Raw genomic sequence first — 1,108,402 nt, 5'->3', positions numbered from 1 at the left:
ATTTCACATGTATTTCTTTTTAATATTTTTATTTTTATTTATTTTTGGCTGCGTTGGGTCTTTGTTGCTTAGTGCAGGCTTTCTGTAGTTGCAGCAAGCGGGGGCTACTCTTCGTTGCGGTGCACAGGCTTTTCATTGTGGTGGCTTCTCTTGTTGCGGAGCACGGGCTCTAGGTATGCGGCTTCAGTAGTTGTGGCACACGGGCTTCAGTAGTTGTGGCACGCAGGCTCTAGAGGGCAGGCTCAGTAGTTGTAGTGCACGAGCTTAGTTGCTCCGAGGCATGTGGGATCTTCCCAGACCAGGGCTCGAACCCGTGTCCCCTGCATTGGCAGGAGGATTCTTAACCTCTGCACCACCAAGGAAGCCCCGCACGTGTATTTTTGCTTTAAGGAAAAGAGGCCCCTTCCATTTTCCTTGGGTGAACCCCCAAACCAAATTGGATCATTCAGGCTCAGCAATGGGGGAACAGAGGAAGCTTTCTATTCCTATACAAAGGTGGAGGGAGCTCCTGCAGAACAAGAGAAAACTTGCTACAAAAGATACATACCTTCCCGCCCATCTTTACTTAGACCACACTGCTGCAGGCCATCAACTAGAAACCCTAGTTTTGACCTGCATGGTAGCTGTAAGTGACAAAAGCTCTAATGACAAAACCCATTTTTAGTAAAATCTCAAGACTGGTTTAAAAAAAAACGGGCAAAGAAAAAAGATTGGAATGAAAAAGACTACAGTGATGTGGGTGATTTTCTCTACGGTTGTGTGAGTAGAATTCATTTCTGTTTTGCCTAAATGGTCTGTAATAAACATGACTTACTTTTATAAGGAGAAAAGAAATATTAATGGAGTAAAATTAAAAGCTACACGTAAATACGCGTCAAAAGGATGACATTGAAATTGAAATCGTGATTGCCTTAGAGGAGTAGAACCTCCTTTTCGTGAGTTAACTCCCTCCTGAACGTCAGCTTCATCTCTCCTGCTTCAAAAGTGCTTCATATCACGGTATCTGGCACCAGGATCTAGGACCCAGGAGGCAAGGGCTGCCTCTGGCAGCCTCAGTAAGTAAAATCCCTAAGAAGGATTCTGACTGCTCCAGTCTGGATCATGGAGCCATCCCAGTGGTTGGGAGAGAGAGAGTCACAAGATTGGCCTGGCCCTGGGCACCCTAGGACAGTGTTGGGAAAGGAGCAGTTTCGCCCAAGAAGGGAGTTCTGTTAACAGGAGAAAGGGGCAGAGGGAGGATGCTGTGCAAATGAAGCAGAGGACTGCAGGAGTCTTTATAATTTTGTTTTAAGCAGGTGCCTGTCCATAAGGTTATGGGGCCACCTAAGCTCCTGAAATGTTGAAGCCATACTTCGGAATCATTACTACACAAATTTGCAGAGTTTAAGTTCCACTGAGCTCACTGCCCTGCCCTGGGAATTGCTGTGGGGTCATTCCGGGCGGCATCTCGGAGTCTTCAGTGCCATGAACTCTGGTTAGGCTGAAACTGCCTGGCAAAGCCCCAGCATGGGTAGCCGGCTCTGCCTCCTGCCGAAGGGGAGAAACCAGGCCATTCATAGCTCACTTCCTGCAGCCACAGTGGGAATCAAAAGGTACAGGTTCTTAGGAGCCAGAAGCAGCCTTTCATGGACCCTTTTTCTTCGAGTTGCTGTAAAATGCACTCGGGCAACATGTTCCTCATCCCCTGGGAGCTGTGGCTACCCTGGGGTGCCTGAGGTTCCCCTATGGACAAGAGCATCCCAGGGACCCAAAGCCTCCCTGGCATGGGCTGGAGGGCCCTTCCGAGAATTCTGATTGTTTCCAGAAGCTGGATCCCACACCTTCGGAAATGAATCAGAACTCTGGGTGGTCTTTTTTTTTACAATTAAAACCACAGGATTTCCTGAAACCATAAAACTACATTTGGCCCTGTCAGTGTCCAGAGTCTACACCAGTCTTAGCAAACCCTGATGGTGTGACCCCAGAAAAGCCACTCCAAAATGAAAGGCTGGGCCTGGCTACTCCTGCCTCAACAGCAGCTAGATGCCAGCCAGGCTGTAAAACCGAAGGGTAGCTCTGAGCTGAAAAGCTTCATTAAGAGTAAAAGGATAGTTGCAGTTTCGCAACGTGAAAAAAGTTCTGGGGGTGGATAGTGGTGACGGTTGCACACCAATGTCAATGTATTTACTGCCACTGCACTATGCAGTTACAAGTGGTTAAAATGAAAAAAAAAAATTATGTTATATTTATTTTAGCACAGTTTTTTAAGAACAAGAGAAAAAAGATAAAGCTGGAACCTAAAACTATCCAGGTAACCGTAAAGCTTGCTGAGTAATATACAGTACTACCCATGTGTTCACAGCAGCCCAGCAAAGCCTGTGCCCCCCACTATGGGGGGGAATGATTGCTTTTAAGAAGGATTGCTTAATGAAGGATTGCTTTTAAGAAGATTTGATATTTTTTTATTTTAAAAGAACCTGTAAAATGGTTATCATGGGAGGAAGAAGTGAGAATTTTGTTTGGCTTCTTTTCTTTTTTTGTTTATTCAGTGTTTTGGGGTTTTTTGTTTGTTTTTCGTTCAAATTCATACCTTGGATGGCACCAATAGTCTTTTAAGGACTTTGGATTCTTTTTGCTTTTTTGGTTTTTTTGGCTATGTTGGGTCTTTGTTGCTGTGCGTGGGCTTTCTCTAGTTGCAGCGAGCAGGGACTACTCTTTGTTGCGTGTGTGGGCTTCTCATTGTGGTGGCTTCTCTTGTTGCAGAGCACGGGCTCCGGGTGCACGGGCTTCAGTAGTTGTGGCTCATGGGCTCAGTAGTTGTGGCTCACAGGCTCAGTAGTTGTGGCTCGTGGGCTCTAGAGAGCAGTCTCAGTAGTTGCGGCGCACAGGCTTAGTTGCTCCGTGGCATGTGGGATCTTCCCGGACCAGGGCTTGAACCCGTGTCCCCTGCATTGGCAGGCGGATTCTTAACCACTGTACCACCAGGGAAGCCCCAGGACTTTGGATTCTTGGCGACTTAGGCCACACCATTTATGAGGGCAACATGCTCTGATTCATCATTCCCCAGACGTTTGCTGAGCACCTATTGCCTATCATGGGTGCCAGCTCCACGCTCACAGCAGGGACTCAGAGCTTGGTGGGCTGGAACCTGCTCCCCTAACCAGCCTTGGGGCTCAACTCGACTGTCCGAGGAATTTGCTCTCAGGGGGCTATTTTCAGGGACTGTGACTGTACTTTGGATGGCCACCTGAGGTTGAGGTCACTTTTATCATTGCAACCAAGGGTCACATGCTGGTGAGAGGACTCAGCAGCTGCCAGGCAGGGGCCACGTCAGGGACAGAAACTTCTGTTCCCACTGAATGCCTGGTCAGGGAGGTGCCCCTGAAAGGGGACTGAAGGAGTCGTCAGCCCCCTTCCATCTGCATCTCTGGAAATGCGTGTGGCGGAGCAGGAAATGACCCCAGGAAACGGCGGCTAGTCCTGGCTGAAACGCCCAGCCTCAGAAGGTTGCCCGTGACTCTTGTTCACAAGGCAATTCTTTGACCAGAAGAATCAAAGAAGTGTGTGGGAGTGGGGAGGAGGGACAGGAAAGAAGCTTCACAGGTACCTACAGTAGAGGCTTCCCTGAGCTCGGACTCTGATGCCCGTCACTCTAGGGGCTGACGCTTGGTGAGGGTGGCCTGGCCAGGCGCCAAAGGCTGTGACTCCAGCCTGTGGGGTTCCTGTCAGCAGTACAGCAAAAGGACCGGGACAAGCTTCTGGTGAATAATGTGTGTTGTCCCATCGAAATCACAGAATTTTACAATGAAAAGAGACCTTATAGATGGTGTGATTAAACCACGCTCTTTGGAGGCTGGAAGGAAAGAGTTTAAGAGATTTAGATCAAACAGCACGGTTCAATTACTACAATTTAGACTAAATGTCAGGCCCTCTGACCACAACTGGGGCCCTTTATACTCCTCTGCTAAGTATTTATATTGTAATGTAGTGGGTGTGTTGTGAGTGCATGTGTATGTGTGTATACTGTGTGTGTGTGCACAAGTGTGCACCAGTGTATTGCGTAAGTATGTGTGTGGCGTGTGCATGTGCCCACGCATACATGTAACTGTGTGTGTGCATGTGTGTAAGTGTGTATATACATGTATACGTTTGTGTATGAGTGTATGCATGTGTGTATAAGTGTGTGTGTGTATGTGTGTATTGTGTGTAAGTGTGTGTATGCATATGTGATGCATGAGGTAAGGGATTCCCTGGCCATAAAGACTTGCTCTTCTGGCCAAGAGCCTGGATTGCCACTGATTCAGCCATGAGTGCCCATTTCCCACAACCGGGGTGACTAACAGAGCATCACGAGAATTTTCTTACCCCCCACCCCATGCCATCCTCCAGTGTGAGCCCTATGGGGTTCTGCACAGCCCTCAGGTTACATCACAGCCAGAGTCAGTGATGAGCTTCCTGTCTTCCAAGAAGGGAAGGCCAGTCACCCTAGAGGGAGGCCAGGGCTGTTTCCTCTAAATCACGTGATTCTGTGACCAGTACTCGCATGGGAAGGAGAAGCCAGGCATTTATTACTGACAGTCCATGCTCCCACCTCTGTGCTGAAAGGCAGCAAGCCAGGTCCTTCCTTGCCAGCCCTACCTGGGGCTCAACAGTGCCCCTTTGGCTTTCGGGGCAATTGCAATGCAATGAAGGTTTTTTTTTCCTTTCACCTTTTTCCTAGACATACAATATTTTAATGGAACTGAAATCATACAAAATGTACAATTTTATATGCTGCTTTTTAAAAAATTGAAGTATACTGACGTATAATATCCTATTAGTTTCTGGTGTACTTGCTTTTTTTTTTTAATGTAACATGATGGCTTTTTTTCAATGTTACTAGAAGCTCTTCAGAAACATTAGTTTTAATGGCTCATAATACTCAAATAGTGTCATATCCCGATTGAACTAACTGTTCCTTACCATGAAATACTCAAACATTTTCCCCCATTATAAATAAAATTGGGATAAACATCTTTTGGTACTTTTTTCCCCCTTTTTCCCCCTTTCCCCCCATTCTGGATTAGACATGAAACATTTGGGGGTGGGGGTGGGGTGTGGTCACATGACAATTAAAAATCCAAGGACAGAAGCATTTATTGCTGAGCAAAAAATTGCATTTGTGTTGCTCTCTTTTCTGGGAAAATAGAAATCTAATGTCTAGATTTCTATTTTCCCAGAAAAACGTTATTTTATCTACCAACCTCATGATGCTTTCTTACTACATTTTTTTTGCTGCTTATAACAGCTTTTATAATATCATTCTTTTAGCAAGAATGGAAAGAAAATTCAATCTTGCCACCATCATGAGAGACGAAAATGATTAGTTAATAATTATAGTTATTGATTGTTTAGAAAACTCTCAGCTTCAAAACTCATTTTTAGTTAATGCCATATAAATTTTGAGAATTGTTTTCAAATCTGGGGAACCTCTATCAAGTATATATATATACACATATGAGCTGTAGGATTTTCTGACATGTTGACTTTTCTCATTTAGTAACTTATTTTATATGTTCGTGCAATTGTAAACACTCATTAACCAGTTGTCATGGTGGACATACTTCTCCGTCTGGTTTGATGTCCTGAGTTTCTGTGCAGGCTTCTGTCAGTGGAGAGGCACTTCCTGGTGCTCTGGTCTCTTCTATTTGTGTGGCCCCCCTGCCATCCCGCTCAGGGGTCCCAGTTCTCCAGCCGACAGACATTGCTGACCCTGGGAGCCAGCCGTCCAGCTGGGTCTCTGTCCAGCATGTTGGGAAACTACTGGACGAACTTATCAGTCAAAACAGGCTGTAGACAGTGAAGATCCCCACTAAAGACCCTTTCATGCAGAGAACACCCAGCCCCAGGGCAAACATGCAAATCCGGTTATTTTGTAGAAGGTTCTAATTTGTCAATTTAGCTGACTGCTTTCGCCTCATGACATTTTACTTATCTTTCCATAAACCGGACAAAGGCAGACTTGATTTGATTCTCATTCATCATTTTGGCAAGAATGCCATCCTGCAAATGAGAAATGAAAGTGAATTTTACTTCTCTCTGTCCCCAAAAGCTATAGCCTGAAGCTGTTTTCCCATAATAAGTAGCTTTTCCTTTTACTGACTCTTGAACCCTGCATTATTGTGTCAGTGGTTCCACTTTGAGAATTTCATGCACTAGTAAAATGTCATAAAGGTCATGGGGGCCTGACACTTTGTTTTGCAAAGTAAGACCACTTAGAAACAGCAACAGCTACCAAATGATGTCATCAGTCATTGCAAAAAAAGTTTTTAAACATTGTAATATCGAAAAAAAGAAAAGAAGGTAAGTTAGAGTCTTAGAACAAAGGACATTTCTTTCCATTGAATAATCTAATCTTAGGGGAAAAAAAATCATCCAGTGGTCCTTATTTTCTCCTTATGTCACAAGACTAGTGACCAGTTGGTCATGGGCAGTGTGGCTTTTGTTGTTTTGTTTGTCCAGAAGCCTTGTCTCTTTGCTATGTATAGAAGTGCAGGGAGAGCCCCACAGGACACTTCTTGTGAAATATTTCAAGGCCATGTTGATTCCATCCCCTGAAAACTATAAAACTCACCTACTGTTCTCCAGGCAAGGCCAGGCTTTAGGAAGCATGGAAATTCTGGCTGCTCTGGAAAGAAGGTCACAGGATCTCAGCATTAGGAGAAACCTGGAAGTCAGGCGGTTTGGCCAGGGCATGACCCTGCCAGGAATGGCAAGGGTTAGTCGGTCTCTGCTCCAACAGCCCCAGGGCTGGAGAATTACAAAAGCAGGTTTTGATTCGTAAGTGCACTGACACTTGCCATCCTTGTTCTGTCTTCCAGGTTACATAGAAATCTTGATTGTCATCCAAAATAGCCACTTAGGGTTTCCCTGGTGGCGCAGTGGTTGAGAGTCCGTCTGCCGATGCAGGGGACACGGGTTTGTGCCCCAGTCCGGGAAGATCCCACATGCCGCAGAGCGGCTGGGCCCGTGAGCCATGGCCGCTGAGCCTGCGCGTCTGGAGCCTGTGCTCCGCAACGGGAGAGGCCACAACAGTGAGAGGCCCGCGTACCGCAAAAAAAAAAAAAAAAAAAAAAACATTATTAACAATACCTTACACACTGTTAGTTGTCTGTACCAAGGTAATGATGATGGTTTCCTGAATTGTAGAATATCTGAATTGAAAGCTTTGTAAACAAAAAGAACAGAGAATCTTACTCATCACTCAGTCATACAAAGTGTTACGTCTTAACCCACTGCAGTCACCCGTGCACTGACAGTGCACCCTGAGGGGAATTCAGGATAGAAAAATACAGGATGAAGCAGTCTGCATGTTGGATGTATGGCCCCTACATAGTTAAGATGCATATCTAAGGAAATTTCAATGATCCCAGATTCTTTCCATACATAGAAAAAGCACTAACATCACTAACTTGAGGTATCTGGTTTTTGTGATTAGCAGTAAACTTTTACCAAGATGGATGCTTGACCACCTGTATTTCCCAGCCAAAAAAGCTGAGAGACTGTCACCTGGGCTCTAGTCCTCAGTAAGGTCCCTGAATAAAACTGAAACTCATTGCTCTTACGTTATGTGTTTTTTTCAGTTGACCGTTTGAAGTAACTTGTTTTTGTTGTCCTTGTTGCTGATAGAGAGAAATCAATTAATTACTAGATGATATACTTGTAATTTTCTGGTCATCTGAATGCAGATAATAATAATACTAACATGTAAGTGTGTTTTCCTTCTTAAGAATTCAAAGACATTTCCTGTACTTGTTTGACTATTAATATATTCATGAAGATCTTTCTTCATATATAGTATAGAAGAAAACTTCTCCTGCCCTGGTTGAATTATCACAGATTATTAGCTGGGGGGAAGAGAAAACAGAAAAAATATAGACATAAATGTGAATATTTCCACTTCATTTTCTCATTTTTAAAATGACCAGAATGAGAGCAATTTTATGAATGGATGTACTTTTCAAATCAGAAAAACATGAAAATCTAAGGCAATTGGAAGTCATTGTTTAGTTCTGCTGCTCACATTTTCCACGCAGTATGAAACCTTACTTACTAATCAAACACCTACTGACAAAGTCATTGAGATCATGGATGGATTCAATGGTGTATTAGACATGAACATGACTTTGAGGAGCTCAGCCTAGCAAAGACGGCCAAAAAATTCTAAAACACTGTAGCAGGCACTCTCATAGCTTTTAAGGTCCACGGGCTATGGAAGCACAGAGAGGAAATCCATTTACTGGCATTTGCTAGGGGGTTTGAGGGGAGAGCAGGATTTCACCAGACATTTAAAGAGGCGAAATGGGAAGGAAGAGCATTGCAGGTGAACAGAACAGCTTGGACAAAGGCACAGAGGCACATGAGGGCTCCTCATAGGAACATCTAGGAGTCAGGGCAGTATTCCTGGAGGGTACCATTCATGGCAGAGAGTGAGAGATGAGCCTGGAAAGGCCATTTAGGGCCAGTTATGAGGGCGCAGGAAGGTGATAATGATGGAGATGGTGCACCAGAATAAGATACAAGGAACAAAAGAGCCCAGTGATGACACTGTGAAGAACCGAGTAGCTCAACAGCCACAGAAAATCAATCAGAAACCAGCTGCTATCACTTTATACCATGCAAAATAAAACACTTCCTGCCCGGATCCTATAAAGGTTGGAAGGAAGTTGCCGGCTCCAGTAACATCACAAGTGGTCATGTGAGCACTTCTTCCACTTCCTGTTAAATTGCCTGGAAAGGATTTCTTCTTCCATTAATGGATCTTTCTGGTGCTACTCAGAAGATGTGAACTCTTTGAAACTATAATGGATATTGTATAAAACAATAAAGTATGAATTTTAAAATCTCACTCTTAAGAATCCCATACCGCATCCAGTGTTCTTGGTCTATGGTCAGTGGTCCCTGGAGCTGCGTCAGACACCATCCTGACAACTTACACAGCCAAGGAGAGGCAGACAAATCCTGGTGTCATCATCTGGAGAGAACTACTTGTGCTGAATGGCCCAAAGAAAATGTCTAGGCTGGAAAATATGTCCCTTTCACAATCCACCCAAATTTAGTTAACCTCTCTGGATTTTGTTAGTGCCTGATCTTCTTTGGCCAAAGTATTTAAATGTACCTATATAACTGACTGCAACTGGAAACTAACAATGGATACGTATAATAGTTAAGTGGATGAGTCATCCGGCAAGGCTGCAGAATGTGTTACAAGACACTTACACAGCATTCTGGCTATTTTAAAGCAGGCATGTAAACACTGGCAAGCAATGTACCATAGGAAACTATCTTTGCCTCAAGTAGATATCTTGGACAAAATTGAGAAGAGATTACTTTGAGGTGAAGTCTTTTTTTTAATTTTTTAACGTTTTCACTGGAGTATAATTGCTTTACAGTGGTGTGTTACTTTCTGCTTTATAACAAAGTGAATCAGTTACACATATACATATATCCCCATATCTCTTCCCTATTGGGTCTCCCTCCCTCCCGCCCTCCCTATCCCACACTACTAGCTGGTCACAAAGCATGGAGCTGATCTCCCTGTGCTATGCGACTGCTTCCTGATAGCTATCTATTTTACATTTGGTAGTGTATATATGTCCATATATACACTACCATTCTCTCACTTTATCCCAGCTTACCCTTCCCCCTCCCCATGTCCTCAACTCCATTCTCTAGTAGGTCTGTGTCTTTATTCCTGTCTTGCCCCTAGGTTCTTCATAACCTTTTTTTTTTTTTTAGATTCCATATATACGTGTTAGCCTATGGTATTTGATTTTCTCTCTCTGACTTACTTCACTCCGTATGACAGATTCTAAGTCCATCCACCTCACTACAAATAACTCAATTTCGTTCCTTTTTATGGCTGAGTAATATTCCATTGTATGTATGTGCCACATCTTCTTTATCTATTCATCTGTCGATGGACACTTAGGTTGCTCCCAATCCTGGCTATTGTAAATAGAGCTGCGATGAACATTGTGGTACATGATCCTTTTTGAATTATGGTTTTCTCAGGGTATATGCCCAGTAGTGGGATTGCTGAGTCATATGGTAGTTCTATTTTAGTTTTTTAAGGAACCTCCATATTGTTCTCCATAGTGGCTATCAATTTACATTCTCACCGACAGTGTTGAGGGTTCCCTTTTCTCCACACCCTCTCCAGCATTTATTGTTTGTAGATTTTTTGATGATGGCCATTCTGACCAGTGTGAGATGATATCGCATTGTAGTTTTCATTTGCATTTCTCTAATGATTAATGATGTGGAGCATTCTTTCATGTGTTTGTTGGCAATCTGTATATCTTCTTTGGAGAAATGTCTATTTAGGTCTTCTGCCCATTTTTGGGTTGGGTTTTTTGTTTTTTTGATATTGAGCTGCATGAGCTGCTTGTACATTTTGGAGATTAATCCTGTGTCAGTTGCTTCATTTGCAAATATTCTCTCCCATTCTGAGGGTTGTCGTTTTGTCTTATTTATGGTTCCCATTGCTGTGCAAAACCTTTTAAGTTTCATTAGGTCCCGTTTGTTTACTTTTGTTTTTATTTCCATTTCTCTAGGAGGTGGGTCAAAAAGAATCTTGCTGTGATTTATGTCATAGAGTGTTCTGCCTATGTTTTCCTCTAAGAGTTTGATAGTGTCAGGCCTTACATTTAGGTCTTTAATCCATTTCGAGTTTATTTTTCTGTATGGTGTTAAGGAGTGTTCTAATTTCATTCTTTTACATGTAGCTGTCCAGTTGTCCCAGCACCATTTATTGAAGAGGCTGTCTTTTGTCCATTGTATATTCTTGCCACCTTTATCAAAGATAAGATGACTATATGTGCATGGGTTTATCTCTGGGCTTTCTATCCTGTTCCATTGATCTATATTTCTGTTTTTGTGCCAGTACCATACTGTCTTGATTACTGTAGCTTTGTATTATAGTCTGAAGGCAGGGAGCCTGATTCCTCCAGCTCCGTTTTTCTTTCTCAAGATTACTTTGGCTATTCGGGGTCTTTTGTGTTACCATACAAATTGTGAAATTTTTGTTCTAGTTCCATGAAAAATGCCAGTGGTAGTTTGATATGGATTGCATTGAATCTGTAGATTGCTTTGGGTAGTATAGTCATTTTCACAATGTTGAATTTTCCAATCCAAGAACATGGTATATCTCTCTATCTATTTGTATCATCTTTAATTTCTTTCATCAGTGTCTTATAATTTTCAGCATACAGGTCTTTTGTCACCTTAGATAGGTTTATTCCTAGGTATTTTATTCTTGCAGTGGTAAATGGGAGTGTTTTCTTAATTTCACTTTCGGATTTTTCATCAGTGCGTAGGAATGCAAGAGATTTCTGTGCATTAATTTTGTATCCTGCTACTTTACCAAATTCATAGATTACCTCTAGTAGTTTTCTGGTAATGTCTTTAGGATTCTGTATGTATATAGTATCATGTCATATGCAAACAGTGACAGCTTTACTTCTTCTTTTCCGATTTGGATTCCTATTATATCTTTTTATTCTCTGATTGCTGTGGCTAAAACTTCCAAAACTATGTTGAATAATAGTGGTGAGAGTGGGCAACCTTGTCTTGTTCCTGATCTTAGTGGAAATGGTTTCAGTTTTTCACCATTGAGGATGATGTTGGCTCTGGATTTGTCATCTATGGCTTTTATTATGTTGAGGTAAGTTCCCTCTATGCCTACTTTCCAGAGGGTTTTTATCATAAATGGGTGTTGAATTTTGTCGAAAGCTTTCTCTGCATCTACTGAGATGATCATATGTTTTTTCTCCTTCAATTTGTTAATATGGTGTATCATGTTGATTGATTTGCATATATTGAAGAATCCTTGCATTCCTGGGATAAACCCCACTTGATCATGGTGTATGATACTTTTAATGTGCTGTTGGATTCTGTTTGCTAGTATTTTGTTGAGGATTTTTGCATCTATGTTCATCAGTGATATTGGTCTGTAGTTTTCTTTGTTTGTGACATCTTTGTTTGGTTTTGGCATCAGGGTGATGGTGGCCTCTTAGAATTCGTTTGGGAGTGTTCCTCCCTCTGCTATATTTTGAAAGAGTTTGAGAAGGATAGGTGTTAGCTCTTCTCTAAATGTTTGATAGAATTCGCCTGTGAAGCCATCTGGTCCTGGGCTTTTGTTTGTTGGAAGGTTTTTAATCAAAGTTTCAATTTCAGCACTTGTGATTTGTCTGTTCATATTTTCTATTTCTTCCTGGTTCAGTCTCGGAAAGTTGTTCATTTCTAAGAATTTGTCCATTTCTTCCAGGTTGTCCATTTTATTGGCATGTAGCTGCTTGTAATAATCTCTCATGATCCTTTGTATTTCTGCAGTGTCAGTTTTTACTTCTCCTTTTTCATTTCCCATTCTATTGATTTGAGTCTTCTCCCTTTTTTTCTTAATGAATCTGGCTAGTGGTTTATTTATTTTGTTTATCTTCTCAAAGAACCAGCTTTTAGTTTTATTGATCTTTGCTATTGTTTCCTTCATTTCTTTTTCATTTATTTCTGATCTGATCTTTATGATTTCTTTCCTTCTTCTAACTTTGGGGGTTTTTTGTTCTTCTTTCTCTAATTGCTTTAGGTGTAAGGTTAGCTTGTTTATTTGAGATGTTTCTTGTTTCTTAAGGTAGGATTGTATTGCTATAAACTTCCTTCTTAGAACTGCTTTTGCTACATCCCATAGGTTTTGGGTCGTCATGTTTTCATTGTCTTTGTTTCTAGATATTTTTTGATTTCGTCTTTGATTTGTTCAGTGATCTCTTGGTTATTAAGTAGTGTATTATTTAGCCTCCATGTGTTTGTATTTTTCACAGATTTTTTTCTGTAATTGATATCTAGTCTCATAGTGCTGTGGTCAGAAAAGATACTTGATACGATTTCAATTTTCTTAAATTTACTGAGGCTTGATTTCTGACCCAAGATGTGATCTATCCTGGAGAATGTTCCATGAGCACTTGAGAAGAAAGTGTATTGTCTTGTTTTTGGCTGGAATGTCCTATAAATATCAATTAAGTCCATCTTGTTTAATGTATCATTTAAAGCTTGTGTTTCCTTATTTATTTTTCATTTTGGATGATCTGTCTATTGGTGAAAGTGGGGTGTTAAAGTCCCCTACTATGACTGTATTACTGTCGATTTCTCCTTTTATGGCTGTTAGTATTTGCCTTATGTTTTGAGGTGCACCTATGTTAGATGCATAAATATTTACAATTGTTATATCTTCTTCTTGGATTGATCCCTTGATTATTATGTAGTGTCCTTCTTTGTCTCTTGTAATATTCTTTGTTTTAAAGTCTATTTTGTCTGATATGGGAATTGCTACTCCAGCTTTCTTTTGATTTCCATTTGCATGGAATAGCTTTTTCCATCCCCTCACTTTCAGTCTGTATGTGTCACTAGGTCTGAAGTGGGTCTCTTGTAGACAGCATATATATGGGTCTTGTTTTTGTATCCATTCAGCCAGTCTGTCTTTTGGTAGGAGCATTTAATCCATTTACATTTAAGGTAATTATCAATATGTATGTTCCTATTACCATTTTCTTAATTGTTTTGGGTTTGTTATTGTAGGTCTTTTCCTTCTCTTGTGTTTCCTGACTAGAGAAGTTCCTTTAGCATTTGTTGTAAAGGTGGTTTGGTGTTGCTGAATTCTCTTAGCTTTTGCTTGTCTCTAAAGGTTTTAAATTTCTCCAACAAATCTGAATGAGATCCTTGCTGGGTAGAGTAATCTTGGTTGTAGGTTTTTCCTGTTCATCACTTTAAATATGTCCTGCCACTCCCTTCTGGCTTGCAGAGTTTCTGCTGAAAGATCAGCTTCTAACCTTATGGGGATTCCCTTGTATATTATTTGTTGCTTTTCCCTTGCTGCTTTTAATATTTTTTCTTTATGTTTAATTTTTGATAGTTTGATTAATATGTGTCTTGCCATGTTTCTCCTTGGATTTATCCTGTATGGGACTCTCTGTTCTTCCTGGATTTGATTAACTATTTCCTTACCCATATTAGGGAAGTTTTCAACTATAATCCATTCAAATATTTTCTCAGTCCCTTTCTTTTTCTCATCTTCTTCTGGGACCCCTATAATTCAATTGTTGGTGTGTTTAATATTGTCCCAGAGGTCTCTGAGACTGTCCTCAATTCTTTTCTTTCTTTTTTCTTTATTCTGTTCTGCAATAGTTATTTCCACTATTTTATCTTCCAGGTCACTTATCCATTCTTCTGCCTCAGTTATTCTGCTATTGTTTCCTTCTAGAGAATTTTTAATTTCATTTATTGTGTTGTTCATGATTGTTTGTTTGCTCTTTATTTCTTCTAGGTCCTTGTTAAACGTTTCTTGTATTTCCTCCATTCTATTTCCAAGATTTTGGATCACCGTTACTATCATTATTCTGAATTCTTTTTCAGGTAGACTGCCTATTTCCTCTTCATTTGTTAGGTCTGGTGGGTTTTTACCTTCTCCTTCATCTGCTGTGTGTTTCTTTGTCTTCTCATTTTGCTTAACTTACTCTGTTTCGTGTCTCATTTTCATAGGCTGCAGGTTTGTATTTCCTGATTTTTTGGTGTCTTCCCCCAGTGGCTAAGGTTGATTCAGTGGGTTGTATAGGCTTCCTGGTGGAGGGGACTGGTGCCTGTGTTCTGGTGGATGAGGCTGGATCTTGTCTCTGTGGTAGGCAGGTCCACATCTGGTGGTTTGTTTTGGGATGTCTGTGACCTTATGCTTTCAGGCAGCCTCTCTACTAATGGGTGTGGTTGTGTTCCTGTCTTGCTAGTTGTCTGTCAGAGGGTGTCCAGCACTGTAGCTTGCTGGTCGTTGAGTGGAGCTGGGTCCTGGCGTTGAGATGGAGATCTCTGGGAGATTTTTGCCTTTGATATTATGTGGAGCTGGGAGGCCTCTGGTGGACCAATGTCCTGAACTTGGCTCTCCCACCTCAGAGGCACAGCCCTGACACCTGGTTGGAGCAGCAAGAGCCTGTCATCCACACGGCTCAGAATAAAAGGGAGAAAAAAAGAAGAAAAAAAGAAAAAGATAAAATAACAAAAAATCAAAAAGTTATTGAAATAAAAAACAAAACAAATTTTTAAGTAATTTAAAAAAAGAAAGAACAATCAAACCAAAAAACACATCCACCAATGATAACAAACGCTGAAAACTATACTAAAAAAAATTTAAAAATATAAAAACAGACAGAGAGAACCCTAGGACAAATGGTAAAAGCAAAGCTATACAGACAAAATAACACACTGAAGCATACACATACACACTCACAAAAAGAGAAAAAGGAAAAAATATATATATATATCGTTGTTCCAAAGTCCACCTCCTCAATTTGGGATGATTCGTTGTCTACTCAGGTATTCCACAGATGCAGGGTACATCAAATTGATTGTGGAGATTTAATCCACTGCTCCTGAGGCTGCTGGGAGAAATTTCCCTTTCTCTTCTTTGTTCGCACAGCTCCACGGGTTCAGCTTTGGATTTGGACCCGCCTCTGCGTGTAGGTCGCCTGAGGGCGTCTGTTCTTTGCTCAGACAGGACGGGGTTAAAGGAGCAGCTGATTCGGGGGTTCTGGCTCACTCAGGCTGGGGGGAAAGAGGGGTACAGAGTGCGGGGCGAGCCTGAGGTGGCAGAGGCCAGCGTTACGTTGCACCAGCCTGAGGTGCGCCGTGCGTTCTCCCGGGGAAGTTGTCCCTGGATCCCGGGACCCTGGCAGTGGCGGGCTGCACAGGCTCCCGGGAGGGGCGGTGTGGATAGTGACCTGTGCTTGCACACAGGCTTCTTGTTGGTGGCAGCAGCAGCCTTAGTGTCTCATGCCCGTCTCTGGGGTCCGCGCTAATAGCCGCAGCTTGCGCCGCTCTCTGGAGCTCCTTTAAGCAGCGCTCTTAATCCCCTCTCCTCGCGCACCAGGAAGCAAAGAGGCAAGAAAACGTCTCTTGCCTCTTCGGCAGCTCAAGACTTTGTCCCGGACTCCCTCCCAGCTAGGTATGGCGCACTAGCCCCCTTAGGCTGTGTTCACGCCGCCAACCCCAGTCCTCTCCCTGCGCTCCGACCAAAGCCCGAGCCTCAGCTCCCAGCCCCTGCCTGCCCCGGCGAGTGAGCAGACAAGCCTCTCGGGCTGGTGAGTGCTGGTCAGCACCGATCCTCCGTGCGGGAATCTCTCCACTTTGCCCTCCGCACCCCTGTTACTGCGCTCTCCTCCGTGGCCCCGAAGCTTCCCCCTCCGCCACCTGCAGTCTCCGCCCGCGAAGGAGCTTCCTAGCGTGTGGAAACCTTTCCTCCTTCACAACTCCCTCCCACTGGTGCAGGTCCCGTCCCTATTTTTTGTCTCTGTTTTTTCTTTTGCCCTACCCAGGTACGTGGGGAGTTTCTTGCCTTTTGGGAGGTCTGAGGTCTTCTACCAGCATTCAGTAGGTGTTCTGTAGGAATTGTTCCACAGGTAGATGTATTTCTGATGTATTTTGGGGGAGGAAGGTGATCGAAGTGAAGTCTTTAAGTCATTAACAGCTTTTACCTTTCTTAGTTGGTCAAATAGAGATTTAACTTAAATTGCCAAGGCGTTTAGTTCAAGATACTTTATCTCTTCTCTGCTGCTCCTAATTCAGAAGGGATTTATTACCCCAATTTTGTATCTTTGTAACCTTCATTCCAAATGGTTTAAGACTTTCTGTAAAACCCAACAACTTTCCTATGCTTTTTCTTTTTTTTTTTTTTTTTTTTGCAGTACGCCGGCCTCTCACTGCTGTGGCCTATCCCTTGCGGAGCACAGGCTCCGGACGCGCAGGCTCAACAGCCATGGCCCACGGGCCCAGCCGCTCTGCGGCATGTGGGATCTTCCCGGACCGGGGCACGAACCCGCATCCCCTGCATCGGCAGGCAGACTCTCAACCACTGCGCCACCAGGGAAGCCTTCCTATGCTTTTTCAATGAAGGAGCCAACACAGTAACAGGAGAAAAGCTGTGTAGCTGGCATTTCTATCTCATTTGATGTTGCTTTAGAATAAAGGACAGAGAAAATGATAAAAGCCCATAAGATCCCAGCAGAGGAGCCAGATGACAGTATTTGCTAAGCCACATTTGTTCATCAAATCTATAAAGGAGGTATAGTCAGTGGAGGAATGAGAAGGTAAAAGGATTACTAACATGATTCTGTCGAGTTGTAATCACACTGCTGCCTTCAGAATGCACTGGGATAGGCGGAATTAACTCCACTCCAGAAGTGAAGAACTGAATGCGGTAAAGGAAGACACTATTTTTTGGTTTGGGCCCAGAAATGTTCAATGGAAAATGGTGATTGGAAAGGTAGCATCTAAGGTTACCATTCTGGTGCTGTAGCTGATGTTCTTATTAAGATGCCATTTCATTCTTCATAGTTTTCATTCTCAACATCACAAATTGGAAGGAGCTTTGGACTGAGGCAGAAGCCATGGTGGGTAGACCCAGATACGTTACCAACTCAAGACAAGAAATATATGGTCATGCATGGAAGCTCTTTGGATTCCTTGCTCAGAAAGTACAGAGTCATATCTGCCCTAATGACTGACCCCCTCCCTGGGTGGTTGGGAAGTTCACGTGGGCTGACCTAGGGTGTGCACCCGGTGAAACAGTGCTATAAACACAAGTGTACCCCTAGCACTTGGGCCACAATTCCTTCTCTGCCCTCACTGAGCCTCCAAATGACTGCACCTCTCAGACTTCTCTCCCTGCAGCCACCTGCCCACGGGGCCCCTGAGGATGCAGAAGAATGAGGCAAGAGAAGGAGGGACCCAGTTCTTCTCTGTTTATATTTCTCTTAGCCAAGGCACAGGGTTACCAAAGAGTTTTTTCCTGTTGGAAAGGCAATAAAAATTAATTTTAAATAATGATTTCTATTTAGGCATTTAAAGAGAGATATGGTTAATAATTTACTAGTCTAAGATGAAAAAAGAACTAAACTAGACATCTCTGAACTTTTCACTTCCTAATCTATTTTCAACTAACATCAACAAATAATGTTGAATTCAATTGGATATTAGCAGTTTAAATGAATATCAAACATCAAATATCAAATTTCTAGACACTAACCATTTTTTTAATCTAATCTGAGGGGAAAAAATTATATCTACTCAAAAAATTTGGAGTACTAGACCAGATAACTACCCTAAATAAATGGTTGACTGAAACCATACATTTTTTAAAGAAAGATTTCCCCAGAGGGATAAACATTGTAAGTCTTTGAAAGTGTTTATTTTGTATGGAATGGCTTGGGGCATATAGTTTAGTAGAGACAAGGTCCCTTCCAGCAGAGCAGAGAAACAAACTCTCCATACAGAAAAATGGTGACAATGTGATTCAGTTTTATATATATATATATATATATAATTTTTTCAGATTCTTTTCCATTATAGGTTATTACAAGATATTGAATATAGTTCCCTGTGCTATACAGTAAATCCTTGTTGTTTATCTATTTTATATATAATGCTGTGTATTTGTTAATCCCATACTCCAAATTTTTCTCTCCCCCCAATTTCCCCTTTGGTAACCATAAGTATGTTTTCTATGTCTGTGAGTCTGTTCTGTTTTGTGAATAAGATTATTTGTATTATATTTTAGATTCCACATGTAAGTGTTGTAATATTTGTCTTTGTCTGACTTATTTCGCTTAGTATGGTAATCTCTAAGCCCATCCATGTTGTGGCAAATGGCAATATTTCATTCTTTTTTATGGCTGAGAATATTCCATTGCATATACATACCACATCTTCTTTATCCATTCATCTGTTGATGGACACTTATGTTGCTTCCATGGCTTGGCTGTTGTAAATAGTGCTGCTATGAACATGGGGGTACATATATCTTTTCAAATTAGAGTTTTCATCTTTTCCAGAGATATGCCTAAGAGTGGGATTCCTGGATCATATGGTAGCTCCATTTTTAGTTTTTCAGTCTCCGTACTGTTCTCCACAGTGGCTGAACCAATTTACATTCCCATCAACAAAGTAGGAGGATTCCCTTTTCTCCACACCCTCTCCAGCATTTATTATTTGTAGATGATGGTCAAAAAATGCTATTTAAACCCCATGTCAGCTGAGTATTTTAGAATAATTTAAAGAAGAAGAAAGTAAGGCCAGATTGGTAAATAGGCTTCTCAACAGCTCATCCTGAGTTCAGACAGCCTTGCTCTGCTGGAGTGGCAGCCCCGTGGCTTTCAGTGAACCCAAGCTGCAGGCACTGGTGAAGGGGAGAAGTTGAAGGTCAACCTTTCCTTTCCCAGCTGCTTTTCAGAGGGAGGCCTACTGTCTCCCCCTTTTTTCTAAGCATCAACAAGCACAGATATTTAGTAGTCCTATTTTGGGCACAGCTCTAGGATCAAGAGAAAGATTCTTGGATACTTTATGCAGATGCGCTTTTTTCTTCCCCAGAGAAAAGGAAGAACTCTGCCCAATATCTTGATACAGGTTTCTATACTTTACAATGTAACATTTTTTGCCTTGATCTCTGACATTTTTATGCTAACAAAGTTTCTTTTGAGGTTGTACAATTTACATAGAGTAAAATTCACAGATCTTAAATGTAGAGCTCCTTAAGTTTTGACAAATGCATACACCCATGGAATTATGCCCAGATCGAGATATAGGAATTCCCATAGTCCTAGAAAGTTCCCTCAGGTCCCCTTCCAGTCAATACTTCCCCTTGAGGTAACCACTGTTCTGATATCACTACAGATTCATTTCCCCTGTTCTTGGACTTCATATAATAGAATTAGATAATATGTCCTTTTACATAGGCCTTCTTTTGCTTGACATAGTGTGTTTGAGATTCATCTATATTGTTGCATGTAAAAGGAATTTGTTCTTTTTTTAATTGTTGAGTCTGAATATACTACAGTGTGTTTATCCATTCTCCTGTGGATGGACACCTGTCCATCTGTTTCTGCTTTGGAGCGATTATCAGTAAAACTACTATGAACAGTCTCACTTGGGTAAATATTGATACCTAAAGCTGGAATTGCAGAGTCAGTGGATAGGTGTATGGCTAATGTTATGAGGAACTAGTGAATACCTTCCCAGAGGGTTTTTTTCCATTTTACACTCCCACTAGCAATGTGTGAGAGTTCCACTTCTTCCATATCCTCACCAACAATAAGTATTGCACCCCTTTTGAAGTGTATCCTTTCTGCTGGGTGTGAAGTATCATCTCACTGTAATCGCATACAGTTTTTAAGAAAACTTAAGCCATCCTAGCACCCCTCAAAGGACCTCCTAAATTCTAATAAGGCAAGTAAAGTTATCTGTAACATACAGGTCAAACATATGAGACCATGGATTTTATTTTAAGTTCTGTGGGTATAGTCTTCGGACATGTAGGCCTGATTTTATCAGTTGGGGGGCATAGTTTAATAATGTTAACTGTACCTTGGCTTTTAACATATAGGCTTACTTACCGCTATAGTTTATGGTTCATTTCACTAATTTGGTAACCTGGCTCATAGGATGTAAAGAGGTAAGTAGGGATTGTCTGTGAATCAAATCCTTGCATAAATGTTTTCTGAATTAAGCAAGACCTCTGGAAGGATTTTTTGACCTCACAATAAAACAGTATTATATTAGCCCTACTATAGAAGCTAATGCTTTACTTCATCTTCACAACAATCCTATGAAAAATATATAATTTGTATCCTCATTTCCTCAGTGAGAAAACTGAGGCTTAGGGGAGTTACATAAGCTGCCTACCGCCCCACAGCTAGAATGGCTGCTCTGTCCCAGCCCTGACTCCGAGCCCACATACTGAGTCTCTCTGTACACCACTCTCACACTGCAGAGAAGTGTTCAAGACAGACGTGAAGAAAGAACACAGGCTGCCTTCACAGAGGTATTTCAAGATAAGCAGGTGGTGCCTAACTGTTTAGAGATATGAAAAGGTGCTTCTAAGTAGAGCAAAATCAATAGAGGGAAAATTCAAGATCTACTGATATACGCTTCTTTGCTTGAAATAGCTGTTTATGTCTCAGTTTTAGGAATATTGCTTAGCTTTCCAGCTGCTAGAGGTGGCCTGGCCATCTTTATGAAAGATGACTAATCCCACCCTACAACGGCAACTCCCTTCCACACACACATTCCACACAAGGCCCAACATTTCTTGTAGGCTTTAATATCAAAGGAATCAGTATCACTATGAAATGTTTTTTTCAAAGAGTACAAAAGTGTATACCGTTGAAGGGGGAGAAAAATTAAGTGTTAAGCAGCACATAATGTGCTACCTTTTGTGGAAAAAGAAAAGGAGAGAATAAGAATCTATATTTTCATGTGTTCATATACATAAAGAAATTCCAGAAGGATGCATGAGAAATGAACAGTAGATTTACATGGGTGGGATGGGGACTGAGATGAAAGAAAACTTTTGTCTATATACCCTCATATATTTGGGGGTGGGGAAAGGTCTCAGTATGTGACTTTTGTAAAAAAGTTACTCAATTTTTTGTTTAAATAAAATAATGGTGAATAACAAAAAAGAACATGAAGTAAAAACTTGATGTCTCCAACATAGGCCATTCTTTCTCATTGCCACAGATAACTGGTCTATGTGCTACATATTCTCCTAGATTTTCTCTTTATATAAACCTATGTTCTTTTATCAAAATACATAGATACAGTTATTTTATTTTGTTTAATGGGATCTTACTATGCACATTGTTCTGGAATTTGCTTTTTACACTCAGCCATAAATGCTGGACATTTTTCCATGTTTGGACACATGTCAACATAACTAAACAATCCCCAACTGACAAATATTTAGTTTATCTTCCAAAGCTTGCTATCACAAACAGTACTACAATAAAAATATTTGAATATGTGAAGTATGTACATTTAAAAAATGATGAAGATTTCCCAGTAGCTGAACCAAAAATTGTACCAATTTACAAAAGCAAACAAGAAGACCCATTTCTCCACACTCTTACCAACCGTAAATATCATCAGTCTTTTACTCTTTCACATAGCTGAGAGGTTAAAAATAGAAAAAGATCTTAATTTGCATCTCCTGGATTATGAGAGGGTGAGCATCTTCTGGTATTTCATCTCCTTTTGCTTATACTGTGAGAACAAGACAGGTCATGAGATGGAATCTATGGTGAGAGCAGGGTCTCTCCTCTGAACTCCTTGACTCAGAATGTTCTCATCACATCAGAGGAGCAAAAGCGATGAGACATAAATTCATCCAAGACAGAGGTTGCAAATCGAAATGCCTTGGAGGGCCCCCAGGAAAATGTAAATAAATGCTGAAGGGGAACAGTAGAGAGTGGTGAGGCCTTTGTTGAGTGCAGGATGCCACCCTGATCTAAAGGATTCACATTTTTTAAAGTGTTAATGATTGTGCAGACCCAACATCTTGTCCCTGACCTAAAATGTTAAAGTCTGATCGTCCAAAGAAATACATCTAAGTACCAGATTTGCGCTTCTGTAGAAAAAGTCCTTATGTTTAAAATTCTAAACTTTTCCTAAATTCTTTTCTTGTTTTAAATTTTAAGTTAAAGTTTTTGTCTTGAGTTTTGTTTCAAAATTAACATAAAACTTAATGTTTAGAAAACACATAAAGTGGGCTTCCCTGGTGGCGCAGTGGTTAAAAATCCACCTGCCAATGCAGGGGACACCAGTTCAAGCCCTGGTCCAGGAAAAGCCCACATGCTGCGGAGCAACTAAGCCCATGTGCCACAACTTCTGAGCCCACGTGCCACAGCTACTGAAGCCCACGTGCCTAGAGCCCGTGCTCTGCAACAAGAGAGACCACCGCAATGAGAAGCCCGTGCACCGCAACGAAGAGTAGCCCCTGCTCGCCGCAACTAGAGAAAGTCCTCGTGCAGCAACAAAGACCCAACACAGCCAAAAATAAATAAATAAAATAAATATTATTTTAATTAAAAAAAAAGAAAACACGTAAAGTACTTTTTCACCTCACTTAGACCTGAAAAGGAAGATCAACTGAAAGTAATTATGAATTTGCCAGGAAGCAAGTTTTCTTTTTTTTTTTTTTAATTTATTTATTTTTGGCTGCATTGGGTCTTCATTGCTGCATGCAGCCTTTCTCTAGTCGTAGCGAGTGAGGAGGGCTACTATTCGTTGCGGTGCACGGGCTTCTCATTGTGGTGGCTTCTCTTGTTGTGGAGCATGGGCTCTAGGCGCGCAGGTTCAGTAGTTGTGGCTTGCGGGCTTTAGAGTACAGGCTCAATAGTTGTGGCACACGGGCTTAGTTTTTCCGTAGCACGCAGGATCTTCCCGGACCAGTGATAGAACCTGTGTCCCCTGCATTGGTAGGTGGATTCTTAACCACTGAGCCACCAGGGAAGTCCATGAAGCAAGTATTAAGAATTTGCTTCTTTACTTTAGTATTTATTTATGTTTATATAGATATATTCTGAGTAAAAGAATTCTTTTTTTTTTTTACAATTTGAATACTGCTTTATAATTTTGCAAATATTTTACCTACATTTAATAAAGTATTCATACAATTACAAAACTTAGTCCAGTTACTGCATAACTTCATAACATAATTGAGTAATAGACATAAAGAAAATATCAATAATATGTGTAATAAGTGCCTGCAATGGAAGTTTGCATTATGACCTACGGGAAAGCAAAAAAATAAACTGCCCTCTAAGGGTGGTGACATTTCAACTGGGTATTAAAGAATAAATACAAATGTATTCGTTAGAGAAAAGGTGGAAAGAGGGATGTCATATAGGGTGAAAAAACATTTGAAAAGGCTTAGAGGTTTAAACAAAGCAAGAATTCTTAAATCTTTTATTAATTTGAACCACTTGAAATTGCCATTCTGAAGGTCAAAAATCATCGAATATCAACAATCTCATATGGATAAATCAAAAGCCTTTCTGTAAATTTGTCTATTCCACAACCAATTTGTTTTAAAAGGTCCAGATCGTTCCGCGGGGTTGGGGGGTGGGAACAGTACCATTGAAGTGTTAATACTCACATGGATTAGATTGTTTTCATTAGCTGATTCAAACTTCTTGCTTCATCTTTTTGTTTACTCTATTGCCAACGTATGAGGGAGCCAGGTTTTTGTAGTAGCCTGAACCAAAGGAAACAGCTATATCTCATATTAAAAGTCTGCCTACAGGGTCAATGTGGTTGAAAAGTTTTACTCTACAAAGAAGGCTTTTTGGCTCCGACTGGAAATAGCGACCAGGCACTGACAGGGAAAATATTCTATGTTGCTCTGAGTTATGAAACATTACCTGTTGGGTGAAGCAACAATACATAATTGCTGTACCTGGCCTCGTCCACCAAATGATTCATCAGTTTCATGGAGTCATTTGTCAACATCATTTTCCTGACCACCAACCAATTAGTGTTTGCAGAGCACCCACACAGGGATGACACTGTACCTGGTGCTTGACAGAATACAAGGAAGACAAAGAATACAACTTATAAACTAAACTGTTGGAACTGTGCATTTGAATATGAAACAGCGCAAACATACCTGTTAAGTCCGAGCCTACCTGGGTCACACGTGGTAAAATATACTCATTGAAACTCACCATCGAGCTTCACAATGGTTATTTGTGTTGCAGCAGAGGATGGAGCAGATTGTCCTTCCACAGAAAGATGCTGAGAACGGCTCCCAGTCTCTTTAGGGAGCCAAGAGTCAGACTAAAGGTTTGGGAGGGCCTTTGTTGACTCTTGAGTCGAAAACTCCAGAATCCTTTTACGAGGTCCATCAAATCTCTAAAGACTTGGGGAATTTGAAGATTCTAAGGAAGATTCAGTTAGTTAAGAGTTGGGAATTTTGGAGAGTTCCATAAAGAAATTCTCGGACAAAAACACATTTGAAATTATCATAGGAGGACAGTTATGTACATATTTTCCAGCTAACAGTTTTTAATAAAAGAGGTTTTAAGTGGGCGTTGGAATTGAATCAAGACTGTTTTTTCACCATTGTCACCATCCTCATTTTGAATTACTCCATGCTACTGTATGTCCTCTTCAATTCCATCTTGAACTAGATAGAGTCAGAATAAAAAGGAAAATTGAACAAAATGCACCTATGCCTGACTGAGAAGCACTCTTAAGCCTTCTATGAGATTTAAACAGGGTAACCCCTGATTATAAGCAGGTCGTGTGCCCTTAGTGTTTGGCCAATGGGCTGATTGGAAAACAAGTCCTATTTTCCCCCAGGTGTCAAGTGCTTTGTGGTTAGGCACTGAGGCTGGTACAGGACAGCTCACTACCCTGGGTACACCTGAGGCGGTGTCACGTTGATGGTACCCAGTAGAACCTCACCCCTGTGGGCAGCAAGGTCTCCCTGGAAGCCGGGCACACACATGTCCCAGTGCAGTAGATCAAGGCCTTCGGGGCAGCAAGAGATGGCGGGCTCTTCCCATCATTGCAACACGACAGTGCAGCCTGGGAAAGAGGAGACATGGGAGTGGCATCCAGGCGGCCTCGGGCTGAGTGCGGCTGGAGTGACCTTGTCTATCCCAGTAGGTTTCCCACCACCCTTTGTTCCCCAGCCCCGTACACCTGCCCAGCCTTCCCTTTTCGCTAAGGATTTGGAAGTGGCCAACATGGAGAACGCCCCTCTCTGCGGAGGTTTTCTGAGTCTTTATGGGGGGAAAATGAGGCAGAACATGATGAGGGTGACAGTCCCTCCTCCTCCCCTTGGTTCATCCTATTGCACAGGACTAAAAGGAGGCTTGGCTGCAGGTAAGAGCAAATCCAGGCTTTGGCCATGCAGGGTGTCTGGTCCCAGGACCAGGTGCCCAGGCTCAGGGACAACGAACTGGGTCGGGAGATAGAAGTCTGCGGCTGGGACATCACCCCAGACGGGCGCCGAGGAGCAGTGATGGGTGGAAGCAGGGGCTCTGTCCTCTCCTTTCCCCTTCCAGGGCCCCTCAGTCCCACATGGGCAGCGCGTGCTCCTCTGTGGGTAGCTGGGAGGTGGAAGGGAGGAAGCACCTCCAGAGGTGGCAGAAGAGAGAAAGAAGGTGACGTCTATGGCCATCGCTGCTCCAAGTAGGCCATTGGGTGGAAAAAGACACTCAAGAAGCTTTAGATAAATAAAATCAACTCCCATGTTATTCACTGACTTTTTAAAAATGTGCTTCTATAAATTTACAATGAAAAGAGCAATGAGCCAATAGAAAATGGGCAAAGACGTAAACAGTCTATTTTAGATGAAATACAAAGAACCTATACAAATTATAACAAAATGCACTAATAATCAAAGATAGGAATCTCAAAAGCATAGTGCTAAGTGGAAGAAGCCAGACACAGGGAAAGTGTACTGTATGAGTCCATTTATATAAACTTCTAATAAATGCAAAGCTACAGTGACAGAAAGCAGATGACTGAGGGCCAGGGGCTGGGCTTGGGGGAGGGGATGGACTACAAAGGGGCAGGAGGGAACTTAGTGGAGTGATGGGAATGTTCTGTATCATGACTGTGGTGGTGGCTACACAACTGGATGCATTTGTCAAACTCATCAACCTGTGCACTTAAAACTGATGAAGTTTACTGTTTGCGAAAGATACCTCAAAGCTGACAATAAACAAAGATTTTCTTTTTATTGAAGTGTAATTGATTTACAATGTTGTGTTAGTTTCAGGTGTACAGCAAAGTGATTCAGTTACACACACATATATACCTGGTTTTTTCCAGATTCTCTTCCCTTATAGGTTATTACAAAATATTGAATAGAGTTTCCTGTGCTGTACAGTAGGTCCTTTTTGGTTATCTATTTTATATATAGTAGTGTGTATGTGTTCATCCTGAACTCTTAATTTATCCCTCCCCACACCTTTCCCCTTTGGTAACCGTAGTTTGTTTTCTATGTCTGTGGGTCTATTTCTGTTTTGTATATAAGTTCATTTGTATCATTTTTTTTTAGATTCCACATATAAGTGATATCATATGACGTTTGTCTTTCTCTGTCTGGCTTACTTCACTTAGTATGATAATCTCTAGGTCTATCCATGTTGCTCAAAAAAAGATTTTAAAGCCCAGTTGTGGATTTAAGCCAACTAATAGTTCTAGACATTTTAACCCTGAAAAAGTTGAACTCCATCTAGTCCAACTCCTTACTTTTATATTTTATATGTTAGAAATGAGGAAGTGCGCAACTCACTCTGCAAGGTTGCCCATGTGCTCTCCCACAAGTACTGTGCTTCTAATAAACGCTGTGCCTGCTTTAAAAAAAAAAGAAAGAAAGAAAGAAAAAGAAATGAGGAAAAGGAGGTCCAGAGAAAGATTGATTATGTGACTTACGTCGCACAGCTTGCTGGTGGTTAGGCCACATCCCAGCACTCAGACCTCATGTCTTTTCAGTCTTATTTCTGTTCTGCCATCTTTCTCAGCACTTTTAAACTGTGAACATATCAAGTCTCATGTTGTCACCCGAACAATTCACAGACACCATAAAATGTCTGGCAGATATATAGTACTTTAATACTGTAAAAATATTTCGCCCCTATGTAGTAGATAAGGAAGATATTATTTCCCTTTTTCTGTTCTTAGAATAGAAGCACAGAGAATTAAAATTACTTGCCTAAGGGCGCAAAGTAACTTATATTTTGTTTTTCAGTTGTACAATGAATAACTCTTACCTCATATCATTGTTGTGAGGAGTGAATTAAATTATATTAAATCAACTCTGCATGGAATGGGTTCTCAATACATGGTAAATACAGTTTACATCAATTATTTAGGGTAATGACCATGATAATGATAAACACAATGGTGAAAATAATAATACTTTGATTTTATAATAAGAAAGTTGAAATTAGAACACCCCCCCCAAAATATATGCAAATTAGATCACATTTTGCCTATTAAAAGAGCTGGTTTACGAGTTGTGAGGAAATTCACTACAGGTGGGATTACACATTGAAATAACATTTTTCAGCGAGTAGTTCCATTTCCAGGAATTAATTTTATAATACTATTTATACACATCTACAAAGATATATGTGCAAAGGTATCGACTGCAGTGTTATAAAAGAAAAAACGAAAGATAATCTAACTGTCCATCAGTAGGTAAAAAGGAGATTGTTACGGGAATTACGGTTGAACAATGGAAGGCTGTATGTATTGACAAGGTAAGATATCCATGGTATAGTATTGGATCTAAAATAGAAGCGTTTGTATTATTGATGCCATTTATGATCCTAGACGTATTGATAATACCTCAGTGGTGGACAGGGGATGGGTTCCCTACCCATTCTGTTAAAATAAACATTTTGCCCCCCTGAGAAATAACTCCAAAGTGGTGAGGCTGCACCATTCCACCACTACCTGTCCTCTCTGATTGGAATATTGGCCCTTGTTTTCTCTGTTAATACGGGGGCACCTGCAGAGGGTAATAGTGAGGTCACCACAGGGACACCATGCGGGCAGCCTGAGGGTCAATGGTGCAGTCAGACGACTCCCTGAAGACTGAGACCAAACATCAGGTCACAACTGGGTGAGCTGGAGCAGAGCCAGGTGGCAGATGCTGGGCCCTGTGATTACGGCAGAGACACCTGAATCCTCCAGGCATGTTTGATCTGTAACGAAGGGCACTAGGTCAGAAGGTCTTTTATTAAACGTCGTTCTGGATTCCTCCTTTTCCTGATGAAATCCGGAGAAGAGGAGGCTGCCGTACATTCTGAGCCTCCCCCCACCAGGGGGATGGGATGGCTACATGGAAACTTCATCACTTGGGGACCCACAACATGAGAAAGTGACAGATTGTTAGGTCAATAGAGGAAGAAAGGAAGCGCAAGTCTATATATTATCCAAAGGGAATATTTGATTCATGCCTACTGCATGGACGTGAGCTCCTCCAGCGTAGGGAAATATCAGTGTTTGTTCATCACTGATTCCTCAGCACAGGGCCTGACATAAAGCAGACTCAGCAAGGTTTCCTAGAATGAATAGCAAAACATCACTTCCTGAATCTAGCCATTGTGCTGTTATTATCCCAAGGCTCCTGCCCTTCCATTCCAACACCTTATACAGTATCTGCAGGAGGAACAGAGTGGAGAGGAAATGGAGCCAACACCCAGTCCTACAGATCTGGCTAAAGGGCTGGCAGTAAAGGAAATGCTTGGTCATTCGTGTCACTCTAGACACAGACCTGGCACTCCAGGCCAGTGCTGTGTGCATGAGGCCTTAACTCCTCAATAGCCTTTGTCTCATGCCTACCACTCAACTGGAAGCATACTTTACAAGTCTATCGCCCTCTTAGAGGATTTCAAATCCACTCATAGTTTCATGAGTCCCTGGAGGGAGACTAGGACAATAACGTGGAAAAAATGGAGGAGATCTGGCAGAGGACCACGCTGAATGGGAAGGGTGCCAGCTCCCATGGTTTTATGGTGATTGAGGACTGCTTCCCTGAATCGAGTTACAAACTTCTCTACTGCCTTACAGTAGGGTTCTAGATGAATGGTAAAAGCAATGACATGATCAACAGACAGTGGCAACAGAGCTCACTGCAATGATAGTGTGCCTTTGGACTGAATGTCATTTCTCAAGGATATGTCCATTTTCGAGGGAGAAATTCTGTAAAGGGCTGCTTATATCAATACTCATGTTATCTCATTTAATTTTTAATACAGTCTTATGCGGTCATTAGTATTATCCACATTTTATAGTGGATGAAACCAAAGCTTGGAGACGATAAGTTATTTGGGGTTTGGGTTTTTTTTTTTTATTTATTTATATTTTTTAATTTATTTTTGGCGGCATTGGGTCTTCATTGCCGCGTGGGCTTTCTCTAGTTGCTACGAGTGGGGGCTACTCTTTGTTGCAGTGCGCGGGCTCCTCATTGCAATGGCTTCCCTCATTGCGGAGCACGGGCTCTAGGTGCATGGGCTCAGTAGTTGTGGTGCACGGGCTTAGTTGCTCCACGGCATGTAGGATCTTCCCGGACCAAGGATCAAACCTGTGTCCCTTGCATTAGCAGGCAGATTCTTAACCACTGCCCCACAAGGGAAGTCCCAAGATAAGTTATTTGTACAAAGTTCATGACTACCAAAGATGAGATTGGAGTTATCTATGTTTCAAAGCCAGTGCAATCGGTGGTAAAACCATGAAGTCAAGGGCTATAAAAATTGTTGTTTCTGTTGGTTTGTCATTTTTCTGTGATTGTTTTAATGCAAACATGGCAATAACATAGAAAAGTTTTGAAATAGAAGCCTTGGGATGCTCTGTAATTTGTGTTTTCAAAGTTTACTATGTCCAGCAAAACATGATTATTTATTAATGCTTTCTTCCACCTCAATCAAAATGATAAACAGGAAGAAGAGAAAGCATAAATGATTTTCACTGCTTCTTCAATCCAAAAGGAAAACCAAAAAGATAAAACAGAAATAAAAGTTCAAACAAGTCCCAATTTTCTGCCCTTTCATCCACTGGGCAAATGATCAAACTATCCATTCTGAGGTGACAACTTCCCATTGTGTTTACAGGTTTTATTGACTGTGGGGTTCAGTGCCTAGATCCGGAGGGTGTTCAGCAGGGGTAAATGCCAATGATTTTATTATGCTGGTACACGTGGAAATCATTAGATGAGACATTTGGTTAAGATGAGTCTTACCTCCATGCTCATTTTTACCATTTTTCCACAAACTGTTTCCTCCTCCTCAGTATCCCGGTAGGGGGTCTCTTGGGAGAAGGGCAGACAATTCTTAGTAAAATCCACGAGACAATAGCGACATTATGAGACATCATAAAATGTCCAATGATTTCAATCAATCTCTCTCACTTTTCTTTTCTTTTTGTTTTTTAATATTTATTTATTTATTCAGTTGCGCCTGGTCTTAGTTGTGGCAGGCAGGCTCCTTAGTTGTGGCATGTGAACTCTTAGTTGTAGCATGCATGTGGTATCTCCTTCCCTGACCAGGGATTGAACCTGGGCCCCCTGCATTGGGAGCATGGAGTCTTATCCTCTGCACCACCAGGGAAGTTCCTTGCTTTTCTTTAAATTGAGATATAATTCACATATCAGAAAAGTCACCATATTACAATGGACAATTCAGTGGTTTGTAGTATATTCACAGAATTTAGAATGATGGTTGCCAGTGGCTGGGGGAAGGGAGGAATGGAGAGTTATTATGTAATGGGACAAAGGTTCAGTTTTGCAAGTTGAAAATAATTCTGGAGACAGATGGTGGTCATGGGTGCACAAAATGTGAATGTACTTATTACCACTGAACTGTATACTTAAAATGGTTAAAATGTAAATTTTATGTTATGTGTATTTTACCACAATTTTGAAAAAGAACACTATCAAAAGAGTGAAAATCCAAACAACAGAATGGGAAAAAATATTTGCAAATCACACAGCTCATAAATGCATAATACCCAAAATATATAAAGAACCCTTACAACTCAACAATAAAAGGATAAATAACCCAATTTTAAGAATGGGCAAATGATTTGAATAGATGTTTCTCCAAAGAATATATACACGTAGCCAACAAGCACATGAAAAGATATTCAACATCATCATTCATTAGGGAAGTGCAAATCAAAACCACTAGCTATCACTTCTACCTACTAGCGTGGACACCATTTCAAAATGGACAATAAGATGTCTTAAAGAGGATGTGGAGAAATTAGAACCCTCATATGATGCTGGTGAGAAAGTAAGATGATGTAGCCACTGTGGAAAACAGTCTGGTATTTCCTCAGAAAATTATACATACCAATCCTACGTATATACCCAAGAGAAATAAAAAATTACCTTCATGCAAAAACTTGTACACAAAAGTTCATGGCAACATTATTCTTAATAGCCAAAAAAGTGAGAAAAACTCAAACGTCCATCAACTGATGAATGAATTTTAAAAAGATGGTGTATTCATACATTGAAATATTACTCAGCCATAAAGAGGGATGAAGTACTGATACATGTTATAATATGAAAAATCCTTGAAGACTTTATGCTAACTGAAGGAGCCAGGCACAAAAGGTCACATTTTTCATGATTCCATTTCTATGAAATGTCCAGAATAGACAAATCCATAGAGCCCCAACGTAGATTATGGGAACTGGAGTTGGAGGGAATTGGGACTGAGACTAATAAGTACGAAGTTTCTTTTTGGAGTGATGCGAATGTTCTGGAATTAGATGGTGGTGATGGTTGCATATCATAGTGAATATACTAAAAAACTACAAAATATTCACTTTAAAATGGTGGATTATATGTTAAAATAATGTTATATATTAAAAAACAAATAGGACATAAGTAAAATTCAATTCCTATATCATTAAGGTAAGTAGTCAAACAGAGGAAATCTTTGTGTTTTGGGGAGAGCTTGCGTATATAAATGCCCTGGGGTTTGTTCCACAGGAAGGGCATCTCCACCTGTGAGTACCTAGTACTCCTGGAAATTAAAGCATGATTAGAAAAGATTCCTGCGATGATAATCATGATTCTCATATCTAAATAACACAGGTGCCAGGCAATGTTCTGAGCTTTTTATATGTGCTCCTTCATTGACTGTTCCCAACAACCCTATGACAGTGGTTCTCCAACTTGAGGGTGCATCAGAATCACCTCAGGGTCAGATTGCTGATCTCCATCTCCCAAGTGTCGGATTCAGTGGGTCTGGGAGGGGGTTCCAGAATTTGTTTTTCTAACAAGTTTCCAAGTAATGCAGATGCTACCAGTCAGGAGACCCTCTTGGAGAACCACTGCCCCAGGAGATGGGTGCTATTGTATGCCCCATTTTACAGAGGAAGATGGTCACAGCAGTGGGAAATAACAAAATCAAGGGTGGTGCCACATTCCCTTCTAAAGTGAAAAAATAAATGTGCTTCAGGCCAGCAGAGCTTAGAAAAGGAATCTGAGCCTTGGGAACTTTGCCCTCATCCCTCACCCCCCCAGCCCCCATCACTCGTTTGGCAAACTGGGCTCTGGGTGCCAGAGGGCACCAGGAGAATGAAACATGAGCACTGAGGACATGGTGAGATAAGGAACCAAAGCTCCCCAGGGCCAGGCTCTGGACTTCAGTGCCAGTGCTGACTTACCTGGTGTCACGTGAAAGGAGGAAAAGACAGGTGAGCCACACAGAAGGCATGCTGCCTGCCCTGGGCTGAGCCTCTTCCCACCCCATCGGCCTCCAGGAGGGTGTTTTGCCCTGTGCCTCCTGGGTGTTTTTGCTTGATCATTTCTTGGTGACAAAAGCTCTGCAACTTACCTCCAATGATAATCTCAGGTTTTAAAAAATGAGGTTCATTCATTCACCAATTCTAAAGGCACACTGAAACATGCTTTTAAAAATTCTAAGACCACAAAAAAGAAAAACAACTGTGTAATCAAGCATCCCCAATTCTCTGTATGATCACCTCAAAAACCAAAACCAAGGATATCATCTCAATATAAACTTTGGATTTTTGACTGAGTTACTGACTCCACTGTGTGGCTTATTTTTGTTTTTCCTTGTGTCCTGTATGTCCCCCCTCAACGCCTAATGCTTGTTGCCTCCCTATCCTGGTTTCATCAGCCTCGAAGCAGACCTGTAGCTGTGGATTCAAGCACATCTAAACTTTATCCTCAAATCTATAGAATCCACTGAGGAACCCAGCCTCTATTTCTGAGAACTAACTTATTCTCTGAATAAAGAATCTGATCGTTCTTGGGGAGCACTGCTAACATGGCCAGATGAAATAGCATGTAAGAGTTCAGTAGAGAACACAGAGTTCTGGTTGAAGGAAGCCACAACTGCTTCTTTTAAATGCATTTTATTATTAATAGCACCCTGTGCCCAGATGATATTCTCTCATCCTAGGAGGAGAAGTTAAGTGGATGGCAGAACACCCAGGTCAGATTTGCAGAAGAGATCCTCCTGTGTTCAGAGGGTTGTTTATAGACTTGGGAGTAGGGATGAGGAATGTGGGGAAAGTGACACAAGGTCACAAGTTTACCTACTGCTCCAAGACGCTTGCCATAATTTCATTGATATATATCTATCATGCTCTGTGCCCATTTGCTGTAAAATCAGGATGATGGTGGGAATCTTAGGTTTTAAAATGGAGAGGCTGAGTCTGAGAAAACTGTCAGGGAAGGAACATGTAGATTGTCTCTATAGAAATTCTCAAACTACACCAAGCAAAGGAGAATGAGCAGAAGGTCAGAGCTTAATTAATTCTTTTTGATTGATTGATTTAATGAATTGGCTGACTGTTTAACCCTACAGGAAAAGCAATGTTACAGTAGCTCAGAAAAGTAAGTTGTTTCATAAATGGCTTCATATAAATATCAACAGTCTGTTGTCATAAACAGGTTATTTTCCATAAAATTATAAGTGATAATAAACCACTTCACAAATGGACAGTTGTCTGGATACTGTTTCTTAAGCATAATTCTCGGCTCATTAAATTTAATCAAATTGGAGGGAGTTGTTATATTGGGCAGAGCTGTTAAGTGGTCTCAGGGTGTTGAATACCACCACATGAGATTTGTTCACTCCCTTATGGTTTAAAACTTCCAGAGATGGGGTAAAGAATCATATCCTGTTTAACTAGTAAGCAAAAGAAATCTAGACAGATGCACACAAGAATATACTTTCACACAGATAGCCTCATCCATCAGAGGGCAGACAGCAGAAGCAAGAACTACAATTCAGCAGCCTGTGGAAGGAAAACCACATTCACAGAAAGATAGACAAAATGAAAAGGCAGAGGACTTTGTACCAGTTGAAGGAACAAGATAAAACCCCAGAAAAACAAATAAATGAAGTGGAGATAGACAACCTTCCAGAAAAAAAATTCAGAATAATGATAGTGAAGATGATCCAGGACCTCGGAAAAAGAATGGAGGCAAAGATTGAGAAGATGCAAGAAATGTTTAACAAAGACCTACAAGAATTAAAGAACAAACAAACAGAGATGAACAATACAATCACTGAAATGAAAAATACACTAGAAGGAATCAATAGCAGAATAACTGAGGCAGAAGAACGGATAAGTGACCTGGAAGATAGAATGGTGGAATTCACTGCTGTGGAACAGAATAAAGAAAAAAGAATAAAAAGAAATGAAGACAGCCTAAGAGACCTCTGGGACAACATTAAATGCAACAACATTTGCATTATAGGGGTCCCAGAAGGAGAAGAGAGAGAGAAGGGACCTGAGAAAATATTTGAAGACATTATAGTCAAAAACTACCCTAACATGGGAAAGGAAATAGCCACCCAAGTCCAGGAAGCGCAGAGTCCCAGGCAGGATAAACCCAAGGAGAAACACACAGAGACATATAGTAATCAAATTGACAAAAATTAAAGACAAAGAAAAATTACTGAAAGCAGCAAGGGAAAAATGACAAATAACATACAAGGGAACTCCCATAAGGTTAACAGCTGATGTTTCAGCAGAAACTCTACAAGCCAGAAGGAAGTGGCATGATATATTTAAAGTGATGAAAGGGAAGAACCTACAACCAAGATTACTCTACCCGGCAAGGATCTCATTCAGATTCGAGAAAGAAATCAAAAGCTTTACAGACAATCAAAAGCTAAGAGAATTCAGCACCACCAAACCAGCTCTACAACAAATGTTAAAGGAACTTCTCTAAGTGGGAAACACAAGAGAAGAAAAGGACCTACAAAAACAAACACATAACAATTAAGAAAATAGTAATAGAAACATACATATCGATAATTACCTTAAAGGTGAATGGATAGATGCTCCAACCAAAAGACACAGGCTTGCTGAATGGATACAAAACAGGATACATATATATGCTGTCTACAAGATACCCACTTCAGACCTAGTGACACATACAGATTGAAAGTGAGGGCATGAAAAAGATATTCCATGCAAATGGAAATCAAAAGAAAACTGGAGTAGCAATACTCATATCAGATAAAATAGACTTTAAAATAAAGAATGTAACAAGAGACAAGGAAGGACACTACATAATGATCAAGGGATCAATCCAAGAATAAGATATAACAATTATAAATATACATGCACCCAACATAGGAGCACCTCAATACATAAGGCAACTGCTAACAGCTATAAAAGAGGAAATCGACAGTAACACAATAATAGTGGGGGACTTTAACATCTCACTTACACCAATGGACAGATCATCCAGATAGAAAATTAATAAGCAAACACAAGCTTTAAAAGACACAATAGATCAGATAGATTTAATTGATATTTATAGGACATTCCATGCAAAAAGGGCAGATTACACTTACTTCTCAAGTGCACACGGAACATTCTCCAGGATAGATCACATCTTGGGTCACAAATCAAGCCTTGAAAAATTTAAGAAAATTGAAATCATATGAAGCATCTTTTCCGGCCACAACCCTATGAGATTAGAAATCAATTACAGGGAAAAAAACGTAAAAAACACAAACACATGGAGGCTAAACAGTACGTTACTACATAACCAAGAGATCACTGAAGAACTCAAAGAGGAAATCAAAAAATACCTAGAGACAAATGACAATAAAAACACGATGATCCAAAACCTATGGGATGCAGCAAAAGCAGTTCTAAGAGGGAGGTTTAGAGCAATATAATCCTACCTCAAGAAACAAGAAAAATCTCAAAGAGACAACCTAACCTTACACCTCAAGGCTGTAGAGAAAGAAGAACAAACAAGTAGAAGGTTGGTAGAAGGAAAGAAATCATAAAAATCAGAGCAGAAATAAATGAAATAGAAACAAAGAAAACAATAGCAAAGATCAATAAAACGGAAAGCTGGTTCCTTGAGAAGATAAACAAAATTGATAAACCTTTAGCCAGACTCAACAAGAAAAAGAGAGAGGAATCAAATCAAAAAAATTAGAAAGTGAAAAACAAATTAAAACAGACACCACAGAAATACAAAGCATCCTAAGAGACTACTACAAGCAACTCTATGCCAATAAAATGGACAACCTGGAAGAAATGGACAAATTCTTAGAAAGGTATAACCTTCCAAGACTGAACCAGGAAGAAATAGAAAATATGAACAGACCAATCACAAGTAATGAAATTGAAACTGTGATTAAAAATCTTCCAACAGGGCTTCCCTGGTGGCGCAGTTGTTGGGAGTCCGCCTGCAGGGGACGATGCAGGGGACGTGGGTTCGTGCCCCGGTCCGGGAGGATCCCACGTGCCGCGGAGCGGCTGGGCCCGCGAGCCGTGGCCGCTGAGCCTGCGCGTCCGGAGCCTGTGCTCCACAACGGGAGAGGGCACAACAGTGAGAGGCCCGCGTACCGTAAAAGAAAAAAAAAAAATCTTCCAACAAATAAAAGTCCAGGACCAGATGGCTTCACAGGTGAATTCTATCAAACATTTAGAGAAGCGCTAAAACCCATCCTCTCAAACTCTTCCAAAAAATTGCAGAGGAAGGAACACTCCCAAACTCATTAAATGAGGCCACCATCACCCTGAAACCAAAACCAAAGATACCACAAAAAAAGAAAATTACAGACCAATATCACTGATGAATACAGATGCAAAAATCCTCAACAAAATGCTAACAAACAGAATCCAACAACACATTAAAAGGATCATACACCACGATCAAGTGGGATTTATCCCAGGGATGCAGGGATTCTTCAGTATACACAAATCAATCAATGTGATACACAATATTAACAAATTGAAGAATAAAAACCATATGATCATCTCAATAGATGCAGAGAAAGCTTTTGACAAAATTCAACACCCATTTATGATAAATACTCTCCAGAAAGTGGGCATAGAGGGAACCTACCTCAACATAATAAAGGCCACATAGGACAAACCCACAGCAAACATCATTCTCAATGGTGAAAAACTGAAAGCATTTCTTCTAAGGTCAGGAACAAGACAGGATGTCCACTCTCACCACTATTATTCAACGTAGTTTTGGAAGTCCTAGTCATGGCAATCAGAGAAGAAAAGGAAATAAAAGGAATACAAATTGGAAAAGAAGAAGTAAAACTGTCACTGCTTGCAGATGACATGATACTATACATAGAGAATCCTAAAGATGCCACGAGAAAACTACTAGAGCTAATCAGTGAGTTTGGTAAAGTTTCAGGATACAATATAAATGCACAGAAATCTCTTGCATTCCTATACACTAACAATGAAAGATCAGAAAGAGAAATTAAGGAAACTATCCCATTCACCATTGCAACAAAAAGAATAAAATACCTAGGAATAAATCTAACTAAGGAGGTAAAAGACCTGTACTCAGAAAACTATAAGACACTGATGAAAGAAATCAAAGATGACACAAACAGATGGAGAGATACACCATGTTACTGGATTGGAAGAATCAATATTGTGAAAATGTCTACACTACCCAAAGGCATCCAGAGATTCAATGCAATCCCTACAAATAACTGGTGGCATTTTTTACAGTACTAGAACAAAAAAATCTTAAAATTTGTATGGAGACACAAAAGACCCCAAAGAGCCAAGCAGTCTTGAGGGGAAAAAAAATGGAGCTGGAGGAATCAGACTCCCTGACTTCAGATTATACTACAAAGCTACAGTAATCAAGACAACATGGTACTGGCACAAAAACAGAAATATAGATCAATGGAAAAGGACAGGAAGCCCAGAGGTAAACCCATGCACCTATGGTCAACTACTGTATGATAAAGGAGGCAAGGATATGCAATGGAGAAAAGACAGTCTCTTCAATAAGTGGTGCTGGGAAAACTGTACAGCTGCATGTAAAAGAATGAAATTAGAACACTCCCTAACACCATACATGAAAATAAACTCAAAATGGATTAGAGACCTAAATGTAAGACTGGACACTATAAAACTCTTAGAGGAAAACATAGGAAGAACAGTCTTTGACATAAATCACAGTAAGATCTTTTTTGATCCACTTCCTGGAGTTATGGAAGTAAAAACAAAAATAAACAAATGAGACCTAATGAAACTTAAAGCTTTTCTAAAGCAAAGGAAATTACAAACAAGACAAAAAGACAACCCTCAGGATGGGAGAAAATATTTGCAAACAAATCAATGGACAAAAGATTAATCTCCAAAATATGTAAACAGCTCATGCAGCTCAATATTAAAAGAACAAACAACCCAATCCAAAAGTGGGCAGAAGATGTAAATAGACATTTCTCCAAAGAAGACATACAGATGGCCAAGAAGCACATGAAAAGCTGCTCAACATCACTAATCATTAGAGAAATGCAAATCAAAACTACAATGAGGTATCACCTCACAGCAGTTAGAATGGGCATCATCAGAAAATCTACAAACAACAAATGCTGGAGAGGGTGTGGAGAAAAGGGAACCCTCTTGCACTGTTGGTGGGAATGTAAATTGATACAGCCACTATGGAGAACAGTATGGAGGTTTCTTAAAAAACTAAAAATAGAATTACCATATGACCTAGCAACCCCACTACTGGGCATATACCCAGAAAAAAACGTAATTCAAAAAGACACATGCACCCCAATGTTCATTGCAGCACTATTTACAATAGTCAGGTCATGGAAGCAACCTAAATGCCCATCGACAGACGAATGGATAAAGAAGTTGTGGCACATATATACAATGGAATATTACTCAGCCATAAAAAGGAACGACATTGGGGCATTTGTAGAGACGTGTATGGATCTAGAGACTGTCATACAGAGTGAAGTAAGTCAGAAAGAGAAAAACAAATACCGTATATTAATGCATATATGTGGAACCTAGAAAAATGGTGCAGATGAACCGGTTTGCAGGGCAGAAATAGAGACACAGATGTAGAGAACAAACGTATGGACACCAAGTAGGGAAAGTGGCTGGGGGGGTGGGGTGGGGGTGGGATGAATTGGGAGATGGGGATTGACATGTATACACTAATATATATAAAATAGGTAACTAATAAGAACCTGCTGTATAAGAAAATAAAATATAATTCAAAAAAAAAGAATATACTTTCACAGGTATTGCATTTTAAATAGGAATCAGGAAGTTCTGCTAACTGCATTTTATCAAAGGCAGAGTTAAGGATTGGTCACTTGACTAAAATGTGACCATTTTAATAATGAGCACTCATCTAAGTTATTTGGCAAAGAAATGAGATAGAAGAGTAGAAATAAGAACAAAATGGCTAAGCTAATGTCTTTCTGTAATACATTACTTAACAGATTTTGTATAAATAGATGTTGCAGTTTCTTGCTTAAATGGCCTTCTCCCATATTTCTCTGGCATTTAGATATTTCTTGGTCTAATTGTAGATTTGAGGCACATTCAGTATTTTTAAAAGTCCAGTGTTCTCTGATGCATTTGCATCACGTTCCAAGAAACAAAGTAGCCGCCACTCTTCGGAACAGCCTCCAGAGAAGCTATTGCTCCAGGTACTCATGGTCATGCAGTGGCAGGTTTTTCCACCCTCTGACCCAAGGGCAACTGTAAAACCCATATATTAGATTATGTACTTAGATTTTTTGAGTGAATGATTGTGTTGAACTCCATGGTGTATTAAAAAAATTTTTAACCTCCAGTCATTTATAATACAACACGCTTTTGTAACCACCTAAGAGCTTCAGCCTCTAGTCCTGTCTGAGAAAGAAAAGTTTCTATTTCCTCAAAGATCTTAAAATATTTAACGAATTGATTTTTCTAAATTGTATGGGGTTGCCAGGACCATTCAATAGGGAAAAGATAGTCTTTTCAACAAATGATGTTGGGAAAGTCGGATATCCACATGCAAAAGAATGAAATTGGACCCTTCCCTTACACCATATGCAAAAGTTAACACAAAATGGATCAAAGATGCAAACATAAGAACTAAAACTATAAAACTTTAGGTGAAAACACAAGGGAAGAGCCTCCTGATATTGGGTTTAGTAATAATTTTTTGGATACGATACCAAAAGAACAGGCAACCAAAGAAAAAATAGGTAAACTGGACTTCATCCAAATTTAAAACTTCTGTGCACCAAAAGACAGTACTGACTTTACGAAAAGGCAGCTCAAAGAATTTAAGAAAATATTTAAGATTGGAACTCTGTGCAATGCTGGTATAATGTAAAATGGTGCAGCCACCATGGAAAACATAGAAAAAAATTAGACATAGGACTACCATATCCAGCAATTCCACTTCCGTGTAGATCCCCAAAAGAACTGAAAACAGGAATTTGAACACTTGTACAACGACGTTGACAGCAGCATCATTCAAAATAGTCAGATGTGGAAATAACCCATATATCCATCCAGGGATGACTGGAGAAACAAAACACGGTACATTCATACAAGGGAGTTTTATTCACCTTTAGAAAAAAAGAAATTCTGACACGTTACAACCTGAATAAACCTTTAAGACATTATGTGAAGTGACATAGGCATAAAAGGACAAATATTAGATGATTCCACTTATGAGAGGTACATAGTCAAGTTCAGAGAGACAGAATTAGAATAGTGGTCGCCAAAGGCTGGGAGGAGGGAGAAATGCAGAATTATTGTTTCGTGGGTACAGAGTTTCAGTTTGGGAATATGAAAAAGTTCCAAAGATGGCTGATGGTGATGGTTGCACAATAATGTGAATGTACTTAATGCCACTTATCTGCACACTTAAAAATGGTTAAAATAGACATTTTTATGTTATGTACATATTAACACAGTAAAATTGTGTCTGATTGTGCTTCCAGAATGCTTATCCATTTAATCTTAAGTAGAAATTAGTTTACAAGGCCAGTGAACCATAACTACATTTTTATTTTAAAAATTCAAAATATGCAGAGAAAAAAGGTAATGTGGAAAGGGACATGAGGTAATGATAATTTTTTTATAAAAGGTATTTTCTACAATGAATATATTTTTATGTAGTAAAGGACAAACATGCACAACTTTTCTGGCTTGTGTTCCTTAAATTATTAATTATATAAATTAATATTTAATATATAAATCTATTTTCCTCCATTTAAAACGTTTCACTAACTGTCATTTAAATCCTGACATTAAATGTAAAGTAGAACTCACTGAAGTAAAAGTTAAATTTCTTAAATCTCAAGAAAAGCACCTTAGATACTAAGGAAGACATAACAATCCTTAATGTCGAGTGTGGGAAGGTAAAACAGTTTCTACTTTCCACCTTTCCTTTTTTTAAACTAAATTTTTCTGTAAATAACTCATTTCTGTTGGTTTTGAGGAAAGCTTGAGAGGTGAGAGGAACCCCTGACCGGGAAGACAGGAAAGGGGCATTACAAAATGCCATGCCTTCTCTGGAGACCCACCCAGCCCGTCCCCTTTCCCTCCCGGGATTTGGGGAGTGACCAGCGCGTCCCGAGCTTTGAGGAACTGCCTTTCCGGTCCGATTCTTCTCAAACCCAGCTTGTACCACCCTCAGCCCGGGAGGTAAGGCGTCTGCCTGAGGGCTCCGCATTCCTCCAGCGCGCCCCACCTTTGCTGTGGAATAAGCGGGAACCCCTAAACTAGACAGCCCTCCCGCAGACTTTCACCAAAAACTCTAGGACTAAAGGCGGCACAGGGTTGCGCTGATAATCCACGTGGTGCTCCCTATAAGCTTCTTTTCGTGAACCACCGGCCGAGCGCAATCGAGGTAATTAGTTGATCCGGGTCCCCAAGGAGGCTCCGTCCACCCTTCTCAGCGCTGCCCAGCTCGCCGCCGTCGGGTCCACTGAGGCTGGCACCTGGCCAAGTTGGGACCAGCCCCGTGAGACGCCGGAGTCCCAGCACAGGGGCCCCGCCCACATGTAGCTCAGCCAATCGCGGTGCGGGCTAGCGGGGGGCGGGGCCGGCCGAGCGGAATCCCGGAGCCTTAAATGGGAGGACATGCGCCCACAGCCCAATCTCCGACGCCCCTGGATCCATAGTTGTTGGCTGCGCCTGCGCAGCTGCGCCTGCCGCAGGTGAGCACCCCGGGCTGGGGCCTGGCGCCTGGCGCGGCGGGGTCACCCCGGGAACCAGCGGGACTGCCAGGCTTGGGGTTTGGAGGGGTCCCAGGAGGCGCTGGTCACACAGGGCAGCCTGACCCCCGCAAGCCGGGCTGCAGTGCCCGCTGTTCCCTGCGCCGCGTCAACATCCTCTGAGAGCGGCGGGCGTTCGCTGGCGGCGGGGGGCGGGGCGGCACGCTCCTGGCCTGGCCCCGCCTGCAACCCGGGGGGGAGCTTCGCCCTAGCCGCGGCTCTGAGTCCCACAAGAGCCTCACCGTCTCCGGCGCGGAAACTGGGGTCTCTGAGCTGTTTTTCTCTATCCACGTACTTAGCCTTCCCCTACAGTCCTTGTGTAAATACTTGGGAAGATAAATGTTTTTACTCCACCATAGTGGGTATAACGTCTCAGAAAAAGTAGGATGGCCTTTTAGTAAGATTGGTTTAATCAGATACTCATTTCTTTTCCCTTCCTAGGCTTTTGAAACATGAATCCTTCACTCATCCTGACTGCCCTTTGCTTGGGAATAGCCTCAGCGGCTTCAAAACTTGATCTCAGTTTAAATGCACAATGGAAATTGTGGAAGGCAACACACAGGAAACTATATGGCTTGGTTGGTAACATCTGAAACTGTCCATCTGAAACCCCGCAGAGAATGGTCCATGCTGTTGGGAGTTTATAGCAGATAGTAACCTCTTGAGGCTGCCTCTTACCAGGGCAGTAACTTCATGGCACCCATTACCGAGTACAGTACGGGCATACGACGCTGTTGTGTGGATGCTGGGAAACAGTTCCCAAGAGTATAAAGCCACCTCTGGCCATGGTTTCTCTTCCTCTCTTTCTGCAAATCCACTTGGTGAAGGTGGGTTGGTTTTAAATAGAAATAAAGAGTATAGGTTACCTGTTTGCCTGTAGAATGAAGAAGGATGGAGGAGAACAGTGTGGGAGAAGAATATGAAAATGATTGACCTGCACAATCAGGAATACAGCCAAGGGAAACATGGCTTCACCATGGCAATGAATGCCTTTGGTGACATGGTGAGTGTGGCATGAACTTTTTGTGCCTCCCCTCCTTAGTACTTTAGGAAAATAACCTCTTGCTTTTCAACATTGTTTCCTTCTCCTTGAAGACCAGTGAAGAATTCAGGCAGGTGATGAATGGTCTTCGAAACCAGAAGCGCAAGAAGGGGAAAGTGTTCCCAGTACCCGTCTTTGGTTTGATTCCCTCATCCATGGACTGGAGAGAGAAAGGCTATGTAACTCCTGTGAAGAATCAGGTATGACAGTATTCAGCAGATCTCTCTCCAAGAGTAAAGCCAAATTGGAGTTGCCGTCCTTGCAATGGTAGGCTGTGGACCAACATGCAGTTCACTCGTTTTTTGTTTTTGTTTTTTCAAGAATTTAAAACATTTTATTTGGTTTCAAATTTCCTTGAGAGAAAAAGAATTGTGTTGATAAGTTTCTTGGAATGAGAGATGCATTTGCTGTGATGAAGAGTTGTTTGCCAGCTCTTGAAGACTTTTCCTTCTGAAGCACTGAAAGTGGACAGAAGAGCCCTCAAATGCCTGGAGAAGAGGTTTCCTTTTGGAAACACCCCATGGCCTGCTCTGAATGACTAGAGTTTGGATGCAATTCACTAGTTTTTAAAAGCATTTTCAGATATATGGGCTATCGTCAAAGTCTTGCTATTTGTTTTGTACACTAAGAGCTTTTAAATTTTGTTTTCAGGGTATGTGTGGTTCTTGTTGGGCTTTTAGTGCAACTGGTGCCCTTGAAGGACAGATGTTCCGGAAAACTGGCAAACTTATTTCACTGAGTGAGCAGAACCTGGTGGACTGCTCTCGGCCTCAAGGCAATGAGGGTTGCAATGGTGGCCTAATGGATAATGCCTTCCAGTATGTTAAGGACAACGGAGGCCTGGACTCAGAGGAATCCTATCCATATTTTGGAAAGGTAAAAGGAGCTCCTTATCTCGTTATCAAAGTTGAACGCTTTGGGGGAAAACAGATACCAATTTAGAATTCACATTTTAGATTGTAGACTCTATATCTGCAGACTGTCAGAACTAGTATTAAAATATGTTAGCCTTGCACAGTTCTCTGTTTAGATAGTTACCATAAAGCTGTTAATATTTCTGTGTCATGTGGAAATATACATACCATTCTATGTAAGTATAAATTTCTCCAGAGTAAACGTTTCTTATGGACAGGTAGACTGAGCGTGTCTCATTGAATAGACACCAGCTACTTTTTCCATTTCAAAACAACCAATATCATTTCGTCTCCTGGGATGCTTTATAACAAACTTGACTTGGAAATCATTAAGCTACAGACTGTCTTGAACTCATGTACCCCAGGACGGGGATGGTATTAATCAAGTCTCTTCCCCATTACCTTTGAAAGGATGAATCCTGCCACTACAGACCCCAGAGTTCTGCTGCCAACGACACTGGTTTCGTGGACATTCCTAAGCAAGAGAAGGCCCTTATGAAGGCAGTGGCAACTGTGGGCCCCATCTCTGTTGCTATAGATGCAAGCCATCCAACCTTCCAGTTCTATAAAGCAGGTAAGCATTTGTCTGTATGGAAGTTTAGGCAGAAAAATTGGAAAACCACCATGACATACAGCAAGATTGACTCTTTGGTGTGTAGAATTCAGTGTATAATTTGGGGGTGTGTAGATTTAACGTAGTTGTTCATGTAGTATTTGTGCCTGATGTGTCCGTTTGACATTACTTGAACCATATCCCCATGATTTTAAGCACTTCACAAATATATTTAAATGGCTACTTAATTTGATTCATATAGCTTAATTTACTTTTTTCCAGTTGTTAGACGTTTGAAATTTTCCAAACAATTTTACTACTGTAATTAAAACCGGAAAGAACCTCTTGCCTGAAGCAATTTTGTGTTGTGTGCTGTTTCCCTAGACTGACATTCTGAAAGTCAAATGATAAGGTTTTAGGGAGTGGTCTTTTATGTCTCCTGACACATTGTTTACAAAAGAGATTGTGCCAGTATTTCTGCTAGTGCTAGACAAGAACCTAGATCCCTAGGCTAGATAAAAAAAAAATAGACCTTGTTTTAAAATCCTATCTAGATTTATGTCCTTTAGCTGAATTTTGAGGTGTCTCTCTTATCCTAGTTGATAGGCTGGGTTACTGTCATGGGTCACTTGAAGGTCCTCACCCCAACCTTGAATTTTATGTTCCCAGGCATTTATTATGACCCACACTGCAGCAGTGAAGACCTGGATCATGGTGTTCTGGCGGTTGGCTATGGGTTTGAAGGAGCAGACTCAGATAACAATAAATACTGGCTTGTCAAGAACAGGTATAAAGTGCCCCAAATACTTATATTTGAGATTGAAATGGGAGTCCCTTTTGGAATCAGTATTTGGATACAGGTTCTCAAACCCTTAAGTACACTTCCAAAGTCTTTATGCCACTTAGGGTGAGCACAGACATATTAATGTTTGATTATAACATTAAGGTACTCTCTCAAGCTTGCCTAGAGTATTGATGGAGTTTTGACACCATTGCATTTCTTTTTTAAAAAAATTAATTAATTAATTATTATTATTATTTTTTGGCTGCTTGGGTCTTTTGTTGCTGCACGGGCTTTCTCTAGTTGCGTCGAGTGGGGACTACTCTTCGTAGCATGCGCGGGGTTCTCCTTGCGGTGGCGTCTCTTGTTGCAGAGCACAGGCTCTAGGCGCGCGGGCTCCGGTAGTTGCGGCATGCAGGCTCAGTAGGTGTGGTACATGGGCTTAGTTGCTCCACAGCATGTGGGATCTTCCCAGGCCAGGGATCAAACCCGTGTCCCCTGTATTGGCAGGCAGATTCTTAACCACTGCGCCACCAGGGAAGTCCCAGCACCATTGCATTTCTAAATCTGAAAATTTTCTTAAATCTGAAACACATCTGGCCCCAAGAGTTTCCTTTTTCTGTCTCTAATTTTGCAGTTCCGTGAGAGGTTTGGAGATTGAAGTTATTTACACATTTAGAACTCAACCAGGAACAAGAACAACTGCCTTTCTTGCTTCTTTCTGAGTCTGTCCTGACCTCTGGGGCACTGTTTAAGTATTAATAAAGATAAATGTGTTTGATTCTTTGTATAAAATGGAAAACCCTCTCTTCTTTTAGCTGGGGTGAAGATTGGGGCATGGACGGCTACATAAAGATGGCCAAAGACCGGGACAACAACTGTGGAATCGCCACCATGGCCAGTTATCCTACTGTCTAAACCTCAAAGGCAGGATTGAGAACAGAACATCCAGAGGAAGAATTTTCTTTAAAACTAACCAGACCTTACTGTGTGGGATGAAACACTTGAATCGTTGAAGATCCAAGTTGTGATTTGAATTCTGTGACATTTTATGCTGGTGAAATGTTACCACTCCTTTAATACTATTGTAAATAGGTTTGTATGATCGACTTGCCTCAAGAATTTTGAATTTTCATGTTTTAAAAGGATGTATAAAGTTTTACCTTTAAAATAAAACAATTTCAGAGTAGAGGTGGTACATCTTTCTGTTTTTAATACATTAAGTTTTTGTAGAGTAAAAAAGGTAATTGGGCCCTGAAGACGTAACTGAGTGTGCCAGTGGTCTGTTAGAATGGCTGCGTGGCCTTCTGGTTCTTATAGTTCTGAATATGTCAGCTGCCTATTGTCTGTGTCTGACCCAACCCTTGAATAGAACAAAATTTGGCAAACAATCTAAAGGACAAAGGTAAATTATTTTAATAAGGAAAAAATTCACATTTTAGAAAAGTGAACACACATACATACGAGTCCCAAACAAGAAAAGGGCCTTAGAGATCATGATCATTTGACCCACGATGGTGACAGCCCAGCAGAGTTACAGGATGAACGTCACAGAGCCAATTTCTGGTGCATCTTCCCCAACTTCTAGCGAAGACTGTGTGGCTACTTTGCAACTGAGGAAGGACCAGACACAATGGATTGCCAAGAATGTTTGTCTTTGTGTCCATATGCGATGAAGGATAAGCTCCCATATTTGAGGCTGGGCTTCAGAAATAGTCTTGCGGCCTCAGAGGTGGGCAATAGGTGAGAGCATCCAAAGAGATAGTCTGAAGCCTAATTTACACCTAGCTGCCTAATTCCTGAATTTGTTTTAAAAAAGAAAAACTCCCTACATTCCACAGGCTAAGGAAGCACATAGTTTCATTTGCTGTCTTTGGGTTTAAAATTCTCATGTTCCTTTCTACTCAAGGAAATAAAAAGTAGGTGGAAGCATTTGGTTATTAGACCCTGTAATTCCTTCTGAAGACATGAGGTGGAGGAGAACTGGGGTCGCAGCCCACAAGACCTCCAGCAGCCTCTGGTCAAGTCCATCTGCACTGGACTGTGTGCCGTGCTGGACCCTCAATGTGGCCTTCCCTCGCAGGCGCTTACATTTCCAACTTTCTGACCTAAAATGACAGATGTTGTGTCATTTGGAGTAAAATTCTGTGGGTTTTGGGATAGCATGATCAAGCCACAGGAAGATTTGGGAGGCTCCCAATCTGAGTCCCTTCTACTGGTTGGGACCACACTGAGACAACTGGAATTGATGCAGCACTCATGGCGCCCCAGTCATCACCCTGTGGAAGAGACATTCCCAACCCTGAGAAGGAGATGGTGCTGTTAGAGGAGGTGGTTGAAACACCAGAAGGAAGAGAAACGGGACATGGACCCAGAGGAGCCGGGCAGTAACACAGGATAAAAGGGTGGGTATCTGAGCAGAGACTTCCCGGGTCAGAACCCCTTAGAAAAGAGAAACAACATTTAGAGAAAGTGGGAAGGTTGAGGTGTGGGAGATGAGGCTGGGCCCACACACAGGTTTTTAGGACACGGGAACCAATGGGGCTTGCAGTGAAAAGACTATTCTGGTTATCTATTACTGGAAAACAAACTACCAGGAAACATAGCAGCTTGAAAAACCATCTTTCCAATTTCCTGACTGGGCTTAACTACATGTTTTCCTTTGGAAGTCTTTCACGTGTGCCGGAATCATTAGCAGTTTTGACTGGGCCGACATCCAAGCAGGCTCACTCACATGGCTGTCCTAGATGCTGGTGTGGGCTGGGCATTCAGCCCTGGCTTCCCACCAGAGTACCTACATGGGCCTCTCCGTGGCTTGGGCTCCCATGGCACGAAGGGTGACTCTGAGAGGAACATCCCAAGGGAACGTAAGCCAGAATGCCCGTGAGGAACTGCAAGACTTCTTATGACCTGGTCTTAGTCCCCAGTGAAACCTCTGCTGCCGCATTGTATTCAGAGCATGTCACCAGGGACGCCCAGGTTACAGGGGAGGGGGCTGACAGTCTACCTCCTGGTGGGGAGAGGCAAGGTCACTTAGCAGAAAAGCATGTGGGATGGAAGACGTTGTGGCCATCTTTGGAAAATGCAATCTGCCACCTTCAGTCTCTGAAAGTCCACTAGAAAGGACTCCTTAGTGACTGTCACCTTGCTTCACTGTAACAGGCTAGCTCATACTGCTGTCCACATAATCTTGGAAGTAGAGCCCAAGACTCTAAGAAAATGCCTAGGTGCTGATATGAATGAAAATGTGAAGACCTCTCAGATGTCTTCTGCAACTTTCAAAGACATTTATATTTATTTAAACTTGTGAAAAGTTCCAAAGTAAACAATACCTAAATGATTAAACAGATGTTAGAAGGTTCTGTAACTTTCAAAGACAATTAACTTAAACTGAAAAGTTCCAAACAGCATCTATCATAAAAGCTTTTTAAAATAAGCCAGTCGACAGGAATCAAAGCTGAAAACAAATTTTGATTTTACAAATGTGGATGAATGTCTCCTGCTATGTCAGTAAGCCAAGGATGTTGCAGCCATCAAGCCCTCTGCCACTGCAACTGCCCCCAGCTGTGCACCCTGAGGGGATTCAGGATGGAGAAAAACAGGATACCGGCCCTAGATAGTTAAGATGCGTATCAAAGGAGTAGTTTCAATAAGTCCAGACTCTGGCATCTTCCTACTCAAAGAAAAGCACTAAATTCGTCAACTTGAGATGTCTGGTTTTCTTTAACAGTAATCGTTTGATGTTCTGACTACCTGGTTTTATTTGTTTGTTTGTTTGCAAAGACTCCTATATATATCCTGGCTCCTCCCTTACCTGTTCAGAACAGTCCCTCAGAGCTATCTGAGTGGCTGTCTCCCCAGCTTAAGTCCTCAGAATGTCTGACAAATAAAGCATAATTCTCAACTTTTAGGTTGTGCTTTTTTTTTTTTCAGTCGACACAAAAAACTTGTCTGAAACATGAACTTACTATCAGAAGCTGAAAGAGGCAACAAAGGATTCCTCCCTAGAGCCCTTGGAGGGGATATAGCCCTGCAGACACTTTGGTTTGGAATTCTGGCCTCCAGGCATGAGAGAATAAATTCCTGTGACTTTAAGCCAGTGAGTTTGTGGTATTTGTTGTGTCAGCCCCAGGAAACTACTGCACTTGTCCTGCACAGCTAGCCTCGTGCTCTCCTTAGCAGCCCAGAGGACACAGGTGCGGCGAGCAGAGCCGCACTTTGGTGGTCTGGTCAAGACCACCAAAGATGGGACTTCCCTGGTGGTGCAGTGGTTAAGAATCCACCTGCTGATGCAGGGGACACGGGTTCGAGCCCTGGTCCAGAAAGATTGCATATGCTGCGGAGCAACTAAGCCTGTGTGCCACAACTACTGAGACTGCGCTGTAGAGCCCGCGAGCCACAAGTACTGAGCCCATGCGCCTAGAGCCCGTGCTCCACAAGAGAAGCCACCGCAGTGAGAAGCCCACACACCGCAACGAAGAGTAGCCCCCGCTCGCCGCAACTAGAGAAAGCCCGCGCGCAGCAGCAAAGACCCAATGCAGCCAAAAATAAATTAAAAAAAAAAAAAACCATCACCAAAAACAAGTCAGACTTGCTGAACATAAGGGAGAGATAAGTAAGAAATCTCTCAGCTCACAATGGTTCTTGGACTTTCCTCACATGCTTCAAATGCTACAGTCCACAAGGAAATGGTTGGGAGAAGTTTGGATTTAAAGATTTGTAGGCAGAAGAAAAGACACAAGAAGTTTGGTTATCTTTTCCCTTCCTCACATATCCTCTCTCATCTAAATCAGGCACTTGTCAGCGCTGCAAACCAGGAACAGTCAATACCTCATAGCAACACATTCTCATACATTAAAATGCACTGAAAACAAGCTTTGCTTCCTTCTCTTTCTATTTAACTTGGTGAAAATTAATATCTTCTTTACTCTCTGGCACCTCTTTCACTTGATGACGTCAAATGTTTCCTGTTTTTCTCTGTGAGGGAGGAAAGACCATTAGAAAGATATGAAGGAAACATGGGAGTTAATGCAAGAAAACTTAATATTATATATGCTGCTCAAAAAGTGGTGGTGACACAAAATGGCCTAACTCATGCTGGGGAATACTGTGGTCTTTTTTGACACTAAAGTCCTGATCTCTGATAACAAGTGCTCTTACAGGGTTTCGTGCTCTGTCTCCAGAGTGTAGGCTGTGTCCTGTGGCAATTTTTGTTTTCCTTTGGTAGGAGGTAGTCCTGGTCTGCCCTTGCTGGCCCACCATCCTCACTGTCCCTGGATGTCTTGGGAGCCTTTTGCCACATGACTGTCATATTGTCCTGGGTGTCAGTCTAACTTCCAAGAAGAAGATAGCTTCCCGGGGATGAGCTGCATTTCCAAACAAAAAACCCCTTGAGACGCTCTTTTGTTAAGAAAACATGGTCTCAGGTGGAGTTAACAATTCACCTGGTGGGAACCTGCACTTATCTTCTTCCTACTCACTTTCCCAGCTATCAAATGTGCACCAGCCAATCAAAACTACAATGAGGCACCACCTCACACCAGTCAGAATGGCCATAATGAAAAAGGATACAAATAACAAATGCTTGGAGAGGGTGTGGAGAAAAAGGAACCCTCCTACACTGTTTGTGGGAATGTAAATTTGTGCAGCCACTATGGCGAACAGTATGGAGGTTCCTTCAAAAACTAAAAATAGAGTTACCATATGATCCAGCAATCCCACTCCTGGGCATATATCTGGACAAAACTATAACTCTGAAAGACACATGCACCCCAAGGTTCATAGTGGCACTATTTACAGTAGCCAAGAAATGGAAACAGCCTAAATGTCCATCAACGGATGAATGGATAAAGAAGATGTGGTACACATATACAATGGAATATTACTCAGCCATAAAAAAGAATGAAATAGGGCTTCCTTGGTGGCGCAGTGGTTGAGAGTCCGCCTACCGATGCAGGGGACACGGGTTCGTGCCCCGGTCCGGGAAGATCCCACATGCCGCGGAGCAGCTGGGCCCATGAGCCATGGCCGCTGAGCCTGCGCGTCCGGAGCCTGTGCTCCGCAACGGGAGGGGCCACAACAGTGAGAGGCCCTCGTACCGCAAAAAAAGAATGAAATAATGCCATTTGCAGCAATATGGATGGACCTAGAAATTATCATACTAAGTGAAGTAAGTTAGATGAAGATAAATATCAAGTGATACCACTTATACGTGGAATCTAAAATACGACACAAGTGAACTTATCTGTGAAACAGAAACAGACTCACAGACATAGAGAACACACTTGTGGTTGCCAAGGGTGTGGGGGTGGGGGGGGGTGGGGGGAGGGATGGACTGAGATCTTGGGATTAGCAGATGCAAACTATTATATAGAGAATGGATAAACAAGGTCCTACTGTATAGCCCAGGGAACTATATTCAGTGTCCTGAAATAAACCATAATGGAAAAGCATATGAAAAAGAATATATATATATATATATGCATAACTGAATTACTTTGGTGTACAGTGGAAATTATACAACATTGTAAATCAGCTATACCTCAATAAAATAAATTAAAAACAACAACAACAACAAAATGTGCTCAGGCCATTCCTGAGATATGGTGAGTGAGATTCTGGAAGTAGCATGCTTAAAAACATGCACAGAGTATTTTTTTTTAATGTTTTGAGCATTTTTTTAGTTTAAATGTACTTTTATGTATTTTTTGTCCCCTTCCCTATAAGGCTTTCCCCTAGGTGTGTACAAGGCTCCTCCCTTCCCCCTGGATTTGGCTGGAATGTCATCCTCTTTGTGAAGCCTGTCTTTACCAGGAACTAAAATTAAAACAACCCCCGGTAGTACTGTTCTCCCCTCCCCTGATTTATTTTTCCCATAGCATTTATCACCATCTGACATGCTATTACCTTTTATTTGTTGGTTTTGTTTATTGTGTCTCTTTCACACATCAGCACGTAGTCTGTACAGAGACCCATACAGAGACAGGGGGCTCTGTTTTGTTCACCTCTCTATCCTCAGCACTAAAGACAGGACCTGGCACAAAGCAGGCACACAAGATCTGCTCTCTGGACGAAGGAATAATTGATGTATCCACATTATATGAACACATTCTCGGAGTTTTCAGAATCAAGCAGTGAAGAAAAAGCAAAGGCCCGTTTTGGAAATGTATCCCCTTAAATATTCCCCTTCCTCAGAGGAACAACCAAAATTATTAATTCAGGGATATTAACAGTCCTTTTACTTTGTCTTTACCCAAACACACATGCAGTTTTGTTTTTCATTGTTTTTGTCCCTTCTTTTTTTTTCTTTAAAGATGTAAGTGCAGGGCTTCCCTGGTGGCGCAGTGGTTGGGAGTCCGCCTGCCAATGCAGGGGACACGGGTTCGTGCCCCGGTCCGGGAAGATCCCACATGCTGCGGAGCGGCTGGGCCCGTGAGCCATGGCTGCTGAGACTGTGCGTCCGGAGCCTGTGCTCCGCAACGGGAGAGGCCACAGCAGTGAGAGGCCCACGTACCGCAAAAAAAAAAAAGATGTAAGTGTGTCTTGTCCATCATAAAACAAGCAAGCAAAACCCCCTCTTAACCCTGGGTTATTCCAGTTGCTGCATTTTCCTCCTCCTGTTTCCAGCTGAACCTCTTGAACAGCTTGTCTAAACTTGCTATCCTCCACTTCCCCACCTTCTATTCTCATCCTAACTTAGGTCCGTCCCTACAGTAAGGCTTTCCTTCCAGATCCTCCCAAATGACCTCATCTAGTCTAATTAATTCAGGTACCACCTCCACGCTGATGACTTCCTGTCGCTCTCCTGAGTTCCAAACCCATGTATCCAACTGCCTATGAGACATCCTGACTCAGCTAACCCACAGACATTTCAGACTCCAACGTACAGAGCTGAAGTCATCATCTTTCCCCAGAACCAGGTCATCTCCAAGTGCTCCTTGGCTTTGTGGATGGCACGTCCATCCATATCCTTCATTCCTCCCCTCTCCCTTTCTCTGACATACGTAATCAATCACCGATACATGAACCCTCATGAACAGCTCTCAAACACCTACACGTCTCTCCATCCTCATGGCTTTTGATCAGGGCCATCATCACCATCAATTTTTGCCAAGATGATGACATTAACCTTCTTGACGGTGACCTAACAAGACTCTAGTTTGACTACTTCAAATCCGTTGTCTATATTGTAGGTAATATTTACTAAAATGCATATTGATTACGTTCCTCCATTGCTTAAAACTCATCAGTGGCTCCCCGTTGCCCTCGGGACAAACTCCATACTCCTTAACCAACTCAAAACACCCTGCATGAGTTGGGCCTTTCTTACCCCTCCAGCCTCATCTCTCACTACCCTCCTCACACTCTACCCCCCACAGCCATAATGAATTACCAGTTGTGCCCCCAATAAGTCATACTCTAACCATTTTCAAATCTTTGCCCATCTGTCCCCTCACCTCTAGGGCTCATCCCTGTCACTTGTCTTCTCTGTCCTCCCTAACCTTCTCCTGACAAGCTTCTAGTCCCACTTTCAGGCCTCAGTTTAAACGTCATTTCCACTGGGAAGCCTTGCCTGACTCCTCACTTCTGGAGTGGCAGCTCCTCTAAATGGCTCCAAAGCAAACACACAGTACTTTATCCCCAGAGTTACACGTGTATCCCATCCACCAGGCCTGAGCTCTTTGAGGACAGGGATTTTGTCTACTTCACAGCTAAATCCCTAGTACCAGGCATGGTACCTGGTTCATGTGTGTGTGTGTGTGTGTGTGAGAGAGAGAGAGAGAGAGAGAGAGAGAGAGAGAGAGGAAGAGATGCAAGGAAGCCAGTGAAGAGACAGATGCAATGAGAACCCTGGGGAAGGACGCACAAATAATTACAGAAGTAGGTCTTGGCAGACTGCACAGAAGTTATAGCCACTAATGAAATGTGAGGGACTGGATCATGTAGTTTTGTCTTTTTTTAAATTTTATTTTATGAAAGTGGCATGGCGTCATATCTATTTGCAAAATGCCCTTTTCCCCTATGATTATAGCTTGGCCATCTTTCCTCGTTTGTACTTCAGATTGTGATGGTTAATTTTATGTGTCAGCTTGGCTAGGCTATGGTGCCCAGTTCTTTGGTCAAACACTAACCTAGAAGTTGCTGTGAAGATACCGTGTAGAAGTGATTAACATTTACGATCCGTTGACTTTAAAGTTTTTTCTCGATGATGTGAGTGGGCATGTAGGGAATGAAAATTTCTTCTCTACCTTCTTAGGGTGTCTGGCCTGCCTAAGAATTAAACTGACATAAGCCAGATTAACAGAAGAAAATCATACACATTTTATTAAACTTTACACATACATGGGGACTTTTACAAGAGAATGAAGTTCCAAGGAAGTGACCAGAGCTGAAAGCTTTTATACCCTTTAGGCAAAGAAATGATAAATTTGTGAAAAAATGACAAGACAAAGGGGTTTGGCCTAAGGGCAGTAATTGTGGGGAAGTGACTAGAAGCTGTATATGGGGGCAGAGGGGTGCAAAACTAGTGGAAGATGAGGGTTATTTTAGCAAGTTTGTTCACACAGATCCATTTCCTTGTTGACTCCCAGTCTCTGGTGACAAGCATGTATTTCTCTTCCTGGTACAGGGAGGACACATCTCTCATGGGAAATTTCATAACCTGCTTTCAAGTAGAAAGGGCAGATCAGAAAGCTCTTCCTGGATCTGCTGATTCTCAAGTGCCTTCAGCTCAAAATAATCAATATGCCAAAGCAGCACATTTTGAGACGGCCTGTCCTCAACCCCTTCGGCCTCTTCCGTCAGCTGAAGGTCGTAAGAGCAAAACTGAGGTTTCCCTCGGAAGCAGGAATTCTGCCTCAAGGCTGTAACACAGGGGCTTCCCTGGTGGCGCAGTGGTTAAGAATCTGCCTGCCAATGCAGGGACATGGGTTTGCGCCCTGGTCTGGGAGGATCCCGCATGCCGCGGAGCAACTAGGCCCGTGAGCCACAACTCCTGAGCCTGCGCGTCTGGAGCCTGTGCTCCGCAACAAGAGAGCCCGCGATAGTGAGAGGCCCGCGCACCGCGATGACGAGTGGCCCCTGCTCGCCGCAACTAGAGAAAGCCCTAGCACAGAAACAAAGACCCAACACAGCTATAAATAAATAAATTTATTTAAAAAAAAAAAAAAAAAAAAACGACTGTAACATAGGTGTGTGTGTGTCCCCTATCGGCTCTGTTTCTCTGGAGAACCCTGACTGATACACAGACCCACCTTATAGACCCACCCACCATTTCCTACCTTCCCTCTATATCTTTCTCATTTGTATTCTCTTCCTCAGTAAAAAAAAAAAAAAAAAAAAAAAAAAAAAGCGGGGCTTCCCTGGTGGCGCAGTGGTTGAGAGTCCGCCTGCCGATGCAGGGGACGTGGGTTCGGGCCCCGGTCCGGGAAGATCCCACATGCCGCGGAGCGGCTGGGCCCGTGAGCCATGGCCGCTGGGCCTGCGCGTCCGGAGCCTGTGCTCCGCAGCGGGAGAGGCCACAACAGTGAGAGGCCCGCGTACCGCAAAAAAAAAAAAAAAAAAAAAGCGATTAGATTCCATTTCATGAAAGTGAAGCCAGTGAGTAAAGAACATGTTAATTCTCATCAGGTTAAAAAGAAACAAAAGACCTTAGGGTGCTAGCTGATATATTTCTTTCTGTCTGCATTTGTCTATTTTGATGTTAAGAATGCCTTTGTATAAAACTATTTAAGGTATTTATTTCTATATTCATAAAAGACTGGAGTGGGTTTGTAAGTCCCAACTTATTTAAACTGCTGCACAACAAATCAACTATCTCCCTACAGGTGGACATTTAAATTGCTCTCATCTTTTTGCCATTACAAGCAATACTTAATTTTTAAAAGACTAATCTAGGCTGTTTTATACATACCAAAGTGTAGGACTACTGGGCCAGAGGGGCTGTCCATTTAAACAGAACTGCCAAATCGCCTTCCCAGAAGGCTGTCCCCACCATCTGTCTCACCAGCAGAGGGAACGGGGTCATTTCCCTGCATTGTTAGCACATTTGATATTTTCAGTCTTCATTGTACCTTGCCAATCTGATAAGTGAAAAGTGATGTTATTTCACTTACATTTCCCTGATCATCAGGTAGTCTAACCATCTTTTCACATGTTTATTGACTGTTTGTGTTTTCTCTTCTGCAAATGGCAGTGTTATATCTGTAGTGTATTTCTCTAGGATAGTTTCCTTTTCCTCTCAATATGCATGATTCTTGATGTTCATTTTTTGTTATAGGTTACAAATATTTTCTCCTATCAATTGTCTTTTAACTATGTTGTGTATTGTTTTTACTTTGATATATTCACATGTCTTTCCTTTATATCTTATGCTTTGTGTCTTTTGGTCCCGTTTAAGGTCATAAATATATTCTTCTTTATCTTTTTGCCATACCTTTACAGCTTTATTATTTATGTTTAATTCTGGAATGCATCTGCAACATGTTTGCAGATCTATGTTTTGGGTTGTGGTTTATTTTTTCCCCCAAATGACTAGCTTATGATTCAAACACCAGTCATTCATGTCCCACTGATTTGAAACACCATGTTTTCTTCTTATTTTTAAAGAGTCTCTATTAAAATGCTTCTTTCCTTTTGATGTGTTAATGGGTCTGCCCCCCAAGCTGCGGAAGCCCATCTGTCCAAAATACAATAGAAACCAGTGAATGGTCCCACCTTCCCCAAGTGGGGCCAGACCTGTAGAGGGTCCTTTGGGGGCTGCTGGAAAATGGAAAGAACAACTGGATTTCTCCTGAGATAGATAAAAGCATCTAAACTGGGAAGGCAATCTGGAGGGAATGAGAAACCAAGAGGAAAGGAATTCTCAGATCACTTCGGTCAGAGAGCCCAACTTCTTTCTGAGGGTCTTTCCAGACCCTGCCTATGAAAGCACTGGTCACCCAGGCACCATTGCACCAATGCTCTCAAATCTTTGATATGTAGCCACTGAGAACGGAATGCGAGTCCCATACTCTTCCCTAGTTTCCCGTTCTTAGATTTGAGGTGCAGGGACCAAGAGTCTCAAGCTTGAAGAAGGGAAGTGAGTGAATGGATCTTTCCCTGAGCACCTACCACATTCATCAAAGCAACACAGACCATGATTGAAGGTGCTATCATTCACCTAGAAATCCTTCCCCTCCTGGCTGTGTAGTCCTGAAACCATGTGCTCACTGGATCAATTTATTCCTAAGAAGTGAAGACTTCAGTTTGAATCTTTGAGATATAAGTTTCTGATGAAATGTCTAATGAAGCATTAATAGCCCATTGGTTAGAATCAGAATTTTTCCTAGAAAATCTTTGTGTTTTGTGGAGGAAGATGAAAATTTTTTGATTACGTATTAAATTTTACTGCTTCTGTTACTGCTGCCAAGCAGAGGTGGACTGAGGAACACTACTGAATCCTGAATTATATCCAAATTGAAATCCATCTTTGGGTGGTATGAACCACCTTGTCCAAAGCTAAAGTGGGAAAGGAATGTTTCTTCCCATGGTTTCTCCTAGCCCCCACCTCCCCACCACTGCCTTTTGCTTTAATCTAATGCATTATTTAATGGATTTTCTTTTTTTTTAATTAATTAGTTTATTTATTTTATTATTTTTGGCTGCACTGGGTCTTTGTGGCTGCCCTCAGGCTTTCTCCAGTTGCGGTGAGCGGGGGCTACTCTTCATTGTGCTGCGCGGGCTTCTCATTGCAGTGGCTTCTCTTGTTGTGGAGCACGGGCTCTAGAGCGCAGACTCAATAGTTGTGGTGCACGGGCTTAGTTGCTCCGCGGCATGTGGGATCTTCCCGGACCAGGTCTCTAACCTGTGTCCCCTACATTGGCAGGCGGATTCTTAACCTCTGTGCCATCAGGGAAGTCCCTGGATTTTCTAATATTGAATCATTCTTGAATTTTGGAGTTAAGCCTGATTTTGTCCTGATGTATCTTTGTTTTAAATATTTCTGGATTTGTTTGTGAATATTTCATTAGGTTTTTTTGGCCTCCAGGTCCATAAATATATATAGCAACTCTTGGGAAAGCAAGCTGAGATTTCTGATGCATATGCCACCCCGTCCCAATCTAGACATAATTTGGACAAATGAAGGGTCATTAACCAGTGCACTCTGGTTAGGGCCTAGGATAGATTAAAATATTTCCTGAAAATATTAAAAAGGAAAAGTCAAGAGGTTGAGAAAAGTAGGTATTAATTTTTAAATATTAATTCCAATTAGCATGTGGCTTTGTCAATAGGTGACCACATTTTTCTATTCAAATAGTTGTTGGTTATCCAAATAATTGCTCCTAATAAAGGCTTGATCCAAAATTTTAGAATTTAATACCCATGAGATTTCTAACTCAAAACCTATCCACAATAAGACAAAAACTTCTAAGAAATTAAGTCAGCCGTTTATATATTTAAATATATATAATGTATATATTTATATACCTTGAATATATATAAGTATATATAAAAAATAGACATATCTATTTTATAAGAAAGGAAATTAATCACTATAGGACTCAGACACTAGGTTCAAATTTTAAGCAAACCAAGACAAATTCTTAACTGATCTCTGTCCCTTTGGCCCACAGGTGAATAGCTGCTGATTACTTGGGCTGCTAGACTTAGAATCACAACCCTATTTGCCACTGTTCATGACAGAAGACAAATCAAAGTTGTTCTTTTCACACGTGGGTTTTATTTTTAGCCCTTTACACTGACCACAGATTCGCCTCTGGCTTCTAGACTTATCGTGAGCCCTTGGCTTCTGCTCCTCTGGATGTGATTTGGTGGATTTGCCTTTTGTTTCTCCTCACCAGCATTCACTCACCTATCATTCATCTAGGGTCCTTAACAAGGTACAACACAAGGAGAAGAGGGCTTGAGGGGTCAGACTCACTACCTGCCTGCCTGGTTTTTCTGTACACAGGTGAGATATTCCTGCACATCATCCGGGGACCCTAGAATGAGGGGGACTCGTTGGTGAATGGCCTCAGGCTTCACGTCCAGCACAGGCTGGGTGCCTGTGGTCGCCATGCCTCCTGCCTGCTCGATGATGTAGGCCACAGGATTGCACTCATACAAGAGCCGGAGCTGCGGAGGAACAGAGTCAGGTGGACAAGTGTTGCAAGTTGTCAAAATTCCCAAGCCACGCCCCTAAAGTTCCACGAGGAATTCCAATTACTCAACTGCTGTCTCATTAGTGCGAGTGCATTTGCGCATCTCAGCGGAGCTGGCTGCCCAAGCCCTACACTCTCCAGGAGGCTGGGTGCCTCAGCTGACGCTTACCACATATGCCTTTGGGGACACCTCTGGTCGACATCTACCTGTCTTGTGACCTTTATGCCTATGAAAGCTTGGCCTTCTCACTTGGGAGTATGAGATCTAGGTACTCATTTCTCTCTGGTTCCGCAGTGAGGTAAACTGATTCTGCGGGGCCCGGTTAGGAGCCTCTATATGCCAGGCCTTATGGCCAGTCAAGGGTCTAGCTTGGATGGGATCGGAAGGTCACCTCGGGAGTGCTGGCCAGTCTCTCAAGATAACCACAGTGTCCGGCATCGTGGGGAGGAACATCTCGAGCAACAAGTCGAACATGTCGACTTGGCCGAACAGTTTGCTGGTGTTTAAATGGCCTTTCCTTTTGGCCCCTTAGAATAAGTTAGTTAACTCTCTCATTGCATGCTCTTCCACAAAATCCTGTACTTCCCCTTTCATAACAGTCCAGACTCTGAAGTTTGTTTAACATCTGCCTTCCTCATTGGACGCCCTCCCTTGAGGGCAGGGGAGGGGTCTGTCAGGTTGGTCTTTGTGGCATCTCCATTCCTAGTACTGCCTGACATGTAGAGAGTGTCCAAACAAGGCTACCGTGTACATTGCACAGGGGCTCCCAGTGGAGGGCAGAAATGGGGGTGGGGGAAATCAGCCTGCACCTTTGTTTGCCAGGCCAGGTACATGTGTCCAGGGCCGAGCCTGTTCTGAGAAAGAAATGCCTTTCTAAAAGGCACTGTGAGAACTAGCGGGTGTCTGTCCTGTGTCCAGTTAGAATATGGTGAATTGACTTGAAATGGGCTGACTGAATGTCCTTTCTGGGTCTACTTCTGTCATTATGTTCTGACTCCCTCCCCATCCCCTGACCCACAGCGGACACACACACACATCACATTAGATTCAGGGTGACATTCTAGCTGCACGCTCTGACTCCGTATCATACTATCTTCTCCTTCCTTCCCCCATAGGTACAAAATCTGTAGTTAAAAAAATTTTCTCCTTTTCTGCAATGAGCTTTCAAAGTGGTTGATCTAGCTCTGTGCAGCCTTTTTCTTTCCATTCTTTTCTTGAAATGCGTTTGTTAAAACTACTTGGAGAAAATAGTTATATCTTGTGCTGATTTTTAAATTATTGTTATTTCAAAGAGAGGAACAAAATATCTCCAATCTGGGTTGGAGAGCCACGCATCGAGGAGAAAGTAAATTAAGACTGTAGAGGGCATTTGTTGCCATTTTGGGAAAACAGCATACCATGCTTTTGTTTGTATCATGTTGATTCAGATACAATAAATAAATAAGTAAACAAATAAATAAGCACAACATTCTTGCATAAAGCTTGTCTCAGAGGCAAGGTTTGTTCTGACCTTAAAATGCCATTGTTGTAGTAAACGCATCTTAAAACACAGTGTCCGGATCTTCATGGTACCTTGACCTGCAGGCCATGCAATCTATTTTTTTTCCACGATTAAAATCTACACTGCTCTACAGAGACAAGCGCACATAGGAGGAGAACCCAACCACGCACCCACACACACAGATGTGGACACAGAGACCTTGAGAGCTAAAACATGGAGGTCAGAAACCAATGATACTTTCAATGTGATGCTATGAATATAGATCTATATATGCAATTATACATGCTTATGGAAATGTTTTTGTAATTATATGTGGATATTTTAAGACTCATTTTAAGTCATCTTAATAATTAGTAATGATTAGTCTTAATGTTCTCCCCGTTGGAAATGCGTACGTGACAAGAGCGGTTCTACTTAAGAATATCCACATTAAAAAAAAAAAAAAAAAAAAAAAGTGGGGCTTCCCTGGTGGCGCAGTGGTTGAGAGTCCGCCTGCCATTGCAGGGGACACGGGTTCGTGGCCCGGTCCGGGAAGACCCCACCTGCCGCGGAGCGGCTGGGCCCGTGAGCCATGGCTGCTGAGCCTGCACGTCCGGAGCCTGTGCTCCACAATGGGAGAGGCCACAACAGTGAGAGGCCCGCGTACCACAAAAAAAAAAAAAAAAAAAAAATAGGGGACTTCCCTGGTAGTGCAGTGGTTAAGACTCCACGCTTCCACTGCAGGGGTTGTGGGTTCAATCCCTGGTCGAGGAACTAAGATGCTGCATGCCGCGCGGCGCGGCCAAAAAAGAATTTCCACATCTTCTACTCTATCTCACTTAATACTCCGTAACACTTTGCTTTCCTCCAGCACATTTTGTGCAGATTTATCTGTGGCTCTTAGTTCAACTAGCTAATATAGGTGAGCTAAACGCTCACGTGAAAAAAGATGTCTGACATACCAATCTGCATATTAAAATCTCCTCTCTGGTCTCATGTGCTGTGTTAGATTCCTTACCGTGGCTTTGAATCTGGCATTCCAATAATTCAGGTCGCCCGTGCTGAGAGACACATATACATGTGGCTACTTGTTAGTGTGTCAGAGACTACAACAGGGCTTTGTCTGGATTTGTCTACCCACCTATGATTCTGTGACTGGCTAAAAATCAGGCATCTTGCCATGGCGGTGTCTATTCAAAACAGACGCATTGGGATCAGAAAGTTGCAGTGAGACCTTCCAGGAGCTACCTTTCCAGAAATATTGAATGAGTTCTGAGCAGAACTGCTTAGTCTGGACTTTGGGAGCTCTCTATGGAATTTTTGGGTAGACCTCAGATCATCGTGAACCCCCTGAAAACATATGTAATGTGTATGTTTACATGTAATCTTCTTCTGGGAAGTGGGTCCATAAGTTTCATTAAATTCTCAAAAGGGTCTATGATGCAAAATCAGTTGCTGATGAAGCTAAAAGATAGACACAGCATTGGGAAAGTGGGAGATGAACACAGCTGACTCACAGTGAATTGAGGGGCATGAGGCCCGCGGAAGTGAAGGCCAGCGACAATCACCAATAACAACTTCAGCCACCTCCTTCTCCACACCTTCTACCACAGCCTCAGAATTCACTAATGGGATAGAGACTTCGTTTCTCTTCCACCTGCCCACTCGCAGACAGACATGCCAAGGACAGGGCAGTAGCCAAAAAGCAGGCATGATGAGAAAGCGAATTCTGACTGGTTCCCTGAACAGGTTCAGCCAGCAGACGAAGGAGAGTTACCTTGCCCTTCGGATTTTTCTGGTTCGCTGGGTACAGGAAGATCCCTCCATAGACCAGGGTGCGGTGCACATCAGCCACCATGGAGCCCACATACCTGGCCCCATAGGGAGCACTGCCATCCTAGAAGGAAAGAGACAAGATGCAGTGAGCTTAGCAATTACTCAGCACCTGCTTCAGGTCACACATCCAGCTGGTGCGACCTCTGCATTCCAGGGCCTCCTTCTTCCACCCACTAGCTTAGGAATTGAAAATATTATATAACTGAGCATTCCATTCATTCGGAGCCCCCAAACCTCAACTAGTGATTGGACTCATTAAATGTTGGACTACTTAAAGTGAGAGACAATATGTGTCCTAAGACAGAAGCTAACAAGAAAAAAAATTTTTTTTTTAAAGAAAGAAAAAGGAAGTACAGACAAACGCCAGCTGTTTGGCTGTTCCTTGAATCTCCTCCTTGGCCCCCAGAGTTCAGAGCACTTTTCAGCTTTCTGAAAACCAGATTCCCTTGAACCATGACAACTTTTGCACTTAGTGTAAGCAGTGTTTATTCACTGGCAAAATTATTTTAAGGAGCCTTAGAGAACATGCAAAGAAATACAACAACTTCCTTATAAACCTCAATTTCATTAGTCATGTAATGAAAAGAATATTTGTTCTGAAAAAAACAAAGTTCATCATTTCCCTCAAGTAGGGCATGTCAGGTAAGGCACGACTATCTGATGAAATGGTTTGGGCAGGTTTGCTTTTCCTCATTCAGCGACCCATCTGAGACTTCTGTGTCTAATCTAATAATTCTCTGACAGTGCAGGGAAACACCAAACTTCCTCGGGGCAGATATCCAGTGTTTTGTGTGGCATCAGCCATAATAACATGCATTGATTTCATAAGCATTTATATTCATAAGCCCTTCCATCAGTCTGTGATGCCCTTGGGGAAAAGACTTCCTGCTTGATCTTGGCATTCCCTGAGCCCAGCCTGGTGTGAGGCAAAAAGTACGTGCTGGGAAAATACCTACTGAATTTCATTTACGTGAGATTTCTTGAAAGCACTACTCAGGTTGTTACCTTAAAAATTACATGGGAGGTTTTGCCTCCTCCATTTTATTCACATAATGATATTAAGTATATAAAAACACCTTCAGATGCCAATTAAGAGACTTCTCAGTAGGTAAAAGAACATAGGTCTGAATTAGACCAATGGCCATAGGGATGAGAGATATTTAGGAAATAGAGTTGATAACACCAAGTGAATGATTAGACGTGGGCATAAGAAAGAGGTAATCCTCTCGACTCATTCCCCGAATGTTGTTGGGAATGAGCACGATGGTTGAGGCAGTATGGATCAAGAGAAGAAGAACCAGGAAGGAGCAGAATTGGGGGTGTATGTTTAGTGGGGGGTGGGGGATAGGAGCGTCAGAGTTAGACATGTGGAGTTCTAGGTGTCTGAGGAGCAAGCAGATCTGAATTCCATCAGAAGTGACTGGATGAGTTCACCCTGGCAGGTTACCAAGTGTGAGCTGAGAGGTTTGTTTGGAATAAAGTCCTGTACCAAGCTTGAAGGGCAGGCAGAAGTGTGGAAGCCAGTAAAAGAGGCTAAGAAGATGATTAGGAAGGTGGACGTAAAACCAGACACAAGACCAAGGAAGGGGTAAACAGCCCTAAATGCCATGGAAAGGTCAGGTAACATAAGGTGGAAACATGACACTGGATTTGGCAACACAGATAAAAGAGGATTATAAAGGGCAGACACTGGAGCAAAGAGGGTTAAAGAGGGAATGACAGGAAAGAAAAAACTTTAAAAAAAAAAAAAAAGGAAACATCCTTCCAACTTCTGGGTATTTATCCTAAAAAACTAGGAAATAGAATCTCAAAGAGATTCTCCATACCCATGTTCACTGCAGCATTATTCACAATAGCCAAGAAGTGGAAGCAACCTGAGTGTCCATTGACAGATAGGTGGATAAGAAAATGTGGTATATACGCACAGTGGAATATTATTCAGACTTGAAAAAGAAGGAAATCCTGTCACTTGTTACAACATGGATGAACCTTGAGGACATTATGCGAAGTGAAATGAGCCAGTCACAAAAAGACAAACACTACATGATTCCACTTACCTGAGGTATCTAAAGTAATCCAGCACATAGAAACACATAGGAGAATGTGGTTACTAGGGATGGGGGAGGGGAGGAGGAAATGGGGAATTGTTGTCCAATGGATGTAGAATTCCAGCTTTACAAGATGAAAAAAAGCCCTAGAGATCTGTTGCACAACAGAAGGCTTAGATTTTAATCCTGGCTCTACCAGTTAAATAAGGTCATCTTTACTCAAGTTACTGAATAAGGAAGAACAAATCTGACTCCATATTGGATCTGTTTATTTTACTTTAACCTTTGTATTCTATTGCTTTTGCTACAAATTAAGAATGCTGCCTCTAGGCTGAAATATACAGGACAGCCCATTCTCAAGGCTCTGACCTTCAAAGGTCACTTTTCCATTCATATAGAGATAAAAAGTTGCAGAACAGAGAATAACATGTGTCTTGTTGTAGATTTACAGGAACTTCCTGACTTGACCTATGTTGACAGCTGCAAGAACAAAGATTCTGACACCAAGAAGTCTGCAACAACCAGTCACACCCCCTTCCCTTTTAGTGTAAAAGAAGCCTGAATTCTAACTCAGGTAAGGTGGTTCTTTGGGACACTAGTCCACCATCTTCTTGGTCTGCTGGCTTTCCCAATAAAGTCGCTATTTTTTGCCCCAGTAAATCATCTCTCTATTGGCCTCTATTGCCATGCAGCAAGCAAGAAGAGCTTGAACTCGGTAACATTACTTGACTGTTCAGGGCCTCAATTTCCCCATATGTAAAATGGGGACTGTGGTATTAACACTTATCTTGTAGTCTGTTGGAGAATTGAATGAGTTAGTACACAACAAGCACTAGGAACAGTGTCTGACACAGTATACACTAGCTACTATTATCATGACTAATAGAAGAGTGCAGTCAGGGATAGGAGAAGCTGCTACTGTCAGGAGACAAACAGCAAAGGAGGACTGCTCCTTCCACAATGGCGGAGGGTAAGGAAAAGTGCCTGGACCACTTCGCATCTCCCAGGGGTGCGGCGTGTGGGAGAATGGCAGCCGGAACACAAAGATCCTGCAGGGAAGCAATGGCCTCAGGAAGAATGAGGTGTGGGAGGAGCACTGCCTGCTCACACTCGAGAGGGGCTTCCCGAGGGCAAAAGTACAGGAGAGGGGGCTTCCCTGGTGGCGCAGTGGTTGAGAGTCCGCCTGCCATTGCAGGGGACACAGGTTCCTGCCCCGGTCCAGGAAGATCCCACATGCCGCGGAGCGGCTGGGCCCGTGAGCCGTGGCCGCTGAGCCCGCGCGTCCGGAGCCTGTGCTCCGCAACGGGAGAGGCCACAACAGTGAGAGGCCCGCGTACCGCAAAAAAAAAAAAAAAAATTATGTTTTTTTTTTCATACGAGTTTGGTTTTTCAGTGGTAAAATATGTATCTTCCTTTATGGGTTCTAGAAGAGGCGCATTTTAGTTTAGAATGGGAACCACCGTGAAATCATCTCCAAGACTGGGAACTTGTAAATAATTTTGACTTTATCAACCTCACAATTCATATCCTGGTTACTTCTGCCCTTAAGATGTCTAACAGGTTTGTGCATGACAGCAAAGGAGAGGTACAGGAGACTGCACTTCTAAGAATTTTGCTTAAAGAACAAACAGAACAGAGAAAGAAGAAAACTCTCTAAAGCTTTCGTTTGAGGCAGCAGAGGCAGGTCCCAGCACCCTGTTGACTAACTGCTCTGGACCCTCTGGAATCCTGAGCTTTTTCGCCCTGGAGCTCGTGAAGGGCTTCCCGGGACAGCCAGGCTGGCACATCACACCACTGCTTTTCCCGCCACTTCCAGTGTAGGTCAGACTTCACATTCTTGATCTGAAAATGCTCTGACTCCTTCCCACACCTGTCTTAAAAGCGCTCTTTGTACGGCAAACATACATACTGGATTGCTTGGGCTATATTTTTTGTTTGTTTGTTTTTTTGTTTTGTTCTTTTTTTGCGGTACGCGGGCCTCTCACTGCTGTGGCCTCTCCCGTTGCGGAGACCAGGCTCCGGATGCGCAGGCTCAGCAGCCATGGCTCACGGGCGCAGCCGCTCCGCGGCACGTGGGATCTTCCCGGACCGGGGCACGAACCCGCATCCCCTGCATCGGCAGGCGGACTCTCAACCACTGTGCCACCAGGGAAGCCCGGTTTGGGCTATATTAATAGCCACATGAAGTCCAGGACTCGGTGATCACACTGAGAGCCAAAGACCTTCCTAAAACTTGGAGTAAACAGCAGGCCCTGATATTAGAGCATAGGAATGGTACTTTTAAATGTAATTATTCCACCTAAATACAATTAAGTGACCAGAATCAGCACAGGTGGTAGCTGAGCAAAACATGACAGGGGAGATGCTCTGACCTGAAACTCTGGATTTTGAAATATTGGTCTCTCCCTTCTTCATAGACAAGTTCTCCTGGAAAAACTCACCTGGAGAGTATTATCTATACTACGTAAATTTTAGCTATGAAAGACTTTGATTGCTTACGAAGAAAGTCAGAGTTTGCCATTCTCATACGGTCCGGAGCCATAAACAGGGGCATCAACCTCTTTCAGCCAGGCCCCAACAGCCATCCCCAAAACAGGAACCCACTGAGACAGCATTCCCCCTGCTTCTGCCTTAGCTTTCTTCACTCACCTCGGGAAATTTCTTTTTCTGCACATATTCTGTAGTGGCGGCGTCAAAATACTTGGCATAGCCCTCATTGAGGCTGTAAATCTTTCCTTTGTTTTTAATCTTGACGTCTTTTTCCACCAGGACAAATTCACCAAGAGCCTAGAAAGGTGAAAAGAAACACCAGGAAGAAGAGAGATACCAGGAAACAGAAGCCAACAGCACACACCAACAACCAGAGAACAGTAGAAGATGTGGGTCTGCTAAAAGAACCCTGGGGTTTGCCGGGTCCTCTGCAGCCTGCCCAGTGATGTTTTGATGAGTTGTATAAAGAACAGTGACAATATGGAGTCTGCACAGGCAGCTCAAGCAGTGATATAACAAGAAATAAAATAATTCAAAGGAAAAAGAGGGAAAATTTCCTTTGTAACTTTCACCGTAGCTAGGTTACTCATTTGTAAAGAACCTAGCTGTATTTATCCCCCAAGTTCTCACCCCCGGTTAATTCCTAATGTTTTCAGGAAGATTTGGGCCATCAACAATGAGAGGAAAGAGTTACTCAAATGGGATTTGTCATGAAAGTGGGGGATGCAGTTAGACCACTAATTTGTGGTCCAGTTATTTTTCTTTAACTTATTTATCCTGTATTTCGTATAATGTTTTTGCCATCCTCTTCCACATTCAGTTCAGCTTTTTCTTGGGGGGGGGGGGGCGGCGGGCGCATGGTGAGGCACGTGGGATCTTAGTTCCCCAACCAGGGATCGAACCTGTGCTTCCTGCATCGGAAGCGTGGAGTCTTAACCACTGGACCGCCAGGGAAGCGCCCAGTCATTTTGTTTATCTTAACGACTCAATGTTGGAAACCATTCAAAGTTCCTTGTATCCCAACTACTCTTATATGGGTAAAGAGAAATCCCTTCAGTCAGAAACTGTATTCGCTCAGCATGAGGAACAGTTGATAAATGGTTTTTTTTTTTTTTTTTTTTTTTTGCAGTACGCGGGCCTCTCACTGCTGCGGCCTCTCCCGTTGCGGAGCACAGGCTCCAGAGGCGCAGGCTCAGCGGCCATGGCTCACGGGCCCAGCCGCTCCGCGGCATGTGGGATCTTCCCAGACCGGGGCACGAACCCGTGTCCCCTGCATCGGCAGGCGGACTCTCAACCACTGCGCCACCAGGGAAGCCCGATAAATGTTTTTTAAATCCTCAGAATTAGAGCGCTGACAGTCTCATCCCTAGGAATGTACTTAGCTAGCTGCAGATTCACTTTGAAAGGCTGGATGTCTCTCTAAGTCACTAGGAAGAAAATCAGACCCTGGAAATCTAATCAGTTTTGATTAAACTTTGAAGACTGAGAAAATAAAAATCCCCCATGACGACAGCTCGCAGCTAGAAGGCTCCGAATGAACGTCTACGACACTCCCACAAAGAGACAAGTCCACACTGACCGTGTCTGAAATAAGACAACGATGAGGATACTCAAATGCAAAAACAACTCAACACGCCTCTCTTCTGCCACATGTGAGGGATGAGTGCTTCTTTACCACTGAATCTCTACCCTCACTTTAAACTTCCCACCTCCTACATACAAACTGAGATACACCATCAATCATTGTACCCACATCTAGACAACACCCAATCCAGAACTGACCCTCTCTTTCTCAAATACTCCTTAGAATCATCAAGCAAAACCCCAAGGGCTATAATAAGCCCAAGCCAGCCCCCTCTTAGCACGATGCCTCCTGGTTCCTCCAGAGTGCCTTCTCCCTTGCTAGTAAACCAGCTTCTTATGTTGCGGGGAAGTACTTGATGGTCTCTGGGTCGTGAGCTTTAATCACTTACTCTGGACATTTGTTGCTTTGGAGCAGCTCAGCATGGAGTTCCATGTCCTAAAAGTACCCGAACTTCCTTTGAATAATTAACTTTTCTCATTGGAGGCCAGTCTAAGAAGACTCTAAGCTGGGCCTCTTCTAGCCCAAGGTCAGGCAACTGACTGAGCGTAACAAATTACATACCCCTTCCTGGCATTTGAAACCTGAGGAGAGACACAGCATCAGGGGTGGTGGCCAGACCAGACAGGTTGTCCTGTGGGACCGTTCCTGTGAATCCCGCTTCCCAGACCTGCCCATGTCTAGCCTGGGGCCTGAGCTTTCCCATTAATACAGTAAGTCCTTTACTTAGTTTAGCCAGGATCCTTTTCTTTTTGTTTATCAGCAAAGATCAAAGACAGATACTGTTGTCTAAATAATGTCTTCTCTTACTTATCCACCCCAGGGGCTGTGGGTGTAGACACTCAGGCCCCTGGAGAGTTGTTCCCTATTGTGGGATGGAGGAACTGGCTGTAGAGCCTTACTCTAACCTGGAAAATAAATGCCTTTTTCTGACTGTGTGATCACTGGCACCCACTGAATATTAAAAAGGCCTCCCACAGGGCTTCCCTGGTGGCGCAGTGGTTGAGAGTCCGCCTGCTGATGCAGGGGACACGGGTTCGTGCCCCGGTCTGGGAAGATCCCACATGCCGCGGAGCGCCTGGGCCCGTGAGCCATGGCCGCTGAGCCTGCGCGTCCGGAGCCTGTGCTCCGCAACGGGAGAGGCCACAGCAGTGAGAGGCCCACGTACTGCAAAAAAAAAAAAAAAACAAAAAGGGCCTCCCACAGCTTTGAGAAGAGGGTACCTGATTATCAGGCACCACATCCTTGTCACCCAGAAATGGTATCTGCTATTTGTAAACAAATGCCTTGTCATCGTGGCTTATACCACAGTTGAGAGTTTGGTTAACGTGAGGCGGTCTCTCCGTGCCTGAACAAAATGTGTGCTCTGACAAAATCAAATTACCAGCCCTGCAAACTCACAGATCAGGCAGGCTCTTAGTTGCCCCACCAAGGAACTCTGGCCTGTGAGGCCCTGCCTGAGTAACCTGCTGGCCACCCTCTATGGTTTTCTACCTGTGACAATTGCCATAAGCTGCTTCAACTTGAAGTCAACCTTTCAAACTGGTCCTCAGCTTCATACACTGCGTCCTTGCTCAAGTGTCCTTTGTAGTAGGGCGATGTGATCCGAAGGGTTTTCAGGCTAATAAAGAGAGCTCAGCAGAGAGCATGCTCTTCTTTCTGATGTGTAATCAAACTGTCTGGCCTACCTGTATCCAGACTGGGCCCCCCTATCGTGACCAAAGGTGGAAAGCATGAGCCGTGTCTCTAGAATCCTTCAGCTGGCCCCCTGAGCCAAAGGCACCTCCCTACTACCCTTAGAACCACTTCAGAATGTTCTTGGAGATACTTTGCTTGTAATCGAGAGAGTTTATTCAAAATTGTCTGGTATGATAGTTAAACACAAAACCGCCTGTGAATTGGTGTGCCAAGGCCACTTCCTCTGTGTGTGCGTTTATGTGTGTTTATGTGTGTGTGTTGCGGGGGTGGGTAGGGGAGGAGTCCCACCCATACTGTTAAGGGAACCACTGACAGAAACCGCCTGCCCTGGTCAGGTACCATAGTAACCACTTGCATGGGTTATCTTACAACAGGAGGTCCTGGTAAGGAACATGGAACTAATAAGCTACCGCCAACCGGAAGAATTTGGTAAAGGTCAAAAGGAGAGAGGAGACCCCAGTCCATATATATATCCTACCAACCTCCCAGAATCCTTCTTGGCTGAGCGATGCAGGCACCACCAGGAAGGACCCTCAGTCAGAATGATGGGTCAGAGACAACCCCGAAACTAATCCCATTACCATAAAACCCAAGACTGTGAGCCAGTTCTCCTGGGTTCCCTTCCCCTGCTGCCCTCCACCTGGGCGCTCCTTCCCAATAGTCTCTTGCTCTGTCAGCACGTGCCTCCTTGGACAATTCATTTCCAAATGTTAGACAAGAGCCCATTCTCGGGCCCTGGAAGGGGTCCCCCTTCCTGCAACCATTCAACCAAGCAATTCTCGGACACCAGCAGTGTGTCTGAAATTCAACTCAATTCTGACACTATCTACACAGAGATAGCATCAAATTCTACAAGTGAAGGGTTCAGTCCTAGAAGTCTGCCCTCTCCCAAAGTGGGGACACTTCAGACGCCAGGTCCAAACCCAGGTTGTCACCTATAATTCTGACCGGCCATAAATCAGAGGTTCCCAGGATGAAACCAAGCAGGGCCCTGTGGGGCTCCCAGGCATAGAGGCCTTTCTGTCCCCCATTTCTTGCAGGCAAGACTCCAGCCTCCATGACTTTCCCTGAGTTCCAAAGGGCAGATTCGAATAGTTGCTAATTAAGAGAGGAGCTGCCGTGAAACCACCTAAGGTAAGATAAAAGGGACCAGAGAAGCTCATCAAGATTAGGAGACCTGACCACCTGAGACCCTGCACAACCCTAATCTTGTCAGCACCCCCACCCTTTTGAAACTTTACAGAAGAAAGAATGCAAGACTGTTACTGCCTTGATCCTTATCACATACCTCTGACCAGGAGCCCAGACTATAAGACCTCTCCCTATTCCCCAGGGAGGGGGGCACAGTTCTTGAGGCGCTAGCCTACTGTGTTCCCTCTTTGCCTGGCAAAGAAATAAAGCTTTCTTTCTTCTCCACAACTCTGTCTCCATATTTCTGTTCAGCAGCAGTACGCAGGAAAGCCAAGATTTTGGCATCAAGGACCTCTTTCTCAGGGCAGTTAATTTGCTACAGTGGCTCCCAGAACTCAAAGAAGCACTTTACTTACTAGATTACTGGTTTCTTATAAAAGTCTATAACTCAGGAACAGCCAGATGGAAGAGAGGCACAGGGAAGTGGTGAAAAGCTCCACTGCCCTCTCCAGGCTCACTACTCTCCTCAGTCTCAACCCAGAAGCTCTCTGAACCCAGTCCTTTGGGTTTTTATGGAGGCTTCATTATACAGGCATTATAGGCATGATTGATTAAATCGTTTGCAATTGATTCAACCTCCAGTCCCTTTCCCCTCCTCAGAGGCCAGGGGGTGAGATTGGAAGTCCCAACCCTCTAATCACGTGGTTGGGTCCATTGGAAACCAGCCCCCATCTTTAGGAGCCTTCCAAAAGTCACCTCATTCCATAACAAAAGACCCCTTTAGCACTCTCAGCACTTAGGAAATTCCAAGGGTTTTGGGAGCTGTGAGCCAGGAACCATGGATGAATAACAAATATATGAGGAATATATTTTGGTCATCTTGAAACCGTGCACCTCAGATTGGACCTTGAACCCCTGTGCCAGAACTCGAACACAGCCTAAACCCAGATTGGGACTTGAACCCACACTGCTAGGACTCAAACCTGGCCAAAACCCAGTCTTCCAACCGAGATCCCACACCTGGTTTCAGGACTTAATGAAGCTCATGTTCTTGATGTCTCACTGCAGAAAGAATTCAGTGAGTGACAAAGTGATAGGTAAGAAGTGGATTTATTTAGAGAGAAACACACTCCACAGACAGAGTGTGGGCCATTTCAAAAGGTGAAAAAGGCACCAGGGTATGGGGCTGTCAGTTTTTATAGGAGTGGGTAATTTCATAGGCTAATGAGTGGGGGGAGTATTCCAGCTATTTCAGGAAGGGGCGGGATTTCCAGGAATTGGGCCACCGCCCACTTTTTGATCCTTATGGTCAGTCTTGGAACTGTCATGGCACCTGTGGGTGTGTCATTTAGCTTGCTGATGTGTTACAATGAGCATATACTGAGACTCAAGGTCTAGTGGAAGTCGACTTGTCCGCCATCTTGGACCCATTTTGTTCTAATCAGTTTAAGTCATGTCCTCGGGCTATGTCATTCTTTCAAAGGTCGTGCCCTGCCCCCTTCCCTCCTGGTTCAATCTGAATGATCAAATTTATTTTTTTCTTATAAATCACAATTGTCACAGCCTGAGTGTGACTCTTGGCTCCACTGCTACTAGCATGACCTTGGGCAAGTTACTTACCCTCTCTGTGCCTCACTTTCCTCGTCTGAAAATGAGAATAATAGTAGGACCTACACTCACAGGGCTGCTGTGAGGCTTAAATGCATTAATATATGCAAGTTGCTTAGAACAGATACCTATCCACCACTTAATAAGCACTGTCTAACTGTCAGCTACTATTCTGAGAGTATTATTGTAGCAGGGAAGAGCTAAATCAGACTCCATGTTGATCTGTTTCTTTGACTTTAGCCTTTGATTTTTGTTGCTTTTGTTATTATAATCATACATAATGGCCTGCCACAGGGAACCCTTACCCTGTGCCTGAATGTTAAACTAAAGTGCCTTTGCTTAGCTCACAGGGAGATAATCTGACCCTGACCACCTGTGAATGGCTGCACAAAAGAAGAAATTAACACATCACCTCCCCATGTTGGCCAAGACAGGCAAAACTAATGGCCTCTTCACTTCCTCACCTCCTCCCAGTCTCTGTTGTATAAATGAAACTAGCATCCAGACCCCAGTAAGATGGTTTTTTGGGGACCCTAACCTGCCAACTTCTCAGTCTGCCGGCTTTCCAAATAAAGTCGCTATTCCTTGCCTCAACACCTTGTCTCCAAATTTATTGGCTGTCATGCGGCAAGCAGAACAAGCTTGGGCTCAGTAACATTATTTGTGAACTACAGATTCCTGCTTCTATGAAAATAAGGAGAAATTAGAGCATCAGTAAACCGACACAGCAATGCGTTTTGCTCTGATGGATTTATATGTGAAAAATTTAGACTTTAAAATGTACCAGATGGACTTCCCTGGTGGTGCAGTGGTTAAGAATCTGCCTGCCAATGCAAGGGAACACGGGTTCAAGCCCTGGTCCAGGAAGATCCCACATGCCGCGGCTCAACTAAGCCCGTGCACCACAACTACTAAGCCTGCACTCTAGAGCCTGCAAGCCACAACTACTGAGCCTACGTGACACAACTACTGAAGCCTGTGCGCCTAGAGCCCATGCTCCACAACAAGAGAAGCCACAGCAATGAGAAGCCCACGCACCGCAACAAAGAGCAGCCCCCGCTCACCGCAACTAGAGAAAGCCCACATGCAGCAACGAAGACCCAACGCAGCCAAAAATAAATAAATAAATAATTTTTAAAAATAATAAATAAATATTAAAAAAATAAAAGATACCAGATTTCCATACTCTAAAGTTTAGTTTTTTAGAAAATAAATAAATAAATAAATAAAAATTTTAAAAAATAAAAGATACCATATTTCCATACTATAAAGTTTAGTTTAACTGTTTTGAAATTTGTAACCCCCTTCCCTCCACTCACATGTGAAACAGGAAAGAAGGGGGCAGGGCACAACCTTTAAAAGAATGACAGAGCCATTGAGGACACAACAAAAACTGGTTAGAATCAATTAGGCTCAAGATGGCAGAAGACTTGACTTCCAGTGGACCTTGAGCCTAGTATATACGCTCAATGTAATACACCAGCATATGCTAAATGACACACCTACCAGCACCATAACAGTTCCAAGGATGACCATAAAAGGCCAAAAAGTGGGCAATGGCCCAATTCCTGGAAATTTCTGCCCCTTCCCCAAAATAGTTGGAATAACCGTCCCACTCATTAGCCTATGAAATTACTCAGCCCATAAAAAGCTAACCACCCCATATTTCCGGGCCTCTTGCCTTCTGAGATGGCCTACACTCTGTCTGTGGAATATGTTTCTGCTTTGGCTACTCTCACTTTCCAAGACAACCCCATGTCCTGTGGCCATTCTCGCCTTTTGAGGCAGATTCTGTGCATGGAATGTGTATCTCTCTAAGTAAATCCACTTCTCACATATCACTTTGTCTCTCACTGAATTCTTTCTGCGATGAGACATAAAGAACCTGAGACCTGAGACCAGGTGTGTGATCTCAATTAAAAGACAGTTCAAGTCCCAATCTGAGTTGTGCGGTTTCACATGCACCAGCATGTAAAATCCTGAAATGTTTGTCTAAAATGTTTGTTTGATCAGTGCATTATCTCCCTCCACTGCCTACAATGGTATTTGGGGACACACTAGATGCTCAATAAACATTTGTAATTTCAAATTAAGTTGAAATACTGAACAATAGCTTTTGCTTCACAGAATACTGGAAATTTTGAAATGGACTTTGGTCAAAATTATTTGAGGGCTTCCCTGGTGGCGCAGTGGTTGAGAGTCCACCTGCCGATGCAGGGGACACGGGTTCGTGCCCCAGTCCGGGAAGATCCCACACGCCGTGGAGCGGCTGGGCCCGTGAGCCACGGCCGCTGAGTCTGCGTGTCCGGAGCCTGTGCTCCACAACGGGAGAGGCCACAACAGTGAGAGGCCTGCATACCGCAAAAAAAATATTTGAGTTTTCACAAGACCTGATTATATTTAGCAAAGTAGTTCACAAGTAATAAGCAAAGCATCCAGCATTTAAAAGAGAAATTCTATAAGTTACACATATTTTCCAAAATTTCTCCTGAACATTTTTAATGTACATTTGCCATGAAGGCTCACCCTTTATTTTTGAACTCTTGTGTCTTTATCCAATTATGTCGTCCTCCAAACGGCGTTGTGCTATCATATTTTTCATCTACCCAGAGGTTGTGCTTCTTCCCCTTCTGCTACTGAGCATTTTCTCATTGTGGAAAGTGTGGAGAACAACACAGAATCTGATAAAATAGCTTTCTACCAGTCACTCCTCCCATTGGGAAGAACATGTGTATTAGGGGAAGTCCTCCAAACTGGTGTCCAGTAGGGTAGCCACTAGTCACATGTGGCTATTTAAGTTAATTAAAAAGAAATAAAATTTAGAAACCCAGTTTCTTAGTCACACTAACCACACAGCAAATGTTCAATGGTCACAGGAAGCTAGTAGCCACCGTAACAGACAGTACAGATTACAGAACATAGCCATCATCACAGAAAGTTCTAGTGGATGGTGCTACTCTAAAGAATCCATGCTTCTGGCTGGAAATTGGCATCATTGGGATTAAGTCATTGTATTCCCATAAACCAAAGAAATTGAATGCATTTTTTGGTCATTAATTCCTTAAGAACCGGGCCTGAGTTGCTATGACTGACTTTGTAGAACCCCTCAAATGCCCTCACTTGAACAGAGGTTCTTAATGTTTTTAGATGATTCTGTTGGCTCTCCAAACTAGACTCTCTGGCCCCAAGAGCAAGTATTAGGAATGACTAGGAAATTATCTCAGAGGACAGGAATTAAAGCACAAAGGCCCATACTGTCTTATTGGGTACCTACTGGGTCAAGCATGAAGAGGTCCACTCCTTGCCCAGTGGAAAGAGCCACCAGTGTTGCACTTCCATAGAGTGCATAGCCCGCGGCTACAATGTTGCGGCCAGGCTGCAGGGCATCCTTTTCAGAAGGCTCATCCTCTGAGGTCTGCAAAAGAGAAAAGGGAAACATTACTGTCTCTGGAGAGAACCCTTTGCCAGAGGCCTGCATTTCAGATCTACTTGAACCACTGAAGGAAACGCAGTTCTAGAATTTCAAGTCACAACAAATGCATCTGGAGGAAACGGTTGCCATGTTAATGAATGGTTCTAGCTGAACCATTGCAAAGGCCATTCTTGGACTTCTCCCTGTTTTCTGAACGTATTTGTCTCCATCCTGCCAAGAACAGCACCCCAAAGTGCTAAAACTACACCTTCTCTTAAAAATCATAACCCATGCTCCTTGATGATTATAACGACCAAGGTCATTGAGCTCTGATTTTGTGCAGTACCTCATTCTACATACACAACGGCACTCCAAGGTAGATACCGTTATGACCTCCATCGTTCAGATGAAGAACTCAGAGCCTGAGCGACTGGATAACTCACCCAACATCAAGAGGAGCTGGAGTCAACCCAGGCAGCTGGGCCCAGAGCTCGTCACCGTCCATGCGCCGCCCCTTGAAGACACTGCCCCTGTCTGTCCCCAAGTCTACAGTTCTGGACGTTTTCTTGAGGAAGCCTCTCTCTTTGGCCAGCAGCACTAACAGTGACAATGGGAATGGGAATTCAGAGAGACGGGGCAAGGCAGGCATGCTGACGAAGAAGAGCGAATGTCCTTGAAGGAGGGGCAGAGCCACACCTGAGACTGGATTTCACAACCTACTTTTCGAGGTATCTCTTGAAGGGCTCATCCCTCCCTACTTCCTTGTGCTCAGAAAGGCAAGGAGGGACTTCCCTGGTGGTGCAGTGGTTAGGATTCCGGCCTTTCACTGCCGTGGCCCGGGTTCAATCTCTGGTCAGGGAACTGAGATCCCGCAAGCCGTGCCGCACAGCCAAAAATAATAATAAAAAATAAAGTTTTACCTTTAAACCTGGAATCTATTTTGAGATGATTTTGGTATAAAGTATAAAGTTTAGGTTGAGTTCTTTTTTTTTCCCTCTGTGGATATGCAGTCGCTCCAGCATTAATTGTTGAAAAGACTCCTTTTTCCATTGAATTGTTTTCACAACTTTGTCAAAAGCTGTTAGCCATAAATTGTGTGAAACCATTTTTGGGTTCTCTGTTCTGTTCAATTGAACATTAGTCTGTCCCTCTGTTAATATCATACAGTCTTAACTTTTAGAATAACCTTATCTATATCTACAAAATATCTTGCCAGGATTTTGAGAGAAATTGAGTCAAACCTATACATATATCAGTTTGGGGAGAATTAACATCCTTTACAATGTTGAGTCTTCCAACCCATGAACATGGTATGTTTCTCCATACAAGACATATTATTTGATTACTTTCATCAGTAATTACTGGTAGAATTACTATTCCTTTTTTTTTGAGTAACTGTAAATTGTATCATATTTTAAAGTTTAGTTACCATATGTTTATTGCTGATATATAGAAATCCAATTGATCTTTGTATGTTGATTTTGTATCCTGTGACCTTGCTGAACTCACTTATTAGTTCTAGGAAGCCGGCTTTGGTTTTGGTGTTTGTAGATTCCTTAGGAGTTCTCTACAATGGACCATCCTATCGACAGTTTTTCATTCCAATCCGTATGGTTTTATTTCTTTTTCTGGTCTCACTGCCCCGGCTAGCTCTTTCAGCATTATGTTGAATAACAGTGGTGAGATTGGACATCTTTCCCTTGTTCTTGATTTTAGAGAAAAAGCATTTTGTCTTTCACTGTTAAATATAATGTTAGCTGTTGTCTTTTTATAGATGTTCTTTATCAAGTTGAGGGAAGTTTCCCCTCTATTTCTTGCTTCCTGAGAGTTTTTGTTTGTTTGTTTTGTTTTGTTTTACAACTGAGTGTTGAATTTTGTCAAATGGTTATTCTTCATTGATGGACATGGTTCTGATTTTTCTTCTTTAAGCTTGTTGATGTGGTGGATTACACTGACTGATTTTTGAATATTGAACCAGCTTTCCATCACTGGAGTAAACCCACTTACTCATGGTATATAATTCTTTTTATGCATTGTTGAATTTTATTTGTTAATATTATGTTGAAGATTTTGCATCTATTCATGAGAGATATTGGTCTGTAGTTTTCCTTTCTGAACTGTCTTCATCTGGTTTTGGTATCTGTGTAATGCTGGCTTTAGAAAATAGACTGGGAAGTATTCCTTTCCCTTCTCTTTTCTAGAAGAGATTGAATCATCTTTAATCATTTGGTATAATTCTCCAGTGAAACCATCTGGGCCTAGAGATCTCTCTTTTGAACTCTATTTTCTTAGTAATTATAGGGCTGTTCAAATTATCTGTTTCGTACTGAGTGAGTAATAGTAGTGTGCTTTTTAAAGAATTGGTCTACTTCATCTAAGTTATCAAATTTATGTGTGTAGAGTTAGTTATAGTATTATATTATCCTTTTGATGTCTCCAAATGTTTTAAAATATCAGAACGACTCTGAGATGAAAAATCTAGTGCATAAACATGTGTTTCTCTGATTATTTTCCCAAGAGAAATTCCAAATAATAAAAGTATTGGGTAAAATACTTTTGATACATATTGAAAAGTTGCTGTGCAGAATCTGATAAACATAAGATAGTACTGTCTTTTCAACTTGGCCAATTTGATAGGTGCAAAAAAAGACATCTGCTTTAATCTCCATTTTGTATAATTAATAAAGTAAATTTTTATATATTTATTGACCATTTTTATTTCTTATTTTGTAAGTTGCCTGTTTGATGTCATTGCCTATTTTTCTATCGGGGTACTCATCTTCTTATTTTTAATTTTAATAGCTTTTTATATATGAAAGATATAAATACCTTATATGTTACAAACATTTTCCTCAATTGTCATCTGCCTTTTAATTTTATTTATAGTGTCTTTTTTTGGAAAGTTGATTATTTTTCTTTTAATTGAGGTATAAATTACATATAGCAAAGCACACAAATCTTAACTATACAGTTTGATGAATTTTTACATATATATAGTACATACTGATGTAACTACTAAGATCAATTTATAGAATATTTCCAGCCACCTAGCAGTTTCTCTTATACCTCTTTTGTCACTATCACCTCCCCCAAGGTAACCTCTATTCTGGCCTTTATCATCTGGACATCAAAAGAATAATTAGCTTTGACTGTTTTGGAACTTCTTATAAATGAAATTACAAAGCATGTGTTCTTTTGTATCTGGCTTATGTTTCACAACATATGTCTTTGTGATTTTATCTGTGCTGTTGCACATAGCAATAGTTTGTTCTTTTGCATTGCTATGTAGCTTTTTGTCGTGTGACTATATCACAGTTTATTTATCCATTCTTATGTTGATACACTTTTTGATTTTTTTCAGTTTGGGTCTTTTATGAATAATTTGTACACATCTTTTGGCAAACACAGGCACCCATTTATCCTGGGTGCACTCCAGGAGTGGACTTGCTGGGCCATAGTGTATCAGTATATGTTTAATACTAGCAGGTGCTATCAAATTTTTCTGAAGTGTTTGTATCATTTTCTACTCCCACCACCAATATATTAGAATTCCAGTTTCTTCATCTACAGTTGGTATGGTTAGTCTTTTTCATTTTAGCCACTCTGGTTGGGGGCGGGTGGTAAATGATGTCTCAGTGCTGTTTCCATGTCCATTTCCCTGATGACTAATGATGTTGAGCATCTCTCATGTGCTTATTAACAAGCTGGGGAAAAAAATCTCTTTTTTGAAGTTCCTGTTCAAGTCTTTTGCCCATTCCTTTGATAAGATTGACAGTATTTTTTATTGATTTGTAGGAGTTCTTTATTTATTCTGTACATGAGTTCTCTGTTGGATGTATGCATTGAAAATTTTTCCATCCGTCTGTAGTTGCCTTTTTACTCTCTTAATGTTGTCTTTTTTTAAAATTAATTTTTATTAGAGTATAGTTGATTTACAATGTTGTGTTACTTTCTGCTGTACAGCAAAGTGAATCACTTATACATATACATATATCCACTCTTTTTTAGATTCCATTCCCATATCGGTCATTATTGAGTATTGAGTAGAGTTCCCTGTGCTATATAGCAGGTTCTTATTAGTTATCTATTTTATATATAGTAGTGTGTATATGTCAATCCCAATCTCCCAATTTACCCCTCCCTCCCCTTCCCCCTTGGTAACCATAAGTGTGCTTTCTATATCTGTGATCCTATTTCTGTTTTGTAAATAGGTTCATTTGTACCATTATTTTAGATTCCACATATAAGCGATACCATATATTTATTTTTGTCTGACTTACTTCACTCAGTATGACAATCTCTAGGTCCATCCTTGCTGTCCATGCTGTCTTTTGATGAACCAAAGTTCTTAGTTTCAATGAAGCCCAGTTTCCTAGCCTTTTCCTTCATAGTTAGTACTTTTTATGTCCTGTTTAAAAAATCTTTACCTTCCCCAAAGGCATGAAGATATTCTCCTGTGGTTTTTTTTCTAGGAGCTTTATAGCTTTACTTTTTACAGTGAAGTCTCTGGTCTTTAATTAATCTTTGTGTATGGTGTGAAGTAGGAGTCAAGTTCATTTTTTCTCATACCGATATTCACCTGGACCAGCATCACTTATTGAAGGGATCATCCTGTACAAATTAAACTTCAGTATTGCCTTTTCATAAATCAGGCAATCATTCGTGTGTGGGTTTATCTCTAGGATCTCTTTTGTGTTCCACTGGTCTATGTATCCTTATGTCAGTAAAAGAGTAGAATTTTGGTGAGGTTGACTTACCCATAGTAATGGGAGACGGGGTCTCCTGACCCTGTAGGGGTGTTAAAACCCACACCCTTGATTTACTCAGATCAACAAGACCAGCTCCTCACATCAGGACAACTCCCTCAGTCCTCCTTTTAAGCCTCTGGTTTTCACTTTTCTGATTGTGGTCCTCCGCCCTTTACCTTGTGTTTATTGCTTGTTCATTTCAATGAGCTCAGCCACGAATTTAAAGGATGATATATTGTATCCAAAAGTTCTGGATGTCTTGAAGGGAGAGAGTTTGCACTTTGTCTAATCTGTGACTGTTGGAAATGGAAAATGTCAACTTCAAGAAAAAGGAAAATCATAGAACAGGGAGCTGAAAGCAGTATGGGACATCATGAAGGGTGTTTTAGCAATGCTCTTCAGAGATAAGGGGAAGAAAATACTTTTGACAGTTCTCTGACAGTCCTGAAACTTCTATCTTGATGCTTATAGAAAATCAAAGAAATCCTGGTCAGAAACGGGCACCATCCCTGGCTTTGATAGGGTTCTAAGAGGCTGTGACAGCCCCATGAGGTCTCTGAAGCAAGCTGCTCTCTCATTAGATATTGCTTAAGCATCACAAAGCTTTCTCTTCATGTCTCATTCATTTCTCAAACTTGCCCCACTTCTTTAGAAACAGTATCAGAGAAAATCTATGGTTATTTGGACTAGCATTCAAAGCCTCTGGTTTATTTGAATTTTAAGACAAAATCTCTGTATTCAAAATCACCAAAATTCAAGTGTGAATATCCCATATTACGTATAGTAATATTCCTCTTTTTTTGTTTCAAAGACTTCATTTTTTTGAGAACAGTTTTAGGGTCACAGAAAAATTGTGAGAAAGATACAGAGATTTCCTACATACTCCCTGTCCACACACATGCAGAGCCTCCCCCATTATTCCTCTTTGTTTTTAAATCAGTTGGCTTTAAGAAGCTATTAAGACCATCAACAAAATGAAAAAGAAAAAAATATTTGGAGATAATACATAGAATAAGGGATTAATATCCAAAATATACAAAGAACTCACACAACTCAATGGCATAAAAACAAATGATCTGACTGAATAGACATTTTTCCAAAGAAGGCATACAAAGGGCCAACGGTTATATGAAAAGGTGCTCAACATCACTAATCATCAGGGAAATGCAAATCAAAACCACAATGAGATAGCACCGCACACCTGTCAGAATGACTAATATCAAAAAGATCAGCAATAAAAAGTGTCAGTGAGGATGTGGAGAGAAGGGAATCCTCGGGCACTGCTTGTAGGAATGTAAATTCGTGAAGCCACCATGGAAAACAGTATGGAGGTTCTTCCAAGAATTAAATATAGAGCTATATAAGATCCAGCAATTACACTTCTGGGTATACACCTGAAGGACATGAAATCACTCTTTCACAGATATATATACATAAAATTCAGCAATAAAGAACAAGGAAATCCTGCCATTCATAACAATATGGATGGACTTTGAGGGCATTATGCTAAGTGAAATAAGTCAGAGAAGGACAAATACTGTATGATCCCACTTACATGTGGACTCTAAAAAAAAAAAAAAGCTCATAGATACAGAGAACAGATTGGTAGTTTCCAGAAGCAAGGGGTGGGGTAGGTGAAATAAGTGAAGGTGGTCAAAAGTACAGACTTCCAATTATAAGATAAGTAAGTCCTGGGGATGTAATGTACAGCATCGAGACTAGAGTTAATAATACCATGTTGTCACACTTTCTTCTCAACTGCTCATGGGACATAATCCAGGATAGATCATATCTTGGATCACAAATCAAGCCTTGGTAAATTTAAGAAAATTGAAATCATATCAACTATATTTTCTGACCACAATGCTATGAGACTAGGTATCAATTACAGGAAAAAATCTGTACAAAAATACAAATACATGGAGGCTACACAATACACTACTTAATAACCAAGAGATCACTGAGGAAATAAAAAAATACCAAGAAACAAATGACAATGAAAACAAGACAACCCAAAACCTATGGGATGCAGCAAAAGCAGTTTTAAGAGGGAAGTTTATAGCCATAAAATCCTACCTCAAGAAACAAGAAACACCTCAAATAAACAACCTAAACTTACACCTAAAGCAATTAGAGAAAGAAGAACAAAAAATCCCCAAAGTTAGCAAAAGGAAAGAAATCATAAAGATAAGATCAGAAATAAATGAAACAGAAATGAAGGAAACAATAGCTAAGAGCAATAAAACTAAAAGCAGGTTCTTTGAGAAGATAAACAAAACTGATAAACCATTAGCCAGACTCATCAAGAAAAAAAGGGAGAAGACTCAAATAATAGAATTAGAAATGAAAAAGGAGAAGCAACAACTGACGCTGCAGAAATACAAAGGATCATGAGAGATTACTACAAGTAACTATATGCCAATAAAATGGACAACCTGGAAGAAATAGGCACAGTCTTAGAAGAGCACAGCATTCCAAGACTGAACCAAGAAGAAATAGGAAATGTAAACAGACCAATCACAAGCTCTGAAATTGGAACTGTGATTAAAAATCTTCCAACAAACAAAAGCCCAGGACCAGATGGCTTCCAGGCAAATTCTATCAAACATTTAGAGAAGAGCTAACACCTATGCTTCTCAAACTCTTCCAAAATATAGCAGAGAGAGGAACACTACCAACCTCATTAGACAAGGCCACCATCACCCTGATACCAAAACAAGACAAAGATGCCACAAAGAAAGAAAACTACAGGCCAATATCACTGATGAACATAGATGCAAAAATCCTCAACAAAATACTAGCAAACAGAATCCAACAGCACATTAAAAGGATCATACACCATGATCAAGTGGGGTTTATCCCAGGAATGCAAGGATTCTTCAATATATACAAACCAATCAATGTGATACACCATATTAACAAATTGAAGGAAAAAAACCATATGATCATCTCAATAGATGCAGAAAAAGCTTTCAACAAAATTCAACACCCATTTATGATAAAAATCCTCCAGAAAGTAGGCAGAGACGGAAACTACCTCAACGTAATAAAGTCTGTATATGACAAACCCATGGCCAACATCATTCTTAACAGTGAAAAACTGAAACCATTTCCACTAAGATCAGGAACAAGACAAGGTTGCCCACTCTCACCACTATTATTCAACATAGTTTTGGAAGTTTTAGCCACAGCAATCAGAGAAGAAAAAGAAATCAAAGGAATCCAAATCGGAAAAGAAGAAGTAAAGCTGTCACTGTTTGCCGATGACAAGGTACTATACATAGAGAATCCTAAAGACGTTACCAGAAAACTACTAGAGCTACTCAATGAATTTGGTAAAGTAGCAGGATAAAAAATTAATGCACAGAAATCTGTTGCACTCCTATACACCAATGATGAAAAACCTGAAAGAGAAATTAAGGAAACACTCCCATTTACCATTGCAACAAAAAGAATAAAATACCTTGTAATAAGCCTACCTAAGGAGACAAAAGACCTGTATGAAGAAAACTATAAGACACTGATGAAAGAAATTAAAGATGATACAAACAGATGGAGAGATGTACCATGTTCTTGGATTGGAAGAACTAACATTGTGAAAATGACTATACTACCCAAAGCAATCTACACATTCAATGCAATCCTTATCAAACTACCAATGGAATTTTTCACAGAACTAGAACAAAATATTTCACAATTTGTATGGAGATACAAAAGACCCCGAATACCCAAAGCAATCTTGAGAAAGAAAAACGGAGCTGGAGGAATCAGGCTCCCAGACTTCAGACTATACTACAAAGCTACAGTAATCAAGACAGTATGGTACTGGCACAAAAACAGAAATATAGGTCAATGGAACAGGATAGAAAGCCCAGAGATAAACCCATGCACATATGGTCATCTTATCTTTGATAAAGGTGGCAAGAATATACAATGGACAAAAGACAGCCTCTTCAATAAATGGTGCTGGGACAACTGGACAGCTGCATGTAAAAGAATGAAATTAGAACACTCCCTAACACCATGCACAAAAATAAACTCAAAATGGATTAAAGACCTAAATGTAAGGCCAGACACTATAAAACTCTTAGAGGAAAACATAGGCAGAACACTGTATGACATAAATCACAGCAAGATCCTTTTTGTCCCACCTCCTAGAGAAATGGAAATAAAAACAAAAATAAACAAATGGGACCTAATGAATCTTAAAAGCTTTTGCACACCGAAGGAAAACATAAACAAGATGAAAAGACAACCCTCAGAATGGGAGAAAATATTTGTAAATGAAGCAACTGACAAAGGACTAATCTCCAAAATTTACAAGCAGCTCATGCAGCTCAATATCAAAAAAGCAAACAACCCCATCCAAAAATGGGCAGAAGATCTAAATAGACATTTCTCCAAAGAAGATATACAGACAACCAACAAACACATGAAAGAATGCTCAACATCACTAATCATTAGGGAAATGCAAATCAAAACTACAATGACATATCACCTCACACCAGTCAGAATGGTCATCATCAAAAAATCTACAAACAGGGCTTCCCTGGTGGCACAGTGGTTGAAAGTCCACCTGCCGGTGCAGGGGACACGGGTTCGTGCCCCGGTCTGGAAGGATCCCACATGCTGCGGAGCAGCTGGGCCGTGAGCCATGGTCGCTGAGCCTGCGCGTCCGGAGCCTGTGCTCCGCAACAGGAGAGGCCACAACAGTGAGAGGCCCACATACAGGAAAAAAAAAAAAATCTACAAACAATAAGTGCTGGAGAGGGTGTGGAGAAAAGGGAACCCTCTTGCACTGTTGGTGGCAATGTAAATTGATACAGCCACTATGGAGAACAGTATGGAGGTTCCTTAAAAAACTACAAATAGAACTACCATACAACCCAGAAATCCCACTACTGGGCATATACCTTGAGAAAATGATAATTCAAAAAGAGTCATGTACCACAATGTCCACTGCAGCTCTATTTACAATAGCCAGGACATGGAAGCAACCTAAGTGTCCATCGACAGATGAATGGATAAAGAAGATGTGGCACATATATACAATGGAATATTACTCAGCCATAAAAAGAAACGAAACTGAGTTATTTGTAGTGAGGTGGATGGACCTAGAGTCTGTCATACAGGCTGAAGTAAGTCAGAAATAGAAAAACAATACTGTATGCTAATACATATATATGGAATCTAAAAAAAAAAGAAAATTGTTCTGAAGAACCTAGGGACAGGATAGGAATAAAGATGCAGATGTATAGAATGGACTTGAGGACGTGGGAATGGGAAGGGTAAGCTGGGATGAAGTGAGAGAGTGGCATGGACTTATATACACTACCAAATGTAAAATAGATAGCTAGTGGGAAGCAGCCACATAGCACAGGGAGATCAGCTCAGTGCTTTGTGTCCACCTAGAGGGGTGGGATAGGGATGATGGATGGGAGATGCAAGAGGGAGGAGATATGGGGATATATGTATATGTATAGCTGATTCACTTTGTTATAAAGCAGAAACCAACATACCATTTTAAAGCAATTATACTCCAATAAAGGTGTTTAAAAAAAAATACTGTATTGTCTATTTGAAAGTGGCTGTGAGAGTAGATCTTAAAAGTCCTCATCACACACACACACACACACACACACACACACACTCTCACACACACACACACACAAATTGTAACTATGTGCGGGGATGGATGTTGACAGTTTCAGTGAATTTTGCCAACAGCCTAAGCGAGCCTGGAAGCGAATTCTTCTCAATAGGATGCCAGGCTGGCTGACACCAAGATTTTGGCCTTACAAGCCAGAGAACCTAGCCATGCCTGCCAAACTTCTGACCCAAGAACTGGGTGATAATTAATGGAGGTTGTTTTAAGCCTCTAAATGTGTAGTGAATTGTTACAGCAGCAACAGAAAGCAAACGCAGTAAGATTTAAGATACACAAGGAAGGAACAGAGGGGCCTTCAGATGCCACCAGGAACCTAATTCCACGTCTGGCATCTGTGTTGCCTCCAGATTTTCAGAACAAGGCCCCATCTATCAGCTCACCCTCCCTTCCTAGGAACGCCGAGAACAGGACTGAAGGAAATGAGCGATTCGGGTATTCAATGAGGAGCCCGAGGCAGAGCGAGGTTCATGGCTTGCCTGCCACAGTGTGTCTGGTTAGTGGGAGGACCGAGGTTAGAACTCCAGACTTGTGGCTCCCAGCCCAGGAACGTTTGGAACCACCAGAGGAAGGAGGTGTTACAGAGCATACTGTTTACTCACCTTTCTGTAGATGGCAAATATGGTTCCAATGGAGGCCAGGCAGTCGATGTTCGAAGATCCGTCCAGTGGGTCAAAGCAGACCACGTATTTCCCCTACATGCGCAGAGGGCAGAACACCTGATCAGGTCACCTTCCGAGCAACACACTCTGTGTACGTGGCTGTGTGTGTCAGACAACGCTACACCAAAAGCGATTCAGAGCAAAGGGATATCCTTGTCAAAAAATGCAATTACTTAAGGAGTGCAGAGTGTATCAGCACACATTAACTGTGCAGCTCAGAGCCCGCCTGCCCATAAACAGATTAGTTGACACCCACAGTGGGTGATGGAGGTCCCACCCACCTCCAAATAGCTCTCCTCCCACCTGCCCTGGCTCCGCCCTCCCCTCCTACCTGGGACCAGTGGGGACTCAGAGCTGCTGAGGGTGTGAGAGGAAACCAGGTCTGAAATGGGCACCTTGCAGGGAAGAGGTGGAGAAGCTGAAGACGACCTTGGATAAGCTCTACCCACGTCCACAGTAAGGTCGGCTACTGATTTACTGATACTTCTGAGCCTCTCCCCAGACAAGCTTTTTTCATTTTAGCACATTTTTACTGAAAGAAAATCTCAGAACAATGTCCCAGGGCCTCTGGGTGTGTCTTATTAAAATAGCTGTTATGTATGACTACATCAGGAGAATAAAAATACTCCTCTGGGTTTTGCTGCACCCACCCTACCTTGCTGATGTGACGACCAGAGACAGAGTAGGCGGGGTCTTGAGACACCATGTCCCTCATGCCCACTCACGCTGCTGTCGCCGGCAGCTCGGGGGAAAGAAAACACCAGATACTTTTTACAGGCCTCCTATGTGCAAGATTCTGTGAGAGCCTTAGTGTTGGGGACTGGGGTGTCCTGGCTAATTAAACACTGGTGATCGAGCCTCAAGTAAGATGGGAGTCATTTTTCCCACCACTAATCTCCTTTCCCCTGACTTTCCAATGAGTAATGCCCTAGCTTAATGTGAGATTTCTTCCTTTCTTTCTTTCCCTTTTTTCCTTTCTTTCTTTCTTTCTTTCTTTCTCTCTTTCTTTCTTTCTTTCTTATTTCTTCCTTTTCTCCTTTCTTTTTTCCTTGTTCAACAGGAGGTGAAGCGGGGAGGGCAGTGGAATTCATAAACCTGGAAATTCCCCATTCTCCCTGTAGATAAGCCAATTCAGCCCCTTCATTTCACACATGCATGCATTCAACAGATATTTGTTGAACATCAGGCATATGCTGGAGAAGGTTCACAAGCTGACGTGGGAACAAGCAAGGAGTATTCAAGAACTAGCGTGAAGACCTGTGTAGCTCAGGCCAACGGGGAAAGAAAACGTGAGATTTGATCAGAGAGATAATCAAGGGTCATATCGGTGGAAGTTGAAAGTTGAAAATAATAGGTGTGACTTAGCCTAATTATGTGAGACAACAAGTATAACGTGCTTTGGCACAGTCCCCACCATACAGCAAGTGTTCGATAAATTTGGCTTTACTTTACTTTTTCCATCCTTTCAGCTAATCACAAGGAAATGGCACCTTGTCCCCAGGACCCACTGTACAAAACAAGGGCCAACAGTCTTAGCGTTTATTTGGCGTTACCGTACGGCAGCTGAATATCGGTTGAATTTTTTGGCCACCAGCTTTTTTTTTTTTTTTTTTTTAATAAACTGTGAAAACATAGTGAATATAGACCCTCCCCAATCATGCCCTGCACTAACCAAGTTTACCATTGCATTAAGGCCAGAGCAACGATCTTTATGAATTCTTTTATGTTTTAGTCTAAGTTTGTCAGGCATGAAGGAATCTCTGCTGAAACCAAACCCCCTTGGGGAAGGGGCTGGGAGTATAGTGGGGATGAGAAGATTAAGAGACGGTATAGTACCACAAGAACTCTACTTTTTACTGGACTGGATTTTCAAGCGCTCCAAAATGTTGGGACTTGTTACCAGTACAGTAAGTGAAAACCCATGATGAACCCCATCCACTGAGAAGTTACAGTAAAGCACTCTGATTTATTTCCTGAATGAATCACTGCCTTATTACGGAGTCTGTTTGACTAGACAGCATAAGGATTCCAACTAAAGAAGCATGTAATCCCTTGTTTGTTTCCAGAAAACAAAAAATTAAGCAATAGAGGAAAATACCAGAAATAAAAAAAAGTAAGGCAACCAGAGTCCTCCCAACTCAGTTGCGCCCTCTACTGGTGAGTAAGGGAACTTCAGCAAGGCTGCCACACTCACCCTCTTCTCCTGGGCGGTGATAAGTGCGTCTTTATTCTCTTCCGAGACCAGGACGCAGGTGCTGTAGGAGGACTGGAGCATGTTGATCACCAGGGAATTGGATAACACGTCCAGTTTCTTCACCTCATCCCCTGTCACGTTCACGCTTCCCGCGATTCCGTACCTAAGAAGACAAAAGGTTGGAGGAAATCAGGAAGGGAGCCTGGACTCCAGCAGAGATGCCCAGACGCCAAGATACCGCCGCTGTATCCCTCTTTGCCCTTCATGGCTCCAGAGTCTCCAACTTATAAATACGACCAAGTGCGTCCTGTCTCACAGCGCTGGTTCTTACTCTTGCTTCCTTTACACCTCAGGGATATTGTCCTAAGTCCCTCGTCGTCCCAGTAAACACGAACCAGAATTCAATCTTACTAACGAGCAACCCTGCCCCCGGCCCTGGGAGAGAGAATTCATAAAGTCAGACACATCGCCATAATTAATAACTCTAAAAAGTAAAGGACCGGGCTTCCCTGGTGGCGCAGTGGTTAAGAGTCCGCCTGCCGAGGCAGGGGACACGGGTTCGTGCCCCGGTCTGGGAGGATCCCGCATGCCGCGGAGCGGCTGGGCCCGTGAGCCGTGGCCGCTGAGCCTGCGCGTCCGGAGCCTGTGCTCCGCAGCGGGAGAGGCCACAACAGGGAGAGGCCCGCGTACCGCAAAAAAAAAAAAAAGTAAAGGACCGTGGCTTTCCAGCCCCGGAATTTCTAGTATTTGTTGATTATCCTCAAATAGTGGCCTGCTGGGCTGAATTAAAATTTGCTCTGCTGTAGCTTGGCATTACTTGAATAAGAAGGAAAGTGGGGGACAGACTTAACTAGTTTAATTTGATTCTTTACCACCATTCCAAGCAATGTAAGAATGAACACTACTGTAAGAATTCTATCTGGAGGCTTTGTGTTTTAGAGGATTGCTATGCAAAGGTCTCCAGGGAATTCCTTGGGGGTCCCGTGGTTAGGACTCAGTGCTTTCACTTCCCCAGGCCCGGGTTTGATCCCTGGTTGGGGAACTAAGATCCCGAAAGCTGCGTAGCTCGGCAAAAAAAAAAAAAAAATCTCCAGCTCCCACCCTCGTGGGTGGGATCCTTCTAAAATCAGTCAGATCACCCCTGTCTCTCCCAGAGTTCCCAGGTCCTCCACAGTGGGTTTCAGGCCGCACCAAGGAAGGCCTGGTCCCACACTGGCCTTGCCTCTTGGCCCTCTCACCCTCAGTCTCAGCCTCTGGAACCCAACGGGCACACACCTGCCTCACACAGACCCCTGGGTTCCCTGTCCCCCACCCCCCGTGCTCTTCTCTCCGTAAGCCACATGGCTACCACCCCCCTCAAGCCCTTCTCATGCCAACAGCCACCAAGGTCCTGAGGCCACCAGCACCCAGCAAGCTGCTTCTCTCCTCTCCCCCTTCACTCATGGTATCCCCCCCATGGGAGTGCTTTCTGCCCACAGACAACTTTCTTCTACTTGCCCTCCTAACCTCTTCCAGAAGCTTCCCTGGTGCCACACACACCAGATACAGCCTTGTCAGCCCTTCCAGAGCAGCTCACAACCTGTTTGTGGGAATGTCCTTCCTGCTGGATTATCTGCTCACCGAAGGCAAGAGCTGTGACTCACTGTACTTGTTTCCACAGTGCTCAGATGCTCAATATACGTTCACTGAATTAGAAGAATGGATGGCAGGAAAGTAATTCCCCCCCTCTCCTTTTTGTTAACGCCATTTATTTGTTGAAGCAATCCTCAGGTGGCTCTAACAGGTAGCCAGGGTTGAGACCCACTGATTCACCCTAAGCCGGGGCAGGGGACAGCTCATTTCCCGCCCTTTTCCCTGATTGACAGCCTCTCCCCTCCCCCACCGATCCCCCCATAGCTTGATATCTGATGTGATGAGATCTGCCTTGGAAAACAATACTGGTGGCCTCACCTCAAAGACTGTACCTTCTGGTTCAAAATAAAAGCAAACAAATACACAACAGCAACCACAAAACTGGGTTATGTTGCATCAGAATTTAAAGGGTCCACAAACCCAATCCTGTTGTTTAACTGGAATCTTGATACGACTTCTACCGGAGAATGAAGAGCTGGGGTGCCTGAGGCCTGTGGGTGTTGGAGAAACAGGCTCTCCGTCCTATGCTTTGCAAACACTTCCTCCACCTCCACACAAACCCCGCCCTTATCCCGCCCCTCAACCCACCCTCTGCACCCTCCCTGCAGGTGCGGGGCATTCTTCTCTGCCTACCCCCTCCCACCATCCACACCCCTCCTTTCAGAAAGAATGGAAGATCGTCACAATGAGATCTAGTCGCCTGACAACTACTCCAAGTTAGATCATGGGCAGAAAAGTGCTTTTTAACCCGTAAGACTATTTCTTAGATCTTAACTAACATTTAAGCTTTACTGATAATTTTTTAATGGATTGTTCTACTGTTTTGACATTAGAAAGCCGTGGAGAGGATTCCAGGGTGGTATTCTAGCATCCCCTTCTTCCTACAGCAAGGAGCAGAGAAAACAGAAGAAAAATATGAGACTTTCTGATCCATTTTGCATTTATCGAGCAGGTGCCTAGAAATGTCTTCCCAAAAAGAGGAAGCAAAGGAATGAGGGGCTTGAGACCCCCTAAGTGGGAAAGTGGCAGGAATATGTTAAAGTCCCGTTTTCATGAGCAGAATTGCTCTGGGATAGGATGCAAACTTTTAGCTCTTTGAGAAGAAATTCCAGGGTCCTCTTAAAATTATCTCAGCATCTTATTAGAAAGAAGGAATTTCCAACCAATGGACTTCTCCCACTGACACCTTGGGTATCTATTACAGAGGTACCCAGGGAAGGATGCCGCCTGAATTGGCAAAATACGTGGTCTCTGCCCTATGGAGGACACCTGCCTCAGCCTCCGAGAAAATGCGAAATCCTGACGGCTTGTTTCCACGGGCTGCGTCTGCCACCTAGTGGTGGCTCAGCGACATCGCCCTGTTAGCCGGCAAATTTCCCCAGGTTCGGACTTGGAACCACAGTAACAAGGAGCATTTATTACGGGGCTGGCACTGTCGAAATCATCATCACATGCACCTACGAAGCTTTACAACTAGCCCTACGAGTTAGGTGCTATTAGTATCCAATCCGTTTTACAATTTTACAGGCCCTAGCGAGAGTAGATCATTGACCATGATCACATGGCACAAAAAACCAAGTCAGAGGAGCACCTGAATTATCCAATCGCTGAGTCCACGTCCTCTGGACACTCCATGGCCACAAAGTCAGAGTTCTGCAGCGATTAGCACAACCCCACCACAGCAGCCCCTGCCCAGCCCATATGATGCACTGGGGAGCCCATTAACATGGGTAACACTGAGAGGTCAGCAGGCAATTCAGGAAACTGCTCTATGCGTAGCGCAGCTCACCACCAGATAGGAGCAGAACAGAGGCAAGTAGCTGTGTCTCACGTTCATGAAGGTCTTTAAAGGTAGAGCTGGCCGTTATTGCCAAATGAGGTACTCGTACAGTTACAGCAATACAGAGAGGGGGAAAACCAGTCACAATCACCTTTAACTTGGAGCTCATTACTGAGTCACCAAGCATTATATAAATAAACTCTGTAATTATCTTTTTTTTTTTTTGTCCTGCGGTACGCGGGCCTCTCACTGTTGTGGCTTCTCCCGTTGCGGAGCACAGACTCCAGATGCGCAGGCTCAGCGGCCATGGCTCACGGGCCCAGCCGCTCCGCGGCATGTGGGATCCTCCCGGACCGGGGCACGAACCTGTGTCCCCTGCATCGGCAGGCGGACTCTCAACCACTGCGCCACCAGGGAAGCCGCAATTATCACATTTTTTTGTGTTAAAAGTACTAAGTTGTTAGAATAAATATTTCAAATTATTGGACTTTGTTATTTCTTCATTTTGGAATAATAATAATAACAACAATGGGTGTGTTCATCTTCTGAGAGGATCTCCACTGCAATCGCTACCAGGAAAAAGGAAGCCCAAAGAAAGACTGCTTCTTTTCACCACAGACTTAAACTGGACCCTTGGCTGTGAGGATTGGCAGCTGTAGCATGAACTTGGGTAAAGCACCAAGAGGGCGAAGTGGAAGAACGCTCTGCATTCCCTCCTCCCGGGCCCAGCACCTCCCAGCTTCCTGCACACCAAGTGGAGAGAAGATTGAGTCACAGAGAAGAAATAAAATATTGTTTTAAAAGCAAAAGAGTCTTTTCGATGGTGAGAAAGGAGACGGATGACGGGCCCTGGGATTCAGTAAATGATTTCTACCTCCTAATGACTATCATGGGCAAAGGTCATGGTAATAAAACGCTCATATCTGCAAAGGGCGTCAAGCGTCCTCTCAAGTCTCCTGGCGGTTGCTTTGCGCCAGTGAGAATGCAAGCACAAGTCACGATAACTCAGGATATGTTTCAATGGAACAAGCCCCTGAGCTTATCATTATAATACATGGTAACTGGGAAAATTATATATTTTTTCTCCATAGCATGTCTCCAAGTATTTTGTTTCTTTCTTGAAACAAGTCGAAGGCCCCTTTATCAAAGGACACCTGGCAGAAACTTTAAAGGCAACTTCCCTCCAGGGCTCACGGGCTAATACTTCTGAGTCCGTTTCGGCCCAAGCACCTACAGCTCTGCCCACCCGCACCGGGGCCCCCCATCACTGCGTGTCGCAGCAGGGCAGACTCACAGGTGGGCCAGGCCAGCCTTGCGCACGGCCGAGGAGATGGCTTTGATGGCCGTCAGCATGGAGTTCAGCAGCTGTGTGAGCTCCCCGGTGCCTTTGGCCTGACGCCCCTTTTCCATAACGTAACGGGTCAGGGTGAGCATGTCCGTTTCGAAGGGGCTTCTGTCCCCCATTGCGGCGGGTAGTTTTTCAAATCCTTTTCTCCCTGCAGAAGAAAGCCTTATCTCTAAGGGCTGGTCAGTGGCTCTGCGGTATCAGAGCTGATTAGAAATCTGTACTGGCCATGCCAGGACCTTTAAGGGAAAGTGCCCCAGGCCACGTGGTTGAGATAACTGGGCGAGTCCTCAAGGAAACCTCTCAGGACTGGCTGATCTGAACGCTGCCAAGCTGTAAATAGAACCGGGCAGCTGGGAAACACAGACCTACTTCTTCTTGACGAAACTTTTTCTTTAAAGATCCTAAGAAGCAACTGTTTAGTAAAGGTAAGAGATGAGAATTCCAGCCACTAAAAAAAAAAAAAAAAGATCCATAAAACCCTCTTATTCAAAGACTCAAAAGGTTTCTTCTCATGTATCTACTGCAGGGCCCCATTCCCTCATATTGCAGGAGGCAGATTGGCAGATATCTTATCTGGGGTACAGGTCACGTAACAAAATGATGGCAATCCTGGGACTTCTTAGCCAGGGTTCTTTCATATGTTTGAAAAGGATGCTTTTAAATTCCAAAAAGCATGTATGATCGGATGGATATTTATAATAGGTATTCAAATCTGGAAGAAAAAACTATTCCTAGTGCCTAGCACTAGGGTTATGTGATCAATTCTTTATTTTTTCAATTTCTCTAGATTTGCATTTTTATAGCAAAAATGATGCTTGCTGATTGGAAAGGAAACACTACAGAACCAGCCCATCCTCCAACCCACTGCCAGAAATAACTGCATTAGAGGTGGTGGGGATCTGTATTTGTAAACAGGGGAGGAGGTCTGCATAGGGTGGTCCAAGCACTTTCTCTGGGGGCAGAGACACCTGGCTCCGAGTCCCAGGCTAGTCATCTGCTAGTTGTACAGTTTGGAAAAGCTTCTGAAGCCTCAGTTTCCTCACTTGTAAATGGTGATAACGATAAAACATCTACCTGACAGAGGGGTTGTGAGGATTAAAGTGATAAGATGTGCCTGTCATGGTAGGTGCTCAATACTTGCTAGTTGTTATTACGCTTCCAATTTGTTGATGTATGTATAACTATCCTGTATACATATACAATTTCATTTTACAAAATAGGACAATATGCACATTGCTGTGCAAGCTGATTCTTTTCCTTTGACAGTTACTTCAATCAGAATATGTTTAGCTGCAAGTAATAGCAAACATAGAGTGATTTAAATATGTGGGGTTCATTAGCCTCATATTTTCTCCGAGGCAGCAGCTGGCATTCATTTAGCTGGTCAACAGTTCCATTAGGAACCCCTCTCTGTCTCTTCTCCGTCATCCTCGGTCGGCTGGCTTTTGCCTGCAAGCTTATCATCTCACGGGCACAAAATGGCCACTACAGCTCTGAACATCTGAAGACCGAAAGAGGGGAGAAGGGCAACCACATCTGTTCCCTTTTATTAGGAAAGAAATAGTTCCCCAGAAACACCCTCTGCCTACCCCGCACCCCCACCCCAAGTAGCCTTCCACTTTTGAAGCATTGGCCAGATTTACGGCATATGATGATGCTTTGCTGCAAGAGTCGGGCACTGATATTGAATCAACCAATCAGAAGTGTCTTCCACAGCAAAACATCTGGGAAATACATCCGTGTCGACACACAGAGACATACTGCTTTCCCACTGTGTGGACGGTCAGATATTTTTGAAATATTTGCTCCTCAAACAATGCTTCACCAAGATCCTTACCTTTGTGTATGTGCTCGTGTGAGGGCTTCAGTAAGATACAGCCCTAGAAGAGGAGCTTCCATGTCAGAACATTTGAATTTTGACATCACAAGCGTCTAAACTGGAAAACTTTCTTTTTCTTCCCCAAGAGCTTCTGGAAACTGTGAGGACTGTAGAATGGAACTTTCTTTGATCCTGATGTTTCATGTTGCCATCAATAAATAACTCAGCTTTGTCTTTCCCATGGGAGATCAACCATGATTCTTCAGACATAATTATAGAAAGAGCAGTGGCTGGATATTAGGAGTTCTGGGCCAGTAAATGGCCACAAGATAAAGAGAGTGGCCCGGCTGATTGGTTTCCAGATTTTCCTTTGAAGTCAAATGTCATCTGATTAAGAGGGTTTCCCCTCTTTGTGGTGGTACAAAACGATGCCACTCAGAGTGGACCTTCACGTCTTCCCTAGAGAAATGAATTGTATGTTCCCACCAAAACCCATTCGTGAATATTTATAGCAGCTCTATTTAAAATTGTCAGGAACAGCGAACACCCAAATGCTCTTCAATAGTGGTAAAGAAACTGTGGTGGATGCATACAATAGAACTCTATTCAGCAATAAAAAGAAACAAGCTATTGTTCCATGTGGCACTGGGACTAATCTCAAAGGCATTATGCTGGTGAAAGAAGCCAGTCTTAAAAGAGTCCGCCTGCCGATGCAGGGGACACGGGTTCGTGCCCCGGTCCGGGAGGATCCCACATGCCGCGGAGCGGCTGGGCCCGTGAGCCATGGCCGCTGAGCCCGCGCGTCCGGAGCCTGTGCTCCGCGACGGGAGAGGCCACAGCAGTGAGAGGCCCGCGTACCGCAAAAAAGGAAAAAGACTATATGCTGTATGAATCCCTTTATATGATATTCTCAAAAAAGACAAAATTAGAGAGTTAGAGACCAACTTCATGGTTGCCAGGGATAGTTGGTGTGGGCAGGGAGGACAGGATGGGGAATTTTTTGCCTGATGGAACTGTTCTGTATCCTGATTATGGTGATGGCAACTTGAACCTATACATGTGTTAAAATTCAGAGAACTGTACATTTTTAAAAAGTCTTTTTACTGTAAAGTGAAACTCTGTGCCTATTAAACAATAACTCTCTCTTCCCCCTCCATCCTCAGTCCCTGACAACCTGCAGTTCTGCTTGCTATTTCTATGAATTTGACGATTCTAAGTACTTCATATAAGTGGAATCATACAATATTTCTCCTTCTGTGGCTGGCTCATTTCACTTAGCATCATATTTTCAAGGTGCTTCCATGTTGTAGCATGTGTCTGAATTTCCTTCCTTTTTAAGACTGAATAATATTCCATTGGTGGATATACCACATTTTGTTTATCCATTAATCCACCGACGGACACTTTGGTTGTTTCCACCTTTTGGCTACTGTGAATAATGCTATCATGTCCACAGTAGGACGAATACATGTTCAAGTCCCTGCTTTCAGTTTTTTGGGGGTATATACATACACAGAAGTAGAATTGCTGGATCATATGGTAATTCTATGTTTAACTTCTTGAGGAATCACTGTATCATTTTCCACAGTGGCTGCACATTTTACATTCCCACCAGCAGTGCACAAGGGTTCCAATGTCTCAACATCCTTGCCAACAGTTGTTATTTTCTGTTTTTTTTTTTTGTTTGTTTTTTTATAACTAGCATCCTAATGGGTATGAAATGGTATCTCATTGTGGCTTTTTTCTTTTTTTTGCGGTACGTGGGCCTCTCACCATTGTGGCCTCTCCCACTGCGGAGCAACAGGCTCCAGACACGCAGGTTCAGCGGCCATGGCTCATGGGCCCAGTCGCTCCACGGCATGTGAGATCTTCCCGGACCGGGGCACGAATCCGGGTCCCCTGCATCGGCAGGCGGACTCTCAACCACTACGCCACCAGGGAAGCCCTCATCGTGGCTTTGATTGGCATTTCCCTAATGATTGGTGATGTTGAGCATCTTTTCATGTGTTTATTAGCCTTTCTAGTTAATTTTTATTATGTATTTGTTCACAAGAGATTGGAAGTATACAAACTAGTGCTTCAGCACAACTGTCTGGAGAATCCCTGGTGCCCACACACTATGGGTGTTAAGAATGAACAAGACTAGACAATTTGGGAGTCAGAAGGGAGAGTATTGGCTGGTGTCCCTTATAAGCAGTCAACCACTCGTCCATAAAGGGATCTGAGGAAGGGGCTGCTACTTCTGTCACCGTCCAGCCCAGGCTGACAGCCGGTACAGCAATCCCACCACTTTGCAGCTGCATTTAAATGTCAGAAGTTTGTTACCCAATGGTCTAAAATTGCAGCTGATGACCTTTCAGCAAATGCCAAAGTTCTTTCAGGTCACAGGACAGGGTGGAAACTGAAAGAGCAGCTGTGGCGAAAGCCCAGAGGAAGGTAGAAGAGCCTCCAGCTCACAGTTATTTCAGTGCCAAGGATACACTGGTGACCACAAAGCTATCTATGGCTTTGCTCTGCTTAGTGAAAGATGCTCACAGGACTGAGTCTAAGTAAATAAGGTCAAGCAGACCGTCCTAACGGCTGGGGCAATCTTGCTGCTGCCTCAGGGCCCTCCACCCAAAGACAAGGACCTGGAATGTGCCTCTAGAATATCAGCTGAGGGACCAAGCTTTGTTAGCAAAACTCTGCTAAGATGCTTTATGGAATCCCAACATAGGTTTTTTGGGTTTTGTTTTGTTTTTAATATTTATTTGTGTATTTGGCTTCACCTGGTCTTAGTTGCAGCATGCGAGATCTAGTTCCCTGAGCAGGAATTGAACCCGGGCCCCCTGCATTGGAAGTGTGGAGTCTTTAACCATTGGACCACCAGGGAAGTCCCCAACGTAGGTTTTTGTTTTACTTTGTTTTTGAAGTTTTCAATCAGAAAGGGTTTTATTATAAGAAGTAATGCTGGGCTCCCCTGTTGCGCAGTGGTTAAGAATCTGCCTGCCAATGTAGGGGACATGGGTTCGAGCCCTGGTCCGGGAAGATCCCACATGCCGTGGAGCAACTAAGCTCGTGCATTACAGCTACTGAGCCTGTGCTCTAGAGCCCGTGAGCCACAACTACTGAGCCTGTGTGCCACAACTACTGAGCCTGTGCTCTAGAGCCCGTGAGCCACAACTACTGAGCCTGTGTGCCACAACTACTGAGCCCATGTGCCACAACTGTTGAAGCCTGCACACCTAGAGCCCGTGCTCCACAACAAGAGAAGCCACCACAGTAAGAAGCCCGCACACTGCAACGAAGAGTAGCCCCCGCTCGCCTCAACTAGAGAAAGCCAGCGGGCAGCGACGAAGACCTAATGCAGCCAAAAATATAAATAAATAAATTTGGAAAAAAAAACAACAAAAAAAAGGAAATAATGCCATCAGGTAAAAATGCAAAAAAAATTACAATTATGGCAAAATGTTTCAAAATACCTACGCACTTGCCCCCATAGGACTACAGTACTTACTACATACTTGAGCACTGAACATTGAGTGCCATTCTAAACAGCTTCACATAGGAACTCTGTTTCTTTGCAGATCACACCTTCCTTTTCTCACGTGCCAGTGAAACCAGCTTGATGCTTAAGCATCAGCTTTGTTGGATAACAGAAAACAAAGATAAAAAAATAAAGAATACAATTTCTGCTTTCCTATAACATAGTTTTACCAAGATACCAAGTCTAGTTTTCAATGTATAAAAATATGTAGGAAAGTGCTATATACATTCTTCAAATGCAAAAATAAAGTTAAAGTGGGGCTGGCATATGTTGGAACTATATTTTAATTCTTTGGTACCCATTGCACCATTTAATTATATTCTCATCATACTATGCTTTTTTAAAAAAATAATAATAAGGCTTTATCTTTTAAAGTAGTTTAGGTTTACAACAAAATTGCGAGGAGGTACAGAGATTCCTCATTTCCCTCTGTACCCACACATGCATGGCCTTCCCTGTTGTCAACATCACAATATCACTCATCAGAATGGTATTTGTTTTTTCTCTCTTTTTTTTTTTTTTTACAAAAATGAACCTACATTAACCCATCTTTATCACCCAAAATCTATAGTTTACCTTAAGGTTTACTATGGGTGTTGTACATTCTGTGGGTCTGGACAATTGTATCATGACATATATCTATCTATCATAATATCACACAGAGTAGTTTCACTGCCCTAAAAATGCTCTGTGTCCTGCCTTCCATCGCTCCCCACCACCTTACCCCTCGTGACCACTGATATTCTTATTGCCTCCGTAGTTTTGCTTTCTGCAGAATGTAAACTAGTTAGAATCATACAGTAGGTAGCCCTTTCAGATCGGCTGGTTTCGCTTAGTAATATGCATTTAAGATTCCTTCACGTCTTTTCATTGCTTGATAGCTCATTTCTTTTAGCAATGAATAATATTCCATTGTCTGGATGGACCACAGTTTATTTATTCATTCCTCTACTGAAGGACATCCTGGTTGCTACCAAGTCTTAGCAATTATGAATAAAGCTACTATTAACAACAGTCTGCAGGTTTTTGTACTAATGTCAGTCTTCAGCTCCTTTGGGTAAATACCAAGGAGTGTGATCATATGGCGAGAGTATGTTTGGTTTTGTAAGAAACCTCCAACTGTCTTCTGAAGCGGCGGGACCAATTTGCATTCCCATCAGCAAAGTATGAGAGTTCCTGTTGCTCCACATCTTCACCAGCATTTGGTATTCTGGATTTTGGTCATTCTAATAGGTGTGTAGGAATGTCTCGTTGTTTAAATTTGCATTTTCCTGATGACATATGATGTGGAGCATGTTTTCATATGCTTATTTGTCATCTGTGTATCTTCTTTGGTGAGGTGTCTGTTAAAGTCTTTGGCCCATTTTTTATTTATTTTTTATTTTTTTGGCGGTACGTGGGCCTCTCACTGCTGCGGCCTCTCCCGTTGCGGAGCACAGGCTCCGGACGCGCAGGCTCAGCGGCCATGGCTCACGGGCCCAGCCGCTCCGCGGCATGTGGGATCCTCCCGGACCGGGGCACGAACCCATGTCCCCTGCATCGGCAGGCGGACTCTCAACCACTGCGCCACCAGGGAAGCCCTGTTTATTTATTTATTTAGCTGCATCGGGTCTTAGTTGTGGCACGCAGATCTTCATTGTGGCATACGGGATCTTTCGTTGCAGCTCATGGGCTCTTTGTTGCAGAGCACGGGCTTCTAGTTGTGGCATGCAGGGTCCAGAGCATGTGGGCTCAGTAGTTGTGGCGTGTGGGCTTAATTGCCCTGTAGCATGTGGGATTTTTGTTCCCTGACCAGGGATCAAACTCATGTCCCCTGCATTGGAACACAGATTCTTAACCACTGGGCCACCAGGGAAGCCCCCTTCATCATCGTTTTAATTTCCAAACGATCTGTAGTAATGCTCCATCTTTTATTTCTGATACTAGTAATTTATGTCTTCTCTCTTTTTTCTTAGTTAGCCTGGCTAGAGGCTTATCAATTTTATTGATCTTTTCAAAGAACCAGGTTTTGGTTTTGTTGATTTTCGTTACTGATTTCTGTTTTACTTTCATTGATTTCTGCTCTAATTCTTATTATTTCCTTTCTTCTGCTTACTTTGGGTTTAATTTGTTCTTCTTTTCCTAGATTCCTATGGTGGAAACTTAGATTGATTTTAGATCTTTCTTATTCTCTAATATATGCATTTAATGCTATAAATTTCCCTCTAAGCACTGCTTTTCACTGTATCCCACAAATTTTGATAAGTTGTATTTTTATTCTCATTTAGTTCAAAATATTTTAAAATTTCTCTTGAGATGTTTTTCTTTCATTCATATGTTATTTAGAAGTATGTTATTGAATTTCCATGTATTTTGGGATTTTCCACTTAACTTTCTGTTATTGGTTTTTAGTTTATTTCCATTGTGGTCTAAAAGCAGACATTGTGTGATTTCTATTCTTTTAAATATGTCAAGGTGTGTTTTATGGCCCAGAATGTGGTCTATATTGGTGAATGTTCCATGTAAGCTTGAGGAAAATGTGTATTCTGCTGTTGTTGGATGAAGTAGTCTGTAGATGTCAATTATATCTTGTTGATAAATGGTGTTAAGTTCAACCATGTGTTGATTTTCGCCTGCTGGGCCTTTCCATTTCTGAGAGAAGAGTGTTGAAATCCCCAGCTATGATAGTGGATTCATCTTCCTCCTTACAGTTTTATCCATTTTGCTTCATGAAGTTTGATGCTCAGTTGTTAGGCACATACACTATTATGTCTTGTTCAAGAATTGACTCCCTTATTATTATGTAATACCCCTCTTTATCCCTAATAACTTTCCTTACTTTGAAGTATGTTCTGTCTAACATTAATATAGCTACTCCTGCTCTCTTTTCATTAGTGTTAGCATGATATACTTTTCTCCATCCATTTACTTTTAATCTATATGTGTCTTTATATTTAAAGTGGGTTTCTTGTAGACAACATATAGTTAGGTCATGTTTTTCATCCACTCTTTTAATTGGTGTATTTAGATCATTGACATTCAAAGTGATTATTGATACAGTTGGATTAATGGAAAATAGTAACCATATTTGTTACTATTTTCTATTTTTTGCCCTTGTTCTTTGTTCCTATTGTTGTCTTCCTTTCTTTTTCTGCCTTTTGTGATTTTAATTAGTCATGTTATATGATTTCCTGTGCTTTCCTTTCTTAGCATATCAGTTATACTTCCTTTTACTATTTTTAGTGTTTTCCCTAGAGTTTGCAATATACATTTACAACTAATCCAATTTCACTTTCAAATAACATATACCTCTTCATGGGTAGTTGTACCTTATAATAACAAAATAATTCTAGTTCCATCCTCCTGTCCCTGTATAATTGCTATCATTCATTTCACTTATATGTAAGCATACATAAGTGCATATATATGATATATACATAAGCAGATATAATTGAATACATTGTTGCTATTTTGAACAAACTGTTGTCTATTAGATCAATTAAGAATAAGTCATAACTGAATACATTCTTGCTATTAGTATTTTGAAAAAACGGTTTTCTGTTAGATCAATTAAGAATAAAAAATAAAAGTTTTTATTTTACCTTCTTTTTTTCCTTCTTCGATGCTCTTCCTTTCTTTATGTAGATCCAAGCTTCTGACCTATATCATTTTCCTTCTCTCTAAAGAACATCATTTAACATTTCTTGCAAGGAAGACCTACTAGCAAAAAATGCCCTCAATTTTTGTTAGTCTGAGAAAGTTTTTGTTTCTCCTTCGCTTTGTTTTTTTGGAAGTCTTTATTGAATTTGTTACAATATTGCTTTTGTTTTACATTTTGGAGTTTTGGCCTTGGGGCATGTAGGATTACAGCTCCCTGACCAGGGATCAAACCCACACCCCCTGCATTGGAAGGCAAAGTCTTAACCAGTGGACCACCAGTGAAGTCCCTCTCCACTTTTGATGGATAATTTTACAGAGTACAGAATTCAGAGGTTGATGGGTTTTTCCTCTAAACACTTTAAATATTTCACTCCAAGTCTTCTTGTTTGCATGGTTTCTGAGAAGAAGTCAGATGTACTTCTTTGTTCCTCTGTAGGTAAGGTGTTTATTTCCTCTTCTGGCTTCTTTCAGGATTTTTTCTTTATCTTTGATTTTCTGTAGTTTGATGATGTTAGGCTTAGGTGTGGTTTTTTGGCATTTATCCTGTGTGTTATTCTGTGAATTTCCTGGATCTGTGGTTTGGTGTCTGACATTAACTTGGAGGAAATTCTCAGTCATTATTATTTCAAATATTTCTTCTGTTCCGTTCTCTCTTTCTTCTTCTTCTCCTGATGTTCCCAATATGCATGTTACATCTTTTGTAGTTGCCCCACAGTCCTTGGATATCCTGGTTTGTTTGTTAGTTTTTTTTTCCAGTCTATGTTTTGCTTTGCTTTTCAGTTTTCAAAGATTATTGATATATCCTAAGGCTCGGAGATTCCTTCCTTAGCCATGACCATCAAATTCCAATCAAAGCCATTCTTCATTTCTGTGACAATGTTTTCTTTAATCTCTAGTATTTCTTTTTGGTTCTTAGGATTTCCTTCTCTTTGCTTACATTGCCCATCTGTTCTTGCATGCTGTCTATCCATTAGAGTCCCTAGCAAATTTATCATAATTGTCTTATTTTTTTTTTGAATTTTATTTATTTTTGGCTGTGTTGGGTCTTCGTTGCTGTGCACGGGCTTTCTTTAGTTGCAGCGAGTGGGGGCTACTCTTCGTTGCGGTGCATGTGCTTCTCATTGAGAGGATTCTCTTGCTGCAGAGCACGGGCTCTAGGCACGTGGGCTTCAGTGGTTGCAGCCCACAGGCTCAGTAGTTGTGGCATGCAGGCCGTAGAGTGCGCAGGCTTCAGTAATTGTGGCACACCGGCTCAGTAGCTGCGGCACACGGGCTTAGTTGCTCCGTGGCATGTGGGATCTTCCTGGACCAGAGATCGAACCCATGTCCCCTGCATTGGCAGGCAGATTCTTAACCACTGCGCCACCAGGGAAGTCCCATCATAATTGTTCTAAATTCCCAGGCTGGTAATTCCAACATCCCTGCCATGTCTTGTTCTGAAGCTTGCTCTGTCTCTTCAAATTGTGGTTTTTTGCCCTTTGGTTTGCCTTGTAATTCTTTCTTGAGAGCTGGATATAGTGTACTGGATAAAAGGAACTGCTGTAAACAGGCTTTTAGTAAGGAGGTGGTGAGATGTGAGGGGAGGGACCTAGTCCTATGATTAGGTCTCAGCATTTTGTGAGCCTGTGCTTCTAGATTATGAACTTCACAAGTGTTTCTCCGTTTTTTTCTCCCCCCTTAAGTGGTATGGGATGGCTAGAACTGGCTAGAGTCGGGTATTTCCCTTCCCCAGGTCAGTTAAGACTGATAATCCTTGATTGGGTTGCTCTAGTTAACTAATTTCCCTTGAGGGCAGGCTTTGTTAAGAACAGAGTGCTCTGGTGTGTTTCAAAATGTTTCCTTCCCATCCCCAGCCAGAAGCCCAGTATTTTCTCCAGCATTCACTGTGGTATCCTGGTCAAGCTCCTAGAGGTAAAACTCACAATCCTGGGGGCCCCCTGTAGGTTGCCCTGAATTTTTTTAACTCTCAGAACTGTCCAGGCTGAACTTCCAGCAATCTGTTAATTACAGTTCAGGCTTTAGACCCCAGCACTGGCTCCTGCAGCAATTTCCCTTCATGAGTCTTTGCTCTGGTGAGATGTGACTGCCTGTTTTCACCTGTCTCGCCAACCTTGGGGACAATGGTTTGCCCTGTGTCCTTCCTTCTCTTATGGACCCAAGAAGAGTTTTTGACTTTTCAGCCTTTTCAGTTTTTCACTTGCAGTTAGTTAGGCTGGAGTGGTGACTTCCAAGCTCGTGACAATGCAGAATCAGCCCGGCATATGCCGTTTCATGTAACCTCAACATCCCTGTGTGTAGCATAGCAGATATCTTTGAGGTATCTGCTTAGCCCATGATCCCCATCTTGGAGAAAAGTGCACCCTGCCCATAAGAGGAAGATTCAAGACACATTTGCTTGTGTGACCCTGTCTCTGGCTGCAGCTGATTGGATCAGAGGTAGACATTTGATATAAGGTGAGCCAATCAGATTTTCTGTCCTGGGAACTTAGCTTGAGACACAGACACTAGTGAATTGGATGATAATGCTGGAACTAAGAAGGATGTGTTCTTTGTAAGCTGTCCTCCTCTGCAGTGGTACTGGACTTCATGAATCTTTCCAACAAATTCCCTTTCTGATTTAGTTGGCCTAAGTAGGTTACTTACAGTGAATATGGCCTTGACTACAACAATAAGTACTACAATTAACATTTTTTTAATGAAGAAACTGGGGTTCAGAGAAGTTAAAAACAAAAACAAAAAAAGCTTTCCCAAGCTCAGTCTTAGGATGGCCTAGGTTATGTTGCAATAACTAATAAGCCTGAAATCCTAGTAGCTTAGTACATCGAAGGTTCATTTCTATTTCACATCACAACCTAATGTAGACAGAGTGGTGGCTCAGACACCCAGGCTTCTGTCCTGTTGTAATACTGTCATTGAAACTCATGACTTTTAATGCATGAAAAAGAGTGGATGAAGGATTATTCATTGGGTTTTCAAACTAGAATTAGTATACATCATTTCCACCTACATTCCATTGGCAAAATCCTAATATATGTAGAGCTTAAGAAAGGCCAGATGTTTCTTAACATCGGATATAACTTGCTATAATCTTGGAATTCCAGTCCAGAAAGAACCAGGGTCAGCTAAGGGAGGAACTGTTTTTACACAGAGCCTAATAGAAAAGTGCTTGTTTGCAACCAATTGTATTTCCTAAATCTTGTTCTTATGATGAATCCTTTTCTTTATGGTAATTAAACCTTAGGAATTATTATATTATGTTAATTCAATGAAGTGTTATGTTTTTATAAAAAACTTATCACTGAGTAATAACTTAAACCTTCATTTGTGCCTCAGATGCTTACACCCATGTACAGGAGGCCAATAGGTCCTAGATGGGTACCACCAATCATATATCACTTCTCCAGTTCCCAGGAGGGCTTAAAAGCATTGCTCATGTTGATGCTGCACACCCAGACCTGAACAGACAACACACAGGAGAAGCGATTCATTAACTCCGAGTTTAGTGGCCAGACTGCCTGGGTTCATATCCCAGCTCTGTCGCTCATGGGCTGGTGACCTTGGGCAGATTACCTCACCTCTCGGTCCTCCATTTCATCAACTGCAAAATGGGTTATTCACAGTGCCCAATTCATAAGGTTGTTATGAAGATTAAATGAGTTATCTAATGATATATGCATTAGCTGTTATTATTATTACTGTTATTTGGCACAAAGCAATGAAGACTTTTTTTTTTTTTAGAAAAAGGAAGAATATGTTTATTTCTCCTCTATCCACTCAAAACATATCGTGACCATCTGTGGCATTACTGAGATAGCATTTTGGTTAGGCAGCATAAGGCATTACACAGCATTTGATGGTGAAAATATCCATACTTTTTATTTCTATGTCTAGGAATATCTGATGCACAGTCAGAATCGGGTAGCACCCTGTGAGATCAAAGGTCCAGATAAAAGGCAATTCTGTTTGGTGTGGGCAAGGCCAGCTCTTCATTTGGCAGCGTGCTTCTTATATAGCTCCAGGAACTCAGTCACGTCTTCAGGAGACCCCAAGATGATTGGCGCCCTCTGGTGGATGTCAGTGGGAACAATGTCCAATACAGCTTCCTTCCCAGTGGTAGCCAATCCTCCTGCCTTCTCCATGACATAGGCCATGGGGTTACATTCATACAATAGTCTCAACTGGAAAACAAGAGCAGCATTCTCAGAACAGAATAGATTACACAGAAAAGAGATCTGCTTCATAGCAAAATAGTGCAGAGCTGATCAAATGAACTGATACTTTCCCTTACTTTCCATCACAAGGTTGCATCTAAGACTGGATGGTTAATTTAACCATTTGGTTAAATTAAGCCATCCATCAAGAGCCAGCAATAGATTGCCTGATGCAGATGTGAGGCAGACCACCTGGGCTCAGGACCGAATGACATTTTGGCAGAACCGATGTTTCCCTTCTCTTTATAGCACGGAAACTGGACCTCATGAGTGATTCTGTGTGTGTTTTGGATGGACCTTTGCCTATTCTATAAGCATTTAAAAGTCCATGGTAGTGTCTGGCTGCAGACATCTGGAAAGCAGACTGGCTCCTCCAAACAGTATAATATTGTTTGCAACTCTGTACACATTCCTTTTACAATTCTCCTAAGGCTTGAGGGTTGGGATTTAGTATGTTATACATCTTGGAATTTACTTTTAAATATTCACTTTTTTATTGTATGCATTTTCATGCAGTCTGCCTACTGAGTAGACAGCTTTTTGCAGGTGTTTCCTGACTCTATTTCCATACAGGTGTCAGGGTCAGATTTGCAAAACTGAAAAAAAAGGAAAAGGAGGAACCTCAATATTTGTGTTAAGGAACAATTTTTTGAGGCATTAGAGAAAAGTGCTATAAAGCAGGCTAATCACATAGGTTGGGATGCCCGAGGTAGGTGGCTATGGTAAGAGTGAATGTTTTAATGATTTCAGTGAACTGGACGCCACATGCCATAAACAGAGATCTGAGCACATCTGAAATACATCCATTTCTAACTATGGGGATTATTCCTATTCCTTCTCTCACATTAAAAATAAAATAAAATAAGAAAAACCTGTCTGTCCTTTGGGAAAAACAAAGGGACAATACTTGAGAAGGAAACACACTGTCCCTCTGTGTCGAAGAAAAGTGGGTGTCCCTTCTCCAGCATAAGCAAGCACAGCCCACCCCCTGGCTTGTAAGAAGGTTGTGGGCATGAGACCAATGCATCAGTTGCAGCTTACCTGAAAGCTCTAGGTGTCCCCAGAGATGCTTTCCTTCCCTAGAAAGGTAGCATTTTCTAAGCAGCAAATGTCAGCTCACTAGTCATTTCAATGTTATGCCTTTTGAAAACAATCAAAGAAGACCTCTGTTTGGGATTCATATGTGATTTGCTGCCTTGGTAATGAGGCTGGACTGTTTCATTTCATTTTATGAATGGCATTCATTTTGCCCAAGCCAAACCACGTGTATCCAGTGGAAGCAGAAAGCACTTTTAGTACCCTCTGACCATAGCATCATCACTTATCTTTAGCAATGAAAGGGCTCTCAAGAGATCATCTTTAGCTGATATCACCTGGCTTTAACCAGGACAGCCTTTAATCTAGAAAAGAATATGCCACAGACATCCCTGGCACCCTACTGCAGAGCATAACAGCTACCATGACCTTTCTTCCTCAGTCAAATCTCCCAGGCTGCAAAGGAAATCCACTGCTTCTCAACCACTCTTCAGGGGATTTATTTACCTTTCCGTTGGGACTTTTCTTGTTAGCTGGGTACAAAAAGATCCCTCCGTAGACCAGGGTGCGGTGAACATCTGCCACCATGGAGCCCACGTACCTGGCACCGTAGGGGGCTGAGTTGTCCTACAAGGTTAAGACCAGCAATAGTTAGGGTTACAGAAGAGAGAGTGAAATGCCCAAGGTCGCGAGGCCCCTCCACAAGACCACCAGAGTCGAGAGTCAAAGCCAAACGGCAAGGGTCATTTATTGCAGGTTCGAACCTGGACCTCCGCGCACTCGTTGCCGGTGACGCTAAGAGGTCCTGGCGGAGTTTAGTACAGCTCTTTTATAGACCGGTACAAACATAGTCGCCGATTGGTTGACTTTTAAACAAAGACACTAGTCGCCGATTGGTTGACTTTTAAACAGAGACACTAGTCGCCGATTGGTTGACTTTTAAACAGAGACACTAGTCGCCGATTGGTTGACTTTTAAACAGAGACACTAGTCGCCGATTGGTTGACTTTTAAACAGAGACAGTAGTCGCCGTCTGATTGGTTGGACGGTTGCGGGGGGGGGGTCAGCAAGCGTAATTACAGAAGCGAGAGCGGCTGGTTAAGTTTCGGTTTCCTGAGGTTTTGTTTCTCAATTGGAAATACTTAAGGCGGGGCCATGGTCGCAAAAAGAAATAGTGCAAACAGGAGGACTGATGCAACCCTAGCAGTGCTGCGGCCTCCACCAGCCCAACGGCAGGGCGGCGGGAGGCTGTGCGCCCAACTTCAGGGGGCGCTCCCAAATGTGGCAAGCCCAGCGCCGCGCCCTGGAATGGTCCTTTTTTCGGCCCTTCTCCTCCGGAAAGAACAGAAAAGAAATTCCAGGAAAAGCACAAATTGAATGCAGGGCGTCAACTCAGTCCTATTCCCACCAAAGTAGAACATAGCCCCCTCAAGAGGTCTCTTCATGTCCTCTATGCTTATTTGATTCAATAGTCAAACAGAGCACCATCAAGGTGTGTGTTTGGGGCTGTGCTAGGAAATGGGATGAAAATTCTGTCCCCAAGCAGCAGAAAATGGAATCATGGAGACAGCCTCTTACATCTTACAATAGCTCAAATTACCTGAGGAGGCCCTAAGGAGGGTGTGGTGGATTCAGGCTCGGGGTGGGGCAGGCATTTAGCAGGACCCTGAAGGAGAAGAAAGATTTTGCAGAGCTAAGGAGAGGGGGCAAGGGTGGGGTTTTCATCTCTGCAGGAGCAGGAACTGCCCAGCCAAAGGTGGGGCAACTAGAGAAGCACATGCAGTCTGCCTTGGGCCCTGGGAGGAGCCTGGTGCAGCTGGGGGCAGGAAGGGATCTCTAGGGAAAGGTGGAAGGAGACATAATAAGGCTGGAGAGAGAGCCTGGGGCCAGCTTGGAGGGCCCTGAATGCCAAACCAACAACATCTGGGCTTCTTCCTCAGAACACAGCAGCCTTCCATGGCATTAAGCAAGAGTGAAAATGAGTGAGGCCCGGTGGGGCTCCCAGGCATGGAGGCCCTTTTGTCCCCCGTTTCTTGTAGGCAAGACTCCAGCCTCCATGACCTTCCCTGAGTTCCAAAGGGCAGATTTAAACAGTTGCTAATCAAGGGAGAAACGGCTAAAAAACCACCTGAGGCAAGATTAAAGGGACCAGAGAAGCTGGTCAAGATTAGGAAACCACCTGAGACGAGATTAAGGCGGGCAGGCCCTGCTCACACCCTAATCTTGTCAGAGACCCCAGCCTCGAACCACTGTTATATAACCCTCATCAAATCCTCCCAGGGTGGGACATATAGTTTTCTTTCTTTCTTTTTCTTTCTTTTTTCTATACAACTTTTTAAAAAATATTTATTTATTCTAGCTGAGCCGGGTCTTAGTTGCAACATGCGGGATCTTCACTGTGGCCTGCGGGATCTAGTTCCCTGACCAGGGATTGAACCCGGGCCCCCTGTATTGGAAGCGCAGAGTCTTACCCGCTGGACAACCAGGGAAGTCCCTGGGACACACAGTTTTCGAGGGCAGGAGCCCAGTGTGTCCCCCTTTGACTGGCACAGCAATAAAGCTATCCTTTTCTACTTCACCCAAAACTCTGTCTCCGAGATTTGCTTCGGCACCGGTGTGTACAGAGAGGCCGAGCTTTCAGTAACAAGAGTAGGACAAGATTGGATATTCCTACATAGAACCGTCTCTACAAACAGCCATTTCTTCTCTTCGTGTTCAGTGATTTGTAACCTCTTTAGAGAGATGCCACGATGGATCCTCTGAGTCTAGAGGTGACGGATAGAAATCCTTCAGGTGCCACAGGGCTGGGGCCTGGGCTGCAAGGACCACGTTTCGTACCAACTGGGATCAGGGATCCCAGCAGTGAAGCATGTTTTATTGCCATGACTTCATTCATCTGACGGACTTTACAGTCCTGATTTTCTTCTGCCAAGAGAAAGTGGCAAAGGGGTTGCCATCTCAGGGCAGAGGTTCCAGTCCCCAGCACAGTGGAATCCACCCGCTTCTGTCCCTGCCGCCTTTCTCTCCAGGGTAGATCATGAATAAACACATAACTCAGGGGCCCTCCCCCAACCCCGACCCCGCAGCCCTCACTTACTGGGGGGAACTTCTTCCTCTGGACATACTCCACGACAGCAGGGTCGAAGTCCTTGGTGTAGCCCTCATTGAGGCTGTAGATACTCCCTTTCTTTTTGATCTTCACATCCCTGTCCACCAAGATGAACTCTCCGATGGCCTGTGAAACAGGAAGGAAAGGTGGAGTCGTGACATCTCCTTCAGGCCTGTGGGAGGGGGTGGCGTGAGGCCTGAGGTCACGTGTGTCCTTCAGCACAAAGAGCTTGCTTTTTATCTTTTTGTTTTTTCAACTGACGTATAATTGACATAGCATTCTGTTACTCTCAGGTGTACAACATAATGATTCAATATTTGTAACATTGTGAAATGATTTCATTGTGAAATGATTTCTCCTTGGCCTGGGACACCCATGCCTTTGGAAAAAAAAAAAAAAATTGGTGCAGACAGGAGGTAGGATATCGGGAGAGATGGGCAGCTGAGTTACACCAAAGTGTTCATGGCTGCTCTTAGCTTTCCATTTGTTCGTTTCTATCTTGATGTCACTTTCCCCGAGCACCGTGAGTTTCGATTCACAGCATATATAGCTTCTGGTGCCTTTGCTCACTGATCTACAGAGTGCTTCTCAGAACTCAGCCTCCCACAAAGTCCCAGTGCTAAGCTGATGCCTTTAAGGCTTAGGTTCTTCAAAGGAGATTCGAGCTTTGGAGTAAGGTGTCACATAACTCCTATAGCTCTGGACTGAGGACTGTTTGGGGCTCCTACGCGTCCCTGATAAGAGAGTGATTGAGGCTCCGCCCATCTGGGGAGGAGACAGAGTTAAGAAGGGAGGTCCCACCTTGGACACATCTCTTCCCAGCCACTTATTCCCATAGCAAAGCTTGGTTCCTGTTGGAAGTAGAGAGGAAGTGGGGGAGGGAGAGAGGAGGGTAGGGGGAGAAAAGAGACTAGAATTAACAGTGGTCACTGAAAGGTGTCACTGTGAGTGATTCTTTTCTTTTTTTCTTTTATGGTTTTTTTGGTAAAAGTCTGGAAAATGAAGGCATCACACAACAGGTGCTCATGAAGCCATGCATTGCGGGCACCCCGCCCTGGTACCTGGCCGGAACATCCTAGCTGTGAAGGAGGTTAGTCCCTTGTATGGGAGAAAGAGACTGAAAAGCTTTTCAAACCTTAAAGCCTGCTAGAAATGCAAATAAAGCTGCTGTGGTCTTCTTAGCGGAAACTGTCAGCCAAAATGAAAAGAAAGCACTAGGTTGACCCCTACCCTGCAGGCATTCATCAGATCTGGGAGGTCAGCCAGCAAGGGGTAGCGCAGCCTCCAAACACTGAGTGGCCATTAAGTGTGAGGTGGACAAAAGACTATCAAACACACAGAGACTTACTCCCCGACACAAGGTCTGCAATCTGGAAATAAGAAGAGGTTTCATGTTTTCCACACATCCATCAGCTGAAAGGTAACAGAGAAGTTACCAGAAGCATGTCTGGGGAAGCGGTAAACGCCTGCTGAGAGGATAAACCCAAAACATCAGTGATTTCGGAAACCGTACCCTGGGCTCAGAGTGAACTTCGCTCGGGTTCTGCCCCTACTTTACCCTGAAATCACCTCCTTTGGAGGCTTAAACTTGTGCTGTTTCCCTACCCTTGTTGATTTATTAAGCTCGGGTGCTTCCAAGGAGGCAAAGTCCAGTTGTGCAAGCGTGCGGGAGACAGAGGCAGCCTACCTTCCGATTTCTCCCACCCGCCACCCACAAACCTCGAGGCCCCACCACCAGCAACCGGCCCCTCCCAGGATTCTAGCAGCTGACCGTACCTGGTGTTCGGTCTGTCAGCAAAAAGCACCAAATAAATAGTTTCATTAATGTCATCTGAGGACATTTCTAAAACTGAAAGGTATCTATAACCTCAATTCTTTTTCCCTTGGGACACTGGACCCAATGCACAATGAATGTGCCGACCTACGGAAGATGATTCTGTGGAGTTCATTTCAATGGTGGGTTTAGTTATGCCAAATATGTAAAGAGATTTCTTTGCTCAATTCATCTGCTCTGTCGAAACTATCATCTAACAGAATAAATAAAGAAGTCCAATTAATACACATGTGGAAGAAATTATCCACAAATTAAAAATTGTTAATGAATATTTTTCATGGCAACTTGGGCTCCTCTCCGTGAGGAATTTGTTTCGTTTTTTGTTTTCTGGCCGAACCACGTGGCTTGTGGGATCTTAGTCTTGTCAGGGACTGAACCTGGGCCCCAGCAGTGAAAGCGCTGAGTCCTAACCACTGGACCACCAGGGAGCTCCCGAGGGTGTTTTTCTCTATAAGTTGGACAGACTAAGGAATTATCTTCATTTCCTTCTTTATTTTCACTTCCTTGAGTTCGTCAAAGCCTTTCAAATCCACAAGGGTTCACTGAAGGTTTGCGTGCACGTGCACATCAAGTGAATTTCGGAGCTAATTTTGAAGAAATGAGGTGGTCCACTGCTTCAGCCGGGACACCCATTCACCTCAGGAAAATAAGCTAGTAATGGATAGCGTGGGTGGCAAACAGACCATCTACGGGCCCCATCTGGTCCACAAACGTGTTTTAATTGGCTAGCACAGTGTTTTACACATCCAGAAATATTACATTTTCTAAAAATCCAGTGTTTCTTGAAACACTGGAAGCCTTGGCAAGACTGAGCCTCTATTCCCAAGGAGTAACAACTGACAGACCTCCCCAGTTCCCCAGTGCCCCGCCACTGCCCTGCCACCACCCTGACCATCCTTTCCCAGCACACCCCACTCATCTGTGTGGCCTGCTCAGCCCAGTGGGCATCTGAGTCAGCTGAGTCACGTCCACTCTAAAGAATTCATCGTGGAAGAAAGACTCCTTATGCTCTGGACAGACACCATTTCTCACCTCGATAATCTTCTCATGGTGGTCCCTCCATCTCCCTTCCCCCCTTCCCCAACCCATCATCTCTGCCCCTTCACGGGCCTCATCTTCCACCTCTAGGTACTGCCTCTCCCCCAACACACACACACAATAAACACTCACTCACAGCCACCAGCGAAGCACCCAGCTTCCCCTGGGGTCTCTCACCGGGTCCAGCATGAAGCCGTTGACTCCATTCGCCGTGGCCAGGACCAACATGGTGGCACTGCCGTAGAGTGCATAGCCAGCAGCCACCAGGTTCCGGCCGGGCTGCAGTGCATCCTTCTCAGAAGGGTCATCCGTTGAAATCTAGGACGAGAAAGAAAACACAACACGTTTTTTGTTGTGTTCTGTTTTGTGGTTCTTTTTTGCAGTTCATCCATTAGCAAGATGCATTATCAAGGTGCTCTCGTAATGAAATAGGGCATCTTCCCAGAGAGGCCTTCCTCCTCACATCAGTAATATCCTGATTATATTACCACAGCGGCCTTCCCACCAAACCCCAAATTTCGTGCATCTGGATCCTTCTTTCCAATCAGGGTCCTCCTCCAATTTTACTAATTTGATATTCCCTCATCTCTCCATTATCACTCTCAAAAAAAGAGCATGCCTCCTTGCCAGCTCCTACTAATTTAATCTTATTACAGTCATCAATGTCTTTCCCCTGCCTACTCTATCTTTATTTAAACAAATTAAAACTGGGCTGCAGGGCTTCAAGTCTGGTAGGGAAATCAATTTCATGAGCTCCTGCCAGTTGCAGCACATACTCCAGTGAGCAGTGTGGTCCATACTCACACACCAAAGAAAGTCTCAGAAATACGGCAACTGAGAATCTCTCTCCAGAGTTGTTACAGTGTAGGGCAAATGTTTTCCCTTTTTTTGACCATGACCCACAGTAAACAAAAAATACATTTTGCATCACAAACCAGTACCAACACACATGCACCCGCACACACAACTACAAAAATTTAATGAAACAATACTTACATTTAGAACATGACATGTACTCTAATCTTTTCTTTGTTTTTTATTAAAAACACAGCCCACTGGGTCTTGTGACTGTTTGTTCCCTAATACTAAGGAAAGGAAAAACTTAAGGGCATGGCTCCTAATCAATGATTACTAACTGATAATTACCTTCTTAACACTTGACAATTGGCTTCTATGGTTCTCAAAACAGCCTCAAACAAATCTTTCAGCTTGAATATTCTCTACTTGAATTTAAACAGAAGTGAAAATGGGCAGTTTCTGCCAATTTCATTTATTCTCTCCCCAACCACAGATTCCAGGGGCTGAGAATAAGTAAGGGCATCTATCTATATCATGATACCAGAGATGGAGGTCATCTCAGCAAAAACATTCCTGGTATGGGACTTCCCTGGTGGTCCAGTGGGTAAGACTCCATGCTCCCAATGCAGGAGGTCTGGGTTAGACCCCTGGTCAGGGAACTAGATCCCTCATGCATGCTGCAACTAAGAGTTCGCATGCTGCAATTAATAGTCCACATGCCGCAGCTAAAGATCTCATGTGTCACAACTAAGACCCAGTGCAGCCTAAATAAATAAATATTTTTAAAAAGAAATACATTCCTGGTAATTTCTTCCTATAACTTTTGAAAGTGTGGTCCAGAGACCATGTACATCAGAATCACTTGAGATGCTTATTTAAAACGCAGTTCTGGGGCTGCAGCCTTGACTTACTAAGTCAGACTTTCTAAGGTGAGCCCTGGGAGTCTGTATTTTACCGTGCACCATAGCTGACTCTTGCACTGAAGCTTAAGAACTACTCATGTAAAAGGAAATGTCACAAAAGCCATTTCTCTCTTTTTTTCCTCTTGTCTCCAATCTTTGTGTTTAACAGTTTTCATCTAGGTGGTTGGTTGCTTGCTTGGCTGGTTGCGTTGGGTCAAATTATTTAATTTAGTTTGGTTTGTATTCACAGGGTAGTGCAGTGCAGTTAAACACAGACTAAACACAGTATCAGAAATTTGAGTTGTTTCTCAAACTCCAAATTTTGCCAGTGTACAACCTTGAAAAAGGAACCAGCTTCCTTCAAAGCCAGTGACATAGTGGGAGGAAAACAGTCAGGCTCTAACCGCTTCCTCTGTCATAACTACTTAACCCTGAAAGCGCAGCACAAAATAAGACAAAGACAACATGTAAATAAGTAAGTTGACTGGAAGCCCCTAGGCTTGGAGGAGTCAGTTCTCCACCAAGAAAAGTCCCCCAGAGATTCATCTCATCCAGAACCACCCATGTCTGTCTGTGGCACAAGGATGAACAGCCTTTCTCTGAAACACTGTCACCAAATAATCTCAGCCTTCAACTTCCTTGCATGGAATAAGAAATGGTAACATTATCTATGATCCATATACTCAAAAGAAAGACAAAATAATTCCATCTAGTCATTAATTTGGAGGAATACTTTTCTACCCCGTCCCCCTTTCTAATGCATGAATTCCCTCCTCCAAACCCTCAGCAATGAATGCCTTTGTTCCAAGGGAATCCATTACAGTCTCATGTGGATGTTCATGGACCAATGTGCAGAAAGCACGTGACAAAATTAAAAAGCGTCGGGACCCTACCTTTACTTAGCCCAGGCCACCACCTGCTGTAGGTGTTGCTCTGTTTTAATCCACGTCACTCCATATAGAGTATGAAAGACACCATGGATTCTGGAGACTTGAGGTGGTGGAGGAGAAAGTTAGGCAGAAGTGGGGTGGGGCTGTCCTATCATCAGATGGTCTTCCCTCAGAGCGGCAGCCAAACCCTCCCTAGAAGGTCTCATAGGGCATATGGCAGAGTCTCCAGTAACTCAGCCAATATTGTTCACCTACTATTGTACCAGGCTGCCTAGCAGACAAAAAAATATATAAGAGAAGGTCCCTGCTCTCAAGGCATTTATAATCTGCAGTGAACATCCATTGATTTTGCCTGGCCAGCACCCATCACCCTTCTGCTGATAAATGCACCTTAACCTTCCTCAAAATACTACCCCCCTGGCCCTCAGCTCCAGGAGTGAGCACATGACCCTGGTCTGGCCAATCAGATCACTGCATGCCTCAGGCCATAGTGATGGGTTGAGAGATGGACACGTGACCTAAAGCCAAGACAATCAGGGCCAATGAGATGATATTCTTGTTGGAATTGTTGGAAAAGAGGTTTGCATCTTCTGTTTGATTTGCTGAAAGGATTGGATGTGGGCCCAGACCTACTGGGAGCCATTTTGCCACCAGAGAGGAGGGAGCAATAGAGACGGAGAGGAAGTGTGTCCCATTTATGTCATCTGAGTCCTTGAATGAGCTACCCACTGGACTTTCTAGTTAACATGAACCGATAATTTTCCTTTCCTTTCCTCCCTCCTCTCTCTCCTCCCTCCCTCCCTCCTTTCCTTCCTCAAGCTAGTTTGACTTGTGATACTCTCTGTTGAATCTTAATACAAAAAACAAGACAAGTAATATTAATAGCTACCATTTATAGAGCACTTTTTATGTGCCAGGCACTATTTTCATTGCCGTTATGCTTAATTTTCAGTATCTCCCCTTTATGGATACGGAAACAAGAGGTTACCTTGCCCAAGGTCCCACAGAGCTAGTAAGCATCAATGCCAGGAAACCACACTCCATATGGCTATTACGTCTCCCTGTGCCCAGTTAAGGGAAGTGAATTGGATTCTGAAGCTTCTAGAGCACTTTTGAAACTCTGCTTTTCGTCGTGGGGACTGGATATTTTTAAAGGGTGTTGAAAATTAGAATGGTATCCAATAGAGGGTGACCACACTAGAGAGGTCGAGAAACCATCTCACATGAAAGATATTCAACTCAAAGAAGATTTAAAAGAAGGGGAGGGGAAGGCAGAAAAGCTATTTCCAAGCATGTAAAAGAGTCTTATTTTCTGATGCTCCAAAAGGCCATATGAGCAACAGGGAGACAGATTTTGACCCAATATTTGGACAAACACTCTAGAATTCGACCTTTTCTGAATGTCTCCAGCCACAGGTGGGGTGACCCTTCCGAAGGTACTGTGGCAGGAACTTCGTAGAAACACTGGACCACAGGCCCTAAGAGATCCCTTTGGAGCCTATTTTCAGGCACCATGTGGGCAAGACCAGATCACTGTTTCCGAGTTCAAGTTACCAACTAATGTTATGCCACTGAGCGGCTGCACCAGGGAGCTGAACTCCAGCCCAGATCCAGCTCTACGGAAAGCAGGAAAGGTCTCCGTTAAAGCATCAGACGGTCAATATTTATGCCCCATAAATCCTCAAACAATCAATAAGGCTTTTGAAAACTGAAGTGACTTAAAGGGAATGTGACACTCATCACCTCTTTCGGTCTTTTAAGAGAGTCACTTCAGGTCTATTGAGAAGAGCGTGGAGACTCATTGTTGAGTTGTTCTAGCATTTGTAATTCGAGTTGCTGTTGCAGGCTGTTTTGATTTTTTTTTTAGTTGATAGCCAGTGTCAGTTTTCTAGGTTTTTTTTCCCTTAAAAAGAGTCTTTATTTGGGGGGTTAAGATGGAAACTGGGGCTGGCAAACATTAGTGTTGCTTTAGCTCTGGTTGAGTCATTACCAGAAGTCTTCCTCTACATGAAGAATTTTGCTGCAAAGTTCGCTTGCTATACTATATAGATCTGATAACTTGCAGGTAAAATTACATGCCTCCTTGTCTATAACAAGAATGGGATGTTTCATGGTATGACTTGGAAAACAGATTAATTACTTTGCCTTTGTCTTTCTGGTATGAGTATTAGAACTTTCAGTTACTCACACTGATCCGCCTCCCGGCCAAGACAAACACAAGATACATTTCAATGAGGAAAGAGAACTGTCCCATGGCGGTCCTACTTCCCATGTTTGAAAGGAGATTATGTGCAATGGTAGACAACAAGTCACTTTGAAAAACAAAGCACGAATTGAGGTCTCGCTTCTTAAGTTATGGCCTCTGTATCCCAGAATAGGAAAGTTGGAGGAACCTCAGAGGTTGGCTGAACTAGCCACCTCGTCCATTAAGATGAAGGAAAGGGCTCAGCCTCAAAGGCATCTGTGAGGTTTTATTTCTAAAATAAACAAGAAGGCTGAAGCCAAGATGACATATTTTAGATTTCATCACTTTTTATGATGGGCCCGTGGCTATTCATTCCATTTTCACTTGTATATATCTGAATGCACTTCCACCAAACTGCCCCCCTCCACCCCCAAACACACACACACACACTTAAAGTAAGAGAAGGGAAGAGAGACTTTTGAGGTAGAGTTACCTGCTCAGGTCACCCAAGTAGAAAAGACCCAGGGCAGGAGCCTGGATCCCCTCACTGTACCAGTGTGCTTTCTATAATTTATAGCAGAGTCAGCAAACTCTTTCCATAAACCAACAGATAGTAAATATTCTAGGCTCTACTGTCACACAGTCTTTATCAAAATCACTTAACCCTGCCTGTGCAGTGCAAAATCAGCCAGAGGCAACATAGTAAACAAGTGAGCTGACCATATGGCATTAAAACCTTATGGACAGTGAAAATTAAATTTCATATAAATGTCACAGGTCATGAAATATTATTCTTTAGATTTTCTTTTTAGCTATTCAAAAGTTCAAAAGAGTTATTTTTTGCTCACAGGCCATAACAATCAGGCCATGAGCTGGATTTGGCCCAGGGAGACCATAGTTTGCAGACCCCTGATTTAGAGGATTTAAAGGACAATTTTGATATAAGTACTCTCGATGGTTGTCACACTCTCACAGTTCTCAGTTCACATAGTTACATCATTGCAGCTACCCTACACTGTCTCTTTTGTTTTTAATTTTATTTTCTGTCACAAAAGGAAGCAAGGTACAGTTAAAAGAGTGACATATCTTTCTCTTCCCACCCACCTTTAACTACATTTTCTTTTAACAACCTAATAGATTTTCACTATGCCGTTAAGGCAGAGCTTAAAAAGTCAGAACTTGACATATAAACCTATTTCAAGCCTCACAAGGTTTCATGATGTACGTTCTGGCTGTGCCACCAATAGTGAAACGGGACTGGATGTTCAACCTTAACTCTCCTTTTGGTCCCAAACCAGGAGCTTGATCCATGACATCTTACCTTTCTGTAGATGCCAAAGATGGTTCCAATGGATACAAGGCAGTCGATGTTGGAAGATCCGTCAAGAGGATCAAAACAGACCACATATTTACCCTGAGCAAAAAAAAAAAGAAGACACAACTTTACACTTAAAATGAACACATTGGGACTTCCCTGGTGGCGCCATGGTTAAGAATCCGCCTGCCAATGCAGGGGACATGGGTTTGATCCCCGGTCCGGGAAGATCCCACATGCCATGGAGCAACTAAGCCTGTGCGCCACAACTACTGAGCCTGTGTGCTGCAACTACTGAAGTCCGCGCACCTAGAGCCCATGCTCCGCAACAAGCAAAGCCACTGCAACAAGAAGCCCGTGCACTGCAATGAAGAGCAGCCACTGCTCGCTGCAACTAGAGAAAGCCTGCGCACAGCAACAGAGACCCAATGCAGCCAAAAAGGAAAAAAAAAAAAAAGAACACATTGTAACGAAATAAAGAGTATACACTAAGGGGTTAAAAGAGGGAATCTAGGCGAAAATTCAAGAAATGTGTCTTATTTATACGCTGTCAGGGAAGGTATGAGGTGGTATACAGAGTGAAAATAACAACAAGAAATATATATCAAAAGATCATTAGGCAGAGGAAACACAACTGAGAATAGGAGGCATAGATATAGATGAAGGCGAGGAATACAGATAATTAAGTAATAATTTCCTATATCATTGATTTGAATGAATCATAATTTTGGTTGGAGTTTCCTGGCAGTCAAAGGAAGAAGAGAAACAAAACTTTATTCATAAGGGCAAAACACAATATCTCAGGTGAAGCAAAGACAACATTAAGATCTCTAAGAGGGCTTCCTTGGTGGCCTGGTGGTTGGGAGTCCGCCTGCTGATGCAGGGGACGCGGGTTCGTGCCCTGGTCCGGGAGGGTCCCACGTGCCGCGGGGCGGCTAGGCCCGTGAGCCGTGGCCGCTGGGCCTGCGCGTCCGGAGCCTGTGCTCCGCAACGGGAAAGGCCACAACAGTGAGAGGTCCGCGTACCGCAAAAAAAAAAAAAAAGAAAAGAAAAGAAAAAGGAAAAGATCTCTAAGAATATTTTCATGCAGTTCTTATAGATGATACTTGGGGTTACAGTGCACAGAGTTCTCAACCATATGCCTACTGTAATTCCCAAAGGAAATAACCCTCAGCTGTTGTAGGACTACTAAAGACTAATTCTTTGGATAGGATTTTCAGGGGTATGTGGGAGCTGGCTGGAGTCAGCTCTCAAGGGCCAATGGTGCACATCTCTTCCCAACTCTGTTTTCAGTGATGTCATGTTGGTAGCTCAAAATCAACTCTGGGGGACCATTTGCACAGTTGAAAGTGGCAAGTGCTACAAATCAGAGGGTTTTTTTTCTAATAGAGAGCCAGCTTACCAGCACACCACTGGAGATTTTCCACCTCCAAATTAGCCACTTTAAGAGGTGGTTGTTAAATTTCTCCATCAAATTAAGGCAATTCTTTGATTCCCTGACCGCTTGCTCTTAACAAATCACCTTGGTTGACGCAGGAGAAACTGTCATCAGGAAAACAGGAACACACTTACCACGAAGGCACACTGTACTCAGAGAAGTTGGGCAGACCCATAGAGAATACTAAACAACAAATTCAATCCACGTGCCTAAAACTGCCAAGTACCTTCAGAAGCCCAGCAGAGAACAACATGAACTTTGAATCTGACACGTAGTGTATTTTAAGAATGATGTAGGGCTTCCCTGGTGGCGCAGTGGTTGAGAGTCCACCTGCCGATGCAGGGGACACGGGTTCGTGCCCCGGTCCGGGAAGATCGCACATGCCGCGGAGCGGCTGGGCCCGTGAACCATGGCCGCTGAGCCTGCGCGTCCAGAGCCTGTGCTCCGCAACGGGAGAGACCACAACAGTGAGAGGCCCGCGTACCACACAAAAAAAAAAAGAATGATGTAAAACAAGTTAATCAGATGTGGCTCCCCATCCCTCTTATAAAGGTCAGACTGGATATCAGGCAGTCTCTTTAAATTCATCTTCTGATTGATTTTCTTCTCATCCTACTCCTTCATGTCCCCAGTTCATCTCAAACAGGGAAAGATAGTAACCCATCTCAAATGGGGATTTTTTTGTTATGATTTTTGCTGTTCAGTGAAAGCTGGATATACTCTTTCATTCACTTTTTCAACAATAATTTTTTGTTGATCCCCTACAATGTTGTGCTAGAGGCTGGGATACAGAGAAGAATACAATTCATTCTCTACCCTCAAGAAGCAATCAGACCGTAACTGAGCAGGACCCTACAGGGCTTTCTTAAGACAGATTCCCCCCACCCCAATGTCCTCTGCCTGCCTCTTGTCTGTAGAAAAACTTTAGCCAAAGAATAAGTTTAACCAGAGAAGTGAGAAAATGAAAAAACAAAGGAAAACAATCAAATAAGACAAAATAATAATAGTTTAGTCATTAAACAAACTCAGGAAGCTTTAGTTCCTCCTCATGGGGTATAGATAATATTCTGAGCCATATCCTTTAAGCTGTTTTGCAGATACTGAGTTCCCCACAGGTGGCAGAAGTTAACTACATGATGACCAGACTAGAAATGACAAAAGCTCCTCCATCTTACACAGGTCTTTTTAAGAACTGGCCTCAAGGAGATGGGAACAAACTGACCCTGGAATTGAAGATTAGCTGTACTTAAAAACAATCAAGATGACACTGATCAGACCACCACATGGCCAATTTCAAGATGATTATCAGAGCTAACTGTGCTGTTCTGCATGTAGCCCCCTCCCTCTGCTTATACACCCCTGAAACTCCCCTTTAAAAACTCTTGCCCCCAGATCGGCAACAGGGAGTTGGTTCTTTGGGACATGAGTCTACCTTCTCCCCAGGATCGCTGGCTTCCTCAATAAGGCTATCTTTCCTTTTACCCAACACTTGTCTCTCAGTATTGGATTCTTGAGCATCCTGAGTTCGGTAACAAGATTAATAGGATTCCAATGCATGAATCACTGATACGAACAGCTTAGATTGGCAGGAAGGTTGGTTATGAAGGTTGGGAATTGGGTGGATGGAAGGACGTAGTTAACAGAGCCAGACTTTGAAGAGCCTTGAACATGACAATAAAAAGTTAGAAGTGGAGACGAGTATGAGTATATTTGAGTCTCTCCCATGTATGAGCACGCAGGAGAGATGATAATGGCATGGACTGTGGTGGAAGTGTGGATAGGAGAGGACAGTTTGAGATATGGCAGTGAAGTGGAATCTGTGAAATGATGACTGATGGTTCAGGAGGGATCTAGGCTGTGTCTTAGGAATCCAGCTTGGCTGAACAAGTGGAGTCCTTTATGAAGCCAGAAAGAAAAATGATTACATTAAAATCCTCAATAGGGCAGCAGACCCACCCTTTTCTCAGGTTCTACTATTATGGCGTGTTTATCTTCTTCCGACACAAGAACACAGGTAGCAAAAGATGACTTTAACACATTAATAACCAGGTCATTGGAGAGGACATCCAGCTTCTTCACCTGATCACCCGTCACGTTGGTAGAGCCAGCAATTCCATAGCTACAGGGAAGAAAAGATACAAAAATATAAGCCTAAGCCATGACCACCAGAATATGTCAATGCATCTATAAACTCACTCAAAAGGGCATTTGGTGAGATTTAGAAGAAAGGAAAGGAGACACATGGTTTGGGAGAAATAGAATGAGAAAGGTGGTCATCCATCTGGATTGGCTCCTGGAGGGAAGGAGATATTGTCATTCACCTGTCCAGTGCCTATCATGGTACCCAGCACACCTTTGTGGTTAAATCGATGTTTCTCAAGCTTTTTTTTCATTATGGCCCCTAAAGAGGTTTTTTTCCCCTAACACACTCCCCCATGAAATTTTAATATTGCAGATAAAGTGTGTATCTGTTTATGCACCGTATGTACATATATTTCACACCCAAAAAAATTGATTTTTTTTTCACCTGCCCCAAGAACCAATTTTCACTCCCAAATACACGAGCTAATGCATAATGAATCAGTTGACAGACACAGCAAGCAAAGAAACCTTCTGGGTGGGAAGGAGCCTGAGAGGGAAACGAAGCCAAGGGATCTATGGTTTTATAGCTGATGAGACCCTAAAAGAAAAGAAATATTGACAGATCCCACTACCCCATTTTATGGAGGAGGATGCTCACTCCAAGACCCCAATGGGCTCCTCTACACTGGAGCAGCAGAGCGGAGGTGAGAAGCTCACTTTGACTTTCAAGCCAGGCCTCTCCTAATGGCACCTCACTGCCTCTGGCAGGAGTCCTAGGGGCTGAAGGGATTGGGAAGTCTGGAGTCCTTACTTTATTTTCAAGGTATCTGCAAGTCAGTAATTGTGGAGCTTCCAGAATCCAAGTGGCTGGTCCAAAATGGAGCCTAGTTTGTTAGAATGAAGGAAGAGGAGGGTTGTCATAGCCTGGGGTTGAGGAAGAACACTGAAAGGAGGGGAAATGTTTTAGAAGGAGGATGCACTGAACCAGATAAGAGACTGGATGTGGGAAGGGAAAGAGTAGGAGCATTGAAGATACCACCAGACAGCTGAGAATGGGAGAGCAGGGGTACCATGGCGCCCTTCGCTGAGATTGCTGGGAGCACTTGCCTGGGGACTGATTGTCATGGCATTCACTGCTCAACTCCTGAAAATGCATTTTCTCTAAACATAACTTGCATGTCTCTTGCTGGACAAAACTCAGCCAACATCAGAAACTGTCTGAACCCAAACGGTTCGCCTGGCCTGACTCTCCAGGAGGTAACTCCAGTTAGCATCAAGCCCATTCTCCAGTGTTGCCTCTTTCAGCATTGTTCCCTCGCCCACCTGGAAAACAGCATCTTGTCCCTCCAGCCCTCCTCCCACTTCTTTTCATCATGTCCCTCCTGTTTCATGAGTAGAAGACCAAGGGATCTATCAGACTTGCAGCTGGGTTTTCCCTTCTCTTTCCACATAGTCTCTTTCTCATTTCAATTGTGAGGCCGACACTGATGAAGAAAGAAGGCAGCCGAATTCCGGATGGAACTAGGGCTTGGCAGGGGCCAACATCTCAATGGCCTGCGTCTTCCTCAGTGGCCCTGCTGGCACCCACTGGCTCTCCTTCCTAGCCCGACACTTCCACCATTAAAGTCACTACTGACTTCAGGAGGGTGAATAACGCTGATGGAAAAGAACATGGGCTTCGCGGCAGAGACCTGGCTCAGCCCTCAGCTCTGCAAGTCCCCTGCTCTCTCCGAGTCCTCCTTCTCAGTCATGACCGTGGAGGGTAATGATGCTTCATGGGGCTGTTGGAGGATTATACACTTATCACACATACACAAAGGGTATAGCACAGCCCTTCACGCCTCATGTTAAGTCCCTTGTTTGGTCGCTAAAGGAAGCACTCATCAGGGATCTGCAATACTGTGGGAGGGGAGGGTCCTCTCAAGATCCCCCAGGCTTCATCATCTTCGTGTTGGCATGGTTGTTTAATCTGTACTTCCATGAGGATGAGGACAGAGGGTGTTTTCCCCCACTGTGTCCCAACTTCCAGCACACAGTAGGCCCTCTAGCAATACTTGCTGAAAAGCATCCGCTGAAGAGAAGGGAAACCCAAGCCTGAAGGAATAAGTATAGGAGCGGCACCTTGGAGTTTGGAGGAAGCCACTGGCACAGTTCCCAGAGGGACCGGCCTATGGGGACAGTTCCAGGGAGGCCTGGGAGGCTGGGACAGCTGGACAAGGCACTGAGGCAGGCATGGGAAAAGCCTACTTTACACTTTGTTCTGGGTATCTGGCTCAGCGAGAGAGGTGAAGAACAGTCAGGCCTCAGTTCCTCTTACTCAAAAGCTTCCTAGAGGCCTGTGTGAGTGATCATTTATCCCACAAATATCTATTGTCCCCACTGTGCTGAGTGCTGGGGTTACAGTGCTGAGCAAGATGGATGAGATCCCTGCCCTCATGGAGCTTATGTTCTAGTGAGTGAGGCAAACAAGAAACAAGCAAGTGCTTTTGAATGAATAAGATCATGTTGGATAGTGACGGGTGCGCTAATAAAATGAAGCAAGATGCTGGGGGATGGCAGGGCAAGGGGTTTAGATGGTCAAGGAAGGTCTCACTGCAAAGGAGCAGTTCCGGCTGAAGGATACTTTGAATGTTTTTCAAACGAAAATGAAGCTATAACAAAGCCTTAAAAGAGCCCAAATAAGCCAGCCAGTAATGATTCCAAAGAACAGCTCTGGGTCAGTAATTTATCCAAAGGAACAGGGAATTTGTTTTTCACATATTTCCAAATGGGAGGAGTTACTCTGTGCACATTTAGATAAGTAACTTTTGTTTTTTTTTTTTTTTTTTTTGCTGTACGCGGGCCTCTCACCGCTGCGGCCCCCTCCCGTTGCGGAGCACAGGCTCCAGACGCACAGGTTCAGCGGCCATGGCTCACGGGCCCAGCCACTCCGCGGCAGGTGGGATCTTCCCGGATCGGGGCACGAACCCGTGTCCCCTGCATCAGCAGGAGGACACTCTCAACCACTGCGCCACCAGGGAAGCCCTATATAAGTAACTTTTTAAACCTCAAAGTCTTTTTCCCCTGCGGTGGGCTATAAGAGGTTACAGTCAGCGTCAGGGCAGCTGGATTGTCCAGCCAAGACCACCAGCCAGGTTCCTCACTGCCGTTCCAGGGTTCTGAGGTGGATCCTGCCCTTGGGTCACAGAGAATGGCACCACCTGTCCACGGGGAGTCGGAAGGGGCCATATAAGAGCTGCAGGATGAACACTGTAGGGGACACTCACCACACCAGAACTGAAATGGCCATCTTCATGGCCAAACCATGCAGACCACTGGATGGCTCCGCCTCCCTGCCTGGTTGGGTGGTCACCCCTCCTTCCTCCTCTTTACTCCCGTGGAGGGTCCCTCCTCTGTTCTAACCAGAAAGACCTTTCCCCATCTATCCTCCAGTTGCTTGTGAAGCATAAAAAACATGGGGATAGATGATTCTGGGACCCTCAAACTCAAAATTCAGGCACTTTATAACTCTTCTAGGTCATCTTCTGGGAGGGTTTCCCTTGGTGAGACCTTGTGTTAGGAAAGTCTTCGAGAAGGCCCAGGAACGTGATTCTAAGGTAGAAGCAGGATTCAGGAGAATGAATTCCCAGCTTGCCATGTTAATAGTGACAATATCTGAGTCTATACCCAATCATCTCAGATTCTGTACGTTGTACCTTAGCGCAGGAAGTTAGCCATGACACGAGGAGTTTCTCACACAGCCCTGTGTCATCCCGCCCAGGGATGATGAGGCAGGACTAGGCAAACGCTCAGTCAGGCTTCTCCCAAGATGCCTCAGGAGGGGCCCCCAGAAGGGAAGCAAGACCCCCGAGGGAACACATTCCATGGATCAATGAAAAGCCGGAAGCAGGAAAGGCTTCTACAACTTTTGACAGAAGAAAAAAGCCCTAAGAAAATCCTCAAGGAACTAATTAGCCGAAGAGCACATAGTTTATTTTCTTCCTAAGTTTTCAGAAAATCCCTTAGAAACAATACTCTTCTGCATTCTGATCAGTCATCATTCCATCAAAGGCCCCAAAGGATAGAAGAAGAGCCTTTACCGTATAACCCGATGGGCAGGCGCAGGAGCAGTGGGGAAAAGGCAGCATCATCAGGCACTTTCCTCCATGGGCTGGGACTCTAGACCCTGGGGTTCAAATCCCAGCTCTGTCACATGTTAACCAACCCTGTGCAAATCTCTTAGCTTCTCTGATCTTTGGTAAAATGGGAATTTAGTGTATCTATGTCATAGTATGTAGAGAGGGGGAGTAAATGAGTTGACATAGGTAAAGGGCTTAGAACAGAGACTGGCACCAAGGTAGTGAACAAGAAATGGTATCATTCTCTTCCATCCCTAACTCCCCGCAGCAGTAATACAACCATGCTGAGAAGCAAGGTGGGTGCTGACAAGAACACAGCACCAGGGACCTGGGTTCAAATTCTGCCTTTCCTCTTACTGATTATATGACTTCCATCAAGTTGTCTCAGCTCCCTGATTGTTTCCAGGCTTTGTAAGGGTGAGGGCTACCCCACGTGATGCACCTGATTCATAGCAGACAATGGCAGCCATCATTGTTCTTAACGGAGCCCACAGATTGGTTGTACAGGCTGGTTGATGAAGGGGAGGGGAAATGACTTCTAAACCAGTTTTTCAGGCAGCTTCTGGGAAGACAGGCAATGCGGAACAGTGTCACAGGTAACTAAGTGACAAGAAAAGGAAGTGCTCAAAGTTCACATTTGACTGAAGTCTCCCTGGGAATATTATTTCATTTGAGATGCTTATGATATGTCACTTCAATTTTATTCATATTAGTTGGCCCTGCAGCCCAAGTTGTTCAGGGCAGCACAGCATCCTGTAGTTTATGCTGTCAGGGTTTACGCCCCTGTGACTGTTTGTTTTTCAACCCCCAGAGACATAAAATTTCTCTTTCTGGAGTTTGGGGAGAAAAATCAATTTGAGAAGCTGCTGTCTGTAATATCTCTTCTTTTTGTTTTGTTTTTTTTTTTTTGGCCACAACACAGGGCGAGTATTGTAATATCTCCTCTTATGCTTACTGTAAAAACCTCACTGAAAATTTGAAACAACTGTTAAGTCATTTTCATTCATATGATGGGAAACTCTTTAGAAGGATAGGTTAATTTGGCCAGTATTTTTAAATCCTTAGATATTTGGACTAAACATTAGCATGGTTTTTCAAATTTGCATACGGTTTCTACAGCCATTTCACAGCCATAAAGTCTGTAATTAATGATGGTCAGGGGAAAGGCTCCTTTCACATTTCTGAAGCAGATCCCTAGACACAAGGACCGGAGCCAGGGCCACACTTAGGGAAGAACTTTCGATGACTTCCTTGATTTGCTAACTAACTAGACCTTTTCCTTCTGATGTCAGCATGGCAGTGTAAAGCAGGCCACCCTTTAGATAGCATGCATGAGAGCCAAGTGGAAGAGCTCATTTTTAGAAGAAAAAGGGAGGCAGATTATTATTTAATCCTTATCACTGAAGTTGAAGGTAACATGACTTGTTACTGATTGATTCTGAAGTAAATGACCAACCATTCACCCACCCCAGAACATCCAAAGGTCGGATGAGAAATACAGGCCACCCTCGGTATCCTGGGTTCTGCATCTGCGAATTTCCCCCCGTAGTTAGTTGAATCCGAGATCACGCAGGGCGGACGGTACTCAGCCATTTTACCTAAAGGACTTAAGCATTCGCGATTTTGGTATCTGCTGGGTGTTCTGGAACCAATCCCTGGTGGATACCTAGGACGACTATACGTTGAAGAAGAGGTGTCAACCAGAGCAGCTTCAAAGGCCACAAGCCCCAAGGTTCGCTTGAGTTCATGCCAGCCCCAAGTGAGCAAATAGGGTGGTATGTGGCTGGCTCTGCTTTGGGTGTGGAAAGGAAGTTACAATTCCTTTTTGGTAACATGGAGATGATAATTCAAGAATATAAGATACCTATGATAAAATTTCCAGAAGTTTAAGATTATAAACTCTGCAAACTTGAAGATAAGCTCAAGTATGTGTTAACTGACCTGTAATTCCAAAATTAAAACTAAAGTTAGTTATTATTTTCTTCCACCAAACAACAGAAGTGACCTCAAATTTATAAGAAAGTTTTCCCGATGTCACGTGAGCATGATGGGAAGTTTCCGGTAACCAATCTGAGGGAGCAAAGTCATCTTAATATATAATATCCTAGCCTGGAATATATCCCTGTTGAAATGCATGTGGGCAACTACTAAGGAATGAAAAGCAGGATACAAGCTATCTGTTTTCTAGAAACAAAAAGCTTCAACCTAGGAAAACAATGATGACAGTATCAATTGAATGCACTCAGTTCCTCCGCATACAACTCTCTGAGGATTAAAAAAAAAGTTGTCTCCATCTTACAGGTGGGGAAGCTGAGGCTCAGAGATGTTACGTCAATTGCCTAAATCCTCACAGAAGTTAAATACCAGAGGCAGGAATTTGAGCCCAGCTCCACCTCTCTCCAAAATGTGCTCTTAGGGCTTCCCTGGTGGCGCAGTGGTTGAGAGTCCACCTGCCGATGCAGGGGACACGGGTTCGTGCCCCGGTCCGGGAAGATCCCACATGCCACGGATCGCCTGGGCCCGTGAGCCATGGCCACCACTGAGCCTGCACGTCCGGAGCCTGTGCTCCGCAACGGGAGAGGCCACAACAGTGAGAGGCCCGGGTACCGCAAAAAAAAAAAAAAAAAAAAAAAAAAAAAAAAAAATGTGCTCTTAAAGCCTTGATGTTCCCGTTCTGCTAAACCGGGTCCTAATTTTCTTCTCCTCTTCCTCTTGCCTGAGGGTGAACGTGCCAAAGTCCAGTGGCCTAATCTTCAGTCAGCTCTTCACACCCAAATTCCAGACTGTCGCAACTAACTGCAGCCTGGGCAACATCCCCAGCTGTATGGCCCTCTAACACCTCAAGTTCCACATCACCAAAATGTCAGCATCATCTTCTTACCCTTCTCCAGCCTCTAAAACTCAGCTCCTCCTTTGGAATTCTGCGTTTTGGGGGGGTTCTTTGTTTTTTCGTTTTTGTTTGTTTTTGTTTTTTAATAGCACAGCCCTGCTCTCGGGGTTCTTTGAGAACCTCCCTTGCTGTCCTTCTCCCCCATCCCCACCCAGACTTCTCCCAGGTCCTCCCCCTCTTCCCCTCTAATCCCCTAGCTCTGAATGCTGCTTTCCTTAGCTCTCCGGAGCCTCTTCAGTTGGTGTTCCACATGTCCTAGCTTTCTCTCTTTTAACTCTGTACTTCCAGCAATAACTGCCCCAGATGAATCTCCATTCATTCCACCACCCCATTCAAAAACCTGTACCGGGCTTCCCTGGTGGCGCAGTGGTTGAGAGTCCGCCTGCCGATGCAGGGGACACAGGTTCGTGCCCTGGTCCGGGAAGATCCCACATGCCGTGGAGCGGCTGGGCCCGTGAGTCATGGCCGCTGAGCCTGCGCGTCCGGAGCCTGTGCTCCGCAACGGGAGAGGCCACAACAGTGAGAGGCCCACATACAGCAAAAAAAAGAAAAAAAACAAAACCTGTACCTCTCCCCTTTGCTTATCCCCCCAAATATAAAGTATTCACCCTTGCCATTTGATGTTCCCCCAATGCAGCCACAATTTAACACCCGCAAATGCCCCACCACTACAATACTTGAAGGCTTCAGTCAAACTGAATGAGCAACTTTTCCAGCAACATCTTCCTACTTTGTACATTTCCTCACACGATGGCCCAGCCTAAAATGCTCTCCAGCCATGAAGCCTATGACCGTCTTTTCCTGACCATTGCAAATGCCTATCTTGATACTCCACAGTCCTCTGCATCCACATCATATTTTTGGTACCTCTAGGAAAGTATCTTTCAGATCTTTATTGTTTTATAATTCTATACTTGTAATATTTTTCCTACAGCATAAACTCTGTATCATTCTCATCTCTCAGTCTCTTCTAGAACTAAAGAGACAGACAGAGAGAGAGAGAGAAAGAGAGAGAGCTCTCCAGGCTCTACGTTTAAACTCCTGATGTGTCCCTCTCCAGGCTCTATGTTTAAACTCCTGATCTGTCCCTAATGGGGAGTCATGGCTGAGCTCCATAAACTGGTTCCGCAAGGCTCCCGCAATCTGCAATCATCTTGTCCCTCTGGCTAGACGCCCTTCTAGGGCAAGTCATCAGCACTAACAAGTTATTTGCAGGCATGCTGGCCTTTTCATCCAGGATATCGAAGTCATGAGTGTAATCTGGAGGCCTAGGTTAAGATCTTGTCTTATTGCCCCCTGCTCAACTACATGTGATACTGAGACAGTCAAACTTATTTTCCCACAGGAGTACTTAATGTCCTCCTCTGTCAGCCACCCACATGGCCATGCATCAACACCCATTTCACAGGTACAATGCTGTTTGAAATAGTCAAAGACCAGTGGCATGCCCAAACATATGGGAGATGTCAAATAGCTCATGACATGTCCATGCAGTGGAACACAATGCAGCAATTAAAAAGGAGGAGGTGGATTTCCATGTCCTGACATTGAAGGATGTGGAATATATATATTGTTGAATAATGAAGGCAAACTGCAGAAGAATACATTAAGTGTGATTCCATTCTGTTTGCTATTTACAAAGAGTCATATGGAAATATGTATCCATGTATATATTAATATAAAGAAGTATCTAGTATAACTGACTCACTTTGCTGTACACCCAAAAACTAACACAACACTGTAAATCAACTATACTCCAATTTTAAAAAAAGACATAAAAAAAGAAGTATCTAGTAAAATAACCAGTAAATTATGAATAGTGGATACCCCAGGGAATGGGTAGAGGTGGGTTTCACTTTTCCCGTTGTGTCCTTCTGAGTGGTTTGAATGTTTGTTGAGTGCAACTTATTAAGGAATTTATAATTATAGCAACAACAATATTTTTTTAACCTGGTATTTACAGGTACCTAGTGTAAAAATATACATAATTTATATAGCCAACATTAGCACCCTTTGTCCAGGTCCCACTATCAAAATCCCACTACCTAAGGTCCCACTATCTGACATTACTTAAAAGGTGGGAAAGATGCACCTCAAAGCAGATCTTGTGTTTCTGAGTCTCTTTGGGGTTGTGAAAGGTGCTGACACAGTTTAAAATAATACAAGAAATGACAAGCACTCTTGTTGAAGAAGCTCCCTGGTTTTCAAAGGCAGATAAAGCTGTTAGGACACTTTTACTTATTGTAAATTAAATTTGAAGTAAGATTTTAATTGAGTGTGTTTCCTAACGCACAGCCTCCTTAGAAATGTATTAAGAGGGACCATAGGTGAAATAGTAATGGAATCACCACCTTCCTAACGTACTGTCCCATCCCTGCTTGACATCTGAAAATAAATGTGATGTTACACTCCTTCCTTAACAGTTAGCTCGGATAGGTTGGGAGTTTGGGATTGACATGTACACACTGCTATATTTAAAATAGATAGCCAACAAGGACTTACTGTATAGCACAGAGAACTCTGCTCAATACTCTGTAATAACCTAAATGGGAAAAGAATTTGAAAAAGAATAGATACATGTATATGTATGACTGACTCACTTTGCTGTACACCTGAAACTATTACAACATTGTTAATCAATTATACTCCAATATAAAATAAAAATTTAAAAAAAAAAGAGTTAGCTCTACCAAGCCATACTGTGGGACCAAAGGCAAAAAGCTGACCAGAAAAGGAAACTAGGTTACAGGGGTTATACTTTTTCAGATCAGCTAAGAGCACTGTGCACAATGTTTAAGGTGTTCCTAAGTGTGGGAAATATTAGGAAGGAGTGTGGGCAATCTGAAAACCCAGGCACCCTTCAGCTATACTGAGGACCAGTCTAAACATAAAATGCTCGTGCACACCAGAATAAACCAAAGGGCACTTGTGTTACTTACAACAAGCCACACAAGAAGGTACTCTTTGAATCCCCATGTCCTGTGATTGCTCTGCTAAACACAATGTGATCTGCGGACCAGCGGTCTCAGCACCACCTACCACAGAAGAACGTCTTAGAAATACAGCATCTCAAGCCCCACTCCAGACCTCCTGCAGCCCTGTGCACACCAGCACTGCCGCCCCTGAAAGCTCTGGACGGAGGGCCTCCTCGCAGTGGGGGTTCCACTCACTGCTCCTAACAGGACTTGTCTAGGGTCAAGGAGATACTGAATTAGAAACCTGACTTGGGACCCCAATTCCAAAGGGAGTGAAGGAGGTCGAAGAAAAGAAAGGGAAAGGAAGGCACCTGGGCCAGCACTTTCCTGTTTGAGGCTAGGATGGGTATGGCAGTCAGGCCAGGTGCCCACCTGGCCAGCCAATTTCATCAGGAGGAAGCCAGAGGGGTGCTAAGGCAGGCTGCTCAGCCCAGGGGAGCAGGCGGCAGGGTGGATGCAGCTGTGGACTGTGAGACAGGCCCCCAGGTGGGAAGCTTAATGGAAGGCGGAACTAGGCTTGAGTGCCGCTTGAGCTTCTGCAGAGGGGCAGAGAGGGAGGGAGGGAGGGAGAGAGAGGGAGAGAGAGTCCCAGATGTCAGACAGAGACTGACAGCAGGGGCAGAGGATCAGACATCGGACTGCTCGGCAGATCCCCTGCCAGAGAGAGAGAGGCCAAGGTGAGGGGTCCGGGGGTACAGAGGCCTGACTCACAGGTGCGCGATGCCCGCCTTGCGCACAGCGGTGGAGATGGCTTTGACCGCGGTGCAGAGCGAGTTGAGCAGTTGGGTCATCTCGCCCGTGCCGCGGGCCTTCCTGCCCTCCTCCATGACGAAGCGGGTCAGGGTGATGATATTGGTGTCGAAGGCCGCCTGGTCCGTCATGCTGTGGCCGGGCTGCTGAGCGCTGGGCGGCAGGTGCAGGCGGCGGGACGCGGTGGGACGCGGCTGGAGCGCAGACAGACGGAGGGTCAGCACCGCTCGGAGTGGGCCCGGTCCCAGCGGGGTGTCCCGCGGAGCCTATAGGCGCGGGTCACCGCCTTCCGCCCACAGGAACACCTCCGCGCCCTGGCCCCGCCCCTCCAACTGCAGCCCCGCCCACTCCGCCCTCCACCCCCACCCCCCGTCCGGGATCCTTGTCCAGTCTCAGTTCCTCCAACAGCGGGGCTGCTCCCTCACCCGCGGCCCACCGCCACCTCCGGTTCCTCCCCTGTCGCCGCGCCACGCCTCCTCAAAGCACTGCCACTGGCGTAGTGGAGTGCTGCCCTGGGCCACCTACATGTTCTTTTTCAGTCCCCACAACGACCCTGCCACAGAGGTGCAATCATGATTTTCCCCCCAAGATATAAAACGTAAGTTGGGAAGGGTAGGCGTGGTGCTCAGTGCAGCGCTGCAGCCCAGCTGCTCCCGGGTTCCGGCAGGAGGCTCTAACCGCTGCGGTTCCCTCCCCCACCGTGGCCACCTGCCATCTGCTCCCCGCCCTCTGTCCACCCCTGCTTGGCCTGTCACCTGGCTCTTCCGACCAACTTCAGGAGACGTGGATTCCCTTGTTCCTTACCTGTCTGATGACCCGGCTTTGGTTCCTTAATTCAGGCCTCTTCTCAAGATTCCTGTAATTTGAGAGCTGTTGGGGACCTTCCTTTACAACAGCTGCATTTTGCAGAGAAAACAGTCACAGACACAGGAAAGTGTCTCCTGGATACCATACTGAGGACAGGGGCTCCGAGGCCACATCTTGACTGCTTTGTAGGCACATTGCTGCAGTCCTAAGGCAGTTCATACACTGATTCATAGAACAACATTTATTGAGCACTTACTCTTAGTGAGACAGTGCTTTGAGAACTATCCCGTCTCCTTGTCACATGTAACAAATGCTTCTGTTTAATCAAAGTACTTGGTGTGGGGACTTCCCTGGTGGCATAGTGGATAAGACTCCACGCTCCCAGTGCAGGGGGCCTGGGTTCCATCCCTGGTCAGGAAACTAGATCCCACATGCATGCCGCAACTAAGAGTTCACATGCCGCACTCAACACCCAGTGCAACCATATATATATTTTTTTTTTTTTTAAGTACTTGGTGTGTTCATTGGCTAAGCACCCCAAAAGATGGACCCATTGAGTCCAGTACAATTTCTGGCAACTCTGGTAGGACGTGTGCCCTGACCAGGGACAAGGGGAGCTGGCCACACTGGAGTGAAGTAGACTTATTCGCTTCTGGTATTGGTCAGATCATCCGGGTTCTTTTGGTCAAACACTGTTCTTCTGGGCATCAATTGGTTCAGAGACTGCTCGCCCCCTGGATCTCTGTGGGCAAAGTGGTCACGCGAACGACTCTGTTCAGTGCTAGTGTTATCGAGGCCAGTGAATCGGAGAAGAGCTGTTGAGGCAAGGAATACGACTTTATTTGGAAAGCTGGCAGACCGAGAAGATGGCAGACTAGTGTCCCTGAAAAACCGTCTTATCAGGGTTTGGATGCCAGTTTCTTTTATCGCACAGAGAAGGGGAGGAGATGAGGAAGTAAAGTAAAAAGGCCATAAGTTTTGCAAATATCCCCTAAAATGGCCAGCCTCAGGGAGGGGATGTGTTAATTTCTTCTTTCTTGCAGCCATCCACAGGTGGGCGGGGTCAGATTGTCTCCCTGTGAGCTGAACAGAGGCACTTTAGTTTAACATTCAGGCAGAGGGGCAGGGTTCCCTGAGGCGGGCCATTATGTATGATTATAATAACAAAAGCAACGAAAAGCAAAGGTTAAAGTCAAAGAAACAGATCGAACATGGAATCCGATTTAGCTCTTCCATGTTACGCCAGCAGACTTCAGAGCGTGTGTAGAATTCGGGACGGGTGCTATAATAGGTGGGGATATCAGGATAGCCTCACTTTTGATTAAAGCAGAATTTGAGAAACACACAACTGGGCTTGGGTATTTGATTTCACCCTGGGTTTGAGTCCAGGGCTTCTGATTTTTATAACTGGGAGGTTGCATTCTTGCCGGTAAGGAACCGCAGGTCTCTGTGAGTGGGAACTCCACTCCTACTATTCTGGAAGGTTGCATTCCTTCCTGTGGGAAACTAGAGACCTCTGGGCTTAGAAGCCACCTTTTCTGTGACTGGAGGGGGGCGAGGGTTGAGTTCCTTTTTAATAAGAAACAAGAGATCTCTGGGTGCAGGGAACACAGGTGTGAACAGGGTCCCTGAAATCACTCTTCCAGATGGCAGAAACTGACTGCCAAACTTGGGTCTGATTATCTTATATGTTTAAAAACATTAGTTGAGGGCTTCCCTGGTGGCGCAGCGGTTGAGAGTCCGCCTGCCGATGCAGGGGACACGGGTTCGTGCCCCGGTCCGGGAAGATCCCACATGCCGCAGAGCGGCTGGGCCTGTGAGCCATGGCTGCTGAGCCTGCGTGTCCAGAGCCTGTGCTCTGCAACGGAAGAGGCCACAACAGTGAGAGGCCCATGTACCACAAAAAAAAAAAAAAAACAAAAAAAAAAAAACAGAGGGCTGTAGTCACAACCTTTCATTAACCTGGCATCCCTGTCAGGTGGCTTCCACTCATGCTCCTATCTTTCCAGATGAGGGAACTGAGGCTCTTCGAGGTCAAAGAACTTGTCCACGCCTGTGGCCAGCCAGGAAGTGGTAGAGCCAAGACTCAAACCCTGGTCTCTCTGATTTTAAACCCCACATTCCCGCTGGCCTGTTGGTTCCACAGTTGCCTTGGTGGTGAGGCTCTAAGCTTGCCAACGACAGCTGCAAAAATCTGCTCTACAAGTTCTCTACCCATTAGCTCTAGACCTACTTCTTAGGCCTGTGTTCATTCATTCACTCAACAAATAAGTTATTGAACACCTGCTGTGTGCTAAAACTGTACCACACGCTGGGGTTACAGTGGTGAACTAGACAGACCCATCTCTGTCCATATGAGGCTTACATTCTCAGGAAACAGAATCACAGAATAGACAGGGGGCAAAGAGTGCTATGAAGCATGTGAAACAGGGCAACGAGGTAGAAACTGATCACAGAAAGATTTCTCAGGAAATGACCTTTGATTCAAGACTGAACAACAGAAGGAATGGGACAAATGAGCATATAGAAGAACAAGCAGAGGGCAGCAGGTGTAAAGACCCGGAGGTAGAAATAGGCTGGAGTATTCAAGGACCAGAAAGAAGAAGACCAGTGTGGCTAGAGGGGTGGGGGAGGTTGGGGCAGAGCCATAGGAGATAAGGTTGAAAAGAGAAGCAACAGCCAGATGATGAAAGGCCTGAGAATAAACTATAGGCGGTCAAGGTGGAAGTGGGAAGACCAGCAGAAGGAGTTTGATCCAGCCTCTACTTGATTGCCTGTCAAATGTGTGAAGACTGGGGCTTCCCTCGTGGCGCAGTGGCTAAGAATCCGCCTGCCAATGCAGGGGCCACGGGTTCAAGCCCTGGTCCGGGAATATCCCACATGCTGTGGAGCAACAAAGCCTGTGCACCACAACTACTGAGCCTGCGCTCTAGAGCCCGCGAGCCACAACTACTGAAGCCCACATGCCACAACTACTGAAGCCTGTGTGCCTAGAGCCTGTGCTCTGAAACAAGCCAAGCCACCGCAATGAGAAGCCTACACACTGCAACGAACAGTATCCCCCGCTCGCCACAACTAGAGAAAGCCTGGGCACAGCAACGAAGACCCAACGCAGCCAAAAAAAAAAAAAAAAAATGTGTGAAGACTGCTGTCATATTCCTCAGAAATCTTTACTTCTCCGCTACACAGTTTCAGTTCCTTCAACTGATGCTCATATGGCAAGGTTCTGAAGTGTCTTCCTGTCCTGCTCTGAACCCACTGACTCCTTGAGACTCCTTCCCACACCATGCTCCATTTCTATGATGCCTCCCCCTCTCTTTCTATTCCACCCCACTCCCCAGTGATCCATTCTCCTACCTAAAAAGTCAGCTTTCTTTTCTTACCCCTGATGGTAGTAAACAGGCTGATTATTGCAGCAGCAGGATGGAGCTCGTGGGGCAGTCACAGGAGAGGGCTCAGCCAGCCCTGTGGGGACCTCTGAAGCTGGGGTGACCCTTCAGAGGGCAAGGGGGCCAGAACTTCTATCCCCGTGTCAACCTGCCATTGGCTCCAGGCTGCTGTGGGAAGGGTCATGACATAGGAGAGGTAGCTTTCTTCTGCCCAGGCAGTAGTCTCAGGAGCTGGAGAACAAGTTCTTTGACTTCAGTGAGGAACTGGGTGAATAATAACCAAAGAAGTCTAGGAACTGGGGTGAGGCAAGCGTCTCTCTGCATCTCTCAGTCTTCTTTTCCTCCGTGTGTCATCACTCAGACACTCTCTCCCCTTGAAGGCGCGTGTATGGCCAAAGGCATTTCCAGACCTATGTTCTACCAGCCCAGCTACTCCCCACCCCCCGGTTCCAGCCAAAATCCAATGTTGAGCTCTCACTGGTCCAGATAAGTGATCATTCCTCAGCCAGTGATTGTCATTATTGGGATAACACTGAATCTCCTCTAATCTACAAAAAATGTAAATAATTATTAACATTTTGCCTGTTATACAGGTTCAATGAAATCATGCATAAAAGCTTAGCTCCTGAAAATTAATAGATGCTTAATCTACTGCTATTGTTAGGATTTAGATAGGTATTGAGGGTTGATATCCAGGATGGAACATTCTAGAGTTAAAAAGAATGAGAAATAGCATAAGAAAACTGAGTCGAGTTTGAGGGACAGTGAGCCAACCAGACTGACAAGGTGGAAGGTTGTGATGAGAGAAGAATAGTGGAGAAGCCTGGAGAGTAGATTGGCTGAGACTGTGGAGGGTTTGAACATCAGAGTAGGGCGTTTGAACGTAGTTCTGGAGGCCATTGCCACTGCAGGTGGGGTCTGGTCTGCAGCGTTCATTACCTGTCTACGATAAGTATAGAGATTGGGAGTAAAAAGTCACAGCAATTTGACAACAAGTGTATGTCTAAGGAACCTAATAATAAAAAATTGGGACCTGGGCTTCCCTGGTGGTGCATTGGTTGAGAGTCCGCCTGCCGATGCAGGGGACACGGGTTCGTGCCCTGGTCCGGGAAGATTCCACATGCCGCGGAGCGGCTGGGCCCGTGAGCCATGGCCGCTGAGCCTGCGCGTCTGGAGCCTGTGCTCCGCAACGGGAGAGGCCACGACAGTGAGAGGCCCACGTACCGCAAAAAAAAAAAAAAAAAAAAAAAAAAAAATTGGGACCTGTATTTTATGTCTTTTTCATCTCATTTTTCTTGAAATTCACTTTTATTGTATTCTACAGAAGCAATGACCCACGATGGATTGGGAATGTTTTTTAAAACCAGTCTTTCACCACAAATAGTTCGAGAAGCACCACTGAGGATGGCAGAGGACCTTCAAAGTTTTATGACAAATGACATGTGACAAGATTCTACTTTTCCTAGATGTAACGCTTGGGGTAGATTGAAGTGGAGAGAAAATTGAGAAAGAGACACCAAGTGGGAGGCTCCCAGGACCGTCTGGGTGGGAGCCAAAAAGGCCAGTGGGAGCAGAGATCAATATTCTGTTATAACCTAAATGGGAAAAGAATTTGAAAAAGAATAGATACATGTATATGTATAACTGAATCACTTTGCTGTACACCTGAAACTAACACAACATTGTTAATCAACTACACTCCAATATAAAATAAACATTTAAATGATGAAGTCATAAAAAAATTTAAAAGACAAAACCAAAAACAAACCACTCACAAGATTATCACCTGGAGATTCTTTTAGCTAATGGAAAGTGTTTCACTCTATGAGTATACCAAAATACTTCTCACTAGACTCTTACTGATGATACCCATTGAATTGTTTCTGTTTTTAAAAATAATAATGGGGACTTCCCTGGTGGCACAGTGGTTAAGAATCTACCTGCCAAAGCAGGGGACACGGGTTCGATCCCTGGTCCAGGAAGATCCCACATGCCACGGAGCAACTAAGCCCACGAGCCAAAACTACTGAGCCCATGCACCGCAACTACTGAAGCCCCTGCACTCTAGGGCCTGCGTGGTGCAACTACTTAAGCCTGTGCGCCTACAGCCCATGCTCCACAACAAGAGGAGCCACTGCAATGAGAAGCTCACGCACTGCGATGAAGAGTAGCCCCTGGGGCTTCCCTGGTGGCGCAGTGGTTGAGAGTCCGCCTGCCGATGCAGGGGACACGAGTTCGTGCCCCGGTCCGGGAAGATCCCACATGCCGCGGAGCGGCTGGGCCCGTGAGCCATGGCCGCTGAGCCTGCGCTCCGCAACGGGAGAGGCCACAACAGAGAGAGGCCCGCATACCGAAAAAAAAAAAAAAAAAAGAGTAGCCCCTGCTCACCGCAACTGGAGAAAGCCCGCCACAGCAACAAAGACGCAATGCAGACAAAAAAAAAAAGTGATAATAATAATAATAATGTATGATGCAGTGATGTCTATTCATGTACACCAAGTGTTGCCCGTATATCCAAATCTTTCCTTTTAATAAATTCTTCCAAGCATAATTTCTCAAGAAAAAAAAATAAATAAATAAAAAAAGAAAAAGGGCATAATGGAACATCCATGGGCTGGGTTTCTTGAATATGTCTTCACTGCCTATGACAGTGATTAATCCCTATGACAATCTCCTGAGGTTCTTAGCTCCATTTTCATAAAGCTTAGACAGGTTTTCTCTCCTGCCCAATGCCATACAGTAATAAGTAGCTGAGTGGGGATTTGAACCCAAGCACTAAACATACTGCTACTGTATCATGGGATGAGACTAAGAAGGAAAACACCCAGATTCCAGGACCAGCTCTGCTAGAAACCAGCTTATCTTATGAATGCCACTTAATCTCTTTGGGCCAAGCTTCCTTACTTGTAAAATAAGAAGGTGAAACTAAATGTTTTTGCAAGATGCCTTCCTTCTTTTACATTCTTTGACTCTGAGTAATAATCATAGCTAATGTTTGTTGAGTTCTTATTAAATGCCTAGCATTGTGGCTGTAAACAAATTATCTCATTTGATCCCACACACCCTTATGAATAAATGCAGCTGTGATTCCACTTTGACAAATGAGGAAACTGTGGTTTGGAGACATTAAGTAGCCCTCCCAAGGTCACACAGCTAAGCAGCTGGGTTAGAAGGTTCTAACTCAGAGAAGCTGCCTCAGGAGTCTACTTCTTAGCCTGTGTGGCTTCCAAGATCTCTGTAGCCCAGTTCCCTCCTGCCTCAAGCCTGGGCCACTTGCCTGAAACAGTTCACCCCTCTCCCTGAGCTCACTTGTCCCTGGTAATTCTTGGCCACCAGACAGGTCTCTGAGGCCCAGCTCCCTGGAGCTGGGTCAGCTCCCCTCCTGTGGGCCCTCACTGCCCTTTGGACCTCCTCCATCATCTACTTATTCCAGTGCTCGGTACCTTTGCTGCCCCCCACACTGGGCTACAAGCTCCAAGGAGGGCAGGAACTGCCCTTGCTGCCCCAGGACGTAGAACAATGCGTCGTACTGTGAAAGGGTAATGTTTTTACTTAGAGCTGCACTCGCTGAGGAGATATCAAAATGGAATGCTGCTTCACCTCAACTCATTCTAACTGGCTGAAGAGACCCAGGATGCTAGACCCATAGTAGAACTCACTGAAGATGCTTCTGTGACCAATGAACAAGGGATTTTTTTCTAAGTCATCCTATCCAGGGTACATGCTGTCAATCTTCAATTAGCATAGCTACCACGAAACCTATTTTTTCTAATTCCTAAAACAAAAGAACCCTGAGTTTTCTCCTCCCAGAAAACAAGTGAGTGAATTTCTTCACTTGCCTGACAAGTAAATAAGTTCAGCATTATTATAATTAGTAGCAGTAGTAGTATAGTTACGTATGTGTGGCTCTCTCTGATGGTCGTTGTATTATTCTTTGACAGCACATAGTAAGTGCAATAAATATTTGTTGAGTGTCGTAAATACAAATAACTGTTGCATCAGGTGAGGAATGATATGCACATGGATTCCTCAGGAACCAGGGAGAAGGCAGAATCACTGCTCCATGAGGTAACCGGGGAAGCGTTCACAGAGGAAGTGAGGGGTGAACTTGGGTTTGGTAGTCATCCTCTACTCTTTCCTAATCTACCAGCCTCTTTGTTCCAGACTTCCTTTTCCAGCAGAGATCCCACAAGGCATCATTTCATTGACATTCTTGGCAATATTCTCAACTCCTTGCCCTCCTGTGTTTTCATCGCCTCCGCCAGGATAAACCCAGCTATTTGCTCTCTCCACTGATCACTCCACTGGAGAAAGTCATACCAGCTGGCTCACCATAGATTCATACAGCCATACTTTGCCCTCAACACTGTTGGACATTTCTCCAATCAATTCACCCACCTATTCTCAAACCTCTAGCCCCTCACCTCCAACTTTATTGATGAAATAAAAGCTTTAGATAGGAGCTCTTCAACTTCTGCCTAAGTGAGAAATCGAACTACATCTGCCTCTAATCTGACCCTCCTAAAACCAATCCTGCATCTGAGCCTTGGAGCCCATCTGTTTGCTGTCTCAGCAAACCCTGCCCCACTGTTGACTGTCTGCTGCTTGTTCATTCAACTACCTCCTCTCAAATGGATCTGTCTTATTATCTTATTATGTTCAAATCCCTCATATCTTAAAAGGAAAACAAACAAAATCCTTCCCTTGCCCCCCCTCACTCCTCTCCAGCTACCATTTCACAGTCAAGATTCTTGAGAAAATGTAAAAAGGGTCAACGACTGTAAAAACTTGCTCCATTTTCACAGCCTATTGTTGGTTAGCTTTGAACCCGATTTGCCCATTGAATAAACCCTCGCCAGGGTCACTGATGACTTCCATGTTGCTAAACTCAGCATACGTTTTCAGTTCTCTTCTTGACTTCTCAGGAACATTAGACATTGTCGACTGCTCCCTTTTTCTTGCAACACTCTCTTGGTTCCTTTGTCACACGCCCTCCTGCTTTGTCTTCTATCCCTCTGGAGCTCTTCATGGACCCTCTGGGTAGTAGTCTCCCAAGGCCAGCCCATGACTTTAATTACCATCTGTTTCCTAATGGCTACTAAACTCCCATCTCTATCCCAGATCTCCCCTTGGAGCTCCAGATTCCTATGTTCAGTTGCTTCATATTTTCAAAAAGACCCCATTTTTTCTTTTTAGAGAAGTTTTAGGTTCACAACAAAATTGAGAGGAAGGTATAGAGATTTCCAATACACCCTTTGCCCCACACATGCACGGCCACCCCATTATCAACATCACTCACTAGAGTGGTATATGTGTTACCAAGGATGAACCTACATTGACACATCATCACTCAAAATCCATAGTTCAGGGCTTCCCTGGTGGTGCAGTGGTTGAGAGTCCGCCTGCCGATGCAGGGGACACGGGTTCGTGCCCCGGTCCGGGAAGATCCCACATGGCGCGGAGCGGCTGGGCCCGTGAGCCATGGCCGCTGAGCCTGCACGTCCGGAGCCTGTGCTCTGCAACAGGAGAGGCCACAACAGTGAGAGGCCCACGTACCGCAAAAAAAAAAAAAAAAAAAATCCATAGTTCGCATTAAGGTTCACTCTTGGTGTTGTACGTTCTATGGGTTTGGACAAATGTATAATGACATATATTCATGATTATATTATACAGAATATTCTCATTACCCTAAAAATCCTCTGTTTTGCCTATTTATTCCTCCCCACCACCTTGCCACTGGCAACCACTGATCTTTTTACTGTCTCTATAGTCTTGCCCATTCCCCAAATGTCATAGTTCGAATTATACACAACGTGGCTTTTTCAGATTAGCTTAATAATATTCATTCAAGTTTCGTCATGTCTTTCCACGGCTTGATAGCTCTTTCCTTTTTAGTGCTGAATAATATCCCATTGTCTGAAAGAACCACAGTTTACTCAACCATTCACCTACTGAAGGACATCTTGGTTGCTTCCAAGTTTGGGCAATAATGAACAAAACTGCTATAAACATCCTCTTGCAGGTTTTTTTGTGGACATAACTTTTCAACTCCTTTAAGTAAATACCAAGGACCATTATTGCTGGTTTGTATGGTAAGTGTACGTTAGTTTTGTAAGAAACCACCAAACTGCCTTCCAGAGAGGCTGTACCATTTTGCATTCCCACCAGCAATGTTTGAGAGTTCCTGTTGTTTCACATCCTGAAGAGAGAGGCAGAGGCTAGAGTGTTGCAGCCAGAAGCCAAGGAACACCTGGAACCCCCAGAAGTGGTAAGTGTCAAGGAGTGTTTCTCCCCTCCAACCATCAAAGGAAATACAGCTCTGACAACCCCATGATTTCAGATTTAGCCTCCAGAAATATGCAAGAATACATTTCTCTTGTTTTAAGTCACCCAATTTGTGGTACTTTGTCATGGCAGCCATAGGGAACTAATACAGGGACAATTCAAATCCCCTGATCGAATTCCTTCATTTTACAGATGAGAAAAGTAATATCTTAGCAAGTAGGAAATGTTTCCACACAGCCGATCACATTCAATAATCATAGCAACTCTCCAAGATAGCGGTTGTTGTGCAAGAGGAGGGAACTGAAAGCAGTTCAATGATTCGCCTGATAACAAGCAGCTAAGCACTGGAGCAGCACGTGGATTCTTCCTGCAAAGTTCATACTCTTCCCACCAATTCTCCTGCCTGTGTCTCAGAGGGGTCCAACGACATATCCACATCACACCGCTGATGAGAAACAGTCTACAATAGAGGACTTCTTTCTCTCCTATTTCTGCTCCAGGTACAATAGGCTGCATCTCAAAACTGTCGAACCATCAAGAGACTGGTTCTGCGGGATGACCTCAGAGCTCATAACCTAGATCCTTGGGCTAAGTAAAAATTGATGTCTCCAAACAACAGGGGTCATAAGCTGCAAGTTACTTGAACGAATTGTATGGGCTGTTCATTTCTTTCTGAAATACGCTTTAAGATTCTCCAAACACTCGGAAAGTCCAGATAATCAACAGCTCTCCGAGGCCGAGCAGGTTTGGGGGACCCTCCATTCCAGTCTGTCTTATAAAATATTTATGAGATGCAAGGGGCACTACATCAAAGTCCCAATGGTTCTAATGGTTCTAATGGTAATGAGTGAACAATCCTGTTGAGCAAATAATCAAAGAACAATAACAATTGTTCTTGTGATAAAGCCCCCCCAGTTTGCAATTACTTAGCAGTTTAAAGTCACTTCGTTTGGGAAATTTTGCCTCTGAGAAAGGCTGAGGCTCCCATTCAGAAGCCAGTTAAATTAGGAGCAACACATTAGCTGGGGAGTCTTAATTCATTTGGGGTTATTTGCAGCTTTGATTATAATTCAGATACAGCCAGAGCCATCCTCTGGAACATTTTCTTGCCTCAGCGGGCACTGCAGGTGATTGAGTCCCTGGGAGATGCCACCAGCCAAGTGACCCAAGGCTGCTGTGTTACCAGATTCTACTCTAGACCCATTCTCCCTGCTGCTATGGGAGAGTCACAGGAAGTGAGAACCCTTAATAAGATCTTCTGTAAAAACAGCTTTGTTGAGGTGTAATTAACAGATAATAAAATGCATACCTTTAAATTAGATAAGCTTTGACATGTGTATATACCTGTGGAAATAACCTCACAATCAAAATAATAAACATATCATCGCTACCTCAAATTTCCTCATGCCCTTTACAATCTACCCCCCCAAGCTACTCCCCCACGCCAGTCCCGCCCCCCACCTGCACACGTGAGAGCACACACATATGCAGGCACCCACTGGTCTGCTTTTCATTGTTATAGATTAATTAGTTTGTATTTTCTAAGATTTCATGTAAATGGAATCATACAATATGCACTCATTTTATTTTTTCACACAGCATAATTATTTTGAGATTCACCTACATTGTTGTTAGCATCAATCATCTCTTTTTATCACTAAGTAGCATTCCGTTGTACAGATATACCACAATCTAGCTCTTCAGCTGTTGAGAAATGTGGGCTGTTCCCAGTTTGGGGCTGTAACAAATAAAGCTGCTGCAAACATTGGTGTGTACATATGCTTTCACGTCTCTTGGGAAAATACCTACGGGTGGAATGGCTGGATCATATGGTAAGCATACAGTTAATTTTTCAAAAATCGCCAAACTGTTTTCCAAAGCCATTGTACCATTTTGTACCCATCAGAAATTTACGAAAGTTACATTGATCTACCTCCTCACCAACACTTGGTATGGTTGGTTAGTAATTTTAATTTTAGCCATTCTAACAGGTTATATGGGTATTTTTAAAATTAATTTTATTTTATTTATTTTATTTTTGGCTGCATTGGGTCTTCGTTGCTGCGCACGGGCTTTTTCTCTAGTTGCGGTGAGGGGTCTACTCTGTTGTGGTGCGCAGGCTTCTCATTGCAGTGGCTTCTCTTGTTGCAGAGCATGGGCTCTAGGTGCATGGGCTTCAGTAGTTGTGGCACGGGGGCTCAGTAGTTGTGGCTTGAGGGCTCTAGAGCGCAGGCTCAGTAGCTCACAGTAGTTGTGGCGCACGGGCTTAGTTGCTCCACGGCATATGGGATCTTCCCAGACCAGAGCTCGAAACTGTGTTCCCTGCATCGGCAGGTGGATTTTTAACCACTGTGCCGCCAGGGAAGCCCTGTATGTGTATCTTATTGTAATTTTAACTTGAGTTTCTGTAATGGCAATGATATTGAGCATCTTTTCATATGCTTATTTGCCAACCGTATGTCTTTCTCAATGAAGTTTCTGTTCAAATCTTTTGCCCATTTTTAAAATTGGGTTGATTGATTGTTTTTATTACTGAGTTTTGAAAATTCTTTAAGTACTCCGCATATAAGCCTTCTATCGAATATATGATTTGCAAATACTTTCTACCAGGCTGTGGTTTGTCTTTTCATTCTCTTAACAGTGTCTTTTGAAGAGCTGAAGTTTTAAATTTTGATGAAGTCCTATTAACAATTTTACGTGTTATGGATTGCATTTTGCTGTCATATCTTAAAAAAAACGTTGACTAGCCCAATATCACAAAATGATCCTCCAAGTTTTCTTCTAGAAGTTTTACAGTTTTAGGTTTATCTTTAGGTCTATGATACATTTTGAATTAATTTTTATATGTGGTGCAAGGCATGGATCCAAGTTCAATTTTTTGCCTATGGATACCCAGTTGTTCAGTGCCATCCTTTCTCCACTGAATTGCCTTTGCACCTTTGTGAAAAATTGGTTGTCCATGTATGTGTGCATCTAATTTCTGGACTCCCTATTCTGTTCCATTGATTGATTTGTCTGTCTTACACCAATACCATATATTTTGATTTTTGTAACTTTAAAATAAGTCTTGAAAATCAGGTAGTGTTAATTGACCATCTTTGTTCTTTTTAAAAGTTGCTTTGGCTATTTTAGCTTCCTGCAATTCCATATGACTTTTAGAGTCAGCTTGTCAATTCTTACAAAATCTTGCAAGAATTTTGATAGGCATTTTGACCCATGATTATAGCATAACTCTCAATTCATTTAGATATTGTTTCATTTCTCTCAGCAATGTTTTGTATTTTTTTGAGTGTACCTGTCTTGCTCATCCTTTGTCAGATTTTATCCTCAGCATTTCATAATTTTTGACGCTATAGTAAATAGCATTTTTTAAAATTTCAACCTCTAATGGTTTATTGTTAGTAAAAAAAAAGAAACTGGGGTTTTATATTAATCTTGTTATTGATCAATATATATTGTTGGTCTCACCACCTTGCTATTTTGTCCAGATTTTTCCCAGGTGTTTCAGGTGGAAGGATACACCTAGTCCCTGCTACTCCCTATTGGCTTGGAAGTCCCACCACTCTCTTTGAAAATCCCTAATTAGAACATGGATTCCTTCCTTCTCCTACATGACTGTATCCCTTTCTGTTCATAGCACCTGACTGCCTTTTTAGTATATTATTATTATTACAATTATCATTATTAAACTTTAAAATGCACTCTAATTTCTCACTTGCTGAATTACTGCCTAGAGCCAGGGCAGATGGCAGGCAGCTGAGAAGGAATTTTTAGACCAAGAATGAGGCTTGATTTTCTATTGTTTTAATTCTCCTCTTACTGAAAATTCCTATAGGGTAGTTTTTCTCAAATTCTGAATCAACAGAGGAGTATATTTTTAAAATATAGATTCTCAACACACCCTTTCTCCCACTCAGTGAATCAGAATCCTGGAAATCTGTAGTGTGTTTCAAGCCACTATATGGGAGCTTCTAATGTGTACCAAAATTTAGATGCTTCCATTATAGAGAATTCTTGTGGACCACCCAGCTCAGCACTTGGAAAATTATTAAGTTGTAAAACTTCTCTCCTCAGTATTCTTGTTCTTTGTTTTTTCTCTATACAGGTTCTTAGGTTTCTAAGTTCTCTCCTAGCAAAGCAGACTTCTGCAAATTACTTTCAAGTGTTGTTTTAGGGATATCATGTTGGCATGCTTTCTCACACTTCCTTCCAAAAGAAATTACACAGTCAACAGCCCCTCCTGCCTAGGAGGCCCTGTGACCCTGCCTCCCACCCACCCAGCCACGGTTTATTGGTTCAGGGTGCATATAGCTAGAAGTCAGCCTTGGGCTGATTTAAGTAACCTGAGCAGTGGCTGTAGCTATGGTCTCCTGCAAGAGCAGTGTCAAAGCTGGGACAGTGCAATTCCTGTGCTGTCTACGAAAGGTCCAGAAGAAGGTAATCCATAGAGGCAGAAATCAGATTAGTGGTTGCCAGGGGCTATGGGGAGAAGGGATGGGGACTGCTTAGGGTTACAGGATCTCTTACGGGTGATACAAATGTTTTGGAACTAGACAGGGGAGATTGCACAACATCATGAATGCACTAAATTCTACTAAATTGTTTACTTAAAAATTTCCACAAAAGTCAGGGAGGGCTTCCCTGGTGACACAGTGGTTAAGAATCCACCTGCCAACGCAGGGGACACGGGTTCGATCCCTGGTCCGGGAAGATCCCACATGCCATGGAGCAACAAAGCCTGTGCACCACAACTACTGAGCCTGTGAGCCACAACTACTGAAGCCCACGTGCCTAGACCCCGTGCTGTGCAACAAGAGAAGCCACGGCAATGAGAAGCCTGCGCACCGCCACAAAGAGCAGCCCCCGCTCGCTGCAACCAGAGAAAGCCCGCGCGCAGCAAAGAAGACCCAACTCAGCCAAAAATAAAATAAAGTAAATACATTTATATTTTAAAAAAAGAACAAAAGGCAAGGAAGCGGGTGCTTGAATGAATGTGAGGCCCTGAGAGCCCCCAGTGTGGGGTCCTAGGGGACACACCCTTCACATCAGGAAGGGGCTGGGGAGGGGACTGCAGCATCACTAAGCAGTTCTGTGTTGTCCCCTCTGCAGGCAGGGTGGAGGGTAGGAGAGGAAGTCACAGAATTTGCCTGGATGAGAGCAGTGGGGACGACAGGGTCTGAAGCAAAAGAGGCCAGGTATTGGCGCTTACCTTCCAGAGGTATGAGGGGAGGGTTTCCATGATTACTGTAAGAACCAGCAGTGCCAGAGGGGCAGCCGAAGGGCTTGATTTGAGGGGGGCTGTGCAGATGGGCGTGCCATAGATACATAACAAAATAGATCATAAAACACCAAAACCCAACAGGTTCCTTGGAAATTTGGAATAACCCTCAGGTACTCAGACCTTGTTCGGGGAAGCTGGGCGCACCGGGTCGTGTTTTGTCATATGTTGATGTGGTTGCCCTGCTGAGCCCATCAGCTACTGGCACAGTTGTGAGGGGGCAGCGGGGAGGTCTCTCCTGAAGATGAGTCCATATCTAGGATTGAATATTGGGTGGAGAGGCAATCCTCAGACAGGAGGCAGAAAGTTAAATGCTGAGCTCCAGGCAGATTGGAGACGGAGATCCTCTATCTGTGTCTTCTTTTCCTTGGGCTGGATTTTGAGAAGTTAGTCCAGTTGTCAGCAGTCCTGGATGACAGGGGGTATGGCCCCAGCCATGTGGTGACAGGCCAGCAGCTAGGCCCAGAAACTTCCCCGTGAGGCAGAAGTCCTAAATGTGGGTGTATATCAGAATCCCATGGAAGTTTCAAAATATTATACCTGCTCCGAGGTCCTACCCCCACAAAAGTTCTATTTCAGAAGGTGGAGGAGGGGAAGGGCAGGTGGAAATCAGATTTTCAGACATCAGTCCAGGTGATTTTAAGGCATGTCTTAAAGAGCAGCTGCTTTAAGGAATCCTATCATGCCAGTGAAGGTGAGTGAGATGCGGACCAGAATGAGCAGAGTCCTGGGGGGTGAAGAGGCGCCGATGCAGAGCCACAATAAGGGTTTGGATGTTATCCCACTTGCAAGGAGAAGGCCCTGGAGCATTATAAATGGCGAGTAACAGGATCTGATTCACACTTCAAAAATTAAGCCCTCAGAGCTATTAAAATACCGTGATACTCAAGGGGTATTCTTATCCACTTGTGAAAGAAAGTCAAATTATAAGCTCTCAGGGTCACTCAGGGTGACTTCCTTTCACATCTCCACCATCTTCTGAGCTTTATCTTAAAGTAAGTGTGAGTTAGTCATTCCAACATTTTACAGTGAATTATAAGACCATACGGTTGGCAAAGGCCTCAAGAGAGCATTTAGTCCAACCCGCAGGCTTCCTGGGAGGTCTATACCTAAATCATCTCAGAGAGAGAAAATCTAGATTACATGTCAGTGCTGACCCAGAAGACCAGTTTCCCTCCCATCTTCCCTGGTGTGATGAGAACACTCATCACCACTCTGATGAGAGGTTTGAAAATAATTCTGTCTGTTCTAAAGAAATAAAGCAACAAGAAAAACAAGAAACCGAAAAAACCTTGGGTGCCTTTGCAGGCTTGGAATCTAGTCTCCCTAAACCCCACCTCTGACTACTCAAATCTATTATTTAACTTTTTACATAAAAATGCATCTGTTCAGTTCAAGTCCAGTCCACAGATATTCATGGAGCACCTAGTAACTGCAAAAGGGGAGTTACTGATACCTAAGACAGGATCCTAAAATGGAAAATTAAACGTCTTAAACATCATTTTGGGACTTCCCTGGTGGCTCAGTGGTTAAGAATCCGCCTGCCAACACAGGGGACACAGGTTCGAGCCCTGGTCCGGGATGATCCCACATGCCACGGAGCAACTAAGCCTGTGCTCCACAACTGCTGAGCCTGCACTCTAGAGCCCGCAAGTCACCACTACTGACCCCGCGCCGCAACTACTGAAGCCCGTGCGCCTAGAGCCCGTGCTCCGCAGCAAGAGAAGCCACCGCAATGAGAAGCCCGTGCACCGCAACGAAGAGTAGCCCCCGCTAGCCCCCACTGGCCGCAACTAGAGAAAGCCCATGCGCAGCAACGAAGACCCAATGCAGCCAAAAATAAAAAATTTAAAACAAAAATCTCCTTGCAACACACGGGCTTCAGTAGTTGCGGTGCGGGCTCTAGAGCGCAGGCTCAGTAGCTGTGGCACACGGGCTTAGTTGCTCCACGGCATGTGGGATCTTCCTGGACCAGAGCTTGAACCCGTGTCCCCTGCGTTGGCAGGCAGATTCTTAACCACTGCGCCACCAGGGAAGCCCTAAAGGAGATATTTTTAAGCAAGGAAAGATGATTGCTGTATATGGCTAAGTGAAAATTGTAATGCACTATCTGATACTATTTTTTGCAAAGCAAAAGAACAGAGAGGGAGATTGGAATAATCTTCAAGTTACAGGTTTAAATGAAAAAAGTAAGGTGTATAGGAGTACATATAGCATTCTTTAATTTGTGTTTAAAAACCAGTGTGGGGCTTCCCTGGTGGCGCAGTGGTTGAGAGTCCGCCTGCCGATGCAGGGGACGCGGGTTCGTGCCCCGGTCCGGGAGGATCCCACATAACGCGGAGCGGCTGGGCCCGTGAGCCATGGCCGCTGAGCCTGCGCGTCCGGAGCCTGTGCTCCGCAACGGGAGAGGCCACAACAGTGAGAGGTCTGCGTACCGCAAAAAAAAAAAAAAAAAAAAAACCAGTGTGTATGAGTGATTGGAAAATCCTATCACAGGACATCTAGTTTAAATCACTTGCTATTATAAGAAAAGGCAACATAATAAGGAGAGAGAGCAAAACAATAAAATAAGGAAGCCTGTTAGGGGCTATGGAAGGAGGGAAAAGAAACACTGGAAAGTATCTGCCAAGATTCACATCATCCAGGTCTTTTCTCCCATTTTCAAATATCCTTCTAGTAGCTTTGCTGTCTCAGCCCTGTATCAGCAAATGCCGGTAATGGGAACGTATTACAGCAATAGTACTCTGAGGAATCCGTCCGGCTTTTAAATGTGGTTCCATTATGGGATTACGCGGCGCCTCCAAGTCCAATACCTGCATCCCAAGGGTGGGGGATGTGGCCCAGAGAGTGCAGGCAAAACAACAAAGGAGCCGGTGGTTCAGGCTCTACGGGAGCAGATAACATTCCCTTCTTCCAAATAACCACAAAGCCTTTTAAAAAGCAAATGGAGGGCTTCTCTGGTGGCGCAGTGGTTGAGAGTCAGCCTGCCGATGCGGGGGACACGGGTTCGTGCCCTGGTCCGGGAAGATCCCACATGCCGTGGAGCGGCTGGGCCCGTGAGCCATGGCCGCTGAGCCTGCGCGTCCTGAGCCTGTGCTCTGCAACGGGAGAGGCCACAACAGTGAGAGGCCCGCGTACCGCAAAAAAAATAATAATAATAATAAAAATAAAAAGCAAATGGAACAAAGATGTGAGTGAGAAGTCCCCCTTCCTGAGATAAACAGATCCGGGAGAAAGAAAGTAGAAAGCACGTGAACTGCCAAAGAAAAAACAGTAACGTGAAAAACCGTCAAAATTTTGGAGTTAATTACATACCACTCTTCAAGAAATGAGAGATAAGCAGCCAGAAAAATACTAATTTAGTGAAGGTTGAACAAACAATTCTTTTCCCAGTGGCAAAGAAAGGGAGAAGCAAGCATCTCTGAACACTGGCAATTATGCAGATGGTGGAAAGAATAAAGCCTCAATTTCAGCGGCGATGCAAGCCCACATAATAAGGGAGAGTGTCAGGGAGACAAAAAGCAGTCTGAAGTGTTTACAGTTTCAAGTGCGCCAACAGCTCAGCAAGCATTTAGAACACATTATCTCAGTTGTGAAAAACTGCCCTCAGAAATTAAGGAAATTAATCAAGAAGTTAAACATTTATTAAAAACAAGCTTAGAGAATATAGGAGAAAGGTCGTGTCTGAAGGGTCACCGAAAGCCAAATCAGCTATTTCTGTGCTGCAGAGTGGGTGGTGTTTGATTTGGAGCACAAGGTCCAGATGTAAGGGGAACTTCTGCAGGCCCTGTGGGCTTTGGGGGCCTCGAGCCTGCAACGCAGGAAAATAGCTCTTGGTGTCAGCTATTCTTGCAAAAAGCCGCTGATGCAACCACTGAACAACTGGGACCCGACCCCTCATGACGTCCGTACTCAGGGAAGGGAATCCAGCATTTGTTTGCAGCCACGTAACTGTTGGACTTGGGTATGGGGCAACATTCAAAACTAAATCCAGCCCGAGTCTTCCAGCACCCAGTTGCCAAGGTCTCGACTCCAACGCCCCGGTGAATAAAGCGCTTTGCTGTGGGTGGCAGTCTTGCTTCCCCACACTCCTTTTGTCATAAATGTTGAGCAAACAGGAAAGATCATTTTTCTACAGATAAGGTTATCTCTGAGGCGCCTCTTAGCACAGCACTGAAAACGACGGATGTTGCAGGGATGTGCACAAAGCTATTTTGGGGGATGGAGGTGAGGATGAGGGCTTTTCCTGATGACTAATGAGTTCGCACCTCACACCCACCTGGAGTGAGATCCAGTAAGCGTCAGATCCTAGATCCTCACGAACCTTTGTCAAAATGTGGATGGCACAGAATCCTCAGGTAGTCGAGAGGGAGAAACAAAAAGGCAAATTTCCTGTCCTCCCACCTTGGTCTAGTTTACCTTTCACGAGTACCTATTACTAACCCCTCTCTCTAGAACTCCGTGAATTAAGACATATATAAAAAGTTTACATGACCAAAATTTTTACCAGGAAAGGGAATAAGATTTTTGTTTTTTTTTTTTTAAAGGAAGCCATTCCCTTAGCATCCTTTAGTTGCATTAGTACTTACAGCAGACATCTTGAACTTCTTAAAGTTATGTGAAATCCTAAATGTCCTATTCTCTCAGGCAGGTGCTATTTGGGGAGATGATGGTAGAATGCTTATGAGCCTTCGAGTCAAAAAGGAGTAGTTCAAACGCCAGCTTTGTCAATTACTAGTTGTGTACCCTTGAGCAACATGCTTAATCTCACTGAATCTCATTTCCATCATCTGTAAAATGGAAATAATAACATCTCCTTTATGGAAACATTCAACACAATAATGCCCACAAGATAGAATGCACTTAGCACAGTGATTGGAGCATAGAAAATCTCAGTAAATAACAGCTATTATTATTATTAAAATAAGCTAGAGTTTTGAAATAAATGTTTTCTCTAAATGATTAATTTCAAACCTTTGGAGCCAAATATGCCATATGAATGAATGCAAGCTGCACTGTAAGAAAATAAAAAGGACTCAGCATTAGAAATGTTGCATACAAATGTTCAGAAGAAAAATTGAAATTTTCCTATCCCCCAGTAACTCTTGTTGAGTCAAGTTTGTTTGTTCTGTCAGCAAGCACTACTATTTCAAATTAAATGAAACCTCTGACATTTTCCCTGATACCTAGAGTTTTGATGTATGACAATGTTTGTTTATTTTTAAAATTTATTTATTTTAATTATTTTAATTTTGGCTGCGTTGGGTCTTTGCTGCTGCACATGGGCTTTTCTCTAGTTGCGGCAGCGGAGGCTACTCTTTGTTGTGGTGCGCAGGCTTCTCACTGCGGTGGCTTCTCTTGTTGCGGAACATGGGCTCTAGGCGTGAGGGCTTCAGTAGTTGTGGCACGTGGGCTCAGTAGTTGTGGCTCAGGGGCTCTAGAGCTCAGGCTCAGGAGTTGTGGCGCACGGACTTAGTTGCTCCACAGCATGTGGGATCCTCCCGGACCAGGGCTTGAACCCGTGTCCCCTGCATTGGCAGGTGGACTCCCAACCATTGAGCCACCAGGGAAGCCCTATGACAATGTTTATATTCCAATAACTTACAGTTCCAGGAAGTTTGGGTGACGACATAATATAAATTCCAAAATAATCGTGCGTTGTGAAACATTTGTGTTTCAAATACTGTGTGTTAGTATTCAGAGAGAGAAGGAAAAAATGGGTCTTTGCGCAGCTCCTTCCTAATATAATTTACTGTAAATTTATGCGTCACACTTAAGAGAGCGAATATTTTCATCAGGGTTCAGCAGCAGAAAATAGAAATGCCCTCGGCACTTGAAGCACAAAGGGACTTCATACTGTGAGTTATGTGCTTACAGAATCATCAGAGGGTTTGGAGGAATAGCCCTCCAGGAGCTGCTGCCTCAGCATCCTCAGAAATATGGGGAATCGGGAAGCCGCCTGGGACTATAGCCTTGAGGTGTACTTTCGATGCAAGTCAGGGATCAGAAAGTCTCGCGGCCTCAGCCCTCAGAGCCACATCTCTCGTCCTAGATCTGTGCTGGCAAAACTAGTATCCCTCCACGTCTCTTGACTCCCAGGCGCCTGTGCGGCAAACAATCCACCTCCGTTGCTGAGTTTGCCGGCAGAGAGAACGGAAAGATGCGTCGCGCGAATCCACCTTCAGGCATCGTGGGAGTGCATTTAATCCATGTAACCCAAATCATACCCAGAATCCAACTGTAGCAGAGTCTGGAAAGGAGGTTTCTTACTTCTGAAGGAGGTGCAGGAAAGCATGCTAGAAGGAGCTGGAAATGGCTGCTGAGTACCAGCCCATTCTAGCATCACCTGTGATGTGGGGCCGGACTGGGCTTGGAAGCCAAGGAACCAAATGTGAACAGCGACTCTGCCCCTTGTTAGTAGCTGTGTGATCACAGTAAAAGCTCTCGGTTCTTTCACATGTAAAACAAGGAGCTTGAACTACACCCTTTCTAAAGAGCTTGTCAGTTCTTGAAAGAAAAATTCACTTCTGTAAAAAGCAGGAGGAGAGATCCTCCTCCTGCCCCTTGCCTCCCCAACGTAGCATTGTTTTGGCTTTGCGGTCTTTGTCTTTTCCGGGAAGTTTATACTAGCAGCAGCTGGGGCTCAGCTGTTTTCTATTTATAGGACTCCCCCAGATGCCCTTCAACCCATCCCACCTTGGAACTTTAGAGTACATTGGAATTCGCTGCAGTTAGAAGTAGGAATAGGGCAGGAAAATGTTGGCAGAGCTGAAGTTCTCTGATCCCACACCTGCCTTTCCAAGAGTCCCTAGACAGCCTCTGCTGTCAGCCAACATTCTTTGCGCAACTTTTGTGAACATACCGAGCTGGATAATGTGTTTCATGGCTTGTAGGTGTTGCACTGGGCTCAAACACACCCTAAGAAAATGCTTCTTAAAAAAAAAAAAAAAGAAAGAAAATCCTTCTTAATAAACTCTTAGAGCAGTGCTTCTCAGACTTTGATGTGCACACAGATCTCCTGGGATCTTGTTAAAATGCAGATCCTGAGTCAGTGGGTCTGGGGTGGGGTCTGATGTTCCCTGTGTCTGACAAACTCAGGTGCTAGATTTACAGGCACCACACTCCCACCCCAGCCTCACCCCAAGTGGATTGAATTAATGCAAATATCTGTGTTAGAATGTCATAAATTGAAGATTCCAACCCTGAAGGGATTTGTGTGTGTGTGTGTGTGTGTGTGTGTGTGTTTTCCTGTAAATATTCAGTACAAATCTGGCTTAAGCGCTCAGAGACACATATCCCAAGGGGCTTTGTCTGCACAGTTTCTCCCCCTCCCATATCATCCCTATTTCCTTGCACACTCCTTCTGGGTTTGGGCTTCAGTTTCCTCACCTGTAAAGTGGGGATAGATAACCTGTACCTCATTGTAGTTTTGATTTACATTTCTCTGATGATTACTGATGTTGAGCATCCTTTCATGTGTTTGCTTGCAATCTGTATATCTTCTTTGGAGAAATGTCTATTTAGGTACCGATGGTATAAGGAATAAGGAATAAGTGAGATACGGCATGCCAAGAGCAGTTGCTACATCACTGGAAGCTTCGAGCTGTTACTTGTGTTCTCATCCTTAGTTATTACTGTCATTGTCTCTATCCCATTTCACTTTGGAACCTCCCTTCTATCACATGTAAAGAAAGGTATTATTCACCTCATTTCCATAGCATGGAAAAGCTGCCATTCACTCTTGAATGGTATAGGATAGAGAGTTTTAAAAGCTTTCAAATATTTATACTAAAATGGTACCCTGTGAATTTATAGAATTGCTTGGTATAGTAAGTTATGGTAAGAAAAACAGAAAAAGTCAGTGACAAAAAAAGAAGAAATTGAACAAATACTCAAAAAAGGAAACATGAATTAAGAATGAGGATATTCGGGCTTCCCTGGTGGCGCAGTGGTTGAGAGTCCGCCTGCCGATGCAGGGGACACAGGTTCGTGCCCCGGTCCGGGAAGATCCCACATGCCGCGGAGCGGCTAGGCCCATAAGCCATGGCTGCTGAGCCAGCACGTCCGGCGCCTGTGCTCCGCAACGAGAGAGGCCACGACAGTGAGAGGCCCACATAACGCAAAAAAAAAAAAAAAAAAAAAAGAATGAGGATATTCATGACAGCTTTGTATAGAATGACAAAGGAAACAACCTAAACGTCCAGCATTCTAGATACAGGTATGTAAAGCATAGCGTGTCTATACACAGAATACTGTGTAGCCTTTAATGCTTTGTTTAGATTTTTAGTGGATGAAAAATGCTTATGACATGATGTTTAGAGTAAAAAGAAAATTTGGCTACAAATGATGTCTACCCAATTAAAATACACAGAGAAAATAAGGCAGGAAGGAAGCATGCTACAGTAAAAAATAGTTGTTGCATCTGTTTTTTTTTTTCTGTTTCTTCATACTTTTCTGTACTTCCCAAACTCTCAGTAATGCCAGTATATTACGAGCACAGACTGTGGAGCCAGACTGTTGCCACTGCTGGAGTTTTACCCTCTCTGCTGCCTGCCAGCTGGGCTAGTCCTCACACACAGCTCTCTGTCTCTATTTCACCATCGGAAAAATGGAGATAGTAATCACATCTAACTCTTGGAATTCAGTTAGGATGAAATGAGTGAATACTGATTAAGTGTTTAGAGCAGTGCTTTGCATAAAATAAATGCTTTGCAATTATTAGCTCTGGTTTTCATAGCTATTGCTCATATTAGCAAAAGAAGATCAAGTGAAAACTTAGAAAAAGATGAAAGATTGGAGAAAAACATTTACAAATGTTAGGATGAGATTTGGATTTGGCTTGTTTTGTTTTGTCTTTTAAATATTAATTAATTAATTAATTAATTTATGTATTGGGCTGCGCCGGGTCTTAGTATCGGCATGTGGGATCTTCAGCTGTGGCATGCAGGATCTTTAGTCGCAGCATGTGAGATCTAGCTCTCTGACCAGGGATTGAACCCAGGCCCCCTGCATTGGGAGCGCAGAGTCTTAACCACTGGACCACCAGGGAAGTCCCAGGATGAGATTTGTTTAAAATGAAATTTTTATTTTGAACTAATTTCACATTTATTGAAAGCTACAGAGTTCAGAGAGACTTCATATATCCCTCACCCAGTTTCCTTGATTTTTTTGGTTTTATTTTGTTGTTTTTTGTTTGCTTTTTACTTTTTTTCTTTTTTTAAAAAATATCTTTATTGGAGTATAATTGCTTTACATTGTTGTGTTAGTTGCTGCTGTATAACAAAGTGAATCAGCTATATGTATACATATATCCCCATATCCCCTCCATCTTGCATCTCCCTCCCTATCCCACCCCCCTAGGTTGTCACAAAACACTGAGTTGATCTCCCTGTGCTATGCGGCTGCTTCCCACTAGCTATCTATTCTATATTTCATAGTGTATATATGTCAATGCCACTCTCTCACTTCATCCCAACTTACCCTTCCCCCTCCCCATGTCCTCAAGTCCATTCTCTACGTCTGTGTCTTTATTCCTGTCCTGCCCTTAGGTTCTTCAGATCACTTTTTTTTTTTGGACTCCATATATATGTGTTAGCATATGGTATTTGTTTTTATCTTTCTGACTTACTTCAGCCTGTATGACAGACTCTATGTCCATCCACCTCGCTACAAATAACTCAATATCGCTTTTTCTATGGCTGAGTACTATTCCATTGTATGTATGTGCCACATCTTCTTTATCCATTCATCTGTCATTGGACACTTAGGTTGCTTCCATGTCCTGGCTATTGTAAAGAGTGCTGCAGTGAACATTGTGGTACATGACTCTTTTGGAATTATGGTTTTTTCAGGGTATATGCCCAGTAGTGGGATTACTAGGTCATATGGTAGTTCTATTTTTATTTTCTTAAGGAGCCTTCATACTGTTCTCCACAGTGACTGTATCAATTTACATTCCCATCAACAGTGCAAGAGGGCTCCGTTTTCAACACACCCTCTCCAGAATTTACTGTTTGTAGATTTTCTGATGATGGCCATTCTGACCGGTGTAAGGTGATACCTCATTGTAGCTTTGATTTACATTTCTCTGATGATTACTGATGTTGAGCATCCTTTCATGTGTTTGTTTGCAATCTGTATATCTTCTTTGGAGAAATGTCTGTTTAGGTCTTCTGCCCATTTTTGGATTGGGTTGTTGGTTTTTTTGATATTGAGCTGCATGAACTGATTGTATATTCTGGAGATTAATCCTTTGTCAGTTGCTTCATTTGCAAATATCTTCTCCCATTTTGAGTGTTGTCTTTTCGTCTTGTTTATGTTTTCCTTTGGTGTGCAAAAGCTTTTAAGTTTCATTAGGTCCCATTTGTTTATTTTTTTTAAATTTCCATATCTCTAGGAGGTGGGTCAAAAAGGATCTTGCTGTGATTTATGTCATAGAGTGTTCTGCCTATGTTTTCCTCTAAGAGTTTTATAGTGTCTGGCCTTACATTTAGGTCTTTAATCCATTTCGAGTTTATTTTTCTGTATGGTGTTAGGGAGTGTTCTAATTTCATTCTTTTACATGTAGCTGTCCAGTTTTCCCAGCACCACTTATTGAAGAGGCTGTCTTTTGTCCATTGTATATTCTTGCCACATTTATCAAAGATAAGATAACCATATGTATGTGGGTTTACCTCTGGGCTTTCAATCCTATTCCATTGATCTATATTTCTGTTTTTGTGCCAGCACCATACTGTCTTGATTACTGTAGCTTCGCAGTACAGTCTGCAGTCAGAGAGCCTGTTTCCTCCAGCTCCGTTTTTCTTTCTCAAGATTGCTTAGGCTATTTGGGGTCTTTTGTGTTACCATACAAATTGTGAAATTTTTTGTTCTAGTTCTGTGAAAAATGCCATTGGTAGTTTGATAGGAATTGCATTGAATCTGTAGATTGTTTTGGGTATTGTAGTCATTGTCACAATGTTGATTCTTCCAATCCATGAACATGGTATATCTCTCCATCCGTTTGTATCACCTTTAATTTCTTTCATCAGTGTCTTATAGTTTTCTTCACACAGGTCTTTTGTCTCCTTAGCTAGGTTTATTCCTAGGTATTTTATTCTTTTTGTTGCAGTGGTAAATGGGAGTGTTTCCTTAATTTCTCTTTCAGGTTTTCCATCATTCGTGTATAGGAATGCAAGAGATTTCTGGGCATTAATTTTGTATCCTGCTACTTTAACAAATTCATTGATTAGCTCTAGTAGTTTTCTGGTAGCATCTTTAGGATTCTCTACATATAGTATCATGTCATCTGCAAACAGTGACAGCTTTACTTCTTTTCTGATTTGGATTCCTTTGATTTCTTTTTCTTCTCTGATTGCTGTGGCTTACATAAATATATTGAATAATAGTGGTGAGAGTGGGCAACCTTGTCTTGTTCTTGATCTTAGAGGAAATGGTTTCAGTTTTTCACCATTGAGAACGATGTTGGCTGTGGGTTTGTCATATATGGCCTTTATTATGTTGAGGTAAGTTCCCTCTATGTCTACTTTCTGGAGGGTTTTTATTATAAATGAGTGTTGAATTTTGTCAAAAGCTTTTTCTGCATCTATTGAGATGATCATATGGTTTTTATTCTTCAATTTGTTAATATGGTATATCACATTCATTGATTTTCGTATATTGAAGTATACTTGAATTCCTGGGATAAACCCCACTCGATCACGGTGTATGATCCTGTTAATGTACTGCTGGATTCTGTTTGCTAGTATTTTGTTGAGGATTTGCATCTATGTTCATTAGTGATATTGGCCTGTAGTTTTTTGTGTGTGTGTGTGTGACATCTTTGTCTGGTTTTGGTATCAGTGTGATGGTGGCCTCATAGAATGAGTTTGGGAGTGTTCCTCTCTGTGCTATATTTTGGAAGAGTTTGAGAAGGATAGGTGTTAGCTCTTCTCTAAATGTTTGATAGAATGCACCTGTGAAGCCATCTGGTCCTGGGCTTTTGTTTGTTGGAAGATTTTTAATCACAGTTTCAATTTCAGTGCTTGTGTTTCGTCTGTTTATATTTTCTATTTCTTCCTGGTTCAGTCTTGGAAGGTTGTGCTTTTCATAAGAATTTGTCCATTTCTTCCAGGTTGTCCATTTTATTGGCATATAGTTGCTTGTAGTTATCTCTTATCATCCTTTGTATTTCTGCAGGGTCAGTTGTTACTTCTCCTTTTTCATTTCTAATTCTGTTGATTTGAGTCATCTGTCTTTTTTTGTTGATGAGTCTGGCTAATGGTTTATCAATTTTGTTTATCTTCTCAAAGAGCCAGCTTTTAGTTTTATTGATCTTTGGTATCATTTCCTTCATTTCTTTTTCATTTATTTCTGATCTGATCTCTATGATTTCTTTCCTTCTGCTAACTTTGGGTGTTTTTTGTTCTTTTTTCTCTAATTGCTTTAGGTGTAAGGTTAGGTTGTCTATTTGAAATGTTTCTTGTTTCTTGAGGTGGAATTGTATTGCTATAAATTTCCCTCTTAGAACTGCTTTTGCTGCATCCCATAGGTTTTGGGTCGTCTTGTTTTCATTGTCATTTGTGTCTAGGTACTTTTTTGTTTCCTCTTTGATTTCTTCAGTGATATCTTGGTTATTTAGTAGCATATTGTTTAGGGTCCATGTGTTTGTAATTTTTACAGATTATTTTCCTGTAATTGATATTTCGTCTCATAGCATTGTGATCAGAAAAGATACTTAATACAATTTCAATTTTCTTAAATTTACCATGGCTTGATTTGTGACCCAAGATGTGATCTATCCTGGAAAATGTTCCATGAGCACTTGAGAAGAAAGTGTAATCTGCTGTTTTAGGATGGAATGTCCTACAAATATCAATTAAGTCCATCTTATTTAATGTATCATTTAAAGCTTGTGTCTCCTTATTTATTTTCATTTTGGATGATCTGCCCATTGGTGAAACTGGGGTGTTAAAGTCCCCTACTATGACTGTGTTACTGTCAGTTTCCCCTTTTATAGCTGTTAGCATTTGCCTTATGTATTGAGGTGCTCCTATGTTGGGTGCATAAATATTTACAATTGTTATATCTTCTTCTTGGATTGATCCCTTGATCGTTATGTAGTGTCCTTCTTTGTCTCCTGTAATAGTCTTTATATCAAAGTCTATTTTTGTCTGATATGGTAATTGCTTCTGCAGCTTTCTTTTGATTTCCACTTGCATGGAATATCTTTTTCCATCCCTTCACTTTCTGTCTGTATGTGTCCCTAGGTCTGAAGTCGGTCTCTTGTAGACAGCATATATACGGGTCTTGTTTTTGTATCCATTCAGCCAGTCTGTCTTTTGGTGGGAGCATTTAATCCATTTACATTTAAGGTAATTATCAATATGTATGTTCCTATTACCATTTTCTTAATTGTTTTGAGTTTGTTATTGTAGGCCTTTTCCTTCTATTGTGTTTCCTGCCTTGAGAAGTTCCTTTAGCATTTGTTGTAAAGATGGTTTGGTGGTGCTGAATTCTCTTAGCTTTTGCTTGTCTGTAAAGGTTTTAATTTCTCTGTCAAATCTGAATGAGATCCCTGCTAGGTAGAGTAATCTTGCTTGTAGGTTTTTCCCTTTCATCACTTTAAATATGTCCTGCCACTCCCTTCTGTCTTTCAGAGTTTCTGCTGAAAGATCAGCTGTTACCCTTATGGGGATTCCCTTGGATGTTATTTGTTGCTTTTCCCTTGCTGCTTTTAATATTTTTTCTTTGTATTTAATTTTTGATAGTTTGATTAATATGTGTCTTGGTGTGTTTCTCCTTGAATTTATCCTGTATGGGACTCTCTGTGATTCCTGGAGTTGATTGACTATTTTCTTTCCCATATTAGGGAATTTTTCAACTATAATCTCTTCAAATATTTTCTCAGTCCCTTTCTTTTTCTCTTCTTCTTCTGGAACCCCTATAATTCGAATGTTAGTGCATTTAATGTTGTGTCAGAGGTCTCTGAGACTCTCCTTAATTCTTTTCATTCTTTTTCTTTAATCTGCTCTGTGATAGTTATTTCCACTATTTTATCTTCCAGGTTACTTATCCATTTTTCTGCCTCAGTTATTTTGCTATTGATTCCTTCTAGAGAATTTTAAATTTCATTTATTGTGTTTTTCATCATTGTTTGCTCTTTAGTTCTTCTAGGTCCTTGTTAAATGCTTCTTGTATTTTCTCCATTCTATTTCCAAGATTTTGGATCATCTTTACTATCATTACTCTGAATTCGTTTTCAGGTAGACTGCCTATTTCCTCTTCATGTTTGGTCTGGTGGGTTTTTACCTTGCTCCTTCATCTGCTGTGTATTTCTCCATCTTATTTTGCTTAATTTACTGTGTTTGGGGTCTCTTTTTCACAGGCTGCAGGTTCATAGTTTCTGTTGTTTTTGGTGTCTGTCCCTAGTGGGTAAGGATGGTTCCGTGGGTTGTGTAGGCTTCCTGGTGGAGTGGACTGGTGCCTGTGTTCTGGTGGATGAGGCTGGATCTTGTCTTTCTGGTGGGCAGGACCACGTCCGGTGGTGTGTTTTGGGGTATCTGTGTACTTACTATGATTTTAGGCAGTCTCTCTGCTAATGAGTGGGGTTGTGTTCCTGTCTTGCTAGTTTTATAGCATGGGGTGTCCGGCACTGTAGCTTGCTGGTCTTTGAGTGGAGCTGGGTCTTAGCATTGACATGGAGATCTCTGGGACAGCTCTCGCCAATTGATATCACGTGCAGCTGGGAGGTCTCTGGTGGACCAATGTCCTGAACTCAGCTCTCCCACTTCAGAGGCTCGGGCTTGACACCCAGCCAGAGCAACAAAACCCTGTCAGCCACACGGCCAGGTACGTGAGGAGTTTCTTGCCTTTTGGGAAGTCTGAGGTCTTCTGTCAGCCTTCAGTAGGTGTTCTGTAGGAGTTGTTCCACATGTAGATGTATTTTTGATGTATTTGTGTGCAGGAAGTTGATCTCCATATCTTACTCCTCTCCCATCTTGAAGGTCCTCCTGTGTCCTTCCTTGTTCCTCTGTTGGTGCTTTCTTGTAAACTCTAACATTTACAGTCTCCAGTGGTGCTGTGGTTTTCCTATGCCCAGTTTTGTTGGCTCCTCAGACAGATTGAAGCACCTTTCTGCTCCTGACGCCAAAAATCCTCCTAGATTTTTAACATCTTACACACCATAGGACATGCATCAAAACTGTGAGATTAACACTGGTACATTATTAATTACACCTCAGATTTTACTTGAAATTCATCTATTTTTCTATTTATGTACTTTTTTGTTCCAAGAGGATAAGATTTTTGAATTTTGACTAATGTGGTTGGGGTTTTTTTTTTTAACTTTTAATTGTGAAGCATATGTAGAAGTTTATAAAACACAAATGTACTGTTTGAAGAACATCACCAATGCCTCAGAATGTCATCTTGTATCCTTTTTTCATCATAATTCCCTTCCACCTCCCTACTCCAGAGATAATCATTATCTTGACTTTTATGGCAATCACATCCTTGCTTTTTTTTTTTTTTTTTGCAGTACGCGGGCTTCTCACTGTTGTGGCCTCTCCCATTGTGGAGCACAGGCTCCGGACGCAAAGGCTCAGTGGCCATGGCTCACGGGCCCAGCCGCTCCTGGACCAGGGCACGAACCCATATCCCCTGCACTCGCAGGCGGACTCTTAACCACTGCACCACCAGCGAAGCCGTACATCCTTGCTTTTAATCAAGGGAGGAGCAGCCAAGAAACCACTTGAGGCAAGGTTAAAGAAATCAGAGAAGCTCATCAAGATTTAGGAGACCACCTGAGACGAGATTAAAGGAGTGCAGACCCTGCACACACCCTCATCTTTATCAGCAACCCCGCCCTTGAACCATTGCTATAAAACTCCTTACCGAATCCTCCTGTGTTGGGACACACAGTTTTGAAGGGGCATGAGCCTGCCACCCTTTTGCCTGGCAAAGCAATAAAGCTATTCTTTTCTACTTCACCCAAAAGTCTGTCTCAGTGACTCGATTTGGCACCACTGCACAGAGACCGAGTTTTTGGCACTGGAGTTAGCTATCTTTACCACACAGTAGTCCAGAATTGCATACTGCCTTATAACATCCTTTTCACTACTGTATTAGTTAACTGTCACATATTTTTCACTAAATAATAGAAAGTTCAAATGATATGCAATGCTTGCCTGTTAATGTCCATAGCACTACACCAAATCTCAAGGAGTATTTGCTGAATGAAAAGTCATGTTCTTAATGAACTCAACAGAGATTTAAGGTATTCAGTTGCATGCCATGTAAAGAAGTAGCATGCAACATGAGGATACCGATTTTTACATGTCTTGACTTCAGTGTTTAATTTGGCTGTGTTACCACTGGATCTGTTTTCATCAGGGCTTGGAAATATTTTTTCTAAGTGTGAGTTTCTTGGCTGAAATGCAATGGGGTTGCCACTCTGTGACTATGCCATTCAAAATAAGAGAATTCTGTGTGGAGGAATAGAGACAGCTCTGGGAACTTTGATTTTCTTACCTCCCAAATTTAAAGGAACAGCTCTGCCCCAGTGAGACAACAGATGGAGATGTAAACTTTTGCTCTTGGTCTATGTGATATTTACCAAAAAAAAAAAAAAAAGGCAGAAACAGGGTAAAATAAGTGATTTCCAGCATTCTCTGAATTCCCGGAACAATGTTGAAATAGACATTTTTCTGAAGAAGCCATTATAAGGTATTGTGTTTGGCCACTGCCGAGCAGCTCTTTCCCTTCCAAAGTTATTTAATTTTTGCTTATTATTATTCCTGCTGAAACAGTTTTGGAACCCATCCTTTCCGTCCACTCTCATGAATATGGTCAAAATAGCTGTACATCACTATTGGACCAGGTTCCAAGTCTGTCACCACACCGAGCTGTCTCCACTGTTCCTTTCTGTCTGGCTGGTTGCAAGTTCCTCATCATTTCAAAGATGAATAGGCACTCTGATCAAAGGCTGAGCACCTAGGAGTTCCTATCATCTTTTCCTTTAGCAGTCATTTATTTGAATACCTGCAATTGTTAAGCTTTTAAATTCTTTGTCCTGTTTAACCCTCCAAACACCTCACAAGGAGATCATGTAATTGTCTTCATTTGACAGAGGACAAAAACGAGACTTAGAAGCCACCAAGGGTCTAGATGGCACAACCCAGAAGTGACAGGCATTTGGCCATCTAGGGGTATACACTGACCACTGGGATACAGGAGACAGGAAGGAGCTGGGCGGATAGATTCCCCCTCTTCCATGGAGTTATAACCCTTCCAGAGAAGCCCCCTTGGGAAGTGGCCACACCTGCTGTACAGTAGCTCTTTCTCTTTGTGACTCATTGTGATGCCATGGCCAGTGCAGTAATGTGTTACCTCACATTGATTTACATCTTTCCTTGCTTCACAGACCCCCTTTTCCCTCACCCTCACTGCCCTAGGTTTGCACCTCCCAAATAAATTACCAGAACTTTAATCCTTGTCTCAGGCTCTGCTTTCTTGAGGACCTGGGTTAAAACAATTATTTTATATTCCCAATTTATGAAACTGGGTTACTGGTTTTAAAATGGTTCACTGAGGCATGAACAGAGTAATGCGCATGGTAACATAAACTACAATTCAGAAAAGCTTCCCAGATATAAGCAGTGGGTAGGAATTTCTTGTATATATGGAATATGAGTCCATGTGGATCAAACAAGTGATTGTTTCACAAAAGAAACAGAAAAAGAAAAGTCAAATTGAGCATGTACTGTCTTCTATGAAACTTTGTCGAACTCTTGCTTTATTTTTATATAAAACACTCTGAACTCTCTAGTAGAACAATTGAGTTTTTCTAGGATAAGCACAAAGTAATGTTTTGCAGTATTCAATTTTGTTGCTAAGGCCAAAGAAGAGACCAAAACCATAGAGACACCATTCAAATTCCTACTTCTTTTAATAAAAACAAGTAGTTTGCTTTGCTGCCAAGAATCTTGTAAAATCAGTCCCAAATTTGTAAATGTCATGCCAGGAGAAACAGCAGAGTAAATTCCTATATAAAACATCTCTGTGGACATCACATAAAATTCAATGGTGTAAAAATGTGGAAAAGCCGTTGCTATCATACGTGTATGAGCAGATAGTTTACTTTAAAGCTAGATAAAAGTGTTCGTGTCCAAAGTATGAATCAACTTTTGGTCTGTGTAAAGTCAAGTAGGGCTAGACTACATGTAACAACAAATAAACCCTGAAACTGTGCCTTTATAAAGTCTGACGCAGCTGGGTGACCCCCTACTGTATTGTAGCTGGGCCATGTAGAACAAGGTCTTCCAAGATCACTGCAGCATGGAAAGAGACGGAGGAGGCACATCAGCTCTTAAATACGTTAGCCTGGAAATGACACACTGGGAAAAGCCAGGAGGAAACAGTGTGGGGACAACAAACCATGGTCCCTGCCATAGTGTTTGTATGAGGGAGAAGAATTAATGATTTTGTTGTTGCTGATTACCAATGAGAACGCATGCTATGGAAAAATGGTGTGTGTGGCTGTTTGGTTAAATAAACTGGGAGATGTGATGTGACCTGGAAAAGCTGCCATGGGGTCAGTTCTGATGGGGTATCGGCTGTGTCCACAAGAAGGGACATTGCCAGGTAAAGAAAAGAGGCTACATCGAATGTCAATCCACACTCAGGGTTATCCCCAGAGAACAGCCAATGGTCGATAGCGTGCTTCTGATCCTGAGTCAGTATTTAAGAAAATGGAGAAAATTGCAACTGTGATCCGAATGCATGTACTGAAAAAGAAAAAGCTGTGGCAAAAAATGACAGTAAACATGTGACATTGCTCTTCCAAAATCAATATAACAGCTGTCAAAGTAAAGAATGCTCACGTGAGGTTCTAAAGTAAAGAATGATAATTTTAGTAAAGATTGTTTCTGTGACTTCATAAAGTTTGTTCAAGTGACATCTGGCAGCGAAATTTTCAGTACCTTGCAGTACCTGATTCAGTCACTTCAGGCTGTAAAAACTCTTAGCATTGAGAGTAGGCTATCCGGACTTTGTAAGGTGACAAAGCTCTATTGTAAGCGGCTCAGTCCCTGAGAGTTGGACTCTCCCCAATTCTAGGTGTTTTCCTTTGCTCGTTGGTGAAATAGATCGATGGCATAAGGTTGGATATACTTAAAAACTCAAGCCCAAATGTTGCAACAGAATGTGAAGGAATTATTTCCAGGGATATATGCAACCAAAGAATGGATTAGACACGCAACCATTCACCACTGTCTCCCGAGCTGAAACATTCCATATTCCAGCTTTTGGGCAGAACAAGCCCATCCACATCACAACTGCAGGGCGCTAACAGGCATCCTACAGAGAAATAACCCTGTGGTTTCTGAACGTGTTTGACAAAGTCACTAAACACGCACCATTCACAATAAGCTCTAATTCATTAGGAATAAGGAACAAGAAAAGAAAAAAGTGGGGAACCTCACCTCTGCATCAATCCATTTACTTTCTAGCCATATATATATATATTTTGGTGAAATATTACCAAATAGTACCAAAATATTATCCCTGTCAATAATATGAAATATATTACTTAAAACGTTAACAAATATTTTTATTTAAAATTGTGATGAACCTTTTAAGTTTTCCTGAAATTGCCTGAGTATGAACCACACACCACAAATTGGTTTATAAATGAAAAAAATGTTCCAGGAACACCCTTAGCTGCTCACTGGAACAGTCTTTGGGGTGGCAGTAGAGTTGAGTTTATCTGCTGGCTTCTGTTAGCTTCTAGACCCCAAGGGAGCCTAGGGGGGCAGGGAAGCCTGGAACTTGTATGGTCCTTGAGTCCCTCATGGTCCTTTACCTGCTTCTGGTTCACTTTGTCTCCTGGTCTGCAGGTCTGAGCAGAAATATCCAAACACTTAGGGTCCAGATGGTGGAGTTGCATCCAAATGTGAAACAGACAGTCATTAACTAAGGGCCTGGAGGACAACAGCAGATATCATCCAACAGAAAAGGCCTCTACTCATTGACTGTGAGCCCAGGAAGCAGGAAGCTTTTGCTGATGATGCAGGCTGTCTAATATCATAGCATTTCTCAATTTTTTTTCTTGCCTGTTACTCTCCCTAAGAAATATATTTTCTAACACAGCCCAGTACATACATACATACATATAACAGAAACAAAAGTCTCCCAAATCAAAACTTCTTCTTCCCCTTTGAAATGCATTCAGCTATTTCTTCTTCTCTTAGTTTCCATTCTTATTTCTATTCTTATTTTCCATTTGTTCTATTCTATTTCATTTTTTAAAATACTGCTCAAATGGAGAACAGATCGGTGGTTTCCAGGGGTTATGAATAGGAGAGAGGGTAACCATAAAGGGGTAACATCAACTTTCATAGAGAGGGAGAGTTCTGTATCTTGATTACAGTGGCGGTGGTTATAGAAATCTGTACATGTGATAGAATTATACATACACACATAAAGGTGTACACGTAAAAAGTGGTGAAATCTGAGTGAGGTCAGTAATCTGTAATAGTGAATGTATTCTGCCAATGTCAATTTCCTGCTTTTGATGAGGTGCTATAGACGATAAGATGCTGCCTTTAAGGAGACTAGGTGATGGGTACATGGGACCTCTCTGAACTATTTTTGCTACTTCTTGTGTATCTCTATTTCAAAACAAAAGTTTTTAAAAATGTTGCTCAAGACCCATTAGATTGATATCATGAGGTTGCAACCCATAATTTTAAAATTAAGCCCTATTTCTCCAAAGGTGGACATTGGATTAGCATACAGCTGTGGCTACATGAACTGATTTGTCTGAAGAAGGACCTCAGTCTCTGCAGACCTGTGTTTGAGCAGCTGAGCTACAACTTTAACTCCTATTAGCCATCCAGTGCAATTGGTTTTGGGGTTGCATTGAGTAGACAGACTTTTGTTCCCTTTTGTTTGCGTGTCATCTTCTATATAAACGTTCCTCCCTACCCACATCCCATTAAAAAAGCTGATCCTCATTCCACCACTCAAACATTAGAGCCGTGTTTCTTAAAGTGTGGTCCCCAGGCTTAATTAATTAGACTTTTTGGAAGTGGGGTTCAGAAATATGCATTTTATTTTTTAAATTAATTAATTTCATTTTCCTTCCAGTTTTATTGAGATATAATTGACATGTAGCACAGTATGAGTTTAAGGTGTACATCATAATTATTTGACTTACATATATCATGAAATGATTACCACAATAATTTTAGTGAACATCCACTATCTCATGTAGCTTCAAAATAAAAGAAAAAGAAAAAAATTTTTTTTCCTTATGATGAGAACTCTTGGAATTTATTCTGTTAACAACTTTCATATGTAATATACAGCAGTGTTAATTATATATTGGATATATCCAGTATATATATTGGATGAAGATAGTCAAAAGGTACACACTTTCGGGACTTCCCTGGTGGCACAGTGGTTGGGTATCTGCCTGCCAATGCAGGGGACACAGGTTGGAGCCCTGGTCCGGGAAGATCCCACATGCCATGGAGCAATGAAGCCCGTGCGCTACAACTGCCAAGCCTGTGCTCTGGAGCCCACGAGCTACAACTGCTAAACCCACGTGCCACAACTGCTGAAGCCTGTGTGCCTAGAGCCCGTAAAAAAAAAAAAAAAAGATACACACTTTCAGTTATAAGATAATTACTAGCGATGTATTGTGCTACATGATTAATATAATTAACAAAAATATGCATTTTAAACAAGGTCTCCAGGGATTTTTTTGCACATCAAATTGTTGGGAGGCCTGGAGAAGTTTTTAAAACTGGACATGTGAATACATGGGATGCTTACTGCAACGAACACTGCAAGTGAATTTGAGTTTAAAAGTTCCTCTGTTGTGAAAGTAGGATTTCTGAGAGTAGCTTTCTTTCTAACTTATATTCTCTTTAAGCAATAAAGTTTTCAATGTTGGCATAAGCCACATTTCCTGCCTTTCATGACAAAAACATTACTTTAGTGACTCAGTTTCTCCAAGCGTAAGGATAAAAATTCCAGGAATCTCCCTAATTCCTAGTGCTTCTGCAGACAATGACCATTTATTCTCAGATGGAAGTAATTCCATTAACATAAGTGGATGCATATTTTATAAACACAGGCACATGTGTTTCATATTCTACTCATATTTATTTACACATTCTGTAAACATATGCATACACAGAGCCACATGGACATTTTTAGAGGAGACATGAAACATTTTGCACATGTAAATACCACAGTTGATGCCCCAGGGTCTTTTTTCAGTTACCACCTTTTCTCAGGTAAACATGTACCCTGCAGCAAGTCAGCCTCTGGAAATTTCTCAACTTTTTTCCTCCCCTGAGAATGTCCTAGTCTCTTGAGCTTTACTGGAAAGCAGATGCATCCTAAAGTGGTAATGATTTCTAATAAGCCAATATCATGGTCTTCCCAGATAACATATCTCTAAGTCCCCAGTCCCCAACCTTAATGAAGAGAAGTTTAATCAGGTTGACAAGGGGCTACTTTCTGACAAGTCCCTTCTATTAACACTAAAGGTCTTGGACATTCTAACTAAACTTCCATAAAGTTAAGTTAGAATGAACCTAGTCCTGGAGAGTCAGGCTTGCACAGAGCTGGAGGGGGGTGGGGGGAACGGGAAAGGGAGCTGCAGGTACTCTTAGATTTTAAAATAGTGTCTCTCTTCTGAGCCTCTCACATGAGACTGAAACAGACCCAAATACTACTTCTTGAGTGGAAACAATCAGTTAACCACAACCCAGCATCTCCTGGGCTAAATTTCTTTCTTTTTTTTTTTAACTAAGTACTAAATATAACGTGAGAGAGAAAGGTAGAAATTGTTTTCCCCCAAGTTCTCTGGACTTAAATGGCGTGTTTTGGTCTAGAGATTGTGTCCCTTTTCTCTCCCCTCTTTAAATTTGTTAAGCTTTTTTTTTTCCTCCTGAGAGTGAAATAGCTGTCTCCTGCTGAGAACTTACTCTGCTCCAGGCATATGCTAAGCCCTTTACATTCATCCTTTCAAAGGGCCTGTGGGGTTGATATTCTTGGCTTCACTTTATAGATGAGAAAACGGATGCTCAGAAAGAGTCAGCAGCTTGCTCAGGATGAAACAGCTCATTAGTGGCTGAGCTGATGTCTGAACCCAGTGACCATGTACTGGGCTGGATACTGTCTCCCAAATTCCTGCACCTCCCAGAATGTGACTTTGGAAACAGGGTCACTGTAAATGTAATTAGTTAAAAGGAGGTCATGGCAGAGTAAGGCGGACCCTAATGCAACCTGACTGGTGTCCTTATAAGAGGAGAAGAGACCCAGAAGCACAGGGAGAACACCACGTGAGGACGGAAGAGGCAGAGTTTGGGATGATGAGGATTGCCGATGACACCAGAAACTGAGAGAAGGACACAGAACAGATTCTCTCCCCTAGAGCCTCTGAGAGAGCATGGCCCTACTGACACCTTGCTTCCAGACTTCTGTCCTCCAGAATGTTAGAGGATAAACTTCTGTTGTTTTCAGGCACCCATTATGTGGTACTTTGTTACAGTAGCCCTAGCAAACTAATAGAGTCCACAATATACCCTACAAACCATTTACCGTAGAAATTTTGGAAAACGAAGAAGAAAATTTACAAAGTGCCCATGATCCCGTGTTCCAGAGCCAATCACTGAAGATCATATATTTTCAAGTTTTCTTCACTTCCTCCCCCTGGCCATTCCATCCACTTCCACCTTTTAAAAATAGCAGCAACTCTCTTGTGTATTTTCTTCTCTTTTTTTTGTTTGCTCAGCTCTACTCTTTATGGGATGTGCTTTTAAAACAGTGAGAACAGCTGTAAACCACAGTATCCTCTGTATTTTATCATCATCATCATCATTATCATTGTCATCTTTTCTGCTCATTGAAATAGGTAGGTCCAGTTGAGATAAGTGGACCCATCTTTGACTTGGAACATTGGCAGTAAAAGTGGAACAGCTGGCTATGGGTGAGATCCCCAGAAGATGGCAGTGTGGTTCATAAAACCACACCATCCACACAGACACTTCACCACCAGCCAGTGAATCCTTCTGGTACGATGGCGTGCGTTGGGCTCAGGGGCCTTTGCAAAGGATCCTGGAAACAGCAGTCAGACCACTAACTAGCCTGAGAGGCTACTTGGAGTGAATATTTTCCAACTTTGCAAGGTCTTTTATTCTTATTAAAGAGAGAAACACTGAACTGCAACTCTAGGCCCTTCACTTGAAGAAGCTTACAGTTCAGACACTGATTTTTGTCAACAATATTTTGCCATATCAACTATGATCTCTATTTTCTGTCTCCTACTGATATGAGGGTATAAGGCAGGCATCTCAGTTCCAGTATATATAAATTGTGGATAAAGAAGAGAGAGCTGAGAATGAAATGGAGAGAGCTCGGAAGGAACAAGGAAACAGAACCCAAGACATTACTTCAGTGCTCACTAGCTGTGTGATCCTGGGTTACTCACTTAAACTCTCTGAGTCTAAGTATCCTCATTTGTTTTGTTTTGTTTTGTTTTTTTCATGTGCGTGTCTGCTATGCTGATTCTGTACTGTTGTAGCACAGCTCGAGTGAGAAAATGACTATTAAAACTATAAAACATTATTTTTATTATCAATTATTTTCATAAGTATGGTCTAGCAGTGATTCTCAAACATGATCTTGGATCAGAATCACCTGGAGGGCTTATTAAACCACGAATTGCTGGGCCTTACTCCAGTGTTTCTGGTCCAGAGGATTTGCAGCCCAAACAAATTCCCAGATGATACTGATGTTACTTGTTAGGAGGACACTTGGAAAGCCACTGGCGAGAGCAAGGGTAAGAGAATTAGGTACTCTGAGGCCTTCTACCTTCCTTGGAATTTCCTAGGCTACTTTTTCACATAAAATTAAGGAAACTGTTTTCAAAAAATTAGGAAATCTGTCCTAGTCTTTATCCTGTGTATGTGTGTGCTCAATGGCTAGATGTAGCTGAACATGTAACTAAATTATGGATCGTGTCATTTCCAGTGGGTGTATAGTTTGCAGGAGTGAGTGTTTTCTGCCTCACGGGGTCTGTCTGTAATAGTCCATTCCCCGTGGCTGCCACCAGGAGCTGGTAGCTGCTGAAGGCACAGTGGAATCAATGTGGCCTGCAGGGTTCCCTCAAAGGCCAGAAGGGAAGCTCAGAGAGGACCAATCTCTATCTTGAGAACTACAAAAAGGGGTTGAAAGTGTTTGGGTCACTGCTGGCCTCCTAGCACCTTACCCTACTCTATTTTCACCACTGTCCCAACACCTTCTAATATATTTTCCCCTCATTATTAGGTTGATTTCTTGCTTACCATCTATCTTTCTCTCTACAAAGATCAGGGAGTTTTGTTCACTTTCATACATCCCCAAAACAGTGGCTGGCAAATAGCAGACACAAATATTTCGTGGAATGAATGGATAAATGCTGACAGTGCCCTGCCTCTCCCAGCTACTTATGACTCCACAAAGCACATCTGAGCCTACAGTCAAAATCTACTGTAGATTTTGACTCTACAGTCACCTTCCAGAATGACTGTGAGAATGGCTGCGTTGTTTAAGCAAAACACACACTAACCATAATGAACTCTAAAACCCAGGTATTTAAGGAGAGTACCCAAATACTTGCTCATGTATTAAAACAATCAAAACTCACATAATTCAATCAGGAGTTAACCAATGTCAATGAACATGGAATTACAGAACCAAAAAAGTTAGCACTGAGGAGGGCTAAGCAATTCTTTAACTCCCAGTACTTTATAGACGAGGAATTAGAAGGTCCCTTCCCACAGCTGGCTGAGGAGCAAGTGGCCAGGGAGGGCCCAGGTCTCCTCTCCTAGACCAGAATTTCTGCCTTGGGTTTCTGTCGGACACCTGGGAAGTGAACCCCATGATGACATCCTCCTAGCATTAAGAGAATTCGCATTGGGACTTCCCTTGTGGCACAGTGGTTAGGAATCCACCTGCCGATGCAGGGAACACGGGTTCAAGCCCTGGCCCGGGAAGATCCCACATGCCGCGGAGCAAATAAGCCCTTGTACCACAACTACTGAGCCTGCGCTCTAGAGCCTCGGAGCCACAACTACTGAGCCCACATGCTACAACTACTGAAGCTCACACACCTAGAGACCGTGCTCCGCAATAAGAGAAGCCACCGCAGTGAGAAGCCCGCGTACTGCAACGAAGAGTAGCCCCTGCTCGCTTCAACTAGAGAAAGCCCGCGTGCAGCAATGAAGACACAACGCAGCCAAAAATAAATAAATACAATTAAAAAATAGAGAATTAGCATGCAGTGAATGCTGACAGTGTTGCTGGTGGTGAGCCAAGTGCCTCACCTTCAGGAATATTTCATTCCCCACCAGCCTGTAAGGTATATTCTAGGCTGAACCACATTCAATTGTCATTTTTATAAGTCAAAAATGGTTGAGTAGCAGCAATATCATTTGGCTCAAACTAAAAATTATTATTCCCATATTATAGGTAAAGAATCTGAGCCTCGGAGTGGATAAATATACTGCCAGCAGTCATTTGGCTAAAAAAATCAAGGAATAGAAAATTTTGAACCCAAATCTGGTGGACTCCAAACCTCATGCCCTTTCTACTCTATTATGGGGCTAAAGAGAAGGTTAAGCTAAGCGAAAGCCATAAGCCATCACACTGTTTGTATTGTACTGGTCAACATTTCTTTTAATAACTTATAATTCTTTACTCTTCCTCTAGAGTCATAAATAATGCACTTTAGGACAACTGCAAGTACTATCTTGAAGGAGACTTAAGTACTAAAAAACCACAAATGGATGTTTTCAGGTTATCAAATTTTAATAACATTATTTTGTTGCAATCCTGCATTTATCCTTTTAGATAGAATGTTCCAAGAACTCATTATGTGATTTTAAAATAAGACTCTTGATAGAGTGATGAACAAAAGGCAGTCCCTCCTGAGGAAGCATACAGGATCCCTTAAATTTTTTAAAAATCCTAAGCGTGTGGCAATGCTTTCTAGAGCATGAGTGTATAAAGCACAAAGTAGGTATATGTGGGGGAGTAAACAAAACATGATCAAAATTAATCTGGCACATATTAATTACACTTCCAATAATATCATAGAGTGATATAGTCTTAAAGGTTGGTGATTCTCAAGTGACAGTGATGGGAATGACTTTTACATACAACCAATTTGAATATTTGGGGGTGTCTCTTCTTTTGTGCTCTGGTACCATTGTTAAAAGTTTTCCCTTATCATGCGTTGTTTAATCCTAAATGCACACACTTGGATGGAACCTAGTAGAAGCTTAATAAATATGGGGAAAATAAGTGATATTGAAAGACCAAAGTCTTTGTATCATTTTATCAGACAGTTGGGTAACCACTGTGCTAAACACTGGGATGAAAATAAAGCAGTATTTAGACATTTTTCTGGCTGCTCACACTGTACATCTTACGATGAAATTTCTGTGATCTGACACTGATTAGTAGATGATGTATGAACAGAACAGAAGCAGCTTTGTAGTTCATGAGATTTTGATTCTACAGCCCTAAGAGGGTAAAAACATGAGCATGTCAGTTTAGATTTTCCTTGTCTACACACAATGCATGGAAAATACTGCTATTTCCACAGTCCAAACAGCCCCTCTCCAATAACTAGCTTCTTGCAGTTGTGATAAGACAAGTTGTGACAAGATGTAGGTACACCAGAGGCTGTGCCTCTGAGGTTTCAATTTATACAGGATGGGGTTAACGGATTATATATGGGATTTCTTATGCCCAGCTTCATTTAATGAAGGACCTTGCTCAGAATCAAATAAATACGATGCTTCGTGGTATCTGTGGGGTTGGGTGTCAGCTTGGTTAAGATGGAAACTTGTTTCCCAGAATCTCCTCCCTGTGTGGTTCCAGGTTAATGTTGTCCAAAGAGGAATTTGCATGAGGAAGGGAAGCAACAGCCGCAACTTGAATGGTCATCGCAGTTGGACAGGCATTCCTGGAGGTGCTGGAGGTTTCCAGCTTGTTCTGTCTCCTGTGCTCTGTATCTTGATCTGCTTCCTGACCTCTGGCCCATCACCAGATGCTTGGCTCTGGAGCCCCAAAGACATCTTCTCCCACAGCTGCTTCTTGGTGGTCAGGGATGGGATGTTTTCGGCTTCTAGGATTGACTGGAACCTGAGTCCTCCGATCCCCAGTCCTCCTTTCAGGTTTTTCTCTCCCCAACACCTCTCGCCATGGTGTAACGTCTACTTTTTGTAATCGATCCTGAGTTCTGTAACTCATAGCGATTCTGCCTTCCCGGTTGTACCCTGATGAAATGATAACATTTTAATTTGTAATAGCTCTGTTGTTCTGAAATTTAATACTACACACTCATAATTTTAAAAGTTGAGCAATAAAGTACAAGGAAGAAAGCAAGGAATCACTTACTCAGTCTCACTAACCAGAAATAGATTTAGTGCTAATTTTCTACAAATTTACCTTTGTGGTTCAGGGCACATCAACGTCATTCACAGAAAGGAGGGGAAACAGGTGTAATGGAGCTGAGTAAATAATTAAATTTTATGCCACTGCCACTCTGGGTTCTATTCGTGGATTACTTTTTTGGCTTAAAAATAGGTGTGTTTATTTCTCATTCCACAAACCTGCTTCATAAGCATATATGTTAAAGAAAATTTTAAGTGGCATTTCTCCCTCATTTCAGTTAGGGTCCGTATAACATATTTTTGCTCCAGTTTTAATCAGAACTACAAATGCCTCCCTTCCTCCACCAAAAGAAGCAGTGTTAAGAGTAATTTGTATCATGCTCCTTTTTTTTTCTCTCTCTCTTTTTCTTGCTGTACGCGGGCCTCTCACTGCTGGGGCTTCTCCCGTTGCAGAGCACGGGCTCCGGACAGCAAGGCTCAGAGGCCATGGCTCACGGGCCCAGCCGCTCTGCGGCATGTGGGATCTTCCCGGACCGGGGCACGAACCCGTGTCCCCTGCATCGGCAGGCGGACTCTCAACCACTGCGCCACCAGGGAAGCCCCATACTCCATTTTTAACTTGAGTATCATTGCATTTTTTCCAAGAAGAGCAATCTCTTGGGAAAAGAGTCAGGATACTTTGGGTAAGATATCATAGCAACAGCTTAAACTGAGAAAGGATTGTGGAAATATATCTTCCCAAATTTTCCAAACCCAGACTTATGCTCCATTCATGCTTTTAACCATGGAAGACCCAAATACAGCATAAGAAATTGACATCTTTTTTTTTTCTTTTCTTTAAAAGCAACTTCTAAGTTCCCCTCCTGAAAACATGTTAGAAGAGAAAAGTTTTAGCCCTTTGCTCTTTGCCATAGATAGATCCCGAGACCTTCCAACCCTACAAACCCTCCACCATGTACCACAGGCTGGAGCAACAGAGCTGAGGAGGGCCGAGGTTACCAGGCAAGTGGCCAGACTCACTCACTAGCTCAGGGCCTCCCTCCTGCAGACCAGCCTCCCGGAACAGATTCGAGCTGTGCCACAGCAAAAGTATCAAGGTACTGCATCACTTGAACTTCTCAAACAGCTGAAAGCGGAAATATTGAATCTACAAAAGCTAGGAGTAATGTAGTCATGCATTTGACTTCCAGTGCAAAGAGCTGAAGTTCATCTCTAGCTTTGACCCTCAAGTGGTCTTGGCCAAATTACCCAAACTCTCTGTTGTGCAGGGTGAAGATAAAAATGACATAATGTCTGCGAAACATTTTCTGAATTATAAAGCACCGTATGAATGTACTGTACTACGGCAGTCCAAGTGACTGGTCTGATTAGTGATTGTCTTCACTCCAAAGCATTTCCCAAATTTTCCACAAATTCTCGGGGCCCCATAATCTCAAGGTCATGCCTGGCTCCATTCTTCCGCCTCCTCTGAATCCCATTTCTGTATCATCTCAGGTTCTCTGCTTGCTGTCCCTGCTTCATAATGTGTCAATCCAGATATAGAATTCCAGCCCTTTCCTCGTTTCCTCCCGAAACTTCACACAAGGCCTGTGCTTGTAGCAGACTTTACTAATGTTTTTGAGGAGACAGAGTAGGTTTACATGGCAGAAACTCCAAATACCATAAAACTGAGTCTGAGACTCCCTTTGGCTATTCTACCCATTCTACCACACTGAGTGAAGTGGCTGCTTCACTGGCTGCTTTCTTTGATCTATTTCCTTCGCAAAACAACAATGCCTACACTCTCCGTCTTCTCTTGCTATACCCCGGCTAACCACAGGTCTTCCCCATGTATATTTTAAAATGTTCCCTGCACTCTGCCCAGGCATCTCCCCTTCTTTATCCCTTCACCTTTGCAGGGGAAAGGGAGTGATATAGAATTTTATTTCTCCTGGACTATAAATTGTGTCACCCTCATCCCTCCCCCTTAGAAGACAGAAGCAGCTACAGTCTGTTTGTGTTCAACAACATTTTTTTAAATTGTTCATTCATTCAACAAGTACTGACATCCTTCAGTGTGCCAGGTCCTATTCTAGATGCCGCGATGCAGCCACAACAGACAAAAATCCCACCATTGTGGAGCTCATATTTGAGTAGGAGGAAACAGACAATAAGCAAATGCATAATTAAAATGAACGTACGTCAGAGTGTGCCGAGCAGAGAAAGATAAAGCAGGATAAGGCAATAGGGAGAAATGACAGAGGGGAGGTAGCCTGCGATTTTAAATTAAGGAGTCAGGGAAGGTCTTCTTGAAAAGGGGTCATGGTAGCAAAGACTTGCAATATGCCTGGAAGTGGGTCACGTGACTGTGGGGGAAGATGTTGCAGGCAGAGAAACAGCCGTGCAAGGGCCCTGAGGCAAGGTGCTATCACATCTGTATTCCATCTGAATGAAAGACAAGATTTCACCTTTAGTTTAGCTCAATGTGAAGAGTTCCTTTAGGGTCCCAGAACTTCCTCAAATTTATCCTTACCTTCTTTTTGTATTTCCTGTTGGTTCTACCTCATCTATCCATATCTTGATTGGATCCCTTCTTCTCCATCTGACCTACCATTGCACTTGTTTGTGCATTTGTGATTTTCCCCCTGGATTACAGATACAGCTTCCTAACTGGAGAGTCCAGCCCCCTGCAGCTCCCGTCGGAGTGATTTATAATTCAAATCTGAACACATCGCTCTGCTGTATTAAATAGTTCAATTCACCACTCCCTCCAGCTTCCATAACCTCCTCAGCATGGCTGTAGCAAAGGTGGTCAGTGCCGCACTCATATCCCCTAGCACTCGCTTTTCCAGGATATGCCCACAGCATCCTATTGTAAGCGCCTGCTACTCTTCACTTGAGGGATTTCTCTTAGTTGTGAGCGATAAGTGTCAGGAAATTAATGCTCCTGGGGAGCAGCCCTCAGCCAGTGATGGATGGGAATTGAAGGATAAATTCTCCATCTTCCTGGCCCCTGGGGCAGGGGAGTGGAGAGGAAGAGAGAGAAGAACTTTGAAGTATTTTCCATACTATCTCCCAGATGCTCCCAGTGGGACTAACTTCAATTGCCCACAGCAGCGACCCCTCCATAATGCACATTATTTTGGCTTCCTTTTCTTCTCTGTCTTTCTCTCCCACTCCTCTACCAATGCTTCCTAGAATCATCCCCCAGATGAACGACTTGTACTCAAATCTTTGTGTTTTGGTTATTGTTTTAGATTGAACTGTGTCCCCACCAAAGATATGTTGAATTCCTGACCCCCAGGTACCTGTATACGTGACCTTATTTGGAAAGGTTTTTACAGATGTAATTAAGTTGAGATGAGGGATGGGCCCTCATCAATAAGATTTGTGTCTTATAAGAGGAGGGGGGAGACACATACAGGGCGGAGAATGCCGTGTGAAGGCAGAGACACATGGGAGAGCGTCACGTGACAACAGAGGCAGAGGTGGGAGTGATATGTCTACAAGCCAAGTAATTCCAAGGATTTCCAGCATTTCTAAGTGTTCTCCCTTCGAAACTTCAGAGAGAGCCTGGCCCTGCCAACACCTTGGTTTTGGACTTCTGGCCTCTAGGACTGTGAGACAATAAATTTCTGTTGTTTTAAGCCACCTAGTTTGTGGTGCTTTGTTACAGCGGCCTTGGGCAATGAAAGCGGTTATCTATTGCTAGGCGTAACAACTGCCTCAAAACTTAGTGACAAAAACAACAGCCATTTTCTCTTCTCTCACCACTTTCTGGGTGAGGAATTTGGGCAGGGCTCAGCAGGGCACATCTTCTGTCCCACGTGGCGTCAACGGAGGTTACTCATACGTGTTCAACTTACAACCGGGAAAGTCCAGAGCATCCAGGACAGCTTTGTTCATGTGCCGGGCTCTCTGGCAGGGATTTCAGGGATGGCAGAAAGGCCAGACTTGTCTGGGAGGGTCTACACACGGTCTCTCTAACATGACAGTGGGAGGGTCATTGGAGTTCTTACGTGGCAGGTCAGGGCTCCCAGAGAGGGTGCTCCAAGAGACCCAGGCAGATGCTACAAGGCTTCTTGTGACTTAGTTTGAGAAGTCTCAGAATGTCACTTCTGCCACATTCTTTTGGTCAGCAGGTCACTAAGTTCAGCCCAGTTTCAAGGGGTCGTGAATAAGACTCCACTTCTCAGTGGGAGAAGTAGCAAGGGGTTGTGGCCGTCCTGACTCTACCTCGCCTTGTCTCAGGGGCTGCCTCTGGGGGAGCCCCACCTGAGACAACGACCTACAGGAGCCTTCAGGGTCTGGCCCTGCTGACCTTGAAGGGCAGCTCTTGCCCTCACATTCACCTTTGGTGGATGCTGTACTAGGCTCTTCACTGTTTTCTAACACCCCATGCTCCACCTTGCTTCCATGCCTTTATTTACTTTATATTTTATGTACACCGTAAAAACAAAGTACACAATAGATGCTACACAATAGACGTCCATGCTCTTCTCTGCCTAGAATGCCCTTCCCCCTGGTTTTTGCTCACCTGGCAGGTGAACCCAGACCTAGCCTGGGCTTCACATTCTCCATTCCGGCAAGGGCACACGTCTCTCCTCTTGTTCCTGCCTCAGCTGCAAGGTAGAGATCTGTTTACTTTTCGGGAAGTTCCTTGGGAGAGGGGACTCTTCTCTCCTCTTCTCTATTCTCATATCTGTTGATGGATGAATGGCCTGTGGTCCTAAGAACCGCAAGGCAAAAATCCAATAAATTAGTCAGATTACTAACGTTTTACATTGGGGTTCTTCTGCCATTTCTTGAGTGATTTTTTTTAATGTCAACCAGCTCAGTGTGGAAGCTGGTCATCAAGCCGTCATGGGGAGAGGAGCCCAGGTGAGAAGATCAAATGCAACTATTTGATTTAAAATGATGGAACCGTGTACGCAATTGATTGTTCCTACACCCTCCTTTAACATCTAACTCTCCTTGTTCCCTAATAGGCTAGGTGGATATCTAATACAGTTGATCTCTTTCTCGTCCCTTGTCCTGTTCTCGCAGTATAAGAGAAGTCACAACTGCTCCCAAGAGGGGAGATTTGTTCATAAACCCTGTCAGAGTCCTACCCTGGAAAAAAGCATTATGACAGTGAAAAGGTCGGTAAAACTTTTCTGTAAAGAGACAGATAGTAAATATTTTAGACTTTGTGAGCCAAGAGGCAAAATTGTATATATATATAACTGCCCCCCCCCTTTTTTTTTTGGCCACACCGCGAGGCAAGCAGCAACTTACTTCCCGGACCAGGGATCGAAACTGCGCCCCCTGCAGTGGAAGCGTGGAGTCTCAGCCATTGGACTGCAGGGAAGTCCATATATAGCCATTTTAAACATAGCCATTGAAGCATTTAAACATCCTTGAGTTGGCAGGCAGTGGGCCAGATTTGGATCATGGGCCATAGTTTGCCAACCCAGGGTGTAGCTGATTAAAAGCAAGATTTGAGGTAAGGGGAGCTGGGTTCAAGCCCTTGCACCATCACTTATAATCACCTGATCTTTAGCAGTCACATCTATGGCAGAAGGCCCTGCTGGAGGTTCTGCCAATGGCGGAGGCTTCACTTCTGAGCGGGGTGGGGGTGGGGGGCGACAAAGTTAGGCATCCTGGCTAACCTCGTATGTTCCAGGGCCAAAGGGAGTTGCAGATACTTGATTCTAGTGGAGCAGCAGAGGAAAGGAACATGGTCACAGGACAGGCCCTCCAGGGAACAGACTGTGAGCTCGAGCCCCATCCCAATAGCACACTGATGGATGTGCAATGCTGGGCCCATGATAAAGTGAAGGGACCTGTGTGATGGGCCTCAAGCCAATGCAGAAACAGGGACTCAAGCAGAAGACGTAGCCCAGCATCCCATCCTGCATCAGTGCCCAAACAAAAGTCCTCTCATCATCAGGGTTCCGGTTCCTCTGTGACTTAGTAATTAACTGGCACTCAGGCCTGGTTATCCAGGGATGCTGTGAGCACAGGGGCTCTCTACCAGGATTGGTAGTGTGCTCCTACGAGTTTCTGCTCAGCCCATTCATCTTCAGGGAAGAGCGTTTGCCAGAGACGGCACAGGTTCTGCAATCCATGGAACAGACACACACAGTGAGACATGTCCTGACCCAAATGCCATCAGCGCCCCAATGAGAAGCACTGTGACTAAGACACGCTGGTGTCCCTGGGACATCCTTGTAACCTTTAACTCTGATGCACCTCACCTTCCTCATCTAATCTCAGAGGTGCTTGCAAGAATCAAGAGATAATGCAGGGCTTCCCTGGTGGCGCAGTGGCTGAGAGTCCGCCTGCCGATGCAGGGGATGCGGGTTCGTGCCCCGGTCCGGGAAGATCCCACATGCCGCGGAGCGGCTGCACCCGTGAGCCATGGCCGCTGAGCCTGCGCGTCCGGAGCCTGTGCTCCGCAGCGGGATAGACCACAACAGTGAGAGGCCCGCGTACCGCAAAAAAAAAAAAAAAAAAAAGTGAGATATAACTTACATGCAGTGAAGTGCCCAAATCTTAAGGTACAGCTTAATGACTTTTCCATATGTGTACACATCTGTCTAACTACCACCCAGCTGAAGATGTTAAGATGTTCCCATCACCCCAGAAAGTTCCCTCATTCCCCTTTCCAGTCAATAACCGCCTCCCAGAGGCAACCACTGTTCTGGACACTCCATAGATTAGTTTGGCCTATTCTTGAACTTCATGTAAATGGAATCAGAGATTCAGCCATGTTGTTGCTTGTATCAGTAGTTTATCTCACATTTATTGCAGAAGCAACATAGAATCATTCCATCTCTAGCCTGAGTTCTGTTCCTGGGCTTTCCCAGCCTCACTCCCATGCTTGGGGAATTATAGTCAATTAGCTTTCATCTGCGTTGGGTTAGGACCAGACTGTCATCCCTAACAACGACAAGGTCTTCGAGGGGAAAAGGGTCTGTTAGCTTAACATGTCTTAATCTACTTATCTGTTCTTCAAATCAAGATCCTGCTTGTTTCTTCTTTAATTGTTTTATTTACTTAGAAATAAGAAAGACAGACTACCTCTCTCAACTTGGGAGCAGGGTGCTTTAAGACAAAAAAGTACACACTCTGCAAACAAGATGTGGGGAGTGGAATGGAAAACTCCACTGAGTGCTTTCCTGGCTCCTTGCCACTCCATGAATACTTAACAATATATATATTTTTTAAAGCCAACTGTTCTCACATTTAGGCAAAGTTGTCTTTTGCTTTTGCGGTCTTTTGCGGTCTTCTCTTGACTTCAGTCCAAAACAGATTGAAAATCGAGAAAGGTATATTCTACCTGCAGTTTTATTTCACCAATAGTCCGTTCAATTTCCACTAAGAGCAATCATTTATGTATCTTTAAATATTAACGTTGACACTAAAGAACACAAGACAATTCAATGTTCAGAGCCCAAACGGAGCAAGGATTCCTGTGGAGGTGCAGGCGAGGTGGGGTTTCTTCAGGCTAGTCAGTTTGGTTTGGTAATGCCCGTTGCTGGAGGTGACGGGACCCACGAGGAAATGAATGAGCCCAGAGGGAACAGTGTCTGTCACCAGTCTGTGGGTTTAGATATATGGTTAGGCGAGTGTCTGACGCATTTTCTGTAACTGTCAATGGTTCCAGGTTAGATTGCATCTGGACCCCCTTAGAAGCCGAAGAGAAACTCAGAGAGAAATGACCTTCTACTTCCCCTCTTGTTTCTTGTCACTGTGACATTACTGCACCTTAATCAGCATCCCCGGGATTAGCCTTTGTATTTCTTAGTGCTGTGTCCCAGAGCTCACCCCAATTTGGTTCTTAGATTAACACAGGAGGGCATTCTTGCCACACTGAAGTCTCTAAGAGGTTAAATGAATTCGGCAAGTAATGCGCTTAGGAAGTGCAGGAAGCCCTGCCTCTCTTCTACCTCCGGTTCATATTGAATGTTGCCCCAAGGAAAGCTGCAGAATAAGCCCTTCAGAAGATGTTATAAAGGTAAATTAAAAGGCAGAGTCCCTATTTTAAAATAATTAAATATAAAGTCTTGTCCACAGAATGAGAATAAAGTGGCTTCATTTGTCCCAGCAAACCGACTAAAAACAACCAGGTGTTATGGCTTATTGTCTGTCTTCTCCTGCCTTCTCCCATCAGAATATAAGCTCTGTGAGGGCAGTGACTTGGTTTAGTTCACCATTATATCCCTGCTGCCTAGACCAGTGCCTGACGCATAGTAAATAAATGTTGAATAAATGAGGAGCTGAAGGAATAAGGGAAGGAAGGAAAGAATAAGGCTCATATCGGTCAAAGTGCCCCAGGTCACACAACCACAGTGACCTTGACATTCAAGAGCGATTGATCATACACACCACCCCTTTGTTAAATCTCTTCACTTTTCATATCTGTCAGCAGCATTCCCTGTCTTTACGGGGCAGGGAGGTGAGAGAGGACAGAAGTTGCCCTTTTTCTAGAAAGACACTTTTAACAAGTCATCAGAGTTACTGCATATCCTACCTAAGGAAGAGGGCAATAAAGGTGCTTTGGGAGTGGATGCTGGAGACTGGCTAGGCCCACCAGCCGGCAAGTAACTTGCTGACTTACGGCATATGATTCAAGCTCTCAGATCACAATGTAGCAGAGACCTTAGAAAGGCTGTGACTGTTTTAATTCCACAGATATTACAGGTTTGGGTAGTTAATCACCCTGAGGGCCTTCTGCCTAATCTACTTTTTTTTTTTAACCGTAGCACCTAAGATTCTTGTGTATCACAAGACATGCCCATAGAAAAGGTAGAGTTGATGGTTGGTGCTCTTTTCTGCTCATAAATATGCAGATAATTGATTTAAAGTCTAAGTGACTTGTGAGAAAATTCTTGAATCACTTCTTGGTGTTCTAGGAATTCAATATTTCTCAGTGCAAATATCAAACACCTACTCAGATACACCAAATGGAGACTCGGCTGCTTTTGTAGCATCTATTTACTCAGAAGAAGAAAGCCCACACTCAGGAGGAAAAGTGACTTCTTCTATCTGATGTTCCAAATGCGTCTTTGCTTAAAGATTACTCCAAAGGGATGCCAACGTTAGACAATGCAGCTTTAGAGTGAAGGGGGGATGCACTCCAGCTCAATATTGCATATTTATGTTTCCCAAAATTGTAAGGCTCACAGCAAGAGGGAGGAACCGATACAGAGAGAGAGTGCTTAAGCTTTCTGGAAAGAATGAGATGCCAAGACGGTGATAGTACCAGATAGCATACTTAATGCCTTTTAAAAAATTTATGTGCATACCTTTCTTTCTCATTCTAGCCTGTGTTCTCAGGATAGAGAGCAATTCCCTGGCTTAACCATGTTTTCTGCTAGCAGAAAAATTACAGTAACCCAGCACACCTGAAAGCTCATACTTTCCTAGCTGGCCAACTTTAGGTTTATTCCTTTCATTACATTAAAAATGGAGGCTAATGAAGGCAACTGTGGCTAGAGCAGCCCAAATTGGATTTTTCTTATAGCTTTCCCTTCATCTCACAGAGTGACGTCATTAAATGTTCAGGCTGTGAAATGCTAAGCACAGCCTGTTTCCCCTGTACTGTGGATCATGCTGGAATGCCAGGGGAATATACCTTAGAATGTCGTAAAGCTTTAAAGGGTTACAATAAAACCTACATGGAGGCCAGAATATGGACCTTTACTTCTCTTTGTAAACAGACTCCATGAAGCCAGAGGGACCGTAGGTGGAAAGCGAGGCAGGAAATGATGAAATGAACAGCATTACACAGCCACTCTGCAGGCTTTTGGGTGGGGGGGGGGCCTCTTGACTGGCTGGTCATCGCACAGAGGCTCTGCATAGAGCTGGGAACTGGGACCACAAAATTGCATGCCTTCCTGGCAGACGTATTTGACCACAGGGAGCTCTCGAGTTATAGGGCTATATTATATGGCCACTTGATACCTGCTTCTAATTGAGTAAGCTCCAGTGGGTTTTCGTAACAGAGATGTATTAGGCAAATCAGTTTACCTCATTTGTTTCCACGAGTTCTGTGATTTGAAAAGTTAAGAGTTAGGTTATACTCCACTAACCAAGGTCGTCTCATCTAAATGGTTTTCTTAAAATGGAGTGGCCCCATTTTATTCTCAGGTGAAAATTATTTAGCCAGACTCCCCTGGTTTTACTGCTCTCATGTATCTAAGTAGTATTTGAGTCCTTAACCTAACCCAGACATAACCCTTTGTGTCGATGCTGATCAAAAAACATGACGATTACTAACTATCCACCATGTAGCTAGTAACTAGTACCAACTATGTGTAGGGCACGGTTCCAGCTGCAAGGAGATAGACATCGATCAGAAAGCTATCGTATCTGCTCACAAGGAGATAAGCTCAACACACATTAAAATGGTTAACAACATAAGAGAGCCTACAGAAAGGGCAAAGAAAATATAGCAGTTTAAGTAATAATTGGAAGAGTGTGAGGGGAAACATAGATCAAGAGAGATAAGTATAGCCTGGGAAGACCACAGAAGGTGTAAAATGTAAGGGCAGTGACCTTTAAGGAGGAATAAGCAGAGAAAATGAGCATGATGGGAACTGATATAAGACTAATTTGACCAGAACAAAAACGTTGGCTCTGTTCCACCTGTGGACTATCTCAAATGCTGAGCTAAGAAATTTAAGCTCATTTTTATAGACAATGGGGAGATATAGAGGATTCTTAACAAGGGACTTATATCATTTGGAACTATTTTATCATGAGCAACAGAGAAGCCACCTTGACCTGGTTTAAATAATAAAGTGAGTTTCTTGGCTTATACAATGAAAATGTCCACAGGTGATACTGGCCTCAGTTAAGGCTTCATCTAGCAATGCGAACAAGGACACTAGGGGGCTGGTTCTTTTTTGTCTCTGCTTCATCCTCAGACACCATATTGTCCTTCCTTCCCATCCCCTTCTCCTCACAGGCAGTTCCAGGGTCTCCACTTGTGGCAACAAAATGGCTGCAGCAACTCCAGACCTCAGATCTCCTCCCACATCTTCCAGAGGAACAATGAGCATCTTTTCTGGTAGTACCTGTGGAAGAAAGAGAAAGTTAGTCTTTCTCAGAGGTCTCAAATGTCTCTTTGTGTCTTGATGAATTTGACTGTGTTACTGGCTTATCTGAGGACCAGTGGAGGAGTTGAGTAGGTAAATGGGAAAAGTTCATGGGTTTAAGCCCAGCAGCGTTCATGCCTAAGAGTGGGAAATGAGGTCTAATCCCTCCCAAGCCACAGTGCTGAGAAGGAAGAGAGAGTTCCTGAAGGAATCACCAAGTACTGCTAAGAAGGGAAAATGGCCACTGGGTGGCCAAGAAGTGACAAATGTCCACTAGAAGAAAAACATGATAAAAGAAGGGTTATAGGATAGTCAAGACCAATGAAATTGAAGAGGTGTGAGCTAACTACCTAGGTATCTCCCCCACTTCCACCTGGCCCTGTGTGCACATGCCTTGCTCCTTTCACTTCAGCGAGTCTTAGAAAGGCATCCTCTTGCTTCACGTAGACCCAAGAGTGATTTCTCAAATGCAGAGAATTCTTAAATGTATAATTGGAAATAAAGGAATCATGTTTTTAGAGATGCCAGCATTTTTCAGAAATCTCATCCGTAGCTTTATTCTGCACAATGACCAACCAAGAGAAGGCAGTAGGCATTCAGGATTCATGAGAAAAGTGTGGTCAGCCTTGAAAACAGCCTTTTTGTGTGTGCGTGTTGCTTTTTTAAAACTGTTGGGCTCAACCCTTTGGCCCTCACAAGAGCAAATTTTGACATTGACTTCAATGGGGAGGAGGAAGCCACGTTTTCAATAGAAGGGCACTTTTTTGTCTGGCTCCAGTCACTGAAGGCCGGAACCCATTGTGAACAACAACAAAGCTATCTGTGCACAAATTAGGAGCACACCCACCAGGCCTCGCCAGCTGTTCTGCTTTCTTCAATGAAGTCACAACTGTCGTTGCCACCACAGTTCAATGCCACAGCAACAATTGTGAGGGCTTAGTGTCTGTATTGCTCAAAGTTTCTGGGGTTTGGGGAGAGAGGTGTCCCCCACCTGGCTTCCTACATCAGAGGCTCACATTCTCCCCCCAACCCTTACTTCTCTGTCCCTGGGCCAGAGCCTTTGCAAATGAATGCAGCCTGGATGGTGTGAAACCAGGCAAAGATGGGAGGAAATCCTTGAATAAGAAGGGGTGGCTGGAGGAAAGACAGCGAATTCAAAAGGAGACAATTTGACAGTGATTGGAGACGTGACCCTTATAAAGTGCATCTGAGCTTGACATGATTCTCTAAGAAGGATTCCTTTATGCTTGGAAGGCTTTTAATTCACACAAGCAGGTTGGGCCATAACAGCTCTTGATTGGGAAAGAAAATGCAAGTTCAAGTCAGAAAGAAAAATAAAGAGCAAAGCGGCAGTCTTCCACTCTCAGACTGTGTTTATTTGTACTCCATGAACAGCTGGACCGACAGGGATTTACTCTTATCCTCTCTGGCAGCAAACTTGCTCGAAATGAGGAAGGTTGGTTTGTTGCTAAGACTGAAGGCTCCGGGTTTTAAAAAAATCCTCTGCCCTGTGCAGATGGCATACACTTCTTAAATGCAGCAGCCGATAAATGAAGATAATATTGCGTGTCTGAAAAAATTTAAAACAAATGGAAAGTGAGGAGAAATGAAAAATGATAAATTGTTTAGCGTTAAAGGTAGAGAGAGGCAGAGAACAAGAGGAAGCCAGGGGGACCGGCATGGGTGTGAGAGGTGATAAGATGCTCCTCTTCATATATAACTAGTACTTAGGGCAGAACAGTGCACCAACCCTCTGTGCAGTTGGAAATCTGCATATAAATTATAGTCGGCCCTCCATATATAGTACACACGTTTCCTCAGTATCCTAGTTCCACATCCCTGGATTGAACCAACATTGAATTTTGTAGTACAGTGGAAAAAAAAATCTGCATGTAAGTGGCCCATGCAGTTCAAACCTGTGTTATTCAAGGTTCAACTGCACTAAGGTTCTTGGCATTTAAAGCTGGTAGGTGCTATGTCCACTACTGATGGCATAAAGGAAGTGATTTTGGGCTTCTTTTCCTTTCTTCTCGCTCTTCTTCTTATTCCCTCTTCTAAAATATCTCTTTGCCTAATATTTTGAATTTTGCCAAGTAGTTTCTAAGGCCCCTGAACCACAAAGAAAGTGTGAACAACTCTAATTCCATTTCCTGAAAGCTCACCAAACAGCAATACTGAGAATAGTGCACACTTTTGCCTAAGGAGAACAGTATAACCACATCTTTGTACCACAATACTACCATCTTATATTGATTTTTTTAATCTAAGTAATCTGTGCACATGACGGTAAGTCAAGCAGGGCAGCTCCGGATGAAATCAGTTGTCTTCACCTCAGCTCTCCCCACTCAGTTCTATCATTAAAAAATCAAAAAAGATTTCTGTGTTTAGTTCTTCTGGTGGTTTCCATCTCATCTCTATATTTTATGCCTAGTTCTCAGTTTCTTGACTTAATTCTGGACTATTTACTGACTCTGGTAAGAAAGAGGATGCTTTGGGACTTCCCTGATGGCACAGTGGTTAAGAATCCGCCTGCCAATGCAGGGGACGCGGGTTCGATCCCTCGCCCGGGAAGATCCCACATGTCCCGGAACAACAAAGCCCATGCACCACAACTACTGAACCTGCGCTCTAGAGCCCGTGAACCACAACTCCTGAGCCCGTGTGCTTCAACTACTGAAGGCCTTGTGCCTAGAGCCCGTGCTCTGCAACAAGAGAAGCCACCGCAACGAGAAACCAACGCACTGCAATGAAGAGTAGCCCCCGCTCGCCGCAACTAGAGAAAGCCCGCGTGCAGCAACAAAGACCCAATGCAGCCAAAAATAAATAATAAATAAATAAATAAATTTATAATGAAAAAGAAAGATGATGTTTTAGTTTGCTTTTGTCCAGCCCATCTCTTCCTCCCACTTCTTCTAGTTTCAAGAGTTAAATGATAATTATTAGCTCTTCTATGATGATCTTTGTAACTATAAAGAATATACTATATGCAAATATTATTATAATATAATAAATAATATGCTTGAATCTCTAGTTTCTCTTCCAGCAACTCCCCCCACTATAAAATGAGGATGTTGCCTAGTTGGGGCTTGTCTCCTCCTTTCTCCCCCTCTTCCTCTTCCCCACCTTCTGTTGGTAAAACACCATTACATCACGAAGATGCTACCTAATCCTCAACCAAGTCTTCTGTGCTTTGTCTACTGAAACTAACTCTAAAGGTGGAAATCCAGTACACAGAGGCTGTGTAACCGCTCAGTTACTCTTGGTCACTGCCAAAGGGATGTATTTTTCTCCAAATTCAACCATATTAGCAAGTACCAGCTCACAGAAAGCACCTATCTGAGAGATTTTATCATTACAGAGGGTTTTAGATAGCATCCTAGTCATTTCCCTACCTAAGAGATTTAAGATATAACCTCTCTGAGCCCTGATGCTTCAATCATTGTATTTGCATAAATTAGCACCATTTCATCTGTGAAACAAGTTTTTTCTTAACAGCCTTTTTCGGTGCAGAAAACAAAAGGCTGAACTATAAATGCACAGAACTGTTTGGCAGTCAAATTCCCCATTTTGAGAGTTAATGGTTTAAAAGTGTATTAATCAACCCTTAACAGCACCACTTGAATGGTTTTCTAAGTATATACAACTCAAACACACGTCTTTCCGGTAATGCAGATCTAAATGTGTCTAAGGTTAAAAGAATAGATTTGCTTTTTGAAATAGAAGCTGGAAAACTTTCCAGTGCAACCAGACATTTCTTGGTAATGGATAGAAAACAATCCTTATATATTACTTAAAGCTTAAAGTAAGAGCAGTAGTGTAGCAGTACTAAACTTTTTCTAAGTAGCTACCAAGATGAGCGACTGTCCCCGTTTGCCTGGAACTTTCCCAGTTTTAGCACCGAAAGTCCTGCAACCAAGGAAACCCCTCAGTCCTGGACAAATCTCGGGTAACTGATCACTGTACGTATGGTCACAATGATGATAGTAATGTTATTTGTGATCGTAATAGGCCAGGTGCTAAACTAAGTGATTTAGATAGTTTTAAAATGTAATCTTCACAATAATCACACAAAGCAGGTATTATTATCACCACTTTAGAGATGGGAAAACTACAGCTCGACAAATTTAAATAACTTCCCCGAGTTCACATACCCAATAAGTGGCTGAGCTAAGATTCAAAACCAGTTCATCTGACTTCATACTGGTTCCTGTATTAAAACAAATTCCACTGCATTTTGGATTTATGTTGTCAGATAAAAATACAGGGCACCCAAATTAAAATTTCTGATAAGCGATGAGTAATTTTGTAGTGTTATGTCCCAATTGCATGGGACATACTGATACTAGAAAGTTATCTGTTGTTTATCTGAAATTCAAATTTAACTTGACAGTTTATATTTTTGTTTGTTAAATCTGACAACCCTAACTTGCAGCAGTCACCTTTTCCTATGAAAATAAATTTTTACTGATTATTTACGTGACTCAATATATTTATGAGCTGGTGAGATCTAGGGAAACTCAGGTTTCTAATTAAAGGAAGCCAAATAAATGAGAGCAAAAATGCATCTACATGTTGCTTTGTTTGAGAAACCTGGTTGATCTAAATAGCTCGTTGTGCGATAGCCTCATAACTGTGATATATTTGACAAGAAGAGTGAAACAAAAGTAAGGGACATTTACTCATTCATTCATTCATTCATTCATTCACTATGTATTGAGTGCCTACTATGTTCTAGGCACTGTTCCAGATATTGGGTTATACCCAAACAAAGTCCTAGCTCTCATAGAGTTTTTATTTTCTAGGAGAAAATGGGCACTAGATAGATAAACTAGCAAGTAGTTTACCTTGCTAGTTTCTGGTAGTGGCAAAAACTATGAAAGAGAATATAGCAGGCAGGGTAAGGGGATAAAATGAAAGGAAGTGTTAGATAGATATAGTTGAGATAGATATAGTTAAGGGAAGTTATTCTGTGAGGAATAAAACCCTGCATGAAGAGAGCAAAGCCATGTGTACATCTGGGAGGAAGTATGCTAGGCAGAGAGAAGAGCAAGTGCGCAGGCCCAGAGATAAGACCCAGCTGGGTATGTCGGAGGCACAGTACAGAGGCTGGAGAGTAAATCACACAGTGGGAGGCAATGAGGCTGGAGAGAAAGAGGCAGGGGTTAGTCACTTAGGGCCAACTGGCCATAGTCAGAACCTTGGATTTTATTCTAAGTTTGAAGGATTTTGAGCAGCATGATAAATGATCAGATTTATGCTTCAAAGGCTCACGCTAGGTGCCAAGGGAACAGAGATATTGTTGCAGAAGTAGAGGATAGAGATGCCAGTGGCATGAATTAAGATAGAAGCAGTAGAGAATGCAACAGTTGCATCTGGGATATATTCAGATTGTGTGGCCCAGGCAAACGTGGGACTTAAAATCACCACACGTAACTCAAGTGAATCTCCAAGATCAAGGAGCACGAGTACTTTAAATTATGATCAGCCATTTGGACGATTAGTTCAGTGCTTCTCCGTGTGGGTGCACCCAGGGGACTTAACAAAATACTGATGTGTCTGTCCCACTCTCAGAGATCCTAGGAGTGCAAGCCTGGACATCAGGATTTTAAAAATCTCTTTAGATGATTGTTATGTGCAGCCGAGTTGAACATTTCTGATCTAGAGAAGAGTGGGAACCCTAGGTTGTGAGGTAGATGACATTTCAGGGCACGAGGCAGGAAAGGAACAAGAGTAGGTAAAACGAGGTACAAGAATTCACTGACAACGCTTTGCTTTTAAAGCAAGTTCTATTAAAAACACTCAAAGATGGCCATAACCATGTATGGTTCCGAACGCCTCTGGCTGTAGAGCGGTTTGACAAGGGTCCTGCATGACTATCTACTTTGGGGCTGTCATGGTCTCCCCCTTTTTGTGCTTCCCTCTCCCATATGACTCAGAAGCAGAATCGGTCATTAGTAACTATGTCCCCATACTGTTGCCTACCTCCGAAGCCTGCCACGGCCGCGGTGGTGACCTGACTTAAGAACGTCATCTCCTTCACCAAGTTTTACTTAGGCCGACTCAATTTCCAGAGGACATCAGACTCTCGGAGATTGCAGGATAAATTGGGAGGTAACCAGACAGCAATTCTCTTGTGTTCCCTTCCAGGGAAGGCATATGGTGACCATTCTCCTATGCTCTCAGGAGGAGCCCTGAAATTCTTTTGCCATTGATGGGAAAACTCAAACAAAAATCAAAGTAATAATCAATGTCACTCAGTGAATTAGTGATGGAGACAGGAACAGAATCCAGACTTTTTAACTTGGAGATCCCTTGCTTTTAAGTCTAAATGGTGCTTTTTATTTTAATCCAGCTGTGCCGAGTTAATAAGACTTTGACGAGATACAGCCCCGTGTTTTGTAGAGTTAACATATTTGATATTTACCTCAGCTATTTGTTGTCTGTTTAATAAGTTTTGTTTGCCTTCCCAGATGCACATTATTTGGCAGTGTATAATCACGTACAATTGTTTACACCATTTACCGTTCGCTTTCAAGTCTTGCCAAGAAAGGCTTGGTGTAAACTAGCTGTCTGCAACTGCCACACTAAGTTAAGCCTTTGAAAGGGTCTAATCGGGCCTGTATAAATAAATAAAATGATATGGAAAATAACTTCATATAAATTTACTGCACTGCTGGCCAGCTGGTAAATATGCAGACCTTCTCTCCTATGGAACAGATAGGATTAAATCTTACTCAGGACAGTACAGTCCATGTAATGATTACAGAGAGCTATTGAAGTTTTAATCTAGAGCCCCATCCAAACCCTAAACACACACACACACACACACACACACACACACACACACACACACACAGTCCTTTCAGTGGCAATAAATTTCAATCATATGGTTAGCAAAGCACTCTGGCTTTTATTTTCAGAGAAAATGGTCAGTACAGCAAATTTCATATCTGCTCATTAGAAAGCGAATGGGCAGGTCACAATAGCAGAGCGGGGGCGGGGGGAACCACAGATGGTTCGATCATCTTTTAAACTAATAAAGGAGATCAGCAAAAATTCACCAACAAAATACTTGAGCATATGAAAGAAACTAGCACATAAAGGGAAGTGGCATCTTCCTGAAAACATTCAGGGCGATCTATCGATCTCTCATCATAAAATAGCTTAACGCTTGCCTCTTCCTCATGGGGGTTGAAGGGGTTCTGTGGCATGGTCTTCGTGCATGAAAACAATACAGTATAACATAGGCTTTTAGGACTGGCTGAGAATTAATATTAATAATCACTAAGGTAAAAAGTGAATTTAATATTCATTTCTTCAGTAAATGTCCATGCCTGTCAGGCACTGTGCTAGGTGTCACAGGCCAGGGCAGGAGATTTGCAAAGATGTGAAAGACCTGGTCTTTGTTCTTGAAGAATGAATAATTTAGGAGATTTTGTCTTCTTCATACCTTTGTTCATGATGATTTCTCCAGTGAAAAGTCCTCCTCTGCTACTTCAGAATGAGCACACATCCTTTAGAACTCTTTTAAGTTGCTAGTTCTGCCTTGTACCCTTATTTGTGGCTAATTCCTTCTGCTTTGTATCACATGTACTTGGATATAAACCTGTGTGTTCCACAATGCCTCAAAGGCAAAGGTGTTGATCTTTGTATCCAGTGCTTAGCAAGATAGGTATTCAATAAATATCTGTCGGATCAAGGAGTGATTGAACAGTAGTATATTTCTTTCAATATTAAAACAGCAAGCTATTTTAATACCCAGTTGGAGTGTTTGAATTTACCTCCTCTGAAGTGGTACCAGAATGGTATTTAAACTTGTTCACATCGTTTAATTAATACCAGAAAGTTTTGTGTTGGCTAAAATCCTAGGAGAGCATTTCTGTTTCATCTAGCAAGTATTTTTTAAAATGCCTTTTTAGAATTATCGTTGATTTTGGAGTGTTTGTGATGAGGGTATTGTGGTTATGTTTAAAAGGGAGAGTGCTTGTATGTCAGAAATACATACTGAAATATTTAGAGATGAAATTAGATGATGTCTGGAATTTGCTTCACAATAACTGAGGAGGGATAAAGAATAGGAATTGAGACAAAGGAAGACCAGCCATGAGTTGATGGTTGTTGGGGTGATGAATACACGGAGGTTCCTTAAATTATTCTCTTTACTTTTGTATATGTTTAAAATTTTCCATAATAATTTCTAAGTTTTTACATTCACAGAAGAGGAGAATCTGGTGCAGCATCACAATTGAACTATAAATAGGAAACCATAGACCTAAGTTTCTCCTGCTTCAAATGCCACATTTTGGATGAAGTAAAAAGTAACAGAAATGTACACTTGCTTCATTTCTGACCACTTTCTTTCTTAGCCCTCAGAAATTATCTTTCTGGGGGCCAAGATTCATTTTCAAGGATTGCAACTTGACCATTTCCTGTTATAAGTGCATGTGCTCTAACTGTTAATGGCAGACTGGTAGGACTGGAGTGGACCAAAAAAAAAAAAAAGTGCTGCAACACCAGGATCTCACCCCAGAAATACCCTGAGATCAACCCTGGCGCACCTCAGTGCAGGATGAGTAAATGAAAAATCTCCCACTTCCCACCCCCACTGTGTTCCATTCTAGCAATTTTCATGAATCACCTACCTCTTGGATAGAGTTTTTAGATAAAATGCAAAAAGCCAAGTTAAATTTGAATTTCAGATAAACAACAAATAATACTTTAGGATAAGTATGTCTCAAATACTGCATGGGACATACTTATTTTTATTTGCTAAATCTGGCAACCTTATTCTTGGGTCTATGTGGTGCTTATAATTCCAACAGGTAGATTAGTTGATTAATTAATTAAAGGCCTATTTTCCATATTTATTTGGCTTAATTATCCTGAAAAGCCTTATTCAGCTCTGCCCTTCACTAGAACATTGAACTAAAAAAGGCCTAAGTTTACTCAAAAACACCAAACTCTGTATAGAATGCCTGTATTTTCAAATCTAATTAATTTTTATTTTAAGCAAAATAACATACACTGTTAAAATCAAATAATACTAAAAGACTGATAATTAAAAACAGCAGGCTCCTGCCACACACTCTCCTGAACCCTAGATCTATTCACTCTTTAGAACCAATAGTAAGTAGAGACCACCAGCTCTGTAGCTGTCTTCATATCACTAAAGAATAGCATTACACTGTTATTTCTTGAGTTATCAATTTTTGGCATTATGTATAGAGTTTCTTTTGATAGATGGAGATTTAGTTTGTTTCCCACCATTCTCATTCTCCCTTTTTAGTTTTATTAATACTTTTAGAGAAATCAATAATCAAATACTTTCATCATTATGACCATTGCTATGGACTGAATTGCATCTCCCCTGCACCTTGCAAATTCATATGTTAATACCTTAACCTTCAGTGTGATGGTATTTGAAAATGGGACTTTGGGGAAGTAATTAGGGTTAGCTGAAGTCATGAGGGTGGGGTCCTCATGATGAGACTAGTGCCCTTATAAGAAGAGGAAGAGAGACCAGAGTTCTCAATGCCTTCCTCCATGTGGGGACACAGCAAGAAAGCAGCTATCTACAAGCCAGGAAGAGAGTCCTCACCAGGAACAATCTTGATCTTGGATTTGCCAGCCTGCAGAACTGTTGTTTAAGCCACCCAGTAACACCCCAGTAGACTAATACAACTATACATATACTAACTGCAGAGCCAAGTAATGCATTATGATTGCAATTCCTTTCTTTTAATCATTTTTTAAAATTAAGAATTTCCTTATTTTTTCACTTGCATATCTTTTATTACAGTGCAATTCAAAGTATGGCCCCCACAGACCAACAATATCAACATCACCCAGGAACTTATTTAAAATGCTGGAACAATTGGATATCCACATGCAAAAAAAAAAAAAAAAAGAATTTCAAATTTCAATTCATATCTCACACCTTGTACAAAAATTAACTTCAAATGTATCCTAGACCTAAATGTGAAACCTAAAACTATAGAGCTTCCAGAAGAAGACATCAGAAAAAATCTTTGTGAACACGGGCTAGACAAAGATTTCTTAGATACAACCTCAAAAGAATGATCCATAAAAGAAAAAAAATGACAAATTGGACTTTACCAAAATTAAGAACTTATGCTGTTTGAAAAATACTTTGAAATAATGAAAAGATAAGTCACACACTGGAGAAATATTTTCAAAACATACATATGATAAAAACATACACAGAATACAGAAAGAATTCTCAAAACTCAGTAATAAGAAAACAACCAAATAGAAAATGGGCAAAAGATTTCAACAGATACTTCGCCAATGAAGATATATGGATAGCAAATAAGCACATGAAAAGATGTTCAATATCATTAGTCGTTAGGAACATGCAAATTAAAATCACAGCATGATTCCACTGCTAATTTGCTAAAACTACTAAAATTAGAAAGACTGACCATACCAAATGTTGGCAAAGGTGTGGAGGAACTGGAACTCTCATGCACTGTTGGTGACATTTAAAATGGTATAACCACTTTGGAGAACAGTTTGGCAATTCCTTAAAAAGTTAAACATACTATCCTGGCATTCCATTCCTTGGGTATTTCCCCAAGAGAAATGAAAGCATATGTGCATACAAAGACTTGCACATGAATATTTGTAAAAAACTTATGTGTAGTAATGAAAACTGGAAACAATACAAATGTCCATTAACAGGTGAATAGATAAACAGATTACGGTATATGCGTACAGTGGAATTCTACTGAGCAATTAAAAGTAATGAACTACTGATACACAGTGCAACATGGATGAATCTCAAAGTAATTATGTGGTCACGGAAGCCAGGCAATGTACATATTGTAGGATTCCACTTACATGAAATTCTAGAAAATGCACACTAATCTATAGTGACAGAAAAAGATCAGTGGTACCTAGGGAGGGGGAGGAACGTGAGAGAAGGATTTCAGAGGAAAAGAAAAAAGTTTCCAGGGTAATTTTATGATGTCACAGGTGGACACAATGTCAAAAACATGTCAAATTTTACACCTCAAATATGTGCAGTTTATTGTATGTCAATTATCCCTTGATAAAGCTGTTTAAAAAATAGCGAATGATAATTGGGATGTCATGTAGGTTGAGGGGAAAGGTGAGCGGTGCTTCTCTTAGGCAGCTTCACAAGGGAGGGGAGGTTATTTTTATTTATTTATTTATTTATTTATTTATTTATTTTGCGGTACGTGGGCCTCTCTCTGTTGTGGCCTCTCCCGTTGTGGAGCACAGGCTCCGGACGCGCAGGCTTAGCGGCCAGGGCTCACGGGCGCAGCCACTCCGCGGCATGTGGGATCTTCCCGGACCGGGGCACGAACAGGCGGACTCTCAACCACTGCGCCACCAGGGAAGCCCGAGGTTATTTTTGTAACTATTGTAAGCATGATGATATTGTAAAAAAAAATACCAAAAAAAGTTCACGGAAAGGGTAATGCAAGTTGAGATGTGTTAGTTGCTAATTTCTTTGGTCTGCACCAATGTAAAAATTGCAAATTTTTCATCAAGATAGAAAAATAATGCTGTGAGCTATTTGTATGTTCGATTGGAGGTGACATCTTTGTTGCCTATCCAGGCCCTGTTTCACTCCTCCTTTCATATTAATTTGTTGGTGCATGTTGTCACCTACACGGTTTTTATCACCCAGTACAGCTTTTCATTCTTCTTCAGTTGTTTTGAAATTTGAGCCATGATCAGCTATAGTTTCTTTCTTGGAAATGTCAATCAGTGGAATATGATGTCAACAGACAATTCTTCCTCTCAGTGCTTCTATCTCTCAAGCATCTGCATGAATTGTCTCTGTCTCTCTTCTTTCCTATCATTACCTCTTAGCTCAAATGTTTTGGCATATCTAGGAGAGGTTAGATAGACTGACTCCCAATCACTGAACCTGTGACTTTGTACCTTTTTCTCACCCCACATTTCACGCCATGCCTTTGTCATGACTCCAGAATAGTTTAACCCTAGGTCTGCTAGAGTATAACATGATTACAGAAGAAGTCTCCCCAGCATGATTGCAAGAAATCCGATGTTCATGGGACGCTAAATATTCCAAAGACTCTCTCACCATTGCTATTTGGGGGCAGTTTGAGTTGACAACAGTTTTCCTCCACTTCTGGGCGCCTCCAAAACCTGCCCCCATGTCCAGAGAATTCTAGTAAGTTGAACTCCTTGGCTTGCATGTCAACCCCTCGGAACCCTAAGACCTCAGCACTCTAGGAATGGTGACAATATGCCGGGACATTCTAGAGTTCTGTGTGTTCATACACAGAATTACACAAATGCTGTTTTAATTAAAGCCATGAGGCTTGTTTTAACGACGCTCAGAAATCAGTGGAAATCCAGGACTGGAATAGTCAGTGTCTTCAGTCAACTGTGAAGTAAACTCTACTCCTTTCTAGAAGCTGGCATGGCTAACGCCAAGCCATCTGGTGTTTCCTCTTAGGACGACTAGAAAAGTAAAGTAGATTTGCAAATCTTATGAAATATTCATGTAGGATTCTGTACCATGTCATTGGACTTATACTTTTAGAAAAGTCATGAAACGTATGCCACTTTTAAAGATTAGAGTTCATGCTCAAAAGACAATTTGAGGAGTAAAGTGCATCCATGACAAGTTTGCCAATATATGGCCTTTTAAACAGAAAATATGAAATAAAATATGGTGAAATTACTTATGACTATAGCTAAAGATTTGGCAAGCTTTATTTTATATCTTGATAAATCATCCAAACACTGAACAGCATTTGTATTCAACTGATATAGAACTAGAATGAATAGGGTAATGTTGTCCAAGAGTGTATATTATTAATTATTAATAGCATGACATTACTTTCCCTGATGGAGACATTTAATATCCTGGAATCAGAGCGTAAAGTAATATATTAGAAAATAAGTGCTATTGCTCTATCATATCCCCATACAGAGCCACCTACACACAATATTGTCATCTTTCTCTTTCTATCATTTATTCATTCCCTCTTTGGAGTTGTCACCTTCTGCCCAAAGTAATGAACAAAATAAGTGTCATAATGGCTCCTTTGTACCTGCTGGTACAGGGTCATGTACCCATTAAGTGCTCACTAAATTGATCTCATAATAAGGGAATTTGGGGGAAATTCTCCAGCCACTACTAAGAGATGCAGTAGACTGTACTGGTTAAAAGCTGTTTTAGTTTGGGTTCCCCCAAAAGCAGACACTGAGACAAGGATTAAGGTGCAAGTAATTTGTATAGAAGTTGATTCCAGGAGGCACTGAGGGAGAGTTAGGGAAGGGAGTTAGAGAAGGGAGGAGAGCCAATAAAGGGTAAATTAATGATCCAGTTACCTGTGTGAGCAGCTGAGACACATTCCTGCTGGGGACCCTCTGAGAGACTTGTGGAGCATACCTCAGAAGCATTTGCGGGAGGAGCAAGCAAGTGGGGCTCTTCGTTTCCTAACTCCTGTCCTCACTGACTGAGTGTCACTTCTGTGAGGCTAAATTCCTGTGCACAGGTCAAATGAATTCCAGTGGCCAGAGAAGGCCCCCATGCAGAGATATGCAAGAAGCCCATGGGCATGTTGGGAAAATATCTGCAGGGGACCTTCCAGGTGGGCATGTTGGGGGGACTATCTGCAGGTGTTCTCCTAGGTGGGCCAAGGGGATATGAGTGGGGTACTAACCACATCTGCTGCAAGAACTCTCATCAGATTTGATTCACATCCTCTCTCTGAAACTGGCTAGCTGTTTGATCTTGGACAAGTTAGTTAATCTCTCTGCGCTTTGATTTCTTTATCTCAGAAAATAATAATAATAGCACACAAGTAGTGGCAGTTCCAGGTCTAGAGGTGCTAGGAAGGAGTGCTTAAGGACTGTCTAGAAGTTGCATTTCCATAGTCAGCACACTGTGTTTTTGTTTTGTTTTGTTTTTTGTCTGATAAGAATGCATGTTTATGTGGGGTGGTTGATGGAGAATACAGGGTTGCTAAACTTTCCCCAAGCCAGCTGCGTGAGCCTGCCATTATGCTTACCTTAGAGAACTACTGTAAAGATAAAATGCCTGTAAAGCAAATGTGATTGCATTACTCCCCTGCTTAAAACTCTTCAATGGTTTCCCACTGCTTTCAAGAAAAAGACCAAAATCTCTTAACACAAGATACAAGACCCTGTAAAAGCTGGCCCCTCCCTATCTCTCAGACATGCTTTCCTACTTTGTTCCTCCTCTCTTCTTTAAGTTGCTTGGATGTACTGTGTATCTGTTTGTCACAGGATCTTTGCATATGCTGTTCCTTCTGGAATGTTCCTCAGACCTCACATCCGCAGGATGACCTGACCTTCTACCACTGGGACCCCCCCTTTAGAGTAAGGTTCCCACTCTTCTCATCCCTTGGCCAGCTCTGCCTCCACCCCACTACTACCCCCACTCTCCCATCACCCGTTATCCTCCCTGGGTAGCAGGGAGTTGATTTCCAGGTGCCTTAAACTTCAGCTTCCCAACACAAAAGCCATTCCTAGGCTCAGGGTGTAAAACTCAGAACACAAAGGCTTCTTGAGATGGGAAAAGACAATGCCTCCTTATTCACTCCGACAGCACTAAGAACAAACACAAATTAATATCCTGCCAAAATTATCTCATCAAAAGCTAGTTTCATTTCTTACTCGTATTCATTCATTACTAATGTAGGAAAAAATTGTGTAATGCGTAAAATTCCTCCTATATATGTTTCATCTTTGCAAAATATTACTATTGTTCAGTAATAGTAATATTTTGTGAAATATTTCACAGTTCATTGACCATGGGCCTTTTCTGAGTACATTTCAATCAATGAAACTATTTGCTAATACCTGTTCTTCTTTCAATTCATCCAGAAAAAAATATTGAACTATCAGTTTTTCTGAAGGATGGAAATAAATACTGATGGAAAACAGGAGACATTATGGCTGACACATTAACTTTTTTTCTGTGTTCAAAAGAATCTCCCGAGAGCCTCTGCAGTGTGACATCACTGCTGGCTTCCTGCTAAAACTCAGTTGGCAACAATGAGCTATGTGATTTTTAAAAGAAATAATACATATAAATACTGATTAAAATGATTAAAATGTTGAGGAATGTTTGTGCGGCCCCACAGTAACTTTATCACAGCGCTCCTTCATCTGAAAAGGCTAAAGATTAGTGTTTATCAATCCTTTTATGGAACTGTTTGTGTTTTAAGTGGGTTTTATTTTATTTTTTTTGTGCTGGCAGGGACTGGGCTACTTTATTATTTATTTATTTATATTTATTAATTTTGACTGTGTTGGGTCTTCATTGCTGCGCATGGGCATTTTCTAGTTACGGCGAGTGAGGGTTACTCTTCATTGCAGTACACAGGCTTCTCATTGAGGTGGCTTCTCTTGTTGTGGAGCACAGGCTCTAGGTGCGCTGGCTTCAGTAGTTGTGGCGCACTGGCTCAGTAGTTGTGGTTCATGGGCTCTAGAGAGCAGGATCAGTAGTTGTGGCACAAGGGCTTAGTTGTTCCATGGCGTGTGGGACCTTCCTGGACCAGGGCTCAAACCTGTGTCCCCTGCATTGGCAGGCAAATTATTATTTTTTTTTTCCACACCATCTCCAACATTTATTGTTTGTAGATTTTTTTTTTAACATCTTTATTGGGGTATAATTGCTTTACAAGGGTGTGCCAGCTTCTGCCCTATATCAAAGTGAATCAGCTATACATACACATATGTTCCCACATCTCTTCCCTCTTGCGTCTCCCTCCCTCCCACCCTCCCTATCCCACCCCTCCAGGCTGTCACAAAGCACCAAGTCAATCTCCCTGTGCCACGCGGCTGCTTCCAACTAGCTATCTACCTTACTACGTTTGTTAGTGTGTATATGTCCATGACTCTCTCTCGCCCTGTCACAGCTCACCCTTCCCCCTCCGCATAACCTCAAGTCCGTTCTCTAGGAGGTCTGCGTCTTTATTCCTGCCTTACCCCTAGGTTCTTCATGACATTTTTTTTTCCTTAAATTCCATATATATGTGTTAGCATACGGTATTTGTCTTTTTCTTTCTGACTTACTTCACTGTGTATGACAGACTCTAGGTCTATCCACCTCATTACAAATAGCTCAATTTCGTTTCTTTTTATGGCTGAGTAATATTCCATTGTATATATGTGCCACATCTTCTTTATCCATTCATCCGATGATGGGCATTTAGGTTGTTTCCATCTCCGGGCTATTGTAAATAGAGCTGCAATGAACATTTTGGTACATGACTCTTTTTGAATTTCGGTTTTCTCAGGGTATATGCCCAGTAGTGGGATTGCTGGGTCATATGGTAGTTCTATTTGTAGCTTTTTAAGGAACCTCCATACTGTTCTCCATAGTGGCTGAACCAATTCACATTCCCACCAGCAGTGCAAGAGTGTTCCCTTTTCTCCACACCCTCTCCAGCATTTATTGTTTCTAGATTTTTTGATGATGGCCATTCTGACTGGTTGAGATGATATCTCATTGTAGTTTTGATTTGCATTTCTCTAATGATTAATGATGTTGAGCATTCTTTCATGTGTTTGTTGGCAGTCTGTATATCTTCTTTGGAGAAATGTCTATTTAGGTCTTCTGCCCATTTTTGGATTGGGTTGTTTGTTTTTTTGTTATTGAGCTGCATGAGCTGCTTGTAAATTTTGGAGATTAATCCTTTGTCGGTTACTTCATTTGCAAATATTTTCTCCCATTCTGAGGGTTGTCTTTTGGTCTTGTTTATGGTTTCCTTTGCTGTGCAAAAGCTTTGAAGTTTCATTAGGTCCCATTTGTTTATTTTTGTTTTTATTTCCATTACTCTAGGAGGTGGGTCAGAAAGGATCTTGCTGTGATTTATGTCATAGAGTGTTCTGCCTATGTTTTCCTCTAAGAGTTTGATAGTTTCTGGCCTTATATTTAGGTCTTTAATCCATTTTGAGCTTATTTTTGTGTATGGTGTTAGGGAGTGATCTAATCTCATACTTTTACATGTACCTGTCCAGTTTTTCCAGCACCACTTATTGAAGAGGCTGTCCTTTCTCCACTGTACATTCCTGCCACCTTTATCAAAGATAAGGTGTCCATATGTGTATGGGTTTATCTCTGGGCTTTCTATCCTGTTCCATTGATCTATCTTTCTGTTTTTGTGCCAGTACCATACCGTCTTGATAACTGTAGCTTTGTAGTATAGTCTGAAGTCAGGGAGCCTGATTCCTCCAGTTCCTTTTTTCGTTCTCAAGATTGCTTTGGCTATTCAGGGTCTTTTGTGTTTCCATACAAATTGCAAAATTTTTTGTTCTAGTTCTGTGAAAAATGCCAGTGGTAGTTTGATAGGGATTGCATTGAATCTATAGATTGCTTTGGGTAGTACAGTCATTTTCACAATGTTGATTCTTCCAACCCAAGAACATGGTATATCTCTCCATCTATTTATATCATCTTTAATTTCTTTCATCAGTGTCTTATAATTTTCTGCATACAGGTCTTTTGTCTCCTTAGGTAGGTTTATTCCTAGATATTTTATTCTTTTTGTTGCAATGGTAAATGGGAGTGTTTTCTTGATTTCACTTTCAGATTTTTCATCATTAGTATATAGGAATGCCAGAGATTTCTGTGCATTAATTTTGTATCCTGCCACTTTACCAAATTCATTGATTAGCTCTAGTAGTTTTCTGGTAGCATCTTTAGGATTCTCTATGTATAGGATCATGTCACCTGCAAAGAGTGACAGCTTTACTTCTTCTTTTCCGATTTGGATTCCTTTTATTTCCTTTTCTTCTCTGATTGCTGTGGCTAAAACTTCCAAAACTATGTTGAATAAGAGTGGTGAGAGTGGACAACCTTGTCTTGTTCCTGATCTTAGTGGAAATGCTTTCAGTTTTTCACCATTGAGGATGATGTTTGCTATGGGCTTGTCATATATGGCCTTTATTATGTTGAGGAAAGTTCCCTCTATGCCTACTTTCTGCAGGGTTTTTATCATAAATGGGTGTTGAATTTTGTCAAAAGCTTTCTCTGCATCTATTGAGATGATCATGTGGTTTTTCTTCTTCAATTTGTTAATATGGTTTATCACATTGATAGATTTGCATATATTGAAGAATCCTTGCATTCCTGGAATAAACCCCACTTGATCATGGTGTATGATCCTTTTAATGTGCTGTTGGATTCTGTTTGCTAGTATTTTGTTGAGGATTTTTGCATCTATGTTCATCAGTGATATTGGCCTGTAGTTTTCTTTCTTTGTGACGTCCTTGTCTGGTTTTGGTATCAAGGTGATGGTGGCCTCGTAGAATGAGTTTGGGAGTGTTCCTCCCTCTGCTATATTTTGGAAGAGTTTGAGGAGGATAGGTGTTAGCTCTTCTCTAAATGTTTGATAGAATTCGCCTGTGAAGCCATCTGGTCCTGGGCTTTTCTTTGTTGGAAGATCTTTAATCACAGTTTCAATTTCAGTGCTTGTGATTGGTCTGTTCATATTTTCTATTTCTTCCTGATTCAGTCTTGGCAGGTTGTGCATTTCTAAGAATTTGTCCATTTCTTCCAGATTGTCCATTTTATTGGCATAGAGTTGCTTGTAGTAATCTCTTATGATCGCTTTTATTTCTGCAGTGTCAGTTGTTACCTCTCCTTTTTCATTTCTAATTCTATTGATTTGAGTCTTCTCCCTTTTTTTCTTGATGAGTCTGGCTAGTGGTTTATCTAGTTTGTTTATTTTCTCAAAGAACCAGCTTTTAGTTTTATTGATCTTTGCTATTGTTTCCTTCATTTCTTTTTCATTTATTTCTGATCTGATTTTTATGATTTCTTTCCTTCTGCTAGCTTTGGGGTTTTTTTGTTCTTCTTTCTCTAATTGCTTGAGGTGCAAGGTTAGGTTGTTTATTCTAGATGTTTCCTGCTTCTTAAGGTGGGCTTGTATTGCTATAAACTTCCCCCTTAGAACTGCTTTTGCTGCATCCCACAAGTTTTGGGTCGTTGTGTCTCCATTGTCATTTGTTTCTAGGTATTTTTTGATTTCCTCTTTGATTTCTTCAGTGATCACTTCATTATTAAGTAGTGTATTGTTTAGCCTCCATGTGTTTGTATTTTTTACAGACCTTTTCCTGTAATTGATATCTAGTCTCATGGCATTGTGGTCAGAAAAGATACTTGATACAATTTCAATTTTCTTAAATTTACCAAGGCTTGATTTACCAAGATATGATCTATCCTGGAGAATGTTCCATGAGCACTTGAGAAAAATGTGTATTCTGTTGTTTTTGGATGGAGTGTCCTATAAATATCAATTAAGTCCATCTTGTTTAATGTATCATTTAAAGCTTGTGTTTCCTTATTTATTTTCATTTTGGATGATCTGTCCATAGGTGAAAGTGGAGTGTTTAAGTCCCCTACTATGAATGTGTTACTGTCGATTTCCCCTTTTATGGCTGTTAGTATTTGCCTTATGTATTGAGGTGCTCCTATGTTGGGTTATATCTTCTTCTTGGGTTATATCTTCTTCTTGGATCGATCCCTTGATCATTATGTAGTGTCCTTCTTTGTCTCTTTCAATAGTCCTTATTTTAAAGTCTATTTTGTCTGATATGAGAATTGCTACTCCAGCTTTCTTTTGGTTTCCATTTGCATGGAATATCTTTTTCCATCCCCTTACTTTCAGTCTGTATGTGTCTCTAGGTCTGAAGTGGGTCTCTTGTAGACAGCATATATATGGGTCTTGTTTTTGTATCCATTCAGCTAATCTGTGTCTTTTGGTGGGAGCATTTAGTCCATTTACATGGCAGGCAAATTCTTAACCACTGTGCCACCAAGGAAGCCCTAAGTGGGTTTTAAAATCAGAATCTTTAAAACATTGTTATTATTGGCAGTGATGGAATTAGAGAAATTTAGTGACTTTTTAAAAAATTAATTTATTTTTGGCTGAGTTGGGTCTTTGCTGTTGCACGTGGGCTTTCTCTAGTTGTGGTGAGCGAGGGCTACTCTTCGTTGTGGTGAGCGGGCTTCTCATTGTTGTGGCTTCTCTTGTTGCAGAGCACGGGCTCTAGGCATGCGGTCTTCAGTAGTTGCAGCACGCAACCTCAGTAGTTGTGGTGCCCGGGCTTAGTTGCTCTGCGGCGTGTGGGATCTTCCTGGACCAGGGATTGAACCCGTGTCCCCTGCATTGGCAGGCGGATTCTTAACCCTGCACAACCAGGGCAGTCCCAATTCAGTGACTTTTGAAAGGGCTTCAATCAAGTTGAATCCCATAGGTTCTTAGGAATATACCTCTCTAGGTTGGGACAAATAGCAAGTTTTTGCTATTGCTTTTAAAATCATTGCTTTTTGGTGGGCAAATGGACCCCAATTCTGGCTGTTTCCAACAGTGTCATTGGTGATCAGTGCAACTTGCTTCCATCTGCATAAGCAGGACTGGTGGGAGGAGCCCTCCTATGGGGTGATTGCCTGGGTTGCCAGGACCCAGTGCCTGTGAGGGGCCCACCAAAGAGAGCTTTGCTGGCATCTTTCCAAAGTTATACCTTTGGGTTTGTGCTTGGGTGAAGTATTACTTGTGCTGTGTTGGCTCAGTGTCTGGCTGTAGATGGAATATGCCTCCCCCCAGTCCCATTCATAGAGAATGTTTATATTTTCATGTGTCTGCTTTCCCACCTACCAAAAACATGGGCACAAAAATCATAAAAGAGTCTTATCTACCATTCACCCATTCTTTTAGTATATAAATAAATAAGTAAATATGCACTGAGTCCCTTCCCAAGGACAATGTTACTTGGCGTTGCAACTGCCGGCCCTTGTTAGCCTGAGGCTGACAAACTACTTAACTTCTCCCATTCTGTCAACCAGAATGACCATCCTAGGGCCACCCCAGGCCAACTCTTTTTTTTTTTTTTTTTTTTGCAGTACGCGGGCCTCTCACTGTTGTGGCCTCGCCCATTGCGGAGCACAGGCTCCGAACGCGCAGGCTCAGCGGCCATGGCTCACGGGCTCAGCCGCTCCGCGGCATGTGGGATCTTCCCGGACCGGGGCACGAACCCGCGTCCCCTGCATCGGCAGGTGGACTCTCAACCACTGCGCCACCAGGGAAGCCCAGGCCAGCTCTTTTTGACCTCTCCATTCTACCTTGTCTTCAGCTTTCTTGGTTTCTCAATATCCCACTCCCCTACCCAATTTTACCCCCATTTCTTGGTCTGTCTTTTCTTGCCATACTGGTTTTGCTATTTGGAACCCATATAGGACACAAGTCTAGGGCTCTGGCCTCTAATGTAATAAACCACTTTTTTTCTCCAGAGTAGCCTGGAAGTCCTTTGATGTCAGGGATGTATTTTTTCCTCTTTGTGTCCTCAGAGCCCAAAAATGTACCTAATACATGGTAGCATCTGGAAATATGGCTGGAAGAAAAAAAAATGAATGTGGCTATATGACACATTCAATTAGCAGCAATGTATCAATGCCAAGTCTCACACACACCCTTTCCCACTGACTGTGCTCCATCATTAGAGAAAAAAAAGAGACCAGAGCTGGGGGTAGAGGGACTTTCTTTTCTAGAAGTCAGAGGCTCTGTGCCATCCATGCTGATGTGTTTACTTTCATTGGAATTCTTTGAAAACTGTTGTCTCCTCCAGTAAAAATGAAATTTCACCATGAATTCCACTTTCTTTCTTTTTTAGGAATCATCCTCTTTGGCAACACTACCTTGATTCCTCCCTGAGCCTCTTATTTTTTATTTTTAGTAAAAAGAGCATCATTTTCAGACTCAGTGCCCTTGGAAGTGACCCTGTCCCTTCAAGCCACAGACTCTTCTCTCTGTTTACTTCTGGCATCAGCCACCAGTGCTCTCTGTAGTGATAGGATCTGTGGCCCAAACAGCTATATATGTAAATTCTACAGTAATCTCTTCAACTCATACTGACCAAGTCACTGAGATGACTTTCAGCTCATGGCTGCCAGGTCAATCATTATATTCAACTTTCATTTACCAGCCGTCCCTCTCTAGTATGATTTTTCTCCTGGAAACTTGCAAATATTTCAAATCCTGCATTTATATTTTGACACATTCATCCCACCTGTCTCTCATCAACCCACAGTGAGTTTTAGACAGAATCTTTTTGCCACAGTTCCTGCCTTAGGAAATGATGACATGCAAACCCAAGCTGGGTCTGTCACACGTATTCCTTTGGTGTGACGTGTGGGTGGACTATTGGTGGCATTAAATAGGCCAGAGGCATGGCAGACAGGCTTTAGGCTAACCTCCTTATTCTTAAGGAAATTTTATCAAGAACTTACAGGCTTATATATTTGGTATCTAGGTGAAGTTGGAAAAGAAGAATTTTGAAATAAAAAAAAGCTCATAAAATCATTTAGTGACATTCTCTAATATACAGATGAGAACAAAGCAAGCTCAGAGAAGTCGAATGAGTAGATAGTGACAGGATCAGTAATAATTATGGATTTTCCTTTAGTAAATTGGGGATTTAGTGGGACACAAATACCCAGAATTCCTGGGGCCTCTTATAACAAGCAAGGCACAACTATATCTTCTATTGAACACAAAGACCCATTTCCTTTCTGTGGACTCTTCACAGTTTAGCCTAAAGCAGTGGGAATGACATACCAAAAACTGGATTGATATTAGAGCTATGCAGATAGGCTATTGTAAATATAGTTTAAATCCAGTTTAAATCCATAATTGGTAGAGAAAATTATGTAGAAGGGTTTCTTCAGCACATTTAAAAGTGAAAGACGGTAGTAGCAACAGAAGCAAGAAACACAAGAGTAACGGCAGAAGCGACAGCACTGAGTACTATGCAAGCATGGAAAACAAGTCTTTATGGAAAAGAGTCAAGAGAGAAATCTGTAACACAAAAAAATGCTGAGACTCTTTCTTTTCCTTTTTAAATTGAAGAAAAAATAAAAAAATTGCAAGCAGCAGCAACAACAAAAACAACAAAACCTGTACTAAAGGCTAAAACCAGATGCAGAATTGTTTACTAAGAGACCAGAGGAAGATATCAAGGGCTGGTCAGCAGCTCAACGATGTCAGCAATGACTCAGGCTCTTACACTTTTTCTCCCCCTCGTTCCTCAGCATGTTGACTCCATCCTGTGACCACCTATGGTCAACATGGTGGTCCAACCATCTTTTCCCTTACGTTGGCATCACAAGTAATAAAGAAAAGGGCAGTACAATGCAGCTAGCTCTCCTTTTACGGCTATCTTTTTATAAGGAGGTAAAATCTGTCCCAGGAGCTCTTAGCAGCTACCTATCCATTTCATTGGCTAGACTGGGCAACATGGCTACACTTGGCTGTAAGGAAAGCTGGGCCCATGAATAAGGGACAGAAAGGAATGGGATTCCATAACTGGCTTAGATTTATAATCTTTCATCTGTTGGGGTGGTGAAGGGGCCTAATTTCTCTGAGGTCGATGGATTTTCTTCCACAAAATCAGGGCTCTGTTAGTAAGGGAAAGACAGGATATCAGGTAGGATAAAATGAGTAAGGCTATAAACATGAAGTACTTGCTTTACGAAGAAACTGAATTTAGGAGTTACTGCCATGAGACAATATCTCTTACAGGCCTTTGTCTTCTGGTCTTCAGGCCTTGGGGTTACTGAAGCGAGCCTGCGCTTCCTTCAGGAGGCTTTTCCTTTTTGCTATTCAGGTCTGCATGAAGTCTGAAAATGGCTTAACTGTATATTTTTCTTTTGAATCCTAGTCCTTATATATCAGTTAGGTAAGGTGGAAGAAATAGACCCAAAATAAAGTGACTTTAAAAAGAGAGTGGCTTCTCTTGGTGGGAATGTAAATTGGTGCAGCCGCTATGGAAAACAGTACAGAGGTTCCTCAACAAACTAAATATAGAGCTGCCATATGACCCAGCAATCCCACTCCTGGACATATATCCAGACAAAACTATAATACGAAAAGATACATGCAATCCTCTGTTCATACCAGCACTATTTACAATAGCCAAGACCTAGAAACAACCTAAATATCTATCGACAGATGAATGGATAAAGAAGATGTGGTATATTATGGAATATTACTCAGCCATAGAAAAGAAAGAAATCATGCCATTTGCAGCAATATGGATGGACCCAGATATTATCATACAAAACAAAGTAAGTCAGAAAGAGAAATACCATATGATATCACTTATATGTGGAAGCTAAAATATGACACAAATGAACATAATCTGTGAAATGGAAGCAGACTCACAGACATAGAGAACAGGCTTGTGGTCGCCAAGGGGGAGGTGACATGGGGGTAGGGAAGGATTGGGAGTTTGGGATTAGCAGACGCAAACTATTATATACAGGATGGAAAAACAACACGGTCCTAATGTATAGCACAGGGAACTATATTCAATATCCTGTGATAAACCAGAATGGAAAAGAATATGAAAAAGAATATATATATGTATAACTCAGTCACTTTGCTGTATAGCAGAAATTAACACAACATTGTAAATCAACTATACTTCAATAAAATTTTAAAAAAGAGAGTGGCTTATCTCTCTTGGCACAAGTGCAGAGGTAGATAGTTCAGAGCTGGTATTGTGGCTCTGTCCACAAAGTCCTCAGGGTTATAGGCTCCTTCTATCTCATTGCTTTCCCATAAGCCTCTGAAGGTTAAATTATAAACCAAGTTGGCTACTCTAGGAGTAGCCAACACATCTGCGTTCCAGTCAACAGGAAGGAGGATGGGAAGAAAACAAACTCATGTTCTATCTATTTTATAAGGGATGCTACATTATACTTACTCTTACTGTCAATTAACCAGCACTTAGTCACAGGGCCACATCTAGCTGCAAGGGAGGCTGGAAAATATTGTCTTTTTTCTGAGTGGTCATGTGTCCAGCTAAGATAGGATATTCTGTTATCTAAAATGTGAGGGATTCTATTTCTGTGAGGAAAACAGCCTGGATATTGAGGGATAGCCAGCAGTCTCTGCCTTCTCCTCCTTTATTGTATTTAATTCACCTGGGCCAAGTCAGAAATTCTCTTGAAATTAAATCCAATGCACTAAATCTCAGTGGGAATATTAACAGATTTCATGGAGCTGATAGCATCAGAGGGAAAAATAGTCATTGATGAAAAGCATACCTGAAACCAGGCTATATGCACTCCAATTATGCAGACCTTATGAAAATACAACAGCTTGTGGCATGAATAAATACTCAAAAATAGGAGTTTTAGAACTGAAAGACTAAAGATTTTCAGGAGCTATTGAGTGAATGCAAGATGTTAAGTTTGATTCTGTGAAGCATTGATTTTGTGTATATTAACATGAAATCAAAATTATACTTACACCAATAATTTTCATCAAAAAAAGTATTTTCTAGAAAACTATTTTTTAAATGGATCATTAAAGCATTATAAATAGAAGTCCCTGAACACTCTTGGACCCAATCAAAAATACTTTTCTTTTGTGAGAAATTCATGAGAAATTTTTTGATAGACTTTTGAGATTTAGCTTTAAGAAGTAATATGCAAAGTAAGGTAAGCCAAAGTGGGGCTGGGGGTATATTTTCCCTTCAGTTGCTGGCCTGGGTATTTTACAAGTTTGATGGGTTCTTCTCCATCTAAAGATAAATACTATATTTAAAAATATCTGAAGACTGAAGCTACAAAAGCAAAACTAGAGATAGAGAATTTAAAAAAGACAGTGAGTTTCGATTCTTTAAATTTTCATTTTTTTTCAAGATAACCTTTATTTATTTTTCATGTTTGAAAATGAAACATTTATTGCTGTGTTTATGTATCAAGTATATAAACTGACTTGATTTACCTTTTTCTATGTATTTTGGGGTATAAGAAACTGACATTAAAATATCAGGGTTTTTATAATCTAATCTTTCAAATTAAAACCAAAGGATCTCCTCTGTAGGAAAGGTGGCACTTACATAATTATAATTTCAAGTGTTGTGCAAATAACCTTCAAGAACACACACCATATTTTACATAAACCAGAGTCTTAGAAATTGATTTCTTTAAAAAAAAAGATTACATCTTTTCATAATAATTTATTCTGTAAAAGCTGACTTTTCCTACATAACCATGAGAAACAGGTAGAAAGAAAAAAAGACAATGGAAGGGGGTCTTTATTTTTATGAGTACAAATATAACAAAGTGTCAGTTGAGACATGGTGGTGATTGGTACTATATGAATGACTCAGAAAAACAAAATAGCTCATATCAAGTGATTTGCTGTCTTGGCTCTAGTTGTTTAACTGCCACATACAGAGTTTTAACTGCACGCTTTTCTAGTTTTCTGAGTTCTTTTTAGCCCGAATCATCAAAATGAGAAAACTTCTACATCTAAACCAACTTTTTATAACTTGTTAATATCAGAAATGACCATGCTCGTGACTGCAATCCAAGTTTTAAAATTCTATTTGAAATCTTTAATATAAAACATAGTACTTTCTGGAGCAAATTTCATTATGCCAATTTAATGCCATGATCAACTTTATATTATAGTTAAACTGTCTTGTTTTTCCATTTTTACTAAAATCATTTTAGCTGGAATCAATTCCAGTTCTTTTACATTTGAAGTTATAATTCAGTATTATTTTTTCTCTTCATGAAATATACTAGCCATTGGAGCTTCTGACATCATGAACTTTCTTTTGTGGGTAATTAACCAAGGCCAATTTTTTTTTTCTGCACAAACTTTGTAGATCTCAATTTTGACATGAATATTTGATTTTTTTTTTTTTTCCGCAATACGGGGGCCTCTCACTCTTGTGGCCTCTCCCGTTGCGGAGCACAGGCTCCGGACGCGCAGGCTCAGCAGCCATGACTCACGGGCCCAGCCGCTCCGCGGCATGTGGGATCTTCCCGGACGGGGGCACGAACCCGTGTCCCCTGCATCGGCAGGCGGACTCTCAACCACTGCGCCACCAGGGAATCCCTGAATATTTGATTTTTACATCAACTTTTACTAAACGACAAATTTTACCTTGTCTGTATTTCTCGGCTTTTTCAGTTTTCAATGTTACCAATCAGTAGTTCTTTTTCAGCCAGTGTTTATTCTACAATAAAATTGTGTCCAGTTTTAGTCAATGTTAATTTCATTTTGTATTGATTATTTTTATCAAGTCCAGTTTTTCCTGTCAATCTAGCCGCAGTATTCTTGGTATTCAGATAGCCAGGACAGGGAATTCCTTGGCGGTCCAGTGGGTAGGACTCTGCACTTTCACTGCCGAGGGCCAGGGTTCAATCCCTGGTCGGGGAACTAAGATCTGGCAAGCAGTGTGGAGCTGCAAAAAAAAAAAAGAAAAAGAAAAAGAAAAAAGCCAGGCCAAAAACCAACAAAAAAGTGATAAGTAACTACTCTGACAAATTTGGTGGCTTTATGAAACAGAATTTTTTTTTAAGAAGATGTTGGGGGTAGGAGTTTATTAATTTTATTTAGTTTTCCTGTGTTGGGTCTTCATTTCTGTGCGAGGGCTTTCTCTAGTTGTGGCAAGCGGGGGCCACTCTTCATCGTGGTGCGCGGGCCTCTCACTATTGTGGTCTCTCGTTGCAGAGCACAGGCTCCAGATGCGCAGGCTCAGTAGTTGTGGCTCACAGGCCTAGTTGCTCTGCGGCATGTGGGATCCTCCCAGACCAGGGCTCGAACCCGTGTCCCCTGCATTAGCAGGCAGATTCTCAACCACTGTGCCACCAGGGAAGCCCTATGAAACAGAATTTGACAATGGAACAGATCCTAGGAATCACCTAGTTCAATCCTTTCATTTAACAAGTGAAAAAACAGGTGTAGAGAGGTCACATGACTTGCCAGAGAGAGGTTAGAAAGGCTTGAGCAAAGGCAGTGATTAGTTAGAATGGAGGTGATAGGCAGATGTGATAAATATTGAAGAGATCAATATCAGGACAAGGAGAGGAACAAGTCTGGGATGATGCTGGATTTCAGGCTTTGGTGAGTGGGTCGACATTGATGCTGTTAACTGAGACAGAATACTTGAGTAGGTTAGGTTTGGGGGCCAGGGTAGATAATGAGTTCAGTTTTAAATGTCCAGTTTGAGATGCCAACTGGATATCTCAGTGGAATCTGAGTACTTCAATAAGAAATTTTGAAAGGCTTGGGTGGTGAGATAGGCTTGGGAGTTATCAGCTTACAGGTGATAGTCACATGAAAGTAGACAAAAATCACCATCCTGGGAAGATATCCATCAAGGAGGCAAAGTTGTAGCTTGCAGGCCTCATCTGGCCTGCAGATGCATTTTGTTTGATCCAAAAAAGAGTTCAACAAAATTTGAATTAGTTACCAACATTTGAAATTTGAGAGATTTCATGTATCTGCATATTGATTTCTCTTTAAAAATGGGAGGATCTATCACTAGGAAAGATTGCTGGTTGGCAAAAATCAATTAGAGCTGAGTAGGGACCATGAGCTCCAGTTCTTCATAGTCTCTATCCACGAGGTTCATTCCTTTGTGTTCACTGCCTGGGCACTGTAGGCTTTTGGGCTTGCAGCCCCTGATGTAGCATAAGAAGATCAAGGGGTAAAGAGTTAAGGAAAAGGAAAGGAAAAAGGAGCCCCTTGATGGAAACTGAGGGGAGATGATCACAAAGGTAAGAGGAGAACTGAGAGGGCTTGGTAACAAAGAAGCAAAGGGATCAGGGTTGAAAGGAGGAGGGGAAAATCTTGTGAAGTATTAGAAATTGTCTTAGCTGTGTTATCCAGCTATTTGCAAAAGCCCAAAATTTAGAAGTCATTTTGACACCTTTCTTTCCCTATGGCCTTATCTAATCTATCTCCAAGTCTGTCATATCTACCTCCAAATTATTCCTTAAATTTGTTCACTTCTCTCCATCATTTCTTACCTGATCATTGCAAAAGCAACTGTTCTCTTTGAACCCTTTCTCGGACTCCAAATCGTTTATTCTTATACACAGCAGGCAGGGTGATCTTATAAAACCAGATCCTGTCACTTGCATGTTTAAAACTCTTCACTGGCTTCCCATTATAGTTAAAATAAAATCCATGCCTCCTGCAAAGAAACTTTGCGAGATCAGAACTCTCCTTGCCTTGTTAATCTCATCTTCTATTCTTCCCCTAGCCTATTTTCTCACTTTCTCAAGGGCACCACTACATTCAGTCCCCTCCCCATAGCTTTCCATCATTCTCTTGGTTGTTCTTGCTCCAGATCTTCATAGAGCTGGCTTCTTCCCTTCTCAGCTGAATGAGCCTCTTCATAGGGCACTTCTCTGACATCCTCCTTTAGTTTTTGAGTAACTCACATGATTTTTTTGGTTTTTAAGTGAAAATAAAAGTTATGTTTACACTATACTGTACTCTATTAAGTGTGCAATAGCATTATGTAAAAAAAATACTTACCTTAATTAAAAATACTTTATTGCTAAAAAATGCTAACTATTATCTGACAATGGCAGGGTTGCCCAGTGGCATAAAGTGAAGGGCAATAAAATGAGATGCGCCTAAAATATCTTTGGTGAATTATTCAATGTTTGCTTTCTCCATGAGGAAGCATTGTGTCTGTTTTGTCATCGCTGTATCCCAGATTCTGTAACAGTGCTTGCCTGGAACACAATAGGACTTAAATAAACTGTGCTGGAACGAACGAGTATACAAACAAGAGTTATATACGGAAGAGGAAGAGCAAAATAAAGAATAAAAAGTCCATGTCTGTATTTCAATAACATTTTTTTTCTTAAGTCCCTATAAGATTTTGCAACTAGGAGTAGGAGGGTAAGACGGCGACCCTACAAAATCCAAAACAAGCCTTTTTCACGCCTTCCCAAGCCCCAGGCAGCTCCGCGCCTGCGCAGACCTCCACTGCCCCACCCCCTGCACTCAAGGGGCGGGGCCAGGCGGACGGCGGCTCGGGCGCGCGAGGATGACGTCACTCGGCGCGTGCCCGGGTAGCCCGTGGTAACACCTAGTCTGCGGAAGTGGAGACGAGCGGGCAGGCGGCTGACACAGGTAACCTGAGCGCTCCCTGTTGGGTCCCTGCCTTCCTCTCCAGTGGCACCTGGATGGCGGCGGGGTCAGCAGCGTCCCGCTTTGAAGGCAGCCAGGAGCCCACCCCTACCCTCATCTTTCTTGATCACCTGGGTTCCCATTCCCTCTCAGTCCTTCCAGACTCCTGAAGCTGAACCAGTTCTGGGGACTGGGCTGAGCCTGCCACTTCTCTCCGCCTCCACCCTCGGGTGGTGATGGGCTCTGACGCTCCTCTCCCCGGTGGCACAGACATTTCCCAGACTGCAGTTGCCGCCTCCTTCCTCTGTTGCCTCCAAGGCCCACCTAACCCGGCTCTCTCCGCTCCTAGCCCCACAGGGCTCATCTCCAATCTTGTTTAAGGAGACAGAACAGTTTCCGATTCTGTTCATTTCCACTTGCAGTGACACCCGGCCACCTTCCCTCCTCCCCGAGGATCCTTACTGAGAGCACCAAGTTTTGAATTATTGTGTCCCTAAAGAGCATTCGTTCACTGTCAGTCTGGAGTTTTGCTCATTAAGGCATGTGTTTGTTGGGTAAGGGGGTGGCGCAGTAATGTGAAAATATATTGCTATAATAAATGATCCACATGGCATCCAGTCAACCGTCGAGATAGATGAAACAGTTACAGCATTTTATTAAAATGCTCCTGTCCTGTATTTCTTTTTTGTTTTCAAGCAATGATTACAATTATCCTCGCAAAGGTAGCCGTCAAAATAAATAAGCAACAGTACCCAACTACGAATGTTTAGACCGCCAAAAAATGATAGGATTCGTATTGTTGATAAAGGAATGCGGGTTATTACAAAACCAACCAGAAGAGATATGGGTGGAGAAACAGGATTCCGACGTTTTTGTCTCATTTGATGATTTGGTTTTGTATTTTCTTGTACTTTCATATGCTCCATTTTTGAATAGGGCATATGGTACTGTACTTACTGTAATTCTGAGAAGCCTATGAATGACTTGCTAATTGGTAAGATTAGGCTCTTACATTTGGGGGACAAAGTAGAAAAAGGTTAGGGAATAATAGTAGTCGCTGTTTGTTGACCATCTGCTATATCCCAGGGACTGTGTTCAGCACTTTGCATGTGTTTTTTCCTTAACTCACACAAGAACCTTGTGAGTTAGGAATTAGTATCCTCAACTTACAGGGAAGGAAACTTTGGTTCAGGTATGTGAAATTAACTTGCCAAAAATTCATGGTAACTATACTGGTGGAGACAAGCTTGAAGTTCAGTTCTATGTATGAGTTGAAAGCCTGTACTTTTTTTTTTTAAAACTCACTGTGAGTGATCAGATTCTAGGCTTTTATAATAATGACACAATTCTATGAGTTTATTCACTCATCTATCCAAATGATTTGACACTTTCCAATATCTTTAGTATTAAGTTCTTATATACCTAGCATCAAAACACGTGGAAACCTTAATTTATTTATGATCCCCCTACACACACCACACACACACACACACACACACACCACACACATACCATATTTCATTAAGAATGAGATAATTGGCAAATAAGATTGCTCAGTAACTTTCTGTTTAGAGCTCTCAGGGAATGAGTAATTTTGGACAGTTGAAAGTTTTACCCCTTTAGAAATGAAAATCATATTGACAGTTTTGGATGGAAAAAATTTAAATGCACTAAATAATTCTTTGCCTTCTAAAACAGTAAGTATACTGAACATATTTTAACTTTCCCTTATGTCTTAGAGCAGTCATTATGAATCTCATTTATTGTTGTGTTGTGATTTGGTGATTTCCTCAGAACATTTGTTATATTTGGCCCCCAAACTGCTTTGCATTTTGAGTTTTCCTAGACTTTATGTAGTGTACTCCTTAATATCACCAAGAGATTGTAAACCATAGCAATTAAAATTAAGGACCGGGAAAGCACGCTTGCAGGATTCCAGTCCTTGCTCTGCCACTTACTAGTAGGACAGCGAGCCCAGACAACATGGTTGACCCCTCTACACCTCAGTTTCCTCATTTGTAAAATGGGAATAATAAGAATACTTGTTGTCTGAGGTTGTTGTGAGGGATGTGAGTTAGTAGTATATGTAAACAGGTTATAACAAACCAGGCATATTCTAAGAGCCATGTAAGTGTTTCTAATATTATTATTAGTCTGGTTTTGGCTTTTTGTTCTTTGAATATTGTATTCTAGTTCTTTGAAAAATTTTTTTCTAATTTATTTTTATTTTTTTAATTGACGTATAGTTGATTTACAATGTTCTGTTATTTTCAAGTGTACAGCAAGGTGATTCAGTTATACATACATATATATATTCTTTTCCATTATAGATTATTACAAAACATTGAATATAGTTCCCTGTGCTATACAGTAGGTTCTTGTTGTTAATCTGTTTTATATGTAGTAGTATGTATCTGTTAATCCCAAACTCCTAATTTATCCCTCCTGCCTCTTTCAACTTTGGTAACCATAAGTTTGTTTTCCGTGTCTATGAGTCTATTTCTGTTTTGTAAATAAGTTTACTTGTATCCTTTTTTTAGATTCCACATATAAGTGATATCATATGGTATTTGTCTTTCTCTGTCTGACCTACTTCACTTAGTATGGTAATCTCTAGGTCCATCCATATTGCCATCCATATTGCTGCACATGGCATGATTTCATTCGTTTTATGACTGAGTAATATTCCATTGTACATATATACCACATGTTCTTTATCCATTCATCTGTTGATGGACCTTTAGTTTGCTTCCATACCTTGGCTATTGTAAATAGTGCTGCTGTGAACATTGGGGTGCATATATCTTTTTCAATTAGAGTTTTTGTCTTTTCTGAATATATGCCCAGGAGTGGGATTGCAGGATCATATGGTAATTCTAATTTTAGTTTTTTAGGGAACCTCCATACTGTTCTCTATAGTGGCTGTACCAGTTTATATTCCTACCAACAGGGTAGGAGGGTTCCTTTTTCTCCACACCCTCTCCAGCATTTATTATTTGTAGACAATTTAATGATGGCCATTCTGACTGGTGTGAGGTGATACCTCACTGTAGTTTTGATTTGCATTTCTCTATGAAAATTGTTATTCTTTGAATAGTATTTGATATGTGGTAATTACAAGAAAATTAAATTATACTAACTAGAATCCTGTATCCTAACCTGTATGTTAATTAATTTCTTTCTAGTTTGCTGATCTCTGCTTTATTTTCTTACTTTTTAACATCCTTATTGGAATATAATTGCCTTCAATGGTGTGTTAGTTTCTGCTTTATAACAAAGTGAATCAGCTATACACATACATATATCCCCATATCTTCTCCATCTTGCGTCTCCCTCCCACCCTCGCTATCCCACCCCTCTAGGTGGTCACAAAGCACGGAGCTGATCTCCCTGTGCTATACGGCTGCTTCCCACTAGCTATCTGTCTTACATTTGGTAGTGTATATATGTCCATGCCACTCTCTCACTTCATCCCAGCTTACCCTTCCCCCTCCCTGTGTCCTCAAGTCCATTCTCTATGTCTGCGTCTTTATTCCTGTCCTGCCTCTAGGTTCTTCAGAACCTTTCTTTTTTTATTTTCTAGATTCGATATATATGTGTTAGCATATGGTATTTGTTCTTCTATTTCTGACTTACTTCACTCTGTATGACAGACTCTAGGTCCATCCACCTGACTACAAATAACTCAATTTTGTTTCTTTTTATGGCTGAGTAATATTCCATTGTATATATGTGCCACATCTTCTTTATCCATTCATCTGTCGATGGACACTTAGGTTGCTTCCATGTCCTGGCTATTGTAAACAGTGCTGCAGTGAACATTGTGGTACATGACTCTTTTTGAATTATAGTTTTCTCAGGGTATACACCCAGTACGGGGATTGCTGGGTCATATGGTAGTTCTGTTTTTACTTTTTAAGGAACCTCCATACTGTTCTCCATAGTGGCTGTATCAATTTACATTGCCATCAACATTGCAAGAGGGTTCCCTGTTCTCCACACCCTGTCCAGAATTTATGTTTGTAGATTTTTTGATGATGGCCATTCTGACTGCTGTGAGGTGATACCTCATTGTACTTTTGATTTGCATTTCTCTAATGATTAGTGATGTTGAGCATTCTTTCATGTGTTTGTTAGCTATCTGTATATCTTCTTTGGAGAAATATCTATTTAGGTCTTCTGCCCATTTTTGGATTGGGTTGTTTTTTTGTTATTGAGCTTCATGAGTTGCTTGTAAATTTTGGAGATTAGTCCTTTGTCAGTTGCTTCATTTGCAAATATTTTCTCCCATTCTGAGGGTTGTCCTTTCGTCTTGTTTATGGTTTCTGTTGCTGTGCAAAAGCTTTTAAGTTTCATTAGGTCCCATTTGTTTATTTTTGTTTTTATTTCCATTTCTCTAGGAGGTGGGACAAAAAGGATCTTGCTGTGATTTATGTCATACAGTGTTCTGCCTATGTTTTCCTCTAAGAGTTTTATGGTGTCTTGCCTTACATTTAGGTCTTTAACCCATTTTGAGTTTATTTTTGTGTATGGTGTTAGGTAGTGTTCTAATTTTATTCTTTTACATGTAGCTGTCCAGTTTTCCCAGCATCACTTATTGAAGAGGCTGTCTTTTCTCCACTGTATATTCTTGCCTCCTTTATCAAAAATAAGGTGACCATATATGCATGGGTGTATCTGTGGGCTTTCCATCCTGTTCCATTGATCTATATTTCTGTTTTTGTGCCAGTACCATACTGTCATGATTACCGTAGCTTTGTAGTATAGTCCAAAGTCCGGGAGCCTGATTCCTCCAGTTTTGTTTTTCTTTCTCAAGATTGCTTTGGCTATTCGGGGTCTTTTGTGTTTCCGTACAAATTGTGAAATTTTTTGTTCTAGTTCTGTGAAAAATTCCATTGGTAGTTTGATTGGGATTGCACTGAATCCGTAGATTGCTTTGGGTAGTATAGTCATTTTCACAATGTTGATTCTTCCAATCCAGGAACATGGTATGTCTCTCCATCTGTTGGTATCATCTTTAATTTCTTTCATCAGTGTCTTATAGTTTTCTGCATACAGGTCTTTTGTCTTCTTAGGCAGGTTTATTCCTAGGTATTTTATTCTTTTTGTTGCAGTGGTAAATGGGAGTGTTTCCTTAAATTCTCTTTCAGATTTTCCATCATTAGTGTATAGGAATGCAAGAGATTTCTGTGCATTAATCTTGTATCCTGCTACTTTACCAAATTCATTGATTAGCTCTAGTAATTTTCTGGTAGCGTCTTTAGGATTCTCTGTGTATAGTATCATGTCATCTGCAAACAATGACAGCTTTACTTCTTCTTTTCCAATTTGGATTCCTTTTATTTCTTCTTCTTCTCTGATTGCTGTGGCTAAAACTTCCAAAACTATTTTGAATAATAGTGGTGAGAGTGGGCAACCTTGTTTTGTTCCTGATCTTAGTGGAAATGGTTTCAGTTTTTCACCATTGAGAACGATGCTGGCTGTTTGTTTGTCCTATATGGCCTTTATTATGTTGAGGTAACTTCCCTCTATTCCTCCTTTCTGGAGGGTTTTTATCATAAATGGGTGTTGAATTTTGTCCAAAGCTTTTTCTGCATCTATTGAGATGGTCATATGGTTTTTCTCCTTCAGTTTGTTAATATGGTGTATCACATTGATTGATTTTCATATATTGAAGAATCCTTGCGTTCCTGGGATAAACCCCACTTGATCATGGTGTATGATCCTTTTAATGTGCTTTTGGATTCTGTTTGCTAGTATGTTGTTGAGGATTTTTGAATCTATGTTCATCAGTGATATTGGCCTGTAGTTTTCTTTCTTTGTGACATCTTTGCCTAGTTTTGGTATAGGGTGATGGTGGCCTCGGAGAATGAGTTTGGGAGTGTTCCTCCCTGTGATATATTTTGGAAGAGTTTGAGAAGGATAGGTGTTAGCTCTTCTCTAAATGTTTGATAGAATTCGCCTGTGAAGCCATCTGGTCCTGGGCTTTTGTTTGTTGGAAGACTTTTAATCACAGTCTCAATTTCAGTGCTTGTGATTGGTCTGTTCATATTTTCTATTTCTTCCTGGTTCAGTCTCAGGAGGTTGTGCTTTTCTAAGAATTTGTCCATTTCTTCCAGGTTGTCCATTTTATTGGCATATAGTTGCTTGTAGTAATCTCTCATGATCCTTTGTATTTCTGCAGTGTCAGTTGTTATTTCTCCTTTTTCATTTCTAATTCTATTCATTTGAGTCTTCTCCCTGTTTTTCTTGATGAGTCTGGCTAATGGTTTATCAATTTTGTTTATCTTCTCAAAGAACCAGCCTTTAGTTTTATTGATTTTTGCTATCGTTTCCTTCATTTCTTTTTCATTTATTTCTGATCTGATCTTTATGATTTCTTTCCTTCTGCTAACTTTGGGGTTTTTTTGTTCTTCTTTCTCTAATTGCTTTAGCTGTAAGGTTAGGTTGTTTTTTTGAGGCGTTTCTTGTTTCTTGAGGTAGGGTTGTATTGCTACAAACTTCCCTCTTAGAACTGCTTTTGCTGCATCCCATAGGTTTTGGGTCATTGTGTTTTCATTGTCATTTGTTTCTGGGTATTTTTTGATTTCCTCTTTGATTTCTTCAGTGATCTCTTGCTTATTAAGTAGTGTATTGTTTAGCCTCCATGTATTTGTATTTTTTACAGATTTTTTCCTCTAATTGATATCTAGTCTTATGGTGTTGTGGTCGGAAAAGATACTTGATACGATTTCAGTTTTCTTAAGTTTATGAAGGCTTGAATTGCGGCCCAACATGATCTATCCTGGAGGATGTTCCATGAGCACTTGAGAAGAAAGTGTATTCTGTTTTTGTTGAATGGAATGTCCTGTAAATATCAATTAAGTCTGTCTTGTTTAATGTATCATTTAAAACTGGTGTCTCCTTATTTATTTTCATTTTGGATGGTTTGCCCATTGGTGAAAGTGGGGTGTTAAAGTCCCCTACTATTATTGTGTTACTGTCGATATCCCCTTTTATGGCTGTTAGCATTTGCCTTATGTATTGAGGTGCTCCTATGTTGGGTGCATGAATATTTATAATTGTTATATCTTCTTGGATTGATCCCTTGATCATTATGTAGTGTCCTTCTTTGTCTCTTATAATAGTCTTTATATAAAGTCTATTTTGTCTGTTATGAAAATTGTTACTCCAGCTTTTTTTGACTTCCACTTGCATGGAATATCTTTTTCCATTCTGTCACTTTCTGTCCGTATGTGTCCCTAGGTCTGAAGTGGGTCTCTTGTAGACAGCAAATATACGGGTCTTGTTATTGTATCCATTCAGCCAGTCTGTGTCTTTTGGTTGGAGCGTTTAATCCATTTACATGTAAGGTACTTATAGATGTGTATGTTCCTATTACCATTTTCTTAATTGTTTTGGGTTTGTTATTGTAGGTCTTTTCTTTCGCTTGTGTTTCCTGCCTAGAGAAGTTCCTTCAGCATTTGTTGTAAAGCTGGTTTGGTGGTGCTGAATTCTCTTAGCTTTTGCTTGTCTGTAAATATTTTAATTTCTCCTCGAATCTGAATGAGATCCTTGCTGGGTAGAGTAATCTTGGTTGTAGGTTTTTCCCTTTCATCACTTTAAGTATGTCCTGCCACTCCCTCTGGCTTGCAGAGTTTCTGCTGAAAGATCAGCTGTTAACCTTTTGGGGATTCCCTCGTATGTTAATAGCTGCTTTTCCCTTGCTGCTTTTAATATTTTTTCTTTGTATTTAATTTTTGATAGTTTGATTAATATGTATCTTGGGGTAATTCTCCTTGGGCTTATCATGTATGGGACTCTCTGTGCTTCCTGGACTTGATTAACTATTTCCTTTCCCATATTAGGGAAGTTTTCAACTATAATCTCTTCAAATATTTCCTCAGTCCCTTTCTTTTTCTCTTCTTCTTCTCAGACCCGTATAATTTGAATGTTGGTGTGTTTAATGTCCTAGTGGTCTCTGAGACTGTCCTCAATTCTTTTCATTCTTTTTTCTTTATTCTGCTCTGCAGTAGTTATTTCCACTATTTTATCTTCCAGGTCACTTATCTATTCTTCTGCCTCAGTTACTCTGCTATTGATTCCTTCTAGAGAATTTTTAACTTCATTTATTGTGTTGTTCATGATTGTTTGTTTGCTCTTTAGTTCTTCAAGGTCCTTGTTAAACGTTTCTTGTATTTTTTCCATTCTGTTTCCAGGATTTTGCATCATCTTTCCTATCTTTACTCGGAATTCTTTTTCAAGTATACTGCCTGTTTCCTCTTCATTTGTTTGGTCTGCAGGGATTTTACCTTGCTCCTTCACCTGCTGTGTTTCTCTGTCTTCTCATTTGGCCTAACTTACTGTGTTTGGGGTCTCCTTTTTGCAGGCTGCAGGTTTGTAGTTCCCGTTGTTTTTGCTGTCTGCCTCCAGTGGTAAGGTTGGTTCATTGGATTGTGTAGGCTTCCTGGTGGAGGGGACCAGTGCCTGTGTTCTGGCGGATGAGGCTGGATCTTGTCTTTCTCGTGGGCAGGACTGTGTCCGGTGGTGTGTTTTGGGGTGTCTGTGACCTTATTATGATTTTAGGCAGCCTCTCTGCTAATGGGTGATGTTGTGTTTTGTCTTGCTAGTTGTTTCACATAGGGTGTCCAGCACTGTAGCTTGCTGGTCATTGAGTGGAGCTGGGTCTTAGCGTTGAGATGGAGATCTCTGGGAGAGCTTTCGCCGTTTGATATTATGTGGAGCCAGGAGGTCTCTGGTGGACCAATGTCCTGAACTCGGCTCTCCCACATCAGAGGCATAGGCCTGTCACCCGGCTGGAGCACCAGGCCCTGGGTAGTTCATGGTTTCTTAGGAAGTGTAGACAAACTGAAGTCTGGGGTTGCAGAAATCTCAAGCCCAGCTGGGGCTGGAAAATCTGCTTCCAAGCTCACTCGTGTTGTTAGCAGGTTTCAGTTTCATGTTGGCAGGTTTCAGTTTCTGGCTGGCTGTTGGCCAGAGGCTCAGTTCTTCTACCCGTATGTTAATTTATTAAATTCACTTTCATTGTGTCTTTGTAATGCAATATGCGTTTTTCTTAGAGTGTTTGGAGTAGAGCTTTCAAATATTTTCTTTTATTATATGTATTAAAATAATGGACTTTCAACGTCTGTTTGAATTTTGGGGGATATTTCAGTGTTTTAAATTATGGTTTACCAATACATGGGAACCCTCTCTACGTCTGAATTGAATGTCAGTTGATTTACACAACCCTTTATGGTGCCCTGGGCAGTTGTACTATTGCACTATGTTACCTTGCTTCTTTGTGGATAAGTACTTCTTTATAAAACCACCATTATGCATTGGCCTCATATAACGTTATCTCCTCAGTATAGTTCTCTTTCCTTCTATCTCCCTCATGGAAGTAAAAAACAAATTGACTCTATCAACAAGGTGAAATAATGTTCCGTATGAAATTTGCAAGGTATGTACCCATTTTCAGGTGTGTACTTTAATCCAAGACCAGCTAAGAGTTGATGTTGACTCCTTTGATGTCCCTAGTTAGGAACTTGAGAATAAATGATCTATCCTTTATTTTAATACTATTAAGGCTGATAATCATGTTAAAACTTCTTGTTGAAAATATAGGCTATAGTTTTAAAAAGTTTTTCTAAGATGGTAAAATGTATTTACATAATATAAAATTGAGTATTTTTATGTGTACAGCTCATTGGCATTAAGCACATTCACAGTGTTATTTATCACCACTGTCCATTTTCAGAATTTTTTTATCTTCCCATACAGAAACTCTGTACCCATTAAACAACAACAACTCATTCCCCTCACTCCCTGTACCATCCTGCCCCAGCCCCTGTTAACCTCTATTCTACTTTTTGTCTCTATGAATTTGCCTATTCTAGGTTCCTCATGTGGGTGGAATCAGACACCATTTATCCTTTGTGTCTGGTTTAGTTCAATTGGCATGTTTGCAAGGTTCACCCAAGTTGTAGCATGTATCGGACTTTCATTCCTTTTATGGCTGAATAGCATTCCATTGTATTATCTACCATATGCTGTACTTCTGATGCATATTTAATTTTGCTTATTTAAAAACTTTTAAAATTTTCTGTTTTTTTAATTTATTTAAAAAAATTGATTTTAAAATAAAATTAAAAAAATAAATTTGATTTGAAGTCTTTAATCTGCTTTGATTTAATTTTGTTTATGATGTAAGATAGTGGTCCAGTTTCATTCTTTTGTATGTGGCTGTCCAATTTTCCCAACTCCATTTATTGAAGAGATTGTCCTCTCCTCATTGTATATTCTTGGCTCCTTTGTCATAAGTTAATTGACCATACATACTAAAAAAACCAAAAACAGTTCACCAATTTCTCCCACCGCCCACCTCTTGCTACTGGCAACCACCAATCTGTTCTCTGTATCTGTGAGCCTGGTTATTGATTGATTGATTGATTCCACATGTTAGAGAACATATGGTATTTATTTTTTTCTCTCTGCCTTATTTCACTTAGCACAATGCCCTTGTGGTTCATCCATGTTGTCACAAATGGCAGGACTTCATTCTTTTTTATGTCTGAATAATATTCTGTTGTGCGTATATACCACACTTTATCTGTTTGTTCATGGATGAACACTTAGGCTGTTTCCTTATCTTGGCTATTGTAAATAATGCTGCAGTGAACATGGGGTGCATATATCTTTTTGAGTTAGTGTTTTTGTTTTATTTGGATAAATACCCAGAAATGAAATAGCTGGATCATATGGTAGTTTTACTTTTAATTTTTGAGGAACCTCTCTACTGTTTTCCATAGTGGCTGCACCAATTTACATTCCCACCAACAGTATACAAGGGTTCCCTTTTCACTACATCCTGGCCAACACTTGTTATTTTTAGTCTTTTTGAAAATAAGCATTCTAACAGGTGTGAGGTGATATCTCATTGTGGTTTTGATTTGCATTTCCCTGATAATTAGTGATGTCGAGCACCTTTTCATATACCTGTTGGCCGTGTGTAACGTCTTTTTTAGATAAATGGGTATTCAGATACTTTGCCCATTTTTAAATTGGATTTTATTGTTGTTGTTATTGAGTTGTATGAATTCTTTATATATTTTGGATATCAGCCCTTTATCAGATATATGATTTGCAATTATTTTCTCCCATTCAGTAGGTTGCCTTTTCATTTTGTTGATGGTTTCCTTCACTCTGCAGAAACTTTAGTTTGTTGTAGCCCCACTTTATTTTTGCTTTTGTTGCTTTTGCTTTTGGTATCAGACGCAAAAACTCATCGCAAAGACTGATATCAAGGAGCTTACAACCTATATTTTCTTCTAGGAGATTTATGGTTTCAGGTCTTACATTCAAGTCTTTAATCTGTTTTGAGTTGATTTTGTATGTGATGTAAGATAGTGGTCCAGTTTCATTCTTTTGTATGTGACTGTCCAACTTTCCCAACACCATTTATTGAAGAGATTGTCCTTTCCTCATTGTATATTCTTGGCTCCTTTGTCATAAGTTAATTGACCATACATGCATAGGTTTATTCCTAGGTTAACTATTCTGTTCAGTTAATTATGTGTCTTGTTTTGTGTGTATATGTGTGTGTGTGTGTGTGTGAATTATGCCTGTTTATACTTCTCATTTCATGTGGTATGAACTTAACACTCATACCAGATTTGATTTGAGTCAGATTTGATTTGAGTCAGATTTGATTTGACTGTGAGTGCCTAGAGGATCAGGATTGGAGATATCAACTGAAATAACATTGTTATTGAACTGTGAACAAAATACCTGGTAACAGTGTTAAACTGGAGCTTGAGCATACATTATAGTGTTGTTTTTCTTCTCACCTAATATTTAGTCAAAAAATAAGAAGGAAAATAATAATAATGATAACTTTACCCAATATTTCTATAGCATTTACAGTATGCTAGGCATTGTTCCAAGCACTTTACCTATGAAGTAGGTACTATCATTGTTCTGTTTTACAGGTGAAGAAACTGAGGCACAGAGAAATTAAATGAATTTTTAAGATTACGAGGCTGGTAGGTGGTGACATTGGGAGTTTACCCAGTCTGTGTGGCTCTATTGGCTCTAGCTCAACTGGCTCTAGTTGATTTATCCTAAATTTTGAGTTGACCAACCATTAGGTCATTATCAACTTTACAATGTAAATTGTTTTGTCTAACACACTCTTTCTCTACCCTCTTCTTCTATATGACCTTCAAAACAGAACATTACTTCTGAGCTTAGTAGACAACAGAAGAGCAACTGAACCCAAACTGTCAAAAGAGTAACAGGTGCTTCTCATTTGAGTGGGGTGACAGCATTTTAATGGGATTCAGACTGCATTTTCACAGCTTAGTTTGTATTATCTCCTTGTCTTTGAAAAGTAGATCCTAAAACTTTTTATGATCTCATATTGCATATATATTGTGTTGGTGTTTGACTTTAGATATTGTACAATTCCTACACTACTGTTTTGTGGGTAGAGAAAGCTTTCTGTTCATAACGTTGTTATTGACTGTCACAGTGGTTTATAGTGCACTCATTTTATATCTAACTCATTCTATGTTGCTTGATTCCTGAAGAAATTATTTTGAAATAGCATTTTTCTATATATATAGTCAGCTTCATTACACTTTTTTCTTGGCTTTTTCTTTTGCTTACATTTTATTTCTTTGACACTTGTAATTGAAGGTTTAGTTTTTTGAAACTGATGGTAATCAGGATATGCTGGCTATATTTTGGCAGCAAAGGGGACATATCAGCCTGTTTCTTTTGGCACCAATAATATCTTGCATATGTAGCAAGTATGGTGCATATTTGGAGGTAGGAACTCTCAGAGTATTGTCTGGTAGAAATAGAATTATAGAATGAATGTTAAGGGTTCAAAGGTCCTTAGATATATCTCTTTTACCCTTCATTCAGCATTTGGGAATCTGAAGATTGAGATGAAATGATTTGCCTGTATTTATACAGTATTAGAATCCATTTTTTTAAAAAAAGAGTACCAGTGTTCTGTGTTCTTTTGAATCATACCTCATTGTATTTGTGTAGCATTCTTACTGGTAAGAAGGGACTTCCAAGTTTTTTACCTGTATACCCTTAATTATGATTCTTCTTAGAATAATATGTCTGGGTGAGAAATAATGACCTGAATTAGACAGGTTGCAGAGAGAATAAATATGATGGATCCAAGAGATACTTAGATTAAATTGATAGGACTTTGCAATTGTTTATGTGTAGGTGAGAGTAAGAAATCTAGGATGATCCTTAGGATTCTACTGTGGGTAACTGGGTAGATGGTGATGTCATTCACTAGGAAAACTTAGAAGAAATCAGGGCCGGATGTATGATTTGAAGTGACTAGAGCATGGATTGCACAAACAAGTGAGAAAGATTGAAGCTAGAACTACAGGACACACAGACATCTAAGAGGTGGGAGAAGGAAAGGCCAAAGAGGTATGTATGGAGGAGAGAATGGTGTTGCAAGCACCAAAAGAGGAGAAAATTTTAAGGAGGGCACGGTAATTTGTGTTAATGCTCCAAAATTAAGGGCTGAAAGAACCCACCGAAGTTGATAACTAGGAAGTCATTTGCCTCCACTGTGGAGTCTTGGTGGCATAGTAGGGATGTGAGCAGGGAGATGGAGTAATGACAACAGAGTAAAGGCAGTTCTTTTAAGGAATTTTGCTATGATGAGAGAGATGTGGAAGGAAAGGTTTTTGTTCATTCGTTCATTTGTACTTTTTTTCTCCTAAAAATAAAAGGGCTGGAAAAGAGGAAGAAGTTGAGGTAGATGATTTAGGGGGTTGGATAATTGATGAAGCAGGGTCCAGGAGGAGACCAGCAAGTGATGATATCCAGAGCGTAGGCCATGATCAGAGTTTGCTGGGACAGGAGGGACATTTCTTCCATTCTCCTAGGGAGAAAGGTGGGGATAGATGTAAAAAATTCTCCCATAGGATGGGGAAGGAATATGTGGAAGTTCTTGTCTAGTGGTAGCAAAATGTCTTTTGTGAAGCAGCTAAAGTTGCTGACATTGAGTGTTTGATTTGGGGGAGAGTGGGGAATTGAGGGGACAGGTAGTGTTTAGAATAGTCACTGAGGGAAAAAGATAGGAGTTAAGGGGTGACTAGCAAGAGACAAGAAGAGTTGCCTGCCTGATTATGCTGAGGGTTTTGCTGAGGTTGGAATCTGTGAATATGTACTGTCAGCTATTTTTGTGATTACGTGGTATTTATTTGTTTGTTTTGCTTTTGTTGAGCTCTGTACACCAAGTTTAGAAGTAGAAAATTGGAATGATTCAATTGGTTGAGAGTTATGTTTTATAGAACAGGTGTGTCAGAAGGATGAAAGGGCAAGAGAATTTAGGTTAAAATGTCCTAAGAGTGATTGAAGAAATAGACCACATTATCTAAAGAGGACCATAGAGCAGGTATTCTCAACTTTAGAAACATTTATAATTTTCTGTTGTAGGGGCTGTCCTATGCATTGTAGGGTGTTTAACATCCCTGGCCTCTACCTACTAGATGCCAGTAACAGCCCCCTCCAGTTGTAACAATCAAAAATGTCTCCAGACATTGTCAACTGCCCTCTGAGGGGCAAAATCACTTCTGATTGGAACCACTGCCTTAGAGTCAGAAGAAGCAGATCGATTGGACATAAGAGGAAGGGTGAGGGACTGGGGTCTCAATGCAGTAAGTAAAAGAGTTGGCAAGTAAGCCAGAGAAAGAGTGGGGAGAATAAGAGGTCGTGTTCTGAGATTAGATTATGGAAATTACATATTTTATTTTATTTTATTTTGAAAATTACATATTTTAGATGTAGATCTATTCCAAGTAATAAAAATGTCAAGAATGGACCATTGGTTTGCTGAGTGGAGTGAAGATGAAGGTTGTTGGCACTGAGTAGGTAATTTTGGGAGAGAGAGAAAGTAGCCAGAGCAAGTTGGAAAAGCAGTCATGGGCCATCCTAAGAGATTCTGAAATAAGACAAGAACTAAGACTTTCTGGATGTTTGTTTTCTTACTCTATCCAGTAAGTGTTAGTCAACTCTTTTTCTAACACTGTCAATTCCCTGAACTTGTACTTCCCTCCTGCAGTGTTTTAAAAAGTCATGGAATTCATCCAGTTTGGTTTTCTTGCAGTGTTTTTTTAGGTGAGTAGTTGTTTTTTGTTTCTTTTTCAATATTTCCTGATCTGATTTTGTGATCCTTTACCTCTAAATATTCTGCTTTTCAAAAGGCCCTGGTTCTGTGCTATGTGACCTAATTTCAGAACATTTCTTTTGTGTTTGGGCATCTCAGTCATTGGCTGAAGTAATGTCAACTTATCATTAAATCTTACAACCTCTTAGAAGTATTCTTTTCCCCTGCCTTCTCCCACCTGCTCTTTATTGTTTCATATTTATTTGGAACATATAATTATGTTTGTACAATTTTAATTGACAGGTAATTACAATGGACTCAGTAAGCAGGACATAAACTACTAGTAGAATACGCCTATAAATATGCTTTATTCTATGTTTGATTAATCCAGACTTCAGTGGAAGTTGTTTTTTTGCCTTATCTTAATGAACTTACCCTGCATTATTCATCAAGAATGGGTACTAACTTGTACCTCTTTTACAAAGAGTTAAAAATTATATATATTATCAACAGATACAAGCTGACCTAGTTTTTGTTATTATATCACAAGTATTGTCATTGCAAGCTAGGAAATAAGTAGGTGACATTAAAAGCCTTGACCTTTTGATTGGAACATTTAGTCCATTTGCATTTAAAGTAATTTTATTTTTATTTATTTATTTTATTGAAGTATAGTTAATTTACAATGTTGTGTTAGTTTCAAGTGTACAGCAAAGTGATTCTTTTTTATGACTAATATTCCACTATATCTATCTATATCTATATCTATCTATCTATCTATACCACATCTTTATCCATTCATCTGTTGATGGACATTTAGGTTTCTTCCATGTCTTGGCTATTGTAAATAGTGCTGCTATGAACAATACATATTGGGGTGCATGTATCGTTTCAAATTAGAGTTTTCTTTGGATATATGTCCCGGAGTGGGATTGCAGGATCATATGGTAATTCTATTTTTAGTTTTTTAAGGAACCTCCATACTGTTTTCCATAGTGGTTACACCAATTTACATTCCCACCAACAGTGTAGGAGGATTCCTTTTTCTCTACACCCTCTCCGGACTTTTTATTGATGGCCATCTGACTGGTGTTTTTCAGTTTAATTAAGTCCCATTTGTTTATTTTTATTTCCATTACTCTAGGAGATGGTTCCCCCAAAATATTGCTGCAACGTGTGTCAGAGAGTGTTCTGCCTATGTTTTCCTCTAGGAGTTTTATAGTATCCAGTCTTACATTTCGGTCTTTAATCCATTTTGAGTTTATTTTTATGTATGGTATTAAAGAATGTTCTGATTTCATTCTTTTTCATGTTGCTGTCCAGTTTTCCCAGCATCACTTATTGAAGAGACTGTCTTTTTTCCCTTGTATATTCTTGCCTCCTAATAATTGACCATAGATTAATTGACCATAAGTGTGTGGGTTTCTTTCTGGGCTTTCTGTCTTGTTCCATTGATCTATATGTCTGTTTTTTTTGTGCCAGTACCATTCTGCTTTGATTACTGTAGCTTTGTAGCATAGTCTGAAGTCAGGGAGTCTGATTCCTCCAGCTCCGTGCTTTTTTCTCAAGATTGTTTTGGCTATTTGGGGTCTTTTGTGTTCCCATACAAATTAAAAAATTTTTTGTTCCAGTTCTGTGAAAAATGCCATTGGTAATTTGATAGGGATTGCAGTGAGTCTGTAGATTGCCTTGGATAGTATGGTCATTTTAACAATATTGATTCTTCCAATCCAAGAACACGGTATACCTTTCTATCTGTTTGTGTCTCTTCAGTTTCTTTCATCAGTGTCTTATAGTTTTCAGAGTATAGGTCTTTTGCCTTATTAGGTAGGTTATTCCTAAGTATTTTATTCTTTTTGTTGCAGTCATAGATGGGATTGTTTCCTTAATTTCTCTTTCTAATATTTTCTTGTTAGTGTATAGAAATGCAACAGATTTCTGTATATTAGTTTTGTATCCTCAACTTCACTGAATTCATTGATGAGCTAGCTGTAGTAGTTTTCTGGTGGCATCCTTAGGATTCTCTATTAATAGTATCATGTCATCTGAAAACAGTGACAGTTTTACTTCTTCTTTTCCAGTTTGGATTACTTTTATTTCTTTTTCTTTTCTGACTGCTGTGGCTAGGACTTCCAATACTATGTTGTTTGTTTGTTTATTTATTTATTTAGCTGCGCCACATGGCATGTGGGATCTTAGTTCCCTGACCGGGGATTGAACCCACGTCCGCTGCATTGGAAGTGTGGAGTCTTAACCACTAGATCGCCTGGGAAGTCCCCCAAAACTATGTTGAATAAAAGTTGCAGGAGTGGACATCCTTGTCTTGTTCCTGATCTTAGAGGAAATGCTTTCAGCTTTTCACTGTTGAGTATGATGTTAGCTGTGGGTTTGTCCTATATGGCCTTTATTATGTTGAGGTTTGTTCCCTCTGTGCCCACTTTCTGAAGAGGTTTTATCATAAATGGATGTTGAATTTTATCAAAAGCCTTTTCTGCATCTATTGAGATGATCACATGGTTTTTATTCTTCAATTTGTTAATGTGGTATATCATGTTGATTGATTTGCAGATATTGAAAAATCCTTGCATCCCTGGGATAAGTCCCAGTTGATCATGGTATATGATCCTTTTAATTTATTTATTGTTGGAGTCAGTTTGTCAGTATCTTGTTGAGGACCTTTGCCTCTGTGTTCAAAAGTAATTATTGATAGGTATGTGCTTATTGGCATTTTGTTAATTGTTTTCTCCTTGCTTTTGTAGTTTTGTTGTTGTTCCTTTCTTCTTTTGCTCTCTTCCCTTGTGATTTTATATCTATTTTTAAGATTATGTTTGGATCCTTTTTTTTTTAACTTTTATTTATTTATTTATTTATTGGCTGTGTCGGGTCTTAGTTGCAGCACGTGGGATCTTCGTTGAGGCATGCGGGGTCTTTCGTGGCAGTGCGCAGGCTCTTCGTTGTGGCACGTTAGCTTCTCTCTAGTTGTGGCGTGCAGGCTTCAGAATGTGTAGGCTCAGTAGTTGCGGCACGTGGGCTCTCTAGTTGTGGCATGTGTGCTCTAGAGCATGCAGGTCAGTAGTTGTGGTGCGTGGGCTTAGCTGCCCTGCGGCATGTGGGATCTTAGTTCCCCAACCAGGGATTGAACCCACGTCCCCTGCACTGGAAGGCAGATTCTTAACCACTGGACCACCAGGGAAATCCCATGTTTGGATTCTTTTCTCTTTTTTGTGTGTGTATATATCAGAGGTTTTTGATTTGTGGTTACCTTGAGGTTCATATATAACAACCTATATATATGTGATTAAGTTGATGATCTCTTAAGTTCAGATGCATTTTAACCACCCTACATTTTTACTCACACCACCCCCCAAGTGTTTTTGATGTCTCTTTTTCTTTTTTTTTTGCGGTACACGGGCCTCTCACTGCTGTGGCCTCTCCCGTCGCGGAGCACAGGCTCCGGACGCGCAGCCTCAGCGGCCATGGCTCACGGGCCCAGCCGCTCCGCGGCATGTGGGATCTTCCCGGACCGGGGCACGAACCTGCGTCCCCTGCATCGGCAGGCGGACTCTCAACCACTGCGCCACCAGGGCAGCCCTGATGTCATATTTTTATATCTTTTTGTTTTGTGTATTCCCTAACTACTTATTTTGGATACAGGTGATTTTACTACTTTTGTCTTTTAACCTTTTCTACTTGTGTTATATGTGGTTGATCTACTACCTTTGCTGTATGTTTCCCTTTACTCATGAGATTTTTTCCTTTCATAATTTTCATATTTCTAGTTGTGGCCTTTTCTTTTCCATTTAGAGAAGACCCTTTAACTTTTCTTGTAAAGGTGGTTTAGGGGTGCTGAACTCTTTCAGCTTTTACTTATCTGTAAAACTCTATCTCTCCTTCAAATCTGAATGATAACCTTGCTGGGTAGAGTATTCTTCGTTGTAGGTTTTTTCCCTTTTGTCACTTTGAATATACCTTGCCACTCTCTTCTGGCTTCCAAAGTTTCTTCTGAAAAGTCAGCTGATAACCTTATAGGAGTTCCCTTGTACATAACTTGTTACTTTTTTATTGCTGCTTTTAAGATTCTCTCTTTATGTTTAATTTTTGCCATTGTATATATAATGTGTCTTGCTGTGGACCTCTTTGGGTTCATCTTGTTTAAGACTCTCTTGTCTATTTCCTTCCCCAAGTTAGGGGAGTTTTCAGCTATTACTTCTTCAAATAAGTTCTCTGCCCCTTTCTCTCTCTCTTCTTCTGGGACCCCTATAATATGAATGTTAGTATGCTTGATGTTTTCCTGGAGGTCTCTTAAACTGTCCTTCTTTTTAAAAATTCTTTTTTCTGTTCAGCATGGCTTATTTTTACTACTCGTCTTCTAGATTGCTGATCCATTCCTCTGTATCATCTAATATACTGTTGATTGCTTCTAATGTATTTTTCCTTCAGTTGTTGTATTCTTCAGCTTTGTTTGGTTCTTCCTTATATCTTCTAACTCTGTTGAAATTCTCACTGTGTTCATTCTTCTCCCAGGTTCATTGAGCATCTTTATGATCATTACCTTGAACTCATTTTGAGTAGATTGTTTATCTCCACTTTGTTTAGTTCTTTTTCTGAGGTTATGTCTTGTTTCTTTACTTGGAACATATTCCTCTGCCTTCTTATTTTGCCAATTCTCTTGTTTATGTCTGTGTATTAGGCAGTTCAGTTACGTCTCCTGATCTTGGAGAAGTGGCCTTAATGTAGGAGACATCCTGTGGGATCCAGCAGTGCACTCCCCTCTGGTCATCAGAATTATATGCTCTAGAGGTGTCCCTATGTGGGCTGTGTGTGCCCTTCTGTTGTGGTGAGGCAGACTGCTGTGGGCATGCTGGTAGGCAGGGCTGCCTCCTGTGGTGGCTGCAGGTCTGCTGGAGGGTGGGGTAGGCTTCTGGTGTGGTTGGCTGCTCAGAGGTGGGGGGTGGTGTGGGTCTGCTGCTGGCCTGCTGGAGAGCAGGACCAGGTCCTCAGGTGGCTATATGCAGGGCAGGGGAATGTAATACAAATTATTTTTCATGGAAGCCAATCTATTTGATGTAGTATAAAAAATCAGCTTCTGTCAAGGAATATCCTATAATAGCTAAATCCTCTACTGGTGATTAACAATATTTTTTATAAATTTATTTATTTTTATTTATTTATTTTTGGCTGTGTTGGGTCTTTGTTGCTGTGGGAGGGCTTTTTCTAGTTACGGTGAGCAGGGGCTACTCTTCATTGTGGTGCGCGGGCTTCTCATTGCGGTGGCTTCTCTTGTTGTGGAGCACAGGCTTCAGTAGTTGCAGCATGCGGGCTCAGTAGTTGTGGTTCACAGGCTGTAGAGCACAGGCTCAGTAGTTGTAGTGCACGGGCTTAATTGCTCTGTGGCATGTGGGATCTTCCCGGACCAGGGCACGAACCTGCATCCCCTGCATCGGCAGGTGGACTCTCAACCACTGCGCCGCCAGGGAAGCGCATGACCAGTTTTTTATACCATATGGATCTGATTTGTTTTGGTGTTTAGGATCTAGCACCTCAAAGGAGAAATGGGTTGCTCTCTCCAAACCATGAAAATGGATGTTTATGCTAAATACGACAACATGCCAGAAAACAACATTTTGTCAAAGAAGTTGTGTGGTAAAAAGCAGCAGCATTACATCCATCAGTTGGTCTCCAGTAGCAGATGACATTAAATGATTTGTGTGCTCAGTTTGCACCCATATTTGGTAGTTGGACAAACCTAAGACTCTTCAGTGGTCACACTAGAGCAAGTGGATGCCCAAGGATTTGGACTGTTTTTTATAACAAATTTTTTTGATTCAGAACATGGCTTAACATATTTTCTTGTTAAACAAGTGTTCTAGGTTTTGGAAATACCATGGTTATAGTGTATGTTGTATTTAATCATTTTCTTACAATGGTTTAAGGAAGTCATATATTTTTACCATACATAGTAAATTATTAATGTTATGCAGTATTTGCAACATTTAACTAGCTTATGGCCAACATTTTAAAAACATCCTTCCCTATTGGTGTAGTTCTGTATTTGTTCTCCAGGTTTACTTTTTTCTTAAGGATAGAAAAAAGAAAAATAAACTGTTTAGCCTTACCTGTTAAACTTCCTAATTAATTTTAACATGGTCCCCAAATTGTTAGTTATATGTTCAAATTGAAAAGATGATTGAGCTCCTGAAGATCCTCTAAAGATATTTAAGCTTTATCCAATGCGTTTTCTTACCTTGCTCCGACATGTTTTTCAATTTCTAAGAATTTATTGAAATATCTTTTCTTGGGAAGGATGAACTGAATATATATGCAATTCACCACTTAGAACCTGATGCTGGGAATATATTTTAAACCTTGATGAGATGAATTTGAAAGCTGTTTAGAGAGCATGGGGCACCCATTTGTAGTCTGTAAATTCTGGATCTATCTCTGAATGGAGAAATCTGTGTTATATATTTATTCCCACGAAGGACCAGTATGTAAATGTTGAGAGCTGAATGCTTCTATTTCTGGACAGTCTTTTGAGTTTATACTTGACCTAATTGTGCCTCCAGACGTGTACTCCTTGCTGAGTTCGTTTGTACAGCTGTAGTCCTGTGACAGTCATCAAATAAATCACTAACTGGAGGGAGCCTGCCTTGATTTCCAGCTAAAGGAAGTGTAGTTCCCTAAGACAGGAACAGACGGACCTCTTGACTTTCCAATAGCTTTCCTGCATAGGAAGTATAGTTTCAGGGTAGGAAGTGAGGCTGTAGGGTCAGACAGAGGCTAGGAATTGGGGGAGGGATAGGAAGGGTGTTTATCCCTGGAGCTGCCAAGAAAGGACAAGCTTATCACCCTTACAAGTTTTGAATGATGGGAACTTCCTGAAGATACTGAACAGCAAGGGTCCTACACAAGAAGCCCTGCAACCGGTGGTTAGAGTCTTTGCCAGTTGGAGTAGTTTTTTTTTTTAGCATCACTGAACTCATTGAAGGAGATCAGAGTTAGATTAAGCCTAAGTTAGACTTCCTTCTCAAGTCTGGTCTCTGGACCAACAGCATCAGTAATCACCTGGAACTTGTAAATGCAAGTAGTAGTCTGTGTCTTAACAAGATCTTCAGATGATTTTAAATGTATGTCTAGTTTGAAAACCACTGGCCCAGGAAATTCAAAGTGGTTGAGAACCACTGTGCCAAATTGTGGTGGCAAAGTCACAGTGTTGAGAAAGAATGAGTGCAGACTTTATTGCATGCTGGAGCATCCTTTAATCATTGCGTAAGTATGGCATTCCTCTTACAGAGTATCCTGTGTTTCACACTGAATGACAGAAGAGATATTGGTATCTTTACTATAAATATAGTAACAAATAACACTTGTCTTACAGGTAGAGAATACTTCATGTTCATGGCTGCAGTTCACACTAGAATCTAAATTCTTCCAGACTGTAATAGAAGAGAACTTTTCACTTTGCCTTCTTTTCCATTTCAAATATTTATTCCTTGATTCTTTTTTTAATGTATACTTTATATATGCAATGACTTGTGAGAATCCTGTTTTTGTGTTTTTGTGATGGCAAGAGTTGGTTCAAGTAGCTAAGTGGTTCAGAAGCATTGAGGTACATAAGAATTCCCTGGCCATCTTATATAAAATGTGGATTATTGGCCCCATCCCTGGAGATTTTGATTTAATAGCTCTGACATAGTTTCTAGGAATCTTTTTTTTTTAATTGAAGTATAGTTGATTTACAATGTTGTGTTAGTTTCTGGTGTATAGCACAGTTAGTTCATATATATATATAATTTTTCATATTCTTTCCCATTATGGTTTATTACAGGACACTGAATATAGTTCCCTGTGCTATACAGTAGGACCTTGTTGTTTACCAATGCCAAACTCCTAATTTATCCCTCCCTCACCCCCTTTCCCCTTTGGCAGCCATAAGTTTGTTTTCTGTGTCTGTGAGTCTTTTTCTGTTTCATAAATAAGTTCATTTGTGTCATATTTTAGAAGAATCTGTATTTTTAACAAACACCCTCCCCATTTGACTCTAGTGCGTGTGATCCTCAGACCACACTTTGAGACACGCTGTGGTAGATCTCTGAGAAGAGTTGCGATTTATCTGGTTATAAAACAAATGTTTTCATGAGTTTCTGAGGATATTTACAGATGTGAATCTGAATTGCTTGTAATGAAGCTACCTGAATGTGTAATGTTCAATGGAAATTGATGCTTGGGATGAAATTCTTTGAGAAATCATCAGTAGTCTTCCTAGGTTAAAATGCTCCCAAAGACCATTTTGACAGTATAATATAACACAAAACCAATCAGACTTAAAGGTTTTGTAGTTCTATAATTTGTATTTTCTGAACAGTCTTTAGGAAGCCTATCTTTACAGTTATGGGGCTATATATCAAAGCTTCACACAAAGAATAAATTAACTTGAGAAAATACTAGGAAAGTATATCTTTCCACAGTCTCCAAGCCATGTGCCAGAAGCCTAAAAGGCATCAAGAGTGTTAAGAAAATATGTCAGTGAGCCTATTGACCAGAACCCTAAGATCACTTTCAGGGGCAGGAGTAGGTTTATCTAAAATGAGTTATGGGGCTTCCCTGGTGGCGCAGTGGTTAAGAATCCGCCTGCCAATGCAGGGGATATGGGTTTGAGCCCTCGTCCGGGAAGATCCCACATGCTGTGGAGCAACTAAGCCCAGGCACCACAACTATTCATCCTGCGCTCTAGAGATTGCGAGCCACAATTACTGAGCCCATGTGCCACAACTACTGAAGCCCATGTGCCTAGAGCCCGTGCTCTGCAACAAGAGAAGCCACCACAGTGAGAAGCCTGCACATCGCATTGAAGAGTAGCCCCCGCTCGCCACAACTAGAGAAAGGCTGCACGCAGCAATGAAGACCCAACGCAGCTAAAAATAAATACATAAATAAATTTTAAAAAATGATTTATGATTTTTTCTTACATAGATTTCTTTTAAAAGTTGTTATATCTAGCTCTCAGGAAAATGATTAATGAACAAGAATAGGGAAGGAAGCTTTTTTTTTTTTCCTTTTTCCTTTTTTTTTTTCTGTTCTCTTTGGAGAGAGCCTTCAGTTACTATCTTTCTGTATTCCTCGCTATTCCAGAATTCAGTTAGGACTTCTTAAATGGATAAGAGTAAAGACAGTGGCGTGTTCTTGATTCACCTACTTAGGATGGATAATTGCCAACAACAGTAGTTGTTCCCCCTGCAGTGGGAAAAGGGAGTAAAAAAGGGGATGATCAATTATTCCAGGGTCTTCAATGTGAGTTTTTTTGAGGAGGGGTTGTATGATGACATCTCCCATCAGGAATGGGAATAAGCTTCTCTAAGGAATCTGTTTCAAACCACCCTTCATACTAATATTTCAAAATGAAATCTAACTCATGTTTCCTTTACACAAGAGGAACAGATGTAGTAGAGCCCAGACTTTCTCTGCCCTGGAGTCACTACTTTAGTAGTGGGCCCCTCTGCAGGCTTTTAGGACTGGGTGTCAACAGGAAGGAAGAAGCAGAGTCAGTAGAAAGCCCTTCCCCTGGGCTTCCCTGGTGGCGCAGTGGTTGAGAGTCCGCCTGCCGATGCAGGGGACGCGGGTTCGTGCCCCGGTCCGGGAAGATCCCACATGCCACGGAGCGGCTAGGCCCGTGAGCCATGGCCGCTGAGCCTGCACGTCCAGAGCCTGTGCTCCGCAATGGGAGAGGCCACAACAGTGAGAGGCCCGCATACCGCAAAAAAAAAAAAAAAAAAAAAAAAAAAAAAAAAAAGCCCTGCCCCATCTGATCATCAGACAGCCTTCCTTCTGCCAAATTCAGCTCTGTTTGACAAGCTGAACATGTCAGTAGCACCCGGACTGTATCATACTGTATCCAAGAACTTGTAGAGAAGACCTAACATCCCTGTTCTTTCAGCTGCTTCCCTCATGGAGGCCTACTGCCCGCCATTTTCCTCTACCATCCACGCCAGTACTGTTCTCAAAGACTTTCTCTTGGCCAAGTGTAAGCCCTGTTGCTTCCGTTGAACATGTGCCTTACTTTATAGAAAAGTCCTAACAGTGTTTTTCTGACCATTCTAATTTCCCTGTCACTTTTTAAAGTATAGATATGTTACCAGGCAAAGCTGGTTTTTTTAACCAGTGTTTTCTGTATACAAGATGATTTAAAGTGGTACATGGATAAGCATATTTTGAATTTTAATATATGGGGGAAAAGTGTGTATTAGCACTTCAAACCCACGATTTCATGGTTATTACAAAAGGTGAGTCCATGGTGAAGTGGATTGAAGGAAAATATTTAAAAAATAGTAATACAGATGGTGTGAGGATGGCAAAAATACTGAAGACGGTACATACCTGACTAAAGCTTGGGAAATACTGTTTTAAACAAATACTCAAGGCTAACACTTTTTGAAATAGTCTTCAAAATAATATCAAAATAAGTTCTAAGATTGAAATGCTGTGCCATGTTGGAAGGAGACGTGTACTTAGCATAATTCTTTAACTGTAAGTTCCTGTTGAAATCAATATGTATCTTTTTAAAATAGTCCCTTTAAAGTACTAAGCTTATTTTTTTTATTGGAGTATAGTAGCTTTACAATGTTGTGTTAGTTTCTGCTGTACAGTGAAGTGACTCAGCTAGATGTATACATATATCCACTCCCTCTGGGACCTCCCTCCCACTGCCCACCCCATCCCTCCCATCTAGGTCATCACAGAGCACTGAGCTGAGCTCCCTGTGCTATACAGCAGGTTCCCTCTAGCTATCTATTTTACACATGGTAATGTATATATGTCAACCCTAATATCCCTAATAATCCTTGCTAATATCATTTATATGTTTCTATTGAGTCTTTTGTTCTAAATTATGTAAGATTTTCTATCTTCCATAGGACACTTGTGAGAAAAATCACTGTAAAACTTTGTTTAAATGGTTTGCTTTTCTTTTTTCCCCAATTTTTAAAAGAACAGCTTTATTTAGATGTAACTCAGATACCATAAAATTCACCCTTTAAAAGTGTATACAGTTCAGTGCTTTTTAGTATATTCACACAGTTGCGTAGCCATCACCACAGTTTAATTTTAGGAGATCTTCATCACTCCACAAGGAATCCTTTTATCCATTAGTAGTCAGTCCCCATTTTGCCTTTCCCCAGCCCCCGGCAACCACTAATATACTGTCTGTCTCTGCGGATATGCCTGTTTTGGACATTTCATATAAATAGAATCATATAATATTTGGCCTTTTGTGTCTTTCTTTCACTTAGCATAATTTTTTCAAGCTTCATCCATGTTTAGTATATATCAGTATGTCGTTCCTTTCTATGGCTGAGTAATATTCCATTGTATGGATATACCACATTTTGTTTTTCCATTCATCACTTGATGGGCATTTGGATTGTTCTGCTGTTTTTAAACAATATTAAAAATACCTGGGGCTTTTGAAATAGTCATTGGATGACTCTGCAGGTGTGTTCTAGAGGGGATTCATGCTGTGAGTGGGAACTGGATTTCTAGTCCTTTGTGATCATAGATTCGAGGAGTCTGCATCTGTAATCTCTTTATGCTAATAAAATATATTCTCCTACGAGCTAGAGCAGTAACTTTTTCTCCATGGTAGAACATTTGTTACTAATAAACTACTTTCAGATTATTTCTTTAAGGCCAAAATATCAAAAATAGCTTCTATTAAAAACAGTGGTTTTCAGGGACTTCCCTGGTGGTCCAGTGGTTAAGACTCTGTGCTTCTACTGCAGGGGGCACAGGTTCAATCCCTGGTTGGGGAACTAAGATCCTGCATGCCATGTGGTGTGGCTTCAAAAAGTAAAAACAAACAAAAAAACCCAGTGGTTTTCAACATTTCTAGAAGAGGAAATCTTACTTAAAAAGCTGATATTTTTCTCTATATTTTCTTTTCCAATTTCTTTATTTTTACCCTACTGAACCCTGTAACCCAGCTCTATTAATCTAGATCCTGTTTCCAGTATATGAATATTTATGGACATAATAAATTCTATTACTTCTCCTAATAGAGTTTTAAAAGTTTTGTTAATTTTTATCATAGCATAACAAAAATTCCTGGGTAGTTTGATAATGCTTTCATCATTAAATATTAGATATTAAGCCAGTTCTTTTTATTTTTAAAGGCTATATTAGTTGAATTATATCCACAAAAGTGTTCAATAGTTACTTATCTTGGCCCTGTGGTATGCAAAGCACTTGGTGAAATAATACCCCTTCCTTTTGAATCTGCTATGGTCAAACCTTATTTCAACTGTTGTACTGCATTGAGGACAGTGAGTGACCTCAAGTGACCTGGGATTTTTATGAGGGTTTTAGAAACTGTCATGTGAAAATCAGGTGAAAGAACTGATATTCCATTTTTGAAGAGATGAAGCCATTCAGAGCTTGTCTATAGGAGTCTTTTCTTCTGGAGAATGGTGGGAAGAAATTTGAGGGAAAGAAGCATATATCAACAAGGCTGGTATCCCTGGAAGCCTAGAAGTAGACCTAAAACATGAGTTTGTGTTCTAATATCCCATCCTTATTTACCTTTCCGTCATCTTCCAACCCCTAGAATGTCTAGTCCAGTGTCTCATGGTAAGAGTGTTGCCTATTCAGGGATATATAGAATGTTATATTATTGCATCATCATTAATACATGATTTTAGCTTTAACAAATAGGATATCAACATGTAAAGTGTTGTTTGGTATTATGCAATTTTATATAGTTAACTTTTATTAGGTCAGGATTAAAATATACCTTTCACTTGGTGTGTATGTGTAAGATTTTATTACTCCTTAAAAGGCAGGGCCTGTAGCATAATATAAATTGCAGGACCTGTGACATAGTATAAATTGCCTTGCCAGTAAGCAGTAGAATATGGTGTTTGTGAATGGTGGGAAGACTGGTGATGGTGGATAGCCATGTTTGTATGGGAATACGGGAGTAGTTTTTTACCTGTTTCAATGTCGCCATTCTCTTTCAACTCATGGATTTAGGATCTAATGCACTTCCTGTGCTTTAAATGGCCATTTTTGATCTAGACTTGGTCTGTGCTTCAGGCAAAGTGTAGTTTTAAGAGTCTACGATCTGAAATCAGACCATATGAATCTAAATTGCAACTCTGCCATCTAATAACTGAATTTAAGGAAGTATCTTCACCTATCTGAGCCTCAAATTACTCATCTGTAGAAAGGATGAAAAACCTACCTCACTGGGTAGATAGAGGTAAATAGATGCAATGATGTACTTAATACGCCTAGCCTTATAGCAAGCAGTTGTTAGATGGAGTTGCTAATTGTCGTTAATATTGCTATGCAAAGGTCAGGTGCCTTCTCAAAGATTTCTGAGTAGTCCGGAGGAGTTCTGAATTGACTGACTCCCCATAGGCTAAAGACTCTGGTCTACCTGATTTCTCTAAGGCATTCTAGATTCATGTTGCTAGCTTGGGACCAATATGTTCTAGGGAAGTTTTTGGGTGAATAGTATTCTCCTGGCCTGCCATAGTCCAGATCTGTTCCCCACCTTGTTTCCTGAACCTCTGAAACGTGGAGTGTTTGTGGAGTGGGAGTCCTCTGGCATTTTTTCAGAGGAGCAATGGCTGAATGTGCAGATATTCCATAGGAACACTGGAACCTCAGAGCACTGTGAAAAATTGCACCATTTTATCCTGTAGGAGAAAAGAAGTACCTTTGTCTCAGGGGAGATATAGAAAAGGGCAAGAAAAAAGGTTTTATACCGGGGCGGGGGGGACAAAGTGGACTATATCTACGTCTCCGTGAGTATCTTAAAACTATTCAATTTTATATGATTGAGGTATCCATTCAACAAGTGTCTATTAAGCATTTATGGACACTGCTTAGCTTTGTCTAGGAGAGAGTGTGTTAGGAAACCCCTTGGGTTTCATTACTAAGACTGCTTCTCAAATCCAGGTTGGGATCTTTATACTCTTTTCCTGGTGGCAGGTTGCAGAGGCTCAAGCTGGTGTTCTCTCTTCTCAGAACTGCCTGCACCCACTCCTCTCCTTGGATTTTGTTTTTCCTAAGACTGTCTACAGATAAGCCACACTTTCCTTAGCTTTTGCCTTTCCTTGTTGCCCCTATGGTTGTCTTCAGACTCTTAGGGATTTTCTTGCTAATCCTTATGGAAAAAATAGAAAACAACTAACATATGTAGGGTTGTTTAAAGATTTGGAGATTCTACAATTACAATTACCAATTCAGTGCTGAGATAGTAACTGCTAAAATTGGAATTGGAAGACAAGATGGGCTTCTGTCTTCTTTATGCTAAGCAGGAAGACCACCAAACCAATTCTGTTCCATGTACCACTCCTCTGTCTCCTCTATGCCCACTGAAAATCCTTCCTTCCAGCACCAATGGAGATAGAATGCTGCCTGGTCTCAAGTGTGCAGTTTGCATTTCCAAGGACCTCCAGATGTGATGATCTGTTTTAAAATATACCCGGGGTTTTGTTTTAATCAGGTATGATAGGATGACAGACATGGAGACAAATGCCTTTGAAAGAAGAGTTTATTATTTACAGTTCCCAGGAGAAGGGAGCTGGCTATGCAGGGTCACACTGGAGGCACCGGGGTTGATAGGAGGCAGGAGGAGTAAGGGGGAAGCATGGACATGAGCCTTTATTGTGGTTTCTGGGGAAAAGGCAAGGCAGGACAGAGTCAGCAGACTTAGGATTGGCTAGTTTGAATAATTTCAGAGGCTCTGGGCTACAAGGGTGGTCCCTAGTTGTCTGGTATCTTGCCTTGGGTGATTTAGGGTAGGGGAAATATTGGCTTGATGTGTGAGTTAGATAAAGGAGGTGGCTGGGGGTATGGACTGTGGATTGGCTGGTTTGCATATTAGCTAGCCCTGGAAGGGGTTGTCTCTCCAGGATCAGCAAGGCCTCAAGATCTCAAGTGTTATAAAATACAGAAAATAAAAAAAAACGTGACTAATATCTATCCTTGTCAGTAGAAGCATACTTATCGCAGAGTGATTCCTTTGGGGACATTTTCTTATTGAATGATACAAAGAGTGGTAAGGTATATCCCCAGAGTTTACAGTCTAGCTTAGTATTGATAGGTAAAGGCTGCACACATGAAATTGTGACTAGTCGTGCAAGGCACAACTTTATGTGCTAGGAAGATCCACACAGTGTAATGGAAGTTCAGTGAAAGGGAGATCAGAGTGTCCTAGAAACAATACAGGGCAGTGATTAAAAGGACAGTCTTTGGAGTCAGACTGCTGGGTTCATCCGGCTTCATAATTTATTAGTCGTATAACCTTCAGCAAGTTGTTTAATCCTTGTGTTTCAGTCTCCTCATCTGTAAAATTAGTTTAATGATACCTACCTCATAGAGTCATTATGAGACTAAGTGAGTTAGTACATTGAAAGTACTAACTTTAGAACAAAGCCTAGCACTTAGTAAGTATTCATGAAGTGTTGGCTGATTTTAGGACTGTGGAGGAAGTTTAGTGGAATGGATAGAACTGACCTTTCCTTTAAGGAGGAGAGAGAGGAATTGTTCCTTTGTTTGGGCAGGGGATGGTATGGGGTGGTGAGTCTGGCAGATTCAGGTAAAAGAGGTTGATCTGGTAGGATGTTTGAAAAAATAGGTTGGTGAGAGCTTTGATACTAAGGAGTTTGCGTTTTTTGTTTTTTTTTTCTTTAAACCACAGAAATTCATTTGAGGCATGCCATTTTGTTTTATTTTATTTTTTAAAAGTGGGGACATGATGATAAATTAGTGCTTCAGGGACCTTCGTCTTGGTGGTGTGGTTTTGGAGAGAGGAGAGGCTTGGGTCAGAGTGTACAAGCTGTGAGATAGCAATAGAAACAAGCATCTTTAAAATCTTTGTGGTTTAAAAAAAATAGAGATATGTCTCTTGCTCATGCTGCATGTCCATCACAGCTCAGTTGGAGGCTCTCCTTTATCATAGTCCTTCAGAGACCCAGACTGATAGAATAGCCAATATCTCATATTTTGTTTGCCTTAAGAGAGGGAAAAGAACGCTCTAGAGGGTCAGGCACCAGCAATTAAATACGAGGCCTGGAAATGACACTCACACTTCCATTTACAACTCATTGGGTACAACTAGTCACATGGCAGTAACCAACTACAAGGGTTCCAGAAACTGTAGTTTTCTGTGTTTGAGAGGAGGGGCCAGGGAGGTGAAACTGGAAATATTCGTAAATAGCACTAATGACTGCTCACCATACAAGGAGACTCGTTTAGAAGGTTGTTGTATGATAGTTCAAGTAGGAGATCTTAGCTTCTGAATTAGGGTTGTTGCAGTCAATGTGGAGAAGAGTTGGATGGAAGACAATTTGAAGGAAGAAAATTTAAAGGTTGGTAATTGATTGGATAGAGTTACAAAGGAAAGAGGAGTCAGGATGAGGCAAAACTTTTGGGCCCAGTGGAAGGTGATGCTGCCATAACAGACGGAAATATGGAAGTTGTTGTCTGTTAAGGGAGTGGCAGGATGGTAGCTGGATGCCCTACAGGCCTCTAGAGCTGTGCTCCTTGAAATGTAGTCCATGGCCAGTGTCTACCCACAAACTAGTTGGTCTGCAAGAAGAGAAGTGCAGAAATAAAGAGTAATAATTTAGAAACTGTTATAGTAATTTTCGTCTTTTTTTCCTATGCTGTTGTTTGTTCTGATTGTGTTTATATTAAATCTAATAATTTTAAAATAGGGGCTTGTATTTTGTATGGCTTTTTTCTTTTTTTGTGATTTGTTTTTATTATATTTTACAAAAGTATTGAACTGTAACGGGAAAAAATGACTAGCCCCTTACCACAGATAGTTTGAGCAGCATTGCTCTGGAGATAGGTGACAGGGACTTAACGATCAGAGCTGTTGATAAGGTGTTGAGTCCTTTCCATAGAATGATTAGTTGAGTATCTGATATGTGAGCAAAAGGAAGACTCCAGAATGGAAGAGGGCCCAGGACTGAGCCTTGGGGAACACCCAGTGTTCTGGAGTCAGAGATGTAAGAGGAAAGATAGGTAGTACAATGTCTTAGGAATCATCGGAAGGTAGTAGTGTCAGATGCCACAGAGAGTCAAGAAAAATGAGGACTGAGGTCAAGCTAGATGTGGTAAGAAGTAAGTCATTGTGAATGTTTAAAAGTAAACTTTCAGTGAAGTGGTTTGGTCAGTTGCCAGATTTCAACAGTTATAAGAAATGTGTGATCATACAATGGAAGAGGTATAAATTACCAGTTGAAAAACTTTGATAGCAAAATGAAAGCAAAGACTAGAATGGTAGTTATTGGGCCAAAGAAGGGAAGACACATTTATGTTATCCTTGTTTCTTTCCAGCATGAAAGCCTGAGCAACTTTAAAGGCTCCTGTCAGCTGAGAGGTGGGAAAGTAGATGTGGGAAGAAGGAAGGAGGTGGCAGTGGTCTGTGGCCAGGAGCAGGAGTGGAAAGCAGAAGCCATGGCAGTGAACCTGGGGGTGGAGATGAGGGTGGATTGAAGAGGAATGGTGCAGAACCCAGATAACTACTGGGAGGTGGCAAACCGAGTGTGGTCAGGGGGCAAACATGGGAACTTGCAAATCTCAGCTGACTCAGATGGGAAAATACAAGGGGGCACTTTACTGGGGTCAAGCATTAATGCGGTGGATGTGGTCACAGTTAAGTAAGCAGGGACTCAGAAGCCCTTGTGAGAGTATCCATGAAATGGCTTGAAATTGTGATTATGGGTTCAGCTTAGGAAATTCAACTTCTTACTCTAGTCAATGCTCAGTAAATAGGAGTATTGAATAATAATGTAATGGAAGGAGGTATGGAGTGGGGTTACTTAATCCCCAGTCATGATTAAAAGAAGAATAAAAATATGGTATAAAATGGATATAGGATAAAATTATTTATAGCTAATATTTAGAAACACAGTCATTATTCTTCAAAAGTAAGAAAAGAATAAATGTGTGAAGTTAGGTGCACTAAACATTATAAAGTTTGAAAAGCGCCTCAAAATTCCTACCTGTCAGAGAACGATGTTACTGATCTCTCATTTTCATTGAACTGTCTCTTCTTTTAAGTGTTAGAGTGGGGCAAGAGCTGGGCAGAGATGCAGTGTCTATTGTTTGTACCCACTTCTCCCTTCCCTGACCTAATTATTCTCCCTTCACCGTCCTGAACTCAGCCCTCAGGAGTCCCCTCACCTTGGCTGTTGTCTGTGATGGGCCTTTTTTTTTTGGTTTCCAAATGACATTGATACGAGGTGGCATGGCCTGGTTACTCTGTAGGATTGCCATGCCCTAGAGGCCATGTATATAGTGATTAAGAACACTCTGGAGTCCAGCTGCATGAGTTCACGTGTTGGTAATCTTGGGCACTTAGCCTGTCTGGGGATAATTTCCTCATCTGTAAAAGGGGATAGTAAGAATAAAAAGGATTTCAAGAGAGTAGGAGAGTGGCGGCTACATAGTAAGCACTGAATAAATAATAAATTCTTCTAAGTAGATACTCTCTTATAGATGTTTTCACTACCTTTCACTAGTTTTAAGTTTTTCATAAGTGCACTTTAAAAAAAAAAACCTGACAAATCAGGTTATTTGCCCCTGGATAGTGGAAAGTTGTCTGGATATATAAAGTCCTGTTCCTTGAGCAAGATGACAAAGGCCAAGGGAAGAGGGAAGGATAAAGGATTATAGGAGGACATGGTCAAACTTGATAGGAGAGGTGTAGCTACAACAGACAATGTTCTGATTGGTTCATTCTTTGTTGTGTTCTATTGATATGTCTTTAATAGTTTTGACACAGAAAGGTTATTTTCTAATTTAGGTATTTCATTTTAAATCTTTAATTGTTGGTAGTTCCCAAAACAAATAAGTCAGTGTTGATGAAGACACATCTCCTAAGGAGGAATCAGATATCGAAGTTAAGAAGGTAAGTAACCTTTCCAGTGCCTTCACTGGCCGGCCTCCATGGGCAAGTATGACTTCTTGAAAAAGGCGTAGAAGAGCAAAATCTCCTTTTCTGTATAACTGTAATGAGTTCTCCCAGGAGTCCTTTTCCGATCACTCTGCTATAATTTAGTTTAAGTGGCACTTTTTTAGAAAACTGAAACAAGGTGTATTTTGTGAGCAAGTAGCAATCAAAGGGATAAATTCCTTCCTCTTTGAAAATGGAGTGAAATCACTTCTAATATGATCTTTGCAATGCCTGATGATAATGTGAGCATAAACACATTAGGCACCAAAGAGGAATGGCATCTGGATGCTAACATGTGATCAGAACAGCCAGAATAAACACAAGCTGCCGTGAGGGACTCTGAATTCCATCATACCACATCATGTTGAAGCATAATTCAGTGTACTGATACTGATGCGAGTAGAATCAGTTTTTGTTTTCAGTGTTCACATTTTCGACCTCTTTCTCCCTCACCCCTTGACTGGTTTGTTATAATATATAAATCAAGCCACAGCTGACAGTGATTTGCTTTCTTTATCCAGGAAAAGGTCTTTGGCTCTGATTCTGACTTGGCTTCACTGCATTATCTTCATCACAAGCACTTTTTGTAATTCCTGCAACAACCTTAACTCTAGTTGTTTTTTGTTTTTTGCATATACATATCACAATAGGATCTTTCATTACATGATCCCAATGATCACAAATTATATGCAGTCACTCTTATATGCTTCATGAAAGCAGTAAGTTTAAAGAAAAGAGATACTATTTAAAACTTGAGACCAGAGAGCATAGTTTATCTTATTTATAGTTTGGCTTAAAGGTTGGTATTTAAGTTACTATCCTACCACATGTGGTAATCCTGCAAAGTGCTATATATTTTTATTTATATTTAAGGGAATAAAGCAAAATCCCCTTTTCATTATGTTATCTTGCATTATTTACTCAGTGATAAATGACGTTGCCTCGCGGGTATGAGTTTTGCGATGAAAGACCCTATTGTAGCATGTATTTATATGGGGGAGGGGGAAGGTTGTTAGAGTTATGGTTCCCAAGGGAATTTAAACTCCGACTATCCTGGTACTTATTCAGTTAAAACATATAGCTTAATGTTGTTTTAACACTGTATTTTTACTTGAAGTAAAAGAAAAATTAAAAGGAATGAACAAAGGGGAAAAACTTAAAGTTAAAATGCCAGAAACCAAATACAGTGACTGAAAGCATGTCAGCATGTCCCAAACTCAAAGATTAAAATTGTACCAGAGATAATGGTGATCTTTTGATTGGCTTGTTTCTGCTGTTTAAAAATTACTTCAACTTTAAAAGTTTATTAACTGTTTAAGAGCAAATGATTTCTGTTAAATTGAGGCTATATGAAAATGAGGATCTGAAAGAAAAGTTCTGAGGGACTTGAGAGTTTAATAGCTGCTCAAACCTTTGAGTAGAAAACCTGTTCCATGCTATGTCCGTTTGTCCAATATTCGTAAGAATTTATACTTGAAGAAGGAAAGAGCTAGATATTTTGGAGGGAGGGTTAGTATATTAGAATATATTTGTTTTGAAATAGAATTTTAAAAAAGACAGATAAATGAGAGGAGATACCAATTTTGAATAAAGTAGAAATTAATTCAATCTCAACTCATTCAGAATTTTGGATAATTTTAACCAGAAATGGGCTGCCATTTTGCTAGGTATAAAAATAAGGACTTCCTAACAAATTATAAGATTTTAGGACTAATATAGTTGAGGCAAATGTACTTTGCTCCCAGTTCACTGAGCACTTAAAATATAATTCCATTGTCTTCTGGGCCTCCATTGTTTCTGATAAGTCAAGTGACAATCTGATGAGAGGCCAGCTATCATTTGTGTTACTGTCCCCCAATGTAATATTTTGTTCTGGCTGCTTTCAAGTTTTAAAGTTTTTGATTCTCAGCAGTTTGACTATGATATGCTTAGGTGTGGTTTCCTTTGCATTTGTCTTGTTTGGGTTTGTTCAGATTCTTGAATCTTTAGATTTACATATCTCACCAAATTTGTAAAATTTTAACTATTCTTTTAAAAATAAATGGTTTCTTTCAGAACACTTTTAGATTTACTAAAAAAGTTGTGAAGATAGTATAGAACTCTCACATACATCATCCAGCTTCCCCTAATGGTATACATAATATACATATAATCATGATGTCTTTGTTAAATGATAAAAGTAACATCGGTACAATGATATGAACTACAGTTTTCCACGAATGTCCTTTTTTCTTTCTTTCCTGTTTTAGGATCCAATGTAGGATACCGCATTACATTCCATTTTCATATCCCCAAGTCTCCTCCAATCTGTAACAGTTTCTTAGATTTTACTTGCTTTTCATGCCTTGAATTTTAATGTTTTTTATTTTTATTTTTGGCCACGCCGCGTGGTGTGTGTGATCTTAGTTCCCGGACAAGGGATGGAACCTGCGCCCCCTGCAGTGGAAGTATGGCATCCTAACCACTGGATCGCCAGGGAAGTCCCCATGCCTTGACATTTTTGAAGAGTACTGGTCAAGTATTTTTTAGAATGCCCCTTAATGTCAAGTTTGTCTGGTGTTTTCTTATGCTTAGGTTATTGGTTTTGGGAAGAATACTACAGAGGTAAAGTGCCCTTCTTATCAAATCAAATCAGGCAATAATGATATGACTTAATAACTTTGATAATGTGGTCAAGTTTATGTCTGCAGGTTCCTCTACTGTAAACTTAGTATTTTTCCTTTTCCATTCTCTATTCTTTGGAAGCAAGTCACTAAATGCAGCTTATACTCAAGAGGAGGGAAATTAAACTCTACTTCTTGGAAGAGGTAGTACCTACATCTAATATTTGGAATTCTTCTGTAAGGAAGATGTATCCTACCCTACCTCCCCTCTGCCCATTTATCAATCATTTGTTTATATTAAAGTAGAGTTGTCATAGGTATTTATTTTATTCTTTGGGTTCTAATCCAGTACTATCACTGTTTATGATCTTACTCAGATTGTTCCAGCTTTGGCCATTGGAAGCTCTTTCAGTTGGTTCCTATGTCCTTTTTAGATGCCCCTTCCTTTTTTTTTTTTTTTTTTTAAACTTCCTTACTTTGGGGCCTATATGATGCTCCAGGCTCATCTTATGTTTTCCCTGTCCCAGTACTAGAGTCAGCCCTTTCTCCAAGGAGGCCTGGTTCCTGTTATTGGAAAAGGTATTTAGAAACCACGATCTGGGTGCTGCTTGTTCTCACTCTTCATTATTTTTTAAATATTTTATTGAGGTAAAATTGGTATGTAATATTACAGTTGACCCTTAAACAACATGGGTTTGAACTGCAGGTCCACTTACATGCAGATTTTTTTCAATAAATACGAACTACAGTACTACATGATCCATGGTTGTTATGTGCTGATGCAGAACCATGTATATGAAGTGCTGATTATAAGTTATACACAGATTTTCAACTGCACAGGGGGTTGGCACCCCGAACCCTGCTTTGTTCAAGGGTCAACTGTATATTAGTTTCAGGTATACACTATAATAATTTGATATTTGTATACACTACAAAGTGATCATCACAAAAATTCTGGTTACCATCTCTCACCATACAGTTAATCCCCTTTTCATCCACCCCCAAACCCCTTCCCCACTGATAAACTACCAATCTGTTCTTTGTATCTGTTAGTTTAGTGTAGTTTTGTTTGTTCATTTGGTTTGGTTTTTAGATTCCACAAATAAGTGACATCATACAGTATTGGTCTTTCTCTGACTGACTTGTTTCACTTAGCATAATACCCTCAAGGTCCATCCATATTGTTGAAAATGACAAGATTTCCTTCTTTTTTATGGCTGAGTAGTATTACATTATGTATATATAACTCACATCTTCTCTATCCATTTATCCATCGGTGGGCGCTTAGGTTGTTTCCGTATCTTGGCTAATGTATGTAATGTTGCAGTGAACGTAGTGGGTGTGTATATCTCTTCAAATTAGTGTTTTTGTTTTCTTTGTTATACCCAGAAATGGAGTACCTGGATCATATGGTAGTTCTATTTTTAAGTTTTTGAAGAACTTGCATACTGTTTTCCATAGTGGCTGTACTAATTTACATTCCCCCCAACAGTGTAGGAGGGATCCCACCTCTCCACAACCTCTCCAACACTTGTTATTTCCTGTCTTTTTGATAATAGTCATTCTGACAGGTGTAAGATGATATCTCATTGTGGTTTTGATTTGGATTTCCCTGATGATTGATGTTGAACATCTTTCCATGTGCCTGTTGGCCATCTGTATGTCTTCTTTGGAAAAATGTCTATTTAGATGCTCTGTCCAGTTTTTAATCACCTTTTTTGTTGTTATTGAGTTAGATGAGTTCTTTATATATTTTGGATATTAGCCATTTATTGGATATATGATTTGCAAATAACTTCTTCCATTCAGTAGGTTGCCTTTTTGTTTTGCTGATGGTTTCCTTTGCTGTGCAGAGCTTTTTAGTTTGGTATAGTCCCATTTGTTTATTTTTGCTTTTGTTGCCATTGCCTTTGGAGTCAGATCCAAATACACACACACACACACACACGTGTGTGCACGCACACACGCACACGCACACACACACACACATACACACACACACATATAGAAGAGTGATGTGAAGGAGCTTACCACCTGTGTTTCTTTTAGGAGTTCTATGGTTTCTCAGTTTACATTCAAGTCTATAATCTGCTTCAAGTTAATTTTTGTGTGTGGTATAAGGTAGTGGTCCAGTTTCATTCTTTTGCATGTGGCTGTCCAGTTTTCCCAGTACCATTTATTGAAAAGTATTTTCAATACTTTTGTATTGTATGTATGTTGTATATTCTTGGCTCCTTTGTTATAAATTAGTATACGTGTGGGTTTATTTCTGGGCTCTCTATTCTGTTCCATTGATCTATGTGTCTCTTTTTATGCCTGTATTATACTATTTTGATTACTATAGCTTTGTAGTATAGTTTGAAATAGGGAGCATGATACATCCAGCTTTGTTTTTTTTTTCCTCAAGATTGCTTTGGCTATTAAGGGTCTTTTGTGGTTCCATACAAATTTTAGAATTATTTGTTCTAGTTCTGTGAAAAGTGTAATTTTGATAGGGATTGCATTGAATTTTTAGATTGCTTTGGGTGGTATGGGCATTTTAACAGTATTAATTATTGCAGTCCATGAGCGTGGAATATCTTTCCATTTGTTTATGTCTTCAATTTCTTTAATCAGTGTCTTATAGTTTCCAGTGTTTAGGTTTTTCATCTTCTTGGTTAAATTTATTCCAAGATATTTTTTTCTTTTTGATGCAGTTGTAAATGGGATTGTGTTCTTAACTTCTCTTTCTGATATTTTGTTACTGCTGTATAGAAATGCCACAGATTTCTGTATATTAATTTTGTATCCTGCAACTTTATCAAATTCATTTGTACTTCTAAGAGTTTTTTGCTGGAGTCCTTTGAGTTTTCTCTACATAGAGTATATCATCTGCAAATAGTGATGGTTTTACTTCTTCCTTTCTTATTTGGATGCCTTTTATTATTTTCTTGCTTAATTGCCATGGCTAGGACTTCCAATACTAAGTTGAATAAAAGTTGCAAGAGTAGGCATCCTTGTATTGTTCCTGATCTTAGAAAAACAGCTTTTAGCTTTTCATTGTTAAGTATGTTGTTAGGTGTGGGTTTGTCCTAAATGGCCTTTATTATGTTGAGGTATGTTCCCTCTATTCTCATTTTGTTGAGAGTTTTTATCCTAAATGGATGTTCAATTTTGTCAGATGCTTTTTCTGCATCTATTGAGATGCGCATATGATTTTTATCTTTAATTTTGTTAATGTAATGTATCCCTATGATGATTTGCTGTGTTGAACCATCCTTGGATCACTGGAATAAATCCCACTTGATCATAGTGCAGGATCTTTTTAATGTATTGCTGTAATTAGGTTACTAATACTTTGTTGAGGATTTTTGCATCTTTGTTCATTGGGGATATTGGCCTGTAATTTTCTCTTCTTTTCTTTTGTTTTCTTTTCTTTTTGTGGTGTCCTTGTCTGGTTTTGGTATGAGGGTAATGATGGCCTCAAAAAATGAATTGGAAGTGTTCCCTTCTCTTCAGTTTTTTGGAACAGTTTGAGAAGGATATGATTAAATCTTCTTTGAGTGTTTGGTAGAATTCACCACTGAAACCATCTGGTCCTGGACTTCCGTTTGTTGGGAGGTTTTTGATACTGATTCAGTTGCCTTACTAGTAATTGATCTATTCAAGATTTTTTATTTCTTTATGATTCAGTGTTGGAAGACTGTATGTTTCTAGGAATTTATTTTTTTCTATGTTGTCCAGTTTGTTGGCATATAATTGTTCATAGTAGTCTCCTATGTTCTTTTGTATTTCTGTGGTATCAGTTGTAACTTTTCCTCTTTCATTTCTGATTTTATTTATTTGAACTTACTGTCTTTTTTTCTTGGTGAGTCTAGTTTTGTTTATCTCTGCTCAGTTTTCCTTTTAGTTCATTTATTACATCATTGATGTCCTTAATTATAATACTAATAGCTGCTTTAAGGTCCTTGCCTGCTAATTCTAATATTTTGGTCCACTCAAGTCAGTTTCCCTTGATTGCTTTTTCTTTGAATACGGGTCCTATGTTCTTGTTTCTTTTATGCCTAATAATTTTGGGTTTTACCTTGGACATTGTGTTGATATTTTATAGAAACTCTGGGTTCCTTATGTTTCTCTAAGCAGTACTAAATGTTTTATTTTATCAGGCAGTTAACTTGGCTGAACTCAAACTTCTGACTTTACCTTCCCTGCATTAGGCAGCAGTAAAAATCTCAGTTTAGTTCTGTTCATTTAGCATAAGAGGACTGTTTGGTTTGCCCTGAACATGGGGTCAGTTAGAAAATTGGGCAGTTTATATGTAGAATATGAGGCTCTCGTCCTTCCTGAAGTTTTCCTTCTTTACTTTCTAGCTGCTGAGTCAGTTCTGAACTCTGTCCTCCGATTCTTCAACCATTGAAATTGCAGATTTCAGTCTGAATTTTAGCTGCTCTGCCTAGCACCAAGTAGGGCCTACTGTTAGATGAAAAACTGTAAAACAGGAAGCTCAGTGCCATTCTCTTCTCCCAGGTGTCAACTACCTACAGTTTCTGTGAGCTTTTTGCTTATTCCCATATGCCTTCAGATTTTTTTTGTTGTTGTCTAGAGTTTATAAGTGTTGTCAATGGGAGGATTGGTCTGATATAAGCTATTCCGCTACTACCAGAAGGGGCACTCCCCTTCATTTTAGAGGAAGAATAATATTAATTAAATAATTATAAAAACAGATGTAAAGCTAAAACTTTTTTTGTGCTGCAAAGTACACAGTGCTGTGAGATATCATAATAGGGTAATTTGACTTAATCAGTGAGGTCAGGAAAGCTTTCCTTGAGGACATGGTGGGGAGAGCGAGAGAGTTACTAGACAAAGGGAAAATTGAAGATGATTCCACGTATTTGTTGAATGAATGAATAATATAATCCAGCTTTCTCTGCATCTTGGCTTCTTTCTTTGCACATATTCTTATCCTCTTAATCTTTAATCATCTCTCCAGGCTTCTGCGATGATGAATGGGTATCTATAGCTATGGTCTTTATAAAATTATTCAGTGAAGCATGTCCTTCATGAAAATTTCTTGAGCCAAAGGACTTGTGGGTATGGACTATTTAAGTGGTATAGCAGGGTCCATATGATCAACTGAGTTAAAAGGAAATCCCCCTCCCAATATCAGGTATTTAGAAATGCTGGGTAAAATATAACAACATACACATGGCTACACACACACAGACACACATACACGCAAATTCAAAACCAAAAAAGGCTTATCTTAGTTGACCAAAATGGAGAGGGAATGTAAAGTTAGTATGATGAATAGGAGTCTAATCTAAGAGGCTCTCACAGAGGAATAGGTATAGGCCTTAATAGCTGGGTGTGGCGGGGGTGGGTAAGGGAGACTTGATCTCCACCAAGGAAGGGGTACCCAGCCATGGACTCAGTACATGTGGAGAACTAAAACTGAATTATTTGTGTAAAGCCAGAAGCCATAAGGGGGAGATCCCTACATTCAGTGGAGAAAGAAAATTCCGTTACACTGTCCCAACAGAGAGGCAAGGAAATCTGCTGTCTTCTCAGGGCTAGACATGGAAAGAATTCCCAAGTCCTTCAACTGAAGGAGCACACTGTATCTTGAGCAAGCCAAATAAAAATAAATCCACATTTAGTCACATTGAATGAAACTGTAGAAACTCAAAGATAATGAAAGAATATAAAAGCTACTAGGGAGAAAAAACAATAAATATCAAGAAATGCAAATTGATTACAAACTTCTTATCAGCAAAAAGATGTCAGAATATAGTAGAGTAATATATATTCAAAGTGCTAAGTGAAAATAACTGTCAGCCTAAAAGTCTACACTTAAATGATCATTTAATAGTGAGGATGTATTAAAGACATTTTCAAACATGCAAGTGTTGAAAGAGTTTACTACTCCCAGATTCCTTCTGAAAGAGTTACTAAAGATATACTTAAGTAAAAAGGAAATTGTGGCAAATTGTATTTTCCAAAAGGGGTCATAACAATATCTACCATCTCACATGCTCTTCTCCAATGTTACCTAACCAGAGGTGGAGTTGAATTCCCTCTTCTTGAATCTGGACTGGCTATATGACTCTCTTTTGAAACCAGTAGCATCTGGTGGAAGTGATACCACTTCCACAAAGCCTTGACCTTTGAGGCTAGATCAGAAAAGGTCATTCAGCTTTCAACTGGTTCTTTGGGACACTTGCTCTGGAGGCTGCCAGGTACCGTATAAGTTTTCTGACTATTCTGAGATTTCCATGTTAGAGAGGTTTTGTGTAGCCACTCTGATCATCAGACCTCCCAGACATGCCCATTCTCCACCGAGTGCCATAGTCAAATTCATAAGATTCAGAAGAATGCCCTATCTGAGTAATATATATAAGGCGTATAATAAATATATTTTATATTTATAAAGAATATAATAAAATCTTGCTGTTTGAAGCTATAAAATTTTGGGTTAATTTGTTATGTAGCAGTAGTAACTGTAATAAAATTGAACCCCGAAAGAAGGAGTGAAATGTATGAATCCATCATGAGCAAGGAAGCTTGTGAACAAATAAGTACTGACTTTTTCCTAAGTTGGATGAAGGTTGTTGAAAACAATGTGATGCTAAGATATTAGCAACAATAATATGGAAGCTGGTATAGAGTAGGGAAGAGGAAGGACTCATGATAAGACTTTCTATGGTCCTTGTATTTTTCAGAGATTGACTTTAAGTAGGCATAGTCAAGAAAAGAAATAGATTGTATAAGGTATGAAACAGTAGAGGGAAAAAAGAGAATTCAGAAAAATTCAACAAAAAGTAGAAAAGTAAAAGCTAAGAAGCAAAGAAATTCATGGTAAATAGAAAGCACAAAATAAGTTGGTTGAGACTAGTGCTCTTATAACATAATCATGATAAATGGAAATAAAATTAATTTCAGTTATCTAAATGACTATATATTAAAAAAAATACAGCCCAATGTTGCTTTAAAAAGATACCCAAGGCAAAACAACCCAAAGAAGTTAAAAATAAATGGATAGAGAAGATATATCAGTATATCAGGAAAAAAAAAAAAAGAAGAAAGCAGGTGTGACAATATTAATATTAGGCAAAATGGAATTCTAGGTGTTTTACCCAGGAAACACTTGCACATGTGTACCAGGAGACATGTACAAGGATGTTCATTGCAATATTGTAATAATGAAAAATTTGAAAGAACTGAAATTTCTATCAGTAGGGAAATGTATGGCTAAATTGTGGAATATTCAGGGACTTCCCTGGTGGCACAGTGGTTAAGACTCTTCATTCCCAATGCAGGGGGCCTGGGTTTGATCCCTGGTCAGAGAACTAGATTCCACATGCATGCTGCAACTAAGAGTTCACATGCCACAACTAAGGAGCCCATGAACCGCACGCAACTAAGGAGCCCGCCTACTGCAACTAAGACCTGGTGCAACCAAGTAAATTTAAAAAAAAATTGTGGAAATTCATATCAGGACAACGTATAGCAATTAAATAAGCTAGATTTATTTGCATTTTCATGGCTATATTTTGCATCTATTTGAGTGAGAGAAATAAGTTACAAAATAACATGTTAGTGTGACATTTCTAAACATAATACATTTGCACTTCTAAGATTCCTTCTAATTCTGAAATCATCAAATTTCACATCAATAAGCTATATTTCTATGACAATATGCATTTGACTATCTGAGGAAGTATGCCCAGAAACAGTATACTTCAGTAACCTAATTACTGTCATTAAGAGCAATCACTGTATCCTAAAGAATGAACACACTTGCAATAGAAGACAACTGTCTTCCTCTGAACAAGTAATCTGTAGAATTAAATATTTTGTAACTGTTCCCAGTATGCTCAATGCTATGTAATAAGCATATATGCAAAACTCTCTCCTTTTCCCTTGAGTTGCTTACAAGAAAAGAGATGTGGCAGAAAGAAGTACAGGTGTATGATGAGAAGAAGAAATGAGAGCTGTCTGGAAGAAGGTGTTTAAGCAATAACTTTCTTCTAGAACCTATGCAGACCAGAATCCCTGTGCTGTAAATAACTAGACATTGAAATCACAAATGCCCTCAGATGTCAAATTCCACAGATATTTATTGAGAACCTACTGTGTACAGGGTATTCTATTTAACATGGTCATGAACACAGAGATGAGTTAGGAGTCCCAAGTTCTTTATAGACCTTTGGAAGATGAAGGTAACTATAAAACAAGGCAGGATAAGTTAAGGGCCATGAGAGTGATACAGAGGGCTTTGTAGCTTGAAAGGAGAGAAATTATTTTCTTTGGAGGGTTCCAGAATGGAAGCTGTTTCACACATTTGTAAATGTGCTCACTTCTGTTTGGATGATTAAAGGTGACAAGGCAGTTTCTTTGCTGTGCCATAGCTCTGTTTAGTATTTAATCCTCTTCCACTAACCCCCGCACCCCCCCCCCAGCCTTTCTTAAGAAAAATGTTTCTGTACATTAAATCTTTCAAAGCCTTTAATGGTGTTGCTGAAACAATCATTTAAGCATTTAAAACACACACCACATAGTACACTTATTTTAGAGGTAGCAGTGGTTAGCCACTGGAAACTAATCATTGGGTTTGATAAAGGGAGGAATTTTATGTTATGGCTTATGACAGAGAATGGAAAAATGTTTTAGTGAGATGAGCTGGCATTTAAAATTGGAGCACAATAATAGCAAAAAGTGCTGAAGTCAACGAACTGCTTAGAAATATGGTTACTATTTGCTGAGAGAGGCCTTTCAATGTGGCCAGATATATGCGTTTGCAACCACAGTCAGTTCAATTCTTCCCTAAACATGGGACTGTGACCCTGATTGATGTCAGTGAGAGTTATGTACTTGCAGAGAAAAATGTTTAGATCATCCATGAATCCAAGGCCAAAAGGAAATAGGTGTAATAAGAAACAAGTTTTAATAGAGTTACACATTATACATAACTTAGGTTAGAAACCATGCGAAGGTGATGGTGATCGTTTGAGTCTTCTGGGCTTGCTTAAAAATTCTCCTTTTTTCTCTAAAGCTATTATACTCTGAATTGATTCTAGTCCACACAACTGAAAGAAGATAAAAAAGGTAGAGTGGGGTATGGAAGAGAGTCTTAGCATTTGATTTATGACTTGGACAATATGAAGGAAATGGTCATGAGGATGAGAATTTCAAGGAAAAGTATCAGCAAGTGGAAGAGCCTCAGAAATTGACCTTGGGAAAATTGCTTTACCTCTCTGGACCTCATTGTCTTCATTGGTAAAACTAGAGTGTTAGAAGTGAGCCCTAAGGAATTTTTCAGCTTGAGAATTCAGTAAAGTAGACTAGTTAAAATGGACAATAGGACCAAACGTAGTTTTTGCTTGTTTGTTTTCTTTCCAGTTTCATTGAGATATAATTAACACATAATATTGTATTACTTTAAGGTGTACAACATAATGCTTTGAGATATATATGGCTCCCACACTAAGTCATATTCTCCAGTTTAGTCTTCATCAATAATGTGATATTTTGGTCTCCCTTTGCCATATCCTCATCTTATTTCCCAGTATGTTCAGAATTTGGATGTGCAAGAAGAGTGCTATTCATTTGGCTCTCTCAGACTCCAAAAGCTGGGATGCAGGGGGAAAAAATTGGCTTTGGTGAGAAGGGATTATTGGTTCCTCTGAATCTGGATAAGGTGATATGTTTCCTCTGAATCAGGAGATGGCACTAATTGTGAAGAACTAGAAATCCTTGAGGTATGGTGGAGTTTCAGGGATTCAAAATCATCTCAGTCAGGTAGGAGGCCAAATAATCAGCTAAGAATGAGTCATCAGGCATGGACTTGGAAAGTTAAAAGGAGAAAAGATTTATAATTGCCTCTATATGGAGTATACTCAAGAATCCACTGAAAGAGGTTTAGAGGTGGGGACCAAGATGGCGGAGTAGAAGGACCCTGAGCTCACCTCCTCTCACAACCACACCAAAATCACAACTATTTTAAGAACAACCATCAGTGAACAAGACCAGGACCTACCAGAAAAGATCTTCTACAACTAAAGACATAAAGAAGGACCCACAATGAAATGGGTAGGAGGGGCGGATTCACAATATAATCAACTCCCATACCCACAAACTGGAGAATAATTATAGTGCTTCCACAGGAGTGAGTGTTCTGAGCCCCACGTTGGACTCCCCAGCTTGGGGGTCCTGCACCAGGAAGACAAGCCACCAGAGCATTTGGCTTTGAAGGCCAGTGGGACTTAATTTCGGGAGTCCCAAAGGACTAGTGGGAAACAGAGACTTTATTCTTAAAGCACACACACAAAATCTCATATGCTCTGGGACCCAGGACAAAAGCAGTAATTTGATAGGAACCTGAACCAGACCTACCTGTGGTCTTGGAGAGTCTCTCAGTGAGGCGGGGGTCAGCTGTGGCTCACCATAGGGACATAGACACTGGTGACAGCCATTCTGGGGAGCTGCTACTATGTGGACACTGGTGCTGGTAGGTGCCTTTGTGGAACCCTCCCTCTAGCTCAGTTCTAAGACCTGGCTGCACCCAACTGTTCGTTAGCACCTGTGTAGGGATGCCTCAGGCCAAGAAATGAACTGGGTAGGAACAAGCCCCACCCCTCAGCAGATGGGCTGCCTAAAGACTTCCTGAGCCCACAGCCACCTCTAGACATGCTTCTAGGCATGATCCTGCCCACCAGAGGGCCAGGACCCAGCTCCACACTCCAGGGGGCAGTCACCAGGTATAAGAAAACTATGATCCTACAGCCTATGGACCCAGCCTGCCTACAGCAGGCCAGATCCTGCCCTGGGGCCAGCTGGGCCCTGTTCCTGCCCATTGTCAGGCAAACACAAGCTCTGGGATATCCCAGATACTGTACCCAACTGTGTCAGGAACCAGCCCCTCCCCACCAGTGATCTGACACAAGCTGTGGGATCCCTGGGCCCTGTAGCCAGACTCCAGGACCCAGCTCTGTAAGCCAGTAGTCCAGCACTAACCCCAGAACCTGGCTTCACCCACCAGTGGGTAGACAACAGCCCTGGGGTCTACTGGACCCTGAGTCTGCCCACCAGTGAGCCAGCACTAGCCCAGAGGCCCCCTGGGGTTCAGCAGTCAGCTGCTTCATGACCAGGCCCAGCCAACCAGCAGCCAGAAGACTCCGCACAAGGCAGGGCCTGGCAACCAAGTGTATTAGGGGCCAACCAAGACTACCAGACCACCCACATAGTCAGCCTCCTGCAACAGAAGGACCCACACAGCCCTCATAGGGGAAACCCCTAGAACATATAGCTTGGATGATGAGACGGGGGTGCACTGCTGGGACACATAGGACTTCTCCTACAGAAGGCCACTTCTTTGGGGTCAGGAAACATAATTAACCTACCAGATAAATAAAAATACAGATAGCAACTCAGGCAAAATGAGGCATCAGAGGAGCATGTTCCAGATGAAGGAACAAGATAAAACCCCAGAAGAAGAACTAAGTGAAGTGGAGATAGACAATCTACCTGAGAAAGAGCTCAGGGTAATGATCATAAAAATGATCAAAGAACTTGGGAGAAGAATGTATGCACAGAGCAAGAAGTTAGAAGTTTTTAACAAAGAGTTATAAAGAACAACCAAACAGAGATGAAGAATACAATAACTGAAATGAAAAATATACCAGAAGGAGTCAACAGTAGACTAAATGATACAGAGGAAGGGATCAGCAAGATGGAAGACAGAGTAGAGGAAATCACTGACATTGAACAGACAAAAGAAAAAAGAAAAAAACAGAAATGAAGACAGTTTAAGAGAACTCTGGGACAACATCAAGTGCACTAATATTTGCATTATAGGGATATCAGAAGGAAAAGAGAGAGAGAAAGAGGCTGAGAACATATTTGAAGACATAATAGCTGGAGACTTCCCTAACCTGAGAAAGGAAACAGTCATCCAAGTCCAGGAAGTGCAGAGAGTCCCCTACAGGATTAACCCAAAGGGGAACACACCAAGACACATAGTCATTAAAATGACAAAAATTAAAAATAAAGAGAATATTAAAAGTAGCAAGGGAGAAGCAACAAATAGCATACAAGGGGACTCCCATGAGGATATCAGCTGACTTTTCAGCAGAAACTCTGCAGGCCAGAAGAGAGTGGCATGATATATTTAAAGTGATGAAAGGGAAAAACCTACAACCAAGAATACTCTATGCAGCAAGGCTCTCATTCACATTTGATGGAGAGACCAAAAGATTTACAGACAAGCAGAATCTAAAAGGATTCAGCACCACCAAACCAGCTTTACAACAAATGTTAAAGGAACTTCTCTAGGTGAGAAAGAAAAGGCCACAGCTAGAAACAAGTAAAATTACAAAATGAAAAAGCTCATCAATAAAGGCAAACATAAAGGTAGGAAATCATCCATGCACAAAGCTAGTAGGAAGGTTAGAAGACAAAAGTAGTAAAATAATCTATATCCACAATAAGCAGTTAAGGGAGACACAAAACAATTAGATGTAAAATATGATATCAAAAATAGTAATCATGAGGTGAGGAGAGTACAACTGTTGGGTTGTTAAAATGCATTTGAAATTAACAGATCAACAACTTAAAGCAATTATATATATATGCTGCTAAACAACCAGTGGCTCACTGAAGAAATCAAAGAGGAAATCAGAGACAAATGAGAATGAATACATGACTATCCAAAACCTATGGGATGCAGCAAAAGCAGTTCTAAAAGGGAAGTTTATAGCAATACAGGCTTACCTCAGGAAACAAGAAAAATCTCAAATAAACAACCTAACCCTATAGCAGATGAAAGCTCTTATATATAGAACGGATAAACAACAAGGTCTTACTGTGTAACACTATATTCAATATAGTTCAAGAGAACTATATTCAATATCCTATGATACACCATAATAGAAAAGAATATAAAAATGTGTATGTATGTATAACTGAATCACTTTGCTGTATGGCAGAAATTAACGCAACATTGTAAATCAATTATACTTCAATAAAAAAAAGAATGGAAAAAAATAAAATATAGGTGAATTATATCACAATGAAGCTGGGAAAAAAGAAATAAAATAAAACATTATCATAACTTATAGGAAAAAAAAAAAGCCAAAAAGCCCCTAACCCTATACCTAAAGGAACTAGAGAAAGAAGAATAGAAAAAACCCAAAGATAGTAGAAGGAAAGAAATCATGAAGATGAGAGCAGAAATAAAGGAAATAGAAACTAAAACAATAGAAAAGATCAATGAAAGTAAAAGCTGGTTCTTTGAAAAGATAAACAAAATTGATAAACCTTTAGCTAGACTCATCAAGAAAGAAGGGAGAGGGCCCGGATCAATAAAACCAGAAATGCAAAAGAAGTTACAACCAACACCACAGAAATATGAAGGATCATGAGAGACTACTGTGAACAACTCTACTGTGAAAACTGGACTACCTAGAAGAAATGGACAAATTCTTAGAAATGTATAATCTCCCAAGATTGAACTGGAAGAAACAGAAGATATGAACAGACCAATTACCAGTAATTAAATCGAGTCAGTAATTTAAAAAATTCCAACAAGCAAAAGTCCAGGACCAGATGGCTTCACAGGTGAATTCTACCAAACATTTAGAGAAGAGTTAACACCTATCCTTCTCCAAATATTCCAAAATATTGTGGAGGAAGGAACACTTCTAAACGCATTCTATGGGACCAGCATTACCCTAATACCAGATAAAGATATCACAAAAAAAGAAAATTACAGGCCAATATCAGTGATGAACCTAGATGCAGAAATCCTCAACAAAATATTTGCAAACTGAATCCAACAATACGCTAAAAGGATCATACACAGTGATGAAGTGGGATCTATCCCAGAGATGCAAGGATTTTTCTATATCTGCAAATCAATCAATGTGATACATCACATTAACAAATTGAAGAATAAAAACCAGATGGTCATCTTGATAGATGCAGAAAAGCTTTTGACAAAATTCAACATCCATTTACGATAAAAAACTTTCCAGAAAGTGGGCATAGAAGGAACATATCTCAACATAATAAAGACCGTATAGGACCTACCCACAGCTAACATCATACTCAACAGTGAAAAGCTGAAAGCATTTCCTCTGAGATCAGGAGCAAGACAAGGATGCCCTTGTCTTGTTTTATTCCTCATATTATTGGAAGCCCTAGCCCCAGCAATCAGAGAAGAAAAAGATATAAACAGAATCCAAATTGGAAAAGAAGAAGTAAAACTGTCACTAGTTGCAGATGACATGATACTATTTGTAGAAAATCCTAAAGATGCCAGAAAACTACTACAACTCATCAATGAATTCAGTAAAGTTGCAGGATATAAAATTAATATACAGAAATCTGTTGCATTTCTGTACACTAACAGCTATCAGAAATAGAAATTAAAGAAACAATCCCCTTTACCATAACATCAAAAATAATAAAATACCTAGTAATAAACTTACCACAGGAGGCAGAAGACCTGTACTCTGAAAACTATAAGACGCTGACAAAAGAAATTGAAGATGACACAAACAGATGGAAAGCTATACCATGTTCTTGGATTGGAAGAATCAGTATTGTTAAAATGACCATACTATCCAAGGCAATCTACAGATTCAATGCAATCCCTATCAAAATACCAATGGTATTTTTCACAGACCTAGAACAAAAAAAATTTTAATTTGTATGGAAACACAAAAGACCCCAAATAGCCAAAACAATCTTGAGAAAGAAGAGTAGAGCTGGAGGAATCACACTCTCTGACATCAGACTATACTACAAAGCTACAGTAATCAAAACAGAATGGTATTGGCACAAAAACAGAATATAGACAAATGGAGCAGGATAGAATGCCCAGGAATAAAGTCACTAGTCTACAACAAAAGAGGCAAGAATATACAAGGGAGAAAAGAAAGTCTCTTAAATAAGTGATTCTGGGAAAACTGGACAGCTACATGTGAAAGAATGAAATCAGAACGTTCTCTAACAGTGTACACAAAAATAAACTCAAAATGGATTAAGGACCTAAATGTAAGACCCAAAACCATAAAACTCCCAGAGGAAAACACAGGCAGAACACTCTGACATAAATCACAGCAATGTTCTTTTGGCTCTATCTCCTAAACAAAGGAAATAAAAGCACAAATAATAAATGGGATCTAATTAAACTTAAAAGCTTCTGTACAGCAAAGGAAAAAAAAAACAAAAACAAAAGACAACCTACTAAACCTACTAAATGGGAGAAAATATTTGCAAATGATGTGACTGATAAGGGGTTAATATCCAAAATATATAAACAGCTCATACAGTTCAACATCAAAAAAAAAAACAAACCCAAAATCAAAACAACAACAACAAAAAAAAACCAAACAAACAACCTGATTAGAAAATGGGCAGAGAAGACCTGAATAGACATTTATCCAAAGAGGAAATGCAGATGGCCAACAGGCACATGAAAAGATGCTCAACATCACTCATCGTCAGGGAAATGCAAATCAAAACCACAATGAGATATCACCTCACACCTGTCAGAATGGCTGTCATCAAAAAGAACACAAATAACAAATGTTGGAGGGGATGTGAAGAAAAGGAAACCCTTGTACACTGTTGTGGGAATGTAAATTGTTGCAGCCACTGTGGAAAACAGTATGTAAGTTTCTCAAAAAACTGAAAATAAAACTACCATATGACCCAGCAATTCCACTCCTGGGTATATATTCAAACAACAACAACAACAACACTAATTGGAAAAGATTCACGCACCCCAGTGTTCTTAGCAGCATTACTTACACTTACCAAGATACAGAAGCCACGTAAGTGTCCATGAACAGATAAAGAAGATGTGGTATACATATACAATGGAATACTATGCAGCCATAGAAAGGAATGAAAATCTTGCCTTTTGTAACAATGTGGGTGGACTTCGACGGTATTATTCTAAGTGAAATAAGTCAGACAGAGAAAGACAAATACTGTATGAGATCACTTATATGTAGAATCTGAAAAATTCTACAAACGAGTGAATATAACAAAAAAGAAGCAGGCTCACAGATATAGAGAACAAATTAGTGATTATCAGTGGGGAGAGGGAAGGAGGAGGGGCAACATAAGGGTAGGGGATTAAGAGGTATGAACAATTATGTATAAAGTAAGCTACAATGATATATTGTACAACACAGGGAATATAGCCAATATTTTATAATAACTATAAATGGAGTGTAACCTTTAAAAGTTGTGAATCACTGAATTGTATACCTGTAGCTTATATAATATTGTTCATCAACTAGACTTCAATTTAAAAAAAAAAAAGAATCTACTGAAGAGGACAAAAGGATTTCCAGTTAGGTTGACAAACAAAGTGACATTAACAGTCTTGGATGGGCAGGGCTCTAAGGCAGCCTAGGGACAGCCACCAGGGACAGAAGTGATGAAAACTACTCTATAGAATATATTTTATTAAATGATATTAACTTTCACAAGTAAATGAAGGAATCTATTAGGGTTAGACAATAAATGGTTTTATCTATATTATTAGAAATACTAAAGTATTCTTTTTCAAATTTGATAGTTGAGACAGCCACAAAGTTAAGCCTTGTCTTAATTGATTCAGGTTTTTCCTCGTGTGTGTATTCAGTTTTTTTTTTTATTAAAAAAAATTTTAATAGCCCAGTCAACAAAATACTGCATTACAGCAGCTCCAAACACCAGCAGGATGAAGTTTTAGCATCCGTTGTTTCTAATTACATAGATATAGCCAGTAGTTTTATTGTAGTTTATTATTCATTATGTGACAAGTTCAATTGTTCTTATGCAGAAAAGAAAATACCCTGGCTTATTCCCTTTGCCCATTGACTTTTCTAGGATTAAAGTGAGTGCCAGCTTCTCCTTAAGGTAATCTCAGACTATTCTTTTACATCCCTGATTTCTCTCAATTCCTATCATTCTTAAAGTCAAAGTGTGTATTACCACATACAGTTTGGTGGGGATGGGGGAGGGAGAGTAGGGAGCAGGGAAGGATTTCAGGAGGCAATTGGACTTGAACTGTGTGGAGGGAGAAGAGAATTTGGCAGGTGGATATGGGAGGTGGGAGCCAGGAGCACTCCAGGTGTGGCACACTACTTGCCTCCAAAAAGCATGGAGGCAAGATGTTAGGTCATCTTTAGGGAGCAGTGTGCTGAGCAGGCCCTTTGACTAGAGGACAAGGATTCAGAGGGAGTGTGGTCTCCATGACTGGAAAAAATAGCCTGAAACCAGATTGTACAAGGCTGCAGGAAGCCAGCTTCTTTTAAGGATAGGTGAGATTTTGATGAGGAAATAGCCTGTGGAGAGGTAGAAAATGAAAGTTCAATAGTTTTGATTGTTGGAATGAGATTCTAGAAGGAAAGGAAATAAGAGTCTAGGAGATTGGCCGAAAAAGTTAGAAGGGAAGTGAGGAGGAGTTAAACAATAAAAATGGAGGGCTCAATTTTACTTGAAAAGTCAAGCAAGTAATGTTGTTTTGCTGTTGATAAAAGAATACCTCTTGATATTTAGAAATACAAAAGTGATTTTAAATAAATCTACTCTGTCAGAGTTTTTGTTTCTTTTTCCCTGCCATTTTTTTCCCCACTTCTGGTTAAAAAAAAAAATATGCTGAAAGAAATTAGGTACACAACAGGGACTGAAATAATTTCAGATAATTTTTCTTTCAGCTGGATTGCTGTTATAAAATAGGACTACATTTTGGTCAGAACTTTTATGAAGAACTTGGGCATTTTATTACAACATCTGTTTCCACGTTTTAATTTCTCTCCTTCCTTTTATAGGCATTTGCATACCTTTTTTTTTTTTTTCAGATGAGAAGACCTTTTCGTTTGCCACAAGAAGGCTATTATCCAGAATGTTAATGGGCTTTCAGCTATTAAGATGTAATGATATACCTTGAGTATTTAACTATAAATTTGAAAAATCTCCATGAACAATCTCAAAGGAATACTTAGAATGCACTCTTGGTAAATTGGCTCATTTTCCTGTAATTTACTGGAAGTGCTGATATGAGAGCAGTCCTAATGTGAAAAGTACAATAATCCCTGGAGTTACATTGTATGTATTAAATGATTACTCTCAAAGAATAAAACATATGAGACCATTTAGCCTTCATTCACATTTGTTACTTAGAATCACAGTAGAGAAACAATCCCTTTTCTTTTGGTGCACAAAATTAGAAACGATACATTTAATATCTTTTAAACCAAGAGGTACAGTGATGTTACACTTTTGCCTAACAATTGCTGTTTTCCGAAACAAGGACTGTTCTAGTTAGGAACATGATTCTTCTGGTTTTGTGGAGGCCCCTTTCATTCCATTGATAATTGAAATATTTTTAGAAACCCATAATGTAATTTTCTTTGATGTCAGTCAAAAAGATTAGTCTGCCTTCTAGCCATGAGCTTCTACTACATTGGGGAATTATTTAAGGAGGTAGTCAACTTGCAGAAGCAGCAGTTGCAGGAGCAAAGCGTCTTGTTTGGAATTTTGTGTGATTGTGTTTTTCTTCTTTACCAGGGGACTGAAAGTTGTGGAACCCTAATTTGTGACATCGGGTGTTTTTTGGTAAGCAGCCATTTATGACTCTGGAAGATTGGGACTGACAGGAAGCCCCTTCTGAGATTTTAACAAAGTTCTCGAACAACACCTATACCATGGACATAAAGCTGGATCCTTCCCGAGATGACCTGCCTCTCATGGCCAACACCAGCCACATACTTGTGAAGCACTATGTACTGGATTTAGATGTGGATTTCGAAAGTCAAATCATTGAGGGCACCATAGTGCTTTTCTTCGAGTCTGGAAATAAATTCAAGAAACAGAGTAGTTCCACCGAGGAAACCTACCCATCAGAGTCAAACAAAGCCTGCAAATTTAGGACGCCTGAACCCTGCCATATTCCTGTAACAAATACAAGGACCGTCTCATCTAAAATGGGATATAATGATCTTGTAATCTGTGGTAAAGGTGAAAAAGATACGTCTGGTAAAGATGGTAACCATGACAACCAGGAACAGGCTTCTGGGATTTCTAGCTCAAAGTACTGCTGTGACACAGGGAATCATGGGAGTGAGGATTTTTTGCTAGTGTTGGACTGCTGTGATTTATCTGTGTTAAAGGTTGAGGAGGTGGATGTTGCTGCTGTGCCAGGTATTGAAAAATTTACAAGGTCTCCCAAGCTCAGGAATCAGATTGTACGTGAACTCGTGGCTCTGCCTGCAGATCGTTGGAGGGAGCAGTTAGACTATTATGCTCGCTGCAGCCAGGCTCCTGGTTGTGGGGAACTCCTGTTTGACATTGACACTTGGAGCTTACAGATCAGGAAGACAGGGGTTCAGACAGCTACTGACTTTCCTCATGCCATAAGGATACAGTACACAACCAAACCCCAGGGGCGATCAGTTACGTGGACCTCAGACCAGAGTGGCAGGTAGGTTATCTGGGCACTCTGCAGTCCCCTGCCCATTAATCTTACACACCGGGAGGTGAGTCTATGTAAAGACACTCCTCTTTATTGTGGCATTACCCATCCATCTAACCTTAAATCCTTCGACCCACAGTGAAGCAGGTAAATTCCCAGGCATGCTGAACTCTTAATAGGATTACTTCCCTTAAGTCAGGATGAAAAGATTACTTTATTAAGCCCCTGTATTTCTGAGTTAGGAGACTGAAAGTCAGGTTTAATGGTTAAATGCCGAGCCTAGCTCTCTGTTGAGATCTCTGCTGGCAGCTTCCAGTACTGTAGATGGAAACGATATGTATCTTTGAGCAAATACTTTCTCAAAGTTCCTTCATATTCCCCCTGAGGGATTACATGGCTGCCAAGTTGGGTTGGTGTGAAGCCTGGCAAAGTGCTTCCAAATAAAGCCAGCTCTGCTTTGTGGCTCTCTTACTGTACCTGTCTCTTGGCAGCAATGCCTCCCTGGACTTTGTCAGTTATTATGTAATATGAACCCTCAAACACTGGAAAGATTTGGTTCTGAGGGTGACAGTCAGTCCTGCTGAGTCCACACTTGCCTCTTTGACCATGATTCTAGGTATCTGACACCAAGGAGACTGCTGATTTTTTGTGTGGGGAGAAGGAATTGATGAGGCATCGATGTTCGGAGGGTGGGTATTTAGGCAGTCATTTGTTCTTTTCTTCTTGCCTGTCCTCTAACAGTTGTTCAGGGTTTTTAGAATTTGAGAATTTTCAAATCAAACTTTATTGATTCCTTATTATTCTACCTATTTCTTTGTGCTAATGTACTGCAAAGCAATACAATAATTATAGCAGATCTTGGTTGGAGGAGCGTTCATCTCTGTGAGCTTGTTTTCAGCGCCTTCTTTTATAGCGTTGGACTCCCTTAATGGAGGCAGTGGTCTCGGTAAATTGCTTACGTCTCTCCCCCAACTCACCCCCCAAAAAACCTTCTAGATCATATTTTTTAAAGCCATCACTTTGACTTTGAGCTCTCATTATCCCGTTCTTTGCCTCTAATCTTACCTCCTGCTCTGGTCTCCCTCCCTGCTCAGAATGAGTTTGCTTCCTGTCATTTCTGCTGGAGTCTGAGGTGGCCTTTGGGATAGTGCAGGGGTGGTGCAAATTTACATCAGTACAAAAGCGTAGTGACTTATCTATAGAATAACTTGTTTGATATTCTTGGGAGTCTGTGAGGGAAAGAAATAGGTGTTCCTACTGTATCTTCAGATTTTTTTGAAATTATTGAAGATGGGCTTTTCAGTAAGATTTGACAATATACTGTCTCTGAATATTTAACTAGGAAATTCTAGATTTTATACTCTCAGATATTTCATTTTTGAAGTAGAATAACGGGGAAGAAGAAACTATCGACAGTATTTAGAAGAAATTCTCAGTAATGGCCTCAAACATGGCTTTCTTCTCAGTGCTTACTACAAAGAAAGAGATTAGACTTGTGAATTACACTGCATGTAAAGTGTTGAGTAGGAATGAGTTATTGATAAATGCTGGTTTCCTTAAAGAAACTCAGAAGGTCCGTGGGCACATTTTGCTCCTGAAAGGTTGACTTGAATTTACTCTTGATGTCTCCTTTTCTGAAAATTCAGTAAAACACATGATCACAGCAGGAGTTTAAGGTGTATTTTTGGAAGTTTGTGATTATATGTTAGTAAATAAATGGCATTTATGCAGGCTTACAGGGATAAAAAAATTTTTTTAATCCTCAAAGATTTTTTTTCTCCTTTTTCTTTTCTTTTTTTTGGGGGAATTTTATTATAGTCAAGATAATCTTCCATGAATGACCACCAAATCTCTCTATATAAATTTTCCCACGTGCTTAAGAATAAATCTAGATATATACTGGTAACTGTTTGGATACTGTAAGGACTTAAAATGCCCAAGGATCCCAGGTTACTAGACAGAAATAATTGCTTAGTGATATGAGCAAATAGTAATCATCAGGGTTACAATGCTTTATGAATATAATTGTGTGAAAATGTAAAATTTCACAATTGTGTGAAAAATATAACTGGGTAGAGCTTACTTCCTTCAAGGCATAGAGTCTACATTTATTAAACTAAAGTAGTGGTTACATTTTTACCCTTGAATGGCAGAATACTATCCATATGCCTACTATAAATTCTTAGTCTGGATGAGAAACTTTTTATTCCCATTTTACAAGTAGGAAAATTGAATAAAGTTACTGAAAGCTCCTACAAAAATCCATGTGTTAATTGTGAAAGGGAGCTATGTCTCTTACTTTTGATTTTTACCATGTCCTTTATTGTATGCAAAGATTTCAATACATTTAAAAAAACAAATTATATTAGCTTTCAATAAACTTCTATTTTTAAGCAGATACTAGAAAGAAAGTTAAGAAAAGCTCTAAACTGGTACTTTTCCTTTCAAGTTCCATCAGTGGCTTCTCCCCTTCCCACTCTTATTCTACCCTTTGTTGAGAATAAAACTTGTTATTTTGTTTGATAATATGTAAATAAATAATCAAGAGGTCAGAGGATCCTAGGATGAAATGTAAAATGTGACAGAACAATCTAGCTATATTAAAAATGTATGAAACAACCTCACTGAAGGGAGTAGAGGAGAAAGATACTGACCTAAGTAACTTTGGAAATGAGTTGAATCTGTAAGGCTAAAGGCAAAAGGAACTGTACATAAATACTGTACTGTAGTTGATAGAGTTGTTTCCCATGGGGGTACAGGTTAACAATACTGGTACCACTGTACATGTATCCTGGAATTGAGCAATTTAATAAATGGGTGCAAGTGATGGGAGCCAGGTTTCTCACTGCTGAAGTGGGAGATTACAGATGAGCAAGAGGAGGAGGCTAGAATGATCCATGTGGAAATGGATTAGAATTGGAGACATCACTATGAACTCATGTTTAGCATACTATAGATACAGATGGTTGCATATAGAAATAATTATAGATATGGTTGTTTGCAAGTGATAGCATACACACATATATTTCCTTGTTTGTCAGCTGAGTGGGTTTAAAAGCAGTGAGTGTACCCTAGCGCCTGGATCTTGGCTTCTAATATATTCTCCAGTAAAGGAACCAGGGCTTCTTGGAGAAACGGCTGGGACTGGGGCAGGCAACATGCAAGATGAAGCTGGAGCATCTATAGTGCCAGAAAATAAGGAAATGCTCAAATAGCAGCAACAAGAACCCGGAATTACGTGTGTCTGTCAAAGTCCAAGGAGCCATCTGAAAGAACTCCTAATGACTCAAACTGAGCAACAAAATAAAATAGTTTTAATAAAGCAGAAAGTAACACACCATTGTAAAGCAATTATACTCCAATAAAGATGTTTAAAAAAAGTAACAAAACAAAACAAAAAATAGTTTTGGATGATAACCCAAAGTATAAAATAAATATCCATGAGTCCATACTAATATAAAACAGTGATTGACTCAAATAAACAAATGGAGGAGAATAGCCAAATCCGTGGTGCAAAAGAAGTCCAAGTTATATAGATACTCTGCCCTTATCGTGGTAGAGCATAACTCCTCACTCCTTAAGTGTGAGCTATTCATAGTGACTTCCTTCCAAAGATGACAGTATGGAAAGGGGGAAAAAGTAAATTTCCATTGGAGAAATCTGACAAACGTGACCTCGGCAAGGAGGTCAAAGTTAACATCAACAGTGATGAGTCACATTGATAGTATGCACCCTTGGTATGGTGTGATGCAAATGGCATCTTTGTGACCTTCTTCCCCCAAACACATAACCCCAGTCCAACCAAGAGAAAAACATGAGATAAATCAGACTTTCAACAAAATACCTGACCAGTACTCCTCAAAACTCTCAAGGCCAACACAAAGTCTTCAGAAACTGTCACAGTTGAGAAGCCTAAGGATGATGATTAAAATTAATGTAGTAACCTGGTATAGAAAAGGGACTTTAGAGGAAAACTAATGAAATCTGAGTAGTTTAGTTAATGTCTGGACTTTAGTTAATAATAATGTGTCAACTGTGACAAATATACTAATGTAAGTTGTAGGGCAAACTGGGTATGGGATATATGGGGACTGTGTTTTATCTTTGTACTTTTAAAAATAAATCTAAAACTGATAAAATAAAAAACTCATTAAAGAATAAACTTCAAATTTGAAAAAAAATCATCATCTTTCCATCCTGAAATTCCTCTTTCATAAGAGCTCTCATCCCATTTTTACCAAGTAGCAGTGTTCTCTGGACAAGAACTGAAAATGTATTTGCAGCTATAAAAGAGTATTTCTTTCAATCATTGTTAATCATTTCTTCTTCCTCATTGTTATTCTAGTTCTAAAATGAAATAGCTGGAAATATAAAAACTACATTTTCTTACTTTGTTTTTACATTTTCTGGGCTTCCCTGGTGGTGCAGTGGTTGAGAGTCCACCTGCCGATGCAGGGGACACGGGTTCGTGCCCCGGTCCGGGAAGATCCCACATGCCGCGGAGTGGCTGGGCCCATGAGCCATGGCTGCTGAGCCTGCGCGTCCGGAGCCTGTGCTCCGCAACAGGAGAGGCCACAGCAGTGAGAGGCCCGCAAACAAACAAACAAAACTACATTTTCTTACTTTGTTTTAGCCATTGTGGGGTTCTGGCTTCTCTTGAACCTAAGTGCTCTTTCTTGCCTCCATCATTCAGATACTGGATTTTAGGTGACCTTTAAAACTGACTGATGAAATAACCACATACTTAACAATATGATACATGCTTCTTGGAAACAATGTTTACTTTTTTGTGGTGTGTGAGTATGTGTGCCCTTTGAAAATATTTTGATGAGACCTGGAACAGTCAAGAATGTGTAATGGGGTACTTGCTAAGCCAGACAGGAAGAGGCCTTAATATCTTTTTGATTCTAGAGCCTCAACATACTTAAGAAAAAAAAATCTTTAAAAAAATGGAAATCTTTATTCAAAGTTTATGTACTTTCTGCATTTTCCTGCCTTTTTTCCATTCCAGTGAATAAAATGTTATTTAAAACCAAAGCATTTTTTTCTGTTAACCCATTCCTTTTTCCCTTTGGATCATTATAATAGTTGTGGAACCAGCCAAGTGGTCTAGGAGATCTTGCTTAAGCTGATGACATCACTGAACATGAGTTGAATGGAGGGGAAATTCAGTTAAACATAGGAAATTTATTTTAAAAACTATAATTATTTGGGTCATTGTTAAAGGTAGCTGACTAGGAAAATACATTATAACTTAAAGTGATATTAAAATTTAAAATTTCCTAGATCAGTATGATGTTTCTTTGTTTTAGACAAAGCCAGAATGATGTTGGCAAAATACTAAGGAGGGAATGATTTTTTTAAATTATATTTATTGTTCAGCTGTTGGACCAAGGACGATGTAGACCTTTGGAGTATTTTTAGTTTGATATCGAAACCAGATGTTAAAACATGTCCCCCCACCACACATACACACACACAAACACGAAAATAGTTTCATTGTTTTGTATCTTACTATTAAGTTTTAAAATTAAAAGAATGAGCAGAAGATATTTTAGAAGAGATTTCAGGTCTAAAATGAACATTTCTGTAATTAATACCTTTTTTCCCCCCTACTTGCATCAAGAAACCAATGTAAAATTCATGAGAACTGGAGGGGAAATACCCATTAATTCTATAATATCATAGTATAGCTGCAAAGGAGGAATTGATAATCCCAAACATGAAAATGTTTGGAAGTGTTCCTTTTCAGCCTCCTTATCCCCTTGCTGCACTGTCTAGATGGATCTCTATTTCTCAGAATCCCAGTTGAGTCTTGCGAGAAAAGGCAATGATGGACTGTCTTAATTTAAACAAGTAACAAAAATGACCAACCAAACAACAACAACAAAAAACCACGAATCACCAAACATCAACAGAAGATAACAAATCAAAATGACCTATAACCAAAAGCCTGGAGTGTTGAAAAGAATCTAAAAAGTGAGAGCCAAGAGAACTGAGTACTCAGAGCTGGGCTGCCAACTAGCTATGTGACTTCAGATAAGTCATTTTACATCTCTGGAGCTTAATTTCCTCGTGTGTAAAATGAGAAAATTCCGTGAGAGGACCTCCAAATGTTTTCCATACATGAAATCCTACACTCACAAGGGACTTCCAGATGAAAAGTACTATCTTTGCCTGCACAAACAGCTTGCTTATTTTGCACCCAAAACACCTCTGTTAAAGGAGAGGTGACTTTCTGACTCAAAGCCACTTTCAGTCCAGTCCATTTCGACCATACACAAAATCTATCCAAGTCAAAGCAGCATTCTCCTTGAACTTGCCATATATGTTTATTATGATTGGTGAGTCACAGTTTTGGTGACTGTGCCATGAAGAAGAATGATAATAAAGAAGGGGTGTGTGTGAGAATGTGTGTGTGTGTGTATAGGGGTGAGAGAGAGTTGTGGTTGACACTTCCTGTTTTAGTAGTCTGCTCTTGGTTTTTGTGTAACAAGAAAGCAAGAGGGTTTCTTACCTACAATGGAAATTGTAACTTAGGTTTAATGAGAACATGGAGCCATAAAAAAGATCGGGTGCAGGAAGGAGTACAGACGGAAAGGAATTAGAGGAGGCCTGAAGACTTTGTAACTCTGGGGAGTTTGTAAAAGAATCTGACCCACTGAGCTGTCACATCTGTGGTCCCCTGGCTTCCAGTGACCAGATCAGTGTGGGAAAACATCCCATCAAGCCACACCCACAGCAACAGGGGGCTCATCACCTCCTACCCGAGTCTGTTGAAGCAGCCCTCTCCCCAGTTGTTGATCTGTGATAATCAAGTCTCTGAAAATGGGTGATTTTTATGGAAAGTGGTGAAACTTGAAACATTTTTTTAAACTAAAAATAACCCCCTTTCACTCCGACCGCAAAAAGACATGCATATAGTAAACTGAAAATAAAGAAAATATATGGTTTGAATCTATTCCCTACAAGTTTTATAGATGGCTTTAAAGATGGCTCCTCCCAAAAAGACAAGCAAACATGTTAGTTTAGTTGATGTCTTAGTCGATTTGGGCTGCTACAACAAAATACTGCAGAGCGAATGGTTTATAAACAAGAGAAAATTATTTCTCACAGTTCCGGAGGCTAGAAGTTGGAAATCAGGATGCCAGCATGGTTAGGTCCTGGTTAAGGCCCTCTTTTGTGTTGCAGACTGCCGACTTCTGGCTGCGGCCTCACATGGTGGAAGGGGCTAGGAAGCTCGGTCTGGCCTCTTATAAAGGCATTAATCTCATTCATGAGGGTTGTGCCCTTATGACCTAAGCACCTCCCAAAGACCCCACCTCCTAATACCATCACTTTGGGCATTAAGGTTTCCCATATGAATTTGGACGGACACATTCAGACCATAGCAGCATAGTGTATCTTATCCTCATTTGACTATTCCGCATACACACAAGAAGCTGAAGTAATTGTAACTCTGACAGGTTCTTCCTCAATTTAGAAGTTCTTTCAACGCAACAAGCCACGGGCCTGCCTGTGACCCCCATCTTACCCTGTTTTCTTTCTGATTTTCAGTGGCCTCCTCCCATTCCCACAACTCCTGTGCAGTTAGTCTGGGCTCTCCAGGGGGGTCTTCCATGCGGGTGGGTATCCCAGGGCATGTAGAACGAGCCCTGGTGAAAGAGAGTTTTCCTTTTCATGTTGGAAGAAATTGTTCAGTTGGGAAATAATGAAGTTATAAACATCAGAATTGCAGGCTGGCGCCTAAACATCTATCCCATAAGCATTTTAGCAACATGGCCGAGGTGTAAGGCTGTGCATGTTGAATAAACACAGCTGCATTTCTTTCGGTGATTACATACCCAGATAACTGCAGAGCATGTTTATAAATGCACATAGATTTTCCTCCCCTCTTGGGACACAGGGGCGGGGGGAGGGAGGGGTGGGGAATGTGTGTGTGGTAGGAGTCACCACGTAGAGAGTATGATTTTCAGGAGGGTTTAACTCCGTGAAGACCTTATGTCGACCAGTTCTCCACTTTCTGTCGGATGCCCAAAATTCCACCACTAGACCTTTATCCAGGGATTAAAGCTTTCATCCCTGTTAAAATGTAGTTACTTAACTTTAGATTGTTTTAGACATTTGCACCATGACGTATGACATGCATAAGAATATCAGATTGTGAAAGCTGAAAAAGCCATCGGTTATGAAGTCACTGGCACTCTGTTTGAGTGTGTTGAGGAGGGAGGAGTGAAGCTGCAGCTGAGAAAGAAGAAAAGGCCAAGAAGGGAGTAGACTGGGAACATGAAGGGAATCTACATTTTCAAGAAATTTTGCCTAGGATTGTTTTCCTATTTCTGAAAACATTCCAATAAGAAAGTGATTCAGTCATATCAGACAAGGGTATATTTATGGGTGTGGCTTTTAGACAGATGAATTGATCTATACTTTCAGAGTTATAGCTCTAGAGACCAAGTGGAAAGCTAGAAAGAAAACATATAGACTTTGGCAGAAAGGATGCCCCAGCCATATAAAGAGGGGAGAGAAGGAGACTTGTGGGGACAGTGGGAGGATTGGAGGTGAGAGCTTCCTGGGATCTGGCCAGGCATCTAATCCCCTTGGTGGGAGACTTCAGGCGCCAATGCAAAAAGAGCCTTCAAGAGGATGACAGGGGATCAGGACAAAACTCTAGAACAAAATATCTAGAACTAGGCTGTTTAGAGGGGGAAATAATAGAGAACTGGGGAGGAAATGATGGTGATAACGTGCTTTTTTAAATCCAGCCAATGGAAGGATTCCCTCCCCACCTCCCTATTTGTGTACGATACCCAGACTCAGATCTGCCTGCAGCCTCAGTAACTTACTACTTCATAACATCATCATTTCTAAATTTCTGAGATAGGTCTAATTTCAGACACTCAGTCCCATTGTTGGACACTATACTGTTTGGGGTTAGGAAATTGAGGTCTCTGTGTCCATACAAGTGTCCTTTGCCATATGGTGTGTAAAGCCCTTTCTATGCAAATTAAACAGGTAGGAACTCTCCTTCTCCCTTGTCCCTTCCTGTGACCTGCTTGGTACCCTTAGTTTCTTCTCTTGTTTAATAGCTTCATGATCCATCTTCTCCCTTGAGGCAGAAACCTGAGAAAATTCTGTTATCTATTGCTGCATAACAAATTACCTCAAAACTAAACAGCTTAAAAGAACAAAACTTAAACACAGTTTCTGAGAGTCAGAAATCCAGGAGCAGCTTAACTGGGTTGTTCTGGCCCAGGATCTCTTACAGTGTAGCAGTCAGCTGTCTGCCGGGGCCACAGACATCTCAAGGCTTGGCTGGAGCTGGAAGATCCTCTTCCAAACTCACGTGCAAGGTTGTTGACAGGCCTCAGATCCTCACTGACTGTGGGCTAGAGGCCTTCGTTCCTACCACGTGGGCTCCTCCATAGACTGCCTGAGTGTCCTCATGACATGGCCCCCCCTGCCCTGTCCTGAGGAAGTGATGAGACACAGAGGAAAACCCCTAAAACAAAAGTCACAGATTTTTAAATAATCTGATCTCACAAGTGACATCACTTCTGCCATAGCCATCGGTCACACAGGCCAACCTGATACAATGTGGGAGGGGGCTACACAGGGGTGTGAATATGAGGGACAGGGGTCATTGGGGTCCATCTTGAAAGTTGGTTACCTCAGAGAGGCCTTCTGTTCCTTTTCCTGCAGCAAATCATTATGTCTTTCTGATTCTTCCTCTGCAGTGTCTCTCACATATGACCTCATCTCAAATCTGATTGTTTCTTCTGGAAAGAGGTATGGAGGCTGATGGAGGAAGCCTTGGAGACCACATACCTAAGGGCACAGGTGGAATGCATAATAATATACCAGCATGACCTCCAACCCAAGCTTATCGGGAGAAGGAGAGCAAACATCTGGGCAAGCCAGTCTTTTGGGGGAGGATTTGCTCCCTGTGCAGGGAAGGGAAGACCTGTAGCACCAGAGTCACCCGAGGGAAATGAGGTGCTGCGTGCAAAGGCAAGAGAGCACAGATACTTTCAGACTTGGCCTAAGTACCCTAGGACTTAGGACCCTAATATGGGGTCAGCTTCCCCTGTGCATGAGGCAGAGAAAGTCTTAGGCGATCTCTAGGCAAGGGCCTCCCACTTCCTGTGAGCATCACAAATAGGTTTATCTCCACAAGTCTACTTAGATTGGAAGTGGATTCCTAAAGCTCATGAGCTGAGCAAAATTGTGGGGTCCATTCTGCTTCAGTGAGAAAGAAAGCCTTGATTCTCAATGGCTGCCATGGTCAGAGGAAGAGGAGTTATACCTGCCATTTGGCCAGTGGCAATATACTCCCTTTCCACTGACCATACGTTTCCTCTTGGGATCCTTCCCTAAGATGGGGCTTTTGGGAAAAAACAGGTGGAATTTTCAGAACTTGAGCTGCTAAAGCATTCCCCCACCCCCACCCCAGGCAACCACAACCAGCAGCCCCGCCTAGGAGGAGGTGGCTTTAGGCAACTTTGTCATTAGGTTCTCAAACAACCTGAAGTTGGGCAGTTAACTAAGGCTAAGTCAATTAACCAGGGATCCAAGGGGACCAGGGTGGGAGCTCATCACTCACTGAAATCGATGGGGGATTCTGGGCCTTCCATGAAAATTTGCCTTTGTTCTTGTATCTATGTTTCTGGGACATAATCATAGGTTTATGGACCAGAACAGACAATAGAAGTCACATACCTGCCCCCCATCCCCATTTTGCATATGACTCAGAGAGGTCAAGGGACTTTTCCATAGCCATTTAATGAGTTGGTAACCCAGCCAGGACTAAAGTCTTCTGAATTTCTAATCTTCTTTCTCTGCCTCATGTCAATTCTATGAGTTATCACAGCATAGACACTTCTAGGAGGTAGACTGCCTGTTTGCTCTAAGGTCCATTTTCTGCTCTTATCATGATCTCTGAATGACAAGGAACCTCATTTCTCAGGCTGCCTCGTCTTCTGGCTTCCTGTCAGGTTTGGCCAATGCGGGGCATTGATGGAACATTTGAGAGTTGGCGAGAAACAAGGTATTTCCTTCCCTCTTTCTGCTTCTTTTGGCATCTCCATCAATGACTGAGTCTCCCTGGTCCCAGCACCCATTGGACATTCCCCACTGTGACTCTGGCTTCTGTCAAATGACCCTGTAACACCCAGTAACAGTAGCTCCTCCAACCTGCAGAGTCACAGCTCCTTACCACTGTGGCTAATCTCTGAGTTGCCTCACTCTCCCGTTTGGCTTCTCAGCACTTCTATCACTTGTATGACCAATTCCCTATATTAAATTACCTCTGTTTATTAAGTCCTAGACTGGTTTCTTTTTCCTTCCTGGACCCTGACTGATGGAGTGGGGCCATCATTCTGTGTGTTCTTGCTTATTGTAAGAACACAATAAATGTTCAGTCATAACAATGTTAACTAAAAAGGAAAACCAGTTTATGCGAGAGAGGTAGTGCTCTACTCTATTATTTACTCTATAAATCAAGCTGATTAAAACTATATCAGGGCTTCCCTGGTGGGGCAGTGGTTGAGAGTCCGCCTGCCGATGCAGGGGGCGCGGGTTCGTGCCCCGGTCCGGGAGGATCCCACGTGCCGCGGAGCGGCTGGGCCCGTGAGCCATGGCCGCTGAGCCTGCGCGTCCGGAGCCTGTGCTCCGCAGCGGGAGAGGCCGCGGTGGTGAGAGGCCCGCGTACCGCAAAAAAAAAAAAAAAAAAAAAAAAAAACTATCTCATATTTGCCATAACTCCTGAAAAGCAAAAAGTAGAAACATTTTCCTAAGACATCTTCCTGAGGGTCAGTCTGTACCTTCTCCTCTGTGGTGTTAAAAGAATAGATTTCTTTGATCTCATAGATTTTTTTTTTCCATTTCTGTCTGTGACTTAATCATGGAAGGGATTGTTCTTGGTATGTGTGGGTTTGTGTTTTTTAACTGTAGCAGAATGAGCCCTAATGTGATGCCGTTGGTTTCCTACACTTGCTTTGGTAACAGCTCTGCACTTGGCCTTCCCGTCACAAGCCTGGTTGTTGTGACCTGCAGTCCTGTTGATATGCCAACCCCTGTTTTTGGCCTCCACACAAGGATTCCCACAAGGGTTCCATTTTGAGGTGGTGGTTTCCAAGATTGGGGGTATCTGTCCGCCAGCACTGCATTTGAGACCACCGGCTTGTTTGTTCTAAGTATTAATATCTCAGTGATCGCTAAACATATTTTCTTTTCCAGAATATTTTCCACAATTTTTTAAGAATGTCTCTAAAACTTTTTTCTTTCGAAGGCCTAAGGACCTAAAGGGAGGGGCAAGGTTAATGTAAACTTTAACTTGGCAGACTAGTATTTAAAACTTTATCCAAAAAAATATTTTTCCCCTTAAAAAACAAACACACAAACAAAAAACTCTCTTTACATGTTTAAGTAATTCATTTGGGAGAAATTACCACTCAGCTATTCACACAGCCCTTGGTAGTTTCAGTTCAAGATGCTCTGAAACCAGCCAGCTACAAAGTCTGAGATATTTTCTCTTTGAAAGCTCAACTTAACCTTCGCTACCACGGTGGTGAGAAAAGTGACAACTCATTTTAAAGATTCTCCCCCTTTGTTTCTTTGTCTTTCTTCTGCAGGCCATGTGTTTATACTATGGGATCGCCCATAAACAACAGGGCCCTTTTTCCATGCCAGGAGCCACCCGTTGCCATGTCAACATGGCAGGCTACGGTTCGAGCAGCTGCATCTTTTGTTGTTTTAATGAGTGGGGAAAATTCTGCCAAGCCAACACAGCTTCGGGAAGGTACTGTACATGTGTTCTGTGCTTCTTTATGTATTGCACACATGCTGGACCCAGCAACCCAACACACAGTGTTTTTCTCCACTTTAAAAGAGCTCCTTTATTAGCTGGGTTGGACTGAACATACTATAAAACATCCTGTCAGAGAACACAGCCCAGGATGGGGAGAGGCACTTGGAAGCCTAGGCATGGCATGTGGGGCTCTTCATGCCAGAGTTATCAATTCCTAGATTATTAAGGCAGTTGCTTTCAGCTGATGGTTTGTGGGCCATAAGTGGGTGCTCTTGGTTGAAGACTTTCTGGGCAGGCAAGTGTGCCATGGAAACACCATTATAGTAGAGTTATCTGTGGTTTGGTCATGGAGCCTGCACAGGGTTATTCATTATTCTGAGCGACAGTGCTCCTGTGGGCTGGCCCACTGGAGTCATCCTAGTATTGCATCTGTTCTGTACACTATTTGGCCATGAAGTTTTGTTTTGTTTTTTTAATTAATTTTATTTTTGGCTGTGTTGGGTCCTCGTTGCTGTGCGCGGGCTTTCTTTTAGTTGCAGTGAGCAGGGACCACTCTTCGTTGCAGTGTGCAGGCTTCTCATTGCGGTGGCTTCTCTTGTTGCAGAGCATGGGCTCTAGGCACAACGGCTTCAGTAGCTGTGGAGCACGGGCTCAGTAGTTGTGGCAAGCAGGCTCTAGAGTGCATGCTTCAGTAGTTGTGGCCCCCTGGCTTAGTTGCTCCGCGGCATGTGGGATCTTCCTGGACCAGGGATCAAACCCGTGTCCCCTGCACTGACAGGCGGATTCCTAACCACTGCGCCACCAGGGAAGCCCTGGCCATGAAGTTTTGAACCAAAGGTGTATAAGAAAGATGGAAGGCAAGTGCTAATGCATCATCAAGGTTTTGTCTGCGAATTTCTTGCTTATTGCAATAATTAACACTTTCAGTTGAGATCCTGGGCATGTTGATGCCAGGTAAAATTTCTGTAATTGTAATATTTCTTTATTTAAAATATGGTTTCTCCTTGGACTCTCAACCACTGTGCCACCGGGAGAGCCCCAAGTTGATAATTTTAATGTCTGCATATTTTATTGTATGAATGTATCAGATTTCACTTAACATTTCCATATTATTAGACATTTTTATTGTTTCCAAAGTTTTTTCTTATTATAAATAAAGTTGCATTAAATTCCTGGGGAGACAGTTTGTATAAAATTAAAATTATTGAGTCAAAAGTTTTGAACCTGTTTAAGGCTGGGTACATATCTCAAGTTGTTTTTCAGAAAGGTTGTACCAATTTACATATCCATCAGTAGTTTATGAAGGTCTCCTTTCCCTTGGAGTTTCACCCATCTGATAGGCAAGAGAAGGCCTCTCTTTAATTTGGATTACTTGAATTATCAATGAGGTTTCATACATCCTTATATGTTTCTTAACCGTTTTCATTTCCTGTTTGTTAATTTCCTTTGTTCATTTTTATATCGAGGTGTTAGTGAGGTTTCAAAAAGTTTGTTTTGTCTTCTAATTTGATTGGATCTTTAAAAAATAAAGATACTGGAACTTCCAGGTTAGTGAACACGTGGAGATGTGGGGAGAATTGTGTACCTGGAGAGGGCATGGAAGTTCCGTGCTCTTTCTCACGTACCTTGCCCTGTGCATCTCTTCCATCTGGCTGTTCCTGAGTTGAGTGTCCACTCGTCATCAAACCCAGCAGAAAAGTATGCAGGTCTGTTTCTTCGGGCCTTCATTTCCTGTGGAGGCTCCCGTGTCACATAAGACTTACGTTACATAAATCTGTAAGCTATTCTCCTGTTTAAAAAATATACAAAATAGGGCTTCCCTGGTGGCGCAGTGGTTGAGAGTCTGCCTGCCGATGCAGGGTACCCGGGTTCGTGCCCCGGTCCGGGAAGATCCCACATGCCGCGGAGCGGCTGGGCCCGTGAGCCATGGCCGCTGAGCCTACGCGTCCGGAGCCTGTGCTCTGCGGCGGGAGAGGCCACAACGGTGAGAGGGCCGAGTACCACAAAAAAAAAAAAAAATATATATATATATATATATATATATATATATATAAAATAAAGATATTAATCTCTTATATTTGTGAAAAGTATTTTTCTCAGTTTTTAGTATACCTTTTAATTTTATATAATATTTCTAATCTATAGGAGATTTAAAATTTTATGTAATAAAATATGTTAGGTTTCTCTTGGGAAGTCTTTCTTTGCTCTACGATTCACCTGTTTTGTTCTAATATTTTTATTTAATTTTTATTTATTTATTTATTTTTGTAATTTCACTCTTTAATCTGTTTGTAGTTTATTCTGGTCAGGGTTGTGAAATGAGGACTAAACATTTTTGTCTTCGAATAGGAAACCGGTTATCCAAGATCATTTATTGAATCTTTTCTGATTTGTGATGCCTTCTTCATAAAAAAACTAGATTTACACATGTAATAAAGTCTTCAATGAATGTTTATTTGATTCTGAAAGTCAAATCATACATTTTAAAATTTCATTTCTAAAAATAAGCCACATTTACATGGTTCATTTACAAATGAGCAAAGGACAAAAAAATTTACAATGTCTCCTTTTTACTCCTAATTCCCAACTACCCAGTAACCCTTCCCCAAGGCAACCAAGGTCACCAGTTTCCTTTGTATAGTATATTTTTTCCTCTTTTGTTGCACAAATCATAACATGCTATACACTTTTTTGTATTGTGCTTCCCTCTTTAGAATAAGTTTATCTTATAGATAATTTCGTATCTGACCATGAAGAGCTTCCTCAATATTTTTATGACTATAGAGTATTCCATAAATGGATGTTTCACAATTTAGTTAACCAATAGCTCTTGACTTCATTCTATATCAAATAAAGAATTTAATGGGCATTTACTTCTATCAACTTCCCTCACCCACATTCTCCAGTTTTAATAAATACAGTTTGGGATTTGTGACTCATACTATCTCTATATTTTGTTTTTGTATTATATCTTATTTTCTAGGAATTATAATCGTTGTTTTACATTTTCATCCAGTTTCAAATTATATTTTTATATTTGCAATAAGTATTTAGACTTTCTTTACTCTTGATCTCTTAAGTCTGAGTCATCTCCTAGTCAGCTGGGAAATGGCTTCACTATTTTTTTTTTTCCTTCCTAGAAGGATGGGTATGTGGTATATTTTCTTAGTCCTCCCATTTTTAGGTGAGCTTTTAGTTGTGTTTACTTATGAACAATCCTTGGCTAGGTATTAAATTCTTACTTCTTTTCCCTCTTAAACGACTATAAATGTTTTCATTACCGTATCTTACTTAGTATTTCAGAGGAGAAATCTCATATCATTTAAAAAAATTCTTTGAAAGTAGCCTGATTATTCTGCCTAGGCTCATAGAATTTAAAAAAATTATTTATGTAATTCAAAACTTTCTAGAATGGAGCTGGTTGTGGGTACCTTGGTTTTTAATCAACTTAATTACAGTATAATTTATGTATAATGAAATGCACACAGTTCATCTTGTTCAATGGTGTTTGACAAAAAAATGCATCTAAGTAATTAATCAGCACCCCTATGAAGATGTAGAACATTTCTATTACCCTAGAAATTCCCTTGTGCCTTTGCCATCCCTCCTTAAGTGAGTCTTCCCTAACCCCACTCCAGTCAACCACTGATCTGATTTCCATATGTATAGATTAGTTTTACCTCTCCTAAACATTCATGTAAATGGCATCATTCGTGTGTACTCTTTTGTGTCTGGCTTCTTTTGCTCAGCATGAGACTTACCCATATTGTTATGGATGTCAATAGTTTATTCTTTTTTAAAAAGTTGATGAATAGTAATCCATTATGTGAGTAAACTAGTTTGTTTATCCACTCATCTGTTGATGGACATTTGAATTTTGAGGGGGCATTACAAAAAATATTCTGTGAACATTCATGTGTAAGCCTTTTTGTGGACAAAGGTTTTAATTTCACTTGGGTAAATACCTAAGAGTGGAATTGCTGGCTCAGAGAAGTTAACTTTGTATCTGGCAAACTATTTCCAAAGTGATTCAATCATTTTATATTCCACCAGCAGTGTATGAGAGTCCAGTAGCTGAGCATCCTTGGAAACATGTGATGTTGTCAGTCCTTTTAATTTTAGCCCTCCAACTGGGGTGAAATACTATCTTGTGGTTTTAATTTGCATTTCTCTGATAACTAATGATGGTGAGCAACTTTCATGCCCTTATTGTACGTTCTTATGTCTGCCTTTGAAAAGTGCCTCTTCAAGTCATTTGCCCATTTATTTAATATGGTTTTTTTGGTTGTTTTTTTGTTAGACTGTAAGAATACTTTATATACTCTAGATGCTAGCCTTTTGCCAGATATGTGTCACAAATATATTCTCCCCGACTGTATGGCTTGCCTTTTCATTTTTTATTTACACTTTATACCACTGAGTTTCCATGGAGACATTTTATTCTTTAGTAATTCCATTATAGATTGTTATTGTAACAGCCCTTGCAATTCTTCCTTATCTTTTTTGTTACTTTGTTGTCTTTTGATCTCAATCTGTTACACTGTTTCAGCCTGTTGTCCTCTCATGGCTTTTTACCATTTTTTCATAGAAGTTATATCTTCTTGTATCATAATGGGAGTGCCAGTTTTCTAAACTTGTTTTGGTTTCTGTAGTAAATTTATTTCCAAGGCTTGTTCTTCCTCTGAGTCCTGAGAACAATGTTTTCTTTTACCTTTATCCTGCAGTATTTTTTCCTGTCATGCTCATGGCTTTCCTCTCTGGTGTTTCAACAGACAGGATGAAGTCTGAGGATTTCCCTTAGCTCCATTCACTGTCCACTTGTGTGCTGCCTGAAGTCCCCTCTCTGTTCAACAGATGAAGGGTTACTGAGGCACACAGCTCCTCTATCCAGGTTTTGGTGTCTCATGAGTTGTCTGGTGAGCTTCTCTGGGACCCACACAGCATCTTTTTTACCCTCCTTGCTTGTTTCCCTGACACGCTGAATTGATTGAGTAAATGAAACACTGCAGTCTCAAGCAGGCACTGATACCTGGACTCCTCCAGCCTCCATTTCTGGTTTACTTGTGATGATAACTACGCTTCCCAAGATGCGATGTGGCACTCCCTACCCCCACCTCACCAAGCCGACATACTTTCTCATTCATGGTTTGGTCCTGCAGTTCAGATGTCAAAGCTTGTGTTTGGCAGTGTTGCTCAGACTTGAGCATTACTTTTCTTGTCAGAGGGAAAAAACCCTCATGATTCACCAGGGTTGACTGAAGTTATTTGTATTAGAATGATATCTTTAAAACTATAAATGTATGCTTATTTACAAAAACAGGCAGTAGACTGGATTTGGCCAGGGGGCTGGATTATTGCCAAACAATTTTGTATTCCTATACTCTTACACAAATAAAACACCAAAAAAAGTTTAAATTAAATGCAGACCAAACCATTAAATCAATGAAATTCAAATGGACAACTTCAGTTTATTGTAAAAGATTATTATTTTCCTGAAATGAAGCTGCCCCTTACAATATGAATGTGGTGCTGACAGCTCCACGAAGGTTCTCTTGAGGTCGTTGTGCCTGTTCTACCCTGAGCCACATGATGATCTTATTCTCCACCACTTTTCTTCCATATGCTGTAAAGCTTTTGCTTACAAATCATGCCGTGATGTCATTTAGCCTTTACTCACCAAAAGCATCATTCTTATGTTCTTTTCTCATAATCTCTCAATAATTAAAGCAGTGCTACATGTCCCTGTGCAATCATATACACTGCTGCAGATGTGAACTCTGAAATTGTTTGTCAGGACTCATTTGTATCTGGATAATCCAGCCCTTTGGCCAAATCCAGTCTACTGCCTGTTTTTGTAGATAAAGTTTTATCGAAATACAACCATTGTCTATGGCTGATTTGGTGCTGCAATGGCAGAGTTAAACAGTTGCAACAAAGACTGCATAGCCTACAAAGGCTAAAATATTTACTAACTAACCCTTTACAGAAAAAAAGTCTTCTGATCCTTTCAACATCTGTCTGTTTACCTATCTATTTGAAGATTACCATCAAAAATTAAAACAAGAATTAACTTTAACATTTTCATGGAAAATGTTCATACCTCCAACAGTGTATCTGTGGATTTTTTTCTCCGAATTTCCAATTCAGGGCATAGTTATAATAAAGTAGATAATAATTGGGATTTGCTTATATACAACTTTATATGATACCATAGAGCAGACTTTACCAATTCAAACTGAGAGAGGAGAGAGCTACACCAGCAGAAAGAACTTTATGCTAATACTGCACGCCTCCTGCAGCCCACAGCTGGGGTTTATCAGAATACAGTCAGGCAAGAGTATTAACAACGCTCTTTGCCAGGCCCAAAATGGCTGTTCTGAGGATGGAGTAATATCTCCAAATGTGTCTGCACTCCTTAGAGAAAAAGGGTATGTGGATACAAGATGCTACTACTTCCTTTCCAAGTCATGTTTTCTAGACTGGTAGATTGGTCTCATAGGACCTCCACTCTGTTGTGCACGATGCCCTTTAAAACGAAGAGCTATCATTGAAAACATGAGCAGCAAAACCCAACCCGCAAGTCACAGTTTCCATCACAGTGACACGTCAACCTGATTAGTACATTTGCCAGGCACCAGCTGATTTCCCGAAAGAAGAAAAGCACCTGGGAGCAGCATAATGTAATGAGGCAGATAATAGCGACAGAAATGATAACAACCCTTGGGCAGGGGATGGAAATCAGACGATGGACCTCCGAGTTCTCACTACATGAGGGAAATCATTCCTCCTGGCTATTTTTTTTTTTTTTTTACGCGGGCCTCTCACTGTCGTGGCCTCTCCCGTTGCGGAGCACAGGCTCCGGACGCGCAGGCTCAGCGGCCATGGCTCACGGGCCCAGCCGCTCCACGGCACGTGGGATCCTCCCGGACCGGGGCACGAACCCGCATCCCCTGCATCGGCAGGCGGACTCTCAACCACTGCGACACCAGGGAAGACCCCTCCTGCCTGTTTTTAAGAAGAAGGCTAATGGTTTAGACGGTAGTGTGATGACCATCATAAGAATCTTAGTAGCTGAGAAATCACTATCCTTTTTCTCAATAAGGCTTAGTCAAGGCCATAGATTTAGATTGACTTATTTAGCTCCTTTATTATATAACTTCCCCAGCATCATGTCATTTGGGCAGACCGAAATGTTAGCCTGTGTGTTATTGTCAGCCTATATTCCCTGCCAAAATGTAGCTAAACTCTTAAGCACAGAGACCCAATGTCCAGTACAGTGTTTTGTATATAACAGGTGCTCAATACCTATTTGTTGAATAAATGTGTTCTCTGTAATCAGACAGAAGTAATAGGTTCATGGAAGAAGCATTTAAAATCACTACTGATAGTAACAAAAGTGATTTCAGGGTCATTCCTTTAGTTTTGCTTCTGATTAGAGTTTATGCCTTTTCTCCAGTCTCAGTATATTTTGAAAGGAAAAAATTGGTGTAGTACATGCTTATTTCCCGCAATTTGGTAATTTTGTGGTTGTTGTTTAATTTTGTTTTATTTTCACAGAGTCTAATTTAGTGTCTACTTCCTAGAAAATTAAAACATTCCACTTATGTTTTTCATGGGAAGCCTCAAGTAAATGAACAAGACTGACTAATTTAAGCTCCTTCCAAATATAGGAGAAAAAGCATATGAACAAGTGAAAGGTGTTAAAAACTATTTGTGCCTTTGCTTAGGATCTGATTTCATTTTTCTATGCAAAAGTAGGAGACTGTAGACATTACCTCATCCTGAGCAAAATGCTACTCTCTGGCCTGCCCAACTGACCAGCTCCCTGACGTTCTCTCTCTTGATTTCGTGTGGGAAATTCCAGGGAAAAGCCAAGATTTCAGGGTTCGGACCCTCCTGTGTGCAATTGAAAGCCAACTTTTCTTTCCTCTTGATGGCTCAAAATGAGCAATACTACTATTTAGACTGCTTCCACAGTATGAGACCAGGAATTACGTATAAGGAAATGGTAAATTAAAAGACATTAGGAATGGTTATGATTAAGTGTTTTCACAAAGAGAGAATGCAAAGTAGAGAGAGCTCCTTGTTTCTTGAACTGAGGAAACTTTATACTGGGCTAGTATACATACATGTGTTTCAAGGGGTAGGAGTACAGAGTGAATGCATCTTTTCTCTTTAGAAAGCTACTGTTGATTGAAGACTGTGTTCTGCTCTGTTACATCCCTCATAAGGTCTCACATAATGCCTTGCACTTTCTAAATCTTTGTCAGTTCATTCTTTTGTTTGTGATTTGCTTTTTGTCTAGTTCTTGCTTGCCCTCCTAGAGTTGCACTTACCATATTTGGCAAACGGGGAAGTCATCGTGCTTTCTTTTGGGTAGTGATGATTCCGGCAGGCGTGTGTATACGCATTCTTGTTGCTATGGATTTTTTTTTTTGGCTGTGTTGGGTCTTCGCTGCTGTGTATGGGCTTTCTCTAGTTGCGGCGAGCGGGGGCTACTCTTCGTTGCAGTGCGCGGGCTTCTCATTGCGGTGGCTTCTTATTGCGGAGTACGTGCGGGCTCTAGGCGTGCAGGCTTCAGTAGTTGCGGCATGCGGGCTCAGTAGTTGTGACTCACGGGCTCTAGAGCACAGGCTCAGTAGTTGTGGTGCACGGGCTTAGTTGCTCCATGGCATGTGGGATCTTCCCGGACCAGGGCTTGAACCTGTGTCCCCTGCATTGGCAGGTGGATTCTCAACCACTGAGCCACCAGGGAAGGCCCCTGGATTTTTGTTTTAGGCTTGACATTCATGAATTTTCTCAAGTGAGTAAAGTACTAAAGCACATTTGTGACCATCTGGCACAGAATGATTTGGTGTCCAGTTTGCTGATCCACTTTGTATTTAAGTTTAAGGGGAACTAGGTTATCCACAGCGTAGGGCAGAGTGCAGGTGAGACTTGGCATAACAAGCCTGGTGAAATGTATTCCTTTAGGTATTCCATCAGCCACGAGGGAAAACCTCAAAACCTGTGGAGGTGCTTGTGTTCTGGGTTCAGTAGGTGGCACTCTTCTACCTGGTTCACGAGAATGATCTTGAAGGCCATTCCCTCCTGGGTCTCCTGTGCCATAAGCAGTACCATGTTGCCAGGAAAGGAAACCTGAAGGCTTGCCAGGTGGCATCAGTGCCTGGGAAGTGGTGGCATGATCTGGCACATGGCCCCGGTCAGGCAGTGCTGGTGCATACCAGCCCAGGGCGTCTTACTGTCGTCTCCTTTGTTGTGGTGCCAGTTCTTGCCCTTGAGCAACAGCGGAAAAGGACTAACAAAAGGCAGACATGCCATGGGTATTCACGAGGGTGGTACTAGCTCATAAAACCAGAACGTGTAGACTCAGCATCCAAAAAGTAGTGAAACAAAAAAGCTGGGGTTTGCTGAAAGCCCCAAGCACTAGAGAAAGAAGCCAAAAGAGGAAGAGCAACCCAAACTGGGAGCTTTGCCTATCTTGTTATGTATCTATTATATTTATTATAATAAATATATAAAAATATATAATAAAAACATTATATATAGTGTGTCTATATACACTTATAAATTCATATCCCTATATATACATGCTCTTACATATACCATCAAGCATTTTAAGTTTGTAGTACAAAGATGTTCCAAAATAATGAAATAGCTTGACATATGGACTAGTTTGGGCAGGAAGTTCTGAAATTAAGAATAGTGGCTAGAGAAAGAAACAAGCTTGAGGTAGGAAAGAAGCAGGCACTACAGAAGAATTGAGTAAAGAAATATATGTAAATAAAAGCACGTATCATTTTGGTGTGTCCATTTGCTTCATGCTGTTTGTCTAACCTACGGTGGAAGAGTTTAAAAGATAAAGTGGATGCTTTAACTAGGGAGAATTTAAGTGCCTGTTTTAATTTTCAGTGAAACAATAACTCTTTAAAAACAAGAAATTTTGTGAGATGCTTAACTTTGCAAAGATAAGTCTTCTGCTTTTGCCTCTGTGGAAGCAGAGTGTTTTTGTGTGTTGTGGCTGTGCCTTTAGTGTGAGTTGAGTGAGTATGTCCAAGACTCCCCTAAGAATAGTACGATGACGTTCCATGAATTTTGTATTTAATTTACTATTAGCAGGCACGATCGATGTGTAGAAATAACTACGGTATCTTGATTTTTTTCCCTTAATTTTTTTTTCTTTTTGTAGGAACGATTTCCTCAAATAATTAGCAAAGTTTTTCACAGGTTTAGCATAAAAAGTTCTCTCTCTTCCCATGAACGGAATACTCCATCATGTTCTTCCTTTTTTCCTCTCCACTTTTCCTCCCCTGAAAGATAGAATCTTCAAGACAATTCATAAGACAGTTTTTTAGAATAGTATATGAAGAAAATAATTAAGGTAATTGTTTTAACACTCTCTAGTCATAAGGATTTTCAGAACTTACAATTTGAAAAATTACCCTTCTCAAATTCTTATCGTACTTGCAAAACACACAGTCATCTTTAAGGAAAATTTCAGTCCTGTTTTGTTTTTTTTTTTTTTTTGCAGTACGCGGGCCTCTCACCGTTGTGGCCTCTCCCGTTGCGGGGCACAGGCTCCGGACGCGCAGGCTCAGCGGCCACGGCTCACGGGCCCAGCCGCTCCGCGGCATGTGGGATCCTCCCGGACTGGGGCATGAACCCGTGTCCCCTGCATCGGCAGGCGGACTCTCAACCACTGCGCCACCGGGGAAGCCCTTCAGTCCTGTTTTGAAGACGAAAATGTCTATTTGGATCTTGTAGCGGCTGCTAGCACAATTATAAGAACAATATTTGTTATATCTGTCTTACTAGTGAGACTATTGAAGTGTAAGAATTTTCTCTCCTAAACACGTTCCAATGAGAGGAGGTGGCATAGAGGCTTTCAGGACCTTTATGAGGAGGCCCAGAAGGGAGGCGAACTGGTGGCTGCTCAAGCCTGCACAGTTAGGGAGCGCCTCTTCCTCTGGGCCCCTTCCTACCGCCCCTCTCCCCGTGCATCTTGCTAATGAATCCTGGCCTGGCCTGGCCGTGAGATCATGTGCAGAGGAAAAACTCTGGGTTAATTCAAGCACAGGATGTTCTCTTTGCTTTGCAGCTGGTGTAGCAAGGGAGTCTAGGGCAAGTGGATTAAATCAAAAAGGAAAATGAAGGCATTCACTGTCTATTTCATCGAGGATGGCTCATTTAAAGTAAACACCATTTAAATAGTCTCCAAATGGCCCATTCTATATGAAGTCATACAGGATGCCCCCTTTGGGCTGTCATTCTCCTTTAAATGGATCGCTTTGTGTGCACAGTGTTTTAATGCCATTCAACCTTAAACCCCATATGTGGGCCTCATCGGGCCACAGGCTTCAGTGCACATGTGGCAGCCATACCTTCGACATTCTTAGTCTCTGCCTCCAGAAAGTCAGCCCAAGCAACAGGGGGAGGCAGCTGTAAAGATGACAGCAGTTAACATTTCTTCACCACTTACTATGTGCCAATTACTATGCCTAGAGATTTCTATCAATATATATGTTATCTAACTTAATCCTCACATAATGCTGTGAGGTAGAGACTGTGATTATTCCCTTGTTATAGATGAGGAATCTGATGCATGGAGAGATTAAGCAATGTGCCCAGACTGGTAAGCGTGGATCAGGGAATTGAACCCTTGCAATCAGATTCCAGAGCTGGAACTCAGTCAGTGGATATATTCAAGAGAAATAAACTCTTGTCAATTCTCCTCGCAAGGTCGACTTATCCCAAACAATAGATAATCCAGAAATTATTTCTCTTTGTCTTTGGAATGCACGCTCTGCTTTCTGGGGGCAGTATTCCCACCTTGTTATTTGCATTTTTTTGCAGTCTGGTTTGAGGTGAGGTCAGCTATTTCCTGAGCAGCTACCTCCCTGTGGCAGTGGGCTTTCTTCATGCAAGATTGGACTCAGTGGAATAATCCGTGAACAGACAACCGAAAAGAGACTTTGTTACCAAATGAGGATACTAGACAGGTCCTCATAGTAATCAACTAGCAAGAGCCTCCCCAGAGCCCTGGAAGCATTCAGTTGTCGCAGCACTGGCTCCAGATTTACCCAGGGTCAGGCAAGAAGCCCACTGGACTGGACCTTTGAGAAGCTTCTGAGAAGAGTCCAGCTAGGGTCTTTGGGAAGTGGGTTCCTGGCCAGTTCTTATGTGGCCCAGCCTAGTGATGATCTGCCCCTCTTTGACTTGCTTGGTAGCCTGGAAAACTCTTTTACTTTAAAAGCCTGAAGTATGAAACAGTTTCTTCCATATGAGCTCCACTAAGTAGAGAAATCTAAAAAAACAAAAAGTCTTGAGGGCTGTATAGGAGAAAATCATTTTGAACATTTAGAATATGGGTTTGGGGGATGTTTTCAATACATTTCCCCCTCAAATCCTTTTCTTTCTATTATTTAACTTCCTGAGAAGACTGAGGAGAGAGCATGGCAGTTCTAAAATACTTTTGCTGGACTTGACTCAGGTTCTGTTATCACTTTTGCTATCTCACTCCCAAACTCTAGGTCATTTTAAGGTTTCTGACTTTTTTTAATTGCTAATCTCATTCCAGTCCCCTGCCACACCCCTCTGTGGCTTTCAGTGCCCTCCCCACATCACCTTGAGGGTACAGACATTCTGATAAAGGTGCTGGGACATGATGTGATTGGGCACTCTGTGTGGATTCTCCATGGCCATGTGCAGGCATCTAACAGATACCTCTTATTCCATTAGCAGTGTTCTTTCTTGAAAGTAGTTTCAATTCCTGCTATTTCCACAAATTTCATCTTGTCCCTGTGCTAGATGGATGGTACAAGAACTAGAGGGGCAGCAAAAAAACAGCTCAAAAGTTCAAAGCAGAACGTAGGGAGAAAGCCTATTGTGCATAGTGTTTCATTCTTTTTCCCCCCTAAGCTTTATTGAGATATAATTGACATGTAACATGTAAGTTTAAGATGTTCAGTGTGATGATTTGATATATGTATATATTGCAAAATGACCTCAATAAGAATCTCTCTCTCTATGTATCTCTCTCTCTCTCTCTCTCTCTCTCTCTCTCTCTCTCTATATATGTGTGTGTGTGTGTGTGCATGTGTGGTGAGGACCTTTAAGATCTACTCTCTTAGCAACTTTCAAATGTACAATATTGTTAACTGTAGTCACCATGCTGTACATTACATCCTCAGAACTGATTCATCTCATAACTGGAGGTTAGTACTCTTTGAACGCGTTCACCCATTTCCTCCCCAACTGCCCTCTACCTACCACCCTCGGCAGCCACCAATCTACTTTCTCTATGATTGGTTTTTTTTTTTCTGTTAGATTCCACATGTAAGTGAGGTCATACAGTATTTGTCTTTTTCGGTCTGATTTATTTCACTTAGCATAATGCCGTCAAGGTACATCCATGTTGTTGCAAATGGCAGGATTTTCTTCTTTTTTTATGAATGAATAATATTCCTCTGTGAGTGCATGTGTGTATCACATTTTCTCTATCCATTCCTCTGTCATTTGGGGCTTAGGTTGTTTCCATGTCTTGGCTATTATGAATAATTCTGCAATGAACATGGGGTGCGTCTATCTTTGAGATAAGTGATTTCATTTCCTTCAGGTATATACCCAGAAGTAGACTTTATTCTACAGATTCCCTTTGAACCTGTGTTGGATCATCTGTCTTCCTCTTACTTGGTTTACTACCTCCTTTTGAAGCTTTTTTTTTTTTTTTTTTTTGCGGTACGCGTGCCTCTCACTGCTGTGGCCTCTCCCGTTGCGGAGCACAGGCTCCGGACGCGCAGGCTCAGCGGCCACGGCTCACGGGCCCAGCCACTCCACGGCATGTGGGATCTTCCCGGACCGGGGCACGAACCCGTGTCCCCTGCATCGGCAGGCGGACTCCCAACCACTGCGCCACCAGGGAAGCCCTGAAGCATATTTTACATACTCTAGTAGCTTCCAGAGAATAGAATGTGTGGGAGGTGAATTGTTTTTGAAACGTTACGTGTCTGAAAATGTCCTTATTGTATGTGAATTTTGTTTTCTCTCTCTTTTTGGAAGCTTGTAGGATCTTGTCTTTATCCTCAGGGTTCTAAATTTCATAATGGTGCATCATGATGTGGCTGGATTTGTATCCAGTGTCCTGGGTATTGTGTGCCCTTTCAATCTGAAAACTCATGGTCCCTTAACTTTGGGGAAATTTTCTCTAATTTCTTAGCTGACGATTTTCTCCCTTCTATTTCCTCTGTTGTCTTTTTTCTGGAGCTTCTATTACTTGGATACTGGACCTTCTGAACTGCTCTTCTATTTTTCCCTCATGTTTTTGTCTTTTTTTTCTTTCTAGGGAGATTTCCTCAGCTTTATATCCCATCTTACTCCTTTTAATTTTTTTCTTTCCTTCTATCCTTAATTCTCTTTACTTTCAAGTCCTCTTTTTAAATCTTATACTGTTTTTGTTTCAGCACTGCAATAAATTCTCTGAACTTTCAGTGTGTATCTGTCTGGTGTTTTTTGAAGTTTTCTTCTTCTTGCATGGTCACTGTCCTCCAAGTTGCTTGTTTCTCTTTGTTTGGGTCTCTCAGTTTTGCATTAGGGGCTTTCTAAAGATGCCTGAAGGTCCTTGATTTCTCTGTAGGTGTTTGAGGGTAGGGGACTAAAATGCTGATTGGAGCACTGAGTGAACACATAAGGCTTCTCATCTGTAAGTTTCATCATAGGCTGATCTTAGGGAACCTCCAATGTCAATATCCTTCTCTTGGGTTGGTCAGGTTTTTTCATTTTCCTGCCTGGAGGTAAAAACCTGGTTGTCAGCATTTTGGGAACCAAATAAGGGGAAATAGCTGATGGTCTCAGTATCTGATATGCATATGTTCATCTAATCCCATTCAGTTTGCCTTCAACTATGCCATTCTCCCCCTAGAGGCCCTCTCTTTTATTCTCTAGAAAATAAACCTCCAGTTATTTGCTGGTGTGTGTGTGTGTGTGTGGGGATGGGCAGATAGTCCAGGTGTGGGGAGTAGGGGAAGCCATCCAGGGATCTGAGCCCTTCTTAGTCATCCAGCCTGTCCTGCTTAGTTTAGTACTTCTTCTACTCCCAGCCTTTTGGGGGCATCTGGGGGATAAAATGAGGTGAATCTTGTCTTTCCCACAGCTAACTTAGGATTCAGGGCTGCCATGTCATTCGCCACTCTTCCCACCTGCATTGTGGCTTCCAATATTTTGCGGTAATTGTCTCCTATACTTTCTCCTTGTTCCTTTTGGTTTAAGCCTTTAAAAAAATCCCTTTACTGTCCTTTAATTGGGTTTTGGGAGAAAGCAATTTAGGTCCTTTACCCATTTTTTAACTAGGATTATATGTTTTCTTGCTATTGAGTTGTATGAGTTCCTTATATATTTTGGATATTAACTCCTTATCAGATAAGTGTGTTCAATCTTCCATTTTTTCCTGAAATCCTCACTATTGCTGCTTATTTACTGAACCCCCAAGAGTCTGAAGTTTTAAAAGGAAGGTTCAGTGACCCATGTTAAACACTCCAAGATATGTTTCAGAGAAAGAATGACCAGACCACAGCCCTTTGACCAAGAGAGTCTTGTTATTTAAAATTTCTCTTTTAAACCTAGGATATTCAAAACATTTAGTTCTTTACCCATGCCTTCTTTTCTCTTCTTCTATCTCCACCTCCCCCCACCCAACTTGTGCCAGCTCTCACTGTGTTGTTCAGTCCAAACTGAAGTTCTTCATGGAGCTGCTACAGGGAGACATCAGGTTGCGAGTGAGGTAGTTATAAGAAAGTAGAAACATTAGGGAGGTGGGTGCAGTGCAGCATGCCACGTCAGATCCATGTCAGGTTTTTATCAAGACTGCTGGGATTGTCTCTGCCTTCTTCTTACTGGCTTGGGATCACAGCAGCCATTTTCTTTAAAGCTGTGGTTTTCCTTCAAGCCCAGAAGAAGCTACGCACGTCATCAGGTTGTCTCCAGCATCACTGGATTTGGTTGTCTCTTTAAAGAGGAGCATCCCTTCAGCTTCTTAGTCAGCTGTGGAGGAAGTGATCTCAAGAGTGGCCATTCTGATTCTAGAACCAGGATCAAACTTACAAGCAAGTTTGAGAGAATGGCTGCCTCTGTAATGGGTTTCCAGCAGCATGCCTTTCTACATTTCTTCTTCAAGTATCTCCTCTAATAACTTCCAAACGTGATACCATATCATATTTATTCAAACTTGATATCATGTTTATTTTGTCATTGTTTCCTATTTAAAATTTTGTTTTTTATCAGAGAAGTTCTGTCATGTATTTCTTTGGATCTAAGTTGGTAGAGTTTCAGAGGGTAATAAATAATGACCCCACTAACCTTCCGAAGTTCAGAATTAGTTGAGAGACAAAAATCCAAGCATATGGAGAGCAAAATCTAACCTATTACTGATTTTTACTGGTAAAGCACTTTAAAAAATGTCATTAGAGGTCTGCTGGTCAATATAGGCATGGTAATATTTCTACCCCGAATTTGACATCTTATTCACTCATTGACCAAATTGGATGAGCACAGGCCACTCTATAAGTGTTTAACCCTCAAAAACTTAAAACAAGAAAGAAAAGAATAGCTCCTCAAAGGGAGTCAGTAAGGGGTGGAAAGAGAGGCTAGGGGTGTTACTCTAGTGGAAGTTCCCCCCATGGGAACATGAAGAGTGGAGAACTGTGTTCTATAATGTGAGGTGATACCAAATCCCTGAAGACACACCATTAATTTATAGCAGATGCTCAGAAAAAATAATATATTAAATCAGGTTGCGTGATACATTGAGATTTATTTCAGTAACATTAAAATCATTTTCCCATCTTAGAAGAAAGGAAGCATAGTGTTATAAGTTTAGTCATTTGTTCCTTTGGTTAAAAAACCTTCTTTATGGTTTGGACTAAATGGAGGGTATACCTTTGGCTGTGGTAGGGAGCCCCAGCTACGAATTCCAGCCCTGTTACAAACTAGCTGGGAGTCCTTGGCTCCCCTGAACCTTTGTAGACCTGTTTTTCATCTGCTTAATGAGGAATTGGGACCGCCCCAATACATTAACAGATAAAAAGGGTGAGGGATAAGACTGAACTTCCATAGATAAGTAGTTTCAGGGTTGGGACTAAAATCCAGATACTTTCCTTCCCTAGTCTCATTGTTTTTTACTGTATGCATTTTAGATTGACTTGAACTGAATTTAGACAAAGTAGTTTGGCAGCACAGAAGCGATCATTCATTTGTTCATTCACTCACTCATTCATTCATTCAACACAGCATCTTCTTTTTTATGCCAAGTACCGTGCTAGGCAATACAGATGAGCCATGTCCTTGACTCCATAGCAGCATACAACCTCTGTCCTTACACATTTGCAGCTATTAGTGGCCACCTTGACCACCCTTCATTTATAGCCTCACTTGAAGGGCTTCAAACTGATCCCTGGAAGAGATCCAGATCTCCTTGGCTGTCTTGAATCCATCATCCCTGTTTTGCTTTCCCTGAGACCTAGAATAACGCCCCCACAGTTGACATGACCCACCTCCAAGAATTAGCTCATCCCAGCTTAGCACACAAGCTCTTCAAGTGACTAAAGAGAAAAATTACAGAGTAAGGTCTAGGACCATACATTGGCCTCATTATGTGTTCCTCTCTCTGTTTATAGGGTGCTCAAGTTGGCATTACTACGTAACCATGCCAATGCCAGCCTCCACCTTCACAATTGCAGTAGGATCCTGGACAGAAACGAAGCCAGAGATCTGCTCATCAGATGATCTGGCAACAGAGAAATCCTTCTCACCTTTCGAGGCTGACTTCAGGTTTGTACTTGGGAACTTGATGAAAAACAAACACTTGAGGGAGCAGTATGATGCATTTATTCCAAGCGCTGGGAATGTGAGTCATTCCTGCTGAGAAATTAAACCAAAATATGATTAATCAAAGCAGGAAAAGCCCTGCTGGGAGAGAAAGAGAGTTGAGAGGCAGAAATGTGGGCATATTGTTTATGCAGAAAGAAAGAGAAAAGAAATATATATGAAATCCTCTGTGTAGTCAGGTGAAATATCTTTATGTGTTTCATTAAGTCAACAGAATCTTCAGATTCAATACTTTCCTTCTACACCTTTTAACTTTGGTTTTCAGTACTTGTTCGAAAACACAACTTAATAGAAAGAAGTTGCTCGTCTGATGGATTACCTTGTAGGCCACTCTGCTGTTTTGGTTCCGAGACTGCTATTAGCAGTGCGTTTGTAGGGGCAGCCCTACAAACGTGGGGGGAGTCAGCCTCCTTAGGAGCACAGGACATGAGGAAGCTGTCAGACGGCCATTGGGTTATAAGAATCCTGCCGGGTCAGGGCTCTGTTAACTTCAACAACAATGTCTTCTTTTTCAGGGTCGATCAGAGAAAATAAAAAATTTTTTTTTAAATTAGTATAGGCCTTAGGATATTTACTTGCAGCCTCCCAAGGCATTCACCTATTTCTAGTTTTCAGAGCCAATAGGGAGGAGAATGCACATATGAGGCACAGAAGTGTGCTCACTGTGCACTGTTGCATCATGCTTTATCCCTAGGACTTTGACAGCCACCTCGGTTTAATCTTTTTTCCTGTTTACAGAAAGTCACTAAGTCAGTACCTTTTGGTGGAGAGTAATGATACAGATGCTTAGTTCATCCTTGAAAACCAACTAAGATACGCTCTTAGTGCAAATTCCTTTTGTTTTATTTTGCTACGTTGCTTTCATTCTTACCACAGTGACAACAGTGGTTGGTATCCTTAGGAGATAAAGCCATTGAGGCCTCTCTTAACGTAGGCACGACTTATTGCCCGCATTTACTTTTTGGAGGAAGGGAAGTGATTTCTACTTGCTACTCAGTAACTTGCCTATTTTGGACTGTCAGCCCTGAGCTATATAGAGGATCCTAGACTGCTTATTGGCTTTTACTTATGCACTCTTGAGGGAAGAAGAGAATTGTGGACAGAAGTGACATGCTGCTTTCACATGGGAACATTTAATTGCACGTGCAACCCTCCGATACTCTCTTCCCTTGTTACTGAGATCACAGAATAGGCCTCACTTTGCAGTTGCAGGCAGCCTAGACTTCAAAGTGGGGAGGACAGGTGCCCTGGAGAGTCACTTGGATTCACAGTGCCCTTGGTATGAGTGAGAAATAACCTTTTTTTCTGTTAAGCCACTGAAAAACTGGGGCTGTTTCTTACTGCAGCATATCCTAGCCCATCCTGAATTGATACAGAAGCCACTGGATGTGGCAGTCAGGGAAAGTCTTGATCTAAATGTCATCTCAGTTAGTTCTGAGGATATGCCTGTAAGTTAGATAGGCTTTATTATCTCCATTTTTCACATAAAGATACTGAAGCTTCAGACAGCAACTTGTTCATGTTCATAACCCTACTGAGTTACAATGCCCAGATTCACATCTGGGCTTGACCCCCTAGACAGGTGATTCAGAATCTTGCCTGGGGACTTTTAAAAACTCTATGTAACATCCACACCTCACCTGGAGTCTGATCTACCTTCCCACCTGGAGAGTCAGCACCATGACTGAGCCACGGTTGTTGATTGGAACCTGTCATGTTGGAATAGAAAGCAGAAGTTGAGAGCATTGCCTTTGAGGCCGAAGGTGCCATTTCTACTGATTGGATATGTCTCTGGGCAAGCCATACTTCCCTTCTCTGTAGAATAGACTTTGTTCGGGGTTCTCAGATTCTTTGTGGTAAAGAAGCACTGTGCTCTTCATCTACACCCTCAGGACTCATTGACTCTTAGGGGAGGTGTGCATTGAAAAATGTGTGCCTTAGGAAGAGAGGCAAAAGCAAAGATAGAAATTTGTTCTGTTGTCCTTCTAGCCATATTCCCAGAGACACGAGGTGGGGGCAGCAGCCATTTCTCGTGTGTGCTCTTTGCTGCCCAGAAGTAACTGCAATGGCTTTTCACTCTTCTTGCACCCATAATTGTGATGGGAGCAGGATATGGACAGATTGGGTGGGGATTCTGGGAAGAGATGGTATCTGAAATTCCTAATGGGGTTTAGGGGAAGGGGTAAATCTGTTTCCTCTTTTGTCCTCCTGAGTCAGAACCAATTGAGAAACAGATAGAAGGAGAGCAAAATAAAGGGTTTTTTTGGTTGACAGAAGCTGGGCGGAGGGAGTGTTCCGGTGCACAGTTTCAGTGGGCTTTCTAGTACTTCATTGCCAAATTAGACAAACTTACCCACCCACCCAGTGACCCACTCAGCTGGACCTCTGCCAGCCTCCACAGATGCACACAGACTGCCCAACAGCCAAAAGTAATCCCTCTGTGGGCAAGCGGATTAAACAAGAGAAAGCCCAGAGTGGCAAGCCAGTCTGATCAGCTGTGGAGAGAGGTCAAGAGTACCACTCCGGGGAAACAGGTCCTTGTATGGAAACAAGGGCCTGCAGAATGGAGTCCCTCCTGCACGCCCTTCCACGTCTGACATGCTATGACTAAGTTTTCCCTCCGTTCATCAAAAATGTACTGCTGATAAATTAGTAGCTTACATTTGCTTAATCCTTCCCTGGCTGCGTGCTTCATGTGTGCTGTCTTTAGTCATCAAAGGGTGGCTTTGTGTTTTTATCCATTAAATCTTTGGCTCCATGCTAAGTTTGCCAACAGAGGTGCTCTGAAGTGCCAACCGCAGTGGTGTTTTTGGTTATGTTCACATCTGGTCCCCTTGGCTTCCCCCCCAGTACCCCCCCGCCCCGCTGCCCTTTTCTACTTCAAACCTTCCTAAGACCGCCAGTTCAATTCATGTAAATGTAACGTATGCAGGGGCCTTATATACCACAGGCTTGCGTTTGACTGAAGTGTTCATCTGGGTCCCAGAAATTTGACCAAAGTATTGGTCACTGAACTTTTGATCACTGTTCATGTGGCCTAAATTATCGGAAGAACATTCTCTCTTCCAGCTCCAGTTCCACACATGCTCTAGCCCATTCTGGGTGAGCAAATACGTTAGTTAACAGGCACTTAGGTAAACTTTTGAAAGTTTATCAACTTTCTTTGGCTGCGGTATACCCTTCTGCAGCCACAGGGGAATCTTTGTGTTATGTTTAACCTCTCAAAAGGCCTTTGTTAAAGCATTGTCTTCACTTGGGGGCCATACAGTTTAAGCATGACATGGAAACTTGGATAAAGTTCAGAGGACTCAGGAAAAATGATTGAAAGCATGGAAAGCAGGCAACCCAAAGAGGAAAAGTCATTGAGGTTGTTCATTCTAAAGAAGGGAAGACTTGGTAGGGGAAGAGGTCTTCTTTAGAGTTGTAAAGGCGATGAAAAATTTCCTTGTGGACCTTGGAGGATGAATGCTGTTTCTATCTCTTTGAGAGTCTGGAAAAGAAGGAATAATATATATATAACATATTATACATATATATAAATCATAGGAAAAAATTCCAATTTCCAGTACACCCTTCACTATGAGAGAAGCCTTTCCATATCTTTCTGGCTTGGTTTGATCTCTCCAGCCCTTGCTCCCTCAAGGTATTTCGGCTTTCCGTCTCTTACTGCACCCATCTCAGTTTGCTTTGCAATGTACTGAATGCCCTGAGAAAATGCATCCAGCTTCCAGACACTACTACATCACTGTATATATCGACATCATTGTCAACAATTCATTGGGGGCTGGTGCTGGGATTTTGAACACTCGTGATTTTTACGGTAAGCAAGCCTCTAATCCGCTTGCTGAAATATGTTAATAAATTGTGTAAACTGTGTCACTGTACCTTTCAGAATTTAAAATTTTTTCTCCCAAGAGAAAAAGCTCCTCAAAGATAGGGTTGGAGGGCTTCCCTGGTGGCGCAGTGGTTGAGAGTCCACCTGCCGATGCAGGGGACGCGGGTTCGTGCCCCGGTCCGGGAGGATCCCACATGCCGCGGAGCGGCTGGGCCCGTGAGCCATGGCCGCTGAGCCTGCGCGTCCGGAGCCTGGGCTCCGCAACGGGAGAGGGCACAGCAGTGAGAGGTCCGCGTACTGCAAAAAAAATTTAAAAAAAGATAGGGTTGGAGATTTATTCATACATGTGTACACAGCAGCATCCTCTGAGGTGCCTTGAATAGAGCAAGGATGCTGGAAATATTTACTAAATTGTCAGGTTGAACCGAGGAAGGGGTTTTTGAGTAAAGGCTATGCATTCCCAAGGGAGACTTTTCCAGCCATTCCTTTTGAACCTATGACAGGGAAATGTTTGTGTCAAGTGGTTCTAGTTCAGAACCTTCTTGAAACAAGAGGATGGCTGAAGGAGAACTTCCTGACAGTTTTCAATCTTGGGATTATGAGTAAAACATGGTCACTCTCACTCCTTGGAAGGACCTCTTATAAAATAATTTCAGCCTAGAAATTGTATGAGAGGGAACCAGTGACCAGGTTCCCATCATTTACTAACATATATTTCACCAGTTCTTCCCACTCTTGCCCATTAATGGGCAATAACTACAAAAAGGAGCAGGAAGGGCTTCCCTGGTGGCGCAGTGGTTGAGAGTCCGCCTGCCGATGCAGGGGACACGGGTTTGTGCCCCGGTCCGGGAAGATCCCACATGCCACGGAGCGGCTGGGTCCGTGAGCCATGGCCGCTGAGCCTGCGCATCCGGAGCCTGTGCTCCGCAACGGGAGAGGCCACAACAGTGAGAGGCCACAACAGTGAGAGGCCTGCGTACCGCAAAAAAAAAAAAAAAAAAAAAGAGGAGCAGGAAGCCAGAGAACCACATACCAGCTGAGCTCAGCTTCGAAAAAAATCCAGGGTCCCAGTTAACTCAAGAAGCATCGTGAAGTATGTAGAGAAGGAGGGTCAGCAGTGAGGAGCTTATGATGATTCACGATGTGATGAAAAGAATAGTTCTTACTCTTTAGGAATGTTGTGTGGATTAATTGGGATAATGTACATAAAGTGTTCAGAACAGTGCTTGGCACATAGTAAATGTTCAGTAGCAGTTGTGGTAGGAGTTATTGTTTATTCTTATTATAGTTAGTATTACAGATTATTAATTAACAATTGAATATTATTATTAATCTGTACTGTTAATATATTTACTCTGGTTACAAGTCTGGGCACAAGGAAGAGGTATTTACAAATGCTTGATTTGTTGGTATTGAGAGTATATTGGAGCAGGCACATACACAGAGATTAATAACTGAAGGTTAGTGTGAAAGGAAGATACAGCACCTTTGAGTTAATACTGGTTCTGTGGAAGACTATTCTTGACTCTATGCAAGTACAGTGTTGCCTCACTGCTTCAGGAACATGGCTGTTGTATGAAGAGGGGCTTCTGTGGTGGGTTGTCATGGAATCACAGAGCCAGAAGAAATCTTAGAAACCATTTTAGGTTTTCTGTTTGTTTGGTTTTAATTAAAGCATAATTAACATACAACAGAATGCATGGATCTTAAGTGTTTGGCTTGATGAGCTTTTGATGATTGTATGTACCTAAACCAGACAGAGAACCTTCCATCACCCCCGTGAGTTCCCTCACACCCCCTTCCAATCAATTCCTCCCCTCCCCCCAGCAGCCACTTTTGTGAGACCATGTTAAGAGATGAGGAAAAAAGAGGCCCCAGATACTGAGTTGCTTGCCTCAGGTCACAGCTAGCCAGTCTGAGAACAGACTCTGAAGCCTAGGTTTCCTGATCCCCACGTTAGGAACACACGTGTGGCTTCCCAGATGCCATTTCCATTTTTATTGGGAGCCTTAATGGTCTCACATAGCTTGCTTATAGCTAGGTTGCCTTAAAGTCCTGCATATTCTCCCAGGCTTTGATTATGAAAAATGGTGCTGATTCACACAACCGGAATGACCTTCATTACCCTGGCTAGTGCCATTCCCGTCCAGAGAGAATTTAACTCGCCTTTTCATTTGAGCGAAGTGGCTTTTTTGGGTATACCTTTGGCTACCCCAAACTATTCTCTAACCTTTGGTTGAATTGATGCACCAGCACAGTACTTGTCATTAGGTGGACAGTTGCAGCCTTTTCAGTTAGATGTTTACCAATAGGCACCTATACTCACTCTCTGTAAGGCAAGGTTATCAATCCAGGGACTTTGGCTAGCGTTCAATGTCAATAATGATATTCTTCCTGTCACTTTATCCTGGCAGAAGTTTTTATGGGTCTCCACCCATTTCTCTTACCCTAAACTGTGGTGAAATGTCATCAGTGCTGGAAGCTGTGTTCTATGTCCCAGGCTGGTGGAGAGCAAGGCTTATCTCCATAGCTGTGTGGATCTCCTTGGGCAGTGCTGGCCTTGGATGGGTGAAAGGCACTTCAGAAACGTGGAGAGGAATTATTGTTGCAGTCTGCCCTTATTGGGATGTGCCAGAATTTTCAGGTTTTTCAGTATTCAGTATGAATCTAATAAGCACCTACGGTTAGAATTATAATTTGTAAATTTAAATTAGAGAGGCTTTCCATTCTGTTTGAATAAAGGATGTGTTAACCGGTGGAAAAATAGAGTTTCCTTTGATGTTGGTTTCTTTGGGTAGATAAGTTCTCTTGAGGCCTCTGAGTCAGGTTCTAGGAATTCTTTTTCAGCTCCACCTTTGACAGAATAACTGGCAGTGGTCAGATGGTATGGGCTGGGCTCTGGTCTGTTTCCTTAAAAGGTTGATTCAGTTAAATTTGTATTGAAAGTGGATTGGGGGAAATACTGTATCAAAGTGCCTCTGTATTCCTTAACAGCACAACTTTTGATGGCCTTTGGAAAGAACAGCTAGGTTACTTTTCAGTAAAATGGATTGTATTCTTTTGAAAAGCTTTGTCATTTGGTTCGCATGATACATCACTGAGTCTGTATCTTTTTTTTTTTTTTTTTTATGCGGGCCTCTCACTGTTGTGGCCTCTCCCTTTGCGGAGGACAGGCTCTGAACACTCAGGCTGAGCGGCCATGGCTACGGGCCCAGCCGCTCCGCGGCATGTGGGATCTTCCCGGACCGGGGCTCGAACCCGTGTCCCCTGCATCGGCAGGCGGACTCTCAACAACTGCGCCACCAGGGAAGCCCGAGTCTGTATCTTTTATTGTAGAACATTTCAGAGTGAGATCTTTAGCTTGGTTGCACAGTCCCTTCCTTTCTGAGTTGCAAATTGTCCCTGAATTGGAGAAGATTTTCCCCGTAGTGACATTTGAAAGGCACGTTTCTGAGGGCAGGAAATTGCTTTTTATTTTGGTGGGGGGGTTGTTTTGTTATTTTGAATCTTGGAGGTTCCCCCTATTTATTCTAAAAGAAGATTTTACTACTTTTACTTAGCTTAGATTGAAAATAGTCTATTCAGCACATTGATAAGTATTTTGACCTGTCATTTTTCACCACTGTGCAGAAACAGACAAGCCAGGAACCAAAATGAACTGCTTTGCTTATAAGCCCATCAGAGCCACTGTCTCCCAGAAGCTGTCTGTGTCTGTGAGAGTTCCTCATCTCCATGGCAAGGGGAATAAACCTGATTTACCAATAAAACGCATCTACTTATTTCATGTTGTTCCCAGGTATGTTGGTGTTTGTGGTCACATGGAATACCCCTGCCGCTTCCAGAACGCTTCTGCCACCACCCAGGAGATAATTCCTCATCGGATCTTCGCTCCAGTGTGCCTGAAGGGTGCCTGCCAAGAGACCCTTCTGCCGCTGATCCCTCCTTGCCTCTCAGCAGCACACTCTGTCCTGGGAACACACCCGTTCTCCAGGCTGGATGTACTCATTGTTCCTGCCAACTTTCCGAGTCTGGGGATGGCCAGGTACGTTGTTCTGTTGTGGCTCTGTGGAAGTTTTTTGACTACTTCTTGCTTTCCCTGAGCTCTGTCAGAGCAATCGTTTGATTAGGTTGGAAGGGCCATCTCACCGCTGCCTTGAGGGACGGTGTGTGTATACTCCACCATGCATGAGCCTTTGGGTGTCATGGGCTCAATTCAGTTGCCTTGAGAGTAAACACTCACATTGTTGCTGGGATTGAGAACACACTGTGCCCCCAGAATGGTGTATGTTGGATTGTGGCTAATCAGGGGCTAGTTAGTTCAGGTGGTGAGAGCATGATGCTAACGAGCCCAACGGTCATAGCTCTGGACAGAGTAACACAACTTGGTTCTAGAGCACAGGCTGCTCGCGTAATCCCGACCAGCTGTCTCATGCATTCTCACCACTGGTCACAAGGGCAACGACTTGAGAGCCCCTGTGTCAGAGAGACTGTGGATGAATCAGTGTAAATCTATCACGGCTGCTAGAAAAACAGCTCAAAGCAGATGGCTCACTAGGGAAGGTTGGGGGGGGGGGTCACTTGTCTTGCTACTATTTTTTAATATAATAAATGTATTATTCTTACTGTCATCCCAGTTCAGTTCCTATGGAAAATCAAGACCTGAAAGTTGAACCTTTTCCTATATGTAATTTATGCCTAAAATTCATTCATTAATGCTGTTGTTCATTCAGTAATAGGTAACTGCGTTTCACTCAGTGTTTTACTTGGTTATGTACTCAGGATTTTCTTGGTTCTATTTGTTTGAAAATCTTAATCATTAACAGTGAATATGCTCGACTAAGGATGGGAAAAATAAGCTCATCAAAACATGTGACTTTAAGTTTTTCCCTATTAGTCAAGGAAATTCCTGCTGCCAATTAATTTCTATGCTTTTGAACAGCTGTCATTCGTGGTGTTTTCCCTGAAAGCTGCACACATTCTTAGTGAAACCCATGAGTAGATAAGAACTGACCAGAACATTTGCTTTTGATCTTTACTATATACGTATACTTTTTAAAAGCTGGCTGGTAGTTTTAATCCTTGAGGAGGTCTGAGAAGGTCATTTAGACTGACGTGTATCCTATATTCATGAACATAATGGGAATGTAGAAACTAGGATCATTATATATATTTGGTTATGTGCCTCATGTAATTGTCTTGGCTGTCTATATATAGAATTTGTCTTAACAAGGGGTCTTCTTTGGTCCCTTTGAAGAGACTGCTGGACTTAATTTGAGTGGAATTACTGGCAAAGGAAGGGTCGTTTGTTAAATGTGTCTGATTTGTACACCGTTTTGAGGGACCGTGTTTATTTGGGAGTTTTTAGCACTTTATGAGAGTTGCAGTTTTTCAGGGCATGTTTGCTAACAGTTCCATGTTCTGACCTGAGGGAACCAGAGGCATAGTATTTTTCATACAGAGAAACTTACTTATTTTCTATAGCTCCTTTCTGGTATCAGTCTGCCAAAACCAGAATTTGTTGACCTGTAGGCCAATCTATAAAGCTTTTCTTGTGTGCCCAAGCTGTGTGTTTGCTTCTTTTTGAGATATTTAAATTGATTTAAACATGCCTAAATCTGTTTTTTTAACGTAGTAAACCTAAGTACCCTACGGCCAAATGGTACTGGGCACAAATGTCAAAAACTGTGATGGTGATAATAACTTAGCAGGAACAAGACTGCTTTTATGCTTAAAAACAGGAGAACCGTACATTTAAAAATTTGTGGTTGGTTGTCAAATACCATTTTTTTTCCTTCTTTTTAGACTGTAGAAATAGTCTGCCCTGGTCTAGATGTTTTCCTGGGCTTAGTTACCTCTCCCTGTATTTGAACAGTGGAGGGGGGATTGTGGTATCTTCCACTGCCAGCTGGGGGTACGGAGGCACTGTTTTTCCTAACTCTGACCTAAATTGATTCCACTTGCTTGGCTTGACTCTCTCGGGATCCCCACACCTTGAGCCACATGCAACTGAGTGAGGTTTATGACTCAGCTGGCTCCTGGGGCCCTGTTGCCTTATTTATGGTCAAATCTTTGCTTGGGGCTCTGTAAAGCAAACTGAAACAAAAATGACAGCCTTGTAGGTCAATTCTGTACCCTAAAGAGGAGTAGAGAAACCCCAAGTCTAGTAGGAGCCACTCAAGAAGACGTCTAAGAGAAAAACAAATACCGTATGCTAACACATATATATGGAATCTTAAAAAAAAAAAAAAAGGTACTGATGAACCTAGTGGCAGGGCAGGAATAAAGACATAGACATAGAGAATGGACTTGAGGACACGGGCTGGGGAGGGGAAAGCTGGGGCGAAGTGAGAGTAGTGTCGACATATATACACTACCGAATGTGAAATAGTTAGCTAGTGGGAAGCAGCCGCATAGCACAGGGAGATCAGCTCGGTGCTCTGCGACCACCTAGAGGGGTGGGATAGGGAGGGTGGGAGGGAGGCTCAAGAGGGAGGGGATATGGGGACATGTGTATGCATATGGCTGATTCACTTTGGTGTACAACAGAAAGTAACACAGTATTGTGAAGCAGTTATACTCCAATAAAGATCTATTAAAAAAAAAAAGACATCTACTCTGAAATTTGCCATTGTTCTATTAGTTGTAATGCACTGGAGATCAAAGGATTCCTTGGTAAATTAAATGCTTCTTTCCTGAGTCCACATTTTATAAACATGTATGTAAGATCGTAAATTCCATACCTCTGGATTTCTTTAGTGACTAGGTCTTAATCATAATGAATAACATTTTACATAAACTTAGTATTCTTTTTTAGTAGATGACATTAAGCAGTCCCACATGAACTAAAATGGGTGAATTGTTAATAAAAGTTTTAAAAACTTTGGGGATAATATCCATAATGATTTCACTGTATTTTACATATTACATATCATAGTTCACATGAATAACCTTAAAACTCTCCGCTCTGAGTCTGTTTTTGAGCCTGATTCTGATATTTCAGTAAAGCAAGAAAAAAACATTTGTACAATTTGAATGTATGATAATGACAAATCAATTTATAACAAAGTAAATAATAAAACAACAACTGTTTAGAACTTGGAGTGTTTTTCACTCCAAATAGCAGTAAGTAGAACATTTATCAATACTGCACTTCATGATTTTTGTCACCTTTTAATATACTAGGAACTGTTACTTATCAACCCCTCCAGGGGAGAGATACTTTCATTCTATTCTGATTTTAAGAAAAATGACTAGTTTGCCTCTAAGGCACTATTCACAGTTGCATTCCCATCCTTTTCTCATTTTGTAAATGTGGGCTTTCTGTTTTTGTTTCATGTTACGTTTGCCTTCTATAAAGGCTGAATCTGCCATATGAGGAGCTGTGGAGTGTACATTTCTTGGATTGAGTAACATGTTATCTAAACAAAGATAAGAATGCATTTTAAATGAGTCTCTAATGTATAGAACAACTCTCTTCATGTTGGTGTAATTAGCATTCTGTCATTTTCATTGTGTCCTCTTATTTTCTCAAATGTCTCAGCCAGGCATTGACTAGTAAGCCTAATTTCCTAGGTATTGCAAAATTCATGAAAGGAGTTCGTCATCCTCCTTACACCCTTTGTTATAATAATAATAATGTTAATGGAATAATATCCTGGAATCAGATTTATGACAGTTGTCTCAAAATTAACACCTCAGTCTTACCTCTGTGTATGTTTGTAATAGGTGCTTTGCTCCACCATTTGTCTTTCAGCGGTTCACAATTACATGTCACGGGGTGTAATTAGGTTGGCAGAACTACCTTGCTGACATCGAAATACGTTCTTGTTTTTTTTCCTCCTCTATTTGAATTGGAAGAATCTTCTGTAAATCATTTCAGAGTGGTTTTATGTATAGAGCATTGAATAAAAAAGCCATGTCCTCTATGGCCGTGCTTCCCCCCTCTACCATTCACGTGTAGTTTCACCCCAGTCCTTCTTGGAAAACTGGGGACAAAAAAAAAAAAAGGTAGCAGTGTGGTTGATGATAGGTGACCAGTTCTGCTTTGATCTTTTTCCCTCTGGTTCTGTACCAGATTGTCTCGTTCATCAGTTCATTTGTTTGTTTATTTATTCATTTATTCATTCTTAAAGTTCTATTAAGCGCATACTGTGTGCCAGGTAGGATTTAAGATGCTGAGTCTACAAGGGTGAACAAGGTGGATGAAATCTCTGTCATTACGGAACTTACATTCCAGTCAGGGGAGAAAATAGTATACATGAAAACAAACAACTGAGATGTGTGCTATGAAGAAAATATAGCCACATTAAGTGACAGAGTAACTGGGGACCAGTAGCATCGTTAGGGTGAAGAGGCAAAGGCTTCTTTAAAGAGTGACTTTTGCAGTGAGACTGAAGAGCAGGAAGGAGCCAGTCTTGTGGTAATCTGGTGGGAAAGCAACTCAGGCTGAGGGAAGTTCAAGTCCAAAGGCCCCAAGGGAACCGTTGTAATGGGCTGGAGGGGCAGAAAGAAGGCCAGCATGACTAGAGGGCAATGAGCTTTTAGAATGGCTTTCCTTAGACTCATTTTGGGCACCAGGAAATGCCATGGTCCTGCAGGGCTTGGGTCACCTGAGCCACCCGTACACCCATTTGAGGAAAGTGAGGGAGAGCCACTAAGAAAGGGCAGAGGTTGAGCAGAGATTGATGGTTCCATGCAGTCCTGTGTATATGGAGAGAGTAGTCAGAGAGGTCAAATTGTTTCTCGGCTTTCTGGGGACCATAGCATCTTGTGACTGACTGACTGGAGCCTGACTTGGCTTAACATCTACTGTGCTTGAGCAGAATTCTCCACTGAGGGGGCATCAGAGCACTTGGTACCCAGACTGGCAACTCTCCCCAGTGGCTGCTGGTTGATTCCTTGCAAGTTTTTTTTTTAACACAACAGGTCACAAGGAGGGAGGCATTATTTATATGTTTGCTCAGCCTAATTTTTAAGGTTTTTAAAGACTGAGCAAAAATAGGACTGATGGATAAAGAACATAGAGAAATAATTATCAATTACTGAAACATCTTCAGTGCACTTCACAGTGGAGCAAAACTATAAAGCTCCCAATTACACATGACTTGTTCTTAAAAGATTGGATTGTGCAATAAAAGGCTTCTGAATGCTTGTAAGAGTTGCTGGCTGTTGCATGCCCAATTTTCTTAAGTGCCTCAATTTGCAAATAAGCGGTGTGCGCATACATGCCCAAGAATGAATGTAACGAGCTCTCCTTCCACCTCCTCCTCCTGGGGTTAGACAGGGTATTGCCCCGTTTATTCTTATCTCCCAGCCAGTGTGTAATAGAATAAGCAAAACATAACGTGCTGGTACAAAGGGCCTGTTGTTTTCAGCCTTCTAATTGTGCTCCTTTCTGTTGGGGAAGGAAGCCGTCGTAAATTTTTGTCATTATCTTAAGTAGCAAGGTTTCACAGTTTTGGGAATTTTTCTTTACTTGTTCTTTGTTAGCTTCTACTTGAAGTTTTGGCTCCCCTAAACCAAAAACTGCTATACATTTCGACAATCCTCTTGTAAATTTCAGGGGCTGTGACCCCTTGATTTCAAGGCAGGATGCAACCATAGGGATTCTTTCCTTGGGGAAACTGATTTTGAGCCAGAAATTAGTGTACCTTTCGGTTCACCAAGGTTGCCAGCTCCTCTGCTCTCTCTGATGTGCTGTGGATTTCGGGGTCTATGTGTGGGTTTAAGTTCTTTGTTATTGTGGCTGTTTGTTTCCCAGACTTTAATAAATTCTTCTTTCTGCATGGATTGTTTTAAAAAGTATTTTGAAGGAGCACTTCTTTCCCTGTTTTCCTCTATAACTCTTTTCTGTTTTTACAAACAGGTGGGTGTGAATGATAGAAAGCAGCTCATCCCTTCTTTTTTTCCTGTGAAATTTTAATCCTTTGTTTACTGGCACCCCTGCCATTGCTGGAGCAATGAGCAAATAGGATACGTTGTGAGTAGCAAGGTCCACAGGTCCACACGAGGGGCCTCAGGCCCCCTCAGATGCTTCCCCTTTGTTGCTTTCTTTGTGTTTATTTCTCCACTCTGTTTTCTATTTTTCTTCTTAAGAAAATTACCTGACTTTATTTTCCTCCTATCTTGTAGAGAAGGGCTTTCCCCCTCTAATGTGTTCTGGTTCTTTCATTTTTCTTTCTTGAAATAGAAACAGGTATTCATAAGGCGATGTTCTTCTGGGACTCTGGAAGCCCTTGACTGTGATTATTTGGTTAGTTTTGACAGTATCAGTCTGTAGTGATTGAGACAGGAGTGAAGAGGTTTGCGTATGCTACATTCTTTACAGCGCAGGTACAGGAGAATATATGATGTCCCCAGGTCACTTAGAGCTGGGAAGTCAGAGACAGAAGTAAAAGGGCCTCATCCTGGGATGGCTGTCAGAGCCTGGGATTCAGACTTAGGCAAGACTTATCTTGTAATATCTGTAACCCTCTCTGGGGTATATATATTTGGGGTATATATATTTGGGGTATATATATTTGCTTCAAGGTCCCCCTGTAGAATCATAGTGTCATGGAGTCTAGTTGAAGATCAGTGTTCACTATGGGCTCGCTTTGAGGCAACCATAGAATCTGGGTACCGGGCAAATTCCTGGATCACATGAGTATGTTGGGGCCAGATTCTCTGTATAGAGGAACAGCAGGCAGAGTGAACTCACAGCTTTTGGCTTAGCCAGAATCTTCTTCTTGCCATCAAACAGCTGTGCTGCTTGTCAGATCCCGAAGTAGCATTTTATCACCATTTTACTACGATTCCTCACCCTCTGAAAGATTACGCTTAAGTGTTTTGTCTTCTTTGAACTGTTCTCCACACACATAGACTGAACAGTCCTACCTTCAGAGGACACTGCTGGGGCCATTCTTCAAGAGAAGTTGTCAGGCCTTTGAAAGGCCTTCCTGAAGCAATCATCCATCTACCTACATTTGTAATCTTCTCTCTCTATTGATGTCATCATAGGCCCCTAATCTTTTCCAGCCCTCGAGCCTGAGATGGCCAGTTGGCCCTACTTTTCCATCTTTCCATTGCAGAGAAAAGCCTTGTATTTTTTTCTCCTCTCAGTTATTTCTCTACAGAAGCACTATTACTGAATAGAACATACATTCCTTGGGTGAAAAAGTACCATGGAATTGAATGTGCAAAGTTGTCTGAGTTGGAATATTACCAATCTTGTGCGTTCTCACTCCTGGAAGCACTTCACAGAGTGAGCGAATGCTCCTGGCTTCTGGACTGTGTTGTGTGTGCATGTGGCCATGGAGCGGTGTATGTATTTCTCTTAGGGCTAGACTCCTTTTAGGGAAAACACCAACTCCGGAAACAAGCAAGGCACAATCTATGAATAGCTCTGCTCAAGGGAACATTGCCTCTGTTGTATGATAGCCATTGTGCATCTGGAACCCACCACCGTCTGAGCCCCAGAAGCCTGTTTGCATAAAGTGGGTAAGAAATTGCCTTGTCACTTTACCCACCCCTAGAATGTAATTGGAAGAGTATCCCAGCTACTTTTCTTAAAAAGAAGCATTAACTTTAAAAGGCCAAAGATGTGAGGAAACACTCCTTTAAAAGTGTGTTACTTTTTAAAAAATTGATTAACTTGTGGGATTTGTGGGTACACTGAAAAGGTCCACTCTGATTTAACCCCAGAGTGGAGCTTGAAGAAGCTTGAAATAGAAATATTATATTTCTTGGTTAACTAACCATGCTGTTTATCGAGGTGCCTCCTCAGAGAGTCTAGACATTGTTCTGGAAAGACAGAATGCCAAATCTGCCCTTTATGTTCCCAGTCAGCTTGCTGAAAATTATCACGTCCCCTTTTCACCATTAAAATGGAAATCTTGGAATTCCATTTCATGAGAGTGTGGATGACACTCGGGCTCCCCAGCCAAAACTTAGGTTGGCCAAGGACGTCGGGGTGCTCTTGTGAGCCTGGAGACGCACCACAAGGCCTCTGTTCCTTAGCGGCCCGCTTGCTGAGAGATGCGGACTATGGTCGGCGGATCCTAGCTTCTGAGTTAGTCTCCCCTAAGAGGAGACCCCGAGAACCTACTCTGAGAATGAGTCAGCTGCAGTTTCTAGCTTTTATCATACATGTGCAATTCGGCAGTTGGAGAGGATGGATGGGCAAAGCCAAGGATTCGTTCAGTAGACTCATATCAGTGGACAGGTATGCTGAATGCTGATGATTCTCTGGCTCCAAGGAAATATGAAATCTTTAGCCTAAATCAGGATTTCCTACCTAGGTTCCAAGAAGACTGGTCTTGTGGAATGTTTATAATGTGGGAAAAGGAACTGTGGGTTAATTAGTTAACCCGCAAAGTTAAAAGGGAGTCTTTACTGGAGGGCTTCTAAGAAAGCCTTTAATATCCTTATTATCCTGATTGAATATCCTGTCATATATGTGCCTCTCAAAGACAGGGCCATAATATGCAGGATTCCCCCAAATTGTATGCCCAGGGATCCCCCTTTACCATGCTCATTTTCCTCTATAACTCTTTTCTGTTTTTACAAACAGGTGGGTGTGAATCCTAGAAAACAGCTCATACCTTCTTTTTTTCCTGTAAAATTTTAATCCTTTGTTGTGGCTGCTGGGCCGTTGTGGTCTCAAGAAAACCACCTCCTCAAAACACACTTTAGGCAGTGATTCTTGGGGAAGAAATATCTTGGAGCCCATTGCATAGCTGGCTGCGGAATCCAGCTTTCATGCTGTCGGTAGCAGTTGCGGACCTGCCATGTGTCAGGCACTGCTCAAAGGCCTTGCTTTACAGCAGTGAAGAAGATGGGGTCACCATTTAGTGCAGGAGGTCCCACACTTTTCTGACTATATATCAATTTTTGAACAATCACCCCTTCCACATATTTATATTTATTTATTAGTTGTATACATTTAGTACGGTGTTAATATATTAGGTATATTATAAAATACACACAAAAATGGAAACTTAAAAGTTTCCATAAGAAGAAAACAATTATGAAAGGAAGTTCTAACATTTCTCCCAGCACATCATTGGGTTGGCTAGTGCCGTAGGGTCTCTGCAGCTACCTGGGTCCCACCACAGAGACTCTGATTCAGTGGGTTTGAGGTGCCGTCTTGGCATCTGGTATGTTAACACTTCTGCCCAGGTGATTCTGCTGCAGGTGTTATTTTGTGGGGACTGTGAGGGCGTCTCTGGACAGGGACGTGTCTCTTGGGTAGTTTTCACAGACTCTACACCCTGCCGTCTTCTCTCAGGAGAGCATGTTAGACTGAGGAAAGAGGATGGTGGGGAAGCTCCTTGGTGATGCTGTCTGCTTGTCTGTTATTCATAAGGAATGTGTTCCCCAGGAGCTGGGCCCAGTGACAGGCCAGAATCCCTGGCAAGTCACTGGGCCTCCCTGGCCCAGTGTTCTTCTCTGGAAAAGTAAGAGGCTGATTTAGAATCGCCTGCAGAGTGTCTTAGAGCCTTAACATTCTTTGATTTGATTAGGTTTGAGTTTTATTTTGAACACGAGTGGGGGTGACTCAGTTTCATTCAGTGATTTACCACAGGTATATTTTCTTTTTTTTTTTTCTTGCGGTACGCGGGCCTCTCACTGTTGTGGCCTCTCCCGTTGTGGAGCACAGGCTCCGGACGCGCAGGCTCAGCGGCCATGGCTCACGGGCTCAGCTGCTCTGCGGCATGCGGCATGCGGGATGCGGGATGCGGGATCCTCCCAGACCGGGGCACGAACCCGCGTCCCCTGCATCGGCAGGCGGACTCTCAACCACTGCGCCACCAGGGAAGCCCTATTATCTTTTTGATGTAAGGGCGAGTTACATCACAAGCCTGCGGTTTCCTTGTACTTGGGCACCTGGGCAGCAGTAGGCATTTAACTGTTAGGCCTGCAAGCAGGAGGTTCAGAAGGGGCCTCTCTTACCCCTACTCAATTGCAAAGTAAACAGATCTCAAGGTCAGGGGCCCCTTCCTTTCATAATAGCCCCCTCTGCTCTGTGCACCATCAATGCAAAACAGCATTTCCAAATACTACATCAGGAGTATGCTGCGTGGAAAAAGGCCTTCTTCCTTCAGCCTGGCAAATTACCACTCAGACCCCCTCCCCACATCTCCTCAAAGTTAGCAGCTAATTTGTCAGTCCCCCCTGCCCCCCGCCCCACTTGTTTTTAGCCTCCAGATATCTCCATTTGCAAGCCAATAAGTTGCACGTACATATGTTTGAACAGTTGTCAGGCTTCTCTGCTGCTCAAACTGTGCTTTGGTTTAAAACAAACAACAGCAGACAACCCTGGGTGGGGGATGGATGAAGACATTTCAGTTTAACCTGCAGGTGGTGTTGTTTTGACCTTGACAGTCAGCTTTAAACGACCTGTCAAGCACCTTTGTGTGCTTCTGGGCACACCCACCTGGAAGATATTATATCCCCTACGCTTTATGTGCCCCAGCAGGCAGGCACCAGGCCCCTGGATTTTGTTTTCATCGATGGAGGGTTAATGCATGCATGGCAGGACTTTACTGAGAGGGGCCCAGCTACAAATGCTGTTTTCATTTAATTCTGATTTCTCTTCTCCCTTGGCCTAACCCTCCCCGCCCCTAGGCTCTCCCCGCTACCCCCTCCAGTCTCCCTCCGCCCCCAGTCAGCCTTCCCTGCTCTTTCACCCCCTCTGCTTGGCTTCAAACCATTTCTTCCTGTCTTTGATATCTCCTAGCAGAGCTGCAAGCAATCAGGAGATTATGGACCCCAGAGCTCAGCAAGGCACAATGCCTGGTAGGGGGCTCAGGCCCCGGTCCCCAGGCCACCACAGGAAATGGGACCCAGAAAATCTGCCAGCCTCCAGACCCTCCACCCTGGCCCCTGTGCCTGTTCTGGTAACCAGATCCTCGGGGTTGGGGGGTGAGGTACTTCCTCAGCTTAAGTGGTGTCTCGGGGAACAGACCTCTTCGGGAATAATTCTGACCTTTCCTATGTGGTCCAGGGTCATCTCTGTTTGAATTTTGTCTTTTTAAACTTTGAGCTTTTCTCCTGCCTTCTGAGACCATACAAGTTGGTGTCTGGAAGTTGGGGTGAGGAGAGTGAATGGACAGATGAAGGAAACCCCTTGGATTCAGCCTCATGCCTACAAATGCTTGGATAGTTTCAAGTTATTTGAGGATACAGATGATGGCTCTTTATTCCGGGAACCCCTCTTCTTTGACTTCCATGTGTAAGGCCCAAAGTTGTTGAAGGTAATCTGCACTATATTTCTAAAGGTAGAGGTGAGAGAGAGGGTGCTTGTTCTCAAGAACAAATGAATGTCCATCTTATTATTCTGTAATACTCCCTCCAACATCTGAAGGGAAATAGGCCCAGATCTAGATATTTACCTTTCTGACGTTGCCACCACCAACCATGTGTTCTTGCATTCAGTGGGCTCCCAGAGGTGCCTGGAGGAGAGAGTCTCTGCTGGTCCTCTAGACACCTCCCTGAGATCTGACTGAGGATCTGAGAGTAAGATCAGTGCTAGTCAACGCATCCCCCTCAGCTCTCAGGAACCCTCCCAAGCCATGGCTGGACATCACACTGTCTCCCTCCAGGGGACGCAAGCCACTTACTCTTCATAACCCCTGCCCTAGGAGCACCTCTGTGTAGGGATCTTATTATTTAACTTTCGGCACAAGTCCTTCCCTGGGATTTCCTGGTTGGAATGAAGAGTAGAGGAGGCTGCGAAGTGTGTGGTGTGAGGGCAACTGGACTATGTTTCCAATCACCAGGGGGACCTGGTCTCAGAGAATGTAAGAGAAGCAGAAATATGGGTGAGAAATGGCATTCACTTGTGTGCCCCTGCCCTTGTTTTCGGCCCAAGCTAGTTGAGCTGTGTTTCTGACATTTACAACCCAGGGCCCTGACTAATTTACAAGGGCTACTTCTTTTTTACCTGTACAAACAAAAGCATCATTAGTCCTTAGGATTAAAAAAAGAAGTCAGTGGCTTTGAGCAACTCTGGATCCTTTCCCCTCCAGCCTTCATTCTTCAATGGTGATACCGCCTGACTCTTTATAGGTTGTAGAGTGTCTCCATATACATATATGTTTGTGAGGATCAAATGAGAGAATGTACACACACACACACACACACCATATACAACATATATATATATTCTCCCATTTGATCCTCCCAAACAAGCTCTCAGCCTGCTTCCATGGCCCGGCTGTCACAGGCTCCCCACGGCTTCCCTCAAGACCAGCCCTGTTGTGGCAGCTCTGCCCAGTGTGTCTGAGATCTGGAATCCCTGTTACTGAGCAAGGCCTCTCTGCCTAGCCCCTCCCATGATTCTCCTGCTTTCTGCTCAGCCGAGAAGTTTATCTTGTGGCGTGATGAGTCCCAGCAGGTGCTGACAGCTGGGATCAGGGCCTAGGCTTCTGTGACTCTCAGCCTCTGAGGCATAGGGCAAGTGGAGCCTAATGGTGGTTGTGGGCCTGAGCTGAGCGGTAGAAACCTGCAGGCCCACGCCTGGCTTGTGAGCTAAGGAAGGGTGAGCCCCAGGCAACCAAGTGCACCTACTGTCTTCTCATTTCATTTATTTCTCCTCGGTTAGCCTGTAGAACTGCCGTGATGTTACTTCACGCTTCTTCAGAGCCCGTGCTCGTCCGTCCGACCCTCGGGACACCACGTGAGACGGTGGAAAGAGAGTCCTGATTTTGCAGTCAGAAGACCAGGTGGCAATGCAACTGTGCTGTTGAGTGCTGTGAAACCTAGCCCAGTTCCTCGTTTGTGAAAGCACTACTCACCTCCAGAACTCTTGGCACATTAGATAAGATCATGGGTAAAACGTCCTCGGCATGGGTCCCTTTGTTTCAGTAGGCTTGGAGAAATTTGGTAGTTTTCTGGGTCAGAAAACACCTATGATTCATTGCTTATGACTGTGAATTACAAACTTTAAGGTCCCTACCAACCCAGAATGTCCAAGATTCTCTGAAACAATAGCTGCAGCGAGAAGAAAAAAATAGGTGTGATAAGTAACCATGGTAGTATGAAGACATGAACGGTTTGTTTCAAAGAGTTATGGAGTCCAGATTACTTAGATTGTGCAAATAGAATTTCTTAATTCACTGAGGGAGCATTTTAGAGTAGCACCTATATTCTTGTCAGGTCTTCCTTTAGGGATGTAGCTTGAACTTTAGTAGTTTAAACGTACGTATTAACTTTTCTTCCCCTCAAAAGAAAGTTGAAGAGGGCAGCAGAATAAAACCACTGGGCATTTCTGGTTTAGGTCGAATGCATTTCTTAGTTCCTTTTCCGTATCTAATAACAAATGAAAAGAAATCCTGATCTTCCTGGGATTTGGGATCCCACCTGGACTCGACTGAACTGTCCAAGCTCCTCTGGGGCTTTGGGTCCACCAGTTGGACAGTGACCTCTTTTCCCCTCACTTTTGGGTCAGAGATTGAGCCCTGTCCACTCCCGAAGCAGCTGTCTCTGATCTGTCTCTGGTCTGCTCTTGGTATCAGAGGCATTATCTGACCTGTGCTTGAAAGGACTACATGATGGAAACCTCCGAAAGAACCCAGTGTTGCCACATCTGCTGCTTCCAAATGGAGCGAGAGAGGCTCAGAGTCAGAAACAAGGCCAGGATGGAGGGGGCAAGCAGCAGCAGGGTGGGGTGACTCTCACTGCTCTCCTTTGAATACCAGTCCCACTCTACAGCCTTTGCAAGGTCCCTCTCCCAGAAGCACACACAGCATTTTGTAAACAGTACTGCCTATGTTGGTTGAGATAATCCTGTAGCCCAGAATGGCTCAAGACGCTTTTGCAAAGGAATCAATCTTAAAAGGCATTTGAATAGTAAGTTCTTTAGTAAAATTGTTTTCTACTTCTGTTCCCCACCTCTGTTTCCATCTACCCCATTCCTCTCATTCCTTGTATACTTTTAGTAGCTTTTTGTATAACCTTCTGTGTCCAGTTAAAAAACAAAATTCAACTGAGTAAATTTGAAGATCCCAATAAATTGGGTTTATTCAGTGATTCATGAATCGGACAGCAAGCAGAAATGTGCTCTGGGAGGCTGTACAAAATGGAAGATTTTTAAAGGCAGAAAGTGGGTGAACAAGGAAGTCAAAAACAAAAGAAAGGGTTGTTTCAGGCAAAGTCACCTTCCTTTGGAGGAAAGGTGCATCTGTCATGCAGATTACCTCACTGATTTTGATTAGGAAATTCCAGACTGATTGGTTGAAAATCCTGCTCCTGGGAGAGGCTGAAACTGCAGTTGTGCTGGGTATTAGGTTTTGGTTTTCTGACGTGGGGCTTAAGCACGAGTGACTTCATTTTGGACTGGTGGTTTCTTTTTTTAAGGAGTCTCTTCATGCAGATGCAATAATAAATAGCCAATAAAACTATACAGATTATTATCCCTGCTCCTTTTTCTTATACAAAGGAGGGCAGAGCACACACCCTGCTTATACTGTGCTTTTATCGCTTCGCATTATATCCTGGATTTCTTTCTATTATTAGGCCTTAGAGAGTTTTCTCATTCTGTTTTTATTTAGCTGCATGGTATTCTATTCTATGGATGTTCTCAGTTCATTTTTCCAGATTAGGGATCTTTGACTATTTTACTGTTGTAAACAATGCTGCATGGAGCTCTTGGTGCATTTTAGAGTCGATAAATTGCACAAAGATTCCGTTATTCTGCTGATGTACCTGCCATCTTGTGGGAAGTAGGGATGTGCCTGCATCTGATTTATCCCCCACCAGTGCTATAACTGTAGGTGGAAACACATGAAATTTCTGTTCTGGGAAATTTCCAACGCAATGGAATATCAGCACTTTTGTGTGGCTCACTAAGACTTGGAGGAAACTTCCATGCAGTAAAGTAGGGATGGAAGTAAGATTAATAAACCTAAAGTATCATTGTGAAGCTCTTGCTTATATAGGCCCAAGTCCTCATCTAATAAACCAAGTGGAAGCCATGATGATCCCCTTTTCACTAGTTTTGTAATCACCTTGTTCTTCAGATTTCATTAATTTGATCAACCGTAAAATTGTGTTCATTCTATTCTCAGTAACTTTGGAAGTTTAAAGAACCTTTTTTTTAAAAATGAACCCATCTATTTGCTATTTTTAAATAGCATTAAGAAGTACCATTTATTTTTCTGGTAAAGAGAACTGGATATTATTTACACAATTTGAGCTGTCGGTTATATTTATTTGGGTTGCGCCCTGGTGTTGAATGAGCAGTACTAGCTGGTGTAGGGACCTGTAGCTGGGCTTCTAAGAGCAGAGCGTTTACTCCAGAGGTAGGCCAGCAAGAGGCTGCACTCAGCTCACACCAAAAGGCCAGCAACCAGTCTTACAAAATAATGCCTTTGTGTAGGTTTCAAGTCAGAAAATTTGAAGGAGGAAAAGGGAAAATAGTCTTTAACCACAGTGAGAAGAAAATGAAGGAGAAAGCTAATGCTATCTTTTTTTTAAATAGGAGGATGTTGAGGAGACAGATTTTTAATGGTTTTAATCTTCAGACTTAGGCAGAAGGCCAAGCATGATCTGAACACAGAAAACATAGAATGAAATGCCAGAAAGGGAAGTGGAAAGTAGTGAGTTACGGAAACAACCAAATGTGTCCGAATTTCCAGGCTCTTCAAGGAATAGGTTGAATTGTGGCAGTGTTGCTGAAACATTTTTTAAAGCTCAGTTGAATATCCATATGCCACATAATTCTAGAGCATATCACTCAAAACTCAATTTTAAATAGTTGGCAGGGCCTAGCCTGCTACTCCATTATGGTTTCATGTTGGCCAGAATAATCTAATTTTTTTCCGTAACATCAATGGGAGGAAAGCAATGGACATGATTTATTTCAGCCTTAATAAGGCATGACACGAAAGAACAAATTTGGAAAATGTTTTACCAGCATGGCAATTTTTTTTTTTTTAAATCTCTAAAGGGCAACCACTTTAGTGGATACAAAATTAATATAAGCTATAGGCCTTTGCACTATATGTAAACACACACCACAAGCATTCAGCCTATTGACCTCCCTGGTAGTTATTTCCTATAGACACACACACAGAATATAGTGATCCCCGCACTGGCTTGGCAGGACAGTCATCACTTAGGGGGAACAGACAAAGAGAACTGTTACAGAAGGGCTCAGAGGCTCAGAGAGCGCAGTAATTGGAGCTGCTGGTCATTTGTGTCACCTCCGCCACCTGGCAGGACCCTGGACCCCTTTAGGGATGTGGTGATCTTGTTAGAAGCTTAAGCAGGAACCAGAGGCTCATTTTTCTTAGATTTTGAAATGGATGCCTCATCTGATGGGAAATAGACTTGTGCTTGTCTGGTCTCTAAGGCCAAGGGAAATGACACTTCATAAAATGAAAATTGTGAGGAAGTTCTTTCTTATAGCTAACCCTTGCTCCTCTTGCTGCAATAGCGTATCTTCCCTCGCAGCCTAACTCCAGCAGCAGAAGAGCTGGTCACGCCGTTCTGAATAAGGGGTGCTTTATTGCTTATTTGCTTTGCTACTTAACCTTCCGCCTTTTGCTTTTCTAGGCTAGGTAGTCCCAACAGTTTTGAGTTCCTTTTTATGGTTTCTAGTTTCCTTTTCTTTAATCATTTCAGTGGCTTCCTTCTGGATCACTTTCTAGTTCTCATCATTACTCAGAAGTTGAAAAGTCCAAAACCAGGCACGGGAAGCTGCAAAGGTGTCTCCACGGTGAAAATGGGATCCATTTATGGAGCTCTTAACTCTAGGCCCAGCATTGTGCCGAGGACATTGCGTGCGTTATCCTGTTTAAGCCTCACAGCCTCTACAGGTTAGAGGCTGTTATTACTGGCATTTTGTAGATGAAGAAACTGAGAAAAGAGTAGTTCTCTGTCTTTCCCATCACCCAAGTGATAGCCGAAATTCAACCCCAGTCTCTGACTGTGGAGCCTGCAGTCTAAACCACTTCTCCCTGGTGCCATGATTTCATTCACCAATCCCAGAATCTTATATTTAACTCTAACAACTTCGCTGAGCAGCTGACTTGCTTTCCATTGATATCATTACAGCTCCCTTTCACTACTTTATTAACAACACGATCAGTCATTCCTTACTTCAGACTGGTGGGCATGCGTTCCTGGAAATTCATTTTATTTAACCACTTTTCCAAGTCCTTTGATTCTCTCTGCATTCTAATTCAGCCCTTCAACAGGCTGTTAACTCCTCTAAGCTTGATTCCCTGGAGGATCTAATGAGGTCTCTTAACTGGTGCGCCCCTTGGGGAGTCTTGGGTGTCCAGTGCCCTCCCTGATGTCATTCCCCACACTTACCCTGGCCCTCCCCTGGTTTCCATAGCAGACTGAATGGAAAGAGGTGTAGAGTGAGCAACAATGTTGGCTGTCCAGTGGCAGTGAATTTTTAAGTACTATCTATTTGGAGGATCCACCAGAATTTCACAATAACTTCAGAACTAGGAAATCCAACTAGGATTTTGTTTCAAGGCCAAGGCTACTGTATACTCATTGCTCTTACTGAGAATGCGGGGCGCTGCCGAGATGCCAGTTTGTGGAAGTCATGTCTTCGGAATGAAAAAACACTGTCTATGAAAAATATTCACCTGACGCTGAATTGTGTCACAACCAGCATACTACACAGTACCGGGCATGTAGATGACATTCAGTTACTATTTATAAAGTGAGGGAAAGAAGGCATATAGGAGTAGCAGTGGTGATGAAAGCAATTTTACTTTCTGCCAAAGCTGGTGTGATTTCCCCAGTGTATGGACATCAGTTTCAACAGGGGAGAGTAAGACAGGAATCACCATTACAGTAATACTTGAAATTAAAATTAAAGTGAAAAGTATCTCTCATAACACATTTTTTTAGGCATAACAACAAACAACAACAAAATCAATGTTCCAGAATCTCCTCAAGCCCCTCAAAAGAGGATCTCAAGAGTCTCTGGTCTTTGGCATTTCTTTCCATCTCCCCTTTTCTGGTTTCTTTCCCAAAGATGTTAAAATCAGCCAAGGATGGTCTCCTGCGAATCCCTTGCAATTATACTCATCATTACAAGTGTAGCTTGCTGTCTACTCTATTTCAGGACTCAGAGGCACTTGGAAACACTGCTGGGAATAGTTCCTAACTTACAGGTGGAAACAGAAAATAAACAATTTCTACCTCTGCGATTATGCTCTTCCAATCAATTGTCAAACTCAGCTCAAAACAAGATCTTGAGTACAGAATATTTTTTCTGGTTGCTGCGTAGCTCAGTTAATCTGTAAACCACGGGAGTGTTATTGAGTGCATTTGCAGAAGGGTGGAACCAGGAGCTCGAGACCCAGCAAGAAAATGGTTCCTTATTTACAGTACAAGGGAATGAAACCCCTGAGGCTTGAATTCCACGTCTCCTCCAGGGAATTATGGGTGCATTCCTTTACCTTGATGGAGGAAAAGAATTAAATAGAGAAAACAACCATTCTTTTACATCTCTTTTTCCTCTTTCAATTTTGCTCTCCAGTTTTTATAATACCGTTCTCAAGTCTTGAAAATACAACTGCTTCCCTTTTGGTAAGCTATTTTTTTTTTTTTTCCCTTTTCCATTTGGCAACAGCATTTTCCTGTGTTTTCAATGGCACCAAAATTAACATGGCTGTTTTTATTTAACAGGAACAACTTCAAGTTTTATATTACACGCCCAGCCAAAGAATCTTTGATTTTGCCCTGGTGTTTCCCAAGATGTTAGCATGGCTTTGAAAACAGGGCTGTTTAACTGCTGTTGCAAAGACAGCAGGGGGAGCATGGCAGATCGGGGAGGGAGGAGTGAGAGAATGGGGGAGATGAGGGAAACTGGCCTCCCCCAAATCACTATTTTTAAAGTTCGCTTGCCTACTGAATAGCTCAATTTACAAATCCTACTGGACACCGTTTGACCTTCTCCACTTTTCTTTCCTGTTGAAAGCGTGATGGATGCGTTGGTGGGAGACAAACCATTTGTTCTATAGTTTTTTCCATGTGCGTGCTTCCTTATGAACACCAGACCCTCTACTCCCCTCAATAGGGGATACCCACATTGTCAAAGCCATCCTGCGGGAGGTATCCAAGCCCAGATTTCTTAGGAGATGGGATCTCAGATCCCAATGAGAAACACTCCAGGAAACACACATCTTTATTTGTTAAACAAATAGTCTTATGTGAACCTTGGCTAGGACACGCACTTATTTTAAATAAGTGAAGTAAACATTAATGTGCAGGGGATAGTCTTCTTATGTAGACTGTAACTTTGAAGCCCAGTTTTAAGGTTTTAAGTTGGAACACGCAGTGCTCTTCTTTCCTTGGCTTGGGTTCTAGAGAATGTTGTTTCCTCATTTAGTAATTGGAGAGTTAATGGGCTTCTTTGTGATGCTACTATAGAAGAGAGACTGTATTTTATTTGATTCTGGGACTGTAATTAAAGTGGCGCCCATCGGCATGGTTGAAGTTAAGATTGCTTCAGCTTTTCCAATATAAACTCATATTCAGGGCTTTATAACCAGCTATAAAAATTTGCTTCTCGCTACAGACCTGGCATATTCAGTGTCAGCCTAGGAATAACCTTTATTTTTTTAAAAAAAAGTCTTTTTAAAAAGATAATTAAAAATTCAGTTTAGCTGTTTATTACTGTTAAGTTACAAGGATGTAAGGAAATAAAAATAGCTTCCTTTTTTTTTTTTTTGTTTAAGCAGAAACTTGTGACCTATTTTTTAAATGTGGACAGAGTTGTTACATATTTTTTATGTCTTCAAAGAAAAAAACAGCAAAATCTCTGTGAAAGATATTTTAAAAAGGTATTGTTTCAGTTTTCCTTACGGTGACAAGCAGGGAGTTCTTGTTCTCCCAAGACATGAGCCTCCCATAGGACTACTGGCAAAGCTGTTTTGTCAGTGGGCTCCAAGTTCGTTGTTACAAAACTCCTGGCCAGCCTCTTCCTGGCAGATGGAAATATGGCCAGCCCTTCCGGTTATGAGGCCATGGCTACTCACTTATTCCACTCAACCCTAACCTTCTGGGCTCTGTATGTTGGGACACAGTGAATAGCCCAGGTACAAAGCCAGGTTAGAGACCCACTTGGGGGCCTGGGGAGCCTTCTCTCAGTCCTTGCTCTGCGTCCCACAAGGGTGGGGAAGGGGAGGAAGGAGTGTGCCTCTCCAGGAGTCTCTTTTCAATTTAGAGGTATTTGTTGTAGCAAGTGGCTTTAGGTGCGGCCATTTTTGTACATGCTGAGAGATGGATGTGGCACAGTTTTTCCAGGTGATTCAAAAGTTCTCTAAATAGAACCACCTTTAAGTCATCATGCTAAGCAGGTTTACTTTTAACCATTCTTTTTCTAGCAACCGGGGCCTTGACTGATGCCATGTGATGATAATGATGGTAGTGGTGGTTGTGATGGGGGAAGAAGAAAAGGTAGTATTGGTCATGGTGATGGTGCTGATAATGTTACTAGCGGAGGTGGTGATGGCCATGGCAGTAGTCAATGGCAATAGCAACAGTGGCAATGGGGGAAGTAACAGTGGTGATGGGTAGAGATGGTGGTGGTGGCAGCACTGGGGGCTACAGACTTCTGCCTACAGAAGCCATTCTTCATCTTTGCAGATGCATTGGCTTAGGGAATCTGCTTGTTGTCCCTTTGCTACACACAGTATGCCCAGTGGAGCTAACAACTGGCTTTTGGTAGATCTTGCCTTCCACTGAATAGTGAGGTTTGTTTGTGGGTGAGATGGGTACATGCCCTTTTTCAGAGGCAGGTCTCCATTTTAGAGTCAGAGAACAGCCTATCTTCTTTTCTTTTTTTTTGCGGTACGCGGGCCTTTCACTGTTGTGGCCTCTCCTGTTGCGGAGCACAGGCTCCGGACGCGCAGGCTCAGCGGCCATGGCTCACAGGCCTAGCTGCTCCGTGGCATGTGGGATTTTCCCAGACCGGGGCACAAACCCATGTTCCCTGCATCGGCAGGCAGACTCTCAATCACTGCGCCACCAGGGAAGCCCCAGCCTATCTTCTTTTATGGTTTCCAGTTTAGGATCAAGGAACATGGTGACCTGAAGCTCTGGAACCAGAGCCATTAGTAGAGAGTGGGATGTATCTAGTAATTCTACCAAAATTGGATTGCTACTGTGTCTCAGGAACCATGCCCTGTGTTTTACCTACATGATTATCTATAAATCCTTTCAACAACTCTGTAAAGTAGGCTTTTATTATTTTGGTTTTACAGGTTTAGGAAAGTGAGGCTTAGCTCATAGGTAGCAAAATTAGGATTTGAAAACCATGGTCTATGTGACCCCAAACCCTTTACTTCTTCCTGCATTGCAGCCACCAGAGAACTATTTCAGCCCTCATAGAGCATTCTAGAATGTCTGTTGTCTTTACTTAGGGAAGGGTATGAGAAGAAATTCATAAGAGAACATTCTGTATTTGGTTTTCTTCTCTAACTTAGCATGAGGGCAAAGAATGTCTTTTCTTCCTACATATTTCCTTACACTCATAGTGTACTCAAATGACCCTTTTAAAATTCATATGGGAACTGTTTGGAGGCTCTTCCCGCATGTTTTCAGGACTGGATCTGTGGTGTGATCTTTTCCTGACCTGGCTGGTCTTTGGCCAAATAGGACATTGAGCAAGCCAGAAACCAGGCCCCAACAGAAAAAAGCAAATAGAGATAAATATTTATCGTCATCCCAGTGGGATCCCTAGGTTTTCAGGATCAAAGGCCTACTTTGTGTGTATCTGTTCGTGAGCCTTGGATAAGTATACAGAAGCAGGCGACTGGCAGTGTAGTGAAGGCCCTGTGGTACCCAGGGTCTTTAACCCTCAAACTAATTCCCTAGTGACACTGGGGGGAAAAAAGCAAAACAAAAAACAGAATCCAATTTATAAAAATAAAAATTTAAATTGCATTCCCTAGGCCCAGAATAAGAAAAAGATGGAGAAACAGAGTAGGAACAAAAAGAAAAGATAAAAGATGAGAAGTGAAAAAGAAAGGACCAGAGACAGATAGCAAGAAAAAGAGGGATGAAGAGCAGCAGTTCTAGAGTTGGTGCAGGGAAATATTTCTATAGGAAGCATGGTGGCAGATGCTATAATAGATGTTTATTCTTCCTATTCTGTGAGTTGTCTTCTCAATTTCTTTTCTTTCTTTTTAAATATTTTAGTTATTTGGCTGTGCCAGGTCTTAGCTGTGGCACACAGCATCTTCGTTGCCCCGTGTGGGATCTTCATTGTGTCATGCAGGATCTTTCTTTTTAGTTGTGGCATGCAGGATCTTTAGTTGTGGCATGTGGGGTCTTTAGTTGCAGCATGTGGGATCTTTAGTTGTGGCATGCGAACTCTTAGTTGTGGCATGTGGGATCTAGTTACCTAACCAGGGATCGAACCCTGGCCCCCTGCATTGGGAGTGTGGAGTCTTAGCCATTGGACCACCAGGGAGGTCCCTGTCTTCTCAATTTCTTGATAGTGTCCTTCGAAGCACAAAAGTTTTTATTTTCAATAAAGTCCAGTTTATCTATTTTTTCCTTTGGTTGCTTGTGCTTCTGGTGTCATATCTAAGAATCCGTTGCCTGATCCAAGGTCATGAAGATTTATACCTATGTGTTCTTCTAAGAATTTTATAGTTTTAGCTCTTTCATTTAGGTCTTTAATCTATTTTGAGTTGATTTTTGTTTATGGTATGAGAACTTCATCCTTTTGCTTGAGGATATCTACTTGTCCCAGGTTTTTATTCCTTAATTCAACAAATATGTATGACATACACATTGCGTGCCAGGCATTGTATTGGATGCCAGGGATAGAACTGTCAACAAAATAGTGGTATCAGAGTGGTTTCAGAACCTGGGGACAAAAAAAGCAATTCAAGAAATTTGGGAGGTAAGGTAGACTTTTAGAGGATCTATCTAGACTTTTGAGCAGAGTTTTTTTTTAAAATATAATACAAGGAAACATGCATTAGAATTACCTGGATTGCTTGTTAAGAAAGCAAACAGACTGATTTTGTATACACACACACATATATATGTGTATGTAGATATATATAAAGAGTTTCTATATATATCTACATATGCATATATATGTATAAAACTCTTATATAACTTAAGTGTAAGAATCACTGCTTTATATATTGAAAGCTAGCTAGGCCTGGATATTATTTCCTTTTAGATTATTATCAAATATCTGAATATCATTGATTTATATTTTTCAACATGAAAAAAGTCAGCCTTTTCTGTGGCCTTATTTTGAGATCCAAAGAAGTGAGGCCATTGTCAAACCACATACCAGACTGCAGTTGTGGAAGTCATTCTTCCAAAAGCCTATTGACGAAGAAATATTTTAGATGGGAAACATGATATATCTCTGGAAAGAGAAGTAAGAAACTATTCCCCCCATTCCTAAATTGGATGCACTTCACCAAACAGGCCATACCCATGATGCCAGGGCACTGGGCAGAATTTCCCTAAGCAGCTGGCCGCAGCTGCTCTTTCTACCAAAATTGTTCCCTCTTCCATACAAACACCCACAAAACATCTGTGTGAATACCCCTTACTTGCCCTGGCCACTTGGCAGGTGCTGACTGGCCCCAGGGAAAATCTGTTCTCCTCTCGCACCTAGATTTCCTTTGCTGTTCATTCCCTGAACGGAGAAGGAACAAAATGCCTTGGCGCTAGCTCTCCCTTGGCTTTTGGGGCATTTGGTGGTTTGGATACTCTCTGACTTCATGACTGCAGGTGGCACAGGGGAGCTCTGTAAAAGGGAAACACAATGACGCAGTCACAGGCATCCCTTTACATTGTCTGCACAATCTTAAGTGCTCATGTGTGTGAAAGAGCAGTGTTAGGAAAATGATGGCATGAGCCGCATCGAGTTTTTGACTTTTAAAATGGTAAGTGAACTACTTCCAACATATGAACTGACTGAGTATAAGACTGCTTTTGTACATTTTCTAAGGAACGGAAGGGGAAAAGGTGATGATAAGTAAAAACGTTATGTTGAGTCCTAGAAGAAAACATGAATGAATTCCTTTTTTAACCAGAAAGTAGAAAAAAATCCTGGTTTCAAAATCCAGAACCAATAAAACAAAAGACTGATAAATTAGACATGAAAACAAAATATGTTTGCACGTAAAGAAAAAAGCAAAGCAAATGATTCCTTGAGAAAAAATATCTGGAGTTTATGCCACAAATAAATAATGAGCTTCTAAAAACAGAATAAGAAAAAAAACCCACAGCCATATAGAAAAATGAGCTAGAGATATAAACAAAGAGTTCACAGAAAACAAATGCAAGTATCTGAAACCTATAAGAAGATGCCCAACTTTGCTCATCATAGGAGAAATGCAAATTAAAACTTCACTGAGTTGTCATTTCTTACCTATCAGACTGGCAAAGATACAAGAATTTGACAACATACTCTGTTGGTGGAGCACAGGGAAACAGGCTGTCTAATTTGCTGATAGAAATACAAACTGGTTTAACTTCCATAGAGGGGAATTTACAATATCTAGCAAAATTAGATAGGCTTTTGATTCAACACTCCAATTTCTAGGAAATTATACTAAAGATGCACTGGCAAAAATATGAAAATACTCATATATGTGGTTATTTATTGGCACAGCAAAAGACTAAAAACAACCCACATGCCCATTAATTTGGGCCTTTTTAAAGGAACTATGGTACATCCACACAGTGGAGCACGATATGGCTATATAAAGGAATGAGGACTATCTTTAAAGCTATACGGTAATCTTTAGGTACATTTTAAGTGGAAAGAACAAGATGGAGAAAATGTGTATGGTATGTTAAATATCATTTCCATTTGCATTTAACAAAAACAATGGAAATATAAATGGTAATCTTAAAAAAGGGGTTACCTATGGTAGAAGGAAGGGAACAGTGTGGCAGGGACAAGGATAGGAGCTAGATTTCTACTGACTATACTTGCTTTGTAGATTTGACTTTGGAACTAAGTAAATATTGTATATAATTACAAAACTAGTTATTTTTAAGCAATCTCTAAAGATTAAAAGCAAAATGAAACAAATGAACATATCTGTGTTTTGGGGCTGATAGCATAACTGCGCAGAATAACTCTTCCAAGTGACTTTAAAATGCAGTAATTTGATTGTATACTCCTAGTGAGATTACTCTGGTCTATCTAGCATGATTTGTAGTGATGGTATTGTTATTTTGAAATTGTTGTCTATTGTAGGGTAAAGCAAATGAATAATTATGTTGGTATCTTTAATAACTGAGATTTAAGGCATGGGAGAAATAAGATCCAGATGTAAAATTGATGAGGTTAAGTAAAAACTTTACAGTCATGAATTTGAGTTGGAAGTGTTTGTATGAACTCATCATGAGAAAAAATATTTCCCAGCTCTTGTCAGCTGAAAGGCTGAGGAATAGTGTCTAACACAGTAGCAGTGAGTATCCCTAGCACATAGTGTGTGGATGTTAAGTACCTTTTCTTGCTAAAAGGAACTAGGACTCTTTATAGAAACGATTATTTCCCAATTTAGGGCAGGAAATGTATAACTTGTGCCTGGAGTTTCGTGTCATACCACAAAGCAAAGAAACTATCAAAGACAACTAGAGCCATTGCCAAAAGACTCAGGAACCAAATTGAAGAGGTTCCTACTGGGACGATTTGAGCATCAAAAGGGTAAAAACTGCAGTGGTTTAAAACACAGCAAGCATGTTTAAATCCACAAGTTCATAATAATAAAAATAAATTCACATAATTGGTTGCCTTTTAAGGATGCCAGAGAATTAACTCAGTATTTTAAAAAGAGATAAAGAAAAAGAATCAAGCATTTATCCTGTCTTTCTTGCATACAGCATAATCAAATTGTTGAGAAAGTGAGTTTCTCTTTACAGAAGAATTTCAGCTAATAAATTAAGAAGTAATGGTTTCCTTTGCTGTGCAAAAGCTTTTAAGTTTAATTAGGTCCCATTTGTTTATTTTTACTTTTATTTCTTTTGCCTCAGGAGACAGATCCAAAAAAAATATTGCTACGATTTGTGTCAAAGAGTGTTCTATATTCTCTTCTAGGGGTTTTATGGTTTCAGGTCTTACATTTAGGTCTTTAATCTATTTTGAGTTTATTTTTGTATATGGTGTGAGGAAATGTTCTAATCTCATTGTTTACATCAACAAAACAAAAACGCAACTGACAGATTGGGAGAAAATACTTGCAAATGATATGACTGACAAGGGGTTAATATCCAAAATATATAAATAGCTCATACAACTCAATATCAAAAAAAGTAAACAACCCAGTCAAAAAATGGGCAGAAGACTTGAATAGACATTTTCCCAAAGAATATATACAGATGGCTAATAGGCGCATGAAAAGATGTTCAACATCACTAATCATTAGAGAAATCATTAGTTCAACATCATTAATCATCACAATGAGATATTGCTTCATACCTGTCAGAATGACTATCATCAATAAGTCTACAAGGAGCAAATGTTAGCAAGGTTGTGGAGAAAAGGGAATCCTTGTACACTGTTGGTGGGAATGTAAATTGGTGTAGCCACTGTGGAAAACAGTATGGAGATTCCTCAAAAAACTAAAAATAGAACTACCATATGATCCAGCAGTTCTACTCCTGGGTATATATCTGGAAAGAGTGAAAACACTAATTTGAAAAGATACATGTACTATTCATAGAAGCATTATTTACAACAGTCAAGATATTGAAACAACCCAAGTGTCCATCAACAGATTAATGGTTAAAGAAGATGTGACATCGTCCAACATGGATGGACCTAGAGAATATTATGCTTAGTGAAGTAAGTCAGACAGAGAAAGACAAATACTGTACATATCACCTATATGTAGAATCTGAAAAATAATACAAATGAATCTATAAAGCAAAACAGAAACAGACTCATAGAAAACAAACTAGTGGTTACCAGTGGGGAGAGGGAACAGGGGAGAGGCACATTAGTGGTATGGGATTAAGAGATATAAGCTACCATATATCCATAAAATAGAAAAGCATCAAAGATATACTGTAGCACAGGGAATTATAGCCATTATCCTGTAATAACTTTTAATGGAGTATAATCTGTAAAGATACTGAATCACTATGCTGTACACCTGAAACTCATATAATATTGTAAATCAATTATACTTCAATAAAAAACTAAGTTTTTTAAAAAAACTATAAATAATAATGATAATAAATCAAAATAATAAAGAACAGAGTACACACACACACACACAAAGAAAATAGATCAAGCCAGTGATGTTAACATTGCCAAAAGATGACAGTATTTGGCAAACTTAAAAATGTTTGTTGGGCTTCCCTGGTGGCACAGTGGTTGAGAGTCCGCCTGCCGATGCAGGGGACACGGGTTCGTGCCCCGGTCCGGGAAGATCCCACATGCGCGGAGCGAATGGGCCCGTGAGCCATGGCCTCTGAGCCCGCGCGTCCGGAGCCTGTGCTCCGCAACGGGAGAGGCCACAACAGTGAGAGGCCCGCGTACCGAAAAAAAAAAAAAGAAGTGACACACCCAGCAACATAGTTGAATCTCAAAAGCATTATGCTAAAGGAAGCCAGATATGAAAGAGTGCATGGTATAATTCCATTCATATGAAACTCTAGAAAAGATAAATCTTTAGTGATAGGCAGCAGATCAGATTAGCTGGGATGGGGCATTAAGTGGCAAGGTGGAAAGTATTCTATATCTTCACTATTGTGGTGGTTACTTGGGTGTACAGATTTGTTAAAACTCCTCAAAATATACCCTTTAAACCAGTGCATTTTATTATATGTAAATGAGTGAGCAGAATAGATTAGATGGACAGGAATCCAGCTAGGGGAGTGCCACCACAGGCATACAGCAGTGATCTTCTTCCGCAACAATATATACTTTAACTCTTTACTAAGGGTTGCTGTAGTCAGGGTTTTGCTTTGGCTCAACTGTTGCGTGCTCTGTGATCACCCTTGATCTGTTCCTTCCTTACCTTGACCAGTGTTTTCCTTCATTACATTACTAAAAACCACCAGGGCACTGGGGAGAATCTGGTGACTGATGGAAGAGTGTATGGAAAATTTTCTATCATCAAATAAGCCTCTTTTTTCTCCTTTAAAGTAAGTCTAACTTGCTGTCACGTCTCTAACTTGGTTTCCTACATTTCCCAGTGACTTGAGTTAGAGATGCAAGGCCTCTCTAAGAAAGGTATTGAGACTTCTGATTCTACTAAAATTTTGTTATATTTCTTTCTCTTTAAAGCAGGTGAGAGCAAAGACTTTAACACAGAGTTTATAGGTGACTGCTTGAACTTATTTCCTTTTTGCTTCAGTCAAAATAGTATCTGAAAATTCCAAAGAGTAGATGAGTGGAGAGAGTAGAGGGCCAAGGCAATTCTTTATTTATGGCTAGTCCCAGTGTCTCTTCCAGGCAGTGAGTTCAGAGCCTCCTTTGATCAACTAATTGAGGTTTCAGCGGGCTTTTTCTGGATTCTTCTACCATTCTTTGTCTCTTTTCCCCTAGAAAATCAGTCAGTCCCAGAGCAGGGGATCTTGAGGTCAGAGATGCAGTGGTGCAGGGTGGGGGCATGGAGCTGTGTATGTTTATAGGAGAAAGAGCCTTGATGAGATTACATGCATTTGGTTCACTTTTCTTCCTGCTAGTTTGTGTGTGTATGTGTGTGTTTGTGCGTGCGCCCAAAGGCACAGAGGCACACACACCCTTTTCAAGGAAAATGTAATTTCCATGTAACTTAAGACATGCACAGAACTCCTGTAAACATTCATGTACAGGTTTTTGTGTGAGCATAAGTTTTCATTTCTCTGTGGTAAATACCTAAGAGAGGATTGCTGGGTCATATGGTAAGTGTATGTTGAATTTTATAAAAAACGTCCTATTTTGCGAAGTGGTTTTTCACTATTACATTCTGATCAGCAATGAACAAGACACCGCTTGCTGTTCATACTGGGCAACACTTGGTATTGTCAGTTGTTAAAATTTTAGTCATTCTATTAGCATGTAACGGTTTCTCATTGCATTTCCCTATAGTTCATGATGTTGAACATTTTTTCATATGCTTATTTTTTTTGGTGTAGTATCTGTTCAGATATTTTGCCTATTATTATTTTATTTAATTTTTATTTATTTTTATGTATTTATTTTTGGCTGTGTTGGGTCTTTGTTGCTGCAAGCGGCCTTTCTCTAGTTGTGTCGAGCGGGGGCTACTCTTCATTGCGATGCGCGGGCTTCTCATTGCTGTGGCTTCTCTTGTTGCGGAGCATGGGCTCTAGGCATGTGGGCTTCAGTAGTTGTGGCATGCAGGCTCAGTAGTTGTGGCGCATGGGCTTAGTTGCTCCGTGGCATGATGGGATCTTCCTGGACCAGAGCTCGAACCTGTGTCCCCTGCATTGGCAGGCGGGCTCTTAACCACTGTGCCACCAGGGAAGTCCATTTTGCCTATTATTAATTGGGTTGTTTGTCTTCTTAACAATGAGTTTTGAAAGTTTGTTATTTATTTTGGATACAAGTCCTTTGTCAGATATGTGATTTGCAAATATTTTCTCCCAATCTGTAGTTTGTCTTTTTATTCCCTTAACAGTATCTTTTACAAAACAAACTATTTTCATTTTTATGGAGTCCAATTTATCAGTCTTTTCTTTTATAGATTTTGTATTTGGTGTTATGTCTAGGAATTCTTTCCATGTCTTGGAGATTGTCTACATTTTTTAAAAATGTTATAATTTTATGCTTTGTATTTTGGTCTACGATTAATTTGAGATAACTTTTTGATAAGGTGTGAAGTTTAAGTCAACATTCATTATTTTTGTCTTCGTATGGCCAATGATGCTTTAACATCATTTGTTGAAATACTACTCTTTCTCCATTGAATTGCCTTTGCAAAAAATTTCTGACCATTTTTGTGTGGGTTTAGTTCTGGACTTTCTAATCTTTTCCATTGATTTCTGTGTTTTCTCTCTTCTCCAATAGTGTACTGTCTTGATTACTGAAGATTTATAATAATTCTTAAAATTAAGTATTGTAATTCCTCCAGCTTTCCTCATTGAAAAAATTGTTTGGCTAGGCCATATAAATTTTAGAATTAATTTATCTATATCTACAAAAATATTATGCTGGGAGTTGGATTAGATTTTCCTTAAATCTAGAGGTAAATATGGAAAGTGTTGATCTTTACTGAGTCTTTACTTTGAGTCTTCCAGTTCATGAACATAGTATGTCTCTCCATTTGTTTAGGTCTTTGATTTCTTTCAGCAGTGTTTTGTAGTTTACAATATAAAGACCCTATACAGTCTTACTAGATCAAGACCTAAGTGTTTATTGTTTTGAAGTTACCATATAACTGGTATTCTTTGGTTTCCAATTTTCATAGCTAGTATATAGCCATATGATTCATTTTTGTGGGTTGACCTTCTATGTTGTGATCTTACTTCTCATTTCTTAGTTCTAGAAGTCAACAAATGGAATAGTTTTATTTCCTCTTTTCTAAATTGTATAACTTTTCTTTCTTTTTCTTGCCTTGTTGCACTCTTAGGACTTCCAGTATGATGTTGAAAGGAGTGGTAAGAGTACACATCCTTGCCTTAAGGAAAAAGCATTCAGTCTTTCACCGTTAAATATGATGTTAGCTGTAGCTTTTTGTAAATGTCGTTTCCAGGTTGAATACACTCTCTTTTATTCCTAGTTTGCTGAGAGATTTTAACATGAATGGATGTTGAACTTTGTCAGATGCTTGTTCTGTATTAATTGGTATAATTATGTGGGTTTTCTTCTTTAGACTGTCAATATGATGGATTACATTGATTAATTTTCAAATATTGACCCAGCTTTGCATTTCCAGATAAACCACACTTGGTTGTGGTGTATTATTCTTTTTATATATTGCTGGATGCAATATTCTAATATTTTGTTGAGGATTTTTGCATCTATGTTCATGAGGGATACTGGCCTACATTTTTCTTTTTTTATACTCTCTGATTAGTTTTGATGTCAGGGTAATTCTGGCTTCATAAACTGAGTTGGCAAGTATTACCTCCTCTTCTTTTTCTGGAAGAGATTGTATAGAATTGGTGTTGTTTATTCTTTAAATGTTTGGTAGAAATCACCAGTGAAACTGTCTGGGCCTGGAGAATTTCCTTATCAGAAGGTTTCTAACTACAAATTCAATTTCATTAAAGTTGTAGTACTATTAAGGTTATCTGTTTCATCTTGGCAGAGTTTTGGTAGTTTGTAGTTTTTTTTTTTTTTTTTTTTTCATATACTATTTTTTTTTTTTTAACATCTTTATTGGAGTATAATTGCTTTACAATGGTATGTTAGTTTCAGCTTCACAACAAAATGAATCAGTTATATATACACATATATTCCCATATCTCTTCCCGCTTGCGTCTCCCTCCCTCCCACCCTCCCTATCCCACCCCTCCAGGCGGTCACAAAGCACCGAGCTGATCTCCCTGTGCTATGCGGCTGCTTCCCACTAGCTAACTGCCTTACGTTTGGTAGTGTATATATGTCCATGCCTCTTTATCGCTTTGTCACAGTTTACCCTTCCCCCTCCCCATAGCCTCAAGTCCGTTCTCTAGTAAGTCTGTGTCTTTATTCCTGTTTCACCCCTAGGTTTTTCATGACATTTTTTTTTCTTAAATTCCATATATATGTGTTAGCATACGGTATTTGTCTCTCTCTTTCTGACTTACTTCACTCTGTATGACAGACTCTAGGTCTATCCACCTCATTACAAATAGCTCAATTTCGTCTCTTTTTATGGCTGAGTAATATTCCATTGTATATATGTGCCACATCTTCTTTATCCATTCATCCGATGATGGACACTTAGGTTGTTTCCATCTCTGGGCTATTGTAAATAGAGCTGCAATGAACATTTTGGTACATGACTCTTTTTGAATTATGGTTTTCTCAGGGTATATGCCCAGTAGTGGGATTGCTGGGTCATATGGTAGTTCTATTTGTAGCTTTTTAAGGAACCTCCATACTGTTCTCCACAGTGGCTGTATCAATTTACATTCCCACCAACAGTGTAAGAGGGTTCCCTTTTCTCCACACCCTCTCCAGCATTTATTGTTTCTAGATTTTTTGATGATGGCCATTCTGACTGGTGTGAGATGATATCTCATTGTAGTTTTGATTTGCATTTCTCTAATGATTAGTGATGTTGAGCATTCTTTCATGTGTTTGTTGGCACTCTGTATATCTTCTTTGGAGAAATGTCTATTTAGGTCTTCTGCCCATTTTTGGATTGGGTTGTTTGTTCTTTTGTTATTAAGCTGCATGAGCTGGGTAGTTTGTAGTTTTCATGCAATTGTTTTCTTTTATCTAAGTTGTCAAATTTGTGTACATAGAGTTGTTTATAGTATCCCCTTGTTATCCTTTTAATGTCTTCAGACTCTGTAGATATAATTTCATTCCTGATATTGGTAATTTGCTTCTTTTCTTTGTTTCTTTGTCATCTGGCTAGAGATTTATCACTTTTATTGATCTTCTGTAAAAAGCAACTTTTGGTGTCTTTGAGTTTTCTCTGTTGTTTTTTGCTTTTTCTATTGACAATTTAATAGGTTTCTGCTCTTATTTTTATTATTTCCTGCCTCTGCTTGCTGTGAATTTATTTTACTCTTCTTTTTTTTTTCCAGTTTCTTAAGGTAGAAGCTCAGCTTATTGATTTGAGACCTTTCTTCTTTTTTATATAAACATTTAATAGCATAAATTTTCCTTTAGTACTGTTTTAGCTGTATTCCACATGTCTTGATATTTTTTCATTTTTGTTCAAGTCAATATTTTCTAATTTCCTTTTAGATTTTCTCTTTGACCAATGGGCTGTTAAGAAGTGTGCTATTTGATTTCCAGTTGTCTACAAATTCTCCTGTTATCTTTCTATTATTTTTATTATTATTCTTTTGGCCATGCCATGTGACACGTGGGATTCTAGTTCCCCAGCCAGAGATCAAACCCGCACCCCCTGTGTTTGAAGCACGAAGTTTTAACCACTGGACCTCCAGGGAAGTCCCTATCTTTCTATTATTGATTTCCAGTTAATTCTGCTATTTTCAGAGACCACATCTTTTGTTATATTAATTCTTTTTTTTAAGGTTTTTAATCTCATCATACAATATTATATTTACTTTCAATTGTTAAGCAATTTTAAAGAGTTCAGTGAGAGAAGATTAGTCTATTATATGTACACAGATATTTACCCTTTCTCTTGCTTTTCCTTCATTCCCAATGTTCCAAGTTTTTTTTTTCTTTTCTGGTTTTATTTTTCTTGTGTTTGAAGGACTTCCTTAAGCAATTGTTTTAGAGCAGATATGCTGACAAGAAATTATCTTAATTTACCTTCATTTGAGAATGTCATTTCACCTTCATTCTTGAAGGATATTTTGACATAGAATTCTGGGTAGATAGTTCTTTTCTTTTGACACTTTAAAAATGTTGTTACTTTCTTCTGGCCTCCATAGTTTCTGATGAGAATTACACAGGTTCTCTTATAAGTGATTTCTCTGGCTGCTTTTGAGATTTTTTTTCTTTGTCCTTAGTTTTTAGCAGTTTGGTTATGATTTGTCTTGGAATTGATTTCTATTTTGTTTAAGCTTCGCTCGTCTTTTTAAATCTGTAAGTTTATGTCTTTTGCCCAATTTGTGTAGTTGTCAGATGTTATATCCTCAAATTTGTTTTCTGTACTGCAGTTTTTCTCTTCTCTCTGGATTTTTTTTTAATTGAAGTACAATTGATTTATAATGTTATGTTAGTTTCAGGTGTACAGCATAGTGGTTAAGGTCTTCCTTTCAGATTATATTCCATTATAGGTTATTACAAGATACTGAATATAATTACTTGTGCTATACAGTAAATCCTTATTGCTTATCTATTTTATGTATAGTAGTTTGTATATGTTAATTCCATACTCCTAATTTTCCATATGTTTTCTATGTCTATGAGTTTGTTTCTGTTTTGTATATAGATTCATTTGTTTTATTTTTTAGATTCCACCTATAAGTGATATTATATAGTATTTGTTTTTCTCTGTCTGACTTATTTCACTAAGCATAATATTCTTTAGATCCATCCAAGTTGCCGCAAATGGAAATATTTCATTCTTTTCATGGCTAAGTAATATTCCTCTATGGGACTTTAATGAAACAAATATTAGCCCTTTTAGTGGCTGCAGGTCCCTGAGGCTCTGAGCATTAAAAAATTTTTTTTTTCTCTCTGTTATTCAGCTTGTATTCTATCACTATATCTTCAAGTTTACTGACTCTTTTCTCTGTCACTTCTAATCTGCTATAGAGCCTATTCAATGAAGTGGCTTTTTAAAATATTGGTTACTATATTTTTCAGTTTTAAAATTTTCATTTGGCTCTGCTTTATATCTTTTCTTTCTTTCTTTTTTTAAATTGGGATATGATTGACATGTAACATTGTATTAGTTTCAGGTGTACAACATAATGATTAGTTATCTGTATATATTGTGAAATTATCACCACAATAAGTCTAGTTAACATCCATCACTGCACATAGTTATAATTTTTTCTTGTGATGAGAATTTTTGGAGATCTCTCTTAGCAGCTTTCAAATGTACTATACAGTATTATCACCTATAGTCACCATGCTGAACCTTACATCCTACGATTTAGTTCTTTTATAACTGGAAGTTTGTACCTTTCGACCTTCTTCACCCCCCACCTCCGGCAACTTCCAATCTATTCTCTGTATCTATGAGATTTTTTTTTTTAAGATTCCATATATAAGTGAGATCATAAGTTGTTTGTATTTTTGTCTTTCTGTGTCTGACTTAGCATAATGACCTCAAGGTCCATCCATGTTGTCACAAATGGCAGGATTTCCTTCTTTTTCATGGCTGAATAATATTCCATTGTGGTGTGTGTGAGTGTGTGTGTATCACATTTCTTTATCCATTCAGTCATTGATGGACACTTAGATTGTTTCTATAATTTAGCTATTGTAAGTAATGCTACATATGACTTCTGTTTCTTTGCTGAGACTTTCTATTTTTTTTATTCAAGTGTGTTCAGCCTCATTTTGCTGAGCATTTTTACAATTACTATGTTAAAGTATTTGTTGGGTAATTTCAACATCTCTGTCATCTCCACATTGTCATCTGTTGACTGTCTTTTCCCACGTAATTGAAATTTTCTTGATTCTTCATATGCAAAGTAATTTTGGATTGTATCTTGGACATTTTGAATATTATGAAATTTGGGGTCTTGTTTAAACCTATGGATTATGTTGATTTCTTTTTTTAAGAGCAGGTAGTTGATACAATTGGGTTTAGACAAGAGGTTCTGACCAGCCTTCTGTAAGGTTATGGTTTCAACGTCTGCTCTGTTGTAAAAGTCTGTGCAGTGCTGTTTGGACCTGTCCCTCATGTGTACCACCCAGTGGGCACTGGGAGATGGTCTTTCCCTTAGTTCAGCTCTCAATGTCTTTGGTATGCCTTTTATGATCAGATCCCTACTTGCACAGCTTGGGAGTAAGCTTAGGAATTTATAAACAATGTTGTGGGGTCCTGAGCCCCTCTCTCTCTGCATTCTCTCTAGTACTGTCTGGTTACCTGGGCCTCCTTTTTTTGGTGCTCTGGCCAAAAAGCTGGGGCTTTAGTTACCCTCCTCTTTCACATACTGCCCACAACTCTGCCCTTGTTCAGGGCCAAGCAGCAAGAGTATAGACATAGGAAAAGAAAAGAAAAAAAAAAGCAATAGGTGTTTTCCCCAGCCTCTTGGGATCACAGCTTCTCCAAAAGTAAAGGAAGGTTCCCACCCTCAGTTTTAGGTGTTTTCCACCCCAAAGTCTCTACTTCCAGTCACCACAGCCACTCAAGATTGCCTGGGGGTAGGATGTGAGCAAAGAGAGGAAAGAAAAGAAGAGGAATGGGACTTCCCTGGCGGTCCAGTGGTTAAGACTCCATGCTTCCCTGTAGGAGACGTGTGTTCCATCCCTGGTTGGGGAAGTAAGATCCCACATGCAGAAAAGAAAGAGAGAGAGAGAGAGGAAAGAAAGAAAGAAAGAAAGGAAGAAAGGAAGAAAGGAAGAAAGGAAGGAAGGAAGGAAGGAAGAAAGAAAAGAAAGAAAGAAAAGAAAGAAAAGAAAGAAAGAAAGAGGAAGAAAGAAAGAGAGAAAGGGAAAAAGGGAGGGAGGGAGGGAGGGAGGAAGGAAGGAAGGGAGGGAGGAAGGGAGAAAGAAAGAAAAAAGAAGAGGAAGTAGGGGATTTCTTTCCATGTGTCTCCCCTGCCCTCCCTCTGAGCTTTAAGTGTTCTTCCTCTCCATCCTATTCCCCCTTTGAATTAGAGGATTTCTCCTGGAGCGCTATCTGTCCTTGCCTTGGTGCTTTTCATTGGTTTTCAGATTGCTTTTGAGTTTCCTCTGGGGAATGCTGTAGGAAAAATGGGGATTTCACCACTGGTTCAATAGTATTTTGAATTCTGGTCTTTATGTACAAATCTCCTGCTACAATTTATTTTTCAGAGTCTTCCAATAGTTGTTCCATGCATTCTGTTGATGTTTCAGATTTGCATTCATTGGGAGAGAGAGGGTGAAGTGGGCTTATTCCATACAACTTGAAACCAGAACTCCGCTGGACCTATATTCTTTTAGTTAACATTTGGTTATCCTGCATGAACCAAGAGTTTTTCTCAAAGGACTTTATGGTACTTTCATTTTTTCTTGTAGTCTGTATTATAATGATACTAATAAAAACTTATTGAAATTGATTATGGTAGTGATAGTTCAGAAAATAAACACTTATTAATCCATTTTTATTTACCAAAAGTGAATAAAATTCAAAAATATTTTCAGACTATAACTGGAATGTTTATCTTACATGGAAGTAATAATACATAAGAAGGAACAAACAGAAGAAAATGTTGAAGTCTCCAAAAATTCCATGCTCACCCTCCAAAAGCTTATTCATGTGCCAATAAACTTACGGTATTGTTTGAAGGCTATAGGATGCCAAGTCCTGTGGTTTTTCAGTTTCTGTCAGCAGATGGGGTTGACCGTGTCACCTCTGCTTTATTTAATGTGGCCTTTGTATGGTGCAACAAGTGTGAGGGCACAATGCCAGGGAAGCAGTGTCCCCAGCCCTGTGACACCACACGTCTTCAGCGAGGCCAGAGTCCGGGGCACTCGCACCTATTTTCTCCTCAGGCCAGCTCTGGAAGCTCTGGAGAACAAGCTGAGTGTAATGGAGGCCCCGCTGCCGCGCCCGGGCAGAGTTGAGCAGGCAGACACAGCCATCTCTTTAACAGCTCTCATCTTCCTCCCTCCCCTCTTCCCCTCTTCTATCTTGGGTAGTGGGACATCCATTCAGTGACTTAAGACACAGACCTTCAAGTTAGCCTGAACTCTTGCTGACCTCACATTCGCTACATCTGCCAGTCACCAAGCACTACCTGTTTTTCCTCCAAAGTACCTATGAAATCGGCCACCTTCTCTCCCTTCTGCAGGTGCTTCCTGATTAGAGCCCCTAGCATCTCACTTGAGCTTTTGAGGAAGCCTTCTCGTGGGCACTCGTGCCTTTGGGCCTGCTGCCCTCAAATCCATTCTCTGCACTGCTGTCAGAATCATCCTTCTAAAATGCAAACCTGGTTATCCAACCTGCCTGAAAAGTAACTCGAATTGGCTGCTTATCCCCTTGGCATCATACACGAGGTCCTTCCCTGCCTGCCTCTGCCCATGTCTCAACACAGAACTCCAGAGTCCTTCACAATTTGAGGTTTTTGTGCCTCTGCACCTTTTCACATCTTGTTCCTTTGCCTAACTTGCCCTCCCTGTTTCCCCACGCCCCTCCCTTGCTGTCTGACAAGCTTCTACTCATCCTAGAAAACCCATTTCAGGACTTTCATCCTTGACGATCCATCTCTGGTCTTCCAGAGTGAGTTCATTTTAGCTTTCTTCTTTCCCATTGTACATTCCATGTGTTTTTATTATTACACTTTTTGTACTCTGTTATGATGGTCTGCGTCCATGCCTCCTTCTCTTAGCCTCAGTTCTCAAGGACCTCGTGGTCTACTGTCTTATTCGTACTTATGTTCTCAGTGCCTGGCACAGTCTGGCATTTAGAAGAGGCTCAACCAGTGAATGAATGTCTAGTTTATATTATCATCATTCTTGCTCCTTTAGCCTACTGGGTAGGTTGCGTACTGGGCATAGAATGCCCATGAACCTTTGAACCAAGTTTTTTTAATGGAACTTATGGATAAAACATTCAATTTGACCAGGACTCTCTTTTTTGTCTTGTCAGGTATTACTGTAATGATTATGGCTCTTGAACACTCTATTACTCTTCAGAAAGGAAAAGATTATACTGTCTCATAGTTTTTTCTCTTATAGCCTGAGCTATACTGTTTGCACTTGGCTTTTTGTTTCCCTTCAACACACCTTCCTGTCTTTTTATATATGTCTTGGTGTTATTTTTTTTTTTCGATTGTTACTATCTGATTGTTGGGCCCTATGCTATGGAAAAGATCTATGCTATGAAAATAATTCTTGAGTAAACCTAGGTACAATTATTGCTTCATCTAACTATATCTGGGCTATTTATTTTTCTCCATGGAGTTGCTCAGTCATATCTAGCATATTATTTAAATCCCAAAACACATAGTCAATAGCTACTTTGTGCCAGAAACCCCTAGCACTGGGGGTGAAAGATAAATCCAAAATCTGTGCCCTGGAAGAACTAATGGTCTCAGGGGCCTGATGGACCTTCTCTAAGGGCTGCCTGTGAAGCCAGAGCAAGCCAGGTAGGGGCTATCTGTGGGAGTGGAGTTCAGGTGCGATGGTGTGAAGCCTTTTAGGCCAGGGAGTAAGTTACCTGAGCCAGTCTACGTGGCAATAAAAATGTGTCCATTTCAGAAAAAAGTGAAGAAGCCTAAGAATTTAATCATTTACTCAACCTGTCAATTAACAAATGTTTATTGAACACTTACTATGTGCCAAGTACTATTCCAGGGACTCAGAACAGACAAAGTCCATTCCATCATGGAGCTTAAGTTCTGTTGAGGAAGACATAAACAAACAAATGAACACGTAATATGTAGCCAGGTAATGGAAGTGCTCTGTAGGATAAAGCAGGGTAAGGGAACTGAGAGTGAAGAAACTGGCTATTTTTTTATGGCGAGTTCAGGTGGAACTTTCTGATAATGTGGTATTTGAGCACAGATCTGAATGAAGCAAGGGAGAAGGCCAGGGAGACAGAGCCCCTGAGGTAGGAATATACTTAGCAATTTGAAAGAAGGCCAGGTAGCTGGTGTTGAATGAACAAGGGAAAGAGTGATAGAGAGTGGAGTTGGAGAAGCTGTGGATGATCCAGTTTTGTAGGGCCTTCTAGGTCTTTTATTCTGAGTGATATGGGGGAACCACCTGAAGGTTTTGTGTAGTGAGTAACATGATTTGATTTATACCTTGAAAATGTGATTCTGGATGCCTGCCTGATATTTGGGGTTGGGGGATAGGGGCAGGTAAGAGCAGAGCAGGTATACAAATTAGAAAGCTAACAGAGAAATCTATATGAGACATAATGGTAGCTTAGACTAGGGTGGTAACAGTGAATGAGGTAAGAAGTGTTCATGGGCTTCCCTGGTGGCGCAGTGGTTGAGAGTCCGACTGCCGATGCAGGGGACACGGGTTCGTGCCCCGGTCCGGGAAGATCCCACATGCCGCGGAGCGGCTGGGCCCGTGAGCCATGGCCGCTGAGCCTGCGCGTCCGGAGCCTGGGCTCCGCAACGGGAGAGGCCACAACAGTGAGTGGCCCGCATACAGAAAAAAAAAAAAAAAAAAAAAGAAGTGTTCAAATTTGGGATATTTTGAAGATTGAATTGATGAGATTTTAGAGTGGATTGTATGTAAGATGTGAGAGAAAGAGGAATCGGGGACAACTTCAAGATTTAGGGCCTGAACAAAATGTTGGTGCTATTTTATTGAGATGGAAACGGCAGGGAAAGAATAAGGTTGTTGGGGAAGATCAGGATTGATTTTAAATTTGTTGTGTTTGAAATGTCTAAGTGGAAATGTAGCTGGAATTCAAAGGGAAGTTCATGGTTGGAGATATGAATTTGGAGGGGTTCTTTAGGATACAGGTGGTATTTAAAGTCATGGGACCAAGAAGCACATCATGGAAGGAGATAGAAAGAAAAGATGAGGTATGGGGACTGAGATGTGGTGGCCAAGTGTGTCAGCCACTGGAAGTGAAATATACATGGCCTGAGAATGGACTATGGGATTTGGTCCAGTGGAGGTGACCTTATAGAGAACAATGGTGACAGCATTGTGGGAAAGAAAGCTTAATTGGAGTGAGTTAAGGAGAGAATGGGGGGGGCAAGAAAGTTGAGATATCTAGTAAGGAAGCTCTTTGAAGGAGTCCTACTCTAAAGGAGCAGAGGAATAGGGAGATTGCTGGATAAGGATATGAAGTCAAGTGGGGATGTTTTAAGGACAGACTTTATCAGAGCATGTTTGTACATTGATGAGAATGATATGAGTAAAGAGGAAGAAATTGATGAGAAAGGAGAGAATGAGAAGACAGGTGATGTTGGCAGCAACCGTATGCATCATTGTGGTGAGAAGGATGGGGGGTCTAGAATGAGAGTAGAGTGAGTCTTTGATGGGCACACAAAACATTCTCCCACTGTCAAAGAAGAAGAGGCACGTGTGGAGGTGGGTGCAGGTAGGATGGTAGATCTGGTAGTGGAAGAGTTAGGGCATTCCATGTTGATTGCTTCTGTTTCCCACAGAAGCCACAGTCAGAGGCTGTTGCCATGGACCAGGTGACATCTCTCTTTGGTTCTTTATGCTTTTGATTTCTTGTTAACACCTACCTTTTTGAGACTGAATAGATTCTTATAGAAGATTGGGAGAAAATAAAATTCATTCAAGAAGTAATGAAGCAGAACTATGTTATTAGCTGCAGGCGAGCAGCTGATTTCCTTAATAGGTTGAATCATTCATGGGGTGGGAGATTGGGGCCTTCGTGTGTGGTAAAAGAGGAAACAGATATGAGTGGGAGAATATTTGAGTTCTGGTGGAACCAAAACAATCTCATTAGTTACTCTTAATATCCTTAGACATTCTGTAGGGACAGTTGATATCCTTTAACAGATGAAGAATGAGAGCCCAGAGTGTTTCTGTAACTGCCTGTAGCACCCAGCAAATTAAGGATAGATCCAGAATTTAAATAGTATCCTTGAATTTCTAGTGCTTTACTTGGTCCCTGGACTGAAGCAAAGCGGTAAATCCTGACTATGAACCACCTGCAGGATTGAGGCATACCACTTAGTCTTTAACTTTCAGGCCCTAACTGCTTCACATAATTTCTACAATTTAAAGTGGGAATTATTTGGCTACTGGCTCCAGGGGAAATGTAATACTGCAATTAGTCATTCAGTTCCCATTTTAAGGCCCTTTGTGGAAGAGAGCATCTAAGCAGCGTATATTTGGTTAATGAGGGTTAATCAGTAAACCATGGAACCTGACTCCCTGATGGCTGGAACTGCTGAGCTTCCTCCCTTTTGCGAATGCCTCACCAAGTAAATAACAGTGGGACACACACACATTATTATAGTAAGCATAAACACTGAATGTAAGATGCATCCTGATTTTAGCAATGTTAAAATAGGGGTAGAGGTCATAGGAAGGGGAGAAAACATAGCTTAGAACTGGAAATTAGGCTGCTAAAATTTTCATTTGACATTATACTGTGGAAACATTTATTCTTTAAAGATAAACCTATGTTTCGGGGCTCCCCTGGTGGCAGAGTGGTTAAGAATCCGCCTGCCAATGTGGGGGACACAGGTTCGAGCCCTGGCCCGGGAAGATCCCACATGCCGTGGAGCAACTAAGCCCCTGTGCCACAACTACTGAGCCTGCACTCTAGAGCCCGTGCTCCGCAACAAGAGAAACCACCGCAACCAGAAGCCTGCTCACCACAACAGAATAGCCCCCGCTCACCGCAACTAGAGAAAGCCCACGCACAGCAACGAAGACCCAACGAAGCCAAATATAAATAAATAAAATAAATAAATTTATTTAAAAAAAAAAGATAAACCTATGTTTTGTTTAAGGTTAGCTTTAAGAATGTTTTACTGATAAACCTGACTCCATAGATTAGCTTTAGGATTAAATGAGATAATGCATATAAGACATTTATAGCAGGCTCCAGCACATAGTATATAAAGGCTCAATAAATGTTCATTATAAATAATAATAATTATTGTATTTCTCTGAATATATTTTCCAGGGAGCAATATATTTTTGAAGTATTTCAAACTGTAATTACTTTTGGTCAGTAACATCCTTTTGCTAGCAATAAGAAGAAATGGTCCTTTTAGTTATTAATATGCAAAAAACCAAATGAACTTATTAAATGCCTAATTGAGCGTGACACTGTACTCAGTACTAGTCAGAGAGGACTAGAATGAGAGTAGAGTGAGTCTTTGATGGGCACACAAAACATTCTCCCACTGTCAAAGAAGAAGAGGCACACGTGGAGGTGGGTGCAGGTAGGATGGTAGATTTGGTAGTGGAAGAGTTAGGGCATTCCATGTTGATTGCTTCTGTTTCCCTTCTCCCCTATGGATGTAGTCCCTGCTTGTTAGCTATTATTGCCTATGACTGAGACTGTGGAGATGGCCAGTAACATTTATTAAGCCCTAATATGGGCCCAAGTCTATTTGAAGCACTATAGATCCTCTCAGCAACACTCTGAGCTAGGAAATTTAATTATCCCTTTTTCAGAAAGAAGAAAACTGAAGCCCACAGAACCAGTTAGTAATTGGTACAGTGGAATTTGAGCCCACTGCCTGCGACTCCAGAGTGTATGCTCTTCACCACTATGCTCTACAGCCTGTTTCTAATATGATGTAAACCTGAACTGACCTGTTGTTGCCTGTCGAAAACCTAGTGCCACTTTCTTCCTTGCTGAAAGAGACTTGATTTTGTTTGGTTGTTTACTTCTCCCTATGTGTCTCAGAGAAGGTGAATCCTGTCCACATTTCCATGAGTCAATCCTGGTTCATCTAAATCGATCATGGTGACCCATTTCCCCTTGCCAAGAATCGGGTTAAGCCAGGGTATTTGACAAGATTCTGGCTGAGGGAGTATGAGTAACTTTCCGAGGGCTTCTGAGAATGATTTCTTCACTGAGAGAAATAGACACATAAGGAAGGACACCTCTCTTCTTTCCCTGATCTTATCACATCTGGATGTGATGCCTAGCAATGTGGCAGCCATCTTTCCACCAGCCTAAAGAGGTAGCCGATACCCAGAATAGGCAGAGCACAGAGGATCTTTAGGGCAGTGAAACTACTCTGTATGATACTATATTGGTAGATACATGTCGATATACTTTGTCTAAACTCACAAAATGTACAACTTTGAGAGAATTTGAACATTCTGTGAGTTTGGACAAAGTGGGATGAGTGAACTTTGATGTAAACTATGGACCTTGGGAAATAATGATGTGTTTAGGTAGGTTCATCAATTGTAACAAATGTATCACTGTGGCGCAGGGGTTGTTGATGGGGAGGCCATGCATGTGTGGTGGTAGGGCATATATGGGAAATCTCTGTACCTTCTGATCAGTGTTGCTCTGAACCTAAAACTGCTTAAAATTTTTTTCCTACTAAAAATCAGAAAAAAATTTTCTATTAAATAAACAAAGTAAACACAAAAAAATACAAGATGAAAATGTACCTATGGTTGTGACAACTAAATATACTGATGAAAAAAAAGATTGGCAAACACTGTACTAACTGACCAAAAACACATAAAAGAAAAATTATGTATCAGTGTGTGTCATTAATAAAAATATTTAATAAAAATATTTGAAAGGGTAAATGTATGTTTCTAAGAAAACATCTGATGCCGCATTCTCTTTGAGCCTGATGACCCTCAAGATCCCATTCAAGTATAATTTCTGAGAAGCCTTCCCCAATCTCATAGGTTGTTAATTGCTCTCTCCTGTGTCCTATAAAATATTTTTAATATTTCTATTATGGCACTTACATCACTGTGATTTAAAGATTGGGTTTTCAAGTTCATCTCTGCCTGTGGACTGTAAGCTCTTGAGTGAAAAAAGTTCTTTACTGAGAATAGCTGTCCGGAAGCCCAGAGCAAGCTCAATCGTGGTACCTAGATGAACCTAGATGTGGTAGTCATAGAAAGATAATGCAATCCCAGAGTATTGATTCTCAATCTTGGCTGATTTTTAGCAACACTCATACCTGGTTCCCATCCCCAGAGGTGATGATTTATTTAGTGTGGGGGTGCAGCCTGGATGTTGGTATTTTAAAGGCCTTAGTGGATTCCGGAGTTCAGTCAATTGAGACCATTGTCCTGGAGGGAGAGAATATAACATAGCCAGAGGGAAAGATGATGAAGGCTATTTTGAGAACTGTGTTGACAGTAGATGTAAAAGGCACCAGCATCAGTAGATCCACTGGATCCAGAGAATCCAGCAGGGAGCTTGTCACAGTAGCCCTGATGAGAGATAATGATCTCAGCGGGTGAGCGGGGTCATCGGGCATAATAATTGAGGGACTACTATGGGAGATAACTTATGGCAGTACTACCTTATGGCAATGATTCTCATCCTGCTTACCTGTTAGAATCACTGGGGAAGCTTTCTAAAAACATAAAGTACTTGAACCCCATCCAGAGATTCTGATTAAATTGCTCTGTGGTGGAGTCTAGGCAATGGTCCGTTTTAATTTTGTTAAAACTCTCCAAGTGATTCTAATGAGATTGAGAACGACTGCCTTATAAGAATAGCAGTAGAATTTGACCCTACTTTTATATTAGAAATCAAACAGATTATCCCAAGCTTCCTGACTTGTGATGTTGAGGAGAAGTTTGCATAGACCCGGGGTGACGGGAGGGCTGGCTGGAAATTGGACATAGGGTAAGGAATGAGGGGAGAAGATAAACGCTTCTTCTTGAGGTTCAGTTTGAGTGGAGAGTGGAGTCTGAAATCCATGACAATTATATGACTGATTGTTACACAAACCTAAGTCAAGCTGGAAAGCTGAGAGCAATTTCTCAGTGTGGCCCAAATGGATTCCCCCCTACCCCATCCGGTCGGGTGATCCACAGGTGCTTTGACAGTTTCAGAGAAGAGATCAATGAAGTCATTTTATTCACGCACTTTTATTGATTGGAAATAACATTAACATTATTGTTTTCACAGTAATCCTATTCCTAATAATCTTTATACTCAAAGATTGTGTATGTGCTAGAAAGACTGTCATTCACTTTGTTTTGGCTATTTGTTGTTCAGCTAAGTGAAGTTCATCTTAGCGGACATAGTTTTACATTATCTGCCATTACTGTTCACATAAATTTTCATTTTTTTACAGTTATTATACACCAATTTTAAAAAAAGCCTCAATGGTGAAGGGCAAAAGAATGGAATGAGTCAGGTAAATACTAGCACTCATAATACTGTTAGAACTGTAAATAGTGAGCAGGGTACCAGTACAAAGATAGAATGTGTATTTGCAAGCTGATGGGACAAATGACTACTTGAGTAGCATGATTCAACATAAGCAGCCAGCAAAGGAAGAAAGGTTACTGATGAATATCTGAAGTTAGATTTTATTGAGCCAGTAGTCCATTCAACAACATTTCACAGTCCCCTTTTCTCAAAGAGTGCCATGAAGTCACTGAAGCTTCTCTGTTACTTTTAACACAACAGAGGTAAATCCATTAAGTTTTTCCAGAACATATCCAAAATAGTGATTTTCAAAATGAGATTGTTGAATTCTATAATGAAATCAGAGACATCAAAATGACTGAGACAATACTCAGTGCTATACTCCACATAGAGAAAACCAGGCACAAATTGCACTACGTTGAGAAGCACATTAAGATTGTCTCCAAAGTTAATGACAAGTGTAATTCTCAGAGAAAGCAGAATAGGGTATTTGGCAAAATGCTTTTATCAAGTGGATACTGCATAATATCCATGATATAAGTATGGAAAAGCAGTTCGTGTTATATAATAGTATATGCCAGCAGATCTTTTACTTTACATTTGGAAGGACAAAACCAGTGATGTGCAGATTATGAGTCAACTCTTGACCTATGTGCGGTACTTACAAGAAAGAGAATTGCTTGATGAGTTTCTGTTCGGTGAAAACCCTTGTCATAGAGAAGAATGTTTTGTTTTGTTTTGGTCAATGATTATATTGTGTGCCATGAAGGGGAATGAAAAAGGTAAGTTGGAATCAGTAGTGATAGGTAAAGAAGGAGAAAGGACATTGCTACATGAATAAAATAAATTGCACTAGAATGTGAATAACATTATTTTATTCTCAGAGAACAGTGGGTGATCTGTACTGTGCCTCTTAATCCTGATTGTAGTTGAAAGAAATAGTGAAAAGTGTGTCAATTTCTTGCAATATGAAGAAAATGGGCAGCAAATAGCATAGAGGAGGAGAAGATTTTAGAATGCGGTATGAGTTAAAAACATATCTTTGTGATTCTGATTAGTGTCTATAAAAGCCATTTCTATTATTTAGGTAGCTTTTTCAAGTGGTATACTATTTTGGACCTGAACATTAAGATATTTAACGTTTAAGTATGAGAAATCCTGTTATCTTGTGGGTCTGTGAGGACAGAGACCCAGTCTTGTTTCTTACTGTATCCCTAGTGCCTAGCAATGTCTGCAGTAGCTCAACAGATATTTGCTGAATGAATGGATGTTCAGTCATTAGTCAGAGAAAGAACTGATGGTATAGTATAGGTTATGTTTTAAAACCACATCCAAATGCTGCAACATGCTTGCCAAATACAACCAAAAAGTAGTGTAAGCATCTGTTTGTTGCTTTAATCCTCTTGGAATATTCAGCCCAGTCTTCTGGCTCTTGAATCTAATGTGCTCATCAATTTATATTTACCAGCACCAAAAGAAGTCCTTGGTGAGAAATCATCCCATGATTTCTAGGACTATGCTGAATGTGAACATCCAAATATATACAACAGAGCCATCAAACACTTGTGGCCCTTTCTGACGATCTTTACATGTAAGGATTCTATTTTAGCAGAAATAAAAAATAAGAAAAGAAGCTACCTAGAAGACAGCTCAAACTATTTCTCATTATATGTATAATAACAAAATAACTTGTTATTATAGACATGTCACACACATTAACTAAATGCTATAAACCATATCATCCCTTTTGCTGATATGAACTTATTTAAAATAATGGGTTTTTTTTTTTTTTTTTTTTTGCGGTACACGGGCCTCTCACTGTTGTGGCCTCTCCCGTTGCGGAGCCCAGGCTCCGGACGCGCAGGCTCAGCGGCCATGGCTCACGGGGGCAGCCGCTCCGCGGCATGTGGGATCTTCCCAGACCGGGGCACGAACCCGCGTCCCCAGCATCGGCAGGCGGACTCTCAACCACTGCGCCACCAGGGAAGCCCTAAAATAATGATGTTTTAATACTATGTTTTAGTTTATCCTTTAAACATTGTGAGGAATCTTGTTTTTAATCTGCCTAGAACTGGTGGTTGGCATGTGGGTCAGATTCCCATTGGGTTTGATAAATAATAGCCTAGAGATAGACAAAACATATTTGCAAATTATTCTTATAAAAACTCCATTATACAAAGTCACAGGTGTCCTCTTCTTGGATTCTGGGGTGAGACTCAAAGAATATATGATGAAGGAGAGGTGTACTCCCGTCATCAGATGTGCGTGAGTCACCACTGAGGAAGCGTTAGCGTAAGAACCCAGCAAAGGGACACATACGCAGGGTTCATGCCTTAGAGTTACTCACATCCTAAGTTGAATCTAAAAGCCAAGAAGCAAGCTGTCACTGGGGAGGCCAATACCTCTGGGCACCAGCTCTGGGCTGGGGGTACAGCAGCAGAGAGGTTAGAGCCCCTGAGTGTGATGGCTAGGCACGCATCACATCTGGTATGTGTGCCTTAGGCACTGTAGCCATGGACCAGTGTGCACACACGCACTCACCCGGCACCTGCGCTCAGCAAAGGTGCAGTGTCACCACAGGCTGCGGTCTTCAGGGTGGCTGGTAATGACTCAGCTGTAAAACCAGTGCAATCTCCATGAAAAAAAACTATTTGATCAAGTAACTATCTACCACCAAGGAGATTAAGGGGAGGCAAAGGGTAAAAGAGGACCAGGGGGTGCTACGTCTGTTCAAATGTCCTATTGAAAAGAATTGGTCAAAAGCAATCGGTTTGAAATAGCTCATTATAGAGTAGATTGACAGTGCTTAAAAATTAATTTGCCTCTAAGAAATAAAAGGTAATTTGTCATTATTTAAGCCAGTAGGTACATCTCTAACGTCTGAAAGGAATGTGGAGAGGCAGAGCACACAGAGTGCTAGAGGAGGGTCTACCTGACCTGAGTTTGCAACCCAGCTTGGCCACGTGACAGCTGCTTGTCCTTAGGAGGGTGACCTAACCCATGTCTGCTTCAGTTTCTCATCTATAAAATGGGGCAGTTGAGCTATGATCTCCAAAAGTCTTTCCTACTCTCTAAATATTATGATAAATGAAATACTTTTTAAGAGTTTTAACTGCTTTCCAATTGTGCCCTGGACTGTCTGAGAAGCACCTTTGCTCAGGAGATTTTCTTGCATTGAAATATGCTCACCTTCCTGCCTTGCGTCTGTCAAAACTCAGCAACCTCGAGTTACCGAATTCCCTCAACCATATTTTCTCTCTCCCCCTCATCCTCTAGAGTTCTCTTTGTGCTCTCTTACACGGCTCTTATGATAGTCATTTCTTCAGCCAGATTTTAACTACTGTGAATTCACCTCATGTATGTCATCTTAAACTGCAGAGCCATATTGACAACAGCTTTGAAAATTTCCGATTTCCTTTGGCAGGATTAATTTCCAACGACTTAATATCCTTTTCCCATCTGGAAGCTCTAAATGGAATAATAGCAAGATGGCTGCTCTGGCAACAGGGTTATCATCCCTGTACTCTGGGTGGGAATATTGAGAGAATGTTAAAATGTATTTCTTCACAGTATGTCTCACCTCATAAATAGCATTTGACTTATGATGTTGAAATTAGTCATTGAAAACTATGTTTCTCAGCACCTTGTCTTATAAAATTATAGATTGTCTTAAAGCAGAGTATGTTATCACTCTGCCAAATCCAGACCTTTACTATATGAAACCATGACCCAAAGGTAGGCTGAAAGATGGATTGGAAAGTACATGGCCTTTAGTTTCATGGAATATGATTCTTTAGCTATTTGAAAGCAGTTGTTTATATATTATAAATAATTTACTGTATTGTATAAGTGAAAACAGAAGATCTCTGTGGGTCCAAAAACATTTTGGAGGCAATATTAAGACATTGTTTGCATTAGTTTGGACATAAGTCCTGAGCTTTGAAGCAGTTTTATCCTTGGTGGTCAGTCGTTTCTTTTCTTTTTTCTTTCCTCATTGCTCATTCTTGTCTTTGGGAATGTATAGTAGAGATGGTGCTGAGAATGGAGGTGCCGTGTTTATCTGTGGCTGAATAGTGCAATGCAGATGGGGGACATAGGGAAGGAGTAGAACTTCCCCAGGTATAAACCACTGTGTTGTAGCAGGGCAATGTGATGGACTCTGTATTAGGTTCCTATAGCTACTATAACAAATCACCACAAACTTGTTGGTTTAAAACAATAGAAGTTGCTTCTCTCTCAGTTCTGGAGGCCAGAAGTCTGAAATCAGAGTGACTGGGCTGAAGTCAAGGTGTTGGCAGAGTCACACTCCCTCCCTAGGCTGTAGGAGAGAATCTGTTCCTTGCCTCTTCTGTTGGTGGCCAACACTTCTTGACTTGTGGCTGCATCACTCCAGTATTCAAGGCCAGCATCTTCAAATCCCTCTCTGTTCTCTTCTCATATCCGCATTTCCTCTGTGTGTCAAACTCCCTCTGCCTCTCTTTTAGGACACTTGTGATTGAATTTAGGGCCTGCACGGGTGGATAATCCAGGATAATCTCCCCACCTCAAGATTCTTAACTTAATCACCTCTCAAAAGACCTCCCTTTCTTCCTTATGTATTTATTTATTGCTATATGAGGTAACATTCACAGGTATCAGGAATTAGGATGTAGATATCTTTTGGGGGGTCATTTTTCAGCCTATCACAGGCTCCGTTTTTTCCAAATGAATCCACTAAACATCATGGCTCCTATATCTTCCATATCTCCTGTATCTTCTTTTTCTCCTGACGTAATCTAAGTGTTAAGAGCATAAACATATTAATTCAACACTAATTTATTTAGGACCTCCTATGTGCCTGCCACTAAATTCTGTGGCTACAATAATGAACAAATAGATATGGTCCCTGTTCTCATGGGGTTTATAGTCTTGTTCGGGAAATGGAAATTAAACCAATACTCTGAAAAATATAATACCACAAACTGGTCAATGCTATGCAGAAGGAGTGGCTCCTGACAAGGTCTTAGGGAAGGTCCATCTGAGGAAGTAGTGTTTAAGCTGAGATCTGAAGGATGGTGAGAAGTGAGCATGGCTAGGAGTAGAAAGAAGAGCATTTCATGCAGGGAGGGACAGCCTGTGGCTGGAAGGAACTTGGAACTCTGGAGGACCTGAAAGAAGTGTTGGTAGGACTTAGGGAGCTGTGGGAGGATTGGGGTGAGACAAGGGGTCAGACTAGGCAGGGCCTTCTAGAAATCTGAGCTTCATCCTAAGTGTATTGGGAAGACTATGGGTTTAATGCAGTGGCAGGGTGGGAATAGGGATGGGCATGACATGATCTGGTTTGTGTTTTTACAGAATTACTCTGGCTTTTGGTTAGAGAAGGGACTGACAGAGACAGGAGTGGTGGCAGTGGGATGTGAGAGCAGAGGTTTGGCCATAGTCCAGGCAAGAGGCAAAGGTGGCTTGGACCAGGGTGGAGATAGTGATTGTGGGGAAAATTGGAGAGATTCAAGATATGCTCTGCAGAAATGGCAGAACTTGAAAGTTTTATGTGGGGGAGTTGTGAGGAGAGGGAGGTGTCAAGGATGACTCCCAAGTCCCTGGCTTAAGCAGTGAGATGGGTGAGGGTACCACTGATGAAGGTGGGAGGACAGGAAGAGCACACTTGGAGGAAAGACTCTGAGTTCAACTTTGTATATGTTAACCTTTAAGATGTCACTTGGCACAGTGCCTGGCACAGAGCACACCATAAATAGTAGCTTCTATTTCAGTCAGTCATTTCAAAATCATAACTGGCCTTTGAGTCAATAGACTTAGGTTCTAGCTCTGACTAGGCCACTTTAGATACATAAAACTCTCTGGGCATCAGTGCCCTCATCTATAAATCGGAGTTGAATTAGATGCGTTTTTTGCTCCCTTTCAGCTTTAATATGCCTGCAGTGCCGTGAAATTCTTTGGTCCTGACCACCTGGAATGCTACTCTGGCCAGTTGGATCCCCTTCAGAGAGGCTGATGAACTAGAACTCTGCGTATGGGTGGCAGTTTCTGGGGGAAGCTGACGCAGAGGGAGGTCTGGCCAAGGCAAACTGTGGCTAGTGAGGAGGCCTCATGACGAAGGGAAGGATGTGGTTTGAGGAGAGCAGCAGCTGCTGCTGTCACCAAATAAGCATGAAATTCACTAAACTTCGGAGGAGGAGACTGCAGCCAAGGATGGCTGCCTGTTCATTGGCAAATTAATGTGATTTGGGGCATATGGAGAAATGGTGATAGGCAGAAAAGAAGATGAGTGAAAAATCATATTTCCTTCTTTCCTGTGCACTCCTCTGTAGTTAGCATAGAGTCATGGCTGGAGCCAGAGTGGGTTAGGGGTAGATCATCTCCAGGCCAACTCCCTTCATTTACAGAGAAAGAAACCAAGGTCAACAACAATCGCCACGGTGGCAGAGCCGGACCAGCAGTCAAAGCTGCTCCGCACTTTCCTGCCCCACTGGGCTGCCAGCAGTGACTCCTGCGAGCCATTTGAGGCCCAAGTGTGGAAAAGGGGTCAGGTTTGGTTTCATTTGCCTTAGTCGAGACCCCAGAGAGATTATTCACTCCTCCTAACCTCCAGATAGAAAAACACTTTCTGCAACTCGTTACGATTTGGGCCCTCTCCTCAGTCAGTGCTTTATTAGTCACTAGTAAACCTGGCTGGGCCTTGATCCATAGGGGTCCTTCTATTTTACTGACCTCATCTGGGCTCCCCAGTTTCGGAATGCTTACTCTCCCGAAGCATGTTCTGTGATTGAAGGCTCTGCCCGAGTCTTTCATTAGATTAGACAGTGCCCTTTTCCCCAAAGGTGCTGGTTGATTTAAAAAAAAACAAAACAGGGCTTCCCTGGTGGCGCAGTGGTTGAGAGTCCGCCTGCCGATGCAGGGGACACGGGTTCGTGCCCCAGTCCGGGAAGATCCCACATACCGCGGAGCGGCTGGGCCCGTGAGCCATGGCCGCTAAGCCTGCGCGTCTGGGGCCTGTGTTCCGCAGCGGGAGAGGCCACAGCAGTGAGAGGCCCGCGTACCACAAAAAAAAATAATAATTAAAAAAAAATTAAAAAAAATAAAAAAACAAAACAAAAGAAAACTGAACGACTTTGTTTATGAGGAGCAGCTGAAAGGAAACTTATTGGGAAAGATGCTGCTTCATCCTGTGATTGTGGTTAGCTTGTGAGTAATCGAATTCCCTGGCCTCTTCTTTGGAAGCAATGACTGGTCAGTCTACGGCTTTATTGTTATTTCAGCAACGTAGGAGGCGGATCACACTACCTCTACCTAACAGTTTAATTTTAAAAGCCCCATCAGAGGGTGCAAGCTAGACTTCGTACGTGCCTGTTGCAGAGTAGGAAGCACATTGCTCTAGAGGTCACTACTGGGCTGAGCTCTGAGCAGGATCTCTAAAGAAAAGCAAGGGCCTTGGGCTGAGGGCCTACGTAGTTGGCCCTGGGGGAGCCATAAGCAACATCAGGTGTGTGTGATATGCAAGGCAGGGAGAATGTGCAGCAGAGATTCATCTCCTAAACATGGGGTGAATGGTGAGGTAAGCCATCCTTTACGAGGACTGAGAGACCACATTCTGGGAAAAGGGAGGGCTCTGTTTCTAGAGGCCACACATCTGGTTGACCTCCTTCCAGGCTCCTTGAACATGCTGTGCTCATTACTGAAACAGTGGTTTCCCTGCTGTTGGTCCCCACCCTGGGGACACCCAGCTAGTTTCCAATGACTCTCCAGGTTCTGCCCCTCCTGAAGGGCTCACCTCAAGGGCCAGCTCCTCCCTGCAGCCTTCCACAAGAACCCCAGTCCTCATTGCCCCTTTGGTTTCCGAATTCCTTCCATAATTGCCATCTCACTTCAGTTTCACTTTTTGTTCTTTGCTGCTGTGTGCTGTTTCCTCATTGTTTCCTCTTGGTGGGTGTCTTGGGGCTGCAGGTATTGGCAGTTCATGAATGTTCTTTTCCATCGGCTAAATCACTAACTTGTTAAGGATAAAAACCTGGTCTTGAATTTCTTTATATTTTCTTATAGTATCAGGTTTAATTCTGAAGACAAAATATGTGCCCACAAATACAGTCGGCCATCCTTATCTGTGGATGAGGAGGGCCAACCTTACTATGCCATGTTATATAAGGGGCTTGAACATCCATGGATTTTGGAATTGGTGAGCATCCTGGAACCAATTGCCCACAGATATTAGAGTGTGACTGTACTTGCCTACTCATTGAAAAGAGTTCTCAGTATGTTTATCAAACAATAGATTTCAAAAAGGCATATGTAAAGTCTACCTGTGCCTGTTTTTCAAATTATTTTCAAAATCATATCACTATTTGATTTGGTTGCATGTGAGAGAAAGCTCAAAATAATAATGCCTTAATTAAGGCAGAAGTTTATTTCTTTCTCCATGTTAAAAAAAAAAAAAGGCAGAGGTAGAGTCCACGGTGGAGCGGGACTCCACAGGGCAGGAACCCAGCCTTCTCTCTTGCTGCTCTATGATCCTAACATATGATTTTCATTCTCAAGGTCAACTCCTAGATTTTCAAGGTTAACTGATAGTCCATAATGGCTGTTTGAGCTCCAGCCATTACATGCACATTCTAGGCAGCAGGAAGGAGAGAGGGAGGAAGAAGAAGGGGCAAAGGAGCCCCTCACACAGGCTGTCTTTCGAGGAGCTTTCCAAAAAGCTGTTGTTAAATGTTTTTGTTTACATCTTGTTAGTTCACATCTAGTACACCTAGCTGCAAGGGAGGCTGGAAGATGTAGTCTTTATTCCAGGGGGCCATGTATTCAGTGGAAACTTAAGGATACTAAAAAAGAAAAGGGAAAACAGCTAGAGACTCTAACACATAGGATCAATTGGATAAAGTGAAGTACATTGAAATAACTGCATCTTTTTAGCTTTATCTCATCAAACCATTCATGAATTCTTCAGAGAGCCACTCTTTGCATCTATTATGTGTCTGACACTATTCTAAGTGTTAGAGATAGAGCAGAGAACAAGACAGATGACTTTACTCTCAGAAAGCTTACAATTTAAGTGAGGGAGACGACAATAAACAGAAGAACAAATAAGTGTACAAGATAATAAGAGATAAGAGTGAGTACTGAAAAGAAAAGAAAATCACTCGCCTTAGTTGGTTTAAAAAACTATCCATCTATGGAATATGCGTAGAGTTATTAATTACATGAATGAAACATTCAGTCTCCTTCAAAGCTATTTTGGTTTCTCTTTTGGATTGTGCCTGTAAATCTATGAGCTTTTTAGGGGGAAAAATGCATTAAAGATTGCTTTGCTGGACCGTTTATAAGAGGATTTATTTAGACTGGAAAGTTTTAAGCCTACATTTCTAAAAAGTTTATATCTGGTGTATATTTATATTAATTAAGGTCTTATTTATATAATATAAATGCACATTTTTCAGGAGCCATTTATTTAAACATGTAAAGACCATTAAGAAAAGTGTTGTCAGTAATAGAAGAGATTTCTAATGGTATGTGTTTAATAAAGCTGCATAATTTATAAAATACTTAGAAAAATGTTAATGTTTTATACTCTTTTCCCAGGGGAGGAATTTTTATTTCCCTACATTTCACACACAACAGTATGATTCAGTTTTTAAAATTTTATAATATGTTGCCGTTAGAGTCAGATATGTCTTTACAGAGGAGTTTTTGTTTGTTTGTTTGTTTTTAAGTGAACAGAACAAAGAGCCATCAGTGACACTCGTGTGGCTTTGATTTGATGTGTTTTATAGCAGTCCAAGTTGATTCCTGGAATCTTGTAGTAAAATTGCTTCAGGATAAAGGGGTATTTTATGAAATTTTCATTTTATGATCCTTTCATTAACCCGTGCTTGAGTAACTTTCTAGTTTATCATATTAGTTTTTAGCTATTTTGATCCATGGCCTGTCATCTCTTAATTATGGTGAAGAGCACAATCTGGATAAGAAAGATAAAATCCATATTGTTTAGAATATCTTTAAATAAGAAGTCCCAGAGAACAGTTCTTGATTTTACACATAGAAACGTTAATCAACAGCAATAAACTGTGTGCTGACGACATGTTGAAAACAAACCAGAACTTAGGAAAAAACAGGAAATTGGACCAAACAACTCTTCCTAGTAACAGGTTTTATGTGTCTTTGTTAAGATTATCACAGCTTGTTTTAATTCTTTGTCAACTTCCTTTCCAAAATTTGATGTTATATTTCTTTGCAGTTTTATATACAGCTTTCATTTAATAAGCACTTTTCACTTCAAACTGGATTCCTGTAATAGAGGAATTGCAAATGAAAGGAGTCTATAATGAAATTGTAATGCTGCATATTAATCCATAGGCAAACTGGTGTTATAAATTTTCTAATTAATGAGTCTTTTGCCAGGATAGTACTTAAACAGCCTTCTAGTCCAACTTTTAATTGGTAACATTATCTGGCATTTTGTAGAATGAGAATACCTTTTGCTTACCATTCTTAGGCTTATTCTTATATTCTTAATTTTAAACTTGACACTTTGTTGCCATCGTAATGCAAGAAACCATTCCCATTTAATCCGGGACAGCTGCATTTGTTTAGATACTATATGCTTAAATTCTCACAGAAATCTGACCTAAAATGGACAGATGTTTGAACTCCTATGTAAAAATCTATTCTAAACACTCTGGGCTACTGCTAGACAGGAATGCCAAACATTTCCAACCACAAATTATACTTGATAATAACCACCTTAATAGCAAAAAGCAGCAGATCCCCAGTTCCATGACATGATCTGGAGGAAGATAACAGGTCTTTGGCATTTTACCTTAGATTTGCTTTATTTACGGATGATTAATTCCAGTGCAAATTGCATCATTGTGAAAATTAGAAAGTCTTGGGTCTTATACAGAAATTCTCTGAGCACAGAAATTTGTCCTCTCTTCTCCATGTAACTGGGCCATAGCAGAGAATCGCTGACTGTGAAGCAGGAGCAAGCCCAAAACCGGGCAGGCTGAGTACACAAAAAGCCACATGGCTCGAGGAAATGGACACTCGTCTCCTTTTAAAGTTTCTGGAATCGACGTATTCCTGAAGAACCATTTAAATAAGCTCACCAGCATGTTTTACTTTATGAAAAGTGGGGCATGCCGGTTATGAAATGGGAGCCCTGAAATGTGACACACCCATCTTAACCAGCTCAGGGTTTTATTCGATTCTTCAAGCCTTAATCCTATTGACTCTCACGCACAAAGGACATGCAGGGCTCCTCTCTGATGATTCTGCCCAGGCCTCCTGGCGTTTGTAAACCAAGTCTTGAATTTTACAAATAAAGCGTATTGGTTGATGAAAAAGAGAACAAGCATCAGTGAAGCCACTTTTCAAAAAGAATATTTCAGATTGTTTACTTTAAGAAAAGCCCTTCGAAGAGATGAATGACTTCAATCAGTTTTTAGAATTTTAGGATTGTTGTTTAAAGCAGCTCACTTGAATATGCAGAGTTTTGGTGTGAAGCACATCAAATATATGGCTTTTTAAAACCAAACATTTGGCTTTACAAATAAAGTTCATTGATTGATTAAAAATATAAGCAAAATCAATATAACCACTGTTCGAAACGGATTTTTTTAAGACTGTTTATGTAAGGGGTTTTTGAAGGGTTTGTTGCTTCACAATCGGTTTATACAATGTGAAGATTTCTTAAAAGCAACTTAAATAAGTCAGAATTTTAATGTGAAATGCATTAACCTTATTTCTGGCCATATGTCCTTTGGACATAGATCTAACCAGCAAAGTTATGGTGCTGATGGGAGTTAATCTCATTGTAGTGAACATGAGCCAATAACACATTAGTCCATATTATATTATATACTTTTCAGTCTGCGGCCTGCTGTTTTGATTAGATTTAGTTCCTACCATTCAGATTCGAAACAGCAAAGTCTTCCTATTACAACCTATCAAGTTTATAAAGCCTTTCTCTAAAATTTTGAACTGTTTAGATCTCCATTACTTACACAACTTTATCCAATGTAGAATTTTATCTCTACTGTAAAATCAGACAGGATATTTGCATCCATCCATTTCTGTTCAGTAATACTTGCTACTTACAGGTGGTGAACTGTCATCAGCACAGTCTGCCCCATGCTGCGGTGGCCTGGAATGTCTAGTCATTTCGATGTACAGAACAGTTTCACTGGGGGGTTTGCTTTCAGAGGTCACTTCAACATCAACCTCGGCAGTCCACATATAAGTCTGCCTGTTCCACACGACTGGCGAAGGAAAAGAAAATATTTTATCCAAGGCATCCTCCCTACTTTCTTTTCTGGGTCTAAATTCTTTGACTCTACCTTAAAAGAATAATGGAATTCACCTCATATTCTGAAGAATGGGTTTATTTTTCTGTCTGATTCCCTATTCTGTCTGACTCTTTTCCAGTCGTGGAAGGCACCTGGCCTTTTAACCATGATGGCTGAATGCTCCCCTTCCCACCACCTCATCCCAAAGAAAGGAATGGCACTAGGTCAGCACCCCTTATCATCCTTACCAGAGTCCTCCCAGCTCTGAGAGGATCTGTTCTGACTCAGAACATCAGGGAACATTCTCTTGATGAATGAACCTTGCTTCTTATGTACCAGTGCATTGACTTCCCTGTAGCTGGGTAATTTAAGTCACTTGCCTTTCATTGCAACCATGTCAAAGTATCAAATAAAGCTATAACATCAGACCAGCCAGGAAAATGAGAGCCTGGACAGTAACATGTTTATAATATAAATCCTTCCTGTTTTCTCAACGCTTGCCCCATGGCTGTTTTACGTTCTACTGTCAGAAAACTCTGGAGATTTGCCTACAGACAGTGGCCACCAAATTAAGGATTTGTTGATTACTTATTAAGGAAAATTACAAAGCTCAAATAAATGAGCCCACTGCTGGGTAAAACAGTGGACCCAAATCAGTCATTCCCAAGATCCATTAGCATTAATTATTATAACAACCAGGATAGACAGGCCTTGGGTCACTCATTTCCCAGGAAAGCAGTCTAGAGGCTGCAGATGACTACTTCTTCTTTCCAGATCCAGATAGCTCAGATGTACTCCAATTCACCAGTGTGGGGAGGACAGTTAGCCGGGGCTAAGAATACCTGTGGGTCCCTTGATCTTGAGGACGAGCTTTCTGACCTTGGAGAAAACCTGTTTCAAAACATTGATTTTTTTCAGTTGTTATAGTTACACATCACGTGTCTCCTAAGCTTTTGAGCCACTTGAGTAATGTTTGTGAAATGTTTTTGTTTTTGTTTTTTTGCGGTACGCGGGCCTCTCACTGTTGTGGCCTTTCCCGTTGCGGAGCACAGGCTCCGGACGCGCAGGCTCAGCGGCCATGGCTCATGGGCCCAGCCGCTCCGTGGCATGTGGGATCTTCCCGGACTGGGGCACGAACCCGTGTCCCCTACATCGGCAGGCTGACTCTCAACCACTGCGCCACCAGGGAAGCCCCTGTGAAATGTTTTAAGTATGATAAATAAAGGTAAAACCAGTTCCTAACTGGAATTCGAGGAGGAGCCCCAGGGAGTTACTGACAGCCCAGAACTAGGATTCTGTGCTCCCCTGTGTTGAGTGTGCACTGCTGAGCAGACACATACACACACACACACACACACACACACACAGACATGCTGTGCTCTCAACCTGTCTCTCCCTTCCTCTCTCTCTTTCTCAAAAGAGTATTCAAGGTACCTTCACCAAAATGTATAACCATATCTACTTACTGATATTTGGGGAAAAGGTGGTTTCAGAAGAGAATGTGATTAACATTGCCACATAACATTAGGAGGTATATATTCCAATTAAATTTCCTCTTTCTCTTCAGAATGGCACAGACTTAACAATTTTTCTTTTCTTCAAAGTGTGTCTTCGAAACTTACACTTCCTAAAATGCTGTTCAGGAGATACACCTAAATACAGATACTATCAATTAAATGAACACTCATTTCGGACTGTTAGAAGCATGCTTCCTTTGGGGGAGAACTTGGTAGTTAAGTGTTCTCTGGACTGGCTACATAATTGGTGGGGCTCTGTGCAAAATGAAATGTGGGGCCCTTTATTCAAAGGCAGGGAAAAAGGTAGTAACATAGAGAGATTTTTCCTTTTTTCCTCAGTCTCTCTCTCAACTTCTTATGGTATGTTTTATTTATCATTTATTAATTTTAAGTAAAGAAAAAATTTAAAGATTAAATTATTAGCATGAATTTTACAACACATCTCTATATTATCAAAGTCAATTTTAAATGCAAATGTAAGAACATCTAACTCATATGCAGAGTCATTGAAATGAGACAATTCTTCGTAGCTTGTACACACGTGTATTCTTTCTTTCTTACCAGCACAGTTGAAAGCCTGCACAAAACTAACTCACTGTTTTTATTTAACTTCTTGATACATGCACTTTCTACTTTTGTCTCACTGATGAGTAAAGGAAAACTAAAAGGAAATGAACTATAGGTTGCCCTATCTTTCCTTTTCCTTTATGCCTTTTTTCAACATACGTGGTTGGCTAATATGGAGAAGTAGCAGGAATGAGAAATGATGTGATAGGGTTTTTTGGTTGTTAGTGTTTCTTAGAACACTACTGCTTTCTTTCTGCATTTGAAGAAAATTCTGGTTCAAATGGAAAGCAGAGCCTGTCAGGCTGTCAGCAATTCCACTTACTCAGTCTTAGACATAACACAGCTACCTTGTACTCACTTTGGGTCTCACTGAACCTCCCACACGTGGTGGGTCTACCAGAAGTCTTTGTTCACGGGCATTGCGACTGCTGTATGTGGACAGGGTGGGAAGGAACAGTGGCAGACACACATAATGCTTGTAGCTCCTCTGTTTATGCACACACTCCGTTGTTCCATCGGTCTTCACTTACACAACACAGGTTCAAAGACAACACTACTAAGAATTTCAAGACAGTGACAATAAACCAACCACGAGGAACACTTGTGTGACTGACTACACAGGTCACATGCTCATGAAGCTAGCCCTGAGTACTCTGTACCTCCTATGTAGACTAAGATCCTAAAAGGTATGGGGCTTCATGCTTCACCTGCCTTATCTAGTTTTGCCTGCTGGGAAGGTCTTGAGAGCAGGAATGAGCCAGAGGCTGATGCTTCCACCTTGACCCAGATTGCCCTTGCTCAGCCCCTATCAAAGAGTTGTCTCAAGGCAGGCCTTCTCCCCTTTAGCTCAGCTCCCTCTTATCTAACCCTCCCCTAATCTCTCCCCACTCAACCCAGTGAAATGGAAATGAGGGTTGCTAGGATCCATTTTATTATTACTAACAACTTACCAATATTATCGAACAGACTTCTCTCTCACAGGTCAACAATTTTGTGTCATAGAACTGCTCTTATTTTTAATATTTTTTAATATGAAATATCACAGAAAAATAAAGAGATTTAGAGAATTACATATTATCTGGGTACCCATCATCCAAATAAGACCTAAAATATTACAAATACAATGGCGGTTCCCTGTGTTACCTTCCCCAACTTCATTCCTCTTCCTGCCCCTCCCTCCAGCAACTACTATTATTTTTTATTCTCCTGCATATCTTTATTTTGTTACTTCATATGTATGTACTCTTAAAACATGTATTTAGTACTGCTTGTTGTTTTTTAAAACTTAACTGTGCACAGTATCATTTGGTACACATCCAGCAGCTTGTTTTTTACTCTCAACTGTATGTTTTTGAAATTTGTCCATGTTGTTATGGCACTAGCCTTGGTGTCCAGTTTAATTTTCTGTTTCCGAAGTTCCAAGTTTGTGATCTTGTAGGGAGTTGTTGATTATTATTGAATGCCTTATTTCTAGCTAGGGTGGGTTTTATATGCTGATTAGCCTTTGAAGCTTTATTTAACTGAAAACTTGTTTGGAGACTTGAGTCATCAACCCTTATCTGTTTCACTGGGTTTCCATTCAGCCATTGTCTGGGCAAAATATGTGTTGGAAAAGTTTACTAGTGTCTCTTGGCAATCATTTGCTGTGCGGTGGCATAGCCATGTAGAATGAAGTGGGTAATGTTTTTTTTGGTTACACTGTTTACCTTCAAATTAGATTGAATTAGTATAAAAGGAAGCATGGTAGAGATGTAGAATCCAAGCCAGATAAGGCTTGTCTTACCCAGAAGCAGAATGAATGATTACTCATCTATAGAAATGTCATTTGAGGACAGCCTTTCTGCTGTGAATATCTCTCCACAAATTATTCTTTTATATAATCATTGCCCAATCCCATTATATGCATTGCTTTTTAGAGTCACCCTTTGACATGAGTGACATAATCAAATTGATTTCTCTAACGGGAAAGATGGGGCAACGTAAGGGTACTTGGTGCTTGGGCAGGGGAGGGGATTAAAGCCATGGATTTTTTTGAAAAAGGGGAAGGAATGGTCAAAACATGATTTTTTTTTTAAAGGAGAAGAGTACAGAGAATTAATAATAATCGCTTCCATTTCTAGAATACTGCTCAGCACATGCCAAGTGCTTTACATATATTCAAATACCATTCAGTTCTCACAGCAGCCCTGCAAAATAGATGTTTGTTTTATCATTTTGTAGATGAGAAAAATTCAAAGACGTTAAAACAGTTCCCTCAAGGTCCCAGAATTGGTAATGGAAGGGCTGGGATTGGACCCCAACGTGGCCATAGGGGCAGGGTTCTTTACACACTCCAGCAAACCAAGCTTGCTGATGCCACAGTTTAGCAGCAACTCAGCTTTGCCATAGACAGGAATCATCACTGGTGCCTGGCACAGGGTGATGACTAGATGTATGCTGTGACTTTTGTGGATAGGGAATATATAAATTGGATGTGGGTCAGCTCAGTGGGAAAAGAAGTAGAATGTTAGTGGTTATGTGGTTTCTAAGGAAGAGCCAAAAAAACTAAAAAGTCACTATGATTTGGGTTTTTACAGATCCGCCTTTGGCCTCAAAGGATCACTGCCCTATTTGAGGTCTGCCTGTGGCTGGCTGGCCTTCTGAAGGGTGGTGGGACCATCACCCGCCTCTCTCTGCTCTCCCGGGCTAGGCCAGAGTACACTCCTCCAGCAGTTAAATAGTGTTTTTTCTCAATGCACGAGGTCAGTCATTCCTTTCTCTCCAGCCTTCTCTCAACCTTCCACCCCTACTCTTCTGAAACATGGGCGTAACTTCCAATTCCATTCTCTGAAAAGGTCTGTACCCTGGAGTGCATTGTGGCGCCCCACCCTGACACCATATTTTTGAGCCTGTGTCAGCAACCTTTCTCCTCACTCTCATTACAGTCTTTTCATATGACCTTGATTCATCTTGCTATCTTTAGGTTTGCTCTCTTAACCATAGGCACAGGTAATGCCACGACTCAAGTGATCACTTTATCTTCAGGTCTCGGCTGCTTTTCAGCCTTTCTGTTTTAAGTGTGTCCTTTATTTATCATCAACCCAGGAAACTCTTTGGGTTGATGGCGTAATTTTCAGACTTCCTGACATCTGAATGCGGCACATACACACCCTCCTTAATGCTGGCTGATTTTAATCTTCTCGGCCACAATAAATCTGACGCATACCTCAAGCCAATGGCATGCTTGCCTTGATATTTTGATCCATTTTCCTTTACCACAGAGATTGCTTGATTTAAGAAAGTAGCTCTGGCATGCACTGTTTTACTAACATTGGAGTGTCAAATTGGCATTCCAGCACACTTGGATTTCTGTAACCTTTTATTAACCTCATCATTCCGGACTTAAAAGTATTTCACCTATCTGATATTTGCTGGCACTGAAGATCAGTTGGTTTTTTTCCTTGTCTTGTATCTCATAGAGTAATAAGAAATATGACAGGTTGAAGATTTTTCCTACTAGTTTTCTATCGTCCAACAAGATACCTATCTATAGGAAGTAAATGGTTCTGATGACAATAAAAGTAGTACCTAGAATTTCCATTTCATTTTTCTTCTGTTCTTCTCTGGGTCTCATCTGGATGACATTTCTCTGGATATTTGAATGAGTGATCCTCTAAGTAGGGCATGTGTTTAAAATAGATTTATGGCAGGATAAACAATAACACTTCCTGATAAGGTCTAAATGAGGGTACTAATCATTCTTTAGTTTTGTTTTTGTTTTCTTTATTTGGTTTTTAAAGGGCATCTATTCAACTCCCTCATTTGACAGAGGAGTAAACTGAAGCCAAAAAAGGTTGACCTACTCATGGTTACTAAGGTAATTTATGACAGAAGTGGTCTCAGACCCACGGCTCATGAGTGCGTATACTCAGAACCTCTAGGAGGAATTCTGAAACCTTACTTCCACATAATATTGGGTCACTAACTGATGAAGCAATAGAAATGCCTCTTTGAGGCAAAAGTTCTATATTCCATTAGTTAGCTTCTTATAACCCATGTGTCTCCTATATTCTTGAGTAAAAGAGCTTAACTATCTAAAACTCATTTACCTCAAATCCTGTTATCCCCAAATGAGGCTCTAACTTACTTCCATGAGATATGTCCACCATCCTACTCCATCAGTAACTATTTGTTAAGTTTATACAGTATGTTTTTCAAGACTTAGATGTGATGTTCCATGTCCTTGAGTAGCTGCCTACTCAATTGGAAAGAAAAGACGTGAAAGATGAACAAACAGCAATAAAGTACTAATTGTGTGGTACCAGTCATTGGTGCCGCAGAACTTTAAGGGAAATAAAAATCACTGGAAGTTGGAGCGGTCCAGAGAGGCTTCTAGAGAGGTTTCTCACTTGCAACATGGTTAAGGTTTTTTACAAAGTAGTAAGACAGGAGGATCTGTCAGAGAGGTACCCAGAGGCCAGGAGAGACAATAAGAACAGGAAATATATCCAGAGGCAGTGAGTTATAGCACAAATAAATAGAGGAGGAGAGCAGAGGTATAGATGATCCAAAGAAAAACCAACAAGGAAAGGGTGGGAAAAGGAACCGGGGGTGGAGGGTGAAATGGGGAGGAAAAAAGATGAAAATGAATCACCTAATTAATGGGTGGGAATGCTGGCTGATGGTTTCCAAGGGCACTATTTCTAGTCCAATTATCTGTCAAAAATACTTTGGCTTGGTGTCCAAAGGAAACTTAGGAGAAAACTCCCTACTGAAATACTTGAATGCTTTCCCCAAACCTCTACTTTTATTTCTCTTATTTGAAAGAATATAAAAGAAAGTGTTATACCTTTTGACCAAGAATATAATTTTAAAGTTCTGATTCTTGAGTTTTTTGGAATTAACATATGTGAGGTGTGGTCTTCAGTTCATCACTTTGGGAAACACTTGACATCTTTGGAGCCAGAGTATAGCTTAATAAATTACAGTTGCCTGGGTGGTTAGGAGATAACTCTGAAAACAAGTTCGGACTTGGGCCAAGTTGGAAGAAAGAACAAAGAAGAGGAGAAATCTCTGCTCTGCATTTCACTTTTCTCTCCTTCCGTGTCTGGTTTGTACATAAGAATTTATCAACCTGGAGAAGCTGAGCAGTTATCTGTGGACCATAAAGAAAAATTTCATTTTCTTTATTCTGTTTATTATACTCACATATTTAATACATATTTATTGACTTAATAAAAATGAGAAAATGCTTAGTATAATTTTTTTCAAACAACATCTTTGAAACAGTAATATATTATTCTCTGTTTCATCAGCATGCTATAAAAAGTTTTAGGTAGTACATGATATATATTTTTTTTCTCTCTCTTTTTTCCTTTTTTCTGGCTGAGCCACGCAGCATGTGGGATCTTCCCCAACCAGGGATCGAACCCGTGCCCCCTGCATTGGGAGCATGGAGTCTTAACCACTGGACTGCCAAGGAAGTCCAGTATATGATATATTCCCAACATAATTCAGGTCACGGCCACTGTGACAGTTATAGCCACTGTGCTCAGTGAAGTGAGAAGATTATAGGTCCTACTCTCAATGGAGGATACATAAACTATTAGTAGTTGATTGACTACATTCCTTCTTGTGTGCAGCCTGGATGTAGAATACAGCTTCTCTTCAAAAAAAGAAGGAATGGGGCTTCCCTGGTGGCGCAGTGGTTGAGAGTCCGCCTGCTGATGCAGGGGACACGGGTCCGTGACCCGGTCCGGGAAGATCCCACGTGCCGCGGAGCGGCTGGGCCCGTGAGCCATGGCCGCTGAGCCTGCGCGTCCAGAGCCTGTGCTCCGCAACGGGAGAGGCCACAGCAGTGAGAGGCCCGCGTACCGCAAAAAAAAAAAAAAAAAAAAAAGAAGAAGGAATGGGCATGTAAAGAATATGAGGCTTATATTTTATTTTGTGATCCTGGAGAAATGTGGTTTCCCTGTAAAACTAGATAGAAAAAAAGTGAAAAATGGTGATTAGAAATTTTCCTGTTATAGTTCATTAAATACAATTATAAAAAACATTTTAATTGTATTAATACAGTTCTCCAATATTACCGTCCAGGCAGCACCTTGAGCGTTCTTAAAGGCATTGCTCAGCTGCCTACTCCCTTCTTTTAATCCCAGAAAAGTCCTGATTATTTCACATTCTTTTACAAGAATATCCTACTTTTGGTGGTTTTAGTTTTTTTTAATTGATTAAAACAGCAACCAGATGAATATTCCTTTTTAAGAAAAGAATAACCACAGGAAAATTAAGTTACTTTTATAATGATAATACTTTATACAGATCTGTGGTCTTTCATCTAAGAACTTTCAAGCACTTTTCAAATGTCGACTCATCAATCCATAACACACTTAGAAGATTGGGCAGTAATTCTGCTTCTGTTTGATTTCAGAGCACTCACTGTGTCCTAAGGTCCAAAGACATGTGGACTCTCCTTTTTTCTTTTTCCTTTTTTACTTCTTCTTTTTTTCTCTTCTTTTTTTTTTTTTTCTTTGTTAAAGGCCAGAAGAAATATGGCTTGGTCCCAACCCACTAGGAACTCAGTGTGATGAAGGAAGGAGCCATGGAAAGGTCTTCAAATTCCCAATAACACATGCTACAACTTAAAAACCAGAGACAGAAATCTCTACATATTTTGAAGTGTCCACAAAGGTACTCAGTAGACTCCGAGTCCTAAATTATTCCAAGATACAGAGGCAGACTTGCTTTGCTGAACTGACATTTTAATCAGTATTTTTCAACAGGACAACTATGTTACTTATAATATTTCTTCCAAAGGTGAATTGATGCCTTTCACCTGTGTAGGGAAGGAAGATTAAGGATGGATTCTTTTTTTTTAAAATAAATTTATTTATTTATTTATTTTTGGCTGCATTGGGTCTTCGTTGCTGTGCACGGGCTTTCTCTAGTTGTGGTGAGTGGGGGCTACTCTTTGTTGTGGTACACAGGCTTCTCATTGCGGTGGCTTCTCTTGTCACAGAGCACGGGCTCTAGGCATGCTTCAGTAGTTGAGGCACGTGGGCTCAGTAGTTGCGGCTCATGGGCTCTAGAGCACAGGCTCAGTAGTTGTGGCACACAGGCTTAGTTGCTCCACGGCATGTGGGATCTTCCCGGACCAGGGCTCGAACCCATGTCCCCTGCATTGGCAGACTGATTCTTAACCACTGCGCCACCAGGGAAGTCCCAAAGATGGATTCTTGGCTGAAGAATTAATCTATAAATATTTCCCAGGCCAAGGATAGGAAAATAGGCTGCCAGTAATTCGAAGTTTTATGAAGTATCCATTAAGATTTTGTTGATTAAAAGTCTCAAGACTTAGCCATTTTTAGACAATAAATAGGCTGATTTCCTTTGGTAGGTACAATTCCGTGGCCTTTCTAGATATTCTTCAAGTTGTTAAGGTGGAGAGCGGGGTTGGGGGATATTTTTCAATTCAAGGGCCGTATTTTTTCACCCACATGTTTTTTAATTACTCCAGTTCAAGAATGGTGTGAGAATACTGTTTCTGAGTATGGACCTTTATGTATGAGAATAATAAAGTTATAGGAGTAAGATACTTCTAAGTATCAGAAAAATACGTTTCTTTCATCTGTCTATCTCTCTGAAACAGTTTCAGTTGATAGCAGAAGACATGAGTTTAAAACGTTAAACAGGAGTTAAGTTTGAAACAGAAATCAGAGAAATACTGTGTGACATAGTAAAGACGATATGGAGAGGGTGCGAGAGGAGACCCCACAGAATGATGGTACTGTGGGGCCTCTGTGCCGGAAAGAGTTTCTAAAAGCTGGGACTCAGGGCAGGCTTCTGGCTACTTCACTCCTCAGGACTACACTCTAAGATGGAGTCGCTTCATGGAATGCCCCCACATGGAATTGCACGAGGCGCATCCCCAACTCATGCTCAACTGCTTTGGAATGCAAAGAGTTGACTGAATCTTCCCTATGACCCTCTGTCTTCATCAGCACCAAGCAAACCATAAGCCTGGGGAGAAGTCTTTCTCCTCTGGTTACAGAGAGAGATGGAGAGAGGAAGAAACCATGAAATACCTTTTAATAATGCTGTTTACTTCTTCCTTTGTCTCAAATTCCCTCCAAGTACTAGCAGGTAAAATTGTTAATGAAAGACAATTAAGGATGCCTAAGTGAGGCTTTGAAATCCAAAGGCAAGATAGCTGTTCTACTGCTAAAGAATGAATTTATAAGGAATTGGGTGTGGCAAACCAGCTCAACTGCTGGGAGAGCCGAAGATGAAATTCTGTTAGCTAGTAGGGGCTTTCTGACTGAACACATATTTAGGTTAACTTAGAGTTATCACAAAACATGAAACACATGTTACTTATCGGTAAAGAATTAGAGTGATGTCTAGCACAAAGCACAGACACTGGAACCCTGACTGCAGCACGCTCACCCAACCTTGCCACTTGTTTGCTGTGTGACCTTGGGGAAGTTGCTTAACATCCCTGCACTTCAGTTTCCTCGTCTGAAAAGTGGAAACAATATTACTATGGTACCTACCTCACAGGATTGTTAAGGTGAAATGAGTTAATGCACGGATAGCTCTTAAATCAGGGACCGGCACAAAGTGGATATTATAGTAATAACTGCTGTGATGATGATGATGATTTTGTACTAAAAAATGTAAAAATACTTTGTATTTAGTTACCTGCTGACATTCAAACGGTTGAAGGGGAAAAAACATGGAGGAGTACACATAGGAGGGTTTTATGAGCTGGGCCTGGTCCTGGCTAACATTACTCCTACTCACATTCCACTGGCTAGAACTCAGTCACATGGCCACGTCTAACCGCAAAGGAAGCTGGAAAATACAGCCTAACACTGGGAGTCCAGGAACAAGAGGAGAATGTAGATTTTGCTGAGCAAAAGTCTCTGTCACAACCCTAAAACCCATCGAGAATTTAGCTGTTTCTCTCTTTTACGATATCATGTGGGTAAAATACATGTGCAGTGATCATATTTTTGCTTACTGAACATTTTAGATGTGGCCTGAAAAATTTTTTTTCTGATTAGTGAAAGCTTTTTCTATGAAAAGTCTTACAAAATCATAAATATTAAATTCATTTGGTTGTATATTTATTTATTTATTATAAATTTGTTTTTATTTTTGGCTGTGTTGGGTCTTCGTTGCTGTGCACAGGCTTTCTCTAGTTGCGGCGAGCAGGGGCTACTCTTTGTTGCAGTGGGCAGGCTTCTCATTGCTGTGGCTTGTCTTGTTGCGGAGCACGGGTGCTAGGCACACGGGATTCAGTAGTTGTGACACGTGGGCTCAGTAGTTGTGGCTCGTGGGCTCTAGAGCTCAGGCTCAGTAGTTGTGGTGTACGGGCTTAGTTGCTCCGCAGCATGTGGGATCTTCCCAGGCCAGGGATCGAACCCATGTCGCCTGCATTGGCAGGTGGATTCTTAACCACTGCGCCACCAGGGAAGCCTGGTTGTATATTTAAAGAGTTACTTTTATTTAACAGGGTATCATTGTGCAAAATCAGGACAGTGCCAGAAGTTCTGAAACACATTCTCCATTCAGTAACAAACAACTGACCCATCGTTGTAAAATCCACATTCACTCTATTGGCTCAGCAGCCAGGGTCAGTGTCAGTACAACCTGAGGTTAGTACACTTGAAACCCCAAAGTGTTAGTGAAAATTAAAACCACAAAGCATTGGAGGAAATTGAGAGGCCTGGATGGAACACAAGGATCACAGCAATTTAAATTTTCTATTGTCTGATGAAAAAGCTACCCCAAAGGAGAGGGAGAAGTCATGTGCATCTGACAGGTGGTGGGCAATGGAATTTCCTTGGCACTTTTTAAAGTACACAAATAAAACATAGCCAAGGGCCAGATGCTCTTTGCTTAATGTGTAAACACTTCTGAGAAGACGTCCACAAACTAAATTTGTAAAAATCCAATTTTAATGCTTTAGAAAAGATACCTGTGTAACTGAACCATACAGAAAAGGTTAAAATTCTGTTATATTCATGTGGTCTATAAACATTTACTAATTTTCTTGATGTAGATTATCCTACCAGTTCACGTTACCTATTTAAGAAAGCAAACTTGTGATAATTTTAAAAATCCAAAATAGAAAATTTTTTTCAAGTTTTCTATAATAAATATGTTACTTTTAGAATTAAGAAAAGTAAAAAGAAGATGGTGTCATGCAAGGTTTTCTTAGGAAAGGGGTTTAGACTGATTTCCGACAGTAGGATTGCTCTTTGTTTCTTAGCACCGTTGAATTATTATGGGACAGTGGAGACAGTTTTATAAAGGGTTTATGTAACATTTTAAATTAAGTTCATGAGTCTAAAATCCCAGTAGCTGCCATTATCTTTAGAATCCCTTAAAGCACCCACAAAATATACTGTATGTGAATTTGTTTATATAAATCTATTATGTAATATGAATATGTAATATAGACTAATGTATAATCAATGATGAAATGTACATGCAAGTGTTGTCTCATGGTACTACTTAAATTATTAGTAGTTTTTTTTTATTATGAGTGGGTATGGCTTAGTTCATGAAAGTTATATCCATGCAAGATGAAATTCCATGATACAGAGCAACAAGCGCTAGACTTGATTGAGTTGGAAGTCCTGGCATTTTATGATCTTGGTCAAGTCATTTGATCTTTCCAGGCTTTACCTCTGTTACCTGTAAGATGAGGCTTATACTACTTACTTCATAAGTTCTATAAAGAGCAAATGAAATGATGTAAACTCTAACGTACTGAACATATTAAGAGGTCCCCACTAGGTTGACCCCACCAGTGTCAGGAGGGCTGGCACCATGTCACTCTTATTGCTATTGAATCTTCATAAGTTTCTGCCGGAAGTTACGTTGGATGACCAAATCAGCGAGATAGTTCAGTCCTACGTTCCCTGCCCTCGTGGCAAATACACTCAGATGGACCTATGCACAAGGCACTGTTAATGTATCTGATGTAATGAAGGCAAATTGGGCTCTTTTCTTGAACTTCAGCCTGTACAGAGAGAAGCTAGGCTGTGCATGTTTACGTGAAATAAGCCCATCGAGAAATCCAGTGTAAACACTGGAAGCTTCCCTCAGTAGGCAGAGAGCAGTGGGTTTTATTGGGAACAGATTCATCACGCTGTTAAGTTTTCTAATTATAAGGCCATTGTTTGCTTTAACTGACTATTGAAAATATGTCTGTTCACCAAACTTTCATCTTCTTCCTAATAGTACATCTTAGAAAGAGCATTATGTTAATTACAGTAGCATATAACTAACTTAAATGACAAGGAAAGGAGTACAAATGAAAAAGAGCAAGAAAATCTATCCATAACAGGTGATGTGTCAACCAATTAGAATTTTACTCCCTTCTCCATAAGATGAGACTTTAAACATTTTTGGTCATAGTGCTCATATAATGTTAATCTCTCATAGAATAAATTGAGACCATGCACGTGTTGTATGTGTGGGTTTATTTCAGAATAATTACAGAGTCCAGGAAGTTGCAAAGAAATGTACAGGGAGGTCCCATGTACCTATTACCCAGCCTTCCCGAGTGTTAACATCTTGCATAACTATAGCATGATGTGAAAACCAGGAAATTGACATTGGTACAATCCACAGAGTTTATTCAGATTTCACCAGCTATACATGTATCCATTTCTGTGTGTGTGTGTGTGTGTGTGTGTGTGTATAGCTCTATGCAATTTTATCATGTATGTATCATGGTACATGACATGTAACCACCACCACAATCAAGATACTTACGTATACCGTCACCACAAGGCTCCCTCATACTGTCCCTTTTCAGCTGTACCTACCCCTTCCCCCATCCTTAACCTCTGGCAACCACTAATATATTCTTTCGATAATTATCTCACAAAAGTTATATAAATTGTATTATACAATATGTATCATTTTGAAATTAGCTGTTTACACTCAGCATAATTTCCTTGAGGTTCATCCAAGTTGTTGTGTGTATCAATAGTTTATTCATTTTTATGGCTGAGTAGAATTCTATGGTATGGATGTTTGTTTAACCGGTCACCACTGACAGACATTTGAATAGTTTCCACTATTTGGCTATTACAAATAAAGCTTCTGTGAACATTCATGTCAAATTTCTGTGTGAAAATAAGTTTTCTCTTTTTTTTTTTTAGTATAAATTTATTTATTTATTTTTTGGCTGCGTTGGGTCTTCGTTGCTACATGTGGGCTTTCTCTAGTTGCGGCGAGCAGGGGCTACTCTTTGTTGCAGTGCACTGGCTTCTCATTGCAGTGGCTTCTCTTTGTTGCAGAGCATGGACTCTAGGCATGCAGGCTTCAGTAGTTGTGGCACGCAGGCTCAGTAGTTGCGGTGCACGGGCTTAGTTGCTTCTCGGCGTGTGGGATCTTCCTGGATCAGGGCTCAAACCCATGTCCCCTGCTGGGATCTTCCTGGATCAGGGCTCAAACCCATGACCCCTGCCTTGGCAGGCAGATTCTTAACCACTGCACCACCAGGAAAGTCCTGAAAATAAGTTTTCATTTCTTTGGATAAATGTATAAGGCAGTACAATTGCTGAATCACATGGTAAGTCCATTTTTAGTTTTAAAAGGAACTGCCAAACTACTTCCCAGTGAGGGTTACCATTTTACATTCCTGCCAGCAATATATAAGTGATCTAGTTTTCCCATATTGTCTCCAGCATTTAGTGTCATCACTTTTTTATTTTAGCCAATTGGATAGGTATGTAGTGATATTGCATTATGGTTTTAATTTGCATTTCTCTAATGCTTAATGGTATCGTTTCATGTGCTTATTTGCCATATGTATATCCTCTTCAGTGAAATGTCTGTGCATGTCTTTTGCCCATTTTCTAATTGGATTATTTGATTTTTAATGTTGAGTTTTGACAGTTTTCTATTTCATTGATTTATAATCTTTATTATTTTTTTCTTTCTCCTTGCAGTGGGTTTATTTTGCTCTTCTTTTTCTAGTTTCTTGAGTTAGGAACTTAGATCATAGATTTGAGGTCTTTCCTCTTTTTGAATATAAACAGTGTTACAAACGTACCTCTGCCACTGTTTTAGCTGTATCCCACAAACTTTGATATATGCATTTTCATTCTTATATTTAAAAAAAATATCCTTTGAGACTTTCTTTTTGACTATTCAGAAGGATGTTGTATAATTTCCAAGTGTTTGGAGATTTTTCTAGTTTTATTCCGTTATGTATGATTTTCAGTTCTTTTAAATTTGTTAATATTTGTTTTGTGACCTAGGATCCATTGTGGTAAATGTTCCCCGGGTGCTTGAAAAGAATATGTATTCTGCTGTTGTTAGGTAGAGTGTTCTATAAATATCAGATTAGATCTTGTCGGTTGATGGTGTTTGTTCAGTTCTTCTCGATCCTTGCTGATTTTCTGTCTAGTAGTTCTATCAATTGCTGCAAGTGGGGTGTTAAAGAAACCAACTGCAATTACGGATTTGCCTATTTCTCCTTTCAGCTTTATCAGATTTTGCTGCATGTACTTTTATTTTTAAGCTCTGTTGTTTGGTGCATACACATTTAGGATGGCTATAACTTCTTTTATAATTAATACTCTTTCTCTCGTACTTTTCTTTGCTCTGAAGTCTACTTTATTTGATATTAATATAGTCACTCCTACTCTTTAAATTCATGTTTGCATGATATATCTTTTTCTACTCTTTTACTTTCAACCTACCAATGTTATGTTTGAAGTGAGTTTTTGTAGACAGTTGCTTTTGTAGTTGAATTGGGTTTTGTCTTTTAATTGACATATTTAGACCACTTACAGCTAAGTATTGACATAACAGGGCTTAAATCTGACATTTTATTTGTTTTATGTTTGCTCTTCTGTGTTTGTCATTCTTCTGTTTTTTCCTTCCATTCTGATTATTTATAATGTTTTTAAGTGTATTGTTTTTTCTAGGTTTCATAGTGGTTTCTCTAGGTGATACCATTTACATATGTCACTTATCACAGCCTACTGTTGTTGACATTTTATTCCTTCAACTGCAGTGCAGAAACCTTACATTTAGGTCCCTTTACCCTTCCCATTTTTAAGATATATTTTGTCTTAAATATTTCATCTACATACTTTGAGTACCACATCACATGGTATTATAACTTTTGCTCCAACCATAAAATATGATTAAAGAAACCTGTGAGGTGAAGAATAGTCCATTACATTTACTTCTATTTTTACCCATTCTGTTCTTATTTCCTTTATGAATCTCCCAACCTTCTTCTGATATAATTTTCTTTTTGTTGCAGGAGCTTCCTTTAGCCATCCTTTAAGAGTAGATCTGCTAGCAACAAATTCTCTTAATTTTCCTTCACTTGAGAACGTCTTTATATTCTCTTTACTTCTGAAAGAGAGTTTCACTATATACAGCATTCAGAGTTGATATCTCTTTCAATACTTGAAAAATATTGTGCCACTTCCTTATGGCCTCCATATTTTCAGATGAAAAAACCACTGTCATTTGAATGGATGTTCCTTTATGGATAATGTGACACTTCTTTCTGATTGCTTTCAAGACTTTTTCCTTCTCTTTGATTTTCAGAAGTTCAGCAGTGCTGGGTCTTGGTGTGGATTTCTTTGGGTTTTTCCTATATGGGATTTGCTCAACTTCTTGAAACTGTAGGTTTATGTCTTTTGCAAAATTTGGGGAGTTCTCAGTCATTATTTCTTTGAATACTTTTTCAGTTCCACATTCTTCCTCCTCTTGTTCTGAGACTGTAATGATATAAACATCAGATCTTCTGTTATTTTCCCACAGAACCCTGAAGCTCTGCTTATTTTTTCCAATCTATATTCTTGCTGTTGTTAAAACTGAGTTAAGTTTATTGATCTGCCTTCAAGTTCACTGATTCTATTTTCCATTATCTCTACTCTACTCATCAGGCTCATCCACTGAGTTTTTATTTTAATGATTGTATTTTTCAACTCTATAATTTCCACTTGGTTCTTTTTGATAACATCTTTTTCTTTGCTCAAATTTTCTATTTTCTTATTTATTTAAAGATACTTTTTAATTGATTGTTTAAGCATTTTTTGATTACAGCTGCTTTAAAAACCTTGTGAGATAATTCCAGTATCTGACTCTTCCTGGAATTGGCTCTTCTGGAGGAAAATTAATGATCCAAACCTCAAAACTTTTTGAAGCCAGTGGTGAACTGATTGAACTACAGCTGCAACAAAAACAAGCCACTGTTTGACTACAGGTTATATTGACTTAGCCTGACAAAGGAAAGAGCATACCTTTTCCTGGGGTAAATATTATCTATTTTAGTCTTTTTTTTTTTACCCTCAGCTGAGTAAGCAGAAAAACAAACATGAAAGAAAGAAAGGTGAAGAAATAGGAACATGTGACCCAAAATCAAGGAAAAAATTAGTCACTAGAAGCAGACCACCAAAAACCCAGATGTTGGAATTAGCAGACAAGGACTTTAAAATAACTATGATAAATATGTTAAAGGATCTAATAGAAAAGGTAGACAATAGATGGGGAATATCAGGAGGAAAAAAGGAAATGCTAAGAAAGAACTAAATGGAAAGCCAAAAAAAAAGAAAAAAGATATTAAATGACACATTTATATAATGGGATAAAGAGTAGACTACACACAGAGAAGAAAGGATCAATGAACCTGAAGACAAGTCAATAGAATTTATCTGAAATAAAGTGAAGCATATTTCTCTGAAATAAAATAAAATGAAGAGAAAAACTGATGAGAACACTGAACAGAGCATCTCGGAACTATAGAATATTATCAAATGGTCTGACACGTAAGTAGTTGTGGTCCCAGAGGGAGATGAGAGAGAATGCAGAAACAAAATATTTGAAGAGATAATGGCCAATAATTTTACAAAATTTGTCAGAGAAATTGACCCACAAATCTAACATGATCAGCAAACCCCAAGCAGGATAACGAACTTAAAACAAAATGACACCTATGAAGGTCATGTCAAATGCTAAATATCAAAGATAAATAGAAAATCTAAAGTGCAGCCAAATTAAAAAGACACATTACATTCAGGGAAACAACATTAGAAACATTGGCAGGCATTTCCTCAGAAATAATGGAAGCTGAACACAGGGTAGAAAAGATCACTACAGCAGAACAGGGTATCTAGAAATTGATCCATACATACATGGTCAACTGGTTTTTCACAAAGATGTCAAGGGAAATCAGTGGGGGGAGATGGGGCTGAAAAAACTATATATCACTATGAACACAAGTGAACCTCAACCCCTACCTTACTCCATAAGGAAAAATTAATTTGAGATGAATTGTAGCTCTAGATATGAAAACTAGAACTGTAACTCTTCTTTTTTTTATTTTATTTATTTTTTTATACAGCAGGTTCTTATTAGTCATCAGTTTTATACACATCAGTGTATACATGTCAATCCCAATCACACAATTCATCACAGCACCACCACCACCACCCACCCTGCAGCTTTCTCCCCTTGGTGTCTATACGTTTGTTCTCTACATCTGTGTCTCAATTTCTGCCCTGCAAACTGGTTCATCTGTACCATTTTTCTAGGTTCCACATACATGCGTTGATATACGATATTTGTTTTTCTCTTTCTGACTTACTTCACTCTGTATGACAGTCTCTGGATCCATCCACGTCTCTACAAATGACCCAATTTCGTTCCTTTTTGTGGCTGAGTAATATTCCATTGTATATATGTACCACATCTTCTTTATCCATTCATCTGTCGATGGGCATTTAGGTTGCTTCCATGACCTGGCTATTGTAAATACTGCTGCAATGAACATTGGGGTGCATGTGTCTTTTTGAATTATGGTTTTCTCTGGGTATATGCCCAGCAGTGGGATTGCTGGGTCATTTGGTAATTCTTAGTTTTTTAAGGAACCTCCAACTGTTCTCCATAGTGGCTGTATCAATTTACATTCCCACCAACAGTGCAAGAGGCTTCCCTTTTCTCCACACCCTCTCCAGCATTAGTTGTTTGTAGATTTTCTGATGATGCCCATTCTGACTGGTGTGAGGTGATACTTCACTGTAGTTTTGATTTGCATTTCTCTAATAATTAGTGATGCTGAGCAGCTTTTCATGTGCTTCTTAGCCATCTGTCTGTCTTCTTTAGAGAAAAGTCTATTAGGTCTTCTTCCCATTTTTGGATTAGGTTGTTTGTTTTTTTAATATTGAGCTGCATGAGCTGTTTATATATTTTGGAGATTAATCCTTTGTCTGTTGATTCGTTTGCAAATATTTTCTCCCATTCTGAGGGTTGTCTTTTCGTCTTGTTTATGGTTTCCTTTGCTGTGCAAAAGCTTTTAAGTTTCATTAAGTCCCATTTGTTTATTTTTGTTTTTATTTCCATTTCTCTAGGAGGTGGATCAAAAAAGATCTTGCTGTGATTTATGTCAAAGAGTGTTCTTCCTATGTTTTCCTCTAAGAGTTTTATAGTGTCCGGTCTTACATTTAGGTCTTTAATCCATTTTGAGTTTATTTTTGTGTATGGTGCTAGGGAGTGTTCTAATTTTATTCTTTTACATATAGTTGTCCACTCTTCCCAGCACCACTTATTGAAGAGGCTGTCTTTTCTCTCTTGTATATGCTTGCCTCCTTTGGCATAGATTAGTTGAACATAGGTGTGTGGGTTTATCTCTGGACTTTCTATCTTGTTACATTGATCTATATTTCTGTTTTTGTGCCAGTACCATATTGTCTTGATTACTGTAGCTTTGTAGTATAGTCTGAAGTCAGGGAGTCTGATTCCTCCAGCTCCGATTTTTTCCCTCAAGACTGCTTTGGCTATTCGGGGTCTTTTGTGTCTCCATAGATATTTTAAGATTTTTTGTTCTACTTCCATAAAAAATGCCATTGGTAATTTGATAGGGATTGCATTGAATCTGTAGATTGCTTTGGGGAGTATAGTCATTTTCACAATATTGATTCTTCCAATCCAAGAACATGGTATATCTCTCCATCTGTTGGTATCATCTTTAATTTCTTTCATCAGTGTCTTATAGTTTTCTGCATACAGGTCTTTTGTCTCCCTAGGTAGGTTTATTCCTAGGTATTTTATTCTTTTTGTTGCAGTGGTAAATGGGAGTGCTTCCTTAATTTCTCTTTCAGATTTTTCATCATTAGTGTATAGGAATGCAAGAAATTTCTGTGCATTAATTTTGTATCCTGCAACTTTACCAAATTCATTGATTAACTCTAGTAGTTTTCTGGTAGCATCTTTAGGATTCTCTATGTATAGTATCATGTCATCTGCAAACAGTGACAGTTTTACTTCTTCTTTTCCAGTTTGTTTTCCTTTTATTTCTTTTTGTCCTCCAATTGCCGTGGCTAGGACTTCCAAAACTATGTTGAATAATAGTGGTGAGAGTGGACATCCTTGTCTTGTTCCTGATCTTAGAGGAAATGCTTTCAGTTTTTCACCATTGAGAATGATGTTTGCTGTGGGTTTGTCATATATGGCCTTTATTATGTTGAGGTAGTCTCCCTCGATGCCCACTTTCTGGAGAGCTTTTTTCATAAATCGGGGTTGAGATTTGTCAAAAGCTTTTTCTGCATCTATTGAGATGATCATATGGTTTTTATTCTTCAGTTTGTTAATATGGTATATCACATTGATTGATTTGTGCATATTGAAGAATCTTTGCATCCCTGGGATAAATCCCACTTTATCATGGTTTATGGTCCTTTTAATGTGTTGTTGGATTCCGTTTGCTAGTATTTTGTTGAGGATTTTTGCATCTATATTCATCAGTGACATTGGTCTGTAATTTTCTTTTTTTGTAGTACCTTTGTCTGGTTTTGGTATCAGGGTGATGGTGGCCTCATAGAATGAGTTTGGGAGTGTTCCTTCCTCTACATTATTTTGGAAGAGTTTGTGAAGGATGGGTGTTAGCTCTTCTCTAAATGTTTGAAAGAATTCACCTGTGAAGCCCTCTGGTCCTGGACTTTTGTTTGTTGGAGGATTTTTAATCACAGTTTCAATTTCATTACTTGTGATTGGTCTGTTCATATTTTCTATTTCTTCCTGGTTCTGTCTTGGATGGTTATACCTTTCTAAGAATTTGTCTGTTTCTTCCAGGTTGTCCATTTTATTGGCATAGAGCTGCTTGTAGTAGTCTCTTAGGATGCTTTGTATTTCTGTGGTGTCTGTTGTAACTTCTCCTTTTTCATTTCTAATTTTACTGATTTGAGTCCTCTCCCTCTTTTTCTTGATGAGTCTGGCTAATGGGTTTATCAATTTTGTTTATGTTCTCGAAGAACCAGCTTTTCATTTTATTGATCTTTGCTATTATTTTATTTGTTTCTATTTCATTTATTTCTGCTCTGATCTTTTTTTTTTTTTTTTTTTTGCGGTACGCGGGCCTCTCACTGTTGCGGAGCACAGGCTCCAGACGTGCAGGCTCAGCGGCCATGGCTCACGGGCCCAGCCGCTCCGCAGCATGTGGGATCTTCCTGGACCAGGGCATGAACCCGCATCCCCTGCATCGGCAGGTGGACTCTCAACCACTGCGCCACCAGGGAAGCCCCTCTGATCTTTATGATTTCTCTCCTTCTGCTAACTTTGGGTTTTGTTTGTTCTTCTTTCTCTAGTTCCTTTAGGTGTAAAGTTAGATTGTTTATTTGAGATTTTTCTTGTTTCTTGAGGTAGGCTTGTATAGCTATAAACTTCCCTCTTAGAACTGCTTTCGCTGCATCCCATAGGTTTTGGATCATCGTGTTTTCATTGTCCTTTGTCTCTAGGTATTTTTTTGATTCTCTCTTTGATTTATTCAGTGATCTCTTGGTTATTTAATAACGTATTGTTTAGCCTCCATGTGTTTGTGTTTTTTACGTTTTTTTCCCTGTAATTGATTTCTAATCTCATAGCATTGTAGTCAGAAAAGATGCTTGATATGATTAAAGTTTTCTTAAATTTACTGAGGCTTGATTTGTGACCCAAGTTGTGATCTATCCTGAAGAATGTTCCATGCGCACTTGAGAAGAAAGTGTAATCTGCTGATTTTGGATGGAATGTCCTATAAATATCAATTAAATCTATCTGGTCTGTTGTGTCATTTAAAGTTTATGTTTCCTTATTAATTTTCTGTTTGGATGATCTGTCCATTGGTGTAAGTGAGGTGTTAAAGTCCCCACTATTATTGTGTTACTGTTGATTTCCTCTTTTATAACTGTTAGCAGCTGCCTTATGTATTGAGATGCTCCTATGTTGGGTGTATATATATTTATAATTGTTATATCTTCTTCTTGGATTGATCCCTTGATCATTATGTAGTGTCCTTCCTTGTCTCTTGTAACATTCTTTATTTTAAAGTCTATTTTATCTGATATGAGTACGCTGCTCCAGCTTTCTTTTGATTTCCATTTGCATGGAATATCTTTTTCCATGCCCTCACTTTCAGTCTGTATGTGTCCCTAGGTTTGAAATGGGTCTCTTGGAGACAGCATATAGATGGGTTTTGTTTTTGTATCCATTCAGCAAGCCTGTGTCTTTTGGTTGGAGCATGTAATCCATTCACGTTTAAGGTAATTATTGATATGTAGGTTCCTATTACCATTTTCTTAATTGTTTTGGGTTTGGTTTTGTAGGTTCTTTTCTTCTCTTGTGTTTCCCACTTAGAGAAGTTCCTTTTGCATTTGTTGTAGAGCTGGTTTGGTGGTGCTGAATTCTCTTAGTTTTTGCTTGTCTATAAAGCTTTTGATTTCTCCATCGAATCTGAATGAGATCCTTGCTGGGTAGTGTGATCTTGGTTGTGGGTTCTTCCCTTTCATCACTTTAAGTATATCATGCTACTCCCTTCTGGCTTGTAGAGTTTCTGCTGAGAAATCGGCTGTTAACCTTATGGGAATTCCCTTGTATGTTTTTTGTCGTTTTTCCCTTGCTGCTTTCAATAATTTTTCTCTGCTTTTAATTTTTGCCAATTTGATTTCTATGTGTCTCGGTGTATTTCTCCTTGGGTTTATGTTGCCTGGGACTCTCTGCGCTTCTTGGTCTTGGGTGGCTACTTCCTTTCCCATGTTAGGGAAGTTTTCAGCTATAATCTCTTCAAATATTTCCTTGGGTCCTTTCTCTCTCTCTTCTCCTTCTGGGACCCCTATAATGCGAATGTTGTTGCGTCTAATGTTGTCCCAGAGGCCTCTTAGGCTGTATTCATTTCTTTTCATTCTTTTTTCTTTATTCTGTTCCACAGCAGTGAATTCCACCATTCTGTCTTCCAGGTCACTTACCCGTTCTTCTGCCTCAGTTATTCTGCTATTGATTCCTTCTAGGGTATTTTTCATTTCAATTATTGTATTGTTCATCTCTGTTTGTTTGTTCTTTAATTCTTCTAGATCTTTGTTAAACATTTCTTGCATCTTCTTGATCTTTGCCTCCATTCTTTTTCCGAGGTCCTGGATCATCTTCACTATCATTATTCTGAATTCTTTTTCTGGAAGGTTGCCTATCTCCACTTCATTTAGTTGTTTTTCTGGGGTTTTATCTTGTTCCTTCATCTGGTACATAGCTCTCTGCCTTTTCATCTTGTCTGTCTTTCTGTGAATGTGGTTTTTGTTCCACAGGATGTAGGACTGTAGTTCTTCTTGCTTCTGCTGTGTGTAACAGAAGACTGTTAGAACTCTCTAGAACTATAACTCTTCTATTTTTTTTTTTTTTTTTTTTTTGTGGTCGCACCACATGCGGCTTGTGCTTTCTCAGTTCCCTGACCAAAGACTGAACCCAGGCCCCGGCAGAGATATCTCAGAGTCCTAACCACTGGACCCCCAGGGAATTCCCTGTAACTCTTCTAGAAGAAAATATAAAATATTTTTATGACTTTGGAGTACACATAGATTTCTTAGTACATAAAAAGCACTAACCATAAATGATAAAAATTAATACAATTTAAATTTTTATTATAAATTTTTGAAAATGAATAGGTTAGCCACAGACCGGGACAAAATATTCACATTATAAAGGGCTTACGTTTCAAATATATAAAGAAGACAAATAACCCAATCTAAAATGATTTACAAATGGTCAATAGCACATAAAAAAGTATACAAAATCATCAGTCGTCAGGAGAATGCAAATATTCAAAGCACTCTGAGATACCACTTATATGTCTACAGGAATTTCTAATGGGTAAGATTGGCTAAAATAAAATATTATTTTGTTTTACCAAATGTTAACAAGTATATACAACATCTGGAACTCTCATCTATTGCTGGTGTAACTGTAAAATGGTATAGCCACTTTGAAAAACGTTTTTGTAGTTTCTTATAAAGTTAAAAATACACCCACCATATGACCTAGGACTCTCACTCTGAAGAATTTATTCAAAAGAAGTTATCCACCAAAAGGCTTGTACAAAAATATTTATACCAGGGCTTCCCTGTTGGCACAGTGGTTGAGAATCTGCCTGCCAATGCAGGGAACGTGGGTTTGAGCCCCGGTCCAGGAAGATCCCACATGCCGTGGAGCAACTAAGCCTGTGCGCCACAACTACTGAGCCTGCACTCTAGAGCCCATGCTCCGCAACAAGAGAAGCCACCACAATGAGAAGCCCACACACCGCGATGAAACGTAGCCCCCGCTCGCCACAACTAGAGAAGGCCCACGTGCAGCAACGAAGACCCAACACAGCCAAAAATAAATAAATAAATTTATTTTAAAAATATATTTATAGCAGCCTAATTCTTAATATTGTCAAACTATAAGCAACCCAAATGCCTACTAACAGGAGAATAAATTAATTGTAATATATTAGTATAATGAAATACTACCCAGCAATAAAAAGGAATAAACTACTTAATGACACAGCAACATGGATGTCAAAAACATTGTGTTTAGCAAAAGAAGACAGGTACAAAAGAATATATACTATATGACTCCATTTTTATGAAATTCAAGAATAGGCAAAATTAATGTATGTGCTGGAAAAGTAGCTCTCTTTGGGGCGAGGATGGGGATTGACTGGAATAAGGCATGAGGGAACTTTCTGGGTAATGGAAATGTCCTATCTCTTGATTTCAGTGGTGGTTACTTGTGTGTATTCAGTTGTCAAGAACCCTTAAGATCTGTTCATTCTGTTGTATGTAAATTAAATTTAATTCAACTAAAAAAGAAAACTTTCACCAAGTATCTTTAGTGTGAGAGAGACCTGGGTTCTAGGCCTCAGCTCCACTATCTAATAGCACTGCTACCATGGGCAGGGTATTTAACCTCTCTGAGCCTTAGTTTTCTCATCTCAAAAGTAAGGATCAAAGCAATATCTACCCAATCTATCCTTGCAGGATTACAGTGCAAGGCCCTTTAGATCACATGCTAAAATGAGTCTAGTGAGTGAAGGTTACAAGAGTAGAGAAAGGAGAAAGTCAGTGAACTCAGCCTGATTTCATGGGTGAGTCAGGTCTTCAGCCTTAAAATATGAATATAAAATGAGCAGATGAGGAGACATTTAAGAACACAGAATATAAACCAGGATTTTAACAACCTACATATAAAATCCTGTTTTAACTTTGTCATTGACCCATTTCATCATAGACCCTATGAAATGAGTGGCTTAGTAGTCCATCAATCTTGTGCTGCTGTGAGGAGAGACTGTCCAGAGCCAGTTATCCTCAGAAAAATAAACTCATTGAATACAGGCAGCATTCGTTCATTCATTCATTCATCAACCACTGACTGAACAACAATTGTGTACTAAGCACAGTACCAGATATTAGAGATACAAACACGAATAACATAGGTCTCTTGCTCTTAAGAAAACAATAATGCAGAAACAACTTTACATGGTTCTTAGAAAGAACCATGTAAAGTGTGTAATTGCTTTTAGAAATTAGATCACGGGCTTCCCTGGTGGCGCAGTGGTTAAGAATCCGCCTGACAATGCAGGGGACACGGGTTCGAGCACTGGTCTGGGAAGATCCCACATGCCGCAGAGCAACTAAGCCCATGTGCCACAACTACTGAGCCTGCGCTGTAGAGTCCGTGAGCCACAACTACTGAAGCCCACACGCCTAAGAGCCCGTGCTCCGCAGCAAGGGAAGCCACTGCAGTGAAAAACCCACGCACTGTAACAAAGAGTAGCTCCCACTTGCTGCAACTAGAGGAAGCTCATGTGCGCAGCAAAAACCCAACACAACCAAAAATAAATATACAAAATAAATTTATAAATATATATATAGATATAGATCGTGGAACATTTATAGAAATTAATCATGTCTGAGGACTTACTAAAAATGTCATTCAGTTCCTCAAAAATAGAAATAAGACTATCTCTGATCCCAATGCAATAAAATAATAAAGTTAAGAAATATTAAAGGAGAAACAATACCTCCCCCCAAAAAACTCTTCTCTCTTAGCCTTTGCATCAAAGAAGAAATTAGACCTAAACTGCAGCATATCTAGAGAAAAACATAAATGAAAACACCCTATAGCTCAATCTATAGGGTGACACTGAAATTGTTTTTGATGACAAATTCATAGCCCAACATCATTTCTCAGGAGGTTGGAAAACAACAATGAAATCAACCTAAAGAACACAGAAGAAATAGAGATCAAAGCAAACATGAAGTAATTAGAAAACATGAAAAAGAAAGCCAGAATTAATAATCCAAAAGTTGATATTTTGCCAAAACCAATAAAACAGAAATAACTATTGGCTAGCTTCATTAAGAGGGAAAAAGGAAGAACTTGCTAATACAGAAGATTAGAAACGAAAAATGGCAAACAACAACAGATGCGGAGGAAATTAAAAGAATCGTAAATAGTACTTCATAAGCTTTTCAGCAAATAGTTTTGACAATCTGGGTGAAATAAATGATTTTCTAAGAACATATGAATCACCAAAAATTGATACCAGAAGAACTATTCCTAAACAACCAAATAAACAATAACCATGGAAGAAATTGAGAAAGTTATCAAAGAGTTTTCCCTGGAAAAACATCAGACCCAGGGGGTTATATAGGTGAATTTGCCCAGCATTTCAATAAACAGGCAAGTCCTAACCATAAAAATATTTTCATAGAAAGTGAGGTTTTCAAGTTATATTTATGAAGCCAGCAAACTACTTATACCATAACCTGACAAGTTAGAATAATAACATACTACAAACTACTCTTATTTGTGATATCAATGTAAAAATCGTACATAGTCTATTAAAAATAATTCAGTAGTATATAACATATCAAAAACATGATAAAACAAAACCTGGTGAGTTTTATACCAAAAGTATAAGAATGGCTCCACCTTAAGAAGTGTATTAACATAGCTTAATAGAGGACAAAGAGTCAACGCTCAATAAGTGCAAAAAAAAAAAGCAGTTAACAAAATTCAACAATATTCCTAATAAACACTTTTAGAGAAAATAGGACAAGGTGAATATTTCTTTAACATTATTTAAACTATGTGTATGTGTGTGTGTATATTTGTAATTGAAAGCCAGCATTATGCTTAATAGTGAAACACAGAAACCATTCTGTTTAAAGTGAAGATTAAAACAAGACAAGGTACCCACCATCACCATCATTATGTAACCTAATTTGGATTCTAGACCAGTGGTCAGTAAACTACCACCTGTGGACCAACTGCCTGTTTTTGTGAATAAGTTTTATGGAACACAGTATTGACCATTTATTTTCATATTGTCTATGTCTGCTTTCATGCTACAGTTGCAGAATGGAGTAGTTGTGACACAGGACATATGTGATAAAGTCCACAGTATTTACTGTCTGGCCCTTTATAGAAAAAGTTTGACCATCTCTGTTCTAGACAGTACAAGTAGACAAGGTAAAGAATAAAATATATAATTATTAAAAGGAAGAAGTGAAATTATCATTAGTTGCAGAAGATACATCGAAAACCCAAGATAATCAATTGAACAGAAAACACAAACAATAGGAGAATTCAACAAGATGGATGGCTACAAAGTAAATTTCTTTAAAAATCATTAATTTTCTATTTTATGAACAATAAAAAATTGTAGTAGAAGAAGAACTCTCATTTAGAAAAACACACACAAAAAAACATTTCTCGGGATAAACCTAAGAAATGTGTATAGAAACATATGAAGAAAAACCTACACTTCCTTGAGGATCATAAGGGAAGGAAAATGATAGACTTATAAAAATATATCTATCACTTATTTTACAGTAAGCTCTTAGAAAAAAGAAACAACTTCAAATACTCTGTAAATTCAACGTGATGCCAATTAAAATATCAGTAGGAAATGGGTTGAATTGGTGGGGGAAAGGGGACTTAAAAATGATACTAAATAGGGGCTTCCCTGGTGGCGCAGTGGTTGAGAGTCCGCCTGCCGATGCAGGAGACACGGGTTTGTGCCCCGGTCCGGGAAGATCCCACATGCCGCGGAGCGGCTGGGCCCGTGAGCCATGGCCGCTGAGCCTGCGCGTCCGGAGCCTGTGCTCCGCGACGGGAGAGGCCACAGCAGTGAAAGACCCGCGTACCGCAAAAAAAAAAAGCAAAAAAACTTGTTCATGGCTATAAAATAATGCAATGTTAGACTATAACCCAAAGTATAAAATAAATACCTGTGACTTTATACAGATATAAATAAATGATTGTATAAATAAATAAATGGGCAAGAATAGAAAAATCTCCTGTGCAGAATTCCAGATACTCTATGTAGAGACTCCCTCACTTAAGGAGATGGATCATAATGCCACACACCTTAAGTGTGGGCTGTGCATGGTGAATTCCTTCTAAAGGGTACAGTATGGAAAGGGAGAAAAAGAGTAACCTTACAGTGGAGAAACCTGACAAACATTACTACCACCTCAGCCCCAACATCAACAGTAATGCATAGTCTTGTTCATCGCATGTCCTTTGATGTGATGTGATGAGAATGGCCCTTTATGTCTATGGTCTTCCTCCCCCAAACCTGTAACCCTTGTCTAACTATGAGAAAAACATAACACAAACACAAACTGAAAGACATTCTCTAAAATACCTGACCAGTCCACAAAACCTTCGAGTTCATCAAAAAGAGGGAATGTTTGAGAAACTGTCACAACAAAGAGGAGGCTAAGACAGTGGTCACCAACCTTTTTGGCACCAGGGACCAGTTTTGTAGAAGACAATTTTTCCATGGACCGGGGCTGGGAGTGGGGATGGGGGGAGAAATGGTTTGGGGATGATTCAAGCGCATTACATTTATTGTGCACTTTATTTTATTATTATTACATTGTAATATATAATGAAATAATTATATAACTCACCGTAATGCAGAATCAGTGGGAGCCCTGAGCTTGTTTTCCTGCACCTAGATGGTCCCACCTGGGGGTGATGGGGGACAGTGACACCGAAGTGTGTTGCTTATGTCCAGTCTACTCTGTAATCTTGTTTCGGTTGCTGTCACTGCAGAAAACCCTGCTTCACAAAGACAGGATGTTGGAAATGGAAGCAGGCTTTTCAGTGCTTCTGTGGCCATCTCAGGATATTCCACCTTCACTTTAATCCAGAACATATGGAGATTTGAAGTTGTCTCAAACATACTTTTAAGGCCACCGTCATTTGCCTTCTCAAGCAGTTAATCCTCTTCTAGCACGGACAAAGTCGATTCACCTGGCTTATTCACAGATGGGCCGCGGATCCATTCCTTCCCAGTTCAGGGGTATTTTGTGGTTGGGAAGTAATGCCCACACTCTTTTGAAAGCTGAGATAGGTGATCATGCACCAGCTGGGAGAAAGAAGGCCCCGGCTCAGTCTCTTTCAAAATCTCTGCTAATGTTTGAAACACGTCAAAAATCCCAATGTTCACTTGTCACCCCCATAATTCCAGTTTGGCTTTGAATGCAGCCACTTTATCTGCCAACTTGAACACAGTTGTCATTCTCCCCTGAAGTGACAGATTGAGTTCACTGAGCAGGTTGAATATGTCACACAAGTAAGCAAGTTTTGTGACCCATTCTGTGTCACTGAAATGTGCTGCCAGTGGTGACTGTTTTTCTAAAAGAAATCTCTGGAGTGGCTCTCGTAACTCAGAAACTCTGGCCAGTGATCTACCTTTAGAAAGCCATCTCACTCCTGTGTGTAAGAGAAGACGTGTGTGCTCTGCGTCCATCTCCTCACAGAGCTGCTTGAACAGACATGAGTTAAGGGAATGTACTTTAATGTGGTTGATAATTTTAATCACCTCCTGCAAAATGTTAAGTTCAGGTGACATTTTTCGTCTAGCCAGCATTTCTCTATGGATGACACAGTGCATAGACTCTCACATTCAGAAGCGACCTCTTTGACCTGAGTAGTGAAACCAGAAAGCCGTCCAGTCATGGCGGCCGCTCCATCTGTGCATATACCGACAGAAAATGACCAATTCAGTTTTCCTGATATGTAATCATTCAAAGACTTGAATAGTTCTGTAGCTGTGGTGTTGGTTGGCAACAAATGTGCACATAACATATAACCTCATGCACATCCTCCTGAAAAATATATCGCAGAAAAGCAAACATTGTTTCCTTGTTGTCAACATCGGTAGACTTGTCAACGTGGATTGCTTACCACGGTGACTCATTAATCCTCTCTAACAATTGTACCTCAATATCCTCTGCTGTTTCATCAATTCATCTAGTTATGGCGGTAGCCGAAAGAGCAACACGTGCCACCTTGTGAGCAGCAGCCTTTCCTAAAAGTTCACGACTAATGTCCTTAGCAGCAGGCAGGATCAACTCTTCACCAATAGTGAAGGGCTTCTTAGCTTTAGCAATGCAGTTAGCCACTAAGAATCGTGCTCTCAGTGCAGAAACATTTGATGAAGTGGTGGCCTTTGGTAATTGCTTCTGTTCTTCGTGTTCACGTTTTTTTTTATTTTGAAAAACTCCAAAGGCTTGTCTTTTAATGCAGGTTGCTTGGTCTCCATGTGGCAAAGCAGTTTTGAAGGTTTCATGGCTTCATTGGATAGCTGGTCGCCACATATTATACAAAGCAGTCTTGGAGAATATGAATCACCTGTTGCAATGAACCTGGAATTGAAGTAGGACTCTTGGTATTTTCTTTTAAATGCAGCTTTCTTTTCGTTGGCAGTCTTAGAGTCTTCTGCTGTCTCATCATTGGGTCTTTCCCCCTTTCAAAGAAGCTCTCCAGTAACATTTGATTTTTACTCATTTTGGCCAGGTTAGCTTGTGGGCTTAACAAAACTGTGACTGAGACAAGTGCACAGTGCGGGAAAGAGGCATGGACGGAAGTGGTAAATAAAATAATGGGCGAGCCACGCGCAGACTAAAATAAGTGTTGGATTCTGACTTAAAGCCTGCCACCAGATGCAGCTTAATTGTCATGTGCCACTCACTGATAGGGTTTTTGGTTTTGTTATTTCTTTCTTTCTTTATTTATTTTTGGCTGCATTAGGTCTTCGTTGCTGCACGCGGGCTTTCTTTAGTTGCGTCGAGCAGGGGCTAATTTTTCTTGTGGTGCGTGGGCTTCTCCTTGCGGTGGCTTCTCTTGTTGAGGAACATGGGCTCTAGGCACACAGGTTCAGTAGTTGTGGCATGCAGGCTCAGTAGTTATGGTTCACGGGCTCTAGAGCGCAGGGTCAGTAGTTGTGGCGCACGGGCTTTGTTGCTCTGCGGCATGTGGGATCTTCCCAGGCCAGGGATCGAACCCGTGTCCCCTGCATTGGCAGGCGCATTCTTAACCACTGCACCACTAGGGAAGCCCCACTGATAGGGTTTTGATACGAGTCTGCAAGCAATTGATTTATTATGCTCTCTGTGCAGTCAAACCTCTCTGCTAATGATAATCTGTATTTGCAGCCACTCCCCAGCGCTAGCGTCACCACCTCAGCTCCACCTCAGATCATCAGGCATTAGGTTCTCATAAGGAGCGCACACCTAGATTCCTCGCATGCGCAGTTCACAGTAGGGTTTGCGCTCCTATGAGAATCTAATGCCACTGCTGATCTGATAGGAGGCGGAGCTCAGGCGGTAATGCAAGTGATGGGGAACAACTGTAAATACCGATGAAACTTCGCTTGCTCGCCTGCCGCTCACCTCCTGCTGTGCAGCCCAGGGAGCTTACTTCATGTCTTCATGAGTTAGACATAAAGACTGAATGTAATGTGGTTCTGAATAGGATCCTGGGACAGAAAAGGGGTAATAGGTCAAAACTAAGGAAATCTGAATAAACTGTGGAATTTAATAATGTATTAATATTGGTTCATTATGTTACTAGTATGGTACACATTTTTGACTAATGTATCATACTACTGTAAGATGTTAACAATAGGGGAAATTGGATGGGGGGGTACACTATCTTCACAACTTTTCCATAAATCTAAAACTATTCTAAAATCATTTAAATAAAAAAGAATTTTAAAAAAGGTAAAATATATTGTATAGACTGGCCTCAATAAATTTCCCAGATCACAAACATATAAATACATATTTTAGAAAAGTAAAAAAGAAAGAAAGAAAGAAAAGAAAAAAGATACTAAAGGTCATCTCAAAAAATAAACATGTGAATGGGACTTCCCTGGTGGCACAGTGGTTAAGACTCTGTGCTCCCAATGCAGGGGGCCTGGGTTCGATCCATGGTCAGGGAACTAGATTCCACATGCATGCCGCAGCTAAGAGTTCATATGCCGCAACTGAGGAGCCCACCTGCCACAACTAAGACCCAGTGCAACCAAGTAAATAAAAAAATAAACATGTGAGAATAAATGGGAAAAAATCAAAATTAATAAAATGTTCTAGTTCTATCAAACATTATAAATGTTACAAAGATATATTAGAATAATTTTTTGCTGGGAAGGAACTAAGCACTTGGAATGTGATAGAAGAGAACTCAGAAACAGATTCAAATGCATTCAGGACTTTTTATATGATAAAGGTGGCATTTCACATCAATGAGGAAAAGATGGATTGATCAATAAATGTTATTGGTATAACTGATAAGCAATTTTGAAATTTAGTTGCATACAGTTATTTCTTTCACAAAAATCCAGATCAAACATTACATGTTTAAAAAATCAAACCATAGTAGTAAACAAACATGGATAAATTTATTTATGCTCTTAAAATGTGGGAAACCTTTTATACTCAGACAGTAAAACCTGAAGCCATAAAGAGAAATAGTAAGAAACATGTTCACATCAAAATTTTAAACTTCTTTATTGAAGAAATGCCATAAACAATACCAAAAAAATAAAACAAGTGGAAGAGGGGAAATATTTACAGCATATGACAAATAAGGAGCTAAATTCCCTATTTTATAAAGTGTTCTAGGGGCTTCCCTGGTGGCGCAGTGGTTGAGAGTCCGCCTGCCGATGCAGGGGACACGGGTTCATGCCCCGGTCCGGGAAGATCCCACATGCCGCGGAGCGGCTGGGCCCGTGAGCCATGGCCGCTGAGCCTGCGCGTCCGGAGCCTGTGCTCCGCAACGGGAGAGGCCACAACAGTGAGAGGCCCGCGTACTGCAAAAAAAAAAAAAATTTACATGGCACTGGAAATCCTGATAGCTTCCCTGTCAAGTGGTTGTGATGTTCATTTTAGAGAAAGGAAACTGAGACCCAGAGAGGTGGAGAGCTTGGTCTGAAGTCACACTTGAGCCATGCACTTGAGTCAGGATTTGAACTCAAGTATGTCTGGCCTCAAAGCCTGTGCCAGAGCCAGTAGGTCCCTGACAATGTACTGCGAGTCCTCTAGGGCACTCGGTGCCATTTGAAGCTTTTTTTTTTTTTTTTTTTTAAATCACAGTGAAACAGTATTCAGAGGCTCTCCCTCTCACACTCCAGTAGAGCCCTGTGCTTCAGCGTCACACACCCTCTTGTTTCCTGTAGGGTTTTTTTTTAAAAGTCTGCTATAATGTGGAATGTGATAGTCTCAGTTAAAATATCCTTTTTATCAAGATCAACAACAAAAATCAGGAAGATCCTCTCATTATATATTTCTTTCATACCTTTAAGAATTTCATTTTGTTCTGATTGGTCTTGCTGAACTAAGTGAGTTTTAAGGTCCTCTCTAGGAAGAAGAAATTTTATTTCTCAAGGTTCTTTTCTCATCTACCTGAAATCCGTATATTTGGGTTATACCATCACTATTAGAAATAGGTATCTTCATAGAATTTCTAGTAGTTTGGGAGAAGTTGAATGTTCCAGAATCATAGCATGTATTTCAGCTGCACTATTAGCATTCTAGCTAAGGGGAGTTTATTGTTCCAGTTTTCATTATAATACAGTCCTATTTAATATTGCATGATCTGTGGGTTGCCATAAACTTGGTACAAATTGGAGTGCTGATATAACATGAAATGAAGCGCCTTGTCTGAATGTTGCTTTTGTTTTGTATTTAACAAATTAGTATGTTGACATTTGTCACTGATGGATTTCATTATTTGCTGAAAGGGTTTTAGGGGGTTTGACAGCATGAATGGTTTGTCCTACAGACTTTTGAGAATTGATAAAAGCATCTTTGTTCTTTGTACAAAAGCGCAACAGATATCTTATTGATGGACGCACAAAAAGGGATGGCTTGGCTTGTGTAGCTGCAACATAAAATAAACCAAGAAAATAATTTTTGAGCTGCTGCTTATGCTTTTATGTGATTTCTTCCTCTCTTTTTTCCTGATTAAAGAATATGTTTCACTCATCTCAATAACATACTCAAGAGCAATCAGTGGTCTTTTAGGAAACTTAAAATATTGGTTCCTTTATACTCCATTTACATATTGTTTAAGAAAGAAAGTTTAAAAACATTATAAAAGCAGTTATTGTGTAGGGCTTGCATTCAATAACTGTTCTGAATCCCCAGATAACAGAGGGGTAACACGGAGGAGTCAGCCTGTGGATCAAGAAATGAAGAGTTACATATAGTAAAGAAAAAAAAGATAAAACTTTGATTTAAAATTCTAGTTTAATCAAAATGGTAAACATGCACGTTCTTCTGTCATTTCTTTTCTGTAGTTATATTTAGGGGAACAGCCTTGCCATCCAAATATACCTTCCCTGTTCATATCATTGAGTTCTATTGGAAAGCTGCTCATCTCACACTTTTGCCCCAGTGCTGTTAAAACCTATCATAAAATATGCTCTGTGACACACACACACACGTGCGTGCACACGCGCGCGCACACACACACACACACACACACACACACACTCTTTTGGTAAAAGCCATGATAGAAAGGTACAGTGAATGAAATCTATCAGTGATCAGATAATAACACCCATCACTAACAACTGCCAACACTCAAGACTGAAGCAGTCAGACAGTGTGTGGAACCATCCGTCACCCCTGTCATTTCAGCAGGCAGTGGAGAGCAGGGCCTTGCGCAGGGAGGGGAAAGGGAGGGCTGCTGCAGAGGCCAGTAGTGAGCAGAACACAAACAAAGGTGGTGCTATCCAAACACGACCCAAAGTTTCTAGGTGAAAACACAGGAGCTAACAGAGGAAGAGAAGTGAATGGCTCAATAAAGAAATAATCTCATTTATTGAATTCCCCCCCGTCCCCACGGTTAGACTGTGATCTCCATGAGAGCCCATCCCTGTCCCTTTTGTTCGTTAGTGTATCCCAAGCACCGAGCACAGGGCCTGGCAGGCTGTAGGCTCTCAGTAAATATTTGCTGAATGAATGAATGGTTCAGCATCACTGTCTGCCTTCTGTGTCCTGTTTGTCCAACCTAGTCTTGGACCAAGAGTTTCTGTTCTTTGAATGAAATCACTTTGTGGTCCAGGAACCAAAGCTGGTCCCACTGAGCATGTGTTCAGAGTGGTGTTAGAAAGAAGCCCTGGGCTTGAGTTCCTGCTCTGCCATGCTCAAGCTTGGTGTTCCAGGGCAGTCTTTTCCACGTTCTGAGCCTCCATTTCCTCACCTGAAGAGAAAAAAAATCCACAACCATCACAAAGCTGTTGAGGTTCAATTAAAAAGAGAAAGAAAATATGGGAGTGAAGGGCTTTTAAAATGATAAGGGTATTACTGTTTACTTTATTAACTGAAGGATTTTTCTCTGGGAGGTCACCGACAGGAGAGTTAATTTATGAAGGAAAATAATAGATAATATAATAAATGATAAATATTATAATAAATAATAATAAATAAATGATAAGCGACTTAATGGTATTTTAATATCAGGCTTTATTGTTCTCCCAAAGACGCACGGAAGAGCTGAACCTACAGCTATGTGTGGAACAAGTGGACAACCCTGCTTTGTGACTTGTGCACACGGCTTCTCAGCTGTCCCTTAGCAGTCACGTCGGGGTCCATCCTATGAGGGGAAATCTGAAGAACTGAGAGATCCAGTGGTTGGCCCCAGTCCCCGAGCAGTGGGGCTCCCCAGGGTTCCAGGGTATGGGCTCCCCTGCAAAGTGTGCTTAACCCCACATATCAGGTTGTTTTCTGGGGGCAAAGGTATAAGAGGGAAGGGTCTGCTTGTATGTGTGCCCCTTATACATAGGCAGCGCCTCTCCAGAGCTTCTTCCCAAGCAAAAGCTCTGGCCTCAGCGGGTCGGTGGAACAGGATGATTCTTTCTTCAGCCACCCATGAACTTCTGCTGAAGCAACCCCTTTGTAAACGAAATGCAAGGTAATTTCTCCCCTGAGCAGCTGTAAAGGTGCAGACTGTTGGCTCTGTGACGACAGTGTGGTATAGAGAGTGGGTTGCCCTGGAGATCCAAGGGCCGAGGCTCAGTCTCCAACCTGCTCTGAGCCTCAGTTTCCTTGTTTGGAAATAGAGGTTACATCAAATGGCCATCAAGTGCCTGTCCAGCTCTAAGACTCTTTGAACTCCAGGTTTCTTCCTTTCCAACTTATGAAAATTATTTTCCCCACTTTTCCTAAGAGGGGAAGTATAGACCCCAGGCTGTCTGTGACAACTGCCAAAGTGGCTGTTTTTTTAATGGAAAGCCAGCTTCCTTCTGAGGTTGCTTAACACAGCAGAAGCTTCTTGAGAACAGAGAAGCCCAATGTTTCCCTTTAGCTTTTTGACGTCATTTGCCTGTGGGTGGGTTCCCTTCCGCCTCCTCTCCAACCACACGAAATTTTATTGCACAGATTTAAAAAACACACCTCAGTGTGGCAGGCCACCTAAAGAAGCAATTTAGCCCAGGAGCCCCACCGCTAAGCTGCGGCCGTCCAGCCTCGGACTATGTCAGGATCCCATCTCAAGGAGTAAATTAGCCATCCTCCCCTTCCCGGCCTCCCGCCAATAAAAGCGGAACGTTCACTTTACACTATCGCATGGGGGATTTGAAGAATCATTTATAAACACAGACTTGAAAGCACTTAGCAATCTACGAGAGCGTGTAAGGGGGAGGCACTACCATTTGCGGCATGTTTACTGTGTGCCGGGTACTAGGGTGGGCACTTGACTTTCATTCTTTGTTTAACTCAGCTGTATAATCATCAGACACAAAACTGTCAAACAGTTGGTTTTTAGGCCACTAAGAACCCAAAGCTTATCAAGAAGACAATGGACAAGCAGAGGGAGAGAAGGGGAAACCAGACCTACCATAACATAAGCCCCTGGGGAGCTGAATGTCTTTAGCATTCTTAACGGCATCCACACAGAGTTTAAAAATCTAATTATGCCCATTTGCAACGCACAAATACGAGGCGTTGGAAAGACATCCATTCACACAAATATTTTGCCCTCTTGTTGCTTGCAAATGTCAGAGAGTTCAGCTGAGTGATTGCTAATTTAGCTGCTGATGAATAATAGAGATGTTAATCTTATTCCAATATTTTCCTTTCTGAGTGAAACATAATTTTGCCAACCCTCCTAGTACACGTTTAGGTGATTCGTCTTATAATGTGTAATAGATGGGAAATTCAGGAGAATTGAACTTGGTCACCAAAATAAGCAACATTGCCCATGACATTATGGAATAAAAACACACGCTCCTCTTGGTCTCGCCCACTTTGAGGCTTCCCTCGCCTGGTAATGTGAGCAGTGTTCACGGCGAGGTGCATGTGTGGAAATCATGCCACGTGAAAACTGTGACTCAGGTCTGTTCTCAGAAGAACTGAGGTAATGGCTATTAATATTTTATTTCATACATTATAGTCTTTGCAGGAGCAAACACTGTAGTTAAGGTTACGTGCATTGATGCCCCAGCATGGTCTGGTTTTTCTTTAGGCCAGGCTTTCTTTCCACAAATGTGTTCAACCCAAAGGTGAATATTCAGAGCCTTAAAAAAAATGAAAGAACAAGAAAGAAAATTTGAAAACAATTAGGTAAACCATTATAATAACACAACTGTGAAAAATATGACACTTGTTATACTTAGAAGATAGTGTGAAATGTTTTTTTTCTCTTGTCTGTTGTCATTCTCCTCCCAAGTGAAACTGGTGAACAACAAACCAACGTGGTATCTGAGGTTGTTGAAACTTTCCTTAAAGGTAGCTCTTTGTCAGCAGAGGAAAAGGCCAGGTCTTGCCCGAGTAAACATCTTAGTGCGCAGCTGCTGGTATTCGGTGTCATACCCGTCTCAGAAGCCTTTTGTGAAGGTGGCTACAGAGGGCGGCAAGCACAGGTTTCTGCCTTCAGTCGCCGTGAGCTTCTAGCCTTGAGTGAGTCACCAGTTTCAGGCAAGGGGTCTCCTTTGGTTCTGCTATGACTAAGATTTTTTTTTTTTTTTTTTTTTTTTGTGGTACGCGGGCCTCTCACCGTTGTGGCCTCTCCCGTTGCGGAGCACAGGCTCCGGACGCGCAGGCTCAGCGGCCATGGCTCACAGGCCCAGCCGCTCCGCGGCACGTAGGATCTTCCCGGACCGGGGCACGAACCCGCGTCCCCTGCATCGGCAGGCGGACTCTCAACCACTGCGCCACCAGGGAAGCCCATGACCAAGATTTTGTAAAACAGTTTTGAATAAACCATCGGGCGGATTTAGGTCTGATATGGCTTAACTGTGGCACGCGGGCAGCTCCAACCGTGTGGCGTGAACAAGCTGGCTGTCTGGATCTCTGTTCTCTCCTATGTAGGATGGGGAGGGGTGGGTCTCTAAGATGCCTTTTGGATTGAGTGTCCAGGCATTCCTGAGCCAGTCTCACACCTTCCCCGACTTCACTGTTAGCTTGTCTCTCCGCTGCAGACCCTATCCCACCTATGAGCTGGATTCTGCACCGGCCTTTGAATCCATGTGTACCCGCCCCAGATGTGCTCTTCTTCCCACTCCCCTCCCCAGCCCCAGCCCCCTATGGACTAATTCCTTCCCTTTGATAGTTCTCCCTATACTCTTACCTTTCCGCCTCACCTCCAGTCCTCCATCAAAATGAACTTGTTCTCTTTCCCGGAGCCCTTCCTGGCAGCTGGAACCGAACATGGTACACGTGTTTGCCTTGGGGGAAGTGTCTCTGAAGCAGCGTGCTTTCTCCACTGGGCCCTGGGACCGTGTGATACCTAATCCACTGGGGTTGGCTCAGGCATCTGTGGCAGGCTGGTCGACTGAAATCACATTCTCCAGTTGGGATTCCAGCTTCGCTGCAGTAATGGCCCAACCTGTTCACCCCGGTGTGCAGGTGCAGACGTGGGTCTTGGTGGCCTTGTAGCGTGCGGCACATCAGCTGCACATCCACTCAGCCTCCGCCAAGCCTTGGGGGCCACAGCTGTTCCAGTCTCCCTGCTTTGACCACTCCCGTTTCTGCTGTTGACTTGAAGATCTACTTCTACCCTAAGGCACCTGGCTTCACACTGAGCAGGCAAAGGACTGAGGTGGCACTGATCTGGGGCAGTGACTAGGGTCCGGCTCTTTCTAAGGACAGCACAGTGTCATTTGCCAGGGACCTCTCATCTGTACTTTTCCACAGTGGGATGCAGTGGTGTTTCTAATTCTGTTGCTTGAAAAGTATGGGAATTTCCTTAGATCTTGCCGTTTCTGCAGTGAAGTGTCCTGGATGAGGGAGGGACAGTCTATAGGATGAGCCCCGTGAAGCTGCTCATTTTGGGAGGTTGAAATGGTCAAATGTCAGCAGTTTCATAGGGTTCATCCTAAAAGTTGAAAAGATGAAGGAGGGTCAAGGCTGTGTCCTGATGTTATATTTGCCTAGAATATTATATTACAGAAGAACATTAATATTCTATATTAAAGAGTATTATTGTATAGATATAGTTATTACCACTACTACTTGAGGTCACTTTAGCAACAATTGATAGAGATAGAGGGAACACTAAATCACCCCCTGGGAGCTGAGAGCCTTGACCTTGGCCCCTGGTCTCCCGCCTTTGGAACTAGTTATTTAAAATTGCTCTCTTTCTACTCCCATGCTTGTTTTGTCTTGGCCAATGTGGTTAGTTTCAGAGATAAGGAATGTTGGGTGATCAATGGCCTCAGAGGATATAGCTGCTGCAGTTTCATTTTCAAAATGCCATGGCAATAAAAAAGCCATTTGCTAGTAGAAAGGGTGGGATTCATTGTTGAGTGGCGTTCACATCCATGCTGTCACTGCCTCACCCTGATTTCTCAGAGCAGCCGCTGGCTCAGTGTCGTAGCTGAATGATGTCATTTCAGTCATAACGTAATTTTCCAGCTGGTGAGGATAGAAAAGGGGTTTATTATTGTGTCATGTTTTCCACTGTGTCTGGAAGAAAATGAAGCAGGCATGGATATATGACAGTATCAGTTCTGTTTTTACAGGTGTGTCTGAAGGATACAAGATACCTTTCACGTGCAATAGAAATGTGACTATGGCAAAAGCAAATTTAAAGAAAAGAAAAAAACCTTTTCCTCAAGAGACTTAAAATATATGTACAATTAGTGTTGGGAACTGGCCTGGAGTACATTCATCTGGACGGACTAGGGGCAGGCAGCCCAGTCTCTGGTCTCGTTTCTGCCCCTACTGACAAGACTCTGGCTTAATCTTTGCCTTGATTCTCCAAAGGGAGACCTCCCAAGATACTTGTTTCTATGTTTGTGTGTTTCTTTGTTTTTAAATTTTCATTGAATTACAATACATGCAGAAAAGTGTACATCTTAAGTGTACAGCTCATCGAAAGTTCACAAACTGAACACACCTCTATAACTAGCACCTTGATCAAGAAACAGAATGTGGGACTTCTCTGGTGGACGAGTAGTAAAGAACCCACCTTCCAATGCAGGGGATGCGGGTTTGATCCCTGGTCAGAAGCTAAGATCCCACGTGCCGCGGGGCAACTAAGCCTGCGTGCCACAACTACTGAGCCCGTGCACCTCGACTAGAGAGCCCGCGTGCTGCAAATACAGAGCCCACGCACCCTGGAGTGCACGCACCACAACTAGAGAGAGAAAACCCACACTCCACAGCTAGAGAGAAGCCCGCGTGCCGCAATTAGAGAGAAACCTGAGCAGACTGCACGCCATAATGAAGAGATCCCGCGTGCCTCAACAAAGATCCCGTGTGCCGCAACTAAGACCCGATGCAGCCCAAAAAAAAGGAAAATAAATAAATCAATATTTTTAAAAAACCAGCAGAATGTGACCAACGCCACAGAAGACCCCTGTGCCCCCTTCCAGTCACCTCCCACCTGATACACACAGGGACCAGTGTCCTGACTTCTAATAGCATAGATTTTTGCCCAGTGAGACCCATGTCAGACTTCTGACCTACAGAACTGTAAAATGATAAATCTGTGTTGTTTAAAGCCCCTCCGTTTGTGCTTATTTGTCACAGCAGCCATAGAAAACTGATACAGTGATGCAGCTGGTAGATGGGAGAGCCACAAGTCAAAGTCAGGGCTCTGTCTCCGAAGCCTGAGTTCTTAAAAACCACCATAATATATAATACTGCCTTCAGCTTTAGTAGGTTTTTGGCCTTTGTGGAGGATCAGAAGGTAAAATAAAAGTGCAAACGTCATCCAGCATCAGGTTAAGTTGGGAAGTAGGTAGAATGTGTCTTCGAAGTATGCTGACTTGCCCATCCCACAGTCCCCATGTTCAGAATGCCTCCTGTCTAGAAAAATGTAATATGATGGTATGTTACTAACACTTCAATGTGGATTATTTTAGTATATTATCCCTTCCTAAAGTATTTGCATTCTAAAAGACCCAAGGAATGACTCTCTCATATTTATGAGAAAGACGGCTACACTAGGGTACTGCAGCTGACCCTGTGGGTTGATGAACCCAGCACCCCATGAGCAATTCCCTTCTTCCTGTCTACCTCTACCATAGAATCAGAAAAAGCCAAAGATCCCCTTTCCCACGCTGCCTTGTAGCTTGGGTTACCAATGAGTGGAAATATAATATGGGCTTTCTAGGAAAAGTTTTGCTTTCCTGATGAAAGGGATAGATGTTGCTGGCACGGCTCCCCTCATCTGCAGCCCCGCCCCCCCCCTTTTCCCTCTGTTGAACATGAAAATGATGCCTGCAGCTGTGGTGGCCAACTTGTGACCATGAGATGGCAAGCATGAGGATGAAAGTGAACATGGTAAGGATGGCAGAGTGGGAAGCTAGAAAGACCTAGAGCTCTGACCACATCACTGAGTCACTGAACCAACCCCAGCAACTACCCTCCTCCAGGGGTCTTGTTACAGGAAAGGAAAAAACCTCGCCTTGTGCGTGCCAACGCTAGTTGTCTTTTCTGTTACTCGAAGCCGAATACGTTCCGAATGGATTGAGGTGCCTTTCAGCTCGCTATAAATAAGGCAACTACCCAGAAATAGGGACATGGGTACTAAGAATTATTTAGAAGGAGAGAAATTCCTCTGATCCCCCCACCAGACACACACACACACACACACACACACACACACTATCACCATGGTGAGCACCTCCAGGGGAGCCATCCCAGGAGAATGGCATTTAACTATAGATATCCAGTAAACCTGATGCATTGCATTTGGAGAGAAGAAGTGCAGTGCTCGTAGTTTTAAATGAAAAGGTTAGTTAGAGCTAGGAGACTTTGGAGAGCAAAACCCTTTATTTGTTTATTTTTGTTTCTGGTGAGGTTTATTACCTTTTAAAGAGAAATGCTGTTAAGTTCAGGACCTCTGAGAATGACCATCTGCCCCATACTTTCTAGGACCACCCTGGAAAATATGAGGCATATTGTCCCTTTATCTCCCCAAGTGTGCTGCTTTGGTCTATTTGTGGAGTCACAGACTGAGATTCGGAAATCTGGCTATTGTTCTTAAAAGCTCAGTTATTTATGAACCCCCAGGAGCCAGGTGATCCCTTATCCTTAATGGCACTTACTGGTGTGGACGAGTACTTTCAAAAACTCAGAGAGACATTGACTTTGTAAGCAACCACTAAGAAAGATCTCTGGCCAGCTAAAGACAACTCGAGTAAAAAGGTGGTGATATATATTATGGCAGCTGAATACTCCTTTACAGCCCAGGGAGAACAATCGATGAATTCATTCAACTCATGAATTTCCCTTTATTTACACTTTAAACAAACATACCAGTTGTCTGCTTAGCTAACAAGCTCTGCCTTCATTATAAGCCATTAGTGGCTAGTAATAATTGAAACTGTGTTTGGATTTTAAAATACAAAAAATCCAATAAATTCCACCTTAGTGATATGGAATTGGTAGCGACTGACTTGAACTAGGCTAAAGTTTGTATCTTTGCTCTCTCCATGAAGCAAGAGTTGCTAAACTATTTTATAGCCATGAACAAGTTTTTTTGCTTTTTTTTTTTTGCGGTACGCGGGCCTCTCACCGTTGTGGCCTCTCCCGTTGCGGAGCACAGGCTCCGGACGCGCAGGCTCAGTGGCCATGGCTCACGGGCCCAGCCGCTCCGCGGCATGTGGGATCTTCCCAGACCGGGGCACGAACCCGTGTCCCCTGCATCGGCAGGCAGACTCTCAACCACTGCGCCACCAGGGAAGCCCTATGAACAAGTTTTATAGTAGAATTTTTCAAAAGAAAAACTAAACAAGAGGTTAAATCCACATGCCTGTAAGGAGTCAGGCAGCAAATGTAAATGAGTGCATGGGCAGAGCATCCTTTAAGAAATACTTGGTCTTCTCTGCCTACTTTTGATGGAGATGTAGAGAGAAGAAATATTTCACTTTTCTCTTAATCCTGCTATAGGAAAGGGGTGGAGGGAAGCACGTATAATCACATATGATTAAAAATGACAAGTGGAGTCAGCCAGTGGTGGGGAGATAGGGGGGAGTGAGGGGGAGCTGGGGAGCCCAAGCCCCGTCTGAAAGGGTCAGCTGCTGTTCAGCTGCAGTAACTACATAGGAATGTGAGCCTAGTGTAGTCGTATCTTTCAAATTTTAAATAAAATTAGAAAATCTGGATTTCTAGGTGAAATCTTCCTATTTATAAATTTTGACAATGGATTTCTTTTTTTTTAAGTTAAAAACGTGTCTGTCAAAGTGTAGATCAGCGGCTCTCAGGGTGAGGTCCCTGGATCAGTAACACCAGCATCACCTGGAAACTTCATAGAAAATGCAGATCTCAGGCTCCACCCAGACCTACGAATCAGACTCTTGGGAGGTGTGGGCCCCATGATTTATTTTAACAAGCCCTCCAGGTGGGTTGCCAGGTTTAGCGATATTGCATGGGACACACACTAAAAAATTTTAGTTATTTCTATGAAATTCAGATTTAACTGAGTGTCTAGTATTTGTCTAACAACCTACCTTTAGGTGATTCTGAAACACGCTGATGTGGATCAAGCAAAACATGTATGCGTGCCAGGCTGCCTGTATGTGAATCAGCTTTGGCACATACCAACTATGGGATCTTGGACAAGCAGTATAACTTCTCTGCGGCTTCGTTTACTTGTGTGTGAAACGGGGATAATAATATCTCCCTCACAGCGTTATTGTTAGAACTGAATGAGTTAGTGAACATAAAGTCCTTAGAACTGTGCCTGAGAGAGGGTTAGCGACGTCTAAGAGTTTACTGTCATCAGTACTTTATTTTTCCTTTTCTTTTTCTCCACCACCATCATTGCAACTGTCAGGGAATACTTGAACTCAGCTTCCTTCAATTCTCTTATCCTAGATCCAACTTTGATTTCGTGATAGAGCTGATTCTGACACCCTAAGCCCTAAGGTAGCTCTGGTGCTCGTTCCTACCCAAAGTAACCTCCTGCTTTGAAAGCTAGTTGACAGTGTGGCTGTCTGGCAGAGGAAACTCGTGTGTCCTTCCACACCAGCATCTGCTTTCAGGGCTCATCCTCTCAGCCTGCAGTGCCCTGCGGTATCCAGGCCTGTGGCTGTAACGACCAGCCTTTGTGCTTCATGTGTGCCTCCACCAGCCCCCAGCACAACACTTAAACACATTTCTGACTACATCTTGAGTTTTCAGATGCCCAGATTGCCTGACTGGGCCACGGGTGCTTGCTCTCGGTTGTGGAAGCAACTGATGGCCCCCTCACCAATTAAAGTTCTGAGTACGCTTTGGGAATTCCCCACCATTTCTTTCTTTAGACTTGATTTGTGGACCCAGAGAGTGCTTGCACTGTATTTCAAAGGAAACCCATAACCGTACTGCTCTTACTGCGGGTGGTGCAAGCTGCCCAAACGTCTCCCTTCATGAAGCAGCTTTCCAAGCTTCCACATGGCCACAAATGACAGACTTGTACACACAGCGAAAACCAACTGGATGAGCTATTATGGTTCTCAGTTGCGCCATATTATTGCTGTTCTGGGAATGAAGCAAAATGCATTATTTTATTAAATAAAGATTTTCCCTGTATCATGGTAGAGGCTAATTTTATTAGCTCTCTTTATGGGAACAAACATCATCACCCTGGTTGGGGAGGCCAGGAGGGGGGGCGGGGGTGAGGGAGCAGAGAGAATCACATTTTGTCATCCATGTGCTCCAGTGGAGGCTGCCAACACGTTTTAATTGGTAATTACTTACCAGAAGAGTTCTCCAGATCCTGCAGAAAATGCACAGCTCTCAGTGCATAACTCATTTAGAGATGATTCAGAAGACCTCTTCAGCTCCAATAAATATTGTTTATATAGTTGGGTATGGGTGTGCCCCTGGTATCCAAAACACCAGAGTGTTCAGTAACTTAAAAAAAAAAAAGTTAATTCTTTCTTCTCCCCGGGAGCATCCAGAGACTCCTTAGGTTGAACATGTACCTTAAGATTCCGAAAGAAAGGAGTCCGAATCTAGAGTTGGAAAATTCAGTCAAATACTGGTTTTTGTCTCTGAACCTTTAGCTTTAAAACCTGAGACATCCACTTGAAACTTCATTTAGCTTTTTAGGTGAGGGTTACCATGAGATGCCAACCCTGCCACCTTCCTCAGGCAGGGTAGCCTGAGTTAGGTGTAGCCAACTACTAATCATCGACTGCCGGGGCTGCCTTCGCTTAGCACGCAGGACTGAGATCTAGAAATCCAGCTTTAGGGACGATGCCTGCACACAGAAGTGAAGTGTCCGCTCTGCTTATGGCTCTGCTTATCGCTAGCTGAGCAGTCCACCAAAGGCGGTCTCTGTTGTCTAGAGTCAGAGGTGGTCTCCATGTTTTGTCATGGCCATGCTATTAATTTTTACTCTTAGCAGTAGGCCAAGGCCGGCACTAAACAAAATTATGAAGCTGGCAAAAATATTTCGGTGTCCCCAGCGGCACCACTTTCCCCCTCCTTATACCTCAGGAGGAGCCCCCTCTCTCCTCCCAGCTGTCATCCGTGCTCAGCTTTGGGGCCTTTCCCTCTTTTCTGTGAGCAGCCATGCGGAACCTGGTGGGATCCAGATGTTACACCTCAACGTGCCATGAGGCCATGCGCTTCTCCTCCTAAGATAACTGCTTCAGACCTGAGATGATAAACTTGTAGCTCCTGTCCATAGGTTGGTTTGCTTTGGCAAAACGTTTTTTAAATGTGTTATCTACTTCCCCCTATTGTTTCCTACTTTCCTCCCGTAGTTACCTATTTCCTTATATTGTTATCACTCCCCTGATCTCGTTATCTACTTCCCTCATCTTGTTCTCTACTTCCATCTTGTCATCTACTTCCTACCTTTTGTTATGTGCTTTCCTCATTTTATCTGTTTCCCCACCTCTCATTACCTATTTCCCCATCTCCTTACCCACTTCCCTCTATTGTTATCTACTTCCCAACTTTTGTTACCAGCTTCCCCCATCTTATCTACTTCCTTCATCTCATCATCTACTTTCCCATCTCCTGTCTACTCCCCCCACCTCTTTGTCTACTTTCTCATCTTTTTTCTACTCTCTCCACTGAGTTATCCACCTCCCTCATTTTGTTATCTTCTTGGCTCCTGTAGTCCTTTGAGTTTGTGATCTCTTTAAACCATCTCTTCTTAAAAAAAAAAAAAAAAAAATCAGAGGATTTTTAGGGCAGTGAAACTACTCTGGATGATACTATACTGGTGGGTACATGTCATTATACGTTTGTCCAAATCCACAGACTGCATCACACCAAGAGTGAGCCCTAATGTAAGCTACGGACCCTGGGTAATGATACATCAATGCAGATTTGTCATCTGCAATAACAAATGCACCACTCTGACGGGGGAGGTTGATAGAGGAGGAGGCTGTGTGTGTGGCGGCAGGGCATATGGCAAGTCTCTGTACTTTCTGCTCAGTTTTGCTGTGAACCCAAAACTGCTATAAAAAATAATGTCTCTTCAGGAAAAAGAAAAGTCAGGCTTTAACAAAAGGGGGTGGGAGGTAGAGGCTGGGGAGAGGCAGTAGGCAGTCTGGCATGTTGTCCTTCCTGGGCTCCTGAAATCGTACCCTAGGGACTGACCCTTGCACCCTTGCACCTGCTTGTCTAAGCATCCCCTTGCAGTGGCCCACAAGGGACCTGGCATAGGACAGGGTTAGGAAGAATGGTGTTGCATTCAGGAATTTAGGCTCTTGGGGGGGCTTCACCAGAGGAGTAGTGATGCTCCCCTCTCTTTTCCCCTCTCCCTTCCTTCCCTACCTTCCATCTCACCAGAAAGAGGCCAAAGCTTTGCTGATCACAAGGTCTGATAACCTCCGGTCAGTTCTAGCTGGGTCCTGGGGTGTGGCTGGTCGCTCCCCTTGGGTGGACTCTGAAGATGGAACACCAGGGAGAACAGTGAACATTGTACCACCGGCTTGAGCTGGCACGGAGGAATGGGAGCCCTGAAGCCACAGGTCTAAACCCAGTGACCCTGGGCAGAGTGGGTCAGAGTAGGACTTCAGGGTCAAGATTGCGTGAATGGAAATACCAGCTCCATTACTTACCAGCTGTGTGACCTTGAGCTAGTCCTTTTACCTCTCTGTGCTTCACTTTCATCATCTGTAAAATGGGGCTGATAATGAAATCTATCTCCTGAGATGATGTATGTAACATATAGTGCCTAGCACATAGCAGATACTCAAGCATTTGAGTCTTTCAAAGGCGTATATGTTTCTGGTAGAAGTCTCTGGCCCTGGGGCTTCCCCTCAGTCACTCTCTGCTATAGTCATGTTGGCAGTTTTAGCCAAAATTCATTCAGATAAGTGAGTAGATGTTTTACTGCCTCTTTGCTATTTAGAATTTTTATTTTTTAATTTTTTATTTTTTGGCCGCGCTGCATGGTCTGCAGGATCTTAGTTCCCTGACCAGGGATCCGACCTGGGCCCCCTGCAGTTGGAAGCGCGGAGTCCTAACCACTGGATCGCCAGGGAAGTCCCGCTATTTAGAATTTTTAAAGGAAAACATACACTAACTAACATTAGCTTTTTCTCTCAAACCTAGATCCTTGTGTTGATCCGCTGTAGTAAGTTTTCTTCCAGTTTTTAGATCTGGTTTCCCCCTCAGGCTACCGAAAGGCCCATATCCCCATATCTCCTAAGGCACCAGTTTAAGACTACAACATGTGGCCACAGCGCGGGATGCCTGATGGAGCAAAGGGAAGGTTACTAGTCTCCGCTGAGCAGTCTCAGAGCCAGAGGGGAGCAGAGGCCCTCCAGGTCATCTGGGCCATCCCTTTGCCTTTGGGACAACAGACACGTCCCCTACCTTAGACTGCATCGGGGAGCGGGGCTAAGGGATTTCATTGCACAGGTGAAGGGGCCGGAGCCGAGCGTTTGGTTTGTAAATGCACCGAGTGAGGTACTGGCACAAATCACATCACACCTTACTGAGGAAGGGAAAGCACGTCCTGAGTCTAAGGGACAGCTAACTACGATTTGTCCTCCCTTTCAGATTGCCCCAGAGTACTATGAGTCTGCCTTTCAGTCATCCAAATTAAATTTGCAAGTAATTAAGTCATGCAAGTAAAAGTTGCTTTCACATGATTATGAGGCCCTTAGAACTCTCCAGTTTAAGTCTGAAAGTACAGGAGCCTGAGTTCCCCTCTTTCTTTGTTCTTCTTTCCTCTCTCTAATGGGCTATTGGGCTCCACATGTTGAGACTGTGAAAAACTTTGAACCCATAAGAAGTTCAAACTTGAAGAATATGTGTCTGTTTCCTGGACAAACCTCCAAGAATCTGTACAAAAAGTGAATCTGCTCCCCCTGAGGGGAGTTGGGATCTACTCCAGTGTAATGGAGGGGTGGCCTGGAGCTCTTCTTGTCCTTAACCAAAAGCAATTTCCTGTCCTCCTGGTCCCCCTGCAGCCTCCAGGACTGGAGCCCCCAGTGCTGTACCTCTCCCTGAGCAGCAAGGTGGGCCACGCTGGTCACGTCTCCCTGGACAAAGGAGAAATAAATCACACTCCAGCCCCTGCTTAAGATCTGATGAAATTCCCCATTTCCGCTCCAAATTGAATTCCTCCCGAAGGATTGGAGCAGCTCCCGTGTAATGAAGGCACTCCTTCCTCCTCTGCTAGAAGCATGTTTTAAATGAACTGACACAGCCTTCTAATCTGGTTGGGGAGGTAGCTTTTAGGAACAATCTTGAGAAACTGTTTTCAGACCAGAAATGATATTTTTAATCTTGAGGGGCAAGGCGGCAGACAGACAGTACCACGTGGCCTTTGTCGGGAGGCAGCCCCGCTGCTGGTGGTCTCCTGGGAAAGAAGGAGAACACGTGTCCTGCTGTCGCTCTGCCCACCCCCCTGCTCTGCCCTGCTGGCCTCCTAGATCACTTGCAGTGAAAGAGAATTTATGATGGAGAATACAAAACAAGAGGGCTTGTACTTTTTGAGAGTTGAAAATATTACTTTCCCACCCATCTCTTATTTGGGAAAAATGATCAACTCTGTGATTTAAAAAAAAAAAAAATCAAAACCCAAACCAAAAACCTTCTTTAGGATGAAGATGTCATTGAAGTGATTATCTTCCGTCCTCTATAACGATGATGAATCAACAATTTGGCATTTGTAGAGGCAGTTGACACAGGCCCTTTCAGGGGAAAAAGGGAAAAGAAAAAAGAAAACCTGTTTTCAAATAGGGCCTGTCAGAATGAAGGCTGGTGTCCCGCTGCCTGATTAGGACCATGAATAAGATTCTGAGAACTCAGAAAGTGTGAGGAACCCAGGGGTAAAACTTATAAATCAAGTGTAAGGTAGGAGTAGAAAATTCTAAACATTCATTTTGTTTTGAAGGTGGGCATGAAGGAGATTATCTGCTGGTAGAGAAATATTTAATATTATTCCTTGAAGTGAGTTTAAGAGCATTATACCTTTCTTCATTCATTGTTGGAAAAAGCAGTTTAAAAATTCTACTTAACATGAAAAATCCTGACACTTAGGTTCAAAAGGAGAGGAAGAAATTCTCCTAGAAAAAAAAAATTCTATGGGTCCTTTTATGCCAGAATTTTGTTAACAACCCTTGAGAAAGGTTCTCAAAACCTTACTCTGTGTTTTTAATTCAGTTTAAGAAAGAACCTATTTCGCTCATAGAAGCTATGACCCACAGGTAAAACCCAACCTTAGACGACAAACTCCGCTGCAGGAGGATTTGGGGTCTGGTTCTCAACTGGAAAATTGCTTTTCAGGGAGAAGGTCATGTTTTCCACTGATAACAGGGTCATTTATATCAAGTGAAACGCACATCCTCCGACCTAGGAGGAAGTTTAAGCTTTGGTCTTTCTCAGAAGACAGGAGGAAATACATTTCTCCCTGGCTAGGAAGAAAGTATTGAGGATGGGAAGTGGGAATTCAGGCACCATTCCAGCAATGCCAGGGTCTGTCCTGAGCCCAGCCAAGGCCAGAGTGGTATCTCCAGAGTACTGACAGGTGGGGAAGGAGGTCTGGTGGAGACAACAAAGACTGTTGAAGGGGAAAAACTACAGGACAGGAAAATGAAATGCCATCCCCCACACACACAGCTGGTTTTGTGCCTTCCTTCAGGCCCTTGCGGACTTTGATATTTGCATAAAAGAGCCTGGCTCGGCTTCCACGCTGGGACAAAGCAGCGAGCAGGTCGCCGTGGACAGGGCAGCCTTTTTCTTCGTGAACAGTCTCGCTGCCATGTCACGGTCATCAGCGTGTGTACACTTCCTGGGCTGCGGGGTCTGCTCAGCTGTACCGTCTCTGTAACTGCGTGTGCACCGTCTGGGTCTCTGGCCAGAAGACCTTTCCAGCGCAGGCTGTCTGTGAGCCTGTTTACAAAGCCCGGAGTTGCTTCTGTTTTGCTTTAGCCAAAAGGGTGAAGTGCTGCCAGCAGTATGTCTGGAATGTTATTTACTTGGTACATTTCTGTGGCTTTTCTTTGCAGTGCTGCACATGCCAGAGCAAAGGGTTATTTACTTGAAAATGCCAGGTTTTGCAGTTTGTCTTCTCCGTGGGGCCACTTTCTCAAGAAGAGGAAGTTTAGCTCCTGGGCCTCTGTTTCCTCCCTCCCTCCTTCCCTCCCTCTCACCCTTTTCCCTTTCCTTCCTGTCTGCCTTCCTTCCTTCCTTTTTTTTTTCTTTCCTGAGTTAGTGCTCTGAACTTCTGTTGTTTGCATCCTGCATCGCACCTTTGTATCCTAAATGCCCCAACTACACTTTTAATTCCTGGCGTTTCTGGTGGACTCTGCCGGGATCCTGGCTGACACCTTCTCATTTGCGCGCCTGCCCTGTTATTATTTCACATGAAAGCTGTCTATTTTGGCACACATGACTCCCGCGCTTTCAGTTGAGCTCTCTGAGCTGAACGGGCGATGCTGTGCAAGGCAAGTACAGGTGGGGTTTTCTCTACTGGCCGCCGTGGGGGCAGAGGACAAAACCGCAAGCCGTCCTGGCTTGCGCAGAGCCCACACGATGGCAAATGCATGGCTTTTAAAGGAACGAACCAGTGTGTACAGCTTCTTAATTTGGAAGGTTTCACGACTGCTTTTGTTCAATCGATGGAGGAGAGTGCTTTTTTTTTTTTTTTTTTCACTGTTGTGGCCTCTCCCGTTACGGTGCACAGGCTCCGGACGCACAGCCCCAGCGGCCATGGCTCACAGGCCCAGCCGCTCCGCGGCATGCGGGATCCTCCCGGACCTGGGCACGAACCCGTGTCCCCTGCATCGGCAGGCGGACTCTCAACCACTGCGCCACCAGGGAAGCCCAAGAGTGCTTTTTTTTTTAAGAGCAAATTCTTCATTCATAAGACGGTAAACGAGTCCTGTATAAATGAGAAATACCGAAGGTGGAATCACAGGAGGTATTTCCTTTGCCTCTTCTCTCTTCAGCCTCCCTTCTTCCCATTCCATCAATGCAATTCTAATCATGGTATTTGGGGTTTTAAAAGAAGGTGTGGGAAATGAGATTAGATAAATCTCCCAGGCTGGTGCCAGCCCTGGAACCATTTGCACACCTGAGTGAGTTAATTCCCTTCTTTCTCTCTCTGCTTAGTTTTATGTCATGGGAACGTATAAGCATCTATAGATAGAAGATACCTTTGAAAACCTCGGCCTCACAGAGACTCAGCCTTTATCAGAGTCTCTTGAAACCTCACCCACCCATGGCACCTAGGAGTTTGCTGCCTCTGTAACCACCCTCAGTCTGAACTAGGAAATGTTTGGTTCCATTCTTCTCGGCTTTCCCCGTCCTTCTGCATGACTTCTCACTTTGTTTGTAAGCTGCTCGGATTGTTTGGCTGAAGGGTCTTCTTTGATCACTGTCTCGACGGCATGGGCTTCACATTCTCACACCTGCTCTTCTTTTACAGTCCAGATTTCAGGGTAAGTGCTTCCATCGCCTTGTAATTTCTTCAGTGTGAAACCTCAGTGCAGGTTGCTTATTACAGGTAATAGCTGCTTGATGACGGAGACGACTGCTTGGCAGAAAAGGCAACCTGAACCTCTGCCAGGAACTTAAACTGCCACTTTATTTATTTCTAAAAGCACCTAAGCTGCGAGCCTATTGGTCGTGATCTAGCATGCACACGATAATAACAGGCTGGCAGGGCTGAGAAAGCCAGCCCTGGGGGCGGCCATGAGGACAGGCCCTGATAAGACTGTGTGTGTTTTCTCCCCCATGATCCACAGCCCACACCTCGTCTTCCTCTCTCAGAGCACCTTGACTGGAATGAGCCAGTTCTGTGGGACCCGTCTCTGCCATGAAATTGCTCACGCCTGGTTTGGCCTGGCTATCGGGGCCCGTGACTGGACGGAAGAGTGGCTCAGTGAAGGGTTCGCCACTCACTTGGAAGATGTATTCTGGGCCAAGGCGCAGCAGGTAGGTTTCAAGTGCACTAAGCATTTCACTACCCAGAGTCAAGTTCAACTCAGAGTCTTCCTATTCAACAGATAGGTATTGAGTGCTCATTATGCACTCAGGCACTTGTTCTATTTGCTTTGTAAATGGGAGGAGAGTCCTTGCTCCCCACGGGGTTCATGGTCTAGCGATGAGAGAGAGAACAGATACACGACTACATCTTTAACATGTAGTGATGAGTACTGTCAAGAAAATGAAGCCGGATAGAGAGAGGTGGGTTTAGTGCTGTTTTAGAATGTGCTTGTCAGAGAAGCTCTCTGATGAGGGGACATCTGAGCAAAGACTTGAAGAAAAGGTGGTACTGTGCATACTCAAGCACTCCTTTGTGGGATGGTTGTGGTGTGTTTTGTTTTATTAAATAATGAGATGAAATTTTAAATCCAGAATCATGATCTCAGATGTCTGCTGGCAAGTAATAAAGAAGGAAGCAGTTGGTGTTATAGATTCGGGAATAGTAAGGACTGTGGCAAACCGGAAGCTTCTCCTCAGCTCTAACCGATTGCTGTCATGCTGAAAGGAGGGCTCAATACAACCTGGACTTCTAGTTTTTTAAAGGAAATTATGACTCTGGATTTTTATGTGAAATTTACTAATTTAAAAACTATGCAAACCAAACATACACCGAGGCCAGATCTAGTCAACACACTCCCAGTTTGCAACCTCAACTTTTTTTTTTAAACTTTATTTTTATTTAAAAAAAATTTTAAATTTAGGTAAAATTGACCTATAACCTTACACTAGTTTTGGGTGTACAACATAATAATTCTATGTTTGTATACATTGTGAAATTATAACAAGTCTAGTTAACATTAGTCACCTTACATAGTTACAATTTTTTTTCTTGTGATGAAAACTTTAAGATCTACTCTCAACACTTCCAAAAATGCAATACTGTGTTATTAACTATAGTCACCTTTCTGTATATTACATCCCCAAGACTTGTTTATTTTAAATCTGGAAGATTGTACGTTTTGACCCCTTCACCCACTTCTCCCACTTTCTGACCCCTGTCTCTGGCAACCACCAGTCTGTTCTATGGATCTGTGGGCTTTTGTTTTTTACAACCTCAACTTTAAAGAATTAGCCACCGGCAATAAGGAAGATATGGCAGCTAACCGGCTTCCTGCTTATTTTCTAACTTCTAATATTTGGCTACTTCTGTTCCCTACCGTCTCTACACACTGGACTACTTGACTTTTTCTGAAATTCCCAAGTTTGTGCATATCTGCATGATTTTGTCCGAGTTCCTTCTGCCTGTTGAAATCCTATTTATCTTTCACTAGCAGCTCAAGGTCACCTTCCCTTGATAGCCCAGACTGTTCATCTCACTCACAGTTCAATAATACTCTTGTAGAAACTTTGGATTTCCACTGCATCTGTACTTACTCAGCTGTTTTTTCTCACTTTTTTCTTCTTCTTTCTATCGTCACGACTAGACTGTGACCCCTTTCAAAGTGGCACTGTGTCTTACTCATCCTCCCCCTTTCACACCTTGGCTGTAGAGCTAGCAGTGTGCATAGTTGTGTCCCCCTCCACACAGAATCCTGTGGAGAGAGGCCACCTGGAAGGTTCTCGAGCAAAGGGGCTGGGTTTGGAGTCGGACCGGACTTGGAATCCCAGCTTTGCTGTTTACAGTAGGTTATGTAGCCTCCCTGAGCCTCAGTTTCCTCATTTATAAAATGGGTATAGGAATGCTTAACCTTGCAGAGTGAAAGGGATAGTGTGTGAATGAGCTTAACACAGTGCCTGACACGTGGAGGGTGTCCAAGAAATACCAGTTCTCCTTTCTTGTTCTCTTCCTCTTTGATTTTGCCACCACGTTGCACACAGTAGGCATTCAGCCAGGATTAAATAGGTTTAGTGTAAATGTGCCTCTTTCACCATCACTTCCCTGAGGTACTTCCATCCTGAGACAATCAGATTTATGCTACTCTTCATAATCCTGAGTGTATGTCAGGCATCTGATGATCATCTCTCTGTCCTTTATCTCCTGAATCCCCAAAGAACGCTCCCCCTTTATCCTTCCCCTTGCCTGTACCTCCTGGAATCTCTTTGCTTGTGTCCTCCCTCCAGCTGCCCTACCTTACATCTGTCTCTACCAAAAAAGGCACGATGCTGGCCTGGCTGCATCTCACAACTGCACAACTTCCATGTGTCCATTCTGTGCTAGATCTGTAGGGATAAAAGGATAAGACTACAACGCTGCTCTGAAAGAGGTCAGAGTCTAATTTTGAAGATAAGGAAAGCACACAGTAGAAGGAAGAAGAAAATAAGTTAGAAAAGAGAGGTAAACACCAAATATTGTGGGAGTTCACAGGTGGAAGAGGCTGGGTATGAGAAAATCCAGAAAGCCTTCTTGGAGGAGGTGACTTCTTGTGGGTCTCAAAGGGAAAGTAGGAGTTGAAGTTTCTCTACCCCTCCTTTTCCCTTAACCTGGAGTAGGGGGCAATCCACCTCATCATCCTTTAAGGTACACGCAGTAAGTCTTCAATATGTGAAAACATGGACACCCCTGAAGTGAAGTGGCCATTCTAGAACCAGCACAAAGTTGGGAAACATTTCCAGAGTACATCCATTGCTCTGGCCCCTTCCTTGAAGGTTGAGTTAGACTGAACGGCTGATGGTCCCTGACAAGTGTTCACAGCAAGCCTCCCAAGCAGGAGAGGAGTGCTCCTTGGGGCAGGAAAGGGTGGGCCACCTCACGGGACTCCCAGTCAGCAGGTCATTTCATCACTGAACAGGGCGTGAGGGTGCCGTGTTGCTTTGCTGCCCAGGAGACTGCATTGTGCAGCACCGAGCATTAGCAAGTACAGCAAAGGGGAGTGAGAAATCTTTGAACTAGGAGATAGAAACCCACATTCCTCTCAGAGTGGCTTTCTGTAGGGAGAGGTGAATTGAGTTAGTGGCAAGTTGAATCGTATAACTTGTCATCAACTTGGAGAAAGTCTAAACTCCTTCACAGCTGTCATAGTCAGCTTGGTTTGCCATAACAAAGTACCACAGACCAGGAGACTTAAACAACAGACACTTGTTTTTCTCGCAGTTTGGGAGGTTGGAAATCCAAGACCAAGGTGCTGACAGGCTTGGTTTCTGGTGAGGCCTCTCTTCCCTGGCTTGGGAAGGGCCATCTTCTCACTGTGTCCTCACATGGCCTTTCCTCAGTGCACACATGGAGAGAGAGTTTTAGTGTCTCTTCCTCTTACTATAAAGACACCAACCCTATTAGATTAGGGCCCCATCCTTTTGAACTCATTTAACCTTAATTACCTCCTTAAAGGCCCTATCTCCAAATACAGTCACAGCTGTGATTAGGGCTTCAATACATGATTTTTGTTGGAGAAGGGGACAGCACAACTCAGTCCACGACAACAGGACACACACAGTGTCTTGATCACCTGGCCTCTGCCAGCTACTTGGCACCTCTGTCCCTCCCTGGCTGGCATCCTGCTCCCTGCCTGACCCTAACCCTCACCATTTTTAAAACATTTCACACTCTTGCCAGGTCCCACGAGCTTTGTACATGCTTTCCATCTTCCTGAAATTCCTCCTCCCCTGGCTGGCTCCTGCTTTCCCTGGGGAACACCTCTTCAGGAAAGCCTTCTGACCACCCTGGTTGGCCAGGTGGCATCTGGGTTCTTCCTTAACCCCTGCCATCACTGAGTTCTGATGGTTACCATGCTTATCTGTCTCCCTGGACTCCTCACATTCAGAGCTGTGTCCATTATGTCCTCAGGGCCTAGCAGAGAATCAGTAAATATCTGTTGAGGGAACTATTAGGGACCTTTAATTCCCAGAAATTCCTGTAGACACTGACAGTTCCCTCCACAGTGGATGCTCTGCTGCCCTCCCTTGTGGGGTTACAGCCATGGGGCCTTGTGAGCACATCGAGTGACAGGAGCCAATTCTGACCAGTAGGGCAGGGTGTGATGGCCTTCCCCTCCCCAAGAGTGAGTCCAGGCAGTGCACTCTTTCTGGTTATACGCAAACAGAATCATCTGGGTTGCATTAGCTGGCTGCACTGTAAACAGTCCTTAACAAAACTGAGGGCTGGAAAAAGTAGGAGGTAAATGGAGGGGACCTTTCCCACCCCGTGCAAGAAGACAAAGCAGGAAAAGGCTGGATGGGATCAGAGTGGAAATGGCTCCCTAGGGAGGTCTGCTCTTTCCAGGCCAGGGGTGGAGGTGAGGGGGCAGGGGGAGGTTCCGGGGCCAGGAGGCACCTCCCAAACAGGCAGCGCAGGAGTGAGGGCTGGTTCTTTGTTTGAGGACCTAAGAGGCCCTTTCTGATGGAGCGCAAGGTGCGGCGGGGACTGTCTGTGCCATCCCCCTGAAACAAAGCCAGCTGCTCCAGTGGTGGCTCCGACTCCGCGGGAAGACGACAGTGACTGTGTCCTGAGCATTTGTGTTTGTGTGTCTGTGCTCCAAGCAGCTGGCCCCCCACGAGGCCCAGGAGCAGCGGGAGCTGAGGGCTTGCCTGCGCTGGCGTCGCCTCCAGGACGAGATGCGGAACTCCCCGGAGGATATGCAGGTGTTGAGGTAAAGCACTACGTGATCCCGTTACCTTCCGGTCCTCCCCATCACGCTCCTCCTTTCCTGCAAGGCACGTCCAGGCCATCTCTTAAATCTGCTGTGTTTCCTTTTTAAATTAAATTGGGCTAGATTACTCATCTTCCCAGGGATGTGATTGTTATGTTTTAAGTCTTTCAGGGTGTGGGTTTGGATTTGCCTTCTGACATTTTCCTAGTGTCTCTGTTCAGGAAAAAACTAGCACAAGGCCATTTCCGGGACCAAATTCTTCATTTGAAGTTCTAATAGTTACTTTATGTGGTGGCTGTGGACTTGGAGAAGGTTAGGGTCTGGTAGCCTGGCAGACAGTAACTCTTTAAAGCCAAAAGGAAAAAAAAAAACCTTTAAGAAAATATTGATTCCTAAGTGTTTAGTAGTAACAGATGTTTGTGTCAATGGGGCCTTTTGTTCCGGATGTGTCCCGGCAGGAGGCCACTCCTGTGCTGGTGGGAGGATTCTACTCTCAGCTCCTGTGTTGTATTTTCAGAGCGTTTCTTGCAGCACTGGTAGGATTACTTCTCGCCATTTTCCCATTTTTTTTGTCCCTCTCTGTTTGCTTGTTTTTTCTCCACTTCTGTAAATAGTTGTTGATCTGAAAGCTTGAGCCTCGGCCCCAGGAGCACTGTGATTGCTATGGCAACAGATGCTTTCATCCTGTCCCCTCTTGACTGGAGCCAAGCCTTTGGAATCTGCCATCAGACAGGTGGGAAGGCAGCCATCCGGGAATCACCCCTCATTTTAGATGGCAGCTCTGAAGGCCAGTCTACCGCCTGGGTAGAAGCCTGCCTGGACCCGTCCTGTTGTTGTTTGTTTTTAAATAAACACCCCTCTCTGCAGGACTGCCCACTGAGGCCAAAGTGTGAGGGGAATGCCGAGCCCAGCCTGACCCCAGCGAGGCTCGCCAGTCCTTTGTGCGGCACGGCAGCACAGGGTGTGGCCGCTCTTCCCACGGAGAAGTCCTCTCTCGCACGCTAAGTGCTGGCGTCTGCTGACTCATCCATTGTTTAGGAAAGCCGGAGCCGGGAGTCCTGTCTTCCCCACCCAGCGCCACTGTGCAAGCATCCGTTCACTCAGCCAGTGGGATGGCTACACCCACCGCCAACGTGGACAGGGTCCCTGCTCTCATGGAACTTGAACGTAGCAGGGACTCTCTTGTAGGCACAGCTAGTTACAGGTGGTGAGAAGTTCTGTGAAGGGAACGCCGAGATTTACAGTAAAGAGGCTGGGGAATGCCTCTCTGAAGAGCATCAAGGCCTGAGGCAGGAAAGGGCTTGCCATGCTGGTGCTCGAGGGGCAGAAAGGAAGGCAGTGTGGTTAGAAGGGCGGGGAGAGGCGGGCAGGAGCTCGATCATCCAGCCTTACCCTGAGCGCCATGGAAGCTGCCCCAGGGCCTTCAGCACGGAAGGATCCTTATCTGTCTTGTGCTTGCAGGCAGCAGACAGAAAGCCAGGAGAAGGGTTAGAAGGTTGTAGTAGTCCACGTTCGAGGTCCTGGTTGTGGCAGGGCGGACACAAGAAGCAGACCTGTTTAAGACATGTGTTGGCAGATCTTTGGTCTGTTGAATGTGGAGAAAAGGAAATTGCAAGTGTCCAGAATGACTTCGAGGCTTTTGACCAGAGCAGCTGAGTAGACAGGTGGTGATGCCATTTGGGGAGACGGTAAAGACTTTGGGAGGGGCAGGCTTTGGAGGGAAGAATAAAGATTTCAGTTTTGCATGTGTCAAGTTTGACATGCCAAATAGATATTCAATATTGAAAACTCAGTGAGGTTTACAAGTTAGGAGCTCATTGGAGAGGCTGGAACATTCAGCCTATGGAGACTTAAAATTCTGAGCACGTTGAAATGACCAGCTAGAGAGGAAAGTGAGAGAAGAGGTTGAGAGGAAGATGAGGGGCCCGTGGAGGAGCTGGGGAAATCAGTGCGGAGAAAACCCCGATGCCGGGAGTCATGGGAGTCAGGAAAGGAAATGCCGGCTGCTGCTGAGGGGTGTGTAAAAGGGGGGGAGAGAAGTGACCTTCGGGTGGACTGCATGAAAGGTGTTGGTGACCTTGACATGCAGGCATTAATTCATGAGCTGTGGAGAAGGGAGCCCGACTGAAGTGGGTAGAGGGGTGAATGGGAGGTCTGGAAGCAGAGACATTGAGTGTGGACTTTGTGAGAGATGTTGTGCCGGGAGGGGAGGCAAATGAGGATCAGGGAGGTTTGTTTTAAGGTGGCTGATGCAGGAACAAGCTTATGTGTGAGCTGTATAACTGGGCCAATCCTGCCAGCTCTCAAGACTCAGTTTCCCCACTCTCCAAGTCTCTAAGTCCCTTTGATGCCCCCAGTTCTGTATGACCATAGACCATCAGTTCGGGTAAGGACACTATAATTAACAGCAGTTGGTGAAACGTGTTCCCAACTTATAAGCAGTCAGATGGACCCTGGGAAGTCAGTGCACATGAGTGGAGAGCCTTGTCTCTGGGGTTCGTGGAGCTTCTGATGTCCAAGAGCTTTTCCTTTGTGTGTGGAGCCGGGAAAAGGAATACGCTATTTTTAGAACCTTGTGCTAAAAGGCTTATTATGGCATTTGTTTTTCTTTTTCTTAGTATTCAGAAATTGTGTTTGCCTAAATTTAGGCTAACCATGAAATGAGTGCATTTGAAAGATTTGTTGCCCATCAGTATGGAAAATATTGTTATCAGATGCACTTACAATGAAGAGGAAATGTTTCTGAACCTGCCCCAAATTATATAGTCTAGGTTTAGTTTATTCCCATCCCTTAGAATTCTCCCTTAAATGGGCTCAGAGAACCTAGAAATGACTGACAGTGAAAGGAAGAACCAGAGTTGTAAAAATTTGTTCTCGGATTTTTGCTTTAGTACACAAATAAGACCTTGGGAAAGAAGTCTCTTAAAACAATACAGTAGTCAAAGATGCTATCTTTTTTCTTTCTTGCTTTTAAGATACCCCATGGTCTTCAAATGATGGACCAAGAACAATTTAGAAGTCTTGGTTTCACGTTGCCAGAGGCAATGGAAACTTCTCCTACCCACCTTTGCAGCAACTTGCAACATGGTTGACCACTCCCTCTTTCTAAACACACTTTCTTCCCTTGGCTTCTGTGTCACACTCTCCTTGATTTCCTTCTACCTCACTGCTGGTCCTTCCCCACCTCTCCTGCTGGCTGTTTAACATCTTCACTTAGGTGACTCATGGCTTCGAAAGACCAGTTAAGGTGTCCAACATCATACAGCCAATAAAGAGCAGAGTGGGGATGGAAACAATCCTCTTTTCCTTACACCACCTCCCTGCCTCCAAAGAACTTGATATAGCATTTAGTTGCATTAAAAAAAAAATACTCCAGGTATCTTGAACTGTGGAAGGACATGAAGGTCGGGTTGGAAAAAGTATCCTTGGGCAGAGTATCTTTGTCTTTTTACACATGAGATTGTGTGTCTGATTATTTCAGTCAATAGTAGGGAAACAGGAAAACTCAATATTGTGTTGATGATAGCTATTGGAGGGGTATTGATAAAGTGAGAAGAGAAAAATTAAAATGATGTTTGTCTCTGACTTGCTAATTTCAGTAATTTATAAGAACTGTTTTCCATTTGTGCCTCCCATATATCCAGTGTTGAATCATGGCTCTCATCAAATGTGTCTTAAATTGACCTGCTTGTAAGTTTCATTTGGTTAAAACAGTTCCTTGTGTTTTCCGAGGTTTCTCAGCCTTCCCTGGCTGGGGAGCCTGTAATGTGGCTGCAGGCTCCCGAGGCATAGTTTCAAAATGCTAGGGTCACATTTCTGGCTCCATGCCTTTTCCCATTTGTTAATTATTAAAATGCCTTTCCCGTAGATGAGACCCCAGTGGCTCTCTCCAGACTTTCCCTCACCTCTCCCTCCACCAGGCCTGGGCAGAACCGTTTGCCCTTCAAAGCCTGATGTGACTCTTCCACTCTGCCCCGCCTGGCTGCCACCACTTCGCTCTCCGCTATTCGTTCCCCCACTCCCCCCACTCTTGTCCAGTGCAGCAGCCATGACTCTTGACAAGGAAGATGCCAGGGGGCTTCTGAAAGGCTCCCGTGCCTTTGGTCTCTAGGGTATAGCTGCGTCAGCATCTTCCCTTTAAGTGTTTTCAGTTAGTGTATCATGACAGGCCGGCGGGATGGAAGAGCTACGGTGGCGGGGTCAGAAGAAATCTCTGTTGGTTTTTATAGTTTGTGATTTATTATCACTTCCCCCTTTTTCTGGATTCATTGTTAAAGTCAAGCTCGTGCTGAGAAAAACGTTAAAATATATCACGTTGAGTAGGCGCTGACAAGCCCGGAGTCTGACGTGGCTCTTTCTAGCTGCTGCCTCCACAGTTGATACAATTCTAGAGAAATGCAGTCTCTTTTCCCATCTTCCTCATGAATCCCTCAGCCCCCTGGTTCCAAAGACATTCCATAATAATAATAGGGACCCCCCCCCCAAGTATGTAACTCTATCTACAGCCAAAATGAAATGTGCATGCCACAAGTTCTGTGAGTTTGCACGATGCCTAAGCACTGTGTATTCCATTTAACCGGTGAGACTTTTTTCCATTAAAAGCCTATGTGTAAACCTTCTCTAGTATTCATGAAGTTTTCACCTTTAAAGTTTTTTTTCAAAATTTTTATTTCTAGTCCTTGAAGAACATAGCAATCTTTCCCACCCACATGTGGGAACGTGTCCATTCTCAGCCGCACAAGCCTGCCTCATGGAAAAGCTCCAGCCCAGAGCTTCACTGCTGGGCCTGAACACTCCCCAGAATTCTTCTTCAGTCTCCACTGGCCCTGCAGGCATAAATAAATCCCTTCACTCCTCCTTGGGCAGCTCCCTTCTCCTTGCCTACGGTATTTATTCCAGACCTTCCCCATGCTCTCTTCCTTCTCTTGCCTCCTGTCCCACAGGGAAGGTGGAGGCCACCAGCCTATTCTCCCTTTGATTCTGTAAGCACATCAGCATGCAAATCTACCCTGACCTCTCAGATGCCTGAGTGCCAACTTGTCGGTCTCAGTACAGCTAAAGACAATTTTCTGGTTCCAGAAACAGAACTAGAAATGAATGTGCCTTGATGCAGATCATAGAGCTACATACATAAGTGAGTTTTGGAACCCTCTGCCCACGAGGGAGAAGGGAAGGAGGAGCTGTACACCAAGGGAGGATGAAGCTCTCATGACTTTGGACGTGAACTGGGGTCACAAGTCTAGGGAAACTTTTTCCATTTGACATCATCTCTTCCTGGTTGCCCTACATCTCACAGTGGTAATCCCCTCTCCCACTCCCATCTGCTCACCTCCAATAGCACTGAACTCATCCCTGGTAGCACAAGTTCACACACTCATCCAAGGTAGAAACCTGGGAAACTTGTCCAATTCCTCCCTCTCCCTGGGAGGGTTTAAGCCTTCACTATGAACTTACCTCATAAGTCTTTCTCAATTCGACGCTTCTCCACCCCTAATACCACTGTCTCTCTCTGTTTAGAGCTTAATGGCTTGCTGGCACCACTCTAATATCCTGTGACTTGTTTTTTCTACCTGTAGTCTAACCCCATCAAATCCATCTTCCTCACTGCCACTGAGGAGCTCTACTTAAAACCCATTATGATTCCACCACCTCCTTGCTTAAAACTCTTCAAAAGTTTCCCCTTGTCTCCAGGAAGAACTTCCACAGCAGGCAAAGCCCGGCACACCATCACTCCCATTCTTCTGGTCTCTTCTCTTACCATTCTTTGCTTCACTCTCTAGCCACCCCAAATAGTTCATAGAACCCTACTGTATTAGTTTGCCAGGGCTGCCATAACAAAATTCTACAGACTGGTATGTGGCTTAAACAGCAGAAATTAATTTTCTTGCAGTTATAGAGGCTAGAGGTCCAAGATCAAGGTATCTTCTGAGGTGTTTCTCCTTGGCTTGCAGATGGCTGCCTTCTCTTTGTTTCCTCACTTGGTCTTTTCTCTGTGTGTCTGCACTCCTGCCGTCTCTTTGTATGTCCTAATCTCTCCTTAGAAAGACACCAACCAGATTGGATAAAGGTCCAACCTAATGGCTTCATTTTAGCTTAACTCCTTCTTAAAGGCCTTATCTCCAAATGCAGTCACATCCTGAGGTACTGAGGGTTAGGGCTTCAACATAAAAATTTTGGAGAGATGTAATTCAGCCCATAACATCTACTGTCTGCCTGTTCTTTCTTATCTCCTTGCCTTTTTTTCATATTGTCTCTATTTAGAATATCCTTCCTTTGTTGCACGACTCCAGATCATTCTGACTCAGCACAGGTACAACTGCCTCCATAAGTCTCAGGCCCTACCCTGACAGGATAAGCTGGCAACCCTCCTCTCTACCCACTAAATGCTCTGCTTGTATCTCCACCCATGACCTTACTACATTATTTTATAATTATATTTAGAATGAGCCGTGTTAAATTCCCAATATTTGACTATTTTTAACCTATAAAAACAGCATTTTCACATTGCCCAGCTTGATACATCTCTCTTCTGACCCATCAACCTTCTGAACCTAGGGACTATGTCTTCTTTGCGTCTGTATACCACAGTGCTTGGCACTGAGTGGGTGCTTGATAAATATTGAAGAAGTGAATGCTGTAGACAGCATGATCTCTGTCCCTGAGTTTCTTTGTATATTATTCAGAGAGTTGAAATATTGGTCACGAGACAATAGATAGACAGATTCTAGGCTGCACCCTCAGAATTCAAAGAGCTGAGAGTTGAATATCGGTAAGCTTAGTTAGAAAGGGCCATTGGGAAGATGTGAGGCTTGAGCTGGGATGGTGAGAAAGAATTTCACTGAGGCTGGTAAAGCAGTGAAGAGAGGGGAACTCAATGAGCAAAGCCTGGCAGGCATAAACAGTGAATCGACTGTGGAAATGTCCATTAAGTGAGAATGGGTTTACTGAAGAGGAGAGCCGTTAAGAACCTATGAGACTGAAGGTGGACCAGGCTAGGTAATGGAGTTCCTTAGATGCCAAATTCAAGAGTTTGCGTGTGACCATCCAGGCGGTGGGGAGCTATTTTCAGTTCCAAGAATGATGTAATGCAAACGGAGTTCTGGGAAGATTACCCAGCCTTCGGGATAACACATGATCAGATAGACAAAGTGGAGAGGTCAGATAGAATTAGATGGCTGTTTCAGGAACCCAGACCTGAGATTAGAAGAACTTGGAATCCTCTTCTTGGATGGCCTAATAAGGCTTTGAATGAGTCACTTTGGAGTTATTCAAAACTGATTGAAATGTCAATACAGCTTCAAGAAGTCTTCTAATAATATGATGTAAAGCTATCCCTGATCGCAGATAAGGATCGACCCAATAAACGAACTGGTTGAATATGTGAGCTTTGTGAAGTTCGTTATGACTTTGAACAGAGTGAAGGGCAACAGTCCCAGTGCCTTCTTGGCCAAGACCTGGTCTATTCTGCCTCATTTTAGAGAAACATCAACTGAGGATGCAGAACTGAACTCTCTCCAGGGCTTGTCAGTGTTCAGTTCTCAACGCAGGGAAAGTAGTATAGGGTTAAGCAAGCCTGGAAGACAAACTGCCTGGATTTGAGTTCAGTGCTGACTCCACTACTTGCTATGTGACTCTGAGAGTTACACGACCATACTGAGCTTTAGACTCCTCGAATGGAATGGGAATAATAACACGACAGTTTCCACTTTATAGGTGAGTGTGAGGAATAGATGCCATGAGTACGTGCAAATCATTTAGAACACATGTGTTAGGCTGAATCACAGGAAATTGCCATTCTGATGGATCTAAAATAACCGATTATCGGCAATTTCCTGTGGTTCAACCTATAGTAAATACTCAGCACATGTTAGATACTGTCATCTAGACCCTCCGGCACCTGATAAAAGTTTGCCCAACAAGTGACAGAGGCACAGGACACAGCCCCCACAGACAGCCTCACTCTGCCTCCTGGTTCATTCTGGTTTCTGTCTCTCTTTCACTGCTGCCACCCTCCGGATGGCAACCACAGAGGCATCCTGCTCGTCTCTCTTTAACAACCAGAGCCTGGAAACACCTGCTTTTCCTCCTCACAAACTTACAATTGGCTGGAATGTTCAAAAAGTTAATTTTGCTAAGAAGTTAAGAGAATATTTTTTTAAAAGTGCAAGAGAATGCCTGGTTACAAATGAAAAGGATAGGGTTAAAAGCAAACCATCCCCCCCCCCAAAAAAAATCTGAACGTTAAACAAAGATGCTCAAATGAATAGCTTGAGGGAAGAATTAACTTGGCAATCCTTCTAAGACTAATGGGGTCCTCATACCTTCCTGGAACCTACTTCTGGTCTAATCTCTACATAAGGGCCACCCTGGTGTCCCCTCTGGCTCCACTTCCCTGGCCCCTATACAGAATCTGACTACCGCCCTGAGAAGAAAAACGTTCTTGCCTCTATGGCCTTCAAGAGTTCTAACCTGAGCTCGGACCGCTGGCACTGGCCTGTGAGTTTCCTAAATCTCTACCTCTGTATCCTGGAACTTCTGCCCTCTACCCTCCATCACTCAGGCTCGGGGTCCCCTCCACCCCATTCTCCCTGTCCATTCTTTTTTGCTGTTTGTTTTGCTTTTTTAATTTGAACCACACATGCTAGGCTGTGTAGTCTGTTTCTACCCTTTTGTGACTGGAGGCTTCTGTACCTGTGCCAGCATTTTCTGAAAAACTTGAGGGCTCTCAGCCAGCCAGAAACAGACTCTGTCCTTTCCTGTCTCAAAGGCCAGCTCCACCCCCTTGAGCTGCCCACTCAGTTCCTGTTTCCTGTTGGAGGGACACCCTCGGCTCTCACTTCTTTTACCCAGCAAAGATGACAGACATGTCCTGAATAGTTGAACTCAAATAACCCTTCCTTATTCATTTTTCTAGACCATTCTCTGGTTACTCATCACTCAGGTATTTCTAAGGGAGGGGTAGAATTCTCTTTTATAGGCCCCTAATAACATACTTACTGTACATGGTGTTTCATTTTTTGCAATAACACTTGGTAGAGTTTTTTTAATATAGAAAAACATAAAGAAGGAATAAAGTTGTTCATAATCACTATTTAGTTAGCCATTTTTTTAAAAATACAAGTATATCATGGGAAATTTCAGTTTAGAAAAGTATAAAATTCCATCCCCACCACCGTAGTCCTCACCCTAAGGTAATCACTGCTAGCATTTTCTTGTGAATCCTTCAGAAAATAAATTTTATAAGTATATGTGCATAGTTTTTCTGTTTTGCTGCCCTGTGGGGCACTGATTCATTATAACAGTATTTGCCCGTGAAATATTTTCTTAAAAAATAATTCATCTCCATAAACCAACCTATAATAGTTCACTCCTATTTTGCTCATCCTTGGAGGATATCTCATGCCCTCAGCCAATCCTAGCACTATGTATATTACATTCTTGGCTAATGAGTGTTAGTTTCCCATTCAGAAAAACTCTCAACCAGTGAGTACTTTCTCATGTAATCCTAAATTGACTCTGTTCTACAAATTATTTGCTTACTCCCTGTAGGTCTCCCCCATGCTCCCCAAAACTATTGTGTTTTGGCCAATAGTTTTGACCAAGAACAGCTGACAAAAATTGTGCAACTATTTGACTGAACCTGCTTCAAAGATACATAATGTCTTTAATATGTAGTAAGAAAAACTTCTTGCTACATATTAAAATCCAGTTTTATAGGGACTCCTCCCCCTTTCAAGTCAGTGGTTGAGGAGAGAAGGGCTAAAAAAGAGGAATTGTATTTCTGTTAAACATTGTACTGGAGGGTCTAGCCAAGGCAATTAGGCAAGAAAGTGAAATAAAAGACATCCACGTTGGAAAGGAAGAAGTAAAACTATCTTTTTGCAGATGACATAATCTTATATATAGAAAATCCGAAGGAAGGCATCCTCCCCCAAACACTGTTAAAACTAATAAACAAGTTCAGTAAGATTGCAAGATACAAGAGCAACATACAAAAGACAGTTGTGCTTCTTTTTTTTAATTGAATATTGTGTTAGTTTCAGGTGTACAGCAAAGTGATTCAGTTATACACACACACACACACACACACACACACACACACACACACACATATACATCTATATTCTTTTTTTCTATTGTCTGCCATTTTGGTTAATTACAAGATATTGAATATAGTTCCCTGTGCTATACAATAAATCCTCTTGTTTATCTATTTTATATATGGTAGTGTGTATCTGCTAATCCTGAATTCCCAATCTATCCCTCTCCCCAACTTCCCCTTTGGTAACCATAAGTTTGTTTTCTGTGTCTGTGAGTCTCTTTCTGTTCTGTAAATAAGTTCATTTGTACTATTTTTAAGATTCCACATATAAGTAATATCATATGATGTTTGTCTTTATCTGACTTACTTCACTTAGTATGATAATCTCTAGGTCCATCCATGTTGCTGCAAATGGCATTAATTCATTCTTTGTTATGGCTGAGTAATGTTCCATTGTGTGTACCACACCTTCTTTATTCATCAAGACAGTTGTGTTTCTATACACTAGCTATAAATAATCTGAAAAGGAGATTAAAAAATAAATTCATTTATAATAACATCAAAACTGATAAAATACTTAGGAATACATTTAACAAAAGAAGTGCAAAATGTATACTGGAAACTACAAAACACTGTTGAAAGAAATTAAAGAAGAACTAAATAATTGGAAAAGCATCTTGCGTTCACAAATTGGAAGACTTAGGGTCCTTAAGATGCAATCCTCCCTACACTGATCTACAGATCCAGTATAATCCCTGTTACAATTTCAGTGGCCTTGTTTTTTTTGCAAAAATGGACAAGCTGATCCTAAGATTCACATGGAAATTCAAGGGACCCAGAATAGTCAAAACAATCTTGAAGAAGAAGAACAAAGGTGGCGTACTCATACTTCTCAGTTTGAATACTTACTGCAAAGCTACTGTACTCAGGACAACGTGGTACTGGCATAAGGACAGACATATAGATCAATGGAATAAAACTGAGAGTCTAAAAACAAACCCTTTCATTTATGGTCAATTGGCTTTTGACAAGGGTGCCAGAACTATTCAATGGGAGAAAGAATATTCTTTTCTACAAATGTTCATGGGACAACTGGATACACATGCGGAAGAATGAAGTTAGACCCTCTGCTTCATACCACATACAAAAATTGACTCAACATAGATCAAAGACCTAAATGTAAGAGCTAAAACTATAAAACTATTAGGAAAAAAGCCATAGCTATAAGTCTTCATGAACTTGGTTTAGGTAACAGTTTCTTAGATATGACACCTAAAAAGGGTCAAAAATCAAAGAGGGAAAAATATCAATAAATTGAACTTTATCAAAATTTCAAACTTTTGTGCTTCAAAGGACTCTATCAAGAAAGTGAAAAGACAACACAGAGTGGGAGAAAATATTTGCAAATCATATATCTGAGGGACTTGTATCCAGGATATATAAAGAACACTTACAACTCAACAATGAAAAGACAAATAACCCAATTTAAAAATGGTTAAAGGATCTAAATAGACATTTCTCCATAGAAGATAAACAAATGGCCAATAAGTACATAAAATGCTTGACATTATTAGCCATCAGAGAAATGCAAATCAAAGCCTCATTGAAATACCACTTCATACCTACTAGAATAGCTATAATGAAAAAGACAGATAAGAACAAATGTTAGTGAGGATTTGGAGAAATTAGAACCCTTATACACCGTTGGCAGGAATGTAAAATGATGCAGCTCCTTTGGAAAGCAGTCCAGCAGATCCTCAGAAGGTTAAATGTACAGTTACCATACAAACCAGCAATTCCACTTCTAGGTATATATGAGACCTGGAAACGTAAGTCCATACAAAAACATGTACATGAATGTTCATAGAAGGCTTATCTTTAATAGCCAAAAAGTGGAAACAACCCACATCCAGTAAGGGATGAATTGGTAAATAAAATGTGTTATATTCATACAATGGAATATTAATCAGCCTTAAGAAGGAATTGAACTACTGATATGTGCTACAAAAAAGGATGAATCTTGAAAACACTTTGCTATCTGAAAGAAGCTAGACACAAAAGGCAACATGTTGTATGATTCCATTTATCTGAAACATCCAGAATAGGCAAATCTATAGAGAAAAGAAGTAGATTAATGGTTACCAGGGGCTGGGGGAGGAGGAGAAAATGGAAAGTAACTGCTTATAGGGTTTCTTTTGGGGGTGATGAAAATGTTCTGGAATTAGGTACTGGTGACGGTTGCACAACCTTGTGAATATACTAAAAACCACCTAATTTTACATGTTTAAAAAGGTGAATTTTATGATATGTAAGTTATATCTCAATTGTTTGAAAAAGAGAGGGATTGATAGAAATCATTGGATGTTTTATAACATCACTGTAGCCTTAGCAGGGTTGACCAGCAATTGTCCAAGGAGAGATGGAAGAAGAAAGTATGGCAGCAGGCAACTGCTGTCCTCAGGGCATTGGATGAGACTTAAGGAGCCATTTCCAGTGCTGGATGCCAGGAAGACGTCTCCATAGTGTCTGTGGTATAACAACCCCTCAGAGAGATGATTCACTTCCAAGAAAGCATCCCTCAAGTACAAGTGTATATGCACCAGTGTGTGTGTTAGTTTTTTCCACCCCCTGTAATCCTGACTATTGTTCTGTTATCGATGCATGCAGGTCCCTTTTTTTAACTGCTCCAGAATATTCCAGGGTATGAACACTCCATGACTGACTAACCATTTGTTAACCATTGGACATGTTGGTAATTTCCAGTTTTTTGCTTTTACAAACCATACTGTGTTGAAGAGTTAATGTATGAATGTTAAATGTAAGACCTAAATATAGTACACAGTTGCCCACAAGACTGAGAACAGAGCTGCTCTCCCAACTATTCGTCCTGTTTTACATCCTGGTGTGTGTTGGGCTTCAAACTCACGCAGGCCCTCCACCCGCTGCCACCTCTAAGTCCCCAGCACTGTGCCATCCTCCACCGAGGAGGGAAAAGTCCTTCTCCAGCTCCCACAGACCATCTGCTCCTCTTTGAGTCATAAGATGAGACGATCCTTCCCATTATCTCAGCACACAGCACCACACATGCTGTTAGTGTTCAAAACGTGCTTCTAATCTCCCCTTGTAAAATGAAGTCAGCATTTGTCTCATTCGCCTCTTTCCAAGATAAAGTCATGGAGTTTTTTTTGACACATCACAAGAAAAGTTTTCCATTTTTACCCTTTCTCCTTTTGCTTCCTGTAACTTTCAGGTTCTGTGTGTTCTGAATGTCTGGAGCAGACTGACAGCCTGTACTTCATTATGATCACCTTAGCGCTTTTTAACCTGGCTTATGAGGATACTAGTTCAGGTATATTGCATAGGCACCTCTCAGATGCAACCCTGTAAAAAAGATAACGAGAGCCTTGTATCGCTTGGATTCTATACTCTTTAGCTAAGTCTATCCCTGAATATATGTGGTTGAATAAAATTCAGTTATGGTTCCTCTAATTCATTTAGGTTTTTTTTTTTTTTAATGAAAATCACCCTTGGTGGATTTAGCAAACCCAAGGCTGCAGAGCAAACTTATTGACTCCACTGCAGTGGATGAATGATGTTTTACTTCTAAATGCTGCAGCTTAAATATACTCTGGGCTCTCTTATCTCATTCAATCATAGACTATTAGGGTCAGAAAGGGCCTTAAAAGTGACTTTGCCTAGCCTTCCGTATCCCTGACAGACAGCCACCTAGCTTCTTCCTGAGTATTCCCAGCATCCAGATCTCACTGCCTCAGCAAGCGGCAGCTTCCGCATGGGAACGGCTTATCTTAGAATGGGCTTCCTTGGATTGGGCTGGAAGCTGCCTTCCTATAAAGTCTGCCCTGTCCTCTTAGCCCTTACCTCCAGAGTTGCCCAGGATTCGCCTTGTTCTCACACAAACAGTCCACATGTCTGAAGACCGTTGTCTTTCCTTTTCTAGTCACTAGGTCACAGGGTTGGGAGAACGGTTCCCTTCTCGGGCTTGGTTCCCTGTTGTTCTCTTTGTTGACAATGGCCTTCTCCAGATGTGACACCTGAACTGAATATAGCACTCTGTTTGAGGTTACACCTGTGAAGAGTGTCACTATTATTGCTTCCCTTGATCTGGATAATCCAGAAAAGAAAGGACAAGCATTAATAGGATTAGTTGAAAGCGCTCACATATACACCATATTTCATTTTTAAACCTAGTATCATACACCTTCCCAGGGCAGTCTGAGCGTTTCAACTCCCATGCATTTTTTTCTCCTTAGTTACATTCATTGAGTGCTTCCGATGCGCCAAACATTATTCGAAGCACTCTATGTACATTTATCTCATTTAATCCTCAAAATGGCCCTATGAGATAGGTACTAGTACCGTCTTCCTCCGCATTTCATAGATGAGGAAACAGATGCGTACAGCAATTGACCACCTTTCTACCGCTAGGGAGTGGCAGAGCCAGGGTGCAAGCGGAGGCAAGTCTGGCTCCAGAGCCCAGCTTCCATGACGTCTGCCCTGTTCCCAGGAGGACTTCCCGTTACATCTCATTGCTGCTGTCAATCCACCTACTATTGTGTTTATTGTTTTGGAAGCCACATCATTCACCTCTTGCTACATGTTGAGTTTACAGACAATTTAATATACCAAATCTTTTTCATAGGTAAATACTAACTTTTAAAAGCCTCTTTGTCCTTACTAACTATTGTTTTTATTAATTTTGGATCCTCATCCCAGCCTGTGGTTGCTCTTCTTGACTGTAGATACTGTCAGCTAGACTTCCAGACTCGACTTATTTGCAAATCTGTTAAGCCAATAAGTCTTCATTCCTTGGGCACAGCCCTAAGGACTCCCTCCTGGTTATAGCAAGTAATTAATCAACAGCCTTGGGGTTCTGTTTCTGAACCTTCCAGAAAGCCATGAAACAGCCACCATATGCTAACCACCGCATCCATTCTGCCAGCTGCCGGAAGTCAGGATGCCTGATACCCACAGTGAATTTCTGGAAGTGGCCCTCAAGATCCCATGCGACCTCCTTGCAGTCCATCATTTTCTAAGTGCTCACAAACTATCTGTTCAATACCTAGTCACAAATTCTGCCTCCCCTCCTCTTATTCCCTCTTCCTTTGCAATCAGAATGACATTTGTCTATCTCCATCAGCCCCCTTCCCATCGTCTCCATGATTTGATGCCTCCAGAGGCCTGTGATATTGCAGATGGAAGTTTTCCAAGCTGTGGCATGTCCCTCACCTGGGCCTGGAGTCAGAACTCCTTTAAAGGATGAAGGCGCCCTCTCCACCGGTACCGAGGATCAGTTCCCAAGTATGAAACGTCAGTTCCCACATAACAGTGCTTGTTCTACCATGTATAGTTTGAAAAGTATTCTCCTTGGCAGGAAAGTTGAAGCAAAGTGGAGTCAAGTAGTTCTCTTCGTTCTGTCACCTCTTAACACCTGGTCTTCTTTAGGCTCCAAACATCACTTCAAAAGCCCTTTTTGTTGTCCTGGGCACTCTCCCTTAGCACCGGCTCGTTCTGAATTTCTGCCTTCCTGGCAATGATTTTCCTGCTTCCCAGCTCTTGTAGTGAGCTTTCTCCAGCACCCCCCCTTTCCTCTTTCGTGCATGTCCTCTGACAACCCACCTTATCAGAAACCTCCGGGGCACTCCTTGCTCTCTGTTTTCTTCTTCGTCTCCTTCGAAAACATGTGCAAATGACCTCTTGGTGTGTTGAATATGATGATATACTGCTCAGACTATTGTATTAGTGTGTTCCGTGTCTTTTTCTTTTGGGGAGATTTCATTTCTTAGAAAGGAATTTCTGATTTATGGCCGTTCAAAACCTGAGGACTATTTTGGTTTTTTTTATTAATGCTCATTACTTCCTGCTTTTCTAAGTTTCACCGTTCGTTTCCCGGCCCTGCTTAGCAAAATTTGAGGAGGTTTTTGTGTTGTCCGCAGTTCTAACTACAGTCTTTTCATGTCACCCTCGTCAGCAGCTGCCTTCTCCTTTCACCATCAGGGGACAGATTAGACCTTCTTCACTTTCCTGTGGCTCCTTGGAGAGATGTCTCTTTCTGTCTTAAATCATTTTATCAATTGCCTTTTTCAGCACTGGAGTGACATCTTGCTGTGTTTGCTATAGGATAATGGTCCCCGATGGGAAAAACCTTCATGCTGGGTAGCTGTTAAATCCATTGTGAAAAGCACACAGATAATCAAACTTGCCAAACACCAGTAGCTTTGACACGATACAGCTTCATCAGTTAAAGGTGTGCACAGCCTTTTGTCCAGTTCTCTCTGGTAGCACTGCCCAAAGGCAAGGCAGTGGCGGGTGTTCATTATACACATTTTATAGATGGAAAAACGGTTGCGAAAACAAATGGAGGACATAAAATTCCTGTACTTTCAATCATTCTGCCTCCATTTTTCACCCAAAATTTTAGTAATCTTTTCACAGAGTGGTATAGACTGGGGGGCGGGGGGTGTCAGGAATACACCCATACCTAGCTTTCTAGAATTTTAAGCAACACCTGCAATTTGTTGTTTCTTTGTATTTGTTTTCTGATGATGATGCCACAAGGAGCAGGCTTACAGACCAGCCCCGGAAAGGTTTATGCTCAAAATCGGGGGTCTCGGAAAGAGAAGGTGTACGGCCACATTTATGTGCCTAGTCTTTTTAAAAAATGCTTTTTATTTTGGAATAATTTTAGACTCGCAAGTAGTTGCTAAAATCATAGAGTTCCTGTGTACCCTTCCCCTTGCTTCCCCCAACGATAACATCGTACACATGTAACTATAGGGTGATGTTTTTCTAACGTCTTTGCCTGTCAGAGGAAGGCTTAGCTGGTACTCCCTGACCCCAATCAGTATTCATTATGTGAGATTAGCATCATTTATATTGTGCTTACAAAATGCCAACAGGCACTCTGGCTAAGCACTTTTAGACACTGCAACAGCCTAATGAGGTGCCACGGTCACTATCATTGTCCCCTTTTTACAGATGAAAACTGGCCTTTATGGGTTGCCTGACTCACTCAAGATTACGTGGCACTTAAGTGGCAGAGTCAAGATTCTTAACCCAGTGTGTTATGCTGCTTCCCCAGGAGATCTCACTTGTGCATTTGGAGCTCAGAGGTCTCCAGGGGTCTCCACAAAGGTAGTATTTAACTTCGTCTGTTACTTCGGGGTGAGTGAGGCCCTGCTCCCGGACCCTGAAACCTTGCAGGGCAGCTGCCACTGATAGAGCAGGGATGTGAGAATGCTGATTAATCCCTTTCTGTCTCATTTCTGGGATGCTTCATCCCCGGCTCAAGCACTGCAGCGGCAAGTTTATAGATGAAGCTGTCTCGTGGCTCTCACTTTTACTGCCAAGGAGTACAAGACAGAGAATGCTGGCAGCCGGCCCGTCTGGGCTGTGGCAGAGCAGTAGGTGTTCAGACCCAGGCTGACATGCCTGAGCACCTTTCAGAGGCGTTTTCTCAGATCCCACCCTTGGCGATAGCCCTGCAGAATCGGTTCTTTCTTCAGCAGGTTTGATTCCAAATCAAATCATGTGGATCAAATATCACTGCCATCTGACAGCTTTTTAAATGTCCATATTGCTTCTGTGAGTGCAGTGGAAAAGCAAGGAGGTGGGCAGGGAAAGGTCACGCTAATCTCGGTTGTTACATTTGGTGCCAGGTACAACAGAAACCAAGGGCATTTAAGCCCAAACGACCTTGGTAACTTGATCTCTCACATTCCATGTATTCCAGCCAAGGAAATAAACACTGGTGTAAAATGTTGAAGAGATTCTTAACACTTTTACGTTACAAAGTGCTTTTATGTTATCTGAGCCTCATCACACTCCTTACAGGTGAGGAAGTTGAGCGTAAGGGAGAGTAAACATGTTGTCTGAGGTTCTCCACTTAGTTTTTGGCAAAACCGAGATGGGGGCCTGGATCTTGGGGAAGCCCCAGAATGCAGCAAGGACTTTGGTGTTCCACGGACCCGGGTTCTAGCCTCATTTCTGCCACTAACTAGCTTTGTGGTCGTCTCCAGGCCTCACTTTCCTCCACTTTTTTTTTTTTTCCTCCACTTTTAAATGGGCATCATCACAGTACCTGCCCCACAGGTTCTTGTGAAGGTAGAAGGACATGATACATAAAAAGCTTGGCAGAGTACCTGGCACAGGGAGATAACAGGAATGGTAGCTATTAGTATTGGTTCAATTCTCCATCCATTAGGAATGAATGTGGCTTCAACTAATAGAATAGTAAAGCAACGTTGACTTAAACAAATAGGGGTTACTTTTCTCATACAGTGAGTGTGAAGGCAGGCAGTCTTGGGCTGGCCAGCAGCTGAATCAAAGACTGAATCAAAGACTATCAAAGACTGTTTACCTTCTTTCATTCCATCCGGGTCTCCATAGCATGTTGATTTGCTGCCTCATGATTGCAAAGTGGCTGCTGCAGCTCCATCCACCATGTTTGGGGGAAAGAGGAATAGTACTAGTCATATTTCCCCTTTTGTAAAGAAAGCAAAAGCTTTCCCAGAACCCCACTCCCAACTACAGCAGACATCTGTTTTTGTCTCATCGGCCTGGACTATGTCTTCTGACTCTCTGTAGCTTCAAGGACACCTGGAAAGTGAGTGTTTACCTTTTTAGACTTAATTGTACAAGTGGCAAGAAAGAAGGTGGATGAGAATGGGAGTAGACTGAGCCAATTGTATTTGCCACAGTTCTACCTGCCTCTTACAGTGTCCTTAAAAAGTTTTTTATTTAATTGGTCCTCAGGTGTAGAGAGCTTAGTTAACCCTAGTCATGTGTTCATGGCACATGAACAGCAAAGCCCCTTTTCTAGACTGATTCCATTTTATTCTCACAAAATGTGTACTGTTTCATGTGCATCTATTTTTTCTTAACTTTTTAATGGAAATATATATACACTATAGTGCACAGATATTTCTAGATGGCTCAATAGATTTCTACTATTTATCCTCACGAAAGCACCACTCAGATTAACATAGAGTTAATCCCACCGTCCCAGAAACTTTCCTCTTTTTTCGCCACTCTGTTAATACTCTCTCCCAAAGGTAACCATTATTCTGGTCTGTATCCTCCTAGATCTGTTTTGCGTGTTCTTTGGCTTCATTTAACTGGAGTCATACATCTGTATGTAGTCTTTTTGGGTGTGACTTCTTTCATTCACCTGTGAGAGTCATCTATTATCGTAGGTAGTGGTAGTTCATTTGTTTCCTGCTTTCTCTCTGCGCTTTGTCTCCCTGCGCAGACATGGAGTAAGTGGTATCACGAGAACCAGAATAGCACCGAAATGGAAGTCACCCTTTTTCCACTTGTGGAGTATCTTTTCCTCATAAAAACCGCCCCCTTTGATTTCTCACGAAGCTCGCCTGGGCACTGCCCTCTCCCGTACCATGTCTACTTTAAAAGGAATCTCTTGGGGACTTGTACATTTGCCTTGGATGCTGTCAGCGTAAAAGAATTTTCTTGAATGCTTGGAGAGGGTGGAAGAGGAGAGTAAGAGAGAGATACTTTCTGGAAGGACATTTTTAGTCAGAGGAAAAAAGCACCAACTAAAGTCGTCATCTGAAACTTGAGCCTGGAAGCCAGCCTTTGGAGCAGAGATTTAGGTTGGTCTTCTGTGTTCCTCCCCTTCTAACAGTCTCCATTCAGAGCTCAAGGGCAAAAGAAACTCACAGCAACTCTGTCTGTCTTGGGGCTGGGAAAACTGGTTTGAATTCAGGTTGACACTGAGAAGTCTTCCTCCCCCCAAGGTGTCTGGCAGGCTTTCCTATCAAAACCAGCATGGCTTTCTTTATAAAAACACTCAACTCCAGGACAAACTTGAGAGCAGGACTAAAGCTGATGCTTTTCAATGGAGTCTTAAATCAAGATGAAAGGGACTAACTAGTTATTCCTGCAAGTATGGTCACGTCTGTAAGTCAGGGATCAACTAGAAAAATTCAAACTATGCAGTTAGCTCTAGTGGCTGGTCGTCATCGTCTCTCCTTTAGGTATCTGCTGGTTCTGAGCCTGTGTCTGCTGAGATAACGTACTAGAATATTCAGCAGGGACTTAATCAGGGGTTCTTTGCTTGGCAGCTACAGCACACTGCAAAGGGACTGATTTGGCAAGCTGGGTCATCTTCAGGCACTGCCGTTCAGGTCCAGCGCCCTTCCACGTTTGTGTCTGCGGGCATATAGGATTAAGGGGATGAACCATTGAAATCTATTGCCTCTAACATCAGATGACCAACCTTGAATTTAGCAATATTTACTGCTAACTTTAGAAAATTTTATTAAGTTTATTGAGTCATTTCTGTATCCCCAGCCCTCGCTAAGGGCTTTGCCTATATTAATTCAGTTATTCCCCGGGTGACCTGGGGAGAGAGGTAAGGTTATCCCCATTTTTGCAAGTGAGTAAATTGAGGATTAGAGAATTTAAGTAAACTGCTACTAAGTAACAGGTAGTAAAGAGTAGGATTGAGAGTCAACACTAGGTCTCTCTGATTCCAAATGCTGTGTACTTTGTAACACTAACTACCTTTTAAAAATAACCCCTCGCTATATATACAATGAAATACTACTCGGCCATAAAAAAGAATGAAATAATGCCATTTCCAGCAGCATGGATGGATCTAGAGATTACCATACTAAGTGAAGTAAGTCAGAAAGAAAGACAAATACCATATGATATCACTTATATGCAGAATCTAAAATATGACACAAGTGAACTTGTCTACGAAACAGAAACAGACTCACAGATGTAGAGAACAGACTTGTGGTTGCCAAGGGGGAGGGGGGTGGGGAACAAATGGATTGGGAGTTTGGGGTTAGCAGATGCAAACTATTATATATAGAATGGATAAACAACAAGGTCCTACTGTATAGCATTGGGGGCTATATTCAATATACTGTAATAAACCACAGTGGAAAAGAATATGAAAAAGAATGTATATATGTGTATAACTGAATCACTTTCTGTACAGCAGAAATTAACACAATATTGTAAATCAACTATACCTCAAATAAGTTTAAAAACAGCAGCAACAAAAAATAAATATATAAATAAAAATGGGGACTTCCCTGGTGGTCCAGTGGTTAAGACTTCATCTTCCAGTGTAGCGGGTACGGGTTTGATCCCTGGTTGGGGAGCTAAGATCCCCACATGCCAAGCGGCCAAAAAACCAAAACATAAAACAGAAGCAATATTGTAACGAACTCAATAAAGACTTTAAAGATGGTCCACATCAAAAAAATCTTTAAATATATATATATATATATATATATATATATATAAATAAAAATAACCCCTTGCCTTTCTGATGTGCCAGCCCTTCTGTCAACCCTTGCCTTCCCCTCACCCCAGCACATGCTCTTCAATGTTTGTCCAATAAGTGACTGGTTTTCGAACAGCTAAAAGCTGTAAATACCTTGTCACTTACTTGGAATTTAGTTAGTTGTTGAATTGTCACTGTAACACAATTATATTTTGTTAAGGGAATTTTTAAAAATATTTAAAACCATAGAGCATAATGGAAACCACTGATAGATAATAAGGAGACATCATTGGTTTCAATCCTTAATGTCGCCATGAATCAAAACAAGCTGTGAGACCTTGGATACAGACTTAATTTCTGTGTGCCTGTTTCCCTCATTTGTGAAATGAGGAGGTTGAAGTATGTGATTACTAATGTCTCTACCTGTTCTAAAACCATAGGCCTCTGTGACTTTTCTTGTTCTGTTTCTGTGGCTCTAAAATGGCTTTAGAGTATGAATATTTCTTAAAGGAGCCTTAAAAATCAAGAGAAGTAGATAACATTGGGGCTTTCAGAATTTTTTGGAAAAGATATAAGTTCTTTACTCTTCCAAGTAAAGCTACATTTTCCATTGCATTTCCCAGTCCAACATTCCCACCAAAAGAAAAGTGTATAGTTTCTTAAATAATTCATGTTGGAGCTGAGATTCCTTGAGGGTCTGGCAAGATTTAATCTTGGATAAGATGATGTAGAATGCTGCCAGTAGCCAACCTCAGGTTGCCAACCCAGATATAAATCCCTCCCTGTTCAGTATATGCATTTATAACGTAAACCGTTTTAAATTATACCTGGTACTATTGAATAGAATTAAGACGCTGTTGGGCAACTCTGAAAATAAGAAATAAGGCGATATTATGGTCTAATTAGTTAAGAATATGCTATACTTAAAGAAAATTTTACTGCATCATTTTAGACCCAATAAAGAGAAAACTGGCCATGTGAGTGACTCAGGATCTTCTGTCATCAAACACGGGCTCAATCCGGATAAGGTCTTCATGCAAGTTCATTATTTAAAGGTAAGCATATCTGAGTGGCAGAAGCCAGTTATTATGGTGCAGCACTTTCTAGATCTTCCATATAAACAGTGAAGGTTAGTAACGTGGTTGGGGCAAAACAAAAAAAAATCATCAACATTGTAATGACATTTGACTGAGCAGATTCTGATTGTCCAATAGTTAAAGCATTTCATACCCGAATAATGAGGCACGAATCAAAGGAAGCCGAACTGTTCCCTTCCCTGTACCTCCCTTCTCCCTGCTTCATGTCAGCTTTGAAGAGCAGACTCTTAAAATTGCTGTCAGGTTCCACCTAGAAGATAGGAGTGATTTTAAAAAGTATTCTAAGTTGTAAAGGCCTTTCCTGATAGCTGAGGGAGAGAGGAGCTGGGTCTCTCTTCCCTTTTGGTCCATGATGGACCTCCAGGCTTCACGTAAGCCAAGGATAAACAAGATGGTGATACCATTAGTAGATCAGTTGAAAGCAGAGTAGTTGATCCTCAAGTACCAGACTCGACCTTACTGGTAAGAATATAAAGGGCTGCCTGGGACAGGTCAGGCCAAACTTTCTAGATGAGCATAAGGTGCTGGGGGGTAGGTTAGAGTTGACTTTGTAAGCATTTTTCTGACGAACACATGATAAGTATCTTTTTTTTCTTCTTCCTTCTTTTAGGGCTATTTCCTTCTCCGGTTCCTTGCCAGAAGACTTGGAGGTGACACCTATTTTTCATTTTTAAGAAAGTTTGTGCACAAATTTCATGGGCAGCTGATTCTTTCCCAGGTAATTTATAAGTCCTTGTGAGTCCACGATATACAATTGGAGGAGGTGTAGCTTGTGGCGACTAGATGATGTGAATGTTTAAAAGTAGGGAGGGCTTCCCTGGTGGTGCAGTGGTTGAGAGTCCGCCTGCCGATGCAGGGGACACGGGTGCGTGCCCCGGTCCGGGAAGATCCCACGTGCCGCGGAGCGGCTGGGCCCGTGAGTCATGGCCGCTGAGCCTGCGCTTCCGGAGCCTGTGCTCCGCAACGGGAGAGGCCACAACAGTGAGAGGCCCGCGCACCGCAAAAAAAAAAAAAAAAAAAAAAAAAAAAAAGCAGGGAAAAGATTTCTGTTTTAATACAATAGGAAAGATAGGAAGTTAATGAAGTGGACACAGGGAAGTGTTGTTTCCGGGAGGGTGATCTCCCCATAGTTTAGGACAGACTGTAACCCAAAGCTGTCCTGTGCACAGTGATGTGGGTAGTTGCACCTTAAGTGACCTGGAAAACAAAAACGAAACAATCCTGCTCTCCCCTCCACCTGGAATGAGCTTTCCAAGGTTGGCTGCTTGTCCTTTGTCTCAGTGTCAGTGCCACAATCTCAGAGTCACTCCAGCTGAGCAGATATACATTCACCCAGTTCTTCTCTAACCTTTGCCTTTTTCATTGCCTTCCTTGCCATCACCGTTCTTCACAATTATATTTTCCTTTACGGGTCCATTTGTTTCTTTTCCCTCTCCTCCATTCTGTGTATAAGCTCAACAAGGCCACACCAGTACGAAGTACTAGTACTTTATTTCACCAGTACTTAGTATATGATTCGCACACAGTACATACACCATATATATTTGATAAACAAATAGATTAAAGACAAGATACACTGAAATATTCAGACAGTCTGGCCACAAAACTGTCGGAGAGAGACTCTGTCAGTTTATACGGGCGTGAGGCCAAGCTGCACATAACAAGAAAGTTAACAAAGAGGGAGAGGCTCTGAAAACAGTGCTCGTAGCTGGTAGAGAATAAAGGATGCAGTCCCAGCGCAGATTGGACTGATGTGTATTTCTGATTTTTGACAGTTGTGCTCATATACAGTTTTGAAGTCAAACTGTGCACAATGTTAGATGTAAAGGATGTACGTGTATAATCTGAACATATGTGCAAGGAATAGCGTGAGTGTGACAAAACTAGATACCCGTTCCGTGTCTCTACCCTCTTCTTATTCTTTGGTTGAGGGGAGGGGCGGTATTCCTAAACCTGTATTTGGAAAGGCAGCTTGAAAACTGGCTCAGGAGTCTTATATGATCAGTTGACTGAATAGCCCAAACCACTTCTCGCCAAGATACTGCCGCACGGAAGGAGTGTTGGGTTTGCTGTGACTTCTGAGGCTCTGATACCCGCTTCCCATGGAACACTTAGTGCTCCCTCCACCAAATTGTTCAGTTTTACTTTTGTTAAACTCTTCTGAATTATAGCTTTATTGTTTTTTCATAACAGTTTTATTGACATATAATTCACACACCATAAATTTCACCCTTTTAAAGTGTACAAGTCAGTGGTTTTTAGTGTATTCACAAAGTTGTGCAACCGTGACTGCGCTCTAATTCCAGAACACTTTCATCACCCCCCAAAGAAACCCCACACCCATTAGCAGTCACTGCTCCATTTCCACCTCCCGCCGGCCGTAGGCAACCACTAACCCGCTTTCTGTGGATTTGCCTATGCTGGACATTCCGTATAAATGGAGTCGTATGATACGCGGCCTTTGGGGACTGGCTTCTTTCACTTCGCATAAGGTCTTCAAGGTTCATGTTGTAGCACGTGTCAGTACCTCATTTCTCTTTTTTAATTTTACTTTTTAACCTTTTAAATTGTGATGAAATACACATAAGAAAATTGACCACTTTAACCATTTTTAAGTGTATAGTTAGTGCATTAAGTATCAATACATTGACATTGTTGTGCAACTGTCACCACCATGCATCTCCAGAACATTTCAATCTTCCCCAGATGAAACTTGTATCCATTAAACAATAACTCCGCATTCTTTCCTCCCTTCAGCCCCTGGCAACCACCATTCTATTTTCTGGCTCTGAGTTTGACTACTCTAGGTACCTCCCGCAAATGGAACAATACAATATTTGTCCTTCGGTATCTGGCTTGTTTCCCTTAGCGACATGTCTTCAAGGTTCATCCATGTTATAGCATGTATCAGAATTTCCTTCCTTTTTATTTTTCTTTATTTTGGCTGCACCACACAGCTTGTGGGATCTTAGTTCCCCGACCAGGGATTGAACCCTCAGCACTGAAAGTGCAGAGTGCTAACCACTGGACCACCAGGGAATTCCCTTCCTTCCTTCCTATCAATATTTCTTTGTATGCATATTCCACATTTGGTTTATTGATTCATCCATTAATGAGCACTTGGGTTATTTACACCTCTTGGCCCTTGTGAATAATGTTGCTGTGAACATTAGTGTACAAAGATCTCTTTGAGTCCCTGCTTTCAATTCTTTTGAATATATACCTAGAAGTGGAATTGCTAGATTATGTGGTATTCAATTTTTTGAGCAACTGCCATATTGTTTTCCACACGGGCTGCACCATTTTACATTCTCACCAGCAATGCACAAGGGTTCCAGTTTCTCCACATCCTCACCAACACTTGTTGTTTTGGTTTTTTTTTTTTTTTTTTTCTGGTTTTTTTGATAATAGCCATCATAGTGAGTGTGAGTGGTATCTCATTGTGGGTTTTTTTTTTTTTGTCTTTTTTTTGCGGTACGCGGGCCTCTCACTGTTGTGGCCTCTCCCATTGCGGAGCACAGGCTCCGGACGGGCAAGCTCAGCGGCCATGGCTCACGGGCCCAGCCGCTCCGCAGCATGTGGGATCTTCCTGGACCGGGGCATGAACCCATGTCCCCTGCATCAACAGGCGGACTCTCAACCACTGCGCCACCAGGGAAGCCCTCATTGTGGTTTTAATTTGCATTTTTCTGGTAACTATGCTGAGGATTTTTTCATGTACTTATTGGACATTTGTATATATTTTTTGAAGAAACGTCTATTGAGATCCTTTGCTGATTTTTTATTTGGGTTGTCTTTTATTGAGTTATAAGAGTACTTTATATATTCTAGATTCAAGTCCCTTATCAGATATATGATTTGCAAATATCTTCTTGCCTAATTAAAAGTTACTCCTATGTTTTGTTCTAAGGACTTTGTATTTTCCCTCTTATATTTAGGTCTCTTACCCATTTTGAGTTAATTTTTGTATATAGTGTGAGGTAGATGGTTCAGCTCCATTCTTTTGCATGTGAATATCCAGTCGTCCTTCTGCCAGTCCCATAGTAAGTTTGGAAATTATTGCTTTTCCGACTGACACCTACTCATTATAAAAAAATGTAATAAGCAGTACAGAAAAGTACAAAGAAGAATATAAAATATCATTCAAAATCTCACCATCCATAATTACCTATAATTAATATTAGGTGAACACCATTCTAGAAATTGCACTCCGTTTCTTTCTTCTTTCTATATATTATGTATGATATGTATACACGTATCTATGTGTATATGGGTATATAGTACATATGTATGTGTGTTTGTGTATGATTGTACACACATGTATAGTTACAAAGACATATTTAGAAATAATTTTCTAAAAATATGATTATATTATATGTGCTTTTTAATGAAATGTTTTAAATTTTATTTTACTTGGATTTAACACATGAAAAAGAAACTAAGATGAATATAAAAGACTTTCTTGAAATTCAGATAAATATAAGAGAGATCACTTCCTAAAAGATTCTTCAATTACAGAAAATCTTTAAGAGATTGAAATTGTTAGTTTTTTTCTCTTTAGATATATATCTTATTTTTAGAAAGCATCAGTTTTTTCTCTTATGTATAAGATGAGGAAACCAGTAGTTATGTACTTCAACTACTTTTCCCCCAATTCTAGATTGTTCTTAATTCATATTTTTACATAGTTAAGAGGTTTATATCATTTATGGTGTGTGCTGTTACTACAATGTAGTTTTCACATTGCATAGTCCTAGCTCTGTATGTAAAGGATTTCGGTATTCACTAACAGTCATTTTACCACGCTTCTGTATTCATGAATGCTTTATTTTGGTTCAACTCTTCTTTGGCTAAATTTAGTTGGCAAATTGATGTTCAAGTTGCTTGAGAATGTTTGCCTGTTGCCTTTATATTTGAATTACAAACTGTCTGGGTATAATATTCTTGGGTCATGCTTTCATTTCCTCGGAACTTTGTGGCTATTGCTCAGCTGCCTTCTGGCATTAAATACTGCTGTTGAAACTTTCGAAGTCAGTCTATTGTTTTCTCTTTCTACCACTCAGATGGCAGAAGAATTCTTTACCATTGATGTTTAGTAATTTAATCAAAAGTGGCTTGGTGTCCGTGAGTCTGCATCAGTTTTTTTTCCTGGAAAACACTGTGCATTTTTAGACTCAGAATCTATTCTTCCTTCTTTCAGTAAAATTGTCTTAATTGTATGTTTGAACACATTCATTTTTTTTTTTCCCTTGCGGGATTCTGAATTTCAAGGTTACTGGTTATCTGTATGTTATGTCATCTTTGTCCTCCGTACTTGTTATTTTCTAGTCGCTTTTGTCTTTATAGTATATGTTTATCTCAAGCAATATTATTTTTTATTAATGTTATTATTATAAAATTATTAATTTTTTTCTTTAATAGCTGTTCTTTTTCTTGATGTTTCTGTTTTATTAATGCTTGTATAGTGGTATTATTTTGGTTCCTAATTTATTCCCTTTGCTTTGAAATCTCTTCCTCTCATTTAGTTGTTTTGTCATCTTGTCTGAGCTTTTATTTTACTGAATTTATGTTCCTATTATTTTCTTTTAATTTATATTTTAGTGTAAAGCATTCGTGGAGAATTTTCTTCTGTGCCGTGGATTATGTTTTCAAGACTGGATTCTTTGTCTTTTATGCTATGCTTCTTGTTTCTGTCTCTCTCTTTTGGTGGGTTTTTGTTGTATTAGTTTGCATAGTTGCCATACTTTTTTTCTGGCTCATTCTCAGCATGAGTTGCACTGTCCTGACCTTCTGTTTATTCTCATATGTATTGGAACGTTATCCTTGATTTCTTTTGCAACTTCTCTTAGGAGTGTTTTTCTTCCCCTCTGAGCTACGGTTTGAAGTTTGGATATTATGCATGGAGAGGGTGGAGGGGAAGAGCTCCTCTGGAGCTGTATACAGCCTTTGTTGTAAGAATTTGGCTCCACTAACTCTTGAAATTTTGTTAAAGGTCCCCAGCCAAGATTCTCTTCACCTAATTTGGGTGCCACTTTTTTCCATTGCAGGTACTCTCTCAATTAATATTGTTCTTCCAATTCAGCTCGGAGCCCTAGAACCTATACAGTTCATGAGAGTGTCATCCTCGGTTGTTTATTTCCCAGGTTTTGCTCATCTCACTTGAGCAAACATTTTTCAGTCCCTTCACAGTCAAAAAGAGAGGAAAAATAAAGATATTCCTGTTTCTTTCCAAATGTGTGGGTATTTGTGAGAATTTGTGGGGTTTGGGCAATTCACCAGTACCACTTCTGCTAAGCTTGAGGGGGGGGGTGGTACAGAGGGAAGGTTGGAGGCTGTGTTGGAATCTTATGTTTCTTCTTTAGTTGTCTCTTTGAAGTTTATGCCACAAGCTGTATTCTCTCTGTGTTTGGACGCTGCTGGTGAAGTTTTTGCTAACTTTTTTTAATGGATTGTGTTTTTGTTTATATTGCTAGTTAGTTATTGATGAGGAAGACCATGATTCAGTTTCTTTACTCAGAAGTTCCTCAGTTTCTTCTTTTTCCAATTTACTTTTGAATCCTTTTCTTTCCGAATACCCCATCTGCCCAGTGTTTCAGAATTATCATCTTTCTACCTCCCAACTAAAATTGCTCTCTTGAGTTTAACAATAACTTATTCCTGACCATTTCGTTCCTTTTCAGTTCTTATGCTGCCAACACTGTCCTTATTTCAACATTTTGATTGTTTGTTTTGCCTCTCCTACCTCCCCCTTCCCTATGACCATAGTAATTACTCATAAAACGTCTGACAGAAATCCCTAATCCTGGGTAATTATCAAGCCAGTGTCAGTTTATCCAGTAGACTCCACATGCGCCTGCTTTTTGTTGACTACTTTCACCAGGACTAAAAAATAATTACCAAATTCGTCATGTGCCGAAATCGGTGTCGTTTTTTTTTAATTGTAATGCTTTATTTAGTGTTGTTAGGTGATAATCAAAATAAGCTGTCTGGGACTGACCTGATTAGTATATAGATTATTAGGAGAATAAAAAATGAAAAAAAAAATTCCCAAGGAATGTGTTTTTCGACCAGAGTGTGGGCTTGTAATAATTGTCAGGGATCCAGATAAAATTTCACCCCGACCCACTGTCAAAACGGCAGGATTGTTGTTGTTGTTGGTTTTGTCTTTGGCTTTAATTTTTTTCAGGCATACTCTAGTGGTGAGAAACTGGGACCCCTAGTATTTGTTGCTAGCTGACTTTGTCAGTGATCCTAGATCAAGTCAGTGTCTTAGATCCTGTCAGTGATCCTAGAATCAGCCTTGAAAGAAAACCCTCCTTGTCCAATTGATATTTGTAAGTTGTTTTTATAAAAGTGCCAACATGCTGAAGGGAAGAGTGAAGACAGATGAAAATTGAAAAGAGGTGGTAAGGGAAGGAATAATCATAAGAGACATCTTTCTTTTTATAACATTCTGTTGTGGAGATTGGGGAAAGGCTTCTATGATGAATCCACTCCAGGAGTATATGCCAATTTATGACTAGAACCAGGAGAACTAGCGTTTTGTGGTTAAGATTATGTCTATGAAAGGAATACAAAGGGCCAGTTGAGTTGATTCCACTGATGATACAAAGACCGCCTGGATGAGACCAAGTGTCTTCTTGCATTGGATGGAGCATAGGACAGAGAATGTCTAGCACTGTAGACAAACATTCCCATAGCCTGTGGAAATACAGGCATCGTGTCTTAGAGATGCTTGAGGTATTGGTTTTTTGTGACCTAGGGTGATCCCTTAGACCCATCATCCTCAGCATTGGTTGGCAGCCTTCAGCTAGCTGCTGTGTGTCCTGCAGGTCTCAGCTCTGAGACAGGAAGAGGCAGATGGCCACCTGCTAAGAAGTGGGACAGTTATCTTTCTTAAAAAATGAAGCAGGGTTTCTTGGGGACTTCCTGCAGTTTTCTTGTATTCACACAAAATCTGAAACATTGCGCCCTGCAGTTTTGTAAAGAAAGATCCAATTGTAATTGGAAAATGCAAAAGGGCAGAATTAAGGTTAACTCTGGATTTCCTGCTTCTCATGCAATTAAATTCTCCCCCTTGCCATTGAGTTAATGTAATTTTCCCCCCACATAATTGGGCATAAATTACTGGACAAATGTGGGATAAGTTGATATGGACTATAAGAAGATAATGAAGTAAAATTATAAGAAATTATAAATACAGTACTTGGATTTTTAAGAAGCAAGATTTCTGTCATTAAGCCAATGAAATATCTGCAAAGTAATCTAATAATAGATTATGAAAAATTAATTTCTAATTCAACTTTTATTTACAAAATAATTATTAAAATAATAAAAATAATGACTCTAAGAACCTCAGTCAAAAATACTTTTTTGCATTCTAAATATTGCTTTTGTTTCCCTTGCTATTTTTCCCAATATACCCACTGCAGGTGCATTATTCTATTTGGGGTTGTCCCCTTCCATTTTGACTGATACATGTTTTGTTTTGTTTTTTAATTGAACTATGGTTTATTTACAATGTTGTATTAGTTTCTGGTGTGTACTGCAAAGTGATTCAGATATTCTTTTTCAGATTCTTTAACATCATAAATTACTACAAGATATTGAATATAGTTCCCTGTGCCATATAGTAGAGCCTTGTTGTTTATCTATTTTATATATAGTAGTGTGTAACGTAGTAGTATGTATCTGATAATCCCACTCCTAATTTATCCCTCCCCCACGTCCCCTTTGGTAACCATAAGTTTGTTTTCTGTGTCTGTTTCTGTTTTGTAAATAATTTCATTTGTATTATTTTTTTAGATTCCACATGTAAGTGATATCATATGGTATTTGTCTCTGTATGACTTACTTCACTTAGTATGATAATCTCTAGGTCCATCCATGTTGCTGCAAATGGCATTATTTTATTCTTTTTTATGGCTGAGTAATACTTTATCCATCTGTTGGTGGTCACTTAGGTCGCTTCCATATCTTGGCTATTGTAAATAGTGCTGCTATGAACATTGGGGTGCATGGACTGATACATGTTTTTAATACTAGTTTTGTTGTATTTGTATTGTCTATTTTGGGTGAAGCAGCAATAGGCAAGTAGAGTCTTAGAAGAACAGAAGTTGCAAGAAATAAATCTTTCACTACTGCTCTTAATAGAAAGATTTTTGCCTCTGGAAGAGATGGACCTAGCCACCCATAAACACATAGGAAGTGATGGCTGGCTTCACCAATGTAGTGACGGCTGTGCTTAACGCCATGATAGTAAAAGAACACCCTTGTCATACAAATTGTTTGCAGATTTCTATTCCTGTGTAATTCCATCTGTTTGTAATACGACGGTCTGCACTGCTGCTGGCACCTCACGCTCTGAGTTAAATGGATCTCATCAGAGCCCTGTGCTGACCCTGGATCTGCAGACTTGATTGGGGTGGGCGTTTCAGTCTGGAGGGATGCTCATTCAGCAGTGTCATATTTGGTCACCTGCGCTTACACATGTGCCCTCTTTAAAGGACCAGTTTGAAGGGTTATTTTCAATTTATTGAAAGAAAACCTTCATGTATAGGTCTTATTTATTGCTCAATATCAAGCCTCTAGAAAGTTAAACATTGTTCTTTTTTGTTTTGTGTTCTGTATTTATCCAAAATGTATCTTATCAAACCTTCAGATGAGGGAGGGTTGACACTAGACTTACCCATTTAGCAAATAAAAATGTACAACCCCCATAACAGATAAAGAACAAATAACTTTTTAGTGTAAATATGCCCCCAATTTAGCTGAGCATCCTATATTTTATCTGACAAACCTAGTTGAGACCAAATCAAGATTCCAGAGTTAGATGGGGTAAAAAGATTGATCACAACACACAAGTTGTAAATTAAATACAAATGTGATTTTGAACATTCGTGTGTGAATATTTTTTAGGTCTTCTGGTATTGTGGTTATGTTTTAAAAGACGCCTTATCTTTTAGAGATATTTACTGAAACATTGACTGGTGAAATTATGTAATGTTTGCGATTAACTTCTAAATAATACAGGAGGTAGGTAAGTGGATGGGGCAGATTTGCTGTGGGATAATGGGTACATGAAGGTAATTATGCTTTTTTACTACTTTTGAATGTGTTTGAAATTTTCCATAATAAAGGATAAAATGGGTTTGTGTGTAAGTCATGCCTTTAGATTAAAAAAAAAAAATCTATTCTTGAAACATCTTAAATGTCAAACAATTGAGGACTTGCACAGTGGCACCAGAAGAGGCTGCAGATGGAGGCAAGGGCCCGTGAACGATTTCTGGAATTGTGACATCTTTGTTCCTCCACTGGGATATTAATTGCCTTGATTTTCGTCTTTATTGTCTATAGAGCAATGCAAAAAAGCTGTTGGTTACTAGCCTCCCAGAGTTGAGATTATTCAGTGTGTAATAGGATATCCAGGGAGAGCTCACAGAGAGCAGAGCATGGTTAAGTAGAGAGGGATAGGGCTTTATGCTCTGGCCAGCCTTTTGAAAATAGTGAAACATGAAATGAAATAAACCGTTGGGTTAGGTCAAAATAACAAACGTTACTTTTTTCAATTTGTTTGTGGTTGTAACTGATTGGATTGAAGCCCTGGTAAATTAATAAATTGAGTATATAGCCTAATAATTCAGTATCGGCCTACCTTCCCTAGCAGGTGAGCTGTCAGCAGCTGGGAACGCTCAGTCCCTGGCGTGACTCTGGGCAGGGTTATTTACTGATGGACATCTTTAATGATTTGTCTTTTTCTTATTCCAGGATTTCCTTCAAATGCTGTTGGAGAGCATCCCAGAAGAAAGAAGGTGAGGACCGATTTAGGAATTAAGGGCCCAGTTTTATTTATTTATTTTAACATCTTTATTGGAGCCCAGTTTTATTTTTAATGTTAAAAATGACTCTGCCATTGTTTGGCAAGTTGCAGCCTAGAAAGTTTAATCTTCCTCTCTCAATAGAGGAGGGACCTCCGCAGACAGCAGGAGTCCTGGGATGATCAACTAGGTCTAGAAATATTGGGAGTGTGGATTCTGGGAGCCAGCACACGCAGCAGGGGAGCCCCAGAGTCAGGAGTCCTGAAAGTGGTAGAGGAGGCAAGCCAAGGACACTCTGTGGCCTCAGCTGCTGTGGAAAAGAATGGAGGGCAGAAAAGTTCTAACAGTTAGGGTGGCTTGTTTTGAAATGTCTGAAATGTTTCAGATTTACCATCCTTCTTTTTTTAAAGTAAACATATGGGTTTTCTTCACGTAAAAAATCACATCAGATGTAGCCATTATTCCTAAGGTCAAGAACAACAGTTTACCTGTGAGAATTTTTCTTTTCTTTTGTACTTGCCCTGAAATAACTTTTCAGGTCCTCTAATAGAATGGAGCAGTTTCCTTAGGAACTAATACAGAAAAAGGAAAAAGAAAATGAATAGAAATTGTATATTGCCTCCTTAGGCTGTTACGAAAGTCTGTTTCTGAATGACAACTGTGCATTCTTTAAGAAGAACTTCTCAGGACACAAATACAGCAATTTTCGTGGAAGCCACAAAGTGCATTTTTAGTTTTGGAGGTCTTCTTTCTTTTCATCCTCTTCCTAATAAGGTTATGGAGTTCATTTGGATGGCCCCAAGCCCTCTGGCTCTGGGGGACCTGGATTTTATCATTGCGAATATTTTTTGTGGACCCACAAAGAGACTTTTGTTGTGATTGTGGAAGTTAAGAGCAGCATCTCCATTGAATGGTGGCCACAACCACCAACCTTCACCCCTGAGAGGACGCCTTGCCCAGTTAGGATCACTTTTTCGCTAGCAGGCTTAAGCTTCTTTTTAAAATTCTCCTGAAGCGTTAAGGAGATTTCATTGCTACAATGAATGTATTTCAGCAAGTATACTAGAATATATTTTGAAACTGAAACATCTTCTTTCCTGCCAACTAATCTCAGAATCGAATCCAGCTATTAAAGCAGACTGTTCACCCTTTTGCCTGTGCGGCATGTTGTACCAATTTCATCCAGGTCTCCAAAGGCCCCACACCTACCCCTGGAGCTTCCAACCTTTGGCTCCATTGCAAACCGATCCTCAGGCACATCTGTTAAGCACGTGAGCTGTTCCGAACAGGACAGTCTTTCACTTTAGACCAGCCAGTTAGGGTCCTGGGGCTGGCACGTCTGTGTCATACTGCGTTTCCATTGTTCTCTTGCTTCGATGAATTTTAGCATTCTCTACTGAGCACCTCCCTTACCAGACTTTAGGCTGGACACTAGGTGACAGAAAGGAATCAATTCTATGCCTAGCCCTCAGGGAGCTCCTGGTCAACTTCTGAAGACGAAGATGTACATGACACAGGTCATGACTCAGGGTAGGAGGTTCTCTGGTGAGCTTCAGAGTCCTGGGTGCATGGAGATACAGTTCAGCAGTCCTAGCCTCGAGCCTTCAGGCCAGAGGTACTACTGAAGGTTTTAGGTAGGGAAGTGCCGTCAGCAGGTTGGAAAGATACTCGGGGGAGGCAGCATGGAAGATAGATGGGGGTGGGGAGAACTAGACGTCAGGAGACCAATTAGAGACCGGTACAGTAGTTCACTCAAGAGATCCAGAGCTGGAGCCGTGGGTGGGATGGTGGCAGTGGGCTTTGAGAGTACGAACAGATCTCAGGAATATTCCGGAGGTGCCACAGTTAAGACTTGGTTGATTGGTTGTGAAAGCTGAAAAGAGGAGTCCAGCGTGACCTGACCTTTCTCTCTTGGCCACTTAGTTACGTGCTGAGTGTAGAAGCCCTGGAAATCCAGCTGGTAGTTGTTTGGTCTCAGGAGTCAGTATGGGGCAGAGGGAAGGAAGGGAGGGTATTTGCAGTGGAAGAGCGGAGATGAGAAGTCATGTTTTAGACGTCTTCAGTGTGAGGTTTCAGTTTAAATGCTGATGAGACCAAGGAAAGAAAAAGCTAGAAGTGCTTAGAAGGAGATTCAAACAAATCCTGGGTGCCTGTCTGCCCTGGTAGAACAGCACCATATCCAACATGCCTTGCCCATCTGATATTCCAGCGGTACCAACAGCTGCGGGTTCTCTCTTTGCTCATCAGCTATTGTTGTTTGTGTGTGTGCATTCACGTGTTTGTTTTAATTCAGTACTTTTCCTCCCCCACGAAGCTAGGGAGTACTCGTTTGTAACTGTTACCTCAGCAATTTTCATTATCTACCCAAGCACAAATGACTTGCTCTGATCAAGAAAAGAAGTAACCACGTGTAAAGCTTTGAGGCATACACTATTTGCATCCCGCCACATAGGGAGGGAACTTATAAACGTAAATTACTAAAATTTAAAAACCCATACAGAATGTAAGTTGCATTCCAGAACAAGAGCATTTTCTGTCTCAGACCCTGAGCATGGAAGCTCCTAAAGCCTTCATCCATCTAGAACTGTACTTCCCCAATTCTTTCCATCTTCTCTCAGTTCCTGGGAACATTACCGGGCCTTGCGCTTTCCTTCAGAGGCGCAGATAGAATGTGATCTTTAGAATCTCAAGAGGCCGAAGACAGAGCCAAGAGTGATAAAGACCTTTCTCCTGATCAGCAACGAGTTGATAGGCACAAGCAGCAGATCTGGTTAATAGTCAGTTCCCCATCCTTGCCACTCCACCCCAGAGATCAACCAAAGAAGCAATACACCACAGGCAATACTGCTTTCTCGCACGCCCGGGTCTGTTTCTATGTACTGTAATATTACGAAGAGAGGAGCAACTGGTCACTTTCGCAGCCTTAAACACAGATTATTTCTCTAGCCAGCGTCGTGCAGGACGGCCAGCATATTCTCTCCCTTGCAGCATTAACTACACGTGACCACATTTAGAGCTCACAGGGTCCGGAGACCCCACTCCTAAAACTCAGAGCTGCCTTTCAGGACGTAGGCGTACAGCAAGGGAACTCTCCTGCCAGAGGGTAAAACAACTTGCTGTTCCAGATACCCAGGAGGTCTCAGTAATGAGGCAGAAGTACCGCTCACTAGTACAGAGATGGAGGGCGTGCAGTCGTGGGTCTGTGTACTTTTAGCTATCTGTATAAAATCAATTTCCATAGTGATCAGACATGCAGAAGAGTAATTTCCTGTAAGTTCTGGATCCCAGCGAAGTGGAAATGCTTCTGCGTGTCTGTTGTGATTATTTAAGCCACATGATCTCAGAGGGGAAAAATTCACCCTTGGCTCTGACTCTGAGTGTCTTGATTTGAAAAAGTCAGCTTTCAGCTTTACCACTGCTATATATCCAAGCTCAGACCTAAAAATTCACCTGTACTGTCATCTCAGTAATTATGATCAAAACAGCCAAAATTCTGTACATATTTTTTCATAAAACATACAGCCCATTTCTTTCCTGAAAGTTCAGCATTTTCAAACAGTCTCCCATAATTTCCTTGGGAGGTAAGGCTACTTATACTACCTTAAAAAATTGTTTCTGGCAGATGGAGTTAGTGCTTTGATCTTCCTCTCATAGTTTAACATCTCATTCCACGTTAGGAATCTGTAAACAGGCATCAGTGCAGTTTGATGTCTGTGCTGATACTGGGAGTCTAGAAACTGAGATCCTTTCTTTAGCCTGGGCTGACTTTGACTGGTCTTCTTATACTGCAGTTTCTCCATCTGCTAAAAAGCCGCACAACCATTGACACCCACTTCACGAGGATATTATGAGGAATGAAGTGATAATGGTTATAAGATGTATTGAACCTTTCCAGGGGAAAGCGATCTGGAAACACAGGTTCTCTTCATTCACAGGAGAGTGTCTTTTGCTCCTGGATGCAGCTAAACAATGAACTCTCCTGTCCTCATGCTTCTGCCCCTCCCAAGAGTCTCCCTATCTCTTTGGAACTGTAATTGAGGGATGGACACGCAGGGCAACCGCAGCAGCGGCCAGGTTACCTTCAGCAGGAGAGATGTGAACAAGAAGTCAGCGTTGGTGAGAGCCAGCGCAGGCCTTCTCCTCCTGCAGGCTTGTCTGCATGATAAATCGTGAACCAATGTATTGTGGATTAATTTCCTGAATTAAACGCAGAAAGAAAAGCGAGGGCTTTGCAGCCAGGCAACACAAGTTTGAATCCCAGCTCTTCAAGCACCATCTAGGAGGCCCTGCATAAGGCCCTCAGTCTCTTGGACCTTTATTTGCTCAACTCTAAGATGGGGCTAATAATATTGGTCTTGTACAGAACCTCACGCCTGATAGACATCCACCGAATGTTTGCCGCAGAGAGAAGCTTTTGCCTGTTCTCAGTCTTCCCCGGTGAAGACTTGAACCTCAGTTAGTAACATGCCGGGACTCAACTCTCCAGCCCCCGCCCTCCTCCATGCCATCCCCCCGCCATGCCACCGCTAAAGAAGTGTCTTTAAGCTAAAATTCCCTGAAGGAAATTTATGTCCCTGTCCTCTTACTCACTCCTCCGTGGACATGCACAACAGCTGTTCACCATCTTTTGTAAAAATCGCTTGAAAATGGCTCTGAAGTCACTCCCCAGACTTCTCTTCTTCAGGATATTTAATCCCAGTTCCCTTGACCTCCCCTGTGGGTCCAATGTGCTTAGCCCTTTGATCATCACTACTGCTTTTTTCTAAATCCTTTCTAAATTCGCTGTCTTAAGTTGTGGCAGGTTTAAGAATGCCCGTTTTCCTAGAATCCGCGGCACAATGAAGCTCAGTTCCGAGTCGGACACTTGCTGCTGCCTTCTTGGGTATCACCTGAAGGATGGGTGACGGGAGCTTTTGGCCCCAGGGCCCTGGACACAGGAGTGTCTCTCTTTGGCTGGAAAGGAAGTAGATGAATGAGCTGCTTAGACAGAAGCACCAGTGAAGGAAGGACAGGGAAGAAAATGGACCCTTGCTTCTGAATCAGGGCAAACAACTTAGACTGCCAGCAGGGCCTGCACAGCCGCTCAAACCCCGGGGCAGCAACCCTTCCCACCCGGGTGCCAGGCAAAGGTGCAGAAGGTTTGCATTCGTTCCAAACAAGAACAGGCCTTCCACTGAGCATAGTCTTCAGTGGAAATTACAAGATTTGTCTTACCTTCCAGCCTCACCAATGTCACTAGAAAATAAAACAACCTCAGGTCTCCTTGGACACTTCTCTAAGTGGCCCTTCTGCCCCACTTTCCTCCTCCTAGCAGATCAGTCATGCCAGTTGAGGGCATTTCCAGTGCCTCTTTCCATGGCCAAGCAAATAAATCAAGCCCAAGAAACCAAGAAAGAATCATGATCTTGATTTAAGGTGCTCTGAGAGATGCCTCCTCTCTTCTCGTCGCCCCCATCCCCGGCCCACGTGCATGTGCACACACACTCACACACAGACACCTGAGGGCACACACGCATGCACGCACGTGAGCACACTCACACACTTCCACACTCTCACAGCCTACAGAGGGGACTTGGCCATCTGCACTGAGAGTGGTGATGTTAGATGACAAGAAATAGTGGGGAAAAGCCCAGGGATGGTGGTACCTGGCCTTTCATAGAGGCACAGCCAGTAATTCCGCTGACCTGGGAACTGGGCAGACAGCCTAGGGAGGTGGTCACCTTCCCCTTATTCACTTCTGGCCTCTTCCCTGCCTGGTCGTCCCACAGGTGGGCATCATCTTGAAAATGAATCCAAACCGGTTTCTTTCCCTCTTCGTATTTTCTCTGTTTTGAAATAGCAACAGTTGCCTCCTTCGGCAATCTTTGCTTTTGCCCTGGGCAGGGAAGACAGAGGCACACAGGTGACTTGCTTCTCAGTGGAGAAGCAAAGGAAGGGACAGTATCGGTCAGCCCCGTATTCCCCAAGCCCACCCCCCTCCTTCCCTCCCTCCCTTCTCACTGTGGTCCAGCCCAAAGCCCAACCAGCACAGGTGTGAGGGGAGTACTTGGCCTTCAGCACCTTAACTAATGCAGACAGCATTGTATCTTTGCACAACTTCTTTACAATTCCAAAGGGAGGGAGGAGGGAATATTACATATATGTAATATAGTATATAAAATTAAAAAAAAATACAGAGCGTAACAACTTGGGAATATCCTACTGGGAAAGGTGATTAGTAACTTAAAAAGGAATAATCTTTATTGAGTCAACAATGAAATGTGTTTTCATTCATGCAAATAAAAAGTATCTATGGGGATCCTCTCTTATGCCAAGAACTGTTTTAAGTGCTGGGTTTAGGGAAGTGAGTAAAACAGACTTGGACCCTGGTCTCAGAGAGCTTTGAGCCAGTGAGGAGAGAGTTAAAAGTCAAGTAACCAAATCAACTGCAGTCACAAACTGTTGACGGACGCTGTGCCACAGAAGACAGGAAGCATGGTGGGTATGACACACACAGCCTGGGAGAGGCTCCAGGAAGGCCTCTGTGGTTAGAGAGACTAGGCATGAGCAAGAATTATCTAGAAGCCAGGGAGGAATGGCTTAAACTTCAGGAAGACAGTCTGCTGAGCCTAAAAATATTGGACACTTAGTACATTTAAGGAGTATTTAAATCAGCAGGGCATGGAACCAAAAGATTTCAGCTTCCTTTGGATCAGACGTAACAAGCAATCATAATATTTCAGATAAAGCAGAACGAAGGCCTGCTTGAAAACAAGCAGCAGAAGCCATGTGTGCTCCATGGCTGTGAGCCTCTCAGGGCTCCAGTAATGATTTGTATCATTTTTGCTTGCTGTAGCCCATGGTCACCATAAAGTTGGAATTTCCTTTTGGTGTGCTAAGTGCTATAGTGTTCAGATTTCACTTTACTCCACCTCTTTCCAGGAAGCAGTCACGCCTGCTGTGTCCCATGAACATGCCCTATCCTCCTTGAATGGCACTCCCAACCACGAAGTTCCTCTCAAGACATTAAAAGCACCTATTGTGGTGTGCCTTTGATTCTTAGATTTCATTGTGTGCACTCTCTTTGACTGGAGAGGAGCTGTACTGAACGTGACCGGGTCCCCCTCCTCACTTTAACCTGCGACAGCATTGCGCTTTCTCCCGATTTCTCTGGAAGATTGATGCGGTGATGTGCCCGAACAGTTAGAACCATTCTGTGTAATGAGTGCTCTGTAACTTTTTCAGTCCTTTACTTTTTGTTGTTGTTGTTTTATTTTTAAAGGCTTGAGTTGTCTGTTGAAAACATCTTCCAAGACTGGCTGGAGAGTTCCGGAATACCACAGGTGTGCTTAAGATAACTGCTTCCCGAGAGTCTGTGGAGGACAGTAAGGCTTGTGTACTTTGCTTTTCATATTTGGTGTATCCATCATGACAGTGATTTATCTGTATATACTTACAAAAGTAATCCTCTTGCTGAGTTGGAATATCCCTGAGTCAGGAAAATGACGGTCTCCCACCCGCTTAGGCCTGCACGGTGATGTGTGCCTCAGGCCTCTGCCTCTAGTGAGCGTGGTGCTGTAGGTGGACGTTCTGTTTGACCCTGAACTGAGTGTTAAATGAGGTCTTGCAAAGCGTGGCGTATACTTTGGGCGGCGTCACCCGGCAGCAGGTCAATGCTGCCATCGGGCCTCGAGCTCTGCCATTTGGATGCAGCCACATACGCGTGAGCTTGCTTGCCTGCCGCGTCCCTCGGACCGGGCGTACCCGTAGTTTCTCCGTCGTCACCCCTGTGCGGCTGCCCTCGACTTCCTCCCCTGGCTGTGCATCTCTACCTCCGGCTGCTCTTCTCATCTGAGGGAGCAGTTTAGATTCATTTCTCTGCCTTAGGGACCGGGACCCATCCCTCCTTCAGCTTTCCTTCTCTCCCTCCCTTTCAGCCCATGGGCAACTCTGAGGGAGAGACGGTTCCCAGGCCTCCCTCGCTGCGAGGGGATCACCCGGCCTGGAGCCTTCTCTCCCTTCCGCGCTCCCCGGGTCTTGTGCTTCGCGGAGCCTGAAGGGCAGCCCCGAGGGCCGACCCTAGCTGGAGCCTGGGCCCTGAGAAGTCCGAGGGTGGCGTCCTGGATGCGGCTGGTCAAAGGACCCTGTAGGCCTGCAACTCTCCCAGCCTGGGCTGGCCCCCGGAGCAGCTGCAGACCCATCATAGTGGGCCCTAGCGTCTGGGAGTGGACCCCCAAGGTGGTGAGAAACTCTGCCCCGGGCCCAGGCAAGCAGCGCTGTTAGCCTGTTCGTTTCTGGTTTCATGACCGGTTATATGAGCTTCCCCTTGGGAGTGTCTGAATGTCAATGAAGGTCTGTGAACCATGAAATTAAGGAACAGAAGGGGCTGTTCTCCATTACCTTTTCATCCCTCTACTCACATCTTTGTCCTGTTCTACCACACGGGGGGAAATGTCGGCCACCAGCCACCATGAGCTCATTCCTAAAAAGGACGCACTGCCTTCGGTTCGGGAATGCATGTCACCTGTTAAAACTTGTTTGTGTTTTGGCCCAGTCCTTCTGGCAGTGAAGAAGAATAAACACGCAAAACAAAATGGGTGGAATAAGGCAGCACCTGGTCCTGGGAGGCAGTGCTTTCAACTCGTGTATATTATAATGAGCTCCTGTGATTTCTACGTCAGTGGCTTCCAAACCAGGCCACTAGCTGAGTACAAAACTCCCGGGAAACAAAGTTAAGGTTTGTCTGAACCTAAATAGCCAAGCCTTGCTCTTCTTGTCTCCGATGGGGCTGAGGTGAGGGCTGGGTATCCCGCGAAGCCGTCTGCCTTGTGTTCCTAGGCCAGGCTGTTGCAAGGCTTCCAGACATTCTTAGCAGGGCCTGGAAGCTGGGAAGAGTTGGGAGCTCAAAGAGCAGAATCCCACATTTCCTGGCCCAGAACAACAAGGCCACTGTGTTCAACAGTTAGCCCCGAGGGAAGAGAAAAGAAAGAGTCCTTAATCGAGTGCCCAGAAGCAGGCGCACCCCACTCGGGCTGCAGCACTGGGGCTGACCCGCTTGCTCCCAGGAGGCTCTAATTTCCCCTGAAGAAGAAGAGGCTTTGCCACCAGCAGGAGGCTTTTGCTTTTCATTAAAAGGGGGAGGGGTGCGTGGAAGGGAGAGATTTGCCTCTGAGCGGTACGTTTTTTCCAAAGGTCTAGTTGCATTAGTGACAGCTTATAGCATAGACAAGCATCTCCGCTATAAACTGACGAAACCTGCTGTCAAAACACAGCCAGGTGCAATGAGGCCAACCCGGCTATAAATTGTATTTAAGACCCAACTGGTATTTCCTTGGGTGCTTAACTGTTCGGTAAAAACAACAGCGTCAGACAGAAAAGACCCTGATTTAGTGCACATCTCTCCATTGGTGAATGATCAGACGGCATCTTTTCATCTCTTCACCCATTTTCTGCCATTATTTATGCAGTTGATGGTGATTTACCTGCTCGCAGCCCTTTTCGCTTTCCTTGAGAGTTCCTTCTCGTTTCCACTTCAGTGAAAGACTCTGCGCCCTCTTGTTGCAGGAGCCTCACAGTGAATGGAACACCTTGTTCTTTGTCCCCATCATTATAATATAAAGTTACTGGTGTGTTTGGCCTGGAATGACAACCAGAGCACTGAAATCGTTCTGATGCTCTTTGTTCTCATTGAAAATTTCTGTTCACCAGCAATTGAAGTCATTCACGACAAAAGAGTCACGTTCTACTGGTGAAGTTTTCATTCTACAGGTTACAGAGGCTTTTTGTCTTCTCTCAGGAAGGCTTGCCTTGGGGTTGGCCTCCATTTTCCTTTCTGCCCACATGAATGGAAATCATTTTTTTTTAATGTGGAAATAGCTTCAGCAGCTATAAAAGTAAGCATGAGCCCCAAAGAAGTAAAAGAAATTGGATCCAAACCTCTTTAAAGAAACACCCAACTCTATAAACTTTGACTTTGCAAACAGACTTAAAATTGATTGTGTCGTTGGAATTATAGATTATTTCTTTTATGACTTTTTTCTGACTATAGAAGTATTACATATTGAAATATAAAAAGTTTGTAATAAGAAAATTAAAATGACCCAGAGATAATTTTTTGATAGAAATCCTTTCAGTCATTTTACTGGTCTCCCTTTTCAAAAATAAAAATGATATGTTCTCTGTAGCAAGTTCAAGCACTACCAAAGTATAAAACATAAAAGCTCTTGCCCCTTTCAGTCTTACTCTGCAGAGATAATCTACGTCTGGTATGTGTCCTTCCACACATTTTCTGTGCTATACACTATGTAAATGTATATCCTTTTTAAAAAAAATGGAATCTTATCATCCAAACTTAAGGTTTTCATTTAAAAATATATCTTAAGCAATTTCCCATATCCCTTGATATAATTCAAGAGCAATGATTTTTAACAGCTGCATAGCTTTCTAATAAGTGGTACCATAATTTAATTTACTCAGACCCTCCCGACTGTTGGAATAGTATACGTTATTTCTAAGAAAGTTGCCCATTCTGCTAATTTGACAGTTCTATAAATAGATTTTTATTTCTTTTCATGTTTGCCCAAAGATCTCCTCCCACCACCGGCCCATATGTACATATATTCCAATCTTTTTTTTAAACATTTCTATGCAAATACGTTAGAAATAACTTTTCTCCCTCCAGCCCTTCCTCTTTACTTCTTTATTTTAGTTGTTACAGAACTCTCTGACTCCTCCCTTTCTTTGATTTCCTGCCCACATTACCTGATATCCTTATGTAAATTTATAATTTTCTTTCCTTTCCTAGCACCTCCCCCACTTTTTCATTATATTTTGCTTGGACTAGTGCAGTAGCTAGTTGCTCTTTTAGCCACCAAGCTGTCACCCTTTCCATCCATCATCTACATCAATGCTAAGTGAATCTTCCCCCAAACACAGCTTACATCCCTCCTCACCAGAAACTTTTTCCCCATTTAGAACAATCTCTTTGGCTTGCTGTTTGAGGCTGTCAGCAGAACTGCCCCAAGCTACCTTTTTAAACTTTATTTTCCACCACTGCTAAGCATATGCCCAATCATAATTATCAGTCTCCAAATAGTTATGAGCTGAAGTTTAATTTTAATATAATCTAAATTTAAATTGAAAATCTAATAATACTGTCATGGTTTGGAACAACATGGGTGTGTGAATGAATCCACTTTTTCAACTGTCAATTCTATGAAATCTAAATTCAGACCAAGCATTTCTGAATCAAATTTAGCATCCAATTGAGACAGGCTATGAAAACACATCAGATTTAGATGACTTATACACAAAAGTGAAGGTAAAATATATCATTAAAGTTTTAAAAATATTGGCTACATGTTGAAATGATTATACTTCGGATACATTATAACCCAATGTATACATACCCAAGAAAATATATTATTAAAATGAATTTTAGCTGTTACAGCTTACATTTTATATGTGGCAATTAGAACATTTTAAATGACAAATGTGGCTTGCATATATTCGTATTGAATAGTGATGCTCTGAAGCTATTAGTTGAGTTAAAATCTGAGTGCATAATGCCTTAAAATCCCTCACTGAATAGATATCATTGAAATCATCTGTATTTTGGTCACATGTATGGATAAAGATGGAGCTGGCCAATCCGTAGACGCCCTTCAATCTGCTCTGATGGCATGGGTGATCATAATGCACGGGTGAGGGGTCGGACGCTGCTTTCACAGCAGGCGTTCATAAGGGTATGAACGAATTACCAGCCTCTCTTCAGTTCTTAATGTCAACTCCCAGGTGACCCATTTCCCAAGGTGCCAACAAGTAACACAATAACGCCGGTGAACCTCACAGCCCTTCTATGGCTTGGGCTCCTCTTTGGGGAAAGCGCTCAGCAGCCTTCAATGGCAAAGTCACGGGCAGCAGTGGCAGCAATGGGGATAGAGAGGGTGGGTAATGGCCAATCACATAAAGCGTCCTAGAAATAGGCAGGAGTCAAGCTCCCAGGATTTAGAACATCAGGTTATTGTGTCATCTTGGAAAATGCCTCTCCTTTCTAAACAAACACCTGCAAGTTGCCAAAGGCCACACAAGCAAATGATGCAAAAGTGAAGTCTTGTAGGGAAAAATGCTGCAGTCACAAAATCGAGGAAACTTGATAAGACATGATGCAAGAGGCTGCATGTCGTTGGGGCCGTGATGTGCTTTTAGCACAGAGCAAGCCAGGTGGTTTGTTAGAGGAATAACTTGTAGGCTTCTTTTAGCACAGATTATGTACTATTATCAGCATAACCTAAAGGCCCATTAGGATGCTTAATCTTAGTGGTGTCTATAAAAATTCTCCATTTAATGGTCATTCAAGAAAACTGAGACTGGTTATTTTGCAAATTCCAGAGAAATCATATTTTTCAAATTATATGTGTTATAAGATCCTTGGTTCTTTTATATCAGTAATAGCCGTGGCCATAATGTGGTGTGGGTTTTGGGCTCCTAGTAATTTTGCTGTCATTCTTGTTCAGTGGTTAGATTAACAATTTCTAAGTGACTAAACATCTTGTCAGGGATCCTTGGAGATACGTTCTCTGTCCTCACTTGGGGCAGGGCCTGCATTGTCGATGAGTCACCACTGTCACTTAGCGTTCATCGAAGTGACGGCCCCTCTTCCCACAAGCTCCACAGAGTGATATACTGCTTGGCAGTCACAAGAGACGAGGAGAGATTTTATTGAAATACTTTCATTTTTAGCCTAATTTTCTTTATTTCTGGCATCTGTGGCTTTGTGCACATAATAGCTCAGGCTGCCATAACAAAATACCAAACTAGGTGGCTTAAACAACGGACATTTATTGTCTCACAGTTTTGGAGGATGGAAGTCCAAGATCAAGGTGCGGGCAGGTTTGGTTTCTCCCAAGACCTTTCTCCTTGGCTTGCCGATGGCCACCTTCTTGCTGTGTCCTCACACGGTCTTTCCTCTGTGTGTGTAGAGAGCTCTGTCTTAATCTCCTATTCTTATAAGGACACCGGGTCCGATTGGATGAGGCCCCACCCATGTGATCTCATTTTCCTTTAATCACCTCTTTATGGGCCCTGTCTCCAACACAGTCACATTCTGTGGAACTGGGGGCTAGGACTTCAACATGTCAATTCGGAGGGTACAAGTTTAGCCCACAATAATGCTGATTCCCAATATTTCTCTGATTAGTTCCACATTTCTTGTGAATCCTTTCAAAGTGACCTATAAAAATCACTCGAGTCAACCATACTGTATTTTATTCCCTTATAAATGAATATGCTTTGGATATAACTTTTTTGGTCCCAAATGACATTAGCATCCTGTCCACAAAACTTTAAAGTCTCTGATGAAATGAGAGACAAATGTGGGAAGGAAGAGTCTATTCTCCCAGGAAGAAGTAGGTAATCGAAGGTCTGTACCAGGCGTTGTGTATTATTGGGGGACATCCGATTTGACACTGTCCAAATGTATTGACCTCTTCACAGTGTAAGGCACTGTGAAACAGCAGACATTTTCCTTTGGTGCCCCAAATGAAAGCACTGTATCTTTCCTTCTTTTCTCTCCCTTTCAAAACCTGATTTCCAGAAAGAATTTGAATCTCATTCACAGTAATCTACGACTAGACACCGAGTGAATAGTAAGGATTAAAAGTGTCTCCTCTCCCTTGAAGATTTCCTTTGTAACTGTGTCAGATCTTAGGCTTCGACAAAACTGTCAAGCATCCCAGACCAGATGGATGGGATTTGCTAGGGGACACTTCTTCCAGGATCTGAAATCATACCTCCCAGCCAGGTGCCTTCCTTCCCTGCCCCTTCCCTTCTTTCTGTGAATGTTGCCCGTATATCTATCCTTTACCAGGGACTGTGCATGACTCAAAGATGAGAGAGACACAGGCTTCACCCTCAGGATGCTTGATAATTCAGTGGGAAGAATAGATACGCAAATAACCGACCTAAAGCAGAGAGCCGTGAGTGGTGTAAAACTAACTCACTTTTAGAGTTGGGAAGAAAGAGGTCATTTTGCATTTGTGGAAGCAGAAAGGATTGAGGTACCATTTAAAGTTCAGTCTTGAAGGACAGGTAGGGGAGAAGGTCATTTCAGGCAGGGGGAGTGACATGTTCAGCGTCTAGTGGTGGAAACTAAGTGTGCATGTTTGAGCAGCATGGGGCAGAGTCAAAGCTCAGTGATGGGGGTGAGGGGAGGTGTTGACTAACTAGCTTGTCATAGCATGATTAAGGCTCTGTGGGTAGTGCCTCAGGACAAGGGGAATGGAGGCAACTTCCCCGGGGGGAGGAGCGGAGGAAAGGACCCACCCTCCTAAGTGAGCCTTACTCTCACTCTCAGCTCACTTGCCCCAGCCCCGGCCCCTGTCACACTCTAACCAAGGCGATTCCACCCCCCAAAATAGACAGGTGAATGCAACTCATAGTGATAAAATACATCAGGTGAATGCATTTTGACTATCATTTGGAACAGCGATCTCTCCTTCTCCATTTTCCTTCTTAGGAAGTAGTTTATTGTTGCCCACTTCGCATGGAGAGCGGGATCTGCGAAGCGGATTGATTAGTAAGGCAGGACACAGCCAGACTGCACAGGGCTGAATGTGATGATGAAGAGTTCTCACAAAATGCACCAAAGGCTCGTAGAAAGAGTGCTAGTGCTTGAGTGGCAGTTAGATACCTGGACAGGTGGGCCAGCAGCCTTGCTGGAAAGAAAACTCCCTGGATGAAGGGCCAAGTCTTTCCCCTCCACGCAGGTACTAGGGAGTCTCGTGGAGTGAGAGGCACAGTTAGAGAGACGTTTGCTCCTTGGTTTTCAACTTTTGAAATTTTATGTCTAGAAGCTATTCATTTACATGGATACTTTAAAAAAGCATCATTAGGGGCTTCCCTGTTGGCGCAGTGGTTGAGAGTCCGCCTGCCGATGCAGAGGACACGGGTTCGTGCCCCGGTCCGGGAAGATCCCACATGCCGCGGAGCGGCGGGGCCCGTGAGCCGTGGCCACTGAGCCTGCGCGTCCGGAGCCTGTGCTCCGCAACGGGAGAGGCCACAACAGTGAGAGGCCTGCGTACCGCAAAAAAAACCAAAAAAAACTACAGGTCCCAGACTCAGGCCACACCCTCTGAATGAGGATCGCCATAAGGAGGGCTGGGACCGACTGATAGAATCCATAATTATGTCATCTTCTGAAATTTATTCTGTGAAAAGGGTTCTCCTTCTTTGCCGAGTACAATCTAAACTCTTAGAGGCCTTCACGTTTATGTTCTTCCTGAGCAATCCAAATATTTGGCTTTGTGGTTTAGTTTATTCATTCAACCAATATGCCTAGCCTTGCGCTGGGCCGTGGACATAACAAAGCTGAAAGGGCACAGCCCCTGCCCAGGAGCCCGTGGTTTGTGGGAGCATCTGCAAACCAACCATTGTTCAAGGTGTGCTCAGGGGGCCTCTGCTCTGAGTTTGAGACCTATGGGGAACCGTAGAGGTTGACTTCTGTATTTGCCAAGTTCAGCCAGGAGGCCAAGTCCATTAGAAGACAACATGCTTGGAGGCTGGAGACTCGGCTGTACCACCCCCATCCCCCCTGCCCCCTCTTGGTCACAAGTTGGCCAGCTTATTGTGCAAGGGAGCCCATGTGATGGTCCTCAAGGTGCAGTGACTGGTGGGTCATGTTTGAACACACAGGCATTACCTGTTCTTCAGGTTCATGCATATTGTGCACCCACAGAAAGATTCACTTAAATAAGGACACTGTAGCTCTTGCAAAGAGTGATTCTGTTTAACAGGATTTCCCTGAGCATTGCTTTATCTGTTTCATAGAGAGAGATCTTTAGAAAGAAGGAACAAGGTAAACTCAAAGAACTACGACAAGGATATCAACTTCGGATTACAAACCTTTTGTCAATAGAAAAGACATTCAGTTCTGCCTTTGAAGAACTGCCCCCATTCTCTCTTCTGTTAGGCTGAAGACGTACTCTGGTAGACTCTTCATCAAAGGCACGTTATTCTATATTTGCATCGTGCTCTTCCCACACCTGGGGGAAAGCCCTGAGACCTAGCAGTGCAGTGAGTTGTGTACATGGGTGCACACACACGCAGGCCCCCTTGACTCTTTGACATCGCATGGCATCATTGTACATGCTGGTGTTCAGACCTGCATCCCAGGCCTGGGGGCATCAGCTCCTGCTGTGGCCGTTCACAGTGCTCACGGGATTTCTGCCCATCTCTGCTGCCAGAGCACCTGCTGACAACAAAAGCTATTAGGAACACTTGGCTGCTTTTAGAACATGGGGCTTTTTTCTCCTCTTTTGTGGAGAGCCATCATGTCGTATAAAATAGGTGTACATTTAATATCTGCGTGGTACCTATCTCTTGGGTGTGGCCTCTATTGCTTCATGGTTAAATTTTAGGCTTTTCTGGTGTTGCAGGACTTTCAGTCTGCTTTAGAATCCTTGGTAGGAGCAAGCTCCTTGGAGAAGAGCTCATCTGTTCATCCGTGGGGTAGCTGTGCCCAAGCTCATAGCCCTAGTTAATGGCAGAGCCAGGGCTTCGCTCTAGGACCCTGAGTCCTCAGTCTACCTAAGACATTTTATATTTTTAGCAGAGTTGCTTTTAATCCAAATTAGCTTGGTCCCATTCTTGACTTAGTTTTTACAAGACATATAAAGAGATAATAAATGAATACAGCAGAAAGCCTGAGCAGGGATGATTTTGAATTTAATTGATGACTGCTATTTTTCCTGAATATGTTCATTTCTATTTTTTACAGGGCCAAAAAAAAAATGTGCTTTGTGTGTACAGTAATGTGAATCTCACATTCCAGGGCTTTTCATATGTGTCACAGGTATACACGACCCTCTTCCATTTATATATATATCTAAATGGTAGCCCTGTATGTCTGACAAAATATTTTGCATAGAAAGTATGGGGCATTCAGGGCTTCCCTGGTGGCGCAGTGGTTGAGAGTCCGCCTGCCGATGCAGGGGACGCGGGTTCGTGCCCCGGTCCAGGAAGATCCCACATGCCGCGGAGCGGCTGTGCCCCTGAGCCATGGCCGCTGAGCCTGAGCTCCTAAACGGGAGAGGCCACAACAGTGAGAGGCCCACATATCGCAAAAAAAAAAAAAAAAAGAAAGTACGGGGCATTATTGTACTGAAGAGCTGGTATCTTTTTTGGAGTGAATGAATGCAAGTGTGTGTAGAGATTAGGTCTGTTGTCTTTGGAAAGATAGATACAACTATTCCTGTCTTGAGTTGGAAACCAAATTAAATAATAAATACCAGGTGGCCAAAACAACACGTGAGAAAAAGCAATTGGTTGAACAAAAAAGTGTCTTTATGTACCTTCTAAAGCATTTAAGGGATGGTTCCCGTATCTGCTTATTTGCTTTCAAAAGCAAATGCCAACTGGAGTCCCTGGCTTTTGCCCTCGTTTGTCCCCTCTGCTGACCCAGAGGAGGAGAGTGTCAGTGGCACAGCCCAGTGGCAGCCAACCAGCAAGTGTATCACAGGTCAGGGTAACAGTCAATGATTGTCAGACTGTCCAAATCCAAATGTGTGTTTAAAACAGGGCAGCGTTCGTGTCACACATATCTCTGAATGGCAGTTCTCCAGGATTTATTGGCGCTTGGTAACGAGCGTGTTCAGCTCATTCAGCAGAAGACCCCATCCTTCCAGGTCAGTCCTCCGCTTTGGGCCTTTACAAGCTCAGTATTTTCTGCTTCTGATCCTGTCTAGTTATAATTGCTACCATCACACTCTGAGTGAGATTCAGACAATCTGAAGCATAAAATGCAAAGCTGCATTATTCTGAGGTTAGTGAACAAGAGTGGAGGCTGGATGGAGGAGCAGAGTCAAGCGTGTTATATGCAATGTGCTGTCTTCACAAAGCATGCGGTAGTGAAGTTTTGTTCTGCAATCGTCTATGTTGGATGAAGGAGATAACTGATACATTAGATGCAGCTTTGGAGAGAGCCCTGCACCACTAAGCTGTGTGCCTGTGGGCAAGCCACTCGTCTTCTCTGAGTCCTCACTGCTTCTTTGGGGAATGAGGGGAACAGGCCTAGGTGAAGGTCAGAGCCACTTTGAGCCTCATGTCACCGTATGCTGTGCCCAGTACCTCGCTGAGTCCTCAGCTCCTGGTTACCTCTGAAAGGAGGAAGTTGGAATTTACTTTTCCTCTGAGTGTCTTCCTTTCCTCTCCAGGAATCTGTTGAATTGCCCTCAGACTGAAAACTTCCCCTTAGTTAGGAGTGATATCGGGAGAGTTTTCATATGTTTTGTCCTGAGTGGTGTTTTACAAATGTACACTATCAAAAAAAAAAACCCTGTTCATGCCTTTCTTTTCTCTTCCACTGGAAAATTGCTGTATGAAAGGTTATTGGGAGAAATCTTAAGTAATAATCAATCTGCCAGAGCATTTATGCTGGTTGATCATTGAAGGATAGGCACTTGCTACTGATTAAAATCAATTATTCACAGATATTAACCTGTTTGACCCTCAGGAGATGAAAAAAATTTTGGTAGGGTTGTTAATGTCTTAAAATTCCTGCGTATCAATAAAAACTGCAGGTGAGTTTCACCTTGGACCGTGGCAACTATTGCTAGGATACATTTTGAGACATAAAAGCAAGTACTGGTATATGTCTGTTGTCCAAATGACCTTGGGAAACATCGTCCAGTGAATTCTAGGTTGCTTTCTGAAGGAGGGGAAAACATTGGGGGCAAATGCTCCAGAAGGAGCACTTCCTTTTTAGGCTGCTTTTATAGTTAAATCAGAGTATTTGCCACTTTAAAAATAAAAACAGAGCCAATAATGAAATATTTATGAGAAATTGCTACAGTGATTGCTGCATAGTTTGTAGCAGAATGTTGCAGTGCTCCTTATACTGAGAAAGTAGAACCTATTAGGTGTTGAGGTACAACAAGAAATGATTAAACCCAGCTGCTTTCCTAAAATTATATTTTCAGTGCATTTATATGTCTGTTACAAACTGTGCTACATGCTAAAAATATTTTCCTTTGTCGGCCGAGGGAAATTTCAAACCACATCGAGGGCATCATAGATCAGATGGTTTTTCTTAAGAGTGTTAAGGGCATCCTGGTTGTTATCAGCCCAGACTTTACAATATGATATTATTTATGCCCCGAAGAGTCACAGTTCGGTTCTTAATTTCAGCAACTTTATTGGCATGAAAATGCATGGGAGCTAGGCCAGAGTCAATACATCAGAATGGAGGACTGAGACTCTAGGGGCACAAGTGACAATGCGACTAGACTGGAGAGAGCCCCCTTCATCCCTGTGGCCTGTTGCCCTGGGGAGAAGTCACCCCCCAGGTCCAGTGGCTCCTTTGGCCTTTGCTCCAAGCACTCCACCTCCTTTTCCCTCTGTGCTCTCTCCCTTTTCCCTCAGCTGTGCGTGCTGAAACTTCATATTTTGTGCGGCCAACCAAAGACACATTCTCTTTAAGACTCTTCTCGGTTGTATTTATTACAAAGTTGGCTTCTCCTGAGTTCTCACTGGTTCTCTGCTTCTCAAATTGTATTTCTTCAACACTGTCATTGATTTTGTAATTGAGGGATGTCTGCCTGGGTTTGGCATAAATACTTATAGTGAATTAAACTGTAAATGGGTAAATCCAAGAATATATAGGTAGTGTAACTCCCTATAGAATTGTATTTTTTATTTAATCCTTCTCCCCTCCCCACAGTGCACTGGGGTATACTATTTTGCCTATTAGAATATCCAGAATGAAAAAAGGGCTATCATTTTACTGAGTAGGTGCATTTTATTGAGTACGGTGCTCAGTACATTATACGTAATTGCTATATACTTTTTCTAGTCACAGCTCTCTAAGACTGACATCATTACTATACCCATTTTATAGATGAGGAAAAGCAAATCTGTCTAACTAGAAAGCCCAAGTTCTTAATTATTATATTGGTTTTAAATGCATGTAGCTACTATTAGGATTTTAGATGTTTCTGCATCTAGCACCAGATCGTGCTGGTATCTTCAGAGAAGAATGTAGAAATATCAAATTTCATTTTACGGTCTTTCTGTAACAACAGTGGGCTTATTGTTTTGAGCGAGGTGGGGTCAGAAACAGCATGATCTCCTTTATAATCAGGCATACGAGGAAGACAACTTGCTCCATTTTGTCCACCAGTCCTTTGGGAAGGGACAGGCGGTGGTTTGCAGCGCCTCAGACGTGTTATATCTCTGCAGGCTCTGTCCAGTGGCATCGTGTCTGTGTGGTGGGTTTTTATTAGGATGTCACAACTCGATTATTTTGAGACCTTTCAAAGATTACTTAGGTTCATAATACGAGGCTGGTGTTTGCTTCTGAGGGGAAAGAGGAAGGGAATTAGCATTTACTGGTCTACTTGGTGCCTCTCCCTTTATACACCATCTCATTTCATCCTCAGCACAGCTCTGCGAGGCAGGTTTCCGAAGGGTTGTGTGACATGCTCAGGGTTACATAGCTTCTAGATGGCAAGAATGGAGGGTGCCTAGGTCTAAGTTCTCAGGTGCGTATTTCCCATTACACATGGCTTTGTACAGAGGTACTTAAGCCACATTCACAAGCCAGCGCCGAAAACAGCAACAGCATATTTGGTTGTACATCAGCATGATTTCCAGTGCCCTTGAACCTGAGAGCAAGGTAGTGAAATAGGAAGTGCTCAAATAGAAGGCAAAGCTAAAACAGACCACAGTATTTAAACTGTAAATTGAAATCCATAATTATAAAAACAATCAAGTGACCAGAAGATTGTTAGGTTTGAGATTCTAACGTACCTAATATTAGTATGAATATACATTAGCTGGGTGGATTCTTAAATTCTGCATATTAAGAGATGTTTATGAGTCTAATGAAGCTCTAATGTTCTTTGTGGTTCTTTTCCATCTCATACTACTGAGCACAAAAGCTGTGTTGTGTGCAGAACGGCTGGGTTTATCCCTACTAGAAAGAAGTTATGTTTGGTATCTAAAGAACAATGAGAGTTTACTGCCTGGCTGACCAATGGTGGATCAAGTTCACATTCCCGGGCTCCTACTCTCCCACCTACACATGCAGGGGGTGGAAGCAGAGCAAAGGGAGGGAGGATACCTCCTCTTTTCATGGGGAGAGAGAGAGAGAGAGATGTGAGCTCAGGATTTCCTAATATGGACACAGCTGGGCCTGTGTAGCATTAAACACTGATTTAATCCACCGCTGGAGGAAACATCCTACAGAAAGTAGAGATTAGCAGCAAATTAATTCTGGCCCTTCCCATTGTTCTTCTGGAACATCTCTTATATGGATCTAAATGTTTGGTGAACACACATTCTGGAAAATAGCTGTTTTCGTATATTATTTACATTTGGGACAGCCATCTCCCCCCAGTTGTGATGGATTTTGTTCTTCCTACACTGTGTGTGTATACGTATGTATGTGTGTGATCCTATTTCTCTACAGAGGTAGGATGACTTAGGCCCATTCCTCTTGTGACTTTGCAAATTGTGACTTCATGGGGTTCCTTTGGGAGACCAGATGATAGGCAACAGAGTCTGAGTGCCAAGATTTTTAAAGATAGAAATGTTGGAAAAAGAAAAATAGACATGCCGAGGGCCACAGACTCCAGGGAGCACGGGCAGTCCACGTGCACACACTTACAGATACCACACCCATTCCAGTTTAGGGAATAACCAAAGGGACCCAGACGTGAGTATTTGCTTTTCAAGCTAGTGAAATGTTAACATATAGGTTTGTGTTTTAAATTAGTGACTAATATCACGGGAATCCCCTGGTGGTCCACTGGTTAGGACTTGGCCCTTTCACTGCCGGAGCCCAGGTTCAATCCCTGGTTGGGATTAATAATAATTAATAATAAATAAATAATATAAGGCATTTTGCCAGAGTAGTTTCCCTGTAGCATTGATGTAGTGTGTCTTTCCTAAACAAGGAAGCCCATTTGGTTAGAGCACGGTACCCAGGACTCAAGCTACCCGGGTTGCTTTCTGTGTGAAACAGTAGCTTTTGCACGCAGCAAAGGGCCTTTTCCTTTGGTAGCCACTGTCCCCTAATCCTAGCCAGCAATCTTCCAAATGCAAAATGCTTGTTTCCAGGGAATGTGTGGCAGCCGTCAACATAATTAGAGCATTGTTCACAGGGGAGGAGTGGGAAATACCACCTCATGTATACAGAATTCCAGGTCAGCACTAAAATCAGGGTCCCTGAAGACGAGGATCTATGCTCTTTCAGTCAGGATCGAGAATCATATTAACCAGGAACCTGGAAAAAACTTTAGACAGTCAAATATCCATCCATTCTTGCCTTCCTTCTGGGTAGTGTTGAGATCTTCCATTTCCACTTCTTTTTAATTCTTGTGTGTGTGTGTTGTGTGTGTGTGTGTGTGTGCGTGCACACAGGCACGCTTAAGTAATCTTGCCCTGAAGTTTATCCCTAAGAGTAAGCTATAGGAAATGCTACCCTAGGTCAGCCTGACAGCCCATCCTGTCCAGCTTTGTGTCTGCCATCTGCCCAAAGGGACTTATTGTAATAGAACACAATAGGTGGCTGTCCTCTGTGGCATTGACCTTGAAATTTAGGTGTCTCTCAAACGCCTGGAATTTCTTCATAGTAACCTATTAGAGATGGGTCATCATTAAAATGATCCAAACCAGTGGTTCTGAACACAGGCTGCCCATTGGAATCCCTGGTCGGGGAGGGGGGGACTCGTAAACTGACTGATGCCTGGGGCCCACTTTCGAAGATGTGAATCTAAGTGGTCTGGAGTGCCTCCTGGGCACTAGGATTTGTAAACCCTCCTGGTGATTCTAATGAGCAGTCAGGGGTTGGCAACAACTGATCTAAAACCACACCTCCCTAATTTTATATTTCACCTGTGAAACTCTTTAAGATTATAGTGTCCAAGAATGTTAAGTGCCTGTAAAGAACTGCAGTCATATGGGGATTGAGGAGGATATACTTATACCTGTTTTCTAAAATGTCTGTTTCGATAGACCTTTATGGTATGGGATTATATTTTATGGGCTGTGTTTTAATGTATGGTTGATCTGATCCACATAATAAGCAAATATCTTAACGCGAGACAGTCGGGCTAGATGTTCCCTAAGCCCTCATGCTAGAGTAGAAAGAACACTACATTTCCAGCCGGGAGGTCTAAGGGCCACACAGTATGAGATATTAAAAGCACTATACTTCCCTGAGACTCAGTCTCTTCATCCTGAAGATGGGACAGTATGAGAAACAAACAGAACAGTCTATATGTGGAAGTGCTTTGTAAACTTAATCTTGTACAAAACTGGCCACTCTGGTTCTTTCTACCAGTTCTGAGGTTCCACGGTCTCTGATATATGTAGTACTTCAGCACTTTTTTTTGTCTTCAGGTCACTTTCCTCCAGCTTCTAGTGACGTTGTGTTGCTTCTTAGTTCCGGTAGTCTACACTTTTGATAAGTAACAACTGCCTTCTCTTGTAAGCACATCGCATGTGTCATTTGATCTTCACAACTCTATGAGAAAGAGGCTTAAAGAGGTCAGACAGCTAATATGTGGCAGAGCCTGGATTCAAACCCAGACAGGCTGTCTGCGCACTCTTTATACCATGCCGCCTTACCGCCTGGTCATACTAGTCTCCTGAGGACAGGGATGGTGTCTTATTCATCTTTGTGTTCACAAAGTCTAGTGCTCTGTTTTGCAGTAGGCAAACTCAATGTGTTTGTTAAGTGAATAACCCGTCTATATGTTCCTCTGGTTTTGATATCAAAAGTGATAAAATACTTGGTTGGTTAACATTTTTATATTAGTCCTCTGTGATGTTTGTATAGTATTATATTTCTTTTTGGCTTTATTTTTTAAACAGTTCTTTTCCTCAAATTTTATAAATAGGGTATAATCATAAGTCCTTGCCTTCTATACTTCACTTCTAAGTGTTAATGGAGCGAAATACTAGAACCATAAAATTTTTTTCAGACCCCCTTCCTCCCTCCAAAAGAGAAAAAGAAATTTAAAGGAAGAAAAAATAAACCCAGAATATTTTTATTTATTTATACTCCTCCTTGTTCAAAAGAGAGTTAAGCAAACTCTTAGAAAGCAAAATATAACATGATAAAAGTAAATTAAAATAAGAAAACTGAAGCAATGTGAAAATAACGTTAGGAAAATAAGATGGGGCCAGGAATTACATTAGCATACAATATGTACCCCCTGAAGTTCCTATACTTGGCTTAATGTAGGGTCACAGAGCTTTCTAGAAGAAGGAAAAAGGATCAATTTGCAGTGTTCATGAGGTAAAACAAACCAGTTGCCTAAGTCCAGCTATTCCTGATGTTGATACTACGGGGAAGTTTTTCCTATGGGTCCTCACAGAAAATTACTATTTAATATAATAAACAACCATCTAAAACCATCCTTACAGTAAACAGTGTGATGGATTTTATGGGTTGTTTTTCATAATGCACCTCAATAAAGGTTGATGGCTTCTTCCCAGAATGTAATGCGATAAAAGGAATGTCCCGGAGCACCAGTAAAATGCATCCTGCACCAGCTGTGAGGTGGTCTGCCTTAACCCAAGAAAATCTTAGACTCTCCTGGGCAGGAGTTTTGGTATCCGCAAACTCTGTGAACCTCCTGACAATTGGTGTGTTGGGTGGCTGTGCACCTTGGTGTATTTTTCTCTGGGGAGCCAGTAGTTGATAGCAAATGCTTCATCAGATTTTCAGAGGGGATCAAGAAATGGAAGAACTGAGCATGCTACCTCAGGCAAGCTCTGTAAAAGTTTTTGAGCAACAGTGAGTTCAGAGTTATGGTTACTAAGAGGAGAGGTTCTGTCAGCCAGGTCACTGCGAAGCAAGTGTGGGATGGATTTCCTTTTTTGAAAACTATGCTTTATAAGGACTTCCACTGAGAAGTTCATTTGGCAGGGCCAAAATCTTCTTCAGAAAGAAATTAGGCATTCATTCTAACATACAGACAAAATGGGCAATAAATTATAATACAAATTATAATTTTTCTAAAGTCAAATAAGTCAAATATAAAGATATCATAAAGGAATGTTACATTTTAAAATGAAAGAGCAAAATTTAAAGACATAAACATTGGCTAACTTTGCCCCTACTCCTTGCTTGTCATTATTTGCAACCTGAACTAACCTTGATTTTATTTCCAGACATGTGTAGACTCTTACCTTCTAATTTACCCTGAATATATGTTGGCTATAGAGCCCTTCTGAAGCCAGCAAAAGCTTCTGGACGTTTCTACCTTGTTTGGTATTAAAAAGTCTTTTGACTTCTTATAGTGGATAGTTTTCCCTCTGCTGTGCATAAGGGAGTATAATTTGCCATCTGAAGCTGTTCGGTCTAATTAAAGGGCTTCCCTCATTAGCCCTTTCAGCCTTCTGGTTGCCTAGGAAGGCATGCTGCTGCTTCTCATTCCTCTGGACTGTACCTCATCACCAAGCAGAGGCACACATCCATATTAACAATATGAAATTTGTATCACTATCATTTTCCAGTGAAAGGAGTCATTTCAAGGAGTTACTTCCTCTCGACTAAAAAAAGAAAACAGAAAAAGGATTTTCCCTCCAAAAGTAATCTCCAGCCACTAGGTTAAGTAATGCTTTTATTTTAAAAGCAATGGCATTTTCCTCAGCTCCTGAAATTGTCTTCAGCTGTTATAAACTGCTTTGACAAGAAAGTTTCTTAAAACATTTTTTTTAAAAAAAACTTGCATCTCTACTAGACAAGCCATTTTTAAAGATATAATTAAAATAGAAGACATCTGTTTTTAAAAGATAGCTTTAAAGTGCTTTCACCACATTTTCAAAGACAGTTATTAGAGTATTCATCCCCAGCTACAGAATTCAATTTTTTAAAAAGTCGTCTTCTTCAAGTTTCACTGGGGTCCTTCACTGGGGTCCCCTGATGAAGAAAGGTAGATTTAGGTGGACAAAAGGAGAAACGTGTTGAGGTTATATTGAACATGCTCAAAGAGAATTAATACTTTTCCAGGGTCATGAAATATGTTAATATTTCATTCCAGATTAAATTCAGCTCCTACCACCACTTTGGGATACAATTTTAGTGAATAATATATGAGGGAATTAGGAACTTTTATTTCCCATTTCTATTTTATTTTTTAAAAAAGGTCATTTTAGAAGTACCCTGGCAATGTAACTGAAAACCCATGGTGTCTCCTTTTTAAATATGTATAATTCTGTGCTCTTTACAAATTAAGATATTTTAGTAGAGCAGGAGTTAATTAGAAAGATCTTCTTCTTAAGATTTTCCCCCATGAAATTTCATATGCCATTTATTCAGTCATTTATTCCTTTATCCTTCCATTCACTTACTTAACACATTTATTGAGCATCTACTATGTGCCAGGCAGTGTTTTTAGTGACTGGACAAAAATCAGGAACAGAAGGGACAGGATCTCTTTCTTCCTGGACCTTAAAATCCAGTCAGGGAAATAGATATTTGATAAGTTAATAAAAAATAGTTATAATAGAACTGTATAACACAAGAGTGAACCCGAATGTAAACTATGGACTTTACTTAATAATGTATCAAATATTGGTTCATTAATTGTAACAAATTCCTGGCACTGAGGCAAGAAATTAATAATAAAGGAAACTGTGGGTTATGTTGGCACATGGGAATTCTGTGCTATCTGCACAAATTTTTCTAAAAAATAATGTCTCAATAAAAATAAAACATTTTAGGGCTTCCCTGGTGGCGCAGTGGTTAAGAATCTGTCTGCCAATGCAGGGGACACAGGTTCGAGCCCTGGTCTGGGAAGATCCCACATGCCGTGAAGCAACTAAGCCCGCATGCCACAACTACTGAGCCTGTGCTCTAGAGTCCACGAGCCACAACTACTGAAGCCCGCGCGCCCTAGAACCAGTGCTCCACAACGAGAGAGGCCAGTGCAATGAGAAGCCCGCGCACCACAACAAAGAGTAGGCCCCGCTCCCTGCAACTAGAGAAAGCCCGCTTGCAGCAATGGACCCAACGCAGCCAAAAATAAATAATTATTTTAAAAATAATTTTAAAAATAATAAAAATAAAAAATTTAAATATCTATAAAAGATAATTACTTTCAAGGAAATAAACAGGAAAACACAGTGGGATGACATAATTTGGATTGGGGAGTGAGGAAGACCTTTCTGGGGAAGTGTTGTTTAAGCCCAGCACTAGAGAATAAGTAGGAGCCAGCCAGGCAAAAAAGAGAAGGAAATGCATTCTCAGTAAAGCAAAGTGATACCATTTGAACTACCTTTGTAAATACCATTCTGGTTTCTTTGTGGAGAAGAAAGATTGAGGGGGTGGGTTTGGGGGGCAAGAGGACAAACAAGGAGACAAGTTAGTAGGCACTTAGAATGGACCACAGCTTTTGCTACCCACTCAGAGTCCTAGAAGAGCAGAGTAACAGTAGGATGTTTTCTTGCTCAGCTTGTGCCAGAAACCGTTAGATTCTCTGTGAACTGGGTGCTAGCAAGAAAGGAGACTGTCAGTGGCACCGAGATGGTGTTCCCAGGTCTCAGTTCTTAAGATCTTTCCACTGGCTCAAAGGGATTTTTAGAATGAGGAACAATCTTGTGTGTGTGTGTGTGTGTGTGTGTGTGTGTGTGTGTGTGTGTGTATTTGAGACCACAACCAGATGAAAATTATAAGGGGAAAAAGCTTTCAAGTACTAACTACCCAGCTGTAACAGCAGATTTTCATAGAAGTCTGTGTAAGGTTTAATTTGCAATAGTTATCTTTCTTCCTGCTGCTGGATTGTTGGAATTTACTTTGGTTTTTGTTTCTTCTAAGACATGTTTTTAAATTGTTGCTAAATCAACAAAGAGGACACTTAAGAGAGGTCCATTTAGGCATGGCACTGTACATCAATATTGAACTGTTTGTATCAGGGAATCTTAGACATGGTGAATTCCCAAGAAAAAAAATTCTAGTGGGTAAAGGGAAATGTCAGTCAGTGATAGATTTCTATTGATTCTGGAACTGTTATTAGTAGCAGGGAAGCTTAAATAGTTCAAAGTTTTATTTCCATTTAAAATTACGCAGCTCTGCAATTACATAATCCACTTCATCATTTGTAATTTTAACCTGCCTATATTGATGTGCATTTGAGGCTTGCAAGACTATCTATTTTTGTGCATTTCGTTTACAGTAAAAAAATTGTATGCGATGGTTGTACATTATATATAAAAAGATTCGATAACACCTAGAAAAAATCTTTAGCAAACGAGCATGCATTTCATAGCACTTAGCTAATACCGGTTAATATGTTGATTTAACTCTACATAGGGTTTTTTTTTTTTTTTTTTTAATTCCTGTTAACACAAACACCGAGTCAAGAATCTCCCGTTTGAGCAGTCCTGTTGTTTGTTTTAGGAAACAGAAGTGCATCATCAATGTAATTTTAAGTTAGTCCAGTTATGAATCTGGGATGAAGGGATAAAATAAAGTTTTCCACTCTGATGTCTCCATTAAGAAGCTCCCCTTTGTGTAAAATACTCCATGGCAAAGTTGCTTCTATTTAAAGTAGTGAGTTTGATCTTGGCTTTGATCTAAAGCTTTTGATCTTGAAAGAAGGATGGAGTAGCAATAAAGAGAGGGCAAGACAGATTTTCTTTAAAGAAATGCGATAAAGTTAAAGGAATGGTCAACATCAGCAAACGCGAGTGCGACCCGACTCTTCTCCCAAAGCACTCACCCCCCAGGCTGGTTCAGCCCACTTCTGATGAGGATGGAAAGAAAGCCTTTTGGGGGTCGGCGGAAAAGACTGAGGGTATCTCACACTTTTATAAACTGAGTGGAAAGTTCACCCCTATTTATGAAGACGTATTGACCCCTGCTAGTCGCTTTGGAGGGGTCCACAGGCCGGGCAAGCGCGGCGCCGGCCGGGCTCACCCAGAGCGCGTTAGCTCCCGCGACGCGCGGGCGGAGCCCCGGGTTCGCCTTTCACGCGCTCGCGGCTTCTCCCCCAGGAGGTCACCTGCCACCGCCCCGGAGTCCGGAGGGGCCACTGAAAAAGGTCAACTCAATGGCGTCTAATCCATTCCCAGAGAAAACTCCATTAGGAAAGTTCCTTTCCCTCCGCGAAGGCCATCTGGACACTTAGGTTTCTGACCCGAAGGGCGAGTTCAGGCTGGCCGCGGGGTTGAGGGAGCTTTTGCCGCTAAGCCTTTTCGCCTGCCGGCGGGCAGCAATTCTGCTCCCACCGCAGTCAAGAAGCCCTTTCGCGGTACCCGGGGTCCCGCAGGCTTGTGGGCTGGAAAGGTAAGTGCGCGCGCCGGGGATCGGCCCGCGCGTGGGAGGGCGCGGGCAGGACGCAGGGAGGAGAAGAAAGATGTTTGCGAAGAGAACAATAACACAGGCGGAGCGCCGGCGGGGGTGGGGGCGGAGGCGACCTGCGGGGAGGGCGGCGCGGCCGCCTATACCTTTAAGGCAGGCCCCGCCCCCGCCCAGCGCCCGCCCGCCGCCCGCGCCGCCGCCCGCGCCGCCGCCCGGGCCCCGCGCTCGCCCGCCGCCCGCGCTGTGCCTTAGGTGTTGCGGGCCTCGAGCGTTCCCCGCTCTCCGGCGGGCCGGCGGGGCGGACGGCCCTGGGCGCGGGTTCCGGCGCCAGGCTCCCACCTTCACCTACCGCGGGCGAGGTACGGGGTTGGCGCGCCGAGTTGGTGGGGCGCGGGGGAGGGAGGCTGGGGCGGCTCTCGGGAAAAACTTGACTCTGTCCCCTTCCCCCGCAGCCGCTGCAGAGGGAGCGCCTGGCCGGGGCGGAGTGCGGGCTCGTGCGGCAAGTGAGCGCCGAGGTGAGTGCGGGCGGCGCGGTCCTTGGGCTCCCTCCCTCCCCGGGCGGTGGGTCGCGCGTTGCATCCCTGGCGCGGAGACCCCGGTCGGCTGCGTCGCGTAGCAGCGGTGGGTAAGATGGCCCTCGTTCGGGGGCTCTGGCTCCCACCGGCGCGGGGGCGGCAAATCGGGCCGATAACGGAGGGAGCGGCCGGGGCGAAGGTCGCGGCCTCGGCTCGCCGCAGACCCGAGGGCCCCCTGCGCTGAGGCGGCCCCGCGAGCCCCGAAGGGTGCCTGTGGCTCCCCCAGGTGAAGCCGAGGAAGGCTATGTCGCGAGGCTGTCGATCGTTTGTTTCTTACGCTGAGGGGCGGCCCTCAGGACCCGTCGTTCTGTGTTTAAAATGCCCTGTGGTTTTTGAACTTCAGGTCGCCAAATGGGTCCGAGTGAACAGGAGACCCCGAAAACGGAAACGAAAGGAGACAGAAGAAGTGTTGGAAAAGGTAGGGGTCCCCGAAAGAGAGCACTGGATGGAGTTCTTGATCAGTCTCCCCGTCTGGCCCTGAATACTTGGTCGCAACGACAGAGTAGCTTTTTTTTTTTTTTTTTAAGTTTGCAGTAAACCTTACATATACCTGGATAGTTCTATAGAAACGCTGGTTGATAATTCTAGTGACTTATCAACGTACTGTGTTCTCAGGAAGTTAGAATGACCCAGGATAGAGATTTCTTTCATGTTTATTAAATAGAGCGTTAGGACATAAGCGAGTTCCATTATTACATTAGACCAGTAGTATTTATTATGGTATTATATTATTATATAACTATCTCTATAAAAGGGGGTTGTTCTGAATAAGTCACCCACAGTATCAGGTTTCTCTGCTTGGTCGTGACAGAGACAGTAGCACACTCATTCATTTAGACTTTAGAGTACTCTGAAAAATGGAGAGAGAAAATGAAAGAAGTGTATTACTTTTGAAACACTAGGAGAGATTTTATTTACTAATGCAAATGAGAAGTTTGTTTTTCTACACTTAGAATTTCAGTATGCTACTTTGCAGAAGTTTGGACTACCTGTTTTCTCCTGAAATTGTGTTAAGTCAAAACTTGATTTGTCATTGTAATAAGTAATACGAAATAAGGTAAGTAGTCTGTCGTTTCCTGAGTGATTTCATTGAAAACTCTCAAAAGTGAATAACGTTTTTACAAACCTTACAGCAGATATGATTTTTGTTGCTTTTGCTTTAATTATTTTACTGTTTTTTGATTCTTGAAAGCACCAAGGGATTAAAATAGCAGTGTGTTGTTTTTCTGCTGCTAGAATGTATGATGAATCACTTCTGATTCTGAAGCCAAATTCTTGCTGATAGCATTGCTGCCAACTTCTGTGATGTGTTGCCTTAGTATGGGCATTGCAGCGTCCGAGAATGTGCACAGAGCACATCGTAATGAAGGTGATACCAAAGTTTCAGAGTGCATTTAAGGATACCAAGGGCAGCTTCTGAGAGAATTACAAAAAGAACTGGCCTAGGAGTATAGTCATTTGTAAGGAGTCATCCAGTGTGTGAAGAGTGTGACTCTTTAAACCAAGAGTCACATATGTCACTTCAGTTAAACAGTAATAGAAAAAGTTGTCATTTTGAATGGGCTTGAGTTTTCTGACCATACCTTGACATGCTATGGTAGGTCGTGTTTGTTTAACTTTCATGGTCTAGGTGTTTTTAAAAATGTTTGTGAGGTGATGGATAGATGAGATCATAAAATGTTCAAAGAAGGAAAAAGAATTACGGCTTATTTAGTATTTTAAAAAATAGTTTTTAGCTGTTATTTTTTTAAACCCGAAGTAAGATTACCCAAGCACACAATGTATCATGCATAAAAGAAGTGGAAGCCCTTATCTTTGTGGATTACCAGCTACCATCACTACCAAAATCTGAATTTGAAGTAACCGTTATCTGTGACACCCAAGACCTGACCACTGCCTTCTGAGAATGAGAAGGGTAGGGACTGAGGATTTTGCCTTCCAGGAAAACTGGAGTTCTTCATTGAGCCATTTCTCCTTGAGAGAGGCTGTTGTGTTGGAGCTTATGGGGAGGACGCACTTTTGACTTTTCTTAGAAATTGTAGGCAGCAGTTTTGAGGAGGACGTGAAAATGAAGTGGGTTGAGACCATCATGCTGAGCTTCCTTTCCAGGAATGGAGCTTAAAGCTGACTAGCTTTGAGGGTGGAGGTGGGCAGGGCAAGAAGGTGGGAGATTTCAGAATTGTATCAGACAATATTAATTATCAGCGTCTTCCGTCTCTCCTTCTGGTTCTGCACAGCGGCTGAGCCCTTTGCCCACTGTTTTGCCTCTGCCGCACCTGGGAGAGAGTTTGGAGCTCACTGAGGCAAAGCACATGCAATATTTTCAAGGGCAGGGTTTAGAAAGGGGGAGCGATCAGCTGCCAGGGGCATGAGAACAAGTTCTGAAAGGCACAGAAGCTACCCTGCAGCTGGTAGCCGAGGTGTGTCCTCTGATTGTCCGAGTGTCTATTCCAAAACGCAGATCAAATTCTGTGCTTATGGGTATTCAGATAGGTCATTTGTTAACTTTTTGCTGGGATTTGAACCTGTTATTCGTAGGAATGTAGGTAGTTAACTTACTATTGAGTTTAGTAAGTTTTTTTAAATGTTTGCCATAGCAGAAGTCAATTTTTCTTTTTTCATGCGTTTACTGTTTCTCTGCAACGTTAGAATAAAACTATGGTGTTTTCTGCTTTTATTCATTTGATGTAACTGTAAAATAAGAATATGAGTTTTAGTCGTTTCTGGTTGGTTGTACATTTAAAATCTAGCCATTGCTTTTATTTGCCTACTTTGTCTTTGCCTCTTTCTCTCCCTCCTGCTGCCCTTTCCTCCATCCCGTAAGTCTGTATTTGCACCTTCAGGCCTCAGGCAGAATTCATCCCTGATGGGTGAACTTGTGGGATGACTGGTCTGTATTTAACTATGCTAGGGTCATAACATTTTTTCTCTGATTTTTACTGACCTGCTCGAGGAAGGAAAACAGAAAGCAGTGGTGCAAGGCCAGAGTCTGAAGAGGGGCGTTTGGTGAGGAGTTAAACGTTAAAGAATGGAATCTTACAGGAATGATTATTTCCCCCCCTTAAAATCTTGAAGGCGCTAAGTGGTAGGCATAACCTGGTGTAACTTGAAATACTAGTTGAGGTTTTCAGTGAACTCAGAAGGAGAAGCAAAACAAACTTATACTGTGCTCAGCTGTGGGTTAAAATAACGAATAATGAAATAAAGTAAACTGGGTGAATGAGAGGTACCACCGGTAAAGTGATTTAAGATGCTCTCCTGGCCTTTCCTGGCCTACTGCTGTGTTGTGTCATTCCTACCCACCCACCAGATAGCTCTGCTGTCTCTCTGTGCTGTCTTACGGATTTTCATTTCTTGTCTTTTCTGTAGATGCGTCATTCTTTTGTCTGCATTTTCTCCTATTTTCTCTCACACTTATTTCCATTTTACTTTATGTTTTAGCCCTTTTTCCACTGGTGTAACTGAATTCCTTTACATTGTTGGTTTTTTTTCCTTCAATTTTAGTTACAAAACTCACCTCTCTTTTGCTTCTGGTCCTCAGGTATTTTCTCCTTACATTCTGATATTCCTTTTTCACTATTTCGAGTTCCTTTTATTTAGTTTGAATAATTTATGCAACAGAAAGGCAAGGGGAATGTGAACAACTATACAAAGAACAACTAGGATGAATGGATCAGGCTGCTCTGCAAGGGGCGGGTCAAACAATGGCGATTGCCGCAGTGAATTGTATAATGTATATTTTAAAAAATAATATTAATAGATTTTACTAAATGACTACTGGTTTTGGAAGAACACACATTTTTTTTCCTGCTTTTATTTTTAACTGGTTCAAAGATAAATACAAATTATCTATCATATTGAAAGATTAAGGACTAATATAATGTTCTTATAAATATACACTTGATAATACAGCATTTTCGATAATTCTTTAATCAGTAGTCTAAGGATTATATAATAATTTGTGAAATCATATATTTGAAGAAAATATCTGACTGGCATTATGATTTTTTTAGAGGAAGAAAATTCCAGTTTTCATATTTGAAAGAAGTACCTTTTCTACTTTATGCACATCTGAAAATAGAACAAATTTTAAAAATACTAATTTCTAGTCATCAGTAAGTAATATGATGTCAGAAGTACTCATTGGCATACTTTCAAAACATTGAAAATTCAACAATACTAAGGTTTGCTGTTATTATTAACAAGAGTTCCTTCATGTGTGTCTGTTTACAAGCAAGTGCCTTGCTGAGGGTAAGATTGGCCTCTGTTACGATTAGTCATAAGAAACGCTAGGTGCAAATGGTCTCCAATAAAAGCACCCTTTAAGGTTACCTTAATTATTCTTTTCTGCCAGAACCTGAAAAATAATACCCGTAAGCATAAAATTGTTTAAAATTTGGTGAAGTTTTCCTTGAAATATTGAGCGAAACATGAAAATCTAGAAAGATGGTTGTGAAACTGGATTCATAGCATTTAGCGGCCATTTTAGTGGTATCTAAATGGTAAATTCTATTTTCTGAGTCTTTGAGAGAAAATACTGGAACTATTTTCTTTGTGACAGTATCCTTCCTAAATTCTGGACCATTTTCACTCAGCTTTTTCATTTGTTCTTTCCACACGCTTGATTCTGAACTGAAATCATTGATAACCTTGATAATAATTCACAGAAGATTTTTTAAATCCAACTTGGCTTATGCATTTTGCCACATTTATTGCTCCTTTTAAAATTTTACACATTCTAGGAGAATGTTTTTATTACAATTCTGATATTGAAATATTCAAAATGATAAAGGTAGGTACAAATTTTAAACTATTTAATAAAGTGCTTTACTGCTATTTGTCTTTTGTGACAAAGATCTGTTTTCTATTTGGTTTATGATTTCTGGAAAACAGTGTTTAAGACTAATAAAAATTTTCTGTTTTTTTTCTTGGATCTCTAACAGCAGTCGGCAACGGTGTTAGGCTTGACTTTGCAGCTCTTAGGATTCAAAGCTTGGCAAAACGGCACAAGATGAATTTAGGGAGTGCTGAACCAAAGGGTCCCTCCTCTTTATAGGCACTACCTGCATTTAGCAAAATGGTAGGTGTGGGCAGCCACTCTTCTGTAACTGAGGCAGCATTCGTGTTGAGTGGTTTCCCAGGCACTGGTGCCCTTTCCTCTTTTCGAAAATGCTCTTGCCATGTGAGAATTCATAACTAGTCTACATTTATATAGCTGTAACCTCTTACAATAGCTTCATTGATACTTGATCTCGTAGAAAAGCTTTATGGATTCTAATGAGTCACAGCTCTTGAGGCACCAGCCGCCCTCTCTTACGCCTTCCCTATCAGTGAGTGGCTTTGTGTCCTCTCTTGTACTGATTGTGCCTTTGGATGACGACTTACTTGAGTGATAGGAGGAGGCAGAATAATTTATTAAAAATAATTACAAAGAAACCAAACAAAAGGGGGAATTATAGCACTGTTAGTATGCAATTCGTTATTTTATTGCTGAAATATTTGGAACTCAGTCTTTTTTGTGCGTCTCCCTCTTTTCCTTGTAAATCCCTAACAAATACATAACTTATTAAATTTTCTGTACCAGGTCTCAGGTTAGATCTGGTTTCACAAGATCTTGGTTGTTTTTTTGTTTTTTTTTTTTCCCCCTTAGCTGGACCAAGGAAGAATTGCTGATAAAATGTATTTTTGGTAGCCTCAGGAAGGAGGTCTGATCTGTATAATTTTATAGGATTAAATTTTCATCGATTTCGTAGATTTTTCTTAAGAATCTGCAGTTCTTTAAAGAAAAGTGAGAATTTTGAGTGTACTAAAATTTCTTCCCATTTTCAGCTGGCATGATGGGGAAAATTTAAAAGTCATCCACTTACCCTCATGCACTTATTCACATATTTTAAAAAGAATCTTTGAATGGAACTATTACTGTAATAATAGCTGACACTTATCATGTGTCAAACACTCTTCTCAGTGCTTTACACGTATCAACTCATGTAACTGTACCATTAAAGTAGTTTCACAAAATAGCAATATGATATGTCAGATGCTTTGTGGAGGTAGATGAGTTATAAACAAATCGAATAATTGTTGTAGAAAAGAATGCTTTGGGCAAGACTTAAAAATTCTTTTTAACCCAGGCTATTGACATTCCTAGACCACCAACATAAAGCATACGTTTCTAAGTTAGGAAAATCTCAACCAGCATGTATTTTGGAAACACTTGAAAGTGTGCAGATAATTACACCATTGTTGATTTTAGCAGATTTGATGCCAGCAGCCATCAACTCTTATGTGCCGTGAGAGATGAAAGCCATTTTAATATAAAACATAAGAGTTTGGCTAGAAAAGGGAGGCGGGCAGAGGAAATTTTTGTGACTTTTAGTTTTATAGGAAGCATTAGTTACATTCCTGTGACAGAATGCTTTACTTGGCAATCATTCTCATCTTAGGCATTTTAATGAGCTGCTGTTTTGTGCCTGGTATCATATGGCACTAATAAGATGCATTATTTTAGTAGCACCTACTGGTGTCAGTGTAGTTTAGGGCCTGTCATTGTTTCCATTAATCTTCTATTTTAGGAGGCCGACACTAGCATGTGTCTTTAAGTCTAGCCAACATGTATTTCATTTATATTTCTGGGTCTCTGCACAAAGGAAAAATGACACTCAAGCCTTGTGTTTCCAGTACTTAGAAAAGGACCTGATCACATACAGCCTCAATAAATATTTGTGGAATGAATTAGATGAGTGAATCTCACAAATGGTACCTTTCTATAAAGTTATACCTGGCTTTTGCATTTAAAAAAAATTTAATGTCCAGGTTTTTATTTTGTTCTCTAATGACGGAGGTTTCCATTAAAGCACATTTGGTAGAGCTTTCCTGGCTGTCGTGGGTCATCTTTTTCATGTCTTCTATAAAGAGAGCTCACAGCCAGGAAGACTGACACTGATCCCAACTCTGCCACCTAATTATGTTCCTTAAGTTTGTCGCTTGACTTTTGCTTTCATCTGAAAATCCTTTCATTTAATAGGCCAGTTAAGCCAATTTGTATTAATTATAAAATTAATATTTACAGTTTTATGATACATTTTTTTCTCTTTTGTCCATTTTTTGGCATTTAGGAAGGCTTGTATTTTTGTTCTAATGGTTACTTTGACATGATAACACATTTCTGCCTCTTGTCCACTTTTTTTGCTCATGTGTATTGATTTCCTGCTGTGAGCAATAGTAAAATTAGATACTAACCTTTTCTTGCCCCACCCCACTCTGTCTTCCATCCTGTGACTTGAGGTGTTGTTACCTTTTAGCTTCCAGGTAAATACCTATGACACAGTCAACAAACTAATAGTATTTTTCATATAATCTTCCCGTCCCCTCTCCCCTTTTTGATAGTTGTACCTACAATGTCAGAGGATGTAACCAGTACATATTATACTGTATCCTTTATAAAATCACTTAGTTTTAATTCTGCAAGTCCATCTATATTTAATGCTCATCACCTACCCTTGTATTGATCTTCAGTCAGTTTGGTTTTTTGAAGCTAGTTTTATAGTGGATTTCTCAGGAAGAGCTTGGGGCAGCAGTAGTTCCTGAGTTCTTGTATGTTTATAAGTTTTTGTTCTTTATACACGAGGGTCAGTTCAACTAGACATAAAATCCTTGGCTCATATTTTCTTTAAGTATCCTAGATATGTTCCTCCATTGTCTTGCATAAAGTTTGACAGTGGCCTCATTTCTTTTCCTCAGAGTGACCTGGTTTTTTCTCCTGGATGCCCAGATTTTTTTTCTGTAAATTCCCCAAATTTTTCTTTAATATAACTCATTGTGGGTCCGTTTTCCCAATTGTCACTTGCTTTTGAGCTTTATTTTCTTCATCTGTAAAATGAGAATAATGATAACTGTTTTTGCCTGCTCAGGGAGTGGATTTGAAGACCAAATGAGATACCGTATATAAAGTGCTTTACGTTTATTTTACTTTCCTGTTACCCTTTAAGATGCCTTGTTGTCAGGAACTTTAAAATTTACAGTACTTCATTTTACAGTCAATCGGATTCGAGTTGGCTTTATATTTGTGAGAAATCTAAAGTGGGTACCCTGAAGTCTTCTGTCTGTATTCTGGCAGTGAATAAACTCACCCTGATCCACTTGGGTAGAATTGCTGGCCTAAAAGCACTGGTGCTTTTTGAAAGTGTCTCATTTAGAAAACTCCATCTCCATTGTATTCTTCTCATACTCTTTCCTGTCCTATGTTAGTTTCCCACACGAAACTCTGGGGTGGTGTGATTTTAGTTTATATGTGCATAAAACAAGGCAGAGGAAAAAAAGTTAAAGGACTCTATTTTTTCAGATAATGAGGAGAGCTGAAAACCTGAATCAGTCTAATCAGTCGACATATTTTCTTAGATTTGTTGTATATAAGGCCCTGTGTAAGAAGCTGCTGGAAAATGCCAAAGAAACAGGAGATGTCATTTCTGGCCATGGGAGATAAAACACACAACATATCAAAGATCATTTACTACAAGCTAGCATGTGATAAATAAATCTAAACCAATGTAGCACAAACTAAGGATATGAGCATATGATGCATTTTACCTGAGGCTACCCTGGACTAGAGTTTCCATTCCTGGGCCTTGTTTTGATAAAGCAGCCCTGTACACATGCAGGCTGGAAGTTATGGTGGGAAATGGAGTAATTGAATTAACTGAATCCATTTTAAGCTTTTACCTGATTTGTAAGCACAGATAGGGGTTTGATTGACATACATATAAATAGTGTTAGTGTCTTTATTGAATATGTGATTTTAAAAAATAAATCCATCCATGTTTTGCAAGTAAGCCTGGAACCCATCATAAAAATTCTTCTGACACTTATGAATCAGAATGATTTGGAAACCCAGGGCTAGAAATGTAATACTGTTTATGATTCTGTGTAATGCATTCCTTATTAAATTCTATATTTACTTAAAGTGTTTATTTACTAACTTCATTGCATAGCCACAACACATAAAACATAAATGAGTAAGGAGTAGGGAGTACAAAGATGAATGGAAAACAGTCCTCAGAGAGTTTACAGTTGAGATGTAAAAAACTAGAAACAGAAGAAAACAGAATTGAATGAAACCTGTATCAGAGGTACATTAGGTATGCATACAGAGCAATTTGGATCTCATAAGGAAAGGAAGCCATATCACTTTGGGCTATTTGCATTATCCACAAGCCTTGTCCAGGCTAATAGCAGGAAACAAATATTTGCTCCAGTTCATTCAACTTCTGTTATTTTGTAGAATTGAGGATGCCATAATTTCTGTTCTCAAAATTCAGATTGTCTTCATAAGAACATACTGAAACTGTGAAGTCGGTATAGTTGACCCTTGAACAACTTGGAGGTTAATCCAGGTATAACTAGCTTACAGTGAGTGCTCCATATCTGAGGTTCCTCCACATCCCTGGATTCAGTCAACTATGGATCATGTAGTACTGTAGTATTTACTAACGAAAAACATCCGCATGTAAGTAGACACATGCAGTTTAAACTCACATTGCTCAGGGGTAAGCTGTATTTCTCTTTGGCTCACTAATGTGAAATCAAAAGTGCTGCAGCAAGTTTAGGCTACCTCTGAACTTGAGGATGTAAATTTTTCCTTCTATTTCTCTATTTTTTTTCCTTTTATTTGCGTCTTTCAGTTTGGGGTTTTTTCCTTCCCTCTAAATATTTGGTTTCAAGGCAAAATGAGAAATGAGAATGTTTCAGAGTTAGGGGTGGTGACTTCAAGTTCCAGAGCTCTTCAGAGTTGCCCCCTCTTGTGATTTTTGGATGTTGTGTTCTCTTATTCAAAAAGTATTCCACGTGTTTTCAACACCACAGATGACCTCTTTTTTTTTTTTTTTTTAACAGTATTTTAAAGAACAGTTATATACCCCTTTTATTTTTTGGTGATGAGAACAAATGAACTTGTGAGGTAGGCCACAAAAATGGCATTAAGTGTATATCCAAATCATTGATCATTTTATGTATCTTTCTATAAATCACACAAGCATTTTTTTAAATAAGGAATACCATATTTATTTTTAATATTTATTTATTTGTTGGCTGTGTTGGGTCTTAGTTGCAGCATGCAGGATCTTTCGTTGCGGTGCGAGGGCTCTGTAGTTGTGGCATGTGGGCTTAGTTGCCCCACGGCATGTGGGATCTTACCCCGACCGGGGATCAAACTGCGTGCCCCCTGCAGTGGAGCGCAGAGTCTTTACCACTGGATCGCCAGGGAAGTCCCTGTTCTTTTTTATTATGAAGTATTCTGTTGTGTGGATGTACTACATTTTGTTTATCTAGTATTGGTTGATAGATGTTTGGATTTTTTGCAGTGTCTGGCTGTTAGCATAGTGGTTTAACTGTCTTCAATGTAGACCTATTCCTCTTGGGTAGTTACCTAGGACTGGCATGGCTTGGCCTTTTGGTAGTTGTATGTTTAATTTTTAAGAAACTACTAAAAATTGCCACCAGCAATGTTTAAGGTTACAGTTTCTGTGCCTCCTCATCAGCACTCCGTATTATCAGATTTCTTTTTTTTTTTTTGTCAGATTTCTTTACATTAGCTATTCTCGTGGGTATTAAACCATGTTTTTTATACTTTAAGGCTTTTATTTCTTGTGAGGATCTGTAAGTATCTAGATAATCCTAATAAACTTTTGTCCTCCATTTTGCAGATCAGAAGGCAGTAGTGCAGTAAATGGAAAATCTGAATGTCTCCCCCAAGATCCCCAAATGAGTCACTGAGCCTAGAGTCCTCATGTGTCAGTGGGAGTCGCCGTGACCTACTTTTGTTCCGACTCTTGTCTCCCCGTGACTCTGGTCCTCCTTGTCCACATAGCCTTGTTAGGTGTGCCTTTCTTTTGATCTTTGTAGAATGATCCATTCTTGTCTCTGGAATTTTGTCTGATGAAATCCAGTTGTTTTCTGCAGAGGGGTGCTAATGTCTTGGAGAGGTGACCCTTCCTGAAGTATGCAGATCTTGGGTGGCTTGCAGACCTTGGGTGGCTTGGGCCTGGCTCCCAAGGTGGACCCCTGATGACTGTACCACCACGTGTCATCCTGTCAAAGAGGCTGGATACTCGTCTTGCCAGAGCCTTGTGGGAGTTAAGTGAGGTGTCTTATCTAAAACAGCTGGCACTAACGAAGCATTTAGTACATTTTGGAGCACCTCTTCAAATAAGATGGTGGAAGACTGACTACCTAATAGCATGTGGATAGACACCATTCGTTTTTTTTTTTTTCCTTCTCCACAGTAGTGAGATAGGAAAACATTCTTAAATTTATTTATAGACCAAAAAACCCAAAAAAACAAAAACAACCCCCCCACCCCCCAAACCAGCCTTGATTTCTTCCTGTAATTGTTCTTTGGTTGGCAGCACATATAGCGGTAGTACTCATACAAGTCTGTATGTTTTGTCTCTATCTTTTGACTTTATTCAAGAAGACCGGTCCTATTTCTCAGCACTACTCTACAGTTTCATTTGCATCTCTCTTCAATTTGTCTACTACAGTATAGTAAATTAAATTGTCATTGTTGTTGTTCCAAACAGGAAGCTCTCAAAGTGCTCTTCAGGTTGATCAGATTTCTGTTCTAGCAAAGCTCCATTTTAAAATCAGTCTATAATCATTTTTTGTACTCAAGTCATTGCTTTTATTTCTTTTCCCCAAACTATTATGATTTGAAGTTCTTTTAAAGGCTGGTGGAGCTTATACAAATATGCGCTAATGAATGGCACTGAGTATTGGGCATACCTCCTCCTCTGTTGTCATTTTGCGGTATATTTCTGATCTAAGGGGAAGACTACCTCTGTTACCTTTCGCTAGGCAGGGTTGCATTGTTCAGTTTATTTCCTGACAAAAAGTGAATTCTAGTACAGGTAGTTGTCTTGAAATGATTATATTCTCTAAAATAGTTCTTGGTCATCTTGAGTTTCTAACATAGTGTAGAACGTAGTTTTTGGATCTGTGGAAATAATCATCGTTATGTAGTGCAGCTGCACAGAACATTAGAAAGAACTAAAAAGTTCAGGTAACTTAAAATAAAATCACCAGCTAGGAACTGTCTAAAATACCTGGAAAAATGATAAATCAAGCACCTGGAGGAGTGTGCTAGTGAATAAAAAAAAAGCTACTTGAAGTCCTTGACACTTGGGTGTGCTTGGCCACAAGAGTGAACAGAGCGGGGAGAGCATCTCGTGGAGAGCTCAACAACTCACGCTTCACTTCAGCGCTTTTTTTGGAATGCTGTACAGGACTGGAGTTGTTAGACTGGGGGAAGGCCTTATTGCTTCTCTGACTCCAACCCTTGTTTTACATGTGAGAACATGGGGGTCCGCAGTGCTGGCCTGGGACCAGGCCCGGCTCTGTCCCCCCCGTGCTCTTTTCAGCTGTCTGCCAGGGCAGCTCCTCGAAGTAGGAGGGGGGGAGCAGCTTTGGATGCTGGGCCAGGAGAAACGTGTGCAGCTGGTCTTTGTCGTGTTCTGGGGCACAGACACCTGGGGGTGGCAGGAAGCAAGGTCTGGGAGACTCAGGCTGCCCCTCCAAGGCCACCCCTTGTGGCCTAGAAACTCGTGCAGAGTGAGGGCCTTTTCATGGTTTATGGAGGACTCTCCCATCCTGGCTTGGTTAGGTGTGGACTGGGTCAGATCTTGAAGGCTCAGGCCTTCCAAAGAGTGGGTAAGACTACGTGGTGAGACAGGTGTCTTCAAGGGTTGGTGTGAAATTTTGCTTTTCATATTAAGTTAGTAAACTTTACAGGGCATAGGTTATTTGAGGTTTTTGTGACATTTGTCACGGACCAAACAACTTTGACATGAAAATGTTTTTGCTGTTTTTAGTCAAACAATAGTGTGACCAGATAACAAGCCATTTTATTTTGGAATGCAGTAAAGGTACTCTCACAAATGCCTTTTCTTCAGTCTGTGCAGATATTTTTTAATATATACATTATAATTTTTTTCTAAAATGCATGGCTGCTTTCCATGTTTAAATATATTCATACCTTGATGTATTGCAAATTTAAAGTGAAGTGAAGTTTTTCTGTAATCTTTCTGAATTGGCTGTTTGCTTATAGGCCAAATGAAACCAACTCTACCCCCAAAACAGTATTAATAAACGCTGAACTTGGGTTATAAAAGGTTTAGTCCCCCAGATCTCTATGTACTATTGGCAGGACAAAGTGAATAGGAATATTATGGTTTGCGGAAGAAACTGCTTGTGTGTTTTCTGCGATACAGCGGGCAGATAGTGTCTCAGGTGGGCAGGTGAAAAGAAAAGGTAGGTACTGAGCTGCTTCAGACTTGTCGAAGGCACCCTTCCCTTCGTTCCCATCAAAATGAACGCTGCTGGAGAGAAGGCACTGGATGATACTCCCGTATTGCCAACCCTGGCATACTTTGAGTCTGTATTAGAGATTAAGTCACTGGCATGGCCAGCAGTAGCATTACCTAATCGTAGAGCACCAGGTTATCATAAGATGAATCTAAATGATGCTGAACTATCTTCCATCAAAGGATCACTGATGTACCACTGTGCATGTATAGCTTGGGTGCGTGTGCATGCAGACACACACACTTTAACCATTTCATTGGCCTTTTACCTCTGAGCCGGGAGGTTTTGGGCTGAGACTGTGACCACTATCTCCCATCTTGGAGGAAAGCTGCAGCCGCTATTTCCAGAACTGGCGCTGTTTGCGTCTGTGTCTGCCTCTGACTCATGCTTCCCTAGAACTGCCCTGGGCATAATGCAAAGTCATTGTCATCATGAGCCTTCCTAGGGAGAGGCTCAGTGGAAAAAGTGAAGGTGGAGCAAACCTGGCTCCAGAACAGAAGGTGAAAGATACGTTTTTGTTTACTTTTGCTTAACTTCACATTCGATTTTTTTGGGAAGTGCTATAATCCTGATGAAGTTCAAGATAAAAGAAGAGGAAATCTGACTTGTTGCTACAAGACTCCTTGCTCTGGTGTTCAAATTCTTGAACAGGACAAGGAGAAGAGAGTAAAATAACCCTAAGTGATTGTTGTAGTTCTTGAACATGTATTCATAGTTGCTCGGTTTTTAATTTTTTTGTATCAGACCTGTTTTGCAATCATACACTGTTACAGAGAAGGGGAGGGGAATGTATTATAAATATATTTGACCTGCAGTATTCTTATTACTTGTCGCTAAAGTGATCGTCCAGTAATCTTGGAGGGTGAGACACATTGTTTAAATGAGCGTTAAAAATAAAGAAGTATATCTGTTGTATTCTTGGTGGCACTTTTTCCTGTGAAAAACTGTTAACAGCATATTTAAAAATACTTCCTTTTGGGCTTCCCTGGTGGCACAGTGGTTGAGAGTCTGCCTGCCGATGCAGGGGACGCGGGTTCGTGCCCCAGTCCGGGAAGATCCCACATGCCGCGGAGCGGCTGGGCCCGTGAGCCATGGCTGCTGGGCCTGCGCGTCCGGAGCCTGTGCTCCGCAACGGGAGAGGCCACAGCAGTGAGAGGCCCGTGTACCACAAAAAAAAAGAAAAAAAACAAAAACAAAAACCTTCCTTTTTTAAAAAGACAGCTCATTATAGTAAATCGTAATATCAGAAATAATTCAAAATTAAAATAAGTGAACAATAAAATACTATTTCAACAATAGTTCAGTTTTAACAATAGCTCGGTATAAAGAGTTCATTTGTCAAGAGCATTTACTTCCCAGGCAGTTTCCCGACTCTAGTTTTCTTGGCAAGAGAAATGTTAATCTGTTGTGGATAGACACTTTTTTTCTCCTTTCCCAGAACATGTGTGGTTTCCATTAACTTCTCTCTCCACAGAACTTTGGAGATGGCCGCAGCTAATGCCTTGTGGGTCATCTGCGCTCTTAGAAGTAAATTGAAATCGTAAAGTACATTTCCTTCCCCCTAGAGGCCTTCATGATATGGAATTCATAGTCAGACAGATGGGTTGAAATCCCATATTCACCCCTTGCTAGCTTTTTAATCTTGAATAAACTAGCCTGTGTAAGCCTCAGTTTCCTCACCTGTAAAATAATTACTGTAAAGCATTTAGCAAAGAGCTGCCACTGCGTCATTGCTCACCAACAGTAGTTATTAATGTTGGTGGTGATGGGCTTTTACAATGCTGTTATCAGGGTTTAAAGTCATTTGTCATCCGTGGTATATTAATGAGAACAGAAGTAACCCTGAGAACCAACAGGATAGACCAAGAAATGTGGCCACGGGAAGAATGGCCCTAAGGGCATGAGTTGGAACATCAGCCTGGTGTCTGTGGGCCAGCTGAAGTATCCCCAGAGTTAAGACCGGGGAGGCAGCCCCATTACTTCTCTGGCAGGTCCCAGCCATGCCTAGAGGTACACCTGTTTCCCAAGCTGACACAGGAATCTGCTGTTTGGGGCCACTCTGCCTCAGGGAAATACTACTTCACATTCTGTTGGAAGTTTCCACAGGGATCCTCCAAAGAGAATTGTAGTTGAAATCATCAGAGCAGTTTTATTGATTTGGGTTCAGGTCTTAGTTAAAGTGATCTCAATTTGCAAAAAGTCTGGCTATCACGAAATACAGTGTTTGCTGGTGTCCTGAGCCCTATGTAATTCCAGGAAGCTTTTAAAGACAAGTGTTGAGATATCCCCATACACACACCCTGTAACTATAGAGGTCTGAGTTTACAATAACTATTATTCTTATGTAGAACTGGCTTGGAATAGTTAGTAAGTTTCCCCAGGTGCTGACTTACTAATAGAAACCCACCCAGACACAGAAGAAATGGGCCCAGTGTTTCAACTATGAGTAATGGGTTGTGCGTGATTTTAAAAAGGCTTCTCAGAATGTCCTTGCTTACGTAAATCCAGGATCAATATTTTTTCAGGAAGAAGTCTTTATTGATAAGCCATAACATTATTTGATAATTAGATATAATTTTCAAGTAGTTAAAAGGGTCATTGGACAAAACCCTATAGACTGACACTGGCTTTTTAGTTGCTAAGGATTGAAGCGCCACATGCCCTCTACATTATGAGCATGCTTGAATTTTTTATGAGAAGGGAAGTATTTTTTTATGCAGGATAATTTTCATGTCAAATGTTGTATTAGCCAGCTAGCTCTATCAGATTATGCAGGTAACTGCTTTTACTCACCTGATCCCTAGTTTTCCCCTGTGAAGTTTATTTTAAATAGAGGTTAAGGAATGAGAGAGAAAGTGGGATGTGGACGAGGGGAATGAATCATGAGAAAACAGTGCTGGTCATTTTGTTAGTCCTTGGCATTCTTGGAATATTCTTACCTCTGTTGACAGAGAGCAGTAGTTCAGCTGCAGGCTCACAAGCAGTCAGGGACAGTGTGGGCCCCCGAGGAGGCCGCTGGAACATTCTCCCCATTTTCTCCCAGGCAGAACAGTGAGAGCCACTGGAAGGATTTCATAGGCCAGGGGGGTGCCACTCACCCAAGTGCTGCAGTAGTGTGCAGCCGTATAATATGTGTGACCCCTGTCAGGTGGTGTTTTTCTGTACTCTGGGCCCAAGTGTGGGGTTCCCCATGCCATTGGTGCCTGTGAGTCACTGAGCAGAGGGAAAACAGTTTTATTGCTTTCTTCTCAAAGTAGAGGAAATGCTCAAGAGTGGTGGGAGAGAAGGGGATAAATATAGTATTTCCTTTTTCCTGCCTGAATACTCTTTTCCACAACATTTCATTTTCATGAGATCCTATCCACTTCAACTAAAAATAATTCCATGCCGTTTCTATCAGATTGGTCCTCTCATCACTTATGTACTTACTATTTTTTTTTCCCTATTCAGAAACTTTTGTACAGGGACGTATGAGATGGGCCTAAAATGCATGTCTTCTGGACATGGCACATGTGCTGCAGCTTCCAGCTGGGAACTTCTGTGAGTAGGTGGCAGGGGCAGTCTTGGTGTCCTGGCTGTGGATGGTCAGAAAACTAACAGAGACTCTGACTAGCTTATCCTTGCACTTAGCTCTTTCATGACCCTTTTTCCAGCAGGGGCTGTTCCATATGCTTGTCACCCTGCCCCTTCCAGCCTTCCATCAGTGAGTACTGTCAGCTCACAGCACTCAGACGTGGCCCCAGAGAGCCCGCTCCTTGTCTATAGTGACGGTACCGTCCGGTCCCTTGTTCTGCTGCGAAGAGACCCGTCATGAGTCTGCAAAGCAGAGCTAGCACATGGGCTGTAAGGCCCGACTGAGTAAAGCAGTGAGTTTATTTAATACATGCTTGGCAAGTTGGCTCTTTAAGAGATGGGAGAGGGGAGGCAACGTAGGTTGTCTTAGGGTAGCATACGTGGTGTGCCTGTTTTACCAGATTAAGGTTTTTGATTATGTAAAATTATTAAGTTGATACTGATTTTAACAAATAAAACCTCAGTTTGAGGTTTGGGAGGTAAGTGGCTTGTATTAGATTTTTTTTTTTCTTTTTAACATCTTTATTGGAGTATAATTGCTTTACAATGTTGTGTTAGTTTCTCCTGTATAACAAAGTGAATCAGCTACATGTATACATATATCCCCATATACCCTCCCTCTTGCTAGATTTCAATATGTGAACTAAACATAAGAATTTCTGTAGTTTCTCATTTCCTAATTGTTTAGTGTGTCAATTATCGTGTGTAGCCTAATGCCTGGCCTGGCTTTGCCCATTACAAAGGTCTTGTGTTCACAGGGTGGTGGACTCTGTTCCCAGACCCCAGCACTGCCCCAGCCGGCAGTGCACAGTAATAAGTAAGCTACTCGTGGTTACCAGCTAATAGGGCCGTGACCCGGTTTGAACTCCATAATGAGGAAAGAGCAGATTTATTTGCTCCCCCTGCATGATTCCCTCCCCTCATCCTCCTTTATTATCTTTAAGAGGAAATTGAATAGCAAAATTCTGCATTCTCATAATGTTAATAGCCTGATGTCATCTTTTCCACTCTGGAGTCAAGAAAGTAAGAGGGACAACCAAACACAGATTTAACACTTTGTAGCTGTGCAGGGCTTCAGCTGTAGGCTCTGTGTGTGTATATATATGTTTTAAACTGCTTGTGTAAGGTGTAATGTACATACCGTATAAGTCAGTGACAATTCACTGGTTTTTAGTAAATTTGCCAAGTTGTTCAGTCATCCCCAGAATCCAGTTTTAGAACATTTCCATCATCCCAGAAAGATCCCTGGTGACAATTAGCAGTCACTCCCCGTTTCACCCCCTCCCCAGTCCCTAGGTAACCAGTCATCTACTTTCTCTTTCTATACTATAGGTTTGCCTTTTCTGGATTTCATGTCAGTGGAATAACTCAATATGTGGTTTTACGTGTTTGCCTTCTTTCACTTAGCTTAATGTTTTTGAAGTTCATCCACATTGTAGTGTGTATCAGTAGTTTGTTCCTTTCTATTCCTGAGCAGTATTCCATTGTGTGGTTGTACCACATTTTTGTCTGTTCACAGTTGGTGGACATTGGGGTTATTTCTGGTTTGGGGCTATCTTTAAAGACTCACACAAGTTTTTGTGTGGACATGTGTGGAGTTTTTTTTATTGTGTTTTGGGGTGTTTTTTTTCTGTGTGTGTGTGGACATATGCTTTTAGTTCTCTTGGGTAGATACCTAGAAGTCATATAGTAAATTTATGTTTAACTTTTTAAGAACCTGCCAGATTGTTTTCCAAAATGGCTACACCATATTACCTTCCCACCAGTGATGTATGAGGGTTCCAGTTTCTCCACATCCCTATCACAGGCCATATTTAAGGAATAATCTTAACCTTTGACTCGTTTTTTATATTCTTCTGCACAGAAGAAAGCTAGGAACAATTTTAAGTATTTTGCAATTTTTCAAGCATCGTTAACACATGTTAACTAAAATTATAGTCCTTGGTACTGTATTCTGTCTAATCTCTTGGTTCTGCCACCAGGCATGCTTGCAATAGTTTGACAACTTCCATTTAATTTTATAAACTTAATATAAAGTATGGAGGGGTGTGTGTGTAGGTATGTGTGTTAATTAATCATAATTAATATGACGTTAATTGTCTAAACATTGGTTTACTTTTAGAAGGGATTTATTGTTTGCACTTTTCTGTTTTTAGTTTCTCTTGTTATTCAAATCAAAGGTTGTAAGTTTATATTTCTGATTATATACACTGTTTTAATATAGACACATGTATCTATAGAACCATGTTTTATGGTGCTTTAAATAATTAAATGGTAAAGTTTCTAGCTTACAGAATTAGGTAGCTTTTAAGGGTTCTTTATTAAAAATGCAACTAGGGATGTTTATATGAATCTGGGCTATTTCCAAAGATCTCACAAAAGTTTTACAGGAAGAATTTATCACATCACTTGACATGGCAGGGATTACTGTGCACGTTCAAGACCAAGTGGTGAAAGTAGCTCATTATTTTGTTTATTCTAGGATTTGCAGGTATGTTTTATTTTGGCGTGAGCTTATCAAATAAACTTATTTTTCTAAGTAAGTCATACGCTCAGTCATGACCGAGCATTCTGGTAAAATAGACATTTCATCATGGGTGAGGTTCATGACCACTTTTTGGGTATGAGCTGAAGCGTGAGTCTCAGAACACTCGTTACAGGCCCATTTGTCTTTTGAGTTTGTGATTGTTCAAAGTGGGTTTTAGCAATGACCAGCTTAAAGATGATACCCTTCAGGGAGGGCACGTGACCTAACGAGAGGAAAGGATGAGAGGCACTCAAGCACCAAGTGACAGAAGTCTGGGAGGGAAATAGTGGCAGAGGTGATTTTCTTACGATCTGATAGCTGAAGAGAGAACCTCAACTGGATACAATTTGCATGAATCAGTCGGGCTTCCATAGGCACTTTGTCATGGTGGGGGCAGTTTGGTGAAAAGGTGGTTCTCCCGGGTCAGAATCACCCCCATGGGGGTGATGTGGGTGTTGCAGTGATTGGGGGTGCTCCTGGCGTTTAGTGGCCTCAGCCTCAGTCCAGGAACATTATGCCTGCAATGCGCAGCAGTTTCCAGCATGGCGAGGAATTATTCTGTCTTCCACACAGTCTTCAGGTGTCTGCTAGAGAGTTACACAGGTGAAAAACCTGTGTCTAATGTTTAACCTTTAAGCTCTTTTATATGCACAGTTTTAATATTTACTGAATTATCTAGGAATGTGAGTGCCAGATAAATCTGGGAAGATTGTATTTTGTTGAATTTTCCCGAGAGTTGTTTGCCATTTTGGAAAATCTTGTCATCAGTGGGAATGCTTTTGTGTATGAGTAACTATACCTCACACCTACTTCAGTTTGTGTTAATAGCTGTGTGTTTATGGGGATTCCCTAGGCCTCTCATTGCTTCATTATGTCTTATAGGGTATTCAGGCTTGATGATACTGAAATCCGTATTAATGCATTCTGACCCACTTTCCTTTTAATTTTCCTTTATGTTAGAGATGAGGCATTCTATTAAGGTCCCCGCATCATATGTGTTATGTGAGTTACGGTACTTAAGAATTTCATTTCAAGGACTTCCCTGGTGGCACAGTGGTTAAGAAACCACCTGCCAATGCAGGGGACACGGGTTCAAGCCCTGGTCCGGGAAGATCCCACATGCTGCGGAGCAGCTAAGCCTGTGCGCCACAAGTACTGAGCCTGTGTGCCACAACTGCTGAAGCCAGCATGCCTAGAGCGCCTAGCTCTGCAACAAGAGAAGCCACCGCAATAAGCCCGCGCACCACAACGAAGAGTAGCCCCCACTCACTGCAACTAGAGAAAGCCCGCGCACAGAAACGAAGACCCAATGCAGCCAAAAATTAATTAATTAATTTTTAAAAATTTCATTTCAAGATAGTGTTAAAAGTGAGGCATTGTTTGTATTATCATGAGAGCCATGGGCTCCAAGATACAATAGGTTTTTGGTTCATATTACCGAAATGTTGTGTGTGTGTGTGTGTGTGTGAGTGTGAGTAGGGATGCGACAGAGGTGACAGGAGGCAGTAGCAGCTCTCAGGTGATGCAGATGGCACAAAGCATCCTGGTAATTGGGTGGAGGGCTACATGTCATTGATCTGTGCTCATTTTCTGTAAACTGATTCTCTAATGGGTTCTGTAACATTCCCTAGGATGCAACCTTCTGGACTTGGCTGCCTTCACCAATGCAGAATCATCCCTGTCACCATGTGCCCTCTCAGTAGGGAAACAGTAGTGTCACGAGGCCAGCCACGTACTTTTGAGAAGGGATGTGGTTGAGAGGTATAGAGCAGAGATGAGAGTGAAGAATTAAGCTCTCGGGCCTCATGATAACATTACTGAATTCCTTAGGGGTGTTGCATAGATGCAGACATTAAATCGCTTTACCAGTCTCAACTTTCCTGGCCTCTGCCTTTTTGTCGGTCAGTGTGTGCGCCTGACAAGGAGCCATGCCCTGTTACACATCAGAGCAGCCCCTTCCACAGCCTGTGTTTTCTTAGCAGCGTAGAGTTAGTCGGAGTCCTCAGGTGTAAGCTCCCTTCTCCCTGCGTGCTGCATTTCACCCACCTGGGCTCTCAATGCCCTCCTGAGCTTGTGGACACCTGCCGTCCGTTCATCACTCCAGGCCACTTGGTGTCATGCCAAACACGTGTCATGCCACGTTTGAGAGACGTGGCATTTTACTGGCTGTTTTAGCACTGATCAAAGTTTGTAGATTTTCTAATAACGTTCTCCTCCTTCTTGTATTTGTTATTGATATTTTGGACGTTACAGTGATTATAAGCACCTTCTCCAGCAGCTTATCAGGGACACGGTGAAGAGGAAAGAAGTTAATTCAGCCATATCATGAAAACTCCTGAGAAAGGTTTACTCAGGGGCAGGAGGTTGGAATTAATTTTAATTTGGTTTCATTTGTGATAACCAAGCCACTGTTAACATAAAAACTTGAGTTTCCACTAAGCCTTATTAGCATATACCTTTGAGAGTGCCTTGATTAAATCTGAGTGCTACCACAGGGCAGCATAGGCTACAGCAGGCCCAATTGGGCTGATTGGGTAGGCTCCCCGGGGACACCAGTTCATGTTGCTCAAATTGTTAAAATCTAGATCGAATGCCAAGTTGACTGTTGCAGCCGTGGTATGTTCCAATTTCTGCGCAGGGTAACTAAGTTTTGTTTTCTGTTGCGGCACCTTTCCTGTCTTTTTATTTCAGTTCAGCATATTTAGTCCCCGCCTTCCAGTTTCAAACAAACCATGAGCCAAGGAAATTAACATTTTTTTCTCATTATAGAAGTGATACTGTCGATTAGAGAAAATCTAGGAAATCTAAGAAGGTGGAAAGAAGAAAATTGAAAACTACCAGTAATCCAGTTATCCAGAGAGCTACTTACTCTGAATATTTTGGTATTTGTCATTTAAATCTTTTGGTGAAAATAATTATTGAAAAAGAGCGAGAGCATGTTTTTATTTGTCACTTCTACTTTGTGACTTCAAAGGTGGTTCATTCAGGTTACTGTTTTAAAAAAATTTAATTCAGCAATTTTGAAATTCTGCCTTTTTGGAAAGATCTGTACTTTTCCTAAAAGGTAACTTGACTGACATGTACTGGAATTCAGCATTTAACTGCAGCTGTAGTCCTGGCTTTCCCCAGGACTTGTATACCTTAACCAAATCTGTTTGAAAACAATCCCCAGTATACTGGAGTAAACTTTTGTAAATACAGACTGCAATCTGATACCACTGTCTCATGAATGGATGGTTGGACTGGGTAATGAGGGCTTGCGGATGACTCCTTTTACCTTTGACTTTCTGTGACAGTCGATGTAAAAAGTGGCAGCAGCTGTGCTGTTTTTCCTCTTCTTCTCTCAGTGGGAATCAAACTGACATCCATTTCAAGATCTGAGGGTATGCTACCAGCTCACCTTGTGACTTGTGTGTTGAGCTTGTAGTCACAATATGGAAATTATGGAAGATGAGCCTCTGTTCAGCAATTAACTGTGAGGCTCTTTCTGTTCTACTTTAAGAGTTATGCTGAAATCGATACTCTCAACTTATTTCTAAGGAATATGCAGTCACACAACCATCTCCTGCTTTCTGGCTTTTATTAAAATGCAAATAGTCTTAACTTCAAAGTAACATAATTGAATCCTGAAAGGGGTTATTACTCTGATGCTTTGCTACTTCTTTGGTATTTTTGTTTTACCTTCCAGCCTGGCTGGCTTTTCTGACCATCTTGCTCTCTACATTGGTGAAAACCCCTCCTGGCGAGGTGTGGTCCCAGGCTAGTGGAAAGTCTGGTGTTTGCAGTGCCTGGCTCATCTCTGGGATGTGCAGGCACACATGCACCCCACAAGCCCAGTAGTGTTAGCACATAAAAGTGCATGTCAAATGCACATTTGTGTGGGTGAAGAGCATTAATTATTTTGGCAATTAACAGATTTCTCTTCATTTACCTGTATTTACTTAAGTGAAATGGAGTCAGTGCTTCTCTCTGTATTTGTTCTTCACGATCTGCTCTTTTTAGTTTAAAAAGAATGTCATGAAACTTAAGTAGGCCGCCTTCCCTCACAACATCCAGTAGCAGAACGTGTTGGGCGTGCGCCACGTGTTCCCAGAGAACCGGAACGTGATGTCAGGTAGGTCTCCATTTTAATGTGAGGAGGAAGTAAGTTCCTTAGAGCAGCTTTTTGTAGGAACTGATACCTGATTGAAACCTCGCCATCATCAAAGACCGGGAGCACAGCTCTGTGCTGATGCCCTGACAGTGGCCGACAGGTGGAGCTTGAGGTTGGAGCTGCATGCTCCTGAAGACCAAAAGGGACTTTTGGGTTTTACTCCCACAAGGCACCAGAGAGCTGCTAAAGCTCAGCTGTGCATCCTCTTTCAGCTGGAATGCTGGAGGGTGGGAGAACTAGAACATACATTTCCTCAGCGCTCGCTGGATGATGTCATCTTAGGTTCGCTTTTCCAAATGTATCTCAATTCAGACAAGTGAACGCTATCTGCCCCGTCTTTCAACCTGTCCCATATATCTGGAGGATTCTCCAGTTTGTCGACTGTGTGCCACAGCTGAGGGGCTTTGATGTTCCACTGACTCCACCCCTTCTTTTGATTACATGTTTCTGCTAAAGACATCTTTTTCCAGTGTTTATAGGGGGCATGAATAAGTTGCTCAGTCCCCTGTAGTTTTTTGTAATTTGTGGTTTCTCTCATCTTGTATTAAGCATAACATGGAAAGGGGCCTGATCAGAAGGCATATGTCCCAGGATATCAAACTAATGTGAGGTGGCTGGAAACCTCTGGTGTGTGACTTGGAGTAGGCCTGGAGACATGCTTTGTCCTGTGTGTCCAGGAAAACACCATTGGCCCTGACTGGCCGAGGCCAACTGCTGGTAGTGTGCTTTCCTGTCAGGTCACCCCTCCTAGAGCTGTAGGTACACCCGCTGGCCCTCTCAGAGTGCTGGGGCTGGCCAGGTGTTCTGCAGGTGCAGGGTAGCCATCCTGGGCCTGACGGTCTATTAGGCCTTGCGTGGCCCTCAGAAGGCCTGTCCCTTCAGGACCAGAGTGGACTTGGCCTCTGGGGAGACGAGGCGGGCCCTGCAGCGCTGTTTTTAAAATGTGCCTCTCAGGTATGTTCTCATTTAAATAAGTTGTTGTTCAAAGGTGTTTCCATTGACACAAGCCGCAGGGTGAAATTGAGAGATGTTTTCCTCTGTCGTTTGGGAGGGCCAGTGAAAGATGGCGATGTTCACCTTCACCTTAGGTGCCCAGTGGGACTAGTCAGAAGAACTGATGTTCTCTCAGCATATCGCTGCTCTGTAGGTCACTCTTGAGGCCCAGGTTTGGCACATTTCACATTTTGGCACATTTCAGTCGTACCAGAGGCTAGTTATTTATAACTAGTAAATGATAGTTAGGAATAAATGCACATTCACTGAAGCGGGTCAGTAAATACACAACTGAATAAAGTTAGGGCAGGGTGATTTGTAGTTATTCCCATTTCTGTGCCTTATTGCTGATTTTGTAGGATGTGCTGCCCTGAAAGGTTCCCCGTAGGTCTTTACTGAGTGGGGGTGTGTGTGTGCTTGTGTGTGTAATGGGGATAAGGGTTTTCTAATATTGGGCCAAGTGCTAGAACACTTGAGTTCATTTTAGAATGGCTATTTTTAGGGTACCCATGTAACTTCCAATGAGATTGGAAACAGTGCAGCTGGAGGCACACCTGACGTGGTTGACTTCAGCCAACACAGATAGCTAAGAATAGCCCCACGACTGGGTGCTGTTAGTCTCAGAGGCAGTGTTTTCCTGCTGGGGTCATGGAGGCCAATGGTTGGCACAGTTGAGGTGCCAGCCTAGTGTGTCCTCATTTCACCTCTTCTTTTGATACCTTTGTTCTTCCAATGCTAGTCTCTCCTCCCGCCTGTCAGTTCAGGCGCTCATACCCTCCAAGTGCCCAGTGTGTGTCTCCATTCTCATCTTTTGTTCCTGCAGCAGCTCACATGGTGGCTCCTTCCCTCCTGCAGAACCTCTTCGTCCAGTTTTCCTCTCCTTCCACCCCATCGTGTTCCTTTAGCTCGACTTTCTTCCATAGGTGCTATGATAAACCAGGAGAATTGATGGGCTTATGTGTGTGTGGTCCTCTCCCCACTGGTCAGTGATTCTTCATATTAAAAGAGATTTACTGGGGCTTCCCTGGTGGCGCAGTGGTTGAGAGTCCACCTGCCGATGCAGGGGACGCGGGTTCGTGCCCCGGTCCGGGAAGATCCCACATGCCGCGGAGCGGCTGGGCCCGTGAGCCTGCGCGTCCGGAGCCTGTGCTCCGCAACGGGAGAGGCCACAACTGTTGTGAGAGGCCCGTGTACCGCAAAAAAAAAAGAAAAAAAGAGATTTACTGAAGGTACAATTCCATAACTTAAAGTGCCCTCCTTCTTGAAAATGAAATATTAGGTTAATTATATGACACTATAACTAATAATAAATTTAACCTAGTTAATATGCCTTTCACCAAAAATATCACATGGGAAATTTTTGACATTTAAAAACATGAGCTTTACATTGAGTCTTTGGCAAGATTCAGCAAATCACAATACTGTTTTTTTTGTATTTATTTTGTGACATTTCAGAAATGGGAATATCGTGTAGCCAGAAGTTAAATGCCCAGAATCCCATGTGTGAGCAATTAAATGTAGTGTACTGTAAATAGAAATTTATAATATCAGATTACATTATGTGCTTAACCAAATGGAGACTTTAAATTTTTGTGTGCTGTTCTCTGCCCCTGTTTTGCTGTCAGCTGTATCAGGGTAGTGAAGCCATCAAAAATGAGAGAATTGCTTTCTGAATGACATGTTGAGGCCATGTCCCCACTTTGTCCTCTATTAGAAGTTTGGTTTTGAGTCCTGACGTTCGTGTTACTTTGTTCTCAGGGTACATATTTGAAAGCTATATTTTTCAGATATATGTGAAACATAATCAGTATTCTTTTTTTTTTTTTGCGGTACGCGGGCCTCTCACTGTTGTGGCCTCTCCCGTTGCGGAGCACAGGCTCCGGATGCGCAGGCTCAGCGGCCGTGGCTCACGGGCCCAGCCGCTCTGCGGCATGTGGGATCTTCACGGACCGGGGCACGAACCCGTGTCCCCTGCATCGGCAGGCGGACTCCCAACCACTGAGCCACCAGGGAAGCCCCCATAATCAGTATTCTTATTTCATGCTGAAAGCCAAGATGTAAGCAGCAATTATTTTAACTTTATTCTTAACTATACTTTTGGATAATAGCTTAGACAGGTGTCTTCATAAAGGGGATCCTTGACAAAGGAAAATAGATTTAGATATGCACTAAAACATACCTTTTCCCTCCATTTTCTCCTTCCTTACAATAGGTAGATTTGATAGAATAGCATCAGGGTATCAAAGGACAAAACTGGTAAATGCAAATTGAGTTCTGACACAGATCATAGAGATGAGAGAATTTGAGACCATGCTCCTCATAACTTGGGAATTGTAAATGGGATGGAAATGGCATGAGGAGCGAGGTTGAAACAGTTTGAAAGTAAAGGTGAGCTAGTCTTGAAAGTCTACGTGGGTATTAATAATTTTGTCCTTAAGCCACACACTGGGGGCCTGTGAGCCCTCCTTTGGCTCATCAGTTTTTATGAGCCAAGGGCTAAAGGCGCTTGTTTGGAAGATGTAAATATCCTCGTGTTTTTAATGGAGAAATGTTGGAACAATCATGCTTTCAGTTCTGATCAGCTGACTGTCTTTGATTTGACATGGGCCACGCAGATAAAGCAGATACTGTTTCAGTGTTGTAATATGGACCTCTGGAAAGAGGAGCTTGACAACTAGGCCTTGCTGTGATTCTCTCCAATGGCTGGATTGGATTGATTGATACAATTTGGTTTTGTTATTATGAACCTGGGATTGAAGTGGGAAGACATCCTATACTAACATAGCATTTCATTTAATAACTTGGAAGGAAAACATTTTTAACAGTAATCACATACCAATTTTCTCCTGAAACTGGACATTAATTGTTGGCATATTTGAAAAATCTGCTCCTGTTCGACATCCCATAGGGACAGTCATTAACCAGAGATAGCAGTGTGACTCAAGTTGAGGACCAGTTGGAATATCTTGAATATCTAAGCAGTAGTAAAACTCTAAGGAATTTCCTTTGTATTGGTGATTTGCGGGTATTTTTTATAGGAATTCCTTTGACACCAGATTCAGGTAATATTTTTTAAAGCAATTGCTTGTGACATAGCTTGTCTGTCAGTAAAAGCAGGCACCCACCCCCTCTTAATTCATTCTCCCAGACATGCCTCCTACCTTGTGCTTTCAGATGCTTCACCTAGAAAATGAGCATGAGAGTTCTGATTGTAGACCTCAAGGAGAGGCTCCCGTGACACTGGTCGCACTGAGTTTTCTTGAATACAAAGGGTTATACAAATATTTGTGTTTTAAATCTTCCTAGATGTTTTCTGTCTAGTGATTGAGATGTCTTTAAGAATTTCTGCTGTGTTTAAGGGTTCCTTTATGAGGAGGTACATATGTATGATCCTGTGTGAGCACATCTCTCTAAGCCTAAGGTTGAGCCCAGTTGCAATCTTCCAGTGACCTTGCTTGCTTTTTCAAGATCTTACCACTGATTTCTCAAGACACTTTAAAGTATTTAGCTATTTGAAAATATGGAAATAAAATCTTTTGATTTTATTTTTGAAGTTGGTCCTACTTTCTTTTAATCTTTGCCTATGGAAAGGAAATTCTAAGTTTTAGATAAATTCCTTAGAGTAGCAACCCTTAAAATGACAAGAATCATAATGGAAGGTGGGGGAAGGTCTTTCATCCCTTATAAAGGTGTTTAATCTTTTTTTAAAAAAGCTTTCCTTACTCCTTAATTATCTTAAATATTGGCCATAAAATAAAATATGTATTTACTTGCTCTTAAAAAACAAAAATCTGGCATTGCATTCCTTTCAGCAGATGTCAGAATGGTAGGGAATTTTTTTTCATTGTGGGGAAAACATTGTATTTTGTTCCAAATGTCACCAGGCATGATATAACTGAGATGGAAGAAAGCTGTCGCCATGAGTTCCACATGTGACCTCGAGTTGCTAGGCTTGAAGTCAGCCTGGTGGAGGTCTGGGTTTTGGAGCCCTGTGATCTTGTTCTTCCAGCCTGACCACAAGCTTGTCCTAGCAGTCAGTGCCCCGAGTGTCTTCTCTTGCCCGTTCAACTGTTAGGGGATCAGATGCTCACTGCGATTTGGCAAGATAGGCGTTCTCAGTGTGCCACTTGCAGAAAGTGGTGACATATGTTAGACTTTTCATTCGAAGCAGATACGCTTCTTTTTAGTTCGAACATCACCGAAGTGTGAGGTGTCTTCAGCCTAAGAGTGGGCATGAAAACTGTAGGAGAACACGTAGAGGCTTCTGAAGTTTTTTACCGAAAAGACCTCAGAGCACGTTGTTGGTAGTTTAGTTATAGGTGACTGTTTTATGAAGTTTCAGGAGTAACATATTTTTTGTCCACCTTTTAGCCTTTATTGTGACTTAAAGAGGGGAAATTTTTCTTTAACAACCTTTAACCATTTTAAGAATTATTTGTTTATTTTAACCAGAAGTCATTCTTTGTTATTTTAACCAGAAAGCTGATTAGAGCTCGCTGATAGAAAATCATGGTCTGTACAAATAACCATGAAAAATATCTTTGTCCTTGGCACCTAAAGTCGTTGTCAGAGTATTGCCTCATTTGATTATAAAGGGTGTGTAGGGTTTTATTGTTTGAGATAATGATATAAAAAAATGCAGTGTCTTGGGCACCAGAGCTTGATGAATTCAGGTGTTTTACCAAGTAGTTTAACTTGCAATTTTCCCCTGGTATAGTCACATTTCTTTTCCACTCCTAATTTTGTGGAGTGAATAAAGCATAACCTTTGTTTTAGGCACAGTTTCTTCTAAGAGGTTGCTGGAGGACTGAGGAAAGACCGTTTCAGGAGTAGTTAACTATCCAGTTTGCTAAACTAAAAAGGAAAAAACTTCACAAGCTCTATTCATTCCTCTTCAGCTGAAAGCCGAGTGCTTTTAGACACTCTTGGAGAAGGGAAGTGATCAGTCCTGAAAACTATGGCAACATTATAAGTGATTTATTTAAATAGTGTAGCCTAGTACCTGGCAGGACAAGCTAAGAAATTCCTAAGGGTTAATATCTGGCTTCACTTTCGGATATACGGTGATCCTGACTGGCTTTCTGACTGAGCCCCCATTTACAAAATGTGACCGTGAGTGTGATGACATGGTGGGGAATGTTGGCACCTCAGACCTGTACGAAATACATGGCACACTCCTTGGATGAAGGTTTCTCAGTGTGGGAGATGCTTTTAGAGTGAGAAAGCTTCCATCTATTTATCCATCCACGCTGCATGCAAAGCAAGTTCTATGTCACTTGGGCTTGTATCTCCCAAATCTGAAGCTACACACACTGTCCTGTTACAGGAGGAGGGACACAAGTTTCTTGAAGAATAAAGTGCATTCAAGCAGGACAAAAAACCACACTGATTTCTCTCCCATTTTATCCATGGCGATGGTATAACTAAACCAGACTCTCTGGAAAACTAGATACCATCGAGCTTGAATGACAGGCTAGATAGGAATGAGCCCACCCTGGAGTGCAGTTGGGGAAACATACTATTTCCAGCAGCTTCCATCTAGCATGCATCAGGCTGTGAATGCTTCTGTGCTTTGGTTTCCAGGTAACTTGCACAAATTTTAAATCTGAATATAAACATATACCCCTCCCCCCAAAATTAAAAAAACAAATAAAATTATAGAAAGCTTAATGATATAACCTCTGTTTGCCACAGCCCTCAGTAACTACAGCAAACAAATCCAGGCAACTACCTGACTATTTAAAGATTCTGGTAGTTAAACCTAGAAAATGAAGACAAAGCAGCTTAAATAACTCCGTTTGTTGTGAAATGCTGACTCTTTTTACAGTACAGGCAAATCATGGGTACTCTACCTCCAGCGTCCCCTGCAAGAGAAGAGATTTCTTTTCCTGTACTTTTAATTAGTCCTGCATTAAAATTCTTAGAAGTTGTAGATCTTGTTATTGTCAGCAGAGCGCTCAGTGCACGAAGGGGTACTAGATGAATACTGGCTTTGTTGGTCTCCGCCAGTCATTTTTTCCTATAGAAGCTCTTTGGACTCAAATATTTAAGTGTCCAAGTTCTGGGTGGGCAGGCGCTCATCAGTGACTCCCCTGCCACAAGAAGGGAGATGATAGGAGCGGTCCCACCATCAGGGTGGCTTAATATTGCTATTGGAGATTTGGACTTGAAGGTAACCTTGGTGAGTTTGAGTTTATAAACGAGGTGGATTGAATATGGTTGCCTGTAAATTTGGCAGTCTAAGTGATCTTGTTAAACTAGGCACTGTTTAGATTCACGTGGAAAACTGACCAGCTCTAGGTTTGAAAAAACGGTTATTCACGTGGAAAACTGACCAGCTCTAGGTTTGAAAAATCCGGTGGATGGACAGAAGTCAAAGGGAACACCTGTGGGTACGTGTTCAATGCCTTTAAATATTGAGTAATGTGATGGCAGGAAGGGTTAGGAGGGGATCAGCCAGGCCACTTCATATGCTTTTGGAGTCTGCATCTTGAACAATGTGGATCGGTTGAGACAGGTCCAAATTAAAAAATATATATATTATGGGGATAAAAAATAAGACCTATGAGATAAGGTTTTAAAAATTGGATTTGTTCCATCTAGTAATAACAATGTTCAGGGCTCTGGGGATGAGCTGGCACCAGGGTTCTAACCTTTGTGCCGCAGACAAGTCTTTGGGTGCCTCTGGGCTTAAAACTCTCATGTAATGAGGAAGCCAGACACCCTGCCATCTTTACCTTTATTCTTGTATTCAAAGGAGGTGATCGCAAGCTATTCTTTATTTTCATAGCACAAAAATTAAGTGACCTAAATTACATTGGCAGGGTTTAAGAATGATATTTTTGTGAATAATAAGTCAATAATATACTGTGCTACGAATAGAAACAATGAACAAATTCATGTATTTTTACATGGTTATCCTCAATGCTAATTTTTCATGGCTTCACCAAAAACAGGATCACAGTTTTAAGCAAGTCCTATCTTACCAACAAAACAACAACATTTTACTTAAGAAATACTTCTCTCAAAAGCTTTAGGGCAAGCTGTACAAACAAACAGCTTATGAGTTTGCTAATTTGTTTATCCCTGCTATGGGCATCATGCTTTTTTATTTATTCAGTCGTTCATTCATTTCTTATGTTACTGATTTTAAGAAATCTTTTCAATAGCCACTGACATTATCGTCAAGAGCAATGATTTGTGATGGCAGACTAAATAAGATTGCTGACATTTTTTTATTCTTCAGATTTTGTAAAAACAGCTTTCAGGATGTTAATTTTTTATAGTTATTGCATGATTGATAATTTCCTTTTCCCACAGAACTAAAGCATGTTAGAGATGCTATTTTAGTTTAATTTAATTCTGGGAATATAATAAGAATAGCATTAGGGGCATGTAAGAGGAACTAGAAGAGGAGAGCATAGGACCTCAGTAGGGGAGAGAGGAGCACAGGGTCAGGAGACTTTGAGGAGACAGCTTCACCAGAGGGTTCTGCTTCCCCAAGCCCCTTCCCACAGGCTTGCACCTACATTGATAGGAACGTACGAAATCAAACAGCCATTACTTTCCTGTGCTTTGTAAAATTTAATGCCCAAGCCTTTTTATTCTGCATTTTATTTTCCCCCTTTAGAATTATATAGCTACCAGGAATGGTTTTCCGAGAACTAGAGAACAAGGAGGGCTGTATATCATGATGTGCAATTCTGCTAATAAAATTGGCGATCAAATACAAAGCCAAGTTTAGCCTTTAGCCTTAGACCATTGTAAAGCCACATGATAAGCACCTTTTTCCAAAGGAAAAAGGGCAGAGGCCCAGGCCCAGGTGTGTTTCATCTTGGGTTACTACCCATTGCCTGAAGCGGCACGTTTTCCAGTTCTTCCCCAGATCCTGTCTCCATCCCTGAGATTAAATGGGAGAGCAGGGAGGTGTCTTCTTCCCGCTCCTCTCCTTCACTTATTTCTGACCACGTGCTCCAGGAGCCGCCTGTTGGTGCTGCAGGCTATATCATCCTCTCCTGCTTGCATGTTCATGGAGGTGGAAGCCATGCACAATAGAACCCCCTGCAGCTCAGCCTCCTTCTCTTGCAGGGGTTCAGGGACTTAATTGTGAGTGATCCCATCTCCTCATGCCATTTCGGCTCCATGGACAGTAATGCCAAATGAGAGCCAAAGATATAAAAAAACATATCTAAGTGAGGAATGATCGGAAAAAATGGCTTTTCTAATGTAAGACATGGTAAAGAATTGTACTTCATTCCTCAGTGAAGAGTTTATCTGGAAAGATATGGCTGTTTGTTTCCCTTTGGAAAATATAACTGTGAACTCTGTAAAACATAATCAGGCAGTTCCCTGGCAAAGTCTCTACACAATGAAAAAAGAAGATAATGGTGTTGATCTTGTGGACATGTGGGTTGTTCCAGCCTCTTACCCGTTCCTTTTACTACATAGACACTTTGTCAAACTTCTCAGACCAAAAGGTCCTGTGCCATTCAGACTTAGCCAGGTTTAACCTATGTGAATGAAACACTTGGGGGCAAAGGAAGACCCTACCCTGTTAACAGCAGTAACATGCCCTCTGAACATTGTAGGAAATGGCCTCATGGAAGGATTGATTCATGCTGGAAAAATAGAAAATAAGGGAAACTATTCAGAAATAAGACTGTCTTTTAAACCAGTTATGTAATAATGTAAGATCTGATATAGCCAGATTGTAATTGCAGTGCTGTGTGTTCAGAGTCCATGTGTATGTGTGTGTGGGTCTGTGTTTGGGGGAAGGAGGAATGACACTTTAAAAATTACATTAAACTGGGCTGTGATCTCACCATATGTGATGAATTGAACACAACTCTTCTGCATTTAATGAAGACTTTAGCCTTTAGGGGTAAATAAAACATCCCTTAACAGGGATGGCCTGAATATTTTTTACTGGCTGTAATAATTAAAGCCATGAAAAAGGTGGTAGGGTTATGTTACTTATTAACTTGAATCGCTCTTAGATTTGATCAAGACGTGGTTGCTTATGGCGTTTTGTTTCATGTTTGTCCTTTGTTTCATTGACATGCTCTGCCCAGTCCTCTGTGGCACTATAAGAGCAGCCAGGCAGTTAGGAACCAGACCCAAAAGGGCTTTTAGACCCCTATCCAGCTTTCTTCTCAAACCTCTCCAGCAACCCCAGCAAACTTTTCAACCCCTAGAAATGAACCTGAAATCCCCCCATAAAGGTGTGTACTTGGAGGGAGGTGAGAAGAGGGACCTCGAAGAAATCTCCTTTTAGAAGGAAAAGATTAGAGTTCAGGTGTAGTGAAGAGATTTTTTTTTACAATAAATTTATTTATCTATTTATTGGCTGCATTGGGTCTTCGTTGCTGTGCACGGGCTTTCTCTGGTTGCGGTGAGCGGGGGCTACTCTTCATTGTGGTGCACGGGCTTCTCAGTGCGGTGGCTTCTCTGGTTGCGGAGCACGGGCTCTAGGCGTGCGGGCTTCAGTAGTTGTGGTGCGTGGGTTCAGTAGTTGTGGCTCACAGGCTCTAGAGTGCAGGCTCAGTAGTTGTGGCACACGGGCTTAGTTGCTCCACGGCATGTGGGAGCTTCCCGGACCAGGGCTCGAACCCATGTCCCCAGCATTGGCAGGCGGATTCTTAACCACTGCGCCACCACGGAAGCCCTAGCTAAGAGATTTTAAAGAATGCTTTTATTTTCCTCACATGTTGAGCCAAACATTAAGAAGCGGTGAGGTTGATTATGAGAGGAACTTGGAACCCAGATGTATTAGTGTCCTATTTCTGCTGTAACAAATCCAGTGACTTCAAACAACACAGATTTATTATCATATGGTATCTGGAGGTCAGACGTCCAAAATCACCTTCACTCGGCTAATGTCAGGATGTCAGCAGGCCTTTGTTTCTTTCTGGAGGTGCTAGGAGAAAATCCATGTCCTTGCCTTTTCACCTTTCAGAGGTCCCTGCATTCCTTGGCGCATGACCCCTTCCTCCATCTTCAAAACCAGCAACGTTAGGCTGAGTCCTTCTCATGCTGCTACCTCTCTGGTTTCTCTCTTTCCTGCCTTCCTTCCTCACTTACAAGGATCTTGTGGTTGTATTGGGCCCTCCTGGATCATCCAGGATCATCTCCCCATCTTTAGGTCAGTTGATTGACAACCTTAATTCCCCTTTGCCATGTAACCGAGCATAGTCGTAGGTTCCAGGGATTAGGACGTGGCTGTTATCCTGCTCACCACACCAGAGAATGTTGATAATGTAAAGGGTAAGTGAATTGGGGAGTTCAGAGGGTTGGATAGAAGACAAATACAGGGTGTGGTATTAGAAATGGGTTTTTACAGCTTCTTTTACTACAGTTTCTCATAGCTACCATCAGGAAAAATACATATATTGATATATGTATATTTACACACACATATATGCTATAACAGTGGAAAAAGTCATTCATATTTTTAGCTTAAGTGGGGTCTTACTGTTATATCCAATGTCAACTGCTGAATTTTAAGTGTGACATCCAAATAATTTATAATTTTAGTTTGGGGGAAATTGGCATTTCTCTATTCAAAAGAATGATCCAATTATTATAGTTTTATTAACTTTAGAATTAGTCATGTTTTGTCTTGTGAACATTTTTGTGCTGTAATTTGTTTTTATTAACACAACTGCATAGGAGAACCTCCAATAAAAATGATACTCTATTTTAAACACTATAAAATTCTTTTCGGTGTGCACATCTGTAAAAATTTTATGTAGTTTTAACCGCTCTTGTACATGTTCTTGTGTGTTAAGTGGCTAGACTTTTCTGGTTCCTTTTCCCCAGTCATTTAAGGTTTTGGGTACTGTGTTGCCCGTCCTGCCCCCCTCAAGGTCATGGCAAAGTCAGCTGAGATAATAGATTTGTTAAGTTCCCTGGGAGAAAAGCGCCACATGCATTTGCATAAAGCAGAGCTGCAGTGGTTAAGCTGTCAACAGCTTCCTAGTAGAAAATGTCCCTGAAATAGATATGACATTTACCTGTAATGGCTTTCTTTGCCTGTGAAATTAATAGTGTAAGGCTTTTAAAAAAGTTATTATCTTAAAATTTTTCTAAGGTTGAACCTATTTTAACAAATTTTCATCATTTAGTTGCTAAAAATTAGTGCTAATGGGCACAAGATCGAAACTTTGATCTTGCTACAGACGGTTATGTTAATACAAAATTGACTGTGGTGGGTCCTGGCAGGTGGGGAGATTCAGAGAAGACATCCCAGGCCTGCAAGGAGCTCAGAAATTTGAGCATATGCACAGTAGCACTCTAATGATTCTGTTACATGGCGGAATAGAACTGCCTACGTGGGAATGAATGAGAGAACAAAACCCAGAAAGCAAAAATTGTTTCTGGAAGGGTTCTTGAAAAAGGTAGCCCTTGGAAAGTGATTCACAGAGAGGGAGAGCAAGAGAAGTCCAGGCGTGGGGATATCAGTTCATATTGGGATTGAAACTGGAAATGAGCATATTGAACAACACACATGGGGGCATACATGTCATTGTTTTAGTCAGGACAGAAAGATGGGAAGGCCGGGGTCAGAGCTGTGCATTAGTGAAACTCGCCCGGCTTGGCAGTGGTGGGCAAAATGGGTTTAATAATCCAGGTTTTTGCATCAGGGCAGGTCTGATTCACTAAAGGGGGGCGCTGGAAATCAGGGATGAGAAAGGAGTTTTTTGGGCAACTGGTTTACATTTGCTGGTTATTTTGGTAGGGTCACCGGTTGTATTCCTCACCCTCTGCTACTTGTCTGCACAGTTGGTCTTTTAAGGAACTTTGAGGAGGAGGGTGGGCCATTGTTAATTCACGCCCAGGAGCGAGCAAAGTGGGCGCCAAGAGTGTTTCCTGATTTCCTGACAACTCTCAAGAGTTGGGTCGAGTTTTTAATGGATGAGAGAAGGAAGGTCGCAAAGCTTGTGCCCAAGGTCACTAGGTGAGTAGCCCGGCAGGATTAGACCCGGGTTGTAGGTGACTCGTCAGCGGAAAGGTGCTCCTAGTGCCTACTATTTATGTGTTCGGAGGAAAGGACGCTAGTGTTTAATTAGGGGTAGTTTCATTCCCCTGCAGCAGGCAGGGCCCGCATCGGGCCACGCAGTGCGTGGTGCGGGGAGGGGGCCGCAGCTTGGGGGGGGGGGGCGGGGGCAGGGCCAGGGCCAGGATGCCGCTCCGTGGGTGGCCTTGCGTCCCTGCCCCACCCCCCTTCCGTCTCGCGCCGACAGTGCCTCCGCACGCGCGGTGGGCTGACACGCAGACCATGAGGCCGCCCTGGGCAGTGGTGTGGGCGGCAGACTTTAGCTGGGGCCTCGCGGTCGGTGTCGGGTGAGGGTCCAGGGCATGGAGGAAGAACCGCTTGCTTGGTTTAGGTTTAGCACACCTAAACCCTTGTTGTTTAGGTGTGCTCCCAGCTTTGGAGCCCGGCTTTTGGGCTGGATTCACATGAGATCCCCTAAACCGCCCCTCCCCCCATCTTCCCTGCGGAGACCGACTGCGCCTTCCTGGTGGACGCTGGTGGCTCGGTCCTCTGGCGAAGAGCTAAGGGTTTCTGTCCGCAATGAGGGATCCCGCGTGTTCACCAGGACCTCGGCTGTGGAACCAAGAGAGTTGCTCAGATCGATTGCTGCACCACAGCCGCAGCTCCACTAAGAGCTGGGCACTGTAATTTTGGTCTCTTCCATTCATAATTCCATTGTCCTCGTGCTTCTAATTTGGGTCATTCTTTGCTTTGAGAGACGAACGTGCTCCGGGGACAGATGTCAGCCCCCGTAATTAAACTTAGATGAAGTTAGTCGAGAGCGGGGAGCTCGATGTGCAGCGATTTAGGACAGCATTGCCCAGCGGGCCCGGCAGAGTTGGTAGTGCAGTTTGGGGACTTGCTTTGGAAAGGAGTCACCCACCCCCGCTTTGAAGGGCGGGGGGGAGCTGGGTGATGCACAGGTGGCTCCAAGCACTGTTGGCCAGCAAACGACTGTGCTCTGCTTAGAAAAAAGAGGGTAAAACGTTTCGGAGATAGGGTTTCTTTCAAAAACAATAATAATTTTATGGGATAGGGCTACTGATTTGACTTGCAAAATGGGAAATGGTAATTATAGAAAGAGCTTGAACAAATAGTATTGGAGTCAGTGAGAAATGAAGTCTGTGGTGATGATGAGAACTCTCTCTTAGGTGGAGATACTCTCCGGACAGTATGTGGTATGTGGTTTTTATCTTAAGTCTTGCTTTACCTTTCAGTTTAAAGCAGAATTCCAGATTTGATCAACAGCTTAATCAGCAACAGCTTTTTGCGTTTAATAGTAAATTCTAAAATAATTTTGTCAGGCTGATAGCAGCATGGTGCTTGGCCGTTAGATGTTTACTTTTACAAGAACATTTTGGTATATTTTGTAAAATTTTTGTATTCTTGTCTCTCACTGAAGAATATTTGTTAATTATCTGAAGGTAGATATCATGCATTTTTCAAACTGAAAAAATTCATTAAAAAATTTGAAATGTTCTGATACATTTGAAAATATGCATAAACCTTATTACTGTTCTTAACATTTAAAGCGTGGTGTCCTGTCTTGCACACGAGATAAACTTAGAGAAGAGAACTTTTAAATCTATTTAATTTAAAGATTTAGATCTTGACTCATTGGGGAATCTTGGAAAAATAAGTTTGGGGGAATATTACATTTTCCTTGCAGGCGCTTTCTACCTATGTCCTCAGTTGCTCATCATGTTTATTTCACCTGCAGAACAGGTGTTTGGGAGTCCTTTTAAAGTTTTTATTTCCCAGACACCTGGTTTTCTTAGTTTAAGCATTGAAGAATGTCATCTTACTTTCAGGACATTAAAGTTTTAGGTGAGGTAGACACATTAGCATTTAAAAGTGTTTGCATTTGGTTTTGTTTCTTATTTTCTACTTGTTTTAACTTGAAATTAGTTGCTTTTCTTCTTAAAAGAGATTAACTTTCAAAGTGGTTACTGCAGTGAAACGTTACATTGTGTTCAGATATCTGTCATATTAATATTTAGAGAGGCAAATTTAACTGCTAAACAAAAATAGCATTTTGTAGTAAAATAAGGTACTAAATTAATTTTTCATAATGTGGCAGTTAAGATTTCCTTCATTTAAAAATGGAGAAATTTTAGAGCATATCTAGTAAATGCATGGAGTGGGACTGAAAACTATAGTTAGCTGAAATTTTGAAAAAAATGAAAATGTTTTTGAAATATATAGATTGAAAGGGGAAGACATATGAGTCATACAACCTGTTTCATGCAGCGTTTTTGTAGTGGTTGTTTTATTATTATTTCTACTCCAGTAGTTCATTGCCTATTTTTAAAAAATCTTTCACATGAACTTAATTTCTAAATTGTTCAGTAGTTCTAAAATGGATGCAGATTGCTCTAAAGATCAAACCAGTACTGGAAAAGAAAGTACAGAAAGGCTTTTTTGTTTTTGGTGTTTGGTTTTATTTTTCTAAGCACATATTTTATGGGTATAGTTTTCCTCATCCTGAAATATCTCCTGTATATCTCAAACTAGGCTGAAGAGATTAATACTCAGAACTGTGAATGGACGGTTAATAAATTTCTGGGGAAAATAGGCCTGATCACTTCCATCAGTACTAATTAAGAATTATGCAGATTGTTTACTAGAAAGATGCCCTGGGTAGTTTGTTTCCCTTTTATTCACATAATCTGTAAACAAAACAGCCCTCCCGCATCTTTGTACATCTTTTACGTTTCTACCAGGTGATCCAGGAACATTTGTGAATGTTCCGCAGGAGGGACTAAACTCATCAGTTCAATATTCATTTTTTGAAAACAGTGTTTTTTTTCTTTTTTTCTTTGTTGTAACGGGCATGGTCTGGTGTTTTTCCATTCAAATGGAAAGTGAAGTGGCATGTACACTAGAGGTTAAATTTGTTTTAAGTACAGTGAGCAACGAGAGAAAGTCTTCACATTCTATAAATTAGAGGAAAAATTGCTACAGCTATGATTGCCTTTGTTCTCAAAGCCATTTGAATTGCAGGCTGTGTTGGAACTGGCTCGTACATTGTTTAACTGCTGAGACTAAAACTTCTAATTAGAGTAATTACTGGGTGGGAGCTGACTGGCGGGGGCGGGGTGGGGGCCAGGGGTGTGGCTGGGAAGGGGCGCCGCGCGGTGGGAACCCGGCCCGGCTGGCTGCGCGGGGCGGGGCGGGCAGGCGCGGCGGCGGCCTCTCCGGGGATTGGCCCGGGAGGAGGAGGCGGCGCGCGCGGCGGGCGCTGCAGATATCAGCCGGCGCCCGGGAAGGATCCGGGAGGACTCTAGGCTGTGGCCTGCGCCCCGACGGGAGCCGCAGTAAGTAAGCCGTTTTCTTCTTTCCAAGTCGGGCCCACCCGCCGCAGCCGGGCCCGTCTGACAGCTGCGGGGGCCCGGGGCCGTCAGCTGGTGTTCGTTAGGAGAATTAAGGTGGTTTCTTCTCCGTCTACCAAATCCCTTCTCATTTTCCTCCTTTTAAATAACCTCAGTCTTTCCAGCAAATGAGCTTTAGCAGGAAAGAAAGCCAAGTTTGGTTCACTCGTATTCGTTCTGCTTCATAATCCTGTCCTTATCTGCTTATAGCGAGCAGCCCATTCTGTGGAGTTTGCATTCCCACTACCATGGTGGTATCATTTGATGTGAATGGGAGTTCTCGTTGCCTTCAAAAATACTGTGGGGTGCTTCTGACGGGCTCTTGCCTTTGTTTTCACGCCGTTGTACTTGTAAACGTTTTAAACTTTGAGTGCATTCAAGGGCATGGGTGTCAGTATTGTAATTTTTTGTGTATTTTATTTACCAAGCCTTCCAGGAAGACACATCAGGTAAACAGATACATTCTGAAGTGCTCAAGAAAGCTTCCTTGAAGGACAAATCCAGCAGGAAAAGAGTAACAAATTACTGCTTCAGACTAGAGCCTTCTTTAGAAATGTTCTGCAGGTTAACTTACTGTTCTCTTTCCTCTTTGTTAAGGGGTGTGTGCTAACTTAGAGGGGTTCTGGTCTTTGGTCTCAATTCCTAGAAAACATTCTTAGATGGAAACGTAGACCAGGTTTTAAACTTTGAGGAAAAGTTTGTGAGGGTTGCCCTGGAGGGAGCAGCCTGTTCATGTTTTATTTCTGTCTCAAAGGTAACTATTACTTGTAAAGTTCTGAGATGAGACACCCTACATTGTGAAGTCAGCAGAAAAGTGGTTCTCAACCTGTGAGGTTGCATTTAGTAAATCTAAAAATCTTTGTGTCTACTTTTCCTTTTGGTGGTGGGGGGGGGGCGGAAATCTGTGATCACTGGTTCTTCAGGTTGATTTGTTATAAGCAAGTCAAGCTTCACTTCGGAATAGAATGTGTAGATTATAATTGGTATGTTGTAACTTCGATAAAAGCACAGTTGCAGAAATTCTGTTAAAAATGTGGAGAGTAAACATTTTTTAAAGTTTCTCTTTTTTTAGTTTTAATTATATAAGAAAAATTTCTTAAAACCTACACAAAGAAAACTGATTGCTCCCTTTTTTATTTTTAACATGAATTCTAAGTTAATTCATAAAACAGATAAGCTTGGATACTCAGGGGAGGGAAAGTTTGGTTTTTCGCAGACTGACTGTTTTTCATTAAAATTGAATAAGCAATTCAAAAACTGAGAAGTGTCTTAACATTTCCTGTAATTTCCAAAAGTTCTGTGCTATTAAAATGTATTACGCTGATAAGATAATACCGAATTTTTCTTATATAAGCATATTATATATACATGAAGGCAGATATAAACAGAATAGAAATGCTAAAAGTTAACCACAATTTGTATGACATTTCTTTAGGAGTCTATTAGGAATAACTTGCAATACTTGAGATTTTAGATTGTTACCAGAAAATGTATCTTAGGTTTAATCAGCTTTATGCCAACCAACACCTATGAAAAGGTTTTGGTAGGTCTCAGACCTACTAGGATTTTAGGTATGTATCTATTTTTCATCTTTGAAGACTTACTTCTGTTGATTGACTTTGAAGTATTTGAATTCACATGAGAGGATTTTTCTACTATGGCAGCAAACAAGGCCGAATTTCAGATTTCCTGCTCCTGTACCAGCTTCCAGCTGCTCCGGGCCATGAGTCCAAGCTGGAGCTCACAGTAGACTTAAGATTTTAATGTCTGAATTCTGATAGCTGTAAAGAGTGTGTTTAGCTTTAAAAGAACATTTTTATAACACTATTCCAGTCTCTTGTTTAGTTGGGAATAGTTCTTATCGTGATGGAAAGTACATTAATTTATGAATTTTTCAGCCCTTGGTACGTAGCCTGCAACTTTGGGGTAGACAAACCTGGCACCATTTATGTGCATGTAGTTTATTGTTCTGTTTCCCATTCACCTGTTTGTTTCACTTTCTCACATGATGTGCATCTGTAAGACAGCCATTTCTCTTCCATACAAAATGCTGACCCATTAAGAGCTTTTATTCCCTTCAGCTGCACTGGTATTGAGGTGGAGGAGAGAAAAGGAAGAGTTAAACATGAGGGAAACATTTCTTGAAAGTATGTGAAACTTGTTCTTTGCCTTTCTTTTTCCTGAAGCTCTTAAGTCCATGTTTTTTTCAATAATATGAATTTCCGTAAGTTTCTCAGTGACCCTTAAGAAGTTAATTCTTTGCTCTATTCCTCATAAAACTTTTCAGAGTTAATCTGGGATATAAAATGTCTGGACTAGAATCCAAAAGTGTACAGAATTTGAGTGAAATCTGACCCCTGTGCTTTATATACATTAAATCATTCTGTGAAAGAAAACTGAGACGTTGGATAGTAAATTGTGCGATACTCTCAACACATTTTTGTTAAGTAAAAACAACTTTATTCCTTTATTCTTCCAGCAGTAATTCTTGTAGTTGGATTCCTACCCTCTTCCACCTCACCCCCCCCCCCCAATTTTTCTTTAGTTGTGGTTGGCTATACATATCCCTAAGGATATGTTTCTTTGTCTACTTTATGACAGAAACCACAACAAATTGTGGACGTGTGGCTAATATTTATGTGTAGTTTGGGTTTGGTAGAAAATGTAAGAAGAACAGTAGAAATTAAAATCTAATCAAAAAGGTATTTATGTTGTTTTGACTATGAACCTATGAAGAAGAAAGGACAGGAACTAGGAGTAATGGAATGTTAGTATTTTACACCAGAATAAATACCCAAGAGTGAAATTTGCTTGTAAATTATGCTCTCTCCTTAAAAATTTGTTGAGTATATGTGTGTGTCCATTCCCAAGTCGTTTGTCTGAGCCAAGCGCCAGCGTGTGACTTCGTTTCTCCTTCCTTCTGTTTCTTGTCTTTTTCTCACCTTGCAACTCTTGTTAGTGTCATTATCTCTAAAATGCTTTTGTGGCTTACTTTTTTATAGATGTTAGTTTTGATAATTTTTAAAAATTAATCTAATAACAGGTTTTAACAAGGAGGCTGTGGAAAGCAAAGGGACAGGTCTTTGTAAGACATACTATTGAGTCATTGCATTTAGCGCAAAATGGATTGTTACAAACACTACAGTCTAGCTTATTCATTAGATTAGTTCTTTAAAAACATCGCAGAACCATCATTTTGTTGATTACAGTCGATTATAATTGAGGAGGCATTTCCGTTATTTTACCATTCGCTTTTAGAGTAAGAATCTATTATACAGAAGGTTTACAAAACTTTTAAAATTGATATATTTAAGTTGTGTATTTTTGGATTCGTTTTCGTTTAGAAGTGAGAATCACTTCTGGCTTGAATTTTCATGTGTCGCTATATAAATTTTCTTTCAGTATAGTTTTATTTAAATCACTGAATGGTTGCTTGACAGCTGTTCTTGCAGTCATTTTTCTGTATTACTCCATCTTACCGGATTGGACATTAAGTCCTTTATTTAAATTTGATAAACATTTGAGTATCTGGCATGAGGTAGGTGGCACATGAAATGATAGGGTTCCATCCCTTAGGGAGTTGCCTTAAAAAGGTACATTCTTTTTATAGAAGTTGAAATATGGTTTTATTTGAACTCAGTTATTCTTGTTTAAACTTAAAAGAGGAGGATCCTATTTTTGTCTGTAAAATTTTAAGGAGCTTAATTTCGGTAAATGCTTAGGTTCCGCCCCCCCCCATTTGCTAATCACCTGTAATTTATAGAGGAAAACTGTTTTCATACTGAATATTCCTAAGAATTTTGTATTTGTGCATATGAACACCTTAATTTTGTGCATATTATCACTTTTTGCCAGGAACATAGGGCTAGCTATAGAAAATAAACTCAACTGAATGTTGCCCAGAAGAATCTAATGTTGATGCAGTTATTTTCTAGGAGTGTTAAATTTGTAACAAATAATCCCTCGCAGATGATCTGATTTTGATATATTGGGAGTAATAGCAGAAGTTGAAGAAAGATAGGAAAAAATTCTGGTTTGAATGAAATTACAGTTACTGGTTTTTCCCTTGGAAAAAACTCTGAAAATATTTGATGGTTCATTTATATTATAAATGACAACATAAAAATCTGAGCACGTGACTGATGCAGTGCTTCATGTATATTTGCAAAGCATTTGGAAAATTTTAAATTCTTACAATGTTTCTTTTTTTTTATTCTTTATTTCTTATAAACCCTTATGCCGAAGGCTGACTTTCAACAGATCACAGTGAGGGAGCTGCTCTAAAATTCTTTCAGTATTCGCGCATTGCTCGCACAGAACTTATGTCTTATATTTAATGGTATTCATCTCTACGCAGAGAAGTATTGACATCAGAACTTTTGAGACCTATGTTGCTTTGAAATACTGTTGTTATGACTAAGAATAGAGAGGCTCTGATAGATTTCTTGGTGCACACTCCTGCTAGGGGATCTGCTTCTAACTGCTTTATAGAAGCCCCTGGTTTCCAGGTTGCTAGCTCAGTATTTTGTTAGAGCATGTGCTTTAATCATTTATGCATTTCAGTGCTTAGATTGCAGTATTAAATTTCTTCATAAAGTGGATCTTCTCTTCTTTAAGTAAATTATTGGGAAATTTTTAACATGTTTTAAGAAAAATAGTTCAGCTTGATCTGGAGGCAGGAAAAAGAAAAAGGCCAGGCAGCTAGCTGCTCATGTAGGTTACTCAGAGAAAAGTTGATGTGAAGAGTTGCTTAATTCCTTTTTGTGTATCTTTAGAAAATTTTTCACGCAAATTCAGCCATAGTCTATGTTCTGTTCTTAACTTTTCCCCCCACTTAATAATATTTCTCTCCATCTCAGCATATTACAGAAACAGTTAGCATCTCATTCTTTTTAATAGCTGTGTGATATTCTGTTGTGTGATGGTTATATACCATAGCCACGATTTTGACACACAGATTTTGACTGACAGTTTTCACGGTAAAGGTATATTCATATGGTGGACTTTTGGAGGTTCATAAATCAGTTGGTATGCAACCAGAATTTTGAATTAGAAAATATCACTTTACAACTTAGGAACTCAGATTCATAAAATGTATACTCTTAAGATAAATAAATCAATTATTAAATACAATATTAACTTAGATAAGAGCATTAATTCTAAAGAAAGGAAAAGAAGCAGATTTCTATTAAAAGTAAAAACAAACCAAAAACCTGTGAATACGAGAAAAATTAGACGTATTCTCTGAGCCTTTCAAGTGTTCCAAATTCTTTAGAAAGCCTTAAACAAGCCCTGCCTGGAGCATAAGTGTTATTATGGCAGGGTGAATGGACTGAATCACTTAGGAATTTATAGTTTCTTCTTCATGCGCGATGTTTTTCTTGAGAAGCATAAAATTCAGATCAGGAATGGTCTCCCTTTGGCCCCTTTGGTTATTGGTCTGGCAAGTTCCTGAATAGGGAAGGCAGACGCAAAGATACCAAGAATCTCTTATAAAATACTTGGGAATTTTCAATTTGAGTGTGTACAAAGATTTATTTTCAAACTGTGTTATAACATAAACCATAAGTGTACACGTGATTATAAGAGTTGACAGGAGGACTGCATTTAATGTAGTTTAAATAATACGCTTTGTATCAAATTGCATATAGTTTGGGTAATGTTTTTTACAAAAGTTAGGGAAGTGTTAGCACATGAAAATTTGACCCTTATAATCTGACATGAGTGAGATATGAGAATGATTTATGCCAATGAATTATTTCAGGTACTCTTTGCTAATGATGGTGTCTGTTTTGGTCACTGTGGTGTCACTTTTGGAAGCACCACAACCAAACTATGGCTCAAAAGTTCGGTAGTCTTTTTCAACTGTAGCTGTTAGAATTGTTTTCCCCAAAATATAGTAAATATGCTTTTTTTCTATGTGAACTGAATTATATAAATATTTTCTTCTGCTCGAATTTTCCTAAAATTTGTCCATAGGCATACTCCCTAAAGATGTTTGATAATCAGAAATACTGATTATGCTGGATAAATACATCTATTCAATGATTTCCTTATTTTTGAAGAAAATTATTTTCACTTTTAATTTTATTTAGTGACTTTCATTGGTTGGCAAATCAAATTTATGTCCCCAAAATAATGTGAACCAGAGACTTTAATTCTTAAATTCGTCAGTTCTTTAAAATGTATTGTTTTTCTTCAACATGGAAAGGATGGTTTTTCTTTTGTAAGTTTTGTTTCTAGAAGCAGTTCAGAACAATTGTGTTTTTCTTCTATATAAGTTACTGTTTTAGACTCAAACCATTTTAATTATATCATGATATCCTTGTTGACAACAGCTCTTGGCCAGACACTCTCCTATGTATATATTATCAAATAGTTCATTTTTGTCACTTAAAAATGTTTATCATTAAGAAAGTGCCAGATGAAAGATCCTATACAAACAATGAAGTGAGAACCATGGTCCTGGCCAGTGTTTGGAGTAGGCAAGGTCAACTTCACCAGAGTTCTGATACTCTTCAGGGCACCTGAGGGTGGGTAGTGTGGTGGATGTGTTTTCTGGGAAGAGTAGAAAGGAATTTGTTAGACTTTGGGGGAAATCTTATTAAAAAGACCTTTTATATCTGTGGGATTACCTTTTTAATCCAAGGGGCAAAGGAGAACTGCTGTCTCTTTTGTGCCTCTATGCCAGAATACATGTGACTTTCAAAGGTCAGCCTCCCCAATTCTGGTTTGGACCCTGCTTGTGTTGAATCTCAGCCAGCGTACAGGAGAATTTGAGATTTTTTTCCTCCCTCCCCCATTTTTTCTGTTTTTGTTCAGTGTAAACAGTTCCTGCCGTAGTAACATAGACAAATATAGCAGAGAATGCTTTTCTGGAAGAAGAATGCTCCCTAAGCATTTTTTAACCATTTTTGGGAAGAATTGATCTTTCTGTGTATTTCAGGCAGACCGAAAGAGAGGGAGGCCATTGCTATAAATTGAAGTGACATCATATGTATTTTGCCCCCATTGATCTGCATTTAGTCTCCAGCCAGGATAAAAGGAAATGGCATCAGGGAGGAAGCATGCTTCATTTAGGCGCAGATCCCAGAGTGATAGTGAGGTAATAATAGAACTCACGCCACTGTCCGTCGGTGGCTGCATTAGTCCTAGGCTCATTCCCCGTCTGGGAGTCTGAGACTTCCTTCGTGTGTGGCTGCAGCGCGCCAGCTGGGCTGTGAGGGGAGGTGCCCTCCTTTGCTTTTGGAGGGGCACGGGCAGTGGACGTGGATGTTCGCGGGCCCCGGGTTCCCTGTGTTGGTCCTGCCTGTGGAAGGTCAGTAGTGAGATGCGTATGGGGCACTTTCTGATCTAGGAGCCTAGCTGGCCCTTTCGGAGTCCTGTTTATAGAAGAAATGGTGGAGGACCTCGGTTGTGTGGTTGGTCTTCAGGGAGCCAGGAGTGAGTGATGCCCCCGTGACAGTAGAAAGAGGTTTCTAGGCTTCTGGAAGAGTCAAGGTTCGTTTTCTTTGTGCTGCTTGTAGACTAGGAGGGTGCGTTTGGAAAATCCATATTTTCTTTCCAAGAGCCTGTGTAAGAACTCTTTAGAACTGTTCAAACTTGTGCAACTTGCCTCAACCCTTAGGCTGACTGGGAAAAATTACGAGGTAGACTTTTTTTCTCTTTGTGCGTTTCTGGGTAATTAGCAGCCATGGAATCCTCCATGTTTAGAGCAAGAACACAGACTTCCAGAATTCTTAACAAATCTCAATGTATTGACCTCCTTTGGTGTTTTATTGTTTGTGTTCGAGTAAGTGTTCCAGTGTTGTGAAGTCCTCTATTTCAAGTGCCCACATGACTTTGGCACCCCACTCTTATTTTGTCTAAGTTTCTGAGGCAGATGCATTTAAAAAATACCGAGCTGGTTTCCATACGGAAAAAATAATAACCTCATCGTGAGTTCCTAGTTTGTGGAAAGGAAAGAACTTGCTCTTCCTCTCACTGTTGAACTGTGGGTGTGAGCACTCCTAGACCCTCAGCAATAAAGGCAGTTTCTTTTTCTAATGTTTGAACGAGCTGCTTTCTCAGGAGATAATGCTCTGAAGCATGTGCTTTATTTTTCTTAATCACTCCATGCTGTGACTAAAGCCGTGTCTGTCTCCACCCCACCGCCCCACACTGCTGTATTAAACACAGTGGGCCTAGAAGTCATGTGAAATTTAATTTGATTTCTACATGGGTGGGAGTGGAGTGACCCACACGGCATTTCCTAACACCCCTGTGCTTGCTGCCAGGGCGGGTGGCACCCAGCACTGCGTCTGAACACGTTTGCTGGTGTATGATCTCTCTCAGTTACTTTGCGAACATTTTGGTTTATTACTTAGTACTTCTTTTTCATTATAGGGTGGCTTTATAGGGAGTGTTTATTTTACAAAGAGAAGTATGCTGTACTAAAGCAAGCTGCTTGCCACATTTTTGCTTCAGTATTCTCTTTTCAGGGTCTGTAATCTCATGTAAAAATTATGTAATGTTCACGTACTCATTTGTGAGTGAGAGAGACTGAATTTTGCCTATGTACTAAAATAGCATTTGATCACCGATTTGAAATACGAGCCCCCCCTTCCCCCCGAATTGGAGGAATGACAGTTGAAAGCCAGATGGCTACAGGTGGTTTTACTAAGGAGAGTCACTTACACAAGTCCGTTCCGAAGACCTCTCAGCATCATGGAGGAATGTTCTCAGCCTCTGTGTTGGTCCTTGGTGCCCCTGCCCACCTCTGAGCAAGCAGGCACCTTAGTGAAGGAGGAGGGAGAGCTGGTGGGGTGTGTGCATGCTTGTTCTTTGCCTTTCTCCAATTAAAGTAAATTAAACTGAACAAAGAACCGCAAAGGCTTGACTCCCTCCCTTCCATCTCGGCTGCCCATCTGAAGTCAGGGGGCTTGGCTTTAGATATTTTTCCATTGCATAAAATGAGAAGACGAAAGCTGTCAGTGATCCTTCTGGTTCTGTTTCTCTGTGCAGGTGTGTATGAACTTTTTGCTTAGAAGAAAACTGCGAGAGATACAAAAGTGTGAATCCAGATATTTTGATAGGTTCCCATGTTAGTAATTCTCTGATATTAAACAGGAGTTTGTTGGTCAAACCCAGCTGGGGTAAGTTGAGGACCAAGCTAGTTGTCTTACTCAGGGTTTCTTTCCTCCCTGGGTCTCTCTAGCTTAAACCAAATCCTAAGCTTGGGTTCTAACAATAGGCCTCTTTGTAAGCGCAGGCACGTAATAGGGAGATGCTTTTCTTTCTACTCTTCCCTTTTCTGCAGTTCTGAAAGTTGGCCGGGCTTGTTCCTGCTGCACTTAGTTAGCGAATGAGGCCGCCACCCGCAGCCCATGGGTGTTCTGTGCTGTATCAGGCTGGGCCCTTCCCCAGAAGCGGTCTTCTTGAGTAGCTGTTGCTGCCCTGGATTGGCTGCCTGTAGAAGCACTGCTGACCGGTTTTGAGCGTGCGCGTGGGGATGCAGGACTGGCTAGCCATTCTGACCCAATCTGGGACCCTCCCCTCCCCTGCCCCTGTACAGACAGATGGGCTGCTGCTGGACGGGCACCTAGGCCCGCCGCAGGGTGGGAGCCATCTGGAGCACACTTTGGAAAGGGATGTAGTGGGGCAGGTGGGGAGAGACCATTTTGGGGAGAAAGGGTAGACTCCATGAGAAGGGTTCAAATGCAGGAGGGCAGTCAGGGAGAGTGGCCTTAGGGGGGAATGAGGGGCACACTCATGGCTGGGGCTGAAGGCTTAGCCTCCACCAGAGAAGGGGCCCCTCTTGGAACATAGGGAAGGAAGATCCAGAGAGGGAGGCTGCAGGGTGAGATGGATGGGAAGGAGGGCAGAGGGAGCCTGGGTGCCAGGCCCAGCTGGGCCGAGCTGAGAAGATGGAACTACAATAAGAGGGGCCACAAGAAAGGCTGAGAACAAAGTGTCAGCTCTGCTGCCGGGTCGGGAATGCCAGAGGCTGGGTAAGACTCCTCCCTCTGCCGGCGGCCATGAGTGCCTGCCTGCCAAGTGCTCATGGTGCCCGTGGTATACAAGGGTACGCATGCTCCCCAGAAGCTGGTGGTTCTGAATTTGGTCTGTTTTATAAAACAGCAAATTTCTTTTAATATCATACAAGTAGCCTCATGTGTCTAAAACTGTAGAAAATGGAAACATGGCATTTTTGTACTAGTATATAGTAATTTGATATCTTTAAAGCATCTTACAGACACAGTAGTTCTAATGGAAGGAAATTAAGTGTTCTCATATATAACCTCACAGGTCAGTGCTGAATCGTAACCCTCTGGTTTTGCTGAAGCACCTTGTTTCTCCTCTCAGCCTGAGAGAGGAGCCACAGCATGACTCTGTGGTGGGTGGAGTGATGTTATGAAATGAAAATAACCAAGAATCAAGTGGTGTGCATTTGTGTCTGTCTGTCTAGAGGGAAGTGGCGGTTTAATTAGACCTTAGAAAGGTGAGGTGAGGAAAGATAAGAAATGCTTTCTTTGTGGAATTATGTAGTAAATTTCATGCATGCCGTCTCTGCTGGGTTTTCCTGCAAGTGCATTTTGGAAGAGTGTGTGTGTGAATGGAGAGGGAGGCAGAGGTGCAGTGCACACTTGGGGGCTGAAAGGTAAAGAGAGGTAGGGGAGAAGCCAATAATTTTTGAAATTTCTTTTAGAGTAACTAAATGGGGATTAAAATCCAGGTGTTCTTGTGAATATCCTGTTGCTCTAGTATTGACTTCCAGAACTGTAAATTTGGGTTAGTTGACAGGATTGCCTGGGCATAATCAGGAATGGAGAAAAGCTAAATGTCGAGAATGGTGGAATTCATAGTAGTTATTTTAAAACCTTCATTTTAGAATAAATACATTTTGGTTCCTACAAGATGTGTCTTAAATTGAATTTTTTTCTTCTGTTAACCGTTTGTGTGCTGCTCTGTGCTAGAGTCTGATCTAGGCACTGTGGTACAAGAGTGAATAAGACAGATATTTTAAGTTCTTGGATTTCACAAGTATTGTTTGTTCACAGATTAGTTTGTGTTATTTTTGAACCATATAAAAACGTCTTGCTCTCTTTGCCCTTAAGTGGTAATACCATTTTTACTTATCCTGTATGAAAACTCAGGGATCTGAGTGACCTTGTGTGGTTGGGCGTGTGTGTGTGTGTGTGTGTGTGTGTGTGTGTGTGTGTGTGTAATCATACATACAACCTTCTTTTTAATGGAATAATAAACTTACAGATTTTGTAATAGAGGGATTGTGAAACATGGTTCTAGTTTCATTACATGCTTTTTATTTCTTGGTGTACATTTGCAAGTCACATGCTAAAGAAGGAAATTTGAAAGTTGCTTATTTCTGTTAAACTTCCATGTGTTTACCTAAGATCAGACGGTTTCTTGAGTATTTGTCTAGGCTAAATGACCTTTTTTGGCATATGCATGCTGTAGAGAAAAAGATCTAATAAAACCATGATAATGTTTTATTAAGATAAGCACAGGTTTTTGTTTGTTTGTTTGTTTGTTTTTTGCGGTACGTGGGCCTCTCACTGTTGTGGCCTCTCCCATTGTGGAGCACAGGCTCCGGACGCGCAGGCTCAGTGGCCATGGCTCACAGGCCCAGCTACTCCGCGGCATGTGGGATCTTCCCGGACCGGGGCACGAACCCGTGTCCCCTGCATCGGCAGGCGGACTCTCAACCGCTGTGCCACCAGGGAAGCCCTAAGATAAGCACAGTTTTTATCATTCACAGTGTATGTATACATTTAAGTCATCATGTTGTACACCTTAAAAAAAAATTCATGGTGTACAACCTAAAAAAATAAACAAGGTAGACTCAGTTTTTGATCTGCTCTTAAATATAGAACTGACATGAGAAGCCATGGAGAATAGGGCTTAATCAGACCCCAGAATGCAGTGTCTTTGGGGATACAAGGTAAACCTTGAGGTTTTACCATAGTAAAGTCTACAGTCTTCCAATGTTTCAGCAGCTGCTGGGAGTCCCCAGGGTTACCCTGGATTTGCTGTCTTTGGTCTAAACGTTTGGGTTTAATTTCTTGTAAGCTGAATGGCATTTTCACAGGCTGTTTGGTTTTGTCCTCAGCTTCTTCCAGACCAGCTGGTCTTGCTTCTGGAGCATCTCTTGGAGCAGAGGACTCTGAATCCCCGAACTCTGCAAAGACTTGAGAGGACGTACCACCTCTCGGAGCAGGATGCAGAGGTAACCAGGAACACCCTCAGGATTTACACTGTGGGTCCTCACTGTTGGTGAAGTATGATCCCATTGCGTCCCCAGCTGTTGGAACTCTCTGTAAGCAGCATCCCATGCTGTGTCTTACGAGTGAAAAGCAGCACTTCGAGCAAAGAGTAAACTGCTTCCCTGGTTGCGCTTGCTCCAGCAGGGGACCTCTGATCCTGGTCATTACCAGGGTATTTTGAGGTCCTAAGTTTTTCCCTCTTTCTTCTTAAATCATTAAGATGGACATAAGTCTCCTAAAGGAATGAGCAGGCGGGTGGAATGTTTTTGAATTATAAACTTGGGTGGGTCATCTTGTGCATGATGGTGGTGCCGTCCTGTTGCACATTAAGAAAACTGGGCTGAGATGTGCCAGAGCTTCTTAGTTGTATTCAGTTAGGACAGGAAAGGAGCCATGTGTCAAGGAAATGAAAACTAAATCTAACAGCCATGGTTTGAAAAGCAAACTTGGATGCTTGTGGGAAAGCAATATGATGGGGTCCTTAATATCTTTTAGCTTATTGTGAAGAATGCAATGTGAACCCTAGGATGAGTTCCAGAGTTTTCTAAATATATAAAATAATAAATTATTTAGTCATCTAAAGTAAAAAAGCACACGGACTCTCTTATATAAAACTCCTTAAAGGCAAGTAGGTTTGATTTGTGTTCAGTTGAGAATAAGTGAACGTTTAAAAACTGTACAGTCCAGTAAGGCAGCCATTAGGCACATGTGGCTGTTCTGAATTGAGGTGTGCTGTAAGTGTGAACTATGCGTAGCAGATACTGGAGACATAGTATAAAAAGAGGAAGCAAAATGTCTCAGTAATGTCTTCTCAAAATGATACTTTGGACATGTTGGGTTAAATAAAATATTATTAAAAATTAACTTCACAATTCTTAAAATGGAGTAAATGGAGAAAAGCCAGCTCATTATTAGATTAAAAGGTAAGATGGGCACTGTTATACATGTTAAAACCCTTATGTAAATTCAGGAGTTAATTGAAAAACTCCAGAGAAGACATATGTAGCTTTTTACCCATCTCAGCATAGATCAAACGTGCAACTGTTGCTGTTTATTTCAGCTCTTATATTTTTGTTTATAGGAGTTTCCAAATGCCAGCTTGTTATTTTTAATTAGTGTTTTATAGAGGTCTCTATTTATAGGCATGAGGTTATGCTTTAATCAGAGCTGAATACCACTGAAATGCCAGGCCCCAGTGACAGGCAGTGGGCAGACGAAGGTGGGAGGATCAAAGCAGGTGCTGGGCACCTGTCACTCCTCCACTTTTTGCCAGAAGCTGGGAGGTGGTAGACCCTGGTCCCCCCAACCCTCTCCTGTTGGCATAAACATAAAGCACACTGTGTTCTTAACTTACAGCTCAACTTAGTTGTTATACGTAACTTCTTAAACCTTCGGGAAATATAACAGGTTTTATTTTGGTTGCTTCTTTGCATCTCAGACTGCATCATGATGCCCAAAGCCAGAGCAGTCTCTTCAGGCTTGGCTCTTTGGTTATGAGAGACTGGGGCCTGAGGGAGGCTTGACTGGTTTAAGTAACTAGCGTGGTCAGCGTCCATGCAGTTCACAAATACTCTGCCAGTCACTAGGGATACAGCAGTGGCAAGGGTCACCCTCAGGAAGTTTGGATTCTTCTAGAACGACAGCTCATAAGGAAATGAGCAGGATAGTTTCAGATAAGAGCTACAAAGGAGATTGCAGGTGAAAGTGAGCTAGGTGTCTCTAGGTAGAGTTCAGGAAAGGCCACAAGAGAAAGTGACATTTGAGCCAGGACCTAAGGGCAAGAAGGAGTTGGCCATACAAAGCCAAGGGGCCAGGAGTGATTTCCATACAGAGGTGACAGCAAGTGCAAAGGTGTGAGCATGGCATGTTCTAGGATACGGGTCAGCAGGCTTTTCTGTAAAGGAGCAGATTTTAGTATTTCAGGCCATACGGTTTCTGTCACAACTAACTATTCAACTTTGCTGTTGTAGCTGCCATAGGCAGTATGTAAACGAACAGACGTGCCTGTGTTTCAGTAAAGCTGTTTATGGACCCTGAAACTTGAATTTCATATAATTATCACATCTCAAGATAATTCTTTTTGTTGTTGTTCCTTCCTCTAAAACGTCCACACCACTTCTAGCTGTGGGCTGGTTTGGCCTGCCCCCTTCTGAGTTTGTTGACCCCTGCTCTGGGGCCTGCAGGGTTGAGGTCAGGGGTGGGTAGGGCCCAGATCAGGGCCTTAAGGCCCTGAGGCCTAACGTGCCACTGCCTTGCCCCCTTCCCAGGCCCTCCTAGGCCTTGGCACATAGTCAGTTACGTTGACAGCTTATCTCACTGTGAGGTTTCCTTGAAAGGTCACTCAGAACCAGAAAAGCAACAGGATTTTGGCCAACCAGGGTATGTTCTAGAAACTTTATTAGTTAAGTGTGATTTATTGTGACACTGATTAGCAGGAATTTCGTTGACTAACCATCTGCCTTTATTTTAAGTGACAGAACATTTCATGGGAGAAAGAATTGTTATTTGCTGGGAAAATGAAGATTCTGACTTTACTCTTGGTGCTTCTCCTTGACCAAACATACAAGGATAGTCCCTTTCAGTTATCATCAGGGCTTTTAAATGTATAGTAAATAGCAGTCATTTAAAACATGGCTGAAGGTGCTGGAGAGGGGCAGCTTGGATGTGGAGCCGTCCCTATGGGAAATGGCTCTAGAGGTATTTTCCTGACAAGGAGCAATGTGCGTGACTGTGCTGATACTCTCTGTTCAGGGTGCTGTCACAGGCCCTGGGACCATGGTGTTGGGTTAGGTGTCTGTGCAGAAGGACTTCAGTCCCAGGACGGGGGGCGGGGGGGGTCTCTAGCACAGCAGCAGGGAGTGCTCAGGACAGTGGTGGGGCGGGGGGCTACTTCCTCATATTTCCAGGAGGTAAAGAAAGGCTCCCCCTAGTCTTCCTTGGACTAGCATTTCTCCTGAAAGCAAGCACAGATGTGAAGTTACTTTTTGAGAAGGTGAGCCTGCTATTTCCGTAGCTCGTTTAAGCTCCTAATTGCCCAGCGCACTGCAGAGCTCTCTCGTTGGCAGAGCAGCGTGTTCTTGATGCACCAGAAGTCTCAACTGTGTAAGAAGCCTGTGCTACCATGAATCAGCTCCCTCTGTTCAGTAGTTGCTTTAGCTTCTTTGCTGTCGTGCTCACTTGTCCCTTCCCTCCTTCCTTCTGTGTCTGTGGGTGGGCTGGTGCTGTCTCACTGGGAAGTTTATTTTAATGATGCTCTTCGTGTAGCTCAATATTTGTATTAGTTGTGTTGCTTCTGTGTTTCCGGTTGTATTCACAGAATGTCCAATCTGTTGGTCAGGATTTCCGAGCATGGCGACCAGGTGGATGGTGTTCTTTGCCAGCTGTTTGCGTGTCAGGGGAACGCTGTTCCATGTTACGCGCCCCTTGTCCTCCGGGTGCCTGCATCACATGTGGTGTGAATACACAAGTCTGCCCTGCACGGAGGGACACCTTGTGTTCAGAATCTTAAAGGAAAAGTGCATGAGGACAGATGTAGTAAGCTAGGCACAGTAATGCATGTCATCTTAGGCCATTTTATGCCTTGCCTGGCCACTCGTGTTGCCACCATGTGAGAAGTGGGGCTTTGGAGGAGGAACATTTGTATTCCTTAGCCTGGAAAGTAACACTGACTACAGGAGTAGTTACCATCTTTTACCTCCTGAATCAAAGAAGCCTCTGGCCATGTTGCTGGGCTGCTTTAACCAGGTCAGAAAATGAACTGAAAGGGAAACTTAGTTCATAGGAATACATTGTCTACAGTTTCCGAGCATATTGGTTCCAAGAAAGACCCAAAAGGTTTTAAAACATGTTAAACAACTGATTCTTCAAACAAGAGGTATTTTCTGAGATCCTTTTTTAAAATAATGAATTCCCAGCCCGCTTTATCAGGTCTCCTAAGCCTCAAAAACAGCTTTCCTGTGTTAATGAAGAGAGGCTCCACTCCACTTGGCTCTGTGACCTTTTTCCCCAAAAGCCCCATGACTGACCTCGAAGCAGCTATTTCTATCTACAGACTACAGTTCAACACTTCAAAATTGGGGCACCCCTCAGGTGAATTTCAGAAAATGTGGAAGCAGCCCACTCCCTGTCTCATCTGGCTCAGATGGGAGTGGTGGATGTTAGTCAAAATGGTCCCCACGGTACCATGCTCTGCTCTGATGTTTCATTTGGTAGGGTGAGCCAGAAATTTAGTTTTCTGGGTGAGGCCACTACCAGCCAGGTCTCCCCCTCACTGTATTTGGGAAAGTGCTGTTGGTTGAAAGGAAGAGGCCTCCTGGGTTAGGTTGGTGTGGGAAGGGGTGGGCACAGTGTCTCCATCTTGCCCTGGCTCCACGTCCCAGTCTTTGTTCAGGGGTACTGCTCTTCCAGGTCTCCATCCCATCTAGACACCCAGGCCGTGCACCTGGTACTGGCAGAGGCATCAACTTAGCAAAAAGCTGGACTTGGTCCCAGGTCCCCAAATGGCTGGTGGCCGCTTACAAGTTGCCCACCCTCCCGGGCCCCTTTTTCTTCGTCTGCACAGCAGTACCGGGACTAGACTGCTGGCTATCAGTCTTTTTGACCACGGCCGACTGGCAGAAACGGCTTTACGAAACTGTTTGTACTCTTATATTCGCTATTATTTCCTATTTTATTTGCGTTAAAAATGTGCATTGTGATGCAGCAAATTGATTTTGTGACCCACTAACAAGTCGCAGCCCACAGTTTGGAAAACGTGGAACAGGACGATCTCACAGTCCTCACCAGCTTCCTGCCTTCAGACTTGTGGCCAAGGTCCCTGAGCCTCTGTCTCCTCAAGATTAAAATGGAGCCATAAACCCCCTCTTCATGGGATTGTTAACACCATGAGGAGAAGTTTTAGCATAATTTCTTGTCATATAAGATTCACATTCTCTCGTTTGGTGTGAAACGGTCAAATTTTATTTAGCTCAGACAACCTTTGTATTGTCTCTTTAATCTGTCAGGACTGGCAATGAGAAAGAGAGACAAGAAGTACAAGCTACCAGCTGTTAGGAGCCCCTGAGCACCTGGTCACAGAATTCTTAATCTGGGGTCTTGGCAGCTTTTTCGGTGGGGTCGGGTCCAGGGTGGTTTGCTCTAAACCGAGGTTTCTCTACCTTAGCATTACAGATATTTTGGAGTGGATAATTCTCCGCTGTGGGGTGTCCTGTGCCTTGGGTGATGTATCACACCCCCGGTTTTTTTCCCTGCGATGCCAATAGCAGTTCTCTCCCTTCCCCACCCCACCCGTTTGGGCAGTCAGAAGTGTCTCCAGACATTGCCAAATATCTTCTGGGGGATAAAGTCATCTTGGTTAAGAACCACTGCTCTAAAGCAGCAACTGACCACAAAAGGCAATTTTTTCATCTCATCTAACGAAGTGCCTGATGGTTACAATACAGAGTGGAATAGCTAGAACATGGTTAACTACATTTAGGGGCCACCCTGAGCCGGCTGGATTCTCTCAGGGCGCCGAAGAATGTAACCCTGGGTCAGGTGAAAACAAAATGTTTCACGTGGAAGAAAAAGAAGGAATTGCAAAATAAAGTAGTAGTAGCAAGTAAATCTAAGGAAACAGGTGAGTGAGTGAGGACAAATCTGTTTTACCACTAGTGCCCAGAGAAAGCCATGCCAGTATCTGTCTGCATTCTGCTCTGAAAAGGACACTTTCAAGGTTGATTGCAAATGGAAGAACATCCAACGTTGCAGGCCTTTCCCTCACCACTGCCTTTCCTCTGGCGCAGGTGGAAGAGCCCTTGAAAACCGTGTAAACTGGCCACCTCCCTTGGTGGGTTTTACATATGCGGGGAGGGGGTAGATTTTAATACTGGTCAGTAAGAGAACTCATTGTTCATTTGAAAAGAAAATACCGCAGCATTTATTTGAAGTCCACAAGTGGAAGGCACGATTGCAGGCCCACAAAAGTCTGACAGCTCCGACGCTCATTTCTGAATTTCATTTGAGCCAAAAGCATAGTTTCTGTGAACAGAGAACATTCCATTATCAACCGACCTCTGGAGAGGCATACTGAAAGGGCAGAGAATAAAGGTTTAGTCAGGTTATCATATGTTTAAAATGTAAGACTGATCTGTAGCTGTGATTCTGCCCATTCCCTTTATGCTAAAACTCCTTCTGGTCATGATGACCGTCGTCTTCTGCACAGTGTTCAGGGTCCGTTCCCTGCCGTCCGTTCAGGGGCTCAGCACTCCCCTTTTCTCCCCTGGCTGCTTTTCTGTAGTATTCTGGCTACAAAATAAAGAAAACATTTCTATTTTGTGCTCCTCACAGGAAGAGTTTAGAGGAGAGGTTAGATGTAATCTCAGTGGGCTCTGTTGCCACTTCAGGGTGCTCAACAGTTTATATTTAGTAAACCGCGGTGTGCTGAACTTGGTGCCTCCTTCCCCTTTGATACACCTCGATGCAGAATCTAAGTAGCACAAAGGCAGAAACCAGCCTTGCTGACGTCAGGTCCTGTCATCACGGCGGTGTGTGAGGGCAGCCTGCCGGGCTGGCGCCACAGCCCCTGCAGGACTGCAGAGCTGTGCAGGGTCACCAGGGCCCAAGCATAGGAGCAGTGCCAGAGCGCCGGCCCCAGCCCCCTTGGTGGGCGCCTCTTCCTCCCCTCCTTCCCTTTTGGAGTCTGTGTTGGGGGAACGCATATCCCCAGGCTTCCCCAGGTCACTGCCCAGCAGTGTCAGGAGGCACCATTGTGGAACAGTGCGCCAGGAGGCAGGTTTTCAGATTGAACATAAAAAGGAGACTGTTGGGGCCTGGTGGCACAGTGGTTAAGAATATGCCTGCCAGTGCAGGGGACACAGGTTCGAGCCCTGGTCCGGGAAGATCCCACATGCCGTGGAGCAGCTAACCCTGTGCACCACAACTACTGAGCCTGCGCTCTAGAGCCCGCGAGCCGCAACTACTGAAGCACGCGTGCCACAACTACTGAAGCCTGCGTGCCTAGAGCCCGTGCTCCGCAACAGAAGTCACCGCAATGAGAAGCCCGTGCACTGCAACGAAGAGCAGCCCCCGCTCGCCTCAACTAGAGAAAGTCCTCGTGCAGCAACAAAGACCCAACGCAGACAAAAAGACAAAAAAAAAAAAAAAAAAAAAAGGAGACCGTTGTGGAGGGTTGGAACGGTGTGGTGCAATTAGCAAAGTGGTTTTCCAGGGTAAAATACAAGGAGCCCGATGGAATGGGAGCTTCCAGAAAGGCAGTTTGACACCTGCCATATCCAACATTGGGCAGGTTTGTCACAGTTTCTTCCCAGGGACAAGGGGTCTGGCTCCTTGGCTCCTTGACATGGTCAAGCTCAGGTTGCAAATCAGAGGGTCAAACATTGATGGATCTGAACTTGAGGATGTGACCTATAAGTAGTGTGACTTAATATCCATTTTTTAAAAAGCTAAAACAGTCCTGGTGAGGGACGCGGCTGTCATTTTGATACAGCGTTGTAATTTGTAGAGTTTGGAAAGCTGGGCAGGGTATGGATTGATAAAAGGGTTGGGGTGATTTTCTTTGGTTGCTTAGACATATTGGGATTTTAAAACATGTGCGTTTTATAATGTGGGATAAAAAGCTCTTATATAATTCTTTAGTTATATTTGTGTATTTTTTTCTTTGTTGTATTTGGTTTATGAAACACTTACTGCTTTAGAACATTTCTTCAAAGTCAGGAAGATATCTCTAGATATTTCTTCTTGGCGTTTTCTTTCTCTGTTATTCAGTTCAGTGCCCCTAGAATTTTTCTGTGGAAACCTTTGGAGACCAAAAAAGTCTCCATTGCTTTATATAGTGATACAATGATTTTTGAAAACTGAGCTAAAATGACGATGGACTTTGTTTTTAGATGAGTATTCCTCTCTTGTTCCTGAGGCCAGGGCCTGAGTTTTATTTACCTTGAATTGTTACAGGACATTGTGGCTGATCAGATGTTTGTTTAAAGAAAAAATGAACCACTGGTGGCATAATCTGCCTAATTTTTCTGAAAAGACCTTTTAAGTAAACAATTATAATCAGTCAAAGCATTTAGAAGTTATCTGTTAAATAAAAGAGGAAAAGAGCATTTAACGGCGGGCTTTTAGCTACAGGTTCAGCCAGACTTTATTAGAAAAGTCCCTGGTTGCTTATTCTTTGCCATTCTTTCTTCCATGTACTTAGCAGCACGTCCTACTGTATAGATATTTGGAGATTTAAGGGGCATTATCACCTCTTGCCATCTGTGTATGTTCCCCCCTCCCCCGCCAAGTCTGTACAGATTTTCTCAGAAAGATGTGGAGATGTACACATTTTCTGGGTTAATAAATAACATTGCCCTGACACTCTTCTTTCCATAGTGCCCCAAACCCAGCTACATCTCCTGTTCCTTTTGTCTTTAATGCTGTTGTGAGTAAAATCAACATGTGGGGTTTTATTGCTGTTTCTAGGTTCTTTATACCTCCATCAGTAGTTTATATATTTTTGTATTAGATTTCTGTACTGAAATCCATACCCCAAAAAAGCACACAGTTATCTGTGAGCCCACTGCCATTTTCTTTCGCAATTATAGAGTCTCATTCCCATGTAAAGTTTGCCTTCAGTGCCCTAAAATAGAGGGCTCACTTTTGCCAAAATACCTTTCCAGATTGCTCTTCTTCCCTCTGGTGCCTTTCCGGTGCACCCTCCTTTGCTCTCTAGTTCCATGGTACACCAGAATTTGAGAGTTCGCTCTCTCTGGCCTTCAAGCTGTGGAACCTTCAGGCTGTAGATAAAATGAGCTCTTCCTGTAGTCTGTGGGAGGCTCCCACAGCGTCAGCGGCCTAAGTATGGTCCCTGAACCTGCCCTTTAGGGAGGAGGCGGTGCTCCATAGATCCTACAGGATTCCCTGGCAGCTTATGCCTCTTAGGGGCGAATGTTTGTGCTGGTACCTGATAGCAAAGAGAAAACAGTTGTATTGAATTCAAATTGTTTTAAAAAATGAAAGGACCCCTGTTTATGTGCAAATGATGGTATTTTGTGTTTGTCAGGGCACGAAATTTAAAGATCAGCAGACTTTATGGGGTGGCACTAAAAATGAGTTTTTAAATATTATTACTATTATTATTATTATTATTATTATTATTTTAATGGTATGCGGGCCTCTCACTGTTGTGGCCTCTCCCGTTGCGGAGCACAGGCTCCGGACGCGCAGGCTCAGCAGCCATGGCTCACGGGCCCAGCCGCTCCGCGGCATGTGGGATCTTCCCGGACGGGGGCACGAACCCCTGTCCCCTGCATCGGCAGGCAGACTCTCAACCACTGTGCCACCAGGGAAGCCCTAAAAATGATTTTTAAAGCTACTTAGTCTACATGTTGCTGCAGCTTTGAACCACATGGAATTGTGTTCCATAGACCAACTGATCTGTGGGTAGGAGCAGATGACCACGCCGAGCGTGGAAATCTACAGGCACTGGGGAGAGCAGCCAGCCAGCCAGCAGCAGCCCAGAGCAGGCTTGTCCGCCTGGCTCTACTGTCAGGACAGCAGGTGGTCTTCTCAGGAATTGACTGCGTAGAGTAGTACCATTTCCTGAAACAGCCTTCCCCAGCTTGACTCTAGGCTTGTTTTTAAAACCAACTTTTTTTGAGAAATAATTCATATACCATATAATTCACCCATTTCGAAGTGCACAACAGTAGTTTTTAGTATGTATTCACAGAGCTGTGTAACCATCACCACAGTCAATTATAGAATGTGTTCATCATCCGATCGCAAAGAAACCCTGTACCCTTTAGTTGTCATTCCCATCTCCCCCCTACTCCAGTCCTTGGCAACCAGACTAATCTTTCTGTGTCTACAGATTTGCTTACTCTGGGCTTTCATGTAAATGGGATCACATACACCTTTTGTGAATGGCTTCTTTTCACGTAGCATACTGTCTTCAGGAATCATCCATGTTTTGCACGTATCAATACTTCTTTGCTTTTTATTTCCAAATACTTGTGATGGTATGAGTAAACCCCATTTGTTTAACTGTTCATCAGTTGATAGACATTTGGATTTTGTGGCTGTATGTGTAACGCTGCTGTGAACATTTGGGTGCAGTGTTTTGTGTGGATGTAAATTATCACTTCTTTTTGGACTTATACCTAAGGAGTAGAATTGCTGGCTTATATGGTTAGTTTATTTAACTTTTTAAGGAACTGCCAGGCTGTTTTCCAGAGCACCATTTTACATCTTTGCCAGCAGTGTATGAGGGTTCCAGTGTTTCTTCATCCTTGTCAATATTTGTTATTGTCTGGCTTTCATTTTAGCCATCCTACTGGGTGTGAAGACCTATCTCATTGTGGTTTTTTGTTTTTAAACATCTTTTTTTTTGGCGGTACGCGGGCCTCTCACTGCTGTGGCCTCTCCCGTTGTGGAGCACAGGCTCCGGACGTGCAGGCTCAGCGGCCATGGCTCACGGGCCCAGCCGCTCCGCAGCATGTGGGATCCTCCCGGACCGGGGCACGAACCCGCGTCCCCTGCATCGGCAGGCGGACTCTCAACCACTGTGCCACCAGGGAAGCCCTTAAACACCTTTATTGGAGTATAATTGCTTTACAATGTTCTGTTAGTTTCTGCTGTATAACAAAGTGAATCAGCTATATGTATACATGTATCCCCATATCCCCTCCCTCTTGCGTCTCCCTCCCTCCCACCCTCCCTATCCCACCGCTCTAGGTGGTCACAAAGCACCGAGCTGATCTCCCTCTGCTATGCAGCTGCTTCCCACTAGCTATCTATTTTACATTTGCTAGTGTATATATGCCCATGCCACTCTCTCACTTCGTCCCAGCTTACCCTTCCCCCTCCCCACGTCCTCAAGTCCATTCTCCACGTCTGCGTCTTTATTCCTGTCCTGCCCCGAGGTTCATGAGAACCTTTTTTTTTTTAAGATTCCATATATATGTATTAGGATATGGTATTCGTTTTCCTCTTTCTAACTGACTTCACTGAGTATAACAGACTATCTAGGTCCATCCACCACACTACAAATAACTCAACTTCCTTCCTTTTTATGGCTGAGAAATATTCCATTGTATATATGTGCCACATCTTCTTTATCCATTCATCTGTCGATGGACACTTAGGTTGCTTCCATGTCCTGGCTATGGCAAATAGTGCTGCAGTGAACACTGTGGTACATGACTCCTTGAATCATGGTTTTCTCCGGGTATATGCCCAGTAGTGGGATTGCTGGGTCATATGGTAGTTCTGTTTTTAGTTTTTTAAGGAACCTCCATACTGTTCTCCATAGTGGCTGTATCAATTTACATTCCCACCACCAACAGTGCAGGAGTGTTCCCTTTTCTCCACACCCTCTCCGGCATTTATTGTTTGTAGATTTTTTGATGATGGCCATTCTGACCGGTGTGAGGTGAAACCTCTTTGTAGTTTTGATTTGCATTTCTCTAATGATTAGTGATGTTGAGCATCCTTTCATGTGTTTGTTGGCAATCTGTATTTCTTCTTGGGAGAAATGTCTATTTAGGTCTTCTGCCCATTTTTGGATTGGGTGGTTTGTTTTTTTGATATTGAGCTGTGTGAGCTGCTTGTCTATTTTGGAGATTAATCCTTTGTCAGTTGCTTCATTTGCAGATATTTTCTCCCATTCTGAGGGTTGTCTTTTCATCTTGCTTATGGTTTCCTTTGCTGTGCAAAAGCTTTGAAGTTTCATTAGGTCACATTTGTTTATTTTTATTTCCATTTCTCTAGGAGGTGGGTCAGAAAGGATCTTGCCGTGATTTACGTCATAGAGTGTTCTGCCTATGTTTTCCTCTAAGAGTTTATAGTGTCTGGCCTTACATTTAGGTCTTTAATCCACTTTGAGTTTATTTTTGTGTATGGTGTTAGGGAGTGTTCTAATTTCATTCTTTTACATGTAGCTGTCCAGTTTTCCCAGCACCACTTATTGAAGAGGCTGTCTTTTCTCCATTGTATATTCTTGCCTCCTTTATCAAAGATAAGGTGACCATATGTGTGTGGGTTTATCTCTGGGCTTTCTGTCCTGTTCCATTGATTTATATTTCTGTTTTTGTGCCAGTACCATACTGTCTTGATTACTGTAGCTTTGTAATGTAGTCTGAAGCCTGGGAGCCTGATTCCTCCAGCTCCGTTTTTCTTTTTTCAGGATCGCTTAGGCTATTCAGGGTCTTTTGTGTTTCCATACAAATTGTGAAATTTTTTGGTCTGTGAAAAATACCATTGGTAGTTTCATAGGGATTGCATTGAATCCATAGATTGCTTTGGGTAGTATAGTCATTTTCACAGTGTTGATTCTTCCAATCTAAGAATGTGGTATATCTCTCCATCTGTTTGTATCATCGTTAATTTCTTTCATCAGTGTTTTATAGTTTTCTGCATACAGATCTTTTGTCTCCTTAGGTAGGTTTATTCCTGGGTATTCTGTTCTTTTTGTTGCCATGGTAAATGGGAGTGTTTCCTTAATTTCTCTTTCAGATTTTTCATCATTAGTGTATAGGAATACCAGAGATTACTGTGCATTAATTTTGTATCCTGCTACTTTACCAAATTCATTGATTAGCTCTACTAGTTTTCTGGTAGCATCTTTAGGATTCTCTATGTATAGTATCATGTCATCTGCAAACAGTGACAGTTTTACTTCTCCTTTTCCGATTTGGATTCCTTTTCCTTCTGTGAGTTCTGTGGCTAAAACTTCCAAAAGTATGTTGAATAATAGTGGTGAGAGTGGGCACCCTTGTCTTGTTCCTGATCTTAGAGGAAATGGTTTCAGTTTTTCACCATTGAGGACGATGTGGGCTGTGGGTTTGTCACATATGGCCTTTATTATGTTGCGGCAGGTTCCCTCTCTGCCTACTTTCTGGAGGGTTTTTATCATAAATGGGTGTGGATATTTGTCGAAAACCTTTTCTGCATCTGTTGAGATGATCATATGGTTTTTCTCCTTCAGTCTGTTAATACCATTTATCACATTGATTGATTTGCATATATTGAAGATTCCTTGCATTCCTGGGATAAACCACACTTGATCATGGTGTATGAGCCTTTTAATGTGCTGTTGGATTCTGTTTCCTAGTATTTTGTTGAGGATTTTTGCATCTATGTTCATCAGTGATATTGGCCTATAGCTTACTTTTTTGTGTGACATTTTCGTCTGGTTTTGGTATCAGGTTGATGGTGGCCTCGTAGAATGAGTTTGGGAGTGTTCCTCACCGTGCTATATTTTGGAAGAGTTTGAGAAGGATAGGTGTTAGCTCTTCTCTAAATGTTTGATAGAATGTGCCTGTGAAGCCATCTGGTCCTGGGCTTTTGTTTGTTGGAAGATTTTTAATCACAGTTTCAATTTCAGTGCTTGTGATTGGTCTGTTTACATTTTCTGTTTCTTCCTGGTTCAGTCTAGGAAGCTTGTGCTTTTCTAAGAATGTGTCCATTTCTTCCAGGTTGTCCATTTTATTGGCATAGAGTTGCTTGTAGTAATCTCATGATCCTTTGTATTTCTGCAGTGTCAGTTGTTACTTCTCCTTTTTCATTTCCAATTCTGTTGATTTTGAGTCTTCTCCCTTTTTTTCTTGATGAGTCTGGCTAATGGTTTATCAGTTTTGTTTATCTTCTCAAAGAACCAGCTTTTAGTTTCATTGATCTTTGCTATTGTTTCCTTCATTTCTGATCTGATCTTTATGATTTCTTTCCTTCTGCTAACTTCGGGGGGGTGGTTTTGTTCTTCTTTCTCTAATTGCTTTAGGTGTAAGGTTAGGTTGTCTATTTGAGATTTTTCTTGTTTCTTGAGGTAGGATTGTATTGCTATAAACTTCCCTCTTAGAACTGCTTTTGCTGCATCCCATAGGTTTTGGGTCGTCGTGTTTTCATTGTCATTTGTTCCTAGGTATTTTTTGATTTCCTCTTTGATTTCTTCAGTGATCTCTTGGTTATTTAGGAGCATATTGTTTAGCCTCCATGCTTCTGTGTTTTTTACAGTTTTTTTCCTGTACTTGATATCTAGTTTCATAGCGTTGTGGTCAGAAAAGATACTTGATACGATTTCAGTTTTCTTAAATTTACCAAGGCTTGATTTGTGACCCAAGATATGATCTATCCTGGAGAGTGTTCCATGAGCACTTGAGAAGAAAGTGTATTCTGTTGTTTTTGGATGGAGTGTCCTATAAATATCAGTTAAGTCCATCTTGTCTAATGTGTCATTTAAAGCTTGTGTTTCCTTATTTATTTTCATTTTGGATGATCTGTCCATTGGTGAAAGTGGGGTGTTAAAGTCCCCTACTATGACTGTGTTACTGTCAGTTTCCCCTTTTATGCCTGTTAGCATCTGCCTTATGTATTGTGATTCTTCTTTGTTGGGTGCATAAATATTTACAAGTGTTATCTCCTCTTCTTGGTTTGATCCTTTGATCGTTAGGTAGTGTCCTTCTTTGTCTCTTGTAACAGTCTTTATTTTAAAGTCTATTTTGTCTGATATGAGAATTGCTCCTCCAGCTTTCTTTTGATTTCCATTTGCATGGAATATCTTTTTCCATCCCCTCACTTTCAGTCTGTATGTGTCCCTAGGTCTGAGGTGGGTCTCTTGTAGACAGCATATATATGGGTCTTGTTTTTGTATCCATTCAGCCAGTCTGTGTCTTTTGGTTGAACATAAGACCAAATGGTAATCCATTTACATTTAAGGTAATTATTGATATGTATGTTTGTATTACCATTTTCTTAATTGTTTTGGGTTTGTTTTTGCAGGTCTTTTCCATCTCTTGTGTTTCCTGCCTAGAGAAGTTCCTTTAGCATTTGTTGTAAAGCTGGTTTGGTGGTGCTGAATTCTCTTAACTTTTGCTTGTCTGTAAAGGTTTTAATTTCTCCATCGAATCTGCATGAGATCCTTGCTGGGTAGAGTAATCTTGGTTGTAGGTTTTTCCCTTCCGTCACTTTAAATATGTCCTGCCACTCCCTTCTGGCTTGCAGAGTTTCTGCTGAAAGATCAGCTGTTAACCTTATGGGGATTCCTTTGTATGTTATTTGTTGCTTTTCCCTTGCTGCTTTTAATATGTTTTCTTTGTATTTAAGTTTTGATAGTTTGATTAACATGAGTCTTGGCGTGTTTCTCCTTGGATTTATCCTGCATGGGACTCTCTGAGCTTCCTGGACTTGATTGACTGTTTCCTTTCCCATGTTAGGGAAGTTTTCAACCATAATATCTTCAAATATTTTCTCAGCCCCTTTCTTTTTCTCTTCTAATGGGCCCCCCTATAATTCGAAAGTTGGTGCGTTTAATGTTGTCCCAGAATTCTCTGAGACTGTCCTCAATTCTTCTCATTCTTTTTTCTTTATTCTGCTCTGTGGTAGTTATTTCCACTATTTTATCTTCCAGGTCACTTATCCGTTCTTCTGCCTCAGTTATTCTGCTATTGATTCCTTCTAGAGAATTTTAAATTTCATTTATTGTGTTGTTCATCATTGATTGCTCTTTAGTTTTTCTAGGTCCTTGTTAAACGTTTCTTGTATTTTCTCCATTCTACTTCCAAGGTTTTGCATCATCTTTACTGTCATTACTCGGAGTTCTTTTTCAGGTAGACTGCTTATTTCCTCTTCATTTGTTTGGTCTGGTGGGTTTTTACCTTGCTCCTTCATCTGCTGCACATTTCTCTGTCTTCTCATTTTGCTTAACTTAACCGTGTTTGGGGTCTCCTTTTTGCAGGGTGCAGGTTCGTAGTTCCCATTGCTTTTGGTGTCTGCCCTCAGTGGTTAAGGTTGTTTCAGTGGCTTGTATAGGCTTCCTGGTGGAGTGGACTGGTGCCTGTGTTCTGGAGGGTGGGGCTGGATCTTGTCTTTCTGGTGGGCAGGGCTGCATCCGGTGGTGTGTTTTGGGGTGTCTGTGGACTTAGTATGATTTGGGGCAGCCTCTCTGCTAACGGATGGGGCTGTGTTGCTGTTCTGCTAGTTGTTTGGCATGGGGCGTCCAGCACTGGAGCTTGCTGGCCATTGGGTGGAGCTGGGTCTTAGCGTTGATCATAACTTCCCAACCTCCAGAATTTTTGTTCAGCCTGTTCATCCATGCGTTTACTTCTGTCGGCAGTACTGGAAATGCACAGGGGTTAACAGGAAAATCCGAATTATTTTCTGGAAAACTGGAGGTAAGATGACTCGGGAGTGACAAGACACAAAGTACAGTGGGTGGCGGTGAAAGAAAGCCAGGGTAGGAGGTGGCTGAGGCGTGGAGCAGTGCCCTAGGGGAGTGGCAACTTCCCACAGGGACCCCTGCCTCTAGAGCATCCTCTTCCAGGCGTCGACGCTCCACGGGGCCCCTCTCGTTGTGGTTTTGATTTTCATTTCCCTATTAACTAATTATGGTCAGCATCTTTTCATCTGTTTATTGGCCACTTATACATCTTTGGAAAAATACCTAGTCAGATCTTTTGCTCATTTTTAAACAGGTTTTTCTTTTTATTATTGAATTATAATAGTTTGTATATTTTAGATACAAGATCTTTATCAGGTATATGATTTGCAAAAATATTCTCTCATTTTCTTAGGTTGTCTTTTCACGTTCTTGAAAGTGTCCTTTGAAGCACAGACGTTTTAATTTTGAAGCCGTCCGATTCACCTGTATTTTCTTACTTTGCTTGTGCTTTTGGTGTCAAATCTAGGAAACCAGTGCCTAATCCAATGTCTAGAAGATTTATGTCTGTGTTTTCTTCTAAGAGTTTTATAGTTTTAGCTCTTACATTTAAGTCTTCGGGTTTAATTTTTAAAGTTCATTTCTCTAGCTTCTGTAAGGAAGGTATTGGAAGAAATAGCCACTAAGAAGAAACGGGGAAGGGAGGGTTGAATTTTTTCATGGAACACGTGGTAAGGCTGGAAATCGACTGAGCTTAGGCTGCCCCGTTCAGCAGTTGGTGTCTTTTCTTCCTTTGTCTCTTAGTTAGAGTGGCCCTTTCTCAGGGAGTCTCCTGACTACATCCCTGGGTCACTCCCATTGCCCTCATTGCACCCTGTTATCTCCTGTCAGGGCGTTTGTCACTAACGTGAGTCTGCTTCTGCCTGCTTACTGGATTTTTCTTAGACTTTCTACTGAACTATAAGCTCAAAGAGGGCAGGATCTTGTCTGTTTTATTCACCACTTCATCCTTAATACCCAGTACTTATTTTTTTGGAGAATGACGTTTCCTGGATCTCCAGGTATTCTGGAATAGAGTGACTAGTATATGACAGGATAAGGTGATTGGATAACTAAAGCTATAGGGAAACCCCTTCAGGAGGGAGCGAACCTTTCTGGCAGACGTGGTGAGGCCCTCCGGAGTCAGTCACGTCTGCCCCTGAGGAAATGGAGAGAAAGCACGAGTGCCCCTTCAGAGCTTCTCAGAGGAAGTAACCCATGGTCAGTTTTCTGCCAACAGTAAAAGTCCTTTTTTTTAGCAAAGGCCACGTGTCGTATGTTAATGAAATGAGGAAAGGAGGTGGAATTCCATATTGGAATGTTTTACCATTTAGTGTGCCGTTTTGATAGGGAGGGAAGGCTCACTGTGCTGTATTTCAGGGTGGACTCAACATGGGCTACTGAGTTCTACTGTTTGGAGCCAGCTGCCTTGCATGGCATTAATGTCATTCATTGAAATAGTATATACATAGGAGAAGGAAGAAAGGTTGGAATTTGCCTGAGATAACATATAAAACTTGATGTTTGTCATCACCTTTGATCCTCACCGTCACTCCATGTGCACACTTGGTGTGATGATCCCGATAGCAGGTTTGGACGATCCCTGTTTTGCACGTTGCCACAGCTCTAGTTATAACTGGTAAAACCCGTTATTACCGGCTATATCCAGTTAACATAGAGCGGAGAGTTTTAGGGTCTGACTCAAGCAAGGTTAGCAAGAGCCCTTGCAAAAGAGCTGAGAGCCTCCGCTGCCTCGTTTGTTGTCTTAACTTCAGGGCGAAGGGGGTTTACTAGCCTGGCTTTGTGGCAGTGAACAGAGCAACTTTTCGTTCCCTTTGGTTAAAACAGTGTTAAGATCTCAGCCCTTTGAGAGTAAGGAGCTGTAAGGTGAGAGAGAGAAGGAGAAGAGAAGTGTTGGAAATCTTTATGTGACGGCTGTACACTCAGCTGTGCTCTCATCTTTTCTCATGAGAATGAGTAGATGAGACATCCTGGACCGTTACAGATGCCCCTAAACGAAATACCTGCTGGAAAGGCTGTCTGTTCTGGAGCTGCTCTAGGAAGGCCTCCCCACGCCCAGGCTGCCAGGCAGGCTTCCCTCACCAGCAGTAAACCCACTTTAAAGCAACGTTAAGTCTAACTTAAGGACGCAAATTAAAAAGGAGGTTTGTTTATTGCAGCGTTAGACTTATTAACTCGCAAAAGCCATGAGCCTTGGTCTTTCTGTTTACAGATTATAAAATGGACCTCAAAATGAGGTTTAATGGGCTTCCCAGATCGTGTTCCCTGGACAGATTTTTTTTCCCCTTCAACAGTAAATTCTGAAATCAAAAGGACTTAAAAAGAGGAGTGCTTCCTGTCATAAATGGGATGGGTGGCATTCTTCAAAGCATTTTACAGCTTCCAACTGTGCATTATAATTTCAAAGTAGCTGAAAAGCATTCTGAGTTTTTTTAAATGGTACGTTTATTCAGAAACATTTATTAAGCAGCTACTTATGTGCCAGGCATTGAGACAGGGCCTGGAGATAGCCTGAAGGCTCCCAGGCCCACGCTCTCACTGAGTTTGTACTTTATTGTTAGTAAAGACATAAACTACTGAATAAGGAGACAGCAGTTTCAAAGAACATTGGGCTGGAGAGGATGTAAGACACAGCTCTGAGAGAGCGACCCATGGGGAAGCGGGTGGAGCTGCGGAATTCTGGGCCCAAGAGGTGAGTTCAGGGATGTGGACATATCAATATCAGGTCATTCCACTAACCTAGGGTGTGCTGGATGAGGTGGGGCCACAGCAGTGCCATCTAGTGTCACAGCAGATGTCCTTGACCTCTGTTGACTTGACCCCTCATAGCCTTCCTGGTAAAAAGCTAAAGGCTATTAACACTCTTTGGGACTTTCTGGGACACAGTTCATAGTTGATTGAAATGGACTTTTCTGGCATCGTCAGAGGATTGAAAGACTAATGGAACTGTAGTGTATTAATAAGGGGATGCCCTGCAGTTGTTACCACGTTAAAGTATATGGGCCACACTAAGCTAGTAAATCCAACGGCAGCAAATGGAGAATAAGGAAAAACACAAAATAATATATCCATGTTGTTTATATGTAAAGCTATCCGTTTATAACTTTTACTATTCAAAAATAAAGCAAGGGAAGCAGCTGTGTGCAGGAGCCACAGGTGCTTTTTCAGGCGTGGCAGTGATTGTGCACCAAAACAAACCCTGGTTCCAGGCTTGCAGTGACAGAAGCAACCCAGCTGATTTTCTGAGTCCGACCTTGACTGTGTAGTGTGCTTTGTTGACGGCACAGTGGCTAGCAGAACCAAGCTTGGGGTGTGGGCCAGGCTGTTAACGCTGAGCTGGTTCTGTCTAACCCTGCAGCGCGTCTGCTCAGCCTCTGTGACTCCACTTACTCCTCAGGCACAGTGAGGCTTCTGTGAGACCCTGCTTTGCAGACTCCACCTCGAAGGAACCCAGCCCCCCACACCCCCCAACCAAGGGAGTTTAGTGTTTAAGATGTCTTCTCCCAGACTGATTTAAACTGCTTGAATAACCCACGTATGTTTTTCTCCCTAATATGTCCTTATATGTACTGGAATTACAGATTACATTTTTATTAAAAGAAGAATTATGTTTAAGGAAAGTCTGAAGACTCCTTTGGAAAATTAGTCCATAAGATAATAAGCAGCTTGTGGGGGAGCGTTCTCATGTAAGAATTATTTCTTTGAAGTAGCTTCATGGAGAACACACTAAAATTGAAGACCAAAAAAAAAAAAAAAGAAACGAGATAAAAGGTATAAAAAGAGCATTGAGAATTGTAAAGTGTTAATGAACGCAGGGTCTGGGGTGTATAGTGATTTGCAGAGGAAGCGTCTGGTCAGCGAGGGAGATTGGGAGTGACCTGGTGGAGGGGATTATTCTTCTTAAAGTTCGTGTTTCCTCAGTGTTGGGTCCCCTACCCACAAGTGGCGCCTTGCATTCATGCTGGGCTGTAGGCCAAGAGGTGCTCTGTTTCCGAACGAATGCCAGAGCAGGTTTTTCGGCACAGAGGAGTGCAGTCCACGGAGGAAAGCAAAGTCCCCACATTCAAGAACACCCGAGATTTCCTGGCAGAACGGGCAGAAGCTCGCCGGAGCCAGCTGGGGAGGGCCTCCCAGCTCTGTGTTCTCTGGCGTCGTGCTGGTGGATTTGGGGGGTTAGCACATAACTCGGGCAGCCTAAGGCGTGGGCTTCCTTTGCAGATCAAGGGTCAGCAGACTAGAGCTGGCTGGTCCAGCCCACTGCCCTTTTTGTGGTAAATAAAGTTTTATCTGAAGATAGCCACGCTATCTAGGGCTGCTCTTGTGATACAAGGGCAAATGGGGTGAGAAGCCATAAATGCTCACTGTGTATAGCCCTTGACAGAAAAAAATTGGCAACCCCTTGTTCTAGAGTTTAATAGGAGTTGGTTCTGGATGCATTAAAATTCTCAGATTGAAGAGATTGGGGGGCTGGTCTTTTAGCAGTTTTTCTTTCCTTTTCCAGGAGGGAACAATTAATAAATGAGAGGTACGTGTGGTTATATCACAGAGGTGCCCAGAGGATCGTGGGACTTGTCCCTGAATCTGAGCTGTGGTTTGACCCTACAAGGCAGGTCCCGCTTTTCCAGCACTGCTGGAAGTCAGAGCGGCCGGCCAGAAGTCGTTCAGTTCGCCTGGGCCTCTTGGGTAGTGATAACGTTCTTGAAATGGTAGAAGTGCCATGTGCCTGGAGCTGACGCTGGGGCAAGCCTGTCTTTACAGACGGGTTTGGAAAATTCCCAGGCGCCTGGCCCCTGGGTATACTTCCCCGAGGGTGGGTGGTAAGTACCGGCTGGCCCAGGCCTCGAGGAGGCCCCTCCCTGAAGGAGGCCCTGCTTCCTCTGCGGGTTCCCGCTGGCGCTGGTGTCTCAGAGTCCTGAGGCTAGGCGCAGGGCGGGCCGGCTCTTCTTCCTCGGCTGTGTTGTCCCATCCTCTCCCTCCCACTTCCCACTCCCTGCCAGTGCCTTCCCTCCTGGACACCCACCTGACAGGCACCTTGCTCCTTCGGTTTTCACCAGTTAACAAACTTTTCCTTGGAGTCAAGTTTTTATAAATTCAAGAAATAGAACTTTTGAAGTGGAAATGAAAGCCAGAAACATGCTACACCTGCTGAGAAGACAAGCACTTACTGTGTGGGAGTCACAATCCTAACGCTTGCTGCAGCGACCTGGGGCAGTTCCCACAGCAGCCCAGGGGCAGAGGCTCTCCTAGCCCCCGCCCTGGGGAGACAGCTCTGGATCAGGACCCAGTGGGTCATGAAATCAGTTTAGTAGGTTGCCAGCCAGCATAAAGAAAGAAGAACAATAACTATCAGCAGTTGCATACAGTGAAGGAAAGTATTAAAAAAGAAACTTTTGTTTCGATGTGTGTGTGTGTGTGTGCACATACACATGTATACATATCATGTGAAATGTTTTGTATACCCAGGACACAGGTCTGCTCAGGTCTCCCAGGTGGCTCGGGCCTGTTACCACGGATGCACTCCATCCTCCCGGTGGAGTCCCTGCTGTGGGTCGGGGGTCCCCCATCCTGGAGCAGTTACAGTTACATGAATTATAGGAGGGTTTGAATGTCCTATCACCAAACGTGGGTCTGACATGAATGGGCTTCTGCAGACTTACCCTTCCTTCTTCCTGCCCCCAGTTCTGAGACCCTCCCATGTGCACCCAGCCCCAAAGAACCATTGCATTAGTGGGCACTCCTGGGAGAGCATTGATATTTGTATGCTCCTCACCCTCTGTTCATGGAGGCTTTGGAAACCTGGAAACTTCTGGAATTCATTTCCAAAGGTGTAAATTAGCACTGCCAATTTAAAACCTACCCGCGCACTGAGGGAACCACCCATATCATTTTTCTGTTCAATGTCCCTTAAGCAGAACACTTTGAAAAGTGTTCGAATTAGTCCAACTAATTCTTGTTGGACCAGAGTATAATGGGTGCACACCTGTGTGTGCACATCTTCATTGTGGCAAGAGTCGGGGACCCACGTTCCCTTTCTCCATCATCATCATCCCCCCTCATTCCTGTGCCAGGGACTGCTAAATGCTTTGCTTGTGTTACGGAACCTTCAGCGTGCTGTGGGTGGTGGATGTGCTCCTGTCCTGGCAGGAGGTGGGCCAGACCATCTGCTGTCTGCACTGAAGACTCAGTGAGGAAAAGATGGGCCCGTGCTCCAGAGGCAAGGCTTCCAGTGCCCTGCGACACCACACGCTCTGGGGCGGCTGGAACGAGGGTGCTGTGCTCCAGGTCCTCCGACCCTGCTGTTCGCCGCCACGGGCAGCTCCGCCTCTTCCCACTCCTGAAACGTCCCTTTTCTGATTTTCTCGAGATTTCTTATTCTTTTTCTGCCCGCTCCCCCTTCCCTCGCCCTTGCCCCTTACCTGTCGGTGGCGTGACCGCGTTGCTGGAATTCAGGGCTGAGGTTTGCTGGCTCGAGGCTTTCAGGTGATTCCTAGCGTGAGTTTGGAATGACTTTATGAACCTGAGTCACCATTGAAAAAGTCATTAAATTTTTTTCTCTCTCTTGAGACATTGCAGAATAATGTGAGTATTCAAAGTATAAGTATTGATTGGTTTTAGCGTAATGTATACACCCGTGAAACGCTGACGCTAAACGAACGGAGTCAAGAGGCCATAGACGCTTGTGGAAGGCCTGCCGGGCCCAGGTGTTCCCACAGATGTATTTATGTGGTGGTGTTTGTTTACTTTTCACCTCACTGAGGAAGTTAAAAGACAAGGTGACCACTACCACCATTAACTAATTAATTAATTAGAAAATAAAGAAGAGCAGATCTGCAGAACAGACAGCCTTCTTCTTAGAGACCTGCCTCTGCTTCTGAATTCTCTGGTGCTCCCCAGCACCGGGAACTTCACTTTCCTCCATTATTAACAGAGGAAGGAGCCAGATACAAGTGTGGTGACCTCTGTCAGGAATTTTTTTTTTTAAGTTTCTCAGTGATCTGGAGAAAGGAGGTATTCCGTCAGTGCCCACCGTGGAAATATTGCCGGGAGAAATTGTGACACATGTCACTTTGCTGCTAGCTTTTCAGGAAGAGCCCCGTTCCAGGTGTGACAACTGGCCTTGCGAATTGTGGGTCCTGGACAGTTCAGAGGATAAAAGATAAAAATTTTCTTTGTTTCTCAAAGAAATGCGAAGAGAAGTAAAAACCCTGGACACAAGCAAGAGGTATCTGTTGGGCCTTCGGCCTCACATAGCATCTCTGTGATGTCTTTTAAACATCCTGTCATTGAAACTTTGAATTATGTTTAATTCTTTTTTAATGAAAAGGCTTGTTGTTTTTTCTGCTCTTTGTGGGGTGGAGAGAGGGGTTGGTCTGTATTTCCTGGATGCCATGTTAGCCTTCAGGGGTCAGAAGACTAGATCTTATTAATTGTGACAACTAACTATTTTTAACAGTAAGAGAAGTGGAAATGCTGACTTCATATTGGTTGTGAAAGAGCCTCTTTCACGCAGCTCAGCTCCTGGATCTTCTTCCAGTCGTTGTAGTGGGACCGACCCTGCCTTTTGCCTCTCTGTGGACCTTATCCTCCTAGGAAACAGACCCCAATTTATGCTTTGTTATTTCTGTATGTGTAAATAAGATGAAGGAGAGCACAGGGAGAAGAACAATGGGAGGCCAGTAATACCTCCATTCTCAAAATCAGGTCTAAAAAAATATAGTGTCCCCAAGTTTTGGAGCGATAAACAACTGTCCCTGTCAAAGGCTTGGTGTGATCAGGTTGCAAAATCTAAGTCGTTAGATCACTGTCAGGCTGACAAGAGTTCTCTTATACTTGGCTCTCCTAAAAGCTGGTACAGCTGTCCCCCTGTGCAGTGGTGAGAAGTGAGAGCAGGTGGCCCCAGTCCCCTGACTCTCAGGCCGCATGGCGGACATCCCACCGGGCCACACTGACTTGCCGGGGCCTTCTCCTTTCACAGAGCTCGCAAACAAAAAGACACAGCACATCCACTGGTGCACGGATGGGACTGGTGGTTTCTGTGAGTTGGGACAGAAACGAGAAATGGAGGCATCCAAGGGCCCCATTTGGGTTCTGTCCAGTGCTCAGCCTTTGGTACTCAAACCAAAGCATGAGAGCGGGGATTTGGTTGTTCTGGTAGCTTCTTCTCTGGTTGGTACAGTATCTGAGCTCTGTTCAATTGTTCTTCTGCTCCAGATATTTTAAGGGCTACCCTTTCCCTTTTATGGTGTTAATTTCTATTGGCTATATAGGAAAGAGAACATTTTGTTGAAGGTAGAAAGATTTCCAAGACCTGTCCAGCCCAACCTGCTTCCCTTTTGCTGTGATGATCCAAGGCTATTAGCTCATTTCCATGTGCCTCTGAAATTCCTTCATGAATGTAAAAAGTGTGTTGGCATCCTTTTCTTAGAAGTTCAAAGGGCCTGGCTGCCTGTAAGCAAAGGGCCCACCACCAGAACCCCCTCATGTCTCAGAGTGCACTGTAGCTTAGGGGAAGGATTCTTTCCAAAAGATTTTTTCTTGACTTCATTCCTAATTGTTTGTGTGTAAATGCATTTATGGTGGATTAAAGAAGCGATCCGGCCATCAGTGGGTAATGGTATAATTTACAGGGGCCCCAGCCAGAATGTTGAAATTGCTTACATTTTACTATTGCCACAAATGGATTACAATAAAGGGTCTCCCTCTTTCAAAGGCAGTAAAAACAAAGAGTGATGGAAGGAGGCTTTTTTATTTTTCAAATGCACATAATCACTTCCATGTATGGCTAGTGTTGAACCAATAATGGAATATAAAATGGTGGACTGCTCACCGGATTTAATTGCGAGGGCTTTAATGCAGTAGAAGACGGCCCAGGACTGAATTCTTAAACCAAATGTAGGTAGCATCTCCACGTAAAGAATGTGTCTGAAGTGCCTGGAGATGGGGGGTGGTGCGAGACTGCCTCTTAACCGCAGACGCAGCCAGTGCTGGGATCCAGCTCCCCTGTTGTCTGTAGGGTTTGGGGGAGGGTTTCCTGGCAAATTCCTGCTTGTAAACCTTGTGTCACGTATCTTTACTAAAGGGCACCCACATTTAGCTTGTCTGTTTTCAGTAGGTCGTGCAGACCTGCAGCACACACTCGTGGGCGTGTGGCAGGATCTGCCTGCGTCAGGGTGGGCTGCTCCCCTTCCTTCCCCTCCGGCAGGCACCCTGAGCTCCTCAGAGGGTGCGCTTTGCCTCTCAGGAATGTGGAGAGCAGTGTCTTCCTCCTTTTACTGTGTTTATTGTTGCAGTCACCAGCACTGAACCAAATCGGTTATTGCAGGAAATTAAGTAGTTGTGGTTTATAAAGGAAACCTTCGTTGACAGCATCCTGCAGGGCAGAGCACCAGCCTGGCTGCCTGGGGATGTGTGTTTAATTTCCCAGTTAACGTTTTGCATTTATCTATTATCTTGCAAAATTGTCTTTAAAAACATCAAAATACCTAAGTGAAACATGCATCGTCTTCCCCTAAAGTTGACTGGCAGCCCTCCTCATGAAGGAACCTCATGGTTCCTTCCTTTGTAAAAGAGATGAAATTAAAATGAAATTTAAAAGCGTCAACAACGTTAATATACTTCAGAGACTAACTTTTTCTAACAGGAAAGGCTCTCCATCATTAAACTTGTTAGGCCAAGGAAGCCTACCAGTTTTTTGCTTACTGGATCTTCTCCTTTCTTAAGGTTCGCCATCGATGGTGTGAACTTGTTGTTAAGCACAAATACACAGAAGCGTACAGACACGTGGAGAGGTTCCTTCAGGAGGATCGGGTAAGTTTCAATTTTCAGCAGATGGGGATTCTTCACATGCTGTTCCCTGACTATGCAGTAGACGTAACACGGGCACCCAAGTTGTCGACATCTCTATTTAAATAACAAATATTTAAACATTTTTCAAGGATTTTAAAGAGTTGTTAGGTGCTTACCTACCAGACTTTTGAGCTGATTTTTTTCCTCTTTGTATCCCATTGAATCATGTCCCTTAGAAGCTCCCTTGGTTTGACGTAACTGTGGCCCACTGCCGTTACCACATGAAGCATGGGCAGAGCTCGTGAGCTTTCTTCATCTTTGAACCTCAGATTCATTAGGTCAAGGTTGTGGCTTAGTGATGCCATGGTGTGTACCTGTGCCTTCAGTGGCCCTCACTTAAAGTATGTATGAAGATTAGACTGGGAGAGCCCCAGCTAGCTGGGACAGTCTGGTCTGTATCTGCACGTGCCACACCAAGTGGAACCCTGTGCTGAGATTCCTTCCCGTGAGAACTTTCCTCACTGTTCACCAGGGAAAGCGATCACCTTGCAAGGAGCCCACAGGAAGCACGTGCGTGCACGAACCCGTTGGAAGACGTTTTCCTTGCCGCCTCTGCTGGGCCGCAGCCTATGGGGGTCAGCACTCCGCCACACCGTGTCCCCCGGCGTGGCTGTCCGTGGTGGTGCATGTGCCGTGGCTTCTGTCGGCTGCGGGAAGTTGGCTGCAGCTCGTTCCTGTTGGCGTGGCCAGTGTGTGCCTCTGAGTGAGCGTTCTGCCGGGCACTGTGGGCTGACAGCATGGAGCCATGTTTCGGTTGGGGTGGAGAGCTGGGGTAGGGGCAACAAAGGGACTTTTGAGAGGGCCTGAGTACAGGGGGCAGCCAGCAAGTGAGGGCTCGTTATTCCCGCAAAGAAAAATACACGACTTTGTACCAGAAGAAATGTCACATTTGCACAGTGAAGCGAGAGGTGTTTGGAAACAGAGAGGGGAGTATAAGGACAAAATGTAAGAGCAACTTAAGGCCTGTTCTGAAAACCAAAATTAACTGCAGTATACTTGGAACCATGATCTTTGCCAAATAAGGATTACCATCGGCTTTTTCAGGAAAGAATTTTTGAACCCCTAACCACCGAGTTTTCATTTTTGCGCTGTATTTGAGATCCTTCTTTTAATTTGCTCCAGGAGAACGTAATCTGTAGCATAACTAAGCTTAGAACAAGAGAGAAGGCGGAACCAAGTGGATCTTTTGGTTTTCCAGAACATAACTGGCTGTTTTTAAAACTGGAGGAAAAATGCAGATGTGAGTCATTGTTCTCGAAACAGAAGAGCCAGTGTTTGCCGTGGTCGTGGGGCCCGTTGAAGGGAGCTGGCAGGCTGGGCTGGAGCAACAGACATCTTCCAGGGCGGCCCGATGGTTCTCCCCACCCATGGCGCCATGTGACGGGGTGGTCTTCGTTCCCCAGCTGTGCTAGGCACACACTTTCCTGGGAAGATGGCCTGTGTCTGTGTGACATACACACGGCGCCTCGGGTGCTCCTTTCAGCTGCGGGGGTTTCCACGGGGGTCAGTCACCATGGGAACCTCCCTGTCCTCGTCAGCCATCACTAGAGAAATGCTCGCAGTGTCGTCAGTTCAACCACCAGGGTCTGTTGACGGAACTGATAGCCAAGAATTCCTTGGGGGTTGCAGCGAGAAGAACAAGAAAGAGAAGGGGATTGAAAACTGCAGGTTCCTGAAGTACAGCTGTTCAGCCGTCTGTCTTTTCTAGGGTCTTTGTAACTTCCAGACCAGCAAGTCCGTGCGGAACAAGCACAGACTGTGCACTCGAGCGCGTGGGGACACACGATTGCCTTTTCTTCAGCTCTCTGGCCTCTGTGCCTTCCGCAGGCCATGGGCATCTACCTCTACGGGGAGCTGATGGTGAGTGAGGATGCCCGGCAGCAGCGTCTCGCCCGCAGGTGCTTCGAGCTGAGCAAGGAGCAGATGGACAGATCCTCAGCGGAGGTGGTGGCCGAGATGTTATATTAAAGAGGTGATTCTCTCTCTTTCCTTTCTCGTTGCTTGGCTCTGAGATTCCTCTTAGGAGCTGAGTAAGCCAGTAAGCCGTGTGGTGAGCTGAGGGCCGCTTCCCTTAGGGTGCGGGGGCACCTCGTCTGGCCGAGCAGCCACTGGAAAGCCCGTGCCGCCCACCCCGGCGGAACATTCTTCCTCGGCGCCGTTTTGGCCACTTCCGGTTTTGTTATTTGTGGGGAGGGAATTCGCAGGAGAACGTCCTGAGCTGGTTAGAAGGTGCGCTGGGGAGCCTCGTGTAACCGTGAGCCGCGTCTTCAAGGGGAAGGCTGAGGCGGGGGTGTGTGGTGGGTTCCCCACACCTTGAGCTGTGAGCAGCCGTGTGAGAACTTGCGGTCCCTCGGGCTGTCCCCGCCTGGTGGGCGAGGCTGGCAGGTCCTTCCTCCCCGGTGTCCTGAATTTCTCCACATTGCGTGTCTGCTGGCAGGCGGGCAGGTTACCTCGAGTGGGAGTCCTAAATATTTAAACTGCTTCCTCTCTTAAATGTGCTTGGCACTGACCTGTTACGTTCACGTTTTAGCAGTTTTTAACTGTGGATTTCTGCATTCTAAAAGTGATTTAGCAGTGGTACATAAAGCTTTGTAAGTAGAACTGTGGGATTATAAGTGGGTTTTTTTTGGTCTAACATCATTTCTCTGACTCTCTGGTTTGCTTTAAGGTTTTACATGATATTATAGGGTATGTCTAATTTTGTGTTTTTTAAAAACAGCATCAAATTTCAAGCATGTTTCGTGTCATATAGCTTCTCTATAATTTTAATGGATATTTAAGATTTTATGTTGATATTCTTAACCTATTGTGGGATATTTAGTTTGCTTCTAATGTTTTGCTCTTATAAAAAACCATTTCTGTCTAATATGTTTAACTGTCCTATTTATCTGAAAGAACTCTAATACTAAAGAGAGGAAAGGTTTTCTAAAGTCCGGTTCTGTTCTTCCAGAAGAGTCAAGGAGCCATGCTGGCCAGGAGAGGAAGTGGTGGGAATAATTGCCACGATTGTATATCTCGTAGCAGAGCAGCTATGTGCAGGCTTCCCCAGAGCTCCCCTGTGGCAGCTTCAGAGCCTGTTCAACGACGGGCCAGTTTAAAACACAGAACAGTTACACAGTTAGGTGTTGCCAACCTCATATAGTGATCAGTATAAATCGTATTTCTCTTCAGATTTTTAATTTCACGGAGAGTTTGTGTTTCTTGAAGTGTGTGAAACTGCAGTGGTGCAGGCTATGCCTTTGATGTTCCCTGGGTTCCAAATTGTGGAGAAACCACCGCGGGCTACACAGCTTTGGCAGTTCTTCATTGTGATGTTTTTGCCCCAAGCAGGCAAAGGAGTAGTCCCAGTCACAAGCCTGCTCTTTTCTCACCGCCCCTCTGTCCCTGCCCTTCTGGATGAACACAGGGTCATGTGCACACGCTTTCCCCGTGCTACCCCAGAACAGCTGGTCAGTGCATTTTTCATTTCATCTTCCAAAGCTGCACTGGCATGTGTATGGTCATCCGTGAGTCCTTTGATTTTAAAAAATTGTACCCCTAGGACGCCCAGTAAATGAATAGTGAACAGAAATAAAACCCGTTTGGTAGTGTAGCAGGCCTGGAGGTGGTGCTGTCACCTGGTGCCCGAGGAAGCTGGTGCGTGCGGTGTGGGCAGCCCTGCGGCGCTGCCCCCAAGTGCTCTGGCTGCTTGGGTTCCTGGCATGCTGATTTGTGACTTAAGATTAAAATCACATTGCCAGGGATTACCACGCAACCACGACCCTGACTGCTCCTCCAGAAGCCGTAGTTACTCTCTCTCTGCAGTTTGGGGAACAGATACATCTCATAGCTCCTCTCTGGAAACAGAAGAAGCCAACAGCCTTGGAAGATGCTCTCCAGCCCTTTCATTATGCCCAGCCGACGACCTCTCTGACGAGGTGCAGAGCTTAGCTGATTGGTGAACAGTGACTGGTTTCCGCTTTGTTCACAGTGGCTAAGTTCTGCACCTGAAGAGAAGGTGAGATGGGGACAGTTAAGTTGGAGCTGCCGGGGCAGAGGCCGCTGCTGAGCGGTCAGCTGGGGGACCGAGCACGATTCTGGAGGACAAGAGCCTGCCTGGCCCCAGCGATGATGCACTTTGTCTTGTTACGAATGCAAGGAACATACCAAAAGTCTACGGAAATATAAATCCGCTAATTAGACACCGGTGTCTGAAAGTTCAAATGTATTGAAAGCTGCAAAATTATTCTTTTAAAAATCTAAAACCCAGTGAACCACGAAAGTCGAGTAAGCCCACGTCAGCAGTCGATGGCGTGTGAGTAGAGCTGGGTACTTTCAAAGGAGACTCCCTGTTGTGATTTCCGAGCACGGTGAACTCTCTCTTGTATTTGCAGTCCAGGTTTCTGTGTCTCCTGCAGCCGCCCACGGGACGAGGCCGAGCGAGCTCCCAGCTGAGGCACTGCTTCTCCGGGCTGTCAATTGGACCCGCCCTCCGGTGCCTACTGAGCTGATATCAGTTCTCATTTTACACACTGGCTCAGTTCAGCAGGAACAGGAGTCGAGCCCTAGAGCAAAGCCTTCCTGTCGTGAGTGCCCGGCGGCTCGGGAGCTGGGGCTGCAGCCGCACGAAGACAGGCCCGAGCGTCCGCAGCAGAGCCGACCGGCGGCGGAGGCCCCTGTGTATGTGCCCTGTGTGTGGGTGTTGCTAGAGCTCTGCTGACATGACAGGAACGAACTTCCACCCATTGGCGCCACGCCTGCCACGCAAGCAGTGCATACCTCTGTCACGGTGTAGGACGGCCCGAAAGCAGTCGGAGTGAGTGCGGGGCTGAAACAGGCTGCCTTTCTAGTATCTGTCCTGTGAACGGAGCCCGAGTTATAGCCGCCGGCTTTCACAGCCCTGTGTGAGCAAAGCGAATGGCACATGGCGCAGCTGTAAAGCCCCTCTCGGGGCTGTGAGATGTGCCCTGGCCTCCTCCTGTCCTCCGCTCACGGCCCTCTCTCCAGAGCCGAGAGCAAAGGCACACACAAAGGTACTCGTTTACAAGAATTCCTCCGTTGTGACTGGGCAGTAAATTTTATTGCTGTTTCCTTTGCAGGAAAGATCACAGCGAGATTCTTTTTCATGCATCTACTCGTAGCCGTGGTGGGACCAGGATCACATTGACCCTGGACATCAAAGGAAGGATTATGGGGCTGCTAAAGCCATCAGCCGGCAGCAGTGTGCATACTGGGGCGACCTTCCCAGAGGCCGTGGCCCTCATGGTGGAGCCCGTGTCAGAGGCACATCCTTGTAAACGGTCTCCACAGGGCTGTGTGATGCCTCTGTGCCCACCCTGGCTGTGCCACCTCAAGATCCTGAATCTGAATTGAGTCTCCCCTGTGAGTTCAATGCAGTTTTCACACAAAGATGGAAGATACCTGAGGCCCGTCGGAAGCCCTGCTGAACCTCCTCCATCCGTCCCTCAGCGTGTGGATGTTTGTTTCTGTGCTTCCAGAAGGTCAGGGTTTCTGCGTACTGGGACCACCTCTGCGGGATTACTTTGATTGATAGGTCCTGTATTTAGATTTTTCCAAAATTTTAGTACCTTTTGGTAGAAGTACAGGATAACACTTGAAGATGTATTAATAATAAAATGTAATGGATTCGTTTTTTTTTTTCTTCCTGTTTGCTTCCTAATTTAATACTGTTTTTGAAAAGGAAAAAAAAAACGTGGAAGAAGAGGGTAGTCTCCTCCTCCTGGTGTCATTCTTCTCTCACCTTACTGGTTTTCTCTGTAGTTTTCAAGGTGGTGCTGCTGTTCCTGGGAGGACAGTGGGCCCCCTGCTCCTGATGGAGGTACCATCGGGCACCGTGGGGTCTGTGGTGATGTTGCCTCTTTTCCCACAAATGTTTGAAGTTAAAAAAAAAAATAAAAATAAGCTTCTCAGGACTGTCCAAAGGGAAGGACGGCTTTAAAACGCTCCAGAAGCCACAGTGGTTGGTGCGGTCACGTGATGGCGAGAGGCTGAGCGGAGCGGGAGGGAACTGACCCGCCTGCAGGGGCTGCGCTCGCGGGGCTGCGGACCCGCCGGTGGGGGGACGTGCGGCTCCACACAGCCCTTCGTTAGGAGCTCCTGACCTTCAGAGTTACTTAACAGTGACCGTCACTCCGGAAGGGTTCCTACGGGTTGGTTCTTTGCCGTTACGTGTGCTCTGCCTATGGTTGTATGTGCTTTGTTCACCATGTTGGTGGAAGAATAAAAATTCGGTTTTTAAATATGAAGAAATGTCAGGACGCTGTTCTCTGTGAAGACTTCGAATAAATGACTCTTTCTCCCTGTGGTCGGTGTGAGTCTGGTCCTTTGTGCGGCGGAGCAGGAAGCCCGGGCACAGCCTGCTGCTCTGTGCACCACAGGGGCTGCGGGTGACCAAGCAGCCTGGTGGTTTGCTTTGGTCTTGTTTTTCCGAAAAGTTAAAGCCACGCTTTGTCATCTTTAGAAACTGCTGAGGCCAAGGCGAGTGTCCGCATGAGTGGCTTCACGCTAAGACGGCTGGTCCCCTGGCCCTGTGGCCGGGGGTCCCGCGCTGGCTCCGAGCTCGGGTCCGGCCCGCAGGCGGCCGGTCCTGGCGGGGCCGTCGGGACCCGAGCGCCGCCTCGCCGGGGCTGTGGGTAGCTTGCCTTCCCGCCTGTAGGCTGGCGCTCTTGCGGGAGGGGCTGTGCCTGTGGGGAGGGAGGGGCGAGCGGCCTCCCTACAGCTTCACCCCGCACCCGCTCCGTTCAGGCTCCGGGACTCCTGGGGCGGGTTCTCCGAGCTGGCCCTCCGTACCTCCCGCTAGGGCTGTGGAGAGCGTGCTGTGGAGGAGCCTGAGGCCAGGGCCTGGCAGGCGCTGCGGGGTTCCAGAGTGGCCACCAGTCAGTCAGAAGACAGGTGTGTAAAGCTAGCACTCTGCATTCTTACACGATTCATTTGTTTTGAAAGAAGTTTCACGTGGGTGATGGGCAGGTTCCCCAGGGCACGTCATGGAACTTAGGCTGCTTTATCAGCACGACGCGGGCACCTCCTGAGGGATGCCTCAGTGCAGGGGGGAGTGTTTGCCGAGGGGCCAGGAGCCCCGGGGACAGAGGCTGGCTGTCTCGGAGAGGCAAGGGTGCGGGAGCCTGCCCTCCCCAAGTTCCCCCTGTGGGTCAGGCCTGCACAGTGCTGTCCCCAAGGTCATATACTAAGCGACAGGCGGGATTTCAGTGTGTCCACCTGGCTCGGGATTCTCCTCCCCCGAGTCCCTTTCAGGGTGTAGACTGTCTCTTCGGTAATAAACTCCTCAGGGATTCCTGGCCTTGTCCTTCAGCCAGAAGAGACTTGAGACACCTGCGCTCCTCACCCAGTTTGCTGTGAGGGGGCCTGGCTGGGGCCCAGGGAGCACATCAACTTGAATCTGGAGCAGTTATGTCCCCGCGGGGAAGTCTGGCACTCACTTTCTCAGGGGCACAACTTCTGATCTTTGCTGCCCCAGGAAGTATACCTTTCCAGCCTCAGTGTTCCCCCTGTCACGTTCCCAGGGTGAGCGGACGGGACCGCATGAGCTCTGCCCTCCAGGCCGAGTAGAGGAGATGAGCCGACAGGAGCCAGTCTGGTCACGAACCAGGTGATGCCTCCGTCCAGAGGGGGGACCAGAGCACAGGAGGCGCCCAGCGTGAGCTTCCGTTGGTGCCCTGGTCTGGTGGAAGCGAGGAAGCCCCAGCCCGTGCCCCTTCTGCCGTTGCGTCCGTCGGGCTCCGGACCGCCGGCGGCATTCCTGGCCGGCAGGGGCCAGTCGTGGGAGAGGACGGCTTGCTCTTTCAGCCCCATGGTCGGTCCAGAGCTGTTGGTGGGGTAACTCGGCCTGGTTCGCGGACTTGTGAAACCCGGGTGAGAAGAGGAGATCTTGTTCCCTGAGCGAGTTAAGGGGTTAATTGCCAAGCGACTGTCCTCTCCTTGGAGAACAAAGGACTCCACAAATGGAGATGCTCCCCTACCCGTCCCCACGTGCCTGGCTGTCGGGACCCGAGGTCGGGGAGGAGATGGGAAAGAAGTCAAGAGAAGGGGTTCAGGTCTCTCTCTCGGCCTCTATTTTAGGATTAAAGGGTTTCAGGCACTTAGCTTTATTGGAATTTCACGTCAAAACATCGAAATTACAGTCTCCATCCCAAACGAGGTACAGAGATGTCGTGTTAGGCAGAACCCAGTGCCCCAGTGGCAGCAACCAGAAATAGCAAACCTCATCCCTAACGTTAACCCATCGCTTTCAAATGAAGACCTCTAAAAGGTTTCAGGCAGGTACTTCCAGTGCATTCTGGGTTTCCTGCAACTGGCCTGACTGCACGGACACTCAGCAGAGCCCCAGGCAGTGCCGTCGAGGCGGCTAGGCTGCCGTGCAGGATGGTCTGCTCGCAGAGGGTTGCCTCGGCCACAGCCGGCCTCACCAAAGGCAGCTGGAAAGCAAAAGCTGAGTGACTCATCAAGGGCTGGTTGTTTCAGAGCGTGATGCTCTTGGCCAGCCACCTCCTCATTCTATGGATGGAGCCGGCTGGATGGGAGGGTGAGGCGTGGGAGAAGGAGTCTGCCCAGAACTTGTGCACGGCCGACCTGCCCTGCAAGTAAGCACAGTGTCCCACCATCTCCTGCCAAACAGAACTCGGGGTGTCCCAAGCCTGTGTCCTCCCTGGGGCGGCAGGCCGGCCACACCCCATTCCTGAGAAGTCAGCGAGGGAGATGCTCCCCCGGCACTTGGCCACCAGGTTACAAGTGCCAGCAGGTGACAGGGCTTTGCTAGATGATTCTTTACAGCATCCCTTCCCCAGGGCACCTTGGACTGGACCACCTCAGGGTGCAGAGAGAGGGTGGGGAGCCCTCTGTGCAGGGCCCAGCCACGGCAGAGACTCTATACAAGGTGCCAGGACAGTGGTGAGCCCAGGCCTAGACCTCCCGGACCTGCCTCAGTCCAAGGAGGGCTGGAGCACTGGGGGTCTAAAGCCCAAGGGACCTGGGCGTTTAAAGGGCTGCCTGGATCTCCCAGGGCGGTGCCCAGAGGCCAAGCTCAGTGAGGAGAGCTCTTAACCCCCCAGGCCACTGTCCCCCTCGCCCTCCCTGGCTGGGCCCTGGGGGTTTACAAGGTGGAAGGGAGGAGAAGCTGGTTGGGGCCATTCACGGGCCAGGTTTTATAGATCTTTTCCCATCCTTTGGTGCTGTCTGGGAGATTGATTGGCTAATGAGGTATTTCTGTTCCAGTCTGATGACTAGAGAGGGTGTGAGAAAAAAAGAGGGAGGAGGCTGTCAGCCAAGCCTGGGGGCGGAAGGAAGTTACCATAAAACTACAAACGTTCCCAGTGGTTCCCAGGACTAGCACAGTGCTGAGAGAGCCTCCTGCCTGGATGGTGGGTGGGCATCCGGGCACCCTGGCATTGGAGCATCAGAGCAGAGGCAGACCCGGCCCTGGTGGGAAGGCCAGCCAGAGGAGCCCGCTCTTGGGGGCTGGGCCTGAGAAAGGAGGCTGGTGGTGGTACCAGAACCCCGCGCTGGTCTGCGTGTGCGTGTCTGGGAATGCGAGTGAGTGCAGAAATGCAGATAAAGGCCTCTCTGACCACACGTTTTCTCTGGTCCAGACACAGCTCCCATAAAACCAGTCGGCCCTGCCAAGTGTCGTTTGAGATGAAACGAGTTCAGGGATTTGGCTTCTCAGCCCCAAGGACCGAAATGGGACGAACTGCTCCAGAGACCTGTCCGCGGCCTCCTGTGTCACCCGCCTAGGCCCCCAGCCTTTTCTGGCTGCTCACCACCGCCCGGGTGGCTGAGGGGGGCCAGCTGGGGCTCCCTCGCAGGATGCCCACCTTGGGGGGCAGAGCTCTGCCCCGCCGGGGAGCCTTGCGCCTGCTTCCTAAACAGCTCCTCTGTGGCTTTGTCTGGGAAGCAGAGGGGACTGGGCACACGTTGCGGATTCTGTTTTCTTAAGCCTTCTTCGTGCTCCTTCTGCCTGTAATTTCCTCCAGCTCCGGCCTTTGGGGATGGTTCCACCACTGAAAACCTGGCCCAGAAGGTGTTCTTACCTGTGGGGTGGAGGAGGTGCTGAAACTGCCTGCCGTTGGGCCCTAACTACACTGCCTGGAGTCCCAAGTTCGGAAAGTTCATTTCCGCTCTAATAGGCTGTCCTTGTCACATGAGGTCTGGCAGGACAGGCCTTGGAAGCAGAAACGTGTGTCCTAAGACTGGTGAGGACGTTCTTGGTAAGATTAGAAAGGCAGGAGTGATGCCTCCGGTTTTCACGTTCTGACTGCAAGATTTAAGTCTCCCAGGACTTTGACATCAGTTACGTCTAAGGAGGGAGGCTCAAGACAATGTGAATTATGGGGATAAATCAGCAATTAGATAGGAGCCAATTTTAGAGTTTGCCGATGAGACAGTACAGGTACAGTGGTGCCCTTATGTTGGGTTGTAAAGAAAAGACGTAAGGGAAAGGAATTGTAGCTTTATGATTTCATCTGCTTTAATAAATTAAATGATAACGTTGAGGGAGAGAGAACTGCAGAAATTGTGGCTTCAGCGCAGCTGGGGGTGGAGAAGTCGTTTTGTAGAGCAAGAGAGTGATTATTAGTGATGGCAGAAGCTGGGCAGATGGACAGATTGACATCAGGGGAGTTGGGTCGTGGCCCACAGACTGCCCCAACTGGGGGGACCAAAGCCCCGGTCCTCAGGCCACCCTCCCTCTAGGTCGGGGTACCTCTTCTTTTTCTAGAAAACTCTCTGTCCAATACTAGAACATAAGTCCTGTAAATAGGCTGTAAAGGTGCCACCGTGCTGGTGGCAGAGCAGGGGCGCCAGTGCAGGGGTCTCCTTTCTGAGTTACAGGTGGGGATGGAGGCCTCCTTTTCTCTGCAGCGTCATTTAACAATGAGTCTCTCTTGGAACAGACAAATACAAATCTTCCTTCACACACTGATGATTATAAATTCTTTTTGCACACATCACAGATATAAACAGTATATCAACAGAAAGCGCGCGCTGCCCCACCTCGTCCTGCCCCTCCTCCAAGGCCACCGCCATGAGGAGAGTGGCGGCAGAGACTGAGGCGGTGCCGCAGCACACGAGCGTGCCCGGCTTACGCACACGCGCGGCAGGGTGTACACCGTTCTTTCAGTGGCTCCATTGTCTGGACATCACACAGCTCAAGAGGCAGTGGTCACAGTCTCCTTAGGTCCTTTTGTTCAGATCCCAGCCCTGCTAGCTGTCACCTGTGTGTAACCTCTCTGGGCTTTGGTTTCCTCATCTATAAACCATGGACAACTTCATTAGGTGGTTGTGAGAATTAAATGAATGAATTTATGCAAAACTCTGATAACAGGGCCTGGCATCAGCTATAAAGGTATGTGTTACCCTTTGATTGCTGGTTTACTTTATTCAACCAGCCCTCTACTGATGAACCTGTGAGTGGTTTCCAGTGGGCAGCGATGTGAAGCTGCACTGCGATAAAGCCCTGGGCATTTCGCATATGCCCGGGCACCGGTGTGTCTGTGGGATAATTTCTAGACTTGCTCACGGTGGGCCCACGCAACCTGAAGTGGGGGAAGGCAGCTCTGAAGAACTGGCTTTTTGTTACTAGATAAAAGGATACATAGTTGAAAAATTTTTTATTTAATGCTCTACCGTGGTAACACATACATAAAATTTACCATTTTAACCATTTTCAAGTGTACAGTTCAGGGGCATTAGGTACATTCACATTGTTGTGCGGCCATCACCACCATCCGTCCATCTCCAGAACTTTTTTATCACCCCAAAGTGAGACTCTCACCTGTTAAACAATAACCTGGAAGAGAATGGAATTCTCTCCTGCAGCCCATGGCACCTGTACGGTAACAGAATTACCATATGATCCAGCAATTCTACTTCCAGATGTATCCCCAAAATAACTGAAAGCAGAGACTCAGAGAGGTATTGGTCCACCGATGTTCATAGCAGTATTATTCACAATAGCCAAAAGGTAGAAACGTCCACCGTCCTATTTTGTCTCTCCAAATTTGATGGTTCTAGGTACCTCATACGAGCGAAATCATACAATGGTGTCTTTTTTTGTCTGACTTATTTCATGTAGCAAGATATCCTCAAGGTTCATCCCCGTTGTAGCGTGTGTCAGAACTTCATTCTTTTTTAAGGGTGACTAATATTCTATCGTATGGATAGGCCACAGTTTGCTTATCCACTCACCTGTCGATGGACAGTTCTATCCACGCCTGCTGTGGGGTCTGGGTTTGCATCTTGCATAGAAAGGTTCCCTTTCTGGCCTGAGGGCTGAAAACAGGATTCTTGGATTCTGCCTCAGGCCCCTTTCCCCGCTCCCGTGGAGAAGGACCCTCTCTTCCCCTCAAAGGACTAAGAAGTCTTCTTGGAAGCAGTGACCCAGAGGCTTTGAACTTGCAGACCCCAGGCAGTGGGGAGGGGGAGGCCAGGGGCTGAAATCAGGGTTTAATGTGAAAGTCTGCCAACCACAGGTGAGCAAGAAATTCTTAATGAAACACAAGAACATTCTTTCTACATTTTGGGAGCAGGAAAGTCTTGATTTTATAAACTAATTTTGTACTTATCTGAGTAATAGACTGTCTTCTCAGAGTGGCAGCAGCTTTCCAACCACCCTCATCCCTCCTCTTTTTCCACGCAGAACTGGTAGTTTTCTCTGGAGAAAACCCACAGCCCCAGAGAGGAAACCTCCAGATACTTTGGTGGTAAAGAAAGAGGGCTAGGCATTTTTGTGTGTGTTTATTATTATCTAAGAAGTAGAGCTCCAACGTGATTTCTCAGCACCATCTTTCCCTATTGATGGAAATGCCTTTACCATATATTAAATCCCTGTATGGACTAATTCAACAAATATTGGGCACCTGTTGTATGCCTGGAACTGTTCCAGGCACTTGTATTAGGGACGGTCAAGTATATAAGTAGACTACGTGGGGTCTAGAAGGTGTTATGTGTTAGTGACGAAAGCTGAGGGGTGGAGAGTGGGGTGCCACTGGAGACGGGGGCATCAGGCCATATGGAGGTGGTGACGTGAGCAGGTGAGGGATGGCTGTGCATGTCTGGGGAAGGTGTGTGTGCAGGACAGCGCATGCAAAGGCCCTGGGCCCCCGTGGCTGGAACAGGTGGGTGTGTGAAGGGGTCACAGAGAATATTAGGTGAAGTCAGAGAGTAAAAGGGGGCCCATACTGTGTAGGGCCTTGAAAGCCATTTTAAGAGTGTTGAGTTTTACTGAATGAAGATGGGAGTTTTTGTCGTGCTCTGATCAGGGGTGTGGCATGATGGAACCAGCAAGGGATTGCTGAGATGCTGCAGAGGGGCCAGGGCGGCGGCGGGGAGAGCAGGCAGATGCTGGTGTCTGCGAGGAGGGCAAGGAACGGTCCGATCCAGCGACGTCCCAGTGACTCAGACGTGGGGGCGAGAGAGGAGTGAAAAATAACTACAGAATTGGGCCTGAGTCCCTGGGAAGACGGGACGGCCATCGACTGACTTGGGAAGACTGGGGTTTGGGGTCAGGGGGTCGGTGGCATCAGCTTTGGACCTGTTGGTTTGACATGGTCACCTGACCTCCCAGTGGAAACAGCCACTGGGCCGTAGGTATTCAGGTCTGCGGTCCCGGGAGGGTGCGGCCCCTCTGCACAGAGGTGGCTCGTGGAAAGCCCAGCAGAGTGAGGGTACACATGGTGGTGGCCCGGGCGCACCCGCCAGGTCGAGGTCAGGGGTTGAGCAGGGCCCAGCCCCCTCAGGCTGAGGGGAAGCCCTGGAATGTTCCACCAGCCAGAGGAAGCTGTCAGGGAGGATGGAGACCCAGTGGGTCAGGTAGTGCAGGAGGCCTGAGAATGGTTGGCTGGAGCCCCAAGGAGGGCCCTCGTCCTAATGAGTCGAGCTTTAGAATTTGTGCGTACTCTTCATTATACTCCATCACACTTCACTTTCAGGATTTTCCTGGCTGTTCTTGAACGTTTATTTTTCCATATGAATTTTGGAGTCAGATCACCTAGTTCTCCTATTAGGATTCTATTAAGTCTAATTTATATCTCTAAGACAGTTACTGTTTCTATCCAGGATATCTTTCCAGAAGGAAAGAACCACCAGTTAGAGAGCAGTGGTTCTCAACTTGGCAATGTCTGGACGAAGTTTCGATCGTCGCTCCTAGGCTGGCACCTAGCTCAGAGAGGGTGGGATCAAGCCGCCGCCACAGAGACTTACCCGGTCCCCAGGGTAGTAGCGCCACACTGGAGAAGCCTAGCCACAAATGCCTGCACGCTGGCTTTCTGCTAAGGGCCCTCGTCTTCCTTTTCTTACTGAGTAGAGTATTGGGCTGCTGCATGGCACTCATCCTTCTGCAGTGCTCAAGAAGAGTAGACAATATGTAGTGTTGTGGACGTTTTTAATTCTCTTCCGCCGCCCAGGCTCTGGCCCCTTCCTGTCTGTGGGAGATGCAGTTGGCGGTGTCCAGTACCATCACAGAAGCGAAACCAGCTCCACACTTGCTTTCCCAGCTCCCCTTACAGCCTAAGTGCGGGTGGGGGACCTGGGCTTCTCTAGTCAGATGCAGCAGCCGGGACCGTGGCCAGCCCTTCAAAGAGCGGGGTGCAGGGGCCTGTCTCGCCACTGAAGGTTGCAGACCTTGCAGGACGAGCTACAAGGGTTGCAGAATTCAGTGACAGCAGCAGCAGCAATTTCCTCACCAGGCCACTCTGAAGCCCGGTTTTGGGCACTGCTGCTGGCTGGCTAGAGCTAAGCCTCGTCTGCCTGACAATTCTGTGGGCTTTTAAATACCCTTTGGATTGCTTCCCTTTTGCTTTCAACATCGTGTCTGTTTCTGTTGCTTGCAACCAAGAATCCTGACTGATTCACATGGATTCATCATATTGTGAGAAACACCAGAAGTCGAGATTTTCAACATTGATTTATGAGACTTTCTACTTCTACAGAAAAGCTAAGAAGTGTGAAACTTTCAGTATCCAAGCATGCAAGTTTCCTACCCAAAACACCAAGTACAATAAGCTATATCACAGTTATGTCAGTACTGGGGAAAAAGGGAAGGTCCTACATTATCAACTTCCTTTATTACTGTCAGTCTATATATGAGAGAGAAGATTTGGACCCATGCTATAAACAAACTGTGGACTTGAATTTTACAAGAAGGCTTTAAGACACATTTATTTTGCCTTAATTTTGGTTCTTTAAGAGTGAGATGGTTTGGTGATGATTAATAACTTAGGATTGTTTGACGAAATCCATGTCACACCCAGTGTCAGACAGAGGAAGGATGCCATCACCAGCAGTGCTGGCTGTGGGTGACGTGGTGATGGGCTGGCAGAGGAAGAGGAAGGCAAGGACAGCAACACAGTCAAGTTCATTCTCGTCCTCCTTGGAGAGCACAATTTGGATTCCTTGTCGAATAAGGAAGAACATTCCTCACGGTTGTTCTCACTGTGCAAACACCAGGCCCCTTTGGGTAACACAGGGACAGGCTCAGTTTAGATTTTCCTCGCATTTCTGCCCACTGCCCAGGTCCGCATCCTCTCCAGGTATCCCTTCCAGTCCCTGTCCTTGACTCCTCCACTTCAATGCAAAGTGTAGCTTTCTGCTGGCCTCTGGAAGGGCTCCCGTTTTTGTCTAGTACCCTTGTCCCAGCGAGAACGGGGCCGAATGAAGAAGCCGGAGCCCAGGAACGCCCGGACAGGGGCTTGTCCCCAGGTGCCCTCTGCTGTCTCAGATGCCTCCTGGACAAGATAAGAGGCCCTCAGCGCCCGGTGTCAGGAAGCAGAGCGATCGTCCAGAGAACCCACGCAGGCTGCTTGCAGTAAAACCGGGAGCGGCCAGGGTCCTGTGGGAGCCACGGGACACGCGCTTCAAGGTGAGTGGAGCCGCGGGCCGAGTCCCTCCTTCCTGACACCCAGGGGAGCCCGGGGAGGCCTGAGCGCCAGGGCCATGAGTCTGAAACAGCAGAACGAGCAAGAGGGTGGGCTGTGCTTTGTCAGATGCATTCCCTCTTGAGAAATGGGGGGAAGCAAAGTGTAGATCAATTCAGCTTACACTCAGTGGTAGTATTTAAGTCTGGCTTAAAGGGAAAAAAGGGTATTTATGTGTGACACACTTCATTTGGTTTTAGCAGCTCCTGCTGACTGCCGGCCCTACCATCACTCTCCTTGGCAGTTTTCAGACATCTGGTGGCAAGATTCCCAGGCCTAGAGATAAACCACAATTGGTCTTTTCCAGGGGCAGACCTATCTGGGTTTTGTGAGACCTGAAGCTTCCATGACTGGGGAGTAGAGGGAAGCTTTCTCTGAGAAAGATAATACTTAACGAATACAAAATTAGTGCCATGTGACTTTTTATTTAGAATGACAAACTATAAAACAAATTACAAATCTGAAAAAGCTAACAAATTCTGCAAACATCATGAAGTCCTGATGAATAACATAACCTCTGTATTAATGGGTGGTCATTAATGCCTTTTTCTCCCTATAGTTTTGGGCTCTGTCCTCTTTGACCCAAGTCCAAGGCTTAGGAGAACGTTAGAGGCTTTGTAAAGGAATCGGGAAATACTACAAACAGACTGAGGTAAGGTCAGGACAGGAAGGGATCTTCCAGAAATGCAGCTTAAACAATCTGAGATAACGGCCTTGCTTTTATTGTTTGCTGTGAAATACAGTGTGAATGGATGTCCACGTGGAAGCGCACTCCCCACAGGGAGGTCTGGTTCCCAGTGGCCGCTTGGTTTAGGCGTTACTCACTGCCACCACACTAAGCCCTTTTCTTCATGTCCACAGAGGTTGGTCACAGCTTCCCTGGCAAAAGCCAACATAGGAGAGGCGCCCTCAACGCCAAGGGAAGCATGTGATGCTGGCACTAGTGATAAAAGTATTTTAACAGTATACCTTTCATACTGTAACATTTCTCTAAAGAAAGGCTCAGGTCAGAAGGTCTTGGAATTTTCCAGATCTTCAGGTGGATCCGTATACCAAAACAAGTAACTCCCCTAAAAGCTCAACCTCTAATACATCAAAACTCTACTTATACCTCAAACAGGAGCCAAGAATGAGGGAAATTCAGAGATGACTGATGCAGAAATCCAAGTGAGAAAAGTCTGGACTCACTCGACAAACAGATCATACACAAAAGAGCAAAAGAATAAACCTGGAAGGAAAAAAATATCTTCAACTAATGTGAAATAAATATTAATGTTGGCGTTGCCATTCTTTCTTTTTTTTTAATAAATTTACTTATTTTATTTATTTTTGGCTGCGTTGGGTCTTCTTTGCTGCACGCAGGCTTTCTCTAGTTGGGGTAAGCGGGGGCTACCCTTCGTTGCAGTGCGCGGGCTTCTCTTGTTGCAGAGCATGGGCTCTAGGTGTGTGGGCTCAGTAGCTGTGGCTCGTGGGCTCTAGAGCGCAGGCTTAGTAGTTGTGGCACACCCACTTAGCTGCTCTGCGGCATGTGGGATCTTCCTGGACCAGGTCTCGAACCCGTGTCCCCTGCATTGGCAGGCAGATTTTTTTTTTTTTTTTTTTGCGGTACGGGGGCCTCTCACTGTTGTGGCCTCTCCCGTTGTGGAGCACAGGCTCCAGACGTGCAGGCTCAGCGGCCATGGCTCACAGGCCCAGCAGCTCCACGGCACGTGGGATCTTCCCGGACCGGGGCACGAACCCATGTCCCCTGCATCGGCAGGCGGACTCTCAACCACTGTGCCACCAGGGAAGCCCGGCAGGCGGATTCTTAACCACTGTGCCACCTGGGAAGCCCCCAATTCTTTATTAGAAGTTTCCAATTCCCATTTTAGTGAACAGAGAACTGACACATAATCTCGTCCAATGTTTCTAGAACACATCCTGTACCCTCCCGTCAGCCACCTTTGAGGTAATATGAGCTCTTTTGGTAACAGCCAGTGCTCAGCCAGTATAAAGCAAAAAGCCCCAAAGCTGGCTTTATTTCATTGCTAAGCAGTGTTGCTACCCCGTCACCACTACTTGCTACTGGGCTTGGGTGGGCTCTGCTCAGGGGGCACGGGAGGGAAACTTGAGGGATCCTGACTATCCTGGATGAAGAACGTCTTAGGGGAGCAAGAAAGTATCCCAGTGGATAAGACGAAATACCAGTAACAATTACAGGACTTCTTAAAAAAGAGATCTGTGGAAACCAGCTAAGTTACCTTCTAAATTGATCAGTGGTTCTTGACCAATTTCTTGGTCCAAGGAGTTTGAAACATCCAAATGATAGTTGTGCATCTTGGTTTGATATGGGGGGGGCGGGGAAGGAAATAAAAATCTGTTCTCCCATCCAAGCCTTCTCTTGAGTGATCCTCTAATCGACATCCGGGCTGAACAGGCACAGCGAATGCTGAAGCATAACCCCGTCATTAGTGAGTAAATCTCACTGAATTCAGGCTAAAGCACCTGACTTCTCATTTTGTAAAATATGTACTGCCAGATCTTGCCAAGACGTTTATGGCTCATTCTTGCAACTCAAAGAGGGAACGCATGCGACAAACAGAGGCCATAAGAAGCGGCCCCACCATTTCATCGCATGGCCTCCCTGGTTAACTTGCCTGGGCTAGGCCTGCCCACGCAGCTCTGCAAGGAGCTCTCTGGCCAGTTTTCTCGACCTAGGGGCTTCCACACAAAGATGGTCCCATCTGTACAAGGTCTGGTCCAGAAAGCCAATAATCTCGTGCATTATTGCATCAGTCTGAGCCATCTGCAATGAGGACAGAAGAGAAGGCAAATTAAAACACTTTCCAGACAGATTCATCTCTTCGTCCAGTGGACCAGCTGTAACCATCCTGTCCCCCAAAAGCACCTGCATTCCTATCAGCTCCAAAGGGCTCTTGTTTTGTCTTCAAGGTGATTAGCAAAGCGAATGTGTTCTCAGAGGTGGGCCATCGAGTGAGCAGAGCCATTTCCTAATGCTGGCCCTCTCAGACCCACAACGGCTACAGACAAATGCTGTTTCTTGGAACACCCATCACAAGCTTTGGGGTTATTTGCCGTGGGGAGCAGAGGCCAATGAGCATGCTGTGGCTTGACTTCCTGCAAAAGGCTCGCACTACTATGAGAACTGGAAGATGCTGAAAAGAGAGTGCCACCTGTTCTTACACAAACAGCTTTATAAATGGCATTCTTGGGCTAGCGGCAGGCCCACTTGTTAATAGGCACCCAGGGTTTTAACACTTGATTCTTAAGGGAAGCAGGAAACACAGGAACTGTCAGTTCTGCTAAATACAGCCTTAGCTGTTGGAACCCATAAAGGGAGGATAAGAATCTAACGATTTATCTGCGTGGAGAATTTACTGTGATTTTTTTTTTAGACACAAGCATATTGAGAACCTCTGTTTTTGAGAGCAGTCCACATACTCATTTCTTTTTTCTTTTAAATATGGAACGCTTCACGAATTTGCATGTCATCCTTGCACAGGGGCCATGCGAATCGTCTCTGTGTCCTTCCAGTTTTAGTCTACGTGCTGCCAAAGTGAGCACCACATGTTCATTTTTCATGTGTGAATCAAATATTTAGTAGCCTGAGTAGCCCAAGGTCAGCTCCTCCTCTGTGTCCACACTGGCCCTTCTGGTAGGGTGACCAGCCGCCCTGGTCCACCCGGGACTCTCCTAGGGCCCAGGACAGCCTTTAATCCCAGGCCACCCCTGGCCATGAGTCAAGGCAGACTCTCACTGCAGCACGGATACTAAGTGAGTGGCAGCGGGGGAAGCCCTGGGCCCCCTGGACAGCACTGGTGCTCCCCGGCCAGCTACTGGCAGTGGCCCAAGCTGAGAGGGCTCTGCTGGGGTCGGGGGGCAGGCTGCCAGCCTGGTGGGGTTCGCCGGGGCTCTTGGTGTCCACAGAATCCTCTCTTGGTTTTCCTCAGAAGTCACAGATGCGGTAGATGACTTTACGGATGAAACAACATGAGCTTCCCTGGGACGCCTTAGAGGAGTTAGTTTAGTACCTCAGACCCGAGTGGGGGAAGACTGCCTCCCGCGCCAGTGCCCAGGGACCGTGGGGGCTCCTCGGAGCCGGACGCGGGGCAGCGGTGCCGTCACCGGCCCTCTTACAAGCCACCTCGATGCCCATGTTCCACTTTGTCTCCGGTCACATACAAACCCCGCCTCACTGCCACTGAGGGAGGGGAAGCCGCGTCCTGCAGGGCTCAGCTGAGGGCATCCTTGTGGAGGTCAAATTCATCTTGAGCTCAACAATTATAGAACTGAACTCTATATTTCAGATTCTGGCTAACTTTTGGCTGTTACTGCTATGGTCCAGCAACAGAAGACAGAAGGAGAGGGAGAGAGAAACGTGAGCTCAGGGCAGGACGAGGGGCAGCAGGAATCCGGGCACCAGCCAGGCTGCTAGCGCCTCATCCTCCTCATCGAGGCTCAAGGAGGAGAGAGCGGAGCTGGTAAAGCAGGAACAGGGCAGAGAAGCAGAACAAGAGGTGGGAAGGGCGGGGGTTCCGATGAAGGGATTCAGTGGAGACTCAGAAGCTGAGCCCTGGGGCCCGTGCGGGAGCCTGAGGAAGTGGGGGAGCGTGCTGTGGCTGAGGTTGGGGTGTGAGGCCAGGAGAGGAGGAAGGAGGAAGGTGAGCCGATGGCACAAGGGGCAGCTCAGAGGAGGATTGAAGGCCGCAAAGAGACAGGGCTCAGACGCACAGCCTATAGCGAGCACGGCTCTCCAGAGCTGAGGGCAAGACAAGAGGGCCAAGACCAGGACCCGGGCCCAGAAGCTGGCCCTGCTCCCACCTCTCTGAGTTCACATCAAAGCCAGGCCAGGGCTAGGGTCCTGAGGGTGGTGATGCCAAAGCCCCTCAAAGAGAAAGGCCGTCCACCTGCTCCTGGCCACGCAGACCCAGCCCAGGGCTCTTCCCAGGCTGCTCGCAGAGGGCGGCACCAAGGAGCCCACGAGGGGCTGGCACTGGGTGGACCCCTTCCACCTGTCCTGCTGTAGCTGCTCTTGCCGGGCTGCCTTCAACCGACTGTGTGGCCACTGCAGGAAAGCTTCGAGTGAGGAAGGCCGGTATGTTTGTTAGTTGAAACAGTTACTGAACATCTGCAAGGACAGCGCCCAGGAGGCGCTCTCAGCTGTGACGGGCTCCAAGGTGCCCGGGAGGCCAGCACCCACCTCCTAAGGAGCCGGTGCGGGAAGAGAAAACACCGAGCTTCATCCTTTAGTTAATCTTTTTTTGCAGCTGAGCTGACTTCTGAACGTGAATGAAGGCGCCGGGTTGCCCCAGGCTCAGGTGTGGACCAGCAGTGCTGATGCGTGGCTGCAGGTGAGCTGTTCTGTGGCGACGGGGGCTCCAGCATTGGCGGCAACCCTGAGCTTGGTGACACGACCAGCTCCTGGGCCCCAGCAGCCAGTCTGTGGGTGAGACCTGAGGGCGGTCCGTTGTGAACCTGGACTGTCTCCCCAGAATGGAGGGAAATGTGACTGCAATACAGAAGCAGAGACCTGCGTGTCTCTTGAGGAGCTGTCTCTGGGTTACATTCTCTCACACCCTACGTGCCGGGCCGGCCGTGATCTCCTTGGCCTGCTCTCCACTCCCAGGGTGACAGGACACTAGAGGAGCAGGGGGGTGCAGGCTCAGGGAGGAGGGGTGGCCGGGTCTGAGCAGGCTCCACGGGCTGAGGCCCCTCCCACAGGTGTCCAGGGCCTGGGCAGGAAGTCAGAGGTCAGGCAACAAAAATGCCACCAGCACCTGCATGATTCAGAAGTGTCTGCCTTTGACTTTTAAAATAACTTTCAATTTTAGAACAGTTTTAGATTTATAGTTTGACCCAAAAGAAAATACTGAGAAATTCCATATCCCCTACACTCAGTTTTCCTGTTAACATCTTACATTAGTACAGTACATTTGTCAGAATTAATGAACCGATATTAATATGTTTTATTAACCTTATCTTTAGGTCAGACTTTTCCTCAGTTTTTCCCTAATGTCCTTCTTCTGTTCCAGGATTCCATCCAAGACACCACATTACATTTAGTCATCATCCCTCCTGAGGCTCTTCTTGGCTGTGACAGTTTCTCAGACTTTCCTGTTTTTGATGACCTTGACAGTCTTAAGGAGGACTGGTCAGTTATTTTTGTCAAATGTCCTTCAACTGGGGTTTTTGTCAGTTTGGGGTAGGAAGGCCACAGAAGTAAAGTGCACGTTCATCGCTTCATATCAACGTGACTTATCCCTGCTGATGCTGACCTTGATCACCTGGCTGAGGTAGTGGCCGAAAAGTGACTATTATAATTTACACTTGGCCAGAGAAAAAGTTGGTTGATACCAAGTTCTACAGATATGAGGACATTATTTAACTCTCACCTGTGTAGTTCTCCACCTCAAATGGATTTGGAGGTGAGATGTGCACTTTGTAAAAGCACACGATAGATCATTGTGCTGGGGCGGGCCCTGAGGAGATGGCACCCAGCAGGTGACAAGCAAGTCCTCCTCTGCTCTCGGCCACACCCAGGCTCTGGGAGGTCTTCTGTCTGAGCCCGAGAGGGCGGACTGACAGGCTGGCTGCGTGGTCTGCCCACCCCACACACGTTGTTCTCCTAGGAGCAAGGAGAACCTTGTGGGCACTGGTTACTGGGGTTCTTGGCAGTCCCACTGGTCACTGGGACTTTCTTCATGTTCACATTCGAACAGAGCCTGCCCTGGAGGGGAGCGGGAGGGGGTCTCTGGGTACTGGGAACATTCCTGTCTTGATTTGCTTGCTGGCTGCATGGGTGTTTTTGGTTTGCAAAAATTCATCAAGCTATACCTTTCTGTATATACCTTCTATGACAATAAAAAGTAAAAACAAAAACAGAAAAAAACCTAACTCCAAGAACCAGCACATTGTGGTTTTTTGGGTTTTTTTTTTGAGATGAGCTCATAACATAAAATTTGCTATTTTAATCATTTTTATATGTACAATTCAGTGGCATCAAGTACATTCACAATGCCGTACAACCACCACTGCTGTCCATTTCCAAAACTTTTTCATTATCCCAAACAGGAACTCTGCACCACTCCCCAGCCCCTAATAACCTCTATTCTACTTTCTGTCTTGTTTTCCATTTTGTTTGGCTTGGTTTACAGTGTATGTCCTAGTGGGTATGGAGCGGTACCTCATTGTGGTTTTGACTGCATTTCCCTAAGAGCTAATGATGTTGAACATTTTATTCATATGCTTATTGGCCATTTGTACATCTTCTTTGGAGAGATGTCTAAATTCACTGCCAGTTTTTGAACTGGGTTGTTTTACTGTTGTTGAGCTGTACAAATTCCTTTTATAGTCTAAACACTAAACATTAAACCCCTATCAGATATGTGATTTCCAAATATTTCCAAGTATAAATTCAAAATTTTTCTCCCATTTCAAGATTTGTCTTTTCACCTTCTAGATAGTGTCCTTTGATTTGCAAAGCTTTTTATTTTGATGAAATCCAATGTATTTTTTCTTTTGTTGCCTGTGCTTTTAGTGTCATTATTCAAGTAATCATTGCTGAGTCCCATGCCATAAGCGGTGCCACGTTTGACTTGGACCGTAAAGAACCCCTCAGGTCAGCTGGGCTTCCAGAAGGAGCTCTCTGTAATTAGCAAACTTTTAAAAAAATTAACACATGAAATTCTTTGAGCCACTGCAGTGACCATATTCTCACTGAAGGCTTGTTTCTCTTCGCGAGGAGGAAGAGTCATGGACTGTAACTGAAAGACAACAGCCTGGGGAGACAGGAGGTGAGCTTTCACCGTGGGCCCTGGCAGTGAGCTGTGTGACCTGGGAGACGTGCGCTCCCTTGTCTGAGCCTCCCTTCCCTCTCCTGTGCCACGCAGGTGTCGCATAGGGCAGGCTCTGGGTCTGGCCCAGCTGTCCCCTCCCGGCCTGTCCAGCCACGTTTGGACAGCATCTTGGTAGCCACACTCTTCAAAGGCTGGGTCCTTGGGTGATAACCCACCTTTTCCCTGGGATGAGAATGAGAACCAGGATGCCAGAAAAGGGGAGACTTACGAGCGTGATGACTTCCCGGGCAATCGCGTGGCCTCCGGGAGCCCAGAGCAGGAAGTTGAGGAGGAGGCGCCTGATCAGCTGCTGACAGGCAGGCGGTCTGGGAGCTCCCTCCCCGCCCTCTCCAGCTGCCGCCTGCAGGTCCCTGGCCGAGAGGGTGGGACTCCTGAGCAGCTTCGTGAGGCGGCTGAGCACGGCCTTCACCTCCACCTGGGAAGTACAATTTCAAAGGGAAGAGATTAGGGAAGAGTCAGGACACGCAGGTTGTAGGATGACTCAGTTCTTTGAAGCAACCCCCAGAAACGGGAGAGGACTGGCGCCCGAGGGAGGGCAGGTGGGGCGGACCATGTCAGAGTTTACACACTGCTCCACACAAACCCAAATGCGCGTAATGGAAATTTCTTGACTTTCTTTCGTCCTGCTCACTAAGCAGCCAGGGCATCATGCCAGGAATCGACCTTTTTTTTGTATGAAAGGAAATGGAGAAAAGTCCTCAGCAGAATGTAGTCAGATTTTTATATTGTGGGAAAAAGAACAAAAGGCTCCTTGAAGACTTGTTCACTATCACAGCCACAGGTCAATTAAAGCCCAGTGCTCGGACCTCCGCTGAGCCAACGTGCTGATAAGAAGGAGGTTGGCCTTTTTGCCACCTTCGGCGGGGAGGAAGCGCGTGCATGCACTCACACGCACACACACACACACACACACACACACACACACACACACACACACACATACACGTACCACGCTGGTTTGGTTTAGACACTGGGACACTGTTCATACATGTTGAAAGCTCAAGCAGAGGTCACAAGTCTGTGGAATCCACATAGTAATAGTGGCTGTTATAGGTCTGTGGGTTGTTTTTGCATAAAAAATATTTATTTCATGCTGAGATTTCGGTTTGCTCTAAGAATGGTACATCAAGTTGTGACTTGGAAAACCGTAAAAACTGAAAGCTGTAGATCCAAAATGCCACATGGAACTCATGAAGAGCTATGTTCCCTCATTTTCAGAAGAATACTTAGGCCTACTCTGAAAATTCCCATGACCGATTTTATGGATTTTGTGTGAGTCGTTTTTTTCCCTGGAAGTTAAGGCTTCATTCAATGAAATCTGTCATAAGCTCCAGAACACTAGCAGTGCTGTGTGAGCGACTCCAATCACAAGGCAAGACCGTGAGAAACTGCACCCCAGGGCCCTTCCATGCAGGAGGGCGGTGTCCCTCACCCCCTCTTCTCTTGCCCGGGACCAGCCTGCCCTCGTCTGACAGCGTCTACGGGGGCCCACGGCTGTCCTGCGTCTAGGTAGGTCTGCAAAAATGTCAGGGCTTAGGAAGCAATGCCTCCATATCCATTTTCTTCCTGACTGGCATTTGATTTTCTCCTCTCGTCCAGTATTCCCTGAGGCTTGTCTTCTTCCTTTCTCTTTCACTCCAGGCCGTCTTTCCCTTCAAATACCTTCCTCACATGCCCAAAACTTTAATGCTTTCTAAAAATCTTTTCAGGAGAAAAATATAAGCTTTCTTTTCTAAGTATTAATTTTTACCCTGCATTATGAAAATTTATATATGCTCACTGTAAAACATTTGAAAAAGAAAAAGAATCAAAATGACTGTAACTCCACTATCCAAAGAGACTCGTTGAAAGTGAGGTTTACATCCTTATCATCTTTTTCCTATGCATTGTGAACACAGCACTCACTATACATAAGGTATTCTAGTTTTCACAGTTCACTCTAAGCAATTTACCATTATCTGTAGCACATTTTCTTTGATAACATGATTTTTCATGGTAGAATGCTATTCTGTGGTTGTAATACACCACAATTTATTTAGCCGATATCCTTACTGTTGAAATGTAGGCCATCTTCAGTTATTGCAGTTACCAACAATGCTGCAATGATCTCGTACATAAATCTTTCTATGGCTCTCTAACTACTTCCTTAGGGTAATTCCTAGAAGTAGAATGACAGGGTTAAAGAGTATGAACCCTCACCTAATTCTTAAGAGTATACAGACATAGTTGTTTTTTATCATGATTTAATTCAAAGTCAGCAAAAGGAGATGAACACTGGCTGGCAGAGAACATGGTTTGCAGAGTGGAGCGGTCTCTGAGCCGGCCGTACGCATCTCAGGCAGGAACGGCTGCTCTTTGCCCCACCCCCTCCCAATCCTGCACCTCAAGGATGCCCAGCAGAGGTGACGGTTCCAGTCACAGAACGCTGCTGCGTACAGTCCGGTACTGTGATTTAATTATGCCTTTCAAGGCAAAGGCACAGATATTGTCAAGCTCAGTCAAATCTTACAATAATCATGCTTTCAAAGACAGTTCACAGTTTGTCAAGTCATCCAACAGACCATCAAAGGTCAGGAGAGCGAGAAGTATGCACTACTAGTTAAACTAGGAAAACTGGGCCCCATTTGCTCCCCGGGATGCCGCACAAACTGGTGCCTCAGGTTGAGCACCGAGAAGGAAGAGGAAGGAAACACACGTACTGGCACTAAACGACTGAGTGAGCTAATCTGTTTTTATCCAGGCTGCAAAGCACCCCCTGAGTAAGAACTAGGCGTAAGTTTTATTAAAAAAAAAAAAAAGAAAAAAAAAAGGACCAACTTAACTAGTAGAAAGATAGGCCAATGCGGAACTCTCTAGAAAATAAACCTTATTGGACAATTTATTTCTCTACACTTCAAAAGTAATCTGTCAGCTTCTATGATAGATTTGGAATTTAACATATAACCTACCAATTTAGCTTATACAGAATCAAATATAAAGTATATAAAAAGGCTTCAGAAATCATTAGTGCTTCATACATTTAAATTATTAAAATTAAGATAATGAAAAATTAGGATTCTCTTCAATTAGTTTAATGTGATATTTTAAAAGGGAAAAATAGGCTTTCTTTTTCATCAGATAGCAATTCTGAGATACATGTTAATTTCTAAAAAAAATGTTCTATTTTTGATCCAAAATCATCACCAAATTTCAACTTTTTAAAATCCCAACTCTTTTCTTTCTCCTGCCACATAACATGCTTTTAAACAAGTAAAATATACAGCCATATCTGAACTAGTCTGTTTTGTTCAAACAGAAAACATCAAGCAAATAGGAGCACTGCTCTCTACATAAAGAAACCTGCTCCCTTTAATTATTAAAATCAGCAAAAAGCGCTGGCAGTTGAACTTTTAAAAACCAGCAAATGTTTGTAAGGAAGGCGCAAATGCCTTTAATCAAAACATTGCTCCTGTTAATATTATATTCCACACAAAATAACAACTGTCTCTGCCACAGACAGCTAGCCACTCCTGTGCTTTGCTGCTCTGTTCTTTAGGAAATGACCAAGTCCTTTTTCAGAAACTAAGTGGTTAATATCATGTGATTACTTTTCTAAGAGTTCTAAACAAAGCCGGTTCTGTGAGGATCTATTGACTGATCCAAGAAAGGAGTTAAGTCAAGACGGAAGCAGACAGTGCCAGGCCACTGATCAGAAAGAGGACGATGCTCCTCAGAAGAGGGGTCAGACCCTGCATGGCATCCCCTGGAGGGAGCGGCCCCAGGGCCAGGCACGCCCGTGAAGCATGACAGAGTGGCAGTGACCAAGAAGAGAAAATGACCCAGGGATGGAAGGGCTGCACCTCATCTCCTGGGTGCCTCCCAGGACAGCAGGCAGCGCCTGGCCTCCAGTCCACTCCTGAGGGCAGGAAAACACCTCGACCACAGGCCCAGCTCCCACTCACTCATCCAGGCAGATGTCTGCATGTACCTGCTGAGGTGCCTGGGGGTCAGTGAAAGCCACACCCACTGCAGGGCCCCTTCCAGCCCCTGAGAGACTGATCCTGAGGCCGCACACCATAGGCCTGGCCACCCACCATGGTCTGTGCTCTCTGCTGATGCCCAGCTCCCGGACCGCAGCTGAAAGCCAGGAGCCACAGCAGGGCCTCTGGAGCTTCAGCCTCGGCTTCCGACGTCAGTAACTGCTCAGCCGCCATGTCAGCCCATCCTCCAAAGTGAACGAACAAAAACCAGCTCTCAAAGGGGCCTCCGTAGGACCTGGAACAGAACCAAAACACATGGCAGCCGGGCAACTTGACTGCTTTTTCCTTTAGGTTCTTAAAGCAACTTATGTTTGTGAATGGTTGGCTTCAATTGTTCTTATCCACTGAAGTACAACTTGCAAGGAATACGAGTTAGCCGCCCTGAACCTGTCACAGGACTTTCAATGGCATGCCTCTCAAAACCTCATGTGCCCTGAGAACCTCAGACATTTAAATCTTTAAATCAAGGTCATCCAGGGACACTGAGTGCAAACAGGCCTTCGAGAAAGGAAGGTTTTGGCCCATGATCATCAAGAACGACGCAAGATGAGAACCTGCAGGCCCACGGCTCTGCCTTCTGCGTGGCCTGCACAGCCGGGCTGCTGTGGAGAGTGGGGCCCCTCAGCCCCCAGGCAGCCGCCCAGGTAGCCCCGAGCAAGAAACGAGGGGGCTCCCTGGGGTCCAGACGGAGACCAGAGAGGGGACACAGGCTGAAACACGTGCTATTCCTTTTCTCACAAGACACAAGATTCTGGTCAGTATTTTGGCAATTATGAATTTTTAATGAGCTGTATATTGTACTCTTTCCTGGCATCAAGTATACATCAATGCTGAAAAGTTAAAGCTTTTGTGAAGTTATCCTTTTGTCACACAGGGAACCGGGAGTTGCAATAAAGGGTAGACTCTGCTTAAGGTAAGGACCCACTAATTTTGCATAGTGACAGTCCTAGCAGTTTAACATCTCCCCTGGGAGAAATGGAGCAGGACTGGCCTGAGATTAGCATAGAGCAGAACTTTCCTTCTGAACTGGGGAAGCTCCTAGAACAGGAAAGCTCTGAGCCCCTCTGCAGCACTCCGTCTTTGCTGGATCTGGGTGCGTGGTCCCCTGCTTGGCCCGTGGAATCCCCAAGCCAGCGCCGTTCCACCTCTCCTAGTCACTGCTCTCCTCCTGTTCAAGTCCTCCCCGAAAACAAGTGATTAAATGTTCTGAAATCTAACTTGCAAAACAATGACAGAAAAGGAAGAAGGAGGAGCATTAGTCTTACTCCCTTGTCCCCACAACAGGGAGAGCTGATGCTCCAGGGGCCACATGAGCAGTGGGCTGGGTTACGTCTCAGAAGCAAGGAACCAGCTCCACAGGGTCTCCTTCCTGCAGGCCTCACGGACGAGTGAGCTGAGCAAGGGCTCCCCCATGCTCGCTGCCCCCACATGGGCATCCCTCCTGGATCACGGCTCAAGGCCTGGTCATTCTGCCTCTCTTCCTCTAGCAGCCGAGTGTGCAGTGCAGTCCCGTGGGGCTGGCTGAGAAGGTGCCTAAGGCTGCTCACAGAGCCCTCCCCGCAGGTGGCCCTGAAGCCTAGTTGAGGCAGATCTGGGTTAGGCAGGAGCCCTAAGAGGTTTGGGGTCTAGGCCCTGCTCTTCAACAGAGACAACCAGAAGGGGTGTGTATCGGGCTGCCAGGGTATGGCAGGTCATTAATATGGCCAATCCTCTGATCCCCACTTGGCTGACAGTTCTGTCTGTCTCCTCTGCTGGTAAGAGTTTGGGGGCAGGGTCGGGGAGGGAGGCTGTGTAAGTGAGTAACTGGCACCCAAACCTGCATCAGTGATGATGAGCAGAAGAGCACCAGCCATAATATGTGATGGCTCAGTAATGAGATTATAGAGAATTTCAAGAAGGAAAAGTGGCAACAAATAGACAGTATTAGTAGGATAGTATAGACAATGAATAAGATATGTATACCCTAAAAGCAAAGAAGTTAAGAGGAAGTCGAAGGGTACTATGTTACAAAGAACTTAGCAAAGCCTAAATGTGAATGCTTCTAGGGAAATAACACATATAAGAGGGTACCTAATATCATAATGTTAGAAATTACTTTATGTTAGAATGGATTTTCTAATTTTAGACAAATATTTATTACAAGGAGGAGGAAAAGAAACATTTCATCCTACTGTTCAGGAGAAGTTTAGAATTTCCTTCCCTAGAGAGGTAGAGAAGGGCCCAGAGAGGTGCCCTTCTCCTTCTGCAGGCCAGGGGTTGCAGCATGTGAGCACTGCTTTTTTCCTAAGGTCTATTATTTTTATTGTTATGCTTGTACATTTCAAAGCCTAACACTAGCCATTACTCAGAACAGTTGCTATGCCAGGTATTTACACATGCAGCCTATTTATTCTGAGCTGCTCAAAGTGCTTCCTCCACTTCTTACTCAGCAGTGTGCTTACCTGTTTGGGGATGGAAACAGACCAATACAGCCATACCTCATTTTACTGCACTTCACAGGTAACTCTTTTTTCACAGACAACCCTGTGCTCGTGCAACCCTGCGTCGAGCAAGTCTATTGGCTTCATTTTTCCAACAGCATTTGCTCGCTTCCTGTCTGTGTACAATTTGGTGATCCTCACAATATTTCAAACTTTTCCATTATATTTTTCATGGTGATCTGTGATCAGTGACGTTCTTGTTACTATTGTAATTGTTCTGGGGTGCCATGAACTGTGCCAATATACGATGATGAACTTAATCGATAAATGTGTGTGTTCTGACTGCCCTACCAATTGTCCGTTTTCTCTCCTTCTCCTTGGGCCTCCGTAGGAGACACAACAATATTGAAATTAGGCCAGTTAGTAACCCTACAATGGCCTCTAACTGTTCAAGTGAAAGGAAGAGTGGCACGTCTCTTACTTTAAATCAGAAGCTAGAAATTATAAAGCTTGGTGAGGAAGGCATGTCTAAAGCTGAGATGCGCTGAAAGCTAAGCTTCTTGCGCCAAACAATTAGCCAAGGTGTGAATGCAAAGGAAATATTCTTGAAGGGAATTAAAAGTGCTACTACAGTGAACACATGAATGATAAGAAAGCAAAACAGTCATTGCTGATATGAAGAAAGTTGTAGTGGTCTGGATAGAAGATCAAATAAGCCACAACATTCTCTTAAGCCAAAGCCTAATCCAGATCAAGGCCCTAACTCTCTTCAATTCTGTGAGGGCTGAGAGAGGTAAGGAAGCTACAGAAGAAAAGTCTGAAGCTAGCACACGTTGGCTCATGAGGTTTAAGGAAAGAAACCATCTCCATATGTAAAAGTGAAAGGTGAAGCAACAAGTGCTGGTGTAGAAGCTACAGCAAGTTATCTGGAAGATCTAGCAAGATAATTAATGAAGGTGGCTACATTAAACAACAGATTTTCAATGTAGACGAAATAGCTTTATATTGGAAGAAGATGCCATCTAGGACTTTCATAGCTGGAGAGGAGAAGTCAATGCCCGGCTTCAAAGCTTCAAAGGACAGACCAACTCTCTTGTTAGGGACAAATGTAGTTGGTGACTTTAGGTTGAAGTCAATTCTTATTTACCATTCTGAAAATCTTAGGGCGCTTTAAAACATCTACTGTGCCTGTGCTCTATTAATAGAACAACAAAGGCTGGATGACAGCACATCTGTTTACAATATGTTTTACTGAATATTTTATGCCCAGAAAAAAAAATTCCTTTCAAAATATTACTGCTCATTGACAATGCACCTGTTCACCCAAGAGCTCTGATGGAGATGTACAGTGAGATTAATGTTGTTTTCATGCCTGCTAACACAACAGCCATTCTGCAGCCCATGAATCAAAGAGTCATTTCGACTTTCAACTCTTACTATTTAAGAAATACATTCCTCTGAGGGATCGGGGCAAAGTAAACTGAAAATCTTCTGTAAAGGATTCACCATTCTAGATGCCATTAAGCACATTTGTGACTCATGGGAAGAGATCAAAATATCAACATTAACAGGAGTTTGGAAGAAGTTGATTCCAATCCTCATGGATGACTTTGAGGGGTTCAAGACTTCAGTGGAGGAAGTAACTGCAGATGCGGCAGAAACAGCAAGAGAACTAGAGTTAGAAGTGGAGCCTGAAGATGTGACTGAATTGCTGCAATCTCATGATAAAATTTTAATGGACGAGGAGTTGCTTCTTATGGATGAACAAAGAAAGTAGTTTCTTGAGACGAAACCTACTCCTGGTGAAGCTGCCGTGAGACTGTTGAAATGACAACACAGGGTTTAGAGTATTACATAAACTTAGTTGATAAAGCAGTGACAGGGTTTGAAAGGAATGACTCCAATTTTGAAAGTAGTTCTGCTGTGGGTAAAATGCTATCAAACAGCATTGCATGCTACAGAGAAATCGTTTGTGAAAGGAAGAGTCAACTGATGTGATAAACTTCATATTGTCTTATTTTAAGAAACTTCCAAAGCCACCCCGTACATAGCAACCACCACCATGATCAGTCAGCAGCATCAACGTTGAGGCAAGATCCTCTACCAGCAAAATGATTATGACTCACTGAAGGCTCGGACAATGGTTAGCAATTTTTAGTAATAAAGTATTTTTAAATTAAGGTATGTGCATTGTTTTTTTTAGACATAATGCTATTGGACACTAAATAGACTGCAGGATAGTGTAAACATAACTTCTATATGCACTGGGAAACCAAATAAGTCGTGTGACTCACTTTATTGCTGTGGTCTGGAACGAAGCCTGCAATATCTCTGAGGTATGCTTGTAATGCCTTCCCCTGTCAGGCCTGCTCAAGGGAAGATAAGGATCCAGAGCAAACGCGTGTGAAACAGACCTACGAGTCATCAGTGTTTGCTTACCCATGAGTTTGGTCTTCAACTACTTCTTTGAGCATTTCAGAGATATGTTTCAGTGCCTGGTGCCAAAGTCCCTGTGGGATATCTGTGGGTGGAGAGAGCCATCAGAGAGGAGCTGAAGAAAAGTCAAACTTACTAGGAATCATCGACAGCTAAGACCAGAAGAGGCCTTTTGGAGGAAAGGCCTTAATTTTCCTGGTCCACAGAATCCGTACCACCGCTCTCATGCTGATCCCATCCAGAATCTATGTCCCTGGCCTGGGAAGAAAGACCTGTCAGTATTACACAGAGCTAAACTCAAAGGCTCTTTTACTTGGGTACATGGGAGTGGACAGAGAGACTGCACAGGCAGCCCACCGTAGGGTTTACAAAGGCTATGTGGAAGATGCCCCAGGTTTTTTTCTTTTCTACTCACCTACCCCCTCCTCCATATCACTAGTAATCTGTGATTTCAACATACATGGAGATTATAATAAAATAATCAACAAGGAATTAGGAATGGGCTGCCCAATGTTTTTCTACGATTGTGATGAATTTAGAATAAGATTTCAGGTGTATAGTTTTTTGGTTTTTTTTTTGCAGTATGCGGGCCTCTCACTGTTGTGGCTGCTCCCGTTGTGGAGCACAGGCTCCGGACGCGCAGGCCCAGCGGCCATGGCTCACGGGCCCAGCCGCTCCACGGCATGTGGGATCTTCCCGGACTGGGGCACGAACCCGTGTCCCCTACATCGGCAGGCGGACTCTCAACCACTTCGCCACCAGGGAAGCCCAGGTGTATAGTTTGTTTAAAAAAAACAAAGGTCAGAAAAAAATACATGGGTATCATACAGACAAATGTCTTTTCTTTAGTTAGTTTTTCTGGTTTCACAATTTTCCCATGGTCTTAAACACTTCTGACCATGTATGTATCTGTAGTTCTAAACAACATCTGAAAAAGGCTACCACATTTCCATGTAGTGATAGGTTCTATAATTAAATACACGAGAAAGATAATGTAAGTGATACAATAACCACTACTACCCCACAAATGTTAAAGAATCATAAATCATCTCTCTCCCTCTTCTGAACTCCCATAACTCTTGATTTGCAGGCTTTGAAGGCATTTTTGTTTTCTTCTTTTTATTAGTTGTTTAGATATGTATTTTATGTCTTCTTTACTTGTAGCTCCTGGATAGTCAGGGCTCATAAGTGACCCATCTTTAATGCCTACAAGACTTTACAATGGGTATAAAATCAATTTCTGATGAATAGAAGATACTACTGTTAAAAAACACTTCAATTTGTGAACGTAACATTATTTTTCCAAATGTAACATGCAGAAAACTGTTCTAGGAACTAGCAGAGGTAGTCTGTTGTTTATAGATTTCCAAATTAAAAAATAACAACCCCAATACTTTTTCTGGAGCTCATTCAGCTGCTCACACAGGCTGACCTTAGGCTTTGCTCATCTGATTTAGGCTGTGAGACGTGGCCCTGGAAAGTGAATTACTGACTTTTCTGTCTTGTTATTAAAGTTTTCCCATTGTGTCCCCACAGGTTAAGTTCCACAAAACAGCTGACTAGAGATCCCACCAGGCCTGTCACCACCTCCACCTCTAGCATCTCAGAGGACAGCATCAAATGGGTCACTCTAGGTGAGAACCTAATCTTTTAGAACAAGGAAGAGAAACTTTGATTTTGTAAAATGCTCTGAAACCTCGAATCATACTTTCCTCAAATGAATTTACTTACTCAAGTCTCAGGAAAAAGCCAGGGAAAAAAACGGCATAAAAAGGAAATATTACGGATTCTTTTACTCTTTTCTCTCCTCTTTCCTTCCATGGTCAGATGAATGCCTTTTTCTACAGCACAGAGTCTGTCTTGTGTCAGTGTTGCCTCTGCTTCAGATTTCAGGCTTTAGATGGGAAGGATGTCTATATTCTCTATTTCTGAAATGTTTCCTAAACAGGAGCTCACAGGCATGTTAACAGATCAACATCAGTGGAATCAGGGCAGAATCATCACTTCCCCAACTGGATATGGCCTCTGGAAGGCTGGCAAATGAAATCAGAGAGGGCTGTGGTCTAATACACTTACTGAATTCTTTCAAAAGGCTTCCCTTGGCTTGGTTAGGAGAAATTTCCACTAAACTTCCTTGGTTTCATTCATCCTTTTATCTTTTCTTTTGCAACAGGGGGCACAGAGTAGAAAGAATGAAATACAAATAAACATACTGTTTTATTGCAAATCAGCCAAGTCTTAGCCTGTTCCTGGCATCCAGGTAGATCTGGCTGGCACGAGCAGAGGCCTTGTGTTATCCAGAACAGACTATCAAAACCCAACTAGAGGCCATTTTGTTCTTTTTTCTTTCTTTTGGTAAATGATTGTAACTGGGAAGTCAAGCAAATTCTCACATCAAAATCCACAGAATGTGAGACCCTGAGAGCTTAAAGGATGTAAGCAATGACCAATTCCCTTTACAGATAAGGAACTGGGAGGAAACAGTTATAATTTAATCAGTGTATTCCCAGAAGTTATTTTAATATGGGCAGAATCAACCTTCACGTACCTTTCGGGTGTTGGAGTAGCACCATGACAAGAGACGGAGAAGCATAAGGAAAGTAGGTCTTGAATGCAAACTTCAGCTACAATAGAATCAAAAATTCAAAACCATTTGAACATTAGCATTGGAAAGGGTATTAAGAAAATACAAAATCTTGCATCCTCTGCCCCAAAAAGACCCTCTACTTTATGTGGTCAGAATGTTTCCTTGCATGCTTATCAAAAAAAAAAAAAAAAAAAAAGTCTCCTAATAATCTTGTAAATATGTTCCAAAAAAATTAAACCTTTTTAAAGTCACCTTCTAGGACTTAAGAAAAATAAAGTTATACTCTTGATGTCTTTATATCAGTTCTTCACCTCACATGAACTCAATTATATACATAAATCTTCTATTTAAGTGAGAGTTTCCAAGGCAGTTGTGAGATGGTTTTTTTATAATCAAAAAAGCATAAAACAACAATGGTGCTCACAATACTTTGAGGGCCAAGGCGCTATCCTATCTATGCCCTCAGAAGGCACAGAAGTTTTGAAGAACTTTTGTAAAAAGTTGAGGTAAAATCTATAAGCAGTGAAGTACAAGGGCTTTAAGTGTACAATTTAATGACTTTCGGTAAATGTGTAAATCCAATGTGACCATCACTCCAATCAAGACACAGAACATTTATTTATTTTTATTTTTTTGCGGTATGTGGGCCTCTCACTGTTGTGGCCTCTCCCGTTGCAGAGCACAGGCTCTGGACACGCAGGCTCAGTGGCTACGGCTCACGGGCCCAGCTGCTCCGCGGCATGTGGGATCTTCCTGGACCGGGGCACGAACCCGTGTCCCCTGCATCGGCAGGCGGACTCTCAACCACTGCGCCACCAGGGAAGCCCAAGACACAGAACATTTCAATCACCCCAGAAAGTTCCCTTGTGGCTGTTATAGTCAATCCCTCCACCCCATCCCGGCAACCAATATTTTATTTCAACGAGAGAGAGAGTAGTTTTGTATTTTCTTGAATTTCACACAAATAGAATCATAAGAGGATGTATTTTTGTGTGTCTGGCTTCTTTGGCTCAACATGTTCTTTTGCAACTCATCCATGCTATTGTGTATGCGGAGTTCATTTTTAAAAAAATTGCTCTGAAGTAGTCATTGTATGAATATACTATAATCTGTTTATTTATTCTCCCATTGATGGGCACTTGGGTTGTTTCCAGTTTGGGGCTGTTATGAATAAAGCTGCAGTTAACATTCACATTTATGTCTTTTTGTGGATATGTGCTATCATTTCTCTTGGGTAAATACCATAGGAATGGAATTAGTGGGTCACAGAGTAGATGCTTGTTTAACTTTCTAAGAAACTGCCATGTAATTTTTCAAAGTGGTTGTACCACTTCACACTCCCATCACAATTTATGACAATTTCAGTTGCTCCACATACTTGTCAACTTTTGGTATTGTCAATCTTATTAATTTTAGCAATATTAGTGGGTGTGAAATATTACCTTATTATGACTTTACTATTCATTTTCCTGATGTGTTTACTGCCAACTTATACATATTTTTTGTAGTGTGTATTCAAGTCTTTTGTCCATTTTTAAAACTGAGTTGTTTCTTATGTTCTTGAGTTGTAAGAGATCTTTATATATTCTGGATATAAGTCCCCTGTCAGATATATGTATTGAGAATATTTTTTACCTGCTGGTGGATTGCTTTTTCATTTTCTTAAGGATGTCTACAAACACCAGAAGTTTTAAATTCTGATAAAGTCTAATTTATCCATTTTTCTCATATTGCTAGTGCTTTTCTGCATTCCTTCTAAGAAATCTCAGATTATCCCAATGTCAAAATGCTATTCTTTTCATTTTCTTCTAGGAGCTTTATGGCTTTAGCATTTATTTTGAAGTCTATGATCCATCTCAAATTAATTTTTGTGTTTGTGAGGTAGAGGTTCATTTTCTCCTACCTGGATATCCACTTGTTTCAGTGCTGTTTGTTGAAAACTTTCCTTTCCCCATTGATTTTCCTGGCATCTCTGTCAAAAATCAGTTGACTACATATTAATATATGTATGGATCTATTTCTAGACACTATTCTGTTCCACTGATCTATCCTTTTGCCAATACCTCACTGTCTTGGTCTTGATTACTATAGCTTAAAGTCTTGAAATCAGGTAGTTTGAATCCTCTGATTTTTTTTTTTTTTTTTTTTGCCTTTGAAATCTTTTATTGTCACTTTGGTTAAGGAATAAGTATTGTCTCACAGTGACCTATGATCTTATTTGACCAAGTGTTTTAAAACTTTTTGACAAACTTCCTAAAATATCAAATTTTAATTAAAGTTCTTTTGATTTCCAGCTAACTTTGGGATACCTTAGAGGGCCCCTGAGGTATCTCAAAGAGAAATATTTAATGAGGATTATTTCGTATGTTAAATTAAATATAATCAGATGTTTAACCATGCCTTTTAAGTCTTTTGTCATTTACAGGTATTTTTGTACTCTGATGCTGTTACAAAAAGTGCTTCATCATCAAGGAGATTCATGGAAAGGCTATGGAAACAGTTACAACAGTTCCACATCAAGATGATGGCTATGCGAGGATTCCAGCACATACCAACTTAAAACAAGGAGCTGTCCTACCCCTGGGGCCCCTAGATCAGGCATCCAGAGATTTTTACTTCCTGACAGGCCCCTACTCAGCCTTGAAGCAGTTACAGAAGATGGACCATTGCCCCTCTGCTTCCCATAAGAATATGGGAGTCTGAATTTTTTTTTCTTTTGTTTATTCAAAATTGTTCTAGCTACTGTAGGTCCTCTGCATTTTCATATAAGTTTTAGAATCAGCCTGTCAGTTTCTGTTTTGAAAACCATGTTGGGATTTTAACTAGGATTACGTTGAACGAGGCATCTCAATTCATAAATATAGTTTCTCTCTTTATATGTTTAAGTTTTCTTTAGTTTGTCTCACCAATGTTTTATAGTTTTCCAAGTAGAGGTCTTATACACCTTTTTTTTTTTAATAAATTTATTTATTTACTTATTTTTGGCTGCACTGGGTCTTCATTGCTGTGTGCGGGCTTTCTCTAGTTGCGGTGAGTGGGGGCTACTCTTTGTTTCGGTGCGCGGGCTTCTCATTGCGGTGGCTTCTCTTGTTGCAGAGCACGGGCTCTAGGTGTGCAGGCTTCAGTAGTTGTGGCACACGGACTCAGTAGTTGTGGCTTGTGGGCTCTAGAGCACAGGCTCAGTAGTTGTGGCGCACGGGCTTAGTTGCTCCATGGCATGTGGGATCTTCCCGGACCAGGGATCGAACCCATGTCCCCTGCATTGGCAGGCGGATTCTTAACCACTGTGCCACCAGGGAAGTTCCAGGAAAACTGATACACCTTTTTAAAAATTTACTTCCAAGTGTTTTATGTGTGACTGTGGATTTGTCTATTTCTCTTTTTACTTCTGTCAGTTTTTGCTTTGTGTATTTCAGAACTCTGTTATTAGGCATATATCTATTTGTAATTGGCATTTCTCCTGATGAACTATTGCATAATTATAAAATGTACCTCTTTTTGTCTGGTCATACTCCTTATCTTGAAACCTAATGCATCTGCTGCTAGTAGAGTGATACCAGCTTTCTTGTGCTTATTGTTTACATTACGTATCCCTTTCCTTCCTTTTAACCTATCTGTGTCTTTATAATTAGAACTGGTCTCTTGAAAACAACATATAGTGGGTCCTGGTTTTTCATCCAGTCTGACATATTTGCTTACTTGTTTATTTATTAATTAATTTATTTATTTTTGGCTGCATTGGGTCTTTGTTGCTGTGCACAGGCTTTCTCTAGTTGCGGTGAGTGGGGGCTACTCTTGTGGTGCGCGGGCTTCCCACTGCAGTGGCTTCTCTTGCTGCAGAACACGACTCTAGGCGCACGGGCTTTAGTAGTTGTGGCATGGAGGCTCAGTAGTTGTGGCCCACGGGCTCTAGAACGCAGCTCAGCAGTTGTGGTGCACGGGCTTAGCTGCTCCATGGCATGTGGGATCTTCCTGGACCAGGGCTTGAACCCGTGTCCCCTGCATTGGCAGGTGGATTCTTAACAACTGTGCCACCAGCGAAGTCCCATATTTGCTTTTTTACTAGTGTATTTAGTTGATTTTCACTGAGTTTTTGTAATTAATGTACTTGTAGATATATTTGGGTTTATCTTTTTATATTCGTTTCTTTTGCCCCATCTATTTTTTGTTCCTCTGGCAGCCCACAGCTCTGTCTTTTGAAACCTCAAGTCAATCAGTTGTGCCTTGAGCTCTGGCCACCCCCTCACCCCTCCACCCACTCAACCCCCCTTCCACCCCTTACATGAGAGCCCTCATGGAAAAGTTAGAAGATTACCCAATGTGGTTTCCTTTTTCAAGGGTTGAATCCCCGCCAGTTTTAATCTGCTTTTTGGGTTGCTCTCCAGTACCTTCAAATAGTTTAAAAAAATATTTTCCCCAGAGTTTATAGTTTTTATCTGTGGGAGATTTAGTCTAGTACATTATTAAACTCTGTACTACTGGCACCAGAACCTGAACTGATTTGCTGTTTGTACTGGAGCCATTTGTTACGCAAGCTCAGAAAAGAGGCTTGTCATGACAGCCTTAAGTTTTTGCCTACTACTCCGACTGGGCACATTGATGGAGCTGCACTGTGCTCTCCAACTAAAACAAGGGTGAGAGGAAAGGATAAAAAGAGAATGAGGAGCACTGCAGATAAACATTTCTGACAATGGGAAAGAATGTGGATTAACGGGATTTCTCATAAACTGCTGGGGGGAGGGACTTCCCTGGCGGTCCGGTGGTTAAGACTTCTCCTTCCAATGCAGGGGGTGCCGGTTTCGATCCCTGTTCGGGGAGCTAAGATGCCACATGCCTCGTGGTCAAAAAACCAAAACATAAAACAGAAGCAATATTGTAAAAATTCAATGAAAGACTTTAAAAATGGTCCGCATCAAAAAAAAAAAAGTAAAAAAAAAAAAGATATCATTCTAAAAAATAACCCAACTGCTGGGGGGAATGTAAATTGGCACAAGCATGTATGAAAACAATTTGGCAGTATCTGCCAAAGCACTCCTAATAACCAGCACTTCCAGTCCTAAGTATATGCCCCAGGATGTTCAGAGCAACACTGTTTATGAAAGAAAACAAAACTTGGAAACAATCCAAAAGCCCACCACCAGGAAGATAGCTACATTGTGGTACACTTTCCCAACAGAGCTCTACACAGCAATCCCCACCAGGACCACGACCACGCACAGCACAGAGCAATCCTGGTAGCACGATGCTGGAAAGAACAAGGCTCAAAAGGCTACATACGGTGTGCTACTCTTATCTGTTGTTTGTTTTATAAAGTGCAAAAACAGTCACAAGTAAAGAAAACACGGTTTAGCAATCATGTGATCAAACTATTTTCAGAAAAAGCAAAGAACTGATAAACATAAAATCAAAACAGCAGCTATCTGAGGGGAGAAAGTCAAAGTGACAGGATAGAGGAGAAGCATGTGGATACCTGAAAGTTGCCATAGTGGGCCGGGTCTTGTTGGATGTCAGGCTGGTAGATACTCATTTATTAAGAATGAATACGTGGATGGATGGATAACACACCGAAAGAAAAGAGGGCCATGCATGGACCAAGTAGGACAAAGGATGTCATGCATCAGGGATTATGATTAATCTACAAAGGGGCACTAAGGAAGGCAGGGGACTGATGATGAGAATGGCATCGACTAGAAAGGCAGGCAATCAGGAACAGCCCCAGGAAAAGAAATGACATAACAAATGTGGATGAAGGCGTTTGCAAAGTTAAGAGGTTATTGCTCTTGTATCCTGAACCCGAGGCGAGGGCACTGAATTCCTGTTTCTTTCTGGATCCCTGCCCTGCCTTCCACCAGAACCCAATCTGTGCCCCTCACACCAGCAGACACATGTAGCCTGGGCAGGGTACTATTTTAAATTAAAAGTGACTGTAAGAACAGTTCAACCAGTCCAAATCTAAAGTGCCAAGGCCAGCCCTGCAACTCAGGGGAAAAGCTGGTAAGGAAAACAGACTCAGGCTAATGGTACAGAGCAATACTTCTTTCACCGATGCCCTCCGCCGTAACCTAGGTCTGTTCCAGGAGTCAAAGGCACAGGTTTTCTAGAGGTCAGTTCCTAATTGGAAATACTAAGAATATTCAGGGAAGATAAAAGATATTTATAGTTATGCCTCAAAGTAAGTGTGAGGGCCAGCCAGTGCCTTTCAGCAGAGCTCTCCTCCCGAATTCCAGGCTGGATACCATTGATAATGCTGTTTGCTACAGTCTAGCTAACTTCCCTTGGGAAAGAAAAGATGGGAAAAAAGCATCATAAATATTTATCATTGCCTTAAAAAACAGAAACCTCTGCTAAAACCTGAGCGGTTTCTTGGCGTTGGAGAGTATGGGAGTTTAGTACAACCAAGCATTCACAGCAGTGCTCTCCTAAGTCAGACTGCAGCAAGCATGCCAAGGGACCATGACATATCTCACAGGGAACTGCAGTGGGCTTGGGCACTTGAACAGGCAAAGCACTACACAGACATTAGGTCTGCGGCCATCAGAAGTACAGGCCAGTTAGAATGCCCAAAGACAAAAGCTCTCTGGTAGAAAGGGTTCCTGTTACAAAGGTCACTCTAATCGATCAGCTGCCTCTGCTGACGGCCCCCCAGTGCAAGTCCTCCTGCAGAGCCCTAGATCCAGCTTCTTGCTTACTGAGTCCAACTGACACCTCTTGATCATGGCCATTCCTAGCTCCTCATCTACAATTATTCAAATATTTCCTTGTCACTCTATCTCCTGTCTCCCCTGGAACCCAATTCACATTTAGGTCTCTGATATGAATGGAAACTAATAATTAAGCATGTCCAGTATTGCTTTGTAGTAAGTGGCATTTCCTTCTTAGCACATGCCATATAGACTCCAGAATACCTCTCTCTAGCCTGGGAGGGGCAGAGTCCTGCTTGACAAACAGCATACAACACAGGGCCCAGAAAGTTCACCCTCTGGGGTGGCACGTGCTGGTATGGCAGAGTTCTCTGCGCAGCAGTAGATAAATGCTTTTGGGTACCAGGACACAGGACAGACAGGAACCATCTTGATTTACTTTCAATTAAAATGGTTTTACCTTTGCTGGGGTTTTCATTTGGAAGCTTTCTTCTTGAACAAAACAGTCTATCAAAATCACTGAAAATAAAGTGCTCCCTTCTGGTGATTAATCAAATACTCTTAACAGCTTCTTTTTCTTTGGGGGAATGAATAATATCTGCAATATAACGAACCTGCTTGTTTTCTTTTTCCAGAGCTTCTACAAAGCATCGTGTAAACACTTGGATAGTGGCTAGTACTTCTAGGGCTCCATCAGTTTCCAGGAGTGCGTACCTGAGCAATGCAAAGCCAGATCACAACACATTCAGTGATTAACCTGGCAAACACGTGAACCTGAACATGTAAAAGGGAAAAATGGAAACATTTTTTTGTGCCATAAGCTTCAACAGTATCTCAACTCATCAGTTTTCAGTCCTTGCGTGAAATCCCTTTTCTAAAAATTTTCTTTAAAATTGCAAACATGCAGAGCTCCCTTTCTTGTTTTTTAAATTATTAAGCACTTCATATCCCTTCCACATGGGCCTGGAATGCTCTTTACAAATATTTGCGCACTGTACGCCCAGAAATGCAACATCCACAGAACTTTTGCTTTTGCAAGTGGAGAAAGAGGTGCCCCGGGGTTAAAATGGCTCCGTCAAATCCACCTAGCAAAGTGGTGGAAGAATCTGCATATTCCTGGTTTGTTTTCTATGCATTTTCACACAACTGACCTTTCTTTATGTTTGTTTAAACAATAACAAAAAAATCAACTGAAACTTTGCTAGCTTTAAACTAAAAACAGCATTCTGACTTATTTCTATACTCATTTAGCTTAAAGTTGGTACGTTTCAAGACCAACCCAAGTTGGATTACTTGCTATTGTAAAAATTCTTTTCCCCAGTGTCTGCTGTCTGCCATGGGGCCTCTGTTTGCTGAGTGTGAGGGGGATGGGATAAAGAGAGTAGATACCCTGGCTGTACCAGCACCCAGGAAAGAGGCTGGAAACCCTCCCTGGGTGGGTTCCAAGTCTGGCCCCCCACTAACTGGCAGCCATAACCCAACCTAATGTCCAGGGGTCTCCTCATCTTTCATCATTGTAAATCCAATGCCTTTACCAAGAAGTTCTGGTATTTGCAGAATAAAAATTAGTGTGCTGTAAGATAACATGCATAGTTGATTCTGCCTTTCAGAAGAGCTCTGTTAAGAATGGCATCATTTATTTATTATTCTTGGTTTTCCTTAGCTTTCAAATCCTTTAAAAAGATTGGTCAGCCCTCATGTGGTGAAGGGAGAACACTACTACGCTTTATTTTGAGTTGAGAAAAATTCTACATGAATATTGAATGATGTAAATCTCATGTAATTTTGCTTTTCTACCATTATTATTAGAATTTTAAAAGGTTAAAAAAAGATAGTTATCTTAATTTTTAGGCATTGGCTTTTAAATATACATTGACATTTGGGTTTTACCAAAAAGCTCAGCAGGAGGGGATGGAAGCAGAAACTAATTCCCCCGTGGTACAGCCAGAGACTACCACAGAGTTTTTTATTCACATTTGGAAGCTGAACATATTTAGACCAATTTACTAGCAGAAACAGCACAATACTGACCTGAACATTTCATCAACAACTCTGAATATGGCAGGGTGGCAGGCAGCTGCAGGCTGTAAGGAAAGGACCATGAGAAAGTAAACTATCAGAAGCATTTCATCAATAATGACTTGCTCTTATCAGGCAAATGAATTATCTAGAACTGCTGGTGTCTAGAAAATGGGTACATTCCTGTGAGTTAGAAAAAAACAAGAACCAGTTCATAGCAAAAGCCCTACATACTAATACAAACAGTAGTTCTCTTGGGGCAAGGGGATTATGTACAACCTTTATTTCTTCTTTATACTCTGTACGTTCCACATTTTCAACAATAAGCCCATAGGATACAGGAAAAAGAGTCATTAAGTATCATGGAACATTAAAATATACCTTCTAGGGTTTCCCTGGTGGCGCAGTGGTTGAGAGTCCGCCTGCCAAAGCAGGGGACACGGGTTCCTGCCTGGGTCCGGGAAGTTCCCACATGCCGCGGAGTGGCTGGGCCCGTGAGCCATGGCTGCTGAGCCTGCGCGTCCGGAGCCTGTGCTCCGCAACGGGAGAGGCCACAATAGTGAGAGGCCCGCGTACGACAAAAAAAAAAAAAAAATATATATATATATATATATACCTTCTACCGGCATGCTGTAATGAAGACACAGAGCCTACCTGTGTTGCTAGTTTTACATAATGTGCCCTGTGTGTCTGACCTCCTCACATGACTTAAAAGTGCCTCAAGGTCGAATCTGGGCCGGCTATCTTTTCATTTCTGCTTATTAGGAAATGAGTGCATAATTTAGAATTATTATTGAGGAAAGTAGTGGCCACTACCATGCCAGACTAAATAATATTACATCTTAGTTCCCTATGAATTTAGCAGCTTAAATTACTTCAGACGAAAAAAGAATAAAGGTACCATCATCTTGAATGATGAAAGCAATATAATTTATTCCACGAGTATTTTTATGACAGGTTTGATTGTATAAATCTGCAGAAGCCGACCTACTGTGGCCTGAGTGGGGCTTCAGTGGGCCTGACCCAGATTCCATATCTTTTTGGCCAGAGCTCAAAGCATGACATTAAGCCAGAGGAAGATGCCATTTGGGTTCTAAGATATTTTACAGTAGCATCCAAAGGTTAGTGAATTGGCTCTATAGGGAATTTCTCTGAGTCACATTGAGCTTGATATGACTAGCTTTGGGAAACATTTTTTCATACCCCCTCAACTAGAAAAACATAAAAAAGGATATGCGTTTTCTCTTAAGTTTTCTAGACCAAGCTGAAGAAAGAATGATGCCTATCTCCATAGACTCTCTTCCACCCTGTTCTGCGCTGGCATTTCGAGTTCTAACATTGAATGTGCGCCATCTAGTGTTCATACACCGCCATTACAGGCTGTTACAGAAGGCTCCAAGCAAGAGCATTGTCACTTGTTAAAATGATGGGATAATTCCTTTTATTTGAAGAGAGATTTGCGATTTGTAAGTTACAGATCTCTATTTTCTGAGTAATCCATACTCCCTAATCCTTCATTGATGTCCATTTTTATCTAAAAGAAACCAACTAAAATTTTTCATAGATAAATTCATTATAGACTCAGTGATTTGGCAAAATTCAAACTGAGGAGAGGCAGAAGAAAGGCAGGTTCAACAGGAGAGGCAGAATATTTTTTGGCTTTGATTTCAGACAAGTCAGTTAATCTCTCTGCTTTTCAGCCTCACTGTAAATAATAACCGTTATTAAAAGGTCACTGGATATATGCCCAGAAAATATCACGGAAGTTTCTATGTATTCATAATGGAAAAATCAAACAAGAAGGGAAGAGCAGGGCTTCCCTGGTGGTGCAGTGGTTAAGAATCTGCCTGCCAATGCAGGGGACACGTGTTTGAGCCCTGGTCCAGGAAGATCCCACATGCCATGGAGCAACTAAGCCCATGGGCCACAACTACTGAGCCTGTGCTCTAGAGCTTGAGCACTGCAACTACTGAGCCTGTACACCACAACTACTGAAGCCCGCGTGCCTAGAGCCTGTGCTCCGCAACAAGAGAAGCCACCGCAATGAGAAGTCCGCGTACCGCAATGAAGAGTAGCGCCCGCTCACCGCAACTAGAGAAAGCCCATGCACAGCAACGAAGACCCAACGCAGTCAAAAAATAAAATAAATAAATTTAAAAAAAAAAGAAGGGAAAAGCAAACTGCATGTCCTGAAGAAATGTGAGTCATCAAATTTGCCAGAACGATTTTTCAAAGTCTTATATATAGACAATGTGTGTTTAAGACCAAACAACACTGTCATGTGACACACAGAGCCTAAAAAAAAGTGCATTGATAGAAAATAAGACTAAAATTGAAAGTGGTAAAATAGAACCTTTGTTCTAAATGGTTTAACTACTCCAGAACCACTCTATAAAGTTGATGCTAGTAGAAAATCATTCAATACTGATTATAGGGATTTCCAAATGGCAAAGAAAAGGCTGATCCAACATGTTGAACAGGGCTACCTTGAAAAGCAAGGGGGAAAGCAAGAAAGCTCTAATTTAGTTTGTTGAAAGAGGAAAAGAGCTTGGACATGCTCTTCTTTTATGCAGTGTTTTCTAGCAAAACAGCTCAATCAAATGTTTTAAGTATCTACAGACTGTGTGGAATCTGCCTGTTCTCTCCATGCCAATGGCCTCTCCTCTTAGATTTCTTTCTGTCCAAATATTTCAGACCTTTGGTTGCTCTCAACCTGCTTCTACAACCTGTTTTAGCTTTTAAAACAGATAAGATGTTAGGAGGCAGGGGAACCTCCTGGAGGTGACCAGGCTTGAAACAGCAATGGCAGAGATTTTGATTTAAAAACCAGTCTCCCTCGCCACTCCAGAGTTGTGAACAGCTTTCTCATCTGCAGCCTTTACGGACGGTTTTAAACATGACGCTCTTCACACTTCCTGAGCACATAATTTCAAGGTCACTGAGTCCCCTCATGAAGCCTGGAGTGCTCACAGGCCAGGCATGTGTCCCAGTGACATCAAATCACAAAAGCGAACGTAAGCCGCTTTTCTTATCAAGGGAATCCTCTAAATAGAATTAAAGTCTTAATTTATGCTCCTCTGGAAGCCATAAACTTCCCCCCTAAATCTTTACAGCATCCATGTGAGGGAAGAGGCAAACATTTAACCCCTCTGTATCCTGTTTTATTTTTAAAACAGGACCCTACATTAACACAACAGGTCACTCTGCAACCCAGAGCCCCACACCCTAGCTCCGAAGCCCCACAATCCAGGCAATTATCTTTCCTGTTAAAATGAAGACAGAAAAGAAAACCTTTCTTGAAAATGAGGACAGAAAAGAAAACCTTTCTTGGGTTCCATCTGTTTGTCTGTTTTTCTCCATCCTACCAAAATCTGTTCCTTCTCAAGCTCTTCTCTTCTCCATATGGTCTAACGATTTCCGTGTACAGATTATTTCAAGTCTTGGGAAACTATGTTACCAGGAGGCCATCAGTAACAGGAGTTATGCCCTTCTTCTCTCCCCTCACGCTGCCCCCAATTCTTTCACTCAACGTCAGAGGATGAACGGAAGATGATGACGGTGAGCTCCAGACTCTGGTTTCCTTTTCTTATGGACCAGATTGTTCTGGGGTGCTCATCCCTTTACCTCTGCCACAGCTACCCAGAACTGCATTGCTCATCTCCTCTCTGCCCAGAAGGACAGCCCATTTCCATCCCTCAAAAAAACAAGGGAAGACTAAGCAACATAGAGAAGTGCGCGGCGGCTGCGTTCTCTGGGCCTGCATTGTAGGCAGAGGTGAGGGAGAGGCCAGCTTGTCATTCTGTGCCGTGAACTGTACAAATAACATCAATACTTGCTCTCTGTCCTTAGTGTCTAACCTGTTTTCATCCCGATTCATCAATGATTATTACAAGCCACCTGCCACTTGAAAGAGGCCCAAGAAAACGGAAGAACAGAATTCTCAGGAAGAAATCTTTCCTTTTTTCTATCATTTTTTGATTCTTTGTGTGTGTGAGAAAGAAAGAGTATGGGTAGAGGGGAGAAAAAGAATACAAACCAGAAAGGGAAATTATACTATGATTTGAGGTAATTCACAGAGAAAAGTGAATGCCTCTCATAAAAAACAAAAAGGCAGTGAAGACACAGAAAAAAAAATTCTCAAGCCGTCTACATTTATCACCCTTCATAGATATTTTTCCTAAAAAAATAAAGAGAGAAATTTCAGGTGAGAGATAAACTGAAGTTCAGTAAGCCTGGGATAGCTTCTCTTTCATAATCTATTTTTATGCAGTTTTATATAGTTCACTCCGGAGCGGAGTTTCTTTTTTTTTTAATTAATTGCTGATGAGATGCTTTTCCTCCAGTTTACCCGACAGCCAGCAATCACGTCCCACTGTGTAGCTGACTCTTCCAAACCCTTGACAGGCAGGAGCCCTTGTCTTAATATATAAGTTAAAAGGTGACTATTCATCAAGAAATAACACTCTTCTTTAAAAAAAAGATTTTTCATAAGTTTCATTTCAAAAAACTCCTTTACTGAGTTCCAAAACAATTTGGTTTAAAAAAAAATCTACTTATATAAAAAATCTTCACCTCTGTCATGTAAAATAAGGGACCTTTATAAACATGTATTTTCTTTTATTATGCCATTTTCTTCATTTCTTTCAAATACCAAACTTAGGATGGTAAATATCCCTTTTGCATTTTAAGATCTGTTTTGTTTCAAAACATTCACATTTCTTTCAACAAATTTGAGCTTGGAAAAATGATTCTTTCTTTTTAATCTTTACCAGATGTTGTTTATACTACAAGCAATTTTTTTTCAGTACTCCATAATGCAATTATTGTTTAATTAGTGATAAATCTGTCATTTCTGGGCTTAAAAAAAAAATTAACAAGTACCAAATGTACTTTTGTATTTTAAATTTACCCGTGCTCTCTGAGAGGGTTAAGACACAGGGATGCCAGCTCTGGAAGCAGAGCAAAATCCCCCAAATCTGAAGTTCCTCTTCTAGCCTCGCCCAGTGGCCTCTATCCTGTTGGTTTGTGTAGCCTGAGCGGGGAAGATAGCTCTTCAGCCCCCTGCTGCTTCCTGGCGCAGCCTCTGAGTGGCAGTGACCTCCCAGGTCAACTACTGCCCTGTTTTGTTTTCTCTTTTTGGTTTTTCTTTTTTTTGTTTCTCTCCCTTCATCCCTGACTGGCTGCCAAGTCCTGCATCCCCAGCAGTGAAAACAGAACATGAGATCTAGGCCTCTTTCTTTACAGACAATGCTGGGTGATCTGGTGCCCCCCTGAGGTCGATGCTGGAAAGTGCAATTACTGAGATTTTTTTTTTTTTTTTACCTCTTAGCTACAAGCAGAAACCACCTCCACACTTTTCTATTCGATCACTGCTAAATTATCTACCTCAGCTTTTGTTAAATTACACGCATCACATTAAAGAGCTCAAAAACGAAATGCTTAAAAGACTGCTAATGAGAAAGCAGGAAAAGAAAACCCTAGAACATTAGTAAGAAGTTATTCAAACAGAGAAAACTGACATCATCCAGGATGTGGAGTTAATTCTTCAGTATAATTTTTTATTAAAGGGGAGCTGTGTTTGGAATTTTGTGTAAAAGAAGTTTCCTTTTCTTTTGGAAGTGGCCATGATTGCTATCTGGAGAATGAAAACAAGAATGCATCTTATCTCACATGAGGGAGGTCAAGCAGGACACTGAGGTATCTGCATGTTTATTATTCTTAAGCTCTTATTAGATCAAGAACTACTTTTTCACCCTATCTTTATTGAGGTATAGTTGACAAGATAAAGAACTAATTTTAAGGGCACTATGAAGAGAATACCAGGAGTGTTTCCTGATTTAAAATCTGAATAAACAAAACCAACCCCACCCCCACCCCCGCACTCTTTCGTGGGCAAATCTCTAGATCCCGCTGGAGGGGCCAGCCAGAGAAGGATCAAATGGGAGGGCATGGGAACCAGGGTATATCCCGGCCCTGGCATGCAGCAGGGCGGCCAAGCACAGTGCCACCCAGCCAGCACTTTTCATTCAAATGTGGAATATAAACAATAGCTTTCTGGGCTCCACAAACAGAATTGTAACTGCGAAACATAACATCCTTCTGATTTGGGGCCAGCCTTGGGAACCCAAACAGTGCCAAGAAAGCTGAATAATTAGCAAGTGGCTTTCACTGCTTTTGGTGACATCAGTTTTTAAGGTCAGGTCTGAAGCTACGGATTAGGTCTTCCATTGCCTGTTCTGTCAAGGGACACACAAGACCATCTGCTTTTGAAAAGTGTCAGTCTGCTCAGTAGATGACAAACTGAGTTAATACCTTGGTTTATTTAGGAGCACCAAATGTGGCAGGTGGGCATGTACTTGGGGGAGGTCCAGCTCACGAGAGCCAAAGGGTGAGTCTCAAAAGTAAACAGGTTTTGAAAACTTACTTTTATTTTATTTTAGAAGTCAAAAACATATACATGCACTTAGAATTCAGGTGATTATTAGGTTAGTGGCTTATTATTCATAGTCTTAATGGAAAATACCAAGCCTTGTATCCTTGAGAGGCCAAAGAACATTTGGGGAGATTATTTCACTTTGTACAACCTGTACTACACTTTTATCTTTTGTTTTTGCAACATCTTGGTAACTATAGAATTTCTAGGGCTAATTCTGGATAGTCCCAAGAGATGGAAACATAATTAACAGTGCTCCATATAAAATACAAGTTATGTAGACCATCACACTTTAATTACTCTCAGAATCCAGCTCTAATGTAATAGGCATCGAGTTTCTTCTGGAGGAAAGTACCGCAGTCCTGTGCTAGCTGAGTCTTCAAGATCTCTCTGATACTTATGCACGGTCCTGTCACTGCACCAAGATATTGTGCTATGATAAATGAATCAGATGATGCAATTAGGAAGCAGGTTCTTCAGGTTACCCTTCCAATCACTCAGTCATGTCACAGGCTTATTCCAGCCTGCCGGGTTTTTTGGCCCAGTATGCCTGAGGAGAGCAGCCCACGCCAATCAAGGACTTGCAGCTCTGTATTATAATTACGTCCTTGAACCATAAGGCACAGAGGGGTTACATCCTGCCAATGCCACAATAAATTAAACCAAATAACACCCTCTGGAATCCCCCCTTTAACCACAATGGAAGCTCTGAATGTCTACACACATGATCCTGATAAATGCTTTTGGTAAATTAACTGACTTCAAAACTGTTTGGGGGAAATCATTTTACACTGTAAATTGGAGACGGAAGGTTATACAATGCGATGTTTAATGGGAGCGCCTGCTCTCTCTCTCATACACAGTATCCTGTGTTTACTGAAGTGCTGCTCAGGCCCTAGGGCCACAGGGAAAAGGACGCAAAGAGGCTCAGAGAAGAATCACAAGGTTGCTGAATCAAACCAACTTAGAGAAGTCGATGAACCTGGAATTTTTCTATAGGGAGAAGACTTAAAGGAAATTGAATGAGAACCTTGAAAGCAAGAAAATAGCTCAGTTACTATATTTTGCCACTGAAAAAGGACCAGAGCAAATTAAATTATAGCACGTATATTTAAGTTAGAAATAGATTTACCTGATAATAAAGGTAATGTTTTGAATAGGTTGCCAGGGGCTTCTAAAAGCCTTTGTTTATACTGAATTTTATTATAATTATTTTTATATAAAGTGCCTTCTTATTTTTCACCATAATATGCAACTCTTGTGAATGATGAGGTCAAGGAGAATTTTCCTAAAAGTAACTCTCTTTGGGCTCTCTCAGTCTTTATACCTATCTTCTTTTCTTTTTTTCTATCAGACACTATAAACTTCTAAATCAGTTGGGTTCAATTTGTGCCAGCTAACTTGCAGATGAAAGCATCATGACTGCTGGAGACTACAACACTATCCACGGTCACCTGGGAGGCCCCAGAATGGGAAGGCAAAGGGGAGCCCAGGAAATAGGGAGAAGGCAAGTACGGCCATGGTCACACACGTGAGCTGGTAGGGACTGATCAGGACCTAAAAAGAGAACTGGGATATTGTAAGAAGGCAGCAGATTCAATTATGATTCTCTTACACAGCCTCCAATTTAAAAGAGAAAGAAAAAAACCAGGAAGTTCTAAGTGAATTAAACAAATAGAAGGTGTCGGAGGGGGGGCTGTGCAAACTCAGCCAACCTCAGCGCACTCTAGGCAGAGACTCACCCCCGCCCAACACACGCCTCAGCTCAGCAGGGAGGCGCGCACTCTCCTCCGCCCAGTTTCCTGAACACCAACATAAGATCTGACGGTTCACCATCTCCCTTGAGCTAAGTTTCTCCATCTGTACAAAAGGAAGCAAATCTCTGCCCCATATCTCCCCTAGGTTACAAAAGCTAATGAGAAAACATGTTAGAGCCTACTGAAGTTCCTGTAAGAGGCCCCAGAAGCATGACACCTCCTGTAGTTTTTTAATTGTTTTTTTCAGAGTGCGTTGGTCTTTATTCCTGTTCTTACAAAAATGCACATAAATTCCAGAGCTGCCTCCCACAGAGGGAAAGCATCCGCATTGGTCAGTTCCCAGGGCTGCCGGAGGGCTTGGGCCCCTGACACTGGATTAGGCAATGGGGCCCATTTGGCCCATTGAGCCCCCGACTTCCCAGGCCTGAGAAGTGCTGAGTAGAGGGGAGACTGGGCAGCCCCTGAATGGAGGGAGGGGTCAAGGCTGGCAGGCTGACACCAAAAGAAAACTGACATAATTCTCAGTTGTTTTTGTTGTTTTAACCATTTTTCTGGGGTTTTGTTTTGTATCTTTTAAGTATTTTATTTTTCCTCTAGTGAAGGGTTAAAAGTTTATTTTTTGAATGCTTTTCTTTGTTAATTGATTCCTCCTATTGTTCATAAGATCCTCACTTTTTAAAACTTAAACTTTTCATGTGGAAATGAGAAATACTGTTTTAAAAAATTTGTTGTCCAAATGTCAGGTCAATTCTTGTGAATATGCAATATAAGGTGCAATGATCAAGTAAATCTCGAAGCTTGCCTCTTTTTTGCCCGTGCCACTCAGTTTGTGGGCTGGTGGGATCTTAGTTCCCTGACCAGGGATTGAACCTGGGGCCACAGCTGTGAAAGCACCAAGTCCTAACCACTGGGTCACCAAGGAATTCCCTTACCTTATTTTTAATACATGCTCTAAGTATGCAGAAAAGCCCGCTACATTAGGCATTTCAAAAATAAAATGTAGATAGATGATTATTTTAAAAGGTGCCAATCGCTCTTTAGTTTACATTTTTTTCCGCTTGTGCTGACTAAAAGAAATGATACCCAGCATCGTCTTTAAGGACTTTTCTCCTCATCAAAACCCGGCACATACCAGCAATGAGTCTTTCATAAAGCATTCGATCCTCCTCAGAAAATTTCTCTCACTGGAGATAAGCTTTTCAAAAAGATGCAGCATTGTATTTTCAAGGCTGGGAAGGTGCCGAAGCCAGAGGCAGAGTATAGCTGACGCGGGGAGAGAAATCTTCTTCCTTTCAGTAAGAAATAAACAAAACTTTAATATAAATGAGTCACTGAAAAAAGAAGCAACTGACAAAGGATTAATCTCCAAAATATACAAACAGCTCATGGAGCTCAACATCAAAAAACCAAACAACCCAATTAAAAAATGGGCTGAAGATCTAACATACAGATGGCCAAGAGGCACATGAAAAGATGCTCAACATCACTAATCATTAGAGAGATGCAAATCAAAACTCCAATGAGGTATCACCTCACACCGGTCAGAATGGCCATCATCAAAAAATCTACAAACAATAAGTGCTGGAGAGGGTGTGGAGAAAAGGGAACCCTCTTGCACTGTTGGTGGGAATGTAGATTGATACAGCCACTATGGAGAAAAGTATGGAGGTTCCTCAAAAACCTAAAAATAGAACTACCATTCAACCCAGCAATCCCACTACTGGGCATATACCCTGAGAAAACCATAATTCAAAAGGACACATGTACCCCAATGTTCATTGCAGCACTATTTACAGTAGCCAGGACATGGAAACAACCTAAATGTCCAACGACAGATGAATGGATAAAGAAGATGTGGCACATATATAGAATGGAATATTACTCAGCCATAAAAAGGAAAGTGGGTCATTTGTAGAGATGTGGATGGACCTAGAGTCAGTCTGTCATACAGAGTGAAGTAAGCCATAAAGAGAAAAACAAATATCGTATATTAACGCATATATGTGGAATCCAGAAAAATGATACAGGTGAACCTATTTGTAGGGCAGGAATAGAGATACAGATGTTGAGAACGGACGGGTGGACACAGTGGGGGAAGGAGAGGGTGGGTCGAATCGGGAGATTGGGTTTGACGTAGATACACTGCCATGTGTAAAATGGATAGCTAGGGGGAACCTGCTGTATAGCACAGGGAATTCAGCTCGGTGCTCTGTGACGACCTAGATGGGTGGGATGGGGGGGTGGGAGGGAGGTCCAAGAGGGAAGGGATATAGCTATACATATAGCTGACTCACTTCACTGTACAGCAGAAACTAACACAACATTGTAAAGCAATTATACTCTTAAAAAAAAAAAAAAAGAGTTCAAAATGCAATAACAAATCCAATCTGTGACTTTTTTTCATTATGGTCATAGTAGCAGTTAATATTTATAGTATCAATGAATATGTACCAAGTATCCCTTTGCAAATATGCTTCCACTTCAACTCAAGAAAAAAAAAATGCTTTCAAAAAGGACAAATAAATATATAGTGAAGGAAGAAAGAGAGTGATAAAAAATGTGATGGAAAAAGGCCTTGAGATATCCAGGTAAATGCAGTCCCTAATTTAAGAAACAGTTATGTTTGAAAGTGCATCATAATGGTTTAAAATGTGGAGTCAGCCCTGGGTTTGAGTCCCAGAGCCACCACCTACTCACTATATGACCTTGGGAAAGTAACTTAACCTCTAAACCTCAGTTTACTCATCTGTAAAACAGGCCTACCTCCCTCCTAGTGTTGTCAGAAGGATCAAATGCAATAATAACACATGTACAGTGAGTGCTTAGGACAGTTCTTGGCACATAGTAAATATTTAATCACTGTATTTGTAAATCTGTTGAAAATTCTCTTTAGTAATAATTTCATAAAAGGTGGTTGGACTGGTTGATCCAGTTGGTCCACAGCATGATACACTATAGACCCTAACCATTTTGTGTAGTTACATTTCTATAGGGTAATGTATTTGGAGATTCCTCCTATGTCAGGTCAGTGAATCAGGGATTCTACTTCTCCTGGGAGGGAGCTCTAGGGGGACATCTGTCTAACTCTGAGCCACCGGCAGGGGGCCCTCCCTGTGAATGCTGAGCCTCTTCTGGCCTGGTGGAAACTTGGCTTTCTTCTCTCAGTCCTGCTTTTCCAAGGCCTCCTGCCCTTTCACCTGCAGGACCACAGAGAGCAGAGTGCTTTTCCAGGTTCTGCTAAAGATGTTTACTGCTTTTAATAAGAAAAATGAAAGCTGGGGACACAAAGGTTTCCCATTACCCAACAATCCCTTCAGGGTCTTTCCCTTCACCATCACTTCTGGGCCATTTCTCTGCAGGAGCTGGCATGAAGCCCAGGGAATGGGTACAGGCGCAGGAAATGAATAGGCAAAGACACAGGGTAGCAATTTCTAGTAGTTCCTTTTTGTTCTTCTCCCATAGCCTAACTCCTGTAGACCTTGTCCTAGATTAACTCTGGGGCAAGACTGAAAGAGGCTGAAGAATTGTAGGGTCTGTCACAGGAGCAGGCAGAAGGGCAGGAGAAAGGAAGGGAGGCATGGCCCTCATCCGACCCTCTTTATAACTCCCATCTCACCCTGAGCTTCAGCTCTTCTGGGAAGTCTTACAGGACCCCCTTCCCTCTCCATACCTGGCAATGAAGAACTGCCATGGTGCCGCAAACTCGTATCACCTGGCACATTCTGGGGCCACACTATGGATGTCCTCTATTGTGGCACCGGTGCTTTGGGCTGCCATTCCCATGCCACCACCCCTGTTATACTCGATGGCAAGGAGCTGGTAGTCACGCATTCAAGGAAGATGACTAAGCACTTCCCATGTGGCACTCAATGTGCTGGGTACAGGCCAAACAACTGGGAACAAACAGACCTAATCTGTATCCTTAGCGGCTTAGGGCCCAGTGGGAGGTATACATACATATACACACACACACACACATACACACACACACACACACACACATACACACACACACATCAACTGTGATAAAGGCAATGAAGGAAAAGGACGGGCTGAGGAAAAAGAGAATATCAGGAGGGGCCCAATTTAGATCAGGTGGTCAGGGACAGCCTCTCCAGTTGAGTTTAGCTAGAGACTAGCTTGGTGGGATAGGCAAGGTAGTACCGGGAAGAGCACCTCAGCAGAGGGAACAGCAGCTGTGTCAGAAGAGAGCAAAGGTGAGGCGGCCTGTGATGAGGCTGTGCAGGACCACAGGCAAGGCAAGGGTCTGGTGTTTTATTCTGGCCCAGAAGGTTTTTTGTTTTTAATTTATTAATTAATTTATTTTTGGCTGCGTTGGGTCTTCGTTGCTGCACGCGGGCTTTCTCTAGTTGTGGTGAGTGGGGGCTACTCTTTGTTGCGGTGCACAGGCTTCTCATTGCAGTGGTTTCTTTTGTTGCAGAGCATGGGCTCTAGGTGCGCATGCTTCAGTAGTTGTGGCACGTGGGCTCAGCAGTTGTGGCTCGCGGGCTCTAGAGCACAGGCTCAGTAGTCGTGGCACATGGGCCTAGTTGCTCCACAGCATGTGGGATCTTCCCGGACAAGGGCTCGAACCCGTGTCCCCTGTATTGGCCACCGGATTCTTAACCACTGCGCCACCAGGGAAGCCCTGGCCCAGAAGGTTTTAAACAGAGGAGTGCCAGGATCCAATTTACATTTCAAAGATCACTCTAATTGCTGCATGGAGAACTCAGTTCAGAGAAAAGAGTGGGTGCAAATTTCCAGGGGGAGCTGGTGTTAGCTTGGACCTGGGTGGCACTGGAGAAGGAGAGATAGTGTATTTTAGCAGTGATATCAAGAGATACTGGCAATGAATTTGATGAGAGTTGGTGAAGACGAGGCAGGAATCAAGGCTGTCGCAAGTTTCTTGAGCTGCAAGATGGATGGACATACCATTTACTCAATGGAAGGAAGGGAAGAAAAGATTTGTGAAGGATTTACTGAGAGCTTAGTTTGGGGTGTGTGAATTTAGAATGCCTGAGGTACAATCCAACAGAGGTATGACGTAGGTCCTTGAATATCCAAGTTGGAAGTTCTGGGGAGAGATCTGGGCTGAAGATCTATATTAGGGAGCTGTCAGCTGGCATGGAGCAGCAAGAGAATGGAGGAGAACTCTGAGGGACAGAGGTCTGAGTGGGGAGAGGGCCCAGGTCTGTGCCCCAAGGAGCTTCAACAGGTAAAGGAAGAGGTGGGGGAGCTGCAGACAGGAGGAGGAGTGCCAGACATTCAGGAGACAGAAGCAGAGAACCATGTCACCAAGGAAGAGAAGGCCAGTCCAGCTGTAACCAAGTCTGCGGAGAGGCTGAGGATATGCGGAGGGAAGCACGAGCACTGCGTCGGGCAGGCCCTTTGTGACCTCCCCAAGAAAAGTGTTGGATGGGGATGGAGTGATGGAAGCTGAAGGCAGAGTCCATGAGGAGAAGAGTGGAAGTGCAGCCAGCATTGCAGACTGGTCTTCAGAGGTACGGCTGTGCTAGGAGTGAGTGACAACAGGAAGCCACACAGGGTGGTGGCCTTGTGTGCTCCTGAAAGGTGGTGCTTTGGGCTGACTGCTGATGGGCCGGATGAAGAGGAGCTGGAGAGGCTGAAGGGCCAGTAGCTGCCATTTATTAAGGTCTCACCTGGAACAATGCTAAGCATTTTACTTGTATTTTAATCCTCATAACAACCCTACAAAACAAGTACCATTATTATCCTTATTTTTTGAGGTTGGAGTGGGACGGAGGACTCACAGCCACGATTTGAACCTAGGAGGTCTGGTGCTGGAGCCAGTCCTCAGCCTCAAGTCACACATAGGCCTCTCCACTCTGCAGGTAGGAGAGTGGAGGATGTTGCTCAGAAGCTGAGGCCTGGTACAGGGGTGAAAGCAGACAGTTTTCCCGGGTGAGCCAGATGCCTGGACCCTGTGTTCACTCCCTTCAGTGTCTAGGGAAGTCTTTTCAATAGTCCAGGCTATCAGCCAATTTTAGCCACATTAACAGACGCCTGGGAAGGGATTTCTGTCCAGCTTTCTTGAGAGAGAAGAACACCCCTTGGGAGTAGGGAGAGGGTGTCTATAGCCTCTGTCTCAGAGCCAGAAAGCCGCTGGGAGACAGGGAAGCTCTGAGGTGCAGGGGGAAGAACTTGGCCGCACAGTGGCTCCTCCCTTCCCAAATAACACCTGCTCTCATCACACCTTATCTTTTTTGAGGATCTATGTGAAATAAATATGTACATCATTAGAAAAGTTTCTCACTTCAGTGAGAGTTCTTCAGAGGCAGTCCCATTCCTAAGCCCTCTGAGCAGCAATATGTGCAGTGTAGTTTCTATCATGAGGTCATGGTGGCCGAGTGATGCCCAGTGCACAGAGGCAGGAGCTGTTAAGAATGATGAACAGTAGATAGATATGAACAAATGTAAAAGGAAGCTAGTGTAAAATGGTAGTTCCAGCAAATATCTGAATTAAAAGATATTGCTCAGTTACAAATTTACATAAGAGTTGTGTAAGTTATATACTCAAGTCAGTAAGTACATAATATTTTTGTTCTATTCTCAGACACAGTTTGAAAAGTGTATATGTTAACAATTGTCTTTTTATTACCCTTGATTCATAGCACACTCTACTAATTGTTGTAAATGATTAAATCTATGGGCTCATGTTTAGTATTTGAATCATCTATTAACAAAAAAAAATCTATTTTTCTCTTAAAACTTAACTACAATTAATCTTGGATGAAGAAATTACCAAAGCAACATGATCTTAATATATTGCATAACAGAATTTGGCTGGACTGTAAATGTAAATTATATATAATTTACATTATATATAAATTATATTTCAATAAAACCAGGAAAAAAGAAGGCAAATTATAAAAGAAGTGCAAATGGCCAATAAAAATATGCAGATTTTCAACCTTATTAATAGTATAGAAGGGTAAACTAACACATCCAGGAGGTATCATTTTTTCATGCTCACATCAGCAAATGTTTAGATGAATGATAACATCCAGTGCTAAAGCAGGTATAGGATATGAGTGTTCTCAGAAGTGGGACAGGGAATGGCTTTGCCCTTTTGGTTAAGTCATGTGATACCACCTAATAAACTGTAAAATACACATATCCCTCGTCTTCATAACCATACTTTAGTGAATCTGCCTGGCAGAAATAAAGGCATTAGTTAGAAGGTATTTATTGCAGCAATATTTAAAGAAAAAATTAGAAACAACTTGAATGTATCCATTGGCAAATAGCTAAATAAATTAAGGTCCATTCATATCAGGAAATATGTTCCTATTTTATAATGAATTGGATCTATATCCCTTGAGGGATACCCAAGCTATGTTGGTTAAAAAACAGGTTCCAGAGTCATGTGTATGATGCAATGCTGTTTTTCTTTTTGCTTTTTTTAAAAAGCTTATTAAAAAAAGAAAGAAAATTGTTTCACATAGATTTCTAATGTTTACAAGAGTATAAGGTATGGTTACCAGAAGTACTACAGTGTGATAAGGAGGGGATAATTGACATTTTCTGTATATACTTCTGCACTGTTTGACCTGACCTGATAAAATGTATATATTTCTGTGGAAATGTTAAAGAGCCAATAAAGTAAAAAAAGAAAAACGTTTTTAGGGACACTGAAAATTTTCATTCTATTCAACATGTGTTAGTTACAGAAACTCTAAGGCTGTCCTTTTCCTACTGTGTCTATAGTTATTCCATCCATCTAGCCTGGATACTGATCAAAATGACAAATTCAAGAAAAACAGATTAAGATTAAAAACTTGGCTCTCCAAAATTCCTACCTAATAATCACAGGAAGTTTTCTGCATCACAGCAGTTTCATAATTTCTGACACAGAGCAGGAGAGGCCTGGACAGGACACTCTACCCTGTCCAACATCTCCTGCTATTAGACTCTTCTGGACAGATGCCTCCTGGACATTTAAAAAACTGTACTTTGTTTCCCCAAATACTCAATTTAGTAAGCTAGTTGTGTGCCCCATCCTCTTGAAAAAGATGTAATCAGGTAAAGAAATTGGTCCAGATGCTTATTAAATAATTTTGGCTCCAAATGCTTTTTATAGCAAAACCAGAATATGGAATTCAATACTTTGCAAGAGAGGTTCCGGAGGGCGGCGATCATCGGTAGAGAATGTGTTCTAACACTGTCTGAGAGGTAGAGGAGAGAAAGGAGCTTCCTTACTCAAGAGGAACGCAGGCAGTGTTCCATCTTTCCAAACCAGAAAGAGATCAAGGGCTGCCTGGGCTGCCGGAGTAGCCCACAGAAATCAGGACCAACTTTTTTGGAGAACTACTTAATTCCAAGGACCCGGAAAGAATATTCTCTATTACATTTCAAAGGTGTATTTCCATGAAAACTTGATGGAAGAAGTATATCAAATTTGAGGAAACTGTGCCATCATTATCACGTTTATGTGCAGAGAAGTCACTTCTTAAAGCAAAGAGCAGCAACACCAATCAAAGGAAACGTACAAATGCAAACATAATGGAACGTCTATTACACATCAGTATCAGCAGGTTTTTACTTGAAAAGTAAACTTTTTCAATAACTAATTTTGTGATCATATCTTAGTAAGATTAAAAAAAAAAAGAAAAAAAAGAGGATGCCAGGATAGATAGAAATGGGAGTATTAGTTACTACTACTGCTTTGCTAACTTTTTGTCCTTGGTATTACACTAGCTTTTCTTCGTTTAGACATTCAGTTATACTGACAATATTTAAAGACTGATTTTTCTCTTTTTTTTTTTCTGGCCGTGCTGCACGTTTTTTGGGATCTTAGTTCCCTGACCAGGGATTGAACCTGGGCCCCAGCAGTGAAAGCACTGAGTCCTAACCACTGGATTGCCAGATTTAAAGCCTTAAAGCCTGATTTTTTTCTTATTGGAGCTGAAAAAACATAAAACTAGAAGCTTGGTTGAAGGCTAGCCTTTTCTTGTAATTTATTTTTTTCTTATTTAGCATCTTTGGAGGCTGTATTAGCTTTTTCAGCAATGGAAATTTAGCTACATCTGGACTTAGTTCAGTGATAATTTCATTAGGAGGAAAAGATACAAGCTTGAGAAAACCTAATAAAACATTATCAAAAATAATATAATTATTATTAAAGTCAACAACAATAATAACAGCAATAAGCTAACAGTTATTGAGTATTTATTTTGGGTGCCAGGCACCCTGCTAAATATTTTATAGGCACTAGGCCCATTTAAATATGTTCCAGTGTGCCTGGGACAGGCTTGTGTCTGTTATCCCACCATAATTATAATAGGTACCTCTTTTAACTCTCAAAAGTGTCACGGTCTACAATTTATAAGTGTATCGTCACCCTATTTGACACTCACGGTTACTGCATGAGGTCAGTTGCTTGGTCAGTCACACACCCACTCTTTCTTTCATTTGTTCATTGGCTAATTCATTCCAGTATGTAGAAAAAATTCTCCAACTAGTTATCAAACTTCTCAATATTTTTGAAGCAATGGATTTATGTTTACCTTAGAGGCCATGTCATGCAGAATTACTTGTACTCCACAGACTTATGAAAGGATTGCATAAGCCCTCCCAGAAAGGTTTTACACAATGTACAGCCTGCAGGTGGCTATTACGGCAACCCCAGGGATAGACTTAAGGAGTTTGGTTTGACTTTTGAGCCAAGAAATTATAAAGTTCCTCTAGGTTATCTAAACTGCAGAGAGGAGCAAGCATCTGCTGTTTAAAAGAAGACAGGCTGCCCATTTCTGAAAATACATGACTATATTTGGAAGCCAAGGCCAAAGACACCCAACCAATTGTAAACCAGATGAAATTCCACTGGTGATTGTGGTAAGCAAATAGCTGGAAGGCTAAACACAGGGCAGGGCACCTTGGTCAAAGAAAGTACGTGGTTTCTAAATGACCACGCAGCACACTTGGGGAACTCTTCAAGGGGCTGGGGGAAAGGGGGTACCAGTGAGGAGGTGGTAATGTGAATCAGCCTCCCCGTGTCAACATGTGGCTGGGATGCTCTGTCTATGGGAAAGTGTCCATGGAAAGGCTCCAGCCCTTACGCCACTGCTTGGGGAACTTGCTGAGCTGAAGCCATAAGAATTGGACAAGTTGAAGACCACCCAGCATTTCTCGACAGTCTGTCCCCTGTGGATTAGCAGACATAATTTTCCAAACCAAATAAATTTTATTAGTTACTGAGGGAGAACATGCTATCACAAGTAAAATAAATAGCAAAGGAGTTCAGGCCTACTCGTGGAGCCGCTACCCTCAGCTTCCCATCTGAGCACTGCTGGTCGAGGGAGAGTGGCTATTCTCTAAGCAGGCCTCCTTCTCGCCAGTAATTTCTGAAGCAGCTTTGTGGGGTTTCACAGAGGATGCCGAGGGGCATTCTCCTTCTCATTACCTTTAATTCAACTCTTGCTGAAAAAGTAAGACTGGAAATACAAGTTGTTAAGACCATATTCTTCAACAAAATGTATTATTAAATAAATCAGAAATAGAGCTACCAAGGTGAAATGCAAAGAGCATTTTACTTAAAAGTAAATACTATGAATAATTGCTTTGGAGGGTAAAAAATGAAATTTGCTGGGGTGAGCCACTAGAACCTGCAGTGTGTACTCAGGTAAATGATGTGACGGACACATGCATGTGGAGCACACTTACCACATTATATAGACTTTCAGATTGATTATTATCCAATATCTTACATAAATAACAAAGATAACTGATCAGACTCCTCAGGAAGTTCAGACTCTTGGATAAATTTTGACATAAGTTTAAAGTAGACAGAAAAAAAGACTTCATATTCTTAACCATGAAAATTATGTTCTGACCTTTTTTTAAAGCATCAAATAATTTAACATTCTATATCTCTTTCTAAATCTTACCTTAACAAATTCCTGAGTTATAACTTTCATAAAAAATGAAATTAAAATATACATTATAATTTTTAGGAATTATATGTAAAAAACAACAAATACTCTATTGGTAACTACTTCTTCTGAAAGAATGATGGCAGCTTTGAGGTTGTTCACTTTCCAAATGTAATAAATCAATTTGAAAATGGGAAGAAGATCCATTTACTACAGCATAAATAAATAAATGAAACCATTAGGAATAAGAAATGTCTAAAACCTATATGTGAAAAATATGTAAAAGACTCCTTAAGATCATGAAAGTAAACCTGAACAAAATGGAAAGACGTAAGTGTTCTTGAATAGGTGGATAGAAACCCTTAACATCATAAAGTTGTCCATTCTTCCTCGGTTAATCTACATATGTAACATGAGCCTCCCTCCAGATAACATGAGCTGACTTTCCTGGAGCTAGACAAATTGGTTTCAAAGTTTACTCGAAAGATAAGACAATCAAGAATTGCCAGAAAAACCCAGAAAAAGAAGAGAAATGAGTGGGAAATAGCCTTACTTTATATTAGAAAGACTCTGTTATTAAAACAAAGTGGTACTGATGTGTAAATATATGATAGGCCAAAGAAACAGAACAGAAAATAATAAAACAGGCCTAAATGCATACAGAAATTAAGTACAACTCAATCCATGGGTAAGGAGGGCTAACTGTACTACCAACTGTACCCTGCCATTTTACATAAGGGACTTGAGCATCTGTGGATTCTGGTATCCACGGGCGTCCTGAAACCCATCCCCCATGGATACTGAGAGATGGCTGTATATGACTAAGGGAGCATCTTAAGTCAGTGGAGGGTTGACGGGGCGAATGCACCCTTTATCACACTCAAGGTGGTAGGATGCTCTGTAACCTGAAAGTGGGGAAAAGCAACAAAATTACTTCAAGAAATAATTTGCAAAACAAAAGGAACCTATAGATTGAAAGAGATTTGTGAACCCATCAACCAAATGCAATGTGTGGACTTTGGACTCTTAATTCCAAAAAACCAAACAGGAGAATTTGTTCTCTGCCTAAATACGTGGTGATGATCATGAAATCAGTGTCAATTTTAAGATATAATAATGGTACTGTAGTTGATGTTTTTAAAAAATGCACTATATAGAGACTTCTGGTTTCCCATTCTGCATGTCAGGAGCTTGTAAGACACCACTTTGCCCTAACAAAAGTAAAAATCAGAACAGACTGAAAAATCAACAACTCTTCTTGCATCCTTAAGAGAAGGGAGGACACAGGGCAAACCTTGGTCCCCGAGACTGGAGATAACAGGAAAGCGAATACAGGGAATCATAGCTGACTGGAGCTGAGGTCCACAAGTAGAAACCACCACAGGCACGAGTGCTGGGTAGGAAAACCTGAACTGGAATTAGCAAATGGCTGGAGGGTCACTGTGAACAACTCTGAAAGTTAAAAACTCCAGGGAGACTCAGTCCTAGAGGGGCCCCCACCAGGTTCACATAGTAAATATCAGAGAAAAAGTCACCCCTGCTTTAGGCAGAAAGAGGGGAAAGGGAATCACTTTTAAATACAACAGAGCTCTCTGTTTTTCTTAACAAGACCTGACCTCAGGAGTATTATCAGAGCCTAACTGACCAGGGGGAAAGGAAATAACCACTTCCAGACAGCTCTAGGCATACTATCCCACTTAAGAGGAAGAAAAAACTGAGAAAAACTTATGAAGTTCCCAGTGCAGAGGCACAGACTCACTGAAAGACTGAGACCTAATCATAAGACTATAGAACACTTCCTCTCCCCTCACATCTCATCACCACATTACAAAAAGCCTATTTACAGCAGTTCCTTTTACTTAGTACACATCTTGTCCAGCTATTAAGAAAAAAATTACTTGACATACCAAAAGGGGAAAGAAACACAATTTGAAGAGACAGAGGAAGAATCAGAACCAGACACGGCAGAGATGTTGGAATTATCAGACTGGAAATTAAAAAGAACTATGATTAACATGCTAAGGGCTCTGATGGATAAAGTAGACAGCATGCAAGAACAGATGGGCAATGTAAGCAGAGAGATGGAAATACTAAGAAAGAACCAAAAAAGAAATATGAGAGATAAAAAAAATACTGTAAAAGAAATGAAGAATGCCTTTGACGAGCTTATTAGTAGACTTGGTGGGAAAAGAAATCTCTGACCTAGAGGATATATGAATGGAAACCTTGCAATCCGAAAAGCAAAGATGACAAAGACTGAAACAAACCAGAACAGAATTTCCAAGGGATGTGGCACAGCTACAAAATACAGCATATGTGTAATGGGTCTAACAGAAGAAGAAAGAGAAAAAGGTACAGAAGAAATATTTGAAATGATAATGACTGAGACTTTTCCCAAATTAATGTCAGACACCAAATCACAATTCCAGGAAGCTCAGAGAACACAAGCAAGATTAATGCCAAAATCCTACACCTAGGCATATCATTTTGCAACTACCAAAAAAAAAAAATTAAAGATAAGGAAAAACCCTGAAAGAAGCCAGAGGAAAAGAAATATCTTACCTATAGAGGAACAGAGAGAAGATTACATCCAACTTCTCAGAAACCATGCAAGCAAGCAGAGAGTAAAATGACATACAAAAGTGTTGAGAGAAAAAACCCACCATCTAGAATTCTGTACCCTGTGAAATTATCCTTCAAAAGTGGAGAAGAAATAAAGGCTTTCTCAGACAAATGAAAATTGAGAGGATCTGTTGCCAATACACCTGCTTTGTAAGAAATGTTGAAAGAAGTTCTTTAGAAAGAAGGAAAATAATATAGGTCAGAAACTCAGAACTACATGAAGAGCATTGAAGAAGAAATAACTGAAGACAAAATAAAAACTTTTATTTTTCCTATTCTTAATTGAGGTAACAGATAATTGTTTGCTCAAAAATAATAATATGAACAATGTACTCAATTATGTATGTTTATGTGTATGTATATGCTTACGTATGCTCATATGTATGTGAAACGAATGACAGCAATGGTATAAGGAACGAGAGGGAGGAATTAGGATTATTTTTTTATTATAAGGTATTGGATTTGGATTAGCTGCCGATGTATATTGCAAACTCCAGGGCAAACACTAAAAAAGTTAAAAAAAAAGAAGTGTAACAAATATGCCAAGAAAGGAGATAAAATGAGATCACATAAAATGTTCAGTTAGAACCACCAAAGGCAGAAAAAGGGTAGAAGACAAAAAGAGGAACAAATAGCAAGGACAACAAATATAAAGCAGTAATAAATATAATAGATATTAGTCCAACTACAACAATAATCACTTTGAACCTCAATGGTCTAAATGCATCAATTAAAAGACTGAGATTGACAAAGTGGATCAAAACAAGACCCAACTATACCTTGTCTACAATAAACCTATCTTAAATATAAAAACGCATATAGATTAAAACTAAATGGATGGGACTTCCCTGGTGGCACAGTGGTTAAGAATCCACCTGCCAATGCAGGGGACACTGGTTCAATACCTGGTCTGGGAAGATCCCACATGCCGTCGAGTAACTAAGCCCGTGTGCCACAACTACTGAGCCTGCTCTCTAGAGCCCGTGAACCACAACTACTGAACCCTCCTGCCACAACTACTGAAGCCCACGTGCCTAGAGCCTGTGCCCTGCAACAAGAGAAGCCACCACAATGAGAAGTGTGCGCACTGCAACAGAGAGTAGCCCCCACTCACCGCAGCAAGAGGAAGCCTGCGCACAGCAACAAAGACCCAGTGCAGCCAAAAATAAATAAATAAAATAAATTAAAAAAAAAAAAGACAACAACTAAATGGATGGAGAAAAATATACCACGCTAACACTAATCAAAAGAAAGCAGGAGTAGCTATATTAATTTCAAATACAGCATACTTCAAAGCAAGGAAAGTTATCAGGAATATGTAGCTCATTACATAATGAAAAGGGGTTCAATTTTCCAAGAAGATATAACAATCCTTAACTTGTATGGGCCTAACAACAGACTGTCAAATTATGTGAGGAAAAAAACTAATAGAAGTGTAAAGAGAAATAGATGAATCTACTATCATAGCTGGAGACTTCAACGTCCCACTATCAAAAATGGACTGATCCAGCAGCCAGAAAATCTATAAGAACATAGCTGAATGCAACAAAACCATCAATCAAGTGAATATGATTGTCATCTATAGACTACTTTATCCAACCACAGCAGAACACACATTCTTCTTAAGCTCACATGGAACATTCACCAAGACAGACCATATTCTGGGCTATAAAACATACCTTAACAAATTTAAAAGAACAAAAGTCATATAATGTCTGTTCTCAGACCACAATGGAATTAAATTAGGAATCAATAACAGAAAGTTAACTTGAAAATCTCAAATAATGTGGAGATTTAATAACATAGTTCTAAGCAACACACAAATCAAAGAAGAAACCTCCAGAGAAATTTAAAATTATTTTAAACTAAATGAAAATGAATACATAACTTATCAAAATTTGTGGAATACAGTGAAGCAGTTCTTAGAGGGAAATTTATAGCACTGAATATATATTTAGAAAAAAAAGAAATATCTAAGATGAATAATCCAAGTTTCCAACTCAGGTAACTAGAAAAAGAAGAGCAAATTCAATCTAAAGTAAGTAGAAGAAAAAATAGAATTAGAGCTGAAATCAAATGAAAATGCAAACAGGAAATCAATAGAGAAAATAAATGAAACCTAAAGGTGGTTATGGAAAAGACCAATAAAATCAACTAGCCAGGCTAACTAAGAAAAAAGAGAGGGCACAAACTACTAACGCCAGAAATGAAAGAGGAGACATCACTGCAGATCCTAAGGCATCAAAAGGATAATAAATGAGTACTCTGAACAAGTTTATGCCAACGAATTTGATACCCTAAATGAAATGGACCAAATACTTGAAAGACACAATCTGCCAAAACTCACACAAGAACTAAAAGACTAAATGAGTAGGGCTACATCTCTTAAAAGAAATGGAATGAATAAGTAATAACCTTTCAAAACAGAAAGCACCAGGCTTGGATGAATTCACTGGTGAATTCTACTAAACATTTAAGGACGAAATTATACCAATTCTTAACAATCTCTTTTGGAGGACAGAGGCTGAGAGAATACTTCCTAACTCATTCTATGAGGCCAGAATTACACTGATACTGAAAGCAGATAAAGACATTACAAGCAAAGAAAACTTAGAGACCAATATCTCTGATGATCATAGAAGCAAAAATTCTCAACAAAATACTAGAATCCAACAATGTATAAAATATCATGCTCAAGTGGAATTTGTCCCAAATATGCATGGCTGGTTCAACTTTTGAAAATCAATCAATTAATATAATTCATTACATCAATAGGCTAAAAGGAAAAATCACATGATCTTATCAGTAAATGCAGAAAAAGCATTTGATAAAATCCAAACCCATTCAATATAAAAACTTTCAGTAAACTAGGACTAGAGAGGCACTCCCTCAAATTGATAAAGAATATCTACAGAAACCCTACAACTAATAATCATAATAATTGTAAGAAACTTGAAGCTTGCCCACTGAGTTCAGGTACAAGTCAAAGATGTTCCCTTGCACCATACTTTTTCAACTTCATTATAAAGTCTAGCTAATGCAGTAAGAACAGAAAAGGAAATAAAAGCTATACAGATTGGGAAGAAAGAAAGAAAACTGTCAGGACTTCCCTGGTGGTGCAGTGGTTAAGAATCCGTCTGCCAACGCAGGGACATGTGTTTGAGCCCTGGTCCGGGAATATCCCACCTGCCGTGGAGCAACTAAGCCCGTCTGCCACAACTACTGAGCCTGCACTCTAGAGCCCGCGAGCAACAACTACTGAAGCCCGCGTGCCTAGAGCCTGTGCTCCATAACAAGAAGCCTGCGCACCGCAACAAAGAGTAGCCACCGCTCGCTGCAACTAGAGAAAGCCTGCACAGCAACGAAGACCCAACACAGCCAAAAATTTTTTTTAAATAAAAATAAAAATAAATAAATAAATAAAACTGTCTTTGTTCACAGATTAACTGATTATCTATGTAGAAAATCCAAAATAATTGATTAAAAAACTGGAACTAATAAGCAATTATAGAAAAGTAGCAGGATACAAGTTAAAATACAAAAGCCAATCACCTTCTTATATACCAGCAGTGAACAAGTGGAGTTTGAAATTAAAAAGAAGATACCAAGTACCTCCCAAATTAAATAATTATGTATAAATTTTACAAAATATGTACAAGGCCTAGATTAGAAAAAATACGAAACTCTGATGAACAAAATCAAAGAAGAACTACATAAATGGAGGATATCCATGGATAGGAAGACTCAATATTGTCAAGATCTCGGTTTTTCCCAATTTGACCTATAGATTCAATGAAATGTCAATCAAAATCCCAACAAGTTATTTTGTGGATATCAACAAACCGATTTTAAAGTTTATATGGAGAGGCAAAAGACCCAGAATAGCCAATACAATACTGAAGGAGAAGAGAAAAGCTGGAGGACTGACACCACCTGACTTCAAGATTTACACAAAGCTACAGTAATCAAGACAGTGTGATATTGATAAATAGACCACTGCAACAGAGAGACCAGAAATACCTAAGTATAGTCAATTGATTTTTGATAAAGGAGCAATGGTAATACAGTAAAGATTGTCTTTTCAACACATGGACATCCACATGCAAAAAATCTGATTCTAGACACAGACCTTATACCCCTCATAAAAATTAACTCAAAAATGGATCCTAAATCTAAATTTAAACTACAAACTATAAAACTCCTATAAGATAACATAGGAGAAAACCTAGATGATTGAGTTTGGCGATGGTGATGACCTTTTAGATTAAAAAAAAAAAAAAAAAATCCATGAAAGAAAGAATTGATAAGCTAAACTAATGAGAGAGAGAGAGCACTCAAATCTCAAATAAATAAAATTATAAATAAAAGAGGAAACATATTACAACTGACACCATACAAATGATCATAAGAGACTACTATGAAAAATTATACACCAACAAATTGGACAACCTAGAAGAAATGGATAAATTCCTATAAACATACAACCAACCAAGACTGAATCGTGAAGAAATAGAAAATCTGAACAGAATAATTACTAGCAAGGAGATTGAGACAGTAATCAAAACTTGCCAACAAAGAAAAGTCCACCCAGATGGCTTCACTGGTGAATTCTACCAGACACTTAAAGAACTAATATCAATCCTCCTCAGTCTTCCAAAAAAAACAGAAGAGGGAGAACATTTCCAAACTCATTTTATGAGGGCAGCACTACTCAGATACCCAAACCAGACAAGGATACCACAAGGAAGGATAATTATAGGTCAATATCCCTGATGAATATCGATGCAAAAATCTTCAACAAAATATTAGCAAAACAAGTTCAACAATACATTAAAAAGATCACGTACCATGAATGATATTGTGATTTATAATAAGATACGTATTTGGCCTTGGACCCCATTCCTGACACAGAGCTCCTAAAACCCTTGGAATTTCCTAAGTGAAGAGAGCTATTAAGGTATCTATTGTTATGTTAATGAGGTGACTTTTAGACTTCGCTTAAGGGTAGGGGCTGGTTGCCAAGAGAACCAACCATGTGACTAGAGGATGGGAATTTTCAGTCCCATCCCACTAACCTCCAGGGAGGGGAGAAGGGTCTGGAGATTGAATCACTTGCCAATAGCCAATGGTTTAATCAGTCATGCCTATTAATGAAGCCTCCCTTAAAACCCAAAAGGATGGTGTTTGGAGAGCTTCCAGGGTGGTAAACATGTGGAGATCAGGGGAGAGTGGCACACCTTGAGAGGGCAAGAAAGCTCTGCACCCTTTCCCCATACCTTGCCCTATGCATTTCTTCCATCTGGCTGTTGCTGAGTTACATCTTTTTATAATAAACCAGTAATCTAGAAAGTAAAATGTTTCCCTGAGTTCTGTGAGCCATTCTAGCAAATTAATCAAAGCCAAGGAGGGAGTTGTGGGAACCCCCAATTTGTAACCAGTTAGTCAGAAGCATAGGCAAAAACCTGGGCTGGCAACTACATCTGAAGTGGAACGTGGTCTTGTGCAACTGGGCCCTTTACCTGTGCAATCTGATGCTATCTCTGATAATATCAGAATTGAGCTGAATTCTCGAATAGCCTGCTAGTGTCAGAGAACTACTTGTTGGTGTGGGGAAACCTACACACACACACACACACACGTTGGAATTGGGTCCAGGGGCCTAATTTGTTGACCAAGTGGGATTTATACCTAGAATACAAGGATGGTTCAACATCCACAAATCAATCAATGTGACATACCACATTAACAAACTGAAGGATAAAAAAAATCTTATCATCATCTCAATAGATGTAGAAAAAGCATTTGGCAAATTTCAATATCCATTTATGATGAAAACTCTCAAAAAAACAGGTATAGAAGGCAAATAGCTCAACATAGTAAAGGCCATATATGACAAGCACACGGCTGACATCATATTCAACATTGAAAAAGTGAAAGCTTTTCCTCTAAGAATGCCCACTCTTGCTGCTTTTATTCAACATATTACTGGAAGCCCTAGCCAGAGCAATTAGGCAAGAAAGAGAAGTGAAAGGCATTCAAATCTGAAAAGAAGTAAAACTCTATTTGCATATGACAGGAGATACACACACAAACACACATACACACACACACACACACACTAAAGACTTCACAAAAAAACCATTACAACTAATAAACAAATTCAGTAAAGTTGTAGGACACAAAATCAATACAAAAATCAACTGTGTTTCTAAACATTAACAATAAATTATCTAAAAAAGAAATTAAGAAAACAATCACATTTACAATTGCATCAAAAAGGCTAAAATACCTAGGAATAAATTTAACCAATGAGGTTAATGATCTGTTCACTGAAAACCATAAGATTTTGAGGAAAGAAACTGAAGAAGACACAAATAAATGAAAATATATACTGTGCTCATGGATTGGAAGACAATATTGTTAAAATGTCCATACTACCCAAAGCAATCTACAGATTCAATGCAATCCCTATCAAAATTCTAATGCTATTTTTCACAGAGACAGAAGAAATAATCCTAAAATGTGTACGGAAACACAACCCTGAATAGGCAAAGCAATCTTGAGAAAGAAGAACAGGCTGGAGGTATCATAATTCCTGATTTCAAACTATATTACAAAGCTATAATAATCAAAACAGTATGGCACTGGTATACACACATAGATCAGTATACACACATATAGATCAGAACAGAGAGCCCAGAAATTAACACACACATATATGGATCAACTAAGTTACAACAAAGGAGGCAAGAGGGGCTTCCCTGGTGGCGCAGTGGTTGAGAGTCCGCCTGCCGATGCAGGGGACACAGGTTCGTGCCCTGGTCCGGGAAGATCCCACATGCCATGGAGTGGCTAGGCCTGTGAGCCATGGCCGCTGAGCCTGCGCGTCTGGAGCCTGTGCTCCGCAATGAGAGAGGCCACAACAGTGAGAGGCCCATGTACCGCAAAAAAAAAAAAAAAGAAAAAAAAAGGAGGCAAGAATATACAATGTGGAAAGAATAGTTGCTTCAATAAATGATACTGGGAAAACTGAATAGCCACACGCAAAAAAATGAAACTGGACCCCTATCTTATATCAAACACAAAAATCAACTCAAAACGGATTAAGGAATTGAATGTTAAGCCTTCTAAAACCATAAAACTCCTAAAAGAAAATATAGGGGATAAGAATGACATTAGTCTTGGCAATGACACTTTTGATTTGACATCAAAAGCAAAAATAAATAAATGGGACTACATCAAACTAAACAGCTTCTATACTGCAAAAAGCTTCTAAACCATCAACAAAGTGAAAAGGCAACCTACAGAGGGAAGAAAATATTTGCAAATCATATGTCTGATAATGAGTTAATATCCAAAATATATAAAGAACTCATATAACTCAACAGAAAACAAACCCCAAACAATCTGATTAAAAAATGGGCAGAGCATCCAAATAAACATTTTTCCAAAGAAGATATGCAAATGCCCAACAGGTACATGAAAAGGTACTCAACATCACTAATCACCAGGGAAATGCAGATCAAAACCAAAATGAGATACCATTTCACACCTATTAGAATAGCTACCACCAAAAGGATGAGAGATAATAAGTGTTGGTGAGAATGTGGAGAAAAGGGAACCCTTGTGCACAGTTGGTGGGAATGCAAATTGGTGCAGCCACTATGGAAAACAGTATGGTGGTTCTTCAAAAAGTTAAAACTATAACTACCACATGATCCAGCAATCCCACTTCTGGGTATATATTCAAAGGAACAGGAAAGGAACAGGAAAACAGGATATCAAATAGATAGCTGCACTCCCACGTTTATTATGGTATATTCATAATAGCCAAGATATGAAAACAACCTAAGTGTCTATCAATAGATGAATAAATAAAGAAGATATGATATATCTATATCTATATCTAGTTATATATATGCTATATATACATAGTGTGTGTGTATATATACACATATACACAAAATCGGCTATTATTTAGCCATGAGAAAGAAGGAAATCCTTGGCTGTGACAACACGGATGGATACTGAGGGCATTATGCTAAGTGAAATAAGTTAGAAAGAGAACACAAGTATGATACCACTTTATGTGGGATCTAAAAAAGCTGAACTCATAGAAACAGAGACTAGAATGATGGTTGTTAGGGACTGGTGGGGTGGGAGAAATGGGAATATGTTGATCAAAAAGTACAAACTTCCAGTTATAAGTTCTGAGAATCTAATAATGTACAGGACGGTGATTATAGTCAATAATACTGTATTGCATATTTGAAAGTTGCTAAGAGAGTGGATCTTAAATGTTCTCATCACAAAAAAAGAAATGGTAATCCTGTGATGTGAGGGAGGTGTTAACTAACACTATGGTAGTAGTCATTTTGCAATATAAAAGTGTACATCTTAAACATATGCAATGTTATATGTCACTTATATCTCAATAAAGCTAGGAAAAAATAAAATGTAATAAATTAATATAAATTCTGATATTTTCTCTTGTGCCTACATGGAAACATAACAAGAAGCAAGTGCTTTTTTGTCTTATTTGGTAATAATATTAAACATTTTTTTAAACTTTCCTAAATTTTATCCAAATTATTGTAGATATAAATACATTTTATGTTTCACATATTTTTACAAATTTTATATAACATATTTTTAGATTTATTTTATAATTTAATATTTTATTCAAAAATAAAATTTATTTATAATATATTTTCTTATATTAAAAATGGACCCCTGGCTTTACAAAGGAGAATTAAGAGATTTCTCTTCTCATCTCACAGGTGTTTCATCAGGAAAAGATGAAATCAAAATGTCAGAGATTTCTCTGACTTGTGAGAGTGGGACATCTACTCCAAAGTAATGCGCTAAACTGTAAATGAAAAACAAATATGAGGAAAGTTATTTTTCCCTTGGCTTTATAGATGTTAGTAATTTACCTTACTGTGTCTTATTCAATAGAATGTTTTCAAATACTATTATACTGCTAATTAATTGCAGCAGCAACTTGAGACCAATCATTCAGAATCTAAACAAAAAGGAATTAAATAATTCAAATGTGTATGTGATATGTTAATATTTCATCAACAGAACTGTATTTCTGCCTTAAAATTGAATCTCTAGATATGGCTGGACAAGTTGTGTTGCTTGTATTCATCTGGTATTAGCACCAACTAAGGACAGGAGTTTTTTTAGGTGAACTTGGCAATATACACGTGGTACAGAAATACTTGAAGTGCTGAATAACTATTTTGAATCCCATGGTTCTCCTAGAACAACTGTGTTGACATATGCATTCATAGTGCAAAAGCAATAGTGAGTAAAACTGCTATGCCTAACACAAATCAAAGAAGGGACAGTAGTCACTGTATTCTTTACTACTACATACTCACAGTAGAAACACTGCCAGTTTCACATAAAAATGCATTTCATGAAAAATATTAATATAAAATATTGATTTCATTAAATTTTACCCTTGAGGATACTTTCAATTAAAAACATTCTGTGTGGTGAAAAGGTATGCATAAAGCATTTCTGCTACATACCAAAAAATGATGATTGTCTAGAGGAGAAGCACTTGGGCAACTTGCTGAGCTATAAGATCAACTAGCCACTTTTTTCCTTCTTGGAAATTTACTTGAAAAAAATCACTGGCAGACAAACAATCGTTATTCAGACTTGAGTATTTGGCACAAACTTTCTCAAAAATTAGAGAAGTGACCCTAGCACACTAAGGAAAACAACTGACAGTATTTATAACCAATGATAAATTTGAGTTTTTAAGCTCAGAAATTAGAATCTTGGAAAATTTGCTTTCACCAATGTGAGCTTTACAGCTTCCCAACACTTATAAGACATTTCTGATGAGACTGGTGGTGAATGAATGTAAATTTTGATAGTATAAAGTGAAATATGTCAATGTTTGGAAGATCTGCCTAACTTAATGAACCAATATTTTCCAAATGAACCATGTATGAAGCTATAAAATAAGATCCATTAAAAATGCAAGACAGACCAATTGGTTTTAATGTAACAGCATGAACAGCTCATTGATATAATTTCAGATTCCACATTGCAACTAACCTTTAAAAAACCACCATTTTCAATTTTTGGTGAGGTATCCATGTCGAATATCCACAATTACCTGAGATGGCTATTAAAATATGTCTTTAACAAGTACATAACTGTGTGAAGCTGGATTTTCTTCATATACCTCAACCAAAAAAGCATATTGCATCAGACTGAATACAGAAATATCTGTGAGAACCTAGCTCTCTTCTTTTAAGTCAAACAATAAAGAGGTTTGCAAAAATGTGAAAACAATGCCACTCTTGTTAGACAATTTTTTTCTTGGAAAAGGTCACTGTTTTTCATTAAAAATACGCTATTTGTATTAACATGTAATCAATTCATTGTTATTTTAAAATGAAGTGATAAATATTTTTTAAACTTTTGTTTTAATTTCAAATATGGTAAATATTGATAGACAGAACCCACATTTTTTAGAAAGCTCATTGAGATCCTCAATAATTTTTAGGAATGTAAAGTGGTACTGAGACCAAAACATTTGAAAATTGCATTTCCAACATACTAAAGTATTCTAAGAAAAGGAAAAACAAAATTGAATGATAAGGTAGATGGTCATCACTTACAGCAAAAAAGCCTCATTCACAGCATCACAGAACTCAGGCCAGAGCACTTCCTGAGGTTCATGTCCATGGTAGGTGAGCAGAGCCTCTACCAATGGTTCAAAATCTGGCAGAGTAACAAGTGGGACACAGATTCGTGACAGGGACCTTACTCGTTCAGGAGCCATTCTATGGAATAAATAAAATGAGAAATAAGTACCCAAATCTTACAGCCACATGTACTGATAGTTAAAGGCATATAAAATCTTCACGTTAAAAAGGTTCGTGACAGGTCATTTGCTTTGCCCCTCATATAAAAAGGGGTACCCTAACACCATCTATGAACTCTATTCTCTTACACAGTTCTCTAGGAAGAAACCCTTTAGCTGCAGTTCCCATTTTGATCTCTCTCATTGTCAGGACTGTGGCTTAACCCTCTACAGGCACCTCCTGCTTACCATGCCCAAAATAGAACTTGAATTCCTTCCCCAAATGTTCTCTTCCCCCAGTGCTCCCTATCTCATTTGCTCAAGCCCAAACCCTTGAAGTCCATCCTTGATTCCTCCTTTTTCTCTCCTGCCCCTTATCTGATCCAGTGGTTAATACCATTAGTTCATTTCATTACTTCTCTACACATCCATCACTACCACCTAATTCACCATCACCTCCAGCCTGGGTTACTGTAGGGCCCTCCTAATTTTCTCCCTGCTTCTGCCCTCACCTGTCTTGTCTCTCTCTGGAACAGGTCCAGACCCCTTAAAAATTCAGATCACTTCACTTGTCTGCTCAATGGCTTTCCACCTCACACAAAGAACAAGCCAAGTCTTATATTAGTTGCCAAGGCCTTCCATGGTGGGGCTCCCTCTGTTTCTCTGGCTTTATCTTTCCACTCTTACCTTGCCCATTCTGCTCTGGCCTTTCCAGCCTCTGACTACTCCAGAAAAGTTCCTGTTGTTCATTCTGCCTGGAACACATGGTTAGCTCCTTCATCTTGTATAGGTCTCAGCTCAAATCTTACTTTATGTAGGGGAGTTCCCTGACCATCCCATATAAATGCACTGGCTAATATGGTAGCAATCAACCACATATGGCAACTTAAACTTAAACTAACTGGAATGAAATGAAACTTAAATTCCATTCCTCAGTTGTACTAGCACAGATCAAGAGTTCCAACAGCTACATGAGGCTAGTGGTTTACTGTATCAGACAGTGCAAATTCACAAGGCTTGTCCATCACTGCAGAAAGCTCCACTGACAGCAGAGCTAAACATAGTAAGTGTCCTCTTATCTCACTGTGTTCTTCTTCTTTCTCTTACCCTGTTTTACTTTTCTTCACAGTACTTTTCATCACCTGACCTATAATGTATTTGCTTGTTTATTGTTCATGGTCTGTTTCTTCCTGCTAGGACATCCACTCTGTAAGGGCAGGCACTTTTCCTATTTTGCTCACTCCTCTATTCCTAGTATGTAGGGACAACTCCTACTTATAGCTCCAGAAACAGATATTAAATGAATAAATGAACAACTAGAAACCAGGAAGATGAAAGTTTGAGATGTATGCTATTAGATCATTCTCTAGGTATCTTCATATAAAACCATAAATCTACAAATTTAGTCTTTTTTTGTGAAACACAAATGAAACCACAATATAGAACATACAGCTGTCACTCATTTTTTTTTACTTGTTGCCTATTTTTAAAATATATGTGTTTTGTATTTTAACAATATCTCCATTTATGGGCATTTAGGTTGTTTCTAATTTTTCACTATGAAATACTGCTGCAGCAGTATCCTTGCACATGCCTGTTTTTGCCCCCATGTGAACATCTGCATATTGAACTGCTTTCCAAGACTACCAATTTACTTTTCTACCCCTGACAGTGATATTATTCTGGATATTTTTACTTCTTCCTAATCTGGGCAAAAATTATCCCATTGTTTTCATCTGCATTTCCCTGATTTTTTTTTTTTTTTTTTTTTTTGCGGTACGCGGGCCTCTCACTGTCGTGGCCTCTCCCGTTGCGGAGCACAGGCTCCGGACGCGCCGGCTCAGCGGCCATGGCTCACGGGCCCAGCCGCTCCGTGGCATGTAGGATCTTCCCGGACCGGGGCACAAACCCGTGTCCCCTGCATCGGCAGGCGGACTCTCAACCACTGCACCACCAGGGAAGACCCCCTGATATTTTTTGAGATTGAATATTTGTGTGTTCCCCACTTGTATTTCTGCTTCAGTGAATTTGTTTTTAAATTTTTGTATATTTGTCCTATTTATTCATCTAATAAATATTTTTGAACCCTTACTATATTCAAACCTGTTTGCAGTGGTAGTGCTACAGAAGCAAAGACAAGACAAAGCTTAGTAATGAAAAGCATAAAATGCCAGATGATATCAAGTGCCATAATGAAAGTAAAGTACACTGAGGGGTAAGAGAGGGCAAGAATTTACTGAGGGGAGCATTTGAGCAGAGATCTAAAGGAAGTGTATGAACAAACCATATATGTACGTGGGAGAAGGATGTCACAGGCAGATGCAAAGCAAACACGAAGCCCTGGAGTATCTAAGTACAACAGAGTCCAAGGTGGCAAGTCCACAGTGAATGTGGCGGTGGGGGTGGGGGGGAAGACAGGTTTTGAAGAGACCAGTGTAAGAAACTGGGATGTTAGTCTTTTTTTTTTAACTTATTTTTTAGTTTTATCAAACTTACAGATACAACTACCTTAAATAGTCAAATAGCTCTTCAAAGCTTATGAAAAAACAGCAGCTTTTGAACAAGCACTCCCACTCCCATTTTCTGATCTCAGAGGCAACCATTTTCAAGTCTAACTCATGCTTTAGATATTTAATATGTTTTTTCCTGTGGGTTTAGTGACTATTATTTGGCTTGCTTGTTTGCTTTTTTCTTGGCACTGATGATTATTTTAATGCTAAACTCCCGCCCAAGTATGTAATCTCCTTGCAATACGTTCAAACATATCTGATATTCTGCCATTTTCATCTTCTTAAAAGAAATTTCTCTTAGAACCTTCTGACCTATTCCAATCTGAACAGGTTGCTTTTTACTCCCTTTGTACAGTTATCTTGGGACCTCTACCATAGGGATTTCTTTCACTTCTCTCCTGGATCCCATATCTTCTTCTTTCTTGGTTTATTCTTCTTACGTGAGAAAAGGTACAAGAGAGGTAAAGTATTTGAGACCTTGCATGTTTGAAAATATCAGTACTTTACTCTCATACTTGGTTGATACTTTGGCAGATTATAGAATTCTGGTAATTTTTCTACAGAATTGTGAAAGTATGGTTCTACTATCTTTTAAATTTCAGTGTTGTTCTTGAGAAGTCCCATGCTATGAATCCTGACCCTTTATATAAGTCCTGTTTTTACTCCCTGGAGGCTTTTGGATATCCTCTTAGAAATTTCACATTGATGTGTCTTGGTATGCATTTATTTCTATTCATTGTGCTGGACATTCAGTGGACCTTAAATCCGGAAAGATCTTTTGAATTTCTTTGATGATTTCCTACCTATTCTTTTCTCTGTTCTTTCTGGGGACTCTGATTTTTTGGATATTGAACTTCCTAGACAGTTCTCTCTTATCTTTTCTTTCTTATTTTTCATCTCTTGGTCTTTTTGCTCTAGATTTTGAAAGAATTGTTCAACTTTAATTTCCAATCTTTTATTATGTTTTTAATTACCACTCTCTCATCATTAATTTCCAAGAATTATTTTCTTCATTCTCTGGATGTTTCTTTTTAAAAAAAAAAAACAGCATTCTGTTCTTTTCTTAAATTTTATTTTTGTCTTAGGACTCCTTTATTGATTTAGTTTTATTGAAGTATAGCTGCTGTACAATATTATATAAGCTACAGGTGTACCATATAGTGACTCACAATTTTTAAAGGTTATACTCCATTTATAGTTATTATAAAATATTGGCCATATTCTCCAGGTTGTACAATATATCCTTGTAGCTTATTTTATACCTAATAGCTTGTGTCTCTTACTCCCCTACTCCTATATATTGCCCCTCTCCCCTTCCATCTCCCCACTGGTAACCACTAGTTTGTTTTCTATATCTGTGACACTAGCATTCTGCTCTTGTTTAGTGGATATATTACCTTTTATTTTAGTAGCGACTTTTTTTTTTTTTGGCTGAGTTGGGTCTTAGTGGCGACATGCAGGATCTTTTTGTTGTGGCGCGTGGGCTTCTCTGTAGTTGTGGTGTGCGGGTTTTTTTTTTTTTTCTCTCTTTAGTTGTGGCGCAGCAGGCTCCAGAGCATGTGGGCTCTGTAGTTTGGGGCACGTGGCTCTCTAGTTGAGGCGGGCAGGGGCTCAGTAGTTGTGGCACATGGGCTTAGTTGCCCCATGGCATGCGGGATCTTAGTTCCCCGAGCAGGGATTGAAACCACATCCCCTGCATTGGAAGGTGGATTCTTTACCACTGGACCACCAGGGAAGTCCCTTAATGGGGACAATGATATGAATTTATTTTAGATGATCTTTTCTTTAAATAATCTTTTTTTTCTTTATTTTCACTGGTTTCTACTTTCAAGACTATATGCTTAATATATTTCCTTAAATATGTAGTGACCATTGCCCGTCATCTTTTTTTTAAACACCTTAAATATATATATATATATATAAATTTATTTTATTTTATTTAACATCTTCAATAACCTTTATTGAAACCAACATTCAAATAGCATCTCAAGGGTGAAATTCTGTTTCAGCAAAACCAACTTAACAATTTCAAATATATATAAAAACATTTAAAAAGTAATCTTGTTAAAGGTGATCATTTCTCCTTCCCCCATTTTATCTTCTATACATTACTGCACCAAATAAACAGGGAAGACTCTGTTCAATCATCTGCACCAAAAAAAAAAAAAAGAAGAAGAAAAAGAAAAGAAGGGAAAACTGCAGTTTGACCAGTGCCAAATATCAGAAATCACATCAAATCAGAGTGTAATTATAGGCTTAATGTGTTATAACTAAGGCTTTCGATAGTACAGTCCACAAACCCAATGTGAATTCCCACCATTTTAAGGGCTCCCGTAGCTTGACTTTGCTGGACTAAAACGCACAGGGGCCGTTACCTATGATAAATGAAGTGATGCAATATTTTTGGAAAAGTAGAAACGGGTAGTAACTAAGGGTTTACTTCCAGTTATTTCAGCAATAGTCTGGCTTGACCAGCCTGAGAAAGATTACATTTCTGGTTCTTGTTTCTGAGTTGGGCCCAAAGAGGTGAGCTGCTAGTGGAACAGAAGTTATGGCCTGTCATCTTATATTTAACAGTCAGGCACTAAAAACCCAGTAGTGAGTAATATGTGCATTGGTGGGGAAAGCTGACTGTGATCTTCACCATAGGACAGTAGTTTTTAGACTTTTTGAGTTTCAAAAACCCTTAAAAATTACTGAAAGACCAAACAGCTTTTGTTTCTGAGGTTATAACTATTGATACTCATATTTGAAATTAAAACAAAGATACCTAAAAGTATTTATCAATTCACTAAAAGTAACAATAACAAATCCATTAGGTGTTAACATGAATAACATTTTTGTTGAAAAATTACTATATTTTACAAAACAAAAAACAGTGAGAAGACTCTTTTTTTTTTAAATTCTTGGTAAAACTGGATCTCTTAGTTACTTGATTCTCAATTGAAAGTTCTTTTATTTTTAAAAATTTATTTATTTCATTTATTTGTTTTTGGCTGCGTTGGGTCTTCGTTGCTGCTAGCGTGCTTTCTCTAGTTATGCTGAGCGGGGGCTACTCTTTGTTGCAGTGTGCGGGCTTCTCGTGGTGGTTTCTCTTGTTGCAGAGCACGGGCTCTAGGCACACGGGCTTCAGTAGTTGTGGCTTGAGGGCTCTAGAGTGCAGGCTCAATAGTTGTGGTGCACGGGCCTAGCTGCTCCACGGCATGTGTGGTCTTCCCAGACGAGGGCTTGGACCCGTGTACCCTGGATTGGCAGGCGGAACGTTAACCACTGTGCCACCAGGGAAGCTCCGCACTCTTTTATATGTTTGCAAATTTCTTTCCTATATGGCTTGAAAGAAGACAGCTGGATTCTTGTATTTACTTCTGCATTTAATTTGTTGCAATACGTTTTTTTTTGGTTGAACTATATGGAGAGTCTAGCCCCACACAGATATGTAGTTTTAAAAGGGAGGAGTATTATAATAGCTTCTTCACACAATTACACATATTCTCCTTTGATATTACACCAAAATTTATCAAGCGCTGCTCACCCTTTTCCTCCAAGCCTATCTAGGAATGCAGGTAGAGCTGCCTGCCATAGGTCTAGGGGGTTGGTGATGGGTGGTCTCTACCATGAGAAGGGCTGAAATTATCCACAATTTACTGGCCAAGACTTACCCTGAAAGCTGAAAGTCCTCAAACAGACTAGAGTACTACAACAGTTACATCAAATGGATCCTGTCAATGAAAGTTTTGTCTAGGTGAAGAGATGGATTCCTGGCACTTCCTAATCCACCATCTTCCTTGACACCCCTTTTGATCTCTGTATTAAAAGTTAAAAATAAAAAGAAGAAAACACTTGTCTTACTTTCCATTTCTTTGTCCTGTTGTATTATATCCTAGAAGAACTACTCAGCTCAATCTTTGGAGTCATTGTTGGTTAATATTTAGCTTTATCTCCTATTCATAAACTCAACAAACTCCTGTTTATTGAATTTTCTTTTTTTTTCCCCTGTAAGTCTCTTTGGAAAAAACCTCAGCTTATTCCTACTTCAAGGATTTGATAGTTTCTCTTACTATTCTTAAGATAATTAATTATTCATTTTTTATTTAAAAAATCCATTTGCTTGTCCTTGGGAATGCATATAATTGGTACATTTGCATTTTCTGTTTGTTGCATTTGGTTCATTTTTCCCTTATGGTGTCAACTTTTCATGAATGTCTGGTGATTTTCGTTTATTTGCTCTTTCTGGCATTTGGGGTTCCATGTTAGTCTCTCCGTGAGTGCTCTGTTCAGTGCAGCCCGCCTCCAGCACTTGGTCAAGGGTCAGGACGCAGTGCTGGCCGGGGCTGCCAGTAAACTGCATTCTGGGCGTTAGAGCATCCCCACACTGCTGGGAGTTGGCAGTCATCTGGTGCTTGTTCTCCTCCAAAGCCTCCTCTCCCATTCTTGTGGGAAACAGGACACCTTTGTTGTCTCTTTTTTGGGGGCAGCAGATGAGTTGGAGGAGTGTATGAGGGACTAGTCAGCTGGCTGCTATTACTGCAGTACTCTAACAAGTATCTTGTTGGCTGCCATGTACCCTACTACTCCTTGAATCCACCCGTGAAGTAACCCTCTTACAAACTTTCTGGGATGTGATATTTGCTTTGAAAAATATCCCACTACCAACCATTTTAAGCCTTTCTCACAGTTTGTGGGTCATCAAACCCCCCCTTATTTCACAATATTATATATTTCATTGTTAAAATTTCCCTGTAATTCTAGAGGTTGGAAGCATAAAAAGAATGCTAGGACATTCAGGTGCTTAGTTCATCACCTGACTTAATTTTTTAAATTACATTTTCATCTTAATCTCCTGGCTAGATTATTAGAGTTGCTCTTCCTCATAGGTCTTGCACTTAGTCTTTAGGGTCTGTCCAAGTTCTCTATAGCAGAGCTACTCAAAGTATGGTCCTGGGAATCAGCAGTATCAGCATCTTTGGGAGTAAGGCCAAGAAAACTGTTTACATTTTTCCAGGGGAATCTTATACACATTGAAGTTTGAGAAACATTGCTCTACACTTTAATAGCAGTCCCCAGAACTAGATATCAATCTCTAGCAATAATCTGAATACTTTAAGGAAACATGATAGAACTGCATTTCAGGTTTATATTTTTATTAATTAATTCTTACAAATTATTAGTTTAGCTGTATTATTTTCTTGAAAATCAAGAGTAAAATTCTCATAGAGATAATTTTTTTGTCGAGCTACACAATGATATCTTCTTTTGTGTGAACAGTTTGTCTTTTCTCTTTAAATATTCACCCTTTCTAAAACTCACTTCTTGTACTTTACCACTTTGCTAAATGACTGAAGTCTCTTCAACAGCATTTATCTTCCACAGTGCTCTATCATCTTTCTCTAACTTACCGTCTAGGTGGTTTCAGACCTAAAATTTAATTCATGTGTTTTTGAGTCTATCATCTAAGTTGTTAGCAAAAAGACGTATTTATCTTGAGTTGTAAATACGTTAAGTTTTTGGAATATATGAGCTTACTGGGTAGGATAAGAGAAGGGAAAGTTGTATTCGTGTGTGATGTAGGGTGCTTTTTTGTGTGCATATTTTGCACAGAATCTAGCAGAATGTTTTGCATAGAGCAAGGGCACTATAATGTTTGAGAAATTGAAAAATATGCCTGAGAATTACATGCACTCATAATAAATCCAGAACTCTGAAATATAGGAGGACAGAGATGATGATCTTGCCTCCACAGCCTTGACTCATCAGTCCTCCTCTTTAAAAGACCTATAAGTACAACTTTTCTCTCATTATCTTAAAAAAAAGGAGGAGAGTCAGAGACTATCACTGGTAACTGAGTGGGTGGAAAAGAGGACCTCAGCACCAAGGGCATTCATTTATCAAGCGCTGAAGCTTATGGGCTGCAGATTGTATCTCTCATTAGACTGAAAAACATCCAAGATAATTTTCCTGAAAAATTCTAAAGTCTCAGGTAAACTGAGGTAGCTCTTGGTTCTACCAAAATGCAGGCAGGCCAAATGATAATCTTCTGAAGGGCTGCAAATGGCTCACAGCCTTCAAGGCTCCCTCTTTTGTCAGAAGCTTGCCAGAGAGCAGAGATCCAACTTCAACCAGAGTTACGCAATGTTTTCCAGACTGGATTACACTAAGCATTAGGTCTTGACTGATTGCCAGAGCAGCACTTCCAAATGATTTCTGCACAAGAATTCAACTACAGAAGGCTCAATGGTAACCATATACTGCTGGAGACATCCTTCCTATGTGGTTGTACTGAAGTTTCCAAACCATCTGCAGCAAACCATAGAACTACAAGATAAACTGATGATGCTCAGAAAGTCCACAATGTTGCTCCTTCTAGACAGTTTGTAGCAAAGAGCAAGAGAGATTTTAAACATTCTGTCATTGGATTGTTGATTTTACTTGGTGGCAAGTGAAACTCTATTTAAAGCACTATGACAAGATCGTTTATCAGGCGTCTAAAAATAATGCAAAAAGAACCAAACAGATTTTCCTAATTTCTCCTTTTGTTCCACTGACAATTTATGCATTGATGTTATTACATTAATTTCTATATTTTCTATGAGGCTTTCAAATCTTTTGAAATGAACTTTAAGCATTCAAGTGGCAAAAAGAAAAAAAGTGTAGAAACCCTCTATAAAAAAACAAACCCCAGAAAAAAAGCAGTATAGTATCATTTATAAGCAATTTAAGTTTGAGAGTCTTTTGGTTGTTTTAACATTTGAAGCCATGCAAGTAGAAGGAAAGTAATGATAAAACTCAAGTTTCATAAATAATAGGAATACCTGGATCCAAGTGTATCAGAAAGTAGTTTTGCCCACCATGCTGTAATCAAATTAATCTTTTTTATTAAAAATGTACAGATAACTTCAGATATATAGTAGGATGAACACATTGTTATGATACATATTTTAATTATTATAATAACTTATTACAGCAACAACTGTAATGGCTCCAGCATGTTTGGCAGCTCTTTCAAATATTATCATGATGTCATTCCACTAACTGATTTCACAAGATCAGTTCCTACTCAAGACAAGAGAACACACTTGGTTCAATTTATAATTCACTAGAGAACTGTAGATTTAAGAGTTCTGAGTCTCACACAAGGTTTTACGGACCCGGGTCTTATCTGGAGGTAGAAGAGAACTTCCTGGTTTTAGGTCTTAAAAGTAGGATTTTCAAAGCTCTCTCTCTCTTTATGAGACTCAAAAAGTATGTTGGGTATCAAATTCCTTTTTAAATTCAACCTTCTGGTAAGTATAAATGAACCTAATCCAAGAGATTGGATTTCCCTAAAAACATAACACATTCAGAAAAATACCCACAAGAAGTTCCTCTTGTTGAATTCTAAAATTCTCTCTAAAAAGGGAAAAAAAAAAAAAAAAAACTCCATAGAAAACATCATTCAATAGAGCAAATTAGGAATGTATCGATGTGTCAGTGTCTAGAGGACATTCTATTAGCACAGGCATCTCATATTCTTGGTAAATTCAGTTAAGAATTTTACTAATTAAATCACAGATTTGCCTTGACTAAGAATGCTCTAAACTACTAACCAAATTAATCACCATTTTATCCTTGCTGCTGCTGCCAGCTGGGGTGCCAGCATGGACTCCCTTCAGTGGACTTTGCTCTGCGCCAGGAAATTTGTCCATGTTGTTTTTAAAAAACAAATATCCTTAATGAAGAAACAGTCATGAATTTGGAAATGAACCTGCCCCACAAAATGGCCCAATCTGGTACAAACGGAGCCTCAGCTATAAAGAGAGGATCTGCTAATATCTTCCAGCAGGCTCTCCTGATTGTGGTCAGCAGAGTTTAGACACTTTTCTGAACTGCTGTCTTCTCTTGTCCAAAACTGAGAACAAGAAAAGCACAAATAATTCTGAGAAAAATGTCTGAAGAGACCAGTATAATTAAATAATGGATAGAGTGCAAAAATATGTAAATAAAGGGGAAAAGTTGCAGAGAGGAATACATACTAAGCTATCTAAGGCTGATTAAAGATGATTATTTTTTCATGAACTACACCTGCTATTTTGGAAACAAGACCTGGAGGCAGGAAATCATTTCTTTATTTTGAATATTATCTAATTTTTAGCATTTTACTAGGTAACACTGCATTTTAGTTTTTAAAACTTTAATTATAAAGTACTTATGATGTATACAAAAACACAGAGAATTATTAAACATCAACTGTATACCCACTACCCAGATCTTACAATGCTAACATTTATATTTGATGTTTTAAGAAATAAAATGTTTCAATTACAGTTGAAACACCTTTCTTCTCATCCCATTTCCTCTTCCAGGAGTTAGCACTCCCCTAAAATGGTGCAGATCATTTCTGAATAGTTTTTAACACTTTTACTTTATATGTAAGTATTGTTTTGAGTGTTTTGAAATTTTACGTAAGTAATGACATATTACAGATATCTTTTTGCAACTTCACTGCTAGTCTGTTCCATGGGTCTACATGTCTGGCTTTATGCCAGTAGCAAATTATTTTGATGAATGTAGTTTTGAATTATGTTTTGAAATCATGGAGTATGAAGCCTCTGGTTTTGTTTTTCTTTTCAAGATTGTTTCAGTTATTTGGAGTCCTTTGAGATGCTATATGGATTTTAGGATGTTTTTCTATTTCTGCGAAAGAAGAATGCCATTTGGATTTTGACAGAATTGCATCACACCTATAGACTGATTGGGTTGTATGGATATTTTAACAATATGGAGTCTTCTAATACACGAACACAGGATGCCTTACCATTTATTTGTGTCATATTTAATTTCTTTCATTAATGTTTTGTAGTGTGCAAGTCTTTTACTTCCTTCAGTTTATTCCTAAACATTTTTTTCTTTTTGACGCTACTGTAAATGGGATTTTTAAATTTTCCTTTTTGGATTGCTCATTGTTAGTGTATAGAAACAAAACTGATTTTTGAGTGTTGATTCTGTGTCCTGTAACTTTGCTGAATTCATTTTTTAGTTCTAACCGTTTTCTTGTGGAGTCCTTAGGGTTTTCTGCATATAAGATCATGTCATCTATGAACATAGATCATTTTACTTTTTCCTTTTATACTTGAATGGTTTTTATTTCTTTGTCTTGCCTAATTGCTCTGGTCAAGACTTCAGTACTATGTTGAAAACAAGTGGTGAGACAGGGTATCTTTGCTTCCTGGTTTTCAAAAAAAAGGTTTCAATCTTTCACCAGAGAGTCTGATGTTACCTGTGGGTCCTTAACATGTGGTCTTTATTATGGTTGAGGTAGTTCCCTTGTTCCTAGTCTTTTGAATGTTCTTATCACGAAAGGGTATTGAATTTTATCAAATAATTTTTCTATATCAGTGGAAATTACTGTGTCGTTTTGTACATCATTCCATTAATATGGTGTATTACATTGATTAATTTTTGTATGTTGAACCATCCTTGCATGCTAGGAATAAATCCCACTTGGTCATGCTGCATCAGCTTTTTTTTCTTTCTTTTTTTTTTTTTTTTGGTACGTGGGCCTCTCACTGTTGTGGCCTCTCCCGTTGCGGAACACAGGCTCCGGACACGCAGGCCCAGCGGCCGTGGCTCACTGGCCCAGCCGCTCCGCGGCATGTGGGATCTTCCCAGACCGGGGCACGAACCCGTGTCCCCTGCATCGGCAGGCGGACTCTCAACCACTGCGCCACCAAGGAAGCCCTACATCAGCTTTTTAATGTCTTGTTGAATTTCTTTTGCTAGTATTTTGTTGAGGATTTTTGCATCAATATTCATCAGGGATATTGGTCTTGGTTTTCTTTTCTTGTGGTATATCTGTATGATTTTGATATCAGGGCTGGCTCCATAAAATGAATATTGAAGTATTCCCTTCTCTAACTTTTTGAAAGAGCTTTGGGAAGGACTGGTATTAATTCTTCTTTAAATGTTTAGTAGAATTCTCCAGTGAAGTTATCTGGTCCTAGACTTGTCTTTGTTGAGAGGTTTTTGATTACTGATTCTATCTCCTTACTAGTTATAGATCTGTTCAGATTTTTAAATTTATAATTCAGTATTAATAGGTTGTACGTTTATAAAAATTTACCCATTTCTTCTAGGTTATTCAATTCATTGGTGTATAAAAGTTCATAGTCTCTCTTATGATTCTTACTATTTTTATGGCATCAGTTGTAATGTCTCCTCTTTCATTTCTGGTATTTATTGCTTGAATATTCTGTTTTTGTTAGTCTAGCTAAGGGTTTGTCAATTTTGTTGATCTTTTAAAAAACCAACCCTAGTTTCTTTGAGTTTTTTCTACTGTTTTTTTCTAGTCTCTATTTAGTTTATTTCTGTTGTAATCTTTATTTTTTTCATTCCTGCTGTATCTTTGGGTTTAGCCTGTTCTAGCTCCTTGAGATATAAAATTATGTTGTTGATTTGAGATATCTCTTCTTTTTTATTTTATTATTATTATTTTTTAAATATTTATTTATTTGCTGTATCAGGTCTTAGTTGCGGTGCATGGGCTCTAGAGTACCCAGGCTCATTAGCTGAGGCATGGGCTTAGTTGTCCTGCAGCATGTGGGATCTCAGTTCCCTGACCAGGGTTCGAACCGGCATTCCCTGCATTGCAAGACTGATTCTTAACCACTGGACCACCAGGGAAGTCCCCTCTTCTTTTTTAATGAAGGCATTTACCACTAGATACTTCCCTCTTAATAATGCTTTTCCTGCATCCTATAATTTTTGGTATATTCTAGGGATGCATCTTCTCTGGGCCTAGGCACATAATTTCCCAGTTAGAGCTTTGCCAGTTTCTTTTTCAGGAGTTTATAATCTCTTCCTCCCTCTAGTGTTTATCTGTGGTACCACAGGTTCTCTGATGCTGCAACAAGCCACTAAGCTCTTTTGTTCTCTCCAGCCCCCCAGGCATCCAAAGTATGCTGGTTCTGTTACTGCCTCAAGTCAGGGCAGACGGAAACTAATCTCTAGGGTAGCCCCTTTAAAAGTTGTAACATGGTATGCACATTCCACTCTTCTCCCCACCCCCACCCCAAAAGAGAAGTTGTGAGTTGGGTACTTTGTCCTAATCATGCTGACCTGAGCCAACCTGTCTGTGGCACTGCCAGTTTTCTGTTGCTGCAAAGAGCAGCTGAGCTCTCTTTAACTCTCCATGGTCTCCAGCAATTGAAAGTATGCCGACTCCCTGTCAGAGGTCAGAGTCAGGAAGGACAGATAGCAGTCCCTCAGGTAGCCCCCCAAAAGTCAGAACACTGGACACTTTCCAGTCTTTCCCTCCCAAGGGAGATACTTCCAGCTTGACTTTTCCCCCCAGTCCTCCCAAGCCAGGCCAGCTTAAGGGAGGGGCTACTGTGGTTGATATGAAATGGCTTTCTTACCCGTTTTGATATGGCTATGCTTGACTTTGAGTTTGCCAGGGGTATTGTGACTTTGTAATTGATTTCTGAAGTCCCATAAAGTCTCTTTGGGTCATACACTAGTTTTAAGTTAGTGTCTCTGTGGAGGAACAGGACTAGGGCTTCCTATGCTATCTTGCTGACATCACTCCTAAAGAATTTTTAAAATGTTTATTATTTATTCAGTTTTCCTCTTTTGGTAATGACCTGCTTATATAGCTTGTCCATTTCCATACTGGAGTGTTTGCCTCTTTATGAGTGGTTTCCAGGAGGCATTTCTATAGTTTGCATACTAGTCCTTTGTCTGTTTTACAAGTTGTAAATACCTTCTACGTCTGGCTGCCCTTTTCTATTTGTTAACAGCTTTTTGTTTTTATTTTTATTTATTTTTAGCTGAATTTTAAGAAATCAATTTTACCTGTATTGGGAGTTTGGTGTGGGGTGTATGTACACACTGCATCTTATTGATTTTTGAAGTCCCCTTCAGTAATTTTTAATTCTATTATTTAAAAGATCCATTATTCAACATTCACCTCAAGGCTAAATCAAAGTCTTTACCTGACATGTAAATGATGGTAAGTGCTTTCCATGCACCCTACAGGCTCTTCTTATTACTTTTTAAGGTATATTTTATATACCACAAAATGCACCTATTTGAAATGTACATTTCAAAGATTTTTAACAAATTACTGACTTGGACAACCATCATCATCATCATCATCATCATCATCATCATCCACTTTCAGGACATTTCCATCACCTCAAGATCTTTTGTGCTCATCTGCAGGAAATCCCTGTATCTACCTCTAGTCCCAGGCAACAACTAATCTACTTTCTGTCTCTATAGTATGATTTGTCTATTCTGGACATTCTATAAGCATGGAATCATACAATATGTGGTCTTTTATGACTGGCTTCTTTCACTAAGCATTATGGTTTTTTTTGCGGTACGCGGGCCTCTCACTGTTGCAGCCTCTCCCGTTGCAGAGCACAGGCTGCGGACGCGCAGGCTCAGCGGCCACGGCTCACGGGCCCAGCCGCTCCGCGGCATGTGGGATCTTCCCGGACCGGGGCACAAACCCGTGTCCCCTGCATCGGCAGGCGGACTCTCAACCACTGCGCCACCAGGGAAGCCCTCTTACCCATTTTTGAACTGAGTTTTTTCTTGTTGTTGAGGTTTAGGAGTTCTTTTTATAGTCTGGATATTAGTCCCTTATCAGATATATCATTCTCAAATGTTTTCACTCACTTACTAGGTGTTGGCTTAATATTAATGAAATCCAATTTATCTACTTTTGCTTTGTTTCTTGTGCTTTTGGTGTCATATTCCAAAAATCCCTGCCAAATCTAATGTCATGAAGATTTTCTCCAGTGTTTTCATCTAAGAGTTTTATAGTTTATTTTAAGGGGTTAAATGCAAAGGACTCCTAAAGGCTGAGGGCAAAGACCATTTCTGATAGAGCTTTAATTTCCAATAGCTTTACAAAAAAAATGCCACAAATTTCTTTGGCCCCCAGATTCTCTTAATGAGTTGCTAAAAATGAAATGTTCACCAATAAAAACAACTTTGAATTCCTTCATATAGTGAAGAAACATTTTGTAATATGATTAATTGCCTTTAGATTTGTCTGAATCTGTTTGATTTGTTTAGTCTAGATTTTGGAATACTATGTTTCTTAAAATAGGTTATTTGTGTACATCAAATATCTACTGCCTTGTAAATATTCTGATCGTGTATGTGTGTGTCTGAACGATACACACTCACACTGAGCTGCACACTTCTTCCTTTTGTGTTCCATACAGCATATGTGGGGCTTTTTACTCAATGGGTGCCCAAGAGTCATTGTATGATCTACTTACTGACCTGAGAGTTGAGAGAATAGTAATTAAAAGAAGAAAATTTGTAAAACTTACCAATTTGCCATGTATCCCCTGAAAATAATCTCTCCACATAGAATACAACCATAACTATGAACATGCATTTCCTAAGAATTATAAAATTTTTCTCTTATAACCAAACTGATACATTTTGAAACTTAAGAATAGGGATGTTTAGTTTAACACCTACCGCCTTTGAGTGTTAAATCCATTAAGATGATTCTCTCTGAGTTCAGACACTAATGATAAAACCATCTGTAAAACAAAATCAGTTTCAGGTTAACTCACGCTGCAAACAGGATTACATCAGTTCTATTTTTCTTGATGTGAGTGATATTTCCGTTGAGATTCCCTACTCTCTTTCCCCACCAATCCTTTCCTTGTCTTACTTTGTCAAAGCAGTGCCAAGTCACATTTACTAATAACTTGGATTTTATGTTTAATGTCTGTTACTCCATATTCTGATGTAAGCAAATGAATAATAGACAAGTCATTAATTTCCCCCAAATTAAAACCAAGCCTGTTAAAAATAAAACCATGTTAGACTTAGCTTACTTTTTTCCTTTCTTAACTTAGTTCTTTATTTTTTAAAAACGCTATTCATGTATAAAGCTTCCAAAAGACAGGAATAGTTAATAAACATTAAAAATCTCATAACATTTTTTAGAAGAGCTATGTTAAGACCATAAGTTAAAATTTCTTGAATTTGGTTAAAATTTAAGGTAGACGAAATCACAGCTTTAATACTAAGATGTAAATATATAATACTATTTACAAGATTGTTATTATTGAATATTTTGCTTTAACATAAAATTCCTATCAGGTTATTTTTAAATAACGAAATTCATCCAACAGTAAAAGGCTGTGTTTATATTGGTTAAGGAAATCTTTTCTCCCAAAAATCTTTGAGAGAATAAATGAGATGTATGTGTTAAGGGACAGAGAGGTTGGTTGATTTAGAATAACCTCTCCTGGTTTCCTTCTTCTTTCTCATAATCTCCCATCTCACATTTTGTCCTTACATGGTCATAAGTCCACCCAAGGTAAGAAGAGATAAACATAGAAAAGTTAAACATCTCTCCTGGAGGAATGAAATATTTCCATTTACCTTTTTTTCAGATGGTACATTAAGCAATGAAAATTTCAATACTAATAAATTAAAAATACTCACATTTTTAAGTAAACCAGGATAGTAATCTGTGGGTGCATACCCAAGAACTTGAGTAAAAAGATCAACTTCTTTTATATTAAATCTGAAGGTGGAAAGTATATGAGATAACAACCCCTAAAAAACATAAACAGAAAGAGAAAAAGGTCTTAAAAATGAATGTAAGTCCCCATTATATATAATGCCTAGAATCTGGGTCATTTGCAAATGGGGTGGTCTCTATGAAACGAATAATCTTAATTTGTCCAAATAACTCAGGTCACTTTGATTCAGGTATAAAGAAGAAATAAGTTAGTGATAAAATTATTACATTAAGTAAATTTAAACAAATACTAACAGTGAAAAAAATGTATAACTAATGAACAGTGCTTTCACCATATTAAAAATGTGATCTTTACTGTTTTCAAACTCAGTAAAATATTTTTATCAGAGTAGAAGTGATAATTTAATACATAAAAAGGAATGCACCACAAATCACAAAGGAAAGATTATGCAATAAATGGTGCTAGGAAAACTATTTGAAAAAAATTAGATTCTCACCTAACGTTATTTATTAAAATATACTTGAATTTACTGTAAATTAAAGAGATCAATGTAAAACTGAAATAAAATAATAAACAAGAAGAAAATACAAGTACTTTTCACATGTCTGAATGGGGAAGAACTTTGTAAACTGAAAATCAAGGAAGCAAATCACTGATCGTTTTAAATTAAAAAACAAAAAAACTCTTGTGTTTTCCAGTGAATAATATAAGCACGAAACTATAAAGAATATTAGCAACAAATAATACAGACATATGTAATCAAATCAGTGTGCAAAATACCATATGACAAATACTAAGAGCATAAAAAAGGAGTATGAACAGATAATTTCTAAAACAAAACACAAATGCCCAAGAAACACATGGATAAATGTTCAGCCTCATAATCAAAAAGGCAAATTTAAATATCAACATAACATTTTCCATTAAATGAATTAAAGAGTTTTAAAGACATGAATACCTAATGCTAATCTGGGTTCTCTGAAACAGGTACTCTGTGTGAGCTATTGGAAAAATACAAATGGGATCCACACATCACTGCTATTGTGAACTGCACGAAGGCACCTATAGAGTGTAAGCAAGTATAACACAAACCATACCCACCCCCATGCTTGGACTGCCAGGGCTATGTCTGCCTAGATGTTTGTAACGTGAAGACACCTTATAGGTTGGTAGAGGCCTACTTTATAGAAAACAACTTGAGAATGTATATTAAAGGTTTTAAAAGCATTCAGAGCTTTTAACATACATTTAAGGAAATAAATCCAAATATCATGATGGGGATTATGCTCAAAGATGTTCACTACAGTGTTATTTCTCATAGTAAAAAATGTCTAACAGCAGGGAATGATTAATTTATAATACCCTCAATACCATGGCTCACTGTAAGCCATTAAAATGCTTATAAAGAATTTATGACAGCATTTTAAATGGTTATAATGTTAAATGAAGAAAGGAAGATGCAAAATTGTATATACAGAAATGATTTTATCAATATAAAAACAATCCAGGGGCTCCCCTGGTGGCGCAGTGGTTGAGAGTCCGCCTGCCGATGCAGGGGACACGGGTTCGTGCCCCGGTCCGGGAAGATCCCACATGCCGCGGAGCGGCTGGGCCCGTGAGCCATGGCCGCTGTGCCTGCACGTCTGGAGCCCGTGCTCCGCAATGGGAGAGGCCACAACAGTGAGAGGCCCGCGTACCGCAAAAAAAATAATAATAATAAAAAGAAAAAAAGAAAAACAACCCTGTACCTTAATACTCAGTGTTGGCAAAGATGTGGTAAGGGGCACTCCATTGCTGTTGGATACACAATTTTTTTTTAAATAAATAAATTTATTATTTATTTATTTATTTATTTATTTATTTATTTATTTATTTTTGGCTGTGTTGGGTCTTCGTTGCTGCGCATGGGTTTTCTCTAGTTGCGGCGAGTGGGGGCTACTCTTCTGTTGTGGTGGGCTGGCTTCTCATTGAGGTGGCTTCTCTTGTTGCGGTGCACGGGCTCTAGGTGCACGGGCTTCAGTAGCTGTGGCACACAGGCTTAGTTGCTCCACGGCATGTGGGATCTTCCCAGACCAGGGCTCGAACCCGTGTCTCCTTCATTGGCGGATTCTTAACCACTGTGCCACCAGGGAAGTCCTGGGAGCACTAATTTGTAAAGCCTTCCTGGGAAGTCACTTGATGATATGTAACCAAAGCATTAAAATTCATATCCTTTTATCCAGTAATTTGATTTCCAAAAATATATCCTAAGGAAAGATTTAGGTTCATGACAGTATTACTTATAACAGTGAAAAATTAGAAGCAAACAAAGCACCCAACAACATTGGATTTGTTGAATCCATCTTGGTTTATCCAACAGCATGAATCACATTGTCAAAAAGATATTTAATGACATAGGAAAAGACAATGTAACATTAATTTGAAAATCAAGGTATAAAAACTGTATATTCAATGTGATATTAATTTTATATGCAAAAAAATACTAGGAAGAAACATGACAGTTAACATATATTATTTCTGGGAGTGATTTAAAATTTCTTCTTTATACTACCTGTATTTCCAAAGTTTCTACAATTACCATATCTTACTTTTTATCGTAAAAAAATGTTTTGTAAAATGCAATTATGCGCTTTAACTTATGTGTTTTTTCTCATAATTCCCTAATACAAATTGCTATGAAGGGACACAAGAGTTTTATCCCTGAATGAAATAAGCATAAGTCCTAGAAACAACATATTGAGGCCTTGCTATGGTTGCATAACTTCAAAACAGACACCTTAAACTTTAGACCTACAAATCTCTCTTTTAAAGTAAACTTAAAAATTGATAAGTACTTCTCATCGCTAAGAATAATATTTCTTACTGCCACCTAGTGGCAAACATTCTAAAGAAAAAACCATTAAAGATTCTGTAGGCACTGGCCCTTGGACAAAAATTAATTCCTACAGTCACACGATAATTGACTCATTTTAAAATGCTGACAAAGCAATCTTGGAAATCTTCTACTCCAACCCCCTCATTTTACTGATGAGGAAGTGAGCTTCTAAATACATAAATCATTATCTACAAAAAGATGTGCATGTATATGAATAGGCTCTGATTTGAAAGGCATAAAGAAAATGTGCAAATGCAACACGCTGACTAGTGATCTAAAATCCTTCAAGCGTGGAAAGTGCAGGAACCAACACAGCTGTGCATAAAACATTTTAAGCCCAATTTTGATTCATGTATGAGTTTGAACTCTGCTAATGTTTGAAAAGCCACTTAAAACTGCTTACACCAGGGGGCTTCCCTGGTGGTGCAGTGGTTGAGAATCTGCCTGCTAATGCAGGGGACACAGGTTTGAGCCCTGGTCTGGGAGAATCCCACATGCCGCGGAGCAACTAGGCCCGTGAGCCACAACTACTGAGCCTGCACTCCGCAACAAGAGAGGCCGCGATAGGGAGAGGCCCGTGCACCGCGATTAAGAGTGGCCCCCGCTTGCCACAACTAGAGAAAGCCCTCGCACAGAAACGAAGACCCAACACAGCAAAAATAAATAAATTAATTAAACTCTACCCCCAACATCTTCTTTAAAAAAACAAACAAAAAAAACAAAAAAAAAAACCTGCTTATACCATGAAAGTGAACTTCTGAGAAGAAAAGTTTTAAATAAATCAGGGGAAAGTCCATTTCCCTTGTTTTCAGGTGTTCTTTCTTGTCCTAGTCTCATTGTATCCGCTCCGTCTTGTAACAGGCAGCACATTCACAGGCGGGTTAGTAAAGCTGGAGCTATGAGGCTGTGGTTTGGCGCAGAGTATGGGTGTGGAAGAAGGGCTGTGGTTTATACTTAGGCAAAGGGTTAGGAGAGCCAAATTGTGGTCAATACTCTTGAACTGAGACAGAGCACATATTTTATACTTCTCCAAACAATTTCTTCATCTGATCATTAAAGTCCTTTAGAATTTCCACCACTTTGGTCTCTACTACATCTATCTCTTTACACATAATATAAATAAAAACTTTGGTAAACAAGGATCCCTTATTCATTCATTCATTCATCAACAAACATATATTAATTATGATCTGCATTCAAGCCACTCTACCGGGGCTATTGTGATAAGAAGCCCCCTACAATCCGATGAAGGGAGAGAGATGGAAATATCCGTAATACAAGACAGAATGCACTAAGTGCTATATTGAAGGGGTAAGACAATCACTGTGGAAACAGAGGAAGTAATGATTAATTCTAACTGTAGGGTTTCAGAGTGCTCCCAGAGATGATGACTTCTGAGCTGATTCTGACAGCTAGGGAAGGAGAGAAAGAGAGAGGAGAAGGAGGTGTAGGAAAGAGAGGGTGTGTAATGATGGCTGCGCTAGACGGAGAAAAATGACTAGAGGGATTAGAGAAGGGCGGTGGAAAAGCAGCCATGGTGTGTGGGCAAAGACATGGGAAATGTTCCTGTAACCCCTACTACTCCAATCCTTCACTGGATTCCTAAGCATAGCCTCCCCTACAGGGCCTCAGCCTACCTGGTCAAACTTACTTCTCCCGAGGAGGGACCTTCAAGATTGTGGAGGAGTAAGATGTGGAGATCACCTTCCTCCCCACAAATACATCAATAATACATCTGTATGTGGAACAACTACTGAGCACCTACTGAACGCTGGCAGAAAACCTCAGACTTCCCAAAAGGCAAGAAATTCCCCACGTACCTGGGTAGGGCAAAAAGGAAAACAGAGACAAAAGAATAGGGATGGGACCTGCACCTCGGGGAGGGAGCTGTGAAGGAGGAAAAGTTTCCACACACTAGGAAGTCCCTTCACTGGCAGAGCTGGGGAGTGGGTGGGGGGGAAGCTTTGGGGCCATGGAGGAGAACGCAGCAACAGGGGTGCAGAGGGCAAAGTGGAGAGATTCCTGCACAGAGGATCGGTGCTGACCAGCACTCACCAGCCCGAGAGGCTTGTCTGCTCATCCGCCAGGACGGGTCGGGGCTGGGAGCTAAGGCTCCGGCTTCAGAGGTCGTATCCCAGGGAGAGGACGGGGGTTGGCTGCGTGAACACAGCCTGAAGGGGGCTAGTGCGCCACAGCTAGCCGGGAGGGAGTCCGGGAAAAGGTCTGGACATGCCTAAGAGTCAGGAGACCATTGTTTCAGGGTGCGCGAGGAGAGGGGATTCAGAGCACCACCTAAACGAGGTCCAGAGATGGGCGTGAGCCACGATTATCAGCACGGACCCCAGACACGGGCATGAGACACTAAGGCTGATGCTGCATCCACCAAGGAGCCTGTGTGCGAGCACAGGTCACTATCCACACCTCCCCTTCCAGCGAGCCTGTGCAGCCCACCACTGCCAGGGTACCGGGATCCAGGGACAACTTCCCCAGAAGAACACACGGCGCGCCTCAGGCTGGTGCAACGTCATGCTGGTCTCTGCCGCCGCAGGCTCACCCCGCATGCCGTACCCCTCCCTCCCCCTGGCCTGAGTGAGCCAGACCCCCCTAATCAGCTGCTACTTTAAGCCCGTCCTGCCTGGGCGGGAACACACGCTCTCAGGCGACCTACATGCAGAGGCAGGGCCAAATCCAAAGCTGAACCCCAGGAGCTGTGAGAACAAAGAAGAGAAAGGGAAATCTCTCCCAGCAGCCTCAGGAGCAGCAGATTAAATCTCCACAATCAACTTGATGTACCCTGCATCTGTGGAATACATGAATAGACAATGAACCATCCCAAAATTAAGGTGGTTGACTTTGGGAGCAACTGTGGACTTGGGGCTGGCTTTCTGCATCTAATTTTGTTTCTGGTGTTATGTTTATTTTAGTTTAGTATTTAGAGCTTATATTATCATTGGTAGATTTGTTTATTGATTTGGTTGCTCTCTTCTTTTTTTTAACATACATATATATTTCCCTTTTTTTCTTTTTGTGAGTGTGTATCTGTATGCTGCTTTTTGTGATTTTGTCTGTATAGCTTTGCTTTTACCATTTGTCCTAGGGTTCTGTCTGTCGGTTTTTTGTTTTGTTTTTTTTTTAAGTATACAGTGTGCTCTTCTTATTTACTTATTTTTGGCTGCACTGGGTCTTTGTTGCTGCGGGCGGGCCTTCTCCAGTTGCAGTGCGTGGGGGCCGCTCTTCGTTGCGGTGCGCAGGCTTCTTGTTGCGGTGCGCAGGCTTCTTGTTGCAGTGCGTGGGCTTCTCACTGTGGTAGCTTCTCCGGTTGCAGAGCACGGGCTCCAGGGGCAGGGGCTTCAGTAGCTGAGGCAGGCGGGCTCAGTAGTTTGACTCATGGGCTCTAGAGCGCAGGCTCAGTAGTTGTGGTGCACGGGCCTAGCTGCTCCACGGCATGTGTGGTCTTCCCAGATGAGGGCTTGGACCCGTGTACCCTGGATTGGCAGGCGGAATGTTAACCACTGCGCCACCAGGGAAGCCCGGCACTCTTTTATATGTTTGCAAATTTCTTTCCTATATGGCTTGAAAGAAGACAGCTGGATTCTTGTATTTACTTCTGCATTTAATTTGTTGCAGTATGTTTTTTTTGGTTGAACTATATGGCGAGTCTAGCCCCACATAGATATGTAGTTTTAAAACGCAGGAGTATTTTAATAGCTTCTTCACACAATTACACATATTCTCCTTTGATATTACACCAAAATTTATCAAGCGCTGCTCACCCTTTTTCCTGCAAGCCTATCTAGGAATGCAGGTAGAGCTGCCTGCCTTAGGTCTAGGGGGTGATGGGTGGTCTCTACCATGAGAAGGGCTGAAATTATCCACAATTTACTGGCCAAGCCTTACCCTGAAAGCCGAAAGTCCTCAAAGAAACTTTTACCTTTTGTCCTAGGGTTCTGTCTGTCCGATTTTTTGTGTTTTTTTTCTGTTTTTGTATAGTTTTTAGCGCTTGTTATCATTGGTGGATTTGGTTTGGTTGTTTTTTTTTTTATTACTTTCTTTCTTTTTCTCCCTTTTCTTCTGAGCTGAGTGTCTGACAGGGAATTGGTGCTCTGGCCGTCTGTCAGGCCTGAGCCTCTGAAGTGGAAGAGCCAAGTTCAGGCCACTGACACACCAGAGACTTCCTGGCCCCATGTAATATCAAACGATGAAAGCTCTCACAGAGATCTCCATCTCAACGGTAAGACCCAGCTCCACTCAACAACAAGCAAGCTACAGTGCTGGACACCCTATGCCAAACAACTAGCAAGACAGGAACACAACCCCACCCATTAGAAGAGAGGTTGCCTAAAATCATACTAAGTTCACAGACACCCCAAAACACACCACTGGATGCGGTTCTGCCCACCAGAAGACAAGATCCAGCCTCATCCACCAGAACACAGGCAACAGTCCCCTCGACCAGCAAACCTACACAACCCTCTGAAGCAAGCTTAGCCACTGGGGGCAGACACCAAAAATAACGGGAACTACCGAACTGCAGCCTGCAAAAAGGAGACCCCAAACACAGTTTAAGTTAAGCAAAATGAGAAGACAGAGAAACACACAGCAGATGAAGGAGCAAGGTAAAAACCCACCAGACCAAACAAATGAAGAAGAAACAGACAGTCTACCTGAAAAAGAATTCAAAGTAATGACAGTAAAGATGATCCAAAATCTTGGAAATAGAATGGAGAAAATACAAGAAACATTTAACAAGGACCTAGAAGAACTAAAGAGCAAACAAACAATGATGAAAAATGCAATAAAAGAAATAAAAAATTCTCTAGAAGTAATCAACAGCAGAATAACTGAGGCAGAAGAATGGACCTGGAAGATAAAATAGTGGAAATAACTACTGCAGAGCAGAATAAAGAAAAAAGAATTAAAAGAATTGAGGACACTCTCAGAGACCTCTGGAACAACATTAAACGTACTGACGTTCGAATTACAGGGGTTCCAGAAGAAGAAGAGAAAAAGAAGCAGTCTGAGAAAATATTTGAAGAGATTATAGTTGAAAACTTCCCTAACATGGGAAAGGAAATAGTCAGTCAAGTCCAGGAACTGCAGAGAGTCCCATACAGGATAAATCCAAGGAGAAACACGCCAAGACACATATTAATCAAACTATCAGAAATTAAATACAAAGAAAAAATATTAAAAGCAGCAAGGGAAAAGCAACAAATAACATACAACAGAATCCCCATAAGGTTAACAGCTGATCTTTCAGCAAAAACTCTGCAAGCCAGAAGGGAGTGGCAGGACATATTTAAAGTGATGAAAGGGCAAAACCTACAACAAAGATTACTCTACCCAGCAAGGATCTCCTTCAGATTTGATGGAGAAATTAAAACCTTTCCAGACAAGCAAAAGCTAAGAGAAATCAGCACCACCAAACCAGCTTTGCTACAAATGCTAAAGGAACTTCTCTAGGCAGGAAACACAAGAGAAGGAAAAGACCTACAATAACAAATACAAAACAATTAAGAAAATGGTAAGAGGAACATACATATCAATAACTACCTTAAATGTAAATGGATTAAATGCTCCAACCAAAAGACATAGACTGCCTGAATGGATACAAAAACAAGACCCGTATATATGCTGTCTACAGGAGACCCACCTCAGACCTACGGACACGCACAGGCTGAAAGTGAGGGGATAGAAAAAGATATTCCATGCAAATGGAAATCAAAAGAAAGCTGGTGTAGCAACTCTCATATCAGACAAAATACTTTAAAATAAAGGCTATTACTAGAGACAAAGAAGGACACTACATAATGATCAAGGGATCGATCCAAGAAGATACACAACAATTGTAAATATTTATGTACCCAACACAGGAGCACCTCAATACATAAGGCAAATGCTAACAGCCATAAAAGGGGAAATCGACAGTAACACAATAATAGTAGGGGACTTAAACAACCCATTTTCACCAATGGACAGATCATCCAAAATGAAAATAAATAAGAAAACACAAGCTTTAAATGATACATTAAAAAAGATGGACTTAATTGATATTTATAGGACATTCCATCCAAAAACAACAGAATACACTTTCTTTTCAAGTGTTCATGGAACATCCTCCAGGAGAGATCATAGATTGGGTCACAAATCAAGCCTTGGTAAATTTAAGAAACCTGAAATCATATCAAGTATCTTTTCCGACCACAACGCTATGAGTCTAGATATCAATTACAGGAAAAAGTATGTAAAAAATATAAACACATGGAGGCTAAACAATACACTACTAAATAACCAAGAGATCACTGAAGAAGTCAAAGAGGACAACAAAAAATACCTAGAAACAAATGACAATGAAAAGACGATGACTCAAAACCTATGGGATGCAGCAAAAGCAGTTCTAGGAGGGAAGTTTATAGCAATACAATCCTACCTCAAGAAACAAGAAACATTTCAAATAGACAACCTAATCTTACACCTAAAGCAATTAGGGAAAGAAGAACAAAAAAAATGCCAAAGTTAGCAGAAGGAAAGAAATCATAAAGATATGATCAGAAATAAATGAAAAAGAAACAAAGGAAACAACTGCAAAGATCAATAAAACTAAAAGCTGGTTCTTTGAGAAGATAAACAAAACTGATACACCATTAGCCAGACTCATCAAGAAAAAAGGGAGAAGACTGAAATCAATAGAATTAGAAATGAAAAAGGAGAAGTAACAACTGACATGGCAGAAATACAAAGGATCATGAGAGATTACTACAAGCAACTCTATGACAATAAAATGGACAACCTGGAAGAAATGGACAAATTCTTAAAAAAGCACAACCTTCCAAGACTGAACCAGGAAGAAATAGAAAATATAAACAGACCAATCACAAGCACTGAAAATGAAACTGTGATGAAAAATCTTCCAACAAACAAAAGTCCAGGACCAGATGGCTTCACAGGCAAATTCTATCAAACATTTAGAGAAGAGCTAACACCTATCCTTCTCAAACTCTTCCAAAATATAGCAGAGGGAGGAACACTCCTAAACTCATTGTACAAGGCACCATCACCCTGATACCAAAACCAAAGATGTCACAAAAAAAGAAAACTACAGGCCAATATCACTGATGAACATAGATGCATAAATTCCTCAACAAAATACTAGCAAACAGAATTCAAGAGCACATTAAAGGGATCATACACTATGATCAAGTGGGGTTTATCCCAGGAATGCAAGGATTCTTCAATAGATGCAAATCAATCAACGTGATACACCATATTAACAAACTGAAGGAGAAAAACCATATGATAATCTCAACAGATGCAGAAAAAGCTTTCAACAAAATTCAACACCCATTTATGATAAAAACCATCCAGAAAGTAGGCACAGAGGGAACTTTCCTCAACATAATAAAGACCATATGTGACAAACGCACAGCCAGCATCATTCTGAATGGGAAAAACTGAAACCATTTCCACTAAGATCAGGAACAAGACAAGGTTGCCCACTCTCACCACTATTATTCAACATAATTTTGGAAGTTTTAGCCACAGAAATCAGAGAAGAAAAAGAAATAAAAGGAATCCAAATTGGAAAAGGAGAAGTAAAACTGTCACTGTTTGCAGATGACATGATACTATACATAGAGAATCCTAAAAATGCCACCAGAAAAGTACTAGAGCTAATCAATGAATTTGGTAAAGTAGGATACAAAATTAATGCACAGAAATCTCTTGCATTCCTATAAACTAATGATGAAAAATCTGAAAGAGAAAATAAGGATACCACATTTACCACAGCAACATTTACCACAGCATTTACCACATTTACCACATTTACCACAGCATTTACCACATTTACCACATTTACCACTCCCATTTACCACAGCAACAAAAGGAATAAAATACCAAGGAATAAACCTACCTAAGGAGAGAAAAGACCTGTAAATGCAGAAAACTATAAGACACTGATGAAAGAAATTAAAGATGATACAAACAGATGGAGAGATATACCATGTCCTTGGATTGGAAGAATCAGCATTGTGAAAATGACTATACTCCCCAAAGCAATCTACAGGTTCAATGCAATTCCTATCAAACTACCAATGGCAATTTTTCACAGAACTAGAACAAAAAAATTTACAATTTGCATGGAAACACAGAAGACCCTGAAGAGCCAAAACAATCTTGAGAAAGAAAAACGAAGTTGGAGGAATCAGGCTCCCTGACTTCAGACTATACTACAAAGCTACAGTAATCAAGACAGTATGGTACAGTCACAAAAACAGAAATATAGATCAATGGAACAGGACAGAAAGCCCAGATATAAACCCTCGCACATATGGTCACCTTATCTTTGATAAAGGAGGCAAGAATATACAATGGAGAAGAGACAGTCTCTTCAGTAAGTGGTGCTGGGAAAACTGGGCAACTATGTGTAAAAGAATGAAATTAGAACACTCCCTAACATCATACACAAAAATAAACTGGATTAAAGACCTAAATGTAAGGCCAGACACTATCAAACTCTCAGAGGAAAATATAGGCAGAACACTCTATGACATAAATCACAGCAAGATCCTCTCTGACCCGCCTCCTAGAGAAATCAAATAAAAACAAGAATAAACAAATGGGATCTAATGAAACTCAAAAGCTTATGCACAGCAAAGGAAACGTATAAACAAGACAAAAAGACAACCCTCAGAATGGGAGGAAATATTCGCAAACGAAGCAACTGACAAAGGATTAATCTCCAAAATATATAAACAGCTCATGCAGCTCAATATCAAAAAAACAAACAACCCAATCCAAAAATGGGCAGAAGACCTAAATAGACATTTCTCCAAAGAAAATATACAGATGGCCAACAAACACATGAAAAGATGCTCAACAGCACTAATCATTAGAGAAATGCAAATCAAAACTACAATGAGATATCACCTTGCAATGGTCAGAATGGCCATCATCAAAAAATTTACAAACAATAAATGCTGGAGAGGGTGTGGAGAAAAGGGAACCCTCTTGCACTGTTGGATGGGAATGTAAATTGATACAGCCACTATGGAGAACAGTATGGAGGTTCCTTAAAACACTAAAAATAGAACTACCATATGACCCAGCAATCCCACTACTGGGCATATACCCTCAGAACACCATAATTCAAAAAGAGTCATGTACCACAATGTTCACTGCAGCACTATTTGCAATAGCCAGGACATGGAAGGAACTTAAGTGTCCACTGACAGATGAATGGATAAAGAAGATGTGGCACTGGGCTTCCCTGGTGGCGCAGTGGTTGAGAGTCCGCCTGCCGATGCAGGGGACACGGGTTCGTGCCCCAGTCTGGGAGAATCCCACATGCCGTGGAGCGGCTGGGCCCGTGAGCCACGGCCGCTAAGCCTGCGTGTTCGGAGCCTGTGCTCCGGAACGGGAGAGGCCACAGCAGTGAGAGGCCCGCATACCGGAAAAAAATAAATAAATAAAAAAGAAGATGTGGCACATATATACAATGGAATATTACTCAGCCCTAAAAAGAAACGAAATTGAGTTATTTGCAGTGAGGTGGATGGGCCTAGAGACTGTCATACAGAGTGAACTAAGTCAGAAAGAGAAAACCAAATACCGTATGCTAACACATAGTTATGGCATCTAAAAAAAAAAAAGAAAAAAAGGTTCTGATAAACCTAGGGGCAGGACAGGAATAAAGACGCAGATGTAGAGAATGGACTTGAGGACACGGAGAGGGGGAAGGGTAAGCTGGGGCGAAGTGAGAGAGTGGCATTGACAAATATACACTACCAAATATAAAATAGATAGCTAGTGGGAAACAGCTGCATAGCACAGGGAGATCACCTCGGTGCTCTGTGTCTCCCTAGAGGGGTGGCATAGCGAGGGTGGGAGGGAGACACAAGAGGGAGGGGATATGGGGATATATGTATACATATAGCTGATTCACTTTGTTATACAGCAGAAACTAACACACCATTGTAATGCAATTATACTCCAATAAAGATGTTAAAAAAAACCGACAAAACTTATTTCTCCCAATCTTTCTCTTTGATCCCTGTGATTTGGTAACATCAGACTCCCTGCTGGTCTCCAGACTCACCCAGCCCTTTCCCACTGCCATACCATTTCTTTCTCCTGAGAAACCCAACAACCCTCACTCATCTCTAGCTGCCAAAGGTATACCAATCTTTCAAAATCCATCTTTCTCCAAGATTCCTCTTCCAGTTCCCAACAGTATGAGATAGAATTCTCCTGAAATCTCCACGGTATCCTATTCGTATTTCTCTCGCAATGCCTTCCAAGTTCTGCCTTGTAGTTATATTTCCCCATTCTACTCGTTAGCACACAGGCTCTCCAAGGAAAAGACTGTCTTACTAATATTTATATTCTTTAGAGCAACTGTTAACTTGCCCTTGGCATTTCACACACTAGGTGTTCAATAAACCTTAGCTGAATCAAACTCATTAGAATGAATCGCTCATTTACACTCACTGAACAAGATTATTGCAGGATTCCTTTGTGACCTCATTACAGTACAAAATGATAAATCTTTTCACAATTTCCTAAGTTTTAGTCCATGAAATACCCACATAATACTGGAAAAAAACATTACATTGCTATGTACTTTTATTTCAAAGAGTATTACTTAATTTCATAACACTGACTGGAACCTGGCACATTGATGTGGATGTGATTTCATTGAATAAAAAACTGCTTTGGTGCAGCTCTGCCTGTGGCAACCTAGGAGTATGCCACAGTATTAGAGCACCCAGAAGGGACAGGAGAATCAGTAAGTAGCAAGGACCATCTTTGCTGAAAGGGGCACTGGAAAATTACAAAATTATCTCAGATATGCTTAAATAAAAATTATATATTTGAAAAACATTTTTTTCCCCAGCAAACCCAAATAAGAAAACAAAACCTTTTGTTAGTTCAATCCAATTTATTCAATTATTCTTGGCCCCAAAATTTAATCCTCGAGGTACAGCACAACATGTTTAATCTTCTCTTTTCTCAAGCTTTCACAGAAGTATCTGGTGTATTCAGACCTTGGCCAGCAGAGATGCTGCCATTTTGAATATTTGGCAGGTTCTTTAGCCATATGAAATACCTGTGCCCAAACACTGAAGTAGTCATTTTCTTTTTTATGTTCCCATGACATTTTATGTAAATATCTAATAAAACATTTATATTCTTATTCTGAAATTGTTTACTTACTTAAGCAATATTAAAATTCCCAAATTAATAAATCACTGCTAAGTGATTTAGATTTTTCTAAATTAGACACCATAGTGAAAATTGTCTAATTTTCTTAATAACACAATCTTAAATTATCATTTCTCCCTGCCAACAAAGGCAATCTAGAAACTAGACCAACATGTAAGCATCAACTAAATATATTACTTCACTGAAAAAAAATTTGCCCTCTATAAAGTACTAAAATGGCAAGAAATGCTCTGTGCACAGCACTACATAACAAAACAAGAAAGAAGACAAGTGTTATAAAACTTAAAAAAACACATAGTAAAGACCTGCATAAATGCAGAGATAAATCAATACTATGGTCATATCAAGAAAAATTCAATGTCATAAAGGTGTCAATTCTCTGTCATATAGACTCAATACAATACCATCAACAACCCTAAATATGTTTTTTAGTGGAACTTCAGAAGCTCTTCTAAAATTTCCATAGAAAAGCAAGTGGCCAAGCACAGCACATGCTAAGGGAAAGAAGAAAATGATAGAAGTAAACATATAGGGTGACTCCATTTCTATGAAGTTCAAAAACAGGCACACTAAACAAGATGCTGATCAGGGGTACATATACAATGGGCAGAACTACATATTCCTCAAATTACTTCTGGATACAGGTTCTAAGAGACAAAGAATAAATCAAATGAAATATTTCACACCATCACAACAGCTATTCTGCGCCTGTTAGTCTGAAGCACCCGTAATTCTAAGACTTCTCAGGAAGGAAATATCATTATTATGATGTAGTTTCACTTCTAAGTCTTCTAAAATCTGAAATCCTTAATATCTGAAATTATAAGGAAGACTTCATTATATAAGATATAATGCATACCCATTGCTGATAAAACTAAAAAAAATAAGATAAAAATTGCTTGAAAACTTATTTAGAATTCTGTTAAAATTTTTTTAAGCTTCCATGTATTTGTTATTTCTATAAATTAAGAATTAAAATATAGTTCAACATGTAACTGGTACACCCAATACTAGAATAATCTATAATTAAAATCGAGAAGAAATGAATCCTAAATTAAGGTATAGGTTTATTCTAATGCATTCTTTCTAAAAATCAGACATGTCTAAATTAATTTAAAATCATTTTGAGGGGAAAAAACCCTCATTATTTTCATTACAAATATTTGTGATAATGTATTCTTTAGCAAAGTAATAATGGACGGTTAAATTTTTTAAGGAATGAAGACAGGCTAAGCTTAGGATTTGTACATTATTTCCTTCAAACACAAAATGGCAGTCTGAATAAATTAACATAAACAATGCCAAAGAAAACAAACACTGCCCAATTCCCAATCTGGAACCCAACAACTTGTTTCCTACAGTTAACGGTCTTGCTTATTAGTCTTACTAGGGCATCACAGGTTCAAACTAATAGATCTACAATTACAAGAGTTCCTTTTATTTCAATACAATATTTCCCTGTTAAATGACTTACAATTTCACAGAGTCTATATCTACTTAAGCACAAGTGGACAAAGTTGAATTCGGTGGACAACTTACTACTGAAGAAAAACTAACCATATAAAACATGTGTTGAGAAACACTTTTCCCTATTACATGGTTGGGAAGCAAAATTCAATTAGTAGTTAGTCATTGATTATTTTGCCTCCTTCATAAACCACACTCTGAGATGTATAAAATTTCAAATGTGATTTCAAATCAGGGAGGAAGCCAGAGTATAACAGTTTTTTTTTCCCTTAGAAAGCCTGAAAGCCTACCATTTAAAACAAATGGATTTATTACCCAGCACCCTTTTAAGTAAAGGTTAGTGCTGAGAAACTATGTATTGATCAAGCCCCTTCATGGGGCTGCTGAAATACCTTGAGATGAGTAGGTTTTCTCAATCTTGGCATTATTGACATTTTGGGGCCTGATAATTCTTTGCTACAGGGGTGGTGGTGCTGGTGAGGGGGATGCATTTCTGGCCTCTATCCACTAGATACTAATAATAACCCCCCTCCAAGTTGTGATAACCAAAATTGTCTCGAGACTTTGCCAAATCCCCTCAAAAGCAAAATAGTCCTGGCTAAGAAACTCTGGTTTAACCATATACAATCAGCCCTCCATATCCATGGGCTCTGCCTCTGCAGATTCAACCAACTGTGGGTTGACAATATTTGGGAAAAAGAGTTTCCAGAAAGTTCCAAAAAGCAAAACTTGAATTTTGGTGTACCGGCAACTAATTACATAGCATTTACAGTGTATTTACAACTATTTACATCGCATTTACATTATATTAGGTATTATAAGTAATCTAGAGATGATTTAAAATACACAGGAGGCTGTGTGTATGTTATTAGCAAATATTATGCCACTTCATATAAGGGACTTGAGCATCAGAGGGTTTTGGTATCCTCAGGGAGGGGTGGGGATGGGGTATGTGGTGTTGGGGGTACTGAAACCAACCCCCTAGGATAGGAACGGATAACTGTCTGCTTTTTAAAATCAGTTTGTATTATACTTTTTGAATATTCCTTTGTCTCTGGTATAAAGATGAATACTGGCAATATAAAGGAGACCTTGTGACTGATACAGAAATAACTCCAGGAGTTAGTATTATGAAGAAAGTAAGTTGCAGAATAATACATCCAGTATAACTCCATTAATGTGAAAAGAAACATAAAACAAATTAATATATTTTCATATATAAATGCAGAGAAGACTAGAAGGATCTACAGTCAATTGATATATCAGAGTTACTTCTGTGGAGGGATATAAGGTTGGGGGAAGGCTGCTATGTCTGGATTTATTAGATTTTCTTTTGAGACTATTAATGTCTTATTTGTATAATTTAAGAAATAAAGAAAAAGAAAGAAAAAAGGTCACGGGACTTTCAAATTAAACAGACTTTGAGTCCTAGTTACATGACCTTGGTGTAATTTTTTCTTTAACAGTGTTATGTCTCCTCAGTTCCTTCTTCTATAAACTGTAGATTATGAAACTGATTTTATAGGTTTGTTATAAAATTAAATGAGACATATACACGGGAAGTAGCTAGCATGGTATGTCAGCTCACAGCACATGCTTGATCATCAGTGGCTGCTATATCGTAAGTCTCAGTTTGGGTAAAAATGAAACCTATTCCTGGGTTCTGGGTACCTTTAATCTTCTCTCTCTTCATTATCACAGTCAAGGTCTGTGTTCTGCTCTCTGACTCATCATAAACGCCTGGTCTCGCATATACTTACCTAACAGTGAGGGGAGCATCTCTAGGTTTGCCACAATCAAGTAAGAAATGTATGAGGAGACCCAAGAGGAGCTGTATGTGAAAACTGGGTTGCCTACCTCAGTGTTTCTCCTGGTGTGATGTGTAAATACCTGGATCTGAATCATCTGTTTTCTTACTACCATACAGACAGTCCACTGAGTCAAAACCGCAGGCTGTAGAGCTCTAGAATCTGCTTTTCCAACAGGACCACCACCCATCTCACTGCACTGTGACCCGAGCACCTGACCATAGCTGAAACACTATGTATCTAAACGCTATGTATATTCATGTCCTATGCACTGGGGAGAAAACTGAGAGAACACAGAGAATCCCAGGTCTGGGGTTCCTGGGAAGGCAGAAATTATTGCCCAGTGAAAGGAAAAACATTAATTTTCTTTGTACTTATTATTTCTGTCCATACTTTTAAGTCTTTATAATCAATAAAACTTATATCCCTATAATTGTTGTTACCAGGAAATCTGAAACAATTAAGTGTTTGAGTTTGTTTTCTCTATAGGTTATCTGTTTCCTACTAATTTCTACTCCTGCAGTTTCCCATTCTCTCATTGTATAAAGTCCACCTCTCATCCCCCAACTAATAATCCTTCCCTGCATGACTTGTGGGCCCCTGTCTCTTCTCTTAACCCTTTTCTCATTTCACTCTGGATACTCAAAATTATGGTATGATATCCCTGTATAATTTTTTAAAATAATATTACAGATGAAAAGTTATGAATGATACCTAAAATCAAATTCAGAATGAGAATTTCTTTTAATTTAAAACTTGGTATATGTAATATTTTCACAATGGCATATTGTGCATTCTGGTACGCTATTATTCAAGTCCTTTGGACATCAATTAAATGTACCAATTTCTCTCACTTAAAATATGGAACAAAGTTATTCCCATTCCTTTTGCACTTTTACATCCATAGCCAGAACAAATTACGGCACAGATTTCTGTAGCTTTTCCTTCAAAATCCTGCTTTCAATTTTTTTTAAAATTTATATGTCCCATTGCAGTTTAAATGAAATGATCTACAATAAAAAACTTAACTGGCCTGGTATTTTTAGAGCCTGTTTTACTATGAAATAAACACTCAGAAATCTGGAAAATTGCAGTGGTTAGGTTTGTAAGTGTGAAGGAAGGCTGCTCATTCACAGAACCGCCTAACACCCATTGTTTACATAGCTTACTCCATGAGCAGGATGCTGACATGACACAATTCACAGAATTTCTAAACACAGTTCCAATCATAACAAAGTCTGCAATTTTTACTTTTGCTTACAGAACCTCTTGCTTGCTCGCTCATTAGTTCCGAGGGGCAGGGGAGAGAGGATAGAGTTGGTTTTCCGAAAACCAAAATCAAAAGGCTTTAGAAAATAAGCCTGAACTAAATAACAGTATGAATGATTTAAACAATGGCATTAAAACACATCAATAATCATGTAACATAGAAAGACTATAAGTATATAGACATAGAAATGTATACTTTACTAAATACACTTACTATAAGCCACTCACGTGTTTGATAAATACGTTGCCAAGCTTAAATAATCACACCCTCAACTCCCTGCTTTCTGCCCACTCCCTTTCTAAAGTACTATGGTACTTGCCTTGTAAAACCCTGACCCTTGTGAATCCAGTTCTGCACTTTCTCTTTACCAGTCAGTGCCCACACAGCTGAACTGCTGAGAACATCAGACACCTGAGCCAATGACTCTGATTTCATTACCACAATCCTTGCTGGGCTGTGTGCTGCCTGCCTCCCAACCCACCCTCCTATGCTTCCCTAGTCAGTCTGCTTGGCAACTTCCTGAGCAATTATTTCACGTCTTCTCTCTCATCACATCACCCCCGCTTCCCCGCTGAGGACCTTGCCTCATATACAGTTGAAAAAACAGCAATTAGCTTGAACCTCTCATCTCGTCACCAAGCGGCTGACAACCCTACACGCACCTACACACACCCCTTTTCTGTCCTCCCTCCTGTTCTGAAGGAAGAAGTGTCTCTGTTACCATAAAGTGGAGTCGGCCACTTGGTCTCTGACCCCCTCAACTCCCTTCTTGGCCAGGACTCTCTACAGCAGTGATCCCTAGTCCCTCTGGCATCAGCACTGAATTGCTCATGTCAGCTTACAAACATGCCTTAAGATGTCCCTGCATTAACATCTCCTTCCTTCTAATCACTGCCCATTTATTTGCTCTCCATTTAACAGTTTCCTGAGAAAGATGTCTAAACTCGCCTTCTCTACTTCCCACCTCACATTCATTCTTCAGTCTTCTCTCCCTACCGATTCACCGATCAGAACTCCATGATGCAAACCAATGGATCCGCTTCTGCCCCATCCTTGCTCACCTCCTCAGCAGTATGCTAGTGTTGACTCTCCTCCCAGGGGACCACCCTGCACACCTCCAGTTCAGAAACAGACTGCACCTCATGGCACTGTGGCACACACCTGTGCGGATACACATGGTGTCCCTAGCTTCTGCTTGCTTGAAATACTTTTGTCTTAGCTGGTAGCACACTACACTATACACGTTTCTTCCCTCATCCTGTCTAATTTGCTGCTACTTTCTCCTCGGCCTGATTTTTAAATGCTGGAGTCCTCAGAGTTCAGTAATCCCCCAGGAGATTTTATCTAGTTCCATGATTTTAGATACCATTTATTGCCAATATCTTCTGTCATAAAGAGTTTAAATCCATTTTTGATGTCTGACTGCTGACAGCTTTCAAGTCCCACTGCTCCCCTTTCCTCTTCTGCCCCACATCTGGGCAAGCTGATAAAGAAGCTGATAAGAAGGCCTGGGTGGAAGTTCAAACCTTGCGAGGCCCAGCTCACACAGGGTAACTCTTGCCCCAAGTGCATCCTCTATTCACCATGAAAGCTAAACCAGTCTCCTTTCCTGCTCTCTCAAGCCACTTTGGAACAGCTGGGGAACCAGCCCTGCTCCCCCATTATGTGAGTAATAAATCTTTTCATACCCTCTTGGTATGGGTGTGGTACCCTCTTGGTTTGGTGCCCTCTTGGTTTGGGTGTAAGACCATCAGTCTCTATATCAGAACCAAATTGGGGGATGGTGTGTTAGGAGGTCCATCCTCTCCTGTAGGGTGACTGCAACACATTCCAAAATTCTAGCTCCAGCCCTGCCCCCTCTCCTACGCTCTAAATTCATATACGTAACTGGCTTACTTGATATCTTTTAATGTGTAATAGATATCTCAAAAAAAAATTCCTAGTTTCCCAACTTAGCCAGCTTTCTAAATGTTTTAGAGCCTCACCTTTTTGGAGTGAAGGTATGATATTTTTCACAGCGGGCTGTTAAATACAATTATGTGTGAACAAACTACAGAGCACCATCCAAATATAAGCTGTTAATATAACTTCCTTTGACATGCCCTTCAGACAAAAAGTACTTTTAACTTGGCTATTTTTTTAAATTTACTAAAATTATAGGAACAGCAGATAAAGATCATTATGGAAGTTTAAGAGATATATAAAGCTATACTCATAAGGTAAAAATTCTTGGGTATTACAATAATTATAGAATTCTATTTCTAGCTTGTTTTTCCCCGGATATCAGTCTTTTCCTATACAGTTTTGTTTCCTACCACATTCCTGGCCTCCATTCATCCAAAGGTTACATGTGAGACTGTGAATAGAAAGAATTTCATTAAACAAAACAATTTCATAAATTAATATATGTTAAAATCAATGGAAACCAAGATTCTCTTGTCAGAGAGTTGCTTTAATATAAAAACTTTACTGTAAGTATCTATAATTCGAAATAAATTAGAGGATATTTACTGAGCACCTACTTTGTACCTCACAACAGTGAACAAGACTGTTTAGTCACTGCACTCATATAGTTTTTACTCTAGTAAGGGGAGGGGGAAGAGGAAATGAATAAATAAAGAGGTAAACAATATAATGACAAGTGTTGTAGAGGAAATAATCAGGGTGCTGTGATTAGAAAAGAAAAAGGGAGGGAGAGAATGGGATTTACTTCAGATAAGTAAGGAAAGGCAACCCTGAAAACTGAGCATGGGACCAAAAGCTTGTTGAAGGAAGAGCATTGCAGGCCAGAACAAATGCAAGAAAGAAAGTACTGCTGAAGAAAGCCCAAGAAGGCCAGTGGAGCTGGGCCGTGGTGAGCAGAGGGAAGAATGGTATGAGATGAGGATGGAGATGAAATGGGATTCAAAACAGTGTCTTACAGGCTGTGGTAATAAGGACTACGGATGTTATATCCAGTGCAACAGAATGACACTAAAGGGTGTATAGTAGGAATGTAACTTGATTTGATATTTTTAAAGGTATTATATTTGAGCTTTATTTTGCGGATAGTGAGGAACAATGAAAATGTTTCTCAGTGACATTAGCTATGCTTATGAAGATTGGGTTGGCAACACTGTTCAAGACAGACTGGAAGAGGAAGATACTGGAGGTTGAGAGACTAATAGCCAGCTATTATGTAAAGTCAAAACGTAGTTAAGTGCTTGAATTGCAACGATAGCAAAGAAATGAAAAAGAAGGATGAAAGGGACATACACTACACAGGTGGAATGGACAGAATTTGGTTCAACTGGTGCAAAAGAGGAGGAATTAGAATTGTGGAGGGGGTTTTCAACCTAGAGACTAAATAATGCTGCCATAAGGAAGACATACAAAGTACAAAGGCGTAGGCCTGCTAAAGGGAAGATAATGCATTCAGTTTTGGCCATGACACTACTTTCTTTTCATTCTGCTACCTCACTACATTATTCTGGTCCAGAATTCCAGTGTGTCTCATCTAAGGCTGGGCATCAGTGTCATTAGGGACCCCAAGCCACAGGTCAATCCTACAGAAGAAGGTGGAGGTTATTTTCTTTTTAATTCCATTGGTGATTCTGATGTGCAGCTAGAGCTGAAACTTACTGGCTCACACAGAGTACATACAAGAACAGGATTGATTTCTTGTATTCTTTGCTGGAGGATTATTTTGGTCATTTTCCTTCTGCCTGAAGAAAACTTTTAGTATTTCCTTTAGTGTAGTCTGTTGGTGATAAATTCTCCCACTTTTTGTTTACCTTAAATGCCTCATTCTTAAATGAAGGAGTCTTTTTCCCCCGCTGGCATTTGAAGATATCATTATCTTGTCTTCCATTACTTCTGTTAGAAGTCAACGGTCCGTCTAATTATCAATGCTGGTACTAGAGTAATGCAAGTAAGGTGCTTGCCACGCATGCAAAACTGTATCCACTGTCACATTCCTACCAGAAATGTAAGCGATCCAGTTCCTCCAAATCCTCACCAACATTTAGAAGTCTATATTTCATTTGAGCCACCGGACAGGTGTGTAGTGATATCTCATTGCCATTTTATTTTTTGCATTTCCTGATGGCCAGTGAGGTTGAACATCTTTTCATGTGCTTATCTGCCATCTGTACAGGTTTTCTGATAAAATGTCTGCTCATGTCTTTTGCCCATTTTCTAATTGCGTTGCCTGTGTTTTTACTATTGAGTTTTGAGACTTTATACAGTCTGGACACTAACCCTTCATCAGATATGTGGTTTGCAAATATTTTCCTTCAGTCTGTAGCAAGTCTTTTCATCCTCTTCACATGGGTCTTCACAGAACAAAAGTTTTTAATTCTGATGAGGTCCAGTGATCATTTTTTCTTTTATGTACTATGCTTTTGTTATCAAGTCTAAGAACTCTTTGCCTAGCTCTAAGTTCTAAAGGTTTTCTGTATTTTCCCCCAAAGTTTACAGTTTTAATTTTATATTTAATTCCCTGATCCATTCCAGTTAAATTCTGTGTCAGTTGTAAGGCTTAGATGGATGTCCAATTGCTTTGGCACCACTTGTTGACATTCCTCCATTGAATTGCTCCTGTACCTTTGTCAAAATCAGTTGAACATATTTAATATTTAAGTGGGTCTATTTCTAGGGTCTCTGTTCTGTTCCACTCATCTATGTGTTTATGCCTCTGCCAATATCACGTGATCTAACCTTATAGTAAGCCTTAATATTGAATAGTGATTCCTCCCACTTTATTCTTTTTTGTTAAGATTGTTATAGCTAGTGCCTGTACCTTTCCATGTAAGTTTTAGAATAAGCCTGCCTTTGTCTACAAAAAACCTAGCTGCGATTTTAATAGAAAATGCTTTAAACTTATAGATCAATTTGAGGAGAACAGACATTTTTACTATGTTGAATCTTTCAATGCACAAACACTATATGTCTCTCCACTTTTAAAATTTAATTCATCAGCCATTTTGTAACTTTTAGCATACAGATCTGTTTTGTTAAGTATATACCGAAGTATTTCATTTCTTAGGAATGACTGTAATATTGTTTTTAATTTTGGTTTCAACATGTTCATTGTTATTATATGAAAATGTAGTTGATTTTTGTGTATTGATCTTATATTTCGTGACTCTGATGAACTCATTATTTCTAAGAGATGTTTTCTTTCCTTTCCTTTTATTTTTAGGTAGCTTCCTTGGGGTTTTCTACATAAAGAATTATATCATCTGCAAACAGACACAGTTTTATTTCTTCCTTTCCACTATGTAGAGCTTTTAGTTCTTTTTTGTGCCTTATAACAGTAGCTAGAACTTCCAGAGCTGAGATCAGACATCCTTATTTTGTTTCTGATCGTAGGGTAAAAACATCCAATCTTTCACCATAAAGTATGATGTTATTAGTGTAGGTAGCTGTAGATGCTCTTTATCAAAGTAAGGTAACTCCTCTCTATTCCTAACTCATTGACAGATTTTTGTCATGAATGGATGCTGGATTTCATCAAATACCTTTTGCTGCATCACCTGATATGACAATATGATTTTTCTTCTTTTGCTTGTTAGTATGGTAGAGAATACTGATTGATTTAGAATGGTTATTTTAAAGTCTGAGTTCTATAACAATGCCAGTATCTGGAGCCCTTATGTGTTAGTTTTGTAGCCTGTTGTTTCTACTGATTCAGTTTTGCTGTCTAAACTTTTCATGTGACTCGTTATTTTTATTTTGTGCCGAACACTGTTATTTGCAAAACTGTTGGTAGAAATAATCTGAATCACCAAGGTGATGCTAGTTTCTTCCAAAGAGAATTCTGCCAGACCTGAAGCACTAGCAATCCAGGATCATCTTAATACAATTTCAGCAACTGAGAAGATCTGAAGCTAAGCTGCACTCCTTGTGAGGGCCTGTTTACTTCAGTTAACACTTACTCTTAAGGTATACCCTTTCAGAGTTCCAACCTAAAGTGAAGGGTTCACCAGGACATCCTCACTTGGCAGGCCATGAACTCTTAATTCCTATCCTCTTAGCCTGCAATGCTGTAAAAGCACCTTGCTTCTTATAAGGTTGCCCCCTTTGGAACTGGTAGACACACCCCCAGCCCAAACAATGGATTTACTGCGCTTGGCCTCTGTCCTTACATGGATCCTGACTTGATAAGTCTTTACTAGTTTATCAGCTTTTTCATTCCTTCAAGCATGTTTTTAAAATATTGTTCATCTAGTTGTTGAGTTTTCAATTGTTAGAAAAAGAAGTCCCTCAAAACCTATTCTGAGTATCTGAGAAAAGGAATGAACTTTCTTTCAGGAAAACTATACAGACCTACAACATTCTAATACAATTTCATGGAGTTTGCTGACCCTCTAAAGCCCATCCATGAACTCCAGGGTCCAAGGTCCTCAAATTAAAAGCTTAATATAGTAAAAAGAAATGGAGACTGTATGGTTCACATGTACTGACAGCTTTCTCTGCTAGGTATGATGCTAATAGCACAGCCCTATAATCATGCTTGTTTTTGTGCTTACCCCTTACAGTCTCTGCAGGAAGCAAAGTTTGTTGGTATTGAAAGTGCTGGGCTGACTCATGAGGAAAACCATCAGTGCTAGGGGCATAACTTTCTACTGCTGCTCCTGCTGAGATGCTACTGAACCCCGAGTCAACATAAAGGAGTTGCTAGGCAGAAGGCCAAGGAACAATGTCTCAGACCAGGCCATGTTTTGAACTGATGGAGCCATCCAGATAGACCTTCCTGGTAGGAGGAGTAAAAAAACAGAGGTCCCCATAGGATCCAAAAATGGTAGTCAAGAGGACAATAGTGGCCATTTTCCATGAGTCCATAGGGAAGGGGTCAACCTCAGAAGGGGAGATGGCCTACAATCAAGAATATAATCAGAAGCTTGAGACTCTGACCCCTAGAATGGGCACATGGCTTCACGCTAGAGGCAACAGCTGTAGCTAAGTAGGTCTCGATGTATACTAAAGGCATCCAGAGCCAGCACTCAGAGGAGTGAGACATGCATGCTTCATGACCTAGCAGCAGCTAGTGATAATGGAATTTCCAAAATGCTAACACACTTGACTGGTGTTAAAGGCTGTAGATTTGGGCAGAAAAAGTCTATAGTGCAGAACAGTGGTTCTCAATGCGACTAATCAAAATCCACTTTTTTCCTTTAAATTTGTGGCTCTAGTGGCATTTAATGGTTAAGAAAGCAAAGCCTAGAAATACACCTTACAATGATGAACTGTCACATACAATTTTCAGATGTCCCACGTATGTGTCTTCATGCATCTGAAACCTATTGTTAGAGCCTAAATCTGTTTTACACATAAACACAAGCATTATTTGCATGTTTTGACATCCTCTGACTTCTCCAAAAATGCAACTACCATGTTGTCAGGGCAGATCTTACGGCGTTTTATATTTATGTATTTATTGTTTTAGATTTTACGGCATTTTAGTCAGAGCTTTATCAGAGTTGCCCATCATTTTAGAAGATCACCTCACAGAAGGCAAGGTCACTCATGGTATTTGCCTCACTGCCACATCACCCTCCTATATCAGCCTTCATTTGTGGTGGTCACACTCTCACAGAACCTATGTATACATCAGGCTGTTTATTATGTCTTCTAGGGTCATAATGTCCAAACACTTACATTTCAAAATGTACATTATTTTCCTTTTATTTTTTTCTTTACTTTAGTGAAGACAATATAATGATTTTTTTTAAAAGAAAGTATTTATGGATTTTCACAGTAGGAACTCTGGTCTGAAGGGCTGGGTATGAGGCCTCTGTGTGTGGCCCCCTATGAGCAAGTGAAACTAGTCTAAGCAGAAAGGAAAGAAAGAATCCATTGCCGGGGACTGGAGACAGATGGCTGAGCATAAGGACTCTGAGATCACCTCCTCTCACAAACACAGCAAAATCACAACTAACTGCTGAACAACCATTGATAAAAGACTGGAACCTACCTAACAAAGATATTCTACATCCCAAGATGTAAAGAAGAAACCACAAGATAGTAGGAGGGGCATACTTGTGATATAATCAAATCCCATACACCCTAGGTGGTGATCCACAAACCGGAGAACAATTATATTGGAGAAGTTCTCCCACAGGAGTGAGAGTTCTGAGTCCCATGTCAGGCTCCCCAGCCTACGGTCGCCATTGGTAGGAGGAGCCCCCAGAGCATCTGGTTCTGAAGGCCAGCAGGGCTTGATTGCAAGAGCTCCACAGGACTGGGGGAGACAGAGACTCCACTCTTGGAAGGCACATAGGAGGTCTCTCCTGTACTGGGACCCAGGCCAAAAGCAGAGACTTCGCAGGAACCTGGGGCTAATCTACCTGCTGGTCTTGGAGGGCCTCCTAGGGAGGTGGAAGGAGGATGGCAGTGGCTCTCTCTGGGGTCATAAAAGCTGGTGGCGGACATACTGGGGACTGTTCATCTATGGGAACTCTTGCTGGAGGCACATAGCAAGACGCTTGCTTGGGTCATAAGCACCAAGACCTGGCCTCACCCAACAGCCTGTAGGCTCCAGGCTGGATGCCTCAGGCCAAACCACCAATGTTTCAAAACCCATCAGCAGACAGGCTGCCTAAAGAGTTCCTGAGCCCACAGCCACCTCTAGACACACCCCGTGACACACACCTGCCCACCAGAGGGCCAAGACCCAGCTCTATGCACCAGTGGGCAGGCGCTGGCCCCTCCCACCAGGAATCCTGCACAAGCCTCTAGACAAACATCAGCCACCAGGGGGCAGCCACCAGAAGCAAGAAAACTATCATCCCGCAGCCTGTGGAACTGAGTCTGCAAACAGAGGTCAGAACCTACCCCAGAACTAGCTGGTCCCTGGCCCTTGGGTGACGAGAGGGGAGTGTACTGCTGGGACACACAGGACATCCCCTACAGAGGGACATTTCCAAGGTCAAGAAACGTAACTAACCTACCACATACATAAAAATACAAATAGAAATTTAAACAAAATGAGACGGCAAAGGAATATATTCCAGATGAAGGAACAAGATAAAAGCCCAGAAGAACACCTAAGTGATGTGGAGACAGGCAATCTACCTGAGAAAGAGTTCAGAGTAGTGATCGTAAAGATGATTCAAGAACTCGAGAAAAGAATGGATGCACAGAGTGAGAAGTTATAAGAAGTTTTTAACAAATAGTTAGAAAATATAAAGAACAACCAAACAGAGTTGAAGAATACAAAAACTGAAATGAAAAATACACTAGAAGGAATCAACAGCAAAATAAATGAGGCAGAAGAAATCTGGAACACAGAGTGGTGGAAATCACTGCCACAGAACAGAATAAAAAAAAAAAAAGAAAAGAAATGAGGACAGTTTAAGAGACCTCTGGGACAACATTAAACACACCAATATTTGCATTATAGAGGTCCCAGAAGGAGAAGAGGGAGAGAAAGGGCTTGAGAAAATATATGAAGAGATAATAGCTGAAAACTTCCCTAACATGGGAAAGGAAACAGTCACCCAAGTCCAGGAAGCACAGAGAGTCCCATACAGGAGAAACCTAAGGAGAAACATGCCGAGACACATAGTAATCAAACTGATTAACAATTAAAGACCAAGAAAAAATATTAAAAGCAACAACAGAAAAGCAACAAATAACATACAAGGAAATCCCTATAAGACTGTAGCTGATTTTTCAGCAGAAACTCTGCAGGCCAGAAGGGAGTGGCAAAATATATTTAAAGTGATGAAAGGGAAAAACCTACAACCAGGAATACTCTACCCAGCAAGTCTCTCATTCAGATTTAATGGATAAATCAAAAGCTTTACAGACAAGGAAAAGCTAAAACAATTCAGCACCACCAAACCAGTTTTACAACAAATGCTAAAGGAACTTCTCTAAGCAGAAGACAAAAGGTCACAACTAGAAACAAGAAAATTACAAAATGGGAAAGAAAGCTCACTGGTAAAGGCAAACATACAGTAAAGGAAGGAGACCTTCTACGCACAAATATGGTATCAAAACTAGTAATTGTGATAGGAGGAGAGTACAAATGCAGGATATTTAAAATGTACTTGAAATTAAGACACCAGCAACCTAAAACAATCATGTATATATATAGATTGCTATACCAATACCTCATGGTAACTGCAAAACAAAAATCTATAATACATATACACACAGAAAAGAAAAAGGAATCCAAATACAACACTAATGGTAGTAATCAAATCACAAGAGAAGAAAAGAAGAAAGGGGGGAAAAAAAAAGACCTACAAAAGCAAGTCCAAAACAATTAACTAAATGGCAAAAAGAACATACATATCGATAATTACCTTAAATGTAAATGGATTAAATGCTCCAACCAAAAGACACAGACTAGCTGAATGGATACAAAAACAAGATCCATATATATGCTGTCTATAAGAGACCCACTTCAGATCTACAGACACATACAGGCTGAAAGTGAGGGGACAGAAAAAGATATTCCATGCAAATGGAAATCAAAAGAAAGCTGGAGCAGCAATATTTATATCAGACAAAACAGACTTTAAAACAGAGAAAGTATTTATGAATTTCACTTCAGGACAGCCAAGGCAGCATTATAAAATATCTGTTCTAAGAACCTGGTGTCTGAAAGTACCGTATTATTTACCATGTCCTTAAAACAATCTGCGCTCAGGTCACACTTTCAAAGTTCCCCCACCCCTTAAAATCCCTTCCATGTCCTCCTGCTGTGGCTCAGATACAAACAAACCCCAGGGTCGACCTCTGCAGCCCCACCTTGTACCCCACAGCCTTCACTGCTTCATTCAGCCCCTTATATTCAACATGTTCCCTTCCACTACATGTTGCCTGTTTCCTGTATCCCCTTCCCTCTGCTCTTCACCTACTAAACCCTTAATCCCTCTTTAGGTATTAGCTCCAACCAAGAGTACTTCATGTCCATTTGCCATGATGTTACTGGCCCACCCTTCTCCCAGGTATGGTCCCCTTGTCTGAGTGAGCACTGATTGATGACAGTCTGCCCCCTGGAAAATATGCTCCACAGGGCAGGGCCTGGGTCGGTTTGAGCACCACTATATGTTCAGTACAGAACAGGTAGGGCCTGGTACAGACAGGCATTCCATCTGGTGAATGATGGAGTGGAAGAACAGAGAGAAAAACACCATTAGAGGCCCCTAGTTTCCATTCCAAGAATGAGTGTTTTACAGCAATGACTTCCTTACAGGGTTCTGAAAGGTGCACATTCACCTTGGTACAATGACTCTCTTGTTTAGATGAGACTCTTCCATACCTCACTCCCCTCAAAGTTTTATATTACATTATTAAGAACCTTTTATATAAGAGAAAGGACTTATATTAGGTAAAAATTTTCAAAGCTCATATGAGTCTCCTTTCTCAACAAACATTGGTCTTACTTTTATACTAGTTAACATCTATCTGCTCCAGGTAGTATATCTACTGACAATAATAGATAATTAACATTTACAAATGTTTTCTCCTTCTTTCTTTTGGTGTACATCTAAAGAATAAAACCTCTTATTTCTAAATTTTCATGTCAAATCTTTAAGATTACAGGCAAATGCAAAAAGATGCTATTAGAAATACTAGTGAATACTTGGAGTTTGAAAATTAGTGCACATGAACCACTATTGGGAGCTAATGTAGCATAGCAGTTAGGAATCCTGAATCTTAAGAGCAAAACTTCTGGGGTTCATACTGGTGCCCACCACTTACTGGGTTTATAACCTTAGGAAAGTTACTTAATCTCTCTTTACCTTAGTTTTCTCATCTACAAAATAGGGAGGCTGTTGAAGGGATTAAATGAGATAAGACATTATCTCAAAGTATGTGGCACTTTGAATGCGGTCAATAAATGTGCATTATAAACAATATTACTACTGCTCTTCATCCACATGTAAAATACAAAGGAGATCTAACTGGAAGCCAGTGTGGCTGTTTCGCTTTCATAGAGGAGCAGCAAGATGTGCAGTGAAGTACCTTCATTTGCCAAATGGGAAGTTTCAGGCAAATTCCTTATGGGTCTCATCTCATCTATGACATGGAGATAATTATATCTGCCCTGTCATATCACGAGGTTGTTGTGAGAATTAAGTTAGATAACATATGGATTTACTTCTAAATCTACTAAACAGAATCAAATCTAAAGTATTAATACAGTTTTATTTTCCTTAGAAATTCACTATTCCTCGAATAACTGACATGTATAATAAGCAGATAACATATAAATGGCAGATCATTTTTTCTTAAAAACTATGGCAATATAAACAATAAAAGGCATCTATTTTAACTTCATGATATTTATTTGAATAAGACTTTCCCAATCATGAACACAGTCAAATGTTCTTTTCAGACAATCAAAATATACTCTCTAGAACAAGTCAACTAAGATTATACTTAGCTGTAAACTGAAGTACATCTCCCAACAAGAAAACAAATCCACAAAATGCAATCTGGTACTAAGCCATATAAAAATACAGTTAACAAAAGATCATTTTAAAAATCTTTAAACAATGTAACATTAAGCATTTTTGAATCGTTTGATTTGCTTCCTTTTTAAGCAACAGGCAAATGTTAATTCTGCTAAAGCATTCTTTATTATACAAATCAAGAGGGAAAAGGCCAAACCTAACACACACACACACACACACACACACACACACACACACACACACACACACACACACACACCCTTGCACTGTTAGTCTCTCATCAATTCCAGCTCAGTTAACCTCTGTGAAACTAGTACAGGAAAAATAAACTGAGCTGCTACTGTGGCTAAGACCACACAACTTTTTAATGGAACTGATCCAAGATCTGAAGTTCCATTTGAAAGTCACTAACAAAACCCTTGGAAATGTTAAGGAAAAAAAAAAGCCAAAGACTGAAGTCCTGGCAAGCTCTGAAGCTTATGCTTATCCACACTCATGAAAAGTAATCACAGGTCCAGTTCAGTTCTCTCCTTCCCTCTGCATTTTCTTCAAAGCGACCCACTAACAAAACTGCTAATTTTTTTTTCAGTGAAAAAAAGGAAAAGGATGAAGGAATGCAGACAGATTCTGCATAAACGAAATGTGGAAAAACCCCATTTATGCCACCACATAACAAAAACTACAATAGTTCTTAACTAATCCACAACGAAATCTGTTGGTTTAGCACCTAGTGATTTAAATTTCTTTATGCATAAGAAACACCACACTCTCATACTAACCAAGACACAGAAGGCCACCTACTTAGACAGTAGTAGATCCATTTTTAAGTGATAGGTAATAGCTGGTTTAAAAGGTTTCCAAGTTTAAAAAGATTTCCAGAACTGAAGTCCAAAGTCCTTTAATATACTCCAAACCTCAGATTAGGATATTGCATTACTTTCTATAATAAGGTACACACCTACATTTTGCTTATTTAAAGAAAGCATTTACAGCTGTACCCATGTAATACAGAAGGCCGATAGTTCTTCACTACTATAATCTCGGAAGAAAACTGAAAATATCAGTTAGGTATGTATTTGGTAGAACTCAACAAATAGCGTAATTATCATGCAAATCACCTGCAATGCCAAATATATAGAATTGCTGCATTAAGCTCAGAAGAGGAAAACCTCCTCCCCATCCATGTGACTAGAGACTAAATGGAAGACTTCAGAGGTGCTGCTGGCTCCGAGGAGGGCTGAGGAAACTCGCCCAGCAGAGGTGGAAAGGACAGGGTGTAAAGGAAGAAATTCTAGTCTCAAGAAAAAGCCAGCCCTCTTAGCACGAGTCAGAAGTTAGACAACTTCCTACATAGATCAGTGAACCAACCAAGCCCTAAGTTGCCAAGGAATACTCTCTGTTTCTGGAGACACACAGAAGATAAGCAATCACCTGTTCCAAAGGTTTAAGAAAGGAACTGGATCAGATCTTACATGACTCCATTTCCAATACAGAAATTTACTCCATAGGGCAGTTAGCCCCTTCTAAGTCAGAAGTAACCACATTCTAAAAGATTAGTTACAAGGCAAGATAAACTAAAAATGGAAGATTTAAGGTAAGACAGAGACAAATGAAAATGACAATCCAAAACCTATGTGATGCAGCAAAAGCAGTTCTAAGAGGGAAGTTTATCCCTATACAAGCTCACCTCAGGAAACAAGAAAAATCTCAAACAATCTAACCTTACACCTAAAGGAACTAGAGTTGCCATACTGAGTAAAGTAAGTCAGACAGAGAAAGACAAATATCATATGCTTTCAGCTTTTCACCATTAAGAATGTTTGCTGTGGATGTGTCATATATGGCTCTTACTATGTTGAGGTAGGTTCCCTCTATACCCACTTTCTGGAGAGTAAATATATGATATCACTTATATGTGGAATCTAAAAAAAGAGTACAAATGAACTTATTTACGAAACAGAAGTAGAGTCACAGATGTAGAAAACAAACTTATGGTTACCAGGGGGTAAAATGGGGGAGGGATAAATTGGGAGATTGGGATTGACATATACACACTATTATATATGAAACAGATAACTAATAAGGACCTACTATATAGCACATGGAACTCTACTCAATACTCTGTAGTGGCCAATATGGGAAAAGAATCTAAAAAAAGAGTGGATACATGTATAACTGATTCACTTTGCTGTACACCTGAAACTAATACAACATTGTAAATCAACTATACTCCAATATAAATTTTTAAAAATTATAAAAAAAAATAAAGGAACTAGAGAAAGAAGCATAAGCAAAACCCAAAGTTAGTAAAAGGAAAGAAATCATAAAGATCAGAGCAGAAATAAATGACACAGAGACTGAGAAAACAATAGAAAAGATCAGTGAAACTAAAAGTTGGCTCTTTGAAAAGATAAACAAAATTGATAGCCAGACTCATCAAGAAAAAGAGGGAGAGGGCCCAAACCAATAAAATCAGAAATGAAAAAGGAGAACTTACAACCAACACCACAGAAATACAAAGGATCATAAGAGACTATTATGAGCAACTATATGCCAATAAAATGGACAACCTAGAAGAAACAGAAAAATTCTTAGAAAGGTACAATCTCCCAAGACTATACCAGGAAGAAATAGAAAATATGAACAGACCAATTACCAGTAATGAAATTGAATCAGTAATTTAAAAATTCCCAACAAACAAAAGTCCAGGACCAGATGGCTTCACAGGTGAATTCTACCAAACATTTAGAGAAGACAATCAAAATACACCTATCCTTCTTAAACTATTTCCAAATAACTTCAGAGGAAGTAACATTTCCGAACTCATTCTATGAGACCACCATTACCCTGATACCAAAACCAGATAAAGATATCACAAAAAAAGAAAATTACAGGCCAATATCACTGATGAAAATAATGAAAATGATGAAAATAAAAATCCTCAACAAAATATTAGCAAACCAAATCCAACAATACATTAAAAGGATCATACACCATGATCAAGTGGGATTTATTCCAGGGATGCAAGGATTTTTCAATATCCACAAATCAACCAATGTGATATATACCACATTAACAAACTGAAGAATAAAACCCATATGATCATCTTAATAGATGCATAAAAAGCTTGTGATAAATTTCAACATCCATTTAGGATATAAATTCTCCAGACAGTGGGCATAAGGGAACATACGTCAAAATAATAAAGGCCATACATGACAAACCCACAGCTATCATCATACTCAACAGTGAAAAGCTGAAAGCATTTCCTCTGAGATCAGCAACAAGACAAGAATGCCCATTCTTGTCACTTTTATAAACATAGTTTTGGAAGTCCTAGCCTCAACAACCAGAGAAGAAAAAGAAATAAAAGAATCCCAAATTGGAAAGGAAGAGGTAAAAGTGTCACTGACTGCAGATACATAGAAAATCCTAAAGATGCTGCCAGAAAACTATTAGAGCTCATAAATGAATCTGGTAAAGTTGCAGGATACAAAGTAATATACAGAAATCTGTTGCATCTCTATACATTAACAACGAACTATCAGAAAAATTAAGGAAACAATCCCATTTACCAGTGCATCAAAAAGAGTATAATACTGGAAATAAACCTACCTAAAGAGACGAAAGACCTGTACTGGGAAAACCATAAGACACTGATGAAAGAAACTGAAGATGACATAAACAGATGGAAAGATAGACTGTGTTCTTGGATTGGAAGAATCAGTGTTATTAAAATGACCATACTATCCAAGGCAATCTACAGATTCACTTCAATCCCTAACAAAATACCAATGGCATTTTTCACAGAACTAGAACAAATCATTTTAAAATTTCTATGGAAACACAAAAGACCCTGAATAGCCAAAACAATCTTGAGAAAGAAAAACAGAGCTGGAAGAATCAGGCTCCCTGACTTTAGACTATACTACAAAGCTAGAGTAATCAAAACGTAATGGTATTAGCACAAAAACAGATACATAGATCAGTGCAACAGGATAGAGAGCACATGTACTTATGGTCATTTAATCTACAACAAAGGGGGCAAGAATATACAATGGAGAAAAGACTCGTCAATAAAAAAAGTCTCTTCGATAAGTGGTGCTTGGAAAACTGGATAGCTACATGTAAAAGAATGAAATTGGAACATTCTTTAATACCATAAACAAAAATAAACTCAAAATGAATTAAAGACCTAAAGGTGAGATCAGATACTATAAAATTCCTAGAGGAAAGCACAGGCAGAACACTCTTTGACATAAACTGCAGCAATATTTTTTGGATCCGTCTCCTAAAGGAAATAAAAGCAAAAATAAATGGGACCTAATTAAACTTAAAAGCTTTTGCAAAGCAAAGGAAACCATTGACAAAATGAAAAGACAACCTACTGAATGGGAGAAAATATTTGGAAATGATATGATCAATAAGAGATTAAAATTCAACATATCTAAACAGCTTGTAAAACTCAACATCAAAAAAACAAACAACCTGATTAAAAAATGGGCAAAAGAACTGAACAGACGTTTTTCCAAAGAGGAAATGGCCAACAGGCACATGAAAAGATGCTCAACATCACTAGTCATCAGGAAAATTCAAATCAAAATCACAGTGAGATACCACCTCATACCTGTCAGAATGGTCAACATCAAAAAGAACACAAATGACAAATGTTGGCAAGGATATGGAGGAAAGGGAACCCTCATACAATGTTGGTGGGAATGTGAACTGTTGCAGCCACTGTGGAAAACAGTATGGAGGTTTCTCAGAAAACCAAAAATAGAACTACCATATGACCCAGCAATTCCACTCCTGGGTATATATTGGAAAAAAACAAATACTAACTCGAAAAGTTACATGTACTCCAATGTTTACAGCAGCACTACTTACAACTGCCAAGATACAGAAGCAACCTAAGTGTCCATCAAAGAGGAATGGATAAAAAAAGATGTGGATAGGGAGGGTGGGAGGGAGGGAGACACAAGAGGAAAGAGATATGGGAACATATGTATATGTATAACTGATTCATTTTGTTGTAAAGCACAAGCTAGCACACCATTGTAAAGCAATTATACTCCAATAAAGATGTTAAAAAAAAAAAAAAGATGTGGTATATACATGTAATGGAATACTACTCAGTCATTAAAAAAGAACAAAATTTTGTCATTTGCAGCAACATGGACGGACTTGGAGGGCATTATGCTAAGTGAAATAAGTCAGACAAAGAAAGACAAACACTGTATGATATCACTTATATGTGGAATCTAAAAAATAAAACAAACTAGTGAATATAATGAAAAAGAAGCAGATTCACAGATATAGAGAACAAACTAGTGGTTACCAGTGGGGAGATGGAATGGGGGAGGGGCAACATAGGGGTAGGGGAGTAAGAGGTACAAACACGTAAAAAATAAGCTACAAGGATGTACTGTATAAGATGGGAACTATAGCCAATATTTTATAATAACCATAAATGGAGTATAACTTTTAAAAATTGTGAATCACTATATTTTTACACCTGTAACATATAATTTTGTACGCAACTATACTTCAATTAAAAAGAAAAAGATTTAAGGTAAGAATAAAGGCAAAAGTAATGGTTATTTTGCCAGTTACTTTCTTTTTCTTCTTCATCCCCAAACTAGAAATCAATTGAAAAATAAAAAACATTAGGTAACTGATACAAATGTGGTTAGAAACATCCCAAGTACACATAAGAACAAGGTATTCTATGCTTATTAAAATTGCTGTGGATTCTATGATTGTCATGGAGTCATATATGGAATATGGCAATCTATAGTGTTCGTTAAAAGCCATATATTAAGATGCAGATAGGAGCATATTATGTCAAACTACAAAGAATATCAGTTATATAAGTAAAAGGGATCATAACTCTATAATCTATGTCTCCTTCTTAAATTTACAAGAGGACATTGGCAGCTTGCTTGATATTTCATTTATAAAAAGACACATCATGAAAACATCCTGAAAATGTAAAGGAGACATTTCATTAAAACCTCATGCCTGTGGGCTAATTTTATACATTTTATAGGCTCACTTGGATCAGACTCTCAGAGAAGCCAATGGAAGACTGATTTGAGAACCACAGCAACAGTCTTAATATTTAACGTAACAGTTCTTAAATTTTCTGGTCTTAGGACCCCAAAGAAAAATTTTTATATAGATTTTATATATCAATATTCACTATATTAGTAATTAAATCTCAGAAAATTTTACAATATTATATATTAATTCATTAGAGATAATAAACCCTTTACATGTTAACAGAAATATTATTTATGAAGAAAACTATATTTTCCAAAATAAACAAATTTTGAGTTAGAGTGGCATGGTTTTACTTTTTTTTGGCAAATCTCTTTAATGTCTGGCTTAATAGAAGACAACTGTGTTCTCATGTCTGCTGCTGCATTCAATCTGTTGCAATATGTTGCTTTGGTTCAATTTATAAAGGAAATCCATCATCACAAAGATACATAGCTGGAAAAGGAAGGACATGGCAGGCTTCCTGGAAGTGTCTCAGAGACCCCAGTGTCCTTGAACCACACTTTGAGAGCTGCTAGTCAATGACACAAAACATAATGATGAATATATTTACACTTTGAGTGAAGTGAGGGGAATACAGGACTGTAAATTCCACCAGGAGCATATAAACACCACATTGGTATATGTTAGTGTGTTCTTTATAGACCAAAAGCCAGGAAAGGAAATTAATTTCAAGAACAGTAATCTAAGTTCATGTAACATATTTGTGCTTTAATTTCAGTCAAGAAACAAAAAACATAACGTACAGAGCATTATCTTCCAGTTTTGTTACTTTTCTCACTTGTATTGCTATGTATCTTTTTTTATGAAAGAAATTCAAGGGGATACATCTGTATAAACCCATGAATCTCCATCATGAGGACATCGGCATAATTACATATGGTAACCAGGGAAATATTCTGCAAACAGGACTGTGATAGAAACCTGCTGCACCTCCACTGGGTCTCATGCAGTGAGGAACCACACATGAGCCTGAAATGAGACATTTAAGACTCTAAGGCACATTTTCTGTGAAGGAGGGTTTACCCTGATGTCTTAGGCAAATTCTGGGAACCATCAGGAAGCTCAGGAAAAGGGAGATGGAACACTCAGTCATAAGTGTATATTAACCAGTACTATTAAAATTAAAAATGTCAACATCCCTGCTTTTGATATTGTTACTAAACTCCAAATGGTAATTTCTAAAACCAAAACCAACCTGCCTTACCCCTACTCCATTTAAAATTAAATGTAATCCTTCAATTTATAGATGAAAGACAATTCCAAAAGAAAGTTAATTTCAGCATCCTTAACTTATCCCAGTTGCACCCAGACTCTCAAGTTCCAATCCCCTCTGCCAGAGGGTCCCACATCAAACACCCGATGGCTCCCCATAAACAGACTGTAATGTACCATAGAACAAAGGGTGCCCAAAATAGCTTCAAAATACCAAAGGGGATTAGCCAGCAATTTTTTTCCTTAAATTAAGCCGTTGTGATCTAAAGCTTGGCAAGTAGCATTAGAACAGAGAATTAGATTAGCTTTATCATAAACGAAAATGACTAAAGTATTTTTTAAATGCTTTCATGAATAACAATAAAATTCTCCAAAGATCTATGTAGAGTACTGGATTTTTTACAGGTATGACTTTAAAAGGAACTTATTTCTTCCAAAATATATAATCACTCTACTTTCTCTTTAAGCTGGTTTTGACAATGTCGTTATACATTATAATTGTAGGCAACTTATTTATAATCAGTTTATGGGAAAGGAGTACAATATATGTGACTTTATTAGGGACTATATCTTATATAAAAGTTTGCAAATTATTTTCTTTTTTACATACCTTCTTTATGTTATTTATGTATGCTAACATAAAATATCAACTAAAATGTCATGTTTTATTTAAAAACTTGACAACTGGAAACAGTCTGTTTATAATTTTATATATGTTCTTATATATAGGAACAGCCTGTCTATAATTTTAAGCAATAAGACAGAGGAGTGAGAGGAGGTAAGGGTACACATTTGTAACATTAACTGTTCTTTTATTAACATATTTACATTTTTCCAAGTGTTTCTTTTAAAAATCCCTCTTTCAGAGAGAAAATGTTAACGCTTCAGATAATACATTACCATTTGTACACATTTATCATTTAAAATAATTCCTCCCTAGAGAAATCGACCAAGAACTGTAATAAATTCCATTAATTCTCATGAATGGACAAAAACCAGTGACTTTGCATTTCCATCACTTGCTTTTTTCTTTGATATTCATAAACATTAAGGACTAGGACACTACAAGTTTATAAAAAGGGAAAATAGATTACTAAGGAACAAAATAGGGTAGCAAGGACAACATTTTTGAATGGGGAAGAAAAATCTGCAAATGATTCAAATTTTCTTTTAGTCAAACAAACATCAAAGGAAACAAGGGACAGAAGTTAGATGTTTTAAAAAATGAAATAAGATAATAAGTTGATTAAATGCAATTTTCCAGGGCTTACTGCAAGAAGTTGCTAACTTGTAATGATCACAACATCCTACTGGTCATTTTCAGCTTTTGTGCTGAAATAGAACTTCAAAGTGTTAAACATACTTTATTTTGTTGCCAAAAAAAAAAAAAAGCTGAACAAAGAAAGCAAAAGCATATGCAATAAGGTTTCATCTGATAAAAGCAAATAATCTAAGCAACAAAAATTTAAAGGAGGAGGTTGGAGGAGGAGAGAAAGTGGAAAAGCAACCTAAAGGAAATGGAAATCCTGAAAAGCTTGTGAAGTGCTGTTTACTTGTGCTCTGCTTCACAATCCCTCTCGCAAGGGGGCTGGACTGCCTGAAACGTCCTCGGACTGTGACCACCCACACTATGGGAAGCACTGTGATTAAAGAGAGTGCTGTACTCCAGTATCTACCAGCACAGTCTATGCCATGTTGTAATTATTAAATTTGCAGTCTTTTTGTAATCTGTTGCATGTGTCATGGCAAGTTCCCTACACTGTGTAACAAGAAAACCACTGAACATGAATAGCAAGTTATTTTTAACGTGCATAAATGCCTAGAAAACTGAATTCTTTTAATATTACACTTTCAACTTTCACAAAAATGGTTTAACTTACCATACATCTAACACTACAATGAAAACAGATATGCCACTCCAAATTCCCTTCAATCCTCTTAAAGAAGACATATAGCCCAAGTTAAACCCCTTAATAAGTAGCTAAGAGGTAAGTTAAACATATACCAAGAAACAATTCACTCGTTATCTCTCCAGCAATTAAATACATGGGCGAATACCAAGGAATACAGCAGTTGTAAAATTCTGCAGGTCTGTTTACCCCCCAAACTTTTGTTTTCTATAAAAATTTGCTTTCCATTGTAAATTTTTTCCCCAACAGTAATGTGGCTTTAAAGACATACATTTCAAGAAGCATTATCCCAGGTAGTGTGAAAACGTTAGTCAGAACACCCAGAATAAGCATTCAGAAAAGGATGTGAACTAAATGAATGGGAATGCTACCAAATCCTGTCTCAACATCTTCCCCCAACCCTACCCTCCCACCCCACTGGAGAAGCTGTCGCCCCAGCATAGCAGGCCTTCTCTGCAGGAGCCAGGATAATATGAAGTTGGGTTTTTTTTTTTTTTAAGTCTTTTTAGAAAAGAACAAGTCAGCTCAACCAGAAACAGGCAGGCAGGCCTGGCCCAAAGGCAAGTAAGGAAGACCTCCAAACCTCCACCTAAACCTGTCTACTTCAGAGCCCCTGCCTTGGGAGGGGTGCATGAGTGAGCTCGCACAGACAGCTGGCCATGGCTTTTATCACTAAATAGGAGGGAAACCGAAAGAATAAAAGAAAACAAAATAACCATAAGAATTTTTTACAAGATCCTTTATAGGAGCATAAAATCAAAACAACCAAAAAATCATGACCCATCTCTGTAATGCTCCTGCCAAAATGAGCCTTTCATCTGGAGGACAGATGACAGCCTCGTTTTCCTCTTCCCAATGATCAAAGTCCTTAAAGATTATTTGCATAGGTTAAGCAAGGAATGAGGATCCTTCATTCCCAAACATACCTCAGAAAGCCATAAAATCCCCAAAACCACAAGACCAAGACTGAGAAAACCAACTCTGAACTGTGCTGGCCTCCAGGAGACAACAATTCCCATCTCTCCCCTGGATGTATGCTCCCGTGAATTGCAGATGGCTCCACTACTCAGTGATGGGGCAGAGAGAAGAAGGAAGTCTCTCTCTCACAACCTTCCCACGACCCACTCCAACCTAACTCATTATGTATATACTTTACATGTGGCAAAATGCTACATAGACAAAAAAATGACACAAAGCTGTGTGAGCCATGAATTGACCTTACAATCATAAAGCAGTTTATGTTTAGAGGTTTAATTTAACTTAAATTTTACTTCGTTCCAAGGAAGGGGAAAACAAAAAAATAGCTATATTTAAAGTTTGTAAAGTTATGTATTTGAGTTAAAGGCCTCAGATTGTTTGAGAGTTCCTTTTTGATGTTTATTTTAAAATGTTACTAATACAGATTAGACTTTGTTTATGAGTATGACACGAATGGCTCTGACTGCAATATTTTGGTCTGGCTCTTAATCTCCATCTTCTAATAAACTTTTTAGGGAGGAGGCAAAGGACAGGAAAGTAGTAAACTCTTTAAATGACTTCTGCTAATCCACAAGCCTTTTAAGAGAAAAGTCACCCATATATATCCTTTACTACTTTACTGCTGTTTTATATGAAGGCCATTTTCTTTTCTTTTTATAAATCTAATACAATTTCAAGTTTAAGGAGTTTTCAATAGAGTCAGAGGTCTTGGGCCCATAAAGTTATTTGTCCCTGACCTAGCTAGGAAATGGGGATTAGAGTATGTGTAATACACATTTAAAATATCTCATTTACACACATTATACAGAATACACTAAAATTCATACAAATCTCCTGAATTTTAAAGTGCCTGATTTATGGACACACAGATATAAGCTTAAAGTGGATTATGAGCCTTTAAGGGTCTTCTTGTATTATATACTGACTTCAGTATAAATTGTAACAAAAACACTTGCAACATTTGCAAACTGTTTATTCTTCTAAAGTCTTCCCAAAAAACCCCACAACTGTTTGTCTAAATCTGGAGGTGGGTGGTGGCATTATTATTGTTATTATTATTAATTTCATACATAAGAAAGCTGCTCAAGTTGCCCATGTGACTGGTCTATGGACATCAAATTTGTGGTAGGTGTGCATGTGTGCACATAAACATGTCCTGTTCCCTGGAAATTGTAAATATGTTACTTTATATAGCAAAAGGGAATTAAGGGTACAGATGGAATTTAAATTGCTAATCAGCTGACATTTAAAATAGGGAGGTTATCCTGGATTATCTACATGGGCTCAGTTTAACCGTAAGGGTCCATAAAGGTAGAAACAGGAGGCAGGAAAGGAAGAACCAGAGAGATGGCAGTCTGAGAAGGACTTGTTGGTTCTGAAGATGGAGGAAGGGGCCACAAGCCAAGGAATGTGGGGTGGCCTCTAGAAGCTGGAAAAGGCAAGGAAATGGATCCTCCCCTAGAGTCTCTAAAAGCAACGCAGCTCTGTTGACACCTGATTTTAGCCCAGTGAGACCCATTTGGACTTCTGACTTCCAGAGCAGCAAGGTAAAAATGTATTGTTTAAGCCACTAAATCTGTGGTAATTTATTAAAGAAGCACTAGGAAACTAATACACATCTCATCAGTAGCAGGGCCAAGATTCAAACAAAGAGCTTCAGACTTCATCTCATTTGCCATGTCCCTTATTTTCCACTGTCCTTTAACAGATAAGGCACAATCCTTTACCTCCAAATGTCACTGCATTTAAATTACTTAAATATGGATAAAAGACCTTAACAGGATCATACCTAACCTATATGAAACTTAGCCAACTAACAACCTCCACCAACACAGCTCAAAACTGGGTGTAATCAAGAGATATCAAGTTCAAATCTCAGGATATTCCTAAGGGAGCCTCTTGTATCCGTATTCAGTGTCATTACATATAATCCCAAACCATTTAGTTCTTATTTATGTTGAAAGCAGATCTAAAGCAGTATATGGGAAACAGAACAGTACAGTTTATAGGCAAGCATACTGACATTACTAATAGTAGCTAATGGGATATTAAAACTTAAAAAAAAATAACCATGGATGAAATGAAATGAAATAAAATAAAATGTCTTATCTATTGTGAGAAGTCCCCATTTCAGTAAATGGCATCTCCATTTAAAACCCTGGGAGTCATCCTTGTTGTAGCCTTTTCTTTTCCATTTAGAGAAGACCCTTTAACACTTCTTGTAAAGTCAGTTTAGTACTGATAAACTGTTAGTTTTTGCCGGTTTGAGAAGCTCTTTCTCTCTCCTTCAATTCTAAATGAAAACCTTGCTGGGTAAAACATCCTAGGTTGTAGGTTTTTTCCTTTCAGCACTTGAAATATATGTCACTCCCTTCTGGCCTGCAAAGTTTCTTCTGAAAAATCAGCTAACAGCTTTATGGGGGTTCCCTTGTATGTGACTCTCCGTTTTTCTCTTGCTGCTTTTAAAATTATCTTTTTATCTTTAACTTTGCCATTTTAATTATGATATGTCTTGTTGTGGGTCTCTTTGGGTTCATCTAGTTTGGGACTCTGCGCTTCCTGTACCTGGATACCTGTCTCTTTCTTCAGGTTCAAGAAGTTTTCAGCCATAATTTCATCAAATATATTTTCTATCCTTTTCTCTCTTCTCCTTCTGGGACCCCTATAATGCAAATGTTAATATATTTGATGTTGTCCCAAAGGTCCCTTTAAATTACCCTCGGGCTTCCCTGGTGGCGCAGTGGTTGAGAGTCCCCCTGCCGATGCAGGGGACACGGGTTTGTGCCCTGGTCCGGGAAGATCCCACATGCCGCGGAGCGGCTGGGCCCGTGAGCCATGGCCGTGGGGCCTGCGTGTCCAGAGCCTGTGCTCTGCAATGGGAGAGGGCACAGCAGTGAGAGGCCCATGTACCGCAAAAACCAAACCAAACCAAACCAAACCAAAACAACAACAAAAAAAACTACTGCAAAGATTGATGTCAAAGAGCATACTGCCTATGATTTTTCTAGGATTTTTATGGTTTCAGATCTTACATTTAAGTCTTTAATCCATTTTGAGTTTATTTTTATACATGCTGTCAGAAAGTAGTCCAGTTTGATTCTTTTGCATGTAGCTGTCCAGTTTTCCCAACAACATTTAGTGAAGAGGCTGACTTTTCCCCATTGGATATTCTTGCCTCTTCTGTCATAGATTAACTGACCATATAAGTGTGGTTTCATCTCTGGGCTCTCTATTCTGTTCTATTGATCTATCTGTTTGTTTTAGTACAAGGACCATAATGTTTTGATTACTGTAGATTTGTAATATAATGTGAAATCAGGGAGCATAATAACTCCAATTTTGTTCTTGCTTCCCAAGATGGTTTTGGCTACTCAGGGTCATTTGTGTTTCCATACATATATTAGGATTATTTTTTTAGGTTCTGTGAAAAATTGAATGAGAATTTTTTACAGGGATTGCATTAAGTCTGTAGATTGCCTTGGGTAATTTGACCATTTTAGCAATATTAACTCTTCCAATTTGTGTATACAACGTATCTTTTCATCTCTTTGTATTGTCTTCAATTTCTTTCATGAATGTCTTCTGGTTTTCCATGTAGAAGTCTTTTACCTCCTTGGTTAAATGTATTCATATTTATTTTATTCTTCTTAAAACAATTATAAATGGGATAGTTTTTAAAATTTATTTTTCTGATAGTTTGTTACTAGTCCATGGAAACACAACAGATTTCTGTATATTGATTTTGTATCCTGCAAATTTGCTGATTTCATTTATTAGTTCTAATCATTTTTTTGGTGGCATCTTTAGGATTTTCTACATATAGTATCATGTCATCAGCAAACACTGACCATTTTATTTTTTCCTTTCCTATTTGGATGCCTTTCTCTTTTTCTTGTCTGATTGCTGTAGCTAAGACTTCCAATACTATGTTGAATAAAAGTGAAGAGAGTGGGCATCCATGTTTTGTTCCTGATCTCAGAGAAAGTTTTCAGCTTTTCAATGCTGAGTATAATGCTGGCTATGGTTTGTCATATACAGATTTTATTAGTTTGAGATATGTTCCCTCTATAATCACTTTGTTCAGAGTATCATAAATGGATGCTGTATTTCGTCAAAAGCTTTTTCTGCATCTATTGAGCTAACTATATGGTTTTTATTCTTCAATTTGTTAATGTGGTGTATCACATTTGATTCTTTGCAGATACTGAACTATCCTTGCATTCCCAGGATAAACTCCAGTTGATCATGGTGTACGATCCATTTAATGTTGAATTCGGTTTGCTACTTTTCTGTTGAGGATCTTTTCATCTATGTATATCAATGATACTGGTCTGTAATTTCCTTTTATTGTTGTGTTTTTGTCTGATTTTGGATTCACAGTGATGCTGGCCTTATAGAATAAACTCTGAAGCATTCCTTCCTGCAATTCTTTGGAATAGTTTGAGGGGAAAAAAAGGGTATTAATTCTTCTTTAAATGTTTGGTAGAATACACCTGTGAAGCCATCTGATCCAGGACTTATGTTTTTTGGGGAGTTTTCTGATTACTGAAACAATTTCATTACTGGTGATCAGTCTGTTCATACTTTCTATTTCCTCCTAATTCAATCTTGGGAGATTGTACATTTCTAGGAATTTATCCATTTCTTCTAGAATGTCCATTTTATTGGCATACAATTATTTGTAGTAATCTCTAATGATCCTTTGTATTTATGTGCTGTTAGTTGTAACTTATTTTTCATTTCTGGTTTTCTTCATTTGGGCCCTCTCTTTTTTTCTTGATTAGTACCACTAAAGGTTTATCAATTTTATCTTTTCAAAGAAACAGCTCTTAGTTTCATTGATCTTTTCTACTTGTTGTTAGTCTCCATTTCATTTACTTCTACTCTGATATTTATGATTTCTTTCCTTCTGCTAACTTTGGTTTTTGTTTCTTCTTCTAGTTCCTTTAGGCATAAGGTTAGGTTGTTTATTTGAGATTTTTCTTGTTCCTGAAGTAGGCTTGTATCACTAAGAACCTCCCGTTTACAACTGCTTTTGCTGTGTCCCATAGGTTTCAGAGTGTCGTGTTTTTGTTTTCATATTCGTGTTTCACTGTCTCTAGGTATTTTCTAATTTCCTCTTTGATTTCTTCAATGATCCATTGGTTATTTAGTAGTATATTGTTTAGCTTCCACGTCTTTGTTTTTCTTTTTGCAGCTTTTTCTAGTCTCATACCACTGTGGTTGAAAAAGATACTTGATATGATTTCAATCTTAAGTTTATTGAGACTTGGTTTGTGGCCTAGCATGTGATCTATCCTGAAGAATGTTCCATATGCACTTGAGAAAAATGTATATTCTGCTGCTTTTGGATGGAACTTTTTATATGCATACATATATCCATCTGGTCTAATGTGTTGTTTAAGGCCAGTGTTTCCTTTTTTTCTACCTAGATGATCTCTCCATTAATGTTAGTGGGGTATAAAGTCCCCTACTATTATCATGTTACTGTCACTTCTCTCTCTTTATGTTTGTTTATATTTGATTTATGTATTTAGGTGCTCCTATGTTGAGCACATATATTTACAATTGTTATATATTCTTGTTGGATCAATCTCTTTATTATCATGTAATGTCCTTATTTGTCTCTTGTTACAGTCTTTGTTTTAAATTCCATTTTGTCTGATAAAAGTATTGCTACTCCAGCTTTCTTTTCCATTTCCATTTGCATAGACTACCTTTTCCATCACCCCTCACTTTCATTCTGTGTATGTCCAGATTTGAAGTGTCTCTTATAGACAGCATATATGGGTCTTGTTTTTGTATCCATTCAGCCACTCTTTGCTTTTTATCGGAGCATTTAATCATTCATGTTTAAGTAATTATTAATAAGTATGTACTTACGGCCATTTTGTTAACTGATTTCAGGTTGATTTTGTATCTCTTTTTTATGCCTTTCTTCTTTTGCTCTTTTCCCTTGAGGTTTGGTGTCTATCTTTAGTGTTATATTTGGATTCCTTTCTTTTTTGTGTGTGTATCTATTAAAGGTTTTTTAGTTTGTTGTTACCATGAGGTTTATATATAGCAAACTCCATATGTATATGTGTGTGTGTGTGTGTGTGTGTATATATATGTATGTATGTATACATATATATAAAATATGTTCCCATATATATATATATATACACACGATTATTTTAAGTTGATGATCTCTTAAATTTGAACACATTCTAACAACCCTGCTTTTTACCCTTTCCCCCCATTTAATGTTTTTTTTTTTTGCGGTACGCGGGCCTCCCACTGCCGTGGCCTCTCCCGTTGTGGAGCACAGGCTCCAGACGTGCAGGCTCCGCGGCCATGGCTCACGGGCCCAGCCGCTCCGCGGCATGTGGGATCCTCCCGGACCAAGGCACGAACCCGTGTCCCCTGCATCGGCAGGCGGACTCTCAACCACTGCGCCACCAGGGAAGCCCCCCATTTAATGTTTTGACATCATATTTTACATCTTTTTGTTCTGTGTATCCCTTAACTACTTATTCTAGATGTCAGTAATTTTATTATTTTGTCTTTTAACCTTCCTGCTAACTTTATAAATGGTTGATCTACTACCTTCACTATATATGAGCCTTTACCAATAGGATTTTTCCTTTCGTATGGAATATTTCACCCAATAATCCCAGAATACACATTTTTCTCAAATGCACATGGAATGTTCTCTGGAACAAACCATAACTTAGGGTGCAAAACAAATCTTAATAAATTTAAAAAGCCTGAAATCACACAAAGTATTTTTTCCAAGCACAGTGGAATGACACTAAAAAACAATGATAAAATAAAATATGGAAAATCCACAAATATGTGGAAATTAAACAACACACTCTTAAACAACCAATAGTTCAGAGAAGAAATCTCAAGGGAAAGTAGGAAATATATAAAGACAAATGAAAATGAAAACAAAATATATGAAAACTTATGGGATGCAGGTAAGAGGAAAGACTGGTAAGAGGAAAATTTACAGTTGTAAATGTTTACATTAAGGAGAAAAACAACCTTAACAACCTAACTTTAAATCTTAAGAAACTAGAACAAAAAAAGAAAACTACATCAGTTACCAGAAAGAGGGAAATAACAAACACTAAAATAGAGAGAAACAAAATAGAGAATACAAAAACTAGACAAAAATCAACAAAACCTGGAGTTAGTTCTTTGTAAAGAACAAAGAATAAAAATTGACAAACTTTAACCTTGACTGAATTCGAAAAAAAGAGAAAATTGAGAAGGAGACATTTTACAGAAATAAAAAGGATTGTAAGAGAGTACTCAGAACAACTGTATACCAACACATTGGATTATCTAGATGAAATGGACAAATTCCTAGAAAAAAATAAACTACCAAGACTGAATCATGAAGAAATAAAAAATCTAAACAGACTTATAACAAGTAGGGAGACTGAGTAATCAAAAAACTCCCAACAGTTTTTGGTCCTCCAAAAGCCCAGGACCAGATGGCTTCAGGGGAGAATTCTACCAAACATTTAAAAAAAAATTAACACCACTCCTTCTCAATCACTTCCAAAAAACTGAAGAAGAGAGAACACTTACTAAATCATTCTGAGGACCAGTATTAACATGATACCAAATCCAGATAAAGACACTATAAAAAAACTATAAAGCAGCATCTCTGGTGAATACTGATACAAAGAACTTCAACAAAATACTAGCCCACCAAACTCAACAACACATTAAAAAGTTTATACACCATGACTAAGTAGGATTTATTCCTGAAATAAATAAATATAAAATAAAGATGACTCATTATACAAAAATCAATCGATAAATGAACCATAATAACAAAATGAAAAAAACACATGACCATGTGAATTGATGTAGAAAAAGTATTTCACAAAATCAAAAGTCAATACCTGTGCAGGATAAAACACTCAATTAGGAGTACAAGGAAACTATGTCATATAATAAAGGCCGTATGTGAAAAGCCCACAACTAACATCACACTCAATGATGAAAAACTGAAAGCTTTCCCTCTAAACATGAGGAACAAAGTAAGGATGTCCTCTCTCACCACTTCTATTCAATACAGTACTGAAAGTTCTAGCCAGGGCAATAAGGTAAGAAAAAGAAATAAAAGATATCCAAACTTGAAAGGAAGAAGCAAAATTATCTCTTTTCATAGATAGCATGGTCTTATATGCAGAAAAATCTAAAGATTCCACCAAAAACAAAAAAATGTTAGAACTAATACATGAATTCTGCAAAGCTGCAGGAGAGAAAGTCAACACACAAACATCAATTATGTTTCTATACATGAATAATGATGACCAAAAAGGAATCTCAAAAAACAGGGCTTCCCTGGTGGCGCAGTGGTTGAGGGTCTGCCTGCCGATGCAGGGGACACGGGTTCGTGCCCCGGTCCAGGAAGATCCCACATGCCGCGAAGCGGCTGGGCCCGTGAGCCATGGCCGCTGAGACTGCACGTCCAGAGCCTGTGCCCCGCAACGGGAGAGGCCACAACAGTGAGAGGCCCGCGTACCGGAAAACAAACAATTTCATTTACAATAGCATCAAAAAGAATGATTTACTTACGAATAAATTTAAGCAAGAAGAAAATTTATAAACTGAAAACTACAATACAATGCTAAAAGAAATTAAAGAAGATACCAATAAAGGCATCCAATATTCACAGTCTAGAAGACTTAATATTACTATCAATACACCCTAAAGCAATCTACAAATTCAATGCAATCCCTATTAAAATTCTAAAGATGCTTTTTGCAGAAATAGAAAATCTATCCTAAAATTCAAATTAGACTTTCAGGGGTGTCCAAATAGCCAAAACAATCTTGAAAACAAAGAACCAAGTTAGGGGTCTCACTGATTTCAAACTTACTACAACTCTGCAATAATCAAAACATGGTGGTAATGGCATAAAGGCGAAAATACAGACCAATGAAACAGAATACAGAACTCAGAAATAAACCCTCATGTATTTGTTTAAATGATTTTCAACAGGTGTGTAAAGTCTCTCTGATGGGGAAAAACAGTCTTTTTGTCAAATGGTGTTAGGAAAACTGTATATCCACACGTAAAATAATAAAATTGGACTTTTACCTTATACCATATACAAAAATTGACTTAGGGTGGATCAAGGTTCCAAATATAAAACCCCAAACTATAAAACTCTTAGGACAAAACATAAGAAAAAAGCTTCATAACATTAGATTTGGCAACGATTTCTTGAATAGGACACCAAAAAATCAAAGGCAACCAAAGAAAAAAATAGATAATCTGGACTTCATAAAAATTTAAAACTTTTGTGCATCAACGGATGCTATCAACATAGTGACAAGGCAGATCTTAATATACTGGATCTCAACCTTTTTCATACATAAGAATTTTCTGTATGGCTTGAGGAGATTGGTTCAAGACGGTGGACTAGAAGGACATGCACTCACTCCCTCTTGAGAGAGCAACAGAATCACAACTAACTGCTGAACAATCATTGACAGGAAGACACTGGAACTCACGAAAACAGATACCCCACATCCAAAGACAAAGGAGAAGCCACAATGAGATGGCAGAAGGGGCGCAATCACGATAAAATAAAATCCAATAAGCACGAGCTGGGTGATACACAAACTGGAGAACAATTATACCACAGAAGTCCACCCACTGGTGTGAAGGTTCTGAGCCCCATGTTAGGCTTCCCAACCTAGAGGTTTGGCAACAGGAGTAGGAATTCCCAGAGAATCAGACTCTGAAGGCTAGAGGGATTTGACTGCAGTACTTCGACAGGACTGGGGGAAACAGAGACTCCACACTTGGAGGGCACATACAAAGTAGTGTGTGCATCAGGACCCAGGGGGAAGGAGCAGTGACGCCATAGGAGACTGAACCAGACCTACCTGCTAGTGTTGGAGGGTCTCCTGAAGAGGCTGGGGGTGGCGGTGGCTCACTGTGGGGACAAAGACACTGGCAGCAGAAGTTCTGGGAAGTACTCCTTGGTGTGAGCCCTCCCGGAGTCCACCATTAGCCCCACCAAAGAGCCTGCAGCCTCCAGTGCTGGGTCACCTCAGGCCAAACAACCAGTACGATGGAACTCAGCCCCATGCATCAGCAGACAATCGGATTAAAGTTTTACCAAGCTCTGCCCACCAGAGCAATACCCAGCTCTATGCAACACAGTCCCTCCCATCAGGAAGCTTTCACAAGCCTCTTAGATAGTCTCATCCACCAGAGGGCAGACAACAGAAGCAAGAACAACTAGAATCCTGCACTCTGTGGAATGAAAACCACATTCACAGAAAGACAGACAAAATGAAAAGGCCAAGGACTATGTACCAGATGAAGGAACAAGATAAAACCCCAGAAAAACAACTAAAGTGGAGATAGACAAACTTCCAGAAAAATAATTCAGAATAATGATAGTGAAGATGATCCAGGACCTTGGAAAAAGAATGGAGATAAAGATTGACAAGATGCAAGAAATGTTTAACAAACACCTAGAAGAATTAAAGAAAAACACCTAGAAGAATTAAAGAACAAACAAACAGAGATGAACAATACAATAACTGAAATGAAAAATACATTAGAAAGAATCAATAGCAGAATAACTGAGGCAAAAGAACAGATAAGTGACCTGGAAGACAGAATGGTGGGATTCACTGCCACGAAACAGAATAAAGAAAAAAGAATGAAAAGAAATGAAGACAGCCTAAGACACTTCTGGCACAACATTAAATGCACCAACATTCGCATTATAGGGGTCCCAGAAGGAGAAGAGAGAGAAAAAGACCCGAGAAAATATCTGAAGAGTTTATAGTTGAAAAATTCCCTAACATGGGAAAGGAAATAGCCACCCAAGTCCAGGAAGCACAGGGTCCCAGGCAGGATAAACCCAAGGAGAAACACGCTGAGACACATAGTAAGCAAACTGACAAAAATTAAAGACAAAGAAAGATTACTAAAAGCAACAAGGGAATAAAATACAAGGGAGCTCCCATAAGGTTAATAGCTGATTTCTCTGCAGAGACTCTGCAAGCCAGAAGGGAGTGGTACGATATATTTAAAGTGATGAAAGAGAAGAACCTATAACCAAAATTACTCTACCCAGCACGGATCTCATTCAAATTTGACAGAGAAATCAAAAGCTTTACAGACAAGGAAGAGCTAAGAGAATTCAGCACCAGCAAACCAGCTCTACAACAAATGCAAAAGGAACTTCTCTAAGTGGGAAACACAAGAGAAGGACCTAAAAAAACAAACCCAGAACAATTAAGAAAATGGTAATAGGAACATATATATCGATAATTACCTTAAATGTAAATGGATTAAATGCTCCAACCAAAATATGCAGGCTCACAGAATGGATATAAAAACAAGACCCATATATATGCTGCCTACAAGAGACCCACTTCAGACCTAGGGACACATACAAACTGAAAGTGAGGGGATGGAAAAAGATATTCCATGCAAATGGAAATCAAAAGGAAGCTGGAGTAGCAATACTCATATCAGGTAAAATAGACTTTAAAATAAAGAATGTAACAAGAGACAAGGAAGGACACTACATAATGATCAAGGGGTCAATCCAAGAAGAAGATATAACAATTATAAATATACATGCACCCAACATAGGAGGAGCACCTTAATACATAAGGCAACTGCTAACAGCTATAAAAGAGGAAATCGACAGTAACACAATAATAGTGGGGGACTTTAACACCTCACTTACACCAATGGACAGATCATCCAAAATGAGAATAAATAAGGAAACAGAAGCTTTAAATGACACATTAAACAAGATGGACTTAACTGATATTTATAGGACATTCCAGCCAAAAACAAGACAATACACTTTCTTCTCAAGTGCTCATGGAACATTCTCCAGGATAGATCACATCTTGGGTCACAAATCAAGCCTTGGTAAATTTAAGAAAACTGAAATCATATCAAGCATCTTTTCTGACCACAAAGCTATGAGATTAGAAATCAATTACAGGGGAAAAAACGTAAAAATCACAAACACATGGAGGCTAAACAATACATTACTATATAACCAAGAGATCACTGAGGAAACAAAGAAAACCTAGAGACAAATGACAATGAAAACACGACGATCCAAAACCTATGGGATGCAGCGAAAGCAGTTCTAAGAGGGAAGTTTATAGCTATACAAGCCCAACTCGAGAAACAAGAAAAATCTCAAGCAAACAATCTAACCTTACACCTAAAGGAACTAGTGAATGAAGGACAAACAAAATCCAAAGTTAGCAGAAGGAAAGAAATCATAAAGATCAGAGAAGAAATAAATGAAATAGAAACAAAGAAAACAATAGCAAAGATCAATAAAATTAAAAGCTGGTTCTTTGAGAAGATAAACAAAATTGATACACCATTAGCCAGACTCATCAAGAAAAAGAGGGAGAGCACTCAAATCAATAAAATTAGAAATGAAAAAGGAGAAGTTACAACATACACCGCAGAAATACAATGCATCCTAAGAGACTACTACAAGCAACTCTATGCCAATAAAATGGACAACCTGGAAGAAATGGACAAATTCTTAGAAGGGTATAACTTCCAAGACTGAACCAGGAAGAAATAGAAAATATGAACAGACCAATCACAAGTAATGAAATTGAAACTGTGATTAAAAATCTTCCAACAAACAAAAGTCCAGGACCAGATGGCTTCACAGGCAAATTCTATCAAACATTTAGAGAAGAGCTAACACCTATCCTTCTCAAACTCCTCCAAAATATAGCAGAGGGAGGAACACTCCCAAACTCATTCTACGAGGCCACCATCACCCTGATACCAAAACCAGACAAAGATAGTACAAAAAAAGAAAATTACAGAGCAATATCACTGATGAATATAGATGCAAAAATCCTCAACAAAATACTAGCAAACAGAATCCAACAACACATTAAAAGGATCATACACAATGATCAAGTGGGATTTATCCCAGGGATGCAAGGATCCTTCAATATACACAAATCAATCAATGTGATATACCATATTAGCAAATTAAAGAATAAAAACCACATGATCATCTCATTAGATTAAAAAAAAACCTTTTGACAAAATTCAACACCCATTGATGATAAAAACTCTCTAGAAAGTGGGCATAGAGGGAGCCTTCCTCAACATAATAAAGGCCATATACAACAAACCCACAGCAAACATCATTCTCAATGGTGAAAACCTGAAACCATTTCCTCTAAGATCAGGAAAAAGGCAAGGTTGCCCACTCTCACCACTGGTATTCAACACAGTTTTGGAAGTTTTAGCCATGGCAGTCAGAGAAGAAAAAGAAATAAAAGGAATCCAAATAGGAAAAGAAGAAGTAAACCTGTCACTGTTTGCAGTTGACATGATACTATACATAGATAATCCTAAAGATGCCACCAGAAAACTACTAGAGCTAATCAATGAATTTGGTAAAGTTGCAGGATACAAAATTAATGCACAGAACTCTCTTGTATTCCTATACACTAACAATGAAAGATCAGAAAGAGAAACTGAGGAAACAATCCCATTCACCATTGCAACAAAAAGAATAAACTACCTAGGAAAAGACCTACCTAAGGAGGTAAAAGACCTGTACTCAGAAAACTATAAGACACTGATGAAAGAAATCAAAGATGACACAAACAGATGGAGAGATATACTATGTTCTTGGATTGGAAGAATCAATATTGTGAGAATGACTATACTACCCAAAGCAATCTACAGATTCAATGCAATCTCTATCAAATCACCAATGGCATTTTTTACAGAACTAGAACAAAAAATCTTAACATTTGTATGGAGACACAAAAGACCCCGAATAGCCAGAGCAGTCTTGAGGGAAAAAAACGATGTTGGAGGAATCAGACTCCCTGACTTCAGACTATACTACAAAGCTACAGTAATCAAGACAATATGGTACTGGCACAAAACAGAAACATAGATCAATGAAAGAGGATAGGAAGCCCAGAGATAAACCCACGCAACTATGGTGAACTAATCTATGACAAAGGATGCAAGGATATACAAAGGAGAAAAGACAGTCTCTCCAATAAGTGGTGCTGGGAAAACTGTACAGCTACATGTAAAAGAATGAAATGAGAACACTCCCTAACACCATACACAAAAATAAACTCAAAATGGATTCGAGACCTAAATGTAAGACCAGACACTATAAAACTCTTAGAGGAAAACATAGGAAGAACACTCTGACATAAATCACAACAAGATCTTTTCTGATCCACCTCATAGAGTAATGGAAATAAAAACAAAAATAAACAAATGGGACCTAATGAAACTTAAAAGCTTTTGCACAGCAAAGCACACTATAAACAAGATGAAAAGACAACCCTCAGAATGGGAGAAAATATTTACAAACGAATCAACGGACAAAGGATTAATCTCCAAAATATATAAATAGCTCATGCAGCTCAATATTAAAAAAATAAACAACCCAATCAAAAAATGGGTAGAAGACCTAAATAGACATTCCTCCAAAGAAGACATACAGGTGGCCAAGAGGCACATGAAAAGATGCTCAACATCACTGATTATCAGAGAAATGCAAATCAGAACTACAATGAGGTATCACCTCACACCAGTCAGAATGGGCATCATCAGAAAATCTACAAACAACAAATGCTGGAGAGGGTGTGGAGAAAATGGAACCCTCTTGCACTGTTTGTGGGAAATGTAAATTAATACAGCCACTATGGAGAACAGTATGGAGGTTCCTTAAAAAACTAAAAATAGAATTACCATTGCTTTGGATTACCAGCAATCCCACTACTGGGCATATACCCAGAGAAAACCATAATTCAAAAAGACACATGCACCCCAATGTTCACTGCAGCACTATTTACAATAGCCAGGTCATGGAAGCAACCTAAATGCCCACTGAGAGACCAATGGATAAAGAAGATGCAGTACATATATACAATGGAATATTACTCAGCCATAAAAAGGAACAAAATTGGGTCATTTATAGAGACATTTATGGACCTAGAGACTGTCACACAGAGTGAAGTAAGTAAGAAAGAGAAAACCAATATATATTAACGCATACATGTGGAATCTAGAAAAATGGTACAGATGAACCGGTTTGCAAGGCAGAAATAGAGACATAGATGTAGAGAACAAGCGTATGGACACCAAGGCGGGGAGGGTGGTAGTGTGATGAATTGGGAGATTGGTATTTACATATATACACTAATATGTATAAAATAGATAACTAATAAGAACCTGCTCTATAAAAAAAAAATAAAATAAAATTCAAGAAAAAAATACAGTGAAAAAGGCAACCCACAGAACAGGAGAAAATATCTGCAAGTCATATATATGATAAGGACTTAATATTCAGAATATATAAAGAATTCCTACAACTCAATAACAATAAAACAAGCTGGTTAAAAAGTGGGTAAAGAACTTGAATAGACATTTCCCTAAAGAAGATTTATAAACGGCCAATAAGCAGGTGAAAAGGTTCTCAATGACACTTATCATTAGGAAAATGGAAATCAAAACCACAATGAGAAACCACTTTACACCCATTAAGATGGTTAATATTAAAAAAACAAACAAAAGATAAAAAGTGTTGGGAAGGTTTTGGAGAAAGTGGAAACCTCATGCACTGCTGGTAGGGATATAAAACGCCCCAGCCACTATGGAAAACAATATGGTGGCATCTCAAAAAAAAATATTAGATGACCCAGCAATTCCACTTCTGAGTACCTGACCAAAAGAACTGAAAGTAGAGATTCACAGAGACATTGGTACACCCATGTTCTTAGCAGCATTATCCTCAAAAGACAAAAGGTGGAAGCAATCCAAGTATGTTTTGACACATTAGTGGATAAATACATGTGGTATGTACATACAATGGATTATTACTCAGCCTTAAAAAGGAAGGAAATTCTAACATATGACACAACACAGATGAATTGTGAATACATTATGCTGAGTGAAATAAGCCAGTCACAAAAAGACAAATGCTGTATGAAACCACTAATATGAGAAACCTGGAGTAGTCAAATTCATAGAGACAGAAAGTAGAATGCTGGTTACCTAGGGCTGTGGGATGTAGAGTTCTTGTTCAGTAGGTACAGGGTTTCAGTTCTTTAAGATGAAAAACATTCTGAAGATAAATGATGATGGTGGTTGCACAGCAGTGTGAATGTATTTATGCAACTGAACTGTACACTTAAACAGTTAAAATGATAAATTTTATGTCTGTATATTTTATCACCATGTTTAAAAATTAAATAAAGTTTTTAAAAATTCAACATTCATTTATCATAAAACTTTCAATAAATTATAAATAGAAGGGAATTTCCACAACTTTATAAAGAACAATCATGAAAAACACAGTTCTGCTTAATGGTGAAAGGCTGAATGCTTTCCTCTTAAGATCAGGAAACAGGCCAGGTGTCTACTCTCACAGCATGTATTCAACACTGTAGTGAAGTTTTAGCCAGTTCAATTAAGCAAGAAAAAAAAGTTAAAGGCATACAGATGGGGAAGTAAATATTAAACATGACTATCTATGTACAAAATCCTAAAGAATCTATGTAGAGCTAGTAAGTACAGCAAGGTCCCAGGATACTAAGTCCATTTTAAAAAGTATATTTCTATCAACTGGCCACCAAAGACTAGAAAATGATATAAATTATAAGCATCCCAAAACATGAAATACTTGGTATAAATTTTACATGAGCAAGAAATGTATACTATAAATTATAAAATACCGATAAGAGACACTATAAATGGACAGCTATACTATGCTTATGAATTGGAACACTCAATACTGAATATTCAGTTGTCCCCAAATTGATCTATAGATTCCAATCAAAATCATTTCACACATTTTTGAAGAAACTGATAATAAATATGGCTAATTGAATAACTGTATATCAATTTAGAAGAAAACAAACCTCTACCCTTACCTCACATCTATGTAAAAAGTTAACTCAAAATAGATCATGTATCTAAATGTGAAGGCTAACACTATAAAACTTTTGGAAGAAAACACAGAAGACCTTTATAAACTTGGTATATGCAAAAATTTCACACACAGAAGTCTGAATCATAAGAGAAAAAACTGACAAACATAAATTTGAGCAAAATTTAAAATTTATGCTCTCTAAAGTATACTATTAAGAAAATGAAAACACAAGCCACAAATGGAGTGAATACTTTCTCTAAGGAAAGACAAAGGAGCACTATCTGTAATACTTAAAAAAGCACTCTTACACTTTAGTAAGAAAGCAATTTTTTTTAAATGAGGAAAATATTTGAATAGACACTTTACAAATGAAAATATAAGTACATAAAAGTTGCTTTAACATTAAATCATCAGGAAAATTCATATTAAAATCACAAAAAGAGACAGCCATGAGAGTGACTAAAACAAAAATAGACTAAAAATACTAAGCGTTGGTAACTATGTGGAGCTACTGGAACTCTCATACATTGTTGCTGAGAATGAAAACCACTTGGCAGTTTCTTATAACATTAAGCATATACTTATTACACAATCCAACAATTCCAATCCTAAGTATTTATCCAACAGAAATAAAAACATATGAGTACACAAAACCTGTACAGGTATGTTCATAGCAACTTATTCATAGTAGTCAAAAATTAGAAACAATCTAAATCAATATCAACAGATAAATGGATAAACAAATTGGTATATCAATACTAGGGAATATACTCCTTAATAATAAAAAGGAATCAACTACTCAGATAAGCTACAAATGGATAAATCTCAACAACATTATGCTAAATGAAAGAAGCCAGACAAAAGAGAGTATACTATATTACTCTGTTTAAATGAATTACAGAAAAGAAAAAGCTAATCTGTGGTGACAGAAAACAGATCAGAGTTGACTAAGACCAGGATTAAGAGAGTGACTGACTATAAAAGGCAACAGAGAACATTCTGTGATGAAAGAAATGTTTTATTCCTTGATTACAATGGTGGTTATAAGGACATATACACATTGAAACTACCCAACTGTACACTTTAAAGGGGTAAATTGTATTCTACATAAAATTTGCCTCAATAAAGTTGATTTTTAAAAAATAATATTGCAACCACAATAATACATTAGCATAATTATATGTAATAAAAGTAACAAATTAAAAGGAAAAACCCACCCAGATCCCACTTTCCTAACAAAGCCTTTTCATTTCTGTGTTCCCTCCTGATCTTAGTGAATGCATATGTACTTTGCACAGCTGTTATCATTTTGTATAAACAATTTTGCATTCAACTTTTTTACATATTTACATTACACACATTCTTCACATTCTTTCATAGGCTATATAAAATGACAATATAATATTTCATCAAGTAGATATAATTTGGTTATTTACTAATGCCTAGACATTTTGGTTACTTCTCACTCTTTCTGATCATAAAAATTATTATAATGAACATCATGTATTAAGATCCTTTCTTAATTTGAATATTGCTTGGGATAAACTCCCAGGAACTATGGCTAACTTTTTTTTTTCTTTTTCATTTTAGAAGTTATAGTAAAGGGCTAGGGCTGCTGTAAAAAAGTACCACAAACCGAGTAGCTTAAAATCACAAAAATTGGGACCTCCCTTGTGGCACAGTGGTTAAAAATCCACCTGCCAATGCAGGGGACACGGGTTCGATCCCTGGTTCGTGAAGATCCCACATGCAGCAGGGCAGCTAGGCCCATACACCACAACTACTGAGCCTGCGCTCTAGAGCCCGCGAGCCACAACTACTGAGCCTGACAGCCACAACTACTGAAGCTTGCGTGCCTAGAGCCCATGCTCTGCAACAAGAAGCCACCGCAATGAGAAGCCCGCGCACAGCAACGAAAAGTAGCCCCTGCTCACCACAACTAGAGAAAGCCCGCGTGCAGCAATGAAGACCCAACACAGCCAAAAAATAAATAAAATTAAAATAAATAAATAAACTTTAAAAAAAATCACTCCTTGGCTTACAGAGTATCACCTCAATCTCTAACTTCATCTTCACCTGACCTTCTCCCTGTGTGCCTGGCTGTGTCCAAATTTTCCCTCTTTATAAGGATACAAGTCATATTGGATTAGGGGCCCACCCTACTCCAAATGACCTTATCTTAACTAATTACATCTGTAATGATCCTACTTGGAAATAAGGTCACATTCTAAGGTACTGGGATTTAGGACTTTAACACATGAATTTGGGGGGAACACAATTCAACCCAAAACAAAATTTATACTTGCTATTAAAAACTCAAAAGGCAGAAAAATATACAATGAAAAGGTGAAGGCCCTTCTCAGTCTCTGAGAACCAAGTCTTTCTAGAAAAGTAATCACTATTAGCACCTTAATTTTTCTAACATTTGAATAACACCTTGGCCTGCCAAAAACAGCAACTGGAGCTGTTGGTGTACCACAGACTAAATCTAGTATGGCAATTTTTATTCACTATAAATGCTAGAGGGGTAGTCTCTGAACACCAAACATTGAAACGTTTTTTTCCCCTCGCTTGTAAGGTCTCTGCAGGGTCCCTGGGGCATCTCAGAATCATAGAATCACATATTCCAGAGCTAAAAAGACAGGAATAGTATGATTTATGCTTAGCTGGTAGCACTATATTTTTTGAATGGCTTTAGAGTCACACCTAGATCCAAAATGGTCTGCCACATACTAGCTAGTAAATTACTTCTCTAAGTCTTCTCATCTGTAAAACAGGGTAATAAATAATACCTGCCTTCATGGAGTTGTGAATATTTACTGAGATAATGCATCTAAGGTACATACTAAGCACTCAATTAACAATAACACTATTAATTTAAAAAATTAAAACATTTAAAAATTGTGAAAAAAGATAAGATTCACCATCTTAACCATTTTAAGTGTACAGTTCAATAGTGTTAAGTATATTCACATTGCTTTGTAACAGATCTCCGGAACTTTTCTTCTTGCAAAATTGAAACTCTATGCCCTTTAAACAAACCCCCATCTCTCTCTCCCCCGACCCCTGTACTTTGTTTCTATGAATTTGACTACTTTAGATACTTCATGTAAGTGGAATCATATAGTATGTTATCCTTTTTTTAAGACAAGGAAATGAGGGTATGTGATTCATAAAAGTCTCACTAGCAGAGCCAGAACAGATTTGGATTTTTGATTCTTAAAAGAGTGACTCATCTGAGGTCATTTTTTAGTTCCAGTTGAACTATAAGAGCCTTCTGATAGCCAGAATTTTTATAAGTACTGCTACGTCTACCATAGAGTAAAGGACTATTTTAAACCACAAAGCTTTTAAAAGATCTGGAAATCAAGATTTATGGGTTTATATATGTCTGGTTCTTTTGCCATGCTGCTAATTTATAGAAACTCCAAAGTTGTCAATATTAAACAAAACCAGATCTGATAGGAACAACAGCCAGTAAACTAAGACAAAGTAGACAATCTCTAGGTCAAAAAGAATAAGCCAGTTATAGTTACCAGCTTACAATGCCTGGATGCTGGGAGGGATGTCAGTCCCCTAGAGAAATACACATGTAGTCTGGGAAACAAATGACTTCAAAACAGATGTAGAGATCATGCTGCCACATGTAGTACAGATATCCACACAGCCCCTCACCAGTGGCTATTCAAATGCCTCCCACTACAGACATTACTGTTTAAATTTGCTCTTCACAGGGACTTATCCCTAAACAGCCCAAAGAGCACCAGCCAGACAATTTAGATTGAAACGCAGTGAGCCCATATCTTAGAAACATATATTTTATCTGTAACCCACAGACCTAAAAATTCCAGTCACTCCAGACTAACGTTGGGGTACAATAAGAGAATTGGGGGGAGGGGTGTGGAATGAGGAGAGAGCTGGGAGTTAGAGAAGGGGATCTGGTTAATGTTCTACTTACTAAGCCAACTCAATTAAAGTTATAGTTTAATGGAAAAGCCAACATGATCATAAAAAAAAATAAAACAAAATAAACAGAAAACATAAAACAGGTCATCCGGAGAACATCACTAAACATCTCAAACATCCTGTTCCTAATTGGCAATAAATGCCTTGATCTGGCCTATTTGAGCAGTGGCAACTTACTAAAAAACAATCTGATACGATTTAGAGTTAAAATGAGCAGAACTCCATCTAAATGAAATCAAAAACAGAAAAACCTAACCAAAACACAAATGGTATCTCATTTTGCCCCTTTAGAGGAAGCAAATTTTCAATCTGGGAAGTTTAATAGTAAGTTCAGTGTATTTCAACTCCCTCAAAACACGCACATGTAAAGACAAAAAACATTCACAATTAGACTTCATATATGCAATGAACTGCGGATCACATCAAATGAACTTAAAATACTTGGGAATGAGAATTACAGTGATTTTCCAGAGCCTTGAAAAATCCTAAATATCATATTTATACTGCAAAACTATGAAATGTTGAAAAAACTTTATCAGACTAAATAAAAACATGATATTTAGTAAGGCAGATGCCATTTTGTGGATTTACTTAAGTATTTGCTGAATCCAGCCTACTACCAGACTCCACTGCCCAAACACAGTATGACAGACAGCTCTGGTGGTTTCCAAAACCCTAGGGAACACACATTAACAAAATTATAAAGAAGTTTTCCACGCTTTCCCATTCTCAGTGGCCTGTTCCCTGCCAGTTCTACTCAATAACAGACAGGAAGATAAATGGAAGAGGACTCAATTTGTATTATATTCCCTGCACTATGGTCCCAAGCATGTATAGGGACAACAAAAAGCAGTGAGGAAGGCAGGAGAGAAGACAGGGTCTCTACATGACACTGTGCTGGAACATGACACAGAAGAGGAATATGGGACACTTGCTGGGATGACCTGATCTCCACCTCCTCACTCTTATATGTTCTTTCTTGGCTTATTTCAGGGATCCTGCCACCTCTGCCCCTTATATTTCTCAGTGAATGGTACTACCATCCGCCATGATGCCCAAGTCAGAAACCTAGGAGTTCTCTCTTAGAGGGAAACATATTGCTTAGTTCTCCTATTTCCAGAGAAGATAGAATATCCACCCCACTCCCTAGGAGGGAAGCAGAGAAGGAATACTTTTGGTACATGTGATGGATGTTGTGATATCACATCTATATCATCCTCAGCTGTCTCTACCTTGCCCAAGATCACAGCCTCTTCCCAGAGGTGGCCACACCCCCATGACTGATGGACAGAGAGGTATAAAGGCCCAGTCCTTTTTCCCAAAGCAGAAAAGCTCTGAATGGTCTCCCATCTTTGTCCCTGTAGGCACAGCAGAAGCTTCTGTTGAGACTACATTGCAGCTAATCTTTTCCCTCTGCTCAGTCCTGCCTCCTTCCTTTCCCTTCCACAACTGTCACTCCCCCAAACACTCCTTGCACACTAATCTCCATCTCAGATTTCCAGCGAGCCCAAACTATGAGATCATCTCTCAATTCCCTCACTCTCTCCTCTCCAGCGAAAGAACTGGTCAATTTGCAAGAAGAAACTAAAAATGCCCAGCACCACACACTGCTCTCCCTGTGTCTTTCTGACTTACCTTACTTGAGAAAGGATGTGATCTGATCTACTGTTGCACCATGCTTTGCCAGGAAGGCTTATTCCCTGCCAGGCAGGCCTATGGCGGTTCATCTTAGCTGTGACTGGCTGATCTGTCTACCAGATCCAGAGGAGCCCAGGTGAACCATAAGTTACATTCTTGAATCTGTTTTAACAGTTAAGGGACAGATGTTTTGATTTCCAACTGTCTACCTCTGATATCTTATATCTCAACTGGTTCCTATCTCAGGAGAAGACAGAGGTGTTCTTTATTAGTTCCTCCAAAGCTCAACATTATTCTTAACTGCTCTTCTTTCCTTTCCCTAACAACTAATCAGTACCAAGCCCTGTCCTAATATGCTCTCAAGTGTATTTTCAACACTAAAGCTACTATCTTATTTATATTTACTGAGGGAATAAATATATTTATTTAGAAAAAATATACATTTATTTAGGAAATACTCCCTTTTTAGGAGTACTCATATTTTCCTGGCCATGCCCAACCTTCTCTGTGTTCATTCTCTTCTTTCCAAGTGGAAACCGTGTCCACCAATCACCACCACCAGATTTTACCATCTAAAACTGTACTCATTTATTTACTAATTCAGCAATCATCAAATGCTTATGTGCCAGGCACTGTTCTAGGCTTTAGAACAAAGTCTCTGCTCTTATGGAACTTGAAACCAAGTTGGGAGGTAACAGGGAGACCAAAAAAAAAAAAAAAATCAGTATGTCAGGGCATGATCAGCACTAAGAAGAAAAATAGTTCAAAATAAGAAGAGCAAGTGCTTGAGACAGGATGAGAAGGAAGGCCTCTCAGATAAGATGATATTTGAGCTGTGGCCTGAAAAAGGTGCCAGAAGAACCATGTGGCTCTCTGGGAAAGAGCTGTGGAAACGCTTGCATAAACTCCAGGGACGGGGTTGCTGAGTACATAGGAAGAACAGCAAGGCCAGTATGGCTGGAATGAAGTGAGAAAATGGGAGAGAAGATCAGAGAGGTCACTTGGGGCCAGGTCATGGAGGGACTCGTAACCCAAATACACATTGCATTTCACTCTGAATAATATAGGAAACTATCAAAAGGTTTTGAGCAGAGGCCTTTTTTTTTTTTTTTTTTTGCGGTACGCGGGCCTCTCACTGTTGTGGCCTCTCCCGTTGCGGAGCGCAGGCTCAGCGTCCATGGCTCACGGGCCCAGCTGCTCCGCGGTATGTGGGATCCTCCCGGACCAGGGCACGAACCCGTGTCCCCTGCATCGGCAGGCGGACTCTCAACCACTGCGCCACCAGGGAAGTCCCAAGCAGAGGCCCTTGTAAGAAGATCATTTGGACTGAGACTATAGGAGAGCAAAGGTGAAAGCAGGAAGACAGACGAGGTATACTGCAGGGGTCCTGATGAGAGGTGATGGTGGCTTGGATGGAGGCAGAAGCATTGAAGCTGGTGAGAAGCAGTCAGATCCTGGATATATTTCATAGATAGTATCAACATATTTGTTGACAGACTGAAATGCAAGAGGAAAAGAACAGCCACAGATGATTCCAGAGTTTTTGAGTTGAGAAACAGGAAAGATGAAGGTTGCTTTTAACTGGATTAGGGAAGCCTGTAGGAGAAACAAGTTTTGGGGAAAAGATAGGAATTCATTTTGGACAGGTTCAGTATAAGATGCTCATGGACATCCAAGTGCAGATATCAGACAGGCAGTTATGAGTCTGGAGCTCAGAGGAGAGGTTTGACCTAAAGATGTAAGCTTAGGACTTAGTGCGTATGCACACACACATCTCCCTGTGCCCTCCTCCAGTACCACAATTTATCCCTCTTTCATGGGTCCTTCCACATTTGATCTGGAAACAGATTCATCTCAAAATAAAACAAAAAGTCTGATAATCTACAATTTAGGAAAAAGAGAATGAACAAAATTCTGAATTAAAATTTACTTAATTTTAATCCATTCAGTAGTTTTAAATTTTGTGCCTGTTGTAAGCTAGAAATACAATGCTAAACAAAACAGACACAACTCAATTATATGGAATTTAACATCTGGTAAGCTGACAAATACTGCTTAAACAGTGCTTCCTTAATTTATTTTAGTGATAAAAAAATTTTTTTAAGTATTCAATTCAGAAAAAATAGAGACTTTTTCAAGGCCACATGAAGAAAATTCTGCCCTCTGTTGTCCCCAGCAGTCTGGAGGACAGTGAACAAGCTCTCCTTCACTGTTTACTACCAATGTCCCTCTCCAGAAAATGTAGACACAGTGCAATCACACATACTGTATGAACTTTGGGCCACTGGCCAGAGCAGGCCAGATGTCATGTAGTACAGAGTCTAAATGCTTTTCACACAAGGGAGTGGTTTTACCAGGTTAAGTCTGTTTTCATGGGTAAGAAGTCTGGAGAAGCACATATCTTGCTTTCTACGTTGCATCTGGCCTATGGATGAATAAGAGACCATCATCTCCAGTGCAAAACTGTTTAACCTTAGTAGGAGAATTTTTTTGTGTAACTTTATACCATTTTAAAAATCTGACTTATTATATTCAATTTTAAGCCTGAACCTTTGAATTCTGCAAATTTTAACAAGTACTGTTTTTAGAACATTAGTTTACCCTTATGCTTTATTTTTCTGAGATGGTCTACATTGCAATATTTTCAGAAAGTAAAAACCGAGTCCATAAAATATCTAAGTTATGTCAGTTTTCCAAAGGAGGTTGCAAAGAAGCTTTTTAAAAACAATGATTCATCAAATCAAGGTCACACTATATTTGAAAGTTTCAAATGTGGAGAAAGAAAGAGGTATACTGCTCATGACTGACTTGAAGAAGAATTTTTATGGAGATGCAGATCAGAGAAAGGGACATTTTAAAAAGAAATTTATATTGGCCAGTCCTTTATTATATGGTAAGCTGTAACATGGGATAAAGGTATCACATGTGGGCTAATCTCTCTTTCAGCAAGATCTTGTGACACTTTTTTGGTTTATGCCATTTCAGTCTGCTACTATGTAAATGAGTGTGAGGTGACAATTACATTACAATCTCACTTCAGGACTGTGCAAAAAAGTGAAATGAACTGAGGCTAGGAAGGGCCCTAACCGCAACCCAGAGTTTTTCTGCCTATTACCCAATGCACAGGTAGGCAAATATATGGCTGTTAGCATGACTGACACCATTTTGGGCCCTTAGTTTCTCCTATCCTTTCACTGACCCTACCCAGGACTGTACTGTGCAGTGAATCACTTCTCTGTTGTCAAGAGCTTTGTAGTTAACAGATATTGTTTAATAATCATTAGACTAGGTGGATTCTAGTCCCCGAACAATGATGAAAACCTTCCCTAACATATTCCCAGAGCCCACAACACTAGTTACTCATTCATAAACCTTGACTTTGGACTGTATATCCTGTTTCCAAGCACCTACCCCCATACCTTAGGTTAACTATAAAATTGGCCCTATGTGCCCTCAGCAGAGTGGAGTGGATCTGTGAATGCTTCCAGATCACTGTCCACCTCATCCAGATCCCACCTGTGAGTAACTTACCCTATAATAAACTGATCCATTGATGACATGGAGCTGTCTGCCTCGTTTTTCGATCTCAAGATGCATTCTCAGTTCAGTAGGCACTTTCATTCCCTCCATCTTCCAACAGTGAGACTCCTCCCGGGTCCCTTGGTGTACAGTGCTAGATCCCACAACTCCCATAGAGGCACTTTTGTTCACAGACAGTTGTCAAATTATAGATGCTATGGGGAGACTAAACTGAAGGAAGTCTTATGTCACCATGATGCTGCTGTCGGTCTTTTAAGGATACCTTCTTCAAAACATATCTTCCACAATGAGTGGTAGTGGTAAAAACAACTATGAATCAAGTATGAATTAAAGCAACTTTTAAGAAACTAAAAGTATTTCATTAAATTCACTGTTTATTTAGAGTATCCTTTGAATAAATAAGACTTTAACCCAGCTTTGTCCCTGAATTTCACCTTGCCTCTACTGTGTTTTACTAATCACCCCCAGGAAAATGGTATTTTCTCTTTTAAACTACCATTCAAATGTGGACAGAAATTCTTTCCCTAAGTTTTGATATCCCAGCTGCACCAGGCTGGCATTTTCAAATCCAAAACAGCACAAAAACAAATAACAATAGAAATTACCAATAACACAGACATCATCATGTTTCCAAAATATCAGTGTCGGTCCCTTGGCTGACCAATTCCTAATGCAGTTGGGCTGCACCAAACCTACTGTCTGTTTCTTCTGAGTCCCCTGCCTGTCTTACATCTTGCTGCACATACCACCATTATGTCTAATAATACTGGCTTTCTAAAAATGCAGAATGCTCTCTGTAGAATGCCCTGACAATGATATGTTACACTAAAAATAACAAAACATACAGTTTGGGATTCACTCAAGAATCACTTTTTTTCCCTCTGAGTGCACAACATAATGATTCCGTATTTCTATACACGGTGAAATGATCACCACAGTAAGTCTAGTTACCATCCATCACCATTCGTAGTTACAATTTTTTTTCTCATGATAAGGACTTTTAAGATCTACTCTCTCAGCAACTTTCAAATATGCAATATAGTATTATTAACTATAGTCACCATACTATACATTACATCCCCATGACTTATTTTATAACTGGAGATTTGACCTTTTAACCATCTTCACCCTTTTACCAATTCCCCACAACCCCTCCCCTCTGGCAACCACAAATCTATTCTCTGTACCCATGAGCTTGGGGTTTTTAGATTCCACACATAAGTGAGATCATACAGTATTTGTCTTTCTCTATCTGACTTATTTCCCTTGGCATAATGCCTTCAGGGTCCATCCATGTTTTTTTTCACAAATGGCAAGATTCCATTCTTTTTATTTACGAATAGTATTCCATTATATATACACAGACCACATTTTCCATTCATCCATCAATGGACATTTTGGATGTTTCCATATCTGGGCTATTGTAAATAATGCTGCAATAAATATGAGGATGTATATGTACTTTCAAGTTAGTTTCTTCATTTTCTTCAAATACCCAGAAGGAGAATTGTTGTGTCATATGGTAGTTCTAGTCGTAATTTTTTGAGGAACCTCCGTACTGTTTACCATAGCGGCTGCACAAATTTACATTCCCACTAACAGTGGACAACGGTTCCCTTTTTCCATATCCTCACCGACATTTGTTATTTGTAGACTTTTTGATAATAGCCATTCTGACAGGTGTGAGGTGATATCTCATTATGGTTTTGACTTGAGTTTACCTGATGATTACTGACGTTGAGCATCTTTTCACGTGCCTGTTGGCCATCTGTATGTCTTCTTCAGAATAATGCCTATTCAGGTCCTCTGACCTTTCTTTTCTTCTTTCTTTTCTTTTTTTTTTGCTGTTGAGTTCTCTGAGTTTTTAAATGCATTTTGGATATTAGCCCCTTATCAGATATACAGTTTGTAATATTTTCTTCCAGTCAGTAAACTGCCTTTCCATTTTGTTGATGATTTCTTTTGCTGTGCAAAAGCTTTTAGTTTGATGTCATCCCACTTGTTTGGTTTTGCTTTTGTTGCCTTTGCTTTTGAGGTCAGATCCAAAAAATCATTGCCAAGACTGATGTCAAGGAACTTACCACATATACTTTCTTCTAGGAGTTTTATGGATTCATATCTTACCTTGAAGTCTTCAATCCATTTTGAGTTAATTTTTCTGGCCTAGTTTTATTCTTTTGCATGTGGCTGTCCAGTTTCCCCACCACCATTTTTAAAAATTTAAGTACCATTGATTTACAATATTGTGTTACACTGGTGTACAACAAAGTGATTCATTTATAAATATATATACATATTCTTTTTCGTTTTCTTTTCCATTATAGTTTATTATTGGATATTGAATATAGTTCCCTGTGCTATACGGTAGGAACTTCTTGTTTATTTTATATAGAGTAGTTTGTATCTGCTAATCCCAAACTCCTAATTTATCCCCAACCCCCTTTCTCCTTTGGTAACCATATGTTTATTTTCTACGTCTGTGAGTCTGTTTCTGTTGTAAATAAGTTCATTTGTGTCATATTTTAGATCCCACATATAAGTGATATATGGTATTTGTCTTTGTCTGACTTTACTTAGTATGATAATCTCTAGGTCCATCCATATTGCTGCCAATGGCATTATTTCATTCTCTTTTATGGCTGAATAGTATTCCATTGTATATAATACCACATCTTCTTTATCCATTCATCTGTCAATGGACATTTACGTTACTTCCATGTCTTGGCTATTGTAAATAGTGCTGCTATGAACACTAGGGTGCATGTATCTTTTCAAATTACAGTTTTTTCTGGCCTAATACCATTTATTAAAGGAACTTTCCATTCCCTAGTGTATATTCTTGGCTCCTTTGTCCTAAATTAATTGACCATATATGTGGTTCTATTTCTGGGCTCTTTATTCTGTTCCATTGATCTATGTGTCTGTTTTTATATCACTATCACACTGTTTGAATTACTATAGCTTTGTAATATAGTTTGAATAAAGGAGTGTGATGCCTCCAGCTTTGTTCTTTCTCAAGATTTCTTTGGCTATCTGGCGCCTTTTGTGGTTCCATACTAATTTTAGGATTGTCTGTTCTATTTCTGTAAAAGATGCCATTGGAAATTTGATATGAATTACACTGAATCTGTAATTTGCTTTGGGTAGTATGGTCATTTTAACAATATGAATTCTTCCAATCCATAAGCACAGTATATCTTTCCATTTATTTGTACCTCCTTCAATTTCTTTCATTGGTGTCTTATCATTTTCAGTACACCTCTTTCACCTCCTTGGTTAAATTCATTCCTAGGTATTTTATTCTTTTTGATGCAACTGTAAATGGGATTATTTCCTTAATTTCTTTCTGATAGTCCATTATTAGTGTATAGAGACAATAATATATTATACTGCATACTGGCTTTGTATTCTGCAACTTTACCGAATTTGTTTATTACAACAGTTTTTGGTAGAGTCTTTAGAGTTTTCTCTATGTAGTATCACGTCATCTGCAAATAGTGACGGCTTTATTTCTTCCTTTCCAATCTGGATCCCTTTTATTTCTCTTTCTTGCCTAATTCCTCTGTCTAGGACTTCCAATATTATGTTGAATAAAAGTGACGAGAGTGGATATCCTTGTCTTGTTCCTTATCTTAGAGAAAAAGCTTTCAGTTTTTCACCACTGAGTATGATGTTAGCTGTGGGCTTGTCATTATACGGCCTTTATTATGTTGAGGCACATTCCCTCTATACCCACTATGTTGAGAGTTTTTATCATAAATGGATGTCAAATTTGACAAACGCTTTTCCTGCATCCGTTGAAATGATCATATGATTTCTACCTTCATTTTGTTAATGTGGTGTATCATACTGACTGATGTGCAGATATTGAACAATCCTGGAATAAATACCACTTCATCATGGTATACAATCCTTTTAATGTATTCTTGAATTCAGTTTGTTAATATTATGTTGAGGATATTTGTATCTATATTCATCAGGGATACTGACCTGTAATTTTCTTTTCTTTGGTGTCCTTATCTGGTTTTGATATCAGGGTAATGCTGGTCTCATAAAATGAGTTGGAAGGCATTACCTCCTCTTCTATTTTTTGGTAATTGATTGGTATCAATTCTTCTTTAAATGTTTAGTAGAATTCACCAGTGAAGCCATCTGGTTCTAGACCTTTGCTTGTTGGGAGGATTTTGATTACTGATTCAATCTTCTTACTAGTAATTGGTCTATTCAGATTTTCCATTTCTTCATGATAAAGTGTTGATAGGTGGTATGTTTCTAGGAATGTATCCATTTCTTCTAGGTTGCCCATTTTATTGGTGTATAATTGTTCATAGTGGTCTCTTATCCTTTGCATTTTTTGTGGTTATCAGTTGTAACATCTCCTCTTTCATTTCTCATTTTATTTATTTGAGCTCTGCCCTTTTTTCTTGGTGAGTCTAGCTAAAGGTTTATTTATCTTTTCAAAGAAGCAGCTCTTAGTTTCATTGATCTTTTCTATTGCCTTTTGAGTCTCTATTTCATTTATTTTCTCTCTGATCTTTGTTATTTCCTTCCTTCTACTAACTTTGGGCTTTGTTTTATTCTTTTTCCCGTTACTTGAGGTGTAAGTTAGATTGTTTATTTCAGATTTTTCTTGATTCTTGAGCTAGGCAAGAATCACTATGAACTTCCCTCTTGGAACTGTTTTTGCTGTATCCCATACATTTTGGTATGTTGTATTTCCATTTTCATTTTTCTCAAAGTATTTTTTTGATTTCCCTTTTGATTTCTTTGTCAGTCCTTTGGTTGTTCAGTAGCAGGTTGTTTAATCTCCACATTTTTGTAATTTTTCCAGTTTTATTCTTGTAATTGATTTCTAGTTTCATACCATTGTGGTAAAAATAAAAAACTTTATACTTTCCATCTTCCTAAATTTGTTAAGACTTGGTTTTTGGCCTAACATATAATCTATCCTCGAGAAAGTTGTAGGTACAACTGAGGAGCAGATCTTCTGTTTTTGGACGGAATGTTCTATATACACCTATTAAGTCTATCTGATCTAAAGTGTCATTTAAGGTTGATGTTTCCATATTGATTTTCTGTCTAGATGATCTATCCATTGATGTAAGTGGGGTATTAAAGTTCTCTACTATTATTGGATTGCTGTCTATTTCTCTCTTTAGGTCTGTTAATATTTGCTTTATATATTTAGGTGCTCCTATGTTGGCTACATAAATATTTACAAATGTAATATCCTCTTGTTGGATTGATCCCTTTACTGTTATTTAATGCCCTTGTCTTTTATTATAGTGTTTATTTTAAAGTCTATTTTATCTGATATAAGTATAGCTACCCCAGGTTTCTTTTATCTAAAGTGAGTCTCTTATGGGCAGCATATAGATTATTATTATTATTACTATTTTTGGCTGTGTTGGGTCTTCACTGCTGCACACAGGCTTTCTCTACTTGTGGCCAGTGGTGGCTACTCTTTGTTGGGGTGTGCAGGCTTCTCATCGTGGTGGCTTCTCTTGTTACAGAGCACAGGCTCTAGGCACATGGGCTTCAGTAGTTGCAGCTTGTGGGCTCTAGAGCACAGCCTCAGTAGTTGTGGTGCATGGGCTTAGTTGCTCTGTGGCATGTGGGACCTTCCCGGACCAGGGATCAAACCTGTGTCCCCTGCATTGGCAGGCAGATTCTTAACCATTGTGCTACCAGGGAAGTCCTGGTCTTATTTTTTTTAATCCATTCAGCTACTTTGTCTTTTTAGGGAAATTTTAGTCCATTTAAAGAAATTATTGATAGGTATGTACTTATTGCCATTTTATTAACTGTTTTCTGAGTGTTTTGTAGTTCCTCTGTTCCTTTCTTCTTCTCTTGCTCTCTTCCTTTGTGGTTTGATGACTTTCTTTAGTGGTATGCTTAGATTCCTTTCTCATTAGTTTTTGTGTATATACTATTGGTTTCTGCTTTGGGGTTACCATGAGACTTACATATAACACTTACATTTATAACAGTATATTTTAAGTTGAAAACAACTTAAGTTTGAATGCACTAAAGCTCTACATTTTTACTCTCCCCCTAACACATTTTATATATTTATGTCATTTTACATCTTTTTATCTTATGTATCACTTTAAAGATAAAGATTCTCCTTTTATCTTTAACTTTAGACATTTTAATCATAATGTGTCTTGATGTGGATCTCTTTAGGTTCATCTTATTTGGAATTCTCTGGGTTTCCTGAATCTGGATGTCTTTCCTTTCCCAGGTTAGGGAAGTTTGCAGCCATACTTCTTCAAATAAGTTTTCTCTCCCTCTTCTCCTTCTGGGACCTCTATAATGTGAATGTATTCTGCCTGATGTTGTCCCATAATTCCTTAACCTATCTTCACTTTTTAAAATCCTTTTTTGTTTTGCTGCTCTGCTTGGGTGAGTTCCACTGCCCTGATTTCAAGATCACTGATCCTTCCATCTGCTTCATCTAATCTCCTGTTGAACCCCTCTACTGTATTTTTCAGTTCAGATTATTGTATTCTTTGGCTCTGTAATTTTAGTTTGGTACTTTCTTTAATTTTCTACCTTTTTGTTGAAGTTCTCACTGTGTTCATCCATGCTTCCCCCAAGTTTGTTAATCAAGTTTATGACCATTATTTTGAACTCTCTATCAGGAGTTACTGATAATTACTTATCTATGTTTCACTAAGGTTTTTCTTTTTTTTTCCCCTGAGGTTTTATTTGGTTCTTTCATTTAGAACGTATTCCTCTGTTTTCCTCATTTTGCATGACTCTCTATGTTTCTATGTATTACATGAAACAGCTACCTTCCCAGTGAAGGAGTGGCCTTATTAGGAGGTTCACCTTCATTCAACCTTGCCCTAGCAATGGTTGTGTCTTGGACCTTTGTGATTGTCCAAGCAGCCTGTTTTATTTTTAACAGCTTCTAGAGCTTAAGCATGTGCCAAGACCTGTCAGTGTCCCAACAAGAGGGATCTCAGTCAGCACCTAGTTTAAAGCTAGAGGCCAGACCTACAAGCAACAGCTTTTAAAGTATGCAAATATATACAGTTGTATGGGACCACAATCGTAAACTCTGGTGGTCTCTAGACTAGGCAATCTGGAAATGTCCAATTGTTAAAGTCTGTGAGACTCAGGAACACAAGCTCCAATGGCCACCAGAGCCAGGAAATCAACGAGTGTCCCCCATGTGGCAGCTGCAAAAACTGGGGAACCAGAGGGCAGGAAGATAGAGCCCACCTTCTGAGGTCCCTAGAAAGGTTAACAGTCATCAATGAGATGTATGTTTAATTAGAAGCCGGCTTGTCAGGCTGCAGCTATGATGATGAGCTTATAGGCCTCTTTCACAGGAAGACTGATCTCCTGGGTCTGTTGCCTCTTCCTGGTGGAGGACGGCAGCTGTTTAAGAAGTCTTTCTCTGTTGGTTACAGTCCTGTGGGATCTGTGAGTATAAGCCATGATGACCTCCAGAGCCAAATGATATACAGGTGTCCCCTGGCAACAGCTACAAAAAAAATTAGGGCACCAGACTAGGGAATTAGCTCCTTTCTGGGAGATACCATCAAGCTGTAGCAAGGCGGAGGGGGAGCTCAATGACTCATCCACCAGCCTCTGTTTCCTGAGTATTCCACAAGCCTCGAGGAGTATGCCAGACTAGAAGCCTCCCCTCAAGCCAAAGCTTCTGGGCATGCAAATAGGCTTCTTTACCAGAAAGATGGGAGTTGTGTTTCAGTCTGCTATCTATGCAGTGCCCTTGGGGTGGCAGACTACCAAGAACTGTCTCTCCAATTGTTACAGTCCCATCGGACCCAGGATGGACCCCCACTATCCTTCAGAGCCAGGCACTCAAGGGGTGTCCCTCAGCTATGGTTGCAAAAACTGGGGCACCAGGTATATAAAAACCTGGGCACGAGACATGTGTAAAAGCTCCCCTCCAGGAGATACTGGCGCTGTGGAACATGGCAGAGGGAGAGCACAAAAGATGGCCTGCACTGAGGAAAAGAGAAGAAAGGAAAAAACTAAGCAAAACTGAAAAACCACTGTTTATTAGATTCCAACAGAGAGAAAACTTAGGGGAAAAGCAAAAAAAAGAAAAAGAAATTATACCTCTATATTTATTTTTCTTTGCCTGAATATTGAGATCAGACCATCATATTCATTTAGAGGCAAAGCCTTTGTTAAGCTTAGGGACAGCAAAGTTTAACACACGATGTTATAATATAATATATAATTATTATAATATAATATAACCAAAAATAAGAATATATATCTACCAGATAAAATGTTTAAAATTATAACTTTTCCCCAAAACCTAGGCCATTCAGTTCTATACCTTTGCACCAACATGATAAATGGTCTTAGGGACTTGAGCTTCAAAGTCACATAGATCTGGGTTTGAATTGCAGCCCCATCACTTACTCACTCTGTACTTTTGAACAAGCTACTTGATCTCTCTGTGTCTTCATTTCCTCATCTATTAAAATAGGGCCAATAATACCTCCCTGACAGAGTTGTTGTGAGGCTTACATGAGATCATCTATGAGAAGTACCTAGGAAAAGGCCTTTCCCATAGGAGATGCTCATTCCTTCACCTCACTGGACACTGTTTATGTGCAGCAGTGACAGACACATAAAAGATATACTAAAAATCCCAGAAAGTATTTATGAAAAAACAGTATCATAAAAAACTGAAAAAGAATTAATGAGCTAGATACAAAAGTAAAATATTTAGTATTTAATAGGACACACATCCACCAAAGGGCATAAAGGGCAAAGAAAAATCAAGAGGTCGGTGTATAAAACAGGTAAAGAGAAGGAGGAAAAATGTTCTGATGGAGAAAACAAGTGACAAGGTAAAGAGTGCCTTCAGTGGATGGAAGTGCATAAGTTGACAATAAGAAGGAGAAGCAAACACAAGGACAGATGTTCAGGTCCCAGGTACTGCACACCAAAATATATTGAAAAAAACAAAAACTACATAAATGATAAGTTCTACTACCATTAAAAGGAGTGAAATAGAGCCAGGGTAATAGAAGACCCTCGCAATAGTCCCCCAGAGACCTCTCAGTGCAGTGGACCTGGGTCTACTCCTCGGCAGGGCAGGAAATGTGAGAAGCAGCACACTCAACACAGTGAGGCTTCTCACACACTGACTCATGCTGGCAAAACTTATAGGAAATGATATATAGTTCAGACCAACAATTTACTGATTATAACAAGAAATATATTTTTCTATTTGAAGAGAATACTTAATGGTTTACTCTTCAGGATATGAGGAATACCAATTTTAAAAACTAGTAAAAACTAAGATTGGTAAAAATCAAAGTATCATTGGTCATTCAACAACAATCATATATCCAGCAAATATTTATTGAGCACTGACAGTATATGGTAGACACAAAGCTACATAAGCTTCAGCTACAAGGATTACTATGACACTGCCCTGCCCTTGACCATGGTAAAAGATACCTATAATACAATTACTTTCAGTATGAAAGACTAAGAAATATAGATACCATGCAAACAGAGCAATCCTACTTCAGGAGAACTAGGGAAAGGAAAAGAACAAATAAGCTGGATATTTTAAATTATCTTTCAAATATGAGCTTTCTAGACAAACAAGGGTTGAAAACCATTCCAAGAAGAGGAAAAGGAATATGCAAAGTACAAATCTGTGAAAATGTTTGCCATATATGGAAGCAATGTGGTAAGATCCTAGGATGTAGTAAGATCCTGAGATGGCCTTCCTGGTGTGTGGGGTGCAGACAATGGGAAATGGCGGGATATGAGGATTGAGAAAAGGTTGAGAAAAGCTGCATATACCAAGGTAGCATGTGGATTTTATCAATTAGCTAGTAGTCACTAAACTTGGGATGTGCAAGCCAACTTGTGTACAAGATAATCCATTGAGTTGTGGAAAAAAGTTAGAATTTTTATATAAAAGGAAAAATTAAGCTTTAGTAAGATTTCATAAATGGATCAGCACTGCAGCCTCATTCAATCTTAACATAAGGTGGTCATGTGTCAAAACTGTCCAAGTGGTATCTTGAAAAAAGAGTAGGGGTTCTACCACATGCAGGGAACCCCCAGCCTTTCATTCACTTTCAGGCTATACATTACAGTTTCTACAGGACCAGCAAGGAAGATGTACTGAGTATACTATTTAACTAAAGTAACCATCAAATGGACACATTGCTTAAAAAGATTCTTGCAAAGAAATCAGAGATTAAAGATAATACTATCAAGCCAACAAAAGTTGGAAACTAGGAAATGATAGAGCTGACACTTCTATTCCCACTGTGAGCTATTCATCAGCCTCATTAAGAGAATAAGCTAATAAGAGGTCAGAAAAAATTTTCAAAATTATCAGGAAGACCATTTGAAATAATGAATTTATAGACCTTAATAAGAATTCACTCACTCTTTCAAAATTTTACTGTGCAGGTATTGTTCAATTTGCTAACAGTTAAAAAGCTGATAACAAGCAATTTTGCCCTTAGGGTACAGTGTTCACTGAGAGTCTCACCAATTGACTGATTATAATGTCAGTCAAAATCCCAACAAGTTATTTTGTTTTGGGGTGAAACCTGACAGATTCTAAAATCTATATAATGGTAATGCAAAGTTCAGTCATCAGTCAAGATGATTTGATGATTTTTTTCATAAAAAAAAAACACCAAGCTGCAAGGACTGCCTCCTGGATAGTAAGACACTTAGAAGGCCACATTAATGAAGACAATGTGGCATTGGCATAAAGATAGTGTTTTAGTGGGGAATCTCCAGAGAAAAAGAACTAACAGGAGATTATATAGATACATATAGAGAGACCTATTATAAGGAATTGGCTCACTTAATTATGGAGGCAAGCTGGAGACCCAGGAAAGCTGATAGTTTAGTTCTAGTCCAAATTTGAGGGCCTGAAACAAGGAAAGCCAATGGTTTCTGAAGGCTGGCCGACTCAATACCTAGGAAGATCCAATGTTTTAGTTTGAATCTGAAGGCAGGGAAAAAACTCAGGTCCCAGTGCAAGCCCTGTCAAGCAGAAGGAATTCTCTTACTCATGGAAGTGTTCAGCCTTTTTGTTCTACTCAGCCCTTCAACTAACTGGATGAGGCCCACGCACATGAGGGAGGGTAACTACTTTATTCAGTCTGTTGATTTATGTTAATCTCATCTAAAAATACTCCCACAGAAACATCCAGAATAATGTTTGACCAAATATCTGGGCACCCTATGGCCCATTCAAGTTGTCACATAAAATTAAGCATCGCATATAGACAATGAGAACATTGGAGACATTTAGGATCAAACCTGCACATAAAAAGACATTTTATTTACGGTATTTCCCTGGCGGTCCAGTGGGTAAGACCCCACGCTCCCAATGTAGGGGGCCTGGGTTTGATCCCTGGTCAGGTAACGAGATCTCACATGCATGTCACAACTAAGAAGTCCCCATGCCACAACTAAGACCAGGCGCTGCATAAATAAATAAATACTTAAAAATTTTTTTTAAAAAAGACATTTGATTTATTATGAAGGTAGCATCATAGCTCAGTGAGGTAAAAAGACTTTTCAATGATGGTATTGGGACAATGGGGTATCCATGTGGAAGCAAAGTGAAAATGAACTCCTACCTTAGACCACATAATGAAACAGTTACAGGTAGATCACAGACCTAAATGGGAAAGGCAAACCAATATACTTTTAGAAGATAATGTGAAAGGTCTTCATGACCCTGAAGTGGGGATACATTTTCTTAAATAAGATACAAAGTTATTAACCAAAAAGGAGAAGACTGATAAATCTGACAACAATAAAATTTTAAATGTCTTTCTTAAAAGAAGGTAAGACAGGTATTTCAGAGGCCAGCCCAAGCCCATGTTGTTACCTGTGCTTCTGACTGACTGGCTACATTGTGACTGGAGGTCCCAATGACCCCCTCCAACTCAGGATGCTAATCCCAAACCCAGATTATTACCTGTACTTCTGACCGACTGGCTAAATCAGAGGTTCCCAGAACCCCCTCACTGGGTTCAACTAATTTGTTAGAGTGGCTCACAGAATTCAAGAAATGCACTTATATACTAGATTACTGATTTCTTATAAAAGGATATTAAAGGATACAAGTCAACAGTCAGATGAAGAGATGCATAAGGCAAGGTCCCAAACAGAGAAGCTTCTGTCCTTATACAGCTTGGGGCCTGTCAAGGTGGCATGCAGAAACATTCTGCTTCCCCCATGTGGAAGCTCTCTGAAAAGGGGCCAAAAAGTGGTCCTTTGGGTTTTTATGGAGGCTTCATTATATAGTCATGATTGACTAAATCACTGGCTAATGGCAACTGGTTCAACCTCAAGCCCCTCTCCCCTCGCAGGAAACCAGATGGTGGGACTGAAAGTTCCAACCCTCTACTCACAAGGTTGGTTCTCCTGCCAAGCAGCCCTCATCCTCAGATGCCCTCCAAAAGTCACCTTATTAACATAACACAAGACACCTTTTATCACTCTCAACACTTAGAGGATTCCAAGAGTTTTGGCAGCTGTGAGCCAGGAACTGCAGACGAAGACCAAATATAAATAAAAAATATATTTTGGTCATCTGAATGATCAGACATATATTTCTTATAAATTACAATATCTCGAATACATACTGCATTATTCCATTTTTACCAAGATAAAATAATAGGCCAAACTGCATAATTAAGTGGTAAAACCATAAAGCAAGGTAAATAAAAGTCAGGCTAGTAGTAACTGCTAGCAAGGCACATAAGGGCATATAAATAGTAAGGGGCGCTTGGGAGCTTCTAGGAGGGAGACAATGTTCCATTCTATTTCCTGACCTGGGTGGTAGTTGAAAGGGTATTTATTTGCAACAATTCGTTAAGCTTGGCATTTATGCCTCATGCATGTTTCTGCATGTTGGTTAGATTTTGTACTTTAAAAGGGTTTTTTTTTTTTTAATTCTAAAGAATGAATTATAGGGCTGAAGCAATACAGGAACGTCTGGATATTGCTTACTACTGCATTTAAAGGGAATAAAGATTGAATAAAACCCTTTTGACTGATCTCCACTCCTGGTATTCTGCCATTTTCTTCTCATCAGAATAAAATACAATACTGGTATGGTCTTGCCCAAAGAACATAAGTAGTTCCTAAATTTGGCAGACCCAGAGACCTTCCCTTTGGATTATAAACTCTGAGAACAGACTGTCTTTAGATCCACTACTGTATCCTCAACTTCTTTAATAGTGCCAGGCAAACAGTAGGTTCTCAAAAAGCATCTGTTCAATGGATTCACTGGTAAAACTAAATTTTTCAAAAACCAAATATTCCAAAAAGATGTGAAAGAGTCCTGTGACTTCAACCAGTCTCTAAGAGCTGTAAGAAGAGCCACAGAGACGGTGTTATTTGACAGTACATTTGAGGTTACTAGTAAGACTCCAAAAAAATTAATGTATTTCCAACGTAACATATTAACAAAGGCTAACATATGGCAAGCATCAAACAATTTCTAGGACAGGTGCGGAATTTGCCTCTGCACCATCTTCCATTGGATGCTGTTTGTGCCGTCACTGGAGGGCTGGCAAGATGACTGAGTTGAAGGATGTGAGCTCACCCCTTCCTACAAAAACACCAAAATCACAACTAACTGCTGAAAAAACACTAACAAAAAAAACACTGAAACCTGACAATAAAGATACCCTACATCCAAAGACAAAAAAGAAGCCACAACAAGATGGTAGGAGGGGCACAATCACGATAAAATCAAATCCCATATCCACCTGGTGGGCAACACACAAACTGGAAAATAATTACACCACAGAAGTTCTCCCACAGGAATGAAAGTCCTGAGCCCCACGTCAGGCTTCCAAGCCTGGGGGTCTGGCAACAGGAGGAGGAACCCCCAGAGAATCGGTTTTGAAGGCCAGTGGGGTTTGACTGCAGGATTCCACAGGACTGGGGGAAAAAGAAACTCCACTCTTGGGGGGCTCACACAAGGTCCCATGCTCACCAGGACCCAGGGAAAAAAGTAGTGACCTCGTAAGAGACTGGGCCAAACCTGCCTGCTAGTATTGGATGGTCTCCTGCAGAGGCAAGGGACAGATGTGGCTCACTGAGGGGGAAAAAAACATTGGCAGCAGAGTTCTGGTGAGTACTCATTCATGTGAGCCTTCCTGGAGGTCACCATTTCCTCCCCAAGGCCTAGCCCTACCCAACAGCCTGTAGGCTCCAGTGCTGGGCACCTCAGGCCAAACAACAAACAGGGTGGGAACACAGCCCCACCCATCAGCAGTTAGGCTGCTTTAAGTCTTCCCGAGCATGGCCCTGCTCACCAGAGGGACAAGACCCAGATCCACCCACCAGTGGGCAGTAATCAGACCCTCCCATCAAGAATCCGGCACAAGCCTCTTAGATAGCCTCATCCACCAGACGGCAGACAGCAGAAGCAAGAAGAACTACAATTCTGCAGCCTGTGGAACAGAAACCGCAATCACAGAAAGTTAGACAAAATAAGACGGCAGAGGAACATGTCCTACATGAAGGAACAAGATAAAACCCCAGAAGAACAACTAAGTGAAGTGGAGATAGGTTATCTACTGGAAGAAGAATTCAGAGTAATGATAGTGAAGATGATATAAGATCTCGGAAAAACAAAGGAGGCAGAGTTTGAGAAGATGCAAGAAATGTTTAACAGAGACCTAGAAGAACTAAGGCACAAACAAACAGAGATGAACAACACAATAACTGAAATGAAAAATACACTAGAAAGAATCAATAGCAGAGTAACTGAGGCAGAAGAACGGATAAGTGAGCTGGAAGACAGAATGGTGGAAATCACTACCGCAGAACAGTATAACAAGAATGAAAAGAAATGAAGACAGTCTAAGAGACCTCTGGGACAACATTAAATGAACCAACATTTGCATTACAGGGTTCCCAGAAGGAGAAGAGGGAGAGAAAGGGCCTGAGAAAATATTTGAAGAGATAATAACAGAAAACTTCCCTAACATGGGAAAGGAAACAGTCACCCAAGTCCAAGAAGTGCAGAGAGCCTCAGGCAGGATAAACCCAAGGAAGAACATGCCAAGACACATAGTAATCAAATTGACAAAAGTTAAAACAAAGAAAAAATATTAAAAGCAACAAATAACATACAAGGGAACTCCCATAAGATTATCAGCTGATTTCTCAGCAGAAACTCTGCAGGCCAGAAGGGAGTGGCACGATATATTTAAAGTGATGAAAGGGAAGAAACTGCAACCAAGAATACTCTATCCAGCAAGGCTCTCATTCAGATTCAACAGAGAAATCAAAACCTTTACAGACAAACAAAAGCTAAGAGAATTCAGTACCACCAGACCAGCTTTGCAACAAATGCTAAAAAAACTTCTCTAAGTGGAAAAGAAAAGGCCTCTACTAGAAAGAAGGAAATTATGAATGGAAAAGCTCACTGGTAAAGGCAAGCATAAAGTAAAGGTAGGAAATCATCTGCACAGAAATATGATATCAAACCACCAATTGTCAGAAGAAGAGAGCACAAATGTTGGATATTGGAAATGCATTTGAAATTAAAAGACCAGCAACTTAAAACAATCTTGTTTATATATAGACTGCTATATCAAAACCTCATGGTAAAAGCAAACTGAAAATCTACAATAGATATGCATTTCTTTAAATGTAAATGGATCAAATGCTCCAACCAACAGACACATACTGGCTGAATGGATACAAAAACAAGACCAATATATATATGCTGTCTACTAGAGACCCACTTCAAATCTAGGGACACATACAAACTGAAAGTGAGGGAATGGAAAAAGGTATTCCAGGCAAATGAAAATCAAAAGAAAGCTGGAATAGCAATACAGACAAAATAGACTTTAAAATAAAAACTGTTACAAGAAACAAAGAAGGACACTACATAATGATCACAGGATCAATCCAAGAAGAAGATATAACAATTGTAAATATATATGCACCCCAACATAGCAACATCCCAATATATAAGGGAACAGCCATAAAAGGAGGAATCTACAGTAACACAATAATAGTGGGAGGCTTTATTTATTTATTTTTAATGGAGTAGATAGAGTTGCTTTACACTGCTGTGTCAGTTTCTGCTGTACAACAAAGTGAATCAGCCATACGTATACATATATCCCCTCTTTTTTGGATTTCCTTCTCGTTAAGGTCACCACTGAGCACCGAGTGGAATTCCCTGTGCTATACAGTGAGATCTCATTAGTTTTCTATTTTATACACAGTAGTGTATGTATGTCAATCCCAATCTCCCAATTCATCCCACCCCCTCTTTTCCCCCTTTGTATCCATAAGTTTGTTCTCTACGTCTGTGTCTCTATTTCTGCTTTGCAAATAAGATCATCTATACCATTTTTCTAGATTCCAGTAGTGGGGAACTTTAACACCCCACTTTAATCAATGCACAGGTCATCCAGACAGATGATCAATAAGGAGACACAGGCCTTAAATGTCACATTAGACCAGATGGACTTTATCAATATTTATACAGCATTCTATCCAAAAGTAGCAGAATACACATTCTTCTCAAGTGCACATGAAGCATTCTCCAGGAATGATCACATGCTGGGACACAAAGCAAGCCTTAGTAAATTTAAGAATGCTTAAGACATCATATCAAGCATCTTTTCTGACCACAGTGCTCAGAAATTAGAAATCAACTACAAGAAAAAAATTGTAAAAACACAAACACATGGAGGTTAAACAATATGCTACTAAACAACCAATGGATCACTGAAGAAATCAAAGAGTAAATCAAAAACTACCTAGAGACAAATGCAAACGAAAACACAACGATCTAAAACCTATGGGATACAGCAAAAGCGGTTCTAAGAGGGAAGTGTATAGCAATACAATCTTACCTCAGGAAACAAGAAAAGTCACAAACAACCTAACCTTACACCTAAAGCAATTAGAGAAAAAAGAACAAACAAAACCCAAAGTTAGTAGAAGGAAAGAAAACATAAAGATCAGAGCAGAAATAAATGAAATAGAAATGAAGAAACCAATAGCAAAGGTGCATGAATAAAAGCTGGTTCTTTGACAAGATAAATTAGCAAGACTCATCAAGAAAAAAAGGGAGAGGGCCCAAATCAATAAAATTAGAAATGAAAAACAAGAAGTTACAATGGACCCCACAGAAATAAAAAGGATCATAACAGACTACTACAAGCAACTATATGCCAATAAAACTGACAACCTGGAAGAAATGGATAAATTCTTAGAAAGGTACAACCTCCCAAAACTGAACCAAGAAGAAACAGAAAATATGAACAGACAAATCACAAGTACTGAAATTGAAACTGTGATTTAGAAACTCCCAAAAAAACAAAAGTCCAGGACCAGATAGCTTCAGAGGCAAATTCTATAAAACATTTAGAAAAGAGCTAACACCTATCCTTCTGAAACTATTCCAAAAATTACAGAGGAAGGAGTACTCCCAAACTCATTCTATGAGGATACCATCACGCTGATACCAAAACCAAAGATACTACAAAAAAAGAAAATTACAGGCCAATATCACTGATGAACAGATGCAAAAATCTTCAACAAAATACTAGCAATCTGAATCCAACAATACGTTAAAAGAATCATACACAGGGCTTCCCTGGTGGCGCAGTGGTTGAGAGTCCACCTGCCGATGCAGGGGACACGGGTTCATGCCCTGGTCCGAGAGGATCCCACATGCCGTGGAGCGGCTGGGCCCGTGAGCCATGGCTGCTGAGCGTGTGCGTCCGGAGCCTGTGCTCCATAACAGGAGAGGCCACAGCAGTGAGAGGCCCGCGTACGGCAAAAAAAAAAAAAAAAGAATCATACACAATAATGATCAAGTGGGATTTATCCCAGGGATGCAATGATTTTTCATTATCTGCAAATCAATCAGTGTGATACACCACATCAACAAACTGAAGAATAAAAACCATATGATCATCTCAATAGATGCAGAAAAAGGCTGTGACAAAATTCAACACCGATTTATGATAAAAACTCTTCAGAAAGTGGGCATAGAGGGAACATACCTCAACATAATAATGGCCACATATGACAAACCCACAGCTAACATCATACTCAACAGTGAAAAGCTGAAAGCACTTCCTCTAAGATCGGGAACAAGACAAGGATGTCCACTCTCACCACTTTTATTCAATATAGCTTTGGAAATCCTAGCCATGGCAATTAGAGAAGAAAAAGAAATAAAAGGAATCCAAATTGGAAAAGAAGTAAAACTGTCACTGTTTGCAGATGACATGATACTATACATAGATAATCCTAAAGATGCCACCAGAAAACTACTAGAGCCCATCAATGAATTCAGTAAAGTTGCAGAATACAAAATTAATACACAGAAATCTGTTCTATACACTAACAACGAAAGATCAGAAAGAGAAATTAAAGAAACAATCCCATTTACCAACACATCAAAAAGAACAAAATACCTAGGAATAAACCTACCTAATAAGACAAAAGACCTGTACTCCAAAAACTGTAAGATGCTGATGAAAGAAATCAAAGATGACAAAAACAGATGGAAAGATATACAATGTTCCTGGATTGCAAGAATCAATATTGTCAAAATGACTATAATACCCAAGGCAATCTACAGATTCAATACAATCCCTATCAAAGTATCAATGGCATTTTTCAGAGAACTAGAACAAAAAAAAATCTCAAAATTTGTATGGAGACACGAAAGACCCCAAATAGTCAAAACAGTCTTGAAAAAGAAAAATGGAGCTGGAGGAATTAGGCTCCCTGATTTCAGACTATACTATAAAGCTACAGTCATGAAAACAGTATGGTACTGTCACAAAAACAAAAATATAGATCAATGGAACAGGATAGAAAGCCCAGAAATAAATCCACGCACCTATGGTCAATTAATCTATGAAAAAGGAGGCAAGACTAGACAATGGAGGAAAGACAGTCTCTTCAATAAATGATGCTGGGAAAACTGGAGAGGTACATGGAAAAAAGTGAAATTAGAACACTCTTTATCACCACAGACAAAAATAAACTCAAAATGGATTAAAGACCTAAATGTAAGACTGGGTACTACAAAACTCTTAGAGGAAAACATAGGCAGAACACTCTTTGACATAAACCACAGCAATGTCTTTTCCGAGCTGTCTCCTAGAGTAATGGACATAAAAACAAAAATAAACAAATGGGACCTAATTAACTCAAAAGCTGTTGCACATCAATAGAAACCATAAACAAAATGAAAAGACAACGCACACAATGGAAGAAAATATTTGCAAACGATGTGACCAACAAGGGATTATTCTCCAAAATTTACAAACAGCTCATGCAGCTCAGTATCAAAAAAACAAACAACCCAATCAAAAAATGGGCAGAAGATCTACATAAACATTTTTCCAAAGAAGAAATATAGATGATCAAAAAGCACATGAAAAGATGCTCAACATCACTAATTATCAGAGAAATGCAAATCAAAACTACAATGAGGTATCACCTCACACCTGTCAGAATGGCCATCATCAAAAAATCTACAAACAATAAATGCTGGAGAGGGTGCGGAGAAAAGGGAACTCTCCTACACTGTTGGTGGGAATGTAAATTGGTACAGCTACTATGGAGAACAGTTATGGAGGTTCCTTAAGAAACTAAAAATAGAGCTATCATATTATCAAGCAATCCCACTCCTGGGCATATATCCAGAGAAAATATAGTTCAAAAGAATACATACACCCCAATGTCAATTGCAGTGCTGTTTACAATAAGCAAGACATGGAAGCAGCCTAAATGGCCATCAACAGAGGAGTTGATGAAGAAGATGTGGTACATATATACTATGGAATATTACTCAGCCATTAAAAAGAATGAAATTATGCCATTTGAAGCAACATGATGGGCCTGGAGATTATCATACTAAGTGAATTAAGTCAGACAGAGAAAGACAAATATCACGTGATATCGCTTATATGTGGAATCTTTAATACAAATGATAGAAATGAACTTATTTACAAAACAGAAGCTGACTCACAGACTTAGAGGACGAGGAGGAGGGATTGATTTGGAGTTTGGCATTGACGTTTACACACTGCTGTATTTAAAACATAAGCAACAAGGACCTACTGTATAGCACAGGGAATGCTGCTCAATATTCTGTAATAACCGAAATGGGAAAAGAATTTGAAAAAGAATAGATACATGTATATATATAACGGAATCACTTTGCTGTACACCTGAAACTAACACAACATTGTTAATCAACTATGTTCCAATATAAATTTTTTTTAAATGACAAGTATAAGAAAATTCAGAGGAATAAAGTTAACTAGGCATTCAGCAAAATTAAAACACATAAAAAACCCAGAATTTCTATTACATCTCTGTCCTAAAAATACAACTAATCAATTCAGTCTAACATTTTCAAATTTAATAATTAACATGAATTTTTACTGCATTTTAGAATTTATAGAAGAAATTCTTTGTTTTTGACTCAGGGTGTTTCAATCACATTTGTGATGCTCCAGAAACACAGAATGACCCAAGATTTTATTACCACAATTAAAACAGGCTAGCATATATCAGGTACTAAGTAAATGCTCACTGAATGAAACTAACAAATATTATTAAAATATGGCTTGTTATATAGTTTTAGAAGGATACTTGATGACAATTACACATTTTTAAAGTGTAATATGTCACTCTTTAACTTTTATGGAGAAAATATCACTTTTAGGATAAAAGAAAGTACACCCAAGATATGTACAATTGATTCATAAACTAGCAACCATCTTCTGTCTTGCTGCATTTACAGTCAACATTATACAATTATGAAGGTACTGATTTGTGATAGGTATACGTAATTAGCTTTAGACTGCTAAAAGTTAAATAATTAATATTATTCCTACACATCATTTTTTTTATCAGTTAATATTACAGGTTTGCCTAGTACAACGATGAGGGAAACTGTTTTCCTAGTCTCGTAAGTGCTCAACTCCTCTCTAGTGGCACCATCTTCTCAGAGTAAAGCAGATTCAGAACCATCTCTATTTCAATCAACTTTCTCTCCTTCCTTCACTGCCAAGTTTCTTCAAAGGGTAATCAAAGTTTATTACCTCTGCTTCCTCACCTCCCCATCATTCCTCAATATCTATAGCAGCCTGGCTACTTCCCTCAACCTCCCACTAAACCTATTCTCACCAGAGTCATTCCTCCTTAGTGGCTAAATCCAAGTAGTGCTTTTCAGTCCTTATCTTGCTCTTTCAATCCTTTATGCTCTACAATTGCCGTGTCCAATACAGTGACAACTAGCCACATGAGGCTACTCAGCACTTTCAAATGTAACAGGTACAATGAAGAAAAATGAATTTTTAACTTTTAAAATTTTAATTAAATTTAAATTTGAAAACAGACACATGATTCAGCTTTAAGTTTCTTTGAAACAATTTGGGTATGTGAACCTACTTTTTCAACTGTATATTTTATAAAACAAATCAAGAATTTCCAATGAAAATTTAGCCTCTGAATTAAGATGTAACATATACACTGAATTAAGTATAACATATATACTGGATCTCAATGACTCAGTATAAAAAAGATTATAAAATGATCACATTAATAATTTTTATATTGATTACATATTTTAATAATGGTATTTTGGATATACTGGGTTAAATAAAATAATCATTAAAATTAGTCTCAACTTTTTCTTTTTACATTTCTTAAAGCAGGTACTAGAAAACTGAAAATTATCTATGTAGAATATACTTTGTTTCTATTGGACAGTGGCGTGCTATAGCATTAGATATAAATGACCACTCATTCCTTCTTAAAATGCTGCTGCTTTTCTCCTTCTTCTTCTTGGACTCCCCCTTTCTAGTGTGCAGTGTAACTTATTCTTCCACTCACTCCTTAAATGCCAGTGTCTCCCAAGGTTGTCCCTAGGCCCTTTCCCTTCCTCACACTAGGCACTTTCCTTGGGTGATCTCACCCTCACGCATGGCTCCCACTGTTCCTGTACCCTGAGGACTGTCAACCCTCTATGTGCAAATCAGCCCCTCTCCTGAAAACACTAAGTTCAACTCGACCTACACCTAAGTACACCTGCACTTAATTTGCCGTTACATCCTTACATATTTACCTTATTAATATCATAAATCTGGTCCCTCTTTTCCATTTCATTCAGGCCTTCATGATTTCTCACTTTTACCACTACAATTGCTTTGAAAGTGCTATCCCTGGCACCTTCCAAAGCAACTTCCTTTTGCTGGTAAGTTTCTAAAATTCACACCTAGCCATATGACTTCTCTATTTAAAATACTTCGGTGGTTTCCCCACTGCCTTCAAGTTAAAATAAAAACTTCTTATAATTATACATAAGGCTTTATGCTTCATCATCAACCCTATAAAATCCCAAGCTCAGGGATATCTAAGCACCTGCAGTTTCCTGAATACAGCATTTGCTTCCTCACCGCCATTCTTTGCACATGCTCTTTTTGCTGGCAGGAATACCGTTCCTAAAACTCTATCCTGTTCTCTTAGTCATCCTTCAAAACTCAGCTGATATATCATCTCTCCCAGGAAACATCTCCAAACCACCAAGTCTGAACAAGTGTCCCTCCTCTGCGTCACCATCACCCCTATACATAGTTCTACCAATAACCCAATGACACTGCCCAAGAATGACCTGGTTAGTAGTCTGTAAACTCCCTGAAGGTAGGAATTAAGTGTTTTAACTTTACCTCCCTGTGCTACACTTAATGAGCACCTATTTATTAAATGGACACAATATTAAATAAGGGAAACCCACAGAATAAACTGCAAGGCTAGAAACTTAAAACTAGGCTAATATAAGTCACGAGTTAAATGAAGAAAGTTAACCTAATCACTCTAAAAACACTTTATAAGATGGCCTATTTCTGGACTTAATGAGCTAGCCAATAAAAATATATATCCTAAATAATCACTAAAATAGCAAATACTCAACAAAAGCAATAATTTAAAAAACTGAAAACTAAGTATGTCATTCTATTTCTATAGCCTTGTTTTTCATACCTTTTCTTCCCTAATTCTACTTATCAGTTCCTTCCTTCAGCTCTTTAATTTTCCTTCGAGTTAAATGTTTCATTTTTTCCGTCCCTCGCCCAATCCTTTTCACTTCTACTGTCCCTCCAATTCTTCTTTTAATCTAACAAAAATGCAAATACTGTCTTTGTCATCTCTGTCAGCAATTCTGTATAAAACAAAGGAATGGTAAAAAGCAGTGAACGGAATGATATCACCAGTCAGATTGGTAGACAAAACCATATGCATTAATCTGGGTGGTTGGTTTCATAATACTAAGCAGCTAATCTAGACCATATGCATAGTAAGTGGAGTCTGACAGGCATCAGCAAGTCCTTGAGGTTATTGCAGCAGGGCAGTGGGGGGTAAGAGAAAAGACCAGCCAACTTGCTGGTGGTGAGGGCAGCTACAGCACAGCCTTACAACATTCTCCTATTTGTGCCCACCATTCAAGAGGAAGCAGAAACGGGGAATTCAGGAAGCTGTCAGCTATCTGGACTAGCACGGTCAGGTAACCGATTTTAATGGTGCTTGCAGCATTAGCCAACCAGCCCTAGATGCTAGTCTGAGCACACTGGCCAGGGCACCAACTTTAGGACACAAAATAAAGACTGCTGCTCCCAGGGCACTTCTGAATTTTAGTTTTACTACAGAATAGATTCTGAGAAAGGCAGAGAAGTACCTGAAGAGAAATTATATAAGTATTTAAAGTAGGTTGGTAGGAAGAAACAATTGTTAGAAGGAAGGAGAGTACATTCTTTTAATTACCTGAGAGTAACTTTCTAACACCACTCAACATTAGTTCTTGCAGGCATGGGGAAGTTCACCCTGAGGACCTATCTCTTAAGGAATTCGCAATCAAACAAAAATGAAATCTCTTGAAAAGCTTTACAAGTTTAACAGTGAAGGATGTGTCTGAAAAAGTTTCTGGACTGTCAAAGCAGCACCTTTATTGAATTCAAAGCAGTATAGTGCAAGATTTATTTTTACCCGTGTCCAGGAGTTAAGTTTTGATTCTCCAGAATTCTGTGGATCTTTCTTAATCAGACAACACAAGCACCATATTAGAATTTTTTGGCTTTCATCTGCAAAAAGGAAAACTAAAATGAGTAGGTTTTATCAAATAGAAAGAAAAGATAATCAGTATAAAATTTGTAACATTATATACTAAAGGAAATATATTTATTATATTTTAGGAAAATCACAAACTACTAAGTTCATAGAACAAGCATCCAGGACCATGTGTGAAACTTTGTGGTTTTTTTCCTTCTTGTGGGTTCAGGATCACTTATGCTTAGCCCTTGTGAGGTCAATTCTCTTTCTGTCACAGCAGCAATTTTTAAAGCCAAAAGAGAATGATGGAAAGAACTAAAAGAACCAGCTTTTTTAAAGATCAGTTCTTTATTTTATATTCAAACCATTAGTAATTTCAACCTTTTTAAGGCAATATCACTGCCATAAGCAGTAGTCAATATTTCTGATTTAATCAAATTGGCCAAAATACCCCCACTTGTTAAAAATAAATTTAACAAAAAGAATTGTTTTAAAATACATTCTTTTTAGTACCAAATGGTTTGGATAAAATAGAAGCCTTTTACATGCTCCTAATTCTTTACTCTAAAATGTAAACTTTACTAAATATGTGATAACAATGTTGACCTTTGAAATCTATTTGGCTAGAACATCTACTTGGTAAGCCATTTTCTCTTTCCTCCTTTGGTAACTAAGTCCATTCAAGTTGGAGATTCTATAACACAACTGAGTAGCAAAAATGAGACCTAAAAACTGAAGATGTCAGTACCTGAACTAGAGCCAAGCTACTATGGACTTTACCACAAGGCCATGGAGGTGATGCTGAGGAAACCCAGCACCTGGAATCACTCCTCTGCAAAATCACCTGATGCTCTTTACTTTGTTATCTACTGCAATTTCATAAACACAGCATTTCTAAGGGCTTCATTAACAAGAAATAAGGAGAATACAAACTACAGTAAGCTATCTCGGCATTTTCAACCACAAACCAAAGGACCCTGATAGTAATTTTAAATCCATTTTCCCCCCATAAACTTAGGCTCTCCTAATAACTAACACCTCTGAACAAACTTTATCAGGGGTTATCCTGAGGGATATTCCTATTTTTCCTAGCTTTTATGAGCTCAATTACATCACTGGCTTGCCTGAAATCAGTTCATTGCAAGAATCACATAATTTAACCACTGGAGATCCTAGGGTTCTTCAGGTTGAACCAATGCCACTGATTAAAAATCTGACTGTTGTACCTTCTATGTTTTAAATATCAGAAGAAATTATAACTATCTGTATGTCACAAGTGTGACAAACACATCTAATGATATGCTTATGTAAGCAGCTTCCCATGTTATACAGAATGCAACCTGATGGGGAGCATTTCCAAAAATCAGACACTCACCACTAAAGAGAAAAAAGACAGAAAATGTTAATTATGGAGTGTAAATCTAAAAGAATCCAAAAGATAGGAGTTTTCCCCAGGTGTTGAGTGACTCTGCACATTTAGTTCAACAAGCATATTATTTTTTACTTTTCTCTCAAAAAGAAAAAGAAGAGCAAGAGTAACCTGCCCCCAGCCTTTATTTCTTTGCCCAGAGTCAATGCACTGAAATGCACTGCTAATGAGCTTACTTTGCTTTAGGGATTTAAAGATGCAAGCCATCACCTATTATTGATGAATGCCACCAGCACTGTCTACAGGGGATGGCATCTGTCAGGCTCCTCCCTAGAGGCTCAGACATCGGAACTGGAGCACTGGGGATCGAAAACTGCCTGGGATTCATCATGCAGACAGTCATTAGTGCAAAGCACTCATCTAAAACTGAGTGTAAGGGAAAGGAATATACCACCATATATTTGCCACCTAATATTTTATTGTTTGATATCTTGAACTGAAAGCTCCAATGAAAGCTGAATTAATTCTAAAGTTTAAAAGTGTGATGGCAGCATTTTTTTAGACAATAAATATTTGTTTTAAGCTGTCAAGTTTGGGGGCAAACTCTCACACAGTAATAAAAAGCATGAGGAAAACAGGTTATAGCTATAATATGTTAATCATGAGCTCAGACCTAGAACCTACCAGCTAGAACTCCAAGGAGGTGAAGGCAGTAATTTTATGGAGAGAACACCACTGAATAAAAGGTGTTTTTTCCCTTTCTATTAACTATTTTTTCTCTTCCCTTTGTGGAGTCTTTTAATTTGCAAATCCTTCCTCCTTCCTTATTATCCTTATTTCTGATCCTAGTCTCACTTACTTACTTCTTTCCTTGATGGAAACTGTTTACTCTTACTGTACTTAAAAAATAATTTTGATATTACAAAACCATAAGAAAATATCCCTTCCTGGAAGAAAGTGCCCAACTAGTGAAACAACAGTGGCAACACAGGCAAGATTTGATTACTCATGAGTTCTGTGCCTGTCAGTCTCCTCTACTAGCTCAAAACCAAATGCATACCTCAAACAGGAAACTGAAATTTAATGGCCAGTTCAAATGGTAACACACACATTTAAACAGAAAGAGATGGAGAATTTGTTTCTGGTTCACAGAGGGGGCCAAAGTAATAGAGATTAGGTGCTAAGGAAAGATCACAGACAGATGCAAGTCTAAGTCCACAGGGAAAAATCAGTCCAGTCTCTCACTTTTACAAATAAAGAATCGGAGACCCAGTGAGTTCTTGCCTTAGTTCTTGCCTTAGAAAATCCTATCTCATCTATTTTCCTCCAAGAGTCAGCCCCCGCAAAACCTCCCCTGTGAAACTCTCCTTCCCCTCAGCAACTTAGTCAAAGCTCCACAGTACCAACCATCATCCTGACTCTGGCTGATCTCCTTAGGTTTCTTTTTTCCCTGACTGGAAGCTCCTAGAGGGCAGAAATTGTGAGCCATGTTTTCCTAGGGCTTGACATTAAAAAAAAAAAAAAAAAAAAAAATAGTGACTATATACATTCACATGAAGCTGGCTGGTGGTAAAGCCAGGACTGGAACATTTCAACCACAGTGGTACAATCCATGGGGGCAGATCATTACAACAACATGGGCTTTAGAGGAGTAGGATCCTGGATTTTATTAGTTCTATATTCTGAAAAAAGTGACATATTTAGGCTAATCCATAAATATCTATCCTGCAAGCCTATCAAGAACTCAGTTAGACCCACGATGCAATCCATAGAGAACAGTGCTCAGCACAAAGTGAGCAATGCGTTCTACTTCAATTCTACAATCCAAACTTTCTCACATTTTAACATTTCTGAATTAAGGATGTGTCCCACATCCACTAGGTACAATTAAAGGGCATATTATTTCTTTTTTCTAAAAAGTGGTCATTCAATCTATGAAGTATCTATGAGTGATGCCTTTAAATGGAGGAAATTCAACAGTTTCTTTTCCTTTCTCCTGCCATCAACAGCATTGGCCTAGCTCAATGTTTTTCACACTTTTGGTCACGACCTATAGGTGGATTGTAAAATCAGTTTTGGGTCATGAAAACCATTTTAAAAATGGTATAGTGAATATGAATTGCACATAATAAAAGCAAGCATTTTTTCATGAAACGTGTGGGTGTATGCGTATAACTGTATGTATGCATATATACACATGTATAGAAAATGTATTTCTGGTCAAAGGTTTTTTGAGAAACACTGGCCTAGTTGAAATATATAAATTTGGGGCAGGTAAGCATGGCCCTGGTAGGCAAATACAGTGATGGCTTCGCCATTTTAGATCAAGAACTTGAACAAGCTAAGTGGGTAAAGGAGGAAGCGTCAACTTAAGGGGGAAGAGGAAGCAAGAGGCATTAAGTGAAGAGGAAAAGGAATAGAATGAAGTTGGGGGTGGAGCCAGTAAGTTTGAGTATATGCAGTGCACCCAAGCATGTATGCTCATGGAACCAAATGCAAATGTTGTCCCTTCCCCACCTAGTTCAAGCTCCTTCTAATGACTTAGAACAGGCTAGGAAAGAGATACTGTATAATTCTCTAAACATCAAAGGGGAATATTCTTATTATTTTTGATTCTACTATCATTATATTATGCAATTAGTCTCTGACTTTAAAAATATGAAAAGTAGGGGGCTTCTCTGGTGGCGCAGTGGTTGAGAGTCCGCCTGCCGATGCAGGAGACACGGGTTCGTGCCCCAGTCTGGGAGGATCCCACATGCTGCGGAGCGGCTGGGCCCGTGAGCCATGGCGGCTGAGCCTGTGTGTCCGGAGCCTGTGCTCCGCAACGGGAGAGGCCACAACAGTGAGAGGCCCACGTACCGCAAAAAAAAAAAAAAAAAAAAAGTATATATTACATTAGCTAACAATATAGTCAAATCAAGGCAATAAACCTCCACTATATACCTTCAGATGTGCCTATTCACCCTATGCTAAGCTCTGGGACAACAAAGAGAACTAAAACCACAGTTCCTGCTGTTGAGAGGCATTCAGTCTTCCAGGGCATCAGACAGGCAAACCAACAATTATAAAGCAGTGTAGTAAGTGTTATAATTAAGGGAGATACTGGCAGCTATGCACACACTAAGAAAGGTTCCTAACTCAGCCCTAGCAAGGCTATTTCGAAGAAGATTTGAGGACATGAGATGAGAACAGAGTTCCAGGCAAAAAGAACTGCATGTCGCAGGCCCAGACATCAAGCACTGTTAGTAATTTAAACTGTCTACAATGCATGTGGTATAGCTGTGGAGGATTAAACAGGAAATGAGGCTAGACAGGTAGGCAGGAGGTCAGTGAAGGAACACCTCCCCCAAAGTATCCCCAAATTCCTCTTAACCTTGAGTAAAACCAAACTGTCACCCCTAAATAATGGCAGAGCCATAGCAGAATTCAAACACTGAAGAATTTTACACATGGAAAATGGTGTGTGAGTTAATATGAAATTGCAAAACAAAGAAATTATTTCATTATTATAACCATTTTACACTGAATTAAAAATGAAGTTATAACAATCATCTGGGAGTTTCTGCCCTCTAATTCAAGGAGTTCTGTTCTCCTACACATCTGCATGTATGTGTTTGTTTGTGTGTGCTTATCTATATACACATACACAAACATATATGGACAACAATAAAGGGTACCTTCTTTGTAATGGAACAAGGAATACATCTGATAAGTTGTTTCATGAAAAATAAGAGAAAGGCTTATAATTTAAAGTTCTGTGTTTTGTTAAACAATGCAAAGATTAAAATTATCATTAGAAGTCTGCATTTTGAGAGGACATGTTTTGGATTCTTACCATATGCTAAGATAAAAGGATTCCAGCAAGTTTTTGCCAACAGTTGACCAACTGTGGGGAATCTTTCAATAATTGCACTTGAATCCTATAAAAGAAAATTATGTTTTGGTCAGTAAAAGGACACTACGCAACTCAGAAAAGCCTGAACTGCCATTATAGGTTGAGGGAGCTTGAATGTTTCTTGTTTAGCATATATTTTAGAAAAGTAAGGGGAGAAAAAGGTTAGAGAAGATCTTTAAGTAAGTAATTCTAATAAAGTTTAACAAGCAATCACCATACTTCATCCTTAAACCAGGCCACCCAAACTAAGAAGTACAACAAGTTTAGGTAAAATCAATATTATTGCAGCATTAATTTTCTTTTACTCATATTTAAGTCAAGAAAGGCCACTTTATCTAAAAAATAACAAAGACTGCATAATAGTGAAAAAAAATTATAGGTGACTAATATCTATATAACACCATATGTTCATCCTGGTTTTTTTTCCTAACATAATAAGAGAAGTTCCTGAGTCAGCTCCAGTAGCACTATCTCAAAGAAGGTTTAGCAGCACAAGAACTCTGGAACTTGTAAAATGAAATAAAAGCAGCCAAAGCATATAGATACATATCTCTGTTTATTACTATTTTGATTACTATATGCTAAATGACATCATATTTGTCTGCAACGACCTAAAACCTGACACAAAAAGCAATCAATCAAATAGAAAACAGCTTAAGATTAAAAAATACACTTGCTGTTGTACACTTGGCCCCTTCCCACTTCTTTACCTTTCAAGAAAGTTAAAAAATAAGACCAAACTGGGCTAACATGCATGTAAGCTGAAATGATAAGCATTTCCTACTGCTGAAGCAATAAATTCCTCACATTTGTCTGAGCATCAAGGTCAGTCCTGGACTTTCTGGAATCACTTTAAGGTCAAGTTACTAAAGTCTCATTGCCAAAAAACAATTTTAAAAGTTAGCATTAGTTGTTCATACAGACAGTATCTTTTCTTCTTCTTTCTAAAGACATGTGAACTCATATCATCACTATTAATTGTTCTTCAAATTTCCTACTTGCTTCTTTGATTAAGGAAAGAAAAGTATAACACAAGAACACCTACATTAAATGACAATTTTGCTTTTCATTTTGAAATTAGAAAATAAGTATAAATAAATAATATTTTGATATTATGAAAATACATTAATTCACAAAAATACCTATTGCAATGAAAGTATGAAATCTTATGTCAAAATGAAAAAATACAAAATTCTGAACACAATAACGTATACAACAATAGTGAAGACACTCATAATCTTAATATTCACAAGAAAAGTCCACTTAAAATATTTATAAAGAAGAGATCTTAACATTTATCATCTCTTAGTAGAGCCCACTTTAGAATAGGGTTGAGAAAAGAGTAAGCATTTCAGCAAACCCTTCAATATTTAAGAGATACAAAGGCCTTTAAAAGAAACCCAATTATTTCCTGACAACAAGTGTCGAAGTCTTGTTTATTTAAAAACAACTTGATTGGTCGGGAAGTCTCATGTGACAATATAACTAATCAAGAAAGAAAAGACTGAAGTCATAATGAATCAGACACTAGGATACCACATCCTGTCTGCAATATTTACAGGTAATTTGTCTGTCTAATCTTTCGTTAGGTCAATACCACAAGTCCCTGGACTGCATTCAGGCTTAATAAAATCTGGTAAAGAGTTCCTGATGTCACAAAATAACCTTATTATTTTGGTCCACTACTCACCATCTCTTTCAAGGCTTCATACAACTGCCTCAGGAACTCCTGGAACTGAGGCAGGTGAAGACAGGTGTCTTGTTGGGTTTCCAAAGTGGATGCCTGATCCCATACAGAAAGCTTGCGCATCCAAAACTGAAAATCAGAAGGAAGGCCTACTGAATCTTGAGCCATCTCAGAAAAAGGGAAAAGGTGATGTACCTTCACAGTGGTTTATCACACACTGAAGGAAACAGTGAACACACATCAAATCTATAAGAAAGGGGGAAAGAAATGAAACATTTAAAAAAGGATCTTTTATCAATGCCTTCATACCACTGATGAGTGAAAGGAGGATTACAAGGGACCAAAATAGCATGCTTTCTGTGAAGTCATCTTTGAGTTATTTTAAAATGTGTCACCCAGCTGTATCTCCAATTTTTACCATCTGAACTTTTTATCATGAGTAATATCATTACACTAAAAGTCATTATACCTCCACAGGCACATGCTAATTATGTACAAAAAGCACAGCTGATAATACTTTATATCTTCTTTTTAAGACTGAGCTATTTTTAAATGTTCTGAATATGAAGTTCATTTGAGTATTTTAATGTAATGGGAAATCAAAAACATCCAGGGGAGTTTCATAATAGTCTGTGCATAAGAAATGTTTTTGAAGTTCTTACGTTTTATATGCACTTCTGGCTTCTCATTTAGGTGTAAAAAAAATCTCTATGCATTACTGTCTAATGAATTTTCTTCCTAGTTTCTCAATTCTGAGAAAAAAGTAAAATAATTCATTCCACATGCACCAATTTGAACAATCTGCTTAATTTAATTAATGACTGCTGTATATGCTTGGTCTCCATTCAGAAGAAGAAATCATATTTTGGTAAAATAAGATAAACTCCAATTGTTGAGGAGGTATGCCAGTCCTAAGTGACAGAAAATAAAAACTCATAAACCTGACTTACGACATCTGAAGTACATGTTAAAAAGAATAGTGGAGTTACATGCAGAGTGAGTGAGTACCTCAGGCAGAGATAGGTAAATAAACTCCAGGTGCCTCACCACCATCCCAGCTCCTTGCCATCCACACCCATGGGAAGCATATTGGGCAAAGAAGGGAAGGCTGCTTCTCAACAGGTGCAGGCTTTTACAGACTCAGTTTCCTGGGGCAGGGATAATAGCTATCTAATTTCAAAAGATTACTCTGCAAGTAGTAAGTGAGTTTAAATCTTCAACAGCGATTAATTAACAGATAAAGTGCTCCCAATTAAATGCCAATAACATCAACAATGGAGGTTTTCATTACTAAACAGGAAAATAAGAAAAAAAATAGGAAGACTGTACAATTTTGCTGCAGTGCAAAAAAAATCTAGACCAGGAAGATGAATGTTTTAAAATAGTACTAAAAATTTAGTTTTGAAAAGTCCCATAAAATTTTTTAAAAGTTTAATTATAGAGGGAAATATGCATACTGTCAAATGGCACATACATAGCCAAAAGTCTAGATGTCTGGTTCCTCTTTCTCTATCTTCTTTGTCCAAGCCACCACCAATACCTGTGAATTCTACCTCTAAAATAAACATATGTGATTTCATTTGACCTCATTCACTTCTTTCCATTTCCACTACTGCCATCCCATCCCATTCCTGTCCATTTCTTCCCTAGAGTCTTCTATCTGGTCCCACCTATTCATCTCCAGTTCATTTTCTACACTGTCAACAAAAACAACTTTCCCAAATGTAAATCAGACCTAGTACACTCCTGCTCAAAACCCCCTTCAATACGTTCCTTGGGAGGAAATCTCAACCCCCTGCAGAAAAGATACCGGCTCCTTACCAGAGTCTCCAAGGCCTTGTAAAACATAGCTCCAGCACACCATCCTATGTCCTATGTTGCCTCTCCCCAGCTGACCAGAGTCCACTCCAGGCCTTTCATCTGTTTACCAACACACCAAACCCTCCTTCCAGGCCTTTCTGCTGATGCCTCCACAGCTCTGAGCACACCGGTTAACTACCCTGGGCATTTATTTGTTCACTCAGTTATTATTGCCTCTACTGGTACATGCATTCTCTGTCTTCCCTGAATTTAGCCCAGGCCTGGGAAACAATAAATGTTGAATGAGGAAATATTTTTCAAAGTATAGTTCTAAGCTAAATGTTATAACAAAATGCTTTTCCAGGTAGAGCAATTTAATTTTTAAAAGGTAACTCCCCACAAAAAGAAATTTTAAAGGTATTTTTATGTTATCTATGTAAAACTTAATTATTAATATCCCATTTTATAAATATAGTAATAGCTTACATATTCATATAATTACTATGCTCTTGGCAATATATTAACACCTTATGCATACTAGCTAATTTGATCCTCACAACAACCCTATGAAATGGGTATGTACTACTATCCTCATTTTACAGAAGCACAGAGAGGTTATGCAATTGCCCAAAGAAAGATTATGTAAAAGCCAAAGGAAGTAACTGTTAGTAAGTAGCAAAGCTATGGTTGTGGAATTTGAATTCAAAGACTTAAGCTCTAAAGTCCGTGCCCTTAAACAAAGAAATAAACTGAAGAAACAAACTGATGAATTTCTAACATGTTTCATATGGCTCTATATGTAAGTCAGTTTAGATATTTGGGAACATCAAATTGAAGAACTTTTTGATAGAAGAGACAAGAAACTATTTTATTTTAACAAAATTACAAACAACCTTTAGTTTAGCAATGGAAATGCATCTGATTGTTTTAAATGGAAAAAGCTTTAGGGATCATGCAGTACAGTGGTCCTGGACGCTCTATTTCACAGCCTATCTGGGGAGTGGGGTCAGTGGGAGTAGGGAGATGATAGTGGTTGTGAAACAGGTGGTACCCTGGTTGTGATGGTAGCAGTGGAGGTGCTGCTGGCATTTAGTGTCCAAGAGCCAAGGATGCTGAACACACTGCAATGCACTGGGACAGCAGCTCAAAAGGAAAATGGTCTTCCCCCAAAGGCCAACGATGCCCCTACTGAGAAATGCTGACCTAATCTGCACACTCTGGAATGGGCATCTGTTGGTTTTGCCTGTTTACCATTCCTCCTCCATTTTTAGTTATAACACCTTACTTTTCCTTTAGGAAAGTATCTCCCCTATATTCCCCAAGTTTTGGCAGGTCCATTAATCAAGGTACCTATGCCATCAGTCAAGGAGTGAGATGATGATTCAAAATAGGCAAACTAGACTCTCTACTGGGAATCCGAATCTTGAGCAGACTGCCATAAAGGTGGAACTAAGTCATTCAAAGATTCTCTTAGTCTAGATCCCTATGCCATCTCCTTAACAAGGTAGGACTTTTCAGCTTTCTCTTTAATTCTGTCAGCTACCCAGGGGCCGTCTAATAATTTTTTTTTTTTTTTGCTTAAATTAACCACTATTGGTTTCTGTGATTTTCAATAAAAGAACACAAACTGATATAGTCTGATGTTATACAGTATCGGATACAAACTGATACCAGATAGTGGGCTGCAGACAACAGACCTTTGGAGAAAGGAGGGGAATTTAGAAGTGCTACTGGGCCAAGTCAGGTAAAATGACAGTGAAACTTCTGTTCCTATTAGGGAACTGGAAACCAGAAGTCCATGGAAGAAGGTAATACAGATCAATGAGGCATCACCCTCACACAGGGGTCCTGAATCATTACACTCTTCTAGTAGGAATGGCCAAGTGAAACCACTTGACTATCAAAAAAAAAAAAAAAAGTCACACATCTGATGACTTGCAGAGAACCTCATTCCTCAGCTGAGGGGCCAATGGGTCTTAGTCAGTGATATTAGGCTGTCATAAACGTAATCAAATGGTGACTCCAACTCAAGGTGTACTTTTAGATATGAATCCTAACTGGGGCAAATTAATACTACCCTTTGCACCTAGAATACAGTTAGGAAGCTGGTAAATGCATTTCTCCATGGGGATAAACTGAGGACATGAGAAAGCAGTTGACTTTCACCTGAATCAAAGATATCAATTCTGGATATAGCACATTACACTGGTCTACCATATTGAAGATATCAGGCTGATCAAAGTAGGAAGATACGGGTGGCCTTGTTTGTATTCCATATGGTGGGATATAAATCCCATGAACATACAGGGCCTGCCACTTCAGGAAGTTTCTTGTAATCCAATGGTCTGTGGTCTGGTCAGGATATGCCCTTTAAAATGAAGATACACAAGAATCTAGTACCAGTGGTGGCCTCCATTGTGGAGACCTAAGTAGATGGATGATAAGTGCAGGAAAGGAAATGTCCTTTCCTGTACTTTTACTGTACACCTTTTTGCAACTTTCAATGTAATGCCATGTGTACTAGTTACTGACTCAAAATTAATAATAATAAACAAACAAAAAAGAAAGTGAATGATAAGTGCTATACCTTACACCTGCTAAGAAGCAAAATGCTTGGCTGATACCTCTGGGATTCTGAAGGTAACATATACTACATGGGTTTTAGACCATTTATCTGCTTCTACCCACTTGCCTGGCAAGGAGGAAATACGGGTAGGCCCAGAGGAATAATCACTATACAGCTTATCTGTCCATACTGAAGTGCTCTGCCACTCAGCTACGACCCAGCAGATCCTACACTCTTTAAAGCCTGTGTGGAAGATCTGGATTCTGGAAAAACCTTATGGCAGGACTCAGTGACTGGACTGGTCTTCCAAGCCACAAAGCTGGTGTACCCAGCAGCACTCTGTCATCATGTGCAAATTATGCCTGCTTGGTCAAAATGCATGAGTGAGGTTTTTGGATGCTATCTGCATATGTCTTGCTTGCTATGTCACATAATTTTTAAAAATTCCCTTCCCTTTCATTTTCCCCTCTCCTACTACTGCATATATAAAGTATATTATTAGTAGATAAATTTGCTAAAATCTATAATTTACAGATAATAACAAAGATGGGAAAAGGAACTGACATTATCCAGAACCTCTGGACTTGAAGCTAGATGCATTAACCAGGCATTACTTTGAATTACCTCCCTTTTTGGAAGGAAGAGAAAGCTAAATTATGTTAGTGGAAAGTGTTTTAAAAATTCTTTGTATGGAAAGCAATAGGTTTGAATGTCTTGAGTAACCAAGAAGAGACAGTGGGCATATCTGTCCTTTTTGCCCGCCTAACACCCTTTTCCTGTTCTTTTAATATACAGTCAGTGCTCCCTATCCACAGGTTCTGCATCTGTGGATGGAAATTTTTTTTAATTTCAGAAGGTTCCAAAAAATTTGCCATGCACCCGCTACTATTTACAAAGCATTTACCTTGTATTTACACAGCATTTACATTGTATTAGGTATTCTAAGTAATCTAGAAATGATGTAAACTATATGGGAGAATGTGGGTAGGTTATATGCAAATACTATGCCACTTTATATAAGGGAATTGAGTATCTGTGGATTTTGGTATCTGCAGGGTCCTGGAATAACCCCCCTGCAGATATCAAGGGACAACTGTATACACACCCCACTTATGCTCTGAAGAACTGCCCTTCCTTTCCGTATAGTTTTAATGAGACTGGTTTGCCTCCTCAGAAGTGGAAGAGTTACACAAGTCTAACAGATAAAACTAACAGCTAAGGAATACACTATACAAAATAAAATGAGTTTATGTCCTTTTTATCTGACATAAACTGTAGACCTTCCCCCATTAAGGAGTACTTTATGATGATCTCACTTAAAACACAAATTGTGTGGCACAAGTGAAATTCTGTTTATGATGTTTTCTTTCTTTCTTTCTTTTTTTTTTTTTTGGTACTGTTCAGTAAGTATTTTTTAGTATTCAAAAAAAGAAGTAAACAGCCAAATGAATCCTATGTACCCTTTAAACAGTTCAAACAATTATCAAGATTTTCCATTTTTAAAGCAAATCACAGATACCATATCACTTTACTCAAAGTATCTTGATTTGTGTCTCTCTCTTTTTTTTTTTTTTTGTGGTATGCGGGTCTCTCACTGTTGTGCCCTCACTGTTGTGGAGCACAGGCTCCGGACGTGCAGGCACAGCGGCCATGGCTCACAGGCCCAGCCGCTCCGCGGCATGTGGGATCTTCCCGGACCGGGGCACGAACCCGTGTCCCTTGCATCGGCAGGCGGACTCTCAACCACCGTGCCACCAGGGAAGCCCTGTGTCTCTTTTTCATAAAGACCTAGAAGAAACTTAACTACAATATCTCTTTCATATCCAATAAAGCCAACAATGCTATCATCTAATAGCCCTTCTATGTCCAAATTTCTTAAAAACTTCCCTTTATATTTGGATCGTTTATATTCGGATCCAAACAAGATCCACACATTGAATGTAGTCAATATTGATATTTCTCCTTTAATCTGTAACAAAATGATGTAAAAACAAGGCTTCTCTAATCTGTAACAAGTACCCCTCTTTTATTTTTTTTTAACCTCTTCATATCATTTATCCCCGGGAAAACCCAACACATTTGACCTATAGACTCTTTCACACTTGTGCCTTTAGCATTTCTTGTGGTGGTCTTTAACATGTTTTGCTCTCTCTTCTATATTGCTTGCAAACGGATAGCTAGACCTAGAGGTTTCATTAGATTCAGGGTTAGTTCTTTTGCTAGAATACTTCATTTGTGGTGTTGTGTTCTTTGAATCAAATCAGAAGTCACATATAATACCTGGTTGTCTCATGTATCATAATGTTGAAACTGATCAGTGGTTTCAGGTACTGTCAAACAAATCCATACATTATAAAGTTCACCACCACCTTTTCTCTAATGGTTTTAGGATCTTCTGATGATCATTTTAGGTCCATTAGAGGCTGAAAAATAGTGATTTTTCTAATTTTATCCATTCTCCTGCTTTTATGATGTTTCCTGATGTATAGAAGTTTTACATTTTTAGGTAGTCAGGTTAACAATCTTACCTTTGGAACTCCAATGTATGTCTCTCCAATCCTGTGAAATTGCCAAAAGTTCTGCTAACTTCTCTCACTTTTAGTAGTACAGGCCCTCTTCTAGGTTCTTGGTCTCTCCCAGCTTCTCAAGAAATGACAAATGCCCTGAGGTTGAAAAGCTGCTGTAAAATGTCTGCTCAGAACTTTGCACCTCCCTTCATCCCAAGATCTTAACCCCTTGAGTCATGAGTACCTTCATAGTTCTCCAGTATCTTCCAAATACGTTTTATCTGGCTTTTCTAGCCACTCTAAAATAGCTGGAGGTAAAGTCTATAAGAAGTTCTCTTGATTAACCAGGATAGGTGAGGTAGAAAAAAGTATGATACAGACTATATTTAATGCAAATATACTTTCTTTAAAATTGCACCCAGGGCTTCCCTGGTGGCGCAGTGGTTGAGACTCCGCCTGCCGATGCAGGGGACGCGGGTTCGTGCCCCAGTCGGGGAGGATCCCACATGCCGCGGAGCAGCTGGGCCCATAAGCCATGGCCGCTGGGTCTGCTTATCCGGAGCCTGTGCTCCGCAATGGGAGAGGCCACAACAGTGAGAGGCCCGCGTACCGCAAAAAAAAAAAAAAAGAAAAAAAAAAAATTGCACCCAATTTCAGTTCTATTTCAGACTATATAGTTGAGACCAACCTTCCTGCTGAAAGTTATTCTATAAAGCTACATGAAATATAAAAACGTAATTCAAAAATCACGAAAGAAACAGCAAGATAGTGTGGAATTTTCAGAGAAAGATCTTGGCACATAAGGTGGCACAGGCCTAGGGAGGCTTTTCTGATCCTGAAGAGGTAGTTTAAAGACAAAGCAGCAATTTTGACAGCCTTGCTAGAGAGTAAAAGTAGGAAGCCAGGCCTGTCAAAGTGAGGTCCTCGTAAACCACCCCACATTGAGGACTGCACCCACAGAGGTCCACCCTGAGAGTATGGGTGACCCAGAAGTAAACCAGCCTGCATACAGACTACAGCCTAACTATGAAACTGAAACTGAATTAAGGTGGCCCCAGGTTGCTAGTGCTGCTAGGTACCTGCACGATGCAAACAAAATTCCTCTCTGGAGAAAAATAACATCATCATACCTTTCTAGTTATTTCTGAAAATAATTTTTCAAATCCAACAAAATTAAATAATTAAAGACAGGCACACAGGAAGAAAAGAACACATGAACAAGAACCCAAAAACAACGGACAAGAACAACAACAACAAAAAACCCCAAAACAGAGAGGTACTCAAGATAGTTCAAAAACTAGACAAATCCCTGGTGGCACAGTAGTTGAGAGTCTGCCTGCCGATGCAGGGGACACGGGTTCGTGCCCCGGTCCGGTAAGATCCCACATGCCGCGGAGCGGCTGGGCCCATGAGCCATGGCCGCTGAGCCTGCGCGTCCAGAGCCTGTGCTCCGCAAAGGGAGAGGCCACAACAGTGAGAGGCCCGCGTACCGCAAAAAAAAAAAACTAGACAAAAACTATAAAGTAACTAAGAGGGTCCCTTGTGAAGATGAAAGCCAAAATTTCATCAAGGACCTGAAAACTATAAAAAAATGACCCTGTAGATGAAAAACAAACAAACAAAAAAAGCAGGAATTCTAGAACTAAAAAAAAACTGAAATTAAGAATTCAACAGATGGGTTTAACAGCTAATTAAACACAGTTGAAAAGGGATTTGATAAACTTGGAAGATATATTAGAAGAAACTATCCAGAATTCAACATGGAAAGTAAAAACAATGGAAAAATACAGAAGAATGGATAAGATACACAGAAATACAGTGAGAAAAAGCTAGAAAACCTATCTTCAATGCAATGAAAGGAAGAAAGGACCAACCTAGAATACTACACCAAGCTAAAATACTCTTCAGGAATAAAGGTAAAATAAAGTCCTTTTGACACACTGAAAGAATCTGTCACCAGTAAACCTGCTCTAAAGGACGCTCTTCAGGCAGATGGAAAATGATTCCAGATGGAAGTCTAGAGATGTCAGAAGAAATGAAAAAACAAGAAAAAATGATAAATACACGTGAAATTTTAAATTAACACTTATGATATAAAATAAGAATAGTATTATTGGGGTTTTATTCATATATATACTGAAATTAAAATATAAAAAACAATAGTACATATGCCAGGAGAATGACAGACTTAAAGAGTTCTAAAGTCCTTGCATTTTCCAGGAAAAGGAGGATAAAAATGTTAACATTCGACTTTAATAATTCAAAAAAGCATACCATAATTTCTAGGCTATCCACTAATGGAAGAATAAAAGACAGTATAGAATCTCCAAATTATCAGAGGAGAAAAATTCATAGTAAAAAACACTTAACCCCCAAAAGGGCAAGACTGGAGAGAAAAGGAATATAGAATAGACAAAATAAATAAAAAGCACACAATAAGATGGTAGATTTAAACTCAAATATATCAGTAATTATATAATATGCAAATAGATTAAATTCCACAAGTAAAAACCAAAGATTATCAGTTTTGAATTTTTTAAAAAGCTAAATGTTGTTACAAAAGACACATCTAAAACACAAGGATATAGGGATAACAGAGAGGCTAAAAGAAGAATAAGGAAAAAAATGCCATGTTAACCTAACCAAAAGAATCAAATAGAGAGGGTGGGAGGGAGGCGCAAGCAGGAGGGGATATGGGGATATATGTATACATAGAACTGATTCACTTTGTTATACAGCAGAAACTAACACAACATTGAAAAGCAATTATATTCCAATAAAGATGTTAAAAAAAGAAAATCAAATAGTTTCAATTTAAATACACTTTAGGGCAAAAAGCATTATTAGAGGTAAAGAGAATCACTTCATAAGGATAAAATGTTTAATTTACCAGGAATACGTGACAATTTAAGTTTACATGTACACAATAACATGGGAATGTAGAACAACATATAAAGCTTAAAATATAACACAGAAATTAACATAACTACAATGAAAAATAATAAATTCCAATCATAGCAGGAAATTTTCACACACTTCTCTCGGTAAATCATAGGATAATCAGACAAAAATCCATGAATTACAAGTTTTCCCTCAAAGCACACTCTAAGCTTATGTGTTTATGTACACTAGTAGAATGCTCGTAGCAGTATTATTCATAATAGACCTAAATTGAAAACAACCTATATGCCAATCAAGAGTAGAATAAATAAAATATTCCATACAAGGGAATACTATGGAGCAATAAAAATGTAGAAACTACTACTACAGTCAGAGAGATGAACTGACAATCACTGGCTGAGAGAAAGAAACCAACCCATAAGAATATATAAGGTATGATTCACTTATATAATGTTCAAAAACAGGTAAAACTAAACTGTAGTGATTACCCCAAAAAAGCCAGGAAACCTGCTACATTTAGAGGAAAGGAAGCAGGATTATTGGGAGGGTATGTGAGAAAGGCTTTCAGGATGCTGGCAATATTCTATTTATTGACCTGGATGGCAGTTACATATATATTAACGTTTTAATAATTTATTAAAGTGTAAATCACGTTTATGTACTTTTCTACATGTATTATTTCCACAACTATAGAAAAATTGTTTTAGCTTCTAGCTACATATTTGCCATACAGATATCACCCCAAAGGTAAGGAAAAAAAAAGAAAACATAGTATAGTTTGTAAATGCGAATCAAGACGTAAAGTACTTGATGAACATAATAAAAGGTTTTAAATTGCTAAAATAGTCTGCATTTTCTATTTTTTAGTTGAGTTCTCTGTTTGAAAAAATTAAAACCACCAGAATTGGCCAGGGATACAGTTCCAGTGCTTGCTCCCTCTTCTTCATTCCTGTCCTCAAAATGTCCCCATTTTCCCAATCCTGGCTCTGCGGAAGAGAAAATCCACAGCCTTCTCCCTCCATCTGCCTTCCCGTAGCTATATGGCTACAGCTTTGCCCTATGAGGGCCATTGCCACAGGAAGGGAGAGACATCCAATCTACCACGCAGGGGAGGATAACTGGTGAGAGCATGAGATGGTCTGTGCTCATGTATGAGGCAGTGTCCATGTATCTCAAAAAAAAAAGAGAAATGTATGCCTTGTAAAATGGGGGTGATTCTTCAGATTCATAGTGATTTCAACTTTTTTCACAAATGCACTGATCTTTTTATACCAGTTAATCTGCACACTTACTACACAACTGAGAACTAACTATACTTTTGATTGATACCACATCTTTTGATTGGTACCAAAATCCTTGATACTGCCCTGAATGTAAATCCTTGGCTTTCTTATGATCCTGCTGAGTGTATATGCCCTCACATGGACGTCTATGCCTATATTCATTTCATACAAACAACTAAAGAAATATTGTTTAGCATCTTTTATTTAAGAGCACAAAAGAAAGGTGGACGTTCAATGACATATTTCCTCAAAACTCAAGACTTTAACAGTATTTTGTGCACGTGCGCGCACACACACACACACACACACACACACACATATATACTAATGTATACTAATGTAGCAAAAGCAAAGGGCATGGAAAGTCAGAAGGAAATCCCCCTTTTCATTTCTTGAATATTTCTCTTTTAGCACATTTACACAGGTTCCTAAGGAATCAAACCATGATTTCACCTTCTCTACATAGAGACTAAAAATAACAGAATTGCTAGTCTCCTCAGTATATATATCCAAAAGAAAATAAAATGACCTTCAGAAATTCTTATGAAGAGTGAACTAAAGGGAAAGTCCTATGAGCAGAGAGACCTAGACACCTGAATGGAAATGACTGTCCTGTGAAAGATTCCCATGTGCTTGTTCATGTCCCTGTTTCCTGCTGATCAGAGGAAAGCAGGAGGTGGGAGGGGGAGGAGTAAAGTGGCAAGGAAAACCAGCTCTGGGGTCCAGCAAACACCTGAGATACCCAAAAGAGACAGGGTCAAAATGGTGTCAGGTTGGGATCACTGCATTTGCCCTTTACCTCTCATCTATAAATTGGTCAAAAGTTACTTTGTTGCTTGCCAAGTACTATTCTATGAACTCAAATCACATGGCACAAAGATACACTATTGCATACCCTCAATAACCTCCATGTCTATGAGGGTTCATACTCAGACTCAAAGTACAGCAGGTGAGAGAGAAGTAATACTTCAGGGCTAAAAGATTCCCCCATTTTGGTTGACTTCTATTCTTTAGGAAAAGGATATATTCAAAAGCTTCAGAGACATGTCGACACAAGGTATATGGATTTCACCAGGCACAATTCATTAGAGTAGAAGAAGGAAATAAAAGCATCAAAACACTTAACGTACTGTCTGAAGAAAGATGACAAAAAGTGAAGAAACAATTGCGAGACAGGCTGAAACAAAGCGTCCTAATTCATTAAAAACAAAAACATTTCCCTTAATTTAGAAATCAAGAGGTTTAAGAACCTGGCATGGGACAGCCCTAGGCCAGTGGTTCTCAAATTATCTTTCAGAAAGCAAAGTGGGTTCCTAAAGTTCTATGTTAACACCTGAGCATTTCAGCAGCCCCAACTTCAAAGAGCCACAAGCAGGGCTGCACAGTATGTCCAGTCTACCACAGTGCTAGGACCAGTGACCAGTAATGACATGAGCAATTTCAGCCTCTTGCTTAACATTATATGACATTATTTCCCCTCCTAAGTTACTAGGTTTCAGGATGGAAAAATAAACATTCTATAATTTAACCTGTGATATTCTGGTCCTCCATTTGCATTACTGTTGGTTGAATGACACTTTCACATCTCAAATGGTGGTTCCATCTAGAAACATCTTAGAACTCAACCTTTTAAAGATTTTCTGAAAAGTCTAAAAAGAATCCCTACTCAGCTGATATGATGAAGAATCTGGTACCTTTAAAGTTCTGTCAAAGGATACAACTGCCATGGATGAAAGAAAAAATATTTAAAAAATCATTTAGCCTTAATCATCGTTTTCTTTCATGGCAAATATGAGGTAATCTATAAAACCACGTGTACAAATAAGAGTAGCCAGTGCCACATTTTGAATAGTGTGAGAAATTCTAAAGCAGTTATTGTAAATTAATCATGAGCACTGAAGTAATTACCAAGGTCCTACCATCTATACCTTCTAAACCAGTGCAGTGTGTAACACCTAGGATGACAAACATGAAAATAACAACAGTGATATAGAGCTTTAAAGCTCTTTTAAAAATCATTTAGCAAAATGAAATCTTGTGTTAAAGTTCTACATACAAAATGGACAGACCCATGCAAATCATATATCTGATAAGGGATTAATATCCAGAATATACAAAGAACTATAACTCAATGACAAAAAAACAAATGACCCAGTTTTTTAAAAATGGGAAAAGGGCTTGAACAGACATCTCTCCAAAGATATACAAATGGCCAATAAACACATAAAAAGAAGTTCAACATCACTAATCATTAGGGAAATGCAAAGCAAACCACAATGAGATACACTTTATACCCATTATGCTGGCTATCATCAAAAAACACAAAAAATAGCAAGTGTTGGTGAGGATGTGGAGAAACTGGAACCTCAACTGCTGGTGGGAATGCAAAAGAGTGTAGCTACTGTGGAAAATGGTATGGTGGTTCCTTTAAAATAATTAAACATTGAATTATCATATGATACACTTCTATGTACATACCCCAAATAATTGAAAGTTGGGCTTCCCTAGTGGCACAGTGATTAAGAATCCACCTGCCAATGCAAGGGACATGGGTTTGAGCCCTGGTCTGGGAAGATCCCACAGGCCGTGGAGCAACTAAGCCCATGTGCCACAACTACTGAGACTGAGCTCTAGGGCCCACAAGCCACAACTACTGAAGCCCGTGTGCCCTAGAGCCCGTGCTCTGCAACAAGAAAGGCCACCACAGTGAGAAGCCTGCATGCCATAACGAAGAGTAGCGCCCGCTCACCGCAACTAGAGAAAGCCCGTACACAGCAACGAAGACCCAACGCAGCCAAAAATAAATAAATTAATTTTAAAAAAAAAGAAAGTAGGGACTCAAACAGATAATTTGTTTCCCCATATTCATAGCAGCATTCACAGTAGCCAAAAGGTAGAAACAACCCAAATGTTCATCAACGGATGGATAAACACAATGAATATATGCAGACAGTGGAATATTACTCAGTCATAAAAAGGAAGGAAATTCTGATACATGGATGAACCTTGAAAACGTTATGCTAAGAGGAATAAGCCAGACACAAAAGGACAAATACTGTATGACTCCACAGATAGGAGATACCTAGAATGGTCAAACTCAGAGGCAGAAAATACAATGGTGGTTGTCAGGGGCTGGGAGAAATGGAGGAGGTGGGGATATATTGTTTAATGGGTAAAAAGTTTCCGTTGGGAAAATGAAAAAGTTCTGGAGATGAACGGTGGTGATGGTTGCACAAGAATGTGAATGTAATAATGCCACTTAACTGTACACTTTTAAATAATGGTTAAAATAGTAAATTTTATGGTATGTATATTTTACCACAATTAAAAAAGAAAGGATGGACCTGGGTGGAGTGGCTCCAGTCAAAGCAGAGGCAGGACCTGGAGCACACCCTGGGTCTGAGCCATGCCCTCCCTGCCAAAGCCCCCTCCTCATAATAGTTCTATAAACACTGCTGGTTGCCCATCCAACAGCCTAACTCCTCTACTGCTTCTTTGTTAACAGAATCAGTTTTGTCCAGGAATCTCACAGCCACTGAGTCTTGGGGGAGGCTGGGATCTTCCCAAATGCCAGGGGTGAATCTTGATTAATGAAGACCAGTGGATCGCAAACATTTTATTCTCAGGCCCCCTTTATACTCATACACGTTATTGAGGACATTACTGACAGCTTTTGTTTAAGTGAGTTATATTTATCAATATTTACCACGTTAGAAATTAAAACTGAGAAAATTTAAAACCCAAGAATATATTCTATTAGTTGCCAGAGCAATGACGTCATCATATATCACGTAACCTCTTAACAACTCCACTGTAGACTAGTGAGAAAATTAGACTAGTAAAAAACACAAACGATGTTTTAGCATTATTATGAAAATAGTTTTGCTCTTGTGAATCTCCTGAAAGAGTCTCAGAGATACCCAATGCCACATTTTGAGAATGGCTGGTGCAGACCAGTCATGGTATTTCCATTTGTCTTCCGACTAACTGTAGGAATGTAGGAATGGGCAATGTTATGCAACTCTGGACAATAAGAACTTCAGCTGGAGGATTATTGAGAGAGTCTTTCTCAATCTTAAATAAATTCACTTTTTTCCATATTAGACACTGTAGTCTTCATGTGACACAAAATAACAGCAGCAGTTACCTTGGGAATCAAGCAATAAGTAAGCCTGAGGGGACTGGCCAACATGCTGCAGATAGCAAAGCAGAAAGATGGACCGGGGTCTTCTCACTAGCACAGCTGAGGGAATGAAGGAGCCAATCCTGAAATTTTTCCTTTTGGCTTAAGTCACCTTTCATTGGGTTTTCTTACAGTCAAATTGTGTCCTAGCTGGCATTATCTCCTCAGAACCTAGTTTGCTGAACACATTCTGAAAACCACCATTGTGTACGTAGCTGGCACACAGTAGAAGCTCAATAAATATTTGTTGAACAAATGTGTGAATAAATAAATAAGTAAACAAACAAATCCACTAAGGCTGTTGTAAAGGAGAGACTAAGATAAAATTTTGACTGATTTTGTGTTGAAAGAACGCTGTGTAGCTCCCAGATTGTCAACATTTAAAACAACGCTCATTATAAACCTCATAGTATCAAAAATGGCTGCATACTGTATCTGTCAGGGGGGCCAAGAGAGTTAGAAATTGCTTCCTTTTAGTCTGCACAATCTCCAAGCCAGAGGTATGAGAGGTAAGTCTACACATGCCAAATACAGACCATAACCTACTCAAAGTGGCAACCTGATAAAAAGCACTGGTTTTTATTTTTCCTCATTTCCCCTGAGCACAAGTCAACTGAAGTCACTTCTCCCATGAAATAAGCACCAAACAGAGATTTATGGACAGAATGCTAGAAAACACACTGTTTATGGAAGAAGGAAGAGACAAATCAAACACCTAGCCTCCAATCAATGTCACTAACTAGGGGCACAATGGCCTTGTCTGAAACTACTTAAAACCTTCATAAATATAATCAAATATAAAGTTAAGAAATTTATGCTCAACTATGCTTAAACTTGACAATATTCCTCCTCTTCCTTACTGAAAACCTGATACCAGTATTTTTAATTTACTTTAATGTTTCTTTGCTTCATTACTTTAAGTAGAAGTGATCGATTTGCCTTTTTGTTTGTAGCATTCTAAAAAAATTCACAATAAAATATTCTTGTTCCCATAAAGCACTTATGAGAGAAACAAGTGATATTTTTTTCCCCTAAAAACAATGAGGTTTTAAGAAAAGGTCCACTAGGAGGAGCTGGCTTTTTCTCTGTTGAGTCAGAAGTGTCTGGCCTCTGAGCTACTCTAACCAAAAACACAGACCTGAAATTTGCAGATAATTTCAAACAAACCCCAATCATAAACAAAATCTGGGCCTAAGGAATCAGAGGAGGCAACTGCAATCCAGGTGCAGAGTGTACACATTCTTCACTCAACTTCGCCAAGAATTAGGGAAGTTTAATTTAGCAGATAACTTTCTGGGGATTTACTGAGCTCCATTCTCCCACCCATGTCCCTAGCCACATGGGAAGTAGAGCTGCTCCCTGGATCTGGCTTCCAAGTAGAAGCATCCCTTCGTGAGTGGTTTACCTTTGAAGCTGCTCAGATAGAAACCCCTGACCTTGTTCTGCATCAGAGAACCAAAGACCTAGTATTGGGACTTGAAAAATACCAGTCTTCCCACATACATTCTGTTAGAAATAGTGGTTACTTACTTTCCCTGCATTCCTGTCCTCAATTCACTTAACTGACAGTAAGACTGTGAGCTTTTGGTGAGACCAGATAACAAAAATGGGCTGAGGAGCACATTAGATATAAAAATATTAGAAATCTTTTTGCCTACTTGGCTGCAAGTTATCTCTGCCTCTTTCCACCCTTAGTTCTACTCATAATTTATTACTAAATAAACAAAAACAAACAAAAAATCCCACACATTTATTGGAAAACTACCATACGACAGGAACTCTAAAAACACTGCAAATAAAAAGATGGCAGGGGCTTCCCTGGTTGCGCAGTGGTTGAGAGTCTGCCTGCCAATTTAGGGGACACGGGTTCGTGTCCCGGTCCGGGAAGATCCCACATGCCGCGGAGTGGCTGGGTCCGTAAGCCATGGCCGCTGAGCCTGCGCGTCCAGAGCCTGTGCTCCGCAACGGGAGAGGCCACAGCAGTGAGAGGCCCGCATACCGCAAAAAAAAAAAAAAAAAAAGATGTCAGTGTTACCTGCTCTCAAGCAACCCATGGCTAATGAGGAAATCAGTAACTGCAAACAGATAAAACATAATCCCTTCTGGGAAGGACTGGGAGAGATGGAAACACAGGGTGCTGCAGGGAGCATTAAGAAGGGTCACCTCGCCCAGCAAGAAACAGCAATCTCTCACTCTCCCATTCAAACACATTGTTTACATTTTCACCTCTGTTCGGTTTTCAGCATCTAAAAGAAGTGCCACTTGGTGCCAAGACAAGCACAACTGCAGGCACTGACATCTTAAGACACTATTCAGTTAGAACTGTGAGCAGTTAGGTGTTTGGAAACAACTGAATTCTTAAAATTACCATGAAAATGAAAAATAAGGGACTTCCCAGGTGGCGCAGTGGTTAAGACTCTTCCGCCTGCCAACGCAGGGGTTCGGGCCCTGGTCTGGAAAGATCCCACATGCCGCAGAGCAACTAAGCCCATATGCCACAACTACTGAGCCTGTGCTCTAGAGCTTGCGAGCCACAACTACTGAGCCTGCGTGCCACAACTACTGAAGCCCCTGCGCCTAGGGCCCGTGCTCCGCAACGAGAGAAGCCACCGCAATGAAAAGCCCATGCAGTGCAACGAAGAGTAGCCCCTGCTCGCCGCAACTAGAGAAAGCCCGCGCGCAGTGACGAAGACCCAACGCAGCCAAAAATAAATACATAAATTTATATATGTGTAAAAAAATAAAAGGTGAAATCCTTGTAGAGAACTATGGCATCCTGCTTAATCCCACGCATCTTTTTGGGGCTGCAAGCCTCTGAAGGAGGAGTTTAAATAAATGTATGCTAATGGTCACTGAAGTCACACAGAAAAGCATTTTTGTGGTTAGCTTTTAGTACTATGTAAAACCAAATATCTGACTTTGTTTCCTTTAAACCCTCAGCCCACGTGACCTCCAGTTAAGATGGCAAGTAAATTCACTCTTTGATGGATCCCCTCTACTCCAAACACAGCAACGAGAGAGGAAACAAGAAGAGAAAACCAAGAGGATGCAGGCAAGCTCAAAAACAATATAAACATTTCTGTGAAACTGATATAGGGCAGAAACACAGTGAGGTAAATCCTCAAAGTTAAAGCCTTTAGCCCGCTAAGCTCAGGATCCAAAAACAGGCACTGAAACTGGAAGCATGAGACCTACACAATTTGGTGGCTAACCATAACCCACAAAGGACAGACTCAGATCTAGCATCATACTTGAAGGCAGGGTCAGAGGTGAAACTGGAGGAGGGTTCCTCCATTCCTGAAAGAAAGATGGTTATCTCATATGGAGCTGTGGCCTAGGGAGGAGGGAGAACATAGACCAGCCAGAGACCAGGAACTCAATGAAGCAGCCTGTGATTGCCCAAGTAACTGAAACACCACTGCAGTTCTAGACTGGGGCTCTGTGGAAGCCAGTCAGAGACAACTATAAATTGCTAAACAAGAAAAGACTGAGCAGAGAGGGAGAAAGACAGGTGGAAAATGAATGAATGAAAGCAATTAAAAAATATATCTCATTCAAAATAGGCCATTCAACCAAAATTCTAAAGTACATGAAGAAATCTAATGCCAATAAAGGCAACTAAAAGGCAGCCATCAAACCACTAATTCATCTCAGATGAAATGAAAATTATAAAATAGTCCAACAAAATAAGTATATTTAACTGAATTAAAGACTTAAATTTAAGACCTGAAACCATAAAACTCCTAGAAGAAAACAAGCAATAAGCTCTTTGACATCGGTCTTTAGGAATTTTTTTTGATCTGTCTCCTCAGGCAAGGGCAACAAAAGCAAAAATAAACAAAGGAGACCACATCAAACTAAAAACCTTTTGTACAGCAAAGGAAACTACCAATGAAACAAAAAGGCAACCTACTGAATGGAAGAAAACATTTGCAAATGATATATCCAGTAAGGGATTAATATCCAAAACATATAAGAAACTCATACAACTCAATATGTAAAAAAAAAAAAAAAATCCAATTAAAAAATGAGCAAAAATGAACAGAGGACCTGAATAGACATTTTTCCAGAGAAGACATATAGACAGGCATCAGGCACATGAAAAGATAGTCAGCATCACTAATCATCAGGGAAATGCAAATCAAAACCTGTCAAATGGCTATTGTCAAAAAAATAACAAAGAATAAACGTTAGCAAAGATGTGCAGAAAAAGGAACCCTAGTACGCTGTTGGTGGGAATGTAAATTGGTACAGCCACTACGGAAAACAGTATGGAGGTTCCTCAAAAAATTAAAAATAAAACTATCATATGGTCCAGATATTCCACTTCTGGGTATTTATCCCAAGAAAAGAAAAACACTAATTCAACAAGATATATGCAAACCAGTGTTCACTGCAGTTTTATTTCCAATAGTCAAGATATGGAAGCAACCCAGAAGTCCACTAATAGATAAATGGATAAAGATGTCACACACACACACATGAACACACACACACAATGGAATATTGCTTAGCCATACAAAAGTATGAAATCTTGCCATTTGTGACAACGTGGGTGGATCTAGAAGGTGTTATGCTAAATGAAATAAGTCAGACAGAAAAAGACAAATAACATATGATTTCACTTACATGTGGAATCTTAAAAACAAATGAACAAACGTAACAAAACAGAAAAAGACTCATAGATACATAGAAAAAACCAGTGGTTGCCAGAAGAGAAGTGAAATGGGCAATACAGGTGAAAGGGACTAAGAGGTACTACCAACTTCCATTTATAAAATAAATAAGTCATGGGGATGTAATATACAGCACAGTGAATACAGTCAGTAATATTGTTATAACTCTGTATGGTGACAGATGGTAACTGGACTTACTGTGGTGATCATTTTGTAATATACAAAAATATCAAATCACTATGTTGTACACCTGAAACTAATATAACATTGTAAGTAAATTATACTTCAATTTAAAAATCAAAATAGGGCTTCCCTGGTAGAGCAGTGGTTGAGAGTCCGCCTGCCGACGCAGGGGACACAGGTTCGTGCCCCGGTCCGGGAAGATCCCACATGCCGCGGAGCGGCTAGGCCCGTGAGCCATGGCCGCTGGGCCTCAGAGTCCAGAGCCTGTGCTCCGCAATGGGAGAGGCCACAACAGTGAGAGGCCCGTGTACCGCAAAAAACAAAACAAAACAAAACAAAAACAAAAAACAAACCTACACAAACTAAAATATTAATTGTAAAAAGAAAATCTCAAAAGCTACCAGAAAGCACCCTGCACATCACTGGATCTGCTGGGTCACAAGGCTCAAGAGGAAAGCTGCTGGAGCTCCGGGTGAGCTCACTGAGACCGGACAGCCTGCCGAGACAATGGGGAATTAAGCAGCTCAGATCAGCACACCCAGGCTGATTCAGAAGTCCCACAAGAATTTTGCCTCTTCCCTTAACAGTTGGTGGATACAAAGTGAAGTGACCGTCTTTCATTTTAGAGACAACCCCAAGAAACTCCCTGAAAAAGCAGAACCTTAAATGTTTCCAGCAACTTCTAGCAACAAGAGATTTGTCCTCCCTGGAATGATAGTCTGGATTTAAATTTCTCTTCCTTGCCCACCATGCTTCTGCCAGCAGCATCAAACATGGACTTTCTTGGATGCCTTGTTCACCATCATGGTGTGACAACCAACTTCAGACCAAGCCTCATTATACAGCAAAAGAAGTGAGGCAAGGAGCTGATGCCAGCAGGGTTCACTGTCAGCTCTAGTTATTACTAGCTGCTATCTGAACTTGATGCTTTTTCATCATTTTTGCTTTAATAACCACAGTAAAATGAGTCTTGCTACCGTCAATGTCCTCTTTCTCTCCTATCCAGCTTCAGCTATCTCAGTGAATACCGCTGTTTCTAGAACTCTTCCCCTACCTGTTTTACAAGAAGCAGAGAAAACTCAAGGGGAGAACCTATAGTAGTTCTAATGGGCCTGGAAAGGATAATATGTCAAGTTATTCAGTCAAATTTTAAACCATACAAGGCACAATACTAAGATTAGGGAATTGTGCTTTGTTTTCCAAACTCATTTAAAGATGATTACGATAGTCTCCCCCTCCCCTCAAGGAGCTTAAAATGAACACAGAAGGGGCTTCCCTGGTGGCGCAGTGGTTGAGAGTCCGCCTGCCGATGCAGGGGACGCGGGTTCCTGCCCCGGTCCGGGAAGATCCCACATGCCGCGGAGAGGCTGGGCCCGTGAGCCATGGCCGCTGAGCCTTCGCGTCCGGAGCCTGTGCTCCGCAACGGGAGAGGCCACAACTGTGAGAGGCCTGCGTAACGCAAAAAAAAAAAAAAAAAATGAACACAGAAGTTCTAGACCAGCAAAGCTGGAGGCCAAATGAGATACTAGTAAAATAGAATAAAGAAGAAAATACATAGGGAAAGACAATTTATGGGATATTATTATCTAATATCAGAGTATGACATTGTTTCTGCTATGCTGTATACAAACAGAATAAAACTAAAGCCATGGCAAAAACAGGGTTCTTTCTGTAGCCCTTCAGGCTTTCATGAAGCTCTTAGTTATTGCCAATTACAAAAACCCTGACCCAGGCTCACTTGAACAATTCACATAAATTCTAGCTTGTAAGTCATTTAGTTTTGTTACATTTTATTGGTCTGATGGGGGTACTCTATTTATGAGCCATTGTATGTGTAACCTCTACTAGGCCTTAGATGTAATGAAATTCTAAGATAAAGAGCAACTGACTAGTTGATGTAAGTAAAGCAGAAAAAATCCCAACAAGTGATTCACAGGCCCATAGAATTAAAAAAAAAAAAAGGCATAATATTGGGTTTTATTTGTCCAATATAAAAGACCATAATGTTAGACTATACCAACAAGGGCCTAAAAAAAAAATTTAGTAGGTCTGCTACATTTGACCCAATTTTGGTCCTCATTAGAATTTCAGGTATAGTGAAAATTTGCAGTTACCTCTCCAACACCCATTTTCTACATTCCTCCTTCCTAACAAGACCCAAAATTTCCCACCCAGCAGATTTTGGTGAGACAAGAATAGCTCTGATTGGTTCTCAATCAGGGGCAACCTTGGTTCTCAATCAGGGGCAATCTTGATTCACAGGGGGACCTTTGACAATGTTTGAAGATATTTTTGGTTGTCATAACTGGAGGAGTGTGCTGCTGAAACCTAGTGAGTACAGGCCAGAGATGATGTTATACATCCTATAATGCACAGGACAGTCCCCCAAGACCAATAATTATCTGGCCCAAAATGTCACTCCCTCACCCATGCTAGAACACTCTTCTCTCACTCAGGAGCTACTGAAAAAAGACTCTCTCTTTGTCAGATGTAAAGGAAATAAGAATTCTAGTTGCTGCTGGGAGCCATCTCACAACCACACGGAAGCCAGCTTTAGGGTGAAGTGTGGTAGGCAAACACAGATTTCAGGTGATGACTTCCTGCCATTAGGGCTCTTAAAAAGATATACCAAAAAAAAAAAAAAAAAAAAAAGATATACCACTTTTTGGACAATGACTCCTTTTTTTCCCCCCTCATTATATGACCTTTTCACCCCATAGCACACTACATAAATCATCAAAGGTAATATATCGACATTACGATTTCAGAGAAAGAACACTAATTTATACAACACAGCAGTTTTTTGTCAAGAATATCACAGTACAAAAAGATTTAAAAATCATTCAAATATGCCACCTTATCTGCAGTAGGCTAAATGACGGCCCTCTCAAATGTAAGGTCCCCCTGGGACCTGTAATTGTTACTTTGAAGGAGTGAATTCATATTCACCTTGTAAGGCAAAAGATGTGATAGTTAAGGATCTTGAAAGGAAGTATCAATACTTATAACGGATTATCAAGGTAAGCCATAAAAGTAATCAGATGTATCCTTATGAGAGAGGGAGAGGGCGTTTGAGACAGACACACAGAGGAGGAGGCAACGTAAAGACAGGCAGAGATTGGAGTGATGTAGCCACAAGCTCAGGAATGGCAAGCTGGCAACACCGGAAGCCAGGACCAGATTCTCCTCTAGTGTCCCCAGCAGGAGAGCGGCCCTGCCAGATTGCAGACTTCTGGCCTCCAGAACTATACACGAATAATACATTTCTGTTGCTTTCAGCCACTAAATTTGTAGTCATTTGTTACAGCAGCCTCAGGTAACTAACAGCATCCTACAAAGAGGTATAAAAATTGCAGACTACAAGAACGGAAGCAAACTTATATCTTGCTATTTTTTTGTTCCCCAAGATACTTCTTCTTTGATGCCAACAGTTTTCACAATTAGAAGTTTCTTCTGTCAAAGTCCCAAAGAAAAAAAATTATCACTAAGCACTCCTGATATTGAATACATGCCTGAAAACCCATCACCTGACTCTACCATCTTCCAAAGAATGGCTCCTTCCCTCTTCCATCAATCCCCACAGCCTGTCAAGATGCCTCTTTCTTATTTATTGAGGCAAGAAAGCAACATTTTATTTATATTTTATGTATAAACTGTAGTTGTTTTCAAATTATGGTTTACTTTTTACATAAAAATGTTTTCATTGCTCAATGATATATTTGTCTATTTGTGGAAAATGTTTGGGTATCTTAGGTTAGGTTGAAACACCTCATAAATTTTCCCATTAAAATTAACAGAAGTAGTTTTTTCTTCACTAGCTTTTCACTTAGTGACTGAGTTTACAGAAATGAATTAAAGTCATTAAGGTATATCTATTTCATCTATAGTAAATGCCTGGTAAGTAGATTGATTTCTTAACCCTCTTCGTTAATGCCTTATCAAGAATATGGAACAGAAAGTTTTAAAAATGGTTCAAACATGCCATCTAATCTATTGTAAATTAAATGGTACTCTCCCATTCCAAAATATTGAATATATGTCCACATCCTAATCCCTGGAACCTGTTAATATTACCTTTAAGGAATGTAAGAGCTATAAGTTGGAAATCAGTGATCCAGCCCAACCCTTTCACTTCACTGAAGAGGTAACAGGGGAAGGAGGAATGAAGTACCTTCCTTAGACCATCCATCTGGTTAGAGTCCCAGCAAGAACAGAATCCAGGTCTCCTAGCACCTAGTCCAGTATGCTACCTAAGGTTATATGAAGGAACTGAAGAAAAATGCGATGAATGGAGAGTCAGAAAACAACAAAACTTTTTTCTTTTTTGAGAAAAGATGAAATGATACAGACATTCTTTAGCCTAGAAAAGGGAAGGGTAGTGAATAAGTTAGTAAATGCCTAGAGGTGAAGAAAACACTGACTGACTAAAGGTTACCTGACATACACTTATTTTGCACTGATAACAAGACCTTGACTTTCTTTTTCTGAGTCTTAGAACCCAAAGAGTCTTCAAGACTTTAATTATACAAGACTCTCTTATATTAGATTCTACTAGCACTATCTCAGTTGCAAAACAAAAACTCACACAACTAGCCCAAGTCAAATGGGGGGTGGTTACAAAAAGGCTACAAAAGATATCATGGATACACAAGGAAAGAAAACAAAGATTAGGTGGACCAAATGAGAACTGGAACTAGAAGCTCCCACCACCGTCTCTCATGGGTCTCTATACAGCTGCTCCACTCTACAGCTTCTCACTATAGACTAGCTTCTTCTGCTTTTTTGTTGCCTCTGACTTGCACATGGCTTTTATGGTGTAGTTCAAAACCTGGTCACAACTCTATATGATCCTTCAGCCCAAGGATTCATCATCAACCAATTAACTCAGAATCTCAAGGTCCCCATTCTCAGGAGGAAAATTTAATTGGCTCAATCCATCCAATGGAGTCTCTAAATTGTTTTCTATTGGGTCAGCTGCTCATCCCACAAAGATAGGTGTTCGACAGGTACTAAAGTCTGTGCAGATTCTTCAAAGGCGAGAATAGCAAAGAGGAAATGACCAGCATGTGCATTAAGGTACTCAAGAGTTATATAGCTCTTTTATTAGGTTGGCCAAAAAGTTCGTTCACGTTTTTATGAACATCTTAACAGAAAAACCCGAACGAACTTTTTGGCCAACCCAATGGTTAAGCCTACCCAGGAAGATTATGTCATTTCTGTATTTGAGATCTGTGGAAGAGATGACCACTGTCTGTAAACAGAGTAAGAGTCATTTAAAAATTTCCTTCTAGCTCTATGGGTCTAGAGCAAAACCTTACTACTTAGTATTATCAGATTGTATCATTTATCCAGAAGTATCTCCAATTAGCAGACCATCAAGGAAATCTCAGGAAATGAAAGAACATCTCTGTATGGTCACTGACTTGCCATTATTGGGGGAAAGGAAGGGAGGAAAGGAATAAAGGGAAGATATCAGTAGTGCTTACAGAAGTAAAAATCCTCTGAACTAGTTATGGTCAAAGTACAGTGCAACAGTTCAACAGAGCACTGGAATTGTAACAGAACTGGTCCTTGGGTAATTAAAAAAAAAAAAAAAAAGCCTGACAGGGGTTGAGGAGAGGGGAGGATGAATAGGCAGGACACAGATAATTCTTAGGACAGTGAAACCACTCTGTATGATACTCTAATAGTGAATACATGTCATTATATACTTTTCCAAACCCATAGAATGTACCACACCAAGAGTGAGCCCTAAAGTAAATGATGGACTTTGGATGATTATGATATGTCAATATAGGTTCAGCAACTGTAACAACTGTACTACTGTGGTACAGGATGTTGAGAATGGGGGAGATTGTGCATACATAGGGGAAAGAAATATATGGGAAGTTTGCACTTTCCACTCAATTTTGCTGTGAACCTAAATCTCCTCTATTAAAAAAGAAAAGTCCTTTTAAAAAGGCCATGGTGACAGGAGCAATTTTGGCACAACAAACCCAAACCTACCCTAGACACTCTGAGCATAAGGGTCAGAAATAGCAGGAGCAGAGTGAAAAAGACAAGAACAGCTCTCAACTATTATCTGGCAGCAGCTGTAGCCCTCATACCCTATATAATAAAAGTAATCAGTTCCCTGAGTTCCAATTTCATAAATTCAGACAGCCAGATGCTTGCTTCCTCCAGACACAGAGGATAATTCCTGTTGGTTATACTATGAGGTATTATCTGCTTCAAAGTCTACTATGTGAACTCCTCAACCACCAGGAAATTAAAATACAGAAGTTTTTTATTGGGTCCTCCCCTAACTCTACCCTCAAGATATTATGCATTTCCAATGTCAACTAAGAATTTCACAGGGGAAATCTCTCACATGTAAGATATGAAGGGTTTTTTGTTGCTGGGTTTGTTTGTTCTTAAAGAAGTTTTCATCCCGACTTAGACTGCAGGATATTCTAACAGTACCATATGGCCTCTGGCATTAATTCCATGGACCAACTTTTCTTTAATCCCTTCCTCTAACAGATGGTCCTCTCCCTGTCACAAGGAACCTAGTCTTTTTTTACCCTCCTCTACCTCATCTTCAAGACCCCTCATTTAGGGGCAAGGTAATCTCAAGTAACAGCTTAGTTATGTATGTATGTACCCAGCCTAAGTATTAATAATGTCCTACTGATCATTCCTTGTCACACCCCAAGACTTGTATTTGGTCTGGCAATCCTCAAAAGGTTTAACGACATTTATTTGGCTAAGATCTGAAAAAAAAAAACAAAACAAAGAAAGAGTATGAGTCCATTTGCTTACTAACTGTGGGTAAAGATCTTGAAATTTTCCACTAGCTTAAGAAGCATAAATGTAACCTTCGGCTAATTAAAGTTAAGACTTGAAAATAAACTAGCTCATACATAATTACTTTTGTCTACCCTGTCTTCTGTTTCTATGCCTCCTTCCTAAGAGTACAAATTTCTTCCTTTAAACATTTGGGAAGGAAGATCCTATGAAAGTACAAAATGTTTACATGGTATATCCTGGGTCTTACCCATCATTTTCATTGGAAAAAGAAATTTACAAGCCATACTTTTATTCATTAAAAAAAAAATTTCCCAAGCACTAGTTCTGAGATACTTGTAGGGACTCCACAATCAAAGGGTTCAGGAGTCAGGTAAGGTTTCTAACTGTATGCTATAACCTCTCTTAGGGTATCTCAGTGCACAGTAACTTGTTAAAGACTGGGAAGTCTGGCATTCACACGATCATTCAACAAACATTCATTAAATGGCTACTGTGTACTAGGCACTGTGCCAGAAATTAGTGACAAAATGTAAGTCCCAGGAACAGTCCCTTGCCTCAAGGAGCCTCAGTCTAAAGAGTGATTTTCAAATTGCAAGTTGTGAAATCAATTAGGAAAATAGCAACCAAGGATTTTTTTAAATGAAGTAAGATATAGTAGAAAATATCATAGTGTACCATACATAGCAAGAGTAGGTGCTATTTGGTGAAACCTTTAAAAAAATTATGTGTGTGTGTGTTCTAAATAGGATATAAAGTGTATTTCTTATTGTGGAACACAGTGAAAAAGTTTTCGAAAACCCTGCTCTAGCAGAAGAAATACAATAGAAATTATAATAAAATATGATGGGTGATATAAGAGAGTAAACATAGGATCCTATGGGAACAGCAAAGAGCATTCCCAAAACTTTTTTTGAGCCTAAACCCATTATCACTTCACACTTGTTAAAAACCTAGAGAAGAATGGATCAATTTCCAGCAAGACAATGTGAGGAGCTCTGCTGACCTGCTCCCCAGAGAAACTGGTGAAAATTATTAAAACAACAACAATGTAAAGCCTCTGGAAATGGTCCTATGGGCAAACAGCAAATGAAAAAAATTCAAGAAAATGTATGAAAATTTGGTAAGAGTGAGTCTGTGGTATTTAAATCAGACCACTATCTACTTCCTTCCTCTCAACTCAGTGTGGCCCACTCCACACTGCTTCATCCAGAACAGCTCGTGCTCCCTCCAGCTGCTAGCCAAAGGGCTTTCTTTCTAGAAGGAGTAGGACTTCAGCTTTTCTCATCTTGCCTCCAGCCACCTGTTGCTAAGTCCCAGAGGAGTAGGACTAAACGGTGGGAGCTCCTTTCTTCCACCCAGCCCCCACTTGCAGAATGGCAGCTCTACCTTGTGTGTGGCACACAGAGAATAATGGGGCCCTGAACACTCCTGCCCCAGTGGTTCCACACCAGATATGGCCAGCTGAGAAGACCTCAGGCTACTGCACTCCCACCAAGTGCTCACCTCCTGGAGCAAGAATGTCACTCAAAGAAGCTTGTCATTGTCACCAACCCAAGCTCCAGAGCCCCGACTCAGAGATTTTACCTGAAAGGGGAAGCCGGCCGTAACAGACAGCTTCTAATCTTTACCCAAAGGAACTGATTTCATTTGCAACAGAGTCTGAAGAAGTTCAAGCCTAAGTGTGTCCCCAAAACACTGGAAAATGTGGGGAAAGGCAACTGGGAGGAGGTTCAAGATACAGGCTTCAGTGCAGGCTAGCTAGTTTGCAGGAGAGAACTGTGGATAAGTCAGGAGAAGCCCTTCTGGGCCTGGAACAAATATCAAACTCTGATCTCAAAAACTATACCTTCAAAGGAGTCACAATTTGATTGGATTAGTTTGTAGAGCAATGTGTGTCCCAGGGCACTGTTAAAAACGTAGAGTAATTAGCCAGCAATCAGTGGAAATCATCAGCTGGGTGTGGTCAGAGAAAGAGTTGAACAGAGCCCTACCACTATCACTGTCATCCCAGGGTGACAACTGGCATACCAAAGCTGCTGAGGAGCAACATCAGAGGCTTAACACTGTAAAGGAAAATACACTAACCAGTTGCTAAAAAATAAACAAGTAAATAGCATAACAGGCCCTGGAAGGGGGTAGGGGAAGACAACCAGTGTCCAGGTTTGCTACAATATATTATTTAAAATGTCCAGTTTCCAACAACAACAACAACAAAAAAAAACCTATGAGGAATGAAAACAAACAGGAAAGTATAACCCATACTCCTGAAAAAGGCAGGCAACAAAAACTGCCTGTGAGAGCAATCAGATGTTGCATTTATCAGAAAAAGATTTCAAAGTAACCACTATAAACATGTTCTCAGAACTAAAGAAAACCATGATTAAAGAAATAAAGGAAGGTATGATGACAATGCTGCATCAAATAGAGGATATCAATAAACAAATAGAAATTATAAAGAAAGGACCAAATGGAAATTCTGGAGTTGAAAAGTACAGTAACAAACAATTAAGAAAACACCTCACTAGAGTGGCTCAATAGCAGATTTAAACTGACAGAAGAAAGAATAAGCAAACTTGAAGATAAACTGACATAGGTCAACTCAAAGAAGAAAAATAATGAAAAAAATGAAAAGAGCCTCAGAGAAATGTGGGATCCATTAAGTGCACCAACATCCTCATAACAGAAGCAAAGAATAGAGGGAAGGGAGCACACAAATGCGCGCGCGCACGCGCGCGCACACACACACACACACACACACACTAAAAATAATGGTTAAATTTTCCCAAATTTAATGAAAAAAATGCAGGAAGACCAACAAAGCCCAAGTAGAATAAAAGCAAAGAGATCTACAAACAGAAACATAGTAATAAAACTGCTGAAAGTCAAGGACAAGGAAAGAATCTTAAAAGCAGCAAAAGAAAAATAACCCATTACTTACAAGGAAACCCCGGTAAGATTAAAAGCTTGAGTTCTGAGCAAACTCAAAGTTCTGTTGTTCTTGAGCAAAAACAACAGGTGCCAGAAGAGACTGGGGTAACATATCAAAGTGCTTAAAGCAAAAAACTGTCAACCAAAAATTTCATATCCAGCAAAACTATCTTTCAAAAATGAAGATGAAATAGAAACTTTCCCACATCAAAAAAATAAAAAGCAGAAAATTTCTTTCTTAGAAGAAAGTCAGTTCATATTGAAAGCAAGTAACCAGAGTCCACACAGTAAAACAAAGAACACTAGTAAAGATAATTATGTAATTGTAAATGCATATTTTTCTTTCTTCTCATACCTGTATAAAAATCAATTAAAACATTATGTATATAATGTACTGTTGGCCCTATAGCGTAAAGAAAGGTAAGATATGTGTGATATATTTGCCAATACCACTGCAAATGAGATGTGTGGGAGCAAAGCCCAGTAAGGCTAAGGAAATAACTACATATGGTAAAATAATATCTATAACAACATATCGTTGGGTTTGAAACGTTAAATGATGTAATCTGTATAACACAAAAAGGTGGGGGGAGAAGGGAATAAAGATATATAGGATTAACATTACTATATACCAATGAAATTAAACTAGTATAACCTGAAAATGATTAAAATAAGTTAAAATATATATGGTTAGCTTTCAAGGAACCACTAAAACAAAAAGAAAACTCAAGCTGGTGTGGCCAAGATGGCAGAGTAGGAAGACCCTGAGCTCACCTCTCCCATGGGCACATCAAAATTACAACTATTTACAAAGCAACTATCTATGAGAACCACCTGAAGATTAGCAGATAAGATTTTCCACAATTAAAGTTACAAAGAAAGAACCAGGTGAGATGGGTAGGAGGGATGGAGATGTGGTACAGTCAAGACCCACACCACTGGGTAGGTGACCCACAAACAGGAGTGTAATCAGAATTGCAGAGGATTTCCCCAAGTAGCAAGGAGTCTGAGTCCCATACTGGGCTCCTCAGACTGGGATGCACTGGGATGATGAGCCTCCAGAACAGCTGGCTTAGAAGACCAGTGAGGTGTGGGTACAGGACAGCTGGAGGGCTGTAGGAACCAGAGACTCCATTCTTAAAGGGTGGATGCAAAATATCACAAGTTCTAAGTCCCAGCACAGAGGCAGTAATTTTGAAGGAGCCTCGGCCAGACCCACTTGCTGATCTTGGAGAGCCTCCTGGAGAGTCAGGACGCAATGGGGACTCACCCTGGAGACACAGACGCTGGAAGCAGCCATTTGAGCGACTTCATTTTACCACCAGGACAGTAATGCTGACAGTGCCATTTTGGAGTTCTCCCCCTAGCCTCTTAACACTAGAGGCTTACCCATCCACCAGCTGATTGACATCAGTTCCAGGGACCCCCAACCCCCGCAGCCAGCCACCCCAGAATCATGCCCAGTAGGCAGGCACCAGCCCTAGCCATACCCACCAATGGCCAGCAGCCTCACCACAAAGCAGAATCTGGTGGCCAACTGGCTGAGAAGCCAGCCCCACCTACCAGCATGCTCACAGCAGGTGGCCTCATGACAACAGAAGGGCCCATAAAACCCACCTAGGGGACACCCCTAGAGGAGCAGTCCCCAACCTTTGTGGCACCAGGTACTGATTTTGTGAAAGACAATTTTTCCACAGATGGCAGGGGTTGGGGGGGGGATGGTTCAGGCAGTAATGCAAGCAATGGTTCAGTCAGTAATGCAAGTGATGGGGAGCGATGGGGAGCAACAGATGAAGCTTCACTCACTCGCCTGCCGCCCACCTCCTGCTGTGCAGCCCAATTCCTAACAGGCCATGGACTGGTACCAGTCTGCAGCCCGGGGGTTGGGGCCCCCTGCCTCCTAGAGTATGTTGCTCTGATGACCAGAGGAGAGTGTGTTGCTGGGCCCCATAGAATGTCTCCTACATAAGACCGCTTTGCCAAGATCAGGGACATAACCATCTACCTAATATATAGGAATAAAAACAAAGAATTAGGCAAAATGAAGTGACAGAAGAATATTTTCCAAACAAACGAACAAGGTAAAACCCCACAGGAACTTAACAAAGTGGAAATAAGCAATCTATCTGATAAAGAGTTCAAGGTAATGATCATAAAGTTGCTCAACAAACTTAAGAGAAGAATGAATGAGCAAAGTGAGAAGCTGAACAAAGAGTTAGAAAACATAACAAGAACCAAACAAAGGTAAATAATACAGTAACTGAAATAAAAAATACATTAGAAGGAATAAATAGTAGATGAGAGGATACAGAAAAACTAATCAGTGAACTAGAAGACTAGTGGAAATCACCCAAGCTGAACAGAAAAAAAAAAAAAAAAGATTTTTTTTTAAAAATGAGGATAGTTTAAGAGACCTCTGGCACAACATCAAGCATACTAAGATTTGCGTTCTAGAAGTCCCAGAAAAAGAGACAGAGAAAAAGGGGCAGATAACTTATTCGAAAGGATAATAGCTGAAAACTTTCCTACTCTGGGGAAGGAAATAGACATTCAGGTCCAGGAAGTAGAGATTCCAAACAAGATGAAACCAAAGAGGTCCACACCAAGACAAAAATAGCAAAAACTAAAGACAGAGAATCTTAAAAGCAGCAAGAGAAAAGCAACTAGTTAAGTACAAGGGAACTCCACTAAGACTATAAGCTGACATTTCAGTGGCAACTTTGCAGGCCAGTAGGGAGTGGCACTATTAATTCAAAATGATGAAAGAAAAAAAAACTTAAAACCAAGAACACTCTACCCAGCAAGGCTATCATTAAGAGTTGAAGAAGAGAGAGAATTTTACAGACAAGCAAATCTAAAAGAGCTCAGCACCACTAAGAAATGTTAAAGGAATTTCTATATGTGAAAAAGAAAAGATCACAACTAGAAATATGAAAATTACAAAAGGAAAAATCTCATTAGTTAAGGCACACATCATACAGCAAAGGCAGTAGATCAACCACTTATAATCAGATACGAAGGTTAAAGACAAAAGTAGTAAAATCATCTATATCCACAATAAGTAGTTGAAAGATACACAAAATATAAACATGTAAAACAGAATGTCAAAAATAGAATGTCAAAAACATAAAAAGTGGTGGAAGGGGAAGTAAAAATGCAGGGTTGTTAGTGTTTGAACTTAAGAGATCACCAACTCAAAATAATCACTCATATTCATATTTATATATGTTGTTATATATGAATCTCATGGTAACCACAAACCAAAACCTATGATAGATACATACAAAAAAAGAAAAAAAAAGAAAGAAAGAAAAGAATCCAAACATAATACTAAGATAATCATCAAATCACAAGGGAAGAAAGCAAAAAATGAGGGAGGAAAAGAAACTACAGAAACAAGCAGGAGACAATGAACAAAATGGTAATTAGTACATACTTATAAATAACTACTTAAAGTGTAAATGGAACAAATGCTCTAATCAAGAGACTCAGAGTAGCTCAATGGATTAAAAAACAAGACCCATATATATGCTGCCTACAAGAGACTCACTTCAGATCTAAAGACACACACAGACTCAAAGTGAGGGGATGGAAAAAGATATTCCATGCAAATGGAAATGAACAGAAAGCAGGAGTAACAATACTTATATCACACAAAATAGACTTCAAAATAAAGACTTTAACAAGAGACAAAGGACATTACATGATGATAAAGGGATCAATCCAACAAGAAGATATAACAATTATAAACACAGATATACCAAATGAAGAAGCACCTAAATACATATAGCAAATATTAATGGACATAAAGGGAGAAATTGACAGTAACACAATGATAATAGGGGGCTTTAACACTCACATCAACAAACACATCAACCAGACCAAAAAAAAAATCAATAATAAAACACCAGCCTTAAATGATTCATTAATCAGATGAACCTAATAGATATAGACAGAACATTCCATCCAAAAGTAGCAGAATACATTCTTTTCAAGGGCACATGAAACATTCTCCAGGACAGATCACATGCTAGGCCACAAAACAAGTAATAAACTTAAAAAGATTGAAATTATATCAAGCATCTTTTCTGGCCACAATGGTATGAGCATAGAGGTAAACTACAAGGGAAAAAACTGCAAAAACACAAACATGTGGAGTCTAAACAATATGCTACTAAACAACCAACAGGTCACTGAAGAAATCAAAGAGGAAATCAAAAAAATACTTGGAGACAAATTAAAACAGAAACATAATGATCCACAATCTATGGGACCCAGCAAAAGCAATTTTAAGAGGTAAGCTTATGGCAAGCCTACATCAGGAAACAAGAAAAATCTCAAATAAACAATCTAACCTTATACCAAAAGGAACGCAGAAAGAACAAACAAAACCCAAAGTTAGTAGAAAAAAGAAATCATAAAGATCAGAGCAGAAATAAATGAGCTGTTTCTTTGAAAAGATAAACAAAATTGATAAACCTTTATTTAGCCAGGTTCATCAAGAAAAAAAGAGAGAAGACCCCAATAAATAAAATCAGAAAGGAAAGAGGAGAAGTTACAACTGTCACCAGAGAAATACAAAGAATCAAGAGATTACTACGAACAATTATATATATGCCAATCAAATGGACAACCTAGAAGCAACGGATAAATTCCTAGAAATGTACAATCTCCCAAGATTGAATCAGGAAGAAACAGAAAATATGAACAGACCAATTACCAGTAATGAAATTGAATCAGTAATACCAAAACTCTCAACAAACAAAAGTCCAGAACCAGATGGTTTCTTGGATAAATTCTACCAAACATTTAAAGAAAAATTAACACTCACCCTCCTCAAACTATTCCAAAAGATTTAAGAGGAAGGAACACTTCCAAACTCATCCTATGAGCTCAGCATCACCCTGATAGCAAAAACAAAGACACTACGCACGTGCGTGTGCACACACACACACACACACACACACACACAATTACAGGACAATATCATTGATGAACATAGGTAAAAAATCCTCAATAAATATTACAAACCAAACTCAACAATACATTAAAAGGATCTTACACCATGATCAAGTAGGATTTAGCCCAGAGATGCAAGGATGGTTCAATATCCCCAAATCAATCATTGTGATACACCATATTAAAAACCTAAAGAATGAAAATCGTATAATCATCTCAGTGCAGAAAAGGCTTTTAACAAAATTCAACATTCATTTATGATTAAAAACTCTCAGTGAAGGGAGTATAGAAGGAACATATCTAAACGTAATAAAGGCAATATATTACAAACCTACAGCCAACATCATACTCAAGAATGAAAAACTGAAAGCATTTCTCCTAAGATCAGGAACAAGATAAGGAGAGAGAGAGACACTCTCTTGCCATTTTCATTCAACATAGTATTGGAAGTCCTAGCTACAGTAATCAGAAAAGAAAATGAGATAAAAGGCATCCAAATGGAAAAGGAAGTAAAACTACCACTGTTTGCAGATGACTTGATATCATATATAGAAAATCCTAAAGATGCCACCAAAAAAATATTAAAACTAATAAACGAATTCAGTAAAGCTGCACAATACAAAATTAACATACAAAAATTTGTTGCATTTCTATACATGAACAATGGTCTTTCAGAAAGAGAAATTAAGAAAACAATCCCATTTACAATTGCATCAAAAAGAATAAAATATCTAGGACTAAAATAACCAAGGAGTAAAAGACCTGTACCCAAAAAATTATATGACATCGTTGAAAGAAACTGAAAATGGTGCAAAGAAATGAAAGATATACCGTGTTCATGGATTAAAGAATTAATATTGTTAAAATGACCATACTACAAAAGGAATGCAGATTCAATGCAATCCCTATCAAAACACCAATGGCATCTTTCACAGACATGGAACAAATAATTCCAAAATTTGTGTAGAAACATATAAGACCTTAAATAGCCAAAACAATCTTGAGAAAAAAGAATAAAGCTGAAGGTATCACATGCCCTGATTTCAAACTATACTACAAATCTACAGTACAGTAATCAAAACAGTATGGTACTGCAGTGTGGTACTGGCACAAAAACAGACACATAGATCAATGGAACAGAAGAGCCCAGAAATGAACCCACATTTATATGGTCAATTAACCTATGACAAAGGAGGCAAGACTATACAATGGGGAAAAGACGCACTCTTCAATAAATGGTGTTGGGAAAACTGAACAGCTACGTGCAAAAGAATCAAACTGGAATACTTTCTCACACTTTACACAAAAATCAACTCAAAATGAATTAAAGACTTAAATATAAGACCTGAAACAATAAAACTCCTAGAAAAAAACACAGACAGTATGCTCTTTGACACTGGTCTAAAGGAATATATTTTTGGATATATCTCCTCAGGCAAGGGAAAGAAAACCAAAAATAGACAATTGGGACTCCATAAAATTAGAAAACTTTTGCACAGCAAAACTTTTGCACAGAAAAACAAAGGGACCATTCAAAAGATGAGCACTGATAACATTTTTGAAGGCACCCACCAAAAATATCACCACCACCCCATACTCTCCTTAACAGCTGCAATTCACATGACATTTTACTTTTATCTTTAACAGATTATTTTCAAAATGTATAAAATGTTTACATCATTCTAATCAACTGTGTACTAGGAATAATTTAAAAGATAACTAAACTCAGGAAAAAAGTTAAACGCATCATCTTAAATTATATACATTTTATTGCAGAATTTTAACTCTATTACATAACATACCTATATTCTTGTTTCACTGTATTCTACTCAGTCAGAAGTTTCTTCATCTTTGAACTATCTATCCTGAATATCCTCAACTTCCCATACTTGCCTCATTTCCAAATGAAGATTCATCCTTTCCTACTTCCCTGAGTTCCCTCACTTCTCCCTCCCATGATCCCTCACTCTTCCCACCCATGATCTACTCATATCTCTTCCCATTTCATTTAAGACTTTTTCCATCTACTGTTCTCTCTGCCCATCACCTCTTCTTGAGGTCTAGACTTGACAGCAAAACAGAGAGACTGCTGGAAGAGAAATGAGGATGAGAAGCAGAAATCTCCTGAGCCGCATGAAGAAGAGAGGCAAATAGTGAAAGTAATTCTGTACCCTGGCCTTTGATTTTTTTATTAAATGCAATTCCCTGAGAAGATGAACCATAATCTTAAACATTAATATGAATATCTTAGGAGGGACTAGTTGACAGTGAGTAAAGGTGGTTAGGTACCCCATCCCACCTAGTAATGGGGAAAGGCAGAAGAGACCGAGGTGCCAATGACAGGTAAAATGAGAAGGTGTCAAAGACAAATTCTGCCTACAGCCAGCCTGGGCAATTCCAAACTATTCAGCCTGACATTTCTAGAACATTCAGTTATAAAGGATGGAGTACAGGACCAATAATGCATGGTCTATTTATTACAGAGCATTAACAAGATCACTTGATCATTCTGTGACTATCACTTTGATTCTGAACCCACTCTTCATATTTTGTTTTAAACACTGTCTTTCTAGGAGACCATTTTATTTATTAGAAATGCAAGCTTATCTAAATTTTTATAAACACATAAGAATATGCTTTACCCACTGTTTCCACCATAATATTAGGTACAAGACAATTCATTTTAAGAGTTAAGAATTTAGGGCTTCCCTGGTGGTGCAGTGGTTGAGAGTCCACCTGCCGATGCAGGGGACACGGGTTCGTGCCCCGGTCCGGGAAGATCCCACATGCCGTGGAGTGGCTGGGCCTGTGAGCCATGGCCGCTGAGCCTGCGCGTCCGGAGCCTGTGCTCCACAACGGGAGAGGCCACAACAGTGAGAGGCCCGCGTACCCCCCAAAAAAAAAAAAAGAGTTAAGAATTTAATGAATGGCAATAGCTTAACTATTTTGAGCTGCCACTATACATAAAAGTAAACCTTTTCCAAAAACATGAACAGCTACTTAGGAGTCATCTATCCCCCTCTCTCTTTTCATCTAATAAACGTCAGTATAACAGAGTAATTAAGGAGACTACCTCTGGAGGCAGACTGCCAAGGTTTGAATCCCCACTCTGCCCTGTGACCTTGGGAAATTATTTAACCTCTCCATGCCTCAGTTTCTGCATCTGTAAAATGGGGACAACCTAGGAGGGTTACTGTGAATAATAAAATATATTACTATCTAGAAAGCACTTAGACTTGTGCCTGACACATTGTAAGCACCCAAAAAATGTTAGCTACTATCATTAGTTATGGCATTTCTAATAAAAAGACTATGATGGCTTTCTCCAAGATTTCTCCACTAGGTAGAGATAATCTCTCTTGGCGAATCTAAATGCCTGTCAGCAAAAGTGCTCATGAAAGCAAGGGAGTCAACAGTGAGAATAAGCATCAATGCCTTGGACAGGCTGCACCACACAAACCTGAAAGCCACAAAGTTGTTTGTTTTACTATACCACAAATATTAGAGTCAGAAGTTTCAAGATTTTGCTAAGCCAGTTTTCCTGCTACATTCAAAATATGGTAATACAAGATGGTTTGGTCTGCTGTCAAGTCATGGGTTGTATAAACACTAGTTTACAGCAAAAATGACTGTAAAAGTGGTATGGTTCCTAATGGTTATATTAAATTATATTTGAGGCCTTTTATTTTTCTAGCTGAAAATAATAGCGAGAAGAGTCTACCTGAAAGCAAGAAACAAATTTAAATAAACTGTAAATTTCTCAACATAACTTGGAAACTTCAGTTCAGTCTCTTTTATGTGTAAGACCAAACACTGTACAGTTTATAAGGTGAAATCCAAACACATCACTAGCAAACTAGGTTCCAATCTAGCTCTACCACTATTAGCTGTGTGCCTTAAAATATTTCACCTCTCTCTAAAAGAAAGGGGAAATGATACCAATCTCCTAGAACCAAAAAGTAGATTAAATGAGATAAATGTTAACAATAAGTAGAGTTGTAACTATTAATAAATAAAACAGGAAAATATCATTTACTTGAGCTCTGAGATTACACACACACACACACACACACACACACACTCATACAATTAAAAAAAAGAAAAGGAAAAAAGAATCTGATCTAAGAAGTGAGAAGGAAAGCTTAGAAAGAACATAATTTAAGATTCCTCCTGTATAAAAAGATTTTTATACCTGGGAGAAAGTGAAGATAAATAAAATGCTATGTTGTCAAAGCAAAGAAATGTAAATATGTAAATATCTGTAGTCACAGATATTTACTAAATAACATAAAAGAATCTGAAAAGAAACGATTTATTTTTCAGTCAGTATCAAAGATGAAATTTATAAGTAATTAGGAGCACCAGAAAGGATGGAATAACTCACCCAATCAGAGCTGGCTCTGAGAAACTATAATATTATGTTCTTTATGTATATCATAATAAAGTAAAAATAATGATGCCATGTAAAGGAGATCACATCAAGAAACACATATTTATTCTTTCATTCAACTGATATCTGGATTGCTTGACTAAATGAAAAAGTATTCCATAAGACTGGTAATCCAAAAACAAAAACCAGAGTAAAACAAAAGAATACCACTTTTTGCCTATAAAATTAGCAATTAAAAAATAATTCCAAGTCTTGGCAAGAATACAGTTAAATAGTCACTCATATACAGGTTTATGGGAGTATAACTGACACAAGTTTTCTGGACTTCTAGGAACTGAGCCTAAGGAAATAACCAGAGGCATAAGCAATGATTGATATAAAATGATGTTCACTGCATATTTACAACAGTAAAAAACCACTATCTAAATTTCCAACAAGCAATTAATTAATTTGTAATATAGCCATATGAAGGAACCAATGAACTCCTCCTGTCTCATTTTTGATGAACGTGATTTAGTGGCATGGAAAAACGCTTGTGTTAGACTGCTAAATTTAAGACTCTAAAACACTATATACAATCTGATTGCAATTTTCTTTTATACACACAAAATATATCCATATACAACCAAAAAGTGAAAAGCGAACACTGCAGTGTTAACGACAGTTATCTTTGTGTGGTGTTTTTATTTTCTTAATTATACTTTACATTATCTTCCAAATTTCCTATGATAACTGTGTATTATTTTTATAATCAGTACAGTCATCTTTGTGGTTTACCCAAAACACTTATTCCACCTAAGTCTATCAGGGTAATCCCACTCCCCTGTCATGACTATATCCTGGCCAAGGAGATACAAGGAGACATCTGGGATGGAGGCTTCCAGGAAAGGTTTCCTTGCTTCTGAGAAGAAAAGTGGGAGAGGTATTGCTTTCTTCTGAAAACGGTCAGAAGATGTGATTCATTTATTTATCATTCAATACACATTTACCTGAACATCTACTGTGCAGTTCTTGACCCATCTCTAAATAGAGAGATTATGTTTGCTATTACTTCTAAGAGTCCTAAATTAATAGCTTTAGTAGTTAAATACAAAAATCTTAATTATCATCCATCTTCCACTTTATTTGTCACAGGTAAGAGAATTTGTTGACTCCATAGCAGTATTGTACAAGAAAACAAAACAAACTTAACACAACAGCAAAAACCTGACCAACTGCATAGGTTAAGCAAAACAAAACAAAAATAAAGACAAGACAGCTTCAAGCCACCATTACCCTATTACACATTATGGACAGACAATATTACAAAAGATAAGAGGAGTATGAAAGTCTGGAAGGAAGATTAAGGGATTTGTTTCTCTCATGCTAACTTTAAGACTGTGAACAAAATACATGAATCTTTCATTTCAATGCACCTAAGAATACACTAAACCTGACAGAGGTTGCTAAAATTACAGAGGAATTTTAAGTGCCAAAACTTGCTATATGTATTCATGATGGAGATCTTTTTCAAAAGCAGATATACAATTCCATTTCTTTTTAAAAGCACACCTGAAAATCTGGATGACTTTGGGGCTGGCCACCATTAAGAATTGCTGTGTAGCTCCGTAATATAATAATGCCCTTAGGGCGCACTGGGGTGTGTAGAGTTTTTTGCCCCTACACTAAATGGCTTCACGTGGCTGTATTTTTTTATGTGACATTTACTGGCTCATGTTTTAATTAGGAAAAATGCTAAGAAAATACTTACATTTTTCAAAAGTTAATTTTTCAAAGGTAACATGGACATATTACAAATCACCTTAAACACTGAACAATTAATTCATTCCTAATTCATTTCTATAAAAATACATCAAATATACTTAGGTTATTAGAAGTAACTTCCTCTTCAAGAGACTTTCTTAATCTATTGATATAAAAATGATGATAATTATTATAGCAGCTAACACTTAAACAGTGCTTATTTTATGCCCACAACTATCAGCTCTTTTGACATACCTCAATTAATCTCCACAATCCCATTCTACAGATGAGGAAACTGAAGCAAAGAGAGATGAAATTTCTTGCCCAAGGTCATGTATCTTGTGAGATAGAACCATTCACTGAGGAACAGATCAAGTACTCATCCACATCACAATCACTGATGCCATGTCACAAAAGGAAAGAAGGCTGAATATAAAAAGTAACTTTTGTTTGTTTTTATCTATAACAAAAGCAAAATTTTTCAGGGACCTCGACCTAAAATTTTTGGCTTATTTCTTAAGGAGAAATTACCATTTTATTCTGAGCATTTGCATTCCTCATTTACATTCAAATTACTTAATTCTTCTCTTAAATCTCTCTAACAATCCCGTCCCATCCCACATCATCAGGGTCAACTGTCTCATTCTAAATTCTCAGTGTGTCCTTCCAACTGTCAGAGGCAATCTCTCAGTCTGCTGTTTCTATTTACACATCCCATTTCTACCCACCCAAACTTCTGTGGGGAAACCACAGACAGACAATGTCTGCCTCCTGCCAAAGGATAAAGGGAGCAAAATGTTTTCCACACAGTTAAAAGAACTCCTTTTGTCAAATCAATCTGATGCTGCTGAATAAACTGAACACTTCCCTCTGACCACCTCATCACCATTAAATTGCATAATTTCCAAGATGGAAATTATTCAAATTGCCCTCAAGAAGTTAAAATAGAAAATCTTTTTTGTCTATAACAAAAAGGCAGGCATTTGTAGACAGAAGCTATTACCTGCAATATGCTTTTTCCTGAATAAAAATGTGCTTCTATTCTCCTATATAAAAATTCAAAACACATATCCAAGATAAGGGATTTGGTATAGATGTTTTTACCATGGCTATACAGTAGTAAAATCAGTTTTTCTAGCTGATAAGGTTTCCCTATCTTCCCAAGTCCAATTCACAATTTCTCTCAAGAGCTCTGAAATTTAATTTCTAAATTCATGTCCTCAGTTGTAGAAAATTCATGTCCTCAGTTCCTGATAATCTATGTACGTATTAGAACAGGGTATGTGACAGAAGTAAAGTGTTTGGCATTTAACATTAATGACTGGGATTAAAAATTGTTTCTTTTTTATCTAAAAACATTCGTGCTTTCTCTACAACAAAGGCTAATGTTTCAGCAAGGAAGAACAATTTTCAAAGTAGGGTTTTATTTACAATTTCATTGTCCAAGTGATCGTGTCTTTATGTAAGATGACGTGTCTTTACTAAGACCATAATAAAAGAAAATTAAACTTGGTATGGAACTATTTTCTCCAACAGATCTTTTTTTTTTTTTAACATCTTTATTGGAGTATAATTGCTTTACAATGGTATGTTAGTTTCTGCTTTATAACGAAGTGAATCAGTTATACATATACATATATTCCTATCCAACAGTAGTTATAAATAAGACATTGATGTATTTTATTTATCTGCCCATGTACTTGAAAACCACTGGACCATTTCAAGGTCATTGCTTAATCTTAGCACGCCCTGATACAAGCTCCCCTGGCAAACTGCACTCTCATTCAGGTGTCCATGTTTTTGTGTTTTATGTAAATGTCTTTTTAAATGTTCTCATAATAAGTAATAGTTATAACATGTAGCACATGGATTCAGTGTTTAATGCTGGTGCTGCATTAATATCTTGCATTATCAAGCTCTTGCCAGGACACAAATTTCCTATGCTCGTCCACCTTGATTAGTTTGTTGAGTATTTGCATCCAGTGCTTCTACTTGATTAGCATTATAGCACTTTACTCTTTCTCTTATTTCCAATCACATTTCTCTTTCTTCACTGTTTTCTGTTCTTCTAAGAGTTTCATTTCAATCTATAGTTTCTCCTTTTATATTTCACTAATGTGTCTTTTACAGTTTGTCAAAGATACTACATGGGATTCAGCCTTTCTTTTTTAAATTTTCTGAACCTTTAAAAAGTCTGGTGCGGTAAATGCTCAGAAGCATATGTAATTCCTATAAATAGCACTACCTATCTCCTGCCACTGAGGTATACATAAATTAATGGGTATGGTTTTCACACAATCACTGAGTGTTTGCATTTCCACTGGTTGGAGTAGGAACCTAAAAACTATACAACTGAACCTTGACAAAATATACATAAGTATATTATAAACAGAGCACACCATAAAAGGGCAGTTGCCTTTTACACCTGTATTTCACAGGGTAGTAATAATTTCATGTGTTAATATCTATAGTTAAAGCTTCTGATCATGCTAAAATTCATAAATCATTCTTCTCCACAGAATTCATATAAATCCCAATATTCATAAATTCTCTATTGTTCTCAATTTTTTTTAAAATTTAATTTTAACCTTAACTGTAGCACACAGATTTCAGAACATGCTTGGACATGTCTTAAGGTTAGGCCTGCTGAGAGAATGCTCCCAGAAAACTGGTCTTCATGTCCATCCAATCTTGCAGTAAACTCTGAAGAATGTGTGGGGATTGCTGTGTATCTATTACTTCTACCTATTGACTGGGTAGGCATGTCACTGGGTTCCAGAATAATAACATTCAAGCATGAGGGGTGCTAAATGACCAAAAATGTAAAAAAACTCATGAGAACTACTAAGGGGGCTTGATCCACAGATTTCCAAATCTATTACCATTAAGGAAACTGACCATCTTCCAACTGTATCTCTCCATCACCAATATGCACATTAATCCACAGATCTTAGAACTCTAATTAATGCCAAGAACGATAAATGCCTTATTTTGGTTTCCCTAGAAGTAGTTTATTTGGAAGGTAAACTGTTAGGGAAGTGGAGAAAGGATACAGGGAAGTGAATTTTGAGGATAACCATTAAAAGAACAGACATACGGCTTCCCTGGTGGCGCAGTGGTTGGGGGTCCGCCTGCTGATGCAGGGGACGCAGGTTCGTGTCCCGGTCCGGGAGGATTCCCACATGCCGCGGAGTGGCTGGGCCCGAGAACCATGGCCGCTGAGCCTGCGCATCCGGAGCCTGTGCTCCGCAACGGGAGAGGCCGCAGCGGTGAAAGGCCCGCGTATTGCAAAAAAAAAAAAAAAGAACATTCATAGAGTATGTAATTTTGAAACTAATAGAAATAAACTATGGAATGATTTTTTAAATTATCAATCAAAAAGAATGCAAGAAAGGAGAGAAAATGGAATGCAGAATAGTTGGAGTTCAAAGAAGGAAGGAAATAAAAGACTGATTTATCATTGGTCACATCAAATGTAAATATACGAAAATGATCTAGTTTGAAAAAGAGGATCAAATTGGATTATCCAAACATACAATGTTTATCAGCGTGACAGGTAAAACATAAGGATAAAGAAAGGCTGAGTATGGATACAAACATTGACAAAAATAAGGTTGGTGTAGCGATTTCTGTTAAACAAAATAGGCTTTAGAGCAAAAATCATTACTAGAGACAGAGGTTCACTTCACAATGACAAAATTCAATTCACCAGTATGTTATAATAATTTTAAATTTGTATTCATCAAACAATATAGTATCAAACTATATTTCATACTATAAAGTGAAACATAAAGCAAAAACTGGCAAAACTCCAAGAAGAAATGGAATAGTTCCACAAACAAGTGGGACATAATTAAAGCATTTATAGCTGTAACTGTGTACATTTTTTAAAGGCTTAAAAATTAATGTACTCTAACCTTATACCATATACAAAATTAACTCAAAATGGAACAAAGATCTTAATATAAGTGCTAAAACTATACAACTCTTAGAAGAAAACATAGGGGGAAAGCTTCATGACACTGGACTTGGTAATGTCTTCTTAGATATGACATCAAAAATACAGGTATCAAAAGAAAAAGAGATTGAACTTCATAAAAATTTTAAACTTTTATGCATTAAAGGACACTATGAAGAGAGTGAAAAGAACACACAGAATGAGAAAAAAAATTTGGAAATCGTATTTCTGATGAGTTAATATGGAGAATATATAAAGAAGTCCTATGACTCAACAACAAAAAACATAAACAACTTCATAAAAAATGGGCAAAGGTCTTGAATAGACATAACCCCAACAAGATATACAAATGGCCAATAAGCACATGAAAAGACAGTCAACATCACTAATCATTAGGGAAATGTAAATCAAAACCACCATAACCACCATGAGATATCTCTACACACCCATTAGGATGGCTATCATCAAAACAAACAAACAAAACAGAAAATAAGTGCTAGTGAAACTGTAGAGAAATTGGAACCCTTGGGCGTTGCTGGAATGAATGTATCATGATGCAAACACTGTGGAAAACAGTATAAGACTGTTCCTTTAAAAATTAAACAGAATTACCATATACGATCCAGCAATTCCACCTCTGGGTATATATCCAAAAGAATTGAAAGCAGAGACGGGAACATGTACACCCATGTTCACATCAGCATTGTTCACAATGCCAAAAGGTAGAAACAACCCAAATGTCCAACAACCGATGAACAGACACATAAATTGTGATATATACATACGATGAAACTTTTATGTTGTGTATATTTTATATGTTATATAACTTTTATGTTAGGTATATTTTACCACAATGAAAAAACTTTTAATTAATCAGTTAGGTATCTCAAGAAGTTAGGAAAAAAAAAGAATACAAATAAGAGCAGAAAGGAAGAAGTACTAGATTATCACTCAGAAGAAACTTCAAGAAAAGTTTATAACCCAGTTATGAATCTCTGTTATAAATTAAATTTCCTAACTATAAAAGACCTTATATAAGAAATATGTTCTTGAGACCTCTGTCAATACCAATAAAGTATATTATAGAGCAAAACATAACTAAAAGTTTTAAATGACTCTTTCAGACTTTAACTGTTGTATCAATCAAAACCATCTATAGTCAGGCAGAGAAAGACAAATATGATATCACTTATATGAAATCTAAAAGAATAATACAAGTCAACTTATTTACAAAACAGAAACAGACCACAGACATAGAAAACAAACTTATGGTTACCCAAAGGGAAAAGGGAGGGGGAGGGATAAATTGGGAGTACGGGATTAACAGATACACACCACTATATATAAAACAGATAAAACAACAAGGATTTACTATATAGCACATGGAACTATATTCAGTATCTTGTGATAACCTATAATGAAGAAGAATCTGAAGCTGTACACTGAAAACTAACACAGTATTTTAAATCAATTGTAAATAGTTAAATTAAAAAAAATCATGTGTAAACTACTGATACACAATAACAAGTGCTGATGGGTTGTGGAGAAACTGGAATCCTCATACACTGCTGGTGAGAATGTAAAATGGTGCGGCAAATTGTGGAAAACAGTTTGGCAGCTCCTCAAAAAGTTAAACATAGAAATACCATATGACCCAGAAATTCTACTCCTGGGTATAGGCCTAAGAAAATAAAAAACAGGTATTCAAACAAAAATTTGTATACATATATTCATATCAGCATTACTCATAACAGTCAAAAAGTGGAAGCAACCCAAATATCCATCAACTGATGAATGGATAAAATATGGTATACCTATATGATAGAATATCATTTAACCATAAAATGGAATGAAATATTGATACATACTACAATGGGGAACGCTGAAAACATTATACTGAGTGAAAGAAAAAAGACACAAAAAGCCACATATTGTAAGAATCCATTTATACAAAATGCCCAGAAGAGGCAAATCCATAGGGACAGCATATTAGCAGTTGCCAGGGATGGGTAGGGGTCAAGGGTTCAAGGGGTGTTGGGAGGATAACAGGGATTTTCTTCGTGTAATGCACAGTTAATGTGAAGCATAAACCAATCATAGTGCTAGGGACAAGTTTCCTCTTGAGTTCCAGAAGGTGCAGATGTTATTGACCAGAAACGTACTCCGTAAGATGACAGAGACAACAACAAGTGGTAAGGAATAAGCAGTGTGTGATGTTCAGAACCCTGGAGAAGTACTCTAATATTAGAAGTTGCTAACTGCCATATTCAATCATTTGTGACATACAGTAAGTCCCCTACATACGAACCTTCAAGTTGCAAACTCTCAAAGATGCAAACGTACGTTCCATCAGCGTCAGGCGTGAGTGAAACTGCAGCTTGCCCTCCGTCTCCTATTGCTGATGATCCTTCAGCTCTACCATCTCCCACCTTCTCTCCCTCCTCCAGTCAGTAACTCTTCTTGCCTGTTCACTCAATACCAGTCCCTGTATGCCAGCTGTTGTACTGTACTACTGTACTTGTCAAGATACTGTACTGTGAGATTAAAAATGTTTTCATTATTTTTTGTGTTTGTTTTTTATGTATTATTTGTGTGAAAAGTATTATAAACCTATTACAGTACAGTACTATATAGCTGATTGCGTTAGTTGGGTACCTAGGCTAACTTTGCTGGACTTACAAATTGGACTTAAAATGCGCTCTCAGAATGGAACTCGTTCGTATGTAGGGGACTTACTGTACTGATGAACTGAAGAATGCCTGAGCAGTAAATTTCTCATTAGCCCCATGTAAAATAAATTAATAAAAAGGTAGAAAAGAAAAAAATAGTTATTAGATATTCTTTAAGGGGCAGTAATAGGGTAGTGGATTAAGAGGTAAAACTACTATGTATAAAATAAAAAAGCTAGAAGAGATATATTATACAGCATGGGAACATAGCCAGTATTTTATAATTACTATAAATGGAGTATAACCTTCAAAAATTTACCTCATGTCTTAAAATTATGGACCTTTAAAAGGAAAAAAGGATCATCTAATTTCACCCTCTACATACTAATTATAAATAGTTTGGTGACTATTCATTTAGCCTTTGTTTTCTATGTGTAGTATAACAAAAATATAATTTTTTATTCTGCCCCCCCCCCCAAAAAAAATTATGGACCTTTACTCTCATTAAAGTTTTTTTTTTTTTAGAAATTGACTAGTGCCTTCAATACTTGATGTTTCATATTTTATATCCATGACCCTGGTTTTCTACAGAATATTTCCACAAAGAATAACAGACTTCTTCCTATCTTCAGAGCACAAACTAATTACCTATCCAACTTCTACAATTTCGCATTCGCTTGAGCAACTTTCACACTGGCTGCAGTACTCAATGCAACAGGTTCACTAACTTGATGACTACCATGGACTCATTCACATTTTAGTTCAGAATTACAATTTAATTAGACATCCTAATCTTTAATTTATACAAAACTTTACTATCACACCTAGAATCAACATGTTCTTAGCTCTTAATATTTTCTCTTCTCTTTCTTCAACAGGACTAGCAGTTGGCTTCCTTTATAAAATCATTTAAAAAATGTTTTATTAGTACTTCATAAGAACTATTGTGTAAGCTCTTATGATGAGCAGACAGCAAAGTCACTCTGAAAGGCAGACTCTGAGGCATGAGTTAAGCTTACTCACTAAGTCAGCGCCTCATGCCCACAAACTTGCCTCACAGTATCGATTACTCAAATATGAGTCTCAGCAAAACTACAACTTACTGCATCTCATAGATTTTTGAAATCAATTGCAAATAGTCAAAACTGCACATGTTAAACCTGAAACTATCTAAAGTCTACTGTATATTATACTGAAAACCCTCTATATCACACTCCAATTTAAAATGAAATAAGGATCATGATATAGACACACTGATCTAATATATCAGGAGGCTTCATTGCCTAGAAAATAGAAAAGAGACAGAGGCCCCAAATGTCATGTCTTTTGGATGACAAAGAAGACTGTGATAAAGTGAAAAAAACATATTTGAAAAGAAATGTACTCTTTTTTTCATTGCTCCTTTAGATTCCACATCAAACCCATATATCTTTGTTAAGTATTTTTTTCTTATTCAAAGGTAATTTATTTGGATTTTCCAATAGGGTTCCAGTAAAGCATAAATTAGGAAATTACATATCCTTATTGGATTACAGTATGTCAAGCATATTAAACTCCCCTGAGCACAGAAATAAAAGTGCTCTCAGAAACAACAGTTCTAGACAACACCACCTGAGGAAAAACACCTGGTTAATAAAAGTAAATATCCATTCTAACAGGAGGGGATTTAGGGGCTAAGTGCTAAAGAGGGCAAAGAAAACTTTTAGGCTGAAAGTGGAGAAAATGCAGGTAGGGTATATTGAGTTAGCCAAACAAGCACAGGTCATGTATTGGGACAAGACTGGGCTGGCTTTAAAGCTGGAGTATATACCAAAATAAAGAACATTAAACATGAACACCAGCATTCACATTCAAGTCATTCACAGCTAGACTGGGGCAGGCTAGCTCTCCTCCACAGAATACCTTATGGTATGCTCTGCCTACATTTTTCAAAGTTGTAATTAGGTTCAAAGGCAACTCATGGCTTTATTGGTTTCAGGAGTGGAGAAATGCCTCATGACTCTAGTCAATTCTCTTTTAAAAACCTCCTAAAATCCCTTTCATTTTAAATGGTAAAATTAGTCATAGTCAATGAACTTAAACTAAAGCTGCAGTATGAGAAGTGTTCTGTGGAATGGGAGACTCAGCAGAACACTTAATCCAGACTTGGGGTGTCAAGGAAGGTTTCCAGAGAAAAAGAGCTGAACAACATGTGAGGGTTCATCAAGTGAACAGTAGGCAGAATGCTACAGGTAGAGGGAACAGCATGTGCGAAGACTGAGGCAAGAGGACCTGTCAGTAGACAAAGCACAGACTAACAAGAGAGCTGTTTTAGGATCTTGCCAAATCAGGAAATACTCCTTTCTCTGGGAGAGGCCAACACTGACTTCTTTTTTAATCATGAAAACAAACGTTTTAGGGCATCTAGAGATAGAGACCAGCCAAAGGATTACTCTACTGGTGCTTCTGTATTCTGACCTCATCATTTATATCCCTCCACCAGAGACATTCCTTCCTTCCTTCCTCCCTTCCTTCCTTCCTTCCTTCCTTCCTTCCTTCCTCCCTCCCTCCCTCCCTCCCTCCCTCCCTCCCTTCCTTCCTTCCTAAGATTTTCAGGAACCCCAGTGTCTTAAGAGGGAGACTTACCTACAGCCAACCTCTGTTGGCATGTTTGGGCAACTGCTTCAATGGGAGCTGCTGTTAAATCTTTTATTACCTTGTCTGGAGAAAAATGACAGGCTGCGGTGACATCTAATCACCTCCATTACTTTATTTGAGTCAGGCTCAATAAAGTAGATACCCTCTCTATAGTATGTAATAAAAACATTAAAATAACATCAAGCATAACCTCTAGAGATTTCTCAATGGAATTTGCCAACTAGTACAACTATTTGCTACAATATGTATAATGTATCTTTAGGAAGAAGGGCACACAGCTCTGACTGGGGTTTACTAATGGACAATAGACCACAATAAAATTTCTGGCTTCTCATAAGAAAAGCATCATGAATGATAAGTGTTAGGGGGACTTCAGGCTAAAACAGTAAATTTGACCAAGGCTGTCACCTTGTTTAGGCAAGCAGTAGATGGATGTGAAAGAACCTTATAAGATTGGTAAGGACTCTGGACTATATTCTAAGAGCAATGGGAAGCCACTGAAGAATTTTTAGCACAAAAGTGATATAATTAGGTTTGTATTTTAGAAAGATCACTAAGAAGCAGTGTAGAAAATGAGTAGAAAACAGGAAGACTACACTACACTGTAGGATAGAAGATCATCTTTTAGTAATCGAGGCCTAATCTAAATGCATGAAAGAATGTAGAAAAGTGTGTAGATATGAGAGATACTTAAGACGTAGAGTATATAATATTTAGTGTCTGATTGAACATGGCAAAAAAGGAATAGGGAGGAACTAAAGATGGTGTTCAGGTTTCTGACTAGGGAACTAGATGCATGGTACCACCATGTACTAAAAGAGGGAACAGAAGAACAAGGACATACTTAGATAGAAAGATGAGTTCAGTTTACAGCATGTTGAGTGTAAGATACTTGGGGCATCCAAGTGAAAATGTCCAATGAGCAATGGGCTATATGAGTATAGAGGCTAGGAGACAGATATGAGCTGAAGACGTAGATGTGGGAATCATCAAAAGATAGAAGGTATTTAAAGCCATGGAAATGGATGAGCTAACCTAGGGAGGATGGAAAAAAAAGAAGGATTGGGCCAAGGACATAGGGATGTGAGAGCTATGGAGGATTTCGTTGACTTGCAGATATTTAAACGAGGAGGGGAGGGAAGTTAATCGCGACAATAGTCATGTTAAGGGAGCAAGGTCTGGCATTCAGGAAGAAACTGCACTGATTCTCCTGGGACAAATTAGCAGACCTGTAGTAGGGAACAGGAAGAATGTCCACCCATTCTGTTCTTGGCTCTAGTTTCTAGGTTAAGTCTGCCACCTTCACAAAGGACTACAGTCATCCAAAATAAATAATCAGTAAAAACTGGCAAAATCATTGTTGTTCTAGTTTTCTTTTACTTAGTAATTCAAAACTGATACCATCTGTTCAGTGAAGCAATGTATCTTACTTAAATATAAGAATCATTCTTGTACCACTAATGCAATCCAAAAGCCATATCAGGGCAGCACAAACATACAAGTAATATCAGATGTAGTTTCAGCTGCTATAAAACACAGTGATTCTACATTTTGGTTCCAGGCTTTAAAAATACTATAGTATATGTGGTTTTGAATAAGATTCTACATTGTAGTCGGATTCTTAGACTAGTTTTTTTCTATTCAAGTGTTGACAGGAAAAAATATAGTTTTAGTCTGACCTTACAGGCACACACCATTTACCCTACTTTTAACTTGATTTGAACCTTAAAGGTATCCTTGCAAAGCAACAAGAATGTGCAAAACTAAGGTCAATTAATAACTAGTTTCTAAAATCTACTGAATTTTTGCCTGAACAATATCAAATCCCTATAATTTGTAATGAGCAATAATAAAATTAAAAATTTTCCAGTTTCAACTAGGATTTCCCAAAAAATGATGAACAGTTTCTTTTAAGAAATTCTATCTGATTCATCTATATGTCCCTTTAACTGCTTCATTAACAATTATTCTATTGCTAGATATAAGGTTAGATATAATAACCACATTCAGACATTTTAGTAAAAAGGTGTCCAATTCAATACTGAAATTATTATTCAAATTTAACTGTCTTCTAGGAACAAAACCTTGTTTTCTGAGGCCCAGAATAGGTTCTATCCCTTAGTACTTAACATTTCTTCAAATAAGAGTAACTAACAGTATAGCCCTGTTTATTACCAACATAAAATATCTCTGTATACTTAAAACTCAGCTCCTTCTGAAAGTCTTTCCATTTTTATCTATCATCCATTCACAATGTATGTGTCACTGACACCATAGTTTCTTACTGTCATGTTGGTTTATCTCTGCTGGCGTATTTTTCTTGCACCTTCTACACAGGCAGGTACCTTTTCCCACAATGCATCATGAACTCATGGGAAATGGGGACTTATCATTATCTCTTTGTAAGGCTTTGCACACAAAAGCCACTTGATATTAGTGTCCAACTGATTCTACAGTCTCCCAAACACGACGAATCAAAAAGAAATTAGGTTCTTTAATGTCTTATTTAATATTATATGAAACAATTAGCAGATGGTATATTTACCCCCACCTCCCTATCCCACCCTCCTGTCCCCACCCAATGAAAAACTAGATCATTAGATGCAAGCAGAATGAAAATCTGATTAGCATAGGGCTGATTAAGAAAAAGGAAAAAGTCTGAGGAATCAGAAATAGGGAAAATGTCAGAAAAAATGAGCAAAGTAAAATGACTAAAGGGAAATTTAAGCCAAAAAAATTAAAAAGGAATAAGATAGATAATAATAAGGCAATAATGTCAGATGATGACCAAGAAAAAGAAGCCTGTAGGAAATAAATTTAATCTCTTGCTTAAACTGATCACTAAACCACAGCTCACAGGACAACTAACAACTTTCAAATCCCAGTCCACCGACGTGTGGTTATCCCACCGTGGTGCTTGTTATGCCAAATATTACTGCTGACTTGGGGTGCTCTTGAGTCAATTGAGAGGACCACCATCATTTCCATTCCCTGCCAAGAGACACATCAGTGACTGGGGGCTGGAACAAGAGCCAGTGGCAAATATACCACAGCAACAGGCTAAGGACTGCACAAAAGAAGTCTGGTATTGAGGTTAAAATTAAATGAAATGGAAGAGAAATAAAGACAAGGGAGGATGAGAAGAACAAACACAGCACCAGTGTGGGTTCTTTCTACACGCTGGGAAAAGCAAACATCTGGAATTATTTGGTGCTGAGTACCACCAAATTTAAGACTTTGTTACTCTCTTGCAATTATTTCTTAGTAACCATACAAAGAAAAAATAGACCTAAAGGCTAAAATGAAGAAGAGTGGTTAAAGTGGGTATAACAACAACCATTAAACACACACACACACACACACACACACACACACACACACACACATTTTTAAAGTAACAGAGCAGTGAACTGCACAAAGAATATTCCTGACTGACTTGGAGAGATGTTCATCCTAAATTCTGAAGTTCAACGAGGAAGCTGCAGACAAATACATATAATAACATGATAACATTTTTGTCAAAATATGCCTGTACAAACACAGGAAACATCTTTAAATGATTCCAAAATAAGTGCTGGTATTATGAGTGGTTTTTACTTCTTTTTCATTTTTCCTGCATTTTTTAATGTAATTATTGATAAAATAACAACAATCCCCTAAAATAAAAGAAAAAATATCCCCTTGCAGGTCATTCAGTCTTTACCTTGAACTAAATGGGTATTCAATCTACAAAAACCCCTTTTACATAGAGCACAGCTTTCAGAAACCTGCTCCCACCCAGTGGAGAGGAGGGGCCCCAGGCCAAGTCCAGTTGCATTATGGTGGAAAAAACACAAGCTGTGAAGACCAATGAAAAGACTTGAATCCAGCAACTCTATTCACTAGTTCAGTGACCCAGGGCAAATTACATGAAATTTCTGAGTGCTACCTTCACCTGGCTTCAGGAGTGGAATAATACATACCTCACAGGGTTGTTTTGAGGATTATCAAGACCAGCTCCCACATATGACAACAGACTGGTGGGCTAGGTACCAGGGAGATTTTGACCCTTCTGAACAATGTTACACTGTTTATCATCTCATGAAACAATCTGCTCTGAATCATGCCACACTGTTTGCCACTTCTACTGACCTCCCCTCAGTCTATGATTCCTCAGACTAATTAGTGTTCAGCAGAGCAACCTGTACTGATGCTTGCTTCTACAGCATCTGTGTCTACTACCTCCAGGAGAGAGCAAACATCCAGCGGAGAAAAACAGGGAAGCAGGCATCAGATAACAAAGGCATGTTTATCCAAGTTCTTTGTCCTACAAATATATAAGCAAGCCCAGAAGGAGTAGAAAACAGTTCTTCTAGGGGCACATACTGCAGAAGCATGACCAAATGAATAGCTTGATAATTGCAGATATTGTTACAGACTCAGCTTGACATATTATACTTTAACAGAGTTCGCACTGTAATTGGTGTCCATTTCTTACTGTTATTATTTTAAAAACTTTAAGGATGCCCACCAAAAACTTTAGTATTCATAAGTATGCCTTGAACCTGCAGAAGTTTGGAACCACTGAGACAGAAAATAAATAGTGAGAGGTTTGAGGCAACTATCTAGAAAAGTGCTGCTAAGAAAGACTTTCCTCAATGATGGAAAATTTTTCTCTATATTTATGTCATCCAATACCATAGCCACTAGCCACATGGGGCTACTGAACACATGAAATGTGGCTAGTACAACTGAGGAACTTAATTTTTAATTTTAACTAATTTAAATTAATTTGTTTCATGAAATATGGCTATTGACTATGGTATTGGATGGCACAAATTTAGAACACTGGTTTAATGACTTGTGCTAACTCAAAAAAGGTGGTATGTGGATGAGTTAGCAAAGTTTAAAAGCTAACAGACAAGAAGAGAAACAAACAAAACACACACAAAAACAACAACAACAACAAAAACCCAGCACCATGTTAATATTTCTCTTGCTTCACACAGGATTCACCTTGATAAAGCTGAGGTCCTACTCTGATCTCAACTTGTCATAGTCAGCTCAGGCTGCCATAACAAAAAACCATACACTGGGTGGCTTCAACAACACAAATTTATCTTCTAACAGTTTTGGAAACTGAAAAGCCAAAGATCAAGGTTCTGGACAAACCGGCTCCTGGTGAGATCCTCTTCCTACCTTGTAGATGGCCCCCATCTCTCTGTGTGCTCACATGACCTCTTCTTTGGTGGGTGCAGGGAAATAGATCTCTTATCCTCTTTTTATAAGGCCACCAAACCTATTAGATTAGGACTCCACCCTTACTTCATTAAACCTTAATTATCTCTCTAAAGGCCCTATCTCCAAATACAGTCACACTGGGGGATAGGGCTTCAATGTGTGAGTCTGGGGGTGGCAAAATTCAGTCTTTGCACAAGCTTCCACTCTCCTATAACTAGCTTTTTATTATGAGTTCCAATATTCCATAAGCCATATTTCTTGCCCTTAATTCATAATCTTCTAGAGGCTTAGTTTTCTGCCTTCTCTTACTATACCACCAGTTTACACCTGAGTAAGGCTTTAACCCTGTCATCAGACAACTCTGAAATTCACTGAGATTAAAACTTATCTTTGGCCCTCAAAAATGACTTCTTACCTCTTAAACTGATTATGCAGAAAAGAGTTTTTTAACATAGCAGGCCTGATACTGCTCTCCTTAGAAAAAACTGTTTGTAAGGTTGGCCCCTGGATAGGGTCTGGGAACTTGGATACTGGAAGAGTTCCCACCTCCCTAACTACTAAGAGGGACTCTCTGTGCCCGAACTGTTTGTACAAACAATGTGATTGATGCTGAACATCTGCTTTCCTTCTGAGGGTCTGGAATTTTGGTACTTGCTAGACATACGATAACTACGGGACCAGCCCCCAAAATAAACCTTAGGCATTGAATCTCTAATGAGCTTCCTTGATGGATGACATTGCACATGTGTTGTCACAACTCTGCTAGAGGAATTATGTGAGTCTTGTGTGACTCCACAAGGAAAAGACTCTTAGAAGCTTGTGTCTGGTTTCCTCCAGACTTCGTCCCGTGCACCTTTTCCCTTTGCTGATTTTACTTTGTGTTCTTTCCCTGTAATAAATTATAACCATGAGGATAACTACATGCTGAATTCTGTGAGTTTTCCTAGTAAATCATCAAACCTGGGGGTTATCATGAGCACCCCCAACATATCAAACCACAAACATTTTTATATAAAAAAAAACTTGCCCCCCATCTCTTAGAGAACATTCGCCCCAGTTACAGAAGCATTAATCCTGGAGGTCGAACTCCAAATACAGGAGGGCCAAAGAAAACAAAGGGAAGGATATAATCAACAAAACTTTTTTTTTAACAACTAAAAGACAAGCATTTCCAGATTGGAAGGGCTGAACAAGTGCCCAGCACAATGGATGAAAAGATGTACCACAGTATGTCATCACGAAATCATAAAAGCACTGGAAAGCAGAAGGAAATGGAACAATGCCGCCACAATTCTGAAAGAAAATTATTTCTAACCTGGAATTCTATATCCAGACAAACTATCAATCAACTATGACTAGTACAATGACACATTCAACAGTCAGTGACCAAAAATAATTTACCTCCCACACACCATTTTAAGAAGAAACTAGAGGATGTGCTCCACCAAAAGCAGGGAGTAAACCAAGAGAGAAGATATAGTAAAGAAAAGATATAATATCAGCGAAAGGATAGAAGAATGGATGATAATGAAGGAAAGTCCGAGGATGGTTGCAAAGACGTTTTTAAACAAGAAAGGAAGGGCCTATTTATATCTGCCCAGATTACCATCTCAAAATACAGAAGTTTATGTAAATACCAAAAGAGATAAAAGAAACCTCCACAAACTCTTAAATTAAAAGAAGGGGGAAGGAGGCAAGAAAGAAGAGGGAGGCAAAAACAACAGCAGCAGTCATAGTGGTATACCAATTTTTTTTTTTTTTTTTTTTGCGGTACGCGGGCCTCTAGCTGTAGTGGCCTCTCTCCCATTGCGGAGCACAGGCTCCGGACGCGCAGGCTCAGCGGCCATGGCTCGCGGGCCCAGCCGCTCCGTGGCATGTGGGATCTTCCCGGACCGGGGCACGAACCCGTGTCCCCTCCATTGGCAGGCGGACTCTCAACCACTGTGCCACCAGGGAAGCCCACCAATCTTTTATGTTGATAGAAATATCCAAAGCTCTTTTGAATAAGGGACTACCAAATCAGCTCTGCGCTTTCAAAATTACCGACTTTAGGTTACAACATGGTACTTGACAATGGTTGGCAATTCTCCTGATCAAAAAAATATGTTCAACAGAAGTTAAAGAACAAATGTAAATGAGAGATTCCACTGGCCTCTTTTGATAAATGTTGCCTCTTTTTATTCAGGGACTAGGAATAGCTTATCAACAGACACATAACCATTCTATTACCCAATTTAAAGGCTCCCTCAAAATTCTAGTTAAGGGCTTCCCTGGTGGCACAGTGGTTGAGAGTCTGCCTGCCAATTCAGGCGACACGGGTTCGTGCCCCGGTCCGGGAAGATCCCACATGCTGTGGAACGGCTGGGCCCGTGAGCCATGGCCGTTGAGCCTGCGCGTTCGGGGCCTGTGCTCCGCAACAGGAGAGGCCACAACAGTGAGAGGCCCGCGCACCGCGATGAAGAGTGGCCCCTGCTCGCTGCAACTAGAGAAAGCCCACGCACAGAAAAGAAGACCCAGCACAGCCAAAAATAAATAAATAAATGAAATTTAAAAAAAAAAAATTCTACTTAAGAAATTTAGTAAAGGCAAATGAATTTTAAAATCTAGTCAACAATAAACAAGCGAACAAAACCAAAACAAGCACCTGCCTCCTTCCCACCACCCCCGCCCCCCGCCAGAACTATTTGGCCCGATTCATTCAAAAAGACTCCAGTGGACCTTTATAGACCCTTAAATTTGACCTTTATATACTCAAAATTCATACAAGATTTCATAGGAAATCAGAGCACAGAATGTAACTCTAGAAAATATATTGCTGAATGATACCTAACCAGTCATATCACTAAGTGGAAAATGAGGAGAAAAACAAATTAGAGTGGTGCAGATTTTGAATGCTTGTCCCACCCTGGTCTAGCTGAAAGACAAAACCACAAGAAACAGGCTCAGAATCATTTAAATAAAATTCTTTCTTTAAATATAGCACTCTAAAATGTCAAACTACAAAAGACCCCGAATAGCCAAAGCAATCTTGAGAAAGAAAAACGGAGCTGGAGGAATCAGGCTCCTGGACTTCAGACTAGACTACAAAGCTACAGTAATCGAGACAGTATGGTACTGGCACAAAAACAGAAATATAGATCAATGGAACAGGATAGAAAGCCCAGAGATAAACCCTTGCACATATGGTCACCTTATCTTTGATAAAGGAGGCAGGAATATACAATGGCAAAAAGACAGCCTCTTCAATAAGTGGTACTAGGAAAACTGGACAGCTACATGTAAAAGAATGAAATTAGAACACTCCCTAACACCATGCACAAAAACAAACTCAAAATGGATTAAAGACCTAAATGTAAGGCCAGACACTATCAAACGCTTAAAGGGAAACAGGCAGAACACTCTATGACACAAAACACAGCAAGATCCTTTTTGACCCACCTCCTAGAGAAATGGAAATAAAAACAAAAATAAACAAATGGGACCTAATGAAACTTAAAAACTTTTGCACAGCAAAGGAAACCATAAACAAGGCGAAAAGACAACCCTCAGAATGGGAGAAAATATTTGCAAATGAAGCAACTGACAAAGGATTAATGTCCAAAATATACAAGCCGCTCATGCAGCTCAATATCAGAAAAACAAACAACCCAATCCAAAAATGGGCAGAAGACCTAAATAGACATTTCTCCAAAGAAGATATACAGATGGACAACAAACACGTGAAAGGATGCTCAACACCACTAATCATTAGAGAAATGTAAATAAAAACTACAATGAGGTATCACTTCACACCAGTCAAAATGGCCATCATCAAAAAATCTATAAACAATAAATGCTGGAGATGGTGTGGAGAAAAGGGAACCCTCCTGCACTGTTGGTGGAAATGTAAATTGATACAGCCACTATGGAGAACAGTATAGAGGTTCCTTAAAAAGCTACAAATAGAACTACCATATGACCCAGCAATCCCACTACTGGGCATATACCCTGAGAAAACCATAATTCAAAAAGAGTCATGTACCACAGTGTTCACTGCAGGACTATTTACGATAGCCAGGACATGGAAGCAACCTAAGTGTCCACTGACAGATGAATGGATAAAGGAGAGGTGGCACATATATACAATGGAATATTACTCAGCCATAAAAAGAAATGAAATAGAGTTATTTGTAGTGAGGTGGATGGACCTAGAGTCTGTCATACAGAGTGAAGTAAGTCAGAAAGAGAAAAACAAATACCGTATGCTAACAAATGTATATGGAATCTAAAACAAACAAACAAAAATGGTTCTGAAGAACCTAGGGGCAGGACAGGAATAAAGACGCAGACGTAGAGAATGGACTTGAGGACATGGGGAGGGGGAAGGGTAAGCTGGGACAAAGTGAGAGTGGCATGGACATATATACACTATCAAATGTAAAACAGATAGCTAGTGGGAAGCAGCCGTATAGCACAGGGAGATCAGCTCGGTGCTTTGTGACCACCTAGAGGAGTGGGATAGGGAGGGTGGGAGGGAGATGCAAGAGGGAGGGGATATATGTATATGTATAGCTGATTTACTTTGTTATACAGCAGAAACTAACACACCATTGTAAAACAATTATACTCCAATAAAGATGTTAAAAAATAATAAAATAAAATGTCAAACTAATACCATCCTAAAATATCGACTATTTTTAGTGTCTTTTTATATTTTAATTGACCAATGCAATTGGATTCCATTAATAGCTAATTTTTGCCTAATTTAATTCTAACAAACTCACTTAAGTTAAAAGACCATAATGAAAGAATAAAAATATTTATACCATATTTTTGCATTCCTACAATTCAAAAGCAACAGTATCAAATTTTTTCAGGCTGTGAATAAACATGCCATACTTTAGGCTAAAAGCATATTTTATCCCAAAATTAGAAGTGAAAATGAAGCTCAAAAGAAATGACCTCCCAGTCTTGAATTCAGTGGCATTAATATTAATGACAATCCCACTCATTTCAAAGGCATGTCCCAGAGTGTTTATATTATGAAAAATGGGTCTGGAATGTCATCTTCAGTAAATTTTAAACTGTTTAATCTGAGGTTTTGCTAGATTTGTAACAGCTGCACTTGTGTTTACAACTATAATTTACAGCACGGCACTCTTTTACACATTTTTTTTTTGGATATGGTTGGTACAAACATGCTGTACTGATCAATGGAAATGAGTTTGGTATCTCTCTATAGCTACAAGTTTAGTCAGAATATAGTTTTGTTTTGGATTAACACTGTAAAACAAATGCATCATGGACCTTCAGAAGTCTTATGGTATTGGTTAAAGAAGGAAAAGACAAAAACTTCCATTCATATACAAACATTTGGAAAATGACTCAATTTGTGTTTGTTGAATTCAAATTTTGTTTGGGGAAAAGATATGCATATCAAACACACTGTGGGTCTAATCTGTTTGCTGGCATTCATTGAGGGTCTCGGGGCACATTACCAAGCAGAAACTGGTTGGGCAGTATTCAAAAATTACATTTCTTCTAATGCCTCTATTTACACATAGAAAGATGAAACAAAAAAGCCTGCCAAAGACTTTCTTAAGAATGCTTCAGGGGCTTCCCTGGTGGCGCAGTGGTTAAGAATCCGCCTGCCAATGCAGGGGACATGGGTTCGATCCCTGGTCCAGGAAGATCCCACATACTGTGGAGCAACTAAGCCTGTGTGTCAAAACTACTGAGCCTGCGCTCTAGAGTCCACGAACCACAACTACTGAGCCCACGTGCCACAACTACTGAAGCCCATGCCTAGAACCCGTGCTCCACAACAAGCCACCGCAATGAGAAGCCTGCACACCTCAACAAAGAGTAGCCCCTGCTCGCCGCAACTAGAGAAAACCTGCACACAGCAACAAAGACCCAACACAGCCAAAAATAATAAATAAAATAAATAAAGTTATTTTAAAAAAAAAGAATGCTTCAATAGGAAGCATCAGCAACCCTTGATGTGGAGTTGCTGGTGCAATGAAAAGAGCACTGAAAAGAGTTAGTTTCTCAGGGTAACACTCAACAGCTTTGTCACTAACCTCATCTTCCTCCTCTGCAAACATTTCAAAGAGAAGTTATTACTGAACGTGAATGTTTTCTGCTAAAATCAGTTGAGACTGGGTAACCAGAAATGCTCAGCTCTTTTAGTAACTGAAAAGGTTATCATGCCATAAGAATTAAGACACATGTAAAAGCTGCACAATAGAAGTAACCCCAGCAGTTCTCTAGTAGCTATCTTCTTTTTGGGCAATCTCTCGGGAACCCTTAATCCTGGTCGAAATTAATTTTTTTGAAAAAGCTCCACTCTATGTTCCTTTTTGTTTTAATACCTGTCTTACCTTGGTACATATGGTTACTGTAAGAATCACGTACAATCTATATGAAAATAATTTGGAAAGTATGAAACATATTTAGTAGGGCTTATGACCAAGGCAATGTTAGAAATGAACCAAGACCCAAAAGTAGTGGAAAAAAAAGAAGCTTATAAAATCAATGAACTTCACGGGGCTTCCCTGGTGGCACAGTGGTTGAGAGTCCGCCTGCCGATGCAGGGGACACGGGTTCGTGCCCCGGTCCGGGAAGATCCCACATGCCGCGGAGCGGCTAGGCTCGTGAGCCATGGCCGCTGAGCCTGCGCGTCCGGAGCCTGTGCTCCACAACGGGAGAGGCCACAACAGTGAGAGGCCCGCGTACCGCAAAAAAAAAAAAAAAAAATCAATGAACTTCTTAAAAACATCAATAGAACAAAAGCTCTGATTTCTAAAGGGTATATGGTATATTATTGTTCAAGATAATAATAATAAGCTTTTTTCTACAAGTATGAAACTTTGAACTCACCAGAGAACATAGACTACTGTAGTAATTTCCCCAATAAGTATGATAAATTTGTTTTGAACTACCCATTGTTTTTTCTGTCAGTTTGGCATTTCAAAATGATTCAAAAGTTAGTAAATCACTTTAGACAAAGGTCATAAATTCAAATGTCCACAATAGGTAAGTAAAATGAGTAAAGCAATCAGATGGGCTTGAAGCAACCAGGAGACAAAGCACTATCCAAAGAAGTCGGCCAGAACTTAGCTCCTACCAGCTGCTGCCAAATAAAGAAGTCAGATTTAGTGTTGCCAGATTGCTTTTCATCTAAAAGATAAGCTGAAAATATGGATTTTTAAAGGTAAAATAACATAGTATTTAAATGTAGGTAAATGACTCAAAAAAGCTTAAAACATCATGCAAGCCACACATATCTGCAAAGCAGATCTGGTCTCAGCTTTATCATCTCTATCATGTTTGCTCTATATAGATCTATTTAAAATACCATTACAAGATTGAAAAGAACTTTGGTGACATTTTTTTAATGCTTCAATTATACTACGAGTCATGTTAATGTATTCAACAGAGTTTGCTTTTTCCTATAAAAATTATTACCTGAACTTCATCAAGCAAGAGAATTCATCTGGCCAATCGCAAATGGAAAACAGTAAACGATTCTTCTTTTACCAAATACCCAAGTATGCCACGACACCCTCTCCCCCCAATCCATCCTGGAAGGTAACCTCAGCTAGAAAAGGAATCAAGTCTACTTTGCCCACTATTATATCCCCAGCACCTAGCACAGTGCCTAACTCATTATAGTTGTATGTGACAGAGTTTAACAGTGCTCCCCACATCTGGGGCAAATGAGTATTTCCCAGCTCCTTGGTAGTTAGGCTGGCCATAAGACTAAGTTCTGGCCAAAGGAATGAGAGCATAAATGATGTATACTACTTCCAGGCCTGGCCTCTAAAACATCCTGTGCAGTAGTCTAACTTCTCCCCCAATATACAAGGCTGGAAGTAAAGGACTGAGTCAGTGCAGCTAGAAAATGGAAGGAGCCCAGAGAAATTGGGGACTCTGCAGAAAATCTGTCATGGAAATATGCACAAAAGAGACATCTGACATACAGGGGCCTGTGACACCAGCAAAAATTAGCACTTGTATTATGTTAAGCCACTGAGATTTAGGATTTTGTTACCACAACTAGTATTTACTTTGACTAATACTGTGTTCAATATTTGTTAAATGAACACCTAAATAAATAAACAAATGCCTTAGGCAAGAATCTAGGCGTCAAAAGTGCAAAGATTCCTGTTCCTCTGAGTTGGTTGACAAATGCTAAAGTAATGATGTTCAACCCCATTACAGACATTATGGCTTGAATTTCAAAACATAGGAGATTGTGGAAAACAACCAGAAAATTAGCACAAAGGCAGTCAAAACAGTTAAATGAGAATAGAATCTCCAAGAACTTATGTGTACCTCAACAGAGGCAGAAAAAGCATGTAACAAAAATTAATATCCATTCGTGTTTTTAAACATCTCATCAAACTAGGAATACAGAAAAACTTCCTCAGCCTGACAAACGACATCTACAAAAAACCTACTACATGTTACATTATACTTAATGATGAAAGAAAGAATACTTGGAAAACTCAATATTGTTAAGCTAACAATTCTCCTAATGTGATCTACAGATTCAATGTAATCCCAATCAAAATCTCAGGAGGGTTTTTTGGAGATATGAACAAGCTAATTCTAAAATGTATATGTAAATAACCTAGAATAGCCAAACAACTTTGAAAAGAACTATGTTGCAGGACTTACACTACTTAATTTCAAGACTTATAAAAAGGCTATAGTAATCAAGGCATATAGACATGTATATAGACAGTGGAACAGAAAAAAGAGTTCAGAGATAGAGCCACACATACACTGTGTGATTTTTAAAAAGCTCCAAAGCAATTCAACAGGGAAAGAATAATCTTTAAAGTATGGAACAACCGGAAAGGTACATAAAAAAATGAACCTGATCTCTTTCCTCATACAATACATAAAAACTGAACTCAAAATGGATCATAGACCTAAAATGTAAGAGCTAAGCTGGACTTCATCAAAATTAAACTTCTTGTTCTTCAAAAGATACCATTATAAAAATAAAAAGGGAAGCCATAAACTGGGAAGAAAACATTTGCAAATCAGGTATCTGACAAAGGACTTGTACTAGAGAAGTGCAATTTAAAATGACTGTGAGCTATCACTACAAACCCATTAAAAGGGCTAAAATTAAAAAGACTGACCATACCAAGTATTGGTGAAGATGTGGAGCAACTGGAAACTCTCATATACTGCAAGTGGGAATATAAAATGGTATAACCCCTTTTGAAAATAACTTACCAATTTTTTTATTGAAGTATAGCTGGTTTACAATATTGTGTTAGTTTCAGGTGTACAGCAGCAACTTCTTAAAAAGTTAAGCTTTCACCTACCCTACAATCTAGCCCTTCCACTCCTAGATTTTTACCCATGAGAAATAAAAGCTATGTTCATTGAAAGACTTGTACATAAATATTCATAACAATTTTATTTGTATAGACAAAAAATGGAAAGTACCCAATGTCCATGAAAAGGAGAAAGATAAACTGTGCTATATCCAAACAATGAAATGCAACTCAGCAATAAAAATGAACTAGTAATACATGCTATATAACACAATTATCAAAACAATTATACTAAGTGAAAAAAGACCCAAAAAAAGAAAAAAAGAGTAGGTATCATCTGATTCAATTTGTATAAAATTTTAGAAAATGCAAATGAGTTTACAGTGACAGAAAGCAGATTAGTGATTGCCTGGGAATGGGGGAAGGGGTAGAGTGGAACAGGGGAGAGGATGACAAAGGAGCACTAGGAAACCTGAAGGTACGATATACATGTTCATTATCTTAATTGTGGTGATGGTTTCAAGGATGTATGCATATTTAAAGAGTACAATTTGATGTGTTTTGACAGATCTGTAGTTCACTGTCTATCAATAAAACCTCAGTCAATCTGTTTCAAAAAATAATTAAGGTATAGTCAGATACTCATAGCTACTGTGGCCACAAAACAACATAACCAAAGATTGTTCTAATCAAATATAACAGTATTTTCAAACACTTGTCTTATTTTAACTATTTTGTCTCAAAAAAAGATAATTCTTTAAAAACTCATATTATTTTAAAGGTAAAGAAATTAGACAAATTATTTTAAAACTTAAAGAACTTAGTGCAGTATTAGCCATATATTAAATGTGTACTGTACACACTTGTAGAACTAAATGGAAATACAGATCTTTCATATAATGAAATAAATTTCTAGCTTTTAATATAGTTCCAAAGGAATGTCACTACCAAATTCAAGACATTGTTCACTGCACTTATCTTAATTTATAATCATTCAATTTAAAAATAAAGTCATTCTTATTACAGTACTTCATATAAAAGTATTTTTATGTGTGTTACTTCTAAAACTGGCTGCACAGTTTCAAAAAAATACCAATTCATCAAAATACTTATCAGCAAGCAAAACTTTCACTAGCTTTGCCAACATCTTTAGTATAATGACTAAGAAGTCTAATGGTGCTGATCAGAATCAGAAACAGGATATTTTTCTGTGTGCCAAATACTGCAGAAAATACCACTTGATAAATAAAATATCATACTGTTATACCACTAACACAAGGTTACTTACTCTCAAGGCCTATGATTACAGATACACAGCTAACAGCTTCAAATAAAAGCAAAAATGAGTCTCACTAGAAATTGGAAATGTCCAAATACACATTCTATATAGCCTTTTGTTATAAATGCTGATTTGCAGGGATAGGCTAAAGAATCATCACAATCCGTGTTTTACAAGGTCATGTTTGAGTACCCCAAGTTCAGAAAGCTAGGGTTAAGTACAAATGATTTCTTCAAACAAGCATAAGTCTTACAAATCAGTTTGAATGTATAATCTGCATACACTGTGTATATCACATACACAAGTAATTATAAACTATATCACTTAGAATGCTTTTGGTTTCTAGTAACTGAAACCTAACCTTATTCATCAAAATAAGATAAATTATGCTATGGTAAGTTTTTGCTCATGTTGTATGTTCAATGCCTGTGTGGGAGGTGAAGGGCATGAGGGTGGTCTGCTTACTCACTTGTGGACCCAAGATGACAGATGCTATGACATCTTAGCGCCTGGCATCCATAATCACCACTGCAGGGAAGAGAGACAGCTAGGTCATTCATCTACTACTAAATGTTTCTACCTAGAAGTAACCTGCTTAAAACCTATTGGCTAAAGAATCACATGGCTGTGCTTAGTTGCAAGTGAAGCTAAGAATTAATATTGTTGAAATGTCCATTCTACACAAAACAATATACAGATTCAATGTAATCCCAATCAAAATTCCAATGGCATATTCACAAAACTAGAACAAATAATTCTAAAATTTGTATGTAACCATAAAATATCCTAACTAGCCAAAACAATCTTGAGAAAGAAGAACAAAGCTGGAGGTATTAAAATCCCTGATTTCCGACTATACTACAAAGCTAATAAAGTCAAAACAGTATGATACTGGTACAGAAACAGGCATATAGATCAATGGAACTGAAAGTCCAGAAATAAACCCACACATACATGAACAATTAATTTATGACAGAGGAGCAAACAACATACAATGGATAAAGGATAGTCTCTTCAATAAATAGGAAAACTGGAGAGTCACATGCAAAAGAATGAAACTAGACCACCACCTTACACCATACACAAAATTAACTCAATGTGGATTAAAGACTTGAATGTAAGGGAGTGGCCAAGATGGCAGAGTAGGAAGACCTTGAGCTCACCTCCTCCCATAGACACACCAAAATTACAACTATTTACAGAGCAACTACTGATGAGAAAAAAACAGAAAGTTAGCAGAAAAGATCTTCTACAACTAAAGATATAACGGAACCGCAGAGAAGGGCAGAAGAGGTAGAGATGCAGTATTGTCAAGACCCATATCCCCGGGGAAGGCAACCCACAAATGGGAAAATAATTACAGTTGCACAGAAGTTCTCCCCAGGGAGCGAGGGATCCAAGACACTCATCAGGCTCCCCAGCTCGGGGGTCCCACACTGGGAAGACAAGCCTCCAGAACATTTGGATTTGAAGGTCAGAGGGGATTATTTTCAGGAAAGCCAGAAGGCTGTGCAAAATAGAGACTCCATTCCTAAAGGGTACACACAAAATCTCACACACTCTGGGACCCAGGGAAGAAGCAGTAATTCGAAAGGAGCCTGGGTGAGACTCACCTGCTGATCTTGGAGAGCTTCCCAGAGAGGAAGGAGGCAAATGGAGTTCACCCTGTTAATACTGACAATGGTGGCAGCCATTTTTGGAAGCTCATTCTACCTGGAGGACAATGCTGCTGATAAGCACTATTTTGGAATCATTCCTCTAGCTTATTAGAGCTGAGACCCAGGCCCACCCACCAGCCTGTAGGCAGCAGAACTGGAACACCTCGGGCCAAACAACTAGCAGAGCAGAGACACAACCCCACCCACCAGGAGACCTGCTGCCCTAAGCCCCTGAGCCCACAGCAGCCCTGGGATTGGCCCTGATCACCAGAAGGCACAGGATCCAGCCCAGCACACCAGCACACCCCCAGGGCCCTGCAGCCAGAGACCCTGGGACATGGCCTCATTCCCAGTGGGCGAGCACTAGTGCCAGGACCAGCCTCACCCACCAATGGAGAGACACCAACCCTGGGATCCATGGGACCACTGCCCCACCCAGGCAGGCTGACACTAGTTCTGGGACCCCCAGGGCTCTGTAGCCAGCCACTTCATGACCCAGCCCCCAGCTACCAGCATACTAGCACCAGGACTGGGACTCCTCTGGCCATGCAGCCAACAATGCCAGACCCAGTCCCACACACCAGTGGCTGGCAGCCTCCACACAAGGCCAGACCTGGCAACCAACTGGACCAGGACTAGCCACTTCTACCAGTGTGCCCACAGTAGTCAGCCAGCCACAACAGGATGACCCATACAGCCCACATAGAGGGCATCCATAGACAGTACAGTTCTGGTGACAAGAGAAGAGTGTACTGCTGGGACACACGGAACATCTCCAACAAAAGGCCACTTCTCCAAGGTTTGGAAATATAACCAATCTACCAGATATATAGAAATAAAAACAGCAAATTAGACAAAATGAGGCAACAGAGGAATATGTTCAAAATGAAGGAACAAGATAAAACCCCAGAAGAAAAACTAAGTGAAGTGGAGATAGACAATCTACTCAATAGAAAGTTCAAGGTAATGATTGTAAAGATGTTCAAACAACTCAGGAGAAAATTGGATGAACAGATTGAGAAGTTAGAAGTTTTTAACAAAGAGTTAGAAAATATAAAGAAGAACCAAGCAGAGATGAAGAATACAATAACTAAAATGAAAAATATGGGACTTCCCTGGTGGTCCAGGGGTTAAGAAACCACCTTCCAATGCAGGGGACGTGGTTTTGACCCCTGGTCAGGGAACTAAGATCCCACATGCCACGGGGCAACTAAGCCCACGTGCTCTAGAGCCTATGCACTACAACTAGAGAGCCCACATGCCACAACTAGAGAGAAGCCCGCATGCCACAACGAAGAACCTGCATGCCACAACGAAAGATCCCGCATGCTGCACCAAAGATCCCGCGTGCCGCAACTAAGACCCGATGCAACCAAATAAATAAATAAATAAATTTTTTTTAAAAAAAACAAGAAAAATACACTAAAAGGAATCAACAGTAGATTAGAAGACAGAGGAATGGATCAGCGAGCTGAAAGACAAGGTAGTGGAAATCACTGAAGCTGAACAGAAAAAAAGAAAAAAGAATAAAAAGAAATGAAGACAGTTTAAGAGACCTCTGGGAAAACATCAAACATACTAACAATAGCATTACAGGGGTCCCAGGAGAAGAGAGCAAGAAAGAGATAGAGAACATATTTGAAGACATAATAGCTGAAAACTTCCCTAACCTGGGAAAGGAAACAGACATCCAGGTTCAGAAAGTACAGAGTCCCAAACAGGATCAACTCAACAACACACTGTAATTAAAATGGCAAAAATTAAAGATAAAGAGAGACTATTAAAAGCAGAAAGGGAAAATCAATAAGTTAAGTACACGTGAACTCCAATAAGGCTATTAGCTTACTTTTCAGCAGAAACTCTACAGGCCAGAAGGCAGTGGCACAATATATTTAAAGTGATGAAAGGGAAAAACCTACAACCAAGAATACTCTGCCTGGCAAGGCTTTCATTCAGATTTAAAGGAGAGATCAAAAGTTTTACAGACAACAAAAAGCTAAGAGAGTTTGGCAGCACCACACCAGCTTTACAATAAATATTAAAAGGACTTCTCAGGCTTCACTGGTGGCGCAGTGGTTGAGAGTCCGCCTGCCGATGCAGGGGACACGGGTTCGTGCCCTGGTCTGGGAAGATCCCACATGCCGTGGAGCGGCTAGGCCCGTGAGCCATGGCCGCTGAGCCTGTGCGTCCAGAGCCTGTGCTCCGCAACGGGAGAGGCCACAACAGTGAGAGGCCCACGTACCACCAAAAAAAAAAAAAAAAAAAGTACTTCTCCATGCAAAAAAAAGGCCACAACTAGAAACATGAAAATTACAAAAGGAAAAATCTCATTGGTAAAGTCAAATATACAGTAAAGGTAGCAAATCAGCCATGTATAAACATGGTAGGAAGGTTGAAAGACAAAAGCAGTAAAACCGTCTATATCCACAATAAGTAGTTAAGGGATACACAAAACAAAAAGATGTAAAATATGATGTCAAAACAGTAAAAATGCAGGGTTGTTAAAATGTGTTTGAGCTTAAGAGATCAACAACTTAAAATAATCATAGATAGATAAGACAGCTATGTACAGTGTGGGGAATATAGTCAGTAATTATGTAATATTTTTATATGATAACAGTGTAACTAGACTTATAGTGGTGATCATTTTGAAATGTACAGAAATACCAAATCACTATGTTGTGTAATGGGAAATAACATAGTATTATAGGTCAGTTATACTTCAAACCCAAACAAACTCATAGAAAAAGAGATCAGGTTTGTGGTTACCAGAGGCAGGGGGTGGGGGGAAAGGGGAATTGGATGAAAGCAATCGAAAGGTACAAACGTCCAGTTATAGGATAAATAAGTACGAGGAAAACACAGGGAATATACCCAATAATTTATAATAACTATACTATAAATGGAGTAAAACTTTTAAAAATTGCAAATCACTATGTTGTACACCTGAAACTTACAGAATATTGCACATCAACTATACTTCAAAAAAAAGTTACAAAAAAAGATAAATAAGTCCTAGGAATGTAATGTACAATATGATAAATATAATTAACACTGTTATATGTTATATATGAAAGTTAAGAAAGTAAATCCTAAGATTTCTCATCACAAGAAAGAGATTTGTTTCTATTTTTTTTTAATTTTGTATCCATATGAGATGATGGATATTCACTAAACTTATTGTGATAATCATTTCATGATGTATGTAAGTCAAATCATTATGCTGTACACCTTAAACTTACAGAGCTGTTATGTCAATTATATCTCAATAAAACTGGAAGGGGAAAATAAAAAGACTCGAATGTAAGACCTGAAACCATAAAATTCCTAGAAGAAAACATAGGCAGTAACTTCACTGACATTGGTCTTAGTGATTTTTTTGTGGATTGGACTCCAAAAGCAAAGGAACCAAAAGCAAAAATAAACAATGGTGCTATATCAAACTAAAAGTTTTCCCATAGTGAAGCTTCCCCATCATCAAAATAAAAAGGTAACCTACTGATTGGAAGATATCTGCAAATCATATATCCAATAAGGAGTTAATATCCAAAATATATAACCTCATACAACTCAACATCAAAAAAACAAACAACCCAACTAAAAAATGGGCAGAGGTCTTGAACAGATATTTTTCCAAAGAAGACATACAGATGGCCAAGGGTTCATGAATTGCTCGACATGACTAATCATCAGGGCAAATCACAGCCAAATTACAGCCACATCACAGCAAATCACAACCATAATGATGTATCATCTCATACCCATCAGGATGGCTATTATTAAAAACAAAAACAAAAAAAAACAAGGAATAACAAGTGTTGATGAGGATGCAGAGAAAAGGAAACCCTTGTGCACTGTTAGTGGGAATGTAAATTGATGCAGCCACTATGAAAAACACTATGGAGACTACCATATGATCCAAGAGTTCCACTTCTGGGTATTTAACTGAAGAAAACAAAAACACTAACTTAAAAAGATATATACACTCCTATGTTCACTGCAGCATTATTTACAGTAGCCAAGATATGGAAACAACTTAAGTGTCCACTGATAGATGTATGAATAGAGAGTATGTGGTACATATATACGGTGGAATATTATTCAGCCATAAAAATGAATGGAATCTTGCCATTTGTGACAACATACATGGACCTTGAGGACATTATGCTAAGTGAAATAAGTCAGACAGAGAAAGGCAAATACTGTTTGGTCTCACTGACATCTGAACTTATTGATATAGAGATGAGATTGGTGGCTGCCACAGTGCGGGAGCAGGGGACTGTAACAGGCCAAATAGGTGAATGAAGTCAAAAGGTATAAGCTTCCAGTTATATAATAAATAAGTCATGGGAATATAATGTATAGCATGATGACTATAGTTAGTAATACTGTACTGCATATTTGAAAGTTGCTACGAGAACAGATCTAAAGTTCTCATCACAAGAAAATTAAAATTCTGTAACTATGTATGGTGACTAATATTAACCAGACTTATTGTGATCATTTAGCAATATATACAAATATTGAATTATTATGTTGTATACCTGAAACTAATATATGTCATTATACCTCAATTAAAAAATGAAAAGTTGGGCTTCCCTGGTGGCGCAGTGGTTGAGAGTCTGCCTGCCGATGCGGGGGACACGGGTTCGTGCCCCAGTCCGGGAGGATCCCACATGCCGTGGAGCGACTGGGCCCGTGAGCCATGGCCACTGAGCCTGCGCATCCGGAGCCTGTGCTCCGCAATGGGAGAGGCCACAGCAGTGAGAGGCCCGCATACCACAAAAAAAAAAAGAAAAAAGAAAAGTTCACATATACTTTGATTTGGCAATCCAATTTCTAGAAATATATACTACAATTATAGTTACACATGTGCAAAATGACAGGTATGTGAATATTTCTGGTAGCACTGTTTGCAACAACAAAAAAAATTCATCTAAATCCATTGTGTTGCATTTACAAACTGAATAAAATGTAACTATTTAAAAGAATGAGGCAACATTCTGTGTACTATTAGGAGAGACTGCCAAGGGATATTATTAAGGAAATCCATCCTCATTATTCACTAATTCTGCATTTGTGAATTCATCTACTCAATATAATCTTCCTGCAACCCCAAAATCAATATCCACTGAACTTTTGTGTTCATTTGCGGATATACACAGAACAGCAAAAAATCTACGTCACCCTGTACACTCATTCTTAGCTGACTGAGGTCCAACAACATGTCTCTCTGCCTTCTTGTTCACTGCTCATACTATAAACAAATGTTACTCTGGGGTCTGTTTAGTGTCATATTTTTTACATTTTTATGCTTTTTGTGGGTGACTTTGCTGTTTAAAATGGCCCCCAAGCATAGTGCTCAAGTGCTGACTAATATTACTAAACACAAGAAGGCTTTGATGCACCTTATGGAGAAAACATGTGCCTTATAGTTACAGTGGCAAGCTCTGTGGAAGACAACTTGTTAATTGTTTAATAGGTTTTTATACTTTGGGGAATTTTATATCACTTGCATGTACTACTAAATCAAAAGATATATAATTTTATAAAAGAAACTGGCAGATCCTGAGACAGGGTAGACTTCATGATTGATCTACCTCCATCCTATTCCCCTCATGATAGCAAAATAGCTCAGTCATTACAAGAGTCCCATTACACACCATACCACCCAAAAAGAGAGTATAGATGAGACGCTGTTGCAGCATCCCCCCAAGTAAAAGACTTCAGATGTTTTCAGGCTGTACTTGTTTAAGCTTATGTCCATCCCGTGATCATGCAAATTTTATTGCCTATTTTAAGGCAGATTGTTTTAAGCCAATCAGAGTCTACTGCAGGAGCTAGTAGTGAGATGTGTGTTCCCTGAAGTCTATATAATGGTGACTTCTGAAAGAAAATCCAGGCCCTGTTAGGAAGGAGAAAAGCAAGAACGGATGCTGGGTAGGCACCCAGCAAGGTCAACAATCCTGAAGAAGCGCTAAGAGTTGTGGAAATAAAGCATACACACATAAGACAACAGTATAAATTACAGTGCATAAGGACCAGAAGTGATCATCAAGCAATCAGGGCTTGGTAAGGAAATCTATGGATACAGCACATAAATGTACAAACAAAATCAGAGAAATGGGGTTAGGATTAAGTACAAGGAGGACTTATAATGTGATTGCTCTAAATAAACAACAACAACAAAAAAGGAACCAGCCCCAGGAGGATGTTGGAAGTCATTAAGGTAAATGGCACATCCAAATTCCTATGAAAGAAGCAAATTAGTTTAGCAGTTCTGCACCTTCAAACCTGACCAGGTAAGGGATCATAGAGCCAAACTCAAATTCTTAAATAATGCCTGACCTGAATAATTGTGTGTATGTGAAAAACAGCTGTCTCAAACTGTCTTATTGGTAGTTACCAGAGTATCAGACCCCAGATCTCAGATTATGCTAAAATAGATTAAATCTACACAAAATGTTTATATAACATATATATTCTGTATTACAAAATCAGTGTTGGGCTTCTAAAGGAAAATGAAAAAACAACAGTCCTAAAAATCTGAAAAATGAAAACCATGTGGTAAAAGGTAATAAGAAGTATAGCCAGACAGATGTAAAGTCATGCCATCTGGGGGTCCTACCCACTGGATGCCATTAACACTGACCACAGTACAAATTCCCTTCCTCTTCCCCTTCCCTCTTACCCCCAACCCCACTTCCCTTGGTATCTGTACTATTTCTAATTTTTGGAGGCCTGAAAGAAGCAAAGGAAATACAAAGCCCAATTCATCACTATACTTTTGTACAGTGACATACATAAGTCATATTCTCACCAAAACCTACCTTTTGTGATATGGAAGTGGTAATAACCCTAAGGTTTTACTTTCACAGTTCAAGAAAATGAATAGGCTAAATACTCTCACCACTCACTATGTCTTGAGAAGGTTGGAAGCAAAGATAATGGATCAATCTGGGTCCCATCAGGAGAGAGAAATCACACAGTAATTTGAATAAAGAAAATCAAATATAAACAATTAGTCACTATAACAGGAGACTAGAGTAACCAGGGATTAGCTAGTCAAAAGTAAAAAAACAAAAAACTAAAGAATATAGGAATAGCAGATATAAAGAGGACCCACTACCTTCTAGTGCTAGAATTCAGCACCCAAGGAAGAGCACCCCCTTTGACCTTACCCACCATGCACGCAGTAAGATCTAGATCTTGTTGGAGAGGGCATAGCCATGGCTCACTGAATGACGGTGAAGTGTCTATGGGTGCTGTGCCGGTAGAACTTGCTGGAAATCCACCTTTTGTAACTTGCCAGATACCTACCCTGTAGGGTGCCATGGTCACAAGGAGGTGTCTCACCAGAGGCACTCTGTTACAAAATCACCTGAGGGGAATGATGGGTTAAGTTGCTGGCAACTGGGTGCTGCTGGCCATAGTGCACAATAGGACTGGGCACTAAAAAAGCCACACATGCCCAGGAGCCTGCCAGAGGAGCCACAAGTCCAAGGAGCTGGGCAGTGGGGGAGCCGTGCTCTGGAGGAACCACTCAAGCTACAGGAGCTGGGCACTGGGGAAGCCATGTGGGCTGCAGGAGCCAGAAGTACTTGTCCTGACAGTACGTAAAATATCACACTGGTCTCCTACTTGAACATTTGCTGATTGCATCTGATGAACAGGAAATAACAAGTACTCTAGATGCCTTATTAACACACATGCCAATAAGTGGGTGAGAGATAAACCCCACAAAAGTTCATGGGTCCCCCACCTCAGTGAAGTAAATGGGGTTTAATAGTTTGAAGCAGAAGTTAGCAAACTTCTTCTATAAATATCCACATAGTTCAAGAAATGAATAGGCTAAATACTCTCACCACTCACTTTGTAGGTAGTCCAGTGGCTACCTACAAAAGGTAGGTTTTGGTGAGAATATGACTTATGTATGTCACTGTACAAAATATTTTAGGCTTTAGGGATTCTGTCACATATTCTTTTGGGGGTTTTTTTCAAACACTTAAAAATATAAAACATATTCTTAGCTCACAGGTCACACAAAAACAGGTAGCAGGCCGAATCAGATCCACAGGCCATAGTTTGCTGATTCTTGATCTGGAGCATGTCGAGGTATCCTCTACAGGGTGAAATATAAGTTTCTCTACCTTGCACCACCTACCATGAAAAGAATCACAATGGTGGGGTAATTTTTTTGAATTCTGGAGGCAACATATATCACATTCACATGTACTATTTTGACCCGTCTATAGAGTCAAGGGTAAGCTGCCTGCTTTGAGTGGGAGCAGAGCAAGAGAAGGCTCTGAAGCTAGATCCTTCAAGAATACAGATCTGCTCATGTACCAGGCCAAAAACCCCAACCATCTAAGGCTCTGGCTGAGGGCAAAGGAAGTAAGTGAATAAGTTGTGGAAAGAAGTCACAGATATCAATTATAGCCCTGTGGTCAACTAGAGGAACAAGGATTGTAAGTAGTTTTGCATATTTTCTATTTGCTTATTGTGTGTGTGTGTGTATATATACTCTCACATGTACACATATGTTAGAAAATTTCCTTCCCATTTTTATCTTATGTACAAGTTGTTAGAAGTTAGCTTTACAATTTTGTCTTTAAGCAACAGAATATTCAGTGGGACTACTGCTGATTTTGAAAAGTAATATAGTAAGCAATTAATACAATGACTCTTGGGATTGTGCATTTGCTCATTTGGGGAAAGAGTAAAATTTGTTCACTTGTAAGGATAGCTTTACCTTGTTGGGTAGAAATACAGTTGTTTTGTTGTTATACAGCCAAAACAACAGGCCTTAATAAATTTTAAAAGCACATGTTCTGGGGGACTTCCTTGGTGGTCCAGTGGCTAAGACTCCACATTCCCAGTGCAGGGGGCCCAGGTTCAAACGCCAGTCAGGGAACTATATCCCACATGCCACAACTAAGAGTTCGCATGCCGCAACTAAAACCCGGCGCAGCCAAATAAATAAATAAATACTTAAAAAAAAAAAGCACATGTTCTGACCACAATGGACTTAAATTTAGAAATCAATAACAAAAATGTATGAAATCCTAAAGTATTTGGAAATTAGGCCCACACTTCTAAATAACCAGTGGGTCAAAAAAAGAAATCACAAAGGAAATTAGAAAATATCTTGAACTGAGGACAAAAACACAGCATATCAAAATTTGGGGGATGCAGCCTAAGCAGTGCTTAAAGAGAAACTTGTAACTGAACAGGTGTATTAGAAAAAAAATAAAGGTCTCAAATCAATAACTTAAGCTTCTACCTTAAGAAACTAGAAAAAGAACATCAAACTAAACCGAAAGCAAGCAGAAGGAAAGAAATAATAAAGATCAGAGTGAAAAATCAATGAAATAGAACACAGAAAAACAACAGGTAAAATCAATGAAACAAAAAGTTGGTTCTTTTTGGATTTGAAAAGATCAAAACCAATAAACCTTTAGCTTCACCAACAGTCCCCAACCTTTCTGGCACCAGGGACCAGTTTTGTGGAAGGCAATTTTTCCACAGACCAGGTGAGGGGGGGTGGTTTCAGGGTGATTCAAGCACATTACATTTATTGTGCACTTTATTTCTATTATTATTACATTATAACATATAATGAAATAATTATACAATTCACCATAATGCAGAATCAGTGGGAGCCCTGAGCTTCTTTTCACTTGCCACTCACTGATAGTGTTTTAATATGTCTGCAAGCAATTGATTTATTATGGTCTCTGTGCAGTCAAACCTCTCTGCTAATGATAATCTGTATTTGCAGCCACTCCCCAGTGCTAGCATCACTGCCTCAGCTCCTCCTCAGATCATCAGGCATCAGATTCTCATAAGGAGTGCGCAACCTAGATCCCTCACATGCGCAGTTCACAGTAGGGTTTGCACTCCTATGAGAATCTAATGCTGCTGCTGATCTGACAGGAGGTGGAGCTCAGGTGGTAATGCAAGCGATGGGGAGCAGCTGTAAATACAGATGAAGCTTCACTCTCATGTCCGCTGCTCACCTCCTGCTGTGTGGCCCAGTTCCTAACAGGCCACAGACTGCTACTGTGCGTCGGGCACACAAAGTTGCATTTGGTAACAAAAGATTAAATGTTTTCCCCCTAAGATCAGGAACAAGAATGTCCACTCTCCTCACTTCTGTTCAGCAATGTATTGGAGATTCTAGGGGAAAAAAAAAACCTAAAGGCATCCAGATACAAAGAAGTAAAATTGTCTATATTCACAGTGACATGATACTGTATGTAGAAAATTCTAAGGAATTCGCAAAAAATCTTACAGTAATAATCAAATAAGGTTGCAGGATACAAGATAAATATACAAAAATCAATTGTATTTTTACATAGTGATGAACAATCCAAAAACGAAATTTGAAAAATAATTTTACTCACAATAGCACAAAAAAATGAAATACTTCAAAATAAAGTTAGCAAAAGTAGGGCAAGACTTGTACACTGAAAATTACAAAACATTGCTAAGAGAAATTAAATATCTTAAACAGAAAGACATTCCATGTTCATGTTAAGATGGCAATGGCAATTCTCCCCCAAACAGATCTACAGATTCTATGCAATTTCTATCAAAATCCATGACAGTAGGCTTTTTGGAAAAAATGGCAAGCTGATGCTAAAATTTATATGGAAATGTAAGGAAACCAGAATAGCCAAAACAATTTTGAAAAAGAAGAAAAATATCGGAAGACTTATACTACCCAATTTCAAAGTTTACTACAAAGATACCATATAATAAAGACAATGTGGTGCTGGTGTAATAAGAGGCATAAAGATCACTCAAACAGAAATGAGAGTCTGGAAATAATTTATGGTCACTTGATTTTTTTTTTTTTTTTTTTTTTTTTTTTTTTGCGGTACGCAGGCCTCTCACTGCTGTGGCCTGTCCCATTGCAGAGCACAGGCTCCGGACGCACAGGCTCAGTGGCCATGGCTCACGGGCCCAGCCGCTCCGCGGCATGTGGGATCCTCCCGGACCGGGGCACGAACCCGTGTCCCCTGCATCGGCAGGTGGACTCCCAACCACTGCGCCACCAGGGAAGCCCTGGTCACTTGATTTTTAACAAAGGTGCCAAGGCAATTAAAAGGGGAAAGGTCCTTTCTTTTTTCTGAACACACAGTGCTAGAACAACTGGATATTCATATACAAAAAAACATGAATTTGAACTCATACCTCATACCATACATAAAAGTTAACAGAAATTGATCATAAACCTAAAGAATGATCCAAAAAAAAAAAAAACTGATAAACTGGACTTCCTCAAAATAAAAACTTTTGTATTTCAAAAGATACCATGGATAAAATGAAAAAACAGATAACAAGTTGCGTAAAAAAATATATTTACTGAAATAACTTATAAAACATATATCTGATAATGGACTTGTACTCAGAATATACAAAGAATGCCTACAGCCAGTAAGAAGGCAAACCCAGTGCAAAAAATGGACAAAAGATTTCAGTAGACATTTCAAAGACAACATAGCACCAGTTAATAAGAACATGAAAATATGTTCAACATCATTAGCCAATGGGGAAATGCAAATTAAAACCAATATGAGATACTACTTCACAGTAAAATGGCTATAAAAAAGACACAATAACAAGTGAAGATATAGAAAAATTGAAACCCTCATACACTGCTTGTGGGAATTTGATATGGTACACCCATACTGGAAAACAGTTTGGCAATTTCTTAAAAAGTTAAAACATGAACTTACTATACAACCCAGTAATTCCTTCATAGGTATCTGTCCAAGAAAAATGAAAACGTATGTCCACACAAAGACTTGCACATGAATACTCACAGCAGCATTATTCATAATAGCCAAAAAGTAAAAACAACTGAAATGTCCATCAACTGATGAATGGATAACCAAAATGTGGTATAATCATATAATGGTTATTCATCAATAAATAAGAACAAATTACTGATACATGCTACAACATGGATGAATCTCAAAAACTTTATACTAAATGAAGCCAAGCACAAGACAGCACTTATTCTATACATCCATTTATATGAAATGTCCAGAAAAAGTTAATCAATAGAGACAGAAAGCAAATCAATTGTTGCCTGAAGCTGAAAGCCAGCGCCAGGTTTGAGTACAAAACTCGCATGGGCAAACTTGTTAAGGTGATGCAAAACTTCTAAAACTGAACTGTGGTGATCACTGCACAATCCCCCAAATTTACTAAAAATCACTTAATTATTTAGAAAATGAGGATATAGTTTCCAAAAGGTGATTTCCATATGAACTCTACCTTCCTGTAACTAGAGAAAGGTACCAGGAAGATTATAAATGTTCCTATATTAGAGATCTTAACAGAGATCTACACATGCAGCAGAGTTTATGAAGAGCCTAAGAGAATGGACCAGATAACTTTCCAAAGCCTCTTCCAAAATCAGTCCAAAAAGAAAAGTCTGATATTTAGTAGAAAATTAAAAATGCTCAAGATTTGCCTTGTTATCTAACTTTTCTGATGAAATTTTTAAACTTTTTCCTTCTCTACTTCTACTGCATTCTTATTAAAAGACTGCGAAGTCAGTGCACTTCCCCTATAGGTGTTCTTTCATATTAAAAATCAGTCATTCAAGATCTATGAACAAAAACAGAGAATGTACATACCCCAGCCTAAAATAAAATTTAATAAATCCATTTAAGGGAGGGGGATCAAGATGGCGGAATAAGAGGACATGGAGCTCACATCTACATGTGGAATAATTCTCAAGGAAAACTAACTGCAAACTGGCAGAAGAAATCCTATTAAATCAAGGCTGTAATAAAGATACATACATAATTGAGCAGGACAGAAAGAAAAGCATCAGTTGGACCTGTACCCCTAGGATGGGACTAAGAGGGAAATGGAGATGGCATGGGCAGGCACTTACCCTGGGGAGTGAGTGGAACCTATGCGGAGGAGACAAACCCCCTTGGCTGACTGGAGAACTGCTGGGACAGACAGAAAGACTGGAGAAGCCAAGACTCCACTAGTAAGAGGTACATGGGTGCTGGCTCACCACCAGACAGGGAGGAAAGAGGTCTGCCCTAGCGGCTGCTTCCTTGCCACACTCCCCAATCCACACCAGTCCCATCTAGGGTAGCCAGGACCTGGGGAAAGACTCGATCTAGGGACACAGAGGAGACATGGGGGCCTAAGGTGTGGTCCAGGTGAGGCAGCAGTGGCCATTGTTGATGCTTACTCAAACAGCACCACAGAAGCAACCCAGACTTCTGAAAGACACGCCACTGCTTCCCCCAACCACCAAACCATGCTCCCCAGTCCCAGCTCAGTGAATGCTCCGGCCCTGCCCACTCCACGCCACACAACAACCTAGCACTAGATCTGGGACAACCACAACAGGGGAAAAGACACACCTTGAGCTGCGTCTGAGCAGAGCTGCAGACGCCTACAAAGGCAGAACATCAGGTCTTTGTAAGCACACAAGTCCCATTTGCTACAGTACTCCCCTCCTTTGAGGCAAAGGCCCCAGTGCAGGGAGAAGGAAAAACACACACTTGAAGAAAACAGAGCCAGCTTCAGTCCGACATTCAGGGCATCCTCTTCAGCAACCTGGGAGCAGAACCTGCCCCTTACAGGGTGGCTACAGCCACTGAGCAGAGGGCAAGTCCTGCCTTACACCCTGCACAGACTCTAGCTCCCCAATCATCAGCCACACCCCCTACCAAAGTGATAGCAGCCAGCACACTCTGAGGAAAAACATGACTGGCATCCACATCAAATTCAGCCCTAACACCAAAGGCACTGGACACACGCAGTCTACACAGGGATGTTCCCACATAAGAACACTCCTTCAAGACCACAAGATATAACTGTTTCACCTAAATTCATAGAAACAGAGGAAGTTACATAAGATAAAAAGGCAGAGAAACTACCCTCAGTTGAAAGAGCAAGAGAAAACCCCTGAAAAAATAAATAATGAAACAGAAATAATCAGCCTACCAGACAATAAATTCAAAACATTGGTAATAAAAATGCTAACTGAATTAGGGAAGAGAATTGATCTCATCACAGATCATTTTAACAAGAAACTAGAAAATATAAAGAAGACCCTATCAAAAACAGTTCAACTTCTGAGATTAAAAAGCACTCTAGAAGCAATGGATAGCAGACCAAATGACACAGAAAAACACATAGTGATCTGGAAGATGAAAATAATAGAAATCACCCAATCAGAACAGCAAACAGAAAGACAAATGTAGACCTTTTAGAATATGTTTGAATTTAAATGACTATCAGTTTAAAGCAAGTAGATATAATTATGGGTCAACATATATGAACCCCATGGTAACCACAAATCAAAAACCTATGATAGATACACAAAAACCAAAAAGAAAGGAACCCAAGCATAGGAGAAAAGAAAATCATCAAACCACAATGGGAGAAGAAAAACAAAAGAAGAAGAAATGAACAAGGAAGAACTACAAAAAACAAACAAAAACAAAAAACTGGTAAACAAGGAATAAAGTAGCAATAAGTACATATCTATCAACAATTACTTTACATGTCAATTGGACTAAATGTTCCAATCAAATGACATAAGGTGGCTGACTGAATAAAAAAAACAAGACCCATCTATAAGCTGCTTACAAGAGACTCACTTCAGAGTCACACACAGACTGAAAGTGAGGGGATGGAAAAAGATATTTTATACAAACAGAAACAATAAGAAAGTAGGGGTAGCAATACTCATATCAGACAAAATACTAGACTTTAAAACAAAGGCTATAATGAAAGACAAAGAAGGGCATTATATAACCCTCCTACATTGTTGGTGGGAATGTAAATTGGTACAACTACTACGGAGAACAGTATGGAGGCTCCTTAAAAAACTAAAAATAGAGCTACCATATGACCCAGCAATCCCACTCCTGGGCATATACCCTGAGAAAACCATAATTCGAAAGGATGCATGCACCCCAATGTTCACTGCAGCACTATTTACAACATCCAGGACATGGAAGCAACCTAAATGTCCATTGATAGAGGAATGGATAAAGAAGATGTGGTGCATATATACAATGGAATATTACTCAGCCATTAAAAAGGGACGAGGGACTTCTCTGTTGGTCCAGTGGTTAAAACTCTGTGCTTCCAATGCAGGGGGCCCGGGTTCAATCCCTGGTCAGGGAACTAGATCCCACATGCTGCAACCAAGAGCCCCCATGCCACAACTAAAAGATTCCCCATGCCACAACTAAAGACCCCAATGCTGCAACAAAGATCACACACGCGGCAATGAAGATCCTGCATGCCGTGACTAAGACCTGGCACAGCCAAATAAATAAATAAATAATAAAATAAAATAAATAAAAAGGAACGAAATAATGCCATTTGCAGAGACATGGATGGAGCCAGATATTGTCATACAGAGTGAAGTCAGTCAGAAAGAGAAAGACAAATATTGTATAATATTGCTTATATGTGGAATTTAGAAAAATGGTTCAGATGAACTTATTTGCAAAGCAGAAATAGAGTCATGGATTAGAAAATAAACTTATGGTTATTAAGGGTGGACGAGGGGGTGGGATGAACTGGGAGAATGGGATTGACATAAACATACTACTATTTATAAAATAGATAACTAATGAGAACCTACTGTATAGCACAGGGAACTCTACTCAATGCTCTGTGATGACCTAAATGGGAAGGAAACCTAAAAAAGAGTGGATATATGTATATGTATAACTGATTCACTTTGCTGTACACTTTGCTTTACAACATTGTAAAGCAACTATACTACAATAAAATAATTTTTTTTAAAGGGGCATTATATAATGATAAAGGGATCAGTACAAGAAGAGGATATTATACTTGTTAACATACATGCACCCAATACAGGAACACCTAAATAATCAAGTTTTATTTATTCCAGGGTCACAAGGATGGCTCAACATACACAAATCAGTCAATATGATACACCACATTAACAAAAGAAAAGACAAAAACCAAATGATCATCTCAATAGATGCTGAAAAAGCATTTGACAACATTCAACATCCATTCATGATAAAAACCCTCATCAGGGCTTCCCTGGTGGCGCAGTGGTTGAGAGTCCGCCTGCCAATGCAGGGGACGCAGGTTCGTGCCCCTGTCCGGGAGGATCCCGCATGCCACGGAGCAGCTGGGCCCGTGAGCCATGGCCGCTGAGCCTGTGCGTCCAGAGCCTGTGCTCCGCAATGAGAGAGGCCACAACAGTGAGAGGCCCGCGTACCGCAAAAACAAAACAAAACAAAACAAACAAAAAAAAACCCTCATCAAAGTGAGTATGCAGGGAACATATCTCAACATAATAAAGGACATTTACAACAAATCCACAGCCAACATAATACTCAACAGTGAAAAGGTGAAACCCTGCTAAATTCAGGAATAAGACAAAGATGCCCACTCTCGTCACTTCTATTGGAAGTCCTAGCCACAGCAATAAGACAAGAAAAAGAAATAAAAGGTATCTAAATTGGAAGGGAAGAGGTAAAACTGTCTCTATTTGCAGATGACATGATACTCTATATAAAGAGCCCTGAAGTTTCCACCGAAAACTATTAGACTAAATGAAACCAGCAAGATTGTAAGATACAAGATACAGGTTTAACCCTCCCGGACTTCAGACTATACTACAAAGCTACAGTAATGAAAACAGCATGGTATTGTCACAAAAACAGACACATGATCAATGGAACAGAATACAGAGCCCATGCACCAATGGTCAATTACTCTATGACAAAGGAGGTAAGAATATACAATAGAGAAAAAACAGTGTCTTCAACAAGTGGTGCTGGAAGAAATGGAAAGCCATAGGTAAAACAATGAGCTAAGAATATTCCCTCACACAATATACAAAAATAAACTCAAAATGGTTTAAACACCTAAATGCAAGACCCGAAACCATAAAACTCCTAAAAGAGAACATAGGTGGAATATTTTTACATAAGTTGCAACAATATTTTCTTGGATCAGTCTTCTAGGGCAAATAAAAGCAAAAATAAACAAATGGGGCCTAATTAAACTTTAAAACTGTTGCACTGCAAAGGAAACCATCGACAAAATAAAAACACAACCTACAGAATGGGAGAAAATACTTGCAAATGATGCAACTGACAAGGGGTTAATATCCAAAATGTACAAAGAGCTCTTACCACTCAACATCAAAAAACAACCTGGGCTTCCCTGGTGGCGCAGTGGTTAAGAATCCGCCTGCCAATGCAGGGGACACGAGTTCAAGCCCTGGTCCAGAAAGATCCCACAAACCACAGAGCAACTAAGCCCGTGCGCCACAACTACTGAGCCTATGCTCTAGAGCCCACTAGCCACAACCACTGAAGCCCGCGCGCCTAGAGCCTGTGCTCCGCAACAAGAGAAGCCACCACAATGAGAAGCCCGCTCACCACAACGAAGAGTAGCCCCCACTCACAGCAACTAGAGAAAGCCTGTGCGCAGCAACAAAGACCCGATGCAGCCAAAAGTAAATAAACTAAATAAATTTAAAAAAAAAAACAACCAAACAACCCAATCAAAATATGGCAAAATATGGGCAGAAGACCTGAATAGACATCTTTCTAAAGAAGACATACAGATGGCTAACAGGCACATGAAAAAATGCTCAACATTGCTAATTATTAGAAAAATGCAAATCAAAACCACAATGAGGTATCACCTCACACCTGTCAGAATGGCTATCATCAAAAAGTCTACAAATAACAAATGTTGCCAGGGATGTAGAGAAAAGGGAACCCTCCTACACTGTTGGTGGGAATGTAAATTGGTGTAACCACTATGAAAAACAGTATGGAGGTTCCTTAAAAAACTAAAAATAGAACTATCATATGATCCACTCCTGTGTACGGTCTCTGGAAAAAATGAAAACACTAATTCGAAAAGATACGTCCACCCCAATGTTCAGAGCAGCACTATTTACAATAGCCGAGATATGAAAGCAACCCAAGTGCCCATCAACAGATGACTGGATTAAGATGTGTAGTATATATATGCAATATGTTAGCCATAAAAAAGAATGAAATACTGCCATTTGCAGCAACATGGATGGACTTAGAGAATATTATGCTTAGTGAAATAAGTGAAACAGAAAGACAAATACTGTATAGTATCACTTGTACATGGAATCTAACAAATAATACAAATGAAGGTATATGCAATAACAGAAACATGTACAGAAGTAGAAAACAAACTTGTGGTTACCAAAGGGGAAAGGAAAGGGGGGGAGGGCCAAACTAGGGGTATGGGATTAACAGATACAAACTACTATATATAAAATAGATAAGCAACAAGGATACACTGTATAGCACGTGGAATTATACCCATTATCTTGTAATAATCTATAATGGAGTATAATCTGCAAAAATACTGTACCACTATGCTGTACACCTGAAACTAACACAATTTTGGTAAATCGAGTATACTTCAATTAAAAAAATAACAATAATCCATTTGGTGCTGATTTCCAGCCTGACTTGAGGCTCCGCCACTACCAACCTGGAACTGCCACAGATGTGAGATTTCCTCAGCTGTCACTGTGGCCTGGATAATCAATCCAACTTTCTATTGGCTAGGCTAGCCTCCCTGTAACTGGTTTTCATAAATACAAAATTTGTATAATTGTTACTTGGAACTACTTGCTGAAATATGGAACTTGTTAAAAGTACCATTTATTTTAAAATGCACAGTTTCACATACAAGCAGCAGCACATCTTTCACATCCAGCCAATCAATCAAGTTAATGCTTCGTATTAGACAACGGAACAAAAAATGCAGATATTCCACTACAGAGTTTGCCTTTCTTTTCTGGGGCCTTAGTAAATGTTTTTCAAGAAATCAAGAGGTATATGACTAAATAATGAAAAGAATGAATTAAAATGTATAATATACCAAGGTATAATTTAGCTCAACTCTAAAGAAGCAGGACCTTTTACTCTGGGGGAAAGAGGCCTTTGATATAACTAGGAAAAGCAAATTCTTTTTTGATGCAGTCTTTCTTGTACAGGTATATGAGTAATGTATATGAGGGCTTATTTCCCTGCGAATCTGGCACAGTACATTAGATTGAAACATCAATTTGATTTAAGCTTAATGGATAGTCACAATGAATATATTTTTATATAAGTTTATGTATAAATGACCCCAACACAGTATGAATTCTATCATTTGTAACAACCTTTCCACCTCTCATGAGGGGAGTAATGAAAATCTGTTCTGAGCTGCACATCACTAAAGGTGAGTGACATCCAGAAAGAACTGAAGTTGGGTGGTCCAAAAGTGCCTGCTCCTCTGATAAATAACTCAGTAACATCTCAGTTAAGATGCATTAAATGGGACACAGGTTAGAATGAAACCAGATGCCCGGGAGCTTTCCAACAATTTCAGATTAGGACAAACGTAGAGGCACATACAGGTCTTTGCTGAAAATTCCTTGGCCTTTATTTGACATTCTGGTCCCAAATTGCTGATGTTTTAAAAACTCCAAATCTTTCCCCCTCCCGACTTTTCTAGCCCATACAACATGACCACAGAGGGTTCATGGTTGTAAACGCGCCCACGTAAAAAAATTCGAAAAAAGCAAGCTAAACAAACACAACCCCCGACCCCCCCAAAAAAAAAAAACCTCTCAAAGCCTTTGGACGCTATTTGGCCTTTCATTCAAAAAAAGTGAGTTAGTGTGAGATGATCGCCCACCAGAACCCTCCTCCCCTCACAGCGGGAAAAGCCCGCAGAGTACGAGGGGTAACAGCCCGCCCCGGGCTCCTCTAATTGGCCTCCCGCTCCCAGCGCCCTGAGGAAGGGGGGCGGTGCGGAGAGCATGTGGCCAGCTGTAAAGGGTGATGAATTTTAAAAGGCGAGATTTTCACATCTCCCACGGATCCAAGGGCGAAGAAATTCACCTTTGCTCCTGTCCTTTTAAGAAGACATAGCTAACCTAGGCTCAATGAACAGAGAGAAGCAAAACGCCAGCCCCCAGCTCCCAACGCTCTGGGGAACTCCCTTCCTTGCGACCACCCCTTACCCCCCACCCCCGACCCTCTGTCGGCTCCACCCCCTGGGCCTGCTCCGCCCTCTAACCACGCCCCTCGCCCGAGGCCCCGCCCCTACGGTTGGCGCCATCCCATCCCCTACCCACTCCCCTCAGTCCCTGCAGACAGCGCGAGCCCTGCTCACCCACCTAGAGGCGGGGAACGGAGAGAACGTTCTAGCGAGTCTCCCTCACCCCCACCCAACCCACACCCCCAGGCTGACGTGTCGGCCGGACCCCCGAAGGAGGCAGCTGCCTTCGCTGTCGTTCTGCGGCCTCTCTCTTACCAGCTGGTCCGCGCCAGAGCTGCTTCTGCAGTTTGGGCAGTGGCGGAAAGGCTGCCACCGCCTGGTTCTGTGGCTTGAAAATTTGACTTTGCCTCGTACTGGTTTTTTGTTTTCTTTTGACTTTTTTAGAACTTTCCCGCGGTCGCTCGTCAATGGAGCCGCGCGCGCACGTATCCGCAGTGCACTCTGGGGCCTGGCCAGCGGCTCCGCGCCCCCGCGGCCTCGCGGGAAAATTCCGACGAATCTCTTGCTCGTGGGGCGGGGCGGGGTAGGGGCCCCGGCTCAACCGGAAGTCGGTCTGGCTGGGCGGGTTCCCCGGCGAGGGGGCCTGCTGGGGCTGCTTTAGATGTCACCGGTCTCTGGTTGGTGTCGCTGGCCCCAGCTAGATCGCAGGCAGTACCTGGAGGGGAAAAACGCGGATTTTTTAATCGGTTGTTGCTCAGTTACTTCAAGATTCTGTTCAAAATGTAGAGAATTTTTAAAAGAAAAATTGGGTCTTGGTCAAGAAGGTAAAACCTCGAAAGAAGACCTAGAATATGATTTTCTAAGTGTGGTCACACACAAAAAAGGGATCTTTCTTGGATTGATGCCCCTCACCACCACCAAAATCAGTTCTATACACTGATTGGGGTTCAAATCAGTTCTACGCTGCATTTAAACCTAAGTGGTTTAAATAAATAAATGGAAAACAGCATTTTTAAATAAACTTCCATTAATGTCATTAGTATTAGCGTGTCTTGGTGGATTTTTTAATTTTAATTCTTGAACTTAGTAATACACGAAGGTTTTTCACAGATGTTTAAATTTTTACAAAAAAATTTTTTGAGGAAACTACCTAACCTTAAGCCTTATTTTTTTTTTTAAATCAATGACATAATTATAAAACTACAACTTAACAGGTGCTTTCAAAAAATTTACTACAAGGCAATGTACACACATAATAAAAATATTCAGACACCTCCAGCCTTCTATAATAAAGGAATATCCACTTTACCAAATATGCACTTTACCGAATAAATTGAATTCAGAGATTAGATAATCTATTAACGTTATACAGCTTGTAAGTGACAAAGTTAGTGTGTAGGGTAATGGTGACAACAACAACAAAATTTTTTTTAGTTAAAGGGAGATGCAAAAGGAACCAGACCTAGAATTTGAGACAAAATTGGCAGGATCTGTATCAAGAAATAAGGTGTTAAATATATTCTTGAAAATATTCCCTGACAGCCAAAGAGGTCTCTGCTTGTTTGATGTGTGCATAGTTCAAGGTGAGTAAATCTAAAGCAGGGCTTGTGCAGAGAGACACATGCTTGAGTGATATTCATCATGGCACTTTGGCCATAAGAAGAAAGTCGCCTAATGTGACAAGTTTAACTTTTGTGTTTACCAGCAAAGGAAGCAATTAAACCATGTATTTCTTTAGAGAAAATATCTGTTTTGTTACTCAGGTCCTTTTAAGTATTTGCTGAAAAATCATTTCTAGTATTTGTAGTGTTAATAATTGAGGTCTTGCCATATTGTAGTTTTATGTCTTTTTAATTCAGTGGTTAATAAAGAGTTGCATGGCTCGTTACAGTATATGAAAGGACATCATATTTAAGCCTAATTTAGACCTAAATGGGTAGCGTGTATAGTATAAATTTCCAAATATAAATTTATGGGAATTTATAGACATTCATTTTATCTGGCATCCATATGTATGGAGCTATCCTAATACTTTAATACTGAGATGATCACTATAAAATGCCTGAAAAGTTTCTTGAGAAAAATACTTAGATATGAATCCTATTTTTAACTGCCTCATAAAGTTGAGTATGTGTGTTCTAGAAACAATTTTGGTTACAGTATAGAGTCAAATCACACAAATAATATGGCAAAAATGAAAAATGGCATGTGTAGGCGAAAATTATTTCATCCTTAGACACAATTAGAATTAGAATCTATTCTAATGGAATCCATCCTTTAGAATCTTTACATTCTGGAGAGAAGAAACACCACAGCTGCGTGCTGCAAGGTTACTGACATTAAATCTTCCTTTAAAATTCAGCAAACGAATAGAATAAACTGTCTCGGATTCTAGCCATTGTAGTAAGACTCATGTTTCCAGAGTTAGTCCAGACACCCACCTGGTTTCCGGCTCTCATATGGCACCCCAACACTTAACACTATCTTGTCCTTGGCTCTAATATTTGCCGCTGGCATCTCAACTGTGAATATTTAATAAGTGTTTATTAAGTCCCAGGCACTAGGCTGATTATTTTCTTTAATTCTCACAGTGATCTTTTGTGGCAGACAATATTCCAGTTTCACAGATAAAGAAACTCATGCACAGAGCAATCTCAACTAATAGGTGTTATACCTTCAAATACAAGTAGATTGATTCTGGTGCTTCTTATTACTTGCCATTCTCTTGCTCTTGCCCCAGTCTGGGTACCAGACCACTTCCCAAGATTTTAGTGGGGCAGAAGTGGGGGAGGGGTGATGTGACCCCAGAGGCTGTGCATGTTCATCACCGCACTGCTTTCCTCTTAAAACATTCTGACTGAGGAAATGAATGTTAAATTGCAGATGAAAACAGTAATAATAATGCTTGTGCACAAAATGCATCAAGAAATGGTGCAAGTAATAGTGAAAGTCTTTGATCTGCCACGCTGATGGCGGAAAAGCACCTGAGGTCAGGAAACAGGGCTGCCAGAGGTGGAAAATAACAGAAAAAGGGAAATGTATTATAACTGTTGCATGGTACTGCCACCCTCCCCCAACATGCTCATTCTCTAGGCTCTGTTGAAAGAATGAACCTTAGGAAAATATATTTGTACTAATCACCCAGCTCCCTGCCACAACGACTTGAATCAGAAATAGTAACCTGATCCCCACTGAACCAGTCAAACTGTTGCTGGGGAATTTGAAATCGCAGCGCTGGGACTGACCGTACCACCCCTACATCACAGAAGCCAAACCCCATGCCAACCAAAGACACTGGGGGAAGAAAAAATATAAGTAGCAAACAAAGTTAGTTGGCAGAGAATGTTGAAAGACCATGTTATTCCATGAGAGATAGAGGGTAGTTACCATTCCCAACTTTCCATTTTTAAGCCCAATTTTAAGGCAAACTGACTAGCTTATTTTTCTGTTCTTAGTTGTCGGTGAGATTCCCTTGTATCATTGCAACAATCACTCCCTCACTTATTCTGACTTCAGTGGGTTTCTCTCCCTGACTGCAAAGCAAGCCCTGACTAAGGACCTGGCAGTGGCAGCTCTTCTTTGTGTTACTGGGCATTAGCACTTTGGATAAAACCTACTTGATAAATTAATCAATGGATACCTCATGAGAACCTCCCAAGCAGAAGGCATGAAGCATATAGGCTGCATTGAAAACACAGATCCATCTGAGTATATTGGAGTTTGGAGAAATCTCACAGCTCACCTATATAGTCCAGGAGTTCCCTGTATGTGGGCCAGTAAAGTGTCAATAATATTAGAAGACTAACAGAGTTAACTGTTTATTAGGTGGAATAAAGACTGGGGAGCAAGGGGGACTCTACCATCATTTCACTTTTTTAGTAACATTTTTGACTTTCAAAAAAGATGGGAAGGAGTCTCAAAGAACAGTCTTATAAACTGAATAAATTTTGCTTCACGAAAAACTCATTAGATTGTCCTTATTAATCTTGTTTTACCACTTCCTCTTTCCTTGTTAGTATGAGAACACTGCTTTTACTTAGCATGGCAATGTGCCCAATAAAAAAGACTACATTTCCCAGACTCCCTTGCTATTAGGGGTGGCCACGTAAGGAGGTTGTAGCCAGTGAGAGAGAAGTGGAAGCTGTCGGGTAGGACTTTCAGAAAGGTTTCTTGAAAGGCCGAAAGACAATAGACAAGGAGCTTTTTAGCCCTTTCCCTCTTTCTCTTTTTTCCTGCTGGTGGTCCAGTCACCTTGGACCATAAAGTACCTCAAGGACAATGGTCATGGAATACGGACGGCAGAACAAAGGAAATAAAAGGACTCTGGGTCCCCGGTAATCATGGGAGTCACCTGGTTTTCCTAACTCTGGACTTCTTTTATTTTTTAAATAAATTTATTTATTTATTTATGGATGCGTTGGGTCTTTGTTGCTGCACGCGGGCTTTCCCTAGTTGTGGCGAGCAGGGGTTACTCTTCGTTGAGGTGCGCGGCCTTCTCACTGCAGGGGCTCATCTTGTTGCAGAGCACGGGCTCCAGGAATGCGGGCTTCAGTAGTTGTGGCATGTGGGCTCAGTAGTTGTGGCTCGCGGGTTCTAGAGCGCAGGCTCAGTAGTTGTGGCACATGGGCTTAGCTGCTCTGCGGCATGTCGGATCTTCCTGGACCAGGAATTGAACCCGTGTCCCCTGCATTGGCAGGCAGATTCTTAACCACTGTGCCACCAGGGAAGTCCTGGACTTCTTTTAGAACAAACAAAAATAAATCTGTTTTGTTTCTAAAATAACTACTGTTATTTTTTTTAACATCTTTATTGGAGTATAATTGCTTTACAATGGTGTGTTAGTTTCTGCTTTGTAACAAAGTGAATCAGCTATACATATACATATATCCCCATATCTCCTCCCTCTTGCGTCTCCCTCCCTCCCATCCTCCCTATCCCACTACTGTTACTTTAGGTCTTTCTTGCTAGCAGCTGAACTCAGCTGAGGCACTATAGTAGGATCTGAGGTTACTCTGATGAAAAAAATAAAAGAAAGAGAAAAAATACATATCCTCTGCCCTTGTGAAGCTTAGTCTAGTGAAGGGGATCGTCCTTTAATTAATCAACATCTTCTCTGCCAGTAGCATAGATGTTGTCGAAATGAGAAAACTCAAGACACTAGCACGTTTCATTCAAAAAAGGGGGTGGGGGGTCCTAAACCACCTCAAGAGACAGGAAGGCAGGAGACTCTTATCCACTTACTAAAATCCTATAAATGTCGTAGAATGGAGAAACAACTTTATCATTTCGCAATCTCTGACACAGAATTCCCAGAAAACAAAAGTTTGTTCTTTTTCCATTGATCAATGATATACCCTTTTTGGAGAAAAAAAAAAAGAATAAGAAAAAAAGATATATATATATAAGGGCAGTTTTCATCTGATTTTCTTTAGTTCAGTAAAAAATGCATTCCTATTTAGAGCATGCATTCCCACTAATCATGGTGTGTTGTAACTAGCATAGCACATTTTTATTGCCTGCAAAAAATAATAAATTACATTTTGAAAGAAGCACATGGCTTAAAAATAATTTTCTTCTTAAGTATTTCATAATGATTCATTTAGCATGAAATTAATAGTAAAGAATTGCTAAGAATAAGCACTTTAAAAATAGCAAATGAAAAGAAATTCTGCACATTTATGATTTAATTAATTCTGGAAACTATTTAGTCAAAAATAAGTTTTTTTCCCATTCTTGTGTCAGTTCAGATTGACCCTTTAATTGCCTAGCATTTCTCAGTAAGACTAGTTAACTGCATTTATTAATGTGCTACATTTAGGTTTCAATACACTCAAATCATACAATAAAACAGCTGCTGGTGAGTGGCAGAAATGTGGAGATGTGGCTCAAAGGGTACAAACTTCCAGTTATAAGATGAGTGAGTTCTGGGGATGTAATGTACAGCATAGTGACTGTAATTAACAATACTGTATTATATACTTGAAAGCTGCTAAAAGAGTAAATCTTAAATGTTCTCATCAAAAAAAAAAAAAAAAAGGTAATTACATGAGGTGATGGAGGTGTTAACTAACCCTATTGTGGTAATCATTTCACAGTATACACATGTATCAAATCATCACATTGTATGCTTTAACTTATACAATGCTATATGTCAATTATAATTCAATAAAGCTAGAAAAAAACCTGCTGCATGATAAAGGAAAAAACCCCAAACATGACACCAACATGTATATATGAAGTATAGTATTATACTATATAGTATAATATATACATATATGTATATATTATACTAAATACATGTATATAGTATAATATATATGTATAATATATACATATATATATATAGCTTTCATTCCTCAAGATCCAAGATCTATAAGAGTGAGTGGGAGAAACTAACATTTAATGAGCATCTACTATGTCAGGCATTTTGTTAAGCATGTAACATTTATTATCTCATTTGATTACTTTCTCTGGCATAATCTCATCACATGTAAGTATAATTTTAAAAAAATGTCACTCCCATTTTTCATGTAAGCCAGTAGAGACAATGTATCAGGAGAAATCATTTTAACTGTAAAAAAGAAAAATCAGGACTGCAAGTGACAGAGCATCATCTGCAGTCTCACTGGGGCTTGATTTCACAACTTCCTTAAATGTCTTGGATCTCTTTTCTTCTCACACTTGCAGACACCTGTCTTTGCCTTGCTCCCTGGCTTCATGTGCATATATCTTAGCTCCCAACAAGGCCATAGTCATCTTAGGAGCTGAAACCAGGTCCTCTTCTTCTGTATCTCTTGAGGGTCTAGCAAAATATTGGGCCAGAAAGAATAAGCAAGCACCCTGAAGTTTGCATCTTGCCAGCAGACTTGTTTTGTTTACCTTGAAGGCTGTTTGAGAAAAAAATTGATTGAAAACATTTAGAAATCAGAGGATCTCACAAAAAATTCTTTACATCCCACTTTTCTTCTAAATATGGAAACTATGGGCACCCTGGGCCAGCGTTTCTGCCTGGGAACCATCACCTGTAGTTCAAGAGCAGTACCTCCTGTAGATAGGCAGTGGTTCTCCAGCTGGGTAGCCTCCCAGCCCCAGACTGACCCCAATAAGCACTTGACTTTGGGATTCCTGTACTAGACATGCCATAAAAATCTTTAGTGATGTCCTAATAGTATCCCATCATTTTTCAAGTGTGGAACCTGCTTGCTAAACCCATGTTTGGCCCAGGATCTATTTGAGGGAATGTTCGCAAAACATTTTTCACGTGTAAATTGTCCTCTAAGCCCTTGCTAATCAAAGTGTAATCCGTGAACCTACAGCATTAACATGAACTGGGAGCTTGTTAAAAACTCTACTGAACCAGAATCTGCAGTTTAGCAACATACCCATGTGATGTGGATAGGAATTAAAATTTGAGAAGTACTCCTCTAGATGAAGTTCATGTCTAACCCTATCTCTCTCTCTCTCTCTCTCTCTCTCTCTCACACACACACACAAACACACACACATGCACAAACACCCCAAGGCCAGGCCAAATTCACTCATTTTTGTGTCATGGAAATAATATTTTGAAAATTACTAACAAGTTTTTCTCTTTTGCCTTTGTGAATGTAGAGTCAGAGGCATTCTTCTAAATGAATGGAAAGAGATTAAAAATACAAAAGAATATGAGGTAATGTCTCTAGGCTTAGGCCAAAAAAACCCAACTCATAGAATTTACCTATTATTCTTGATGACAGAAGGAGGATACACTGTAAGAACAGTGAAAGAAAAGCACCACTCTTTTTAGCACTAAGAGTTGAGCGAAGAATATAGAGGCAGGAGAGACCTTCGGTCCAGGGTCTGAGCATGTCCTACATGTCCTCCCTTCTCCAGAGAGGTGTATAGATTCTGTGAGGCCCACATGAAGGCACAAGGGTTTTTTTGTCCTCACTCTTCTCTTAAAATCTGCCTCTGACAAAAGGACAGCACAATGTAAAAATGGACAAAGGACTTGAATAGATATTTTTCCAAAGATCTACAAATGGCCAATAAGCACATGAAAAGATGTTCAACATCATCAGTCAACAGAGAAATACCAATCAAAACCATTTCACACCTAATAGGATGGCTATTATAAAATAAAACAAAACAGAAAACAAGTGTTAGCGCTGATGTGGAGAAACTGGAACTCTCATACATTGTTTGTTAGAATATAAAATGGTTTAGCTGCTGTGGAAAACAGTTTGGCAGTTCCTCAAAAAGCTAAACATAGAACGACTGTATGATCCAGCAATTCCCCCCTAGGTATAGACCCAAAAGAATTGAAAACAGGGACTGAAACAGATATTTGTACGTCAATGTTCATTGCACCATTAGTCTCAATAGCCAAATGGTGGAAACAACGCATGTCCACCAACAGATGAATGGATGAACAAAATTAGGTATATGCCTACAATGGAATATACTATAGCCATAAAAAAGGATGAAGTTCTAATCTATGTTGCAACGTGGATACATCTCGAGGACATTATGATGAGTGAAATTAGCTGGACACTAAAGGATAAATATTGTACGATGATACTTACATGAAATATTTAGAATAGGCAGATTTATAGAGACAGAAAGTAGATTAGAAATGACCAGAGGCTGGGAAAAGGGAGTAATGAGGAGAATTTCTGTTTCAGATGTTGAAAAAGTTTTGGAAATTGTGGTGATGAATACTATGAATCAAATTAATGCTGCTGAATCGTATGCTTAAAATGGTTGAAATGACAAATTTTATGTTATGTATTTTTTGCCACAATAAAAAGAATACTTTTTGCCTCTGGGGCTCCCCACAGTACTGTGGGTGATTTGAAAGTTGATGGTCAGAGTGAGTGGACAGTAAATGGACCTCTGGCTGCTTAGCCCATAGGCTGGAGGGAATATGTGGCATAGACCCAGGTGTCTATAGTCAGTGAAGGTCAATGAGATGCCAAGTCAGGAGGCGTCACCGCAGACTGTGACCAGTCTGACAAAGAGACCAAACCAGAGGTGAATGACATCCAGGCAACCTGCAAACAGGACTAGAGCCATGGTCCCAGAGGCCAGAGAAGTCAAAGGACACCTCAACCAGACATCCCAACCCTTCTCTGTCACCATAAGAGGGTATAAGACACTCTACCACTCATATCTCAAGATATTATCTCAAGAGAAGAAAGGGGGAAGGGGCAAATGAGAAACATTTCTATCTGAGAAAGCTGAGCAACAGCTTAAGACACTGATACAATTTTGTTTGTTTGTTTTGCGGTACGTGGGCCTCTCACTGTTGTGGCCTCTCCCGTTGCGGAGCACAGGCTCCGGACACGCAGGCTCAGCGGCCATGGCTCACGGGCCCAGCCGCTCCGCGGCACGTGGGATCACCCCGGACCAGGGCACGAACCTGTCCCCTGCATCAGCAGGCGGACTCTCAACCACTGCGCCACCAGGGAAGCCCAACACTGATACAATCTTTAAGCCAGATAGAACTAACAGTTAATTTTTTAACTCCCTCTCTACTCCCCACCCGCACCATTAAACAAAGGGTGGGCTTTCATGAGGAAGATCAAATTGAGTAAACAAAGAAATTTCGAGAGCATGGCGGTGCGTCCCCCAGCGCCTGCTAAACCTCTTACACTGATTCTGGTGCCCCCCTTTTGGCTTCTACATGCTTTTGTGCTAAAGGCCAGGCCCTGTGGGGACTCTTTTTGAAAAACTTGACTGGGGCTCCTGGAACCACCTCACCTGCAGGTGCAGACTCTGAAATTGAACGTTTGCTTGGTTTCTTTCCCTTCTCTGTCCTTCTTCCTCCATCCGCTTCCTGGTTTCTTTAGGCACCGCCCCCCCCACACCCCGTTAATAAGTCACTTGTATACAAACGCTCATCTCATAGCCTGCTTCTGGGGAACAAACCTACAACATGCGTTTTTCTCTGCACTCCCAAGTTACAATGTAATTTAACATCTTCAACCTTGTCCCATCTGTTACTTGGCTGACTCCAAAAGTATTTGAGTTTGAGGCCCCTGTTGTAGGTGTTCTGCATTGTTTGTGGGAAGCACTGAGCCAGCTCTGTGGTAGGAGTACCTCAGGGAGGGAAATTTCAAGCAAGGTTGGAAGGAACAGTTGGGGAACAAGATCACAGAGGTGGGCACCTACTTCCTTCCTCCTCATTTTGGCCCCCCCCTCCCCCAAACCCCAACTCTGCTCCTAGATGTTAGACTCCAGGCTGGTGAAGTGACTCCAGGAGCCCAAGTCCAGTTTTCCAAAGTGAATCACAGGAGGCCTGACCCTTAGAACAACAACAAACTCTTTAAAATTTAAAAGGTAATATGGGTTTATTTCAGAAACCATAAACTAGTAAGAAATAATAAAAATAAAAGCAACTAATTCAAATTTTCTGTTTTATATCCATGAATCCATTCATTTTTTTCTCTTTTCCTGATTTCCACTGGATACTTTGAGATTTCTTCTGCTAGTTTAATTTATGTAATATTTTTGTTCAGTAGCGGTTATACTCATGTTTATCCCTATTGACTTCTTAAACTTTTCAACATTTGCGTCTTCCCCTAAAAGTACTACTCAACTGCTACTACTCTAGTTCCAGGTATCACCGTCTCTCACCTGGATCACTACAAAGCATTGCTGTTGGATTTCTCTGCTTCCACCTTGCAGCTATACAGTCCTTTTAAAAGCCAGAATTGACACTTCTCCACTGAACATCCTCCAGTGGCACCCTATTTGCCTAAGGAAAAAAAAGTCAAACTCCATAGCTTGGCCTGCAAAGGCGCACCACGTCTGAATTCTTGCTCTTGATGTGGCATCATCCCCCTGTTAATCCCCCCTTAGCTCACTGGGCTTCAGTACATTGGCCTTTTTGCCCTTCTTCAGGCATGCTATGGAAGGTCCCACCTTGGGGCCTTTGCACCAGCTGTTGCTTCTCCTTTCTCTCACCTCTTTCATGTCTTTGCTCAAATGTTCCTTCTTAATGAGGTGTACCCTGATCCTCCTATCTAAAATGGAAACAAAAACCAAAACAGAAAGCCCTCCCAGCACTCCCAATTCCCTTATCCTGCTCAATTTTTATTCTTTTTGACCAAAGCATCTCCTGACATATTATGTAATTTACTTATTTATTATGTTTATTTTCTGGATCTTCCAACTAACATGTGAAGCCTTGAGGGCAGGGATCTTCTACTGGCTTGCTTACTGATATATCCTGAATACCCAGAACAGTGTCTGGCACAAAGCAGGCATTCAGTTAATATTGGTTGAATGAATGAATGAACGAATGAATAATGCTCTACTTTTCTTATGATTTATCTTCCAAATTTCGGTCTAATTGTCTTTTTCCTTTTAATTACTGGGTTATTTCTTCATCTTTATTTTCTGAATATTGGATTGAATTTTACATTTCTGCAATCATATTTCATTTTCAAAAGCTCTTTCTTGTTTTCTAAATGTTCCATATTTATAATCCCCCATTTTTATCATGGATACAATATGTTCTCTTATTTTGAAGTTTTCTTGCATTGTCTTTTTCCTCTGTTTCTTTTTTTTTGTTTTTGTTTTCTATACTGAAAGATTTCTTCAAATTTATGATGAACTTTGTCTATTCATATTTAATATTGAGGCACTAAAGGCCCATTGGAAATTCCACATACCTGGTTGCATCCTGTCAATGGGTGGTCCTCAATGGGTGGTGATAGGTGTCAGCCTGTCCTTTTTGCAGGGGAACCTTCAATATCAGTATCTATAGAATTTCGGGGAGGGGGCTGGTTAGTCTTCCAGTAGAGAAGCTCCTCCCTGAGATCATACTCCTGCCTGCCAGGAGTATGGGTAAGGGACCTGAGCAGAATACAGGGGACTGCAGTTCTCCCAGTTCAGAGTGTAGATTTTCACTGGAGTTTTCCGGTACAGAACTTTATCCCTGCCGTAAGTTGGAGTGTAGCCACAAGATCAGAGTCCATGTGGTTCAATCTTCCTGTCTTCAGCCAGTGTAGGGGCAGGGTAATTCTCTAGCTGCGTGGTGGGGAAGGGGCGGGGTGAGGCTTGGGGGTCTATTTCTTACCACCAATTTTACTCCTGCCTTTAACTCTGCACTGCACCCATGCTTCTGAAGTACCCAGCACCTCCAATTCCTGAGCCATCCCAGGGTTTAGTAGTGCAAACCTGCTCACTTCTGATCTTCTCAAAAGGTGGAGATTTTAGCTTCCAGTTTGCTAAGACAGATGTCAGCCACTGATTTGTTTGCCACCTTCCAAAATTTTATTAAGCTCTTGCCTCTGCGATTGCCTATTCTGCTTTCTTTACTCTTATGGGTTTATGTCTGTTTAACTTATTTTGCCCTATTTTAGTGGGGTTTTGGGAGGGAGCAAAAATTAAATTATTTAATTGGAAGTGATTTGTGTTATGTCCAATATAAATATTATTTATGTAAAAATAAAAGAAAACCACTTGCATTTTTCTTTTTGAGAGATTGTGTTTACATCAGGACACTGATTATCAAATAAAACCAAGTTTTACTCCATATATGCTTATTTGTGCAATACTATCTAAAAAGTATCTAATCTTTAAAGACATTTAAACATTTAAAAATGATGGGTGGAAGCATTGTAATTTTCCCCTCTATAACATGAATCATTTGTTCCGCTGGGACACTGTTTCCCAATATTTCTAAACTAATGTCTCTTTTGAACAAATATAAAACTTTTCATTTTCCCCAGTCCTTGCTATTTCTGATAAATTTCTCTTAAGGGCCTAGAAGATATTTATTAAGCTTTATATTCTATATTTTGAATTATAAAAGTAAGGTTTTATTTCTATTTCCAAATATAAAGTATTGAGTAAATATATGTATTCAAATCATATTTTCTCATTTCTCCAGATTCTAATTAGTTCCCCCTGCTGGGGGTAGGAGGGAGGACAGGTGACTTAGCAAGTTGGTAAAACTATGTTTAGGATGATTTTAGAAGCAATATTTTTCCCCCTGATTTATGAGCATAACTATTCTGTGAAATTTCGGGCAAGGGGAAGAATTTTCAAACAATGTATGTTTTAGACAATGATTTCCACCAAGGTTTATTGCCTTCCAGACTTGACTAAATCATTGTGATAATTAAACTGCTGGTATAATGTGAATTTAAGCTGACTAGATTATCATGGGAAGTTTATCATCTTCATCATGAGAAACAGTCCCAAGCTACCTTAATAAAATTAAATAGACTGAATTTAGCATCTCCTCCACAACCATGACAGTGGTTATTTCACCATTTTAATAACATATTTAACCACATTAAATTAATTGGTGGAAAAGGTATTTGTAAAATCCAACTATAGAAATATAAAGAAAAGCACAAGTGAAAAAAAAATTAATTAAAACAGACTTCATCAAAATTTAAACTTTGTGCTTCCAATGATACCATCAAGAAAGTGAAAAAACAACCCACAGAATGGGAGAAAGTATTCACAAATCACATGTCTGATGAAGGACATATCTAGAACGTATAAAGAATTCTTACAACTCAGTAATAAAATGATAAATAAACCAATATAAAAATCAGTAAATTATTTGAGTAGACATTTCTCTGAAGAAGATATACAAAGGTCCGATGAGCACATGAAAAGATTCTCAGCATCATCAATCAATAGAGAAATGCAAATCAAAACCACAATAAGCCACTACTTCATACTGACTAGGGTGGCTATATATCAAATATGTGGAGAAATTTGAACTCTCACACATCACTGATGGGGATGTGAAATGTACAGCCACTTTGGAAAAAGAATTTGGTAGTTCCTCAAAACGTTAAAATGGAGTTACCCTATTATATGACCCATCAATTCCACTTCTAGGTATATATCTCAAAGAACTGAAAACATATGACCACACAAAACCTTGTACATAAATGTTCATAGCAGTATTATTTATAATCGTCAAAACATGGAAACAATCCAAATGTCTGTCAACCGATGAATGGATAAACAAATGCGGCGTATCTATACAAAGGAATATTATTCATCCATAAAAAGAAATGAAGTACTGATATCCTGCTACAATGTGTGTGAACCTTGAAGGCATTATGCTAAGTGAAAGAAGCCAGACACAAAGACCACATGTTGTCTCATTCCATTCATGTCCAGAATGGCAAATCCAGAGAGACAGAAAACAGATTAATGCCTACTAGGGGCTGGGATGAGGGGGAATGGGCAATAATTGTTAATGATTATGGGGTATCTTTTGGGGGTGGTAAAAATGGTCTAGAATTAAATAGTGGTGAGTGCTGTGTAAGATTGTTGACTATACTAAAAATCACTGACTTGTACACTTTTAAAGGGTGAATTTCAATATTTCAATAAAGCTATTATTAAGAAGCAATTTCCCTAATTATCTAAAAAGAAAATCTCTGATCTACCAGGTAGTTGTTGGAATCAAGATATAAGAAGGCCCACACAATTCATTTGGTTGATAAATCTCTTAAGACTCTTTTAAAATCCAACCATTTCCCTTCTCTTTTTCATGCCACTGATTTGTTGAAACAATCCCTTAATTAATACATCAGATTACTGTTTTGCTTGTGTTGCAGTTGTAGGATGGTGTAATGGTGAATTTCCTTTATTTAAAATTTTCTCTCAGCCCCTTTAATGTTCCATTTTCATTCTGGAAGAAATAAGCCTCGTTCCCTGTTATGGGAAACTTCCGAGCTTTCAGAGACTTAGATCCTCATTAGCCTGCCTCTCTCCACATCCCCCACCATCATCCCCTCGACCTCCCTCGTTGCTGACCTCGGCCTGTTCTCCATTACCCTTCAGCCCAGCCTGGCCTCCCCAGGGTGGCACACAGAATTGCAACTCCAGATGTGGACTGACCAGGGACGCGCCAATTGGGATGGTTATTTCCCTTGATCTGGACGCCATCCTTTAGTTAATACAAATTAAGTTCTCATTAGTTAGTTCATTCATCAGCTCACATTCTTGGCTTATTTTCCCCTTGAAATCAACTAAAACACCTAGAATGTGTTTGCACGTGTGTGTCTGTTTTCTCATATAAACTTATGCCAGGCTGTGTACTTTACAGTGGGATTTTTGAACCTAAAGGCAAGTTTTTATTTTTACTTCTGTGCATTAAATTTCATTTTGTTGATTTTTGTCCATCTCTACAATCTTCAGAGATCCTTTGAATCGTACATACTTTACAAATCTGAGAAGCACATTTCTCTGTTGCAAGGTCAAATACAGAGCCCTAGAGCTTTCCTTTAAAGGCCTTTTTTCCCATATAACATTGATACATTGCCTCTTTGACCTCTTAGGTTTAATCAACTATAAATCCACCAGACTGTACCAATTCCCAGGCCTTAATTCTCCATGTGCTCTACAATAGTATCATGAAAGACTTTGAGAAGTGCTTATCTGAAGCCAAGAAACTGTTCATTTATTTCCAGACGCATTTCATTTTTCCTTACCTTTCATTGCAGCTCACTAAACAATAAAGTGTTTCCTTGATCTCAAGAACGAAATGAGTCCCTAAATTGCAAGACTTGATTGTTTTGCTGAAAATTTTGATAACTACATTATTCTGCTCACAAATCCCTAATCTCTAATCTTTGAAACATAGTCTTTAAAACAAATTAACACTAAGTTGTTTTAACAGACCTCTGCCTTAATGAATATTTCCCTTCTTTGACCTTGTTAGTCTGAATTTTGTCTTATCCGGATAACATGTTGGACAAGATATTCATTGACTTCAATATTTTGTTTTGAGGAGAATACTTTCTAATTTTAAGAAATTTCTTGAGAGTATCATATTTATTTAAGCTCTCCTCAATGTGTCTTATGATAAATACCATACGTATATAGGAATATCTTAACTGCTTATTCATTTTGACATCCTTTGTAGGCAACAGCATGCTTAAATCTGTATACTACGCTACAGAAAATCAGAATGCAAAAAGTAACTGCCGAATACAGCCACAAACGCAGTGAATTCGATAAGGTAGGCTGAGAGACTCAGAGACTTCCTTCTGTCAGGTTCTGAAAGAAAACCCCACACTCCCATAGCTCATAAATGATAGGCATTTATGAGACATCCACAAACTGTGTGAATGGCTGGAGAGTCTTTCCACGACTGGTGCTCTTGCAGGACCACATTAGGCTCTGCATCTGAACTGGCCACATTCGGTGATGTGGATGTGGACAGGTGAGCTTGATGCTCTGCCATTTTTACCATCAATCGTCCAAAAAACATTTGCGCTCGGGAAATACTGGTCGGTTTAAGATTGCAAGGAAATGGCAGTTCCCTCTGCTTGATGAGGTGATCCACTCTAGGAAGATCTCACATTTTTTTTCAACCATTCCAAATGGAAAACAGCCAAGCTCTGGACAACAGCACACGGTTTGGTCTCTGCCAGATGCAAACTCCATCCTGCTCAGAGAATTTTTTTCCTGCTAAAAGAGTAAACAAAGCAGTAAATAAAGCAAACATTCTGTAGGAATCCTATGTGGAGAGTGTGGGGGAGGCTGCTCTGTCAGAGCCGACATTTCAAGAAACATCTTCAGCCTGAAGGAGACTTATGGCTTTTGCGTTATTCAACCCAGTAATAGGTATACTGTGCTTTAGGGAAACATTCTAAATGTAACCATATTAATGGAGCTCGTAACTTTACTAGTAGATTAATGAGGATCTGAAAGATAGGGTAAGTCTGATCTGGATAATGTGGTGATTAATGTTTGTGATGTAATAAGGAAGCCCCAATTAGGAAACTACAGGGGAAAAAAAACCTCAACAGGCTTTTTCACTTAACCAAAGCTTTCTACCATCTAAAGAAATTTTGCAGTGTCATTTACTAAGCTTTATGGACTCAGGACATAAAGTCAGAGGAAAGCCTATTAAATGTTGAATCAAGAGTAAGCAATGTAACGATCCACTGAGACTTCATATCTTTCCTTATGAAAATTCCGACATCAGAACAAATTACTGTGAAAAATATGATTTGAGGTTATAATAATAAACTGGCCTATGTTTGTGATATTTCAAGTACACTTTATACTCGGTTCTTTTAAGAATATGGGAAACATACAGCATCATTTTCAAGTGGACATTCACCTACAGTCCAATTTTCACTCTCATTATGACTTTTAATAAATTCATCCAAAGTATTAAGGACAAAAACAAACACTCCCATCTTTAAAGTGAATTTTATACCCCCTTTTCTTTGGGCCAATAAAAACATCTTAGGATGCCAGATATTAGTAATAGTTTTCCCTACATACATAGCATATTTATGTCAAATTATTCTTTTGTATTGGAAGAACATTCTAGAAATAAAAACCTAAAGAAACTTTAAACTACTATGCACATACATATACAATACGAGAGACATCTTCTTACTAAATATATATATTTATGAAACAATTATACAGCCTTTTAAATGATACTGGTGAAATCCTTTTTTGCACCCTACTTAGTGGTTTCTGGAGGTTAATGACCAGATTCTCGAGATTAATCTGAGGAGGATCAATGAGCTAAGGCTTCGTCAGAACTATTAACCTCAACCAATCACTAATGGCTAGAAATGTCTTGGATCTGGGAGGTTAGCTATAGTACAAGATTAAGGAGAAGGAACTGTAAGCTCTTAATACCATCTTTATGCTCTATGTCCTTTAATTTGGAATGTACACGGCAATTATTGTTTTATACATTGGCCAATCAGATGATTTAAAACACCATTCAGTATTCTGTCCAACAGTGCTATAATTAAAGGCCTTGGATTTAAAAAGGAAATAAAGTCTATTAATTTCTATCTATTTCAGTTGCTTCTGTTTTTTTTGTTTGTTTGTTTCTTTGCAGTACGCGGGCCCCTCACTGTTGTGGCCTCTCCTGTTGCGGAGCACAGGCTCCGGACGCGCAGGCTCTGCGGCCATAGCTCACGGGCCCAGCCGCTCCGCGGCAAGTGGGATCCTCCCAGACCGGGGCACGAACCCGTGTCCCCTGCATCGGCAGGCAGACTCTCAACCACTGTGCCACCAGGGGAGCCCTCAGTTGCTTATGATTTTTATATCCCTTGCCAGAGTTAGTTTTGTATTTTTTCTTAGCATCTTTGTACAGGGGTTTTTATCTCTTAAAAAAGTATACCTAGTTGTTAATCAATTCACTGGAGTGTAATCAGTACTCAAAATGATCTAGAACAGAGTCAAGAAGTCTTCTTAAAACACTGCAATTTAAGCAACCACCTGCATTTCTCAGGTCCCAGAGAACTCTCTCTGACTCTTTCAATTTCATGCTTATCACTGAATGTTTTGTATTGGGCAGGGAAAACATCTTAGGTGTCTATGCAGTGTCTATTTTGTTTTTAGCACATGGAAGTCCCCCCAAAACATGTATTGATTTGACTATATACATGTGAATCAAGTCTCTATATATGCATCTTTAAACACAGTAGCTATTCTTATTTTCAAATACTCATGCTATACATGATTAAACATGTTCAGAACAGTGATGCCCATAACATATTACTACATGAAAGAAGAAAGTATGTAAAATATAATCCTATTTTTTAAAAAAGAAAGGAAAATATTCTCAAATTATTTGAATTATTAAAGTCACACAACTGTGAACTTATTCAGTTACGTGTCTCTCTTTTTGAAAAAATTCCAGGTTCCTTGAAGAACAATGAGTTGGGAAGTTTTAGGCAAACAAATCAAAACTCTTCAAAGCATTCTCCTTAGTCTTGCCTTATATCAATCACCCTTTCTTATTAACTTCTCACCCTTAAAAGGTGTTTCAGTGGGGGAAAAGTATGTGGTAGGCTTGAGGGTGAGGAGTGAGTTATAAAATGCAAATTATGTAGAAGGGAGCTACAGCTATAACAACACCTTATGTTTATTCTGAGCCTTGCTCAGTGTTTTGTAAGCACAATCTCCTTACTCCTGTGGGATGAGTAGGTGACAAGACTCTTGATCTTTACTTGACAGATATCTACGATATAAAAAATTAAATGTGAGCATAAGATCTTAACAGAAAGGAATTGGATGATGAGAAAGGTTAATTTTAATGTATGCCCTCAAGCACAGTTCAGAGCAATCTACACTACACACTTGATTTTCAGCTGCATTTTTTAGCATCTTCCAACATGCAAAGTTCCCATGTGGTAGGAGTCCCAAAAAACTGGTCACAGTGGTTGCCTTGAGGGAGAGAAATTTGGCAGATGGAGGGAGGGATTAATGAGGGGGAGATTTTTTTCCCTGTGTACTCTTCTGTACCTTTTTGGATTTACCTATTCAAAATTTAATTAAAATTTAAAAAAACCACAAAAAACCTCCTAAAACAGTTTTCAAGAGGGCAGATTCAATCAGAAGATCTGCTCCCTTGATGTTTTCCCTCCATTCTCCAGGAAACTGGGTGGCTGTGCTTTGTCCTTCATGTTTCTTTGTAATACTCTGATAGAAATCATTGCCTACAATTGATAGTTTGTATTAAATGTATAAATTAGCCTACAATTAAATGCATACATTCAGAGATTTAATAGAAATGAGAAGTGCAGTGTGTTGAAAGGCACTTTGGCTCTCCCTCTCTGTGAATTTATATATGTACTGCACTTTCTTCATCTGCGTGGTGGATCACACCAAAGACGTTTCAGGTGTCTTTACAAACCACAAAGAGTTTTTAAAAGAGGAGGTAAGTGTCCTCCTTTTCCTGATTTCACCCAGTTTTCAACTCCTTATCAGTTTAGTCTTGATTGAATAAAATAGATGTGAGGTCTTAGGCTGACTAGCAATGAAATACAACTTTTTAAGCAGGAACAAGAAAAGAACTAAATCAGGGTAACCGGTGTGGGGGGGGGGGCAGTGAGAAACATACTTAATGATTGTACATATACAATTTTGCGCCCACCTCCCAGTGTTTGAAATTTATCCCAGTAAAACCCAAGGGTACCATTGTTTCCAGACAGACCATATCTTTCAGCCTAGGAGAGAAGAACTAAGGAAAATGTCCTTCCCTGACCTCTGTGAGCTCCAGAGCTGTGCTCCTCCAATTCTGAAGTGCCTCTAGATCAACCCCAGCAAATGAAAGTGCATAGTTTTCTTGTTAAAATGCAGATTCTGGTTCAGCTGATCTGGGGAAAGGCTGTAGATTCTGCATTTTAACACACTGCCAGGTGACATCCTTGCTGCTGGTTCAGGGAGCACACCTTGAGTAGAGAGGATTTAGACAGAACTCGTTCTCAGTTGCATCAGCTGTATCAACAGATTACGCTGGTGCCAACGATTAAGGATTTCTTTTTCTTAGCCAGCAAGCCCGGGGACTGGCAGAATTGGGCTGATGAGGCATTTCCACAATGCCATCAGGGATCTCAGATCCTTTGACTGTTTTTGCTTTGCCATCTTTCATGTGTGATTTTCATTCTCATTCTGTCAGTAGAGTGGCTGCCCTTCTGGGTATCAGATTAATTTTTTTATACAGGACATAGAGTTAATGGAAGAGGGCAAATGTTATATGACAGCTGAGTCTGCCTCTTTTAATCAGGAAAACAGTAGCTTTCTTGGAAGCCAGAATTCTACTTCTCATTGGCCAGTAGACTTCTACCGACATCTCATTGGCCGGACATGTCACATGAGCACATGCAGCTTCAAGGGAACTTTGTAAATAAAAATTTTCAACCAATATTATTGTCACCCTGAACAAAGTGTTAAAAAGGAAGAAGGGAAGACTAGATATTGGGTAGGTGTGGGAGGCAGAATAATGGCTCCCCAAAGATGTCCCTGTCCTAATTATTGAATCTGTGATTAAGTTACCTTGCATGGAAAAAAGGACTTTTTGCATATGTGATTCACTTAAGACTCTTCAGATGAGGAGATTACCCTGGATTATCTGGGTAGACCTACGGCAATCACAAGGGTCCTTAAAAGAAGATGGCAGAAGGGACAGAGTCAGGCAAGGAGATGTGATGATGGCAGTAGGAGTCGAAGTGGTGTGGGGCCACGAGCCAAGGAAAGTAGGCACATCTAGAAGTTGGAAAAGGCAAGGAGATGGATCCTCTAGAGTCTCCAGAAGGAATGCAGCCCTGCATTTTGTGTGACTTTGTGTGACTGTGACTTTGACTTTAACCCAGTGAAACCTACTTTGAAATCTTGACCTTCAGAACTGTAAGATAAATTTGTGTTGTTTTAAGCAACTAAGTATACAGTAATTTGTTACAACAGCCTTAGGATACTGATACAGTAGCCAACTAGCATTACCTGTCATAAGGTTTGAGTTAGGAGAAGGTGTGAAGAGGCCTGCAGCGAGGAGGGAAAGAAGCATGAGTGGCAGGGCCATGCCCTGTAATCAACAAACTCACCAGATTGGGGTGAGTGCTTAAAGGAGAACTACTGAAAAGTTAGAACACAAACACACAAATACACTCAGCAAGTGAAGACAACTGTCCTGAACTATAAACATTTTAAAATTCATCTGTTTGTTTTATTTTGTTTTGGCAAGTAATGTTTCTTTAATGGGATCATGGACTACAAGGGAACCATAGTGAACATCCCAGTCAAGCCCCTCATTTTCCATCTGAGGAGTCAGGCCTGAAGGTAAAGTAGTCATCTACTTCCTATGTGAGTATGTTTTCTACCATGTCCCACTGCTTCATGCTTTTAAGCGGGTTGCCAGATAAAATACAGGATAATTAAATTAAATTTGAATGTCAGATAAACAACAAATGATTTTTAGTGTAAGTTCTGTATGTTTCCTATTGCTCCTGTAACAAACTACCACAAACTTAGTGGCTTACAGCAACACAAATTTATTATCTTACAGTTCTACATGCCAGAAATCCCACTAGGTCTCACTGGGCTAAACTCAAGGTGTCAGCAGGGCTGCGTTCCTTCTGAAGTCTCTAAAGGAGAATCTGTTTCCTTACCTATTACAACTTCTAGAGGCCACTGGCAATTCTTTGGCTTGTGAGCCCTTCTTCCATCTTCAAAGCCAGCATTGTAGCATCTTCTCATCTCTCTCTGTTTCTGATCCTTCTGCCTTTCTTATCAGGACTCTTATGATTGCATTGGGTCTACTCAGATAATCCAGGATAATCTTCCATCTGAAGAATCTAATTTTTTTTTTAACAACTTGAATAATCTAATTTAATCACACATGAAAAGTCCCTTTACACACATAAGATAAACTGTTCAGAAATTAAAATGTGGACACTTTTTGGATCATTTTTCTGCCTACTACAAGTCCCAGATATTGCATGGAACATACCTACACTAAAAAATTTTTCATTGATTTTCTGACATTCAAATTTAACTGGGCACGACTTCCCTGGTGGTGCAGTGGTTAAGAATCTGCCTGCCAATGCAGGGGACATGGGTTCCATCCCTGGTCTGGGAAGATCCCACATGCTGCAGAGCAACTAAGCCCGTGTGCCACAACTACTGAGCCTGTGCTCTGGAGCCCGTGAGCCACAACTACTGAGTCCGCATGATGCAACTATTGAAGCCTGCACGCTTAGAGCCCGTGCATCGCAATTAGAGAAGCTACTGCAATGCTAAGCCCGTGCACCGCAATGCAGAGTAGCACCCACGCACCGCAACTAGAGAAAGCCCACGCGCAGCCATGAAGACCCAATGCAGGCAAAAATAAATTAGTTAATTTAAAATATATATATACATAAAATTAAAAAATATATATACATAAAATTTAACTGGGCATATTGTGTTTTTATTTGCTAAATGGCAAATGGCATATATTCTCTATGGCATGATAACTATTACACCTAAGACTCAAACAATAAACAAAAAATTGTCTTTGGACTGGTGAGCCGCTTTTTCCATTTTGTGAAAATGGAAATTCGCCTTTTAATATTTCATACTGTGTTTTTAGTGAAAATCTGCTAAACAATTTCTATCAAGTTAATCTTCAATGTGGGCATTTTACCCCTAAGAATAAATGAACACATCACAGCAGTCAGAGAGGAAGGATGCCAAGTATTTATTTTAAACATTTCCAATTTTCTCAAACACCAAATGGTCCAATTCTCTCAACCAGCCCATTAATAAATCTGTTATCCAAAAATGTGGAGCTAAACATGGCTTAGCTTGGCCTTACTTAATTATTGAGTGTATAGAATGTTTTTCCCTTTTAACCAAAACATTTCATGGGCAAGAGAGGGGCCAGGAAGTAGGACTATCACAGTGTAGGATGGGTTCAGATTTGATGCCTCCTTGACTGGCAGTGTTGAAATACCCCTGTTTTCCACCCCAGCTGCTTTCTGAATAATCCTTGGAACAATTGTCTCTGTGGGTACTGGAGGTCCCTAGGCCTTCTCATTTCTGCCGGCTTCTCTTACTTGACTCTTCTCTAGTCTGACGGTAGCAGGACACCTCTCCTCCTAGTGAAGGGTGTCTAATTTCGACTACTTCCCACTCAAGGAATCAGTTCAAAATGTCTCTTTCTTTGAGCAGATCTCCTCGAGCTCCCTTTAATGACTATGTTACAATTGATTACAATTAGCAGTATTTACTGATGTGTAAGTACTATAAGGCTCAAGTCCATTAAAACACACACACACACACACACAACAAACCTGCTTTAAATAGATTGCTCTGGTGGTATTAGATAATAACAAAAATTATTCAGAACTTAGAAATAAACCCAAGAAGATTGTCTATCTTTTTTTTTTTTTTTTTGCGGTACGCGGGCCTCTCACTGTTGTGGCCTCTCCCGTTGCGGAGCACAGGCTCCGGACGCGCAGGCCCAGCGGCCATGGCTCACGGGCCCAGCCGCTCCGCGGCACGTGGGATCCTCCCGGACCGGGGCAGGAACCCGTGTCCCCTGCATCGGCAGGCGGACTCTCAACCACCGCGGCACCAGGGAAGCCCTGTCTATCTTTTTAATGTCCTACTAGAGCATGGTTTAACAGGCCCATCTAAGGATTATTTCATACTGTGCATCTAGGAAGTTGTATTATTATTTTACTTCCCTAGCTACTACTAAAGACTCAGACTTCATGCAGTTAACTATTAACTTGTAGACCTGTATCCTGTCCAACAGAAGTGTGAGTGATTTCTTTCAGGTAGAAAAGATATCCCCAAAGGTTATGATTTCATTGCTCTGAAGCATATTAACCAGTTTTGTCTTTAATTTAGTAATGTTATTCTAACCCCCTTTTTTAAAAAAAGTGACTTTCCTGATGAGTGATATAAACCCTTGTCCCTGAGATGCTCTTCAAACCAGCTTCACACTCTTATCAGATTCCTTATTAATTAATGAACTGAATGAAATAGTTGACGTGTACCCATTCTAGATTTCTATGAGTCATGTTTTAACTTTTTGAAAATGATGTCTTGACGCTAATCAGTCCATTTGTCTTATGCTATGGATTTGCTTTAACAATGTCTTTCCTCACAGTTTGAAGGTCCAGATTCTTAGCATGGCATTCAAGGTTCTTCATATTCTGGTCCCAGCTGGCATCTCCTTTTCTGTGAAGCATTCCCCAACCTCTTCTTTCCCACCCACACCATTCCTTCCTCTGGCAGAGTCAGTTGTCCCCTCATCTTTTGCACCCAACATCCCCAAACACGTTTATTGATAAATTGACATATTTTCCTACCCTACCCTTGACGTGTAACCTAGAGGTTAATTGAGATAATGCATTTCATCTCCTAGCCACAGTGATTGCTTCAGGTGGGGTTCAATAAGCACTGTTCCCAGGACATGTACGGGAATGGTGTGACAAAATCACTCTTTCTTTTCTGCCGGATGTGGACAAAAGCCTGCCGCCCTGGAATCTGGTGGCAACCATCTTGGGACCATAGGAGGAGTCACCTCAAGATGAAGCGGAAAGCAGCTCTGAGAACTGGAAAGAAACCGAGGCCTTGGTTACATGGGTCAGCCTCTGGATCAAGCCTTAAAACAGCCCTGTTTCTCGACTTTTTAGTTCAGTGAACTAGATCTCTTTGATCACTTAAGCCTGTTTGAAGGAGGTTTTCTATTATTTCCAGTCAGAAGCATCCTAGCTGATACATATACCTGTATCACTCATTTGTATATGCATCAATGTTTCCTGAATAATTTTGTATCTGCCTAACTTCTGGCCAAAGAGAAACATCTTAGAAGGGCTATATTCTTGTCATTTCTGCAAGTAGTAAAATAAAACCCTACTTTCCCCACCTTCTGCAGCCCCCAGTGTCTATAGAATTCCAAGTCTTAATCCTATTTTCTGGCATCCCTCTCATCACATCTGGAGCCACATGAATCTCTGTGTGCTTCTACCCTCCTGTGCCCACCCCTGCCCACTTCCTCTGGAAATTTGCAGAGAGAAAAACGCCTGGGCTGGCAAACTGTTGGTCTAATAGAGCCCTACGTAAATATGCCTACATCATATGTCAACAAGATGCGCTTTGTCACTTGCTACTTCGGATCTTGAAAGTGATTGTGGAAACTCAGCCTTCAATGTGGAGATTTCCTTTGAAAGTTATGGGTCCCACCCTCTGAGCAGCCACCCTTGAGGACCAGGCTGAGAAATCACCTGGGAAAGAGATTTTGCTGCCAGATGAAGAGGGCCTGGGAATGAATCTCTTCTTAGTGACCAGGCACACATGCTGGGAAGCACTTTGGAATCATCTCTCTCAACGGACATTCACAACATCTCCATCTGACAAGCATACTTGTCCTGCCCGAATAACCACTTTTTGACAAGCATGCCGAGTTTGTTTATTGGACTTGTTTCTCTCTTGTATGAAGAGTGAGAGCTCAAAATATCTGTGGGAAGAACAAGCCTGGAAAATTAGTTTGTGCCTAATATATTTGCATACCTTGAGAGTAGCAAGGGAAAAACATTACTTTGAATTGGTTCGAGTAGGTGAAAGCCAGATAGATTTGGTAATTTAAAATCGCAATTCAGTAAGCCCTTAAATGCCCAGGGAAGAAATTTGTCTGTTTCAATTCCTAAATAAAATTGGTAACAATGCTGAAAAAAATACTGAATGAAATCAAAGTGGTCTCTGCCAGTTCCATATTTCAGATGTTATTTATGTTGTGTTAGTTTCCCAGAATCCACTTCATCTGGGACAAACCATTGCTAATAATTTATATATGATTCCCCGTATCTGCATGTTAAAATAGAATGAAATAACCAGTATCAACCTGGTTTTTACAACAAAGGCCAGAAACTTCTTTCCTACTCACCACCTGGGGTCCCTTAGGGGTGTGGCGCTGCCATTTAAACATGAAACACCCTCAATCCCTATATTTCTTCCTCTCCCTCTCGACTCGTGAAACACTTGGAGTTAAAAACAAGAAGTAGGTGTATGAGGCAGGCACCCACACAAGGAAGCAGAACTTATGATTTGTGTCTTACAGATTTAACAGATTTTCTAACACTTCCTCCTTTCATTGAATTTCATAGTATCTGATGCTACTACAAGCATATAATATTAAACTCATGGAGTTCCCAGTTGAGGTGTGGCTGTGAGGATAGAGCAGATGGACACCCATAAGTTATTTTTAGCAATGATAACCTGTCCCATGGGGTCACTGTGGACTTTCATCTTGAAAGGTGAGCCTGGAATATTTCACATCATAGGGACATATGACCACATCCACATTAAAATGAATGTTTTCTGCCCCCAAATTGAAAATGCTTAAAGGAAGCAAGATTAGCACTTTTACATAACAGAAGGGCAGCTGTTATCTCCATGTTGCCTAAGATGCTCCCATTTTAATTTTGGCAACATAGCCATCATATCCTCAAAAAAGGTTGATAATCACGTTAGACTATCTCAGTGTGGGTTACAGAACACAAATTTGTAAAGCTTAATGTGGTAATTTCTCAGTGAAAATGGAATTTCTAAGCTGAGAAGTCTAGGCCTCTGTCCATCTATATGAATTTATTAATCAGTTCACTAATACATATTGAATATTTACTCCATGCAAGGCTAACGAGCGTAGGGGAAACTGTGAAGTCTAAGGCATGGTGCCTGTCTTGAATTGCTTATAATTGAATAGATGATAAAAGATTATATTATTTAAAAAACCCTCATATTCATCCTTCAAGAATTAGCTCAAGACTCTCTACCCTGACCCTCCTTTGGTATTCCTTCCTTGAGGGAGTTAATCACCCCTTTTTCTGGACTTTCCAGTACTTTCATTCTGAACTGTAATGCTTTCTACAGCTATCTTCTCCCCCACAGCTATCTTCGTAGTTGCTTAATATAGTTCAACATAGTAGGCTCTTGAAAAAATGTGGGTTAACTAAATAATGAACAAAGAGTTAGTGCATTAGAAGAACCAAGAGAACATTCTGGATTATATAATAATATGCATGAGACAAGTGGGGCAGAATGAGCCCTCCCTCCAACCTGGGTTGGTCAAGAAAGATTACACTGAGGAGATGGGAAACACACCAGATCTTCACGGCTGGACTTGTCAGATGTAGGTAATTGTGCATGGGACAGTGAAGACCCCATATCCCTGCTCCCCCAAATCTGGTGTTGCCTTCTGATATTTAAGTCAAATCAACATAAAATAAGAAGAGGTAGACTATTCTTACAAAAGTTTTTGACAAGAAAAAGCAGCTTCACCAAGAAGGGTCACACATTTGAAGGAAGAATGCCTCCACTAAGTGTCTGTCCAGCTCAGAGAATTAGAGTGGAGAAAAGCAAACTTTAGCAGTGGGTGTGTAGCATTGTCAAATAGAGAAAGAAGATGAATCTAATTCCTTCTAAATGGTCTTCCCACTCACCAGAAAACTATCTTAGATGGTAAATTTTCAGCTAGCTAAACTCAACATACCTCAGATTCATGAAATCCTAGTTTGTACGCACTATGGAATATTTAATCCATCCTTAATCATAACCCTTTTCCATTCAATTGTGCATCTTCTTCCCCGACCCAACTTCCCTCTGCCCTAAACCTTCAAAGCTTCCTCCACTCCACTCCATGCCCTAGTCCGTCTCTTGTCCCATATGGTCTTTGTCACCCATCATTCACTGAAGATTCTTGCACATTATTCACTTTTTAAAATAATAAATGAGGTTTTGTATCGTGGTAAAATATACATAACGTGAAATTTACCACTTTAACCATTTCTGAGTGTACAATTTACTGACATTAAGCATATTCACATTGTTGTGCAACCATGACCACTATCCTAAATGATGTATTTTTCATTACATCATATATATTAATTTGGTTCTTAATTCTATCAAAATTATGTAAATGCAGAGTTTTGAGTAAAATGGTTCCATGAGGCTTGTTACTTACATTAGCAATTCCTGACCCACCCATTCCCCATTTCTTGCACCTCCCTCATCAGGATCAACCATTTCCAGTTCTTTCATCTATTCCTTCTGTACTTAGGTCTACATATCAAATATGTTGCTACTTTTTGATTTCTCTTTTTCTTTTTTTGGCCATGCCATTTGCGGGGTCTTAGTTTCCTGACCAGGAATTGAACCCTGGCTCTCAGCCATGAAAGCGCAGAGTCCTAACCACTGGACCACCAGGGAATTCCCATCTTTTTCTTTTTTTTTCAGTTTTCACAGGCACTTTATTCATTGAAAAGTTACCTCTCTGACTTTATCAGGCTCTGTTCTGAGGCAAGATCTGTGTTATGTTTATTTTATTTTTTCTTCCAGTTTTATTGAGATATAATTGACATACATAACTGAATAAGTTTAAGGTGTACAACATAGTACTTAGACTTACATACATCATGAAATGATTATCACAATAAGTTTAGTGAACATCCATCATCTCATATGGATACAACATTAAAGAAATAGAAAAACACTGTGACTGAAACTCTTAAGATTTACTCTCTTAACAACGTTCATATATAGCTACAGCAGAGTTCATTATATGTGTCATGTTGTACATTACATCCCTAGTACTTATTTATCTTATAACTGGAAGTTTGTACTTTTGGCTGCTTTCATCCAATTCCCTCTCCCCACGCCCCAAAGCCTGCCTCTGGTAACTACAAATCTGATCTCTTTTTCATTGTTTGTTATTTTGAAGTATAATTGACTTACAACGCTATGTTAGTTCCTGGTATACAACATAGTGATTCAATATGTCAATACATTTCAAAATGACCATCATGATAAGTCTAGTTGTCTTTTCTCACCATACAAAGATATTATATAAACTCCCAATCCATCCTTCCTTCACCCCACCTTCCCCTTGGCAACCACAAGTCTTGTTCTCTAGGTCTGTGAGTCTGTTTCTGTTTTGTAAATAAGTTCATTTGTGTCACATTTTAGATTCCACATGTAAGTGGTATCACATGGCATTTGCCCTTTTGACTTACTTCACTTAGTATGATCATCTCTAGGTCCATCCATGTTGCTGCAAATGACATTATTTCATTCTTCTTTATGGCTGAGTAGTATTCCATTGTGCTTGCGTGTGTGTGTGTGTGTGTGTGTGTGTACCACATTTTCTTTATCCATCATCTGTTGATTGTTTCCATGTCTTGGCTATTGTAAATAGCTCTGCTGTGAACATTGTGGGGTATGTATCTTTTCTAATTATAGCCAAAACCATTTCTTGAAGAGGCTGTCTTTTGCCCACTGCATATTCTTGCTTCCTTTGTCACAGACTAATTGCCTATATAAGTGTAGGTTTATTTCTGGGCCCTCTATTCTGTTCCATTGATCTATGTGTTTGTTTTTGTGCCAGTACCATAATATTTTGATTACTGTAGCTTTGTAGTATAGTTTGAAATCAGGGACTGTGTTACCTCCAGTTTTGTTCTTATTTCTTAAGATTATTTTGGCTATTTGGGGTCTTCTGTGTTTCCATACACATTTTAGAATTATTTGTTCTGGTTCTGTGAAAAATGTCATCAGTGTTTTGATAGGGATTATATTGAATCTGTAGATTGCCTTGTTGTAGTATGGTAATTTTAACAATATTAATTCCTCCATGAGCATGCTATCCATGTGTTTTTGTCATCTTTAATTTCTTTCATCAATGTCTTATAGTTTTCTAAGTACAAGTTTTTTACCTCCTTAGTTAGATTAATTCCCAGGAATTTTATTTTTTTGATGTGATTGTAAATGGGACTGTTTTCTTAATTTTTCTTTATGATAGTTTGTTGTTAGTGTATAGATACACAACTGATTTCTGTATATTGATTTTTTGTCCTACAACTTTACCAAATTCATTGATGAGTTCTAGTAGGTTTTTGGTGGTGTCTGTAGGATTTTCTATGTATGGTATCGTGTCACCTGCAAACTGACAATTTTACTTCTTCTTTTTCAATTTGGACAACGTTTCTTTCTTTTTCGTTTTTGTCTGATTGCTGGTCTAAGACTTCCAATACTATGTTGAGTAAAAGTGCTGAGAGTGGGAATTCTTGTCTTGTTCCTGATTTTAAAGGAAATGTTTTCAGCTTTTGACTGTTGAGTATGATGTTCCTGTGGGTTTGTCATATATGGCCTTTATTATGTTGAAGTATGTCCCCTCTGTACTCCCTTTGTTGAGAGTTTTTTCATAAACTGATGTTGAATCCTGTCAGATGCTTTTTCTGCATCTAATGAGATGATCACATGATTGTTATTCTTCAGTTTACTAATGTGGTGTATCACACTGATTGATTGTGGATATTGCATCCCTGGGATAAATCTCACTTAATCATGGTGTATGATCCTTTTAATGTATTGTTGGATTTGGTTTGCTAATATTTTGTTGAGGATTTTTGCATCTATGTTCATCAGTGACACTGGCCTATAATTTTCTTTTGTTGTGATATCTTTGTCTGGTTTTGGTATTAGGGTGATGCTAGCCTCATAGAATGAGTTTAGAAGCATTCTTTCCTCTGCAATGTTTTGGAATACTTTGAGAAGGATAAGTGTTAACTCTTCTCTAACCGTTTGGTAGAATTCACCTGTGAAGCTGTCTGGTTCAGGACTTTTATTTGTTGGGATGGGGTTTTGGTCCCCTTGCTCCTTGGGGATAATCTCAGCAATTGTAATTATTTTCTTTTTTGTGGGTCGCCCACCTGGGTGTATATGTCTTGACTATACAGTGTCTGTGCACCTTCCACCCATTTTGTTATGATTCCTTCTTTGTACCTTTAGTTGTAAAAGATCTTCTTGCTAGTCTTCAGGTTGTTCTCATTGAGAGTTGCTTTGTAATAGTATTAATTTTGGTGCCCTCATGGGAGGAGGTACGCTCAGGGTCTTCCTACTTTGCCATCTTGGCCACTTCCCTTGATTTTTTGCAATTTTAGAAATTATCTATTTTTTCCTACCATGAATATGAGGATTTTATTCTTGTACTGGCTTACTACTACCTCACACATGCACTTCTTATACTTCCATCCTCCCCATATAATTATACAATAATTGTAGCTAGATCACTATGCATTGTTGACATTTTCATGCTGGTAGATTTGGATGGAACACAATTTAGAGCAGAGCCATGTAGTAGATATTACTTTCTTGCACAGTATTTTGTTTTCCCTGGAGTTATTTTCTTATTTCCTCATATGCTGAGTTCTCTATATGTCTACTATAAGTTATCCCCAGACTCTTCCTCTCAGTTTGACTAAATCCCCTTTCAACATATTAGGACTTACTGGACATTCTATCAGTTTCATTTTTTTGAAGAAATCTCTCCAGGAACCTTCTTACCTGGTCATATCTGAACTGGTTGCTCTCCAAATTTCCTGAATAGTTGTCCTACTGAGATAGCCTTTCATCATTATCCTGGGATTCACTTTTCTTTCCCCTGCATTGAATTCCCTTTATCCTGGATCCCCTGTCTTCTTCTCTCTTTGTTTAGTCCCTTATTTTTTGGACCACACCCTATAGTAGCTTCTTTTTTTTTTTTTTTAGTAGCTTCTTGAGAAAGGGTACATGGGAGGTAAATTGAGATCTTGCATTCTTTCTTTTTACAGCTTAATTGGGGTATAATTGACTTAAAATAAATGGCACGTGTATGCACTTGTGAAGCCATTACTACAATTGTGATAATGAACCATCACCCACAAAAGTTTTCCTGTTCCTTGGTCATATCTCCCTTCTGGTGCTCCATGTGCCTCTCTTCCACCTGTAAGTAAGAACTGATATCTTTTGACATTATAGATTAGTTAGAATGTCCTAGAATTTTATAAAAATGTAGTCATAGAGGGTGTACATTTAACAGAATTATTTTGAGCTTATTCCATGTTGCGTTATATAAATTGTTCATACCTTTTTATTGATGAGTGGTATTCCATGATACATATATACCACAATTTCTTTATTCTACCACCTATGCATTTACATTTGAATTGTTTCCAGTTTTAAGCTGTTACAAATAAAGCTGTTATGTACATTCATGTACAGTTCCTCTCCTTTTACATAAAAATGCTATCATTTCCTTTGGATAAATTCCAAGAAATTTAGATCTGTGATTCCTGGAAGTCAAATGACTGGGTCTTATGGTAGGTATCTACTGAAGTCCAAGAAACCGCCAAGCTGTTTTTCCAAAGTGGTTGTGCCATTTTAAATTCCCACCAGAAGAGTAAGAGAGCTTCAGTTGCTTCTCACCAACACTTGGTGTAGTCAGTCCTTTTAATTTTAGCCATTCTAATTAAGTATGTACTTGTATCTCATTGTGGTTTTAATTTGCATTTTCCTAATGACTAATGATGTTGAGCATTTTTCATGGGCTTATTTGCCATTTGAATATTTTCACTGGTCTGTTCAAACCTTTTGGCAACTTTCAAAAAATGGGTTTTTTTCTTATTATTGAGTTTCGAGAAAGTTCCTTTTATATTCTGATTCAAATCCTTTATCAGATATCTAATTTACAAATGCTTTCTCCCATTTTGCAACATGTCTTTTCATTCTCTTAACAGTGTCTTTTGAAGAGTAGAAGTTCTTAATTTGACAAAATCTAACATCAATCAAAAAAATGTAATATACTTTTGCTGTTCTAAAAAAGTTTTGATCAACCCAAAGTTTCAAAGATTTTTTCCTATGTTTTCTTCTACAAGATTTATAGTTTTAAGGTTTACATTTTGATCTGTGACCAATTTTGAGTTTATTTTTATATATTGTATGAAATATAGACTGAATTTCATTGTTTAACATACAGATATTTAATTGTTCCAGCACTATTTGTTGGAAAGACAGTCCTTATTCATGGAATTAACTTTGCACATTTGTTGAAAGTTGAATGACTGTATATATTTGGGTCTGTTTCTGAACCTAGTTTTCTTCCATTAATCTACCTTTATGCTAATAAAAAACTGTCTTGATCATTGTAGCTTTTTAGGTAAAGTAAATTCACTATTTTGTTTTTCTTTTTCAGTGTTTTGCTGGCTATTCTAGGTCCTTTGCATTTCCATATAAATTTTATAATCCTATTATCAATTTGGACCATAAAAAAGGTCTTGCTGAATTTTGATTTGGATGGCATTGAATCTATGGATCAATTTGGGGATAACTGATGTCTTAACAATATTCAGTCTTCCATTCTATGAACATAGTATATTTCTGCATTTATTTACATTTATTTCATTTTCTCAACCATGTTTCATGGTTTTTCAGTGTACAGGTCTTGCACATCTTTTGGTGGATGATATACTTACATTTTCAATACACTCAGATGATAAAAATAAGTTGATGAAAAAGATGGGAACAGGGGACCTTCAAGAAGGTGGAGGAGTTAAACGTGGAGATCGCCTTCCTCCCCACAAATACATCAAAAATACATCTACGTGTGTAACAACTGCTACAGAACACCAACTGAATGCTGGCAGAAGGCCTCAGACTTCCAAAAAGGCAAGAAACCCCCCACGTACCTGGGTAGGGCAAAAGAAAAAAGAAAAAAACAGAGACAAAAGAATAGGGATGGGACCTGCACCTCTGGGAGGGAGCTGTGAAGGAGGAAAATTTTCCACACACTAGGAGGCCCCTTCACTGGCGGAGATGGGGTGTGTGTGTGTGGAGTTTTGGAGCCACCAAGGAGAGTGCAGCAAAAGGGTTGCAGAGGGCAAAGAGGAGAGATTCCTGCACAGAGGATCAGTGCTGACCAGCACTCACCAACCTGAGAGATTTCTCTGCTCACCTGTCAGGGCAGGTGTGGGCTGGGAGCTGAGGCTTGGGATTCAGAGGTCAGATCCCAGGAAAGGACTGGGGTTGGCTGTGTGAACACAGCCTGAAAGGGGCTAGTGCACCACAGCTAGCCAGGAGGGAGCCCGGGAAAAACTCTGGACCTGCCTAAGAGGCAAGAGGCCATTGCTTCGGGGTGCACAAGGAGAGGGGATTCCTTCCCCGTCTACCCACAGAAGCCAGAGCACCGCCTAAACCAGCTCCAGAGATGGGTGCGAGCTGCGGCTCTCAGCTTGGACCCCAGAGATGGGCATGAAACACTAACGCTGCTGCTGCAGCCACCAAGAATCCTGCGTGCAAGCACAGGTCACTACCAACACGCACTCCACCCCCCCGCCCCGGGAGCCTGTGCAGCCCGCCACTGCCAGGGTTCTGTGATCCAGGGACAACTTCTCCGGGAGAAGAAGTGCGCCTCAGGCTGTTGCAACAGCTGTTTTTCTTATATTCTCCATTGTTTTTTGCCCTAACCATTTCTCTCTTCCTTCTCTCTTTCATAATTGTATAATTTTCCAAATATATCATTCCCTAAATGTTCCTCCTTTTTCACAATACTGGTGACTTTGTATGCTGTTTGTTACATTCCTTTATCCATTCATTCACCCATTATTCATTCCTTCAACAAGTATGCCTTGTGTTCCTACCATGTGCCAGGCATTATGTACGCTAAGTGCTGGAGGTACTTCTGCCTGGAACATCATTGCCTCCAAATGCCCCCTTTCTCCACCTGAACTTCCACTTAATTGAATTATCTGACTTTTACTGTGAGCTTATTCAAGGTCAGACACTGTGCTAGACATGCTTTAAGCCTCTGCTGTCTTATAAGACTTCCTTTTTCCACCAGAGTTAATTGCTTCTGCCATACTCTGTATTGGTAATTCAGTAATGTTTTGCTTACTCATTTGTTTATTCACTCATTCTTTCATGAGGTATTTTTGAGAGCCTGCTATATGCCTGCGTTAGGAGCTGGGGAAACCATGGTGTGAGGTAAGTGCCAACAGACATTTGTGCCTAATGCAATGGAAATTCTAAGTTGGAGCAACTAATTGTATGCTGTAATTATTTCCCTTGGTCCCTGGGTTCTTCAAAGATCTTGAGCTACCTGAAGGCATTGATTACATCTTCTTGTTATTTCCAGTACCTAGCACAGCCTCTGGCACATGGAAGGAGCTTACTAAAGGTTTGTTGTGTGTTTGAAGCCCACTATTATGCTATATAACAACTGGAGACCAACCTGCGTTGGATCATCATACAGTCATCAAATTAATGATCTCTCCAGGCACCCACATTTTGGTTTATGTCTTTTCTCAAAGTTGATTCAAAACAAAAGCTCATCTACAACTCAATTGCATTTCAGATGCTCTGCCCTAGTCAGACTGGCAATACGCCAAATTCACTTAAATTTCTGGGAGAAGGTTTGTAGATTCTGAGGGGTGGCTCATGAATATTGGGTGCTTAGTGAGAGGTGAAGGAGAAAAACAAGCTGTTGGAAAATGAGATGGAGGCCAAACATAAGGTTGGTCTCCTTCTTCATCTTTCTGGGGCTAATCAAAACTCAACAAGTTAGCTTTGGCCGCTGAGCCTGCGCGTCCGGAGCCTGTGCTCCGCAACAGGAGAGGCCACAACAGTGAGAGGCCCCTGTATCGCAAAAAAAAAAAAAAAAGAAAAAAGAAAAAGTAAACAAACTTTTATCATAAGATTCAGCAATTGTGCTCCTTGGTATTTGCTCAAAGGAGTTGAAAACTTATGTCCATACAAAAGCCTGTATGTTTACGAAAGCTTCATTCATAATTGTCAAAACTTGGAAGCAACCAAGATGCCCTTCAGTGGATGAACAGATAAACTGTGGTACATCCTGACAGTAGGATATGCTTTGCTGTTAAAAAGAATTGAGCTACCATGCCATGAAAAGACATGGAGAGCCTCTGAGTGCATATTACTAAGTGAACAAAGCTGGAAAAGGCTACGTACTGTATAATTCCAACTATATGACATTCTGGAAAAGTCAAAACATTAGAGAAAGTAAAAAGATATGTGGTTGCCAGGGGTTGCAGAGAGGGAGAGATGGAGCACAGATCTTTAGGGCGGTGAAATTACTCTGTATGATACTATAATGGTGGATACATGTCATTCTATATTTACCCAAACCCATAGAATGTTCAACATCAAGAGTGAACAATAATGTAAACTATGGACTTTGGGTGATAATGATGTGTCAGTGTAGGTTCATCAATTTTAACAAATGTATAATATTTTGGTGGGGGATATTGATAATGCGGGAGGCTATGCATGTGGAGTAGGGGGAGCGGAGGGCATAAGGGATGTTTCTGTACCTTCCTCTCAATTTTGTTGGGAATCTAAAACTGCTGTTTAAAAAGAGTCTTAAAAAAATAGGTGCTAGAGTCACTTAAAGTTTTTATGAGTTTTTTTAAAATGTTTCATTTTAAAAATTAATTAATTTATTTATTTTTGGCTGCGCTGGGTTTTAGTTGCTGTGCGCGGGTTTTCTCTAGCTGCGGCGAATGGGAGCTATTCTTCATTGCAGTGCCCGGGCTTCTCATTGCAGTGAGAAGTGGGTTATCTTGCTGTGGAGCATGGGTTCTAGGTGCACGGGCTTCAGTAGTTGTGGCACGTGGGCTCAGTAGTTGTGGCACATGGGCTTCAGTTGTTGTGGCACGTGGGCTCAGTAGTTGTGGCACGTGGGCTGTAGAGCACAGGCTGAGTAGTTGTGGCACACAGGCTTAGTTGCTTCACAGCATGTATGACCTTCCTGGACCAGGGATCAAACCCGTGTTCCCTGAATTGGCAGGTGGATTCTTAACCACTGCACCACCAGGGAAGTCCCTAAAGTTTTTATGAGTTTAAATGATACAGTATATGAAAAGTACTTTGCTCTGTGCTTGACATAAGAAGCCCTTGACATAAGAAGCCCTTAGTAACTGGTAGCCATTAAATATAAATAACATGATAAGGCAGCATTACAGCACAAGTAAATGACAACTGGGTAATGCAAAGTGCAATAGGGATGACCACAGAAAGTAGTGAGGAAAGGCTTTATGGAGGAGGTGGGCCTTGTCTGGCCCTTAATAAGAGAGCAACGCTTAGACAAGCCTCAAGGTGGGAGTGGTGAGGATGACTACAGCATTCTAAACAGACAAGACAATGCGCTGTGGTGAGGAGTGTGCAAGGTGCATGGCAGGCTTGAAAAAAGATTATTTGGATGATCCGAGAGGTCTTGTATAGAAGTCATAGCAATACGTCCTGAAAATCACTCACCTACGAAATCCCTAAAAATTCTGGATTATTCAGGTCTTTAAAAATGTATAGCTAAAGTTTCAAAAAAAAAAGGGAAACCTTTGAATTCTAAAATGTATAAAAAGGATGGATATAGGGAAGTAATGAGCACTGAAGCCAGCTGCTGCTCTGTGAGCCTTTGTCAGTCCCTGACTGCCTGGAGCATTGCTCTTTAAAGGGCTGCCCAAGGGTGACAAGGACAAAGGGTGTCAGCTTGGAGATCCCCACAAAAACCTGAAACTACTTCAGTGGGTTACCTGTACAAAAATCTGCCCTCTCAAAGGGAGATTGGAAGAAAACTCGTCCTTTTCTGGTTTTAGCTCAGGGGAAAAAGAAATCACTGAGAATTCACAACCACAGGCCATCTCCTTATGGCGAGTGTGGCCTAAATTCACACTGCCCATATGATTTGATAAATATCAAGCTAAGAATTTAGTTCAGAGTGAACCAGGGTTGATAGTGCCTGAGATACACAGCAGATGCAAACTGAAATTCTCCCTGGAGGAATGCTCCTAGAACCAGGCCTCGAAGAACTTCTTTAGAGAAAATTATAGAGAATGTGTGTCAAATTTTTTTTTTTTTTAAATCAGAGGACATGCGAGAAAACAAGGTACTATGAGTGAGAGTCAGCAAAACAACGAACTGTAGAACCAGACCAGCAAATATACCCAATATTAAAGTGATCATAAACAGAGTATAAAGTTACTATATTGAATATATTTGAAGAAACAAAAGAGGCTATTAAAAGTACAAGTAAGCAACTAGAGACTTAAAAATGACCAGGCAGATTTAAAAAGGGAAGCGATGAGAGATGAACCTGCAAAGCAGATAGCGGCATAACTGTGGGGAGCCTTGCCAGGTGAAGAAGTGGGACTTTGTATATACACACAATGGAACCATTGAAATCTTCAGACAGTGAGACTGACATATGTTAAGTGGAGTTTAACTAGGACTAATCTGGTAACTGTATGCAGAAGAGACTAGAGGCTAGAGGGTGCCAGAAAGATCGATTGGAAATTCCATGGCGGGAGTGCCAGTGTGTGCTCCTAAGAGAAATGAGAATAGAAAGAATTTGTGGAAGCGGGAGAACCATCATGATGGAGAAACCAACAGTATTTGGTGCCTGGATGTCAAGCGAGTAGGGAGGATTCTAGTCTAAGCCTTAGACTCTCCGATTGACATCTTGTATTCCCTTCTCCTAGAACTTCCCCAAACCCAAATCCCTGGATTCATCCTCAGCTTCCACTTGGTCCCCATGACCTGGGCATGAGCGATGTGTGAGCAGAGGGGAGCTGCACGACCCTTCAGGAAGCATCAGAATGCAGTAAGCTTCCTACTAACCAAACATATGTGGGCTTCACATAACTCTGCTGACACAGGGTAATAATAATCGTGCATCAGATATTACAAAGCCCTCTTATATGCCCTGTCGTGGTTGATCCTGGAAGCAATCCTTGAAGTAGGCTGACGAGACCTTATTACTTACCCCTATTTTATGACTGGTGAAGCTGAGGCTAAGCGATATGAAGGAAGATCCCCCAAGTCACACAAGTTCTTTAGTGGCGAAACCAGCACTAGACTCTCCCAGGCTAGAACGCTGTTAATTCTTCCACATCTTGGAGGGGGGGAATCTTAGGATGGACCCTGTTGGTTTTTGTTATGTTCTATTGTATTTTGGCCCTTGCAATGATGCAGGGCATAAAAAGAAGGGAAGTTACTGGAAACTTTAGTTCTAGCTTGTTCAAAGCTATAAAGAGGGAATTGTGCAATGGCAATGCATTTTGCAATTTCACTGATGCTTTGATCATAAGCTAGAATATTGAGTGGGGGGGGGTCTACTATGGGGGGGAGGGTTGAAAGAGACGAATGGAGTTGCTTAGAGAGATACAGTTGTAAAAGGGGATAGCAGCTGAGTTTCTGACCCTAAATTTTTTGGTGCCCTATGGTGTTAATTAGACATTTCTTTTCAACCTGATTGACAGTGCATTTTAATGAAGAAATAACAGAGCCCAGCAGAGCCTGGCAGTATACTCTTTTCTTACAATTTACAAGCTGAACTTCCCTTGGCAACCTACATCTGGTTTGCTCTGCTAGTAAGTCTCTCAGTAGAACAATGTATAGGCTCTTTCATTTCAATAGGTTTGCTGTTATTAAAGCCTTCTACATTTTCCTCAGCTTAATTCATTAAGGCTGTTAAATTTCTTCAAATTACTTTCCTTAAATTAAAAAAAAAAAAAAAAGCACAGTTTTGACCTGCCTGAATAAAAGTAGGATAGTATGGAAATGTGAAGGCTTTTAAAGGAAGAGGCTGTATGTTAAGGGTTATATAGTGGAGGCTTCATGGAATTCTTTTAAATTATTTTTTCTCTCCCTTTAAATGGGATGTTTCCTGGAAAATTAGAATAAATCCCGAAGGATCCCCTAAGCCTCCCGTGACCAGTTGGAAGCAGAAGGTCCCCACACATTAAATGCCTTGACCCCCTCAGAGTGCTGATACTTGGCAAGTGTGTTGGAACATTTATTTTTTTTAAGATTTCACTTTCGTTTTATATTTACAAACAGACTTAAAAAAACAGTACATCGTTTATTTTTGACTTCTACGCAGAAGCAAATGTCCATCTCTACCAGAGACTAACAGGAAGCCTTGCTTTTCGTAGATAATCCAGGTGACCGGGGAAGACAGGCAGGAAAGACTGGGTTGACATACCTCCCCCTGCCTGGGGACAGGGTTGGGAGCAGGGCTGAACCTACAAATTGGGGGTTAAGTGACTCCAGTAGAGGCTCTAAAGGCAGAGAGCCAAGCAGATCATTATAAGCTTCTCCTCCAGGAAAATGGAAGCCATTTAAAAAATTCCAGGAATTGCTTGGAACATGCAGTATTCTTAAATAAAGGACCTTTGGCATTCAGAATTACTGAATTTAGAAGAGGAAAAGACTCATACCTCACCTGCCTCCCTTCCCTTGGTCTACTGCCACTACTTTGTCAAGATCAGTTGAAAAGACCTCCAAATTTGGAGTCTAACCACAGTCCCACATTTTCATGAGCAGGGCAAATGGGTGTTGTATCCTATTAAGGGTTCTGCCCATATGCTATTTCCAGGTGTTTGCCCACCTGGATTTCATGATCTTCAATTCTGTATTAAAATTTTCTTAGGTCAGAAAAATGCTTGAATTCATACAAACTTCTATTGCTGCAGGGATATGATAGAAGAAGATCATAGCAAGAATAAAGTTAAAGCTCCACTCAGTAACTTCTGCTCACATCTTGTCGATTAGAACTGGGTTGTGTGAACACTCTTGGCTGCAAAAGAAGGTGAGTGATTTCTGGACCCAGGGCTGCCCCAGACAGAGTCACAGATTGATGGTAAGGAACAAGGAGAGGATGGACATTGGATGGACACTAGCAGGTTCTGCCAACTCACCATCTTTTGGGCATTTCTAACGTTAGTTTCTATGAGCCAGTTACAACAGCTCCAGACTGTTGTAAAGCTCTTCTTAGTTCCTTATTATTCAGTAATACAAGTTCATTGTAAATTTCTTTAAATTAGAAAACAAAATTGAGAAAAAACAGAGAAAAAATACTTTTAACCTATTCTGTAGAAAGAACCCATGTTAACCTTGAGGTGTATTTCCTTTCAAACATTGACACATACACAAACATACACACACAGACACATGATACACATGCATACTATAAAATACTTTTTTTAAATGGACTGATTAACTTTGAATATCTTTATTTTTATTCCTGGCATTGCCATACTATAAGATTGATTCTAAAGCAGAATGAAGGTATAATCTTGCCCAACCCAACAGGATGTTCGTGTATTTCAACTGATACATAGATTCTCTCTCTCTCTCTCTCTCTCACCTGTGTGCACATGCGCACGCACACACACACACACACACACATTTGTTTTATCTGTTTATCTGTTGTAGACACAGGTTGTTTTCACATCTTGTCTATTGAGCATAGTGTTGCAATGAACACGGTAGTTCTAACATCTCTTTGAGATCCTGATTTCAATTTTTTTTTGAGAAATATCCAGAAGTAGGGCTGTTGGATCATATGGTCATTTTATTTTTTATTTTTTGAGGAAACTCCATACTGTTTTCTGTAGCTGTGTACCATTTTGCATTCCCACTAGCAGGGTACAGGGTTCCAATTTCTCTACATCCTTGCCAACACTTGTTGTCTTTTGTTTTTTTTTATAAGGCTTGCCAACACTTGTTGTCTTTTGTTTTTTTTTATAAAAGCCATTCTAACAGGTGTGAGATGATATCTCGTTGCGGATTTGATTTGCATTTCCCTGATGACTAATAACGTTGAGCACTTTTTCATGTACCTGTTGGCTATTTGTATATTGTCCTTGGAGAAATGTCTATTCAAGTCCTTTGACCATTTTCTAATTGGGTTATTAGTTTTTTTTTTTTTTTTTATAAGTAAATAAATTTTTATTTTTATTTATATAAAATATATTTACTATAAATATAGTAAATATATTTCCTCACATAGTAAATATAGGACAAGCTTTAGATTCATACATGTTTAAATTTCAATCCTTCCTATTAAAAGATCAGGATCAATTAATTTAACATCTTTTTTTTTTTTTATGAAAGAAAAAGAATATTCATTTATTTTTAATGACTTATTAGAACAAATACCTATAGATATCATTATATATATGATATATAAATTAATTATACAATATATCATGTATTAATTATTAAAACATACTCTGGTAAATATTATATATTCAATATGAAACAGGAGGAAAGGGGGCAGGGCACAACCTTTAAAAGAATTACATAGCCCAAGGACACAACATAAACTGATTAGAACAAAATAGGTCCAAGATGGCAGACGAGTCTACTTCCACTAGACCTTGAGCCTCAGTATACACTCATTGTAACACATCAGCAAGCTAAGCGACACACCCACAGGTGCCAGGACAGTTCCAAGGATGACCATAAAGGTCAAAAAGTGGGCGGTGGCTCAATTCCTAGAAATCCCCACCCCTTCCCCAAAATAGCTGGAATACTCCTCCCACTCATCAGCGTATGAAATTACTCACCCCTATAAAACTAACAACCCCATACCCTGGTGCTGCCCTCGCCTTCTTTTTTTTTTTTATTTTTTTTTATTTTTTTTTTATAGGTATACCTGGATTTAATTCTCACTTCTACCGCTTGGTAGCTGGATAGCCTTAGGCAAGTTTCATACCTCCCTGAAATTCACTTAATTCAGTCTGTAAAATGGCATAATAACTTATTATAGCATCCTTTTAGGAATTTTAAATCAGTTCTTGAAATAAAAGTACACAATATATAGACAAGTATGGATTCCTCAATAGATGTTTGACCTTTCATTTCTCCAGTATCCCACCCGCATCAAATAAAGAAAAATACTTTTTAAAATTTACGAATATTTCATTGTTGTAAAGTTAAAGCCATAAAAATAATCAAATGGCCTACTATCATACCGTTAGAAGAAAAAAAAAAAAAAGGTGTTCATGAGAGTTCCATATTAGAATACAAGTTTTCCTTAGGCACCTGTTTATGTATGCTATTCTGCTCTTTACAATAAATAATTAAATTTAAAAGACTTAATTCCTCACTTTTAAGACCTTATTAGTTTACAAATTACATATTGACCTATGCTAAATTTTATACCGACCCATGCTAATGAATTCAGTACAGAAAACAAAAAACACTGCACTCAAGCAAACTACATATATATATATATATATATATATATATATATATAACTTATATGAGAATTGCTACTCCAGCTTTCTTTTGGTTTCCATTTGCATGAAATACCTTTTTCCATCCCCTTACTTTCAGTCTGTATGTGTCTCTAGGTCTGAAGTGGGTCTCTTGTAGACAGCAAATATATGGGTCTTGTTTTTGTATCCATTCAGCCAATCTGTGTCTTTTGGTGGGAGCATTTAGTCCATTTACATTTAAGGTAATTTTCGATATGTGTGTTCCCATTCCCATTTTCTTAATTGTTTGGGGTTTGTTATTGTAGGTCTTTTCCTTCTTTTGTGTTTCTTGCCTAGAGAAGTTCCTTTAGCAGTTGTTGTAGAGCTGGTTTGGTGGTGCTGAACTCTCTCAGCTTTTGCTTGTCTGTAAAGGTTTTAATTTCTCCATCAAATCTGAATGAGATCCTTGCTGGGTAGAGTAATCTTGGTTGCAGGTTTTTCTCCTTCAACACTTTGAATATGTCCTGCCACTCCCTTCTGGCTTGCAGAGTTTCTGCTGAAAGATCAGCTGTTAACCTTATGGGGATTCCCTTGTGTGTTATTTGTTGTTTTTCCCTTGCTGCTTTTAATATGTTTTCTTTGTATTTAATTTTTGACAGTTTGATTAATATGTGTCTTGGTGTATTTCTCCTTGGATTTATCCTGTATGGGACTCTCTGTGCTTCCTGGACTTGATTAACTATTTCCTTTCCCATATTAGGGAAGTTTTCAACTATAATCTCTTCAAATATTTTCTCAGTCCCTTTCTTTTTCTCTTCTTCTTCTGGAACCCCTATAATTCGAATGTTGGTGCGTTTAATGTTGTCCCAGAGGTCTCTGAGACTGTCCTCAGTTCTTTTCATTCTTTTTTCTTTATTCTGCTCTGCAGTAGTTATTTCCACTATTTTATCTTCCAGGTCACTTATCCGTTCTTCTGCCTCAGTTATTCTGCTATTGATCCCATCTAGAGTACTTTTAATTTCATTTATTGTGTTGTTCATCGTTGCTTGTTTCATCTTTAGTTCTTCTAGGTCCTTGTTAACTGATTCTTGCATTTTGTCCATTCTATTGTCCATTCTATCTCCAAGATTTCGGATCAACCTTACTATCATTATTCTGAATTCTTTTTCCGGTAGACTGCCTATTTCCTCTTCATTTGTTAGGTCTGGTGGGTTTTTATCTTGCTCCTTCATCTGCTGTGTGTTTTTCTGTCTTTTCATTTTGCTTATCTTACTGTGTTTGTGGTCTCCTTTTTTGCAGGCTGAAGGTTCGTAGTTCCTGTTGTTTTTTGTGTCTGTCCCCAGTGGCTAAGGTTGGTTCAGTGGGTTGTGTCGGCTTCCTGGTGGAGGGTACTAGTGCCTGTGTTCTGGTGGATGAGGCTGGATCTTGTCTTTCTGGTGGGCAGGTCCACGTCTGGTGGTGTGTTTTGGGGTGTCTGTGGACTTATTATGATTTTGGGCAGCCTCTCTGCTAATGGGTGGGGTTGTGTTCCTGTCTTGCTAGTTGTTTGGCATAGGATGTCCAGCACTGTAGCTTGCTGGTCGTTGAGTGAAGCTGGGTGCTGGCGTTGAGACGGAGATCTCTCGGAGATTTTTGCTGTTTGATATTATGTGCAGCTGGGAGGCCTCTTGTGGACCAGTGTCCTGAATTTGGCTCTCCCACCTCAGAGGCACAGCACTGACTCCTGGCTGCAGCACCAAGAGCCTTTCATCCACAGGGCTCCTTAATTTGGGATGATTCGTTGACTATTCAGGTATTCCACAGATGCAGGGTATATCAAGTTGATTGTGGGGCTTTAATCCGCTGCTTCTGAGGCTGCTGGGAGAGATTTCCCTTTCTCTTCTTTGTTCTCACAGCTCCCAGGGGCTCAGCTTTGGATTTGGCCCCGCCTGTGCGTGTAGGTCGCCGGAGGGCGTCTGTTCTTTGCTCAGACAGGACGGGGTTAAAGGAGCCGCTGATTCGGAGGCTCTGGCTCACTCAGGCGGGGGGGTAGGGAGGGTCACGGAGTGTGGGGCGGGCCTGCAGCGGCAGAGGCCGGCGTGACGTTGCAGCCTGAGGCGCGCCGCGCGATCTCCCGGGCGAGTTGTCCCTGGATTCCGGGACCCTGGCAGTGGCGGGCTGCACAGGCTCCCCGGAAGGGCGTGTGGCTAGTGACCTGTGTTCGCACACAGGCCTCCTGGTGGCGGCAGCAGCGGCCTTAGCATCTCATGTCTGTCTCTGGGCTCCGCACTTTTAGCCGCGGCTCGCGCCCGTCCCTGGAGCTCTCTCAAGCAGCGTTCTTAATCCCCTCTCCTCGTGCACCAGGAAACAAAGAGGGACGTAAAAGTCTCTTGCCTCTTCGGCAGGTCCAGACTTTTCCCCGGACTCTCTCCCGGCTAGCCGCGGTGCACTAACGCCCTGCAGGCTGTGTTCACGCCGCCAACCTCAGTCCTCTCCCGGCGCTCCGACAAAAGCTGGAGCCTCAGCTCCCAGTCCCGCCCGCCCCGGCGGGCGAGCAGAAAAGCCTCTCGGCTGGTGAGTTCCGGTCGGCCCGATCCTCTGCGCTGGAATCTGTCCACTTTGCCCTCCGCACCCCTATTGCTGTGCTCTCCTCCGCGGCTCCCAAGCTCCCCCACTCCGCCTCCCGAAGTCTCCACCCGCGAAGGGGCTTCCTAGTGTGTGGACACTTTTCCTCCTTCACAGCTCTCTCCCGCTGGTGCAGGACCCGTCCCTATCCTTTTGTCTCTGTTTAGTTTTTTCTTTTGCCCTAACCAGGTACGTGGGGGGTTCCTTGCCTTTTGGGAGGTCTGAGGTCTTCTGCCAGCGTTCAGTAGGTGCTCCGTAGGAGTTGTTCCACGCGTAGATGTATTTCTGGTGTATCTGTGGGGAGGAAGGTGATCTCCGCGTCTTACTCTTCCGCCATCTTCCCGGAAGTCTCTCGGTTATTAGTTTTTTTGTTATTGAGTTGTAGGAGCTCCTTATCTATTTTGGAAATAAACCTCTTATCAGGTATATAGTTTGCAAATCTTTTCTCCAATCCTGTAGGTTGCCTTTTTATTCTATTAATTGTTTCCTTTGCTGTGCAGAAGCTTTTTAGTTTGATGTAGTCCCACTTGTCTATTTTTGCTTTTATTGCCTATGCCTTTGGTGTCATATCCATGAAATCATTGCCAAGACCAATGTCATGACCTTTCCCCTAGATCTCACTTTTGGGGTCAGACCTCAATTCCAGAGACGTCATGTCCTTGAGGTGCCTTCTAGGGTGAAGGTGAAGAGTGGGATTTGAATCCCTTTGCTCCTTTCCCCAGGGGCTGGGAGCTGGCCTGAGAAGAGGGTTTCTGGGGGCCAGAGCTTGGGCCAGAAGAATGACCAGAAGTGATAAGAGTGCCTAAAGCAGAAGTGGAAAAGGGCAGATAGGGTGAAAGACCAGGACACTAGAGAAGTCCAGAGATTTCCTCAAACAGGCGGGGGAGGCCAGGAGAGGGCGTGTGCTTGCCTGGGCTTATGTAGGCAGCCGAGGCAGGACTGTGTGAACTAGGCTGCTGTGTTGGATGGCTCATGGCATAGGCAGGGGCCCCCAGTCCAGGTAAAATTGCTGAGCCAAATAGTGGTTCCATTTACGAATGTCTCATTATCAACATCTGCCCAATGACTTTTACATAAGTCTGCTATGTTTAACGCAGCCTTGACTTAGAGCTTTTTTTTTGCAGTACGCGGGCCTCTCACTGTTGTGGCCTCTCCCGTTGCGGAGCACAGGCTCCCGATGCGCAGGCTCAGCGGCCATGGCTCACGGGCCCAGCCGCTCCGCGGCATGTGGGATCTTCCCGGACCGGGGCACGAACCCGTGTCCCCTGCATCGGCAGGCGGACTCTCAACCACTGCGCCACCAGGGAAGCCCTAGAGCATTTTTGATGTTTAAACATTTCATCTGCTTTGAAATTACTTTAGCAATGCTGTTGTGGGCACTTCCTAGTGTTTTCACAAGACTGTCATATGCTTACACGTTTGATTCATGAACTGCCCGATTCAGGAAGGGTCTCTGTTTCTCTGCTAAGAAAACTGACGTGCACAGAAGTAAAATCATTTGCTCAAGTCTCGACTGCTGCCAGTTTGGAGGCTCTTCTTTCTCAAGGCAATGAGCGTGATGATAATGCGTGGTAACCTAGTTATCACTTATAGATATAGACACTCACAAAAGCCCAGGTTGACTAGAGGCTTTGTGACCACTAAGACTGGCCCAATCGATTGTCAGGGACTCTCCGTCTGGGCTATCCACAGCTCCCTCCTCAGGAGTAGGACCATTTCCCCCTGTCAGCTGCTGGGCGCCAAGATGCCACTCTGGGCTGTGAGGACAGTATGGTGGTGGCACAGAAGATCAGTGCTCAGTAGCTGAGCGTAAAGGATAGGCCCCTTGGGGCACATGAAGTTCTCTTCTTCCGAAAATGAGAGTAGTAACGACCGACTCACATTAAATGCGAACATGAGAAGACAAGGTGAAATACGTAAAGTCAGTTTATAAACCGAAAATTGCTACACAACTATAATGTAATATAATGACTCTTTTTATTATCAATAGTAATAATAATATCTAATATTTACTGAGCACGGTGCCACAAGGTATACATGAACGATCCTGTTTAGTCTGCAGAATAACCCCATGATATGGGTTTTCTTATTATTAGTCCATTTTTATAGGTGAGGATACAGAGGCAAGGTTAAGTAGCTTTCCCAAGGTCACAGCTGGTAAGTTATAGAGCTGGGACTGTAATCCAATTCTATCTGACTCAGAACTCTGTTTTCCTAGGTAATCCAGGTATGATTATTTTGTATGGTTTCCAGATCCTTCCTTATTCAGATTGTCCTCCTTGGATGCTTTCTTATTTATTTATTAATGTCTGTTTTAAAATACACCACCTATAACTGAAAAAATATTCCAAACGTGGCCTGACTATAAAAGAGTACTATGGGCCCATCACTTTCCTTGTTTGAGATATTTTATTTTTTTATTGCATCCCAACATTTTATTGGCTTTTTGAACAGCTTGGTCCCCCTAATGGCTTACCTGAGTTTAACGTCTTCTTAATTCCCTAAGTCCTTTTCTCTTGAACTGTTGTAAACTTGGTCTCCCCCATTCCAAACTCCTACGAATGAAATTGGATATTAGTCTTTAATATATTGCCTTGTTTGAGGCCCCAGCCAGAGTGTGGAAACTCTTAAGGAATCAATAAAATATTCTGCTGGGCGTTCCAAGCAAGATCCCCAAATGCTAATTATTATCGTTAAATGAGTGACTCATCTGAAAGAGTTTCCTTTTCAAGATGCATTGCATCATGTGGGAACTGTTTTAAATAGACCACCCCGTACACAAACATTCTCATCTTAAAGCATTCAGGCACCACTTCTGTGTAGTAAGAGAGTAATTGTCCTCTCCACCTCACAGACGGGGCGACTTCACAGACAGCACGCGACGTGAGAGCTTCCATGAGGCCCAGAGCTCCTGGGTCTCCTCCTGCTTCATTTCCAGAGGGTGAGACTGTATCTCTTCCATAAAAGGGAAAATTTAGCAGAAGAGAGAAAAAGGGCTGAGCAACCCAACCCGTTTTCCACTGAATTAAAAAGAAGTCCCTCATGAACAAAAGAGGATTCTTTACAGTGGGCTTTAAAAAGAGGGACATAGGGGATAAGAATTCGAATTAAAATATTTTCGGGGCTACTTTTAACAAGGCAGGAGGAAGATGAAATGAATTTCAAGCCGCTCTGGAGGAGGAAAGACCGTGATCCTGGAGTACGTAGAATACATATGTAGAAGGAATACATATGTAGAATATGTAGAAAGGAGGGCCTTAGCTGAGAAAGTGAGTGCATCGCACAGGAATTTAAGTTAACTGGTTAAATTGCAGACAAATAAGAACAACATAAATTTCACTGTTTGGAGGAGGGAGAAATCTCTTCTTAGAAAAGCAACAACAACAAAAAACAAAGCAAATCTTCACCTTTCTGTGCATATTTTCCTTCTTTGCAGTGGTGAAAGTGTTTGCACTAATTTTCCAGGGAGACCAGAAAATATGTATGGTGTGTTTTGTCTCCAGTGGCATCCTGGGTCACTGAGCACCGTCATTCAATGCAATTTGTTGATGGATAGGTGGAAGAATCGAACCTTTTCAGCATTAGGGGGGAAAAAGTAACCAGAACTCAGTGTCTATATAGGAGCCCCACTCAAAATAATTTAAAATGTTAAATCTAAAAGTTATAGAAAACACCACGCCATGGGAGGAAGCACAGACATTGTCACTGGGACAGAACCGGCCAGTTGGATTTTGCCTCTGTTGGATAAGGTCATGTTTCTAGAAGCTGAGTGACAAAAACAGAGTGTTCCATGTGGTTTTTCAATGCACCAGATTCAGGCTCTCCACCTCAATTGTGTGCAGAAAGAAAGGCCCAAACTGCAAACCAGGGTTGCCCAGAGAACTGGTGGGCTGGGGCGGGGGTGGGAGTGGGGATGGGGGAGGGGAAGAGCATTCTCTCTGCTTGCAGGGGGAAATTCTCCACCAGCTCATTCCCAGCTGAACGCAGAAAGGGGATGCATCCTGATACCCCCTCCAGTTCCCAAGGGAACGGGAGGCAGCTTGAGCCCTCCCCCTCAGTGCCTCTTGGTTCACTGAATGCAGTGGCCTCTTCCCTGGGGCCGGGGTGAGAGATCGGGGTGGCCCACCGCACCTGGAAAAACTTGTTTGCTCCTGTCCTGCCCTTCACTGCAGGCGCAGGTGGAGTCTGCTCTGAACCTGAGCTGAGCCCATTTTCCTGATCTTACATAGGGTGTTCAGAGGGAGGGGTGAGGGCGGCAGACTGGGATATGGTACAACCTGGAGTGGGGCACAGAAGACAGGAATGGGAAGGACAGATCCCTGGGCCCCTGTGATGTGCCAGGCCTGTGATAACTGCTTTCCAGCAGTTCTCTCATTTATCCTCATTTTTCGTGGAGGACGTGGGGGCTCGGGGGCAGTAAGCAGTTTGTGGAAGGGAGGTGTCCCATCAGTAGAAAAGTAGGATTGCAGCCTGCGTCTGTCTGAGTGGCACGGTCAGGAGTGTCGCTATCGGCTTTGGCCCAGAAAAGCGCCAGCCCTCGGCCTTAGGAAGTAACTCAAGGCTTCAGGTGTGATGGTGTCATTTCCACACAGACAGGGATGATCCTGTCAGGCCTAAAAACCTTAAATGTCAGAATTCTCACCTTCGGCATGAAGGGAGAGGCTGAAGTCTGAAATCAGACTTGGTCCCGGGTTCGGATCCCAGCAGATTTGCATTCCGTGGTTCTGTTGGGGAGAATTCTCGGATCTGCGTCCTTGGAGGAGAAGGGAGGCAAGCAGGACTGCACAGAGGAGGGGATGCGTTGCTAGACAGTCTCAGCAAAGGCCTCAGCCAACCCCAGCAGCTCTGGAGCTGAAAGTGGCCTCCAGGGCTGGCATTTCTCACCCCTGCCCCACTACTTATTAGATGCGAGCTATTCTGGGGGAGGGCCGTGAACTTGGGAAAGGTAGTTCTTCTGAACCAAAGGCAAACCGTAAAGAGGGACTCAGTTAAAAGCTGTTGGCAGCCAACACTCAGCACAGCTGAGGGAACCGGGGCCTCAGTCCTAGAGGGGCCTCTGGTGATGCATTCACAGTACAGGTGTACCCAAATACCAAAGCCGTCAGGCCAAGAGGGAACAAGACCAAAAAACAGGGCATTTCAAAGTATCCCTCAGTTGAGAGATACACAGTCTTCACATGTTAATATTTCTGAAATTGGGATGCATTTCGCAATTCATGTGAAAGGAGGCTTGCCAACTCTTCCCCACCATGCCTACTCCAAAGCTGTTATTAAATTGATGGTGGATATTAGAGTAGAAAATCTTAGAATTGAGGAAATACTATGATGAACTGACTGGCTGATAAATAGGACTCTGGGGGCAAAGGGATCTTAGGTCTGCAAATTGCTTGAGAAGAGGGACTCTGGCTCCACGCACAGTCAGGAGGTAAGTGCTCCGATCTTTTCTTTGCTTCTAAGCTACTTTCAAATTTTGTTTGTTTGTTTGTTTACTTGTTTTTAGTCTGAACCTCTGAAAATAAGGAAAGAAATAAGTGAGTAAAGAAAAACTGTGGAATCTGTCCTGTGTGTCTGTAAGGCCTCTTGAATTAATAAACCTTATTAAATTGCTTCAGATTTTTTTTCCAAATTGCTCTGGAAATCTCCCTAGAAAGTTGAACTCTACTGCTGGAAAATAATAATGTTGCCTTGTAAATAGAATTTAAAGTCCACAACAAGTTTTAGGTAATTTTTATTTTGTCAGTGCAGTACATGCACAATATTTATAAAGTGAAATAGTATACAACAGCTTGTGCCAAAACCGTGGTATCTGCTCTCCTCATCCTCCACTCCTGTCTTAGGGACAACTACTTTTTTAAAGCTATTTTTTCCTGCCAGTTACATGTCCATGATTCTAAGTAATGTATGTATGCACTGAGTGAATTATTTTGACTCATCTGTTTTTTGGGTTTTTTTGGCCATGCCCCATCACAGCATGTGGGATCTTAGTTCCCCTACCAGGGGTCAAACCCATGCCCCCTGCAGTGGAAGCATGAAGTCTTAACCACTGGACCGCCAGGGAAGTCCCTTGACTCATCTGTTTTATCTACTGACTTCATACTACAGTAGAGGAGCCATCCCCTCAGCCTTCCTTCCTTTGTTCCCCTGATATAATTATGTCACAAATTTTAGAATTGGTTAATATTTAGTGTTTACATTACTATGGCTATGCAAATAGTCTCAGCTGAGCATTCTATTCTTCCTTATCTTTTCTCTCCTGAAGTTAATGATTGCCTTTCTTTTTCTTTTGTTTAGTTTTCTTTCCCATACCTATTAATAACCTCCTGGTACAACTTTCCACAAGGAAAGGCCTCAGGCTTCCTCATGAAGGAATCTATGCATTCCATTTATTTTCTTGGAGGTCCTACAGACCTCCACTCTCCCTCTATCTGGGCAAATGGTACAGCTGTCATCCTGAGACTTCTTTTCTGTCATCCTTGTAATTGCCTTGACTTTGTCTGTGATTGTATCCCCTAGTTCCTAGATCTGACATCTTCTCAAGGGAGGAATGGAAAGGAGTGGGGCAAAGCACAGATACATACACATACATTTGTATACACGCACATATATCACATGTTAAGTTTATTGAGGTATCATTCACACTCAGTAAAATGCATGGATCTTTTTTTTTTTTTATTTTATTTTATTTATTTATTTTTTTTAAACATCTTTATTGGAGCATAATTGCTTTACAATGGTATGTTAGTTTCAGCTTCACAACAAAATGAATCAGTTATACATATACATATGTTCCCATATCTCTTCCCTCTTGCGTCTCCCTCCCTCCCGCCCTCCCTATCCCACCCCTCCAGGCGGTCACAAAGCACCGAGCTGATCTCCCTGTGCTATGCGGCTGCTTCCCACTAGCTAATTGTATAGCTCAGTGGGATTTGATAAATGAACATCCCCGAGTAAGATATAGTATATTTCTATACCCCAGAAAGTTCTCTTGTGCCATTTCCCAGTTAGTCCCACCCCACCCTCCCCAAACAACCATTGATCTGATTCCCATCACAATGATTAGATTTGTTTTGCCAATTCTAGAACTTTATATAAAAAGTATTTTTGAGGGTCTGGCTTCTTTCGCTCAGCATAATATTTCTGGGATTTATCTATGTTGTTGCACATAGTTTTGATTGCCAGGACAACTGTATTTTATTAATGCCTTTCAGTACTATTTGGCTTTTAAAGCTATGTGTATGTGTTTGAGGATAACAAGCAAGTCGTACAATGGCAGAGGGCATGGTGATGAGTGTGCTCCCCCGCGCTGTTCCCTGAGCCATGTTGTCTCTGTCGGGATTGGCTGCACTTGGTCTACAGCTGTATCTTGGGCTCTCTCTTCACAAGCGTCCTACACTCCCTTCGATTCTATGCTATGTAGAATTTCCTGTTTTCTCTATCCCATATCTTCCTCTTTCTTGGTTTACTTCCTCATTGTTGTGAAAGTATCCTCCAGTAGCTTCTTGAGAAATGGTGTGTAGGAGATACATTTTTTGAAACCTGGAATGTCTGAACTTGTCTTTATTTAACTCTCAGTTTTAATTGATAGTTTGTTGTACATAGAATCTAGATTGGAGATCATTTTCCTTCAGACTTTTTTTCTGAGGCATTGCTCCGTTACTCTTAGTTTCCAGTGCTATTGTTAAGAAGTCTAAAAGCATTTTCATGTCTATCAGATTGCGACCTTAAAAAATATTCTCTAGAATATTGGAGGTTCTGAATTTCACAGTGATGTGCTTTGGTGTGGGTTAATTTTCATCTGAAGGCCTAAGCCCTTTCCATCTAGAACCTTGTATCCTTCAGTTTTGGGAACGTTTCTTACATTATTTCATTGTTAATTTCCTCCCCTTTATTTTCTCTATTCTTGTCCTCTAGAACAACAATTATTTGAATGTTGGATAACCTGAACTTTTCAAGATCTCTTACCAAAGAATCTAGACTCAATACGATAGCCTGCACAATTGGAAGTGGTCTTTATGGTCTTCTCGGGTGGTTTACTGAAACGTGGACTCAATGGGTCAGCAGGACATCGACGAGGAAAATCTTCCTAGTTTTATGAACTTTAATTGATACAGCTCATTGTTTACTTTTCCTGAAAGGTGAGATTGCCTGAAGTAAGGATCTTTATTGTTTCATAGGCAGTGGCTATCATTTGGACAAATGATCAGAGACTTGGAAGGACGAAGACTGGAGGACTGTAACAAGGAAGCTTGGAGAAGAAGATTTTAAATGGACTTTTTTTGCAATAGTGTGTGACAATATTTTTATCCCACGTGATTGGCCACCCCAAATCTCCTATCACAGAGGTGGCTACCAACATGCAGGTGGACAAATGACCCACCCTGTGGACATTAGTTAGCCTCTTTCAATAGCCTCCCAATTGCTTGTTCAATGGGCTTTTAAAAAAGTGGCCACAGTAGTAGGAAAGAAGTCTGTCAGTAAACAAACCCATGTCACTTCCCTTCACATCATTCCTGAGTTCCTAACTTGCCAACAGCAGTGACCATGCCTGAAACCCTGCCAAGGTATCATGCCTGGGAGGACAAGCTAGTCACCTGTGGTAGGTGAAGAGGGCATGTAATAGATTTTTTCATTTAAAAAATAGGCTTTATTTTTTAGAGCAGTTGCATGTTCATAGCAAAATTCAGCAGAAGGTACAGAGATTTCCCATATACCCCTTGAGCCCATCTATGCCTAGTTTCTCCATAATCAACATCTCCCTCCAGAGTGGTGCACTTATTACAATTGATGAACCTACATTGATACTTATTTGGGGTTTGGCTTTTTTTCCCCTACCCACCATGCTTCTTCCAGCAATGACATTCACGAATTTACTGAATACCTAAGCAACTTTGTGTTTTTGACAAAGAAGCTCACTTCATAAAGAAGTAAGGTAATGGACAAATAAAAATGGGTTTCACCACCCACATACCCAGAAGCATCTGAATTCATAACAAAATAGCCTATAGAAGATGGGTGTGTTGCTAACAACACCTTGTGACGTTGGCACGTTATCTCGTGAGACATGCTGTTTGCTTGGAATCAGTGACCAATGTGGTTTCTCCCATGGCCAGAATTAATGAGTTGGAGAGGGCATGGCACCTCTTATTATTACATTCAGTCACCCACTTAGAAAATTTTCCCTTATTGCCATTGCAAAATTTTTGTTTATTGCCTCTATGACTCTGGTCTGTATTGATTTAGAAGAGATCTTAGAGCCCAAGAGAGAAATGCTTCCCTTGGGCACACAATTACTGAATTGAAAGCTGTGACTTCTACCTTGACTGTTTGAGGCTCTTCATATTATTAAGTGATCAGGCAAAAGTTAGATTAAGTGTTGGTTAGGTTGATTTATACTAATTGTCCAGGGAAATAGGGTTTATGCCACCTAACAAGAACCGGGAGGAGTATGAGTGGAACGCACAAGATCCACCTGCTGGTTTTACCATATTCAGTGATAAAAATTAGTGAGCGACCAAAGCAACCCTGTGCAGTGAGACCAAGGGCTCAGATCCATTTGGGGTTACTCCATTGGATAAATAACTCTGAAATGTAAACCCTGAATTGAAAGGGAACATGGAATGGGTAGTGGAGGGGGGAATCATAAATATCAGTTAAAATCTTTTAACCAGTTACAGACATGAGGATTCTAGCATTTAAGTCTCCTCTTTTATTCTGGGCTGGTAGCACTTTAGCCAGTATAAATATAAAAAAAAAAAAAACAAAAAAAACCTTTGTAGGCTTCTAAGTATTTGATTCCAGTCCACCAATTGCAAAAACCATGCCACGATTCTTACGCCATTCTATCCAGATTTAATTACTGCTAATTGAGACATATTGGGCTGTTGTGAGATCACACACCCCTTAGCTTCTAGGAGCTGTTATACAGCTTAAAGGGTCTCCTAGATGCTAACTTGTGTATCTGCATGGAATAAGAAATTATAAAACATGACAAACATGTATACATATGAAGATGAGTCAAACAAAACCTGTAAAAGTAAAAAATACTTTTATAAAATAAAAAACTAACAGACTTGTTTAGCAGCAGAAGACAGAACCCATGAACTGCAATACAAATCAGAAGAAATTATTCAGAATGTAGCACAAAGAGACAATAAATATGGAAAATACAGAAGAAAAGGTAAGAGCTGTGATGTAGTGAGATAAATATAACAAATACTTGATTTCCAAAAAGGAGAGAAGAGAAAGAAATAGAAAAGGCAATATTTGAAAAGGTAATGGCTAGGAATTTTCTAGAACTAACCAAAGACATCTGTACACACATTTGAGATGCACACTGAGCCCCAGGCATGCTGTTTTAGTTTTCTGTGGCTGCTGTAACAAATTACAAATTACAAATGTGGCTTAGAAGAATAACAGAAATTTATTCCTTCACACTTCTGCAGAATAGAAGTCTGAATTCAAGAGGGTGCAGAGCTGTACTCTCTCTGGAAGCTCTGGAGAAGAATCCATTCCTTGCCTCTTCTAGCTTCTGGTAGCTGCCAGCATTCTTTGGCTTGTGGCTACATCACTCCAATCTTTGCCTCTGTAGTCACATTGCCTCCTCTGTGTGTCTGTCATATCTGTCTTTGCCTACTTCTATGAGGAAATTTGTGGTGGCATTTAGGGCCCACCTATATAATCTTCTCATCTCAAAATCCTTAATTTAACTGCATATGCAAATATTCTTTTTCCAAATAAAGTGAAATTCAGATGTTCCAAAGATTAAGACATGGACATACTTTTTTAGAGGCGAGTTTTCAACCTACCACACATGATAAATGTAAAAAAAAAAGAAACCCACATGTAGTCACATCAAAATGAAAATGCAGAAAAACAAATTTAAAAAAAGAGAGCAACCACAGAATAAAGATAATTTCTCTTCAATGGATTAGTAGTTAGATTAAAGGCTCATTAGGAATCATGGAAGCCCAAAGTCAGAGAGATGATATTTTCAATGTTTTGCAAGAAGGTAACCATCACCTAGAATTCCATACCCAGGAAAACTATCTTCCAAAAAGGAAGGAGAGAAAAAAATATTCTCAGAGAAAAGAATTAAGAAAGTTTGTAACCAGTGGGTACTTACTGACTTTAATTCTAAAGGATATATATTTTAGGCAATAGGAAATTATTCCCAGATGACAGGTCTAAAATACAAGAAAGAATGAAGAGCAAAGAAAGTGGTAAAAATATGGGCAAATGTAAATGAACACTGACTATTAAAAAACAGTAATAATAATGTCTACTTGTGAAAAAAGAACAAGATAGAACTAAAATAAAGACAGTAATAACATACATTGGAGTAAAAGCTTTCAAAAATTCATGGAGTTAAAGCTTTCAAAAATTCTTGTATTATTCATTCAACAAAAGTTTTGGAGGTTTTGCTATGTACCTGACACTGTTCTAGGCACTGGGAATGCACTGATGAACAAACAGACAAAACCCTTGTTTTTAGAGCTTATTTATATTCTAGTGTGAACAGAGAAAATAAACAGCAACAAAAAAAGTTTTTAAAAAGTATTGTATAAAGTGATAAGTACAGAAATAACTAAAACAAGTATGTATGTGTTGGGTGGGGCAGGGAGAGGGGCAGATGGAGAAGGAGAGCATTCCAGGCAGAAAGAAGACTGCAAAGGCTGTGAGGTGAGAACAAGCCTAGAGTGCTCAAAGAACAGGAAGGATGCTAGTGTGGCTAGATCTGAGTAAAAGGGGAGAATAGAAAGAAATGCAATGAGAAAAGGAATAGGGGCCAGATCCTGTGGGCCTTTTATGTCATGGTAAGGACTTGGTAAGTTTCACCGTGAGTAATATGGATGCCTTCAGAGAGTCTGAGCAGAGTGACATGATCTGACTTGAGTTTGAGCAGGATCACTTGGCTCTAAATTGAAAATTCAGGCAAAGGATAATTGTGACTTGAACTAGGATGGTGGTGGTGGGGTGGGGGACAGTGAGAAATTGTCAAATTCTGGATCTATTTAGGAGGGAAGCCAATATGATTTGCTAATGTAATAGATGTGAAGCAAGAGGGGAAAAAAAGGGGTGAAGTATACATCAAGGTCAGGGCTGGTTGCACAATTTGCAGGGCTCAGTGCGAAATGAAATTGTGGGGTTCCCTGTTCAAAATTTGTTAAGAATTTCAAGACAGCTACTGCAGGGCAGTAACTTAGTCTCAAGGCCCTTTGAGTGTGGGATCCTGTGTGACTGCACAGGTTACAAGTCCATGAAGCTTACCCTGATCAAGATTTTAGGCCTGAGCAACTGGAAAAATAGAGTTATCATTAACTGATACTGGGAACCCTGGAGAAGTGATTAGAAAGATATTGATTAACTCTACCTTTCATCAATTAAATATGCATACTGTAATTTTTAAATTAACCATAAAATAGAAACAATATATATAGCTTCTAAGCTAACAGAAGGAGAAAAATGGGATTGATATAAAATAGTCAATGAGAAAAAAAGGAAGAAAGTTTAGGAAGATGTACAGAACAAGTGGGATAAATAGAAGGCACATGATAAGGTGGTATATTTAAATGAAAACATACCAAGAATCATATTAAATGTAAATGGACTAATTTCAGATAAAAGATTGTCAGTCTGTCACATATTTTTTAAAAACGCTCAACTATATGCTGTTTAGGAGAGACACATATAAACGATGGAAAAAAATACCTGCAAATATTAACCAAGGAAAGTTTGTATACCTTTATGAATATTAGATAAAATGGACTTTGAGGCAAAAGGCAATATAAGAGTTAAAGAGAGCTAGCTCATAATTACACAAGACAGATTTGCAAGAATAATAATTTTAAATTTATATATGCATATATTATTATTTAGCCTTAACATATTTAAATTAAAAATTCACAACTAAAATGAGAAATAGACACACTTATGATTATAGGACAAAATTTAACATCATTCCTCTCAGTAGTTAAAAGAAAAATTCATGATAGAGATTTGTGCATGGTTAACAAACTCAACCTAAATTATGTATAGCACCCATGTCCAACAATTGCAAAATACACAGTCTTTTCAAGCAAACAGGGAACATACAAAAACTGATGATCTAGTGAGCCATAAAAGTGAATCTCAATAAATTTTACAGAGGAATGTTCTCTGACCACAATGAAATTATGTTAGAAATCAATCATTAAAAGTTAAATCAATTAAAATAAAACATTTCCATTTGGTTGGAAATGATCAAAGACACTCCTAAAAATATTACTGGTCAAACAGGAAATCACAATGGAAATTAGAAAATACTTAAACTGAACTAAAATGAAATAGTACATATTAAAACATATAGGACATAAAATATCTTTAAAAAGATAAAAGTCTGAAAATCACAACTGAAGTATACACCTCAAAAATTAGAAAAAGAACAGCAAAATAAACACAAAGAGCATTAAAAAAAGGAAGTAATAAATATAGGAGTAGAAGTTAGTGAAATACAAAACAAACATATAAGATGAGGACCAATAAGGTCAAAAGTTGGTTGTTTAAAAAGATTAATAATTGACCAATTCCTGTCATGACTGATCAAGCAAAAAAGAGAAGGCACAAAAAACTCAAATCAGGAATTTTATGAAAATAGAGACATCACTACAGATGCTGTAGACATTAAAAAGATTATAAGAGAATATTATGAACAACTTTAAGCTAATACATTTGAAAATTAGATAAACTGGGAAAATTTTCTAGGAAAAAATGTAACTACCAATTTTGAATTAAGAAAAAGTAGAAAAACCAGATAGTTCTAGAACTGTGCTTGTCCAAAAGAAATATAATGACAGCCAAAAATATGAGTCATGTGTGTAATTTAAATTTTTCTAGTAGACACATTTTAAAAAGTAGAATAAAAACAGGTATGATTAATTTTAATAATAATGTATTTTATTTAGCCCAATATATTAAAAATATTATCATTTTAACATGTGATCAATATAACAATTATTAACAAATATTTTTCATTCTTTTTGGGTACTGTCTTTGGTGTGTATTTTACACTTACAGCACATGGCAATTTGAACTAGCCACATTTCAAGGGCTCAATAAACACATATAGCTAGTGGCTACTATATTGGACATGCAGATTTAGGCCAAGGTTGGAGAAGCTGCTCTACCAGATATCAAGATTTTATTTTTTAACAATGTAGTCATCAGGACAGTATAGATTTTGTGCAGAGCTAGACAAATACACCAAGGGCTGTGTCATCAATAACCAAGAAATGCAAATTAACACCGCTTGATTTTCAGAAGCCTCAGAGATGCAGTGAATAGTCATGTGTGTCGAAATATTAAAACAGTCGAGAAGGCTGAAAGGTCTTAAACATTAACATTTATCAAGAAGGGTTATCTGAAGTAGAGTATGAACACAATGGGAATCTAGTATGAACACAATGGGAATCTAGATCTAGAATTTTTAAGACTGCTTTATAATACTTATTGACTTCCATAAAGAGAATAATTTTTTTTTGTTGGTAGTTCATGGATATGTTTTGTGTTATTGTTCTTATTTTAAAAGTAATATTTAGAAAACACTAAAAGCATGAAGAACATAAAAATCACTCCCATTCCTATAACTGTATACTTTTAGTATATTTCCTTTCAGTTTTTAGTGTGTGCGTGTTTAAAATAAATTTTGATCATGCGGTTTTGAGAAAAGTAATACACAGGCATTGCAAACAATTTGGAAAATATAGAGAAGTATAAAAAAAATCGTCCATAATCTCAACAGCCAGTGGAACCCTTCCAGCTTTAATCATCTTGCTTCTTTATAAACTTTTTTATACAACCCAAGCAAGGCAGCTTTTTAGCTATACATTTAAGATGAGGGATAGTGAAACATTTCTCCACTTCAATGAAGCTAGGAAATCAGACAGGGTCTCCCTCACCCAGTCATCGAAGGAAGCTGGAGCCGCATAATAAGGGTCTACGGTGCCATGTATAATTAAGGGGGTATGTTGGTAAATGTATTACGAGCAAAGAAAAATGACAAGATCTAAGGAGCCAAGCATGATGGATTGCTTCAAAGAAGGCTGCTTACCAAGTGGGGCCTATATCATGATGTGCAAGAGAACACTGCAAAGAAAATCATATTGCTGAGGACCCAGAGGATGTATTTACACATATATATATCTTTAAAATCCCTTGGATGGACATTTGACCTGTGTTACCCTCTTTGTCTTTCAGAATTTCCATATGGAATGTTACCTCACCAAACCAAACTACTGTAGGGTCAGTGAGTTTGAAGTCTAATTAATTTTTTTTCCCATTACCAGAAGGCAATCTTGGAATAAGATCTTCAAAAACATTGTAATCTTTCTGTAGGCATATTTATCTCTTTCCATCAAAACAACATACCAGAGTTTACAAAAAATTCTTTCAGATGAAATTCAAAATTCTATGAGTGTTTATGTACTCGTTGACAGACATTCCATTCTAAGCTAGTTAGAAAACTGAATTTTTTTCCAGGCCCATAAAACTGTGGTTGAGCCTGTGAGGCATTGAAACAGAGAGATGAAAAGTAAAAATGAAGTCAGATTTGACATTTACCATCCCAATGACAGACACATAAAAATAATGAGTTGCTTCAATGTCTGAATCAAAAATCTAAAGGTATAGACAAAAGGTATAGACATAGACAGTACATTGGACTTTAAACTTTTCATTAAATTTTTTGAGTGTTATGTAGACACAGTAGATGCTCAGAATTGAAATTGGAGGCAGAAGGCAGCAAGGAACTGGGAGTCCAGCTACTTCAGGGCAGAGTCTACGTCAGATTTATTTCTTCTTTCCATAATCTTTGGTCCAGTCCCTGGAGCTTGTGCTCAAAATATTTTTGTTAACTGAGTGACTGACCAACTGAATGAATGAGTGAATGAGCATGTGAACATATGGAGTGGTAGTCTGTGCTGTAGATTGTATGTTGTAGCCTGTGTGCTTTACTGAGTCACTGATTCTATGACTGTGTTAAAAAAAAAAGCTTTTAAAATATAAAATCAAAATCAAATCAATAAATCAGCAACTTTACTCATGAATCTAGGCTAGATATTGTGGTAAACATAAAGATGGTAAATCTTTACATGTGGAACATGTTGGGATGAGATTAAATAACAAACATTAAATACATTTGTGAATCCTGAGAGCCATGGGAACATTGAACAGCTTTTAACTGAGAACTTGCCCTATACTACTGTACACCAAAATTAAAAACAGCTTCAAATTGCTATTATTTTGACATATTTCCCTCCCTTTCCCTCTACCACTGCTACCAAAGGCCAAGTATTTCTGCCTAATTGCTATCCATTGAGGTCAGGCTGACACGAACAGCTGGATGAGACTTAACCTGAAGTTTTGGTTGGATCAATTCACCAGCCCCACTGACCCAGAATTATAGATATGACATTTGCCATTCACCGTATTAATCATTCTGACTAGATATTAAATTTGTGATTTACTTATTGGAGTACACAGACTTAGCCCAAGGGATAAGTCTCACCTGAAGTGAAGTAAAGTGAAAGTGTCACATTTTGTATCAATGTGACATTGAAATAATCAGTGAATATGATAGTAGAAGGTCAAGCCAGAAGGGTTTTCATGTCTGGGGTAATGATGGCTGCCTGAATCCAAATTTCTCTCTACATATCCTTATACATCTACTTCCCAAATATAAAATCACCAAGTAGTACAAGTAAAACCACACATGGCCCATGCCTTCAGCATTACTAGTAGACAGAGAATACCACAACCCTCAAATTACCTGAAAATAGAGAAATAAACACCAAATTTCAGGAGAGTCCCACTACCACTTCAAGCCTGCGGAAGCTGAGAGTAAAGAGAGGGAGACTTAAGTGACTCACAAAACAAACCAAGAGACAGAAGTGAAAGATACACGAAGCATAGGCAAAATCACCCCAGAAAAGCCTAACAGTAAGTGTCAAAATATTGAACCCATGTCTGGACTTAGTAGCTCAAAGCATCAGCTACAGAAGAGAGGCTTAAAATGAGCAGCCCTGGAAGTGGAAACCTTGAAGAAGCATTGCTGCTTCAGTGGAAAAATCAGATAGAGAAGTGGTTGTGGCCTTGAAGATGTTGCCATGAAGAACCAAAAGGAAATAAGAGAGAAAATTAAAGAATGAAATTAGAACACTCCTTAATACCATACACAAAAATAAACTCAAAATGGATTAAAGACCTAAATGTAAGACCGGACACTATATAAAACTCTTAGAGGAAAACATAGGAAGAACACACTTTGACATAAACTGCAGCAAGATCTTTTGTGACCCACCTCCTAGAGTAATGAAAATAAAAACAAATGGGACCTAATGAAACTTAAAAGCTTTTATAAAACAAAGGAAACCATAAACAAGACAAAATGCCCTCAGAATGGCAGAAAATATTTGCAAACAAAGCAACAGACAAAGGATTAATCTCCAAAACATACAAACAGCTCATGGAGCTCAATATCAAAAAAACAAACAACCCAATTAAAAAATAGGCAGAAGACCTAAATAGACATTTCACCAAAGAAGACATACAGATGGCCAAGAGGCACATGAAAAGCTGCTCAACATCACTAATTATTAGAGAAATGCAAATCAAAACTACAATGAGGTATCACCTCACACCAGTCAGAATGGGCATCATCAGAAAATCTACAAACAATAAATGCTAGAGAGGGTGTGGAGGAAAGGGAACTCTTTTGCACTGTGGGTGGGAATGTAAATTGATACAGCCATTGTGGAGAACAGTATGGATGGTCCTTAAAAAACTAGAAATAGAACTACCATATCACCCAGCAATCTTACTACTGGACATATATCCTGAGAAAACCATAATTCAAAAGGACACATGTACCCCAATGTTCATTGCAGCACTATTTACAATAGCCAGGACATGGAAACAACCTAAATGCCCAATTACAGATGAATGGATAAAGAAGATGTGGTACATATATACAATGGAATATTACTTAGCCTAAAAAGGAATGAAAGTGAGTCATTTGTAGAGATGCGGGTGGACATAGAGTCTGTCATACAGACAGAAGTAAGCCAGAAAAAGAAAAACAAATATCGTATATTAAGAAATATATGTGGGATCTACAAAGATGGTACAGATGAACCTACTTGCAGGGCAGGAATAGAGACATAGACGTAGAGAATGGACATGTGGACACAGTGGGGGAAGGGGAGGGTGGGACGAATTGGGAGATTAGGATTGTCATATATACACTACCATGCATGAGATAGATAGCTAGTGGGAACATGCTATAAAGCACAGGAAGCTCAGCGACGACTTAGATGGGCAGGATGGCGGGGGCGTGGGAGGGAGGTCCAAGAGGGAGGGGATACACATCTAGCTGATTCACTTCATTGTACAGCAGAAACTAATACAACATTGTAAAGCAATTATACTCCAATAAAAACAAAAACAACAACGAAAGAGAAGCATGATGTTTAGGAGATATAATGGCTCACAAGGACTGATAGCATCTCTTCCTAACCCTGTGTTCAATGACATCCCATTATTAGCTTGAAATCCACCATGGAGGCAGTATACATACCACAGAAAGTAGCAAATGCTACAAATCAGGCTCCTGATGCCCCTGGAGATCTGGTTGTTAAACACTTATCAGCAAGCTGTTGAACCAATCAATCCCCTTTCTCCACCACCACCACCACGACAACAGCCAACAACATCATCCATTAAAGAAATTGCACTTCAATAAACTGGCGTAAGAAGGCACTCCAGGAGCCCTGCCCACAAAACGCCTAGAAATTGAAAAAAGTCAAGCTGATTTCTTAAGGAACAATTGTAACAAGAAAACAAAGTTAAGCTGATGAAAATCCACCCCCAAAACCATTCACAAAGCAGAAGAAAACTTAACACAACCCTGCAAACTGAATTAAGTATCCCAAAGCAAATATGTGGAGATAGATTTTTTTTTAATCCTAGAAATCATAAATTTAAAAAAACTAAGAATATAAATGGATGCAAAATAGGAAGAAATGCAATATGAATTGATTAAACTTAAGAAACATATTGAGAAAAAGACTCAGTTCCCTCAGAAATTAAGAATAAATTACAAATCCCAATGGAGAATATATTTCAATGAAACTTTAACAAGTGGTGCTGAAGAAAGCTAGACAACCAACCAAGAGAATTAAAGTGAGACAAATAAGTTAAAAGGGTCCAAGAGAAAGTGGCTGAAATGAAAGGCAGACAAAAAAGGTCCAGCACATGAACAATTGTAGCTCCTGAAGGAGCAAACAAAATACTGGAATGGAACACTAGCATTTAAATGTATATAACTTCCTGGAAATAAAAGAAAAATTCAGTCTATATATAGAACAGCTTACTGTGTAACTATGAAAGTTGACATGAGACAATGATTTCCAAGACATATCCTAGTAAAACTATTAGACTTTAGGACAAAGGAAAGAAATTCTTAGAGTCTCCAGGCAAAAAGATCCAGTTACTCACAGGAAAAAAATCAGGCATGGCATCAGCTTCTCCTGAGCCCCACACAAATGAAGACAATAGTGAAGCAGCATGTTCATGAAACTCAAGGAAAGTGCTAGTCAAGAATTTTATATCCATCTGAGCTATCCAAACCATGGAATACTTGATACATGGGAGAATATACTAGAGAATGAACTTCATTCAACTGAGTGATAATAGAAGAAACTTCAGCAAAATAACCAATGGTGAGTCCTTCAAGTAGTTAATTATAGAGCTAGGAGTAAAAAAAAGGGAGGGAACATGAGTGGCAAGCATATAAAAATTGTATTTTCTGATAAAGTAGAAATAATGCGACTAAAAAAATGGAGGAGAAAGGACAAAGATAGGGGAAAGCAGAATAAGATCCCTGCCTGTTATAATAACTGGGAGTCAAACGATACCATTGAAGGGTCAGATAATAAGAGGTTAAGTAGGAAAAAAGGAGTTAGAGGAACTATCAAATATATAAATACAAAAGTAATAACTAGAACAAAAAAATTCTTAAATACCAAAAGAAATTTTAAAATGAATATAGATGATATTCTAAATAGGGAAAGAACCACAGTAAATACAATATAATATACACTGTAATTATAACATAAAATGGTATGATGAAATTGAGACCAAACATATGTCATATTGTTAATATGAATAGCTCTAACTTGTCTATATATTATGACAAGATCTTCAAATTGGATTATATAGCACCACCAACTCTTTGATGTGATCAAAAGACACACCTAAAGCATAATGATTCAAAGAGTAAAAATAAAGAGACGGACAAAGACTTACCAGGCTAATGGAAACAATAAGAATTCAAGGATTGTTCTTGTGATATAAGACAAAGTGGAATTTAAGCCAAAAATCATTAAACAAGATAAACACTTATTAAAATTAAAACTATAATTCACAAAGGACTGGAACCTGTTTTGGAAGGGAAAATGCTATAAAGAAAATTATTGGCCTAATTGTCAAAACTGCAATATGGACTGTAGTTTAGATAAAAATGTCATAGCAAAGTCGTATTTCTTGAGTAAGAGAACGGCCTTGTTCTTAGGAAATATACATAGAATTATTAAGATGTAAAGATACATGATATATGCAACTTGTAAATGGCTAAAAAAAGTAGTGAGTCTGGGTAGAGGGTAAATGGGAGAGCTTCATATTATCCTTGCAACTTTTTTGTTAAATTTGAAATTACTTTTTTAAGAAAGCAAATTGTAGGCATTTGTTAAGACTCATCAAATGAGGTCCACTTTAAATTTGTGCATTTTACCTTAAACATTCCACAAATCACAAAGGAATGTTGAACTCTAATTAATAGATATATGCTAAAGTGTTTAAGAGTGATGTAAGCAATTTAAAACCTCTTAAAAAATAAGACGACTCGATGGACAGGTAAGAGCAATGTATAGATGGTTACGAATGAAAAAAGCAAATATAGCAGACGGAGGGCATATGAGTATTAATTGTATGATTATCGCAGCTTTTTCTGTGTGTTTGAAAGTTTTCATAGTAAAATGGGAGAAAAAAAGGTAAATCAGTAGTTTGATGCCATGTAGACTCTATAAATAACTAGAGAGGACTGACTAGATTTTCCACCTTCCAGCACTTTCTCTTTTTACTCGGCCTCCTTTAGAATCTAACATCCGGTCCAGTCACATAAAGTCTTGGAAACACAGGGAACCACTACCTGTGTCTTACTTGAGTCCTAATGCTCTATTGGATGGGCAAGTTTGTTCACGAATCGAACCGGCCCTCACAAATCTAACTCCGATTTCCTTTTTCTTTAACTTGGAATAAACTAGGCCAAGGCCCCCTCATACATTGAATTTACTTCCTTTAAAACATACTTTGAATTTGCTTCCTTTGTGGGTACACAGGCATCACACACACACACACACACACGTACATGCACACACACACACACACACCTGTCTTCGCTGGGTGAGGCAGAGCCAGTTCCCACTGCTGTGGAAGTCTGGTTCTGGTTTATTTTTTAGGGTAAGAAAAAGGCCATTAAAATTCTCTCTGACGGTTGAGTCAGTCCTTGTTGGGGGAGGGGAGGGACAGAACCAAGGGAAGAAATTTCCTGGTAAGCAAAGCCCCACTTAAAAATTTTCCCTTTCTTTTTTTTGTTTCTCCTTTTTTCCCTCTTGAAGCGGCTCTCTCTGGAGTCAAAGCATTTTACAAAAACAAACCACTCCAAAGCTTTCAAGTCCAGGGAAAGCTCAAGCAAAGTTAATTAACATGAAGGTTCTCACAAAAGTTAATTAACATGAAGGGACTCACAAAAGCTGTCTGTTGGCATCTGCTCGCCTCCCATGTGCAGTGGTTCCTTTGTCTGATGGCAGACTCTAGCCCAGCCCTGCCGGCCTTGCAGCATCTCCCAGGGCCCAGGCTTCCTTCATTTCTCCCAAAGCACGTCTGCATCCTCCTCAAAGTTACACGACGTTCTAGGAGGCTCTTTGCTTCCATGATGAATCGTGGCTGCTTTAAGAAATCCCCGAAGAAAGCTGGTTTTAAAAATGCTAGTTTGAAAAGGAAAAAGAGGAAAGAAGGATAGGGAGAGAGGGAAAGAGGAGGGAAAGCAAATGAGAAAGGAAGATTAAAAAAAAGTCCTTGTAACAGAGAGATGATTTTTTGTAGACCTATTAAAGAATACAGATACACGCAAAATATAAATCACTCAAAGAAATAATAATATAATGAAATAAATAACATAATAAGTAATGAATAATGCAACATATTAAGTAATAATATGTAAATATCAAATAATATTACATTAATATTGATACATAATATTGAATACCATTTGCATGAACACTATAATGAAAATGTACACCCTCTCGGTCTTTGCCTCTGTTCTTTTTTTTTTAAATATAAAAACTCATTAAAATAATTTTATTTCTTTTTTGTGCCTTTACCTGAATGGTTATATTTTCTATAATGAAAATATATTATTTTTTTGCATAAGGACATTTCAATAAAGGTTATTAAAAGATTTAAAGTCTTGGGTTTCATTTCTTTTCCATTTTATTTTTAAAAATTATCTTCATTTTACATATGGTTTTCAGATTGCTGTAATTCAGCTTTTTTTTTTTAAAACATCTTTGGGGTTTTTTTTGGTTTTATATATTTTATTTTAATTATAAAATAGGTTGACATTCTAATAAGTTTTCTGAAAGTTGTAAAACATTTTGCTTAAACATTTTCTAAAGGTAACTAAAAGTATAAACCCAGACAACTTTAAACTCTTAAAACCAAGTACCAGTGTTGATTGCAGGGTTCTCATTTCAGAAGCATCTTATGCATGACAGGGGTGTACAGTCATATAAATCTGTGTTTTTATTGTTGTTCTTTTTGGGAGCCTGTATGTAGGCTACATTTTTTTTTTTTTTTTTTTTTTTTTACAGTGGTTTAGCTCACAGTACATTCTGTCCACAAAATACTGTTCAAATTACTGTTGAAGGTGTGTCTGGCCTTATCTGTTTAGTGCTACCCAGAGTATATAAAATCAGAATGAATTTAATATTTCCTAGTAAATTCTTAGGTGCCTTCTTTTTTTTTTTTAAACATCTTTATTGGAGTATAATTGCTTTACAATGGTGTGTTAGTTTCTGCTTTATAACAAAGTGAATCAGTTATACATATATCCCCATATCCCCTCCCTTTTGTGTCTCCCTCCCACCCTCCCTATCCCACTCCTTTAGGTGGTCACAAAGCACCGAGCTCAGCTGATCTCCCTGTGCTATGCTGCTTCTTCCCCCTAGCTATCTATTTTACGTTTGGTAATGTATATATGTCCATGCCACCCTCTCACTTTGTCCTAGCTTACCCTTCCCCCTCCCGTGTCCTCAAGTCCATTCTCTATGTCTGAATCTTTATTCCTGTCCAGCCCCTAGGTTCTTCAGAACCTTTTTTTTTTTTGTAGCTTCCACATACATGTGTTAGCATACGGTATTTGTTTTTCTCTTTCTGACTCACTTCACTCTGTATGACAGACTCTAGCTCCAACCACCTCACTACAAATAACTCAGCTTTGTTTTCTTTTCCATTGTATATATGTGTCACTTCTTTTTCCAGTCATCTGTTGATGGACACTTAGGTTGCTTCCATGTCCTGGCTGTTGTAAAGAGAGCTGCAGTGAACACTGGTACATGACTCTTTTTGAATTATGAGTATATGCTCAGTAGTGGGATTGCTGGGTCATATGGTAGCTCTATTTTTAGTTTTTTAAGGAGCCTCCACGCTGTTCTCCATAGTGGCTGTATCAATTTACATTTCCACCAACAGTACAAGAGGGTTCACTTTTCTCCACACCCTCTCCAGCATTTATTGTTTGTAGATTTTCTGATGATGGCCATTCTGAAGGGTGTGAGGTGATACCTCATTGTGGTTTTGATTTGCATTTCTCTAATGATTAGTGATGTTGAGCATCCTTTCATGTGTTTATTGGCAATCTGTATATCTTCTTTAGAGAAATGTCTATTTAGGTCTTCTGCCCATTTTTGGATTGGGTTGTTTGTTTTTTAGATATTGAGCTGCATGAGATGCCTGTATATTTTGGAGATTAATCCTTTGTCAGTTGCTTCGTTTGCAAATTTTTTCTCCCATTCTGAGGGCTGTCTTTTCGTCTTGTTTATGGTTTCCTTTGCTGTTCAAAAGCTTTTAAGCTTCATTAGGTCCCATTTGTTTATTTTTATTACTCTAGGATGTGGGTCAAAAAAGATCTTGCTGCAATTTACGTCAAAAAGTGTTCTTCCTATGTTTTCCTCTAAGAGTTTTATAGTGTCTGGCCTTACATTTAGGTCTTTAATCCATTTTGAGTTTATTTTTGTGTATGGTGTTAGGGAGTGTTCTAATTTCATTCTTTTACATGTAGCTGTCCAGTTTTCCCAGCACCACTTATTGAAGAGGCTGTCTTTTCTCCATTGTAGATTCTTGCCTCCTTTATCAAAGATAAGGTGACCATTTTTCATCCATGTTCATCAGTGATATTGGCCTGTAGTTTTCTTTCTTTATGACATCTTTGTCTGGTATTGATATCAGGGTGATGGTGGTCTCATAGAATGAGTTTGGGAGTGTTCCTCCCTCTGCTATATTTTGGAAGAGTTTGAGAAGGATAGGTGTTAGCTCTTCTCTAAATGTTTGATAGAATTCACCTGTGAAGCCATCTGGTCCTGGGCTTTTTTTTTGTTGGAAGATTTTTTAGTCACAGTTTCAATTTCAGTGCTTGTGATTGGTCTATTTATATTTTCTATTCCTTCCTGGTTCAGTCTCAGAAGGTTGTGCTTTTCCAAGAATTTGTCCATTTCTTCCAGGTTGTCCCTTTTATTGGCATATAGTTGCTTGTAGTAATCTCTCATGATCCTTTGTATTTCTGCAGTGTCAGTTGTTACTTCTCCTTTTCATTTCTAATTCTGTTGATTTGAGTCTTCTCTCTTTTTTTCTTGATGAGTCTGGCTAATGGTTTTTCAATTTTGTTTATCATCTTCTCAAAGAATCAGTTTTTAGCTTTATTGATCTCTGCTATTTTTTCCTTCATTTCTTTTTCATTTATTTCTGACCTGATCTTTATGATTTCTTTCCATCTGCTAACTTTGGGGTTTTTTTGTTCTTCTTTCTCTAATTGCTTTAGGTATAAGGTAGGTTGTTTATCTGAGATATTTCTTGTTTCTTGAGGTAAGATTGTACTGCTATAAACTTCCCTCTTAGAACTGCTTTTGCTGCATCCCATAGGTTTTGGGTTGTCGTGTTTTCATTGTGGTTTGTTTCTAGGTACTTTTTGATTTCCTCTTTGATTTCTTCAGTGATCTCTTGGTTATTTAGTAGTGTACTGTTTAGCTTCCATGTGTTTCTACTTTTTACAGTTTTTTTTCCTGTAATTGATACTTAGTCTCATAGCATGGTGGTCGGAAAAGATACTTGATACAATTTCAATTTTCTTAAATTTATCAGGGCTTGATTTGTCACGCAAGATATGGTCTATCCTGGAGAATGTTCCATGAGCACTTGAGAAGAAAGTGTATTCTGTTGTTTTTGGATGGAATGTCCTATAAATATCAGTTAAGTCCATCTTGTTTAATGTGTCATTTAAAGCTTGTGTTTCCTTACTTATTTTCATTTTGGATGATCTGTCCATTGGTGAAAGTGGGGCATTAAAGTCCCCTACTATTATTGTGTTACCATCGATTTCCCCTTTATGGCTGTTAGCATTTGCCTTATGTATTGAGGTGCTCCTATGTTGGGTATATAAATATTTACCATGGTTATGTCTTCTTCTTGGGTTGATCCCTTGATCATTATGTAGTGTCCTTCTTTGTCTCTTGTAATAGTCTTTATTTTAAAGTCTATTTTGTCTGATATGAGAATTGCTACTCCAGCTTTCTTTTGATTTCCGTTTGCATGGAATATATTTTTCCATCTGCTCATTTTCAGTCTGTATGTTTCCCTAGGTCTGAAGTGGGTCTCTTGTAGACAGCACATATAGAGGTCTTGTTTTTGTATCCATTCGGCCAGTCTGTGTCTTTTGGTTGGAGCATTTAATCCATTCACGTTTAAGGTAATTATCGATATGTATGTTCCTATGACCATTTTCTTAATTGTTTTGGGTTTGTTTTTGTAGGTCTTTTCCTTCTCTTGTGTTTCCTGCCTAGAGTAGTTCCTTTAGCATTTGTTGTAAAGTTGGTTTGGTGGTCCTGAATTCTCTTAACTTTTGCTTGTCTGTAAAGGTTTTAATTTCTCCATCGTATCTGAATGAGATCCTTACTGGGTAGAGTAATCTTGGTGGTAGGTTTTTCCCTTTCATCACTTTAAATGTCCTGCCACTCCCTCCTGGCTTGTAGAGTTTCTGCTGAAAGATCAGCTGTTAACTTTACATACAAGGGGATTCCCTCGTATGTTATTTATTGTTTTCCCTTGTTGCTTTTAATATTTTTTCTTTGTATTTAATTTTTGATAGTTTGATTAATATGTGTCTTGTTTGCCTCTGTTCTTATACAAAGATAGCCTTTTTTTTTTCAGAAACAGGATTATAATATACCTACTTTTGGTAACCTGTTTTTTAATTGATGAATAGATTGTGAACTTTTTCAATGTCAGTAAACATTGGTCTCTGCAGACCCTCAAGGATTTTTCTGATTTCCAGATAATCAAATTGTCCCAAATAAATATGTATATAGGTTTTGCTATGTCACTTATCAGGCCTCTTATATATACGCATATAGTCAAATATAGAGTGTGTGTGGTATATATTGAACAAATCACATGAAGAAAGGTTATGTCTCTTAAGGGCTTACTGTGGGGATTCTTCCTTAGAAAGAAGTGTACACTTGTTTAGATTTATAAGATTTTGAAGTTATGTATCATTCACCTAGAACTTTGATACTGGGAATGTTTGCAAAGAATGATGATTTGATTCCCTTTAGAGACTTTATAATACCTATTTCCAAGTTCCTAATGGTTATGAAAGAGTCATACTGACCATGTGTAAATCTTTCTTCATTCAGGAACTGCCCAAGTGGACGGTCATGGTCCTTTGACGCTTTGTGCTGCTGCATTGTTGTCCCTGCCCAGGTGTGTTCACTGGGATTTATTTAGGAATTTTGACATGTGGGACTGATGTAACTAAGACCCAAAGGCTGAGGAAGGCTTGATTCCCATTGCAGATATCTCCTATTATCATTGCCAGAAGTCTGTTTTGTTTTTCCAAATACTTTTTATAATTCCAAGCGTCACTAAGACCCCTGGGTTTACACCAGTTACCCCAGTAACTGCTCTGCTAGCTTCCATAAACAGAAGCATTTTGAAGTGACTGGCTCAGGAAGAAAAGAGGGCTGTACATACCACAGCCTTCCCAATGCCTGAGGTGATGTGGACAGGCTAGAAACAGGGTTGATTGCTTTTATTTTCTCCAGTATAGGCTATATCAGAAAAGTCTGCAGCTGATGACAACAATGGAAACTGTGGATATAATAGGTAAATGCAAAATTTAGAGACCAGAAATATTTCTAGACAAGCCCCAGACAGCAGTGAAAGACCATTCTGGATCTTGGGAGGAAGTGTGGGGTTTAAGAGCATGACCTGAGTTTGAATCCTGGCTTTGCTCCCCAGTGGCTGAAGGTGGTGGTGCATATAATGGCTGCATATTATGTGGTGGATTGGTGTCCTGCATCCATTCCAACCATAGTACATTTCAGAGGTGAAGAAATAAAAACACTTCCTAGACTCCCTTGCAGCTAGGGTAACCCTAACGGATGTGGTTTAGTCCCACCCATTAAGTGCAGTCAGAGAAAGCAGAAAGCAGAAGTGCATTTGGGGGCCATATTTGTGTTGTTTCTGGTGTTTCTCCTGGGAAGCATGGTTGTGGTGGTGTGGTTCAGAAGCTGCCAAGAACTTTCCAGTTTGACTGGTGGCTTCTTGATCTTAAAAGAGGCAGAAACCCCCTTGGTAGTATGTTTCTGTGGCATTGGCATTGCTCTTCAAAACAGCCCACAGCTTTTCTTCTCCAGCCTTCTCAATAATTCTGTTATTATTCTCAATCATTCATTACCTTGTAATAAATCTCTTTTTGCTTAAACCAGCAAAGAATGGATTCTGTTCTTTGTAATGGAGCCAACAGAGCTGCTTAACCTCTCTGCAATGGCTTCTGATGTGTCTCCTTGGCTAGGCTCAATTGCAGTCCCCAGCGTTCTCTTTCCAGTGTATTTCTGGTTAGGGTCATCCTCTTTCCAGACTTGGAGCATGGAAGGGAAGCAGTGGTCATTTTGTAGCATGCACACACCTTCTCCCAGGTGTTCAATCAAACACTAACATAGGTGCTGCTGTGAAGGAATTTTGCAGATGTGATTAAAATCCCTACTCAATCACCTTAAGTTCATTAAACTTAACTTCATTAAAAAGAAGATTATCATGGGTGGGCCTGGCCCAATCAGTTAGAAGGCCTTTAAAAGAAGGTACAGGCCTTCCTCAGCTTTAGAAGTTCTCTCCTGTGAACAAGCTTCAGCTCACGCCTGTGGGGTTCCAGGCTGCTCATGATCCTTTTCTCCTGTCTGCCCAAAGAAGGACCTTGGACTTGCTTAGCCAGCTCCACAATTGCATTTGTCAATTTCCTGTGATAAATCTATCTATCTGTCTATCATCCTCTGTCATCTCTTTTACTTCCTCTGCTTCTCTAGTTGAACCCTAACTGATACACTCTCTGAGCCTCAGTTTGTTTGACTGCATAATGAGACTTACTGTCTCACACTAGGCTTGCTCTCTAAGGGTTACCTAAGAGAGTGAATGTGAAGCACAGTACCTGACAAAGATGTAACTCTATTTTGCTCCCATCCGATCCTGGACATTCATTCATAGGGTGGCTATAGCTCTGCCAGGTATGTAATCTCAAAAAGCCCAGTCCTCTCTCCGCAGAAATATCAAAATGACTCTGCCAGTTCACAGTGATCCTTCCAGCCTCTGAATTTCTAGGTTTTGCTTACCTCTTCCTGAAGCTTAACCCCTATCTTCCTTTTAGTATCCTTTTATCATCTGATACACTACACTATGCAATAGTTGTTCCCTCCCTAGCTCCCACTAAGGTACACAAAAAGATTGGGGTATATACTGGTTAAATTGAATCCAACTGAGACATTTTTGTAAGCTGCATAATACTCTTTGCAAGCAAAATATGTGTGTTATTGGGATCAATGGACCCAACCTACTCTTCCTTTCCTCACCCCACCCCCAACAGGTGGTGATGGGAAAGGGTGGGGATATGGTTAAGTCCGTGGCTACTCTGAGAATGGAATGGGGCCTCCCTTTGGTACTGAAGAATTAGAATCTCAGAGGTTAGATCATTCCTTAGGATGGTCATTTGCTTGGTTTTATTATTACCACATATTTTCACATGGGAAACACTCACACTCATCCTGTGTATCTCTCTCCTCAAATGACTAAACATAGGGTTACCATGTGACCCAGCAATTCTACTCCTAGGTATATACCCAAGAGAAATGAAAAAATATGTCCACACAAAAACTGACCAATGATAAACAAAATGCAGTAGGGCCATACACTGGAATTTTATTTGACCATGAAAAGGAATGAAATACCGATACCTGCTACAACATGAATGAACCTTGAAACATTATGCTGAGTGAAAGAAACCAGTCGCAAAAGACCACATACTATATGATTCCATTCATCTGAAACATCTAAAACAGAGCAGAAGGTAGGTTAGTAGTTGCTTAGGGCTGGGGGAGGGGGAGGGGTGGATAAGGGAATGAAAGCTAAAGGATGATGAAAATGTTCTAAAACTGACTGTGGTGATGGTCGCATCACTGTGACTATACTAAAAACTATTGGATTGTACACTTTAAATGGGTGAACTGCATGATATGTGAATTATAGCCCAATAAAGCTATTAAAAGAAAAGGAATCCAGAAGGTGGAGATAAAATTTATTCAGCAAACACATGCTATGACTTTTATGTTTTAGTCAGCAAATACACATGCTTCAAGTACACCTGCCTCATGCCCAGATTCCAGATTTAAATGCTGTAATCTAAATGCTCATCAACTGATGGACCCCCACCCAACTCACTGGGCGTCACCTTTTTAAAGGGCCACATCCAGAAATGAATTAATATGAATTAAGAATGCAGAACACAGTAAGTCTTCACGGTCTGGCACAGAGTAAATAGCCTGTACGTATTTGTTATTATGACTGCTATCGTGGAATTTGCAACACTTCCCAGTTTATGCTACTTCTTCAACTGCTCATTCCTCCCTTTGTGGGTTCCTTTGCTTCCTCTGCTCCCCAAGTGGGGTGCTCCTCGGGCTCCGTCGTTTTCTATCTACACCCTCTCTCGCCAGGTGCCCGTCAACTATGGTTTCTATTCCAATGGTTCCCAGATTGACATCTTTCTGGACCTCTGGGAACATCTTTTCAAGTGTTTAAATGCTACCAGTTCAAAATTAAATCCATCCTCCCCCTGAGTCCACCTGCCCCTCCTCACTCCCTCATCTCACTTGCAGGCGTCCATGTCCTCACGGCGCTCACTCAGGCAGGAAACCTAGCTGCCATGCCTGCTAGGCTCCACCCGTGCCAAACTCAGCATCCTTTCCCCAGCTGCGGGAGTATCGGTGACTGACGTCTCGGCTCAGTCCCTCTTTGGGAGTTGCGCTTGATGGAAGAAAGACACCTGGCCCAAGATCGTGCCTTTTTCCTGACAGCAGCCTGCATCCGATGACTAGTCAATGTGAGAATGTCAAGCTCTGGCCTCCTTGCCATCATTTGAGCCATCATCTCGGCTCCCCACGGGACCAGCTGCATGACGGTCCAACTTCTCCCTCTGCTCAGTGCTGCTTCTTTCACTTTCCCATAGGTTTTGACCCCGTACACAAATCTCCTTCTCAGAGTCTGCTTCTCTTGGAATCCGACCTCCCGCACTGTCAATCACTTTTGACTTCCCCAATCTCTTCTCCTTTCAATGACAATCTAAAGCCTGTCGATGTCCTGTGAATCTGTGACTCCCATATCAAGTCCGATGCCATGGCTGAGTTTAGATCATTTGGAACAAAAAACCTGATTCCCGTTGGCCTGAGCACAAAAGCCGTTTCAGAATTGAAAATTTCAGTCATAGATGTAGCTTTAGGTACAGCTTGATCCAGGTTTGAAATGATGTAACCAGTCTTGACTTCACCTTCTTTCTTCCTTGGCTCTGCCTTCTGCTCTACTGACTCCTTTCTAAGAAAAACTCTCGGGCTTCCCTGGTGGCGCAGTGGTTTAGAGTCCGCCTGCCGATGCAGGGGACACGGGTTCGTGCCCCGGTCCGGGAGGATCCCACATGCCGCAGAGCGGCTAGGCCCGTGATCCATGGCCGCTGAGCCTGCGCGTCCGGAGCCTGTGCTCCGCAGCGGGAGAGGCCACAGCAGTGAGAGGCCTGCGTGCCGCAAAAAAATAAATAAATAGAAAATAAAAATAAATAAATGAAAAACTCTCTACCCCTCCAGTTGCAAGGAAGCTCACTTCCCTTCCTCGCTGCCCCACCCCTCTCTCTTCCTCATCTTTTCTGTTTCCTCCTGCATTTTAGTGCCCTTTCCTGCTCATTCTGAGTCTCTGTTAGGGTCATATTTACTGGGTTTATTTGGTGCGTTAAGTTAGGGCCTGACACATATTAAGCAAGAAACTGTGGTTTTTATTGCTAGTAGCACTGCTACCCAGGGTGGAGCGCCACCTTTAGCATCTGTATTTTGGATAGACTTCTGTTGGCGTTGGTGCTGAGAGAGTCTGACTCCACGGAGTATGCGAGAGGACAACCTTCCTGTGGGAGAGAGAATGAGAGGAAGGAATTCAGAAGGGGTCAAAGGTGACAGGTCAGGACTTTCTGCGCATGTGGGTATGTTTGGGCAAGCACGTGCATGCATGATGTGTGTTTTGCAGTCCAGGGTGGATGCAGGCTGTGTCCTCAGCAGTGGAAGAAGAATTCATAAATACAGGCATCCTCCCTTACTCACACTTTGAAAAGCCCACCTTAATTGTGTGCGCCTTATGACTACAGGCCATTAGAGACCATTAGTAGATGAACTCTGAGATTTCAATCATGAAATGCAAACTGTCTTGTGAAATGCAAACCCAGTTTCACGTAGTAATCGCTTCTAATTAAGGAGGAACATTTTAGCCAATTAGCTTTTGGAATTTAAGTGTAATCAGAAGGCTACTTCAGAGATTTGCTAACCGCTTCCCCCCTTGCAGTTGTTTGCATTTAGTGCAGATATATACCCTGTGTACATGATTATGCATGTACCCATGGTGGCCGAGAGGCCCAGAGCTCTCTGGTTATAGTAGTTATGTGGACGGCAGTCACCCATACCTCTGAAACTATCACATAAAACAAACGGGGGAAGGAACGAGGGCAATAAGAGAGAATAACATCTGACTGAACTAGATCCACCTTCTAAATCTGACTTGACCGCTGAAGGTGTTGGCTCGTGTTAGGCACCAGATTTCTTGGATACAAGATGACAACAGTCTCATACAGCTTTAGTCTTCCAGGATTCATGGCCAACGCCCATGATTCATGATAACCTCCCATGATTCCATGTAAGGCGGGAGCTGTACAGGAAAAGGTAAAGCATCTGCTGATAGAAGGGCCAAGTGAGCTTATTGCCACTTCAGCATCTGGTAACTGCTCTTGTGGCCCATGGGTGTTCTGACCATCTCCTGACAATCTGTCTCACTCAATCTTTTCCATACCTCTTCCTCATGTTAATGGTCTTTTCCATAGTATCGGCCTCACTTTCTGGACATCTGACCATGTCCCCTCTGATGGATAGCTGTTCTCTCTCACAATCCATAGCAGGGAGCCTCCTGCTTCTCTCTGTTCCTGCCTCATCTCGCTTCTTCTCTTGCTCAAAAGAGGCTCTCACCAGGAGTCTACCTACCACTGCTGCTGATTGAACTTTGTAATTACAAAGATTATTCTTTTGGCATCTTGGGCGAAATGCTGCAATCCTATTATATAATAACTCACCAGTCAGAACTTGCTCATCAATTTCTCCTCCATCTGTATGACTTCTTTTTCTTTATAAAAATAAAACAGGTTCTTTTCTACCACTCCCCCTTCCACAAAAATACAAGCTGTTGTCCACTGTGTACAAAGATGGTGCTACTGCTGACAGAGGTTACTTCCCGGGATTACTTCAGTGTGAACTTTTTTTTTTTAAGGAATTTTGCCTTTTTATTTTAAAATTTTATTTATTTATTTATTTATTTATTTATGGCTGTGTTGGCTCTTCGTTACTGTGCGAGGGCTTTCTCTAGTTGCGGCAAGCAGGGGCCACTCTTCATCGCGGTGCGCCGACCTCTCACTATCGCGGCCTCTCTCGTTGCGGAGCACAGGCTCCAGACGCGCAGGCTCAGTAATTGTGGCTCACGGGGCTAGTTGCTCTGCGGCATGTGGGATCCTCCCAGACCAGGGCTCGAACCCATGTCCCCTGCATTGTCAGGCAGATTCTCAACCACTGCACCACCAGGGAAGCCCCAGTGTGAACTCTTATCTTTATTCTTTGCCCTGTTGGTAGCTTACATCACGCTCCTATACCTTCAAGTTCTGTGGATAGGAAGGAGATGAATGAAGAGGACACTTCCCAGGGAAAAAAGGAATATATATAAAGGGGTTTAACTGACTTTGAGAAAGATTTGGCTGTGGTTGCCTCTTCTGATTGCCACTGCTCGCTGGGGTGTGTCTCATTCTCAGAGCAAATGCTACCTCTACAGGCTTTGTTTCCCTTCCCAGCATCTTGGCTGAAAGGTCTCCTTCCCTTTGTCCCAAGAAAGGAAATCCCTAAGGGAGAAGGCATACATCAATGATTAGAACACCCTGCCATGTAGAATGTTTTGCTTTGGCCACGCCAAGCTGAGTTTGGGTTACCGCTACTGGTCACTTCTTTTTGTAGCAGAGTTCCCTGTGTCCCTCTGTTTTCCTGAGGTCCACCATGTTCCCGACAGACCAGAATGTCCTTTCAAGATCCTTCTGATGGCAGTTGTAATTTCCTGTCAGGGAACCTATGCAGAAAAGGTGTCCAACATGCCTTCCAATGGGAACAGTTAAACAGATTCGCGTTCGAGGCATGTTCTCATTAGGTGCAGGCTTCGTTAGAAGTAATTAAAATTGGGCAAATATTCTTGTTGGATGATTAAAAGGTCATCTCCACTTCTCCTTTTGGGAGGTCATTGCCAGTTACCAAAAATGAACACCTGCCTTTACATCAACGTGGCTGCTGCCTGCAACTTAGCAGCACACAGCATTCCTGAAGCCATTAAATATGTCTGTCGTGACAAAAAAAGTGGGGCCTTACGTTTACCTAAGTCCTGAATAAATGTGGTGGATTTTGGGACACAAATCTGATTGTTCTCCTTAGGCCACTATTAAAAACTAAGTTAGCTTACTTAGGTGTATGTAATTTCTAAAGAATATAAAATTGAATGGCAATGAATGGTCATCTTAGTGGTATAAAAAACACACCGAAAAGAAAGTGTCTCTCAGTTTGAATCCCAATTAACGCAATTAGTGTTTTCCAAGCTCAGTTTCAGGGAGTACAGATTCCCCATGACTTCTGAATGAACCAAGAGAGCATTACGGATGAAATTCACCACTGGAGGGCTGAGGAGCACGTAGCTGATTATACCAGGAGGTAGGAAGATGAGGTTATGATAGAAAACCCTGCTGAATACTTTATTTTTTCCAGGTAAAGTATCCGTTAAGGAGGACATTGTATTACCCGAGCACCTTATTCCTTGGTCGGTGTACTGTATATCCAAAAACCTTCCCCTAGCTACTCTCACGCTTCTGTATGAGGGCCTGTGTTGCCTTGGAGGCTGAGAGGTGGTGATTGAACCAAACTCAGTGCAGGGTCCAGAGGCTCTTCTGAGTCTTTCAGTTGACTCTTCCTATCCCCTCTGGTCCAGACCTCTTCACAACCACCATTGCTTTCAACCTTCAGAAGTCTGCGAGGGACAGGCATCATCTTTAATTTACGTACAGATGAGGACACAGAGGCCCCAAGGTTTCAAACGACTTGCCCAAGTCACAGCTGGTCAGCTGGAGCGTTCTCGGTGGGAAGGGTAGAAGAGGGTCTGGCCTGGCATGGACCTCCCCTCCCCCCCCACCCCCACCGGCCTGTTAGGTCATTGGCCCACACCCTCCAATGAGGCCTGCCCCACAGCCGTGGCAGAGCACTAAGAAGGGAATTCCTCTCTCAACTCCCAGGCACAAACGCAGAGTTCACGGGTCTCTACTCTCCCACAGATGAACATGTGTTTTTGTGGAAAGACCACACAGAGGAGTTGGGATCTCTACGCTGTTTCCAGATCTGGCCTGCATTGGCTGTGTAGCCCGAGTCAAATTATAGAACCAAGGCCACATTCAGCTGGAAGGAATTTAGAGATTTCCTCTGCTGGTGCATCAGAACCACCAGGACAGCTCATGGAAGCACAGATTCCTGGGCTTCAGTCCCAGGATTCTGACTCAGTAGGTCTGGGGTGGCACTGAAGATCCTGATTTTCTAGTAAACTTCCAAAGCATGAGTGCTGCCGATACAGGCACCCCACGTGAGTATCACTGGCCTATGATAACCTTAAGATGGGTCAGCAAACATTTTCTTAAGGGCCAGTTAGTAAATATTTTAGGCTTTGCAGGCCGTACAGTCTGTGCTGCAACTATTCAATTCTGCCGATGTAGCTGGTAAGTGGCCGTGGACGATCTCTACATGCATATGGGCCTGTCTGTCTTCTGATAAATCTTCATATCCACAGGAGGCCCCAGGGCTGTAGTTTGCTGATTCCTCACCCCATGCTGATAGAATCTGAGTTCTTCCCCACCATGCCTTGCTTTCAGCTGTAAAATGGGGATGCTATTCCTGGTCTTACTTTTCTCCGTGGCTACGATGAAGACAAGGTACGATAAACACTCAGAAAAAACATTTTGTATCAGGTTCAGTCAGTCCCATATTGTCAGCTATACTGTTTTTAAGCACAACACCTTCCTTTATTTTAATAACCATTGAATTGGACTTATAAATATCCCCTTGAATTATTAGGCATCACATAAAAAGAAACACAAGAAGGCTAAGAGATGACAGAAGGAATCATTTTGAAGGGTAATTTAGGAACTTTCTTTGTGTCAGAAAATAAAAATGTAGAACACTTCCTATGTCAATAATGCCTCCATGAAGGAGAACAAAAAAATGAGTTATTTCACAAGGTTAGTCAGACAAAAACCAAAGTTTATGATGGCGTGACGCACGACTACTGCCTTCGTAAAATATTTTAATTAAAAACCATTCCATAAACAAAGATGTAACCAACAAGTTATATTATTTTTTATTCATGTTAGAATTTCTATCAGTGTTTGAACATTAATATTTAGAGAGTTTGTACATTTTTGCCTTCTGAGGTTTAAAATGAGAACCACACTAGGTCACAAATGGTAACTAATACACATTCCACAACTGCATGAAGATTCACTCAATCTCACTCTCTTAACACTGTTAAACATTTTCTTCTCCTTGCTGTACTTTACAATGAAAAGTGTGCCCCACTCATGTCTCAGCAAAGTTCCAGACATTATGGATTCATCACATATAAATTCTTTAAAAATATACTTCTGTCAAAAGACTTGATGACTACTATGTACACTACAAAAATAAATTTTCATATAAATAAATTATATGGCATACTTTTATCTTTGTAACTGAAATGACACAAACCCATTTCTGCCCAAATGGGCAGACAATGAGACCCAGTTTGAATATTTCCTTTAAACTCCTTACACTAAAACCTACCATGAGTCCTTAATGAAAATGTTATATACTCTGAACTATTTAACATTAGTAAGCACTCTATACAAATAAAAATTCTGTTCAAAGGTAAAACATAGCTGTAATAGTGTTTCCAATAGAAATAAAATCCCTGCATTTTTCTGTTATAAACTGGCATGACAAATACTGTAGGAAAACATTCTTATGATACAAAATTATAAATATCAGCAAAGATTTTTTTTTTTAAAAAATTAAAACATCCAAATGAACAAACAAGACAGACAAAATAAAACTATTTTAAAAAAGAGAGAGAGAAATTCTGGTTGCCTGCCAGCCCCCGAGTTCTCCCTTTGCCAATGTGACTACTGGAGAGAGCTCTACGCTGTGCAGAAAGCAGGGGCCAGCCAAGCAGTCAGGCACCATGCAAGCTGGGCTCAGGAAAGGAGTGAGGGCACTCCTCGAGCCAGAGGGAAGCAGACCTCTGAATTTTGCATCATCTCTCTCCTGAATGCGGGATATTGAGTTTTCTGAGCAGAGCTGAGTGTTAGGTAGACAGACAGTGTGGCTGACAGAGGCACCAAACAGTAGCAGTGGGGCCATTTGGGACCCTGGCATATGAACACACACATCTGGTAGCCACAGTCTCACGGCGAGTTTTACAGTCTGAGGTCACTACACTGCTGGTACTACTGTGGGCCGTTGCCTTTCGAATAAGATTTTCCATGTAAAACAGGAGGCATAATGGGAACTGCCCTTTGTGCACTCCTACAGTAGCTTAGTCTGGGTACTGAGTGCTTCCCCAACATTTGTTGGTCTCTGGCTAAGAGCCCAGGAAGACCAAACCTCAGAGCAAGAAAACAGAATTGATATGGAAGCAGATCTTTAAAAATAACACCTGGTTGAGAGATATGTCTCTATATACATTCTTCAGTGGGGGTTATGCAATTAGCATCTTCCTGCTCTTCAGTAAATGTCACATTGAAAGAATACTAATGATGGTGAGAAGAGGGGGATGAGACACTTAGGAAGCGTGCACCCATCATGTTAATATTAACACTTGGAGGATCATCCTTCTGAAGTTCACATCCTATAGAATTTCTGATTCCGTATCACCATATTGGATGCTCACTATTTTAAAGAGGAGGCAGACAGATCCAGAAAGCCCCAACCGTGCCATTTAGCAAGAGAGGGAGTTTAAATTGTAGGGACTCAAAACATCACCTCTGGGTCTGTTGTGGACCCAGAATGAAGAGGTCATTGTCTCCAGAAGATTTCCAATCCACTCTTAAATTTGGGTGGTGATAGTGGTGGTGGTGTGTGTTAAGTGTGTGTGTGTGTGTGTGTGTGTGTGTGTGTGTGTGTGTGTGTGTGTGTTGTGCGTTGGTTACAAGAGAGGTACAATGAAGGCTGCGTACTTTAGAGGATACGCTCACGGCCCAGCTGAGGCTCCCACTGGGCATGTTCTCTAGGTCTTTAATACCAATGAAGATGAAGAGATGTGAGCTCTGTACCCTGAGGTTCCAACATCCACCACAATGGTCCATGCGAAGGAACTTATCTCCTCTGAGGCACGAGTTGGGGTGTCTGGATGGCAGCCAATAATCTTAAGAGATGCCCTGAACTTGAAGTGAGTCTGGCAAAAGGATAAAGGAGATGTTTAGGGCTAGCCCTCCACCAGCGCTAGCACTAGAGATATCCTGACTCTTCTGGCCTAAGGTAGAGCCCACCACGGGTTCACAGACAGTAAAAAGAAAAAAAAAGAAAAAAAATCACAGTACAGTACATTGGGAAATCACACACATGTTCACACACACAGCCAAACAAGAGAATCTCATCCAACTACACCTAGAGAAGCCACCGGGGTTAACGTGCTTTCTTCATATTTGCTCATTAAACAACAACAAAATTATCACGCATAGCGTGTTTGAAAGTTAACAGTAACATTTCATACTACCACAGGGTTGTGATATGCAAATTTAAAATATTTTAAACAGAAACCTTTACAAAATAATCCTATTACATAAGCAATATTTGCATAGAATTATACAGGTAAATTATACAATATTTAAGCAGCAGCAACATATGCTGAAATTTAAGACTAAGTTAAGCTTGGTTGTGGCACAGAGACCAATGTACAAATAGGGAGGGGCTCCGCTGCGGTCTCCCCACCGCCTGCTCTGGAGGCGGGAGTGCAGAAAACCCACATCACACTACTTTACATCCGTTCCTTCGTATATTACATATGTGTACACCTCTTAAATATTTATAGAAATATTTCACAAAATAATACAATCAGTTACAGTAACAATGAACTGCTGCCTGGCACAGCACGCCTTTCTAACTCCGCAGCTCTCTTCAAGCAGTTCTGGTGGGGCAGGGTAGGGGTAGGGAGGGGCTTCCAATCTTTGGCCTCTTTGCTTCAGATTTTACTCACCCTTTAAAAGAAAAAAAAAAAGGAAGTCAAAGTAACAGGTCTACGAGTCCCTATGTATAAAGCACAAACACAGGCAAAACGGGTCTGGGGTATAGAGATCAGGACGGTGGGGGATGGGTGAGGGCATGAGGGGCTTCCAGGGGTGGGTCATGATCTCTCCCTTGACCTGGGGGCTGGTGACAGGGATGTGGCTCACTTTGTGACTGTTCACTGAGCTGTGCGTTCATCAGACATACCTGCTATGGCTTTAAAAGACTGAAAAATAGGTGAAAGGGGCAGCTGTCAGTGTCTCTGTTGAGATGCATTAAACCTCCACAGGCTAACTGTGAGGGACAGATCCAATCTGGAACTCAACTGGTTCTCCAAGGATGACGAAGCTTAGACAGGCAACCCTGCCTGTGGGTAAGAGGTCACTGCGGTTCAGTAGGGGACACATGAGTGCCCAGGGCTCCAGGAGGATGCAGCCATCTGCGTCCCTCTAAGTCCCTGAGGGGTCACTGAAGAGCAGCGCCTCAGAGGCCCACCCACCTGCCCACCGGCCCCGCCCACCTCAGTTGGAGCTGCTGCCCCGGCGCCTCTCCTCACATTCCACGTCCTGTAGCTCAATGACCTCCACCTTGGGATCCCTCCTCTCGCAACGGACGTTAAAAGGCACATGGGGGTCCTCAAACAGCCCGTGGTCAGTCTCGGGGTAGTCCTCGTAGCCCGGGCGAAGCCCCCCTCGGGGGTTCCGACTGGGCCCGGGCGGGGGGTGCACTGCAACAGTCACGGACGCTGAGGCCGTCACGGTGGTGATGGGCTGGCAGTAGCTGGGCACGGAGCTGCCCATGGCAGTGAACGCTGGGTGCCGAGGGTTGTGAGAACGGGTTCCCCGGGGGCCCGTGCGGTCCCTATTGCTAGGGCCAGAATGCCCTTCAGTAGAAATTTCGAAAGCGTCTCTGCGCGGTCTGTAAGGGGGTGGCCTCAAGCATTCTCTGGGGGCCTCTCTTCTGGGCTGCTGGCCTGGCCGTCCGGGTGGCAGGGACCCTGAGTCCAGATGGGGCTGCTGTCGAGGGTTGGAGGGTGGGTGCTGCCTCGGCTCAGGATGGACCACCTGCAGAGGGCAAGGGCAGGCTGAAACAGGCCGGGTGCTAACCCCAGGCTGGGCATCGGCCCCCGCTGCCCCAGCCCTCCCTTCACGGCTCTGACTACCGCCGACCACCCACACACAGCTCTTTCTGAACTAGAGCTTAGTCAACCCCACAGATGGCCGGGAGCGCCCCAGGGAGCGACCAGGGGCCTTCCACCCACAACGACGTGGCAGAGGTACGCCCTGTTTGGACCCTATGCCTAGGCTTTCTCCAGCACAGCTGGCCGGACACATACGGCTGGCTGCCCATAAATGCAGGGCTGTGGTCTAAGTACCCGAGCTGCCTCTCTCCCACAGTTCGCCACCCCACCCTGCTGGGTAGAATCAGATCTCGAGCTCCTTCTTCTTCTAAAATGACTAAGTGTCTGGCCCTGGCTCGCCCAAATGCAGGACGTTACCCGGACGTTGCCTACACTGTTGAATACGGTAGCCATTAGGGACACGTGGCTATGTACGTTTAAATTAACTAAAATTCAAAATTCAGCCCCTTAGGTCGCACTAGTCGCATTTCAAATGCTCCACAGCCACATGTTGCAGTGGCTACCGCACTGGAGAGCATTCGCACTGTCACAGAAAGTTCTACCCGGCAGTGCTGCTCTATCCTGTTGTTAGGAATCTGGTTTCTGGGTCTCTGTACAAAGCATGGAGCAACACAGTGGCCACATCAATCAAAAGGACCGTGACCAACTTCAAAGTCGTTCAGCTTGTACCTATTTTTAGGCTCCCGCTGAACAAAACCAGATTCACACTGCAGCTCAGCAGGCATCGTCACGGGGGGTAAGAGGAAGAAAATTTAGGTTATTTGGTTGGCCTCTCTCTCTTTCATGGAAGGGCAGCTCCAGCCTGGGACTGGAATACCCATTTCCTGGAGGGACAGCAGGAGGCCCCCTGTCAGAGCAACAGGAGGCTTAGAACATTCCTTGGGTTTTGTGTGCTGTGCTCCAGGCCTGGGGGGCCGAGGACATCCTGGGGAGCACAGAGAGGGGAGAATGCGGTTGGGGCTCTCAGGGCCTCTGAGAAGAGGCTCCGGGCTGCTCACGGTTTTCCTGAATTACTGAAGGCTGGTTCTCAGCTTCTCTGCTCCTTCCCGCCACCTAGGATATGAGCTTGGAGCCACAAAAGCTTCTGGTGAAGTCTTAGACAATAACGATTGAAATAATTTTACACCAAGGGTAATTAAAAGGAACAGAAGTGGAAGGGAAAAGAAATCACTTCTGCTGGCAATAAAAATACCATTACATTTTAAAACAGGTATCCTCCTACAATGATACGTAGCTTTTAAAAAAGGGGGGCAGGGGGAGCAAGGCATGCTTTACCTCCGGTCCTTAAGCTCAAACATGATATATGCTGATAGATGTTCTGTGTAGTCACCAATATTGGTCCCTGCCCTTTTCAATCTGTATGAGATACAGCCACATGAAACTGAATTTTTATAGTTTAAGAAGAGCCAAATATTGGCCATTTCATATGAGTCCACCTAACCTATACATTTTTTGGCATGCTGTCTGTGATTTGCTGTTCAGAGCAGGCAGGGGCTGCCTCCTGGGGTGACTTATGACTTACGGTGGAGCGGGCGAAGACAGGGTTCTCTGTGGCTTCCACGATCACTTGGTGGGAAGGGCCCCCGGCGCCCTGCTGGGCCTCGTAGTGCCGAAGCTCCTCACTGATGCCCGACACCGTCGTCTGAGAACTGTACTCCGAGTCAGAGGAATCAGACCCGTTGTTCGTGTGACCAGGGGGCAGAGCGAACCGGACCACACTGGGGGGCGGCTCAGGGGAAGGGGTGGGCAGCCGGTTCAGCCCGTTGGCTGGAGACACCTATTTAAGGGGATTCAATATTACAGGTGTTATCAACCATTTACCTGGTGGCCACACTTAAGGTTCAAAGCACAATATTGTTCAGGGGTCGCTGCCCCTCCCCCGCACCCCCCCCCCCCCCGCCGCCACCGGCCTCTCACGCTACCCTGTATTCACTTGGCCCAATCCCTGCCACTCTGAAGACCCTTGGGCCTGACAGCTGGAGCAAAAGAACTGCCCTCTGCTTTCACACTCTGGAAAGGCAGGCTGTGCCCTTTTTACTCCTGTTCAAGCCCAGATATTCTTCTTGAGTGGAAAGTGCTTCATTGATAGAGACCTACAAGACTCAGGTTGCCAATCACTAGGTTTCAAAAATAAACAACCTAAACCAAATCAAACCATTCCCCCTACATCCCCTAAGACTACTAAACTGAAGAGAAAAAAAGCCATAGTTATTTGAGCTGTTTACTGAAAAAGTAAACAACCAGCAAATGTGGATATACTTAAATATCTAAATTAAGAGTGACACCAGGAAAAACAATATTCAGGTGGTCTGAGGGCTGCACATTACACTGGCAACAATTACTGACCTCAGGATACGGTCCGAAGAAGGACAAAAGGACTGGCAGCAAAACCAGTCCATTGAGAACACCCAGGATTGTTAGGATTGCCAGGACAGCAAAGAAATACCTTGAAGATAAAAGGGAAACAGGAACATTTACCATGGCAAAAGTAAATTAAGCTACCCTTCACGTGCCCAAACGTCAGAGCCAAAAATTAACAAAACCCACACCAGTGAAAAGGCTGTTACAACACTGCGTTTCAAATTCAGCACAAGATTAGGTTTTTTTTTCCTCTTTTCTTTTAACCTTATGACTTTGAGGACTACATTCTACAACCCAAAGTGTTAGTTCATGAAGGGAAGAAAAAAAATTAGGTTTGTTAATTTGCTGAAATCTCATGGCATGTAATGTTATTTATGAATGTGTTACACAAACACAAAAATATGGAATGTGAACTGAATGGCCGAGCAGACTGAAAGCACAAATACAATGCAGAGGGGCCCCGTTCATGAAAACCCAGCAGAAGCAAACAAATGAAGTGAAGGGTGTAGAATTTAAACAATTTAGCCCAGGAGGAAAAGCAGCCCACTTCTGCAGGCAGCTAATCCACTGTGAAATGCTTCTGCATCTTAGAGCAGAATCTCTAATTAAGTCTCCAGCGTAGCAGGTAAGGCTTTCCCCGGGCTTTCATTAACCGCAACTTTCTGCCCAGAATTCTGTGAGTTCCAGTTTTACCAAACAGTTCCAAGTGCAATCTTTTTAGAACACTGCAACCAGCTTTCGGCAAAGAAAACACTGCCCATTCTGTGGTTGCTGGGGCATTTTCGGGGGAGGGCGGTCCACAATGACGGGCTGCTCTGCCGGCCAATCTTTTGTTGAACAATTTAGCATCTCTGAATACTCTTGTTTTGCGTCAGCCAATTCAAACATAAAGGCTGCAGCACCATGAAGAAGAGGAGAGTGCACAAGTGGCCCTGCTTTCCCACCGTTGAGGGCTAAGGTCTGGGATCCTTCACGAATACCAAGGTGAACCTGTCAACCAGGGAGAGTGGCTGGAGGATGTTGCACACAGCTGGAGGCAGCGGGCTCCACGCAAGCATGCGTTTCTGTAACTAACGGTTTCTAGGGCAATTCTGCTGGAAGTGGGCTGGGGTGGGGGAGAGCTCAGGATGTTCTGGGAAGAGGGAGGGCAAGATATCTATCTGTTAATGGTCCTCTTGATCATAAAACGGAACAGGCACCAACCTTTGCTGTGCCTATATATGTTTCAACGTTAGATGAAAGGAGAGAGAATCCCTATAAAAATACAAATACCTCGCAGCTATTGTAAACATTAGAAACTTCTGAGCTGCATTAGTAAAGACCAAGCAGCCGATGTCTTGCACTAATGTAAACTGCTGCAACTTTAGGCGGAGGCATATATCAGCAGCAGGCATTAAGACATTTGCATCCCATCCATCTAACTGTAGAATAAACAGACCAATTAGATTTCTGACAGCTTAGTGTATACAATGTCTGCTCATTTAGTCGACCTCAGTGAGGGCTTTATCAGGTTAATCCATCCAGTTCTAGAAAATGGGAAGCCCTTTTAAGTGCTTGAAACAAGAACCCTGATATCTCTGGGAGAGAACAAGACGCCATGGGTTAGATGAGAGAGCTGGGATCCTGCTCTCCACCCAGGTCCCAGATGGTTGTTCTAATTCAGGCTACGTTTCTTCTCTGTGGCTCCCTTGGCACCCCCCACAAGGCTGAGTTAGATCCTCTGAGATCCCATCACACTCTGTTTCCCATGGTTTTGAATTGCCTGTGACCTTGTCTCTCCCCCCATGTACAGGGGGACGGGGTCTACATTACTTGCAGTTGTGTGAAATGGCACTTATGAGGTGCTCACTACATTGTGTTGAATGAGACATTACACAAAGAAACTCTACTTGACATAGGGTTTTTACATCACAGAGAAACAACTACTAATGCCCGAATAAAGGAAAAGTCAAAATCAAATTAAGAGCTTAAAACAAAACCCAGACCAAAACCTTCATCTAGTTTAGGCATATGTCTACCTGATATTGGCAAACAGAGAGTACTGATTGGGCTTGTTAAGTGATTGGTCATCTGTGCTGAGAGGATCAGCAACGTGGCCATCATCTGGGAGCTGGCTGGAAACGCAGACTCTGCTCCCCACCCCCAACAAAGTCTGATCTGCACTTACAGAGAGCCCCAGATGACTCACGAGCACGTTACAGCTTGAGAAGTACTGGTCTACACCTCTCCACTCATTCTCCACCCAAGCGACAGTGAGCCAACCCTGGCACTCATTCTAGCAAGGCTAAATCTCCACGATGCCGACCCGCCCAATGGGGTAACGTCACAGACCCGTGGACTGATCTTTTCTCGTAATAAAGAAACGTTGGCTACAACTTAAAATCCTCTTCTTTTCACTTGGAATTGAAAGGCCTATCGCAACATACACATCAGAAAAGCCTGTTTAGATTCTCTCTCTAGATTATCGAAACGTCCCTAACGATCAAGTCATTTCTCACATTTCATTCTGCTTTACCATGGTCCTAATTCTGGACTATCTTTTACTTATCGATGATGCTGGCCTCGCCCCTCCACGGAGCAACAGGGTTACATCCAAGGGCAGCTTTGTCAAAAAGCTGTGGAGGCTGTTCAGAGAAGAAAATGGTCTTTCCCTGCAGTTCTCAGATTCTTTTTAAAAGGAAAACTTGCTCTCCTTTTATACTTCCCAAAGTCAAATCCTTAATTAAATTCACCAGAAACTGCTTGCCATGAAATCCAAATTGAAAGATGTATCCAACTAGGTTTGGATTTCAAAAATTTATTGGTGTTAAGTCACACGTTAAATGCTTCTTAAATCTTAGTGGCAACTCAAATGTGAAATCAAGGCATGTCATCTTCACTTCTTAGAAGAATAAAATCTATGTGAAAATTGTAGGTATCTGTACGTTTTCCTTTCTACAGTTTTGAAGAAGAAGTAAAGGTCAAATTCAGTCAATTCATGGGAACCAGGTCATTTCTTTCTGTTGGTATTTCTAACCTCAACAGCAATAACTGGGATATCGGTTTCAAGTTGTAGAGTTGCCTTTGTTGCTAGCCCCAAACCCTCCATCTTTTCTCCCTAAGACATTCCCCAAGACAGCTCTAGAAGGGAGCTTGCTTTTATGCCTCTCAGGATACCTCTGAGTTAATAAACTCAAAAGAAAGTGGAGTCACAGATTGTGGCAATCACTTCACAATGTATGCATATATCAAACCACCATGTTGTACCCCCTTAAATATATACAATTTTTATTTGTCAATTATACCTCAGTGAAGCTACGGGGTTAGGAGTGGGGAGTAGCGTCACAATGAAGACATGCTGCAATCTTCCAGAGACAGAAGGAAATAAGCAACAGAGGTCCCATTAGAAACGAATGCTTACCTGACAATGAAATCAAACTCGGATCCTGCAAGCATCAGCACTCCTAACAGAGTGGAAACGGCACCATCCAGAACGGGTGCAAACATGTGCTCCAGGGCGAGCATGGCCCTGCGGTTCTTATCGCCAATGGCTGTTAGAAAGGCCTGCGCAACGAGGAGAGGTCAGATGATCAGATTCCTGGACTTGACTTGGTCGATGGCCAGCTTCGTCTTCAATGCTATTAGCCACCTTCATCTGCCTCCACTGAACCTCTCAGATCTTACCCTCTATCTACTGGCATGTTTAACTGGGGCTGCTCAACTAGCTAAATCTAGGCTTACGCTAAATTGACCTGTTCATGATAATGGGTTGTATTTGGTATTGATGTAAATCTTGAACATCAAGAAGAAAAGAAGAAAAGCATATTTACTTTAAATTTAAAAACCATGCCAAAACTATACAAATGAGCAAAATGTTCCCTTCTTTTCACTGTTACTCACGCTTGAGTTTACTCCCCACACTTAAATGATCTAGCATCATTCACATGGGAGACCTCCAGTTGTGAAAGCGACAGCATTTTGCCCGATTTTTTGAAAGGTCAAGATCTTACTTCCAAATGGGCTTAGCACCTGGGTGCTAAATACATATTTCCTCACTATTATGCGGAGGTTAGAAATTCTGTCACCGTGTTCCAACTAATGTGTTTGTAGTACATGTAAGTACCATGAAGGTATCACAAGAAAAACACAGGGCTGTAAATTCAATCAAGCCTGTTCTAAATACGTGTAGATATATCTCACCTCTTATGCATTCTCTAAAGCTCTTCTAGGTCAAGGATACTGTTGATACCAAATGGGAACTTTATGGAGATCTTGGTGTATCAGACTATTGGCTTGAGAGTGTGACCCAGGACCATTTCAATGTGGGTTAGTTACTGTTATACCCTGTCTGCTCCCCCAGTGGGGGGAGGGCTGAGCCTGGCAGAAGCTTGCTCTCTGAAAGTTAAGGCTGCTCTAGGATGTGCTGAGAAGAGGGCTTGGGGCCCTTGCAGGTGCACTAGGGAAGGACAGGACGTTATTCTACTTAATGGATGAAGAAATAAAATGACACAAAAGTCTGCAAAGGTGCATTGTGAATTCTCGTATTTTTCTCTGAAGTGGGGTCTATGTATGGACGCTCTTTCAGAGCTGGGAGATTTTAGGGTCAGAGTAGTTGTCTTTTTCTCCTGGGAGGAAAGCACCAAGATGGTTTGGAACCATGGCGCTCTGTGCTGTATCTGGGCCGTCAGGCCACAAGGGTCAAAGTTGGGTCCATCTTCTTGCATATAACTTATGCTACTGAAACAGTAAACTGCCAGGTGCCCATCGATTCCTTGACGACTTTCACATACAGGGCACGGTAAGAACACCATGTCCTGTGTGTGGGTAGCCTCTTGATGAAGACCTGGGCTAGCAGCACAAAGCCAAGCTGCCTCTTGAGACTCCTTCAATTCTCAGGAGTAAATCTTGCATGAGGAATAGAGGCGTTCCTTCACCGTTTATTCAGCACTGGTATGGATGTTTATGTTCCTACTACCCCAGAGATCCAAGGGGCCGCTACAGTTTAAAGACTGTCGTTAGCATTTCCGCTGCAAAAATCTGTTCTAGGACCACCCTTGTTTGTAATGCTAGCTACCAAGAAGAGTGGTTTTCATTCACATCAGAATAAAATGATCTGTGGATTTTTAACTCGCAGGTAATTTTTCTCCTTTTTAAAAGAAATGATATCGTAATTATGTGTTCTCTAAGCTCTAGGCTCTTCTTTCTAAAAATCCCCTCTCCTTCTTCCCAGCTCAACTGAGGAAAGTAATTAGGGTAGGCTCAAAATGTAGAAAACTGTTTCTATATATTATCAGCTTTTTATTATACATTGGGGGAAAAAACAGGTTAACTGCAACAAAACATTCCTTCTGAAATATAAACACTTATCATCTCTACGCAGCATAAATATGGCCCTGAAAGAAGACAACAGAAGGTATAAGGCAGAAGCATCTGTCTAGACACCCATGTGTGTAGCTATGCATGTGCCATGTGTTAAGCCCAAAGAAAATCAATGCTAGAGATGCAAAAGCAAGGCTTTTTGCAAGAGCAAAGGCTTTTACTCAAAGTAACTTGATCCAAGTCAAATGCCTGGTTTCCTAGCTAAGCATTCCAAACATCAGTATTTATTCAGTCAGTAAGTATTTACTGAATGCCTACATAAACCCAAGGACGCAGACTATAAACACAAGTGTGTACGGAACATAATTTACGCATCGCTATAGGGCTTTTGAATGATTCTCTGATAAATGTATACGATGGGTTTGTCTCTTGCGTTAGACTCCTCTTGAAGTTTACTTTTCTCCCACAAAGATTCACAGGACTGTGCATAGAAAGAGCCGGGTGGGCGGCGGGGTGGGGGTGGGGGATTCCTATTGAGAGCAACGCTAGTTCTCCTACTTTCTGCTGTCATGAATTTGGAAGCTGGGAGGTCGAAGGAGCTGGGTGGGCTAAGGTGGGAGAGCTAGTTCATCAGCCCCAGGGTATTTCCTGAGCTGCCAACTCACCTCACCCTCCACTATGCCATCCCCACCAAATCTGTGAGTGTGGTCTCATTTTATCCCTGCTTTATGACTGTGATTTTAAAAATCGTGTGTATTCATGCACACGTATACACCATCTGTCTTAGGAACAGCAGACGAGTTCAGGACCCGTGGTGACACAATTGACGACACCAAATGAGCAGAATCCTTCCTGGCCCACTCGGACACACCAAAGACACTGCCTACTGCTGACGTGGCCTGGCTTTCACCTTTGACACCCTCTTTCTTAGATCTCCCCCAGAGGGAAAGGAGTCCGGCTGAACTTCAGCCGCTCCCAGGGAACGTCTGTGCTCTGAAGCCTTTTTGCCATGATGTGTGTCAGGTGTGTTCCTTGATGTTGGAGAAAATGAAAAGGTTCCCAACTTGGAAACTAAAAAGAGCTAGAGGAAACAGGTTGCCTTTCTAGTGAATAGCTTTCACTCAAAACGTCTCCCATACCAGAGCAACATGAACGGTGAACTCCACTCCAATGCCGACGGAAGCGATCAAGATGACCACAGGCACGGCACTCAGCTTGATTCCAATGAGGCCCATCATGCCAAAGAGCTCGACCGTCATCAAAGCCAAGACTGTCACCTTGAAAAAGACACACAGGATGAGTGGCTGGGCACAAACACACTCTAGGTGTCGCAAAAATTTTTTCAAAACTGTTCCCCGAGCGCAATCTATAAGGAATTATAGAAACACGCACTCATTGCTGGCTACAAATTTAATACAGTTTAAAACAAGGTGTTTCCTTCTGCTTTGATCTTAACCATCAGAGACCATCCTTCAACTTATAACTGAGTTGCAACTAGAGTTTTTGGTTGCCTTGCCCTCCATCCTTAAGAAAGCTGATCGGACGGGGTGAATAAAAGTTCTTTGACGTAAAAGTAGCTTTGCTTTTGCTTGGAGAGTCCATGGACTGAGTGAGGATGACTTGGGAGAAAGGGGACGTGTGGTCAGCTGATGTGGGTCAGGTTACAGCCCCTTCACTTTGAAGAAATGTGGAGTTACTGGGGTGGACAAAGCAAACAGTCAAATCCAAGGAAAAGCTTTTATTTGCCTTTCTTTCATCTGCCTTGTAAAAATTTCTAGGGGGATGGAAAGAAAATCTGGGTGGCAGACTTTGGAGTTTTTGGGGCCAAAGAGGAGAAAATACAAATAAAACAATGAACTACACAGAGACAAAAGAAGGAGAGAACGATCTTTCCTTCTGGAGGTGGGGGTCAGCAGGCAGTGAAGGGGGGACAGACAAGTACAATAAAAGTTCCCTTTGCTTTCTTTTAATAAGCTAATGAAAGATGGATAACATCAATTGCTTAAGTACCATGAAAACTCCTATAGACTAAACATTTACCTTTAAACATACCTGTTGCACAGACTTATGGTGCAGAAACAAGACCTGGTCTCTGTTTTTATAATTCTGGCATTTTGAAGGCTATACCACAGTTCATGGAATTTAAATACTGCCATGATTTTATTAGACTCTACCCAAAACTTGTTTCAAATCTGAGAGTATTATACTTGGAGAAAGAATGCAAAGAACAGGTTGGTAATACTCGTTTATCAATTCTGCCCAAGAGTTAAAACAAACACACCACACAAAACCATCCCTAAAACCATTTAACCATATACCACCATCCTAACTCCTTGAATTATCGCTCCATTTAGAAGAATCTTCTCTATATTTGGTCTGGGATGTAGTAACAAAATGACACTTGAACTGAAAAAACAGTTACGCTTTGAGTGTTTGTATTTAATAAATGCTCAGCTCTATATTATGGAAAGTGTGCTCAAAAACTCCCCTATCTTTACACAAAAAGTTTAAAGGAGAGGGGACAGAAGATTAAGGCCATTAAAGGCTCTACCTAACCATGAACCTCACCACCTCCAGTAGAATAAATACAGTATGGATGATGCAATCTATACCCTCCTCCAGAGGCCCAGACATAAACAAAACTTCCCGGCTGCAGAAAGAGCTATGCTGAAAGGAATGTGACTTCCACAAAGACCCTTAGAATAAACTCACAATGATCCCGGCCGTCCAGGGGTTCAGGAGGAAGACAGCACACACGAGGAACGTGCAGGCCAGCACCACGCTGATGGACAGGAGGAGCCAGTGGCGGAGGCCGATGTACTGCTCCCAGAAGAGGAAGGGGTAGCCGTTGGGGTAGCTGGAGAGCCCCAGGCTTGTGTAGTTGTTGCAGATCGTTCTGACTTTTTCAATTGCTTCAACGAAGTCTGAGGTGTCACGCAAGCCGTTGAGGTAGAAAGGGAACTGAGCGTATTCGATGGGCTCTGCTGCTGGGACTGGAGAGAGAAGGCAACAGGGAGAGGGCCCATGGATCAGGGGCTCCTGGCAATACTGAGAAAGGCAAACGGACGCCATCCAAGGGTGGAAGAAATGCAACAAGTTCCCACCGTTAGCCATCCCAGACGTGCATCCCCGGCTTCTCCACAATTGCAATGAGAAGAGAAAGAACTCGGCAAGAAAGTCCACTTACTGCACCTCTTTCAACATGAAGGACACACAATACCAATGATGGTCTTCAGATCTTTACAGTTTCAATCTTTGGTTTAAGAAATTTTAAACAATGATCAACCTTTGATTTGGGTGTGTGTGTGTGTGTGTGTGGAGGAGGAGCCTGTGATCTGTGTATTGATTTACCCTTAGATTTTAATCTTCTAGAAGCAGTCACTCTTTGGAATGGGTCTAAACAACTTAAGAATTCAATTGTGGGAACATTTTTTTTGTTCAACTGACACAAGTGAAAATACTAAGTTCAAACTGTTTTACTCAATCACTTATGAGAACAAAATAACTCGAAAGTCATGCTTTACTGAGAAAAATGCTTGACTTTCTTATCCTTTTAGTGATCTAACACACTTAAACCTTCCATGCTTCTTTTTTTTAATGCAATGCTAAGTCTTCAGCAGCAGGGGAAGAAATCCTTACACAACAAGCATTTAGTTGCTGCCGTTGTGTGTTCCAGACCCTCTGGGGTCATTCAGTTGACTTGCTAAACATGATTTGCCCTATTATAATCTCAACTATAAATTTTCATTAAGACAAGCCTTGGCTGCTTGCCACAAGGCTCTGAGGTTTAGATACAGGGAAGCACAACCCGCCTGCTCTCCAGCCATGTTCGCAAAGGGACCTGTCTTCTTTCTCACGTCCTCCCTTGGACTCATACCCAAGGTATACGCTACTAATATCTCTAACCCAAATGCAAATTAAATCCATCCAGAACCACCTTTCAAAGTCGGGGCTGAGAGGTGAAAGGAAGAGGACGCTGTTGTATACAGACTTTTCTGCTCCGGTTTAAACAGCTTTGACAGAGTACAGGTGCTTGGTGGCTTATAGGAATGACCCAACTTGCCAGAAATCCCTTCAACACCAGAGTTGACAAAGTTAAGATAAACATATAATCCCCAGCGATAAAACTCTGCAACAGTAACACAACACTCGACCTGGAGGCGTCCCCAACTTTCACATGGAACAGCTGGCATTAAAGAGGGAGGCCTGGTGGACGTTTTCGAGTCAAAGGCACGAAGGGAGATTACAGACTCTTATTTCTCAGTGTGATAGAGCATGAGTTGCATTCGATTACACATCCTCTTCTGTCTCCCAGAGTTTTAAACCAAAAGAAATATATTGTTCTGTTTACACTGTTGAACCCTGCGTAGTGTCGACGGATGAGGGCTGGGACTGAGCCTGGAGGTATGGCGTGTAAGGAGCCCCATAAGCTTGCAGGCCCAGTGGAAGGCTACTTACTTCTCAGCCTGGTTTCTGGCATGTAGTCGGCTTTGTCGTGGACCCACTCAGGACGGTGAGGCCGGATGTTGGCTTGGGAGGCGGCGTACGCCACGGGGTCGTTGCTGACCCAAGCGGTCAGGTAGATGTAGAAAGCGTTGGGATTAATGATGCCGTCTGCATCCACCAGGCGCCGTTTAGTGAGCTGCAAAATGGGCAGAGCGGAAGCCTTTCAGAGGGGTGCTTGGGGTAAACACACTCCTGCCTAGAGAGAATAGGAGCGGAGCTCTGCACCAGCATTTGCAGCAAAGGAGAGAATGCCCACTGTTTGCAAGTACAGAAAATCCCATCAGAACACCTTGCTTTCTTTCAAAATGCACTTATCGGAGGATGCAATAATCGGCATGTTTATAACACACACACACACAGTTCTGCAGACGGCCCAGGAATGGACTGAACCAATTAAATCTGAATGCTAAAAGACTGTCTGCTGCCAGGGCGGAGAATGAACAATCTGAAGAAACATATTTATAGGAGAGGAAGGGGGAAAAAAACCTGGCAAGAATCCCCATACACGTCTGTGTGCAGTTAACCTCTGCTGTTAACACTAAAGGAAATGCCACCCAGTAAATGGAGGAGAGCTATAAAAATAAAACAACATCTGTATAAATTTTGCTAACACTAGCCTCCTATGACCTGTGTATTCAAAAAATGCCCATCGCCAGAAAGTGGAAGGGACGGGTGCACAGCCTTGGTCTTTCTTGGAATCTTATTCTGAGAGAGGTGGTCACACATAGTACGCCACATCCTGTGAGGATGCCAAATACTATGCTCCCTCTAAAGTGGGTCTGTGGGCCTTGCATAGGTGAAAGGCATCAGATGACAGATATACAGAGACACACACGTATGTATGCATATACTTTTTCCTGTTCACTTTAGATTGAGAAGCGGTTCCAATGCTTTCGGTCTTTTTTAACAAAATGAAAACACCAATGACAGAAGTTAATAGAGAAAGAGTGAAGGAAGAAAGGGGAGGAGAGTGAGAGGACTAAATTTTAGGGATCTGGATTCAATTAATCCACAGGATATGTAACAACTGTACGTCTTCAAGCCGTCTCTGGAATTACATAGTACAGCTCACGGCCTCCGTGCACACAGCACGCCCTTCTCCCTCCCAGGCAGAGGAAGTGATGTCCGGGGGCCTGGCCCAATCACATTTGTTCCACAGTGTCCCCGGTCCCTAAAACCCAACCCAGCCCCCCGGGCATCCCCGCTATCTCTCAGACAGACGCCTCTGCCCGCAGCCCTGTCAAACCAGACAGCATGCCCCATGTGGCCATAAAGCACCAAGTTCACACTCCATAATAACTCTGAACAATGTACTTTGTAAATCTGTCACCTTTAATGCCAGCAAAAAAGGGGAGACAATACACAGAGCTGCTAGGAAGATCATTAGCATGACGGTTTTCTGCCTGAAGTAAGTAAGCAAGTAAGCTACAAGGGGAAGCCAGTAGTGGGGCTGGACTCATTTGAAATCTGAAGGGTCCAAACGCCCTCCCCAGCCTGCCCAAGGAATCAAAAGGGATATGCCGGAATCCAAGTGTCACAGCCAAGAGGCAAATGCAGCTGGAGAATATGATTACCAAATAGAAACAGCTCTTCTTACTTAGGGGGTAAGCACAACAGTGAGTCCACTCAGATTCCAAGGACTTCCATCTGCCTCGCTGATGAGAGAGCAATCCGTCTGTCCTCCTCTGCCCCTGAGGCCACAGCAATGCAAAGGAATCAAACACGACAAATCTCCCTATCCTTCTATCCTTCCCTAACCCATCCATCCACGCCAAATTCGATTCTTTCAAATCCTGCTCCCCAATGGATCCACCTTTCCAAGTTTGAATAAAACCAAGACTGACACGGTAACAAGCACAAGAATTTGAAAGAGAACAACGCAACACAGTATGTCTAACATCTGAAAGAGTCTGCATTGCCTCAACTATACTTTCTTCTGACAATTGCTCTGAAGGTAAGTAACACACTTGTCCCCACTTGACAGATGAGCAAGGTGAGGCTCTCTGGGTTGCCCGCAGTCATCCGATCTGCTGGTGGAATGAAGAGAATTAGAGCCAACTCAATAGTCATTCTTCCAGCCCCCGATGCCTCGGATCTGCAGAGAGCAGAGGCTGGGATCGCATGCTGTCAAGCAGTCTTCAGTGGCAGTTGCCCCAAAGCCCTGCTCAACGACGCTCTCCGAAGCTCCCATGGTATGTATAAGGCAGTGAGCGTACCTGGCTGATGTCGATGGGCTTATCACGGCTGCCGGTTTGCACCAGGAGTTTGTAGGCAAGGACCCCGTCATCTGATCCATTTTTGTAATTGTTTGGCATGATTTTCCCAGTTTCCCAGTCACTGTCAAATGCATCCTGAAGTCCTAGAAAAGGCAGTTGTGTGTAATACATTATAACTCTTATCCAGAATGCTCCTGGTCCTAACAGGGTGCTCTGAGAACAGCGGAGCGTTTGCCATCAACCCCAAACACTCTGTATTCTAGTTGTATTTGACTTCATGTGACACTATTAGATTTTTCGTGAATGAACTTCAAATTGCTGATAATCACTGCCTCAAAGGCAGAAGGGGAGAGTATTCATTTCTAGGAAACAAATACACATGTTTTACCTCAAAAAGCCCCCCCCCCCAAACTCCACTTCTTCTCCCCCATGACAAAAGCAAGCAAGAGGGCGGGGTGAGAAAGACACGCCAGGCCCATTCAGTGTTTCGTGCCACTTCAGGTGCTAAGCCATGGGTTCTTCGATACAACCAGAAATTCCACTCAGAGCAGGAAAAACACATTCAGACTCCCAACTTCAAACAGCAACTCAGTTGCTTCTCTAGCCCTGGGTGAGTGAACATGATTCTGTCAATTTGTTCCATCTGTTCGACTTGTGGAGCTAATACAAGCTGTGGGATCGGCTGCCAGGTTGTGTAAAGATCACAGCCGACACCTATTCACTCTGGACTGTTCTCTTCCTCTCTGCCACCCTTCCTCCAAGAGGGGCTGTGGAGGAGAGAGGAGGAGGGATCTTGTGTGCATGTGTGTGCAGGGAAATACCTCACAGGGTAAATTTGGATCATATTGAGAACAGGAAGCCACAGGCCAATAGAAGGGGGCTCTGTGAGAACAGATGACAAACCGCAAGGCCAAGGAGGGGAAGGAAAGAGCTTTCTGGGCTTGGGGGATGGGCGCGCCCACCAGCCCACCACACACAGCTGCGCTTGGCTTCTGTAATCAAAACCATCATTACAGACCTGACGGTTTGGCTACAGCTGTAAAGAGATAAGCGTGTTGGAAGAGAAAACAGGGCCCCGGTGACCCGGCCCTCGGGTCTGAGCAATTGCTGGCTTGCACACACTCTCCTCTGACACCCCCCCCCGGCTCTTCCGTCGCCCTGCTCCCCCAAACCACCTCCCACGTTGAGCTCCCAAGTCCCAGCAGCCCAGGAAGCCACATCTTCTGAACCAGCTGCACGTGCACGGGTTAGACGTGGCCAGTAAGGAGGGAGGAGGGTTTGTTTCATTTCACGACACGCCCCCGTTCCCCGCAACACATGGAACTGGTTCCGTTTGTACTCAAAATAGTTAAACTCTTGGGGTTTGAAGTTGGGGGGAGAAGGGAATACAGGCCTCTCTCTCTCTCTCTTGTTCTCTCTCTCTGTCCCAACTAAACCTTCCTTCCGACGTTGCTGTGGGCGTTGTTTTCACAGGAACAATTTGGGGATGAGGGCCTCGGGCTCGGTGGTGAAAGGCGGCCCTGTGCGGGGAACGTGGAGTGGCCGCGGGGCCGGGCGGGGAGACCACCGGGATGGCTGCGCTCCCCTCTCACACAGACTGTTTTTCATAGCGAGGCATGCATACAACCGTCAGTACTGAACAGATGTTATTTTATTACCTAAAGCCTTTTTTCCCCTGTTTTTGAAAAAAATAAACAGGAGAGAAAAAAACAACCCCTACCAGAAAAGAGGCCTGTTTTGTTTTCCTCACCATAATAGAATTTCCATCACTTTGTGGCCTGTAGGCACTTTAACCCTTTCCTCTTGACCTGCTATCCTGAGGAGCAGAGCTCACGCTTATTGTGAGTGTGGGGCTGTCTAAGCATTTTACATTGATCACCCCGCGTTCAATTCTTAAAACGACCTCACGAGATAACCTACTAGTATGATGGTTCCCACTTTACAGATGAGGCTTGGGAACGTGAAGTCACTTGAGGAAAGTCACCCAGCAGGTAAGTGCTGGAGCTAAGCTTTGAACCCAGGCAGCCTCTTCCAGAGTCAGCTGGAACCACGAATGCTCTGAATCGCCCTGAATGCACTATGGTGCCCAGGAAACAAACATCTGTTGATAGCAGAGTTAACGTGGGCACCAATGACATCTGGTGGCAAATAGGGGGCCCCAAAAATCTGAGTGCAGTTTTAAGATATTTATACTCTACGACTCTGGGGACACCCTAGAGTGAAACAAGGAAAGAAAGATCTGATCTGATCTGGGGAGGTCAACCCTGTTGGCAATTCCACTCAACTCATCACCTGCGCTGCTGGCCCCCTACTCGCCATTCACTCTGCTGGGGGCTTCACGATGAATGAGAAATAATCATTGACTTCACAGAAAAGTTAAGTTCTTTCATAATTAGTGTATTATTTTCTGATTAATTATCAAAAGGCTCAAGGAACAATGGTTTGGCCTAAGTGCACGCACACCGTACGGTCTTGACACAAAACAAGGAACAAGGATTTGCTTATTCCCTTGGCCAAATATTTCACATTCCAACACATGCATACTGTAGGAAAGAACTGTGACGTTTCACTTATTTTATGGCAAAACATGAAAGTTTTAGCTAGAACTTTTTCATTTAAAATACTTTATACTAGAAATTATTTTCTAGTGTGAAGTTCTGAGTTAATTATCTCAACTGCCAATTTTTCTTTGATACAGGACGCTAAAAAGAAAATGCTAATCTAAATTTTATTTGCATATTTCAGTGTGAAATATAAACAAATACCATGTGTACAGTGTGGTTTTTATCTCCAAGGTCACCGTATTTGCATGTACGCTTAAAGGTGACATTTGAGATAATTTCTGTATTACCATTATACGTTTTTATGAGTAAATCCCTCCCCCCCCCCCAAACTACTGGAATGTTGCTAAAGACCAATGGGATGACGTGGTTTGTAATGGTCATTCCATTAAAAACTAATGAGGGTCCCATCACTTAGCAACCACACAAAGTGCTTTGAAGGAAAGCTGACTCAAGGATAACTACTTCCTAAGAGGAAATGTTCAAAGACCAAATCAACCACTCAACAGGCCTGAAAAATGTCTAGGCAGCCGGTGGTCCCAGTATCTGGCCATCCCGTGTACACTGCTCTGCCGGACCTTGGTAGAGTCAGATGCAGAGGTCTAGGGCTGGCTGGGACGCCGACCAGTGGGCATGAATGGATCTTACTTGGTCTAGGTGGGTGCTGTTCACTTAGCAATCAAAACATGATTCAAAGGCACCTTTTAAAAAGATTCCCAAGTCCAACTGCTTTAGGTCTTTAAAGGGATGAAAGCATGGGGATAATTTACAATAGGCTATAAAAAGGTTAGCCCTCTGCACTGCCTGGAGACAATGCCCCTCTACCCTCTTCCAAAGCTCCGCCTAACATGCCATATTGAACATTCAAAGGAATGGCCGAAGACACTGAAATCAATTCCAGGATAACCCTTCTTTGCTCAGATACTGGCAGTGCTCTGCAGATCTCTTTGTTATTTGTGGCAAGTTATTTGCATGTCTTTGGCCAAAGGGGGAAAAATGAAAAGCAGGGAATCTCTCAACTTTCTCGTCTTCTTTTGATTCATCATCTGAAAAAAAAAAAACAAAAAAAAAAACCCCACTGCTTCCCAAACTACTGTAAAAAAATAAGACTGGGAACAAATTCAAGTTAATCTCACGAGCATGTTAAAAAATAATGTTAATGTCATGTAGTTCTCTTCGCCTTCCTCAGAAAAAGAGGTCAAATCTGGTAACACATGCACGAACAAAATTCTAGGAACACGAGTCAAAGACAGAAACCGTACTGAAGAATTTTCAATCAAATTCAAGTTGTTTACCATTTCATGCAAACTCACAGGGAAATTGGCTGCTTAATCTTTACATACAAGTGTATTGACTTAAGACCAAAAAAGGCACTTAAATCTGTGTTTAAACAAGCCTAATTAAGTGGGAAATTAAGACAATCATTTGGATAACTTAAGCCAAAAAATGTTGGGGCCATAATTATTTGGGTATTTCAGTAAGAGTATTTTTGCTTGAATTGTGTAGATAATTATCTTGATTCTCCACTTTACTTTGCATGTGTCAACACAGAATAAATGAACAGATGTTCTTAGAATCACTGAATACATTCATATTCAGTCAGCAGTTAGGAGCAAGTTTAGGCCGTCTTTCTCTCCAGTCGACTACTATTTCCTAGAAATGTTTCTAAGGGCAAGGTCAGAAGCTAAGAAGGCATTTTAAAGCAGAAATTGATTATTTATGATATACTATGAGATGTGATCAAGCGATTAAGCTTACTCCATATGGTAAGTCAAAAGATGGTCAAAAGACGGAATTTTAAATTATATTCACCAATGATGCAAAAGTACTGATGTAGTAAGTTACAACTTGGCAGTGAGTCAGCCTAGAAATTCCATTAACACTTGGATTTCACTTGGTCACCAAACTAGCCACCATTAAAAAAAAAAAAAAAAAAAAAGAGGACTAGAAGCATCGAGCTCCGTCTTTTATAACCTACTTTCCCATTTCCTGCTTTAAAATGCCTTTCTCAGCTTCTCACCTTGCTCTTAGAAACATTTCTAGGAAATAGTAGTCGACTGGAGAGAAAGAAGGCCTAAAGTTGCCCCTAGCTGCTGACTGAATAGGGATGCATTCAGTGATTCTAAGAACATCTGTTCATTTATCCTGTGTACTCATAAATTCTTACAGAAGTTCCTGAATCGGCCATTTGAACTGTTTGCATCGTTTTACAGGTAAAAACCAGATTTGGGAGCTGCCCCAGAAAGAGTCTATATAAGAATTTTCAGCAACAATTAGAAGTCAATGAAACATGTCAGTGTTACATTATCATCTAACACTTTAATAAAGTGAACAAAGGGAACTTGTAGACGCTGAACACACCAAAGACCAAATGGTGAATGTTTACCAAGGACAAGGGCCCTCCAGCAGCATCTTACCTTGGAGCCAGTCTCTGAAGTAGTGCAGCCACATTTTGGGAAGCTGTTTATTTTCTTCCAACATGACATACTTCACATTACTGAAACTCTTATGAAGGTCGTAAAGTAAGTGCTGGATATTGGGGTAGTCTGCCTTCTGAGTGACTATATACATGTTGTAGAAAGAGAAGTATTTGAACTGTGCAGCAATAAAGTCATATTCTCTAGTTTCCCGAGGCACAATGTCTGTAAGATCCAGCCCATCACGCACTCGGGTGGTCCCATAAAGGCTGACCCCCAGCAGGCCCAGGAAAAGGAAGATCACCACGACCTGCAACAGAATAAGGGGCCCGAGATCAGACCCGGAGGAACATAACCGACTCTCCCTTGACAAAGATGAGCTGTTTGGTTTATACCTCACTCTTAAACATCACACTATCCGGATGTACAGTGTAGGGGTCGTTTTCCCAGAGGAAAAAACATAAAATCATGGTAATTTTGCTTTTTTTTTTTTTTTGGCGGTACACAGGCCTCTCACTGTTGTGGCCTCTCCCGTTGCGGAGCACAGGCTCCGGGCGTGCAGGCCCAGCGGCCATGGCTCACGGGCCCAGCCGCTGCGCGGCACGAGGGATCTTCCCGGACTGGGGCACGAACCCGTGTCCCCTGCATCGGCAGGCGGACTCTCAACCACTGCGCCACCAGGAAAGCCCGGTAATCGCATTTTTTAAACAAGCTCATTTAGAATAAAATCTTTAAAATGCAAGGAGTTGACGTAAATTGAAAGAAACATTTGCCACATAGAGATGCACTCCTGTAGAAGATGAGCTCATTAAAATGGCCTCGAGCTCTAAATGGACTGACTCGTTAGGAGGCCTGAAATACATCACATCTGAGGAAGCAATCGGATGAATTCCAAAGGCGCCTGCTCTGTTATTTTTTGCAGACAGTAGGAGTCTTCTGTTTTGGTAATTACCTTGGCTTTTGGTTTCAAGAGGAAAGGGGCATAGTGCTTCTCGGCAAAAGATGAGAGTGTCCACCTGCTGCAGGGGGGCTCAAGGCAGTGGAGGCTAGAGTCAGAGAACTGGGAGAGCAGGTCCCTCGTGGAGCTGGTGCTCTCGGGGCTCTGGCAGCTGAGCGTGTCCTGGGCCACGGTGACGGGCTGCACGGAGATCTCGGAGCGCGGCTCGGCAGTGGTGTAGTACACGTGCGTGTGTGGGTCGTACTCTGTGCGAAGCTGCACCGTGGACTGCATGGTGATCTGGGTTTCGTGGGCGAAGCTGTGGCTGCTGTAGGGGGGCGGGGGGCTGTAGCGGGTGTTATTGTGAGTCTCTGTGTAGGCCTGGGGTTCAACCTGAATCACTCTGCTGACACAGGGGCTGAAAGAGGGGGAAATATGTTGGAATGGTATACCGAAACAGGGAAACGGTGCTTTCATTTCTGCCAATGACTGACATTATTCACTTTACACAGCTCTGACTTAGGAGCAAAACATAGCACGGAACTCCACAAACACCATCCGGTTTATCTATTCGGACACAGACATGAGTCAATCAAAGGAGGCCAAATGGATGGTTGATCCTGAATTTGGCTGACAAAAATCAAGTTACATGCCGATGAACCTCTTAATGCATAATTCCTTTAAAAAAAAAAACCCAAAACCAAACCACCCAAAGGGTGATATGTTTTCCAGATGGTGGTTTTCAACCTTCGTTCTGCCCTAATCCATAGAGATACAACACATTCCCAACAATCAGCAATACTGGTGTGTGGTAAACAACGATCCTGTGTATCATAACCTCGGGGCTGTAAGAATGTTCAGTTGAGGGAGGGGAGAACCCCAGTGACTCCGATGTCCCCCAGAGGAAGCATCCTCTGTCCGTTATCTCCCCTGCGTTCAGCACACTGTTAACTACGCTTCCTTCTAAGTTCACAGACTGAAAATTTCTCTAAACATGACCACTCTGCTCCCAACAAATAAAGGCCACAGGGGCCAGAAAATGTACCTTGTAAAACAGCAGAAAATATCCAATCTCCTGTCCTCACGTCGATACAAATCCATGCTGAGAATTGCAGGAAAAATCAGCAGAACCATAGCAAAATTGAATACCACTACTACAGCCGCCTGGGAGAAAAAAAAAAAATGTAAAGGTCACTAATACATTTCCTCCCAGTCAGAGGACTGCTTTGAAAATAAAGATGCTTTAAACAAAATCTTTCTTTCACTTTCCTAACTGAGGTGTTTAAGCCTGAAATAGATGCTGGAGTTTCTCATCACTTTGCTTCTCGTCCTTCATTAAGAGACCATTTGATTAGAATAGAGGCCCCCATCATTCCTTTCCATCTCTAATAATTCCATGAGCCCATAGGGTACAAACACAGGAACTAAACTAAACCAAACTGACAAAAGCAGAACAGAGAATATGCTTGAAATGTTTTACTTTAAGATAAAAAGAAACATTTTCCTCTTAGAACATTTCTAAGAGTTCACGTAGCCCTGATTTTACACTTAGAAAATTTATACATAAAGTGGATCGAGTATATCCAAATGTCACCTTTAAAACACAAAATAAAAATTCAAACACGTCCCCCGAGGTTTTTAAAAGGCACATTCCAAATAGCCTCTGGAGTAGCCTGTGGGGTGTGCGAGCGCAGTAACATAAAAGGTCAAGGAGAGTTAAGCAGAAATTCCTGTGTGTGATTCTAGTATGCAGAATAAATAAGTACGGATTCAAAAGTCACTCCATAACCTAGAATAAACACAGGGCTAGATTCTGTAGCGCTTTGGCAAATCTCCTGCTGACCTAGTAAAAATTACACAATTGGGCTGTTAATAGGGGAAAGTCAACAGAGGACAGTTGAAAGGGCTCTCCCGTACAGAAAGGCATGGAAAGCAGCAGCATGATGAAAAATGCAACTGGAGTGCTAAGTAACCAAGAAATCATCAGAAAGTTTTTTTGAAAAATAAAAACTCTTACAAGGTTTTTCAAAGAACTGCTTAGTTCTAAAACCTTCTCAAACTGGGTAAACGTTTCAGGGTGAGAAAAGAAAACCCGATTACAACTGGTACCGAACAATACCAGAGGAGAACCTTGCAAAGGTCTCTGGATAGTAATTTGTGAATTTATGCTTGAGGTGAAATAGCAAGCCCAAGTTCCGGAGAGATGCTTTTTTCGATAATTAATTCCCTGTCAAGTCTACAAAACCAAAAAATAACCAAGAGTCTCCTAAAAATGACCCAACCCCTCTCTTCTTCGTCTGCCTTGAAAATTCCTCATCAATTCAAAATATATGAAACATGTTAACTGGCCACTCTAACGTATATAACGTACTTTAAAGACCTGCCTAACATGTTATAAGCAAATCACTATTTCGACTAGAGGATTTATCTAAGAGGCAAATAGAAAAAAGGAAAGTCAGGGCAGCGTATTGGGTACAGAAGACACAAAGATAAATAAGACAAAATCCTGCTCTCAAGGAAAGACACAGCCAGAACTATAAACAAATTACAAGCTAGGCTGACAAATGTAGTAATAGAAGCATGCCAGGGTTCCAGAGCGGCTCAGAGGAGGGGAGCATGCAGGTGGGGGTACACGGGGGTGGGGAGAGTGTCCAGAAAAGGTTTCTTGGGAGATGGAGAAGACAAAAAAGGATTTGGGGAGGACCAGGGAGGAAGGATGCATGGAGGAAATCCGATAGGCCGTGTCTGAGTTTAAAAGCTATGCAGTACTGCTGGGTTTAAAATTCTGTTGAGGGAAGAGAAAGGAGGAGGAGTGATGGGAGGTCAGGTAGTTAAGTTACACACGATCCGTTCGATTCTTACAGCAACCAGGAGGCAGACGTTAGTCCTGCTGTCGACCCTTTACCTAATAAAGACCCGTGGTGCAGAGGAAGGTCACCTGCCTGAGGCTCCCAGTAAATCGGATTCAAACACAGGCTTGATGGCCTAAGCCCCCAGCCCAGCTGGGACCTGGGAGTTCTCGTTAGATCTGATCACCTCCTGAAGGGACAGACACGGGGGGAGGGTTAGGATTCCTGACCAATCGGAACATAGGGGAGAATGCATCTGCTCCTCAAGGGTTTTCCAGGAAAACTTAATCTTGGGGGGTGGAATCCTGTCAGCTTTTCTTTTTATTACAGTCATGCTTAGAATTCAGGAGTATAATTGCAGACAAGAAACTCTGGGCATCTCATTTGGAACAGAAGTTCCTGAGGATGAGGACAGAGACTGTGAAAAGATAAGCCATGCAGGTGTATACAGGTGGCCCAGATGTTGCGGCCAAAACAACACTGATGCTTTCTGCCATGGCTGGGGAATGTATCTGATACCAACCAGCCTCATCCATCAGAGAAATCTGATGGGCATCTTGCTTGGTCTCTTTGTGGTGGAAATGGAGAAACGAAAGAAGAAACCCAAGGTAGCTTCCCATCTAAACTTACTGTCCAACAGCTTATTACATACATAGGTAGGACATTTACTGATAAGAAAGTTGTAAAACTTCAACATCCTCTAAAGTGCACTGAAATAATAAAAACAAACGGCAAGGATTGCTCAGTAAGAGAGAAGTGTCACTGCTAGAGCAAAGAGCACTTTAAGAAATTTCAAGTAAATGTGAAAAGATGATGGGGATGATCCTGCACCGTCAATCAATTCTAATTGCTGTGCTTTAAGGAAACGTCCCATTCCCCTGCAAAGCATCTATGGGTGGCCCCACTGAGACACTTGCAGAGCAGAGAGGAACTGGCCCTGCCCAGAGGGGCCCTCGTCTAAACCCTCTTACCATTTGGAACAATAAGGCATTCTGTTCGGGGACTTTTCATTGAAGAACAAATACCATTCAGTTACCAGCAAAGCCCCAGTGTAGGGCATTCGTTTTCAAAGAATTATAAACAGTGCCACTGCTTTCTGGTATAGAGGTGGCATTTGGACAGATGGATAAAGATTGACAAGGAGGTTTCTTTGGGAAAGAAATTCTATTTATTTTGGCAAGGTTACAAAATTGGAAAGGCTCCACAAGGAAAAATTTTAACGTGGGTTTATCACTGGACAGAACCATTTTGGATATGTCCTTCTGATGCTTAACCTAGAGTATCCTGAAAATACAAATACAAACGAATACCCAAAGTTACAACTTAACACAGTTACTAACGTAAAGAGAAACTATATAATGGTCAATTTCAAACGTCAATACATTTTAAAGGGAACCAAGTGTAAAATTCCTGATGGCTACTGCAAAAATCATGGCATGCTCTTTTTTCTTAAATTTTCTATTCTTCTTTTTTACTTTTTGTGTTTGTTTACTGAGAATGAACCAGTATCACAGGAAGCCATTCTCTAGCAAATGAGCACTTCTAGAAGCTGTAGATGCAATTCCTAAAGTGATACTCCAGTGCCTTGGAATAGAAATGCAAAACCAACAGTATTCATTTCATCTCAGTAAGGTGCTTACCTTGGGAGAACTTAGCGTACTGGATTTTCTAAAAGGCGTAAGGAAAACTCATGTAGCTTTTCAGACCACCACACCATAGGATATCATTAAAGGACAGTATGCCTTGATGAATCATCAGTTTGTACTGAGAGAGGAGAGGAGAAAATGAGAGAGAGGGACAAGAAGAAAAGAAGGAGCGTGAGGTAAAGCAGATAAAGAACAGCGAGGGAAAAGGCAGGCAGAGAAGGACAGAGGAGGAGGGAGGGTCCCACTGTTAAAAGACTCTAGAACAGTTTCTCAGTACCAGAATCTGCTGTATACGAGACAAGAGCAGGCTATCAAAGGGTGCTGCACACGTGCATGGCTGTGCAAAAGGTGTCCTAAAACTTCAGTTGTACCAATAAATTAGTGGGCATCTTTTATTTACCTTCCGTATTACTGAGCACTTCTTAGATATATTTTCATTTTCTTTGAACTTTGGTCCCACTTTCAGATTTAATGTATTCATTTATTCACTCACTACTTCCATTTCTACTTTCTATATGTTTATAATAAAATGAAAATAAGCTTTTTTTTTTTTAGTATTTTTCTTTTTGGGGGGCCTGGTGGTCATAGTGATGGGTACAAAACCTTACAAGAGTAAACAAGTCTAGTGTCCCAAATGCAGTAAGATCACTAGTTGCTTAGGCCTTTATCGGTAATTAGTGAAATAAGATTCATATCTGAAGGCTAGAAAAGAGCCCAGTGTGTTGACAAAAATATAAATAGAAACCTAATCTATGACTTGTCAATTTCTCTTCCTGGTCACAATCCTTAGAACCTTTTGGTGATTAAAAGGAGTAAAGCAGTATGAATAAGCTGGATGGATGTAACAAGAGTTTAAAAAGTGACACCAAAAATAGTTTCCTTTAAAAACCTGGCCATCTCAGGAATTACTATCCCATTGTGAGAGAGGAGGAAGAGGGAAAGCCACTGCTCCTTTAATCTTTCTTGGAAACCAGTTGGAGCTTTAAAGTTTGAATTTCATTCACAAAACCTCAATAATATCCTTGAGAAATCAAAACCCTAAACCACTTCAGGCTTAGGAAGACCACGCCACAAACTGGGCAAGTAGCCTCCTTTATCTGCTGCGTTGACCAATTTCAGGATCTCCCACGAGTTTCAAGCAGCTGAAGAGCAATGCCAGTACTTTACACCAAGCACAGAACTGACCATAGCTGCATCCCCAGTCGCGGGAACTCTCCATTCTTACAATTCATGTTAGCTGGCTCTTTGGAAACATATCTCAGAGGCCTCTAGATGTGAAAGGGCCTGGTTTGGAAGGAAAGAACAGAACAACGATGGACCAAATTGCTCTGCGCAAGAAAGGGAGAGGAATTCTGTGTTCTCTTGGGCAGCCTCAGAGTCCGGTAGGGAACCAAAAGGAAGGAGAAGAGGGGCCAGGAAGAACAAGGAAGGAGAGGTGGCAAGTAAGGGCTGGCCAATCCCTCCTCACACAGTGAGGGATCTAACGCTCAATTTTAAGGTATGGCCTGGCCTGGGCTACCCTGCAACCCCATCCTCGTATCCGTGAAGTCTGCTCCGTGCAGCGGCTTTGTGCTGGGGGCTGCTTTAGGGAAATCAAGAGATGGTAGCCAGCAGGGGAAGGGGGTGAGCACAGAAACTGAGAGTGGAGTTTGGAAGCAGGGAAGAACAAGAGCTGGCTGCACCAGGGCCCAATCCTGATTATCTGCAGTACGGGCTTACAGGCGTCCCACATGGAGTGGCCCTGGGCCATAAGGATACCCAGGCCTCAGGCTTCTGAGCTATAGGGCTTTAAAGGAAAGAAAGAACCCTAGAACTTTCTTTCAGAGGGAGTGTCAAGGTTATTGCTTAAAGAAGCATCTACCCAGAAGAAAGAGTCCCCAAAGCTGGCACGCTGCTTTACTTCACGGTGGTGGTACCGTAAGCACATCACTGGAGAAAAGTAGACCTGGAAGGCTCGCTGCTGAGCGCAGCGCTCACAGATCCCCCCCGGATCTAGTTACTGGAAACTCACCTGCAGGGAGAACGCCCGCAGAGCGGGAATCGGGATCAACGCAGCCATGAAGAAGGCTGTGACGTTGCTGATGGATGTAAGGGCCACGCTGGCTCCCGTGCGCTTGAGACACTCCCCGGTCCTGTCCTAAGGATGAGAAACCACAGTGCTGAGAGCTGCACAGGGCGGAGTCCCCGCAGACCACAGACTGTGTGAAATAAGACAACTGGTAGTTTACAATGCTGACGTGAGGGGATAAGAAAGGGATATCTCTGCCTTTCCCTCTAACAGCAACACTGAAATTCAAGTTTTCAGTGCTATCTACACAGTCATGTGTTGTTCATGGTTATTACTATCCAAAGCACAAAGCTGCAAGATAATGATTTAAGTACATTTTTAATATGGTTAAAAAGGGGCAAGGAGAAATGAGAACAAAGTAACCAAAAAACCCAAAGAAACAAACGTGCACTTTGGAACAAGTCTCCTGAGATGCTTTTAACTTACTTCACTTATTTAGAGTCAGTCACGTGTCATCTGACTTGGGACTGAAATATTTACTGGGCCAGATAGAGAAAAGTGGAAGGACAAACACTCAGGAACAGAGAGGGGCTTCTGCTGTCCTCAAAGGTTTCTTCTTTTGTTTTTCTATTACCTCAAAAGGGATTCTTTTATTCTGTCCCGTTTCACTAAATGCATGCGCCAGAAGGAAGACATCATCCACACCAACGCCAAGAGCAAGAAATGGCAAAACCTGTAGTGAAGACACAGCACAGTGACATGAGACACGTGAGGTCCAGTTCTGAGAATTCTACAAAGCCATTTAAAACACTGCCACCAGCACCCCAAGGAGCTTACCCAAAGGATGGCTTACATGAACTCATGTGAAGAATTTAGTTTTATCTGATAGTTAGACCCCAAAGTCTAGCAGTTGTGGCTCACAGCAGATCTTGTCCATTACTATGTCTAAGCTCCACGTACAATAATTTTTTTAAGTTAACAAATGAGAAGGAATTATACTCCAATAAAGATGTTAAGAAAAAAAAAGTGAGAAGGAATCCATCTCATTTAAAGCAGTGGTTCTCAGAGCGTGATGCCTAGACCAGCAGTGTTGGGAGCTGGCTAGAAATACAAATTCTCCACCCTCACCCCAGATGGACTGCATTAGAAGCTCTGGGGATGGGGCCCAGCAATCAGTTTTCACAAGCCCGCCAGGTGATGCTAACGCACACTCAAGGTTAAGAACCACTACTCGAATAAATGATCTAAATTCCACCGATAAATGAAGCATCTCTAACTAATCAACAAGCCCATTCAGACCTGCCACTGTCAAGTGGTCCACTTAGAGACAGCACCCCCCTGAGAAATGGGGCATCTTAGTGGAAAAGGCTGGAAGACCCTTTAGGTGACATGGACACACTGGAGGCCAACTGGGCAAGCCCAGAGAGGGGTGTTTGTCAATGAACAGCAGACGGATGGCTCCTTTAGTACCTGAGTTGTTGCAGCATTAAAGGAAATCCCGATCAATGAGCACAGGCCCAATCCTGCAGCCACTGACAGTGCAACCAACAGGACACCAGCCAGCCCCACGGCACCCTGGGACTTGGAGCAGTCCCAGCGCAGCATGGTTAAACAGGCATAGGCAAGCTACAAGCAGAACAGTTGGGCAGGGTGGTGGGGAGGTGAAGGAATGAAGGGGAGTTGGAGGAAGGGGGGAGAGGAGGAAGGGGGAGACACAAAACAAAAGCCAAACATTAGAATGTGTAAAGATTCTAATGTTTTCCCCCACCCATCACCCCAAATCAAAAGGTAGAACTTATTAAATCGAACAACAACAAAAATTTACATTACAGACATCATACGAAATGATACGAGTCAAAGGTGGGCAAACTGCAAATGGTAATAAATGCTTTACACGACCACTTTTTAAACCGTTACGAAGCCGAGCTCTCTCTGTCTTGGGTGCAAGTGTGTGTTAAGAGCAGTTAAAAAGCAGGGGCAGTCATGGAAAGGTAAAAACTAAAAAACAAAACAAAAACGCCCCCTGGGAGAACTGAATTGATTGTTACCATCAGTAAATAGCCACTGGCCACTCGGATGACGCTGACATCAGAGAAGGACTTGAGGATGTCGTCCAGGGTCGTCGTGGTAAAGGAAAGCACCTTCTGAGTGGAGTTCTGAGCGACGCTTTGATGAACTACCTGCGGTCACAACGCAAGGATAAATTCCCAGATGGGATTAAAGCTACGGTGAGCTTCAAGATCACAGACCTCTCAGGTGACATGTCCCCTTTACCCAACCCCCACTTTTTTCTGATGCCTTGAAAAGAGCTCTCCATGATTGGGGTTTGAACTTGGACTAACGTTGAAGGACCTGAGCCTGGGACAATGAAGGCTATTGCTAATCAAACGAGAATGTGGTGCTGTGGTGAGCCGGTGAGCCTGCGTAATTGAAGTTTTCTCCGACAGCCTTATTTATGCTATGTCTAAGACTACTATTCTCCTCTCCATAACTCTACAACTGATTTGCGGGCCCATCAGTTCCCCCCTAATCCAAAACAACTCATTCTTAGGGGCACTCCTCCCCCTCTTCATTCGCTGGCCACTTTTAAAAGGTCACATGCAGCTCAGTAGAGGTCACTGCTTGGGAAACAAAGGCCAGCTCCTGTCACATGACCTAACCAAGGGGACTGCAGCTGTGAACAGATTCTATGCCTTGCTAATGTTTTCCAGACACCTTTTTTCGCTAACCAAGTGTTTTTTTTAAACACTGTTATGCCTTAGCTCTGGGGTTCACAATTGGTTACTCAAAATGTTTCAGGGCATCACAATTAGAATTAGCATCACCCAGATAGTGAGATTTTCAATATAAAGAGAAGGAAGAAGTTTTCATCCCCCCAAGTTCTCAGAATTACAATCAGTTTTGAAAATAAATTCTAACGAAAACAATGCTTTAAAACGTTAAAACGAAGTATTTAGTAACTAAGGGGTTTGTACTCAGGTTCAAAGGGCGTCAGAAGGCCACCCATTTACCTCCACATACGTCCTCTGCCAAGCCTCCAGGATGGCTGCTGCCTTGTCCTCGTTCCAGTTGATGTGCGAGACATACTCATAACCCTTGAAGTGTTCGTACATTTGCTTGGGAGTCATTAACTGAAACATGGTCTGCAAGGCGTGGGCGCTGTGATGGGGTGGAAAAGGCACACCATCAGCCTCCCCAGGAAGCAGCTCTCACTGTGCAAAATCCCCACCGAGCACCCCCGACTCACTCGCAGCCATTCTGTCCTACGTGAGCACATGTTTCCATTAAAACGGGACCTGGAAGGTTATTTTATTTAATAGATTGATGTACCATATTAAAGGTGTAACCTTACAAACCTTTTACAGATACACCCCCAAATTAAATTAATAGGCAATTTCCTTTCTCAGTTTCTAGTCAACGAAACAGGAAGGGTAGTGGAGTAGATAGCCTGATCAGATATGCTGGGCTCCGCGCTGCACGCTTGCTTGTGCAGAAATCCCAGACGACAGCTCTCCCAAGGGAGAAATCTCAGACGGAGCGCCTGACACTTGACGGAGCGGAGTCCACAAGTGCACAGAGGATAATTCTCATTTAGCCCTCAGTCGTTGGTCTTTCCCTTGAACAGTCTGTGATGGAGTTCAGCTCCTATCATTTAACTCCACATGGTATGACCGATTCCTCTTGCCTACTTTATAGTTGCCCTGATTTTCTACATCACGGGTAGATCTTCTAAAATCCTACAATCACTAACTACAGTCTCAATGAAAATGATAAATCTTGAAAAATTCCCCATAAGGTGCTTTTCTGAGCCGGTCTAGTCCACTAATATTTCCTAATATTCTATTACACCAGACAGCTAGCTAGGGTAACAGTTAAGTATTAATACAAATACACTTGCAGACGTCAGAAGGGAAGTGGTTTCTGAGGAAAGGACAAAAAATAGACGGCTTGGATTTTCCTCCACGTGTTGGATTACCTGACAAGCTTTCCAGTGCTGTTCTTGACTGTGCCACCCACAATCAGTTCCTCCTGCCAGTGCATATACTTTCTGGATAATCCATGACACCCACCATTCAAAACAAGGGCCATATCAAGAGGCTAAAAATAAAGAGACAGCCTCATAATTACAGGAATTAGTAGGCAGGTCACATGCCTTGTTAAAATCCAGTGCATTAAGGGCTTGTTTGTTTCAGTGAGAACATTAATAACGAGGCTAATGAGAGGCGTATGGCAAATCTTACAGCAAAATTTAGCTCTTTAAACAAACTTAGTTCCATAGACCAAAAAAGTCATTGAGAATGCAATCTTAAAAATAAAAATAATAGAACTAAAAATGGGGGCACATGGCAAGTTTCTCTCCCTTCCCCGCCTGAGGAGCAATCAATGGCTGTACTTACTTTGGTTGCATTTTTGTTGGGGGCTGTGGCAGGGCAGTCCGGATCAGCCGGATTGAGGCAGGGCCGGTCCATGTAACCATGACCAACTTCAGCCTTATTCAGCATTTCCTCCCAGCTGTCCACTTGATAGTTTATTTTCTTTAACTCTTCTAGGAATTCCAAAGGGTCAAAGTTTGTCCACTGCAAAGGAGGCTTACCTCTGTGAAAGAAATTAGGAGGCAAGACAATGAAAGAGAGGCTTCCGAGCCCTTAGTAAAATAACAAGACTGAATCTACTGCATCTGGATTGTAGGATGCTTTTTGGGGAAACAACTGTAATTCTGGGACCTTGGCACAAAACCCAAACGCTCCTTTCCAGTATACCTATATGCAAACCTAAGTCAGGAAAATAATTCATGAATGAACATGGCGAACAGAGAGCTTATAAATTAACAAAGGTACCAAAGAATCTTAACTTGCTGATATAGTATATTTAATACCTAACACCCAAATTAGCCAAATGGGTGCTTCTAAGCATAAGACTGAGACCCAAAATTAAGGGGTGGGGGGCGCAGAGGAAATCACAATGTCAAATTAGCACTTGCCAGCCTAATAAATGCTTTGTAAATGTCATCAATCAAAATATTTGATCTCCATTACCTTTAATAATCCCATACTTATGAGCTCTCTCTGACAGCCTGGCAGTCAGCCCCACGAGCCCCCTGCTGCCTCTGCCATCACCGCCATCAAGGCCACTTCCCCCCACACTCACTTTTGAATTTGTGCTGCTGACAGACCAGAAAGGCTTTTGGCTGCCTGTTATGTGGTTCAAACCACACTGTAGCTGCTTAACCAGGCTGAAGTCATTATTCAGAATCTCCCAACCAGAAAACACAAAACCCCTTATTTCCCACCTAAAACTGTACACTGAAGGTCAGGGTATGGCCACTGCAAATTGCTTTTGCAGATATGCGCAAGCTAGGAGAGAAACAATAACCCAAGCACTAACTCTTGCATAATTAACTGAAAATGTCTACACTGATTAACAATTATTCCTTAAATGATGCCGTGTACATAATATTCAACTGCTAAACTGCGAAGCATCCCCTACCATGACCTTCAAAGATAGTGGATTTCCCTCTTAAATGCCATTAATGTGATCCAAAGAAAGGTCAGCATTTCACTTAACAGGAAGATCTTGAACTTCGACATGTATCCACTAATAAATTCTCTCCTTAAAAAATAAGCTAAACCCACGTTAAGTGCTCGGTGTACAAAACTGCAAATATTTTAAAGAGTTAAAAATCACACATACTCTGAAATAATTTGCATTTTATTTGCATATAAATGGGCTGGTAAAAGTGAATGAAATTTAATGATGCCTACAGAACTTTTTTTGAAAAGAGGAGAAACATTCTGCCGAAGTGCCCTCTCCCCCAACTATTCACTCAAAACATGCACATGGAATTTCAATGTTTTTATTTCTTGTCCAAAACTGAAACAGAATAAACAATGATAAGGTAACATCAGAAACATTCTAGAGTTTAGAAATCACAGACATCAGAAAACAAGATCACACACTTACAGTAGGTATGCTGTCCCAGACTGTAACTTCGCCCCTTCCCAGAAGCAGTCCAAAGGTGTAATAATTAAACAAGGGTAAAGATATTCTATTATCTGTCAAAGTTGAAAAGTATAGGCCACGCATTAGGCTAATGTATACCACTGGGCTATTTGAGAATTTTTGAGAATTTTTTTGCAAACAGAAAGAAAATATACCTGATCCATGTAACCTGTTTCTGTGATAAGTTCTCCAGATTTATAACACAAATGTTCCAATTTCCATTGCCTATTAAAATAAAAAGCAGAGACAAAAGTTTCTTATAGTAATAAAGGAAATGTGTGCAAAATCAGAACTATAGAACATACACAGAGAACTGCAATTTTGATCACTTTTCAGTATCTGTCAAAATGAGCAGAGCTTTGCCAAATGGATTCAACAAGCTTGCTTTAATGAATAGATAATACTCAACTGTAATTAACATGTGGGGTGTTTATGTAAATGAATGCTACCCAAAGTACTTGAAAAGTCTTGTTTTCTTAAGTGTTCTCCCAATAATCTTGTTTACACCATTAATCTGCTTTTCCACATACATTAAACAACTTCAGGGCAGATAATTCAGAGTTGAATTATCACAAATTCAAAATAGGTGGGGACTAAATTAGTAAGGCTTATAATGTATTAACATATATTGAGGTGGGAAAATATTACTTTTTTTTTACTGGTAAATTATGTCCTTATTAACAGAGAGTGTTCAAAATGAACTTTCCTGCTCTTAACCACAAATGCTATAAAGAACATTACCAGGTAGATTGGTTTCCCACTTTACATTCTTCTATTCTTGTCCTACAGAAATTATATCAAATATACTGATCAACAATTACCTATACTATCCATCATCTATTATTATAGCATTTTGTTATCCCTAGAAGAGTGCTGTATAAGCCCAGGCCTTCCCAAGTGTATTAGGGAAATGAGTCTAATTTGAAAAAAGAGAAAATTAGGAAAAGGTAGGGATGGGAACTCCAGGAAAAGAAAAAATATAAAACTCCTTCTAGACTGCTCTGTTTCATTGGTCTACTTTTTCTTTTATTAGTCGCCCAAAAAGAACGTTCTGGACTTCGTCCTCTTCCTTGTGGAACCTTCCCATCCATCCCTCAGTGCCCTGCTGAAATGCCACCTTTTTGCTAAGCTTTCTTTGATCAGTGCTGTTGAAAGTGACCCCTTTCTCTTGAACCCCAGAGCAATGCTGGTCGGCTCTCCTTCTTGACACTGGAGCACCTGTAGGAGGGACTGCCTGTGTTTGGCTTTGTACATGCTTCTCTGTATTGTCTTTCCTCTCCCTAACTTAGGCTGTGGTGGTTTCATTCCAGAACTCCTCCTATGCTTTTACTACATCCACAGCATTGCTAAATTAGCTACAAAGCTAAAGGGTAGTATTTGGTAAAGGTGTGTGAATCCACCTTACTCTGCCTACCTGTCCCCAGGAATTCACCACAGTGGCTCAGCTCAACCCCCTATTTTTTGGTGACACATACCAACCACTAACATCTGTAATGAATAAAGTAATGAGAAGTAACTTCTTTTTCTTTTTTATTCTTTGTGAGGTGACTAAAGGCGATTCAAAATGTAACTGTTCCAAAAACAGGTTAAGCAGTGAAACATCTTCAGAACGGTGGACAGCCATCCAAATGGCTGCTTGAAGGACCATACTCATTTGGGTACAGTGCCAAGATACTCACTGAAAATACATTATAAAGTAATGTAGTTCATATGTTACTAAACTTTAGAGACAAATCAAGATTTTAAAAATCATTTCACGAGAAAACTGTTTGAACTAACACTTCCGCTGTATTTCCAGGGCAACTTTATTTGCTAAAACAAAGGGGTCTAAACCAGCAGCCTCTCCCCACCACCTTACCTGTTATACATATATACATGGACCCGGCTGGCCTGGAGCGCCGAGTCCAGGTGCTGTCGGAGTGCCTCCGTGGTCAGGACATTAGCACCGTCTTCCTTGGGGGTCTGAATCATGAGTTGAGGATTAAACATAGCCTCTTCTCCAATCTTCTGGCGAGTGTAATTTAATTCACGACTTACTCGCCCACCAACTGGTAAACACGTACAGGTTTCAATTAGAACAGCAAAATCCCCACAAATTCACATTCTGTTACCTCACTAACAGGAGCAGGGTACACAATAAATGAACTCTGGTCACAGAAATGTATGGCTGATGTCTAAGGGGTAACATTCACTTTATTATGACTGGCAATGTTAACTCTACCAATAACAAACATATAAAAAATACTCACTAAAACCTATTAACAATGGTCCTGCCTGTCACACACGCAAACCTAATGCATGCGTGCTTTGTGCACCTTCTAACTAACACACCATATGTATAAAGGGGGAGGGGGAAGGAAAACTTGAGACACTTTTCCTTGCAGACCAGACCAAATACCCCTGTTACAATTTCTTTCACTTGTATAAACAATGTGCCCCTGCAGCACATTTCAAGATAAATGGCTTCAATTTACACTCTTCTCCTAAATAATCTGGCAAAGGTAACAAGGAAATGTTTCTTCTTGTTGGAAAAAGAAACAAGGAAAGGTGGCAAATGTGTATTTAGCACAAAACTTGCCAGGAGAAGATAAATAATGTGATTTATGTCAGATGCACGAGGGGAAATCCCACTTGAGAAGAACCAAATGTATCAGCCATGGCTGTCTTGGGAGGCCCTGGAACCTGCTCTCTCAGATTCACCTGGTCAGCATCCAGAAAGCACAGGTGCCAGGTTCTGAGTCACCTGGCTGCCTGTGTTCTGGAAGCTCCCCTGGTGATTCGGAACCCCTGCCCCAGCTTCTCCAGCAGGCGGCCGAAGCTGGGCGTGAGAAAAGCCAGCACAACAAAGCACGAGTAATGTTGTTACTAAAACCTGCTTTTTTGGTCTTCTTCCTCGGGCTCTAAGCTGTATTTCAATTAGGGTTTTAGAACGCGCCAAGCTCAGGATGCTGCACTGTCTGGGACATATGGAGGGAAAGGAGTTTTACTTCTCAACAGGGCCCTGATGGGAGCTGTGAAACGAAGCTCTGGTGAGGCTGCTTTGATTCAACACGGCGAACGGTAAGGACTTTGAGGGAAGGCCCGCAGGGACAGCTAACAGAAGAGAATCCTCGAGCACCCTCACCCCTACACACTCCAGTTCCAAAAGGCACTGTAAGCTGAATGTTTACTGAAAAGCAGGCCTTCAGTTCTATCTTTTAGAAAGAACCCTCAGGGATCATCTTAGCTTTCCCACGAGGAGAAATCCTTTTTCTTCAAGTTTAGTATTCAAGGACATAAACATTTGGTTTGAGCAAGTAAATAAGTACTGGGAACAGCGGGTTGTTTAGTTCTCTTGGCATATTTTATAAACAAGGGAGCAAGCTAAAGAGCAAATAATGCCCTCATTAGGAAAACTAGTCCAGATTCGCAGACTGGCAGAGTCATCTGTGCAGGTTCACGCAGATGGCCAAGGCCACCGCAGAACTCTGTGAGGTGAGGTTGAACATACTGTGGTGTGTTGGAGAGACAAGAGGAAGAGGGAGGGGAGGGGGAGGGGAGGGAGGTGTAGGAGGAGAGAGAGGGAAATGATCATTGGCTATAAAAACTATTTAGATGCTGCGGAAAACTTTGGCAGATAGCCCAGGGAACTGCTGAGGCCCCAGTAATCAGTTTGAAGTTAAAGACCATAGGAAAAAATAGGAAACAACTTGCAGCAGAGCCGGCATTTACATAAGGCCATAGGCCTTCTCAGGATGCTACATAAAAGCTGCCTGCAGGCAGGGTCTGGCTCCTTCTGGCAGGAATCACTATGTATTATGTCAACCAATTAGTGAACTGAATTACACTCAATCCACATTCTCTAGAGATAGAAAAGCTGTTTGAGGTCCCCCTCCCAAAAAAAGCCAATTATTAGTCCAGAGGTCACTCCTGAAAAGCTACAGAGCTGCACACCAAGGAGCTCCAAATAGCCTTTTTGAAGAAAAGCTCAACTCCTCCTTTTTTCTGGCTATCAGACATCAATGCCCCGTGGCTATCAGACATCAATGCCCCGTGCCTATCAGTCATCTGTACCTGCCTCCTTAAGCACTGGCATAGCACGTGACTTCTCATGCTGCTTACAAAGTCGGAACGCCAGGTGAATTCAGACCATGAGGTAGAAACAACCACCACCAAAGCAGGACCATAGACCTCCCCGGGGCCCACTGCCCCCCGGCCCCTGCCTGCCCAGCAGAGCGGCTGCCTACAACTATAACCAATAAGGCGATGACCCAGGAGAGAAGTGCACACAGAAATAAAAACCAAATGCAAGGTTCATGCTGCTAAGAACTAACTAAACTCTTCTAGACCAATCTCATAATGGTTCGATTCATTTACCTCAGGGGGTTTCAGAAATGATGCTATTTCCTACAAGATATAAAATGTACCTCAGGGATTCCATAATGTCACCTTTTTAGAGTTTTTAAGATGTATATTTAAATAAACACCTATATTTTAATAAAGGGGTACGTTTTTCACATCTCTAGAATTGAAAACCTTTTTGCTCTTCCACCTCTTTACGCTAGTGATAAATGTGAATATTTTGCTAACGTGACAACCAGTTTCAACGAAGACAAGACTATTATCATTCGTAGATCTAGCAACTAGAGTTGAAGGATCCTGAATTCTAGTTTCCACAACCAGCTATGCTGTATCCTACTTTTGAGTACTGTTAAATTAGATTTACTTTTCCATATTACATGACCATATTTTACTTAACACTTCATCTTTTATAAACAAATATGAATGTTTCTGCAAAACTATTCAGTAACTTTTTAAAAAGTTTAGCTGATATCCACTTTCTCTGATAAATAGTTGTAACATGACTCATTCAGCCAGCAAGCATTTGTGGGGTTCATGCTAGGTGCTGTGTATTGGGGTGTGTGGTAGATTAGACAGCTCCAAGAGGCTCGCTGGCCAGTGAAGCAAACAGGCAGTACACAAACAAACCAATGTGGTAGTTTCATGGCATGACAAGTGCTATGGAGGAAATCAAGGTGGCAGTGCCATGTGAGTTACTGGGTGGTGGGGCAGGGGAAAGGCCACTTCAAATGGAGTTGCCAGGGAAGACCTAAGAGGAAGAGATACTTATGTTGACCCTGAAGACCTGGGGAAACAGCATTCTGGCCGGAGGAACTAGCAACCACAAAGTCCTCAGGTTTGGCTTGCAACAGGGAGAGAAAGAAGGCAAGAGTGGCTGGAGCTGGGTGAGACCATAATCGTGTCATTCACTTGGTTGCACTGGTAGACTTAGCTCCTTCTCAGGTGGACCTGTGTCATAAACTGCACAGCATTCATACGCTCTTACATCAGTATTCACCCAAGTCACTCTAGAACAAGCTACCAGGAACAGAAGTCCTTCTGGACAGGGCAGTTGTACAGATTCACTGACTTTTGCGACTCTAGCAAATGCCTATCCTACATCACAGCTGAGTGACGGGCCCCGAGCTTTCTTTATCTTGCCGTCTTCCTTACCACGCAGAAGTGTGAAGCTATGGTCTCAGGAAGCCCTTTCAAGTATTGAAATTACAGGTGTGGTTTGGGGGAAATGGTTTGCTCCCTTCTCTTTACCATTATCAAGGTCAAAGTCCTTTTTTAATTGAAAAGTAATCTCATATTTATGAAATACCGCGTAGTCATTTTTGACTACTGAGCGGAATGACCTGTAAGGTCCAGCATTTGTGATATAGATGTAGGTATACAGCCATGTGAACAGTGGTTATTACTGTGCAGTGGTTTATGAATAATATTTACTCACTTTACTTTTTGGGGTTTATCTCTATTTCTTAATGCTTCTGCAGTAAACACGTATAATTAAAGACCCCCATGTGACAAAAAGAGAAAAATACGAAAGCTACTTGACAGGTATCTGAATTAAAAACAAACTCAAGGCAAAAATATTATGCATCTCTATCATATTCTGAAGTCCTCTGATATTTTTTTCCTTCTTCCAAACCGAACAACTGTAACAACAAAATTAACAACCAAGCTTTGTGAACAACACTCAGGAAAACTGTTACTTAGGATCCTGGACACAAAATAAACGTTTACATGTGTGTGGTGCTTTCCACTTGCAAAGCCCTTCACACTCATTATATACTTATTTTTAAACATTTTGCTTACTGCTACTCCCCAGTCAAGATGGGGCAAGGTGGAATGGACAGGCAATGGGAACAGATATCAGAAGACCTGGGTTCTGAGCCCCAGTCTTGCCACCCGAGGCACTGAAATTTGGGATACAGTTGAGTCTCAGTAACCTTCTGTGTAAAGTGGAATAAAAATGATACCACTAACCTCACAGGATGGTGTGAGCACTGACAATTCTATGAAATTTCCCAAACCCTTAACCAGGTGCCGAGCAGACATCCATTCATTTATTTGTTTATTGCAGGGCATGCATCATCGCCCTTATTTTACAGAGCAGGAAACAGAGCTGCAGAGTCTGGGTGACTTGCCCAAGGTTACCAGCTGATAGGAGGTGGAATCAACCTTTAACTCTGAGCCCAACTGTCCTGCAAGCCTCAGGGCTTCCGTGCACCAGCTGAGATTATGAGTTCAGGAGCGCCAAATGACACATACCGGACTAAGTAAGCCCACAGATAAGAGTTTTCAGAATGCACAAAAGTATTGCACAGGACAAATAACTGGTATCTTTATTTAAAGGACAACAATGTTGCCTCTCAGATTGTTCACCACCACTGAAAAGACAGGTTTTTTTTCCATAGGGCCCCATGGGCAGTCGTAGACAGGCCCCGTTTGCCTCTGGTCCTCAGAGGTGCCTGTCTTAGAGGGGGCAGAGAGAATGAGGGCACACGGGGAACAAGCAGCCCTAAGCCTCTTTACCTACAAATTCTGCCATTTTGTTTTCCAGGAATCGGAGGCTTAAACCAATTCTTTGAAAGAGGCAGGGTAAAAAGCATCACTTCTGCTGATCCTTTCCTCTGCAAATCAAACCAAGTATAGTTTTCCAAGGTGAAGAGGGGCCGACATAGGTAGGAAACCATTCCGCTCAGGGGTCCGTACCCCCAGGCCAATGGCATTCCAATCCATGGTAGACACCAGACGGTCCCCATGATGTTCTGCTGGATTGTTCCTCAGCACGGCCTTTCACACAGAGCTTAATAAACATCTGTGGCATTCATGCAAAAAGCTTTTGGCAAAAGCTTATTGTGATTCACATAAAGATGTTCTGAAGGACCAACCAAAGTGTTTTTCACAATAAATTCCAAGTCCTTTCAGGGAGGCACTGTCCGCTGCCCACTCACCTCGGTGCACACTCAGTGTGTCGGATGAATAAATGAATGAACAGCCTCAATACAGAGCCTTGGGAACAGGCAGTCATCTGTATAAGATATTAATTCTCCCCAAAGCCTCAAAAGTCAATCAGTCAAAACAAATGACCCTTTCAGCCTGAAAAGTACCCACTCAGAGTCCAATTAGGAAAATGGGGTCTGTGTATATGCAAGTGGGGCATTTGCATTTGATTAATCCCATGAATTATCTAACAGCCTCTAGACAGATTTTCCCCCCCTTTAGTTGCTTCAGGTCCTTCTTTCAATCTTGTGATTAGTTATTGTGAGCATGAAAAAGTGCAAATCTCTAAAAGGGTGTAACTGTAAAATTATTAGCACCAGCTCATTTTCTAAACTGAAAAAAATGAAGATTCAGTAATTTGGGCAATTGGCTGAGAACTCCTGGGCTGTGAGTTTTAGTCACTCTTCCACCCATCTCTTTTATTCATGACTAGCCAACTGCTGCTTAAGCTTCTGGGCTGTTTTTCTCCTGGTGGGATTGTGCCCTTGGGCGTTGCCATGGGAAAATGCTAGAATCATATAGCCCAAAGAGAATCTGTCTTCATGAAGTGAACCCAGCGCGATGAAGACAGCAAAAACAAGAGCAGGACAGACACACTGCGACGCCTCCCCAGGGACTGTGAGGGGGGAGGAGGGCCAAGCGCAGTGGCAGTAGCGGCTCTGAGCATGTGCCTGCTACTAGCCCCCGCACCAGCTGTTTGCGGTACCATCTGTTCCCACCCGGGCTGCTTCCTCTGAACGGCGTTCCCTGAAGCCGCCAGCTCGCCCTGTCGGACACGATCAGGTCAGCCCAGCACTGGACCTGCTGCCTGCCACAGCTCCCCCGACCCAGTATTTCTCACAGGGCCACCAGCTCCCAACATGACACTGCATCTGTCAGGAGGCCCATTCTTCACTGGTCACTTGCTGCTGTGGCAAATCAGGGCTGGGGTCAACCCCACCTATGACAGGCTGAGTGAAGTCAAGCCTGCAGAAGGATGTTGCTGGCTTCCAGCAGAATGTGGCAGCGTAGAGCTCGGCTCTATCCCTAACTGCATACTTGCCCGGCTGTGAACTGTCCCAGGTCCTACCGTGATTGCACCCAATTGCTCAAGTGCTACAGGCAGGCAGCTGCAAACCCCAGACCTGTCCTTCAGCAGGAGCTGAGCAAGCCCAGGAGGGTCCGACAGAGCAGCATGCTTGCTCGGAGGCAATGCTGGACCAGGAAGTAGAACCCAGGGACCAAAGACAGCATGCTGTTATCAAGTTCTAAGTTCTTAGTGAAGGCCTCCTCATGTCTTCATAAGGACACAAAACAACTGAACGACAACAACAAAACCAAACGCTTGCAAGGGCTGTGGGCTCTCTATCTAGTAGTCAGGCTGTCGGATGACATCAACCCCGGTTCCCTTCTCCCAGCTTCTGTGGGGCGGATATCACCTCTCTGCTCTGAACAGTCTTCTTGCCATGATCCAGCCTGGGCCTCTTTTCACTGGCCTCCTGCTTGAGTGGCCTGGGGAGCGGGGAGACAACGTGAGTCCCCACCTTCGCATACAGGCTCCCTGGCCCCTGCGGAACTCCACGCTGGCCCGATTTATCTCCTGCACCGACCCTTCCCTCTGCATCTGTGTGGAGAGACGCATGTCACTGGTCACTTGGGGCCACTTTCATGATTGTGTGGCCATCAGGATTAGCTGGATTAGGGGCTGATGCATAAGGACCCCCTGGTGCTGTGAGGAAGTTTTGTCACTAGGTCAGCATGGTGTGAACTATGTTCTGTCACCACCACCACTCCTAGAGTCACCAACCGAAGAAAAGTGGGGGTGGGGGGAGGGTGGCAGAAAAAATGCTTCCAGAGCAAAAATGCATGAACTCCTCATAGCAATAAATTCCCCCATCATGCATTTCGAAGGACATGAACGACTGAAGACTGTCTCCCTTTTAATCAAGAAACCTACAGGATTCTTTTCTTACCCATAAAGAATTTCATGGGTCTGAGAGTGGCGGTAGGTGGGATGGTAAGCATAGCTGCCATAAGACACAAGGGAACTTCTATTCTAGCCCTTTGCTAAAGCCAGTCAAGCAGTTTGGGAAGAGAGTCAAACTGTTGGAACCTTATTATGTTCAAGGCGAACTAACACCTCCACAATGGTCAATTCTCATTCTTCTAAAGATGCTTGCACTAGCTCACCTAAGGGGGATTCCCCTGTTTAATTAGAAGGAAAACAATATGGACAGGAACAGTGGAGGGGATGGGAGGGGGGCAGGGGGAACAAGAGGATGGGGAGAAAACCAGAGGCACAACTCTTAACTCCTTTTAAAAATTCACTAACTGAAAGTTTTCCTCCCAGGAAATCATTTGGCCCATTCACCTACCCCAACCTCCCATCCTGGCCGCCACTCATGTGGACCCTGCATGAAGTAAACACAATTTGTAGAGAAAGTAATGGGATTTCTGCAAGTGTGTGTGAGTGTGTGTGAGTGTGTGTGTGTGTGTGTGTTTTATAGAATAGTCCCTCTTGCACAGAATCGGGCTGTCCCATCAAAGCCGTATCTGTTATATTTCTGTCTTTCTCTTCTGTTTGGCGTATTCACCAACAAGAGAAAAGGAGGTAAGCTTTGGCGGCCCTGACCTGCAGCTGGAACACAATACTTTCGCACAGCCCTGCCGACCCCTGACATAAATTTTACACCGCAGCTGGCATTTACACACTCAGCATTACCATATGTATAGCTGCTCGGTGCTAATTATGCTAATCACCTGTCTAACTCGCTGCTGCGAAAAATGGTTGTATTTAGCAGTCCGGTGCCTACCAATGCAGCTTACTGTGTGGCTGAAATGTACATTCAGACGGCCCTGAATGGCAAGATTTTTCCACGTTGCTGGCTACATTCAGGCCTCAGAAAAATTTATTCAAGTCAACTGGTTTCGGTCCGCAACAAAAAAGTTACGAGAAAAAAGTGAGTGTGTTCTTGCCCTAACATTCTGGATCTGCTTGCAAGCAAAATGATAAATCAATTGGTGTGGGAAACAAAAAGGGAGAGAGATTTCTTTTGGGAGCCATGTGAAACTGTAGCCTATTTAAAAAAAAAAAAAAGAAAAAAAAAAGGGTCATCCTATTCCCCAAATCTCTAGAAAGAGCAGTTAATAGATATTTAGCCCTAATCCCAATTCTCTCAAATTGCAAGCTTTGTTTGCAATTAAGCAAGGTATTAAACATGTGCAGTTTTTTTCTGGATCATGTGTGACAAAAATGATGGTATCGTTTTTTAACTTATTACAACACTGTATGAACCTCATGGGGAAAAAATCAGGTAAGAGGAAAGGAATGATGTCTTAGGTAGTCTCGGAAAATTATTTCATTACTTTATCTTTTAGAAAGCTTCTACTTAAAAAGACACTGTGTGATATTTACATCTATTTTGTGAAGTTTTCTGGCTTCTCCACTAAAGGAGCAAAAGAAATCAAGAGAATAGGGGTGGGAAAGATGGGAGAATTCAAAATAAGAAAAAAAGTGGTTGGGGAGGGATGGAGGGAGGGAGGGAGGGAGAGAGAGTAAAAAAGTCTACATTTTCCTTAACCTCAAAATTCCTGTTTTTATCATCAATGTTTCTTAAAGCAATTTTCTCAGATCATTCTATAGAATGGATTTCTAAAATCAAGATAATATTATTACAGGTTGTTTTAACAATTCCCCAAGTCCAAACTGAAACCCCATTTCCTCCTAACTCACAAAATACTTCCCTATTAATTTTTGAAAACCCTGAATCTAGTCATCGTAAGGACTGCTTAGTATTTGATTACTTGGGTGTACAGATATGTCTAGGCATTCCCATTTCCACAGCACATGAGACACATTCTACTGGAGGGATGGCCCGAAGTGCTTAGTTACTTTCTCACCTCTAAATGATCATCATTAGATTCTTTATTTAAATTTAGAAACTGGAAGCAAACTGGAAGGCCATTCATTTTGCAGGGTAACTTGGGTTACCCTCCCCCCAATGCTACAAAACACCAGAGCAGCTCTGTGATAAATCTCAGGTTTACACACAGAAGGTGGACCGACCCAGCAGGAAGGGGCTGTGAAAGAGGCTGGCCTCTCCTTGCCTTGCTTCACTCAGCTTTCAACTTAACTCACAGCTGATAAAAAGGGTGATGCTCATAGTAACTTGAAGATGCCGCTCTGAAGACAACAGCTTTCTTCCTAGCAGCTCACCCCACCGTTCTGTTCTACATTTGATAAACTTATCTGACCCAATGAAGCAACATTATCCAAGCCACATCTTGCTCTCTTTGGCATCCCAATTCAAGTTGCTTTTCCTTGCCCGTACAAAGTATTAATTCAACTGGGTTTTTGTAGTTTCAAATCTTGACTATGCAGCCAAAAATACAAATGACACAATCACTACTGTGCTCAATGCAGAGGGCTTACCCCTCTCATTCCCTCTCAATCTCCTGCTCTTCTTAAACAGAAGATGGACCACCCTGCCTCATGGCACAGAGCAGTGTTTACATTGCAGTACTTGACTGTGTAATACATCTGGCATTTTTGGGCAGGATTCCTGAGCTAGGGGCCAGAAGCCCTTAAGCAATGATTTAAGGGGAAAAAATCATGCATATGTACTTAACAAAGCCCACTTCCAGTTCCTTTTGCTTACTTTCCTACATGTTTCATCAATAACTGAACACGATCCTGGTTGATGAATTGGGGACGTCTACTGTTTTTCATTTATTTTAACTCTAATAAATAAAGCTTGTGCCGCGGTATGGAGGCTTGCTTCTCACTAGCCTTGCCTTCATAGCCAGTTTTGGGACCCACAGGCAGTGTGGATTATTTGGGCCAACTCACACCTGGGTTTCTGGATTGGTAATAAGGCCCTGCCGCCACATTATAAACCTCTCCAACAACACACTTGTCACTCATTAGCAGGTACCTGACTGCCCACCAACAATACAGTTTCCTTAACACATGACAGCTGTTTTTCCAACTATGCTCTAAACCCCCAATACAACAAAATGGTCACAGTCCTGAAGGAACTGAGGACAGGATGCATATTTCTGTACATACGACTCCCCAAATCTCCACAATGGTCAAGCAGTTTCTCAATGGCAGCATTCTAATGATTTGAAAGGCTTATTTCTTCTGTCAAACTTAAAGATACATGTAGAAAAACTGAGATATTGCAGTGTAAAGGAAACAACAATCCTAAATCCAGTTTAAGAGGGAAAAAAAAATCTAAGAAGTATTACCATAAAGCACCTAAATTCAGAGTTTGGAAGCAAAGAGTAAAAAAAGTGTTTATATTTTGGTGGCCCTGATGATGTCTCTGTAGTCAAGGGAGGTTTCCACTGAGAAAATCCCAAGGAGCGTCCTTCCTCCTGGACTGCCAGAAACGCCTTCATGAGCAAAGCTGTCTGCTTTCTGGGACGTCAACTGACATTTCTCATGTGGATGGACCATCTAATACTGTGGCATCTGCCAAAATTTGGATGTGGAAACCTGTCCTCTTCCATCTCGATCTAAGCTCCATGTTCCCTTTGGTTTTGATGTGGGTTTCACCCAGGGAAAGCCTGAAGGTGGAACACCTGGGCTGGAATGTCACGGTGCACGTTTCACTTACTATCTCAGAAATGCTATGGGGCCCAATTCTTCCACATTTCATATGGTACATTAAGCACAGGGGACCGAGACTTGTTTCACAGTCCACATGTCAATGGATTCTAAAGTTACATCAAAAGCTCATTAAAATGCCATGACTCTTCAATAGGGGAAGCACATCTGCTGATAAGACCCCATCAAAGAGTATGGTCTTGAAACAAACCCTCACCAACCTACGAACCCCAAGGATGCAAATGGAAGCTCTGCATCTAGAATCTCCTACAGCTGATTTGAAATAATACATTTACTAATTTCTCCCTGTCAGTTTGTGATTAACCAGATTTACTACCATTTCAGATTTCACACTAGTAAATCCAGAGATCCACTGCGAGGAAATGATTTGGGCAGTTTATGAATAGGTGGGTAGAAGGAAGGGTGGGAGGCAGAGGGAGAGAAGAGAGGAGGGGAGATGAGCAAAGGGATATAGGTGAGGGAGGAGGGAAGGAGAATGGAGAAAACGTTCTGGGAACAGGTGAGCAGCAAAGGAGATAACAGTGTTATACTAATAGAAAAACAGTGCTAAGTTAAAACACTGTATTTCTGCAAAGTGGCTTCTATTAAATCTGGTCTCCTTTCAAATAATTTTAAATATTTCCATACTTGTTTTAAAAGCCCAAAAAAAATTTTTTTTTAAATAAAACATCCCCCTCCTCTCAACCAGTTGAATAGACTACTCCTCAGGGGCTAAATCTGGGCAGATTGCTGGCATGGACGAAGTGTGTGTGAGCGGGGGAGCCATATAAATGGCCCCTTCCACTGCATCATAATTGTGACCCCCCCCCCCCAGTAAGAGGAGGAGGGCAGACAAGTTACAGCTCAGCCCGAGTGGACAGAGCTCCAGGGGTCACAGGGAGGTCAACTTTGAAGGAGAAATCCCAATGAAATATAAACATGGCATTGTGGAAACCAGACAAATCTCCCATAGCTTGTCCAGCCTGCGTTAATCTCGCCATCAGCTGTGGCGCATAATGCAAACAAACCGATCCAGCGGTTCATACATCTGGAAACTGTCATCTTCTGAAGCCTCCAAGCAGCGTTCCGTGTATCTGAAACACCCCCTCACCCAACCCGACTTCTAAACTTGTCGGCAGGCAGCAAAGAGATATGATGATTCACAGGGTCAACTACCCTGGGAAGAAGGCATCTGAGGCTACTTGTTATTTTTAAAGCAATTATTGTTGGGCATTAATTTTTTTTATCATTTTTCTCCAGATATGAAAGATATGCCACAATTGCTTCCACCTGTAAGTGCCCACTATCAGAATCTAATCAATACCTATCTAAAAAGCATATTCTTGACTTTAAAAAGTGCCTAGGCAACCAAGGAGCAGCAAGGAGCTTCTGTATTTCATTCTTTTTGTCCCTTGTGACATGCCCAAAACCCCAAACTGACAGCCCCAGAAAGCAGAAACTGGGTGATAACCTTGGAAAGGGCAGTAAGAGCAGAGCCCACGCACCGCCTGTCTGAGTGACGTGCCTCAGTCCCTCGCTGTCTCTTTGGTTCTGCTGCATAAGAGCAAGCACCTGGGGAAAAGCGGTGTGTGACAGGAACATCTGGAGAACTAGACCACCAAAGAGCCAATGTCCTACGTGGGCTTCGGAAAGGAGCCGTTACTGCAGTATGAACAAAGTCCAGTGGTGTCTTTTATTGCTTTTTACAAAGTCACATTCATGCTAAAAACCTTCAGCCTACTGTGTTTGAAATGCACCGAAGTCTATCTGCAAAATTAAGTTACCTGAAGGAAAAGGAATAAAAAGTATTCGAATATAACACTTCTCCTTTCTTCTATGCCTACCCCCACCCACTCTCTCTCAACTTCATGATGTTTTTATTTGCTATGTAATGTAATTCTAAGAATAATCAAAAATTTAAATTATTTGCATGAAAAAAGTTAGTTACCTGGGTCAGTAAATACCGGGATGGGGAGGGAGGGGTATCTTGAAAATAAAACTTTTGCATTTATAGCAATGCTTTAGCAGCCACAACTCTGTCATAATAAAAGTCTTCCATCTGCACAGCATGGGGCTTCCAATTGAAATCTATTATCTAAACCAGTGGTTCTCAACTGGGGCAATTTTGCACTGCCCCCCCCCCCCCACATTTGACAACGACTAGAACATGTTGTCACAACTGGGAGAGTGCTACTGGCATCTAGTGGGTAGAATCCAGGGATGCTACTAAACATCCTACAATGCACAGGACAGCTCCCACAACAGAGGATTATCCAGCCCAAAATGTCAATAGTGAGAAACCTTGCTCTAAACTGAAAAGGATGGTGAAGCTCAATTATCTCCTCTAACTGCCTGACTTAGAGCCAAGAACACTGAAGGCTTATGTTAGCAACTACAAACTCTAGCTACAAACTCGAGAGCACTTAGAAACATCAAGCAAGCATTTTTTAACAAAACTTACCATTTCCCTTAAAAAAACAATCAGTCACAATTTGTGTCCTCTCTTGATACTGGCCTCCAGAGATGTTAATAACCAAACACAAGGCAATATGGATTCATTTCAAGGCTGTTAGTTTTTGCAGTAAAGGAGGCTGGGGGCTGGGCGAGCTTTGAGAATAAAACCAAAAAGCTCAAAAAGATAAATGAACATTCTGTCACTGGAGAATCATGACAACAAACTTGTGCCTGAGAGAGGGCTGGAGTGGGGGGTAGATATTCAGTGAGACAGAAGCATAAAAGTGCTAAGCAGAAATGAAAAGCCAACAGAGAAATGGGCAAGGTTAAAAAGAAGGCATTTCCCTTCTATGCCCTAAAGGATGAGAAGCACTCTGGTACCAGGGAGGGCGCTGGAGGCCAAATACACCAGTGTAAATCTTGAGGCAGGCAAAGAATGGCTAAAAGGAAGAGCTGGCAGCCCCCTCAGCCAAACACCCTGCACACATCAGAGACCTTCCTGCTATGCATCTGGACCTTCCAAGCCTCAAGGCTTTCCACATCAAACCTGATGCCCCAACCAAAGGCAAGCACTGGGAGTTCTCCCAGAGGCCACACCCTGTCCTCTGTGCCTTTGCCCAGGCTGTTCCTTTGGCCTGGAATGCCCCACCACCCTCACCTCTCCAGCCCTGGTCCTGACTCAGTCACCCTCCCTCAGGGCTGTCCTGGAAGGTGCCCCTGCCATCCTGCCACTCGTCTGTGTGTCCGGTGGGTGGAAGTCCTCTGAATGTATCTGGGTATAGATATACACAGTTGCCTTTGTGTTTGTGTATATGTATGTCAAGTTTTTACCCACAGGAGAAATAACATTTTCCAAACTGTCCCTCAGCATTCTCTCCCCTTAAAATCTCATGCTTTCCTTTCTTCTGTTGCTTTTTAACTAAGGAAATATCCAACCTCTATGCATTTGGTTTATTTAGTGTAGCAACCACACGTGTTTATGTCCAGAACATCTGCAGTCTCTATTAAGAAAAGACCATCTAACAGACTTCTTTGCTGATAGCGATGAAGAATTTATCTGACATTAAAGTACACAATGAACCTAAATTCCACATTGCTTCTCATTCTACTCTACTAAAGTCTAGGATAGCAGAGCATTCTTACTCTGAAAAGTAAATGCTTCCACTACTTGCTGTTAACAAGAACACTAAGCTCACTATGTCAGGAACAAGACTTCCTCATTGTTACCTCTACTCTGAATTTAAATTAAAATTATAAAATGGTATGGTGGCCTCCCTGGTTGGGTTCACTTGCATTTATGAAACTGTCGCTTCTTCTACAGGGGAAGAACCTAGCATGCAATGAATGAATGAATGAATGAGAAATCAAGGTCAGGGCAACAGGAGACCAGGTTTACTTAAGTCACTAGTAGGCAAAGTGGACATGGAGACATAGAGGATCCATAGCTTCTCACTTGTAAAATGGGACAATAATTCACTTACAAGTTAAAAATGCTACATAGGTTATCACGTTATAAAAATAAAAATAATAATAGATAGCTACTTTACTGAGTGGTAAGGCATGTCATAATATATAATAAATGGTAAGGGTAGCTGCTCAACAAGTGATAGTATTGAGTAAATAATACTTGGCCAAAGAACCAGTGTGCCACACTGAAACTGGCAAAACAGAACGGGAAGGAAAATAGCTCAGAGGCCCAAAGTAGGCAAAATGAGTCTTATCTCAGGTGTGTCACTCCCCAACACTCAGTCACTAAGCTAGAGCCCAAGTGAGAAAGCTAATAAGCAGGTTTCTCCTCCCGGGACTTGACGTGAGTTGTGTAATGCAAAAACATAGTTAATTCTAGAAATATTTATAAAATGTTACATAAATAAGTTACATTAGCTCTCTTTTTTTTTACATTCGTTCTCTTTAAACTTATTAACAATCTACTGAAAAGTCTTGCTCAAAACAACAAGATACAGTCTTTTGTCATCATCATGACACCCAACAAATCTGTTGGCCCAAGTAGCAGAAAGTGAACATTTGGAGAGAGCTGGGAGCCCCCTTTGCTCATCACCTGCTCTGTCTTAGAACCTGTGGTAGCTCCCCACAGTCTAGTCAATCACATCGTTTCCAAACTGCAGTCCTGCGGTCCAGGGCCCAACCTGCTGCCCAGGGCCCAATGGAGCCACTGCACCCTATCCCTGCCACACTGGGGATCTCCCACTGCCGGCTGTCCACTCAAGCTTGGGCCTTTGCTTGACCCCCTTCCTGAGCTCTTGCCTACAACTCCCTCCCTCCTCCACTCTGTAGGTCGCTCCAATTTGCCTCACCACTTCCATGGAAGCTTCTTCCTTTTTCCATTTAACTTTCATGGCTTACTGCAATTGTGAGCTCAAATTTAGTGCAAGTCTGACATTCAACTCTAGTAGTTTGAAGTGCATGAATTTGTGCGCTTGGAGTGCCTCACATCTTTAGTGTCACTTACAGTGCCTGGACAGTGCTAGGGCCATTATAGATGCTCAGTAAACTTGCAGCTAGGACATCACAGGTGCTTATTAAAACCCTTCGTTATCTATCAATGACAATGAGGTGCTGAGTTGAGGTAAATTATCCCATGGATTCAATCCAAAGAACACTTGTATTAATCACCAAGCTTCTTAAGGCAAGAATGTTTTCTGGTCTTAATTATTTGAACTATTATTTTGTCACTACTCAACGGAAGACACCACCATATTCTTGCAAAACACTGAAAGCTGAATCTTCACAAACAAGGCAAGATTAACAAAATATTCTCCAAGGTTAGTTCTCCAGCAGCATTGAGAGGGATCAATTATGCAATTATGCATGCAACTCTTCGGCTTCCAAATTCTGTCTTAGATAGCTTTCACTAGGAATGCCTCAGATATTCTGGTGTGAAATATCTACATAATTACGGCAATCCTTCCCTCCCAGGTCATCGTAAGAGATTCCCTAAGCAGTGTTTAGGGGTTAAAATGTTTCCAAACAGCAACTCTGTTACTTTCCAAAAACAATAAAAAAACAACGAACAGAAAATAAAAACAACCGCTCCTAAAACAAAACCCCTGAATCAAGAGAGTCACCAGAAAAAAAAAAAATGTAAAATGTTTCCGTCTGGGGTGTCAGGGGTGGGAGGTGTGATCTATTTTAAATTTACAACCACTTAAAAAAAGGGTTCAAGAACCCCCAAATTGAGGAATGTGGATAAAAGACTGGCATAACCCCTAGGAGAGCTCCTGCGGCCCCTCCCTCCAAACCCGCTTTCTTAAAACACATTTATTCTTTCAGCCTCTAAAACGCAGCCTTCCCCCAGCATAATTCCATTTTAAAAGCCCCCACCCGCGAGGAAACATTAATCTACTTTGCAAACAAGCGTTCTAGTCTGTGCTTTACTGCTTTTTTTCCAACTCTTTTCCCCCCACCCCCACCCCTTTTTTTGTACCTTGAGACAAATGTTTTTTTCCCCAAGAGTTGAAAGCTGTCCAAAAACAGGACCACACACGCCGCCGCCTCCGCAGGCCCGCGCTGTGCCCGCCCCCCGCCCTCCGCACGGCGGTCGCGGCCGCCGGGGGCGCGCACACTCCCTCCAGCCGGAGGGGTGGCCTCTCTCTGCCCCCCCCCCGCCCTCCTTTCTCTTTGGACGCGGTGGGTGGGGGTGGGGGAGGGAAGGAAACCGAGGAGTACAGCCCGGAGTCGAGAGGCCTTCCTCTGGCCGCGTCTCGGCGCGCGGCGGAAGCGAGCGGCGGTGGCGGCGGGACCTGGGGGCCCCCCGGCCTTGCGGAGTGGTCTGTCCCGCGGAGGGGCCCCCGCGCCCCCGCCGGCCCGCCCTCGCCACTCTCTCCCACAACACCTCGCAAAGCGCAGCGCCCCGAGTAGATTACAGCGCGGCCTTTGTCGGGCGGGCCTGGCTCCCGGCCAGGCGCCCAAACAATAAACAATTCCCCCTGTTGCGGGCAGGGGGTTTTCGCTCTTCACAGAAAGGATCTAGGTGTATGCTGGCAAATATCTTCATCAATTGGAAGGAAGGGCAGGGGGCCCGGGGTGGGGGACGAGAGGGCGCTGCGGCGGGCGCTGGATCTCTTACCTTCCACCCACAGCTCCTCCACGTTGGTCTCGAGATTAGCTGCCTTTAATCCCACAGCGAAGGCCCCAAATATGAGGAGGCCTACAACCAAGAACTTGCCGCAGTTTTTTTGAATGTAACAACCCAGTTTAAATAGGAGTCTCTGAAACTTCGCTCTCAGCCACAGCGGCGCTTTCCGGCCAGTAGCTTTCCCCTGAGGATGAAGCAGAAAGGAGGAGTGAGCGCCGGGGAGTCGCGGCCCGCGCGCCCACGCCAGCTTCCGCGCACCCGCCCGGCATCCCGCGACAGCCGTGAGGGGTGCCCTTTGGGCTGGACCCTAGGTCGGCCCAAGGAAACACGAGCGGCGTGGGGGGGCCTGGTCTTAAATCAAAGTCAGGCTGCAGCGTGGCAGCTGCACCTTGGTCACAGCAGGGGCGCCCCCACGCGCGGCCTTCGTAGCATCCCCGAGTGTGACTTGGAGGTCTGGGAGGAGGGGCTGCAAGAACAAGGGGAAGCCGAGGCAAAGAGGAGAGACACCATTCAACACAGGCAATATTCACACCAACCTGGGAAGGGAGGGTCTGCGTAAACCCCGCGATGGAGCCCAATGTTTAAGAACCAGCAAACCACGGCGCCCTTCCCTGCAAGTCCTGCCCCAGCCTTCACCCTTCTCGGGGTGCTCCGGCGAGGACAGAGGCTGGGGGACGAGAGCACTTTGGGAACAATGTTTGGCGGGCTCCCGCATCCTGATCCCCCGCCCGACGTGGTAGTAAATTGGGATACACGTGGTGAGCGTGGGCGCCGGAGCTCACTCGCGACGTATTTCCATAGCGTTGGGAGACGCCGTGTGAGCTGAATTAGGAAGTGGGGCAGCCATCTGCAACTTACGACAATATTTGTGATCGGAAGAGGGCAGCCACATGGATCTTTCCCTCCTCTCCCTTCCCTTCTGGTTAAACGTGAAAAGCAGCAGAATGCACAGGGGAAGAGCCTGGGCCGACGCAGGCGGGGGTCCTGGCTGGGCGCTGGCTGCTCCCGGCGGTGGCGTTTCCCCGGCGCTGGCCGCGGCCCCGGCCGGCCCCTGTCTGGGTGCTCGCCTTCCCCGGATTCCACACATTTCAGCGAACCTCGTAAACACAATGAACCCGGCCGCTCGGCAGACCCGCACCGCGGATTTAAGGTGGCAATTTGTTTACAACTTTCCCTTTCCCCACAGGCTCTGAGAAGAAGTGGCTCAAAAACTGGAAAAGAAGAGGGGAGATACCCTCTTGCGAGGATTATTTTTAAGGGAGCAGAGATTTCATGCTCAACAAAAGCAAAACCGGCTGCCAAAAAAGGAAACCACCTTTATTTCGGCTCCCTCCCCCCCCCGCCTCGCTCCACTCCGCCTCCCCCTCCGAGAGGTTAAGAAATGTGGCAGTATTACAGGGGTTTAGGCTGCAAATAGGGGCAGGGGCGCGGGAGTAGGGGGCTCAGGAGCAGGGTGCACAGGGCAGTGCCGCGCTGCGGCGGCCCTGGAGGTGGTCCACTGTGGACCTCTTTCCAGTGCTCCGGAAAAGGCACGCCGGGGAGGGCGCGTGCACACACACACACACACACACACACACACACACACACCCTCCACCCCCCACCCCCTGCGGACTTCAGACAGCCCTTTCCTCCCAGGACCGGAGGGAGGGTTTGAATTTTTCAATCCCCACTTGTCTGGTTTTTTTTCCTGGAAAGGGGTGTGTGTATGTGTGTGTGTGTGTGTGTGTGTTTGTGTGTGTGTGTGTGTGTGTGGCGGGGACGATCCCAAAGAGGAAGAGGAGGGAAGAGAGAGTGGGAGGAGAGGAGAGAGTCTGAAATGCACCTTGGAAATCTGCTCCAGAGCGAAGGCGGCGTCGCAGTAGCTGGGCCGGTGCAGATAGTCCCAGTCCGGCGCGGCGTTGCGGCGCAGCCCCCCGGTCCTTCTGCGCCTCCCGCCACCGGCCGGCCGGCCCGGGGTCCCGCTGCAGCTGCCGCCGCCGCCGCGGTCCTGGGGCTCGGCAGCGTTACCAGCCGAGGCCATGTTGCCGCCGCCGCCGCCGCCGCCGCCGCGGGAACCGAGGCTTCCCGGGCGGCCCGGCGCGCTCCTGCCGCCGCTGCGGGCTCCTGGCTCGCCTGGGCGCTCGGCTTGCGAGGACGCTGCTGGCCGCCGGCTGTTCGGGCTGGGGCTCCGGTTGACAGACCTGCTGCTGCTGCTGCTGCTGCTGCTGCTGCCGCCGCCGCTGCTGCTGCTCACACTGCGGGCGCTGCTGCCGCTGCGGCCGCGGCCGCTGCCGGGGAGTCAGACCCTGCGCCTTCCATTGCCACATTGCGCGGGGGTCCCGAGGTCTCTGCGGCTGCCGCTGCCCACATCCAGTTCTCCGGAGAGCGAGAGCCGGCGCGTGGAGCCAGCCTGTCCTTCGGGCGCTCGCGCGGCGCTCCTCGCTGTCCCCAACTCCCCCTACCCGTCCCCCGCCCCGCGCCGCGACCCCTTCACTGCAGAAAGCGCCAGCAAATCCCCGCCGCTCCCGCCGGCCTCGCTGACTCTCTCGGCGTCTCACGGGTCGCCCGAGCGGCCGCGGAAGGTAAGCGCAGAGCCGCCGCCGCGGGGTCCGTGGGCGCCCGGTGGGTCTCAGCGCTGCCGGGCCGGGGCAGCCGCCGCCGCCGCCGCTGCTCCTGCGGCAGCTGCTGCTGGCGGTGGCGGCTCCTGAAGCTGCTGCTCGGACTGCTCGGGCTGCTTGGGCTCTGGCTGCTGGGTTCTCGGTAGCTGCTTGGTCCCGGACTCTGCTTTCTTGTGCTCCTCGCTGTCCCGCTGGACCATTCTGCCCCAGTGCAGCGCGCCTCTCTCGCTCCCGGGACCTGGGGACTCCGCTCTGTGTGTGTGCAGCGGGCAGCGGCCGCAGCAGCTCCTTGATTCAATAGATGAGATGGAAGAAGAAAAAAAAGAACTCTCTCCATTTGGAGAAAGAGGAGGAGGAGGGGAGGGGGTGGAGGGGGAGAGAGAGAGCGAAAGAGAAAAAGGCTGGAGCTCCCGCCCCCGGGGCTGTCAGATGGCTTGGGTTTCTGCAACATGATTGGCTCGCGGAGGGCAGAAATTACTCAGCAAACATGACTATTATTAGCTGCTTAGCAACAGCTCACCAAAGTAGAGAGACCACCCAGGTAGGCAACCCCAGTGTGTGCATCCCCGGCTTCGGGGGGAGCCTCCGAGAGCGCCAACCTTCTCGCATGCAATACTTCCATTAAGGAATGCTCCCCCTCCCTTTCTTTCTTATTCCTTTTCTTTTCAACAGTGTCTTCTTTTTGTAAGATGCTTTTTGCGCGCGCACACACACAGACACCCACGAGCATTTGCCTCGCGATAGACACGGGGGAAAATGTAATTTTTTTAAGCGCTTAAACAATTTCAGAAATTCCTCAAAGAAAACCCTTTCAGAGGCACCTTGGCCTCAAGCTGCAGCAAATACTGGGAGGTCCGGCTTGAATTCCCAGGCCTGCACCAATAATGACAGGGTGGTGGATAGTGCGCCAGTGTGTGCCAGATTTTTTTTTTTCCCTTCTCTCTTTTCTTTTATAACCAAAGAGAAGACTTAGGCTCTTGCAGGGAACAACGACTCGCATTAAGATAAACAAAATGGAAAGTTAAAGAGGAAAGTAGGGACATTGGGAAAAGCCACCTTTCTTAAAGTTCGCTCCCCCCCGCCCCGCCCCTTTCCCTCTCAAAACCCCTCGGGAGCACAGCCCTGGTTTGAAGGAGTCAGTGTTTTATAAACGTGGAATCCAGACACCGAAGTAGTCTCGTGGAGGCAGAGGAGTTTTTATTTGAATCTTTAATGCGACATAGGTAAAGGAGAAACAACAGAATCCTTTTAACAACCCGGAGAAACAGAAATGTTTTCTCTAGAAAGAGAAAAGTTTTATTTTGGATTCATTTGGACCCCCCCCTTTTAATTAACCACAAGTCCCTATTTATTTAAAGTCTGTTTTAAACGTTCCCTCCCCAAACTGGTACGCATCGTGTTATATTTAATAGTAGCGTGACATAAAGGAGAATAAAGGCTTTGATGCTGGATTCATTTGAAACAAATTGTGCGCTGATTGCTAGGACTTGTCCGGACACTGCAGCCAGTGTCACCGAGACATGCCGGGGATTCGCTTCCCCTGGAGAAGAAAACACGCGACTCTGAGGTGGATCCTGGGGCCAGAGACAAATTAAACTGTATACACAGCTCCGACTTTTACGTAAAAAAAAATTTTTTTGAGAGTAATTTTCTTTTGCAAGTTAAGTTCCTCCCTGAGATGGGGACCAGATCCACAAACCCTCGATTCTGTCTCGTTTTAGTATTTTTTTCCTTTTCTTCTTTTTTAAAAATTGGGTTGAACTGCAGAGGGACTCTCGGCAGCAAGTAGCTGACTGAAGCCGTGAAATGGGGCAGTGTGGCTTTAAGATGCACACGGTGTGTGTTCATTGAAAAAAAAGAAAGGAAAGGAAAGAAAGAAACCCAGATGGAGGGAAAGGGGGAGGAGCGGGGGAGAAGGCGGAGCCCGTGCGACCACGTGACCCAGGGCCCGGCCGGCGCGCGCTCTAGGGCACGGAGGCCTATTAACGCGCGCGCGTGTCCGAGTGCGCCCGCTTGCGCGCGCGCCGGAGCTCCGGACTCCCCACGCCCGCGCAGCCCTGGTCAAGCAGGTAGGGAAGTCGTTGCGCTCGGCTAGCGCCAGGCGGGCTCCAAGTCTCCAGCGCTGGCTCCTGGGAGCCCAGGCGAGGCGCACTCCCCGCCGGCGCGGACGGACGTGCCGGACGCGCCGTAGTACATTCCTGAAGGCGGTCGGCCCCCTTACGTTACCCAATGCCTGCGCGGCCTCCCCGCGGCCGGCCAATCGCTGAGCGCTCGGGTCCCTTACCATTTAGCTGCCCTCTACCGAAAGGGACTGCAGCCGGGCGCGCCGGCCACCCGGGCGACCCACGCGGCTCCCGCAGGGGGTCTGCCGGCCAGCCCTCCCCGCCGCCTTACTTTCTCTTCGGCGGCTTACCCCTGCCTCCTTCTTTCAGTCTCCCCTTTCCTTTCTCCTTCCTCTTTCACCCCTTTTCTCCCCCATCTCTCTCCTCCCTACCAGCCTCGCCACCTTCCCTACAGCTTTTTCTCCTTCCTGGTTTCACTGGGAGGCCCTGCCCTCTGAATCCCAAACCGGCAAAACGTGTGCAGTACCCTGGGCAGGGTAGGGTGTCCTGCAGAATAAAGAGACAAAGAGAATAGAAGTGTCTGGGGGTGTTCACGAGATCAGGAGGAGGACCGGAGTACCCGGCCAGCGCGGAAATTCAAAACTCAAACTACGAAGGAGCACGTGATTTTGTGCGCGGCTCTGGGAAGGGCTGCGAAAATGCAGAAGGGAAGACAAGCAGCGTGCATTTAAAATGACAGTAGGTTAATAAATAATATCGCAGGAATATTGGGCTCGACACAGAGCAAGCTTAATCTTTGAGCAATATCCTGGTCTTCATTATGTTTGGTAAATAGTATAAATCAGGAAACGTGATTTTTTATTCTGGTTTTTCTCACTGAAAGGTTCTACAGACGTTTCAAGTCAAACCATTTTGTGCTTTGCCGCTGGAAATTAATTTTTAAAGATTGGGGGTGGAATCCCTAAAAAGACACGTCAGTCTTTTTATATTTGAGGCGTGCTGTATAGCAAAGGTAACCATGTAGCTATAGGCAGGGTGCTGTGTCTGTACAAAATTCTTTACAACGTTTTAGACCAAAATATTAGTTTTTCCACCCAATCTTTTATTTATAGCAATTTTAGCATAGCTACTTAGATTATGGAATTCTAAAATGAAATTATAGGCTATTTACACATAATGGTTCCCTATTACTCTCCGCACGCAGCTGCATATCCTCTTGTTTTGGCGCTGCTACATGTGCACCATTTCAATGGCAAAGCCTCTTCCACTCGGGCTCATTTCCCTGGGTTTGACTTAATTCCTAAACGTTTTGAACATTGATCTCAGGGGTTTTCAGCTCCCTGAGCTCCCTCACCCGCTGTTTGATAGGTTAACTTTTCAGCATTTCAGACAATGCTCTCGGCCTGTAAATTCTACCCATCGGTTCCAGGACGCAATCCCCAGCCTGGGCTCTAACAAGCGCTATCTTAATCTCCCCACCCCCACCCGCCGCTTCCCCTGTGGTCTGCTTTTTTCATACACAGAGATGAATTACTTTGAGGATCTAATTGGCCTTGTTTCTGTAACGTTTTAAGAAAGGGAAGAGGAGCCAGTGTAAAAGCCTGCTCGACTTGGGTGGTCAGGGCTGAGCCTGCCCCCAATTTGCCTCATTGCTGATGCATGTGAGTTCGACATTCCCAGTGATAATGTTGTTCCTAATCAATCTGCCCTTATTTACATTTGTAAGCATTGTCGGCTTTAATATGCATGCCCTGTGCGGGGGACCGCTGCGCCACACCGGGTTTGTTAACTTCAACTAGTATTCTCCAGACCTGAGATGAGGCTGACAGGAGGGGCCAGGGCTGTGAAGGTGTCTGCTGGGAAAAGTCCCTTTAATGGTCTTTCTGCAGCATGGCTCCCCCGTGAGAGTTACCCAACAAGTGAGAAGCTGGATGCCTTTTCAACCAGCAGGAGTTGCTGGCCCTCTTTCTTGAGTATCCCATTGTCCCTTTCCAAGTAAAGTCCATCTCAACGCATTAATTGTCATTTTGGTCTCCCCATCATGACCCAAGACTTCATTGGAATGTGTAGTTTCAAAACACATTCCTTAAACTCTTAAAATATGATTCCCTCATATCTTCTCTCTTCTCTGCTCCAATAGTCAAACAGCCGTGGCCACGCCACACACATCTCAGAAATGACATCTGATTATCCAAATGATGACACTGAAATAAAACATCTGCCCTTTGTGTTTGGACATTCCAGTGATAAGCAATTGTGGGAGCTGCACTTGGTGGAGTAATGAAAAACCACGATAGGACTTGACTTTTCACTGGTTTCCCAGATCCAACTAATTGGGTCTTTAAAATGTAATGTAATTTAGCTAATATTTGCAGAGTACAAATGAATGAAGGAGTAAATATATGTAGTAATTTGACCCTTGGGCCATGTTATAATTTTGTCTACGGAGTTTAATACTCTTTTCCACAAATGCAAAGAACTGCAAACATTACATTAAGTGCCACAAGTATTCCTGTTGAGAGGCTATGATGGGGAGAGGAATTGGGGATTTGATGTAATATTCTATTTATGGATGGAGAGCCCAGGGTACAGGATATGAGTGATGGCCCAGAGCCTGAGCAGTTCAAAGCAGGTACCTTGGATAAGAGTTGACTCAATTCAAGCCATTTCTTGGCTCCCTAAGAATGCCTTATTATTTTCTCATTGGCAGCTTTTGTATTTGCTTAAAGGTGATGGTAGAAAATGAGTCTAAAAGGGGGAGGGAAAAAAACGATTCAGCAGTCACAGAATGTAACCCCCTTAAGCATGACTCCCCTCCCCTTCTCCCTTCCATCTTCTGTTTCCTCCCCTATCCCCCCTCCCCAGAACTGGAGGAAAGGGAACAGCTCTAGCCAACTTGTCAAAATAATGCTGCTAATTACCCCTGATCTCCTTTAATGGGAAGCTGCTCCCAATTCTACAAAAGAGTAAATGAGGGGTCTACAGCACAAACCCGGGAGCACTGGCATTTTTTGAGCTTACAGTGAGCTTGGTGGGGGGAGGGGGTGGTAGAGGGAAGATGTCCTGAGAAGGTCCCAGAAATCTCCCCATTTATTACTCCAGGTTCACATACTAGTTTGAAAAGGGGAATTAGACTTTATGCAGTGCCAAAGCTATTGGTATTCTTTTGCTGGGAATGTCACCAACTGCAGAGAAAACGTTCAGTCTACAATGAACTTGAAAGAGAACAGCATTGACCCTTCTATTGATTTCCTCCCTTGTCTGTATATCTTCTTAGCCACATGACTTTAAGCAATAGGGATGTATTTCTGGAAAGACCTAGACTTTGAACATTTTTCCCTGCGTCTCTCTCCTCGTCTCTGTCTCCCCATCTAATATATCCACATCAAGCTCTGCATTTGGCAGAAGGCACGCCATTCACTTCCGTGATCTCTGCCATCGGGTCTTACATGAAAAAGAAGCTGAGCAACATGATCCCTTTGACCCACTGCTGGAGCAACAAATTTATTAGAGATATAGGCATGAGAAATGAAAGGGAAGTAAAACAATTCCAGCTTATTGTGTGTCTTTCTTTCATACTGCTAATCCGGTTTACACATCACGCCTACACGTCTCAATAGGGCTTTATACACTGTGGCAGAGGCGGGAGAAAATAAAAGGTGTGTGTGTGTGTGTGTGTGTGTGTGTGTGTGTGTGTGTATGTGTGTGAGAGAGAGGAGGATAAAATAGGGAAGACAGATATTTTAATCCATTCAGTACCTATTGATTTGCCTCATTAGTTTTTCTATCTGTAGAAAGTTGAAGATAATTTGTAAAAAAAACAGCCTTTTTTTTTTTCACCAAATAATTCCAAATGGTGCTAACTCCTATTCCGATAGCTTGTTACATTATGACAAGATTATAAGCAGGAATTAGATACACTTCTCAGTGAGTTTGAAATGAAGCTAATACCCCAAATTCAGAATGGGCCCATTGGTGTCTACCTCAATTCAACATTTTAATATAAAAAGATCTTGGACTCAAAGGTGTTTTATAGCCTTGTGGAAGGAAGCTGGGTGACAACTGGAACACACACAAACTCACAATTGAAAGCCCTTATTTTACAACATGGGTTCACAATGCACCTGAGGCAATAATTCATCCTGAGGTACCACCCAGAAATAATAGGTGACAGTGACAAAAGGTAATACCAAAAAGCATTGTCTTTCTTTGTGGAGGCAATTTAATTGCATGTTGAACTACTAGAGCCAAAAAAAAAAAAAAAAATCGAACACACAGAATGCTGAAAAAGGATTATTGTAGTAGTTCAAGACCTCAGTTATCTAATTATTAAATACTTAGAGCCACCCACGGTGGGTCTTTATGATTTACCTCTGGTTCTTTTATATTTTTCCTCCCTAGGGAGGAAGGAAGAACAGAAAGGGAGGAAGATGGTCTTCTCTCCCATGTCTAGGAAAATAGAGGTCTCTAGGTGTCTTCCATAGACATCAATCCATATGGTTCTTCTTAAGTGATGGAAATTGAGATCTGAAAACTCATTGCTCACCCACCAAGTAGGGGTAATTTTTAACATGAACTTAAATACCTAGAGACATACTATATGTCACCCCCCAAGGTACAGTCTCTGGAAGTCCTGTGGTCCCAGTGTTGGCACCGGGTCTAAATCGGTTTGGATCAGTCTGGCCCACCTCAGGGCTCCCCTCAGGCCACACTCAGCCCTCTCAGCATTGGGCTAGCCGCCCACCTCTTTAATGGTTGGCAGGCACCAGAATGCCCGATTCCGTGGGTGCAAGGGTCAACACATAGCGCTCCTACCCGTGGCCCCTTCCTGAACTCAGGAAAGCCCCTTTGGCTCTTCTTCCCACCAACTGCGGCCAGGAGGAGGATGTTTGCGCTCCGGGTTTTGATAAGGTGCTTCTCTCCTAGCCCTAGGCGTCCCACTCATTCAGCGTCCCGGCCCGGGTGCCGAGAGCACCGGGTGTGGGTGTGAGAGCATGTGCCCAGCCCCTCGGGCAGACCTCCCCGAGCTCCCGGGAGACGAGAGAACTCGGCCGGGTGCGCGCGCGCTCTCGGCCCGCACCCTCCCCCCGGCGCTGTCACTCTCCGCACCAGCCCTCCATCCCCAGCTCTGCCTCCGCTGGCAGTCAGTAGCCACCACCAGGCTGATGAGCGGAAGCCAAGGTGGCGACCCTTTCAAGCGTGAAAATGGGATCCCAGGCGACCCCCTCCGTGAGAATTCCCCTCGGAGCCGTTCCCCGGCCGGGCCCCGCAGCCAGCCCCCTCCCCGCCCCGCTGGGCCGGCCTCGGGGGGCGGGGGCCCGGAGCGTGCGAGAGAGCGAGCGAGCTGGGAGACGCGGGCCAGCGCCCCCGCGCCCCGCCGGCGCAGCCCACCCAGCCCCGCGGCCCCGGCGCGCCGCCCGCCCGGCCCGCCCGGCCCTCCGGCCGCCGCGCGGGGCGCCTCGGCCCCGCAATCCCGCGTCCCCGGGGCGCACGCCGCGCGAGGGCGAGGTGGCGGCGGCGGCCAAGACGGCTGCACTCACCATAGCCGGCCGTCAAGCCCTGCCCGGAGCGCGGGTGCCGATGGCGCGGACGCTGCGCTTGGATTTCACATCAATTCCTTTTTTCCCCCGTGCCCCCCTTTCCTGGTCCTCCGCTCCTCCGTCTTCTCCCCGTCTTCCCTGGTCTCCCCCTAGCCTTGTCGCCGCGGATCTCTTTGTCTTCCCTGTCGTCGTCTTTTTCTTCGTCTTCGTCTTCTCCTCCTCCTCCGTCTTTACAAAAGGAACGGAAAGTGTAAAAACCCCGGCGCGCTGGGCCGCCGGAGGCTTTCGGCGGAGTGCAGCGCGGACTCACAATTACAAGCCTGTTTCTATTAAGCAGTTCCATGGCCCTCGGCGTGGGTGGTCTGCCGCGCCATAGGCAGGACCTGTCAGGGTCACGTGACAGATCCGAAAACTTTACCCCTTTACAATAAACTCAAGGAAAGCAAAGTAAACTCGAGGAACGTGCTATCAGCACAGCCCTCCTGGGTAAACAGGCGCTCCCCTCCCCTCCTTCCTGGGAGGCGCCCCGCCGAGCGAGCTCCTGCGAGCCACGGCCGCCCCTCCCCGCCCCCCGCGGCCCTGTCTGCGGGGGGCCGCCGGGCGGGGGGTCTCCGCTCGCCACCTCGCCTTCCCCATCTAGTGCTCCCCCACCCTACACAAGTTATTTGCTGACATTTAGTCACTTGCCCGAACCCCCGGGTGGGGGGTGCTGGGGGAGCAGGGAAGCTCATTTCAGCATCCCCAGCACTTCGGGAAGTGTGGGGTGCCCAGAGCGCTGCAGAGGAACACCACCTTCCTGTCCGCAGTTCTCAAAGCCCTTTCCTGCTCGCATTCCCACGGAAGCCCCGAGAAGCTGGGAGCATTCTGGTTGACAGGCCCACAGGCTGACAGGGAGGCAGAGAGCCAGGGGAGCCGGGCAGATAACAAGAGACTCCCGGGGAGGGGTGGGGGGAAATGTTCAATGTACTAAGATGTATGTGGATTCGTGCAGCTTCTGTCGGAGGTCCCTGGGAAGCTGATTCTTCTGAAGAGACTTTGGTGGAGTCCCTTGGAAACCAAGATTGGTAGCTGGCTGAAGAATCACTAATTGATATTTGCTCTTTTCCCTTACAATTACTGTGGTTTTTGGGGTATGCCACCCAAACACTCCCACCCACGCTGCCTTCCCAAATGAGGCCAGCTTGGGTGATTGGGCTAGACGGAAGTGCTGTGGCTCTCAGGCTCTTACCCTAAATGGAAAGTCCTATTCAGGAGAGACCTTGCTACAATGTTTACCATTTTATCTACTCAAACTTGCAGGGTAGACTGTTTCACACACAAGACAACTAAAAGGTGCTATTTTAAATGGACTCCGTTTTGAATAACGATGAATTACAGATACACGGGGAAGGGGTAAGATAATTTACTGAAACTACCGAGAGTTACCTAGCAGATCTTCAAGAAAAGCCAGACTTTCCTCACCTCATTCTGGGCTGACAGTGTGATTACATGTGTGTGTGTACCCGTGGTTATTAAAACAAAATAAAACAAAACAAAACCTGAGTCACAATTCATCTCCTTATCCCAAAGACGACATACCGTTCTTTAACAGTGTCATTTGAGTTTACAGGGTGTTTGTGTTTGAAACACATTAAGTAATTAAACGTTGGAATGCTGGGCAGCCCTATGAATTAGGCTGGTCCAGAAAGCCGTTTCATACCAATTGACTTTAGTATAAAATGGTCTCAAATGGATATTAGTTGAGCATGGATCCTAGGAGTAATAATAATTGGAAAACCAGACTCACCAATATTTCCCTCTGAAACACTACATTTTGGTGTCATATCAAAGGACTCTGTTCATATCCTGTTATAAACTTGGGTGGGGCAAGGAAGAGGAAGGTATAAGTACATCTCCAAATAGAGTGGCCTAGAATATGACAGAGAAAGAGGGATAAGAAAAAAGAAGAAACAGCTTAGCAAAGGACATTTAAATGGCCCATAATATAAAGTTGTTTGGTAAGCTAGTTTTGTGGGGAAATTCCAGCAGAATTTGTGGAGTTTGCTTTTCCCAATTAAAAAGAAGACCCTCATGCAAGCCCACTTGGCTATGTGCTCCCTGAGTGTGGCCAAGGTTTGGTGGGGTCTCAGGCATATGCAGTTTTTTTTGGGGGGGGGCTTCTTTAGGAAGTCAAAATTACAAACAAAATCAACTACAGGGTCGTGGAAGGGGGATTGTGCGATACGGGGCCCTGAAGCTGCATGAGCTTCCTGTCAAATTGCCCCCTTTATAGTACAGAACAGTAAGGTTACAGAGCTGCCCAGATTTTGTGGTCTCCATTAGTTAAGACTGAAAGTATTAATGTCATATTTCAGTCAAATGCTTTATAATTGGGAGCAAAGACGAGCTTGGTTTCGGTGTGAATTACTGGAGTTGGACAGTGGTGGTTTAGTGAATCAGGGAGATAAAACCTTTGGTGTAGGAACCTAAAAGCTCAGGAAGGACGGGAACACACTTGAAGAGCTCTCGCTCAATAGCAGCTTGTCCTTCCTTTCCTTCCTCTGAAATCAGGCTTTGAAAATTATCTCAGTGCCATGTCCTCTCTTCCCTCTGTTCCTAGATGTTAGAAATGTTAAATCATCAATTCTGAGACATGTGTTCTCCAGGGCCCAGAACCCCATACATTGTTACCTTCTGGCATTTCTCTGAGACTCTCTGCCAGGGTGGGTGGGCTCTTTCTCATCAAACAGCTGTGTCCACCATTCTAAAGTTGCCTGTGCTTCCCCTTCCTGCAAAGCCAGCTCCAGTGTGGCCCAGTTAAAATCCTCTTGGCGTGGAGGTGTCAATGACTGTCAAGGCTTCCAGGCAGCAGAGCTCAGTTGTAGCCTGCCCAATCTGATAAGCCAATTTGCGTCAAGATGTTTGTTAGTGGCTTAAGGGGCTACTAGACAATACTTTTGCAAGTTAACTTGGACTTTTACAGCCATGCCCAGAGGGATAATTCCCAAGTTGGAGATTTCAGGGCATTAAGGCAGGACCCAATGGAGACATGTGGGGCATCTGAGGAAGGGACAATGGAGGGACCTTTCGAAACAGGTCTGAAAACAGACCACATGGGCATGATCAACTCTGTTGATGAACAAGATCATCCCTGACTCTGTTTGTTTCTGAATATCTGCTGCTACTTGAGATACAGCTGTTACCCTTGTCTCACACACACGCACACACACACACACACAAAGGCACATGCATGCATGTACATGTTTCATTCTATGCTCCCCTCTTCCCTGTCCAGTAAAAGTGGGTGCCTAGGCACTTTTACTCATCCCCTCCCTAAGAGCAGCCTCCAGCAGCTGGAGGGCTTCAAATGAATAACTGAGGGTTCAGAAGAAACATTTGTCCACATTTGAGAAACTCTCCATCTCAGGATGAATGCCACTCTCATACTCAGTCAGTCACCCTAGGTGTGGCCATTCTTTAATACTGGATCAAACAGATGAAGCTTTCATAAAAAGCAATTTTGCCCAATGTAGGGATTTCCATTCTAAAATGACTACCCTCCCCCATTCCTGTCAGGAAGATACCCCAAGCCAAACCAACTTGTAGAATTGGGGCTTTGAGGACAGAAGGGTAAGAAGTATTTGAAGGTGGTTGGTTGGAATTAGGAGACTGAATGAACAACTGAATTACAGTGCTACCTGCAACACTGAAACAGAAAAAGAACTGTGTAAACAACAGCAAGAAGTAAAACAGGATTGAAGAACAGAAAAACCTGCACAGACAGCTTGGAAACAAAGGAGGTGGAGTGAGATGTGGAATGTAATAAACCAAAGTCTTTAAGGGACAAAATTACCAAGTAGGGAGGCACATGGAGGAGTTATAGTATTCAAAGATAGGACAATAATCTCAGGAGAGGAAGAAGCAGGGAGAAAGATACCTGTGAAACCCCCTACCTCAAAAAATGAAACTGATCCAAGTTGCTTACTCTTGTAACAGATGTCCACATAGGACTCCCTCTGATGAGAGGATTCCCTTTATGGAGACCTGCAGGGGCAGCCTTGCAAATGAAGAATGTGGTATGAAATGAAATGCCAAAGGAGATTTTTAAACTGTGGGAGGCAGGTGTGCCCAGGCTGGCTGGTGATGATGGTGATGGTGATAGTAGCAGATCAGGGCCAGGAGAAATAGCTTATTGCAATCAAGCAGGTCAGAAAAATAATCAAAAGGTTCAAATTATATCTAAGAGGACTGAAAAAGATATTAAATGTGGTAAATATAAAAAATAGCCTCTGTCTGGAAAAAGAACAAAGCTGGAGATATAATCCTTCCAGACTTCAGACCATACTATAAAGCTACAATGATCAAAACAGCATGGTATTGGCACAAAAACAGACATATAGATCAACGTAACAGAATAGAAAGACCGGATATAAACCCACGGACCTATGTCAATTAATCTATAACAAAAGACACAAGAATACACAAGGGAGAAAAGAGTCTCTTCAACAAGTGGTGCTGGGAAAGCTGAACAGCTACTTGCAAATCAATGAAATTAGATTGACTGCCTCACATCATATACAAAAATAAACTCAAAATGGTTTAAAGACCTAAATATAAGACATGACATCATAAAACTCCAAAAGAGAACATAGGCAGACATTCTCTGATATAAATCATAGCAGTATCAGTCTTCCAAGGCAAAGGAAATAAAAGTAAACATAAACAAATGGAAACTAATCAAACTTAAAAGCTTTTTGCACAGGAAAGTAAACTATCAACAAAATGAAAAGACAACCTACAGAATGGGAGAAAATATTTACAAACAATGCAACCAACAGGGGTTGATATCCAAAATACACAAACAGCTCATACAACTCAATATTGAAAAAACAAACAGCTCAATCAAAAAATGGGCAGAAGCCCTAAATAGATATTTTTCCAAAGACAACATACAGATGGCCAACAGGCACATGAAAAGATTCTCAACATCGCTAATTATTAGAGAAATGCAAATCAAAACTACAATGAAGTATCACCTCACACCACTCAGAATAGCCATATCAAAAAGTCTACAAATAAATGCTGGAGAGGGTATGGAGAAAAGAGAACCCTCCTACACTGTTGGTGGGAATGTAAATTTTTGCAGCCACTATGGAGCACAGTATGGAGGTTCCTTAAAAAACTAAAAATAGAGCTACCACATGATCCAGCAATCCCACTCCTGGGCATATATCTGGAAAAGACAAAAACTCTAATCAAAAAGATACATGCACGCCAATGTTCATAGCAGGACTATTTACAATAACCAAGACATGGAAACCACCCAAGTGCCCATCAACAGACGATTGGCTTAAGAAGATGTGATATATATATATACACACACACACACACATATATATATATATATACACATATATATAATTATATATGTATAATGTGTATATGTATATATATGTGTATATGTATATATATATATATATTAAAAAACAGCCATTTTAAAAAATGAAATATTGCCATTTGCAGCAACATGGTTGGACCTAGAGAATATTATAATTAGTCAAGTAAGTCAGACAGAAAGATAAATACCATATGATATCAATTATCTGTAGAATCTAAAAAAAAATACAAATGAATTCTATATACAAAACAGAAACAGACTCACAGACATAGAAAACAAATTTATGGTTGCCAAAGGGGAAAGGGTGGGAGAAATTAGGAGTATGGGATTAACAGATACAAACTACTTTACACAAAATAGATAAGCATCAAGGATTTACTATATAGCACAGGGAATTATGTTCAATATCTTGTAGTAACCTACAATGGAACATAATCTGAAAAAAAAAAAACTGAACCACTATGCTGTACACCTGAAACAAACACATTATCATAAATCAACTATACTTCCATTTAAAAAAATGGCAATGCTTACAATTCCAATTTTGCATGTAGTGGTAATGGCACTATCGCCACAGGGATACAAAACAAAGCTATGTCCTTGGAAAATATATGTATTCATATATACTTGTATAATTTATATTTTTATTTAAATATGAAAATATTAAAGTTGGCTGTCTCTGAATAAAATAGCCTCTGTCTGACAAAAAGTGCTGTTTTACACAATTAAAGTTGTTGCTTCTCAGAATTCATCACGTGTCTTAAGACTGGTGGGAAAATGTGCAGAACCAAACTTTATTTATTTGAGCTACATGATTCAAAATTTGGAACATTGAGCCAAATTTCATTTCCACTCTGTGAGTGAAAGAGGCTGTGTGAAGGCGAGGCTCCGTGCGGGTGAGATTGTGGGGGAAGGTTTGAGGTGTGAGGGGAAGGCTGAAGCCTCCCTGAGCCTGTCATGACGTTGCGTTCTGAGGCCACTCAGCTGCAGGTGGGCCTGCTGATGGCTCTGCGGACCCCTCATGTATATAGACAGCAGCACTCCTTGGGCTTGTGAAACGTACCCTCTGAGGAACAAGGGCCTGGAGAGGATGTGTGTTTCTGTTTCCTTGCAACCCCCATGGGGAAGGCACTGGGCAGTGGTGCCTTCTCCGGCAACTCTGACCAGTTGTGGATGGAGGCCTGCTCTGTGGGGAGCTGGGGGGGCGGGAGCCTGGGTCTGCCTGTCCTGTTACCCGACTCTAGGCTTAGTGCCTTCCCCTCCACACCTGTATTAGTTTGCCGGGGTTACCATAACAATGTTCCACAAACGGCGTGGCTTAAACAATAGAAATTAACTTTCTAACAGTCCTGGAGGCTAGAAGTCCAAGATCAAGGTGTTCTCAGCATTGGTTTCTACTGGTGCCTCTCTCCTTAGCTTGCAGATGGCCACCTTCCAGGTCTTCACACGGTCTTCACTCTGTGTGTCTGTGTCCAGATTTCCTCTTCTTGTAAGGACACTGGTCTTATTGGGTTGGAACCCATCATATGACCTCATTTGAACTTAATTACCTCTTTAAAGACCTTATCTCGAAATATGGTTATATTCTTGAGATACTGGGGCTTCAACATATGAATTTGGGGGGGATACATTTCAGCCCATAACAGCACCCAAATGTTGACAGGAGCTGGCTTGCATCTGAAGGGCGAGTTCCTCTCTCTGCCTGTGATATTCAGAGGGAAGAGTCAAGATGGACTGGAGCCAGATCCTTCTTGGCTTCTAGTGCTGAGAGGACCTGGCCTGCCACCTCCCAAGAACCTGTCCACACCTTTGCAAAACTGATGCTGGGTGACACATTTCCTAGGAATGCTGGTGAGCTGAGAAAATGGCTTTAGGCAACCAGCAGAACTTTTTCCCCACCACAAAGGATGAACACTGTTGGGCTAATTATAAATCTGTCTTTTTCATTTATTGCAGCAAGTTCCTTCAGGCTGTGGTTTCCAAGGCAGGCTCCTCAAAATCACCTGGGGAGTTTAAAAACAAAAACAAAAACAAAGAAAAAAAGATAGATTCTTTTCTTCCATTTCAGAGCTATAGAATCAGAATCCCAACCTTGGAGCAAGACATTTTTCAAAAGAATCCCCCTAGAGCAAGTATAGTAAAATGCTAATGGTAGGATCTAGGTGCATGCTTTCACTGTGAAATCCTCCCAAACTTACTGTATGTTTGAAGTTTTCTCATAATGAAATGCCAATGATAAAATAAAAGGATACCCAGGTGATTCCGTTGTGCAACTAGATTGGAAGACCAAAGGGACACATGGTTAATTTACAAATATATTCTTATCATCCTTCTCTATAATTGTACTTGTCACATTGCATTATTGCTGTTCATTCGCCAAATAAAAGATCTGTGAGCTTCCACTAACTTGCATCATCCTCTGTTAGGTGCTAGGAATTGGGGAATGAAAAAGAAGTCTTCCTTAAAAACATCATGACATTTCATTTTATACCCATCAGATTGGCAACGTTTAAAAGTCTGACCATAGCAAGTGTGAGCAGACTGAAACAGTGGGAAATTTGGGGCACTGCTGGTTGGAGTGTAGATTGGGTTCATCGCTTTCGGAAAATAATTTGGCATTATCTAGAAAGGGTGAATCCCATTCCTAGATATATCTCTAAGAGAAACACGAGGTCCAGGATGTGCATTCAAGAATATTCACATCAGCATTGTTTGTGAAGGCATAACACTAGACATGACCAAAGTGTCAATCAAAGTAGAAAACATAAACTGTGGAGAATACACACAATGAAATTCTACCAAGAGGTGAAAATAAATGAGCGATAGCTACTTTGTAACAATATGAATGAACATTATCTTGGGTGAAATACCTAGGTCAGAAGGAAGCTCCATGAGAATGCATATATAAAGCCCATTTTTTTTAAAGTTCAAAATCAATACTTGTGAATAACCCATACCTTGTGAATAACCAATTCAAGGACTGTTACCTCTAGGGGTACAGGAGGTGAAGGGATTGGGGAGTTCAAAAACAATTCATTTTTTTGTTCTTTAAAATGTACATACAGGTGATAAATATACTTTTGAAGGTATGATCTATTTCATAGGAGAAACTTTTTTTTTTTTGCAGTACGTGGGCCTCTCACTGTTGTGGCCTCTCCCATTGCAGAGCACAGGCTCAGTGAGCCCGCTCCGCGGCATGTGGGATCTTCCCTGACCGGGGCACAAACCCGTGTCCCCTGCATCGGCAGGCAGACTCTCAACCACTGCGCCACCAGGGAAGCCCGGAGAAACATTTTTTTAAAAGACACCATTGTAGCCCTAGAAAAACTGGTGGCCTGGTGGGGTGTGAAGAATAAATAACTCTAGAATAATGTGACAGGTGCAGGAGCCACAGCGTACAGAGAGTGTGTGCCTGAGCCCCACCTCCTGAGAGGTCAGGGAAGGGGGAGGGGGACCCTGAAGAAAGGAAGAGGGACTGCTGACCAGATCAAAGGGAGAGAGAAAGTGAGCTCCTTGGGAAGGGACAGGGGAGAACCAGAGGCACCCCAGAGCAAATCCTGTTGTTAGAACCCAGGCCCCTATTTCTGGACCTGATCCTGTCAAACCTGTGAGCGACTGCCTTCATGCTTTCTCTATATCAAGACAATGCCCTAGGTACAGACTAGAACCCCACATAATCTTTTCCTAGGGAATGAGGATATATAAGCTTAAAGTCAAGTCAGAAAATGTTGTGCAAATGTACTGTTACTTTATGGGCCCAAACCTGGGTTAAAAAAAATCAGTAAAGTCGATATATAACCATTCCATGGGGTCACCTTATAATGACATTTCAGTGGTTCTTTGTGTATAAGGTGATAACATTTATTTACTGTAAATACTATTAGGAGCCATAAATGAGAGTAATAGTAAAAATCTATAAAATAGTGAATTTGCATGTTGATAGGATGTTTTATTATGAAGTCACTCAGCTATGGATAAAGTGACAGACAGACTGCTTAAGAAATATTCAGTTACAAACAAGCATTGACCTGGCGGAAGTGAAGGAGAAGGTAGCTTACAAATTGCAGCTCATCATTTACTTTGACAGATGAACACATCGTTTAACCTTCATGGATTGAAACAGGCTACCAGCCTACCCTTCACTGAGTGGCCCACCCATTTCCATGCCCCCACTTCTGCAGATATAAAATTAATTCCATTTGGCTACACTAACACTTTTTTTCCATTTTTTCTTAATATCTTTATTAGAGTATAATTGCTTTACAATGCTGTGTTAGTTTCTGCTTTATAACAAAGTGAATCAGTTATACATATACATATGTTCCCATATCTCTTCCCTCTTGCATCTCCCTCCCTCCCACCCTCCCTATACCACCCTCCCTATCCCACCCCTCTAGGTAGTCACAAAGCACCGAGCTGATCTCCTGCTGCTATGTGGCTGCTTCCCACTAGCTATCTATTTTACGTTTGGTAGTGTATATATGTCCATGCCACTCTCTCACTTTGTCCCAGCTTACCCTTCCCCCTCCCCGTATCCTCAAGTCCATTCTCTAGTAGGTCTGCCTCTTTATTCCCGTCTTGCCCCTAGGTTCTTCTGGTCATTCATGTCTTTTTCTTTTTCTTTTTTTTAGATTCCATATATATGTGTTAGAATACGGTATTTGTTTTTCTCTTTCTGACGTACTTCACTCTGTATGACAGTCACTAGGTCCATCCACCTCACTACAAATAACTCAGTTTCGTTCCTTTTTATGACTGAGTAATATTCCATTGTATAATGTGCCACATCTTCTTTATCCATTCATCTGCTGATGGACACTTAGGTTGTTTCCATGTCCTGGCAATTGTAAATAGAGCTGCAATGAACATTTTGGTACATGACTCTTTGAATTATGGTTTTCTCAGGGTATATGCCCAGTAGTGGGATTGCTGGGTCGTATGGTAGTTCTATTTGTAGTTTTTTGTTGTTGTTGTTTGTTTTTTTTTTTTGCAGTACACGGGTCTCTCACTGTTGTAGCCTCTCCCGTTGTGGAGCACAGGTTCCGGACATGCAGCCTCAGCGGCCATGGCTCACGGGCCCAGCCGCTCCGCGGCACATGGGATCTTCCCAGACTGGGGCACGAACCTGTGTCCCCTGCATCGGCAGGTGGACTCTCAACCACTGCACCACCAGGGAAGCCCTATTTGTAGTTTTTCAAGGAACCTCCATACTGTTCTCCATAGTGGCTGTATCAATTTACATTCCTACCAATAGTGCAAGAGGGTTCCCTTTTCTCCACACCCTCTCCAGCATTTATTGTTTGTAGATTTTTTGATGATGGCCATTCTGACCGGTGTGAGATGATATCTTATTGTAGTTTTGATTTGCATTTCCCTAACGATTAATGATGTTGAGCATTCTTTCATGTGTTTGTTGGCAATCTGTATATCTTCTTTGGAGAAATGTCTATTTAGGTCTTCTGCCCATTTTTGGATTGGGTTGTTTGTTTTCTCGATATTGAGCTGCATGAGTTGCTTGTATGTTTTGGAGATTAATCCTTTGTCAGGTGCTTTGTTTGCAAATATTTTCTCTCATTTTGAGGGTTGTCTTCTTTCTTGTTTATGGGTTCCTTTGCTGTGCAAAAGCTTTTAAATTTCATTAGGTCCCATTTGTTTATTTTTGTTTTTATTTCCATTTCTCTAGGAGGTGGGTCAAAAAGGATCTTGCTGTGATTTATGTCATAGAGTGTTCTGCCTATTTTTTCCTCTAAGAGTTTGATAGTGTCTGGCCTTACATTTAGGTCTTTAATCCATTTTGAGTTTATTTTTGTGTATGGTGTTAGGGAGTGTTCTAATTTCATTCTTTTACATGTAGCTGTCCAGTTTTCCCAGCACCACTTATTGAAGAGGCTGTCTTTTCTCCACTGTATATTCTTGCCTCCTTTATCAAAGATAAAGTGACCATACATGCGTGGGTTTATCTCTGGGCTTTCTATCCTGTTCTGTTGATCTATATTTCTGTTTTTGTGCCAGTACCATACTGTCTTGATTACTGTAGCTTTGTAGTATAGTCTGAAGTCAGGGAGCCTGCTTCCTCCAGCTCCGTTTTTCTTTCTCAAGATTGCTTTGGCTATTCGGGGTCTTTTGTGTTTCCATACAAATTGTGAAATTTTTTGTTCTAGTTCTGTGAAAAATGCCAGTGGTAGTTTGATAGGGATTGAATTGAATCTGTAGATTGCTTTGGGTAGTAGAGTCATTTTCACAATGTTGATTCTTCCAATCCAAGAACATGGTATATCTCTCCATCTATTTGTATCATCTTTAATTTCTTTCATCAGTGTCATATAATTTTCTGCACACAGGTCTTTTGTCTCCTTAGGTAGGTTTATTCCTAGGTATTTTATTCTTTTTATTGCAGTGCTAAGTGGGAATGTTTCCTTAATTTCTCTTTCAGAGTTTTCATCACTAGTGTATAGGAATGCAAGAGATTTCTGTGCATTAATTTTGTATCCTGCTATTTTACCAAATGCATTGATTAGCTCTAGTAGTTTTCTGGTAGCATTTTTAGGAGCCTCTATGTATAATATGATGTCATCTGCAAACAGTGACAGCTTTACTTCTTCTTTTCCGATTTGGATTCCTTTTATTTCTTTTTCTTCCCTAATTGCTGTGGCTAAAACTCCAAAACTGTGTGAAATAATAGTGGTGAGAGTGGGCAACCTTGTCTTTTTCCTGATCTTAGTGGAAATGCTTTCAGTTTTTCACCACTGAGGATGATGTTGGCTGTGGGTTTGTCATATATGGCTTTTATTATGTTGAGGAAAGTTCCCTCTATGCCTACTTTCTGGAGGGTTTTTTTTTTTTTTATCATAAATGGGCGTTGAATTTTGTCAAAAGCTTTCTCTGCATCTACTGAGATGATCATATGGTTTTTCTCCTTCAGTTTGTTAATATGGTGTATCACATTGATTGATTTTCGTATATTGAAGAATCCTTGCATTCCTGGGATAAACCCCACTTCATCATAGTGTATGATCCTTTTAATGTGCTGTTGGATTCTGTTTGCTAGTATTCTGTTGAGGATTTTTGCATCTATGTTCATCAGTGATATTGGCTTGTAGTTTTCTTTCTTTGTGACATCTTTGGTTTTGGTAACAGGGTGATGGTGGTCTCGTAGAATGAGTTTGGGAGTGTTCCTCCCTCTGCTATATTTTGGAAGAGTTTGAGAAGGATAGGTGTTAGCTCTTCTCTAAATGTTTGATAGAATTCACCTGTGAAGCCATCTGGTCCTGGGCTTTTGTTTGTTGGAAGATTTTTAATCACAGTTTCAATTTCAGTGCTTATGATTGGTCTGTTCATATTTTCTATTTCTTCCTGGTTCAGTCTTGGAAGGTTGTGCTTTTCTAAGAATTTGTCCATTTCTTCCAGGTTGTCCATTTTATTGGCATAGAGTTGCCTGTAGTAATCTCTCATGATCCTTTGTATTTCTGCAGTGTCAGTTGTTACTTCTCCCTTTTAATTTCTAATTCTATTGATTTGAGTCTTCTACCTTTTTTCTTGATGAGTCTGGCTAATGGTTTATCAATTTAGTTTATCTTCTCAAAGAACCAGCTTTTAGTTTTATTGATCTTTGCTATCATTTCCTTCATTACTTTTTCATTTATTTCTGATCTCATCTTTATGATTTCTTTCCTTCTGCTAACTTCGGGGTTTTTTTGTTCTTTCTCTAATTGCTTTAGGTGTAAGGTTAGGGTGTTTATTTGAAATGTTTCTTGTTTCTTAAGGTAGGATTGTATTGCTATAAGCTTCACTCTTAGAACTGCATTTGCTGCATCCCATAGGTTTTGGGTCCTTGTGTTTTCATTGTCACTTTTTTCTAGGTATTTTTTGATTTCCTCAGTGATCTCTTGAATATTAAGTAGTGTATTGTTTAGCCTCCATGTGTTTGTATTTCTTACAGTTTTTTTCCTGTCATTGATATATAGTCTCATAGCATTGTGGTCAGAAAGGATACTTGATACAATTTCAATTTTCTTTCTTTTTTTTTTTTTAGATGTTGGGGGTAGGAGTTTATTAATTAATTAATTTTTGCTGTGTTGGGTCTTCATTTCTGTGTGAGGGCTTTCTCTAGTTGTGGCAAGCGGGGGCCACTCTTCATCACGGTGCGCGGGTCTCTCACTATCGCGGCCTCCCTTGTTGCGGAGCACAGGCTCCAGATGCGCAGGCTCAGTAGTTTTGGCTCACGGACCTAGTTGCTCTGCGGCATGTGGGATCCTCCCAGACCAGGGTTCGAACCTGCCTCCCCTGCACCAGCAGGCAGACTCTCAACCACTGCGCCACCAGGGAAGCCCAATTTCAATTTTCTTAAATTTACCAAGGCTTGATTTGTGATCCAGGATATGATCTATCCTGGGGAATGTTCCATGAGCACTTGAGAAGAATGTGCATTCTGTTGTTTTTGGATGGAATGTCCTATAAATATCAATTAAGTCCTCTTGTTTAATGTATCATTTAAAGCTTGTGTTTCCTTATTTATTTTCATTTTGGATGATCTGTCCATTGGTGAAAATGGGGTGTTAAAGTCCCCTACTATGATTGTGTTACTGTCGATTTCCCCTTTTATGGCTGTTAGTATTTGACTTGTGTATTGAGGTGGTCCTATGTTGGGTGCATAAATATTTACAATTGTTATATCTTCTTCTTGGATTGATCCCTTGATCGTTATGTAGTGTCCTCCCTTGTCTCTTTTAATAGTCTTTGTTTTAAAGTCTATTTTGTCTGATTTGAAAATTGCTACTCCAGTTTTCTTTTGATTTCCATTTGCATGGGTTATCTTTTTCCATCCCGTCACTTTCAGTCTGTATGTGTCCCTAGGCGTGAAGTGGGTCTCTTGTAGACAGCATATATATGGGTCTTGTTTTTGTATCCATTCAGCCAGTCTATGTCTTTTGGTTGGAGCTTTTAATCCATTTACATTTAAGGTAATTATCGATTTGTATGTTCCTATTACCATTTTCTTAATTGTTTTGGGTTTATTATTGTAGGTCTTTTCCTTCTCTTGTGTTTCTTGCCTAGAGAAGTTCCTTTAGCATTTTGTTTTGTTTTGTTTTTATAAATTTATTTATTTATTTATTTATATATTTTTACTTTTGGCTTTCTCTAGTTGCGGTGAGTAGAAGCTGCTCTTTGTTGTGGTGCGTGGGCTTCTCATTGCAGTGGTTTCTCCTGTTGAGAAGCATGGGCTGTAGGTGCACGGGCTTCAGTAGTTGTGGCTCGTGGGATCTAGAGCACAGGCCTAGCAGTTGTGGCACCCAGACTTAGTTGCTCCGTGGCATGTGGGATCCTCCCGGACCAAGGCCCGAACCCGTGTCCCCTGAGTTGGCAGGTGGATTCTTAACCACTGCACCACCAGGGAAGTCGTAGCATTTGTTGTAAAGCTGGTTTGGTGGTGCTGAATTCTTTTAGCTTTTGCCTGTCTGTAAAGCTTTTAATTTCTTCATCAAATCTGAATGAGATCCTTGCTGGGTAGAGTAATCTTGGTTGTAGGTTTTTCTCCTTCATGACTGTAAATATGTCCTGCGACTCCCTTCTGGCTTGCCGAGTTTCTGCTGAAAGATCAGCTGTTAACCTTATGGGGATTCCCTTATGTGTTATTTGTTGTTTTCCCCATGCTGCTTTTAATATTTGTTCTTTTTATTTAATTTTTGATTGATTAATATGTGTCCTGGCATGTTTCTCCTTGGATTTATCCTGTATGGGACTCTCTGTGCTTCCTGGACTTGATTAACTATTTCCTTTCCCATATTAGGGAAGTTTTCAACTATAATCTCTTCAAATATTTTCTCAGTCCCTTTTTTTTCCTCTTATTCTTCTGGGACCCCTATAATTCGAATGTTGGTGTGTTTAGTGTTGTCCCAGAGGTCTCTAAGACTGTCCTCAATTCTTCTCATTCTTTTTTCTTTATTCTGCTCTGCAGTAGTTATTTCCATTGTTTTATCTTCTAGGTCACTTATCCATTCTTCTGCCTCAGTTATTCTGCTATTGATCCGTTCTAGAGATTTTTTTTTTTTTTTTGGTACGCGGGCCTCTCACTGTTGTGGACTCTTCCGCTGCAGAGCACGGACACGCAGGCTCAGCTGCCATGGCTCACGGGCCTAGCCGGTCCGCGGCATGTGGGATCTTCCTGGACTGGGGCACGAACCCGTGTCCCCTGCATTGGCAGGTGGACTCTCAACCACTGCGCCACCAGGGAAACCCCCTTCTAGAGAATTTTTCATTTCATTTATTGTGTTGTTCATCACTGTTTTTTTGCTCTTTAGTTTTTCTAGGTCCTTGTTAAACGTTTCTTGTATTTTCTCCATTCTATTTCCAAGATTTTGGATCATCTTTACTATCAGTATTCTGAATTCTTTTTCAGGTAGACTGCCTATTTCCTCTTCATTTCTTAGGTCTGGTGGTTTTTTGCCTTGTACCTTCATCTGCTGTGTGTTTCTGTGTCTTCTCATTTTGCTTAACTTACTGTTTTTAGGGTCTCCTTTTTGCAGACTGCAGGTTCATAGTTTCTGTTGTTTTTGGTGTCTGTCCCCAGTGGCTAAGGTTGGTTCAGTGGGTGGTGTAGGCTTCCTGGTGGAGGGGACTAGTGCCTGTGTTCTGGTGGATAAGGCTGGATCTTGTCTTTCTGGTGGCCAGGTCCAAGTCTGGTGGTGTGTTTTGGGGTGTCTGTGGCCCTATTATGATTTTAGGCAGCCTCTCTGCTAATGGATGGGGTGTGTTCCTATCTTGCTAGTTGATTGGCATAGGGTGTCCTGCACTGTAGCTTGCTGGTCTTTGAGTGGAGCTGGGTCTTGGCGTTGAGATGGAGATCTCTGGGAGATTTTTGCTGTTTGGTATTACATGGAGCTGGGAGGTCTCTTGTGGACCAGTGTCCTGAACTTGGCTCTCCCACCTCAGTGGCACAGCCCTGACGCCTGGCTGGAGCACCAAGAGCCTGTTCTCCACACGGCTCAGAATAAAAGGGAGAAAAAAAAAAAGAAAGAAAGAAAGAATAAAATAAAGTAAAATAAATAAAGTTATTAAAATAAAAAGATAATTATTAAGAAAAAAATGTTTTTTAAGTAATAATAAAAAAAAAAAACCCAAAACGGACAGACAGAACCCTAGGACAAATGGTAAAAGCAAAGCTATACAGATAGAATCACACACAGAAGCATACACATACACACTCACCAAAAGAGAAAAAGGGAAAAAAAAAAATATCATTGCTCCCGAAGTCCACCTCCTCAATTTGGGATGATTGGTTGTCTACTCAGGTATTCCACAGATGCAGGGTACATCTAGTTGATTGTGGAGATTTAATCCACTGCTCCTGAGTCTGCTGGGAGAGATTTCCCTTTCTCTCCTTTGTTCGCACAGCTCCTGGGGTTCAGTTTTGGATTTGGACCCAACTCTGCGTGTAGGTCGCCTGAGGGCGTCTGTTCTTCGCTCAGACAGGACGGGGTTCAAGGAGAAGCTGATTCGGGGGCTCTGGCTCACTCAGGCCTGGGGAAGGGAGGGGCATGGAGTGCAGGGCGAGCCTGCGGCAGCAGAGGAACGAGCCTGAGGAACGCCGTGCGTTCTCCCGGGGAAATTGTCCCTGGATCACGGGACCCTGGCAGTGCCGGGCTGCACAGGCTCCCGGGAGGGGAAGTGTGGTTAGTGACCTGTGCTCGCACACAGGCTTCTTGGTGGCTGCAGCAACAGCCTTAGCATCTCATGCCCATCTCTGAGGTCCGCGCTGATAGCCACGGCTCGCGACCGTTTCTGGAGCTCCTTTAAGCGGCGCTCTTAATCCCCTCTCCTCGCGCACCAGGAAACAAACAGGGAAGAAAAAGTCTCTTGTCTCTTACGCAGCTCCAGACTTTGTCCCGGACTCCCTCCCGGCTAGCTGTGGCGCACTAGCCCCCTTCAGGCTGTGTTCACGCAGCCAACCCCAGTCCTCTCCCGGCACTCCAACCGAAACCCGAGCCTCAGCTCCCAGCCCCCACCCGCCCCGGCCGGTGAGCAGAGAAGCCTCTCGGGCTGGTGAGTGCTGGTCGGCCCCGATCCTCCGTGCGGGAATCTCTCCGCTTTGCCCTCCGCACCCCTGTGGCTGCGCTCTCCTCCGCGGCTCTGAAGCTCCCCCTACTCCACCACCTGCAGTCTCCGCCCGCGAAAGGGCTCCTAGTGTGTGGAAACCTTTCCTCCTTCACAGCTCCTTCCCACCGGTGCAGGTCCCGTCCCTATTCTTTTGCCTCTGTTTTTTCTTTCTTTCTTTTTTTTTTTTTTGCCCTACCCAGGTACGTGGGGAATTTCTTGCCTTTTGGGAGGTCTGAGGTCTTCTGCCAGTGTTCAGTAGGTGCTCTGTAGGAGTTGTTCCACATGTAGATGTATTTCTGATGTATTTGTGGGGAGGAAGGTCATCTCCACGTCTTACTCCTCCACCATCTTGAAGCTCCTCCTCCAGACTCCACTAATACTTCTTGATACCCTCTACTTTAGTGCTTCTCGTTCTTTCCAACTTTTTATGTCATGGTACACATAGAAAAAATAATATTGGTACAAAACAATGGAATAAACTGGAGGAGATTGGAAGGCACCTATCTGTGGGAATTAGTGGAAAATTTGCATCTTCTTTATATTATAAAATTATGAGATAAATAAATAAATGGAATATTACAATGGAGTATTATTCAGCCTTAAAAAGATGGAAATCCTGAAATTTGCAACAATATGGGTGAACCTGGAGACCATTATGCTAAATGAGATATGCCAGGCAGAGAAAGACAAATACTGTATAGTATCACTTATATGGAGAATGTTTTTAAAAGTCAAACTAAAGAACCAGAGAATAGAAAATTGGTTGTCAGGGGTTGGAGGTGGGGAAAACAGGGAGAGGCTGGTAAAAGGGTATAAACTTCCAATGACAAATAAGGTCTGAGGATCTAGGGTATAATATGGTGAGTATAGTTGATAACACTGTGTTATATACCTAACATTTGTTAAGAAAGTAGAACTTAAACATTCTCACCAAAAAAAAAAAAAGAAGTAAATATGTGAGATCATGGATGTGGTAATTAACTCAATATCTTCACAATGTATATCAAAACATCATGTACACTTTAAATATCTTACTATCTTATTTGTCAATTGTACCTTAATAAAGATGAAAAAACCCCAAATTTACACCTGTTGAAATTATAGTCAAAGAATCTAACAAATTCTTTGTTGGGCAAACTTGTTTTGCTTTGACAAATTTCATATTGAAATGTCTTATGATAATATGAATGGATTTCTAATTTTCCATGTGTTTGTTTCCCAGAGCTGTTATAACAACATAAAATAACAGAAATGTATTCTCTCACAGTTCTGGAAGCTAGAAATCCGAAGTCAAGGTGTTGGCAGGGTTGGTTCCTTCTGAGAGCTCTGAGGGAGAATCAGTTTCAGGCCTCTCCTAGCTTCTGGTGATGGCCAGCAATTCCTGGCATTCCTTGGCTTGTAGATGTATCCCTCCAATTTCTGCTCCATCTTCCCACGGTGTTCTCCCTCTGTGTGTGCCTCTGTGTCTCTTGTCATCTTCTAAGGACACCAGTCATAATGGATGAGGGGCCTACACTACTCCAGCACAACCTAATCTTAACCAATTACATCCGCACTGACCCTACTTCCAAATAAGGTCACATTCTAAAGTACTGGGGGTTAGGACTTCAATATATCTTTGGGGGCAGGGGGCACGATTCAAACCATAACATCATAGAACTTCTTCAAAGCAAGCATTTCAAAATAACAGTGAAGCTCCAACTTGCAGTGTAGGCACACATGGTTAGACAGTCACCCTGAGCCAACTTGGACACCATTCAAATAGTGTACCAGTTGCAGAAAGGAGAGACACATTCAGTATATGTGTAGACAGATTTGCGATTCCTGGAGTCTGTTTTCTGCCTTCCACCCTCAGCACCAGACAGCTCCACTTCCAGCACCTGAAACATGACCATCACCAGCTGACTCACTGAGCCTTACTCATGGGTGCACTTCAGCCAGTCACTGACCGTGGGTATCCCGAGGCTCCAGTGTGCTGTCACTGTGGAGCAGCAAGTGCTGCAGGCTGGCGGGGATCTCAGTGGTCGGACCCCATTCCACTCTAATGCAGGAGTTCCAGCAAAGACTGCTTTGTGGCTGGAGAGGCTGCCCTGGGGCTCCAGCCTCTTTGGTCAGCATGGCTGCCCTGTGGAGGACAGAGCGTTACCCTGAGGCACTCCTGAGGCTTCTTTGTGGCATGCTCACGTCTAAACTGTAGCACCTGGTGGTAAAGCTCTGTTCTCCTGCCTTGGCCTCTGTTCTGCTTCTACTTGTCTGACTGTTCCTCCCCAGCTTCCTTTGCTGGTTCCTGTTCTTCCACTTGCTCCTGAAAAGTTGGTGCTCTCCAGAGCCCATCGCTGACCTCAGTTCCTCTTGCCCACTTACTCTTTTACCCTTATAGGTTGGACAGTGAGCCCACTGGCACCCAAGTCTCCTTCCTGAGCTTCAGACTCTACATCCAACTGCCTCCTGGACATGGATGTTTCACAAGTGCCTAAAACTGAACATATTCCTGCCCACCTCCTCCAGCTGAATTCTGTGTCCCTTCCGCATTCCCCAAATCTGCTCTTTTGAATCAGTGGCTCTTCCATTGACACGTTGGCCAGTCAGAAATTAAGCTGCACCTTTGATGCTGCCTTTCTGTTGGCCAAAGGAGTTCCTCAGGCACCATGTCCACATTCCTTGGTGTGGTTTACAAGGTCCCTGGTGGATTTCTTGGTCTCCTTCCCCCCCAGCCCTATCTCCTCGCCCTGTCCCTCTTCCTTAGCCAAACAGAATTACATGCAGTTTCCTCCCTCCTCTATGCCTGTGCATTTGCTCTTCCCTCCATCTGCCTCCTATACCTTCTACCTTTGCATACATCCTTTAAGATGCAACTTAAATGCCACTTCATCGGTGCACACAGAGATGGCATCAACTCTACAAGAGGAGGGTCAGAGAAAACTTCACAAATAAGGTTTTCGTTTACAAAATTAAAATCTCTCAAATATTATTAGTCATTTTGATGGTAAATTGTTAGTAATTAGAGAATTATTAGTCATTTTGTTATTAAAGTCTAGAGACGTGGTTCTCAAAGTGGGGTCCCTCAATCAGAAGCATCAGCATCAGCTGGGAATTTGTTAGAAACGTGAATTCCCAGGCTCCAACCCAGACCTACTAAATCAGAAGCTCTGGGATGGGGCCCGGCAATCTGTGCTCTAACAAGTCTTCCAGGTGGTTCTGGTGACAGCTAAAATTTGAGCTCTATTAGTCTAGATCTGGCCAAAAAGGAAAGGGAAGATGCACTTGCATTGTGAATTTGGCCTCTGTAGGTAGCTAAACGGGGCTTTCCTTGGCCAAGACGTGCACCTCTCTCCTCTCTCTCCCAGGTACAGTCACTCATCTAACCGACTTAATGCATATTCAGGTTGGTTTCTTACCCAGCAGAAAGACTCGAAAATGCTCCCTGAATGGAACGAAATTGGTCTCACTATCAGAGTGTTGGTGTTCATGGCCCACATTCTTCATCTCTTTTTCTTTTTCATTTCTTTGCTAGGGCTTTCTTTGTTTCAAATTATCAGCCTCAATTGCCTTTCATGATTTCTCATTCAATGGCAAACTAGCCAGTACCATATGACTGCTTCCCAAGAATACAAAACTCAATGTCACCAAAACTGCCTGTATTTTCCAACCTCCAAACTACTCATATGTGTCTGTCCTCCTTTGTTCTGCTTATCTTCCTATAAAGGACCTCAAGACAGGTTCTCTAGGCAGAACCTGGGTTCATGCTTATCCTCCAACTTGCTTTTAGAGCTTTGTCGTGCTTCTCCTAGTCATGAGGAAAGTAAAAGAGGTTAGTAAACTGGAATAGAGAACATAGGAATAGATCCCCAGTAAATACAGGAACTTAATATCTGACAAAGGAGATTTAATTCAATGGGAAAGATTTAATGGGAAATTTGATGGTGCCGACCTAAATGGATATCTCCTGGAAGAAAATGTAGTTAGCTCCCAATCTCGAACATTTGCAAAAATTAGTTCTCGATGGAGTGTTTACATGTAAAAAGTAAAATAATAAAAATCATATAATTTAGCATGACCGCGGATTGGAGAAACCTTTTTAACAGAGGTAGGAAGTTAATTGTCTATAAGAGAAAAGAAATATTTTAAGCAAAAACAAATTAACCATTTTTGAACGGTAAAAAAATATTTAAAAAATTAAGTAACCAGAAAAATACAAGCTTCATATAGGGGAAACACTAGGGAGTGATGGACAGTATGGCGAATGCAGAGTCCTGTCCAAAGGGGCCAGCAACTACTTAGCTCCAGCAGATGCATTGTTGCCATGCGGGGCTGTGGGCACAGTGCAGACAGATATTCTTGTCCTTAAATCCCCTTATACTCAGAAAGTTTATAATTTCTACCTGAGTTGTCTACTGGTGTCCCAAACTCAAAATGTCAAAATAAAAATTATCATTGTCTCACCAAAATATTGTTCCTCTCCCTCTTTCTCTCTTCACACACACGCGTGCGCACACACACACACACACACACAGACATCAACATCCATTCATGCCTGGCACTTTATGTAAATGTATATTTTTCATTTTCTTCTCTTGCCCAGCTCACTCCCTACTCCAATTCAAGCTGTCACCACTGCTGTTTCTGTCCCACATCTTTACTCACTGTCATTTCTCTTATATTCCTTCACATTCCTATACTCACAGGGGCCCTGGCCCTAGATACTCGGACTTCTCGTGTGGACTATTGTTATAGTTTTCAAACTGGTTCCCTGCTTCCCACCTCAACCGTTCTAGTCCATCCCATCCACGATGGCGAAGTCCCATTCCTAAGGAACAGGTCTTTTCAACCAACTCCTGGACCAGAAACCTTCGATACTTCCCCATCACTAACTGAATGAAGGGTGAATGCTCAGCCCTCCCACCAATATCCTCAGCCTTCTCAACCTCAGCTCCTCTGCTCTCACTATGAAGCACCCAGCTGAGGTGCTCTGTCTCCTAGGTGACCTTTCTCACCTGTGCTTATGCTATTTCTTTTATGTAAAACATTCTATACCCCATCTCCTATCACTCGCTCAGTTCACTTGTCACTTGCCCCGAGAAGACTTCCCTGGTCCCTCACTGAAATAAGCTTTCTTATCTCTTACATCCCACGATACTTACCTTATCCAACCCTCTATTCTCTTTTATACAGGCCAGAGTGGACAGCTGTTATTTTTGATACCTAGCCTCCGCTTACCATTTCTTCAGCTTGCATCACCTCAGTTTCTCCCTGTTGAACTCCTATTCCCACCTGAGAGCTTCAGGATGAATTGACTTTCTCCCACACCCCTGCACAGGTCCTTAGACTGGCCCAGCTAATTGGAGCATCTCATTTCCCTGGTCACGGTGACTGGTTCAGAAAAGGGCATGTGAACCAATCTGTTAATGAAACACAGTGAGATTTTCTCTGGGACCATTGAGAAAGAAACAATCTTACTTTCTCACTGAGATTCTCTAACTATAAAAATTACTATATCTGGATTTTGCTAGAAACACTAGCTGGGGCCTGATAATAAATTAAAGCCAATATCATGGACGACAGAGCAGAGGAATGGAGAGAAATTCCATCCTGATTACAGTTTCTGTCCCTGGATCAGGCATTGACTTTTTATTTACATGGCCCATTACATTCCCCTTTTTTGTTTAAATTAGTTAGAAGTGGACTTTCTGATATTTGCAATCTAAAAAATATCTAGAATAACATGTTAATCTTCTGTTAGCCTGTAAGTTCCTTGAAGATAGGGACCATCTTGTTTATATCACTAATTATAAAATATCTTGCTCAAAAAGGTGCTCAATAAATATTTTTTATTGAATTAGTTAACTATTGATAACTCTCTCCTGGACTTCTCTCTGCTTTTCTTGGTCCCATTTTACGGGCATTTAATCCATGACAGAGGGATACAACAGAAACTAATAATCACCACCTAGGTATTTCACCACAACCTAGAAGTTAAAAAACTCTAAGACTTTCTGGGACTTCCTCAATCTCCTCATGCAAAGGACAAAGGAGCTAGTGTAGGCAATGCTAATAGTAACTTCTCTCCAGACTGTTAAGCATCGGAAGAGTCTGTGAACCTCACTTTCTGGTTTCTGTGTTGTTGAAACGCGTCTCCTTGTAGGAAAGAATTTTCCTATGTTATCATATTGTCATATGCAACAGTTGTGCAAATAATTTTTAAAACACTTACGTTCAAAGATATTTAAATATTAAATCCTCTTTTAATCAATTTTTAACATTGTGATAAAATACACGTAACATGAAAGTTACCATTTTAACCATTTTAAGTGTTCAGTTCAGTGGCAGTAAATACATACACGTCGTTGTACAACCGTCACCATCACCCATCCACAGGACTCTTTCATCTCGTGAAACTGAGACTCTATACCCGTGAAATACTAACTAACTGGCCTTTCCCCTCTCCTTTAAGTCCCTAATCACCACCATTCTACTTTTTGTCTCTACGAATTTGACTACTCTAGGTATCTCATCCAAGTAGAATCATACATTATTTGTTCTTTTGTGATTGGCTTATTTCACTGACACAATGTCCTCAAGGTTCATGTACATGGCAAGCATGTGTGATAAGTTCCTTCCTTTTTAAGGCTGAATAGTATTCTATTGTATGGATATACCACATTTTATTTATCCTTTCATCCATTGATGGACACTTGGGTTACCTTTACTTTTTTGGCTATTTTGTGAGTAACACCTCTATAAACGTAAATGTGCAAATATCCCTTTGTCGGCTCAAAGATATTTTATGGGTTTATCTATTTTCTTTTACTGGTTAGGCCACTGTTTGCTGGTATCAGCTCCTCCATAATAAATCCAATTTTAGAAGATAGGTTCTGACTGAATCTGCATATTCAAGGAAGTTCTATTTACTTTGAACACTTAGATGACTTTATGATTGGAGTTAGTCTTCACAATATCTAGCCAATCAAACCTTTAGAATACTTCTCCCTACTTACCCAGAAACAGCTTTTGGTAGGAATTTTATGACATTTTGTGGATGTTAGAGTTCCAAAAATTACACAGATTAAAAAGAATAAGGGAGATGGCATGGAATCAGGATCCATTTTAGGAAAAATGAAGGCATTGATAAAATTGATGATTTTTAGGAGCCTCTGGTAGGCAGAATAATGGTCTCCCAGAGATATCCATGTCCTAATCCCAAGAACCTGTGAATATGTTACATTACCTGGAAAAAGAGACTTTGCCAATGTAATTGGGTTAAGGATCTTGATGGGTTGTTTACCCTAGATTATTTGGGTGGGCGGATCCAAACTAGAATTCTTAAAAGTAGGAGAGGGAGGCAGGAGGAGAGCCCGAACGCCATGTAAGAAAGACTCCACCTACCATTGCTTGCTTTAATGGAGGAAGGGGCCACAAGCCAAAGACTGTGGCCAGCCGTAACAGATTTTCCGTAGAGTCTGCAGAAAGGAACAAAGCCCTGACAACACCTTGAGACAGTGAGACCCATGTCAGACCCAACACAGTGAGACCCATGTCAGACCTCTAACTTACACAACAGTAAGATAACAGATTTGTGTTGTCTTAAGCCACTAAGTTTGTAGTAATTTGTTACAGCAGCAAGAGGAAACTCATACAGGGACTTTATCTTTTTCTTCCCCACTTTCCCTCTTGTTCCCTGAGACCACACGCAAGAAAGAAAACTTTTTTTTTTTTTTTTTTTTTTTGCGGTACACGGGCCTCTCACTGTTGTGGCCTCTCCCGTTGCGGAGCACAGGCTCCGGACACGCAGGCTCAGTGGCCATGGCTCATGGGCCTAGCCGCTCCGCGGCATGTGGGATCTTCCCGGCCCGGGGCACGAACCCGTGTCTCCTGCATCGGCAGGCGGACTCTCAACCACTGCGCCACCAGGGAAGTCCCAGAAAGAAAACATTTTAAAAAGTGTTATTTATGTTCTCTGGCTGAATAGTCTGGCTGAACCCTTTGTACCCTCTAGTAAAGACATGACAAATAGTTGACATTTTGAGAGCCAATCTTGATAGCCTGAAAGTGGCTGCCAATCATCTGACGTGGAAGAGGATTCTGAGCCAGTGCAAGTCAAAGGGAAAGGGACATGACTGACTAGTGGTGTCTGCACGTGGAGCTTGTGCTTTCCACTTCTATTCTGGCCTTGCCGTTCACCCTCTTTTCCAATCCTTTCATTTCCTTTGTTGTTTTCCAGAGGGCCCCCAGTAATGACTCACAAGCAAAGCTCTACCTGGGCAAATTCAAGCCCCAGGAATGTTGGGTACCTGCTAGAGATACTCAGTGATGGTTGGCAGGTCACTATATTGACCTCAAAAAATCAGGCCTACAGTGGGTGTTGTCAGTGCCTCTCCATACCTTCCAGACTCATCTGTGAGCAGGGAGTGCTCTTCAGGTTTCCAGCTGCTAGAATCTGCGTCTCTGTGTGTGGTATGATGATATAATAAGAAGTATATATTTGGTCCTTGTCCCCAATTCCTTCCACGAGAGCTTCTAAAACCTTGGAATTTCCTGAGTGATAGGGGTGAGAGGAATGTCTTATAATAAGCCCCTTTCATTCACACCTGTTTGTGCTAATGAGGTGATTCTTGGTGAGCCCTTAGAGAGCTTAGGATTGGGGCTGGTTGCCAGAGGAAACAACCATGTGATTAGAGGGTTGGAACTTCCAGAAATAGCTCCTCCCTCCCAACCCCTTTCCCCTCCCCTCTCCCCTCTACCCCTGTCCTGGTCTCCAGGGAGGGAGAGGGGCTGGGGATTGAGCTCAATCACCAATGGTCAGTAATTCACTCATTGGTTACATAATGACACCTGCACAAAATCCCTAAATGCTAGGGTTCGGGGAGCTTCTGGGTTGGTGAACACATGTGCCTCCAACTCCATGGGGATAGGAGCTCTGGCACTTGGGACCCTTTTGGACCTCTCCTTATGTACCATTTCCTCTGGCTGTTCATTTGATCCCTTTACAATGAACTGGAAATAGTAAGTAAAGCAGTGTCTGTGAGCCATTATAACAGATTATCACACCTGAGGAAGGGGTTGTGGGGACCATCCAACTTGTAATCAGTCACACAGAGGTGTGGATAACCTGGGCACCCACTACTGGTGACTGGCTCCTGAGGTAGAGGGGCGATCTGCACATTTAACCTGTGGGGTCTGTGCTAACTCTGGGGAGTTGATATCAGAATTGAATTAAATTGTAGGACACCCAGTTGGTGTCTACAGAGAAGTGGAGAACTGCTTGGTGTGGAAAACTCACACATTTGGTGTCAGAAGTGTAATGAGTAGAAACAGATAATAGTACTGTGCCTGAGGATTCTTGTCCCTCCCAACAGCCAAATCCACACTGCCCTTTAGTGCTTGGGAATCAACAACCTCCCTGCCCCCAGCAGCTCACAGTGGAAAATAACCGTTGCAGAAGGTGGACTCGCAGAGGTTGGTGCATCAATACCCCAGCTCCCTCAGCCTGGGTTGGATAATTCTGAGGCTTGCATTGTGCCCAGAGTTTCCCTGCAGGATTAAGCTTCATCCTCTCCTCACTGCCCGTGACTATGCATTTGGATTTTCTGTTTCTCTGCTCCTGCTTTCTAAGCAGGCCATACATTTTCAGATATTCAGTACTTAAAAAGGAGAAATACACTTCCGTAATAAAAAGCCACGCAGTGCTAAAGGGTATGGAACGAAGAGTAAGTATCCTAGTTCTACTCTTGACTTCAAATCCTCCATTATCTTCTCCAAAGACAACCATAATTTTGTGATTTTGTTTACCTTTTAGGATTATTGTGCATGTAATTAAGCCTATAGACATATAAGAGGTAGCATTATCAAACTACTGTTCTATCTTCTACTTAAAAGCGCAGCTTAACCCTCACCCCCCTTTATTTATTTATTTATTTTTTTTGCGGTACATGGGCCTCTCTCACTGTTGTGGCCTCTCGCGTTGTGGAGCACAGGCTCCGGACGCGCAGGCTTAGCGGCCATGGCTCACGGGCCCAGCCGCTCCGCGGCATGTGGGATCTTCCCGGACCGGGGCACGAACCCATGTCCCCTGCATCGGCAGGCAGACTCTCAACCACTGCGCCACCAGGGAAGCCCACCCCCCTTTTTTTAAAACACAGGATTGCTTACTTCTTGGCATCCTTTTAGCACAGCTTCATGCTTTTTCACCAAATCCGTGCTGATCTGAGCAGGTGATGTAATTTGGTAGGCACAATTCATAATCAAAATGATAACATGGACGATGGGGACGGCAATACTGTGGGTTTTTCCTTACAGCACAAACTCTTTACGCACATTCATTTATTCTGACTGAGTCTTCAGGAGTCTCACTACTTAATGTAAACTCTGCCTAGTTCATCTCACAGTTAGAGCTATTCGTTTGCTTTATGGGTGAGAATGCTTTAGTAGAGAAGGGGATCCTTTAAAAATGAGTACAAACCACAGTGCATTTGAGTCAGACTTCAGAAGAGCATGTGTCTAAAGGAAGCCCACTGTGACCTGGAGAAAAGGAGATTGTGGCCTTTTAAATGGGGGAGGACACTGCAGAAACCTTAGAGGTCCCTGTGGCTGGGATAACAAAACCATCATTCCCAGGGCCATTTTCTGGTGGTTTCCTCTCAGGGGTTCCTTAAATGTTCTTTCATCTACTATAAATCGGCTCTTTTACAATGTCTATGTTAAGGGAACAAAATTTCCTCTAGAAGAGATGATGTGAGGGGATTCCTTATTGGCTGGAATACGGAAGACCCTTATGTTTCATGCTCCAGTTTGATTTTCAAGTTGTTCCAGATGCCTTTCTGCAGCAACACTCTTTTAAATTAATTGTCGCAGACAGTGGACTCTGCTCACACATTTTTTTTTTTTTTTTTTGCATCCAGGGTGTGTAAGCTGTAGTAGATAACTTTTCATGATAGAGATGACCAGCATCAGGTAGAACCTGGAAGTTTTGTGTCAGCTGAGCTCCTAGCTTCTGCTTCTCCTCCTAAACATATGGTCTTGTATTTTGTATAATTGTCTCTAGAGTATCTTTGAATAGTTTTGTAGTTTTAAAATGGATTAGGGACAAATGATTATTTTTCTTTGTAGTGGGCTTTCCATAGAAACAAAGAACTTAGGGAGATTCTTTGAACAATTATAAAAGATAAAATGAGAACACTGAGAAGTTACAAATATAAAGAATTCAGGGTTTTTTCAAGACTAAATTAAAGTGTTGTGACTTTAATGTAGGAATATATAGGAGGTCATTGCTATAATTTCTCAGAAGGATGGGAATTTGGCTGGTTCAAATTCGCTTTGAGTACACACAGCAAGGTTCATCAAATAAACCCCTTTATTACTGCAACAGCCTATAAAGGGAGGTTATTTTAGGTAGGTAGGTTTTTCTCAGTTGGAGGGAAAGTCTCTGAAAATAATTTCATGGTCTATATCAGTGCTCTATCTAACTGGTCCAATTTTGCCCGCATGATGGGGGATAGCAGCTTTTATAGTGTGCTTCATTGTACAATTATCAGCTATTTCAGGAAATTCCTTTCCAACTTCAGATAAGAGTTACTTTGTGCCCCGTAGCACTGGGACAACCCCCTTATAATTGTATTCAAGCTCGGGTGGTTCGGGCGCTGCTTTTAGTCATACACCATGGAGATTCATTAGACCTTCTTTTTCACTGAGCACTTGGCCACACGGAATGTTCATTTGGAAGTTTCAGTCAAAGGCCCATAGAGCCCCACAACCCTGCACAAAGTTGTCCTGTATTTGGTCAACTGACTGTTGAATAATTGGCACAGCTCTTGATGCCAACGTGAAAGAAGCAGTGCAATGCCCGACAGTTAGGAAAGATATGCTGGTCTTGCATGAATTCCACTGTGTTTGGAGTTGGTGGTACGTATGTATTTATTGAGGTGCAGGGAAAGTCCTTCCAGTATAGGGTAGTGGTTCAGAACTTAGACTTTGGAGCCAGATATAGTGTGTTGCACATTAGTGCATGACCTTGGAGAAGTTAAATACCCTCCCTCTTCGGTTGTAAAATCTCAATAATAGTACCTACCTCCCAGTGCTGTTATGAGTTGAAAAATGAAATCATAAAAGTACAGGGCTCTGAACAGAGCAAGCACTCAATAAATGGGAATTAATTCTGTACTGTCCATCACTTTGGTAGATGCTATTGGTGCCTCTGCTATATTCCCTTGTCCCTACCACTACAGCCTCTATCAGCCCAACTTTTCCTTGCTGCTTTTTTTTTTCCTTGCTGCTTTTCCTTGCCAGAGGGCTTTCTCTGGCCACTAAACCATTTCTGCTGTCCTCATACAGTTGGCTGGAGGAGGTGAAGAATGAATATGTCAGGAAATAGCCTTCAAGCAAGGATTGACGGGTGTATAAATACCCCAGCTCTCCTGCCTCTTGGTTGGAATAAACCTGACTCTGGAATTCCCCAGTGGGATTGAGTTACATTTATCTGAAGGGATGACTTTCATAATAATGGACTTTTATTGGCTACCTTCCCTTTCTTCCTACTGCACACCCCCACTTGCCACTCCCAAGTAAACCACTAGCACTCAGATCCTTCCTCAGGTCACTTTTGGGGAAACATACATTAAGACAATCACCTTCAACATGAGGAAAGAATTTTCAGTTGGACTCAGTTATGAGTATACATATGGGTTCAGGTCTCAAAATTCCTACAAGGAATCTTCTTGCAAGTAAGATTTGAGACCTTTTAACCAACTGAGTCAAAAATGGTCTTTTTCTTTTTTATCGTTTTTAAAAAAATTTTTGGCTGCACTGCATGGCTTGTGGGATCTTAGTTCCCCAACCAGAGATTGAACCCAGGCCCTCAGCAGTGAAAGCGTAGAGTCCTAACCACTGGACCGCCAGGGAATTCCCAAATGTTTTTTATTCTTAATCCGCACAATTTATCCAAAGGAAAACTCTCTAGGAGCCGCTGCAATAAAAAGGCTAAATAACTTTCAAACAGATTTGTTTCTTTTGCAGCAGTAACGCCTGATGTTCCATTTGCCGTTTTTTTTTTCACCTTTCAACAGAGGTTTCATTTTAGAAGGTTGTGCAAAGACATCAAAACTCTTTTTGAGTTTTGGTATCTTTTTTTTTGAGGCAAAAACAACACTAATACGTATAAACAGTGGATATTCAATCTTTGGACATTATTTTGAACTGGATGCCTTCTAGTTATTTTTGAAAAAAGAGGAAACATTTAATGAAAGTTTTGAAGCTGGCAGGGGCCTTTATTGCTAGTGGGTGGTGAGCATGTGGGCCTGAGCCCCGGCAATAAAAAGACGGGTAAGTCCTGCTCCTGCTACGGCTGAGGAAACAGCCATGTGAAAAACTAACTAAAATAGAGATGTGAGTTTGAAATATGTTTACGAAGTTTGTCTAACACTTTTCAAATTCTATAATATTTCATTAGCAACATCCTGATGAACTTTCCACCAAGTTATATGGAGTGTTCAAAGTAATATTTTAAAAATATTTTTGTTTTATTTCAATTTCAAAAAGTGTCCATGTTACGTGTTATGGTAAAGGGTAAAATGATGAAGTTGCTTTTTTTTTTTTTTTTTTTTTTGCGGTACGCGGGCCTCTCACTGTTGTGGCCTCTCCCGTTGCGGAGCACAGGCTCCGGACGTGCAGGCTCAGCGGCCATGGCTCACGGGCCCAGCCGATCCGCAGCATGTGGAATCTGCCCGGACCGGGGCATGAACCCGTGTCCCCTACATCGGCAGGTGGACTCTCAACTACTGCGCCACCAGAGAAGCCCGATGAAGTAGCTTTTGACTAGACATTTCTAGCTGATTGCTTTTCTTAGTGGAGGTATGTCTAAGGAAAGGGACTCTGACATTTTTACATGAGTACAGTTTTAGTTTTTCAGTTCAACTTGTATAGTTACATCAGATGAATGAGCAACAAATAAACATTTTGTCAAGGATTATGTATACGCATATGTTGTTTAATCTTGTGTAATAACTAAGAGGTGGGAGCAAAAACATGTAGTGCTTATGCTTTGGGAGATATTTTTTGGTTAATAATTCCAAAGCCGTCCAAATATACAAAATAGGTATTTCAGAGAAAAATGGATATACACACTCATTCATGCATTCATTACTTCAGCAGATATTTATTGAGTACCTACTATGTGCCCTGGCACAGATCTAGGAGCTGGGGATGTAATAGTGATCAAAACACATATATAGGACTTATGGTCCAGCAAACAGATATTACTTATTTAATTGCACAAGTGAATGTATAATTATACAGTGAAGAATGTATATAGTTATAAAGTGAGATTGTGCTCTGAGGGGTAGCAGTGAGTTCCATGAACTCACCTAATAGTGGAATCTGACCTAAGCTGAGGAAGCAATGTTTCTGCTGTGATATGAAGGATAAGTGGGGTTACCTAGGCCAAATGCATTGGATTGGAGAGTGGGGAGTTGATGATAAGAATGTTCCGGGAAGAGAGAATAGCAAGTGCAAAGACCCTGGGGTGGGAAGGAGGCAGCCTACATGAGGATCTAAAGGAAGGTCTGAGCACAGATAGCTCAGAAGACAGAGGGCCAGATGAGACTGGGGAGCCAGATTGAGGCCATGTCATGAAGGCTTTCTAGATCATTTAAGGAGATGTCTTTATCCTGAGAGCCATAGGTAGACGAAGAAGGGCATTATATAGAAGGGAATTGTGATCAGGTCTGTGTTTTGAAAAAACAAAAAAACTCAGATTGGCATCAAATCCACTGGGGGCAGGGCCAGAGGGAATAAGGGGAGGGATGGATAATTAGTAAGCTGTAGCAGAAGTCCAGTGGAGAGACGACAGTGCCTTGGAATAGAGTGGGGTGACGCGGAAAGAAAGTGACTAGATTCTAGAGGTATGTCGGATGTAAAGTTGACAGGGCTTGGGGATGGTGTAGCTATGGAAAGCAAGAGAGAGGGAGGGAGCAAGAGTCAAAGATGACTCTTAGTTTTCTGACTTGTGTCTCTGCATGGAAAGTCGTGTGTTCACCATGAGTTGGGGGGAGAATATAAGTTTGCTTTTCAACATAACAATTTTGAAGTGCCTTTGAGTCTTCTAAATGGAGAGGTTGAGCTGGCATTAGTATATAGATCTGGAGACCAAGATGGTCTTTTTTATTATTATATAATTTGTTCTTTCCAAGATTTTAAAAATTAGATGAAATATGCAGGGTTTAGGTTTGCAAATGCACATGTGTGTTTCTCATCCCTTTACAGTATTCACTTTAGCTCATAAAAATTTTTGAAAATACGTATAATGGATTTTTCTCCCCACCATAGGAGATTAAGAAAATCTTCTTCTTATCTCCTATTAATTTGGAGATAATTGCATGAAGGTAAGTCTGAAACTTTGACATGTAAGCTTAATTGGGAATTCTTCTGTAATTTCTGTTAAACTTGAAACGTCAAGAGCTGGTGTTCGGTGCTGGCAATGAGAGCAGCGGAGGTGTCCAACGAATTACCTCTTCTATGTGATTGAGTGCCCTCTGACCACTTCTTCTTATTCTGCATTTCTACCTGGACAATTTCTTCACTCCCATGAGTTAAATTACTCTTCATCTAACAGATGTTTATGGTGTGTACTATTCTAGATGCTGGATATACAGCAGTGAACAAAATACATAAAAACAGTAACAAAAAATTCATACCCTTATAATGCTTGAATGTGCTAATGATTCCCAAGCCCATGTTTAGCTCAGCCTTCTTTTCAGCGATTTAGACACACCTATATTTAATTATTCCTTGGGTCCCTCAAACTCAAGATATCTAAAACCAAACTCCTATGCTTTTGTTCTATACCTGCCCTCCTGAATTCCTTGTTTGTCCAACAGACCGTGCATCCATCCACCTACCCAACTGCCCAATCCAAAGAACTGGGAATCATACTTAATTTCTCCTTCTCTCTCACTCCTAAATCCTATCGGTAACCCAGTCTTCCTATTGCTTCTAAAATAGTTCTCACACCTGTCCCCTCATCTAATTCCCAAGTGGCCCTTCCTAATAAAGTTGGCTCTCACCATCTCTTGCCTGGACTGCTGTAAGAACCACCTTCCTAGTTTCCCCCAATCCTGTATTGTTTCCTTTAAATCCCTCCTCTATGCAGCTGCCAGAATGACTGGTCTAAAAGCAAACCTGGCCATGTTCCTCTTTAATGACTGAAACTCATTAACATGCCATTGAAAGCCTTCTGTGATTGTCCTCTGCCCACCTCTCCAGTTCATCTCCTCCCATCCTCTCCTTTCTCTCATATACAACAATACTGAGTCACCTGTAGTTCCCATTCCCCAAACATGGAGGGTCCTTCCCAGGACTCCTCAGCCAGCTACCCCTGCTCAACTTCTAAGTCTAGGCTCATGTGACATTTCTTCCATGAAACCATCCCTCATCCTCTAACTCCCTCCACAGGACTAGGTGATCTCCAGGGCATCGTGTGATAGTTCCTTTACATGTTGTCTTGAAACTTCCTGCTTAACATTGAAATTGCCTGTCTTCCTCACATTTTGAAAGTAGGAACTGTGTCTTGGTCTTGGGTGTAGCCTCAGTGCCTGCCACAATATCTGGTACATAGAAGGCCAACGATCAATATGTGTTGAATGGTGCTGCTGAATATGTCCTATTTAGAATACTTCTCTATCGAGGAAATTTCAAGAACGTGGTGTATGATTTTTCTTTTCTTAGAGGTACTAGGATAATGTTGTAGGAATCCTTTAATCTAAAGTATGTTTGAAATAGAAGGGGAAATATAACTTTCTGCAGAGAAAACTCTTTCCTGCAGAAAAAAAAGTGAGACTCACCATGAAAATTCTCAGTATATTGAGACTCACTCAATATACTGTAGTTTTTTCCTAAAAGAAATTGTCTTTTACAAGTGTCTCAAGTGTAATATAGCAAAAGATATACCAAGCAAGGGAGTCACTGATTATTTTAAATTCTAAAACCTTCAGCTTACAGACAGGCTAACACTGTGTTGAATTTGGCATCCTCTCTTGACAATGCTATGTACACAATTGATTCTATCACCTAGTTCTTTCCTGTCTTCAACTTATTTTCCTACAACAAAGGATGGAAAATATTCACAACTCAGAACATATGTATATTTGGAATAGTTAGCTCTTTCTGCTTTTTTTTTTTTTTTTTGGTTCTTTGAAAAAATGTACTTTGATCTTCAGTGTACCACATGAAGGTCCTTTGAATGCAGTACCTAATGGGAAAAATAAATAAACCAAGAGCTGCTGTAACTTAAGATGTTCGCCTTGAGAACTATTGGTTTTTCTGTCAGTCTGTCAGCCCGCCTGTCTATGTGAGTGAGACTCTCCATTTTGAATGCCAGTGTTTTGTGTAAGTACCTTAGAGGTTTTGTTTTAATGTCTAAACACTAGCTCCTCAGTGTTCTTGCCAATTGCTATAGAATTCTTTCATCACTTAGCAAGGGCAAATTTTCTTTTTTGTTTCTTATTCAGCTTGGCTTGCTAAACCTCTTAAACAGCTAAAGAAGACATCTCTACAGACCAAAAAGAATGATTTTGTCTCTTGCTTGATTTTGTAAACAAACAAACAAAAAAACAACACAATTACAAATTGATTTGGTGAAGGTGGAAACATTCAATGTATAGTGGATGCTGTAGTGTGCTGCCCAGATTCCCCCTTCAGGATAGGGATACTTATTCTCTAATTTGCTGGGAACATTGGCTTTAACAACCCACAGCTAAGTCCCTCTTCGGGAATTGACTTCAGCCCAAGAAAGCTACCTGACACAAGGATGATGCTTCCTTGCTCTATTGCAAGAGGGGGCAATTTACAAAAGCCTGGCCTGCTAGCCTGAATTTGGGACAACTTTCTAGGGCCATGTCAGCTCCAGGACTCCGCACAGTCCAATTTCTCACTCTGCCTCACTCACTTGGGTGTTACTCCTATGAACACTACTGCATAAACCTCTTGCCCACATGTATCAGAGTCCTAGAAATCTTTCCCAGGAAATCCAACCTAAGACATAAGATATTCAACAATGAATCAATTCAGGGAAAAAAGACTGGTGTGTTAGAGTTCTTCAGAGAAACATAACCAACAGGAGATACATTTCCTAATATATATCATATAATGTACATCCATCCATATATATATATATATATATATATATATATATATATATATATATATATATATTTACATGCAGTTGACACCTGAACAACATGGGAGTTAGGGGTGCCAACCCCCCCAAAAGTCAAAAATTTCTGTATGATATTTGACTCTCCCAAAACTTACTAATAGCCTACCATTGACTAGAAGTCTTACAGCATAAAAAGTCAATTAATACATATTTTATATCATAAATGTATATCTACATATATTTTATGACATACTTTTTAAATTTTTTTGATATTTCTAGGCTGTGTGGTTCATCTGTGAGTGTTTTTAAATTGTTGCAAATCTCCAAAAAAATTTCCAATATATTTACTGAAAAAAATCCATGTATCAATAAAAGTGTGCCTGCACACTTCAAACCTGTGTTGTTCAAGGGTCAACTGTATATCTATATATCTCATCTGAATTACATATATGTAATAAACATTATCTATCTATCTATTTATCTACCTATCTATCTATCAGTCATCTATCTATCATCTATGTATACTTCTTGCCTGGAGTAGGGGATGGATATGCAGGAACCAGGAAGACTGCTAGGTTGTACAGGGGACATAAAATGTTCTAAAATTTCTTTTGAAGAAATTTCAAAAGAAATCTCTTCGATCTCTTTTGGGGACATAAAATGTTCTAAAATTAGATTGTGATGATCTAATTCAGTGTAACTTTGAATCAGTTTAAGTGCCACGTCAAGTACAATTGCCTTTTTCAGCTTAGATTTTTGGAATGTGTGAACACAAACATGAACATGAACATTGCCTTGGAGACTGGTTGTTTTCTGCCTGGGAGACCATGGATTGAGAGAGTAGGCAACCCTGTTGATTGGCTGAGAAGATGAAGGCTGAAAAGAGCACTGGACAAGAAAGAGTCGTCAGTTTTAAGGTTGTTTATTCACAAAAGCACTTTACACTCTGAATTTTCTCCAGCTCCTTCACCTCTCTACGTAGGTACATAGAGCAGAGGTAGATAAAGCCTTGTGGAGACAGCCACACAGCACAGTGAACAGCACACAGCCTGTTGCTATGTTAGGAACATGCTACCTTTACTTTGGTTCCCAGTATACTTCCAGCTCAAACATTTGAGCTGGCTGGTCTTCTTAGCTGTATCAGCATATTGGACTAATGTGTTTAGAGAGTAGTCTACTATAACAAAGGTTTATTGAGCACCTACTATGTGCCGGGTACTATTCTAGGTGCTGTGGATTTGTGGTGAGCAAGTTTGATAATGAATTTTAGATTCAACATTCACTCATCCAAAAACCATGCATTGAGCACCTACTGTTTTTCATGGCTAGTTCCAACTAATGATGAAAACTCAAAAATAAAATTGCAGCTATAGAGGAATCATGTTTCAGTGAATTGTGGAGTTAAATAAAGCCAGGTGGGCAATCCCAACTTCACCCCCTCCTAGTTGTGTGACTTTGGAAAAAAAATATTTAAGCCAAGGAACCTCAGTTTTCTCAGCTGTAGAAGTGGTAGAGAGAGTGCAGAAACTACCTATGTCATTACATCCTGTAAAATTTATTGAGATAATATATCTCATTGAACATGCAGCTCAATGTCTAGCCCTTAGTATCTAAAAATAAATATTAGTTCTCTTTTAATTTTTAGTTCACTCCCATGGATTTAAATTATGGTTTATGTAGAAAGCCATTTGAATAACCCTGTAATTCATCTTCCTCATTTATAGGTGAAAAAATTGGGGCCTACATATCTTACCCAAGGTTGCATAACTAGTTAATGTGAAATCAGCACTGAATGCCAGCAATCTCAATTCTCGGTTCAATGCTCTTCTACCACATCACAGTAATTGAAGAGATTTGTTTGTTCTCTGTCTCTTTTACTTGCATTCTCAGTAGGGTTTAGCGTTATCTTTAAACCTGGAGATTGCACTGTGGAGTCTCAGAATGGTTTAAAAAATGTCACTCACAAGAGAATGATACAGATGAGATGAGATTGGCCATGTGTTGGTAATTCTTGAAGCTAATGGATGGATTCATTGGGATTTATTACACTACTCCTTCCACCTTTGTGTATGTTTGAAATTTCCCATAATAAAAAAGTTAAAAAAAATGTCACCCAAATCTTATGCCAATACCAATTCCGGAAAACCCCTACTTCTACCACTTCTCTATCTCAAGATGGTTTCATTTATTCTTCATTTTCAGTCTTCAGTAGATTCTCAATCCCTGACAGATTATTTATCCCGTTCACAAAGGAGTTCGGTTTTTCAGTTAAGGTTTGGCGTTTAGAATGTCTAAACAAGATGGCATGGCCAATTTCTAATAGACAACCTCCTTGGCCACACTCAGTGGGTCACCCAGGAGCAGAGGGAGCTGGATGTTGCTTGTTGTACTTGCTTCTCGTGGGGGCACAGGGGCCATGCTCCAGACTGTGCCACGTTTGAGCAGCTCTCTGAGGAGCCAGGGCACATCTGTAATGCTGAACACAGAACTGGTCACCTGCTAGAGTAGGGGAAGAGAATTTAAAAACGGCACTTAACTTAGTATCTCAAGATATTGACATAACACTTTAGGTAGGTAATAAAACTCTGAGGCCTAGGGATGAGTAACTATTGTAACACAGAAAGCGCGGTTGAGTTAGTGCCTTCTTCCTTTCAAAAAACAAGAAGAGAATGAGAGTTTCTCTCACTGCAGCTGGGTTCAGGCCCCAGAGGAGCGAGTGCTCAGAGTAGAGAGATAAAGTAGAGGACCATGGTCCCTGGCCATGGATGGAGTGGTGATTTTTTTAAATACCTTTAGCAGACATTTGGAGAGTGCTTTGAGAGAACACAAGACTCCTTAGATATGCACATCAAATGGACTCATGGCTCTGCTGAGGACCCATGACAAGCTGCTTAAATTGTTAAGAAGTTGTAATGCTTTTTTATTGAAGTATAGTTGATTTACAATGTTGTGTTAGTTTTTGGTGTACAGCAAAGTGATTCAGGTATATATATATCTGAAAATGAATATATATATATATTCTTTTTCATATTCTTTTCCTTTATAGGTTATTACAAGATATTGAATATAGTTCCCTGTGCTATACAGTAATACCTTGTTGTTCATCTATTTTAAATATAGTGGTGTGTATCTGTTAATCCCTCCTAATTTATCCCCCCTTTCCCCTTTGGTAACCATAAGTTTGTTTTCTATGTCTGTGAGTCTATTTCTGTTTTGTACATAAGTTCACTTGTATCATTTTTTTTAGATTCCATATATAAGTGATATCATATGATATTTTTCTTTGTCTGACTTACTTCACTTAGCATGATAATCTCTGGGTCCATCTATATTGCTGCAAATGGCATAATTTTCATTCTTTTTTATGGCTAATATTCCACTGTATATATGTGTATATATATATATATATATATACCACATCTTATTTATCCATTCATCTGTCAATGGACATTTACTGCTTCCATGTCTTAACTATTGGAAGTAGTGATGCTGTGAACATTGGGGTGCACGTAGCTTTTCAAATTAGGGTTTTCATGTTTTTCAGATATATGTCTTAGAGTAGGATTGCTGGATCACATGGTAGCTTTTTTTTAGTTTTTTAAGGAACCTCCATACTGTTCTCCATAGTGGTTGTACCAATTTACATTCCCACTGCCAGTGTAGGAGGGTTCCCTTTTCTCCACACCCTCTCCAGCATTTATATGTAGACCTTTTGATGATGGCCATTCTGACTGGTGTGAGGCGGTACCTCACTGCAGTTTTGATTTGCATTTCTCTAATGATTAGCGACGTTGAGCATCTTTTCATGTGCCTGTTGGTGATCTGTATAAGACCTTGTAGTAATTTGAACAATTAGTTACGCCTGAGTCCTGAGTATAGCATGGCCACTCAAGTTGTGCAGAAGCAGGTGGAAAGCAAAGTCAGAACAGTGTGTATTCACGGAGGGTCTCAGAACTGGCCTGGCAGCAGCAACAAAGCTAAGGTAAGCACGTGAAGGAGGTACTTAACTAACTAGCGCAATAAAAGGACACCTTGGCTGTTATCTCTGAGCCCAGGCCCACACCTCCAGGAGAGATGTGAATTTACTTGTCCAATGTGAGCATCAGAGCCTGAAGGAGAACCCAGGTCTCTGACTTCTCCACTCAGCACTCTTTCAGCCACCAGTGTTCCTCCACCTTCGCTGCACATTAGAATCCCCTGGGGATCTTTAAAAAATACTAATGCCCTGGTACCAACCCAAACCCATTAGATCAAAATCTCTGAGGTAGGGGCTTGGGTGTTAATAGTTTTAAAAAAGTTCTCAGGTGATTCTAACGTGCAGCCAAGGTCCCAAACTGCTGTGCTGTTGCCTCCCCTCTGCCAGCTACAGCCTTGATCTGCTGGTCATGTCACATCTGCTCCCACTGCTTCATCAGCCCAATCTAGCTGCTTGCTTTCTGGCTTGGTGGCCCTTCCTGTTTCGGAATGGCTGCATAATTGCTTCTCCCCAGAGGTGGAGGCTTAACACTCACCATTTATTGTGGGCTGTTTACTGTCTCCAGAAGTTCTCCTTGGGTGGTGTGAATGGTGGCTCCCCAAAAGCTATGTTGTGTCCTGGAATGTGACCTTATTTGTAAAGACAGTCTTTGCAAATGTAATTAAGTGAAGGTTCTTCAGAGGAGATCATCCTGGATTTAGGGTGGGCCCTAAATCCATTGACAAGTGATCCTTATGAGAGACACACAGAGAGAAAGAGGAGAATGCCACGTGAGGACAGAGGCAGAGACTGGAACCACAAAGCAAGGGATGTCCAGAGCTACCAGAAGGTGGAAGAGGCAAGGCAGGATTCTCCCCATGAGCCTTTGGAGATACCCTGCTGCTACCTTGATTTCAGACCTCGAGGCTCCAGAACTGTGAGAGAATATATCTCTTCTGTTTTAATCCACCCAGTTTGTGGCAATTTGCTACGGCAGCTTGAGGAGACTAACAGAGATACCATCTCAGTACCCTGCTTTTTGCTTGGTTGTATCTGTAGCAGACAACCATCCAATTTAACATGTTTCCGCTGGACTTGCTTACTGAACTCAACAAGTTTTGCCTTATCTGATTATTACATCTAGAAAGTTTTGAGGTATCTACTAGGGCAACACACCCCTCTTCCTGTCTCCCTTCCAGCCTTCTCCTCTCTATCCAGACTCTACAGCACCCATCAGAAGCCATCTCACAGGGGTCACATCCTAGCCTCTTCTTTTACAGGTTTTAATTTTTTCATATCATGCTTCTTTTAAAGTGAACAAGATTTGCATCTGGTTACTGTACACGGTTGAAACCATTTAGACGAATAAGTTCTGCCTTCACCTGCTACTTTCCTCCATGCAACGTCCCATATGCACCTACGGTAACCACTGCTAACCAAGAACAGTCTGGTGAATATCCCCCAATCCTTCTTTCCAGGCGATAACTGACTCAGACAGGAAATATAAGCTATGATGCAGTTGGAAACAGTACTGCACTTGTTGAAGCAGGCAGGGGTGGGGTGCTTAGAGCCCACCGACTACTCCTCCTAGGATCTCTCTGAACAACCCACATCGAAAACCACTATCTCAGCCCTCTTGGTGTCTGGCCTGGGGGCCAAGGTGGGGACCAGGGTAAAGCGATCGTGGCACATTTAAGGAGGCACTCACGCTCAGGGCTATGCACACCTTAAGAAATCTGCTGTTTGGGTGGTGAAGACCCCCATCCATGGCGGAGGAGGGGACCTGTCTCTCTCTACGTGTGGCTTCTAGGTGTTTCCAAAGGAGGAAGAAGCTGCAGCACTTATTTCTGGTTTTGTACATCAGTAAGTCAGATCAAGTCTGACTTGAAACCCTCTGATGTCTTTCTAGCTCATCTAAGGTGAAAGCCAACGTCCTTGCTGGTCACACACGGTCTGCTCTCCACCCTGTCCCAGGGGCTCTTCCTCTCTGATCCAGCTCCCCATGGGTATTCCCGGCACTCACCCCACCCCAGTCACACGGGCCTCCTTCCTTTTCCTTAAACACACCAAGCGTGGTCTATCTCAGGCCCTTTGCAAACTTGCCATCCTCTCTGCCCGCGACGCTCCTCCGCCAGGGATCCAGGAGGTTCACTTGCTTACTTCTTCCGGATCTCTGCTCAGAGGCTACCTAACCAGAAAGGACTTCCCTGACTGTTCTACACCAGCAGCACCCCCGGCCAACCCCACCACTCACTGTGCACTTTGTGCTGCTTCCTTTTCCTCTGATTATCTCCTGACTCTGCAGTCACAGAGAGACTACGACAGGTTTTGTGAGAAAAGGTACAAAAACAAGCTAGATGCTTTCTCCCACTGACTTCACTGTGGGATGCCTGCTGAGCGCAGGGTCCACTGTGTTGGGTTTTGCTCCTGTAGGAAGAGCCCCACAGACATGCCTTTTGGAAGTTGGACACAGGGAAGCTGCACATCCCTGAAAGCACTGGCCTGTGTCTTTGTGAACTTTCTATTCCAAGGTGCTAATTGAGTATCTGCAGGGCTGCCTTTTTCTCTTTGGCTTCCAGGACGTTGGGGGCCAAACTCGAGACTGAACTATAACAACTTTGTGAGACTTGAATGTCTTTCTTTCTGGTTGGGATTTTCCAGACTTATTTACATTTCCCCACCCCAGATTGTTCCTGTTACGCTGTGTTATATGCTATAGTTTGTTCCTTTTTTGTAATCCAGGGATGAGGTGGGAGAGAAACAAGCTAACTATTGGGGGCACAGATGAATCCACAGGCATGGTGAAAGCGAGACTCCTGGATTGACCGCACCACTGGCATGAGCGGGTGGGACTCTGGCCCGGCAGGCACTGTTGGAAATTTAATACTGCCTTGGACAGAGAGGAAAAAGATGGGTGGAGACAAGAAGCACAGTCAAATCCTGAGGTCACGTTTTTGCTCATATTGTTGTTACTTGTAGTATAATATGAAGAATATGTATCCGTAAGTTTATAGAATTTCTGAGCTGAGAGAAATTGTTGGTAAATCCAAATATTTTCTTGTAGAAATGAGGAAACTGAAAACCAAGCAATTTGCTTAAGGCCCAAAACTATTTATTGGCAGAGACGAGATGAGAATCCTTTTCTCTCTCCTCCTGGCCCAAAGCTTTTTCCACAATACCACCCACAAAGTTGCAGTTCTTCCCATTTTGTGTATTAAGAATTTTTCATTTGAGATCCTTGGAAAATGTGTTAAGAGGTTATGCCTGCATACATGTAATTCTTTTTCCTCCACAGACTTTCCAAATTCAATAAAGAAATGGAAGGGAAGTGCCCCCTGATCGTTTTCCTCAAAGCCAGCAATGCTCTGATTTTCCCTGATTTTAACGCTCCAGCTCAAAAACACACTCGTTCCCGTGGGCTGTGGACAGAGAGTGAAGGTTAAAACACGGGATAGAGGAAACGACAGGCCTTGGGCAGCTTGGGACTGGAGGTGGGCTGTGGGTGAATTCCAGGTGGCAGGTGGGATCGGCAGAGGAGGGGGTTTTCAGGGAAAGCTGCCTGCTGGGCCCAGGAAAAGAAAGATGGGGATTCCAGATGTGCCCCAAACACGTCTAGTGTCGGTCAACATTGGAGGAATCCTCAGCGTAAGTTCTCAAAAATGCATAGAATCTGAGGGGGAGAGCAGGCTGAAAAGAGAGAAAGGGAAGCCCTGGCTGCCTGCAGAATCCCAGGTCTCCAGGAGAGTTTGAACACAACAAAACGCAGCACAGGCTTCTTTGGCGGGTAGCCTTAGGGGTTAGGACCTAACTTTGAGAGGAAAATTGTTCTGATGAATGGGTATATTTGTCTAGTTCCGGCTAAGTGGTTTTCAAGGATGACTTCAGCCTAGCGCCCTGCAAAGCTGAGCTGCAGCCACCTGGTGTCACAGCTGCTTTGTTTTACCAGTTAGTCAAGCACAGAGCCCTGGGGGAGGGTCGGGGTGGGGACACCTGGGAGAAGCTTAGGGCCTGGGAGCTGCCGCTGCCTGGAGAGACAGCTCTGCCAAGCTTATCGTCAAAAAGGCAAGGACATGTTGGGCCTGCTCATTCCACCCTCTTGCATCGCTTGGGTGTGTCTCCCTAGAAAACCAGAGCCTTTTCAGGCCCCACTTGTACTGGACACGAGCTCTTGCAGATTTAATGCCCGTGTCAGCATGGGGCCTTGTTTTCTGTATTGCACGTTGCAAAATGATGGCCTTTATGATGACAAGTAACCAACAATGATCCCAACAATGATCGTATAGCTACTCTTTTAAAAGCTAAGAAAAGCGATCAAAGGTAGGTAGGAAACTTTGTAATGGTCAATCTTCTCATGAGACACAGCTGTGACCTTAGACAGAAATGCAATTCTGAACTTCACCCTCAGTTTGTTTTGAAGGTTACCTGAACTGTTTCTGGTTTTGAGCTGTCTTTGTATCTCTCTTCCTTATGATGGTACCATGCCCACTCAAAAGAGGACTTGAAGGAATGAACCTGAAGACCCTCGGCTGATCAAGCCAGAGCACTAAACTGGGAATCAGGGTACGCTTCCTCACCATCCCTTAAATCTCTTTCCAGCTATGAGGTCATTTCCCCAAGCCTGGCCTGAGGACCACATATGTTAGAATCTCTCAAGCTCTTTATTAAGTGTAGCTTCCTGATCCTGAGTCACGCTCATTGGATCAGACTATCTTGGATGTGGGACCAAGAACCTGTATTTTCAACACCTAATTCTTACGCATATTTAGTTTTTTTAAAAATTAATTAATTAATTTATTTTTGGCTGTGTTGGGTCTTCGCTTCTGTGCGAGGGCTTTCTCTGGTTGTGGCAAGCGGGGGTCACTCTTCATCGCGGTGCGCGGGCCTCTCACTATCGCGGCCTCTCTTGTTGCGGAGCACAGGCTCCAGACGCGCAGGCTCAGTAGTTGTGGCTCACGGGCCTAGTTGCTCCACGGCGCATGTGGGAGCTTCCCAGACCAGGGCTCGAATCTGTGTCCCCCGCATTGGCAGGCAGATTCTCAACCATTGCGCCACCGGGGAAGCCTGCATATTTAGTTTTTTAAAAAAACAGTTCGATATTTGCCTGCAAGTGGACACTTATGTAGCTATCACCCTTGTCAAGAAATAGAACTTTATCAGCAATACAGAGACCCCCTTATGTCTCTTCCTTTCCCCAAAGGTAACTATTATCCTGATTTTATGGCAATCACTTTTCTGCTGTCCCTTTGCATTTACATTTAAGAATACATTGGTTTTGTCTGGTTTTTCAAGTTCTATATAAGTGAAATCATAGAGTATATAGCTTTGGCCTCTGCTTTTCTTTTCTTTTTTTTCTTTTCCTTCTCACCATTATGTTTGTGAAATTCATCCTGTGGCTGTAGTTGTGTTCTACTGTATGACTAAACCACAATTTACTTATTTAGTCTACTGTCGGTGGACACTGGGTGGTTTCCAGTTTGGGACTGTTATGAATAATGCAGCTCTGAACATTCTTGCACACATTTCTGTTGGTTATACAGTAAGAGTGGGATTACTGGGTATGCTTATCTTCAACAGTAGTAGGTAATGCAAGCTGTTTTGCAAACTGGTGACTGCAGGTCCAATTTTAAGAACCTTTATCTATACTTTTTTGCAGACTGGTAGGTGGAAACAACCACGGAGTGAGCTTTATGTGTAATTAATTGTCCTTTCCTTTTCCCCAATTTATGGAGGTAATGGCTAGATCTGTTTTCAACTGGAGTTTTGTTGATAAGTTGGATTTCTCTTTTGCTGATTACTGCTAAATCCTCCTGAATTTATATCCTAAGTGATTTCTTGATCTGTCCAGAAATTAAAACAGATATGCGTGAGAACCTGCTATGTGTCAGGCACCGTGCTAGGCTCTAGAAACACAATGGTGAACAAGACAGGGAAGATCTTGGCCTTGGAGAAGCTTAAAGTCTAGTGAGGGAGAGACATAAATGAGAAAAGACACATGTAAATATATAATTATAGATTGTGAGATGTTCCATAGAAAAAGAACAGGGTGCTGGGGGAGAAGGAGGGGCTGTGGGGAGGGGTGGTACCACCTAGATATGAAGGTTCAGGGAGGGAGTGGGAGAGAGCTTAGCTTGAAAAGTGACAGCTCAGACCTGAGTGAATCTGTGAAGAGTCAGTGGAGGATGTTCCAGGCAGATAAGCCATTCTCTTGTGTGGGCTCTTACAGAGAGAGGAGCTTGGTGCGCTGAAGAACTGGAAGGATTATGATGGATTTATGGCAGAGGAGGGTAGGCGGAGTGAGCCTGGTGAGGAAGGCAGGACCCAGGTGTGGGTGTGGAGGCATGGGTGTGGTCTGCTGAGTGGTGCAAAAGGATGGCTCTGGCTACTGTGAGGAGAATGGGTTATAGGAGGCCAGGTGAGGGAGCAGGGAGGCCAGTTAGGATGATGATGTTAGGCCAGATGACGTTTAGCTGGACTAGGACGCTGCCAGGAGACTTGGAAGATGTGGATGAATTCAAGAAACATGCTAGAGCTGGAACTAAGAAGTCTGGTGAGGAGAGAGGGAGGGACAAGCAAGTAGAATGACTCCCAGGTCTGGCCTGTGAAACTGGGTGAGAGGAGTTTACCATGATGGGGGAATCTCTTCTATGGACATCAGATTCCTTTTATAGCACTTAAGACCTGCCCACATCCTCCTGTAGTTCCAGTGTCTTTCTACACTCAATGCCAAAATGAAAGAAGTCTCCTAGCTTTTGTTAACGAACTTCAAAACAAAACCAAACAAAACAACTTTTATTGGTATTTATTTTGTGCTGAATTTATTCTGGCCTTAAGTTTTTGTTTCTTCTGGGATATCTTTTTCTTCTGGGCAACTTCCTCCTCTGGTTTAGGAACAATCTGCTCTTTTTTAGTAAGGATCATCTCAGTGTGGCAGTAGGAGCTCACATAGATCTGTAACTTCAGTGGTGCATCTTGGGGCCTTTGTTCACCTGGATGTCCTCAACGACCAGAGAATCTACATCTAAACCCTTAAGTTCAGCATTACTCTCTGCATTTTTAAGCATGTGCAGCAAAAATTCAGCACTGTTTTTGGGCCACTGACCCTACATCTAGCTCCACTCTTGGGCCTGGCACACCCACCAACTCTGCCATTGTAAGGATGGAATGGTACACATTGATTCCGTAAAACGACACCTTTTCAGATACACATAACCTTGATGGCTCTGGGCAGTTTCCTGGGTGTCCTTAAAGTGAACACAACAATTTGAATCTCTTGATTTACATGATTTTGTGGAGTTTTCCGAGTCAAGCGAATAGCAAACTATTTTCAGATACTGCCACTTACAGGAAGAGCTTAACAGTCTTTCTTCTACCCTCTTCCACCATTATCACTTATTTATTAAGTGTTTATTTGTATGCTTATGGTGTCCAAAGCTTCTGGGCCGTAGTTTTAAGGTGTGAATTAGTGAATGAGTTCTTTTTATTACATAAACCTACAGACCCAAGTCAACCTCCAGATTCTAAATATGGGTAGGCTGCCCTGATAGGGAAAATAGCAGATCTAAACATGATTCTCAGAAAAAGTGCACTTGCTTAAAAATTATCTTTTGAGGAGTACAGTTATGAAACATTGAAATATGATGTTAAAACCCAGTAAAAAGTTCTAAATTCAGAAATGTAAAAGAAGTGACAGAAAAAAAGAACTTACTTCAAACTCTTCTTTTCAATAATGAGTTGGACTAACAACATTTTCTTTTCAAATTTCTTTTTCTTAAAAGAATTTTAACTACATTAAGGCCATTTGAAGTGGGCTTCCTGTATAAAATACAAGATATAATCAATTTCTTTGAGATCTGTACCTTTGAACATAAACATAGCAGAAGTGTTTTTGGTTTAGAGTTTGTGAGGAAATTCCTAACTTTTCAGATTTGTTCATCTAGTGTATATGTATATGTATATATATATATATATATATATATTTTTTTTTTTTTTTGCAGTACGCGGGCCTCTCACTCTTGTGGCCTCTCCTGTTGTGGAGCACAGGCTCCGGACGTGCAGGCTTAGCAGCCATGGCTCACGGGCCCAGCCGCTCCACGGCATGTGGGATCTTCCCAGACCGGGAGCACGAACCCGCGTCCCCTGCATCGGCAGGCGGACTCTCAACCACTGCGCCACCAGGGAAGCCCCTCTAGTATATTTTTAAAATTAGGTTTTGGTCTCTTGGCTGGTCCTTCAGAATCCGTTTCCATTCCCTGGAGTCTGATGGGGAGCACTGGAGAAGAGATAAGGAAGTGAACTGAACTGACCACGCGGCCATCCAGCTGCCACTCCATCGCCTGGAAACAGAGAAGAGGCCAGGCTTTCTCAACCATAAGAGTCCAGCTAGTGAAGCATTTAGTACAGAATTTCCACGAGTACCAGGGAACTAAGCTTGGATGTTACATAGTCAGGAATAAGCAACCAGAAGAAAACCAACCACGCAATGAAATTGTTTTTTTAGCAGAAACCTCACTGTCCTCACTGCCAACTCTCCAGATCATATGCTGCGGGGACCACAGAGAGAAACGTGGCCAAGGCTGTCATAGAACAAAAGCATTCCAACAAGTGCTTGCCAGGAGATCCCACTTCCCCTCACTATGCCACCTCCCATTGCTCACTGCTGCTTTCCAAGTCTCTCATGGATGCATCTATCTGGCACAGTCTAGAACACTTGCCCACTCCCTTGAGAATGCAGTTCCAACTGAGTCTAATAATTGGTTTTTAGGGGAGTCTGGGAAGGATGGTCTTTCCCTTTTCAGCCTCTACAGAGCAGGGACACATTCTAGACAGTGTTGGAAATGATGTTGAAATATTTTGCAGTCTCTGCCACAGATAATTAACAAAATCACCAAAAGAAATGATCACCCCAAATCACTGGTCTCCTCCTCCCAGCACTAATTCCGTTCAGAAGAAACAATTACCTAGGTCTTGCCTACATTTCCCAAACATTGTCATTTCAGGCACTTCCTCTTTCAGAACTGGTTCAACATTACTGTGCACAGAGCACCCAACTAAGCATCCGTCTAAAGCCAGTAGACTTGAGGACCCTCCTTTCCCGTGGAAGGCCCTTGGGCACCAAAGAGTCAAGCCGTCACTTTCAGTCAGTGGCCTTGCTCTTCCCTGATTTCTGTTAGGTTTTTTGATTCAGGTCAACTGATGGCTTAGAGGGCAGTTCTTATTTTCAGGAGTGTACTACAAGAAGCATAAAACATGAATAATGGTGACACTGTTTGCTTTCTTGTTTCATGGGATAGTGGTGGGGACAAAAGTGGCTTAAAAAATTTTGGGGGGATTTTCTCTTTCCATTTCCATATGTAAGGAGATTAGCAGTCACCACTTTGTCCTAACGACAGGTAGAAAGTTGAACAGACTGAAAAATCAACAGCTCTTCTAGGATCTGTAAAAGAGGTGAAGACACAGAGAAAACGGCTGCCCTCAAGCTTGAAGAGACAGGTGAACACAGGGAGCCGTGGCTCAAGGGGGTGGAGATCCACAAGTAGAGACCACTGTGGGAAACGGGGAGGCAGGAAAACTGGAATGGTAATTGATGAATTGATGGAGGTTCGGTGTAGATGACTCCGAGAGTTAAAAACTCCAGAGGGACCCAGCCATAGGAGTGCCCCCTACATAGCAGGCTCCAGCCATCGTGTCCTATCTAATGGCGGGTGGGGGAGAAAAAAACTGAGGAACGCGTGTGAAGTTCATAGTCTAGATGCACAGGCTCATTAAATGCTGAGACTTAATCATAGGACTATAGAATGCTTCCTCTCTTCACCACCTCCTTACTAAAGGTCTATTTACAGCACTTCCTTTTACCCAGTACACTGTGTCCAGCTATCAAGAAAAAAGTTACAAGGGAAACCAAAGGGGAAAAAAACCCCATAGAATTTGAAGAGACAGAGCAAGCTTCAGAACCAGACATGGCCCGGATGTTGGAATTAGCAGCCTGGGATTTAAAACAATTATGATTAATACGCTAAGGGCTCTAATGGATAGATAGACAGCATGCAAAAACAGATGGGCAATGAAAGCAAAGAGAAGGAAATCCTAAGAACCAAAAAGAGATGCTAGAGATCAAAACAGAATTTTATTTTAACAGAGTTAAAAATAATTCTTGGATCCAAGATGGTGGCTGAAGTACCAGTCCCTTGTTTCAGAGACCACAGTGTTGCCTGTAGCTGTGGACGCAATGGTTCAAGGAGAACCAGCAGTCCCTCATTTGACATGAAGAGAACAATATTACATGGGTAATGATTGGTTTCAATGATTGGAGTCCAACAAGGAAAGATCTTGATAGCTGAAAATATTAATACCTCCATGATTTCCTCAAGGATGATCTGATGTCTAGTATGACAGTCTCACCATATATCCCAGCACTGCACCAGAAACTGCATTTCCTGAGGTAGATGGGATCACAGCAAATGTCTAATTGATCACTTCACACTTTTGAACCAGGAACCTACTCAAGTTTATGGCTCCAGGGCTGGGCCCATGGCTGGCAGTGGAAAGCTTGGATCTGATTTAGAAGCATAAAGAACAACGAAACGAGTGAAGATCCAAACTACTGAGACTGAAAACAGAGACCTTTGCTAGTCTAGGTCCCTGTCTTCCTATGTCTTCCTCATCATTCAGCTTCTAATAATACCTGAGCTCTGATATACCCCCTCCAACCCTAAACCTGTTTCACTAAAGAGCTGCAGCAGGTGTTGATGGAAAAACCAGAATCGCTGCTGGGTTTCCTAGTTGGGATGCATGTAGAGGAGGGGGACAAGACTGGGCCTCTTGAAAACAGTACGACAACTTGCAGCCTCTCTCTGCTTGGGGGAATGGGCATCCTGGGGATACGGAGTAGTTGAAAGTATATATATAGGCTTTTTGGCTGCTGGAAATAGACTATTGTTAAAAGCTGCTTCTTATTAAAAAGGAGGAAGCAGAGAATGAAGATGCCGTTAGCAAACTGCTAATACAATCATGGCTATCTGGGAGAGCGATCTGGCTCGTCCTGCTAACAAAACGTGGTGGTAACTGGGCAGGAAGAATTTAGGAAAGTGGACAAGTCACACATTATTGTTGGAGAAAGTCAACTTCAAAGGAGACAATGCTCGGGGCTTCCCTGGTGGCGCAGCGGTTGAGACTCCGCCTGCCGATGCAGGGGACACGGGTTCGTGCCCCGGTCCGGGAGGATCCCACATGCCGCGGAGCAGCTGGGCCCGTGAGCCATGGCCACTGAGCCTGCGCGTCCGGAGCCTGTGCTCTGCAACGGGAGGGGTCACAACGGTGAGAGGCCCGCGTACCGCAAAAAAGGAAAAAAAAAAAAAAAAAAGAGACAATGCTTAAGGACACAGGAGGTTTATTTTAAAGTGCCTAATTCACCACCTCTGATGATGTGTTTGATTTTCAAGTTTATTTTAAAGAATGGTTTTCACATTGTAGCAAAGGTGAAGAAAGTCAACTCTTATAAAAACATATTCTACCAGGAGATTTTTGAAGCTCCACACCACTTTTAGAAAAGCAAATGTGCTTAATCTGCTGCAAATGTTCTTCAGAATCCATTCCTGGCTCTTGTGACCACCTCCTTTGGTCTGATTTTTCTATCCTAGAATCCTGCACAACATGGAGTCAAAGTTCACGATGTGGTGGAATCTACCACCTGCCCACTTTTATGAAACTCAGACAAAAGTTTCCCACATCCATCTTTTTTGCACCACGCCTGTGATTCACAGTTCTGCAGAAACCAGCAGAGATCTGGTGAAAAATACCCACTTTCTCCCAGTTCCTGGTGCATACGTTTTTCGTTCAGGTATCTCAGCTGTGTTTCCCAGGTTCTTTGGATCCCAGGAACAGAGGCGATCTCAGGCTGGCTCAGGAGTGAGGTGTATTGAGCCTACTATGTCAGGAAAAGAGCCAGCCTCTTGGGGGTGAAAGATGAGGAGCTGGGGCACTTGGGGCTCCTTCCCTGATGCTTCACAGCTCCTGAGAGTACCAGCATCTTCTCTCCAGTGTCCCACCTCCACCTCGGCTTGGCCCCTCTCTCGGCCTCACCTTCTTCTGTCTGTGTCTTCTTGCTTCTCTTATCTTTGTTAACCAGCTCCTCTCCATCCTGCTCATATCATCTTCTTCCTCATAATGTGGTTTCCTGAAAACTTCAGCTTGCTTCTGGCCTCTTGTGGCTTCTTCTGTACTTCACGTGTCTCCTTTTCCTGCATCCCTTCAGCTTGGGTTCCCACAGCCCGATTCTCTCCTTCCTCAAGCCAAGTTCCCAAGAGTGAGAACCCATTGGCCCAGCTCATTCCCGCTTGGTTACTCCACGGAGTGGCTACACCTGGGTCTAATCATGTAGGCGGGCCAAGGTCCTGTGATGACGCACAGCCGCCTAGCTCTTTGAAGACAGTGGGGCCTGTGGGAGTGCTGGGCCCTGGGATGCCTCAATCCATCATTTCTTCTGAGCTGAATCCCTAACAATCCATGGACCATTCTTTGTGACAGAAAGGAAAACTAGACTGAAAACAATAATTTTCCAACCTAATCAAAAAGGAAACAAGGTAAGGTATGAATATTGATTGCCTTATTCCCTATTCTAGAGAATCTATGGTAAGCTCTGTTAACCTGCCTTTTCACTTTACTGAGTTCATTCTAGTACCAGGAATTCACCCACCGCCATGTCGACCTGGCCAAGCTCTAAGTGCAGGTCTATTTCTTTCCCTATTGAAGAACTCGACAAATCTACCATTGAAAGGAGTTGAAAACCTTCCCCTGCTACATGTCACCTTGGCACTTTGCTTCTGCGTTGGCCTAGCTGGAGACAGTGCATTAGAAAACCCCTGAGACCCGGGCCTGGGAAATCTTGACCTGCAAGTGTCTATGAAGGGAGAGTGCAGTGGGCGTTTTAGTTACCCTGGCCTGTCTGGGGCTTGTGCAATGAGGTTCATGAACACTTGATGGTGTTTCTCCTTATCTGTGGGCATTAACTTTTTCCCACTATCCCCCAGCCCTGGCCTGCCCTTTTGGTGCTATAAAGGCCCCCCAGCTGGACACAGTTTTCCCAGTGAGGGTGCAGTGAGTCAGGCTGCTGTGTTAGCACACCTGGGGGAACCTATTACGGGGTGTGTGATGTGACAGGGGAAGAAAATTTATTAGGCATGAATAGTCTTTGATTTCTTGCTTAACTCACTAGGTCTCCCCCAACTCTCCCCACCTCCAGCTCCACCTGAATTACCTACATTGTTGGGCGCCTGCCGTATTACCTCTCACCGCTGAGCTTTTGCTCCTGAGTTCTGTCTGGAACGTGTTCTCATTCTACTTGACTTCTTCTGAGTCTGAGACGTTGCTTCCTCTGAGAAGCCTGACCTGATTCCCTCTCCCTAGGATGGGACTGAGCTCTCTGACACCCACACACACGTGCTCCCAGGGCAGCTACTGTTTTTCTTCTTTGTTGTAATCACTGCTAATTGTTTTGAGTGGAGACTCCTGGAGCACAGTGCCCTCGGTGTTTGGCACATAGAAAATGCTCAATAACTTCCTGTTCGGTGTGGAATGTGTGAGCTTGAAACTTGGCTCGGCTGGTGGAATCTTCTCGTTCATTCTGGGTTTAGGATAATATTATGCATTCCGGTGAGAATTCCTGGTGGTGCTTCATTAATAACAGTAGTCAATATTTCTAGAATAATTATCATATATCAGCGTACCATTAAGTGCTTAAGTACGACACAGGTGTTTGCCTCTGTCACTCTCTTCAACCAGCGAGGTAGATACTACTTTTAACTCTGTTCTATAGACTAGGAAACTGAGGCTTAGAGAGGTAGAGGGAATGGCCTAGGCCACCCAGCGAGTAAGTGGCCACAGTGGAGTTGGAACCTGGACGATCTGGTCCCAGCCCTTCTGCCTGCAATGACACCTGCTGCCATGGAGTCCCTGGAGCTCCTCTGCTTGGCACAGGCATTAGGAACCTGCAAGAGACTTAAAATGCAGCTCTCTGTGTCTTAAATAGTGCTTTCTACTAGTAATCTTGAAAGTCTTCAGCTTAAAAAAAAAACACCCCAAAACCCAGGGTGTCCTGCCAACTGAGGCATGGTATTTAAAAATAATTGTAATTCTTACTTATGAATGTAAATCCAATTTCTTTTTTCTGTTCTTCTATTATTTTTGTTGCTTTTTTTTTTTTTTTTTTTTTTTTTTGCGGTACACGGGCCTACTCACTGTTGTGGCCTCTCCTGTCGTGGAGCACAGGCTCCGGATGCGCAGGCTCAGCAGCCATGGCTCACGGGCCCAGCCGCTCTGCGGCATATGGGATCTTCCCGGATGGGGGCACGAACCTGCGTCCCCTGCATCGGCAGGCGGACTCCCAACCACTGCACCACCAGGGAAGCCCTGTTACTTCTGTTTTATTATGCAAGTAATACCAAAGTGCGTTCTTCTTTCTCAGCGATTCAGATGAATTAGGAATACGTAGAGTAAAATGTGAAAGGCCTCTTCACCTCTTGCTTCTCCTCACTGAGCAATTCTGTTTTCTTCCTCAGAGGTAACAATTGTGAAGTTTGGAGTGGATCCTTCAAGTCCTTCTTCTATGCACTCACACACAGGTGTGCGTCCAGGGAATAAAATTCTTTTTCCACATAAGTGGCATCATCCTCTGTGCATGGTTTTGTCACTCAAGTTTTTTTCTGCTAGGCACTACATCTCGGAGACCAGCCTCATTCTATTTAAGAACTTTATATATAGTCTTTACCATCCTTTAGCTCTTCCCTTACTGATGGAAATATGGGGAACACCCAGAAAAATTGCAAATCACAGCTTGCTTTTGCTTTCTAAAAAATGCTCAAGAAGAGTGCTCATTTCGTGTTGAGGTTTACTGCTCCTTTTCTCGAACTTGTATAATCAGTGCCACTCACACTTTCTTGAATGAGGAATGCAGTCTGTTTTGTTTTGGTAAAATTAGTGAGTCACAATGTCTCCCCTCTCAGCTGACAGAGGCCCAGTCTATTGTGTGCTTGGAAGGGGCACAGGATGTTGTTACACTTGGCTACTCAGTTGTACAATGGTCTCACGCTAGGTAAGGCCCCGTGCTAGTTAAGCCCTTGTTTGCTCTTCAGATACTGACTGCAGATTGGCACAATGGGATTGCTACCTGTGCGGTCAAGGCTTACAGGTGCACGTGTGTATGTGTGGTGTGTCTATGTGTGTATATGTGTGGTCTGTGTGTACGTGTTGTGTGGGTGGTGTGTATGTGTGTGCACGGTCTGTGTATGTGTTGTGTGCAGTGTGTGGGGTGTGTGTAGGTGTGGTATGTGGTGTGTGTATGTGTGTTGTATGTGTATATGTGTGGTGTTTGTGTGGTATGTGTAGGGTGTTTGTGTGTGCATTGTGTGTGTGTTGTGTACTGTACGTGTGTAGTGTGGTGTGTGTGTGGCATATGTGTATGTGTTGTGTATATGCGTAATGTGTGGTGTTTGTGTAGAGAGTGGTGTGTGTGTGTGTGTGTGTGTGTGTGTGTGTGTGTGTGTGTGTAGACACCAGCCCACTCCTCTGCACTGGCCCACTGGCCCATTCATGTGATTGCAGGAGTACCAAGAGAAGGAGGTTTACGCAAGGAGTGGAGCGGTAAAGGGACATTGCTCCTGACTCACTCTGTTTTCTCTCTCTTGTACCAATTATTTCCAAGTCCAGAATGTATGCAGAACTTAATGAACAAGTATTTCCCCTTCTGTGTAGAGGGTTCTTCAAGGACAATGAACATGATCTGATGCATCTGCAAATACAGAATCTCCCTGTGGGGAAAGCTTGGGGAAACTCTTGCTAGGAGTTATCCTCAGAGGAACTATGTTCACACATAGTTTGTGAATGAGTTTTGGTGATTCATTTTACTCTAATCTATTGCTTGGACATTTGGCATCAAAGTCCTCTGGCTGCTTTGTTTTCTGTGATCAGAAGGACCTACTCCATTGATGTAAACAGCCCAACATTGATTTTTTTTCTCAATTTGGTTCATAGTTATAATTTTACTTTCTATTAGCACCGTGAGTTTTCTGTTAGTAAATTTCCTTTCCACTGGTGTCCAGAAATGACCAGATGCTTGTTCCATTAATATTTAGTGTATGGAGGCTGCAGCTTAGCCCATGGGCTGCTGTAGAGCAGCTACTTGAAGATGCTCACTATCTTGCGCTCTTAGGATTGTAACTCTGAGGTCAGGTCCATCATGGTACCAGAATGATCTATCTTTTCAGTGGAAAAACTAGTAAGAATTGTATGTACTTTGGGATTATGGTCACACCATTTTTAAACTTTCATTTCTTCCTTCCTCCCTAACTTTGGAGTATTGTGTCTTTTCCCTAAGAATTTAAGTATTTAAAATTTCATGTATTGCTTTTTCTCTTTCTTTAAAACATTTTTCTCATATTACATATAATTCACCTCATTGTTTTAAAAAATTGTAGAAACACATACTATAGAAAGTGAAAATCCCTCTGTCTCTTTCAGATATGGGTTTGTTGTTCTTGGGTCTTCCTCTACTTTCATTTCTTTCAGACAATGAAATTTGAAAATAACCCATAAAAATACAGAGGTAAATTCATGTATTAATTTAAACATTCATAACTCTTAATGCAAGTTTCCAGGGCATGAGTATCTCCTTAAACAATTATCAAGAGAGAAAATAGCACACTGAGGTTAATTTCAATTTTCAGTGAAGTACATAAGGTTCCTTTGATCATGTATTGAGGAAATCCAAATTCTTTATTCTATTTCCCTTTGGAGTTGGTGACTAAGTGACAAAGACACCAGAAATCAGCTGAAGATGAAAGGACAGTATCAGCTTTGGTCCTCAAAACAGAGGGCTTCAGGATTACCTCTCTTTCCTCCCCAAAATGTGGATCTTGGTGGGACGCTCCATCTGCAGGGCAAAGCTGGACCATTGTAACCCAGCCTCCTGCATGGAGGGTCTGCACCCACTCCCAGCCTGTCACGTCAAGACACAGAGGGCTGTTAGGGCCTGGGCTCTGCCCAGTTTACTTCCCACCTGGGAGCAGACAGGCAGGTCTGCTGACTTTCCCCTACTGTCACCCATCATGCAAGTCAGGTCTTCTGGATGAGTGCCTCCAAGGGTCTCTTCCAGAAGATACATGCCCTCCCCTGAATGGCCCCAAGAACAGGGCACAACCAAGCCCCCAGAGGTATGATCTAGTTTATCAGCTGAGTCAGAAGCAATCAACTTTATAACCCAGGATCTGATATCAGTCTCTGCTTCCTCCAGCCTGACTATGGGGCTGAGAGGGTAGCTCTTTCCTCCCAGAGCGCCTGCATTTTTTGAGGATGGAGTGAATGTTTGTGTTTTCATGAGGCCATGCGAAAGGAATGTGAATATTAGAAAAGAGCTCTATTTGTTAAAATGATAATTGCTAGAATGCTCTGGAGCCATCCATATCTCATGAAAGCCTGAGGAATGGGGCAACATCTGACCCTGACGACTTGCACTCACCAAGGCGCTTCCGGATGATAGAAAGTTGCTGTCATTTTTGTTATAATTTTCACTAATAACTTGGATTTCCCTTTGGCCACCGAATATTTCAAAGCAACTGGTTTTTACAGCATCCAAGAGCTGACTAGCCCCATGACAGTTGCCCAGGCTAACTTCATGGAGCGAGCGTGTGAATAAAATAATAAACGAGTGTATAAACATGCATAATTTATTTGAATCAATATTCATGCCTGATTACACCGTGGGCCGTTTCAGATGTTTGAAAGCCAGGCCTGGCTGGCCCCCGCAGACACCCCCTGCAGTAATTCCCTCAGGAAGTGAGCTCACCTCCCCTCCTGGAAGAGCATTTATAAAATGCTTGTGTTCTTCCTGGTGCCAACTCTGCGGGGTTGGGGTCAACTACGAGTTTCAGTTACTCCTTATAACAACTGAGAGAGTCTTGGGGAACAAGCTCGCCTCCTTGTACCTTTCAGTTTGTTTCCTCCCGTGTGGTGCCTGGGTTTTCCAGTTCAGAGGCGCCTCGGAGACAGGGAAAAGGGAGAAAGGAAGAACAGCGGCCTGTGACAGCTTGGTCTCTTCAGTCAAGTGAAGGGTCAGTGCTATGGTTTAGGGGAGATGCTCAGCAAATGGAAACATCTGCATGTGCCCACTTTAACCATCTGAAGGTGTCAGCCTCTAGGAACCGAGGTCCCTGTGCTGAGCAGCAGCACGGCCTGGTGATCAAGTGCTGAGTTAGGTCATGTCAGACGGACCTGGTTTGCATCCTGCCTCTTCACATTCCCAGCTGTAAAGCCGTTGGCCACTTAGCCTCTCTGTGCTTTAGACTTCCCGTCTGTAAAACAAGAATGACAGGAAGGCCTTCCCCATCATGAATGGAAAAGATCTTAGAAGAAGTCCTGCTCATAGAAGAATGACTGGGGAAACAACCAGGGATCAGTGAATTCCTGTCTCTACAAGGGTCTGTGCACACATTTCGTGCAAACCCACCCCGGGAGGAGAAGGAGAACCCCGTGTTTTCACTGAGACTGGGTCAGAGGTTTAACAAAAACTGTCTTTTATGCCCTGGCCACCACTTCACCGCAATATTTTACGTTTCTTCTATGGTACATCTGAGGTGTAGACAAGCTCTCATCTTTCAACAAGTCATGGTTCTGGCCGGGCTTGGCACCCAGACAATCTGAGGCACAGATTTTGCTGTCTCTCCCAAGTCATCCTGACGGTCCATATCTTCACCTTGTTGCAATAACATAATAAGGTCTCTCAAGGGCTTCCCTGGTGACGCAGTGGTTGAGAGTCTGCCTGCTAATGCAGGGGACATGGGTTCAAGCCCTGGTCTGGGAGGATCCCGCATGCCATGGAGCCACTGGGCCCGTGAGCCACAACTACTGAGCCTGCGCGTCTGGAGCCTGTGCTCCACAACAAGAGAGGCCGCGATAGTGAGAGGCCCGTGCAACGCCATGAAGACTGGCCCCCGCTTGCCATAACTAGAGAAAGCCCTTGCACAGAAACGAAGACCCAACACAGCCAAAAAAAAAATAAATTACTAAACTCCTACCCCCAACATCTTCTTTAAAAAAAAAAATCTCTCAAACATTCAAGTGGAGATTATGTGTTCAATCACAGACTACTTTCTCCTAATTGTCCAACATGCTTCTAGAATGCTTCACCTTTCACTCTTATCTCTTCTGCCTCAGTCCTCCCCTGTTCCGTCACCAGTGGAAAAAAATATTTCCCTAAAGCTCAGGGCTTCTCAACCTTGGCACTACTGACATTTCGGATCAGATAATTCCTTGTTATGGAGGCTGTCCTGTGCCTTGCAGGATACTTAGCAGTGTGCCTGACCTCTACTCGCTAGATGCTAGTAGCACGCTTAGCCCCAGCTATGACAACTGAAAATGCTTCCCGACGTTGCAAATATCCCCTCGGGAAGGGGGAGCAAAATCTTTCCTGATTGAGAACCACTGTCCTAAAGGAATGCAACATGCTTCTAATGTTACCCTAAAGACAAAGACTGGTGGTATGTATGTGCATGTGTGCACGCGGAGGGAGGGGTGCTACACAAAGAACCCTATAGTGCAATCCAGCGCCAGATGCTTGGAAGTTCTCTTATTTCTAGGGTGAGCTCAGGCTCCCTTCTCTTCCCTCTTTCCACCCAACTCCATGTTCAAGTAGGAAGCCTTCTGAAAACAGGCCGCAAACTAGAGTCCTGTGAAAAATGGGACCGCTGTGGAGGGAGTGGAGTTTGGAGTTGCAACTTTCGAAAGAATGAAATGGATGTTTCCTTGTTCTCTTTCTTCCCCCTTCTCTCTTTCCTCTCAGTGTGGCTGGTGGTAAGACTCTGGAGAGAACTTCAGCCTGGAAAGCTAAAAGGGGCTGGGGTGGAGCTGCGTGGAAAGGAGGCATCGTGTAGGCAGGGTAGGCAGGCTCTTCCCTCACATTTTCTTGCTGTCTGGAGCTGGTTGTGATGAGGGGACTCCCACCAAGGTGCTGGCGAGGAGGCTCCACCTCTAAGATGTGCTATAAACTGGAGCCACTGATCTGATCCCGTCACCTGGGCGGCTGGGATGGGAGGTATACAGCCTGGGCAGCTAGGATGGGAGAAGGCGTCTGGTGGGCGGCTAGGATGAGAGAAGGCGTCTGGTGGAGAGTTGCAGGAGCAGACTCACACCTGGAAAGAAGAATGAGAAGCCACGAGACAGCAGAAGCTATGAGGTGCAGAGATGGAGGACAGAGAGTAGAAAGAAGCAGGGACTCAGGGGCCGAGCAAGGTGACAAGTAGCTTTGAGAGGCTCCCTTGACCACTAGAGCTACTGTAAGTGCTGACTGGCAAGGAACAGCATTCCATTTCCCAATGAGGTTTGACGAGATGGGTTGTTTTTCCTCACTTCCCTGTTCATCCTCACGGTAAACTTCCCTCAGACTAAGGAATCTGATTATGTGGGAAATGCCTAACTCAGGGCTTCTCCAACTTCAATCTATGGATCTCCGGAGGTCCGCAGACATAGTCTCTGCTGTTTGCAAGTGGTCTGAGAATAAGCCTGGCTTTTAGGTAGGCTAAAGTGATTAATACAGTCACATTCTGAATCATTTAGAATGACTACACTGTCCAATACGGTAGCCCCTGGCCACATGGGGCTGTTGAGCATTGAGATGCGGTTAGTCAAAACTGAATTGTACTTTAAACTTAAAATGCACACTGGATTTTGAAATCTTAGTGAGAAAAAAAGAATATAAAATATCTCAGTAAGTTTTTATACTCATTACCTGCTGAAACGATAACATTTTGGATAGATTAAATTAAATAAAATATGATATGAAAATTAATTTTGCCTGCTCTTTTGACTTTTTTTTTTTTTTTTTGCGGTACGCGGGCCTCTCACTGTTGTGGCCTCTCCCGTTGCGGAGCACAGGCTCCGGACGCGCAGGCTCAGCGGCCATGGCTCACGGGCCCAGCCGCTCCGCGGCATGTAGGGATCTTCCCGGATCGGGGCACGAACCCGTGTCCCCTGCATCGGCAGGCGGACTCTCAACCACTGCGCCACCAGGGAAGCCCCTGCTCTTTTGACTTTTTAGTGTGGCTACTTGAAAATTTAAAATCATGTATGTGGCTTGCATCATATTTCTATTGGACAGCACTGGTCTGGATTATGCATTCTCAAAGGGGATGATATCGTGCCTTGTGGGGCAAAAAATTGGTTCTTGGGGGAAATGTGGTGAAAATTTGTAATCTTTTAATAATTAAATAACAGATATACATATAACATGTAAACAGATATATAGTATGCCTATGGTATTAAAATTTCACAGCGGGGGAGATTCGTAAAAACAAAAAAGTCTTAAAAAGCTCGTCAAGAGGATAATAAGGAAAAAAACTGAGAAACACTGATCTAGATGAATAACTAATACCCCAAGAACCTCTACGTAAGTGCAAACCTGTGTCTACATTTGTTTTTAGGATCCTATTCATGTCAAGTAGAAATATTTTAATTATCTTGAGTTCATGGAGAAAGAATTGAGGCAGGCTTCTTATGTAATAATGAATTAGTACTCAATGAAGACAAACTAACACCAAGGTGCTCCTTTAAAGGAAAGTTTCAAATCAGTATGAAAGAGAAGAAAGGGGGTGGGTGGAAATGAGCAGTCACATGGCTGGCTGGGGGGCCACTCTCATGAGAGCATCCGAGGCTTAATAGATAAGAAATAACAGAATCCATCTGTCACGTCACCTTGATTAGTGTTGCTAGCTTGAATTCTATTATTTTTGCAGATTTTTAAACATATAATTTGTTAATTTGTGTGGGAGTTCTATAGCATCAAGTTTATTTATACTTGGGTTTTAGTGGTGGTTACACTTCTTTTCTTTGGCTGTGTTTGGAATCAGAGATGCAAGAAGCAGACAGATGATCAAAATGTCAGCTCTGTAACTGATAAAAGGTAGACTGGGGGTCATGGCTTAGATGTGTTACATGTCACTCCAGAATGAAACTTGGTCAACTGGCCTTTGCGCTGAAGAGCTTCACTGATCCAAGGCAGACATCAGAGCAGCATCCTGATCCCTGTGGAGGGCAGCCCCAGCACAGGGAGGGGCTGCACTGAGCATGCCCAGTTGCTCTTTCCCAGCTCACCAATCAGATAAGCCCTTCTCCTCCCCAGGGAGGATCCGGCAGCCAGGACTACAAGTGTTAGGCTGATGAATGTTCCTCCATGTGGAATCGTGGGAAGAGGGGAATAAATGTTTTCCCCCCATCAGTCCCTGGTCTTATGCTTATACTTATTTATGTAATGCAATAAAAGTAATTTAGATTGGCATTTGGGTTTGTAAGACCTTTTTAAAGCATTTATTCTGAGTTACTGACCTATCACAGGGAAGTTTTGGCATATTTCATGTCAGCGTGAACGTGAGTTGACTTACATATCTGTGGAACAAGCCCTGCCTGACTTGCTTTCTGTCCTGGCCCTGCTGAGTCTGCTCCTTCTCTCTACTTCTATGGTTTTCTACTGCCTCACCCCATGAAGCCTTTAACTGTACAGTAAAGGGGGAGGTGCAGTGAGAAGAACGCGTGGGTTTGGAATTGACAGGTCCCTGTTCAAGTCTGGGTACTGCCACTTCCAAGCTGTGTGACTCTGGGCAAGTTACTTAATCACTTCCTACCTCACTTTTCTCACCTGAGAAGTGGGGTGATGCCTCCCTCCCAGAGTTGTTACGTGGATGAAAGGAGATGATGAATGTAAACTCATTCAGTGTTCAAAACAGTTCCCTTTTCTCCCTGCTTGACTGAGTTTTGGGCCTTTTCTGGTGTTGCATCTACTCAATTTTCAGCTCTTCGAATGCCCATTTGCTTGACATAGTTATAAAACGCAAATGAACACCAGTGGGAGGAAAGATAGATCAGGTAAGCCAGGCTTAGGACTCGTTCAGTTTCAAAGGATAATTTTCAAAAAGTTAAATGACTCTCAAACACATATTTAGTGATTGTGTATCAAAGATATATTTAATGTATTAATGAGAGAACTGATGGATGGTAAAGCAGGTTTGAGTGAGGATTGGGAAGACTGGTATATATAGTCCATCAAAGAAAAAATGCTGAAATAATATTGCTAAGTTAGATACAAAATTGGTTAATATCCTACAGCACAACAAAACTGTAACCTTTGGAGTTATCTTTTTTCCTAGATAGAAACAACTTGCTTTTTTAGTGGACAAAAATAATTTTTAACTCTACAATTTAATAATTTTTAACTCTACAAGTTAATAACTGACTTTACAAAGTCTTGGCCCTAAACAGTAGTAAATAGTGAGTCAAACAAAGATCACAAACTCTAGACTCTTAGGGGGGCTTTTTAGACAAGGCTCTAGTATGACATTGAAAGAGCAGGAGTTATACTTTTAAGTCCAAGTTATGGATAATTTTTTTTAAAGCCTACGTAGGATATGATAATGAGAATATATGACATAGAAGCTACTTATTCTGGGTAGGGGTTGGCATGAAGCCTTCAGTTATAACTTCTAGTTATGTCTAATAAAAACTCTTCTTTAAAAACCAAAACAAAAAAACAAAAAAGGGAAAACCACCCAATTCCCATTTAAACTAAAATTTCCCGTTGGGTCCAATGAGTCTAGTATTATTTTTCTTTCTCTCATAAATTGTTTTCTACTATTCTGAACACTGAGTATCTTTGGATAATAACAGAGGATTCAAAGTCACACCCCACACTTGACAGTGATGCTTTAGGACAATTCCTAACCACCAGAATCTCCTGGCTGTGAAATCTTGTCTTGAACCATATTTGAACCTTTTGGTATGAGAACCCTGCTGGCTGGCTGGCACACCATAGCTTCCTGGTTTTCAGAAAAAAGGCTCAAGAGAGGCGCCTTGGACTTCAAATGGCTATTACAAAACAACATTTTGATGAGTTAAGTGTAAATGAATCAGAAGCATATGGATTTAATTAGGCTCCGAACACAGCCATTTCAAAATGCAGAAAGGAAAAAAGCATGCTTGTGTCAAAACACATCTTGAGGTTTTCCTGCTAAATTCAAAATGATGGAAAAACAGATGGGACCATCTGCCAAGCGTTCAGGTTGTACTCTCCACATGTACTATCTTAACAGGAACACAGAGCAATGGGAAATTTCTACCACAGAAATCAACAGCGTTTCGGCATCATGTTTGGCAGCCCATTTGTGGCCTACATTTAATTAAACCAGGCCTACGCATGGCCGCGGAGAATGCAACTCCCCTGTTTTTGAAGACGGTCCAGGGTGCAATCCACATGGGACCATGTGTGTGGTCTTCTTTTTACAGTTGAAAACCCCCATATTATTATTCTCATGCCCCTATAAGTTTTTCCATGTTACCCCTCAAGCTGACCATGAAGACGTCAAGTGCTGAATACAAGTTACTCCTATTGCCTCTTCTTGGTGAAACTCAGTGGCTTCAGGCAGAGAGTCAAGGAATATACATGCGTTTTCACTTAAATGTGGAACTGTTATTTCTCCCCAATGAGAAAGGTGCTAAAAGTTCAGGGGTCAAAAGCTGCCTTCAAGTTGAAATGAAAGGAGGGGCCTGGTGGGCTGAAATACCTCAACATGAAATAAACAAAATTTATTCATATTGAGGCCAGAATGGAAACATGGGGCAATTCTTTTCATAGCTTTTCAAGAAATCATGTATCAGGCTTAAGCTTTTTTATGCATTGTCCAGAGGTTGTCCAGATTTACCACCGAACGTACAAATAATACCACACGTTTATTGAACAAGGGCCTACAAAGTGCTTTTTCATATACTAATCTTTAATCTTCACAACAACCTGTGAATGGAGTGGAATCGTCCCCATTCTATAGAGGAGGAAATTGGACTGATTGAGGTTAAGAGATCCACTCAAGTTCTCTCCGTTAGGAAGGGACGGAGCTGGACTTGAGTTTAAGTCTTTTATTTATTTATTTATTTGAGTTTAAGTTTTTTTTTTTTTTTTTTTGCGGTACGCGGGCCTCTCACTGTCGTGGTCTCTCCCGTTGCGGAGCACAAGCTCCGGACGCGCAGGCTCAGCAGCCGCGGCTCATGGGCCCAGCTGCTCTGCGGCACGCGGGATCCTCCCAGACTGGGGCACGAACCCGTGTCCCCTAGCATCGGCAGGCGGACTCTCAACCACTGTGCCACCAGGGAAGCCCATGAGTTTAAGTCTTTTAATTCTAAGATTAGAGCATTTTCCACTGTCCCTATCCACCAAGGAGGAATAAGTGAATTACAAGTTTTATTTAGGTGCATATCGAAGACTTTCACTCACTAGCCAAGGATACCTCCCAGTAGAGGAAAGCAGAACATGCCCTGGGGCTCCTGAACTCATATCACGGTTTACCTGGGACATCCTGGCTTAATTATTAATAGTGCTCCATTTTACTCTCAAAGGTGTTCCAGTTTAGATGATAAATTATCTGGATAATCTACTATGAACCCAGTCTAAAAGAGTCAAATTTTGCTGGTTTTATTTGGATAAGTCATTGAACCTTTTCGTACCAGGGGCTTCCTATGTTTTTCAAATCACTGTTTTCCTGCATGGGAGAGGAATGTTTGTTTTTAGAGAGTTTTCAGGTCCTCAGGTATAAACACTCAATGTGGAGTGAAAGCATTGATTAGGTATCCACGAAATTCTTTATCCGTTAGTTCAAACCAGAAATCCTACAAATTGGGTCTTACTCCAAAGTTAAGTATGGTTTTCTCAGGCACCCCAAGCAGGGATGCAGGTCTTGGGTACCTTTTCACTTCCCTCCCTCTCCTTCCCTCAGGTACTGTCTCTTCTTGTTCCCAGGCATACAGTGCCCTCAGATTGTTCTCTGGGTTCCTACAGTCTCTGACATCAGCCCTCACTATATCTCTCACTACATCCCATCAAAGTTCAAATTTTCTCCATTTTATTGTCCTCAGATGCATTTTAGGAAAGCAACTGAATGCCCTCATTTCCGGTAATCTTCCTAAGCCTCGTTAATGGGGGTGTTTGGGGCAAGAGGACATCTCACATGCTATTGGAATCACAGAGCTCACAGGTAAGGCCAGTCCCTGTGGGGTAGGGCGTGAGTGAAGAGGCAGAGGGAGGGGAAAAAGATTTCTGTGGAAAGCCCTGACTGCTGACAGGAGTCCTCTCCATGGTTCTACTTGGCCCTTCAAAGCTGTGAATCTCTTGCTTCCGTGGAAGGGGTTCAGTCACATTCTTCCAAGGGCAAGAACTTCCGCGGAGAGTGGGATCACAGGGGAGGACTGAAGAGAGCTGGCCTCTGGGAGGCGCTTCTCCCCGTGTGGGTTTGCTCCATCCTCCTCCTCAGAGCAGTTGGCTGCTTGGCTCCGCTGTCCTGGAGGGCCGTGACCTGGTGGCACTTGGACCTTGTGGCTCCCCACCCTCTCTCTGGCCCCTTTCTACATTCTATCATTTACTGTTCTTTGGTTGAAAGCGAAAGAAACCAACTCTGCTTAACCTACCCGAGGAAGAAATATTTTGGGAAAATAATGGGGTATGTGTGCAGTAGGTTCCCTCAGAAGCAGACTTTGAGAAAAGGCTTTGGGTGCAAGTTGTCTTTTGGGGAGGGATTGTTTGTTTGCTTTTTGTTTTTGTTTTTTTTGAGAGGAGATATCAGTAGGCCCATGTAGAGGACTGGAGAAGTAAGTTGGGGAAAGGAAGGCAGCCACTGAGGGTATAACAAGAAGCAGGTTTCCACTCTGGGCAGTCAGGGCTCAATCACCTTGGGGACCTCTGGGAAACCATACAGATGTGACCTGTGATTTAATCCCCCCATATTTGAGGAAGCTGGGGCATTTATACTCCCATTCATCTAGAGTTAAGAACTGCTCCCAGGGGTGTTAATTCTCTGGAATTCTGTCTTCCATAGGCAGGCATAGTACACTTCCAGCCGGAGAACGTCCTCAGGCAGAGTTGCATGCACTTGAAGTAAAGAGTCACTGGCTATTGACTCTGGCTCCACGATGGCTACCATTCATCAATTCCTTCCTTCCACGTATGCACAAGCTATCCCCCTGTTGAAAGATGGAGTCTACTCCTCTGCCCCCTTGAATCTGGGTGGGCTGGTGACTTTTGAGAAGTAGAATATTGTGAAAGCGATGCCTTGTAGCCTATGCCTGAGTCTCTCGAAACACTCACTCTGGGAGAAACCAGCACCTGTCGAAGAAATCTAATTACTTCAAGACCGCCATGCTGTGAGGAAGCCCAAACTAGCCATATGAAGAGGCCACATGGAGAGGTGCCCTGCCAGCCCCAAGACATTCCAGACATCCCAGACCGATAACACATAGGTGAGTGAAGAAGCCTTCAGATGAACTTGGCCTTGGCCTTAGACTGGCTGCAATGATATGAGAGACCCCAAGTGAGAACAGCCCAGCTGATCCCATCAACCCCCACAGTAATAATAAATTATTGTTTTACTCTGCTAAGTTTTGGGGTGGTTTGTTAAGCAACACCAGATACCTGGAACAGTGAGTAAGGGAGCAGTGGGTGCCAGGGGGTATGGCAGGATACCAGCAGTATGGCTGCAAGGCAGCACATGGAGTGAAAGAAAAAGCTGATGTCTAGGCCTCAGAAAGAGCGGGCAATCACTTCAGAGCATTGGTCTCAGCTGCTTTTTATCCTAGTGTCACTCCACTCAAGAGTCAAGTTCCCGAGAGGGAAGGAGTCCAGTTATCCTAGCATGGGTCAACGGCATCTTGAGCCAGAGGTGACAGGGTATCTTGACCTCTTAACACCACACTTGCATAATAGAGAAGGTAGTCCTTTAAAACATGAAAAAGGAAGTGAAGAAGTGAGGGGACCAGAAGAAAGGGGAATGACAGGGCAAAGCCAAGGACTGTTCCCTTCACGTGTAACTCCACTGCACTCATCCCCCCAGTTCACCTGGCTAACTCCTAGGTCTCCAGTTACCAGTTCCAAATCCCAGGACAGGAATTGATTTATCTAGTTCACCTTTTCAAGCCACACAGGGGCCTGGGTTGTCAAATGGTCAACTTCCCATCCCTTGGTCCCCAAAGTTGTGGCAAGATGGGAGAGCTCAATCGCATGTTACAAAAACCTCACTGTGCCTCCTGGAGGAGGGGGCGTGGGTAGGGCAGTTACCTGCGGCAGGGGTGTGGCTGGACAGGAATTCTGTACTGACCACATAGGCAGAGGTTATGCCGATGGACTCTAGGTTCAAGTCCCAGCCTTACCAATGGCAAGTCTCTACAGAAGCTACTCCAATTGTGACAGCCAGTTATCTTCTCTGTGATCACAATATCTACCCATTGGCTTGCTGGGAGGAGCAAATAAGGAACATCTAGTACACTGCCTATACATAAGCTTTTAGTGGTGGTAGCATGTCATTTTTATCTAAAGGTTGACGTCAGCCACCATGTCAGGTGCTTAACCCTCGGTGAAGAGGACTCGAGCCTTTGGTGCAGAGGTACATGTACCTAGTCAGTACACTCTCACCCTTACCCTTTCAGTGCACGTTGATTCCCAGGGGCTAGCCCCTGCATCTCTTTACTGAAGGGCTTTCTTTGTCTACTAGGGTGAGCTCTATTCAAGGCAGAAGTGCGGGAAATTCATGACCTCTCCCCTCCCCCAGCAACACCCAACCAGTACTGTAGGGAGTTGGTGTATAAGTACCCCACTGCCCTTGCCCATTGGGTGGGATGCTTCTGAGGCAAATGTTCTATGGTATTTTCCAGAATTCCTCAGAGGGATCAAGCTCCAATTATCCACAGTGGTAGCTTTCTGGATGATACATCCCTCATTGGAGGGCTATCTTACCCCATCTCACTTCCCCACTCCCACTGGTGTTTCCTAGGATCCCGTATGAAATGAACTACTTACATGTGAATTCTTATCTAAGGGTCAGCTTCTGGGAGAACTCAAACTAAGACAGAGAGGAAGATTCCCTGGTCTATGACAAGAAGGGTCCCAACTTCCAATATTTGTCTTGCCCTGGTTCCCAAACCTCATAGGGTTGGTCCTTAGATCACCTGGACTCCAATCCTGGGCCCCATGGCCCTCTGAGCAGCTCCCTGCTGTGTTTCCCCCCGAGACCTCTGCAATATTGGCATTAATTCCATTCTTTGAGTCCTCCTTCCCAGCTCTGTGTTCTTAGGAGATGGGCTATGGCCCACTAAGATGCTTCTCAAACTTGACTTGCAGAGGAGGGAATAGACCCCTGAGGGCTATGGGCCTTCTGAAGGTGCTAGTCACAAGCTCAAAACTCATTGCCTCTTCCCTCTCCCCCTAAATGTTGATGTGAGTCTTGCATTTAACACAAATAAATGTGCCTTTAAAAACTATGCTTGTCTTAATGTACACATTAATATTTTCAGTTGCTTATCATCGGATAAAATTGATGGCTCAATAAGATGGTCCATGCTTATTCTTGGAATTGATTTTCCAGTAGTTCTCCAGATTCTTATCTTGACCTGTTGAAGTAGCATGGATCACGGGGTAACTTGGGCCCTAGGTCTTTCCTAGGCTACTTACTGCCCCAGATGAGGGCCAGGCAGGACCCAACCTGAGGAACAATGCGGTTTCGTAGTTCCAGTCTGGCCCCACCTGGGGAGAGCTGAGCCAGGTGATTTGCTTCTTGGACACTGGCATGGGCGTGTAACGGACTGCTCCCAAGTTTCACGCTCAGCTCTTTTCTCCAAGGCAGACATTTAAAGCATAAGAAGTAACAAAGGTCTTAATATCTCCTCTTTCTAGTATCTCCTGTCTCTTTGAACCACTCTCCTTTTTGAAGATGACTGGGAGAAGGGAGGGATCAAAGGAAGAATTTAGTTTTCTTGGTGACCAAAGGGATGCTCTCAGTACATCTGCCTTCCTTAAAGACCTTCTTAACATCCCTGCAATGTGTTATGAGAGATTTAGCTCACTGCTGTTCTTCTCTAAAGATGTAAAAAGAAGAAAAAGAAAAACAAAAAAACTCCGTTTCTTTCACTTTCTGAAAGCAGAATGCCACGAAATTTAGTGTTCGTTGAAAAAGACATTAATAAGTTCATGACATCTTGGGGGTGGTTGGAAGGAAGAGGGTTGTGGGCAGCCCACCTCAATATGTCATTGTGGGGAGTCATGGGGTGGGGGTTAAGTCAGGTCTGGGGGGCTGAGAGTGGATTCTATTACTTAAAAAATGCATACAGACAACATGTTTAACTTTTATCTTTTAAAATTGATTCAAGAAGCTAATGGGATTTTCTTAAAAAAATTATTTTATTGAAGTATAGTTGATTTACAATATTATCTTAATTTCTACTGTACAGCAAAGTGATTCAGTTATATATATATGGATTCTTTTTCCTATTCTTTTCCATTATGGTTTAAAATATGATACAAATGAACTTATCTACAAAACAGAAACAGACTTACAGACATAGAGAACAGACTCGTGGGATTTAATTTCATGTTACCTGGCAAAGCCAGCGCCAGAGTCTTCTATTTCCAATTTCTACCGGGAATTTTATTCAAACATAATGTGCCTCAGAGACAAAGGATAAAGAGGAGAGAGGGTGGAGTTGATGAGCAAATTAAATGGCCTTTATCCCTTTAGCAAGCTGGCTAATTTACAGTTGAAACTTCACAACAGGCGCATTCTTCCTGACAACATCTGCATTTTATAATGTGCCCTGTGACAGCGGCTCTGCCATTATCTGCTGTGTGTTTTATACTATGTGCTGTGCTGAGCGCCCAAGGCATGGTCAGGGAAGGCCTTCTTTCCACGGTGATTAGATTTATGGCCCCGGTCTCCATCTGAGGAGAGATTAGCAGGACTAGGGCTGTTTAGTTTGGCAAAGGCGAGAGGAGCAGGGTATGTGATAGGTACATTATAGAAAATGATAAATGAAGAAAGGGAAGACTTTGGGGGCCCCTCATTTGCCATTGCAAAGACACTTAACACACTCTGGTCCCCAGCCCGGGCGTGTCATTAACCCGGGTGGTTTGAGGCTTTGGAGGGAGCAGGGGCAGGCCTCAGGGAAAGGCGCTATACTGATGGGAAATGTCTGGGTCGATGTATTTAAATGAAATAGCACCTATGGTTACATTAGCTAGGATCGGTTTACCGGGGCCATCCATCCTACTTTAGGGCATGGTGACAAGGCTGGCTGTACTTCTTGCTTCCCATGGGAGGGGGCCCCAGACGACTTGGCACCAGTCCCCTCCACAGGGTGTCTGGGTTTCCAGCAGCCTTTTCTCCATAGGAGACAGAGGGGGAATCCAAGCACTGAATGGATGCAAATATCTGGGGGTTTGTGGGGTGGGCATGCCTAGATGCTGCCAGTCCTTAGGAACTTAGTAAGGGCCACTATCAACGTGGCCCACGGAGACTGCTGGCCTCGAATGGGAGAGACCTGGAAACTGCTGGCTTTTATAATTCACCTGGGACTTACTGTATCTCTGGCTCCAAAGCGAACTGGATCCTTTAAACACTGAGGCGTGCAGGCCAGCCGGCTCCTGATGAGGGCAATACCTTTGATGGCAATGTTAGCTGTGGGTCTTAGCGGCAGAGTCTTGGGGGGCATTCCCATTTTCTTCACTGACTCCTTTTTTTTTGTCCTCAGTTTCCCGGTTGAAGACTGCTATCCTAACCCCAGGCTCCCTGAGGCTGGGGGTGGGAATGGTGGAGGGTCAGTCTGTTAATGTCTGACGGGCTCTTTGAAGTCCGCTTTGTGTAAGCAAAGCCCCCTCAGGGCACTTGCGGTGTAAACAATTCCAAACTGACCACCACTGGTGAGTGAATTCTTCCTCGCCTTCCACCCTTTCCCTCCCAGCAGCCCCTGGAGCAGCTAAAACCTCCTCTGCAAAACTGACTTTCCACGACTTCCCCTTTCTTCCTCTCTCTGTCTCTCCCTACCTCTTTCCCTCCCTCCTTCCCTTTTTTCTCTTCTGTAATTCTCTTTTGTTTGTTGTGTTTTGTAGGAATCTTAATTCAGAACTTCCTCTTGTCTGTGTATAGGAAACTTGTACCGCGGCAACCAATTTGGTTGATGTATCTCTCTTTCTCTGAAATGGAAATGCAATGGTGTCCAAATCTGGACGGTGCTCCTCAGACATCTGACCTTCCGGGGCAGCAGAAAGAACAGTAGGAGGAAAGCATTTTGATTTTTTGTTTGTTTGTTTCTTTGTTCTGTGGCTTTAAGCAAGTCACCTAAACTCTCAGTCATTGTCTTCAGCAGGAGGCAAAGACCAATGCTCTACCTGAGACACACACACACACACACACACAGCCACCCAGAGCCACCTTTTCTGGAGATGCTGAAAGGGACATACATAGGGAATTAGGCTGATCAGTGGAGGGGTTGGTGGATGCCTGCTAAAAGCAGATAAGACAGAACATCTAGACAGCAGGCCATTGACAGGTGCTAAATGGCTTGGGGAATATTATTTTAATGTTTGACCCACACGCGTTATTTATACTAATTAACCACAAACTCATATGCTGCTGGACTTTCGTAAATAGAAGAATTGATAAAGGCGGTAATAAGACAGATTTATAGGTATCTATAACCAAATTTAAAAAGCTGAATGAAATGCATTCTGTAAGGGCAAAATCGTGAACTCCACATGTGACGTACAAAACACTGAGACTGCACTTTATTATCCCAGCCTTAGGAGCTGTGTGGTTTCAGGCAGTTAACTTAACTTCTCTGAGCTTCTCAGTTGTCTAAACAGCTAATACTTACTGAGCACCTCCTGTGTACTAAGCATCGTTCTTAGCATATATTATTTCATCCCACAATAACCCATATGGTAGCTACTATTATTGCATCTGTTTCACTGATGAGGAAACTGAGGCACAGGGCATGGAGAGACCTACCCAGATTCAAATAGCACAAATGTGGCACGGACAGGATTTGAGTCCATAACACACAGCCACCATGGTCCTAACCTCATACATTAGTCAGGGTTCTCCAGAGAAGCAGAATCCGTAGGATACGTAATAAAAGATTTCCTATAAAAAACTGGCTCATGCAATTACGGAGACTGACAAGCCCCGAGATCTGCAGGGTTAAGTCAGCAGATCATGGTTAAATCTCAAGTCAAATCTTGAGCTCCATTCACATAAAATGACCCGTGTGTTAAGCTAGCTGACCTCTGTAGGTGTCGTGCTCCTCAACAGAGAGGAACAGTATTTCTAGAGGCAAATGTCTCCTTGTCGAGGCATTTTGACTTTCCCCTTCTCCGTTCCTTGGCTGTCTCCTCTTCTTGTCCATCTCTGGGGCCTAACTAGGAGCCCAAGCTAGGCTGGGGTAATGGAAGGTGTGACAGGGACAGTGAACCAGCGGCCTCCCGTTCTACTCACCAGGGGTGCCGGCATCCTGGGCCACCCACCCTGGTTTTATTTATTTCCAAGCCGCAGCAGCGAGGTCTGGGAGTCGCTCCCGGGCGGGGCCTTCTCCCTGGCGAACAAGTCATCTCAGGGGGTGGGAATTGCCCAGGGCAGTGCCTTTGAGAGATGCGGCTGACTCTGTCTCAGTTCTCCGGTGTGGTCAGCCTGTAATTTTAAGATTTACTGGCCTCGCGGAGATAGCCACAAATGGGGCAACAACGGTAATTACAAGAGGCTGCTCTGCTGATCCTTGGTTACAAATGTTAGTTAGAAGCTAAAGAAGCTTCGTGCAAGCATTTCCTGGAGTTGCATGGGCTCCATGTCCTTTTTGCTTTTATTTTCCTCTCCTTAAAAAGGTAGAAAAATGAGAGAGGGAGAGGATGAGAGAGGGAGAGAGAGAGAGAGAGAGAGAGAGCGATAGAGAGAGAGAGAGAGAGAGCGCGATAGAGAGAGAGAGAGAGGGAGAGAGAGAGAGACTGATTCTTATTTAATTTCATTGTGGCCACTAGGAATTAGAGTCTTTGAAGTTCAAATTATTTTAATGCTTTTTGGGGTTTGTTTTATATTTGGAATTGGAAAAAAATAGGAAGCTGAATTCCTAAAGCTCATGGGAACCCGTGTTGTAGGTTCTGCCAGTTCGTGGCTGAAGAAGGGCTGAACAGAATGATTTGGGGGAAACATGTCTCCAAGCTGAGTAAAAGAAATCAAACTTCTGGGACTCCTGCCTCCTCAGAGAAGTCTGGACCGTGATTGCCCTCCTAGCTGCTCTCCCTCCTGAGAACAGTTAGAGGGAGCCGTTTCATACTGTGCTCATTTTCCTTAGAGAAGCCTCCTGACTTAATATCAGCGTTAACCCCATGTGCTGTATGAAGGTGACAAGAGATGGCCTGGGCTTTCTGGAGACAGTTCACGGTCTTTGCCAGACCACCTGCCCTCCTGGCCTTGACCTCTCTGGAGGCAGTTAGAGGTCATTCATTGGGCCCAGGAGGGCTCTGAAGATAGAACTGACCCCAGAAGAAGAGAACAGCATTGGTTGTTTTCCTCCAATTCTTATCTTAGCTTCCAAATGTTTAAACCCACTGCAGCCTCTTTTGATGTGCTCCTGAGGGCTACACAGACCCCCCCCCCGCCCCCGCTCTGAGACTACTTCACACCACAGGGTTCAGTGGAAAGCTGCTCTCACAGATCAGGCCATCTGCACTCCCTTTCCTTGGAAGGTCCATTGCTTTATAAGGCCTTGTGGTTTTAAGACTCCCCCCGAAAGATCCTCTGTGTACATCTTCTGCCCTGGAACAGGCCATTTCCGCCTCCCCATCCGTGGGAGTCTGCCTCTGCCAGGCTACATCCTGCCTCCTGCTGAGGGCCGCCTCCCAGGGATGTTCTGAGGGCAGGTTTTCTCCTCCTCCATGGAGAGCTCTTACATGGGGCAAGACAGCACAGTTACCATTAATAACAGCTGTTGTGACAATAAAATTCTCTGACATAGCCATCTGACCCTGGAGCAGAGCAGGCACCCAGGAAGGGAATGGAGCTTCCCTGAGAGTTTTCCTTCCCGCATAACGAGAGGATACACTGATGAACCAGAACGAGCAAAACGGCTTTAACTGAAATAACCAATGTCTTCCTCTTTGCTTGAGTAAGCAGAGTCTCCAAAGGGGCCATTTCCAAAACTTGCGCCCAAGCATGTTTATTTTGTCTTGATCAAAGTTAGTTTGTGAATGGTCTCTCAGGACAAGACAACCTCTCCGTGATTTGGGGTGCCGTCGCAAAATCCTTGGAAACCAGGAGGACATCTGTGGCGTAGAAGTGAGGGCACCTGTTTTGAGGCAAGCAGTTCTCAATTCCGACATCGACTATCACTTGTCAGCTGAGAGATACTGAGTAAGCCACGCCAGCTCTCTGCGCCCCAGTTTTTATCTGCCCCATGGGCGTGATGGCAACGCATGCGCGGGGTCCCGTGAGGATCACAGGCAAGGAACAGACGAGTCCAGCACGTCGCCTGGCAGGCGGCAAGGGCTTAATACATGCCAGGTGACCTGGGTTGGAGTAGATGGATGTCCGTTCTCTCTCAGCTTCTAGTGCTAAATACTGGAAGGCTAGTGTCCTCTGCATTGACTTCTCTGGTCCAGGGGGTCTCCCCAAGCTGCACTTTTAACAACATTTGACAAAGGAGTCAGGTGAGTTTCTATTCAAGCCATGCCAAACTTTTAACCCCAAACCCGCTTATTAGCAACTGAAGCTGAGTCACATTTTCTTAATGAATACATATATATTTAATATATATGTATTCCTTTCTAGCTACCATTTATTGATCATTGTTTGCCAGATCTTGTTTTTTTATCTTTTTTTAACTTTTACATATAGTGTCCCATTTACTTCTCAGTTAACACTTGTGAACACGGTGGTTAATTTTATGTGTCCACTTGACTGTGTCATGGGTGCTTACATGTATGGTCAAACATTATTCTGGGCATCTGTGAGGGTGTTTCTGGATGAGACGAACATTTAAATTGGTAGACTGAGTAAAGCAGGTCACCCTCCCTAATGTGGGTGGGCCTTATCCAGTCAGTTGAAAGCCTGAATAGAAGGAAAAGGCTGACCCTTCTCTGAGTAAGAAAGTACTTTCTCCTGGATGGCCTTCAAACTGGGATGTCAGCTTTTTCCTGCCTTCAGACTTGAACTGAAACATTGGCTCTTCCTGGGTCTCCAGCCTGGGGGCCTGCAGCCTGGAACCACACGTTCAGCTCTCCTGGGTTTCCGGCTGCTGACTTACCTGCAGATCTTGGGGCTGTCAGTTTCCATAACTGCATGAGCCGATTTCTTACAGGAAATCTTTTATTACGTATCCTACTGGTTCTGTTTCTCTGGAGAACCCTGGCTAATGTATGAGGTTAGGACCATGGTGGCTGTGTGTTATGGACTCAAATCCTGCCTGCACCACATTTGAGCTATTTGAACCTGGGTAGACTTCTCAGTGCCCTGTGCCTCAGTTTCCTCATCAGTAAAATAGATACAACAATAGTGCCTGCCATATGGGTTATTGTGATATTAAATAATATATACTAAGAACGATGCTTAGTACACAGGAGGTGCTCAGCAAGTATTAGCTGTTTAGGCAACTGAGAAGCTCAGAGAAGTTAAGTTAACGGCCTGAAGAAGCCACACAGCTCCTAACAGAGCTGTGCTGGCTGATTCAAGGCCCATCTCTATCCTTTGGACCAACTTGATTCACAAATGTTGCCCTCAGCATGGAGTGGCCACCACTCACGGAGTGGCCTGACTGGGGCAGAGCCGCATTCGCATCTCCATCATTCAGCTGCATGGCCCTGTGGGTGGCCTCGGTGTGGGAGCAGGTATTACCGGTGGCTCCCACCACTCTCTGCAAGATTGAAGGCGACCATGCAGCTTGCCTTTGCCCTTCCAGCGGTATGCTTTTGTTCCTTCCTCCACCTTCTGCCCTCCCCTGCAGCCCTCCGGCCGGCCAACTAGAGTTATTTCCCAGCTGTGTTAGCAGGCAGTGTATCAGAGTTATTGTGTCTGGCTGAATGGCATGTGGATTGGGTGGAGCAGGGCGGGATACAGAACACACTGCTAGGTCCTGGGGGTGTGTGGAAGGAGGAAAACCCACAGCCCAGCTCTTGAGGTACCACAATCAAATGGGAGAAATAAGGCATGCCACGAAAAAGCCCCAGAATAGAACTTGGCGGTCTGGGACACACAGGCACATCACATGACAGATTCTGCTTACCCAGATAAACGACCGGTAAAGCTTTAAGGCACTGAAACTGGATATGGCCAGTCCAGAAGGGTACCAGGAGGAGGTATGCTGAGGACTGTTTTGAAGAATGGATATGAACTAACAGAGTGAACGAGAACACTCAAATTCCTTCCGTAATTATGATTTGCACCATACAATGAATAGTCATGATAGTATCCATTTATTGGACACTTACTAGAAGCCAGGTATACAAGTGTACACATGTATGGGATCTTTCACGCATTCAGTCATCTCATTCAATCATCTCATTCAACACAACTTCCTTCAGTTGTTATAATTTATGTTCATAAAGATAGCAGTAAAATGATAACCTCCTTTTTAAAAATGATAACCTACTTTGAGCACTTATGATGGACCAGTGCTCAAATATTGTGCTCAGTATCTTTACATACAGTTTGGCATTTCACCAACACAGCAGTCTGGGGGTGGTGGGTCTTAATATCTGCATTCTACATACGCAGCACCTGAGGCACAGAGAGGTTGAGTGACTTGCCCCAAATCACACAGCAGAGCCCAAATTCGAATCATCGAACCGAGTCACAGGGATGGCAAACCTAACTCTTCTATCATCAGCCCCTCTATTTTTTGAGAATTATCACATTGCAAAATGTGTCATTCACGTATGCAAAGTGTATGCTAAACAATATGTTGGTGCTGAGTGTTGTAAGAAGATTGAGTCCTTGGGCTCCAAGAGTTTTCAGTTTAGTCATGGTGCTCACGACTAATAGGAATGCTCTAGAAGGTAAATAAAACAATGAACAGGATAGAGTCTCTTCTGGTAAGTGTTTTGGCATATCAAGACCTGGCTTTACATAAAAAGTATTGACAGAGAGCTTCACAAATAAGTTCATTTCCTGAGTAGAATTATTTTACTTGTTTTCTATTTTTATTATGCACTGGCGAAATGCCAGTCAATGTGGTGTTAGTTTTTTTTTCAATGCATTTTATAGTCCTGGATTTGTTTGCTGGGCAGCTTCTGTCAGGGTTCCTAGTGATACCCACTTCTTGGTACTCATGCCCCTGTGTAATCCCTCCCGAGTGCGGGCTGAACCCAGTGACTTGCTTCTTATGAACAGAATATGGCAATAGTGCTGGCATCTCATGTTCGTGATTAAATAACAAAAATCTTGACTTCCATCTTGCTGGCTCTCTGTCTCTTGCTGGTATTATCTATGGGCCTCTTATTTGCTCACTCCGAAGAAGCCAGCTGCTGTATTTGGAGCTGCCTTATGGAGAGGATTATGTGGCGAGGAGATCATGGCCCCCTTTGGCCAACAGCCAGCGGGGAGCTGAGTCCTGCCAACGACCCCTTAAGTGAGCTTGGCCGATCCTTCGCCAGACGAGCCTTGAGATAAGACTGCAGCTCTTGCTGACACCTTTTTTTTTTTAAATTAATTTATTTTTTGCTGCTTTGGGTCTTCGTTGTTGCATGCGGGCTTCCTCTACTTGTGGTGAGCAGGGGCTACTCTTTGTTGCGGTGCGCGGGCTTCTCATTGCGGTGGCTTCTCTTATTGCAGAGCACAGGCTCTAGGGGCATGGGCTTCAGTAGTTGTGTCATGCGGGCCCAGTAGTTGTGGTACACGGGCTTAGTTGCTCCGTGGCATGTGGGATCTTCCCTGACCAGGGCTCAAACCCGTGTGCCCTGCATTGGCAGGTGGATTCTTAGTCACTGTGCCAGCAGGGAAGTCCCTTGCTGACACCTTGAGTGCAGCCTGGGGAGAGATCCTGCAACTGAGCCATGCCCAGATTTGTGACTTTTAGGAACTGTGAGATGATAATTGTTATTTCAAGCCACTAAGTTTGGGGTAATTTGTTGTGTAGCAAAAGATAACGAAACAGGCCCTAGAGAGTCAAGTACTATCTCTGGCCTTCTGTACAGCCCTTACTCTTGTCGTGCAGCCCTGCCCGCCTGTGCCTTCTCCCAGGGAAAAGAAGTGTAGAAAACAAATGCTCCCTCTTTGGTCAGCTCGCCAGTGGTCAGCTCCCAGTCTGCATCCTTCTTGACCATTCAGAAATGGTTGACGCAGTTGATCCCCCTCCCTCTATCTTCAAAATATATCTAGACTTCAATCTCTTCTCACCACGTCCATGGACAGCACCCTGGTTAAGCCACCATCACCTTTCTCCAGGATTACTACAATAGCCCCCAGCTGGCCACTCTGCTTCTTCCTCTACCCCCTTCAGCACAGTGATCCTTTCAAAATGCGAGGTCCGGCCGTGCTTCTGCTCTACACCCTTCAGTGCCAAGACCCTGCATGAGATACCTTTGCTTACTCTGCTCCAGCAACACTGGCCCCTGGCTGTTCTTGGAGAACCTGCCTGGCACAGTCATGCCTCAGCGCTTTGCCCGTTCCCACCGCCTGCATGTTCAACTCCTTCACTTCCTTTCGTTCTTTCTCCAAATGTCACCTCCTCACTGAGAAGCAATTAAAAATTACAACTCTAACCCCTGGTAATCCCAATTTCCCTTACCTGAATATACTTTTTCTTTTCTCCGTTGCACTTACCACCTTTCAACACACTCTTTTATTTACTTTTTTAGAATTATGCTTGCTAGGACAATTAGGCAAAGAAAAGAAAGAAAAGACATCTAGATAAGAAAGGAAGAAGTAAAACTATATTTGCAGATGACATGGTATATGGAAAATCCTAAGAAATCCACTTAAAAACTATTTAAAAACTAATAAATGAGTTCAGTGAGGTTACAAGATACAAGATCAATATATAAAAATTATTGTATTGAACAATGCAAAAATCAAATTAGAAAACAATTCTATTTACAAAAGCATCAAAAAGAATAAAATGCTTAGGAATGATTAACAAAGAAGTGCAAGGGCTTCCCTGGTGGCGCAGTGGTTGAGAGTCTGCCTGCCAATGCAGGGGTCAGGAGTTCGAGACATGGTCTGGGAAGATCCCACATGCTGCGGAGCATAGGCCCGTGAGCCACAACTACTGAGCCTGAGCGTCTGGAGCCTGTGCTCTGCAACAAGAGAGGCCTGCACACTGCGATGAAGCGTGGCTCCCGCTCGCTGCAACTAGAGAAAGCCCTCACAAAAAAACGAAGACCCAACACAGCCAAAAATAAATAAATTAATTAATTAAAAAAAAAAACCAAAGAAGTTCAAGATTTGTACACTGAAAACTAGAAAACATCACTGAAAGAAATTAAATGGAAAGGCATTTTTATTCCTGTTAGAATATTTAATATTGTTAAGATGGCATTACTCACCAAACTGATCCCCAGGCTCAACGTAAAACCTATCAGAATCTGAACAGCCTTTTTGGGGGCAGAAATCGAACAGCTGATTCTAAAATTCATATGAAAGTTCAAGGTACTCAGAAGAGCCAAAACAATTTTTTAAAAATAATCCTTAATTTTTAACTTTTAATAGATTTTATTTATTTATTTTTGGGTTGGGTCTTTGTTGCTGTTCACGGGCTTTCTCCAGCTGTGGCGAGTGGGGGCTACTCTTCGTTGCGGTGCACGGGCTTCTCATTGCGGTGGCTTCTCCTGTTGTGGAGCATGGGCTCTAGGTGCATGGGCCTCAGTAGTTGCGGCACACAGGCCTAGCTGCCCCACTGCATGTGGGATCTTCCCGGACCAGGGCTCGAACCTGTGTCCCCTGAACTGGCAGGCGGATTCTTAACCACTGTGCCACCAGGGAAGTCTACCAAAACAATCTTGAAAAAGAAGAACAAAGTGGACTGACACTTCTAAATTTCAAAGTTCTTAAGGTACAGTAATCAGGACAGTGTGTTATTGACATAAGGATAGACATATAGATCAGTGGAATAGACTTGAGAATCTATAAATAAACTCTTACACTTATGTTCAACTGATTTTCAACAAGAATACCAAAGCCATTCAATAATGAAAGAAAAATCTTTTTAGCAACTGGTGCTGGGGCAACTGGATATCCACATGTGAAAGAATGAAGTTGGACCCTTATCTTATGTGAGATACAAAAATTAACTCAAAATGCATCATAGACCTACATGTAAGAGCTACAACTATAAAACCCTTAGAAGAAAACAGCAGTTAATCTTTATGACCTTGCATTAGGCAAAGCTTTCTTATATATGACACCAAAAGCATAAGCAACAAAAGAAAATATAGATGAATTAAACTTCATCAAAATTGAAAAACTTTTGTGCTGCAAATGGTACCATTCAGAAAGTGAAAGCACAGCCCACAGACTGGGAGGAAATATTTGCAAATCATATGTCTTATAGGAGTTTAGTATTCAGATATATAAAGAACACTTACAACTCAACAACAAAAAGACAAACAATCCAATTAAAAAATAGGCAAAGGGTTTGAAAAGCTGTTTCTCTAAAGAAGGTATACAAATGGCCAACAAGCACTTGAAAAGATGTTCAATGTTATTAATCATAAGAGAAATGCAAATTGAAATCCAGATGAGTGACTACTTCACACCCACTAAGATGGTTATAATTTTTTTAAAAAAAGGAAAATAACAAGTGTTGGAGAGGATGTGGAGAAACAGAAACATCTAAACATTGCTGGTGGAAATGTAAAATAGTGCAGTCACTGGAAAACAGTTTGGTGGTCCCTCACAAAGTTAAACATAGGATTACCAATTGTACACCTATGTATATACACAAAATGATTGAAAATAGATATTGAAACAAATACTTGTACCCGAATTTTCATAGCAGCACTCTTTGTGGCAGTCAAAATATCCATCCACTGATGAATGAATAAATAAAATGTGGTATATCTATACAATGGAATGTTATTTTGCAATAAAATTCATTCATACCACGATGTGGATGAACCTTGAAAACGTTATGCTAAATGAAAGAAGCCAGTCACATATCGTATGATTTCACTTATATGAAATGTCCAGAATAGGCAAATCTGTAGAGACAGAAAGTGGTTAGTGGTTGCCAGAGGCTGAGGTGGAAGGCGGCGGGTAAAATGGGGAGTGACGGCTGATGTACATGTGGTTTCTTTTCAGGGTGATAAAATTATGTTTGCACAACCTTGAATGTAATAAAAACCATGGAACTGTATACTTTAAATGGACGAGCTTTCCGGTATGTGAATTATATCTCAATAAAGCTGTTTAAAATAAATTATGCTTGTTGTTTATTGACTGTCTCTCCTACCTAGAGTGTAAGTGAAATGAGGGCAGGGGTGCTTGTCTGTTTTGTTCACTTATATATTACCAAACATGTAGAGCAGTGACTGGCGCTCAATAAATATTTACTGTATGAATGAATATAAGAACGTTTCATGTTGACTTTTTGACTTCTGAAAAATGTTAAGTACCCCTGCATCAGGCAATAATTTTACCTATGGTCCATGATATAAACCGACATGTAATGGAATTAATTTGCTACCTTCCTTAGACGGAATTTTGATCACAGATAGTAGAGAAAATCAGAGAACTGGAAGAAGGCTGGCTTCAATGGGACAGGAGGCAGGATGCACTGTGGCGATGAGGGCTGGCCCGGTGCTATGGGTACAGCAGCCTCTACCATCCTCTAAATCAGAAGATATAGACTAAAGATGTAGGAACCAAATCTGGCCTCAGATGTGTTTTCAAAGCTCCTGGCAGTACATTCAACATCTATGTGTGAATTCCAGAAAGGTGCCCTGTCCTCCAGCCGACACCATTCTCACTCACCCTGGTACCAAGGTACAGGACTTGGTGGGAGAAGCCTGGCTGATTATTCCCCTCTGTGTATCTCCTCATGGTTGACCTTGAAAAGTGGATAAGATGTACAACCTTATTACAGTGGCCCTGTGCATTAAAAAAGAAATCTTGAATTGGTTTCAATATCCAAGTGCACAGAGCTTATATGAGAGTTGATCCCAGGACACACCAGTGGAGGAGTAGGGACATGAGAGAGGGAAAGGATGGGCAATGATTAAGAGCCAATTTTCAAGCTTGTCAACGATGGTGCTTACTCCTGGGGGAAAGTCTGGGAAGCAATGTGGGATATGGCTTCAAAGTTATCCCAGCCTGGGGTGAGGGACCTGGGGCATTTATATAACAAGTCCTATCAGTTGCTGAAGGCTACTCCTGCAGGTGTTAATTCCCTGGCAACTCCAGTCTCTGCACGTAGGCAGAGGGACCTTCCAGTGCTTCAGAGAAGCAGCTACTGGCAGCTGGAAGTCAGCCTACACACTCTGAAGTGATAAGGGCCCAGGATTTGGGCATGGTACCCATTGTTTCTTTTTGATTGCCAACATTTTAAAAGCAGGGAGCTTTTATGAAAAAATGTGAATTTCTGGCTCCTTGAGGAAAAAATGTGAAGACCTGGCAAAAGTGGGCTGACATTCCCACTTGGCAGCTCCCAGCTGGCCATGCCCCCTGTAGCAGGATCCTGTGTTCCAACCCATCACAGTCCCTTCCAGGCTGCTGCACTCGCTCACAGCTCCTACGTGGCCCCGGGGGGCACTGGCATTTGTCATTCTTGCCCAGGGCCTGCACAACTCCTGGCCCAATGTGCATGGGGTGCACAACTCCTGAGCTGATGTGCCCTGTGGAAAGTGGCATAAAGAAAAAATCAGATATAGATGGATTTTTTTTTTCATTTTCCTCCAAAGAGCCATGACCTGCACACACTTGACTTGTCGTGAGAGTGCTGAAAGCTCTTGCCAATAGTTTCATATATGTAGCTCCTGCCGCACCGCCCACCCCTCCCTCCCCAAATCTAGGAGGGGCCAGGGCTTTGATCCGGGGCCTCTTCGCGCATGACCAGTCCTCGGACTCGCATGACCAAGCCTGGGACGCTGGAGGACTCAACAGGCCAGCCCTTGTGTGTACCCTCAGGTCTGGGCCTGGCCTGGGGCCAAGGCTTGGTGGTGCTCATCTACTGGAGAAATCTGCTGATGCTGCGTGACCTGGGGCCCACTCAGTGCAGAGCGGGAGCCAAGCAGGGGTCCTTGTACCAGATCTGTGGAGAGCGGTGCCTATTAGTAGCCAATTGGGCATCACAATAATCAGTTGCCATGGAAAGCAGTGAGAAAGGATTGTTTTCATAGACACTACCGCCCCCCTCACATGCAGAGCTGGCCACCATGAAGGAACATCAGAAAAATTGTTTCAGAGCCAGTCTTTTAACTTAGTGTCTGCAAATATAGAAAATCTGGCTGCAGGCCTCTACCTCTGCAGCCTTCTCTTTGGTTACATAGCAGTTCTGCAAGGCTGGGTCTTTTCCTTGGGTACCTCGCTCTAGCTCTCCCTGGTGTCTCCACATGGGCTCTCCAGCATGTCAGTGTCAGAGGCGTGGTACTTCTTACACTGTAGGTGTGCCCAGAAGGAGAGAGCTGGGCAGAGGCTCTGTCACCATTTCAGATCTGGCCTTGGGAATCACGTGACATCACTTTCACGTGTTCTACCAGGGGCAGCAGTCACAAAGGCCTGCCGGCCTCAAGGGAAGGCGACACGTGGACTCCACCTCTTGATAGGGGAGTGGCAAGGTCCTGGAAGAGCACGTGGGAGGGGAAATAGTGCTGCCGCCACCTTTGGAAAGTGCAGTCTGCTGCAGTCTCCTAATCGGTCCCTGGTCTATGGCATGGGGGGGCAAACCTAGGGATTCTGGAAACTCTGGGATTCTCGTGGGCCCTTTGGCATGACTAGTCACTGGAATGAGTGAGGCAAATTGAGACCACTGTTTGTGGCTGCTCCCCGTGTTCCTGGGTGGTTTGGTGGTGTTTGGGGTTTGGGTGAGCCAGCTGTGAGTTCTGTCCCCAGAGATTTTTAAGTGAATGAAATGGGAGAAATGTCAGATTCCAGACAATATTCATTGAATTTCTGGGGTTTACTGTTAGGGGCAGGTGATAGGCCTGCCCCTAACATTTGCAGGGCTGGAAGCCAGAGTATACACATGGAGACCTACCTACCAGATATCTAAATATTTACAGTTTACAAATATATACGTTGTTTTTATAAAATGTATAAACTAGTTGTTAAGTAAATAGCTTATCCTGCTATCTTGGCAAATACCCTTCATGACAATGTGGAAGGCTAGATTTGAAGTGAGATTTCTTGGATTCCTGGGAGTTCCCGAGTAGGGAGGGCCAAACCTCAGCCCTCAATTTTTTCCATACAGCCAGGGGCTTTGAATGTATAAGTGCAAACACCCCCATCAGCACAGCCAAGCTCTATCTGCACACCCTGCAAACAGCCAACTCTTGGTCAGTCCTCAGACCTAAAGTGTACACCCCAGAAGCACAGTCCTTCATGGGGGGTGGATCAGGGAAAGAGGCCCCACACAGCTTGGAAGCAGGCTTGGGGGCCCTTGGGCAGGTGGGTCCCAGGTACTGAGAGTGCGGTCTTCTCACTCCATGGGGGTGGGGCAGGAGTACAGTGACCAGAGGAGGGCCAGATGGGTTCTTTGAAGTGTGTGGGAGGCCAGGGGCAGGGGCTTCTATCACCCAGGTCCAGCTTGGTGTCTGACCCACCTGGCTACGGTGTACTACTTCTGACAAACCAGGAGTGCTTTCTTTGGCTACAATGGATACATTGATACAGGTAGGTTGAATATAGCACTTGTATGTCTTCAGCATTTAGGAAGATGATACATATTTTGTTATTTTTCATTCCATTAAGCAGGGGACATTAGAAATTATAGGGACTCTAGGACAGACTGTATACCTGTGATTGCCCAAGGCTTCCTTCAGAACCTCCTAGTAATGATAACTACCCCTTACCCAGGCATTGTGTAAATGCTGTCCATGTGTCATTTCTTTTCATCCTTACCACAACCTTAAGAAGCAGATGCCATTATTTTCCGCACTGTACAGATGACAAAATGGGGGCTCAGAGAGATTAAGTACTGTGCCCAAGGTCACATAGCTAGTGAGTGGCAATTTCAGTCTTTGAACTCGGGTTTCTCTAACTCCAAAGCACATACTCTTAACTGTTACACTTGAGGAGACCTTGATATGCACAACGGTTGTTTTGTCCTGTTAACAAGTTATTGACTGATGGGTTCCTGGGAGCCTCTTCATCTGGGTACAGTATATCCCTGGATTCAAGAAACAAGCCGCCAACTAGTTTTCCTGCATATTCTGTCTGAAATTTGCATCCAGGCCTTCCCTTAGGCTGGGCCTTTTGTGAGAAGAAGCTGCAGAACTGAACCAGACAGCACAATGCATTTGTGATGTGGAAATATGCCAACTAAAGAGGGGAAAGAATTTTTTCTATTTGGTTCCCAGCCAAACCAATTCAAGACATACATAACATTTTAGTCTTTGATTCCCCGTATTTTTGTTTCCCCTCTGCATTTGGCTTTCCCATGAGCGGCCTCTCGTTCCCTTACTATTATCTTTGATTGAATTATGAAACCGGAAGAATTTGCAGAACTAAGCCAGAGTAAATGGGTCTTGCTAATCCTGTGGTTAGAAGGTCAAATCAGCACACACTTGGGTGTGAAATGTCCAGGGCCAATTTCATTATGGCTCCAATTTGTAAAAACTGGGTGAGGAAAATTGTATTAATAACCAGGAAAGGATACCTAGAATGCTTTTCCAATTTCACTTACCCCAGCCTACTCTACAGCACACTGCAGAAATCCAACTCTCCAGTAAGAAAGTCATCTAGCTTTCTGACCCAACTTTCTCATCTGGAAACATTATTCTTTATTAAATCTCACAAATATTCTTGGTGAATTAGCAAGTCAGGTTCAAGGCAGAAGTTCTGCCTCCAAAGAACAAAGTTCCCAGGCTATATTCTATCTTGTTGTTACTTAGAAAGTCTATGGATGCAAGGCTGGGAATTACCGGATACCATATGGCATTGCTATAAGGAGGAGAAAGAAAAGTCTACATGGTAGATTGCAGAATTGTTCCCAATTCCACCCCCCACCCTCGGTATATATGTCCTTTTCCTTCTGACTAGATGTGGAGAATGTATATTTTTTAACTTTTATTTATTTGGCTACTTCGGGTCTTAGTTGCGGCACGTGGAATTTTTCATCGTGGCGCGTGGGCTCTTCATGGCAGGGCGTGGGCTTCTCTCTAGTTGTGGTGTGTGGGCTTAGTTGCCCCGCGGCATGTGGGATCCCAGTTCCCCGACCAGGGATCGAACCCACATCCCCTGCATTGGAAGGTGGGTTCTTAACCACTGGACCACCAGGGAAGTCCCTAGAAGTGGAGAATATTTTCCTGCCCCAGTGATGTTGGGTTTGGCCGTGTGGCTTGCTTGGGCAGTGGGATTTTAGTGAATACGTTACAAACAAAAACTTGAAATGTGCTGTGTGATTCGGTCCATCCTATGGTGCTTCTGTTGTCACCATTAGAATGTGTCCTGATTGCCCGTTCATCCCCCAAGTAAAGGAAATGTAAGGAGCAGACCCAAATCAAACCTGCAGCCTGGAGTCAAGTTCACCACAAAGCCCAGCTGACCACAGATGTGTGAGCCAGAAGGCATAATAAATGCTTATTGGTGTAGCCACTGGTTTGGAGTGTTTTGTTTTGCAACAATATTATTGCAAAAACTAACAGATTATTCAGGGTTCTTGAGAGAAACAGAACCAGTAGGATAGATATAGAGAGACGCGCAAGTTGGAGGCCCAGGAAAGCCAGTGGTGTAGCTCTAGTTTGAACCCGAGGGCCTGAGAACCAGGAGTGCCAATGTCTGAAGGCAGGAAAAGAAGGAGGTCCCAGCTCGAGCAGAGAGAAATTTCGTCCTTCCTCTGCCTTTTTGTCCCGTGTGGAACAATGGATTGGATGGTGCCCACCTGCATTGGTGAGAGCAATCATCTTTACTCAGTATACGGATTCAAATACTAATCTCTTCTGGAAACACCTTCACAGACACACCCAGAGCTCATGTTTTTACCAGCTATCTGGGCATTCCTTAACCCAGTCAAGTGGACCATAAAATTAACCATCACACAGTCCACTAGAGACTTGTTCAATTCCTATCCTTTCTTCTGTTAACACAACTCAGGAAAGCAAGGATACCCACACCACAGCTCCATTGCGTGGCTTCAAGGAGTCTCCAGCTGACCACGTAGACATACAATAGGGCTCTTCTTGAAGAAACGCAAACGATGAGATCTGATAATATAGAATTTATGGATCAGTTCTAAGGCTGAACAATGGCCATCTAAGAAAGTTTGCCTGGCAGAGAGGGGAGGGAGTGAAATGTAGCAGTCATGAACAGGGCTGTGAAGTTTACAGCGGAGGTGAAATCATGAAATAAATACTGAGAGGAAAAAAGGAGCATTGTACGTATGTTCTCCAGGATGAAATTTCTTCAGGGAGGTGAGTGAATGTTTGAGTGTGTGTGTATGTGGGGCTGCTTTTCTTGACTCTTCTCTGGCTGTGGACTTGCGAGAAGGGATTACTCCTTTCGTAAACTGGTGTTTGAATGACCTCCTGAAGCCACCCTGTGACAATACGTTTGGCCTCTGTGCCTGGACCTCTATTTTCTCTTTCTGCGTTCACTCTCTGGGTGATCCCATTCAATCTCACAGCTGTAGATCCCATCTTGATCTGATGAATTGAAAATAGTTCTATCTCCAGTCCCTTGAACTCCTGTCTCTTATATACAGCTGTCAACTGGAGGGCTTCACTGACAATAGTTATCACCCAAAACATGTCCCACATTGAACTGATATTCCCCCCCTAAATAATCTGTGTCACCCTTTCCATCTTAGTGAATAGAAATTCCATCCGTCTGACATCTCAAGCCAAAACCAAGGAGTCATTTTGACCTCTCCCATTTTTTCATTCCTTTAGCAATTCATGTGGACTCTGTTCAATACCTATCCAGAAAGCAGCCACTTCCCCTGCCACCAAGGCCCCTTCAGTGGCCCGGGCCACCACCTGTCCCCTGAATTTTTCAGTAGCCTCCTAACTGATCTTCCTCCTAAGCCCTGGGTCCCTTTAGTCTATTCTCAACACTGTGGCCAGAATGATTCTGTTAGGCTGTAAGTCAGGTATGTTATGCCTCTGCTTCCCATTTCACTCATGGCAAAAGGCAAAGTCCCTGCTCTGAGTATTTAAGGTGCCCACATCCCATCGGCCTTCTGCTCCTCTGCTCTCCCCTTCTCATGTCGCTTGGTCAGCTGAGCTCTTCATTTTTCCTAGAGCATGTCAAGATTGCTCCTCCCTGAGTGTCTTCATACTTGCTGTTCCTGCTGTCTGGACCACCCTTCCTTCCTCAAGACTCAGCATGGCTCCCTTACTTATTTCAAGTCTTCACTCAAAAATCATATTCTCAATTAAAAAATGGGCAGAAGACCTAAATAGACATTTCTCCAAAGGAGATATACAGGCAGCCAACAAACACATGAAAGAATGCGCAACATCACTAATCATTAGAGAAACGCAAATCAAAACCACAATGAGGTAACACCTCACACCTGTCAGAATGGCCATCATGAAAAAGAACACAAATGACAAATGTTGGTGAGGATGTGCAGAAATGGGAACGCTTGGACACTGTTGGTAGAAAGGTAAATTGGTACAGCCACTGTGGAAAACAATATGGAGGTTCTTCAAAAAACTAAAAATGGGGCTTCCCTGGTGGCGCAGTGGTTGAGAGTCCACCTGCCGACGCAGGGGACACGGGTTCGTGCCCCGGTCCGGGAAGATCCCATATGCCGCAGAGCAGCTGGGCCCGTGAGCCGTGGCCGCTGAGCCTGTGCATCCGGAGCCTGTGCTCCACAACGAGAGAGGCCACAACAGTGAGAGGCCCGCGTACCGCAAAAAAAAAAAAAAAACTAAAAATGGAATTACCATATGACCCAGCAATTCCATTCCTGAGCATATATCCAAAGAAAACCAAAACACTGATTCAAAAAATACGTGCCCCCGATGTTCATAGCAGTACTATTTATAATAGCCAAGATATAGAAGGAACCTGTGTCTATCAACAGATGAATGGATAACGAAGATGTGATATATATATATACACACACACACATATATATATATACACACACACACACATATATATACACACACACACATATACACACACACACACACACACACACACATATGCATACACACAATGGAATAACACTCAGCCATAAAAAAGAATGAAATTTTACCATTTGCAACATGGATGGACCTGGAGGGTATTATGCTTAGTGACAAAAGTCAGACATAGAAAGAGAAATACTGTATGATATCACTTATATGTGGAATCTAAAAAATAAAATGAAATAGTGAATGTAACAAAGAAGCAGACTCAGAGATAGAACAAATTAGTGGTTACCAGTAGGGAGAGGGAATGAGGGATGGGGCAAGATGGCAGCGGGGAGTAAGAAGTACAAACTACTGTGTATAAAGTAAATAAGCTACAAGGATACATTGTACAGCACAGGGAATATAGGCATTATTTTATAATAACTATAAATGGAGTATAACCTTTAAAAATTGCAAATCACTATGTTGTATACCTGAAACATATAATATTATAAATCAACTATACCTCAATGACATATTTTTTAAAAAAATCACATTCTCAGTGAGGAAGCTCCTCAATAAACACTAGTCAAACCAATGAATGAGCTGCATTGCTCAGCGAAAGGGTATTCTGTTCGGTGACCCCCTTGCTTGTCACGCTCTGCCCCAGGCATGAATCCAGCCAGCCCACACCACCTCTGTCAGCGTCAAGAATGATGTTGACGTTCCATGGACCACGTGCCACATCATGTGCCCTGTGCTTCCTCTGTTCCATCTCACTTATTTCTCCAACCACCTCAGCAGCTAGATGCTCTCACCCCCAACGTTGGGGGTGCCCCTGTGTTAAGTCCTGGGCTCTTTCGAGGCAACCTTCTGAATTCATCTAAGCTTGGAGAGTGTTTCCCCAGCACTCTGGCCCCAACCTGGAGGGACTTAGGGCTGTCCTCCTAATCTGACCCTCCAAGGATCCTGGGAGATTTGAAGTTCAGGACAGCTTGGGGAAGGTGTGGGCCCAGGGCCAGAAGGTGACACCAAGGGGCTACAAGAACCTAGCTCAGTGCCTGGCTCCGTGTTTGCTGATCGAATCAGTAAAGGACCTCCCAGAGGCCGCCTGGTGTGGGACAGCAGAAAGTGAAACCAGTTAAAGAGATGAATATGTTCAGATTGTTTGTACAGCAACAATGTTTGGTCCAAGTTGGAACAGAATAAAGCTAGCCCAAACAACTGGAGGGTCGTGGGTGGTCTCTGAGGGATGTAACTACGTGTAATGGGGTGAAACTGAGCAAAGGAAAATGCTCTCACAGGGAAGCTGACTATATGGTGCCACTGGGTCCTAAGGAAGTGGTAAAACCCCTCCCTGAAGTCGTGTTGGGCTACTTTGGGCGACGTGCTGATCCGGCACACAGTGGAGGTGGGTGCGGGCTGCCTTGCGGGCCTGTGTGGCTTCCTCCGTCCCCATAGAGTCCCTAGAAGGCCGCTGAGCCCTTTTCATGAAAGAACCCTAGTTTTAGACCAGGGTTGGGACGTTTGATCTGAAAATGCACTTTAAGGAGATTGTGCTGGAACTTTTTAGGACTTCCTGAGTTTATAATCAAGAAATAGAAATGTTTATTTCCCTTCTCTAAGAACAACGCAGAAGCATCTCAGCGTAGGTGGGGAGATGTACATTGTGCTTAAGAAACAGCAAGCCTCCTGGAGGCCAGCAGATCCCCAGAGTCAGCCTCAGAACCTCACATGTAGTTTGTGTTTTGAATTCCTCTTACATAGATCCGAGTCTCATGGGAATCCTTGTCAGGTTTTTCTAGTCAGGTTTGGGGTAAGGACAGGTGACAATGGCAAAGAAATGTCCCCGTTATCAGGAAGCTTGTGGAGATAAGTGGTGCAGGGGATTTTTTTTCTTTTTCCCAACTTATTCAAGAAAACAAAGGACTTGAAATGACAGTCCTCAGGCCAAATTCAGTCACAGCGTGTCTTGCCTGGCCTCTACAGGGTTTTTAGGAAACTCTGAGCCAACATTTAAAAATTGGGAGATTTCACATAAATATCTGAAATTTTGGAACGTCCTAACAATTCGTAAGGCCCAGGAGCTCCAGTCAGCACCCCATACCCAGTGTGGCAGCCAGCAGCCGTGATCCCTTCCATGAGGCTGCAGCTCCCCAGCTAACCTCGGACCCGCCAGGCGGGCCTCAGACATTGCCATGCACTGCCTTATCCCAGGAGAGCTGGAGTTTGCCACTCCTGAAATAAAGTAATCTTTTATTTCAAGAAGAAAGCATGGGAATTTGAAAATTAAAGCAGTTGCTTTGTAACACAAATAAATTGTACAGAAAACCTAAGGCTGTAAATCCTGAGAGTAATGCTCTCAGTAGAGTCTACGCAAGGATTAAAACAAATAATTCCCTGTCCTGGGTTGGGTTTTCCAGAAGAGGAGCCCAAGCCAAAGATTCCTGTGCAAGGGATCTGATGGGTCTTTGCTCTCAGGAGAAGGAGAGTGAGAGAAGCAGGAAAGGGGATGGGGAGGGAGCTTGGAAGGATGCAGTCTCAGCCTGACCCCACAGGAGATCTGGAACTTGAACCGTACCACAGCACTGGTCCCACCGAGGCAGGGGGCACCTTTTCCCACTCCCGTGTCACTCAGTCATGGGGAGACGCATGGTAGGGGAACACCCAGGGTGAGGGGCTCGCATGCAGGGTGGGAAGAGGAAGGCTGTAAGTTCTAGGCAGAGGAGGTCTGGGGTGGGTGGATGTACCGCCTTGCTAAATGGCATCTGTGTGGAACATTACCTCCCACCAACAGTTATAAAATAATGAATTCTTACTATTAAGAGAATTAACAAATGTAGGAAAGGTTAAGAAAAAATCATTTCTTACCCCACAACTTAGAGATAGTAATTGTTCATATTTATATACTGAATTATCCTTTCCTTTTTCTTTTAACTCTGAGCTAAAATAACTTGGACCCTTATCTCCCTCTTTGTGGGAAATCCAGCGCCCTTCCCAGTATTCCTAAGCATTCCGCAGGGCAGAAAAGGGGGTATGTCATTGACCAAAGGCCTCCTCTGCTGGACTCTGAAATCCATCACAGTTGTTGCGCTGAGGCCCCTTCCACCAGCCTCCTCCAGTTATATTTTCTCTCCAGGCGTTTTTCCTAATGAAATCCTTGCCTGTTTCATCCCATCACGGCATCTGCTTCTCAGACCCACATTAACACAGTACTTACATTCTCCTAGAGCTAACTGCTGCTCCCTTCACAATTTGTGGTTGCCTCTGGCCATCCTGGCCTCTGCCCCAGCTGGAGCATTCTGGGTGCAGGGGTGGAGTGTCCAGAGGGAGAAAAGAAAGCAGAGAGAGGTCCCAAAGACTCATTTGGCCACTTGACAACTTTTCCCTGGCCTTCCTTGTTTTAAGATCCCTCTCTCAGGTGCTGAATCCTGGACCCCCTTGGAAGCCCACCCAGGAGACCAGAGAGGGCCAGGGCCAGGAAATAGGGGCTGTGCCCCAAACATCAGTCAGATGGGGGGAGCTGCACTGTGTCTTGCCCCTGACCCTGCTGGTCTTCTCTCTCTTATTGTGTGCTGGCTTCTTGTTCTGCATCTTGTGCTGCTAAGACTTGATGACATGGTCACTTTCTTATTCTCTGTCCCCTACAGTAAGCTCCTTACCTAGCTTTCTGGTTTTGACACTGATGTTTTTGTTTCCTCTTAGAGCAGATGCTGTTCGTGCCCCCCCTCCCCACATCATCTTGACGTTCACTTCCATGCTCCAAAGGCTGCTCACTGCAGACACCTGTGAGAGCTTTTTCTGGTCATGGGAGATGCTTGGTTTGAGCTCAGGGCCAGCCAGAAGTGCTATAAAGTTAATGTTCTGGAAGCAGCTCTGACCAATGATGGACAAGGCATGGGATACATGCCCCAGCTTCTTGCCTCGCGGTCGGGATAATTCTGAGGGTGCTCTGCACTGCCTCTGGAGTTCCCACAGGATTGCCCTCTGGGGTAACTGGCTTGGAAACTCACCCTTTATCATCTTGCTTTTTGTCTTCCCACTCCCATACCAGTGTTTCTTGGAATTATCTCCCAAATAAAGCACCAGCACTGGAATCCTCATCTTGAGGTCTGTTTTAGGACACCAGAAAAAGCTATCTCTACATGCTCGCTGCTGCTCTGGGCTAAATGTCTGGATGTTGAGAACCCTAAGGGTGGGAGAGAGGCACATGAGGACTGGTGCTGTCCTGCAGGTCATGGTGTCACTTCTGAGAACGCCGAAGAGGAGGCCCCCTCCTTCTGAGGCCAAAGGGGCAGTAGGTTCAGCCCAAGGATCACGTGCAAGTGTTGCAGAAGAGGACTTTTGGATTGGTTTTGGTCCATGAGATGACTTGGTTGGCATGCAAGTTTTCAAACTTGAATTAGTTGTCAAAACCGGAAGAGTTCACATAAAATCTACCTTTGCGTCTTGTTTGGAAGAACTGGGAGATGTAGCTGACAACACTGGCCAGCACCCCTCCTCGTGCCAATGATCACCCTAACTGAGCAGCCGCCAGCCCCCCCTTCAGACGGGGCTCGTGTGTTCCGGGTCTCCACCCACCAGGCTTCGTGTGTTTCCTCAGCTTGCCAAGATCCTGCAGGCATCTGGGCTTGGGGTCCTGTGCTAGGATTGCTGGGACCCTAGAACTGGGGCCAAGGCATATGGCCCTGTGCTAACTCACTTGGAGGGTGATGGGATGTGGAGAGTGCTGGTGCCAAGCCCTGAGTTTGCTGTCACGTGACCGATGGGCCATGCTTGTTTCAGGAGCCCAGTACCTTCTTAAGAGGACAAAGCCAAAAAGGCCAACAGGATCCTGAATATGAAGCTTTCTAGCCCAGTGGTTATCAACCCCTGGTCTTACTTCTTAAAAATACCAGCATTTGGGCCCCATCCTCAGGAATTCTTATTTGACTGGTCTGGGGTTGGCCCAGGGTATTGATATTTTTAAGTGTGTTGGTGTGTGCCAGGCTTGTACAGCTCAGGAGAGACCATGGCCTGTATCTCCTGTTGAAATCAACTACAGTGGGAGTATTCACACCATGGCGACAGAGCTCACCCCATCCTTCAGAGAGCCTGTTGTTAGACATTTCCCAGCACATCACTGAAGAAATGGGAACTACACCATGAGCTGTGTCTTTAGCAGGGATTAATGACCCTGATGTGGGATGTGTTGCCCACTCTGGGGCAGAAGTCTCTATACGTGGAGGGAGTGGGTGGGCGCCATATTGACTCTTTAATTCAACATTAGAGTTGGAATCTCTGTTCTGCTCATTGACTGTGTGACCTTGGATGGTGTCCTCAACCTCTGGGCCTCCAGCTTGCCATCAATTCCATAGGAAGAGTACTCTTTACCTCTCAGGAGAGTTGTGTGAAGGAAATGAGATACCCAAATTGGTCATCTGCCATAGAGTTATACTCCACAAAGGCCACTTGTCTTTCCCTTCGTCTGAAAGGGACACAAAGTACACAATGTAGTTTCCAGAGCCTCCTGCGAGGAGCTGTTTCATGAATGGTGACTGACTGCTGATATGAGTGGGTTTGGGTGAAGGTCCACTTGGAGGCCAGCTGGGAAAACCCACGACTAACTGGTTCTTCAGTGGCTGGACCTGGGCCCCGGGGGGTGGTGGAGTTAATCTTTCAGTTGGAAATGACTCTTCCAACTACTATTTTGATACAGGAAAATCAGGGGCTGTTGTCCATTGAAAGAAAAAAAAAGAGCGACATTAATTACAGTCTCACCCATGACAATTTACTCTGACTAAAATCTCGCCACTCACCATTTGTATGATCTCTTTTAACCTGAAAAGCAGCTCTTTTGCTCCCTTTCTAACCCAGACCCAGTATTTAGCAGGGTAATGGGATTTATGATTTTGTTTACATCAGTCTCCGTGGCGATCCACCATCAAAGATCAGTTGCTTGGCAACGTGGCATTGTGGTGTTGCAATGGAGGGGGAATTTTTGTCTCTCTGAAGCGGGGCTTAAGGAATAATGAAAACTTCTGCTCATACTTCTCATGAATGCTTTTATTTTCAAGGTCAACCAAATGTTTTTTCAGAAAGACTAATGCACTTTTCTTCAAGTGATATACCGTAAAATGTTTCTCCAAGATTATCCTGTCTCTGAGCAGAGGACAACAGGCTCTAGACGTTTTTATTTTCTCCTTGCTATTGCAAAATTAGGTTTGAGCAACTCTGGGCCCATCATAATGGAGTGCGTCTCTCTCATTTACTGGCATTTTCCGCACTCATTAGCCAATTTTTTTTTTTTTTTAATGAGCTGCTATACACTCTGAATCACTTGTCATCTTAGAAACCAGTTTCGTTTGGTCTGTAGTTGGTTTACCACGATCCCTTTGATGATGGGGTCAATGTTAGCAGAGGCCTGGAGGGTACAAAACCCCAATTTCCCTCTGTGGTTCTTATTGACTATAGACGTTTCTACGAATGATCAAAGGACCTGTTTTAAGACATGCAAATGCACCTTCCTGACCTCTTTCTCAATGAGGGTACACATGAAGGGGAGAAGAAGTTGATTCATAGAGATCTGCATGGACATAGCCCAGGCTGGAGGTGTGGAAACCATGGTGAGAATCATGGTGAAGATGACAGTAGTTGACCAATCACTTGCCACACGCTTTACATGTAACATCTCACTTGATTCTTACAACACTAAGCCACATGTAATCAGCTGGGGGGCCAGTCACAGCAGCCCTAGCAATTGAGAGCCCCCCAGCAATGTCTCCCCTGTGGCCCAAGCCCCCCACCAGTACCTTCACTGATTTCTCTTCACTGTTGTTCTTTCAAGCTAAACTCAGAGCTCAGCTTCGCATGGTAAGTGACCCTCAACTGCCCCAATCATAGGCCCATCCTCACCCAAAGCCAAGTTTAAACCTAAAGACTTTTTTGCATCCTTATTAGGTGTGCTAATGATCTACCTGATTGTGACTGACTTAACGTCTACTAGGCTGTGGCACCGTGGACTCATGTGTCTCTAACCTGAAGATGTGTGAGAATCACTTGTGGGTCCCAAGGTTCCTCACCCTCAGAGACTGATTTAGCAGGCCTGGGGCGAGGCCCAGGAATTTTTATTTCTAACAAGCACCCAGATGGCACTGCGGGCCCCCTGGGCCCCTCTGTGAGCAGAGTATTTTGTCTCAGTATTTTAGCCTGGCCCCTGCTCTGAAGTCTGCAAGCATTGCAGTTTCTAGCCTGAGACTTTATGTGGAGTCAGTAAATGTTTGAAGTGACACTTCATCATACCCAATTTTCATCTCACTTCTTGCCAAGGACTTGGCAAATCTTACGTTCATGGACTGTTTAGAATTTACGTGCGTTATGTTGCATTTGTGGAGTAGTTTATATGCATTATGTTATTTGGCCCAGTGGGGTATGGTTTTGCGCATTTTACAAATTAATAAATGGAGCCTGAGATGATGACTTACTCATGTTCAAAGGGTAGTATATGAATTATGAGCCAGGCCTTTAGAAGCTAAATCCTTTTGTCTGTTCATTTTGCCATAGCTGCCTACATTTGTTTCGTATCTTGGAGTTGTCTCTGTGCTATGAGGCGGGAGAATACATGCTCTCTGAGGAAGCCAGGAAACTAGGTGAAGAAAGGAAAGGATTCCTTCGATAGAGGCTGAGACATCAAGCCATTAAGCCAGTACCCAATTCTCCATTCATTAAATGGGGTTAACAGTATATCTACCTCACAGTTTGTGCAAAGGGTTAAATGTGTGTAGTGGGTTTGTCCTAGAGTGAGCTGTTATTAGTATCCCTAGCGAAGAAGAGAAGATACTAGAAGTCCTGGGACAGTGAGTCGACTGCTTCTGTTGATTCTAGATGTTTCATAGGCAAAGGATTTGTAACATTTTTTTTTTGGCTGTGCCTCTCAGCTTGCAGGATCTTAGTTCCCCGACCAGGGGTTGAACCCGGGCCCTCAGCAATGAAAGCACGGAGTCCTAATCACTAGACTGCCAGGGAATTCCCCATTCTTGTGATTTTTTTTTTTTTCGTTTAGCTCTGAAATGCTCATACAATCTGCAAAACATCATTTTTGATGGAATTAAATCTTGGTTCCAAGGCAGTCCTCAATTTGGAACATGGAAATCCATGGCTGTAGGTCATTTTGTTTCTTTTCTTCCTTTGGCTCAAATTAAAGCACTTGAAAAGGGGTGTAAGAAATTGGTTGTTCAGCCAACTCCTGTGTAAGCTTGTTACTGAAGAATCAGGGATCGCTAGAGAAATAAAATAATGCTATTTATCAAGCACTTACTTAGTGCCAGTCACAGCCATGGCGTGAGAAGCTATGAGGTATGAGGAAACTGAGGCTGGGCATGGGGGTGGGTCCCCTGCCCAAGCTCCAATTCAGGCTCATACGGCTCTGCTTCCAAAGCCAGCTTCTTAACCACTCTGACACATCACCATGTCCCTCAATCAAACCCCCAAATCTACCACTAATAAAAAAAAAAATCTAAATTTGGGAACAGAACCTTCTTCCTCCTTTCTTATCCAAGCTTGGGCTGTTTTCTAAACTGGCATGTCTGGGAGCACATTTCATTTCCTCTCAAGTTTCCTGCCCCCCAACACCCAGCAGTTACGACATATTCAAAAGACTAAGAGGAAAGAGAGAGAATGAGGGGCAAGGGGACCCTTGAGGCAGAAAAGGCACAAGGCGAGGAACCTGAGCCACTGTTGCTTTAGAAAAGGTGTCAAGCCTGTGGCCCCCAAGGCCAGCATCCACGGGGTGGCGGGTCGGGAGGCTTTGGGTGGAGTGCGCTGTGTATCCAATGGGCCTGGGCTGCCCTGGTGGTAGTTTGGGATTCATTGGGCCCCCCCCCAGTGCCAATTAGGTGAACGCTCCAGCCTGCTGTACCCTTGGAGCGTCTGCAGCCCTGCTTGCAAAGTTCCCTGTGTCTGGGTCTGAAAACTTCCTGGGGTGACCCCTAAACTGAGTAACTGGAGCCTCCCTGCCGATGTATCAGCCCTGACGTCATCCTAAGAGCAGCTATTCCTTTTAGCATTTGGTATAAGGAGACGCCCTGCAAGCTGGCTAGAATTAACTACTCTTTCCAGACATGGAAACCGAAGCTTAAAGAGGTTCAGGAAGGTGCCCGGGAACATAGAGCTAGTAAGCAAGTGGTCTGGGTGAAAGCATCCGAACCTGTCTGCCAGCTCTAAATATATGTCCCTTTCACCATTCTGTGCTGCCTTTCACAGGAAGACCCACCCCCTGGTAATCATCTATATGAGGAATGGGCCTGTGGGAGAGAAGGCTCTGTGGAGTGGCTGTGCTCTCCCTGAGCCCACCTTCACCCCAGGCCCCCTGACAGAGAGGGTGGCAGTTCTTCTCGGGTGTGGGAAGGTGCTGGAGGATGCTCACCGGCCACCGGCAAGTCCCTTTACCCCCACCTCCATGCAGCACCTCCGTGAAGCTCAAGCATCGCTGATGAGGGAATGCTGACCCAGCCTGAGAGAGAAAAAAGGGCAGGAAAAAGGTGAGCGGATGAGCTAATGTAGCTCAGTTTCATTGGTACTTGGTTCTGCCTCAAAAAGTCCAGGTGGAAGGTGGAAGTGGCTCTCGATGTGGATGGATTCCCAAGATGCTTTTCTGAGTGAAAAAGACAAATCATAGATGGGTAGCATACCACTTACGTAAACACACATATTCACGCAAAAATGCAGCAGGCAGGCCTCGGAGATACTTGCAGGTTCAGTTCCAGACCACCGCAAGAAAGCGAATATTGCAATAAAGTGAGTCAGACGTTTTCTTTCTTTGGCTTCCCAGTGGTTATAACAATATAGTGTAGTCTATTAAGTCGGTAATAGCATTATGTCTAAAAAATGTACGTACCTTAATTTAAAAATACTTTATCACTAAAAAATGCTAACCATTATCTGAGGCTTCAGTGAGCCGTAATCTTTTTGCAATAGTAACATCAAAGATGACTGATCGCAGATCACCATAACAAATATAATACTAACAGAATAGTTTGACATATTGGGAGAATTACCAATATGTGACACAAAGACACAAAATGAGCAAATGCTGTTGAAAAAACGTCACTGATAGACTTGCTTGATGCAGGGTTGCCACAAACAGTCAATTTGTTAAAAAAAAACAAAAAACAACCGCAATAAAGCGAAGGGCAATAAACCGAGGTGTGTCTATAAATGGTTTCTGGGGACACATATGTGCACACACTTGCATGCATACATGTGCACATACACATTTCTAGAAGGAGTTACTCCTAACATTTTCTACCTCAGACGGTGAGATTGGAGTGGTGATCAAGAAGGACTTTAGCCTTATCCAAATGTTTTAATTTTAAAAAGCAGAGTGCATTTGTGTATTATTTTTCCAGTTAGACCCTAAATTTAAAATGATATTTAAAAAAGAAAAAGCAGCCCATTGCTATGGCTGCCACCCAAGGGATGCCTTTTTGACAACTCTGCATGGACCGTCCCCTGAATAACTGAGGCTGGGAGACTTCTTGCTGCAGTCCTGTCACTTCATTCTTTGAGTGGAGGTTCTGCCAGGTTCTCAGTGCCCTTCAGCGGCTCAGGGACAGGCAGTAGCCTTAGCAGAGTGGGGAAGACCTCCCCCCACCCCCCCCCCCCCCCCGGTGTGGGAGGCCCTCTCTTTCTCTTTGGCTTTCCACTCCTTTCATTTCTTCCCTTTCAAATGTCTTTGATCCATTGCTTTTGCCACATCGCTTTGCAGGTGGCGAAGCCTTAAAGGTCATTCTCCCCAGACACATCTGAGTTTTACTAACAGGTGAAGATAGGGCATTCTGGAGAAGGGGAGGGGAGGACGACTGTGGTCTGGGACACTGGCAACCAGGTTTTATGCAGGTGCTTCCACTGCTCGCCTGCGAGTGTGGCTGTTCCTCAGGCCACAGGGAAGCAGGAGACGTGTGGTCTGCAAAGCAGGCAGATTCTTTCAACGGGGAATTCCTTCTCAACTCATTAGCCATGGGATTAAACAGACACTGCTTTCTCCCTTCACCTAATCTCTGATAATCCCAGATAATCTTCCCACTGAAGGCGACAAAGTCCTCAGTGGGGTTGACTCCTATGTCCTCCAGGCTTGGGCAGCCGGGTGCCTCCTAATGTGTAAGCTGTCTCCCTCCAGTTCCAGCTCTAGTGTCTGGATGGGACCCTGGATTTGGTGAGTTGACCTGGTGCCAGAGTAAAATTCTCACCTCCCCTTTGACCACGCAATAGAGCTTCAGCCCTCATATTCCAAGATTCTAAACCACACAGCCTAACAGAGGGTGTTGGAGCCTGGATCCCACAAACCTTTTCTTCCTTATTTCCGACTGGAGTGGCAAGAGTGGTCAGACTTCCCTGTTGGGTAACGAAGTCATACAACATAGCAAAGGATCTGGTGATAAAAGGACCTGACTGCTTGAATGTGAGGAGGATTTGGAAAGCCAAGGAGATGATTTAATATAAAATAATTACACCTCACTTTGTAATAATTGATGAGAAGCCAATCATGCCTGGGAAGAATCTTTATTCCCTGCTGCCAATTTGTAGCACGTGTCCTTCCCTTGAGGAGGCAGCCTGGTGTAGGGATGAGAATACAGATTCTGGAGACAGGAAGACTTGAATTCGAATCCCACTTCTGCCACTAACTAATGGTGTGACCTTGGACAACCATTCTCTGAGTCTTAATTCCCTCACCAGGAAAGTCAGTCTTTGTAGTGACCATCTTCCAAGGTTGTGAATCTTAGAGATAAAATGTATTTAATCTGCCTGGCACATACTAGGTACTCAGTAAATGGTAGCTACTATTATCATATTATTATCTATGGTCCGTTACTCAGGACTCATAATCACGAGTGGTATAAACCTAATCACGATAAGTCAAGCAAAAAGGGAATTTATTGGTTTATCTAACTGAAAAGTCTAGAACTTCAGACATGACTTAATCTACGTTCTCAAACTGATTTATGAGAAATCAATCTTTCTCCTTCTCTACCTCTTAGGCTGCTTCCTTCTGAGCTGGCTTCGTTCAGGTGATGGCAAAGGTGGACACCAGTAGATCTAGATTTATATTCTACCTGTTGAGCAACCCTAGGAGAGAAAGGACATGTTTTGCAATTGTTTAAGCAAATTCCCAGATTATTCTAACTTGAATGGTTTAGGTAGTTCATCTTCCCATCCCTAAGCCAATTATTGTGTCTAGAAGACTGGAATATGTTGGTCATGCCTTGGTCACGTGCCTGTGCCTGATCTTACAGGGTAAACCCCATATGAAACTGAAGGAAGGCTGGGGGAATAATCCTAAGGAAAACTGGGATGGGTACCATTATCAGAAGAAGGGACAGTAGATGCTCGGCAGGCGCAAACCAAAGACCTCCACGACAAGGGCGTGTTTTCAGTGGATTTTCTAAGAGATTGACAACCTTGGAAGATTACTGTTCAACAGAGGGTTGCCATTCATTTCCTTAGCTGTGTGTAAGTTTTCTGGTTCTGTATTTTTTTCAGAAATGCAAATGAGTGAGCAAATTAATAAGTATTTCTTAATATATTCAAATACAGGAATATAATTTGAAATTGCCCATTGTTCTAAATTCCCATGAGAGTAATCATGCTGGGGTTTTAAAAGTAATTGGAATGGACTTCTAGAAAATGCTTTACAGATCTTACCATCATTATGGAGGGAAGTTAGTAGACACCTGGGCCCCCCAAACTACTTTAGGCATATTGCCCCAGGACACAGACTATTCCTATTGTATTAATTGGGCACCTTTGGAAGCAAAAGTTCCTAAAATGCTAGAAGATTTTCTTGCCATCAGAGAATACTGGGCTCAGTTTGTTCTAAATCAACAACGACTGAGCAGCGTACCTTGATGATGTAGAGGACAGACACAAATCCTAACCCAAAGGGCGTAACTGCACAGATAACTGATAGAAGACAGAATGTGAATGTTCTTGAGATATATACTGGGTTTTGGGGGATTCAGAAAAGGATAATGAATGTTTGGGGAGCGTAAAACCCCTTCATGAGGAGAGCAAACTGAGATGGACTTTGAAGGGTGTGATCTCATTTGTGGAAGTTCTTCTTGGCAAAATGAACCTGAGGGGACGTTTTCAAGAGTTGCTTGTGTGACTCTCAAAGTGTCATTAGTGATGCTAGAAGCTGGGAATGCCTGGGGACATTGGCCTGGGCCCGTACTTGTGGCAAGCCCCCCACAGACATTTCCCTACCTGAGCTAATGTTGTGGCTGGACCAGCACTTGTGCTTCTTGTTTAGATTCCAAGACGCAACAACCATCAGGGAACTCTGACAAAAACAAAGCTTATTACTCACAGTCCTGGAGGGTACACAGAATGCCCAAGGGGCACACAGAGAGGTAGAGAGATCTGGGGTTCTGCCTTTATTGGGGGTAGGGGGCCTAGGGCTTCACAAGTTCACTCTTTATTAGCAAATTTAAAATATAAGAATGGGAATTAGGGTGAGGGAAGGTTTCCTTCCCTTGAGTGGGGTCATTCAAATGGTCAGTTATCTAGGTCACCTAGGCTTTCCAAAAGGGGAACTTCATGGGTGGGGCAGGCCAGGCTTCTTATCTGGTTGTTTAGTTAGTAACTGTGTCCCACAGCTGGGATATGTTTATTTGAGGTGGTGTCTTTGAGACGGATGCTTCAGCAATCAAATGCTTATTGTCTGGTACTTATAGTACAAGGGTTCAAGCCTCCAGAGGAATTCTCCTTTCACAGCCCCAAAATAAGAACAACTGGATTTGCAAGAGTGTTTTTGAGCTCACGAAATGCTTTCACAAGCATTTTTTATGGATCTGAGAACAAAGTCTCCCAACCAGTAGACAGAGTCTCTCTGACTGCTTGCTTTGGATTTGGGGTTGTGGTTCAGTGATGTGACCTGCCTTGTAATCAATGCATCTCTCTCCATCCACGATCCTCCTCAAGACTGTGGCCTTCCTGCTTCCCAGCCCTTCCTTGAGCTGTATTCGTAGGCATTGCGGCTTGATCTGGGAGTTAGATCAAAGGCATTGCAAGTTTCAGAATCTCACTATCACTAACACCTTGATATTATAGATAAATTGATTACAATACATTAGCAAAGGCGGAAAAGACTAGACTCTCCCCTTTTCCAAGCTGATGGGTGTCTGGTGTCCAGCAAGGCTCTACCTGAGTGGTGACTCTCTCAGAATCATGCAGGCAGGAATTTTCAGCAGTCACTTAGATTGCTTTCTTCACCCCGGACATTTTTATCATGGCCCATTAATTTATGACCTGGGAAGCCTTTTAAAAATCAAAAACAAATTAGAAACAATTTTTTTTACTTGGCTCCTGTTCTGTGTTATACTTTGACTGAAAGGTAACCCAGAGAGCAGGCTGTTCTGAAGGTCTGAGCTTGGACTGGGTGTCTGGGCCACTCGGTTTCCACTTCTGCCACGGCATGGCTGCCACCCTGGCCTCGGTCAGGTTACTTTTGTTCTCTTGGTGGCCACCTCTCCATTTCTGAAAAGAGACCCTATTCTGGAAACAAGCTCATTCACAGAACAGGGATACTTTCTGGCCCTCAGCTTCGTCTTTCAAAGGCACTGAGTTTGATTCACATCTCTACGATGCTGTCAAGGATGAGAGTTGCAGAAGAGGAAAAAGAGAAATCCCCACCAGGGTAGTGAGCGATCCAGGCTGCCCGGTGTCTTCCCCGGGGATCGCGTGCTGACACTAGCCATTGACAAGTCTCTGCCCTCCCCTCCGTTTCGGCCAGGCCTTGGCTCTGAGAGGCACGTCCCTCTCTGCTCAGCCCGTTAGTGTTTACTGAGAGGGAGACACCCACGTGAAAGGGGGGTGTTTATTGCACCCCAGCTAGATTTAATGGGAGGGGAGAAGTGGAAACTTCTGGCAACTCAGGCAGGGTTCTGAATTCATGGACCCCATTGCTACCCAAAAGGGGAGAACTGATTTTAGAATCAAATCTGTTGACGTGCCATTTGTGACCGTGCCAACCTAAATGCCTTTCATATATTGAATGGCAATTCAATAGAAACCCCAGTCTACCCGTGAAAGCCGCGGACCTCAGTGAGAAGGATTAGAGATGTCCTGATATTTGGATATGTTTAAAAAGAGAAAAAAGTGAAAGCAGTGTGCTCAGTGGGTGTGGGCCCCCCAAAGCTGTAGCCACAATAAGGTGCCACGGTGAGAGGATTACAGCCAGGAAGAGGAAAATACCTGCACCCATAGCCTGGCCGGGAAGACTGCGGAAGGAAAAGAGGAAGTTCGTGACCGGAGGGGTCTAGCCAAGTGGGGAGTCTGAAATCGGCAGCCCTGCTTGACTGTTCTTTATTCTTCCTGTTGGGCAGAGTTTGGTAGTGGGGTGAGTGGGCTGGGCTGTGTGGGCAAGGGCGTTCAGGGACTCCAAGGAAGGGAAATCATTGCAGCCTGGCCAGGTCTTAGCTCCTTTGTCAATAGCCACATGTGAGTGGAGAGTCGGGCTTCCCTGGGAGATGTTCCCTTTGATCCACTAGAAAATCTCTGCAGGAGTTACTAGAAGAATAGATTATGAGCAGGGAAATCAAGAATATGGGATGCCAATTCTGTTTGACTTTCTGTGTATGTGTGTGTGTGTGTGTGAGAGAGAGAGAGAGACAGAGACAGAGACAGAGACAGAGACAGAGAGATTCCTCTTCAGCTCATGAACAAACTGTGATGATTTTCCCTGTCTTACTCATGGGGACACACCCTGGGGCTGTGAAGAGTTGGGCAGGTTACTGAAGCTGAGGTGAGAGCCTGGGATAAACTCTACTCTGAATCAGATTCAGAAGGAGCACCTAGGGCTTCCCTGTTGGCACAGTGGTTAAGAATCCACCTGCCAATGCAGGGGACACGGGTTCGAGCCCTGGTCCAAGAAGATCCCACATGCTGTGGAGCAACTAAGCCCGTGCGCCATGGCTACTGAGCCTGTGCGCCTAGAGACCATGCTCTGCAACAATAGAAGCCACCGCAACGAAGAGTAGCCCCCGCTTGCTGCAACTAGAGAAAGCCCGCGCATAGCAATGAAGACCCAACGTTGCCAAAGATAAATAAATAAAATAAATAAATTTATAAAAAATAATTAGGGGCTTCCCTGGTGGCGCGGTGGTTGAGAGTCCACCTGCCGATGCAGGGGACACGGGTTCGTGCCCTGGTCCAGGAAGATGCCACATGCTGCGGAGCGGCTGGGCCCGTGAGCCATGGCCGCTGAGCCTGCGCGTCCAGAGCCTGTGCTCCGCAACGGGAGAGACCACAACAGTGAGAGGCCCACGTACCGCAAAAAAAAAAAAAAAAAAAAAAAAAATTAGAAGCACCTATTGTAGGTATGGGGAGCAGAGCTCAGTTATCATTGTATCAATGGTGAGGGGCACAGTTCTAAGCATTTTCATAGACTTTATTCCATTTGATCCCACAATACCTCCAGGGGTGGACAAAGCAGGCGTTTTTCAATTTTTCCCCCATTTTTTGTTTTCTCCCCACAGATGGGGAGACTGAGGTGCAAAGAGTTTGGGTCTCTAGCCAAGGGTCTGCCTAGCTTTGGGCAGAATCCTGTTCTCACCTCCTTTACAACTTATGAACCCATGAAATAGCTTTGCTAGGAAATTGGGGCTGCTTGAAAGGTGGTGTCACCTCTGGAGTGGCAATAGTGATTCCAGTGGGCCCATCTTGAAGGTGAGGAATTGACCTGCCCACCTCTCAGGGAAGGGCAGACTCAACAAACACAAAGCTTTGACTGAAGGTGTGCTGGCTTCAAGGGAACAACCCCCAAACCTTGGGCCATGGGGAATGAGTTTCTCACTGGGTCAGGCAGTCCCCTCTGAGCTCTCCTGTCATGTGAGTACGTCCTCACTCAGCCCTGACAGTATTCACCGTGTGCCACGCAGTGCCCAAAGCAGACAACAACCTTCTATCCTCCTGAGTTTACATCTGAGTGGCAGAGGACCCAGGAGTGTCAAGTGGAAGTGTGGACTGTTACACAGTGATAAGTGCCGTGGAGGAAACAGCAAGGACGAGGGACAAGGAAGAAGCACAGGGAGCAGTGGGAGTTGCAGTTCGGAAGAGACTGGCCTACAGGGTGTTGCTGAGAGCCTGTGGGAAAGATGTAAAGCCAGGCAGCGGGGAGGGGTGTGATACCTGCGGGAGCCCATTCCAGGCAGAGGGAGCGGCAAGGAGGCCACATGGCTGGGGCTGCAGCTGAGGGCCAAGGAGGGGAGCGGGGAGGACATGCTCGTTGTTCAGGGCCCGGTGACCCACTGTGCGGGGTCTGGCTTTTCCTCTCAGTGAAATGGGAAGCCATTAAGGGTTTGAGCAGTAGTGTTAAGGTGTTAGTAGTGGTGAGATTGGGAAACTTGCAATGCCTTGGATCTAGCTCCCAGGTCAAGCCGCAAAGCCTACGAATACAGCTCAAGGAAGGGTTGGGAAGCAGGAAGGCCACAGTCTTGAGGAGGA

The 1,108,402-nt window shown here is 41.5% G+C and overlaps 6 protein-coding genes, 2 non-coding genes and 1 pseudogene across 43 annotated transcripts; 3 read left to right on the top strand and 6 right to left on the bottom strand.

The window, feature by feature from the left end:
- Nucleotides 1–42,662: 42,662 nt before the first annotated feature.
- CTSL (cathepsin L) lies at nt 42,663–47,354 on the top strand. 4 transcript variants are annotated; one of them, XM_033411380.2, is made up of 8 exons: nt 42,663–42,818; nt 43,317–43,453; nt 43,756–43,878; nt 43,971–44,117; nt 44,569–44,793; nt 45,243–45,405; nt 46,054–46,171; nt 46,803–47,354. In XM_033411380.2, exons 2-8 carry the CDS (start codon nt 43,328–43,330, stop codon nt 46,888–46,890), a joined length of 990 nt encoding a protein of 329 aa, XP_033267271.1. In that variant the 5' UTR covers nt 42,663–42,818; nt 43,317–43,327; the 3' UTR covers nt 46,891–47,354. The 4 variants fall into 4 exon arrangements, with proteins under 4 accessions (XP_033267271.1, XP_004283089.1, XP_049567000.1 ...); XM_004283041.3 differs by having other exon boundaries at nt 42,664–42,818; nt 46,984–47,354; XM_049711043.1 differs by lacking the exon at nt 42,663–42,818 and adding an exon at nt 42,898–43,139 and having other exon boundaries at nt 46,984–47,354.
- A 12,511-nt stretch (nt 47,355–59,865) lies between these two features.
- FBP2 (fructose-bisphosphatase 2) lies at nt 59,866–95,986 on the bottom strand. The gene is made up of 7 exons (XM_004283040.4): nt 95,568–95,986; nt 90,862–91,024; nt 88,608–88,700; nt 77,455–77,595; nt 68,321–68,458; nt 63,565–63,684; nt 59,866–60,280 (listed from the first exon to the last, which is right to left on the bottom strand). The coding sequence occupies exons 1-7, from the start codon at nt 95,735–95,737 to the stop codon at nt 60,086–60,088; spliced, it is 1,020 nt and encodes a 339-aa protein (XP_004283088.1). The 5' UTR covers nt 95,738–95,986; the 3' UTR covers nt 59,866–60,085.
- A 12,468-nt stretch (nt 95,987–108,454) lies between these two features.
- Nucleotides 108,455–136,459, bottom strand: FBP1 (fructose-bisphosphatase 1). Its single transcript, XM_004283039.4, has 7 exons — nt 136,137–136,459; nt 125,317–125,479; nt 121,929–122,021; nt 116,010–116,150; nt 112,949–113,086; nt 110,359–110,478; nt 108,455–108,783 (listed from the first exon to the last, which is right to left on the bottom strand). The coding sequence occupies exons 1-7, from the start codon at nt 136,304–136,306 to the stop codon at nt 108,592–108,594; spliced, it is 1,017 nt and encodes a 338-aa protein (XP_004283087.1). The 5' UTR covers nt 136,307–136,459; the 3' UTR covers nt 108,455–108,591.
- An 84,828-nt stretch (nt 136,460–221,287) lies between these two features.
- AOPEP (aminopeptidase O (putative)) lies at nt 221,288–760,689 on the top strand. Of its 22 annotated transcripts, none has more exons than XR_007478127.1 (17): nt 221,289–221,393; nt 276,637–277,549; nt 290,173–290,339; nt 308,015–308,168; nt 315,857–316,102; nt 427,082–427,271; nt 431,736–431,845; nt 454,118–454,220; nt 454,873–454,980; nt 465,030–465,073; nt 472,341–472,401; nt 494,819–494,881; nt 495,285–495,359; nt 547,055–547,201; nt 573,121–573,207; nt 574,955–575,218; nt 760,676–760,689. XR_007478127.1 is itself a non-coding variant. In XM_049711495.1 (17 exons), exons 2-16 carry the CDS (start codon nt 276,774–276,776, stop codon nt 575,212–575,214), a joined length of 2,472 nt encoding a protein of 823 aa, XP_049567452.1. In that variant the 5' UTR covers nt 221,291–221,393; nt 276,637–276,773; the 3' UTR covers nt 575,215–575,218; nt 760,676–760,689. The 22 variants fall into 22 exon arrangements, 16 of the variants coding, with proteins under 16 accessions (XP_033267325.1, XP_049567455.1, XP_049567460.1 ...); XR_007478129.1 differs by lacking the exon at nt 760,676–760,689 and adding an exon at nt 578,325–579,547 and having other exon boundaries at nt 575,048–575,218; XR_007478126.1 differs by lacking the exon at nt 760,676–760,689 and adding an exon at nt 578,325–579,547.
- TRNAR-UCU (transfer RNA arginine (anticodon UCU)) lies at nt 248,252–248,324 on the top strand. Its single transcript has one exon. It is a non-coding gene; the product is annotated as a tRNA-Arg (tRNA).
- FANCC (FA complementation group C) lies at nt 589,871–853,232 on the bottom strand. 5 transcript variants are annotated; one of them, XM_049711512.1, is made up of 17 exons: nt 853,035–853,232; nt 831,491–831,549; nt 771,967–772,101; nt 765,076–765,318; nt 763,326–763,410; nt 758,059–758,153; nt 666,653–666,766; nt 665,672–665,736; nt 649,501–649,665; nt 626,470–626,626; nt 617,160–617,212; nt 615,743–615,842; nt 608,449–608,524; nt 605,904–605,985; nt 601,099–601,279; nt 597,234–597,440; nt 591,961–594,901 (listed from the first exon to the last, which is right to left on the bottom strand). In XM_049711512.1, exons 4-17 carry the CDS (start codon nt 765,238–765,240, stop codon nt 594,740–594,742), a joined length of 1,707 nt encoding a protein of 568 aa, XP_049567469.1. In that variant the 5' UTR covers nt 765,241–765,318; nt 771,967–772,101; nt 831,491–831,549; nt 853,035–853,232; the 3' UTR covers nt 591,961–594,739. The 5 variants fall into 5 exon arrangements, with proteins under 5 accessions (XP_049567471.1, XP_049567469.1, XP_049567470.1 ...); XM_049711513.1 differs by lacking the exon at nt 771,967–772,101; XM_049711511.1 differs by lacking the exon at nt 831,491–831,549.
- On the bottom strand, nt 592,627–592,733 carry LOC117197858 (U6 spliceosomal RNA). The gene has a single exon (XR_004478764.1). It is a non-coding gene; the product is annotated as a U6 spliceosomal RNA (small nuclear RNA).
- An 81,561-nt stretch (nt 853,233–934,793) lies between the features above and the next one.
- PTCH1 (patched 1) lies at nt 934,794–1,001,822 on the bottom strand. Of its 8 annotated transcripts, none has more exons than XM_049711472.1 (24): nt 1,001,329–1,001,822; nt 991,120–991,312; nt 973,515–973,704; nt 971,812–971,881; nt 971,618–971,709; nt 970,054–970,252; nt 969,633–969,754; nt 968,668–968,815; nt 967,705–967,836; nt 967,127–967,282; nt 966,291–966,389; nt 965,660–965,785; nt 960,199–960,317; nt 959,169–959,571; nt 958,217–958,526; nt 953,239–953,381; nt 950,975–951,158; nt 949,229–949,509; nt 947,656–947,793; nt 944,619–944,761; nt 941,204–941,303; nt 940,380–940,634; nt 938,237–938,780; nt 934,794–937,688 (listed from the first exon to the last, which is right to left on the bottom strand). In XM_049711472.1, exons 1-23 carry the CDS (start codon nt 1,001,329–1,001,331, stop codon nt 938,238–938,240), a joined length of 4,149 nt encoding a protein of 1,382 aa, XP_049567429.1. In that variant the 5' UTR covers nt 1,001,332–1,001,822; the 3' UTR covers nt 934,794–937,688; nt 938,237. The 8 variants fall into 8 exon arrangements, 7 of the variants coding, with proteins under 7 accessions (XP_049567429.1, XP_004283082.1, XP_004283084.1 ...); XM_004283034.3 differs by lacking the exon at nt 1,001,329–1,001,822 and adding an exon at nt 992,951–993,301; XM_004283036.3 differs by lacking the exon at nt 1,001,329–1,001,822 and adding an exon at nt 991,987–992,394.
- Nucleotides 1,001,823–1,047,681: 45,859 nt separating this feature from the next.
- On the bottom strand, nt 1,047,682–1,072,437 carry LOC125964903 (60S ribosomal protein L17-like; annotated as a pseudogene).
- Between the last annotated feature and the right edge of the window lie 35,965 nt (nt 1,072,438–1,108,402).

The sequence above is a fragment of the Orcinus orca genome, chromosome 6 (assembly GCF_937001465.1).
Source record: "Orcinus orca chromosome 6, mOrcOrc1.1, whole genome shotgun sequence".
NCBI lineage: Eukaryota > Metazoa > Chordata > Mammalia > Artiodactyla > Delphinidae > Orcinus > Orcinus orca.
Note: the sequence above shows the minus strand (reverse complement) of the source record. Positions and strands in the feature narration are given on the sequence as shown.

What these genes read in the sequence shown, in the direction of transcription:
- PTCH1 (XM_004283034.3), bottom strand. Translation starts at nt 993,148, where the DNA reads ATGGCCTCGGCTGGTAACGCTGCCGAGCCCCAGGACCGCGGCGGCGGC. An exon ending in CCAACAAAAATGCAACCAAA is followed by an intron (nt 969,755 to 970,053) that starts GTAAGTACAGCC and finishes CTTTATTTTTAG; the next exon opens with CCTCTTGATATGGCCCTTGT. An exon ending in GGCAGAGGACGTATGTGGAG is followed by an intron (nt 967,837 to 968,667) that starts GTAAATGGGTGG and finishes TTGTGACCGCAG; the next exon opens with GTAGTTCATCAAAGCGTCGC.
- AOPEP (XM_049711491.1), top strand. Translation starts at nt 276,774, where the DNA reads ATGGACATAAAGCTGGATCCTTCCCGAGATGACCTGCCTCTCATGGCC. An exon ending in GCCAACACAGCTTCGGGAAG is followed by an intron (nt 290,340 to 308,014) that starts GTACTGTACATG and finishes CTCTGTTTATAG; the next exon opens with GGTGCTCAAGTTGGCATTAC. An exon ending in ACACCCTCAGGATTTACACT is followed by an intron (nt 547,202 to 573,120) that starts GTGGGTCCTCAC and finishes TCCTTTCTTAAG; the next exon opens with GTTCGCCATCGATGGTGTGA.
- FANCC (XM_049711512.1), bottom strand. Translation starts at nt 765,240, where the DNA reads ATGGCTCAAGATTCAGTAGGCCTTCCTTCTGATTTTCAGTTTTGGATG. An exon ending in TGGAAAAAGAAAACAAGCAG is followed by an intron (nt 608,525 to 615,742) that starts GTTCGTTATATT and finishes ATTCTATTGTAG; the next exon opens with CTGAAGTTTGCATTCAAGAC. An exon ending in CCCGGGAAGTCATCACGCTC is followed by an intron (nt 594,902 to 597,233) that starts GTAAGTCTCCCC and finishes CTTCCTGCCCAG; the next exon opens with GCCCTGGACACCTGTGGGAG.
- CTSL (XM_004283041.3), top strand. Translation starts at nt 43,328, where the DNA reads ATGAATCCTTCACTCATCCTGACTGCCCTTTGCTTGGGAATAGCCTCA. An exon ending in TAACTCCTGTGAAGAATCAG is followed by an intron (nt 44,118 to 44,568) that starts GTATGACAGTAT and finishes TTTTGTTTTCAG; the next exon opens with GGTATGTGTGGTTCTTGTTG. An exon ending in CCTATCCATATTTTGGAAAG is followed by an intron (nt 44,794 to 45,242) that starts GTAAAAGGAGCT and finishes TACCTTTGAAAG; the next exon opens with GATGAATCCTGCCACTACAG.
- FBP2 (XM_004283040.4), bottom strand. Translation starts at nt 95,737, where the DNA reads ATGGGGGACAGAAGCCCCTTCGAAACGGACATGCTCACCCTGACCCGT. An exon ending in AAGGCTGGCCTGGCCCACCT is followed by an intron (nt 91,025 to 95,567) that starts GTGAGTCTGCCC and finishes TTGTCTTCTTAG; the next exon opens with GTACGGAATCGCGGGAAGCG. An exon ending in AGAAAAAGAAATTTCCCGAG is followed by an intron (nt 63,685 to 68,320) that starts GTGAGTGAAGAA and finishes CTTTCCTTCTAG; the next exon opens with GATGGCAGTGCTCCCTATGG.
- FBP1 (XM_004283039.4), bottom strand. Translation starts at nt 136,306, where the DNA reads ATGACGGACCAGGCGGCCTTCGACACCAATATCATCACCCTGACCCGC. An exon ending in TCTTTGGCATCTACAGAAAG is followed by an intron (nt 116,151 to 121,928) that starts GTAAGATGTCAT and finishes TTCTCGTCCTAG; the next exon opens with ATTTCAACGGATGACCCTTC. An exon ending in AGAGGAAGAAGTTCCCCCCA is followed by an intron (nt 110,479 to 112,948) that starts GTAAGTGAGGGC and finishes TTAACCTTGTAG; the next exon opens with GACAACTCAGCCCCCTACGG.